We start from the raw sequence: 1,074,185 nt of genomic DNA on the forward strand, positions 1-1,074,185 counted from the left end.
AATTTCATTTCTGGCTTTATGTTCATCCGGAACTCCTCTAGGTACCCCAATAGAATCTATGTATACTCTATCATCAAATGATATTCCTAAGCCTCTTTTACTTCTTCTGGGTATTTGTGATGTTTCTCTTTCAAATGCCAGGGTGAAGGGTATAGCTAATTGAACAAGTGCACAAGTGCCTCCCCAGTTATATGGTAGGGTGGACCGTAAGATCTTCCCTCCTCCGTACCACCAGAGATCTGCCCTGGGGATCTCTAGTCTTGAGCAGTTTCCCATCAAGTCCTTGGTAGCACAAGGCAAATTCTCCCAGATGCCAGGTAGCACTCACACCCTGCCATGAGAGGCAAGCTGTATGGTTACCTATAGCTGTAGAGAATGCAGGGGGACCGCGATATTGCTATCATGCAAGGAACAGCAAAGAGAAACTTACAGGCCTCATTTCCCCAGGCAGTCTTTTCTTGGTACAATGCAATCATACATCGCATCCCTTGGGAGTCTTTGGTCCACCCCCATGGGAAGGGCCCTATCTGGGCAATCGGTCATCCCGAGGCACAAGCATAGCAGTAGCTACGGTTGAGACTCTGGGCGGTATATTTGACCCATTCTATCCAGGCATTCGCATCCCCATACCCTGTTGAGGGATTTCTTGAAACAGCAAAAATCCCATGGCTTGCTATAGCTAAGCAAACCAAGCTACCAGGACGACTATGAGAAGTTCCCATGACAGTGTTCCCACATCGCCCAATTGAGGAATTCAGAAAAATATTGTTACCAGTAGCGGGCTTCAAGGACAAGGTCTATGTGACTGCTAATCACAAGGGGGTTGTTTTCTTGCAGGTGGGGTTGTTTTCTTGTAGTTGTTTGTCTGAGTACTTTTGACCAATAATCTTGTGTGAAACACTGTCTGCCCCTGTTAAGTTCGCTATAAAAGTTAGGCTATTCGGGCAATAAAATGGAGCATGATCTGACTCTACTGGTGTCTGTCGTGCTTTCGGCCGTGCTTCCTGCAACACATACCCTGTGTTGAATCTCAAATGTTTGAACTGCCACATTTCAGAGGGCCTCCTGTTTTCTCTCCTGTTTTCTCCTTGAGTTTCTCCCTTTCTCTGATGGCAATAGAGGATTGTTTCCATACAGCTATTCTCAATCTGGCTGTTGGGTCTCTCCCAGTTATTTGTTCTCTCTGCTCAGTTGTCGTTGGGCATTTAAATCTCCACAAGCTAACACCTCACAAACATCAAACGTGACGGATTGTGATACATAACCCTCTGTCACAGTCACCCTGTCAAAATATGGGTATCCCGTCTTTGCTATTATCTGGTCATGCCTTTTCCAAGTTGCCAATTGACCAAGGCCTTCTCCGAGGCCTACAATCACTAGAAACAAAATTAATAGTTGATTTTTCCCTGTCATTATTTTTAAACCTCAGGTTTCCAAATAATTATCAATACAAATAATATGTACACTACTACTATAACAACCCCCCCCCCCTCCTTGGGAGCACTGCAATTTGCTATAGGTCTGTCCTTTCTCTCAATCACAAGTCACACTCGTTAGTAACCTGTGAAAATAAAAGGTTAGTTTACAATTGTAAGCTCTTATCCTGCTCAGAGTCCACTATGAGATTTTTCTCCTTGATTTCAACTTCCAACAAGTCTTCTGTAGGAACAGCTTCCCAGGTACTAGGGTCGGTAGATGCTTTCACTCGAGTATAGTGAGTCCAACCTTTTTCCGCAGTTCTTACAGCTGTTTCAGTGGTTAGTAGTTGTCCTTCCCATTTAGACCGAGGTTTTGATTCTTTTCAGGTCTGAATCAGGACCCGGTTTCCTGGGTGATGGTGGTGAATGGGGAATTCCAAAGGTGGGGTTTGAGCCGACAACCCACAGGTCCTGAGAGATGACAAAGAAGAGGACAACCCCAGAATACAGTTCTTAAGAAAACTCTCTTGTTCTGAATTGTGGTATCTCATCCCTTCTGCCCAGATAGGGCAATCTGAACAGCACCTCATATGGTGAAATTCCTATATCCTTTCTTGGTGCTGTTTGAACCTGTAGGAGTAAGCATTTTACCCAAGGAAGTTGGGTTTCTAACACTAATTTAGTTAATTGCTTCTTTAATGTCTGGTTCATTCGCTCCACCTTCCCAGAAGAGGAGGGGTGCCAGGGGCTGTGAAAATCCCACTCAATCTCTAAGGCCTGCTTTAACCCTTGCAGTAAAGCTTTACACCCATCCAGTCACGTGGTCAATTAGGACAAACAAGTAACTCAGTAAAGTCTACCTGTATAATTTGAAAAGGTCAAAGCCCTGGCTCCCGTCCCCCTCTAGATGGGTTACAGAAGACCTTTTTATTTACCTTTTGACATATGGTACATCCTCTGCATATGTGCTTCCCTAAAGTGTATATTCCTACACAGACATACTTTCTTAGCACAACATCACACATTGCTTGCACCTCCCAATGACTCTTCTGATGTAAAACAGTTAATATTTGCCTCATTATCACTTTATTCAGCAATTCTCTCCCATCAGGGAGTATCCGTTTTCCTTCAGACTTCATGGCTCCTGATTCCTTAAAAAAATCATTCTTTTAAAACTTTTTAGTTCTTTCTTAATTTTCAACAATTCCCTGAATCCTCTCTGGATTTATTCTTCATTTTCCCTCAGACATTAGATGCCTTAAATACCTGACTTCTCTTTCTTCTCATATTGTAATTTATTTTTCAATACTCCCAAGCCCTGCTTTCCCAGAAAGCTGAATAGCTTGTTAGTAGCTGTGAGGAATGTTTTAACAATTCGTGTCCATAAAGAACAATTCTGTTTGAATCCTGTCTGCCTCTGGGCCCTGCACTGGCAATTTAATTCTTGAACCACAGATGCAGTGTGTCCCAGTCTCCCCCTCATTCTAGTCAATTTATCACTTCTTAAATTTATGAACTGTTTGCTTTTGTTATTCCGGACTTCTATTTCTAACACTCCTATAGATGTGTCTGTGAATGGCTGGGGAAGAATGTTTTAATTACTCGTGTGTCTGGGAGTTTCAGAACAACTGATAACAACTAGTGACTGTTATGGGATACTATGTGGATCTTTGGTATCTGGTTAGGGGGGGCCAAGAGATAAAGAGGAAGGAGAAAGAAGCTGAAGGGCGGCTGGGAGACAAGACTTGAAGAAGATGTTCCGTAAACTTGGTATGGTGCCCAGTAAGTACAAAGGTGGAGAGGAAGACTACGAGCCTTCAGCATGAAAGACCTCTAGAGACCCCCAGAAGAGACCCCAGAGGAGACTGCGCATGCTCCAGTAGGAGGGACTGCACCCCGGAAGCTAATTTTAATAATCTATTTTTTTTTAGAAGTAGTAATGAATATGTATTAGTCTAGGAGCATAAAAATCAGCTGCTTGATGTAACTGGTGTGCGTCCTGGTGGAGCGGAGACTCCCGGTGCACCCAGCGCTGTTTGCTTACCTCTATTCCTTTATATTCTTTCAATAAATCCTATTTTTTTATTTAATCCTAATTTGAATCCTGAGCCATTTATAACAATTTGGGGGCTCGTCCGGGATGGCTATAGTTCCTGAATTCTGATTTAATCTAGGAGAGGCGCCCCACCATTTGGTGGCTCCTGTTTGAGTCAGATCAGGACTAATGCCATCCTGAACCTGAATAAAGGTAAGCAAAGAATTTGATTTTTTTTGAGCTCCCTTGCCGGCTGTGTTTTTTTGCCCGTAATTCTGTGCGCGAAGATCCGGACGAAGACGACAGGGTCGTTTGGATACCGTCTGGTTGGGTTCCGGTGTCCGGAATCGAACCGGATGAAGACGACAGTCGTTTGGATACCGTCTGGTTCGATCCCAGACGAAGACGCTTGTGGATACCGTCCGGTTGGACTCTGGACGAAGACGACTGATTCGTAAGATACCGTCCGGTTGGGTAAAGGTACGGTTGCCCGTGTTTGTGTGTGAGAGTGTAACTGAGGCTTCTAAAGTCTGCGTAGAAGTCTTTTTGTTTTCTCACTGGTTCTAATCTCCTGTCGGGGGGGCTGGGCTGGTGAATGGAGTGATATGTGGGTGGGTGATAGGTCCTAAACCCCCTGCAAGACACTCTCACTGGGGGCAACCAAGGGCTGTGGGAATTGGCACTAGTAAAATTCCCGGATGGGTCAGATAAAATCGAAGACCAAGGACCAGAAAGGGAGCAAATTACCAGATATATGACCAAAAAGACCATTATGAATAATGATTAGAAATTGGATCAATAGGGGCCCCAGAAAATTAAAGAGTAAATTAAAATTGATCCAGTATTATATGATAGAATGACCAAAAGAACCCTTAAGACCCCATGTATTTTGATCCACGGAGGACGGGGTCTGTCAGGCTTTGAACATTAATAGTAGAATACCTGTGGATCCGGAAAAGAGCAAGCTGAAACATTGGAATTAGAGAGCAATTGATTAAGAATGAATATGTGCTACATTTGTGCCTGTGCTGCACTTATACCACCAGATAACAGGAGCCTCTCGGACCCCGAGAACCAGATCAAAAACAACCTCACAGTTCGGACTTTAATCAAGGGGTCTGAGATAAGGACGACTGTTCACAAAGGGACAGGTTAGGAATATGTATATGTATAGGAATGTTCATGTATATGTAACTCTTTACTAGAGCAATTTGCCACGTTAGGCGTGCACGACTCTGGTGGGACTACCCGCCCCGTGCTGCATGGAACTGAGTAAACATACCTACTTTACAATCTTACTGATTGTGGAGTCAGCTTTCTGTGAGTCATTTTGGTGAGCCAGGCAGGAGACACTCTGCTCGGCTGCAGGATCGGCTGCAGCGCGGACGCCCCTAGGTGCACCCTGAGCATTTTGCTCGGAGGGGACTCCACTCTCAGCTGCTCACCGCAGGAGCAAAGATCTCCTGAAACTGCAGACAAACGGTATGTTTTCGGCTGCTGGAGGGATACTAACTGGAGTGTTAATAATTGTATGTGTTTTTATGTATGTATTTTGTGTTGTATTTTGTGTTGAAATTTTGTATATTGTAATATTTGCATATTGTACGTATTCTGTGTTGAAAGTATTTGTGTAAGTGTAAGGGTTTGAAACAAAGTGTTACAAGTCACTTCACGAAGAACACAGTCAGAGACAATACTTATTTGGTTGGTTATCATTCTAAGTTATATTCCTGTGGTATGAATGAGATGTGCTGGAGGCCTCCGTGTGCGATTGTGCTGTGTGAGTGAGACGCAGCGTTGCTGCAAAGCGAGTGCAGAGTTCCGATCCGTGGTTCTGTACTCTCTGCAAGGGGAGTGGGCAGAGATGAACGAAGTGCTTGACAGACTGAAAAGAAGTGCTGTTTTATCCAAGTTTGAGTGGTGGTGCCTAATATATGGGCCCGGTGTATCTTGTGTATCTCGTGTATCCTATTTTTGCTCTTAAATGTTTTGACTGTGACAAGAAAAAGGCAGGAGCATGATCTGACTCTACTGGTGCTTTCGGCTGTGCTTCCTGCAACATATGAGGCCCGCACAGGCCGAGACCTGGACTCGCTGAGACCTGAACAGGCCGAGAGACCGGAGCGGCGCCGAGAGACTGGAGCGGCGCTGGGAGACCAGAGAAACTACGGAGGGACTACCGCTGGACGGAGAGAGCCCTGAGAGACGCTGCAGAGCCACGGACGGCTCTGAGAGACACAGAATAGACCTGACAGAAGCTGCAAAACGCGGGGAAATTGAAGTAATTGCGGAACATCCGAGATCGAGTTGCTACGGGAGACCAGAGGCGTCAGTGGACACCGGCAGTCGACTCTCACTGTGTGGCGAGTCGGCACAGAGCAGAGGGGCGGACATCAGGACCCTGCAGCCTGTCTGACGTAACCATGGAGGCAGCGGCAGCAGCGGCTCTGCTGCTTCTCTCTGGCATTCTTTTTATAAAAGGTTTATCTTGCAATGCAAAAAAGACTATTAGTCTCCAGATCGGTGTTATAACTATTACTAATGACGACTTAGCTCTATTGCAGGACAGGAATGCAGAGACGCAGATTACACTGCCAAATGACCACCGGCAGGCTCTTTCACAAACCTAAGGTTGCAGCTGGCACTGCCTGCAGCCGTATAGCAGACGTTACACTCTCTTTCCTAACTAGTAATCATGTGTCTCATCCAGTTGTGGTGAATGGTCAGTGGCAAAAAGAAAAGGAGGATGCCACTGACACTAACAACATGGGTAATAGGAGTAGTATAAGTGACACAGGTGACGGTGCGGGGCGCTCTGCCTGCTGCTCGCCTTCGCCTGACTGTGCACTGCTGCCGACGGTGCTAGAGTAAAATGTGAAGACTGCTCAGATGGCAGTGATGAGAGTGCTTGTGTGAAGAAGATGTGTGCTAAATCTTTGTGTGCAACACTGGTCAGTGTGTGCCAAACAGATGGCAATGTGATGGGGACCCGGATTGTGAAGATGGGTCTGACGAAAGTGCTGAGCTGTCATATGAGAACAGTGTCATGGAAATGTGATGGTGAAAAAGCCTGTGACAGTGGAGAAGATTAAGAGAATTGTGGCAATGTGACTTGTAGTGCAGCAGAGTTCACATGCAGTAGTGGACAATGTATTTCCAAAAGCTTTGTCTGCAATGGTCAAGGTGACTGCTCCGACCACTTGGATGAATCTTTGGAGCAGTGTGGCTGCCAGCCTGCACCTCCGGTGAAGTGTTCTATGAGTGAGATGCAGTGCGGCTCAGGTGAATGTATCTACAAGAAGTGGCGATTTGACAGAGATCCTTATTGCAAGGATGGAAGTGATGAAATTAACTGCCCTTCTTGGACCTGTGGACCAGACCAGTTCAGACGTGAAGATGGGAACTGTGTCCATAGGAGTAGGCAGTGCAGTGGTGTGAGAGACTGTTTGGATGGCACTGATGAAGCAAACTGTATTCAGTGCTCTGGACCTGGCAAATTCAAGTGCAGAAGTGGAGAATGCATTGATATCAATAAAGTGTGTAACCAGCAGAGAGACTGCAAGGACTGGGGTGATGAGCCCCTGAAGGAATGCAACATAAATGAATGTGACTGTCCAGCTGAGTTTGAGTTTGTAAACAAGAGAAACTGTGGAGGTATTGATGAATGCCAAAACCCTGGTATCTGTAGTCAAATCTGTATCAACCTGAAAGGTGGCTACAAATGTGAATGTAGCCGTGGCTATCAGATGAATCCTGCTACAGGAACCTGGAAAGGGCCATACGGCAAAGCAAATTAGATAACTGTTATTTAACTTGTCAGAAGATAAAAAAGAAAGTGTTTCAACAAGCAGCCATGGGAGGGAAGAATCACTGAACCCCCGATGTGAGGGACTGTACCTTGTTTTACTGACTACTGAAACAGCTGTGAGAACTGCAGAAAGGGACCCACGCATCCAGAATAAAAGGACCAGTAACTACTGAAACTTGGAGGGTTGAGTCCGCTCCTGGGAAACTGAAACTCAAGCTAAGGGAGAACTAATATTCTGGCAACGAGGCTCTGCATGAATGAAGGATGCTAAATAAAGGGGACAAGCCTAAAGGGAGAAAACGGAGAAGGCAAGACCGGGGCAGGACCCTCCACTGCGGTGTGTATGGTCTACCGAGGGAGGCAACCCCTATGGGTATTGACTGCCGAGTGAGAGGGCCTCGACCGGACTTCTCCCACACTAAGATCAGGTTGTCCAGGTTGTCCTGAGAAAATAACATAAGATCCTTTTTAAACCTATATAAAATTGTGATTCGTTTTCCAGGAGCTGGATCACCCTGACAGGCCGAACGGTAACACAAGCCTGAAGTGACCCTGAAAGCGGGCCTAACTCCTTGACTGAAGGCGTTTGCCTAATATGATCCAGATACGTGGGACACGTATCTGACAGACAGATCCTGGGACTATAGGACCCCAGTATATATACTTAATAGAATAATTAGGTTATTAGCTGTAATAGAAATAGTTATAAATGATGAGAACTGATTTAAATGAGTTATAAAGATGAGAACTGCTTTGTATCAAAATTGCCTAGCTTTGGATTATTTACTAGCACAAGAAGGAGAAGTCTGTGGAAAATTTAGCTTTAGTAATTGCTGTTTAAAGATTGATAAAAAGGGTGTTTCTTCCTAGTAACTGATAGAATGTTATGTTCTGGTTTAGGATGAGAAGAATGTTAATAATATGCTGATGTTTTAATTGTTTTTAATTGTTACAGAGCAGTGCTTACACCAAGCCAAGGACCAAGCCAAATTCAGCTTCTCACTGTCCTGCCAGCAGGCAGGCTGGGAGGAGGGCCGGACTGCTCGGGGTTAGGTTGGGCATCGGACAGCAGGTGGTGAGCAATTGCATTGTGCATCACTTGTTTCGTACACATTATTACTAGTAGTACTATTATCATCATTATTGTTATTATTATTATTGTTATTATTTTCTTGTTTTTATCTCAACTCACAGGCTTCACTTTCCCATTTCTCTCTCCCATCCCAGAGAAGGAAGGGGGGGAGGTGAGCGAGCAAACACAAACCTGGAAGGATATGGAATGGGATTTATTTTCATGGCTGCCTGGTGGACCATGGGTTAAAAGAGTGTTATTTTTATTGTCATGTGGTGTAATTATGTTATTGTATATACCTTGTATGATACCTTGCCCTACGTTATTAATACACCGGGTGATAAATAGTACATTTGTAATAACTTCATTAAAAAGGGAAGGGGATATGTCAATTATGATGTTTAAGAATTGGACCCTCCAAGAACGGACTGATGAAATCCAGTTATTAACAACAGAAGTGACACGAATTGTTGATATTGAAAAGAAGATAAGGGATTGTGAGGAATGTTTTAACAATTCGTGTCCATAAAGAACAATTCTGTTTGAATCCTGTCTGCCTCTGGGCCCTGCACTGGCAATTTAATTCTTGAACCACAGATGCAGTGTGTCCCAGTCTCCCCCTCATTCTAGTCAATTTATCACTTCTTAAATTTATGAACTGTTTGCTTTTGTTATTCTGGACTTCTATTTCTAACACTCCTATAGATGTGTCTGTGAATGGCTGGGGAAGAATGTTTTAATTACTCGTGTGTCTGGGAGTTTCAGAACAACTGATAACAACTAGTGACTGTTATGGGATACTATGTGGATCTTTGGTATCTGGTTAGGGGGGGCCAAGAGATAAAGAGGAAGGAGAAAGAAGCTGAAGGGCGGCTGGGAGACAAGACTTGAAGAAGATGTTCCGTAAACTTGGTATGGTGCCCAGTAAGTACAAAGGTGGAGAGGAAGACTACGAGCCTTCAGCATGAAAGACCCCTAGAGACCCCCAGAAGAGACCCCAGAGGAGACTGCGCATGCTCCAGTAGGAGGGACTGCACCCCGGAAGCTAATTTTAATAATCTATTTTTTTTAGAAGTAGTAATGAATATGTATTAGTCTAGGAGCATAAAAATCAGCTGCTTGATGTAACTGGTGTGCGTCCTGGTGGAGCGGAGACTCCCGGTGCACCCAGCGCTGTTTGCTTACCTCTATTCCTTTATATTCTTTCAATAAATCCTATTTTTTTATTTAATCCTAATTTGAATCCTGAGCCATTTATAACAGTAGCTTTCTTCACAACTCTTTTCTCCTGTCCTGACAATAGAAAATGATCCACATATTTGCAACATTAATACCTCCTTGAGAGGTTGTAATTGCTCCAAAATCTTTTTTAGAACTTACCCAAATAGATAGGTGGCCCTGTAAACCCCTGAGGTAAAATTGTCCACCTATATTGTTGCTTCCGCCCCCATTTCAGGGTCTTTCCAGTCAGAGGTGAATATACATGTATGTTTGCTCTCAGGGCCTGAGAGCACTCCATTAATAACACTGTTATTCCAGTCTAACAATTTACTAGTTGAATGCCCAATTTCATCATCAAATCCCTTCCCAACAAGTTAGTCCCTGCCTTGGGTACATACAATAATTGCCCAGTGATCATTTTATCCCTTAGTCTCAGCTTGGTATCCCCCAAAAGTGGCACTGTTATCCCAGCCCCTTCTACCCCCATCACTTTCTAGGGTTTCATTAGTTAATTTAATCCCTGATACTTTACAAGCCAGTAATGACCTAGCTGCCCCAGTGTATTGGGTTCGATGGCAAGGTTCGGGGGGTGTGAGGGGTGGGAAACTGCAGTGGCAGCCCCCGTGAGAAGAATCCAGAAGCCTCCCCGTGGCAGATAAGGGACAATTTCATCTGGCCCCAAAGGGGCCCACTGCTGCCCAAAGCTAAGCCATAAGCAACACAGTCCGTGCTTCTGTGAGAGCACATCCACGAAAACAAACAAACAAAGAAACAAACAAAATCCTGCTGCTCAACAGCAGCTGGGAGAGCGAGGAGTGAGAAACCTCCTCGAGAAACCTCCCCACAGACATCAAAGTCAGCGCAGAAGGAGAGGGAGGAAGCGCTCGAGGCGTTGGAGCTGAAGCCCCCCTGCGGCCTGTGGCTCCTGTTGGAGCAGGCTGTCCCCCCCGTCCTCCTCCCCAATGCTTGGGAAACTGACCAAACACCACAGCAAATATACCAAAACTTCTAGACTGTTACTTAGATAATTCCTACATCCCCTTTCCCTGCTCATTGAACTTCAAACAGCTCTGTTAAATACTACATGCCACACCTTTAACACCTTCAGCAACCCTTTTAACACTTCCTTTATCTTTCTCCAGCCTGTACTTTTCTAATACTAGCACCAAAGGCTCAGTCAGGGTCCAACTTAATTCCATACCTTTTCCCTCCAAGATACTGAAACAACATATCAATATAGCATATTTCATCCCATTTTCCTTCTTTCCTCCTTCTTCCACTCCATATATTGCTATTCGAAGTGGCCAGCCTGGCCACACTTAAAACATCTTATCAAAACCTGTCCCTGCTAGGACTCAGGCCACAACACAGACAGCCTTCTTTGCCTGCCATTCCTTCATCTCTCTTCCTCTCCTTTCCATCCTGGCCCTGACTCCCCCTGAAGATTTTCTTCCTCTTTCTCCAACCCTCTGCCTCACTACCCGCTGCACTGTCAATACCATTAGTTTCGCTCTCTGCTTTTCCTTCTCATCTCCCCTCCGGACACACACCTCCAGGGCCTCCCGCAGGAGGGTGCCCCAGTGACTGTTCACTACATTCCCCCACCTTCTGAAGCATTTTCTGCGTATCTTGCCAGGCTTTAATCACACAATGAACTTTCAAGAGCCCTTGGGATACCGGGTCCTCAGGACTCATCCCCGAGTACTTTCTCATTCTGACCCCAAGTCTCTCATATGATTTCTGTGTTGCACACTATTATTATTCCAGCCAGGACTGGCAAGAGGGTATTTCTGCTCTGCCGGTATTACCCCTGGTCGTAGAGGATGAGCTCTTTCCCATTCTTGTATAGCAGCTCTCCTCCTGATCATTCCCATCTCTTTCCCTGTAAACAACATACTTATAGACATAATTCCCTTCCCCCAAGAGTATAAGTCAGGTCGTAGGAACTGGTCTAATTAATTGTTCAGCTAGGCTGTTGGGGTCCTCGAATAAAGACTTCCTCTCCTTCTTCTTAAAAGTCCTAACCTGTCTGCTAGTAAGGAGGGGGGGTAGTTCACCTAAGAGGATACACAGTTAGTGTTAGTACTGTTAGTATCAGGGAAGGCAAAATTCTCAATATATCTTCTACCTTGTTCTAATTCTTGCCAGAGCCTAGAGTACGATCCTTCTTTAGGGACAGTGTTAATTACAGTCCCTGTCTCCCTTCCTGGAGTGACTGCTGCTGCCACGGGTACAATATTAGGATTATAGGGAGCATAACTTGGCTCCTTCTCCGAAAAAGAAATCTTATTGTTTACACATAAATTTAAAGCCTGAATTTTCATCAGACCCGTATTTTGGCCAAAATACTGCTGTTTCCTTAATTGGTTCTTTTGTCCAGACTGATACACAATATTTAACCTTTTTTTTTTTTTTTTTTTTTTTTTTTACAATCTCCTCTAATATGGGGATTATGTTTCCATTATGTTTCCAATTTCTTATCATTCTTCAGGAAGAACTGTTGGTAGGCACTCTCCCAAGGATATCTCCCTGTCCCCTGGAACCCATATTTCCCATTTTTCCTAGCCCTCGTCAGTAAGTTGCTACAGAAATTTCCCTTCTGCAGTGTACCACACACTAACGTTCCAATTCTGGAAAAAGGGGCCCACTGCTGCCCAAAGCTAAGCCATAAGCAACACAGTCCGTGCTTCTGTGAGAGCACATCCACGAAAACAAACAAACAAAGAAACAAACAAAATCCTGCTGCTCAACAGCAGCTGGGAGAGCGAGGAGTGAGAAACCTCCCCACAGACACCAAAGTCAGTGCAGGAGGGGGAGGAGGCGCTCGAGGCGCTGGAGCCAAAGCCCCCTGTGGCCTGTGGCTCCTGGTGGAGCAGGCTGTTCCCCCCCCGTCCCCCTCCCCCATACTTGGGAAACTGACCAAACACCACAGCAAATATACCAAAACTTCTAGACTGTTACTTAGATAATGCCTACATCCCCTTTCCCTGCTCATTCAACATTTCTATTCCTACAGGAGAGAGCAGTGTGGTGGAGTTTAGCTACCCATCAGTGTGAAACCACCACAATCCTGAGCCTGCTACTGTGGCTCATCATCTTTTTTTTTCTTTTTCTTTTTTTCCTCCGTTTAATTTGAGGAATCGGTATTATCCCGAATGGTGTATTTTAACGAATCCCAAAATAAAAAGAATCATTTCTAATTTACATACTGCGGAAACTGCAGGCATACTGCCGCTCGCTAAAAATTAACCAGAACAGATGTATAATAACAGCGTTTTCACAGATCTTTCAACACTAATGCAAACATATTTTAATTGCGTTCCCTTTACTTGCGATAGGTTGCAGCACGAAGCTTCTCACCTTGGAGCGGCTCCAAGACGGACCATTTGCGAAGCAAAGCGGCAACGTTATACTCGCACCACAGAGAAGCCCGCGCGGAAACGCGACCAAGGCACAGGCTGGGGGCCGCGGGCACCCCACAGCACGCGGGGCGCCCCCGTCCTAACGATCCGCGACTATCACAGTATCGCTGATAGAGTGGAAAGAGTTGGGGGTGCGGCTGAGGGAACCGCTTCACGGGTCGCGCCGGTCACGCATGAGGACAGCCACCACGACTCTTATTGCCCCCCACCTGTTCTCCGAGGAGTCTCCCAGAAGCTCTGCCCCCGGCCAAGGCGATAGAGGCTGGCCAACCCTAGCCTTTCCTCACGCGAGGGCAGTCGCCTCAGCCGTTACCATATTTCCCTGCTGTTAGCGCAGTTCCCCTCACCCCGCCTCCACCCTTAGCGTTTCCAGCAGAGGTGAACGGTTTGCTTCCCCCCCATTCCATTTCCTATAAGGTGTCAGAGAGGGAGCGCCACCAGGCCCCACCCTCGTTTTTCCCACCATGCGCGCAAGACGCAGCCTGAGTTTGCGTGCCTGACATCAGCGATGTGGGTGGGAAGAAAGAAGGGCGACACAGCGGAATAGTATCCTCGCGCCGGGTGGGGGTGATGGTATTAGGTGGGGGATGGGCGGGCGCGCGTGAAGCATGATTTCTTCTCCCCACTCCTCCCCGCCAGCGCGAGCAATAAGCCTTCCTCTAGCAATTCTATTTCTGTTTGTGCCGGCGATTTGCATATAGTGCCGACCGGCGACCACCGACCTGACCCCCCACTTGGGTGAGGCAAAGTGCCCGTCCTTTACCCTTATATGGCAGAAGGGCGGGACCATCGGCCTTCCTGGTGCCGTTTATAGGGTATAGGCACTTCCGCTGCCTGTTTAGAAGCGGTGCAATCATGGCGGAGCGTGGTCAGCTCCCTTTCCCCGCAAAGCGTTTCTGCTGCAGAGCCGGTTATGGTTCGAGCTGTAGGCCAGGCCAGCGGGTGGGCTGCGCCGAACCTGGCAGTGGGGCGTTCTGTGCCGGATCCTCTTCCTCCTCCGCAACAGCAGCGGCAGCTGCTGCTACCACCACTGCCGCCGTCACCACCACAGTTGCCCTGGGGTTACTGCCGTTTGGTAAGACCCAGAGCCCCGAATCTCTGCTGGACATCGCGGCTCGCAAGGTGGCGGAGAAGTGGCCCTTCCAGCGGGTGGAGGAGCGGTTCGAGCGGATCCCAGAGCCGGTACAGCGCAGGATCGTCTACTGGTCCTTTCCCCGCAGCGAGAGGGAGATCTGCATGTACTCCTCCTTCAATACCGGCGCTGAGGACCCCGCCACCCCTGGGGGAATTGCCGTCAGCACCGCACCCGGCGGTGCTGCAGACACTGCCGCTGGCGAAAGTCGCCTGCCCTTCCGCAAGGGTATATCTCTGCTCGATGGTGGCTGCGTCGATAACGTCCTGCAAGTCGGTGAGTTACCGGCCGGGGCCGCGCTCCGGAGCTGGGTCGCTGTCTCAGCTGCCTGGATAAGGGCGCTGCCAGCCGCACCGCGGGTCCCACCAGCCTGTCACCCACCTGTTATTCCGGGAACCGCCTACTCGTTGCGGCCCTGGTGGCCGAGGGCCTTCTGCCGGTCCTGTTCCTGGCGAAGCTGCTCCCTGCCCCCAGCGCTCAGGTCGGCGCAACCCCTTCGATTCCATCCTGTAACCTAGGCTGTGCAACTTCCTCTGCCAGTCTCCTTCCCTTCGCCTCCAGAATATATAAGTCCTTCATCTCTCTCTTAGATAAAACTTTTTTCTGCCACTCTGCCCCGTCGGCGGCCTTCCACTTCAGCCCGGTGCCATCGTTCCTACCCAGCAGGTAGTGAGTTTGCGAAAGAGTAGAGAGAATCCTGTCCCTTTAACTTTCGTACTGCGCCGTGCCCGCTCCCGGTAATCCAGGCTGTGTAATCCTGTTCGGTTTTGTCCCCTCCCAGCGCCCACCCCCGGCAATCCGAATCGTCGCTATACTCCCCACTACAATAGGGAGGAGATGGCTCCGCCGCGGCCCCTCCCCCCGGGGCCGTCGGTGGAAATGAATCAGCAGAAGACGGCACACAGGGATGGGGGTGGGGAAATACGTCGTGTTCCAAAATAAAGAAATAAAAACGAATGCGGGATCCCGAGAGCGGATTTATGGGGCGGCGGCGGGGCTGAGCAGAGGAGCCGCAAACAAAGGCATTTCTAGGGCAGCGGCGAGCCGGAGGAAGGGGATGAAATCCGAGTGGAGGAGGGGAGCGCGGGTATGCTCCGGGAAGACAGTGAGGTGGGGGAGGAAGGAGGTGGACAAGAGGATAATTGCTTTGGGATGAGGTGCTTCATGACAACGGGGGGGAGCGAGGGTTGCTCTTCCTCCTGCTGGAACGGAGTAATACTCATCCTTTTTTCCCCTCCCGCCGCTGTTCGGCTGCCGCTGCTCTTCCGCCATTCTTGCCTAATGAGCACCTTCAGTTAACTCCTCCCTGCCCCTGTTTAAAGGGCCACGGAGGTGAATAACCTCTTCCGCGGGTGGAGGGGGGCGGCTTGCCTCGCCTCGGACCCACATACGGCTGTGTGTATCCCCCTCGAGAGGGAGTGATCAAACTTCCACGGGGTTCCGATTTGTTTTTGCTGATGCACTGTGGAGGAGCTGGCGACCGGACGCTTTGTTTTCATTTTTGTTTATTTCCCCTTCGAAAGGGGATGCCAGATGAAAGAGGCTGCTTAATTTTTTTCTTGTCCCCCACCCCCACAGTGGAGCGGTTGGCAAAGCAGAGGCAGGCAGGGCCGGTACCTCCGTCCCGGGTGGTCCTGAGCCTTTTGTTCGTGCTGAGCCGTGCCGGGCACTGTCCACGCGCAATCTACAAACGTGTTCCTCTGCATGGCTATTTATTTTTCTGAAGGAACAGTAATAGAGCTTCCCTAGGCTTGCTGTGCTTCCCTCCAGTCTAGGGTGAGCTCAGCTCAGAGGCAATCACTTAATAAATAAATAAATAAATAAATAAATCTAAGTTTATTATTATCTTAATATTTTTTTTCTTTCTCTCCCTTTCTAGAGGTCTGAAGCACATCTGTGGTTCCTCAGGTCCGGCAAAGCCAGAAATAGGGCTTTTTTTTTTTTTTTTTTTTTTTTTTTTTAAGTTTGGCAGCATTGAGATTTTTTTTTTCCATTTGCTTGCACTTGATTCTGTTTGCGAGTGATGAGGAATGACAGTAGTGCACATAAGGAGGGTTTCTTGGCCCACTACATTAAAGCTAGGGATTCACTGTGAAAATAAAGCCAAGGCGTGTTAAATAAAAGATCCCTTATCCTCTAGGAGACACACCCAGTGTGGGCTTTGCTTGTTTTTGGCAGTGGAGTAGGCTTCAGTGAATAGTTGTGAAAGGAGAAAGTATCTTTGTATAGCCTCTAAAGGGGAGGGGGATTGAGTAATGTTGGCAAGGGTCAATGTGAAGAAAGAAAACCTGCATAAATATAACTGAAGTGTTGACTACTGCTTCTGGAGCTGTTAAATGTGTTCTAAACATGCTGAAAATGTGGTTGGTTGTGTGCATTCCCCCCTCCGTGCATCCAGTCTTTGTTGCATTGGCTCCACTGTCAAAGACCAAGATGTCTAGGAAACTCATCATGGAAGTTCACTATCTTAAAATATTTTTTCCTGATTTAATCCTGCAAATGTGTAAAAAGACCAGAAGGGTGTAGCCTTCTAATAATAAGTGAAGAGCATTATATTGTGGTTAAATCAGAACTGATAAAAGGAGCTTAATAACTGTACAAAAGACAATTTCTGATTTGATGCAGTTCACTGTAGATTGAAGCATCTCCCAGTGTAGGCATTTTACCTATGCTTTTATAAAACTTTCTGAAAAATGAAAAACGGTGTGGAAGAGGGGCATCTTTAACCATATCTGAAGTATTGTTTTTAATGTAATTATGATGTGCACAATCACATGCTTTAAAAAGGACTTAAATCCTCTACTCCTTGTTGCAAGTGAATATGTTTGACAGTCTTGAAATATCTGGGAGTTCTTGCTTTGGAAATGCATAGGCAGTGGCTGAAAAGGTCTGATGTTAATTGGAAGGATGCAGCAAAACCTGTTGGTAAGTTTAAATTCATACTAGTAGATCTAGCAGATCAGGTAAATCAGAAGCTCAGTTACTGAATTAATGTGCTAAAACTTCAGGTGACTTACCTTTTGTCCTGCTTTATTTAATGATCTGCCTGTTTACATAGGTCACTTTTCATTGTTAATTAGTGTCAGATACCTAATGTTATGGAATTATTGGAAAAATAAGTGGAGGGGAAATGACATCATAGGAAGAAATTTCAAATAAGTAGGCCTTAATGTATTTTTATTGTTTTTTTTTTTTTTTTTTTTGTTGTTCCAAATTTACCACATTCAAATGATCTTTTTAAAGTCTGGGAAAATGTTGTATAGCTATGTGATTTCTAAGAAATGAGACACTTCTGTACGCATGCCAAGTTTAATTGCTAACTGGGTACTGCTGACAGCTAGTAGTAATGCAAATACAGTGCAGGAACCGTGCAGGAATTGTGCAGCTTACTACAGTGTTTATACTCAGTAATGAAATAACACTTGACTATCGAGGCAATTAAAACTGAATAAACTTAAAACATGAGACAAACTTAGTCTGTAATACACAAACTTGATCCTCTACTGTATATTCTAATTATTTTTGTACTTGTAAGATTCTGCTAAAAGGAAGGTTTTGGTTAAAGGATTTGACCAGCACTGGTTCTTTTAGATTTGTTTCCTTATGCTTCAAGTTTGACTTTTTCTTGTTTTATACTGATGGCTTGTCTTCTCTTTGCATACCTGTGTTCAGCTGTGATCTAGGCATAGTGTCAGCACAAACCGTATCAAGTAAGCTTCTAGTTTACCCTTGTCAAGAACAGCTGGTGGATTTTACTAGTATTTAATTCCTACATTGAGCTTTGGTATTTTGATCAGACTAAAGTTCATCAATAAATATTCAGTGATTAATGATGGGATTGATAGTATATTTATGGAAATTATTTATAAATGCATATAGTGTAGTATTAGGATTTCATATGCATGGTGGCTGTTTTTGTTGTTTACATGTAGTTTTGACTGTGAAAAAATGGCAGTTAAAATCAGTTAAGAATTAGTTAGCAAAAATATCTCTAGATAATTTTTCTTGAGTCTTCTGGAAAACATGAGCTAGTCAGTGAAGTTGCATGATGGACCTTACAGTAATGGGATTGCTTGATTACATGGCAGCAGTTGAGTCAGTGAAGCACTTAATTTCCTTCTCTTATTTGTGGAATACAATGCGTTGCTTTGGGAATGTTGTGGTTTAACCTGGCTGGCAGCTAAACACCACACAGATGTTTGCTCCCCCTCCCCCTCTGAGATGGGGGAGAGAAATGGGAAAGAGTGTTGAGGAAAGCCTGTGAGTTGAGATAAAGATAGTTTATTAAGACAGGAAGATGATAATAACAATAATGATGATGATAACAATATGCACAAAACAAGTGATGCACAATGCAGTTGCTCACCACCAGCTGACTGCTGCCCAGCGTAACCCTGAGCAGTCCGCCCCCCCCACCCTGGATCGCCACCCCTATATGTTGTTTAGCATGATGTCAGATGGTATGGAATACCCCTTTGGCTAGTTTGGGCCAGCTGTCCTGGGTCTGTCCCCTCCCAGCTCTTGCTGCACCCCCAGCCTGCCTGTTGGCAGGACAGAGTGAGAAACTGAGACGTCCTTGGCTTGGTATAAGCACTGCTCTGCAACAATTAAAACATCGGGGTGTTATCAGCACTCTTCTCATCCTAAGCCAAAACATAGCATTCTACCAGCTACTAGGAAGAAAATTAACTCTGTCCTAACTGAAACCAGGACATATCCACCCCTTATTCTACACCATTTATGTCATGCTCAGGTTACACTCTTTTCCTATACATTCTAATTAATTACCATTTTCATCTAGGGTATATAGTAATGATGGTAGTGCTGACATACAGTATTTGATAATAATTAACATAATACAATTCAACTCATGGGCTATTCTCACCCAGTATTAAATCCCCTTGAGGTACACACTGGACCTCCCCATTCTTCTGCATTTCCCACCAAGTGCATCCAGGTCCCTGAGCAAAAGCAATTCCATGAATGGGCTTGCCTTTTCCTGAGGCAGGAGTAGCCCAGACTGTTACACCCAGCATATTTCTTACATGCACTACAGGGACTTTATCCCCTTCTACAGTAGGTAACAGGTTTGATTGGGCAGGTCCAGCTTGGTTGGCAGATCCCTTAGTATTGACTAACCAGGTGGCCTTTGCCAAACGCATATCCCAATGCTTGAATGTCCCAGCACCCGTTGCTTTCAGCGTAGTCTTTAACAGTCCATTGTATCGTTCAACTTTCCCGGAGGCTGGTGCATGATAGGGGATGTGATATACCCACTCAAGACCATGTTCTTTGGCCCAAGTGTCTATAAGGTTGTTTGGGAAATGAGTCCCATTATCTGACTCTATTCTTTCTGGGGTACCATGTCGCCATAGGACTTGCTTTTCAAGGCCCAGGATGGTGTTCCGGGCGGTGGCATGAGGCACAGGATATGTTTCCGGCCATCTAGTGGTTGCTTTCACCATTGTAAGTACATGGTGCTTGCCCTTGCGAGTTTGATGGAGTGTGATGTAATCAATCTGCCAGGCCTCTCCATATTTATATTTCAGCCATCATCCTCCATACCAAAGAGGCTTTGACCGTTTGGCTTGCTTGATTGCAGCACGTGTTTCACAGTCATGAATAACCTGTGCTATAGCGTCCATGGTCAGGTCCACCCCTCGATCATGAGCCCATCTGTGTGTTGCATCTCTACCTTGATGACCTGAGGTGTCATGGGCCAATCAGGCTATAAATAATCCACCTGCTGGTTGTTTTGATGTTCTTCAGTAGCCTGATTCTTGGGCACATGAGCATCTACGTGGCGTACCTTTACAACCAGATTATCCACCCGAGCAGCAATATCTTCCCACAGTGCAGCAGCCCAGATGGGTTTGCCTCTGCGCTGCCAGTTGTTTTGCTTCCATTGCTGTAACCACCCCCACAGGGCATTTGCTGCCCTCTATGAATCGGTGTAGAGACAGAGAACTGGCCACTTTTCTCATTCAGCAATATCTAAAATGGCCTTCACTTCTGCAAACTGACTCAATTCACCTTCTCCCTCAGCAGCTTCTGCAACTCGTCGTGTAGGACTCCATACAGCAGCCTTCCATCTCCGATGCTTCCCCACAATACGACAGGACCCATCAGTGAACAGGGCATATTGCTTCTCATTTTCTGGTAGCTTGTTGTGCAGTGGGGCTTCTTCAGCACGGACCACCTCCTCCTCTGATGATATCCCAAAGTATTTGCCTTCTGGCCAGTCCATAATCACTTCCAGTATTCCTGGGCGACTGGGGTTTCCTATTCGAGCCTGCTGAGTAATCAGTGCAACCCACTTGCTCCATGTACCATCAGTTGCATGATGTGTAGACGGGACCCTTCCTTTGAACATCCAACTGCCGGTACTAGGCTGGGGTGCTAGGAGGAGCTGCACTTCAGTACTGACCACCTTCGAAGCAGATCGAACTCCTTCATATGCTGACAGTATTTCCTTTTCAGTTGGAGTGTAGTGGGCCTCAGATCCTCTGTATCCCCGACTCCAAAACCCTTGGGGTCAACCTTGAATTTCCCCAGGTTCTTTCTGCCACAGGCTCCAGGTGGGGCCATTCTCCCTGGCTGCGATGTAGAGCACATTCTTTACATCTGGTCCTGTTCGAACTGGCCCAAGGGCTAGTGCATGAACTATTTCCTGCTTGATTTGTTCAAAGGCTTGTCATTGCTCAGGGCCCCATCCAAACTCATTCTTCTTACAGCTTACAGGTTACTTGGTAGAGCAGGCCTACAATCAGACTGTAACTTGGAATGTGCACTCTCCAAAACCTCACAGCACCTAGGAAAGTTTGTGTTTCTTTTTTGCGAGTTGGTGGAGACATAGCTGTTATTTTGTTGATCACATCCATTGGGATTTGACGACGTCCATCTTGCCATTTTATTCCTAAAAACTGGATCTCTCGTGCAGGTCCTTTGACTTTATTTTGTTTTATGGCAAAACCGGCTTTCAGAAGGATTTGGACTATTTTCTTCCCTTTCTCAAAAACTTCCTCTGCTGTGTCACCCCACAGAATGATGTCATCGATGTACTACAGGCGATCAGGAGCTTCCCCCTGCTCCAGCGCAGACTGGATCAGTCCATGGCAAATGGTAGGGCTGTGTTTCCACCCCTGGGGCAACCGATTCCAGGTGTATTGGACTCCCCTCCAAGTGAAAGCAAACTGTGGCCTGCACTCTGCTGCTAGAGGGATGGAGAAAAATGCATTAGCAATACCAGTTGTGGCATACCACTTGGCTGCCTTTGATTCCAGTTCGTACTGGAGTTCTAGCATGTCTGGCACTGCAGCACTCAGTGATGGCGTGACTTCATTCAGGCCACGGTAGTCCACTGTTAGCCTCCACTCACCATTAGACTTTCGCACTGGCCATATGGGACTATTAAAAGGTGAATGAGTCTTGCTGATCACTCCTTGGCTCTCCAATTGACGAATTAGCTTATGGATGGGAATCAGGGAGTCTCTGTTGGTGCGATATTGCCACTGGTGCTGAGTTGTGGTAGTGATTGGCACTTGCTGTTCTTCGACCCTCAGCAACCCCACAACAGAGGGGTCCTCTGAGAGACCAGGTAAGGTAGATAATTGTTTAATGCCCTCTGTCTCTAAGGCAGCTATACCAAAAGCCCACCGGAACCCTTTTGGGTCCTTGAAATATCCTCTTCTAAGACAGTCTATGGCAAGGATACATGGAGCATCCGGGCCAGTCACACTACGGTGCTTTTGCCACTCATTCTGAGTCAGACTCACTTCAGCCTCCAATACAGTTAACTGCTGAAATCCCCTTGTCACTCTATAAATACAGATGAGCTGTGGCTCTAAAGAGCTCGATGGCATTAGAGTACGTTGTGCACCGGTGTCTACGAAAGCCTTATACTTCTGTGCATCTGATGTGCCAGGCTATCGTATCCCCACAGTCCTAGATTGTCCCTTTCCTCCCCCTGTCTGGAGGCAGGGCCCCCCTAATCCTGGTCAGAATCTTCTTTGGTTCTGTATTTGAAGGACTTCCTGCTGGAAGTTGGAGCAGCAAACTTTTCAGAGAATCCCTTTTTCCTGATTGTTTTCTTTTGCAACTCACGTACCCGTGCCTCTAGGGTCGCGGTAGATTTTCCATCCCATTTTCTCATGTCCTCTCCATGGTCTCGAAGGTAAAACCACAGGGTGGCACGGGGTGTGTACCCACCATATCTTCTTCCTTGCACGGATGAATGCTTACCCCTGATAGCTTAGACACTGGTTTGTTCAGGTGGGCGGGAAGATAGGTTCTCTTTAAGTTGGTGGAACTCTTCAGAAAGTTTCTCCACAGCTGAGATGCAGGCCTGTAAGGAAGAGGAGAGACTTTCTTTGTACTGCCGGAGTTGTTTAGTGTCGTGGTTTAACCCGGCTGGCAGCTAAACACCACGCAGCCGTTCGCTCACCCTCCCCCCTCCCTCTCTGGGACGGGGGAGAGAAATGGAAAGTGAAGCCCGTGAGTTGAGATAAAGACAGTTTAATAAGACAGGAAAATAATAATAATAATAATAATAATATGTACAAACAAGTGATGCACAATGCAATTGCTCACCACCCGCTGACCGATGCCCAGCTGTCCTGGTTTCAGTTAGCACAGAATTAATTTTCTTCCTAGTAGCTGGTGGAATGCTGTGTTTTGGCTTAGAATGAGAAGAGTGCTGATAACACCCCGATGCTTTAATTGTTGCAGAGCAGTGCAACAATTTTACTCATTCTTTTACTCATTCTTCTTACGAGTTACTTGGTAGAGTGGGTTTACAATCAGACTGTAATTTGGGATGTGCATTCTCCAAAACCCCACAACACCTAGGAAAGTCTGTGTTTCTTTTTTGTTAGTTGGTGGAGACATAGCTGTTATTTTGTTGATCACATCCATTGGGATTTGACGACGTCCATCTTGCCATTTTATTCCTAAAAACTGGATCTCCCGTGCAGGTCCTTTGACTTTATTTTGTTTTATGGCAAAACCGGCTTTCAGAAGGATTTGGACTATTTTCTTCCCTTTCTCGAAAACTTCCTCTGCTGTGTCACCCCACACAATAATGTCATCGATGTACTGCAGGTGTTCAGGAGCTTCCCCCTGCTCTAGTGCAGACTGGATCAGCCCATGGCAAATGGTAGGGCTGTGTTTCCACCCCTGGGGTAGCCTATTCCAAGTATATTGGACTCCCCTCCAAGTGAAGGCAAATTGTGGCCTGCACTCTGCTGCTAGAGGGATGGAGAAAAATGCATTAGCGATATCAATTGTGGCGTACCACTTGGCTGCCTTCGATTCAAGTTCATACTGAAGTTCCAGCATGTCCGGCACTGCAGCACTCAGTGGTGGCGTGACTTCGTTCAGGCCGCGATAGTCCACTGTTAGTCTCCACTCGCCATTAGACTTTCGCACTGGCCATATGGGACTATTGAAAGGTGAATGAGTCTTGCTGATCACTCCTTGGCTCTCCAATTGACGAATTAGCTTATGGATGGGAATCAGGGAGTCTCGGTTGGTGCGATATTGCCGCCGGTGCACAGTTGTGGTAGCAATTGGCACTTGCTGTTCTTCGACCCTCAGCAACCCCACAACAGAGGGGTCCTCTGAGAGACCAGGCAAGGTAGATAATTGTTTAATGCCCTCTGTCTCTAAGGCAGCTATACCAAAAGCCCACCGGAACCCTTTTGGGTCCTTGCAGTATCCTCTTCTAAGATAGTCTATGCCAAGGATACATGGAGCATCCGGACCAGTCACAATGCGGTGCTTCTCCCACTCATTCCCAGTCAGACTCACTTCAGCCTCCAATACAGTCAACTGCTGAGATCCCCCTGTCACTCCACAAATATAGATGGGCTCTGGTCCTTTATAGCTCGATGGCATTATAGTACATTGTGCACCGGTGTCTACTAAAGCCTTATACTTCTGTGCGCGTGATGTGCCAGGCCATCGAATCCACACAGTCCAATAAACTCGATTGTCCCTTTCCTCCCCCTGGCTGGAGGCAGGGCCCCCCTAATCCTGGTCAGAATCTTCCTCGTTTCTGTGTTTGAAGGACTGTCTGCTGGAAGTTGGAGCAGCAAACTTTTCGGAGAATCCCTTTTTCCTGATTGTTTTCTTTTGCAACTCACGTACCCGTGCCTCTAGGGTCGCGGTAGATTTTCCATCCCACTTTCTCATGTCCTGTCCATGGTCTCGTAAGTAAAACCACAGGGTGGCACGGGGTGAGTACCCACCATATCGTCTTCCTTGTGTGGGTGAACGCCTACCCCTGACAGCTGAGACACTGCTTTGTACAGGTGCGAAGGAGAATAATCTCTCTTCAAGTTGGTGAACCTTTTCAGAAAGTTTCTCCCAAGTGTTCTCCTTTGGTCGGTGGGCACTGGTTGGTTCAGGTGGGGAGGACAATAGATTCTCTTCAAGTTGGTGGAACTCTTCAGAAAGTTTCTCCACAGCTGAGACGCAGGCCTGTAAGGAAGAGGAGAGACTTTCTTCGTACTGCCGGAGTTGTTTAGCTGCTTCACCCACTGTGGGTTCCTCATCCTCTTTCCAGGCCATTATTGCCAATGAGCTGGCATATGATGATGGTGCACTCCGTACAAACTTCCGCCACATGGGTCGTGTACACTTGACTTCATCTGGATCTGTGGATGTTTGTTTGAGGTCTGGATCCTCATAAATCACTTCCCGTACGGCTAATTCCCTCAGGTACTGGATTCCCTTCTCCATAGTGGTCCACTTGCCTGGTAGACATAAAAGTTCTTCCTTGAAGGGATACCTTTCCCTCACAGCTGACAGGAGACGCCTCCAGAGGCTGGTGGGTCGTGCTCCATCTGCAATTGCTTTGTCAATGCCGGCGTCTCGAGCAAGGGATCCCAGCCGCTTGGCTTCCCTGCCGTCTAATTCCACACAATTGGCTCCAGAGTCCCAGCACCGGAGCAGCCAGGTGACAAGCTGCTCACCTATACAGCGACCAAAATCTTTTCGCACATCTCGTAGCTCGCGCTCGTTTAGGCTTCGGGTAGTTACTGTTGCTCTTTCGGCATCCTCATCTTCCTCCTCCTGAATCCTTGACGGCCCAGCGTCGTCATCATCTTCGTCATCTCTATACTTAGTTTTGGCAGAAGCCTTACCCGGATTGGCAGAAGACTCTCTGCGTTCTAAACGACTTGAATTTCTATACCATATTTTCACCTTCTCTACAGGGGCAGCTTGCACTGCTACTGCTCGTTTCTCTGACTTTGTTACAGGGTCTGCCACAGGGGTTGGAATGCCCTCTGCAGGGTCAACTTGCACTGCTACAGCTCGTTTCTCTGGCACGGCCACAGGAGCTGGAGCGGCTACAGGAGCTGGAGCAGTTGCAGGAACCGGAGCTGGAGCGGCTTCAGGAGCTGGAGCTGGAGCGGCTTCAGGAGCTGGGACTGGAGCGGCTGCAGGAGCTGGGACTGGAGCGGCTGCAGGAGCTGGGACTGGAGCGGCTGCAGGAGCTGGGACTGGAGCGGCTGCAGGAGCTGGGACTGGAGCGGCTGCAGGAGCTGGGACTGGAGCGGCTGCAGGAGCTGGGACTGGAGCGGCTGCAGAATCCACCGTAGGGGTCACAGTGGCCGTTGGATCTGTCACAGGGTTTGGAGTGGCCGCAGGGTCTGTCACTAAGTTGATAGCAGTATCCATGGCAGCTCGATAGGCATGAGCCAGGCCCCAGCACGTTACAATGATTTGTGTTACTTTGGAACTGCCAGAATCATTACACCTTTTTTTCAAGCATTCTGCCAGTTTTTGAGGATTTTGCCATTGTTCAGGGGTGAATTTCCAACACACTGGGGGTGCTAACTGCTCTAGATGCCTGCCCATATCCACCCATACTCCCTGCCACCCACAACTATACTGCCTCCGGGCAGATCTCCGGATGAGCTTCATAAGTAGTTGTTTAACTTTAAGCAGAACCTGAAGTGCATTCATGAGGCAGAACAACAAGACTATGGTATTCTGAGTATTCCAGAAATATTCAATATCTTGGAGAGCTATTGTAATAAACTCGGAGGATAAGAGGGTGGTGAAGGAGGAAGGGAGAGTGATCAAGGAGGGTACAGGGGTGGTGAAGGAGAAAGGGAGAGTGATCAAGTAAGAAAAATTATCTTCCCCTTTCCCCTCCACAGATTGACTCCCTAATGAAAAAAGGCAACAGATACAATTGCTAATAGTTTCCAAAATACAGTTTGCAAAGTACAGAATCGAAGATGTTACTGAGTACAAATACCAGGTTAGAGTCATGGCCAGGTATTTCATCATCTCATAAGCCACTGATACAACACACAGTACCATAATGGTCTGAAACCAGGGCCCGGAGAGGATAAACAACATGACAGAGAGCACATACGGAAAATAACGTGCTATAATACTCAATTTGGAAAACAGGCGCAGCACAGTTGAGATTAAAGCAATCAGCATTATGACAAGTGACTATTAAGCAGGTCTAATACTTATACCAATTTTATTTTAACACACTCTGGTCAGATCTGCCGTTATCTCAACCTTTCGAGCCCCACGTTGGGCGCCAAAAAGACTGTCGTGGTTTAACCCGGCTGGCAGCTAAATACCACGCAGCCGTTCGCTCACCCTCCCCCCTCCCTCTCTGGGACGGGGGAGAGAAATGGAAAGTGAAGCCCGTGAGTTGAGATAAAGACAGTTTAATAAGACAGGAAAATAATAATAATAATAATAATAATAATAATAATAATAATAATAACACAATGATGATAATAGTACTACTACTAATAATATGTACAAACAAGTGATGCACAATGCAATTGCTCACCACCCGCTGACCGATGCCCAGCTTAACCCCGAGCAGTCCGGCCCCCTCCCCCCGGCTAGCCACCTATATATTGTTTAGCATGACGTCAGATGGTATGGAATACCCCTTTGGCTAGTTTGGGTCACCTGTCCTGGGTCTGTCCCCTCCCAGCTCTTACTGCACCCCCCAGCCTGCCCGTTGGCTGAGATGTCCTTGGCTTAGTATAAGCACTGCTCTGCAACAATTAAAGCATCGGGGTGTTATCAGCACTCTTCTCATTCTAAGCCAAAACACAGCATTCCACCAGCTACTAGGAAGAAAATTAATTCTGTGCTAACTGAAACCAGGACACCAGCTTAACCCCGAGCAGTCCGGCCCCCTCCCCCCGGCTAGCCACCCTTATATATTGTTTAGCATGACGTCAGATGGTATGGAATACCCCTTTGGCTAGTTCGGGTCACCTGTCCTGGGTCTGTCCCCTCCCAGCTCTTACTGCACCCCCAGCCTGCCTGTTGGCAGGACAGAGCAAAAGTCTGAGGTGTCCTTGGCTTGGTATAAGCACTGCTCTGCAACAATTAAAACATCGGGGTGTTATCAGCACTCTTCTCATTCTAAGCCAAAACACAGCATTCCACCAGCTACTAGGAAGAAAATTAATTCTGTTCTAACTGAAACCAGGACATCTATCCACCCCTTATTCCATACCATTTATGTCATGCTCAGGTTACACTCTTTTCCATACATTCTAATTAGTCACCTATAGTAGTCATAGTAGTGATAACATACAGTATTATATAGCAATTAACATGGTACAATTCAGTTCATGGGCTATTCTCACCCAGTATTAAATCTCCTTGAGGTACACACCGGACCTCTCCGTTCTTTTGCATCACCCACCAAGTGTATCCGGGTCCCTGAGCGAAAACAATTCCACGAATGGGTTTGCCTTTTCCTGAGGCAGGAGTAGCCCAGACTGTTTTACCCAGCATATTTTTTACATGCACTACAGGAACTTTATCCCCATCTACAGTACGTAACAGGTTTGACTGGGCAGGTCCAGCTCGGTTGGCAGATCCCCTAGTATTGACTAGCCAGGTGGCCTTTGCCAAATGCGTATCCCAGTTTTTGAATGTCCCAGCGCCCATTGCTTTCAATGTAGTCTTTAACAGTCCATTGTATCGTTCAACTTTCCCGGAGGCTGGTGCATGATAGGGGATGTGATACACCCACTCAATACCATGTTCTTTGGCCCAAGTGTCTATAAGGTTGTTTCGGAAATGAGTTCCATTGTCTGACTCTATTCTTTCTGGGGTACCATGTCGCCATAGGACTTGCTTTTCAAGGCCCAGGATAGTGTTCCGGGCGGTGGCATGAGGCACAGGGTATGTTTCCAGCCATCCGGTGGTTGCCTCCACCATTGTAAGTACGTGGCGCTTGCCATTGCGAGTTTGAGGGAGTGTGATGGAATCAATCTGCCAGGCCTCTCCATATTTATATTTCAGCCATCGTCCTCCATACCAAAGAGGCTTTGACCGTTTGGCTTGCTTGATTGCAGCACATGTTTCACAGTCATGAATAACCTGTGCTATAGCGTCCATGGTCAGGTCCACCCCTCGGTCACGAGCCCATCTGTATGTTGCATCTCTACCTTAATGGCCTGAGGTGTCATGGGCCCATCGGGCTATAAATAATTCACCTTTATGCTGCCAATCCAGATCCACCTGAGCTACTTCAATCTTAGCAGCCTGATCCACCTGCTGGTTGTTCTGATGTTCTTCAGTAGCCCGATTCTTGGGCACATGAGCATCTACGTGACGTACTTTCACAGCCAGGTTCTCTACCCGAGCAGCAATATCTTGCCACAATGCAGCAGCCCAGATGGGTTTGCCCCTACGCTGCCAGTTGTTTTGCTTCCATTGCTGTAACCATCCCCACAGGGCATTTGCTACCATCCATGAATCGGTGTAGAGATAGAGAACTGGCCATTTTTCTCGTTCAGCAATGTCTAAAGCCAGCTGAATGGCCTTCACTTCTGCAAACTGACTCGATTCACCTTCTCCCTCAGCAGCTTCTGCAACTCGTCGTGTAGGACTCCATACAGCAGCCTTCCATCTTCGATGCTTCCCCACAATACGACAGGACCCATCAGTGAACAGGGCATATTTCTTTTCATTTTCTGGTAACTGGTTGTACAGTGGGGCTTCTTCAGCACGACCCACCTCCTCCTCTGATGATATCCCAAAGTATTTACCTTCTGGCCAGTCCATAATCACTTCCAATATTCCTGGGCGACTGGGGTTTCCTATTCGAGCCTGCTGAGTAATTAGTGCAATCCACTTGCTCCATGTAGCATCAGTTGCATGATGCGTAGAAGAGACCCTTCCCTTGAACATCCAGCCTAGTACCGGCAATCGGGGTGCTAGGAGGAGCTGCGCTTCAGTACCGACCACCTCTGAAGCAGATCGAACTCCTTCATATGCTGCCAGTATCTCCTTTTCAGTTGGAGTATAGCGGGCCTCAGACCCTCTGTATCCCCGGCTCCAAAACCCCAGGGGCCGACCTCGAGTTTCCCCAGGTTCTTTCTGCCAGAGGCTCCAGGTGGGGCCGTTCTCCCCGGCTGCAGTGTAGAGCACATTCTTTACATCTGGTCCTGTTCGAACTGGCCCAAGGGCTACTGCATGGACTATTTCCTGCTTAATTTGTTCAAAGGCTTGTCGTTGTTCAGGGCCCCATTCAAACTCATTCTTCTTACGGGTTACTTGGTAGAGCGGGTTTACAATCAGACTGTAATTTGGGATGTGCATTCTCCAAAACCCCACAACACCTAGGAAAGTCTGTGTTTCTTTTTTGTTAGTTGGTGGAGACATAGCTGTTATTTTGTTGATCACATCCATTGGGATTTGACGACGTCCATCTTGCCATTTTATTCCTAAAAACTGGATCTCTCGTGCAGGTCCTTTGACTTTGTTTTGTTTTATGGCAAAACCAGCTTTCAGAAGGATTTGGACTATTTTCTTCCCTTTCTCGAAAACTTCCTCTGCTGTGTCACCCCACACAATAATGTCATCGATGTACTGCAGGTGTTCAGGAGCTTCCCCCTGCTCCAGTGCAGACTGGATCAGCCCATGGCAAATGGTAGGGCTGTGTTTCCACCCCTGGGGCAGTCGATTCTAAGTATATTGGACTCCCCTCCAAGTGAAAGCAAACTGTGGCCTGCACTCTGCTGCTAGAGGGATGGAGAAAAATGCATTAGCGATATCAATTGTGGCGTACCACTTGGCTGCCTTCGATTCAAGTTCATACTGAAGTTCCAGCATGTCCGGCACTGCAGCACTCAGTGGTGGCGTCACTTCGTTCAGGCCACGATAGTCCACTGTTAGTCTCCACTCGCCATTAGACTTTCGCACTGGCCATATGGGACTATTGAAAGGTGAATGAGTCTTGCTAATCACTCCTTGGCTCTCCAATTGACGAATTAGCTTATGGATGGGAATCAGGGAGTCCCGGTTAGTGCGATATTGCCGCCGGTGCACAGTTGTGGTAGCGATTGGCACTTGCTGTTCTTCGACCCTCAGCAACCCCACAACAGAGGGGTCCTCTGAGAGACCAGGTAAGGTAGATAATTGTTTAATGCCCTCTGTCTCTAAGGCAGCTATACCAAAAGCCCACCGGAACCCTTTTGGGTCCTTGCAATATCCTCTTCTAAGATAGTCTATGCCAAGGATACATGGAGCATCCGGGCCAGTCACAATACGGTGCTTTTCCCACTCATTCCCAGTCAGACTCACTTCAGCCTCCAATACAGTCAACTGCTGAGATCCCCCTGTCACTCCACAAATACAGATGGGCTCTGGTCCTTTATAGCTCGATGGCATTAGAGTACATTGTGCACCGGTGTCTACTAAAGCCTTATACTTCTGTGCGTCTGATGTGCCAGGCCATCGAATCCACACAGTCCAATAAACTCGATTATCCCTTTCCTCCCCCTGGCTGGAGGCAGGGCCTCCCTAATCCTGGTCGGAATCTTCTTCGTTTCTGTGTTTGAAGGACTGTCTGCTGGAAGTTGGAGCAGCAAACTTTTCAGAGAATCCCTTCTTCCTGATTGTTTTCTTTTGCAACTCACGTACCCGTGCCTCTAGGGTCGCGGTAGATTTTCCATCCCATTTTCTCATGTCCTCTCCATGGTCTCGTAAGTAAAACCACAGGGTAGCACGGGGTGAGTACCCACCATATCGTCTTCCTTGTGTGGATGAACGACTACCCCTGATAGCTGAGACACTGCTCTGTACAGGTATGGAGGAGAATAATCTCTCTTCAAGTTGGTGAACCTTTTCAGAAAGTTTCTCCACAGTGTTCTCTTTTGGTCGGTGGACACTGGTTGGTTCAGGTGGGGATGAAGATAGATTCTCTTTAAGTTGGTGGAACTCTTCAGAAAGTTTCTCCACAGCTGAGACGCAGGCCTGTAAGGAAGAGGAGAGACTTTCTTCGTACTGCCGGAGTTGTTTAGCCACTTCATCCACTGTGGGTTCCTCATCCTTCTAGGCCATTATTGCCAATGAGCTGGCATGTGATGATGTTGCACTCCGTACAAACATCTGCCACATGGGTCATGTACACCTGACTTCATCTGTATCTGTGGATGTTTGTCCATGGTCTGGATCCTCATAAATCACCTCCTGTACGGCTAATTCCCTCAGGTACTGGATTCCCTTCTCCATAGTGGTCCGCTTGCCTGGTAGACATAAAAGTTCTTCCTTGAAGGGATACCTTTCCCTCACAGCTGAGAGGAGACGCCTCCAGAGGCTGTGAGATTGTGCTCCATCTGCAATTGCTTTGTCAATGCCTGCGTCTCTAGCAAGGGATCCTAGCCGCCTGTCTTCTCTGCCCTCTAATTCCACTCAATTGGCTCCCGTGTCCCAGCAATGGAGCAGGCAGGTGACAAGCTGCTCACCTATGCAGCGACCAAAATCTTTTTTGCACATCTCGTAGCTCACGCTGGTATAGGTTTCAGGTACTTACTGTTGATTTTTCGTCATCCTCATCTTCCTCCTGCTGAATCCATGATGGCCCAGCATCGTCGTCTCTATACCTAGATTTAGCAGAAGACTCTGCGTTCTAAACGACCTGGCTCTCTATACCATTTTTTCACCTTCTCTACAGGGGCAACTTGCACTGCTACAGCTCGTTTCTCTGACCCAGCTACAGGAGCTGGAGCGACTGCAGGGTCTGTTGTAGGGGTTTGAGTGGCTGTTGGGCCTGTCACAGGACTTGGAGTGGCCGCAGGGTCTGTCACTAGGTTGAAAGTAGTATCAATTGCAGCTCGATAGGCATGGGCCAGATCCCAGCACGTTACAGTGATTTGTGTTACTTTGGAACTGCCGGAGTCATGACACCCTTCAAGCATCCTATCATTATTTTAGGATTTTGCAGTTGTTCAGGGGTGAATTTCTAAAACACTGGAGGTACCCACTGCTCTAAAAACCTGCCCATATCCTCCCAGGCTCCCTGCCACTCACAACTATTCTGCCTCAGGACAGATCTCTGGATGAGATTCCTAAGTAGTTGTTTAACCTTAAAGAAAACTTGAAGTGGATTCAGGAGACATAACAACAAGACCATGCTGGTCTGAGTATCCCAAGGATATTCAACATATTGGGGAACAATCTTAACTAGCTCGGAGGATAAGAGGGTGGTGAAGGAGAAAGGGAGAGTGAACAAGTAGGAAAAAATATCTTCCCCTGTCCCCTCCCTGATGAAAAAGGGCAATAGGTGTAATTTCTGAGATATGATTTCCAAAGTATAGAGTCTATGACAGTGCATAGTTCAAATACCAGGTTAGAGTCATGACCAGAAATTTCATTGTCTTATAAGCCACTGTTACAACGCACAGTACCATAATGATCTTAAACCAGAGCCTGGAAAGGATAAACCGCATGACAGAGAGCACATATGGAAAGTAACGTGCTGTAAGACTCGATTTGGAAAACAGGTGTAGCAGACTTGAGATTAAAGCAATCAGCATTATGACTAGCAAGTATTAAGCAGGTCTAATACTTATACCAGTTTTAGTTTAACACACTCTGGTCACATATGTCATTATCTCAACCTTTTGAGCCCCACGTTGGGTGCCAAAAGGACTGTTGTGGTTTAACCAGACCGGAAGCTAAACACCACACAGCCATTTGCTCACCCTCCCCCCTCCCTTTCTGGGATGGGGGAGAGAAATGGGAAAGTGAAGCCTGTGAGTTGAGATAAAGACAGTTTATTAAGACAGGAAAATAATAATAACAATAATGATTATAATAGTACTACTAATAATAATGTGTACAAACAAGTGATGCACAATGCAATTGCTTACCATCCGCTGACCGATGCCCAGCCTAACCCCGAGCAGTCCAGCCCCCCCCCCCCCCCCCCCCCCGGCTTGTCACCCCTATATATTGTTTAGCACGATGTCAGATGGTATGGAATACCCACTTTGGCCAGTTTGGGTCAGCTGTTCTGAGTCTGTCCCCTCTCAGATCTTGCTGCACCCCCAGCCTGCCTGTTGGCAGGACAGAGTGAGAAACTGAGACGTCCTTGGCTTAGTGTAAGCACTGCTCTGCAACAATTAAAACATCACCATGTTATCAGGACTCTTCTCATCCTAAGCCAAAACATAGCATTCTACTAGCTACTAGGAAGAAAATTAACTCTGTCCTAACTGAAACCAGGACAGGGAGGTTTGTAAAAATGGTCTACGGTCTTAATAAAACACTTATTTGCATATTTACAAAGCTGGCTTTGGTGACCATATTAAGTATGCTTCTTCAAGACAGTTTTGCAAAGTCTACTACCTTGAATGTTCAAAAAGAGGGAAAAATCAGTCTAAATGAATTGTTTAATATATTAGCTACACAGAGGAAACCTGGAATGCTTTTATTCAGAAATACTGTTATGGACAATGACAACTGGGAAAATTGGCTGTACCACTGATGTTGTACATGTAGAATGAGTCTCAGTTCCCCCGCTGATTCTGGTTTTAAACTGAAGCCTTGCAAATTGACTGCAATTACTGTATTGGGGATGAAATATCAGTGCCATTTATATTGTCTGGATTTAGTGTAGCTGTATTATGTAGAAGTATGAAACTTCAATTTTGCATCCTATAAAGCGGAAGGATGACAATGTACAACTATTTTTAGTTCTTTGTTCTTGCAAGCTATTATATGTGACATAGCAGTCACACAGCTTTCCTGGTCAAATCTAAATGCATGAAGTAAAAGAGATGACTTGAGCTGAATATGCTACTAATTAATGCATGAATGGTAGATAGCGACTAGAAATAGGACTTGATGTAATATGCCTTGGCTGTCTGATGGAACAAAGAAGCTGTGAATAATTTGATTGGTGCTACTTAAAAATTTCAGAAGCAGCATTGTGCTTAGTTTTACTGAAAGTTCAGTGATCAAGCTTTATATTGTTATATATACTGACAATGATTCATAAGCTTGATTTCTAAGTAGTTATGTAGATAAATCTAAGTGGCTGGTGGCAGGTGTGAGGATGTGTTGAGGAATGAGTTTGGCTCATTGAGTAAGATCTACTTAATGTACTTACTACCTCTCTTCCAAGTAAGATGCTGGGTTGACTTTGCTAGATGTGAGGCTAGGAAGAGAAGTTGGGAAGTGATATCTGAGATACGGTAGAGGTTACAAAGAGTAGATTCCTGAAGAGGTATATTTAATGACAATATAGTGTGAATGACTGCTCCCTCTATGTGATGTATTTTCAGTGGGTATTAGTGAAGGTACCTAAAAGGATAGATTATTGTTCTACAAAATACTATTCAAAATGGAAAGCAGATTAACAAATGCTTCTGGATGCAGTGATTGGCTCTGGAACAGACGTGTTCTGCATCGGAGCAGGGGATTGTAATGTGCAGGGGGTTTCCTGCATTGAAACGCTTCAAGGCAGCTGAGGGAGCTGGCAGCCTTCATGAGGGTGGCTGACGAGGCTTGGGTAGAGCCAGGAGCGTCCCCCCCCCCCCCCCATACAAAGGCAGCCCCTAGGGAGTGTGAGTGACTGGAGTGGGAGGGAAAAAGGGCATGGTGTAGCAGATGGATCAGGGAGTGATGGCATCCACCTGGCAGAAGGCCATGACCTCTTGGAGCTCGGCACCCACCACAACTGATGCAGCCTCCCAGACATAGCTCTGGGGGAAACATGCTGCCACCCAAGTGTCAGGCTGCTGTGTATGCCCTATTCTTATGCCACTACAGGATGGCGGTAGCAAGCACAGCTGTAGGAGGTGTGCCCAGGTTGAAGAACAGCTTTGCTGCCAGGGTGGCAGAGCTTTGGGAGGAGGCGGGCAGGCTGAGGAGCATCAGAGAGCCAGAGAAGGAGATTGGTGGGACAGTAATCTGCTGTCCCTGAGACACGCTGCTCAGCCAGACATAACACAAGAAATTAAGGTTCCCCTACCCCCTTGCCACCAGGTAGAAGGAGGGACCTAAGAGATGAGTGGAAACAGATTCATGCTTGACACAGCAGGTGAACCTACCTGCTGCCTACTTCACCTTCCCAGGTGCCCGTACACAACAGGAATAGGCTCTGGAACTTGATGGGCAGGCAAATGATGTGGACAAAGGTCCATCCACATTGGGGGAGTTGCCTGGGGCAAGTCAGCGTATACCCTGCATCACAACAACCTCCACCAAAGGGGGGGGAAAGAAGGGTTATTGTCATAGGGGACTCCCTTCTGAAGGGAACAGAGGGCCTGATTTGCCGTCCAGACCCAACCCATAGGGAAGTCTGCTGTCTCCCTGGGGCCCAGGTAAGAGACATCATTCAAAGTCACTCACCTGGTATGTCCCTCTGATTACCCTTTATTGTTTTTTCATGTTGGCAGTAATGAGGTAGCAAAGAGAAGTCCAAGAGGGATCAAAAGGGACTTTATGACTTTGGGGCAATTGTTGAGGGATAAGATACACAGGTAGTGTTTTTCTCCATCCTTCCTTCCAGTAGCAGGGATCAATACTGAAAGGAACAGGAAGCACCAGCAGATTAATATGTGGCTCTGAGGCTGGTGCTACTGATATAATTTTGTGTTTCTTGATCATGGGAAGGTCTATATGACACCAGGCCTACTGGCTACTGATGAGAAGTACCTTTTTTAGAGGGGGGGGGATGGGGCTGTAGTGGGTTTACGTGGCAAGGTTTTGGTAGCAGGGGGCCATAGGGGTGGTTTCTGTGAGAAAGATCTAGAAGCTGCCCCATGTTTGGGAAGGGCCCCATTGTTTTCCAGAGCTGAGCCAATAAGCAATGTTGTTTGCACCTCTGTGAGAGCATATTTAAGACGGAAAAAAACGCTGCGCTAGATAGCAGCCGGGAGAGTGAAGGGAGTGAGGAACGGCACTAAGGTCAGTGTAGAAGGAGGGGGAGAGGTGCTCCAGGCGCCAGAGCAGAAGTCCCCTGCGGCCTGTGGTGAGGACCATGGTGAAGCAGGATGTCCCCCTGCAGCCCATGGAGTACCACGGTGGAGCAGGGTTCCACGCTGCAGCCCGTGGAGGAGACCACAGTGGAGTAGGTGGCCCTGCACCGATGGAGGCTGCCGCCTGTGGAAGACCCCTGCCGGAGCAGATTCCGGGCCGGACCTGTAGCCCATGGAGAGGAGCCCACGCAGGAGCAGGTGACCCGGCAGGAGCTGCTGCCCGTAGGGGAGCCAGGTTGGAGCAGTTTTCTCCTGAGGGATGGACCCCGTGGTACGGACCCATATCTGGAGCAGTTCTGGAAGAGCTGCTGCCTGTGGGAAGCCCACGCCAGATCAGTTCATCAAGGACTGCATCCCGTGGGTGGGACCCCACAGCACAGGGGACGAGAGTGACCGAGAAGGAGCGGCAGAGAAGAAGTGCTGTAGACTGACCATAACCCCCATTCCCCCGTTCCCCTGCGCCGCTCGGGGGGAGGAGGTGGAAGAGGGTGGATGGGGGGGAAGGTGCTTTTGGTTTGCTTTTTCCTTTGTTTCTCACTTCTCTAGCTTGTTAGTAATAGGCAATAAATCTTACTATCTTCTTATGCTGAGTCTGTTTTGCCCGTTACAATAATTATTGCGTGATTTTTCTCGTCCTTATCTCAACCCTCGAGCCCTCTTCACATATTTTCTCCCCATTCCTCTTTGAGGAGGGGGAGTGAGAGAGCGGCTGTGGTGGAGCTCGGCTGCCCACTCGAGCGGAACCACGACAGTCCTTTTTGGCGCCCAACGTGGGGCTCAAGGAATTTGAGATAAGGATGATAGTTGATAGAAGTAACGGGCAAAATATGTGCAGGATGATTGTTAGGAATGTACAAGTTGTGAAGAATTTGAGAAAGCAGTAACTGTGAGATGTTAGTGTGGTGAAGGGATGAGGGGTGGTGTGTGTGTAAAATGTCCACCTTGTCGGTGCTGTGATGATGTTATGTTTATTTTGGTGTGGTGAATTTATTTTGGTGTGGAGAGGGTGGTCAGGCACTGGAACAGGCTCCCCAGGGAACTGGTCACAGCAGTGAGCCTGTTAGAGTTCATGAAGCATTTGGACAGTGCTCTCAGACACATGGTCAGATTTTTTGGATGGTCCTTTGGGGACCCAGGAGTTGTACTCGATTCTTGTGGGTCCTTTCCAACTTTGGATATTCTGTGATTCTATGAAGTGAACTGAACTGTCTTGTTATTCTTGAAACTAAAGTATGTTTCAAGTTATGAAATGCATGGTCCCTTCTCTCTCTCCCCCCCCCCCCCCCCCCCCTTTACATCCCAATTTCAATTTTATAAAGAAGGTGGTATACTTGAAGGAAATACTGTTCTTCAGAAAGCACTGACTTCTCAGTTTAATGGAATGGTGTTTGTCAGACTACTTTATTGAAGCAAAAGCTATTTCTGTTGTTTTGCGGTGGACGCTCCATCATGATAGTGGTAAAACAAAACCATTGACTTGATTTTGTACAAGTGTTTGAAACAGGCTTATTCATAGGGTTAAATATGCACTGATAAGTTCATATATTGTAACTTTACTATAAGGTGTAGTCAAATTTTCTTAATTCTAATCAATAGGCAATAAATTGTTTAATTTTAAAACATTCCGTATTGCAGAAAGAGCAAATGTTTCCATATCCATTTTTTCCCCCATAATAGTAAATACTTGTGGTACCCAGACTTGTGAACAACTGAGATTTTTTTTCAGGGCTATATATAGTATTCACTTGGAGATAAGGACTGGAGATGTAGTGAGGAAAGGATGAGAGCCTGGTGGCAAATGATGCATGGCTTTATTAGGAACTTCTTCAGACAAAGGTAGAAAATAGGAAGGGGAAAGAGGAAAAAAACTGGCTGAGTTGGTACAGTGGTGATCAGAAGGACTGGAGTTTTTCCTGTGGATATGAGGCCATATGGAAGAGGAACTTGAAGCTGTTAGGAGCGAAAGATACATGGTAGAGGTTGGTAGAGCAAATGTGAGCATTGTAATCTTGATTTTGTATATGCCGGGGGGGGGGGGGGGGGCAATACAGGGAAGGGTACTGATGTTGTCAGAAAACTGAATACTTCCAGTGTGGACAGTAAATCTGAAAGGAGTAAGATGGCAGTAAGTTCAAAGCAGCTAATCCCTGATAACTCAGCATGGAATAATAGCTAGTAAATTGTTAGACTGGATAATTGGGAAGATGCAATTCATGGGCATGTACTTCAGTGAATCCCTGCCTGTTAGAAGGTCCATCTTCTCCTTCTTCATTGAATAACAGTAAATACTTGTTAAGTTCTTTTGATGATTTGGGTGAGGGAATTGGTGTCATCTGCAAACTTACTGAGGGTACACTCAAGTTGAGGGGAAATGTTGATCTGCCAGAGGGTAAGGAAGGACCTGCAGAGGGACCTGGACAGGTTGGATCAATGGGCAGAGGCCAATGGGATAAGGTTCAATGTGGCTAAGTGACAGGTCCTGCACTTTGGTCACAACAACCCCATGCAATGCTACAGGCTTGGGGCAGTGTCTGGAAAGCTGTGCAGAAGAAAAGGATCTGGGGGGTGTTGGTCAGTGTTTGCCTGAACATTAGCCAGCAGTGTGCCCAGGTAGCCAAGAAGGCCAATGTCATCCTGGCTTGTATCAGGAATAGTGTAACCAGCAGGACCAGGGAGGTGATCGTCCCCCTGTACTCTGCTCTGGTGAGGCTGCACCTCAAATACTGTGTTCACTTTTGGGCCCCTCAGTACATGAAGGACATAGAGGTCCTGGAGCATGTCCAGAGAAGCACTACGAAGCTGGTGAAGGGTCTGTAACACAAGTCTTATGAGGAGCGGCTGAGGGAACTGGGGTTGTTTAGTCTGGAGGAGAGGAGGCTCAGGGGAGACCTTATTGCTCTCTACAGCAACCTGAAAGGAAGTTATGGGGAGCTGGGGGTTGGCCTCTTCTCGCAGATAACCACTGATAGGACTAGAGGGAATGGCCTCAAGTTGCGCCAGGGGAGTTTTAGGTTGGAAATAAGGAGCCATTTCTTCTCAGAAAGAGTAGTCAGGCATTGGAATGGGTTGCCCAGGGAGGTGGTGGAGTCCCTGGGGGTGTTCAAGGAAAGGTTGGATGTGGTGCTTAGGGACATGGTTTATTGGATGATATTGGTCTGGTGTGGGGGGTGGTTGAACCAGAAGATCTTGTTGGTCTTTTCCAACCTTAATGATTGTACGTTTCTAAGTAGAGAATGTTCAGAAACATTTACTGAAAGGAGGAAGCAGAAGAATATGACTGTTCAATGAGACACTAAACTGTGATTTTAGGAAGTAAAAGAAAAATCACAAAAGCCAGTAAAGGTCAAAAGTTCTGGGAGAGAAGTCTACCTTTCAGCACTTCTATAAATTGAAAAGCAATTGAAATCCTGAAACACATCGTGAGTTTCCACTGGAGATCTCAGAGCTATTCCTGATGCACTGCAATTGCTCTGGAACCAGCAAATGCTCAGTGGGTAGAACTGCATTTGAGACAAGGGCCCCAATGTACTCAATTATTTGGCCATGGGATAGAGAAGGTAGTGATGTGGGGAAGATGGTGGTACAACAGAACACAAGCACCTTGGGCAGAAGTTATATGGACAAATGAGGTTCATGAATTGGCAGCATAAGAGTGCAAAAAAGTTTGTATAACAGCATAGTATACATGAAGCTTGATAGGTAGACGAGGAGGGTTATCTGTAGCTGTGTTTTGGGCCAGGAAATCTGTGAGGGGTAGCACTGTGTATGACCTTAGTAAGGAAATGTCCTGAGCCTGGGGATGGGGGGTATGGCGTGAGGAATAAAGGAAGTCAAAGCAAATGCACTTATCTTGTGGCTGCTGCTGGTCTGAAGTGCCAGAAGTATAGTGGGAAGAGTATGCTTGCAGTGTGGTCTGGAGGTGGGACTGCTGCTGAGACAGACTATGACTTATACTACTTGCATCAAGCTAATTAAATATTATAAGTCACCTGTGGCATGTTCAACACAGGTTGGAGGGACTTTTGACTGGCCTGCCCTTGCGGAGCTTGGGGCTGCCATATGCTGTTTTCAGCTCCTTTCTTCTGTGGGCAAAAGTGCTGCCAGGCTTTTGGTCAGGTTGATTTCCCACTGGAACGAATATATTTGTGGCCAAGTGAGGTTTGTTAGTAATACATGCTGTAGATATTGAATATCCACCTCCAGTGTGGTGGTGGCAGCTTGTTTAGTCCTGATATGGGCATGCTAGTACAGTGATATGGGCACTGGGAGTTGGCATTGTGATGAAAGGGCCTCCATGGTCATAATGTTTTCTTGTGAGCTCTGGAGTTGTTCTCCAGAAGCCCATTCCAACAAACTTGTTCTGTCTTGTTACTAGGTGAACTCTTCCAAGGATGGGCTGTGAAACATTGTGAAATACTCTAGTCATGATTATGGTAAATGAAATAACTGACTCATTTACTGTGCTGTGACTTGTTTACTGATTTGTGCCTCGTTGTGTAACTCCCGGAACAGAAAAAGGTGTTACTGTGCTTATAAATGTCTATTTCCAAGGCTTTTTCATGATTGTCATTTTCAAACAACCCATTACAAAGACCAGTGTTTGTCATTCACCCTGCAGCCACATGGTTGCTTTAGATTGGCTTAAATATAGGGTGCTGTCAGAGGAACACTACAGTTTTCAAGCTCGCACCTTGTACCAGGGTTTACATAGCTAGCTGCATGGTGAGACAGAGAATTGTCCTACTTATCAATTTAGATCTGCTAGGTGAATTTTGCTTCATTTATTGGCCATGTAAATGCTACCGTTGACTCAAGGGAGAGGAAGTTGGGAGAAGGGCAGGATTCTTTCTGTGTTAGTTACACTTGGATCAGTTTAAAGTTATCATGAAGGCCTGAGTACTGCCTGGAAAGGAGATAGCTGCTGCGCTTGGGAATTCTTTTGGCAAGAGGCAACCTGACTGTTCCAGGGACTGCAGCATGGATCTTTTCTGAACTGTGACGTCTGATGGGCCTACGTGAGAGAGACCTCTTCCACATCTATTAATTCACAGTGGTTTTCCTTGTTATAAAACCTCAACTAAGAGATGAGTCCAACCACCACACTCTCCCAGTGATTAAAAAAAAAAAGCTCAACAAATCTTTCCTTCCCCTTTCCTCTACTCTTAAAGTAAATGCTTAACTACTTGCTCTGATCATCCATGTTCACTTCTTTCTATATCTGTATAGCTCTTGCAAAAGTGATTTTTCTGTCTTTATAGTTCATGTTGCCTCTTGAGACAGTACTGAGCATCAGCATACCTAGTATAACAGACTTTCAAGGCAATTTTTCCCCTTATTGTGCAGTTGTTTGTCCAGACATATTCCATGTTTATTTTCATTCATAGCTGTTGACCTCATTCAATAAAGAGTTCGTAGCTCTTTGATTAGGCCTGCTGAGCCAACATAGTTAAGAATGAGCTGCCATCTCCTCTGTTTCTTAGCCTTTGATCAATTACACCTCAACAGTCACTCTGAAGGCTGCAGGGTCGTGGTGGTATAGCAGAGACTTCAGCTGACTTGCATGAACTTGATTACTGGTAGTAATGTGTGAGAAGGAAATGATGGAGCATGTTGGGGGGGAATACCTTTATTGCTTGTAAACTGAGCACTTCTGATACAGACATCACTGAGAGTTTGAAATACCTTTGTGGGGTTCCAGTATCATTACTGCTTCCCCAAGTAGAACAGCAAATGAGCAGAATGTTGCTGCTTTTGTATAATTTGGATAGTGTGCGAGTTACAACAGACAGCTGCTCCTGTAAGTGAGGCATATTTACTGAAATGGCCTGTCTTCAGGACTGGAATAAAGCAAATGTGTGATCTATTCCAGGTGGACCAAAGTAACGCAGAACTAAGCTTGCCCATAACTGATGGAGGGAAGAAGGACGTTGGAAGTTGTTGTATACTTCAGTGTGGATGAACCCATTTTCAGGGCAGAAATGGCTTTTTATCATAAAGAGAGATTTCATGGGGGCATTATGCAGGTCACTGGAATAGGCTGTTTTGGCTTTCTCAACTGTTTGCACTAGGGAGAGATGAAAGCAAGCCAGTACAAAGCTTTAAACAGTAGCCTGCTTCAGTGTAGAAGGATTGATCTGGGTTGCTCACTTCCTAGAGCTTTCCTACAGATCTGCCTAGAGAATAGTCTAGTCTGTGGCTGTCAGACTATAAAGCATGCATGAGTGAGAAAACCAGTTCTTAAGTTGTATATAATTTATGTAGAGTACTATGGTGGTTTTACCCTGCTGAACAGAAACTCCACCACAACCGTGTTTTCACTCCCCCTCCTCAAAAGAAGAGGGGCAGAAGGAAGTGTGATGGAAAGGGAAAAAAATGGATCACGGGTTGAGATAAGGGTAACTTAAAGGAAAAAGAGGGGAAAAAACAAGCAAAGGCCACACAGAAGGAAAGAGGGAAGAAAATTCTGTATTTTCCATCAGCAAGCGATGTTCATGCATGTTCTGGGAAGCAGGGCCTTAACACATGTAGCAGTTGTTTGGGAGGACAGATGTCTTCATAACGAGAGTCTCCCCTTCTCTCTTTCCCACCTTTTGTTGCTGAGTGTGATGTGTTATGGAATATCCCTTTGGTTGGTTTAGTTCAGCTTCCCTGGTGATGTCTCCTCCCTACCTCTTGCTCACTCCCAGCCTACTGGCTTTGGGGGGGGGGGGGTAGTGTTGGAGAGGGTCTTGATGCTGTGCCAGCACTGCTCAGCAATAAACAAAACATTGGTGTGATACCAATACTGTTCTAGCTACAAGTGCAGAGTACAACACTATATGAGCCACTGCAGGGAAAGCTAACTCCATCCCAGCAAGACCCAGTACAGGTACTTCACCTTTTCTCATTGTCTCCTGCTGGAAAGGAACCTGCATGACCTCCCACCCGAATTGGAGTGTCTTGATTTCTTCTTAGTCTGTGCAGGTGATGTTTGTCATTAATGTACGTGTATATTAAGGCTTTAAATATTTTTCATCATTTGAGGAAGGTGAAGTTACCTAGTCTATCTTCCCTTCTTCATTGCTGGCTTCATTGCTGCACTGCTACCAGTCTTATAAAATTAGATGACTTCTTTGTCAAATCATATTTTAGGTTGATGGTAGGCGTTTATACTTTTGTGAGATGACCATGATTTCCATAAGTCAGGTTTGTTAAAGTACCAGCTTGAACTCTGCTCCACATAGAGAATGAAGAGCAGTCAGGTGTATCAGTCCTTCATTTTTTATTTTTATTTTATTATTTTTTTTACTAATTATTTTTCACAATTGTAATCTTTTTAATCCTTCCACCTTTACCCCTATTCCTCTTTGCTATTTTGCAGACAAATACAGTCAGGGGAAACTGGTTGTTTAAAACTATAGTACTGAACTATATAATGTGCTATTGCTCATATGAAGCTAATAAGTAGGAAAAATCATATGATTAATGCAAGAGGCTCTTTAAACAGTCTCATAAAACAAAAAATGTTCAGTTTTGAAATTTGGCTAAGCTATATTCAGTGTAAATACTGTTCCAGGAAGGATGAAGGGCTTGCAGGACCTGAGTGGGGGAAGGAGAGAGAAACACTGCTTGTAGGCTTCATTTGTCTTCATGAAATTCTTAATCTGCTATGACTGGATGTGTATAATGTGTATACTTAAATATATTTATGCAAATCCAAAATTGTGCCACAGATTCAGGTTATTCTAGACAAAGTATTTCAAGTCACACTTTATTCATAACTATGTTTTGTTTTTAGTCTTGGGAAAACATTATTCCTTAGTGAAAAAGCATCATTTCATTGGAAAGGCATTTAAGAGGTTTAAAAACCTGGGATTTTGTCTGCCTCCTCAAGTGTGACAAATTTAACTCTGTGGGATTGATGTTTCTTTATGGAAAAGACAGCTCACAGTGGATGTTCTCATTGCAACTCGGGGATTGAGTTAAAAACAAACAAAAAACCACACCACATTATCACCAACAAAATCTGAAGGACTCTACCTAATTCTTTGCATACAGATTTGCTCACATGTTCAGAATTTTGCAAAACTGGTTCAGGAAACTGGACTTAACAACCTTGCCAAAGCCATCTAGAAGTATTATATGAATACCTTCATACAGGCTGAAGGTGAGAATGCTGCCTATGGGTTTGTTATATATGGAGTGGTAATTCGTGTCGAGAAAATGGTTTATATTAATAAAGAAGGGGGAGATTTGGGAGTGTGGCCATGGGGGTTGGCAAACCCCGTGGTTGATGAAAACATCAGACTCTTAACGATGAGGCCATTAGGAATGTAAAAGAGTTTAGAGGGAACAAAGAAGGGTGATTCAGGAGACTCCGTGCAGTCTCGGGTTTCTTGTAAGGAGGGGGGGTAGTTCACCTAAGAGGATACACAGTTAGTGTTAGTACTGTTAGTATCAGGGAAGGCAAAATTCTCAATATATCTTCTACCTTGTTCTAATTCTTGCCAGAGCCTAGAGTACGATCCTTCTTTAGGGAAAGTGTTAATTACAGTCCCTATCTCCCTTCCTGGAGTGACTGCTGCTGCCACGGGTACAATATTAGGATTATAGGGAGCATAACTTGGCTCCTCTGAAAAAGGAATCTTATTGTTTACACATAAATTTAAAGCCTGAATTTTCATCAGACCCGTATTTTGGCCAAAATACTGCTGTTTCCTTAATTGGTTCTTTTGTCCAGACTGATTTAAAAAAAAAAAAAAAAAAAGTTGTTTGTTTGTTTGTTTACAATCCCCTCTAATTTGGGGATTATGTTTCCAATTATCATTCTTCAGGAAGAACTCTTGGTAGGTACTCCCCCAGGGATATCTCCCTGTCCCCTGGAACCCATATTTCCCATTTTTCCTAGCCCTCGTCAGTATGTTGCTACAGAAATTTCCCTTCTGCAGTGTACCACACACTAACGTACTGATTCTGGAAAATGGGGGTGTACTGCCAAGCACTTCCCCGTGCAAGGGCTTACCATACACCAGATTTCCCAAGACTCTTCACAGAGTCTCACCCGACCCCCAAGGCAATACTTAATATTTCTTACCTTGGTCTGTGATTTAAAGATCAAAGCCGAATTTCCTTAAGTGGTATATTCTTTATTGCAGCGCTGGATGCACGGGGGATCTTTCCGCCTATCGTGCATGTTCGAAGTGACAAACTATCTCGTATTTATACAGCGAAACAATGAATATTCCATTAGCGCCTATACATATTCATTACATAACCCCGCCTACTCTCGCTTCGTATGCTAATTAGCTTATCAGTACTTGCGCTTGTGCAAAGCCTTCCAAGAATTGTGGGCTGGGGTCTTCGGGATGTGGGCAGTGGTCTTTGGGAGGAAGGCCGTAGGTCTTCCTCGTAATGCACTTTTCACCTTTGCTAATCAGTTGTTTTCCAAGCTGTAAAAATGCTGAGTTGGCTTTTGGTTTAACTGAGGGTCGACAGATACTGGAAGTCTCAGTTAACTTGAGTCAACTGTCTGTTATGTCTTGTTATCTCAAATCTCAGCCTGACTAACAGTTAACAGATACCGGGATGTTTTCAAATAACAAGATGCTTAAACATTGTACCACTTGTGCCTTGCTAACTTTTAACCACAAGTTTTATTCTATCCTAAAGTGAGGTTATACAGTATCATTCCCCCCTTTTCTAGAAAATCTAGTGAATTCTTTTACTTAATACAAAAATTTTCTTCCCAGTCTTATATGTACCCCTCAATACCTTGCCATGCACAATTGTCAAGGAGGCTAACATGGACATTCGTTGTAACAATTTTCAATTCCAAGCAAGTAATACAAAAGACAATATTAAACTTATACTAATATCAATTAAACAATAATTGGGTGACTCAATGTGTTCAAAATCCCAGTTGCAGTTGGTGACCATCCAAAGAGTGTATCCCACAAGTTATGACTTGTGTCTTGTTTTTTAACTAGTTGCTTCATTAGTGTGAGGGTAGTTAATAACTTACGATACATTGTGTTGTTAGACTTGATCAGCTGGTGGGATACCACTGGTGCCAAATATAGAAAATCACACCCGACAATTCTAACAAAGTTACAAATACAAAAATTAGAACGATTTTTGCTATGGAGAGTTATATTCTCCTTATCTATTTCTACAAAATTACAAGCAGTTCTTAAACACATGCACCCTTGACCAACATATACAAGCACAGTCTTTTGACTAGTATTTGGATGAATTTTAAAGTGACAGATACCTTGCTCTGTGTCAAAACATACATTCTGAGCCTCAATTGTATTGCTTTCACAAATAAATCCTTGTTGTTCCCCGGTAACACATGATTCTAGTTTTAGACTGCCATTTCTCATTCTCCATCCGTGCCCATATTCTATACTCCTAAGGATAGAGCACTGTCTTCTCATGGTTTAATCCTAGTGCAAGGATCGGGTGAATAACATAAACTGTGGCATTACGTATAGTAAGCACGAAGGCAGTAGCCATGTTAACAACGGGATCATAAGTACAATTTACCAGGGTCCACAAGGACTGGAACTTCTTTTCAAAAATCATTGGCATTGTCCCAAACAGCCTTTCAGACTTCAGCTGGAAAAATGCCTTCACTTCCTTCCCTAACGATCAAGGCAGCCGTTGCCTGTAACCATAACTGTGCTTGCATACAACTAAGAGCTAAGGATACGTTATCTTGTGTCCACTCTTCTCCTAATTTTCGCCATTATGATGGTTTACATAAATAGTTACCATTTGTTCGCCAGATGACCATAACTGCTAACTTTCCATTAAAGTTCTTATCCTCTGTTGTTACGGCTTTAGTTCAAGGCCACCCTCCATTCTCTGTTATCACAGAGGCACCTTCTTGAATCACAATTACAACTATAAGCCATAAAAACAAAACAATTCTATGAACAAATTTTCTGCCAACCATATTACCAAATACTCCCGACCATAATGTCCTCATTTTGTTCGACTAAGCTTTAGTTTCAGTTCATCGTCACCTAGTGTTACTTTCTAAGGAGCTCCTGGAGCCTTCTTCACTCGGGAATAGTGGATCCAAGCAGCTTGTTCTCTAATCTTGATAGCAGTGTGAGTGGTCAGCAACACTTGATGTGGTCCATTCCATTTTTCCTCGAGGGGTTGTCCTGAAAAAGTCTTTATATATATATATTCCCCAGGCTTAAAGGGGTGGATTGGTTGATCCAACCCTCTAGCCCTGGTCCCTAACACAAATTTATGTACTTTATTTAATTGTTTTTGAAGTTTAGTCATATAAACATATAAATATTCTGATCCCAACTGCATTAGATCCTCTCCACTAAATAGAAATTGATATGGCCTTCCATATAAGATTTCAAAACGGCTCAAATTCTCTTTTACTCTAGGTTTAACTTTGATTCTAAGTAATGCTAAAGGAAGGGATAGAAGCCATGACAAATTAGATTCTTGTCCGATTTCAGCTATTTGTTGTTTAATTAAATGGTTCATTTTTCTACCTGTCCACTTACCTGCGGTCTATAAGGAGTATGTAGTTGCCAATCTATCTTTAAGATCTTACTTATCTGTTGTACCACTTGTGCACAAAAATGTGAACCTCTCTCAGAAGACATTGCTACTGGAATCCCGTAGTGTGGTATTATTTCGTTTAACAAGACTTCAACCACTTCTCTTGCTTTGTTTGTTCGACAAGGAAAAGCTTCGGGCCATCCTGAAAACGTGTCAGTCAGAACCAGTAAATAACAATACCCCCCTTTTCTAGGGAGTTTTGAAAAGATCAATTTACCACTGTTGTCTCAGATAATTTCCTTTACCGATTGTCGTGGTTTAACCCGGCTGGCAGCTAAACACCACGCAGCCGTTCGCTCACCCTCCCCCTCCCTCTCTGGGATGGGGGAGAGAAATGGAAAGTGAAGCCTGTGAGTTGAGATAAAGACAGTTTAATAAGACAGGAAAATAATAATAATAATAACAACAACAATAATAATAATAATAATAATAATAATGATACAATGGTGATAATAGTACTACTACTACTAATATGTACAAACAAGTGATACACAATGCAATTGCTCACCACCCGCTGACCGATGCCCAGCCTAACCCCGAGCAGTCCGGCCCCCTCCCCCCGGCTAGCCACCCCTATATATTGTTTAGCATGACGTCAGATGGTATGGAATACCCCTTTGGCTAGTTTGGGTCACCTGTCCTGGGTCTGTCCCCTCCCAGCTCTTACTGCACCCCCAGCCTGCCTGTTGGCAGGACAGCGCAAAAGGCTGAGATGTCCTTGGCTTGGTATAAGCACTGCTCTGCAACAATTAAAACATCGGGGTGTTATCAGCACTCTTCTCATCCTAAGCCAAAACACAGCATTCCACCAGCTACTAGGAAGAAAATTAATTCTGTTCTAACTGAAACCAGGACATCTATTATTCCAAATTTTATTCTATTCTTAGTATTGGGGTTATTGCGTAAACAGATGCTACATTGTTGAGTTACTTGTTCTCCCCAATGTGTTTTATTGTGTTCTGTAGGAATTATGGGCCATGTCAAATTAGAGGGTATTATTACACAGTTATTTTTTAAATATACCCATCTATCTAGTTTCATTTTACCTTTCAAATCTTCAATTAATTTTAAGTCTTCTTTTGTATAATTTGGCTTTTGGTTCATGTACACAGTTTGGATTTTACTGTCTGGTATCAAAGACAATGCCTTCACCTCAATTATTTCAGCTGCCTGTTTAGCCTCCTGATCTGCCAATTGATTTCCAATTTCAAAATCGGCATTCCCCTTTTGGTGTCCCCGACAATGCATTATAGCTACCTTTTCTGGTTGTTTTACTGCCTCTAACAACCTTAAAATTTCTTCAGCATGTTTTATCTGTTTTCCCTGAGCAGTCAACAATCCACGTTCTTTCCAAATTGCTCCATGAGCATGTACCACGCCGAATGCATATTTAGAATCTGTCCAAATATTTATTTTCCTTCCTGCTGCTAGTTCCAGGGCTCGCATAAGAGCAATTATCTCTGCTTTCTGGACGGATGTCCCGGGGGTAATGGTTTAGACTTGATTACCTGTTGAGCAGTTGTAACAGCATATCCTGCCTTACGTTGTCCTTGTTTCACAAAGCTGCTTCCATCAGTATACCAAGATTCATCAGCATCTTCTAAAGGTTCTTCCTTAAGATTGGGTCGACTAGAATACACAGTCTCCATTGTTTCTATACAATCATGAGTTATAGGTTCATCCAGAGTTCCGCTAAGGAAAGAAGCTGGATTTACGACGTTAGTGACCACAATTTCCACATCATCTTGTTCTACTAATATTGCTTGATATTTTAAAAATCTTTGTGGTGAAAGCCAATGATTTCCTTTTTGTTCCAAAACTGTTGAGACCGTATGGGAGACTAGCACTGTCATTTTCTGTCCCATTGTAAACTTCTGAGCTTCTTGTATATTGATAACAACAGCTGCAACAGCTCGAAGGCATCCGGGCCATCCTTTACTTACTTCATCTAATTGTTTAGAGAAGTAAGCTACTGCTCATTTATAGGGACCCAATCTTTGTGCTAGTACTCCCAAAGCTATCCCTTGTCTCTCATGAGAAAACAACCAAAAGGGTTTCGAGAGATCCGGTAATCCCAAAGCCGGAGCTTGCATCAATTCTCGTTTAAGTTGTTTAAAGGCGTTTCGTGCTTCTCCAGTCCAGACTAACTTTGACTGATTACTCTTTGTCAATTCATATAGAGGCTTTACCATTAGTCCATAATTATAAATCCAAAGGCGACACCAACCTGTCATTCCTAGAAAGGTTCGTAGCTCCTTTACCGTTTGGGGTTCTGGAGTCCGGCAAATGACTTCCTTACGTTCAGTTCCTAGTTCTCGCTGACCTCCCGAAATTCCAAATCCCAAGTAGGTCACGTGTTGTTGAGCCAGCTGGACTTTCTGTTGAGAGACTCGATATCCATTTAAACCCAGAAAATTAAGGAGACTTATAGTCCATTGAATACAACTCTCTTTAGTCTTGGTAGCTATTAAGAGATCATCTACGTATTGTAACAAAGCCCCTTCAGTGTCCGGAGGTATCCAAGTTTCAAGTTCCTTTGCTAATTGGTTTCCAAAAATAGTGGGGCTATTCTTGAATCCTTGAGGTAGCACTGTCCACGTTAGCTGTGTTGTTCTGCCTGAGTCAGGGTTTTCCCATTCAAAGGCAAATAGGTTTTGGCTTTCAGTGGCTAAAGGCAGGCAGAAGAAGGCGTCTTTTAAATCCAGTACGGTAAACCAGACTTGACTATTCCTTAATTTAGTCAGCAAAGTATAAGGGTTTGCCACTACTGGATGTATAATCTCGGTGATCTTATTTATGGCCCTCAGATCCTGAACTAGCCTATTCTTTTTCCATCTGCCTTTTTAATTGGCAATATGGGTGTACTGTATTCTGATTTGCATTCAATCAATAATCCATACTGTATAAATCTATCAATTATCTCTTTAATTCCTTTCCTATCTTCTATCCTCAAAGGATATTGCTTAATCTTAACGGGTTTCTCTCCTGGCTTTAGTTTAATAATTATTGGGGTCACATTTTTAGCTCTTCCAGGGACTTCAGTGGCCCAAACTCCTGGATATACTTGATTTATGATCTCTAAGGGTATTTCACTTTTAGGGTCTGTTTATATTAGTGCCAGGCTTAACACATTTATTAGTTGTTCTTCTCCTATCCTTAATTCCATTTTCCCTTTTTCAAAGATAATTTCTGCTTCTAATTGTTCTAACAAATCTCAACCTAATAGAGATTTTGGAGATCCAGGTGGATATAAAAACCTGTGTATCCCCATTTGTTTCCTGTTATAAATGAGGTCTCAATTTTGTAATATTTATAAAACAAATATTTCTAAAAGGTGTATAAAAGGCAAGTAAACAGTGCTGGGTGTGCAGGGAGTCTACGCTCCACCAACACGCACACACAAACATCAAACGTTCTAAATACATGTATACAGAACATTGCTTTACATAATAACCCGAGTATGCCTATACATACATACAATCAGGATAGGTAACAAACAATCCTTTAAGTTCCATAACTTAACAGTCCCCATTCTGCCAGCCTGTTCCTCTTCACTTCTTTTTCCTGCTTCTTTACTGATGTAACTTCATAGTGTTGCTTTTTTTTTTTTTTTCTCTTGAGGGCAAGCTCCCCTCTTATACCCTTCTCTCCACAGCAGTTCTTTTCAAAACAACTTTTTTATTGGTCAAACAACTTTGAACTTGAAACAACAGCAAACACCCAGAAACATCCATATCTTAAGGGCTGGAGAACAAGAAACCACCTGGAGAAGAAAAAAAACCCAGACTGCATGGAGTCTCCTGAATCACCCTTCTTTGTTAATATCAGCCATTTTCTCGACGCGAATTACCACTCCATATATAACATTTCCCCAACTTGTACTTCAAAGATTCACAAAAATAAGCCTTTTCGGTTGCACCCTTTTACCCTAACATAATCATTTCGTAAAGGCATTAATGCTTGATTTAGAACTGAATACGTTGCCCCATATCAATAAGAAATTTCACTTCTGTTCCTCTCCTAACTTCATTATAACCAGTGGAGGATCCGCTAGGGTAGATTCCCCAGATCCCCGTTATTCCTGTTGAAATCAGGGGCCGATTACCCTAGGAAAATGCTAGTCAATTTGTCCTTCTGAAGCCAGGTCCAAACCGTTTTTTTTTTTTCCTTCCCCATTACATTTCAGAGTTGGTCCAGAAATTCCACAGGGGTTTCTTTTAGACCTCGTTGGAAGCATATTCTCAATTCCCAATTAATCCAGATTCTAGTATTTACTTAACCGTTCATAATTTTCAAGATGATTAGGGTCTTAGTGGGGGTCGGTCAGGAAAATGCAATTGTCCACAGTTCCCTGAGCGATCCTATCGGCAATCTGAGCTCACACATGAACTCAGGTTGTTTTAAGAGTTAACTGCTTTTCTGTTTCTGTGACAATTCTCTAGGACCCATCATGATCCCTTTGCCCCAGAGGGCTAACACCCAAGATTTTAAGGTCTCAGCTCCAGGCTGAGGCAGAACTGTTAACATTCCTACATCCTCTTTCCCTGCTCATTCAAATTCAAACACCTTTAACACTTGCAATAACCTTTTTAACACTTCCTTTATCTTTCTCCAGCCTGTACTTTTCTAATGCCAACATCAAAGGCTCAGTCAGGGACCAACTTAATTCTGTACCTTTTCCCTCCCAGATGCTGAAACAACATCAGTATACAACATTCCATCCTATTTTCCTTCTCAAAAACAACATTGACTGTAGCAAAGTATTATAGTTTAAAGCTCCATTAAAAGGCCACTTTTTTCCACATTCCAGCTTATAAAGCAGCCACCATTGATTACAATATTTTATCAGAGTTTTCTTATTTTCACTTCCACCCGGAGCCCCTCCTATATCCTTCCAATGACTCATAATACAACCCAGCATACTTTTCTTAGGAATTTCACTGCTTACTCACCCCCTCATTTTCCAGTTTACAATTTCAGAATACATATATCACTTACAAAAATGCGGGCACGCAGGTATCTTTCAGTAGCGATGTCACAAAACTACTATTATTACCAGGAGATGTTGTCAAAGTCACAATAACAATAATCAGAGTCAAATTCCACATGCGATAGGTCAGAAAGCTGAAATATGTAACACTGTAACGATATCTTTCTTATAACAATGCCACAAAACTACTATTATCACCAAGAAAATAGCCAAAATCGCAGTAACAATAACCAGAGTTAAATACCACACTCCATGAGTCAGAAAACCAAAATAGGCAACACAATTCCAGATGGACCTTAAAGCGAGCTCTTTCCTTAAGGTCCCCAAATATACTTATGGTGCTTACCACAAAGTATATACCAAATACTGCCTTGCAGAAGATCACCTTCCGACTTAACAGACAGTTCCAGATGACCGGTCTACCAGAAAACCAAACCAGAATAAAGAATATACTCACTTACAATGATGGGGTCCTTGTCTGACTCTGCAGTGATCCAGTGAGTCGAGGAGTCCCTCCGGGAAATCCCGGGGGTACCCTAGGGAGTCCTGTCCCCAGCGGGTCCTGCGGGGACCGGCAGAGAGGTTGTCCCATCTGGGGTTTCAAATTGATTTAAAGATCAAAGCCGAATTTCCTTAAGTGGTATATTCTTTATTGCAGCGCTGGATGCACGGGGGATCTTTCCGCCTATCGTGCATGTTCGAAGTGACAAACTATCTCGTATTTATACAGCGAAACAATGAATATTATATTAGCGCCTATACATATTCATTACCTAACCCCGCCTACTCTCGCTTCGTATGCTAATTAGCTTATCAGTACTTGCGCTTGCGCAAAGCCTTCCAAGAATTGTGGGCTGGGGTCTTCGGGATGTGGGCAGTGGTCTTTGGGAGGAAGGCTGTAGGTCTTCCTCGTAATGCACTTTTCACCTTTGCTAATCAGTTGTTTTCCAAGCTGTAAAAATGCTGAGTTGGCTTTCGGTTTAACTGAGGGTCGACAGATAACAGGAAGTCTCAGTTAACAAGACATAACAGACAGTTGACTCAAGTTGGAACTAGTAGATGCCCTCTCTCCTGCTTGTGTGGCGCCTGCCATTGCAATCGCGAATAAATTACTACTTCACTGAGATCTTCGCCTGAGCCTAAGTTATTGGCTACAGAGTGTTTCTCACAATTTGGGGGCTCGTCCGGGATCCAGTCACCTACTGGGGAGCCCCACCGCCGCAGCAGCAGGAAGGCATGCCCCGCTGATTTCAGCGGTCCTGTGCATCGACGGTGGCGGTTCTGCGGAAAGCTGACAGAGGGCCCAAGACTGGTTAAAGAGGCAGGATCCGTGAAGTAGTGGGGAAAGGAAGAAGGTAGGCACTCCGGGTTTTTAAGAATCGATCCGGTAACTCTGTGCACAGACCAAGGTAAGAAATATTAAGTATTGCCTTGGGGGTCAGGTGAGACTCTGTGAAGAGTCTTGGGAAATCTGGTGTATGGTAAGCCCTTGCACATGGAAGTGCTTGGCAGTACACCCCCATTTTCCAGAATTGGAACGTTAGTGTGTGGTACACTGCAGAAGGGAAATTTCTGTAGCAACATACTGACGAGGGCTAGGAAAAATGGGAAATATGGGTTCCAGGGGACAGGGAGATATCCTTGGGAGAGTGCCTACCAACAGTTCTTCCTGAAGAATGATAAGAAATTGGAAACATAATGGAAACATAATCCCCATATTAGAGGAGATTGTAAAAAAAAAAAAAAAAAAAAAAAGGTTAAATATTGTGTATCAGTCTGGACAAAAGTACCAATTAAGGAAACAGCAGTATTTTGGCCAAAATACGGGTCTGATGAAAATTCAGGCTTTAAATTTATGTGTAAACAATAAGATTTCTTTTTCGGAGAAGGAGCCAAGTTATGCTCCCTATAATCCTAATATTGTACCCGTGGCAGCAGCAGTCACTCCAGGAAGGGAGATAGGGACTGTAATTAACACTGTCCCTAAAGAAGGATCGTACTCTAGGCTCTGGCAAGAATTAGAACAAGGTAGAAGATATATTGAGAATTTTGCCTTCCCTGATACTAACAGTACTAACACTAACTGTGTATCCTTTTAGGTGAACTACCCCCCCTCCTTACTAGCAGACAGGTTAGGACTTTTAAGAAGAAGGAGAGGAAGTCTTTATTCGAGGACCCCAACAGCCTAGCTGAACAATTAATTAGACCAGTTCCTACGACCTGACTTATACTCTTGGGGGAAGGGAATTATGTCTATAAGTATGTTGTTTACAGGGAAAGAGATGGGAATGATCAGGAGGAGAGCTGCTATACAAGAATGGGAAAGAGCTCATCCTCTACGACCAGGGGTAATACCGGCAGAGCAGAAATACCCTCTTGCCAGTCCTGGCTGGAATAATAATAGTGTGCAACACAGAAATCATATGAGAGACTTGGGGTCAGAATGAGAAAGTACTCGGGGATGAGTCCTGAGGACCCGGTATCCCAAGGGCTCTTGAAAGTTCATTGTGTGATTAAAGCCTGGCAAGATACGCAGAAAATGCTCCAGAAGGTGGGGGGATGTAGTGAACAGTCACTGGGGGACCCTCCTGCGGGAGGCCCTGGAGGTGTGTGTCCGGAGGGGAGATGAGAAGGAAAAGCAGAGAGCGAAACTAATGGTATTGACAGTGCAGCGGGTAGTGAGGCAGAGGGCTGGAGAAAGAGGAAGAAAATCTTCAGGGGGAGTCAGGGCCAGGATGGAAAGGAGAGGAAGAGAGATGAAGGAATGGCAGGCAAAGAAGGCTGTCTGTGTTGTGGCCTGAGTCCTAGCAGGGACAGGTTTTGATAAGATGTTTTAAGTGTGGCCAGGCTGGCCACTTCGAATAGCAATATATGGAGTGGAAGAAGGAGGAAAGAAGGAAAATGGGATGAAATATGCTATATTGATATGTTGTTTCAGTATCTTGGAGGGAAAAGGTATGGAATTAAGTTGGACCCTGACTGAGCCTTTGGTGCTAGTATTAGAAAAGTACAGGCTGGAGAAAGATAAAGGAAGTGTTAAAAGGGTTGCTGAAGGTGTTAAAGGTGTGGCATGTAGTATTTAACAGAGCTGTTTGAAGTTCAATGAGCAGGGAAAGGGGATGTAGGAATTATCTAAGTAACAGTCTAGAAGTTTTGGTATATTTGCTGTGGTGTTTGGTCAGTTTCCCAAGCATTGGGGAGGAGGACGGGGGGGACAGCCTGCTCCAACAGGAGCCACAGGTCGCAGGGGGGCTTCAGCTCCAGCGCCTCGAGCGCTTCCTCCCTCTCCTTCTGCGCTGACTTTGATGTCTGTGGGGAGGTTTCTCGAGGAGGTTTCTCACTCCTCGCTCTCCCAGCTGCTGTTGAGCAGCAGGATTTTGTTTGTTTCTTTGTTTGTTTGTTTTCGTGGATGTGCTCTCACAGAAGCACGGACTGTGTTGCTTATGGCTTAGCTTTGGGCAGCAGTGGGCCCCTTTGGGGCCAGATGAAATTGTCCCTTATCTGCCACGGGGAGGCTTCTGGATTCTTCTCACGGGGGCTGCCACTGCAGTTTCCCACCCCTCACACCCCCCGAACCTTGCCATCGAACCCAATACACTGGGGCAGCTAGGTCATTACTGGCTTGTAAAGTATCAGGGATTAAATTAACTAATGAAACCCTAGAAAGTGATGGGGGTAGAAGGGGCTGGGATAACAGTGCCACTTTTGGGGGATACCAAGCTGAGACTAAGGGATAAAATGATCACTGGGCAATTATTGTATGTACCCAAGGCAGGGACTAACTTGTTGGGAAGGGATTTGATGATGAAATTGGGCATTCAACTAGTAAATTGTTAGACTGGAATAACAGTGTTATTAATGGAGTGCTCTCAGGCCCTGAGAGCAAACATACATGTATATTCACCTCTGACTGGAAAGACCCTGAAATGGGGGCGGAAGCAACAATATAGGTGGACAATTTTACCTCAGGGGTTTACAGGGCCACCTATCTATTTGGGTAAGTTCTAAAAAAGATTTTGGAGCAATTACAACCTCTCAAGGAGGTATTAATGTTACAAATATGTGGATCATTTTCTATTGTCAGGACAGGAGAAAAGAGTTGTGAAGAAAGCTACTAACAAGCTATTCAGCTTTCTGGGAAAGCAGGGCTTGGGAGTATTGAAAAATAAATTACAATATGAGAAGAAAGAGAAGTCAGGTATTTAAGGCATCTAATGTCTGAGGGAAAATGAAGAATAAATCCAGAGAGGATTCAGGGAATTGCTGAAAATTAAGAAAGAACTAAAAAGTTTTAAAAGAATGATTTTTTTAAGGAATCAGGAGCCATGAAGTCTGAAGGAAAATCGATACTCCCTGATGGGAGAGAAATGCTGAATAAAGTGATAATGAGGCAAATATTAACTGTTTTACATCAGAAGAGTCATTGGGAGGTGCAAGCAATGTGTGATGTTGTGCTAAGAAAGTATGTCTGTGTAGGAATATACACTTTAGGGAAGCACATATGCAGAGGATGTACCATATGTCAAAAGGTAAATAAAAAGGTGTTCTGTAACCCATCTAGAGGGGGACGGGAGCCAGGGGTTTGACCTTTTCAAATTATACAGGTAGACTTTACTGAGTTACTTGTTTGTCCTAATTGACCACGTGACTGGATGGGTGTGTGAGAAACACTCCGTAGCCAATAACTTAGGCTCAGGCGAGGATCTCAGTGAAGTAGTAATTTATTCGCGATTGCAATGGCGGGCACCCCACAAGCAGGAGAGAGCGCATCTACTAGTTCCAAAACACAGTTTATATACCTTTTGATGGCAGGACCCTCCCCTGTTTCCCCACTGAGTGGGTAATCCAGATTCACAGTCTATCTGATGCTTCACAAACAATGCATGGCCTTCAGTCGTCGGCCTGTTAAATTTCAAATTTCTTTTGACATTTTTACTGCTTGAAGTGGTAATGTTTCTTCACTTATCTGACTTGACTTGACAGCATGATTTTCACCTAATTGTCCTAAGGAGTCTGATTGTCTGCATTTTACAAGGTCGCCTGCTAAACTTTCTTATCACTGTAAGCATATCTCAGTACCACATTCCCTCCTTCTAAACAATGTAACTCTGCAAAAACAACATTTCTATTCCCACAATTCCCCCCTTTTCTTTTTTTATAAACTGTTGATTTTTGCAAAAACTCTTTTTATTTTTATTTAATTATTTATTTTAAGTGTAATTTGGTAAATATCTTCCTCTTCTTCACTTTCTTTGCTCTCCATTTCCTCTAATATCATCATTTTATCTGAGTAGGGTGGTGGATCTATGGTCATTTGTTTCAATAATGAGGTTTCAATTAACCGCTGGACAAGTCCCCTTACACAGGGGATAATGCAACAGCCAATAGCTGTCAAAACTCCTGCTACTATGATTGAGGATGTAAATATGGACATTACCATCCCTTTCCATTTACCAAACCAAGATTTCAACCATCCTGTGATGGAAGTGTCTGCTACCGAATTTTCTGCCAATTCATTGGCAAGGGTGGTAAGCCCTTGCAATGCTCTTGTTACTGTGACATCCGGGGCAGTATTACAGAATCACAGAATTACAGAATCACAGAATTTCCTAGGTTGGAAGAGACCTCAAGGTCATCGAGTCCAACCTCCAACCTAACGCTAACAGCCCTCCACTAAACCATATCCCTAAGCTCTACATCTAAACGTCTTTTGAAGACTTCCAGGGATGGTGACTCCACCACTTCCCTGGGCAGCCTGTTCCAGTGCCTAACAACCCTTTCAGTGAAGAAGTTCTTCCTAACATCTAACCTAAAACTCCCCTGGCTCAACTTAAACCCATTCCCCCTCGTCCTGTCACCAGGCACGTGGGAGAACAGGCCAACCCCCACCTCGCTACAGCCTCCCTTGAGGTACCTAAAAAGAGCGATAAGGTCACCCCTGAGCCTCCTCTTCTCCAGGCTGAACAAGCCCAGCTCCCTCAGCCGCTCCTCGTAGGACTTGTTCTCCAGGCCCCTCACCAGCTTCGTCGCCCTTCTCTGGACTCGCTCAAGCACCTCGATGTCCTTCTTGTAGCGAGGGGCCCAAAACTGAACACAGTACTCGAGGTGCGGCCTCACCAGAGCTGAGTACAGGGGGACAATCACCTCCCTAGCCCTGCTGGCCACACTGTTCCTAATACAAGCCAGGATGCCGTTGGCCTTCTTGGCCACCTGAGCACACTGCTGGCTCATATTCAGCCGACTATCAACCATCACTCCCAGGTCCTTCTCTGCCTGGCAGCTTTCCAACCATTCCTCTCCCAGTCTGTAGCTCTGCTTGGGGTTATTGCGCCCCAGGTGCAGGACCCGGCACTTGGCCTTGTTAAACTTCATGCAGTTGACCTCAGCCCATCGGTGCAGCCTATCCAGATCCTCCTGCAGAGCTTTCCTACCCTCAAGCAGATCGACACACGCACCTAACTTGGTGTCATCTGCGAACTTACTGAGGGTGCACTCGATGCCCTCGTCCAGATCATCGATGAAGATATTAAAGAGGACACGGATAAAAGTTGTTATTGTTACGGATAAAAGTACAACGGTTGCCCAGCATCACGCATACACCACCCTTCTCCACGAGCATCATATCTAACGCTATCCTGTTTTCCCAAGCCATTTTGCTGATGGCATCTAGTTGTTCAGCGATTCCTCTCATCGCATCCTTGGTATAATTGATGAATCTCTGCTGATTATAATAGAAATAATTAATCCAATCCACATTTTTATTGATTGTTACCCACCAGAACAGTAACTCAAACCCTGCAGCAATTTAATTTCTGGCTTTATGTTCATCCGGAACTCCTCTAGGTACCCCAATAGAATCTATGTATACTCTATCATCAAATGATATTCCTAAGCCTCTTTTACTTCTTCTGGGTATTTGTGATGTTTCTCTTTCAAATGCCAGGGTGAAGGGTATAGCTGATTGAACAAGTGCACAAGTGCCTTCCCAATTAGATGGTAGGGTGGACCGTAAGATCTTCCCTCCACCGTACCACCAGAGATCTGCCCTGGGGATCTCTAGTCTTGAGCAGTTTCCCATCAAGTCCTTGGTAGCACAAGGCAAATTCTCCCAGATGCCAGGTAGCACTCACACCCTGCCATGAGAGGCAAGCTGTATGGTTACCTATAGCTGTAGAGAATGCAGGGGGAACTGTGATATTGTTATCATGCAAGAAACAGCAAAGACAGACTTACAGGCCTCATTTCCCCAGGCAGTCTTTTCTTGGTACAATGCAATCATACATCGCATCCCTTGGGAGTCTTTGGTCCACCCCCATGGGAAGGGCCCTATCTGGGCAATCGGTCATCCCGAGGCACAAGCATAGCAGTAGCTACAGTTGAGACTCTGGACAGTATATTTGACCCATTCTATCCAGGCATTCACATCCCCATACCCTGTTTGAATCTCAAATGTTTGAACTGCCACATTTCAGAGGGCCTCCTGTTTACTCTCCTGTTTTCTCCTTGAGTTTCTCCCTTTCTCTGATGGCAATAGAGGATTGTTTCCATACAGCTATTCTCAATCTGGCTGTTGTGTCTCTCCCAGTTATTTGTTCTTTCTGCTCAATTGTCATTGGGCATTTAAATCTCCACAAGCTAACACCTCACAAGCATCAAAGATGACGGCTTGTGTTACATAACCCTCTGTCACAGTCACCCATATTTTGATGGGGTATCCCGTTTTTGCTATTATCTGGTCATGCCTTTTCCAAGTTGCCAATTGACCAAGGCCTTCTCTGAGGCCTAGAATCACTAAAAACAAAATTAGTAATCAATTTTTCCCTGTCATTATTTTTAAACCTTAGGTTTCCAAATAATTATCGATAATAAGGTGTACACTACTACTATAACAACCCCCCCCCTTGGGAGCACTGCAGTTCACTATAGGTCTGTCCTTTCTCTCAATCACAAGTCACACTCATTAGTTACCTGTGAAAATAAAAGGTTAGTTTACAATTGTAAGCTCTTATCCTGCTCAGAGTCCACTACGAGATTTTTCTCTTCAATTTCAACTTCCAACAAGTCTTCTGTAGGAACAGCTTCCCAGGTACTAGGGTCGGTAGATGCTTTCACTCGAGTATAGTGAGTCCAACCTTTTTCCGCAGTTCTTACGGCTGTTTCAGTGGTCAGTAATTGTCCTTCCCATTCAGGCCGGAGTTGACTCTTTCCAGGTCCGAATCAGGACCCAGTTTCCTGGGTGATGGTGGTGAATGGGGAATTCCAAAGGTGGGGTTTGAACCAACAACCCACAGGTCCTGAGAGATGACAAAGAAGAGGACAACCCCAGAATACAGTTCTTAAGAAAACTCTCTTGTTCTGAATTGTGGTATCTCATCCCTTCTGCCCAGATAGGGCAATCTGAACAGCACCTCATATGCTGAAATTCCTATATCGTTTCTTGGTGCTGTTTAAACCTGTAGGAGTAAGCATTTTACCCAAGGAAGTTGGGTTTCTAACACTAGTTTAGTTAATTGCTTCTTTAATGTCTGGTTCATTCGCTCCACCTTCCCAGCAGAGGAGGGGTGCCAGGGGCTGTGAAAATCCCACTCAATCTCTAAGGCCTGCTTTAACCCTTGCAGTAAAGCTTACACCCTTCCAGTCATGTGGTCAGTTAGGACAAACAAGTAACTCAGTAAAGTTTACCTGTATACTTTGGAAAGGTCAAACCCCTGGCTCCAGTCCCCCTCTCGATGGGTTACAGAAGACCTTTTTATTTACCTTTTGACATATGGTACATCCTCTGCATATGTGCTTCCCTAAAGTGTATATTCCTACACAGACATACTTTCTTAGCACAATATCACACATTGCTTGCACCTCCCAATGACTCTTCTGATGTAAAACAGTTAATATTTGCCTCATTATCACTTTATTCAGCATTTCTCTCCCATCAGGGAGTATCCGTTTTCCTTCAGACTTCATGGCTCCTGATTCCTTAAAAAAATCATTCTTTTAAAACTTTTTAGTTCTTTCTTAATTTTCAACAATTCCCTGAATCCTCTCTGGATTTATTCTTCATTTTCCCTCAGACATTAGATGCCTTAAATACCTGACTTCTCTTTCTCCATATTGTAACTTTTTTTTTTTTTTTTTTTTTTAATACTCTCAAGCCCTGCTTTCCCAGAAAGCTGAATAGCTTGTTAGTAGCTTTCTTCACAACTCTTTTCTCCTGTCCTGACAATAGAAAATGATCCACATATTTGTAACATTAATACCTCCTTGGGAGGTTGTAATTGCTCCAAAATCTTTTTTAAAACTTACCCATATTGATAGGTGGCCCTGTAAACCCCCCAAGGTAAAATTGTCCACCTATATTGTTGCTTCCGCCCCCATTTCAGGGTCTTTCCAGTTAGAGGTGAATATACATGTATGTTTGCTCTCAGGGCCTGAGAGCACTCCATTAATAACACTGTTATTCCAGTCTAACAATTTACTAGTTGAATGCCCAATTTCATCATCAAATCCCTTCCCAACAAGTTAGTCCCTGCCTTGGGTACATACAATAATTGCCCAGTGATCATTTTATCCCTTAGTCTCAGCTTGGTATCCCCCAAAAGTGGCACTGTTATCCCAGCCCCTTCTACCCCCATCACTTTCTAGGGTTTCATTAGTTAATTTAATCCCTGATACTTTACAAGCCAGTAATGACCTAGCTGCCCCAGTGTATTGGGTTCGATGGCAAGGTTCGGGGGGTGTGAGGGGTGGGAAACTGCAGTGGCAGCCCCCGTGAGAAGAATCCAGAAGCCTCCCCGTGGCAGATAAGGGACAATTTCATCTGGCCCCAAAGGGGCCCACTGCTGCCCAGAGCCAAGCCATGAGCAACACAGTCCGTGCTTCTGTGAGAGCACATCCACGAAAACAAACAAACAAAGAAACAAACAAAAACCTGCTGCTCAACAGCAGTTGGGAGAGGGAGAAACCCCCCCCGCAAACACCAAAGTCAGTGCAGAAGGAGGGGGAGGAGGCGCTCCAGGCGCTGGAGCCGAAGCCCCCCTGCGGCCGCTGGAGAGGCCGCTGGAGAGGCCGCTGGTGGAGCAGTCTGTTCCCCCCTCCCCGATGCTTGGGAAACTGAACAAACACCACAGCAAATATGCAAATATACCAAAACTTCTAGACTGTTTCTTAGATAATGCCTACATCCTCTTTCCCTGCTCATTCAACTTCAAACAGCTCTGTTGAATATTACATGCCACACCTTTAACACCTTCAGCAACCCTTTTAACACTTCCTTTATCTTTCTCCAGACTGTACTTTTCTAATACCAGCACCAAAGGCTCAGTCAGGGTCCAACTTAATTCCATACCTTTTCCCTCCAAGATACTGAAACAACATATCAATATAGCATATTTCATCCCATTTTCCTTCTTTCCTCCTTCTTCCACTCCAGATATTCCTATTCGAAGTGGCCAGCCTGGCCACACTTAAAACATCTTATCAAAGCCTGTCTCTGCTAGGACTCGGGCCACAACACAGGCAGCCTTCTTTGCCTGCCATTCCTTCATCTCTCTTCCTCTCCTTTCCATCCTGGCCCTGACTCCCCCTGAAGATTTTCTTCATCTTTCTCCAGCCCTCTGCCTCACTACCCGCTGCACTGTCAATACCATTATTTTCGATCTCTCTCTTTTTTTTTTTTTTTCCCTTCATATCTCCCCTCCGGACACACACCTCCAGGGCCTCCCGCAGGAGGGTCCCCCAGTGACTGTTCACTACATTCCCCCACCTTCTGGAGCATTTTCTGCGTATCTTGCCAGGCTTTAATCACACAATGAACTTTCAAGAGCCCTTGGGATACTGGGTCATCAGGTCTCATCCCCAAGTACTTTCTCATTCTGACCCCAAGTCTCTCATATGATTTCTGTGTTGCACACTATTATTATTCCAGCCAGGATTGGCAAGTGGGTATTTCTGCCCTGCCGGTATTACCCCTGGTCCTGGAGGATGAGCTCTTTCCCATTCTTGTATAGCAGCTCTCCTCCTGATCATTCCCATCTCTTTCCCTGTAAACAACATACTTATAGACATAATTCCCTCCCCCAAGAGTATAAATAAGGTCGTAGGAACTGGTCTAATTGTTCAACTAGGCTGTTGGGGTCCTCGAATAAAGAATTCCTCTCCTTCTTAAAAGTCCTAACCTCTCTGCTGGTAAGGAGGAGGGGGTAGTTCACCTAAGAGGATACACAGTTAGTGTTAGTACTGTTAGTATCAGGGAAGGCAAAATTCTCAATATATCTTCTACCTTGTTCTAATTCTTGCCAGAGCCTAGAGTACGATCCTTCTTTAGGGACAGTGTTAATTACAGTCCCTATCTCCCTTCCTGGAGTGACTGCTGCTGCCACGGGTACAATATTAGGATTATAGGGAGCATAACTTGGCTCCTTCTCTGAAAAAGGAATCTTATTGTTTACACATAAATTTAAAGCCTGAATTTTCATCAGACCCGTATTTTGGCCAAAATACTGCTGTTTCCTTAATTGGTTCTTTTGTCCAGACTGATACACAATATTTAACCTTTTTTTTTTTTTTTTTAATTATTTTTCTTTTACAATCCCTCTAATTTTGGGATTATGTTTCCAATTTCTTATCATTCTTCAGGAAGAACTATTGGTAGGCACTCCCCCAGGGATATCTCCCTGTCCCCTGTAACTCATATTTTCCCATTTTTCCTAACCCTCGCCAGTATGTGCTACAGAATTTTCCCTTCTGCAGTGTACCACACACCAACGTACTGAAAGATGGGGGTGTACCGCCAAGCACTTCCCCGTGCCAGCGTTACCGCACACCTGAGTTTACCAGATTCCCTGGTGTACTTCCAAGCACTTCCCCGTGCAAGGATTACCGTACACCAGATTCCTCTGGTGTAGTGCCAGCACTTCCCTGTGCAAGGGCTTACCATACACCAGATCACCCGACCCCCAAGGCAATACTTAATATTTCTTACCTTGGTCTGTGCACAGAGTTACCGGATCGATTCTTAAAAACCCGGAGTGCCTACCTTCTTCCTTTCCCCACTACTTCACGGATCCTGCCTCTTTAACCAGTCTTGGGCCCTCTGTCAGCTTTCCGCAGAACCACCACCGTCGATGCACAGGACCGCTGAAATCAGCAGGGCATGCCTTCCTGCTGCTGCGGCGGTGGGGCTTCCCAGTAGGTGACTGGATCCCGGACGAGCCCCCAAATTGTGAGAAACACTCCGTAGCCAATAACTTAGGCTCAGGCGAGGATCTCAGTGAAGTAGTAATTTATTCGCGATTGCAATGGCGGGCACCCCACAAGCAGGAGAGGGCGCATCTACTAGTTCCAAAACACAGTTTATATACCTTTTGATGGCAGGACCCTCCCCTGTTTCCCCACTGAGTGGGTAATCCAGATTCACAGTCTATCTGATGCTTCACAAACAATGCATGGCCTTCAGTCGTCGGCCTGTTAAATTTCAAATTTCTTTTGACATTTTTACTGCTTGAAGTGGTAATGTTTCTTTACTTATCTGACTTGACTTGACACCATGATTTTCACCTAATTGTCCTAAGGAGTCTGATTGTCTGCATTTTACAAGGTCGCCTGCTAAACTTTCTTATCACTGTAAGCATATCTCAGTACCACATTCCCTCCTTCTAAACAATGTAACTCTGCAAAAACAACATTTCTATTCCCACAGGTGTAAAGCTTTACTGCAAGGGTTAAAGCAGGCCTTAGAGATTGAGTGGGATTTTCACAGCCCCTGGCACCCCTCCTCTGCTGGGAAGGTGGAGTGAATGAACCAGACATTAAAGAAGTAATTAACTAAATTAGTGTTAGAAACCCAACTTCCTTGGGTAAAATGCTTACTCCTACAGGTTCAAACAGCACCAAGAAAGGATATAGGAATTTCAGCATATGAGGTGCTGTTCAGATTGCCCTATCTGGGCAGAAGGGATGAGATACCACAATTCAGAACAAGAGAGTTTTCTTAAGAACTGTATTCTGGGGTTGTCCTCTTCTTTGTCATCTCTCAGGACCTGTGGGTTGTCGGCTCAAACCCCACCTTTGGAATTCCCCATTCACCACCATCACCCAGGAAACTGGGTCCTGATTCAGACCTGAAAAGAATCAAAACCTCGGTCTAAATGGGAAGGACAACTACTAACCACTGAAACAGCTGTAAGAACTGCGGAAAAAGGTTGGACTCACTATACTCGAGTGAAAGCATCTACCGACCCTAGTACCTGGGAAGCTGTTCCTACAGAAGACTTGTTGGAAGTTGAAATCAAGGAGAAAAATCTCATAGTGGACTCTGAGCAGGATAAGAGCTTACAATTGTAAACTAACCTTTTATTTTCACAGGTTACTAACGAGTGTGACTTGTGATTGAGATAAAGGACAGACCTATAGCGAATTGCAGTGCTCCCAAGGGGGGGGGTTGTTATAGTAGTAGTGTACATCTTATCATTTGTATTGATAATTATTTGGAAACCTGAGGTTTAAAAATAATGACAGGGAAAAATCAACTATTAATTTTGTTTCTAGTGATTGTAGGCCTCAGAGAAGGCCTTGGTCAATTGGCAACTTGGAAAAGGCATGACCAGATAATAGCAAAGACGGGATACCCATATTTTGACAGGGTGACTGTGACAGAGGGTTATGTATCACAATCCGTCACGTTTGATGTTTGTGAGGTGTTAGCTTGTGGAGATTTAAATGCCCAACGACAACTGAGCAGAGAGAACAAATAACTGGGAGAGACCCAACAGCCAGATTGAGAATAGCTGTATGGAAACAATCCTCTATTGCCATCAGAGAAAGGGAGAAACTCAAGGAGAAAACAGGAGAGAAAACAGGAGGCCCTCTGAAATGTGGCAGTTCAAACATTTGAGATTCAACACAGGGTATGTGTTGCAGGAAGCACGGCCGAAAGCACGACAGACACCAGTAGAGTCAGATCATGCTCCATTTTATTGCCCGAATAGCCTAACTTTTATAGCGAACTTAACAGGGGCAGACAGTGTTTCACACAAGATTATTGGTCAAAAGTACTCAGACAAACAACTACAAGAAAACATCCCCACCTGCAAGAAAACAACCCCCTTGTGATTAGCAGTCACATAGACCTTGTCCTTGAAGCCCGCTACTGGTAACAATATTTTTCTGAATTCCTCAATTGGGCGATGTGGGAACACTGTCATGGGAACTTCTCATAGTCGTCCTGGTAGCTTGGTTTGCTTAGCTATAGCAAGCCATGGGATTTTTGCTGTTTCAAGAAATCCCTCAACAGGGTATGGGGATGCGAATGCCTGGATAGAATGGGTCAAATATACCGCCCAGAGTCTCAACCGTAGCTACTGCTATGCTTGTGCCTCGGGATGACCGATTGCCCAGATAGGGCCCTTCCCATGGGGGTGGACCAAAGACTCCCAAGGGATGCGATGTATGATTGCATTGTACCAAGAAAAGACTGCCTGGGGAAATGAGGCCTGTAAGTTTCTCTTTGCTGTTCCTTGCATGATAGCAATATCGCGGTCCCCCTGCATTCTCTACAGCTATAGGTAACCATACAGCTTGCCTCTCATGGCAGGGTGTGAGTGCTACCTGGCATCTGGGAGAATTTGCCTTGTGCTACCAAGGACTTGATGGGAAACTGCTCAAGACTAGAGATCCCCAGGGCAGATCTCTGGTGGTACGGTGGAGGGAAGATCTTACGGTCCACCCTACCATATAACTGGGGAGGCACTTGTGCACTTGTTCAATTAGCTATACCCTTCACCCTGGCATTTGAAAGAGAAACATCACAAATACCCAGAAGAAGTAAAAGAGGCTTAGGAATATCATTTGATGATAGAGTATACATAGATTCTATTGGGGTACCTAGAGGAGTTCCGGATGAACATAAAGCCAGAAATGAAATTGCTGCAGGGTTTGAGTCACTGTTCTGATGGGTAACAATCAATAAAAATGTGGATTGGATTAATTATATCTATTATGATCAGCAGAGATTGATCAATTATATCAGGGATGCGATGAGAGGAATCGCTGAACAACTAGATGCCACCAGCAAAGTGGCTTGGGAACACAGAACGTCATTAGATATGATGCTCACGGAGGAAGGAGGGGTGTTTGTGTGTGTGATACTGAACAACCATTGTTGCACTCTTATACCCAACAATACTGTCCCAGATGGCTCAGTAACTAGAGCATTGCAAGGGCTTACCACCCTTGCCAGTGAATTGGCAGAAAAAGTAGGCATATTTACATCCTTGATCGTAGTTATAGGAGTTTTGACAGCCATTGGTTGCTGCATTATCCCCTGTGTAAGAGGACTAGTACAGTGGTTAACTGAAACCACACTATTGAAACAAATGACATTGGAGCCACCACCTTACTCAGATAAGGTGATAATGAGGAGATGGAAAGCAAAGAAAATGAAGAAGAAGAAATCTACCAAATTACACCTTAGAGAAAGGTTTTGCAAAAATCAACAGTTTATAAAAAAAGAAAAGGGGGGAATTGTATGAATATAAATGTTTTTTTGCAGTTACATTGTTTAGAAGGAGGGAATGTGGTACTGAGATATGCTTACAGTGATAAGAAAGCTTAGCAGGCGACCTTGTAAAATGCAGACAACCAGACTCCTTAGGACAATTAGGTGAAAATCACAGTGTCAAGTCAGATAAGTGAAGAAACATTACCACTTCAAGCAGTAAAAATGTCAAAAGAAATTTGAAATTTAACAGGCCGGCAACTGAAGGCCATTCATTGTTTGTGAAGCATCAGATAGATTGTGAACCTGGATTACCCACTCAGTGGGGAAATAGGGGAGGGTCTGTGAGAAACACTCTGTAGCCAATAACTTAGGCTCAGGCGAGGATCTCAGTGAAGTAGTAATTTATTCGCGATTGCAATGGCGGGCGCCACACAAGCAGGAGAGAGTGCATCTACTAGTTCCAAAACACAGTTTATATACCTTTTGATGACAGGACCCTCCCCTGTTTCTCACAGTACTCTCTTTACTGTACTCTCACAGTAAAGAAGTTTTTCCTCATATTCAGATGGAACTTCCCATCTTTTAATTTTTTGCCTGTTGCCTCTTATCCTGTCCCTGAGCACCACTGAAAAGAGTCTGGCCCCATCCTCTTGACACCCTCCCTTCAGATATTTGTAAACATTAAGATCTCCTCTTAGCCTTCACTTCATGCTAGAAAGGCCCAGCTCTCTTAGCCTTTGTGAATACAGTGACTAACCACTCAAAATAGAAGGGATGCAAGACATGAACTCCTGATGGCTCTTGAACAGGAGACGTTTATTGCCCTTTTTCACTACTACATGTACTTTCCCCATAACCCCACGTGCTGTCCACATTCCCGAATCTGTCATACAATTGGTTAGAGACCCTCAGACACATGCCTTGAGCCAGCCAGCAATTGGCCACTGCCCAAAGCTCATCTTTAACATTGTAGCCAATTTACTTTATCTCAACCTTGCTCAAGTTTTTGTTTCTACCGCTCGTTTCCTCATTATCTCTAATTCAGGGATGTCTGAAACAGCGAGAAGCCACCTGTAAATTCCTTTCCCACAATTCCTCCTTTTTTTTTTCAGCCAACCAAACGCTTTCTGTAGATTTTTCTGTCAATCATCACAAACATTGCAATAAGCAAGGTACAATAAGCAACAGGGTGAGAATCGCATGCAGAATTACGATTGTAAAGTAGTGTGCCTACTAGAATCTACATCAGTCAACAAGCCAGTATGCACTAAGGACGTTGCTTCGTAGCGATGCTGCTTCTCACTCACACAGCACAATCATGCAAAGAGGCCTCTTGCACTTCTCATTCATACCACAAGAAAATATCACTTAAAATAACTTGTCCGCGGCTTCAGGAGGTCCTTGTCTACTCCCACGGTGAGCGGCTGAGAGTGGAGACCCCTCCGAGGAAAATGCTTGGGGTGCACCTAGGGGCGTCTGCTCCACAGTTGATCCCACAGCCGAGCAGAGCAGGTCCTGGCACAAGGAATGATGCTATTATAGTTTTGTATAATTACACCAAAGAGATGCATTGCAATTAGGAGCAAGCGTGGCGTTGACCATTTGTTTCATGATTTGTTTTTTGCCTGAGGAATTAAACCTTACACATGCTGTTGCTGTTACACATCCCAGGATATCTAATTCCTGCGTCTCTAGGGGCGCTTGCGGCAAGTAGACAGTCCAATCTTTGTTATCTGCCAGGTTCCCCACCAGACATATCGTAAACGGGTCATTAGCGCTACCCAGGGACAGGCATATCGCTTCTTGTCCTGTCATGTTGGCGAGGGTGACCCAGATGTTGTGGCATGGTTGGATGGAGACCCAGGGCTGGCAATAACCGATGACAGCGGCAATTGTGAGGAGGAGGCCAACCACGCCTTACCCCCCTTGCTGGTACCCATCTTGGTCCGTGACCTGAGGAGACACAAGCATACCCTCGACCCCAAGTTATTAAAGGCTGGGGTCACTCCCAAAGACCTGTATTTATTTTTTTTGCCATCACTAAGGCCTGCTCTGATTGTGGCACCTGTGACAGCATGGAATTCATACTTCTGTAATGTTGTACTATGGGCGGTACCTCTTCATGAGGAAAAGGTAATGATAGGTGATTCATTATGTAAAGTGCCTTTCCCAACCTGTTCTGTGGTGTTTCCTGGGTGTCTTCTCCTTTTTGTTTATTTAGCAGTGCTTTCAAGGTGCGATGTGTGTGCTCAACAATGGCTTGACCCGTGGGGGAATGAGGAATACCTGTGATGTGTCAGATACCCCAAGTTTGAAAAAAGGTTTGAAGGGAGTGACTAGTATAGGCGGGGCCACTGTCAGTTTTTATTTCCTTTGGGGTGCCTAGCACTGCGAAAGCGACACGGAAGCGAGCCTGGACATGGCGACTAGTTTCACCTGCCGCAACTGTCACCCAAATGGCATGAGAGAAAGTATCTACTGATATGTGAACATATTTCAAGCAACCAAATTGTGGAATATGCGTAATGTCGGTCTGCCATAAGTGTAAGGACTGTAGACCTCTATGGTTTACCATTAAAGATGGAGTCGAAACATGTTGTTGACAGTCAGGACATGTTTGGACAATCAATTTGGCGTTAGTGATTGATATAGTGAATTGTTTCGCCAAGACTTTGGCAGATTGATGGAAAAAGGCATGGGATAACCGTGCTTGCTCCAGCACCTCAGGCACCAGGGCAGTCAGGGTCATATTAGTTAGCTGGTCAGCGCGTGCGTTACCCTCTGCAAAAATACCGGGTATCATGGTGTGTCTTCACATGTGAATAATACAATACGGGTGCACTCGCTGCTCTACCAAAAATAACAACTCTTTAAATTTTAGAAACCAGTTTTCCTTTGGGATATGTCTCAAATGTGCCCTCTCAATGCGCTGAGCGACACCTACAGCATACTGCGAGTCCAATATAATATTCAAAGGTTTTTCTTTTTTTTCTTTTTCCTTTTTCCTTTTTTTTTTTTCCTTTTTTCCCTTTTTTCCTTGTTTTCTTTTTTTGGGGTCTTTTTTCTTCTCTTTTTTCTTTTTTCTTTTTTTCTTGTTTTCTCTTTTTTTTTCTTTATTTATTTAACACATTTTTATTGAGAGTGCAGCACAGATACTTTCCCTGAAACAATTACATCAAAACATTTATGAACATAAATTGTCAAAAATATGCTAACAAATTTACTTAAGTACATACATTTAAAAAAAATCTGAAAAACAAATATTTAACAGTGTAAGACACATTCACAATGTAATTTCTCCATCATTTATGGTTTTTATCTCTAACAGAAGAGGACACAAGTCTGAAAATTTGCATATATTAAGCTATCACAGAGCATAGAAAATATATGAAAATATCTACTAGCATTTGGCACAATGCAAATATTCTACGCCAAGAGAGAGAGAAACAGTGTAATCTTTTGAGCTACACAGATTGTTATTCACGTGAATTGTGATGTTACAACAGCAACTCTTGTTTTAGCTGGAAAAACCCAAAGGTGATGAGCAGGGGACACGGTGGTTTGTGAGAAAGAATGTTTAGGTACTTAACTGTCTAATTTAGCTGGATAAGGAACAATGTAATGTTTTCCTGTTGTTAAATATTGCCATCTGTATCGCTGGCATATAAATTATTCGTACTGGAGCAAACAATTTGTGAATAGCATATGCCAATGCAAATGTGCCTGTACCAGCAGCCCTTTTAGATTGCAGTGATTTATGGTTTAGTGGAGTACTTGTTAGTGTTAGGTCAGAGGTTGGACTAGGTGATCTTGGAGGTCCCTTCCAACCTAGATGATTCTGTGATTCACTGAAACCAAGTTTGAAGAGAACTGCAGTCATATCCACGCCACTTGACACAGCCAGGTAGGAGATTCCTAGAGATACTGATGAATCACAGAATCACAGAATCACAGAATTTCTAGGTTGGAAGAGACCTCAAGATCATCGAGTCCAACCTCTGACCTAACGCTAACAGTCCCCACTAAACCATATCCCTAAGCTCTACATCTAAACGTCTTTTGAAGACTTCCAGGGATGGTGATTCCACCACTTCCCTGGGCAGCCTGTTCCAATGCCTCACAACCCTTTCAGTAAAGAAGTTCTTCCTAACATCTAAACTAAAACTCCCCTGGCGCAACTTAAGCCCATTCCCCCTCGTCCTGTCACCAGGCACGTGGGAGAACAGGCCAACCCCCACCTCGCTACAGCCTCCCTTGAGGTACCTATAGAGAGCGATAAGGTCGCCCCTGAGCCTCCTCTTCTCCAGGCTGAACAAGCCCAGCTCCCTCAGCCGCTCCTCGTAAGACTTGTTCTCCAGGCCCCTCACCAGCTTCGTCACCCTTCTCTGCACCCGCTCAAGCACCTCGATGTCCTTCTTGTAGCGAGGGGCCCAAAAGTGAACACAGTACTCGAGGTGCGGCCTCACCAGAGCTGAGTACAGGGGGACAATCACCTCCCTAGCCCTGCTGGCCACACTGTTTCTGATACAAGCCAGGATGCCGTTGGCCTTCTTGGCCACCTGAGCACACTGCTGGCTCATATTCAGCTGACTATCCACCATCACTCCCAGGTCCTTCTCTGCCTGGCAGCTCTCCAACCATTCCTCTCCCAGCCTGTAGCTCTGCTTGGGGTTATTGCGCCCCAGGTGCAGGACCCGGCACTTGGCCTTGTTGAACTTCATACAGTTGACCTCAGCCCATCGGTGCAGCCTATCCAGATCCTCCTGCAGAGCTTTCCTACCCTCGAGCAGATCGACACGTGCGCATAGCTTGGTGTCATCTGCAAACTTACTGAGGGTGCACTCAATGCCCTCATCCAGATCATCGATGAAGATATTAAAGAGGACCGGCCCCAGCACCGAGCCCTGGGGGACGCCACTAGTGACTGGCCTCCAACTGGACTTGACTCCATTCACCACGACTCTTTGGGCCCGGCTATCCAGCCAGTTTCTAACCCAACGAAGCGTGCGCCAGTCCAAGCCAAGAGCAGCCAGTTTCTTGAGGAGAATGCTGTGGGAGGCGGTGTCAAAAGCCTTGCTGAAGTCAAGGTAGACCACATCCACAGCCTTTCCCTCATCCACCCAGCGCGTCACTTTGTCATAGAAGGAGATCAGGTTCGTCAAGCAGGATCTGCCTTTCATAAACCCATGCTGACTGGGCCTGATCGCCTGCTTGCCCTGCAAGTGCTGCGTGATGACTCTCAGGAGGATCTGCTCCATGAGCTTCCCTGGCACTGAGGTCAAACTGACAGGCCTGTAGTTTCCCGGGTCTGCCCTCCGGCCCTTCTTGTAGATGGGCATCACGTTTGCTAGCCGCCAGTCAACTGGGATCTCCCCCGATCACCAGGACTGCTGATAAATGATGGATAGTGGCTTGGTCAGCTCCTCTGCCAGTTCTCTCAGTACCCTTGGGTGGATCCCATCCGGCCCCATCGACTTGTGCACATCTAAGTGCCGTAGCAGGTCACCAACCAGTTCTTCATGGATAGTGAGGGCCACATCCTGCTCCCCATCCCCTTCCGCCAGCTCAGGGTACTGGGTATCCAGAGAACAACCGGTATTGCCGCTAAAGACTGAGGCATAGAAGGCATTGAGCACCTCTGCCTTTTCCTCATCTCTTGTAACTAAGTTTCCCCCCGCATCCAGTAAAGGATGGAGATTCTCCTTAGTTCTCCTTTTTGTGTTGATGTATTTATAGAAACGTTTTTTGTTATCTTTAACGGCAGTAGCCAGATTGAGCTCCAGATGAGCTTTGGCCTTCCTAATTTTGTCCCTGCACAGCCTCGCTACATCCTTATAGTCCTCCCTAGTGGCCTGCCCACTTTTCCAAAGATTATAAACCCTCTTTTTTCTCCTAAGATCAAGCCACAATTCTCTGTTGAGCCAGGCTGGTCTTCTTCCCCGCCAGCTCGTCTTTGGGCACGTGGGGACAGACTGTTCCTGCGCCATTAAGATTTCCCTCCTGAAGAGCGCCCAGCCTTCCTGGACTCCTCTGCCCTTCAGAACCGCCTCCCAAGGGACTCTACCAACCAGCGTCCTGAGCAGCTCAAAGTCAGCCCTCCGAAAGTCCAATACAGCGGTTTTACTGGTCCCCTTCCTGGCCTCGCCAAGAATAGTGAACTCCACCATTTCGTGGTCACTCTGCCCAAGACAGCTCCCGACAATCACATCCTCCACCCGTCATTCTCTGTTTGTGAAGAGAAGGTCTAGCGGGGCACCACCCCTGGTAGGTTCACTAACCAGCTGCGTCAGGAAGCTATCTTCCACGCTCTCCAGAAACCTCCTAGACTGCTTTCTCAGGGCTGTGTTGTGCTTCCAGGATATGTCAGGGAAGTTGAAGTCCCCCACGAGAACAAGCGCTGAAGATTTCGCAACTTCTGTCAGCTGCCTGTAGAATTCCTCATCCGTTACAACAGATTTATTTCCGTTTTATTATCTGTTACAACGGATTTATAAATTACAACGTCAAATTAAAACCCCTACAGCACCACATTCTTTGAAAACTTTTTTCAGCTGCTGGGATTTATTGAGTTTTCTGTTTTCACTGCTGAGATATGTGGCTGCCCTTTCAGGGGATCCACCCACATCCTTGGCCAAGCTGACGTCGGTGGCCTGCAGCGCCAGCAGAGGGGCCGGCGGGCAGAGGCGGGGGTGGCTGCCCGGGGAGGCGGGGGCACAGCAGCGATGGCGGCGGCGGTCGGCGGTGAGCGGGGGCCCGCGGGGGGGCAGGCCCAGGCACAACAGCAGGCGGAACATGGCAGCACCCGGTGCGTGCATGCGTGCGCTCGAACCTGAGAAACGCAGCAGCCAGCGGCGGCAGGGCGGGTGGCCGGGTGCTCAGAGGTGACAGCGGGGGTGCAAGTGGCGCTGGACCCTCCGTTCAAGTAACGGCTCAGTCCCCATCAACTGTGGGATCCTGACTCCCCGGAGGGGGTTGCCAGGCTGCCGTTCTATGTTACCCAGGGCAGCTAATTCACACCCTTCTTTCCATTTTTGCTCCCAGAGTAATTTTTGTGTTGGCGTTAAAATCAGTGTGACTATCTGACAGCAGTCGTACGGCACCAACAATTGACCAGTCATAACATTTTCTAACAATGACTGAGTAAATGGTGCGTGTAATCCATATGTGACTCGCGGAAAACTGACTCCACAATCAGTAAGATTGTAAAGCAGGTATGTTTATTCAGCGCTGGGCAGCACGGAGGTTAATCCCACCAAAGTTGTGCGCACCTAACACGGCAACTTGCTTTGGTTATATGCAGTAAATAGTTACATATGCATGAAGTTTCCCAATACATATGCATAACCTGTCCCCGTTTAGTATTCAAATTAGCTACAAGAAGTCATTTCCATAAATTCCTCTTGTCTGTGCTTGCGTGGTGTCTTGTGCTGGTGTGTGCTGAGGATCATGGGGATGAAGTAAGATGTCTTCATCAGGGTTGAACTTTTCACCTCATCTCTTTGCACATGCTCTCTGAGGCCTTGGTCACAATCTGGGCCATGAGGTTGTTTTGATCTGGTTCTTGGGGTCCTAGGTGCTCCTGTTATCTGGAGGCCTAAGTGCAGCAAAGGCACAGTATATTGCAAATATAGCACATATTCGTTCCTAATCAATCGCCCTCTAATTTCTGATCCCATGTTTCAATATGTAGTCACAGTCTTTCTTAATTCTTTAATTAGGTCCCATTGGAAGTCATTATATTCATTTGGACCATTGGGTCACACCTGCACCAGGAAAGCCATTCCTATCAGGTCCCTGTCCTTCAGCGCTTCCCGGCACACTTGCTCCCATCGTTCTCGTGGGTTGAAAGCTCGGGCCCCTAGGGAGGCATTATCGGAGGGAGGCATTATCGGTGGTAGGCAAGGCGGGAGCCAAGGGGGTCAGCAGGGAGGGGCTCTGCAGCAGTGGTCCACAGCCCTCTTCCTTGTCATCCCCCAGGTCTATCAACTTGCACCGCTCTGGTGACCTTGCAGGCTCTGATCTCGGTTCAGCTGCTGTTATTGCCTGGGCAGTGGTGTTCTGTACTTCCTTTTCTGCCTGCCATGATCTTATGGGGGATTTCAACTTGCCAGATGTCAACTGGGATCACCACACGGCCGACACGAGCGGAACCACGACAGTTTCTCACTTCTCTAGCTTGTTAGTAATGAGCAATAAATCTTACTATCTCCTTATGCTGAGTCTGTTTTGCCCGTTACAATAATTATTGCGTGATTTTCTCGTCCTTATCTCAACCCTTGAGCCCTTTTCACATATTTTCTCCCCATTCCTCTTTGAGGAGGGGGAGTGAGAGAGCGGCTGTGGTGGAGCTCGGCTGCCCACTCGAGCAGAACCACGACAAGCAGCTAATCACATGCACGAAGTTTTACCATTTGAAGTAAGAGGATAGATGGAATAAGGGTAAGGAAGAGGCCTATTAGAAAAATTAACTCTTCATGAAACCAGAAATTATTTGAAACATGGCAATTAACAGTTGCTTAAAATATGCATAGCTAGGTTTGAAATTATTATCCTGATTTAGAGCAGGAGCACATCTGTTTATATGTAAGTAAATACAGTCTGACAGCAATTTGGATCAGAAAGAATCAATTGCAAGTTTAATAAGCATTATTTATATTCTACATAATAGTGTATTTGTTCTTTCAAGTCACTGCAGTGATAACATGTTTAAAGTCTTCCACTGTGTACTAAGGCTAAGGTACCTAGGCAAAGCACAGTATATTCCAGTTGGATGCTTCACAAACCATATAGCTCAGCTTTTTAAATATTACTGCCATCTGGCTACTAGGCTTTGTTTACTAAAACAGTATGTGTGCACACACTGCTATAGCAGCTGTAGTCAAAAAATGTAATACCATTTCGCTGTTATAATTCACATTAAAAGCACATATCAGAAAACTCAAACTATTTTATGAAAACAGTAACCATTGTACCTAGAAAAAAATAAATATACGTAGTTTTATGTTTTGATTTTTTTTTCCCCATTTCAGTACTCTAATGTTCTTCAACTAACAGGAAAGAAGTAACAGTGACTGAAGAATTTATCAAGATCTAAATAGGCAGTCTCACATTATCTGCAATTCCCTTCTAGATAAGTACTGGTGCTATAAAAGTAGGATGCTGAAATGCTGTTTTACTGGTACCTCCACTTGTTCTTGGGGTACATCTCAAATCACAGGACCCTCTCAATGAGACCCTAATACTATGCTGTTCAGAGGCCAAAAGTTTGGATAAATTCCAACAACTCTTCCCAATGTCTAGGCTACACTGAACAAAGTAAATATTTAAATTATGACTAATCTGAAACAATGCACAATGAAAGCTGGGGAAATCTTGGAAGCAGTGGGAATATTTAAATGGAAAAGAGCTGGAGGGGGGAGGTTTCCTATTCCTATTTACAGTACATTGTATTAATCAGGCCTGGAAACCACAAACACTCTTTGTGACCAAGTTTTCATGGCAGCACAAAACAAACTCAAGGGCAAACAGTTGGAGATGCATTTTCAGAGGCTTCCTACATGGATATCATATAAGTATACAGCAGCACATAGAGGAATACTGATCTCTAAAAAATAAAAAAAAAGCTGTGGCTTCAGAAAACAAATATCCTTAACTGCATAAAAGCCAATGATCATGTAATTAAAGTAGAGTTTCCTTTTTAAGTTCTGCTGTGCTTAAAACTTTGTCTAAAGCTCCATCCAGATACCTATTCATTACAATACTCAAGCAACCAAATAGAATCTAACGGTTGCTTAAAATATGTACAACTAGATTTGAAATAGTTGTACCAATTTAAAGCAAAAGCACATGTTTGTGTATAAGAAAATACCATTTGACAGCAATTCAGATCAACTACCAGAATCAATTGCAAACTTAATAAGCTATGGGATAATTAACAAGCGCAGTCTGTACTTACATGAGTATGTTGAGCTATTGCTGTTGGCCCATGTTTTCCACCAGCAACTTGGTATAAGTTTGGTGTGTGCATATGCATATTCCTTGCAGCAGCCACAGCTACTTCCTACATCTGAATGAAGACTGCAGACTGATAACATGCTTTACAGTCTAGAACAGATTTGTAGATCAATTTTGCAGACACTATAGTAGAAAAGAAGGGATCTCTCTTTTTGACCAGAAAGCAGAATTGTGTGCCCTACAGTTTGTTCACATATTGAAGTTTTAGAAAGAATTGACTGGTGCAACCGACAGAACTTTGGGTTTTTCAATCATGGGAAGGTCTATGCAACTCCAGGCCTTCTGGCACCAGATGGGATGCGCCTCTCTTAGAGGGGGAAAAGGATTTTTACTCAGGAGTTGGCAGGGCTGATAGATAGGGCTTTAAACTAGAGTTGAAGGGGGAAGGGGATAAAATCAGGCACGCCGGTGATAAGCTAAGGGATGGTGCGCTAGAATCAGAGGGACTGTAGTCCCTGCTAGTGAGGTATTTGGTCTGCTTCACAAGGTGCCGTGTGTAGGGAGGCGCATTTGAAGTGCTTCTACACAAATGCACGCGGTATGAGGAATAAAATGGATGAGCTAGAAGTCTTGGCCCAGTCCCACAGCTACAACATCATCAGCATAAGCGAAACCTGGTGGGATGAGTCCTGTGGCTGGTGTGCTGCAATAGATGGTTACAGGCTCTTCAGGAGGGACAGGCAGGGTAGGCGAGGTGGTTGGGTGGCGATGTATGTGAAGCATGGGCTGGACTGCGTGGAACTTCAAGTTGGGGATGGCAAAGTTGAGAGCCTCTGGGTAAGGATTAAGGGAAGAACAAATAAAGGGGAAGTCGTTGTAGGAGTCTATTAAAGACCACCTGGACAGGACGACAATGCCGATGAATTATTCTTTGCAGAACTACGAGATGCCTCGAGGTCAACTCTCCTCGTCCTTATGGGGGATTTCAACTTGCCAGATGTCAACTGGGATCACCACACGGCCGACACGAGCGAGTCCAGGAGGTTCCTAGGGCACCTAGATGATAACTTCTTGGTGCAGGTGCTAAGGGAGCCAGTTAGGAAAGGTGCCCTCCTAGATCTGTTACTGGAGAAGAGAGAGGGTCTTGTGGGAGACGTGGCAATTGGCGGCCGTCTCAGACCATGAAGTGGTTGAGTTTAGAATTTATGGTGACAGAAGGAAAACTGCCACCAAAACTTCAGCCCTGGATATGGGGAAAGCAGACTTCAGGCTGCTCAGGGAACTAGTTAGCAAGGTCCCCTGGGAAACTGCTTTTGAAGGCATTGGCGTCCATAGTGCTGATCAGTCCTTAAGCACTGCCTCCTAAAAGCACAAGATCAGGCAATTCTAAATATCGGAAGTCAGGCAGGCGGGGCAGAAGGCCGGCCTGGCTGACCAGGGATCTTCTACTGGAGCTTAGACGGAAAAAGAAAGTGTACAGCTGCTGGAAGGAGGGTCAGGCGACGTGGAAGGAATACAGGGATGCTGTTCGTGTTTGTAGGGAGAAAATTTGTGTGGCCAAAGCCCAACTAGAGTTGAAGCTGGCCATATCTGTGGGAGGCAATAAAAAGGATTTTTTTAGATATGTGAACAGAAAAAGGAGAACCAAAGAAAACATAGGTCCGCTACTTGATGGAGAAGGTCTCCTCACAGACAAGGACATAGGCAAAGCAGAGACATTTAATGTCTTCTTTGCCTCTGTCTTCAGTACTGATGATGGGCTTTGGGACCCTGGGTGCCCTGAGCTGGAGGACCATGACGGTGGGAATGATAAAGTCCCAACCGACCCTGAATGTGTGCAGGATTTGCTGCTCCACCTGGATCCATACAAGTCCATGAGTCCGGATGGGATCCATCGCAGGGTGCTTAAAGAGCCGGCTGATGTCATGGCGGGACCTCTCTCAATTATTTTTGAAAGATCTTGGGAATCTGGAGAGGTCCCAGTAGACCGGAAGCTGGCAAATATTTTTTGCCAATTTTCAAGAAGGGCAAGAAAGAAGACCCCAGCAATTACAGGCCTGTCAGTCTCACATCAGTACCTTGTAAAATTATGGAGAAGATGATTCTTGAAGTCATTGAGGCGCACCTGGGGGACAATGCAGTCATTGGTCCCAGCCAACATGGGTTCACGAGGGGTAGGTCCTGCCTAACACATTTGATTTCCTTTTAGGAAAAGATCACCTATCTCGTCGATCAAGGGAAACCAGCTGATGTGATCTTTTTGGACTTCAACAAAGCTTTTGACACGGTTTCCCATAGGATCCTACTGGACAAAATGTCCAGCATACAACTAAAGCAAAACATCATCCGATGGGTGAGCAATTGGCTGACGGGCAGGGCTCAAAGGGTTGTGCTAAATGGGGCCACATCTGGCTGGCAGATGGTCACTAGTTGGGTCTCACAAGGCTCCATTTTAGGGCCAGTCCTCTTCAATGTTTTTATAAATGATTTAGATGTAGGACTAGGTGTTTTGAGCAAAGTTGCCGACAACACTAAACTTGGAGGAGTTGTGGACTCTGTTGAGGGTGGAAAGGCCTTGCAGAGAGATCTGGACAGATTGGAGAGATGGGCAATCACCAAACACATCAAGTTTAACAAGAGCAAGTGCTGGGTCCTGCACCTGGGATGGGCAACCCTGGCAATACCTACAGACTGGGCGACGAGACGCTGGAGAGGAGCTCCACAGAGAGGGATCTGGGGGTTGTGGTTGACAGCAAGTTGAATATGAGCCAGCAGTATGCCCTGGCAGCCAGGAGGGCCAACCGTATCCTGGGGTTCATCAAGCATGGCATTGCTAGTCGGTCGAGGGATGTGATTGTCCCGCGCTCTACTCTGCGCTGGTGCGGCTTCACCTCGAGTACTGCGTGCAGTTCTGGGCACCACAGTACAACGACGTTAAACTGTTGGAGAGTGTCCAGAGGAGGGCAACGGCGATGGTAAAGGGCCTAAAGGGGAAGACGTATGAGGAGTGGATGAGGGCACTTAGCCTGTTCAGCCTGGAGAAGAGGAGGCTGAGGGGAGACCTCATCACAGTCTACAACTTCCTCGCGAGGGGGAGTGGGGAGGCAGGTGACCTATTCTCTGTAAACACCAGTGATTGGACCTGCAGGAACGGTGTCGAGCTGAGGCAGGGGAAGTTTAGGTTTGACATCAGGAAGAGTTTCTTCACTGAGAGGTTTTTTGCATGCTGGAACAGGCTCCCCGATGAAGTAGTCAGTGCACCAAGACTGTGCACTTAGTAACATGGTCTAAAATTTTGGGTAGACCTGTGTGGTGCCAGGAGTTGGACTTGATGATCCTTATGGGTCCCTTCCAACTCAGGAAGGATTGATTCTACTTATGGCATACCCCTTTGACCAGTTTTGGTTATCTGTCCTGGTTCTGTCCCCCTCCCAGCTCCTGCTGTACACCCAGTCTGCCAGCTGGCAGGGCACAGCGAGAAGCTGAAAAGTCCTTGGCTTAGCATAAGCTCTACTCTGCAACAATTATACATGAGTGTGACATCAACATTATTCTCATCCTAAATCCCAAACACAGCACCCTACCAGCTACTAGGAGGAAAAAATTAACTGAATCGTAGGTGAAACCAGGGCTATATCCACCCCTTATTCCATACCATTTATGTCATGCTCATGTCACACCCTTTCCAATACATTGCAATTAGGCATTACTTTTCATATATGTATGTATAAGATGTCCACTGAGTTTGTGTAGTCCATGACTGACTTTGGGCTCCATCTGTCACAGCAGTCTTTCAGGGCAGAAGAGATGGTGTTTGCTGTTGGATTGTCACATGTTGAGGCCCGTTCTCATTACATCGCGCTGCTGTGGTTGTCCAATTCTATCATTATTATCTGCATGGATGTTACTGTGATATCATTAATAGGATATTGACATATAGCAATCATGGTTGTGATGACATACAGTATTATATAATAATTAACATAATACAATTCAACGCATGCGCTATTCTCACCCAGTATTAAATCCCCTTGAGGTACACACCGGACCTCCCCATTCTTTTGCATTACCCACCAAGTGCATCCAGGTCCCTGAGCAAAAGCAATACCACAAATGGGTTTGCCTTTTCCTGAGGCAGGAGTAGCCCAAACTATATTCCCCAGCATGGTTTTTACATGCACTACAGAGGCTTTGTCCCCTTCTACAGCACTTAACAGGTTTGATTGGGCAGGTCTAGCTCGGTTGGCAGATCCCCTAGTATTGACTAGCCAGGTGGCCTTTGCCAAATGTGTATCCCAATTTTTGAATGTCCCAGCGCCCATTGCTTTCAATGTAGTCTTTAACAGTCCATTGTATCACTCAACTTTCCCTGAGGCTGGTGCATGATAGGGGATGTGATACACCCACTCAAGACCATGTTCTTTGGCCCAAGTGTCTATAAGGTTGTTTGGGAAATGAGTCCCATTGTCTGACTCTATTCTTTCTGGGGTGCCATGTTGCCATAGGACTTGCTTTTCAAGACCCAGGATAGTGTTCTGGGCGGTGGTATGGGGCACAAGATATGTTTCCGGCCATCCAGTGGTTGCTTCTACCATTGTAAGTATGTGGCACTTGCCGTTGCGGGTTTGAGGGAGTGTGATGGAATCAATCTGCCAGGCCTCTCCATATTTATATTTCAGCCATCGTCCTCCATACCAAAGAGGCTTTAACTGCTTGGCTTGCTTGATTGCAGCACATGTTTCACAATCATGAATAACCTGTGCAAAATATCATTGGTCAGGTCCACCCCTCAACCACCAGCCCATCTAGCTATAAATAATTCACCTTTATGTTGCCAGTTCAGGTCCACCTGAGCCACTTCAGTCTTAGAAGCCTGATCTACCTGCTGGTTGTTTTGATGTTCTTCAGTGGCCCAGTTCTTGGGCACATGAGCATCCACATGGCGTACTTCTACAACCAGGTTCTCTACTTGGGTGGCAATATCTTGCCACCATGCAGCAGCCCAGATGGGTTTGCCTCTGGGCTGCCAGTTGCTCTCCTTCCACTGCTGTAAGCACCACCACAGGCATTTGTGTGTCAAAACCCTAGGTTCAACCTCGAGTTTTCCCAGTCTCTTTCTGCCAGAGGCTCCAGGTGGGTCCAGTCTCCCTGGATGAGGTGTAGAGCACATTGTTTACATCTGGTCCTGTGATACATCTGTCTAGGATACATCTATCCTAGCGATATCAGTTGTGGCGTACCACTTGGCTGCCTTTGATTCCAGTTCGTACTGAAGTTCTAGCATGTCCGGCACTGCAGCACTCAGTGGTGGCGTCACTTCGTTCAGGCCACGATAGTCCACTGTTAGTCTCCACTCACCATTAGACTTTCGCACTGGCCATATGGGACTATTAAAATGTGAATGAGTCTTGCTGATCACTCCTTGGCTCTCCAGTTGATGAATTAGCTTATGGATGGGAATCAGGGAGTCTCGGTTAGTGCGATAGTGCTGCCGGTGCAGAGTTGTGGTAGTGATTGGCACCTGCTATTTTTTGACCCTCAGCAACCCCACAACAGAAGGGTCTTCTGAGAGACCGGGCAAGGTAGACAACTGTTTAATGTCATCTCACTTCAGTCTCCAATGCAGTTAACTGCTGGGATCCCCCCATCACCCCATAAATACAGATGGGTTCTGGCCCTTTGTGGCTTGATGGCATTACAGTACATTGTGCACTGGTGTCTACTTAAAGCCTTATACTTCTGTGCATCTGACATGTCAGGCCATCAAATCCACACAGTCCAACAAACCAAGAAACTCGATTGTCCCTTTCCTTCCCCTTGCTGGAGGCAGGGCCCCTATAATCCTGGTCAGAATCTTCCTTTCTGTGTCTGAGGGACTGCGTGCTGGAAGTTGGAGCAGCAAGCTTCTCAGAGAACCCCCTTTTTCCCAATTGTTTTTCCTTACAAGTCACATACCCATGCCTCTTGGTTTGAGGTAGATTTTTCTATCCCATTTTCTCATGTCCTCTCCATGGTCACGTAGGTAAAACCCCAGGGTGGCACGGGGTGTGTACCCACTATATCATCTTCCTTGCACGGGTGGATGCTTACCCCTGATAGCTGAGACACTGGTTTGTACAGGTGGGGAGGAAAATAATCTCTCTTCAAGTTGGTGGACCTTTTCAGAAAGTTTCTCCAAAGTATTCTCTTTTAGATGATGGACACTTTCAGAAAGTTTCTCTGCACGTGACGCAGGCCTGTAGGGAAGAGGAGAGACTTTCTTTGTACTGCCGGAGTTGTTTAGCCAACTCATCCACTGTGGGTTTCTCATGGTTTTTCCAGGCCATTATTGCCAATGAGGTGGCATGTGATGATGGTGCACTTTGTACAAACGTCTGCCACATGGGTTGTGTACACTTGACTTCATCTGTATCTGTGGATATTTGTTCATTGTCTAGGTCCCTCATAAATCACCTCCTGTACAGCTAATTCCCTCAGGTACCAGATTCCCTTTTCCATAGTAGTCCACTTGCCTGGTAGACATACAAGTTCTTCCTTGAAGGGATCCCTTTCCTTCACAGCTGAGAGGAGACGCCTCTAGAGGCTGTAAGGTCATGCTCCATCTCCAATTGCTTTGTCAACGCCTGCATCTCTAACAAGGGATCCCAGTCGTCTGGCTTCCCTGCCTTCTAATTCCACACAATTGGCTCTGGTTGTTCCAGCACCGGAGCAGGCAGGTGACAAGCTCACTGTTTTTTTGACATCTTCATCTTTATCCTCCTATTCCTCTGGTGGCTCGGCCTCATCACCTCCTTGTTTAGTTTTAAAAGGAATTTCTGTGTGTTCTAAACAATCTGACTTTCTATACCATTTTTTCACCTTGGTTACAGGGGCAACTTGCGCTGCTACAGTTTGTTTCTCTCACCCAGCCAGAGGGCCTGCCACAGGGGTTGGAATAAACGCTGGTCCATCCACAGGGGTTGGAACAAATGCAGGGCCCGCCAGAGGAGCTGGGACGACCGCTGGTCCCATCACAGGGATTGGAATGAACGCTGGGCCCGCCAGAGGAGGTGGGGCAACCGATGGGCCTATCACAGTAGCTGGAACAACTGCTGGGCCTGTCACAGGAGCTGGAATGACCACTGGGCCCATCACAGGTGTTGGAAAAAGCTCTGTGCCCATCACAGGAGCTGGAATGACTGCTGGGCCCATCACAGGGGTTGGAGTGGCCGCAGGAGCTGGAGTGGATGCAGGAGCCGGAGAGGCCGCAGGAGCCGGAGAGGCCGCAGGGGCTGGAGAGGCTGCAGGGTCCATCGTAGGGGTTGGAGTGGCAGCAGGGGCTGGAGTGGCCATTGGGCCTGTCACAGGACTTGGAGTGGCCACAGGGTCTGTCCCTAGGTTTATAGTGGCATCGATTGCAGCTCGATAGGAATAGGCCAGACCCCCAGCATGTTACAGCGATTTGTGTCTCTGCAATTGCCAGGGTGATGACACCCCTTTTTCAAGTATTCTACCAGTTTTTAAGGATTGTGCAGTTGGTGAAAATCTTGGAGAACTATCATAACTAGCCCGGAGGATAAGAGGGGGGTGAAGGAGAAAGGGAGAGTGAACATGCAGGAAAAATTATCTCCCCCTGTCCCCTCCATAGATTGGCTCTCTGAAGAAAAAAGGTAAAATGTGTAATTGCTAATAGTTTCTGGGGTAGGGTTTCCAAAGTATAGAGTCGACGACAGTGCTGAGTACAAATACCATGACCAGCAATTTTATCATATCATAAGCCAGTGTTACACTGTACAGTAAAATAATAACCTTAAACCAGCCCCCAGAAAGGATAAACAGCACGACAGGGAACACATACAGTAAGTAATGTGCTCTATAATTCAGTTTGGAAAACAGGTACTGCAGACTTGAGATCACAAAAATTGGCACTGTGGTTAGCAACTATTAAACTGATGTAACAGTTATACCAATTTTGGTTTAACACACTCTGGTCAGATCTGTCGTTATCTCAACCCTTCGAGCCCCACGTTGTGCGCCAAAAGTACTGTTGTGGTTTAACCTGGATGGCAGCCAAGCACCACACAGTCGTTCGCTCTCCCTCCCCCCTCCCTCTCTAGGATGGGGGAGAGAATCAGGAAAATGAAGCCTGTGTGCTGAGATAAAGACATTTTTTTAGGACAGAAAAGAAAGTAAAATAATAATAATGATAATAGTATTACTACTACTAATGTATATAAAACAAGTGATGCACAATGCAATTGCTCACCACCTGCTGACCGATTCTCAGCCTCTCCCTGAGTAGCCGTTCCCTTGACCCCAGCCAGCCTCCCCATATATATTGTTCAGCATGACGTCAGATGGTATGGAATACCCCTTTGGCCATTTTGGGTCAGCTGTCCTGGTTCTGTCCCCTCCCAGCTCCTGCTGCATTCCCAGCCTTCCCGCTGGCAGGACAGAGCGAGAAGCTGAAAAATCCTTGGCTTAGTGTAAGCATTGCTCTGCAACAATTAAAACATGAGTGTGACATCAACCTTATTCTCATCCTAAATCCCGAACATGGCACCCTACCAGCTACTAGGAGGAAAATTAACTCTATCCTAGGTGAAACCATGACAATGACTGGGTAAAAATTTAAAACATTTAGGATTGTTCCAGACACAGCAAAGTATCTGAAGTAAAGGCAGAAGACTCATCATTATGTTAGTGACAAGTTAGCAACTAGGTATTTATTCATTCATGTTCCTTTCATGCTGTGAAGATACTTAAAGTATTTGTTTCACCAAACCTGTTCCCACTAAAATTTTGTCTTGCATCTTGCCTAAAACTAGTTAAATCCAATCACCAAAAACAGTAAGAAAATGCTTGCTTGAGCCTGAGGGAGCTAGTTTAAGTTAGGTTTTTCAAAATTCACAAAATTCTAATTAAGTCTTAAAGTCCATAGTGAAGAGACATAATAATGAAAATTTAGGGACTTAAGAGCATGTTAATGGGTTTGAATTTAAATACCTAACCAAAGGAGGCAAATAGATTGTTTAATTCCACAAGGCAAAGTTATTCGGGTCTAAGCAACTTGATTTGACAGAGCTGGTAGTACAAATATGTGGGTAGTTTTTTTGTTGGGGGCTTTTTTTTCCTTGGCAGATAAATGAGCAGATAATAAAATTCATCTTGACTCCTTCTGTTCATATTCTCTGTCTGTACAGTTCGTTATTATGGTCACTGGAGAGCAGTGAGTTGAGAGGATATTGGTGTGTTTGGGATCTTCAGAACTTCTACATGCTTTATTCAGTGCTGTAGTGTGCACTGAGCCTTCATGGGCTTCTTTGTCCTTTTCCAATTTTTCTGATCTTTTCTTACCTGTCTTTATTCTCTCTGACCTTCTCTGATTTACTTGGATTTTCTGACCTTTTCTTTTGCTTTCTCTGATATCTTTCTATCCTTTTCTCCTCTGTCTTTCACATGCCTTCTTTTATCTTCTGGCCTTTTTCCACCAATATTGTCTGACATTCTTTTCTGACCTCTTTTTCTTCTTCTCTGACCTACTCCTTGTCCCCTCTTCCCTTCTCTCTCTCTCTTTTTTTTTTTTTTAAATCTCTTCATCTCTTCTGTAAGCTTCTCTTTTCTTACCTACTCTTTGAGCTTGTATTGCCTCTCTCAAACCCTTTTTGACCTTTTTTCTTGGATCTTCTCTGACCTTCTCATCTATTATCTTCTTGGACTTTGGTCTCTTCTCCTGCCTGACCTCATCTCTGTCCTTCACTGGTTTTTCTCCTTTCTGCTCTTTTCTGGCTTTCTTTTTCTCCCATGTTGTCTGATATTTTCTTATCTTTTCTTCTCTGGTCTTTTCTTCTACTCTCTGACCTTCTCTTCTTTTGTCTTCTGACCTCTTTTTCTAATCTCTTCTATCTCATCTCCAGAGTGCAGCCAAGAGATGTGTCTGTTGGCACAGCAGTCTCTGGTTCTGCTTTGGAAACTTCAGGAGCTTCTGGGGCCAAGGTCCAAGAGCATTGGGGGGGATGCCTGGCAATCCTCAGAGCAACTTGAGGGTGACTGCTGCTTTTAGGCAAGGATAAAGTAAGTGGAGACACAGTGGTGTGGGCCTGAGGAAGCTCTAGCAGCTTCTCAAGAGTGTAATTAGCTGCCCTTGACTTAGGGTGTCTGGGGCCTTTGTAGCTGCCCCCTGATTAGTGAAGGCATGCTTGAGTGCATGGAGCTCTGCCTGGGGATGGATGAGAAGCTGACTGAGAATTTATGGGTCAGGATTAAAGGGAGGGCAGGGATGGGTGACATTATAGTGGGGGTCTGCTACAGACCACCTGACCAGGAAGAATAAGCAGATGAGATCCTATACAGATAAATAGGAACAGCCTTATGTTCAGAGGCCCTGTCCCTCATGGAGAACTTGAACCACCCCGATATCTGTTAGAAGGTCCCTCATTAATCACAGAATGTTAGGGATTGGAAGGGACCTTGAAAGATCATCTAGTCCAATCCCCCTGCCAGAGCAGGAACTCCTAAATCATGTCACACAAGAATGTGTCCAGGCGGGTTTTGAAAGTCTCCAGAGAAGGAGACTCCACAACCCCCCTGGGCAGCTTGTTCCAGTGTTCCGTCGCTCTCACCATGAAAAAGTTTCTTCTCATATTTAAGCGGAACCTCCTATGTTCCAGCTTAAACTCATTGCCTCTTGTCCTATCATTGGATGCCACCGAGAAGAGCCTGGCTCTTGACACTTGCCCTTTACATATTTATAAACTTTAATAAGGTCACCCCTCAGTCTCCTCTTCTCCAAGCTAAAGAGGCCCATCTCCCTCAGCCTTTCCTCCTAAAGGAGGTGCTCCACTCCTTTAATCATCCTTGTGGCTCTGCGCTGGACTCTCTCAAGCAGTTCCCTGTCCTTCTTGAACTGAGGGGCCCAGAACTGGACGCAATATTCCAGATGAGGTCTCACCAGAGCAGAGTAGAGGAGGAGGAGAACCTCTCTCGACCTACTAACCACACCCCTTCTAATACAGCCCAGGATGCCATTGGCCTTCTTGACCACAGAAGCACAGTGCTGTCTCACGGTCATCCCGCTGTCCACCAGGACCCCCAGGTCCCTCTCCCCTTCACTGCTCTTCAGCAGGGCAGTCTCCAACTTATACTGGTGTCTGGGGTTGTTCTTGCCCAGATGCAGGACTCTACACTTGCCCTTGTTATATTTCATTAAATTTCTCCCCACCCAATTCTCCAACCTGTCGAGGTCCCGCTGGATGGCAGCACAGCCTTTCGGCATGTCAGCCACTCCTCCCAGTTTATTGTCGTCAGCAAACTTGTTGACAATGCACTCTATTCCCTCATCCAAGTCATCGATGAATATATTAAACAACACTGATCCCAGTACCGACTCTTGAGGGGCTCCACTGGATACAGGCCTCCAACTGGAGTCTGTCCCATTAACCAACCCTCTGGCTTCTTCCCTTCAGCCAGTTCACAGTCCACCTCACTACCCGATCGTCCAGACCACATTTCCTCAGTTTAGCTGCGAGGATGCTGTGGGAGACGGTGTCAAAGGCTTTACTGAAATCAAGATACACCATGTCCACTGCCTTTCCATCATCAATCCACCCAGTTATATCCTCATAAAAGGCTATCAGGTCGGTCAAGCACAACTTCCCCTTGGTGAAACCATGTTGACTGCCCCTAATGACTCTTTTATCCTTGATATGTCTAGAGACAATGTCAAGGATAAGTTGTTCCATCGCCGTACCAGGGATGGATGTGAGGCTGACCAGTCTATAGTTACCCGGTCCTCCTTCTTGCCCTTTTTGAAGACTGGAGTGACATTTGCTTTCCTCCAGTCCTCAGGCACCTCTCCCAATGCCCATGACTTACCAAAGATTAAGAAGATAATGGAGAGTGGTCTAGCAATGACTTCCGCCAGCTCCCTCAGCACCCACGGATGCATCCCATCAGGACCCATGGACTTGTGGATGTCCAGCTTGCTTAATTGGTCCTTAACACAGTCCTCATCAACTGAGGAAAACTCCTCCTTTACTCCAACTTCCTCTGGGGCCTCAGGGGTACGGGGCTCCTCAGGAGAACCTCTGGCATTATAGACAGAGACAAAGGCAGCATTCAGTAACTCTGCCTTCTCTTTATCTTCCGTCACCAGGGCACCCACCTCATTCATTAGTGGGCCTACATTGCCTCTAATGTTATTTTTATCTGCAGTGTATTTTAAGAAGCCCTTTCTATTGTCCATGACCCCTCTTGTAAGGTTTAATTCTAGGGAGGCCTTAGCTTTCCTAGTTGCCTCCCTACATCTTCTGACAACAGCCTTATATTCCTCCCAAGTGGCCAGTTCCTCCTTCCATGATCTGTAGACTCTCCTCTTCCACTTGAGTTTGCCCAGCAATTCCCCATTTAACCTTGCAGGTCTCCTGGCTCTCTTTCCTGACTTCCTACCTGTTGGGATGCTCTGATCTTGAGCTTGGAAGAAGCAGTCCTTGAACAATAACCAGCTATCTTGGGCCCCTTTTCCTTCAAGTACCTTGTCCCATGGGATTTCCCCTAGCAATTGCTTGAAAAGGCCAAAGTTGGCCATACTGACATCCAGGGTTGCAATTCTGCTTGGTACTCTGTTCCTGCCACATGAGATCCTGAACTCCACCATATCATGGTCGCTGCAACCAAGGCTGCCCTCAACCATCACTGCTTCAACCAGCCCCTCCTTGTTAGTGAGGACAAGATCCAGCAGCGCTCCTCTCCTACTTGGCACGTCCACCATTTGCATCAGGAAGTTATCATCAATGCACTGGAGGAACCGCCTGGACTGCGGATGGCTGGCTGAGTAGGCCTTCCAGCAAATGTCAGGGTAGTTGAAATCCCCCACAATAACCAGGGCCTGTGTTCACAAGGCTGCTATCAGCTGCCTGTAGAAAGCCTCATAAACTTCATCGTCCTGATCTAGTGGCCTGTAATAGACACCCACAACAGCATCCCCCATGCCAGCCTGCCCCTTAATTCTCACCCACAGACTCTTTAACTCGCTCCTTATTTGTCCCTGGACAGTACTCAATACATTGTAGTTGCTCTTTCACGTAAAGAGCAACTCCGCCACCTTGCCTTGCTGGCCTGTCTTTCCTGAGCAGGACATACCCATCCATGACCACATTCCAGTCGTGAGCTGTCCCACCATGTCTCTGTAATTGCTATTGGATCATAGTCTCCTGACCGAACACGGATTTCTAACTCCTCCTGCTTATTCCCCATGCTACATGCATTGGTGTACAGGCACTTCAGGGAGCGAGCTGAGCACGCCGATTTCACCCTAGGTGGGTGGGAGGTCTCCCGGTTTTCATCACTGCTAGGGTGCTGCCTCACTGATGCAAGCCCAGCTACAACCCCCTCCCCCTTCGGATCTAGTTTAAAGCTTTCCACCTATCAATTAATACACGGGTATCATTCCCTTAGTCTAAGGACCACCCCTTAGGTGGATATGTTCATAAAACGTCCACTGTGTTCTTTTACTCCATAACTTAGCTTCTAAATGTTACAATGGTTGCTCAGGACAGAAGGCGGTGTATTATTCTATTACTGGATGCCAAAGCCAGCTCAGGTTGGGTCACTGCTGCACTTGCACTGACTTGTAAGTTACATCCTCTATTTGTTCAAGTGGTTCCTGCTAAAGGACTTCCTATAACATGCAACTCAAATCATGGGTTAGAACAGTTTAAAGGCATATCCATTACAATCTCCACCCCTTGTCCTTATGGGCCAGGCCACAGCGTTTAACACTGCAATGAACTCCTCCCCTTCCCTCTGCTCCAGCCTAGGCTTGTCCATTGGCTACAGTCCCTTAGAGATGTACCTGCTCCAGCATGGCTTCATCCATGAGCCACAGTCCCTTTCAAGGTCTACCTACTGGTGTGTCCTTATTATTGGTCCACAGCCTCTTCAGAGGTATACCTGCTGTGGCATGGACTTGTCCACGGCCACAGTCACTTTGAGGTGTACCTGCTCTGATGCAGTCTTTTCCTTTGGCCATGGTCCCTTCAGAGGTCCCTTCAGACACTGTGTTGTAGTCTTATCCATGGCCACAGATGCTTTGAGGTATTCTGGCATGGCCTTATCCACAGACATGAACACTGCAAGGTGTACTTGCTGTGGCATGGACTTCTGTGGCTTTGAGGTGCTCCAGAGTGGACTTCTCTGGCCACAGATGCTTCAGGGTGTACATGCTCCCACATGGACTTATCCACAGGTTGCAGTCCTTCTGACTAGAGTTCACTCTGGAGTTCCAGCCTGTCCAGTACAGCAGCGATGCCATGGCAGTCTGCCAGCCCAAACGGATGGCCATAGCTGTTATCAAAATGTCCCAGGCACAGCAAAGCAAGATGATAAGGAATAGAGAAAATGCCAGAAGCAAAAGTATCCACTAACAAGCACTGGACTGTAATATACAGTAAGGCAAGCAAGCCATGTGACAAGCACAGGAGTCTGCCAATTAGCAGCTAAATAGCTATAACATCTGTAAGTTTGGTACCCTGTCCCATGGGAATTCCTCTAGCAATTGCTTTAAAAGCTATGCTCTTCTCTTTGTTCTCCTATTTCCTCTCCTGTGAACAGTATTGCACATGTAGGTGGTATCAGTATAGTTGCTCGTTCATAATAATAAAGAAGACAAGTGAGAGAACAGCCATCAGAAGGGAGATACATTTTGAAACTGTTAAAAAGGAAAACTTGTTTGTGCAAGGAAAGACTAGTTCATGAAATTCATTGTCATATAGTACTGGGGCCAAGTCTTACACAGAGCCAAAAAAGACCAGATGCACTAGTATGAAAACAAACTTTTAAAATTTGTGTTTGAGATATAACCTAGTCGGTGGTAAGAGCTTTAGGAGTCAGAAGAGGTGACTTTCTTCTGTACCTCTGAGGGGCTGTGTGAGGGGCTCTGCATGAGTCACTCTGCTTGTGCATTTCTTTTTCCACTGTCCTTTTTCTGTCTTGTCAGTAGCAGATTATTATTAAATCTCATGACTGCTACTGGACAGAGCATACCACAGCGATGCCTCAACTTCTGTCTGGGGCGTCTGGGTAGCAGTAATACAATAGCATGACTACGATGAAGCCTCTGGGTTGCTTTTATGAATCAGACTAGTTTTACACCTTGTTCCAGTAAGCACAATCTGAGATTTCCTCCTGAGCTATAAAATGCCTAAGTCAGGCTAAATGCAGAACAGACCACATAAAACAGGACTTTAGAGCTTTCAAGCGACCTAAATATTGCTGTGTATTGAAGAGAAATTTAGTATGTTGAGTTTGAGCTATAAGAGGTTCATTGAAGTTTTGCATTTTCACGAAGAATAGGCACTACATAAAGCTTAACATATTGTCTGCTTCTGAAATTCATTGTCAGAGGTTTAATTTGATGTGTGCATATTGATTACGTTTGAAGGTTGTGGATTTTACTAAAATGTCTACATAAGCATACATTTCTTTTTGTTTGGTTGTTTTTTTTTTGTTTTTTTTTTTTGATTGCTTCTGCCTTAATTCAGTTTCAAGCTTGATTGTGTAGTTGTTTTTCATTGTTATAGTAGATAGTGTTCCTCGTATTTGTTGTGTTTCACTCCTTTTTTTTTGAGCCTGGTTTTTCAATGTGCAATGCTCCTTGCTCTTGTTACCTATAAATCCCTTATCATGGTGACTCATAGTGAAACAAACCTGGAAGCAGTTCTGAGAGAGGTTCTTCCCTTGTAAACCAAATGAAAATGTACCCGGTAACATACCCACTAAGAAATCCTGTGCAGCGTAGAATTTAATATTTAAAAGAATAGACGCATGGAACAGTGCTGCAGTGCCAGTACCCAAATGGTACATTGTTTTCCCTTTGTGCCCTACCAGCTGATTGTCCTGTCTTGTAGAGGTCTGTTCTGTTTGCACTGATGCAGCATTAGCAATTCAGTAGGATGTCAATGTAAGTATGCATGAAGAAAACACAAAAAAAAACTTCTAAAAGACTAAAGCAATATAATAGCAACAGTTTTGCAAAATAGAGGTGTTGTTTCCTTCTGTTAACAGGCAGAGGGTAGTAGGCAAACAAATCAAACTTCTAATGAATGCCATGTGTGTTTTATCTACCTCGTGTGTGATCCTCCTTTCCTGACACAGTATTAAGTACCATGTTGTTTTTTTTTTTTTTCCCTTTATTGCCCCCTCCCCCCCCCCGCCCCCCTTAAGGGGTACTGGTACTAAAGTTGCATCCTCGTTTTGAATTTTAATAGCTAAAGAAGTTTGAAACACAACATGTCCTTGTCTCACTTCTTTTCTAGAGGCATTAACTAAAGGCAACTTAACATGCAGCTTGAACAAAGATTGCTTTAGCAAGGCTCATCCTGCCACCCCGCCTCTTTGAAACAACTTAGTTGGCATTAGTTTTGCCAACTGCTACTGTACAGGCTGCTGGAATTGAGCTGGTGCTGCTACTGTTTGGGACTTATTGCCTAAAATTACAATCCTTTTAGCCAGCAAGACCTGTATATGGCTGGGAACTTTATCTGCAGTTTGTATGCCTGCATCCATCTGTTGGGAGAAGGAAATTAATGCAATGCAGCCAAACAGATTTCAGGGAGCTCAAGAAAACAAATGACCAGGTATGAGCTTTTGCTGAAAGTGTACCTGCTTGTAATAATTTGAATTTGGCTTCATTTGGTTTTGAAGAGATACTTGCAAGTTCGTGAATGTTTTTGTAGGCTTGTATGATTTTAACTGAAATTCAGTTTTTAGTTTAGATGTTGCTAGTTAGGAAGGGTTGATTAAAAACCACAAGGGCTTTTAGAGATGGGGAGTGGAAGGCCTAATGGTTCCCAAATTCTTTTGGTTATCTAGTTTAAAAGTACATCGTGTTTTTTTATTTAAAAAAAAAAAAAAAAAACCACAAATTATCGTATTTGTGTTATGAATAGAGACTTGGTTTATTAAAAGCAGGACTAGCAAGAAAAGCACTACTGTGTTAAAGATTGCAACTCAGTACAAAGCATGTCTGGAAGTTGTTGCTGTTAGTGGGGATTACACATTATGAGTACTGGAGCTTGTCTATGTGGAGGGGGGAGAGAAAGCTGTAAATGTTATGCCAAAAATTATTTCTTTCGTAATTAAACAATATTTTTGTTTGACACCGTTTCAACTACCTGTTTAATTTGGGAGGTTTAATTAAGATATAGCCAGCCTGCACTGGCATGGACATATAATCAACTATTAGTTTGCCTGAGGAAAAGCCTTTTTTTTCCTTTTGGGGTCTAGCTAAGTTTTCACAGAATCACAGAATTTCTAGGTTGGAAGAGACCTCAAGATCATCGAGTCCAACCTCTACCTAATGCTAACAATCCCCACTAAACCATATCCCTAAGCTCTATGTCTAAACGTCTTTTAAAGACTTCCAGGGATGGTGACTCCACCACTTCCCTGGGCAGCCTGTTCCAGTGTCCAACAACCCTTTCGGTAAAGAAGTTCTTCCTAACATCTAACCTAAAACTCCCCTGGCGCAACTTAAGCCCATTCCCCCTCGTCCTGTCACCAGGCACGTGGGAGAACAGGCCAACCCCCACCTCGCTACAGCCTCATTTAAGGTATCTGTAGAGTGCAATAAGGTCGCCCCTGAGCCTCCTTTTCTCCAGGCTGAATAAGCCCAGCACCCTCAGCCGCTCCTCGTAGGACTTGTTCTCCAGGCCCCTCACCAGCTTCGTCACCCTTCTCTGGACCCGTTCAAGCACCTCCATGTCCTTCTTGTAGCGAGGGGCCCAAAACTGAACACAGTACTCGAGGTGCGGCCTCACCAGAGCCGAGTACAGGGGGACAATCACCTCCCTAGCCCTGCTGGTCACACTGTTTCTGATACAAGCCAGGATGCCGTTGGCCTTCTTGGCCACCTGAGCACACTGCTGGCTCATATTCAGCCGACTATCCACCATCACTCCCAGGTCCTTCTCTGCCTGGCAGCTCTCCAACCACTCATCTCCCAGCCTGTAGCTCTGCTTGGGGTTATTGCGCCCCAGGTGCAGGACCCGGCACTTGGCCTTGTTGAACTTCATACAGTTGACCTCAGCCCATCGGTGCAGCCTATCCAGATCCTCCTGCAGAGCTTTCCTACCCTCGAGCAGATCGACACGTGCGCATAGCTTGGTGTCATCTGCAAACTTACTGAGGGTGCACTCAATGCCCTCGTCCAGATCATTGATGAAGATATTAAAGAGGACCGGCCCCAGCACCGAGCCCTGGGGAACGCCACTAGTGACTGGCCTCCAACTGGACTTGACTCCATTCACCACGACTCTTTGGGCCCGGCTATCCAGCCAGTTTCTAACCCAACGAAGCGTCCGCCAGTCCAAGCCAAGAGCAGCCAGTTTCTTGAGGAGAATGCTGTGGGAGGCGGTGTCAAAAGCCTTGCTGAAGTCAAGGTAGACCACATCCACAGCCTTTCCCTCATCCACCCAGCGCGTCACTTTGTCATAGAAGGAGATCAGTTTCGTCAAGCAGGACCTGCCTTTCATAAACCCATGCTGACTGGGCCTGATCGCCTGCTTGCCCTGCAAGTGCCGCGTGATGACTCTCAAGAGGATCTGCTCCATGAGGTTCCCTGGCACTGAGGTCAAACTGACAGGCCTGTAGTTTCCTGGGTCTGCCCTCCGGCCCTTCTTGTAGATGGGCGTCACGTTTGCTAGCCGCCAGTCAACTGGGACCTCCCCCGATAGCCAGGACTGCTGATAAATGATGGATAGTGGCTTGGCCAGCTCTTCTGCCAGTTCTCTCAGTACCCTTGGGTGGATCCCATCCGGCCCCATCGACTTGTGCACATCCAAGTGCCGTAGCAGGTCACCAACCAGTTCTTCGTGGATGGTGAGGGCCACATCCTGCTCCCCATCCCCTTCCACCAGCTCAGGGTACTGGGTATCCAGAGAACAATCGGTATTGCCGCTAAGAACAACCTGTATTGCCACTTTTTCTCCCCCCTTTTTCTCCCCCTAGCATTAGCAATTCAGAGAGCAGAAACAAATAGCCATTTTTAAAATTCACATCCTTATATGTTAATTTGATGCTTTGAGGCATAAATGACCTTTCTAACCAGCCCAAACTTGTCAAACAAAGGTATGATAGAAACAAGCTGCTTTGCTCTAATACAACAGGCTGCTTTTCAGGGAGAATTTCAAAACAATTCTGCCTCCCTCTTCTCAACAACATTAAATTAAACTTTGGCCTGTGCTACATTTGAATTTAGATGTGTATGCACTATTGGAGAGATGGTGATAGAATCTATACAACCTGTGCAAATTGAACCATAGACTTCAGCTTCTGAAGCACAGGGCAAGTGAATAATGCTTTCATCCATAGCTACCCCAGCTGGTATTACTTAGCACTGTAAAAGCAGTTGCATGTGGGTCAGAAGCAGTGAGGAGAATGAAGAGGATTTATTGTTTGTCACAAAACTGAAAGGGGGCGGGGGGGAGTGATTCATGGAAGAACTCTATAACTCAAAGCAAATAAGTTATAAAGCAGGTATGCGGTTTGTTTCGGCTCCGGGCACATGTGGGATAGCTCCCAAAGGCATGTGCACCTTAACGCGGCAACTTGCTTTGGTTATATGCAGTAAAAAGTTACATATGCATGAAGTTTCCCAATATATCTACACATATTCATAATCTATCCCCGCTTTGTATTAAAATTAGCTCCAAAAATTCATTTCCATAAACTCCTCCCATCTGTGCCTGCGCAGTGCCTTCTGGTGGTGGTTGCGGGGATGAAGTCCGCTAACTCCTCTTCATCACCACTAGTTGACCCCCTGCCTTTGTACAGACTCAGCTGCTCCTTGGCTCTTGTCCAAACCACAAGGTTGGTCTCAGCTGGTTTTTGAGACAGGTTCCCCATTTTTGTCAGGAAACATCTTCTGTGAGGGGCCCCGAGACTCCTTGTTTTGGTTAATTTGCACAGTAGTAAGCAAAGACGCTCAGCAAAATCTATTTTAAAGCGATTAAGCGAGCCCCTCTTCTTCTATCCCTGGCTTCAGTCCTTCCTTTTCTAGAAGATTAGTAAATTCTTTTACTCGCAGCAACAATTCCCAACTTGGTACTGATCACTTAATGCCATACCATGGACTTGCGATAAAGAAGTCAGCATGGCTATCCGGTATAACATTCTCCAGTTCCAGATTAGTATAATTACATACAATACAAGATTTATACTAACTAAGATCAATATGATTATGATTGGGTGACACAATGTATTAAGAATACCATTTGCCGTTGGTGACCACCCGAAAAGTGTATCCCACCAGTGATGACTAGCAACTTGTTTACATTGTATTGTTAGACTTTATCAAATGGTGGGATACCACTGGTGCCAAATATAAAATTCACACCCGATAATTCTAACAAAGTTATAAATGCAAAAGTTAGAATGATTTTTGCTAGGGAGAGTTATATTCTCCTTATCTACTTCTACAAAAGCACAAGCAGTTTTTAAACATGAACAGCCTTGAATATATAAGCACAGTCTTTTGACTAGTATTTGGATGAATTTCAAAGTGGCAAACACCTTGCTCAGTGTCAAGACATATGTCCTGAGCCTCAATTATGTTGCTTTCACAGAGAAATGCTCTAGAACACGACAGTCATGTTGCAGGAAGAACAGCCGAAAACACGACAGACACCAGTATGGTCAGATCATGCTCTCCCTTTATTACCCGAATAGCCTGACTTTTATAGCAAACTTAACAGTGTCTCACACAAGATTATTGGTCAAAAGCACTCAGACAAACAACTGCAAGAAAACAACCCCACCTGCAAGAAAACAACCCCCTTGTGATTAGCAGTCAGGTAGATCCCGTCCTTGAAGCCAGCTGCTGGCAACAATATTTTTTAAATTCCTCAATTGGGCGATGTGGGAACACTGACATGGGAACTTCTCATAGTCGTCCTGGCAGATTGGTTTGCTCAGCTGCAGCAAGTCATGGCCTCCTTGCTGTTTCAAAAATCCCTCAACACAGTCAGAACAACAATGTAGATGAAAACCCATCCCAGTTGGAGAGGGTGCCTAAGGCAAGGCAATCTACCCCCTGCATTGTTACATCTTCTGTCAAGAAAGAAAGAAGGGTTATATCTCAGCAGTATCTATTTTAAAGCGATTAAGCAAGCCCCCATTCTTCTATCCCTGGCTTCAGGAGGGAGGAGAGAAACAAAATTATTGCTGTTTCTTGAAACTGCTCACAAAATCACAGAATGTTAAGGATTGGAATGGACCTTGAAAGATCATCTAGTCCAATCCCCCTGCCGGAGCAGGAACACCTAAATCATGTCACACAGGAATGTGTCCAGGCAGGTTTTGAATTTCTACAGAGAAGGAGACTCCACAACACCCCTGGACAAACTGTTCCAGTGTTCATTTAAGTATTTAGATTTGAGTATACACCTTGGAAGTCAGATTTAAAAATTATGCATTTCTGTAGCTTGTAGGAGTTTAATTAAGACAAGACCTGTGTAAGTATGTTATATGAATGGGAAAAGCACTTCATGCATCAGTGCCAACTCTCTGACATTCATTACCTTTATCTATTAAATCTTATAATAAAAGGTCAGGGTAAAAGATATAAGGCAATATCAAAAACGAATATTTTTATACAAGGTAATAAATTATTTTTTCTACCTTTTCCAAAAAAAGTTAAACTAATTTGGTACTTGAATACTGTTCTTCCCTGCTATCTATGCTTGTGGAATCTGAAATTAATCTCTTGAAAAAATGACCTGTTTCTGAAGCAAGTACCACAGTAATAAACTTCTCTAGGAGATAAGTAGGGTTGAGGAGTAATAATTTGGTGTTGCAGTACTTGTATCTTGTCTGTTTTTTCCTATTTATTTTTTTTTGTCTTGCTCAGTACTTACACTGATACCCAAAGAAGGAACATCCAACTAAATTTGTTCCAACTTTTAGAAAGACTTGCAGATTTCCTTTTGTATCGCATGATTTTCTCACAATTTTGTGAATTTCTTTTTATTGCTTATGAATCAAATATATGTTTTGTTTTTTTAAGCCTTCTATTTCGTTTTGATCACTCTTATTTGGTCAGAAGTCAAAACTGGCCCCAAAACACCAGTGCAGTGTAGAGCGCGGGACAATCACTTCCCTCGACCGACTAGCAATGCCGTGCTTGATGCACCCCAGGAGACGCTTGGCCCTCCTGGCTGCCAGGGCACACTGCTGGCTCATATTCAACTTGCTGTCAACCACAACCCCCAGATCCCTCTCTGTGGGGCTCCTCTCCAGCATCTCGTCGCCCAGTCTGTAGGTATAGCCAGGGTTGCCTCGTCCCAGGTGCAGGACCCAGCACTTGCTCTTGTTAAACTTGATGTGTTTGGTGATTGCCCATCTCTCCAATCTGTCCAGATCTCTCTGCAAGGCTCACTTCAGCCTCCAATACAGTTAACTGCTGAGATGTACCCATCACTCCATAAATACAGATGGACTCTGGCCCTTTATAGCTCGATGGCATTAGAGTACATTGTGCACCGGTGTCTACTAAAGCCTTATACTTTTGCGTATCTGACATGCCAGGCCATCGAATCCACACAGTCCAATAAACTCGACTGTCCCTTTCTCCCCCTGGCATGAGGCAGAGCCCCTCTAATCATGGTCAGAATCTTCTTTGTTTCTGTGTTTAAAGGACGTCCTGATGGAAGTTGGAGCAGCAAGCTTCTCAGAGAACCCCCTTTTTCCCGATTGTTTTTCCTTACAAGTCACGTACCCGTGCCTCTTGGTTTGAGGTAGATTTTTCCATCCCATTTTCTCATGTCCTCTCCATGGTCACGTAGGTAAAACCCCAGGGTGGCACGGGGTGAGTACCTACCATATTGTCTTCCTTGTGAGGATGAACACTTACCCTGATAGCTGAGACACTGGTTTGTACAGGTGGGGAGGAAAATAATCTCTCTTCAAGTTGGTGGAACTTCTCAGACAATTTCTCCAAAGTATTCTCTTTTAGTTGATGGACACTGGTTTGTTCAGGTGGGGAGGAAGTTAAATTCTCTTTAAGTTGGTGGAAGTCTTCAGAAAGTTTCTCCACAGCCGAGACGCAGGCCTGTAAGGAAGAGGAGAGACTTTCTTCGTACTGCCGGAGTTGTTTAACCACTTCATCCACTGTGGGTTCCTCATCCTCTTTCTAGGCCATTATTGCCAATGAGCTGGCATATCATGATGGTGCACTCCATACAAACGTCTGCCACATGGGTCATGTACACCTGACTTCATCTGTATCTGTGGATGTTTGTCCGAGGTCTGGGTCCTCATAAATCACCTCCCGTAGGGCTAATTCCCTCAGGTACTGGATTCCCTTCTCCATAGTGGTCCACTTGCCTGGTAGACATACAAGTTCTTCCTTGAAGGGATACCTTTCCCTCACAGCTGAGAGGAGACGCCTCTAGAGGCTGTGAGATTGTGCTCCATCTGCAATTGCTTTGTCAATGCCAGCGTCTCTAGCAAGGGATCCTAGCTGCCTGGCTTCCCTGCCCTCTAATTCCACACAATTGGCTCCCGTGTCCCAGCACCGGAGCAGGCAGGTGACAAGCTGCTCACCTATGCAGCGACCAAAATCTTTTTTGCACATCTCGTAGCTCACGCTGGTATAGGTTTCGGGTACTTACTGTTGATTTTTCGACATCCTCATCTTCCTCCTGCTGAATCCGTGATGGCCCAGCATCGTCGTCTCTATACCTAGGCCTAGCAGAAGACTCTGCGTTCTAAACGACCTGACTTTCTCATCCATTGTTTCATCATGGTTACAGGGGCAACGTGCACTGCTACAGTCCATTTCCCTGACCCAGCCGCTGGGCCCATCGCAGCGGTTGGAACAGCCACAGGGCCCCTCATAGGGCATTGATCGGTTGCTGGGCCAATCACACGGGTTGGGACAGCTGCAGGGACCGTCACAGGGTTTAGAACAACCACTGAGCCTGTCACCATGGTTGGAGTTGCTGCAGAGGCTGGAGTGGCCGCAGGAGCTGGAGAGGCCGCAGGGCCCCTCGTAGGGGTTGGAGTGGCTGCAGGGTTTGGAGTGACCGCAAGGTCTGTCACTAGGGTTATAGTGACATCAACTGCAGCTTGATAGGCATAGACCAGACCCCAGCACGTTGCAGTGATTTGTGTCTTTTTGGAACTGCCAGAGTGATGACACCCCTTTTTCAAGCATTCTACCAGTTTTTTAGGATTGTGCAGTTGTTCTAGGGGTGAATTTCCAAAACACTGGAGGTGCCCACTGCTCTAGAAACCTGCCCATATCCTCCCAGACTTCCTGCCACTCACAACTATCCCGCCTCAGGACAGATCTCTGGATGGCATTCCTAAGTAGTTGTTTAACCTTAAAGAAAACTTGAAGTGCATTCAGGAGACATAACAACAAGAACATGCTGGTCTGAGTATCCCAAGGATATTCAACATCTTGGAGAACTATTGTAACAAGCTCAGAGGATAAGAGGGTGGTGAAGGAGAAAGGGAGAGTGAACAAGTAGGAAAAAATATCTTCCTGACGAAAAAAGTCAATAGGTGTAATTGTTAATAGTTTCTGAGATATGGTTTCCAAAGTAGAGTCGACGACAGTGCATAGTTCAAATACCAGGTTAGAGTCATGACCAGAAATTTCATCGTATCATAAGCCACTGTTACACCACACAGTAACATAATGATCTTAAACCAGGGCCTGGAAAGGATAAACCGCACGACAGAGCACATACAGAAAGTAACGTGCTATAATACTCAATTTGGAAAACAGGCACAGCAGACTTGAGATTAAAGCAAACAGCATTATGACTAGCAACTATTAAGCAAGTCTAATGCTTATACCAATTTTAGTTTAACACACTCTGGTCAGATCTGTTGTTATCTCAACCCTTCGTGCCCCACGTTGTGCGCCAAAAGGACTGTTGCGGTTTAACCCAGTTGGCAGCTAAGCACCACACAGCTGTTCGCTCACCCTCCCCCCTCCCTTTCTGGGATGGGGGAGAGAAACGGGAAAGTGAAGCCTGTGAGTTGGTGAAAGAGACAGTTTATAAAGACAGAAAATAATAGTGAGAGAGCGACCGTGGTGGAACTTGGCTGCCTACCTGAGTAAAACCACCACATGTATCAACTGCACCACTCAGCTTGGTGTCCTCTGCAAACTTGCTGAGGGTGCGCTCAATCCCATTGTCTGCATCATTGATGAAGATATTGAAAAGCACCTGTGCCAGGATAGACACCTGAGTGACACTGCTTGTCACTGGCCTCCACCATTGAACCATTGATCACTATTGTCTGAGTGCAGCCATCAAGTCAATTCTTTATTCACCAGATGGGCTACCCTTCAAATCCATATTTTTCCAATTTAGAGATTAGGATACCATGTGGGACCATGTCAATGGCCTTACAGAAGTCCAAGTAGATGACATCAGTCAGTCTTCCCTTGTCAACTGATGCAGTCACTCCATTGTAGAAGGCCACCAGATTGGTCAGGCATGATTTATCCTTGGTGAAGCCATGCTGCCTGTCCCGGATCACCTCCTTGTCCTGCATGTGCCTTAACGTTGCCTCCAGGAGGATTTGTTCCATGATCTTTCCAGTCATAGAAGTGAGGCTCACTGGTCTGTAGCTTCCTGGGTCTTCCTTTCTACCCTTTTTAAATGGGAGTAATGTTTCCCTTTTTCCGGTCACCAGGGACTTTGCCTGACTGCCATGACTTTTCACATATGATGGAGAGAGGCTTGGCAACTATATCAGCCAATTCCCTCAGGACCTTGAGATGCATGTCATCAAGGCCCATAGACTTGTAGCTGTGAAGTTGCATCAGGAGGTTCCAAACTTGCTGTTTGCTTACAGTGATAGGGACTCTGCTCCACCAGCCTCTGCCTAGAGGTTCAGGGACAGGAGAGATGTGGGAAGCTGGACCACTAGTGAAGACTGAGGCAAAGAACTTAAGTTCCTCTGCCTTCTCTGCATCTGTCGTTACCAGTTCTCTGTCTTCATTTGTCAGAGGTGCTACACTCTCCTAGTCTTTCTTTTGTGGCCAACGTACCTGTAGAACCCCTTGTTATTCTTCGTATCCCTTACCAAGTTTAGTTCTGTTAGTGCCTTGGCTTTCCTGATCCCATCCATCCCTGACAGCATTTCTGTATTCTTTCCGGGGCACACAGACCTGTTTCCACCATCTGTGCATTTCCTTCTTTTGCCTAAGTTTGACCACCAGATCCTTATTCAATCATGCCGGTTTCCTACCTTCCCTGCTTGATTTCTTACATATGGGAATAGAGAGCTCTTGCACTCCAAGGAAAATATCCTTAAAGAGTTGCCAGCTCTGATCAGATCCTCTGTTCCTAAGGACCAAGTCCCATGGGATCTCATCCACTAATTCTTTAAACAGCTGGAAGTTCACTCTTCGGAAGTTCAGGGTCCTGATTTTGTTCTTAGCCAGGCCCATATACCTTGAAATCACAAACTCAGCAAGGGTGTGCTCAGTGCAACCCAGGCTTCCTCCAGTCTTAATGTCTTTAATGAGCTCTTCCACACTGCTGAGCGCCAGGTCCAGTAACACGTCTCCTCTGGTTGGTTTATCTAATACCTGGGCCAGGAAGTTATCCTCAATGGGCTCCAGGAGTCTCCTGGATTGCTTACTTCCCACCATGTGGCTTTCCCAGCAAATATCTGTGTGGCTGAAATCCCCCAGGAGGATGAGCACCTGTGAGCTCAATGCTTCTTGTAGCTGGAGCAAGAAGGCCTCATCAATAGGTTCCTCTTGACTGGGCAGCCTACATTAAACCCCAACCATAAGATGTCCTTCTTTACAACCATAAGATGTCCTTCTTTACAGTCAGACCACTTATCCTCAGGGTACTCAGCCTCCCAAACTGGAAGTCTGGGATGGGGAGCAGAAGAAACCCTCCATAGTTCATGTGGAAACAGAGACCTGCTGCTCTACTTGGACTGTCACAAGTCCATGGGGCCAGATGGGATCCACCTGAGGGTGATGAGGAAGTTTTCGGACATGATTGCAAATACTCTTTCCATTATCTATCAGCGGTCATGGGCATCTGAAGAGGTCCTGGATGACTGGAAAATCGATAATGTGACGCCCATCTATCAGAAGGGTTGTAAGGAGGACCCAGGGAACTACAGGCTTGTCAGCCTGACCTCTGCGCCAGGTCATGGAGCAAATCATCTTCAGTACAATCACACAGCATGTGCAAGACAACCAGGGGATCAGGCCCAGCCAGCATGGGTTCAAGATGTCAGCTGCTCATCGTACATCTTCCCCTCTATGTCCTTCACCAACTTTGTAGCCCTTCTCTGGACAGACTCCAATAGTTTCACATCCTTTTTGTACTGTGGTGCCCAGAACTGCACACAGTACTCGAGGTGAGGCTGCACCAGCGCAGAGTAGAGCAGGACAATCACTTCCCTCGACCGACTAGCAATGCCGTGCTTGATGCACCCCAGGATACGGTTGGCCCTCCTGGCTGCCAGGGCACACTGCTGGCTCATATTCATCTTCCTATCAACCACAACCCCCAGATCCCTCTCTGTGGAGCTCCTCTCCAGCGTCTCGTCGCCCAGTCTGTAGGTATTGCCAGGGTTGCCCATCCCAGGTGCAGGACCCAGCACTTGCTCTTGTTAAACTTGATGTGTTTGGTGATTGCCCATCTCTCCAATCTGTCCAGATCTCTCTGCAAGGCCTTTCCACCCTCAACAGAGTCCACAACTCCTCCAAGTTTAGTGTTGTCGGCAACTTTGCTCAAAACACCTAGTCCTACATCTAAATCATTTATAAAAACATTGAAGAGGACTGGCCCTAAAATGGAGCCTTGTGAGACCCAACTAGTGACCATCTGCCAGCCAGATGTGGCCCCATTTAGCACAACCCTTTGAGCCCTGCCCGTCAGCCAATTGCTCACCCATCGGATGATGTTTTGCTTTAGTTGTATGCTGGACATTTTGTCCAGTAGGATCCTATGGGAAACCGTGTCAAAAGCTTTGTTGAAGTCCAAAAAGATCACATCAGCTGGTTTCCCTTGATCGACGAGATAGGTGATCTTTTCCTAAAAGGAAATCAAATGTGTTAGGCAGGACCTACCCCTCGTGAACCCATGTTGGCTGGGACCAATGACTGCATTGTCCCCCAGGTGCGCCTCAATGACTTCAAGAATCATCTTCTCCATAATTTTACAAGGTACTGATGTGAGACTGACAGGCCTGTAATTGCTGGGGTCTTCTTTCTTGCCCTTCTTGAAAATTGGCAAAAAATATTTGCCAGCTTCCGGTCTACTGGGACCTCTCCAGATTCCCAAGATCTTTCAAAAATAATTGAGAGAGGTCCCGCCATGACATCAGCCGGCTCTTTAAGCACCCTGCGATGGATCCCATCCGGACTCATGGACTTGTATGGATCCAGGTGGAGCAGCAAATCCTGCACACATTCAGGGTCGGTTGGGACTTTATCATTCCCACCGTCATGGTCCTCCAGCTCAGGGCACCCAGGGTCCCAAAGCCCATCATCAGTACTGAAGACAGAGGCAAAGAAGACATTAAATGTCTCTGCTTTGCCTATGTCCTTGTCTGTGAGGAGACCTTCTCCATCAAGTAGCGGACCTATGTTTTCTTTGGTTCTCCTTTTTCTGTTCACATATCTAAAAAAATCCTTTTTATTGCCTCCCACAGATATGGCCAGCTTCAACTCTAGTTGGGCTTTGGCCACACAAATTTTCTCCCTACAAACACGAACAGCATCCCTGTATTCCTTCCACGTCGCCTGACCCTCCTTCCAGCAGCTGTACACTTTCTTTTTCCGTCTAAGCTCCAGTAGAAGATCCCTGGTCAGCCAGGCCGGCCTTCTGCCCCGCCTGCCTGACTTCCGATATTTAGAATTGCCTGATCTTGTGCTTTTAGGAGGCAGTGCTTAAGGACTGATCAGCACTATGGACGCCAATGCCTTCAAAAGCAGTTTCCCAGGGGACCTTGCTAACTAGTTCCCTGAGCAGCCTGAAGTCTGCTTTCCCCATATCCAGGGCTGAAGTTTTGGTGGCAGTTTTCCTTCTGTCACCATAAATTCTAAACTCAACCACTTCATGGTCTGAGACGGCCGCCAATTGCCACGTCTCCCACAAGACCCTCTCTCTTCTCCAGTAACAGATCTAGGAGGGCACCTTTCCTAACTGGCTCCCTTAGCACCTGCACCAAGAAGTTATCATCTAGGTGCCCTAGGAACCTCCTGGACTCGCTCGTGTCGGCCGTGTGGTGATCCCAGTTGACATCTGGCAAGTTGAAATCCCCCATAAGGACGAGGAGAGTTGACCTCGAGGCATCTCGTAGTTCTGCAAAGAATAATTCATCGGCATTGTCGTCCTGTCCAGGTGGTCTTTAATAGACTCCTACAACGACTTCCCCTTTATTTGTTCTTCCCTTAATCCTTACCCAGAGGCTCTCAACTTTGCCATCCCCAACTTGAAGTTCCACGCAGTCCAGCCCATGCTTCACATACATCGCCACCCAACCACCTCGCCTACCCTGCCTGTCCCTCCTGAAGAGCCTGTAACCATCTATTGCAGCACACCAGCCACAGGACTCATCCCACCAGGTTTCGCTTATGCCGATGATGTTGTAGCTGTGGGACTGGGCCAAGACTTCTAGCTCATCCATTTTATTCCTCATACCGCGTGCATTTGTGTAGAAGCACTTCAAATGCGCCTCCCTACACACGGCACCTTGTGAAGCAGACCAAATACCTCACTAGCAGGGACTACAGTCCCTCTGATTCTAGCGCACCATCCCTTAGCTTATCACCGGCGTGCCTGATTTTATCCCCTTCCCCCTTCAACTCTAGTTTAAAGCCCTATCTATCAGCCCTGCCAACTCCTGAGTAAAAATCCTTTTCCCCCTCTAAGAGAGGCGCATCCCATCTGGTGCCAGAAGGCCTGGAGTTGCATAGACCTTCCCATGATCAAAAAAAACAAAGTTCTGCTGGTTGCACCAGTCCCGGAGCCATGTATTAATGTAATGAGTCTCCTTGTCAACATCAATCCCCCCTATCGGAAGGACAGAGGCAAACACAACCTGTGCCCCTGAACCTTTGACTAGTTGCCCCAAAGCCCTAAAGTCCCTTTTGATCGCTTTCGGACTTCTCCTTGCTACCTTGTCATTACCAGCCTGAAAGACCAGTAGCGGGTAGTAGTCAGTGGGCCGTAGCAGGCACTTGACTTTCTTAAGGAAGTCTCTCACCTGAGCCCCAGGGAGGCAACAGACTTCCCTGTGGGTTGGGTCTGGTCGGCATATTGGGCCCTCTGTCCCTTTCAGAAGGGAGTCCCCCATGACAATAACCCTTCTTTCTTTCTTGACAGAAGATGTAGTGATGCAGGGGGTAGGTTGCCTTGCCTTAGGCACCCTCTCCAACTGGGATGGGCTTTCATCTACATCGTTATTCTGACTGTCACGTTCTAGAGCCTCATACCTGTTATATAAGGGTAGATGGGAAGGTGAGGTGGGCAGGGACAGGGCTTGCCTACCACCCCGAACAAGAACCTGCCTCCATTCCCCCCCTTGGCCTAGGTCTCCTCCTACTGCCTGGCGAGATGAGGGAACTTCTGTCTTCTGCATAGCAGGAGACACTTGTGCTGTGGCAGGCTCGTGAGTCTGTCTCAGGGAGGGTAGAGTACACTTCCACCATTCAATTTCTTTCTCCAAGTCCCTTATGCTCCGGAACCTGCTCACCTCCTCCTGAAGCTCCGCTACCTGGCTGAGCAGCTCTTCAACCTGGGCACATCTCCCACAGGCATACCCTCCACTGCTGCTGTCAGATAGCAACAGAAGACTCGGGCACACCCTGCAGCCCAAGACCTGGACGGCTGCGTGTTTCCCCGTGTTTCTGTCTGAGTAGCCACATCGGTGACTGTGGCTGGAGAGGCCGCAAGAGATACGGAGGCCATAGTTTTTTGCCTGGTGCATACCATGGCCAGGTTCTTCGCAAGCAGGTTACAAGCACTGTTTAGGTCAGCTGCCCTGGTGTTGTCTCCTCCCCATCACTTGCAAACCCCCAGCCTGCTGGCTCTTGGGGACTTGGAGAGAGTCCTGATGCGGTGCCAGTATTATGCAGCAATAGACACAACACTGGAGTGATACCAGTGCTGTTCCAGCTATGATTGCGGAGCACAGAACTATGTGGGCTGCTTCAGAGAAAGTTAACTCCATCCCAGTCAAACCCAACACAACCTTCGCCCCTTATTCCACAACATTTGTGTCACACTCATGTTATAAATGTCTCACTCTTCAAAATAGGACTATAATCAAAGTTTACAATTTATTAAAACAATAGAGGTAAGCAAACAGCGCTGGGTGCGCCGGGAGTCTCTGCTCCACCAAGACACACACCAGTTACATCAAGCATCTGATTTTTATGCTCCTAGGCTGTTATAAATGAGGTCTCAACTCAATATGAATTTTGTAATATTTATAAAACAAATATTTCTAAAAGGTATAAAAGACAAGTAAACAGCACTGGGTGTGCAGGGAGTCTATGCTCCACCAACATGCACACACAAACATCAAATATTCTAAATATACAGAACATTGTTTTACACACTAAACACATGTATGCCTATACATACATACAATCCGGAAAGGTAACAAACAATCCTTTCAGTTCCATGACTTACTGAACTTGAGTACACCTATACATATGCACATTCAGAAAAGGTAACAAACAATCCTTTCAGTTCCATGACATAACAGTCTCCATTTTCCATTCCTTTTGAACAATATATCTCGCTTTAAGTTGTCAAGCAACTTGGTCTTCAGGCCTTATGTATCCCATTCTTCCCAGATCAAAGAAAAGCATATCCATCTCCTTTTCAAGGCCAATAGGCCTGGGTCAAAAGGCACGTTCAAGTCAGCAGGGGGCGTAACAGCAAAGGCCTTCGATGGCTGTAGATCAGTAAAGGAGCCCACAGCACCCTCACTATCTGGCAAACCACACGTTTCTGACTGTGGCTCCACGTGGCTCTTTAAGGCCTCAGAGATTGCTCGCCAGGTGCCGAGCAATCCCACTGCAACCTTGTCATTTTTAGTTGCAGAGTCCCACACCTTGACCTCAGTTTGGTCCCATATTTCAGGCTCATAAACTGTCCAACTGTTAATAAGGAGAATAAGCTGTAAGGTTACCAGGACAGTCTTTGTTTCTAAGGACGTATGATTCCCCATAATGCGCAACTGCTTACCAGCGAGAGGCAGTTGTGTGCACGGGTCCGCTTCTCTCAGCTTGAGCTTCTCTCAAGCCCCAGTGTGCCTATTTCCAGCGACTTTCTGTTCAAGCTTCTCTGAGCAGTTTGTTGAGTCTGGCCGAACCTATTTTCATGAGGCAGTCAAAGTGCCTGTTCCCGTCCTGGTATCCATTCTGCTAGCCTGTTCCTCTTCATTCCTTCTTTCTGCTTCTTTATTGATGTAACTTCATCTTGTTGCCTTTTTCTTTTTTTTTTTTTTCTCCTTCTTTCTTGAGGGCAGTTTCCCCTCTGATACCCTTCTCTCCACAGCAGTTCTTTTCAAAACAACTTTTCATTGGTCAAACAACTTTGAATGTAACAACAATTTTGAGCTTAGGAGAAAAAAGAGGGTTTATAATCTTTGGAAAAGTGGGCAGGCCACTAGGGAGGACTATAAGGATGTTGCGAGGCTGTGCAGGGACAAAATTAGGAAGGCCAAAGCTCATCTGGAGCTCAACCTCGCTACTGCCGTTAAAGATAACAAATAACGTTTTTATAAATACATCAACACAAAAAGGAGGACTAAGGAGAATCTCCATCCTTTACTGGATGCAGGGGGAAACTTAGTTACAAGAGATGAGGAAAAGGCGGAGGTGCTTAATGCCTTCTTTGCCTCAGTCTTTAGCAGCAATACCGGTTGTTCTCTGGATACCCAGTACCCTCAGCTGGTGGAAGGGGATGGGGAGCAGGATGTGGCCCTCACTATCCATGAAGAACTGGTTGGTGACCTGCTATGGCACTTGGATGTGCACAAGTCGATGGGGCCGGATGGGATCCACCCAAGGGTACTGAGAGAACTGGCAGAGGAGCTGGCCAAGCCACTATCCATCATTTATCAGCAGTCCTGGCTATCGGGGGAGGTCCCAGTTGACTGGCGGCTAGCAAACGTGACGCCCATCTACAAGAAGGGCCGGAGGGCAGACCCAGGAAACTACAGGCCTGTCAGTTTGACCTCAGTGCCAGGGAAGCTCATGGAGCAGATCCTCCTGAGAGTCATCACGCAGCACTTGCAGGGCAAGCAGGCGATCAGGCCCAGTCAGCATGGGTTTATGAAAGGCAGATCCTGCTTGACGAACCTGATCTCCTTCTATGACAAAGTGACGCGCTGGGTGGATGAGGGAAAGGCTGTGGATGTGGTCTACCTTGACTTCAGCAAGGCTTTTGACACCGTCTCCCACAGCATTCTCCTCAAGAAACTGGCTGCTCTTGGCTTGGACTGGCGGACGCTTCGTTGGGTTAGAAACTGGCTGGATAGCCGGGCCCAAAGAGTCGTGGTGAATGGAGTCAAGTCCAGTTGGAGGCCAGTCACTAGTGGCGTTCCCCAGGGCTCGGTGCTGGGGCCGGTCCTCTTTAATATCTTCATTTATGATCTGGACGAGGGCTTTGAGTGCACCCTCAGTAAGTTTGCAGATGACACCAAGCTATGCGCATGTGTCGATCTGCTCGAGGGTAGGAAAGCTCTGCAGGAGGATCTGGATAGGCTGCACCGATGGGCTGAGGCCAACTGTATGAAGTTTAACAAGGCCAAGTGCCGGGTCCTGCACCTGGGGCGCAATAACCCCAAGCAGAGCTACAGGCTGGGAGATGAGTGGTTGGAGAGCTGCCAGGCAGAGAAGGACCTGGGAGTGATGGTTGATAGTCGGCTGAATATGAGCCAGCAGTGTGCTCAGGTGGCCAAGAAGGCCAACAGCATCCTGTCTTGCATAAGAAACAGTGTGACCAGCAGGGCTAGGGAGGTGATTGTCCCCCTGTACTCGGCTCTGGTGAGGCCGCACCTCGAGTACTGTGTTCAGTTTTGGGCCCCTCGCTACAAGAAGGACATGGAGGTGCTTGAACGGGTCCAGAGAAGGGTGACGAAGCTGGTGAGGGACCTGGAGAACAAGTCCTACGAGGAGAGGTTGAGGGTGCTGGGCTTGTTCAGCCTGGAGAAAAGGAGGCTCAGGGGCGACCTTATTGCTCTCTACAGGTACCTTAAAGGAGGCTGTAGCGAGGTGGGGGTTGGTCTATTCTCCCACGTGCCTGGTAACAGGATGAGGGGAAATGGGCTTAGGTTGGGCCAGGGGCGTTTTAGGTTGGATATTAGGAAGAACTTCTTTACCGAAAGGGTTGTTGGACATTGGAACAGGCTGCCCAGGGAAGTGGTGGAGTCACCATCCCTGGAAGTCTTTAAAAGACGTTTAGATGTAGAGCTTAGGGATATGGTTTAGTGGGGACTGTTAGCGTTAGGTCAGAGGTTGGACTCGATGATCTTGAGGTCTCTTCCAACCTAGAAATTCTGTGATTCTGTGATTCTGTGAATAACAGCAAACACACAGAAACATCCATGCCTTAATGGCTGGAGAACAAGAGAACCAGCTGGAGAACAAGAAACCCCAGACTGCATGGGGTTTCCTGAATCACCCTTCTTTGTTCCCTCTAAACTTTTATATTCCTGATGGCCTCGTCATTAAGAGTCTAATGTTATCTCAACCACGGGGCTTTCCAACCCCCATCGCCACATTCCCAAATCTCCCCCTTCTTTATTAATATCAACCATTTTCTCGACACGAACTACCACTCCATATATAACATAGGGTAATACATATTCATTACTACTTCTAAAAAAACCATGATTATTATAATTTGTTTCCGGAATCCAAACCCTCCTACTGGAGCATGTGTATCAGTCTCCGGTGGTGTCTCTGGAGGTCTCTGGGGGTCTCTCGTGCTGAAGGCTCATAGTCTTCCTCCCTCTTGTCCTTCTCCTTTGTCCAACTTGGCTGTATGTCAGAGACTTGTGCAGCGTCCCCTGCAAGCTTTGTCTTTTAGTCGTTCTTCAGCTTTCCCCGTCTCCTTAATCTCCTGGCCAGACATCAGAGACTTGCATAGTGTCCCATGCAATAGTCATAATATTTAGCAGTGTTATAAATGAAGTCTCAACTCACTCTGAATTTAGTAACATAAAAGAATATTTATAAAAGGGAAGTAAAGAGCTCTGGGTGCGCAGGGAGTCTATGCTCTACCAACACGCACACCCAACCATCGAACTTTCCAAATAAATATAGGACATTGCTGTTACATATTTACAAGAAACCCGAGTACATATGGATATCCTATCCCTGCTTCATACTATAATTCTCTTTGTGGTGGTCGTTGTGGTTGAAAGGCTCAAGGTTTCCCCATCACCATTAGCAACCTTTTGTTCCAGACTGCAGGAGCAGCTTCGACTGTCTCCCTCTTCTTCTGCACGTGCTCTGCGCACCACAAGGTTCCCGAAAGCAACAAAACATGATTGCTTTTCCCACGTTTCGTTAACCCTTGAAACCACACTAATAATATTATTATCATATAACATTATACTGTTAACATAATAAATGTTAACAGTTCTAACCAGCAACCTCCCCAGCAACTTCCATGCCTTAACAGAGGGGAAAACAAGCAACCCTAGATGGCAGGGCATCGCCTCAATCACCCTTCTTTGTTTCCTCTAAACTCTTTTACATTCCTGATGACCTCATCGTTAAGAGTCTGATGTTATCACCAACCATGAGGCTTTCCAACCCCCATCGCCACACTCCCACATCTCCCCCTTCTTTATTAATATCAACCATTTTTCTCAACATGAATTACCACTCCATATATAACAGCAGTTATTCTGAACCCCCCCAGATATAAGAGACTCCAAGGAAAAGCCTACAAATACATTTCCCTTCAAGCTCTCTATTGACATGAATTGCTAAAACATTCCTTTGCAAGATACAAGAAGTATATACATTAAACACTCTGTTTTTTTTAGACTTGTGCTCATACAAGGGTATGTATGACAGAACGTCACATTCATCATACCATGCGGCCCTAACATTGTTCCATATTGACACGAATCAGATGAACACATTTCACACTCAGGTCCCACATACTTTAGTATATAGATATTCTCATCACCACGGTTCCCTGTCCATTAAAATATTTATAGGTCTGTACTTCTTTTCATTCCATAGGCCTCTCCCCAAAATGTTCATAAGAACTGTTGATGGATTCAGCTTCATCTGTCAAAGTGGACACTCAGTGCAGGCAGAGTTGGTTTTCTTGACGCCAGCACCAGCTTAGCTCAAGTCACTGCTGCACTTGCCTGGTTCCTTGCAAAGTTGACCTGTCATTGGTTCTGTAGTGTCCTCCTACAATGCATACCTTAGATTACAGATTATTTTTCTCCCAAGGTTAAATCTCCTTGAGGCACGTACCTGATATCCCCATCCTTTTGCATTACCCACCAGGTGTACCCTGGTCCTTGGGCGAGGACAATCCCACAAGTGGGTTTGCATTTTGCCATGGCAGAAGCAACCCACACCTCCTTCCCCAGCCACTTCCCTACATGCACTACAGGGACTTTAGCTTCTCCCACAGTGTGTAGAGGTTTTGTTTCATCAGGACCAGGATGGCTGTCAGAACCACTGTATGGACTGCTTCAGGGAAAGTTAATTCAATCCCATCCAGACCCAGCACGCACCCTCAGTAAGTTTGCAAATGAGACCAAGTTGGTAGGAAGTGTCGATCTGCCAGAGGGTAGGAAAGCCCTGCAGAGGGACCTGGACAGGTTGGATCAATGGGCAGAGGCCACTGGGATGAGGTTCAACGTGGCTAAGTGCCAGGTCCTGCACTTTGGTCACAACAACTCCATGCAACACTACAGGCTTGGGGAAGAGTGTTTGGAAAGCTGTGCAGAAGATAAGGATCTGGGGGTGTTGGTCAATGCTCGCCTGAACATAAGCCAGCAGTGTGCCCAGGTGGCCAAGAAGGCCAATGGCATCCTGGCTTGTATCAGGAAGAGCGTTGGCAACAGGATCAGGGAGGTGATTGTCCCCTTGTACTCTGCTCTGGTGTCGTGGTTTAACCCGGCCAGCAGCTAAACACCACACAGCCGCTCGCTCACCCTCCCCCCTCCCTCTCTGGGATGGGGGAAAGAAATAGGAAAGTGAAGCCTGTGAGTTGAGATAAAGAGAGTTTATTAAGACAGGAAAATAACAATAATAATAATAACAATAATAATAACAATAATGATGATAATAGTACTGCTACTAATAATGCATACAAAACAAGTGATGCACAGTGCAATTGCTCACCACCCACTGACTGATGCCCAGCCTGATCCCGAGCAGTCCGGCCCCCTTCCCCCGGCTAGCCACCCCTATATATTGTTTAGCATTGTTATAAGTTAGACCACACAATTTACTGGTCTATTGAAATTATTTTATTAATCAAGTAAGCAGACACAAGCAAAACAGTGCTGGGCGGCTGGGGAGTCTCCGCTCCACCACGGCACGCAATTTCCCCTTTCCAGTGTCGCTGTTTTATAGCATTGAAGTTCCGGCTTGTTGAGACTTGTCGAGACCTGTTGAGACCTGTCAACTTGTCGAGACTTGTCCTGAGACTGCGCAGTCTGTTGTTGGGGGTTGTTATTCTTCCTCTGGTGATCATGCGTTGTGCTTGTGTTCAGGTGGGGGCAAAACAGGATGTCTTGCGGTGGGTGGGTGGTATCTTACAAAATCTTTGTTTTAACAAGGATGTTCACGCAACCCCCCTTCCCCATTTGTCTCCATGTTACAATGCCGTGAGTTGTGAAACCTTATCTCCTCAGTAGATTCTTTAAATTCTCAAGGACAATGAACAAACCCCTACTAATTTATCACAAGCATGACGTCAGATGGTATGGAATACCCCTTTGGTCACTTTGGGTCAGCTGTTCTGAGTCTGTCCCCTCCCAGCTCTTGCTGCATCCCCAGCCTGCCCGTTGGCAGGACAGAGTGAGAAGTTGAAATGTCCTTGGTTTAGTGTAAACACTGCTCTGCATCAGCATGTTATCAACACTCTTCTCATCCTAAGCCAAAACATAGCATTCTACCAGCTACTAGGAAGAAAATTAACTCTGTCCTAACTGAAACCAGGACATCTGGTGAAGCCCCACTTCGAGTACTGTGTTCACTTTTGGGGCCCTCAGTACATGAAGGACATGGAGTCCCTGGAGCGTGTCCAGAGAAGGGCTATGAAGCTGGTGAAGGGTCTGGAATACAAGTCTTATGCAGAGCGGCTGAGGGAACTGGGGTTGTTTGGAGAAAAGGAGGCTCAGGGGAGACCTTATTGCTCTCTACAACTACCTGAAAGGAAGTTGTGGGGAGCTGGATTTTGGCCTCTTCTCACAGATAACTAGTGATAAAAAGAGGGAATTGCCTCAAGTTAAGTGTTCCTTAATATTGATTCATTACCCCTATATTCAATTAGAATCATAGAATCATTAAGGTTGGAAAAGACCTTCAAGATCATCTGGTCCAACCATCACCCTACTACCAATGTCACCCACTAAACCATGTCCCGAAGCACCAGTTCCAACCTTTCTTTAAACACGCCCAGGGATGGTGACTCCACCACTTCCCTGGGTAACCTATTTGAATGCCTGACTACTCTTTCTGAGAAGAAATTTTTCCTTATTTTCAACCTAAACCTCCCCTGGCACAACTTTGATAGGACACTGTCAAACAGATTTTGGCAGAATTTACTTTGTACAATTCAGTGATTTCTTAATGTTTTCCTTCTGATTGCACTTTGGCACAGTCCCCTTCCAAGAATATGGCAGCTGAAAACACATTTTTTTTGGTCTGTTAAATCATTTTTGTGGTGAGTGTTCAACAGAAGCAAAATTCCTTTGCAAAAGAACTTCATTTGATAAGTTGTCTTAATGCTCTCACTGGTTTTCTGAATGTATTTTTTACAGAAAGCAAAGCCTCTGCATACTGAAAATGTCAGCAGAGTTTGAATTACTAGTCATGTGCTGTTTTGAAAACATTGAAACCTTTTTGAATTGCATCATCTGAAGGGAAAAGGTGAAACATGCATACTCTATAAATAGTCTCTGTAGCGAACAAGCACTCTTCTGCTTGCAACTCTTATTGTCTTTAGATAATAATGAACAAACTATTTTCAAGGTGAAATACTAGAGTTCACAGTAGCCCTTGGTGGGTTTTTTTTGTTTGTTTGGTTGGTTGGTTTTTGAATGGGTAAATATTTTCAGCAAAGGTTTGTAATTTCAATTAAAAGAGGAATTTTCTTTTTGAAGGGGAATGCCTATTTGGAGTGAGGGCTTACAGTCTTTAGCAGAAGACATTTTCTGCTGCTTTGGATCCATTAATGAATTGTCAGTACCTCCCAATCCCAGTGCAGGTCCAGTCTCTTTCCCTTCATCAAGGAGTACCTAACATCTCTCTTCTTGGCAGCCTCTAAATTACCACTGACAAAAGCTTTTTAGCAAAGCACAGTGAGTCAATTTTCTACCTGCTACAAACTTTTGATACTTTGGAGATGATTAGATGGTTATGTTAAAAAAGATGAAGGGGAGGGGAATAGCCCTTCGTGTTCAATCACAGCAGTCCTACCAGGGCTTCTGAGTTGAAATTTCCTGAACTGTCTTCTGTGGCATGTTGAAACCTTTTTAAAGGTTATATTTGCTAACAACAATTTATTTCTTTAAATACACAAACAGAAAAAGAAGAGGAAAATCATACTTCATAATTCCCAGGCATTGCAACACAGTTAATGCAGAGCTGCTACATTTTGGGCTGTGAGGGCAGTTGATCTTTGTTTAAATCCTCTGTAATATAAGAAGGGTAGGTTAGTCTGTGTTAGTGCTGTCATTGTTTAGACCAGGATCTGTGTATATAAATGTGTCCTGGTTTAACCCTGTCGGCAGCTAAACACCACAGAGCCCTTCGCTCACCCTCCCCCCTCCCTCTCTGGGATGGGAGAGAGAAGCGGGAAAGTGAAGCCTGTGAGTTGAGATAAAGACAGTTTATTAAGGCAGGAGAATAATAATAATGGTAATGATAATAATGATAATAGTACTACTAATCATAATGTGTACAAAACAAGTGATGCACAATGCAATTGCTCAACACCCATTGACTGATGCCCAGCCTATCCCCGAGCAGCCGGTCCCCCACCCCGGCCACCCCCTATATATATTGTTTAGCATGACGTCAGAAGGTATGGAATACCCCTTTGGCCACTTTGGGTCAGCTGTCCTGGGTCAGCATGTTATCAGCACTCTTCTCATCCTAATCCAAAACATAGCACCCTACCAGCTACTAGGAGGAAAATTAATTCTATCCTAATTGAAACCAGGACAAAATGTTGCTGCTAATAACATGAATTCTCAAAAAATCTCCTTGTAGGGAGAGCAGGGAGACGAGTTTTCATCTGAATATGAGTAGGGACTTAGAGATAGTTCTTCTGCCAACTCTGTCTGGAGGCATTCATCATTCCAGGAGGATTTTAACCTTTTCAATACTTGAATAACATGCTGAAAAATTACAAGTGATAATATTGTTTGAGTAGCTGGTTGGGCTTTTTTTTTTTTTTAATTGCTTTCATAGAAAAGACCCATAGAAAAGAGATTTTCTATTGGAATTAATAGTTCAGTTACTTATTAAAAGTAGGAAGAAACGGGATCAAGCCCTTTCAGTGTTCAAGTGTTAGGCTTTTCCTCAGCTCACAGATGAGAAATAGTTTTATGTATGCTTTGTAGGAAACTGATATTAAAAAGAAAAATATCCTATACAATTTCTTTGAGACCACTAATCCAACTTTCATATACTGGGAATTAACCTGAAATAAAGAAATAAACCGAACTGACTAAGTTTAACTTCAACTTTTTTTTTTTTCTTCCTTGAGAGGAGGCACTTATAGGAGCATGTCATGACTACTTAAAAACAAAAGTGAAAGCCAGAGGGAGGAGCTCATGTTACCAGGGGCAACTCTGCTCCCCTTCTCTGTGCAAGTGTTGAGTGGAGCCAAGAGCAACAACACCAAATGCTTGATCTTGTTCAACCTCCCTCCCCTTCCTCTTTGTGGACTTTACAGCTTACTGGCTCTTCAGTTTAAACTTTAACCACTTTAACTCTCATGCAAAAGTCTAGGTTAGTGTGTGCAGATTGACCTTCTTCAGGATAGAGTATCAGAGTACAGCAACTGAACGTAATCCAAATAGTGCTGCTCACTGCACAACCTGCTCTGAAACGTACAGCGCAAACCAATGGAAAAAATGAAAGATTTTCTTTTTTGTTTCCTGTAAATTGAAGAGCTTTTTAAAAACTGTTGGAGATTTAGACTACAGCAATATATATTTTTTTCACCTAATTTTCATGTAATACTGCTTCCTGCAACACACTTGCTTTTGTTTCACAACACTAAATCAGTTTTGGAGTTGAGGTGGTGTGGTTTTATATGCTTTCCATTATAAATAGTTAATGTATAACACCTTGCTTGTAGTGTTTATTCCAGATTTTATATGCACTGTCTGTTCAAGTTTAATAGTGATCTGACATATGAAATGTCATTGTTTTTCTCTGTATCTATGCCTCTGACTTAATGCTTGAGCCAAGATGAATGTCATGCTTAGGTAAAATAAAATAAAAAAAAGAAAACCCAAATTCTGCTATTCATCAAGTATTGAAAGCAAGACCTGGGTCTTCATGTTTGGGAAAACAGAGGTGGGTTTGGGTCTAATCTTCAGAGGACAGTGTTCAAGACCTTTGTTCAGCAGGGTTCTTTGTCAAGCAGTGGTGTCCTTGCTGAAGTGAACATCTTTCTTGTCACGTACCATACCTTCTTACATTATATGAAGACACCGCTCTTTTGCCTTGTGCTTTATCATGCTGAATGGAAAACTTACTCATAATGCAGATTTCTGAAATGGTGCTTGCACATCTCATTCAGTACTATAACTCTGACTTCCTGTGTGTTGGTAACTGCAGCAGTTTCCATCTCCAAAAAGCTATGCAACCATAGCTGTCTTACTGTATCACTTGTGTGAAAGTGAGCTTTAGCATCACTGTAGTGGTGGGAGAGGTGAAAGCGAAGAGGTTAAGTGATGTGTGTAAATGAATCAGTGTCAGAGTGGAGATTAGGACTGGGGTTCATGCCATTAGGGTAGCCTCTTGCTTATTGACAGAATAGTTAAATTTGCTGGTAGGTGCAGTCTCCTTAGTGTAGGGTTTGGAAAACTGCTGCCAACTTGCTGAGCTACTGGGAGTTTCACATTGGTCTTAACTGGATGCAACTCTGCTTCTGCAGCTAGGAGTTACCAAATTAAATGTTTCTCTTACTATCAATCTTTTATGAATGTTGTAATGGAATGGCAAAGAGGGGTTGTAAACTGGCTTTTTACCTGCCTTAGATTTTGTCAGAGATGAAAAGGGTATGTACATATGAAAGGGTTTGTCATATTTGTAATTAAAGCCAAGGTCTTCAAGATGCATCATTTCTCATAAATGATTTTCTTTTTTCTTTTGTAACAAAAGGTAAATGATAATGAGATTATAGTATTTTTCCTAATAACGTAAGCTTTCTTTCTTTTCCCACACAGGTTTCCACTTGAGTGGCACAGTGACAGAGCCTGCAATGCAATCGGAGCCAGAAACTGTTTGCAATGTAGCTATCAGCTTTGATCGTTGCAAGATTACCTCAGTGACCTGTAGCTGTGGAAACAAGGACATATTTTACTGTGCCCATGTTGTGGCACTCTCTTTATACCGGATCCGCAAGCCAGATCAAGTCAAACTGCATCTTCCCATTTCAGAGACACTCTTTCAAATGAACAGAGACCAACTACAAAAATTTGTACAGTATTTGATCACAGTGCACCACACAGAAGTTTTGCCAACTGCTCAAAAATTAGCAGATGAAATTCTTTCTCAGAATTCAGAAATCAATCAAGTCCATGGTAAGTTTGATGCTTGTTCTTCCTTTTGCCTCATTCCCTCCTTGTTTTTGAGTTGTTTCTTTTTTTTTTTTTTTTGTGGCATTCAGGAGCATAACCTCCTGAGGTCCCTTCCAACGTGAGTTATTCTGTGATTCTATGATGTTTACGAAAGAGAATTCTGTTATTAAAACTTCACTGTAAGATGTTTAGAAAATAAAATTTCTTGGGAAAGAGCTCATAAGCAATGAGCTTGATGTCTCTAATGCTGTTAATACATGTCCTGATCTACTTCACACACATAGTGTATTTAATTGAAGTGACTTTTTTTTTTTTTAGTGGGAAATGGTGGGGTAGGGCTGAACAACAGAATACAGTGTTCTTTAAAAGTGAAAAGGGGACTGTTTAACATTTAATAAGATAGATTTTCTCTTTTTAAAATGTAATTTTTCATACTGCCCTGCTTAAACTAGCAAAATTTAATTGAGAACCTGGCTGAAAGAGACGAATGGAGGTAAAAAGCAGGCAGTTTTCCTTTAAAGAAGGATAAAAGTGCTCCAGTGCTTAGTATTAGAATTATTTGGTGATCTGGATTTGTGAAGGAAGTAACGACAAGGCGACTCAAAGAAATCTCACAAACCCAAGCAGATGTAAATAAGCAGTACAATGAAATGAAGCATTGATAGCAGCTAAACAACATGAAAAAATAGTTTGAAAACCATATTTTAGGAAAGGCTTTTGTACTTACATTAAATATTAAAATAGAACTTGTTATATAGAAAATAAATCATGAGTTTTTGTTTTGAAACATGGAACATAAAAATAAGGGGACACAGTGAAAACACTGCGTGCAAGTCTAGACTGATAAGGAAATTTTTATCTGCCATGTGAAAGTAGACTTTGAAACTTATTGCTATATAATGTTTGTGAGACCAGGATTTTAGCAGGAGAGATTAGATATTGTCAGCAAATAAGTTAATGCATTTTGCTGTGCAGATGGAAGGGAAAGAATTTTTAGAAGTTAAATTTATTTAGGGGTTTATTAACTTTCTTCACCATCTTACCATAGAATGTCCTAGTTTTACCTTTTTGTTATTTAGTACTGGCTGTTTCACAGCAGTTGGTGTTTTTCTTTGATACTGTATACTGCTTAACAGGTATTATATTCCACCCAAGAGTTCTGAAATTAAGGACCAGATGAAGTGACTTACGTTTGTACTTTGAATCATTTGGGGAAATCAAAGACATAATAATATTTTTGAATCATTAATTTTATGATCTTTGGGTTTATATAATTATTGTTTAGAATAGTTCTGAGTATGCTAAGCTTATAAAATCAATTACTGTTATGTTGTGAATCAGTATACAGCAAGTTTGGTTTCTAGCTGGGACCATTCAATCTTTGCACAGTACTCAGTAAGATATGTGTTTTATTTGTAATTGCTTTTTTCCATATCTTCTTCTCCCTAATGCTGCCATGGAATAACATTTATTAAATTTTTATTGATATGATCTACAGTTCATTTGTATACTTCAATTCAAAAGACTTTTATAAAGTGAAGTTCATAAAATTCAGTATGGCTATGAGTTGGTAATTTGGCATGGTTTCAGCTAAAGATTAAAAAACAGCTCACGCCTTAAAGACTACATTCTGTTATTTTAATCAAATTTCACTGCTGACCTGTTCCTGAGTAGTTTATAATATTGTATATTCTTAGCCTATTTTCATCACTTTTGTGGTATAGATGAGTGGACAGTAAGGGGGATTGAGAACTGTCTGACTGGTCGAGCTCAGAGGGTGGTGATCGGCTAGAGACAAGTGACAAGTGGTGTTCCCCAGGGGCTGCTGCTGGGTCCAGTGTTGTTCAACATCTTCATCAACAACCTTGATAAGGGAATAGTGTCCACCCTCAGCAAGTACAACAATGATACAAAGCTGGGAGGAGTGGCCGACATGCCAGAAGGTGGTGCTGCCATTCAGCGAGACCTGGACAGGCTGGAGAGCTGGGCAGGAAGAAACCAAATGAGGTTTAACAAGAGCAAGTGTAGAGTCCTGCACCTGGGAAGGAACACTCGCATCTATCAGTACAGGCTGGGGGACGACCTGCTGGAGAGGAGCTCTGACGAGAAGGACCTGGGGGTCCTGGTCGACAACAGGTTGTCGTGGTTTAACCCGGCCAGCAGCTAAACACCACGCAGCCGTTCGCTCACCCTCCCCCTCCCTCTCTGGGACGGGGGAGAGAAATGGAAAGTGAAGTCTGTGAGTTGAGATAAAGACAGTTTAACTGTTCTAACTGAAACCAGGACACAGGTTGACCATGAGCCATCAGTGTGCCCTGGTGGCCAAGAAGACCAATGGAATCGTGGCATGCATAAAAAGGAGTGTGGCCATGTCATGGTTTAACCCGGTAGGCAGCTAAACACCACACAGCTGTTGTTTAAACACCCTCTCTGGGATGGGGGAGAGAAGCAGGAAAGTGAAGCCTGTGAGTTGAGATAAAGACAGTTTATTAAGACATGAAAATAGTAATAATAATAATAATAATAATAATAAATACATAAATACAAAATAAGTGATGCATAATGGAATTGATCAACATCCGCTGACCAATGCCCAGCCTAACCCCGAGCAGTCTGCGCCCCCCCCGGCTAGCAACCTCTATATATTGTTTAGCATGACGTCAGATGGGATGAAATGCCCCTTTGGCCAGTTTTGGTCAGCTGTCCTGGGTCTGTCCCCTCCCAGATCCTGCTGCACCCCTAGCCTACCCGCTGTCAGGATAGAGCGAGAAGATGAAAAGTCCTTGGCTTAGTGTAAGCACTGCTCTGCAAAAATTAATACATCAGTGTATTATCAGCACTCTTCTCATCCTAATCCAAAACACAACACCCTACCAGCTACTAGGAGGAAAATTAATTCTATCCTAACTGAAACCAGGACAGGCCAGTGGTCAAGGGAGGTGATCTTCCCCCTCTACTCTGCCCTGGTCAGGCCTCACCTGGAGTACTGTGTCCAGTTCTGGCCTCCCCAATACAAAAAAGACAGGGATCTCCTGGAAAGAGTCTAGCTGCGGACAACAAAGATCATACGGGGCCTGGAGCATCTTTCCTATGAGGAAAGACTGAGAGACCTGGGTCTGTTCAGCCTTGAGAAAAGAAGACTGAGAGGGGATCTCATCCATGTGTATAAATACCTGAGGTGTGGGAGACAGAGGGATTTGGCCAACCTCTTTTCAGTGGTTTGTGGGGACAGGACAAGGGCCAATGACCACAAAATGGATCACAGGAAGTTCCACACCAACATGCGAAAGAACTTCTTCACGGTGAGGATGACGGAGCACTGGAACAGGCTGCCCAGGGAGGCTGTGGAGTCTCCTTCTCTGGAGATATTCAAGGCCCATCTAGATGCCTACCTGGTCAACCTGCTCTAGGGAACCTACGTTGGCAGGGGGGTTGGACCCGATGATCTCTTGCAGTCCCTTCCAACCCCTACAGTTCTGTGATTCTGTGATTCTGTGACCAATGCCCCTTGCTTTGCTTCTGATTGCTTTTCTTTTTCTTGTGGTTTAAACATGGCAGGCAGCTAAATACTACACAGCGGTTTGTATGCCCTCCCCCCCAACCTCACCAGTGGGATGGGAGAGAGAAACAGAAGACAAGAAAAAAAAAGTAAAAGCTCATGGGTTGAGATAAAGACAGTTTAAGAGGACATAAAATAAAGGAAAATAATAATAATAATAAAAGAATATACAAAGCAAGTGATGCACAATGGAATTGCTCACCACCCGCTGATCGATGCCCTGCCAATCCCTGAATAGCAGCACACGCACCCCCGTCCAACCCACAAAAGTTTTATTCTTCCTCATGACATCATACGGTATGGAATATCCCTTTGGCAGTTTGGGTCAGCTGTCCTGGCTCTGTCCCCTCCCAGATTCTTGTACGCCCCCAGCCTCCTCATGGGCAGGGCAGTATGAGAAGCTGAAAAGACCTTGTCTTAGTGTAAGCACTGCTCTGCAGCAACTAAAACATCAGTGTATTATCAACATTATTCTCATCCTGAATACAAAACACATATACATATGTGTAATAAATGGCTCAGTCTTCAAAATAGGATTATAATCAAAGTTTACAATTTATTAAAGGAATAGAGGTAAGCAAACAGCGCTGGGTGTGCCGGGAGTCTCTGCTCCACCAGGACGCACACCAGTTACATCAAGCAGCTGATTTTTATGCTCCTAGGCTGATACATATTCATTACTACTTCTAAAAAAAACAGGGTTATTATAATTAGTTTCCGGAATCCAAACCCTCCTACTGGAGCATGCGTATCAGTCTCCGGTGGTCCCTCTGGGGGTCTCTCGTGCTGAAGGCTCATAGTCTTCCTCCCTCTTGTTCTTCTCCTTTGTCCTACTTGGCTCTATGTCAGACTTGTGCAACATCCCCTGCAAGCTTTGTCTTTTAGTTGTTTTTCAGCTCTCCCCGTCTCCTTAATCTCCTGGCCAGACATCAGAGACTTGCATAGTGTCCCATGCAATAGTCATAATAGTTAGCAGTTATTCTGGAACCCCCCAGATATCAGAGACTTCAAGGAAAAGCCTACAAATACATTTCCCTTCAAGCTCTCTATTGACACGAATTGCTAAAACATTCCTTTGCAAGATACAGGAACTATATACATTAACCACTCTGTTTTTCTTAGACTTGTGCTTATACAAGGGTATGTAAGACAGAAGGTCACATTCATCATACCATGCGGCCCTAGCACTGTTCCATACTGACACGAATCAGATGAACATATCTCACATATGTGTTCCATACACAACACCAGTTCTTTAATACAGTTGCTCATTTTGAAAGCAGTTGCACTTAATATTTATACAATTCAAATCATGAGCTATTCTCATCCAACATTCAGTCCCCTTGAGGTAATCAGTGGACTTCCCCATCTATCCGCATTACCCACCAAGTACACCCAGGTCCTTTGCGAAAAGCAATCCCACGAATGGGTTTGCGTTTTCCTAAGGCAGGAATAGCCCAGACTGTCTTCCCCAGCATGGTTTTTACATGCACTACAGGGACTTTGTCCCCTTCTACAGTAGGTAACAGTTTTGATTAGGCAGGTCTGTTTGGTAGATCCCCTAGTGTTGACTATCCAAGTAGCCTTTGCCAAATATGTATCCCAATGTTTGAAGGTCCCGGCAACCATTGCCTTCAGTGTAGTCCTTAACAACCCATTGTATTGCTCCACTTTCCCGGAGGCTGGTGCATGATAGGGGATGTGATACACCCACTCAAGACCATGCTCTTTGGCTATAAGGTTGTTTGGGAAATGAGTCCCATTGTCTGACTCAATTCTTTCTGGGGTGCCATGTCACCATAGGACTTGCTTTTCAAGGCCCAGGATAGCATTCTGGGTGGTGGCACGGGGCACAGGATATGTTTCCAGCCATCTGGTGGTTTCTTCCACCATTGTAAGTACGTTGCACTTGCCGTTGCGGGTTTGAGGGAGTGTGATGTAATCAATCTGCTAGGCCTCTCCATATTTATATTTCAGCCATCATCCTCCATACCAGACAGATTTTAGCTATTCAGCTTCTTGATTGCAGTGGATGTTTCACATTCATGGATAACCTGTGCAATAGTGTCCATGCTCAGGTCCACCCCTCGATCACAAGCCCATCTATCTGTCACATCTTTTCCTTGATTGCCTGAGGTGTCAAGGGCCTATCAAGCTATAAATAATTCACCCTTATGTTGCCAGTCCAGGGCCACCTGAGCCACTTCACTCTTAGCAGCCTGATCCACCTGCTGGTTGTTTCGATGTTCTTCAGTAGCCCGATTCTTGGGTACATAAGCATCTACATGGCGTACTTTTATAACCTACTACCCAAGCAGAAAAATCTTTCCACAGTGTGGCAGCCCAGATGGGTTTCCCTCTGCGCTGCCAGTTGCTCTACTTCCACTGCTGTAACCACCCCCCCATAGGGCATTTGCCACCATCCATGACTCAGTACAGAGACAGCGAACTGGCCACTTTCCCATTCAGCAATATCTAAAGCCAGCTGGATGGCCTTCACTTCTGCAAACTGACTCAATTCACCTTCTCATTCAGCAGTTTCTGCAACGTGTCTTGTAGGACTGCATACAGCAGCTTTCCACCTCCAGTGCTTTCCCACAATACAACAGGACCCATCAGTGAACAGGGCATATTGCTTCTCATTTGATGGTACCTTCTTTATTTCTGCGGGGCTTCTTTAGCATGTATCGCCTCCTCCTCTGGTGATATTCTGAAATTTTTGCCTTCTGGCCATTCCACGATCACTTCCAAGATTCCTGGGCAACTGGGGTTTACCATTCGAGCTTGCTGTGTAATCAGTGAGACCGACTTCCTCCACGTAGCATCAGTTGCATGACACACATGGGGAACCCTCCCTTTGAACATCCAGCCCAGCACCAGGAGTCAGGGTGCTAGGAGGAGCTGTGCTTCAGTACCAATCTCTTCCAAAGCAGATTGAACTCCTTCATATGCTGCCAATATCTCTTTTTTGGTTGGAGTGTAACAGGCCTCGGATTCCCCTATATCCCTGACTCCAAAACCACGGGGTTCGACCTTGAATTTCCCTGAGCTCTTTCTGCCAGAGGCTCTAGGTGGGGCCATTTTCCCCGACTTCAGTGTTTACATCTTGTCCTGCTCAAACCAGCCCAAGGGCTACGGGCCCATCTTCTGTTTAATTTGTTCAAAGGCTTGTCATTGCTCAGAGCCTCATTTGACTTCTTTGATAGAGAGGGCTTACAATCAGACTGTAATTTGGAATGTGCATTCTTCAGAAAACCCACAATGCCTAAGAAAGTTTGTGTTTCCTTTTTGCTAGTTGGTGGAGACATAGCTGTTATTTTGTTGATCACATCCATTGGAATCCAATCTTGTCCATCTTGTCATTTTATCCTGAAAAAAAATATATCTGTGCACAGTCCTTGACTTTACTCTGTTTAATAGCAAAACCAGCTTTTTTTGCCATTAAACCAAAACCAGAATTTGGACTGTTTTCTTGCCTTTCTCAAAAACTTCTTCTGTGTTGCCCCACATAGATGTCATCACAATACGTTGCAGATGCTCAGAAGCTTCACCCTGTTCCAGTGCAGTCTTGTCAGTCCATGACAAATGGTAGGGCTGTGTTTCCGCCCCTGGGGGCAGTTGATTCCAGGTGTATTGGACACTCCTCCAAGTGAAAGCAAACTGTGGCCTGCATTCAGAGTGATGGAGAAAAAGACATTAGCAATATTAATTGTGGCATTCCACTTGGTTGCCATTGACTCTAGTTCATATTGAAGTTCTAGCATGTCAAAATGGCAGTGCTCAGCAGTGGCATGGCCTCATTTAGCCCACAATAGCCCACTCTCCACTCTGTGATAATCTCCACTTGCCAGTAGACATTCGTACTGGCCATATGGGAGTAGTAAAGGGTGAGTGGGTCTTGCTCAACAAATCAGGATACAGGGAATCTTGGTTGGTGCAGTATTGCCGCTGGTTCACCAATGTGGTAGCGATTGGCACTTGCTGTTCTTTGACCCTCAGCAACCCCACAAATGTCCTCCGGGAGACCAGCCAAGGCAGACAGCTGCTTAATCTTAACTGTATTCAAGGCAGCTATGCCAAAAGCTGACCGGAACACTTTTGGGTCCTTGAAATAACCTTTCCTGAGGCAGTCTATACTAAGAATAAAAAGAGCCTACAGGCCAGTCACAATGGGGTGCTTTTGCTACTTATTCCCAGTCAGGCTCACTTCAGCCTCCAATACAGTTAGCTGTTGGGATCCTCCCTCACTCCAGAAATATAAATGAGTTCTGCCCCTTTATAGCATGATGGCATTTGGGAATACATTGCACCAGTGTTCACTAGAGCCTTGTACTCCTGCAGGTCTGATCCACTATGCCATGAAATCCATACAGTCCAATAAACCCATCTGTCCCTTTCCTCCACCTGGCTAGAGGCATGGCCCCTCTATTCCTAGATATAGTTTTCATTAATATGTCTGGGGGACTACCTGCTGGAAACTGGAGCAGCAGTTTCCATGGGTTCCATGAAAAACTACAGGGTGGCATGTGTTGTGTACCCACTATATCTTCTCTCTTGAGACAAGGAATGCTTGCTTTTAATAGGTGAGATACTGGTCTATACAGGTGGAGAAAAAGATGCCTCTTCAGGCCTCTGAAGCAGTGTCTCCATAGCTCAGGTGCAAGTCTGTAAGGAAAAAGAGAGGCTTTCATAGAATCATAGAATACTCCGAGTTGGAAGGGACCCACAAGGATCATTGAGTCCAACTCCTGGCTCCACACAGGTCTACCCAAAAATTCAGACCATATGACAGAGAGTATAGTCCAATGGCTTCTTAAACTCCAACAGGCTTGATGAGGTGACTATGTCCCTGGGGAGCCTGTTCCTGTGCGTGACTACCCTCTCGGTGAAGAACCTTTTCCTGATATCCAACCTGAACCTCCCCTGTCACAGCTTGACTCCATTCCCTCGAGTCCTATCACTGGTCACCAAAGAGAATAGATCAGAACCTGCCTGTTCACTACCCCTCATGAGGAAGCTGTAGACTGCGATGAGGTCTCCCCTCAGCCTCCTCTTCTCCAGGCTGAACAGGCCAAGTGACCTCAGCTGCTCCTCGTACGTCTTCCCCTCTATGTCCTTCACCAACTTTGTAGCCCTTCTCTGGACACTCTCCAATAGTTTCACATCCTTTTTGTACTGTGGTGCCCAGAACTGCACACAGTACTTGAGGTGAGGCCTCACCTGCGCAGATTAGAGTGGGACAATCATTTCCTTCGACCAACTAGCAATGCCATGCTTGATGCACCCCAGGATACAGTTGGCCCTCCTGGCTTCCAGGGCACACTGCTGGCTCATATTCAGCTTCCTATCAACCACACCTCTCCAGCATCTCATTGCCCAGTCTGTACATATAGCCAGGGTTGCCCCTTCCCAGGTGAAGGACCTGGCACTTGCTCTTGTTAAACTTCTTGTTAGATTTTCTTCGTATTGCATGAATTGGGCAGCCAATTTGTCCACTGCGTGTTCCTCTCCATCTTTCCAGGTCATTACTGACAATGAGCTGTCATATGATGATGGCGCACTACGTACAAACTCCTGACACATGGGTTGCATGTACACTTGACTTCATCTGGATCTTTGCATAACTGTTTGTTGTCTAGGTCACTATAAATCACCTCCAGCTCAGCTACTTCCCTCAGGTACTGGATTCCCCTCTCCCTAGTGGTCCAATTGTCTGGTTGACATACAAGATCCTTGTTGAGGGATTTTTGAAACAGCAAGGAGGCCATGACTTGCTGCAGCTGAGCAAATCAAACTGCCAGGACGACTATGAGAAGTTCCCATGACAGTGTTCCCACATCGCCCAATTGAGGAATTTAAAAAATATTGTTGCCAGCAACTGGCTTCAAGGACGGGATCAACATGACTGCTAATCACAAGGGGGTTGTTTTCTTGCAGGTGGGGTTGTTTTCTTGCAGTTGTTTGTCTGAGTGCTTTTGACCAATAATCTTGTGTGAGACACTATCCGCCCCTGTTAAGTTTGCTATAAAAGTCAGGCTATTCGGGTAATAAAGAGAGAGCATGATCTAACCATACTAGTGTCTGTCCTCTTTTTGGCTGTTCTTCCTGCAACAGATCTTCCTTGAAGGGATACCTTTCCTTCATGCCTGACAGGAGACGCCTCTAGAGGGTGAAGGCTTGTGCTCCTTTTCCAATGGTTTTGTCAATGCCCCCTTCCCTAGCGAGGGATCCCAGCTACCTGGCTTCCCTGCCCTCTAATTCCAGACTATTGGCCCTGTTTTCCCAGCACTGGAGCAGCCAGGTGAGAATGTGCTCACCTGAACAAAAACTGAAATCTTTTCACGTCTCATAGCTCAACCTGGGATAGGGATTGGGTGGTTATTGATGCTTTTATGACATCTTCCTCTTCGTCCTCCTGTTCCTATAGCGGCCCTGCTTCAGACTAGCTTGCCCCATTGTCTTCTTCCTCCTTCCGTGTCTGAATAGGAGTTCCTTTCCTTCCTAAATGTGCTGACTTTAGCATCCATTGTTTCGCCTTCTGTGTAGGGGCAACTGATACTGGCACAGGTTAGTTCACTGGCCCAGCCATGGGGCTCATCACAGAGATTTGAGTGGCAGCAGGATCTTTTGCAGGGGTTGGAGTGGCCGCAGAGCCCATTGCAGGGGTTGGAGTGGCCACATGGCTTGTCACAGGGGTTGGAGTGGCCACAGAGTCTGTCATGGTGGTTGGAGTAGCTGCAGGATGCATCACAGGGGTTGGAGTTGCTGCAGGGACTTTTACAAGAGTTGGAATGGTTGCAGAGCCTGTCAGAGGGGTTGGAGTGGCTGCAGAGTCTGGTGTGGGGGTTGTAGTGGCCACAGGGCCCGTCACAGAGGTTGAAATGGATGCAGAGTCTATTGCAGGTGTCGAAGTGCCTGCAGGGCCCATCACATGGGTTGGTGTTACCACAGGGCACATTGCAGGGATTGGAGTTGTGTTGACTGTGGCTCGTTAAATATAGGTCAAGGCCCAGCACACCACAGATATTTGTGTCTCTTTGGAATTCCTAGGGTGATGCCATACCTTTTTCAAGCATTTTGCCATTTTTTTAAGGATTTTGCACTTGTTCAGGGGTGAAGTTCCAAAGCATTGGAGGTGCTAACAGTTCTAGGCGCCTGCCCATATTCTCGCAGGCTCCCTGCCACTCCTAACTATCCTGCCTCAGGGCAGATCTCTGGATGGCATTCTTAAATAGTTGTTTAACATTAAACAGAACCAGATACATTCAGGAGACATAACAACAAAAGCATGCTCGTTTGAACATCCCATGGATATTCAAAGTTTTAAAGATCTATTGTAACTGGCCTGGAGGAGAAGGAGAAAGGGGGGAGGGGTGAAAAAGTGGTGGAAAGTATCCCCCCTTGTCCCTCCATAGATTGGCTCCCTGAGGAGAAAAGGTAAAGAGTGTAATTATTAATAGTTTCCAAGAGAGGGTTCCTGAAGTATGGAGGTGACGGCAATGCTGAGTACAAATAACAGATTAGTTTTATGACCAGTAATTTTATCATATTATATGCCAGTGTTACATAGTACAACAAAATGATAACCTTAAATTATCCCCTAGAGATGATAAACAGCATGACAGGAAATACGTACAGTAAGTAATGTGCTATACAACACAATGCTGAGACCAAGCACAACAACCTTGAGATCAAAAAAATCAACATTGTGATCAGCAGTTATTAAACTGATCTAATGCTTATAACAATTTCCTTTTACCATGCTCTGGTCAAATCTGTTGTTATCTCAACCCTTCATGCCAAAAGGACTGTAGTGGTTTAACCTGGCAGACAGCTAAGCACCACACAGCCATTCAGTCACCTCCCCCCCCCCCAACCAGTGGAATGGGGAGAGAACTGGGGAAAAAAACAATGAAAAAACTTGTGGGTTGAGATAGACAGTTTAATATGACAGAAAAGGAAGAGAAAAAATAATAATGATGATAATAATAATGATGATGATAATAATAATAATAATAAAGAATATAAAAGCAAGTGATGCACAATGCAGTTGCTCACCAGCCACTAACTGATTGAAGCCCAGCCAGACCCCAAGCAGTGGTGTCCCCCATCGCCTCCCCCAGCCAGCCACCCCATACTAATTGTTCAGCATGACACCATGTGGTATGGAATATCCCTTTGCACAGTTTGGGTCAGCTGTCATGGCTCTGTCCCCTCCCAGCTTCTTGTGCACCCCCAGCCTCCTCGGAGGCAGGGTAGCATGAGAAGCTGAAAAGTCCTCGTCTTAGTGTAAGCACTGCTCTGCAGCAACTAAAACATCAGCGTATTATCAACATTATTCTCACCCTGAATGCAAAACACAGCACCCTACAAGGTACTAGGAGGAAAATTAACTCTATCCCAGCCAAAACCAGGACAAATTTTGAGTTTTTTTTTCCATATACAACACCAGTTCTTGAATGCGGTTGCTCATTTTGAAAGCAGTTGCACTTAATATTGATATGTAAATCATCAGTGTTAAATTTAAAAGCTTTTGATTCTTAGAACTTGGAAGTTGATTATATTTAACATGTAGCCTTTTATAGCCATAAATATAAAAGTTTGTTACCCCTGTTTTCAAATTTTATTTGGGTGTTCAGTGTTACAAACAATTGCTCATGGTATTCCTGCTTTGATTGCTAAGGTTGTATGGTTGTTTTAATTTTAGTAAAGGAGCATGAGTAAATATGTCTGGCTGTATCTATACACTGAGTACAAATTATTTATTTTATTTAACTGTCTTTAAATACATCACATAAAACCTATTTCAAAGACCAGTCATGGCAGACGTTTATAAAGCCAGAGGTTGGAGGGAGATTAATATGTCTAGAAACTGACACAGTTTAATTACAGGTTTTAATATTTAGCATAATTATACAGTGCTTCTCACTTTTGTTATAAATGGCTCAGGATTCAAATTAGGATTAAATAAAAATTAGGATTTATTGAAAGAATATAAAGGAATAGAGGTAAGCAAACAGCGCTGGGTGCACCGGGAGTCTCCGCTCCACCAGGACGCACACCAGTTACATCAAGCAGCTGATTTTTATGCTCCTAGACTAATACATATTCATTACTACTTCTAAAAAAATATATATATATTATAATTAGCTTCCGGGGTCCAGTCCCTCCTACTGGAGCATGCGCAGTCTCCTCTGGGGGTCTCTTCTGGGGGTCTGTCGTGGTTTAACCCGGCCGGCAGCTAAACACCACGCAGCCGTTCGCTCACCCTCCCCCCTCCCTCTCTGGGACAGGGGAGAGAAATGGAAAGTGAAGCCCGTGAGTTGAGATAAAGACAGTTTAATTAGACAGGAAAATAATAATAACAAAATAATAATAACAATAATAATAATAATGATACAATGGTGATAATAGGAAAGTAATAATAATATGTACAAACAAGTGATGCACAATGCAATTGCTCACCACCCGCTGACCGATGCCCAGCCTAACCCCGAGCAGTCCGGCCCCCTCCCCCGGCTAGCCACCCCTATATATTGTTTAGCATGACGTCAGATGGTATGGAATACCCCTTTGGCCAGTTTGGGTCACCTGTCCTGGGTCTGTCCCCTCCCAGCTCTTACTGCACCCCCAGCCTGCCTGTTGGCAGGACAGAGCAAAAGGCTGAGATGTCCTTGGCTTGGTATAAGCACTGCTCTGCAACAATTAAAACATCGGGGTGTTATCAGCACTCTTCTCATCCTAAGCCAAAACACAGCATTCCACCAGCTACTAGGAAGAAAATTAATTCTGTTCTAACTGAAACCAGGACAGGGTCTCTAGGGGTCTTTCATGCTGAAGGCTCGTAGTCTTCCTCTCCCCTTTGTACTTACTTGGCACCATGCCAAGTTTATAGAACATTCTCTGCAGGTCTTGTCTCCCAGCCGTCCTTCAGCTTCTTTTTCCTTCCTCTTAATCTCTCGGCCCCCCTAACCAGATACCAAAGATCCGCATAGTCACTAGTTGTCCATAACAGTCACTAGTTGTTATCAGTTGTTCTGAAACTCCCGGACATCAAACACAAACAGCTTTCTTATTTGACGCTTCACGAGTAATTAAAACATTCTTCCCCAGCCATTCACAGACACATCTATAGCAGTGTTAAGTTAATCTCGAAGAAGACAGGAAAAAAAAAGGCTGTAATTGTTAGAAATAGAAGTCCGGAATAACAAAAGCAAACAGGTTCATAAATTTAAGGAGTATTTTCTGAAGACTTGATAAATTGACTAGAATGAGGGGGAGACTGGGACACACTGCATCTGTGGTTCAAGAATTAAATTGCCAGTGCAGGGCCCAGAGGCAGACAGGATTCAAACAAAATTGTTCTTTATGGACACGAATTGTTAAAACATTCCTCACACTTTCATAGTTCAAATGTGAGCTAGTTTATCTTCATGACACCCTTCTTAAGCACATAAGTAATATTTATCCCCAGTTTGTAAGTGAGGAAAGAGATTTACTCTTGGTACCAAATTGTGTTGCAGAGATGATATTCAGGACTGCCAGCCTCCAAGCCATCCTTCATTGAAAGTCTTGTGGTATCCATCCAGGGCCATGCTGGACCTGGAGCAAAGCCACTGTCTTTGGACCGAACCTTCAGAGCTTGACCCTTCCTGCCAGTTACTGTTAGGATTTATTTTCTCAGACCTTAAGTCAGTGCCCTCCGGTAATCCTGTTGCAGTTTCTCCCCTAATATCCTGGTCTTATATTTTCAGAAGAAAAGTTGCAGTTTAGAAATCCTGTCCATCGCTCAAGAGTGAAGCTTGTGTGAGTGGGAGAAGAGATAGGCTCAGTCAAGGAGCATTCACCTTATTGTAAATGAATGCAACAATCTGGAAAAAGTGCCTGGTTGAGAGACGTGGAGACAATGGTGTGTGTGGGCCCCAAAATGAGTGACATGGGCAGTGGGAGCTGAGGCTTCCCCAGTGGCACTGGAGGAACACCCAGCTGCTGCTGAGGCTGGGACAGGCTGTTGGACTTACGCCCATTCAGACTCTAAACCTTATTATTCTGTGGCTACTGCTGAAGGCTGCCAAGGGTGTTGAGGATCAGTGAATTACAACCCTAGCTGGTGCTAGGTGTTCCAATGCATCACAACCCTTTCAGTGAAGAAATTCTTCCTAATATCCAACCTAAACCTCTCCTGGTGCAGCTTAGGGTCATTTCCTCTTGTTTTATCACTTGGTGTTTGGGAGAAGATACCCATCCCCACCTTGCTATAGCCTCCTTTAAAGTAATTATAGAGGGCGATAAGGTCTCTCCCAAGCCTCCTTTTCTCCAGGCTAAATCACCCCAGCTCCCTCAGCCACTCCTCATAAGACTTGTTCTCCAGAAGGAATGTTTTGTTTTGTTTTGTTTTTTTTTGTTTGTTTGTTTTTCCCTAAATAGGGAAGCTTAGCTGAGGAATCTTGGGCTTTTTAACATTATTTAAAGATAAATCTCCACTGAAGTGAGGGATAAATATAAGTGTATTTTGTATATCAGTGCTTTTATATAATTCATATTCAGAGGTCTTTTCTCTGTGTTTTAGAGCAATGAAATATTTAAGCTATTTTCAAGGTGATACTACAAACCTGGGTCTGCGCAACAGCTGCATTGCTCTTTCTTATGTGGCTTGATTTCCCTTTTAATCTCATTCTTTGCAACTGAAGACTTATCAGCATGTATTCCATGTACCTGATTGAGTTGAAAGTCCCTTAAAACTAGCACAGTAAAGATGGAAGCACTCATAGAAGAGGATTTTTCTCATTCCGTGTTTTATTTTATTTTATTTAATTTTTTTTGTTTTGTTTTTGTTTTTGACTTGATTCCTGTCTTCTGAGACACTCTTATGGTTCTTGTGGAAGGCAGGAGAGGTCTTTCACATCTTCAAAGATACAATTTCTTATTAATCTAAGTGTAATAAATGGCTCAGTCTTCAAAATAGGACTATAATCATATAATCAAAGTTTACAATTTATTAAAGGAATAGAGGTAAGCAAACAGCGCTGGGTGCGCTGGGAGTCTCTGCTCCACCAGGACGCACACCAGTTACATCAAGCATCTGATTTTTATGCTCCTAGGCTGATACATATTCATTACTACTTCTAAAAAAAACAGGGTTATTATAATTAGTTTCCGGAATCCAAACCCTCCTACTGGAGCATGCGTATCAGTCTCCGGTGGTCCCTCTGGGGGTCTCTGGTGGTCCCTCATGCTGAAGGCTCATAGTCTTCCTCCCTCTTGTCCTTCTGCTTTGTCCTACTTGGCTGTATGTCAGAGACTTGTGCAACATCCCCTGCAAGCTTTGTCTTTTAGTTGTTCTTCAGCTCTCCCCATCTCTTAATCTCCTGGCCAGATATCAGAGACTTGCATAGTGTCCCATGCAATAGTCATAATAGTTAGCAGTTATTCTGAACCCCCCCAGATATCAGAGACTTCAAGGAAAAATCTACAAATACATTTCCCTTCAAGCTCTCTATTGACATGAATTGCTAAAACATTCCTTTGCAAGATACAGGAACTATATACATTAACCACTCTGTTTTTCTTAGACTTGTGCTTATACAAGGGTATGTAAGACAGAAGGTCACATTCATCATACCATGCGGCCCTAGCATTGTTCCATACTGACACGAATCAGATGAACATATCTCACATAAGTATATATGTGTGAGGACAGCAGTGCAGCATTCCCAGTTGTAGTTTCTGAAGTTGGAAAAAGTGTAGGAAGTTGCTGAGCTGGAAGATTTTTTGGACTCTCGCCAACTAGTAGACAAGACATCTCTCTGAACTTTTAAATCTTCCAGTTGTGTTTTCATTGAATTTTCATACCACCATTCCCTACAACTGCTGAAAATGTTCACCTACATGTCAGAGCTGCAATTGTGAAATGAAAGCTTAAATCAGTAGAATCAATGTTTAATTTCTATACATCTGAAGAGCTGTAGCTGTCTTTACTTTTCAAGTTCTCAGGACTTCTTTGAAAGCAAGCATTTTCAAATCTGTTCATATAATTTTCCTTTCCTCCAGTATCCTTTTACTATTGGCTACAGAGGTAACATAGGCTGGGATTTAAAGGTGATAAGTTGTGTAATGTGATTCAATTTCTAACATCTTGAAAATTATCTTTATGTAGAACATAATGATTTCTTTTCTTGCTGTTTTCAGGTGCTCCTGACCCAACAGCAGGTGCTAGCACAGATGATGAAAACTGCTGGCATTTGGATGAGGAACAGGTCCAAGAACAAGTTAAACTCTTCCTCTCCCAGGGCGGATACCATGGATCAGGGAAGCAGCTCAACTTGCTTTTTGCAAAGGTGTGTTGAGTATTCTAAACCTTCCTTTTTTTGTCTCCCCCATTCCTCCAGCCAGTCTGTACTTGTTAGTGTCTTACTCCAAGTTCTGTTGTTCTAAAACAATACAAAGCCTTGTGAATGTGATGACAAGTTAATAACGAGCTGTTGTACAACAGTGGCCCACAATCTGGTGCATCTTGAGATCAGTTTAAGGATATGAAATAACATTTCAAACATCTGCAGATTTGCACACCCCAAAATGTCGGCGAAACCTATAGAAATAATAGTCTTGCAGTAGCTTGCATAATGCACCTGTGGATCACTTGTGGACGTGTGTTTGAAGAATTGCAGTGTGATACTGAAATCAAAAATCATTGTTAAAATTGAGAAGGCAGACTTTTTCTACTTAAAAATTTCACTTCAGATATATTAATCATATTTCTTATTTAACAGAGAGGTTGAATGTTTATCACTGCAGCATGTTGTTTGTACTGTGGAGTGTTTTTTTTTTTTTCCCAAGCTTGTATTAAAAGGCTCGTTTCCTAGGTTCGAGAGATGCTAAAGATGAGAGATTCAAATGGAGCTCGCATGTTGACATTGATAACAGAACAGTTCATGGCTGACCCTCGTCTATCACTTTGGAGACAACAAGGAACTGCAATGACTGACAAGTATAGGCAGCTCTGGGATGAACTTGGTAAATGAACAAACTTCAAAATCATCTAGGTCTTCATGTGTATAATGAAGAAACAATTGCATATTTGGGGGTGGAGAGAAACTTTCATGGTACTAGGTAAAACAGGTTAGAGTCTTCTGCAGTTTTGTTTGTTCAGTTAAGGTTGGATGAAACTGAATTTCTGATCTACTCCATGAGACAATTGCAGTCCTCTCAGAAGCATGGTGTGAAACAAGTGCAATTGCAGCAGGTTGTAAGTAACCTGAGGATCTAAAAAGAATAAAACAAAAAGTGGAAATGTACAAAACTGAGGGTAAGTATATAAACCACAGTGCTAAACTGGAAAGGTTAAGGTAAAAATAATTTTGAAAGTAGAGGGAAATAGAAGGCAAAAAGAGGAGATTCATTAAGAGTATGAGAAGATTTCAACAAGAGAAAGCAAAGGTCCATTACATAGCAGGGAAGGAGATCAAATAACAGAGGGCTAAAACAATTAACACTGCTCTACAAGAAAGGTCAGTTGTGATCAGTTAAATGACTTGTACAACATAGAGAGGAATGCAGGCTGAAATGGGCAAGGAATATTTAAACTGGTGAAGTCTGAAGGCACTTGCTTTAAAGTGTTCCAAAACTCAATGGCACAGTTTTGAACTGTTTTTAACTGCTTCAGAAGTTCTCAAAATGTATACAAATTTGTGATAGGAAGGAGAAACAAAAATAACCTGAAGGTAAACGTCACCAACATTTTAAAGGACGGTAAGTAAATGAGAACAATTATATTAATAATAAAATAACCACCAGCATTGCTTTCATAGAGTGTAAGGTACCAGACCAAACTACTATCCAGTTAATGTATAATCATGTAGAAGACAGTGATAAAAGACAACCTGAAATATTTAAAATGCATGGTAAATCTAATTTGTTTCTCTAAAAGATAATAAACTGACTGTGTGCATTGAAGGGATTAATGTGGCATATCTTAGCTGTAGTAAAGTTTTGGATTCTGTCTTAGAGGCATTCTCAGAGCAAGCTGAAGACACACAGTCTAGATGAAATTGCCTTGTGGTTCATAGAACTTCTATTAGTTACCTGCACTTTCATTCAATCTGGAAAGACACTTCAAGTCTACGCTTAGAGGAGCTTGCCCTGAGATGTGTTCTGGCCAACATATCTATTCCTGATATATGTGGCATGGAAGATGCATATATATATGTATTTATATATATATATGTAAATACATATTAAAAACTTGCAGATGATGCCCCATGGGATCATAAACATTGTGGAGAACAGAGCCAAAACTCATAATGGTCTTGGTACATTTTAAAGGTGCAAAATTAAGATAAATGGAATTAAATCAATGCAAAAATAATCCCTTCCTTTAGAAAGGAAAAGTCAAAAGCAAAACTTTTGAACTTTGCACTTGTAAAGTGCACATGACCATGACTGATAGTACAATGTCTAGTGGGGCTAAGACTAGATATAATGTTAGCATAAATTATGTTCATGGTAAATGAAGCATTAAGCTAAAGTCTGTCTAGTTGAGATTATAGACCTCTGTTGTGGTTTACCCTGGCCGGCAGCTAAGCACCACACAGACTTTTGATAACCCTCCCTACTTGCTCACTGGGAAGGGGGGAAAGAATTAGATAGAAATGAAAGCCTGTGAGTAAAGACAGTTTATTAGGACAGAAAAGAAGGGAAAATAATAATAATAATGACAATAGTACTACTAGTAATAATGTTGTCGTGGTTTAACCCATCCGGCAGCTAAACACCACACAGCCGTTCACTCACCCTCCCCCCTCCCTCTCTGGAACGGGGGAGAGAAATGGAAAGTGAAGCCCGTGAGTTGAGATAAAGACAGTTTAATAAGACAGGAAAATAATAATAATAACAAAAGTAATAATAACAATAATAATAATAATAATACAATGGTGATAATAGGAAAATAATAATAATATGTACAAACAAGTGATGCACAATGCAATTGCTCACCACCCGCTGACCGATGCCCAGCCTAACCCCGAGCAGTCCGGCCCCCTCCCCCCGGCTAGCCACCCCTTTATATTGTTTAGCATGACGTCAGATGGTATGGAATACCCCTTTGGCCAGTTTGGGTCACCTGTCCTGGGTCTGTCCCCTCCCAGCTCTTACTGCACCCCCAGCCTGCCTGTTGGCAGGACAGAGCAAAAGGCTGAGATGTCCTTGGCTTGGTATAAGCACTGCTCTGCAACAATTAAAACATCGGGGTGTTATCAGCACTCTTCTCATCCTAAGCCAAAACACAGCATTCCACCAGCTACTAGGAAGAAAATTAATTCTGTTCTAACTGAAACCAGGACATCTATCCACCCCTTATTCCATACCATTTATGTCATGCTCAGGTTACACTCTTTTCCATACATTCTAATTAGTCACCTATAGTAGTCATGGTAGTGATAACATACAGTATTATATAGTAATTAACATGGTACAATTCAGTTCATGGGCTATTCTCAACCAGTATTAAATCTCCTTGAGGTACACACCGAACCTCTCCGTTCTTTTGCATCACCCACCAAGTGTATCCAGGTCCCTGAGCGAAAACAATTCCATGAATAGGTTTGCCTTTTCCTGAGGCAGGAGTAGCCCAGGCTGCTTTACCCAGCATATTTCTTACATGCACTACAGGAACTTTATCCCCATCTACAGTACGTAACAGGTTTGATTGGGCAGGTCCAGCTCGGTTGGCAGATCCCCTAGTATTGACTAACCAGGTGGCCTTTGCCAAATGCGTATCCCAATTTTTGAATATCCCAGCGCCCATTGCTTTCAATGTAGTCTTTAACAGTCCATTGTATCGTTCAACTTTCCCGGAGGCTGGTGCATGATAGGGGATGTGATACACCCACTCAATACCATGTTCTTTGGCCCAAGTGTCTATAAGGTTGTTTGGGAAATGAGTTCCATTGTCTGACTCTATTCTTTCTGGGGTACCATGTCGCCATAGGACTTGCTTTTCAAGGCCCAGGATAGTGTTCCGGGCGGTGGCATGAGGCACAGGATATGTTTCCAGCCATCCGGTGGTTGCTTCCACCATTGTAAGTACGTGGCGCTTGCCGTTGCGGATTTGAGGGAGTGTGATGGAATCAATCTGTCAGGCCTCTCCATATTTATATTTCAGCCATCGTCCTCCATACCAAAGAGGCTTTGACCGTTTGGCTTGCTTGATTGCAGCACATGTTTTACAGTCATGAATAACCTGTGCTATAGCGTCCATGGTCAGGTCTACCCCTCGATCACGAGCCCATCTGTATGTTGCATCTCTACCTTGATGGCCTGAGGTGTCATGGGCCCATCGGGCTATAAATAATTCACCTTTATGCTGCCAATCCAGGTCCACCTGAGCTACTTCAATCTTAGCAGCCTGATCCACCTGCTGGTTGTTTTGATGTTCTTCAGTAGCCCGATTCTTGGGCACATGAGCATCTACGTGGCGTACTTTCACAGCCAGGTTCTCTACCCGAGCAGCAATATCTTGCCACAATGCAGCAGCCCAGATGGGTTTGCCCCTACGCTGCCAGTTGTTTTGCTTCCATTGCTGTAACCATCCCCACAGGGCATTTGCTACCATCCATGAATCGGTGTAGAGATAGAGAACTGGCCATTTTTCTCATTCAGCAATGTCTAAAGCCAGCTGAATGGCTTTCACTTCTGCAAACTGACTCGATTCACCTTCTCCCTCAGCAGCTTCTGCAACTCGTCGTGTAGGACTCCATACAGCAGCCTTCCATCTCCGATGCTTCCCCACAATACAACAGGACCCATCAGTGAACAGGGCATATTTCTTTTCATTCTCTGGTAACTGGTTGTACAGTGGGGCTTCTTCAGCACGGACCACCTCCTCCTCGGATGATATCCCAAAGTATTTGCCTTCTGGCCAGTCCATAATCACTTCCAATATTCCTGGGCGACTGGGGTTCCTATTCGAGCCCGCTGAGTAATCAGTGCAACCCACTTGCTCCATGTAGCATCAGTTGCATGATGCGTAGAAGAGACCCTTCCCTTGAACATCCAGCCTAGTACCGGCCATCGGGGTGCTAGGAGGAGCTGCGCTTCAGTACCGACCACCTCCGAAGCAGATCGAACTCCTTCATATGCTGCCAATATCTCCTTTTCAGTTGGAGTATAGCGGGCCTCAGATCCTCTGTATCCCCGACTCCAAAACTCCAGGGGCCGACCTCGAGTTTCCCCAGGTTCTTTCTGCCAGAGGCTCCAGGTGGGGCCGTTCTCCCCGGCTGCAGTGTAGAGCACATTCTTTACATCTGGTCCTGTTCGAACTGGCCCAAGGGCTACTGCATGGACTATTTCCTGCTTGATTTGTTCAAAGGCTTGTCATTGTTCAGGGCCCCATTCAAACTCATTCTTCTTACGGGTTACTTGGTAGAGCGGGTCTACAATCAGACTGTAATTTGGGATGTGCATTTTCCAAAACCCCACAACACCTAGGAAAGTCTGTGCTTCTTTTTTGTTAGTTGGTGGAGACATAGCTGTTATTTTGTTGATCACATCCATTGGGATTTGACGATGCCCATCTTGCCATTTTATTCCTAAAAACTGGATCTCTCGTGCAGGTCCTTTGACTTTATTTTGTTTTATGGCAAAACCGGCCTTCAGAAGGATTTGGACTATTTTCTTCCCTTTCTCGAAAACTTCCTCTGCTGTGTCACCCCACACAATAATGTCATCGATGTACTGCAGGTGTTCAGGAGCTTCCCCATGCTCTAGCGCAGACTGGATCAGCCCATGGCAAATGGTAGGGCTGTGTCTCCACCCCGGGGCAGCCGATTCCAAGTATATTGGACTCCCCTCCAAGTGAAGGCAAATTGTGGCCTGCACTCTGCTGCTAGAGGGATGGAGAAGAATGCATTAGCGATATCAATTGTGGCGTACCACTTGGCTGCCTTCGATTCAAGTTCGTACTGAAGTTCCAGCATGTCCGGCACTGCAGCACTCAGTGGTGGCGTCACTTCGTTCAGGCCACGATAGTCCACTGTTAGTCTCCACTCGCCATTACACTTTTGCACTGGCCATATGGGACTATTGAAAGGTGAATGAGTCTTGCTGATCATTCCTTGGCTTTCCAATTGATGAATTAGCTTATGGATGGGAATCAGGGAGTCTCGGTTAGTGCGATATTGCTGCCGGTGCACAGTTGTGGTAGCGATTGGCACTTGCTGTTCTTCAACCCTCAGCAACCCCAGAACAGAGGGATCCTCTGAGAGACCAGGCAAGGTAGATAATTGTTTAATGCCCTCTGTCTCTAAGGCAGCTATACCAAAAGCCCACCGGAACCCTTTTGGGTCCTTGCAATATCCTCTTCTAAGATAGTCTATGCCAAGGATACATGGAGCATCCGGGCCAGTCACAATGCGGTGCTTTTCCCACTCATTCCCAGTCAGACTCACTTCAGCCTCCAATACAGTCAACTGCTGAGATCCCCATCTCACTCCACAAATACAGATGGGCTCTGGTCCTTTATAGCTCGATGGCATTATAGTACATTGTGCACCGGTGTCTACTAAAGCCTTATACTTCTGTGCGTCTGACGTTCCAGACCATCGAATCCACACAGTCCAATAAACTCGATTGTCCCTTTCCTCCCCCTGGCTGGAGGCAGGGCCCCCCTAATCCTGGTCAGAATCTTCTTCGTTTCTGTGTTTGAAGGACTGTCTGCTGGAAGTTGGAGCAGCAAACTTTTCAGAGAATCCCTTTTTCTTGATTGTTTTCTTTTGCAACTCACGTACCCGTGCCTCTAGGGTCGCGGTAGATTTTCCATCCCATTTTCTCATGTCCTCTCCATGGTCTCGTATGTAAAACCACAGGGTGGCACGGGGTGAGTACCCACCATATCGTCTTCCTTGTGTGGATGAACGCCTACCCCTGATAGCTGAGACACTGCTCTGTACAGGTGCGGAGGAGAATTATCTCTCTTCAAGTTGGTGAAACTTTTCAGAAAGCTTCTCCCAAGTGTTCTCTTTCGGTTGTTGGACACTGGTTGGTTCAGGTGGGGAAGAAGATAGATTCTCTTAAGTTGGTGGAAGTCTTCAGAAAGTTTCTCCACAGCTGAGACGCAGGCCTGTAAGGAAGAGGAGAGACTTTCTTCGTACTGCCAGAGTTGTTTAGCCACTTCATCCACTGTGGGTTCCTCATCCTCTTTCCAGGCCATTATTGCCAATGAGCTGGCATATGATGATGGTGCACTCCGTACAAACTTCTGCCACATGGGTCGTGTACACCTGACTTCATCTGGATCTTTGGATGTTTGTCTGAGGTCTGGATCCTCATAAATCACCTCCCGTACGGCTAATTCCCTCAGGTACTGGATTCCCTTCTCCATAGTGGTCCACTTGCCTGGTAGACATAAAAGTTCTTCCTTGAAGGGATACCTTTCCCTCACAGCTGAGAGGAGACGCCTCCAGAGGCTGTGAGATTGTGCTCCATCTGCAATTGCTTTGTCAATGCCTGCGTCTCTAGCAAGGGATCCCAGTCGCTTGGCTTCCCTGCCGTCTAATTCCACTCAATTGGCTCCAGTGTCCCAGCATCGGAGCAGCCAGGTGACAAGCTGCTCACCTATACAGCGACCAAAATCTTTTTGCACATCTCGTAACTCACGCTCGTTTAGGCTTTGGGTAGTTACTGTTGATTTTTCGGCATCCTCATCTTCCTCCTCCTGAATCCTTGATGGCCCAGCGTCGTCGTCGTCTCCGTCGTCTCTATACCTAGATTTGGCAGAAGACTCTCTGTGTTCTAAACGACCTGAATCTCTATACCAGTTTTTCACCTTCTCTACAGGGGCAGCTTGCACTGCTACTGCTCGTTTCTCTGACCTTGTTACAGGGTCTGCCACAGAGGTTGGAATACCCTCTGCAGGGTCGACTTGCACTGCTACAGCTCTTTTCTCTGACCCAGCCACAGGAGCTGGAGTGGCTGCAGGAGCTGGAGCAGCTGCAGGAACCGGAGCTGGAGTGGCTGCAGGAACTGGAGTTGGAGCAGTTGCAGGAGCTGGGACTGGAGTAGCAGCAGGAGCTGGAACTGGAGCGGCTGCAGGAACCGGAGCTGGAGCAGTTGTAGGAGCTGGAACTGGAGCGGCTGCAGGAACTGGAACTGGAGCGGCTGCAGGAGCTGGGGCAGCTGCAGGAAGCGGAGCTGGAGCGGCTGCAGGAACCGGAGCTGGAGCGGCTGCAGGAACTGGAGTTGGAGCAGTTGCAGGAGCTGGGACTGGAGTAGCGGCAGAAGCTGGAACTGGAGCAGCTGCAGGAACCGGAGCTGGAGCAGCTGCAGGAGCTGGAGCTGGAGCGGCTGCAGGAGCTGGAACTGGAGTGGCTGCAGGAGCTGGAGCTGGAGCAGCTGCAGGAGCTGGAACTGGAGCGGCTGCAGGAGCTGGGACTGGAGCGGCTGAAGGAGCTGGGACTGGAGCAGCTGCAGAGTCCACCGTAGGGGTCACAGTGGCCGTTGGATCTGTCACAGGGCTTGGAGTTGCCGCAGGGTCTGTCACTAAGTTGATAGCAGTATCAATGGCAGCTCGATAGGCATGAGCCAGGCCCCAGCATGTTACAATGATTTGTGTTACTTTGGAACTGCCAGAATCGTGACACCTTTTTCTCAAGCATTCTGCCAGTTTTTGAGAATTTTGCAGTTGTTCAGGGGTGAATTTCCAAAACACTGGGGGTGCCAACTGCTCTAGATGCCTGCCCATATCCTCCCATACTCCCTGCCACCCACAACTATACTGCCTCCAGGCAGATCTCCGGATGAGCTTCCTAAGTAGTTGTTTAACTTTAAGCAGAACCTGAAGTGCATTCAGGAGGCAGAACAACAAGACTATGCTGGTCTGAGTATCCCAAGGATATTCAATATCTTGGAGAGCTATTGTAGCAAGCTCGGAGGGTAAGAGGGTGGTGAAGGAGGAAGGCAGAGTGATCCAGGAGGATACAGGGGTGGTGAAGGAGAAAGGGAGAGTAATCAAGTAAGAAAAAATATCTTCCCCTTTCCCCTCCACAGATTGACTCCCTAATGGAAAAAAGCAATAGGTATAATTGCTAATAGTTTCCAAGATACAGTTTCCAAAATACAGAGTCGACGATGTTACTGAGTACAAATACCAAGTTAGAGTCATGACCAGATATCTCATCGTCTCATAAGCCATTGCTACAACACTCAGTACCATAATGATCTGAAACCAGGGCCCGGAGAGGATAAACAACATGACAGAGAGCAAATACGGAAAATAATGTACTATAATACTCAATTTGGAAAACAGGCGCAGCAGAGTTGAGATTAAAGCAATCAGCATTGTGACAAGTGACTATTAAGCAGGTCTAATACTTACACCAATTTTAGTTTAACACACTCTGGTCAGATCTGCCGTTATCTCAACCTTTCGAGCCCCACGTTGGGCGCCAAAAAGACTGTCATGGTTTAACCCGGCCGGCAGCTAAACACCACACAGCCGTTCACTCACCCTCCCCCCTCCCTCTCTGGAACGGGGGAGAGAAATGGAAAGTGAAGCCCGTGAGTTGAGATAAAGACAGTTTAATAAGACAGGAAAATAATAATAACAAAAGTAATAATAACAATAATAATAATAATAATAATACAATGGTGATAATAGGAAAATAATAATAATATGTACAAACAAGTGATGCACAATGCAATTGCTCACCACCCGCTGACCGATGCCCAGCCTAACCCCGAGCAGTCCAGCCTTTCTCCCCCCGGCTAGCCACCCCTATATATTGTTTAGCATGACGTCAGATGGTATGGAATACCCCTTTGGCCAGTTTGGGTCACCTGTCCTGGGTCTGTCCCCTCCCAGCTCTTACTGCACCCCCAGCCTGCCTGTTGGCAGGACAGAGCAAAAGGCTGAGATGTCCTTGGCTTGGTATAAGCACTGCTCTGCAACAATTAAAACATCGGGGTGTTATCAGCACTCTTCTCATCCTAAGCCAAAACACAGCATTCCACCAGCTACTGGGAAGAAAATTAATTCTGTTCTAACTGAAACCAGGACAAATGTGTACAAACAAGTGATACACAGTGCAATTGCTCACCACCCACTGACCGATGCCCAGCCTAACCCTGAGCAGCCCGTCCCCCCACCCCGGCCAACGCCCATATTAATTGTTCAGCAATTGTTCACTGAAGCATTAGACTTTCACACTGGCCATATGGGACTATTAAAAGGTGAATGAGTCTTGCTGATCACTCCTTGGCGGTCTAGCTGATGAACCAGCTTATGGATGGGAATCAGGTAGTCTCGGTTGGTGTGATATTGCCGCTGGTGCACAGTTGTGGTAGTGATTGACACCTGCTGTTCTTCGACCCTCAGCAACCCCACAACAGAAGGGTCCTCTGAGAGACCGGGCAAGGTAGACAAGTGTTTAATGCCCTCTGTCTCTAAGGCAGCTATGCCAAAAGCCTACCAGAACCCTTTTGGGTCCTGGAAATATCCTCTTCTAAGACATTCTATGGCAAGGATACATGGAGCATCCGGGCCAGTCACACTACGGTGCTTTTTCCACTCATTCCCAGTTAGACTCACTTCAGCCTCCAATACAGTCAACTGCTGGGATCCCCCTGTCCCTCCAGAAATACGGATGGGTTCTGGCCCTTTATAAGCTTGATGGTATTACAGTACACTGTGCACCTGCATCTACTAAAGCCTTGGGTCTGACATGCCAGGCCATCGAATCCACACAGTCCAATAAATTAAATTTTCCCTTTCTTCTGCTGGCTTGAGGCAGGGCCCCTCTGATCCTGGTCATAATATTCATTACTGTGTCTGGGGGACTGCCTGCTAGAAACAGCAAGTTTCTCAGAGAAACCCCCCTTTTGTCACTGTTTTTTTTTGCATCTCAAGTATCCATGCCTCTAGGGTTGGGGTAGATTTTCCATCCCATTTTCTCATGTCCTCTCCATGATCACGTAGGTAAAACCACAGGGTGGCACAGGTAGTACCTGTGTACCCACAAAATCTTCTTCCTTGAACAGAAGGATGCTTGACCCTGATAGCTGAGACACTGGATTGTACAGGTGGGGAAGACGATAAATTCTCTCTGAGTTGGTTGGAAACTTCAGAAAGTTTCTCCAAAGTATTCTCTTTTAGTTGGTGGAACTCTCGAGAAAGTTTTTCCACAGCTGAGATGCAGGCCTGTAAGGAAGAGGAGAGACTTTCTTGGTACCACCGGAGTTGTTTAGCCACTTCATCCACTGTGGGTTCCTCATGGTCTTTCCAGGTCATTACTGCCAGTGAGCTGGCATATGATGATGGTGCACTCAGTACAAAATTCTGCCACATGGGTGCTGTACACTTGACTTCATCTGGATCTTTGGATAGCTGTTTGTTGTCTAGAGCCTCATAAATCACCTCCCCTACAGCTAATTCCCTCAGGTACTGGATTCCCTTCTCCACAGTGGTCCATTTTCCTGGTTGACATACAAGATCTTCCTTGCAGGGATACCTTTCCTTCAGCCCTGACAGGAGATGCCACCAGAGGGTGAAGATTTGTGCTCCTTTTCCAATGGCTTTGTCAGTGCCTGCATTCCTAGCAAGCGATCCCAGCCACCTGGTTTCCCTGCCCCCTAATTACAGACTATTGGCTCCAGTGTCCCAGCACTGGAGCAGCCAGGTGACAAGGTGCTCATCTGGACAACGACTAAAATCCTTTCAAATATCTCGTAGCTCATGCTGGGATAGGCCTTGGGTAGTTACTGATGCTTTTATGATATGTTCCTCTTCATCTCCTTTGTGTGATGGCCCAGACACTGCGGAGTAGCCTATCTCGTCGTTGTCTTCCTCCCCAGTCTGAGTAGGAGTTCCTCTGCGTTCTAAATGACCTGACTTTCTCATCCATTGTTTCATCATGGTTACAGGGGCAACGTGCACTGCTACAGTCCATTTCCCTGACCCAGCCGCTGGGCCCATCGCAGCGGTTGGAACAGCCACAGGGCCCCTCATAGGGCTTTGAACGGCTGCTGGGCCAATCACACGGGTTGGGACAGCTGCAGGGACCGTCACAAGGTTTAGAACAACCACTGAGCCTGTCACCATGGTTGGAGTTGCTGCAGAGGCTGGAGTGGCCGCAGGAGCTGGAGAGGCCGCAGGGCCCCTCGTAGGGGTTGGAGTGGCTGCAGGGTTTGGAGTGACCGCAAGGTCTGTCACTAGGGTTATAGTGACATCAACTGCAGCTTGATAGGCATAGACCAGACCCTAGCACGTTGCAGTGATTTGTGTCTTTTTGTAACTGCCAGAGTGATGACACCCCTTTTTCAAGCATTCTACCAGTTTTTTAGGATTGTGCAGTTGTTCTAGGGGTGAATTTCCAAAACACTGGAGGTGCCCACTGCTCTAGAAACCTGCCCATATCCTCCCAGACTTCCTGCCACTCACAACTATCCCGCCTCAGGACAGATCTCTGGATGGCATTCCTAAGTAGTTGTTTAACCTTAAAGAAAACTTGAAGTGCATTCAGGAGACATAACAACAAGAACATGCTGGTCTGAGTATCCCAAGGATATTCAAAATCTTGGAGAACTATTGTAACAAGCTCAGAGGATAAGAGGGTGGTGAAGGAGAAAGGGAGAGTGAACAAGTGGGAAAAAATATCTCCCCCAGTCCCTTCCATAGATTGTCTCCCTGACGAAAAAAGGCAATAGGTGTAATTGTTAATAGATTATGAGATATGGTTTCCAAAGTATGGAGTTGACAGCAGTACTGAGTACAAATACCAGGTTCATCTCATGACCAGCAATTTTATCATATCATAAGCCATTGTTACACCGCACAGTAACATAATGATCTTAAACCAGGCCCTGGAAAGGATAAACAGCATGACAGGGAACACATACAGTAAGTAATATGCTATATAACTCAATTTGGAAAACAAGCACAGCAGACATGAGATCAAAGGAATCGACATTGTGACTAGCAACTATTAAGCAGGTCTAACACTTGTACCAATTTTAGTTTAACACACTCTGGTCAGATCTGTCGTTATCTCAACCCTTCGAGCCCCACGTTGGGCGCCAAAAGGACTGTTGTGGTTTAACCTGGACGGCAGCTAAGCACCACACATCCGTTCGCTCACCCTCTCCCCTCACTCTCATAGATGGGGGGAGAGAATTAGAAGGAAATGAAAGCCTGTGAGTTGAGATACAGACAGTTTATTAGGGCAGAAAAGAAAGGAAAATAATAATAATGATAATAGTACTATAATAATAATGTGTACAAAACAAGTGATGCACAATGCAATTGCTCACCACCCGCTGACTTATGCCCAGCCAGTCCCCCAACCCTGGTCAGCCCCCCCATATTAATAGTTCAGCATGACATCTGATGGTATGGAATCTCTTCTGCACCCCCAGCCTGCTCGCTGACAGGACAGAGCAAGAAGCTAAAAAGTCCTTGGCTTAGTGTAAGCACTGCTCTGCAACAATTAAAACATCAGTGTGATATCAACATTATTCTCATCCTAAATCCTAAACACAGCACCCTACCAGCTACTAGGAGGAAAATTAACTCTGTCCAAGCTGAAACCAGGACAACTTCTGTGGTGGAAAGCCTTAATATCAGAGCAAGAAAAGCTCTGTTAGAAAGAGTATAGATATAACTACTTTGCCTTACGTGTAACAACTTTTTAGTATGTCATTTTTATGACACTTCAGCTTGAGGAATAGTACCTTTTGCCAAACAGAGCATGTGCTTAGCTGGACATACATGCAGTGAAATTATATCCTACCGTACTGAAAATTGTAGGGTCTCATGCTTCGTTGCTTATGTGGGTTGAGCTGGTAGGTGGTGGGAGAGACAGAAGTATGTTCTCTATCTGTTACCTGTAGCAGTCTTACCACATGCTGCCAATAAACATTAAATGGTTATATTAAATCTTCTTGTTTCATCTGTTTCATATTAGCTGCTGCCAAGAAGATGATGTTATCTGAAGGTGAAAGAAGTGGAATCTATCTGCTTCCAGCATCAAATAAGCAATATTTTAGATTAATTGAATTGATTAGTTTACCTCTGTTTAATCAGAATTATTCTTGCCACTTCCAGAAAGCTACAGTGCAATCTCCAGCTTCACCACTATTTCAACTGCTATATTTTAATCTGAGGCAGACCCTGCTGTTTCAGTCCTGCACTGTTCTATCTCCTCTAATAATATCAAAATATTTTGATCCTGTAACAGTTTCAATTGCAAATACATTGCAATCACATTGGGTATGTAGTAGGCTAAAGGCAGAACACAACTTGGTTCTTCCACCTCCAGCTTGTGTTCATGGTGCTAAAGTGTTCATTTCTTCCCCACACTGGTAGGTTTCCTTCCACTCGTGCTTAGCAAGTTCCATGAAAAATGCTCTTAATTGGATGAATCTCTCCAGCTTGACTCCTATCTTGTGCGAAAAGTACGAGCTGCTGCAGTATTTTTGCTAGGATCTCACATGAGTTTCACTCAAGTTAAACATCCCTTTTTCCAAGTGAAACATGTATCTGTAAAGAAATGTGAATGTTCAAAAGTCAAAGGAGGTTTTAATGGAGGCCAGAGTTGAAATAGCAAACTACAGAAGAATGAGCAGGATATCCCTGGAAACCCACAATCTGTGCAAGTAGTGGCAGAAAGAACTCAGACATGGGGTTAAATGATGATGATGGTATCATCATGTTCTAAAATAATGTTGGTTTCCTGTCTTGTCATAATCTTCTAGGCTGTCAGGGAACTAAAATATCAATAAAGGGAGTGGAACAGGCCTTTGCATACTTCTTGTATTATCTGTTCAGAGTAATCTGAGAGTAGCATATATGTATGTGTTTTTAAAAAAAAATCACTTTATCTACAATCTCACATTTCATGGGTAGGTAGCAATTTAACATTGTAGTTATGGAAGATTTTAAGACATATAAAGTATGTAAATATAGACTGCTTAATAAAGGCTTGTTTCCTTGCTCTGGTATGCTGTCTGCCAACTGCCAGGCATATGGCCACTTTGTCAGTTCCACCCTGGCATAGGTTTTTAAACATATTTAAATAACATCAGCTTTGCTCCTCGACTGGGTCACTTGAGCCTTTCATTAAACTTTAATTGTGTTGTGGTTTAACCCAGCTGGCAGCTAAGCACCACACAGCCATTCACTCACCCTCCCCCCTCCCTCTCTGGGACGGGGGAGAGAATGAAGAAAATGAAGCCTGTGGGTTGAGATAAAGACAGTTTATTAAGACAGGAAAAAAATAAAAATAAAAATAATGATAATAGTACTACTAATAATAATGTGTATAAAACAAGTGATGTACAATGCAATTGGTCACCACCCGTTGACTGATGCCCAGCCTATCCCCGAGCAGCCTGTCCCCCTGCCCCGGCCAGCCCCCCCCATATTAATTGTTCAGCATGACGTCAGATGGTATGGAATACCCCTTTGGCCAGTTTGGGTCACCTGTCCTGGGTCTGTCCCCTCCCAGCTCCTTCTGCACTCCTAGCCTGCCCGCTGGCAGGACAGAGCAAGAAGCTGAAATGTCCTTGGCTTAGTGTAAGCACTGCTGTGCAACAATTAAAACATTAGTGTGTTATCAACATTCTTCTCATCCTAAATCCAAAATATAGCACCCTACCAGCTACTAATAGGAGGAAAATTAACTCTATCCTACCTGAAACCAGGACAAATTGCAAGGCAATTTGGCAAGGGTACTGGAAGGACACACTGGTCTCTGATCTGTTTCTACTGAAGTAAATTGTGTTGACTTCAGTAGAAGTCAGATTGGGTTTGAGTGTTCAAAGATGCTGATTTAAAAAATAATAAAATAAGTTAAAATACTTCACATCTAAGTGTAAGCCTGGCAATTTTCTAATATAAAGTCCTAATTCGGTAAGCAATTTACAGTTCCAATGGTCTCAAGTTAACTATGTGTTGTGGTTTAACCCGGCTGGCAGCTAAACACCACACAGCTGTTTGCTCACCCTCCCCCCTCCCTCTCTGGGATGGGGGAGAGAAATGGGAAAGTGAAGCCTGTGAGTTGAGATAAAGACAGTTTATTAAGACAGAAAAATAATAATAACAATAATAATAATAACAATAATGATGATAATAGTACCACTACTAATAATGTGTACAAACAAGTGATGCACAATGCAATTGCTCACCACCCGCTGACTGATGCCCAGCCTAACCCCGAGCAGTCCAGCCCTTCTCCCCCCGGCTAGCCACCCCTATATATTGTTTAGCGTGACGTCAGATGGTATGGAATACCCCTTTGGCCAGTTTGGGTCACCTGTCCTGGGTCTGTCCCCTCCCAGCTCTTGCTGAACCCCCAGCCTGCCCGTTGGCAGGACAGAGCAAGAAGCTGAGATGTCCTTGGCTTGGTGTAAGCACTGCTCTGCAACAATTAAAACATCAGCATGTTATCAGCACTCTTCTCATCCTAAGCCAAAACATAGCATTCTACCAGCTACTAGGAAGAAAATTAACTCTGTCCTAACTGAAACCAGGACACTATGGCTTTTTTTTTTTTTTTTTGAAGTCTTTAGATCAAGATCAAGAGGAAGAATATAATAATTCTGCTCATATTTTTCCCCTAGTGTATGTCAAAGAATTGGTTGAGCTAAATGTTACTTACAGAACTCTGAAGGTGCAGTATTGGAAGTATCATGATTACAAGCTGAAGCTGTAAGCCTTGTTCATACACTTGTCATGGTAGAAGAATGTATATGTGACTTAAGTGATGCACTGGTGAACACTTCCAATTTGTGACAGTAATATGTGAATGCACTTTTCAGAGTTTAGAGCTGAGCTGGAATTCTGCACTTTGTTGTTGTATAAATGATGTCTTGGTAGTTAAATTCCACATGCTGATCTTTAGATGTTTAACTCTCAGCAACCATGGTTGAAGACTTCAGTCTACTGGAATGATTAATTATCCGAAGCCCCTTGGTTTGCCTTTTAATTAATTTGCATTGACAAAATGGAGGAATATGGAAATGCACAATAAATATCTGCTGATGCCTGTTGAACTGAGATCTCTTATTTCAAGGAAAGGTCAGTTAACCTTTGTAGTTTAGAGGGAACAACATGCTCCGTGCAATCTTACTACAGCAGTAATTCTTTAATATTCATACATCAAAATTAAGTAAAAGTCGCTTGTGGCCTACAAAAGTAAAAATATTTCTTTAATCAAAAGGTAAAATTTGACTTTGTGCCCCAGCACAGGGATCATGATGACTGCAAAGCTCTGCTTTGAAATTAAATGTTGAGCACTGCCAGATGCCAGATATTGAGAAAAAGCTGGGTTTTGTTGGTAAATGGGATCTCCAAGTTAATTGGTGTTTTCTGCAGGCTTCTGGATGTGAAATGAAATTGAAAGGCATTTAGCCACATGGATAATACAGGATCTGAATACAAATGTCACATATCACCATCAGGGCCCACTGTGAAACAAGCATTCTCACTCAGACACTGCACTATCACAAATCATTTAAATATGGTGATTACATTTAAACTAAAAGCCCCATTTGCCTTTTACTGCAGTTTAAATGTTCTCTTAGTAAAAGCTAAGTGACAAATTAAATGAAAAAAGTGACCACATTTTTAAAGCTGTAAAACTTTAATGCAACATTTTATTGCTTCTCATTTGCCACAAATGAATCATTATACTTGTCAACCCTAAACCTAGCCATAATTGGAGTACCTACTGTTATCAAAGTGAGGCCGCTCTTGAGACAGATTAATAAAGTTGAAACTGTTAAATTAAATCCCAGGAGTCTGATCTGTTGAAAGCAGTCGAGTAGAAGAATATAAGACACAAGTATCTACTGCTTGGAACAGAGATGGAGCCCAAAAGTCTGTGAACATGTAGATTACAGGATCAGGTTATTATCATTATTTATTTATTTTTGTGAACTACAATTTTCAGTATTATAGAATCATAGAACCATAGAATCACAGAATCATTAAGGTTGGAAAAGACCTCCAAAATCATCTGGTCAAACCATCCCCATACCACCAATATCACCCACTAAACCATGTCCCTAAGGTCCAACTTTTCTTTAAACACCCCCAGGGATGGTGACTCCACCACCTCCCTGGGCAACCCATTCCAGTGCCTGACTACTCTTTCTGAGAAGAAATGGCTCCTTATTTCCAACCTAAAACTCCCCTGGCGCAACTTGAGGCCATTCCCTCTAGTCCTATCAGTGGTTATCTGCGAGAAGAGGCCGACCCCCAGCTCCCTATAACTTCCTTTCAGGTAGCTGTAGAGAGCAATAAGGTCTCCCCTGAGCCTCCTCTCCTCCAGACTAAACAACCCCAGTTCCCTCACCTGCTCTGCATAAGACTTGTGTTACAGACCCTTCACCAGCTTCATAGCCCTTCTCTGGACATGCTCCAGGTCCTCGATGTCTTTCTTGAAGTGAGGGGCTCAAAACACTATTTCTGATACAAGCCAGGATGCCATTGGCCTTCTTGGCCACCTGGGCACACTGCTGGCTCATGTTCAGGCAAACATTGACCAACACCCCCAGATCCTTTTCCTCTCCACAGCTTTCCAGCCACTGTGCCCCAAGCCTGCGGTGTTGCATGGGGTTGTTGTGACCAAAGTGCAGGACCTGGAACTTAGCCATGTTGAACCTCATCCCATTGGCCTCTGCCCATCGATCCAACCTGTCCAGGTCCCTCTGCAAGGCCTTCCTACCCTCTGACATTCTTTCCCCGAACTTGGTGTCATCTGCAGTCTTACTGAGAGTGCACTCAATTCCCTAATCCAAATCATCAATAAAGATATTAAGGAGGATGGGCCCCAACACCAACCCCTGGGGAACTCCACTTGTGACCAGTCGCCAGCTGGATTTCACTCCATTCACCACTCTGGGCCCGGCCATCCAGCAAAGAGTGTACCTGTCCAAGCCACGGGCTGCCAGCTTCTCCAGGAGAATACTGTGGGAGACCATGTCAAAGGCCTTGCTGAAGTCTAGGTAGACTATGTCAACAGCCTTTCCCTCATCCCCCAGGCGGGTCACCTGGTCATAGAAGGAGATGAGGTTGGTCAGGCAGGACTTGCCTTTTATGAACCCATGCTGGCTGGGCCTGAGCCCCTGGTTGTCTTGCACATGCTGTGTGATTACACTGAAGATGACCTGTTCCATCACCTTTCCTAGCACCAAGGTCAAGCTGACAGGCCTGTAGTTCCCCAGGTCCTCCTTACGACCCTTCTGATAGATGGGAGTCACATTATCAAGTCTCCAGTCACCCGGGACCTCTTTGGATGACCATGATCTGTGATAGATGATGGAAAGAGGCTCAACAATCATATCCACCAACTCCCTCAACACCCTTGGGTGAATCCTTTCTGGCCCCATGGACTTGTGACAGTCCAGGTGGAGTAGCAGGTCTCTAACTGTTTCTACCTGAATCACGGGGGATTTCTTCTGCTCCCCATCCCAGACTTTCAGTTTGGGAGGCTGAGTACCCCGAGGATAAGTGGTCTGGCTAGTAAAAACAGATGTAAAGAAGGCATTAAGAACCTCATCCTTTTCCTTATCCTCAGTAGTCATGTTCCCCCCTGCATCCAGGAAAGGATCGGGATTCTCCTTGACCATCCTCTTACCGTTAATATATTTATAAAAACATTTTTGTTATCTTTAACTATAGTGGCCAGGTTGAGCTCGTGCTGGGCCTTAGCCTTCCTGATTTTTTCTCTGCCTATGCTAGCAACTTCCTTGTACTCTCCCTGAGTTGCCTGTCCCTTCTTCCACCGGACTTAAATTCTCCTTTTCTTCCAGAGACTCAGCAGAAGTTCCCTGTTATAAGTATCTTTATATCTTCCTGCCTGTCTTTGCTGTGAAGAAACTTCATGTAATATGCATGTTTCATTTTAAATTGTTAAATTTTAAATAATGCTTCTTTGATTCAAAAACCACTGACTTTTTTCTGATACAAGTTTATATTTATCTCTAGAAAATACCAAGTTTTATTCTTTTAACCTTAACTAAATGAAGCTGTTCTCCATCTATTTTTCTATCTCAGGCATTCCTCCCCTTTGCGATTAGAGAGACAAACTTGTATGAATGGGACATGCCAGCTGTTCTTAACAGATTCTCTCTGCTTAGTACTTAAGGGAGGGGAGAAAAGGACAGAAGCAGCTAGGGTTATTGCCAATATGCTCCTAGAGAAATTCTTCCTGATGCCAGATTTGGTGACTACTTCAGGGCTGCCATGAAAAACAATCACTAAAGTTAAGCATTCATTACAGTTTTTGTGCTCTAACACCATTTCTCTGAAGCTGCATATTTTGTGCAATCCCTTTTTAGGATCAGCTTTACAGCAGAAATATGCTCTTTTCCCCATATTTTGTGCTATTTCTGAAATGGTATAGCAAAGCTGTAATTTTCAGATTTGAGTGCTAGGCACATAGCCATATTTACATGATTACTTTGTGTATCTGAAATTCTAATTGAATCATGTTCTGTCTTAATGTTGAAGAGAGTATTAATGCCCCACACCTTCAGAAAATAAAGTTACCTTAAAGTTTCTTAGTTCATATGAATCAATTGCACATATTACATTTTGGGCTTGAAGTGAAAGCTGTAGGAACATCCATGTTGCTCCATCATGAGCTTTCTAGGTGGAGTGATAGTTTAGATATTTGTCTCTACAACTGTATCATATTCAATAGGCTGTCCTTGCTTAAATGGTAATCCTTTTCTTACTGTTGATTTGTTTAGTCTTAGCTGCCGTGGTGTGGTTGCCATACAGTTACAAAATGTATACCTGCAGTTCATGCACTTAAAGTTGCATCTGCTCTTTCACAGAATAAGCTGTTAATATATATCAGTGCATTTGCTACTGGAGGCACTAAATTAACAATACTTCCGAGTTAGCATCACAAGATCGTTTTGCTGCTCTAAGGCCTGAGTTATGGATGATAACTTAAAGAAACTGCTGTCACGACCCTAGAGTGTCTCAATTGTTGTTGTCACCTTCATTTCCCCAGTGAATGAAACCAGGCTGCCATTCTGTAGAGATGAATTCTGTCTGTCTTTTCTGAGGGTGATTTCCTTCCTCCTTCATTACCAACAGTAGATTACTGGCATCTGCAGTAATGCACTTAGATGTACGCAAGTTGATGGGGCTGGTTGGGTTCCACCTGAGGGTACTGAGAGAACAGGAGGAAGAGATGGCCAAGCTGTTTTCCATCATTTATCAACAGTCCTGGCTTTCGGGGAGGTCCCAGTCGACTGGCGGATAGCAAACGTGATGCCCATCTACAAGAAGGGCCAGAGGGTAGACCTGGGAAACTATAGGCCTGTTAGTTTGACTTCAGTGCCAGGGAAGCTCATGGAACAGATTATCTTGAGTGTCATCACGTGGCACTTGCAGGGCAAGCAGGCGATCAGGCCCAGTCAGCATGAGTTTATGAAAGGCAGGTCCTGCTTGATGAACCTGATCTCCTTCTATGACAAAGTGACGCACTTAGTGGATGAGGGAAAGGCTGTGGATGTGGTTTACCTTGAATTCAGTAAGGCTTTTGACACTGTTTCCCACAGTATTCTCCTACAGAAACTGTCTGCTCATGGCTTGGACTGGCGTACGCTTCGTTGGGTTAAAAACTGGCTGGATAGCCGGGCCCAAAGAGTCGTGGTGAATGGGGTTAAATACAGTTGGAGGCCAGTCACTAGTGGAGTCCCCCAGGGCTCGGTACTAGGACCAGTTCTCTTCAATATCTTTATCGATGATCTGGATGAGGGGATTGAGTGCACCCTCAGTAAGTTCGCAGATGACACCAAGTTAGGTGTGTGTGTCGATCTGCTCGAAGGTAGGAAGGCTCTGCAGGAGGATCTGGATAGGCTGGACCAATGGGCTGAGGCCAACTGTATGAAGTTTAACAAGGCCAAGTGCCGTGTCCTGCACCTGGGGCGCAACAACCCCAAGCAGAGCTACAGGCTGGAAGATGAGTGGTTGGAAAGCTGCCAGGCGGAGAAGGACCTGGGAGTATTGTTTGATAGTCGGCTGAATATGAGCCAGCAGTGTGCTCAGGTGGCCAAGAAGGCCAACGGCATCCTGTCTTGCATAAGAAACAGTGTGGCCAGCAGGACTAGGGAAGTGATTGTCCCCCTGTACTCGGCTCTGGTGAGGCTGCACCTCGAGTACTGTGTTCAGTTTTGTGCCCCTCGCTATAAGAAGGACATGGAGGTGCTTGAGCGAGTCCAGAGAAGGGCGACGAAGCTGGTGAGGGGTCTGGAGAACAAGTCTTACGAGGAGCGGCTGAGGGAGCTGGGGTTGTTTAGCCCGGAGGAGAGGAGGCTCAGGGGTGACCTTATTGCTCTCTGCAGGTACCTTAAGGAGGCTGTAGCGAGGTGGGGATTGGTTTATTCTCCCTTGTGCCTGGTGACAGGACGAGGGGGAATGGGCTAAAGTTGCGCCAGGGACGTTTTAGGTTGGATATTAGGAAGAACTTCTTTACCGAAAGGGTTGTTAGGCATTGGAATGGGGTGCCCAGGGAAGTGCACCATCCCTGGAGGTCTTTAAAAGACGTTTAGATGTAGAGCTTAGTGATATGGTTTAGTGGAGGACTTGTTAGTGTTAGGTCAGAGGTTGGCCTAGGAGATCTTGGAGGTCTCTTCCAACCTAGATGATTCTTTTATTCTGTGACATATTTTTTTCTGACTATTCCCACTATGCAATGGAGTATTTGCAGCTGCTCCACTTTTTTGAAGAATGAGAGATATTTCCCTCCATTTTTTTAATGAATATCTTGTTTTGTTCTTCTCAAACTTTACAATTTTACATCTTCCTTGGAAAATTAAATGTGAGAGGAATTCATTCATCAATTTAAGTAGAGGTAGGGTAGTGCATTTATAGTTAGTAGACACACCAACTTTTGTTCTGACAATTGTCAAAGTTTCTGAAAGTAGATTGTGACTGCTGAGAGTGAATTACCAGTTAAAATAATTGATAAGATAGCTAATCTCTTCTGTGGGCAAGAGTATACTTTGTGTTCACCACCTAGCTGTAAATATTGATAACTGCTTAAAAAAAAAAATGCAAAGAAACATGATAAGATGCTCAGAAAAGAGCATTTTTGTATTATTTGTGCTAGTATTAGCAACACTTTTATCTTTAATGGATTGTTTGTGAGCAAATGGATTCATTGTTTTGTGAATGTTAGGGAAATTAATCAATGAGGTTAATTTGCAGGTGCTTTTTACTTTCCCCTGCATTTGTGGATTAATAGCTCATACCTTGCAATAGTGATCAGATATGGATATAGGGTACTAGAAGTGCATAGAAGGGCATTTAATGGACATGTGACAGATATTTAAGTGCTGTCTTAGGAAGACTGCAGTGTCAAGCAAATTTCAGTTCTTTTTGAAACCCTTTGGTAAAATGGCAGGGTGTCTGTTATGGAAATTTATAAAGCAAACTATAAAAAGCAAAGACCAGAACAAAAGGCTCATTCAAAATGACAGACGTGCTTGGTTAGTTCCTATTTCCATTATGCTAGAAGTTGAAACATAGGAAGCCCAGAGCAGTTTTCATTACTTGACACAAACAGATAAGAGTATGTAGTTGATGACAGCTTAAAATAAAATCTCAGAATGTAAATACCTGTTTCAGTTGAATACATGCGTGACTTTAACCCTTGGAGCAGAGCTATGCAGTGAGAGAAAGGAAGACTTAAGGAACTAGATGGGGTTTTTTTTGGTCCTAGTGTTACACCTATACTACTTATAATGCACATTTGGAGTTCAGTGTGCAGAAGGGCAATGATTCCCTTTTGCCATCAGTGCTGTAGGTAATCTATTACATTAATGAACCAGCTAGGGTGAAATGCATGGGGAGTGATTATACTATGATACACAATGCAGTCAGCATGAAGCACTTTTGAGACCAATACATCAAAGTTTAATTCAGTAATATAATGAATTAGAACAAAATGAAAGATTCTGTACTCCAAGAAACACAGCACCCATAGCAAGCCCTTTTTTTATTTTTTTATTATTTTTTTCTTTTTTTCTGAAGGCTGTATAGAGAAACCAGAGTGCATTAAGGAATTTTTTTTATGAATAAAATTGCTACTTGGATCCAACTGAATACTGTGAATACTTTTCCTTGGGGTTCTTATCGAGGAGAGAGCAGTATTGAAGTGCTTTGCCTTTCTTCACTATTCCATAAAAGCAACTATTTAATTGGAGCATTCTCCATTGTGACTCCTGATTATGCTTTGTTCTAACCGAGATCTCTCTATGCCTGGAAGAGGAAGATGGCTTTGCCAGTCATTCTGAAGGCACTTTTCCTTCTTGTTAAGAATCAATACATAATATACACTGCCTTCTTTGAGGTTTCCAAGTGGCTGTCCCAGTGAAAGTGCGTATCTGTTTAAAATCAATATGTAAACCACTTTAAAATCCTTTGGTGAGCCTTCTATTTTAAAAGGGTCATAGGTTCTTTCTCCTATTATTGTTTCTATTCTGTCACTCCCAGTGCTGGAAAATGATGCTTTTGTAACTGAATTGATGAGGCTCAAATGGGACACAGTGGCAAGTGTGCTGCAAGTGCTGAAGCTGAGTTGTCTGTTGCACAAAGGGAATGATCTTGATTACCTGGTTCCATTTTCTTTGAAACAATAAAATGCAACTAAACTGGTAGCTTGGGGGGTTACTTTTAAAGAAACAGATATGCATTAATGGAAAGAGCAAAGAAATTTCAAAGTAGATGTGAATCTGTTCCTTGCAGATTTTACTTTTGCAAATGAACATATTGATCTTAAGTATATTAAATGTAAAATTCCAAGGCAAAGTCCAAGTTTCAGCTACTGGTTGCATGGTACTAAAAATGAGGAAACACTGACCCAAGTTTAGTTACACAGCATCCCTGACAAGGAAGCATGATATTTTATTGAAAAGCAGATTGGGAGGAATGAAATCAGTCACCCAGAGGAGTAAAATATAATGGGATTTCTGAAAACAGAGCAATGCTTAATCTCTAAGGAGAGTATGCATACATTCCTCTCACTTCATTTAGCTTCATGCATACATTCATACACAGGATGTGTAATTATTACAACACCTTATATAGTGACTGGATGCCTCTTAGTGTTTTTCAGTTTGCATTTTTAAAGGTCAGTGTAAAGGAATGCTGTCCCTTTCTCCCCGATGAATTCAGAAGTATGGATGTCTACTGGGAAATTCAAATGTATTGATGTACGCCTGTATGTAAAGAAAGGCATGCATTGTATAAAGCAGTAATGTAACCTGTTTTGTTTTGCTTTGTTTTGTTTTATTTTTGGTGATATGGAACATACTAAAGATGAATGACAACTGCACATTTCCAAAAAGAGGGCTGATTGAACCAAAGGTTCAAAGCTGTCTTTTTCCAAGAGGATTGTTACGAAACCAAAATAGGCAATTTCTCCCTATAATATGACAGTTCTAAAATTCCATTGTGAAATTATTATCAAATTGCAGTTGCAGCATGACTTATCTTCCATTTATCTGCTGTGTGTATTGGGTTTATGTGGCAAGACTGTGGTAGCAGGAGGCTGCAGGGGTGGTCTCTGTGAGAAGAGTCCGGAAGCTGTCCCATGTCAGATAAGGGCCAGTTCCAGCCATCTTGAAAAGGGACCCACTGCTGTCCAGAACAGAGCCAATAAGTGATGCTGTTTGCACCTCTGTGAGAGCATATTTAAGAAAGGGAAATAAATGCTGCAGAACAGCAGCTGGGAGAGAGAGAGGAGTGAGGAGTGAGAAACAGCCCTGCTGTCAGATCAGAAGGAGGGGGAGAAGGTGCTCCAGGTGCTGGAGCAGAAGTTCCCCTGTGGCCTGTGGAGAGGACCATGGTGGAGCATGTTGTCCCCCTGCAGTCCATGGTGTACCACAGCGGAGCAGATTTCTAAGCTGCAGCCCATGGAGGAGCTCATGGTAGAGCAGGTGGATCTGGCCTAAAGGAAGCTGCGGCCTGAGGAGAATCCCCGCAAGAGCAGACTCTGGGCCAGAGCTGTAGCCTGTGGAGAGGAGCTCATGCAGGAGCAGGGGATCTGGCAGGAGCTGCTGCCTGTGGGGGGACCCATGTTGGAGCAGTTTACTCCTGACGGATGGAACCTGTGGTACGGACCCATATTCGGAGCAGTTCTTGAAGAACTGCTGCCTGTGGGAAGCCCACATAGGATCAGTTTGGGAATGATTGCATTCCATGGGAAGGACCCCACATTGGAGCAGAAGAAGAGAGTGACCATGAAGGAGTGACGGAGACGAAGTGCTATACGCTGACTGCAACCCCCATTCCCCATTCCCCATTCCCCTGCGCCACTCAGGGGGAGGATGTAGAAGAGGGTGGATGGGGGGAAGGTGTTTTTAGTTTGCTTTTAGTTTCTCACTGATCTAGCCTGTTGGGTAATAAATTATATTAATCTCCCTCTGCTGAGTCTGTTTTGCTCGTGACAATAATTGGTGAGTGATCTCCCTGTCCTTTGTGCATGTTGCAGGTAGCATTGGTTGCATCTACACAAGCAGGTATGCATTTTGAGGAGAATGGCTGTTTCCCAGCATAGGAGCTATTAGGCAGAAAAGAGAGTATCTTGTTTGAGGCCTGTGTAAGCCTTCAGGTTGGTGGTGCCATTTAAGGGCCAGCTCAGTGGGGCTTCCACTGAGCAGCATCAGTGGATTCTTCCCATTTAGGGAAGAATATTCTCCAGGGTCCTTCCAGTTGGCATGTGGAAAGTCAAAAAAATAAAAATAAAATTGGGAGGAAGTGAATGTTTTCCTCAGACTTTTCAGTGCTAGAAGCCAGACAGGAACCACTGAATGGAAGGAGCCAGAATGGAGCTGATGTTAGGGGAGAAGTGAAGGCACTTGGGGAGGAGGAGAAAGAAATATGAATACAGGAAAGTGCACACTCACTAGGGGGAAGAAAGAAAGAAAAACAAAACAAAACAAAACAAAACAAAACAAACAAACAAACAAAAAAAAACAACCAAGAAAAACCAGAAACCCAAATAGGCTGAAGAGTGTGGGGTTATTGGCATTATGCTACCTTCTCCCAGATGGTGGCCTTTGTAATGCTACAGGAGTTGAGCGCAATGCTCTTTCTGTTCCCTTCTCTTCTCAGGGGAGTAGATTTGTCTTGCACCCCTCATCCTGCAGGCAATAGGGCAGCCTTGAAAGCTGCACAAGGGCCTCAGCGAGCTCAAATGCATACACGGCTTCCTCTGAAGTCGCTGGGAGCAGGGTGCAGTTGGGTTCTATTGAAATGTGAAGTGGTTTGTGTGGGGTTCATAAATACACTTGTCCTTGTGCTTCATTTGCATAAAAATTGCCTAGGTTTCAGAGATGAACTGCTAACAATGTAGTTATGATTGTGTCGTGGTTTAACCCGGCTTGCAGCTAAACACCACGCAGCCATTCGCTCACCCTCCCCCTCCCTCTCTGGGACGGGGGAGAGAAATGGAAAGTGAAGCCCGTGAGTTGAGATAAAGACAGTTTAATAAGACAGGAAAATAATAATAACAATAATAATAATAACAATAATAATAATAATAATAATACAAAGGTGATAATAGTACTACTACTACTACTATGTACAAACAAGTGATGCACAATGCAATTGCTCACCACCCGCTGACCGATGCCCAGCCTAACCCCGAGCAGTCCGGCCCCCTCCCCCGGCTAGCCACCCCTATATATTGTTTAGCATGACGTCAGATGGTATGGAATACCCCTTTGGCTAGTTTGGGTCACCTGTCCTGGGTCTGTCCCCTCCCAGCTCTTACTGCACCCCCAGCCTGCCTGTTGGCAGGACAGAGCAAGAAGCTGAGATGTCCTTGGCTTGGTATAAGCACTGCTCTGCAACAATTAAAACATCGGGGTGTTATCAGCACTCTTCTCATCCCGAGCCAAAACACAGCATTCCACCAGCTACTAGGAAGAAAATTCTGTTCTAACTGAAACCAGTACAGATTGACATAGTTTCCCTCTTTAAATGAAATAAGTTTTTAAAGGTTTTTGGTACTTTTGGCTATCTCTTCCCTTTCCTGTCCACTAGATGCACTGTATGCATAGTGGAGCTTCTGAAGAAGGCGAGTTAATTCCTTTTTCTCTAGTGGTGTTTGAAACACAGAAAAATAAAAGGCTACTTGTTTTGCAGGGGCATTGCTTAATCAGTAGTGTGTGTTCTGCCTATGACTGAAATTATTCCAAAATGTAGTTAAGATAGTCTATTTTTTGTTTGCTTCAGCCTGAAAGCACTGGGAATCTGGCTACAAAGTATTAAATTGGCTTTTTTTTTTTAAGATGCTAAAAGGTGTGATGTCTCTTCAATGCCTTCAAGTAATACTTGATTTTGAAAATAAATAAGTAAATAAATCCAAGTTAACTGTTCTCTAAGGCTTTCCAATATCCTCCATCTTTTGTTTTGCAGATTGCAAGAAATATATTCCTTCTCTCTTGAGCAGTGCTGAATACACTGACGCTTAATAATAAGAAACATTTGTAATTTGACTGTTTGGGGAGTGAAGCTTGTTGAAGAGGTTTTCTAATAGAAAGTCATATGATTTGATTTTAAAATGTTTTTAAAAACAGTATTGGCTTTACTCACTCCCATGAAAAGCTTCAGATGCTTTAAAAAGAAAAAATAATAATAAAAAAGTTTTGCTGTACTGTAAATGTGCACCAATAATCTGCATTAGTGCAGCATCTCCCTCTGGTGTTCTGCACTGTACCGTATCTTATTTTCTTGAGGTGTTCAGATTTCTTTGCTATTACTTCCCCATTCCATAGTGTTCAGAATATCTGGGGATTTGCAACCTTAAGGATCAGGCTCTGTTTCCATTGGGTCCTGTGTTTTGGCGTATCAACATGCCAAACTACTCTAGGAATGAATGTAATGTGATGGCCTGTACTCTGGGTACCTATTTTGCATTTTTAGTAAGCAAAAGAGTACTTGAATGTGAAAAATTTTATTATCCTGGAAGAACCAGCTGTATTTTTATTCTTTTTTTTTCCAGCCTGTAGTTTAAGCATATTCTCTAAATCTCTTGTAGTGTATAAGGCATGGTCTTAATGAGAAAATGAACTGTTGCTAAATAGCGCTTTCAGATGTCTTCTTGCTTCTGTCAAAGTTCATGCTGATGAAGAGACAGCTGATTTAGAGAAAAATCTTTCAATTTGAAAATAGTTGCTGGAAACCCTGATGTATTTATACCTGCCATGTTATATAGTGTCATGGAACAGGTTCTAAAGTAATGGTATGTGTGCATAGCAAACATAAAAAATGTAGCAAAAAAAAAAAAAGAAAAAAAAAAAAAAAGGTATGTGTCAGAGGAAACTAGCTTTCTGTAAATTAGAGCTCCATAAAAAGAACATGTATAATTTTTTTTTAAGTGTAACCAAATTACTGAAGCAATTGCAGTAAAAAATATCCCTATTAGACTGCATAAAACCAGTGTTTACTTTGTCCCTGAGATCCAGATGTGTTTGTAAAAAGAATTACATGATCAGCAGTACTTTTGCTGGGTTTTGAGTGTAGAAGTATGTGTTTACAAAATACATGTTTTACTCATACTTGTTTGGTTCCTCTAATGTGAAGCTGGAAGATACATAGTTCTTGTTTGTAGAAAACATTCACTCTTGATACAAAAATTAGAAGAAAAACTTGGGTAATTTTATTCTGAAACTTTATGTGAATTCTTGTTTGGTTTTGACTGATACTCCTGTCTGATGAACCATGTTTTGTGAGCTCTGGATTTTCTGGTACAAAAGACTAACTTAATGCCTTTTAATTTAGAAGGTTGGATTGGTACATTCTTTCAGCTGCTTCAGATGGGCCACATTCTGAGTCAGGAATTCAGCCTGCCTGGTGCTAGGTGTAGCTGGGAAGTAAGCAGTGTAGGGGAGAAAAAAATATATTACAGTATAGAAGTTTGCAATTAGTCATTGACTGCTGCATTTTTAATAGAAAACATATTTTAGCGATTTTTTTTTAAATCAGGTGCTCTATGGATGTGTATAGTTTTAAATCCCCACTGCAAGTTGGAGCAGAAGGCCAGTTGGCTAAAACAGCTGAAAAAATGGAACAGTGTGGATGTTTGCCCCTGGGAAGATGGAAACCATGGAAACGAGGTGCCCAATTTAACCAATGCTTTGCCTCGGGGTGAAAATGCTAACCAAGGTAAGCCTAAATATATGCACTGACTGCAACATATAACATCTATCTTATATACTCTAGCCTTGCAGAATTCAGCACTCTTTCCTGGGACTGGGACAAGTAACTTTCTTATTAAGGACAGACCAGCCAAATTTATTTTCACTAATACTTCCTTGCAGGAAGGATAAATTGTTTTTTTCATGCCGGGGCTGCGATGTTTTCAAAGCAAGTATTTGTGTTTAGTTAGGTCCTCTAGCTTTTCACTTGGTCCTTCTGAATACTTATTGCATGTAAATGGAATGTCCTTGAAGTATGTCAAAGTAAAAGCTTGTTTCTTTGCTTGACTACAATCTTGTGTCCCTTCTGGTATTGGGATTTTTATTTTGTTTGCAGTTACAAAGCCTTTGATACCTATTTAAAGAGAGATCAGTTGCAACTGCATTAAACTGAGTGGGTGAAAAAGTAAAGCAGCCATTTATAGGATCTGTTCTGTGTTGTGCAGTCTGCATTGCCAGGTTGGGGAGGGGGGGGGTGTAGAGGCAGCACTGCCTTCTTGGAGGTCTCTGTATATTCAGTATCATGCTTTCTAATAAAAAATGTGATTATTAAATCTGGCAGAAGCCTTGTCCAGTCCTCTCTAAACAAAGATTGCTACTGGGGAAAACACAAGACATTTCCCTTGAACAAAAACCCTCACAATCCTCAAAACCCTCAGTATTTTGATACATATTTCATACAATTATGATAAAGTTAAAATTAAATGTTGGGGAGGGAGGGGCAGATGTGAATTTAGATGGGTTTTACATTGGTCCTTTTTTTTGTAAGATTACCTCCGAAGGAAATAGTTAGAGAGTTCCTTTATAAATCTCACAGCTAGCTGGGGCTAGAAGTTCATTCACCAAATAACTCCCTAAAGAGGTGGTTTTTGCTTTCTGGATTTCTTGAAGTTCAGCCCAACCTGGACAGGCTAGTGGCAACTTGGACATGACATTGACAGAGGGGTTTTGCCATGGATAGATGCCCAGTAAGGGTTATGCCACTCCCATGACCTCAGTGCACCTTGTTTTATCTACAGTATTTGTAGATGTTTATGACAAAAAATTAAACAAGTGCTCAAAGTTAACATCACTTTTCAAAGAGAAAGACTGAAAGTCACACAGAATCACAGAATGGCCGAGGTTGGAAGGGACCTCTGCAGATCATCTAGTCCAACCTCCCTGCCAATTAAGATCATGTAGAGCACATTGCGCAGGATGGCATGCAGTCAAGTTTTGAATATCTCCAGAGAAGGAGACTCCACAGCCTCTCTGGGCAACCTGTTCCAGTACTCTGTCACCCTCACAGTAAAGAAGTGCCCCCTCATATTCGGAACCTCCTGTGCTTCAGTTTGTGCCCGTTGCCTCTCGTCCTGTCTCTGGGCACAGCTGAAAAGAGACCGGCTCCATCCTCTTGACACCCTCCCCTCAAATATTTATATACATTAATGAGGTCTCCCCACAGTCTTCTCTTCCAGGCTAAACAGGCACAGTTCTCTCAGCCTGTCCTTGTATGACAGGAGTTCTAGTCCTCTAATCATCTTTGTAGCCATCCTCTGAACTCGCTCCAGTAGTTCTATGTCCCTCTTGCACTGGGGAGCCCAGAACTAGACACAATACTCCGGGTGTGGCCTCACCAGGGCTGAGTAGAGGGGGAGGATCACCTCCCTCGACCTGCTGGCAACACTCTTCCAAATACGGCTCAGGATACCGTTAGACAACTTGGCCACAAGGGCATATTGCTGACTCATGGTCAGCCTGCTATCCACCAGGACTCCGAGGTCCCTCTCTGCAGAGCTGCTCTCCAGCAGCTCACCCCTCAACCTGTACTGGTGCTTGGAGTTATTCCTCCCCAGGTGCAGGACCTTGCACTTACCCTTGTTGAACTTCACAAGGTTTCTATCGGCCAACCCTCCAGCCTGTTAAGATCCCTCTGAATGGCAGCACAGCCTTCTGGGGTATCAGCCACTCCTCCAAGCTTTGTGTCATCAGCAAACTTGCTGAAGGTGCACTCTCTTCCATTGTCCAGGTCATTGATGAATAAGTTAAACAACACTGGACCCAGTACTGACCCCTGGGGGACACCACTAGCTACAGGCCTCCAACTAGATTCTGCATCACTAAGCACAACTCTCTGAGTTCTGCCATTCAGCCAATTATCAATCCCCCTCACCGTCCACTCATCTAGCCTGCACTTCCTGAGCTTGCCCATGAGGATGTTACGGGAGACAGTGTCAAAAGCCTTGCTGAAGTCAAGGTAGACAACATCCACCGCTCTCCCCTCATCTACCCATCTAGTCATCTCATGATAGAAGGACAGCAGATTGGTTAAGCATGATCTCCCCTTGGTGAATCCAGGCTGACAATTCCTGATCACCTTCTTATCCTCCACATGCTTGGAGATGACCTCCAGGATGAGCTGTTCCATCACCTTTCCAGGGATGGAGGTGAGGCTGACTGGCCAGTAGTTGCCTGGGTGCTCCTTCTTGCCCATTTTGAAGACTGGCATGACATTGGCTCTCTTCCTGTCCTCAGGCACCTCTCCTGTTCTCCACAACCTTTCAAAGATGATGGAGAGGGGCCTAGCAATAACATTGGCCAGCTCCCTCAGCACCTGTGGGTACATGCCATTGGGGCTCATGGATTTGTGGATGTCAGGTGTGCTTAGATGATCTCTGACCTGAGCCTCTTTGAAGAAGGGAAAGTCCTCCTTTCTCCGGACTTCCTCTCTTGTCTCCAGGGTCTGAGATTTCTGAGGGCTGGTCATAGCAGTAAAGACTGAAGCAAAAAAGGCATTCAGCAACTCTGCCTTCTCCATATAGTTTGTCACCAGAGTACCAGCCCCATTCAGCAGTGGGATGACATTTTCCCCAGTCTTCCTTTTTCTACTGATGTATTTGAAGAAGCCCTTCTTGTTGTCCTTGACATCCATTGCCAGATCTAATTCCAAATGGGCCTTGGCCTTCCTTGTCGCATCCCTGCATACTCTGACAGCATCCCTATATTCCGTCCAAGTCGCCTGCCCCCTTTTCCACATGCTGTAAACTTCCTTCTTCTTTTTGAGCTTTGCCAGGAGCTTCCTGATCATCCACGCAGATCTCCTGTACCCTTTGCTTGCCTTCTTGCTCATAGGGACGCACCAATCTTGAGCTTGGAGGAAGTGATACTTGAATACTGACCATCTGTCTTGGACCCCCCCTCCTTCCATGGACCTAACTCATGGAATTCTTTCAAGTAGATCCCTGAAGAAGACAAAGTTTGCTCTCCTGAAGTTCAGGGTCGCAATCCTACTTTTTGCCCTGCTTCCTCCTCGCAAGATCCTGAACTCCACCATATCATGGTCATTGCGGCCAAGGCTGCTCACTGACCCTCACATCTCCAACTAATCCTTCCTCATTTGTTAATACAAGGTCTAGTAACACACCTTTCCTTGTTGGTCTTTGACCACCTGCGTCAAAAATTTGTCATCAGTGCACTGCAGGAACCTCCTGGACTATTTGTGCCCAGCTGTGTGGTCTTCCCAGCAGATATCAGGGAGGTTGAAATCTCCCATGAGAACCAGGGCTTGTGACTGAGAGGCTACTTGGAGCTGTCTGAAGAAGGCTTCATCCACCTCCTCTTCCTGATCAGGTGACCTGTAGCAAACACCCACAACAGCGTCAGCTGTGGTAGCCTGCCCTTTAATCCTTACCCATAAGCTCTCAACTCGCTCTTCATCCACCCCCAGGCAGAGCTCCACACATTCCAGTTGCTCTCTCACATAAAGAGCAACTCCACCACCTCGCTTTCCTGTCTGGTCTTTTCTAAAAAGCACGTAGCCTTCCATGACAGCATTCCAGTCATGTGAGCTATCCCACCATGTCTCCATGATTGCAATGAGATCATAGCCTTGCGACTGCACGCAGATCTCCAGTTCTTCCTGTTTGTTTCCCATACTACGCGCATTAGTATACAAGCATTTCAGGGAGCTGAAATGCTTATTTCTCATGCTGCGTGTGTATGTATAGAAACATTTGAGATGTTTTTCATTCAACTCAGCCCTTTGTGGGGCAGACTGAAGGGCCTCCCCAGCATGCAGTTCCTCAAAAATTGGTGTCCAGTCTCTCTGGTGGGCCTGGTTTTGTCCCTTTCCCCCTTTGAATCTAGTTTTAAAGCCCTGTTGATCAGCCCTGATAATTCCTGGACAAAAATCCTTTTCTCCCTCAGATAAAGGTGATCTCCATCAGGAGTCAGTAGGCTTGGTGTCATGTAGACCTTCCCATGATCAAGAAACTTGAAACTGTGTTGGTGGCATCAGCCTCGGAGCCATGTATTGATCAGATAGGTTCACCTGTTCCTTTCAGTATTGATCCCTGCTACTGGAAGGATGGAGGAAAGCACTACCTGTGTACCTGATCCTTCAACCAGTTGCCCCAAAGCCCTAAATTCCCTTTTGATTGCTCTTTGGCTTCTCTTTGCCATCTCATCACTGCCAACTTGAAAAAACAATAAAGGGTAATAATCAGAGGGATTATTACCAGACGAGTGACTGTCTGAATGATGTCTCATACCCCTGCCCCAGGGACAGCAGTCTTCCTTATGGGTCAAGTCTGAACAACAAATCGGGCCCTCTGTTCCCTTCAGAAGGGAACTATATGACCTATGACTATAACTGTTCTTTTTTTCTTGGTGGAGGTTGTTGTTATGTGGGACATAGGTTGACTTGCCCTGGGCAACTCCCTCAATATAGATGGACCTTTATCCACATTGTCATTTGATTTCCTATACAGTTCCAGAACCTCATTCCTGTTGTATAGGGGCACCTGGGAAGGTGAGGTAGGCAGCTGCTGAGGTCACCTGCTACGCCAAACAGGATCCTGCTTCTACTCCCCCCTGTCTCTTAGATCCCTTCTGTCTGCGTTCTGGCAAGGGGGTAGGGGAACTTTTGTTTCTTGAGCAGTGGCTATGTCTGGCTGAGGACCCTGCTGCAGGGATGGCAGAGCTCTACCTCACCAGTCAATCTCCTTCTCTGACTCCCTGATGCTCCTCAGCCTGCCCACCTCCTCCCAAAGCTCTGCCACCAGACAAAGCAGTTCTTCAACCTGGGCACACCTCCCAGAGCTGTGCTCTCTACTGTCATCCTGTAGTGGCATAAGAGTAGGGCACACCCAGCAGCCTGACACCTCGGTGGCAGCATGTTCCCCCTGGAGTTCTGTCTGGGAGGCTGCATCAGCTGTGGTGGGTGTGTGCTGAGCTCTGTGAGGCCGCTGTCTTCTGCTGGGTGGATACTATCGCTCCATAGTCAACCTGGCCAAGCTTCAGCACCCTCCCTGCATGCCCTGCCTGAACACACTGCCACACCACTCCCTGACTGACAAGCCCTGTTTGCCTGCTCTGTTAGCCACACTCCTGGTTGCTCGCGCTCCTTAGGGGCTGCCTTTGTATGACAGAGGAGGGACACTCCTGTCTCCACCCAAGCCTCATCAGCCACCCTCGTGAGGGCTGCCGGGTCCTGGCGGCTCCCTCATCTGCCTTGAAGGGGCCTCGATGTAGGGAAACCCCTGCAGAACACGTCTGACCCAGAGTTCTTCATACGCTGTTCATCCATCCCTTGTCCTTGCAGCTCTGGGTCTCAGAAATAGAGAAGTTGGGAATGTTTGAGTAGCTGTGCCATATACTTTCTAGTTTGTTCTCAGGAGAGCTGTCAGATATCCTTCATCTTTAGCTGTTCCCTTTGCAAAGCCCTGTTTAGCATTAGTCTTGCTGTTCCATAGATCTCTTTTTGAATGCAGAGTGAATGGTGCACACTTTGTCTAGCCTGTTCAGTAATAGGATGTGAAATGTCATCTGCAGCCTGCTTCTTGCAGAAGGGGGATAAGACAGGCTGCCATCAGTTGGGGGTCATGAGTAGGAAGAAGACAAGAACGCTGTGAATGACTTATTCACATATGAATGAGTAAAAGCTGATGAAGCTTTCTGAACTTCTGAAAATGACAGATTCATCGAACAGGCCCCATCGGACGGTGTTCACTCGAGCCATTGAGGCATGCGATCTTCACTGGCAGGACAGCCACTTACAGCACATTATCAGCAGTAACCTATACACCAACTACTGTTACCATGACGACACTGAAAACTCACTCTTTGACTCTCATGGGTGGCCCCTCTGGCATGGTAAGTGGCTAAACTTTAAAGAGGTTTCTGTGACTTGCCACTTTGTTTAGTTTCTATGGCATTATTTTAGGGGGCATGGTGGGGAGATGAATGAGAAGCCTGGCAAAAAGAACAGAGGGTCCCTTGAAATGCTGGTTTCAGAAGTAGTCCTTTAATTCTCTTTTGCACAGTTTTAACCTTTGGAGTTAACCTAGCAAAACAGGCCATTGCAGACATGGAAGCGTTGCTATTCAATTATTTTCTCCATTTTAGAACATGTTCCCACAGCCTGTGCGAGGGTGGATGCATTACGATCTCATGGATATCCAAGAGAAGCACTGAGGCTGGCAATAGCTATTGTTAATACACTAAGAAGGCAGCAGCAGAAACAGCTGGAAATGTTCCAGGCTCAGAAGAAAGGTAAATGTGGGGAAGAGAGGAGGGCAAAGGACATGACAAGATGACGATAACATTTGGAACTTTGCATAAGAAAACTGTTTTTGAAACTATAAAGTCAATGAGGCGTCTTTAACTCTCCATTGCAAATGATCATAGTGGTAATGTAACGTATAAGTGAATCAGTAAGAAGTCAGTGTGAATAATCCTTTTTGTTAATATTACTTGTTTCTGCATGTCATGTATAGCACATGATATTTGTTAGTAAGACAAAGATCTACTTTTTTTTTTTTTTAATTACATATCAGTTGATTCCTAAACAGCAACAACATCAAAAAACAAAACAAAACAAAACAAAAACACCCAGCCCTATCCTCCTGAGCAATCAGTTCAACAGTGTGGCTGTTTCATTTTGTAGCCCCACACATTTAGGTAAGAAGCAGGCTTTCTAGCATTTTAAAGCTTTGCAATAATGCATGTGGTTACTAAGGAAGGTGATACCCCATAAATGAGAGTGAGTAGAGGCATCTTCAAGTAAGTGCGTAGTAGGTAGAGAAGCAGAGCATCCATAATAGCTTGTATACAATTTTTACATGATCAGCCATAATGAGACTGATCTCCCATAGTTCAGTAGCATATACATGTTTAGGAGAAAAAAGTTGGGGGTTGGAGTCAAAGGAGAGCTAGTGCCATAAGCCTGTTAGTAAAAAATGGGATCAGGGGAATCTATAACCTTTACCAAATACATACTTTCTTCAATTCATTGTGCTAAAGGATTTTTTTCATGTTCCAACTGATCTATGGGTGAGGGCTACAAAGCAAAGTATCCAACAAAGTATGTTTGTCGACTGAAATTTTAGAATGCCAAAATTAAGGTGATTCAATTAAAAGACAATTTTTTTTTTTGCGTACTACATTTAATGTTTTTGTTCTTTTTATTTTTTTAAAGGAGTTGTCATCCTGAGTTTATCATTTCATTAATATTTAGATGCAAAATAAGCTCATGTTTTATTTGGGATAATGGAACATATTTTAGAGTATTTTCATTTATTTCAGTGCCATCAGATTCACTTAAAACGTACAAAATGGCACTACATCTTTTGAGCCAGGAAACAGATGTGGATACATTACAAAAAAAAAAAAAAAAAAGTCAAAAAGTCAAAAAGTCTTTGCTGTCATTTTTCAGCAGATGTTCTCAGAAGATTTCCTGGTAGCGAGTAAGAGATTTCCAAAAAAAAAAAAATCACTACATTTGAAACTGTTGACCCATAATGTGCTTTGCAAGTGTTTGAATGGCGTTTTGCCTTCATTCTTTTTTTTTTTTTTTCTTCCTCTTTTAAGTAATAAAGTGGCTAACTAAAGAGTGGCTAATATGCACTCTTTCCCTCCCTCCTCCCTCCATCTTTTCTAACATAGAACTTCTCCACAAAGGAGTAACCTCAATAACGAATCTTGAAGGTTTGGTGGGACACCCTTTGGATCCAATTGGCACCCTCTTCAGTAGCCTGATGGAAGCCTGCAAAGTGGATGAAGAGAGCTTCCATGGATTCTCAGACTTCACAGGTAAGGCTGTGCAAAGGAAGATATCTTTTACATGTCTTCAGTAACCAGAGGCATTTTTCTACCTTTCCATTCTAAATTAACTTCAAAGCCAGTGTTCTCATAGTATAAGAACTCACATTTGCCTTCCCTAAGAAAACATGAGGGAGAAAAAATGTTTAAAGGAAAATTTTTAAAGCACTTCCAAAATTACCAGTTATTTATTCTTGAAGAAAATTCTGTATTTTGAGCCTGAAATAAAAGCAAATAAGTCTTTATAGTAGCAACCCTCTCCACAGATATTACTCTGTCCTTTTTCTGAGACATTTCAGAAGATCACAAAAATCACAGAATTAGATCCTGCTTAGAGCAGGATCTGCTGCAGCAGATCGCCCAGGACTGTGTCTATTTGGGTTTTGAATAACTCCAAGAATGAAGACTTTACAACCTCTCTTGGCAACCTCTTCCAGTGTTCTACATTCACAGTAAAAAATTCTTTTCTTATGTTCAAATGGAAATGTGTGTTTCAGTTTGTGCCCATTGCCTCTTTTCCTGTCACAGGTTACCACTGAGAAGAGTCTGGCTCAGCCTTCTTTACACTCTCCTATCATATATTTATACATATTGGTAAGATATTCCTGAGCCTTCTCTTTTCCAGGCCAAACAGTCCCGGTTGTCCCAATCTCTGATCATATAGAGATGCTCTAGTCCCTTACTCATCTTTGTGACCCCTCACTGGATTGGCTCCAGTATGTCCATATACCGGGGAGCCCAGAACTGAATACAGCACTCCATATGTGTCTCACCAGTGCTGAACAGAGGGGAAGGATCAACTCCCTCGACCTGCTGGCAACACTCCTCCTAATGCATCCCAGGGTGTTCATAGAATCATAGAAGCATAGAAGCATAGAATGGTCTGGGTTGGAAGGGACCTCAAGGATCACCTAGTTCCAACCCCCCTGCCATAGGCAGGGATGCCACCCACTAGATCAGGTTCCTAAGGGCCTCATCTAACCTAGTCTTAAACACCGCCAGGGATGGGGCATCCACAGCCTGTCTGGGCAACCTGTTCCAGTGCCTCGCCACCCTCTGAGTGAAAAATTTCTTTCCAAGCTCTAATGTAAATCTTCCCTCTTTTAGTTTAAAACCATTCCCCCTTGTCCTATCATTATCTACCTGAGTAAAGAGTCCTTCTGCATCCCTTTTATAAGACCCCTTTAAGTACTGAAAGGTTGTGATGAGATCATCCTGGAGCCTTCTCTTCTGTAGGCTGAACAGCCCCAGCTCTCAGCCTTTCTTCATAGGAGAGGTGCTCCAGCCCCTTGATCATCTTTGTGGCCCTCCTCTGGACCCGCTCTAACACGTCTACATCTTTCTTGTACTGGGGGCTCCACACCTAGATGCAGTACTCCAAGTGGGGCCTCACAAGGGCTGAGTAGAGGGGGACAATAACGTCCCTTGACTTGCTGGCCACTCCTCTGTTGATGCAGCCCAGGATGCAGTTAGCCTTCTGGGCTGCAAACACGCACTCATGTCGAACTTTTCATCCATCAAGTCCTTCTCCACAGGGCTGCTCTCAATGAGTTCTTCTCCTAGTCTGTACTCACGTCTGGGATTGCCCCAACCCAGGTGCATCACCCTGCATTTAGACTTGTTGAACCTCATTAGGTTCACGTGGCCCCACTTCTCAAGCCTGTCCAGGTCCCTTTGGGTGGTGTCCCTTCCTTCTGTCATATCAACCCCACCACTCAGCTTGGTGTCATCTTCAAATTTGTTGAGGGTGCACTCGATCCTACTGTTTATGTCATTGATAATGATATTAAACAGTACCAGTCCCAGGACAGACTCCTGCGGTACACCACTTGTCACTGGCCTCCACCTGGACATAGATCCACTGACCACTACTCTCTGGGTGCGACCTTCAAGCCAATTCCTTACCCACCGAATAGTCAGACAGAGCGAAATACACCTAAACTTCTCTGGATTTTCTCTGATTTGTATACTTAAGCACCAGGCTCCTGGAAAAGGAGAGAGAACTTACATTTCTAATCTCTCTTGCAATAATTTCAGGTCTTACTAGTTGCAACAGGAGTTTAAAAGTGCCACACAAAATTTGAGTTGCTGGTGCCTCTGTCAGTTTTCCATAGTTGGAGCTTCAGCTATTGTTGCTGTACGCGCACTTCAGTGCATAGCTCCACTACTCTTAGAGCATCTGTTGCCGTGAAGTATTTCACATTTTTTTGTTCATTGGACACCACAGGTGAAGGCAAAGAATGGCAAATCATGCAATCATAGAATGGTTTGGGTTGGAAGGGACCTTAAAGATCATCTAGTTCCAGCCCAAACCAACTGGTCCTAAGACAGACCAATGAAGGACACTACTCGTTACCAGCCTCCACCTGGACATAGAGCCATTGACTACAACTCTTGAAGGGTGCGGCCTTCAAGCCAACTCCTTATCCACTGAATGGTCCACCCATCAAGTCCATATCTCCCCATTTTGGAGTTCAGGATGTCATGTGGGACTGTGTCAAAGGCCTTGCAGAAGTCCAGGTAGAAGACACTGGTCAATCTTCCCTTGTCAACTGCTGCAGTCACTCCGTCATAGAAGGCCACCAGATTGGTCAGGCATGATTTACCCTTGCTGAAACCACGCTGGCTATCTCGGATAGACCTGTTTGTCTTGCATGTGCCTCGACACTGCTTCCAGGAGGATCTTTTCCACGATCTTCCCAGGCACAGAGGTGAGGCTCACCAGTCTGTAGTTCCCCAGGTTGTTTTTTCTACCCTTTTTAAAAATGGGAGTGATGTTTCTTTTTTTCCTGTCACCAGGGACTTCACCTGACAGCCAGGACTTTTCAAATATGATTGAGAGAGATTTGGCAACTACTTCAGCAAATTCTTTTAGGACCCTGGGTGTTATTGTACATCTTAGCTGCACATGCACATAATACTTCAAATAGATGATAAAACACATGATAACATACGTGGCCTACAGAGAATATGAATTGGAAAACAGTGTTTCAGAATTGATGCATGATTTAGGTCAGGATGTTTATGCCCATTTTAATTTCAGTATTTGCTTTCCAGGAGCTTAAGTGATTCATTCCTTATTCTCAGTCTGTTTCCACCTCTGCAGTAGTTTCTCTAGAAACTAGACTCTCTCTAACCCTCCTAGGGGGTGGGCAAAAAAGTGAGAAAAGAAACATCACCAGGGCAGCTGACCTAAACCAACCAAAGGGATATTCCATACCATATGATGTCACACTCAGCAATACAAGGTGGAAACAGGAAGAAGAGGGGAGGGGTGGGCTCTCGTCGTGAAAATGCCGGTCCTCCACCGGAACACCGGCTATGTGCGTTGAGGCCCTGCTTCAAGGACGTGGTCAAGCATCGCTCATTTGTGGGAAGCAGAGAGTAATTTCTTTCGTCCGCACTTCCACATAACCTTTATTTGTTTTGTTTTTTCCCTTTCCCCCTCCCTTTTCCCCTTTCCCCTTTTTTTCCCCCCTTTAGTTAAACTGTTTAGTTAATAATAATCTTTCCTTAATAATTATTATTTTTTTCCCTTTAATTAAATTATCCTTACCTCAACCCATGAGTTGTTCTTTCCTTTACTTCTTCCCCTCCTCATCTAAGGAGGGGGAGTGAGAGAGCAGTTGTGGTGTTTACCTGCCTGGTGCAGCAGAGACTCCCGGCGCACCCAGCGCTGTTTGCTTACCTCTATTCCTTTAATAAATTGCAAACGTTGATTATAGTCCTATTTTGAAGACTGAGCCATTTATAACAATGGGCATCACATTTGCTAGCTGCCAGTCGACTGGGACCTCCCCCATAGCCAGGCCTGTTGATAAATGATGGAAAGCGGCTTGGCCAGCTCCTCTGCCAGTTCAATCAGTATCTTTGGGTGGATCCCATCTGGCCCCATCTACTTGCGAACATCCAAGTGCCGTAGCAGGTCGCCAGCCATTTCCTCATGGATAGTGAGGGCCACATTCTGCTCCCATCCCCTTCCACCAGTTCAGGGTACTGGTGTAGTGGGTTTACGTGGCAAGGTTTTGGTAGCAGGGGGCCATAGGGGTGGTTTCTGTGAGAAAGATCTAGAAGCTGCCCCATGTTTGGGAAGGGCCCCATTGTTTTCCAGAGCTGAGCCAATAAGCGATGTTGTTTTGCGCCTCTGTGAGAGCATATTTAAGAAAGGGAAAAAAAATGCTGTGCCACACAGCAGCCGGGAGAGTGAAGGTGTTTACCTGCCTAGCACAGTAAAACCACCAGAAGCATTTTGTCATATGGTGTATCTGTGAAGTACCAAATGAATCAATGGTACTTTTTAAAGCAATTTATGGCTTGGTCTGTATGGAATTTATAAGTAATTTTTACTGGAAGTAAGAATTCTTGTTTCAGTAAAATTCAGAAGCATTATACTTGTTTATCATAAATGCAACTGTAACAATTAAATAAAAAATCCTGAAAAGAGCCCTAGCAAACAGAGGACGCTTAAATGTTGTGGAGTTATCAGGCCTACTGTACTTGCACAATCTTGATAACTTCATCTGAAATCTATGCAGAGGTATAAACACCTTCCCTTTCCACTTATACAACATCAAGGCTTTAAGGAGATACATAAATGGTTCAGAAAAGAAACACCCAAAAATTGAAATGCATCTTCCAATTTTTGCCTTATTAACATAAAACTGGAGAAAAACTGCCTGTCTCTAAATCATAGTTTAAAGATGAAAACTTTTATTTTTACTTGAGTGTATTTTTATTTTTATTTTTATTTTTATTTTTATTTTTATTTTTATTTTTATTTTTATTTTATTATTTTTATTTTATTATTTTTATTTTATTATTTTTATTTTATTATTTTTATAATTACTTTGTGTATTTCTCCCTTGTGGAATTAGATAGTTTACATTGGATCTTTGGATTTTGAAATTAAGCTAGTAATTTAAATAAATTTAAACAAATGATAAATAAATAAATAAATAAAATAAATAAATAAATAAAATAAATAAATTTAAACAAATTAGTGATATGGTTTAGTGGAGGACTTGTTAGTGTTAGGTCAGAGGTTGGACTCGATGATCTTGAGGTCTCTTCCAACCTAGAAATTCTGTGATTCTGTGAATACTGACAGAGGTAGCATTTGTAAATATGGCATTATAAGTAGATTATGGATTAGAATGACTTGCTGATGTGTTGTTCTTTGTGTCACCCTTTACAGAGAACATGGGGCAATGCAAATCTCTGGAGTACCATCACCTGCCTGCACACAAATTCTTAGAAGAAGGAGAATCTTATTTAACGCTGGCTGTGGAAGTAGCATTGATAGGGCTGGGACAACAACGAATAATGCCAGATGGCTTGTACGCACAAGAGAAGGTTTGTCGAAATGAGGAGCAGCTCATTTCTAAGCTACAGGAAATTGAATTGGATGATATTCTGGTGAAGATTTTTCGAAAACAAGCAGTCTTCTTATTAGAAGGTAGCTCACTATAGATGCTAACTGTTTCTTTAAACTGTCTTCACTTATAGAAGCCCACAGAACTAGTATTTTTTGTTCTTTCACTTTGTTCTTTAAATTTTTTGTTTGATATAATCTCCGTATCCTAACTGTACAGCCCAGGCTCACAATTAAATATTATAGACATCAGTTATCAGCAGTTCTCAAGTAGCAGAATTCTAAATGTCACTTGTATCCTGAAAAAGGACTGGCAGCTTTGTAAATGTATGAAGATTTTTACCTCTTTTCTCAATTAATGAGCTCAGAAAATTCACTTAGAATTACTGGGACAGAACTACAACATTTTATTTGTAGCAATTAGGAAAATGACTTGCCTCTGAAGTTTGAATCGTACATGACAATTGAAATACATGATCAAATATTGAGGCTTAAGGCCTGATCTTATGACTAAATTGTGACTAAGTTATCTGTTTGGGAATCATTGTAGTGGATTGCAATAAAATCTGTGGGGAAATAAAGAGCATGCCTTTGCCTTAGCTTTTAAAAAGGCTTAACATGTAGCACTTAAGCCTCATGTTCAGAAAGTAGCCTCATGGCCTCATGGGTTCTGAGGTTATCTTTCTAGCTTTTTTTTTTTGTTGTTGTTGTTGTTGTTTGTTGTTTTTTTTTAATGGAAGAAAAAATTTTAAAGGAACTAATTCGCCAAAGGCATGGTTTTGTTTTGAGTGCCTGCTCAAGGGATGGTGTGGAGTACAGTACTGCTCTAGGTGAGTTGTGAAGACTGTTACACAGCAGTCATGCTTTGTTTTCTTTCTGTAAGACATTTGTCTTTTAAAACTTCTTTAATGGAAGAGATGCAGTATGTTGTTTAGGGTTCTCAGCTGTGAGTCACTGTTGTTGCCCAGATCCTTAAAGACTGGCACCTACTGATGGCACCATTTGAAACTGCAGAGAAGCTGCACCATAGGGAGAGTTTCCATTATGGTATGACTGCTGCTTTATGGCCTTTGGACAAGAACACCAGCTAACTGGATCCAGCTATTAACCACCACCAGACAGGAATCCTATGGATTATAATTTGCTGCATTTCTTGACTGAGGAAAAGGCAGGATTTCTCTCAAGTGTTCGCTGATACTTATAGTTTACTATAAGGTAATCTTAGTAGGAAGTCTGCTAAAATAACTACCTATGAAATTACCGTAGTGAGCAGTGTGCAGTGTCTTGCATTACTGTTTGCTGAGAAATCTAGCTTTCCTGCAATAGCTTCAGTTTATGCCAGGTTAGGCAGAAATTGCCAGCTCACATGGAAGAAAAACTGTGCAGTGACTGAAGATCCTAATCATATCAATTGTGTTTTTATAGTTATAGTCCTGTAGGTATAAAAACAAAAAACAAAACAAAAGACAATATTAAGCTGATTTTTATGCTGTTAATGCAGATTAATGCATGTTGTATGTAGCTACCACTTGATTGAGTGGGAAAGCAGAATGGTAAGACTGTTGCAAGAACTGTTTTAATTTTTTGCTTGACTGCTAAGTTAATGTCAGAATATGTTTTTATATAAATGCTTTGTCCTGTACTCCTCATGTCCTAACTGAGTTTCTGACTGAATCACCAATTGACAAACATACATGAAATGGCTTCTTTCATTGAAACAATGCTAGATAGTTTTCAATGGCTTTCAAATTCATTTCAAATGATTAGACATTTTGTCACCTACTAAATCTTCACTGACATTTCCTTTGTAATTGGTCTTCAGAAATGCACACCTATGGAACTCATTTTTTTTTTCATGCACTATGATTTTTATCTTTTCATCTTGTGCTAAGGCACCCTTCAGAAAAACATTGCTGAAACAACTGTGCTGGTCTAAGTTAAAGTTGTTACCATCTACATCTCATGTAGTTCCTGAGGAGGGGCAGTGGAGAGGGAAGTGTCAGTCTTTCCTTCCTGGCAACAGATGACAGGATGCATGGGAGCAGCACATAGCTGCGCAAGGGGAGGTTCAGACTGGACACCAGGAAAAATTTCTTTACTGTGAGGGTGGTCAAACAGTGGAACAGTCTTCCTAGAGAGGTGGTCGATGCACCCCATGCCTGTCAGTGTTCAGTAGGCATTTGGACAATGCCCTTAATAATATGCGTTAATCTTTGATTAGCCCTGAAGTAGTTAAGCAGTTGGACTAGATGATCTTTGAAGGTCCCTTCTAACTATTCTATTCTATTCTATTCTATTCTATTCTATTCTATTCTATTCTATTCTATTCTATTCTATTCTATTCTATTCTATTCTTTGTAGCAGAAGTGGCTACATAAATTGTGCAAGTACTCCTCATCCACTCCAGCGTAGGGTCAGACACAGTTTGTACTGCTGCTTCTGGAAGCTGTTTAAATGATATATGCTATTCTGCATTGAAGTAGTGTGCTCACACAGTAATTTGTCCATACAAGCATGGTGGGTTGAAATCTCTAGTAGAGGAGAAATCAAAATTCTCTTCTCTTGCAGTAACTTCTGGGGGTGCTGGCTGCTATATGTGCAGTCATTTTCCAATAATACTTAATGTACAATTCTTATTCTGTCTTGCAACATTTTATGCTTGAACTTCTGGCTGCTGAAGTCAAAAACTGCTTGACACAGTTTTCCTGTTAACAGGAATAACAGCCTCAAGGTTGCAGGAGAAATGTAAAATGGGGTTTGTAGTTACCGAACATTCAGAACTCAGCAAGGAAATAATTGCATTTAAATTTTTTTTAATCATCATTTCTGCTGTCAGTCCTGACACTGCAGTGCTGAAATTGAAATACTGCACTGCGTGCAAAGTTTGCTGTCCCAACAGTGGGGATAGTTTCCCTACAACAAATATCATTTTTAAGATCATGTGGCAGTAATGGACTAGTAAAACAATTTTTGATGCAAGATCTGACCTAGTCTTCTCTGGAGACAAAATCCAGACCAAAGGGTTATTTAAATGCCTAATGTCAGGTGAGATGTTAATAGCGATCAAGCGCTGCTGTAGTGATTGTTCATGTAACTTCAGTTGAAGATACACACTTTTCTGCTGTAACCACACTTTTTTTTCCCCTGGTAGATTTGTGAGAAAGCAATCGCACACCAACAGAGGGTACATAGGGATTCATATGTACAATATAACTACATGGAGGAAAAGCTGGGATTAACACCTTCTCCTTTTGCATACCATAAATTTGTTGAATGAGCCCCATGGGTCACTGGGACCATTCTGTCATTTGTATGTGCACTGGTAGTGTGCTTATTACTATGCAATTTACGGTCTGTCTCATTGTCTCAAAGAATATATGGTATGTAATATATTTGTAATATATTGTATCTATGTGATATGTGTATAGTATAATTCACAAAAATATCGATGCAATTTTACCTTTTGTACAGAAAACTCTGTCTCTGAATACCAATTCTAACTCAAGATATAGTGACTGTTTTTAAAGGTGCAGAAGTTAGGTTTTAGCAGTCTGTAAAGATTGACATTCTCTTTCTTTTTCCCACAGCTGGACCATATAGTGGTTTAGGTGAAGTCATCCATCGAGAGAGTGTTCCAATGCACACATTTGCCAAGTATCTCTTCACCTCTCTCCTACCTCATGATGCTGAATTAGCATACAAAACTGCACTGAGAGTCATGCGGTATGTATTCACAAGTCATCTAGAAAGAGCACAAGTAGAGATCAGGAAAAGGGGGAAAAGCTTGGTAATCAAGACCTAGCCTTTTTTGTCTAAAAGAAGCATCGTTCTCTTTAAGGAAAAATTACGTTGGTTCTGTAATCTGTAAAAGAAAGTGATGTTTGTAGTAACTACAGTATAATCATTTATAAATGTAAAATTAGTGTTTACCTACAACTGTAAAACAGTGCTCTCTGTTATAATCTTTCCTTCTAGAATCCCCCTCCTGGGGAATGTGGCTTTGTGTTCAATTATGACAGCTTTAACATGTGTGTTTGTGTATATGTGATGGTAGTGGTGAAGAAATGAGGAAAGATGCATCTTACCAGCAGTCTCAGTATCATTTGTTGCTTAGTCTGTTCTGTAGGACTATTTGTTCCACCGGTCTTCTTTATAAATTATCTCTCGATGGTAGGTTTGAAACCATATGGTGTGGTCTGACACAATACTCTTTTCTTGTGCTTCATAACTAAGCAGTCTTATACACTTCTGAATATTAGGATTTAAATGGAATACATCATATGACAACAAAATGTGTGACTTGGATACCATTTGTCTTCAGTAATCGGGAGAAAGGTGATTCTCAGGGAGTGTTCAGTATGTGTTGGCTTTATCTCAGGGCAGGCCAGATTGTTAACACAAAACTTGAGAAAAACTGCCTTTCTCTAAATCATAGTTTAAAGGTGAAAACTTTTATTTTTACTTGAGTGTATTTTTATTTTTATTTTTATTTTTATTTTTATTTTTATTTTTATTTTTATTTTTATTTTTATTTTTATTTTTATTTTTATTTTTATTTTTATTTTTATTGCTTTGTATATTTATCGCTTGTGGAATTGGATAGTTTACATTGGATGCTTGGATTTTGAAATTGAGCTAGTAACCTCCTTGTCTTGCATGTGCCTTGACATTGCTTCCAGGCAGAGGTGAGGTTCACTGGTCTGTAGTAGCCTGGGTCTCCCTCTCTACCTTTTTTTAAAATGGGAGTCATGTTTCCTTCTTCCTGTCACCTGGCCTGACTGCCAGGACTTTTCAAAGATGATGAAGAGTTGCTTGGCAACTACATCAACCAGTTCCCTCAGGACCGTGGGATGCACATCAGGGGGCCCCATAGCCTTATACCAGTTCAGTTTCATCAGGTGGTCTCGAACCTGCTCTTCACTTAGAGTGGGAGTGACTTTGCCCCCCCAGCCCTCATCTACAGGTTCAGGGAAACAAGAGATGTGGTAAGCCTGACTATCAGTGAAGACTGAAGGAAACAACTTGTTGAGTACCTCAGCCTTCTCCATGTCTGCTGTTACAAGTTCTTACTTGTACAATGTACCTTACTTGTTTACAGTGTACCTATGGAATCTCTTCCCGTTATTTTTTGTGTCCCTTGCCAAGTTCATTTTCACCTGTGCCTTAGCTTTCCTGATCCCATCGCTGCACATCCAGACAGCATCCCTCTACTCTTGCCAGGCCACATGTCCCTGCTTCCACTGCCTGGGCATTTCCTTCTTGCGCCTCAGTTTGACCAGCAGGTCCTTGTTCAGCCATGCTGTTTTCCTGCCCTCCCTGCTCTCTTTCTGACACAGGAGGATGGAGAGTTCTTGTGCTCTAAGGAAAACATCCTTAAAGAGTAGCCAGCTCTGTTCAGCTCCTTTGTCCCTAAGGACAGTGTTCCAAGGGATCTTGTCTACTAGGTCTTTAAACAGCTTGAAGTTCACTCTTTGGAAGTTTAGGGTCCTGACTTTGACCCTTTTTAGGCCCATATTCCTCGAGATCACAAACTCAACCAGGGCGTGGTCACTGCAGCCCAGATGCCCTCCAATCTTGAGCTCTTTAATAAGAACTTCTGTGTTGATGAGCACCAGGTCCAGTAACGCTTCTCCTCTGGTTGGTTTGTCTAATACCTGGACCAGGAATTCTCCTCAATGCACTCCAGGTGTCTCCCGGATTGCTTACAGCTTGCTGTGTAGCTTTTCCAGTAGACATCCGGGTGGTTGAAGTCCCCCATCAGGATGAGAGCATGCGAGCGTGACGCTTCTTGTAGCTGAAGCATGAATCACAGAATCACAGAATTTCTAGGTTGGAAGAGACCTCAAGATCATCGAGTCCAACCTCTGACCTAACACTAGCCATTCCTCCACTAAACCATATCACTAAGCTCTAAATCTAAACATCTTTTAAAGACTCCAGGGATGGTGACTCCACCACTATCCTGGGCAGCCAATTCCAATGCCTCACAACCCTCTCAGTAAAGAAGTTCTTCCTAATATCCAACCTAAAACACCCCTGGTGCAACTTCAGCCCATTCCCCCTCATCCTGTCACCAGGCACGTGGGAGAATAGACCAACCCCCACCTCTCTACAGCCTCCTTTAATGTACTTATAAAAAGTGATAAGGTCACCCCTGAGCCTTCTTTTCTCCAGGATGAACAAACCCAGCTCCCTCAGCCGCTCCTCGTAAGACTTGTTCTCCAGACCCCTCACCAGCTTCGTTGCCCTTCTCTGAACTCGCTTGAGCACCTCCATGTCCTTCTTATAGTGAGGGGCCCAAAACTGAACACAGTACTCGAGGTGCGGCCTCACCAGAGCCGAGTACAGGGGGACAATCACTTCCCTAGACCTGCTGGCCACACTGCTTCTTATGCAAGCCAGGATGCCTTAAATACCTGACTTCTTTCTTCATATTGTAATTTAGTTTTCAATACTCCCAAGCCCTGCTTTCCCAGAAAGTTGGACAGCTTGTTAGTAGCTTCCTTCACAACTGTTTTCTCCTGTCCTGACAATAAAAGATCATCCACATATTTGTAACAGTAACACCTCCTCGGGAGGTTGGAATTGCTCCAAAATCTGTTCTAGAACTTGCCCAAATACATAGGTGGCCCTGTAAACCCCTGAGGTAAAACCGTCCATCTGTATTGTTGCTTCCGCCCCCATTTCAGGGTCTTTCCAGTCAGAGGTGAGTATATCTTTGCTCTCAGGGCCTGAGAGCACTCCATTAATAATTACTCCATTAACTGTTATTCCAGTCTAACAATTTACTAGTTGAATGCCCAATTTAATCATCAAATCCCTTCCCAACAAGTTAGTCCCTGCCTTGGGTACATGCAATAATTGCCCAGTGATCATTTTATCCCCTAGTCTCAGCTTGGTATCCCCCAAAAGTGGCACTGTTATCCCAGCCCCTTCTACCCCCATCACTTTTTAGGGTTTCATTAGTTAATGTAATCCCTGATACTTTACAAGCCAGTAATGACCTAGCTACCCCAGTGTATTGGGTTCAATGGCAAGGTTCATGGGGGGGGGCGGGGGGGAAGAGAAGATTCTTCTTCATGAGAAGAATCCAGAAGCCTCCCCGTGGCAGATAAGGGACAATTTCATGTGGCCCCAAAGGGGCCCACTGCTGCCCAGAGCCAAGCCATGAGCAACACAGTATGTGCTTCTGTGAGAGCACATCCACGAAGACAAACAAACAAAGAAACAAACAAAAACCTGCTGCTCAACAGCAGCTGGGAGAGCAAGGAGCAAGAAACCTCCCTGCAGACATCAAAGTCAGTGCAGAAGGAGAGGGAGGAGGCACTCCAGGAGCTGGAGCCGAAGCCCCCCTGCGGCCTGTGGCTCCTGGTGGAGCAGGCTGTCCCCCCCGTCCCCCTCCCTGATACTTGGGAAACTGACCAAACACCACAGCAAATATACCAAAACTTCTAGACTGTTACTTAGATAATGCCTACATCCCCTTTCCCTGCTCATTCAACTTCAAACAGCTCTGTCAAACGCTACATACCACACCATTAACACCTTCAGTAACTTTTTTTTTTTTTTAAACACTTCTTTCTATCTTTCTTTCTACAGCCTGTACTTTCACCAAAGTTTCAGTCAAGGGCCAACTTAATTCCATACCTTTCTCCCTCCAGGATGCTGAAACAACATATCAGTATACCATATTTCATACCATTTTCCTTCTTTCCTCCTTCTTCCACTCCATATATTGCTATTCGAAGTGGCCAGCCTGGCCACACTTAAAACATCTTATCAAAACCTGTCCCTGCTAGGATTCAGGCCACAACACAGGCAGCTTTCTTTGCCTGCCATTCCTTCATCTCTCTTCCTCTCCTTTCCATCCTGGCCCTGACTCCCCCTGAAGATTTTCTTCCTCTTTCTCCAACCCTCTGCCTCACTACCCGCTGCACTGTCAATACCATTAGTTTCGCTCTCTGCTTTTCCTTCTCATCTCCCCTCCGGACACACACCTCCAGGGCCTCCCGCAGGAGCGTCCCCCAGTGACTGTTCACTACATCCCCCCACCTTCTGGAGCATTTTCTGTGTTCTTGCCAGGCTTTAATCACACAATGAACTTTCAAGAGCCCTTGGGATACCGGGTCCTCGGGACTCATCCCCGAGTACTTTCTCATTCTGACCCCAAGTCTCTCATATGATTTCTGTGTTGCACACTATTATTATTCCAGCCAGGATTAGCAAGTGGGCATTTCTGCTCAGCCGGTATTACCCCTGGTCCTGGAGGATGAGCTCTTTCTCATTCTTGTATAGCAGCTCTCCTCCTGATCATTCCCATTTCTTTCCCTGTAAACAACATACTTATAGACATAATTCCCTTCCCCCAAGAGTATAAGTCAGGTCGTAGGAACTGGTCTAATTAATTGTTCAGCTAGGCTGTTGGGGTCCTCGAATAAAGACTTCTTCTCCTTCTTAAAAGTCCTAACCTCTCTGCTGGTAAGGAGGGGGGGTAGTTCACCTAAGAGGACACGCAGTTAGTGTTAGTACTGTTAGTATCACGGAAGGCAAAATTCTCAACATATCTTCTACCTTGTTCTAATTCTTGCCAGAGCCTAGAGTACGATCCTTCTTTAGGGACAGTGTTAATTACAGTCCCTGTCTCTCTTCCTGGAGTGACTGCTGCTGCCACGGGTACAATATTAGGATTATAGGGAGCATAACTTGGCTCTTTCTCCGAAAAAGGAATCTTATTGTTTACACATAAATTTAAAGCCTGAATTTTCATCAGACCCGTATTTTGGCCAAAATACTGCTGTTTCCTTAATTGGTACTTTTGTCCAGACTGATACACAATATTTAACCTTTTTTTTTTTTTTTTTTTTTTTTTTTTTTTTTTTTTTACAATCTCCTCTAATTTGGGGATTATGTTTCCAATTTCTTATCATTCTTCAGGAAGAACTGTTGGTAGGCACTCCCCCAAGGATATCTCCCTGTCCCCTGGAACCCATATTTCCCATTTTTCCTAGCCCTCGTCAGTATGTTGCTACAGAAATTTCCCTTCTGCAGTGTACCACACACTAACGTACTGATTCTGGAAAATGGGGGTGTACTGCCAAGCACTTCCCAGTGCAAGGGTTACCACACACCTATGAGTTTACCAGATTCCCTGGTGTACTACCCAGCACTTTCCCATGCAAGGGTTACCGTACACCAAATTTCCCTGGTGTAGTGCCAGCACTTCCCTGTGCGAGGGCTTACCATACACCAAATTTCCCAAGTCTCTTCCTTTCTGTATGGAGTATTTTGCCTCTCTGTATTCAAAATCATCTGTTTGTTTCATTTTCTGAATCCTCTTTTAGTGTGTGGAACACACAATATAAAATTAGTGGAAGCTGAGAGGTGCATTTCATGCACCTCAGGTCTGCAAGGACAGGGTTTGCTATCCTTCATGGTCACTTCTGTGTCTGTCTACAGTTCTCTTCTTGCAGCACCAAAACACATACAGTGGAGCCCAGGAGAATGTAGATCTGCAGTAGACTGCTCACTTGTAATCTGAACTTTTTGTTGCTCCCTTGTTTAGCCTGAATTTCACCCAGGCTTTGAGAGCCAGGCTTTAATGGTGATGTTTAATGACAGGTTAGCTTTGCTAAGACCTAACTAAGTAATTGAAGTTGGGAAGAAAAAAAAAAAAAAGTGAAGAATGCTAAACCTGTTGTAGCTTGTGCTTGTTCTGATGTCCCCTAACCTTGCCAAAAATTGCATGAAAGTCATACATTAACAGCAGCATTTCCTTTTCACAGCAAAGGAATGTAGAGACTGGCAATGAAATTCAAAGTGAGAAAAGATTTCCCCCAAACAGCCTCTTCCTTTCATGCTCTTTTTCTATTTACTGTTACTCATAACCTAGTAATCCACTTTGCATTTTGTAGTTGGGATTTTCCCTGCCATTTAATAATACATCTTTTTTTCCCCCCTCCTTCTGTGCTTGGAAAAATTCAGCTAAAAATTATACATATTTTATTTTTACATATATAAAGCTATGTAAAAAGGTGTCTCAATGGGACTAAGAAAGAGTCTTGACTCTTGATAGAAATCAAAGGGGCAGTTGGTTAATCTGTATTTTTTCATATTAGCATGTGCATGTGTCTGAAAATATTAGTAATAACGTGATGATGGTTATTTACTTGGTGTGTTGTATTTATATGTGCTTGCTAAATACCCTAACATATATTCACCAATAATGTAGGTATGTTCTGAGATGCTACTCGAGGGCTCCTGCCTTTTCATGAGTTAATCTTAGATGTCTTGATCTTGCTTATCAGTACCCAAGCCCCGCAAATGTCTCCCACTTCCTGTTGATCTATAAAAATCTTTCATATAGAAGATGTTAATTGTAGTAATGTGCTTGAGCACATGATAGAATAGGTACAAGTCAAGTGAGACAACAGTTGAGTAATGCGGCGTGACTTCCTTCCCCTGCAAGGTAGAGGGGTGCATAACCTTATGGGAAATATCACAGATTTCCCCTTCTCCCCTACACGTTGTGTCTAGGTTTGAGGTTGCAGCAGAGAAAAGACTTGTGGTTATGGACTGTTGCATTGTGTTACAACTTTGCTTGCTCTGAAAAGCCAGGTTTGGGTTGCAGGTGTGACAGCTATCTGGTCAGCTGTGGGGAAGAGGAAACAGAAAACCGGTGAATGAAATACTAAGAACGCCTCCCACCATGTAGGAGGCAGGATCTCGTAGAGAGGTTCTTATCTTTTTTTAAGCCCCTAGATAAATCTAAGCTTAGAGTGTAATACAGCTTTCTTATGTGCCTATGACATTATGCAGGCCTCTCTGTGCTGAAAAGCAAGCCAAATAGTAATATACCACACAAGGTAATTATTTAACCACACAAGGTAAAAAACAAACAAAAAAGAAACACAAAGAACAAAGATGGAAGCAGTACCAGCCTCATATTTAGAGGACAACAGTGGGAGAATAATGCACTCATCAGGACATTCTGTTCATTTCTGTGCTTTGCCATAGATTTCCTGTGTGTCTTGATGAAGTATTCCTTAGCTTCTGTACTCCAGTTTGCCATCTGCAAGTTGAAGATACAGAATCTAAAAGTGAAGATGAGGGTATTAAAAGCTGTATAGCTATAAAAAAAGTAATAAGAAAAAAAATCAGTACCTGTGATAGAGGGGACAATATAAATATTATGATAAGGGAGCAGTTTTAATTGTCACTGGAGGTATTTCTGGAAAGCATGCTTCCCTACTGTATTTACTCCTTTTTCATACATTTGAGTCGGATTGTGTCTCATAGATGCTTCCTGAGTTTTGGAACTTCATAAGATTACTGCTGCTTATTCTATGGATTAGTTTCTTTGCTTTATGCTTAACTGGCAAATTAATGTTGTCAGTAGCTTGGGAAAATACAGCTTGCCTTTTTATGCCCTCAGCCAGAAAGCAATTTGTGTCTGCAAATTTTCATGCAATGCTTTTGGTTTATTGCTATTATATCTTTGCTAAGATAATTATTACTGAGAATATCTTACAGATATTAGTGCCTGGGTATTATTTTGTGCAGTTGCGTATTGGCAAATAAAATGCTGTTTTTAATACTGCTTTAAATTAGTTTAACATATTCTAATAGAAGTATCTCATAAAGAGCCTATAACGTCATGCAAAGTACTTTTGAGACTTAATCAAGTTGGTAAAGCAGGGAATCTGTTTATTTAAATGAAGCTCTGGTATTCTCTGGCTATGCTGAATTTTTGCATAAGTGAAGGGGTGTGCAGGAAGCATCAGAGTCCTACAGAGAAAACTAGGACCTCTGGGTGTGGTTTAGGTGGGCTCACAGACGTGTGTTAACTGACTCTAGCAATACTAAGGCACTCTAGTTGACTATAAGGTTAAATTTTTGGAACCTATCAGTCACTGTTTCACCCCTTCCTCTCCCCACCAAACACAAACACACACACACACCAGGAATAAAGTGATACTAAGGAAAATATTTATTTCAGATAATAGCCAGTAGGGTATGTTGCTCAGAGTATTTCCTTACTAAGGAGCTTGATGTTCAGGTGCATATGAATTTGATAAAAGATGTATCTGAAAACCTTAGGGGAGGGGGTAGGTAGGATTTATTTTTTTTAAGGCATGCCATGATGTTCTATTAAGTGAGCTATTTAGCATACTTTCATGTTCTTTTGTGCATGCACTGTTCCTTGAGATGCTGTCGCGTTAAGGGGTGTGGCCAATTAACCGCTATGGGTCCAGTTGGGTTCAGGGTATTGAACTGTCATGGTCACAGATTCACCAATAATGTAGCACGCTCTCACTCTAGTCACGTTCAATAACTATCACGGCTAGGAACAATGCAATTAAGTGCAGTTTATTACAGCAACTGCTACGCAGGTTCTTTGGATTGCTGGCAATAAATTCACTGTCTGCAAAAGCAAGCTAGCATGCATGAAACACGCAGGTACACACCTGATATAACCAAGCATTCGAAACTTACCCCACGGAATCCCAATGGGGGGAGGAGGCGGAGGGGGAGAGGCTCAGATCATTGAATGATCCCAGAAGTCAGAAGGTATCCTTCGTGATGGTATCTTCCCTAACATCCCCTCTCTCTTTAGCCAATTTATATTATTTTCTACCTTGAGCTTGAGTGACTCTAGTCATGCATATCTTGGTTATAATTGGTAAAATGTTTTCTCGCTTTTGTTTAAAGGTATAGGCTCTGAGAAATTCACAGCACGTGCTCAGTGAGGGCTGGTCGCACCTTGGAGGCAGGTAGCTTTTGGGATGGAGGTGTGTTTTGGTATTATGATGATATTATAATGAGCAAAAGTTCACTAGAATAGAGCATTTTGTCAAAAACATGACAGGTCATTGGCTCAGGGTAGCAAATGTGCAGCTTATTGCTCTCGGTGTGCACAAGAACAATCGAGTCCCCACCTGGTCACAGAGCCTAGCCGTGATGTCTCCACTCTGCTCTATGCTCCATACTGTTCCTTAGAGTCAGCACACCAGGTTCCCCTAGTGCAATAGCATCTAAGGTTGGAAGCCTAGGGGACACTTAGGTAATGCAGCTACACTCCACCCTGAAAGCCTCTTCAATTCTGTATGTTTTCTTTAAAATGTGAATATTAGTTTAATTTTCCTAGTCACTTTAGGCAATTACTCTGCATAACCCACCCCATGACTATAGTCACTCAAGCTTCATGACATCTGGAATGTGTCAGGTATATCACATACATTCTTGGGACGAGGATTATCGAGTGCATGCATATCGTGTAGGGATAGTAAACGTTTCATTATAGTCCAGAGTTTAACATACAAACTAATTGTTAGCATAAAGCATAATACAGTGAGTATTAACAAAACAACAACAGGGTGAAGCATCTTGTTGAAGATTCCCATGGCAGTTGACAACCATCCAAACAATGTGTCCCACCAACAGTGTTTATCATGTTTCTTTATTCTTTGCGTCACTCGATGTATTTTTCTATATCATGATGGACAGTAATCAAAGTCTTTCATCCATTTTCTCAAACTTGTTTCATAAACTGTTTCAGATCTTCATGTAACAGTAAATTCTTCACCAGGATAAGGTTCATTCCAATAGGCGTAGGCAGCAGATCATGTAGTATACTTTCAGTGGGTAAAGTTCCTCCTTCTCCCTGTTGTGGTTTAACCTGGCCGGCAGCTAAACACCACACATCTGATCGTTCACCCTCCCCTCTCCCTCTCTGGGACGGGGGAGAGAAACCGGAAAGTGAAGCCTGTGGGTTGAGATAAAGACAGTTTATTAAGACAGGATAATAATAATAATAATAATAATAATAATAATAATAATAATAATAATAATGACAATGACAATAACAACAACAACAACAATAATAATAATAATAATAATGTGTACAAACAAGTGATGCACAATGCAATTGCTCACCATCCGCTGACCGATGCCCATCCTATCCCCGAGCAGCTGGCCCCCCCACCCCAGCTAGCCACCCCTATATATTGTTTAGCATGACGTCAGACGGTATGGAATACCCCTTTGGCTAGTTTGGGTCAGCTGTCATGGGTCTGTCCCCTCCCAGCTCCTGCTGCACCCCTAGCCTACCTGCTGACAGGACAGAGCAAGAAACTGAAAAGTCCTTGACTTGGTGTAAGCACTGCTCTGCAACAATTAAAACATCAGCATGTTATCAGCACTCTTCTCATCCTAATCCAAAACATAGCACCCTACCAGCTACTAGGAGGAAAATTAACTCTATCCTAATTGAAACCAGGACATATATCCACCCCTTATTCCATACCATTTATGTCATGCTCAGGTTCCACCCTTTCCAAGACATTCTATTTAATCACCATTTTTCATCTATGGTATATAGCAATCATGGTAGTGATGACATACAGAATTATATAGTAATTCAAATAATACAATTCACCTCATGAGCTGTTCTCACCCAGTATTAAATCCCCCTGAGGTACACACCGGACCTCCCCTTTCTTTTGCATTACCCACCAAGTACGTCCAGGTCCCTGAGCAAAAGCAATCCCAGGAATGGGTTTGCCTTTTCCTGAGGCAGGGGTAGCCCAGACTGTTTTACCCAGCATGTTTCTTACATGCACTACAGGAACTTTATCCTCTTCTACAGTACGTAACAGGTTTGATTGGGCAGGTCCAGCTCGGTTAGCAGATCCCCTAGTATTGACTAACCAGGTGGCCTTTGCCAAGTGCGTATCCCAATGCTTGAATGTCCCAGCACCCATTGCTTTCAGCGTAGTCTTTAACAGTCCATTGTATCGCTCAACTTTCCCGGAGGCTGGTGCTTGATAGGGGATGTGATACACTCACTCAATACCATGTTCTTTGGCCCAAGTGTCTATAAGGTTGTTTCGGAAATGAGTCCCATTGCCTGACTCTATTCTTTCTGGGGTGCCATGTCGCCATAGGACTTGCTTTTCAAGGCCCAGAATAGTGTTCCGGGCAGTGGATATGTTTCCAGCCATCCAGTGGTTGCTTCCACCATTGTAAGTACGTGGCGCTTGCCGTTGCGGATTTGAGGGAGTGTGATGGAATCAATCTGCCAGGCCTCTCCATATTTATATTTCAGCCGTCGTCCTCCATACCAAAGAGGCTTTGACCGTTTGGCTTGCTTGATTGCACCACATGTTTCACAATCATGAATAACGTGTGCAATAGTGTCCATGCTCAGGTCCACCCCTTGATCACAAGCACATCTGCATGTTACATCCCTGCCTTGATGGCCTGAGGTGTCATGGGCCCATCGGGCTATAAATAATTCACCTTTATGTTGCCAGTCCAGGTCCACCTGAGCCACTTCAATCTTAGCAGCTTGATCCACCTGCTGGTTGTTTTGATGTTCTTCAGCAGCCTGATTCTTGGGCACATGAGCATCTACGTGGCGTACCTTTACAACCAGGTTCTCTACCCGAGCAGCAATATCTTGCCACAATGCAGCGGCCCAGATGGGTTTGCCCCTGTACTGCCAGTTGCTCTGCTTCCATTGCTGTAATCACCCCCACAGGGCATTTGTTACCATCCATGAATCAGTGTAGAGATAGAGAACTGGTCACTTTTTTCGTTCAGCAATATCTAAATCCAGCTGAATGGCTTTCACTCCTGCAAATTGACTCAATTCACCTTCTCCCTCAGCAGCTTCTGCAACTCGTTGTGTAGGACTCCATACAGCAGCCTTCCATCTCCGATGCTTTCCCACAATACGACAGGACCCATCAATGAACAGGGCATATTGCTTCTCATTTTCTGGTTGTTGAAGATGGAAGGAGTTAGACCAATGGGAGTGTCCGAGTTGGTACATTTTCAAATATCTGTGGGAGCAGAAGCTTCTTGTCCTTTACAATCGACGTGGATGTCACTGTACCAATTATAAATTTGAATAGCAATTCAGTGCCTCTGTAACCCCAAAGACAGTACACAATTATAGGTTTGGTGTCGTGGTTTAAACCCGGCCGGCAGCTAAACACCACGCAGCCGTTCGCTCACCCTCCCCCCTCCCTCTCTGGGACAGGGGAGAGAAATGGAAAGTGAAGCCCATGAGTTGAGATAAAGACAGTTTAATAAGACAGGAAAATAATAATAACAATAATAATAATAACAATAATAATAATAATAATACAATGATGATAATAGTACTACTACTAATATGTACAAACAAGTGATGCACAATGCAATTGCTCACCACCCGCTGACCGATGCCCAGCCTAACCCCGAGCAGTCCGGCCCCCTCCCCCCGGCTAGCCACCCCTATATATTGTTTAGCATGACGTCAGATGGTATGGAATACCCCTTTGGCTAGTTTGGGTCACCTGTCCTGGGTCTGTCCCCTCCCAGCTCTTACTGCACCCCCAGCCTGCCTGTTGGCAGGACAGAGCAAGAAGCTGAGATGTCCTTGGCTTAGTATAAGTACTGCTCTGCAACAATTAAAACATCGGGGTGTTATCAGCACTCTTCTCATCCTAAGCAAAAAACATAGCATTCTACCAGCTACTAGGAAGAAAATTAACTCTGTTCTAACTGAAACCAGGACATTTGGTGAAAGTAAAATTGTGCCAGCAAATAGAATTTGGTTCAGTTATTTTGCTACAACCGGTACTATAATTTTGTGGTCTGGAAGAATCAGCATAAATTGTCTTAATTTCAGTCAGCCTATTGTAAGTAGACCCATTAGTTATTTGGCAACTGATTTGTCTGGCCTGAAGTGGCTTGAAGTTCAGTCATTCAAAGTGAATCATTCTAACTCCATTCATCTTTTGAAAATATCTTTTTTTTTTTTTTTTCCATTATAAACTAAAGTAGAGAGATTTAGGTAATTTATATTTTGCAGTGTTCCAACACTTGCACCACTTGCACTATACTGTGACAATGCATGGTTCCAAGGGTCATTATGAGATGTCACAATGAAACACCTCAGCTCCATGTACAACCACAGTAGCTAAGTTTAAGTTTTCCCTGATAGCACGTGTTCCCATAATCCAGCGTATTTAACTTGGACTTGGGACCACGGCCATTTTGGGTCTTTTTGGCTATGAACCAAAAGGGATTGCATTAAGGTCAGGGTAAAGCATAGAATTATCAATCCAAACTGCTGATTTGTGATTCTCCAGCTGTCCAAAAGCAGTTCAGTCACGATTCCTGTGAACACAAAAGGAAAGAATATATGCTCAGTTGTATTCAACCATCAGGGTTAGAAAAAGGGTGAGATAAAAATCTTTGACTTCCCAAGTCTAGGGATTTTTGGGGGTAGTTAACAACATTGCTGCTGTTCCAATCTGAGGCATTTTCACCAGCACAGGTTGTCCAGTATAAAATCCTGTAGGATGTTCTTCTCGTATATAATAAACATTTGGGGTGATTGTATTGGTTGACGCACAGAAGGCTTTCAGTATCTCTGCCATTCTGCCATGTTTGGAACTGCGGCAGTCAAAGGTGCAGTGTTAGCATTCAACTGTCTGTAATCCACTGTAAAACGCTGTTGCCCGGTTGGTTTCTTTATGGGCCACACTGGTGAATTGTAAGGTAGAATCATAGAATCATAGAATATCCTGAGTTGGAAGGGACCCTTAAGGATCATCAAGTCCAACTCTTGACACCGCACAGGTCTACCCAAAAGTTCAGACCATGTGACTAAGTGCACAGTCCAATCTCTTCTTAAATTCAGACAGGCTCGGTGCAGTGACCACTTCCCTGGGGAGCCTGTTCCAGTGTGCAACCACCCTCTCTGTGAAGAACCCCCTCCTGACATCAAGCCTAAATTTCCCCTGCCTCAGCTTAACCCTGTTCCCGCGGGTCCTGTCACTAGTGTTAATGGAGAAAAGGTCTCCTGCCTCTCGACACCCCCTTACGAGGAAGTTGTAGACTGTGATGAGGTCTCCCCTCAGCCTCCTCTTCTCCAGGCTGAACAGGCCCAGTGACCTCAGCCGTTCTTCGTACGTCTTCCCCTCAAGGCCTTTCACCATCTTCGAAGCCCTCCTCTGGACACTCTCCAACAGTTTCATGTCCTTTTTATACTGTGGTGCCCAGAACTGCACACAGTACTCGAGGTGAGGCCGCACCAGCGCAGAGTAGAGCGGGACAATCACCTCCCTTGACCTACTAGCGATGCCGTGCTTGATGCACCCCAGGATACGATTGGCCCTCCTGGCTGCCAGGGCACACTGCTGGCTCATATTCAACTTGCTGTCTACCACGACCCCCAGATCCCTCTCTTCTAGGCTGCTCTCCAGCGTCTCATCGCCCAGTCTGTACGTGCAGCCAGGGTTTCCCCGTCCCAGGTGCAGGACCCGGCACTTGCTCTTATTGAACTTCATGCGGTTGGTGATCGCCCAGCTCTCCAACCTGTCCAGATCCCTCTGCAAGGCCTTTACACCCTCATTTGAGTCCACAACTCCTCCAAGTTTGGTGTCATCAGCAAACTTGCTCAAAATACCTTCTATTCCTACATCCAGGTCGTTTATAAAAATATTGAAAAGTACCGGCCCTAAAATGGAGCCTTGAGGGACCCCACTGGTGACCGCCCACCAGCCTGACGCAGCTCCATTTACCATAACCCTTTGGGCCCTGCCCGTTAGCCAATTGCTCACCCATCGTATGATGTTTTTATTTAGCTGTATGGTGGACATTTTGTCCAGTAGGATCCTATGGGAAACCGTGTCAAAAGCCTTGCTGAAGTCCAAAAAAATCACATCAGCTGGTTTCCCTTGGTCCACCATACGGGTGATCTTATCATAAAAGGAAATCAGATTAGTTAGGCAGGACCTACCCTTCACAAACCCATGCTGGCTGGGACCAATGACTGCTTTGTCCCCCAGGTGCGCCTCAATAAGTTCGAGAACCAACTTCTCCATGATTTTACCAGGCACTGACGTGAGACTGACAGGCCTGTAATTGCTAGGGTCTTCTTTCTGACCCTTCTTGAAAATCGGCACAACATTTGCCAGCTTCCAGTCTACCGGGACCTCTCCAAATTCCCAGGATCGTTGAAAAATAATTGAAAGAGGTTCCGCGATGACGTCCGCCAGCTCTTTCAGCACCCGGGGATGAATCCCATCCGGACCCATGGACTTGTAGGGATCCAGGTGGAGCAGCAAATCCCACACACGTTCAGGGTCAGTTGGGAGTTTGTCATCCCCACCGTCCCGGTCCTCCAGCTCAGGGCACCCTGGGTCCCGAAGCCCATCATCGGCATTGAAGACAGAGGCAAAGAAGGCATTAAGCGTCTCTGCTTTGCCTATGTCATTGTCTGTGAGGAGACCTTCCCTATCAAGGAGAGGCCCTATGTATTCTTTAGTTCTCCTTTTTCCATTCACATATCTAAAAAAACCCTTTTTATTTTCTCTCACAGACACAGCCAGCTTCAACTCTAGCTGTGCTTTGGCCACTCGAACTTTTTCCCTACAAACACGAACAGCATCCCTGTATTCTTTCCATGACACCTGGCCCTCCTTCCAGTAGCGAAACACTCTCTGTTTCCGCCTAATCTCCATTAGAACGTTCCTGGTCAGCCACGCCGGCCTCCTGCCCCGCCTGCCTGACTTGCGATATTTAGGAATTGCCTGATCTTGTGCTTCTAGGAGGCATCGCTTAAAGAGTGACCAGCACTGGTGGACATCGAGGCCTTCAAGAGCAGTTTCCCAGGGGACCTTACTGACTAGTTCCCTGAGCAGCCTGAAGTCCGCTTTCCCCATATCTAGGGATGAGGTTTTGGTGGCACTTTTCCTTCTGTCACCATAAATTTTGAACTCAACCACTTCATGGTCGCTATGACCGAGGCAGCCACCAATCACCACATCTCCCACCAGACCCTCTCTGTTTTCTAGCAACAGGTCTAGGAGGGCACCTTCCCTAGTTGGCTCCGTTAGCACCTGCACCAAGAAGTTATCATCTAGGTGCTTCATGAACCTCCTGGACTTGCTCGTGTCAGCCGTGTGGCACTCCCAGTTAACGTCCGGCAAGTTGAAGTCCCCCATAAGGACAAGGGGAGTTAATCTCGAGGCCTCTCTTAGTTCTGCAAAGAATAATTTATTGGCGCTATCGTCCTGGCCAGGCGGTCTGTAATAGACTCCCACAACGACATCCCCTTTATTCGTTCGTCCCTTGATCCTTACCCAGAGGCTCTCAACTTTGCCATCGCCAACCTGAAGTTCCACACAGTCCAGCCCCTGCTTCACATACATCGCCACCCCACCACCTCGCCTACCCTGCCTGTCCCTCCTGAAGAGCCTGTAACCATCTATCGCAACACCCCAGTCACAGGACTCATCCCACCAGGTTTCGCTTATGCCGATGATGTCGTAGTTGCGGGACTGGGCCAGGACTTCTAGCTCATCCATTTTATTCCTCATACTGCGTGCATTCGTGTAAAAGCACTTCAAGTGCGTCTCCATACACTCAGCACCTTGTGGATCTGACCGAAGGACCTCACTGGCACACAGCCCCTCTGATTCTAGCGTACCATCCCTTAGGTCTTCGCCGGCGCGCCTGGTTTTAGCCCCTTCCCCCTTCGACTCTAGTTTAAAGCCCTATCTATCAGCCCTGCCAACTCCTGACCAAAGATCCTTACCCCTCTCCGAGAGAGGCGCATCCCATCCGGTGCCATCAGGCCCGGTGTAGCATAGACCTTCCCATGATCAAAGAAACCGAAATTCTGCCGGTCACACCAGTCTCGAAGCCACGAGTTTATGTGAACAGCACGCCTTTCAGCTTCGATCCCCCCTATCGGAAGGACAGAGGCAAACACCACCTGCGCCCCTGATCCTCTAAGTAGTCGCCCCAAATCCCTAAAGTCTCTTTTGATCGCCTTCGGACTTCTCGTTGCTACTTCATCGCTACCAGCCTGAAAGACCAGTAGCGGGTAGTAGTCAGTGGGCCGTACCAGGCGCTTGACTTTCTTGGCAAAGTCTCTCACCCGAGCCCCAGGGAGGCAACAGACTTCTCTGCGGGTTGGGTCCGGTCGGCATATCGGTCCCTCTGTCCCTTTTAGGAGGGAGCCCCCCATAACAATAGCCCTTAATGAGTGAATGAGTCCTTTTAATAATGCCTCTTTCTTCCAATTCTGTTACCACACCGTCAATCCCCATAAGTGCTGCTGCTGGCGACGGATGTTGCCAAACATTAGTGATTTTAGCAGGGGGGAAGGATATGGATGTTTGTAACAGACTCAGTCTCACTGTGCCTGAATCCACTTGATATGTCATGAAACTCCACACAGTCCCATCTGGGATTTTCCACATTTGCCCATGCAGTATGTCAAATCCTAAAATATTAGTATATGCAGCAACAACTAATACTTCTACCCTGGTTAATTTCTGTTCCTCTGGCAGCCAGAGTGAAATTTTTGTGGTGGGGCATTGTTTTTCCACACTGTTGATTCCCGTGAATTTAACCCTGCGTCGACCAGGTCTTATGCCCAGGGTTTGTGCTGTCTCGTGTAATTAACAACATTTGGGCCCTGGTGTCAATGAGAAAGTTTACCAATATTTTTCAGGGTCCAACAGGAATGGGGCCAGAGTGTTCATTAGAGAGCCATTGAATTGCTAATACCTGCCGAGCAGGGTGGCTCACTGCCTTCCCAGGGATAGTTTTTTTTTGCTGAGCTTCCTCCTCGTCAATTAGGCTCGGTGCAGAAGGTGCACTTTCCTTATGGGTCGGGGGTTTTCTGGTTAGGCAATTCTTCCCAGCTGGAATATTTTTCTTACCCAGAGATCAGACTAATGTAGAGGTCCTCCGTAGAGGCACAACACAAGAATGGTCAGGGTGCACCCAAAGCTAGGGCCTTACACCACAACTCACCCCGTTCCTTATTAAGTTTCAATCTCTCTTTGAATTTGGGTATCTGGGGTTTTCAGTATGGATTTGGCAAACTCACCGGGAGTGATCTGGGGGCTTAGTACTGAATGAACTAATATCTATATCTTGTAGGCCACAGATAAGAGGGGTTAATTGAGCTGGGTTGATAGGAGGTAACAGCGGGGATTTCCTGAATTCATATCTTTCACATATCGCCTGAATGCAGGCTGCTTTCTGTACTGCTACAGCCAGGTCAGAATAGTTTGTGGCTCTAATTTCCAGTGGTTCCCCTCTCTCCTGGGGATCTATATCCCCTGCCCAGTATACAGCTCGTTCAGTTATAGAGTAATTATGGTCTCCTGGTGTGGTAGTTAAAAATACTCCTGGTCCCCCAAAACCTCTTGCTTCTTCCTCATTCGACGTAATTTGGTCTCCTCCTTCAAGAGAAACTCGCCACACATACTCGACTTCCGAGTCTCCTGACTGCCTTGAGAACTTCTCCTGTATTCTTATCAACTCTGCTGGTGACCATGGGATTGTTCGCACAGTAGTGAGGATTTCATCTTCATCATCAACAGTGGTCTCAGTTTTAACTAAAGGTCTCAAAGAAATCAATTGATGTTCAGAATCATCAGTCTTACTGGTATAACCAAGTGTTCAAATCTTACCCAAAAATGTCCCAGTGAGGGAGGAAGACACCACCGTGACTTCTGGTTATATCAAGTGCCTCCCCAGGAAACTTAGAAATCTCTAGTCTTTGTGCCTTTTTAATGCGTCAATAGCCAGACTGTGTACCTGTGCATTTTATGCATGCTAGCTTGCTTTTGCAGACAGTGAATTTATTGCCGGCAATCCAAAGAACCTGTGTACCTGTTGGTGTAATAGATTGCACTTAATTGCATTGTTCCTCGCCATGATAGTTCTCATCGAACACAACTAGAGTGAGAGTGTGCTACATTATTAGTGAATCCGTAAATGTGATAGTTCAGTACCCTGAACCTGACTGAACCCATAACGGTTAATTGACTACACTCCGTAATGCAACAGAGTCCTAAACTATGTACTGATCCATAAAATGATGTGACTGAACAATTTGATCAAGTGTCAGTTTGGAGTAAGTTGTGTACATGTACTAAGAGAATGTCAGATATTATATTTGAGAAATAATTATATAGAGTATGTATAGATGAAAAAGAATAGCTTACAAATGTATCTGTTCTGAAGATATAACTTAAACTACAGTACCTGTAGAAGTAAACTAGCCAAGCTGCTGGTCATTTTATAGTTGGTCCAGCTGAGAGAGTCAAAATAGCATTCAGAAAACTCTGAGAAGTCACACACATCTATGATTCACTTGCACTAGTGTTTGAGGTAGTTAATTTAGACCTTGCCTGGCTGTGTCCATATGAACTGTTGTATATCCTTAAGTAGGATCTCTGAACTGTTGCTTTTCTGCATCTTACTCCATAAGGGTGTTTTCTTTTTGTCTCTAAAATACTTCACAATAGAGATGGGTGTTCCAGAATGGAGGTATCAGCTAGTCATTATGAAGTAGTTCAGAACTTCAAGAAATTGTCTGTGGATGACGCTTTACTGAGGTTCAAATCATGTGCAAGCACACATAAATACGTTCATGGTTTCTTTATCAGATATCAAGAAAGAGGACACAGACAAGGGGTAGTTGGCATGTGCAGTGGGTTTACGTGGCAAGGTTTTGGTAGCAGGGAGCCATAGGGGTGGTTTCTGTGAGAAAGATCTAGAAGCTGCCCCATGTTTGGGAAGGGCCCCATTGTTTTCCAGATCTGAGCCAATAAGCAATGTTGTTTTGCACCTCTGTGAGAGCATATTTAAGACAGGGAAAAAAAAACGCTGCGCCAGACAGCAGCCGGGAGTGAGTGAACAGCCTTGCAGGTGCCAAGGTCAGTGTAGAGGGAGGGGGAGAGGTGCTCCAGGCCCCGGAGCAGAAGTCCCCTGCGGCCTGTGGTGAGGACCATGGTGAAGCAGGATGTCCCCCTGCAGCCCATGGAGTACCACGGTGGAGCAGGGTTCCATGCTGCAGCCCGTGGAGGAGACCACGGAGGCTGCCGCCTGTGGAAGACCCCTGCCGGAGCAGATTCCGGGCCGGACCTGTAGCCCGTGGAGAGGAGCCCACACAGGAGCAGGTGACCTGGCAGGAGCTGCTGCCCGTAGGGGAGCCAGGTTGGAGCAGTTTTCTCCTGAGGGATGGACCCCGTGGTACGGACCCATATCTGGAGCAGTTCTGGATGAGCTGCTGCCTGTGGGAAGCCCACGCCGGATCAGTTCATCAAGGACTGCATCCCGTGGGTGGGACCCCACAGCACAGGGAACGAGAGTGACCGAGAAGGAGCGGCAGAGAAGAAGTGCTGTAGACTGACCATAACCCCCATTCCCCCGTTCCCCTGCGCCGCTCGGGGGGAGGAGGTGGAAGAGGGTGGATGGGGGGGAAGGTGCTTTTGGTTTGCTTTTTCCTTTGTTTCTCACTTCTCTCGCTTGTTAGTAATAGGCAATAAATCTTACTATCTTCTTATGCTGAGTCTGTTTTGCCCGTTACAATAATTATTGCGTGATTTTCTCATCCTTATCTCAACCCTTGACCCCCTTTTCACATATTTTCTCCCCATTCCTCTTTGAGGAGGGGGAGTGAGAGAGCGGCTGTGGTGGAGCTCGGCTGCCCACTCGAGCGGAACCACGACAGCATGTTACAGGAGTGAATCATTAGGAAGCCTTCAATATAGGAGCATACAAGCAGATAAGTCTTCACTTTTTTGAACTGTAACTTGCTAGAGGGTTGTGAGTGCCTATTTTTGTTCAGCCACTCTTACTTTTCCTGTTGGCATTTATCTTGTATCTATTGTATTGGTTTTGGGTAGAAGAAGGTCAATCAGTTGAGTCTCTGTTACTGGCCATCACTTCTATTCTTAGTAGTCAACAACAAACACAATAATTTGGGTTTTCTAAGTGTGAATACTCCTTGGTGGATAAGACTGTTGTAGATTGACACACTCAAATTTTTGCTTCAGGATTAGAGAATGGAGTCTGAAAAGTAACTTTTAAGGCAACTTCCTCTGTCACTGCTGTTTGGGACACTAACACTAAATTAAGGTACATTATACAATGTTGGTAGGCTAGATTTTAAGGACTTTAAAAAGTAGTTCATGGATGAACAGTAAAATGCCCTTTTCGATTTGTATGAATTTATTGTAAGATCAAAATTCAAATGACTTCTTGAAAATGCATCTCCCATACTTTGCTAATAATTTTCAAGTGAAGGAAGTTGAAGTTGAGCATGCAGTAATATGGGGAAATATTTACATGGTCTCAATATGATGGAGAACTACTCCATTTTCCTTCCTGAGCTCTGTGGTTCAAAGAATGAAAAAAGGCAGGGAAAAAAGTTTCAGATCTATGGATGATGCAGAAAGTCTCAGCTGCCTTGGATAATGGATGGCTTAATTGTCCTGTGAATTCCTGCAGATGCCTGCTGATTTAAACGAGTTTGGGAATTGGTCTTTTCAGATTCCCCAAGAAAAGAAGTGATTTTCCAATATCTTTCTATATTCAAAAAGGCACATTTCATAAACAAGGTCAAGTGTTCTTGCGGCTTCGGTTTTGCTCATGAGTAACCTAATGCAATAATGATTTAATGAAAAAGGATTTCCTCCTTATTTCAGGTTGCTAGTAATGGAATCTATGGCTCCTTCAGGAGACATGTCTCGCCCGCATCACATTGCATCAGTTGTTCCAAACCGGTATCCCCGCTGGTTCACCCTAAGTCACATCGAATCCCAGCAGTGTGAGCTGGCATCAACCATGCTAACAGCAGCCAAAGGTACAGTGCAGTCAGTTTCGTATTCACATAAATTTATGCTTTTAATATTACAAGGAGTAGACAGATTTTAAAACTTGTGTTTAGGAATCCAAATTATAATCTGACAGGAGCTTGAAATGGGAACACACTGAACTGACAAACCTGTCACTTAATCTTCTATCAAAGTAGTTAAGCTAGCTAGATGGTAGCCAGATAGGCTTGATTTGAGTATGATGAGACAACTTTTTGTTCTTCTGACACACTATGTAGACTGCAAGACTCAGGAGTGGACAAATCACTTCTAAAATTCACAAAACAGGATGACTTTTTGGCATGTACTGCACTAACACCATCAGACACTAGAGGAGTTTGTGCTGCCTTATATCTTTTGTTCATGTGATTTAGTTATGGAAAGCTTATAAAAACAAAATGTGTAGGACTGAAACATCATATTATTGCTGCATCAATGGCCTGCTCAATTATAATGTATCTCTGGATATTTTGGGAGCTTGTTCTGTTTTGTTGATTCTGTTTACATTTTGTAGGTGATGTTAGGAGGCTGGAAACAGTGTTACAATCCATCCAGAAAAATATCCACTCCTCATCACACATCTTCAAACTTGCCCAGGATGCATTTAAAATAGCAACACTCATGGAAAGCTTGCCAGACATCACTCTTCTGAAAGTTTCTCTGGAGTTGGGCCTTCAGGTATTTCCCTTGTTCATTATTACTACAGCAGAAGACAGGAATTTGACCCTGTGTTGATGGGTACAGTTCTTTAAGTCACTGAGGGACATACCATCTTGGGCTCAGTTTTTAGATTCTGTTTGCTGATGTAAAGCTCAGTTGACTGGTAAACACAGAGCAAGGGTCTTCTCAGCCCTTTTGTGCTATTTGGGTGGAAAGAGCTGGAAGTGGGTGGCTGCAGGGCATTCTTGTGTTCAGGAGTGACAGAAGACCAATTCAATAGCTCCAGGAGTATATGTAGGGGTGGCCAGAGAGCAAATTATCCTTCTGGCCAGAAATGTGCTAGATTTTTTGCATGGCCTTGAGGGGCTTCTTACTATTCCTCCCATCTTTCCTTTTCCTTTTTACCCAAAGGAGATTTGGTGCTTGCTGAATTACTAGAGAAACACAAAGTTAACCATAATATCTTGTTTCTAAGGCAGACTATGCTAACAGCAGCATGCACTTCATCAAATCCTGCACTCCACATGCTTTGAGATGGTCATCTGCATCAGATGGTCTGAGGTGTATAAGAGCTTCAGATCACTTTTAAGGCTCTTAGGAGAGACTTTACAAGCTAAAAGGAGACAGCTAAGTTTTAGGTATCTGAAGTAATATTGCCTTACACTGAGGAATCTTAGAGTTTATACACTTAATTTCAACAAAAATAAACCTCTTCATCCCTCTTCAGGGAATTTTTTCAGAAAAAAACATGCAAAGATCAGGAAACCATTTACTACTAGACTTTTAGAAGCTAAATTCTTTAATCAGAAAGCTGAGATCTGTATGTTTTGTTAGCCTTTCTTATCCTTAAGGTTGCTGTGGAAATCTGCTTCTTTTTTTTCACGTCTTGGCATGTTTCTGCCTTAAATGCTTAATTGAGAGAGAAAGAACTTTGACCTGTGAGTTACCTCAAGCATTCATCAAGCATCATTCAGTGCTAGCAGTACGCTTTGGAAGTCACTGTATTCATGGATACCCCTGTGGTGTTGATGATGTCATCAGAATGTCTTCAGTGAGATCTAGTGAAAGAAATATCATGAACTTGTATCTCCTAAATCCAGGGTTTGGAGTAAACTGATGTAGAAATTGTCTACTCTTCTGTCTCAAGACAATTTCAACAACAAAAATTCTCAACAATTTCACAACTGGGATTTCTATGGCAGAAAAGCCTCTTATATTGTTCTAGATTTGGGAGTAATATATGGACTCCTGGGTTCTTTCTCCCTATTTCTGATACCAGTGAATGTTTTGTGACTCAGCAGAGGGAAGGCATTTAAATTAGCTGTGGAAAGAGGTCATCAACATGGCCAAATGGGCATGGAACATCTCAGGTGTATTCTGTTCTTCAGAACCTTACTGGCACAGATGCTATAAGATCTGCAGGTGCAGGAGGGCCTTCTTATTCGTCCATTTGTCTATTATATGTTATGCCAATGCAAGTATCACTGCATGAATGCAAACAGGTACTGCTGGCAGAACTTCTGAGCAAAACAGTGCAGGTGAACACAATGCATATTTGGTGTCCTTTCCATGAAAACCTGTAAATAGATAAATAAACCTTCTTCCAACATGTATGCCAAAGAGGTTTTGCATTGCTGTGGGATCTAATGGTTGGCCATTTCTTGTATCTCTTATGGGTAGAGAGAGCTTCTATTCTTCTAGATTAAGAAACTCTTATAAAAATCCATCAGGACAAAGTCAGGTTTATTCCCAGTGGAGAGACCTTGGCTTTCAGATAAGCTACATCATTCACAGGGGTCTCGACATTTTCAGACTTATTGACCTGTTGAGAAGCTCTCTTCAACTGATAGCACAGATCTTGGATAGGTCTTGGACAGATCTGAAACTCTTTTTAAGAAGTATCTCCAAAATGTATTGAGCAGAAGTGAAATACTTCTATGGCTACATGGGTTATGGTATAAATTAACTTCAGTTCCTCCTTAATCAAGACATGGATACGTTTTATTTGAAATCCTTGTGTTGTTTTGTTTGTTTGTTTGTTTGTTTAATCATCAGTAAAGGGCTCCTCTCTTAGTGTTCTCAGTCTGTCAGTTTAATCAAATAGAAAGGACCAGATTCTTCAAGTCAAGAAACTTTTCCAGGTCAAGGAACTAGATATGGTATTCTGTTTTGCTCTCAAGTTAGGACTGTCTACATTGGAGTTATTGTTATGTCCACTATGCTTGCTGAAGGCTGTTGTGACTTGGTCCTTTTACAGATCACCACAGGGAGAAAAGTCATCAGCAACGGTCTTCAGAGAAGTCATCATTCATACCTTTTTTTTTTTTTTTAAGCTTCCCTCCCCCATCAGTAGCAGAACTTAGTCCATAAACCTGTACTTTCTCTTAGGTTCACTCTAGTTGGGGGAATCTGAAAATTCATCTTGGATATTGGAAGAATGTTAGCCTTCAATTTTGTGTACATCAGTAAAGGAAGTCACCTAGACTCCTTCACTTTGATGGAGAGAACAGGATAGATAATTGCATTCTGAAGAATTTTGACTTAGGGATGCCTGTTTTTCATAGAATCATAGAATGGCTGGGGTGGAAAGGGACCTCAAAGATCATCTAGTTCTAACCCCCCTGCCATGGGCAGGGACGCCACCCACTAGATCAGGTTGCCCAGGGCCTTATCCAACCTGGTCTTGAACACCGCCAGGAATGGGGCATCCCATTTTTCTTCCAGAAAGACTTCAAGCAAAGGCTTTTCCTATGCTCTGCGCTAGCCATGTTTTCATATTTAAAAATATGTTGAGTTGCTCCTTACAGATCAATTTGCTTTCTTTCAAAACACTATTCTCTGGTCTAGCAGTTAAATTATTGTTTAGTCAACCTGATACCACAACATTTGAGGCCAACAAAGGCAGCAAATTTCTTATCCTGTAATAACTAGTCACCAAGCTCCCAAGGTGGGAATACTTGGAGGCCAGTGTGAAATCACTAGTGGTTATTTATAACTACACTTCTTAAAGGTTGTCTGTTTATTCATGCTCAGTAGTTTTTCCATCTTCTTAATTATCCTATATACAACTTAGAACTAAAGGAGGTGGCAGGAGTAGCTGGTATGACAGAGAGCTACATGCCACTTTGAAGTCTTCTTAGAATTGGGAGGGCATATGAGTTGAAAACCCTCTTACAAGTGCTGCTGTCTACAATCTGTTTTGTGAGTGCATTTTACGTCTTTAATAAGTATAGTTCATCACTGAGAGCTTTATGTTTGACCTATTATGCTTTTTATTTCACTGCTACAAGTAGTAATGCCATGGTAGGATCACCAATATTGTAAAGGGAAGACTACTTGCTTTCTTTACCTAGATATCTGTGGAGTCTGTCCAAATACTGAAGCAAGCTTTCCAGCTTTCCATGCAATTTCTGTGCAGGTTTTTTTTTTTTTTTTTTTTTTTTTTTTCTGAATAAACATATTTGCCCAGATTTGGTTAAACAACATAGGCAATAACTGCAAGTGATATAAAATATGGGCACTAAAATCAAAGCTTTAAAAAATCCTTTTTCTGGGTTTCTGATGTTTTTATGATGGAGCTTCTTTGCAGGGTCTCTGTTTAGATAGAGAAGTCGTCACTATAGGCATTTAAATAATATCTGGATATATCTGGAATTGTATATATATCACTGTAGAATAAACAGACAGTCTGTATTGTAGAAGTCAATGAAAAGAGATGCAGATGTAGGGAAAAAATTGGATGGGTTAGTTTGCCTAACAAGAGTAGACATGTTTTCACTTTAAAAGCTCCCATCATAGAGGGAGGAGGCACAATATAATTTAATTTGAATCATTGGTAAGGTTTTGCTTTGTTGTTTTTTGTTTTGTTTTGCTTTGTGTTTTTTTTTTTGTTTTTGTGTTTTTTTTTTTCCCAATGAAACAAAGTCTTTGTAAGAAGGACCTACAGCTGGAATATGATAGCTAAACATAGCTGAGCAGTATTTTTCAAATCTTTTTTATGTATCAGCTGACAAGAGGTAGCAGAGAATGGAGAGGGCAAGAGGCTGCCATTTTGAACCCCAGTGTATCTGAGTAACTTAAATCCCTAATTCTTGGTATATTGCCATGGTTTTGCATTAGGATTAATTTGTATTTTGTTTGTGTCATTTTAAAAGGTGATGCGGATGACACTGTCAACACTGAATTGGCGACGGCGGGAAATGGTGAGGTGGTTGGTAACATGTGCAACAGAAGTAGGTATGTTCTGAGATGCTACTCGAGGGTTCCTGCCTTTTCATGAGTTAATCTTAGATGTCTTGATCTTGCTTATCAGTACCCAAGCTCCGCAAATGTCTCCCACTTCCTGTTGATCTATAAAAATCTTTCATATAGAAGATGTTAATTGTAGTAATGTGCTTGAGCACATGATAGAATAGGTACAAGTCAAGTGAGACAACAGTTGAGTAATGCGGCGTGACTTCCTTCCCCTGCAAGGTAGAGGGGCGCATAACCTTATGGGAAATATCACAGATTTCCCCTTCTCCCCTGCACGTTGTGTCTAGGTTTGAGGTTGCAGCAGAGAAAAGACTTGTGGTTATGGACTGTTGCATTGTGTTACAACTTTGCTTGCTCTGAAAAGCCAGATTTGGGTTGCAGGTGTGACAGCTATCTGGTCAGCTGTGGGGAAGAGGAAACAGAAAACCGGTGAATGAAATACTAAGAACGCCTCCCACCATGTAGGAGGCAGGATCTCGTAGAGAGGTTCTTATCTTTTTTTAAGCCCCTAGAGAAATCTAAGCTTAGAGTGTAATACAGCTTTCTTATGTGCCTATGACATTATGCAGGCCTCTCTGTGCTGAAAAGCAAACCAAATAGTAATATACCCATCATTTAACCACACAAGGTGAAAAAAACAAAACAAAACAAAACAAAAAAGCAAAGTGAAGAGATGAAGGACACAGACTCCTGATGGCTCTTGAACAGAAGGCCTTTATTGCCCTTTTTTTCTCCACTACATATACTTTCCCCATAACCCCATGTGCTGTCCACGCGCCCAAATCTGTCATACAATTAGTTAGAGACCCTCAAACATGCGCCTCAAGCCAGCCAGCAATTGGCCACTACGCAAAGCTCATCTTTAACATTGTAGCCAAGTTAATTTATCTCAGCCTTGCTCAAGTTTTTGTTTCTACCGCTTATTTCCTCATTATCTGTAATTCAGGGACGTGTGAAACAGCACAAAGCCACCTGCAAATTCGTTTCCCACAATTCCCCCTTTTATTTTCAACCAACCAAATGCTTTCTGTAGATTTTTCTGTCAAGCACCACTGACATTGCAATAAGCAAGGTACAATAAGCAACAGGGTAAAAATCACAAGCAGAATTACAATTGTAAAGTAGCGTGCCTGCTAGACTCTACATCAGTCAACAGGCCACTAAGCGCTAGGGATGTTGCTTCGCAGTGATGCTGCGTCTCACTCACACAGCACAATCACAATTACGCAAAGTGGCCTCTTGCACTTCTCATTCATACCACAAGAAAATATCACTTAAAATAACTTGTCCGCGGCTTCAGGAGGTCCTTGTCTACTCCTGTGGTGAGCGGCTGAGAGAGGAGACCCCTCCGAGGAAAATGCTTGGGGTGCACCTAGGGGCATCTGCTCCACAGTCGATCCCACAGCCGAGCAGAGCAGGTCCTGGCGCAAGGAATGATGCTATTATAGTTTTGTATAATTACACCAAAGAGATGCATTGTGAGCAACTGAGGCATTGACAATTTGTTTCATGGTTTGGTTTTTGCCCGAGGAATTAAACCTTACACATGCTGTTGCTGTTACACATCCCAGGATATCTAATTCCTGCGTCTCTAGGGGCGCTTGCAGCAAGTAGACAGTCCAATCTTTGTTATCTGCTGGGATCCCCACCAAACATGTTGTAAACGGGTCATTAGCATTAGCCTGGGACAGGCACATCGCTTCTTGTCCTGTCATGTTGGCGAGAGTGACCCAGATGTTGTGGCATGGTTGGATGGAGACCCAGGGCTGGCAATAACCGATGACAGCAGCAATTGTGAGGAGACCAGCCATGGCCTTACTACCTTTGCTGGTACCCATCTTGGTCCGTGACCTGAAGAGACACAAGCATACCCTCGACCCCAAGTTATTAGAGGCTGGGGTCACTCCTAAAGGCCTGTATTTCAAATTATTACCAATACTAAGGCCTGCTCTGATTGTGGCACCTGTGACAGCGCAGAATTCATACTTCTGTAATGTTTTACTATGGGCAGTACCTCTTCATGAGGAAAAGGTAATGATAGGTGATTCATTATGTAAAGTGCCTTTCCCAACCTGTTCTGTGGTGTTTCCTGGGTGTCTCCCCCTTTTTGTTTATTTAGCAGTGCTTTCAAGGTGCAATGTGTGTGCTCAACAATGGTTTGACCCGTGGGGGAATGAGGAATGCCTGTGATGTGTCGGATACCCCAAGTTTGAAAAAAGGTTTGAAGGGAGTGACTAGTATAGGCGGGGCCATTGTCAGTTTTTATTTCCTTTTGGATGGCCAGCATTGCGAAAGCAACACAGAAGTGAGCCTGGACATGGCGATTAGTTCCACCTGCTGCAGCCGTCGCCCAAATAGCATGAGAGAAAGTATCTACTGATACGTGAGCATATTTCAAGCGACCAAATTGTGGAATATGCATTACGTCGGTTTGCCATAACTGTAAAGACCATAGACCTCTATGGTTTAGCATTAAAGACGGGGTCGAAACATGTTGTTGACAGTCAGGACATGTTTGGACAATCAATTTGGTGTTAGTGATTGATATAGCAAATTGTTTCGCCAAGACTTTGGTGGATTGATGGAAAAAGGCATGGGATAACCGTGCTTGCTCCAGCACCTCAGGCACAGGGGCAGTCAGGGTCATATTAGTTAGCTGGTCAGCACGTGCATTACCCTCTGCAGAAATACATGGTGTGGCTCTGCATGTGAATAATACAATATGGGTGTGCTCGCTGCTCTACCAAAAATAACAGCTCTTTAAATTTTAGAAACCAGTTTTCCTTTGGGATGTGTCTCAAATGTGTCCTCTCAGTGCACTGAGCGACACCTACAGCATATTGCAAGTCCGATACAATATTCAAAGGTACTGTTGGCCAGTGCTTAAAAGCTATTGTAATAGCATGTAATTCAACTATCTGTGGGGAACCTTGGATCCGCTCAATCTGGTGTTGCCACTTTCCACCTTCTTCCCAAGTTACTACAGCTTTGCCTGTTTTTCTGGACTCATCTGTAAAGACCATCATCCGCCCATCCACTGGTTGCCGTTGGCACAATGGCCACTCTTCAGTTTTTATATTATTATAAAAGGAGAACATTTTATGAGGTGGGTATCAACCTGTCCGTCGAATCCCGTCAATGCTATTTGGAGCTCTAAACTATCCTGCAAGCACCAGGTGAAATAGTCTTTTACTACGGGAATTCTAATCATATCGGGCTCTTCTCCCGCTAATTCAACTATTCTCTCATGTCCTTTCTTTATTAGGACAGCGAACATTTCCACTTGTGTTGCAATAGTTTTTGAGGGTTGATGGGGTAAAAAGACACATTCCAGGACCACTAAGGGGTCCTTATGGGAGGGGTCCCATTGCCCAATAATAGCCACTGGTTGTTGTTCCTGATTACAAATATATAATTGAAGGGGGAGGTTCTCACTATGGCGATGGCATTGCTGTGCTGAGATTCTTTCATTAACCATTTGCAATGCTTTATGAGCCTCCTCAGTCCATCGCTTTGGGGCATTAATATCAGTGTCTCCCTTTAATAACTCAAAGAGAGGCGCCAATATCGAATTGGCTATCCCACTTTGTAGTCTAATCCAGTTTATATTGCCTAGTAATTTCTGTACATCGTTCAGTGTCTTAACATCTTCATTAATGGATATCTGCTGTGGTTCAATGTTCTGCTGTAAAATATTCCACCCCAGATACTTCCAAGGTGCTTGGGTCTGCACCTTTTCAGGTGCAATTTGGAGTCCTGCTGTCTGTAACGCTTTAAGGCAGGCAGTGCCTCTTGGACTTTATCACTAGATGGTCCAGCTAGTAGAATATCGTCCATGTAGTGGTATATGTAAATCTCTGGAAAGAATTGGCATACTGGTTGGATAGCTTTTGCGACATAGGTTTGGCACATGGTTGGGGAGTTTTTCATGCCTTGTGGTAGCACAGTCCAATGATAGCAGTCCATAAGCTCCTTCCTAATGATCTTTGGTACCAAGAAGGCAAAATGAGGAGTGTCGTCAGGATGCAAAGGAATTGTGAAAAAAACAGTCTTTCAAGTCCATAACAACGATGTCCCAAATACGGGGTATCATTGTAGGTGAGGGTAATCCTAGCTGCAAGGAGCCCATGTCCTCGATCACTGTGTTGATTTGTCACAAATCATGCAGTAATCTCCATTTCCTGCTCTTCTTCTTGATGACAAACACTGGTGAATTCCATGGGCTGTTTGTTGGAACAATATGTCCTTGTTGGAGTTGTTCTTGAACCAACTCCTGCAGACTACTGCTTGGAAAAGAATCAATTGAGCAATTCTAGTTCCCTTTGGTATTGACAATGGTGGAGACAGTGTTCAAGTCATGGTTTGGATTTGTCCATTATAGTTGGCATCAATTATCCCCAGCAAAACAAACAATCCGGTCAAAGTTGTATTTGATCGTCCTAGCAGCAATACACTACAGTCATTCCCAATTGGTCCTTTGATGTTCAATGGAATTTTATGAACGTGAGTACCCCACAATGTGGCGTCTGTTACTGTGGAGACATCCACTCCGGCACTCCCTCTGGTTCTTGCTGAGAGGGTGTCCACGGTGGTAACCGTGGCAGCAGGGCTGCAGCGCAGAACCCTGCTCCACCGTGGTACTCCATGGGCTGCATGGGGACAGCCCGCTTCACAATGGTCCTCACCACAGGCCGCAGGGGACTTCTGCTCCAGCGCCTGGAGCACCTTCTGCCCTCCTTCACTGACCTTGGCGCCTGCAAGGCTGTTCCTCACTCCTCTCACTCTCCCAGCCGCTGTGAAATGCAGCATGATTTTTTCTTGTTTGTTTTTGTTGTTGTTTTGTTTTGTTTTGTTTTCCTGTCTTAAATATGCTCTCACAGAGGCGCAAACAATATCGCTTATTGGCTCGGCTCTGGTCAGCAGTGGGGCCCTTACCTAACATGGGGCAGCTTCTAGATTCTTCTCACAGAAGCCACCCCTATGGCCCGCTGCTACCAAAAGCTTGCCAAATGAACCCACTACATTCCACCCCTCGCCTCTGTGAAAAGCATATTTAAGAATAATCACAATATACTCATACTTTACAATTATCACATTATCACAATCTTCACAAACTTCACTTACATCAAAAAGAAAAAGAATTCCACACACCAAAATAAACATAACATCATCACAACACCAACGAGGTGGACAATTTACACACACCTCACCCCTTGTCCCTTCACCACACTAATATGAAACATATTCTTCACAATTGCTGCTTTCTTAAATTCTTCACAACTATTACATTCATAAAAAAAAAACAACAACCAGTCCATGTTTTGCCCGTTATTTCTCTCAACTATCATCCTTATCTTAAATTCCTTGAGCCCCACGTTGGGCGAGGAAAAAAAAAAACATAGTAAGTTATCATGGATTTGGGGTAGGAGGTTTGAAGAAAGCAATCTTCCGGCAGTATCGGACAATAAATGGCACAGAAACTATAGTAATGCTCATTCATATTGGAGCAAACAATTTGTGAATATCATATGCCAACAGAAATGTGCCTGTACCAGCAGCCCCTTTAAACTGCAGCGATGATTCACTGAAACCAAGTTTGAAGAGAACTGCAGTCATATCCACACCACTTGACACGGCCAGGTAGGAGATTCCTAGAGATACTGATGAAATTCTAACACGGAATGAAACCCCTACAGCACCATATTATTTGAAAACTTTTTTCAGCTGCTAGGATTTACTGAGTTTCTTGTTTTCACTGCTGAGATCTGTGGCTGCCTTTTCAGGGGATCCACCCTTGGCCGAGCTGCCGGCGGCGGCCCGCAGCGCCAGCAGAGGGACCGGCGGGCTGAGGGGAGGCCGGCCCAGGGAGGGGGGTGGCGGGGGAGCAGCAGCGGCGGCGGGCTGCGGCGAGCGGGGGCCCGCGGGGCGGTGGGCCCGGGCGCAGCAGCAGGCGGAACATGGCAGCGCCCGGTGCGGGCGGGCGGGCACTCGAAAATGAGAAGCGCAGCAGCCGGCGGCGGAGCGGGCGGGTGCCCGGAGGTGACAGCGGGGGTGCAAGTGGCGCTGGACCCTGCGTTATCATTACGTTTGGAGCCCTCCCTTGTGGGAGGTTCCTCCTTTGACCGGGGGGCGGGGGTGCTTGTGTCGTCGCGCGGCCCCGCCCCGCTTTCCACTTTCCGTTTCCCCGCCGCGGCGGCAAAGGCTGCCCTTCCGCGTTGTATTTAGTGCGGCGTTGGTTCGCCCAGTGGCGTCCTTTCCCACATCTGGGACACAAAATGGGCGGGACTGGGAGCGAGCCGCCCCTCGTCCCCGCCAGGGACATGCGGAGACTAGGTGGCTCGGGTCTCCACACCGATAGCATTTTTTCTGACCCTTGGGGTCCTGACTGATGGTTAGTGCTGCTGCAGAAGTGGACACCAGCGATTCGGTATGATGTTCGATAGAACCCACTCGGTTACAAGCCTCTATCATCTGAACTAGTGTTGCAGTCACAGGCAGAGCCTGCAGTTGTTATAAGTTGCCCCTTAATTAATGTTTAGAGGGCATTGTATTAATCATATAAAATAATTTATTGAGTAAGCAAACAGCAAGCAAAACAGCGCTGGGTGGCCGGGGAGTCTGCTCCGCCAACGGCACGCACCTCACCCCCGCCAGGGTCCCTTTTTATATCTTGGTAATTCCGGGATTACGTAGCACATTCAGGTATGTTCTGCAGCTGCGCGCACTGTTGCTAGGGGGTCACCCCAGTCTCTCTGGTGGTCGTGAAGATGAAGGCTGTAGTCTTCCTCTGCGGTGTGGCTCGACTCCCTTTCCTCACTAGGTCATGTTGACCCAGCATGAAGCAGGAAGGCAGAACATTATCATGCTGGTTCAGCAGCTTATCAGGAATGGTTACAGGAGCTTTGCAACAGTGACTTTAAACAAAAGATGGAACTAGGATGCAAGGGGGGAGAAGGGGAGGAAACTCCCTCCCCCTTACCGGTTTAAGGGCCCTATCTTGTTACATTAAGTAAAGGAATTTCAGGCATTTTACAGTTTCTTATCTCAGCAGGAGACCTTTACTACCTCCATTTCTTCAAGCAAGACTCCTTGTCCTTAAAATACAAAAAACAATGAACAAACATTTATTGTATATTACACAGTGACTTGTGGAAAATGGACTCCACAATCCGCAAGATTGTAAAGTAGGTATGCTTATTCAGCGCTGGGCAGCACGGGGCGGGGGTAGTCCCACCAAAGTCGTGCACACCTGATGCAGCAACTTGCCTTGGATATATGCAGTAAAGAGTTACATATGCATGAAGTTTCACAATATGCCTATACATATTCATAGCCTGTCCCCGCTTCCTATTAAAATTAGTTCCAAGGAGTCATTTCCATAAACTCCTCCCATCTGCGCTTGCACAGTGTATTCTGGTGGTGGTTGTTAGGGGTCGTGGGGATGAGGACTGATGACTCTTCCTCATCACCGCTAGCTGACCTCTTGTCTTTGCGCAGACTCAGTTGCTCCTTGGCTCTTGTACATCTGCAGGACCGGTTTCTACCAGTTTCTTAAGATAGGCTCACACTCTTATTAGGAGACTGACCTTGGTAACAGGCCCAAGGCTTCCTGCTTTAGTTAATTTGCACAATGCACCATAGTTAGCAAAGACACTAAGTAGCATCCCAATTTAATGCCATCAGCGCTCTATCTCTACTTGATAAGATTCTCCTAACTCCCTCTCTCAGCCCCCCCTTTTCTAAAAAGTTAGTAAATTCTTTTACTATTTCTAGGTTCAATGTAGTGTTTCTCTATATATCACTTTCAAAATATGTTAGACTCCAGTTTCCATCTGAGTTGGTTCTTCTCCACTCGCTGAAGGAGTTTCCTGTACTCTTAAAACACCATAAGGTACATCAGATCACTACGCAAAGAACCATGGACAAAACCACGACCACAATTATTGTGATAAACAACTGTTTCAGCTTGGTTAGGTTTGGCAACCAGGAAGTTAATTTTTCTACCAAGTCTGTAAATCCCCAGGATGTATCATCCTGAGCTACTGCATGCAAAATTTTACTCTTTCCCCAAATCTTCTCCAGGTCAATCTCAATCTGTTTTTGTTTGTTGACATATACACAGCAAGTTTGGTTTATGACTGTACACAATCCTCCCTCCTTGGCTAAAAGCATTTCTAACCTGATCCGATTCTGAAGCACTACTTTGTATAGGGAGGAAATTTCTTCCTGTAATGTTGAAAGAGCATCAGCTGTGGCATTTTCAATAATTTCTAATGTGGCTGAGATATTTATGACAGGTTTTTCCAATTCACTTATTCCCAGGGATGGAATCAACCACCTTACAAAACTATGGAATCCCATGGGTCTCATCACGAGGGGGTTATTCGAAACAGTACGTGTTTGTCTCCATAAAGGTCTGGACTATTCCCGGAGGTGGTTCAGTGAATATACCCCCTCAAGGGATAAAATAGCCCCCAATACAACAACCCTTCCAATTTAAGGGTAAGCTTTTTCTAGCACGCCCATCTCCACATAGCCAATAGAATCCTTTTTGTACCTTGCAAATTTGTACGGGAGAATTGAGGCCATGAGATCCTGAGTTCATATCCTTTTTATCAGCACATATTGTGACAGCTACACCATGATCTCGAATTTTAGTAAGATTAAAAGTTCCTACATATTCTGCCATACTACAATTGTCAGGTTCCAGGGCTAAATAACTAAGTGGACCTGTACCTATGCATGCGGTTTTATCATTTAAGCATCTGATATATATGTTAACATGGTCTCGTGGGAGTAGTTCAAATCTCTCCCCTAGATGTTCACGATCATCCTTGCCAAATGGACATGTTCCATTTCTTGGGTGCGCAAAGGTCAATGTCCAATTCATACCGGGTATGCCCCATATGGGGAATTCTAGGTTGCTTCTAGGCAGTACTGTGCACACCCAACATTCAGAAAGGTTGAAACTATCACTCACTGCCTGGGTGAGTTTCACATAGGTATTGTGCACCCACTGTTCAGTTTCCTTGACCAATGATACCATTAAGACCCTGAGAAATGTAACCTTCCAGGTCACACCTGAGTAACCTTCCATGGGGTCTTGGGTGCCTTTTTCACTCTGGTGTGATGGATCCAGGCATTGTGCTCCTTGATTCTGATCACTGTGAAAGAGGTAAGGAGTACCTGGAACGGTCCTTCCCACTGTGGTTTCAAGGTCTTCTCTGCAAGAGACTTTACATGCACATAATCGCCAGGTTGTATATTGTGCACTGGTCCATCTAACCCTCTACCTGGAGTCCCACTCACATGCTTTCCAATTTCATTAAGCTGTTTACCTAAGACCACCGTATAGGAGGTCATGATTTCATCCCCAGCTTGCATGGATATTCCTCTTTGTATTATATAGGGTCATCCATATAAGATTTCAAAGGAGCTTAGCCCTTCCTTTGCCCTTGGTATATACAAAAGGGCTAAAGGAAGAGACTGAGGCCAGACCAAACTTGCTTCTTGTCCCAGTTTCACAATTTGCTGTTTGATTAAGTGGTTCATTTTTCTACTTGGCCACTTGACTGAGGGCGATATGTGGTATGAAGTTGCCAGTCTATACCCAAATGGCAGCTAATTTGTTGTACCACTTTTGCCCCTGTCAGAGGATATAGTTGCTGGAACTCCAAAACGAGGTATTATTTCTTGTAGTAATATCTTAGTTACCTCCTGAGCCTTGGCTGTTCTAGTCGGGAATGCTTCTGGCCATCCTGAAAAGGTGTCAGTTAATACTGATAAATACCGGTAACCCCCTTTTCTTGGGAGTTCGGTGAAATCAATCTGCCATTGTTGTCCAGGCCCATTACCTTTTCCAATTTGGCCCATTTTTGGCTTGGGAGTGTTCTTGAGATTAGTCTGGAGACAAAGATCACATTGCTGAGTTACCTGTCTTACTGTGGTATCCAAAGTAGGCCCTATCCATTTTCTATTTAAAAACTCTTATGCTACTTCAGCTCCCCAGCATGCTTTATTATGTTCTGCAGTTACCATTCAATTTAATATGGTATCACAATTCTCCCATCATTTATTTACGTTAAACCTGTAGGTAAGATTTTCTGTTTACATCTTAGAATATTCCACTTAATTTCCTAAAGCTTTTGTTAATGCCTGTTTTTCTGTTCCTGGTACTAGTGCCAAAATTTGACTCTCAGATGCCTGTTCTGCCACCCCTTTGGCTCCTGCATCAGCCAATCTATTTCCCCTTTCGATACCAGTATTCCCTGCTCAATGTCCTTTAATGTCAACTTTAGTAGGCAGGTATACCGCTCAGAGTAATTTCAGTATACCTTCTACATGTTTAAAAGTCCTCTCTCCTTCCAAATTGCGCCATGTGCATGCACGACACCAAAGGCATATTTCAAATCTGTCAAAATGTTTGCCAGCTCTTCTCAAGGTGATGATTTCCATCTTTTGGGATGATGTTTGTTACTGCATATACTGTGAGGCAAAGTCCTTGGTGAACAAAGCTGCTGCTGTTTATATACCAATCCTCCGCATCTTTTAAGGGTGTATCCTTTAAGTCTGGTCAGCTGGAGTATACCGTGTCCGTGGTCTTGATGCAATCATCAATGGGTAATCTGGAAACTCTGTTACTAAGAGGCTGGGTTCACAGTACTGGTGCTGAAAAAAATTTAGTAAACTAATAGTCTGTTATAAATGAGGTCTCAATTCAATCTGAATTTTGTAGTATTTATAAAACAAATATTCCTAAAAGGTATAAAAGACACGTAAACAGCGCTGGGTGTGCGGGGAGTCTACACTCCACCAACATGCACACACAAACATCAAATATTCTAAACATATAGAACATGGCTTTTACATACTAAACCCAAGTATGCCCATACATACGTACAATCAGGAAAGGTAACAAACAATCCTTTAAGTTCCATAACTTAACAGTCTCCATTTTCCATTCCTTTTGAACAATATGTCTCGCTTTAAGTTGTCAAGCAACTCGGTCTTCAGGCCTTATGTACCCCGTTCTTCCCGGATTGAAGAAAAGCATATCCATCTCCTTTTCAAGGCCAATGAGGCCTGGGTCAAAAGGCACGTTCAGGTCAGCAGGGGGCGAAACAGCAAAAGCCTTCGATGGCTGTAGCAGCAGAGGGGCCCATGGCGTAGCAGTTGGATCAGTAAAGGAGCCCACAGCTCCCTCACTATCTGGCAAGCCACACGTTTGTGATTGTGGCTCCACATGGCTCTTTAAGGCCTCAGAGATTGCTCGCCAGGTGCCGAGCAATCCCACTGCAACCTTGTCATTTTTAGTTGCAGAGTCCCACACCTTGACCTCAGTTTGGTCCCATGTTTCAGGCTCATAAACTGTCCAATTGTTAATAAGGAGAATAAGCTGTAAGGCTACCAGGACAGTCTTTGTTCCTAAGGACGTATGATTCCCCATAATGTGCAACTGCTTACCAGCGTGAGGCAGTTGTGTGCACAGGTCCGCTTCTCTCAGCTCGAGCTTCTCTCCAGCTCCAGTGTGCCTATTTCCAGCGACTTTCAGTACGAGCTTCTCTGAGCAGTTTGCTGAGTCTGGCCGAACCTATCTTCATGAGGCAATCAAAGTGCCTGTTCCCGTTGTGGTCTCCATTCTGCCAGCCTGTTCCTCTTCACTTCTTTTTCCTGCTTCTTTATTGATGACATAACTGCATTATATCATGCTGCCTTTTTCTTTCTTTATCCTGAGGGCAGGCTCCCCTCTTATACCCTTCTCCCCACAGCAGTTCTTTTCAAAACAACTTTTCATTGGTCAAACAACTTTGAATGTAACAACAACAGCAAACACACAGAAACATCCATGTCTTAATGGCTGGAAAAAAAGAGAACCAGCTGGAGAAAAAGAAACCGGAGACTGCATGGAGTCTCCTGAATCACCCTTCTTTGTTCCCTCTAAATTCTTTTATATTCCTGATGGCCTCGTCTATAAGAGTCTAATGTTATCTCAACCATGGGGCTTTCCAACCCCCATGGCCACAGTCCCAAATCTCCCCCTTCTTTATTAATATCAACCATTTTCTCAACACGAATTACTACTCCATATATAACAAGTCCATTACACACATTCCTTTTCTTCTTCAGTAGCTATCATTTGCGTATTCCAATAGTGTCCCCTTTTCCCGAAGGGGACTTTCAAGCTTCAAGATCACAGGCTAGTTGTTTCGTGAATATGGTGAGGCTATTCTTGAACCCCTGTTGTAACACTGTCCACGTAAGCTGAGTTTTCCGTCCTCTATTAGGATTTTCCCACTCAAAGGCAAAGAGTTTCTGGCTTTCAGTTGCCACGGGCAGGCAGAAAAAGGCATCCTGTAAATCTAGTACCGTGAACCAAACTTGACTGCTTTTCTCATTTTGTAATTCCAATCCTTTTTCCCAATTTAAATTTCAAGTATTGCAAAAAACACCTTTTCCTGTTGGCCAGTTGCTCCTATTACATTTACAGACTAATTAATACAGAGAAAGAAGTTCCCGTATCCAAAAAAAATTTCAAGCCTGTTATAAATGAGGTCTCAACTCAATCTGTATTTTGTAATATTTATAAAACAAATATTTCTAAAAGGTATAAAAGCTATAAAAGGTATAAAAGGCTGAGTCTGGCCGAACCTATCTTCATGAGGCAATCAAAGTGCCTGTTCTGTCATGGTCTCCGTTCTGCCAGCCTGTTCCTCTTTACTTCTTTTTCCTGCTTCTTTATTGATGACATAACTGCATTATATCGTGTTGCCTTTTTTTTTTCATCTCGAGGACAGGCTCCCCTCTTATACCCTTCTCCCCACAGCAGTTCTTTTCAAAACAACTTTTCATTGGTCAAACAACTTTGAATGTAACAACAACAGCAAACACACAGAAACATCCATGTCTTAATGGCTGGAAAAAAAGAGAACCAGCTGGAGAAAAAGAAACCGGAGACTGCATGGAGTCTCCTGAATCACCCTTCTTTGTTCCCTCTAAACTCTTTTACATTCCTGATGGCTTCATCGTTAAGAGTCTAATGTTATCATCAACCATGGGGCTTGCCGACCCCCATGGCCACACTCCCAAATCTCCCCCTTCTTTATTAATATCAACCATCTTCTTGACTCGAATTATTATTCCATATATCACAAACTTTTCTTTCGACATACAAATTTTACTATTTCAGATTATTAATGAGCCCCGTTCCAATCATAAATCCATAGGACTTTAGGAAAACACCTGAAGCACTCAGCCTTCCATCTTCTAGAGAAACAATACCACCTTTTCCACAAAAAGTAAGCCCAAACTAAAAAGGAATCACTCCTGTGTGTTATAAATGAAGTCTCAACTCAATCTGAATTTAGTAATATTTATAAAAGAACTATTTATAAAAGGTATAAAAGGCAAGTAAACAGCGCTGGGTGTGTGGGGAGTCTACACTCCACCAACACGCACACACGAACATCAAACATTCTAAATATACAGAACATGGCTTTTACATACTAAACCCGAGTATACGTATACAATCAGAAAATGTAACAAACAATCCTTTAAGTTCCATGACTTAACAGTCTCCATTTTCCATTCCTTTTCTTGATTACAAACAAGTCTCCATTTTCCATTCCTTTTGAACAATATGTCTTGCTTTAAGTTGTCAAGCAACTCGGTCTTCGGGCCTTATGTGTCCTAATCTTCCCAGATCGAAGGGAAACATATTCTTCTCCTTTTCAAGGCTGTGAGAAACACTCCGTAGCCAATAACTTAGGCTCAGGCGAGGATCTCAGTGAAGTAGTAATTTATTCGCGATTGCAATGGCGGGCGCCCCACAAGCAGGAGAGAGCGCATCTACTAGTTCCAAAACACAGTTTATATACCTTTTGATGGCAGGACCCTCCCCTGTTTCCCCACTGAGTGGGTAATCCAGATTCACAATCTATCTGATGCTTCACAAACAATGCATGGCCTTCAGTTGCCGGCCTGTTAAATTTCAAATTTCTTTTGACATTTTTACTGCTTGAAGTGGTAATGTTTCTTCACTTATCTGACTTGACTTGACACCGCGATTTTCACCTAATTGTCCTAAGGAGTCTGGTTGTCTGCATTTTACAAGGTCGCCTGCTAAGCTTTCTTATCACTGTAAGCATATCTCAGTACCACATTCCTTCCCTCTAAACAATGTAATTCTGCAAAAACATTTCTATTCCCACAATTCCCCCCTTTTCTTCTTTATAAACTGTTGATTTTTGCAAAACCTTTCTCTAAGGTGTAATTTGGTAGATTTCTTCTTCTTCTTTGCTTTCTTTGCTTTCCATCTCCTCATTATCACCTTATCTGAGTAAGGTGGTGGCTCCATGGTCATTTGTTTCAATAGTGCAGTTTCAGTTAACCACTGTACTAGTCCTCTTACACAGGGGATAATGCAGCATCCAATGGCTGTCAAAACTCCTATAACTACGATCAAGGATGTAAATATGACTACTTTTTCTGCCAATTCACTGGCAAGGGTGGTAAGCCCTTGCAATGCTCTAGTTACTGAGCCATCTGGGACAGTATTGTTGGGTATAAGAGTGCAACAATGGTTGCTCAGTATCACACACACAAACACCCCTCCTTCCTCCGTGAGCATCATATCTAATGATGTTCTGTTTTCCTAAGCCACTTTGCTGGTGGCATCTAGTTGTTCAGCAATTCCTCTCATCGCATCCCTTGTATAATTTATGACTCTCTGCTGATTAGAGTAAATATAATTAATCCAATCCACATTCTTATTGATTGTTACCCATCAGAACAATGACTCAAACCCTGCAGCAATTTGATTCCTGGCTTTCTGTTCATCGGAAACTCCTCTAGACACTCCAATAGAATCTGTATATACTCTGTCATCGAATGATACTCCTAAGCTTCTTTAACTTCTTCTGGGTATTTGTGATGTTTCTCTTTCAAATGCCAGGGTGAAGGGTATAGCTAATTGAACAAGTTCACAAGTGTCTCCCCAGTTATATGGTAGGGTGGACCGTAAGATCTTCCCTCCACTGTACCACCAGAGATCTGCCCTGAGGATCTCAAGTCTTGAGCAGTTTCCCATGAAGTCCTTGGTAGCACAAGGCAAATTCTCCCAGATGCCAGGTAGCACTCACACCCTGCCGTGAGAGGCAGGCTGTATGGTTACCTATAGCTGTGAAGAATACAGGGGGAGCTCTGATATTGCTATCATGCAAGGAAAGGAATAGCAAAGTTCCCCAGGCAGTCTTTTCTTGGTACAATGCAATCATACATTGCATCCTCTGGGAATCCTTGGTCCACCCCCATGGGAAGGGCCCTATCTGGGCAATCGGTCATCCCAAGGCACAAGCATAGCAGTAGCTACGGTTGAGACTCTGGACAGTATATTTGACCCATTCTATCCAGGCATTCACATCCCCATACCCTGTTTGAATCTCAAATGTTTGAACTGCCACATTTCAGAGGGCCTCCTGTTTTCTCTCCTGTTTTCTCCTTGAGTTTCTCCCTTTCTCTGATGGCAATAGAGGATCGTTTCCATACAGCTATTCTCAATCTGGCTGTTGGGTCTCTCCCAGTTATTTGTTCTCTCTGCTCAATTGTCATTGGGCATTTAAATCTCCACAAGCTAACACCTCACAAGCATCAAACGTGACGGCTTGTGGTACATAACCCTCTGTCACAGTCACCCATATTTTGATGGGGTATCCCGTTTTTGCTATTATCTGGTCATGCCTTTTCCAAGTTGTCAATTGACTGAGGCCTTCTCTGAGGCCTAGAATCACTAAAAACAAAATTAGTAATTGATTTTTCCCTGTCATTATTTTTAAACTTCAGGTTTCCAAATAATTATCAATACAAAGAATAAGATGTACACTACTACTATAACAACCCCCCCCCCCCTTGGGAGCACTGCAATTCGCTATAGGTCTGTCCTTTCTCTCAATCACAAGTCACACTCGTTAGTTATCTTATCCTGCTCAGAGTCCACTATGAGATTTTTCTTTTCGATTTCAACTTCCAAGTCTTCTGTAGGAACAGCTTATACTCGAGTATAGTGAGTCCAACCTTTGTCCGCAGTTCTTACGGCTGTTTCAGTGGTCAGTAATTGTCCTTCCCATTCAGGCCAGAGTTGACTCTTTCCAGGTCCGAATCAGGACCCGGTTTCCTGGGTGATGCTGGTGAATGGGGAATTCCAAAGGTGGGGTTTGAGCCGACAACCCACAGGTCCTGAGAGATGACAAAGAAGAGGACAACCCCAGAATACAGTTCTTAAGAAAACTCTCTTGTTCTGAATTGTGGTATCTCATCCCTTCTGCCCAAATAGAGCAACCTGAACAGCATCTCATATGGTGAAATTCCTATATCCTTTCTTGGTGCTGTTTGAACCTGTAGGAGTAAGCATTTTACCCAAGGAAGTTGGGTTTCTAACACTAATTTAGTTAATTGCTTCTTTAATGTCTGGTTCATTCGCTCCACCTTCCCAGAAGAGGAGGGGTGCCAGGGGCTGTGAAAATCCCACTCAATCTCTAAGGCCTGCTTTAACCCTTGCAGTAAAGCTTACACCCATCCAGTCACGTGGTCAGTTAGGACAAACAAGTAACTCAGTAAAGTCTACCTGTATAATTTGGAAAGGTCAAACCCCTGGCTCCCGTCCCCCTCTAGATGGGTTACAGAAGACCTTTTTATTTACCTTTTGACATATGGTACATCCTCTGAATATGTGCTTCCCTAAAGTGTATATTCCTACACAGACATACTTTCTTAGCACAACATCACACATTGCTTGCACCTCCCAATGACTCTTTTGATGTAAAACAGTTAATATTTGCCTCATTATCACTTTATTCAGCATTTCTCTCCCATCAGGGAGTATCGATTTTCCTTCAGACTTCATGGCTCCTGATTCCTTAAAAAAAATCTTTCTTTTAAAACTTTTTAGTTCTTTCTTAATTTTAAACAATTCCCTGAATCCTCTCTGCATTTATTCTTTATTTTCCTTCAGACATTAGATGCCTTAAATACCTGACTTCTTTCTCCATATTGTAATTTAGTTTTCAATACTCCCAAGCCCTGCTTTCCCAGAAAGTTGGACAGCTTGTTAGTAGCTTCCTTCACCACTCTTTTCTCCTGTCCTGACAATAAAAGATCATCCACATATTTGTAACAGTAACACCTCCTCGGGAGGTTGGAATTGCTCCAAAATCTGTTCTAGAACTTGCCCAAATACATAGGTGGCCCTGTAAACCCCTGAGGTAAAATTGTCCACCTATACTGTTGCTTCCGCCCCCATTTCAGGGTCTTTCCAGTCAGAGGTGAGTATATCTTTGCTCTCAGGGCCTGAGAGCACTCCATTAATAATTACTCCATTAACTGTTATTCCAGTCTAACAATTTACTAGTTGAATGCCCAATTTAATCATCAAATCCCTTCCCAACAAGTTAGTCCCTGCCTTGGGTACATGCAATAATTGCCCAGTGATCATTTTATCCCCTAGTCTCAGCTTGGTATCCCCCAAAAGTGGCACTGTTATCCCAGCCCCTTCTACCCCCATCACTTTTTAGGGTTTCATTAGTTAATGTAATCCCTGATACTTTACAAGCCAGTAATGACCTAGCTACCCCAGTGTATTGGGTTCAATGGCAAGGTTCATGGGGGGGGGCGGGGGGGAAGAGAAGATTCTTCTTCATGAGAAGAATCCAGAAGCCTCCCCGTGGCAGATAAGGGACAATTTCATGTGGCCCCAAAGGGGCCCACTGCTGCCCAGAGCCAAGCCATGAGCAACACAGTATGTGCTTCTGTGAGAGCACATCCACGAAGACAAACAAACAAAGAAACAAACAAAAACCTGCTGCTCAACAGCAGCTGGGAGAGCAAGGAGCAAGAAACCTCCCTGCAGACATCAAAGTCAGTGCAGAAGGAGAGGGAGGAGGCACTCCAGGAGCTGGAGCCGAAGCCCCCCTGCGGCCTGTGGCTCCTGGTGGAGCAGGCTGTCCCCCCCGTCCCCCTCCCTGATACTTGGGAAACTGACCAAACACCACAGCAAATATACCAAAACTTCTAGACTGTTACTTAGATAATGCCTACATCCCCTTTCCCTGCTCATTCAACTTCAAACAGCTCTGTCAAACGCTACATACCACACCATTAACACCTTCAGTAACTTTTTTTTTTTTTTTAAACACTTCTTTCTATCTTTCTTTCTACAGCCTGTACTTTCACCAAAGTTTCAGTCAAGGGCCAACTTAATTCCATACCTTTCTCCCTCCAGGATGCTGAAACAACATATCAGTATACCATATTTCATACCATTTTCCTTCTTTCCTCCTTCTTCCACTCCATATATTGCTATTCGAAGTGGCCAGCCTGGCCACACTTAAAACATCTTATCAAAGTGTTATAAATGGCTCAGGATTCAAATTAGGATTAAATAAAAAAATAGGATTTATTGAAAGAATATAAAGGAATAGAGGTAAGCAAACAGCGCTGGGTGCACCGGGAGTCTCCGCTCCACCAGGACGCACACCAGTTACATCAAGCAGCAGATTTTTATGCTCCTAGACTAATACATATTCATTACTACTTCTAAAAAAATAGATTATTATAATTAGCTTCCGGGGTCCAGTCCCTCCTACTGGAACATGCGCAGTCTCCTCTGGGGGGTCTCCTCTGGGGGTCTCTAGGGGTCTTTCATGCTGAAGGCTCGTAGTCTTCCTCTCCCCCTTTGTACTTACTTGGCACCATGCCAAGTTTATAGAACATTCTCTTCAAGTCTTGTCTCCCAGCCGTCCTTCAGCTTCTTTTTCCTTCCTCTTAATCTCTCGGCCCCCCTAACCAGATACCAAAGATCCGCATAGTATCCCATAACAGTCACTAGTTGTTATCAGTTGTTCTGAAACTCCCAGACATCAAACACAAACAGCTTTCTTATTTGACGCTTCACGAGTAATTAAAACATTCTTCCCCAGCCATTCACAGACACATCTATAGCAGTGTTAAGTTAATCTCGAAGAAGACAGGAAAAAAAAAGGCTGTAATTGTTAGAAATAGAAGTCCGGAATAACAAAAGCAAACAGGTTCATAAATTTAAGGAGTATTTTCTGAAGACTTGATAAATTGACTAGAATGAGGGGGAGACTGGGACACACTGCATCTGTGGTTCAAGAATTAAATTGCCAGTGCAGGGCCCAGAGGCAGACAGGATTCAAACAGAATTGTTCTTCATGGACACGAATTGTTAAAACATTCCTCAAAATCCCTTATCTTCTTTTTAATATCAACAATTCGTGTCACTTCTGTTGTTAATAACTGGATTTCATCAGTCCGTTCTTGGAGGGTCCAATTCTTAAACATCATAATTGACATATCCCCTTCCTTTTTTAATGAAGTTATTACAAATGTACTATTTATCACCCGGTGTATTAATAATGTAAGACAAGGTATCATACAAGGTATAAACAATAACATCATTACACCACATAACAACAAAAATAACACTCTTTTAACCCATGGTCCACCAGGCAGCCATGAAAATAAATCCCATTCCATATCCTTCCAGGTTTGTGTTTGCTTGCTCACCTCCCCCCCCCCTGCTTCTCTGGGATGGGAGAGAGAAATGGGAAAGTGAAGCCTGTGAGTTGAGATAAAAACAAGAAAATAATAATAATAATAACAATAATGATGATAATAGTACTACTAGTAATAATGTGTACGAAACAAGTGATGCACAATGCAATTGCTCACCACCTGCTGTCCGATGCCCAACCTAACCCCGAGCAGTCCGGCCCTCCTCCCAGCCTGCCTGCTGGCAGGACAGTGAGAAGCTGAATTTGGCTTGGTCCTTGGCTTGGTGTAAGCACTGCTCTGTAACAATTAAAAACAATTAAAACATCAGCATATTATTAACATTCTTCTCATCCTAAACCAGAACGTAACATTCTATCAGCTACTAGGAAGAAACACCCTTTTTATCAATCTTTAAACAGCAATTACTAAAGCTAAATTTTCCACAGACTTCTCCTTCTTGTGCTAGTAAATAATCCAAAGCTAGGCAATTTTGATACAAAGCAGTTCTCATCATTTATAACTATTTCTATTACAGCTAATAACCTAATTATTCTATTAAGTATATATACTGGGGTCCTATAGTCCCAGGATCTGTCTTCTGCCCACGTAGCTGGATTATAATAGGCAAACACCTTCAGTCAAGGAGTTAGGCCTGCTTTCAGGGTCACTTCAGGCTTGTGTTACCGTTCGGCCTGTCAGGGTGATCCAGCTCCTGTAAAACGAATCACAATTTTATATAGGTTTAAAAAAGAGGGTTTTTTATGTTATTTTCTCAGGACAACCTGATCTTAGTGTGGGAGAAGTCCGGTCGAGGCCCTCTCACTCGGCAGTCAATACCCATAGGGGTTGCCTCCCTCGGTAGACCATACACACCGCAGTGGAGGGTCCTGCCCCGGTCTTGCCTTCTCCCTTTTCTCCCTTTAGGCTTGTCCCCTTTATTTGGCATCCTTAATTCATGCAGAGCCTCGTTGCCAGAATATTAGTTCTCCCTTAGCTTGAGTTTCAGTTTCCCAGGAGCGGACTCAACCCTCCAAGTTTCAGTAGTTACTGGTCCTTTTATTCTGGATGCGTGGGTCCCTTTCTGCGGTTCTCACAGCTGTTTCAGTAGTCAGTAAAACAAGGTACAGTCCCTCACATCGGGGGTTCAGTGATTCTTCCCTCCCATGGCTGCTTGTTGAAACACTTTCTTTTTTATCTTCTGACAAGTTAAGCAACGGTTATGTAATTTGCTTTGCCGTAGCAGGATTCATCTGATAGCCATGTCTACATTCACATTTGTAGCCACCTTTCAGGTTGGCTACTTTTCAGGCATTCATCACTATCTCCACGGTTTCCCAGCTGGACAGTCACATTCATTTATGTTGCATTCCTTCAGGGGCTTATCACCCCAGTCCTTGCAGTCTCTCTGCTGGTTACACACTTTATTGATATCTATGCATTCTCCACTTCTGCACTTGAATTTGCCAGGTCCAGAGCACTGAATAACATTGTTACAGTTTGCTTCATCAGTGCCATCCAGACAGTCTCTCACACCACTGCACTGCCTACTCCTATGGACACAGTTCCCATCTTCACGTCTGAACTGGTCTGGCCTGCAGGTCCAGGAAGGGCAGTTAATTTCATCACTTCCATCCTTACAATAAGGATCTCTGTCACATTGCCACAATTCTCTTCATCTTCTCCACTGTCACAGTCTTTTTCACCATCACATTTCCATGACACTGTTCTCATATGACACAGCTCAGCACTTTCGTCAGACCCATCTTCACAATCCAGATCCCCATCACACTGCCATCTGTTTGGCACACACTGACCACTGTTGCACACAAAGTCAGATTCAGCACACAACTTCTTCACACAAGCACTCTCATCACTGCCATCTGAGCAGTCTTCACATTTTACTCTAGCACCGTCGGCAGCAGTGCACAGTCAGGCGAAGGCGAGCAGCAGGCAGAGCGCCCCGCACCGTCATCTGTGTCACTTATACTACTCCTATTACCCATGCTGTTAGTGTCAGTGGCATCCTCCTTTTCTTTTTGCCACTGACCATTCACCACAAATGGATGAGACACATGATTACTAGTTAGGAAAGAGAGTGTTACCGTCTGCTATACAGCTGCAGGCAGTGCCAGCTGCAACCTTAGGTTTGTGAAAGAGCCTGCCGGTGGTCATTTGGCAGTGTAATCTGCGTCTCTGCACTCCTGCTCTGCAATAGAGCTAAGTCGTCATTAGTAATGGTTATAACACCGATCTGGGGACTAATAGTCTTTTTTGCATTGCAAGATAAACCTTTTATAAAAAGAATGTTAGAGAGAAGCAGCAGAGCCGCTGCTGCCGCTGCCTCCATGGTTACGTCAGACAGGCTGCAGGGTCCTGATGTCCGCCCCTCTGCTCTGTGCCGACTCGCCACACAGTGAGAGTCGACTGCTGGTGTCCACTGACGCCTCTGGTCTCCCGTAGCAACTCGATCTCGGATGTCCCGCAATTACTTCAATTTCCCCGCGTTTTGCAGCTTCTGTCAGGTCTATTCTGTGTCTCTCAGAGCCGTCCGTGGCTCTGCAGCGTCTCTCAGGGCTCTCTCCGTCCAGCGGTAGTCCCTCCGTAGTTTCTCTGGTCTCCCAGCGCCGCTCCAGTCTCTCGGCGCCGCTCCGGTCTCTCGGCCTGTTCAGGTCTCAGCGAGTCCAGGTCTCGGCCTGTGCGGGCCTCATATGTTGCAGGAAGCACAGCCGAAAGCACCAGTAGAGTCAGATCATGCTCCTGCCTTTTTCTTGTCACAGTCAAAACATTTAAGAGCAAAAATAGGATACACAGGATACACAAGATATGCCAGGCCCATATATTAGGCACCACCACTCAAAACTTGGATAAAATAACACTTCTTTTCAGTCTGTCAAGCACTTCGTTCGTCTCTGCCCACTCCCCTTGCGGAGAGTACGGAACAATGGATCGGAACTCTGCACTCGCTTTGCAGCAACGCTGCGTCTCACTCACACAGCACAATCGCACAAGGAGGCCTCCAGCACATCTCATTCATACCACAGGAATATAATTTAGAACGATAACCAACCAAACAAGTATTGTCTCTGACTGTGTTCTTCGTGAAGTGACTTGTAACACTTTGTTTCAAACCCTTACATTTACACAAATACTTTCAACACAAAATACATACAATATGCAAATATTACAATATACAAAATGTCAACACAAAATACATACATAAAAACACATACAATTATTAACACTCCAGTTAGTATCCCTCCAGCAGCCGAAAACATACCGTTTGTCTGCAGTTTCAGGAGATCTTTGCTCCTGCGGTGAGCAGCCGAGTGTGGCGTCTCCTCCGAGCAAAAACGCTCAGGGTGCACCTAGGGGCGTCCACGCTGCAGCCGATCCTGCAGCCAAGCAGAGTGTCTCCTGCCTGGCTCACCAAAATGACTCACAGAAAGCTGACTCCACAATCAGTAAGATTGTAAAGTAGGTATGTTTACTCAATTCTATGCAGCACAGGGCGGGTAGTCCCACCAAAGTCGTACACGCCTAACGTGGCAAATTGCTTTAGTAAAGAGTTACATATACATGAACATTCCTATACATATGCATAACCTGTCCCTTTGTGAACAGTCCTCCTTATCTCAGACCCCTTGATTAAAGTCCGAACCATGAGGTTGTTTTTGATCTGGTTCTCGGGGTCCGAGAGGCTCCTGTTATCTGGTGGTATAAGTGCAGCACAGGCACAAATGTAGCACATATTCATTCTTAATCAATTGCTCTCTAATTTCTAATTCCAATGTTTCAGCTTGCTCTTTTCCGGATCCACAGGTATTCTACTATTAATGTTCAAAGCCTGACAGACCCCGTCCTCCGTGGATCAAAATACATGGGGTCTTAAGGGTTCTTTTGGTCATTCTATCATAAAATACTGGATCATTTTTAATTTACTCTTTAATTTTCTGGGGCCCCTATTGTTCCAATTTCTAATCATTATTCATAATGGACTTTTTGGTCATATATCTGGTAATTTGCTCCCTTTCTGGTCCTTGGTCTTCGATTTTATCTGACCCATCCGGGAATTTTACTAGTGGCAATTCCCACAGCCCTTGGTTGCCCCCAGTGAGAGTGTCTTGCAGGGGGTTTAGGACCTATCACCCACCCACGTATCACTCCATTCACCGGCCCAGCCCCCCCAACAGGAGATTAGAACCAGTGAGAAAACAAAAAGACCTCCACGCTGACTTTAGAAGTCTCAGTTACACTCTCACACACAAAAACTGGCAACCGCACCTTTACCCAACCGGACGGTATCTTACGAATCAGTCGTCTTCATCCAGAATCCAACTGGACGGTATCCACAAGCATCTCTGCTGTCTTCGTCTGGGATCGAACCAGACGGTATCCACAAACGACTGTCGTCTTCATCCGGTTCGATTCCGGACACCGGAACCCAACCGAACGGTATCCAAACGACCCTGTCGTCTTCGTCTGGATCTTCGCGCGCAGAATTACGGGCAAAAAACAGCCGGCAAGGGAGCTCAAAAAAAAAATCAAATTCTTTGCTTACCTTTATTCAGGTTCAGGATGGCATTAGTCCCGATCTGACTCAAACAGGAGCCACCAAATGGTGGGGCGCCTCTCCTAGATTAAATCAGAATTCAGGAACTATAGCCATCCCAGACGAGCCCCCAAATTGTTATAAATGGCTCAGGATTCAAATTAGGATTAAATAAAAAAATAGGATTTATTGAAAGAATATAAAGGAATAGAGGTAAGCAAACAGCGCTGGGTGCACCGGGAGTCTCCGCTCCACCAGGACGCACACCAGTTACATCAAGCAGCAGATTTTTATGCTCCTAGACTAATACATATTCATTACTACTTCTAAAAAAATAGATTATTATAATTAGCTTCCGGGGTCCAGTCCCTCCTACTGGAACATGCGCAGTCTCCTCTGGGGGGTCTCCTCTGGGGGTCTCTAGGGGTCTTTCATGCTGAAGGCTCGTAGTCTTCCTCTCCCCCTTTGTACTTACTTGGCACCATGCCAAGTTTATAGAACATTCTCTTCAAGTCTTGTCTCCCAGCCGTCCTTCAGCTTCTTTTTCCTTCCTCTTAATCTCTCGGCCCCCCTAACCAGATACCAAAGATCCGCATAGTATCCCATAACAGTCACTAGTTGTTATCAGTTGTTCTGAAACTCCCAGACATCAAACACAAACAGCTTTCTTATTTGACGCTTCACGAGTAATTAAAACATTCTTCCCCAGCCATTCACAGACACATCTATAGCAGTGTTAAGTTAATCTCGAAGAAGACAGGAAAAAAAAAGGCTGTAATTGTTAGAAATAGAAGTCCGGAATAACAAAAGCAAACAGGTTCATAAATTTAAGGAGTATTTTCTGAAGACTTGATAAATTGACTAGAATGAGGGGGAGACTGGGACACACTGCATCTGTGGTTCAAGAATTAAATTGCCAGTGCAGGGCCCAGAGGCAGACAGGATTCAAACAGAATTGTTCTTCATGGACACGAATTGTTAAAACATTCCTCACAAAAGCCTGTCCCTGCTAGGATTCAGGCCACAACACAGGCAGCTTTCTTTGCCTGCCATTCCTTCATCTCTCTTCCTCTCCTTTCCATCCTGGCCCTGACTCCCCCTGAAGATTTTCTTCCTCTTTCTCCAACCCTCTGCCTCACTACCCGCTGCACTGTCAATACCATTAGTTTCGCTCTCTGCTTTTCCTTCTCATCTCCCCTCCGGACACACACCTCCAGGGCCTCCCGCAGGAGCGTCCCCCAGTGACTGTTCACTACATCCCCCCACCTTCTGGAGCATTTTCTGCGTATCTTGCCAGGCTTTAATCACACAATGAACTTTCAAGAGCCCTTGGGATACCGGGTCCTCGGGACTCATCCCCGAGTACTTTCTCATTCTGACCCCAAGTCTCTCATATGATTTCTGTGTTGCACACTATTATTATTCCAGCCAGGATTAGCAAGTGGGCATTTCTGCTCAGCCGGTATTACCCCTGGTCCTGGAGGATGAGCTCTTTCTCATTCTTGTATAGCAGCTCTCCTCCTGATCATTCCCATTTCTTTCCCTGTAAACAACATACTTATAGACATAATTCCCTTCCCCCAAGAGTATAAGTCAGGTCGTAGGAACTGGTCTAATTAATTGTTCAGCTAGGCTGTTGGGGTCCTCGAATAAAGACTTCTTCTCCTTCTTAAAAGTCCTAACCTCTCTGCTGGTAAGGAGGGGGGGTAGTTCACCTAAGAGGATACGCAGTTAGTGTTACAGAATCACAGAATTTCCTAGGTTGGAAGAGACCTCAAGGTCATCGAGTCCAACCTCCAACCTAACGCTAACAGCCCTACACTAAACCATATCCCTAAGCTCTACATCTAAACGTCTTTTGAAGACTTCCAGGGATGGTGACTCCACCACTTCCCTGGGCAGCCTGTTCCAGTGCCTCACAACCCTTTCAGTGAAGAAGTTCTTCCTAACATCTAACCTAAAACTCCCCTGGCTCAACTTAAACCCATTCCCCCTCGTCCTGTCACCAGGCACGTGGGAGAACAGGCCAACCCCCACCTCGCTACAGCCTCCCTTGAGGTACCTAAAAAGAGCGATAAGGTCACCCCTGAGCCTCCTCTTCTCCAGGCTGAACAAGCCCAGCTCCCTCAGCCGCTCCTCGTAGGACTTGTTCTCCAGGCCCCTCACCAGCTTCGTCGCCCTTCTCTGCACCCGCTCAAGCACCTCGATGTCCTTCTTGTAGCGAGGGGCCCAAAACTGAACACAGTACTCGAGGAGCGGCCTCACCAGAGCTGAGTACAGGGGGACGATCACCTCCCTAGCCCTGCTGGTCACGCTGTTCCTAATACAAGCCAGGATGCCGTTGGCCTTCTTGGCCACCTGAGCACACTGCTGGCTCATATTCAGCCGACTATCAACCATCACTCCCAGGTCCTTCTCTGCCTGGCAGCTTTCCAACCATTCCTCTCCCAGTCTGTAGCTCTGCTTGGGGTGCTACAGTACAGTTAGTACTGTTAGTATCACGGAAGGCAAAATTCTCAACATATCTTCTACCTTGTTCTAATTCTTGCCAGAGCCTAGAGTACGATCCTTCTTTAGGGACAGTGTTAATTACAGTCCCTGTCTCTCTTCCTGGAGTGACTACTGCTGCTACGGGTACAATATTAGGATTATAGGGAGCATAACTTGGCTCTTTCTCCGAAAAAGGAATCTTATTGTTTACACATAAATTTAAAGCCTGAATTTTCATCAGACCCGTATTTTGGCCAAAATACTGCTGTTTCCTTAATTGGTTCTTTTGTCCAGACTGATACACAATATTTAACCTTTTTTTTTTTTTTTTTTTTTTTTTTTTTTTTTACAATCTCCTCTAATTTGGGGATTATGTTTCCAATTTCTTATCATTCTTCAGGAAGAACTGTTGGTAGGCACTCCCCCAAGGATATCTCCCTGTCCCCTGGAACCCATATTTCCCATTTTTCCTAGCCCTCGTCAGTATGTTGCTACAGAAATTTCCCTTCTGCAGTGTACCACACACTAACGTACTGATTCTGGAAAATGGGGGTGTACTGCCAAGCACTTCCCAGTGCAAGGGTTACCACACACCTATGAGTTTACCAGATTCCCTGGTGTACTACCCAGCACTTTCCCATGCAAGGGTTACCGTACACCAAATTTCCCTGGTGTAGTGCCAGCACTTCCCTGTGCGAGGGCTTACCATACACCAAATTTCCCAAGTCTCTTCCTTTCTGTATGGAGTATTTTGCCTCTCTGTATTCAAAATCATCTGTTTGTTTCATTTTCTGAATCCTCTTTTAGTGTGTGGAACACACAATATAAAATTAGTGGAAGCTGAGAGGTGCATTTCATGCACCTCAGGTCTGCAAGGACAGGGTTTGCTATCCTTCATGGTCACTTCTGTGTCTGTCTACAGTTCTCTTCTTGCAGCACCAAAACACATACAGTGGAGCCCAGGAGAATGTAGATCTGCAGTAGACTGCTCACTTGTAATCTGAACTTTTTGTTGCTCCCTTGTTTAGCCTGAATTTCACCCAGGCTTTGAGAGCCAGGCTTTAATGGTGATGTTTAATGACAGGTTAGCTTTGCTAAGACCTAACTAAGTAATTGAAGTTGGGAAGAAAAAAAAAAAAAAGTGAAGAATGCTAAACCTGTTGTAGCTTGTGCTTGTTCTGATGTCCCCTAACCTTGCCAAAAATTGCATGAAAGTCATACATTAACAGCAGCATTTCCTTTTCACAGCAAAGGAATGTAGAGACTGGCAATGAAATTCAAAGTGAGAAAAGATTTCCCCCAAACAGCCTCTTCCTTTCATGCTCTTTTTCTATTTACTGTTACTCATAACCTAGTAATCCACTTTGCATTTTGTAGTTGGGATTTTCCCTGCCATTTAATAATACATCTTTTTTTCCCCCCTCCTTCTGTGCTTGGAAAAATTCAGCTAAAAATTATACATATTTTATTTTTACATATATAAAGCTATGTAAAAAGGTGTCTCAATGGGACTAAGAAAGAGTCTTGACTCTTGATAGAAATCAAAGGGGCAGTTGGTTAATCTGTATTTTTTCATATTAGCATGTGCATGTGTCTGAAAATATTAGTAATAACGTGATGATGGTTATTTACTTGGTGTGTTGTATTTATATGTGCTTGCTAAATACCCTAACATATATTCACCAATAATGTAGGTATGTTCTGAGATGCTACTCGAGGGCTCCTGCCTTTTCATGAGTTAATCTTAGATGTCTTGATCTTGCTTATCAGTACCCAAGCCCCGCAAATGTCTCCCACTTCCTGTTGATCTATAAAAATCTTTCATATAGAAGATGTTAATTGTAGTAATGTGCTTGAGCACATGATAGAATAGGTACAAGTCAAGTGAGACAACAGTTGAGTAATGCGGCGTGACTTCCTTCCCCTGCAAGGTAGAGGGGTGCATAACCTTATGGGAAATATCACAGATTTCCCCTTCTCCCCTACACGTTGTGTCTAGGTTTGAGGTTGCAGCAGAGAAAAGACTTGTGGTTATGGACTGTTGCATTGTGTTACAACTTTGCTTGCTCTGAAAAGCCAGGTTTGGGTTGCAGGTGTGACAGCTATCTGGTCAGCTGTGGGGAAGAGGAAACAGAAAACCGGTGAATGAAATACTAAGAACGCCTCCCACCATGTAGGAGGCAGGATCTCGTAGAGAGGTTCTTATCTTTTTTTAAGCCCCTAGATAAATCTAAGCTTAGAGTGTAATACAGCTTTCTTATGTGCCTATGACATTATGCAGGCCTCTCTGTGCTGAAAAGCAAGCCAAATAGTAATATACCACACAAGGTAATTATTTAACCACACAAGGTAAAAAACAAACAAAAAAGAAACACAAAGAACAAAGATGGAAGCAGTACCAGCCTCATATTTAGAGGACAACAGTGGGAGAATAATGCACTCATCAGGACATTCTGTTCATTTCTGTGCTTTGCCATAGATTTCCTGTGTGTCTTGATGAAGTATTCCTTAGCTTCTGTACTCCAGTTTGCCATCTGCAAGTTGAAGATACAGAATCTAAAAGTGAAGATGAGGGTATTAAAAGCTGTATAGCTATAAAAAAAGTAATAAGAAAAAAAATCAGTACCTGTGATAGAGGGGACAATATAAATATTATGATAAGGGAGCAGTTTTAATTGTCACTGGAGGTATTTCTGGAAAGCATGCTTCCCTACTGTATTTACTCCTTTTTCATACATTTGAGTCGGATTGTGTCTCATAGATGCTTCCTGAGTTTTGGAACTTCATAAGATTACTGCTGCTTATTCTATGGATTAGTTTCTTTGCTTTATGCTTAACTGGCAAATTAATGTTGTCAGTAGCTTGGGAAAATACAGCTTGCCTTTTTATGCCCTCAGCCAGAAAGCAATTTGTGTCTGCAAATTTTCATGCAATGCTTTTGGTTTATTGCTATTATATCTTTGCTAAGATAATTATTACTGAGAATATCTTACAGATATTAGTGCCTGGGTATTATTTTGTGCAGTTGCGTATTGGCAAATAAAATGCTGTTTTTAATACTGCTTTAAATTAGTTTAACATATTCTAATAGAAGTATCTCATAAAGAGCCTATAACGTCATGCAAAGTACTTTTGAGACTTAATCAAGTTGGTAAAGCAGGGAATCTGTTTATTTAAATGAAGCTCTGGTATTCTCTGGCTATGCTGAATTTTTGCATAAGTGAAGGGGTGTGCAGGAAGCATCAGAGTCCTACAGAGAAAACTAGGACCTCTGGGTGTGGTTTAGGTGGGCTCACAGACGTGTGTTAACTGACTCTAGCAATACTAAGGCACTCTAGTTGACTATAAGGTTAAATTTTTGGAACCTATCAGTCACTGTTTCACCCCTTCCTCTCCCCACCAAACACAAACACACACACACCAGGAATAAAGTGATACTAAGGAAAATATTTATTTCAGATAATAGCCAGTAGGGTATGTTGCTCAGAGTATTTCCTTACTAAGGAGCTTGATGTTCAGGTGCATATGAATTTGATAAAAGATGTATCTGAAAACCTTAGGGGAGGGGGTAGGTAGGATTTATTTTTTTTAAGGCAAGCCATGATGTTCTATTAAGTGAGCTATTTAGCATACTTTCATGTTCTTTTGTGCATGCACTGTTCCTTGAGATGCTGTCGCGTTAAGGGGTGTGGCCAATTAACCGCTATGGGTCCAGTTGGGTTCAGGGTATTGAACTGTCATGGTCACAGATTCACCAATAATGTAGCACGCTCTCACTCTAGTCACGTTCAATAACTATCACGGCTAGGAACAATGCAATTAAGTGCAGTTTATTACAGCAACTGCTACGCAGGTTCTTTGGATTGCTGGCAATAAATTCACTGTCTGCAAAAGCAAGCTAGCATGCATGAAACACGCAGGTACACACCTGATATAACCAAGCATTCGAAACTTACCCCACGGAATCCCAATGGGGGGAGGAGGCGGAGGGGGAGAGGCTCAGATCATTGAATGATCCCAGAAGTCAGAAGGTATCCTTCGTGATGGTATCTTCCCTAACATCCCCTCTCTCTTTAGCCAATTTATATTATTTTCTACCTTGAGCTTGAGTGACTCTAGTCATGCATATCTTGGTTATAATTGGTAAAATGTTTTCTCGCTTTTGTTTAAAGGTATAGGCTCTGAGAAATTCACAGCACGTGCTCAGTGAGGGCTGGTCGCACCTTGGAGGCAGGTAGCTTTTGGGATGGAGGTGTGTTTTGGTATTATGATGATATTATAATGAGCAAAAGTTCACTAGAATAGAGCATTTTGTCAAAAACATGACAGGTCATTGGCTCAGGGTAGCAAATGTGCAGCTTATTGCTCTCGGTGTGCACAAGAACAATCGAGTCCCCATCTGGTCACAGAGCCTAGCCGTGATGTCTCCACTCTGCTCTATGCTCCATACTGTTCCTTAGAGTCAGCACACCAGGTTCCCCTAGTGCAATAGCATCTAAGGTTGGAAGCCTAGGGGACACTTAGGTAATGCAGCTACACTCCACCCTGAAAGCCTCTTCAATTCTGTATGTTTTCTTTAAAATGTGAATATTAGTTTAATTTTCCTAGTCACTTTAGGCAATTACTCTGCATAACCCACCCCGTGACTATAGTCACTCAAGCTTCATGACATCTGGAATGTGTCAGGTATATCACATACATTCTTGGGACGAGGATTATCGAGTGCATGCATATCGTGTAGGGATAGTAAACGTTTCATTATAGTCCAGAGTTTAACATACAAACTAATTGTTAGCATAAAGCATAATACAGTGAGTATTAACAAAACAACAACAGGGTGAAGCATCTTGTTGAAGATTCCCATGGCAGTTGACAACCATCCAAACAATGTGTCCCACCAACAGTGTTTATCATGTTTCTTTATTCTTTGCGTCACTCGATGTATTTTTCTATATCATGATGGACAGTAATCAAAGTCTTTCATCCATTTTCTCAAACTTGTTTCATAAACTGTTTCAGATCTTCATGTAACAGTAAATTCTTCACCAGGATAAGGTTCATTCCAATAGGCGTAGGCAGCAGATCATGTAGTATACTTTCAGTGGGTAAAGTTCCTCCTTCTCCCTGTTGTGGTTTAACCTGGCCGGCAGCTAAACACCACACATCTGATCGTTCACCCTCCCCTCTCCCTCTCTGGGACGGGGGAGAGAAACCGGAAAGTGAAGCCTGTGGGTTGAGATAAAGACAGTTTATTAAGACAGGATAATAATAATAATAATAATAATAATAATAATAATAATAATAATAATAATGACAATGACAATAACAACAACAACAACAATAATAATAATAATAATAATGTGTACAAACAAGTGATGCACAATGCAATTGCTCACCATCCGCTGACCGATGCCCATCCTATCCCCGAGCAGCTGGCCCCCCCACCCCAGCTAGCCACCCCTATATATTGTTTAGCATGACGTCAGACGGTATGGAATACCCCTTTGGCTAGTTTGGGTCAGCTGTCATGGGTCTGTCCCCTCCCAGCTCCTGCTGCACCCCTAGCCTACCTGCTGACAGGACAGAGCAAGAAACTGAAAAGTCCTTGACTTGGTGTAAGCACTGCTCTGCAACAATTAAAACATCAGCATGTTATCAGCACTCTTCTCATCCTAATCCAAAACATAGCACCCTACCAGCTACTAGGAGGAAAATTAACTCTATCCTAATTGAAACCAGGACATATATCCACCCCTTATTCCATACCATTTATGTCATGCTCAGGTTCCACCCTTTCCAAGACATTCTATTTAATCACCATTTTTCATCTATGGTATATAGCAATCATGGTAGTGATGACATACAGAATTATATAGTAATTCAAATAATACAATTCACCTCATGAGCTGTTCTCACCCAGTATTAAATCCCCCTGAGGTACACACCGGACCTCCCCTTTCTTTTGCATTACCCACCAAGTACGTCCAGGTCCCTGAGCAAAAGCAATCCCAGGAATGGGTTTGCCTTTTCCTGAGGCAGGGGTAGCCCAGACTGTTTTACCCAGCATGTTTCTTACATGCACTACAGGAACTTTATCCTCTTCTACAGTACGTAACAGGTTTGATTGGGCAGGTCCAGCTCGGTTAGCAGATCCCCTAGTATTGACTAACCAGGTGGCCTTTGCCAAGTGCGTATCCCAATGCTTGAATGTCCCAGCACCCATTGCTTTCAGCGTAGTCTTTAACAGTCCATTGTATCGCTCAACTTTCCCGGAGGCTGGTGCATGATAGGGGATGTGATACACTCACTCAATACCATGTTCTTTGGCCCAAGTGTCTATAAGGTTGTTTCGGAAATGAGTCCCATTGCCTGACTCTATTCTTTCTGGGGTGCCATGTCGCCATAGGACTTGCTTTTCAAGGCCCAGAATAGTGTTCCGGGCAGTGGATATGTTTCCAGCCATCCAGTGGTTGCTTCCACCATTGTAAGTACGTGGCGCTTGCCGTTGCGGATTTGAGGGAGTGTGATGGAATCAATCTGCCAGGCCTCTCCATATTTATATTTCAGCCGTCGTCCTCCATACCAAAGAGGCTTTGACCGTTTGGCTTGCTTGATTGCACCACATGTTTCACAATCATGAATAACGTGTGCAATAGTGTCCATGCTCAGGTCCACCCCTTGATCACAAGCACATCTGCATGTTACATCCCTGCCTTGATGGCCTGAGGTGTCATGGGCCCATCGGGCTATAAATAATTCACCTTTATGTTGCCAGTCCAGGTCCACCTGAGCCACTTCAATCTTAGCAGCTTGATCCACCTGCTGGTTGTTTTGATGTTCTTCAGCAGCCTGATTCTTGGGCACATGAGCATCTACGTGGCGTACCTTTACAACCAGGTTCTCTACCCGAGCAGCAATATCTTGCCACAATGCAGCGGCCCAGATGGGTTTGCCCCTGTACTGCCAGTTGCTCTGCTTCCATTGCTGTAATCACCCCCACAGGGCATTTGTTACCATCCATGAATCAGTGTAGAGATAGAGAACTGGTCACTTTTTTCGTTCAGCAATATCTAAATCCAGCTGAATGGCTTTCACTCCTGCAAATTGACTCAATTCACCTTCTCCCTCAGCAGCTTCTGCAACTCGTTGTGTAGGACTCCATACAGCAGCCTTCCATCTCCGATGCTTTCCCACAATACGACAGGACCCATCAATGAACAGGGCATATTGCTTCTCATTTTCTGGTTGTTGAAGATGGAAGGAGTTAGACCAATGGGAGTGTCCGAGTTGGTACATTTTCAAATATCTGTGGGAGCAGAAGCTTCTTGTCCTTTACAATCGACGTGGATGTCACTGTACCAATTATAAATTTGAATAGCAATTCAGTGCCTCTGTAACCCCAAAGACAGTACACAATTATAGGTTTGGTGTCGTGGTTTAAACCCGGCCGGCAGCTAAACACCACGCAGCCGTTCGCTCACCCTCCCCCCTCCCTCTCTGGGACAGGGGAGAGAAATGGAAAGTGAAGCCCATGAGTTGAGATAAAGACAGTTTAATAAGACAGGAAAATAATAATAACAATAATAATAATAATAATAATAATACAATGATGATAATAGTACTACTACTAATATGTACAAACAAGTGATGCACAATGCAATTGCTCACCACCCGCTGACCGATGCCCAGCCTAACCCCGAGCAGTCCGGCCCCCTCCCCCCGGCTAGCCACCCCTATATATTGTTTAGCATGACGTCAGATGGTATGGAATACCCCTTTGGCTAGTTTGGGTCACCTGTCCTGGGTCTGTCCCCTCCCAGCTCTTACTGCACCCCCAGCCTGCCTGTTGGCAGGACAGAGCAAGAAGCTGAGATGTCCTTGGCTTAGTATAAGTACTGCTCTGCAACAATTAAAACATCGGGGTGTTATCAGCACTCTTCTCATCCTAAGCAAAAAACATAGCATTCTACCAGCTACTAGGAAGAAAATTAACTCTGTCCTAACTGAAACCAGGACATTTGGTGAAAGTAAAATTGTGCCAGGAAATAGAATTTGGTTCAGTTATTTTGCTACAACCGGTACTATAATTTTGTGGTCTGGAAGAATCAGCATAAATTGTCTTAATTTCAGTCAGCCTATTGTAAGTAGACCCATTAGTTATTTGGCAACTGATTTGTCTGGCCTGAAGTGGCTTGAAGTTCAATCATTCAAAGTGAATCATTCCAACTCCATTCATCTTTTGAAAATATCTTTTTTTTTTTTTTTTTTTTTTTTTTTTCCATTATAAACTAAAGTAGAGAGATTTAGGTAATTTATATTTTGCAGTGTTCCAACACTTGCACCACTTGCACTATACTGTGACAATGCATGGTTCCAAGGGTCATTATGAGATGTCACAATGAAACACCTCAGCTCCATGTACAACCACAGTAGCTAAGTTTAAGTTTTCCCTGATAGCACGTGTTCCCATAATCCAGCGTATTTAACTTGGACTTGGGACCACGGCCATTTTGGGTCTTTTTGGCTATGAACCATTAAGGTCAGGGTAAAGCATAGAATTATCAATCCAAACTGCTGATTTGTGATTCTCCAGCTGTCCAAAAGCAGTTCAGTCACAATTCCTGTGAACACAAAAGGAAAGAATATATGCTCAGTTGTATTCAACCATCAGGGTTAGAAAAAGGGTGAGATAAAAATCTTTGACTTCCCAAGTCTAGGGATTTTTGGGGGTAGTTAACACCATTGCTGCTGTTCCAATCTGAGGCATTTTCACCAGCACAGGTTGTCCAGTATAAAATCCTGTAGGATGTTCTTCTCATATATAATAAACATTTGGGGTGATTGTATTGGTTGACGCACAGAAGGCTTTCAGTATCTCTGCCATTCTGCCATGTTTGGAACTGCGGCAGTCAAAGGTGCAGTGTTAGCATTCAACTGTCTGTAATCCACTGTAAAACGCTGTTGCCCGGTTGGTTTCTTTATGGGCCACACCGGTGAATTGTAAGGTGAATGAGTCCTTTTAATAATGCCTCTTTCTTCCAATTCTGTTACCACACCGTCAATCCCCATAAGTGCTGCTGCTGGCGACGGATGTTGCCAAACATTAGTGATTTTAGCAGGGGGGAAGGATATGGATGTTTGTAACAGACTCAGTCTCACTGTGCCTGAATCCACTTGATATGTCATGAAACTCCACACAGTCCCATCTGGGATTTTCCACATTTGCCCATGCAGTATGTCAAATCCTAAAATATTAGTATATGCAGCAACAACTAATACTTCTACCCTGGTTAATTTCTGTTCCTCTGGCAGCCAGAGTGAAATTTTTGTGGTGGGGCATTGTTTTTCCACACTGTTGATTCCCGTGAATTTAACCCTGCGTCGACCAGGTCTTATGCCCAGGGTTTGTGCTGTCTCGTGTAATTAACAACATTTGGGCCCTGGTGTCAATGAGAAAGTTTACCAATATTTTTCAGGGTCCAACAGGAATGGGGCCAGAGTGTTCATTAGAGAGCCATTGAATTGCTAATACCTGCCGAGCAGGGTGGCTCACTGCCTTCCCAGGGATAGTTTTTTTTTTGCTGAGCTTCCTCCTCGTCAATTAGGCTCGGTGCAGAAGGTGCACTTTCCTTATGGGTCGGGGGTTTTCTGGTTAGGCAATTCTTCCCAGCTGGAATATTTTTCTTACCCAGAGATCAGACTAATGTAGAGGTCCTCCGTAGAGGCACAACACAAGAATGGTCAGGGTGCACCCAAAGCTAGGGCCTTACACCACAACTCACCCCGTTCCTTATTAAGTTTCAATCTCTCTTTGAATTTGGGTATCTGGGGTTTTCAGTATGGATTTGGCAAACTCACCGGGAGTGATCTGGGGGCTTAGTACTGAATGAACTAATATCTATATCTTGTAGGCCACAGATAAGAGGGGTTAATTGAGCTGGGTTGATAGGAGGTAACAGCGGGGATTTCCTGAATTCATATCTTTCACATATCGCCTGAATGCAGGCTGCTTTCTGTACTGCTACAGCCAGGTCAGAATAGTTTGTGGCTCTAATTTCCAGTGGTTCCCCTCTCTCCTGGGGATCTATATCCCCTGCCCAGTATACAGCTCGTTCAGTTATAGAGTAATTATGGTCTCCTGGTGTGGTAGTTAAAAATACTCCTGGTCCCCCAAAACCTCTTGCTTCTTCCTCATTCAACGTAATTTGGTCTCCTCCTTCAAGAGAAACTCGCCACACATACTCGACTTCCGAGTCTCCTGACTGCCTTGAGAACTTCTCCTGTATTCTTATCAACTCTGCTGGTGACCATGGGATTGTTCGCACAGTAGTGAGGATTTCATCTTCATCATCAACAGTGGTCTCAGTTTTAACTAAAGGTCTCAAAGAAATCAATTGATGTTCAGAATCATCAGTCTTACTGGTATAACCAAGTGTTCAAATCTTACCCAAAAATGTCCCAGTGAGGGAGGAAGACACCACCGTGACTTCTGGTTATACCGACCACTTCTGAAGCAGATCGAACTCCCTCATATGCTGCCAATACCTCCTTTTCGGTTGGAGTGTAGCGGGCCTCATACCCTCTGTATCCCCAACTCCAAAACCCTAGGGGTCGACCTCGAGTTTCCCCTGTTTATTTCTGCCAGAGGCTCCAGGTGGGGCGGTTCTCCTCGGCTGCGGTGTAGAGCACATTCTTTACATCTGGTCCTGTTCGGACTGGCCCAAGGGCTAGTGCATGAACTATTTCCTGCTTGATTTGTTCAAAGGCTTGTTGTTGCTCAGGGCCCCATTCAAACTCATTCTTCTTACGGGCTACTTGGTAGAGCGGGTTTACAATCAGAATGTAATTTGGGATGTGCATTCTCCAAAACCCCACAACACCTAGGAAAGTCTGTGTTTCTTTTTTGCTAGTTGGTGGAGACATTGCTGTTATTTTGCTGATCACATCCATTGGGATTTGACGACGTCCATCTTGACATTTTATTCCTAAAAACTGGATCTCTCGTGCAGGTCCTTTGACTTTATTTTGTTTTATGGTAAAACCGGCCTTCAGAAGGATTTGGACTATTTTCTTCCCTTTCCCGAAAACTTCCTCTGCTGTGTCACCCTACACGATGATGTCATCAGTGTACTGAAGGTGCTCAGGAGCTCCCCCTTGCTCCAGCGCAGACTGGATCAGCCCATGGCAAATGGTAGGGCTGTGTTTCCACCCCTGGGGCAGCCGATTCCAAGTATATTGGACTCCCCTCCAAGTGAAAGCAAACTGTGGCCTGCACTCTGCTGCTAGAGGGATGGAGAAAAATGCATTAGCGATATCAATTGTGGCATACCACTTGGCTGCCTTCGATTCAAGTTCGTACTGGAGTTCCAGCATGTCTGGCACAGCAGCACTCAGTGGTGGCGTGACTTCGTTCAGGCCAGGATAGTCCACTGTTAGTCTCCACTCACCATTAGACTTTCGCACTGGCCATATGGGACTATTAAAAGGTGAGTGAATCTTCCTGATCACTCCTTGGCTCTCCAGTTGACGAATTAGCTTATGGATTGGAATCGGGGCGTCTCGGTTGGTGCGATATTCCAACGGTGCACAGTTGTGGTAGCGATTGGCACTTGCTGTTCTTCGACCCTCAACAGCCCCACAACAGAAGGGTCCTCCGAGAGACGGGACAAGGTAGACAATTGTTTAATGCCCTCTGTCTCTAAGGCAGCTATGCCAAAAGCCCACCGGAACCCTTTTGGGTCTTTGAAATATCCTCTTCTATGTCTATGCCAAGGATGCACGGAGCAACCAGGCCAGTCACACTACGGTGTCCTCCCCCTGGCTGGAGGCAGAGCCCCTCTAATCCTGGTCAGAATCTTCCTTTCTGTGTTTAAAGGACTGCCTGATGGAAACTGGAGCAGCAAGTTTTTTCAGAGAACCCCTTTTTCCTGATTGTTTTATTTTGCAACTCACGTACCTGTGCCTTTAGGGTCGAGGTAGATTTTCCATCCCATTTTCTCATGTCCTCTCCATGGTCACATTGGTAAAACCCCAGGGTGGCACGGGGTGTGTACCCACTATATCGTCTTCCTTGTGCGGATGGATGCTTACCCCTGATAGCTGAGACACTGGTGGGGAGGAAAATAATCTCTCTTCAAGTTGGTGGAACTTTTCAGAAAGTTTCTCCAAAGTATTCTCTTTTAGTTGGTGGAAACTGGTTTGTTCAGGTGGGGAGGAAGATAAATTCTCTTTAAGTTGGTGGACCTCTTCAGAAAGTTTCTCCACAGTCGAGACGCAGGCCTGTAGGGAAGAGGAGAGACTTTCTTCGTACTGCCAGAGTTGTTTAGCCACTTCATCCACTGTGGGTTCCTCATCCTCTTTCCAGGCCATTATTGCCAATGAGCTGGCATATGATGATGGTGCACTCTGTACAAACATCTGCCACATGGGTCGTGTACACCTGACTTCATCTGTGGATATTTGTCTGTTGTGTAGGTCCTCATAAATCACCTTCCGTGCAGCTAATTCCCTCAGGTACTGGATTCCCTTCTCCATAGTGGTCCACTTGCCTGGTAGACATAAAAGTTCTTCCTTGAAGGGATACCTTTCCTTCATAGCTGACAGAAGACACCTCCAGAGGCTTTAAGGCCATGCTCCATCTCCAATTGCTTTGTCAATGCCTGCGTCTCTAGCAAGGGATCCTAGCTGCCTGGCTTCCCTGCCCTCTAATTCCACACAATTGGCTCCGCTGTCCCAGCACTGTAGCAGCCAGTTGATAATCTGCTCACCTATACAGTGACCAAAATCTTTTTGCACATCTCGTAGCTCACGCTGGTATAGGTTTCGGGTAATTACTGTTGATTTTTCGACATCCTCATCTTCATCCTCCTGCACCTCTGATGGCCCAGCATCGTCTTCTCTATACCTAGACCTAGCAGAAGACTCTCTGCGTTCTGAATGACTACATCTAAATGACCACAGCTGCACATTGAGAAAATAAGTTAAAATTACTTTTCAATGTGAGGGCTGCTTTTAAGTGATGTAATGAGACCAAATGAGCCAGAACTTGTTATCCAAATTGTTTTAAATATCAAGTAAAACAGCTCATTTTTTACACCAAGAGATTAAAGCTTATCTTTTATGTTTTGTTTTGTTTTGTTTTGTTTTGTTTTGTTTTGTTTTGTTTTTTTGTTGTTGTTGTTCTCTGCATTTCAGTGATTGTTACAGAGTTTGCACAGTAGCTTTTGTTTTAATGTCCCCTTCCAGCCTGTTATCTGGGTTGGCCTTTCTTGATGAAGCACATCCCCTTGTATGTACTGGTAACTTCCTAGACTTTGCTAAAAACGTTATCTCTTGCTGAACATCTGTATCTGCTAGGCTTTATCAGTTATTGCTAATCCTTTCTTTCTTTCCAAGGTGTTTATGCACTGGATAGCATCATGCAAAGCTGGTTTACACTTTTCACTCCAACAGAAGCCACTAGTATTGTTGCTACAACAGTGATGTCCAACAGCACCATTGTCCGTCTGCATCTGGACTGCCATCAGCAGGAGAAGCTGGCTGGCAGTGCTAGGACGCTTGCTCTACAGTGTGCCATGAAGGATCCTCAAAACTGTGCCCTCTCTGCACTGACCTTATGTGAAAAGGATCACATAGCTTTTGAGACTGCTTACCAAATTGTTCTAGATGCTGCTACAACTGGCATGAGCTACTCACAACTTTTTACTATAGCACGATACATGGAACACCGTGGTTACCCCATGCGGGCCTACAAGCTGGCCACTTTGGCCATGACGCATCTCAACCTGAGTTACAATCAGGATACACACCCTGCTATTAATGATGTTCTGTGGGCATGTGCACTCAGCCATTCTCTTGGGAAAAATGAGCTAGCAGCTATAATACCTCTGGTGGTCAAAAGTGTCAAATGTGCAACAGTACTGTCAGACATTTTGCGTAGGTGTACTTTGACTACTCCTGGCATAGTGGGACTTCATGGAAGGAGGAACTCTGGTAAGCTCATGTCACTGGACAAAGCCCCTTTAAGGCAACTCTTGGATGCCACAATCGGAGCCTACATTAATACGACTCATTCACGTCTCACTCACATCAGCCCTCGACACTATAGTGAGTTTATAGAGTTCCTTAGCAAGGCCCGAGAGACCTTCTTAATGGCTCATGATGGACATATCCAGTTTACACAGTTTATTGACAACCTAAAACAAATCTACAAAGGCAAAAAGAAACTGATGATGTTGGTTCGTGAACGTTTTGGTTGATGAAAATGTGTGAATTTGGATGGGGGGTTGGGGGGAGGGAAAGGGTGGTTTGTTTCTACTTGAGCCTGCCTTTGTATCCTTTTTAACTTAAAGAAACAGAGCCACACCGGTATTATATGTGTATAGTTATACTGAGTTTGCAAACTAAACTGTCATGTTGTGAAAGTTTGTGTGTTTATTGTTTATTTTTTTTCTCCTTTTTTTCTGTTATGTATGAGAGAGAGAGGTTAAAAAAGGTTTGGTTTACACTGAGTATATGTTGTCAAGTGGCAAAAGCCCACATCGCTCTCCTGTTCTTTCTGTATATGTTCACAGCCTCAAAAAACAAGCATATATTGCAATGGCTTTAACAAACAAACAAAACACCTCCATCCTGTGATAAGTACCTCGAATGGATCCAGCTTTACTCCTTTGTAACTCATCCTTACATTTCAGCATATTTAAACAAAGCAACAAATGAAATACTAATAGTTATAAGGCTGACCACATGGCTTTCCAGTGCTGTTCATCCAGAAGCATGGCACACAATGCTTGTGCATGTGGAAACTTAGCAACTGTCAACATACATTCTCAGGGATTTATCAAAAAATAATAATAAAAAAGAATGAAAGCATTTATTGTACTGTATATATATTATAGTATATGTCTGAATACTGAAAAATATAACATTAATTTATAAAAAAAAATCTATCTAATGCAAAATACTTGAAGCTGCAGTAGCTTGGTTTTAAACAAAAAAGAAAACCTATGAGAAGGATTAAAGTGCGCCTTGCTTCAGGGTTGGCTTAGGTGGTGAACTATATGCTGGGCATCTATGCAGAGCCACCTTTTGGATAGCATGGTTGGACTGATACCTATTGGGGGAAGGTGTTTTATATATATATATGTATATATATATACACACATGCTTGTAACAGGCACTATAGTAAAGAGGGACAACAAAAAATACGCAGCGAGAGCAGCAAGCCTTAGCATTAAGAATATAGTGTGCCAGAATTGGGGTTTGTGCCTCCTAGCCTAGAAAGCTTAAAGAAATATCCTTTTGACACAAAACACATAATGTTTTCCAAAATGATTGACATGACATGTTATGCCTTTGCAGTGAGCTAACCTTTGTGCACAAATAACATATATATATTATATATATATACCTTCTGCATAGGTATTTTGACTTTGTGCAGGACAGAAAGTTGTGTAGGTATGACTGTTTTACTTTTCAGTTTATTTTTTAAATATATTTTATTTTCTCTAGAATTACTCAAACAAAAGCAGCCTTCTATCTTGCCTTGTCTTAATGCTTTAAAATAACCAAACTGAAGATCTAATTACCAAACTCTTCATTATATTATTAAATACCAACTTTGGTTACAGTACAATGTCTTCACTTTAGCTGATGGTTCTGTATCCTTGTGCTTTTTAAAGCAGTTTTTATGTTTTGGTGCAAAAGTTGTCCAGTGTCTCTTGTTCCCTTCATTAGAGAACATGATAGAGGTATGTTTGGTAGGTATTTTTGTTTAGAAAAACTATTTAATGCTCTCCATTTTATTTATTATAATAGGTAAAAAGGTTGTACTTCATCATCCATGTAAACATACTCATGAAGTTGAAATTAATTAAGATTTGATACACTGATATCAATTTATTTATGTAACTAAATCACTGTTTTATAAACTTGTTAATGATCAACAGTTTTTTTTGGTTTGATTAAAATTAGTTTTTTGAAAGTTGATTCTGCCTCCTTTATGTTGTTTGTTACTGGAGTTGAATTGTGAATGAATGGTTCGTAGATCCTAAATGCCCAGCTTAAAACTTTGGTCCATTATAGTGGTAAGCAATATGATCACCAAGAACAAGAAATAAATGTTTTGTTCCTCAAAAATCTGCTGATTAGTGGCAGTGCTCACAAGTGCACCAGCTTCTGTCCAAAAGATGGAAGTAGACTTGGTGCATCATAGGAGGCACAAAATGCTGCCTGCAATTGAAAGATGTGTGGTCTATAGACTTGGCATATTGCCCTGGTGAGATGGTAGAGTGCCATGTTCACACTTCATGGATTATTTAGGTGGGTATGAGAGTTGAGATGTACTGCAAATAAAAACAAGGACAGTTCTTGCTGTTCTTTGATCGACTTTTCATGTTGTGTATATGTTGTGTATTCTGAACTGTGCAGCTTACTCCACACAGCATAGAGACTTTGCTCACAGCTGAGAGGTAATATACCTGCTTTTTGGGAGCCCTTGCTCTGTAGGATTTGTGTAGGTTTTCTAGCCCTCAGTGAATAATAGGATATGGCATGGTTGAAAATTGAAGAGGGGAGTTTTTTACTTTGCCAAGATCTTTATTATCTTAGGCATGTTATATGATGTCATATTTGACTATATGATCTGAAGACTTTCATTTTCTTTTTTAGTATCTTCAGCTGAAATGAGAATTAGCATGCAGCAAGCAATTATCAAAGATGCCAGTGTACTCATGAATTCTGACAGTGAGACTCGTGTCACCGGAAGATTAAGGAGGAAAAGGTCTGAATCTTTGTACAAATTCTCATGTAAATATGAGTATTTACCAAGTCTTCCTAACAGCTGAGTTGTCCTGACCTGTAGTACTAATGTTATCTAGCTTCTGCAACTTCTATCCCTTCCAAGTATTGGATTCTCATTATGTTTTGAAGTTTCTCATGAATTTTCTGTTACAGACAATAAGAAACAACGGGATACCTCATTCTGTAGTAGGGTTGGCATAGTTTTCTTTTGCCTCTTAAAAATAATTCAATATTATGGATATTGTGGACTATGGAGATTGCAAAACAGAAGCCTGTTTGAAGAGAAGGCTTTAGAATTAAATGCAGTTCCGATGATTGGAACCTGCTTTTGATGAGATGAATGGCTTATTCTTCCTTCAAAATGGATGGAAGTTTACTTCATGTCCTTTCATGACTGACTAATATCTCTTGTGTATTCTTAGTCGTACTGCACAGTACAGTTCACACTATGTTAAAAACCTTCGTGGACCAACAGAGACTTGGCCAATATCTCTAGTTTAGATATGTACTACTCTTGTTTTGTGGAGGTAGGGAGAGTCCAGGGAAAAGATTCCAGGAAAAAAAATAAAATCTCAAGGCTCTTTTGGTGAAAACTGTGATCAAATATTTCTAATGCAATTTCTAAAATTACATATTTGAATTAATTTTGCATTATAAAGAAACCTAATCAAAATACGTCTCAAATTGCTTATCTTCTCTTCAGAGCTATATCTTTGAGGTATGCAACTGAACACCACTGTTATCATTGTTTCAAAATGCTTTGTTTTTCAATACTCCAAAATGTTTTTCAATACTCCCTTAAATGAGAACTTTTTTTTTTTTTAATCCAGAGTCTCTGTTTAGTACTGAAGGAAACTGAACATAATTCTCCCATATCACAGACTAACATTGAATCTTCATTCTTTTGGTGAGTTGAGTGAACTCCTGAAAGATGTGATATTCATTCTGTATTATGAGATTATGTCTTGTGGCCCAAGAAACTGACTTTTGCCCCAAGTTCATTTTCAAAATTTCCTTTACAGTCTACTGATTCTGCCAGAACATAATTCAGCAGAGATTTTTATTATCTAAATTACATTACTTTCATTTACCTTTTTAGTGTTTCAACACTTCATTTCCACATCATTTTCCCTTTAGAGAGAAACTGCGCAGCTTTTCAGAGTGAAAGAGAAAAGGCACCTATGGGAGACTCAGACTTCAGATACTAAGGTGCAACTGAAATCCAAGACAGCTTAGCTTCCCTCTCAGTACTTCACGTCTTATTCTCAAAATCTTTTGGTTTTAATGCCATGACAGTAAAGCTAAATCTGGGTTTGCATGTACATGACAAGGAGTTTATTAGATTTTTTTAAAGTGAAACTGTAGGTAATATTCTGAAGCTAGAGCTGTGCCTACAAGACAGGTTCTGTAGAACACCACGGCTGTCTAGTAGAACTGATGCAGCTCTTTAAAAATTATGAATTTGCTAATATATGCAATCAATACTTTGGATGACCAATCAACAGTTTTTGCTGTACAGATGAAATCCTGGAGGCCTCTTTTAAAATTTTTTCTCTCTTTTTTTTGGAATATCAAAAAGCAAAATTGGCTTCATAGTATTTTTAAGTATAGAAGATACTCTGAGTGCTTTGTATTAGTAAATTTCTATTCGACAAAAAAAACCAACGTATTCCATCAATTTCTTTGTATATCCATACAAAGTTTCACGTTGTAAGCTTTCAAAAAATTCTGTGAAAGTCACTTTTCAATAATGCTTTAGTGTTCTGTCAGTTTAGTTTGAGCTGCAATTTTCTTTCAGTTTTGTCTAGTAGCAATTAAATTTTTATATAAGTGGGTGTAAGTAACGTAAGTGCATCAAAACTGGGCTGCAGTTTACATGGAAGGAAATTTTATTTTTTGAATTGTGCCAATTTCAATATGTAGTTCCATAGAGTAGATTTGCACTAGAAGTAAATTTATTTCACTAAGAAACCTTCATTTTGATTTTAAATATGGATTTTCACTGAAAAATCATCCAGCCTTCCTTTTATTTTTTAATAAAAAATAAAAACCAAAAATCCTGATAATTAATCTTCTTTTAATCCAGGATATAACTTGCATAAATAGCAATATAGCTGGTACCTTTACAGGATTGGGAAATATGATACCCTCAGGTATTCTTCTTGCTTTGTGGTTCTGGCTAGGGATAAAGTAATAAAGTAATAAAGTGTTCATAGACGAACATTTTCCCATCCTTTTAAGTGCCTGTCTCCTTGAGAGTATGTTTTTGCAAGTATATTGTGCAAAAGCACAACCCCCCAAGTGTTATGTCCAACCTTTGCCTCATGACACTGCAACAGGTAGTAGAGATATTTCGGGTATTTTGCAATATTGCAGACAATACTGAATATGAGATGAAAAGCTTCATGAGATTTTTAATTAGAGAAGCAGCAAAGTTTCAAAATATTACCCTTTCTTACCTGCACAACCCCTCAGATTTGTTTATTTCCTTGATTATCTAATCCAAACATTTAATGTTTTAATGCTTTTTTTTATGCTTTCTTTTGTTGTTTGCTGTTAAACCTCATTTTTGAAGACTGGAAAGCAAAGCTTTCCCAACAATAGCAGAATCTATGCTCCTGGTGTTCTATTATAGGTGGTCTCCAGTGTGTTCCTGGAATCAAAAGGTAGCAGAAGAGATGCAGATGTCCCATCCTAATTTAACTGTCTAGGTCACAACTTCTGAACTGTGAACTGTCCTGTCAGATCAGGAGCCAGTCAGTGAGTAGAGTCACTTACTGAGTTTTGTATCAACTGCGTTTCATTGTTATAACTTCATTTTCTTTCTCTTTAGTCTTTGTATGTTTGTACATGTAATTTCAAGAGATTTGTATTTGGAAAAATGTTCATCTGGAAGATGATGTGCATGGTATTTCTTGCTTGGGGTCTGATGATGTAAAATGAGCAATGGAGCTATTACTTGGTAACTGCAGTCCGTGGACAAGCTCTGCTTGGGCTGTGTTGGAAGTATCCATAGAGCAGTGAATAAGAAAGGTGAACTACTTGTAGTTTAGGAGCTGATGAGCTGAGACCTAAGGCAGCAGACACAGCTAGCATGTAGAACCAGCACTGTCTGCCTTTCCAACTCAACACTCCTCCATTGGAATCACTTGTCCAACCACAAAAAGCCTTGATTTGGTGTCCTGGGAATCAAAGGCAAATCACTGTTCATAGAAGGATTCTGGAAAGTTTAAAAATGGATGGAGATGATTAAGGACAAATTTAAATATTCCTCTGGTGAAGTTGCTGGAATTACATAAAGGCTCATCTTGGCACACATTTCAGTGAAGCCTGTTAGTTATGAGAACAAAAGTGGTGATAGAAGTAGTGCTAAATTCTTCCCAGTCAGTGGGCAGGAAAAATAATTTGGGGTTTGTGGCCTCCAATTCCAAATGACCTGAATCTCATTAAACAGCACAATGGCTAACTGTATTGCTTTCTTTATCTCCTAGCTTTTCCTTCACACAGGAAAACATGTCAGGCAGACTGCAACTCATCTCTTAGACACGTTACCAAAGGAAGAACTGAAGTTTCTCTCTTTCTGAAGTTTCTTTCTTTCTGAAGTTTCTTTCTCTTCTGAAAACAAGGGGTCTGGGACAAACATTGTCCTTGCTCAGGCCAATTTGCCTACATGTTAAGGAACCTTTAGCAGCACAACCAAAGCAATTCAGGAGTATAAGGTTGCAAAAGGTAAATTGCATGAAAGGCTTTCCCGACAAGATCCTATTTGTATACTGCTATACAGCAGTTGTTCACATAAATGAGTAGAAACCGTTTTCTAAGGAAAAGGTTACTTTTTTTTCTGTATCTAATTAACATTTTAAACATGTTTAATATATTGTCATGATAACTAAAAATATCCAAAAATAACCACCAAAGTGGAAGATGTGATTGTCCTCTTTGCTAAAAGGAACAAATGTACCTAAAGAAAAATTTCTTCACAATCACCTGCCAAGGCAATTTTCCCTGGGGGCAGGTGCATTCTTCAGCTTGCAGGGGGATTCCTGCATCAAGGCAACCCCAGGGAGTAGAGGGAGCTGCCAGCACCTGTCAGCCCTCACAAAAGCAGATGATGAGGCTTCAGCAGGGCCAGGAGCAGCAGCCACCCTCACATACAAAAGCTGCCCCTAGGGAGCTTGAGTGACTAGGGTGTGGTGTGGTAATTTCAGTGGGAAGCTGTGCATGGAGGGCAAAAGGTGGGTTGCTTTCTATTCTGGGAGCAATGGAGGAAGGCACCTTCTACTGAAATAGAAATGGTGTCCATGCGCCAGCTGGGCTGAGGCTGAAACCCAGACAAAGGGGCCACAACATACCCAGACAGATGACTACACCCAAACAGACCTCTGGAGGACCAAAAGAGCTGCCCAAACCCTCAGTTCCAGGGAACTCCAGAATGCGGAAGTCCCCCTATGTCCTGAAGGCAGAGGTGGGTGTCATGGATGCAGGTGTGCCCAGATGGATGAACTTTTCAAACAAGTGGCTCTGTTATGAGAGGAACTCACCCGGCAATGTAGCATCCAGGAATCCAAGCGGGAGATTGATAAATGGTATTATGCACTGACACGGTCCAAGCAACAGCCCTACCTTAAGTCCTGGCAAGGGGAACATGAACTAGCTTTGAGCCCTCAAGCAACAAACTTGAATGACTCACAAGATGAGGGAGACCGGACCCTCATCTCTGCTTGGAGCAGGAGGAGTCTCCCCCTTTCCCCTGAAGTGCCCCTGCTGTCCTGGTTTCAGTTAGGACAGAGTTAATTTTCTTCCTAGTAGCTGGTAGAATGCTATGTTTTGGCTTAGGATGAGAAGAGTGCTGATAACACCCCGATGTTTTAATTGTTGCAGAGCAGTGCTTATACCAAGCCAAGGACATCTCAGCCTTTTGCTCTGTCCTGCCAACAGGCAGGCTGGGGGTGCAGCAAGAGCTGGGAGGGGACAGATCCAGGACAGGTGACCCAAACTAGCCAAAGGGGTATTCCATACCATCTGATGTCATGCTAAACAATATATAGGGGTGGCTAGCCAGGGGGAGGGGGCCGGACTGCTCGGGGTTAGGCTGGGCATCGGTCAGCGGGTGGTGAGCAATTGCATTGTGCATCACTTGTTTGTACACATTAGTAGTAGTAGAACTATTATCATCATTGTATTATTGTTATTATTGTTATTATTGTTATTATTGTTATTATTATTTTCCTGTCTTATTAAACTGTCTTAATCTCAACTCATGGGCTTCACTTTCCATTTCTCTCCCCCATCCCAGAGAGGGAGGGGGGAGGGTGAGCGAACGGCTGTGTTGTGTTTAGCTGCTGGCCGGGTTAAACCATGACACCTGCACAACAGATACAGTGCTCTAGGGTTGGAGAGAGGAGACTGTGTGAGTAATGGTGAATATGTCGGAAAGGGCAACCATACAAATTTGGCTCAGTCTGCCACCTGCATCAGAGCCAGTGCCACAGAAAAGGCATGAAGGGTGTTAGTCATGGGGGGGCTCCTCGCTGAAAGGCACTGAGATACCAATTTACTGTCCAGATAATCTCTCCAGAGAGGTTTGCTGCCTGCCTGGGGCCCATATTTGTGATGTTATGAAGAGGCTACCAAGCCTGGTGGTAGCATCTACTACACCTTCCTACTCTTTCATGTATGAGGCTGCAACAAAGAGACTCAAAAATATCAAAAGGGACTTTATGTCCCTTGAAAAGATGTTAAAGGGATCAGAAGCACAAGTAGTATTCTCCTCTGTTCTCCCAGTTGGAGACTGGGACCCAATAAAAAGGAGACTAATGGACCAAGTGAACGATAGGCTACAAGGCTGGTGCCATGATCAAGGTTTTGGGTTCTATGATCTTGGTTGTACTTTTGAAAGACATGCTGATGCCAGATGGGGTGCACGTGACCAGGTAGGGCAGGAGTGTTCCAGGCAGTAAACTGGCTAGGATTATTAGGAGGGATTATTAGGCTGGGATTATTAGGAGGGCTATTGGGATTATTAGGAGGGCTTTAAACTGGATGCGGTGAGGGAAGGGGATGTACCTCTGAGTGGTGGAAGCAAATCTGAGAACACTGTCACTTTAGGAAGCAAGAGGGAAATAGTTGTGAACTGTCCCAATGCAAACAGAAAGGGATCTGGAAATGTGATGTGACCAATTGCCCAGCTGAAATTCCTCAACACCAATGCACGCAGCATGGGAAACAAGCAGCAGGAGTTGCTTGTCATGGCACAATTACTATGGCGCAATTAGAGAAATATGACTTGATTGTTATCACAGAAATGTGGTGGGATGGATTACACAACTGGAACACTGGAATAGAGGGCTACAAGCTCTTCAGAACAGATAGGCAGGGAAGGAGGGGTGTGGGTGTTGCCCTCCATGTTCAGGGAGGGATTGATTGCAAAGAGATGCCTCTGAGAAACAGCCACGGACAGGTTGAGAGCTTGTGAGTAAAAGTTAAGGACCACACCAACGAAGGAAAACTTATGGTTGGGGTCTACTACAGGCCGCCTGATCAAGGGGAGCCTGTTGATGAGACCTTCATGCTTCAGCTACAAGAAGCATCCTTATCTGGGAATGATAAGGTTGAGTCTGGGAATGATAAGGTTGAGTCCCTATGGGTTAGGATCAGCGGGAAGGCCAACAAGGCAAGCATCCTGGTGGGGGTCTGTTATAGACCGCCAAACTAGGATGAGGAGACTGATGAGGAGTTCTACAGGCAGCCGACAGAAGTTGCGAAATCGTCAGCATTTGTTCTCGTAGGGGACTTCAACTTCCCAGACATATCCTGGAAGCACAACACAGCCCTGAGAAAGCAGTCTAGGAGGTTTCTGGAGAGCATGGAAGATAGCTTCTGATGCAGCTGGTTAGTGAGCCTACCAGGGGTGGTGCCCCGCTAGACCTTCTCTGCACAGAGAAGGACTGGTGGGAGATGTGGTGGTTGGAAACTGTCTTGGGCAGAGTAACCATGAAATGGTAGAGTTCTCCATTCTTGGAGGAGCCAGGAAGGGGATCAGTAAAACTGCTGTATTGGACTTCCGGAGGGCTGACTTTGAGCTGTCCAGGACACTGGTTGGCAGAGTCCCTTGGGAGGCGATTCTGAAGGGCAGAAGAGTCCAGGAAGGCTGGGTGCTCTTCAAGAAGGAAATCTTAATGGCGCAGGAGCGGTCTGTCCCCACGCGCCCAAAGACGAGCCGGCATGGAAGAAGACCGGCCTGGCTGAACAGAGAATTGTGGCTTGAGCTTAGGAGGAAAAAGAGGGTTTACAATCTTTGGAAAAGAGGGCAGGCCACTCGGAAGGACTATAAGGATGTTGCGAGGCTGTGCAGGGACAAAATTAGGAAGGCCAAAGCTCATCTGGAGCTCAATCTGGCTACTGCCATCAAAGATAACAAAAAATGTTTTTACAAATACATAAACACAAAAAAGGAGGACTAAGGAGAATCTCCAGCCTTTACTGTATGTGGGGGGGGAACTTAGTTACAAAAGATGAGGAAAAGGCGGAGATGCTTAATGCCTTCTTTATCTCAGTCTTTAGAGGCAAAACCAGTTGCTCTCTGGATACCCAGTTGTCGTGGTTCCGCTCAAGTGGGCAGCCGAGCTCCACCACAGCCGCTCTCTCACTCCCCCTCCTCAAAGAGGAATGGGGAGAAAATATGTGAAAAGGGCTCAAGGGTTGAGATAAGGACGAGAAAATCACGCAATAATTATTGTAACGGGCAAAACAGACTCAGCATAAGAAGATAGTAAGATTTATTGCTCATTACTAACAAGCTAGAGAAGTGAGAAACAAAGGAAAGAAACCAAAAGCACCTTCCCCCCCCATCCACCCTCTTCCACCTCCTCCCCCCGAGCGGCACAGGGGAACGGGGGAATGGGGGTTATGGTCAGTCTACAGTGCTTCTTCTCTGCCACTCCTTCTCGGTCACTCTCGTCCCCTGTGCTGTGGGGTCCCACCCACGGGATGCAGTCCTTGATGAACTGATCCAGCGTGGGCTTCCCACAGGCAGCAGCTCTTCCAGAACTGCTCCAGATATGGGTCCGTACCACGGGGTCCATCCCTCAGGAGAAAACTGCTCCAACCTGGCTCCCTTACGGGCAGCAGCTCCTGCCGGGTCACCTGCTCCTGCGTGGTCTCCTCTCCATGGGCTACAGGTCCGGCCCGGAATCTGCTCCGGCAGGGGTCTTCCACAGGTGGCAGCCTCTGTCGGTGCAGGGCCACCTGCTTCACCATGGTCTCCTCCACGGGCTGCAGCGTGAAACCCTGCTCCACCGTGGTACTCCATGGGCTGCAGGGGGACATCCTGCTTCACCATGGTCCTCACCACAGGCTGCAGGGGACTTCTGCTCCAGCGCCTGGAGCACCTCTCCCCCTCCTTCTACACTGACCTTGGCACCTGCAAGGCTGTTTCTCACTCCCTTCACTCTCCCGGCTGCTGTGTGGCACAGCGTTTTTTTCCCTTTCTTAAATATGCTCTCACAGAGGTGCAAACAACATTGCTTATTGGCTCAGCTCTGGAAAACAATGGGGCCCTTCCCAAACATGGGGCAGCTTCTAGATCTTTCTCACAGAAACCACCCCTATGGCCCCCTGCTACCAAAACCTTACCACGTAAACCCACTACACCAGTACCCTGAACTGGTGGAAGGGGATGGGAGCAGAATGTGGCCCTCACTATCCATGAGGAAATGGCTGGCGACCTGCTACGGCACTTGGATGTTCGCAAGTAGATGGGGCCAGATGGGATCCACCCAAAGATACTGATTGAACTGGCAGAGGAGCTGGCCAAGCCGCTTTCCATCATTTATCAACAGGCCTGGCTATGGGGGAGGTCCCAGTCGACTGGCAGCTAGCAAATGTGATGCCCATTGTTATAAATGGCTCAGTCTTCAAAATAGGACTATAATCAACGTTTGCAATTTATTAAAGGAATAGAGGTAAGCAAACAGCGCTGGGTGCGCCGGGAGTCTCTGCTGCACCAGGCAGGTAAACACCACAACTGCTCTCTCACTCCCCCTCCTTAGATGAGGAGGGGAAGAAGTAAAGGAAAGAACAACTCATGGGTTGAGGTAAGGATAATTTAATTAAAGGGAAAAAAATAATAATTATTAGGGAAAGATTATTATTAACTAAACAGTTTAACTAAAGGGGGGAAAAAAAGGGGAAAGGGGAAAAGGGAGGGGGAAAGGGAAAAAACAAAACAAATAAAGGTTATGTGGAAGTGCGGACGAAAGAAATTACTCTCTGCTTCCCACAAATGAGCGATGCTTGACCACGTCCTTGAAGCAGGGCCTCAACGCACGTAGCCGGTGTTCCGGTGGAGGACCGGCATTTTCACGACGAGAGCCCACCCCTCCCCTCTTCTTCCTGTTTCCACCTTGTATTGCTGAGTGTGACATCATATGGTATGGAATATCCCTTTGGTTGGTTTAGGTCAGCTGCCCTGGTGATGTTTCTTTTCTCACTTTTTTGCCCACCCCCTAGGAGGGTTAGAGAGAGTCTAGTTTCTAGAGAAACTACTGCAGAGGTGGAAACAGACTGAGAATAAGGAATGAATCACTTAAGCTCCTGGAAAGCAAATACTGAAATTAAAATGGGCATAAACATCCTGACCTAAATCATGCATCAATTCTGAAACACTGTTTTCCAATTCATATTCTCTGTAGGCCACGTATGTTATCATGTGTTTTATCATCTATTTGAAGTATTATGTGCATGTGCAGCTAAGATGTACAATAACACCCAGGGTCCTAAAAGAATTTGCTGAAGTAGTTGCCAAATCTCTCTCAATCATATTTGAAAAGTCCTGGCTGTCAGGTGAAGTCCCTGGTGACAGGAAAAAAGGAAACATCACTCCCATTTTTAAAAAGGGTAGAAAAAACAACCTGGGGAACTACAGACTGGTGAGCCTCACCTCTGTGCCTGGGAAGATCGTGGAAAAGATCCTCCTGGAAGCAGTGTCGAGGCACATGCAAGACGAGCCTGTCTGAATTTAAGAAGAGATTGGACTGTGAACTTAGGCACATGGTCTGAACTTTTGGGTAGACCTGTGCGGTGTCAAGAGTTGGACTTGATGATCCTTAAGGGTCCCTTCCAACTCAGGATATTCTATGATTCTATGATTCTATGATCCGAGATAGCCAGCGTGGTTTCAGCAAGGGTAAATCATGCCTGACCAATCTGGTGGCCTTCTATGACGGAGTGACTGCAGCAGTTGACAAGGGAAGATTGACCAGTGTCTTCTACCTGGACTTCTGCAAGGCCTTTGACACAGTCCCACATGACATCCTGAACTCCAAAATGGGGAGATATGGACTTGATGGGTGGACCATTCAGTGGATAAGGAGTTGGCTTGAAGGCCGCACCCTTCAAGAGTTGTAGTCAATGGCTCTATGTCCAGGTGGAGGCTGGTAACGAGTAGTGTCCTTCATTGGTCTGTCTTAGGACCAGTTGGTTTGGGCTGGAACTAGATGATCTTTAAGGTCCCTTCCAACCCAAACCATTCTATGATTGCATGATTTGCCATTCTTTGCCTTCACCTGTGGTGTCCAATGAACAAAAAAATGTGAAATACTTCACGGCAACAGATGCTCTAAGAGTAGTGGAGCTATGCACTGAAGTGCGCGTACAGCAACAATAGCTGAAGCTCCAACTATGGAAAACTGACAGAGGCACCAGCAACTCAAATTTTGTGTGGCACTTTTAAACTCCTGTTGCAACTAGTAAGACCTGAAATTATTGCAAGAGAGATTAGAAATGTAAGTTCTCTCTCCTTTTCCAGGAGCCTGGTGCTTAAGTATACAAATCAGAGAAAATCCAGAGAAGTTTAGGTGTATTTCGCTCTGTCTGACTATTCGGTGGGTAAGGAATTGGCTTGAAGGTCGCACCCAGAGAGTAGTGGTCAGTGGATCTATGTCCAGGTGGAGGCCAGTGACAAGTGGTGTACCGCAGGAGTCTGTCCTGGGACTGGTACTGTTTAATATCATTATCAATGACATAAACAGTAGGATCGAGTGCACCCTCAACAAATTTGAAGATGACACCAAGCTGAGTGGTGGGGTTGATATGACAGAAGGAAGGGACACCACCCAAAGGGACCTGGACAGGCTTGAGAAGTGGGGCCACGTGAACCTAATGAGGTTCAACAAGTCTAAATGCAGGGTGATGCACCTGGGTTGGGGCAATCCCAGACGTGAGTACAGACTAGGAGAAGAACTCATTGAGAGCAGCCCTGTGGAGAAGGACTTGATGGATGAAAAGTTCGACATGAGTGCGTGTTTGCAGCCCAGAAGGCTAACTGCATCCTGGGCTGCATCAACAGAGGAGTGGCCAGCAAGTCAAGGGACGTTATTGTCCCCCTCTACTCAGCCCTTGTGAGGCCCCACTTGGAGTACTGCATCTAGGTGTGGAGCCCCCAGTACAAGAAAGATGTAGACGTGTTAGAGCGGGTCCAGAGGAGGGCCACAAAGATGATCAAGGGGCTGGAGCACCTCTCCTATGAAGAAAGGCTGAGAGCTGGGGCTGTTCAGCCTACAGAAGAGAAGGCTCCAGGATGATCTCATCACAACCTTTCAGTACTTAAAGGGGTCTTATAAAAGGGATGCAGAAGGACTCTTTACTCAGGTAGATAATGATAGGACAAGGGGGAATGGTTTTAAACTAAAAGAGGGAAGATTTACATTAGAGCTTGGAAAGAAATTTTTCACTCAGAGGGTGGCGAGGCACTGGAACAGGTTGCCCAGACAGGCTGTGGATGCCCCATCCCTGGCGGTGTTTAAGACTAGGTTAGATGAGGCCCTTAGGAACCTGATCTAGTGGGTGGCATCCCTGCCTATGGCAGGGGGGTTGGAACTAGGTGATCCTTGAGGTCCCTTCCAACCCAGACCATTCTATGCTTCTATGCTTCTATGATTCTATGAACACCCTGGGATGCATTAGGAGGAGTGTTGCCAGCAGGTCGAGGGAGTTGATCCTTCCCCTCTGTTCAGCACTGGTGAGACACATATGGAGTGCTGTGTTCAGTTCTGGGCTCCCCGGTATATGGACATACTGGAGCCAATCCAGTGAGGGGTCACAAAGATGAGTAAGGGACTAGAGCATCTCTATATGATCAGAGATTGGGACAACCGGGACTGTTTGGCCTGGAAAAGAGAAGGCTCAGGAATATCTTACCAATATGTATAAATATATGATAGGAGAGTGTAAAGAAGGCTGAGCCAGACTCTTCTCAGTGGTAACCTGTGACAGGAAAAGAGGCAATGGGCACAAACTGAAACACACATTTCCATTTGAACATAAGAAAAGAATTTTTTACTGTGAATGTAGAACACTGGAAGAGGTTGCCAAGAGAGGTTGTAAAGTCTTCATTCTTGGAGTTATTCAAAACCCAAATAGACACAGTCCTGGGCGATCTGCTGCAGCAGATCCTGCTCTAAGCAGGATCTAATTCTGTGATTTTTGTGATCTTCTGAAATGTCTCAGAAAAAGGACAGAGTAATATCTGTGGAGAGGGTTGCTACTATAAAGACTTATTTGCTTTTATTTCAGGCTCAAAATACAGAATTTTCTTCAAGAATAAATAACTGGTAATTTTGGAAGTGCTTTAAAAATTTTCCTTTAAACATTTTTTCTCCCTCATGTTTTCTTAGGGAAGGCAAATGTGAGTTCTTATACTATGAGAACACTGGCTTTGAAGTTAATTTAGAATGGAAAGGTAGAAAAATGCCTCTGGTTACTGAAGACATGTAAAAGATATCTTCCTTTGCACAGCCTTACCTGTGAAGTCTGAGAATCCATGGAAGCTCTCTTCATCCACTTTGCAGGCTTCCATCAGGCTACTGAAGAGGGTGCCAATTGGATCCAAAGGGTGTCCCACCAAACCTTCAAGATTCGTTATTGAGGTTACTCCTTTGTGGAGAAGTTCTATGTTAGAAAAGATGGAGGGAGGAGGGAGGGAAAGAGTGCATATTAGCCACTCTTTAGTTAGCCACTTTATTACTTAAAAGAGGAAGAAAAAAAAAAAAAAAAAGAATGAAGGCAAAACGCCATTCAAACACTTGCAAAGCACATTATGGGTCAACAGTTTCAAATGTAGTGATTTTTTTTTTTTTGAAATCTCTTACTCGCTACCAGGAAATCTTCTGAGAACATCTGCTGAAAAATGACAGCAAAGACTTTTTGACTTTTTGACTTTTTTTTTTTTTTTTTTTTTTTGTAATGTATCCACATCTGTTTCCTGGCTCAAAAGATGTAGTGCCATTTTGTACGTTTTAAGTGAATCTGATGGCACTGAAATAAATGAAAATACTCTAAAATATGTTCCATTATCCCAAATAAAACATGAGCTTATTTTGCATCTAAATATTAATGAAATGATAAACTCAGGATGACAACTCCTTTAAAAAAATAAAAAGAACAAAAACATTAAATGTAGTACGCAAAAAAAAAAATTGTCTTTTAATTGAATCACCTTAATTTTGGCATTCTAAAATTTCAGTCGACAAACATACTTTGTTGGATACTTTGCTTTGTAGCCCTCACCCATAGATCAGTTGGAACATGAAAAAAATCCTTTAGCACAATGAATTGAAGAAAGTATGTATTTGGTAAAGGTTATAGATTCCCCTGATCCCATTTTTTACTAACAGGCTTATGGCACTAGCTCTCCTTTGACTCCAACCCCCAACTTTTTTCTCCTAAACATGTATATGCTACTGAACTATGGGAGATCAGTCTCATTATGGCTGATCATGTAAAAATTGTATACAAGCTATTATGGATGCTCTGCTTCTCTACCTACTACGCACTTACTTGAAGATGCCTCTACTCACTCTCATTTATGGGGTATCACCTTCCTTAGTAACCACATGCATTATTGCAAAGCTTTAAAATGCTAGAAAGCCTGCTTCTTACCTAAATGTGTGGGGCTACAAAATGAAACAGCCACACTGTTGAACTGATTGCTCAGGAGGATAGGGCTGGGTGTTTTTGTTTTGTTTTGTTTTGTTTTTTGATGTTGTTGCTGTTTAGGAATCAACTGATATGTAATTAAAAAAAAAAAAAAAGTAGATCTTTGTCTTACTAACAAATATCATGTGCTATACATGACATGCAGAAACAAGTAATATTAACAAAAAGGATTATTCACACTGACTTCTTACTGATTCACTTATACGTTACATTACCACTATGATCATTTGCAATGGAGAGTTAAAGACGCCTCATTGACTTTATAGTTTCAAAAACAGTTTTCTTATGCAAAGTTCCAAATGTTATCGTCATCTTGTCATGTCCTTTGCCCTCCTCTCTTCCCCACATTTACCTTTCTTCTGAGCCTGGAACATTTCCAGCTGTTTCTGCTGCTGCCTTCTTAGTGTATTAACAATAGCTATTGCCAGCCTCAGTGCTTCTCTTGGATATCCATGAGATCGTAATGCATCCACCCTCGCACAGGCTGTGGGAACATGTTCTAAAATGGAGAAAATAATTGAATAGCAACGCTTCCATGTCTGCAATGGCCTGTTTTGCTAGGTTAACTCCAAAGGTTAAAACTGTGCAAAAGAGAATTAAAGGACTACTTCTGAAACCAGCATTTCAAGGGACCCTCTGTTCTTTTTGCCAGGCTTCTCATTCATCTCCCCACCATGCCCCCTAAAATAATGCCATAGAAACTAAACAAAGTGGCAAGTCACAGAAACCTCTTTAAAGTTTAGCCACTTACCATGCCAGAGGGGCCACCCATGAGAGTCAAAGAGTGAGTTTTCAGTGTCGTCATGGTAACAGTAGTTGGTGTATAGGTTACTGCTGATAATGTGCTGTAAGTGGCTGTCCTGCCAGTGAAGATCGCATGCCTCAATGGCTCGAGTGAACACCGTCCGATGGGGCCTGTTCGATGAATCTGTCATTTTCAGAAGTTCAGAAAGCTTCATCAGCTTTTACTCATTCATATGTGAATAAGTCATTCACAGCGTTCTTGTCTTCTTCCTACTCATGACCCCCAACTGATGGCAGCCTGTCTTATCCCCCTTCTGCAAGAAGCAGGCTGCAGATGACATTTCACATCCTATTACTGAACAGGCTAGACAAAGTGTGCACCATTCACTCTGCATTCAAAAAGAGATCTATGGAACAGCAAGACTAATGCTAAACAGGGCTTTGCAAAGGGAACAGCTAAAGATGAAGGATATCTGACAGCTCTCCTGAGAACAAACTAGAAAGTATATGGCACAGCTACTCAAACATTCCCAACTTCTCTATTTCTGAGACCCAGAGCTGCAAGGACAAGGGATGGATGAACAGCGTATGAAGAACTCTGGGTCAGACGTGTTCTGCAGGGGTTTCCCTACATCGAGGCCCCTTCAAGGCAGATGAGGGAGCCGCCAGGACCCGGCAGCCCTCACGAGGGTGGCTGATGAGGCTTGGGTGGAGACAGGAGTGTCCCTCCTCTGTCATACAAAGGCAGCCCCTAAGGAGCGCGAGCAACCAGGAGTGTGGCTAACAGAGCAGGCAAACAGGGCTTGTCAGTCAGGGAGTGGTGTGGCAGTGTGTTCAGGCAGGGCATGCAGGGAGGGTGCTGAAGCTTGGCCAGGTTGACTATGGAGCGATAGTATCCACCCAGCAGAAGACAGCGGCCTCACAGAGCTCAGCACACACCCACCACAGCTGATGCAGCCTCCCAGACAGAACTCCAGGGGGAACATGCTGCCACCGAGGTGTCAGGCTGCTGGGTGTGCCCTACTCTTATGCCACTACAGGATGACAGTAGAGAGCACAGCTCTGGGAGGTGTGCCCAGGTTGAAGAACTGCTTTGTCTGGTGGCAGAGCTTTGGGAGGAGGTGGGCAGGCTGAGGAGCATCAGGGAGTCAGAGAAGGAGATTGACTGGTGAGGTAGAGCTCTGCCATCCCTGCAGCAGGGTCCTCAGCCAGACATAGCCACTGCTCAAGAAACAAAAGTTCCCCTACCCCCTTGCCAGAACGCAGACAGAAGGGATCTAAGAGACAGGGGGGAGTAGAAGCAGGATCCTGTTTGGCGTAGCAGGTGACCTCAGCAGCTGCCTACCTCACCTTCCCAGGTGCCCCTATACAACAGGAATGAGGTTCTGGAACTGTATAGGAAATCAAATGACAATGTGGATAAAGGTCCATCTATATTGAGGGAGTTGCCCAGGGCAAGTCAACCTATGTCCCACATAACAACAACCTCCACCAAGAAAAAAAGAACAGTTATAGTCATAGGTCATATAGTTCCCTTCTGAAGGGAACAGAGGGCCCGATTTGTTGTTCAGACTTGACCCATAAGGAAGACTGCTGTCCCTGGGGCAGGGGTATGAGACATCATTCAGACAGTCACTCGTCTGGTAATAATCCCTCTGATTATTACCCTTTATTGTTTTTTCAAGTTGGCAGTGATGAGATGGCAAAGAGAAGCCAAAGAGCAATCAAAAGGGAATTTAGGGCTTTGGGGCAACTGGTTGAAGGATCAGGTACACAGGTAGTGCTTTCCTCCATCCTTCCAGTAGCAGGGATCAATACTGAAAGGAACAGGTGAACCTATCTGATCAATACATGGCTCCGAGGCTGATGCCACCAACACAGTTTCAAGTTTCTTGATCATGGGAAGGTCTACATGACACCAAGCCTACTGACTCCTGATGGAGATCACCTTTATCTGAGGGAGAAAAGGATTTTTGTCCAGGAATTATCAGGGCTGATCAACAGGGCTTTAAAACTAGATTCAAAGGGGGAAAGGGACAAAACCAGGCCCACCAGAGAGACTGGACACCAATTTTTGAGGAACTGCATGCTGGGGAGGCCCTTCAGTCTGCCCCACAAAGGGCTGAGTTGAATGAAAAACATCTCAAATGTTTCTATACATACACACGCAGCATGAGAAATAAGCATTTCAGCTCCCTGAAATGCTTGTATACTAATGCGCGTAGTATGGGAAACAAACAGGAAGAACTGGAGATCTGCGTGCAGTCGCAAGGCTATGATCTCATTGCAATCATGGAGACATGGTGGGATAGCTCACATGACTGGAATGCTGTCATGGAAGGCTACGTGCTTTTTAGAAAAGACCAGACAGGAAAGCGAGGTGGTGGAGTTGCTCTTTATGTGAGAGAGCAACTGGAATGTGTGGAGCTCTGCCTAGGGGTGGATGAAGAGCGAGTTGAGAGCTTATGGGTAAGGATTAAAGGGCAGGCTACCACAGCTGACGCTGTTGTGGGTGTTTGCTACAGGTCACCTGATCAGGAAGAGGAGGTGGATGAAGCCTTCTTCAGACAGCTCCAAGTAGCCTCTCAGTCACAAGCCCTGGTTCTCATGGGAGATTTCAACCTCCCTGATATCTGCTGGGAAGACCACACAGCTGGGCACAAATAGTCCAGGAGGTTCCTGCAGTGCACTGATGACAAATTTTTGACGCAGGTGGTCAAAGACCAACAAGGAAAGGTGTGTTACTAGACCTTGTATTAACAAATGAGGAAGGATTAGTTGGAGATGTGAGGGTCAGTGAGCAGCCTTGGCCGCAATGACCATGATATGGTGGAGTTCAGGATCTTGCGAGGAGGAAGCAGGGCAAAAAGTAGGATTGCGACCCTGAACTTCAGGAGAGCAAACTTTGTCTTCTTCAGGGATCTACTTGAAAGAATTCCATGAGTTAGGTCCATGGAAGGAGGGGGGGTCCAAGACAGATGGTCAGTATTCAAGTATCACTTCCTCCAAGCTCAAGATTGGTGCGTCCCTATGAGCAAGAAGGCAAGCAAAGGGTACAGGAGATCTGCGTGGATGATCAGGAAGCTCCTGGCAAAGCTCAAAAAGAAGAAGGAAGTTTACAGCATGTGGAAAAAGGGGCAGGCGACTTGGACGGAATATAGGGATGCTGTCAGAGTATGCAGGGATGCGACAAGGAAGGCCAAGGCCCATTTGGAATTAGATCTGGCAATGGATGTCAAGGACAACAAGAAGGGCTTCTTCAAATACATCAGTAGAAAAAGGAAGACTGGGGAAAATGTCATCCCACTGCTGAATGGGGCTGGTACTCTGGTGACAAACTATATGGAGAAGGCAGAGTTGCTGAATGCCTTTTTTGCTTCAGTCTTTACTGCTATGACCAGCCCTCAGAAATCTCAGACCCTGGAGACAAGAGAGGAAGTCCGGAGAAAGGAGGACTTTCCCTTCTTCAAAGAGGCTCAGGTCAGAGATCATCTAAGCACACCTGACATCCACAAATCCATGGGCCCCAATGGCATGTACCCACAGGTGCTGAGGGAGCTGGCCAATGTTATTGCTAGGCCCCTCTCCATCATCTTTGAAAGGTTGTGGAGAACAGGAGAGGTGCCTGAGGACAGGAAGAGAGCCAATGTCATGCCAGTCTTCAAAATGGGCAAGAAAGAGCACCCAGGCAACTACTGGCCAGTCAGCCTCACCTCCATCCCTGGAAAGGTGATGGAACAGCTCATCCTGGAGCTGTTCCTGGGCATTTGCTGAGGCGATCGGCTCCGGGGCAGACATGTTCTGCAGCGGAGCAGGGGACCGAGGCGGGCAGGGCTTTTTGTCCGGCATCGAGGCCACTCGGGGGAGCCACCGGGACCCGGCTGTCCTCGCGAGGGAGGCTGACGAGGCGAGGGCGGAGCCAGCAGCGCCCCCTCCCAGGCTGTTTAAAAGTTGCCCCTAGGGAGCGCGGCGAACAGGACGGGCAAACAGGGCGTGGCACGTCGAAGGGCGTGGCAGTTTGCGCAGCAGTTCGCGCGGGCAGGGCGAGCGGGGGGCCCATCGTCGCTCTGTTGCAGCTGCCTCTCCCTTCGGTGCTTGTAACCTGCTTGCGTAGAACCTGACCACGGTATCGACCAGGCAGAAAACCGTGGCCTCCGCATCTCGTGCGGCATCTCCAGCCACGGTCGCCAGTGTGGCTACTCAGACGGAGGGCTCGGGGAAACACGCAGCCGTCCAGGTCCTGGGCTGCAGAGTGTGCCCCAGCCTTCTGTCGGTCTCCGACAGCAGTGGTGGGTATGCCTGTGGGAGGTGTGCCCAGGTTGAAGAACTGCTCAGCCAGGTAGCGGAGCTCCGGGAGGAGGTGAACAGGCTCAGGAGCATCAGGGAATCAGAGAGGGAAATTGACTGGTGGAGGTGCGCTCTACCCTCTCTGAGGCAGGCTCACGAGACTGCCACGGCACAGGCGTCTCCTGTTACGCAGAAGACGGAGGTTCCCTCCTCCGGCCAGGCAGCGGGAGGAGACCTAGATCAAGGGGGGGAATGGAGGCAGGTGCCTATTCGGGGTGGTAGGCGAGCCCTCTCTCTGCCCACCTCACCTTCTCATCTACCCTTAAATAATCGATATGAAGGACTAGAGCAAGACAATCTAAATGACAAAGTAGACAAACACCCGTCCCAGTTGGAGGGGGCGCCTAAGACAATGCGACCTACACGTCGCATTGCCACATCATCCTTCAAAAAAGAAAGAAGGGCTATTGTTATGGGGGGCTCCCTTCTGAAAGGGACAGAGGGACCGATATGCCGACCGGATCCAACCCGCAGAGAAGTCTGTTGCCTCCCTGGGGCTCGGGTGAGAGACTTTGCCAATAAAGTCAAGCGCCTGGTACGGCCCACTGAGTACTACCCGCTACTGGTCTTTCAGGCTGGTAGCGATGAAGTAGCAACGAGAAGTCCGAAGGCGATCAAAAGAGACTTTAGGGATTTGGGGCAACTACTTAGAGGATCAGGGGCGCAGGTGGTGTTTGCCTCTGTCATTCCGATAGGGGGGATCGAAGCTGAAAGACGTACTGTTCACATAAACTCGTGGCTTCGAGACTGGTGTGACCGGCAGAATTTCGGTTTCTTTGATCATGGGAAGGTCTACGCTACACCGGGCCTGATGGCACCGGATGGGATGCGCCTCTCTCGGAGAGGGGTAAGGATCTTTGGTCAGGAGTTGGCAGGGCTGATAGATAGGGCTTTAAACTAGAGTCGAAGGGGGAAGGGGCTAAAACCAGGCGCGCCGGCGAAGACCTAAGGGATGGTACGCTAGAATCAGAGGGGCTATGTGCCAGTGGGGTCCTTTGGTCAGATCCACAAGGTGCTGAGTGTATGGAGACGCACCTGAAGTGCTTTTACACAAACGCACGCAGTATGAGGAATAAAATAGATGAGCTAGAAGTCCTGGCCCAGTCCCGCAACTACGACATCATCGGCATAAGCGAAACCTGGTGGGATGAGTCCTGTGACTGGGGTGTTGCGATAGATGGTTACAGGCTCTTCAGGAGGGACAGGCAGGGTAGGCGAGGTGGTGGGGTGGCGATGTATGTGAAGCAGGGGCTGGACTGTGTGGAACTTCAGGTCGGCGATGGCAAAGTTGAGAGCCTCTGGGTAAGGATCAAGGGACGAACGAATAAAGGGGATGTCGTTGTGGGAGTCTATTACAGACCGCCTGGCCAGGACGATAGCGCCAATAAATTATTCTTTACAGAACTAAGAGAGGCCTCGAGATTAACTCCCCTTGTCCTTATGGGGGACTTCAACTTGCCGGACGTTAACTGGGAGTGCCACACGGCTGACACGAGCAAGTCCAGGAGGTTCATGAAGCACCTAGATGATAACTTCTTGGTGCAGGTGCTAACGGAGCCAACTAGGAAAGGTGCCCTCCTAGACCTGTTGCTAGAAAACAGAGAGGGTCTGGTGGGAGATGTGGTGATTGGTGGCCGCCTCGGTCATAGCGACCATGAAGTGGTTGAGTTCAAAATTTATGGTGACAGAAGGAAAAGTGCCACCAAAACCTCATCCCTAGATATGGGGAAAGCGGACTTCAGGCTGCTCAGGGAACTAGTCAGTAAGGTCCCCTGGGAAACTGCTCTTGAAGGCCTCGATGTCCACCAGTGCTGGTCACTCTTTAAGCGATGCCTCCTAGAAGCACAAGATAAGGCAATTCCAAAATATCGCAAGTCAGGCAGGCGGGGCAGGAGGCCGGCGTGGCTGACCAGGAACATTCTAATGGAGATTAGGCGGAAACAGAGAGTGTTTCGCTACTGGAAGGAGGGCCAGGCGTCATGGAAAGAATACAGGGATGCTGTTCGTGTTTGTAGGGAAAAAGTTCGAGTGGCCAAAGCACAGCTAGAGTTGAAGCTGGCTGTGTCTGTGAGAGAAAATAAAAAGGGTTTTTTTAGATATGTAAATGGAAAAAGGAGAACTAAAGAATACATAGGGCCGCTCCTTGATAGGGAAGGTCTCCTCACAGACGATGACGTAGGCAAAGCAGAGACGCTTAACGCCTTCTTTGCCTCTGTCTTCAATGCCGATGATGGGCTTCGGGACCCAGGGTGCCCTGAGCTGGAGGACCGGGACGGTGGGAATGACAAACTCCCAACTGACCCTGAACGTGTGTGGGATTTGCTACTCCACCTGGATCCCTACAAGTCCATGGGTCCGGATGGGATTCATCCCCGGGTGCTGAAAGAGCTGGCGGATGTCATCGCGGAACCTCTTTCAATTATTTTTCAACGATCCTGGGAATTTGGAGAAGTCCCGGTAGACTGGAAGCTGGCAAATGTTGTGCCAATTTTCAAGAAGGGTCAGAAAGAAGACCCTAGCAATTACAGGCCTGTCAGTCTCACGTCAGTGCCTGGTAAAATCATGGAGAAGTTGGTTCTCGGACTTATTGAGGTGCACCTGGGGGACAAAGCAGTCATTGGTCCCAGCCAGCATGGGTTTGTGAAGGGTAGGTCCTGCCTAACTAACCTGATTTCCTTTTATGATAAGATCACCCGTATGGTGGACCAAGGGAAACCAGCTGATGTGATTTTTTTGGACTTCAGCAAGGCTTTTGACACGATTTCCCATAGGATCCTACTGGACAAAATGTCCACCATACAGCTAAATAAAAACATCATACGATGGGTGAGCAATTGGCTAACGGGCAGGGCCCAAAGGGTTATGGTAAATGGAGCTGCGTCAGGCTGGCGGGCGGTCACCAGTGGGGTCCCTCAAGGCTCCATTTTAGGGCCGGTACTTTTCAATATTTTTATAAACGACCTGGATGTAGGAATAGAGGGTATTTTGAGCAAGTTTGATGATGACACCAAACTTGGAGGAGTTGTGGACTCAAATGAGGGCGTAAAGGCCTTGCAGAGGGATCTGGACAGGTTGGAGAGCTGGGCGATCACCAACCGCATGAAGTTCAATAAGAGCAAGTGCCGGGTCCTGCACCTGGGACGGGGAAACCCTGGCTGCATGTACAGACTGGGCGATGAGACGCTGGAGAGCAGCCTAGAAGAGAGGGATCTGGGGGTCGTGGTAGACAGCAAGTTGAATATGAGCCAGCAGTGTGCCCTGGCAGCCAGGAGGGCCAATCGTATCCTGGGGTGCATCAAGCACGGCATCGCTAGTAGGTCAAGGGAGGTGATTGTCCCGCTCTACTCTGCGCTGGTGCGGCCTCACCTCGAGTACTGTGTGCAGTTCTGGGCACCACAGTATAAAAAGGACATGAAACTGTTGGAAAGTGTCCAGAGGAGGGCTACGAAGATGGTGAAAGGCCTTGAGGGGAAGACGTACGAGGAACGGCTGAGGTCACTGGGCCTGTTCAGCCTGGAGAAGAGGAGGCTGAGGGGAGACCTCATCACAGTCTACAACTTCCTCGTAAGGGGGTGTCGAGAGGCAGGAGACCTTTTCTCCATTAACACTAGTGACAGGACCCGCGGGAACGGGGTTAAGCTGAGGCAGGGGAAATTTAGGCTGGGCGTCAGGAGGGGGTTCTTCACAGAGAGGGTGGTTGCACACTGGAACAGGCTCCCCAGGGAAGTGGTCACTGCACCGAGCCTGTCTGAATTTAAGAAGAGATTGGACTGTGAACTTAGGCACATGGTCTGAACTTTTGGGTAGACCTGTGCGGTGTCAAGAGTTGGACTTGATGATCCTTAAGGGTCCCTTCAAACTCAGGATATTCTATGATTCTATGATTCTATGATTCAGCAAGTTTGCTGATGACACAAAGCTTGGAGGAGTGGCTGATACCCCAGAAGGCTGTGCTGCCATTCAGAGGGATCTTAACAGGCTGGAGGGTTGGCCGATAGAAACCTTGTGAAGTTCAACAAGGGCAAGTGCAAGGTCCTGCACCTGGGGAGGAATAACTCCAAGCACCAGTACAGGTTGAGGGGTGATCTGATGGAGAGCAGCTCTGCAGAGAGGGACCTCGGAGTCCTGGTGGATAGCAGGCTGACCATGAGTCAGCAATATGCCCTTGTGGCCAAGTTGTCTAACGGTATCCTGAGCCGTATTTGGAAGAGTGTTGCCAGCAGGTCGAGGGAGGTGATCCTCCCCCTCTACTCAGCCCTGGTGAGGCCACACCTGGAGTATTGTGTCTAGTTCTGGGCTCCCCAGTGCAAGAGGGACATAGAACTACTGGAGCGAGTTCAGAGGATGGCTACAAAGATGATTAGAGGACTAGAACTCCTGTCATACAAGGACAGGCTGAGAGAACTGTGCCTGTTTAGCCTGGAAGAGAAGACTGTGGGGAGACCTCATTAATGTATATAAATATTTGAGGGGAGGGTGTCAAGAGGATGGAGCCGGTCTCTTTTCAGCTGTGCCCAGAGACAGGACGAGAGGCAACGGGCACAAACTGAAGCACAGGAGGTTCCGAATATGAGGGGGCACTTCTTTACTGTGAGGGTGACAGAGTACTGGAACAGGTTGCCCAGAGAGGCTGTGGAGTCTCCTTCTCTGGAGATATTCAAAACTTGACTGCATGCCATCCTGCGCAATGTGCTCTACATGATCTTAATTGGCAGGGAGGTTGGACTAGATGATCTGCAGAGGTCCCTTCCAACCTCGGCCATTCTGTGATTCTGTGTGACTTTCAGTCTTTCTCTTTGAAAAGTGATGTTAACTTTGAGCACTTGTTTAATTTTTTGTCATAAACATCTACAAATACTGTAGATAAAACAAGGTGCACTGAGGTCATGGGAGTGGCATAACCCTTACTGGGCATCTATCCATGGCAAAACCCCTCTGTCAATGTCATGTCCAAGTTGCCACTAGCCTGTCCAGGTTGGGCTGAACTTCAAGAAATCCAGAAAGCAAAAACCACCTCTTTAGGGAGTTATTTGGTGAATGAACTTCTAGCCCCAGCTAGCTGTGAGATTTATAAAGGAACTCTCTAACTATTTCCTTCGGAGGTAATCTTACAAAAAAAAGGACCAATGTAAAACCCATCTAAATTCACATCTGCCCCTCCCTCCCCAACATTTAATTTTAACTTTATCATAATTGTATGAAATATGTATCAAAATACTGAGGGTTTTGAGGATTATGAGGGTTTTTGTTCAAGGGAAATGTCTTGTGTTTTCCCCAGTAGCAATCTTTGTTTAGAGAGGACTGGACAAGGCTTCTGCCAGATTTAATAATCACATTTTTTATTAGAAAGCATGATACTGAATATACAGAGACCTCCAAGAAGGCAGTGCTGCCTCTACACCCCCCCCCTCCCCAACCTGGCAATGCAGACTGCACAACACAGAACAGATCCTATAAATGGCTGCTTTACTTTTTCACCCACTCAGTTTAATGCAGTTGCAACTGATCTCTCTTTAAATAGGTATCAAAGGCTTTGTAACTGCAAACAAAATAAAAATCCCAATACCAGAAGGGACACAAGATTGTAGTCAAGCAAAGAAACAAGCTTTTACTTTGACATACTTCAAGGACATTCCATTTACATGCAATAAGTATTCAGAAGGACCAAGTGAAAAGCTAGAGGACCTAACTAAACACAAATACTTGCTTTGAAAACATCGCAGCCCCGGCATGAAAAAAACAATTTATCCTTCCTGCAAGGAAGTATTAGTGAAAATAAATTTGGCTGGTCTGTCCTTAATAAGAAAGTTACTTGTCCCAGTCCCAGGAAAGAGTGCTGAATTCTGCAAGGCTAGAGTATATAAGATAGATGTTATATGTTGCAGTCAGTGCATATATTTAGGCTTACCTTGGTTAGCATTTTCACCCCGAGGCAAAGCATTGGTTAAATTGGGCACCTCGTTTCCATGGTTTCCATCTTCCCAGGGGCAAACATCCACACTGTTCCATTTTTTCAGCTGTTTTAGCCAACTGGCCTTCTGCTCCAACTTGCAGTGGGGATTTAAAACTATACACATCCATAGAGCACCTGATTTAAAAAAAAATCGCTAAAATATGTTTTCTATTAAAAATGCAGCAGTCAATGACTAATTGCAAACTTCTATACTGTAATATATTTTTTTCTCCCCTACACTGCTTACTTCCCAGCTACACCTAGCACCAGGCAGGCTGAATTCCTGACTCAGAATGTGGCCCATCTGAAGCAGCTGAAAGAATGTACCAATCCAACCTTCTAAATTAAAAGGCATTAAGTTAGTCTTTTGTACCAGAAAATCCAGAGCTCACAAAGCATGGTTCATCAGACAGGAGTATCAGTCAAAACCAAACAAGAATTCACATAAAGTTTCAGAATAAAATTACCCAAGTTTTTCTTCTAATTTTTGTATCAAGAGTGAATGTTTTCTACAAACAAGAACTATGTATCTTCCAGCTTCACATTAGAGGAACCAAACAAGTATGAGTAAAACATGTATTTTGTAAACACATACTTCTACACTCAAAACCCAGCAAAAGTACTGCTGATCATGTAATTCTTTTTACAAACACATCTGGATCTCAGGGACAAAGTAAACACTGGTTTTATGCAGTCTAATAGGGATATTTTTTACTGCAATTGCTTCAGTAATTTGGTTACACTTGAAAAAAAATTATACATGTTCTTTTTATGGAGCTCTAATTTACAGAAAGCTAGTTTCCTCTGACACATACCTTTTTTTTTTCTTTTTTTTTTTTTGCTACATTTTTTATGTTTGCTATGCACACATACCATTACTTTAGAACCTGTTCCATGACACTATATAACATGGCAGGTATAAATACATCAGGGTTTCCAGCAACTATTTTCAAATTGAAAGATTTTTCTCTAAATCAGCTGTCTCTTCATCAGCATGAACTTTGACAGAAGCAAGAATCACAGAATCACAGAATCACAGAATTTTCTAGGTTGGAAGAGACCTCAAGGTCATCGAGTCCAACCTCTGACCTAACGCTAACAGTCCCCACTAAACCATTTCCCTAAGCTCTACATCTAAACGTCTTTTAAAGACCTCCAGGGATGGTGACTCCACCACTTCCCTGGGCAGCCCGTTCCAGTGCCTCACAACCCTTTCAGTGAAGAAGTTCTTCCTAACATCTAACCTAAAACTCCCCTGGCTCAACTTAAGCCCATTCCCCCTCGTCCTGTCACCAGGCACGTGGGAGAACAGGCCAACCCCCACCTCGCTACAGCCTCCCTTGAGGTACCTATAAAGAGCGATAAGGTCGCCCCTGAGCCTCCTCTTCTCCAGGCTGAACAAGCCCAGCTCCCTCAGCCGCTCCTCGTAGGACTTGTTCTCCAGGCCCCTCACCAGCTTTGTCGCCCTTCTCTGGACCCGTTCAAGCACCTCCATGTCCTTCTTGTAGCGAGGGGCCCAAAACTGAACACAGTACTCGAGGTGCGGCCTCACCAGAGCTGAGTACAGGGGGAAAGACATCTGAAAGCGCTATTTAGCAACAGTTCATTTTCTCATTAAGACCATGCCTTATACACTACAAGAGATTTAGAGAATATGCTTAAACTACAGGCTGGAAAAAAAAAAAGAATAAAAATACAGCTGGTTCTTCCAGGATAATAAAATTTTTCACATTCAAGTACTCTTTTGCTTACTAAGAATGCAAAATAGATACCCAGAGTACAGGCCATCACATTACATTCATTCCTAGAGTAGTTTGGCATGTTGATACGCCAAAACACAGGACCCAATGGAAACAGAGCCTGATCCTTAAGGTTGCAAATCCCCAGATATTCTGAACACTATGGAATGGGGAAGTAATAGCAAAGAAATCTGAACACCTCAAGAAAATAAGATACGGTACAGTGCAGAACACCAGAGGGAGATGCTGCACTAATGCAGATTATTGGTGCACATTTACAGTACAGCAAAACTTTTTTATTATTATTTTTTCTTTTTAAAGCATCTGAAGCTTTTCATGGGAGTGAGTAAAGCCAATACTGTTTTTAAAAACATTTTAAAATCAAATCATATGACTTTCTATTAGAAAACCTCTTCAACAAGCTTCACTCCCCAAACAGTCAAATTACAAATGTTTCTTATTATTAAGCGTCAGTGTATTCAGCACTGCTCAAGAGAGAAGGAATATATTTCTTGCAATCTGCAAAACAAAAGATGGAGGATATTGGAAAGCCTTAGAGAACAGTTAACTTGGATTTATTTACTTATTTATTTTCAAAATCAAGTATTACTTGAAGGCATTGAAGAGACACCACACCTTTTAGCATCTTAAAAAAAAAAAAGCCAATTTAATACTTTGTAGCCAGATCCCCAGTGCTTTCAGACTGAAGCAAACAAAAAATAGACTATCTTAACTACATTTTGGAATAATTTCAGTCATAGGCAGAACACACACTACTGATTAAGCAATGCCCCTGCAAAACAAGTAGCCTTTTATTTTTCTGTGTTTCAAACACCACTAGAGAAAAAGGAATTAACTCGCCTTCTTCAGAAGCTCCACTATGCATACAGTGCATCTAGTGGACAGGAAAGGGAAGAGATAGCCAAAAGTACCAAAAACCTTTAAAAACTTATTTCATTTAAAGAGGGAAACTATGTCAATCTGTACTGGTTTCAGTTAGAACAGAATTTTCTTCCTAGTAGCTGGTGGAATGCTGTGTTTTGGCTCGGGATGAGAAGAGTGCTGATAACACCCCGATGTTTTAATTGTTGCAGAGCAGTGCTTATACCAAGCCAAGGACATCTCAGCTTCTTGCTCTGTTCTGCCAACAGGCAGGCTGGGGGTGCAGTAAGAGCTGGGAGGGGACAGACCCAGGACAGGTGACCCAAACTAGCCAAAGGGGTATTCCATACCATCTGACGTCATGCTAAACAATATATAGGGGTGGCTAGCCGGGGGAGGGGGCCGGACTGCTCGGGGTTAGGCTGGGCATCGGTCAGCGGGTGGTGAGCAATTGCATTGTGCATCACTTGTTTGTACATAGTAGTAGTAGTAGTACTATTATCACCTTTGTATTATTATTATTATTATTATTGTTATTATTATTATTGTTATTATTATTTTCCTGTCTTATTAAACTGTCTTTATCTCAACTCACGGGCTTCACTTTCCATTTCTCTCCCCCGTCCCAGAGAGGGAGGGGGAGGGTGAGCGAATGGCTGCGTGGTGTTTAGCTGCAAGCCGGGTTAAACCACGACACAATCATAACTACATTGTTAGCAGTTCATCTCTGAAACCTAGGCAATTTTTATGCAAATGAAGCACAAGGACAAGTGTATTTATGAACCCCACACAAACCACTTCACATTTCAATAGAACCCAACTGCACCCTGCTCCCAGCGACTTCAGAGGAAGCCGTGTATGCATTTGAGCTCGCTGAGGCCCTTGTGCAGCTTTCAAGGCTGCCCTATTGCCTGCAGGATGAGGGGTGCAAGACAAATCTACTCCCCTGAGAAGAGAAGGGAACAGAAAGAGCATTGCGCTCAACTCCTGTAGCATTACAAAGGCCACCATCTGGGAGAAGGTAGCATAATGCCAATAACCCCACACTCTTCAGCCTATTTGGGTTTCTGGTTTTTCTTGGTTGTTTTTTTTTTTTGTTTGTTTGTTTTGTTTTGTTTTGTTTTGTTTTTCTTTCTTTCTTCCCCCTAGTGAGTGTGCACTTTCCTGTATTCATATTTCTTTCTCCTCCTCCCCAAGTGCCTTCACTTCTCCCCTAACATCAGCTCCATTCTGGCTCCTTCCATTCAGTGGTTCCCGTCTGGCTTCTAGCACTGAAAAGTCTGAGGAAAACATTCACTTCCTCCCAATTTTATTTTTATTTTTTTGACTTTCCACATGCCAACTGGAAGGACCCTGGAGAATATTCTTCCCTAAATGGGAAGAATCCACTGATGCTGCTCAGTGGAAGCCCCACTGAGCTGGCCCTTAAATGGCACCACCAACCTGAAGGCTTACACAGGCCTCAAACAAGATACTCTCTTTTCTGCCTAATAGCTCCTATGCTGGGAAACAGCCATTCTCCTCAAAATGCATACCTGCTTGTGTAGATGCAACCAATGCTACCTGCAACATGCACAAAGGACAGGGAGATCACTCACCAATTATTGTCACGAGCAAAACAGACTCAGCAGAGGGAGATTAATATAATTTATTACCCAACAGGCTAGATCAGTGAGAAACTAAAAGCAAACTAAAAACACCTTCCCCCCCATCCACCCTCTTCTACATCCTCCCCCTGAGTGGCGCAGGGGAATGGGGAATGGGGAATGGGGGTTGCAGTCAGCGTATAGCACTTCGTCTCCGTCACTCCTTCATGGTCACTCTCTTCCTCTGCTCCAATGTGGGGTCCTTCCCATGGGCTCGGTACTGGGGCCAGTCCTCTTTAATATCTTTATCGATGATCTGGATGAGGGGATCGAGTGCACCCTCAGTAAGTTTGCAGATGACACCAAGTTAGATGAGTGTGTTGATCTGCTCGAGGGTAGGAAGGCTCTGCAGGAGGATCTGGATAGGCTGGACCGATGGGCTGAGGCCAACTGTATGAAGTTCAACAAGGCCAAGTGCCGGGTCCTGCACCTGGGGCGCAATAACCCCATGCAGAGCTACAGGCTGGGAGAGGAGTGGTTGGAAAGCTGCCTGGCAGAGAAGAACCTGGGAGTGATGGTTGATAGTTGGCTGAATATGAGCCAGCAGTGTGCTCAGGTGGCCAAGAAGGCCAACGGCATCCTGGCTTGCATAAGAAGCAGTGTGGCCAGCAGGACTAGGGAAGTGATTGTCCCCCTGTACTTGGCTCTGGTGAGGCCGCACCTCGAGTACTGTGTTCAGTTTTGGGCCCCTCGCTACAAGAAGGACATGGAGGTGCTTGAGCGAGTCCAGAGAAGGGCAACGAAGCTGGTGAGGGGTCTGGAGAACAAGTCTCACGAGGAGCGGCTAAGGTAGCTGGGCTTGTTCATCCTGGAGAAAAGGAGGCTCAGGGGCGACCTTATTGCTCTTTATAAGTACATTAAAGGAGGCTGTAGTGAGGTGGGGGTTGGTCTATTCTCCCACGTGCCTGGTGACAGGACAAGGGGGAATGGGCTAAAGTTGCGCCAGGGACGTTTTAGGTTGGATGTTAGGAAGAACTTCTTCACTGAAAGGGTTGTGAGGCATTGGAACGGGCTGCCCAGGGAAGTGGTTGATTCACCATCCCTGGAGGTCTTTAAAAGACGTTTAGATGTAGAGTGAAGGGCAAAAGATGCATCCTCAAATGCTCGCCATCCTGCATGAGGGCAAGTGGAAGAAACCCCTTCTGCAGGAGCTGTGAACAATAGGATGGTTACAGCTTCTGCTAGGGAAACAACAGTGACCTGATAATGCACTTCAAGCTCTTTTAATTTGAGAATACCCAGCCCAGGTCTCCCTTCTGCTGGAAGAATCCCATCCAGCCACCTCCTGGACTCCTGAGATGTTCAAATGCTTTAGCTCAAGAGCATTTGTCCTGTTGTGCTGGCAGCAAAACTTCTTGTGCCTCAGCATATAGATGTGAGCACACATCAAGCCTAGACACTCGTGCTCATTAGGAGACATCAGTGCCGAGGAGATGCTTGAGCAGCACAGTTTCCTGCCACATTTCACATCACTTAGGAAAGACCTTGAACACAGCACATGTAAAAAGAGGTGCAGATCTTTTTAAATTACCATCTCCGCTTGGTGGCACACCACAACTGCACACTAAAGTTCTCAAATTCAGGCCCCTCAAGGTTTGCTTTTGAAGACAGCTCCTTGTATGTACCTATTTTCCATCTGCAGCACAAAAAAACACTAGCTGTTGAGAAGTGCACCCAACATCAACGTACATTGAAATTAATAAAACTTGGAAAGTAAAACAGCAGGCACCACTAATAACTGGAGGTAATGTGCTGTCAAATTGGAGGCTTGGTTCAGATAAGCTTCTTTGGGTCATTTGCTCCAAGAATTAGCAGGTCTGGGAGCATTGCTGAGGCAATGATCTTTGTCTCCAGGGAAGAGCACAGCATTCACAGCTTCCCCATGGAGGAAACAGGTTATGGTGGTACGCCTTATAGATAGTGGTGTGAAAAGGCACTTTGGTGCTCTGGGAGGGCAGTGTGGGATGGGGTTAGGAAGTGGAAAAAACAGAAAAGAGAATGGGGAAGTCTGAAGAAACACAGGAAGTGTAAGAGGCACCAGCAGTGCAAATAGTGAGATTTTCCAGTAACCCTGAAGTTACAGGTGGTTCCTTCCACTATTGTAAGTACATGCTGCTTGCCATGGCACATCTGTGAGAGTGCGATATAATCAATCTGCCAGGCCTCCATGTATTGATATTTCAGCCATCGTCCTCCATACCAGACAGGCTTTAACTGCTTGGCTTCCTTGACTGCAGCGCATGTTTCACATTCATGGATAATCTGTGCAATAGTGTCTATGGTCAGGTCTACCCCTCAATCACGAGCTCATCCATCTGCCGCATCTCTTCCTCGATGGCCCGAGGTGTCATGGGCCCAGTGAGCTATAAATAATTCACCCTTATGTTGCTAGTCCAGATCCACTTGAACGACTTCAATCTTAGCAGCCTGATCCAGCTGCTGGTTGTTTTGATGTTCTTCAATGGCCTGATTCTTGAGCACATAATCATCTATGTGGCATACTTTTCCAACCAGGTTCTCTACCCAAGCAGCAATATCTTGCCACAATGCAGCAGCCCAGATGAGTTTGCCTTTGTGCTGCCAGTTGCTCTGCTTCCATTGCTTTAACCACCCCCACTGCCAGAGTTGTTTAGCCAGTTCATCCACCATGGGTTCCTCATGGTCTTTCCAGGTCATTTCTGCCAATGAACATATGATGATGGTGCACTCCGTACAAACTTTCACCACATGGGTTGTGTACACTTGACTTCATCTGGATCTGTGGATATTTGTTCATTGTCTAGGTCCTCGTAAATCACCTTCCATATGGCTAATTCCCTCAGGTACTGGATTCCTCTCTCCATGGTGGTCCGCTTGTCTAGTTGACATACAAGATCTTCCTTGAAGGGATACCTTTCCTTCACCCCTGACAGGAGATGCCTCCAGAGGGTGAAGATCTGTGCTCCTTTTCCAATTGCTTTGTCAATGCCTGCTTCCTGAGCAAGGGATCCCAGCTGCCTGGCTTCCCTTCCCTTTAATTCCACACTAGTGGCCCTGTTTTCATAGCAGCAGAGCAGCCAGGTGACAATGTGCTCACCTGGATGACCGCTGAAATCTTTTTGCATAACTCATAGCTCATCCTGGAATAGGGATTGGATAGTTACTGCTCCTTTTATGATATCTTCCTCTTCATCTTCCTGTTCCTCTAATGACTCAGCCACTTTGGAGTAGCCTGCCTCATCTTCTTCTTCCTCCCGAGTAGGCGTTCCTTTCCTTTCTAAACAACCTGAATTTCTCATCCATTGTTTCATCTTGCATATAGGTGTCGTGGTTTAACCAGGCCGGCAGCTAAACACCACGCAGCCATTCGCTCACCCTCCCCCTCCCTCTCTGGGACGGGGGAGAGAAATGGAAAGTGAAGCCCGTGAGTTGAGATAAAGACAGTTTAATAAGACAGGAAAATAATAATAATAATAATAATAATAATAATAATACAATGATGATAATAGTACTACTACTAATAATATTTACAAACAAGTGATGCACAATGCAATTGCTCACCACCCGCTGACCGATGCCCAGCCTAACCCCGAACAGTCCGGCCCCCTCCCCCGGCTAGCCACCCCTATATATTGTTCAGCATGACGTCAGATGGTATGGAATACCCCTTTGGCTAGTTTGGGTCACCTGTCCTGGGTCTGTCCCCTCCCAGCTCTTACTGCACCCCCAGCCTGCCTGTTGGCAGGACAGAGCAAGAAGCTGAGATGTCCTTGGCTTAGTATAAGCACTGCTCTGCAACAATTAAAACATCGGGGTGTTATCAGCACTCTTCTCATCCTAAGCCAAAACATAGCATTCCACCAGCTACCAGGAAGAAAATTAATTCTGTTCTAACTGAAACCAGGACAATAGGGGAAACTAATGCTGGCACAGATTGGTTTTCTGGACCAGCCTTGGGACCTGTCACAGTGGTTGGAGTGGCTGCTGGGTCTGTCACAGGGGATGGAGTGGCACTGATTATGGCTCGGTAAGCATAGGCCAAGTCCCAGCATGTCTGGGATTGCCAGAGTGATGACACACGTTGTTCAAGCATTCTGACTGTTTTAGGATTCTGTACTTTTTCAGGGGTGAAGTTCCAAAGCACTGGAGGTGCCTCGTGTTCTAGGTGTCAGCCCATATCATCCCACATTTCCTGCCACTCATAACTATTCTGCCTCAGGACAGAACTCTGGATGGCATTCTTAAGTAGTTGTTTTGCCATAAACAAAGCCCGAAATACATTCAGGAGACATAACAATGGGAGCATGCAGGTTTGAATATTCCAAGGATATTCAAAATTCTCAAGGGTTATTGTAACTAGCCTGGAGGAGAATGGGAAGGTGAAGAAGAAAGGCAAAGTGAAGAAGCACAGGGAATTATCCGCCCTTGTATCCCCCATAGATCCACTCCCTAAGAAGAAAAGGAAAAGACTGTAATTATTAATAGTCTCCAAAAGATGATTCCTGAAGTACGAAGATGACAGCGATGCTGAGTGCAAATACGAGATTAGTCTCATGGCCAGTAATTTTATCATATCTTTATACTGTACAATTATATGGGGTGACTGGTTGGGGTGTGGGGCAGACAGCTTCTCAGGTACGAGCTGGGCATTGGTCAGTGGGTGGTGAGCAATTGCATTTTACATTTATCTTGAAATATTTGGTTCTTTGCCACTTTTATTCATCTTAGAAGGTTTTCTAACCACCTCACTTTCCTAGTAAAGGCTTCTTCTTATTTCCATCTTACACTTATTCATGTTGATCTCACAAATTAGTTCTTGGCCCAGCATTGTCCTTTTGCCTGCAAAAGGTATGCCCAGATGGAGGACCTCCTGCAGCAGGTGGCCAAGCTGCAGGAAGCAGTGAGAAGGCTGCATAGCATCAGAGAGGCTGAGACAGTTGGATTCTAGGACAGTCTGCAGGGGACACACAGCCCACAGCCAAACAGACCAAAACTCCCTCACTGACACTCACAGAAGGGAGGGGGGGCAATAACACTGGAGGATGGAAGCTGGCAACAACCATGACCAACAGGGAGAAGAGTCTCCCCCCAAAGCTTGAGGTGCCCTTACAGAACCACTTCACCCCTCTGCTGGCTGAAAAGGAAAGACCTGCTGCAGGGTGCAGCTGAGTAAGACAGCCTGGTCTGCTCCCCATGTAACTAGTCCAACTAAGAAAAGGCAACAGGTGATAGTAGTAGGAGACTCTCTTCTGAGAGGTACAGAGGCACCCACCTGCCGTCTTGATCCGCTCTTGAGGGAAGTCTGCTGCTTACCAGGGGCTCGCAGGACTGGTGTCACAGACAGGGGATCAGCTACTTAGAAAATGGGACTCACTTTTGAGAAACCTGGTCTGCTGGGGACTGATGGGGTCTATCTGTCAGAGAAGGGGAAGAGCATCTTCGGTCACAGGCTTGCCAAACTGGTGGAGAAGGCTTTAAACTAGAGTTGCCAGGGGAGGGGAACCTCAATCCATCCCATGCATCCCAGTTTGATGCCAGTGTCAGCAATAGATGTCCAGAACCTAGAGAATGGGCATGGGTCAGCAGGAGAGCACCTGAAGAGCAGCACAAGGGAATTCCAGCCATTCCAGACAGTGTCAGCTTCATCAGGGGCCCAACTTAAATGTCTCTAGGTTAACACAGGCAGCATGGGGAATAAACAAGAGGAGTTAGAGATGTACACATGCCTGCAGGGCTATGACCTCATTGGTATTATGGAGATTTGGTGGGATGGCTCCGTTATAAATGAGGTCTCAACTCAATCTGAATTTTGTAATATTTATAAAACAAATATTTCTAAAAAGTATAAAAGGCAAGTAAACAGCGCTGGGTATGTGGGGAGTCTATGCTCCACCAACATGCACACACAAACATCAAACATTCTAAATATACAGAACATTGCTTTACATACTAAACCCAAGTATGCCTATACATATGTACAATCAGGAAAGGTAACAAACAGTCCTCTAAGTTCCATGACTTAACAGTATCCATTTTCCATTCCTTTTCTTCAGGCCTTATGTATCCTGTTCTTCCCAGATCGAAGAAAAAGCATATCCATCTCCTTTTCAAGGCCAATGAGGCCTGGGTCAAAAGGCACGTTCAGATCAACAGGGGGCGTAACAGCAAAAGCCTTCAATGGCTGTAGCAGCAGAGGGGCCCATGGCGTAGCAGTTGGATCAGTAAAGGAGCCCACAGCTCCCTCACTATCTGGCAAACCACACGTTTCTGACTGTGGCTCCACATGGCTCTTTAAGGCTTCAGAGATTGCTCGCCAGGTGCCGAGCAATCCCACTGCAACCTTGCCATTTTTAGTTGCAGAGTCCCACACCTCGACCTCAGTTTGGTCCCATATTTCAGGCTCATAAACTGTCCAATTGTTAATAAGGAGAATAAGCTGTAAGGCTACCAGGACAGTCTTTGTTCCTAAGGACGTATGATTCCCCATAACGCGCAACTGCTTACCAGCGAGAAGCAGTTGTGTGCACAGGTCCGCTTCTCTCAGCTCGAGCTTCTCTCCAGCTCCAGTGCGCCTATTTCCAGCGACTTTCTGTACGAGCTTCTCTGAGCGGTTTGCTGAATCTGGCCGAACCTATCTTCATGAGGCAATCAAAGTGCCTGTTCCCGTTGTGGTCTCCATTCTGCCAGCCTGTTCCTCTTCACTTCTTTTTCCTGCTTCTTTATTGATGACATAACTTCATCATGCTGCCTTTTTTTTTTTTTTCCTTCCTCTTCTTCTTTCTTGAGGGCAGGCTCCCCTCTTATACCCTTCTCTCCACAGCAGTTCTTTTCAAAACAACTTTTCATTGGTCAGACAACGTTGAATATAACAACAGCAAACACCCAGAAACATCCATGCCTTAATGGCTGGAGAACAAGAGACCAGCTGGAGAACAAGAAACCCTGAGACTGCATGGAGTCTCCTGAATCACCCTTCTTTGTTCCCTCTAAACTCTTTTACATTCCTGATGGCCTCATCGTTAAGAGTCTGATGTTTTCATCAACCACGGGGTTTGCCCACCCCCATGGCCACATTCCCAAATCTCCCCCTTCTTTATTAATATCAACCATTTTCTCGACACGAATTACCACTCCATATATAACAGCTCCCATCACTGAAGTATTAGGATGGAAGGATACAGGCTCTTTAAGAAGGACAGGCAGAGGACACAATGAGGGGTCATCATCCTCTATGTCAATGAGCAGCTGCAATTCATGGAGTTCTGCCTTGGGATGGATGTGGAGCTGACAGAGAGCTTATGGGTCAAGAGGGCAGGGACAGGGGACATTATAGAGGGAGTATGCTACAGGCCGTCAGATCAGGAAGACCAAGCAGATGAGGCCCTCTATAGACAGATAGAAGCAGCCTCACATTCACAAGCCCTGGTCCTCATGGGGGACTTCAACCACCCCAATATCTGTTGAAGGGACAGTGCAGCAGGGCATAGGCAATCCAGGAGGTTCCTGGAATGCAATGATGACAACTTCCTTCTCCAAGTGATAGAGCAGCCAAGGAGGAGAGGTGCTATGTTGGACCTCATTCTCACTAACAAGGAGGGGCTGGTGAAGAATGTGAAACTCAAGGGCAGCCTTGCTTGCAGTAACCATGAAATGGTGTGGTTTTGCATTCAGAGGTGTGGGAATAGAAATGTTGTTTTTGCAGAGTTACATTGTTTAGAAGGAGGGAATGTGGTACTGAGATATGCTTACAGTGATAAGAAAAGTTTAGCAGGCAACCTTGTAAAATGCAGACAATCAGACTCCTTAGGACAATTAGGTGAAAATCACGGTGTCAAGTCAAGTCAGATAAGTGAAGAAACATTACCACTTCAAGCAGTAAAAATGTCAAAAGAAATTTGAAATTTAACAGGCTGGCAACTGAAGGCCATGCATTGTTTGTGAAGCATCAGATAGATTGTGAATCTGGATTACCCACTCAGTGGGGAAACAGGGGAGGGTCCTGCCATCAAAAGGTATATAAACTGTGTTTTGGAACTAGTAGATGCGCTCTCTCCTGCTTGTGGGGCGCCCGCCATTGCAATCGCGAATAAATTACTACTTCACTGAGATCCTCGCCTGAGCCTAAGTTATTGGCTACGGAGTGTTTCTCACAGAGGGCAGTGAGGAGGGAGCACAGCAAGCTCACTACCCTGGACTTTGGGATAGCAGACTTTGGCCTCTTCAGGGATTGGCTTGATAGAGTATCATGGGACAAAGCCCTGGAGGGAAAAGGGGACAAAGAAAGATGGTTAATATTCAAGGAGCACCTTGTCCAAGCTCAGGAGGGATGCATCCCAACAAAGAGGAAGTCAGGCAAAAACACCAGGAGGCCTTCATGGATGAACAAGGAGCTCCTGACCAAGCTTAAAAAGAAAAAGGAGGCCTACAGAGAGTGGATGCAAGGGCAGACAGCCTGGGAGGGATATAGAGACATTGAGCAACCAGGCACTGGGTTAGAAAAGCCAAAGCCCATTTAGAATTAAATTTGGCCAGGGACATCCAGGGCAATAAGAAAAGGTTCTATAGGCACATCGCTGATAAAAGGAAAACTAGGGAAATTGTGGGCCCTCTTTGTAAGGAAAGGGAATACCTGGTCACCTGGAATATGGAGAAGGCTGAGGTACTTAATGACTATTTTGCCTCATTCTTCACTGGCAAGAGCTGCAGCCACATATATTGGTCTAGGACAAGTCTGAGATTTAATACTTTGATATAAGTTAAAGCTACTTTGATATAAATCAGTTTTATTACACAAGCTGCTCAGTTGTTTCTCAATGACCCCATCCAACAGTTCAGACAAATTCAGTCCTTTCACAGATGATAATGCCTCTCACCAATGTTCACACCCTTATTTGTGTATTTCCATATCACAGAATCACAGAACTGTAGGGGTTGGAAGGGACCTCAAAAGATCATCGGGTCCAACCTCCCTGCCTAAGTAGGTTCCTTAGAGCAAGATGCCCAGGTAGGCATCCACACGGGCCTTGAATATCTCCAGAGAAGGAGATTCAACAAACTCCCTGGGCAGCCTGTTCCAGTGCTACGTCACCCTCAACGTGAAGAAGTTCTTTCACATGTTGGTGCAGAACTTCCTGTTGTGGGAATAGAAATGTTGTTTTTGCAGAGTTACATTGTTTAGAAGGAGGGAATGTGGTACTGAGATATGCTTACAGTGATAAGAAAGTTTAGCAGGCAACCTTGTAAAATGCAGACAATCAGACTCCTTAGGACAATTAGGTGAAAATCACGGTGTCAAGTCAAGTCAGATAAGTGAAGAAACATTACCACTTCAAGCAGTAAAAATGTCAAAAGAAATTTGAAATTTAACAGGCCGGCGACTGAAGGCCATGCAGTGTTTGTGAAGCATCAGATAGATTGTGAATCTGGATTACCCACTCAGTGGGGAAACAGGGGAGGGTCCTGCCATCAAAAGGTATATAAACTGTGTTTTGGAACTAGTAGATGCGCTCTCTCCTGCTTGTGGGGCGCCCGCCATTGCAATCGCGAATAAATTACTACTTCACTGAGATCCTCGCCTGAGCCTAAGTTATTGGCTACGGAGTGTTTCTCACACTGTGCTCCATCTTGTGGCCATTACCCCTTGTCCTGTCCCCGCAAACAACTGAAAAGAGGTTGGCCAAATCCCTCTGTCTCCCACAGTTAAGATATTTGTAAGCATTAATAGGATCCCTTCTCACTCTTCTGTTCTCCAGGCTGAACAGACCCAGGTCTCTCAGCCTTTCCTCATAAGGAAGATGCTCCAGGCCCCGTATGATCTTTGTTGCCCTCTGCTGGACTCTGTCCAGAAGATCCCTGTCTTTTTTCGTACTGGGGAGCCCAGAACTGGACACAGTACTCCAGGTGAGGCTTGACCAGGGCAGAGTAGAGGGGGAGGATCACCTCCCTTGACGTGCTGGCCACGCTCCTTTTAATGCACATCAGGATCCCATTGGCTCTCTTGGCCACCAGGGCACACTGCTGGCTCATGGTCAACCTGTCATCCACCAGGACCCCCAGGTCCTTCTCCTCAGAGCTCCTCTCCAGCAGGTCATCCCCCAGCCTGTACTGATACATGCGGTTGGTCCTTCCCAGGTGCAGGACTCTATACTTGCTCTTGTTAAACCTCATTTGGTTTCTTCCTGCCCATCTCTCCAGCCAGTCCAGGTCTCGCTGAATGGCAACACAGCCTTCTGGCATGTCAGCCACTCCTCCCAGCTTTGTGTCATTGGTGTACTTGATGAGGGCAGACACTATTCCCTCATCAAGGTTGTCAATGAAGATGTTGAACAAGACCGGACCCAGCACCGACCTCTGGGGAACACCGCTAGTCACAGGTCTCCAGCCAGACTCTGCGCTGCCGATCACCACCCTCTGAGCTCGGCCAGTCAGCCAGTTCTCAACCCACCTAACTGTCCACACCTCTATCCCACACTTTCTCAGCTTTGCTATCAGGATATCATGGGAGACATTATCAAAAGCCTTGCTGAAGTCAAGGTAGATGACATGCTCTGCTCTCCCCCCATCATGGAAGGCCACAAGGTTGGTTGAGTACGACTTCCCTCAGAGGGAGGGGACCTAGGAGATGAGGAGGAATGGAAACAGGTCCCTGCTCAGCGTCACAGGCAACCCCCCTCCCTACCGGCCCCGCCTTCCCAGGTGCCCTTGCACAACAGGTTTCAGGCCCTGGAGCTTGAGAGACCGGTGGGTGAGGATGAGGTGAAAAGTCTACCCAGGAGGATACCTAGGGCGAGGAAATCGACTCCGCACCTCAAGACTGCCTCCACTAAGAAACAAAGAAGGGTGATCACTATAGGCGACTCCCTTCTCAGGGGAACAGAGGGCCCTATTTGTCAGCCTGACCTTAATCTTAATGGCTCAGGAGTGGTCTGCCCCCACGTGCCCAAAGAGGAGCCGGCATGGAAAAAGATCATCCTGGCTGAACAGAGATCTGTGGCTAGAGCTCAGGAAGAAAAAGAGGGTTTATAACCTTTGGAAAAGAGGGCGGGCCACTCGGGAGGACTATAAGAATGTTGTAAGTCTGTGCAGGGACAAAATTAGAAAGGCCAAAGCTCATCTGGAGCTCAGTATGGCCACTGCTGTTAAAGATAACAAAAAATGTTTTTATTAATACATTAACATGAAAAGGAGGACTAAGGAGAATCTCCATCCTTTACTGGATGCGGTAGGAAATTTAGTGACAAGAGATGAGGAAAAGGCTGAGGTGCTTAATGTCTTCTTTGCATCAGTCTTTAGCGTCAAAACCAGTTCTCTGGATACCCAGTCCCCTGAGGTGGCGGAAGGGGAAGGGGAGCAGAATGTGACCCTCATAATCCATGAAGAACTGGTTGGCAACCTGCTACAGCACTTAGATGTACGTAAGTCTATGGGGCCAGATGGTACTGAGGGCTGGAGGGTACTGAGAGAACTGGAGGAAGAGCTGACCAAGCCGCTTTCCATCATTTATCAACAGTCCTGGCTATTAGGGGAGGTCCCAGTCAACTGGCGGATAGCAAATGTGACGCCCATCTACAAGAAGGGCCGGAGGGTAGACCTGGGAAACTATAGACCTGTCAGTCTGACTTCGGTGTTGGGGAACCTCACGGAGCAGATTATCTTGAGTGTCATCACGTGGCACTTGCAGGGCAAGCAGGCGATCAGGCCCAGTCAGCATAAGATTATGAAAGGCAGGTCCTGCTTGATGAACCTGATCTCCTTCTATGACAAAGTGACGCACTTAGTGGATGAGGGAAAGGCTGTGGATGTGGTCTACCTTGACTTCAGTAAGGCTTTTGACACAGTGTCCTACAGCATTCTCCTCAAGAAACTGGCTGATCGTGGTTTGAATTGGTGTACGCTTCATTGGGTTAAAATCTGGCTGAATAGCTGGGCCCAAAGAGTTGTGGTGAATGGAGTTAAATACAGTTGGAGGCCGGTCCCCCAGGGCTCGGTGCTGGGGCCAGTCCTCTTTAATATCTTTATCGATGATCTGGATGAGAACATCGAGTGCACCCTCAGTAAGTTTGCAGATGACACCAAGCTATGCGCGTGTCAATCTGCTCGAGGGTAGGAAGGCTCTGCAGGAGGATCTGGATAGGCTGGACCGATGGGCTGAGGCCAACTGTATGAAGTTCAACAAGGCCAAGTGCCGGGTCCTGCACCTGGGGCGCAATAACCCCATGCAGAGCTACAGGCTGGGAGAGGAGTGGTTGGAAAGCTGCCTGGCAGAGAAGAACCTGGGAGTGATGGTTGATAGTTGGCTGAATATGAGCCAGCAGTGTGCTCAGGTGGCCAAGAAGGCCAACGGCATCCTGGCTTGCATAAGAAGCAGTGTGGCCAGCAGGACTAGGGAAGTGATTGTCCCCCTGTACTTGGCTCTGGTGAGGCCGCACCTCGAGTACTGTGTTCAGTTTTGGGCCCCTCGCTACAAGAAGGACATGGAGGTGCTCGAGAGAGTCCAGAGAAGGGCAACGAAGCTGGTGAGGGGCCTGGAGAACAAGTCTCACGAGGAGCGGCTGAGGAAGCTGGGCTTGTTCATCCTGGAGAAGAGGAGGCTCAGGGGCAACCTTATTGCTCTTTATAAGTACATTAAAGGAGGCTGTAGTGAGATGGGGGTTGGTCTATTCTCCCACGTGCCTGGTGACAGGACGAGGGGGAATGGGCTAAAGTTGCGCCAGGGATGTTTTAGGTTGGATGTTAGGAAGAACTTCTTTACTGAAAGGGTTGTGAGGCATTGGAACGGGCTGCCCAGGGAAGTGGTGGAGTCACCATCCCTGGAGGTCTTTAAAAGACGTTTAGATGTAGAGCTTAGTGATATGGTTTAGTGGAGGACTTGTTAGTGTTAGGTCAGAGGTTGGACTCGATGATCTTGAGGTCTCTTCCAACCTAGAAATTCTGTGATTCTGTGTGATTCTGTGATTGGTGCAGTTGATACAACAGAAGGCAGGGATGCCATCCAAAGGGACCTGGACAGGCTGGAGAAGTGGGCTCATGTGAACCTAATGATGTTTAACAAGTCCAAGTGCAATGTGCTGAACCTGGGCCAGGGCAATCCCAGACATGAGCGTAGACTGGGAGAAGAACTTGAAAGCAGCCCTACAGAGAAGGACTTGGGGGTTCTAGTTGTAATAAATGACTGAGTCCCAAATACGATTCCAATCAAAGTTTACAATTTATTAAACGAATCAAGTCCCCTATTGACACGAATTGCTGGACCATTCCTTTGCAAGATACAAGAACTATATACATTAACCACTGTTTTACTTAGACTTGTGGTTATACAAGGGTATGTAAGACAGAAGATCACATTTCATCATATCATGTGGCCCTAGCATTGTTCCATATTGACATGAATCAGATGAACAAATTTCACTTGTGAATGAAAAGCTAGACATGAGCCAGCAGTGCATGCTTGCCACCCAGAAGGTCAACTGCATCCTGGGCTGCATCAACAGAGGTGTGTCCAGCAGGCTGAGGGAGTTGATTGTCCCCCTCTACTCTGCCCTTGTGAAGCCTCACTTGGAGTACTGCGTCCAGGTCTGGAGCCCCCAGCACAAAAACATTGTTGATCTGTTAGAGCGGGTCCAGAGGAGGGCCATAAAGATGATCAAGGGGCTGGATCACCTTTCCTATGAAAAAAGGCTGAGAGAGCTGGGCATGTTCAGCCTAAAGAAGAGAAGGCGCCGGGGTGACCTTATTGCAGCTTTTCAGTACTTAAAGGGGGCTTATAAAAAAAGATGGAGAGCAACTTTTTCTTAGTCAGATAATGACAGGACAATGAGGAACTATTAGATTAGAGGTTAAAAGGAAATTCTTCACTCAGAGCGTGGTGAGTCACTGGAACAGGTTTCCCGGAGAAGTAGTGGTTACCCAATCCCTGGAGGTGTTGAAGACTGGGTTGGAAGGGGCCTTAGACAATCTGATCTAGTGGGTGGCATCCCTGTCCATGACAGGGGGGTTGGAACTAGATGATCTTTAAGGTCCATGTATCATGACATGAATTGCGTGGTTTTCTTCCATGTACTGTAGGGATCATTTTGAGCCCTGCCGTGGTAGAGAAAACCTCCTCTTCAAAAAGTGTTAAGATATTTTTATAGAACATTGCTGCATTTATTTCCATTTTGCAAATTTGGACGAGTTTCTTTAAAAAAAAAATAATAATATTGATGCAAGTTAATCAAAAATATTTGGAAGAGCCCAGGCTATTTTAAAGATGGAAGAGGGAACTTGAATGACACATTTTGTCTCTTCCAGTATCTCTCTTCCTTCTGCACTTCTCTCTTTTTTTTTTTTTTTTTTTATTATTTTGCCACTGGAATAAAAAAGAAAATGAAGGAAAAAACGTTCATTTCCAACCAAAGGCTGAAGAAAAAATCCAGCAAGCTATGTGGGTAGTAATCATGAATGTTAACCCAGTGGGAGAAGGAGTGGACCCCTTCATGGCCTCGCTGATTCAGTTACTGCCCTCCGAAGCCAGAACCAAGGCTGGGGCCATTCCAGTTCCTCCTGTAGCACCATAAGTTGAATGCTGGCTTGCAAGGGAGCCTGACTTGGAAACACCACAAAACCACTGAGTTGCTCTTTTAACCTCACCCCTGTTCAGCTGACCTGCAAGGAGACGGGAGCTATTTTCTAACAGGGAGAAACACCATTGCTTTGGTGCAGAGAGAAGACTGAGGAGACCTTATTGCAGCCTTCTGGAATATAAAGGGAGCTTATAAGAAAGATGGAAAATTACTTTTTTACCAGAGTTTGTAGTGACAGGACAAGGACTAGTGGTTTTAAACTGGAAGAGGGTAGATTTAGATTGGATATAAGGAAGAAATTTTTCACAGTGAGGGTGGCGAGGCACTGGAACAGGTTGCCCAGAGAAGTTGTGGATGCCCCATCCCTGGAGGTGTTTAAGGCCAGGCTGAGTGTGTATTTGGGCAACCTGACCTAATGAAAGATGTCTCTGCCCATGGAAGGGGGTTAGACTGGATGATCTTTAAGGTCCCTTCCAACCCAAACCATTCTGTGATTCTATGATGACTCTACTAAAGTGGTACAAAAGCAGTGCCTTACTAGTAGATGTTGCATACAAGTGAGATTGGTAACAGCCTGGCCCTTATGGGTTGAGGAAAGTTTAATTCCTCAGGGATACTAGAAATGAACAAATAATTTGTAATAAATAATGTAATTATGATTTTCATCTCTTTCTGATTACAAATTGTCCATGAACAAGTCACAGTTTATCAAAAAATCACTTTTCAAAGTACATGGGGTACAACCTGTTCTTGTGTTACTTTTTAAAAATATTCAGTACTCAAAATATGAGTTGTTTTGATTGAGCACAGATGTCATGTGGTACAACTCTATTACACCCATGCATGATCCCATACCTGTGAGTCAGGTGCAAGGCATGAATGCTGACAGTGGCACACTCAGGGAGCTTCCTGGAGGATTTCTTCTCCATAGAGTCCTCCAGTATAGCGGCTTTCTAGTGTGAAGCCCCCTAAAAATGCAGATGAGTTGGAAGGAATCCAGGTAGCCATGACCATGTCAGGGCAGAATTAGAGCTTTCCTCAATGTACATGTTGGGGACACATTTAGCTTTTCGCTATCAGGGTCTGTTCTGGTCTTTATGAGAACATTCATAGACTTCTCCAGTGACTTCTCCAATGCAAGATAAAAACAACCTGAATCATCCCCCTCTTGTAAATTGTGCATTGCTGTGTTTTTCATGGATGCTGAAGTAAAACAGAGTTGTCCCTCCCACCCTTTTCTCCCTGTTCAAGAGGCACATCATTCTGGGCCTTCTGGTTCCTCACTCATCACTCAGGAATTCCCAGGGATAGTGCTAATGACTCAGCCCATTCCCTGAGCACTTAAAACTGGAGTTCGTGATGCTACTTGATTTCAAGACATTTAACTTCTCCTTGTACTCTCTAAGCTTTTCCTAGGCAGAGAATTTGTTCCTTTTCTTGCTAGCATTATTTGTGCTATTTGCCAGCTCATGACAATTTATTTTTTTTTGGTGAAGACTTCCCACATCTCTGAGGCTGTGTCACAAATACTGTTCTGTCAGTCTTTCATGTTTCACTCCTATAAATAAGAAAAAGGTCATTGGTGCAGGACCTTGAACAAGGACCTGCCAAAGTACTGGAGACCACAGAAGGCAGCAGGTTACGCGGTCTTTCCTGGATCCTGATGAAAATCTTTTTTGTTGGATCATTTCTGCTGTCTTTCTTACTAGGTACTTCATTTTCCACAGCATGCCTTCTGGAGAACACCACATCTCTTTTTCTGACATTCTGCCCAAAACAGGGAAAAATTACTGCCCTCTGTATATATTACATTAAAACAGAGTGGAAAAAGGGCATTAGACAAGCTAACTGTATGTCTGTATATGTCTGTAATAGCAATGTCATAATCGCTGGTTAGTGAGGTTTTTCAGAAACCCTTGTTGTAAGTGCATTTCTCAGTTGCAGGGTGAATCAGTCTCAAGGAGATCTTTTTCTTCCTTAGATTTGAGAGAATTTTGCTACATCTCATGGGTTTTAGTACCACGTCCTCCATATGCTGCAGTGGAGAATGTGAAATGGGATGCGTTCATGAGTGCCATATGTGTGCCCATCTTGATTCATTGTGCAATGTGGGGATGAAGACATGTCCAAAACAGAGGATACAGGAACACAGGATTTTTCTGGTGAGCATAATCAGAGTGTTCAGACTGCTGAAAGAATGCAGGGATGGGAAAGACTCCCAGGGCCAGCAAGTCCAGTTGTTTCAGGTGACAGTATTGCATTGCCTGTTTCTAACCCTACAGAAGGATTACTTAGGATATTTGCTCCTACTGGAAGACAGCTCATGAACTTCTTGTTTTCAACTCAAATGTATTTGTTGTCAAAAGATACACTTAGCCACCCTTACTTTCAGATAAAACTTCTGAAGTGAAGAACTTGCCAAAAACTGTGAGGTCAGTTATGGACAGAGCTGAGAATAGTAAAGAGCTTCCCAGCTCAGTGCCTGATCCATCCAGTTTCATTTCACATTATGTAAGGAAGTTAATTGAAACTTTGGTGTCTTTTTGGTGTTTTAGCATTCTGCATCTCCAGGATGTGCTGATTTCATTGTAGGTAGCACAGAATCTACTGTTTGTTTTTTTTTTTTTTTCTTTTTGTTGTTTTTGTTTGTTTGTTTGTTGTTGTTTTTTGTTTTGTTTTGGTTTGTTTTTTTGGTTGGTTGGTTGGTTCTTTTTTACCTCAACTTAGGGATTTGTGAAAGTGAACTAGTGCTGTCTTCTGGGAAAAAAAAATATATATATATATATTTTTATTTTAGCATCTTCTTTGCTTTCATGTCTCTTCTATGCTAGCTGGTAAAAGCTGGAGAATCACCATCCTTTTGTTATGATATGAAACTACCAATGACATTCTCTGCTATGATCCAAAACTGTTGATCATAAAATCACAGAATCATAGAATCATAGAATGGCCTGGGTTGGTGTGTTGGGTCTGTCTGAACTGGAGTCACCTTTTCCCTGCAGCAGCCCACACAGTGCTGTGCTCTGCACTCGTAGCTGGAACAGCACTGATATCACTCCAGTGTTGTGTCTATTGCTGCGTAGTGCTAGCACAGCATCAGGACTCCTTCCAAGCCCCCAAAAGCCAGCAGGCTGGGGGTGGGCAAGTGATGGGGAGGGGATATTGCCGGGACAGCTGACCTAAACCAACCAAAGGGATATTCCATAACACCTGATGTCACACTCAGCAATAAAAAGGGGGACACTTTGTGGGGGAGGGGTGTGGTGGTTTTAACGTGCTGGGCAGCTAAACCCCACAACCGCTCTCTCACTCCCCCTCTTTTTAGATGAGGAGGGGGAGAAGTAAAGCAAAAAACAACTCACGGGTTGAGATAAGGATAATTTAATTAAAGGGAAATAATAATAATAATTAAATAAAGATTATTATGAACTAAACAATTTAACTAAAGGGAAATAAAAAGGGAAAGGGGAAAAGGGAGGGGAAAAGGAAAAATAAAAAGAAGGGAGGAAAACAAACAAATAAAACAAATGAAGGCTATGTGGAAGTGCGGACGAAAGAAATTGCTCTCTACTTCCCACAAATGAGCGATGATTGACCACGTCCTTGAAGCAGGGCCTCAACGCGTGTAGCCGGTGTTCGGGAGGAGGACCGACGTTTTCACAACGAGAGCCCACCCCTCCCCTCTTCTTCCTGTTTCCACCTTTTATTGCTGAGTGTGACATCACATGGTATGGAATATCCCTTTGGTTGGTTTAGGTCAGCTGCCCTAGTGATGTTTCTCTTCTCACTTTTTGCCCACCCCCTAGGAGGGTTAGAGAGAGGCCCTATGCTGTGCCACTGCTGCTCAGCAGTAGACACAACACTGGTGTGATAACACTGCTGTTCCAGCTACAAGTGCAGAGTACAGCACTGTATAGGCTGCTGCAGGGAAAGATAACATTCCAGCCAGACCCAGTACAAGGGGGCTGTTCCTCCTGAACAACCACTACGCATTTTGAGGCCCTGCTTCCCAGGACGTGGCCAAACATCGCTCGTTGGTGGGAAGTAGAGAATAATTTTTTTTCCCTCTCTCTGTGCTTCTGCGCGGACTTATTGTTTCTTTTGTTTCTTTTTTCCTCCCCATTCCCTTTCCCTTTAATTAAACCTTTCTCATCTCAAACCTCTAGTTCTCTGTGTTGTATTTTCTCCCTCTTCCTCTTTGAGGAGAGGGGGAGTGAGAGAGCGGTTGTGGTGGAGCTTGGCTGTCCACCTGAATAAAACCACCACAGTTGGAAGGGATCTCAAAGATCATCTAGTTCCAACCCCCCTGCTCTGGGCAGGGATGCCACCCACTAGATCAGGTTGCTCAGGGCCTCATCTAACCTGGTCTTGAACACCTCCAGGGTTGGGGAATCCACAACCTCTCTGGGCAACCTGTTCCTTACCACCCTCTGAGTGAAAAATTTCTTTCTAACCTCTAATCTAAATCTCCCCTCTTTTAGTTTAAAACGATTCCCCCTTGTTGATCACTACACATTTCAAGTGAGAATCAGATAGTTTAAGTTCTTTATTTTTAGGATTTTGGTTTAGTTTCCATGCAATCTGATAAAAAGAGTTGCTGTCACAATCTCACATGCTGGGTTTACACCATTATTATCACTCTCTGTAGTATACGTTCATCATGAAACTTCTGTAGATTAAAAGTTTGCAAGCACATACTAAAAGGTAGGTACTCAATTTAACAATGCTTTCCCATGTGCTATCAATCTGCTTCAAAGAAATGGTTTTTATTTCAAGGGACACTGCTGCTCACCTTCCAAGATAAACTAATTTTAATCTAATCATTAAAATCTGTGTGTAAGTAACATACTTCAATTACAGTGCCCAATATTGCTAAAGGGAAAAGATTTTGGGGTCTGAGGTTTTGGAATACTTCAATTTCCTTAGGGGAAACAGTGGGGGAAAGAGATTCTCATATAAAATGAGGAGAGTAGGAAAGGGCAGCTCCTGTCTCTTTGGTGGGGGGTGTTTCATAAGGCTGATGCCATACATGAATAATTCTCTGAAATGTTTTTTATATTGGGAAATCAAACCTGATAGATTTGCTTCACTTCAATCTATAGATGAATTGATAAAAAAAAAAGAATCACACTTGTGCCCAGGATATTGACAGCCTGCTGTTCTTGAGCATCTCTGCACATCAGCTGCATAAGGAGTAGCCAGCCCTTCATTCTTCACTGGCCATGAAGCAGGAACAGTGTAACAGTGCTGAACACAGTGGAAAAGGCTGGAATTCTTTGTTTGACTTGGCTGCAGAAATCAAATTTAAGAAAAATTGAAAGAACATTTTATTTCAGCTTCATTTTTAATTTGATTTTGATAAGACTGAAGTTGTTTCATTTTTAAGAAGTCAGAGTGTTTCCTTTGTATTGAATTTTCCATTACATTGCCTTTCAGGTGGCACATGCACTTACACCTTTGCTGAAGGGTGGAACAGTTGGTGGTAGCTGGCCATGAGGCTCTGAAAAAGAGGAAAGACATTACTGCAGATGACAGGATAAAACAAGCACTGCCTGGAAATGTTCTCAGGTGCTAGGATAAGATCATCTGCACTGTAAAGTCCTCACAATGGCCCCAGCCACTGGTGTTCTCTCCAGCCAAGGAGCAGAGCTGTCTAGGCTGCGATACTTCAGAAAGTACCTTGGCAAGAAGAGAATAAAAGTCACCCAGGTATTCTGCTGTATCATCCAGTGTATCTGCTTGCCATACTTCAGATGAATCACAAATCATTTCTGTTGATAAATCTGTTTCAGTTGCATTTGTCAGCTGGAGATACCTTTGGACCTGGCTTCAAAGGAGGACATCTTGCAATGTGGTTTCACAGGTGCCAAGACCGTGGGAAGGGGTGAAGAAGGGCCAGCCCACTCAACAGATGCACACAAGGGAGCAAGGAAGGAGGCTGCAGCCCAGCTCAACCCCTATCCATGGTAAGAGCCCTTGCTGGCATAGCATTAATGGCCATTTGGTTACTCACAATCACAGTGTTTATTCTATTTTCCCATGAAAGAGCATGGCCTTGGGCCCCATTTCAGCCTGAGATAAAGAGCCATAGACCTCAACTCAGTCCAAGGCTGCTTGTTGCCTCTGTAATAAAGCAGCAGCATCCTTTCACAACAGACAGGTTTTCTGACAACACACTGTTTTATATCTTGCAGATTACTGAGTAATATGTCTGGAAGAACATCATCTTGGGAGCACCTTCATCAGAGATGGGTTTCACTTTCCTTCAGATTCCCCTCAGCCTATCTAACCACGTCAAGTTGTGCAGATGAGCTAGACTCTGTGGAAGTGGGGAAAGCGGAACTCCTGGCAGCCCATTTTTCCCTGAATTTGTTCTGTTTTTAATGAGATGAGACTCACACCCTGTACATTTGAAACCTTCACCTGAACATCCCTGCCCAACTGCAGATCTCCTGGTTTATGGGATTTTAAGGGATTGCTTTTGCTCAATGAGAGTCTAAAAGGCATGTGACTTCCATGCTACAAATGGTTGAATAAAGTGGCTTGTTTGCAGATCAGTTCATGGATGTCTTCCTGCTAATCTTATTTCCTTGAGTTTTACTTCAGGTATGATGAACCAACCCTGTTCAGGAAATCTTATGGCTTGTGCCCTGCGCTCTGATGGCAGATGATGCTTTTTAATGGATCCAGTCTTTCTTCATAGCAGGATCAGTATTAAAAAATTCACACGTATCATGAATTACATATAAACCTTTAGTTTACACTAGTTTGTTTAGAGCGGGATGCTGGACAGAGAATTGTAAATTTGCCCGGCCTGAAGAAGGAGGGTTTGTAGCTATTAGGACAGTGTAGCCTAGAGCCTGTTTTTGCTTGCATGAGGGGAAATGACTGTCTCATTTTAAGGAAAATATATCAGGAAGAAGAGTATTTAATAGTTTTATGCCAAGTCTTAATGCAGGAGCGAGAGAGCAAGAGGTCGATAGTGATGCTTTCATTTCATAAGGAGATGGATGCTTCCTTCCTTTCCTGACCCAAAATATTGAGGCTTCATCTGGTTAAGGTTGTATATACCCTTTTAATAGGCCTGTGACTCTGAGAGCGGGTGACGGCTGTTTCTTTCTGTGTATAGAACTATAATCCTTCTCAATTATCAAAGACATAAATTACTATTATTTCTTACCAAATCAAACATCTTCCTTAAATATGTAAAAGAAAAATTGTAGGCTGTCTAGTGAATTTTCCTCTTGGAAAAACTGCCTATTCTTAATGTGAGAAAATAAGTTGTGTTTTTGCAGTGGAGAACTAATTTTCTGTATTCCAAGGCAGTTGTGTAGTCATAACAAGGAGAAATGCCAAGTAGATAAGTGGACAGTAGAAGACCTCACTGTTCCAAAATAAGGCGGAAGCTTGAGAAAAACAGGATCAGCAGTGTTGGAACAGTAAAACAAAGATCACAGGTTCTCAAAATATAAGAAGGGGAAAAAAAGGGAAAAAGGGAGAAATTAAAGGGTTGAAAAACAGAAAAATTGTACATACATGGTATAGAGGAGTGTCGAGTAGCTTGTGAACCTGTAGTACTCAGCCAATGAAGAAACAGGGGAGGTGATCAGGTGTCGGGTAATAGGGAAGAAAAGGTTATGATTTGTTTACTATAATGTGCTCCTAATTGATAGGACGCCCACCATTGCAATTGTGAATAAAATAGCTTCACAGAAGATCCTGTCTGAAGAAAACTATTTGAGATTTTTCTCACAATTTAGGGGCTCGTCCAGGATCTTGTCGCCTACCAGAGAGTTCTTGCCACCACAGACAGGAAGGTGCACCCTGCTGATTTCAGTGGTCCCGTCAGAGGTGGTGGGTCATCTCGGTATGGCCGGGAAAGGACCGAGACTGTTAATCTGAAGACAGGCTCTGCGAAGCTCTGGGGAGAAGGGAGGCCAGCAGTGACATACACAGACACAGCCCAAACATAGTCGAGCCCAGATCGGGAACAGGCACTGGGATTACTGCTGATAACCCAGACCAGGAGGCCTTAAATGGACCGAGGTAAGGCAAACTTTACCATGTATTGCCTTGGGGTGGGTTCGGGGAGACTTGTGTGGAGTGTGAATGAGACGCACTTTTAGTGCAGGGCGAGCGTGGAGTCCCGATCTGCAAGGTTCTGTAGTCCCACAAGGGGATGAACAAAGTCCCCTTGACTGGAGAGGGATGAAGCAAAAGAGAGACAAGTGAAAGAGAGTCCTGAGAGTTTGGGCCCTTAGGTGTACAGTACCCCGAGCAGGGTGAAGTGAGGTGCCCGGCAGTATGCCCCACCTCTGTCCTAATCCTAGGTGAAGGCATGTGGTACCCTGTGGGTGGTAAAGTCCACAGCAGCATGTCAGGAAGAGATGGGGATTAAGGGTTCCAAGAGTCAGCAGGGTGGGGTTGGAGACCCCGGGTTTGTGCCTAAAGATAGTCCTTTGAGGAGAATGATAAGGAATTGGGAGGATAATCCAAAAGCTAGGGGAAAAGATAAAAGAACAATGGTTAAATATTGTGTAATTGTCTGGCCTAAAAAGCCAATAAGAGGAACTTCAGTATTTTGGCCAAAATATGGGTCTGATGAAGACTGGATTTGTCAGGCTTTGAATTTGCATGTGAATAACAAGGTTGCATTTTCAGAGGAGGAATCAAGTTATGCTCCCTATAATCTTAATATTGCACCGGAGGCAGCAGCAGCTGCTCCAGGAGGGGAGACGGACTGCAATTGATGCTGTCCCTGGAGAAGTCATGTCGGGGAGTGCGGAGCAGCGGAGGATGGCGGGTCCCAGTGGGGCATCGGTATCGTGGGGGGGCACCACGCAGCCGATGCCACTCCCCCCTTACCAGCAGAGAGGTTAGGAGTTTTAAGAAGGAAATGAAGTCTTTAATTGAGGGCCTAGAAGAACAATCAAATCCGTTTCTAAGGCCTAATTTGTATTCCTGGGGAGGAAATGTCAATCTGGAGTATGTTATTCCCTGGAGAGGAATGTTTAGGGGGGGAATGATTCAGCAGGCATCTATGCAAGAATGGGAAAGAATTAACTCCCCCCCACCCCCCCCCCACCCCCAGACCGAGAGTAGTTCCGATACTCAGAAATATCCGCTTATCCAACTGAGATAATAACAACCCACAACATAAAAATCCTATGAGAGACTCAGGGTCAGAATGAGAAAGTACTCAGGGATGAATACTGAGGACCCAGTAGCCCAAGGGCCCTTTAAAGTTCATTTTGTGATTAAAGCCTAGCCAGATATACAGAAAAAGCTCCAGAAGGTGGGAGGATGGAGTGAACAGTGTAGGTAGCATGAAAGTATGTGCCAGGAGGGGAGATGAGAAGGAAAAGCAGAGAGCGAAAAAAATGGTATTCACAGTGTACTGGGTAGTGAGGCAGAGGGCTGGAGACAGAGGGACTTTGGGGAGGAGTTGGGTCCAGGATGGAAAAGAGAGGAAGAGAGATATTTGCCGAGGCGATCGGCTCCTGGGCAGACGCGTTCTGCAGCGCAGCAGGGGATCGGGCCAGGCAGGGCTAATTTTTCCGGCATCGAGCCTACTTGAGGGAGCCGCCAGGACCCAGCAGCCCTCGTGAGGGAGGCTGACGAGGCGAAGGTGGAGCCAGCAGCGTCAGCGGTGGGCTATTTAAATTGGGACCCACCGCCATTTCACTGCCATTTGCCGAGGCGATCGGCTCTGGGGCAGACGCGTTCTGCAGCGGAGCGGGGGATCGGGCCAGGCAGGGCTAATTTTTCTGGCATTGAGCCTACTTGAGGGAGCCGCCAGGACCCGGCAGCCCTCGTGAGGAAGGCTGACGAGGCGAAGGCGGAGCCAGCAGCGCCCCCTCCCCAGCTGTTCAAAAGCTGCCCCTAGGGAGCGCGAGCGACCAGGAGCGCGGCAACCAGGGCGGGCAAACAGGGCGTGACGCATCAGAAGGGAGTGGCGCGGCAGTTAGCGCAGGAAGGGCAGGGCGCTCCCCCCACCCACACGAACACCTCCTTAACGACAGCCGTTAGCTAGGTGATAATGGTCTCCACCAGGCACGGTGCGCTCTCCAGGAAGACGGTACACACTCAGACCGACTACCCGTTCAAAAATGCAGCGGTTCAGGTCACCGGATGCAAGGAGTGTCTGACCCTGTTGCTGCCATCGGCAGGAGGCAGAGAAACTGCGTGCGTGAGGTGCGAGCAGGTGGATGACCTGGTCCGCATGGTGGCGGAGCTCAAGGAGGAGGTGGAGAGGTTGAGGGATATCAGGGAGTGTGAGCGAGAGATAGACTTGTGGAGTAACTCCCTGCAGGGCCTCAAGGAGAGGTACCAAGGTGAGACACCCCAAATGGGGGTGGACCCCCTGCCCTGTAGCCGTCGGGCAGAGGGAGGGAATCTGGGAGTTGAGGAGGAATGGAAACAGGTCCCTGCTCGACATCGCAGGCGATGCCCTCCCCTTCCGGCCCCACCTTCCCATGTGCCCTTACACAAGAGGTTTAAGGCCTTGGAGCTCGACAGACAAGTAGCTGAGGAAGAGGTAGCAAGTGTTCCCAGGAGGATGCCTAGGGCGAGGAGGTCGACTCCACGCCTCAGGACTGCCTCCATCAAGAAAGACAGGAGGGTCATTGTTGTTGGAGACTCTATTCTTAGGGGAACAGAGGGCCCTATTTGTCGGCCTGACCCTACCCGTAGGGAAGTCTGCTGCCTCCCTGGGGCCAGGGTCAGGGACGTTGCCAGGAAGCTTCCCAACCTGGTACGCCCCTCTGATTATTATCCTCTTTTGATAGTCCAGGCGGGCAGTGACAACATTGAAGAGAGAAGCCTGAAGGCTATCAAAAGAGACTTTAGGGGGCTGGGTCGGTTAGTGGATGGAGCGGGAGTGCAGGTGTTGTTTTCATCCATCCCTACGGTGGCAGGGAGGGGTACAGAGAGGACACGGAAAGCCCACCTGTTAAACACGTGGCTCAGGGGCTGGTGCCAACGCAGAAATCTTGGGTTTTTCGATCATGGGGCACTTTACTCAGCACCTGGCCTGATGGCCGCAGACGGGTCCCTGTCTTTTAGGGGAAAAAGGATCCTGGGCCAGGAGCTGCAGGGCTCATTGAGAGGGCTTTAAAGGAAAGCCCTCTAGGTAGGAAGGGGGATGGGGCTGAGGCTAGGATTGTTGGGGCTGTGCCAGGGGGAACAATGGCAAGGCCGGAGGATAAGGCAATGGCCCAGCTGAAGTGCATCTACACCAATGCATGCAACATGGGTAACAAACAGGAGGAGCTGGAAGCCATCGTGCGGCAGGCAGGCTACGACTTGGTTGCCATCACGGAGACGTGGTGGGACCAGTCTCATGACTGGAGTGCTGCAATGCCTGGCTATAAGCTCTTCAGAAGGGACAGGCAGCACAGAAGGGGTGGTGGTGTGGCTCTCTATATTAGAGAGTCTTTCGATGTTGTAGAACTCGAGGTTGGGAATGACAAGGTCGAGTCCCTTTGGGTTAGGATCGGCAGGGACAACAAGGCTAGTGTCCTGGTCGGGGTATGCTATAGACCGCCGAACCAGGATGAGGAGACGGATGAGGATTTCTACAGGCAGCTGACAGAGGTTGCGAAATCGTCAGCGCTTGTACTCGTGGGGGACTTCAACTTCCCTGACATATCCTGGAAGCACAACACAGCCCTGAGAAAGCAGTCTAGGAGGCTTCTGGAGAGCATGGAGGATAGCTTCCTGACACAGCTGGTTAGTGAACCTACCAGGGGTGGTGCCCCGCTAGACCTTCTCTTCACAAACAGAGAAGGACTGGTGGAGGATGTGATTGTCGGGAGCTGTCTTGGGCAGAGTGACCACGAAATGGTGGAGTTCACTATTCTTGGTGAGGCCAGGAAGGGGACCAGTAAAACCGCTGTATTGGACTCCTGGAGGGCTGTCTTTGAGCTGCTCAGGTCACTAGTTGGTGGAGTCCCTTGGGAGGCGGTTCTGAAGGGCAGAGGGGTCCAGGAAGGCTGGGCGCTCTTCAAGAGGGAAATCTTAATGGCGCAGGAACGGTCTGTCCCCAAGTGCCCAAAAACGAGCTGGCGGGGAAGAAGACCAGCCTGGCTCAACAGAGAATTGTGGCTTGATCTTAGGAGAAAAAAGAGGGTTTATAATCTTTGGAAAAGTGGGCAGGCCACTAGGGAGGACTATAAGGATGTAGCGAGGCTGTGCAGGGACAAAATTAGGAAGGCCAAAGCCCAAAGAGTCGTGGTGAATGGAGCCAAGTCCAGTTGGAGGCCAGTCACTAGTGGCGTCCCCCAGGGCTCGGTGCTGGGGCCGGTCCTCTTTAATATCTTCATCGATGATCTGGACGAGGGCATTGAGTGCACCTTCAGTAAGTTTGCGGATGACACCAAGTTAGGTGCGTGTGTCGATCTGCTTGAGGGTAGGAAAGCTCTGCAGGAGGATCTGGATAGGCTGGACCGATGGGCTGAGGTCAACTGCATGAAGTTCAACAAGGCCAAGTGCCGGGTCCTGCACCTGGGGTGCAATAACCCCAAGCAGAGCTACAGGCTGGGAGAGGAATGGTTGGAGAGCTGCCAGGCAGAGAAGGACCTGGGAGTGATGGTGGATAGTCGGCTGAATATGAGCCAGCAGTGTGCTCAGGTGGCCAAGAAGGCCAACGGCATCCTGGCTTGCATAAGAAGCAGTGTGGCCAGCAGGGCTAGGGAGGTGATTGTCCCCCTGTACTCAGCTCTGGTGAGGCCGCACCTCGAGTACTGTGTTCACTTTTGGGCCCCTCGCTACAAGAAGGACATCGAGGTGCTTGAGCAGGTGCAGAGAAGGGCGACGAAGCTGGTGAGGGGCCTGGAGAACAAGTCCTACGAGGAGCGGCTGAGGGAGCTGGGCTTGTTCAGCCTGGAGAAGAGGAGGCTCAGGGGCGACCTTATCGCTCTCTATAGGTACCTCAAAGGAGGCTGTAGTGAGGTGGGGGTTGGCCTGTTCTCCCACATGCCTGGTGACAGGACGAGGGGGAATGGGTTTAAGTTGAGCCAGGGGAGTTTTAGGTTGGATCTTAGGAAGAACTTCTTTACTGAAAGGGTTGTGAGGCATTGGAACAGGCTGCCCAGGGAAGTGGTGGAGTCACCATCCCTGGAAGTCTTTAAAAGACGTTTAGATGTAGAGCTTAGTGATATGGTTTAGTGGGGACTGTTAGCGTTAGGTCAGAGGTTGGACTCGATGATCTTGAGGTCTCTTCTAACCTAGAAATTCTGTGATTCTGTGTGATTCTGTGATAAAGGAAGGACAGACAAGGAAAGCTACAAGTGTTGTAGCCGAAATCCTATCAGGGACAGGCTTTGAGAAGATCTTTTAAGGGTGGCCAGGCCGACCACTTCAAATAGAAGTATCCGGAGTGGAAGAAGGAGGAGAGATTGCTCTTATAAATTCAGAATAGGAGAGTCGGGGTTTCTCAGAAAGCTAGTTCCCTGATAAATGGAAAAGTGTACCTCAAGGGTACCTCAAGTGTACCTCAATGGGGATTACTCTACAATTATCATTGCGGGGAAAACAGACTTGTCATTAATAAAATTTATTACCTATTGCTGACGGGCTGGAGCAGTGAGAAACAGATAAACAAGCTGGGGGCACCTTCCCCCATCCACTCTCTTCCACCTCTTCCCTGCCCTGAGTGGCGTGGGGCTGGGAGTGGGGGCTGCCGTCAGTCCGTGCTGCTTCGTTTCCACTGCTCCTTCACAGTTGCTCTCCCCCCTGCTCTGCTTTAGGTTTCCTCCCGCGGGGTGCTGGTCCTGTGTGGGTTTCTCCACAGGCAGCAAAAAATGGGCTTTTTGGGAGGTGCTCCAAGTGTGGATCTGTGCTACGGGGTCTATTCGTCAGGAGAGAGTTGGTCCGGCTTTGGGCCCCCCTGGGCCCCCCCACCCCAATCACTTGCTCCTCTCCATGGGCTGCAGCATGGAGATCTGCTCTGCTGTGGTACACCATGGGCTGCGGGGGTCTGCCTTCCCCACCAGGGGCCTCTCTGTGGGACGCGGGGTGGCTTCGGCTCCGGCTCCTGGAGCGCCTCTGCACTGTACTCCCCCTCCTTCTGCACTGACCTTGGTGTCTGCAGGAAGGTTTCTCACTCCTCACTCTCCCAGCTGCTGTTGTGCAGCAGTTTTATTTTCCTTTTCTTGGATGTGCTCTCACAGAGATTTAAACTGCATTGCTCATGGCTTGGCTTTAGGCAGTGGTGGGCCCCTTTGGAGCTGGCTGAAACTGGCCCTTATCTAACATGGGGCAGCTGCTGGATTCTTCTCACAGGGGCTACCACTGCAGCCCCCTCAGCTACCAGAACCTTGTCATGTGAACCCAATACACTAAGGCAGCTAGGTCATTACTGGCCTGCAAAGTATCAGGGCTTAAATTAACTAATGAAACCCTAAATGTGATGGGGGTAGAAGGGACTGGGATAACAGTGCCACTTTTTGGGGACACCAAGCTGAGGCTAGGGATAGAATGATCACTGGGCAATTACTGTATGCACCTGAGGCAGGGACTAACTTGTTGGGAAAGGATTTGATAATGAAATTGGACATTCAAATAGTAATTTTTTAGGCTAGAATAGTGGAGTTATTAATGGGGTGCTCAGGCTCTGAGAGCAAAGATATATTTGCCTTTGAGTGGAAAGACCCTGAAATGAGGTGGAAGCAGCAAAACAGATGGACAATATTACCTCAGGGGTTTACAGGGCCACCAATGTATTTGGGCAAGTTCTAGAACAAATTTTGGAGCAATTCCAACCTCCAAAGGGGGTGTTACTGTTACAATATGTGGATGATCTTTTATTGTTAGGACAGGAGAAAACAGTTATGAAATATGCCACTAACAAGATATCCGACTTTCTGGGAAAACAGGGCTTGAAAGAATTGAAAATAAATTAAAATTAGTAGAAAGAGAGGTCAAATATTTAGGGAATCTATTGTCTGAGGGAGAACAAAGAATAAATCCTGAGTGGATTCAGGGAATTGTTGAGCTACCCCTACCCAAAATTAAAAGAAGTAAAAAGTTTTAAGAGAAAGAGGTTTTTAAGAAATTAGGAGTCACGAAGTCCAAAGGAAAATAGAGACTCACTGAGGGGAATAAAGGTGAGTCTTCCAAATCCATACTCAAAATCCCAGATACCCCAAATTCAAAGAGAGGTTCAAACCTAATAGGGAACGGGATGAGTTGTGGCGTAAGGCCCTAGCTTTGGGTGCACCCCAACCATTCTTGTGTGGTACCTCTATGGAGGACCTCTGTACATTAGTCCAGTTTCTGGGTAAGAAAAATATTCCAGCTGGGGAGAATTGCCTAACTGGAATACCCCCAACCCATAAGGAAAATTCAACTTCTGCACCAAGCCTAATTGAGGAGGCAGAAGCTCAGCAAAAATACTCCTATCCCCGGAGAGGACAGTGAGCCACCCTGCTTGGCAGGTATTAGCAATTCAATGTCTCTCTAATGAACACTTTGACCCTATCATTGCCATTCCTGTTGGACCCTGAAAAATATTGGTAGATTTTCTTATTGACACTAGGGCCCAAATGTCAGTAATTACACATGAGACAGCACAAACCCTGAGCATAACACCTGGTCGACACAGGGTTAAATTCACGGGAATCGATGGTGTGGAAAAACAATGCCCCATCATAAAAATTTCTGGTTGCCAGAGGAACAGAAATTAACCAGAGCAGAAGTTGTTGCTGCATATACTAATATTTTAGGATTTGACATACTGCGTGGCAGTATGTGGAAACTCCCAGATGGAACTCTGGAGTTTCGCGACACATCAAAGGGATGCAGGCACAGTGAGATTGAGTCTGTTACAAACTTCCATACCCTTACCCCCCACTAAAATCACTAATGTTCAGCAATATCCATTGTCAGCAGCAGCACTTATGGGGATTGACGGGGTGGTAACAGAACTGGAAGAAAGAGGTGTTATTAAAAGGACTCATTCACATTACAATTCACTGGTGTGGCTGGTAAAGAAACCAACCAGGCAATGGCATTTTACAATGGATTACAGACAGTTGAATGCTAACACCACACCTTTGACTGCCACAGTTCCAAACATGGCAGAGATAGTGAAAGCCTTCTATGCATCTAACAGTAGCAATGGTGCTAAGTACTCCCAAATATTTCTATGCATGGGAAGTCAAAGATTGCTATTTCACCCTCTTTCTAACCCTGCTGGTTGAATACAGCCGATCATATTTTATTTTCTTTTGTGTTCACAGGAATCCTGAGTGAACTGCATGTGGATAGCTGGAGAATCGCAAACCAACAGTTTGGATTAATAATGCTATGCTTTACCCTGACCTTGATACAATTACAGGCCTTAAAGGAAACAGCTACTGTGGTTGTGCATGGAGCTGAGGTGTTTCACCATGACATCTAACCATGTATTGTCACAGTATAGGACAAGCACTAGAACATCTCAAACAAAAAGGACCTAAATCTCTCTACTTTAGTTCTACATGGAAACAAAATATTTTCCAAAGATGACTGGAGTTGGAATGATTCTCAAAGAATGGCTGAACCTCAAGCCATGTCTGGCCAGACAATACAAATCAGTTGCCAAATAACTAATGGATCTACTTACAATAGGCCAACTGAAATTAAGCATAATTTTACTTTCACCAAACCTATAATTGTGTACTGTCTTTTGGGGTTACAGAGGCACAGAATTATTGATACAAAAACATCTTTGTCAACTGCAAAGGATAAGAAGTCTCTGCCCCCGCAGATAATAGAGAACATACCAATTAGGCCTTACATTAATCTGGCTCCTTCCATCTTCAGCACAGGTCCTTATATAATTAAAAATGTGGGATGACAAGAAGTTCTCTTTAACCCTAGCTGGTCTCTAAAAAGGGTAGATGCAACTGGGTTAGCAGCAGCTATTATTAGAAAAGGGAGAAGGAGGAACTTTACCCACTGAAGTTCGAAAATTGATTTGGGATAATGCTTCAGAATTTGAAAAGAAGTTTCAAGCATGGTGGTAATTAGTACCATAAGCAATGCCACAGTATACAATGTATATCCAATTATTGCATTAGGACTCAATCATAATGGAACTATACTTTATCCTAAGGAGCATAAACTATGGGTCCATCGAAAGGGAGGAAAGTGGCAAACAATAGATGTGAATGCATGTATTGTGCGTGAACAAAAAGGCTTCATCTGTGAGAGTAACACACTCGAAGCCCAAGACAATTGTCTTGACACTGAACAAAATATTTGCCACTTTGAGATACATCCTAATGAAACCCTTGAAACTGTACTTGTATATACTAGGAAAGGCTGTGTTTGCATGAGAACTCATTGTGATTCTATAGTCATAAATAATACAATTGTAGATCCCAGTAATCACTCTAATGTTTGAGTTTGTATTTTTACCTAAATTCTAGGATGTGATTTTAGTTGCTCAGTTCCTGTCACCTCTTATCAACTTATTGTATTCAATTATATTCTGCTCCATGACCTGCTGCCTACTTCTATTGGAATGAATCTTACCTTGGTGAAGAAATTGCTGTTACAAGAAGACATGAAGCGGCTGATGAAACAAGTCCGAGAAAATGGACAAAAGACTGATTACTGTTCATCATGATATAGAAGAAGTACATCAAGTGATGGAAGGAGTAAAGAGAGATGAAAAACACCGTTGGTGAGACACTTTGGATGGTCGCCAGCTGCCATAGGAATCTTCAACAAGAGGCTTCACCCTGTTGTTCTTTTGTTAACACTCACTGTATTATGCTTTATGCTAACAATTAGTTTGTACGTTAAACTTTGGATTATGATGAAATGTTTAGCATCCCTACACAATGTACATACACTCGATAAACCTCATCCCGAGAATGTATGTGATATCCCTGACATATTCCAACTGTCGTGAAGCTTGAGCGACTATAGTCACGGGGTGGATTATGTGGTGCAATTTTCCAAAGTAACTAGGAAAATAAAACTAACATTCACATTTTAAAGAAAATGTACAGCATTGAAGAGGCTTTCAGGGTAGGGCGTAGCTGCATTACCTGAGCGTTCCCTAGGCTTCCAACCTTAGATGATATCATGCTGGGGGAACCTGGTGTCCTGACTCTAAGGAACAGTACGGAGCATAGAGCAGAGTGGAGACACCACGGCTAGGCTCTGTGACCAGGTGGGGACTCGATTGTTCTTGTGCACACCGAGACTGATAAGCTGCTACCCTGAGCCAAGGACCTGTCATGTTTTGACAAGTACTGTACCCTTGTCTACTTTGGTCATTATAATATCGTAATACCAAAACATACCTCCATCCCAAAAGCTACCCGCCTCCAAGGTGCGACCACCCCTCACTGAGCATGCGCTCTGAATTTCTTGGAACCTATACCTTTAAATGGAGACGGGAAAACTTTTCACCAATCATAACTAAGATATGCTTGACTAGAGTCACTCAAGCTCCACCTAAAAGATAGAAAATAATATAAATTGGCCTAAGACAGAGGGGATGTCAGGGAAGATACCGTTGTCAGGGGAGATACCATTACGAGGGAATATACCATCATGAGGACCTCCTGACTTCTGGGATCAGTCGACGGGCTGAGCCTCTCTTCCCCCCTCCCTCATTGGGATGCCTTTGGGTGAGATTTGAACACTTGGTAATACTTGGTGTCTCCGCAGAAACTTAGAAATCTCTATAGAGTGAACAAGTAGGAAAAAATACCACTCAACACTGTCATCAACTCTATACTTTGGAAACCATATCTCAGAAACTATTAACAATTACACCTATTGCCTTTTTTCGTCAGGGAGACAATTTGTGGAGGGGACGGGGGGGGGATATTTTTTCCTCCTTGTTCTCTCTCCCTTTCTCCTTCACCACCCTCTTATCCTCCGAGCTAGTTAAGATAGTTCTCCAAGATATTGAATATCCTTGGGATACTCAGACCAGCATGGTCTTGTTGTTATGTCTCCTGAATGCACTTCAAGTTTTGTTTAAGGTTAAACAACTACTTAGGAATCTCATCCAGAGATCTGTCCTGAGGCAGGATAGTTGTGAGTGTCAGGGAGTCTGGGAGGATATGGGCAGGTTTCTAGAGCAGTGGGCACCTCCAGTGGTTTGGAAATTCACCCCTGAACAACTGCAAAATCCTAAAAAAAATGGTAGAATGCTTGGAAAAGGGTGTCATGACTCTGGCAGTTCCAAAGAGACACAAATCACTGCAGTGTGCTGGGGTCTGGCCCATGCCTATCAAGCTGCAATTGATGCTACTATCAGCCTAGTGACAGACCCCGCGGCCACTCCAAGTCCTGTGACAGGCCCAACAGCCACTCCAGCCCCTACAATGGACCCTGCAGCTGCTCCAGCTCCTGCTCCTGCAGCCACTCCAGCTCCTGCAGCTGCTCCTGCAGCCACTCCAGTTCCAGCTCCTGCAACCATTCCAGCTCCAGCTCCTGTGGCTGGGTCAGGGAAATGATCTGTAGCAGTGCAAGTTGCCCCTGTAGACAAGGTGAAAAAATGGTATAGGGGGGTTAAAAAGGGGTTAAAAGCTGTCCTGTCATGACATTCTCCAGCAGGGACTGCGTATATGGGGCCAATAATCCCTAATTGGTCACCGCCTTATGCAGTTCCTTAATAAGGTCCCACCAGAAGTGGTTCCAGTCATTTTGCCCGCGATCCTGAACTTGGACTGGAAAAACGAGCCCTGTGCCCTCCCCCACCCTACCTTTTACTGCTTCTCTCTGAAGTTGTTTCCAACAATCTCGAGGGTCAAAAAGATCCTCCGCGGCCAGCATTGCTGGCCTTGTTGGCGGCGGCAGCGGCAGAGCTAATGGCCGCTGAGATGTCTCTGCCTCTGTTCCCAAGTCTGTCAGGTTTACTTCCTCCAGCGATATGTAGTCACCGCTTTTTATTTCACCTGCCTGCGTAGTCTGAACGGCCACTGTCTATATCCTTTTTTCCGCTTGCCATGATCTCAGTGTCTCAGTCACTAAGCACCAGGTCATTATCACCTCAGCAGCTGTTGCATTTCCCTGCGAGGCAGCATCCCATAGAGTTGTCCCCAGGTTCTCCCAAGTTTTTAAATCACATACCACCGATGCTGGTATTGGGACCCCATTCTAGGTATCTCAGAGATACCTAGAACAGGTTGCCCAGGACCATGTCCAGATGGCTTTTGAAGATCTCACAGGAGGGAGACTGCACAACTTTTCTGGGCAACCAGTGCCAGTGCTCAGTCACCCGCACAGTAAAGAAGTACATCCCAATGTGCAGGAAGATCCTCCTGTATTATAGTTTATGCCCATTGCCTCTTATCCTGGCACTGGGCAATGCTGAAAAGAGTATGACTGTCTTCTTTGCACCCACCCTTCAAGTGTTTATATACATTGAAGAGCTCCCCCCTTAGCCTTCTCCAGGCTGTAGGAAGCAGGTGGTTGTTTTTTGTTTTGTGAGAAATGAAGGGATGAAAGACACAGACTCCTGATGGCTCTTGAACAGAAGGCCTTTATTGCCATTTTTCACCACTACATATACTTTCCCTGTAGCCCCATGTTCTGTCCACGTTCCTGAATCTGTCATACAATTGGTTAGAGATCCTCAGACATGCGCCTCAAGCCAGCCAGCAATTGGCCACTGCCCAAAGCTCATCTCTAACACTGTAGCCAAGTTAATTTATCTCAACCTTGCTCAAGTTTTTGTTTCTACCACTTATTTCCTCATTATCTCTAATTCAGGGGCATGTGAAACAGCTCTAAGCCACCTGCGAATTCCTTTCCCACAAGAAATACCTCAATAATTTTCTCAGGCAGGGTCTTCTGTTAGGCCATTTATTCATGATTGCAATGGCCAGCATCCTGCAAGCAGGAGCACCCAGCAAAAATATATCATACCCTTATATTCCCTATTACCTAACGCTTGATTCCTCCCGTTTCCTCCCTTTTCCTTTTTTTTTCCTTCTCTCATGACTAGAGGGCCCATGATTTTTTGTTTGTACTCATTTTGTACTGCTCATCCTGTTTATCTTAGCTATCCTCCTTATTTTGTGACAGTGGGACCTTCCCCTTATCTGCTTAACATACTCTCCAATGTTATGCCACTGTTATGCCTGCACAATCACTTCTGAATATGCAAGGTGTGGTGGTTTTACTCAGGTGGGCATCCAAGTTCCACTACGGTCTCTCTCTCACTCCTCCTCCTCAAAGAGGAACAGGGAGAAAATATGATGAAAAGGGCTCAAGTGTTGAGATAAGGACAGGGAGATTGCGCAGTAATTATAGTGACAGGCAAAACAGACTCAGCATAGGGTGATGGTAAGATTTATTGCCTATTACTAACAAGCTAAAGAAGTGAGAAACAAAGGAAAGAAACCAAAAACACCTTCCCCCCATCCCCCTCTTCCACCTCCTCTGTCGGATAACCCGACCGAAAACCCCGGGACAAACGGACACAACAACCAGCGTTCTGTGCTGTAAGCCAATTTATTACTGTGTGACATTATCTTATATAGTGTCAAAGCGTCCTGCCCAGGAACCCAGGACCCCACCCACTGTGCTCGCAGGCACCCCCAAACCCCTCCCTTCGTGCACACAGGCACAACCCAGAATAATCCCACATCTCCCCCCTCTTTATGCAGTAATGTACCATCTTTAACCCGTTACGCTAAGCGTGATTTAATCATAACTACTTAGGGACGAGTATCCGTCCCAGGAACAGGTGGTGACAATGGGAACTCCTCATGATTTTTGGTGAGAATGGTCAGCATGCTGCGATTCATTACACTGCTTCTAGCTATTTTTGCTTTAATACATGCATATACTAGCCCTATCACAATGAATACTATTACTAGTAGCAATATTGTTTGCAAAAGCGATTTAAGCCATCCTTCTAGATGAAGGCCTAGCCCCTCAAGAGTTGCCCCCAGCCAATTCTGTTCTGCGTCACGCTGCTCTTCTTTTATTTTATCTTCCGCACAATTGCATCCCCGGAAGAACGGCTTCTTTTCCGTCCTCCGTCGCATGCGTGGTGCCGTCCGATGACAAGTGTGTTTCATGTGTCAGATTGATACCTGCCTGCACGGTGGCATTGATATGGATGGTAGCCAGCTTTCTTCCCCGGCAAGTAACAGGCGGGAACAGCCCACGAAGTATCCCGTTGGGTACTGGCTCAGCAGACCATAGGTTGTAAGCGTATGGTGTTGGAAACAGCGGAGCGGTCCGGTAGCCCACAGCATACTCCTGCCAGTAGCCCCCGTACACTGCAGGGCACAAGGCGAGGACAAGCAGGAGTCGCTTCGTTCGAGCCCACTCTATAGCGAGGGCAAGGAGTTCATCCCATTGTGGAAACGCAACGTGGGGCACAGACACGTAGCCAAAAAGCAGTAGGCGCTGCAGCTGGCCCTGATGTAGAATAATAATAGCTCCCTGTACCAATTGTTTTCCAGCCCGAGACTGGACAGCGGACTTGTCCACCCCTGCTCGATGGGGGTTGGGACCCATGCTTGCGGCCGAGATGGTGGGTCCCTTTTCGTCCCGGCGTTGGCGTTTCCCGACTGCCCCCCCCTTTTTTCCTCTTTCACTTCCCCTTTGCATTGTGAGCACTCCCGAGAGCGGTGGCCAGACCGCCCACACACCCAACAATGAACACGGCTGTCTTCGACCACAGGTTCCCTTTTCTTGGGACATTCACGAGCTATGTGACCACGCTGTCCGCAGCGAAAACAACCACCAGGATGCATCTGGAGGGCAAACGCCTGGAGGGCAGACGTGACTCCCATCATCTGCTCACTGAGGACAGCAGCAGGAGGTTGCATTTCCTGAGCCTTGCCAAACGCACAGCCACGAGCGATCAGCTCGCCCGCACTTGCTGAAGCCAGAAGCGCTGCAAGAGCGGCCTTGAATTCAGGCAGAGCTCCCATTCTTAAGCATTCCCTCCAAACAACATCTTCCGCTGGTAAATTACTGCTTGCCACAGCTGTCTGCACCCTGTCTGCAAAGCGCCCAAAATTTTCCTCAGGTTTTTGCCGAATATGGAGATAACTGGGAGTCGGGCTGACTACAGCATTCATCCACTCTAATACTCTGCGGCCCAAATCAGCGGCGGCAATAAGCACAGCTTGCGGCAGCAATAATTGTTCCTGAGGAGTATTCCACCGCCCTCGTCCCAACAATGCTTCCCCAGGCATGCCATGTAAAGGATCCTGGGGGTTCACCCATGCACGCGCCATCAAGACTTCGTCCTCCTCTTCCAGCAAAGACTCAAACATGGGTACCTGCGCTGCCGTCAGGCAGGCTCAGGCAACCTGCCGCCAGTCAAACATCAGGGGCCCTTGCAAAGCCACCGCATCCAACAAAACCTGTGTCTGTGGGCTAGAGAATCCACCCTCCTGTACAGCCTTTTTTAACTGTAGCAGCATCTTATAGTCTACCAGCTGCCACTGATGTCCCTGAGACCCCGCGAAAACAGGATAGCACCCTATCCGCACAGGACTTGGCGTTATTTCACAACCCGAGAGAAGACATTCTCACACACTAATAGTCCATTTTTCTCTTGCCTTTTGCACCTCCTCACGGATGTGCATCGGCTGCCGCGGGGTAGCCTGTCTAGGATCCCGTGACTCCTCATCTGTTGAACTATCACTATCCACTCGTTCTCTCTCTCGGGACGCAGCACCCAACGGAACAGGAACGCGACACACGGACGATGGTAGGGGCTTCTCCGAAAAAGACTCCACCTGCGCTTGACCCCCCTCCCGCTCTCCAGGGTCAAACACCGGAGGGGCATACAGCGGCGGCCGGAGGGAGCCTGAAAACGCCGGCGCCTGCCCGGATGCCACCCCTACCCCTTCAGGACCCCCAGTAGGGAATAGGATAAGGGAGCCCTTCTTATTTACCCCCCAAAAGGACCCATCCGATGAAGTATGTACCGCGTTCCCTTCTGCCGGGGGAGCACTAGGCACTGCTATTTTTTCATGATCTAACCGAACTTGCAGGGGGGCCACAAGGGGGTTCCCACCTTCTTCTTTCTCCTGCTCCACATTATTTTCATCTCCCGATCTAGCCTCCTCCTTCGCCTGCCCTTACCCCTCCTTTAGATTGTTTTTTACCGGCAGCTCCACAGGGGCCTGCTTATCCTCACCGTCCCCATCCTACAAAAGTATATGGTGCACAGTAGCCCACAGGCATGTCTCGTTGGCTACCTTTTCTAAAACCGCTCGCATCGACCCATACGTCGGTAATAAAGTCAGCTCCTCTTTGTTCCCGATGCAGGCGCTATCAAATAAATCCCATCCCACTGTTTCTAAAACGGTCTGTCTCAAGCAATGGACAGGAGACCCTGCCAGATTCCGGCGTGTCGCCCAGAACAAGAGGGACCGTACGTCCTTCTTTCGTAGTGTTATCCCTACTTCCTTGGCCAAGGATTTAACAGTACTCACCACCTCATCGACTCCAGGCCCCATGGCCACCCGCGTACCTAGCACGTACGCACCACGCCTAACTCGCGCCGCGCCTAACTCGCGCCAACCGGTTTCACGTTGAGAATTGTATCACGTCGGGGTCACCAAATGTCGGATAACCCGACCAAAAACCCCGGGACAAATGGACACAACGACCAGCATTCTGTGCTGTAAGCCAATTTATTACTGCGTGACATTATCTTATATAGTGTCAAAGGGTCCTGCCCAGGAACCCAGGACCCCACCCACTGTGCTCGCAGGCACCCCTAAACCCCTCCCTTCGTGCACGCAGGCACAACCCAGAATAATCTCACACTCCTCCCCCCGAGTGGCTCAGGGGAACAGGGGAATGGGGATATATGCCTATGTATGCCTATATATGCCTATATATGCCTATGGGGATATATGCCTATATATGCCTATAGCATTTATTCTCCACCACTCCTTCTTGGTCACTCTCATCCCCTGTGCTGTAGGGTCCCTCCCGTGGGGTGCAGTCCTTGCTGAACTGATCTGGTGTGGGCTCTCCACAGGCAGCAGCTCTTCAAGAACTGCCCCTGATATGGGTCCATACCACAGGGTCTATCCCTCAGGAGAAAACTGCTCCAACCTGGGTCCCCCAAGGGCAGCAGCTCCTGCCAGGTCACCTGCTCCTGCATGGTCTTCTCTCCACAGGCTACAGGTCTGGCCTGGAATCTGCTCCAGTGGGGGTCCTCGACAGGCCATCGGCAGAGTGGAACCCTGCTCCACAGTGGTAATCCATGGGCTGCAGGGGGACAGCCTGCTTCACCATGGTCGTCACCACAGGCTGCAGGGGACTTCTGCTCTGGCACCTGGAGCACCTTTCCCCCTCCTTCACTGTCCTTGGCGCCTACAGGGCTGTTTCTCACTCCTCTCACTCTCCCAGCTGCTATGTAGCAGTGTTTTTTTTTTTTTTTTTTTTTTTTCCCCTGTCTTAAATATATTCTCACAGAGGCACAAACAACATCACTTATTGTCTCAGCTCTGGCCAGCAGTGGGGCCCTTACCTAACATGGGGCAGCTTCTAGATTCTTCTCACAGAAGCCACCTCTATGGCCTCCTGCTACCAAAACCTTGCCATGTAAACCCACTCCACAAGTTCAGTGGAATTTTCCACTGAAAAAAAACACATTCTACTGCAAAAACACAACTTTGTTTCTCACAGTTTCTAGGCTGAGCAGGGATTGGCTGTCAGGGCAGAAATGTGGGTGACAGAATACAGTCCAGTGAATAGGACCCATGACTGAACATGAGGATCATGGAAAAAGACTTGGTGGCATTCTCTATCTGTCATCTCATGGCAGCAGATGCTAAGGGGACACTCACATTCTCCTGTGTGTGTGCATGCACAAGCACATACATCCAGAGAGTCTGGGGGTGCCCTTGGGATGAAGGCTTATTGCACTACACCCAAGGACAAGCTATGCAGGGCAGCCCAGACACTGGAGCCCCCACAACAGCTAATGTGGCTTGGGTGCTGCTGTTTGCACTGGGAAACTAAAAAGAGGTAGGATTTCCAGAGGTACTGTGACACTGAGGTAACTTCTCCACTCATGGTGCCTGGTCTTTCTCTTCCCTAGGGTATAAGTTGGGCAAGCAGGGTAATAATGTTGGTTTATAGGCCCATTGAATAAATTTTACAAGGACAACAATGATTTGCAATCTATTGCTAGCTATGTACCACTGCCAGTTCTCCTATGAAATCTGGAGATGCACCCAAGCTGCATTTACTGCAACACTTGTGGCTGTCAAATACATCTGTGCTGTTTCTGCTTTCATCCTCCTGTGCTTTTAAATGGTACCAATGCACGCTTGCATTCACTCTAAGACCACTAAGGGAAAATACCTATCAAGAAATAATGAATATTTGAATAATGAAATAATTGAATAATGAATCATTCTATGATTCTACAAAAGATCTGTGGGTGTTGGTCAATGCTCACCTGAACATAAGCCGGCAGTGTGTCCAGGTGGCCAAGAAGGCCAAGGACATCCTGGCTTGTATTAGGAATAGTGTAGCCAGCAGGATCAGGGAGGTGATCGTCCCCATGTACTCTGCTCTGGTGAGGCTGCACCTTGAGTACTGTGTTCAGCTTTGGGCTCCTCACTTCAAGAAGGACATTGAGGCCCTAGAGCATGTCCAGAGAAGGGCTACAAAGCTGGTGAAGGGTCTGGAATACAAGTCCTATAAGGAGCGGCTGAGGGAACTGGGGTTGTTTATTCTGGAGGAGAGAAGGCTCAGGGAAGATCTTATTGCTCTCTACAGCTACCTTAAAGGAAGTTGTGGGGAACTGGGGGAACCTCTTCTCCCAAGCAACAAGTGATAGGACGAGAGCGAATGTTTTGCCGGGGGAGGTTCAGGTTGGAAATCATGAGAATTTTCTTCTCAGAAAGAGTAGTCAGGCATTGGAATGGGTTGCTCAGGGAGGTGGTGGAGTCACCGTCCCTGGGGGTGTTTAAGGTAAGGTTGGATATGGTGCTTAGGGAGATGGTTTAGTGGGTGATATTGGTGGTAGGGGGATGGTTGGATCAGATGATCTTGAAGGTGTTTTCCAACCTTTATGATTCCTTAATACATTTTAAATTAAAAATACAATGTGAAAATTTGCCATGAAATGAATGACCATTGTATGCCTGGCTGTTTATCTTATCATTTGTAATGCAATAAAAGAGGATAAGACAAACACGCATACGCTCTGCTGCAACTGGTAATGTAAAACATCCCTTGTATCATTTGTCTTTCCTTTAGGCAGAATACAGAATTTCTAGGTTGGAAGAGACCTCAAGATCATCGAGTCCAACCTCTGACCTAACACTAACAGTCCCCACTAAACCATATCCCTAAGCTCTACATCTAAACATATTTTAAAGACTTCCAGGGATGGTGACTCCACCACTTCCCTGGGCAGCCTGTTCCAATGTCTAACAAAACTTTCGGTAAAGAAGTTCTTCCTAAGATCCAACCTAAAACTCCCCTGGTGCAACTTAAGCCCATTCCCCCTCGTCCTGTCACCAGGCACGTGGGAGAACAGACCAACCCCCACCTCTCTACAGCGTCCTTTAAGGTATCTGTAGAGAGCAATAAGGTTGCCCCTGAGCCTCCTCTTCTCCAGGCTGAACAAGCCCAGCTCCCTCAGCCGCTCCTCGTAGGACTTGTTCTCCAGGCCCCTCACCAGCTTCATTGCCCTTCTCTGGACCCGAACTTCCTTTACAAAGGAACAAACATATAATATAAAATTTGTATTTTGTATGTAATTTTGTCGTGGTTTAACCCGGCTGGCAGCTAAACACCACACAGCCGTTCGCTCACCCTCCCCCCTCCCTCTCTGGGACGGGGGAGAGAAACGGAAAGTGAAGCCCGTGAGTTGAGATAAAGACAGTTTAATAAGACAGGAAAATAATAATAACAATAATACAATGATGATAATAGTACTACTAATAATAATATGTACAAACAAGTGATGCACAATGCAATTGCTCACCACCCGCTGACCGATGCCCAGCTTAACCCTGAGCAGTCCGGCCCCCTCCCCCCGTCTAGCCACCCCTATATATTGTTTAGCATGACGTCAGATGGTATGGAATACCCCTTTGGCTAGTTCGGGTCACCTGTCCTGGGTCTGTCCCCTCCCAGCTCTTACTGCACCCCCAGCCTGCCTGTTGGCAGGACAGAGCGAAAGGCTGAGATGTCCTTGGCTTGGTGTAAGCACTGCTCTGCAACAATTAAAACATCGGGGTGTTATAAGCACTCTTCTCATCCCAAGCCAAAACACAGCATTCCACCAGCTACTAGGAAGAAAATTAATTCTGTTCTAACTGAAACCAGGACATGTATCCACCCCTTATTCCATACCATTTATGTCATGCTCAGGTTACACTCTTTTCCATACATTCTAATTAGTCACCTACAGTAGTCATAGTAGTGATAATATACAGTATTATATAGTAATTAACATGGTACAATTCAGTTCATGGGCTATTCTCACCCAGTATTAAATCTCCTTGAGGTACACACCGGACCTCTCCGTTCTTTTGCATCACCCACCAAGTGTATCCAGGTCCCTGAGCGAAAACAATTCCACGAATGGGTTTGCCTTTTCCTGAGGCAGGAGTAGCCCAGACTGTTTTACCCAGCATATTTCTTACATGCACTACAGGAACTTTATCCCCATCTACAGTACGTAACAGGTTTGATTGGGCAGATCCAGCTCAGTTGGCAGATCCCCTAGTATTGACTAGCCAGGTGGCCTTTGCCAAATGCGTATCCCAGTTTTTGAATGTCCCAGCACCCATTGCTTTCAATGTAGTCTTTAACAGTCCATTGTATCGTTCAACTTTCCCGGAGGCAGGTGCATGATAGGGGATGTGATACACCCACTCAATACCATGTTCTTTGGCCCAAGTGTCTATAAGGTTGTTTCGGAAATGAGTTCCATTGTCTGACTCTATTCTTTCTGGGGTACCATGTCGCCATAGGACTTGCTTTTCAAGGCCCAGGATAGTGTTCCGGGCGGTGGCGTGAGGCACAGGGTATGTTTCCAGCCATCCGGAGGTGGCTTCCACCATTGTAAGTACGTGGCGCTTGCCATTGCGAGTTTGAGGGAGTGTGATGGAATCAATCTGCCAGGCCTCTCCATATTTATATTTCAGCCATCGTCCTCCATACCAAAGAGGCTTTGACCGTTTGGCTTGCTTGATTGCAGCACATGTTTCACAGTCATGAATAACCTGTGCTATAGCGTCCATGGTCAGGTCCACCCCTCGATCACGAGCCCATCTGTATGTTGCATCTCTACCTTGATGGCCTGAGGTGTCATGGGCCCATCGGGCTATAAATAATTCACCTTTATGCTGCCAATCCAGGTCCACCTGAGCTACTTCAATCTTAGCAGCCTGATCCACCTGCTGGTTGTTCTGATGTTCTTCAGTAGCCTGATTCTTGGGCACATGAGCATCTACGTGGCGTACTTTCACAGCCAGGTTCTCTACCCGAGCAGCAATGTCTTGCCACAATGCAGCAGCCCAGATGGGTTTGCCCCTACGCTGCCAGTTGTTTTGCTTCCATTGCTGTAACCATCCCCACAGGGCATTTGCTACCATCCATGAATCGGTGTAGAGATAGAGAACTGGCCATTTTTCTCGTTCAGCAATGTCTAAAGCCAGCTGAATGGCTTTCACTTCTGCAAACTGACTCGATTCACCTTCTCCCTCAGCAGCTTCTGCAACTCGTCGTGTAGGACTCCATACAGCAGCCTTCCATCTCCGATGCTTCCCCACAATACGACAGGACCCATCAGTGAACAGGGCATATTTCTTTTCATTTTCTGGTAACTGGTTGTACAGTGGGGCTTCTTCAGCACGACCCACCTCCTCCTCGGATGATATCCCAAAGTATTTGCCTTCTGGCCAGTCCATAATCACTTCCAATATTCCTGGGCGACTGGGGTTTCCTATTCGAGCCCGCTGAGTAATTACAGAATCACAGAATCACAGAATTTCCTAGGTTGGAAGAGACCTCAAGGTCATCGAGTCCAACCTCCAACCTAACGCTAACAGCCCTCCACTAAACCATATCCCTAAGCTCTACATCTAAACGTCTTTTGAAGACTTCCAGGGATGGTGACTCCACCACTTCCCTGGGCAGCATGTTCCAGTGCCTCACAACCCTTTCAGTAAAGAAGTTCTTCCTAACATCTAACCTAAAACTCCCCTGGCTCAACTTAAACCCATTCCCCCTCGTCCTGTCACCAGGCACGTGGGAGAACAGGCCAACCCCCACCTCGCTACAGACTCCCTTGAGGTACCTAAAAAGAGCGATAAGGTCACCCCTGAGCCTCCTCTTCTCCAGGCTGAACAAGCCCAGCTCCCTCAGCCGCTCCTCGTAGGACTTGTTCTCCAGGCCCCTCACCAGCTTCGTCGCCCTTCTCTGCACCCGCTCAAGCACCTCGATGTCCTTCTTGTAGCGAGGGGCCCAAAACTGAACACAGTACTCGAGGTGCGGCCTCACCAGAGCTGAGTACAGGGGGACGATCACCTCCCTAGCCCTGCTGGTCACACTGTTCCTAATACAAGCCAGGATGCCGTTGGCCTTCTTGGCCACCTGAGCACACTGCTGGCTCATATTCAGCCGACTATCAACCATCACTCCCAGGTCCTTCTCTGCCTGGCAGCTTTCCAACCATTCCTCTCCCAGTCTGTAGCTCTGCTTGGGGTTATTGCGCCCCAGGTGCAGGACCCGGCACTTGGCCTTGTTAAACTTCATGCAGTTGACCTCAGCCCATCGGTGCAGCCTATCCAGATCAGTGCAATCCACTTGCTCCATGTAGCATCAGTCGCATGATGCGTAGAAGAGACCCTTCCCTTGAACATCCAGCCTAGTACCGGCCATCGGGGTGCTAGGAGGAGCTGCGCTTCAGTACCGACCACCTCCGAAGCAGATCGAACTCCTTCATATGCTGCCAGTATCTCCTTTTCAGTTGGAGTATAGCGGGCCTCATACCCTCTGTATCCCCGGCTCCAGAAACCCCAGGGGCCGACCTCGAGTTTCCCCAGGTTCTTTCTGCCAGAGGCTCCAGGTGGGGCCGTTCTCCCCGGCTGCAGTGTAGAGCACATTCTTTACATCTGGTCCTGTTCGAACTGGCCCAAGGGCTACTCCATGGACTATTTCCTGCTTAATTTGTTCAAAGGCTTGTCGTTGTTCAGGGCCCCATTCAAACTCATTCTTCTTACGGGTTACTTGGTAGAGCGGGTTTACAATCAGACTGTAATTTGGGATGTGCATTCTCCAAAACCCCACAACACCTAGGAAAGTCTGTGTTTCTTTTTTGTTAGTTGGTGGAGACATAGCTGTTATTTTGTTGATCACATCCATTGGGATTTGACGACGTCCATCTTGCCATTTTATTCCTAAAAACTGGATCTCTCGTGCAGGTCCTTTGACTTTGTTTTGTTTTATGGCAAAACCGGCTTTCAGAAGGATTTGGACTATTTTCTTCCCTTTCTCAAAAACTTCCTCTGCTGTGTCACCCCACACAATAATGTCATCGATGTACTGCAGGTGTTCAGGAGCTTCCCCCTGCTCCAGCGCAGACTGGATCAGCCCATGGCAAATGGTAGGGCTGTGTTTCCACCCCTGGGGCAGTCGATTCCAAGTATATTGGACTCCCCTCCAAGTGAAAGCAAACTGTGGCCTGCACTCTGCTGCTAGAGGGATGGAGAAAAATGCATTAGCGATATCAATTGTGGCGTACCACTTGGCTGCCTTCGATTCAAGTTCGTACTGCAGTTCCAGCATGTCCGGCACTGCAGCACTCAGTGGTGGCGTCACTTCGTTCAGGCCACGATAGTCCACTGTTAGTCTGCACTCGCCATTAGACTTTCGCACTGGCCATATGGGACTATTGAAAGGTGAATGAGTCTTGCTGATCACTCCTTGGCTCTCCAATTGACGAATTAGCTTATGGATGGGAATCAGGGAGTCCCGGTTAGTGCGATATTGCTGCCGGTGCACAGTTGTGGTAGCGATTGGCACTTGCTGTTCTTCGACCCTCAGCAACCCCACAACAGAGGGGTCCTCTGAGAGACCAGGCAAGGTAGATAATTGTTTAATGCCCTCTGTCTCTAAGGCAGCTATACCAAAAGCCCACCGGAACCCTTTTGGGTCCTTGCAATATCCTCTTCTAAGATAGTCTATGCCAAGGATACATGGAGCATCCGGGCCAGTCACAATACGGTGCTTTTCCCACTCATTCCCAGTCAGACTCACTTCAGCCTCCAATACAGTCAACTGCTGAGATCCCCCTGTCACTCCACAAATATAGATGGGCTCTGGTCCTTTATATCTCGATGGCATTATAGTGCATTGTGCACCGGTGTCTACTAAAGCCTTATACTTCTGTGCGTCTGATGTGCCAGGCCATCGAATCCACACAGTCCAATAAACTCGATTGTCCCTTTCCTCCCCCTGGCTGGAGGCAGGGCCCCTCTAGTCCTGGTCGGAATCTTCTTCGTTTCTGTGTTTGAAGGACTGTCTGCTGGAAGTTGGAGCAGCAAACTTTTCAGAGAATCCCTTTTTCCTGATTGTTTTCTTTTGCAAATCACGTACCTGTGCCTCTAGGGTCGCGGTAGATTTTCCATCCCATTTTCTCATGTCCTCTCCATGGTCTCGTAAGTAAAACCACAGGGTGGCACGGGGTGAGTACCCACCATATCGTCTTCCTTGTGTGGATGAACGCCTACCCCTGATAGCTGAGACACTGCTCTGTACAGGTACGGAGGAGAATAATCTCTCTTCAAGTTGGTGAAACTTTTCAGAAAGTTTCTCCACAGTGTTCTCTTTTGGTCGGTGGACACTGGTTGGTTCAGGTGGGGATGAATATAGATTCTCTTTAAGTTGGTGGAACTCTTCAGAAAGTTTCTCCACAGCTGAGACGCAGGCCTGTAAGGAAGAGGAGAGACTTTCTTCGTACTGCCGGAGTTGTTTAGCCACTTCATCCACTGTGGGTTCCTCATCCTCTTTCCAGGCCATTATTGCCAATGAGCTGGCATATGATGATGGTGCACTCTGTACAAACTTCCGCCACATGGGTCGCGTACACCTGACTTCATCTGGATCTTTGGATGTTTGTCTGAGGTCTGGATCCTCATAAATCACTTCCCGTACGGCTAATTCCCTCAGATACTGGATTCCCTTCTCCATAGTGGTCCACTTGCCTGGTAGACATAAAAGTTCTTCCTTGAAGGGATACCTTTCCCTCACAGCTGAGAGGAGACGCCTCCAGAGGCTGTGAGATTGTGCTCCATCTGCAATTGCTTTGTCAATGCCTGCGTCTCTAGCAAGGGATCCCAGTCGCTTGGCTTCCCTGCCATCTAATTCCACACAATTGGCTCCAGTGTCCCAGCATCGCAGCAGCCAGGTGACAAGCTGCTCACCTATACAGCGACCAAAATCTTTTCGCACATCTCGTAATTCACGCTCGTTTAGGCTTCGGGTAGTTACTGTTGATTTTTCAGCATCCTCATCTTCCTCCTCCTGAACCCTTGATGGCCCAGCGTCGTCGTCGTCTCCGTCGTCTCTATACCTAGATTTGGCAGAAGATTCTCTGCGTTCTAAACGACCTGAATCTCTATACCATTTTTTCACCTTCTCTACAGGGGCAGCTTGCACTGCTACTGCTCGTTTCTCTGACCTTGTTATAGGGTCTGCCACAGAGGTTGGAATACCCTCTGCAGGGTCAACTTGCACTGCTACAGCTTGTTTCTCTGACCCAGCTACAGGAGCTGGAGCGGCTGCAGGAGCTGGAACTGGAGTGGCTGCAGGAACGGGAACTGGAGCGGCCGCAGAGTCCACCGTAGGGGTCACAATGGCCGTTGGATCTGTCACGGGACTTGGAGTCGCCGCAGGGTCTGTCACTAAGTTGATAGCAGTATCCATGGCAGCTCGATAGGCATGAGCCAGGCCCCAGCATGTTACAATGATTTGTGTTACTTTGGAACTTCCCGAATCGCGACACCTTTTTTTCAAGCATTCTGCCAGTTTTTGAGAATTTTGCAGTTGTTCAGGGGTGAATTTCCAAAACACTGGGGGTGCCAACTGCTCTAGATGCCTGCCCATATCCTCCCATACTCCCTGCCACCCACAACTATACTGCCTCCGGGCAGATCTCCGGATGAGCTTCCTAAGTAGTTGTTTAACTTTAAGCAGAACCTGAAGCGCATTCAGGAGGCAGAACAACAGGACTATGCTGGTCTGAGTATCCCAAGGATATTCAATATCTTGGAGAGCTATTGTAATAAACTCGGAGGATAAGAGGGTGGTGAAGGAGGAAGGGAGAGTGATCAAGGAGGGTACAGGGGTGGTGAAGGAGAAAGGGAGAGTGATCAAGTAAGAAAAATTATCTTCCCCTTTCCCCTCCACAGATTGACTCCCTAATGAAAAAAGGCAACAGATATAATTGCTAATAGTTTCCAAAATACAGTTTCCAAAGTATAGAATCGAAGATGTTACTGAGTACAAATACCAGGTTAGAGTCATGGCCAGATATTTCATCATCTCATAAGCCACTGATACAACACACAGTACCATAATGGTCTGAAACCAGGGCCCGGAGAGGATAAACAACGTGACAGAGAGCACATACGGAAAATAACGTGCTATAATACTCAATTTGGAAAACAGGCGCAGCACAGTTGAGATTAAAGCAATCAGCATTATGACAAGTGACTATTAAGCAGGTCTAATACTTATACCAATTTTAGTTTAACACACTCTGGTCAGATCTGCCGTTATCTCAACCTTTCGTGCCCCACGTTGGGCGCCAAAAAGACTGTCGTGGTTTAACCCGGCTGGCAGCTAAAAACCACGCAGCCGTTCGCTCACCCTCCCCCCTCCCTCTCTGGGACGGGGGAGAGAAATGGAAAGTGAAGCCCGTGAGTTGAGATAAAGACAGTTTAATAAGACAGGAAAATAATAATAATAATAATAATAATACAATGATGATAATAGTACTACTAATAATAATATGTACAAACAAGTGATGCACAATGCAATTGCTCACCACCCGCTGACCGATGCCCAGCTTAACCCCGAGCAGTCCGGCCCCCTCCCCCCGGCTAGCCACCCCTATATATTGTTTAGCATGACGTCAGATGGTATGGAATACCCCTTTGGCTAGTTCGGGTCACCTGTCCTGGGTCTGTCCCCTCCCAGCTCTTACTGCACCCCCAGCCTGCCTGTTGGCAGGACAGAGCAAAAGTCTGAGGTGTCCTTGGCTTGGTGTAAGCACTGCTCTGCAACAATTAAAACATCGGGGTGTTATCAGCACTCTTCTCATCCTAAGCCAAAACACAGCATTCCACCAGCTACTAGGAAGAAAATTAATTCTGTTCTAACTGAAACCAGGACAAATTTTTATGTTTGTATTTTGTATGTTTGTTCCTTTATAAAGGAACAAACATATAATACAAAACTTCCTTTCTCCCTTCTTCCACCAGACTCCCAGAAAAAAACTCCATTTTTCTCCCAGAGACTCAAAAAAGTTCCCTGTTCGGCCACACCGATCTTCTTTCCTGCTGGCACGTGGGGACAGCCTGCTCCTGTGCCTTTAAGACTTCCTTCTTGAGGAGTGTCCAGCCTTCCTGGACCCCTCTGCCCTTCAGGACTGACTCCCAAGGGACCCTCCCTACCAGTGTCCTGAACAGTTCAAAATCTGCCCTCCAGAAGTTCAAGGTAGAAGTTTTACTGACCCCTCTCCTGAATTCACCAAGAATAGGGAACTCTACCATTTCACGGTCACTCTGCCCAAGACAGCTCCCAACCACCATATCTCCCACCAGTCCATCTCTGTGAACAGCAGGTCTATCAGGGCACACCCCTCCCCACCCCCTCCCAGGTAGGCTCACTAACCAGCTGTGTCAGGAAGCCACACACTCCACACACTCCACACACTCTTACACACACTCCAGGAACCTCCTAGACTGCTTCCTTAGGGCTGTGTTGTATTTCCAGCATATGTGCAGGACGTTGAAGTCCCCCATGAGTTGTGCTGGTTGCACAACTTCCACCAGCTGCTTGTAGAATGCCTCATCTACGTCTTCATCCAGGTTTGGCGGTCTATAACAGCCCCCCACCAGGATGTCTGCCTTGGTGGCTTTTCCCCTGATTCTTACCCACAGGGACTTGACCTTACCATTCCCAGCCCCGAGCTCAACAACATCAAAACACTCTCTAATATAGAGAGCCATGCCACCACCCCTCCTTAGTTGCCTGTCCCTTCTGAAGAGCTGGTAGCCACCCATTGCAATACAACATTCATGGGAGTGGTACCACCACGTTTCAGTGATGACAACTGAGTCTTAGTTTGCCTGTGTACTGGCTCTGTCTGTGATGGAGTTAACTTTCCCTGTAGCAGCCCATACAGTGCTGTGCTCTGCACTCCTAGCTAGAACAGCACTGGTATCACTCCAGTGTTGTGTCTACTGCTGAACAATACTGGCACAGCATCAGGACTCCCTCTAACCTCCCCAGAGCCAGCAGGCCAGGGGCGGGCAAAAGATGAGGAAGCAACATCACCAGGGCAGCTGACCTAAACCGAACAAAGAGATATTCCATGCCATATGATGTCATATTCAGCAATAAAAGGTGGGGAAAAAGAAGGACAGGGGAGTGTGGTGGTTTTACCTTGCTAGGCAGCTAAACACCACAACCACTCTCTCACTCCTCCTCCTTAGATGAGGAGGGGGAGTAGTAAAGGAAAGAACAACTCACAGGTTGAGATAAGGGTAATTTAATTAAAGGGAAAAAAATAGTAAACATTATTAAGGAAAGATTATTATTAACTAAACAATTTAACGAAAGGGAAAAAAATGGGGAAAGGGGAAAAGGGGGGGGGGAAGGGAAAAAAGAAAAAGCAAACAAATAAAACAAATGAAGGCTATGTGGAAGTGCAGAGGAAAGAAATTACTCTCTACTTCCCACAAATGAGCGATGCTTGACCACGTCCTTGAAGCAGGGCCTCAACACACGTAGCTGGTGTTCGAGAGGAAGACCAACGTTTTCACGGGAGCTCACCCCTCCCCTCTTCTTCCTGTTTCCACCTTGTATTGCCATCATATGGTATAGAATATCCCTTTGGTTGGTTTAGGTCAGCTGCCCTGGTGATGTTCCTTTCTCACTTTTTTGCCCACCCCCTAGGAGGGTTAGAGAGAGTCCCGATGCTGTGCCAGCACTGCTCAGCAGTAGACACAACACTGGTGTGACACCACTGCTGTTCTATCTACAAGTGCAGAGCACAGCACTGTATGGGCTGCTGCAGGGAAAGTTAACATTCCAGCCAGACCCAGTACAACCTCCACCCCTTATTCCATAACATTTGTGTCACACTCAGATCCCCATACTTTAGCATATAAGTATTCTCATCACCATTATTCCTTGTCCTTTAATGGGACAAGGATTTAACAGGACAGGATTAATAGGCAGGTATATCTTTTTATTCTATAGGTTTTTCTTGGAAGATGTTCATAAGAACTGTTGACGATTTGTTCTTCATCTGCCAAAGTGGTCACTCCGGGCAGGCGGAGGTGGATGTCTGGACGCCAGCACCAGCTTAACTCAAGTCCTTGTTGCACTGCCCGGTTCCTTGCAAAGTTGACCTGTCGTTGATCCTGGTGCATCTTCATGTAGCTTAGATTACAGATTAGTTTTCTCTCAAGGTTAAATCTCCTTGAGGCACGCACTTGATATCCCCATTCTTTTGCATGACCCACCAGGTATACCCTGGTCCTTGGGTGAAGACAATCCCACGAGTGGGTTTGCCTTTTCCCGAGGCAGGAAAAACCCACACCACCTTCCCATCCACTTCCCTACATGCACTACAGGGACTTTAGCTTCTCCCACAGTGTTTAGGGGTTTTGTTTCGGCAGGACCAGCACGGCTGTCAGACCCCCTATTGTTAACTAGCCAAGTGGCTTCTGGTAGATTTATGTCCCATTGTTTCCACGTCCCAGCACCCAATGCTCATAACATAGTCTTTAACAGTCCATTGTACCTCTCAACCTTCCCAGAGGCTTGTGGGTGATAAGGGATGTGGTACACCCACTCAATACCATGCCTCTTGGCCCAGGAGGTGACAAGATTGTTTTGGAAATGACTCCCATTGTCAGACTCAATTCTCTCTGGTGTACCATGTCGCCACAGCACTTGCCTTTCTAGGCCCAAGATAGTGTTTCGGGCTGTGGCATGGTTTACAGGGTATGTTTCCAGACACCCAGTAGTTGCTTCTATCATGGTGAGTATGTACCTTGGCGGGTCTGTGGGAGTGGTCCGATATAGTCAATTTGCCAGGCCTCACCATATTGAAACCCTAGCCACCTCCCCCTGTTCCAGGAAGATTTTACCTTCATGGCTTTCTTGATTGCAGCACAGGTCTCACACTCATGGGTAACCTGTGTGATGGCCTCAATGGTCAAGTCCACCCCTCGATCACGAGCCCATCTGTATGTGGCATCCCTCCCCAGATGTCCTGATGTTTCACTAGCCCATCGAGCTACAAACAGCTCACCCTTACATTCCCAGTCCAGGTCCACCTGAGACACTTCAATTTTTGAAGCTCCATCTACTTCTGATGTTCTTTGGTGGCATGATTCTTGGGCATGTGGGCATCTACATGACGTACCTTTACATCCAGGTTTTCTACCCGGGCAGCAACATCTTTTCACAGGGTAGCAGCCCAGATAGGTTTACCTCTGCGCTGCCAGTTGCTCTGTTTCCATTGCTGCAGCCACCCCCACAGCGCATTTGCCACCATCCATGAATCAGTATAAAGATACAATGCTGGCCATTTTTCTCTTCTGGCAATCTCTAGGGCTAGTTGTATGGCTTTTACTTCTGCATACTGACTCGACTCGCCTTCCCCTTCCATGGGCTCCACAACTCATCGTGTGGGACTCCACACAGCAGCTTTCCATTTCTGATGGCTCCCTACCACACAGCAGGATCTGTCAGTAAACAATACATACTGCTTTCTGTCTTCTGGCAACTCGTATGGTGGTGCCTCTTCAGCCCAGGTTACCTATTCTGTCGGCACTCCAAACTCTCTGTCTTCCGGTCAGTCCATCATCACTTCTGGTATTCCTGGGCAGTAAGGTTTTCCCATTTGAGCCCGCTGTGTAATTAATGCTATCCACTTACTCCACGTAGCATCAGTTGCATGGTGTGTAGTGGGAATTTTCTCTTCGAACATCCAATGTAACACAGGTAGCCGTGGGGCCAAGAGGAGCTGTGCTTCTGTACCCACAACTTCTGAAGCAGCTCGAACACCCTCATATGCCATGAGTATCTCTTTTTCAGTTGGGGTGTAATTGGCTTCTGATCCTCGATAGTCCTGGCTCCAGAACCCCAGAGGTCAACCTCGAGTTTTTCCTGGGGCCTTCTGCCAAAGGCTCAAGGTAAGGCCATGCTCCCCAGCTGCTGTGTAAAGTATGTTTTGCACAGCTGGTCCGGTACGGACAGGCCCAAGGGCTACTGCATGAGCTATTTCTTGTTTGAGTTTGTCCTGGTTTCAGTTAGAACAGAGTTGATTACACACCCAGACCGACTACCCGTTAAAAAATGCCGCAGTTCAGGTCACCGGATGCAAGGAGTGTCTGAGCCTGTTGCTGCCATCGGCGGGAGGCAGAGAAACTGCGTGCGTGAGGTGCGAGCAGGTGGATGATCTGGTCCGCATGGTGGCGGAGCTCAAGGAGGAGGTGGAGAGGTTGAGGGCCATCAGGGAGTGTGAGCGGGAGATAGACTTCTGGAGTAACTCCCTGCAGGGCCTCAAGGGGAAGTGCCGAGGTGAGACTCCTCAAATGGGGGCGGACACCCTGCCCTGTCCCCGTCGGGCAGAGGGAGGGGATCTGGGAGCTGAGAAGGAATGGAAACAGGTCCCTCGACATCGCAGGCGATGCCCTCCCCTTCCGGCCCCACCTTCCCAGGTGCCCTTACGCAACAGGTTTGAGGCCCTAGAGATTGAGAGGCCGGTGTGTGAGGAAGAGGTAGCAAATGTTCCCAGAAGGATGCCTGGGGCGAGGAGGTCAACTCCGCGCCTCAGGACTGCCTCCACCAAGAAAGACAGGAGGGTTATTGTTGTTGGTGACTCGATTCTTAGGGGAACAGAGGGCCCTATTTGTCGGCCTGACCCTACCCGTAGGGAAGTCTGCTGTCTCCCTGGGGCCAGGGTCAGGGACGTTGCCAGGAAGATTCCTAACCTGGTACGCCCCTCTGACTATTACCCCCTTTTGATAGTCCAGGCGGGCAGTGATAACATTGAAGAGAGAAGCCTGAAGGCTATCAAAAGGGACTTTAGGGGACTGGGTCGGTTAGTGGATGGAGCGGGAGTGCAGGTGTTGTTTTCGTCCATCCCTACGGTGGCAGGGAGGGGTTCAGAGAGGACACGGAAAGCCCACCTGTTAAACACGTGGCTCCGGGACTGGTGCCAACGCAGAAATCTTGGGTTTTTTGACCATGGGGCACTTTACTCAGCACCTGGCCTGATGGCCGCAGACGGGTCCCTATCTTTTAGGGGAAAAAGGATCCTGGGCCAGGAGCTGGCAGGGCTCATTGAGAGGGCTTTAAACTAGGTAGGAAGGGGGATGGGGCTGAGGCTAGGATTGTTGGGGCTGTGCTAGGGGGAACAATGGCAAGGCCGGAGGATAAGGCAATGGCCCAGCTGAAGTGCATCTACACAAATGTACGCAGCATGGGTAACAAACAGGAGGAGCTGGAAGCCATCGTGCGGCAGGCAGGCTACGACTTGGTTGCCATCACGGAGACGTGGTGGGACCAGTCTCATGACTGGAGTGCTGCAATGCCTGGCTATAAGCTCTATAGAAGGGACAGGCAGCATAGAAGGGGTGGTGGTGTGGCTCTCTATATTAGAGAGTCTTTCGAGGTTGTAGAACTTGAGGTTGGGAATGACAAGGTCGAGTCCCTTTGGGTTAGGATCGGCAGGGACAACAAGGCTAGTGTCCTGGTCGGGGTCTGCTATAGACCGCCGAACCAGGATGAGGAGACGGATGAGGAATTCTACAGGCAGCTGACAGAGGTTGCAAAATCGTCAGCTCTTGTACTCGTGGGGGACTTCAACTTCCCTGACATATCCTGGAAGCACAACACAGCCCTGAGAAAGCAGTCTAGGAGGTTTCTGGAGAGCGTGGAAGATAGCTTCCTGACGCAGCTGGTTAGTGAACCTACCAGGGGTGGTGCCCCGCTAGACCTTCTCTTCACAAACAGAGAAGGACTGGTGGAGGACGTGATTGTCGGGAGCTGTCTTGGGCAGAGTGACCACGCAATGGTGGAGTTCACTATTCTTGGTGAGGCCAGGAAGGGGACCAGTAAAACCGCTGTATTGGACTTTCGGAGGGCTGACTTTGAGCTGCTCAGGACACTGGTTGGTGGAGTCCCTTGGGAGGCGGTTCTGAAAGGCAGAGGAGTCCAGGAAGGCTGGGCGCTCTTCAAGAGGGAAGTCTTAATGGCGCAGGAACGGTCTGTCCCCACGTGCCCAAAGACGAGCTGGCGGGGAAGAAGACTGGCCTGGCTCAACAGAGAATTGTGGCTTGATCTTAGGAGGAAAAAGAGGGTTTATAAGCTTTGGAAAAGTGGGCAGGCCACTAAGGAGGACTTTAAAGAAGTAGCGAGGCTGTGCAGGGACAAAATTAGGAAGGCCAAGGCTCATCTGGAGCTCAATCTGGCTACTGCCGTTAAAGATAACAAAAAACGTTTCTATAAATACATCAACACAAAAAGGAGGACTAAGGAGAATCTCCATCCTTTACTGGATGCGGGGGGTAACTTAGTTACAAGAGATGAGGAAAAGGCGGAGGTGCTCAATGCCTTCTTTGCCTCAGTCTTTAGCGGCAATACCGGATGTTCTCTGGATACTCAGTACCCTGAGCTGGTGGAAGGGGATGGGGAGCAGGATGTGGCCCTCACTATCCACGAAGAAGTGGTTGGTGACTTGCTACGGCACTTGGATGTGCACAAGTCGATGGGGCCGGATGGGATCCACCCAAGGGTACTGAGAGAACTGGCAGAGGAGCTGGCCAAGCCACTATCCATCATTTATCAGCAGTCCTGGTGATCGGGGGAGGTCCCAGTTGACTGGCGGCTGGCAAATGTGACGCCCATCTACAAGAAGGTCCGTAGGGCAGACCCGGGAAACTACAGGCCTGTCAGTTTGACCTCAGTGCCAGGGAAGCTCATGGAGCAGATCCTCCTGAGAGTCATCACGCAGCACTTGCAGGGCAAGCAGGCGATCAGGCCCAGTCAGCATGGGTTTATGAAAGGCAGATCCTGCTTGACGAACCTGATCTCCTTCTATGACAAAGTGACGCGCTGGGTGGACAAGGGAAAGGCTGTGGATGTGGTCTACCTTGACTTCAGCAAGGCTTTTGACACCGTCTCCCACAGCATTCTCCTCAAGAAACTGGCTGCTCTTGGCTTGGACTGGCGCACGCTTCGTTGGGTTAGAAACTGGCTGGATAGCCGGGCCCAAAGAGTCGTGGTGAATGGAGCCAAGTCCAGTTGGAGGCCAGTCACTAGTGGCGTCCCCCAGGGCTCGGTGCTGGGGCCGGTCCTCTTTAATATCTTCATCGATGATCTGGACGAGGGCATCGAGTGCACCCTCAGTATGTTTGCAGATGACACCAAGTTAGGTGCGTGTGTCGATCTGCTTGAGGGTAGGAAAGCTCTGCAGGAGGATCTGGATAGGCTGCACTGATGGGCTGAGGTCAACTGCATGAAGTTCAACAAGGCCAAGTGCCAGGTCCTGCACCTGGGGCGCAATAACCCCAAGGAGAGCTACAGGCTGGGAGAGGAATGGTTGGAGAGCTGCCAGGCAGAGAAGGACCTGGGAGTGATGGTGGATAGTCGGCTGAATATGAGCCAGCAGTGTGCTCAGGTGGCCAAGAAGGCCAACGGCATCCTGGCTTGCATAAGAAGCAGTGTGGCCAGCAGGGCTAGGGAGGTGATTGTCCCCCTGTACTCAGCTCTGGTGAGGCCGCACCTCGAGTAGTGTGTTCACTTTTGGGCCCCTCGCTACAAGAAGGACATCGAGGTGCTTGAGCGGGTGCAGAGAAGGGCAACGAAGCTGGTGAGGGGCCTGGAGAACAAGTCTTACGAGGAGCGGCTGAGGGAGCTGGACTTGTTCAGCCTGGAGAAGAGGAGGCTCAGGGGCGACCTTATCACTCTCTATAGGTACCTCAAGGGAGGCTGTAGCGAGGTGAGGGTTGGCCTGTTCTCCCACGTGCCTGGTGACAGGACGAGGGGGAATGGGCTTAAGTTGAGCCAGGGGAATTTTAGGTTAGATGTTAGGAAGAACTTCTTCACTGAAAGGGTTGTGAGGCACTGGAACAGGCTGCCCAGGGAAGTGGTGGAGTCACCATCCCTGGAAGTCTTCAAAAGACGTTTAGATGTAGAGCTTAGGGAAATGGTTTAGTGGGGACTGTTAGCGTTAGGTCAGAGGTTGGACTCGATGATCTTGAGGTCTCTTCCAACCTAGAAAATTCTGTGAAATTCTGTGAAATTTTCTTCCTAGTAGCTGGTGGAATGCTGTGTTTTGGCTTGGGATGAGAAGAGTGCTGATAACACCCCGATGTTTTAATTGTTGCAGAGCAGTGCTTACACCAAGCCAAGGACATCTCAGCTTCTTGCTCTGTCCTGCCAACAGGCAGGCTGGGGGTGCAGCAAGAGCTGGGAGGGGACAGACCCAGGACAGGTGACCCAAACTAGCCAAAGGGGTATTCCATACCATCTGACGTCATGCTAAGCAATATATAGGGGTGGCTAGCTGGGGGGAGCAGGGCCGGACTGCTCAGGGTTAGGATGGGCATCGGACAGCGGGTGGTGAGCAATTGCATTGTGCATAGCTTGTTTCATACACATTATTATTAGTAGTACTATTATCATCATCAATATTATTATTATTATTATTATTATTATTATTATTATTATTATTATTATTTTCCTGTCTTTATCTTAACCCACAGGCTTCATTTTCCCATTTCTCTCCCCCGTGCCAGAGAGGGAGATGGGAGGGTGAGCAAACGGCTGTGTGGTGCTTAGCTGCCAGCTGGGATAAAACCGCAACAAATCCGAACTGGGGGGATATGCAAGCCCTGTTAAACACATTGTTGACTGTAGAAGAAAAGAGAATGGTCGTAGAGAAAACTCAGGCAGAAACAAAGAACTTGTACATGAAAGAAAGATCTGAAGTGGGACCCAAATACTATCAGGGGTCAGCGATTAATAGAACAATATCGTAAGTTAATCCTATATGGGATTCAACATGGAGTTGATATTGTATAAACTCACTTTAGGATAGAATGAATTTTGTAGTTAAAATATAATGAGAACAAAAATACAACATCTTGTTATCTGTCGACCTTCTGTTATGTTGAAGCATCTTGTTAATTGAAACATCCCATTATCTGTCAACCTTCTGTTATGCTGAAACTTGAGATAGCTTGAGCCAACTCGGCATTCCTGCGGCTTGGAAAACAACTGATTCAGCCAACTTGGCATTCTTTAGCAAAAGGTGAAAAGTACATCATGAGGAAGACCTACGGTCTTCCTCCCAAAGACCACTGCCCACATCCCGAAGACCCCGGCCCACAATTCTTGGGAGTCTTTGCGCAAGCGCGAGGACTGATAAGCTAATTAGCATATGAAGAGAGAGTAGGCGGGTTTAGGTAATGAATATGTATATATGTTAATAGAATATTCATTGTTTTGCTGTATAAATATAAGATAGTTTGTTACTTCGAACATGCACGTTAGGTGGAAGGATCCCCCGTGCATCCAGCACTGACAGTAAAGGATACTTCGTTGCTTAGAAATTTTGGCTTCGATCTTTGAATCAGAGTACTATAACCAAAAGACCTCTTTAAATTATACTAGGTCCACCAGGGCCTGGATGAGAATCCATCTGCTTTTTATGAACGCCTCTGTAAAACAACCAGAAAGTGAACAGATTTAGACCCAGATGAACTGGTGAATGATTGACTGTTTGCCATGCTGTTCATAGGGCAATCGGTCCCAGACATTTGGAAAAAGCTGCAAAAGATAGAGGAGACGGATGGAAGAATGTCAGTATCACACTTGATCGACAAAGCCGATTTGATAACAACCGGGTTTATAACAACCAGAAAGCAAAGAAAGACAAGGAAAAAATGAAAGTACAGGCGTTACTGATAGCAGCGGCTATGAGCGACGGAGGTAGGAGTAGGGGTGAACAAGAGGAATTTTCAGGGAGGCAAGGGTGAGAAAAGGCAAGGGAGGCACAGCGAAAAACTCACTTGGTCCCCAACCAGTGTGCTATCTGCAAGAAGGAGGGGCACTGGAAAAAAGACTGTCTGCTGAGGAAGAAAACGAAAACAGCAGGCAGTGAGAAATGAGAACGGGCTTGATTATGCTAGAGTACTCAGACTGAAGGAGACCAGGGGATGAATTTCTGATTTCCCCAGCAGATCCCCTGGTTCCAGTGAAGCTGGAAAATGCATTTCCAATTCATATTGAGCTAAGAGCAGGAGCTGTACCTGTACAGGTGCCACAATATCCAATTAGCCTTACAGCAAGGAAGGGTCTGATAAACAATTTCTTACCTTATGGACTAATCCGTGAATGCCAATCTAGCTTCAACACCCCAATACTGCCAGTAAAAAAAAAAAAAAAAAAAAAAAATAGTAGTGAATACAAGTTTGTGCAAGATTTGCCAGTTGAGTTGACCTTAAAGATGAACCAATCACGAATGTAGATCTTGAGTATTTTACAGATGGCAACAGCTTCATGGAAAAGGGACAGCGTAAAGCAGGATATGCGGTCGTGACTCTCTGGGACACTGTAGAAGCAAAACCACTACCACATAATACCACAGCACAGAAAGCTGAATTAATTGCTTTGACTAGGGCCTTGGAAATAGCAGAAGGAAAGACGCTCAATGTCTGTACAGATTCTAAATATGCCTTTGGAGTTTTGCACACCCATGGAGCCATCTGGAAAGAGAGAGGATTACTGACAACATCTGGAGGGCCAATCAAGCACGGTCCAGAAATTTTACAACTGTTGGAGGCAGTGCAAAAGCCCGAAGCTGTAGCAGTAATGCACTGTAAGGCCCACCAAAAGGGTGATCATGGTATAATAATAGGGAACAGGAAAGCTGATTTAGAAGCCAAGGAAGCAGCTAGAAGGACACCAGGAGACCTACAAGGCATGTTAGTCCCCTGTGCAAAGACTTTACTTAATCTGCCACAATACTCTGTTAAAGAGATCCAGTTATCAGAAAAGCTAAGATGTACGAAGTGAAAGGATGGATGATAGGAGACCCCCAATGAACAGATACTAATAACAGAAACTATGACTGAACAACTAATGAAAGACTTACATGAAAGAATGAACTTTGGTGCTGATGCCATGGTAGATAGTCTGAAGCGTTTTTCATCTGGACCAAAAATGCAAACTATAGCAAATCAAATAGTGTGAAAATGTCCTGTATGCTCTGCTAACAACCCCAAGATTCAGCCAAAACCACAACCGGGGGAGACAAAAAAAGGCATGAAGCCTGGGGAGTATTGGCAAGTGGACTTTTCTGAATTGCCTAGACAAAGACTATATCAATATCTTCTAGTACTGGTGAACACATTCACTGGATGGCCAGAGGCCTTCCCCTGCTGAACTAATAAAGCTAGGGAAGTCATAAAGGCTTTATTGAAAGAAATAATCCCACGCTTCGGAACACCAGAGGGACTTTCCTCAGAAAATGGACCTCATTTTATATCACAAGTAGTTCAAGAAATATCAAGGGCATTACAGATTAACTGGGATTTGCATATCACTTCGAGACCACAATCCAGTGGACAGGTAGAAAGAATGAACCAAACACTAAAAAGACAGTTGACTAAAATTTGCCAGGAAGCTCAGCTAAAATGGCCAAAAGCCCTACCAGAATAGCCCCCAGAGCTAAAGAAAAAGTTAGCCCATTTGAATTATTATATGGCAAACCATATCCAGTAAATGAATTGGTGACAGAAGGGAGTCAAATGCATGTCAGAGGGGAGGGTTGGGTCAGACAATATTTGCTGTCTTTGTCTGCCGTGTTGTCCTCTCTCCATAGCTATGTACAGGAGCGATTATCCTGACTGGATATCCCATACTGACCTGGACATCAGGTGTTGATTTGAACCTGGAAAGACGAGCCTCTAAAGGAGAAGTGGAAAGGACGCTACATTGTCTTGCTCGACACCTACAATGCAATCAAAGTGGAAGGGATTAAATTGTGGATTCACTACACTCATGTGAAGGCAGCACCACCACCAGAAGAGGAGAAGCAAGAGCTACCGTCAAAAGAAGCACAAGAGACTTTGTGGCAAGTAGAACCGACTGAGGACTTGAAATTGCTGTTTAAAAGGACAAAATGATTTCTGTTCTAATTATAATTTCTTTAACGGGGTCAACTTACAGTTCCAATACTTGCACACAGAACTCTATAGTTCAGTTATCTTTAAATTTAACCTGCTTTGCAAGCACAAACCTCACCAAGTGATGTTAGCGAAACAAGATATAAATAATATAGATTATTTCTTCAAATTAATAGAAATGGACAAGAACTATGCAGTGAGAACTATGAATCCTAAAAGTGAGGTTCACAGTCTCAAAGGGGGGAAACTCTAGTCCCAAAGCTGGGAAAAAAAACAAGGACAACTTGAAGAAAATAGGGAGGCCTGTGACCTGGTTTAAGCTAGGATAGAGTTAATTTTCCTCCTAGTAGCTGGTAGGGTGCTGTGTTTGGGATTTAGGATTAGAATAATGTTGATATCACACTGATGTTTTAATTGTTGCAGAGATGTTTTAATTGTTTCGTCCTGTAACCAAGATGAAACAATGGATGAGAAAGTCAGGTCATTTAGAACGCAGAGGAATTCCTGCTCAGACTGGGGAGGAAGACGATGATGAGATGGGCTACTCCACAGTGGCTGGGCCATCAAACAAATGGGAAGATGAAGAGGAAGATATCATAAAAGCATCAGTAACTACCCAAGGCCTATCCCAGTGTGAGCTACGAGATATTTGAAAGGATTTTGGTCATTATCCAGGTGAGCACCTTGTCACCTGGTTGCTCCGGTGCTGGGACACTGGAGACAATAGTTTGGAATTAGGGGGGAGGGAAGCCAGGTGGCCAGGATCCCTTGCTAGGAACGCAGGCATTGACAAAGCAATTGGAAATGGACCACAAGTCTTCACCCTCTGGAGGCGTCTCCTGTCAGCTGTGAAGGAAAGGTATCCCTGCAAGGAAGATCTTGTGTGTCAACCAGGCAAATGGACCACCACAGAGAAGGGAATCCAGTACCTGAGGGAATTAGCCATATGGCAGGTGATTTATGAGGACCTAGATAATGACCAGTTATCCAAAGATCCAGATTAAGTGAAATGTACACCACCCATGTGGTGGAAGTTTGTACAGAGTGCACCATCATCATATACCAGCTCATTGGCAGTAATGACCTGGAAAGACCATGAGGAACCCACAGTGGATGAAATGGCTAAACAACTCCGGCAGTATGAAGGAAGTCTCTCCTCTTCCTTACAGGCCTGCATCTTGGCTATGGAAAAACTTTCTGAAGAGTTCCACCAACTAAAAGAGAATACTTTGGAGAAACTTTCTGAAGTTTCCAACCGACTTAGAGAGAATTCATCTTCCTCCCCACCTGTACAAGCCAGTGTCTCAGCTATCATGGGCAAGTGTCCTTCTGTTCAAGGAAGACAATATGGTGGGTACACACCCCATGCCACCCTGTGGTTTTACCTACATGACCATGGAGAGGACATGAGAAAATGGGATGGATACTTGCTCTGTCCTGCCAGTGGGCAGGCTAGGGGTCCAGTGGGAACTGAGAAGGGACAGACCCAAGACAGCTGACCTGAACTGGCAATGAGTTCTGGGTTACCACAGTCTTTCTGGCAAGAGCTTTCTGCCTAGTAGAGACCACGGCTGGATTTGCCGTCTGGCAGGCAGCCGATAGGTGAGCCAGTCTCCTGAGCAGGGAGGGATACCCTGTTTTGCTGGCGCACACTGCCACGCAAACTGCCACACCACGCCTGACTGCTGCGCCATGCCCTGCTTGCCCGCTCTGTTTGCCACACTCCCTAGGGGTTGCCTTTGTATGACAGAGGAGGGGCACTCCTGGCTCCTCCCTCACCTTGTTAGCCACCCTTGTGGGGGCTGCTGGGTCCTGGTGGTTCCCTCGGCTACCCTGAGGGAGCCCGGATATAGGGAACCCCCTACATGCTGTGATCCCCTGCTCTGCTGCAGAACGCATCTGCCCCAGATCCAATCGCCTTGGTAAGATTAGATGCAAGATAGCCAGTTATCAAAGTATCTAGTAGTTTGCAAAACCTGTGGTAAGCTCATGTAATAAAAGATTTCTTCCCAAAACCAGGGCTCAACTGCTTTAAAAATATGAGTGCCTACTCTATTTGCATGAAGAAACATCTATTTTCATAGAATCATAGAATCACTGAAACACAAGGTTGGAAAGGACCTACAAGATCATCTAGTCCAACTGTCCTATCACCAATACTATCCACTAAGCTTCTAAATCATATCTCATAGCAACTTGTCAAGGCACTTCTTGAACACTGTGAGGGATGGTGACTCCACCACCTCCCTGGGCAGGCCGTTCCAGCACCTCACCACTCTTTGAGAGAATTTTTTTTTTTTCCTGATATCTAATCTAAATCTCCCCAGGCGCAACTTGTGGCCCTTTCCTTGAGTTCTATTATTACTTATCTGAGAGAAGAAGCCGACCCCCTCCTCATCACAACCTCCCTTCAGGAAGCTGTAGAGTGCAATGAGGTCTCCCCTAAGCCTCCTCTTCTCCAGACTAAACAATCCCAGCTCCCTCAGCCGCTCCTCATCAGGATGCACCTCAGGTTACTGTTTGCCAACTTGGCCACAAGGGCACATTGCTGACTCATGGTCAGCCTGCTGTCCACCAGGACGCCCAGGTCTCTCTCGCTGCAGAGATACACTCCAGCAGGACAGCCCCCAGCCTGTACTGGTGCTTGGGGTATGGCATGACATTGGCTCTCTTCCAGTCCTCAGGCACCTCTCCTGTTCTCCACAACCATTCAAAGATGATGGAGAAGTACCGCATGAAGTTTAACAAGAGCAAGTGCCGGGTCCTGCACCTGGGAAGGGGCAACCCTGGCAATACCTACAGACTGGGCGACGAGACGCTGGAGAGCAGCCGTGCAGAGAGGGATCTGGGGGTTGTGGTTGACAGCAAGTTGAATATGAGCCAGCAGTGTGCCCTGGCAGCCAGGAGGGCCAACCATATCCTGGGGTGCATCAAGCACGGCATTGCTAGTCAGTCGAGGGAGGTGATTGTTCTGCTCTACTCTGTGCTGGTGCGGCCTCACCTCGAGTACTGTGTGCAGTTCTGGGCACCACAGTACAAAAAGGATGTGAAACTATTGGAGAGTGTCCAGAGGAGGGTGATGAAGATGGTGAAGGGCCTAGAGGGGAAGACATATGAGGAGCATCTGAGGTCACTGGGCCTGTTCAGCCTGGAAAAAGGAGGCTGGGGGGAGACCACATTGTGGTCTACAGCTTCCTCGCGAGGGGGAGTGGAGAGGCAGGTGACCTATTCTCTGTGTCAATAGAGGGCTTGAATGGTAAACCTTGAGTCTCTGATATCTGGGGATAAGAGAACAAAGGGGTTTCAGAATAACTGCTAACTATTGTGACTATTGTATGGGACACTACGCAAGTGTCTGATATCCAGAGAGTACAAGTTTCTGATTTCCAGCCAAGAGATTAAGGAGACGGGGAAAGCTGAAGGATGACTAAAAGACAAAGCTTGCATGGAACACTGTGCATGTCTCTGACATCCGGCCAAAATGGACAAAGGAGAAGGACAAGGACAAAGCCTGGGAGGAAGACTATGAGCCTTCAGCATGAAGGGGCCACTGGAGACTGATACACATGCGCCAGTGGGAGGGTTCGGATTCCAGGAAGAAATTATAATAACCCTGCCTTTTCTAGAAGTAGTAATGAATATGTATTAGCCTAGGAACATAAAAACCAGCCGCCTGATGTAACTTGTGTGCGTCTTGGTGGAGCAGAGATTCCCTGTGCACCCTGTTATAAATGAATTAAATATAAAAGAATTAAATTGCCAGTGCAGGGCCCAGAGGCAGACAGGATTCAAACAGAATTGTTCTTTATGGACACGAATTGTTAAAACATTCCTCACAATCCCTTATCTTCTTTTTAATATCAACAATTCGTGTCACTTCTGTTGTTAATAACTGGATTTCATCAGTCCGTTCTTGGAGGGTCCAATTCTTAAACATCATAATTGACATATCCCCTTCCCTTTTTAATGAAGTTATTACAAATGTACTATTTATCACCCGGTGTATTAAGGCAAGGTATCATACAAGGTATATACAATAACATAATTACACCACATGACAATAAAAATAACACTCTTTTAACCCATGGTCCACCAGGCAGCCATGAAAATAAATCCCATTCCATATCCTTCCAGGTTTGTGTTTGCTCGCTCACCTCCCCCCCTTCCTTCTCTGGGATGGGAGAGAGAAATGGGAAAGTGAAGCCTGTGAGTTGAGATAAAAACAAGAAAATAATAACAATAATAATAATAACAATAATGATGATAATAGTACTACTAGTAATAATGTGTACGAAACAAGTGATGCACAATGCAATTGCTCACCACCTGCTGTCCGATGCCCAACCTAACCCCGAGCAGTCCAGCCCTCCTCCCAGCCTGCCTGCTGGCAGGACAGTGAGAAGCTGAATTTGGCTTGGTCCTTGGCTTGGTGTAAGCACTGCTCTGTAACAATTAAAAACAATTAAAACTCCAGCATATTATTAACATTCTTCTCATCCTAAACCAGAACATAACATTCTATCAATTACTAGGAAGAAACACCCTTTTTATCAATCTTTAAACAGCAATTACTAAAGCTAAATTTTCCACAGACTTCTCCTTCTTGTGCTAGTAAATAATCCAAAGCTAGGCAATTTTGATACAAAGCAGTTCTCATCTTTATAACTCATTTAGATCAGTTCTCATCATTTATAACTATTTCTATTACAGCTAATAACCTAATTATTCTATTAAGTATATATACTGGGGTCCTATAGTCCCAGGATCTGTCTGTCAGATACGTGTCCCACGTATCTGGATCATATTAGGCAAACGCCTTCAGTCAAGGAGTTAGGCCCGCTTTCAGGGTCACTTCAGGCTTGTGTTACCGTTCGGCCTGTCAGGGTGATCCAGCTCCTGGAAAACGAATCACAATTTTATATAGGTTTAAAAAAAAGTTTTTTTTTTTTATGTTATTTTCTCGGGACAACCTGATCTTAGTGTGGGAGAAGTCCGGTCGAGGCCCTCTCACTCGGCAGTCAATACCCATAGGGGTTGCCTCCCTCGGTAGACCATACACACCGCAGTGGAGGGTCCTGCCCCGGTCTTGCCTTCTCCCTTTTCTCCCTTTAGGCTTGTCCCCTTTATTTAGCATCCTTCATTCATGCAGAATATTAGTTCTCCCTTAGCTTGAGTTTCAGTTTCCCAGGAGCGGACTCAACCCTCCAAGTTTCAGTAGTTACTGGTCCTTTTATTCTGGATGCGTGGGTCCCTTTCTGCAGTTCTCACAGCTGTTTCAGTAGTCAGTAAAACAAGGTACAGTCCCTCACATCGGGGGTTCAGTGATTCTTCCCTCCCATGGCTGCTTGTTGAAACACTTTCTTTTTTATCTTCTGACAAGTTAAATAACAGTTATCTAATTTGCTTTGCCGTATGGCCCTTTCCAGGTTCCTGTAGCAGGATTCATCTGATAGCCACGGCTACATTCACATTTGTAGCCACCTTTCAGGTTGATACAGATTTGACTACAGATACCAGGGTTTTGGCATTCATCAATATCTCCGCAGGTTCTCTTGTCTACAAGCTCAAACCCAGCTGGACAGTCACATTCATAGCCAATAATGAAATCTCTGCAGATGCGGGAGCATCCACCGTTGTTCACCAAACATTCATTTATGTTGCATTCCTTCAGAGGCTCATCACCCCAGTCCTTGGAGTCTCTCTGGTGGTTACACACTTTATTGATATCTATGCATTCTCCACTTCTGCACTTGAATTTGCCAGGTCCCAGGCACTGAATAACATTGTTACAGTTTGCTTCATCAGTGCCATCCAGACAGTCTCTCACACCACTGCACTGCCTACTCCCATGGACACAGTTCCCATCTTCACATCTGAACTGGTCTGGCCTGCAGGTCCAGGAAGGGCAGTTAATTTCATCACTTCCATCCTTACAATAAGGATCTCTGTCAAATCGCCACTTCTTGTAGATACATTCACCTGAGCCGCACTGCACCTCACTCACAGAACACTCAGAACACTTCACCAGAGGTGCAGGCTGGCAGCCACACTGCTCCAAAGATTCATCCGAGTGGTCGGAGCAGTCACCTTGACCATTGCAGACAAAGCTTTTGGAAATACATTGTCCACTACTGCATGTGAACTCTGCTGCACTACAAGTCACATTGCCACAATTCTCTTCATCTTCTCCACTGTCACAGTCTTTTTCACCATCACATTTCCATGACACTGTTCTCATATGACACAGCTCAGCACTTTCATCAGACCCATTTTCACAGTCCGGATCCCCATCACACTGCCATCTGTTTGGCACATACTGACCACTGTTGCACACAAAATCAGATTCATCACACATCTTCTTCACACAAGCACTCTCATCACTGCCATCTGAGCAGTCTTCACATTTTACTCTAGCACCGTCGGCAGCAGTGCACAGTCAGGCGAAGGCGAGCAGCAGGCAGAGCGCCCCGCACCGTCACCTGTGTCACTTATACTACTCCTATTACCCATGCTGTTAGTGTCAGTGGCATCCTCCTTTTCTTTTTGCCACAGACCATTCACCACAACTGGATGAGACACATGATTACTAGTTAGGAAAGAGAGTGTAACGTCTGCTATACAGCTGCAGGCAGTGCCAGCTGCAACCTTAGGTTTGTGAAAGAGCCTGCCGGTGGTCATTTGGCAGTGTAATCTGCGTCTCTGCACTAATAGTCTAATAGTCTTTTTTTCATTGCAAGATAAACCTTTTATAAAAAGAATGCTAGAGTGAAGCAGCAGAGCCGCTGCTGCCGCTGCCTCCATGGTTACGTCAGACAGGCTGCAGGGTCCTGATGTCCGCTCCTCTGCTCTGTGCCGACTCGCCTCACGATGAGAGTCGACTGCCGGTGTCCACTGACGCCTCTGGTCTCCCGTAGCAACTCGATCTCGGATGTTCCGCAATTACTTCAATTTCCCTGCGTTTTGCAGCTTCTGTCAGGTCTATTCTTTGTCTCTCAGAGCCGTCCGTGGCTCTGCAGCGTCTCTCAGGGCTCTCTCCGTCCAGTGGTAGTCCCTCCGTAGTGTCTCAGGTCTCCCAGCGCCGCTCCAGTCTCTCGGCGCCGCTCCGGTCTCTCGGCCTGTTCAGGTCTCAGCGAGTCCAGGTCTCGGCCTGTGCGGGCCTCATATGTTGCAGGAAGCATGTCATATCATGCTCCTGCCTTTTTCTTGTCACAGTCAAAACATTTAAGAGCAAAAATAGGATACACAAGATACACCGGGCCCATATATTAGGCACCACCACTCAAACTTGGATAAAACAGCACTTCTTTTCAGTCAAGCACTCGTTCGTCTCTGCCCACTCCCCTTGCAGAGAGTACAGAACCACGGATCGGAACTCTGCACTCGCTTTGCAGCAACGCTCACTCACACAGCACAATCGCACACGAAGGCCTCCAGCACATCTCATTCATACTACAGGAATATAACTTAGAATGATAACCAACCAAACCAACCAAACAAGTATTGTCTCTGACTGTGTTCTTCGTGAAGTGACTTGTAACACTTTGTTTCAAACCCTTACACTTACACAAATACTTTCAACACAAAATACATACATAAAAACACATACAATTATTAACACTCCAGTTAGTATCCCTCCAGCAGCTGAAAACATACCGTTTGTCTGCAGTTTCGGGAGATCTTTGCTCCTGCGGTGAGCAGGTGAGAGTGGAGTCCCCTCCGAGCAAAACGCTCAGGGTGCACCTAGGGGTGTCCACGCTGCAGCCGATCCCACAGCCGAGCAGAGTGTCTCCTGCCTGGCTCACCAAAATGACTCACAGAAAGCTGACTCCACAATCCGTAAGATTGTAAAGTAGGTATGTTTACTCAATTCTATGCAGCACAGGGCGGGTAGTCCCACCAAAGTCGTACACGCCTAACGTGGCAAATTGCTCTAGTAAAGAGTTACATATACATGAACATTCCTATACATATACATATTCCTAACCTGTCCCTTTGTGAACAGTCCTCCTTATCTCAGACCCCTTGATTAAAGTCCGAACCATGAGGTTGTTTTTGATCTGGTTCTCGGGGTCCGAGAGGCTCCTGTTATCTGGTGGTATAAGTGCAGCACAGGCACAAATGTAGCACATATTCATTCTTAATCAATTGCTCTCTAATTTCTAATTCCAATGTTTCAGCTTGCTCTTTTCCGGATCCACAGGTATTCTACTATTAATGTTCAAAGCCTGACAGACCCCGTCCTCCGTGGATCAAAATACATGGGGTCTTAAGGGTTCTTTTGGTCATTCTATCATAAAATACTGGATCATTTTTAATTTACTCTTTAATTTTCTGGGGCCCCTATTGTTCCAATTTCTAATCATTATTCATAATGGACTTTTTGGTCATATATCTGGTAATTTGCTCCCTTTCTGGTCCTTGGTCTTCGATTTTATCTGACCCATCCGGGAATTTTACTAGTGGCAATTCCCACAGCCCTTGGTTGCCCCCAGTGAGAGTGTCTTGCAGGGGGTTTAGGACCTATCACCCACCCACATATCACTCCATTCACCAGCCCAGCCCCCCCCGACAGGAGATTAGAACCGGTGAGAAAACAAAAAGACCTCCACGCTGACTTTAGAAGTCTCAGTTACACTCTCACACACAAACACGGGCAACCGTACCTTTACCCAACCGGACGGTATCTTACGAATCAGTCGTCTTCGTCCAGAGTCCAACCGGACGGTATCCACAAGCGTCTTCGTTTGGGATCGAACCAGACGGTATCCAAACGACTGTCGTCTTCATCCGGTTCGATTCCGGACACCGGAACCCAACCGAACGGTATCCAAACGACCCTGTCGTCTTCGTCCGGATCTTCGCGCGCAGAATTACGGGCAAAAAACAGCTGGCAAGGGAGCTCAAAAAAAATCAAATTCTTTGCTTACCTTTATTCAGGTTCAGGATGGCATTAGTCCTGATCTGACTCAAACAGGAGCCACCAAATGGTGAGGCGCCTCTCCTAGATTAAATCAGAATTCAGGAACTATAGCCATCCCGGACGAGCCCCCAAATTGTTATAAATGGCTCAGGATTCAAATTAGGATTAAAATAAAAATAGGATTTATTGAAAGAATATAAAGGAATAGAGGTAAGCAAACAGCGCTGGGTGCACCGGGAGTCTCCGCTCCACCAGGACGCACACCAGTTACATCAAGCAGCAGATTTTTATGCTCCTAGACTAATACATATTCATTACTACTTCTAAAAAAAATAGATTATTAAAATTAGCTTCCGGGGTGCAGTCCCTCCTACTGGAGCATGCGCAGTCTCCTCTGGGGTCTCTTCTGGGGGTCTCTAGGGGTCTTTCATGCTGAAGGCTCGTAGTCTTCCTCTCCCCCTTTGTACTTACTGGGCACCATACCAAGTTTATAGAACATCCTCTTCAAGTCTTGTCTCCCAGCCGTCCTTCAGCTTCTTTCTCCTTCCTCTTTATCTCTTGGCCCCCCCTAACCAGATACCAAAGATCCACATAGTATCCCATAACAGTCACTAGTTGTTATCAGTTGTTCTGAAACTCCCAGACACACGAGTAATTAAAACATTCTTCCCCAGCCATTCACAGACACATCTATAGCAGTGTTAGAAATAGAAGTCCGGAATAACAAAAGCAAACAGGTTCATAAATTTAAGAAGTGATAAATTGACTAGAATGAGGGGGAGACTGGGACACACTGCATCTGTGGTTCAAGAATTAAATTGCCAGTGCAGGGCCCAGAGGCAGACAGGATTCAAACAGAATTGTTCTTTATGGACACGAATTGTTAAAACATTCCTCACACTCCCACTGGCGCATGTGTATCAGTCTCCGGTGGTCCCTCTGGGGGTCTCTCGTGCTGAAGGTTCATAGGCTTCCTCCCAGGCTTTGTCCTTGTCCTTCTCCTTTGTCCATTTTGGCTGGATATCAGAGACTTGCACAGCATCCCCTGCAAGCTTTGTCCTTTAGTCATCCTTCAGCTTTCCCCTTCTCCTTAATCTCTTGGCTGGAAATCAGAAACTTGTACTCTCTTCTTATCTGGTAGTCTCTGGGCCGGATGCCAGATACTTACAGTAGTTAGCAGTTGTGTTTTTTTTGAAAACCCCTTTGTTCTCTTATTCCCTAGACCCGGGCCTCAATGTTAACCCTTCAAATCCCCTATTGACACGAATTGCTGGACCATTCCTTTGCAAGATACAAGAACTACATACATTAACCACTCTTTTTCTTAGACCTGTGGTTATACAAGGGTATGTAAGACAGAAGGTGACATTTCATCATGCGGCCCTAGCATTGTTCCATATTGACACGAATCAGATGAACACATTTCACATTGTCCGTGACACCCCTTGCCATATTTAATTCCAAATATGCCTTGGCCTTCGTTGTCGCATCCCTGCATACTCTGACAGCATCCCTATATTCCTCCCAAGTGGCCTGTCCCTTTTTCCACATGTAAACTTCCTTCTTCTTTTTGAGCTTCACCAGGAGCTCCCTGCTCATCCATGCAGGTCTCCTGCCCCCTTTGCTTGTGTTCTTGCTCATAGGGACACACCAATCTTGAGCTTGGAGGAAGTGATACTTGAATACTGACCATCTGTCTTGGACCCTCCCTCCTTCCTGGATTCTGACCCATGGGATTCCTCCAAGTAGGTCCCTGAAGAGGCCAAAGTTTGCTCTCCTGAAGTCCAGGGTTGTGATCCTACTTTTTGCCCTGCTTCCTCCTCGCAAGATCCTGAACTCCACCATATCATGGTCACTGCAGCCAAGGCTGCCACCGACCCTTACATCTCCAACTAGTCCTTCCTCATTTGTTAGTACAAGGTCCAGGAGCACACCTCTCCTTGTTGGCTTCTCTACCACCTGTGTCAAAAAGTTGTCATCAGTGCACTGCAGGAACCTCCTGGACTTTCCAGATGGCTTTTGAAGATCATAGAATCATATAGTGGTTTGTATTGGAAGGGATCTTAAAGATCATACAATTCCAGCCACCCTTCCACTAGACCAGGTTACTCAAAACCCCATCCAACCTGTCCTTAAATGCTTCCAGGGATGGGGCTCCAGCCCTTTGATCCCCAAGGATGGATACTCCAGTGCTCATTCACGCACACATTAAAGAATAGAATCATAGAATCATGGAATATCCTGAGTTGGAAGGGACCCACAAGGATCATTGAGTCCAAATCCTGGGTCCTCACAGGACCACCCAACTATCAGACAGTATGTCTGAGAGCTTGTGGTGGATTTACCCTACCGGACAGCTGAACTCCACCACATCTGCTCTCTCAATCATGATGAAAAGTGCTCAAGGGTTGAGATAGGGACAGGGAGATCATTCACCAATTAGTGTGACAGGAAAAAACAGACTCAGCACAGGGAGATTTATTGCTTATCACTAGCAGACTAGAACAGTGAGGGACTAAAAGCAAACCAAAAACACGTTCCAGCCTCATCCAACCTCTTCTACATGTTCCCCTGCAAAGCGGCAGGGGAAACGGGGAATGAGGGTTGTGGTCAGTCCATAATGCTTTGTCTCTGCTGCTCCTTCACGGTTACTCTCTTACTCTGCTCCAGTGGGGGGTCCCTCCCACAGGATGCAGTCCTTCCCAAACTGATCCTATGTGGGCTTCCCGCAGGCAGCAGCTTGTGGCATAAGGACCACATGGACACCAGGGTTCTTTTAGGATCAGTAACTGCTGCTACTTTGTCGATGACATAACTTCAACTCCTTTTCTGAGGACAGGCTCCCTTCTTATACCATTCACTCTACAGCAGTACTTTTCCACTAACTATGGTCAACAATTTTGCCCGGCAACAGCAAACACCCAGCAACTTCCATGCCTTAACTTAACGGCTGCAGAACAAGCAGTCAAGGTGTCTCCTGAATCACCTTTCTTTGTTCCCTCTAAACTCTTTACATTCCTGATGGCCTCATCGTTCAGAGTCCGATGTTATCACCAACCATGGGGCTTGTCGACCCACATGGACACACTCCCACATCTCCCCCTTCTTTATTAACATAAAAAAGCATGATTAACACAAATTAAGAAAGCACGATTAACACAAACTAAAACACAGAGAAAAACTACCAGGCATACTAATCCTATCTTTAACAAATTTTGTAACCACATCCCTGGGAGAGGCAGGCACTGAGTGCTGCCCAGCCTGGGGGAACTCTGGCTGCCCATCCAGCTCCTGGAGTCCTTGTTTGTGGGTCCTGCATATGCCAGCGGGACCCTCTTATACGTTGTTTTTTTGTTTGTGCTGGAGTCCAAACCGTGGAGGAGAGTGTTGTGATCATGTTAAGGCAGATGATGAGACGGATGACCAGACCCATCATGCTGACACCCATGTAGGACCAGCTCCTGTTGAAACACAAGCATAACCTCGGCCCCAAGTTATTAGTGAGTAGGGCCCTTCCCAATGATTGGTGCTTAAATATTTTACCATGACTTGTGCCCTTTCTTTAACTGAGTTTAAAGTATTGTGATTAAAATGTCTGTGAATTGGAAGACCTTCTTGTGTCCATCGATTAAAAAGATTAAGAACATAGCATGCTTTAGCTAACCTTTCCTGTGGGGTCATACCCATACTCCCTCTTTTTTGTTTTAGAAGCAAAGCTTTTAGGGTACCACGGACCTGTTCAATAATTGCTTGACCTGTGGGGAGAATGAGGCATACCCGTCAGATGTTGAATGTCCCATTGTTAAAAAAAAAGTGGGTTGCATGGGCCACATATCCTGGCCCATTATCTGTTTTAATCATTTTGGGGATTTCTAATGTTGCAAAAGCTGACAGAAAATGTTTACACACACCCTTTTCCTTTTCTCCTGCATGGACAAACACAAAAATACAGGCGGAAAAGGTATCAATTGAAACATAAACATAGCAAAGTTTTCCAAATTGTGGCAAATGTGTAACAAACAATCATTTAAGTCTGTTACTATTACTTTCCATAACTGGGGGAGCATAGCTGGAGATAGCAATCCTGGTTGAAGTGCTCCCATATCTTCCATGACTTCATTAATTTTTCTCAAATCATGTAACAGTCTCCACTTTTCATTCATTTTCTTGATTACAAACACCAGTTTCTTGGTTACAAATACCAGAGAATACTGGAAACTTTTCTCTTTTGGCTATTTCTAGGGCCATTTGTATGGCTTTCACTTCTGCATACTGACTCGACTCACCTTTCCCTTCCATGGTTTGCACGTTTCATCATGTGGGATAACTCCACACAGCAGCTTTCCACTTCTGATGATCCCCTACCACGTCACAGGATTCATCAGTGAAAGACACATACTGCTTTCCATCTTCTGGCAACTCATTGTATGGTGGTGCTGTATTGGGTCTGTTTCTTTGGCATGAATTACCTCTTCAGTCGATACTCAGAAATCTCTGCCTTCCAGCCTGGACAGTATCTCTTCCAGGATTCCTGGGCGATTAGGTTTTCTCATTAGAGCCCGCTGTGTAATTAATGCTATCTACTTACTCCACGTAGCATCAGTTGCATGGTGTGTAGTGGGAATTTTCCCTTTGAACATCCAATGTAATACAGGTAGCCGTGGTGCCAAGAGGAGCTGTGCTTCTGTACCCACAACTTCTGAAGCAGCTCAAACACCCTCATACGCTGTTAGTATCTCCTTTTCAGCTGGGGTGTAATGGGCTTCTGATCCTCGATAGCCCCGGCTCCAGAAACCGGGAGGTTGACATCCAGTTTCTTCTGGGGTTTTCTGCCATAGGCTGCAGGTGAGGCCATGCTCCCCAGCTGCAATGTAAAGGATGTTTTGCACAGCTGTTCTTCTATGTATCCCAAGGGCTACTGCACGAGCTATTTCCTGTTTAATCTGTTCAAAGGCCTATTGTTGCTTGGGACCCCACTCAAAATGATTCCTCTTTCGAGTCACTCGATATAGAGGACTCACAAGCTGACTATAGCTTGGAACATGCATTCTCCAGAACCCCTCAAGGCTTATGAAAGCTTGTGTTTCCTTTTTTTCTAATTGGTGGAGACATAGCAGTTATTCTGTTGATCATATCCATTGGGATGTGGTGACGTCCATCCTGATATTTTACCCCCAAGAACTGGATTTCCTGTGCAGGTGCCTTGACCTTACTCTGTTTAATGGCAAAAACAGCTTTCAGGATTGGATTATTTTCTTCCCTTTCTCAAAAAAATTCTTCTGCTGTGTCACCCCACACAATCACAGAATCACAGAATTTCTAGGTTGGAAGAGACCTCAAGATCATCGAGTCCAACCTCTGACCTAACACTAACAAGTCCTCCACTAAACCATATCACTAAGCTCTACATCTAAACGTCTTTTAAAGACCTCCAGGGATGGTGACTCAACCACTTCCCTGGGCAGCCCGTTCCAATGCCTCACAACCCTTTCGGTAAAGAAGTTCTTCCTAACATCCAACCTAAAACGTCCCTGGTGCAACTTTAGCCCATTCCCACTCATCCTGTGACCAGGCACGTGGGAGAATAGACCAACCCCCACCTCGCTACAGCCTTCTTTAAGGTACCTGTAGAGAGCAATAAGGACGCCCCTGAGCCTCCTCTTCTCCAGGCTGAATAAGCCCAGCTCCCTCAGTCGCTCCTCGTAAGACTTGTTCTCCAGACCCCTCACCAGCTTGGTCGCCCTTCTCTGGACTCTAATGATGTCATCAATGTACTGCAGGTGTTCAGGAGCTTCCCCTTGCTCCAGCGCAGACTGGATCAGTGCATGGCAAATGTTATGGCTCTGTTTCCACCCCTGGGGCAGTCGATTCCAGGTGTATGGGATGCCTCTCTAAGCGAAAGAAAACCATGGCCTGCACGCTTCTGCCAGAGGGATGGAGAAAAATGCATTAGCCATATGAATTGTGGCATACCACTTGGCTGCCTTTGACTCCAGTTCATATTAAAGTTCTATCATGTCCAGCACCACAGCACTCAGCAGTTGCATGACTTCATTCAGGCCTCGATAGTCCACTGTTCACCTCCACTCACCATTAGACTTTCTCACTGGCCATATGGGACTATTGAAAAGGTTAGTGAATCTTGCTGATCACTCCTTAGCTCTCCAGTCAATGAACCAGCTCATGGATGGGAAAAAGAGATTGTCCTGGTTTCATCTGGGATAGTGTTTATTTTCCTCTTAGTATCTGGTAGGGTGCTGTTTTGGGGATTTAGGATGAGAATACTGTTGATAACAGGCTGATGTTTTAATTGTTTCAGAGCAGTGCTTACACTAAGCCAAGGACTTTTCAGCTTCTCAGTCCTGCCAGTGAGTAGGCTGGGGGTGCACAAGAAGCTGGAAGGGGACAGACCCAGGTCAGCTGACCCAAACTGGCCAAAGGGATATCCTGTACCATATGATGTCATGCTTAACAATTTATAGGGGGAGACTGGCAGGGAATGTGAGGGACTAGCACTTGGGGATGGACTGGGTATTGGTCAGTGGTGGTGAGCAATTGCATTCTCCATCACTTGTTTTGTATACGTTATTATTATTACTATTATCTTTATTATTATTATTTTCTTTATTTTCTGCTCTAATAAACTGTCTATATCTCAACCCACAAGCTTTTACTATTTTTTTCCGATTCTCTTGGGAGGGTGATCAAATGACTTTGTGGTGCTTAGCTGCCGGCTGTGTTAAACCACAAAAGGTAGTCTGTGTTGGTGTGATATTGCTGCCTGTGCACCATTGTGGTAGTGATTGGCACCTTCTGTTCTACAACCCTCAGAAATCCCACAACAGAAGGGTTTTCTGAGATGCCATGCATGGTAGACAGCTTCTTAATTCTCTCTGTTCTTAAGGCAGGTATGCCAAAAATGTACCAGTACTTAAAGGGTCCTTGAAGTACCCTCTCCACAGCGCCTCTGGGCCAGTCACGATGGGGTGCTTTTGCCATTCATTCCTGGATAGGCTCACTTCAGTCTTCAATACAGTTAGCTTTTGGAATCCCACTGTGACTCCAGAAATACAGATGGTTTCTGCCCCTTTGTAGCCTGATGGCATTAGGGTACACTGCGCCAGTTTTCACTTGAGTGTTGTGCTCCTGCAGGTTTGATGTGCCAGGCCATCAGATCCACGCAGTCCAGTAAATCCAGTTTCTCTTTCCTCTGCCTGGCCCCTCTAGTCCTGGTTGGAGTACCTGTCACTTATTTCTTGCAAATGTGAAGCAAATGTCCCTTCATCAGGGCTAGGAGTAACATGAGCCCTTCTATGCCCTCTGCGGGACTTCCCAACAGAAACCAGAGCAGTAATTTTTCTAGGAGACTCCCTTTTTTGCTGCAGTAGTTCCTTGCAGTTCATGTACCCAAGCTGTTAGGGTGGAGGTAGGTTCACCATCCCACTTCCTCATGTCTTCCCCATGGTCACGCAGATAAAACCACAGGGTGCCACATGGTGTGCATTCCTGGCACTCTCTCCCTTGAGCAGGAAAATGCTGACTCTTAATGGCTGAAATATTGCTCCATCTGGGTGAGGAGGAAGATACATATTCTTCAAGGTGGTGGACCTATTGGGACAGTTTCTCCACAGCAGAGATGCAGGCCTGTAGTGGGGCAGAGAGATTTTCTTCATGCTGATGAAGCTGCCTGGAAACCACATCCATTGATGGTCCCATCCCATCTCTCCAATTCATTGCTGTCAGTGTTCTGGCATGTGATGATGGGTCACTGTACAAACTTCTGCCATGTGGATGGCATGCACTGGACTTCATCAGTATCTGGTCAGACATTTGGATGTCTGGTCATCGTCCAAATAACTATAAACCATCTCCAGCATGGCTAATTCCCTCAGGTGCTGGAGACATTTCTCCATGGTGGTCCAATTGCTCCAATTACCTAGTCGATAAATAATATCTTCCTTGTGGGGAAACCTTTCTTTCACACATGACAGAAGTTGCCTCCAGAGGCTGAGAACGTGTGCCTCTCTCCCAATTTCTCTGTCAAGGACCCTTTCTCCAGAGAGGGATCCCAGCAGTTTGGCTTCCTTGCCTTCTAGTTCCTGGCTACCAGCCCCAGTGTCCCAGCATCAAATTAACCAGGTGACAATGTGCTTGCCTGGGTGACAACTGAAATCATAGAATCAATGGTTCATATAATAATAGAATGGCTCAGGTTGGAAGGGACCTTAAAGATCATCTTGTTCCAACCCCTCTGCTATGTGCAGGGATGCCACCCACTAGATCAGGCTTCCCAGGGCCCCTTCCAACCTGGTCTTTAACACCTCCAGGGATGGAGCATTCATAATTTCTCTGGGCAACCTGTTCCAGTGCCTCACCACCCTCATAGTAACGATTTTCCTCCTTATATATAATCTAAATTTACCCTCTTTTACTTGAAAGCCATTACTACTTGTCCTATAATTATCTGACTGAGCAAAAAGTCACTCTCCATCTTTTTATAAGCCCCCTTTAAGTATTGAAAAACCACAATGAGGTCTCCCTGCAGCCTTCTCTTCTTTGGGCTGAACATCCCCAGCTCTCTTAGCCTTTCTTCATAGCACATGTACTCCAGCCCCTGGATTATATTTGTGGACATCCTTTGGACCCATTCTAACAGATTTTAGTGGGTTTACGTGGCAAGTTTTTGGTAACAGGGGGCCATAGGGGTGGCTTCTGTGAGAAGAATCTAGAAGCTGCCCCATGTTAGGTAAGGGCCCCACTGCTGGCCAGAGCTGAGACAATAAGTGATGTTGTTTGTGCCTCTGTGAGAATATATTTAAGACAGGGAAAAAAAAAAACAACAAACAAAAAAAAAAAAAAAAAAAAAAACACTGCTACATAGCAGCTGGGAGAGTGAGAGGAGTGAGAAACAGCCCTGTAGGCGCCAAGGTCAGTGAAGAAGGAATGGGAGAGGTGCTCCAGGCGCCAGAGCAGAAGTCCCCTGCGGCCTGTGGTGACGACTATGGTGAAGCAGGCTGTCCCCCTGCAGCCCATGGATTACCACTGTGGAGCAGGGTTCCACACTACATCCTGTGGAGGAGACCATGGTGGAGCAGGTGGACCTGAACTGAAGGAGGCTGCGGCTAGTGGAAGATCCCCGCCAGAGCAGATTCCGGGCCAGACCAGTAGCCTGTGGAGAGAAGACCATGCAGGAGCAGGTGACCTGGCAGGAGCTGCTGCCCTTGGGGGACTCGTGTTGGAGCAGTTTTCTCCTGAGGGATGGACCCCGTGGTACGGACCCATATCTGGAGCAGTTCTGGAAGAGCTGCTGCCTGTGGAGAGCCCGCACCAGATCAGTTCAGCAAGGACTGCACCCCATGGGAGGGACCCTACAGCACAGGGGACGAGAGTGACCAAGAAGGAGTGGTGGAGAAGAAGCATTATAGACTGACCATAATCCCCATTCCCCCGTTCCCCTGAGCCACTCGGGGGGAGGAGGTGAAAGAGGGTGGATGGGGGGAAGGTGCTTTTGGTTTCTTTCCTTTGTTTCTCACTTCTTTAGCTTGTTAGTAATAGGCAATAAATCTTACCATCACCCTATGCTGAGTCTGTTTTCCCTGTCACGATAATTACTGCGTGATCTCCCTGTCCTTATCTCAACACTTGAGCCCTTTTCATCATATTTTCTCCCTGTTCCTCTTTGAGGAGGAGGAGTGAGAGAGAGACCGTAGTGGAACTTGGATGCCCACCCGAGTAAAACCACCACACAGATCTACATCCTTTTTGTGCTGGGGGCCCCAGAGTAAGACGTAGTACTTCCTAATGAGGCCTCATGGGACCAGAGTAGAGGGGGACAGTCACCTCTCTCACGCTACTGGCCACTGTTCTTTTGGTGCATCTTAGGATGCAGTTGTACTTCTGCACTGCAAGTATGCACTGCTGGCCTACGTTGAGCTTTTTGTCCACCAGAGGTCAAGGTCCAGATGGGCCTTGAGTATCTCCAGAGAAGGAGATTCAACAAACTCCCTGGGCAGCCTGTTCCAGTGCTACGTCACCCTCACTGTGAAGAAGTTATTTCGCATGCAGGTGCGGAACTTCCTGTGCTCCATTTTGTGGCAATGTGTCGATATGCTCCATTTTGTGGCAATTGCCCCTTGTCCTGTCCCCACAAACCACTGAAAAGAGGTTGGCCAAATCCCTCTGTGTCCCACAGTTAAGATATTTGTAAGCATTAATAAGATCCCCTCTCAGTCTTCTCTTCTCCAGGCTGAACAGACCCAAGTCTCTCAGCCTTTCCTCATAAGGAAGATGCTCCAGGCCCCATATCATCTTTGTGGTCCTCCGCTGGACTCTTTCCAGGAGATCCCTGTCATTTTTGTACCGGGGAGCCCAGAACAGGACACAGTACTCCAGGTGAGGCCTGACCAGGGCAGAGTAGAGGGGGAGGATCACCTCCCTTGACGTGCTGGCCACGCTCCTTTTAATGCACGCCAGGATCCCATTGGCCCTCTTGGCCATGAGTTGGTAACTTCCGTGACTTAACAGAGGGGAAAAGAAGCAACACCAGATGGCAGGGCGTCACCTCAATCACCCTTCTTTATTTCCTCTAAACTCTTTACATTCCTGATTACCTCATCGTTAAGAGTTTGATGTTATCACCAACCACGAGGCTTTCCGACCCCCATTGCCACATTTCCAAATCTCCCCCTTCTTTATTAATATCAACCATTTTTCTGACATGAATTACCACTCCCCATAATGCGCAACTCCTTACCAGCGAGGGGCAGTTGTGTGCGTGTCTCCGCTTCTCTCAGCTCGAGCTTCTCTCCAGCTCCAGTGCGCCTATTTCCAGCGACTTTCTGTACGAGCTTCTCTGAGCGGTTTGCTGAGTCTGGCCGAACCTATCTTCATGAGGCAATCAAAATGCCTGTTCCCGTCCTGGTCTCCATTCTGCCAGCCTGTTCCTCTTCACTTCTTTTTCCTGCTTCTTTATTGATGACATAACTTCATCATGCTGCCTTTTTTTTTATCTTGAGGACAGGCTCCCCTCTTACACCCTTCACCCCACAGTAGTTCTTTTCAAAAATGACTTTTCATTGGTCAAACAACTTTGCATATAACAACAAGAGCAAACACCCAGAAACTTCCATGCCTTAATGGCTGGAGAACAAGCAACTGGAGACTGCATGGAGTCTCCTGAATCACCCTTCTTTGTTCCCTCTAAACTCTTTTACATTCCTGATGGCCTCATCGTTAAGAGTCTGATGTTATCATCAACCATGGGGCTTTCCGACCCCCATGGCCACACTCCCAAATCTCCCCCTTCTTTATTAATATCAACCATTTTCTGGACATGAATTACCACTCCATATATAACATCATTATCATTATTTTTTCCCTGTCTTAATAAACTGTCTTTATCTCAACTCACAGGCTTCACTTTCACGTTTCTCTCCCCCAGCTCAGAGAGGGAGGAGAGAGGGTGAATGAACAGCTGTGTGGTGCTTAGCTGCCGGTCCGGTTAAACCACAACAATTGTGAAGAGTTGCCTCTGAGAAACAGACACAAACAGGTTGAGAGCTTGTGGGTGAACAGTTGGGTGATGGGTCGGGCTCAATTGGTTATAGCAAGTGAGGTTACATCAGGCTGGTAGCAAGTCACTAGTGGGGTTCCCCAGGGCTCCATTTTAGGGCCAGTTCTCTTTGATGTTTTAATGAATGACTTGGATGCAAGAACAGGCAGTGTTTTGAATACTTTTGTGGATGATGCTGAATTGGGAGGAGCTGTTGACTCCCTTGAGAGTAGAGAGTCCTCGCAGAGAGATCTCGACAACTTAGAGAGTTGGGAAATCAACAACAATATGAAATATAACAAGAGCAAGTGCCAGATTTTGCACCTGGGATGGGGCAAACCTGGCTATACACACAGAGTAGGGGACAAGAGGCTGGAGAGCAACCCAACAGAAAGGGATCTGGGGATTTTGGTCAACAGCAAGTTGAATATGAGTCAGCAGTGTGCCCTGGCAGCCAGGAGGGCCAACCATATCCTGGGGTACATCAAGCACGGCATTGCTAGCTGGTAAAGGGACGTGATTGTCCCACTCTACTCGGCACTGGTGCGGACTCACCTAGAATAGTGTGTGCAGTTCTGGACACCACAGTACAAAAATGATGTGAAACTATTGGAGAGTGTCCAGAGAAGGGCTACAAAGATGGTGAAGGGCCTAGAGGGGAAGACATACGAGGAGCAGCTGAAATCACTTGGTTTGTTCAGCCTAGAGAAGAGGAGGCTGAGGGGAGATAGTGTGGTCTACAGCTTCCTCACAAGGGGGCGTGCAGGGACAGGCGCTGATATTGTATCTCTGGTGACCAGCAATAAAACTCACAGAAATGGTAAGGTTGGATATCAGGAAAAGGTTCGTCACTGAGAGGGTGGTTGAGCACTGGAACAGGCTTCCCAGGGAAGTAGTCACAGCACCAAGCCTGTGGGACTCCAATAAGAATTTGGACAAAGTTCTGTATTGGGTTTACATGGCAAGAGCTTGGTAGCACGGGTGGCCTCTGTGAGCAGAGTCCAGAAGCCACCCCATATTAGATAGGAGCCAGTTCCAGCCAGCTCTAACCGCTGGCCAGAGCTGAACCAATAAGCAACATTGGTTGCACCTCTCTGAGAACATATTTATGAAAGGGAAAAAACTTCTGTGTCACAGCAACTGGGAGAGTGAGGAGTAAGAATCAGCCCTGCAGACAGCAAAGTCAGTGAAGAAGGAGGGAGAGGAGGTGCTTCAGGCACCGGAACAAAAGTTCCCCTGCAGCCTGTGGAGGGGGACCATGGTGGAGCAGGTTGTCCCCCTGCAGTCCATGGTGTACTGTAGCAGAGCAGATTTCCAGACAGCAGCCTGTGGAGGAGCCCACAGATGAGCAGGTGATTTATTGGGAGCTGCTGCCCGTGGCGGACCCATGTGTTTTACCTTGTTGGGCAGTTGAACTCCACCACAACCTCTCTTTCACTCCCCCTCCTCAGAAGAAGAGGGGGAGAAGAAAGTACACTGGAAAGGAAAAAGAAAAATTCATGAGTTGAGATAAGGGTAAGTTAATTAAAGTGAAAAGGAAGAGGGAAAAATGCAAGCAAAGGTTGCATAGAAGCACAGAGGGAAGAAAAAAAAATCTCTGCTTCCCATCAACAAGTAATGTTCGGCCACATACTGGGAAGCAGGGCCTTGATATACGTAGTTATACATAGATGTTGTTTGGGAGGACAGACATCTTCATAACGAGAGCTGCCCCCCCCCTTCCTTCCCCTTTCCCTACTTTTATTGCTGACTGTGACATCATATAGTATGGCATAGCCAGGTTGGGGGAGAGAATTGGAAAGAAATGAAAGCCTGTGGGTTGAGATAAAGACAGTTTATTAGGACAGAAAAGAAAGGAAAATAATAATAATAATAATAATAATAATAATAATAATAATAGTACTACTAATAATAGTGTGTACAAAACAAGTGATGCACAATGCAATTGCTCACCACCTGCTGACTGATGCCCAGCCTATCCCCGAGGAGCCAGCCCCCCCGCCCCGGCCAGCCCCCCCCCCCATGTTAATTGTTCAGCATGACATCAGATGGTATGAAATCTCTCTCGCTGAGGCGATTGGCTCTGGGGCAGATGCGTTCTGCAGCGGAGCAGGGTATCGAGGCAGACGGGGCTTTTTTTTTGATATTGAGGCCACTCAAAGCAGCCAAGGGAGCCTCCAGGAAGGACTTCAAGGTGCTTGATCGAGTCCAGAGAAGGGCAACGAAGCTGGTGAGGGGTCTGGAGAACAAGTCTTACGAGGAGCGGCTGAGAGAGCTGGGATTGTTCAGTCTGGAGAAGAGTGTGGTGGTTTTACCGTGCTGGGCAGCTAAACCCCACAACCGCTCTCTCACTCCCCCTCCTTTAGATGAGGAGGGGGAGAAGTAAAGCAAAGAACAACTCACGGGTTGAGATAAGGATAATTTAATTAAAGGGAAATAATTATAATAATTAAATAAAGACTACCATGAACTAAACAATTTAACTAAGGGGAAATAAAAGGGAAAGGGGAAAAAGGGAGGGGAAAAAGGGAAAAAATAAAAAGAAGGGAGGAAAACAAACAAACAAAATAAATGCAAGCTATATGGAAGTGCAGAGGAAAGAAATTACTCTCTACTTCCCACAAATGAGCGATGATTGACCACGTCCTTGAAGCAAGGCCTCAACGCACGCAGCCGGTGTTCGAGAGGAGGACCGACGTCTTCTCAACGAGAGCCCACCCCTCCCCTCTTCTTCCTGTTTCCACCTTTTATTGCTGAGTGTGACACCACATGGTATGGAATATCCCTTGGATTGGTTTAGGTCAGCTGCCCTAGTGATGTTTCTCTCCTCACTTTTTGCCCACCCCTTAGGAGGGTTAGAGAAAGGCCCAATGCTGTGCCACTGCTGCTCAGCAGTAGACACAACACTGGTGTGATAACACTGCTGTTCCAGCTACAAGTACAGAGTATGGCACTGAATGGGCTGCTGCCGGGAAAGTTAACATTCCAGCCAGACCCAGTACAAAGAGGAGGCTCAGGGGCGACCTTACTGCATCTACAGATACCTTAAAGGAGGCTGTAGCGAGGTGGGGGCTGGTCTATTCTCCCACGTGCCTGGTGACAGGATGAGGGGGAATGGGCTGAAGTTGCACCAGGGGCATTTTAGGTTGGATATTAGGAAGAACTTCTTTACTGAGAGGGTTGTGAGGCATTGGAATGGGCTGCCCAGGGAAGTGCACCATCCCTGGAAGTCTTTAAAAGACGTTTAGATGTAGAGCTTAGTGATATGGTTTAGTGGAGGACTTGTTAGTGTTAGGTCAGAGGTTGGACTCGATGATCTTGAGGTCTCTTCCAACCTAGAAATTCTGTGATTCTGTGACCTGGCAGCCCTCGCGAGGGAGGCTGATGAGGCATAAGCAAAGCCAGCAGCATCAGTGGCGGTCCATTTAAATTGGGCATAGCTGCCATTTTGCAGCCACTTGCCGAGGAGATCAGCTCTGGGGCAGATGCGTTCTGCAGCAGAGTGGAGGATCAAGGTGGGCAGGGCCTTTTTTTGGCATCGAGGCCACTCGAAGCAGCTGAGGGAGCCACCAGGACCCGGCAGCCCTCTCAAGGGAGGCATAGGTGGAGCCAGCAGCACCCCCTCCCCTGACGTTCAACGACCGTCAACTCCCCTGACAAACAACTCCTCTAACGGCGGTCTACCGCTAGCTAAGCTATAATGGTCTCTACAAGGCACAGTGCTCTCTCTCTAGGAAGTCTGTGGCCACCCAGACTGAGTGCCCGCTCAAAAATGTGGCAGTTCAGGTCTCTGGATGCACAGAGTGCCTGAGCCTGTTGCTGCCATCTGAGGGCGGCAGAGACACCATGTGTGTGAGGTGTGAGCAGGTGCATGACCTGGTCGGCCTGGTGGCAGAGCTCAAGGAGGAAGTGGAGAGGTTGAGGCCCATCAGGGAGTGTGAGCGGCAGTTAGACTGGTGGAGCAACTCCATGCCAGGCCTTAAGGAAAGGCACCGGGGTGAGACACCCCAAACAGTGGTGGACCCTCTGCCCTGTCGCTGTTGGGCAGAGGGAGGGGACCTAGGAGATGAGGAGGAATGGAAACAGGTCCCTGCTCAGCGTCGCAGGCAACCCCCCTCCCTACCGGCCCCGCCTTCCCAGGTGCCCTTGCACAACAGGTTTGAGGCCCTGGAGCTTGAGAGACCAGTGGGTGAGGATGAGGTGAAAAGTCTACCCAGGAGGATGCCTAGGGCGAGGAAATCGACTCCGCACCTCAAGACTGCCTCCACTAAGAAACAAAGAAGGGTGATCACTGTAGGCGACTCCCTTCTCAGGGGAACAGAGGGCCCTATTTGTCAGCCTGACCTTACCTGTAGGGAAGTCTGCTGCCTCCCCGGGGCCAGGGTCAGGGACATTGCCAGAAAGCTTCCTGCCCTGGTTCACCCATTTGATTGCTATCCTCTTTTGATAGTCCAGGCTGGCAGTGATGATATTGAAGAGAGAAGCCTGAAGGCTATCAAACGGGACTTTAGGGGACTGGGATGATTAGTAGATGGAGTGGGAGTACAGGCCGTGTTTTCCTCCATTCCTATAGTGGCAGGGAGGGGTACAGAGAGGACCTGGAAAGCCCACCTGATAAACACATGGCTCAGAGTCTGGTGCCAACACAGAAATTTTGTTTTTTTTTGACAATGGGGAGCTTTACTCAGCACCCGGCCTGATAACTCCAGATGGGTTCCACCTGTCTCTAAGGGGAAAACGGATACTATCCCAGGAGATGGCAGGGCTCATTGACAGGGCTTTAAACTAGGTAAGAAGGGTGACGGGGATAAAATAAGGCTCGTTAGAGGTGTGCCAGAGGTAACAATGTCAGGGTTGGGAGAGAAGTCAATGGCCCAACTGAAGTGCATCTACACTAATGCACACAGCATGGGCAACAAACAGGAGGAGCAGGAAGCCATCCTGCGTCAGGCAGGCTATGACTTGGTTGCCATCATTGAAACACGGTGGGATCACTCCCATGACTGGAGTGCTGCAATGACTGGCTATAGGCTCTTCAGAAGGGACAGGCAACAAAGGAAGTGTGGCAGTGTGGCTCTCTATATTAGAGAGGTTTTTTTTAGATGTTGTGGAACTTGAGACTGGGAATGATAAGGTTGAGTTCCTATGGGTTAGGATCGGCGGGAAGGCCAACAAGGCAAGCATCCTGGTGAGGGTCTGTTATAGACCGTCAAACCAGGATGAGGAGACGGATGAGTGGTTTTATAGGCAGCTGGCAAAAGTTGTGAAATCATCAGCTCTTGTTCTCATGGGGGACTTCAACTTCCCTGACATATCCTGGAAATGTATTTCAGCTCAGAGGAAGTAGTCTAGGAGGCTTCTGGAGAGCATGGAAGATAGCTTCCTGATGCAGTCAGTTAGTGAGCCTACCAAGGGAGGTGCCTTGACCTTCTGTTCACAAACAGAGAAGGACTGGTGGGAGATGTGGTGGTCGGGAGCTGTCTTGGGCAGACTGACCATGAAATGGTAGAATTCTCTATTCTTGGCGAAGTCAGGAGGGGGACCAGTAAAACTGCTGTATTGGACTTCCGGAGGGCAGACTTTGAGCCGTTCAGGACACTGGTTGGCAGAGTCCCTTGGGAGGCAGTTTTGAAGGGCAGAGGGGTCCAGGAAGACTGAATGCTCTTCAAGGAGGAAACCTTAATGGCTCAGGAGAAGTATGTCCCCACGTGCCCAAAGAGGAGCCAGCGTGGAAGAAGACCGGCCTGGCTGAACAGAGAATTGTGGCTAGAGCTTAGGAAAAAAAAGAGGGTTTATGACCTTTGGAGAAAAGGGCGGGCCACTCAGAAGGACTATAAGGATGCTGTAAGTCTGTGCAGGGACAAAATTAGAAAGGCCAAGGCTCATCTGGAGCTCAGTATGGCTACTGCTGCTAAAGATAACAAAAAATGTTTTTATTAATACATTAACATAAAAAGGAGGACTAAGGAGAATCTCCATCCTTTACTGTTTCTGGGGGGGAAACTTAGTGACAAGAGATGAGGGAAAGGCGGAGGTGCTTAATGCCTTCTTTGCCTCAGTCTTCAGTGTCAAAACCAGTTGCTCTCTGGATACCCAGTACCCTGACCTGGTGGAAGGGGAAGGGGAGCAGAATGTGGCCCTCACAATCTGTGGTTGGGGACCTGCTACGGCACTTGGATGTACGCACGTCAATGGGGCAGGGTGGGATCCACCTGAGGATACTGAGAGAACTGGCGGAGGAGCTGGCCAAGCCACTTTCCATCATTTATCAACAGTCCTGGCTATCGGGGGTGGTCCTAGTCGGATGACAGCTAGCAAACGTGATGCCCATCTACAAGAAGGGCCGGAGAGTAGACCCGGGAAAATATAGGCCTGTCAGTTTGACCTCAGTGCCAGGAAAGCTCATGGAACAGATTATCTTGAGTGTCATGACACGGCACTCGCAGGGCAACCAGGCGATCAGGCCCAGTCAGCATGGGTTTATGAAAGGCAGGTCCTGCTTTATTAGTCACCACCTTCATGTATGTATATGAAATGTCCACTAAGTTTGTTTAGTCTGTGACTGACTTCGAGCCCCATCTGTCCCAGCAGTCTTTCAGGGCAGAAGAGATGGTATGTGATGTTGGATTGTTGCACGCTGGGTTTGCCTTTGCCTGAGGCAGGAATTGCCCAGACTGTCTTACCCATGTTTTTATGTTTTTTTTTGTGTTTTATTTTTTGGTTGGGCAGGTCCAGCTCGGCTGACAGATCCCATAGTGTTGACTAACCAGGTGGCCTTTGCCAAATGTGTATCCCAGTTTTTGAATATCCTAGCACCCATTGCTTTCAGTGTAGTCTTTAACAATCCATTCTATCCCTCAATTTTCCCAGAGGCTGGCGTATGATATTGGATGTGATACACCCACTCAATGCCATGCTCTTTGGTCCAAGTATCTATAAGATTGTTTCGGAAATGTTTATTAATTGTTATTAATAACAATTTATTGTTATTAAACGTTATTAATTGTTATAATAAATGTTATTAATTGTTCAACATGACGTCAGATGGTATGGAATACCCCTTTGGCTAGTTTGGGTCAGCTGTCCTGGGTTTGTCCCCCCCCAGTTCCTACTACACCCCCACTGTGCCCGCTGGCAAGACAGAGCGAGTCCTTGGCTTAGTGTAAGCACTGCTCTGCATCAATTAAAACATCAGTGTGATATCAAACTTATTCTCATCCTAAATCTCAAAGACAGCACCCTACCAGCTACTAGGAGGAAAATTAACTCTATCCTAGCTGAAACCAGGACACATATTTAAGTGGAACCTCCTATGTTCCAGTTTGCACCCATTGCCCCTTGTCCTATCATTAGATGCCACTGAGAAGAGCCTGGCTTCATCCTCCTGATACTCACCCTTTACATATTTATAAACATTCATAAGGTCACCCCTCAGTCTCCTCTTCTCCAAGCTAAAGAGACCCAGCTCCCTCTGCCTTTCCTCATAAGGGAGATGGTCCACTCCCTTAATCATTTTTGTGGATCTGCGTTGGACTCTCTCAAGCAGTTCCCTGTCCTTCTTGAACTGTGGGGCCCAGAACTGGACGCAATATTACAGATACGGTGTCACCAGGGCAGAGTAGAGGGTGAGGAGAACCTCTCTTGATATACTAACCACACCCCTTCTAATACACCCCAGGATGCCATTGGCCTTCTTGGCCACAAGGGTACAGTGCTGGCTCATGGTCATCTTGCTATCCACCAGAACCTCCAGGTCCCTTTCCCCTACACTGCTCTCCAACAGGTATGTCCCCAACTTATACTGGTGCCTGGAGTTGTTCTTGCCCAGATGCAGGACTCTACACTTACCCTTGTTTTATTTCATTACATTTCTCCCCGCCCAACTCTCCAGGCTGTCTAGTTCTTGCTGGATGGCAACACAGCCTTCTGGCGTGTCAGCCACTTCTCCCAGCTTTGTGTTATATTGTGATAACTGTGAGAAACAAAGCTGTGGTTTTGCAGTGGAATATTCCACTAACCTTGCATATTCAGAAGTGATTGTGCAGGCATAACAGTAGCATAAGAGTGGGGAGTATGTTAAGCAGATAAGGGGAAGGTCCCACTGTACCAAACTAAGGAAGATAGATAAGAAAAACAAGATGAGCAGTGTGAAATCAGAAGAAAAAAAAATCACGGGCCCTCTAGACATGAAAGAAAAAGAAAAAGGAAAAGGAAAAGGAAAAGGAAAAGGAAAAGGAAAAGGAAAAGGAAAAGAAAAAGAAAAAGAAAAAGAAAAAGAAAAAGAAAAAGAAAAAGAAAAAGAAAAAAGGATAAATTAACAATTCATCAAATAAAATTGTATATATATGGCATAGTAATAAGCGATGACTAGTTTCTGAACCTGTAGTACTCAGCCAATGAGGAAACAAGAGTGGAATTAAGTGTTGGGTAATAGGGAATATAAGGTTATGACACACTTCTGCTGTGTGCTCCTGCTTGTAGGACGTCTGCCATTGCAATTGCGAATAAAAATACTACTTCACTGAGATCCTCACCTGAGCTTTTGTCATTGGCTGCAGATTGTTTCTCACAATCTGGGGGCTCAGCCGTTGCCTTCTGGGGAGCCCTGTTATCACTGCAGCAGTAAGGCATACCCTGCTGATTTTAGCGGTCCTGTGCCTTAGTGACCGTGATTCTGCAGAGGCACTCCTCCCAGTTTAGTGTCATCAGCAAACTTGCTGATGGTGCATTCTATTCCCTCATCCAAGTCGTTGATGAATATATCGAATAATACTGGTCCCAGTACTGATCCTTGAGGGACTCCACTAGATACAGTCCTACAGCTCGACTCTGTCCCATTGACCACAGCTCTCTGGATGTTTTCCTTCAGCCAGTTCACAGTCCACCTCACTACCCGATCATCCAGACGACATTTCCTCAGTTTAGCTGCGAGGATGCTGTGGGAGACGGTGTCAAAGGCTTTACTGAAATCAAGATAGACCATTCCACTGCTTTGCCATCATCTATTCATCTGGTTATGTCCTCATAAATGGCTATCAGGTTGGTCAAGCACGACTTCCCCTTGGTGAAGCCATACTGACTACCCCTGATAACACCTGTATCCTTGATATTCCTAGAGACAACGCCAAGGATAAGTTGTTCCATCACCTTACCAGGGATGGAGGTGAGGCTGACCAGTCTATAATTACCCGGGTCCTCCTTCTTGCCCTTTTTGAAGACCGGAGTGACATTTGCTTTCCTCCAGTCCTCAGGCACCTCTCCCATTCCCCACGACTTACCAAAGATGATGGAGAGTGGTCTAGCAATGACTTCCGCCAGCTCCCTCGGCACCCACGGATGCATCCCATCAGGACCCATGGACTTGTGGATGTCCAGCTTGCTTAATTGGTCCTTAACCCAATCCTCATCAACTGAGGAAAACTCCTCCTTTATCCTGACTTCCTCTGGGGCCTCAGGGGTACGGGGCTCCTCAGGAGAGCCTCCAGCATTATAGACAGAGACAAAGGCGGTGTTCGGTAACTCCGCCTTCTCTTTATCTTCTGTCACCAGGGCACTCACCTCATTCATTAGTGGGCCTACATTGCCTCTAGTGTTAGTTTTATCTGCAGTGTATTTGAAGAAGCCCTTTCTATTGTCCATGACCCCTCTTGTAAGGTTTAATTCTAGGGAGGCCTTAGCTTTCCTAATTGCCTCCCTACATCTTCTGACAAGTCTTATATACCTCCCAAGTGGCCACCTCCTATTTCCATGATCTGTAGACTCTCCTCTTCCACTTGAGTTTGCCCAGCAATTCCCCATTTAACCATGCAGGCCTCCTGGCTCTCTTTCCTGACTTCCTACCTGTTGGGATGCTCTGATCTTGAGCTCGGAAGAAGCAGTCCTTGAACAATAACCAGCTATCTTGGGCCCCTTTTCCTTCAAGTACCTTGTCCCATGAGATTTCCCCTAGCAATTGCTTGAAAAGGCCTAAGTTGGCTGTACTGACATCCAGGGTTGCAATTCTGCTTGGTGCTCTGTTCCTGCCACATGAGATCCTGAATTCCACCATCTCATGGTCGCTGCAACCAAGGCTGCCGTCAACGCTTCAACCAGCCCCTCCTTGTTAGTGAGGACAAGATCCAGCAGCGCTCCTCTCCTACTTGGCACGTCCACCATTTGCATCAGGAAGTTATCATCAATGCACTGGAGGAACCGCCTGGACTGCGGATGGCTGGCTGAGTAGGCTTTCCAGCAAATGTCAGGGTAGTTGAAATCCCCCACAATAACCAAGGCCTGTGTTCACGAGGCTGCTATCAGCTGCCTGTAGAAGGCCTTGTCAACTTCCTCATCCTGATCCGGTGGCCTGTAACAGACACCCACAACAGCATCCCCCATGCCAGCCTGCCCCTTAATTCTCACCCACAGACTATTAACTCGCTCTTCATCCGCCCCTGGACAGTACTCAATACATTGTAGTTGCTCTCTCACATAAAGAGCAACTCCACCACCTTGCCTTGCTGGCCTGTCTTTCCTGAGCAGGACATACCCATCCATGACCACATTCCAGTCGTGAGCTGTCCCAGTATGTCTCTATAATTGCCACTATAATTGCCACTCTCCTGACCGAACATGGATTTCTAACTCTTCCTGCTTATTCCCCATGCTACATGCATTGGTGTGCAGGCACTTCAGGGAGCAAGCTGAGCACGCCAATTTCACCCTAGGTGAGTGGGAGGCCTCCTGGTCTTCATCACTGCTAGGGCACTGCCCCACCGGTGCAAGCCCAGCTACAACCCCCTCCCCCTTCGGATCTAGTTTAAAGCTTTCCAAATGAGCCATGCTAATTCCTGTCCCAGAACCCTTTTGCCCCTGTGAGATAAATCTTTCTCGCATACTACTGTCAGGCCTGGTGTCTCGTAAAACCAGCCATTATCAAAGAACCCAAATCCCTGTCTGTAGCACCAGTCACATAGCCAATCATTTATAGACCGGATCCTTCTATTCTGTCCTACGTCATCACCCCAGAAAGGAAGGAGGGAAGAGAAAATGACTTGTGCTCCAGACTCTTTCACCAACCATCCCAAGGCCTTGAAGTCTTTCTTCATTCCCCTCAGACTGCAGGATGCAGCTTCCTCCCCACCTATCTGGAAGATCAGTAGTGGGTAGTACTCTGTTGAGCACACCAGGTTGGGGAGTGTCCTGGTGATAGCCTTGATCCGGGCTCCAGGTAGACTGCTGACTTCCCTTTGATGAGGGTCAACTCTGCATATTGGGCCCTCTGTTCCTCTCAGAAGGGAATCTCCTACTACAATTACCCTTCTATCTCTCTCTTTCTTTCTCTCTCTTTCTTTCTCTTTCTCTTTCTCTTTCTCTTTCTCTTTCTCTTTCTCTTTCTCTTTCTCTTTCTCTTTCTCTTTCTCTTTCTCTTTCTCTTTCTCTTTCTCTTTCTCTCTCTCTCTCTCTCTCTCTCTCTCTCTCTCTCTTTCTCTCTTTCTTCCAGCGGCAGTCTTGAGGCATGGTGTCAACTGCCTCTTCCTACATGACCTCATAGGCAGGTGTCCTGGTTTCAGTTAGAACAGAATTAATTTTCTTCCTAGTAGCTGGTGGAATGCTGTGTTTTGGCTTAGGATGAGAAGAGTGCTGATAACACCCCGATGTTTTAATTGTTGCAGAGCAGTGCTTATACCAAGCCAAGGACATCTCAGCCTTTTGCTCTGTCCTGCCAACAGGCAGGCTGGGGGTGCAGTAAGAGCTGGGAGGGGACAGACCCAGGACAGGTGACCCGAACTAGCCAAAGGGGTATTCCATACCATCTGACGTCATGCTAAACAATATATAGGGGTGGCTAGCCGGGGGGAGGCGGCCGGACTGCTCGGGGTTAGGCTGGGCATCGGTCAGCGGGTGGTGAGCAATTGCATTGTGCATCACTTGTTTGTACATATTATTATTACTTTCCTATTATCACCATTGTAACATTATTGTTATTATTGTTATTATTATTTTGTTATTATTATTTTCTTGTCTTATTAAACTGTCTTTATCTCAACTCACGGGCTTCACTTTCCATTTCTCTCCCCCGTCCCAGAGAGGGAGGGGGGAGGGTGAGCGAACGGCTGCGTGGTATTTAGCTGCCAGCCGGGTTAAACCACGACAGCAGGTCTTCTACCACATCCTCGCCTACCTTTCCTTCAAGATCCAGGGCCTCAAACCTATTATAGAGGGGCACCTGGGGAAGCAAGGTAGAGAGGGGACTCGCTTCCAACCCTCCTCGTCATTTTGCTCATTCTTCCTGATACGGACAGGGCAAGGGCTCCACCACTCTCTGTGGGGCATCCCCCCAGAACCCTTCTCTCTGGCACGCTAGGGAGTTGCTCCACCAATGAATCTCCTGTGTCACACGCCCTGATGCTCCTTAGTCTCTCCACCTCCTCCTTGAGCTTAGTCACCATGGTGAGTAGACCTTCCACTTGAGAAAAGGCAGTCTCCCTGCTGCCCTCCCTCAGCAGTAGCAGGCTCAGGCACTCCCTGCAGCCAGCCGGTATTAAGCTGCCAGCCGGGTTAAACTACGACAGTCTTTTTGGCGCCCAACGTGGGGCCCGAAAGGTTGAGATAACGGCAGATCTGACCACAGTGTGTTAAACTAAAATTGGTATAAGTATTAGACCTGCTTAATAGTCACTTGTCATAATGCTGATTGCTTTAATCTCAACTCTGCTGCGCCTGTTTTCCAAATTGAGTATTATAGTACATTATTTTCCGTATTTGCTCTCTGTCATGTTGTTTATCCTCTCCGGGCCCTGGTTTCAGATCATTATGGTACTGAGTGTTGTAGCAATGGCTTATGAGACGATGAGATATCTGGTCATGACTCTAACTTGGTATTTGTACTCAGTAACATCGTCGACTCTGTATTTTGGAAACTGTATCTTGGAAACTATTAGCAATTTTACCTATTGTTTTTTTCCATTAGGGAGTCAATCTGTGGAGGGGAAAGGGGAAGATATTTTTTCTTACTTGATTACTCTCCCTTTCTCCTTCACCACCCCTGTATCCTCCTGGATCACTATGCCTCCCTCCTTCACCACCCTCTTACCCTCCGATCTTGCTACAATAGCTCTCCAAGATATTGAATATCCTTGGGATACTCAGACCAGCATAGTCTTGTTGTTCTGCCTCCTGAATGCACTTCAGGTTCTGCTTAAAGTTAAACAACTACTTAGGAAGCTCATCCGGAGATCTGCCCGGAGGCAGTTTAGTTGTGGGTGGCAGGGAGTATGGGAGGATATGGGCAGGCATCTAGAGCAGTTGGCACCCCCAGTGTTTTGGAAATTCACCCCTGAACAACTGCAAAATCCTCAAAAACTGGCAGAATGCTTGAGAAAAAGGTGTCATGATTCTGGCAGTTCCAAAATAACACAAATCATTGTAACATGCTGGGGCCTGGCTCATGCCTATCGAGCTGCCATGGATACTGCTATCAACTTAGTGACAGACCCTGCGGCCACTCCAAGCCCTGTGACAGATCCAACGGCCACTGTGACCCCTACGGTGGACTCTGCAGCCGCTCCAGTCCCAGCTTCTGCAGATGCTCCAGTCCCAGTTCCTGCAGCTGCTCCAGTTTCATCTCCTGCAGCCACTCCAGTTCCAGCTCCTGCAGCCACTCCAGTCCCAGCTCCTGCAGCCGCTCCAGTCCCAGCTCCTACAGCCGCTCCAGTCCCAGTTCCTGCAGATGCTCCAGTTCCAGCTCCTGCAGCTGCTCCAGTCCCAGCTCCTGCAGCTGCTCCAGTCCCAGCTCCTGCAGCCGCTTCAGTCCCAGCTCCTGCAGCCGCTCCAGTCCCAGCTCCTGCAGCTGCTCCAGTTCCAGCTCCTGCAGCCGCTCCAGTCCCAGCTCCTGCTGCTACTCCAGTCCCAGCTCCTGCAACTGCTCCAACTCCAGTTCCTGCAGCCACTCCAGCTCCGGTTCCTGCAGCTGCTCCAGCTCCTGCAGCCGCTCCAGCTCCTGTGGCTGGGTCAGAGAAAAGAGCTGTAGCAGTGCAAGTTGACCCTGCAGAGGGTATTCCAACCCCTGTGGCAGACCCTGTAACGGGGTCAGAGAAACGAGCTGTAGCAGTGCAAGTTGACCCTGCAGAGGGTATTCCAACCTCTGTGGCAGACCCTGTAACAAGGTCAGAGAAACGAGCAGTAGCAGTGCAAGTCGACCCTGCAGAGGGTATTCCAACCTCTGTGGCAGACCCTGTAACAAGGTCAGAGAAACGAGCAGTAGCAGTGCAAGCTGCCCCTGTAGAGAAGGTGAAAAAATGGTATAGAGATTCAGGTCGTTTAGAACGCAGAGAGTCTTCTGCCAAATCTAGGTATAGAGACGACGGAGACGACGACGACGCTGGGCCATCAAGGGTTCAGGAGGAGGAAGATGAGGATGCCGAAAAATCAACAGTAACTACCCGAAGCCTAAACGAGCGTGAGTTACGAGATGTGCGAAAAGATTTTGGTCGCTGTATAGGTGAGCAGCTTGTCACCTGGCTGCTCCGATGCTGGGACTCTGGAGCCAATTGTGTGGAATTAGACGGCAGGGAAGCCAAGCGACTGGGATCCCTTGCTAGAGACGCAGGCATTGACAAAGCAATTGCAGATAGAGCACAATCTCACAGCCTCTGGAGGCGTCTCCTCTCAGCTGTGAGGGAAAGGTATCCCTTCAAGGAAGAACTTTTATGTCTACCAGGCAAGTGGACCACTATGGAGAAGGGAATCCAGTACCTGAGGGAATTAGCCCTACGGGAAGTGATTTATGAGGATCCAGACCTCAGACAAACATCCAAAGATCCAGACGAAGTCAGGTGTACACGACCCATGTGGCGGAAGTTTGTACAGAGTGCACCATCATCATATGCCAGCTCATTGGCAATAATGGCCTGGAAAGAGGATGAGGAACCCACAGTGGATGAAGTGGCTAAACAACTCTGGCAGTACGAAGAAAGTCTCTCCTCTTCCTTACAGGCCTGCGTCTCAGCTGTGGAGAAACTTTCTGAAGAGTTCCACCAACTTAAAGAGAATCTATCTTCTTCCCCACCTGAACCAACCAGTGTCCACCGACCAAAAGAGAACACTGTGGAGAAACTTTCTGAAAAGGTTCACCAACTTGAAGAGAGATTATTCTCCTCCGTACCTGTACAGAGCAGTGTCTCAGCTATCAGGGGTAGGCGTTCATCCACACAAGGAAGACGATATGGTGGGTACTCACCCCGTGCCACCCTGTGGTTTTACTTACGAGACCATGGAGAGGACATGAGAAAATGGGATGGAAAATCTACCGCGACCCTAGAGGCACGGGTACGTGAGTTGCAAAAGAAAACAATCAAGAAAAAGGGATTCTCTGAAAAGTTTGCTGCTCCAACTTCCAGCAGACAGTCCTTCAAACACAGAAATGAAGAAGATTCTGACCAGGATTAGGGGAGCCCTGCCTCCAGCCAGGGGGAGGAAAGGGACAATCGAGTTTATTGGACTGTGTGGATTCGATGGCCTGGCACGTCAGACGCACAGAAGTATAAGGCTTTAGTAGACACCGGTGCACAATGTACTCTAATGCCATCGAGCTATGAAGGGCCAGAGCCCATCTGTATTTTTGGGGTCACGGGGGGGATTTCAGCAGTTGACTGTATTGGAGGCTGAAGTGAGTCTAATTGGGAATGAGTGGCAAAAGCACCGTAGTGTGACTGGCCCAGATGCTCCATGTATCCTTGGCATAGACTGTCTTAGAAGAGGGTATTGCAAGGACCCAAAAGGGTTCCGGTGGGCTTTTGGTATAGCTGCCTTAGAGACAGAGGGCATTAAACAATTATCTACCTTGCCTGGTCTCTCAGAGGATCCCTCTGTTGTGGGGTTGCTGAGGGTCGAAGAACAGCAAGTGCCAATCGCTACCACAACTGTGCACCGGCGGCAATATCGCACTAACCGAGACTCCCTGATTCCCATCCATAAGCTAATTCGTCAATTGGAGAGCCAAGGAGTGATCAGCAAGACTCATTCACCTTTCAATAGTCCCATATGGCCAGTGCGAAAGTCTAATGGCGAGTGGAGACTAACAGTGGACTATCGTGGCCTGAACGAAGTGACGCCACCACTGAGTGCTGCAGTGCCGGACATGCTGGAACTCCAGTACGAACTTGAATCGAAGGCAGCCAAGTGGTACGCCACAATTGATATTGCTAATGCATTTTTCTCCATCCCTCTAGCAGCAGAGTGCAGGCCACAATTTGCCTTCACTTGGAGGGGAGTCCAATATACTTGGAATCGGCTGCCCCAGGGGTGGAAACACAGCCCTACCATTTGCCATGGGCTGACCCAGTCTGCACTAGAGCAGGGGGAAGCTCCTGAACACCTGCAGTACATCGATGACATTATTGTGTGGGGTGACACAGCAGAGGAAGTTTTTGAGAAAGGGAAGAAAATAGTCCAAATCCTTCTGAAAGCCGGTTTTGCCATAAAACAAAATAAAGTCAAAGGACCTGCACGAGAGATCCAGTTTTTAGGAATAAAATGGCAAGATGGACGTCGTCAAATCCCAATGGATGTGATCAACAAAATAACAGCTATGTCTCCACCAACTAACAAAAAAGAAACACAGACTTTCCTAGGTGTTGTGGGGTTTTGGAGAATGCACATCCCAAATTACAGTCTGATTGTAAACCTGCTCTACCAAGTAACCCCTAAGAAGAATGAGTTTGAATGGGGCCCTGAACAACGACAAGCGTTTGAACAAATCAAGCAGGAAATAGTCCATGCAGTAGCCCTTGGGCCAGTTCGAACAGGACCAGATGTAAAGAATGTGCTCTACACTGCAGCCAGGGAGAACGGCCCCACCTGGAGCCTCTGGCAGAAAGAACCTGGGGAAACTCGAGGTCGGCCCCTGGGGTTTTGGAGTCGGGGATACAGAGGATCTGAGGCGCGCTATACTCCAACTGAAAAGGAGATATTGGCAGCATATGAAGGAGTTCGATCTGCTTCGGAGGTGGTCGGTACTGAAGCGCAGCTCCTCCTAGCACCCCGATGGCCGGTACTAGGCTGGATGTTCAAGGGAAGGGTCTCTTCTACGCATCATGCAACTGATGCTACGTGGAGCAAGTGGGTTGCACTGATTACTCAGCGGGCTCGAATAGGAAACCCCAGTCGCCCAGGAATATTGGAAGTGATTATGGACTGGCCAGAAGGCAAATACTTTGGGATATCATCCGAGGAGGAGGTGGGTCGTGCTGAAGAAGCCCCACTGTACAACCAGTTACCAGAAAATGAAAAGAAATATGCCCTGTTCACTGATGGGTCCTGTCGTATTGTGGGGAAGCATCGGAGATGGAAGGCTGCTGTATGGAGCCCTACACGACGAGTTGCAGAAGCTGCTGAGGGAGAAGGTGAATCGAGTCAGTTTGCAGAAGTGAAAGCCATTCAGCTGGCTTTAGACATTGCTGAACGAGAAAAATGGCCAGTTCTCTATCTCTACACCGATTCATGGATGGTAGCAAATGCCCTGTGGGGATGGTTACAGCAATGGAAGCAAAACAACTGGCAGCGTAGGGGCAAACCCATCTGGGCTGCTGCATTGTGGCAAGACATTGCTGCTCGGGTAGAGAACCTGGCTGTGAAAGTACGCCACGTAGATGCTCATGTGCCCAAGAATCGGGCTACTGAAGAACATCAAAACAACCAGCAGGTGGATCAGGCTGCTAAGATTGAAGTAGCTCAGGTGGACCTGGATTGGCAGCATAAAGGTGAATTATTTATAGCCCGATGGGCCCATGACACCTCAGGCCATCAAGGTAGAGATGCAACATACAGATGGGCTCGTGATCGAGGGGTGGACCTGACCATGGACGCTATAGCACAGGTTATTCATGACTGTGAAACATGTGCTGCAATCAAGCAAGCCAAACGGTCAACGCCTCTTTGGTATGGAGGACGATGGCTGAAATATAAATATGGAGAGGCCTGGCAGATTGATTCCATCACACTCCCTCAAACTCGTAATGGCAAGCGCCACGTACTTACAATGGTGGAAGCAACCTCCGGATGGCTGGAAACATACCCTGTGCCTCACGCCACCGCCCGGAACACTATCCTGGGCCTTGAAAAGCAAGTCCTATGGCGACATGGTACCCCAGAAAGAATAGAGTCAGACAATGGAACTCATTTCCGAAACAACCTTATAGACACTTGGGCCAAAGAACATGGTATTGAGTGGGTGTATCACATCCCCTATCATGCACCAGCCTCCGGGAAAGTTGAACGATACAATGGACTGTTAAAGACTACATTGAAAGCAATGGGCGCTGGGACATTCAAAAATTGGGATATGCATTTGGCAAAGGCCACCTGGTTAGTCAATACTAGGGGATCTGCCAACCGAGCTGGACCTGCCCAATCAAACCTGTTACGTACTGTAGATGGGGATAAAGTTCCTGTAGTGCATGTAAGAAATATGCTGGGTAAAACAGTCTGGGCTACTCCTGCCTCAGGAAAAGGCAAACCTATTCGTGGAATTGTTTTCGCTCAGGGACCTGGATACACTTGGTGGGTGATGCAAAAGAACGGAGAGGTCCGGTGTGTACCTCAAGGAGATTTAATACTGGGCGAGAATAGCCCATGAACTGAATTGTACCATGTTAATTACTATATAATACTGTATGTTATCACTACCATGACTACTATAGGTGACTAATTAGAATGTATGGAAAAGAGTGTAACCTGAGCATGACATAAATGGTGTGGAATAAGGGGTGGATAGATGTCCTGGTTTCAGTTAGAACAGAATTAATTTTCTTCCTAGTAGCTGGTGGAATGCTGTGTTTTGGCTTAGGATGAGAAGAGTGCTGATAACACCCCGATGTTTTAATTGTTGCAGAGCAGTGCTTATACCAAGCCAAGGACATCTCAGCCTTTTGCTCTGTCCTGCCAACAGGCAGGCTGGGGGTGCAGTAAGAGCTGGGAGGGGACAGACCCAGGACAGGTGACCCGAACTAGCCAAAGGAGTATTCCATACCATCTGACGTCATGCTAAACAATATATAGGGGTGGCTAGCCGGGGGGAGGCGGCCGGACTGCTCGGGGTTAGGCTGGGCATCGGTCAGCGGGTGGTGAGCAATTGCATTGTGCATCACTTGTTTGTACATATTATTATTACTTTCCTATTATCACCATTGTAACATTATTGTTATTATTGTTATTATTATTTTGTTATTATTATTTTCCTGTCTTATTAAACTGTCTTTATCTCAACTCATGGGCTTCACTTTCCATTTCTCTCCCCCGTCCCAGAGAGGGAGGGGGGAGGGTGAGCGAACGGCTGCGTGGTATTTAGCTGCCAGCCGGGTTAAACCACGACAGCAGGTCTTCTACCACATCCTCGCCTACCTTTCCTTCAAGATCCAGGGCCTCAAACCTATTATAGAGGGGCACCTGGGGAAGCAAGGTAGAGAGGGGACTCGCTTCCAACCCTCCTCGTCATTTTGCTCATTCTTCCTGATACGGACAGGGCAAGGGCTCCACCACTCTCTGTGGGGCATCCCCCCAGAACCCTTCTCTCTGGCACGCTAGGGAGTTGCTCCACCAATGAATCTCCTGTGTCACACGCCCTGATGCTCCTTAGTCTCTCCACCTCCTCCTTGAGCTTAGTCACCATGGTGAGTAGACCTTCCACTTGAGAAAAGGCAGTCTCCCTGCTGCCCTCCCTCAGCAGTAGCAGGCTCAGGCACTCCCTGCAGCCAGAGGCCCGAACAGCCATATCTCTCGGAAGGCCCTGTGTCTGGGTTGCCACAGTCTTTTTGGAGTGAATTCTCTGCCTAGTGGACAACATGTTAGGTTTGTAATCTCACAGACCGCCAAAGTCCCCTCCCCAGCTCTTGCCCACCCCCAACTTACTGTCTCTTGGGGGGGGGGGGGGGTTGAAGGGAGTCCTGATGCTGTGCCAGCATTGTTCAGCAATAGACAAAATATTGGTGTGATACCAGTGCTGTTCTAGCTACAAGTGCACAGCACAGCACTGTATGGGCCACTGCAGGGACGGTAAACTCCATCCTAGCCAGACCCAGTACAACTTCCACCCCTTATTTTGTACCATTTGTGTCACACTCAAGTTCCACACACTTTAGTATATAAGTATTCTCATCACCATTGTTCCTTGTCCTTTAAGATATATATATATAGATACTTCTTTCCATTCTATAGGCCTCTCCCAAAAAGTCCATAAGAACTGTTGATGATTTAGGCTTCATCTGTCAAAGGGGTCACTCTGGATAGGCAGAGTTGGATTTCTGGACGCCAGTACCAGCTTAGCTCGAGTCATTGCCGCACTTGCCCAGTTCCTTGCAAAATTGACCTGCAGTTCTGCAATGTCTTCCTACAACATATGACTTAGATTACTGATTATTTTTCTCCCAAGGTTAAATCTCCTTGAGGCACACACCTGATATCCCCATCCCTTTGCATTACCCACCAAGTGTACCCTGGTGCTTGAGCAAAGACAATCTCACGAGTGGGTTTGCCTTTTCCAAAGGCAGGAGCAACCCACACCACCTTCCCCATCCACTTCCCTACATGCACTACGGGGACTTTAGCTCTTCCCTCCATGTGTAGGGGTTCTGTTTCAGCAGGACTAGAATGGTTGTTGAACCCTCTGTTGTTAACTAGCCAAGTTGCTTCTGGTAAATTCATGTTAGTGTTGTGTAATGGGGAACATAAGGTTATGAAATACTTTTGCTGGGCACTCCTGCTTGCAGGATGCCCGCCATTGCAATTGCAAATAAAAATGCTACTTCACTGAGATCCTCACCTGAGCCTGTGTTATTGGCTGCAGATTGTTTCTCACAACCTGGGGGCTCATCCGGGATCCAGTTGCCTTCAGGTGGGCCCCGTTATGAACGCAGCAGGAAAGCATATGCCACTGATTTCAGCAGTCCTGTGCCTTGGTGACAGTGGTTCTGCAGAGAGCTGACAAAAGAACTGAGACTGGTTAGGAAGGCAGGATCGGTGAAGAATTAGGGATGAAAGGAAGGTAGGTACTGTGGTTTTGAGAACTGACCTGGTAACTCTGTGCACAGACCAAGGTAAAAAATATTAAGTGTTGCCTTGGGGGTCAGGTAAGATTCTTGTGTGATGTGTGATTGAGATGTACTTTTGTATGAAGTGAGTGGGGCATCCTGATCCGGGGTTCCATAGCTCTGCGAGGAGTGTGGCTGGAGACAGACAAAGCGAGAGGTATAAGAAAGAAAGGAAGAGTCTTGGGGAAATCTGGTGTGCATGTCCTGGTTTCAGCTAGGATATAGCTCATTTTCCTCCTAGTATCTGGTATGGTCCTGTGTTTTGGATTTCAGATATGAATAATGCTTATAACACAGTGGTGTTTTCATTGCTACTGACCAGTGCTTACACTAAGTCAAGATCTTTTCAGCTTCCCACACTGTCCTGCCAATGGGCAGGCTGGGGGTACAGCAGGAGCTGGGAGGGGACAGACCCAGGACAGCTGACCCAAACTGGACAAAGGGATATTCCGTACCATGTGATGTCATGCTCAACAATTAATATGGGACGGCTGGCCAGAGTGGGGAGGACTGCTGCTCAAGGATAGGCTGGGCATCGGTCAGTGGGTGGTAAGTAATTACATTCTGCATCTCTTGTTTTGTACATATTTTTATTATTACTATTATCCTTATTATTATTTCTATTAATTTTCTGTCCTATTAATCTGTCTTTATCTCAACCCACAAGATTTTACTATTTTCTTCCTGATTCTCTCCCCCATCCCACAGAGGGAGCAGGGAGGATGAGTGAATGGCTGTATGGTGCTTAGCTGCCTGCCTGGTTTAACCACAGCAGTACTTCTCACGCTGAACATGGGGCCCAAACTGCTGAGCTAACTATGGATCTAACCAGAGCGTGTTAAAACATAGTTTTAATAAGCATTAGATCAGTTTAATAGTTGCTAATCACAGTGTTGATATTTTTGATCTCAGATCTGCTGTTCTCAATTCCAATTGAGTTATTTAGCACATTACTTACTGTATGTGTTCCTTGTCATGCTGTTTATCCTTTCTGGGGCCTGGTTTAAGGTTATTATTTTGCTGTACTGTGTAGCACTGGCTTATGATATGATAAAATTACTGGTCATGAGACTAATTTAGTATTTGTACTCAGCATTGCCATCACCTCCATACTTCTGAAATGATATATCAGAAACTATTATCAATTACACCTTTTACCTTTTTCCTTCAGATAGCTAATCTATGGAGGGGACAGGGGGAGATATTTTTCCCCCTTGTTCACTCTTTCCTTTTTTCTTTCACCTCCCCCTTCTCCTTCAAGCAAGTTACAATAACTCTTCAAAACTTTGAATATCCTTAGAATGTTCAACCTAACATGTTCTTATTGTTATATCTCCTGAATGCACTTCAGGTTTTGCTTAAGGTTAAACATCTACCTAGGAATGCCCATCCAGAGATCTGTCCTGAGGCAGGATAGTTATGAGTGGCAGGGAGTGTGGGAGGATATGGGCAGGCACTTAGAACAGTGGGCACCTGTAATGCTTTGGAACTTCACTCCTGAACAAGTGCAAAATCCTAAAAAACTGGCAGAATGCTTGAAAAATCACTCTGGCAATTCCAAAGAGACAAATATCACTGCAACATGCTGGGGCTTCGCCTATGCTTAACGAGCCACAAACAGTTGGACTAAGCTCTTAGTTACACTGTCTGAATTTTTGGGTAGACATGTGTGGTGCCAGGAGTTGGACTCAATGATCCTTGTGGGTCCCTTCCAGCTCTTGATATTCTATGATAATGTCACTACAACCACAATGACAGTCTCTGCAGCTACTCTAACCTCTGTGACCAGACCTGCAGCAACTCCAATCCATGTGACAGGACCCAAGGCTGGGCCAGGGAACCAAACTTTGCCAGTATCAGTTTCTTCTATATGCAAGATGAATCAATGGATGAGAAAGTCAGATTGTTTAGAAAGCAGAGGAACTCCTACTCAGACTGAGAGAAGACAAGGCAGGCTACTCTGAAGTGGCTGGGCCATTAGAGGAACAGGAAGAAGATAGTATAACAGCATCAATAACTACCCGAGGCCTATCCCAGCATGAGCTATGAAATATGTGAAAATATTTCATTCCTCATCCAGGTGAACACCTTGTCACCTGGCTGCTCTGGTGCTGGGACAGAAGAGCAAATAGTCTGGAAATAGGGGGCTGGGAAGTTAGGCAGCTGGGATCCCTCGCTAGGGAAGGGGACACTGACAAAGCAATTGGAAAAGGAGCACAAGTCTTCACCCTCTGGAGGCGTCTCCTGTCAGGTGTGAAGGAAAGGTATCCCTTCAAGGAAGATTTTGTATGTCAACCAAGCAAGTAGACCACTATGTAGAGGGGAATCCAGTACCTGAGGGAATGAGTCATGCTGGATGTGATTTGTGATGACCTAGACAACAAACAGCTATCCAAAGATCCAGATCAAGTCAAGTGTACATGACCCATGCGACGGAAGTTTGTACACAGTGCACCATCATCATATACCAGCTCATTCGCAGTAATGACCAGGAAAAATGAATTACCAGGTGGATGAATTGACTAGGCAACTCTGGAAGTATGAATAAAGTTTCTCTTCTTCCCTACAGGCTTGCATCTCAGCTGTGGAGAAGCTTTCTCAAGATTTCCGCCAACTCAAAGAAAATGCTATGGAGATACTTTCCCAAGAGGTCCACCAACACAAAGAGAATAAAACTTCTTCCCTACCTGTATGAAACAGTGTCTCAGCTATCAGGAGTAAGCATCCTTCTGTTCAGGAAAGAAGTCATAGCAGATACGCACCCCATGCCACTCTGTGCTTTTACCTGTGTGACCATGGAGAGGACATGAGAAAATGGGATGGAAAATCTACCTCGACCTTAGAGGCAGGGGTACATGAGTTGGAAAGAAAAACAATCGGGGGGGAAAAAAAGGGGTTCTCTGAGAAGCTTGCTGCTCCAACTTCCAGCAGGCAGTCCTCCAGACACAGAAATTACGATTCTGACCAGGATTAGAGGGGCCCTGCCTCCAGCCAGGGGGAGGAAAGGAACAATCGAGTTTATTGGACTGTGTGGATTCGATGGCCTGGCACGTCAGACGCACAGAAGTATAAGGCTTTAGTAGACACCGGTGCACAATGTACTCTAATGCCATCGAGCTATGAAGGGCCAGAGCCCATCTGTATTTATGGGGTCACGGGGGGGATCTCAGCAGTTGACTGTATTGGAGGCTGAAGTGAGTCTAATTGGGAATGAGTGGCAAAAGCACCGTAGTGTGACTGGCCCAGATGCTCCGTGTATCCTTGGCATAGACTACCTCAGGAGAGGATATTTCAAGGACCCAAAAGGGCTCCGGTGGGCTTTTGGTATAGCTGCCTTAGAGACAGAGGACATTAAACACTTGTCTACCTTGTCTGGTCTCTCAGAGGACCCCTCTGTTGTGGGGTTGCTGAGGGTCGAAGAACAGCAAGTGCCAATTGCTACCACAACTGTGCACCGGCGGCAATATTGCACCAACCGAGACTCCCTGATTCCCATCCATAAGCTAATTCGTCAATTGGAGAGCCAAGGAGTGATCAGCAAGACTCATTCACCTTTCAATAGTCCCATGTGGCCAGTGCGAAAGTCTAATGGCGAGTGGAGGCTAACAGTGGACTATCGTGGCCTGAACGAAGTGACGCCACCACTGAGTGCTGCTGTGCCAGACATGCTGGAACTCCAGTATGAACTTGAATCGAAGGCAGCCAAGTGGTATGCCACAATTGATATTGCTAATGCATTTTTCTCCATCCCTCTAGCAGCAGAGTGCAGGCCACAGTTTGCTTTCACTTGGAGGGGAGTCCAATACACCTGGAATCGGCTGCCCCAGGGGTGGAAACACAGCCCTACCATTTGCCATGGACTGATCCAGTCTGCGCTGGAGCAGGGGGAAGCTCCTGAGCACCTGCAGTACATCGATGACATCACTGTGTGGGGTGACACAGCAGAGGAAGTTTTTGAGAAAGGGAAGAAAATAGTCCAAATCCTTCTGAAGGCCGGTTTTGCCATAAAACAAAATAAAGTCAAAGGACCTGCACGAGAGATCCAGTTTTTAGGAATAAAATGTCAAGATGGACGTCGTCAAATCCCAATGGATGTGATCAGCAAAATAACAGCAATGTCTCCACCAACTAGCAAAGAAGAAACACAGACTTTCCTAGGTGTCGTGGGGTTTTGGAGAATGCACAGTCCGAATTACATTCTGATTGTAAACCCTCTCTACCAAGTAACCTGTAAGAAGCACCATATTCTAGACCGTATTAGACTGGCCCAGATGCTCTGTGCATCCTTGGCATAAATTATTTTTTTTTCCTGTCCTAATAAACTGTCTCTATCTCAACCCACAGGCTTCATTTTCCTGATTCTCTCCCCCATTTCAGAGAGGGGGGAGGGTGAGTGAACGGCTGTGTGGTGCTTAGCTGCTGGCCGGGTTAAGCCACAAGATGTTACAAGGCAGTTCTTCACTCGGAGTATGGTGAGGCACTGGAACACGTTGCCCAGAAAAGTAGTGGATGCCCCATCCCGGGAGGTGTTCAAGACCAGGCTAGATGGGGCCCTAGGCAACTTGATCTAGTGGTTTGCATCCCTGCCCATGGCAAGGGGGTTGGAACTAGATGATCTTTAATTCCCTTCCAACCCAAGCCATTCTGTGTTTCTTGCTCTGCCAAACTGTGTTTATTTTCTATTGTGGACATGAATGTTTAATTTTGTTACATTCTATCCTGGCCTGTTTGCTTTTATCATTTTAATTTTTTTAAATGGTCAGTAATGGAAGTTCTTATTTCCCCTTTTTGCTCATGTGGTGATGGCACAGTTTATCGTGATCTGCAATCGTGACAATAGTTTAGCATCTCAGTTTCAGCATACAGTAACTAAGCCCAGCAGTCAAAAGCTCTAACAATGGGAGACTAAAACCTTCCTCTGACACTTGAGAAGATTATTAGTATAGAGCGCAAAATATTTCTGCTTTCTCTTTGGCCGTTTTGCAAACATCATAAGACCCCATTCAGATTTCTGCATAGTTAATCTGTCACTTTATAAATTACCACATTATGTTAAAGCTGAATGCTTTAAAACACACAAACACGCATGAAGGGCTTGAATATTTGAAGTGTTTTGGTACTATAGGGAAATAATTTTGTTGTCAAGCTGTAACAAATATAGAAGTGGTAGGAGATACGTAACCATTTCATCAAGACAGTGTCAATAATGGCCTTATGAACTTCCTGGGGGGAAGATCATCTTTTATCACTATTGTGTACCATGCAGGTCCAGATGGTGGATAAACTATGCATGAGTTGCCCGCAGCTCTGAAAATAATTATACTAATTTGCCAGAAATGTAGGAAGTGCATCCAACCAAGTTACCACCCATCATAGTGACATTCTGTTTGTGTACTGATGAATTTAAAAGCTAGAGACAATGGTGTTGGTATCAGTAGCAGATGGGGCTGGGAATCACCAGTGCTATAGGATTAATAGCACCGTCATTTTATATTATGCAGCTTTTCACTTATGCTGCATATCAAAAAACTCCTAATGCTGATGCTCACCTAGCTGTTTACAAGGTTGGTTTGGTTTATGACTCCATAGATTACAAGAGATTCTGGGGAGTAGGGAGCAAGGTCCATTATGTTCACCCCCTGTGATGGGCTTCTCAACAATTACATGTGATGTGCTACAAATGCAGATGCAGGTCTATGTGTGTGTATGTGTATAGAATACAGACTTTGTTATTTAATCCTTAGAAAGTAACAAAGAAAATGATTTTGAAATACTTCTTTCATGATTGCATTTATTATTTTAAAATTGAATTATTTTTAGTCATTATTCAGTTTTAAACAACCATCAAGTAAGATAACCAATCAATGCTATTGTAAAATGAGACCATTTCTGCAATTTCTTTAAATAATTAATTCAAATTATAGACATTATGATGTATGCATAAATAGGCATAGCTGCCATTTTGACTATTCCAGTACTATTTGCATTCTTTAAAGTATTCATGATAAAGTACTGTCTCAATATGCTCTTGCATATGTGCTTGTTATCGCATTTCTAATTAAAGTGTGCTTTCAAAAATAAAATAAACTCTGAAGTAGTTATTGTATTAATTGATTTACATAAGACCCTTTCCTATTCCAATGAAAAACCTTAGGTAAAGCTGCATATATGTTGGCAAATATTAAGAAAAGTGTTAATATAGCAAGTACAAGAGTGTAGAGAGAACATCTTGCTTATCTATAAAATGCATCTTTTGCATTTTTTCCTGGCTACTCTCTAGCATACTGCAAGCTAGAGGATACATCTAATAAAAACAGATAAAGCAGATATGTTTTATAAAAATATAGTCTAGGCTTCCTATTTTATTTTAGTTCTGGTAAAATGAGTATGCAATCTCTATAATGACACAAAGACCTGAGATGATCACTTATGTAATTCCATAGATCATTTATATAACACTAGCTTAATCAGGCCCATGTGTTTTGATAGCATCTCAACAGTTTGATACTTCGCGCTTTCAAGGCTTTAAAAATATCTTTGGAAGAAAGATGGATGATAGAGTAATGAAGGTGTTCTTGCTCAACACTGTAGCAGATTGATCTGGAGCTAAGTATGCCGCTACACAAAATTATTTCTTATCTTGTATAAACAAAAAAAAAAGCAGCAGATCTACGGAGTTTGTGGCCCTGCTTGTGGGCCCATCTCCTTTTCTTGGTGACACATTTCACTAGGTGATAACGCAATTTTTATAAAGTCCATCTGTCATCAGAGGCTGCAAGACAGCATGCACTAATGCTGTCATTAGTGTAAACTGTCTTATTACCATGCACTGTATGCTGGTTACAGGGAGACCCCCTGGCATTCAGATGGGTAATGAATCAAAGGAAATATCTTCCAGTTAGTTGACTAGGCCAGCAAAAATCAAATATGACAATTCAAATAAGGGAAAATCTAGGAACTGAGATGCACCAAGATCAGACCTGCAGAATAAACTACAGGGCCAAAAAGATTTAAAATAATATTTGATTGAAATAAGAAAAGTATAAAGCAATTAAAGCTTTATTAAGAAGAGACGTTTCTACCAGAAAAACAGAAACAAGGTCAAGGGATTATTTCACAGCTAATTTGACAACATAATCCAATATCTAAATGGAAAAAAAAAAAAAAAAAAAAAGTTTAAATCACCCCAAACATAAACCATGACTTTACACAGTGTTTCCACAGACATAACAGAGGTGCCCATATGAGTAATTAAGTGTAAGGGCAAGGCAGATGTCAGTGAAGCCAGATTTCATAATGGAACTTTCTGAAGCATAGATGGTGTGATGGTGTTTAAGTCTCCTCCCTGGAGGTTTCCTCCTTGCCTCAGGAGCCTGGCTGTCAGGGGACCTTGCCAGTTGTTGGCTTGTCCCTAAACTCCTTTTCTTGAGAAAAGCTTTTGTGTAGTTGGCAATAGGGCAAGCTCAGCTACTGTCTGTCTCACAAGGCTATTTCCCCATGGGAAGCAGTACCTCCAAGAGGCTCTGAAATGCACTGATGGGACCAGATGCTGCATCATGCGCTGAGCCAAATGAAGCCAAAGTCTATAGATGTCTTGATTCTGGCCAGTTGCTGAACAATACCTGCCACTGCCTATAAAATGAACCTAAGAAAAGCTCCTGAGTGGCAGAAGGGAGCAGTTTAGAGTCATGAAATTAATGGATGTGGCAAGGATGACTGGAGATAGCTTAAACAGGACTTTTCCCTATCTCTGCAAGCTGTAGCCACCAACAAGGGGGTAGATCATCAGAAAGCAACTTTATTTCTGGCAGCCAGTGGTTCTCAGATTCTTAGTCTTAATAGTTTTCAGTTAACTCATGCAGAGAGGGCTGACTATGAAACTATCACAGATAAATTCGAGGAATATTGCACTCTATATAAACATTTATATTTATATTGGCTTTCATATGACTCCTCAGCACATGGTTTATATGTTTTTAAATAGAAACAACAGGAAAAAAAGGTGAAAACAGAACTATTTTGAATAGTCAAACCCCTAGGAAGCATTCTTGCTATCTGGCTGTAGGGGTTAACCACATCCCAGATTAGGGATAAGGTTCTTGTGCCAGACACTCTGAGGAATAACTGAAAGACACAGAAATAACTTTTGATCAGACAGATTGAATTTGTCAAGTATATGTAGTTCACAGAATCACAGAACTGTCTGGGTTGGAAGAGACCTCAAGATCATCGAGTCCAACCTCTGACCTAACACTAACAAGTCCTCCACTAAACCATATCGCTAAGTTCACCATCTAAACATCTTTAAAAGACCTCCAGGGATGGTGACTCCACGACTTCTCTGGGAAGCCCGTTCCAATGTCTCACAACCCTTTCAGTAGAGAAGTACTTCCTAATATCCAACCTAAAATGCCCCTGGCGCAACTTTAGCCCATTCCCCCTCGTCCTGTCACCAGGTACATGGGAGAATAGACCACCCCCCACCTCACTACAGCCTCCTTTAATGTACTTATAAAGAGCAATAAGGTCGCCCCTGAGCCTCCTTTTCTCCAGGATGAACAAGCCCAGCTTCCTCAGCCACTCCTCGTAAGACTTGTTCTCCAGACCCCTCACCAGCTTCATCCCCCTTCTCTGGACTCTTTCGAGCACCTCCATGTCCTTCTTGTAGCGAGAGGCCCAAAAGTGAACACACTACTCGAGGTGTGGCCTCACCAGAGCCGAGTACAGGGGGACAATCACTTCCCTAGTCCTGCTGGCCACACTGCTTCTTATACAAGCCAGGATGCTGTTGGCCTTCTTGGCCACCTGAGCACACTGCTGGCTCATATTCAGCCGACTATCAAACAATACTCCCAGGTTCTTCTCTGCCAGGCAGCTTTCCAACCACTCATCTCCCAGTCTGTAGCTCTGCCTTGCGTTGTTGCACCCCAGGTGCAGGACCCAGCACTTGACCTTGTTGAACTTCATACAGTTGGCCTCAGCCCATCAGTACAGCCTATCCAGATCCTCCTGCAGAGCCTTCCTACCCTCAAGCAGATTGACACACGCACCTAACTTGGTGTCATGTGCAAACTTAGTGAGGGTGCACTCTATACCAACCATTTCCTCAGGGATAGTGAGGGCCACATTCTGCTCCCCATCCCCTTCCACCAGCTCAGGGTACTGGGTATCCAGAGAGCAACTGGTTTTGACACTAAAGACTGAGGCAAAGAAGGCATTAAGCACCTCAGCCTTTCCCTCATCTCTTGTCACTAAGTTTCCCCCCCAGAAACAGTAAAGGATGGAGATTCTCCTTAGTCCTCCTTTTCATGTTAATGTATTAATAAAAACATTTTTTGTTATCTTTGACGGCAGTAGCCAGATTGAGCTCCAGATGAGCCTTGGCCTTTCTAATTTTGTCCCTGCACAGCCTCGCTACATCCTTATAGTCCTCCTAAGTGGCCCGCCCTCTTTTCCAAAGATTGTAAATCCTCTTTTTGTCTCCTAAGCTCAAGCCACAATTCTCTGTTCAGCCAGGCCGGTCTTCTTCCGTGCCGGCTTGTCTTTGGGCACGTGGGGACAGACCGCTCCTGCACCATTAAGATTTCCCTCTTGAAGAGTGCCCAGCCTTCCTGGACCCCTCTGCCCTTCAGAATCGCCTCCCAAGGGACTCTGCCAACCATTGTCCTGAACGGTTCAAAGTCAGCCCTCTGAAAGTCCAATACAGCAGTTTTACTGGTCCCCTTCCTGGCTTCTCCAGGAATGGAGAACTCTACTATTTCATGGTCACTCTGCCCAAGACAGTTGCCAACCACCACATCTCCCACCAGTCCTTCTCTGTTTGTGAAGAGAATTTCTAGCAGGGCACCCCCCAGTAGACTCACTAATGTAATAAATGGCTAAGTCCCAAATAGGTTTTCAATGAAAGTTTTACAATTTATTAAACAAATAGAGGTAAGCAAACAGCGCTGGGTGCACCGGGAGTCTCTGCTCCACCAAGATGCACACAAGTTACATCAGGCAGCTGGTTTTTATGCTCCGAGGCTCCTACATGTACATTATTACTTCTAGAAAAGGCAGGGTTATTATAATTAGTTCCCGGAATCCGAACCCTCCCACTGGCACATGTGTATCAGTCTCCAGTGGTCCCTCTGGTGGTCTCTCATGCTGAAGGCTCATAGTCTTCCTCCCAGGCTTTGTCCTTGTCCTTCTCCTTTGTCCATCTTGGCCAGATGTCAGAGACTTGCACAGCGCCCCCCCCCAGCTTTGTCTTTTAGTCATCCTTCAGCTTTCCCCTTCTCTTTAATCTGTTGTCCAGATATCAGAGACTTGCATAGTGTCCCATGCGATAGTCATAATAGTTAGCAGTTATTCTGAAACTCCTTTGTTCTCTTGACCCCTAATGACACAAATTGCTGCACCATTCCTTTGCAAGACACAAGAACTACATACATTAACCACTCTGTTTTTCTTAGATTTGTGGTTATACAAGGGTATTGTCCTGGTTTCAGTTAGGACAGAGTTAATTTTCTTCCTAGTAGCTGGTAGAATGCTATGTTTTGGCTTAGGATGAGAAGAGTGCTGATAACACCCCAATGTTGTAATTGTTGCAGAGCAGCGCTTACACCAAGTCAAGGACGTCTCAGCTTCTTGCCAACGGGCAGGCTGGGGGTGCAGCAGGAGCTGGGAGTGGAAAGACCCAGGACAGCTGACCTAAACTAGCCAAAGGGCTATTCCATACCATCTGACGTCATGCTGAACAACATATAGGGGTGGTTAGCCGGGGGAGGAGGGCCGGATTGCTCGGGGTTAGGCTGGGCATCGGTCAGCGGGTGGTGAGCAATTGCATTGTGCATCACTTGTTTGTACACATTATTATTAGTGGTACTATTATCATCATTATGATAAAATGAGACGATGAAATTTCTGGTCATGACTCTAACTTGTTATTTGTACTAAGCAGCGTCGTCAACTCTATACTTTGGAAACCGTATCTCGGAAACTATTAACAATTACACCTATTGCCTTTTTTCATCAGGGAGTCAATCTGTGGAGGGGAAAGGGGAAGATATTTTTTCTTACTCGTTCACTCTCTCCTTCACCACCCCTTTATCCTCCTTGATCACTCTCCCTTTCTCCTTCACCATCTTCTTATCCTCCGAGCTTGTTACAATAGTTCTCCAAGATGTTGAATATCCTTGGGATACTCAGACCAGCATGGTCTTGTTGTTATGCCTCCTGAATGTGCTTCAGGTTTTGCTTAAAGTTAAACAACTACTTAGGAATCTCATCCAGAGATCTGTCCTGAGACGGGATAGTTTTGAGTGGCAGGGAGTGTGGGAGGATATGGGCAGGTTTCTAGAGCAGTGGGAACCTCCAGCGTTATGGAAATTCACCCCTGAACAACTGCAAAATGCTAAAAAACTGGCAGAATGCTTGAAAAAAAAAGTGTAATGACTTTGGCAGTTCCAAAGTAACACAAATCATTGTAACGTGCTGGGGCCTGGCTCATGCCTATCGAGCTGCAATTGATACTACTATCAACTTAGTGAGACACCCTGCAGCCACTCTAAGTCCTGTGACAGACCCAACAGCCACTCCGACCCCTACGGTGGACTCCGCAGCCACTCCAGCTCCAGCTCCTGCAGCCGCTCCAGCTCCTGTAGCTGGGTCAGAGAAACGAGCTATAGTAGTGCAAGTTGCCCCTGTAGAGAAGGTGAAAAAATGGTATAGAGAGTCAGGTCGTTTAGAAAGCAGAGATTCTTCTGCCAAATCTATGTATAGAGATGACGATGCTGGGCCATCAGGGATTCAGGAGGAGGAAGATGAGGATGCCGAAAAATCAACAGTAAATACCCGAAACCTATATGAGCGTGAGCTACGAGATGTGCAAAAAGATTTTGGTCATTGTATAGGTGAACAGCTTGTCACCTGGCTGCTCCGGTGCTGGGACACGGGAGCCAATTGTGTGGAATTAGACGGCAGGGAAGCCAGACGACTGGGACCTCTTGCTAGAGACGCAGGCATTGACAAAGCAATTGCAGATAGAGCACAATCTCACAGCCTCTGGAGGCGTCTCCTCTCAGCTGTGAGGGAAAGGTATCCCTTCAAGGAAGAACTTTTATGTCTACCAGGCAAGTGGACCACTATGGAGAAGGGAATCCAGTACCTGAGGGAATTAGCCATACGGGAAGTGATTTATGAGGATCCAGACCTCAGACAAACATCCACAGATCCAGATGAAGTCAGGTGTACATGACCCATGTGGCAGAAGTTTGTACGGAGTGCACCATCATCATATGCCAGCTCATTGGCAATAACGACCTGGAAAGAGGATGAGGAACCCACAGTGGATGAAGTGGCTAAACAACTCCAGCAGTACGAAGAAAGTCTCTCCTCTTCCTTACAGGCCTGCGTCTCAGCTGTGGAGAAACTTTCTGAAGACTTCCACCAACACAAAGAGAATCTATCTTCCTCCCCACATGAACAAACCAGTGTCCACCGACCAAAAGAGAACACTGTGGAGAAACTTTCTGAAAAGTTTTACCAACTTGAAGAGAGATTATTCTCCTCCGCACCTGTACAGAGCAGTGTCTCAGCTATCAGGGGTAAGTGTTCATCCACACAAGGAAGACGATATGGTGGGTACTCACCCCGTGCCACCCTGTGGTTTTACTTACAAGACCATGGAGAGGACATGAGAAAATGGGATGGAAAATCTACCGCGACCCTAGAGGCAAGGGTACGTGAGTTGCAAAAGAAAACAATCAAGAAAAAGGGATTCTCTTAAAAGTTTCCAGCTCGAACTTCCAGCAAGCAGTCCTTCAAACACAGAAACGAAGAAGATTCTGACCAGGACTAGAGGGGCCCTGCCTCCAGCCAAGGGGAGGAAAGGGACAATCGAGTTTATTGGACTGTGTGGATTCGATGGCCTGGCACGTCAGACGCACAGAAGTATAAGGCTTTAGTAGACACCGGTGCACAATGTACTCTAATGCCATCGAGCTATGAAGGGCCAGAGCCCATCTGTATTTTTGGGGTCACGGGGGGGATCTCAGCAGTTGACTGTATTGGAGGCTGAAGTGAGTCTAATTGGGAATGAGTGGCAAAAGCACCGTAGTGTGACTGGCCCAGATGCTCCGTGTATCCTTGGCATAGACTACCTCAGGAGAGGATATTTCAAGGACCCAAAAGGGCTCCGGTGGGCTTTTGGTATAGCTGCCTTAGAGACAGAGGACATTAAACAATTATCTACCTTGCCTGGTCTCTCAGAGGACCCTTCTGTTGTGGGGTTGCTGAGGGCTGAAGAACAGCAAGTGCCAATCGCTACCACAACTGTGCACCGGCGTCAATATTGCACCAACCGAGACTCCCTGATTCCCATCCATAAGCTAATTCGTCAATTGGAGAGCCAAGGAGTGATCAGCAAGACTCATTCACCTTTCAATAGTCCCATGTGGCCAGTGAAAAAGTCTAATGGCGAGTGGAGGCTAACAGTGGACTATCGTGGCCTGAATGAAGTGACGCCACCACTGAGTGCTGCTGTGCCAGACATGCTGGAACTCCAGTACGATCTGTAATCGAAGGCAGCCAAGTGGTATGCCACAATTGATATTGCTAATGCATTTTTCTCCATCCCTCTAGCAGCAGAGTGCAGGCCACAGTTTGCTTTCACTTGGAGGGGAGTCCAATACACCTGGAATCGGCTGCCCCAGGGGTGGAAACACAGCCCTACCATTTGCCATGGACTGATCCAGTCTGCGCTGGAGCAGGGGGAAGCTCCTGAGCACCTGCAGTACATTGATTACATCACTGTGTGGGGTGACACAGCAGAGGAAGTTTTTGAGAAAGGGAAGAAAATAGTCCAAATCCTTCTGAAGGCCAGTTTTGCCATAAAACAAAATAAAGTCAAAGGACCTGCACGAGAGATCCAGTTTTTAGGAATAAAATGTCAAGATGGACGTTGTCAAATCCCAATGGATGTGATCAGCAAAATAACAGCAATGTCTCCACCAACTAGCAAAAAAGAAACACAGACTTTCCTAGGTGTCGTGGGGTTTTGGAGAATGCACAGTCCGAATTACATTCTGATTGTAAACCTGCTCTACCAAGTAACCCCTAAGAAGAATGAGTTTGAATGGAGCCCTGAGCAACGACAAGCGTTTGAACAAATCAAGCAGGAAATAGTCCATGCAGTAGCCCTTGGGCCAGTCCGAACAGGACCAGATGTAAAGAATGTGCTCTACAACGCAGTCGGGGAGAACGGCAATTGCATTGTGCATCACTTGTTTGTACACATTATTAGTAGTAGTACTATTATCATCATTATCATTATTATTATTTTCCTGTCTTATTAAACTGTCTTTATCTCAACTCACGGGCTTCACTTTCCCGTTTCTCTCCCCCATCCCAGAGAGGGAGGGGGGAGGGTGAGCGAACGGCTGTGCGGTGTTTAGCTGCTGCCCAGGTTAAACCACAACAGGTATGTAAGACAGAAGGTCACATTCATCATATCATGCGGCCCTAGCATTGTTCCATATTGACACGAATCAGATGAACACATTTCACACTAATGAGCTGCATCAGTAAGCTATCTTCTACGCTCTCCAGAAACCTCCTAGACTGCTTCCTCTAGGCTGTTTTGTGCTTCCAGGATATGTCTGGGAAGTTGAAGTCCCCTACGAGAACAAGCACTGATGATTTCGCAACTTCTGTCAGCTGCCTGTAGAACTCCTCATCAGTCTCCTCATCTTGGTTTGGCGGTGTATAACATACCCCCACCAGAATGCTTGCCTTGTTGGCCTTCCCACTAATCCTAACCCATAGGGACTCAACCTTATCATTCCCAGTATTGAGTTCCATGACATCGAAACTCTCTCTAATATAGAGATCCACACCACCACCCCTTCCATGCTGCCTGTGCCTTCTGAAGAGCCTATAGCCAGACATTGCAGCACTCCAGTCATGGGAGTGGTCCCACTACGTTTCCATGATGGCAACCAAGTCATAGCCTGCCTGCCGCACGATGGCTTCCAGCTCCTACTGTTTGTTACCCATGCTGCGTGCATTAGTGTAGATGCACTTCAGTTGGGCCATTGCCTTCTCTCCCAGCCTTGCCATTGTTCCCCCTGGCACAGCTCTAACAAGCCTTGTTTCAGCCCTCTCCCCCTTCTTACCTAGTTTAAAGCCCTCTCAATGAGCCCCGCCAGCTCCTGGCCTAGGATCCTTTTTCCCCTTAGAGATAGGGACCTGTCTGCGGCCATCAGGCCGGGTGCCAAGTAAAGTGCCCCATGGTCAAAAAACCCAAATTTTTTGTGTTGGCTCCAGCCTCTGAGCTGTTTATCAGGTGGGCTTTGCGTGTCCTCTCTGTACCCCTCCCTGCCACAGTAGGGATAGACAAAAACACCACCTGTACTCCCTCTCCCTCCACTAACCGTCCCAGCCCCCTAAAGTCCCGTTTGATAGTCTTCAAGCTTCTCTCTTCAATGCCATCACTGCCAGCCTGGACTATCAAAAGAGGCTAATAGTCAGAGGGGCAAACCAGGTTGGGAAGCTTTCTGGCAATTTCCCTGACCCTGTCCCCAGGGAGGCAGCAGACTTCCCTACGGGTAGGATCAGGCCAACAAATAGGTCCCTCTGTTCCCCTGAGAAGGGAGTTGCCCACAGCAATCATCCTTCTTTCTGTCTTGGTGGAGGCAGTCCTGAGGCATGGAATTGACTTCCTCACCCTAGGCATCCTCCTGGGTAGACTTTCTACCACTTCCTCACCTACCTGTCACTCAAGCTCCACGGCCTCAAATCTGTTGTGTAAGGGCACCTGGGAAGGTGGGGCTTGTAGGGGGGGGCATTGCCTGCGATGTCGAGCAGGGACCTGTTTCCATTCCTCCTCAACTCCCAGGTCCCCTCCCTCTGCCCGACAGCAACAGGGCAGGGGGTCCACCCCCATTTGGGGTGTCTCACCCAGGCACCTCTCCAAGAGGCCCTGCGGGGAGCTGCTCCACAAGTCTATCTCCTGCTCACACTCCCTGATATCCCTCAACCTCTCCACCTCCTCCTTTAGTTCTGTCACCATGCGGACCAGGTCATCCACCACCCCAGTGTAATGGGGGAGAAAATAAGAAAAAAAATAAGTAAAAGCTTGTAGAATTAGATAAAGAGTTTAATAGGACAGAAGAGGAAGGGAAAATAATAATAATAATAATGATAATAACCATAATCATAATAATAAAGGAATATACAAAGCAAGCAATGCACAGTGCAATTGCTCACCAACCACTTACTGATGCCCAACCCATCCCCAGACAGTGCCCCCTCCACATCACCCCAGCCAGCCACCCCATATTTATTATTCAGCATGACATCACATGGTATGTAATATCCCTTTGGCCAGTTTGTGTCATCTGTCCTGGTTCTGTCCCCTCCCAGCTCCTGCTGTACCCCCAGCCTGCCCACTGGCAGGACAGTGTGGGAAGCTGAAAAGTTCTTGGCCTAATGCAAGCACTACTCTGCAACAATTAAAAGCAATTATTCTCATCCTAAATCCAAAATAGAGTACCCTACCGGCTACTAGGAGGAAAATTAATTCTATCCCAGCTGAAACCAGGACAGTTGCTCAGTGACACGTTTTGTTTGTGTCTAATGTATGAGTCCAGATTTCCTTCTGCTTTGTCCTGATATTGTCCTTCATGCTGTCTTTTGTATTAATATAGCAGCACTTCTTGTGTTAGCCCCAGGGAGCTACTGAGGAGCATCCCCAACATGACTGTTGGAGGCTGGACCATATTTGTCCCTAGTATGATTGCACAATACTTTCTTTGAAACTTCAACTACAACAGAACAGCTAGGAACTTGGCTGGTTACTTTATGAATTATGTTTTATTTGTGATATGTTTTTGTTTTTGTTTGCTTGCTTTTTTATGTTTCTAGCTATGGTAGTATTAGCCGAAACATGCTTAGAGTTTTTGTTGTTAGGTACTGCAACCCACTGTCTCTAAGTGCTACGCAAGCACATGAAAAGGCTTTCCTTGTACCCATGAAAGCAAAATGTATAACCATATACAGATGGTGGGTGAGGACTGACAGGTAGGGAAATACAAGGAACCACTACCAAGGGCAGACCCATCCCTGATATGGACTGGAGAGAGTGGGGGACTGTGTAGCATCATGGCTCCAGCTGCCTCACAAGAGACAGGCTTCCACCAAGCCAAGGGCAACATCATCGGGGGAGGATGTAGGAAAGGGTGGATAGGGGGGAAGGTGTTTTTAGTTTGCTTTTAGTTTCTCACTGCTCTAGTCTATTAGTAATAGGCAATAAATTATATTCATCTCCCTATACTGAGTCTGTTTTGCCTGTGATGATAATTGTTGAGTGATCTCACTGTCCTTATCTCAGCCCTTGAGCCCTTTTCATCGTATTTTCTCCTCCTTTCCCTTTTGTGGAGGGGGAACAAGAGAACTATTGTGGTGCAGTTCAGCTGCCCAGCTGAGTAAAACCACCACAAATGGACATTTAATCCAATAGTAATGTGCTTTATAATATAAATATATATAATATTCATAATATTATTTTTTTTTCAATAGAAACACCTTTATAAACATCATCATATCAGATGAAACGAACTGCTCAATTTAGTATGTCAGTCTCATGTTTCCAGGATTACAGGGCTTTCTTACCTTTGTTTCAAGCTCTTAACCTTATTGTTTTCCATATCTGGTCGACTTCCCATAGTCAAATGATACCTTACATGGAGAATTTTTGTCATCCTTGGCCTGTGTGAGAGCTGGTAAACTGTCATAAACCTTCAATTAATTTCAAGATGAAGACTCTTTCTGGTTTATTTTGTATTTAATTACCTCCCTTTGTTTTTGTGGAGCACCCCTCCACCTGTGAGAAATGTAGTCGTGGTTTTGCAGTGAAAAATTCCACTAACCTTGCATATTCAAAAGTGATAGTGCAGGCATAACAGTGGCATAAGAGTGGGGAATATGTTAAGCAGATAAGGGGAAGGTCTCACTGTATGAAAATAAGGAGGGCAGATAAGAAAAACAAGGCGAGTAGTGCGAAATCAGTAACAAGAAAAAATCATGGGCTCTCTAGTCATGAGAGAAGAAGAAAAAAAAAAGGAAAAGGAGAAATTAACAGTTGGTCAAATACGATTGTACATATATGGTATAGTAATAAGCGTTGACTAGTTTGTGAACCTGTAGTACTCAGCCAATAAGGAAACAGAGGAGGAATTAAGCGTCGAGTAATAGGGAATATAAGGTTATGATACACTTTTGCTGGGTGCTCCTGCTTGTAGGACATCTGCCATTGCAATCGTGAATAAAAATGCTATTTCACTGAGATCCTCATCTGAGCCTGTGTTATTGGCTGCAGTGTTTCTCACACACCAAATTAGGTTACAACACTGCAATGACTGATGCCAATGATAGCAATTTTTTCCCAGTATAAAAAACTTGAAATATGCCCTCCCAAAAATAAACAAAAAATAGGTGAAACTAAAAGTAAGCATACAATTTTAACACAAAATGGTTTAAGTAAATTGAATGTGGCTGATAAGCTGTTATAGAGCTGGACAATTGCTAATAGCAATGAAGAATTCATGTGTTTTAAATGCACAGCTTTTTTCAGAGGACCATGGATGATTGGAGATCAACAATTACAACAAATCCCTTAGATTGCCATTTTGGAATTATGTCCATAGCAATTAAACCAATTTTAAAGAACAAGAAATGTGCCAAGGTTTATATATCTATATTTTCAGATACAGTTTATGAAGTTGGATTGAATATAACAATTTTCTCTCAAGTGTATATATAGATGCACACTTCCTAAATTCAGTCATGAAGATGTCTTTGAAATGTATTAATTGAAGCTAAATATAGAGGTATTACACTTCCCTTCATTTAATGCTATAAAATTAATGACCCTTCATTTTTACCTTCAATGCAAATGATCATCTCCAACTGCACACAATACTTTTTCTCATATGCTGAATATGATTAGTTTTCCTTAAGCAGAATCAGAGCATGTGATTCTCTGAGGTTAGGCAAGAGCAATGTCTCCTGGTGTTATTTCAACGGTTTTGTTATGATGCACAGAATCATAAAATCATTAAGGTTGGAAAAGACCACCAAGATCTTCTGGTCCAACCATCCCCCTACCACCAATATCACCCCCTAAACCACCTCCCTAAGTACCATGTCCAACCTTTCCTTAAACAACCCCAGGGACGGTGATGCCACCACCTCCCTGGGCAACCCATTCCAATGCCTGACTACTCCTTCTGAGAAGAAATGTCTCCTCATTTCCAACCTAAACATCCCCTAGCGCAACTTGAGGCCACTGCCTCTAGTCCTATCGCTAGTTATCTAAGAGAAGAGGCCAACCCCCAGCTTCCCACAACTTCCTTTCAGGTAGTTGTATAGAGCAATAAGGTCTCCCCTGAGTGTCCTCTTCTCCAGACTAAACAACCCCAGTTCTCTCAGCCGCTCCTCATAGGACTTGTGTTCCAGACCCTTCACCAGCTTCATAGCCCTTCTCCGGACATGCTCCAAAGCCTCGATGTCCTTCTACTCACCAGAGCAGAATAGAGGGGAACTATCACCTCCCTGGTCCTGCTGGCTACACTATTCCTGATACAACGCAGGATGTCCTTGGCCTTCTTGGCCACCTCAGCACACTGCCGGCTCATGTTCAGGTGAGCATTAACCAACACACCCAAATCCTTTTCCTCTCCACAGCTTTCCAGCCACTCTGCCCCAACCCTGTAGCGTTGCATGGGGTTGTTGTGGCAAAAGTGCAGGACCCTGAACTTAGCCATGTTGAACCTCATCCCATTGGCCTCTGCCCATCCAATGTAGTATGCTTAACAGGATTTAAGAAATGTACACTCCAAAAATTTTAGACAAGTGAGCTCTAGAGGTTGTGGCCTTAGTAGACCAGACTACAGATGAAAACAACAATGGCAACTCATAGATCTCCAGCATCTTCATGTGAGATTAGCCAGACATAACAACAACCACTTGGAACAACAGTGTTATATAGGTATTTCTGAAAGAATATGCTATGCAGTTTGAAAATATTTCTGTAGAGCTCCATCTAGCTCCAACAGAAGGGAACGGCTTGAACAGTTTTAATAGGAGCTGAGTAAAGCCTGTAACTTTTTTTTTTTTTTTTCCAAACTGTATTCTATATTTGCCTAAAAGATAATTTCTCAGAAACCAGACAGGCATCACAAATCAGACAGATGTGCATGATCACAACATATATTAATTTTCTTCCATTTTGTTTGTCAATCAATTGCATGTGCATGAGAATGGCAGAGAAGACATCTACCATTCAAGAGTGTTATAAATGGCTCAGGATTCAAATTAGGATTAAAATAAAAATAGGATTTATTGAAAGAATATAAAGGAATAGAGGTAAGCAAACAGCGCTGGGTGCACCGGGAGTCTCCGCTCCACCAGGACGCACACCAGTTACATCAAGCAGCTGATTTTTATGCTCCTAGACTAATACATATTCATTACTACTTCTAAAAAAAATAGATTATTAAAATTAGCTTCCGGGGTGCAGTCCCTCCTACTGGAGCATGCGCAGTCTCCTCTGGGGTCTCTTCTGGGGGTCTCTAGGGGTCTTTCATGCTGAAGGCTCGTAGTCTTCCTCTCCCCCTTTGTACTTACTGGGCACCATACCAAGTTTACGAAACATCTTCAATTCTTGTCTCCCAGCCGTCCTTCAGCTTCTTTCTCCTTCCTCTTTATCTCTTGGCCCCCCCTAACCAGATACCAAAGATCCACATAGTATCCCATAACAGTCACTAGTTGTTATCAGTTGTTCTGAAACTCCCAGACACACGAGTAATTAAAACATTCTTCCCCAGCCATTCACAGACACATCTATAGCAGTGTTAGAAATAGAAGTCCGGAATAACAAAAGCAAACAGGTTCATAAATTTAAGAAGTGATAAATTGACTAGAATGAGGGGGAGACTGGGACACACTGCATCTGTGGTTCAAGAATTAAATTGCCAGTGCAGGGCCCAGAGGCAGACAGGATTCAAACAGAATTGTTCTTTATGGACACGAATTGTTAAAACATTCCTCACAAGAGTGACAGCCAGACATAATTTTTAATGTGTTTCTATCTGTCAGATCTTCTGCTTGGAAACACGACAGACAAATACTGCAGTCATAAAAATAATTTGTGATTGAATGATTTTAAGATATATTCTCTCTAAGGGTAAACTTAGAGTAACTATATACCTCCTTTAGATAGGAGGGATATTGACTGAAGGGGTATTGTCCAGAAGGATCCAAAGAAAAGAAAAGTAGATTTAAAATAATAAAAAGATATATATTTTAAACTTAAAAAATATTTTAGTTTTGTTGTTTTAGCGCTCACTATTCTGTCATGGAGCTTTTACGACACAATGGATATAATAACTTGGGAAAGGCTGTGTACAGGAAGAGCCTCACCGTGAACAAGCAGGGACCCCCCCCTTACTTGATGGTCCTGCAGTGTGCAGGGTGAAGGCCCAATGCTAGAAGGGGAGCCAGGAGGACCAGCTTGCTGGTGCAATGAAAACAGCAGCATCTGAGAGGGGAGACCTGCATTCAGGTGTTGCAGTACCGGGGTTACTGACATGGTACTTGACAACCTCTGAGCAACAGCTAGCCTGGGGGCTGTGCAGTCTGCCTAGCAATGTCTCTCCTTGAAATTTTAAGCATTTGGCCCCAGTGGAAGGGAGTGAGGAGGGCTCACCCTAGTGGTATAACCTCCTAAAGTCTCTACAAAGTCAGAGGAGTGAAGCAGACGTTCATATCTGCAGAACAAGAGGGGACTTGGGTGCTTCTCCATTGGCTCTTCAGGGGACTTCAGTGTCTCCAGAAAATAATCCAGGCTTCAGAGATTAGCTACCTACTTTATTAGCTACCTAGGCTATCTGTCCACTGAGATTCATAGGAAATGTAAAGTTTTGGGAGCCAACCTTCTTATCCCTTTTGTTAGAGCAAGGCCCTGGTGTTTTACCTTCTGCATGGCTGACCAAAGACAGCTCAGTCACCGCAGCCCCTAAGGTCTGGAGTTTAGGCCCATTTTCAGCATTCAGAGGCTGACCATGCTTTTTTTTCCTGGGTGGCATCCCATAACCACCAAGCCACCAGGAAACCTGGGTGAATGCGCTCCTTCTCCTGCAGCCTGGAGCTATGCCAGGATCACAAGTCTGAGGTGAGCAGGAGAAGACCTGGTGTTAGGGTAGTGGCTGACATGCTCAGCTGGCAGGGGACAACTGGGAAACTGGGAGAGGAATAAAACCTACATTAGGCTTGTTATATATGGAGTGGTCATTCGTGTCAAGAAAATGGTTGATATTAATAAAGAAGGGGGAGATTTGGGAATGTGGCCATGGGGGTTGGAAAGCCCCATGGTTGAGATAACATTAGACTCTTAACGACGAGGTCATCAGGAGTATAAAAGAGTTAGCAATACAGCTTATTACAGTTTATTCTCCTTATTAACAATTGGACAGTTTATGAGCCTGAAATATGGGACCAAACTGAGGTCAAGGTGTGGGACTCTGCAACTAAAAATGGCAAGGTTGCAGTGGGATTGCTCAGCACCTGGCGAGCAGTCTCTGAGGCCTTAAAGAGCCATGTGGAGCCACAGTCAGAAGCATGTGGTTTGCCAGATAGTGAGGGAGCTGCGGGCTCCTTTACTGATCCGACTGCTACGCCATCGGCCCCTCCGCTGCTACAGCCATCGAAGGCTTTTGCTGTTACGCCCCCTGTTGACCTGAACGTGCCTTTTGACCCAGGACTATTGGCCTTCACAAGGAGATGGATATGCTTTTCTTCGATCTGGGAAGAATGGGATACATAAGGCCTGAAGACCAAGTTGCTTGACAACTTAAAGCGAGACATATTGTTCAAAAGGAAGGGAAAATGGAGACTTGTTTGTAATCAAGAAAAGGAATGGAAAATGGAGACTGTTAAGTCATGGAACTTAAAGGATTGTTTGTTACCTTTCCTGATTGTACGTATGTATAGGCGTACTAGAGTTTAGTATGTAAAAACAATGTTCTATATATTTAGAATGTTTGATGTTTGTGTGTGCGTGTTGGTGGAGCATAGACTCCCCGCACACCCAGCACTGTTTACTTGCCTTTTATACCTTTTAGAAATATTTGTTTTATAAATATTCTTTTATGTTACTAAATTCAGAATTGAGACTTCATTTATAACAGGCTTTTACTGAAATTTCAACAAAAAGCTTCTGACCATTTCATTAGGAGTATGAAAGCATGAATAAAATATCCTTGAGAAATATCACAACTTTTTTGCCATCCTATAGCTAATAGATTGAATAGCTACTGGCAACAGCGATTTCATTGATTTAAAAATACAATGAAGCAAACCAGAAATTAAAAATAGCTTGTGACCAACCTGGGAGTATGTTCCAGCTACCTTAGCAAGGTTTGTATTCATCTTATATCCTCAGAAAACCACTGCATGATCCTAACATGTAGTGTCCCGTTGCTGTTGGGAGTAATTCTGAGTTGGACCAAAGGCTTTGTCTAAACAGACAAAGCACTGAAGATCATGAGGAAAAGCTCCTACCACAGCTCTGTAGATAGATATGTTTCTTGTGGAGCATAGGCATCTGACTGGAAGTGCAGAAAACAAGCTCTGTGGGTAGAAAAGAGATTTCAAATTTCAGCCCTTCATGTTACCCATTTGGCATGGTCCACAGGCAGTCAATTTCACTTTGTTTTTAACTTCAGGGAAAGATGCTTCAATTTCCACTTGCACCCAATCATTTCAGAGACTACAGTGTCCATGTCTGAGATTGCTGATGAGTGTGCAGAGAACATTTCTGATATTTCAAAATAGGTGTTGCTGTTCACTCACTCTTCCATGGAAATCTGAACTTGAGGTCTGACATCTTCCCAGGACAGCTACAATTTTGGTATTTCCAGGTGTCTTTCATTATTTTAACAAGGTACACTATATATACTATGCTCCCATGTGAACACTCTACAGACTTCTTCCTAATAGGTCAATTTCTATCTTAACCAAACACTGCAAAGTATTTGTAACTCATCCCCAGTAATGTTTTGTTTGATGGTTCGTTAAAGAATACCTGTAACAGCTGGTGACTTTTCCCAATTGTTTGAATGGTTGCTGAGATGACATCACCGATGACCCTTTCTGCTTTGGTATTCCACTCTCCATTTCTTTCAGCTATCAAAACTCAAACTAGTACAGTCACTCATTTTGCAGCTCCACAAGCAGTAGGCAACGGAGGTGGTTAGCTCTAAATCTCTACACCAAGTTCCCTGAATAATTTCTACTTATTTTTTTGATAAAATTAAAGGTGCATTGTCAAGCATCAACATCAAGTTTTGCACTCCCAGCTCTATACAAGTCTTCTTTGCCACAAATCCTTTACCTACTTTCTCAATTTCTCTTATCACATCTCTTAAGAACACTGCAGTCTCCATGCATTAGTGTGGTGGTTTTACTCAGGTGGGCGGCCAAGCTCCACCACAGCCTCTCTCTCACTCACCCTCCTCAAAGGGGAAGGGGGAGAAAAATATGACACAAAGGGCTCAAGGGTTGAGATAAGGATGGGGAGATCACACAGTAATTATCATGATGGTCAAAACAGACTAAGCATAGGGAGATAATAAGATTTATTACCTATTACTAACAAGCTAGAGAAGCGAATAACAAAGGAAATAAAACAAAAATGCCTTCCCTCCATCAATCCTCTTCTACCTCCTCCCCCCAAGCAGTGCAGGGGATCAGGGGAATGGGGGTTGTGGTCAGTATATACATGTATCACTTCGTCTCTGCCGCTCCTTCTTGGTCACTCTCATCCCTTGTGCCATGGGGTACCTTCCACGGGATGCAGTCCTTCCTGAACTGATCCTGCGTGGGCTTCCCACAGGCAGCAGCTCTTCAAGAACTGCCCCAGATATGGGTCCGTACCATGGGATCCATCCCTCAGGAGCAAACTGCTCCAACATGAGTCCCCCATGGGCAGCAGCTCCTGCCAGGTCATCTACTCCTGCATGTGCTCCTCTCCACAGGCTACAGGACCGGCCCAGAATCTGTTCCAGCAGGGGTCCTCCACAGGCCGTTGCCTCTGTCGGTGCAGGTCCACCGGCTCCACCGTGGTCTCCTCCACGGGCTGCAGCATGAAAACCTGTTCCACCATGGTACTCCATGGGCCGCAGGGGACTTCTGCTCAGGCACCTGGAGCACCTCTCCCGCTCCTTCTTCACTGACCTTGGTGTCTGCAGTGCTGTTTCTCACTCCTCTCACTCTCCCAGCTGCTGTGTACCAGCGTGTTTTTTTTTTTTTTTTTTTTTTTTCCCTTTCTATAAATATGCTCTCACAGAGGTGCAAACAACACTGCTTATTGGCTCGGCTCTGGCCAGCAGTGGGGCTCTTACCTAACATGGGGCAGCTTCTGGATTCTTCTCACAGAATCCACACCTATGGCCCCCTGCCACCAAAACCTTGCCACATAAACCCACTACAATTAGTCCCAGACTTTTTGAAACTGAGTTGTTTCATTCTATACTAGCACTTGCTTGGATAAATGACGCATTTATTCCCTTATCTTTTCCTTTCTGCTTCTTACACATGTTTTGAAATATGTATATATCTACACATATATATGGCAATCCTGCTGGCAATTATTAATGTCCAAAAGCAGAAATTTAATGCAGTAAACACATTAAGTCAGTTCTCAGTGGCTTATGTTAGGAGTAAAAAGCCTAGTAAACTAGAAGTCCATCAGAGGTGAGAGGAAATCCAAGTCTAGCTACCTATTTTGCATGAGGTTTTATTTATTATACCAAATCTTTCAATCTCAGCACGTATGTACATTTGGGAAGATCCAGATCTGTCCTTTATAAAGTCCTCCGCAATGCCACACTATTATCAAGAAATATATTTTTTTCTAAAGTACTCATGGTTTGTACTAACTATATCTGTTTTCTCGGTCTGTGCGGTGTGTACTTAGAGTGCTGAACTTCACTTTAAGTTGCAGATCTAAAAAAACAGAAAAGCTAAAAGTAAATTAAACCCAAGCTGTTGAGGTCAGCTGATTTCATATAAACCATGTGAAGCTGAAAATTTTGCCTGTTTTTTGCAGGTAATTGTAGCTTTGTCCATTTTCACTTGGAAAGGCTGCAGTCCTTCAGTGAACTAGACAACAAATCTGCAGGGTGTGAAATGTGTAACTGTTGTGGTTTAACCCCAGCAGGCAGCTAAGTACCTCACTCTCCTGACTTGCGGAAAACGGACTCCACAATCAGTAAGATTGTAAAGTAGGTATGTTTATTCAGCGCCGGGCAGCATGGGGGGTAGTCCCACCAAAAGTGTGCGCATCTGACAAGGCAATTTGCCAAGGTTATATGCAGCTAAGAGTTACATATGCATGAAGTTTCAAAATACGCCTATACGTATTCATAACCTGTCCCCTCTTCATATTAAAATCAGTTCCAAGGAGTCATTCTGCTGCCTCCCTGGGGCCAGGGTCAGGGACGTTGCCAGGAAGCTTCCCAACCTGGTACGCCCCTCTGATTATTATCCTCTTTTGATAGTCCAGGCGGGCAGTGACAACATTGAAGAGAGAAGCCTGAAGGCTATCAAACGAGACTTTAGGGGGCTGGGACGGTTAGTGGATGGAGCGGGAGTGCAGGTGGTGTTTTCATCCATCCCTACGGTGGCAGGGAGGGGTACAGAGAGGACACGGAAAGCCCACCTGTTAAACACGTGGCTCCGGGGCTGGTGCCAACGCAGAAACCTTGGGCTTTTCGACCATGGGGCACTTTACTCAGCACCTGGCCTGATGGCCGCAGACGGGTCCCTATCTTTTAGGGGAAAAAGGATCCTGGGCTAGGAGCTGGCAGGGCTCATTGAGAGGGCTTTAAACTAGGTAAGAAGGGGGATGGGGCTGAAGCAAGGATTGTTGGGGCTGTGCAAGGGGGAACAATGGCAAGGCCAGGGGATAAGGTAATGGCCCAGCTGAAGTGCATTTACACCAATGGACGCAGCATGGGTAACAAACAGGAGGAGCTGGAAGCCATCGTGCAGCAGGCAGGCTACGACTTGGTTGCCATCACAGAGACGTGGTGGGACCAGTCTCATGACTGGAGTGCTGCAATGCCTGGCTATAAGCTCTTCAGAAGGGACAGGCAGCACAGAAGGGGTGGTGGTGTGGCTCTCTATATTAGAGAGTCTTTCGATGTTGTAGAACTCGAGGCTGGGAATGACAAGGTCGAGTCCCTTTGGGTTAGGATCGGCAGGGACAAGGCTAGTGTCCTGGTCGGGGTCTGCTATAGACCGTCGAACCAGGATGAGGAGACGGATGAGGAGTTCTACAGGCAGCTGACAGAAGTTGCAAAATCTTCAGCGCTTGTACTCGTGGGGGACTTCAACTTCCCTGACATATCCTGGAAGCACAACACAGCCCTGAGAAAGCAGTCTAGGAGGTTTCTGGAGAGCGTGGAAGATAGCTTCCTGACACAGCTGGTTAGTGAGCCTACCAGGGGTGGCGCCCCGCTAGACCTCTTCACAAACAGAGAAGGACTGGTGGAGGACGTGATTGTCGGGAGCTGTCTTGGGCAGAGTGACCACGCAATGGTGGAGTTCACTATTCTTGGCGAGGCCAGGAAGGGGACCAGTAAAACCACTGTATTGGACTTTCGGAGGGCTGACTTTGAGCTGCTCAGGACACTGGTTGGTAGAGTCCCTTGGGAGGCGGTTCTGAAGGGCAGAGGAGTCCAGGAAGGCTGGGCGCTCTTCAAGAGGGAAATCTTAATGGTGCAGGAGCGGTCTGTCCCCACGTGCCCAAAGACGAGCTGGCGGGGAAGAAGACCAGCCTGGCTCAACAGAGAGTTGTGGCTTGATCTTAGGAGAAAAAAGAGGGTTTATAATCTTTGGAAAAGTGGGCAGGCCACTAGGGAGGACTATAAGGATGTAGCGAGGCTGTGCAGGGACAAAATTAGAAAGGCCAAGGCTCATCTGGAGCTCAATCTGGCTACTGCCGTTAAAGATAACAAAAAACGTTTCTATAAATACATCAACACAAAAAGGAGGACTAAGGAGAATCTCCATCCTTTACTGGATGCGGGGGGAAACGTAGTTACAAGAAATGAGGAAAAGGCGGAGCTGCTTAATGCCTTCTTTGCCTCAGTCTTTAGCAGCAATACCGGTTGTTCTCTGGATACCCAGTACCCTGAGCTGGTGGAAGGGGATGGGGAGCAGGATGTGGCCCTCACTATCCACGAAGAAGTGGTTGGTGACTTGCTACAGCACTTGGATGTGCACAAGTCGATGGGGCCGGATGGGATCCACCCAAGGGTACTGAGGGAACTGGCAGAGGAGCTGGCCAAGCCACTATCCATCATTTATCAGCAGTCCTGGTGATCGGGGGAGGTCCCAGTTGACTGGCGGCTAGCAAATGTGACGCCCATCTACAAGAAGGGCCGTAGGGCAGACCCGGGAAACTACAGGCCTGTCAGTTTGACCTCAGTGCCAGGGAAGCTCATGGAGCAGATCCTCCTGAGAGTCATCACGCAGCACTTGCAGGGCAAGCAGGCGATCAGGCCCAGTCAGCATGGGTTTATGAAAGGCAGATCCTGCTTGACGAACCTGATCTCCTTCTATGACAAAGTGACGCGCTGGGTGGACAAGGGAAAGGCTGTGGATGTGGTCTACCTTGACTTCAGCAAGGCTTTTGACACCGTCTCCCACAGCATTCTCCTCAAGAAACTGGCTGCTCTTGGCTTGGACTGGCGCACGCTTCGTTGGGTTAGAAACTGGCTGGATAGCCGGGCCCAAAGAGTCGTGGTGAATGGAGTCAAGTACGGTTGGAGGCTGGTCACTAGTGGCGTTCCCCAGGGCTCGGTACTGGGGCTGGTCCTCTTTAATATCTTCATTTATGATCTGGACGAGGGCTTTGAGTGCACCCTCAGTAAGTTTGCAGATGACACCAAGCTATGCGCGTGTCAATCTGCTCGAGGGTAGGAAGGCTCTGCAGGAGGATCTGGATAGGCTGCACCGATGGGCTGAGGTCAACTACATGAAGTTCAACAAGGCCAAGTGCCGGGTCCTGCACCTGGGGCGCAATAACCCCGAGAGCTACAGGCTGGGGGATGAGTGGTTGGAGAGCTGCCAGGCAGAGAAGGACCTGGGAGTGATGGTTGATAGTCGGCTGAATATGAGCCAGCAGTGTGCTCAGGTGGCCAAGAAGGCAAACGGCATCCTAGCTTGTATCAGAAACAGTGTGACCAGCAGGGCTAGGGAGGTGATCGTCCCCCTGTACTCGGCTCTGGTGAGGCCGCACCTCGAGTACTGTGTTCAGTTTTGGGCCCCTCGCTACAAGAAGGACATGGAGGTGCTTGAGCGGGTCCAGAGAAGGGTGACGAAGCTGGTGAGGGGCCTGGAGAACAAGTCCTACGAGGAGCGGCTGAGGGAGCTGGGCTTGTTCAGCCTGGAGAAAAGGAGGCTCAGGGGCGACCTTATTGCTCTCTACAGGTACCTTAAAGGAGGCTGTAGCGAGGTGGGGGTTGGTCTATTCTCCCACGTGCCTGGTGACAGGACGAGGGGGAATGGGCTAAAGTTGTGCCAGGGGAGTTTTAGGTTAGATGTTAGGAAGAACTTCTTTACCGAAAGGGTTGTTAGGCATTGGAACAGGCTGCCAAGGGAAGTGGTTGAGTCACCATCCCTGGAAGTCTTTAAAAGACGTTTAGATGTAGAGCTTAGGGATATGGTTTAGTGGGGACTGTTAGTGTTAGGTCAGAGGTTGGACTCGATGATCTTGAGGTCTCTTCCAACCTAGAAATTCTGTGATTCTGTGATTCTGTGATTTCCATAAACTCCTCCCATCTGCGCTTGCGCAGTGTATTCTGGTGGTGGTCGTCAGGGGTCGTGGGGATGAAGATTGATGACTCTTCCTCGTCACCGCTAGTTGACCTCTTGTCTTTGTGCAGACTCAGTTGCTCCTTGGCTCTTGTCTTTACTGACCTTGGTAAGGGGCCCAAGGCTTCTTGCTTTAATTTGCAGAATGCACCATAGTTAGCAAAGACACTAAGTAGCATCCTAGTTTAATGCTGTCAGCACTCTATCTCTACTTGATAAGATTCTCCTAACTCCCTCTCTCACTCCCAAGGTGGAACTGGGGAGACAATCAGAAAGGTAAAAGAGTGAGAACTAATGGCCTAAGATAAAGACAGTGTACTAGGAAAAAAAAAATAGAAAAAAAAAGCTGTGAATGCAAGCAAAGCAAAACAAGGAATTCATTTACTACTGTCCATTGGCAGGCAGATGTTCAGCCACTTTCAGGAAATCAGGGCTCATCACGTGTAACAGTTTCTTGGGAAAACAAATGCCATCACTCTGAATGTGTTCATTCCCTGCCCCTTTCCTCCTTCTTTATCCCAGCTTTTATTGATGAGCATGACGTCATATGATATGGAATATGTCTTTGGTCAGCCCAGGTCACCAGTTTTGGCTGTGTCCCCTCCCAGCTTCTTGTGCATCCCCAGCCTCCTCTCTGGCAGGGCAGCATGAGAAGCAGAAAAGTCCTTGACTTAGTATAAACACTGCTCTGTAACAACTTAAAAACATTGTAGTGTTATCACCACTCCTTTCATCAAAAATCCAAAACATAGCATTGTATGAGCCTCTACAAAGTAAATTAACTCTATCCCAGCCAAAACCATGACAATATCCACCCCTTATTCCATACTGGTTTTATCATGCTCAGGTCCCACACTTTTCAATGCATCCTCATTAACCACCACGCCTGGGAAATGTCCACTGAGCTTTTTTAGTCCATGACTTAGCTTCTATCCATTAAGCTGGTTGCTCAGGACAGGAGAGGTGGTATATTGCATTATAACTGGACTCCAAAGCCAGCTCGGGTCAGGTCACTTTTGTACTTGCACTGCTTCTCGTAAGGCTCATCCTTTGTTGGTTTGAGTGGTTCCTGCTATAGGACTTCCATAAAAGGCAATTCACATCAAGGGTTACAACAGTTTAAAGGCATATCCATTACAATCTCCCCCTCTTGTCCTTTTGGACTAGGCCATAGTGGTATCCATATATTCATGCTCGGTGTGCCTGACCAATAGGAACACAGAGTTGGAATCCCCACAAAGGTCTTTTAATTAAATAATTAATTGTATAATTCTGCAGAATCAGGTGCTTGGCGATCTTTCACAAAGCAAGTACACCTCTGACTTGAATCACCGTTATTTATACACAGCTAACTTGTGAAAATATCTCTCTGGCTACTTCTGATTGGTTGTTTTAGCTCACCTAACTATCTCTATTGAGCCTGCACATTACAGAGGACCAGTGTGTGTCTGTGCGGGGGGGGGGGTGACACAACACCAAATCCCACATTTCCATCCATGTGTATTTAGATGGGTGTGTTTTTTAATATGTTAACAACCCTTAATGAGTAAAAGGACATGTAGCCCGTGGAGAGGAGACCATGCAGGAGCAGGTGACCTGGCAGGAGCTGCTGCCTGTGGGGGACTCATGTTGGAGCAGTTTGCTCCTGAGGGATGGACCCTGTGGTACGGACCCATATCTGGAGCAGTTCTGGAAGAGCTGCTGCCTGTGGGAAGCCCATGCCAGATCAGTTCAGGAAGGACTGCATCCCGTGGGATGAACCCAACAGCACAGGGGACAAGAGTGATCGAGAAGGAGCAGCGGAGAAGTGTTATAGACTGACCATAACCCCTTTTCCCCCGTTCCCCTGCGCCACTCAGGAGGAGGAGGTGGAAGAGGGTGGATGGGGAGGAAGGTGCTTTTGGTTTCTTTCATTTGTTTCTCTAGCTTGTTAGTAATAGGTAATAAATCTTATTATCTCCCTATGCTGAGTCTGTTTTGCCTGTCACGATAATTACTGTGAGATCTCCTCGTCCTTATCTCAGCCCTTGAGCCCTTTTCATCATATTTTCTCCCCATTCCTCTTTGAGGAGGGGGAGTGAGAGAGTGGTTGTGGTGGAGCTTGGCCGCCCACCTGACTAAAACCACCACATAGGGAAAGGTGACTCCATTCTAGCCAGACACAGTATAACCTCCACCCCTTGAGCTTGAGTCTACCCCTATGGTAATTCCCTTCCATAACATTTGGGTCACACTCAGGTCCCACATACTTTAGTATGTATTCTCATCACCACTGTTCCCTCTCATTTAACCTATATATATATATATACATACATAGGTACTTTTTTTCATTCTATAGGCCTCTCCCAAAAAGTCCATAAGAACTGTTGACGATTTAGGCTTCATCTGTCAAAGGGGTCACTCTGGACAGGTGGAGTTGGATTTCTGGATGCCAGCACCAGCTTAGCTTGAGTCATTGCCGCACTTGCCCAGTTCCTTGCCAAGTTGACCTTTGTTCTGCAATGTCTTCCTACAACATATGACTTAGATTACTGATTATTTTTCTCCCAAGGTTAAATGTCCTTGAGGCATGCACCTGATATCCCCATCCCTTTGCATTGCCCACCAAGTGTACCCTCATGCTTGGATGAAGACAATCCCATGAGTGGGTTTCCTGAGGCAGGAGCAACCCACACTGCCTTCCCCACCCACTTCCCTACATGCACTACATGGACTTTAGTTCTTCCCACAGCGTGTAGGGGTTTTGTTTCAGCAGGACCAGGATGATTGTTGAACCCTCTGTTGTTAACTAGCCAAGTGGCTTCTGGTAGATTCACATCCCAGTGTTTCCATGTCCCAGCACCCAATGATTGTAATATGGTCTTTAAGAGTCCATTGTAGAGGAGCCTTTCCAGAGGCTTGTGGGTGATAGGGGATGTGATACACCCATTCAATGCCATACCTTTTTGCCCAGGAAGTGATAAAATTGTTTTGGACATGATTCCCATTGTCTGATTCAATTCTCTCCAGTATACCATGATGCCACAGCACTTGCCTTTCCAGGCCCAAGGTGGTGTTTCAGGCAGTGGCATGGTTTACTGTGTATATTTCCAGCCACCCACTAGTGGCTTCTACCATGGTGAGTATGTAGCGCTTGCCTTGGCGGGTTTGTGATATAGTCAATTTGCCAGGCCTAACTGTATCAAAATACTACCCAGCACCCCCAATTTCAGGGAGACTTTACCCTCATAGCTTGCTTGATCACAGCACAGGTTTCACACTCATGGGTGACCTGTGTGATGGTCTCAATGGTCAGGCCTACCCCTCGATCACAAGCCTATCTGTATGTGGCATCCCTCCCCAGATGTTCTGACATTTCATGGGCCCATCGAGCTACAAACAACTCACCCTTACGTCCCCAGTCCAGGTCCACCTGAGCCGCTTTAGTTTTCAAGGCTTGGTCCACCTCTTCATTATTCTGATTATTATTTTTTTGTGTGGAGTGATTCTTGGGCATGTGATCATCTACATGACGTGCCTTTACAGACAGGTTCTCTACCTGGGCAGCTTTCCACATCAAATGGTTCCCCAGCACTTGACAGGATCTATCAGTGAAAAATACATACTGCTTTCTGTGTTCTGGCAACACATTGTATGGTGGTGCCTCTTCAGAAAAACTTACCTCTTCAGTCAATTCTATGAAATCTCTGCCTTTCATCCAGTCCATGATCCCTTCCAGGATTCCTGGGCAATTTGTTTTCCCCATTTGAGCCTGCTGAGTAATTAACGCTACCCACTTCATGTAGTGTCGGTTGCATGGTGTGTAGTGGGGATTTTCTCTTCGAACATCCAATATAACACAGGTAGCTGTGGTACCAAGGGGAGCCGTGCTTCTGTACCAACAACTTCTGAAGCAGTTTGAATGCCCTCATATGCTGTGAATATCTCTTTTTCAGTTGGGGTGTAATGGACTTCTGATCCTTGATAGCCCTGGCGCCAGAACCCCAGAGGTCAACCTTGAGTTTCTCCTGGGGTTTTCTGCCAGAGGCTCCAGGTGAGGCCATGCTCTGTGAGAAACATGTCAAATAATTTTCCTCAGACAGGATCTTCTGTGAAGCTATTTTATTCGCAATTGCAATGGCGGGCGTCCTGTCAATCAGGAGCACATTTTAGTAAACAAATCATAATGTTTTATTCCCTATTACCCGACACCTGATCACCTCCTCTGTTTCCTCATTGGCTGAGTACTACAGGTTCACAAGCTACTCAACGCTCCTCTATACCATATATGTACAATTTTTCTTTTTTTCAACCCTTTAATTTCTCCTTTCTTATGCTTTGAGAACTTGTGATCTTTGTTTTACTGTTCTCACACTGCTCATCCTGCTTTTCTCAAGCTTCTACCTTATTTTGGAACAGTGAGGCCTTCTACTGTCCACATATCTACTTAGTATTTCTCCTTATTACGACTACACAACTACCTTGGTGTTGAGGGATTTTTGAAATAGCAAAGATCCCACGGCTTGCTGCAGCGGAGCAAACCAAGCTACCAGGGCAACTATGAGAAGTTCCCATGACAGTGTTCCCACATTGCCCAATTGAGGAATTTAGAAAAATATTGTTGCCAGCAGCTGGCTTCAAGGACAAGGTCTAGGTGACTGCTAATCACAAGGGGGTTGTTTTCTTGCAGGTGGGGTTGTTTTCTTGTAGTTGTTTGTCTGAGTGCTTTTGACCAATAATCTTGTGTGAGACACTATCCGCCCCTGTTAAGTTCATTATAAAAGCTAGGCTATTCGGGTAATAAAATGGAGCATGATATGACCATACTGGTGTCTGTCGTGCTTTCGGCTGTTCTTCCTGCAACATATGGCGCCCGAACAGGCTGAGACCCGAACAGGCTGCGACCCAGAGAGACGCCGAGAGACCCGAGGCACACGGAGGGAGTTCAGACGCACGGAGAGCCCTGAGAGACGCTTCAGAGACACGGACAGCTCTGAGAGACACGGACACCTGACAGAAGCCGGAACACCTGAGAGACGCTGAGAAACTCCAAGCACCGACCCGGACAAAGGACTCGCGGGGAGACGCGGGACAGTGACGTCATCGCGGTGAGACGCGGAAGTCGCGGGGAGACGCGGTGAGAGATCGCGGTTCGACGCGGGAAACAAAGGAATCGCGGTGGGACGTGGGAAATTGACGTCATCGCGGTGCGACACGGGACATCCGGCATCGAGTTGCTACGGGAGACCAGAGGCATCAGTGGACAACGGCAGACGACCCTCACCGTGTGGCGAGTTGGCACAGCAGCAGGGCGGAGATCACAACCCTGCAGCCTGTCTGACGTAACCATGGAGGAGGAGGCGGCTGTGCAGCTTCTCTCTAGCATTCTCACTATGAGAGGCATATCTTGCAATGCGAAAAAGATCAAATCCTTGGTAGACTGGGCCCAGAAGGAGGGTTTTCTAAAGGAAATACCTCTAACCTTGTCGTGGTTCCGCTCGAGTGGGCAGCCGAGCTCCACCACAGCCGCTCTCTCACTCCCCCTCCTCAAAGAGGAACGGGGAGAAAATATGTGAAAAGGGGCTCAAGGGTTGAGATAAGGACGAGAAAATCACGCAATAATTATTGTAACGGGCAAAACAGACTCAGCATAAGGAGATAGTAAGATTTATTGCCTATTACTAACAAGCGAGAGAAGTGAGAAAACAAAGGAAAAGAATAAAAAACAAAAGTACCTTCCCCCCCCATCCACCCTCTTCCACCTCCTCCCCCCGAGCGGCACAGGGAAACGGGGGAATGGGGGTTATGGTCAGTCTACAGCACTTCTTCTCTGCCGCTCCTTCTCGGTCACTCTCGTCCCCTGTGCTGTGGGGTCCCACCCACAGGGTGCAGTCCTTGATGAACTGATCCGGCGTGGGCTTCCCACAGGCAGCAGCTCATCCAGAACTGCTCCAGATATGGGTCCGTACCACGGGGTCCATCCCTCAGGAGAAAACTGCTCCAACCTGGCTCCCCTATGGGCAGCAGCTCCTGCCAGGTCACCTGCTCCTGCGTGGGCTCCTCTCCACGGGCTACAGGTCCGGCCCGGAATCTGCTCCGGCAGGGGTCTTCCACAGGCGGCAGCCTCCATCGGTGCAGGGCCACCTGCTCCACCGTGGTCTCCTCCACGGGCTGCAGCGTGGAACCCTGCTCCACCGTGGTACTCCATGGGCTGCAGGGGGACATCCTGCTTCACCATGGTCCTTACCACAGGCCGCAGGGGACTTCTGCTCCGGCGCCTGGAGCACCTCTCCCCCTCCCTTGATTCAAAGATCGAAGCCGAAATTCCTTTAAGTGGTATATTCTTTATTGCAGCGCTGGATGCGCGGGGGATCTCTCCACCTATCATGCATACCCAAAGCAGAAAGCAGTCTTGAATTTATACAATCAATCTATCAATATTCTACAAGCGCCTATACATATTCATTACCTATCCCCGCCTTCCCTCGCTTCTCATGCTAATTAGCCTTTTGGCACCTTGCGCCTGCGTAGAGCCTCCCAAGAATTGTGGGCAGGGGTCTTTGGGAGGAAGACCCCGAGTCTTCCTCACAGTGTACTTTTCACCTTTGGTCAGGAATCTGCTGAATTGGCATGTTTCTTAATTGCAAGAGCTGGTTGTTGCTAATTCTTCCGTTTGTTGTATCTTTATAATGAATTCCAATGTCCAGTTTTGAGATTTATAGTCCTTACATTTGTTTCTCTGTCCGTCTGCCGCTTCCTTATCATGAGTTCCAGTGTCTTGTTTCGAGATATACAGTCCATGTCTGGGGATTGTCCTTGCCTCCCCAATGCCTCCCCAATACCTCCTTAATCACCCTCTACACTGACCTTGGCACCTGCAAGGCTGTTCTCTCACTCCTTTGACTCTCCCGGCTGCTGTCTAGCGCAGTGTTTTTTTCCGTCTTAAATATGCTCTCACAGAGGCGCAAACAACATTGCTTATTGGCTCAGCTCTGGAAAACAATGGGGCCCTTCCCAAACATGGGGCAGCTTCTAGATCTTTCTCACAGAAACCACCCCTATGGCTCCCTGCTACCAAAACCTTGCCATGTAAACCCACTACAAACCTTTAGCCCAGATGAGTGGCAGCTCGTAGGAGATCGTTTATGGCAGACAACCACCACAAGTGGAAAGTTCGATAAAGATCTATGTACAACCTGGCATGCAGTGATTGATGTGCTGTGCGGTCTGAAGGCCGAACGCCAGGTGGTAATGGCGGCGACGCAAGCTTTGTCACTACTGTCTGGGGCGGACAAAACCTCAACTACAAAATCCGACAACTCAGGACCACAATTGTTTCCATCGGTTCCTGCACCCACCCTGGTTCGGGGTATGACCTCTTCAATAAAGGAATCAGCGGCAGCCATAACTAAGGGACTATCTGAGCACGGTGAAGATGCAGCCTGCAAATTGCCCTCTTCGCCTCCTGCACCAGAAAATCTTGACGCGGTGCCCCCAGCATCTGTGCCACTGCCGGGAACCAATAAATCCACCCAAGATGCTTCTCCCTCATTATCCACCACCCCAATTCCACCGGCGCTGATACCAAATAGATGGTCTGGTGTCATACGTGATGCCATTATAGAAGGAGTATGGCATGCTGCATCTTTGGCCTTCCCGGTTGTTATCGACCCTGTGCAAGGCACCTGGTCATGGCAACCGCATGATTGGAAGATTTTACAACAAGCTAGAAAAATAGTTACGGACTACAGCTTACAGTCCCAGGCGGCGCGACAGATAGTTCAATGGATTTTCCAGGCAGACTTAATGTGTCCACTTGACTGTCAAAACTTGGCACATTTATTGTTAACTCCTTCCCAACTGTTGCTTTTTGAAAGGGAATGGCTATGGTTGGCGCAGGCGGAAGTGAATCGACTGCGTCAACCGGGGGACCCTCTGTATGGCATTACTGCTGAAATGTTAACAGGGACGGGTCCATACCTCAATCCCCAAGTTCAGCTGCAGTTCCCTGCGATTTTTCACCAAACAGCTGTGCAGCTCGCACTACGGGCTCTTCTTGCCCTTCCAGGGGAAAAGAAAGCACCTCCCTTTGCATCAGTTCAACAGGCCCAAGGCGAACCTTATGCAAAATTTATTGATCGGTTGTGGGCAGCAATCATAGATCATCCGGACTTAACATCGGAGTCAAAAAAGAGCATGTTTAAAATGCTTGCTTTCAACAACGCGAACGCAAAAACCCAAAACATCCTAGCCACACTACCGAGAACCGCTCCCGCTCCTGTCAAAGAAATGTTGGAGAGAGTTGAACGAGTCGATCAGTCCAAGCAAGCAGCTATGATGGCACAGGCTTTTGCGACAGCCATTGGTGATCCCTTAGCTGCTATAGCGACACGAACCAATGGCAGCCCTCCAAGACATACCCCCCAGAATCAGTTGCGATATTATCGATGAGGGAGGCCTGGCCATACAAAAAGGCAGTGCATGGCTACCATCTGGTGTGATAATTGCCAATCTAACACACATGCTACAGTACTGTGCAGGTCCCAAGGAAACTCCAAGAGGAGCGCGATCGGCTGCGCGACGACAACAGTAGCCGCAGTGCGGACGGACGGGGCGGATTTCTCGACAACAATGCCCCAGCCACCAGAGGAAGCCTCGGAGTGGATTTGGCAACAGCAGTAAGCGTAACACTCCCCAATAAGTCTGTGGTGGCAATTCCTATGGGAATCCAAGGCCTGCTATCAAACACACCATTAGGCGGCTTGCTATTAGGTAGATCCTCTGTGGGATTTAAGGGATTAATTGTTATTCCAGGGATTATTGACATTGACCACATAGGGGAAATCAGAGTCATGGCATACACGCTCAACCCGCCCTTGTTTATCCCAAAAGGTACCAAAATAGCCCAATTTATTGCACTCCGAAATTATCAACCATGTGCAGGGGCACAGGTAAACCGAGAGGGTGGTTTTAGCTCCACGGACCACGTTGTCTGTTTTACCAGATCCTTGGCCTCCCGACCTATGATGAATGTGGTATTATCCGTAGGATCACAACAAATTACTGTCATCGGTATGATTGATTCCGGTGCAGATGTTACTATCTGTAGCTCCATGGTATGGCCGAAACATTGGCCTCTAACATCTCCAGCAACTGGAATTACCGGCGTCAGTGGCAGCTCGGCAACATATCTCAGTGCACAAGTTGCGACATTGAAATTCCAAGAAAAAACGGTCTCTACTAGGCTGTATGTGATGCCACTGCCTGCAAACCTTCAAATGCTAATCGGGAGGGATATTCTTTCTCAGCTCGGGGCAGTGATTACTACTGACAACAAGGATTTTCCCTAGTGGCCACTGCTGAGCAACTGCCCACCCTGGCCTTAACATGGCATTCTGATCGGCCTATCTGGGTGGAGCAGTGGCTGTTGACGATGGACAGGTTGCAACAAGCAGAGAACTTAGTTCAAGAACAGCTCTGGGCAGGACACATACGCCCATCCACAAGTCCTTGGTACACGCCGATTTTCGTAATTCGCAAAAAATCAGGAAAGTGGCGACTCCTGCAAGATCTAAGGAAAGTAAATGACCAAATGCAAGCTATGGGAGCCTTGCAACCTGGTTTACCATCTCCAACCATGCTGCCTGAACATTGGTCCCTATTGATCATAGATTTAAAAGACTGCTTTTTTACAGTTCCCCTAGCAGACAAGGACTGCCAAAGATTCGCTTTTACGGTGCCTGCCATTAACAAACAGGCCCCAGCAAAATGCTATGAATGGCTAGTGCTTCCACAGGGTATGAAGAATTCCCCTACATTATGTCAACTATATGTAGCCTGAGCCTTGGAGCCAATTTGAACGGTGTGGTGTTATGTCATTATTTACCATTACATGGATGACATTCTGTTTTGTAGGCCTGAATGTTTCGAGGATTCCGATCTCCAGTTTATTCAGAATACCCTGGAAGCAAAAGGGCTGAAGATAGCTCCAGAGAAAGTTCAACGGAAACAGCCCTGGCTATACTTAGGATGGAAAATATCAGACTCTACCATCCGGCCACAGAAAGTCGATATATCTACCACGTTACGTAATTTAATGGATGTCCAAACATTTCTGTGTAATATCCAGTGGGTTAGGCGTGTTGTGGGGATTACTAATGACGACTTGGCTCTATTGTTACCTTTATTGCAGGGCAGGAATGCAGAACAAGACATTACACTGACGAATGAGCAACGGCAGGCCCTTTCACACATAGCTTCTTAGGTTGCAGCTGGTGCAGCTTGCAGACGTATAGCAGAACTTCCACTCTCTTTAGTAGTCGCCAATCATGTGTCTCTTCCATTTGTGGTGATTGGTCAGTGGCAAAAAGAAAAGAGGGAAAGTAAGGGGCGACAAAGACAGAAACAGTGTCAGGAGGATGCCACAGACCCTAGAAGTAGGAATGGCATAACTGAAATAGATAATAATAAGGGTGGAATGATAGGGCAGCATTTTCAAATTTTGGAATGGATTTTTCTATTGATTCAGCCAAAAATGAGTGTTCAAACACGAGCGGAAGCTATCACAGAGCTGGTACATAAGGGTCGCTCCCAGAGTATTGAGATCAGCGGCCAGGAACCAGGAGATATTAGTCTGCCTATGACTCAGGATCATTTGGAATGGTGTTTACAGCAATCTGTTCCTCTACAAGAAGCCGTGTTAGGTTTCCCAGGATTGGTACATTCCCAAGCTCCAAAAGGGCCTCTCTGGCAAGTTATAAGATCATATAAATGGCAGGTAGTACCACAGCTTTTGCCGCGGCCAGTAGTGGGTCGCACGGTTGTGGTGTAACCATACTTGATTGCATTGTGATAGCTCTCATTAAATGCAACTAGGGTAAGGGTGGTTATCTGTGATAGTTCAGTGTTCTGAATCCAACCAGACCCCCAGACGGTCAATGCGTTGTTGGTGAATGTCTGAATGGACCCCCATACAGTTAATGCGTTGTTGGTGAATGTCTGAACAGACCCCCAGACGGTTAATGCGTTGTTGGTGAATGTCTGAACAGACCCCCAGACGGTTAACGCGTTGTTGGTGAATGTCCGACTGGTTCAGTACCCTGAATCTGACCGGGCCCGTAACGGTTAATCAGCTACACCCCTTAACGCGACAGTAAAATTGGCGTAGTCAGCAGGATTGATATGGATAAACTGCTGCAAAAATACAAATGTGCCCCTTCCCAGGCAGGGAAGGAGTGGGCCCAAAAGTTTTGGAAAGATGAGGAGAAAGTGGTAGAGCACATTGAGCAGTGTCAGGCTTCACGAAAGATTGGTCAAAGTAAGGGTAAAGGTGCGATTTGTGCTGTGTTAGGAGCCTATTTGTCTTGTGCTCAGCAAGAAGCTAAGGAAACTCCTGCTCCCAAACTGATCTCTGATGCGTAACATACAGCTTTGAAATCAGAGAATGAAGTATTGAAGTTATCATTGGCCTTTGAAAGGGAGACGGGAAAAACATTAGGAATCGGAGTGGATAAACTTTTGGATGAAAATAATAAACTTTCCATTGAGAATGACAAACTTGTGACTGAAAATGATAAACTTGTGAGTGAGAATAATCATCTTAAACAATTGCTGGAGAGGGTTAGTCATCTGTTAAATAAAGTACAGCCTTGTGCTCCGGTCAAGCAGATTCGTAGAGTGCTGCATAGTTGTCCTGGTTTCAGTTAGAACAGAATTAATTTTCTTCCTAGTAGCTGGTGGAATGCTGTGTTTTGGCTTAGGATGAGAAGAGTGCTGATAACACCCCGATGGTTTAATTGTTGCAGAGCAGTGCTTATACCAAGCCAAGGACACCTCAGACTTTTGCTCTGTCCTGCCAACAGGCAGGCTGGGGGTGCAGTAAGAGCTGGGAGGGGACAGACCCAGGACAGGTGACCCGAACTAGCCAAAGGGGTATTCCATACCATCTGACGTCATGCTAAACAATATATAGGGGTGGCTAGCCGGGGGGAGGCGGCCGGACTGCTCGGGGTTAGGCTGGGCATCGGTCAGCGGGTGGTGAGCAATTGCATTGTGCATCACTTGTTTGTACATATTATTAGTAGTAGTACTATTATCATCATTGTATTATTATTATTATTATTTTCCTGTCTTATTAAACTGTCTTTATCTCAACTCACGGGCTTCACTTTCCATTTCTCTCCCCCGTCCCAGAGAGGGAGGGGGGAGGGTGAGCGAACGGCTGCGTGGTGTTTAGCTGCCAGCCGGGTTAAACCACGACAATAGTACAGAGCCTGAAAGCTGGGACAGTGATTTCTGGTCTGACAGTGATGATGGTGTTGAAGAGATTTCTGATTCTGAACCTCAATCCATTTCCTTGAGACCTTTGGTTAAGACTGAGACTACTGTTGATGATGATGATGAAATCTGCACTACTGTGCAAACGATTCCATGGTCACCGGCATAGTTGGTTAAAATACAGAAGTTCTCAAGGCGGTCAGGGGAATCAGAAGTTGAGTATGTGTGTCGAGTTTCTCTTAAAGGAGGAGATCGAATGATGTTGTGTGAGGAAGAGGCGGGAGGCTTTTGGAGACCTGGAGTATTTTTAACCACCACACCAGGAGCTGACCTGGATGTAGCAGTACAGAAAGCAGCCTGCATTCAGGCAATATATGAAAGAGATGAATTAACGAAATCCCCGATGTTAGCTCCTATTGACCCGGTTCGATTAACCCCTCTCATCTGTGGACTCCCTGATTGTCTTCTTAAGATGTTTGTAGCAAACACCCAGGATCACATGCTAGCTGCTTGTAGGGATGATGATAGTGATTGTAGGCAAAATCTGAACTCCCCCATTCCCACCTGGAGTGAATTGGTACAAGACATAGATAAGTACGGACAGTGAATGGGCTGGATAAGTTCTTCCAGTATTAAATCCCAAGACCACTCTTGGCGAGTCCACCAAATCCACACTCAAAATCCCAGATACCCCAAATTCAAAGAGAGGTTCAAACCTAATAGGGAATGAGGTGAGTTGTGGTGTCAGCAAAAAAACTCCTATCCCCGGGGAGGGAAGTGAGCCACCCTGCTCGGTGGGTATTAGCAATTCAATGGCTCTCTAATGAACGCTCTGATCCTATCATTGCTATTCCTGTTGAACCCCAAAAAATATTGGTAAATTTTCTTATTGACACCAGGGCCCAAATGTCAGTAATTACACATGAGACAGCACAAACCCTGAGCATAACACCTGGTCAACACAGGGTTAAATTCACAGGAATTGATGGTGTGGAAAAACAATGCCCCACTGCAAAAATTTCACTCTGGTTGCTGGAGGAACAAAAATTAACCAGGGTAGAAGTATTAGTTGGTGCTGCATACACTAATATTTTAGGATTTGACATACTGCATGGGCGAATGTAGAAACTCCCTGATGGAACTGTGTGGAGTTTCGCGACACATCAAAGGGGTTCAGGCACCGTGAGACTGAGCCTGTTACAAACATCCATACCCTTATTCCCCGCTAAAATCATTAATGTTCGGCAATATCTGTTGTCAGCAGCAGCACTTATGGGGATTGACGGGGTGGTAACAGAATTGGAAGAAAGAGGCATTATTAAAAGGACCCACTCACCTTACAATTCACCAGTGTGGCCGGTAAAGAAACCAACCAGGCAATGGCATTTTACAGTGGATTACAGACAGTTGGATGCTAACACTATACCTTTGACTGCCACAGTTCCAAACATGGCAGAGATAGTGAAAGCCCTCTGTGTATCTAACGGTAATAATAGTGCTAACTATTCCCAAATATTTCTATGCATGGGAAATCAAAGATTGCTATTTCACCCTCTTTCTAACCCTGCCGGTTGAATACAACCGAGCATATTTTATTTTCTTTTGTGTTCACAGGAACCCTGAGCGAACTGTATATGCACAGCTGGAAGATGATGAATCAACAGTTTGGATTAATAATGCTATGCTTTACCCTGACCTTGATGCAATTACAGACCTTAAAGGAAAGTTAGCTACTGTGGCTGCGCATGGAGCTGAGGTGTTTCACCATGGCATCTAACTATGTATTGTCACAGTATAGCACAGTCACTGGAACATCTCAAAACAGAAAGGACCTAAATCTCTCTACTTTAGTTCTACATGGAAACAAAATATTTTCAAAAGATGAATGGAGTTGAATGATTCTCTAAGAATGGCTGAACTTCAAGCCATGTCTGGACAGACGATACAAATTGGTTGCCGAACAACTAACCGATCCACTTATAATCGGCCGACTGAAATTAAGACAGTTTCCAAAATAACTGAACCAAATTTTGATTGCTGGTACAATTTTACTTTCACCAAACCTATAATTGTGTACTGTCTTTGGGGTTACAGAGGCACAGAATTTCTATTTGAATTCATGGTTAATATAGAAACATCATCGACTGCAAAGGATAAGAAGCCTCTGCCCCTGCAGATATTTGAAAATGAACCTACTCAGCCTCCCATTGGTCTAACTCCTTCCGTCTTCAATACAGGTCCTTACATAATTCAACAATAAATTCTCTTTGACTCTAGTTGGTCCCTAAAAGAGGGCCACAGGATGCAACTAGGTTATGAGGTCCTAATGAGTAGAATAACTGCTACTACAGATGACCTAAGGAAATTGGAACAACCAATAAAATCATCCTTATTGGCTTTAGGAGAAAATCAATGGCTTCTATCAAATGTTTTGCCCCATTGGGAACAAATTGAGGAAAATGATCATCAATTAATTGTAAATGCCCTTGGAAAAACCCAAGGCAATACCTCCCTTGCCTTGAGCTGCATCCAAGCGCAGTTATGGATACCATCTGTAGCAGCAGCTATTATTAGAGAGGGAGAAGGAAAAACTTTGCCCACTGAAATTCGAAAATTGATTTGGGATTGTCCTGGTTTCAGTTAGAACAGAATTAATTTTCTTCCTAGTAGCTGGTGGAATGCTGTGTTTTGGCTTAGGATGAGAAGAGTGCTGATAACACCCCGATGTTTTAATTGTTGCAGAGCAGTGCTTATACCAAGCCAAGGACATCTCAGCCTTTTGCTCTGTCCTGCCAACAGGCAGGCTGGGGGTGCAGTAAGAGCTGGGAGGGGACAGACCCAGGACAGGTGACCCGAACTAGCCAAAGGGGTATTCCATACCATCTGACGTCATGCTAAACAATATATAGGGGTGGCTAGCCGGGGGGAGGGGGCCGGACTGCTCGGGGTTAGGCTGGGCATCGGTCAGCGGGTGGTGAGCAATTGCATTGTGCATCACTTGTTTGTACATATTATTATTACTTTCCTATTATCACCATTGTAACATTATTGTTATTATTGTTATTATTATTTTGTTATTATTATTTTCCTGTCTTATTAAACTGTCTTTATCTCAACTCACGGGCTTCACTTTCCATTTCTCTCCCCCGTCCCAGAGAGGGAGGGGGGAGGGTGAGTGAACGGCTGCGTGGTGTTTAGCTGCCAGCCGGGTTAAACCACGACAGTCTTTTTGGTGCCCAACGTGGGGCCCGAAAGGTTGAGATAACGGCAGATCTGACCACAGTGTGTTAAACTAAAATTGGTGTAAGTATTAGACCTGCTTAATAGTCACTTGTCATAATGCTGATTGCTTTAATCTCAACTCTGCTGCGCCTGTTTTCCAAATTGAGTATTATAGTACATTATTTTCCGTATTTGCTCTCTGTCATGTTGTTTATCCTCTCCGGGCCCTGGTTTCAGATCATTATGGTACTGAGTGTTGTAGCAATGGCTTATGAGACGATGAGATATCTGGTCATGACTCTAACTTGGTATTTGTACTCAGTAACATCGTCGACTCTGTATTTTGGAAACTGTATCTTGGAAACTATTAGCAATTTTACCTATTGTTTTTTTCCATTAGGGAGTCAATCTGTGGAGGGGAAAGGGGAAGACATTTTTTCTTACTTGATTACTCTCCCTTTCTCCTTCACCACCCCTGTATCCTCCTGGATCACTATGCCTTCCGCCTTCACCACCCTCTTACCCTCTGAGCTTGCTACAATAGCTCTCCAAGATATTGAATATCCTTGGGATACTCAGACCAGCATAGTCTTGTTGTTCTGCCTCCTGAATGCACTTCAGGTTCTGCTTAAAGTTAAACTACTTAGGAAGCTCATCCGGAGATCTGCCCGGAGGCAGTATAGTTGTGGGTGGCAGGGAATATGGGAGGATATGGGCAGGCATCTAGAGCAGTTGGCACCCCCAGTGTTTTGGAAATTCACCCCTGAACAACTGCAAAATCCTCAAAAACTGGCAGAATGCTTGAGAAAAAGGTGTCATGATTCTGGCAGTTCCAAAGTAACACAAATCATTGTAACATGCTGGGGCCTGGCTCATGCCTATCGAGCTGCCATGGATACTGCTATCAACTTAGTGACAGACCCTGCGGCCACTCCAAGCCCTGTGACAGATTCAACGGCCACTGTGACCCCTACGGTGGACTCTGCAGCCGCTCCAGTCCCAGTTCCTGCAGATGCTCCAGTTCCAGCTCCTGCAGCTGCTCCAGTTCCAGCTCCTGCAGATGCTCCAGTTCCAGCTCCTGCAGCCGCTCCAGTTCCAGCTCCTGCAGCCACTCCAGTTCCAGCTCCTGCAGCCACTTCAGTCCCAGCTCCTGCAGCCGCTCCAGTCCCAGTTCCGGCAGATGCTCCAGTTCCAGCTCCTGCAGCCACTCCAGTTCCAGCTCCTGCAGCCGCTCCAGTTCCAGCTCCTGCAGCCGCTCCAGTTCCAGCTCCTGCAGCCGCTCCAGTTCCAGCTCCTGCTGCTACTCCAGTCCCAGCTCCTGCAACTGCTCCAACTCCAGTTCCTGCAGCCACTCCAGCTCCGGTTCCTGCAGCTGCTCCAGCTCCTGCAGCCGCTCCAGCTCCTGTGGCTGGGTCAGAGAAAAGAGCTGTAGCAGCGCAAGTTGACCCTGCAGAGGGTATTCCAACCCCTGTGGCAGACCCTGTAACGGGGTCAGAGAAACGAGCTATAGCAGTGCAAGTTGACCCTGCAGAGGGTATTCCAACCTCTGTGGCAGACCCTGTAACAAGGTCAGAGAAACGAGCAGTAGCAGTGCAAGCTGCCCCTGTAGAGAAGGTGAAAAAATGGTATAGAGATTCAGGTCGTTTAGAACGCAGAGAGTCTTCTGCCAAATCTAGGTATAGAGACGACGGAGACGACGACGACGCTGGGCCATCAAGGGTTCAGGAGGAGGAAGATGAGGATGCCGAAAAATCAACAGTAACTACCCGGAGCCTAAACGAGCGTGAGTTACGAGATGTGCGAAAAGATTTTGGTCGCTGTATAGGTGAACAGCTTGTCACCTGGCTGCTCCGATGCTGGGACTCTGGAGCCAATTGTGTGGAATTAGACGGCAGGGAAGCCAAGCGACTGGGATCCCTTGCTAGAGACGCAGGCATTGACAAAGCAATTGCAGATGGAGCACAATCTCACAGCCTCTGGAGGCGTCTCCTCTCAGCTGTGAGGGAAAGGTATCCCTTCAAGGAAGAACTTTTATGTCTACCAGGCAAGTGGACCACTATGGAGAAGGGAATCCAGTACCTGAGGGAATTAGCCGTACGGGAAGTGATTTATGAGGATCCAGACCTCAGACAAACATCCAAAGATCCAGATGAAGTCAGGTGTACACGACCCATGTGGCGGAAGTTTGTACAGAGTGCACCATCATCATATGCCAGCTCATTGGCAATAATGGCCTGGAAAGAGGATGAGGAACCCACAGTGGATGAAGTGGCTAAACAACTCCAGCAGTACGAAGAAAGTCTCTCCTCTTCCTTACAGGCCTGCGTCTCAGCTGTGGAGAAACTTTCTGAAGAGTTCCACCAACTTAAAGAGAATCTATCTTCATCCCCACCTGAACCAACCAGTGTCCACCGACCAAAAGAGAACACTGTGGAGAACCTTTCTGAAAAGGTTCACCAACTTGAAGAGAGATTATTCTCCTCCTTACCTGTACAGAGCAGTGTCTCAGCTATCAGGGGTAGGCGTTCATCCACACAAGGAAGACGATATGGTGGGTACTCACCCCGTGCCACCCTGTGGTTTTACTTACGAGACCATGGAGAGGACATGAGAAAATGGGATGGAAAATCTACTGCGACCCTAGAGGCACGGGTACGTGAGTTGCAAAAGAAAACAATCAAGAAAAAGGGATTCTCTGAAAAGTTTGCTGCTCCAACTTCCAGCAGACAGTCCTTCAAACACAGAAATGAAGAAGATTCTGACCAGGATTAGGGGAGCCCTGCCTCCAGCCAGGGGGAGGAAAGGGACAATCGAGTTTATTGGACTGTGTGGATTCGATGGCCTGGCACGTCAGACGCACAGAAGTATAAGGCTTTAGTAGACACCGGTGCACAATGTACTATAATGCCATCGAGCTATAAAGGACCAGAGCCCATCTATATTTGTGGAGTGACAGGCGGATCTCAGCAGTTGACTGTATTGGAGGCTGAAGTGAGTCTGACTGGGAATGAGTGGGAAAAGCACCGCATTGTGACTGGCCCGGATGCTCCATGTATCCTTGGCATAGACTATCTTAGAAGAGGATATTGCAAGGACCCAAAAGGGTTCTGGTGGGCTTTTGGTATAGCTGCCTTAGAGACAGAAGGCATTAAACAATTCTCTACCTTGCCTGGTCTCTCAGAGGACCCCTCTGTTGTGGGGTTGCTGAGGGTCGAAGAACAGCAAGTGCCAATCGCTACCACAACTGTGCACCGGCGGCAATATCGCACTAATCGAGACTCCCTGATTCCCATCCATAAGCTAATTCGTCAATTGGAGAGCCAAGGAGTGATCAGCAAGACTCATTCACCTTTCAATAGTCCCATATGGCCAGTGCGAAAGTCTAATGGCGAGTGGAGACTAACAGTGGACTATCGTGGCCTGAACGAAGTGACGCCACCACTGAGTGCTGCAGTGCCGGACATGCTGGAACTCCAGTATGAACTTGAATCGAAGGCAGCCAAGTGGTACGCCACAATTGATATCGCTAATGCATTTTTCTCCATCCCTCTAGCAGTAGAATGCAGGCCACAATTTGCCTTCACTTGGAGGGGAGTCCAATATACTTGGAATCAGCTGCCCCAGGGGTGGAAACACAGCCCTACCATTTGCCATGGGCTGATCCAGTCTGCACTAGAGCAGGGGGAAGCTCCTGAACACCTGCAGTACATCGATGACATTATTGTGTGGGGTGACACAGCAGAGGAAGTTTTTGAGAAAGGGAAGAAAATAGTCCAAATCCTTCTGAAAGCCGGTTTTGCCATAAAACAAAATAAAGTCAAAGGACCTGCACGAGAGATCCAGTTTTTAGGAATAAAATGGCAAGATGGACGTCGTCAAATCCCAATGGATGTGATCAACAAAATAACAGCTATGTCTCCACCAACTAACAAAAAAGAAACACAGACTTTCCTAGGTGTTGTGGGGTTTTGGAGAATGCACATCCCAAATTACAGTCTGATTGTAAACCTGCTCTACCAAGTAACCCGTAAGAAGAATGAGTTTGAATGGGGCCCTGAACAACGACAAGCGTTTGAACAAATCAAGCAGGAAATAGTCCATGCAGTAGCCCTTGGGCCAGTTCGAACAGGACCAGATGTAAAGAATGTGCTCTACACTGCAGCCGGGGAGAATGGCCCCACCTGGAGCCTCTGGCAGAAAGAACCTGGGGAAACTCGAGGTCGGCCCCTGGGGTTTTGGAGTCGGGGATACAGAGGATCTGAGGCCTGCTATACTCCAACTGAAAAGGAGATATTGGCAGCATATGAAGGAGTTCGATCTGCTTCGGAGGTGGTCGGTACTGAAGCGCAGCTCCTCCTAGCACCCCGATTGCCAGTACTAGGCTGGATGTTCAAGGGAAGGGTCTCTTCTACGCATCATGCAACTGATGCTACGTGGAGCAAGTGGGTTGCACTGATTACTCAGCGGGCTCGAATAGGAAACCCCAGTCGCCCAGGAATATTGGAAGTGATTATGGACTGGCCAGAAGGCAAATACTTTGGGATATCATCCGAGGAGGAGGTGGGTCGTGCTGAAGAAGCCCCACTGTACAACCAGTTACCAGAGAATGAAAAGAAATATGCCCTGTTCACTGATGGGTCCTGTCGTATTGTGGGGAAGCATCGGAGATGGAAGGCTGCTGTATGGAGTCCTACACGACGAGTTGCAGAAGCTGCTGAGGGAGAAGGTGAATCGAGTCAGTTTGCAGAAGTGAAAGCCATTCAGCTGGCTTTAGACATTGCTGAACGAGAAAAATGGCCAGTTCTCTATCTCTACACCGATTCATGGATGGTAGCAAATGCCCTGTGGGGATGGTTACAGCAATGGAAGCAAAACAACTGGCAGCGTAGGGGCAAACCCATCTGGGCTGCTGCTTTGTGGCAAGACATTGCTGCTCGGGTAGAGAACCTGGCTGTGAAAGTACGTCACGTAGATGCTCATGTGCCCAAGAATCGGGCTACTGAAGAACATCAAAACAACCAGCAGGTGGATCAGGCTGCTAAGATTGAAGTAGCTCAGGTGGACCTGGATTGGCAGCATAAAGGTGAATTATTTATAGCCCGATGGGCCCATGACACCTCAGGCCATCAAGGTAGAGATGCAACATACAGATGGGCTCGTGATCGGGGGGTGGACCTGACCATGGACGCTATAGCACAGGTTATTCATGACTGTGAAACATGTGCTGCAATCAAGCAAGCCAAACGGTCAAAGCCTCTTTGGTATGGAGGACGATGGCTGAAATATAAATATGGAGAGGCCTGGCAGATTGATTCCATCACACTCCCTCAAACTCGCAATGGCAAGCGCCACGTACTTACAATGGTGGAAGCAACCACCGGATGGCTGGAAACATACCCTGTGCCTCATGCCACCGCCCGGAACACTATCCTGGGCCTTGAAAAACAAGTACTATGGCGACATGGTACCCCAGAAAGAATAGAGTCAGACAATGGAACTCATTTCCGAAACAACCTTATAAACACTTGGGCCAAAGAACATGGTATTGAGTGGGTGTATCACATCCCCTATCATGCACCAGCCTCCGGGAAAGTTGAACGATACAACGGACTGTTAAAGACTACATTGAAAGCAATGGGCGCTGGAACATTCAAAAACTGGGATACGCATTTGGCAAAGGCCACCTGGTTAGTCAATACTAGGGGATCTGCCAACCGAGCTGGACCTGCCCAATCAAACCTGTTACGTACTGTAGATGGGGATAAAGTTCCTGTAGTGCATGTAAGAAATATGCTGGGTAAAACAGTCTGGGCTACTCCTGCCTCAGGAAAAGGCAAACCTATTCGTGGAATTGTTTTCGCTCAGGGACCTGGATACACTTGGTGGGTGATGCAAAAGAACGGAGAGGTCCGGTGTGTACCTCAAGGAGATTTAATACTGGGTGAGAATAGCCCATGAACTGAATTGTACCATGTTAATTACTATATAATACTGTATATTATCACTACTATGACTACTGTAGGTGACTAATTAGAATGTATGGAAAAAAGTGTAACCTGAGCATGACATAAATGGTATGGAATAAGGGGTGGATAGATGTCCTGGTTTCAGTTAGAACAGAATTAATTTTCTTCCTAGTAGCTGGTGGAATGCTGTGTTTTGGCTTAGGATGAGAAGAGTGCTGATAACACCCCGATGTTTTAATTGTTGCAGAGCAGTGCTTATACCAAGCCAAGGACATCTCAGCCTTTTGCTCTGTCCTGCCAACAGGCAGGCTGGGGGTGCAGTAAGAGCTGGGAGGGGACAGACCCAGGACAGGTGACCCAAACTAGCCAAAGGGGTATTCCATACCATCTGACGTCATGCTAAACAATATATAGGGGTGGCTAGCCGGGGGGAGGCGGCCGGACTGCTCAGGGTTAGGCTGGGCATCGGTCAGCGGGTGGTGAGCAATTGCATTGTGCATCACTTGTTTGTACATATTATTATTACTTTCCTATTATCACCATTGTAACATTATTGTTATTATTGTTATTATTATTTTGTTATTATTATTTTCCTGTCTTATTAAACTGTCTTTATCTCAACTCACGGGCTTCACTTTCCATTTCTCTCCCCCGTCCCAGAGAGGGAGGGGGGAGGGTGAGCGAACGGCTGCGTGGTGTTTAGCTGCCAGCCGGGTTAAACCACGACAGGGATAATGCTTCAGAATTTGAAAAAGAGTTTCAAGCTTGGTGGCAATTAGGCCTTTATACTTACTATAAGTAACGCCACCGTATACAATGTATATCCAATCATTGCAGTAGGACTCAATCAGAATGGAACTATGCTCCTTAGGATAAAGCATAAATTACGGGCCCATAAAAAGGGAGGAAAGTGGCAAACAATTGATGTAAATGCATGTATTGTGCGTGAACAAAAAGGTTTCATTTGTGAAAGTAACACGCTGGAATCCCAAGACATTTGTCTTGACACTGAACAAAATATTTGCCACTTTGAGATACATCCTAATGAAACCCTTGAAACTGTACTTGTATATTTTGGGAAAGGTTGTGTTTGCATGAGAACTCGTGATTCTATAGCCATAGATAATACAATGGTAGATACCAGTAATCACTCAAATGTTTGTGTTTGCAATTTTACCAAAATTCTAGGACGTGATTTTAAATACTCAGCTCCTGTCACTTCTTATCAACTTATTGCATCTAATTATATTCTGCTTCATGAACTGCTGCCTACTCCTATTGGAATGAACCTCACCTTGGTGAAGAAATTGCTGGTACATGAGGACCTGAAGCGGCTGATGACACCAGTTCGAGAAAATGGACAAAAGACGCTGATTACTGTCCATCATGATGCACAAGAAATACATTGAGTGATGGAAAGAGTAAAGAGAGATGAGAGACACCGTTGGTGGGACACTTTGTTTGGATGGTCACCAGCTGCCACGGGAATCTTCAACAAGATGCTTCACCCTGTTATTGTTCTGTTAATACTCACTGTATTATGTTTTATACTGACAATTACTTTGTATGTTAAACTCTGGTTTATGATGAAATGTTAGCATCCCTACACAATGTACATACATAAACCTCATCCCAAGAATGTATGTGATATCCCCGACATATTCCAACTGTCGTGAAGCTTGAGCGACTATAGTCACGGGGTGGATTATGTGGTGTAATTGCCCAAAGTAACTAGGAAAATAAAACTAACATTCACATTTTTAAGGAAAAGGTACAGCATTGAAGAGGCTTTCAGGGTAAGGCATAGCTGCATTACCTGAGTGTTCCCTGGGCATCCAACCTTAGATGCTATCGCGCTGGGGAAACTTGGTGTGCTAGCCCTAAGAAACAGCACGGAGTGTAGAGTGGAGTGGAGACACCATGGCTAGGCTCTGTAACCAGGTGGGGACTCGGTTGTTCTTGTGCACGCCAAGACCGATAAGCTGCACTTTTGCCACCCTGAGCCAAGGACCTGTCATGTTTTGACAAATGCTGTACCCTAGTGTACTTTTTGCTCATTATAATATCATTATAATACCAAAACACACTTCCATCCCAAAAGCTACCCGCCTCCAAGGTGCGACCACCCCTCACTGAGCATGTGCTCTGAATTTCTTGGAGCCTATTACTTTAAACAGAGACGGGAGAACTTTTCACCAATCATAACTAAGATATGCTTGACTAGAGCCACTCAAGCTCCACCTAAAACATAGAAAATAATATAAATTGGCCCAAGAAAGAGGGAATGTCAGGGAAGATACCACCGTCAGGGGAGATACCATCCCGAGGAAATACAACATCCTTAGGACCTCCTGACTCCTGGGATCAGTCGACGGGCTGAGCCTCTCTTCCCCCCCCCATTGGGACGCCTTTGGGTGAGATCTGTATACTTGCTTATATCCTTTTAACGTGTTTATTTCTAGGCTGTGCACCTGTAACACCTGTAACACCTGAATATTTCATGCATGATAGCTTGCTTTTGCAGACAGTCACTATTGCCGGCAATCCAAAAGAACCTGATTATCTGTTGCTGTAATAAACCATACTTGATTGCATTGTGATAGCTCTCATTAAATGCAACTAGGGTAAGGGTGGTTATCCGTGATAGTTCAGTGTTCTGAATCCAACCAGACCCCCAGACGGTCAATGCGTTTTTGGTGAATGTCTGAATGGACCCCCATACAGTTAATGCGTTGTTGGTGAATGTCTGAACAGACCCCCAGACGGTTAACGCGTTGTTGGCGAATGTCCAACTGGTTCAGTACCCTGAATCCGACCGGGCCCGTAACGGTTAATCAGCTACACCCCTTAATGCGACAACGGTATATACAGATGCTGGTGCAATAAGTAGAAAGGCCGTGTGTGTGTGGTACGAGAATGGAACTTGGGAGAACTACCTAACTACGGGGATGACGGGATACATTACAAACATTGGAATTGTCTGCAGTTGTTTGGGCTTGTCAACGCTGGATGCATGAGCCAATTAATATTGTTTCAGATTCTCTGTATGTTGTCAACGTGGTGAACCGGATCGAGGATGCCTTGATACGGCAAACTAAGAGGGATAGGTTATTGTCATTATTTCTGCAATTGCGAGATGCCATTCAAGGAAGAACTGCACCCTACTGTGTTATCCATATAAGTAGGCATCAGTTCTCGATCGGGTTAGCAGAAGGTAATTCGCAAGCAGACAAATTGGTGAGTGTAATCACAGCAGAACCTGAAAGTGATTTTACACGTGCACGAGTGTCGCATGAGATGTTCCACCAGAATGCTAAAGGTCTTTCAAGAATGTTTGGACTTACTTGGGCAGAAGCGAAAGGAATAGTAAGAGCATGCCCTTCCTGCAGTCATCATGGACTGGGTGTCCTGGTTTCAGTTAGAACAGAGTTAATTTTCTTCCTAGTAGCTGGTAGAATGCTATGTTTTGGCTTAGGATGAGAAGAGTGCTGATAACACCCCGATGTTGTAATTGTTGCAGAGCAGTGCTTACACCAAGCCAAGGACATCTCAGCTTCTTGCTCTGTCCCGCCAACGGTCAGGCTGGGGGTGCAGCAAGAGCTGGGAGGGGACAGACCCAGGACAGCTGACCCAAACTGGCCAAAGGGGTATTCCATACCATCTGACGTCATGCTAAACAATATATAGGGGTGGCTAGCCAGGGGAGGGGGGCCGGACTGCTTGGGGCTTGGCTGGGCATCGGTCAACGGGTAGTGAGCAATTGCATTGTGCATCACTTGTTTGTACACATTATTATTAGTAGTACTATTATCATCATTGTTTCTATTATTGTTATTATTATTATTGTTATTATTATTTTCCTGTCTTATTAAACTGTCTTTATCTCAGCTCTCGGGCTTCACTTTCCGTTTCTCTCCCTCGTCCCAGAGAGGGAGGGGGGAGGGTGAGCGAACGGCTGTGTGGTGTTTAGCTGCCGGCCGGGTTAAACCACGACAGTCCTTTTGGCGCCCAACATGGGGCTCAAAGGGTTGAGATAACGACAGATCTGACCAGAGTGTGTTAAACTAAAATTGGTATAAGTATTAGACCTGCTTAATAGTTGCTAGTCATAATGCTGATTGCTTTAATCTCAGGTCTGCTGCGCCTGTTTTCCAAATTGAGTATTATAGCACGTTGTTTTCCGTATGTGCTCTCTATCATGTTGTTTATCTTCTCCGGGCCCTGGTTTAAGATCATTATGGTACTGTGTGTTTTAACAGTGGCTTATGAGACGATGAAATTTCTGGTCATGACTCTAACTTGGTATTTGTACTCAGTAACATCGTCGACTCTATACTTTGGAAACCGTATCTTGGAAACTATTAGCAATTATACCTGTTGCCTTTTTTCATCAGGGAGTCAATCTGTGGAGGGGAAAGGGGAAGATATTTTTTCTTACTCGTTCACTCTCCATTTCTCCTTCACCACCCTCTTATCCTCCGAGCTTGTTACAATAGCTCTCCAAGATGTTGAATATCCTTGGGATACTCAGACCAGCATGGTCTTGTTGTTATGCCTCCTGAATGTGCTTCAGGTTTTGCTTAAAGTTAAACAACTACTTAGGAAGCTCATCCAGAGATCTGTCCTGAGACGGGATAGTTTTGAGTGGCAGGGAGTGTGGGAGGATATGGGCAGGCATCTAGAGCAGTGGGCACCCCCAGGGTTTTGGAAATTCACCCTTGAACAACTGCAAAATCCTCAAAAACTGGCAGAATGCTTGAAAAAAAGGTGTCATGACTCTGGCAGTTCCAAAGTAACACAAATCATTGTAACGTGCTGGGGCCTGGCTCATGCCTATAGAGCTGCCATTGATACTACTATCAACTTAGTGACAGACCCTGTGGCAACTCCAAGTCAGGTGACAGATCCAACGGCCACTCCGACCCCTACGGTGGACTCTACAGCCACTCCAGCTCCTACAGCAGCTCCAGTTCCAGCTCCTGCAGCCACTACAGCTCCTGCAGCCGCTCCAGTTCCAGCTCCTGCAGCCGCTCCAGTTCCAGTTCCTGCAGCTGCTTCAGCTCCAGTTCCTGCAGCCGCTCCATTTCCAGCTCCTGCAGCCTCTCCAGCTCCTGTGGCTGGGTCAGAGAAACGAGCTGTAGCAGTGCAAGTTGCCCCTGTAGAGAAGGTGAAAAAATGTTATAGACATTCAGGTCATTTAGAACGCAGAGAGTCTTCTGCCAAATCTATGTATAGAGACGACGATGCTGGGCCATCAGGGATTCAGGAGGAGGAAGATGAGGATGCCGAAAAATCAACAGTAACTACCCGAAACCTATACGAGCGTGAGCTACGAGATGTGCAAAAAGATTTTGGTCATTGTATAGGTGAACAGCTTGTCACCTGGCTGCTCCGGTGCTGGGATACGGGAGCCAATTGTGTGGAATTAGACGGCAGGGAAGCCAAGCGACTGGGATCTCTTGCTAGAGACGCAGGCATTGACAAAGCAATTGCAGATAGAGCACAATCTCACAGCCTCTGGAGGCGTCTCCTCTCAGCTGTGAGGGAAAGGTATCCCTTCAAGGAAGAACTTTTATGTCTACCAGGCAAGTGGACCACTATGGAGAAGGGAATCCAGTACCTGAGGGAATTAGCCCTACGGGAAGTGATTTATGAGGATCCAGACCTCAGACAAACATCCACAGATCCAGATGAAGTCAGGTGTACACGACCCATGTGGCAGAAGTTTGTACGGAGTGCACCATCATCATATGCCAGCTCATTGGCAATAACGGCCTGGAAAGAGGACGAGGAACCCACAGTGGATGAAGTGGATAAACAACTCCGGCAGTACGAAGAAAGTCTCTCCTCTTCCTTACAGGCCTGCGTCTCAGCTGTGGAGAAACTTTCTGAAGACTTCCACCAACACAAAGAGAACCTATCTTCCTCCCCACATGAACAAACCAGTGTCCACCGACCAAAAGAGAACACTTGGGAGAAACTTTCTGAAAAGGTTCACCAACTTGAAGAGAGATTATTCTCCTCCGCACCTGTACAAAGCAGTGTCTCAGCTATCAGGGGTAAGTGTTCATCCACACAAGGAAGACAATATGGTGGGTACTCACCCCATGCCACCCTGTGGTTTTACTTACAAGACCATGGAGAGGACATGAGAAAATGGGATGGAAAATCTACCGTGACCCTAGAGGCAAGGGTACGTGAGTTGCAAAAGAAAACAATCGGGAAAAAGGGATTCTCTTAAAAGTTTGCTGCTCCAACTTCCAGCAGACAGTCCTTCAAACACAGAAACGAAGAAGATTCTGACCAGGACTAGAGGGGCCCTGCCTCCAGCCAGGGGGAGGAAAGGGACAATCGAGTTTATTGGACTGTGTGGATTCGATGGCCTAGCACGTCAGATGCACAGAAATATAAGGCTTTAGTAGACACCGGTGCACAATGTACTGTAACGCACCGCCTGGAACACTATCCTGGGCCTTGAAAAGCAAGTCCTATGGCGACATGGCACCCCAGAAAGAATAGAGTCAGACAATGGAACTCATTTCCGAAACAACCTTATAAACACTTGGGCCAAAGAACATGGTATTGAGTGGGTGTATCACATCCCCTATCATGCACCAGCCTCCGGGAAAGTTGAACGATACAACGGACTGTTAAAGACTACATTGAAAGCAATGGGCGCTGGAACATTCAAAAACTGGGATACGCATTTGGCAAAGGCCACCTGGTTAGTCAATACTAGGGGATCTGCCAACCGAGCTGGACCTGCCCAATCAAACCTGTTACGTACTGTAGAAGGGGATAAAGTTCCTGTAGTGCATGTAAGAAATATGCTGGGTAAAACAGTCTGGGCTACTCCTGCCTCAGGAAAAGGCAAACCTATTCGTGGAATTGTTTTCGCTCAGGGACCTGGATGCACTTGGTGGGTGATGCAAAAGAACGGAGAGGTCCGGTGTGTACCTCAAGGGGATTTAATACTGGGTGAGAATAGCCCATGAATTGAATTGTACCATGTTAATTACTATATAATACTGTATGTTATCACTACCATGACTACTATATACTTTATATGAAAATGGTGACTAATTAGAATGTATGGAAAAGAGTGTAACCTGAGCATGACATAAATGGTATGGAATTTTCTGGAGAGCGTGGAAGATAGCTTCCTGACACAGCTGGTTAGTGAGCCTACCAGGGGAGGTGCCCCGCTAGACCTTCTCTTCACAAACAGAGAAGGACTGGTGGAGGACGTGATCGTCGGGAGCTGTCTCGGGCAGAGTGACCACGCAATGGTGGAGTTCACTATTCTTGGCGAGGCCAGGAAGGGGACCAGTAAAACCGCTGTATTGGACTTTCGGAGGGCTGACTTTGAACTGCTCAGGACACTGGTTGGTGGAGTCCCTTGGGAGGCGGTTCTGAAGGGCAGAGGGGTCCAGGAAGGCTGGGCGATCTTCAAGAGGGAAGTCTTCATGGCGCAGGAACGGTCTGTACCCACGTGCCCAAAGACGAGCTGGCGGGGAAGAAGACCGGCCTGGCTCAACAGAGAATTGTGGCTTGATCTTAGGAGGAAAAAGAGGGTTTATAATCTTTGGAAAAGTGGGCAGGCCACTAAGGAGGACTTTAAAGAAGTAGCGAGGCTGTGCAGGGACAAAATTAGGAAGGCCAAAGCTCATCTGGAGCTCAATCTGGCTACTGCCGTTAAAGATAACAAAAAACGTTTCTATAAATACATCAACACAAAAAGGAGGACTAAGGAGAATCTCCATCCTTTACTGGATGCGGGGGGAAACTTAGTTACAAGAGATGAGGAAAAGGCGGAGGTGCTCAATGCCTTCTTTGCCTCAGTCTTTAGCGGCAATACCGGATGTTCTCTGGATACCCAGTACCCTGAGCTGGTGGAAGGGGATGGGGAACAGGATGTGGCCCTCATTATCCATGAAGAACTGGTTGGTGACCTGCTACGGCACTTAGATGTGCACAAGTCGATGGGGCTGGATGGGATCCACCCAAGGGTACTGAGAGAACTGGCAGAGGAGCTGGCCAAGCCACTGTCCATCATTTATCAACAGTCCTGGCTATCGGGGGAGGTCCCAATCGACTGGCGGCTAGCAAACGTGACGCCCATCTACAAGAAGGGCCGGAGGGCAGACCCGGGAAACTACAGGCCTGTCAGTTTGACCTCAGTGCCAGGAAAGCTCATGGAGCAGATCCTCCTGAGAGTCATCATGCAGCACTTGAAGGGGAAGCAGGCGATCAGGCCCAGTCAGCATGGCTTTATGAAAGGCAGGTCATGCCTGACGAACCTGATCTCCTTCTATGACAGAGTGACGCGCTGGGTGGATGAGGGAAAGGCTGTGGATGTGGTCTACCTTGACTTCAGCAAGGCTTTTGACACTGTTTCCCACAGCATTCTCCTCAAGAAACTGGCTGCTCTTGGCTTGGACTGGCGCACGCTTCGTTGGGTTAGAAACTGGCTGGATAGCCGGGCCCAAAGAGTCGTGGTGAATGGAGCCAAGTCCAGTTGGAGGCCAGTCACTAGTGGCGTCCCCCAGGGCTCGGTGCTGGGGCCGGTCCTCTTTAATATCTTCATTTATGATCTGGACGAGGGCATCGAGTGCACCCTCAGTAAGTTCGCAGATGACACCAAGTTAGGTGCGTGTGTCGATCTGCTTGAGGGTAGGAAAGCTCTGCAGGAGGATCTGGATAGGCTGCACCGATGGGCTGAGGTCAACTGCATGAAGTTTAACAAGGCCAAGTGCCGGGTCCTGCACCTGGGGCGCAATAACCCCAAGCAGAGCTACAGACTGGGAGAGGAATGGTTGGAAAGCTGCCAGGCAGAGAAGGACCTGGGAGTGATGGTTGATAGTCGGCTGAATATGAGCCAGCAGTGTGCTCAGGTGGCCAAGAAGGCCAACGGCATCCTGGCTTGTATTAGGAACAGCGTGACCAGCAGGGCTAGGGAGGTGATCGTCCCCCTGTACTCGGCTCTGGTGAGGCCGCACCTCGAGTACTGTGTTCAGTTTTGGGCCCCTCGCTACAAGAAGGACATCGAGGTGCTTGAGCGAGTCCAGAGAAGGGCGACGAAGCTGGTGAGGGGCCTGGAGAACAAGTCCTACGAGGAGCGGCTGAGGGAGCTGGGCTTGTTCAGCCTGGAGAAGAGGAGGCTCAGGGGTGACCTTATCGCTCTTTTTAGGTACCTCAAGGGAGGCTGTAGCGAGGTGGGGGTTGGCCTGTTCTCCCACGTGCCTGGTGACAGGACGAGGGGGAATGGGTTTAAGTTGAGCCAGGGGAGTTTTAGGTTAGATGTTAGGAAGAACTTCTTCACTGAAAGGGTTGTTAGGCACTGGAACAGGCTGCCCAGGGAAGTGGTGGAGTCACCATCCCTGGAAGTCTTCAAAAGACGTTTAGATGTAGAGCTTAGGGATATGGTTTAGTGGAGGGCTGTTAGCGTTAGGTTGGAGGTTGGACTCGATGACCTTGAGGTCTCTTCCAACCTAGGAAATTCTGTGATTCTGTGATTCTGTGATTCTGTGAATAAGGGGTGGATAGATGTCCTGGTTTCAGTTAGGACAGAGTTGATTTTCTTCCTAGTAGCTGGTAGAATGCTGTGTTTTGGTTTAGGATGAGAAGAGTGCTGATAACACCCCGATGTTTTAATTGTTGCAGAGCAGTGCTTATACTAAGCCAAGGACGTCTCAGCTTCTTGCTCTGTCCTGCCAACAGGCAGGCTGAGGGTGCAGCAAGATCTGGGAGGGGACAGACCCAGGACAGGTGACCCAAACTGGCCAAAGGGGTATTCCATACCATCTGACATCATGCTAAACAATATATAGGGGTGGCTAGCTGGGGGACGGGGGCCGGACTGCTCGGGGCTTGGCTGGGCATCGGTCAACGGGTAGTGAGCAATTGCATTGTGCATCACTTGTTTGTACACATTATTATTAGTAGTACTATTATCATCATTGTTTCTATTATTGTTATTATTATTATTGTTATTATTATTTTCCTGTCTTATTAAACTGTCTTTATCTCAGCTCTCGGGCTTCACTTTCCGTTTCTCTCCCTCGTCCCAGAGAGGGAGGGGGGAGGGTGAGCGAACGGCTGGCTGTATGGTGTTTAGCTGCCGGCCGGGTTAAATCACGACACTGGGGTTAGGCTTGGGTATTAATCCACGGGGTGTTAAGGCACTTGAGATATGGCAAATGGATGTAACGCACATGCCAGAATTCGGTACTAAAAGATATGTGCATGAGTCTTGATACCTTTTCAAGATTCATATGGGCAACGGCACAGGGGGGAGAAAAAGCACTCCATGTGTGCAGACATTTGATGGTGTGTTTTGCCATTATGGGAGTACCACAGCAGATCAAGACAGACAATGGCCCAGCGTATGTCAGCAAAAAAATAACATTTATGAAAATGTGGGGAGTAAAGCATGTCACAGGCATTCCATACTCTCCCATGGGCCAAGCAATTGTCGAACGATCACATCAGGTCTTAAAGGAACAGTTAGCAAGAGTAAAAGAAATCAAGGACGTCAATGAGCGACTGTCCAAGGCGCTGTTCGTCTTGAATCATTTATGCTTGACCGATGACCGAGACGATCCTCCTGTGAGTATCCATTTTCAAACCATGAATAGGGCAGCACCAAATGTGTTACTACAAATAAGAGTAAATTACCGAGATCCTTCTACAGGAACTTGGAAAGGACCGGTTCCAGTCTTATTCATTGGCCGGGGGTATTTTTGTGTCTCTACAGCGACAGGACCGGTGTGGGTGTCAAGCCGGTTTGTGAAGGCAGCCCGGGATGTCCCAAGGGATTGGGAAGCTAGTGATGGAGGTTCTAACATTGTCAGCAGTGCTTGCGCTCGTGACCAAGATCGAGCCGCAACAAAATCTGTGGGTTGCCTGGGCTAATCACAATGGTATACCATCATTTTGCCTGTCCCTGGCATCACCCATTCCAGAAAAGGAGTACATGAGAAAGATTCAATATGATATCAGTCCTTTCAATCAATGGCTCACTGACTTGTTTGAAACGATGCATAGATGGTTGCTGGGATTAGTCAAAGAGGGATTAAGGATTCTGTTTGTTGTGGTGTTAATCATCATTGCGTGTTGTATTGTAATAAATGTGGTTAAAGGGTTACTTGCAAACTGTTACATCGGGCTTGGTTTGCTCAAAAAGAAAAAGGGGGAATTGTTAAGGGATTTTTTGAAACAGCAAAGATCCCATGGCTTGCTGCAGCTGAGCAAACCAAGCTACCAGGGCAACTATGAGAAATTCCCATGACAGTGTTCCCACATCGCCAATTGAGGAATTTAGAAAAATATTGTTACCAGCAGCTGGCTTCGAGGAAAAGGTCTACGTTGATTAAGGAGGCATTGGGGAGGTATTGGGGTGGCAAGGACAATCCCCAGACAAGGACTGTATATCTCAAAACAAGACACTGGAACTCATGATAAGGAAGCGGCAGACGGACAGAGAAACAAATGTAAGGACTATAAATCTCAAAACTGGACATTGGAATTCATTATAAAGATACAACAAACGGGAGAATTAGCAACAATCAGCTCTTGCAATTAAGAAACATGCCAACTCAGCAGATTCCTGACCAAAGGTGAAAAGTACACTGTGAGGAAGACTCAGGGTCTTCCTCCCAAAGACCCCTGCCCACGTCCCAGAGACCCCTGCCCACAATTCTTGGGAGGCTTTACGCAGGTGCAAGGTGCCAAAAGGCTAATTAGCATGAGAAGCGAGGGAAGGCGGGGATAGGTAATGAATATGTATAGGTGCTTGTAGAATATTGATAGATTGATTGTATAAATTCAAGACTGCTTTCCGCTTTGGGTATGCACGATAGGTGGAGAGATCTCCCGTGCATCCAGCGCTGCAATAAAGAATATACCACTTAAAGGAATTTTGGCTTCGATCTTTGAATCAATCTGGCACCCCAGATGGGACAACCTCTCTGCCGGACCGCAGGACCCGCTGGGGACAGGACTCCCTAGGGTACCCCCGGGATTTCCCGGAGGGACTCCTCAACTGACCGGATCACTGCGGAGGTAGACAAGGACCCCATCATTGTAAGTGAGTATATTCTTTATTCTGGTTTGGTTTTCTGGTAGACCGGTCATCTGGAACTGTCTGTAAGTCAGAAGGTGATCTTCTGCGAGGCAGTGTTTGGTATATACTTTGTGGTTAGCACCATAAGTATATGTTTGGGGACCTTAAGGAAGGAGCTCGCTTTAAGGTCCATCTGGAATTGTGTTGCCTATTTCAGTTTTCTGACTCATGGAGTGTGGTATTTAACTCTGGTTATTGTTACTGTGATTTTGGCTATTTTCCTGGTGATAATAGTAGGTTCGTGGCGTTGTTATAAGAAAGATATCGTTACGGTGTTACACAGTTCGGTTTTCTGACTTATCGCATGTGGAATTTGACTCTGATTATTGTTATTGTGATTTTGGCAATATTCCTGGTAATAGTAATAGTTTCGTGACATCGCTATTGAAAGATACCTGCGTGCCCACATTTTTGTAAGAGATACGTGTATTCTGAAAGTGTGAACTGGAAAATGGGGGGGCAAACAAGCAGTGAAATTTTAAAGAAAAGTGCATTAGGATGTGTTTTGAGTGACTGGAAGGATATCGGAGGATCTGCCGGTGGAAGTGTGAACAGGAAAACATTGATAAAATATTGTAATCAATGGTGGCCGCTTTATAAGCTGGAATGTGGAGAAAAGTGGCCCCTAAATGGAACTTTAAACTATAATATTTTGCTACAGTTAATGTTGTTGTTTGTTTTTTTTTGAGAAGGAGAACAGGATGAAATGTTGTATACTGATGTTGTTTCAGCATCTTGGTGGGAAAAGGTACGGAATTAAGTTGGCCCCTGACTGAGCCTTTGATGTTGGCATTAGAGAAGTACAGGCTGGAGAAAGATAAAGGAAGTGTTAAAAGGGTTGTTGAAAGTGTTAAAGGTGTTTGAAGTTGAATGAGCAGGGAAAGTGGATGTAGGAATGTTAATAGTTCTGCCTCAGCCCGAGACAGAGAGAGATCTTAAAATCACGGGTGTTAGCCCTTTGGGGCAAAGGGATCATGATGGGTCCCAGAGAGTTGTCACGGAAACAGAAAAGCAGTTAACTCTTAAAACAACCTGAGTTCATGTGCGAGCTCAGAATACTGATGGGACCGCTCAGGGAACTGTGGACAATTGCATTCCCCTGACCGACCCCACTGAGACCCTAATCATCCCGAAAATTATGAACAGCTAAGTAAATACTAAAATCTGGACGAATTGGGAATTGAGAATATGCTTCCAACAAGGTCTAAAAGAAACCCCTATGGAATTTTTGGACCAACTCTGAAATGTAATGAAAATAAATAAATAAATAAATAAAACAAAACGGTTTGGACCTGGCTTCGGAGGACAAATTGACTAGCCTTTTCCTAGGGTAATCGACCCCTGATTTCAACAGGAATAACGGGGACCTGGGGAATCTACCCTAGAGGATCCTCCACTGGTTATAATGAAGCTAGGGGAGGAATGGAAGTGAAATTTCTTATTGATATGGGGCAATGTATTCAGTTCTAAATCAAGCATTAATGCCTTTACAGAATGATTATGTTAGGGTAAAAGGTGTAATAACACATCTAATAAATGTGTTAAGCTTGGCACTAATACAAACTGACCCTAAAAGTGAAATACCTTTAGAGATCACAGATCAAGTATATCCAGGAGTCTGGGCTACCAAAGTCCCTGGAAGAGCTAAAAATGTGACCCCAATAATTATTAAATTAAAGCCAGGAGAGAAACCCATTAAGGTTAAGTAATATCCTTTGAGGATAGAAGATAGGAAAGGAATTAAAGAGATAATTGATAAATTTTTACAGTATGGATTATTGATCGAATGCGAATCAGAATACAATACACCCATATTGCCAATTAAAAAGGCAGATGAAAAAGCTATAGCCTAGTTCAGGATTTGAGGGCCATAAATAAAATCACTGAGGATATACATCCAGTAGTGGCAAACCCTTATACTTTGCTGACTAAATTAAAGAATAGTCAAGTCTGGTTTACCGTACTGGATTTAAAAGGCGCCTTCTTCTGCCTAGGCTTAGCCACAGAAAGCCAAAACTTATTTGCCTTTGAATGGGAAAATCCTGATTCAGGCAGAAAGACGCAGCTTACGTGGACATTACTACCTCAAGGATTCAAGAATAGCCCCACTATTTTTGGAAACCAATTAGCAAGGGAACTTGAAACATGGATGCCTCCGGACACTGAAGGTGCTTTGTTACAATATGTAGATGATCTCTTAATAGCTACCGAGACTAAAGGGAGTTGTATTCAATGGACTATAAGTCGTCTTAATTTTCTGGGTTTAAATGGATATCAAGTCTCTTGACAGAAAGTCCAGCTGGCTCAACAAAGTGTGACCTATCTGGGATTTGAAATTTCCGGAGGACAACGAGAACTAGGAATTGAACATAAGGAAGTCATTTGCCGGACTCCAGAACCTCAAACAGTAAAGGAGCTACAAACCTTTTTAGGAATGACAGGTTGGTGTCGCCTTTGGATTTATAATTATGGACTATTGGTAAAGCCTCTATGTGATTTGATAAAGATTAACCAGTCAAAGTTAGTCTGGACTGGAGAAGCACAAAAAGTCTTTAAACAACTTAAACAAGAATTGATGATTTTAAAATATCAAGCAATATTAGTAGAACAAGATGATGTAGAAATTGTGGTCACTAACATCGTAAATCCAGCTTCTTTCCTTAGTGGAACTCTGGATGAACCCATAACCCATGATTGTATAGAAACAATGGAGACTGTGTATTCTAATCAACCCAATTTTAAGGAAGAATCTTTAGAAGATGTTGATGAATCTTGGTATACTGATGGAAGCAGCTTTGTGAAACAAGGACAACGTAAGGCAGGGTACGCCATTACAACCACTCAACAGGTAATCAAGTCCAAACCATTACCCCCTGGGACGTCCACCCAGAAAGCAGAGATAATTGCTCTTACGTGAGCACTAGAACTAGCAGCAGGAAGGAAACTAAATATTTGGATAGATTCTAAATATACATTCGGCGTGGTACATGCTCATGAAGCAATTTGGAAAGAACATGGATTGCTGACTGCTCAGTGAAAACACATAAAGTATGCTGAAGAAATTTTAAAATTGTTAGAGGCTGTAAAACAACCAGAAAAGGTAGCTATCATGCATTGTCAGGGACACCAAAAGGGGAACACTGATTTTGAAATTGGAAATCGATTGGCAGAGGCTAAGCGGGCAGATGAAATAACTGAGGTGAAGGCATTGTCTTTGATACCAGACGGTAAAATCCAAACTATATCCAAATTATACAAAAGAAGACTTAAAATTAATTGAAAATTTGAAAGGTAAAATGAAACCAGATGGATGAGTATATTTAAAAGATAACCGCATAATAATACCCTCTAATTTGACATGGCCCATAGTTCTTACAGAACATAATAAAACACATTGGGGAGCTGGCATACTGCATAAGAGCCTGAGTCAGACATTAGTGGGACAAAATTTATATACAACAATAAAACAAGTAACTCAACAATGTAGCATTTGCTTACACAATAACCCCAATACCAAGAATAGAATAAAATTTGGAATAATTGGTAAAGGAAATTATTCGGGGCAACAGTGGCAAATTGATTTTTCAGAACTCCCTAGAAAAGGGGGGTATCGTTATTTACTGGTTCTGACTGACACGTTTTCAGGAAGGCCTGAAGCCTTTCCCTGTCGAACAAACAAAGCAAGAGAAGTGGTTAAAGTCTTGTTAAATGAAATAATACCATGCTTTGGGATTCTAGTAGCAATGTCTTCTGATAGAGGTTCACATTTTTGTGTGCAAGTGGTAGAACAGATGAGTAAGATTCTAAAGATAGATTGGCAACTGCATACTCCTTATAGACCACAGGCAAGTGGACAGGTAGAAAAAATGAAACATTTAATTAAACAACAAATAGCTAAAATCAGACAAGAATCTAATTTGTCATGACCTCAATCCCTCCCTTTAGCATTACTTAGAATCAGAGTTAAACCTAGAATAAAAGGAAATTTGAGTCCCTTCAAAATCTTATATGGAAGGCCGTATAAGTTTCTATTTAGTGGAGAGGACCTAACGCAGTTAGGATTAGAATATTTATATGCATATATAACTGAACTTCAGAAATAATTAAATAAAGTACATACATTTGTTCTCGGGACCAGGGCTAGACGGTTGGATCAACCAATCCACCCCTTTAAGCTCAGGGATTATATATATATAAAGACTTTTTCAGGACAACCCCTAGAGGAAAAATGGAAGGAAAGTGGACAGGACCATACCAGGTATTACTGACAACACACACCGCCATTAAGATTAAGGAGCAAGCAGCTTGGATCCACAATTCAAGGGTGAAGAAGGCCCTGGCGAGGATATGGACCACCACTCCAATTGGACCAACAAAATTATGGTTTTCCAGATCCTAATGATTGCAGGGGTGTGGTTCTCAGATTCGGGGTGGGCAGTTTGGGATGAGAACTTACACCTGTCCCTGATACAAACAATTTCTCAAGTAATTAATAAGACGAACTGTTGGGTATGCACCCATCTGCCACAGCATGGGAATAAGGGTGTATCATTAATCGGGATTCCCTTGCCTGCTAACTTATCTTGGACTCATTTGTGGGAAAACACATCTTGGGGTTGAAAATATGAAGAAGTTTTGGAACTAGAACTTAGTAGCTTCGTGCCGTTGGAATCTTACTATGTATGTGTACAAAGGTGTAACCCGCCTAAGGGTATGGGAAAACAGGATTGTATAAATACGGGTACTACTTATGTGGGAAATCAGACATCTTGTAATCGAACAATTGATATTAGTACAACTAGCAGTTGGGCAAATTCAACCAGCTGGCCAGTACCAGAAGGAAAAGGGTGGTATTGGCTATGCAATGATACAGCCTGTAAGGTCTTGCCCAAGAACTGGAAAGGAACTTGCACTCTTGGAGCAGTAGTATGTAGTGCCTCAAGGTTACTTGAGAAATCATATCCAGAGAATCAGACGAAAAATTAACAATCCGTTGATAGAGAGACCCACCACTTTTCATAGTTTTGTTCAATGGTTTATCCCATGGTTAGGAGTGAGTGAATTGGAAAAGGCAATGTTAATATTTCTGCAATTATAGAGAAATTAGAGAACAAAACGCTGGATGCTATAAAGGCTCAACAAGAAGAGATATCTAGTTTATCACAGGTAGTATTACAAAATCGGATGGCCCTATTGGCCGCTCAAGGGGGAGTCTGTACAGTAATAAACACAAGTTGTTGTATGTATGTAGATCAGAGTGGAAGGATCTCTATCGACCTGGAAAAAATATGGAAGCAGACAAGGATCCTACATGAGATCAGTAAAGATAATCTTTCATATTTAGTTTAGTTTTAGTGAAATATGGAATAAGTTAACCTCCTGGTTGCCCAATTTCTAATGGTTGAAACGAGTTTTTATTGCTCTAATTGCATTAGTAGTGTTAGGAATATTTGTGTGCCTGTTGTTTAGATGCCTGCTTTGTTGTGTTACTGCGAATAATAGAAGCATCTGATGCAAAAGAATTTGCATGGGAAAAGAAAAGGGGGGATTGATTAAGGAGGCATTGGGGAGGTATTGGGGAGGCAAGGACAATCCCCAGACAAGGACTGTATATCTCAAAACAAGACACTGGAACTCATGATAAGGAAGCGGCAGACGGACAGAGAAACAAATGTAAGGACTATAAATCTCAAAACTGGACATTGGAATTCATTATAAAGATACAACAAACGGGAGAATTAGCAACAATCAGCTCTTGCAATTAAGAAACATGCCAACTCAGCAGATTCCTGACCAAAGATGAAAAGTACACTGTGAGGAAGACTCAGGGTCTTCCTCCCAAAGACCCCTGCCCACGTCCCAAAGACCCCTGCCCACAATTCTTGGGAGGCTCTACGCAGGTGCAAGGTGCCAAAAGGCTAATTAGCATGAGAAGCGAGGGAAGGCGGGGATAGGTAATGAATATGCATAGGTGCTTGTAGAATATTGATAGATTGATTGTATAAATTCAAGACTGCTTTCCGCTTTGGGTATGCATGATAGGTGGAGAGATCCCCCGTGCATCCAGCACTGCAATAAAGAATATACCACTTAAAGGAATTTTGGCTTCGATCTTTGAATCAACGTGACTGCTAATCACAAGGGGGTTGTTTTCTTGCAGGTGGGGTTGTTTTCTTGTAGTTGTTTGTCTGAGTGCTTTTGACCAATAATCTTGTGTGAGACACTATCTGACCCTGTTAAGTTCACTATAAAAGTTAGGCTATTCGGGCAATAAAATGGAGCATGATCTGACCATACTGGTGTCTGTCGTGCTTTCGGCCATGCTTCCTGCAACATATGGCACCCGGACAGGCTGAGACCTGGACAGGCTGACAGACGGAGCAACGCTGAGTGACCTGAGACACACGGACAGACTTCAGAGGCACGGAGAGTCATGAGAGACGCTTCAGGGACATGGACAGCTCTGAGAAACACAGAGAGCCCTGACAGAAGCTGGAACACCTGAGAGACATTGAGAAACTCCAAGCACCGACCCAGACAAAGGACTCGCGGTGAGACGCAGGGAAAAGAAACCGCGGGGAGACGCGGGGAAAGAAACCGCAGGGAGACGCGGGGGAAAGAGACCGCGGGGAGACACGGGGAAGAAACCGTGGGGACGCGGGAAAAGAGACCGCGGGGAGACGCGGGGAAAAAAACGCGGGGAGACACAGGAAAAGAGACCGCGGGGACACGCGGAGAAACAAAGGAATCGCAGAGGGACGCGGGAAATTGACGTCATCGTGGTGCAACGCAGGACATTCGGGATCGAGTTGCTACAGGAGACCAGAGGCATCAGTGGACAACGGCAGACGACCCTCACCGTGTGGCGAGTTGGCACAGCAGCAGGGCGGAGATCACAACCCTGCAGCCTGTCTGACGTAACCATGGAGGAGGAGGCGGCTGTGCAGCTTCTCTCTAGCATTCTCACTATGAGAGGAATATCTTGCAATGCGAAAAAGACTATTTGTCCCCAGATCGGTGTTATAACTATGATCTTGGATAACATTCCGTGGGGTTGCCACATTGTACGAATTACTAATGACAACTTAGCTATATTACTACCTTTATTGCAGTGCAGGAGTGCAGAGACGCAGATTACACTACCAAATGACCACCGGCATGCTCTTTCACAAATAGCTTCTAAGGTTGCAGCCCGCACTGCCTGCAGCCGTACAGCAGACGTTGCACTCTCTTTCCTAATTAGCAATCATGTGTCTCATCCATTTGTGGTGAATGGTCAGTGGCAAAAAGAAAAGGGGGAGAGTGTTATAAATCGCTCAGTCCCAAAATAGGATTATAAACAAAGTTTACAATTTATTAAAAGAATAGAGGTAAACAAACAGCGCTGGGTGCGTTGGGAGTCTCTGCTCCACTTAGACACACACCAGTTACATCAAGTAGCTGATTTTTATGCTCCTAGGCTAATACATATTCGTTACTACTTCTAAAAAAAACCCGGGTTATTATAATTAGCTTCCGGGATCCAAACCCTCCTACTGGAGCATGCGCATCAGTCTCCGGTGGTCCCCCTGGGGGTCTCTGGGGGTCTTTCATGCTGAAGGCTCGTAGTCTTCCTCTCAGGTTTTTTTCTTGTCCTTCCCCTTTGTACTCCTTGGCAGCATGTCAAAAGCTTACACAGCGTTCCCTGCAAGTTTTGTCTTCTAGCTGTCCTTCAGCTTCTTTCTTTCTTCCCCTTAATCTCCTGGCCATCTGGCCAGATATCAGGGGCTTGCATAGTGTCCCATTCAGAAGCCATAACAGTTACTAGTTGTTAGCAGTTGTTCTGAAACACCCAGACATCAGAGACTTCAAAGAAAGAACATACAAATACAAATAGCTCTCTATGGACACTTCACGTGTTGTTAAAACATTCCTCACAGGCCATTCACAGGGACACTCCAGTCACATCTATAGCAGCAACCACAAAGAAGGCAAAAAGGCTGTAACTGTTAGGAATAAGAGTTCGGAATAACAAAAGCAAATAGGCTCATGGATTTGAGGAATATTTCTGAAGATTTGATAAATTGACTATAATGAGGGGGAGACTGGGACGCTGGGAGGAAAGGGAAGAAACCACATCTGTGGAAGAATTAAATTGCCAGTGCAGGACCCAGAGACAGACAGAACTGCTCTCTATTGACACAAATTGTTAAATATTCCTTTGCAAGGTACAAGAACTATATACATTAACCATTCTGTTTTTCTTAGACTTGTGGTTATACAAGGGTATGTAAGACAGAAGGTCACATTCATCATACCATGCGGCCCTAGCACTGTTCCATACTGACACGAATCAGATGAACATATATCACAAGAGTAAGCGGCGACAAAGACAGAAACGGTACCAGGAGGATGCCACTGACACTAACAGCACGGGTAGTAGGAGTACTATAAGTAACACAGGTGATGGCAAGTGTGGAATGATAGGGCAGTATTGTTGAGTTCTGGAATGGATTTTCCTACAGATTCAGCCGAAAACGAGTGTTCCATTTTCTCCCATGGGCCAAGTGATGGTTGAACGATCACACCAGGTTTTTAAGGAACAATTAGTGAGATTAAAAGAGATCAAGAACATCGACGAACATTTGTCCGAGGCATTGGGTGTCTTGAATCACTTATGATCACTTATGATCACTATGATCACTTATGATCACTAGGGACCGAGAAGACCCTCCTGCGAGTATTCATTTTCAAACAATAAATATAGCAGCACCACAAATAAGAATGAATTACTGAGATCCTGCTACAGGAACCTGGAAAGGACCATACGGATACAGAAATACAAATAACACCTGTGATTACAATGACACTGCTAGGCAGGGTTTAGGGGTGTATGGCATGGAGACATGGGGTAACAACTATAGTGTTTGGAATAATTGTACAGCTTTGGCCTTACCTCCTGATGTTTTTCTGATTTGTGGGGATAGGGCCTGGCAAGGTGTCCCTGCAAATGCTATTCGAGCTCCATGTTACTTAGATAAACTTATTACATTTGCTCCTAGCTTGTCACAGTTGTGTGAGATCACCAGACATAAATGGGCATTGCTTGCACCGGATTGCAATGATAATGTTGAATTGCTTGGTGTTGCAGCTAGAGCGGCATTGGCAATTTTAGTGCCAGGAGTGGCATCTGCGGCCGCACTTAACAACTTAGAAAAATTGGTATGCTGGGCCGAGAAGCAAGCCCATGCCACGACAGAGATAATTGAGGAGATGTTACCAGATCAAAATAGTCTGCGACATGCGCTCTTACAGGATCAAGCTGCTATTGACTTCTTGCTTTTGGCTCAAAGGCATGGGTGTGAGGACTTTGAGGGAATGTGCTGTTTAAACCTTTCTGATCATAATGAGTCAATTCACAAATCCATTACTTTCCTGAAAGAGCACATGAGAAAGATTCAATATGGTATCAATCCTTTCAATCAATGGTTCACTGATTTGTTTGAAACGATGCATAGATGGTTACTGGGATTAGTCAAAGAGGGATTAAGGATTCTGTTTGTTGTGGTGTCAATCATCATTGCGTGTTGTATTGTAATAAATGTGGTTAAAGGGTTACTTGCAAAACTGTTACATCGCGCATGGTTTGCTCAAAAAGAAAAAGGGGGAATTGAGGGATTTTTGAAACAGCAAAGATCCCATGGCTTGCTGCAGCTGAGCAAACCAAACTACCAGGGCAACTATGAGAAGTTCCCATGACAGTGTTCCCACATTGCCCAATTGAGGAATTTAGAAAAATATTGTTGCCAGTAGTTGGCTTCAAGGACAAGGTCTAGGTGACTGCTAATCACAAGGGGGTTGTTTTCTTGCAGGTGGGGTTGTTTTCTTGTAGTTGTTTGTCTGAGTGCTTTTGACCAATAATCTTGTGTGAAACACTGTCCGCCCCTGTTAAGTTCACTATAAAAGTTAGGCTATTCGGGCAATAAAATGGAGCATGATCTGACCATACTGGTGTCTGTTGTGCTTTTGGACGTTCTTCCTGTAACACCTTGGAATACAGAAAAGTAATTCTCTACCGCAAAAACACAACTTTGTTTCTCACAATTCCCCCCTCTTCTTTTCTTACTCCTATTGTTGTTTTTGCACCTCTTCACATACCGCACTTTTGAGTTTTTCCAACATTAAGGTGCAATATTCTTCTTCAGATGTCACGGGGGATGACAGATATACAATGCCATTACTATTACAATACCAACAAATAGTTGTTTGAGCCAATTCTGTTCAGGTAATCACAAAATTATTTTCTCCCAAATGTTTCTAAATCCCCAGGAACTGTCATCTTGAGTTACTCTATGTAGGATCTTGTTGTGTTTTGTTGTTTTTTTTTTTTGCTTCCTGCAACATATACCCAAATGGCAACTAATTTGTTGTACCACTTTTGCCCCTGTCAGAGGATATAGTTGCTGAAACTCCAAAACAAGGTATTATTTCTTGTATCTTAATTACCTCCTGAGCCTTGGCTGTTCTAGTCAGGAATGCTTCTGGCCATCCTGAAAAGGTGTCAGTTAATACCGATAAATACTGATACCCCCCTTTTCTTGGGAGTTCAGAAAAATAATTTGCCACTGTTTGGAGCTTGATTACTTTTATGCCTGTCTAACAATGGTATACAGATTAGGCCCTATCCATTTCTTACGTCTGACAGGAGTCTCATCCAGAGGCTGAAAACCTGTGCCTTTTATCCCTATCTCTCTACTGAAGACCTGTTCCCAAGAGAGGGATCCCGTCTACTCTGCTTCCTTGCCTTCTAATTCCAGGCTATTGGCCTTGTTATCCCAGCATCGAAGCAGCCAGAAGAGAATTTTCAGGGCACAGCACTATATGGGCTGCTGCAGGGAAAGTTATCTCCATCCCAGCCAGACCCAGTACACACTGATATCACCAGAGACAGGTTTCTGCTTTGAAATTCTGACATCCAAAAGAGTTTAAAATTTCTTCTTTCTCTGCTGCTGTCTCAGTGATTGTGCGAGTTGTGACTGAAGTAATAATTGTCAGGTTTTAGCAAGTGCAGCTTTTAAGTACCTGTTGAGGACACCTATGCCCAGCATAACTTTATAAAACAGTAAATATGAAATAGTTAAAAGAGGAATAGAATGAGTCACACATCTTTTATATGAAGAGATACAAAATGTCCATTTTTGCGACATTTTCCATCTTATGGAGAAGGAACATGCAGATCATTGCATGTCATATTCTGCCATCAGTTATTGGGGAAATGATTCCCTCCAATCATACCCCCTTCTGGGGGTATGTGGGTATAACTGAGGGCAGTACTGAGGTCTGTATCTCCAATCTCACTGAAAAATGTGTTAATTTAGAAATAAAACAAGGCTCTGGGATTTTTTCAGGATCCTATTCAGGATCCTATTAATTAATTTCAAAAGTTCCATTAGCTTGATGAAAGAAAGGCCATAAACTATAATCATCTGCCAGCTGGTGACTTGTGATTTTGAAATAGATTTAGGGACACAGTTTCAGACTCTGGCTTGTTTGCTTTATGGAGGCAGCACAGAGCAACCAGAGAAGATAAAGTGGCCTCCAAAAGCCCTCACACATATCCAATGTTCTCTACCGGTTTCCCACTCCTGTCCTTACCTCTCAATGGAAAGTGCATACCATGTTTCCCTGGTGAGTACTGCAGCACTGGGCCAGCATGGTAAGACATCTTTTAGGAAAGTCCATCTTCTGGCGTAAGCTATATCACGCTGCTTTGGCTACAGGAAAGGTCAGTGATGGGGAAAGAGGAAAACAAGCTCTTCTTTTGTATCTGCTCAGCTTCCCAGAGCACCACCTTCATTTTGCTGGGGACCCAGTCATGCGAGGATTTCTTCCAAAACAGCACCATGAAAACAGCGTTACTGGCTCCCATGTTTGTCACATTCCAGCAGCTCCCAGATGAAATTGCTCGGTTTACAAATAAAACCATGTCTTCCCTCAGTCCTAGACTTAAAAATCCAAATAAGTTTGACAGTCAGCCTAAGCTCTTTTTTCTTCACTCTGATGATGACGTGAAAGTGGAATTTCAAAAGTTTCCACAGAAATGCTACCTTACATATTTTATTTTCCTCCTTGATTTAGAGACATAGCCAAACATGAGAGTTTACTGAGAAGCTGACTGTACACAGTAGAGAGCACTGGGAGTCACCAGCACCTGGGACCAGGACTTTGGAGGTGCAAAAACAAGGGAGGAGGGAGCAGCAACCAATGCTGCTCCAGATCCTACTCCTGCTGATGCCACTATCCAGAGTATGTCATGCCAGGTCTAATGCTGGGAGAAGGGGGGACAGTCAGGATGAGGAGTTGAGTTGAACCAACACTGGTGATAGGATATGAGACATGAAGATGAGTGGCAAAGGGGAGTAGTAGAAAAGGAACCACAAAAAGTAGTGAACAGAGTAGATCTTGAAGGTGCCCACACTTATGCTGACGCTCTGGAAAGATGAAGCCATGAAGTCAAGGGCTGCAGACGACAGGGACTGCCTATGGCTATAGAGGAGGAAGGGGAGTCCTGCAGCTGTGTGGGTGGGACCTTGAGAAACTTTGGGAATGTGTAGAGAGTGAACAACATGACAAGGAACACGGGCATGCTGTTTGTGGTGGGACTAATACAGGGACAGGGGCAAGCAGGGGCTCTGAGAGGATGGATTTTGGAGATAGGCATTCCTGTCTTCAGGACTAATAGTGGAGGACGAAAGTTGAAGTATACACAGGATATTCTATGATAAATGTAACTGTTACACAGAGACAAAAGAGTGGCTATCCAAGTCTAATGTGGGTACTTCTCCAAGACAAAACTGAATTATAAAAGATAAGTCTATGTAGTAGAAATTGTGCAGGAAGAACATTGTTCATCACTGAAGTGTAATGGAATTATAGTGAGTAGAAGATATTTTTTTTCATTCAGTTTAATATGTCTAATATTTATTTGTTTAAACCATTTGTTGTATTTGGTTTTAATTGAAAAACAGCTACATTTTTAAAAGAACATGCATATCTTTAACTCTTTTATACTTAGAAGAGGCTTTCTTAAAGGCATCTGATCTTTTTCAAAGTAGTATTTCTTTGTGTTTGTCAGTAGTGTAAATTAAATGGATAGTGACCAAACTAGAAAGCCAAAATAGTTCTGTTGGATCTTGCTTGCTGCTTTTAGTATCATAATTCCAGCATAACTGTAGTAAGGAATGCCTTCCATGATTCATACCTAAATTTCTCATGTAAAAAATTAAGCTGGGCAAGAATAAGAGAATAAGACCCAGTTTTTAAGCCTAAAAAGTAAAATTGTTAAACTTTCACTCATCTTTTATTTTTCTTTGGCAGTTCATCAAAAGGGTGGTTTACACCAGTCAGAGGCAATATAAATAACAATTAAGTTGTGCCAGACAGTTGCTGCTGTTTAACTTTTTGTCAGTTCCATTTCTGGCTCTCTTGTGCATAGATTCATATAAAAGTATATTGAAAGCCTGCAGGAATTGGGAGCCATAAATTCCTGACTGACTTGCTCCGCTTTCAGCATACTAAAAGCAGAAGCAGGGAGAAGACATGAGGAAAAGAGGGTGATGGGCTGTGGGGAGCTTGCAGCTCTCAAGAAGGGTGGCAAGGTGTCAGCTTTCATTATGTATTACCAGCTGGAGCTTGGATTGGGGAATTAGTTTTAATAGACTAGCTTTGCTGGGCAAAGATGTGTGTTTAGGAGTATTAATTGTGCTGCTGCTCAAGGTGACTAGAAAGCTGTGCAGGAAAGGCAATTTTAAACCCGTGGTGGCTTCATCGGGTTAGGAACCACCCTTGCAGGAGAAACCCAAGGGACAATGTCTAATGAAGTGCCTTGCTTGAAGTACAGGAGCCACTGTAAGGAAATGAGGAACATGAAGTGTGTTTTGTTCCTATTAAAGTGGTACAAGTGCATGGGGACAGTTATGAGGCAGGGATAGATGGATGCTGTTGTCACCATGGCCTTGAAACAGTGAACAAGATAAAGGATGTTGATTCTGTAGGCCTTAGCTAGCACAGTTGTACGTTAACGACCCCAAAGATAAGGGAGTAAAAGACTGTATGCATAGATAATGGAACCAGCAAGAACTGGCTTGACTGCTGAAGTCTGTCAAAGAAAGGAAGGATCAGGAGTTTAGCAGCGAGGAAGACTTCTGGCCTTCATCAAAAGACCACCAGAGTGCACTGGAGGACCACCCAAGTGATTAAGGAGGTATTGGGGAGGCATTGGGGAGGCAAGGACAATCCCCAGACATGGACTGTATATCTCGAAACAAGACACTGGAACTCATGATAAGGAAGCGGCAGACGGACAGAGAAACAAACGTAAGGACTATAAATCTCAAAACTGGACATTGGAATTCATTATAAAGATACAACAAATGGAAGAATTAGCAACAACCAGCTCTTGCAATTAAGAAACCTGCCAATTCAGCAGATTCCTGACCAAAGGTGAAAAGTACACTGTGAGGAAGACTCGGGGTCTTCCTCCCAAAGACCCCTGCCCACGTCCCAAAGACCCCTGCCCACAATTCTTGGAAGGCTCTACGCAGGCGCAAGGTGCCAAAAGGCTAATTAGCATGAGAAGCGAGGGAAGGCGGGGATAGGTAATGCATATGTATAGGTGCTTGTAGAATATTGATAGATTGATTGTATAAATTCAAGACTGCTTTCCGCTTTAGGTATGCACGATAGGTGGAGAGATCCCCCGTGCATCCAGCGCTGCAATAAAGAATATACCACTTAAAGGAATTTCGGCTTCGATCTTTGAATCAATCTGGCACCCCAGATGGGACAACCTCTCTGCCGGACCGCAGGACCCGCTGGGAACAGGACTCCCTAGGGTACCCCCGGGATTTCCCGGAGGGACTCCTCGACTCACCGGATCAATGCGGAGGCAGACAAGGACCCCATCATTGTAAGTGAGTATATTCTTTATTCTGGTTTGGTTATCTGGTAGACCGGTCATCTGGGACTGTCCAGTAAGTCGGAAGGTGACTTCTGCAGGACAGTATTTGGTATATACTTTGTGGTTAGTACCACAAGTATATCTGGGGACCTTGGGGTCCATCTGTATCTGGAACTGTCTGTAAGTCAGAAGGCGATCTTCTGCGAGGCAGTGTTTGGTATATACTTTGTGGTAAGCACCATAAGTATATTTGGGGACCTTAAGGAAAGAGCTCGCTTTAAGGTCCATCTGGAATTGTGTCGTCTATTTCGGTTTTCTGACTCATGGAGTATGGTATTTAACTTTGGTTATTGTTACTGTGATTTTGGCTATTTTTCTGGTGGTAATAGTAGGTTCGTGGCATTGTTATAAGAGAGATATCGTTACGGTGTTACACAGTTTGGTTTTCTGACTTATCGCATGTGGAATTTGACTCTGACTATTGTTATTGTGATTTTAGCAATATTGCTGGTAATAGTAGCTTTGTGACATCGCTACTGAAAGATAATGCGTGCCCGTATTTTTGTGAGTGATACGTTTTGTGATACGCTTTTGCAAGTAACATGTGTATTCTGAAAGTGTAAACTGGAAAATGGGGGGGCAAACAAGCAGTGAAATTTTAAAGAAAAGTGTGTTAGGATGTGTTTTAAGTCACTGGAAGGATATTGGAGGATCTGCCGGTGGAAGTGTGAACAGGAAAACATTGATAAAATATCGTAATCAGTGGTGGCCGCTTTATAAGCTGGAATGTGGAGAAAAGTGGCCCCTAAATGGAACTTTAAACTATAATATTTTGCTACAGTTAATGTTGTTTTTTGAGAAGCAGAACAGGATGAAATGTTGTATACTGATGTTTCAGCATCTTGGTGGGAAAAGGTACGGAATTAAGTTGGCCCCTGACTGAGCCTTTGATGATGGCATTAGAGAAGTACAGGCTGGAGAAAGATAAAGGAAGTGTTAAAAGGGTTGTTGAAAGTGTTAAAGGTGTTTGAAGTTGAATGAGCAGGGAAAGAGGATGTAGGAATGTTAATAGTTCTGCCTCTGCCCGAGGCAGAGATCTTAAAATCCCGGGTGTTAGCCCTTTAGGGCAAAGGGACCATGATGGGTCCGAGAGAGTTGTCACAGAAACAGAAAACCAGTTAACTCTTAAAACAACCTGAGTTCATGTGCGAGCTCAGATTGCCGATGGGACCGCTCAGGGAACTGTGGACAATTGCATTCCCCTGACCGACCCCCACTAAGACCCGAATCATCCTGAAAATTATGAACGGTTAAGTAAATACTAAAATCTGGATGAATTGGGAATTGAGAATATGCTTCCAACAAGGTCTAAAAGAAACCCCTATGGAATTTTTGGACCAACTCTGAAATGTAATGAAAATAAATAAATAAATAAATAAATAAATAAATAAAACAAAACGGTTTGGACCTGGCTTCGGAGGACAAATTGACTAGCCTTTTCCTAGGATAATAGACCCCTGATTTCAACAGGAATAACGGGGACCTGGGGAATCTACCCTAGTACCTCCGCTGGTTATAATGAAGCTAGGGGAGGAATGGAAGTGAAATTTCTTATTGATATGGGGCAACGTATTCAGTTCTAAATCAAGCATTAATGCCTTCACAGAATTATTATGTTAGGGTAAAAGATGTGTCGTGGTTTAACCCGGCCGGCAGCTAAACACCACGCAGCCGTTTGCTCACTCTCCCCCTCCCTCTCTGGTACGGGGGAGAGAGGTGGAAAGTGAGGCCCGTGAGTTGAGATAAAGACAGTTTAATAAGACAAAATAATAATAATAATAATAATACAATGATGATAATAGTACCACTACTAATAATGTGTACAAACAAGTGGTGCACAGTGCGGTTGCTCACCACCCGCTGACCGATGCCCGGCCTGGCCCCGAGTGGTCCGGCCCCCTCCCCCCGGCTGGCCACCCCTATGTATTGTTTGGCCTGATGTCAGATGGTATGGAATACCCCTTTGGCTAGTTTGGGTCACCTGTCCTGGGTCTGTCCCCTCCCAGCTCTTACTGCACCCCCAGCCTGCCTGTTGGCAGGACAGAGCAAGAAGCTGAGATGTCCTTGGCTTGGTATAAGCACTGCTCTTTAACAATTAACACATCGGGGTGTTATCAGCACTCTTCTCATCCTAAGCCAAAACACAGCATTCTACCAGCTACTAGGAAGAAAATTAACTCTGTTCTAACTGAAACCAGGACAAGGTGTAACCGAAAAGGCTTATTTTTGTGAACCTTTGAAGTACAAGTTACGGAAAAAATGGGGCATACACAGATTTTTATATATGCCTAGCTCCTCATGGGCACTCTTAGGTAGAGATTTATTAGAGCAAGTAGGAGCAGAAATTGTTTTTGAAAAAAGGGAAAATGGAATTAAGAATAGGAGAAAAACAACTAATAAATGTGTTAAGCTTGGCACTAATACAAACTGACCCTAAAAGTGAAATACCTTTAGAGATCACAGATCAAGTATGTCCAGGAGTTTAGGCTACTGAAACCCCTGAAAGAGCTAAAAATGTGACCTTAATAATTATTAAATTAAAGCCAGGAGAGAAACCCGTTAAGGTTAAGTAATATCCTTTGAGGATAGAAGATAGGAAAGGAATTAAAGAGATAATTAATAAATTTTTACAGTATGGATTATTGATTGAATGCGAATCAGAATACAATACACCCATATTGCCAATTAAAAAGGCAGATGAAAAAGCTATAGCCTAGTTCAGGATTTGAGGGCCATAAATAAAATCACTGAGGATATACATCCAGTAGTGGCAAACCCTTATACTTTGCTGACTAAATTAAAGAATAGTCAAGTCTGGTTTACCGTACTGGATTTAAAAGATGCCTTCTTCTGCCTAGGCTTAGCCACAGAAAGCCAAAACCTATTCGCCTTTGAATGGGAAAATCCCGATTCAGGCAGAAAGACGCAGCTTACGTGGACATTACTACCTCAAGGATTCAAGAATAGCCCCACTATTTTTGGAAACCAATTAGCAAGGGAACTCGAAACATGGATGCCTCCGGACACTGAAGGTGCTTTGTTACAATATGTACATGATCTCTTAATAGCTACTGAGACTAAAGGGAGTTGTATTCAATGGACTATAAGTCGTCTTAATTTTCTGGGTTTAAATGGATATCAAGTCTCTTGACAGAAAGTCCAGCTGGCTCAACAAAGTGTGACCTATCTGGGATTTGAAATTTCGGAAGGACAACGAGAACTAGGAACTGAACATAAGGAAGTCATTTGCCAGACTCCAGAACCTCAAATGGTAAAGGAGCTACAAAGCTTTTTAGGAATGACAGGTTGGTGTCGCCTTTGGATTTATAATTATGGACTATTGGTAAAGCCTCTATGTGAATTGATAAAGATTAACCAGTCAAAGTTAGTCTGGACTGGAGAAGCACAAAAAGTCTTTAAACAACTTAAACAAGAATTGATGATTTTGAAATATCAAGCAATATTGGTAGAACAGGACAATGTGGAAATTGTGATAACTAATATTGTGAATCTAGCCTCTTTTCTTAGTGATGCTCCGGCACAACCTGTGATTCACGATTGTTTAGAAACTATAGAGACTGTGTATTCCAGCCGACCAGACCTTAAGGAGGAGCCCATGGAAGATGCGGAAGAAACTTGGTTCACGGATGGGAGCAGTTTTGTTATGCAAAGACAACGTAAAGCTGGATATGCTATAACAACTACTCAGCAGGTAATCGAGTCTAAGCCTTTACCCCCTGGAACATCAGCTTAAAAGGCAGAGATAGTTGCTCTCACGAGAGCATTGGAACTGGCAGTGGGAAAAAGGGTAAATATTTGGACAGATTCTAAATATACATTCGGCGTGGTACATGCTCATGGAGCAATTTGGAAAGAACATGGATTGCTGACCGCTCAGTGAAAACACAAAGTATGCTGAAGAAATTTTAAAATTGTTAGAGGCTGTAAAACAACCAGAAAAGGTAGCTATCATGCATTGTCAGGGACACCAAAAGGGGAACACCGATTTTGAAATTGGAAATCGATTGGCAGAGGCTAAGCAGGCAGCTGAAATAACTGAGGTGAAGGTATTGTCTTTGATACCAGACGGTAAAATCCAAACTATATCCAAATTATACAAAAGAAGACTTAAAATTAATTGAAGATTTGAAAGGTAAAATGAAACCAGATGGATGAGTATATTTAAAAGATAACCACATAGTAATACCCTCTAGTTTGACATGGCCCATAGTTCTTACAGAACACAATAAAACGCATTGGGGAGCTGGCACACTGCAGAAGAGCCTGAGTCAGACATTAGTGGGACGATATGATAAAACAAGTAACTCAACAATGTAGCATTTGCTTACACAATAACCCCAATACCAAGAATAGAATAAAATTTGGAATAATCGGTAAAGGAAATTATTCGGGGCAACAGTGGCAAATTGATTTTTCAGAACTCCCTAGAAAAGGGGGGTATCATTATTTACTGGTTCTGACTGACACGTTTTCAGGAAGGCCTGAAGCCTTTCCCTGTCGAACAAACAAAGCAAGAGAAGTGGTTAAAGTCTTGTTAAATGAAATAATACCATGCTTTGGGATTCTAGTAGCAATGTCTTCTGATAGAGTTTCACATTTTTGTGCACAAGTGGTAGAACAGATAAGTAAGATTCTAAAGATAGATTGGCAACTGCATACTCCTTATAGACCACAGGCAAGTGGACAGGTAGAAAAAATGAACCATTTAATTAAACAATAAATAGCTAAAATTGGATAAGAAGCTAATTTGTCATGGCCTCAATCCCTCTCTTTAGCATTACTTGGAATTAGAGTTAAACCTAGAATAAAAGGGAATTTGAGTCCCTTCAAAATCTTATATGGAAGGCCATAGCAATTTCTATTTAGTGGAGAGGACCTAACGCAGTTAGGATCAGAATATTTATATGCTTATATAACTGAACTTCAGAAACAATTAAATAAAGTACATAAATTTGTTTTAGGGACCAGAGCTAGAGGGTTGGATCAACCAATCCACCCCTTTAAGCTCGGGAATTATATATATATAAAGACTTTTTCAGGACAACCCCTACAGGAAAAATGGAAGGAAAGTGGATGGGACCATACCAAGTATTACTGACAACACACACCGCCATTAAGATTAAGAAGCAAGCAGCTTGGATCTACAATTCAAGGGTGAAGAAGGTCCCGGCGAGGATATAGACCACCACTCCAATTGGACCAACAAAATTATGGTTTTCCAGATCCTAATGATTGCAGGGGTGCGGTTCTCGGATTCGGGGTGGGCAACTTGGGATGAGAACTTACACCTGACCTTAATACAAACAATTTCTCAAGTAACTAATAAGACGAACTGTTGGGTATGCACCCATCTGCCACAGCATGGGAATAAGGGTGTATCGTTAATCGGGATTCCCTTGCCTGCAAACTTATCTTGGACTCATTTGTGGGAAAACACATCTTGGGGTCGAAAATATTAAGAAGTTTTGGAACTAGAAGTGAGTAGCTTCATGCCGTTAGAATCCTATTATGTATGTGTACAAAGGTGTAACCCGCCTAAGGGTATAGGAAAACAGCATTGTATAAATACGGATACTACTTATGTGGGAAATCAGACATCTTGTAATTGAACAATTAATATTAGTACGACTAGCAGCTGGGTAAATTCAACCAGCTGGACGGTTCCAGAAGAAAAAGGGTGGTATTGGCTATGCAACGATACAGCTCGTAAGGTCTTGCCTGAGAATTGGAAGGGAACTTGCACTCTTGGAGCGGTAGTCCCCAATATGACAGTACATGATGTAGTGCCTCGAGGTTACTTGAGAACTCATATGCGGAGAATCAGATGAAAAATTAACAATCCATTGATAGAGAGACACACCGCTTTTCATAATTTCGTTTGATGGTTTATCCCATGGTTAGGAGTGAGTGAATTGGAAAAGGCGATAGTTAATATTTCTGCAATTATAGAGAAGTTAGAAAACAAAACTCTGGATGCTATAAAGGCTCAACAAGAAGAGATATCTAGTTTATCACAGGTAGTATTACAAAATCGGATGGCCCTGGACTTGTTACTGGCCGCTCAAGGGGGAGTCTGTACAGTAATAAACACAAGTTGTTGTGTGTATGTAGATCAGAGTGGAAGGATCTCTACCGACCTGAAAAAAATATGGAAGCAGACAAGGGTCCTACATGATATCAGTAAAGATGATCTTTCGTGGAGTTTTAGTGAAATATGGAATAAGTTAACCTCCTGGTTTCCCAATTTTCAATGGTTGAAACAAGTGTTCATTGCTCTAATCACATTAGTAGTGTTAGGAATATTTGTGTGCATGTTGTTTAGATGCCTGCTTTGTTGTGTTACTGTAAATAATGAAAGTATCTGATGCAAAAGAATTTGCATGGGAAAAGAAAAGGGGGGATTGATTAAGGAGGTATTGGGGAGGCATTGGGGAGGCAAGGACAATCCCCAGACATGGACTGTATATCTCGAAACAAGACACTGGAACTCATGATAAGGAAGCGGCAGACGGACAGAGAAACAAACGTAAGGACTATAAATCTCAAAACTGGACATTGGAATTCATTATAAAGATACAACAAATGGAAGAATTAGCAACAACCAGCTCTTGCAATTAAGAAACCTGCCAATTCAGCAGATTCCTGACCAAAGGTGAAAAGTACACTGTGAGGAAGACTCGGGGTCTTCCTCCCAAAGACCCCTGCCCACGTCCCAAAGACCCCTGCCCACAATTCTTGGAAGGCTCTACGCAGGCGCAAGGTGCCAAAAGGCTAATTAGCATGAGAAGCGAGGGAAGGCGGGGATAGGTAATGCATATGTATAGGTGCTTGTAGAATATTGATAGATTGATTGTATAAATTCAAGACTGCTTTCCGCTTTAGGTATGCACGATAGGTGGAGAGATCCCCCGTGCATCCAGCGCTGCAATAAAGAATATACCACTTAAAGGAATTTCGGCTTCGATCTTTGAATCACAAGGACTCCAGTACGCATGTGAATAGGGGCGGAAACCTGTTAATGATTCTTCAGAGACCTGATGAATATGCAAGAGACTCACGGGAAATGAAATGAATATGTATTTTTCCCACTAATATAAGCACACTGTCAGTAACCCTTAGAGTGTGTGTGTGTTAGGCAGAACTCCCCCACACACCCGGCGCCATAACAAATACCTGCTTAATAACTTTGGTTATTGAGTTTTCACTGTGTCAGCCTTACTTGGACTGAAGCTGCTGGCAGGTTGGGGAGCAAGTACAAAGCATCCTTTTAAGCTGCTCCACTTGGCACAAGGGACCTCTACAAGCAGACATGAGGTAAATTAAGCTATTACACTAAAACTTCAGAGCAGCTCAGCCACCATCTGGTGCCACACAGGCGCCTGTCTGCAAGCCGGGGACAGGTGCGAGAGGTATAGGCTAGCACAGCCGCCCTGCGGCCACGATGAGCACGCCCCGGTCCGGCCCCGGAGCACGACTCTCTCGCCGGGCGTCGGCCCCTCACGAAGAGGGAGTGCCCATCGTGTGCCACTCGCGAAGAGTGGCTGCGAGGGAGCACTGCAGCACGGAGAGTGAGGAGGAGGGCGCGGGATAGGCGGAGCTCGCCATGCGTGGCCCTGCGGCCGCGGGACAAATACACTGGGAACCTCGAGGCAAGCAGCCTCGCTTCAGGCGCCCCAGTGCCAGGGTGCGCGGCGGGAGACCCAGCTGCGCGGGCCCAGCGTCCCCTTCCTCCGAGGTAGGGGGAGGAGAAGATCGCAGACGGCTGAAGAAGGCAATGACGACGCTTCTGCCCCCACCCCAAGCCGGTCCCGCCGTGACGCCACGGCGAAGCTCGCAGGCGCAGCAGCTCCTGGCGCCTGTTGTATCAGGCTGGTGCCTTTTCTCTCTTTCCCCCTCCTCCCTCTCCCCGTCTCTTCTTCCCTCCCGTCCGCCCACCTTTCTTAGAGCCGCCGTAGCTGTGCGCGCGCCTGCTCCGCCTCTTGCGTCGGCAGCGCCTCCGCTCTCTCCGGCTGCCCCATGAAGCGATGGCAGCGGCCAACTTCGGCAAGATCCAGATAGGAATCTACGTGGAGATCAAGCGCAGCGATGGTCAGTGGGGGTTGGCCGGCGGTAGGGGCCTGTGGGAGCGGCCGCAGCCCGTGGCTGGGTACCGCCGCCCCAGTGCGCAGCGGGGATCGGGGAGGGGGCTGCTTGCGGAGCCCATTGTGTGCGTGGGGTCACGGAGGGGCCGGGTCTGGCTCGCGCTGCGATTGTCAGGAGAGCGCTCGTGCTCGGCGGTGGAGCGCGGTTGCGAGCGGCAGCCGTTGGGGACGGGGAGGCTGCGGCAGCGCTGGGAGGAGGCAGGGAGGGGCGGCGGCAGGGGTAGAGGGTTGAAATGTGGGGGGAGAAAGGTGAGGTGAACGAGAGGGGGACGCGTGAGGGAAGTGTGGATGGGCTGGGCTGGTGGGGGAGGGGAGGGGAGGGGAGGGGAGAGGTCAGGTCAGGTCAGGTCTGAGGTGGGTAACGAGACGCGTGGGGTGTGTCTGGATGGGGGCGATGAGGTGATGGGGGGGAGGAGAGCCTGGGGAATCTTTAGCATGGAGGTGGGAGGGGATTAGATGACGGAGGGAGGAAGGGGCTTTAATATAAAGAAATAACTTTGTTTTCTCTGGCATACAAGCTGTGTTCTCAAAAAATTACACTACAGTATGCACTGACAGAAATGCCTTTGAACACTTCCATCACATGACAGAAAGCTTGATGGTATTATTTCACATGTTCTTTATGATTAAAATATAAGAAGAGTGCTTGCTGTTTATGCCTGAGTTGTTATTTTTCTGTTGGGGATCCAGTGTTTGTCATCTTGCCCAGCATCTCCTGGCAGGAGCGTGTATGTTACTGTCTAGGAATACACATGAATAAAGGATGTGTGTGTGTCACATTTAGTGTGCTAACTGTATTTTGTCTGGATGGGGAGAACTGAATTGGGAAGTTCACTAACTGAAAGGCAGGTCACTTGGGACTTCCACTCTTTAATTTGAGTGGGAATATGTCATCTGTTCCTGGCCTCTGTGAGATCTATGAAACCTACTAAACCAGGGTAGGGTTCTGCTCACATTTTCTTGAAAGTCTTTTAATTTCTTCAGTGTTCAGGAGCTTGCTAAAGAATAATCAAATGATTTTAATGGAAGAAAGACACGGAGGTCAAAAGCACTGAAGTTAGCATGGTTTTGTCATGAGGCAAGAAATGAGCAGCAAGTCTTCATGCAGCTATGTCTCATAGTACAGTTCAACCCTACAATAAAAATCAAATGCTCAGTGTTAGCTGGATGCTGTATTAAACCTAACCCCTCAATTTGTGCTTAATGGCTTGTGTGTCATGTGAAGAATCTGATAGGTCTTGCAGTTATTTGCATAACTCCTGCAGATCTCTGTTTGAGGTTTCAGAAAACCTCACTGTAGCAGTTTGTAAAACTATTTTTCTGAGGCCTGTGTCAACTTCTAATACATGTTACTGACTGTTTTATATATCTTTTGGAAAATAAGGGATGAGAATGCTTTGCTGCATTTTCCACGTTGCAGGGTTCTTCTCTCTTCTAAAATCCAAAGTGAGAACAGTAACTTGAACATAATACTTATTTTCATTACTGTTAACGATTCACATATTTTGCTGTATCACTTATATATGTGATGCAGCATATTAAATATATTACACATCAGTAATATACTAGGAGGATGTTTTTACAACAGTTGTGCAAACCGTTGAGCATTTTTGTTAGCTTGGTCTTTGTGTGAGCAACTACAGTACAGTGTTGTACCAAGGTTAGTGGGTTCCGGCTATTGTGATGTTTGCTTGTTTTCCATTGAGACTGGTGGAAGATATATCTCTAGGTATGCAAAAAGGAACATTTTGAGACAAATATCGAAGTATAGCCTACACTAGATTGCATTTAGATTGCTTTGCCTTTCAGAAGGTGGGTTACCAACCTGGGCTGTGGTTGCACAGGCAATCAAGATTGATTTGTCTGTTTCTAACAAGTGGAGTGTGCCTCTGTCAGCTGTGTTGTTCCTACAAACCTTCTCTCCCATCCACTGTAGTCAATATGTTTTTTTTTTTTTTCTCCAGATTATTTAATGCATTAATTGCATTAAATTAGCAAACTTGTGGATGTGATAGGTTTCCTCAGCATTAGTGAGTTCAAATGACTCTCAGAGGGTCTGTGACCCCAAAAGTATCAGTGTGTAGGAAATGTATGGCTGGGATGAAGTGTGAAGTTTGATCTCCTTCAACAACCGTGAGCTACCTGGATCTGCTGAACTCAGACCTGTATCCCAGGTAGAATCAGGGCTGTGTATCATACCAGCTACCCTAGGTTGAAAGCACAATTAAAGCTGTTTAAGAATCTTGAGAAAGCAGTTTGTTGGTCAGTCTGGGCTTTTTTTCACATTGTCTTGTCCGTAGGAAGTATTTTTTTTTTAAACTAAATGTTGTTTTGAGAGGTAAGTATAATAGTTCATTAAAATTTCCTTACTTAAGTGTTCATTTGCTGAATAAAATAGGTTTACTTTGTTAATGGGGTCTTTTTGCACTTTTTCCCATCTGTCCATAAGTATGCTAAATGCTTTTCTGTATACAGAGCTTTATTAATTCCAGATAAGTTTTTTTTTTTTTTTTTTTTTTTTTAAATAAAAAGAAGAAATAGGAGAATAACATTTTTGGTAAAACATCACTGTTAAAATTTGTACTTGTTCACTACAACAAAATTGCAAAGAGATGTAAAACACAATAAATGTGAAAACAAGACCAGAACATTCTGGAAATAAAAGTGACTTATATATTACATTTTTGAGGACTGACACTGCAGAGTTGCTTGCTGTGTATCTGTTTTTTCTCAGTGGGTAAACATTGGTATAAACATTGTCTAGAGTTACAGATAATATTTCCAGTTATAATTACATGGGATAACTTGTTATATTCATGTAATATAAAAGCATATTTAGGTGGTCAGCTAGTTTGGCTTTTTATAATAATTTCTGATACTGAAATTTACTACTTATTTCAGCATAATTCATGTATGTTGCTTGAAATATGCCTTGATAGTCTGCCTTGGAAACAGGAACTCATTCATTTTAGGTTGTGAATTGCTAACAATGGACTACATTTCCAGTCTTGAAAAATGTGCCTTATCACACAGAAGAGCTAGAGCACTAGAGAGTAGGCCAGAACATAGCTGCAAGACCAGCTGTAAGAGTTTCATTCTGTCCAGATGTTCCTTTTTGAGGTCTAAATATGGACATTTGTCTGATGGTAAATTCCCTCTACTAAAATAATAATAGCCCACTGCTTTGCAAGTGAACTTATACCCATATCTCCACTTCTTGTGCATTATCCAATTAATAATGACAAAGACCTACATAATCATTTGGAAAAATAACATCTCACTTTTTTTTTTTTTTTTTTTTTTCATTAGTTCAGTCTTTTGCTGAAATAGGATAAATCAGTCTTACGCCCTACAGACCTTTAGTAGGCTGATTGGTATTTTTCCTTTACATTTCCAGTCCAGTCATGTTCTGTCATTTTCTTCCTCAGGCTGAAGCACTGGAACAGGTTGCCCAGAGAAGTTGTGGATGCCCCATCCCTGGAAATGTTCAAGGCCAGGTTGGATGGGGCTTTGGGCAACCTGATCTAGTGGGAGATGTCCCTGCCCATGTCCGGGGTTTGGAACTAAATGATCTTAAAGGTCTCTTCCAAACCAAACCTTTCTATGAGTCTATGATCCTATTCTCTCTGTCTTTGCAAATCTGAAATGCTACCTAGAAGAACAGAGAAATTAATTATATATTTGCTCATTTGGAAAGGGGAGGGGGGAATACAGATGGGATTAACCATCAAATGGTGTTAAAAAGAAAGATCACGAGCTTGTGTTCTTGTATTATGGGAAAGAAATTAACTTGAGAACTGTCAGTGTTATAAAGAGAAAACTTAAAAATGATAAAGGAAAATAAACTAGGAACAGTTATCACATGGAACGTGTTACCAGAGGACATGGATGCTGGAAGCCTAACAGAATTTTAAGGAGGATGTTGGTATGGATGGTAGGAATATCCAATTCTATACTTAAAGCTTAAAAAATTTACACCTGCAATTGTAAAAGGTAGTTTCTGTTCTACCTGAGTTTGTAGTTTAAATAACCTCCAACTGATGGGAGACAGGAAGAAATCTTGTCTGAGGCTGTGTTATTTTGTAATTGCCTCTTAGGAATTTTTTTCACTTGTCTCTGAAGCAGCTGGAACTGGTCATGGTCGAAGACAATCCATCTAGTCCAAAAAACTACTGGCAGCTCCTCTATTTATAGGCTTGCCAAAACATCATCATAACTCTAACCTTCAAAAATAAAGGAGACTATTTTTTTTTTTTGTAACAGTAAGGGCTGTGAGGGTTGTGTTTTGTTTTGTTTTGTTTTCTTTAAAGCTCAATGTAGGTGAAATTGATGTTTGTTGATGTTGAGAGGTCTATACCATCCTTTGTGTTTTGGGTAATCCCATATGACGATCTTGACATTTACGTGCAGCTCCCAATAGCAACAATGATTTTATAGTAAGATAGAAGGTATAATGACACTATGAAAATTCATAATGACACTATGAAAATTCTGTTCAGGATTGGGTAGTCACCCTATTTTACAAGCTCTTGAGGGTATATTTAAATGGTAATGTGCTTTTTATTCATTCCTTTGGTGACATATATCTGTTCTTTCCCTGTGATTAAGACTTTTTTGTTACCACATTTAAATCATTTGACCTCATTACCTAATCCCTATGTAAGCCATACTGGTACAATGTGTCTTTGTCTTTCCCTAATGGCCAGATCACACACAAGGCATCAAGTCCTCAAGTTTGCTATTTTTGGTAGAACTAATGGGACCAACATTTAGACTTACTTATCCAGTGTAGGTTCTCATCTTGTTCCATCCAGAATTTCTGGGCACTGTTCCTTAGAGAAGTTTTGACCAGGAGGATGTGTTAAGTTTACTGTGTCATTTTTAAAACGGCTTTATAAGCATTCAGCTCATGATATGCAATAAGTAGATTTTCACTGTAACTTGCTGTTTATGAGGTATTTATGTAGGCCTTCTGTATTTTGTATCAATAGCTCTATTGTGGTTTAACCCTGGTAGGCAGCTAAGTACCACACAGCTGCTATATTTGGTCTAGCACACCCCACACTCCAGTCAAATGTGTTGTCATCTCAAATCCTTTGTGCCTGGCCTGGTTTCAGCGGGCATAGAGTTAATTTTCTTCATATAATCTACTATGGTGCTGTGTTTTGGATTTAGGATGAGAATAATGTCGATACCACGCTGATGGTTTAGTTGTTGCAGAGCAGTACTTACACTAAGTCAAGGACTTATCACTTTCTCACACTGCTCTGCCAATGCACAAGAAGCTGGGAGGGGACAGAACCAGGACATCTGACCCAAACTGGCTAAATGGATATTCCATACCATATGACGTCATGCTGAACAATTAATATGGGGAGGCTGGCCAGAGTGGAGGGGAACTGCTGCTTAGGGAGGTGTTATATATGGAGTGGTAATTTGTGTCGAGAAAATGGTTGATATTAATAAAGAAGGGGGAGATTTGGGAATGTGGCCATGGGGGCTGGAAAATCCCGTGATTGAGATAATGTTAGACTCTTAACGACAAGGCCATCAGGAATATAAAAGAGTTTAGAGGGAACAAAGAAAGGTGATTCAGGAGACTCCATGCAGTCTCAGGGTTTCTTGTTCTCCAGCTGGTTCTCTTGTTCTCCAGCCATTAAGGCATGGATGTTTCTGTGTGTTTGCTGCTGTTGTTACATTCAAAGTTGTCTGACCAATGAAAAGTTGTTTTGAAAAGAACTGCTATGGAGAGAAGGGTATAAGAGGGGAGCCTGCCCTCAAGAAAGAAGAGGAAGAAGAAAAAAAAAGGCAACACGATGAAGTTACATCAATAAAGAAGCAGGAAAAAGAAGTGAAGAGGAACAGGCTGGCAGAATGGAGACCAGGACAGGAACAGGCACGTTGATTGCCTCATGAAGATAGGTTCGGCCAAACTCGGCAAACTGCTCAGAGAAGGTCATACAGAAAGTCGCTGGAAATAGGCGCACTGGAGCTGGAGAGAAGCTCGAGCTGAGAGAAGTGGACCTGTGCACACAACTGCTTCTCGCTGGTAAGCAGTTGCGCATTATGGGGAATCATACGTCCTTAGGAACAAAGACTGTCCTGGTAGCCTTACAGCTTATTCTCCTTATTAACAATTGGACAGTTTATGAGCCTGAAACATGGGACCAAACTGAGGTCAAGGTGTGGGACTCTGCAACTAAAAATGACAAGGTTGCAGTGGGATTGCTTGGCACCTGGCGAGCAATCTCTGAGGCCTTAAAGAGCCATGTGGGAGGACCACAGTCAGGAACATGTGGTTTGCCAGATAGTGAGGGAACTGCAGGTTCTTTTACTGATCCGACTGCTACGCCATCGCCATGGGCCCCTCTGCTGCTACAGCCATCGAAGGCTTTTGCTGTTACGCCCCCTGCTGACCTGAACATGCCTTTTGACCCAGGCCTCTTGGCCTTCACAAGGAGATGGATATGCTTTTCTTCGATCTGGGAAGAATGGGATACATAAGGCCTGAAGAATGGAAAATGGAGACCGTTAAGTCATGGAACTGAAAGGATTGTTTGTTACCTTTCCTGATTGTACATATTTATACTAAACCCGAGTATGCCTATGTAAAGCAATGTTCTGTATATTTAGAATGTTTGATGTTTGTGTGTGCATGTTGGTGGAGCATAGACTCCCCGCACACCCAGTGCTGTTTACTTGCCTTTTATACCTTTTAGAAATATTTGTTTTATAAATACTACAAAATTCAGATTGAGTTGAGACCTCATTTATAACACAGGGGATGGGCATTGGTCAGCGGGTGGTAAACAATTGCATTTTGCATCACTTACTTTGAACATTATCTTATTATTATTATCATTATTATTATTATTTACATTCATTTTCTGTCCTATTAAACTGTCTTTATCTCAACTCATGAGCTTTTACTTTTTTTCCTCCAGATTATCTCCCCCATCCCACTGGCGGGGGGATGTGAGCAAATGGCTGTGGTACTTTGCTGCTTACTGGAATAAACCACAACAGTCATTTTGGTGCGCAACTTGGGGCACAAAGGGTTGGGATAACAACAGATCTAACCAAAACGTGTTAAAACAAAATTGTTATAAGCATTAGACAAGATTAATATTTGCTAATCACAGTGCTGCTTTTTTTAAATCTCAGGTCTGCTGTCTGTTTTCCAAATTGTTTTGTATAGCATATTATTTACTGTATGTATTCCCTGTCATGCTTTTTATCATTTCTGGGGGCTGATTTAAGGTTATTATTTTGATGTATTGTGTAACATTGGCTTATGATATGATAAAATTGTTGGTTCTTTATAGCTTACAATGATGCATGCCCACATCTGGTGAAGATGTCTTCACCAGGCCATGTTCAACCTGGTGAGGCTCACTTGGGTGCAGTCCATACAACTATGCAACTTCCCAGTCAAGTATTAAAGATGACAAGCAACCTAGCAATCAACACATCATGACTGAGCAAACTCACATCAACAGCTCATGCTGCCCACCTTCTCCCACAGCTCCAAGGTCCTACCTGCTTATCATACCCAAGTGATGGTTTCAGTGACCTCATGTCAGTATCCGCCTACACAGCAGTGTTTACACTAAGACAAGGACTTTTCAGCTTCTCACGCTGTTCTGCCAGTGGGCAGGCTGAGGGTGCAGCAGGAGCTGGGAGGGGACAGACCCAGGACAGCAGACCCAAACTGGCCAAGGGGGTATTCCATACCATCTGACGTCATGCTAAACAATATATAGGGGTGGCTAGCCGGGGTGGGAGGGCCGGCTGCTTGGGAATAGGCTGGGCATCGGTCAGCGGGTGGTGAGCAATTGCATTGTGCATCACTTGTTTTGTACACATTATTATTAGTAGTACTATTATAATAATAATTATAATTTTCCTTTCTTTCCTGATCTAATAACCTGTCTTTATCTCAACCCACAGGCTTCGTTTTTTGTCTGATTCTCTCCCCCCATCCCAGAGAGGGAGGGGGGAGCGAATGGCTGTGTGGTACTTAGCTGCCGGCTGGGTTAAACCACACCAGTTGCTTTTAGCACACAGCATGGGGCTCGAAAGGTTGAGATAAAAGATCTGACCAGAGCATGTTAAAACAAAAATTTTATAAGCGTTACATCAGTTTAATAGTTGTTAATCACAATGCTGATTTTTGTGATCTCAGGTCTGCTGTGCCTGTTTTCCAAACTGAGTTATATAGCACATTACTTAGTGTATGTGTTCCCTCTTGTGCTGCTTATCCTTTCCGGGGGCTGATTTAGGGTTATTATTTTGCTGTACGGTGTAACACTGGCTTATGATATGATAAAATTGCTGGCCATGAGACTAACTTGGTATTTGTACTCAGCATTGCTGTCACCTCCATACTTTGGGAACGCTACCTCAGAAACTATTAATAATTACACGCTTTTGGTGTATTGCCCAGTGATCATTCTATTCCTAGTCTCAGCTTGGTGTCCCCAAAAAGTAGCACTGTTATCCAAGCCCCACATACCCCCATGACAATTACACTCCCATTACAATGACCTGTAGTCATTGGTCCCAGCCAACATGGGTTCACGAGGGGAAGGTCCTGCCTAACAAATTTGATTTCCTTTTATGATAAAGTCACCCGTCTAGTCTATCAGGGGAAACCATCTGACGTGATCTTTTTGGATTTCAGTAAAGCTTTTGACACAGTTTCCCATAGGATCCTACTGGACAAAATGTCCAGCATACAGCTAGACAAAAGCATCTTACGATGGGTGAGCAATTGGCTGACAGGCAGGGCTCAAAGGGTTGTGGTAAATGGGGCTGCATCAGGCTGAAGGATGGTCACTAGTGGGGTCCCCCAGGGCTCCATTTTATGGCCAGGTCTCTTCAATGTTTTTATAAACGATTTGGATGTAGGACTAGAAGGTGTTTTGAGCAAATTTGCTGATACTAAACTTGGAGGAGTTGTTGACTCTGCTGAGGATGGAAAGGCCTAGCAGAGATCTGGACAGATTGGAGAGCTGGGCAATCACCAAACACATCAAGTTTAACACGAGCAAGTGCCGGGTCCCGCACCTGGGACGGGGCAGCCCTGGCTATATGTACAGACTGGGCGACGAGACACTGGAGAGCAGCCCCGCAGAGTGGGATCTGGGGGTTGTGGTTGACAGCAAGCTGAACATGAGCCAGCAGTGTGCCCTGGCAGCCAGGAGGGCCAAGCGTATCCTGGGGTACATCAAGCATGGCGTCGCTAGTCGGTCGAGGGAAGTGATTGTCCTGCTCTACTCTGTGCTGGCACGGCCTCACCTCGAGTACTGTGTGCAGTTTTGGGCACCACAGTACAAAAAGGATGTGAAACTATTGGAGACTGTCCAGAGAAGGGCTACAAAGATGGTGAAGGGCCTAGAGGGGAAGACGTATGAGGAGTGGATGAGGGCACTTAGCCTGTTCAGCCTGGAGAAGAGGAGGCTGAGGGGAGACCTCATCGCAGCCTACAGCTTCCTTGCGAGGGGTAGTGGAGGGGCAGGCACCTATCTATTCTCTTTAATGACCAATGATAGAACCCAAGGGAATGGTGTCAAGCTGTGACAGGGGAGGTTCAGGCTGGATTTTAGGAAGAGGTTCTTAACTGAGAGTTTTGTCGCACACTGGAACAGGCTCCCCAGGAAAGTAGTCACAGCACCAAGCCTGTCAGAGTTTACAAAGTATTTGGACTGTGCTCTTAGTCATGTGGTCTGAATTTTTGGGTAGACCTGTGTGAAGCCAAGAGTTGGACTCGGTGATCCTTATGGGGCCCTTCCAACTTGGGTTATTATATGATTCTATGAAAATAACTGCTGGATTTGCAAACAGATGCCTAGGAATACTAAAAAGCCCTTGTTTCTGCTATTCTGTTACCAGCAGCAATCGTCTCTGGATTCTCTAGATCTCTAAAAGCGATGGATTTTGCCCAGCCCTGGAAGAGAATAGATTTTGAAGTTGAGCTTCCTACACGTAATCCTGGTTACAATATAACTTGTTATCAAAGGTGTCTTTTAAAAAATACTGATGGAAATTCAGAGAGCAGTAATACTGAACCTAGGTGTGGAAATGTTACCTGTGATGTAGGAAATTATTCATATTGTTCCGAATGTGGTAATTACAGGAGTGCTAATATATATAATGCACACCAAAAACCGCGCGGGAATCATTTGGTAACTGGATGACCAGTCCCGAACTACAAAGGGTGGTATTGGCTATGTGGTAATAGGGCCCGGTAGGTGTTGCCCCTAGGATGGAAGGGAGCTTGCACCCTGGGGGCAATAATTCCAAACATAACCATTGTTGAGGATATTCAAAGCCAAAGCACAGGCATCCTTGGGACCCACCTACCCAGAATCAAGAGGACTTCCTCTAGTGGAGAGAGGAATAGCGTTTCAAAGTTTTGTGAGGTGGTTTTTCCCTTGGTTAGGGGTGAATGAATTAGAAAAAGACATTGTGAATATCTCAGCTGTAGTCAAAGAATTAGAAAATAGCACTCTAGATGCGATCCAGGCACTGCAAGAGGAGGTGACAAGTCTGTTAAAGATGGTATTCCAGAATCTACTGGTACTGGATTTATTACTGGCCTTGCACTTTGCAACTTGCAACTTGCCAGTTGCTGTATGTATGTAGACCAAACGGGGCGAATTGAGACTGATCTCAGAAATATTAGGGAGAAAACCAAGATCTTACATGAGGTGGCCCAAGACGACACTTCGTGGCGATTTAGAGACATTCGGGAAAAATTGACCTCGTGGTTGCCTGGATGGGATTGGCTCAAGCAACTATTTGATAGTATTCTAGTAATAATAGTACTGTGTATTTTGATCTGCTTGCTTATTCCTTGTATTATTCCTTGTATGACATATCAAAAATGTATGTTCTTGGCAGAGACTGTCATCTCCCATGACATCCGAAGAAAAATATTGTGCCCTAATGTTGGAAAAACTCGAGTGGGGGATGTGAAGAGGTTCAAAACCAACAATAGGAGTAAGAAAAGACGAAGGGGGAACTGTAAGAATTAAAGTTATGTTTTTGCAGTGCAAAATTCCACTAACTTTGCATATTTAAAAGCGATTGCACAGGGAATGTTAGTCATATAAAACTGCACATACAGGGCATAGTAACAAGCGTCGGGTAGGTTGTGAACCTATAGTACTCAGCCAATGAGGAATCAAGCATCGGGTAATAGGGGATATAGGGCTACGATACACTTCTGCTGCACACCCCTCCTTGCAGGACACCTGCCATTGCAATTGTGAATAAATCAGCTTCACAAGAGACCCTGTCTTAGAAAATTATTGGGATATTTCTCACAACAATGAACAGATTCCCAGAGATCCAGATGAAGTCAAGTGCACACAACCCATGTGGCAGAAATTTGTACGGAGCGCACTGTTGTTGTATGCCAATTCATTGGCAGTAATGACCTGGGAAGACGTATATGGTCTGAATTTTTGGGTAGACCTATGTGGTGCCAGCAGTTGGACTCAATGATTCTTATAGGTCCCTTCCAACTCGGGATATTCTATGATTCTATGAGTACAGATGCACAAATAACATAATATACCCTCAGTCTAGTCGCGTTCCATCTACCCTTTTTAGATACCAGCTAGGGTTAAAGAGAACCTTTTATTGGCCCACATATTTAATTAGGTAAGGACCTGTGTTGAAGATGGAAGGAGTTAGATTAATGGGAGGCAGAGTTGGTACAATTTCAAACATCTGTAGGGGCAGAGACTTCTTACCCTTTGCAGTTGACATAGATGTTGCTGTAACGATCATAAATTCAAATAGTAATTTGGTGTCTCTGTAACCCCAAAGATGGTACATAATTATAGGTTTGGTGAAAGTAAAATTGTGCCAACAGTCGGAATTTGGTTCAGTTATTTTGTTACAGTCAGTACTATAATTTTTGGGTCTGGAAGAATCAGCATAAATTGTCTTAATTTCAGTCGGCCTATTGTAAGTAGACCCATTAGTTATTCGGCAACTGATTTGTATTGTCTGACCTGAAGTGGCTTGGAGATCAGCCATCCAAAGAGAATCATTACAACCCATTCATCTTTTGAAAATATTTTGTTTACATGTAAAACTGAAGTAGTGAGATTTAGGTCCTTTTTGTTTTGAGATGTTCCAACACTTGCACTATACTGTGACAATGTGACAGTTCCAAGGGTCGTTATGAGATGTCACAGTTTCACAGTGAGATGTCTCAGCTCCATGCACAACCACAGTAACTAAGTTTTCCCTGACGGCACGTGTTCCCATAATTCCAGTGTATTTAACATGGGCTTGGGACCATGGCCATTCTGGGTCTTTCTGGCTACAAACCAAATGGGTTTGCATTAAGGTCAGGGTGAAGCATAGTTTTAGCAATCCAAACTGCTGATTTGTGATTCTCCAGCTGTCCACATGCAGTTCACTCAGGATTCCTGTGAACACAAAAGGAAATAAAATATGCTTGGTTGTATTCAACCAGCAGGATTAAAAAGAGGGTGAGATCCACTGGGTGCTAATCCGGTGTACATTTCCTGAACAATCTTTGGCTTCCCATGCATAGGGGTTTAGTTGAGCAGTGTTCTCTGAGTGTTTTCCATTGTGTCTCTTACACTTTCCTGACTTTTTCCGTCTATCAGGATGTGAAACAGGAATCTCTGCTAAGATTTTTGCAAAAGCATTGTGAGCAATTGTGGGGGAATGTTTATATCCTTGAAGAAGCCTATTATAGTATAATAGTATAATCCAAGTATATTGGATTCCTTTTCACGTGAAAGCAAACTGTGCTTTATCCTGTTCAAGAAGAATCATTAAGAACATATCTTTAACATCTAAGGCACCCATCCAAGGATGGGCAGTGACTTGTATCAATGTCACTATTTCTGCCATGTTCAGAACTGTGGCAGTTAAAGGTGTGGTATTAGCATTTAACTGTAATCTACTATAAAATGCTATTGCCTGGTTGGTTTCTTTACTGGCCACACTAGTGAATTGTAGGGTGAATAGGTCCTTTTAATAATGCCTCTTTCTTCCAATTCTGTTACCACCCTGTCAATTCCCATAAGCGGGTAGACTTTGGAATGGAGTTGTGTTTTGGTATTATAAGTTAATTTCCAAGTCACCTCAGGCAATTATTCCACACAGTTAACTGCATCAGAGGCTGAAGTGAGCCTAACTAGGAATGAGTGGCAAAAGCACCCCATTGTGACTGGCCCAGAAGCTCTGTGCATCCTTGGCATAGACTACCTCAAGAGAGGGTACTTCAAGGGTCCAAAAGGGTACTGATGGGCTTTTGGCATAGCTTCCTTGAGCACAAAGATTAAGCAGCTTTCTGCCCTACCTGGTCTCTCAGAAGACCCTTCTGCTGTAGGATTGTTGAGGGTTGAAGAACAGCAAGTGCAAATTGCTACAATGGTGCACTGGCGGCAATATCGTACCAACAGAGACTCCCTGATTCCTATCCATGAGTTGGTTCATTGTCTGGAGAGCCAAGGAATGATCAGCAAGACTTGCTCGCTCTTTAATTGTCCCATATGGCCAGAGTGAAAGTCTAACTGGAGAGTGGAGACTAATGGAGACTATCATGACCTGAATGAAGTCACGCCACCGCTGAGTGCTGCAGTGCCGGACATGCTAGAACTTCAATACGAACTAGAGTCAAAGGCAGCCAAGTGGTATGCCACAACTGATATCGCTAATGCATTTTTCTCCATCATTTTAGCAATAGAGTGTAGGCCACAGTTTGCTTTCACTTGGAGGGGCGTCCAGTACACCTGGAATCGACTGCCCTGGGGCTAGAAACATGGCCCTACCATTTGACATGGACTGATCCAGACTGGAACAGGGGAAAGCTCCTGAACACCTGAAATATATTAATGACATAATTGTGTGGGGGCAACATGGCAGAAATTTTTGAGAAAGGGAAGAAAATAATCCAAGTCTCCTGAAAGCTGATTTTGCCATTAAACAGAGTAAGGTCAAAGGACCTGAACAGGAGATACAGTTTTTAGGAATAAAATGGCAAGACTGAAGTTGTCAGATTCCAATGGATGTGATAAAAAAAAAAAATAACAGCTATGTCTCTGCAAAGTTTCAAAATGGAAACACAAGCTTTCTTGTCACCCCAACTGCTGGTGCTGGGCAGGACTCTCTACACATCATGCAACTGATGCTATGTGAAGTAAGGGTGTTATATCTATCACACAACAGGCTCAAATAGGAAATCTCAGTCTCCCAGGAATCTTGGAAGTGATCATGGACTGTCCCAAGGTCAGGGACTTTGGAATATCGCTAGAGAAGGAGGTGACGTGTGCTGAAGAGGCCTCACTGTATAGTAAACTAGCAGAAGATAAGAAGCAATATGCTCTGTTCACTGATGGGTCCTGTCATATTGTGGGAAAGCATCATTGGTGGTAGGTTGCTGTCTGGAGTCCTACACAAGTTGCAGAAACTGCTGAAGGAGAAGGTGAACTGAGCCAATTTGCATAAGTGAAGGCCATCCAGTTGGCTATAGATATTGCTGAATGGGAAAAGTGGCCAGTGCTCCCTCTCTATACTGATTCATGGATGGCAGCAAATGCCCTGTAGGGGTGGTCACAGCAATGGAAGCAGAGCAACTGGCAATGCAGAGACAAACCCATCTGCGCTGCCACATTGTGGCAAGATATTGCTGCCTGGGTAGAGAACCTGTTTTGTAAAAGTATGCCACATAGATGCTCACGTACCCAAGAGTCCGGCCACTGAAGACCATCAAAATAACCAGCAGGTCGATCAGACTGCTAGTACTGAAGTGGCTCAGGTGGATCTGGACTGGCAACATAAGTGTGAGTTCTTTATTATTTTATTTAACCGTGAATGTGAAACATGCTGCAATCAAGCAAGTCAAGAGGTTAAAGCCACTTTGGTTTGGAGGACAATGGCTGAAATATGGGGAGGCATGGCAGATTTATTATATCACACTCCCACAAACCCGCAACGGCAAGCGCCATGTGCTTACAATGGTGGAGGCAACCACTGGATGGCTGGAAACATATCCTGTGCCCCATGCCATTGCCTACAACACTATCCTGGGCTTTTAAAAACAAGTCTTATGGCAACACAGCACCCCAGGAACAATTGAGTCAGACAATGGGACTCATGTCCAAAACAACCTCATAGACACTTGGACTAAAGAACATTGTACTGTGGGTGTATCGCATCCCCTATCATGCACCAGCATCCAGGAAAATCGAGTGCTATAATGGACTGTTAAAGACTATGCTGAGAGCCATGGGTGTTGAAACATTCAAACATTGGGATACACATTTGGCAAAGGCCACCTGGTTAGTCAACACTGCCAACCAACCCGGACCTGCCCAGTGAAACCTGTTACGTACTGTAAAAGGGGATAAAGTCCCTGTAGTGCATGTAAAGAACACGTTGGTGAAGGCAGTCTGTGTTTATCCTGCCTCAGGAAAGACAAACCCATCGGTGGGACTGCTTTTGCTCAGGGACCTGGGTGCATTTGATGGATAATGCAGAACGATGGGGAAGTCCAATGAGTACCTCAAGGGGATTTAATGTTGGGTGAGAATAGCCAATGATTTGAATCATATGATATTAATTGATATATGATACTGCATGTCATCACTACTATGATTGGTGTATGCCATATTAATAGTATCACAGTAAGAGTCACCCAGATAATGACAAATGAATTTTGATGGAACCAAGCAAATTGCAGTGGTGATAGAACTGGACAAGCGCAACAGTATTGGAACCAGAGCTGGCCTCTGCATGGAACAATCCAACACGATTCATCATCTCTCCTGCCCTGATGGACTGCTATGACAGATGGAACCCAAAGTCATGGACTAAACAAATTCAACGGACATTTTAGAGGGATGACCCATACACCAAAGGAATATCTGTGTGTATATATCAGAAGACAGGAAAGTTTGTGGTGATTAATTGGGATGTACTGGAAAGTTTGAGACCCAAGCCTGACATAAATCATATGCGATAAAGGGTGGGTATTATCCTGGTTTTGGTTAGGATAGAGTTGATTTTCTTTATAGTGGCTGGTATGTTGCTGTGTTTTTTTATTTAGGAGAAAATTCATGCTGAGAACACACTGATGTTTTAGTTGTTGCAGAGAAGTGCTTACACTAAGCCAAAGACTTTTCAGCTTCTCATACTGCCCTGCCAGCGAGGAGGCTGGGGGTGCACAAAAAGCTGGGAGTAGACAGAACCAGGACAGCTGACCCAAACTGGCAAAAGGGATATTCCATACCATATGACATCAAGTGGAATGATAACAACTGGAAGAATAAAACTAGGGGGATGTGGCTGGGGTTGGAGGGGGAGCTACTGTTGTTCAGGGACTTGCTGGGCATCGGTGGCCTGTGGTAAGCTATTGCATTGTGCATCACTTCTTTTATTTATATACATATATATAATTATTATTATTTAATTTACTATTTTTTCCTGTCTTATTAAATTGTCTGTCTCAACCCTTTTTTTCAATTCTCTACCCCATCACACTGGCAGGGAGTGAGCGAAGTGCTCAAACCGAATGCTGTGCAGAAACTGTCCTGGGAGTTCTAGCAACTCAAAGAGGATACGTCCTACTCCCTACCTGTCCTATTAAACTGTCTTTAAACTGCCTGGGGGGAATGAACGAATGACTTTGTGGTGTTTATCTTCCTGCTGGGTTAAACCGCAACAGTGCCCCACATTGGGCACTAGAAAGGACTGTTTCAGTTTAAACCCAGCAGGTAGCTAAGTACATCACAGCCACTCACTTGCTCTCCCCGGGTGGGATTGGGGAGAGAACTGGAAAGTTAAGTGTTGTAATTCATGGGTTGAGATAAAGACAGTTTACTAGGTAAAGCAAAAGCCGCACACGCAAGCAAAGCAATACAAGGAATTGATTTGCTACTTCCCATAACCAGGAAAATCCAGGAAAGCAGAGCTCATTGCTTGTAATGGTTTCTTAGGAAGACAAATGCCATCACTCTGATCTTCCCTCTCTTTGGAATATTCCTTTGGCCAGGTGGGTCACCTCTTCTGGCTGTCCTCTTGCAGCTTCTTGTGCAACCCCACAGCCTCCTCGCTGGCAGGACAGCATAAGAAGCTGAAAAGTCCTTGACTCTGTGTAAGCACTGCTCTGCAAGAACTAAAACATCAATGTGTTATCAGCATTATTCTCATCCTAAATCCAAAACACAGCACCATACCCGCTACTAGGAAGGTAATGAACTCTATCCCAGCCAAAACCAGGACAAGTTCTTGAAAAACAAGAGTTGAAATCCTAATCTTCAGAGAGTTTTCTCTTCTCTTTTCCATGTTTAATACATGTAGTGGTTTTATGCGGTAAGGTTTTGGTAGCAGGGGGCTACAGGGGTGGCTTTTGTGAGAAGAATCCAGAAGCTGCCCCATGTTAGATAAGGGTCAGTTTCATCTGGCCCCAAAAGGGACCCAAGTGATGGTTTCGGTGACGTCACGTCAGTATCCACCCATGAGCCAACCACCCCATGCCCAAGAACCACATACCGCTCCCAAAACATGACCTGATCGTCCTGGGACAGTTCATGTTAGCTAGGCTGCAATGGTTTCCACCAGGCACGTTGCTCTCTCCAGGAAGACAGTACACACACAGACCGACTACCCGTCCAAAAATGCAGCAGTTCAGGTCACTGGATGCGGGGAGTGTCTGAGCCTGTTGCTGCCATCGGCGGGAGGCAGAGAAACTGCATGCGGGAGGTGCGAGCAGGTGGATGACCTGGTCCGCATGGTGGCGGAGCTCAAGGAGGAGGTGGAGAGGTTGAGGGATATCAGGGAATGCGAGCGGGAGATGGACTGGTGGAGCAACTCCCTGCAGGGCCTCAAGGAGAGGTACCAAGGTGAGACACCCCAAATGGGGGTGGACCCCCTGCCCTTAGCCATCGGGCAGAGGGAGGGGACCTAGGAGTTGAGGAGGAATGGAAACAGGTCCCTGCTCGACATCGCAGGCAATGCTCTCCCCTTCCAGCCCCGCCTTCCCAGGTGCCCTTACGCAACAGGTTTGAGGCCCTAGAGCTTAAGAGACTGGTGGGTGAGGATGAGGTAGGAAGCCTACCCAGGAGGATGCCTAGGGTGAGGAAGTCAACTCCACGCCTCAGGACTGCCTCCACCAAGACAGAAAGAAGGGTGATTGCTCTGGGAGACTCTCTTCTCAGGGGAACAGAGGGCCCTATTTGTTGGCCTGACCCTACCCGTAGGGAAGTCTGCTGCCTCCCTGGGGACAGGGTCAGGGAAATTGCCAGGAAGCTTCCCAACCTGGTTTGCCCCTCTGACTATTATCCTCTTTTGATAGTCCAGGCTGGCAGTGATGGCATTGAAGAGAGAAGCCTCAAGGCTATCAAACGGGACTTTAGGGGGCTGGGACAGTTAGTGGATGGAGCAGGAGTACAGGTGGTGTTTTCGTCTATCCCTACTGTGGCAGGGAGGGGTACAGACAGGACACGGAAAGCCCACCTGATAAACACATGGCTCAGAGGCTGGTGCCAGCACAGAAATCTTGTTTTTTTTTGACCATGGGGCGCTTTACTTGGCACCCAGCCTGATGGCCGCAGACAGGTACCTATCTCTAAGGGGAAAAAGGATTCTGGGCCAGGAGCTGGCGGGGCTCATTGAGAGGGCTTTAAACTAGGTAAGAAGGGGGACGAGGCTGAAACAAGGCTTGTTAGAGCTGTGCCAGGGGGAACAATGGCAAGGCCAGGGGAGAAGGCAATGGCCCAGCTGAAGTGCATCTACACCAATGCACGCAGCATGGGTAACAAACAGGAGGAGCTGGAAGCCATCGTGCGGCAGGCAGGCTACGACTTTGTTGCCATCACGGAGATGTGGTGGGACCACTCCCATGACTGGAGTGCTGCAATGTCTGGCTATAGGCTCTTCAGAAGGGACAGGCAGCATGGAAGGGGTGGTGGTGTGGCTCTCTATATTAGAGAATCTTTTGATGTTGTGGAACTCGAGACTGGGAATGACAAGGTCGAGTCCCTTTGGGTTAGGATCGGCAGGGACAACAAGGCTAGCATCCTGGTCGGGGTCTGTTATAGACCGCCGAACCAGGATGAGGAGACGGATGAGTTCTACAGGCAGCTGACAGAAGTTGCGAAATCGTCGGCGCTTGTTCTCGTAGGAGACTTCAACTTCCCTGACATATCCTGGAAACACAACACAGCCCTGAGAAAGCAGTCTAGGAGGTTTCTGGAGAGCGTGGAAGATAGCTTCCTGACACAGCTGGTTAGTGAGCCTACCAGGGGAGGTGCCCCGCTAGACCTTCTGTTCACAGAGAAGGACTGGTGGGAGATGTGGTGGTCGGGAGCTGTCTTGGGCAGAGTGACCACGCAATGGTGGAGTTCACTATTCTTGGCGAGGCCAGGAAGGGGACCAGTAAAACCGCTGTATTGGACTCCTGGAGGGCTGACTTTGAACTGTTCAGGACAGTGGTTGGCAGAGTCCTTTGGGAGGCAGTTCTGAAGGGCAGAGGAGTCCAGTAAGGCTGGGCGCTCTACAAGAAGTAAATCTTAATGGCACAGGAGCAGTCCGTCCCCACGTGCCCAAAGAGGAGCCGGCGTGGAAGAAGACCAGCCTGGCTCAACAGAGAGTTGCAGCTTGAGTTTAGGAGAAAAAAGAGGGTTTATAATCTTTGGAAAAAAGGGCAGGCCACTCAGAAGGACTATAAGGATGCTGTGAGGCAGTGCAGGGACAAAATTAGAAAGGCCAAAGCTCATCTGGAGCTCAATCTGGCTACTGCCTTTAAAGACAAGAAAAAATGTTTTTACAAATACGTCAACGCAAAACGGAGTGTTGCAGGAAGAACGGCCAAAAACACGACAGACACTAGTATGGTCAGATCATTCACCCTCTTTATTACCCGAATAGCCTGACTTTTATAGCAAACTTAACAGGGGTGGATAGTGTCTCACACAAGATTATTGGTCAAAAGCACTCAGACAAACAACTGCAAGAAAACAACCCCCTTGTGATTAGCAGTCAGGTAGACCTTGTCCTTGAAGCCAGCTGCTGGCAACAATATTTTTCTAAATTCCTCAATTGGGCAATGTGGGAACACTGTCATAGGAACTTCTCATAGTCACCCTGGTAGCTTGGTTTGCTCAGCTGCAGCAAGTCATGGGATCTTTGCTGTTTCAAAAATCCCTCAACAACGGAGGACTAAGGAGAATCTCCATCCTTTACTGGATGCGGGGGGTAACCTAGTTACAAATGTGGTGGTTTTACCGTGCTGGGCAGCTAAACCCCACAACCGCTCTCTCACTCCCCCTCCTTTAGATAAGGAGGGGGAGAAGTAAAGCAAAGAACAACTCACGGGTTGAGATAAGGATAATTTAATTAAAGGGAATTAATTATAATAATTAAATAAAGACTACCATGAACTAAACAATTTAACTAAGGGGAAATAAAAGGGAAAGGGGAAAAAGGGAGGAAAACAAACAAACAAAATAAATGAAAGCTATATGGAAGTGCAGAGGAAAGAAATTACTCTCTACTTCCCACAAATGAGCGATGATTGACCACGTCCTTGAAGCAAGGCCTCAACGCACGCAGCCGGTGTTCGAGAGGAGGACCGACGTCTTCTCAACAAGAGCCCACCCCTCCCCTCTTCTTCCTGTTTCCACCTTTTATTGCTGAGTGTGACACCACATGGTATGGAATATCCCTTTGATTGGTTTAGGTCAGCTGCCCTAGTGATGTTTCTCTCCTCACTTTTTTGCCCACCCCCTAGGAGGGTTAGAGAAAGGCCCAATGCTGTTCCACTGCTGCTCAGCAGTAGACACAACACTGGTGTGATAACACTGCTGTTCCAGCTACAAGTACAGAGTACGGCACTGTATGGGCTGCTGCCGGGAAAGTTAACATTCCAGCCAGACCCAGTACAACAAAAGATGAGGAAAAAAAGGAGGTGCTTAATGCCTTCTTTGCCTCAGTCTTTAGCAGCAATACTGGTTGTTCTCTGCATACCCAGTACCCTGAGCTGGTGGATGGGGATGGGGAGCAGAATGTGGCCCTCACTATCCACGAGGAAATGGTTGGTGACTTGCTACGGCACTTGAATGTGCGCAAGTCAATGGGGCCGGATGGGATCCACCCGAGGGTACTGAGAGAACTGGTAGAGGAGCTGACCAAGCCGCTTACCATCATTTATCAGCAGTCCTGGCTATCGGGGGAGGTCCCAGTTGACTGGTGGCTAGCAAACGTGACGCCCATCTATAAGAAGGGCTAGAGGGCAGACCCGGGGAGCTACAGGCCTGTCAGTTTGACCTCAGTGCCAGGGAAGCTCATGGAACAGATTATCTTGAGTGTCATCACGCAGCACTTACAGGGCAAGGAGGCGATCAGGCCCAGTCAGCATGGGTTTATGAAAGGCAGGTCCTGCTTGAGGAACCTGATCTCCTTCTATGACAAAGCGACGCGCTTGGTGGATGAGGGAAAGGCTGTGGATGTGGTCTACCTTGACTTCAGCAAGGCTTTTGATACCGTTTCCCACAGCATTCTCCTCAAGAAACTGGCTGCTCGTGGCTTGGACTGGCATGCGCTTTGTTGGGTTAAAAACTGGCTGGATAGCCGGGCCCAAAGAGTTGTGGTGGAGTCAAATCCATTTGGAGGCCAGTCAGTAGTGGCATCCCCCAGTGCTCAGTGCCGGGGCCGGTCCTCTTTAATATCTTCATCGATGATCTGGACGAGGGCATTGAGTGCACCCTCAGTAAGTTTGCAGATGACACCAAGCTATGCACGTGTGTCGATCTGCTTGAGTGTAGAAAGGCTCTGCAGGAGGATATAGATAGGCTGGACCGATGAGCTGAGGCCAACTGTATGAAGTTCAACGAGGCCAAGTGCCGGGTCCTGCACCTGGGGTGCAATAACCCCAAGCAGAGCTACAGACTGGGAGATGAGTGGCTGGAAAGCTGCCTGGCGGAGAAGGACCTGGGAATATTGGTTGATAGTCAGCTGAATGTGAGCCAGCAGTGTGCTCAGGTGGCCAAGAAGGCCAATGGCATCCTGGCTTGTATAAGAAGCAGTGTGGCCAGCAGGTCTAGGGAAGTGATTGTCCCCCTGTACTCAGCTCTGGTGAGGCCGCACCTCGAGTACTGTGTTCAGTTTTGGGCCCCTCGCTACAAGAAGGACATGGAGGTGCTCGAGCGAGTCCAGAGAAGGGCGACGAAGCTGGTGAGGGGTCTGGAGAACAAGTCTTACGAGGAGCAGCTGAGGGAGCTGGGCTTGTTCAGCCTGGAGAAGAGGAGGCTCAGGGGTGACCTTATTGCTCTCTACAGATACCTTAAATAAGGCTGCAGTGAGGTGGGGATTGGTCTGTTCTCCCACGTGCCTGGTGACAGGACAAGGGGGAACGGGCTAAAGTTGCGCCAGGGTAGTTTTAGGTTGGATGTTAGGAAGAACTTCTTTACCGAAAGGGTTGTTAGGCATTGGAACAGGCTGCCCAGGGAAGTGGTGGAGTCACCATCCCTGGAGGTCTTTAAAAGACGTTTAGATATAGAGTTTAATGATGTGGTTTAGTGGAGGACTTCTTAGTGTTAGGTCAGAGGTTGAACTCGATGATCTTGAGGTCTCTCCCACACTTGAAATTCTTTGATTCTGTGATGTATACATTGCTTCCACTGGACACCTGTTTAAGTATGAAACCCATCTTGGTCTGTATCTACCTGTCATTGTCTAGGTCTCCTCCACCTTGCATCTTCTGGAGAAACTGACTGCTCATGGCTTGGACAGTTGTACAGTTCACTGGGTAAAAGAATGGCTGGACAGCCCCGCTCAAAGAGTCATAGTGAATGGAGTTCAATCCAGTTTGCAGACGGTCACCAGTGGTGTTCCCCAGGGCTCAGCACTGGGGACAGTTTGTTTAAAATTTTTATCAGTGATCTGAATGAGGTGATCAAGTGCACCCTCAGTAAATTTGGAGATTATACCAAGTTGGACAGGATTGTCAATCTGCTTGAGGGTAGGAAGGCTTTGCAAAAGGATCTGAATAGGCTAGATTGATGGGCTGAGTCCAATTGCATGACATTCAACAAGGCTAAATGCTGGGTGCTGCACTTGTGTCACAACAGCCCAATCCAGTGATATAGGCTCATGGAAGAGTGGATGGAAAGTTGCCCAGCAGAAAAGGACCTGGGGGTGCTGGTCGATAGACAGATGAACATGAGCCAGCAGTGTGACCAGGTGGCCAAGAAGGCCAATGGCCTCCTGACTAGGGAAGTGATTGTCCCTCTGTACGTGGCACTGGTGAGACTGCACCTTGAATACTGTGTTCAGTTTTGGGCCCCTCACTACAAGAAGGGTATATTGGATTTCCGTGGCAAGGGTTTGGTAGCGGGGGGCTGAAGGGGTGGCCTCTGTGAGAAGAGTCCAGAAGCTGCCCCATGTTAGATAAGAGCCAGTTCCAGCCAGCTCCAAAAGGGACCTGTCGCTGGCCAGAGCTGAGACAATGAGCAATGCTGGTTACGCCTCTGTGAGAGCATATTTAAGAAAGGGAAAAACTGCTGTGCAACAGCAGCTGGGAGAGAGAGGAGTGAGAAACAGCCCTGCAGACACCAAGGTCAGTGCAGAAGGATGGCAGGAGGTGCTCCGGGTGCTGGAGCAGAAGTTCTCCTGCGGCCCATGGAGGGGACCTGAGAGAGGTAGCTGTTCAGGCCTCTGGCTGCAGGGAGTGCAGCCAGACCGCCTGTTTTCAGGTGGAAGGTCTGCTCGTCATGGTGGCTGAGCTCAAGGAAGAGGTGGAGAGACTGAGAAGCAGCAGGGTGTGTGAGCAGAAGATGGACTGGTGGAGTAATTCCCTGGTGTGCCAGAGGGAAGGGTGCTGGGGAGATGCCCCCTAGAGGATGGTGGAACCCCTGCCCTGTCGCTATCAGGCAGAGGGAGAGGACCAAAAAGACAAGGAGGGTTGGAAGCAAGTCCCAGTTCAGCGTCGCAGGCAACCCCCCTCCCTCCCTTCCTACTTTGCTTCCCCAGGTGCCCCTCCATAATAGGTTTGAGGCCCTGGATCTTGAAGGAGAGGTAGGTGAGGATGTGGTGGAAGGCCTGCCACGAGGTCACATCAGAAGAGGCAGCTGACACCATGCCTCAAGACCACCTCCAAAAATAAAGAAAGAAGGGTAATTGTAGTAGGAGATTCCCTTCTGAGAGGAACAAAGGGCCCAATATGCAGAATTGACCCTCATCAAAGAGAAATCTGTAGTCTAACTAGAGCCCAGATCAAGGTTATCACCAGGACACTCCCCAACCTGGTGTGCTCAACAGAGTACTACCCACTACTGATCTTCCAGATAGGTGGGGAGGAAGCTGCATCCTGCAGTCTGAGGGGAATGAAGAAAGACTTCAAGGCCTTGGGACGGTTGGTGAAAGAGTCTGGAGCACAAGTCATTTTCTCTTCCCTCCTTCCATTCTGGGGTGATGACGTGGGACAGAATAGAAGGATCCGGTCCATAAATGATTGGCTATGTGACTGGTGCTACAGACAGGGATTTGGGTTCTTTGATAATGGCTGGTTTTATGAGACACCAGGCCTGACAGTAGTATGCGAGAAAGATTTATCTCACAGGGGCAAAAGGGTTCTGGGACAGGAATTAGCATGGCTCATTTGGAAAGCTTTAAACTAGATCCGAAGGGGGAGGGGGTTGTAGCTGGGCTTGCACTGGTGGGGCAGTGCCCTAGCAGTGATGAAGACCAGGAGGCCTCCCACCCCCTAAGGTGAAATTGGCGTGCTCAGCTTGCTCCCTGAAGTGCCTGCACACCAATGCATGTAGCATGGGGAATAAGCAGAAGGAGTTAGAAATCTGTGTTCGGTCAGGAGACTATGATCTAGTGGCAATTACAGAGACATGGTGAGACAGCTCACATGATTGGAATGTGGTCATGGATGGGTATGTCCTGCTCAGGAAAGACAGGCCAGCAAGGTGAGGTGGCAGAGTTGCTCTTTATGTGAGAGAGCAACTACAATGTATTGAGTACTGTCCGGGGCGGATGAAGAGCGAGTTAAGAGTCTGTGGGTGAGAATTAAGGGGCAGGCTGGCATGGGGGATGCTGTTGTGGGTGTCTATTACAGGCCACCTGTTGTGGTTTAACTCGGTCGGCAGCTACACACCACACAGCCGTTTGCTCACCCTCCCCCCTCCCTCTCTGGGATGGGGGAGAGAAATGGGAAAGTGAAGCCTGTGAGTTGAGATAAAGACAGTTTATTAAGACAGGAAAATAATAATAACAATAATAATAATAACAATAATGATGATAATAGTACTACTAATAATAATGTGTACAAAACAAGTGATGCACAATGCAATTGCTCACCACCCGCTGACCGATGCCCAGCCCAACCCTGAGCAGTCCGGCCCTCCTTCCCCCCGGCTAGCCACCCCTATATATTGTTTAGCATTGTGGGAGGAAATGTGGGGGGAGGACTGGGAGGGACCGTGGGCGGAACAAAGGGTCACGGGGATCCGGGGCAGTCGCGTGTATGGGTATAAGAAGCTATGCTCTGCAGCAATAAATTGGCACTTGAGCTAGACACGTGCGTGTCTGTCTCTGGTGTCCCTGCTTGGGGAGCAGGCGTCCAGGCAGCCAATCGATGTTGTCTCTCGGGCTGGGGTAGCACGGAGAGAGGCAACAAGCATGACATCAGATGGTATGGAATACCCCTTTGGCTAGTTTGGGTCAGCTGCTCTGGGTCTGTCCTGTAGGAGAGGAGCGCTGCTGGATCTTGTTCTCACTAACAAGGAGGGGCTGGTTGAAGCATTGACGGTTGAGGGCAGCCTTGGTTGCAGCGACCATGATATGGTGGAGTTCAGGATCTCATGTGGCAGGAACAGAGTACCAAGCAGAATTGCAACCCTGGACTTCAGTACGGCCAACTTTGGCCTTTTCAAGCAATTGCTAGGGGGAATCCCATGGGACAAGGTACTTGAAGGAAAAGGGGCCCAAGATAGCTGGTTATTGTTCGAGGACTGCTTCTTCCGAGCTCAAGAACAAAGAGCTTTCTGAAACGCCCAATCCCCAAATCAACCCAAGTTGTCTCATCCACCCATTGTTTCAAACTTCTGATTTAGCTATTTCAGTCATAATTTGGTAGTTCTCCAAAGTTCTCCAAAGTAATCCAAAGTTTTATACAAACCAAACCTTTTAGGGCCTGCTGAGGGACAGAAAGGAAGAAAAACCTTAACTGGTATCCCAAATTATCTCACATAACAACACAAGAAAGAGATGTATATTTTTAGCATTTCTTTTATTGTAAAGGCTGCCTAATCTTTCACACCAAGTTAAACCTAAGCAAAAAGAGAGGCTGCAAGGGTCAGGGAAGGTACCAGCAAATATGTGCAGTCTAATGTAGCATTCAGAGGGACAGACTGACTAAAACTCAAATGAAAGTACAGCAAACACAGGGACTCATGAAGCAGCTGGCACCCTAAGCAGCAGTGTTTTCACATCTGCAGCACTTATCTTACTGTGAACATTACATTACACAACCATTTTTATCCTCTGTGCTTGTCCTTTCCCCAAGAATAAGATTCAATTCTCTACTAAAAAAGGTCAAGTAGTATTTTACTTATTAAAAAGAAAAAAAAAAAAAAAAAGAAGAAGAAAAAAACCCAGACCTCTCCCCCTTTCTTTGGATCCTTTCCTCTAGCACTTGCAAGTTTTTATTTCTCTGAGCCGTATTTTTTCCTGAATAAATGCTGCCATTTCTGCTTCTTGAACAGCACTCTCTCAGCACGCCTCAGCCCTACCCCCAAACACAGTGAGAGCAGTCTGGATCCTCACTTCTGGACTTCTGGTACCCACCATGTCAATGTTGGTGCTTATGCTGCAAGTAAACTTGCTTAGGGCAAGTAAACGGTAGCATGAACACAACCACTATTTACACTGTGCTCATTCCATACAATACCCAACATGCACGATGAGCACAGTTCTCACCTTCCTCTGTGTGCATCAGCATAGATTTGGAAAAAAACAGATGTAGGGGCAGGAACCACAGCCATGCCCTCCCTGCTGCACACAGACCTTCCTCCTTTCCTCCGCACCCAAACAATGTTGCATAAGCACATCCTGCCCTTGGGACCATGCCCTAATTCTGCTGGTGATTGTGTTGAAGCAGACTCAGTCAGCATGGCATTCCTGCACTTCACTTCTTTGGAAATACTCTTTAGATGAGCATTTTTGTGCAAGTTTTCTTTGTGCGAAGTCCTCAGTACACCTCTCAATGTATTTTTCTGCAGCTAATAACCTCTAGTGACTTAATTTTGTGTAAGAACACTGTTGTAGAACTGTTTTAATTAGCTTTCTGGGTTGTTAGCAAAATAGCAAGAGACCACTTTTTTTTTTTTTTTTTTTTTTTCCTGTAGCAGTGCCACTTCTGCCATTGCTGCAATGCTGGGTCTGCAAGAACACAAAATTTTTTTCATCACTGTGGAAACTGGCAAACTCATCAAGCTTACACTGGTACAATCTTCTGCTACTGTTTTAAGGCTTGGCCCAGATGTCAATCTGGAATCAAAGGAAAAGTGATATATGAAAAATGTAAGTTTAGAGAAACGTATTCTTGTGCTGGGTCTGGCTGGAATGTTAACTTTCCCTGCAGCAGCCCATACAGTGCTGTGCTCTGCACTTGTAGCTGGAACAGCAGTGTTATCACACCAGTGTTGTGTCTACTGCTGAGCAGTGCTGGCACAGCATCAGGCCTCTCTCTAACCCTCCTAGGGGGTGGGCAAAAAGTGAGAAGAGAAACATCACCAGGGCAGCTGACCTAAACCAACCAAAGGGATATTCCATACCATGTGATGTCACACTCAGCAATAAAAGGTGGAAACAGGAAGAAGAGGGGAGGGATGGGCTCTCGTGAAAACGTCAGTCCTCCTCCCGAACACCGGCTACGTGTGTTGAGGCCCTGTTTCAAGGATGTGATCAAGCATCGCTCATTTGTGGGAAGCAGAGAGTAATTTCTTTCCTCTGCACTTCCACATAGCCTTCATTTGTTTTATTTGTTTGTTTTCCTCCCTTTTTTCCCTTTCCCCCTCCCTTTTCCCCTTTCCCTTTTTATTTCCCTTTAGTTAAATTGTTTAGTTCATAATAATCTTTCTTTAATTATTATTATTATTATTATTTCCCTTTAATTAAATTATCCTTATCTCAACCAGTGAGTTGTTTTTTGCTTTACTTCTTCCCCTCCTCATCTAAGGAGGGGGAGTGAGAGAGCGGTTGTGGTGTTGAGCTGTCCAGCACGGTAAAACCACCACAATTCTATAAAATATTATTATAATCATTAGCATGTCAACAGATTTGACAAATTTTGAAGAAAAACACTGTTTACAGCTGAAACGTGTCACTCTATATTAGTTACAGAGCAGTCATATATCATATTACCTGCTCCTGTCTTGTATTATTTTTCACACAGAACAAATAATAATTAAAAAAAAAAACAACACAGGTTTAATCTTTGCCATGACTAGTGAAAGGAGATCAAAGTGGGCTGATGAATGAACAGAAAATACCGAATCCTCTCGCACAGTAAGCCAGCAGCATGTGGGGTGGTTTTACCTTGCTAGGCAACTGAACTCCACCACAATCGCTCTCTCACCACTATATTTAGCATTGGTGCATCCTCACCTTGAATATTGTGTACAGTTCTGGGCCCCACAATACAAAAAGGTACTTGAAAGCATCCAGAGGAGGGCAACAAATCTGGTAAAAGGTATGGAAGGCATGCCTTATGAGGAGAGGCTGAGGACACTTAGGTTGTTTAGTCTGCAGAAAAGAAGGCTAAGAGGTGACCACATTGCTCTCTACAACTTCCTATGGAGGGGATGTAGAGAGGGAGGTGTTGGTCTCTTCTCCCTGGTAACTGATGACAGGATGCATGAGAATGGCATAAAGCTGTGCCAGAGGAGGTTCAGACTGGACATTTCTTTCTGTGAGGGTGGTCAAACACTGGAACAGGCTTCCTAGAGAGGTGGTTGATGCCCCATCAAAAAACATCATAAAACATCAGCATGTTATCAGCACTCTTCTCATCCTAAGACAAAACATAGCATTCTACCAGCTACTAGGAAGAAAATTAACTCTGTCCTAACTGAAATCAGGACAACACTAAACTGGGAGGAGTGGCTGACGTGCCGGAAGGCTGTGCTGCCATCTGGTGGGACCTCGACAGGTTGTATAATTGGGCAGGGACAAATTTAATGAAATATGATGGCAAGTGTGGAGTCCTGCATCTGGGCAAGAACAACCCCAGACATCAGTATAAGTTGGGGACTGCCCTACTGGAGAGCAGTGAAGGAGAGAGGGACCTGGGTTTCCTGGTGCACAGAGGGATGACCATGAGCCAGCACTGTGCACTTGTGGCCAAGAAGTCCAATGTCATCCTGGGCTGTATTAGAAGAGATGTGGTTAGTAGATCGAGAGAGGTTCTCCTCACCTTCTACTCTGCCCTAGTAAAACCACATCTAGAATATTGTGTCCAGCTCTGGGCCCCTCAGTTCAAGAAGAATAGGGAACTGCTTGAGAGAGTCAAGCGCAGAGCCACAAGGATGATTAAGGGAGTGGACCATCTCCCTTATGAGGAAAGGCTGAGGGAGCTGGGTCTCTTTAGCTTGGAGAAGAGAAGTCTGAGGGGTGACCTCATTAATGTTTATAAATATATGAAGTTTGAGTGTCAGGAGAATGGAGCCAGGCTCTTCTCAGTGGCATCCAATGATAGGACAAGGGGCAATGGGTGCAAGCTGGAACATAGGAGGTTCTGCTTAAATATGAGACTTTTTTTTTTTTTTTATGGTGAGGGTGACAGAACACTGGAACAGGCTGCCCAGGGGGGTTGTGGAGTCTCCTTCTCTAGAAAGTTTCAAAACCCGCCTGGAGGTGTTCCTGTGTGTCATGATTTGGACCCAATGATCTTTCGAGGTCCCTTCCAACCCCTACAGTTCTGTGATTCTGTGATTCTGTGAATATCCTGAGTTAGAAGGGACCCATAAGGATCATCAAGTCCAACTCCTGGCATCACACAGGTCTGCCCAAAAGTTTAGACCATGTGACTTAAGTGCACAGTCCAATCACTTTTTAAATTCAGACAGGCTTGGTGCAGTGACTACGTCCCTGGGGAGCCTGTTTCAGTGTGCAACCACCCTCTCGGTGAAGAACCTCTTCCTGATGTCCAGCCTAAACTTCCCCTGCCTCAGCTTAACACCATTCCCGCGGGTCCTATCACCGGTGTTTACAGAGAATAACATCTTGTTCTCTTGGATGAAATTTCTCTAATTACTTAATTAACTCTAATTACTTAATCTTTCTCAAATCTGAGAACTGCAGGTGGCTCAAATAGGCCATGAGGGTGACCAGTGGGCATTGGAAAAACTTCTGTGAATATTCAAAATGGGTGTTTTTTTGCTGGTTTGGTTTGAGCTTTTTTTACAGTTTGGAAAGGAGATTGCCATGTGAATGTAGGACAAAATGAATAAGATTACTTTATGAAAACTAAAGGGAAAATTTATTTTCATTCTGTATAGGACTTTTACTGAAATTGTAGAGTTTGGAGTGGGAGGATACAATGCAGTTTTCTCACTGTTTTTGTATAGGTCAAAGTGTATTACCATTTAAAAAAAAAAAAAAAAAAGTAAGTCTGAGGTCTCTAGGTATGCTGCTTTGACCACAGGGATGTACCTATACAAGCATTTCAGCTCAAATCAAGAATGAACTTTGGACATGTACCTTCTGATCTTTGGATGAAATTTCTGGAGTGCACCTTCCAGCTAAATGTACCTGATGCACTCCAACAAGTGATGTTTGGTCTGTGGTAATATTTCCCCCCAGTCCCCTCCAAAACCTGCAGTGTGAATCACTGAATGAATCATAGAATGGCTTGGGGTGGAAGGGATCTTAAAAATCATCTAGTTCCACCCCCTCTCTTGCCATGGGCAGGGATACCACCCACTAGATCAGGTTGTTCAGGGCCCCATCCAACATGGCCTTGAACAGTTCCAGGGATGGGGCAGCCACAACTTCTCTGGGCAGCCTGTTCCAGTGCCTCACTACCCTTACAGTGAAGAATTTCTTCCTAACATCTAATCTAGATCTCCCCTCTTTTAGTTTAAAAACATCTCCCCTTGTCCTATCACTCTCTGCCTGTGTAAAAAGTCACTTTCCATCTTTTTTATAAGCCCCCTTTAAGTACTGATAGGCTACACCCCAGAGCCTTCTCCTTTCCAGGCTTAACAACCCCAGCTCTCTCAGCCTTTCATGGTAGGAGAGGTGCTCCAGCCCTCTGATCATCTTTGTGGCCCTCCTCTGAACCCGCTCTAACAGATCCACATCCTTCTTGTGCTGGAGGCTCCAGACCTGGATTCAATACTCCAAGTGGGGCCTCACAAGGGCAGAGTAGAGGGGGACAATCACCTCCCTCGACCTGTTGGCCACTCCTCTTTTGATGCAGCCCAGGATACAGTTGGTCTTCTGTGCTGCAATCATGCACTGCTGGCTCATGTCAAGCTTTTCATCCACCAGAACTCCCAAGTCTTTCTCTGCAAGGCTGCTCTCAATGAGTTCTTCTCCCAGTCTGTATTCATGTCTGGGATTGCCTCAACCCAGGTGCAGGACCTTGCACTTGGACTTGCTGAACCCCTCATTAGGTTAACATGGGCCCACTTCTCTAGCTTGTCCAGGTCCCTTTGGATGGCATCCCTTCCTTCTGTTGTATCAACTGCACCACTCAGCTTGGTATCATCTGCAAACTTGCTGAGGGTGCACTTGATCCCACTGTCTATATCATTGATAAAGATATTAAACAGCACCGGTCCCAAGACAGACCTCTGAGGGACACCACTCATCACCAGCCTCCACACCGACATAGAGCCGTTGACTGGAACTCTGGCTATGGCCATCCAGCCAATTCCTTATCCACCAAATAGTCCACCCATCAAGTCCCTATCTCTCCAATTTGGAGACCAGGGTGTCATGTGGGACCGTGTCAAAGGCCCTACAGAAGTCCAGGTAGATGACATCAGTCGGTCTTCCTTTGTCAGCTGATGCAGTCACTCCATTGTGGAAGGCCACCAGATTGCTCAAGCACGATTTGCCCTTGGTGAAGCCGTGCTGCCTGTCTCAGATCACTTCCTCGTCTTGCATGTGCCTTGACATTGCTTCCAGGAGGATCTGTTCCTCTTCCCAGGCACAGAGGTGAGGCTCACCAGTCTGTAGTTCTCTGGGTCTTCCTTTCTACCCTTTTTAAAAATGGGAGCGATGTTTCCCTTTTTCCAGTCACCAGGGACTTCACCTGACTGCCAGGACTTTTCAAATATGATGGAGCGTGGCTTGGCAACTCCATCAGCCAGTTCCCTCAGGACCCTGGGATGCATGTCATCATTGTACCTGTTTAGTTTCATCAGGTGGTCTCAAACCTGCTCTTCGCTTACAGTGGGAGGGACTTTGCTCCCCCAGCCCCTGCCTAGAGGTTCAGGGACTTGAGAGATGTGGGAAGCCTGAGGTAAACAAGCTGTTGTGTACCTCAGCCTTCTCCATGTTTTTACCACTAATTCTCCCTTCTCATTTATTAGAGAGGGTACTCTCTCCTTGGGCTCTCTTTTCTGGCCAATGTACCTACAGAATCCCTTCTTGTTATTCTTTGCATCCTTTGCCAAGTTCAGTTCCATGTTGGATCCTCAGCACCACCTACTTTGCTCTGCAGGCCTGCTCCTGCTGTCATATGCTACTTGCTAATGTAGGCACAGCTGAGGGGCCTGGGCTGAACACTAAGTGCTGTAGGTGTGGGCAATGTGCCGTGAAAGGTACTGTCCTGGGGTATTGTGGATATGAACCAACCCGTGCCAGTTCACAGAATTACAGAATGGTTGAGGTTGGAAGGGACCTCTGGAGTTCATCTGGTCCAACTCCCCTGTTCAAGCAGTGCCATATATAGCAAGTTGCCCAGGACCATGTCCAGACAGCTTTTGAATAGCTCCAAGGAGGGAGACTCCACAACATCTCTGGGCAACCTGTTCCAGTGCTCAAGTATCCCCATGAGTTATGTCCCTGATGTGGTCATAGTGGTGTACCTAATGATTTTTACTTAATAGTGTACTTTCTGGGAACTGTGTCGTGGTTTAACCCGGCTGGCAGCTAAACACCACGCAGCCGTTCGCTCACCCTCCCCCCTCCCTCTCTGGGACGGGGGAGAGAAATGGAAAGTGAAGCCCGTGAGTTGAGATAAAGACAGTTTAATAAGACAGGAAAATAATAATAATAATAATAATAATAATAATACAATGATGATAATAGTACTACTAATAATAATATGTACAAACAAGTGATGCACAATGCAATTGCTCACCACCCGCTGACCGATGCCCAGCTTAACCCCGAGCAGTCCGGCCCCCCTCCCCCGGCTAGCCACCCCTATATATTGTTTAGCATGACGTCAGATGGTATGGAATACCCCTTTGGCTAGTTCGGGTCACCTGTCCTGGGTCTGTCCCCTCCCAGCTCTTACTGCACCCCCAGCCTGCCTGTTGGCAGGACAGAGCAAAAGGCTGAGGTGTCCTTGGCTTGGTATAAGCACTGCTCTGCAACAATTAAACCATCGGGGTGTTATCAGCACTCTTCTCATCCTAAGCCAAAACACAGCATTCCACCAGCTACTAGGAAGAAAATTAATTCTGTTCTAACTGAAACCAGGACAAACTGCTTTGGCACTGGATGGCTATTTTTTTTCCATCCATTGTAGTTATTCATTCCTGGTCATAACACAAAAAGTAACATTGTCCTTGGGAAACTTTATTACTATACTAGAGTGGGAGTACCATCTCTATGGAGATTTATATCACGCGGGAAAAATATGAAAGATGGAATAATCCAGGGTAAAACATAATGGTACAAAGTACACATGCTTTTGCTTCAAACTGGGAGATCATAAACCATAAATGACAGGAGAAAAATCCTGATATTCTAGTTAATTACCAAACAATTGTGGACCACCAGTGTGAAGAGGCAAAGGGAAAATCTCCATCCTTTATTGGATGTGGGGGGAAACATAGTGACAAGTGATGAGGAAAAGGCTGAGGTACTTCATGCCTTCTTTGCCTCAGTCTTTATCAGCAAGACCAGTTGTTCTCCAGGTACTTAGACCCCTGAGGTGGTAGATAGGGACCAGGTGCAGAATAAAGCCCTCATAATCCACAAGGAAATGGTTAGTGACCTGATAAACTTCTTGGATGTATGCAAGTCGATGGGGCCGAATGTGATCCACCCAAGGATTCTGAGGGAGATGGTGGAATCATAGAATCATTAAGGTTGGAAAAGACCTCCAAGATCATCTGGTCCAACCATCCCCCTACCACCAATGTCACCCACTAAACCATGTTCCTAAGCACCATGTACAACCTTTCCTTGAACACCCCCAGGGACGGTGACTCTACCACCTCCCTGGGCAACTGGTTCCAATGCCTCTTTCTGAGAAGAAATGGCTCCAAATTTCCTACATAAACATCCCCTGGCGCAACTTGAGGCCATTTCCTCTGGTCCTATCACCGGTTATCTGTGAAAAGAGGCTGACCCCCAGATCCCCACAACTTCCTTTCAGGTAGTAGTAGAGAGCAATAAGGTCTCCCCTGAGCCTTCTCTTCTCCAGACTAAAAAAAAAACAAAAACAAAAAAAAACCAGTTCCTTCAGCTGCTCCTCATAAGACTTGTTCTCTAGACCCTTCACCAGCTTCATAGCCCTTCTCTGGACACACTCCAGGACCTCAATGTCTTTCTTGTAGTGAGGGGCCTAAAGCTGAACACAGTACTCAAGGTGTGGCCTCACCAGAGCAGAATACAAGAGGACAATCACCTCCCTGATACTGTTGGTTACAGTATTCCTGATATAAGCCAGGATGCCCTTGGCCTTCTTGGCCACGTGGGCACACTGCTGGCTCATATTCAGGCAAGCATCGACCAACATGCCCAGATCCTTTTCCTCTGCACAGCTTTCCAGCCACTCTGCCCCAAGCCTGTAGCATTGCATGGGGTTGTTGTGACCAAAGTGCAGGACCCGGCACTTAGCCATGTTGAACCTCATCCCATTGGCCTCTGCCCATCGATCCAACCTGTCCAGGTCCCTCTGCAGGGCCTTCCTACCCTCCAGCAGATCAACATTTCTCCCCAACTTGGTGTCATCTGCAAACTTACTGAGGTTGCACTCCACTCTCTCCATCCAAATCATCAATAAAGATACTAAAGAGGATGGGCCCCAACACCAACCCCTGAGGATCACCACTAGTGACCCATCACCAGCTGGATTTCACTCCATTCACCACTACTCTCTGGGCCTGGCCTTCCAGCCAGTTTTTAATGCAGCAAAGAGTGTACCTGTCCAAGCCATGGGCTTCCAGCTTCTCCAGGAGAATACCGTGAGAGACCATATCAAAGGCCTTGCTGAAGTCCAGGTAGACTACGTCAACAGCCTCATCCACCAAGCCAGGTCACCTGGTCGTAGAAGGAGATGAGATTGGTCAGGCAGGACTTGCCTTTCATGAACCCATGCTGATTGGGCCTGATCCCCCAGATGTCCCGCATATGCTGTGTGATTGCATTCAAGATGACCTGTTCCATCACCTTTCCTGGCACCGAGGTCAGGCTGACAGGCCTGTAGTTCCCCAGGTCCTCCTTACGACCCTTCTGATAGATTGGCATCATATTAGCAAGTCTCCAGTCATCTGGGACCTCTCCGGTTGACTATGACCGCAGATAGGTGATGGAAAGCGGCTCGGCAATCACATCTGCCAACTCCCTCAGCTCCCTCGGGTGCATCCCATCTTGCCCCATGGACTTGTGACAATCCAGGTGGAATAGCAGGTCTCTAACTGCTTCCACCTGAACTGTGGGGGGCTTTCTTCTGCTCCCCATCCCAGACTTCCAGGTTTGGAGGCCGAGTACCCCAATGATAAGTGGTCTGACTAGTAAAGACAGATGTAAAGAAGGTATTAAGAACCTCAGCCTTTTCCTTATCCTCAGTAGTCATGTTCACCTCTGTCCAGTAAAGGATGGAGATTCTCCTTGGCCCTCCTCTTACCGTTAATAAAGTTATAAAAGTATTTTTTGCTATCTTTTACCATATTGGCAAAGTTGAGCTCATGCTGGGCTTTAGCCTTCCTGATTTATTTCTCTGCATATGCTGGCAACTTCCTTGTACTCTCCCCAAATTGCCTGCCCTTTCTTCCACCAGAAATAAACTCTCTTTTTCTCTCGGACACTCAGCAAAAATTTCCTGTTCAGCCACACCAGTCTTCTTCCCCGCTGGCTCATCTTACAGCACACAGGGACAGCCTGATCCTGCACCCCTGCACCTTTAAGACTTCCTTCTTGAGGAGCATCCAGCCTCCACTCCCCCTTGCACTCCCCAGCGAAAAGAAAAGAAAAGAAAAGAAAAGAAAAGAAAAGAAAAGAAAAGAAAAGAAAAGAAAAGAAAAGAAAAGAAAAGAAAAGAAAAGAAAAGAAAAGAAAAGAAAAGAAAAGAAAAGAAAAGAAAAGAAAAAAGACCATTCCAGTACCTCAATGACAAAACCAGGATAACCGTGTAAAAGAATTTTAGGTAATGTACCAATCCACCATCATATTAACATCAGTCAGTCAGTCCATAACACTTGGTCATCTGCCGCTCCTTCATGGTCACCCGCTCCCCTTCTCCAACATAGGGTCCCTCCTACAGGATGCAGTCAAGACAGAACCAGGACAGCTGGCCCAAACTGGCCAAAGGGGTATTCCATACCATCTGACATCATGCAGTACAATTAATATCGGGTGGCTGGCCAGGGTGGGGGGACTGCTGCTCGGGGACGGGTTAGGCATTGGTCAGTGGGTGGTGAACAATTGCACTGTGCATCACTTTCTTTGTACATTCTATTATTATTACTATTATTATTTCCTTCATGCTGAAGGCTCGTAGTCTTCCTCCCAGGCTTTTTCCTTGTCCTTCTCCTTTGTCCATCTTGGCCAGATGTCAGAGACTTGTGCAGTGTTGCATGCAAGCTTTGTCTTTTAGTCATCCTTCAGCTTTCCCCTTCTCCTTAATCTGTTGGCCAGATATCAGAGACTTGCATAGTGTCCCGTGCAATAGCCATAATAGTTAGCAGTTATTCTGAACCCCTCCCAGATATCAGAGACTCAAGGTTTACCCTTCAAGCTCTCTATTGACATGAATTGCTGAAACATTCCTTACATGCAGATGTCAGTATGAAATAGGAGACTTGTTCCTCAAGAAACTCAATTCATAAAGAAATATCACATCACAATGCCTAACAGCTGCATTATTTAGATATTTATCGGATAGTTATCTCAGGTGTACCATGCCAGCCATCCTATCATTTTTAAGACCAGCCAAGTTCTCCACATATAATTTAGCTGAAGAAAAAGATACTTGGAAGGAAGCATCATATCTAATACATACTTACAGTAAGTCCCATATAAAACCCTTTAATAAACTGAACACATTTCACCTTTATGTTATTAGGCTGTGCACCTCTGCTGTTCATCCGAGAGAGTTGCACTACAAAGTCACTCTCAACATACACAAACTTTTTTCCAGATCATGTGTTCACAGTCATTTAGTACTCCATGCTTTCTTCTATAGCTTGTACAAAGACACCTGTACAGAAATGGTGAACCTATCTGTATCTGTTTCAGTCAAAATATCTCCTTTTCCAACACTGGCAACCAGGATGAGGTGCAGCATTTGACATACAAGACCACACTGCAACACTCGCTGCCAAATTACAGCAATTCTGAAATTGCACTTTTCATAGAATCATAGAATCATTCAGGTTGGAAAAGACCTCTAAGATCATCTAGTCCAACTTTTAATCTAGTACTGACAAGCACACCTCTAAACCATGCTACTAAGTTTTACATCTACATGTTTCTTGAAGACCTCCAAAGATCGTGACTCAACCACTACCCTGGGTAACCTATTCCGATGCAGCACAACCCGTGCAATAAACAAATTTCTCCTAATATCCAACCTAAACGTCCCCTGGCACAACTTGAGTCTATTCCCCTCATCACTAGTCCAGCTGGCCATGCGATTTCTGATACAAGCCAGGATGCTGATGGCCTTCTTGGCCACCTGAGCACACTGCTGTCCCATATTCAGCCAGCTATTAACCAATACCCCCAGATCCCTTTCTGCCAGGCAGCTTTCCAGCCACTCTTCCCCCAGGCTGTAGCATTGCATGGGGTTATTGTGCCCCAAGTGCAGGACCCAGTACTTAGCCTTGTTGAACGTCATACAGCTGGCCTCAGCCCATCAGTCCAGCCTATCCAGTTCCCTCTGTAGACCCTTCCTACTCTCAAGCAGATCAACACTCACATCATCTGCAAGTGTCTGCAAACTTGCTGAGGGTGCACTCGATCCCCTTGTCCAGACCATCAATAACGATATTGAAGAGAACTGGCCCCAGTACTGAGCCCTGGGGGACACCACTAGTGACCGGCCTCTAACTGGGTTTAACTCCATTCACCATGTCTGTTTGGGCCTGGCCACCCAGCCAGTTTTTAATCCAATGAAGTGTACACCCATCCAATCCTTGAGCAGCCAGTTTCTCCAGGAGAATGCTGTGGGAAACAGTGTCAAAAGCCTTACTGAAGTTTAGGTAGACCACATCCACAGCCTTTCCCTTGTCTACTGAGCATGTCACCTCGTTGTAGAAGGAGACCAGGTTCATCAAGCAGGACCCACCGTTGATAAACCCATGCTGACTGGGCCTGATCACCTGGTTGTCCTGTAAGTGCTGCTTGATGACACTCAAGATAATGTGCTCCATGAGCTTCCCTGGCATCGAGGTCCGACTGACAGGCCTATAGTTTCCCATTTTCTCCTTCTGGCCCTTCTTGTAGATGGACGTCACATTTGCTAGCCGCCAGTCAACTGGGACTTCCCCTGATAGCCAGGACTGCACATAAATAATGGACAGTGGCTTGACAAGCACTTCTAAGAGGAGAGATTAAGGACTATCAGGGAGTGTGAGCAGGAGTTAGACTGGTGGAGCAACACCCTGCCATATCTGAGAGAAAGACACTGTGGTGATACACCCCAAATAGTGGGGGATTCCCTGACCTGTCGCTGTCAGGCAGAGGGAGGAGATCTGAGAGATGGAGAAGAATGGAAACAGGTCCCTGCTTGGCGTCACAGCTGAGCCCCCTCCCTACCCTCCTCACCTCCCCAGGTGCCCTTCCACAATAGGTTCGAGGCCCTGGAGCTTGAGGGATGGGTAGGTGATGGGGAAGGTCCACACAGGAGGTTGTTTAGGGATAGGAAGTCAACTCCACACCTCAAGACTTCCTCCACCAAGAAGGAAAGAAAGGTCTGTCCTGGTTTTGGCTAGGATAGAATTAATTTTCCTCCTAGTAGCTGGTATGGTGCTGTGTTTGGGATTTAGGATGAAATGTGTTTGGAGGGACTGCCAGCTCGGGGACAGGCTGGGCATCACTTCTTGGTACACATTATTAGTAGTACCACTATTATCATTATTATTATTATTTTCCTTTCTTTTCTGTCCTAATATACTGTCTTTATTTCAACCCACAAGCTTTCATTTCTTTCTGATTCTTTCCCCCATCCCAGGGAGGGAGGGGGGAGGGTGAGCAAATGACTGTGTGGTGCTTAGCTGCTGGCCAGGTTAAACCACAACATTGTCGTAGGCGACTCCCTTCTGAGGGGAACAGAGTGCCCCATATGTCAGCCAGACCCTACCCATAGGGAACTCTGCTGCCTCCCTGGGGCCCAGGCCAGGGACATTACCAGGAAACTTCCTGGTGTGGTTCGCCCCTCTGATTATTATCCCTTACAGATAATTCAGGCTAGCAGCAATGAATCACAGAATATTAGGGATTGGAAGGGACCTTGAAAGATCATCTAGTCCAATCCCCCTGCCGGAGCAGGAACACCTAAATCATGACACACAGGAACACCTCCAGGCGGGTTTTGAAACTTTCTAGAGAAGGAGACTCCACAACCCCCCTGGGCAGCCTGTTCCAGTGTTCTGTCACCCTCACCATAAAAAAAAAAAAAAGTCTCATATTTAAGCAGAACCTCCTATGTTCCAGCTTGCACCCATTGCCCCTTGTCCTATCATTGGATGCCACTGAGAAGAGCCTGGCTCCATTCTCCTGACACTCAAACTTCATATATTTATAAACATTAATGAGGTCACCCCTCAGACTTCTCTTCTCCAAGCTAAAGAGACCCAGCTCCCTCAGCCTTTCCTCATAAGGGAGATGGTCCACTCCCTTAATCATCCTTGTGGCTCTGCGCTTGACTCTCTCAAGCAGTTCCCTATTCTTCTTGAACTGAGGGGCCCAGAGCTGGACACAATATTCTAGATGTGGTTTTACTAGGGCAGAGTAGAAGGTGAGGAGAACCTCTCTCGATCTACTAACCACATCTCTTCTAATACAGCCCAGGATGACATTGGACTTCTTGGCCACAAGTGCACAGTGCTGGCTCATGGTCATCCCTCTGTGCACCAGGAAACCCAGGTCCCTCTCTCCTTCACTGCTCTCCAGTAGGGCAGTCCCCAACTTATACTGATGTCTGGGGTTGTTCTTGCCCAGATGCAGGACTCCACACTTGCCATCATATTTCATTAAATTTGTCCCTGCCCAATTATACAACCTGTCGAGGTCCCACCAGATGGCAGCACAGCCTTCCGGCACGTCAGCCACTCCTCCCAGTTTAGTGTTGTCCTGATTTCAGTTAGGACAGAGTTAATTTTCTTCCTAGTAGCTGGTAGAATGCTATGTTTTGTCTTAGGATGAGAAGAGTGCTGATAACATGCTGATGTTTTATGATGTTTTTTGATGGGGCATCAACCACCTCTCTAGGAAGCCTGTTCCAGTGTTTGACCACCCTCACAGAAAGAAATGTCCAGTCTGAACCTCCTCTGGCACAGCTTTATGCCATTCTCATGCATCCTGTCATCAGTTACCAGGGAGAAGAGACCAACACCTCCCTCTCTACATCCCCTCCATAGGAAGTTGTAGAGAGCAATGTGGTCACCTCTTAGCCTTCTTTTCTGCAGACTAAACAACCTAAGTGTCCTCAGCCTCTCCTCATAAGGCATGCCTTCCATACCTTTTACCAGATTTGTTGCCCTCCTCTGGATGCTTTCAAGTACCTTTTTGTATTGTGGGGCCCAGAACTGTACACAATATTCAAGGTGAGGATGCACCAATGCTAAATATAGTGGTGAGAGAGCGATTGTGGTGGAGTTCAGTTGCCTAGCAAGGTAAAACCACCCCACATGCTGCTGGCTTACTGTGCGAGAGGATTCGGTATTTTCTGTTCATTCATCAGCCCACTTTGATCTCCTTTCACTAGTCATGGCAAAGATTAAACCTGTGTTGTTTTTTTTTTTAATTATTATTTGTTCTGTGTGAAAAATAATACAAGACAGGAGCAGGTAATATGATATATGACTGCTCTGTAACTAATATAGAGTGACACGTTTCAGCTGTAAACAGTGTTTTTCTTCAAAATTTGTCAAATCTGTTGACATGCTAATGATTATAATAATATTTTATAGAATTGTGGTGGTTTTACCGTGCTGGACAGCTCAACACCACAACCGCTCTCTCACTCCCCCTCCTTAGATGAGGAGGGGAAGAAGTAAAGCAAAAAACAACTCACTGGTTGAGATAAGGATAATTTAATTAAAGGGAAATAATAATAATAATAATAATTAAAGAAAGATTATTATGAACTAAACAATTTAACTAAAGGGAAATAAAAAGGGAAAGGGGAAAAGGGAGGGGGAAAGGGAAAAAAGGGAGGAAAACAAACAAATAAAACAAATGAAGGCTATGTGGAAGTGCAGAGGAAAGAAATTACTCTCTGCTTCCCACAAATGAGCGATGCTTGATCACATCCTTGAAACAGGGCCTCAACACACGTAGCCGGTGTTCGGGAGGAGGACTGACGTTTTCACGAGAGCCCATCCCTCCCCTCTTCTTCCTGTTTCCACCTTTTATTGCTGAGTGTGACATCACATGGTATGGAATATCCCTTTGGTTGGTTTAGGTCAGCTGCCCTGGTGATGTTTCTCTTCTCACTTTTTGCCCACCCCCTAGGAGGGTTAGAGAGAGGCCTGATGCTGTGCCAGCACTGCTCAGCAGTAGACACAACACTGGTGTGATAACACTGCTGTTCCAGCTACAAGTGCAGAGCACAGCACTGTATGGGCTGCTGCAGGGAAAGTTAACATTCCAGCCAGACCCAGCACAAGAATACGTTTCTCTAAACTTACATTTTTCATATATCACTTTTCCTTTGATTCCAGATTGACATCTGGGCCAAGCCTTAAAACAGTAGCAGAAGATTGTACCAGTGTAAGCTTGATGAGTTTGCCAGTTTCCACAGTGATGAAAAAAATTTTGTGTTCTTGCAGACCCAGCATTGCAGCAATGGCAGAAGTGGCACTGCTACAGGAAAAAAAAAAAAAAAAAAAAAAAGTGGTCTCTTGCTATTTTGCTAACAACCCAGAAAGCTAATTAAAACAGTTCTACAACAGTGTTCTTACACAAAATTAAGTCACTAGAGGTTATTAGCTGCAGAAAAATACATTGAGAGGTGTACTGAGGACTTCGCACAAAGAAAACTTGCACAAAAATGCTCATCTAAAGAGTATTTCCAAAGAAGTGAAGTGCAGGAATGCCATGCTGACTGAGTCTGCTTCAACACAATCACCAGCAGAATTAGGGCATGGTCCCAAGGGCAGGATGTGCTTATGCAACATTGTTTGGGTGCGGAGGAAAGGAGGAAGGTCTGTGTGCAGCAGGGAGGGCATGGCTGTGGTTCCTGCCCCTACATCTGTTTTTTTCCAAATCTATGCTGATGCACACAGAGGAAGGTGAGAACTGTGCTCATCGTGCATGTTGGGTATTGTATGGAATGAGCACAGTGTAAATAGTGGTTGTGTTCATGCTACCGTTTACTTGCCCTAAGCAAGTTTACTTGCAGCATAAGCACCAACATTGACATGGTGGGTACCAGAAGTCCAGAAGTGAGGATCCAGACTGCTCTCACTGTGTTTGGGGGTAGGGCTGAGGCGTGCTGAGAGAGTGCTGTTCAAGAAGCAGAAATGGCAGCATTTATTCGGGAAAAAATACGGCTCAGAGAAATAAAAACTTGCAAGTGCTAGAGGAAAGGATCCAAAGAAAGGGGGAGAGGTCTGGGTTTTTTTCTTCTTCTTTTTTTTTTTTTTTTTCTTTTTAATAAGTAAAATACTACTTGACCTTTTTTAGTAGAGAATTGAATCTTATTCTTGGGGAAAGGACAAGCACAGAGGATAAAAATGGTTGTGTAATGTAATGTTCACAGTAAGATAAGTGCTGCAGATGTGAAAACACTGCTGCTTAGGGTGCCAGCTGCTTCATGAGTCCCTGTGTTTGCTGTACTTTCATTTGAGTTTTAGTCAGTCTGTCCCTCTGAATGCTACATTAGACTGCACATATTTGCTGGTACCTTCCCTGACCCTTGCAGCCTCTCTTTTTGCTTAGGTTTAACTTGGTGTGAAAGATTAGGCAGCCTTTACAATAAAAGAAATGCTAAAAATATACATCTCTTTCTTGTGTTGTTATGTGAGATAATTTGGGATACCAGTTAAGGTTTTTCTTCCTTTCTGTCCCTCAGCAGGCCCTAAAAGGTTTGGTTTGTATAAAACTTTGGATTACTTTGGAGAACTTTGGAGAACTACCAAATTATGACTGAAATAGCTAAATCAGAAGTTTGAAACAATGGGTGGATGAGACAACTTGGGTTGATTTGGGGATTGGGCGTTTCAGAAAGCTCTTTGTTCTTGAGCTCGGAAGAAGCAGTCCTCGAACAATAACCAGCTATCTTGGGCCCCTTTTCCTTCAAGTACCTTGTCCCATGGGATTCCCCCTAGCAATTGCTTGAAAAGGCCAAAGTTGGCCGTACTGAAGTCCAGGGTTGCAATTCTGCTTGGTACTCTGTTCCTGCCACATGAGATCCTGAACTCCACCATATCATGGTCGCTGCAACCAAGGCTGCCCTCAACCGTCAATGCTTCAACCAGCCCCTCCTTGTTAGTGAGAACAAGATCCAGCAGCGCTCCTCTCCTACAGGACAGACCCAGAGCAGCTGACCCAAACTAGCCAAAGGGGTATTCCATACCATCTGATGTCATGCTTGTTGCCTCTCTCCGTGCTACCCCAGCCCGAGAGACAACATCGATTGGCTGCCTGGACGCCTGCTCCCCAAGCAGGGACACCAGAGACAGACACGCACGTGTCTAGCTCAAGTGCCAATTTATTGCTGCAGAGCATAGCTTCTTATACCCATACACGCGACTGCCCCGGATCCCCGTGACCCTTTGTTCCGCCCACGGTCCCTCCCAGTCCTCCCCCCACATTTCCTCCCACAATGCTAAACAATATATAGGGGTGGCTAGCCGGGGGGAAGGAGGGCCGGACTGCTCAGGGTTGGGCTGGGCATCGGTCAGCGGGTGGTGAGCAATTGCATTGTGCATCACTTGTTTTGTACACATTATTATTAGTAGTACTATTATCATCATTATTGTTATTATTATTATTGTTATTATTATTTTCCTGTCTTAATAAACTGTCTTTATCTCAACTCACAGGCTTCACTTTCCCATTTCTCTCCCCCATCCCAGAGAGGGAGGGGGGAGGGTGAGCAAACGGCTGTGTGGTGTGTAGCTGCCGACCGAGTTAAACCACAACAGGTGGCCTGTAATAGACACCCACAACAGCATCCCCCATGCCAGCCTGCCCCTTAATTCTCACCCACAGACTCTTAACTCGCTCTTCATCCGCCCCGGACAGTACTCAATACATTGTAGTTGCTCTCTCACATAAAGAGCAACTCTGCCACCTCACCTTGCTGGCCTGTCTTTCCTGAGCAGGACATACCCATCCATGACCACATTCCAATCATGTGAGCTGTCTCACCATGTCTCTGTAATTGCCACTAGATCATAGTCTCCTGACCGAACACAGATTTCTAACTCCTTCTGCTTATTCCCCATGCTACATGCATTGGTGTGCAGGCACTTCAGGGAGCAAGCTGAGCACGCCAATTTCACCTTAGGGGGTGGGAGGCCTCCTGGTCTTCATCACTGCTAGGGCACTGCCCCACCAGTGCAAGCCCAGCTACAACCCCCTCCCCCTTCGGATCTAGTTTAAAGCTTTCCAAATGAGCCATGCTAATTCCTGTCCCAGAACCCTTTTGCCCCTGTGAGATAAATCTTTCTCGCATACTACTGTCAGGCCTGGTGTCTCATAAAACCAGCCATTATCAAAGAACCCAAATCCCTGTCTGTAGCACCAGTCACATAGCCAATCATTTATGGACCGGATCCTTCTATTCTGTCCCACGTCATCACCCCAGAATGGAAGGAGGGAAGAGAAAATGACTTGTGCTCCAGACTCTTTCACCAACCGTCCCAAGGCCTTGAAGTCTTTCTTCATTCCCCTCAGACTGCAGGATGCAGCTTCCTCCCCACCTATCTGGAAGATCAGTAGTGGGTAGTACTCTGTTGAGCACACCAGGTTGGGGAGTGTCCTGGTGATAACCTTGATCTGGGCTCTAGTTAGACTACAGATTTCTCTTTGATGAGGGTCAATTCTGCATATTGGGCCCTTTGTTCCTCTCAGAAGGGAATCTCCTACTACAATTACCCTTCTTTCTTTATTTTTGGAGGTGGTCTTGAGGCATGGTGTCAGCTGCCTCTTCTGATGTGACCTCGTGGCAGGCCTTCCACCACATCCTCACCTACCTCTCCTTCAAGATCCAGGGCCTCAAACCTATTATGGAGGGGCACCTGGGGAAGCAAAGTAGGAAGGGAGGGAGGGGGGTTGCCTGCGACGCTGAACTGGGACTTGCTTCCAACCCTCCTTGTCTTTTTGGTCCTCTCCCTCTGCCTGATAGCGACAGGGCAGGGGTTCCACCATCCTCTAGGGGGCATCTCCCCAGCACCCTTCCCTCTGGCACACCAGGGAATTACTCCACCAGTCCATCTTCTGCTCACACACCCTGCTGCTTCTCAGTCTCTCCACCTCTTCCTTGAGCTCAGCCACCATGACGAGCAGACCTTCCACCTGAAAACAGGCGGTCTGGCTGCACTCCCTGCAGCCAGAGGCCTGAACAGCTACCTCTCTCAGGTCCCCTCCATGGGCCGCAGGAGAACTTCTGCTCCAGCACCCGGAGCACCTCCTGCCATCCTTCTGCACTGACCTTGGTGTCTGCAGGGCTGTTTCTCACTCCTCTCTCTCCCAGCTGCTGTTGCACAGCAGTTTTTCCCTTTCTTAAATATGCTCTCACAGAGGCGTAACCAGCATTGCTCATTGTCTCAGCTCTGGCCAGCGACAGGTCCCTTTTGGAGCTGGCTGGAACTGGCTCTTATCTAACATGGGGCAGCTTCTGGACTCTTCTCACAGAGGCCACCCCTTCAGCCCCCCGCTACCAAACCCTTGCCACGGAAATCCAATATACCCTTCTTGTAGTGAGGGGCCCAAAACTGAACACAGTATTCAAGGTGCAGTCTCACCAGTGCCACGTACAGAGGGACAATCACTTCCCTAGTCAGGAGGCCATTGGCCTTCTTGGCCACCTGGTCACACTGCTGGCTCATGTTCATCTGTCTATCGACCAGCACCCCCAGGTCCTTTTCTGCTGGGCAACTTTCCATCCACTCTTCCATGAGCCTATATCACTGGATTGGGCTGTTGTGACACAAGTGCAGCACCCAGCATTTAGCCTTGTTGAATGTCATGCAATTGGACTCAGCCCATCAATCTAGCCTATTCAGATCCTTTTGCAAAGCCTTCCTACCCTCAAGCAGATTGACAATCCTGTCCAACTTGGTATAATCTCCAAATTTACTGAGGGTGCACTTGATCACCTCATTCAGATCACTGATAAAAATTTTAAACAAACTGTCCCCAGTGCTGAGCCCTGGGGAACACCACTGGTGACCGTCTGCAAACTGGATTGAACTCCATTCACTATGACTCTTTGAGCGGGGCTGTCCAGCCATTCTTTTACCCAGTGAACTGTACAACTGTCCAAGCCATGAGCAGTCAGTTTCTCCAGAAGATGCAAGGTGGAGGAGACCTAGACAATGACAGGTAGATACAGACCAAGATGGGTTTCATACTTAAACAGGTGTCCAGTGGAAGCAATGTATACATCACAGAATCAAAGAATTTCAAGTGTGGGAGAGACCTCAAGATCATCGAGTTCAACCTCTGACCTAACACTAAGAAGTCCTCCACTAAACCACATCATTAAACTCTATATCTAAACGTCTTTTAAAGACCTCCAGGGATGGTGACTCCACCACTTCCCTGGGCAGCCTGTTCCAATGCCTAACAACCCTTTCGGTAAAGAAGTTCTTCCTAACATCCAACCTAAAACTACCCTGGCGCAACTTTAGCCCGTTCCCCCTTGTCCTGTCACCAGGCACGTGGGAGAACAGACCAATCCCCACCTCACTGCAGCCTTATTTAAGGTATCTGTAGAGAGCAATAAGGTCACCCCTGAGCCTCCTCTTCTCCAGGCTGAACAAGCCCAGCTCCCTCAGCTGCTCCTCGTAAGACTTGTTCTCCAGACCCCTCACCAGCTTCGTCGCCCTTCTCTGGACTCGCTCGAGCACCTCCATGTCCTTCTTGTAGCGAGGGGCCCAAAACTGAACACAGTACTCGAGGTGCGGCCTCACCAGAGCTGAGTACAGGGGGACAATCACTTCCCTAGACCTGCTGGCCACACTGCTTCTTATACAAGCCAGGATGCCATTGGCCTTCTTGGCCACCTGAGCACACTGCTGGCTCACATTCAGCTGACTATCAACCAATATTCCCAGGTCCTTCTCCGCCAGGCAGCTTTCCAGCCACTCATCTCCCAGTCTGTAGCTCTGCTTGGGGTTATTGCACCCCAGGTGCAGGACCCGGCACTTGGCCTCGTTGAACTTCATACAGTTGGCCTCAGCTCATCGGTCCAGCCTATCTATATCCTCCTGCAGAGCCTTTCTACACTCAAGCAGATCGACACACGTGCATAGCTTGGTGTCATCTGCAAACTTACTGAGGGTGCACTCAATGCCCTCGTCCAGATCATCGATGAAGATATTAAAGAGGACCGGCCCCGGCACTGAGCACTGGGGGATGCCACTACTGACTGGCCTCCAAATGGATTTGACTCCACCACAACTCTTTGGGCCCGGCTATCCAGCCAGTTTTTAACCCAACAAAGCGCATGCCAGTCCAAGCCACGAGCAGCCAGTTTCTTGAGGAGAATGCTGTGGGAAACGGTATCAAAAGCCTTGCTGAAGTCAAGCAGCACAAGAGGGAACACATACACAAAGTAATGTGCTATATAACTCAGTTTGGAAAACAGGCACAGCAGACCTGAGATCACAAAAATCAGCATTGTGATTAACAACTATTAAACTGATGTAACGCTTATAAAATTTTTGTTTTAACATGCTCTGGTCAGATCTTTTATCTCAACCTTTCGATCCCCATGCTGGGTGCCAAAAGCAACTGGTGTGGTTTAACCCAGCCGGCAGCTAAGTACCACATAGCCATTCGCTCCTCCTCCCTCTCTAGGATGGGGGGAGAGAATCAGACAAAAAATGAATCCTGTGGGTTGAGATAAAGACAGTTTTATATATATAAGAGTTTTTTATATATATATATATATATATTTCCCTTTTTGGGAGTTGATACAAATAAAACATTATTTAAAGTTCATTTCTACCATATCATGCATGTTTCCCTCTGAAATGCAATGACGTAAGGGATTGCTTGTGCTATGGCTCCTTAAAATAGAGTATCAGAGGAGCAGTTCTATTGGACTTGTATTCTTCAGAAAGTCTAGTTTTTGGTATTAGTGCAAAGCATGGATGTGAACTCACTGTGACACTTGGATCTTGATCTTTTTGTGTCAGCACATGGCTGCTCTGCTCATCTAATCACTCCTTGCTACCATGCCTAGAAAATACGATAAAGTGTGATAGAGGATATTTTAAAAAATAAATTATACTTCATATTTAGTAAGGAAAATCTGTACTCCTACTGGAAGTTTACTGGGTTTGTTCTTCTTTATGGGGGCTTGCTGGCTTGATGTCTTTCACTGGAGAAGTCTTAGCAATGGGATTCTAAGAATTTATGCTAGTGGTGTTTGATAAAGTGATGATTTTTATTATTGTTGCAGGAAATTTAGTTTTAGCTGAATTACCAACTGAATATAATTTTAGGGAGATTTACTCCTATGTCAGGACATTTAATGTTGTATTGTCCTAGAAAGGAGACAAAAAAGCCTTTGTAGAGCACACCACAGTAAACTTTCCTGTCCATGAAAGAATAGTGGTCTTGGAAATGTTATCAAAACTTCTGACAAAAAAAAAAAAAAGAAAAAAAAAGAAAAAAAAAAGAGTTTTTAAGTGGCATGGATTTCACATGGTATTTTTCTTACATACCACTCAATTTTCTGTTTCTTGATTTTTTTCACTTGGGCACTCTTTCATTAGAGCCTCAGCTAATGGATCACATCTATGCCAGTTTACAGTATGTGGCCAGGAACCATCTTTTATTTATTCCCTTTTTTTTTTTTTTTAACCTTCTTCTTCCTGCCTCTCTGCATACAGCAATTCAAATAACTTCTGGAATTTCATCTGATTAATAAATATTCATTTGTGTTTCCTTTCTAGGCCGAATTCACCAAGCTATGGTAACATCCCTAAATGAAGATAATGAAAGTGTAACTGTTGAATGGATTGAAAATGGAGATACTAAAGGCAAAGAGGTAAACTTTTAACTATTTTAAAACCTTTCTATTTAAAAAATACAGTGTAGTCTCTATGAATGTTGCTTTGGAATTTGAACTGGAAACAAAGAGATAATATAAATCCTAATTTACTTCATTATTCTTTGTTTACAGACTATTTGGAATAGGAGCTGTTGGGCAAGCATTGTCTTCTGTCGTACTGAATTTGCCTTTCTGAGCTCTATATCATAGCTTATAAACAGTGTTTTTCATCTATTGATTGTGAACTAGATTACAAAGGCTGACCTTGTTATCCCCTTTTTACAAGTAGAAAAATCAAATTTTTGAGAGGGAGAATGACTTGGAGTTCAGACAGGAATTAGCAGGACAGCTAATTAGAAATCCTTTTGTATTTGTTTTATTGAGGAATTCAAGTGCTAGCTTATTTATTTATTTCTCTCTTATTTATTTATCGTCTCTGTGGGAGATGATAATTTATTTTTTTTTTTAAATATGTGAACAGAAAAAGGAGGACCAGAGAAAACATAGGTTCCCTACTTGATGGGGATGGTCACCTCATAAACAAGGACATAGGCAAAGCAGAGACGTTTAATGCCTTCTTTGCCTCCGTCTTCAATGCCGATGATGGACTTTGGGACCCTGGGTACCCTGAGCTGGAGGACCGTGATGGTGGGAATGATAAACTCCCAGCCAACCCTGAATGTGTGTGGGATTTGCTGCTCCACCTGGATCCATACAAGTCCATGGGTCCGGATGGGACTCATCCCAGGGTACTTAGATAGCTGGCTGACGTCATCACAGGACCTCTCTCAATTATTTTTCAATGGTCTTGGGAATCTGGAGAGGTCCCAGTAGACTGGAAGCTGGCAAATGTTGCGCCAATTTTAGAGAAGGGCAAGAAAGAGGACCCTGGCAGCTACAGGCCTGTCAGTCTCACATCAGGGCCTGGTAAAATTATGGAGAAGATGATCCTTGAAGTTAGTGAAGCGCACCTGGGGGACAATGCAGTCATTGGTCCCAGCCAACATGGGTTCACGAGGGGAAGGTCCTGCCTAACAAATTTGATTTCCTTTTATGATAAAGTCACCCGTCTAGTCTATCAGGGGAAACCATCTGACGTGATCTTTTTGGATTTCAGTAAAGCTTTTGACACAGTTTCCCATAGGATCCTACTGGACAAAATGTCCAGCATACAGCTAGACAAAAGCATCTTACGATGGGTGAGCAATTGGCTGACAGGCAGGGCTCAAAGGGTTGTGGTAAATGGGGCTGCATCAGGCTGAAGGATGGTCACTAGTGGGGTCCCCCAGGGCTCCATTTTATGGCCAGGTCTCTTCAATGTTTTTATAAACGATTTGGATGTAGGACTAGAAGGTGTTTTGAGCAAATTTGCTGATACTAAACTTGGAGGAGTTGTTGACTCTGCTGAGGATGGAAAGGCCTAGCAGAGATCTGGACAGATTGGAGAGCTGGGCAATCACCAAACACATCAAGTTTAACACGAGCAAGTGCCGGGTCCCGCACCTGGGACGGGGCAGCCCTGGCTATATGTACAGACTGGGCGACGAGACACTGGAGAGCAGCCCCGCAGAGTGGGATCTGGGGGTTGTGGTTGACAGCAAGCTGAACATGAGCCAGCAGTGTGCCCTGGCAGCCAGGAGGGCCAAGCGTATCCTGGGGTACATCAAGCATGGCGTCGCTAGTCGGTCGAGGGAAGTGATTGTCCTGCTCTACTCTGTGCTGGCACGGCCTCACCTCGAGTACTGTGTGCAGTTTTGGGCACCACAGTACAAAAAGGATGTGAAACTATTGGAGACTGTCCAGAGAAGGGCTACAAAGATGGTGAAGGGCCTAGAGGGGAAGACGTATGAGGAGTGGATGAGGGCACTTAGCCTGTTCAGCCTGGAGAAGAGGAGGCTGAGGGGAGACCTCATCGCAGCCTACAGCTTCCTTGCGAGGGGTAGTGGAGGGGCAGGCACCTATCTATTCTCTTTAATGACCAATGATAGAACCCAAGGGAATGGTGTCAAGCTGTGACAGGGGAGGTTCAGGCTGGATTTTAGGAAGAGGTTCTTAACTGAGAGTTTTGTCGCACACTGGAACAGGCTCCCCAGGAAAGTAGTCACAGCACCAAGCCTGTCAGAGTTTACAAAGTATTTGGACTGTGCTCTTAGTCATGTGGTCTGAATTTTTGGGTAGACCTGTGTGAAGCCAAGAGTTGGACTCGGTGATCCTTATGGGGCCCTTCCAACTTGGGTTATTATATGATTCTATGAAAATAACTGCTGGATTTGCAAACAGATGCCTAGGAATACTAAAAAGCCCTTGTTTCTGCTATTCTGTTACCAGCAGCAATCGTCTCTGGATTCTCTAGATCTCTAAAAGCGATGGATTTTGCCCAGCCCTGGAAGAGAATAGATTTTGAAGTTGAGCTTCCTACACGTAATCCTGGTTACAATATAACTTGTTATCAAAGGTGTCTTTTAAAAAATACTGATGGAAATTCAGAGAGCAGTAATACTGAACCTAGGTGTGGAAATGTTACCTGTGATGTAGGAAATTATTCATATTGTTCCGAATGTGGTAATTACAGGAGTGCTAATATATATAATGCACACCAAAAACCGCGCGGGAATCATTTGGTAACTGGATGACCAGTCCCGAACTACAAAGGGTGGTATTGGCTATGTGGTAATAGGGCCCGGTAGGTGTTGCCCCTAGGATGGAAGGGAGCTTGCACCCTGGGGGCAATAATTCCAAACATAACCATTGTTGAGGATATTCAAAGCCAAAGCACAGGCATCCTTGGGACCCACCTACCCAGAATCAAGAGGACTTCCTCTAGTGGAGAGAGGAATAGCGTTTCAAAGTTTTGTGAGGTGGTTTTTCCCTTGGTTAGGGGTGAATGAATTAGAAAAAGACATTGTGAATATCTCAGCTGTAGTCAAAGAATTAGAAAATAGCACTCTAGATGCGATCCAGGCACTGCAAGAGGAGGTGACAAGTCTGTTAAAGATGGTATTCCAGAATCTACTGGTACTGGATTTATTACTGGCCTTGCACTTTGCAACTTGCAACTTGCCAGTTGCTGTATGTATGTAGACCAAACGGGGCGAATTGAGACTGATCTCAGAAATATTAGGGAGAAAACCAAGATCTTACATGAGGTGGCCCAAGACGACACTTCGTGGCGATTTAGAGACATTCGGGAAAAATTGACCTCGTGGTTGCCTGGATGGGATTGGCTCAAGCAACTATTTGATAGTATTCTAGTAATAATAGTACTGTGTATTTTGATCTGCTTGCTTATTCCTTGTATTATTCCTTGTATGACATATCAAAAATGTATGTTCTTGGCAGAGACTGTCATCTCCCATGACATCCGAAGAAAAATATTGTGCCCTAATGTTGGAAAAACTCGAGTGGGGGATGTGAAGAGGTTCAAAACCAACAATAGGAGTAAGAAAAGACGAAGGGGGAACTGTAAGAATTAAAGTTATGTTTTTGCAGTGCAAAATTCCACTAACTTTGCATATTTAAAAGCGATTGCACAGGGAATGTTAGTCATATAAAACTGCACATACAGGGCATAGTAACAAGCGTCGGGTAGGTTGTGAACCTATAGTACTCAGCCAATGAGGAATCAAGCATCGGGTAATAGGGGATATAGGGCTACGATACACTTCTGCTGCACACCCCTCCTTGCAGGACACCTGCCATTGCAATTGTGAATAAATCAGCTTCACAAGAGACCCTGTCTTAGAAAATTATTGGGATATTTCTCACAACAATGAACAGATTCCCAGAGATCCAGATGAAGTCAAGTGCACACAACCCATGTGGCAGAAATTTGTACGGAGCGCACTGTTGTTGTATGCCAATTCATTGGCAGTAATGACCTGGGAAGACGTATATGGTCTGAATTTTTGGGTAGACCTATGTGGTGCCAGCAGTTGGACTCAATGATTCTTATAGGTCCCTTCCAACTCGGGATATTCTATGATTCTATGAGTACAGATGCACAAATAACATAATATACCCTCAGTCTAGTCGCGTTCCATCTACCCTTTTTAGATACCAGCTAGGGTTAAAGAGAACCTTTTATTGGCCCACATATTTAATTAGGTAAGGACCTGTGTTGAAGATGGAAGGAGTTAGATTAATGGGAGGCAGAGTTGGTACAATTTCAAACATCTGTAGGGGCAGAGACTTCTTACCCTTTGCAGTTGACATAGATGTTGCTGTAACGATCATAAATTCAAATAGTAATTTGGTGTCTCTGTAACCCCAAAGATGGTACATAATTATAGGTTTGGTGAAAGTAAAATTGTGCCAACAGTCGGAATTTGGTTCAGTTATTTTGTTACAGTCAGTACTATAATTTTTGGGTCTGGAAGAATCAGCATAAATTGTCTTAATTTCAGTCGGCCTATTGTAAGTAGACCCATTAGTTATTCGGCAACTGATTTGTATTGTCTGACCTGAAGTGGCTTGGAGATCAGCCATCCAAAGAGAATCATTACAACCCATTCATCTTTTGAAAATATTTTGTTTACATGTAAAACTGAAGTAGTGAGATTTAGGTCCTTTTTGTTTTGAGATGTTCCAACACTTGCACTATACTGTGACAATGTGACAGTTCCAAGGGTCGTTATGAGATGTCACAGTTTCACAGTGAGATGTCTCAGCTCCATGCACAACCACAGTAACTAAGTTTTCCCTGACGGCACGTGTTCCCATAATTCCAGTGTATTTAACATGGGCTTGGGACCATGGCCATTCTGGGTCTTTCTGGCTACAAACCAAATGGGTTTGCATTAAGGTCAGGGTGAAGCATAGTTTTAGCAATCCAAACTGCTGATTTGTGATTCTCCAGCTGTCCACATGCAGTTCACTCAGGATTCCTGTGAACACAAAAGGAAATAAAATATGCTTGGTTGTATTCAACCAGCAGGATTAAAAAGAGGGTGAGATCCACTGGGTGCTAATCCGGTGTACATTTCCTGAACAATCTTTGGCTTCCCATGCATAGGGGTTTAGTTGAGCAGTGTTCTCTGAGTGTTTTCCATTGTGTCTCTTACACTTTCCTGACTTTTTCCGTCTATCAGGATGTGAAACAGGAATCTCTGCTAAGATTTTTGCAAAAGCATTGTGAGCAATTGTGGGGGAATGTTTATATCCTTGAAGAAGCCTATTATAGTATAATAGTATAATCCAAGTATATTGGATTCCTTTTCACGTGAAAGCAAACTGTGCTTTATCCTGTTCAAGAAGAATCATTAAGAACATATCTTTAACATCTAAGGCACCCATCCAAGGATGGGCAGTGACTTGTATCAATGTCACTATTTCTGCCATGTTCAGAACTGTGGCAGTTAAAGGTGTGGTATTAGCATTTAACTGTAATCTACTATAAAATGCTATTGCCTGGTTGGTTTCTTTACTGGCCACACTAGTGAATTGTAGGGTGAATAGGTCCTTTTAATAATGCCTCTTTCTTCCAATTCTGTTACCACCCTGTCAATTCCCATAAGCGGGTAGACTTTGGAATGGAGTTGTGTTTTGGTATTATAAGTTAATTTCCAAGTCACCTCAGGCAATTATTCCACACAGTTAACTGCATCAGAGGCTGAAGTGAGCCTAACTAGGAATGAGTGGCAAAAGCACCCCATTGTGACTGGCCCAGAAGCTCTGTGCATCCTTGGCATAGACTACCTCAAGAGAGGGTACTTCAAGGGTCCAAAAGGGTACTGATGGGCTTTTGGCATAGCTTCCTTGAGCACAAAGATTAAGCAGCTTTCTGCCCTACCTGGTCTCTCAGAAGACCCTTCTGCTGTAGGATTGTTGAGGGTTGAAGAACAGCAAGTGCAAATTGCTACAATGGTGCACTGGCGGCAATATCGTACCAACAGAGACTCCCTGATTCCTATCCATGAGTTGGTTCATTGTCTGGAGAGCCAAGGAATGATCAGCAAGACTTGCTCGCTCTTTAATTGTCCCATATGGCCAGAGTGAAAGTCTAACTGGAGAGTGGAGACTAATGGAGACTATCATGACCTGAATGAAGTCACGCCACCGCTGAGTGCTGCAGTGCCGGACATGCTAGAACTTCAATACGAACTAGAGTCAAAGGCAGCCAAGTGGTATGCCACAACTGATATCGCTAATGCATTTTTCTCCATCATTTTAGCAATAGAGTGTAGGCCACAGTTTGCTTTCACTTGGAGGGGCGTCCAGTACACCTGGAATCGACTGCCCTGGGGCTAGAAACATGGCCCTACCATTTGACATGGACTGATCCAGACTGGAACAGGGGAAAGCTCCTGAACACCTGAAATATATTAATGACATAATTGTGTGGGGGCAACATGGCAGAAATTTTTGAGAAAGGGAAGAAAATAATCCAAGTCTCCTGAAAGCTGATTTTGCCATTAAACAGAGTAAGGTCAAAGGACCTGAACAGGAGATACAGTTTTTAGGAATAAAATGGCAAGACTGAAGTTGTCAGATTCCAATGGATGTGATAAAAAAAAAAAAATAACAGCTATGTCTCTGCAAAGTTTCAAAATGGAAACACAAGCTTTCTTGTCACCCCAACTGCTGGTGCTGGGCAGGACTCTCTACACATCATGCAACTGATGCTATGTGAAGTAAGGGTGTTATATCTATCACACAACAGGCTCAAATAGGAAATCTCAGTCTCCCAGGAATCTTGGAAGTGATCATGGACTGTCCCAAGGTCAGGGACTTTGGAATATCGCTAGAGAAGGAGGTGACGTGTGCTGAAGAGGCCTCACTGTATAGTAAACTAGCAGAAGATAAGAAGCAATATGCTCTGTTCACTGATGGGTCCTGTCATATTGTGGGAAAGCATCATTGGTGGTAGGTTGCTGTCTGGAGTCCTACACAAGTTGCAGAAACTGCTGAAGGAGAAGGTGAACTGAGCCAATTTGCATAAGTGAAGGCCATCCAGTTGGCTATAGATATTGCTGAATGGGAAAAGTGGCCAGTGCTCCCTCTCTATACTGATTCATGGATGGCAGCAAATGCCCTGTAGGGGTGGTCACAGCAATGGAAGCAGAGCAACTGGCAATGCAGAGACAAACCCATCTGCGCTGCCACATTGTGGCAAGATATTGCTGCCTGGGTAGAGAACCTGTTTTGTAAAAGTATGCCACATAGATGCTCACGTACCCAAGAGTCCGGCCACTGAAGACCATCAAAATAACCAGCAGGTCGATCAGACTGCTAGTACTGAAGTGGCTCAGGTGGATCTGGACTGGCAACATAAGTGTGAGTTCTTTATTATTTTATTTAACCGTGAATGTGAAACATGCTGCAATCAAGCAAGTCAAGAGGTTAAAGCCACTTTGGTTTGGAGGACAATGGCTGAAATATGGGGAGGCATGGCAGATTTATTATATCACACTCCCACAAACCCGCAACGGCAAGCGCCATGTGCTTACAATGGTGGAGGCAACCACTGGATGGCTGGAAACATATCCTGTGCCCCATGCCATTGCCTACAACACTATCCTGGGCTTTTAAAAACAAGTCTTATGGCAACACAGCACCCCAGGAACAATTGAGTCAGACAATGGGACTCATGTCCAAAACAACCTCATAGACACTTGGACTAAAGAACATTGTACTGTGGGTGTATCGCATCCCCTATCATGCACCAGCATCCAGGAAAATCGAGTGCTATAATGGACTGTTAAAGACTATGCTGAGAGCCATGGGTGTTGAAACATTCAAACATTGGGATACACATTTGGCAAAGGCCACCTGGTTAGTCAACACTGCCAACCAACCCGGACCTGCCCAGTGAAACCTGTTACGTACTGTAAAAGGGGATAAAGTCCCTGTAGTGCATGTAAAGAACACGTTGGTGAAGGCAGTCTGTGTTTATCCTGCCTCAGGAAAGACAAACCCATCGGTGGGACTGCTTTTGCTCAGGGACCTGGGTGCATTTGATGGATAATGCAGAACGATGGGGAAGTCCAATGAGTACCTCAAGGGGATTTAATGTTGGGTGAGAATAGCCAATGATTTGAATCATATGATATTAATTGATATATGATACTGCATGTCATCACTACTATGATTGGTGTATGCCATATTAATAGTATCACAGTAAGAGTCACCCAGATAATGACAAATGAATTTTGATGGAACCAAGCAAATTGCAGTGGTGATAGAACTGGACAAGCGCAACAGTATTGGAACCAGAGCTGGCCTCTGCATGGAACAATCCAACACGATTCATCATCTCTCCTGCCCTGATGGACTGCTATGACAGATGGAACCCAAAGTCATGGACTAAACAAATTCAACGGACATTTTAGAGGGATGACCCATACACCAAAGGAATATCTGTGTGTATATATCAGAAGACAGGAAAGTTTGTGGTGATTAATTGGGATGTACTGGAAAGTTTGAGACCCAAGCCTGACATAAATCATATGCGATAAAGGGTGGGTATTATCCTGGTTTTGGTTAGGATAGAGTTGATTTTCTTTATAGTGGCTGGTATGTTGCTGTGTTTTTTTATTTAGGAGAAAATTCATGCTGAGAACACACTGATGTTTTAGTTGTTGCAGAGAAGTGCTTACACTAAGCCAAAGACTTTTCAGCTTCTCATACTGCCCTGCCAGCGAGGAGGCTGGGGGTGCACAAAAAGCTGGGAGTAGACAGAACCAGGACAGCTGACCCAAACTGGCAAAAGGGATATTCCATACCATATGACATCAAGTGGAATGATAACAACTGGAAGAATAAAACTAGGGGGATGTGGCTGGGGTTGGAGGGGGAGCTACTGTTGTTCAGGGACTTGCTGGGCATCGGTGGCCTGTGGTAAGCTATTGCATTGTGCATCACTTCTTTTATTTATATACATATATATAATTATTATTATTTAATTTACTATTTTTTCCTGTCTTATTAAATTGTCTGTCTCAACCCTTTTTTTCAATTCTCTACCCCATCCCACTGGCAGGGAGTGAGCGAAGTGCTCTGTGGTGCTCAGTTGCCTGTTGTGTTAAACCACAACATCAGGTTATAGAAATAACCAATTGTGAGGTAAAAACACTAAATGTATTTATTGTTTATACTGAAACATAACAGCAGAAATGGAGAGGATGAATTTGTTCTTAGACTCATCTTTTTATATTCTTTTAAACAGATTGACCTGGAGAGCATATTTTCACTTAATCCAGATCTTGCACCTGATGATGATACTGAACCTAGTCCAGAGACACCACCACCACCTATTCCATTAGCCAAAGTAAATAGAATTGTGAAGGTTGGTAGTACCTATGTAATGCGTTCATATTAAACTTACAGGACTTCTGTAATTTTGTTATGTTTTAATTTTTAAATCTAATTTTTGTCTGTGGAGCTACTTGATAAATGTGTTCTCCATTCACCATAGGTAAAAAAGGATTTCTAAAAATTTTCTATGAACAGGTTTGGCAAGGAGGGAGTTGGGGACTAATATTCATATAACAAGGTATAGTTCAAGGAAAAATATACAAAAGAAGGTTGATTTGAAAAAGTACATATAGCAGTCTCCACCCAAGACTCTTCAAGGAGGGATTTGGAAATAATTACCTCTCTGTATTGCTGATGTTGTGTTAGAAACAGAGGTGGGGCTGCAGTTAAAATTTTCAATAATAAGGTGATCAAATAATGGAGATTTCTTTCTTTATAGAGTCGACGAGCTGTGGCACCTATTAAGAATGATACCTCTGCTAGAGATAACAGAGGTAAATGTTATATCTTTCCATTTCAAGGAAGCAAATATATGGGAACATTTTAACGTCCTGCTCATCTAAAATTCTTTAATAAAGCTGCATTTCTAATTCAGTATGTACGCATGTGACATAGAACATCATTCCTAGAATTGATGTAGGTACATCATTCCTAGAATTACTTCTATGTGTATTTAGGAATAGGTACTGTATGAATATTATTTATGTGCAAGTTTAAGCAATATAGCATTAGGAGATTTGTGAATTTGTGAATGAACTAAAGGTACAAAAATTTGAAGTTAATTATCCTACAATAAATGATGCATGGACTTTTTCAAATTAAAACATCCTCAGTTTGCTTTAGCTTGAGTGTTTCAATATACTATAAGTAGTGCACTTAGAATTCTTACTCTTTCAATTTTTAAGCTTAATTTTCTAACAGTCTGTGTATAAACATTAATTCAAAGAACATTTAAACCCTACACATTATTTCCCTACAGAAAAATCTATTAAAAATGTGGAATTATCACAGGCGGATAGGTGAAATGAAGTATGTGTTAGATGACTACAGATGTAATGCATCTATAATATGAGAAGAAATAGTTATTGCTTAATGTTCTCATTTTGTCTCCTGTACTGAGCATAATTATCTTGTATTGGTGATGGCAATGATTCTTTCAGACATTAATCTAGTGCCATTTGTGGTGGTTTTACTCAGGTGGGCAGCCAAGTAAAAATGATTCGTAAAAAAAAAGATTCGTAAAAAAGAGTAGGGAGATAGCAAGATGTGTTGCCTATTACTAACAAGCTAGAGAAGTGAGGAACAAATGAAAGAAACCAGAAAAACCCTCCCCCCCATCCACCCTCTTCCACCTCCTCCCCCCGAGTGGCACAAGGGAACAGGGGTTGTCTTCAGCCTATAGCACTTTGTCTCCACTGCTCCTTCTCGGTCACTCTCTTCCCCTGCTCCAACGTGGGTTCCCTCCCATGGGATGCAGTCGTTCCCAAACTGATCCTGTGTGGGCTTCCCACAGGCATCAGCTCTTCAAGAACTGCTCCAGATATGGGTCTATATACCGGGTTCAATCGGTCAGGAGCAAACTGCTCCAGTCTGGGTCCCCCACGGGCAGCAGCTCCTGCCAGGTCACCTGCTCCTGCGTGGGCTCCTCTCCACGGGCTACAGGTCTGGCCTGGAGTCTGCTCCAGCGGGGGTCCTCCACAGGTCGCAGCCTCCATCGGTGCAGGTCAACCTGTTCCACCGTGGTCTTCTCCACAGGCTGCAGCGTGGAACCCCTCTCCACTGTGGTACTTAATGGGCTTCAGGGGGACAGCCTGCTTTACCATGGTCCTCACTACAGGCTGCAGAGGACTTCTGCTCCGGTGCCTGGAGCACCTCTCCCCCTCCTTCTTCACTGACCTTGGCACCTGCAAGGCTGTTTCTTACTCCACTCTTTCTCCCAGCTACTGTTTTTAATTTTTTTTTCAAACGAATATGGTCTCAATTTGAGACATTTTATTGATGATCTGTCCTCACATCTATACAAGTTTTTAGAGGCCTAACCTCAAGTACTGTGTGCAGTTTTAGGTGCCACAGTATAAGAAAGACAAAACTATTAGAGAGTGTCCAAAAGAGGACTACAAAGATGGTGAAGGGTGTAGAGGGGAAGATGTATGAGAAACAGCTGAAGTCACTTGGTTTGTTCAGGTTAGAGAAAAGGAAACTAAGGGAAGACCTCATCGTGATCTACAGCTTCCTCACAAGGGGGAGCGGTGGGGCAGGCACGAGGAGGGCGCGACAGGACCCAGTGGAATGGCATGAAGCTGTGACAGGGGAGGTTCAGGATGGATGTTAGGAAAAGGGTCTTCACTGAGGGGGTGGTTGGGCACTGGAACAGACTCCCCAGGGCAGTGGTCATGTCACCAAGCCTGTCAGAATTCAAGAAGTGTTTGGACAACACTGTCAGGCATATGGTATGATTTTTAGGTGGTCCTGTGTGGAGCCAGGAGTTGGACTCTATAATCCTTGTGGGTCCCTTCTAACTCGGGATATTCTATCATTCTATGTCATTTGTAGTAAATGATCCGTTTTGTATGGATTAACCTTGTAACTTGCTTTTTAATAGGTACTATGCATCTTACTGTTCACAGCCTACCTAAGGATTAGTTCTTTGTTCATCTTGCAATTAAGCTTTTCTCAGCATACGGTCTTGTTTAGTGGAGTTAATTCATGCTGTAAAGTAGATCTCCTATGATGTTTGGGACTTTGTCTTGTCTATCCCATTTGATACCTGTTTCCATAGTTGTCTCCATGTTGTACATTGTACTGGCCTTTGGAATGTCATCTCTAAGCTATTAATCAAAGCTGTTACCTTCACTTTCATGCTTTTCTGTCAGACCTCATTAGTAGCACGTACAAGAAACTGGCCAGCTGAAGCAGAGGTGCTTGAAGCAACTCTTTGAAAAAACAACTTAAAATATTCAGCTCTATCAGAGAGGCTTGCATGCTCACTACTCCCGCTGCATTCACTGGGAACAGATATCACTCTGCATTTTTCGAAATTAGCATCCTTATCACATAGGGAATCCATGCATAAATTTAGGTAGACATGTCAATTGTATCCATATCCCTTTTAATATGGTGTCAAAAAGGTTTGATTTTTCACTTGTAGATTGAGCTGCACTTGGCTGCCTTTCATTTCTATCCCTCTATTCCTCCAGATATTGTAGGCCTCCAGATATTTTATTGTGTGGGACAATTTTCTAATTTCTAGAGACTGCGAAACAGCAGGGTCATTTTCTTGCTGTGTTTTTGGGCATAATCACAATATAAATAAAATTGCAGCACTTACGGACAGCATATCTCCAAGTACATACTATGTACATAATAAGTTGTACTAATTCTGTAGTAGAGTATTTAAAAATATGCTTGGGCAGCATTGGTATTTCATGTTGTGTTGGTATATAACACTAGGATAAAAAAAGGCTGCATACCAAATGTCTTTAATGACATTTGACTTTCCATCTATATGACAAATAACTTTCCATATGTATATTTCCATATATATGGTCCCCCCTGGCCCCACAAAATTGTTGTGTCTCAAAATGGTCCTTGTTTTATCTTGTCATACTAAAACACTTCAAAACTGGATAGAAATGTTATTTCTAGATCAGCTTTGTGCTTTTCGTCTGCAGTGGTTGGTTCTGCACGTGCACGGCCCACTCGGCTTCCAGAACAATCTTCCTCCTCACAACAGAATGGTAGTGTTCCAGATATATCTCCAGTTCAAGCTGCAAAAAAGGACTTTGGACCCCCTTGTATGTAAACCATGTGTCAAAGATTCTTTCATTCTTGGCATTACATGTACATTCTCTTGGATTATGTTGTTTTCCATAAATGACAAATGGTCTATATACACAATTGTCTGTAGGCTTCCTTACAAAGCTTTTTCAGAGCACTGGGGCACTAGTATTTATAATTTTTTTTTTCCTTTATATTTTTTTAAACCATGAATGTGGTTTGTTTTAAATTGCTTGGGCTTTCTTTTAAAACAAACCAAGAGTTCACATGTATGTGTTCAAGTGTTTTTAAGGGTCACTGTCCTTATATTTTTGGTTGTGTAATTATTGCCCCATTCCCATAATTTAATTCATTTATTCTATAAATTTTAGAAATTAAATTGCAGTAATTATTTTGTACTAATACTGATTTGCTTGAATATATAATTGATATAAATGCATTCTAATTATTGATAAATTAATATAATTGAAGTGTAGTGTAAATACTAAATCCATGCATGTAACACAGAAAATATTTTAAATTATATAATTTTCTTTAAGCACGTAGAAAATCTAATTGTGTAAAAGAAGTTGAAAAATTGCAAGAGAAACGTGAAAAAAGAAGATTACAACAGCAGGAACTTAGAGAAAAAAGAGCTCAGGTCAGTATTTTGTGCTTAGATGGCACTTTTTTCATTCTTAAATACTTTTTATGAACTGATAAACTTCAAAATAAATATTTTCATCCTGCATATAAGTTTGACAAATATTTTTGGTGCATAGTTGCACTCTGCATAGTTGCACTCTGATAACCATTAGATGTTTTTCCCCCTCTTTTGCTCTCTACAGAAATAATTACTTATTTTTCCATGTGTTATTTCAAAATCAAGTGCTGCTGATGGCTATTTCTCAGTGAAAACATATTGATTTAAAAATAATCAAGCCTTTGGCTTTTAGATAGGGCTTTTATTCTACAGGAGATATTTCAACGTTATAAATTGTTCTTTATGATCTTCGATGCTTTGTAGGAGATATATTTGAGGTTAAAAAAAAACACTGTTCAAACTTGAAATCTGTTATGAATTTATAGTTTAGCTTTGCATCATGCAGGCAGCTTGGCAGTGAGTTGTTGGAAACTTTTGTGAAAGAAATGAAGCTGCTAATCCTGTGAGAAAAATATCTGAAAAATATCTCTTGATATTAAATTAGTTTCTGTCACAAAAAGCTTTAGCACAACTAGTAGTATGATCTTGTTGGCAAGCTTGCCTGTATGTGTTAGTATCTTTAAAGAGATGCTACCAATGCACAACTGACTTGAGAAGTACCACCACTAAGTAATTCAGCCAATTTACTTCATGCTTTAATGATGTTTCTAAACTCACCTAAAATGACCTATGCTGAATTCATGTTCTCAAAATTAAACAAATGCAAAACATTAATATGTCTTTAAGTGTGAGGGGAAAAAATGGTTTATATATTAAAAATTCTTTGATATAGTAGTATACCTAAAGTTTTCTCTTCAGCACTTCTGTGAAGACTTCCTTTTCACCTGAGTCTTAAACTTCTGCATGAGAAGGTTCTGGTTGTCTTGATGACCTCTACCAGTGCTTTGTGTAGTCTGTTGTGAAATCCAGCAATAATTAGGCAACTGTCTTCTAGTGGACAAAACCTTTAAATAGAGAAGAACATTAGGGAAATACTTTTTCCATAATAAGCAGCTCAATTTTAGAGATAACATTTCATCAGTAATTCATTTTGTATGGACTTACTGTAAGTAGTTTTAATTTCACTGTAGTTAGGATTAAGAACTTGAAGGTGCAGTCAAATACTGATTAGCAGGGTGCAGTGTTTTTACCCTGCTGGGCAGCTGAATTCCACCACAACCACTCTCACACTCCCCCTTCTCAAAGGGAAAGGGAGAGAAAATATGATGAAAAGGGCTCAAGGGTTGAGAGAAGGACAGGGATATCACCCACCAATTATCATCATGGGCAAAACAGACTCGGCATAGGGAGATTAATGTAATTTATTGCCTATCACTAGCTGACTAGAACACTGAGAAACTAAAAGCAAACTTAAAAAAAAAACACACAACCATCCACCCTCTTCTACGTCCTCCCCCCAAGCAGCTCAGGGGAACGGGCAATGGGGATTATGGTCAGTCCATAACGCTTTATCTGAGACCCTTCTTCATGGTCACTCTCTTCCCCTGCTCCAATGTGGGGGTCCCTCCCATGGGATGCAGCCCTTCCTGAACTGATCCTACATGGGCTTCCCATGGGCAGCAGCTCTTCGAGAACTGCTCCAAATATGTGTCTGTACCACAAAGACCAACTTTTAGGAACAAACTGCTCCAACATGGGTCCCCCACAGGCAGTAGTTCCCAACAACTCACCTACTCCTTCATGGGCTCCCCTCCACAGGCTGGAGCCTGCTCCTGCAGGGGCTCTCTATGGGCTACAGCCTCCTTCAGGCCAGATCCACCTGCTCCACCATGGTTGCAATATGGAAGTCTGCTCTGCCATGGTACACCACGGGCTGCAAGGGGAACAAACTGCTCCACGGGCCACAGGGGTACCTGGAGCACCTCCTCCCCCTACTTTCTGTGCTGATCTTGGTGTCTGCAGGGCTGTTTCTCACTCCTCACTGTCCTGGTTTCAGTTAGCACAGAATTAATTTTCTTCCTAGTAGCTGGTGGAATGCTGTGTTTTGGCTTAGAATGAGAAGAGTGCTGATAACACCCCGATGCTTTAATTGTTGCAGAGCAGTGCTTATACTAAGCCAAGGACATCTCAGCCTTTGCTCTGTCCTGCCAACGGGCAGGCTGGGGCGTGCAGTAAGAGCTGGGAGGGGACAGACCCAGGACAGGTGACCCAAACTAGCCAAAGGGGTATTCCATACCATCTGACGTCATGCTAAACAATATATAGGGGTGGCTAGCCGGGGGGAGGGGGCCGGACTGCTCGGGGTTAGGCTGGGCATCGGTCAGCGGGTGGTGAGCAATTGCATTGTGCATCACTTGTTTGTACATACTATTATTACTTTCGTATTATCACCATTGTATCATCATTATTATTATTGTTATTATTATTTTTGTTATTTTTTTTTCCTGTCTTATTAAACTGTCTTTATCTCAACTCACGGGCTTCACTTTCCATTTCTCTCCCCCGTCCCAGAGAGGGAGGGGGGAGGGTGAGCGAACGGCTGCGTGGTGTTTAGCTGCCGGTCGGGTTAAACCACGACAGTCTTTTTGGCGCCCAACGTGGGGCCCGAAAGGTTGAGATAACGGCAGATCTGATCAGAGTGTGTTAAACTAAAATTGGTGGAAGGATTAGACCTGCTTAATAGTCACTTGTCATGATGCTGATTGCTTTAATCACAACTCTGCTGCGCCTGTTTTCCAAATTGAGTATTATAGTACATTATTTTCCGTATTTGCTCTCTGTAGTGTTGTTTCTCCTCTCCGGGCCCTGGTTTCAGACCATTATGGTACTAAGTGTTATAGCAATGGCTTATGAGACGATAAGATATCTGGTCATGACTCTAACTTGGTATTTATACTCAGTAACATCGTGGACTCTGTACTTTGGAAACAGCATCTTGGGAACTATTAGCAATTATACCTATTGTTTTTCTCCATTAGAGAGTCAATCTGTGGAGGGGAAAGGGGAGGATATTTTTCCTTACTTGCTTACTCTCCCTTTCTCCTTCACCACCCCTGTATCCTCCTGGGTCACTCTGCCTTCCTCCTTCACCACCCTCTTATCCCCTGAGCTTGTCACAATAGCTCTCCAAGATATTGAATATTTCTGGAATACTCAGAATACCATAGTCTTGTTGTTCTGCCTCATGAATGCACTTCAGATTCTGCTTAAAGTTAAACAACTACTTATGAAGCTCATCCGGAGATCTGCCCGGAGGCAGTATAGTTGTGGGTGGCAGGGAGTATGGGTGGATATGGGCAGGCATCTAGAGCAGTTGGCACCCCCAGTGTGTTGGAAATTCACCCCTGAACAATGGCAAAATCCTCAAAAACTGGCAGAATGCTTGAAAAAAAGGTGTAATGATTCTGGCAGTTCCAAAGTAACACAAATCATTGTAACGTGCTGGGGCCTGGCTCATGCCTATCGAGCTGCCATTGATACTGCTGTCAACTTAGTGACAGACCCTGCGGCCACTCCAAACCCTGTGACAGATCCAACGGCCACTGTGACCCCTACGGTGGATTCTGCAGCCGCTCCAGTCCCAGCTCCTGCAGCCGCTCCAGTCCCAGCTCCTGCAGCCGCTCCAGTCCCAGCTCCTGCAGCCGCTCCAGCTCCAGCTCCTGCAGCCGCTCCAGCTCCAGCTCCTGCAGCCGCTCCAGTCCCAGCTCCTGCAGCTGCTCCAGTCCCAGTTCCTGCAGTCGCTCCAGTTCCAGCTCCGGCCGCTACTCCAGTCCCAGTTCCTGCAACTGCTCCAGTCCCAGCTCCTGAAGCTGCTCCAGCTCCAGCTCCTGAAGCCGCTCCAGCTCCAGCTCCTGCAGCTGCTCCAGTCCCAGTTCCTGCAGTCGCTCCAGTTCCAGCTCCGGCCGCTACTCCAGTCCCAGTTCCTGCAACTGCTCCAGTCCCAGCTCCTGAAGCCGCTCCAGCTCCAGCTCCTGAAGCCGCTCCAGCTCCAGCTCCTACTGCTGCTCCAGTCCCAGCTCCTGCAACTGCTCCAGCTCCAGCTCCAGCTCCTGTAGCCGCTACAGCTCCGGTTCCTGCAACTGCTCCAGCTCCTGTAGCCGCTCCAGCTCCTGTGGCCGTGTCAGAGAAACGAGCTGTAGCAGTGCAAGTTGACCCTGCAGAGGGCATTCCAACCCCTGTGGCAGACCCTGTAACAAAGTCAGAGAAACGAGCAGTAGCAGTGCAAGCTGCCCCTGTAGAGAAGGTGAAAATATGGTATAGAAATTCAAGTCGTTTAGAACGCAGAGAGTCTTCTGCCAATCCAGGTAAGGCTTCTGCCAAAACTAAGTATAGAGATGACGAAGATGATGACGACGCTGGGCCGTCAAGGATTCAGGAGGAGGAAGATGAGGATGCCGAAAGAGCAACAGTAACTACCCGAAGCCTAAACGAGCGCGAGCTACGAGATGTGCGAAAAGATTTTGGTCGCTGTATAGGTGAGCAGCTTGTCACCTGGCTGCTCCGGTGCTGGGACTCTGGAGCCAATTGTGTGGAATTAGACGGCAGGGAAGCCAAGCGGCTGGGATCCCTTGCTCGAGACGCCGGCATTGACAAAGCAATTGCAGATGGAGCACGACCCACCAGCCTCTGGAGGCGTCTCCTCTCAGCTGTGAGGGAAAGGTATCCCTTCAAGGAAGATATTTTATGTCTACCAGGCAAGTGGACCACTATGGAGAAGGGAATCCAGTACCTGAGGGAATTAGCCGTACGGGAAGTGATTTATGAGGATCCAGACCTCAAACAAACATCCACAGATCCAGATGAAGTCAAGTGTACACGACCCATGTGGCGGAAGTTTGTACGGAGTGCACCATCATCATATGCCAGCTCATTGGCAATAATGGCCTGGAAAGAGGATGAGGAACCCACAGTGGGTGAAGCGGCTAAACAACTCCGGCAGTACGAAGAAAGTCTCTCCTCTTCCTTACAGGCCTGCGTCTCAGCTGTGGAGAAACTTTCTGAAAAGGTTCACCAACTTGAAGAGAATCTATTGTCCTCCCCACCTGAACCAACCAGTGCCCACCGACCAAAGGAGAACACTTGGGAGAAACTTTCTGAAAAGGTTCACCAACTTGAAGAGAGATTATTCTCCTTCGCACCTGTACAAAGCAGTGTCTCAGCTGTCAGGGGTAGGCGTTCACCCACACAAGGAAGACGATATGGTGGGTACTCACCCCGTGCCACCCTGTGGTTTTACTTACGAGACCATGGACAGGACATGAGAAAGTGGGATGGAAAATCTACCGCGACCCTAGAGGCACGGGTACGTGAGTTGCAAAAGAAAACAATCAGGAAAAAGGGATTCTCCGAAAAGTTTGCTGCTCCAACTTCCAGCAGACAGTCCTTCAAACACAGAAACGAGGAAGATTCTGACCAGGATTAGGGGGGCCCTGCCTCCAGCCAGGGGGAGGAAAGGGACAATCGAGTTTATTGGACTGTGTGGATTCGATGGCCTGGCACATCACGCGCACAGAAGTATAAGGCTTTAGTAGACACCGGTGCACAATGTACTATAATGCCATCGAGCTATAAAGGACCAGAGCCCATCTGTATTTGTGGAGTGACAGGGGGATCTCAGCAGTTGACTGTATTGGAGGCTGAAGTGAGTCTGACTGGGAATGAGTGGGAAAAGCACCGCATTGTGACTGGTCCGGATGCTCCATGTATCCTTGGCATAGACTATCTTAGAAGAGGATACTGCAAGGACCCAAAAGGGTTCCGGTGGGCTTTTGGTATTGCTGCCTTAGAGACAGAGGGCATTAAACAATTATCTACCTTGCCTGGTCTCTCAGAGGACCCCTCTGTTGTGGGGTTGCTGAGGGTCGAAGAACAGCAAGTGCCAATTGCTACCACAACTGTGCACCGGCGGCAATATCGCACCAACCGAGACTCCCTGATTCCCATCCATAAGCTAATTCGTCAATTGGAGAGCCAAGGAGTGATCAGCAAGACTCATTCACCTTTCAATAGTCCCATATGGCCAGTGCGAAAGTCTAATGGCGAGTGGAGACTAACAGTGGACTATCGCGGCCTGAACGAAGTCACGCCACCACTGAGTGCTGCAGTGCCGGACATGCTGGAACTTCAGTATGAACTTGAATCGAAGGCAGCCAAGTGGTACGCCACAATTGATATCGCTAATGCATTTTTCTCCATCCCTCTAGCAGCAGAGTGCAGGCCACAATTTGCCTTCACTTGGAGGGGAGTCCAATATACTTGGAATAGGCTGCCCCAGGGGTGGAAACACAGCCCTACCATTTGCCATGGGCTGATCCAGTCTGCACTAGAGCAGGGGGAAGCTCCTGAACACCTGCAGTACATCGATGACATTATTGTGTGGGGTGACACAGCAGAGGAAGTTTTCGAGAAAGGGAAGAAAATAGTCCAAATCCTTCTGAAAGCCGGTTTTGCCATAAAACAAAATAAAGTCAAAGGACCTGCACGGGAGATCCAGTTTTTAGGAATAAAATGGCAAGATGGACGTCGTCAAATCCCAATGGATGTGATCAACAAAATAACAGCTATGTCTCCACCAACTAACAAAAAAGAAACACAGACTTTCCTAGGTGTTGTGGGGTTTTGGAGAATGCACATCCCAAATTACAGTCTGATTGTAAACCCACTCTACCAAGTAACTCGTAAGAAGAATGAGTTTGAATGGGGCCCTGAACAACGACAAGCCTTTGAACAAATCAAGCAGGAAATAGTCCATGCAGTAGCCCTTGGGCCAGTTCGAACAGGACCAGATGTAAAGAATGTGCTCTACACTGCAGCCGGGGAGAACGGCCCCACCTGGAGCCTCTGGCAGAAAGAACCTGGGGAAACTCGAGGTCGGCCTCTGGGGTTTTGGAGTCGGGGATACAGAGGATCTGAGGCCCGCTATACTCCAACTGAAAAGGAGATATTGGCAGCATATGAAGGAGTTCGATCTGCTTCGGAGGTGGTCGGTACTGAAGCGCAGCTCCTCCTAGCACCCCGATTACCGGTACTAGGCTGGATGTTCAAGGGAAGGGTCCCCTCTACGCATCATGCAACTGATGCTACATGGAGCAAGTGGGTTGCACTGATTACTCAGCGGGCTCGAATAGGAAACCCCAGTCGCCCAGGAATATTGGAAGTGATCATGGACTGGCCAGAAGGCAAATACTTTGGGATATCATCAGAGGAGGAGGTGGGTCGTGCTGAAGAAGCCCCACTGTACAACCAGTTGCCAGAGAATGAAAAGAAATATGCCCTGTTCACTGATGGGTCCTGTCGTATTGTGGGGAAGCATCGGAGATGGAAGGCTGCTGTATGGAGTCCTACGCGACAAGTTGCAGAAGCTGCTGAGGGAGAAGGTGAATCGAGTCAGTTTGCAGAAGTGAAAGCCATTCAGCTGGCTTTAGACATTGCTGAACGAGAAAAATGGCCAGTTCTCTATCTCTACACCGATTCATGGATGGTAGCAAATGCCCTGTGGGGATGGTTACAGCAATGGAAGCAAAACAACTGGCAGCGTAGGGGCAAACCTATCTGGGCTGCTGCATTGTGGCAAGATATTGCTGCTCGGGTAGAGAACCTGGCTGTGAAAGTACGCCACGTAGATGCTCATGTGCCCAAGAATCGGGCTACTGAAGAACATCAAAACAACCAGCAGGTGGATCAGGCTGCTAAGATTGAAGTAGCTCAGGTGGACCTGGATTGGCAGCATAAAGGTGAATTATTTATAGCCCGATGGGCCCATGACACCTCAGGCCATCAAGGTAGAGATGCAACATACAGATGGGCTCGTGATCGAGGGGTGGACTTGACCATGGACGCTATAGCACAGGTTATTCATGACTGTGAAACATGTGCTGCAATCAAGCAAGCCAAACGGTCAAAGCCTCTTTGGTATGGAGGACGATGGCTGAAATATAAATATGGAGAGGCCTGGCAGATTGATTACATCACACTCCCTCAAACTCGCAATGGCAAGCGCCACGTACTTACAATGGTGGAAGCAACCACCGGATGGCTGGAAACATACCCTGTGCCTCATGCTACCGCCCGGAACACCATCCTGGGCCTTGAAAAGCAAGTCCTATGGCGACATGGCACCCCAGAAAGAATAGAATCAGACAATGGGACTCATTTCCGAAACAACCTTATAGACACTTGGGCCAAAGAACATGGTATTGAATGGGTGTATCACATCCCCTATCATGCACCAGCCTCCGGGAAAGTTGAACGATACAATGGCCTGTTAAAGACTACCTTGAAAGCAATGGGCGCTGGGACGTTCAAAAACTGGGATACGCATTTAGCAAAGGCCACCTGGTTAGTCAATACTAGGGGATCTACCAACCGAGCTGGACCTGCCCAATCAAACCTGTTACGTACTGTAGATGGGGATAAAGTTCCTGTAGTGCATGTAAAAAATATGCTGGGTAAAACAGTCTGGGCTACTCCTGCCTCAGGAAAAGGCAAACCTATTCGTGGAATTGTTTTCGCTCAGGGACCTGGATATACTTGGTGGGTGATGCAAAAGAACGGAGAGGTCCGGTGTGTACCTCAAGGAGATTTAATACTGGGTGAGAATAGCCCATGAACTGAATTGCACCATGTTAAATAGTATATTATACTGTATGTTATCACTACCATGATTACTATAGGTGACTAATTAGAATGTATGGAAAAGAGTGTAACCTGAGCATGACATAAATGGTATGGAATAAGGGGTGGATAGATGTCCTGGTTTCAGTTAGCACAGAATTAATTTTCTTCCTAGTAGCTGGTGGAATGCTGTGTTTTGGCTTAGAATGAGAAGAGTGCTGATAACACCCCGATGCTTTAATTGTTGCAGAGCAGTGCTTATACTAAGCCAAGGACATCTCAGCCTTTGCTCTGTCCTGCCAACGGGCAGGCTGGGGGGTGCAGTAAGAGCTGGGAGGGGACAGACCCAGGACAGGTGACCCAAACTAGCCAAAGGGGTATTCCATACCATCTGACGTCATGCTAAACAATATATAGGGGTGGCTAGCCGGGGGGAGGGGGCCGGACTGCTCGGGGTTAGGCTGGGCATCGGTCAGCGGGTGGTGAGCAATTGCATTGTGCATCACTTGTTTGTACATACTATTATTACTTTCGTATTATCACCATTGTATCATCATTATTATTATTGTTATTATTATTTTTGTTATTTTTTTTCCTGTCTTATTAAACTGTCTTTATCTCAACTCACGGGCTTCACTTTCCATTTCTCTCCCCCGTCCCAGAGAGGGAGGGGGGAGGGTGAGCGAACGGCTGCGTGGTGTTTAGCTGCCGGTCGGGTTAAACCACGACACTCACTCTCCCAGCTGCTGTTGCATTGCATTTTTTTTTTTCCCTTTTTAAAATATGCTCTCACAGAGGCTCTCACAAACACCGTTGTCCATTGTCTCGGGTTGTCCTGAAATGGTGTAAAAACTCTCAGGAAAGACATTTGAATTATTCTACAGTTTGCCCAGCTCTGGATTAGCAAGGCTTAGGGAGGCTCCATGCGTGAGCTCTTACATCTCTTTTCACCAAGGTACTTGTGGTTTCAGATTTACGGACGAGAGGGCTTATGAGCCTGGATGTAGCATATTTGGATTGCTTCTGCTTTTAGGGGCATCTGGGAGTACTAGAAAAGTTTCCAATGGATTCAAGTCACCATAGGAGTTAACTTAGGACCAGTAGTAGGATCAGCCTCCTTTAACCAATTCAAATCCCTTTAGAGCAGCTGGAGTACCTGCACTGTGCTCTCCAGCATTTTGTATCTGTATAATATTCTATCCATTTGTTTGTTGGACTGCCTTATGTCAGATTAAGAAGCATTGACTGTAATGTATTGTCCTGGTTTTGGCTAGGATAGAGTTAATTTTCCTCCTAGTAGCTGGTAGGGTGCTGTGTTTGGCATTTAGGATGAGAATGTTGATATCATGCTGATGTTTTAACTGTTGCAGAGCAGTGCTTACACTAAGCCAAGGACTTTTCAGCTTCTCACCCTGTCCTGCCAGAGGGCAGGCTAGGGGTGCAGCAGGAGCTGGGAGGGGACAGAACCAGGAGAGATGACCCAAAATGGCCAAGGGGGTACTCCATACCATCTTACGTCATACTGAACAATTAATATGGGATGGCTGGCTGGGGTGGGGGGAGCAGCTGCTCAGGGATAGGCTGGGCATCGGTCAGCAGGTGGTGAGCAATTGCATTGTGCATCACTTCTTTTGTACACATTATTATTATTAGTACTATTATCATTATTATTATTTTCCTTTATTTTCTGACCTAATAAACTGTCTCTCTCTCAACCCACAGGCTTTCATTTCTTTCTGATTCTCTTTCCCCATCCCAGAGAGGGAAGGGGGAGGGGGAGCGAAGGGCTGTGCGGTGCTTAGCTGCCAGCCGAGTTAAACCAAAACATGCACTGTTGTTGTGCATTTGTTTGGTAGTGTTTCTTTTGTGTGAAGATTCTGACAAAAGGTGGGAGTCATTTCTCTTCCTTACAAGTAGATGTGTAGTGAGTCCTTGTGGTGGTTTTGCTCAGGTGGACAGCCATGTTCCACCATGGCCACTCTCTCACTTTCCCTCCTCAAAGTGGAAGGGGGAGAAAATACAATGCAAAGGGCTCAAGGGTTGAGATAAGGATGGGGAGATCGCTCAACAATTCTTGTGATGGGCAAAACAGACTCAAAGTAGGGAGATAGTAAGATTTATTGCCTATTACTAACAAGCTAGAGAAGTGAGAAACAAAGGAAAGAAACCAAAAACACCTTCCCCCATTCAGCCTCATCCACTTCCTCCCCCCAAGTGGCGCAGGGGAACAGGGGAATGGGGGTTGTAGTCAGTCTATAGCACTTCGTCTCCGCTGCTCCTTCTCGGTCACTCTCTTCCCCTGCTCCAACGTGGGGTCCCTCCCACGGGACACACTCCTTCCTGAACTGATCCTGCATGGGCTTCCCAAAGGCAGCGGCTCTTCAAGAACTGCTCCAGATATGGGTCTGTACCAAGGGGTCCATCCGTCTGGAGCACACTGCTCCAGTCCAGGTCCTCCACAGGCAGCAGCTCCTGCCAGGTTACCTGCTCCTGCGTGGTCTAATCTCCATGGGCTACAGGTCTGGCTACAGGTCTGGCCTGGAATCTGCTCCGGCAGGGGTCCTCCACAGGCCGCAGCCTCCTTCAGTGCAGGCTGCACAGGCTGCAGCTTGGAACCCTGCTCCACCTTGGTACACCATAGGCTGCAGGGGGACAACCTGTTCCACCATGGTCCTCACCACAGGCTGCAAGGGAACTTCTGCTCCGGCGCCTGGAGCACCTCTCCCCCTCCTTCTTCACTGACCTTGGCACTTGCAAGGCTGTTTCTCACTCCTCTCTCTCTCCCAGCTGCTGTTCCCCAGCAGGTTTTTTTCCTTGTCTTAAATATGCTCTCACAGAGGCACGAACATCGCTTATTGGCCTGGCTCTGGCCAGCGACGGGGCCCTTATCTAACATGGGGCAGCTTCTGGATTCTTCTCACAGAAGCCAGCCCTATGGCGCCCCCGTTACCAAAACCTTGCCACGTAAACCCACTACAGTCCTGAATTTAAAATTATTTTCTATTATATGGCAACCAAAAATTTTAAAAAGAAGTTATATAATTGCTTTCATTTATGATCAGTAGATTACCTTCATCAGAACATTTGTTGATGTATATTTTATTTTTCTTTTAAGTAAATTTAGAAGGCATTGAAATTAGTCCATTTCATGTAAAAATGTAAGAAATTTTGTTGTTTACCTCCCTAGGATGTTGATGCTACAAACCCAAATTATGAAATTATGTGTATGATAAGAGATTTCAGGGGAAGTTTGGATTATAGACCACTGACAACTGCTGATCCTGTAAGTACCCCAGGCTATGTGGAAATTTTGTGTCTGTATGTTTTTCTGTGTTTTTTTGTTTTTGTTTTTTTTTTTCAGTGTATGAATATACTTCTGCCTGTAAACATAAAAAATAAGTAACTTAGTGTATATTAGTATTCTTTATAGCATGGGTTTATTTTTTCAGAATCCTTAAGTGACATTATCAGACCATTTCAATGGTGTATCCACCCTGTTACAGCTTGGTTTGCTTACTGTGTTGCAAGATGTACCATGTACTCTACAGGATCAGATCATTATCTACAGGGAGTTTGGTTATTCTTAATGTATGGTTCTCCCTTTCAGTTTCTTGGTTATTGTGCAAACATGGTGGGCTTTTGTGCATTCAGATGACTCCTGAATTGGAAATTTCTTAATTTAAATGATTAGTTAATTAATTCAAAAACAGAGGTAAAATATCCTGCAACTGGAACTGAGGTATAGTTCACTGAAAGATTCTTTCTTTTATAGATTGATGAGCACAGGATATGTGTTTGTGTACGAAAACGACCACTCAATAAAAAAGGTATGACTGCTTAAGATTTTCCAGAATTCTTTCTCTGAAAAGCTGCTTCTGATAGCAATATTATTTGTATTGAAGAGATCTAGAATTACTAATCAATAATGAAACTCTGTTATACTAGACAATATGTATGAGGGACACATATAATTCATAGATTTATCATAACCTGGATGAAGACAGGGAGAAAAGTAGTTTAACTGTCACTATTAGGATCATCATTCATTTAAACTATCTTTTAAGTAAACTCCTGATCGGTGAGCTACCCAATGAAAGCTTTTCTACACATTTTTTTATACATGTATTTTTTTATATATTTTCAAGTGGTCTTGAATCAGATGTTAAGGGAAAAGTTCAGGTGGTGCCTAAATGCTGGTGTCCTGTGAGATGTTAGGTACCCAGGGGTATTCAAGACATCCTATGGCTAGTGGATTACAGACAAACTGGAGACTTGCATCTCCTGGAACTGCAGCTCAGGACTGGGCTAAATACCCTAGAGCATATGAAATGGCACTAAACACCTCTTTTTAGGTACTGGAATCACTCCCTAGTGATGTTTTTGATATATGAGTAGTATTACAACTTACTGCCTGTTCATTAGGCTGGAGTCTGTATTCCAAAAAACCTTTAGGTTTTCAACTCCAGTTTAATCCCAATCTTTCCATGAAGTTCTTTACTTCAGTGGAAAATTGAGAACGGCAAATGTTTGGAAAAATAATTGGAACCTATCTGAATTCAGCACTAATTTAAGCTGATTTTCATCTTGAAAGTTGTTTCTTTCCTTTTATTTTTGTTATATATATTTATTTTTTTTTGTTATATTCTGTTGAGCTAAAGGACTCAAAGAGCATCACTCTGGCTCTGAAACAACATAGGATACATTTAGAATTTTTGTACTGTCAGAACTACATATTGAGAATTTTCTGGAGCAAGCATATCCAGAGGGATACGGGAGAATTGTATAGGAAAGGGAAAACATATGTTGATGTCAGTATATTGTTAGTTTTCTGTTACTTTGCTTTCCTTCCATGTTGCTGCTGTTTCTACATTATTTTTTACTTTTTTTTTTTTTTTTTTTTTAGTTTCCCGTATTTTTTCTTTTATTGATCTGAAAGGAATGCATAATCTCAAAAACTGGTTAACTGGAACTATTTTGCACAACTTGTGTAATAAGGTCATTCAACACACAAATCTGGTAGCAGTTCAATTTCTGTTTTAGCATTGGAAGTTATCTGTAATAAAATATGACTTAGAAATCTGATACATTTGGGGAAGAACATTACCTTCTACCTGCACAGAAGATGGACAAAGTGAAATTATAGTAAATGAGAGCAAGATGTCATGAAGCATAAGTTGGAATACAGAAGTGAGATATGATTCTATGCAAGTTGCATACCTTGGGTATTAGTGGTTAGGAGCTATTAAGAAAATATTTCTGAGGAGTTTGTAGGAAGATGAGCATCTGAGTAAAAATGAGGTTGGCACTAAAATTATTTTTTATTTTTAAAAATAAGATATAATAAAAAGGTATTAATGAAATAATCTGTGCTGGGGAGGAACTGTGAAGATAATCCATTACCCCCATGATACAATTTTCTGAAAACGTACTTTATTTCTGAGACTTCATAAGAAGCAGTATGCCACATTTTAAAATTGAAGAGTATGAAAGAATCAGAGATATTAGTATGTAACCCTCCGAAGGGGGGGGGGAGGGGGTTGTTTCCTTTATTATTACAATAATAACACATAAAAATATTACCTTTCCTTCTTCATGTTCTGTATTTTGAAATTCTGTAAGGTGTTCAAATCGTTTAATAGAAATCAAGTGTAAAAATCAATTTCTGTCAGTCTCATGCACATGCAAAATCATCACCAAAGACTTCAGGTGTTCTCAGCACCAATCATTTTGTGGATTGACTTTGCAGGAAGTAGGGCTTCAGACTGATATTATAAGATTTTATTTCAGTGGCATATATTTAGAATTGGGAAATGTATGGTGGGTTTCTGAAACACTACTCCAAATTTTCATCAGCAAGTAATACAGGTTGTTATAACAAATAGCTGGGAGTTATAACAAATAGCAGGTAAATGTCTTATTCCAAACAATTTTTTAAGAAATATCAGCTTTTGACTGCTTTAACTAAAAAGCTTTTTCTGTAAATAAGTTACTTTCTTTCATATATTCCTTTTCACCACTGTTCTTTATTTCTTCTCTGTGATTATTGAAGAATAATTGCATTTCATTTTATTGCAGTGCAGTTGAAATTTTGATTATATTGTGACTTGAATGCATACTGGTGTTAGTGTGTAACATCATACAATGGTAACCATTGTGCTGTTTGATCAGTATGTTGAAAAGATTTCTGATGAAAAGATTTCTGATTGAAAAAGATTTCTGATGAAAAGATTTCTGATTGTATAAAGGTACATCTAATTCTTGAACTGCATGGCTTAAGAAATTTTGCATATATATTCAAGTAGGACACATTAGTGATCTTGACCGTACACACAAAGGATCTTTATTTTTGTGCATATCATGGATCTCTGGGTTCTCTGTATTTTGCTGACTCATATCTCCTACAAGTAGCTATAAATTGTAGTGCTGTTTAGTAATTATAACCTGGGAACTCTCAACTGAAATCACTTCTAGATGGCTTTTGTTCTTTCCCAGTGATAGGGAGCATCATTAGCATTTTCAACTTTTTCTGCTTACAAGATTATTTTTAGAAAGGATTTTACTCTAGAGAAATTCTATATTAAAAACGTGAACATTAGATTCCAGAAGGAATATACAAATGGAAATCTCCATGTAGAATGAAAGCAGTATTTTCCTTTTTGGAAACTGTGAAAGCATTATTATAACTTTAGGATTTAAGGAAAATAAAAAGATAAAATTTTAAAATAAAGAAAATTATTCTAAGGATGTTAATTTCTTTGTTTTTTAAGTTGGACAGTCCAAGCGGTAGTAGACTACAGCGTCCAGTTTCTCCAGTAGAGAAGTTATTTATAATAACTCACAGGATATGGCAGTAATCTATAAAAGAGTTCATAAGCCCCAGGAAAAGAAATCCATGGAAAGTGTAATTATAGAATACATAACAAGCTAAAATAAATGATCTTTGGTTTTCTAATCAACTTTGTAACATCTTTCTTTAATTTCTAGCTGTTGGTAGAATAGGATGATTAGACTTCCCAAATGAAATCTGTTACTTAGTAGATTATTAACTAGGTATCAGAAGCCCAAGTTCATTGCACTGTTGTTACTTGGAGGAGCTGTGTTATCTGAGATGTTATAGGAGTGTAAACAATGAAAAAAAAATTAAAAAGATGTGTGTCTAGATAAATATATATTTCACTTATTTTGTAGAAACTTTAACGAAAGACCTTGATGTAATAACAATTCCTAGTAAAGATGTTGTGATGGTACATGAGCCAAAACAAAAGGTGGATTTAACAAGGTACCTAGAAAACCAAACTTTTCGTTTTGATTATGCCTTTGATGACACGGCTCCTAATGAAATGGTTTACAGGTATGTGTATATGCTTTTTTTTTTTTTTTTTTTTTGGCAAATCAAATCTTTTTTCTCATTTATCTCCCATGTCAGTAACTGTGGGCTTCCCTTGGTCGTAGACTTGACCCCTATTTTCTGTTTTCAGATATATATATTGCTACCTCCATTCTTTTGTCTGTATACTTATAGTTTAACTGTTTATCCTGAATTTTTAATCTGTAATGTCATCTCCATCTCTGTTGAACTCAGTCCTGCTCTCAGTCCTTCTCTAAGCCATGCCATGCCAGACTCATGTGTATTGCCTGCCTTCTCAGACTGAATATTTGGAAAACTATATTGCCACTCCATCTGCCACAGCATTATTTTCTTATTGATTAGTATGTATGCAGCACATGGGGCATGCTTTTGGTCTTCAGGAAACTTGAATATCCAAATAGATTGCAGTTTGGATATAAAATAATTAACTGATGGAAATAAATCAAAAAAAGGTTGGAGAAAAGTACCAACAAACAAGAGCAACATTTTTCATATTCCTAAGATTCCTGAGCTAATTTGTCTGTTGCAAGAAATCTAGCTCATGTAACATGGACCTACATGGGAGCTAATTTATCTTGCTCAAAGTGCTGTAGCTTTCTGATTTTAAAAGCAACATCAACAAAAACACACAGCCCCAAGATATTTGGATCTCCTTTTTTTTTTCCTTTATTCTTTTATTTCACAGAATAATGCACACAGCACTTTGAAAAACTTATTTAGAAGTAACTGTCTTGTACCAGTCACTGAATGGATTAGATAAAATAGCAAGCAAGGTCAGACAGCACGGTAGGTCATAATTTTGGAATGCAGTGTAAATATAGTGAAACTTTTTGCAAGGAATATTGATATTAGAAAGGAATTTGATGAAAATAACTTTCCTTATGCTTTGAAAATGCTTCCCATAACCTTAAGGAGTAGTAACAGAAATATTTTAATTCTTGTTTTTAATCCAAAAGCTAAGAAGTGAAAGTTGGCATTGTAGCCTGATTGATGCTGGATGCTAACATGCTGTTGGTAGATAAGAGAAAATACAAAGTAAAAGATTTGTTAAAAGGCCTTGAAAATGAAAATTTGTGTCTTATGCTTGATATAATTAGAATGAGAGCAAAAGGCAAATCAGTTTAGTCACAGAATCACAGAATGGGTGGGAGTGAAAGGGACCTCTGAAGATCATCTAGTCCAACCTCCCTGCTGAGCAGGATCACCTAGAGCACGTTGCGCAGGATGGCATCCAGGCAGGTTTTGAATATCTCCAGAGAAGGAGACTCCACAACCTCTCTGGGCAATCTGTTCCAGTGCTCTGTCACCCTCACGGTAAAGAAATGCCTTCTCCTATTCATCTGGAACCTCCTGTGCTTCAGTTTGTGCCCGTTGCCTCTCGTCCCATCGCTGAGCACAACTGAAAAGGCTCCATCCTCTTGACAGCCTCCCCTCAGATATTTATATACATTAATGAGGTCTCCCCTCAGTCTTTTCTTTTCCAGGCTAAACAGGCCCAGTTCTCTCAGCCTGTCCTCGAATGACAGGTGCTCCAGTCCTCTAGTCATCTTCATAGCCCTCCTCTGGACTCGCTCCAGTAGTTCTATGTCCCTCTTGTTCTGGGGCGCCCAGAACTGGACACGATACTCCAGACATGGCCTCACCAGGGCCGAGTAGAGGGGGAGGATCACCTCCCTTGACCTGCTGGCAACACTCTTCTGAATGCAGCCCAGGATACCGTTGGCCTCCTTGGCCACAAGGGCACATTGCTGACTCATGGTCAGCCTAATGTCCACCAGGACTCCCAGGACTCTCTCTGCAGAGCTGCTCTCCAGCAGTCTGTTAGTTTAAGAGACTTTCATTAGTGTAAACTGCAGTAAAGATATGCCCTTGGAGATTTCTCTCTAATGTTTGTCTGTTGGCAGCATCTTTTCTTTCTTTATACAGAAGAGCTGTGGGAGAGCCATCTACCTGGTAATGTGTGCCTCTTGCAATAGATTTCCTCCTGCCTAAGAACCAGTTCTTTAATCTCCATCCTTCCTGTTATTCCTCATTTATCTTTGTGAGCATATCATTTAATCGTGAAAGGTATTTTTGGCATACAACATTACCATATTTTTGTATTAATATTCTTCTGGATGATTTTTATTAGTTACATAATAAATTAATGGTAATACAATCAAATATTAAAAGATGATTGTATTCATACTGAAATAGTAAGTCTCTGGCCTATGTAGTAGTACAGGCTTTTTTTCCTCCCTCAGATGGTACAATATTGATTATTATTTGAAAGATAGTTTGTTTCAAGTTCTCCTTTAATAACAGAATTGAGAGCAAGAATAGGTATCATACTGGACTCTCATAGCGGGGAAAAAAATCCATTTTCTTCAGTAAGATAAAATTACTTGCTATATTTCTATACAGAAATACATTTTTCAGTTTGTCTTGGAGAAATCTGCTATTCTTTTTTTTAGTATTTTTATTTTGCCTAAGCTGCTTTTTAAGTATTTTTGAGTCCTTGAACCACAAATCTGAGTTACAAGTTTTCTTTAATATTAAAAAAAAAATCATGCTAGCTTGCATGGGTATGCATTTTGAATATTTAAAGGAGAAAAAGAGTTTAAATTTTTGGAAGATGAAGATTGCAAATAATGGTTGTAGTAGAAGGAAATTTGGACTGTTTCGGGCTTGGTACCATTTGGAGTTGAAAACTTTATGAAAAATTGTCTGGATAATATCTTTTAAAATAAGGCAAAATACAATCATAAGTCCCTTTTTTTATAAATCACAGTAAATTATTTCAAACTCAACTAAACAGAGATAATGGAGTATGCTTATTAGGTGGATAAGTTTCTTGAAATTTATATTTCAAATATAAAAAGAACAAACAGAAATATGGAAATATCATCTTGAGAACCAAAGTATATGCTTGGAGGAAATTAAAAAAAAAAAAAAGACTAAGGCTGATCAGGAGTCATCTGGTGCATTTCTGATTTAAAAAAAAAAAAAAAAAAAAAAAAAAAGATTATTCTGTTACATTTTGAATAACCCTTGGCTGCTGAACAGGTTGGTTTTTACCCATATTGTTTTTGTAAATTTTGTGTTTGTTGCAAAGTGGAATGATAGGAGCTTGTAACATCTCAGTGTTTCTATAAGCAATCATTCCTTTTTCTGTCATTAAACATATTTTATGAGTAAACACCTGGAGGAAGTTTAGAAAGAGAGACTGTTGCAGAGACTCTTACCATCATTATTTAATAGAGATAACACTCCATTAGGTTACCCTTTGATTTTTGAGATTTTCATGAAGTAACGTTGATAAGCAGCTAGAAGTAGGAGCAATAACTCTATGTGTTTTTTTAAAGTAGAAGTTAATGCTTTAAAATAGAAAAATGATACTTTGGGAAAATATTTTTGACATATCAAATAATACCTCAGGGGTCACTAGATTATTCTGATGAGCTTGGTTATATGTTTTCTTTATCCTTTTCTTAGTGTATGTATGTTCTCAAGATATTAAGAAATGCAATGTTGTTTTGGCCACCTATCTTAGAAAATTAATCTTAAAAGCTGTTTTGAAAAGGAAAAAAAGAAAAAAAAAAGTAGTATTGGCAAAACCTAAATATCTATTCTACTGTCCTTGTTCTGTATCTTCTAATGTGATGTCCTTTAGGTTCTTTAGGGAACTACAGACTCCATGTAGTAAGCTGTGTTGTGTTGCATTATTAAAACAAGTTTTTTGTTTGTTTTTGTTGTTGTTGTTAAATAAATGGGAGACACCTTGTAGCTTTTGTTTAATTGTTTAGGGTATTTTAATGCCTTAGAGCTGTGTTAGCCTCTTTGGTTCAGGAATTAATTTGGAGATGTTCTTTGACCTCTCAAAGTACAGAACCAGTTTTGTCACTTATGGCCACTACCACATGGACACTATACATTTTAAAGTATTTCAGCTTTTCCGTACTGTGTTTTTGCATTTAAGGTTTACAGCTCGACCATTAGTGGAGACCATATTTGAAAAGGGAATGGCCACCTGTTTTGCATATGGGCAAACAGGAAGTGGAAAAACCCATGTAAGTATTTCTTCTACACATCAACAATACACTTAATTAAATTTTAATAAGTTACAAATATGTAAGCTACAGATTTGTGATTTTTATTGTGTATTTTTTGTGTATTTTTTGTGTGGTTTTTTATTTTATTTTTTTTTATTTAGACTATGGGTGGTGACTTTTCAGGAAAGAACCAAGACTGTTCAAAAGGAATATATGCACTTGCAGGTGAGACTTTATTGGTCTGTTGGCTTTTTACAAATTAATTGAGGTCAATACATTTTTGACTCCCTATTATACAGACATAATAGTCTACGTATTTTGCATTACAGTGGAGCTTTAGTAACATAAAAAGTAGTTTCTAGATGTGTAGTCTTTACATGGTAAAGTAAATGTATATATAGATTAATTTAAAAATATAATAAAACTGATGATTGAGTTTATCATTTGGGGTCTTCTTCATCTTCCAACGGCAGTTTAAACTTCAGTGTTTTAGACTTCTTTGACTGACCATATCTGTTATACTTGCAAATTATGAGATGCTGTATAATGTACTATTAATATATTAACAGGTTTATGCTAACTAGATTTCTTTTTATTTTGGAAATATATTCACAGCTCGAGATGTCTTTTTAATGCTAAAGAAGCCAAACTATAAGAAGTTAGAACTTCAAGTGTATGCAACATTTTTTGAGATTTATAGTGGTAAGGTAAGTACCAGATCTTTTTCTGAGGAAGTGTTTTTTCACAAACAAGACTGTGATCTTGTTACATAGATTTTTTTCCTTTTTTGTACCAAAAGCTTTATTTCAAATAATTCTTTACACTTCTCTTCCAATCATATTTTTGCATGGGATGCTTTGCATATTTTGATATGGAATTTGAAACAAGTGTCTTTTAAAACTCCTCTTTAATTGTTCTGTTCCCCCCCCACCCCCACCCTCCAAGGTCTTTGACTTGTTGAACAGGAAGACAAAATTAAGAGTGTTAGAAGATGGTAAACAGCAAGTCCAGGTGGTGGGATTACAGGAACGGGAAGTCAAATGTGTTGAAGATGTTCTTAAGTTTATTGAAATAGGCAACAGCTGCAGGTATCTCCCATAGCTTCTACAAGCTTTTCATTGTAAATTAAAGAATGATAACATCTCTTGATTATTTTTTGTCTCTTCATATCGATGGCTTTTTATTATGCAGTGTGCTTTCTTGATGGTGTTGGCTGCAAATAATAAATCTGCTTGCCTTTTGAATTAAGAGTTTCTCTGTCTCCTAGAGAGAAATAAAAACTGATTTTTCTACAGGATATGAACTGCATGCATTTATGTAACCACTTTACTGGCTTAAATTCACATTGTTTATAATCTGGAATACTACCAGATGTTTTGTTCTAAAAAGGCCTTATACATAGTAACAGAGGTTAAGCATGAAACTTTTTTTTTATTTTTCAGCTTCATTGTTTTTAAAATTAGCCTTTTGCATGGACTGCTGCCTCATCAGACAAAAATGCAATCAGCATTTTATGTGTAAGCTCTCTGATGATCTGAAATCTTTGAAAATCTTGTTATTCTTGTTTTTAATGTTTAGATGAGGCCCTGAGCAACTTGATCTAGTGGGTGGCATCCCTTCCTATGGCAGGGGGGTTGGAACTAGATGATCTATGAGGTCCCTTCCAACCCAAGCCATTCTATGATTCTATGATTAATGGGAAGGTAAAATATTATAAATTTTCCATTTATGTTTGAAGAGATGGAAACAGGTATAACTGTACTGTGTACATCAGATTATTAGGGTTATATCTCAAGTGTCCATCAATATGTTAGACACAGTCAACATATGTAAGAAGATACAGGACACTGCTCTGAAAAAAATAGTGTTCTGAGGGTAGTGTGTTTAATATGTATGGTCCTTCAGATCTTCATATGTCTTGCCCTTCTCTCCTTTTGTCCAAAGGACATCTGGTCAGACATCTGCAAATGCACACTCATCTCGAAGCCATGCAGTGTTTCAGATTATTCTCCGAAGGAAAGGGAAATTGCATGGTAAATTTTCTCTGATTGATTTGGCTGGAAATGAAAGAGGAGCAGATACTTCCAGTGCAGACAGACAGACACGGCTGGAAGGTGCTGAAATTAACAAGAGCCTTTTAGCACTCAAGGTAACTGAAATGTTTCCACTGAGTTTGTGTAAGTGGAAACCTTCTACATATAATAACAATGACTATTAAAACGAGTGTTTCTGCAGGCTTTGCTTGTCTACATTGTCTACTGATGTGACAGGTAAAATAATGTATTGATTTTTCCTTTAAATGCCTGAAGGAACATCTGGTAATTACCAAGTAGAAACATTGTGGTATCAACTTTCATGTAGTTTAAAAATAAAAATAAATCCCAGTTCTTGAATGTGAAGACTTTTCTGATAAACACCTAAATGGGGATGAGAGTTAACTTACTTTGGTACTCAGGGTCTGAAATACTAACTGGAAATATTCTTTCTGATCTCAGTGTGTGTACATGTGTTTATTTATATATGTATATATATTTAGAAAATATATATAAAAAAACCTCTATGACATATTTATTTACTGCTGTTAATTAATTCACTGAAAACAACACAACAGCAATATATCCAGAAAAGTAACAAATAGATTAAATTAACCCTTGAAAATTGGGATCCATTTTTGATAGCTCTTCATAACAAATTGTCTGATACAGTTGCTTTATAGATTTTCATACATTAATCCAGAAAACATCAAGAGAGCTAAGAAATATCATGTAAATATTAAATGTGCTTTGTGTTTGTGTGTGTGTGCTTTATAATGTTCTGAAGAGGTTCGGTCTAAATAGTGAAAATGATTATTTGGTCTCAGTTGGGGAAACAGTAATTTTGAATGTCCTAGAACTTATCTCTATTGTTGGTTAGCTTTGCTTAGGTTTAGTACTCTCTGCACTAGTACTGTGCTTTTATATAAAGAATCTAAACCCAAAGTCTCTGTGCTTATTGTATTATCCCCAATATAAACTTGAGAGAAGACTTTTATCTGCCTGTAAGTAGATCCCACAGAACACCACAAAATTGTAATGTGCCATTACAAAATTGTATGGCATGTAGAAAAATTTGAAGCAGCAGTTCCAAAACTGTGTCCTGTTTTCATTTCACATCTAAATAAATAATGCAAGCAACATTGTGTTGACTTTTATCACTTTTTTTTCACGTGTATTTAATTTACTTGCTGATTTTGTGTTGGTTAGTATCTTCAGTGCAATACTCATACAAACATTTTTTTCATACAACTCATCTTTTTAATTATAGTGAGAAGTTCTGCTGCTGCTGTACTGGTGGTTGTGATCTAAATTATATGGAGAAGGGGAAATAAAAATAAGTGGAGGTCTTGCAGAGGTCTAAACAGCAGTACGATAAGATATAACTGTTTAACAATGATGATAATTTTCCATTTTTCATCTATCTCCAAAATCATTACACAGCTTTTTCCATTTAATTTCAACTTGAAAATAACGTCAAAGCTTTTGAATATAAACTAGTATGTTCTGAAGAGTAGCCTTTGGTGCTAATCCAAGACTTGCTACTCACATGTGGATGTCAGTCCTGTCTTAACCCACTCAGGTTTTTGGTAAAAGAAGTTATTTTTATAATGTCTCTACATGGAATTAGTGTTGTCATCTTGTTACCTGGTTTACTGAGCTGTGATGAAAAGAAAAACTAGTTGAAAACTCTATTAATTTAGAAGCTGGCAGTGTCCTCCCATAATCGTTTTACTATTAAGGAGACAATACAATTCTAATTTTTCCAGGAGTGAGCAAACTAAAAATCATTACAGTAAATTAAAATATCATAATGAAACATGTTGGTTGCCATGCCTGCAATTCAACGTATACGTTTGTTACTGTTTTTAGTTTGTAATGTCACACATTAAAAATCTGTTGTCCCTCTTCCTGTCTAATCTACTTTTTTCTTTATGTAAGTATAGTAGTAATGTACAAAAATTTCAAAAATTTCAAAGAATGCACTGCCTTGCTCACTTATGTGTATTGAGTTCTTTTAAGCATTTGTAAGTAATATTCGCATTCAACAAGTTTCAGTCTTTCTGTTTACCTGAGCTGTGTCCATTCTATAAAACTCAGCTGGTGAATTTTTAAATAATCACTTTAGTTAAAGCCAATTTGCCATTGTGTTTGTTCTGTTCTGTATCATGGCAGTTTTATTCTGAACCCTTTTTTAGTTCTGTTTTATGCTGTTTCACAGTTGCAATGTTTTCTTGGATTATCATTCCACGGTTTCTGGCCTGGCTTTTGTAAGAACCTGTTTCTAGGAAACTTCAAAAGCTTAAATTTAAACTTTCTTATGTAAGAAGCAATTTATTAGCAGATTTTTGGACTCTGAGTGGGCAGAAGTGATGTTAAGGTTATAATGATGGTGGATAGTACTCTTATACTGCTGCTACAGTCGCTTCTATAACTTCTATAGTAATTTCATAGTATTTCTGCACAGTATTTCTCACTGGAAGTCTCTAACTAGTTGTAAATATTAGTTTAGGCTCACACTCTTCTTATGAGTGAAAGAAGAGACATTAACCCTGTTTTTTTCACATGATAAATATTTTAAAACAGGAAATTGCTTATGTTTTCAAGTGTCTACTTGACAACATCAATGTAGAGCTATACTTGCTATGTTTGTGACCTGTGGAAGCTTTCAGAAAGTTTGGGCATTGCTGTTTTCATCTGAGCTGTAAAGAAAGTTAGTGGTAGAGCCAGAATCAAAGCTATTGCTTTTAAATGATAGTTAACTAACACATTACCATTCACATTTCTTCTGTTGGTGGATGATATAGATCATTCAGGCTTCTGCAGCTGATAGTCAGAAATAGTTGTTAGTCTGAAGATATAACATAAACACTGAATTTGTTGTTGGATACAATACATGTAAATATTTTGGATGAGACTGAAAAAGTTTTAGGTGCCTAAATTCCTTTACAATCCTACCTCTCTACTGAACTTAACGAGAGGTAAAAAGCTTAACACTTCTTGAATCCAAGCTTTAATGTTAAATTAAACATTAACATTGATGTTAGAGGACAGCAACATAAAGCATGTATTATCTGATTTTTGAATTTCATTTGTATTATGCGTTTTTCTCTAACATGGGGTGAATAAATATCAATCTCTTTGTTCTTTCAGGAGTGCATTAGAGCCTTAGGCCGAAATAAACCTCATACACCATTCAGAGCAAGTAAGCTTACTCAGGTGTTAAGAGATTCGTTCATAGGAGAAAACTCCCGTACCTGTATGGTAAGTTTGTTTAGTTAACTGTATGTTTTAACAATTACAAAGAAAAAAGAATCTAGGAATACAGGATATTATGTTAAGAACTGGTCACTCACTGCTGGCAATCTGTTAAGCTTAAAATAAGAAAAGAAGGAGAGAAAAATAAAAAACAATATATTTGGAGGGAGTCTTTCAGAAGAAGTGTCTCAAATAATTTTCTCCCTCCTCTACTTTTTATTGGCCTTTCTTATTGTTCTTCTTTTTTAGTTAGGCACCTAGATGGAAACACTTCTAGACTAGTGTTGTTGGGTTTTTATTGTTTGTTGGTTTTAATGTCTTAATTGTATGAGAGTATTGTTTGTTGAATCGTAATTTTGCAAAAGATGGTGTAAACTGGAAGTATACTGACGAGTCTTTAAATGACAAAGGCAAATTTAGAGTTGGTATCAAAGGCATCAGAATATGCTTTAGGCTGTTGAGGGGACCATAGCTGAGATAGGTGGGATGAATAGTTTTGTATTTTTATAAGCGTGCATTTGCATTGGTCTGAAAAGCGGAATTCTTCTGTTAGGTAGAAAAGACAGATAAAAGCATTGATTTCCAGTGTTTTTACTTGTCCAGCCATAACATTCTACCCTTATGGAAATGCAAACTCTCTATGGTGAATGCTGTTAGGCTTGTTTGTATTACTTTTCACAGACTCCTTGGAATTAGTCTACAGGCCACAGAAATCTGCAGACTCACAGCATGAAAACCATGGTGTTAGGGCAGCCTAGCTGCTAGGTATGGTTCTAGTTTGAAAATTGTGGTAAAATAGTATTTTTTTTAATTAATCTTTTATTCTTCTTCAGTTTTCTAATGAAAATACAGGATTGTTTTCTTTCCACTGAGACATGACTTCATAAATTCAGGATCAGAAAGCTAAACTGTGCATCTCTAGCTAATGTATCCACAAAACTGAAGAAAATTTGGAAAGTAAACCTTGTGGGAACTACTCTCTGTACATAGAAGAATTAATATTTGTGAATGTTTCATGAAGTTCTGAAAAATCTGAAGCTTTTTTATTTATTACTTTTCTCATAGAGTTGTAATAATGTTTCCTGTTTTTAATAATGTTTCCTGTTTAAATGCATAAGAATGCCATCAAGAATAACCCATGATCTATCCTTATTTTATATTCAATATAGTTCTGAATTAAGGAAAAGAATCGCCTCTGAAAGCGAGTGGAAATATGACTGAATTATTTTTCTTGTTTATACAACTACAGTCATATTACAATTAAGAAAATGAACCTACAGTACATCTTTACTATTCTTTGAATTGAGCTCTCACATTTGCAGCACCCATTCCTGCAATAGCTAGATAGATGCAGAAGAAAGCTGCCTGTCTACAGATCTGACAGGTTTCTGAACATTATATATTGAATTGAGGGAAGTGTAGGAGATACTTTAGCCTAGAATTACCTCCAGTTCTTTTCAGTTCCCTGGAAAGAGGAGAGATTTGCACTGCAGTGGCCAAGTGGTGGAAAGAGTAGATAATGGTCAGCACCTTCACCCATCTTCTGGGTCTTCCTTTGCCTCTTGTATCAAGACAATTTATTCAGCCTTTCACTCTGGTATTTACAGCTGTCTCTTTAGCAGGGTGTGCCTGATTTGTAAGCACATTCATATTTAGGTTTTATTTTGTACACTGGCAAAACTTTACTCTCAAAATATACAGGGAAAGAAATGGCAAATCATTATGGTTTATAATAGCTATAGTTGAACGGTCTTTTATTAAATTAAAAGAGTACTTATTCTGAGGGTTCAGTGACTGCTTTTTTGCAGCTGAGATATAATATTAGCTGTGGTGCTTAGAACTTCTAAAATGATTGCAAAATAGTTTAAAAATAAATTGTTTAATTTCAGGTTTCTACAGTTAACTGTAGGGATCACTGATATGTTCTCTAGAATAGGGTCTACTTTATATGAAGTAATATGAAAGCATAGAAGAACTTCATAGGTATAGTAGTGTTTCAATTATTACAAGGTAACACATAGATAATGGTATTATTTACTCCAAAATATTTTAGCCTGTTACAGGCAAAATAAACTAAAGAGATTGCAACAGAGAAATATTATGCCGATTTTGCTTATCAGTGAGGCATTTATTGTAAAGGAATTCCTTAACGAGACAAAGATTTGATCCAATATTCTAATGTGCAAATAGATTAAGACATTTGCAAATATGCTGGTATTTTTCAATGTGGAAAGCATATAAAAGGATGGAGTAAAAACTTGTGATTTTAACTTATTAAGAGATTCTTGAAATGTCCTGGTATAAAATATTTTGCCTTTTTCATTTGCTTTCTGACATACTTTCTGACATACTAAGTGGGATGTTCAAATAAAATTTCTTTGGTAATTTCTACACTTAATTCTTATTCAGCTTTGACTTTCATAGTTTAGACTTCCTGTTCCAGTTTTACAAGTTACATGTTCAGGGATGGAGCATTCTCCTCTGTATATAAGGTTAAAATATGATTCAGAAACCTATTTTTTGAAGATAACTTCCACATGGACAGTTATGACTGGGATCTGCTTCATTCTAAACAAATACAGAGATGTACAGTCAACATAAACTGTTTGATTTGAACATTATTAGTTCTTGCAGTTGCACTGAAGTTCTTCTCCTCTAATAGTTTCAAAGATCATTTGAAGTTGGTTTTGAAGAGTTACATATTAGCATAATGTATCGTCTCAACTTTGCAGGGTAGCTACATACAATAGTCCTTTTTAACCAGTTCTGTATCCTTAAGATGCTACATCCTTGACATGCTGCAATCATTACTGAAGTTCCAGACTGCCCAGTCCTCCAGGTTGGGAGTAGGAACTTGGAGACTTGAGTGTCCCAAATGGGATGTTGATCCCACTGTAATGGCTTATAAGCAATACTGGTAGGGAGAACGGTGATGGCTGGTCTTAAAGATATTCCTTTCTGTAGTGCAACCTTTTCCATTCTACTCAATTGGAATTACGAATGAGGAAGCGAGCTATGCAGAGGTCAGTCATAGAATCATAGAATGGTATAGGCTTCAAAAATCATAGAATTTTGTTGTGGTTTAACCCAGCAGGCAGCTAAGCACCACACAACCAATCACTCACCCCCCCTGCACCCCAGTGGGATGGCGGAGAGAATCAGTGGGAAAAAAAGTAAAAGATTGTGGGTTGAGATAAAGACAGTTTAATAGGACAGAAAAGGAACAGAAATAATAATAATGATGATGATGATGATAATAATAATAATAATATGCACAAAGCAAGTGATGTGCAATGCAATTGCTCACCACCCGCTGACTGATGCCCAGCTCAGCCCCAAGCAGCAGTCCCTACCCCCTGCAGCCAGCCACCCCATATTAATTGTCCAGCATGACATCACATGGTACAGAACATCCCTTTGGCCAGTTTGGGTCAGCTGTCCTGGTTCTGTCCCCTGCCAACACCTGGGGTGCCCCCAGTCTGCACTGGCAGGGCAGTATGAGAAACTGGAAAGTCTTCGACTTAGTATAAGCACTGCTCTGCAACAATTAAAACATCAGTGTGTTATCAACAATTCTCACCCTAAATCCAAAAAACAGCACCACACCAACTACTATGAGCAAAATTAACTCTATCCTAGCTGAAACGAGGACAATATCTACACCTTATTTCATACCATTTATATCATGCTTCGGTCCAACACTTTACAATACATTACAATTAATCACCACTTTTTGTACATATTTATATAGGTGTATATATATATATATATATAAAGTGTCCACTAAGTTTGTTTAGTCTGTGACTGACTTTGGGCTCCCATTTGACACAACAGTCTTTCAGGACAGAAGAGATGGTGTGTAATTTTGGATCAGCTGGACGTCCTTTGCAGGTCCTTTGACCTTAATTTGTTTTATGGCAAAACCAGCCTTCAGAAGGATTTGGAATATTTTCTTCCTTTCTCAAAAGCTTCTTCTCCTGTGTCACCCCACACGATCATGTCATCAATGTACTGCAGGTGTTCAGGAGCTCCTTGGCTCTCTGGATGATGAATTAGCTTATGGATGGGAATCAGGGAGTCTCGGTGCAATATTGCCACTGGTGAACAGTTGTGGTAGCGATTGGCACCTGCTGTTCTTCGACCCTCAGCAACCCCACAACAGAAGGGTCCTCTGAGAGACCAGGCAAGGTAAACAGCTGCTTAATCTCCTCCCTATTCAAGGCAGCTATGTCAAAAGCCCACCCTTTGGGGTCCTTAAAGTACCCTCTCCTGAGGTAGTCTATGCCGAGGATGCATGGAGCCTCTGGGCCAGTCACAATGGGATGCTTTTGCCACTCATTCCCAGTTAGACTTACTTCAGCTTCCAGTACAGTTAGCTGTTGGGATCCCCCTGTCACTCCAGAGATAGAGATGAGTTCTGCCCCTTGGTGACCTGATGACATTAGGGTACACTGTGCGCCTGTGTCCACTAAAGCTTTATATTTCTGCGTTTCCGGTGTGCCAGGCCATCGAATCCACACAGTCCAGTAAACCCGACTGTCCCACTTCTCCCCCTGGCTGGAGGCAGGGCCCCTCTAGTCCTGGTCAAAGTATTCATTACTCTGGAGGACTGCCAGCAATTTTCCCAGAAGACCTCCCCCTTTTGTGATTGTGTTTCCTTGCAACTCATGTACCTGTGTCTCTAGGGTCGAGGTAGATTTTCCATTAGGAGGAAAATTAACTCTGTCCTAGCTAAAACCAGGGCAAGTTTCAACCCCTCTGGTTCTAATTTAAATATACCCTCTTTCAATTTAAAGCCATCCCCCCTTGTCCTATCACTACGTGCCCTTGTAAAAAGTTCCCTCTCCAGCTTTCTTGTAGATCGCCTTTAAGTACTGGAAGGCTGCTGTAAGGTCTCCCTGGATCCTTGTCTTTTCCAGACTGAAAACCTCCAATTTTCTCAGCCTGTCTTTGTAGGAAAGGTGCTCCAGTCCTCTGATCTTCTTTGTGACTCTCCTCTAGATGCACTCAAACAGGTCCATGTCCTTATATTGGAGGCCCCAGAGCTGAATACAGTACTCCAGGTGGGGGTCTCACGAGAGCCGAGTAGAGGGGAAGAATCAACTCCCTTGACCTGCAGTCCGTGCCTCTTTTGATGCAGCCCAGGATATAGCTGGCTTTCTGGGCTGAAAGTGCATATTTCTTTCCAACCCCTACAATTCTGTGATTCTGTCTCTAGGGAACCTGCCTTGACAGGGAGTTTGGACCTGATGATCTCTCAGGGTCCCTTCCAACCCCTACAATTCTGTGATTGCCAGCTCATGTCAAGCTTCTTATCAACCAACACCCCCAGGTCCTTCTCATCAGGGCTGCTCTCTATCCACTCTCCACCCAGTCTGTATATGTGCTTGGGATTGCCCTGGCCCAGATACAGGACCTTGCACTTGGCCTTGTTGAACTTCATGAGGTTGTCTGTCAATCACCTGGAGGTGACTGGTGACATGTTGGCTGTCACCAATCACCTCCTTATTTTCCATATGCCCAAACGTGTTTTCCAGGAGGATCTTCTCCATGATCTTGCCAGGCACAGGGGTGAAACTGACTGGCCTGTGGCTCCCCACATCTTCGTTTTTTCCCTTTTTAAATATGGGGGTTATGTTTCCCCTCTTCCAGTCTGTGGGAACTTCACTAGACTGCCATGACTTCTCAAATATGATGGACAGTGGCTTATCAGCTACATCTGCCAGTTCCCTCAGGACCCACGGATGCATCTCATCAGGTCCCATGGACTTGTGTACCTTTAGATTCCTTAGCTGGTGTTGAACCTGATCTTCTCCTACAGTGGCCAGTTCATCACTCTCCCAGTCCCTGCTCTTTTGCATTCTGGGACTTGGGCTATAGAGCAAACTAGGTCTCTTGCTGGAGAAGACTGAGGCAAAAACGTCATTGAGTCCCTCAGCCTTCTCCATATCCTGGGTGTCCAGATCTCCCGTTTCCTTTGAAAGAGGGCCCACAGTTTCCCTAGCCTTCCTTTTATCACCAATGTACCTATAGAAGCCTGTACCTATAGGCTTCCTTTTTGTGTTAGTTTAGTCAGCAGTTCCTTGTTCATCCATGAACATACCTCCTGATGTTTTTCCTTGACTTTCTCTTTGTTGGGATGCATCCCTCCTGAGCTTGGAGGAGGTCACCCTTGAATAGAGACCAGCTTTCTTGGGCCCCTCTTCCCTCCAGGGCTTTCATAGAATCATTGAATCATAGAATATCCTGAATTGGAAGGGACCCATAAAGGTCATCGAGTCACCTCCTGGCACCACACAGGTCTACCCAAAAATTCAGACCATATAACTAAGAGCACAGTCCAAACACTTCTTAAACTCCAACAGGCTTGGTGCCGTGACTATGTCCCTGGAAAGCCTGTTCCAGTGCCCAACCACCCTTTTGGTGAAGAACCTTTTACTGATATCCAGCTTGAACCTCCCCTGTTGCAGCTTGACTCCAGTTCCTTGGGTTCTATCATTGGTCACTAAAGAGAACAGATCGGTGCCTGCCCCTCCACTTCCCCTCGTGAGGAAGCTGTAGACCACTTTTACAGACTGAACAGACCAAGTGACCTCAGCCGCTCCTCGTATGTCTTCCCCTCTATGCCCTTCACCATCTTTGTAGCCCTTCTCTGGACACTCTCCAATAGTTTCATGTCCTTTTTGTACTGTGGTGCCCAGAACAGCACACAGTACTCGAGATGAGGCCACACCAGCGCAGAGTAGAGCGGGACAATCACTTCCCTCGACCAACAACTAGCAATACCATGTTTGATGCACCCCAGGATAAGGTTGGCCCTCCTGGCTGCCAGGGCACACTGCTGGCTCATATTCAGCTTGCTATCAACCACAACCCCCAGATCACTCTCTGCGGGGCTGCTCTCCAGCGTCTCATCGTCCAGTCTGCACATATAGCCAGGGCTGCCCCTTCCCAGGTGCAGGACCCGGCACGTGCTTGTGTTAAACTTGATGTGTTTGGTGATTGCCCAGCTCTCCAATCTGTCCAGATCTCTCTGCTAGGCCTTTCCATCCTCAGCAGAGTCAACAACTCCTCCAAGTTTAGTATCATCAGCAAATTTGCTCAAAACACCTTCTAGTCCTACATCCAAATCGTTTATAAAAACATTGAAGAGACCTGGCCATAAAATGGAGCCCTGGGGTACCCCACTAGTGACCATCCTTCAGCCTGATGCGGCCCCATTTACCACAACCGTTTGAGCCCTGCCTGTCAGCCAATTGCTCACCCATCGTAGGATGCTTTTGTCTAGCTGTATGCTGGACATTTTGTCCAGTAGGATCCTATGGGAAACTGTGTCAAAAGCTTTACTGAAATCCAAAAAGATCACATCAGATGGTTTCCCCTGATAGACTAGACGGGTGACTTTATCATAAAAGGAAATCAAATTTGTTAGGCAGGACCTTCCCCTCGTGAACCCATGTTGGCTGGGACCAATGACTGCATTGTCCCCCAGGTGCGCTTCACTAACTTCAAGGATCATCTTCTCCATAATTTTACCAGGCCCTGATGTGAGACTGACAGGCCTGTAGCTGCCAGGGTCCTCTTTCTTGCCCTTCTCTAAAATTGGCGCAACATTTGCCAGCTTCCAGTCTACTGGGACCTCTCCAGATTCCCAAGACCATTGAAAAATAATTGAGAGAGGTCCTGTGATGACGTCAGCCAGCTATCTAAGTACCCTGGGATGAATCCCATCCGGACCCATGGACTTGTATGGATCCAGGTGGAGCAGCAAATCCCACACACATTCAGGGTTGGCTGGGAGTTTATCATTCCCACCATCACGGTCCTCCAGCTCAGGGTACCCAGGGTCCCAAAGTCCATCATCGGCATTGAAGACGGAGGCAAAGAAGGCATTAAACGTCTCTGCTTTGCCTATGTCCTTGTTTATGAGGTGACCATCCCCATCAAGTAGGGAACCTATGTTTTCTCTGGTCCTCCTTTTTCTGTTCACATATTTAAAAAGCCCTTTTTATTGTCTCCCACAGACCTGGCCAGCTTCAACTCTAGTTGGGCTTTGGCTGCACAAATTTTCTCCCTACAAAGACGAACAGCATCCCTGTAGTCCTTCCACATTGCTTGATCCTGCTTCCAGCAGCCATAGGCTTTCTTTTTGTGCCTAAGGTACTCTGACACAAAGTACAAGTACTTTGTCCCATGGTACTCTACGAAGCCGATCCCTGAATAGGCCAAATTCTGCTATCCCAAAGTCCAGGGTAGCGAGCTTGTTGTGTACTCTCTTCACTGCACTCAGGATCCTAAACTCCACCATCTTATGGTCACTGCAGCCGAAGCTGCCCTTGAGTTTCACATTCCTCTCCAACCCCTCCCTGTTAGTAAGCGTGAGGTCCAGCATAGCACCTCTCCTCCTTGGCTGCTCTATCACTTGGAGAAGGAAGTTGTCATCATTGCATTCCAGGAACCACCTGGATTACCTGTGCCCTGCTCTGCTGTCCCTTCAACAGATATTGGGGTGGTTGAAGTCTCCCATGAAGACCAGGGCTTGTGAACATGAGGCTGCTTCTATCTGTCTGTAGAGGTCCTCATCTGGTCGGGTGGCCTGTAGCAGACCTTTCACTATGTCACCTGTCCCTGCCCTCCCTTTAATCCTGACCTATAAACTGTCAGTCAGATCCTCATCCTAGGCAGAGCTCCATGCCCTCCAGGTAGTCATTGACATAGAGGGAAACACCCCTTCCTCATCTTCCCTGCCTGTCTTTCCTGAATAGCCCGTATCCTTGCATTCCAGCACTCCAGTCATGGAAATCATCCCACCACGTCTCTATGATGCCAATAAAATCATAGCCCTGTAGGTGTGCGCATGTCTCTAACTCCTCTTGTTTATTCCCCATGCTATGTGTGTTGCCTAGAGACATTTTAGTTGGGCCCCTGATGAAGCTGACTTACTGGCTGGAGTTTCTGGAATTACTTCATGCTGCTCTTCAGGTGCTCTTCTGCTGACTTGTGAAGTCCTCCTGTCCTGCCTGGACTGGGCTTGTTGGGGCATGAGAACATGTGACTTAGTGGGTGTTTCTTTTCAACAGAGTCTTGTGCCCTGAAGGTAGTATCATGGCTGTGGGCACCTACAGTGGCACTTCCCTATAGCTGTTCCTTATACACTTGAAGACGTAACAGTCTCCTGGCATTATGGCAGTTGCCACATGTTGTATACTGTGAACAGTAAACTGATGAAAGTGATGCATGCACCTTTCATATAAAGTGACTTCGGAAAGATTTTAGGAACATGTAGATTTTTGTTAATTAGTATCCACAATGCTTTATAAAGAGACATGCAATCAAATGATCTTTTCAAATCTACAATTATTTTCATTAGCAACTGATGCATACCGGTATTAGAGATTTAAGCAGTGTATGTATTAGCAAGCTCTTTAGACTTTCTAACCCCTTCCCATAGTATATTTTTCCTTTCTCCCCAGTAGGAGAAATTCCTCTCAGGATGACTACCTGTGATCTTGTATGGTAATGTCAGCAGCAGGATGAAACAAAAGACCAGGATTATCTAATCTTCATCAGTTTCAGTCTCCTGATGCTGTGCTGCCAGCAAAAATGGTAGAGTTTAGGATCATAGAGATGTTTTTCCTGGGTAGTGCCTCTATGACTCTCCTGAAAGGAGCAGAGATTAAAAAAATGGACTACTGAGAGAAGCTAGGACAAATCATGATGCCACTGTTGCATGATCACTGTTTTTATTTTTGCTGAGTGTTGAAAAGAAGGTGAGATCTTCAGGGTATTTTATTTAACTGGAAAAAGAAAGACTTACAGATCCCAGATATGTCTGATAATAATTTATCTATCAAGTGTTATTTACAGATAATTTCTAGTTCAGAAAAAGAAAACATCTTTATTTAGGAAAATACCTAAACACATGCTTATCTTTAATATCATTAAGTACAGTTTTGGACTATAGCCAACAAACAGATCTCTTAATCAGTATGCAGTCTGCTTGAATGGAGAACAGCTTTTGAAGATGCATATATAAAAATAATATCTGGTAATCATATGCAGGATGCATTAGACTTATTTTCTACTGAGTTGCATATTTCCTGTTTGAGGAGCCTTATTTTTTCAGTTAGAGTTTTGCATTTACATATTATGCTACCAAGCTGTCAGATGTCGGAAATTGACTGAAATTTCCATGAATTCTTAATGTGTCAGGTATGGTTAAAAAAAAAAAAGAAAAAAAAAAGGTTTGACTTGACAGACTTGACATCTGTTCTTGAGGTGTCATTGTATTGGGACAGCTGAACAGAGTAGATTTTTTTGTAGATCTCAAATGAAACGGGATTAAAAAAAAAAAACACAAACAAAACACAACAAAAAAAAACCTTTATTTAACTTCATCTACCCCCTTTTCTTAATGTGTGCAAATTATTAATGTGTGGCTTGTTTTCTGCAGATTGCTACAATTTCTCCAGGGATGGCATCATGTGAAAACACTCTAAATACATTGAGATATGCAAATAGGTATGGAAAATGTTATTGCTTGTAGCTATCCTGGCTGTTGATCACTGGAGTTTAGAATACTGTTGTTCCATGATGTGTAATTGTTTCAGCCATTTATTTAGTCATTTTTTACAACCATTACAGTAGAATCAGTAGAAACTGCATTTAAGCCATTATCATAGAATCATGATAGAATGATTTGGGTTGGAAGGGACCTCAAAGATCATCTTGTTCCAACCTCCCCTTGCCATAGGCAGGGACATTACCCACTAGATCAGGTTGCTCAGGGCTTCACTGAACCTGATCTTGAACACCTCCAGGGATGGGGCATCCCACAACCTCTCTGGGCAACCTGTTCCAGTGCCTCACCACCCTCTGAGTGAAAAATTCCTTTCTAACCTCTAATCTAAATCTCCCCTCTTTTAGTTTAAAACCATTCCCCTTTGCCCTGTCATTATCTGACTGAGCAAAGAGTCACTCTGCATCTTTTTTATAAGTCCCCTTTAAGTACTGAAAGGCTGTAATGAGGTCGCCTCAGAGCCTTCATTTCTGTAGGCTGAAAAACCCCAGCTCTCTCAGCCTTTCATCGTAGGAGAGGCGCTCCAGCCCTCTGATCATCTTTGTGGCCCTCCTCTGGACCCGCTCTAACAGATCCACATCCTTCTTGTGCTGGGGGCTTCAGACCTGGATGCAATACTCCAAGTGGGGCCTCACAAGGGCAGAGTAGAGGGGGACAATCAGCCCCCTTGACCTGCTGGCTACTCCTCTTTTGATGCAGCCCAGGATGCAGTTGGCCTTTTGGGCTGCAAACGTGCACTGCTGGCTCATGTCAAGCTTATCATCCATCAGAAACCTCAAGTCCTTCTCTGAAGGGCTAGTCTCAATGAGTTCTTTCTCCCAGTCTGTACTCATGTCCGGGATTGCCCTGGCCCAGGTGCAGGACCTTGCACTTGGCCTTATTGAACCTCATTAGGTTCATGTGGGCCGAATTCACAAGCTTGTCCAGGTCCCTTTGGATGGCATCTCATCCTTCTATTGTATCAACCACACCACTCAGCTTAGTGTCATCTGCAAACTTGCTGAGGATGCACTTGATCCCACTATGTCATTGATAAAGATATTAAAAAGTACCTGTCCCAGGAAAGACCCCTGAGGGACAACACTCATCACTGGCCTCCACTTGGATATAGATATCATAGAAATCATAGAAACGCAAGGTTGGAAAGGACCTACAAGTTCATCTAGTCCAACCGTCCTCCTGTCACCAATACTAAACTATTAAATCATCTCTTGTAGCACCTGGCGGTGCTTCTTGAACACCACCAGGGATAGTGACTCCGCCACCTCCCTGGACAGTCTGTTCCAGTGCCTGACCACTCTTTGAGAGAAAAGGTTTTTCATGATATCTAATCTAAACCTCCCCTGGTGCAACTTGTGGTCATTTCCTCGAGTCCTAAGTCCTAATAGAGCCATTGACCACCAGTATCTGTGTTTGACCTTCAAGCCAATTCCTTATCCACTGAACGGTCCACCCATCAAATCTATATCTCGCCAATTTGGAGACCAGGATGTCATATAGGTCCATGTCAAAGGCCTTGCAGAAGTCCAGGTAGATGACATTGGTCAGTCTTCCTTTGTCACCTGATGCAGTCACTCAATTGTAGAAAGCCACCAGACTGGTCAGGCAGGATTTGCCCTTGGTGAAGCCGTGCTGGCTGTCTCAGATCACCTCTTCTTGCATGTGCCTCGACACTACTTCCAGGAGGATCTTTTCCACAATCTTGCCAGGCACAAAGGTGAGGCTCACCAGAGGTGGTTATAGTCTGCAGTGCAAGGAGTATGGAAGACGCCACTATTAGTTTTGCCCCTGCTCTGGAGGCATCTCCAGATTCCCTAGAGTGCTGGCTGAGATACCTTCCAAAAAGCACAGAATCACAGAATGGGTGGGAGTGAAAGGGACCTCTGAAGATCATCTAGTCCAACCCCCCTGCTGAGCAGGATCACCTAGAGCACGTTGCGCAGGATGGCATCCAGGCAGGTTTTGAATATCTCCAGAGAAGGAGACTCCACAACCTCTCTGGGCAATCTGTTTTCTGTCACCCTCACGGTAAAGAAGTGCCCTCTCATATTCAGATGGAACTTCCTGTGTTTAAGTCTGTGCCTGTTGCCTCTTATCCTATCACTGGGCACTACTAAACCATCTGGCCCCATCCTCTTGACACCCTCCCCTCAGATATTTATGCACATTGATAAGATCCCCTCTTGGTCTTCTCTTCTCCAGGCTAAACAGGCCCAGTTCTCTCAGCCTGTCCTCGAATGACAGGTGCTCCAGTCCTCTAGTCATCTTCATAGCCCTCCTCTGGACTCGCTCCAGTAGTTCTATGTCCCTCTTGTTCTGGGGCGCCCAGAACTGGACACGATACTCCAGACATGGCCTCACCAGGGCCGAGTAGAGGGGGAGGATCACCTCCCTTGACCTGCTGGCAACACTCTTCTGAATGCAGCCCAGGATACCGTTGGCCTCCTTGGCCACAAGGGCACATTGCCGACTCATGGTCAGCCTGATGTCCACCAGGACTCCCAGGACTCTCTCTGCAGAGCTGCTCTCCAGCAGGTCACTCCCCAGCCTGTACCGGTGCTTGGGGTTATTCCTCCCTAGGTGCAGGACCCTGCACTTGCCCCTGTTGAACTTCATGAGGTTCCTCTCGGCCGATCCCTGCAGCCTGTTGCTATCCCTCTGAACGGCAGCACAGCCCTCTTGGGTATCCACTACTCCTCCGAACTTTGTGTCATCAGCAAACTTGCTGAAGGTGCACTCTGTTCCATCGTCCAGGTCACTGATTAATGTTGAAAAAGACTGGACCCAGTACTGACCCCTGGGGGACACTGCTAGCTACAGGCCTCCAACTAATTTCTGCATCACTAAGCACAACCCTCTGAGTTCTGCCATCCAGCCAATTATCAATCCAACTCACTGTCCACTCATCTAGGCTGCACTTCCTGAGCTTGTCTATGAGGATGTTATGGAAGACAGTGTCAAAAGCCTTGCTGAAGTCAAGGTAGACCACACCCACCACTTTCCCCTCATCTACCCAGTTAGTAATCTCATTGAAGTGTAGCAGACTGGTCAAAAATGACTTTCCCTTGCTGAATCCATGCTGACTATAATGTGCTTTTTCATCCTGTTAGCATGCTGTTGCCAGCCTATTTGATGTATATCTGCTAGCTTATTTTTATCAAAATTCTGCAGTTGCTGTGTCCCAGCTTTTGTACTTTCTAACTATAAGCAAATATCTGAGACACCTAAGTAAAATCTGGCTAATCCAGCAGTGACTTTATAATATACATACAGAAATAAGCATCTCCAGAGGCTGAGTCAGCACCTCTGAGACCTGTACTACTCTCTGAAAGCGTTAGCCTATCTTCAGCAATTGTAAAAGGAGCCTTTTCCAGATGCAGTTCTGCTTAATTTCACATAGATGGGGCAATCTTGTGTGTGCTGCAGTGAGAGTTGCTACAGTTTTCCAGCAAGACCTGGAGTTCACAAAGCTAGCACCTAGGCCATCAGTAATCCTGCTGTGTTTTTTTTGTTTGTTTGTTTTGTTTGATTGTTTGTTTGTTTGTTTGTTTGTTTTTGTTTTTGTTTTTTGTTTTTGTTTTTGTGTGTGTGCGTGTTTTGTTTTGTTTTTCTGGAAAAGGCTACCACCTATTGGTCTGGAATCGGATTTTCTTGCCCAAATGAAAGATAAGGGCAAAATTGTGTCTGCTTCTGTTTGTCTGGGCACTCCTTACTGTCACTAATGGGCAAAAAGGGCTGCTATAAAAGCTTATCACCAGTTCCTCTTGGAATCTGAATTTGCCCCTGAATCAAGGGAATTAGTAGCAAGCCTGTCTGGCTTGGACTGGTCTGTGTAATTTCCTTCCTTGTGAAAATGAGGCATCTAGTCTAGTCCCCTGTATTAATGTAAAGGAGGGAGTTTTGTGTTCATGAAGACATATTGGATCTTCCTGTCCCTTATAGCCTACGCATTGCTGAAATCACTCCAGAAAAAGACACTGCAGAAAAATTAAATACAAAAACAGTTGTGCTGAATCTGTTTCTTCATCTTGGTATCACTTTTGTATGTTGTTACAGGGTGTTGTGGTTTAGCCAGGCAAGCAGCAAAGCACTACACAGCTGTTTGCTCACGCCCCCCCCCCCCCCAGTGGGACAGGGGAGATAATTGGGAAGAAAAAAAGGTAAAAGCTGATGAGTTGAAATACAGTTTAGTATGAGATAAAAGGAAGAGAAATAATAATAGTAATAATGATGATAATAAAAATAATAATAGAACATACAAAGCATGTGATGCGCAATGCAATTGCTCACCACCTGCCAACCAATGCCCAGACAGCAGCCTCTTCCCCTGCCCAGACAGCCCCCCAGGTTTATTGTTCAGCATGGAGTCATAAAGTATATGATATCCTTTTGGCTACTGTCCTCCATCTCCAAGGCAACTATGCCAAAAGTCCACCAGTACCCTTTTGGGTACTTGAAGTTGAGGTGGTTTTACTCAGGTGGGCAGCCAAGCTCCACCTAAGCCACTGCAGCCATTACTCAGACATTATTTACTGCACTAACTAAATTTTGGAATTACTCTTCTGAAAACATTGCTATTGTATTCTCCTGCAGATTAGTAGTGCTGTTTTTTTCCAGGTCTGTTAGTGACCTTTATTTGCAGAAAGTTTAAGTAAGTTGATGCTTTTATTTGTGTTTTAATTTAAACATAATTTATTAGGTTTTTAAACTATAAAAGAAGAATACTTAAGAAAGAGTTGTCATTTTAACTGTGTTTATGAGGTCATTTTTTCTTAATTTGATGCTGTATTTTGTTACTGCAGAGTAAAGGAATTTGGAATTAGTCCTTCGGACATTCCCTTCTCACAGGGTAGTGGCAGTCGCTCTGATCTCTCTCCTTCCTATGAGTATGATGACGTTTCTCCTTCAGTCACCAGGTCTACTTTATTCTATACATCAAATCTTTATTTTGAAGTTTTTATTTTATCTATGTATTTTTACAGACCAACCTTTCACATTATTCCCCTTACCTTGAATCATGCACTTTTTTTTTTTTTTAATTTTGTTTGGCAGGTGATGGTTCTGCATGATCTTCAGTCATCTTCCCAGTACTTTGTTCATCCTCCTTAAACATCTACCCTTTGTATCCAGGCTTGCTATTTTCCTTCATACATTTAAAAAATAGAAAAGAAAAGAAAAGAAAAGAAAAGAAAAGAAAAGAAAAGAAAAGAAAAGAAAAGAAAAGAAAAGAAAAGAAAAGAAAAGAAAAGAAAAGAAAAGAAAAGAAAAGAAAAGAAAATGGTGATGTCACCTTTGTATATTTAGTGAACCAAATCTGACAAGTCTGTTTAAGATATTTTTGCCTTTGAAATTATCTTAGTTTAAGGTTATATTCATTATTATTTCTTTAAAACACAGATGGGTGCACAGAAAAAAGAAAAATGGTCAAGTTTTGGGCATTGAATGAACTTTTCTATCATATATTATTTACTGTTAAGGAGTTCATGTTGAGGAGATTTTTGCCCTCAGCATTTTAATGAGTAGTAAGATTTCATTTTAAAAATTACTTTTGTTAGAAAATGGACTTCGATCCAATTTAGTTGAAACTGAATGGTCCATGGTTTTTACAAGTTGGACTAATGTCTTCTTGGCACATTAAATTTGTGAAGGTAGCATCATCATCCATGTTAAATGAATTAAATTGTATATAAACCCATAGAGATTTATTTTTGGTGGTAGCTACTTTGCACAGGAAGTTATTAATTTGAAAATGAAATATTTTCTGATTGTAGGGTGAAGGAGCTGACAGTTGATACTAGTGCTACAGGGGATATCCGTCCCATTATACACCACACTCACAATCAGATTGATGACTTGGGCACGCAGTGGAGCATGGGGAGCTCTCCTCAGAGAGATGATCTCAAACTGCTATGTGAACAAAATGTGAGTAGTTTACAGCATTATATGTAAAGAGATGAAAATAAATACCATGGTAGAAAAAAAAAAACACAACAGAGCAATGTATATTTATAGCCTGTAATCAGTATAATTAAGTATATACAACATGCATCTTCACCATCTCACTTTATAGTTCATTCCCATACAGGATTTAAAAAGAAAAAGGTTTCTTGAAGGGTGAGAGGAGTATGTTTTATTTTTCTTTATCTTTCTCACTGATTAGGATTTTAAATGTCTAGAAAGTGTCTAGGCACTGATGTTTTTAGGTATGCATATTTTCCAGTATAGCTTCATCTTGCATTAGACAGTTAGAAGTATCCTTTGTATGTTTTATTTAAAACACTTGTGGTTTTGAGCATTATTTTCCATGCATCCAACACCCATTTCAAGTGAGTTTGCCTTTCTATGCATTTAGGAATCTGGCTGCCCATCATTCCTCTTACAGACATCCTGATTTTCATGGAGTGAAACTCCAGTGCCCTGTTTGGGGGAGAACCACACCACGTTCCCAAAATGTCTCCTTGGACTGAACGAGTAGGGAGCTGGGGCTGAAAGGCATCTTCCAAAGGACATTTTTCCCTCACTGTTAATTATCAGCAATTGTCCTGGTTCCTTAAATGTTCGATAGGGATTAAAACTCAGTTTGTGAAAAGTCGGTGAAAGATAGAAAAGAAAAATCTATACTATCCTAATGTATTTTTCTCAAGATTCTCTTCCTTCTCAAACACTTCTTCGTGGTCTTTGCTGTATTTCTCTCATTTTAGTAATGGGCTCTAGAACATGCTATGTAATTCTGAGTTTCCCACTGGACAGACAGATATTCTTTCATATAACATTTTTTCATTGTTCATGTGGAATTCAATTAAGCTTTACAATGTATATTTTAAAAGATTTCAAAGGTGTGGTATAAGGAACCATAATGTCTTGCTAAAAAATAAATTGCAAACTATCTAGTGCTTTCCCCTTTGATTGTTGATTATTGTCTACAGAAGTCCTGTTTGTTCCAGTTTGTAAATCTATGCTGTGCATTCTTCTAATGTATTAATTACTATGTATTTTTTAGATTTTTCACTTTAGGTTTATTTTTTTTTTCTAAGTATGACTTTAATTTTGATTTCCTGAAATGTATTGAATGTGTTCTCTTTTCTGAAAATTATCGTCTGTCTTTTGTGGCACGCACAACAAAGGCCCTGACAGAAAACCTAGTTTTCTGTAGGTGTTAAAACCTACTAAAAATTACCATTATTCCCTTGTTACTTTGTCTTCCCACTATTTTAACTAATTCTTCTAATGTGGAATATTCTGTTTTCCAGTATTCACAAGGATGAGTGGCTGGAAATATTTAATGAATATGAACTAAATTTAACTCTGTTAACATTTTTATTTTTATTGCCCTCTCCCCTCATTTCTGGAGGTTTTTATGTCAGAAGTATAAAATTCTATTTTTGACAAGCTCTGCTTTATGCATATTTCTTTTCATGCTCTGTGATAGGATGGAACATATTCAGTATATTTCCTGTAGCCACAGTTCTTTCCAGACTAACAAGCTTTTATTGTTTTTAGGAAGAGGAAGTTTCTCCACAATTGTTTACTTTTCATGAAGCTGTGTCACAAATGGTAGAAATGGAAGAACAAGTAGTAGAAGACCACAGGGCTGTCTTCCAGGTAAAGGATGGAGCTTTGCTTTGTTTTATCCTAATCCAGGAATTCAGATTTTCCCAAGTAAAGCACATATCCCGCATATAATGCAGGATATCATCTGGTCATTCCTCTGCAGTTAGGGTTTTCTAAATTGTTTTATTACACTAACCCCATTGTAGCAAACAAATAGGGACAGATGTTTAGATCTCATAACCACTAATCTTCATCCCCAGGATGAAAGAGAAGCATGTTTTTCTATCATCCCAGAAATCTAGTAAAAATGTCTTTTCTTTCTTTCCTTTTTTTTTCTTCTCACAAGCATTCCTAAATAGACTGTTCACTCTAAGAAAAGTTGCTATTTTCTTCTTACTACTGAGATATTTTCTGTTTTAGTCCTTTTCCAGCATTAGCGACTGTGTTTTTTCTAGTTGCAGGAAGTTCATTCAGATTGGTCTTGAACTTTTCATTTCTATGATTCATTCTATGATTCTATGATTTCATTGTCTAATCTATGCCAGTATTCCTATTTCAAAGCTGGAAATTAATAGTAATGTCTCTATCAGAACCATTTCTGTTGACAGTTTGGTCATCTCCCTCTGAGATCCAGAAGAGACATATTTTTCTAACTGCCTGTTTGCTTCCTTTTTACAGATACATAAAGGTTTTCATTCTAGTCAGGGTCTTTGGAAGGAATACTGCCAGTAGTGCAATGCTGGTCAGTGCCATGGATCCTTTTACATTCACAAAACAAATTGTAATAATAAGTATGAATTACTAGTTTTCAGAAGGAAATGTGAGTTGCTTCTGTTCATAACCTAAGAGTCTTTAGGCAGGCTGTCCGTTTGGCATGTCTACTGCAAGAGAATAGCAGAACATTAAACCTGTAGGGAATACACAGATCTCCTAATGTAGGCATCAAACTTAATGGAACATTGATGTGTATTCATGCAATATAGTAAGATACTAAATAAAACATTTTACAACAGATGTAGAGATTTAGTTCACAGAATCACAGAATTTCCTAGGTTGGAAGAGACCTCAAGGTCATCGAGTCCAACCTCCAACCTAACGCTAACAGCCCTCCACTAAACCATATCCCTAAGCTCTACATCTAAACGTCTTTTGAAGACTTCCAGGGATGGTGACTCCACCACTTCCCTGGGCAGCCTGTTCCAGTGCCTAACAACCCTTTCAGTGAAGAAGTTCTTCCTAACATCTAACCTAAAACTCCCCTGGCTCAACTTAAACCCATTCCCCCTCGTCCTGTCACCAGGCACGTGGGAGAACAGGCCAACCCCCACCTCGCTACAGCCTCCCTTGAGGTACCTAAAAAGAGCGATAAGGTCACCCCTGAGCCTCCTCTTCTCCAGGCTGAACAAGCCCAGCTCCCTCAGCCGCTCCTCGTAGGACTTGTTCTCCAGGCCCCTCACCAGCTTCGTCGCCCTTCTCTGGACTCGCTCAAGCACCTCGATGTCCTTCTTGTAGCGAGGGGCCCAAAACTGAACACAGTACTCGAGGTGCGGCCTCACCAGAGCTGAGTACAGGGGGACGATCACCTCCCTAGCCCTGCTGGTCACACTGTTCCTAATACAAGCCAGGATGCCGTTGGCCTTCTTGGCCACCTGAGCACGCTGCTGGCTCATATTCAGCCGACTATCAACCATCACTCCCAGGTCCTTCTCTGCCTGGCAGCTTTCCAACCATTCCTCTCCCAGTCTGTAGCTCTGCTTGGGGTTATTGCGCCCCAGGTGCAGGACCCGGCACTTGGCCTTGTTAAACTTCATGCAGTTGACCTCAGCCCATCGGTGCAGCCTATCCAGATCCTCCTGCAGAGCTTTCCTACCCTCAAGCAGATCGACACACGCACCTAACTTGGTGTCATCTGCGAACTTACTGAGGGTGCACTCGATGCCCTCGTCCAGATCATAAATGAAGATATTAAAGAGGACCGGCCCCAGCACCGAGCCCTGGGGGACGCCACTAGTGACTGGCCTCCAACTGGACTTGGCTCCATTCACGACTCTTTGGGCCCGGCTATCCAGCCAGTTTCTAACCCAACGAAGCGTGCGCCAGTCCAAGCCAAGAGCAGCCAGTTTCTTGAGGAGAATGCTGTGGGAAACAGTGTCAAAAGCCTTGCTGAAGTCAAGGTAGACCACATCCACAGCCTTTCCCTCATCCACCCAGCGCGTCACTCTGTCATAGAAGGAGATCAGATTCGTCAGGCATGACCTGCCTTTCATAAAGCCATGCTGACTGGGCCTGATCGCCTGCTTCCCCTTCAAGTGCTGCATGATGACTCTCAGGAGGATCTGCTCCATGAGCTTTCCTGGCACTGAGGTCAAACTGACAGGCCTGTAGTTTCCCGGGTCTGCCCTCCGGCCCTTCTTGTAGATGGGCGTCACGTTTGCTAGCCGCCAGTCGATTGGGACCTCCCCCGATAGCCAGGACTGTTGATAAATGATGGACAGTGGCTTGGCCAGCTCCTCTGCCAGTTCCCTCAGTACCCTTGGGTGGATCCCATCCGGCCCCATCGACTTGTGCACATCTAAGTGCCGTAGCAGGTCACCAACCAGTTCTTCATGGATAATGAGGGCCACATCCTGTTCCCCATCCCCTTCCACCAGCTCAGGGTACTGGGTATCCAGAGAACATCCGGTATTGCCGCTAAAGACTGAGGCAAAGAAGGCATTGAGCACCTCCGCCTTTTCCTCATCTCTTGTAACTAAGTTTCCCCCCGCATCCAGTAAAGGATGGAGATTCTCCTTAGTCCTCCTTTTTGTGTTGATGTATTTATAGAAACGTTTTTTGTTATCTTTAACGGCAGTAGCCAGATTGAGCTCCAGATGAGCTTTGGCCTTCCTAATTTTGTCCCTGCACAGCCTCGCTACTTCTTTAAAGTCCTCCTTAGTGGCCTGCCCACTTTTCCAAAGCTTATAAACCCTCTTTTTCCTCCTAAGATCAAGCCACAATTCTCTGTTGAGCCAGGCCGGTCTTCTTCCCCGCCAGCTCGTCTTTGGGCACGTGGGGACAGACCGTTCCTGCGCCATGAAGACTTCCCTCTTGAAGATCGCCCAGCCTTCCTGGACCCCTCTGCCCTTCAGAACCGCCTCCCAAGGGACTCCACCAACCAGTGTCCTGAGCAGTTCAAAGTCAGCCCTCCGAAAGTCCAATACAGCGGTTTTACTGGTCCCCTTCCTGGCCTCGCCAAGAATAGTGAACTCCACCATTGCGTGGTCACTCTGCCCGAGACAGCTCCCGACGATCACGTCCTCCACCAGTCCTTCTCTGTTTGTGAAGAGAAGGTCTAGCGGGGCACCTCCCCTGGTAGGCTCACTAACCAGCTGTGTCAGGAAGCTATCTTCCATGCTCTCCAGAAACCTCCTAGACTGCTTTCTCAGGGCTGTGTTGTGCTTCCAGGATATGTCAGGGAAGTTGAAGTCCCCCACGAGTACAAGAGCTGATGATTTTGCAACCTCTGTCAGCTGCCTGTAGAATTCCTCATCCGTCTCCTCATCCTGGTTCGGCGGTCTATAGCAGACCCCGACCAGGACACTAGCCTTGTTGTCCCTGCCGATCCTAACCCAAAGGGACTCGACCTTGTCATTCCCAACCTCGAGTTCTACAACCTCGAAAGACTCTCTAATATAGAGAGCCACACCACCACCCCTTCTATGCTGCCTGTCCCTTCTATAGAGCTTATAGCCAGGCATTGCAGCACTCCAGTCATGAGACTGGTCCCACCACGTCTCCGTGATGGCAACCAAGTCATAGCCTGCCTGCCGCACAATGGCTTCCAGCTCCTCCTGTTTGTTACCCATGCTGCGTGCATTGGTGTAGATGCACTTCAGCTGGGCCATTGCCTTATCCTCCGGCCTTGCCATTGTTCCCCCTGGCACAGCCCCAACAATCCTAGCCTCAGCCCCATCCCCCTTCCTACCTAGTTTAAAGCCCTCTCAATGAGCCCTGCCAGTTCCTGGCCCAGGATCCTTTTTCCCCTAAAAGATAGGGACCCGTCTGCGGCCATCAGGCCAGGTGCTGAGTAAAGTGCCCCATGATCAAAAAACCCAAGATTTCTGCGTTGGCACCAGCCCCGGAGCCACGTGTTTAACAGGTGGGCTTTCCGTGTCCTCTCTGAACCCCTCCCTGCCACCATAGGGATGGACGAAAACACCACCTGCACTCCCGCTCCATCCACTAACCGACCCATTCCCCTAAAGTCCCTTTTGATAGCCTTGAGGCTTCTCTCTTCGATGTTATCACTGCCCGCCTGGACTATCAAAAGGGGGTAGTAGTCAGAGGGGCGTACCAGGTTAGGAAGCTTCCTGGCAACGTCCCTGACCCTGGCCCCAGGGAGACAGCAGACTTCCCTACGGGTAGGGTCAGGCCGACAAATAGGGCCCTCTGTTCCCCTAAGAATCGAGTCACCAACAACAATAACCCTCCTGTCTTTCTTGGTGGAGGCAGTCCTGAGGCGCGGAGTCGACCTCCTCGCCCCAGGCATCCTCCTGGGAACATTTGCTACCTCTTCCTCACACACCGACCTCTCAATCTCTAGGGCCTCAAACCTGTTGTGTAAGGGCACCTGGGAAGGTGGGGCCGGAAGGGGAGAGCATCGCCTGCGATGTCGAGCAGGGACCTGTTTCCATTCCTCCTCAGCTCCCAGATCCCCTCCCTCTGCCCGATGGGGACAGGGCAGGGGGTCCGCCCCCATTTGGGGAGTCTCACCTCGGCACCTCCCCTTGAGGCCCTGCAGGGAGTTACTCCAGAAGTCTATCTCCCGCTCACACTCCCTGATGGCCTTCAACCTCTCCACCTCCTCCTTGAGCTCCGCCACCATGCGGACCAGATCATCCACCTGCTCGCACCTCACGCACGCAGTTTCTCTGCCTCCCGCCGATGGCAGCAACAGGCTCAGACACTCCATGCATCCGGTGACCTGAACTGCAGCATTTTTGAACGGGTAGTCGGTCTGCGTGTGTACCGACTTTCTGGAGAGCGCGCCGTGCCTGGTGGCGACCATTATCGCCTAGTTACGGCTGTTGTTAACGAGGTGTTGTTTGTGTGTAGGGGGAGCGCTCTGCCCTTCCTGCGCGAACTGCCACTCCCTTCTGACGCGCCACGCCCTGTTTGCCCGCCCTGGTCGCCGCGCTCCTGGTCGCTCGCGCTCCCTAAGGGCTGCTTTTGAATGGCTGGGGAGGGGGCGCTGCTGGCTCCGCCTTCGCCTCGTCAGCCTCCCTCACGAGGGCTGCCGGGTCCTGGCGGCTCCCTCAAGTAGGCTCGATGCCCTCAAGTAGGCTCGATGCCGGAAAAAATTAGCCCTGCCTGGCCCGATCCCCCGCTCCGCTGCAGAACGCGTCTGCCCCGGAGCCGATCGCCTCGGCAAATGGCAGTGAAATGGTGGTGGGTCCCGATTTAAATAGCCCGCCGCTGACGCTGCTGGCTCCGCCTTCGCCTCGTCAGCCTCCCTCACGAGAGGGAGTTATGTTATGAAACTAGTTATGAAACACTAGTCCCGAAACTAGTTATGTTATGAAACTAGTTATGAAACACTAGTCCCGAAGACACAAAAGTGTGAAAGTCTTATGCCATAGCTGTGTCCTAATGCTTGGGACTTCTAGAAAGACAAGTTGCATTAAAGATGTTATTGCCTCTGTGTGTCCATCTGACCTTCTGCTGGCGATTACTGCTGCTCACAGCAGTCACTAGAAGGAAATGTGTTTAAGCCTCAGCTCCCTTAGTTCACAGCATGGCTTGTTAGTTTATGCCATGGGTGGAGGTGGGCTGCACCAATACAAAATCTACAAGCTGTACCAGGCAGAAGTTGTTTTCTGTCAGCTTTCTTCTGGAAGCTGTTGATTCTGGGATATGAAATATCCTATCCTGACAAAAATGCCTAAAATACACCAATGGAATAAAGTGTGCTCTGGACATGTCTGTCTTCCTGTGATTCTTGAATGTATAAGTTTACATTATATGAGATGAATCCTGTCCTGATGTTAGCTCCATCTGTGCGAAAAAGCATACATGGTGTTTGGATGATGCTTTCGATATTACTTGGGCTACTGAGCACAAAGGGGAAGAGCTAATTTTAGCATTTCAGGCCCAGCATGCCTAGAACTGTCAGCTGCTTTCTCTTTTACAATCAAAGCATTTCTAATGAGATCAGTTCTCCTGATCTTAGCTTTGCATGGTTCTGTAAGCTTTAAGCTCTTGGTTGCATTCTTTGATGCAAGACTATTTTTTAAAATTCCTCTTTTTTGGTAATATTTGGAATGCAAAGGTGCCCAAGAGCTGGTTTAACCAACCTTTACAGTACTCTTGTCTATGTGGGGAGTTAGCACATGCAATAGAGAGTTTAAAATAGCTCTTCTTTTTCTCTCAAAACTGGTTTTGAGTATGGACAGAATTATCTTTGCTCCATGACTGCAATAACAACACCGGGATTGTAGTCAGTGGAAACCATCCTGAACTTAAAAATGAAGACTGACTTTAGAACCACATAATGTTATGTTTGCTGATATGGCTGTTATAATTAAGAAACTATGTAGAAAACACACAACTTTGCTGAATTGGGAATAAGGATTCATTTTAGGATTGAAATCTGTTATAATGAGGTGACTAGACAGTATAGAAATGTGGTCATCTTGAGAAAAGGAGTAATTCAGCTCTTTGTCATGAAACTAGTACCTTTGCTAATGCATTTCATAGAATCATAGAATGGTTTAGGTTTGTGGTAGTTTTACCCTACTGGGCAGCCAAACTCCACCGCAACTGCTCTCTTGCTCCTCCTCAGAAGAGGGGGGGTGGGAGAAGAAAGTATGCTGGAAAGAAAAAAAAAAGGCTCACAGGTTAAGATAACGATAATTTAATTAAAGGGAAAAGGAAGAGGAAAAAACAAAACAAAAACAAAAACAAAAACAAAAACAAAAAAACAACACACACACCAAAAAAAAAAAAAAAAAACAAAAAAAAAACAAGCAAAGGCTGCATGGAAGCACAGAGGGAAGGAAAAATGGAAAAATGTATTTTCTACTTCCATTCAATGAGTGATATTCGGCTACATCCTGCTACATCCCGGGAAGCAGGGCCTCAACATGCATAGCAGTTGTCTGGGAGCAATTGCTCTGCTCAGCAATAGAAAAAACATTAGGTGTGATACCAGTGCTGTTCTAGCTACAAGTGCAGAGCACAACACTGTATGGGTCACTACAGGAACAGTTAACTCCATCCCAGCCAGACCCAGCACAACCTCCGCCCCTTATTCCATAACATTTGTGTTACACTCAGGTTCCACATACTTTAGTATATTGGTATCACCAATATACTAAACCACTTATCACCACTGTTCCCTGTCCTTTAACAGATATATATAGGCACTTCTTTTCATTCTGTAGGCCTCTCCCAAAATGTCAATAAGAACTGTTGATGATTTAGGCTTCATCTACCAAAGTGATCACACAGGACAGTCAGAATAGGATTTCTGGATGCCAATGCCAGCTTAGCTCAAGTCGTTGCTGTACTTACCCAGTTCCTTGCGAAGCTGACCTGTTGTTGGTTCTGCAGTGTCTTCCTACAACACAGGGAAAGGAGGAGGTACCATTCCTGATATCATCCACAAACTGACTTCCAGAGGAGGAAAAAGAGAGAGTGTACTTGTTAATATTCTCCAAGAGATAGTTCTCAAAAGACACAGATGACAGTAATGCAGGGCCCAAATACCAGATTAGGCTCAAGGCCAGTGCTTTACAGAACAGCAAACTGAAAAAAAAAAACAAAACAGACACAGGCTTTAACAAACTCTCCAATCTGCTACAGAGTAAAAGGGAGAACATGGCAGATCACATAAAACAGTATGACATAGAAAAATATTAACAGCAATCCAGACAGCATTGTGACTACCAACTGTAAACTAAATTCTAATTGCAAGTTCCCTCTAAAGCACTCTGATCACATCTATTGTTATCTCAACCCTTCAAACCCAATGTTGGGCACCAGAAATGACTGTGGTGGTTTTACTCAGATGGGCAGCTGTGCTCCATCACAACTGCTCTCTCACTCCCCCTTCTCAAAGGGAAAGGGGAAGAAAATACAATGGAAAGGGCTCAAGGGTTGAGATAAGGACAGGGAGATCACTCAACAATTACTGTCATGGATAAAACAGACTCAGAGTAGGGAAATTATTATAATTTATTACCTATTACTAACAAGCTAGGGCAATGAGAAACTCCAAAAACCTAAAAACACCTTGCCCCCACCTCCACCCTCTTCCACCTCCTCCCTCCTAGTGACACAGGGGAACAGGGAATGGGGGTTGCAGTTAGTCTGTAACGCTTTGTCTCCGCTGCTCCTTCATGGTCACTCTCTTCCCCTTCTCCAAGGTGGAGCCCCTCCCACAGAATACAGTCTCTGCCAAACTGATCCTACATGGGCTTTCCATAGGCAACGGCTCTTCAAGAATTGCTCCAATAAGGGTCTATACTACAGGGTCTATCCGTCAGGAGCAATGGGTCCCCATGGGTGGCAGCTCCTGCCAGATCACCTGTTCCTGCATGGGCTCCTCTCCACAGGTCAAGTCCGAAGTCTGTTCAGGCAGGGGTTCTCCACAGGCCGCGGCCTTCTTCAAGTCAGATCCACCTGTTCCACCATGGGCTCCTCCAAAGGCTGCAGGGTGGAGATCTACTCCTCTGTGGTACACCATGGGCTGCAGGGGGACAACCTGCTCCACCATGGTCCTCTCCACAGGCCACAGGGGACTTCTGCTCCAGCACCTGGAGCACCTCTCCCCCTCCTTCTTCACGGACCTTAGTGTCTGCAGGGCTGTTTCTCACTCCTCTCCCTCCCAGCTGCTTTTGCGCAGCAGTTATTTTCCCCTTTCTTAAATATGTGCTCACAGACACAACCACCACTGCTTATGGATTTGACTCCAGCTAGTGGTAGATCCCTTTAGAGCAGGCTGAAACTGGTCCTTATCTAACATGGGGCAGCTTCTGGACTCTTCTCACAGAGGTCACCCCAGCAGCCCCTCTGCTACCAAAACCTTGCCATATAAACCCAATACACCTACCTTTTATTGTTGAGTGTGATATCATATGGTATAGAATATCCCTTTGTGTGGGAGTGTGGCCCCCACATGGTTTGTGATAACATTGGACTCTGAACTATGAGGCCATCAAGGAATGTAAAGAGTTTAGAGGGAACAAAGAAGAGTGATTGAGGAGACACCTTGCTGTCTCTGGTTGCTTGTTCTCCAGCCATTAAGGCATGGAAGTTGCTGGGTGTTTGCGGTTGCCGGGCAAAGTTGTTGACCAATGAATAGTTAGTGGAAAAGGAGTGCTGTGGGGCTAATGGTATAAGAGCAGAGCCTGTCCTCAATATGTGGATGCAACATAGGATAATGAAGTTATGTCATCAATAAAGTAGCAGCAGTTACTGATCCTGAAAGAACTCTGGTGTCCGTGTGTTCCTTACTCCACACCTTTGGTTGGTTTAGGTCAGCTGCCCACCCCCAGCCTGCTGGCTTTTGGAGGAGGAGGGGCGGGGATTGGAGGGAGTCCTGATGCTGTGCCAGTATTGCTCAGCAATAGACACAACACTGGAGTGATACCAGTGCTGTTCTAGCTAGGAGTGCAGAGCACAGCACTGCATGGGCTGCTGCAGGGAAAGTTAACTCCATCAGTCCCAGTCCCAGTACAGGGTTTGAAGGGATCTCAAAGATCTTATAATTCCAACCCCCCTGCCAAGGCCAGGGACACCATCCACTAAACCGGGTTGCCCAAAGCCCCATCCAACCCGGCCTTAAACACTTCCAGGGCTGAGGCATCCACAACTTCTCTGGGCAACCTGTTCCAGTGCCTCACCACCATCAAAGAATTTATTCTTATTTACTTGTTTTTGTTTTTTGTTTGTTTGTTTCTATTTTTTATCTAGGAATCTATTAGATGGCTGGAAGATGAAAAAGCCCTTCTTGAGATGACAGAAGAAGTGGACTATGATGTGGATTCTTATGCTACACAACTTGAAGCAATTCTAGAGCAGAAAATTGATATTCTGATCGAACTTAGAGGTAGATTGCTTTTAATTAATTTTGTGTGCATTATTAGCAGTTTGTAGAGCGTGCTTATATTTTGGGATTTTTTTTCCTCTTATGCTGTCCTTTAATGCCCTGTTGAAGTAATACTTATTCTTCTGCCAAGAGCAAGTTCACATCTGTATTCTGTTCATTCCAGTTTAAAAGACTCCAGGAAGTAGGAACTTGTTCCTGCATCTTTCTTTTTCTTTTCCTTTGTTCCAAAATGATAAAAGGAGGGAAAATAAAAGCCAAAAGAACTGTACAGGAAAAAAAATAAGGTAATGCAATGAGGAAAAATTAGTTGCAACTCCCACCTCCTGCTCTGTTGCACTCTTTGGTGTAGCAGGGAGCCTGCTGTCATTTTTTTTTTTTTTAATTTGTGCTTAAGAGTTGCATCAAGCTCTGAGTAGCTTGTTTGTTAGTGTATTTTTTTCTTCAGCAGCCTTTCTGTCTGAATTTTACCAGCCTCTCTTTGTTGAAAAAAAAAAATGCAGTTAATTAGTGCCTGTTCCACTTGTCATCTAAAATCATCTTGTCAGCTTGATACCTCATGGAGATTAATTTTTCATTTTAGATTCTGTATATCTTTGCACTCCAGCAGGCAAGTTACACTGGTGAAAATTCAAGAATTTTTGTTGGTGGTTTTTTTTTGGTGTTTTTTTTTTTTATTAATCTACATTAGAAAATTCCTTATAAGATAAAATCTTAGATTTTTCTCAGTCTGAGTATCTACTGTAGGTTATAAGAATGCATTAAGCAAATCAGATGTGGCCTGCTCAGCAAAGAATTGGTTGTATGTTCCTTTGCTTCTTACAAACTAAATGGCGGCTTCCTCTTCAGGAAGAGACAATTTGAGACACCAGCAGTGAGAAAACACAGTTTAGGTGATTCTCTGTTCTTCTAAAGGTTATTAGATACCTCTTTTGAAACAAGACACTGGAGGTAAAGGTTACCTAAGAGATCCTCATGTCTTTACAGGCAGGATGATGCTTCCATAGCTTTACAGAAGGGAAGTCAAAGATTCTCCCAGTAACTTCTGTGTTCTGCTGGTGGCACATAATGGTCACTGCATATTTCATTTTTTTTCTCCTTTCACTTTGGAACTAATTTCTTCACGCTGTCACTATGTTTTCCTTCATCTTCTTGGACCTGTCACAGGAGAGTGGGGCGAAGAGGAATAGAAATATGAAGGAATGCCATGCTTCCTTTCTCAGGTTTCTCCCTCTCTCCTGATAGTTATGTGATATATGGCATAATAATTCGTGTCAAGAAAATGGTTGATATTAATAAAGAAGGGGGAGATGTGGGAGTGTGTCCATGTGGGTTGGCAAGCCCCATGGTTGATGATAACATCAGACTCTTAACGATGAGGCCATCAGGAATGTAAAAAAGTTTACAGGGAACAAAGAAGGGTGATTCAGGAGACGCCATGCAATGTTCTGTATATTTAGAATGTTTGATGTTCGTGTGTGCGTGTTGGTAGAGCATAGACTCCCTGCGCACTCAGTGCTGTTTGCTTATCTTTTATAAATATTACTAAATACAGATTGAGTTGAGACTTCATTTATAACAGTTATGATTAATTTTTTTTAAATGATGTGTTTATCCATTTACAGTGAAAAACTTCAAAAATATAATCACAAAATGCATTCATAGGAAAATCATAGAATCATTGAATAACCTGAGTTGGAAGGGACCCACAAGGCTCATTGAGTCCCAACTCCTGGCTCCAGAAAGGACCTCCCAAAAATCAAACCGTATGTCTGACAGTGTTGTATAACACTTCTTGAACTCCAGCAGGCTTGGTGCCGTGACCGCGTCCCTGGGCACTGGTTCCAGTGCCCAACCACCCTCTTAGTGAAGAAACTTTTCCTAATATCCAACCTGAACCTCCCCTGTCACAGCTTCATGCCATCCCCTCGGATCCTATTGCTGGTCACCAGAGAGACAAGATCAGTGCCTGCCTCTCTCTTCCCCTCATGAGGAAGCTGTAGGCTGCCATGAGGTCTCCCCTCAGTCTCCTCTTCTTTTGGCTGAACAACCCAAGTGACTTCAGCCGCTCCTCATACATCTTCCCCTGTAGACCTGTTAGCTTTCGTGAAGACACATAACCAGAGTGATTATATGAAGGTGCTTTTATTAGGCGCCAGAAGTTAGGGGCATGTCTGCCCAAATCTAACTTCGTCCGATTTGTTCACTCACATTCTCTTTTATCTCCTAAAATATTACATATGCATTAAGTTTTTCAACACATCTATGCATATTCATTTCCTAGCTCCACCTAGCCCCGCTTCGTATGCTAATTATCTTATCAGTCCTTCTGCGCTTGAGTAGTACTCTCTGGTGGTCGTCTGGGTGGTCATCGGGATGAAGTAAGAGGTCTTCATCAGAGTTGAACTTTTTACCTCATCTACTTGCGCATGCTCTATGAGCCCTTGGTCTCAGTCCAAACCTTAGTTTCCAAACTATTCATTCACCTAGCAATAATGTCCCAGATACCCATAATATTTTCCTAACTATCCTTTGTTTAGATTGAATTGAGCATTTATGGTATGCATTGCTAGTAGCAGTACTGGTTTCACTGCCAAGACACCTGTTACTATGTTAACATCTACCAACATTTCCCCCCTTTGAAAGTATTTCACTCCTTCAAGGAGGGCAAATGCTTTCACTAACTAATTAAAATGTCTCACACACAGCACACACCAGTAACATAATCAAGAAAATTACAAAGATTAGGGTTGTCACAACATTCCATAAATCTGAAATCCACTACTTGTGCTTTATGTCATTTGCACTTCTCTGGTCAGGTTCATTTAATCTGGAGTGGATGCCATCTTTAACCCCTGGATTACTCAGGTTCTCTTAAATTATCATATGCCGGTAGAGAGTATTGAGGATGTGGGTCCATATGCCCAGCAATGGTCTGCATCACTTTCCGGTTCCAGGTTGTCTTCCTTAGGATCAGACTTTTCAGCATTACAAATGTTAACCAAATTAATACCCCTACAATTACCAATATAATTACCATTTCCAGTAAGGATTTAGCCCAATTACTAATATTCCATCCACTAAAAATTTTATCCAAACAGCTTGTTGTCATATCTTTCTCTTCCTGTTCTGCATCTTGTTCCACTTGAGCCAGTTGTTCTATGTCATGTTCTACATCAGCAGTCATATTTGGAATGTGGATGCAGCAATGATCAATACGATCTTTTAGAAATCCACATACTCCATGTTCCTTTAATAACAGTGTATCTAATGCCAATTTTGTAGCACCATTTTAGTTGTAGCTTGTAGTTGGATATTAAGATCTCTAAAGCCTTCTTTTGTGGCTCTCGCGAACCTACTTACTTGTCCTGTAAGTTTATAAATCATTTCCCTATTTCGATAATTAGCTATCTGTGCAAATAGAGATTCTAATGCCCAACTGAATTTTACTCCATCCGAGGGTTCATGCCATATATCTTCATCTGCCCCTTCTAAAATTCTTTTTGCTCTACTAATTTGTAGGGTTTCCAATTTTCCTTTAAAAGGAGATTTTTTTCCATATTGGACAGTGTGGGAAGTCCTAAAGTTATTTCTTTTACTTCCCCATTTATCGGCAGGTGTGTAGTCCAAGTTCCATCCCTGGCTGCCCATACAAATTGTCCTGGACTTTGTACAGTAGTATAGCTACAATCTGCTGTGATTTGACTTACCTGGCTACTTCTTTCCGAATTATACTTAATTCCTCGGCAAGCACATCCTGCCCTAATAGCTATCAATACTGGGGGTAAGTGCTTGATATCTTCATTATTACTGTCACAAGTATATTTCTTCTCACAGATCCACCAAGCTACCTCTTTTGATTCTTGTTTACCACTGCTGTCAACCCGGCTTACTGTATAAACCTGATCAGTTCCATTCTGCTTTCCCTGCCATTTAATACACCATGATGTATTCCCTCCATACTGGAATTTCTGCAGTAAACTCACTGTCCAAGCACTATCCCATCCTTCTTTACACTGAATTGTTTTATTTCCTTCTACTTGGGGCAGTGGGGAGGTTATTATACCCCACTCAAGCGGGTCCCCTGCTGCTTTTGGAATGGGCATACAAGCAGTAATTCTATCAGTTCCTTTCATTATGGCAAAATCTTTAATTAATCCTACCAATAAATTCTCTGCCTGCTGCCTGTGTGGGATCTATATCACTTGTGTCCATGGTACTTGGTCCTCCCTTTTTCTTTTAGATCCTTTTTGTCGGGCTACCAATATTCCTTTATCCAATTTTGGATATACCAATATTTCTCTTATCCCATAATCTGTGCTATTTTCATGTATTACTATGCACCGGTAGTTTCCCTCATTGACATTAGTAACATTAAACAGGGTTAGGATGGTAGTTCCTCTCAGTTGTTGGCCCAATTCTAGGGTATTACTTACGTACGCCTTCCCCTTCCATCCAGCTTTCAATCCTGTATTGTCCCTGGATGTGTTTACGTATATTTCCTGGCTTTGTCCGAAGTCATTTATTTTCTCCCAGACCACCTGTAGAGAGCTAATTGTTATTGGTTTATCGTCTTGCATTCCACATTCCAAGGTAACATTTCCTCCCTTAAATATTTCCTTTTTCTTATACTTTTCTGGTATTTCTAGAAACCCAATTACAAGATATTTGCACAAAACAATTGCTGCTATCATTACCGTTATTAAGAACCCCAACATTGTATGTTTATACGCGTCTCATCTGTAGTTTTGTATCTCCGAATGCTCACACTGACCAAAGTTCAGGAACCTTTTTCACCCGAGTATAATGAATCCAAGCATCCACCCCTTCTACCTTTACAGCTGTAAAAGTAGTCAATAATACTTGATAAGGTCTGGCCCACCGTTCTTTCAGGGGTTCTTTGTTCCAATTTTTAATGTACACTCAGTCTCTGGGATGAATATCGTGGACAGGATTTTCCAGTGACAATGGTCGGTTTCACACCAAAACACTCTGAAGTTGAACTAAAGTTTTGCTAAGAGATAATACATAATTATAAACATCCTGGTTCCCTGTTATGTGCATATTAGGATTTGGTTCTGGGGATTCATAAGGCTTTCCATACATAATCTCGTATGGGCTTACTGACATTCCACTCCTTGGCTTTATCCTTATTCTCAATAAGGCTATAGGCAAAGCTTGTGGCCATTGTATTTTGGCTTCCTGGCAGATTTTACTAATCTGTCCCTTTAGTGTTTGGTTCATCCTCTCTACCTGTCCACTAGATTGGGGTCTCCATGCAGTATGTAAATTCCAAGAAATTCCTAATAGCCGGCTTACATCTTTAACCACAGATGCAATATAGTGCGGTCCCCTATCCGAGGATATTCCTAACGGTACCCCAAACCTCGGAATAATTTCCCGCAATAACCACTTTACTGTCTCTTTAGCTTGATTGGTGTGGCAGGGAAGGGTTTCTGGCCATCCAGAAAAGGTATCAACCCCTACTAACAGATATCTATATCCCCTAGTCCTAGGTAACTCTACAAAGTCAACTTGCCAGTAATCTCCCGGTTCTATTCCTATTCTGACTCTTCCCATTTCAGCATGTTTTCTTGCTACTGGATTATTTTTCAGACAAATCTCACACTTTGACATTACTGATTTTGCCATTGTTAACATATGCATAGAGATAATGCTACATTTCAAAAATGTTACCATTGCCTCTGCGCCCCAGTGACACTCATTATGTTTTGTATGAAGTATTTCTTGCATCACCAAGGGGGGTATTACTATCTGGCCCGTAGTGGTTACATAACATCCATCAGAGTTCTTTTGGGCCTTTAGGAGATTTGCTAATTTCTCATCCTCTGGTGAATATCTTGGTTCCTTGGGAAGATTAAGACGAGTGGGGCCTACCTTGAGTGGTACCAAAGCCATCACTTTCCACACCTTCCAAACAATTTGTCGAGCTGCTCAATCTGCCAACGGATTCCCTTCTGATATCTTCGAGGTTCCTCCTTGATGGGCTTTACAGTGCATAATAGCCACTTGTTTTGGCTTATGTACCGCATTTATCAAATTTAACACCTCCTCTTGATATCTTACATTGGCCCCTTGTGAAGACAACAGCCCTCTTTCTTTCCATAATGTTCTATGAACGTGGACCACTTCAAAGGCATACTTTGAATCTGTCCAAATATTTACCATCTTTCCTTTACTCAGTTCCAGTGCTCGAATTAGGGCTATCAGTTCCGTTCGCTGTGCTGATGTTCCAGGTGGTAAAGATTTTGCTTTGATTACTGTTTTCAGGGTTGTTACTGCATACTCTGCATATCGTGTTCCATTCTCCACAAAACTACTACCATCAGTAAAAAGTTCCCAGTCATACCTTTCAAGGGGTACATCCTTCAAATCTTCGCGGCTAGCATGAGTATGTTCGATTATTTCCACACAATTGTGTTCCAATGGTCCTTCTTCGGGAACAGCTCCTAGAAATACTGCTGGATTTAACAGGTTAGTCATTTTCAAGGTTACATCATCTTGTTCAGTTAGTATTGCCTGATATTTCATCATCCGGCTGGGTGACAACCAGCGGCCCCCCCTTTTGCTCTAAAACGGTTGTTACCATATGTGGTACAAAAACTTCAATATGTTTTCCCAAGGTAAGTTTCCTTGCTTCCTGGATTAAGAGAACTGTTGCTGCTACTGCCCACAAACGTGAGGGCCATCCTGCACTTACAGCATCCAACTGTTTGGGAAAGTATCCCACAGGTCTTTTCCAGCTTCCCAGTCGCTGAGTTAGTATCCCTAATGCTAGTCATTGTCTTTCATGTACAAATAACTGGAAATCTTTTGATAAATCTGGTAGACCCAAAGCTGGTGGCTTCATTAGAGCATCTTTAAGTTTCTTAAAAGCTTCTTTTTGTATTTTTCCCCAAATAAAATTCCGTGCCTTCTGAGCTTCATAAAGGGGCTTAGCTATGAGTCCGTAATCCATTATCCATAATCTGCACCACCCAGCCATTCCTAAGAAGGCCCTTATCTCATGGAGATTTTGAGGTTCCAGGATAGCGCATATAGCTTTTATTCTCTTGATGCCCAGACTTCTTTGTCCCTGAGAAATCTCACCCTCCAAATATGTTACAGTCGAGCAAACTATTTGTGTTTTTTTTTTTCTTTTGAATCTTTATAGCCGCCCATTCCTAACTGATTTAAAATCTCAATGGTTATTTAGGTGCAGAGCGACTCATTCTCTGTGGCAATCAAAATATCATCTACGTATTGTAACAACAAATACTGACTTCTGGGTACCTGTATTTATCCTTGCGTTGTCCAGATCTCCAGTTCCTTGGCCAGCTGGATTCTGAAGAGGGTCAGGCTATTCTTGATATCCTCTCTTTCACTTTCTATAGCTGCCCTTAACACCATAACTTTTTCTGTTGAGTCCATTAATGTATCTAATATTACTTGAAGGTCATCCCAGTCCAGATTCTGGGTTTTAATGATCATTTTCATTACCCTAGCTACTTTATCCGTGTTTTCCTGCTACGTTCCTGCTGCTTGTTTCCAAATTACTAGGTCTCCTGGAGTAAACTTTAACATACATGTATACTGGCCCTTCTGTCCCTACTCCTTGTCTAAGTGGAGCAATTATGTTTTTATTTTGTCTTATTCCATCTTTCTCTCTTATCATGCATTTGGCAGCACCTTTCTGGTCTCGTCGTTGGGTTCTATATGATACCGGGGTAGCTGAAGCTACCGCTCCTTTTTCTTCTCCCTCCTCCCCCCACTGTCCTTGCTTTCTTCCCTGACAGCCTGCCCTTGTTCTAATGGGGCTGATGGTACTACTTCCAAATCTGTATTTCCATCGTCCCGTCTATAATACATACCATTCTCTAACCTTTGATGCCCTATACACCGCTTTTCTCCTGTGCATGCTTTACATTGGTCATCAACAGTTATTTTAGCCACCATTATCCTGCAAGTGCATTGCCACTCAGGCTTATCTCGCAAATAGAAAAATAGTTCTACATACGAAATCTCATCCCACTTGACTTCTCACTTACAAAATAACGTTAATTGTAAGATAGTATTGTATTGCAAGGTTCCATTTCTTGGCCAACTCTCTTGATCTTCTAGTTCATACTGTGGCCACCAAACATTACAGTAATCAACTAGTTTACCTTTTCGTAACTCCTGTCCAAAGCCTCCCTCCTTCCAGTGTGCTAGTAAACAGCCCAAAGGGGAAGATCGTGGTACAGGAGTATTGCCGCCCAGAATACCTTTAAGTTTTTCCATTTGTTATAGCTATAACCTTTTACCAAACCAGACCACTGATGCTGAACCTGCAGCACTTTCGCGACTGTCTTACGGACATAATTTTTGTCCATAATTACGGACATACGCCTAGGCTTACCCCGGGAATTCCCTAGCCCAACTGTGTGTGGCTTTCACTGTGTCTGACCAGCAGGCTCCCAGACCAGATCTGTACCAGTTACTAGAAAGCACCTTTTCTCTTACCCTTCTAGAGGTACGCTGTGAGCAGCGGGGTCAGTTGCGGCCGATGGCTCCCCGAGAAACTCCTCGGTGCCGGCTGGAGTGTGATCAGTTCGTGAGCTGCCTCAGCAGTGCCCACAAGGTCCCATCTGGATCACCAAAATGTTAGTGTTCACAAAGACACAACCACAGAGTGATTATATGAAGGTGCTTTTATTAGGCGCCAGAAGTTAGGGGCATGTCTGCCCTAATCTAACTTTGTCCAATTTGTTCACTCACGTTCTCTTTTATCTCCTAAAATATTACATATGCATTAAGTTTTTCAACACATCTATGCATATTCATTTCCTAGCTCCACCTAGCCCCGCTTCGTATGCTAATTATCTTATCAGTCCTTCTGCGCTTGAGTAGTACTCTCTGGTGGTCGTCTGGGTGGTCATCGGGATGAAGTAAGAGGTCTTCATCAGAGTTGAACTTTTTACCTCATCTACTTGCGCATGCTCTATGAGCCCTTGGTCTCAGTCCAAACCTTAGTTTCCAAACTATTCATTCACCTAGCAATAATGTCCCAGATACCCATAATATTTTCCTAACTATCCTTTGTTTAGATTAAATTGAGCATTTATGGTATGCATTGCTAGTAGCAGTACTGGTTTCACTGCCAAGACACCTGTTACTATGTTAACATCTACCAACAGACCCTTCACCATCTTCGTAGCCCTCCTTTGGACTCTAATAGTTTTATGTTTTTCTTGTATTGTGGCACTCAAAACTGAACACAGGACTCAATGTGAAGCTGCACCAGTGCAGTGCAGAGAGGGGAGCACAAAATAGGGGAGAATGTTGTTGATCATACACTAAGATACAATTTTGTCTGCTTTTAAGAATGGTTCAGAAGCTGCTGGGAAGGAAAAGAAAGTATGCTGTGTATATCTTCCTGTACTCTGTAAGTTAGAAGCAGAATTTAAGCAGAAACAAGTTACATACTGGGAGTGCAGTTGTGTAGTTTCCAAATCTATCCTGCCTAGAGACAGGGGTAGCATCTAAGAAGGGACTAAGTTGCTAAATAACTTGTTTGTATGGTGAGTACTGAATTTAAGCTTATCTTAATCCTCTTGGAGTTTCTTGTAGCTTCAGCTGTTTTTGTGGAGGAATTTTCTGTGTTGTGCATTAGGGCAGGGTTGTGGAGTTCAGGGCTTAGTTTCAAGATCTTTGTTGGGTACAAGCACATCAGTACTCATTCTCTCTTTTTCATTAAAGATAAAGTGAAATCTTTCCGAGCAGCTCTACAAGAGGAGGAACAGGCCAGTAAACAGATCAACCCGAAAAGACCACGTGCCCTTTGAAATGGGCCTTTGCTGCTAAAGGAATCCACAAACCCTTACTGCTGTAGCATACATTTGTTACAAAACCAGTGGCCGTAAGAACTCAACTACTTGAAAGTGTGAAAACATTAGAAATGTCTGTGGAAATGTCCTGTTTCTTATTCACCTGAATTACATTTTTGTTTTTGTGTGAAATGCTCCTATGACATCTACGAAATGCTTCTAGACCAGTCAGTACAACCATGCAGGGTTCAGATCCATGAAGCACTTTGTTTAAAATATTTCATTTATTCAAATTGTGAATTTTACTTTTGGAAATATTTGCCAAGTTTTTAATAATGAAGTAGAACTGTGGCCATTAGAAAGTCACTATATTTCCTTTTAACCGTGTTCAGTTTTGTTACAAAGACTAGCTGTGCAGTTCTAAATTGTGTTTGCGTGCATGCACACCTCACTCATGGTCGTATATAATTTCTCTTCTACAGACAGCTGTGCTTACCTCTTCCCATTCTGTGCCTTGATGAAGGCTACTTAACTCTAAACATCCTCTTTCTGAAGCACAGCCTTAATAAACAACATTACTTAGGCAATATTAATTACTTTTAGTCTGTGTGCATTTTTAATGTGCTTTGAGACTTTCTTTTTTGGTAGCTAGATCATTCATTTCACAGGATGTGCCACATCACTTGAACAGAAACTGCAAGAGCTGTTAGAGTGGACAAACAGCTGGACATTCCATCCTCCTTGTAAAAAATATGGAATCTAGATTTATTTGAATACCATAAAGAATGGTTATGCAATTCAAACATTTTTTTCAAGGAAAAAAAGAATCAAAAAACAAAAATATAAATTAGTTGATGTATAAAAAGGTTAATGTTTAAGTACTGAGGAGAGTTGTGACTTAGGATAATGCTGATATGTAGTATGTGGTATGGGATGATAATGCTGTCAGAAAAAAGGTACAATCTGAGCTCTGTATATGGATAGGATAACTATCAAAGTTCAAGGATCCAGCTAAAGAAATACATATTGGCTTTTCACCTACTGTTAAAATTTGGCTTTTGATCCATGACAAACTTACATGTACATTAACTGTAGTTTGCAGGCAGTTTGAGTAGCTTTGTTGCTTTTTTTTTTTAAAAAAAAAAAAAGCAGTTAATACCTATATTTCCCTTTATATACAGTGCCAACAGATGAAAAGAGGGGTGAAATTGCATCATTTGAGGATTTGCATATCTCTACCTAGTGCTAGTTGAAATCTCTCAAGTATCAAGTACCTGAATTCCCACAATGATTGCATATCAGCACTTTTTAGTTGGTGTCACTCAAGTTACTTTTCCAAATCAGTATCCAAAAGATTGACTTTCACATAAGAACTTGTCAAATGAAGAGTTATAGACCCCTCTAGGAGTTTTCCCTGTTTCCAGTCTTCCTATCGTCAGACTTTCACTTGGAACTGTTTAAACATTACTTGTTGAAAACAAACCTTGTTCATTTGAGCCAGACTGGGAGGGAAATAAAGGGAATGCAATGAAAAACAAGATAAATGAGACAGGAATTCTCATAGTGTTTAATGTTTGCATCTCCTATAAGAAGCTCTTGTCGCATCGTGGTTAAAAATCAAAAAAAAAATCCTCCTGTGTGTAAACATGAAAAGTGAAACAACAATGTAGATTTTACATAATGTATTGAATAAATTAAGCTATTAACTGAATTACAGATGAGAATTTACTTCTATGAAGAGTCTGTTCTGCTTTGGGAAGGGGTACACTTTGTAAACACATGCAAGTTGTTGCACTACTAAAAAGGCCTCTGATTTCAGAATGAGTATTTACTCCTGGAAATGGCCATTCTGTGCAAATTTGTAAGGTAGGAAGATGTTCCTCAGATCCCTATCCTGACTTTTGTTTTGCAGCAGATCTCAAAGAAACATCATGGCTGGTCAGGTACCAGATGGAAGTCAAAATTATGTCTAGAGGCTGTTAAGAGACCTTTGTGATAGAGCCTGCTGTAAATATTAGATTAACACTGAGACTGAAGCAGTGAGAATTAAGATAAGTAAACAATTGATATGGCTGGTTACACCACTTGAATTCCTGTAACCCATTGCTCTGATGGGCTGACATTATTTGTATAGTACTCTGAGAAGCATATACTGTTTTGTGCGCTGTAAAACAAAAACATTTATAAAGAGCATGATGCAAAGCTCCTACATTTGTTCCTTCTGTGTTGGTCTGTGAGTGTTGCTGTGGCTACTTAACCATCACTCAAATTGTTTTGATAGGCAGTGAAGCAGTACTAGAGTTGTTAAATGCCTCTTTCAGGATGCCTGCAAATTCAAGTACACTTGAATAAAATTAAGTTGAATTTTGGAAAAGGTTTTGGTAATGTTTCTTCTCTATTTATTGTGGTTTTATGGAAAAAGAAATGCCACCCATGAAACAGATGACTCATGTTTGTTAATACAGAGTTAGGCCTTTACCCCTGCATGATGCTATAAAGTTAATAATTACTGTTTTCATGAATCATAAGACAAATCAAAGTAGATTTTTCTTTTGATGGCCGTGATACAAAGTTAACACAAATTTCATTGGGAAAATTCTGCCTTGTCCTTAATAAAAAATATATGACTGTGCTGGCTTTAGCATCCTGGGTAACTAAACTACACCATAGCCACTCTCTCACTCCCCCTCCTCAAAGGAAAAAGGGGGAGAAGATACAATGGAAAGGGCTCAAGGGTTGAGATAAGGACATAGAAATTGCCAATTACTGTCATAGGCAAAACAGACTCTGAGGGAGATTAATATAATTAATTGCCTATCACTAGCAGACTGGGACAGTGAGAAACTAAAAGCAAACTAAAAACACCCTCACTTCACCACCCCACCCCCCCCAAGTAGTGCAGGGGAAGGGGGATTGTGGTCAGTCCCTAAAGCTTTGTCTCTGCTGTTCTGTCTCCTTCATGGTCACTCTATTCCCCTGCTCCAGCATGGGGTCCTTTCCATGGGATGCAGTCCTTCCAAACTGATTCTACATGGGCTTCCCAAAGGCAGCAGCTCTTCAAGAACTGCTCCAAATATGGGTCTGTACCACAGGCTCCATCCTTCAGGAGCAAACTGCTCCAACACAGGTCCCCCACAGGCAACAGCTCCTGCCAGATCACTGCTCCTGTGTTGACTCCTCTCCATGGGCTGCAATTCCAATGCAGAGTCTGCTATGGCGGGGCTCTCCATGGGATGCAGCCTCCTTCAGGTCAGATCCACCTGCTCCACTGTTGGCTCCTCCACAGGATGCAGCATGGAGATCTGCTCTACTATGGTCCTCTCCACAGGCTGCAGGGAAACTTCTTCTCTGGTGCCTGGAGCACTTCCTTCTTCACTGACCTTGGTGTCTGCATGGCTGTTTCTCTCACATTTTCTCACGCCTCTCTCCTAGCTGCTGTTGCACAGCTTCCCCCCCCTTCTTAAATATGCTTTCACGGAGACGCAACCACCATTGCTCATTGGTTTGGTTCTGGACTTTTCTCACAGAGGCCACCCCTGCAGCTCCTCCACTACCAAACCCTTGCCACATAAATCCAATAAAATAATCCAAACTGCATTATTGAATCCAAACTTCACTGAAAGCTTTGATCATTTTAGATCCTCAGTGATCCTCAGTGACTTGAGAGACAAAGTTATTTTCTTATGAAAATAGCTGCCTTACTGTACAGTTGACCAAAAAAAAAAAAAAAAAAAAAAAAAAAAATCATCTGCCCAGTTGCTAACTTTCTGCTGATTCCTACAAGGGGTTTGATGGCAGTAAGGGGGGGGGGGAGGGAGGAGATGATAGTGGTAATTTTAGGTACCTCAATGATGCTTTCATAACTATCCCACACCCAGCCCATAAGATAAATGTTCTTGTTTCTGAAAAACACTTATTTGGATTTCTCTAATGGAAGCAGGTTACTAACAGATCTGGAATGCTGGTAGGTACCAGAGGACAAATGGAAGAGACCTTCATTTCAACTCAAAAGAAAGTTTTAAAATATTTTTTAATTATGTTATAATTTCTTGCTAATTTATATTGCTGATTAGGTCATTTCCAAGACATACTGGCTGGCAAAGAAGTTACAAAAATACCACAAAAGCAGTCATTGTTCAAGTGCTATAAAAAATGTTACAAAGGTTATACTAGAAGCTACTATTAATTTTGCCATTTTAGAGATGTAGGTATATTTCCAGCACAGTTATTTATATTGTATCCTACCAGGTTTACCACATCTTGTTAAAGAGTAATAGCTGCATTAATTGTTATGCTGAGGAATTTTATCTTTAATTAGGAGAGGATTCCTGTTCCAACTTAAATTATTGACCAGAAGAATAGAATATAGTAATCAATTAGCATAATTTGGAAATTTTAGTATAGATCAAGGCCTAATTCTCAAGACAGATGGATAGGGAAGGGCTGCATAAGTCTCCAGAGAAATTACAATAACCAATTCTGTTATTAGAGCTATTTTTAGAAGATACATAAAAGTACCTAGTACACAAGTTACAGAAGTAGAAATCTTTAGTTTGTTCTGAATACTGTAAGCAGCAGTTGAAATATATATAAGGTTTATATGCTTTGTCATGTTTAGGACTGGGAAGCAAAAATTGTCTGATATTCAGAGGAAACCAGGGTTAGTACTTTCCCTATGTAACCCAATACCAATCTGTACAACATTGGTATAGAAGGAGGTACAACTGAAGAAGCTTAAAAGGAAGGCCTAAAGAGAAAAGATTTACCTAATGAAGTCATCTATATTAATTGAACAGGCTCGTTTTTCAGAGTAATCAGTATCTTAGGATTGTCTGTATTTTCACCACAATTTTGAAGTTTTCAGGTATTTCCTGTCAACAGAAAAAGATGCAAATTACTTTTCTATTTGTAGCATAGAATAAGGTTAATTTAAACTATCTATTCTTTCCCTGCTTTTAGAAGAGTTCTTCTTTCATGAGATAAGTTGTATTTTTTCTTCTTTTATGGATTGTTTTCTCATTGTCTGAATTTTTGTATCTCAGCTCATTCACTGTAAATTAATCACCAGCACTATTGCTAAGCAGACAAAAAAAATTCTTACTAGCTTTTTGGGAAAAAGTCAGGCCTTGAGACATGTGCAGCCAAGATATTAACAATATCCTCAGATATTTTTTTTCCACTGTAATTTAATGACCCTTTTAGATTTCTCTTTAATAACAGTTAAATTCTTCCCTTCCTGAAATTCTCTTAGAAAGGCTTTAACATATTAAGCTTTTCAATTCTGATTTTTTTTTATTCTTATGTTAGTATTTAGGTCACAGTACACAGGAATAGAATTTAATATATTAAAAAGGAACAAAGAATTTGGTAATTATGATCCAGAAACTGCTCTACAGCTCTTGACCTGAAAGGAATACAAGTCTAGAATGAAAACTGAACTTGTTTTTTATTCAACTGATTCTTAATCTTTACAATAAAAATAAAATAATATAATTAAACTACAGAGAGCTGTTCTTTTTGAACAACTGCCCAGTAGAGTTTTCTTCTAAAAAGTTTCATATGCTGAGGTCACAAACTCTTCTGATAAGTTCTCCATCGTGATTTATCCCAGACTCTGCTGGCATGTATATAACACTGCTAGACATTTGCACAAAAGAAATGGTTAGCTGGATGGACTCTGAAACTCTGATAAATTTACCTCTAATAAAAGTTATTTAAAGGCTACAGAGAGTATTTTGTTTATCCTAACAAAGGCTATCCTTACTAGACAACCACATTCCTGAAATTAAAATGTTCAATGAAAGGAACATACAACTGCTATAAACAAGAACAAACACTAATGACAATTTCACAACAATACTGAACACAAAAATCTTTCAGGAAAGTATCTTTCTTAATACAAAAACCACTCAGCCTTGGACAAAAAAAACTTCACCCACAAAAACATTTCAATTGTTGTTTTTTGTGCCTAGGCACTACTGGCTAGATCTTAATTGCTGAGAAGGCAGATACTTCAAGAAAATCTGGCTAATGCTGGGCAAGGCTGAAATGGTCTTGAAGATCGAAGTATTTTAAAAATTAACTTGAAGAATACTATCCTATAACGTCTTATCTTCAGATGACTCTGTATTGTCTATGAAGAGTCCTCATAGGCACTCTTTTGATCATAAGTAACAAACTCATCAGCTGGAAGAGTCTCTAGGAGATGGGAAGTACTATGAAAGGAGCATTATGAGTAACAACTCTCCAACTGACATGGAGATGGTACTTCAGCCTTGTCAGAAATACTATAAGAAAGTCATAGAATATTCCGAGTTGGAAGGGACCCACAAGGATCATCGAGTCCAACTCCTGGCACCACACAGGTCTACCCAAAAATTCAGACCGTATGACTAAGAGCACAGTCCAAACGCTTCTTAAATTCCAACAGGCTTGGTGCCATGACTATGCCTCTGGGGAGCCTGTTCCAGCACGCGAGCTGCACCTAAATTGATGGTGGCACATACAGGTAATGTACTAATGCATGCCTGATCAGTAGAGGAGTATTTTGGTGTTCTGTAAATGCCAATGGATACTTAGTAGTGAAATCAGCATAAAGAAAGTAAAAAGAAAAACAAATGAAATTAAATACTGTTATTAGTATGTAACATTAATATTAGAGTATCCAATGCTTTACCTGGAAGTTGATAAGTGGTGGTTTGTTCTTTGGCTCTATTCTGATAACGCTGGATTCAACTTTGGGGTGAGGTCTGAAGTTGTTCTTTCCAGCCTGTTAGAAGTTAGACAGTTGCACGAATAAGCAGAAAATCCTCACATTCTTCTCTCTCTGATAGCTTTGTAAGCTAACACAGAATAACATACCTTCATCAGATCATCCACTCAAACTAATAACTAAGTATTAATAAAAAGTCTGCAGTATAGATCCTGGTTTTACAACCAAAGTAAAAATTCCCTTTGAAACATAAGTATTTCACACCTGAGAGTAAAGGAAAGAAGAAAATAAATTCTAAGTTGTCGTGGTTTAACCCGGCTGGCACCTAAACACCACACAGCTGTTCACTCACCCTCCCCCCTCCCTCTCTGGGATGGGGGAGAGAAACAGGAAAGTGAAGCCTGTGAGTTGAGATAAAGACAGTTTATTAAGACAGGAAAATAATAATAACAATAATAATAACAACAATGATGATAATAGTACTACTACTAATAATATGTACAAACAAGTGATGCACAATGCAATTGCTCACCACCCGCTGACCGATGCCCAGCCTAACCCCGAGCAGTCCAGCCCCCTCCCCCGGCTAGCCACCCCTATATATTGTTTAGCATGACGTCAGATGGTATGGAATACCCCTTTGGCTAGTTTGGGTCACCTGTCCTGGGTCTGTCCCCTCCCAGCTCTTGCTGCACCCCCAGTCTGCCTGTTGGCAGGACAGAGCAAGAAGCTGAGACATCCTTGGCTTGGTATAAGCACTGCTCTGCAACAATTAAAACATCGGGGTGTTATCAGCACTCTTCTCATCCTAAGCCAAAACATAGCATTCTACCAGCTACTAGGAAGAAAATTAACTCTGTCCTAACTGAAACCAGGACATAAGTCTAATCAACTTTCAAGTCAAAAGCAGTTATGTTGTCCATAGGTTCATGCCCAGTGCACCCTGCCAATAAGCGCACAGAATCAGAATTCACACAAAGGTCTTTTAATTATTTAAAGACATAACTCTGCAGAGTCAGGTGCTTGGCAATCTTTTGCAAAGCAAGCACATCTCTGGCTTGAATCACCATCATTTATACCCAGCAAACTTGTGAAAACTATCTCTCTGGCTACTTTTGATTGGCTGTACCAGCTCACCTAACTTATCTCTACTGAGTTTGTGCATTACAGAGGACCAGCAGGGGTGGGGCACAAAATCCCACATTAGCATACATTATCATGTTGATAGGTGTGATTTTAATATGATAAGGACCCTTAATGAGCAAATGGTTACCATAGGTCAGTCTGGAATCTTCCTGCAGCTGTTTTCTCCTTCTTGTTTTTTACCTTTCATCCCCTATCTTCTCTGCTTCTGCTAGCTCAAGGCTACCAGTCTCTGTTTCCTCCAAGGTTTCCTTATTTTCTCAGCTAAAGACTACACAAGCTACAAGCCTCCCTTTTTTCTTCAAGGTTGCCTTGCTTTTTCCCAGCTTTGGGAAAAAGTTAGAAAACACAGGTTTTTCCCCTCAGCACTTAAAGCAATGAAAGTCTATCATACACATACACATACTCCCTTAATTAGCTCAAACTCCATTTAAAAACAAATCAAAAAGCAAAAAAACTACACTGACACCTTAGTGAAACCATCCAAATTTCCTTAAAGTTACAATAGAATTTGATTCTTTATACTGGTAAATGGATAAAGATCAAAGAGATGAAGGCTAGTCTCAGAGCTGAGTGCATGACTATATCATAGCAATAATCAAAATGATTTGTTAAGTCCTTCAAATCCAAATTCTCTAGCTCCAAAATCTGACCAGTAATGTCACTAACATTAGTGCTTCACTGAGAGAAATGAAGAAATGCTGACATGGAAAAACACATGTAAGTACATGGACAGTTACATTTTTCCAGGCAATAGGAAACATCTTGGCTTCAGTTCTACCCTTAGCACCCATACTTCCTAACACAGGAAGACATTTGAAATGTTACCATGCCCTGCTTATCCATGGAATAACAACTAGTTATAATTCTAGAGGAAACAGGTGCAACTGCTTTTTTCCATCAGTTGGACTCTCAGTTATGCCAAGACTAAATTTTCTCCTTGTGTATAATATGTTGACATTAACTAAATCACAAAATGGTTGAGGTTGGAAGGGACCTCTAGAGATCATCTGGTCCAACCCCCTGCTCAAGCAAGGTCACCTAGAGCACGTTGCGCAGGATGGCATCCAGGCAGGTTTTGAATATCTCCAGAGAAGGAGACTCCACAACCTCTCTGGGCAATCTGTTTTCTGTCACCCTCACGGTAAAGAAGTGCCCTCTCATATTCAGATGGAACTTCCTGTGTTTAAGTCTGTGCCTGTTGCCTCTTATCCTATCACTGGGCACTACTAAACCATCTGGCCCCATCCTCTTGACAGCCTCCCCTCAGATATTTATATACATTAATGAGGTCTCCCCTCAGTCTTTTCTTTTCCAGGCTAAACAGGCCCAGTTCTCTCAGCCTGTCCTCGAATGACAGGTGCTCCAGTCCTCTAGTCATCTTCATAGCCCTCCTCTGGACTCGCTCCAGTAGTTCTATGTCCCTCTTGTTCTGGGGCGCCCAGAACTGGACACGATACTCCAGACATGGCCTCACCAGGGCCGAGTAGAGGGGGAGGATCACCTCCCTTGACCTGCTGGCAACACTCTTCTGAATGCAGCCCAGGATACCGTTGGCCTCCTTGGCCACAAGGGCACATTGCCGACTCATGGTCAGCCTGATGTCCACCAGGACTCCCAGGACTCTCTCTGCAGAGCTGCTCTCCAGCAGGTCACTCCCCAGCCTGTACCGGTGCTTGGGGTTATTCCTCCCTAGGTGCAGGACCCTGCACTTGCCCCTGTTGAACTTCATGAGGTTCCTCTCTGCCCAACTCTCCAGCCTGTCCAGGTCCCTCTGAATGGCAGCACAGCCCTCTTGGGTATATGCTACTCCTCCGAGCTTTGTGTCATCAGCAAACTTGCTGAAGGTGCACTCTGTTCCATCGTCCAGGTCACTGATGAATAAGTTGAACACTGGACCCAGTACTGACCCCTGGGGGACACCGCTAGCTACAGGCCTCCAACTAATTTCTGCATCACTAAGCACAACCCTCTGAGTTCTGCCATCCAGCCAATTATCAATCCAACTCACTGTCCACTCATCTAGGCTGCACTTCCTGAGCTTGTCTATGAGGATGTTATGGAAGACAGTGTCAAAAGCCTTGCTGAAATGAACAACATCCACTGCTTTCCTCTCATCTACCCAGCTAGTCATCTCATCATATAAGGCTTTCAGATTGCTTAGGTTTGATTTCCCCTCGCTGAATCCCTGCTGACTACTCCTGATCACCTTCTTAGCCTCCATGTGCTTGGAGATGACCTCCAGGATCACCTTTCCAGGGATGGAGCTGAAGGTGACTGGCCTGTAGCTTCCTGTGTCATCCTTCTTGCCCTTTTTGAAGACTGGTGTGACATTTGCTTTCTTCCTGTCCTCAGGCACCTCTCCTGTTCTCCACAACCTTTCAAAGATGATGGAGAGTGGCCTAGCAATAACATCCACCAGCTCCCTCACCATTTGTGGATGCATCTCATTGGGGTTGATGGATTTGTAGGTGTCAAGTTTGTTTAAATGATCTCTAACCCAATCCTCCTTGACCAAAGGAAAGTCCTCTGTGTGAATCAGTACAGGAAGGCAGCAGGAACAACCACAGACTCATTGCTAAAATGTGAAGAGTAGATTTATTCTTGTTACCTCACTAACTGAGGGATCCCTGAAGCAACACCCAAGCAGAAGCACACAACTGGGGACACAGGAACCGCTAAACAGTGTCCATGCCAGGAGATCACTGGCCTGTTGGTTTCGCCTGTTTTTAATCAAGGGTTTGTGCAGGTGCAGTTTTTACCACCATGCTATGATCCTCACTGCGCTTCTTTGATCTTCTCTGTACCAAGGCCTGGAGCTCAAGCATGTCTAATAGGGTGCCTCTGAGCCCACCAAACGGCTATGTTAGTTAACCCATTCCTCCAAACACCTTCTTTCTCCAGACTTCCTCTCTTGTCTCTAGGAGCTGAGATTCCCAAGGGCTGGTCTTAGCAGTAAAGACTGAAGCAAAAAAAAAGCATTCAGTAACTCTGCCTTCTCTGTATCCTTCATTACCAGGGCACCTGCCCCATTCAGCAGTGGGCCGACATTTTCCTCAGTCTTCCTTTTGATACTGATGTATTTGAAGAAGCCCTTCTTGACATCCCCTGCCAGATTTAATTCCAAATGGGCCTTGGCCTTCCTTGTTGCAACCCTGCATACTCTGAGAATGTCCCTATATTCCTTCCAAGTGGCCTGTCCCTTTTTCCACATGCTGTAAACTTCCTTCTTCTGTCTGAGTTTTGCCAGGATCTCCTTTCACATCCATGCACTTCTCCTGCCCTCTTTACTTGCCTTCTTGCTCACAGGAATGCATCAGTCTTGAGCTTGGAGGAAGTGATACTTGAATACTGACCAGCTCTCTTGGACCCTCTTTCCTTCTAGGGCCTTGACCCATGGGTTCCTCCAAGCAGGACCCTGAAGAGGCCAAAGTTTGCTCTCCCAAAGACCAGGGTCGCAATCCTACTTTTTGCCCTGCTTCCTCCTCACAAGATCCTGAACTCCATATCATGGTCACTGTAGCCAAGGCTGCCCCCAACCTTTACATCTCCAACCAGACCTTCTTTATTTTTTAATACAATGTCCAGCAGCACACCTCTTCTTGTTGGCTCCTTGACTGCACCTGTGTCAAGAAGTTATCATCAATGCACTGCAGAAACATCCTGGACTGCTTATGCCTAGCTGTATGGTCTTCCCAGCAGATATCAGGGTGGTTGAAGTCTCCCATGAGAACCAGGGCGTGTGATTGTGAGACTTCTTCCAGCTGTCTGTAGAAGGCTACATCTACTTCCTCTTCCTGATCAGGTGGCTTGTAGCAAACACTCACAACAGTGTAGCCTGCCCTTTAATCCTTACCCAAAAGCTCTCAACTCGCTCTTCATCTACTCCTAGGCAGAATTCGATGCATTCCAGTTGCTCTATCCATTTTAATGAGGACCTCTCGTTAGGACCTCTCGTGAGGACCTCTGATCCAGCTGCAGCGAGGGTTCCTGGCAGGGAAACGGAGCCAACCCCGACCCCCCCCCTCCCGCAATAACACAGCACAGAGCCGTTTGGTTGGAGCCGCAGCCGCGCCCCCCCCCCCCCCCCCCCCCCCTACAGCAGGCAGGAGCTGTGCTTGTGCCACCCAGAGACGTTGACATACTGAGCGTCTGGTATGTCTACTGACATACCATTACCCAGGTATGAGTCCACCCTTCCTCAGCCATTCTTACTGTTGTCTCAGTAGTCAGGAGCACCTGGAACAGTCCGTCCCACTCAGGTTGCAGTTTCAATTCTCTCCATGTTTGCATAAAACCACAGTCTCCTTCTCGGAATGGATGGATCAGGGCTTCGAAGAGTAGGGTTTGAGCTAACAGTCCACGGGTCCTAAGAGATGACAAAGAGGACGACAGCCCGAGTATATAGTTCTTAAGAAAAGCATCTTTTCTCTCAAATTGAGGTCATTCATTCCCTTTCTCCATGTACAGCAATCCAAATAATATTTCATATGGCGAAACTCCCACATATTTTCTTGTTGCAGTTTGAATTCAGAGAAGTGACAAAGGTAAGCACTTCGTCTGGGGAAGCTGAGTTTCCAGAACTTAGTCAACTGTTTCTTTACTGTCTAATCCGTTCCACCCTTCCAGAAGAGGAAGGATGCCAAGGAGTGTGAAATTTCCACTTAATTCCTAGAGTCCACATTAGCCTTTGCAATATTTCTGACATAAAGTGATTTCCTTGATCGGAGTCAATATTTTCAACAATTCCATACCTGGGAGTTATTTGTTCTAGAATTACTTCAGTTACTATGTTTGCAGTAGCAGATACTGAAGGGAAAGCTTCCGCCCACCCTGACAAGTGATCTACCAAGAGTAATAAGTATTTAAATCTATCTACTCTAAGGAGTTCTGTAAAATCTACCTGTACATTTTGGAAGCATTGAATTCCTGGTTTTTGCCCCCTTTGGGCCAACAGCAGATAATTTTCCTATTTACACAGAATCACAGAATCACAGAATTGTCTAGGTTGTAAGAGACCTCAAGATCCTCGAGTCCAACCTCTGACCTGACACTAACAAGTCCTCCACTAAACCATATCCCTAAGCTCTACATCTAAACGTCTTTTAAAGACCTCCAGGGATGGTGACTCCACCACTTCCCTGGGCAGCCCATTCCAATGTGTCCTAGTTTCAGTTAGGACAGAGTTAATTTTCTTCCTAGTAGCTGGTAGGGTGCTATGGGTTAAACCACAACACAATGCCTAACAACCCTTTCAGTAAAGAAGTTCTTCCTAATATCCAAACTAAACCTCCCCGGCACAGCTTTAGCCCATTCCCCCTCATCATATTGCCAGGCATGTGGGAGAATAGACCAATCCCCACCTTGCTACAGTCTCCTTTAAGGTACCTATAGAGTGCAATAAGGTCACCTCTGAGCCTTCTCTTCTCCAGGCTAGAAAACCTCAGCTCCCTCAGCTGCTCCTCGTGAGACTTGTTCTCCAGACCCCTCACCAGCTTCATCGCCCTTCTCTGGACTCGCTCGAGCACCTCCATGTCCTTCTTGTAGCGAGGGGCCCAAAAATTGAACACAGTACTTGAGGTGCAGCCTCACCAGAGCCGAGTACAGGAGGACAATCACCTCCCCAGACCTGCTGGCCACACTGCTTCTTATACAAGCCAGGATGCCGTTGGCCTTCTTGGCCACCTGAGCACGCTGCTGGCTCATATTCAGCCAACTATCAACCAATATTCCCAGGTCCTTCTCCGCCAGGAAGCTTTCCAACCACTCATCTCCCCGCCTGTAGCTCTGCTTGGGGTTGTTGCGCCCCAGGTGCAGGACCCGGCACTTGGCCTTGTTAAACTTCATACAGTTGGCCTCAGCCCATTGGTCCAGCCTATCCAGATCCTCCTGCAGAGCCTTCCTACCCTCGAGCAGATCAACTCACGCACCTAACTTGGTGATGTCTGCAGACTTACTGAGGGTGCACTCGATCCCCTCATCCAGATCATCGATAAAGTTATTAAAGAGGACTGGCCCCAGTACCGAGCCCTGGGGGATGCCACTAGTGACCGGCCTCCATCTGGATTTGACTCCATTCACCACGACTCTTTGGGCCCGGCTATCCAGCCAGTTTTTAACCCAACAAAGTGTACGCCAGTCCAAGCCACGAGCAGCCAGTTTCTTGAGGAGAATGCTGTAGGACACTGTGTCAAAAGCCTTGCTGAAGTCAAGGTAGACCACATCCACAGCCTTTCCCTCGTCCACCCAGCGCATCACTTTGTCATAGAAGGAGATCGGGTTTGTCAAGCAGGACCTGCCTATTATAAACCCATGCTGACTGGGCCTGATCACCTGGTTGCCCTGTAAGTGCCGTGTGATGACACTCAAAAGGATCTGCTCCATGAGCTTCCCTGGCACTGAGGTCAAACTGACAGGCCTATAGTTCCCCGGGTCTACCCTCTAGCCCTTCTTATAGAGGGGCATCACGTTTGCTAGCCGCCAGTCAACTGGGACCTCCCCCAATAGCCAGGACTGTTGATAAATAATGGAAAGCGGCTTGGTCAGCTCTCCCACCAGTTCTCTCAGTATCCTCGGCTGGACCCATCTGGCCCCATCGACTTGCGTACATCTAAGTGCCGTAGCAGGTCGCCAACCATTTCCTCATAGATAGTGAGGGCCACATTCTGCTCCTCATCCCCTTCCACCCGTTCAGAGTACTGGGTATCCAGAGAGCAACTGGTTTTGCCGCTAAAGACTGAGGCAAAGAAGGCATTAAGCACCTCTACCTTTTCCTCATCTCTTATAACTAAGTTTCCCCCCGCATCCAGTAAAGGATGGAGATTCTCCTTAGTCCTCCGTTGTTGAGGGATTTCTGAAACATTGAAGATCCCATGACTTGCTGCAGCTGAGCAAACCAAGCCACCAGGACAACTATGAGAAGTTCCCATGACAGTGTTCCCACATCGCCCAATTGAAGAATTCAGAAAAATATTGTTACCAGCAGCTGGCTTCAAGGACGGGATCTAGGTGACTGCTAATCACAAGGGGGTTGTTTTCTTGCAGGTGGGGTTGTTTTCTTGTAGTTGTTTGTCTGAGTGCTTTTGACCAATAATCTTGTGTGAGACACTATCCACCCCTGTTAAGTTCACTGTAAAGGTCAGGCTATTCGTGTAATAAAGAGGGTGAATGATCTGACCATACTAGTGTCTGTCATGTTTTTGGCCGTTCTTCCTGCAACACTCCATTTTGCGTTGACGTATTTGTAAAAACATTTTTTCTTGTCTTTAACGGCAGTAGCCAGATTGAGCTCCAGATGAGCTTTGGCCTTTCTAATTTTGTCCCTGCACTGCCTCACAGCATCCTTATAGTCCTTCTGAGTGGCCCTCCCTCTTTTCCAAAAATTATAAACCCTCTTTTTTCTCCTAAGCTCAAGCCACAATTCTCTGTTCAGCCAGGCCGGTGTTCCCTGCCGGCTCGTCTTTGGGCACGTGGGGACAGACCGCTCCTGCGCTATTAAGATTTCCTTCTTGAATAGTGCCCAGCCTTCCTGGACTCCTCTGCCCTTCAGAACCGCCTCCCAAGGGACTCTGCCAACCATTGTCCTGAACAGTTCAAAGTCAGCCCTCCAGAAGTCCAATACAGCGGTTTTACTGGTCCCCTCCCTGGCTTCTCCAAGAATGGAGAACTCTACCATTTCATGGTCACTCTGCCCAAGACAGCTCCCAACCACCACATCTCCCACCAGTCCTTCTCTGTTTGTGAACAGAAGGTCTAGCGGGGCACCTCCCCTGGTAGGCTCACTAACCAGCTGCGTCAGGAAGCTATCTTCACGCTCTCCAGAAACCTCCTAGACTGCTTTCTCCTAGACTGCCGAGTAAAGCGCCCCATGGTCAAAAAAAACAAACTTTCTGTGTTAGCACCAGCCTCTGAGCCACGTGTTTATCAGATGGGCTTTCCGGGTCCTCTCTGTATCCCTCCCTGCCACCGTAGGGATAGACGAAAACACCACCTGTACTCCCACTCCATCCACTAACCGTCCCAGTCCCTGAAAGTTCCATTTTATAGTCTTCAGGCTTCTCTCTTCAATGCCATCACTGCCAGACTGGACTATCAAAAGAGGATAATAGTCAGAGGTGTGAACAAGTTTGGGAAGCTTTCTGGCAATGTCCCTGACCCTGGCCCCAGGGAGGCAGCAGACTTCCCTACAGGTAGGGTCAGGCCGACAAATAGGGCCCTCTGTTCCCCTGAGAAGAGAGTCACCCACAACCTTTTGACACACTACACAACTCCTGCGTACTTGTTCAGTCAGAGTATATATATATATTCCTACAGATTCTTATTTCCATATGTAGTGGGTTTACGTGGCAAGGTTTTGGTAGCAGGGAGCCATAGGGGTGGTTTCTGTGAGAAAGATCTAGAAGCTGCCCCATGTTTGGGAAGGGCCCCATTGTTTTCCAGATCCGAGCCAATAAGCGATGTTGTTTTGCGCCTCTGTGAGAGCAGATTTAAGACAGGGAAAAAATGCTGCGCCACACAGCAGCCGGGAGAGTCAAGGGAGTGAGAGAACAGCCTTGCACCAAGGTCAGTGTAGAAGGAGGGGGAGAGGTGCTCCAGGCGCCAGAGCAGAAGTCCCCTGCGGCCTGTGGTGAGGACCATGGTGAAGCAGGATGTCCCCCTGCAGCCCATGGAGTACCACGGTGGAGCAGGGTTCCACGCTGCAGCCCGTGGAGGAGACCACGGTGGAGCAGGTGGCCCTGCACCGACAGAGGCTGCCGCCTGTGGAAGACCCCTGCCGGAGCAGATTCCGGGCCGGACCTGTAGCCCGTGGAGAGGAGCCCACGCAGGAGCAGGTGACCCGGCAGGAGCTGCTGCCCGTAGGGGAGCCAGGTTGGAGCAGTTTTCTCCTGAGGGATGGACCCCGTGGTACGGACCCATATCTGGAGCAGTTCTGAAAGAGCTGCTGCCTGTGGGATGCCCACGCCGGATCAGTTCATCAAGGACTGCATCCCGTGGGTGGGACCCCACAGCACAGGGGACGAGAGTGATCGACAAGGAGCGGCAGAGAAGAAGTGCTGTAGACTGACCATAACCCCCATTCCCCCGTTCCCCTGCGCCGCTCGGGGGGAGGAGATGGAAGAGGGTGGATGGGGGGGGAAGGTGCTTTTGGTTTGCTTTTTCCTTTGTTTTCTCACTTCTCTCGCTTGTTAGTAATAGGCAATAAATCTTACTATCTCCTTATGCCGAGTCTGTTTTGCCCGTTACAATAATTACTGCGTGATTTTCTCGTCCTTATCTCAGTCCTTGAGCCCTTTTCACATATTTTCTCCCCATTCCTCTTTGAGGAGGGGGAGTGAGAGAGCGGCTGTGGTGGAGCTCGGCTGCCCACTCGAGCGGAACCACGACAGATAGACAATACAAATGAGTTGCCAAATAACTAATGGGTCTACTTACAATAGGCCTACTGAAATGAAGACAATTTATATTGACTCTTCCAGACCACAAAAAAATACTGAGCATGACAAAATAACTGAACCAAATTCTGATTGTTGGCACAATTTTACCTTCACCAAACCTATAACTGTATACTGTCTTTTGAGTCATGGAGGCACCAAATTGCTATTCGAATTTATGATTGATACGGCGACATCTGCATCTATTGCAAAGGATAAGAAGCCTCTGCCCCCGCAAATATTTGAAAATGCACTAACTCGGCCTCCCCTTAGTCTAATTTTTTCCATCTTCAACACAGGTCCTTACATAACTAAAAATATGGGACAACAAGAAGTTCTCTTTAACCCTAGCTGGTCTCTAACAAGGGTAGAGCTAGCACTGTGCATTAATAGCTCAGAAATCAACTCAAAGTGTACCACCATTTTGAGATCTGCCTACACCAGCTGATTATCAGGGTTACATGGACGTTCTCTGAAACAATCTCGACACATGCCACTGTGGGAAAGGAATTTGCAGGTGGCTTCACGCTGTTTCACATGTCCCTGAATTAGAGATAATGAGGAAACAAGCAGTAGAAACAAAAACTTGAGCAAGGTTGAGATAAAGTAAATTGGTTACAGTGTTAAAGACCAGCTTTGGGCAGTGGCCAATTGCTGGCTGGTTCAAGCAGAACCACGACAGTTTTTTTGGCGCCCAACGTGGGGCTCGAACCCACGACCCTGAGATTAAGAGTCTCATGCTCTACCGACTGAGCTAGCCGGGAGAGTCATCAAAAAAGGCTGTCGTGGTTCCACTCGAGTGGGCAGCCGAGCTCCACCACAGCCGCTCTCTCACTCCCCCTCCTCAAAGAGGAATGGGGAGAAAATATGTGAAAAGGGCTCAAGGATTGAGATAAGGACGAGAAAATCATGCAATAATTATTGTAACGGGCAAAACAGACTCGGCATAAGGAGATAGTAAGATTTATTGCCTACAACTAACAAGCGAGAGAAGTGAGAAAACAAAGGGAAAAAAAAAAAAACAAAAGCACCTTCCCCCCATCCACCCTCTTCCATCTCTTCCCCCCGAGTGGCGCAGGGGAACGGGGGAATGGGGGTTATGGTCAGTCTACAGCACTTCTTCTCTGCCGCTCCTTGTCGATCACTCTCGTCCCCTGTGCTGTGGGGTCCCACCCACGGGATGCAGTCCTTGATGAACTGATCCGGCGTGGGCATCCCACAGGCAGCAGCTCTTTCAGAACTGCTCCAGATATGGGTCCGTACCACGGGGTCCATCCCTCAGGAGAAAACTGCTCCAACCTGGCTCCCCTACGGGCAGCAGCTCCTGCCGGGTCACCTGCTCCTGCGTGGGCTCCTCTCCACGGGCTACAGGTCCGGCCCGGAATCTGCTCCGGCAGGGGTCTTCCACAGGCGGCAGCCTCTGTCGGTGCAGGGCCACCTGCTCCACCGTGGTCTCCTCCACGGGCTGCAGCGTGGAACCCTGCTCCACCGTGGTACTCCATGGGCTGCAGGGGGACATCCTGCTTCACCATGGTCCTCACCACAGGCCGCAGGGGACTTCTGCTCTGGCGCCTGGAGCACCTCTCCCCCTCCTTCTACACTGACCTTGGTGCAAGGCTGTTCTCTCACTCCCTTGACTCTCCCGGCTGCTGTGTGGCGCAGCATTTTTTCCCTGTCTTAAATATGCTCTCACAGAGGCGCAAAACAACATCGCTTATTGGCTCGGATCTGGAAAACAATGGGGCCCTTCCCAAACATGGGGCAGCTTCTAGATCTTTCTCACAGAAACCACCCCTATGGCTCCCTGCTACCAAAACCTTGCCACGTAAACCCACTACACCATAGCACAGCGTCACACATTGCTTGAATTCCCCAATGACCCTCTTGATGTGAAACAATATTTTAAAAAGTTAATATTTGCCTCATTAGCACTGTATTCAGCATTTCTCTCCCCTCAGGGAGTATCTATTTTTCTTTGGACTTCGTGACTTCTAATTCCTTAAAAACCTCTTCCTCTTAAAACTTTTTACTTTTTACTTTTGGTTAGGGGTAACTCAACAATTCCCTGAATCCTCCCTGGATTTACTCTTCATTCACCCTCAGACACTAGATGTCTTAAATATTTTACTTCTCTTTCTATGAATTTTAATTTATTTTCCAGTACTTTCAAGCCCTGTTTTCCCAGAAAGCTGAAAAGCCAAAAAGCTTGTTAGTGGCTTCCTTCATAGCTGTTTTCTCCTGTCCTGACAATAAAAGATCATCCACATATTGTAACAGTAACACCTCCTCTGAAGGTTGGAATTACTCGAAAATTTGTTCTAGAACTTGCCCAAATAAATTGGTGACCCTGTAAACCCCTGAGGTAAAATTGTCCATCTGTATTGCTGCTTCTGCCCCATTTCAAATATTTCCACTCAAAGGTAAATACATGTATATCTTTGCCCTCAGGGTCTGAGAGCACCCCATTAATAACACCATTATTCTAGGCTAAAAATTTACAATTTGAATGCCCAATTTCATTATCAAATCCTTTCCCAACAAGTTAGTCCCTGCCTCGGGTGCATACAGTAATACAACTTTGTTTCTCACAGCACTTAGATGTACACAAGTCGATGGGGCCAGATGGGATACACCCGAGGATACTGAGAGAACTGGTGGGAGAGCTGACCAAGCCGCTTTCCATCATTTATTAACAGTCCTGGCTATTGGGGGAGGTCACAGTTGACTGGCGGCTGGCAAACGTGATGCCCCTCTATAAGAAGGGCTAGAGGGTAGACCCGGGGAACTATAGGCCTGTCAGTTTGACCTCAGTGCCAGGGAAGCTCATGGAGCAGATCCTTTTGAGTGTCATCACACGGCACTTACAGGGCAACCAGGTGATCAGGCCCAGTCAGCATGGGTTTATAATAGGCAGGTCCTGCTTGACAAACCTGATCTCCTTCTATGACAAAGTGATGCGCTGGGTGGACGAGGGAAAGGCTGTGGATGTGGTCTACCTTGACTTCAGCAAGGCTTTTGACACAGTGTCCTACAGCATTCTCCTCAAGAAACTGGCTGCTCGTGGCGTGGACTGGCGTACACTTTGTTGGGTTAAAAACTGGCTGGATAGCCGGGCCCAAAGAGTCGTGGTGAATGGAGTCAAATCCAGATGGAGGCCGGTTACTAGTGGCATCCCCCAGGGCTCGGTACTGGGGCCAGTCCTCTTTAATAACTTTATCGATGATCTGGATGAGGGGATCGAGTGCACCCTCAGTAAGTCTGCAGACATCACCAAGTTAGGTGCGTGAGTTGATCTGCTCGAGGGTAGGAAGGCTCTGCAGGAGGATCTGGATAGGCTGGACCAATGGACTGAGGCCAACTGTATGAAGTTTAACAAGGCCAAGTGCCGGGTCCTGCACCTGGGGCGCAATAACCCCAAGCAGAGCTACAGGCTGGGAGATGAGTGGTTGGAAAGCTGCCTGGCGGAGAAGGACCTGGGAATATTGGTTGATAGTTGGCTGAATATGAGCCAGCAGCGTGCTCAGGTGGCCAAGAAGGCCAACGGCATCCTGGCTTGTATAAGAAGCAGTGTGGCCAGCAGGTCTAGGGAGGTGATCGTTCCCCTGTACTCGGCTCTGGTGAGGCTGCACCTCAAGTACTGTGTTCAATTTTTGGGCCCCTCGCTACAAGAAGGACATGGAGGTGCTCGAGCGAGTCCAGAGAAGGGCGATGAAGCTGGTGAGGGGTCTGGAGAACAAGTCTCACGAGGAGCAGCTGAGGGAGCTGAGGTTTTCTAGCCTGGAGAAGAGAAGGCTCAGAGGTGACCTTATTGCACTCTATAGGTACCTTAAAGGAGACTGTAGCAAGGTGGGGATTGGTCTATTCTCCCACATGCCTGGCAATATGATGAGGGGGAATGGGCTAAAGCTGTGCCGGGGAGGTTTAGTTTGGATATTAGGAAGAACTTCTTTACTGAAAGGGTTGTTAGGCATTGTGTTGTGGTTTAACCCATAGCACCCTACCAGCTACTAGGAAGAAAATTAACTCTGTCCTAACTGAAACTAGGACACATTGGAATGGGCTGCCCAGGGAAGTGGTGGAGTCACCATCCCTGGAGGTCTTTAAAAGACGTTTAGATGTAGAGCTTAGGGATATGGTTTAGTGGAGGACTTGTTAGTGTTAGGTCAGAGGTTGGACTTGGTGATCTTGGAGGTCTCTTCCAATCTAGATGATTTTGTGATTCTGTGATTCTGTGATTCTGTGAAATGAAATGGGAGACAGTTCATGCAGTAGCCCTTGGGCTAGTCTGAGCAGGACAAGATGGACAAGCCCGGGGAAACTCGATGTCGACCCCTAGTGTTTTTGAGTCAGGGATACAGAGGATCTGAGGCCCACTACATTCCAACCGAAAAATAGTTATTGGCTGTTAATGAAGGGTTTTTATCTTCATCAGAAGTGGTTGGTACTGAAGCACAGCTCCTCCTGGCACCGTGATTCCTGGTGCTGTGCTAGATGTTCAGAGTCCCCTCTACACATAGAAACATAGAATCATAGAATCATAGAATATCCCAAGTTGGAAGGGACTCATAAGGATCATTGAGTGCCATAACTATGTCCCTGGGAGCCTATTCTAGTGCTCAACAGCCCTCTCAGTGAAGAACCTCTTCCTGATATCCAACCTGAACCTCCCCTGTTGCAGCTTGACTCCGGTTCCTTGGGTTCTATTATTGGTCACTAAAGAGAATAGATCGGTGCCTGCCCCTCCACTCCCCCTCGTGAGGAAGCTGTAGGCTGCAATGAGGTCTCTTCTCAGCCTCCTCTTCTCCAGGCTGAACAGGCCCAGTGACCTCAGCCGCTCCTCATACATTGTCCCCTCTAGGCTCTTCACCATCTCTGTTGCCCTCCTCTGGACACTCTCCAATAGTTTCATGTCCTTTTTGTACTGTGGTGCCCACAACTGTACACAGTACTTGAGATGAAGCCACACCAGCACAGAGTAGAGCGGTACAATCACTTTCCTCGACCAACTAGCAATGCCATGCTTGATGCACCCCAGGATACCGTTCGCCCTCCTAGCTGCCAGGGCACACTGCTGGCTCATATTCAACTTGCTGTCAACCACAACCCCCGGATTCCTCTTTGCAGGGCTGCTCTCCAGCGTCTCATCGCCCCCAGTCTGTACATATAGCCAGGGTTGCCACATCCCAGGTGCAGGACCCAATACTTGCTCTTGTTAAACTTCATGCGGGTGGTGATTCTCCAGATCTCCAATCTGTCCAGATCTCTCTGCTAGGCCTTTCCACCCTCAACAGAGTCAACTACTCCTCCCAGTTTAGTATCATCAGCAAATTTGCTCAAAACACCTTCTAGTCCTACATCCAAATCGTTTATAAAAACATTGATTGAAGAGGACTGGCCCTAAAATGGTGACCCCACTGGTGACTGGATGCCAGCCTGATGTGGCCCCATTTACCATAACCCTTTGAGCCTGTTAGAAATGGCTCATTCTTCAAAATAGGATTAAATAAAAAAAATACGTTTTATTAAAAGAATAGAGGTAAGCAAACAGCGCTGGGTGCACCGGGAGTCTCCGCTCCACCAGGACGCTCACCAGTTACATCAAGTAGCTGATTTTTATGCTCCTAGACTAATACAGATTCATTACTACTTCTAAAAAAAAACAGGTTATTATAATTAGCTTCCGGGGTCCAGTCCCTCCTACTGGAGCATGCACATCAGTCTCCTCTGGGGGTCTCTAGGGGTCTTTCATGCTGAAGGCTCGTAGTCTTCCTCTCCGAGTTTTTTTCTCGTCCTTCCCCTTTGTACTCCCTTGGCACCGTATCAAGTTTATAGAACATTCCCTGCAGGTCTTGTCTCCCAGCCGTCCTTCAACTTCTTTTTTCTTCTTCTTAGTCTCTTGGCCACCTGGCCAGATATCAGAGGCCTGCATAGTATCCCATAACAGTCACTAGTTGTTATCAGTTGTTCTGAAACCCCCAGACATCAAAGACTTCATACAAACACAAATAGCTTTCTTATTGACACTTCACCAGTAATTAAAACATTCTTCACCAGCCATTCACAGGGACAGTCACACCTATAGCCGTGTTAAGTTAATCTCGAAGAAGACAGAAAAAAAGGCTGTAACTGTTAGAAATAGAAGTCCGGAATAACAAAAGCAAACAGGTTCATAAATTTGAGGAGTATTTTCTGAAGACTTGATAAATTGACTAGAATGAGGGGGAGACTGGGACACACTGCATCTGTGGTTCAAGAATTAAATTGCCAGTGCAGGGCCCAGAGGCAGACAGGACTGTTCTTTATGGACACGAATTGTTAAAACATTCCGAACAAGCCCTACCCATCAGCCAATTTCTCACCCATCGTATGATGTTTTTGTTTAGCTGGACATTTTGTCCAGTAGGATCCTATGGGAAACTGTGTCAAAAGCTTTACTGAAATCCAAAAAGATCACATCAGCTGGTTTCCCTTGATCAGTGAGATGGATGATCTTATCATAAAAGGAAATCAAGTTAGTCAAACAGGACCTACCCCTCGTGAACCCATGTTTGCTGGGACCAATGACTGCATTGTCCCCCAGGTGCGCTTCAATAACTTCATGGATCATCTTCTCCATAAGTTATCAGGCACTGACGTGAGACTGACAGGCCTGTAGCTGCTGGGGTCTTCTTTCTTGCCCTTCTTGAAAATTGGCCAAAAAACATTTGCCAGCTTCCAGTCTACTGGGACCTCTCCAGATTCCCAAGACCGTTGAAAAATAATTGAGAGAGGTCCTGTGATGATGTCAGCCAGCTCTCTAAGCATCCTGGGATGAATCTCATCCGGACCCATGGACTTGTATGGATCCAGGTGGAGCAGCAAATCCCGCACTCATGCAGGGTCGGTTGGAAGTTTGTCATTCCCACTGTCATGGTCTTCCAGCTCAGGGTACCCAGGGTCCCGAAGTCCATCATCATCGTTGAAGACGGAGGCAAAGAAGGCATTAAATGTCTCTGCTTTGCCTATATGCTTGTCTGTGAGAAGACCTTCCCCATCAAGTAGCAGACCTATGTTTTCTTTGGTTCTCCTTTTTCTGTTCACATATCTAAAAGAAACTATTTTATTGTGTCCCACAGACATGGCCAGCTTCAACTCTAGTTGGGCTTTGGCCACACGAATTTTCTCCCTACAAAGGCAAACAGCATCCCTGTATTCCTTCCTCGTCACCTGGACCTCTTTCCAGTAGCCGTACACTTTCTTTTTTCATCTTTTTTCGACATTTGATAAAGTTGCACAGCCATAGCAGTGATGGAAACAGAACTGGCTTCAGCATGCAACAATCCAACACCACACACCATCTTCTCTGACCTGAAAGACTGTTATAATAGATGGATCCCAAAGTCATGGACTAAACAAAGTGCACAATTAGACGATGGCCCATAAACTAAGGAAATGAAATTTGTATGTGTGGGTATATATATTATATATATATATATATATATATATATATATATATATATATACAGACAGGATTAGTAGTGATTAATTAGAATATATGGGAAAGTGTAGGACCCAAGCATGAAATAAATGGTATGGAATAAGGGGTGGATATTGTCCTGGTTTCAGCTATTTTTCCCTTTTTTGACTGGCCCGGAGGCTCCATGCGTTTATGGCATAGATTAGCTCAGGAGCTGGTACTTCAAAGATCTAAAAAGACTGGCATAGCTGCTAGGAGACAGAGGACATTAAACAGTTGTCTATCTTTCCTTGTCTCTCAGAGGACCCTTCTGTTGTGGTGTCTATGAGGGTCGAAGAAAAGCAGGTGCTGATCATTATCTCAAGAGTGCACTGGCAGAAAAATCTCAACAGCCGAGACTCTCTGATTACTATCCATAAGCTGATTTGTCGACTGGCAAGTCAAGGAGTGATCAGAAAGACTCACTTGCCCTTCAGTAGTGCCATATGGCCAGTGAGAAAGTCTAATGGCAAGTGGAGGCTAACAGTGGACTATCACGGCCTGAACGAAGTCACAACAATGCTGAGTGCTGCAGTGCCAGACATGCTAGAACTCCAGTACGAACTGGAATCAAAGGCAGCCAAGTGGTACGCCACAATTGATATCGCTAATGCATTTTTCTCCATCCCTTTGGCAGCAGAGTGCTGGCCACAGTTTGCTTTCACTTGGAGGGGAGTCCAATACACCTGGAACCAACTGCACCAGAGGTGGAAACAGCCCTACCATTTGCCATGAACTAATCCAGACTGCACTGGAACATGGGGAAGCTCCTGAACACCTGCAATACTTTGATATCATCATTGTGTGGGACAACAAAGAGGAAGTTTTTGAGAAGGGGAAGAAAATATTCCAAATCCTTCTGAAGCCTGGTTTTGCCATAAAACAAAATAAAGTCAAAGGACCTGCACGAGAGGTCCAGTTTTTAGGAATAAAATGGCAAGATGGATGTCGTCAAATCCCAATGGTTGTGATCAACAACATAACAGCTATGTCTCCACCAACTAGCAAAAAAGAAACCCAAACTTTCCTAGGTATCGTGGGGGTTTGGAGAATGCACATTCCAAATTACAGTCTGATTGTAAGCCTGCTCTATCAAGTGACCCATAGGAAGAACATTTTCAAATGAGGCCCCAAGCAATGACAAGCCTTTGAACAAATGAAACAGGATATAGCTCATGCAGCAGCCATTGTGCCAGTCCGAGCAGGACAATATGTAAAGGGCTGTTCTCCTTTCCCCTTCACCAAGACAGGGATGCCTTCTTTGTAAACTCTTTGCCTTTGAGAGGAAAGCTCTTTGCCTATTTCCTGTGAGGAATACTGGCATAGCATTTTGCTAGCACTTTTATCATATATTAGCACTGTTGCACTAACTGTGTTTATCAACGGCTATTCCATATCTATTATATCTGTCGCCTTATTAAGTATGTTCCACTTTCTGAAACTTTCTCAGTGAAAGTCCTTAGAAGGGTTCTGAAACATGCAAACATTGTACTCTAAGTCCCCTTTAATGTGACAATGCCATATGAGCATAAGAAATTTAATATATTGCCAGGTTCCTGCTTTGCTCTTGTAAGATGACTAAAACTTTCCATGCAATCTGAAGACTATACTAACAGCACCCAGTAACTTTGGCTTAAAGAAAAAATATTTTTTTAATCTCTTTGGGAGCCACACAAGACACATTGGCCTTTCTCTAATTCCTCTATGCCTACACTCTTTTTCACAGCTGAAAAACAGAACCCAACATATCCCCAAATCCAAGAGACCCTTTGTCCTGGTTTTAGCTAGGACAGAGTTAATTTTCCTCCTAGTAGCTGGTAGGGTGCTATGTTTTGGATTTAGGTTGAGAATAATGTTGATAATACACTGATGTTTTAATTGTTGAAGAGCAGTGCTTACACCAAGCCAAGGATTTTTCAGCTTCTCTCTCTGTCCTGCCAACAGGCAGGCTGGGGGTGCAGCAGGAGCTGGGAGGGGACAGATCCAGAACAGCTGACGCAAAGTGGCCAAAGAAGTATTCCATACCATCTGACGTCATGCTAAACAATATATAGGGGTGGCTAGCCAGGGGGAGGAGGGCCGGACTGCTCGGGGTTAGTCTGGGCATCGGTCAGCAGGTGGTGAGCAATTGCGTTGTGCATCGCTTGATTTGTACACATTATTAGTAGTAGTACTATTATCATTATCATTGTTATTAGTATTATTGTTATTATTATTTTCCTGTCTTAATAAACTTTCTTTATCTCAAATCACAGGCTTCACTTTCCCATTTCTCTCCCCCATCCCAGAGAGGGAGGGGGAGGGGGAGCGAACAGCTGTGTGGTGTTTAGCTGCCGGCCGGGTTAAACCACAACACCCTAACAAGACTATTACTACTAAGAAATGAAAGAAAGGTAAGAGCCCTCAAAAGTTTCTATCTTTCCAAATCACTTGGGAACTGCTAAGACTGACTGTATCCCCTGACTGTAATCACTGATATTTCACTATGGATGGCAGGATGTTAACAAAAAAACAGAGGAACAAAGGATCAACTTCTGCTTGAAAATTATATGAATAATGTTAACTAACATAAGGAGTCTAATGTAGTTTGGCTGGACCACATAAAAGAGTTTAATTCAGTCTCACATTCAGAGAGAACACAGGCACCACTGAATAATGTCATATTTAATGTAAGATTTACAGAATTAAGGTACGATTTTATCTCATCGACGACCTTGATGAAGGAATAGTGTCTGCCCTCAGCAAGTACACTAATGACACAAAGCTGGGAGGAGTGGCTGACACGCCAGAAGGCTGTGCTGCCATTCAGCAAGACCTAGACAGGCTAGAGAGGTGGGTAGGAAGAAACCAAATGAGGTTTACCAAGAGGAAGTGTAGAGTCCTGCACCTGGGAAGGAACAACCGGATGTATCAGTACAGGCTGGAGGACGACCTGCTGGAGAGGAGCTCTGAGGAGAAGGACCTGGGGGTTCTGGTGGACGACAGGTTGACCATGAGCCAGCAGTGTGCCCTCGTGGCCAAGAGGGCCAATGGGATCCTGGCGTGCATTAAAAGGAGTGTGGCCAGCAGGTCAAGGGAGGTGATCCTCCCCCTCTACTCTGCCCTGGTCAGGCCCCACCTGGAGTACTGTGTCCAGTTCTGGGCTCCCCAGTACAAAAAAGACAGGGATCTTCTGGAGAGAGTCCAGCAGAGGGCCACAAAGATGATACGGGGCCTGGAGCATCTTCCTTATGAGGAAAGGCTGAGAGACCTGGGTCTGTTCAGCCTGGAGAAGAGAAGACTGAGAGGGAATCTCATCCATGTGTATAAATACCTGAGGTGTGGGAGACATAGGGATTTGGCCAACCTCTTTTCAGTGGTTTGCTGTGGACATCCTTTCCAATTTAAATGAAATCAGTGTGAAAGCAGAATCACGGTAAATTATTCAGTGTGGACATGTCTTTATCAGAGGAGTGCTTTGTAGTGTTGTGGTGCTAAAAATGAGAAATAATCTGTATATGGGATGTGCTAAGTAGCACAGTGCTCTGCAGTATGGAGAACTAGAGAAACACCTAGCAGTGCAAGGTGCCAGCTTGAGTCTAGTAATGTGTACCATGAAATAGCTGGGCATTAAACACTGCAAGAGATGGTGCAGTAAATTGTGTAAGAGTGATAGAGAGCCCTGTGGAACAGAGACTGGGGAATATGACAGATACATTATTAGTGTGTGGTTCACCAAATACATCCGGAAATTCTAATGAGTGCTTAAAATGAGAAAAGTTCTTCATCCTTGCCATAAAACTCTGGAGATCCCATTCTTATCTGTGTTTGTATTCTAATGGTGATCCACTGGACAATGATAATCTTTTTCAATTATTCCTTACTAAAAGATACTGACATATGCGATGATCAGAATACATATTCTGTTAGATGTTACATAGGTTGGTTGGGAAGGGGAAAATCTCTTTCTGTCTTTACATGCTTAATATAAAATTGGATAAACTGTAATCTCTTTGAAGAGGCAACTCCTTCACTGCTCTCCTACACAAACAGTACGTTCTTCTCCCTTTAATTAAATTATCCTTAACTTAACCCATTGAGACTTTTTTTCTTACCAGCATACTTTCTTCTCCACCTATTCTACTGAGAAGGGGGAGTGAAAGTGGTTGAGGTGGAATTTTGCTGCCCAGCAGGGTAAAAACACCAGAACTATCTCCTATTTAAGTTCTTCAAAGACTTGTCATTGCTCAGGGCTCCATTTGAAATCATTCTTCTTCTGGATCACTTGATAAAGAGGGCTTACAGTCAGACTGTAATTTGGAATATGCATTCTCCAAAAATCTACACTGCCTAAGATAGTTTATGTTTCCTTTTTTTGCTAGTTGGTGGAGACATAGCTGATTACATCCACTGGGATGTGGCAATGTTAATCTTGCCATTTTATTCACAGAATCACAGAATCACAGAATTTCTAGGTTGGAAGAGACCTCAAGATCCTCGAGTTCAACCTCTGACCTAACACTAACAGTCCCCAATAAACCATATCCCTAAGCTCTACATCTAAACGTCTTTTAAAGACCTCCAGGGATGGTGACTCCACCACTTCCCTGGGCAGCCTGTTCCAATGTCTAACAACCCTCTTGGTAAAGAAGTTCTTCCTAACATCCAACCTAAAACTCCCCTGGTGCAACTTAAGCCCATTCCCCCTCGTCCTGTCACCAGGCACGTGAGAGAACAGACCAACCCCCACCTCTCTACAGCCTCCTTTAAGGTATCTGCAGAGAGCAATAAGGTCGCCCTTGAGCCTCCTTTTCTCCAGGCTGAACAAGCCCAGCTCCCTCAGCTGCTCCTCGTGAGACTTGTTCTCCAGGCCCCTCACCAGCTTCGTTGCCCTTCTCTGGACTCGCTCGAGCACCTCCATGTCCTTCTTGTAGCGAGGGGCAAAAAAATTGAACACAGTACTCGAGGTGCAGCCTCACCAGAGCCGAGTACAGGGGGACGATCACCTCCCTAGACCTGCTGGCCACACTGCTTCTTATGCAAGCCAGGATGCCGTTGGCCTTCTTGGCCACCTGAGCACGCTGCTGGCTCATATTCAGCCGACTATCAACCATCACTCCCAGGTCCTTCTCTGCCTGGCAGCTCTCCAACCACTCATCTCCCAGCCTGTAGCTCTGCTTGGGGTTATTGCGCCCCAGGTGCAGGACCCGGCACTTGGCCTTGTTAAACTTCATACAGTTGGCCTCAGCCCATTGGTCCAGCCTATCCAGATCCTCCTGCAGAGCCTTCCTACCCTCGAGCAGATCAACTCACGCACCTAACTTGGTGATGTCTGCAGACTTACTGAGGGTGCACTCGATCCCCTCATCCAGATCATCGATAAAGTTATTAAAGAGGACTGGCCCCAGTACCGAGCCCTGGGGGATGCCACTAGTGACCGGCCTCCATCTGGATTTGACTCCATTCACCACAACTCTTTGGGCCCGGCTATCCAGCCAGTTTTTAACCCAACAAAGTGTACGCCAGTCCAAGCCACGAGCAGCCAGTTTCTTGAGGAGAATGCTGTAGGACACTGTGTCAAAAGCCTTGCTGAAGTCAAGGTAGACCACATCCACAGCCTTTCCCTCATCCACCCAGCGCATCACTTTGTCATAGAAGGAGATCAGGTTTGTCAAGCAGGACCTGCCTATTATAAACCCATGCTGACTGGGCCTGATCACCTGGTTGCCCTGTAAGTGCCGTGTGATGACACTCAAAAGGATCTGCTCCATGAGCTTCCCTGGCACTGAGGTCAAAAAAAATTCCTAAGAACTGGATCGCCTGTGCAGGTCCCTTGACTTTCCTCAGTTTTATGGTGTCGTGGTTCTGCTCAAGTGGGCAGCCGAACTCCACCACAGCCACTCTCTCACTCTCCCTCCTCAAAGAGGAATGGGGAGAAAATATGTGAAAAGGACTCAAAGGTTGAGATAAGGACGAGAAGATCACGCAGTAATTATTGTAACGGGCAAAACAGACTCAGCATAGGGAGATAGTAAGATTTATTGCTTATTACTAACAAGCTAGAGAAGTGAGAAACAAAGGAAAGAAACCAAAAGCACCTTCCCCCCCCATCCACCTTCTTCCACCTCCTTCCCCCGAGCGGCGCAGGGGAATGGGGAAATGGGAGTTATGGTCAGTCTACAGCGCTTCTTCTCTGCCGCTCCTTCTCTGTCACTCTCGTCCCCTGTGCTGTGGGGTCCCACCTACGGGATACAGTCTTTGATGAACTGATCCAGCGTGGGCTTCCCACAGGCAGCAGCTCTTCAAGAACTGCTCCAGATATGGATCCGTACCACGGGGTCCATCCCTCAGGAGAAAACTGCTCCAACCTGGATCCCCCATGGGCAGCATCTCTGGGTAGTGATGGATCCCTTTGGAGCAGGATGAAACTGGCTCTTATCTAACATGTGGAAGCTTCCAGACTCTTCTCACAGAGGCCACCCCATCAGCCCCCTCCCCAACCCCCCCCCCCCCCCCCAAGTAAAAAAAATACAACCTTGCCACTATAAATCACCTCCAGCATGGCTAATTCCCTCAGGTACTGGATTCCCCTCTCCACAGTGGTCTACTTGCCTGGTTGACATACAAGATCTTCTTTGAAGGGATATCTTTCCTTCACGCCTGACAGGAGTCGCCTCCAGAGGGTGAAGACTTGTGCTCCTTTTCCAATTGCTTTGTCAGAGCCCCCATCTCTAGCGAGGGATCCCAGCCTTCTAATTCCAGGTATTGGCCCCACCATCAGAGCAGCCAGGTGACAATGTGCTCACCTGGATGAAAGCTGAAATATTTTTGCTTATTTCACAGCTCACCCAGGGATAGGGATCGTGTGGTTACTGCCTCGTTTAGGAGTTTTGCCTCTTCCTCCTCCTGTTCTTGTGATGGCCCTGCTTCAGATTAACATGCCTCACCCAATTCTTCCTCCTTTCCCCTCCTAGTATATGTTCCTTTTCTTCACAAATGAATTTCCTTCCCCTTCCATTGTTTCTTCTTGAATATAGGGGTGACTGATACTAACACAGGTTGGTTCTCTAGTTCAACCACATTGTCTCTCGGGGGGTCGGATTAACTGCAGTGAGTGCTGTGGGAGTTGCATTAGCTGTAGTGTGTTTTTCAGGACTTGGATTAGCCATAGTGCTTTTGTGGAGATGGATCATATCAAGAGGCATTCTCTTCCCCTTGAGGGTGCTGAATAGTGTTTACTTTTGTTTGATAAGTGCAAGCTAGACCCCAGCACAGTATGACGAGCTGTAAAACTCTGTCATTGCAGGGTTGGGGCATACCTTTCTTAAACATTCCATCATTTTTTTAGGATTCCACACTTCTTCAGGGGTGAATTCCAAAACCATTGGAAGTGACAATTGTTATAGATACCTTCATTCATTGTGATGGGTAACTTCATTCATTGGCTCAGCTCTGGCCATCAGCAGGTCCCTTTGGAGACTGCTGAAACTGGCTTTTATGGGGCAGCTTCTGGACTCTTCTCACAGAGGCTGCCCCTGCATCCCTGCCCCCCAAACCCTTGCCATGTAAACACAATACAGTGGTTTAGTGATAGTGTTAGGTGATGAATGGGCTTGATGATCTTATGAGTCTTTTCTAACCTAAATAATTCTGTTTCTAGAATCATTTCTCTTCTTTGGAGTGACAGGATGATGAAATAGAAAAATGGAGCTTTACATCTTCTATTTCACATTTCTTTGCCTGGATTTAAGAAGTAGGATGCAACTATTAATGTTGATGCAACATAGTCACTAACAGAAGGATTTAAGAATTACTATCCTAAAGTGTATAACTATCTATAAATAGGATTAATAGCGAAGTGAAAAAACTGCTAGAAACCTCAAAGTAACTGATAACAGTATGAGAGAGAGCCTTAAAGCCCTCAAAATTTACCCTGACCATCATTTCTCAAACACCATTTCATTTGCAATAACTTCTTTAAAACATAAACCTTACAAAAAGTCTAGCCAGTCCACAAGTAGAAGCTTTTCAAATTTTAAGATTCAGACTAGATGACAAGAAGGTCTTTCAACAAGCCCCCTGCCAGATGTCCCCTTCTCTTGTAGAGAAATCTTTTCACCTGTTAACAGTTGGTTAGACATGATATTCAGCACTTCTTATCAGGCATAAAGATGTCATGTGCAGTTTTATTTATGATACACATGCTACTCTGCTAATTATCAAGTCTCAAGTGTCTGTTTAAACAACACATTGCTATAAGACTTTTTATTTGATTAAAAAAACTCAGAAGAACAGCAGTGCTAGAAGACTCTTTTCTACTTGCATTGCTAATGAAATTTTATTAGTAAAGAAAGCAAGCATTTGAATATAGTTGCATAGAAATTATTTTTTAAGTAAAAATTTCTCTTGTCTTTGTGTAAAGGAAACATGTCCCTGTAGATGACACAGAAGCGACAAAAGAAGTTTTACAAAGAACAAGATGGATGAGGAAACACCCAAACCTGTCTTTGGCTCAACTTTTCAGGGATGTACAGGAGGTAGAACGAGATTTCTGTGTGCTTAGGACATCTTGAACACTAAGCTGTGATGCATTGCTTTTAATATCATAGTTTCACTCTTGACAAGATCCATGCTACAAGCTCATTGTTGAGAGGAATGGGTTAAAAGCAGAAGATTAGCGAGGAGGATGGGATGAGAATGGAAGACTGTCAAATTCGTTCAAGTGACCTTGCAGTATGTAAACAGCAAGAGGAAGACTAGGGATAATGTGGGTCCCTTGCTGAATGAGGGGGGTGTCCTGGTCATGGGAGATGCTGAGAAGGCATAGATACTGAATGCTTTCTTTGCTTCAGTCTTTGCTTCAAGGACACTCCCCTGGGACTCCTCGCCCCTGGCAATAGGACAAAGGATCTGGGAAATGGAGGGCTCCCCCCTGGTGGACGTGGGAGTGGTTCGGGAGCGTCTGAGTGGGCTCAACGCACACAAATCCATGGGTCCCGATGGGATGAATTCACGTGTGCTAAGGGAGCTGGCAGACGTGATTGCCAAACCGCTCTCTATTATCTTTGAAAGGTCCTGGAGAACGGGTGAGGTTCCTGAAGAGTGGAGGATAGACAATGTCACTCCGGTCTTCAAGAAGGGCAGGAAGGAGGATCCAGGAAACTACAGGCCAGTCAGTCTCACCTCTGTCCCTGGAAAGGTATTGGAGCAGCTTGTTCTGGATGCCATCTCCAAGCAATTGGAAGAGAAGAAGGTTATGAGGAGTAGTCAGCATGGATTCACCAAGGGGAAGTCATGCTCGACCAACCTCGTTGCCTTCTATGATGGCATCACCAGCTGGGTATCACAGAATCACAGAATCACAGAATTTCTAGGTTGGAAGAGACCTCAAGATCATCGAGTCCAACCTCTGACCTAACACTAACAGTCCCCAATAAACCATATCCCTAAGCTCTACATCTAAACGTCTTTTAAAGACCTCCAGGGATGGTGACTCCACCACTTCCCTGGGCAGCCTGTTCCAATGTCTAACAACCCTCTTGGTAAAGAAGTTCTTCCTAACATCCAACCTAAAACTCCCCTGGCGCAACTTAAGCCCATTTCCCCTTGTCCTGTCACCAGGCACGTGGGAGAACAGACCAACCCCCACCTCTCTACAGCCTCCTTTAATGTACTTATAAAGAGCAATAAGGTTGCCCCTGAGCCTCATTGGGTAGATGGGGGGAGAGCAGTGGATGTCATCTACCTTGACTTTAGCAAGGCTTTCGATACTGTCTCCCATGACATCCTACTAGCAAAGCTGAGAAAGTGTGGGGTAGATGAGTGGATGGCAAAGTGGGTTGAGAACTGTCTGACTGGCCGAGCTCAGAGGGTGGTGATCAGAGGAGCAGAGTCTGGCTGGAGGCCTGTGACTAGCGGTGTTCCCCAGGAGTCGGTGCTGGGTCCGGTCTGGTTCAACATCTTCATCGACGACCTTGAAGAGGGAATAGTGTCTGCCCTCAGCAAGTACGCCGATGACACAAAGCTGGGAGGAATGACTGACACGCCAGAAGGCTGTGCCCTCGTGGCCAAAAGGGCCAATGGGATCCTGGTGTGCATTAAAAGGAGTGTGGCCAGCAGGTCAAGGGAGGTGATCCTCCCCCTCTACTCTGCCCTGGTCAGGCCCCACCTGGAGTACTGTGTCCAGTTCTGGGCTCCCCAGTACAAGAAAGACAGGGATCTCCTGGAAAGAGTCCAGGGGAGGGCCACAAAGATGATACGGGGCCTGGAGCATCTTCCTTATGAGGAAAGGCTGAGAGACCTGGGTCTGTTCAGCCTGGAGAAGAGAAGACTGAGAGGGGATCTCCTCAGTGTTTATAAATATCTGAGGTATGGGAGACAGAAGGATGTAGCCAACCTCTTCTCAGTGGTTTGTGGGGAAAGGACAAGGGGCAATGGCTGCAAGTTAGAACACAAGAAGTTCCGCACTGACATGCATAAGAACTTCTTCACGGTGAGGGTAACGGAGCATTGGAACAGGCTGCCTAGGGAGGTTGTGGAGTCTCCTTCTCTGGAGATATTCAAGGCCTGTCTGGACGCCTACCTGGGCAGCCTTCTCTGAGGAACCTGCTTTGGCAGGGGGTTTGGACCCGATGATCTTTCGAGGTCCCTTCCAACCCCTGCAGTTCTGTGATTCTGTGATTCTGCAGCTGGGAATGCATAAAGTCTGGGGAGCGGTAATGTAGAAAAACTCATAGATTGTACCTATTTCTGTTTATGCTCTGTGTGTTTGGCAAGTGGTGCATCTGTGTATAGATAATATAGGTGTCTGGTAGACTTGGAGGCACCCTAGCAAATGCACTTGAGCTCCCTCGGTACAGAGATCAAAGATGCACATTGAGCATCATAGCATGGTGGTAAAAACTACGCCTGTGCAAACCGTTGATAAGCAGGTGTAAACAGCAGGCCGGTGTTCTTTTAGCATAGACCAAGCTTAGTGGTGCCTGCGTACCCACTTGTGTGCCTCTGCCTGGGTGTTGCTTCGGGGATCCCCTGGTTAGCAAGGTAACAAAAATAAATCTACTTTTTTATCTTAGCTGTGGTTCTGTGTTTGTTCCTGCTGCCTGCCTGTGTTGACACTGACGTTGACCAGATATTTTTTTCTTTGACTTACAGGATATGGGAGAAGGAATTTTGCCCAAGACATGCTCCCAGGTCTCTCTCTTCAGAGGGGATGTGAGATGGAAAGAAAAGACAGGGGAAGGGCCACCATGGACCGCTGCTATTGCAGTGCTCAGCAAAACAAGATTACTTTTTTGCTGGTCTTTCACTAACAAAATTAATTCACATTCTAATCAGCTATGTAGAACAGCATTAACAAATGTTTCCTTATTTTGAGAAAATGAGAATAGTGATAAGTTACAATTATGCAACCATGGGTGTTCTTTCATTCAGATGTATTCTGTGTCTTTCCTGCAACATTTACATTCATACTGAAAACTAACATGGAATTTCTTTATTTCATTATTACATTCATCTTTGCATTATCAGCAAAATATAAAAATGTAATATATTTTGTTAATGAAGGGAACTGTATGGAAATGCTGTGTTACCATTTTCATCAACAAATGACTTTTTTGATAAAATAATGCCTTTGTAAGAAGAAAATGTGCTTGTACGTTGACTGCACTGTAACAGAAACTGTATTACAGTATTTTAATCACATCATCTCCAGAAACTGAAGCTATTCTTACACATTCTCTTATAATAGTTAGAAATCAATTTTCTTGGTAATTTTATGTGATGAATACATTTTGTTTATGTTTCTTTCCAAATGAAAACAAGTTTCTTTCCAGTACAGAGCACCCTAATTTGGATTTACATATGGAAACTGTAATTAAGGACCCCGAAGAAGCAATGCATGTTACCTCACTGTTCTGCAGAAGCTAACAAACCTTTCATCTCGCTAGGGATAATTAGTGTGGGCATAAGGCACTATTAAATCATAGAATGGCTTTGTGTCCTGGTTTCAGTTAGAATAGAATTAATTTTCTTCCTAGTAGCTGGTGGAATGCTGTGTTTTGGCTTAGGATGAGAAGAGTGCTGATAACACCCCGATGTTTTAATTGTTGCAGAGCAGTGCTTATACCAAGCCAAGGACACCTCAGCCTTTCGCTCTGTCCTGCCAACAGGCAGGCTGGGGGTGCAGTAAGAGCTGGGAGGGGACAGACCCAGGACAGGTGACCCAAACTAGCCAAAGGGGTATTCCATACCATCTGACGTCATGCTAAACAATATATAGGGGTGGCTAGCCGGGGGGGAGGGGGCCGAACTGCTCAGGGTTAAGCTGGGCATCGGTCAGCGGGTGGTGAGCAATTGCATTGTGCATCACTTGTTTGTACATATTATTAGTAGTAGTACTATTATCATCATTGTATTATTATTATTATTATTATTATTATTATTATTATTATTATTATTATTATTATTATTATTTTCCTTTCTTATTAAACTGTCTTTATCTCAACTCACGGGCTTCACTTTCCATTTGTCTCCCCCGTCCCAGAGAGGGAGGGGGGAGGGTGAGGGAACGGCTGCGTGGTGTTTAGCTGCCAGCTGGGTTAAACCACGACAGTCTTTTTGGCGCCCAACGTGGGGCTCGAAAGGTTGAGATAACGGCAGATCTGACCACAGTGTGTTAAACTAAAATTGGTATAAGTATTAGACCTGCTTAATAGTCACTTGTCATAATGCTGATTGCTTTAATCTCAACACTGCTGCGCCTGTTTTCCAAATTGAGTATTATAGCACGTTATTTTCCGTATGTGCTCTCTGTCATGTTGTTTATCCTCTCCGGGCCCTGGTTTCAGACCATTATGGTACTGTGTGTTGTATTAGTGGCTTACGAGATGATGAAATATCTGGCCATGACTCTAACCTGGTATTTGTACTCAGTAACATCTTCGATTCTATACTTTGGAAACTGTATTTTGGAAACTATTAGCAATTATATCTGTTGCCTTTTTTCATTAGGGAGTCAATCTGTGGAGGGGAAAGGGGAAGATAATTTTTCTTACTTGATTACTCTCCCTTTCTCCTTCACCACCCCTGTATCCTCCTTGATCACTCTCCCTTCCTCCTTCACCACCCTCTTATCCTCCGAGTTTATTACAATAGCTCTCCAAGATATTGAATATCCTTGGGATACTCAGACCAGCATAGTCTTGTTGTTCTGCCTCCTGAATGCACTTCAGGTTCTGCTTAAAGTTAAACAACTACTTAGGAAGCTCATCCGGAGATCTGCCCGGAGGCAGTATAGTTGTGGGTGGCAGGGAGTATGGGAGGATATGGGCAGGCATCTAGAGCAGTTGGCACCCCCAGTGTTTTGGAAATTCACCCCTGAACAACTGCAAAATCCTCAAAAACTGGCAGAATGCTTGAAAAAAAGGTGTCGCGATTTGGGAAGTTCCAAAGTAACACAAATCATTGTAACATGCTGGGGCATGGCTCATGCCTATCGAGCTGCCATGGATACTGCTATCAACTTAGTGACAGCTCCTGCAGCCGCTCCAGTCCCAGCTCCTGCAGCCGCTCCAGTCCCAGCTCCTGCAGCTGCTCCAGTCCCAGTTCCTGCAGCCGCTCCAGTCCCAGCTCCTGCAGCTGCAACCGGTCCCAGCTCCTGCAGCTGCTCCACCTCAGGTTCCTGCAGCTGCTCCAGTTCAAGCTCCTGCAGCCGCACCAGTTCCAGCTCCTGCAGCCGCTCCAGCTCCTGTGGCTGGGTCAGAGAAACGAGCTGTAGCAGTGCAAGTTGACCCTGCGGAGAGTATTCCAACCTCTGTGGCAGACCCTGTAACAAGGTCAGAGAAACGAGCAGTAGCAGTGCAAGCTGCCCCTGTAGAGAAGGTGAAAAAATGGTATAAAGATTCAGGTCGTTTAGAACGCAGAGAATCTTCTGCCAAATCTAGGTATAGAGACGACGGAGACGACGACGACGCTGGGCCATCAAGGGTTCAGGAGGAGGAAGATGAGGATGCCGAAAAATCAACAGTAACTACCCGAAGCCTAAATGAGCGTGAGTTACGAGATGTGTGAAAAGATTTTGGTCGCTGTATAGGTGAGCAGCTTGTCACCTGGCTGCTCTGATGCTGGGACACTGGAGCCAATTGTGTGGAATTAGACGGCAGGGAAGCCAAGCGACTGGGATCCCTTGCTAGAGATGCAGGCATTGACAAAGCAATTGCAGATGGAGCACAATCTCACAGCCTCTGGAGGCGTCTCCTCTCAGCTGTGAGGGAAAGGTATCCCTTCAAGGAAGAACTTTTATGTCTACCAGGCAAGTGGACCACTACGGAGAAGGGAATCCAGTACCTGAGGGAATTAGCCGTACGGGAAGTGATTTATGAGGATCCAGACCTCAGACAAACATCCAAAGATCCAGATGAAGTCAGGTGTACCCGACCCATGTGGCGGAAGTTTGTACGGAGTGCACCATCATCATATGCCAGCTCATTGGCAATAATGGCCTGGAAAGAGGATGAGGAACCCACAGTGGATGAAGTGGCTAAACAACTCCGGCAGTACGAAGAAAGTCTCTCCTCTTCCTTACAGGACTGCGTCTCAGCTGTAGAGAAACTTTCTGAAGAGTTCCACCAACTTAAAGAGAATCTATCTTCATCCCCACCTGAACCAACCAGTGTCCACCGACCAAAAGAGAACACTTGGGAGAAACTTTCTGAAAAGTTTCACCAACTTGAAGAGAGATTATTCTCCTCCATACCTGTACAGAGCAGTGTCTCAGCTATCAGGGGTAGTCGTTCATCCACACAAGGAAGACGATATGGTGGGTACTCACCCCGTGCCACCCTGTGGTTTTACTTACGAGACCATGGAGAGGACATGAGAAAATGGGATGGAAAATCTACCGCGACCCTAGAGGCACAGGTACGTGAGTTGCAAAAGAAAACAATCAGGAAAAAGGGATTCTCTGAAAAGTTTGCTGCTCCAACTTCCAGCAGACAGTCCTTCAAACACAGAAACGAAGAAGATTCTGACCAGGATTAGGGGAGCCCTGCCTCCAGCCAGGGGGAGGAAAGGGACAATCGAGTTTATTGGACTGTGTGGATTCGATGGCCTGGCACGTCAGACGCACAGAAGTATAAGGCTTTAGTAGACACCGGTGCACAATGTACTATAATGCCATCGAGCTATAAAGGACCAGAGCCCATCTATATTTGTGGAGTGACAGGCGGATCTCAGCAGTTGACTGTATTGGAGGCTGAAGTGAGTCTGACTGGGAATGAGTGGGAAAAGCACCGTATTGTGACTGGCCCGGATGCTCCATGTATCCTTGGCATAGACTATCTTAGAAGAGGATATTGCAAGGACCCAAAAGGGTTCCGGTGGGCTTTTGGTATAGCTGCCTTAGAGACAGAGGGCATTAAACAATTCTCTACCTTGCCTGGTCTCTCAGAGGACCCCTCTGTTGTGGGGTTGCTGAGGGTCGAAGAACAGCAAGTGCCAATCGCTACCACAACTGTGCACCGGTGGCAATATCGCACTAACCGAGACTCCCTGATTCCCATCCATAAGCTAATTCGTCAATTGGAGAGCCAAGGAGTGATCAGCAAGACTCATTCACCTTTCAATAGTCCCATATGGCCAGTGCAAAAGTCTAATGGCGAGTGGAGGCTAACAGTGGACTATCGTGGCCTGAACGAAGTGACGCCACCACTGAGTGCTGCAGTGCCGGACATGCTGGAACTTCAGTACGAACTTGAATCGAAGGCAGCCAAGTGGTACGCCACAATTGATATCGCTAATGCATTCTTCTCCATCCCTCTAGCAGCAGAGTGCAGGCCACAATTTGCCTTCACTTGGAGGGGAGTCCAATATACTTGGAATCGACTGCCCCAGGGGTGGAAACACAGCCCTACCATTTGCCATGGGCTGATCCAGTCTGCACTAGAGCAGGGGGAAGCTCCTGAACACCTGCAGTACATCGGTGACATTATTGTGTGGGGTGATACAGCAGAGGAAGTTTTCGAGAAAGGGAAGAAAATAGTCCAAATCCTTCTGAAAGCCGGTTTTGCCATAAAACAAAATAAAGTCAAAGGACCTGCACGAGAGATCCAGTTTTTAGGAATAAAATGGCAAGATGGACGTCGTCAAATCCCAATGGATGTGATCAACAAAATAACAGCTATGTCTCCACCAACTAACAAAAAAGAAACACAGACTTTCCTAGGTGTTGTGGGGTTTTGGAGAATGCACATCCCAAATTACAGTCTGATTGTAAACCCGCTCTACCAAGTAACCCGTAAGAAGAATGAGTTTGAATGGGGCCCTGAACAACCACAAGCCTTTGAACAAATCAAGCAGGAAATAGTCCATGCAGTAGCCCTTGGGCCAGTTCGAACAGGACCAGATGTAAAGAATGTGCTCTACACTGCAGCCGGGGAGAATGGCCCCACCTGGAGCCTCTGGCAGAAAGAACCTGGGGAAACTCGAGGTCAGCCCCTGGGGTTTTGGAGTCGGGGATACAGAGGATCTGAGGCCCGTTATACTCCAACTGAAAAGGAGATATTGGCAGCATATGAAGGAGTTCGATCTGCTTCGGAGGTGGTCGGTACTGGAGCGCAGCTCCTCCTGGCACCCCGATTGCCGGTACTAGGCTGGATGTTCAAGGGAAGGGTCTCTTCTACGCATCATGCAACTGATGCTACGTGGAGCAAGTGGGTTGCACTGATTACTCAGCGGGCTCGAATAGGAAACCCCAGTCACCCAGGAATATTGGAAGTGATTATGGACTGGCCAGAAGGCAAATACTTTGGGATATCATCAGAGGAGGAGGTGGGTCGTGCTGAAGAAGCCCCACTGTACAACCAGTTACCAGAAAATGAAAAGAAATATGCCCTGTTCACTGATGGGTCCTGTCGTATTGTGGGGAAGCATCGGAGATGGAAGGCTGCTGTATGGAGTCCTACATGACGAGTTGCAGAAGCTGCTGAGGGAGAAGGTGAATCGAGTCTGTTTGCAGAAGTGAAGGCCATTCAGCTGGCTTTAGACATTGCTGAATGAGAAAAATGGCCAGTTCTCTATCTCTACACCGATTCATGGATGGTAGCAAATGCCCTGTGGGGATGGTTACAGCAATGGAAGCAAAACAACTGGCAGCGTAGGGGCAAACCCATCTGGGCTGCTGCATTGTGGCAAGATATTGCTGCTCGGGTAGAGAACCTGGCTGTGAAAGTACGTCACGTAGATGCTCATGTGCCCAAGAATCGGGCTACTGAAGAACATCAGAACAACCAGCAGGTGGATCAGGCTGCTAAGATTGAAGTAGCTCAGGTGGACCTGGATTGGCAGCATGAAGGTTAATTATTTATAGCCCGATGGGCCCATGACACCTCAGGCCATCAAGGTAGAGATGCAACATACAGATGGGCTCGTGATCGAGGGGTGGACCTGACCATGGACGCTATAGCACAGGTTATTCATGACTGTGAAACATGCGCTGCAATCAAGCAAGCCAAACGGTCAAAGCCTCTTTGGTATGGAGGACGATGGCTGAAATATAAATATGGAGAGGCCTGGCAGATTGATTACATCACACTCCCTCAAACTCTCAATGGCAAGCGCCACGTACTTACAATGGTGGAAGCAACCACCGGATGGCTGGAAACATATCCTGTGCCTCATGCCACCGCCCGGAACACTATCCTGGGCCTTGAAAAGCAAGTCCTATGGCGACATGGTACCCCAGAAAGAATAGAGTCAGACAATGGAACTCATTTCCGAAACAACCTTATAGACACTTGGGCCAAAGAACATGGTATTGAGTGGGTGTATCACATCCCCTATCATGCACCAGCCTCCGGGAAAGTTGAACGATACAACGGACTGTTAAAGACTACATTGAAAGCAATGGGCTCTGGGACATTCAAAAATTGGGATATGCATTTGGCAAAGGCCACCTGGTTAGTCAATACTAGGGGATCTGCCAACCGAGCTGGACCTGCCCAATCAAACCTGTTACGTACTGTAGATGGGGATAAAGTTCCTGTAGTGCATGTAAGAAATATGCTGGGTAAAACAGTCTGGGCTACTCCTGCCTCAGGAAAAGGCAAACCTATTCGTGGAATTGTTTTCGCTCAGGGACCTGGATACACTTGGTGGGTGATGCAAAAGAACGGAGAGGTCCGTTGTGTACCTCAAGGAGATTTAATACTGGGTGAGAATAGCCCATGAACTGAATTGTACCATGTTAATTACTATATAATACTGTATGTTATCACTACTATGACTACTATAGGTGACTAATTAGAATGTATGGAAAAGAGTGTAACCTGAGCATGACATAAATGGTATGGAATAAGGGGTGGATAGATGTCCTGGTTTCAGTTAGAACAGAATTAATTTTCTTCCTAGTAGCTGGTGGAATGCTGTGTTTTGGCTTAGGATGAGAAGAGTGCTGATAACACCCCGATGTTTTAATTGTTGCAGAGCAGTGCTTATACCAAGCCAAGGACACCTCAGCCTTTTGCTCTGTCCTGCCAACAGGCAGGCTGGGGGTGCAGTAAGAGCTGGGAGGGGACAGACCCAGGACAGGTGACCCGAACTAGCCAAAGGGGTATTCCATACCATCTGACATCATGCTAAACAATATATAGGGGTGGCTAGCCAGGGGGGAGGAGGCCGAACTGCTCAGGGTTAAGCTGGGCATCGGTCAGCGGGTGGTGAGCAATTGCATTGTGCATCACTTGTTTGTACATATTATTATTAGTAGTACTATTATCATCATTGTATTATTATTATTATTATTATTATTATTATTATTATTATTATTATTATTATTATTATTATTATTATTATTATTATTATTATTATTTTCCTGTCTTATTAAACTGTCTTTATCTCAACCCACGGGCTTCTCTTTCCATTTGTCTCCCCCGTCCCAGAGAGGGAGGGGGGAGGGTGAGCGAACGGCTGCGTGGTGTTTAGCTGCCAGCCGTGTTAAACCACGACACTTTGTTTGGAAGGGACCTCAAAGATTACATAGTTCCAACCCCTCCAGTGTAGGCAGAGACACCACCCACTAGATCAGGTCATCCAGGGCCTCATCTAACCTGGTCTCGAACACCTCCAGGAATGGGGCATCCATAACCTCTCAGGGCAACCTGTTCCAGTCCCTCACCACCCTCTGAGTGAAGAATTTCCTCCTAACCTCTCATCTAAATCTCCCCTATTTTAGTTTATATCCATTCCCCTTGTCTTGTCATTATCTGATTGAGTAAAGAGTTGCTCTCCATCTTTTTTATGTCTGTGGCCACTAGTATGTGGCCACTAGTATGCCCATTGGTATGGCTAGAATAATTGCTGTTCCATAAATAACTTGGGTATATTTACACTGTACTATACAGACATAGTCAATGCCATTTTTTTATGGTAGCTCCATTAACTTTTTTCAAGAACTTCATAACACAGAAAAATCTTTTAAAATTATTTTAATTTGTGTTCATCTTTCTTTCTTACGTAGGCAAACAGGAATTTAGCATAGAAGACTGTATTCAGGCTAAATCACCATAGAAAGCAAACCACTACAGAAGGCTTCCTTCATATTATTTTTCTCATATTTTTTTCTCAGCAGTAGAAAGTTTGAGTAATACATCAGGCATAATCCTCCTATTATTGCTAATATCAGTACATCTTTAATGGACCTAGCAATTTCATGAAATTCAGTATAATTGGACAGTCAAGCACAGACAGACAAGTCAAGCACAATGCTGATTTTAACTGCCCTGATCAAAAGCTCTGACACCACCTTAAAAAATCATTGCTGCCAGTCCCTATCATACCCTGGCTTCTTGGGATGTCAGCATAACTGGTATGTTACGATGGATGGTTATAGGCTCTTTAGAAGGGATAGGCAGGGCATGTGAGGTAGGTGGGTGGCTTTACTGGGTCTGGCTGCAATGGAGTTAACTTTCCCTGCAGCAGCCCATACAGTACTGTGCTCTGCACTTGTAGCTAGAACAGTACTTGTATCACAACAGTGTTGTGTCTACTGCTGAGCAATATTGGCATAGCATCAGGACTTCCTTTAAGCCCCCCAGAGCCAGCAGGCTGAAATTGGGCAAGAGGTGAGGAAGGAATATTACAAGGGCAGCTGCCCTAAATGGGATATTCCATATCATATGCTATCACAATCAACAATAAAAGGTGGAAAAAGGAAGAAGAGGGGAGGGGTGGGCTCTCATTATGAAAAAGTCTATCCTCCCGAACACCGGCTACGTGCATTGAGGCCCTGCTTCAAGGACGTGGTCAAGCATCGCTCGTTGGTAGGAAGTAGAGAGTAATTTATTTCCTCTGCATTTCCACATGGCCTTTGCTTGTGTTTTTTGTTTGTTTGTTTTTTCCTTTCCCCATTTCCCTTTTTCCTTTAGTTAAATTATTTAATTATTAATAATTTTCCCTTAATAATTATTTTCCATTTAATTAAATTATCCTCATCTCAACCTGTGAATTGTTTCTTTTTTTTTCCTTCCCTCTTCTTTTAAGGAGGGGGGGTGAGAGAGCCGCTGTGGTGGAGTTCAGCTGCCTAGCAAGGTAAAATCATCAGAGTGGCACTGTATGTAATGGAGGGGCTGGACTACATGGAGCTCACAGTTGGCAGTGACATCGTTGAGAGCATCTGTGTAAGTATTAAGGAACAAGCAAATAAAGGGGATGTCGTTATGGGAGTCTACTATAGAACACCCAGCCAGGATGACAACACTGATAAATTATTCTTTAAGTAACTAAGAGATACCTCTGGATCAGAAACCCTTGACCTTATGGGGGACTTCAGCTTGCCAGACATAAACTGGTAATACCACACAGCTCATACAAATAGGTCCAGGAGATTCCTAAAACACCTTGATGATAACTTTTTGGCACAGGTACTAAGGGAGCCGACTAGGAAAGGTGCCCTCCTAGATTTTTTCTTTGTAAATAGAGAGGGTCTTGTGGGTAAAGTGGTGATTGGTGGTCATCAGTCATAGTGACCATGAAGTAGTTGAGTTTAAAATCTTTGGTGATAGGAGGAAAACTGCCACCAAAACTTCAACCCTGGATATGGGGAGAGCATGCTTCAGGCTGCTCAGGGAACTAGTTAATAAGGCCCTCTGGGTAATTGCTTTTGAAGACATTGAGGTCCATCGGTGCTGGTCATTTTATAAATACCATCTCTTAAGAGCACAGGAAAAGGCAATTTCAAAATATTGGAAGTCAAGCATAATTGCATGCAGCTGTATAGTATTTTTATAATCAGTAAATACTGCAGGAGGATTTCTGAAAGACTAGATGCCTCTAAGAGACATTGCTGACAGTCTTTAAGTGTTGCATAACAGGAGTGACTGACAGCCTTAGGCAGACAGAAATTACAAATTCTGTGTGTCATATATGGTTTTATCTCCTCCACTGATATGAAACTTTATTTTTTTGCCCAGAAGACCTTCTTAGTTATATTGTGGGTGATGTTCTGTATACATTTCCCTAAGTGACAAAGCTGACTTAAGTGACTCCTTTCCCTGACTACTCATGCCATAAGGCATCACTCCTCAGCTATTTTTGTACAGCATAGTGGGATCCCATTGCAAACTGAATCACTGAAATCATCCAAGTTCAAAAAAGAATAAATGATCAACAAAATTTTGGGGGAAACTTCTTCCAGTGGCCCAGGCTGCTGCACAGCTCAATGATTCTGGCAGTGACAAAAGTGAGGTGACGATAATTTGCAATGTAGAAATAAGAACATATAAGAAGCAAAGCATAGGGATTTTTTTTTTTTTTTATATCAGCTGGAATATACTTGGGAAATTAACTGCAACTATGCCCTCCCTTCAGATATTTATACACATTGATAAGATCCCCTCTGTCTTCTCTTCTCCAACCTGAACAGGCCCAGCTCTCCTAGCCTCTCCTCGTATGATAGATGCTTCAGTCCCCTAATCATCTTAATAGTCCTCTGCTAGACTCTCTCCAGGAGTTCCATGTCTCTCTTGTACAGGGTAGCCCAGACCTGGACACAGTACTCCAGATGTGGCCTCACTAGGGCAGAGTGGGTGCATCAAGAATGTCATTGTTAGTCGATTGAGGGGAGTGAGTGTCCTGCTCTACTCTACACTGGTGCGGCCTCAAATTAAGTACTGTGTGCAATTGGGCACTGCAATATAAGGACTTAAAACTATAGGAGAGTGTCCAGAGAAGGGCTACAAAGATGGTGAAGGGTCTAGAGGGGAAGATGTATCAGGAATGGCTCAAGTCACTTGGTTTGTTCAGCCTAGAGAAAAGGAGACTGAGGAGAGACCTCATCATGGCCTACAGCTTCCTCACAAGGGGGAGTGGAGGTGCAGGCGCTGATCTCTTCTCTCTGGTGTGAGAATTGAAGTTGTTTTATTTTCAGTGGAAAATTCCACTAACCTTGCATCTTCAGAAGTGATTGTGCAGGCATAAAAGTGGCATAACAGTGGGGAGCATGTAAAGCAGATAAGGGGACAGTGGAAGGTTCCACTGTCCCAAAATAAGGACGATAGCTAAGAAAAACAAGATGAGCAGTGCAAAATCAGTACAAACAAAAAATCACAGGCCCTCTAGTCATGAGAGAAGAAGGGAAAAAAAAAAGGAGAAATTAATGGTTGGTCAAATAAAATTGTACATATATGGTATAGTAATAAGCATCAAGTAGTTTGTGAACCTGTAGTACTCAGGGGAGGAAATAAGCATTGGGTAATAGGGAATATAAGGTTATGATATACTTTTGCTATACACTCCTGCTTGCAGGATGCCTGCCATTGCAATCATGAATAAAAATGATACTTCACTGAGATACTCGCCTGAGCCTGTGTTACTGGCTTCAGATTGCTTCTTACACTGGTGACCCGTGATAGGACCCAAGGGAATGGCAAGAAGCTGCAACAGGGGAGGTTCAGGTATTATGAAAAGGTTCTTCACTGAGAGGGTGGTTGGACACTGGAACAGGCTCCCCAAGGAAATAGTCATCGCACCGAGCCTGATGGAGTTCAAGAAGTGTTTGGACAATGATCTCAGACATATTGTCAGTTTTTTAGGTGGTCCTGGGTGGAGCCAGGAGTTGGACTTGATGATTCTTGTAGGTCCCTTCCAACTCGGGATATTCTATGATTCTACTGGACTTAATTTGAAATAGTGAATTTGCTGTAAAGGGTAGGAATGACAAAAACTGACTGAAGGAGTGCAGTGGGCCTAAAAGGGTTATTTCAAAAGCTTTAGCATAGAACTAAGATGATTTGATTCTATCGTCTGTAAAGATGCAGGATACAATAAACAATGGGAATGTGCCCAGGCTTTCTATATTGCTGAAATGATCATATGAAAATGCTGAAAAAGGGTATCTGTGAAAGCACAGAAGTATGTTTGCACCAAAGTAACAATCAGAAAAAGATACTCTAAGGTGTTTAAAAAATAATTTAAAATTACTCCAGTTCTTTCACATGAATTTAACCTGCATCACTGCAGAAAACAGGCAATAATGAAATGCTACCTGAGAAAAGGATATGATTCATTCTGCTGCTTATTTTGCACTGTTTGTTTGTTACTGAATTTACTAGGAATATACTGCTTTAGTCAAACAACACTTTTTTTAGGGACATTAAAAAAAATCATAGACAAACTCTCTGTCCTGGTTTCAGCTAGGATAGAGTTAATTTTCCTCCTAGTAGCTGGTATGGTACTGTGTTTTGGATTTAGGATGAGAATAAGGTTGATACCACACTGATGTTTTAATTGTTGCAGAGCAGTACTTACACTAAGCCAAGGACTTTTCAGCTTCTCATACCAACCACCCTGCCAATGAGGAGGATAGGGTTGCAAAAGGAGCTGGGAGTGTTAAACCACAATTAGCTGGGTTAAACCACAACACTCTCATAGGAAGAATCCACTTCAGAGCCTTGTTACATATGAACATTTTCATAGTTAAGAAGCGGAGAGAGTATCTATTGGAATTCCTCTCTAATTCTCTGTCTTTCAAGGCCCAAGAGGATATGAAGGAAATAAGTTATTAGGACAGAAATAATTTCTTTTATTGTAAAATTGAAATGCAGTTTAGGATGAGACTATAGGAGACAAAATGATTTAATTCCAAAAAACAGCAAGTTTTATACAAAAAAGTATAAAATACACAATAACTTCTGTAATTATAACAAAGTATTTTAAAACCATGATACTTTTGGCACTTTGGTAAACAATAGGGTGAAACCAATGTCCCATTAAAGTCACATGGACAGGTCTAGGATTTTGTTCTGCTGTATTAGATAAGAAGACTATGTTACTAAGAGTTTATTACAGCAGTATAGTGTGCATGCATTTAGAGCTACTACAGTAAAACTGCGTATTTATAAATGTCCAGGTTGTGGCTACAAATTTTATGATATAAACAGAGGCATACAGTAAGTCTTAACAATTAGTTATCTTCAAAAAAAACCAAAATGTTACCATAAAAAAATATTTATGATTAGATGCAGGCAAGAATCTTGTTTAAGTGTTAAAAGCTTTCAAAAATGAGTCTGGGAAAAAAAAAATCTTCTTTCATCTAAAATGGCTCACAAGCTTTTGAATTTATCTTAGCACCAGTACACCTTATCTAAAATGCTTAACTTTTCATGCAGCAAAATCCCCCATATATATTCATTCAAAGTCCCAAGATATTTGGATTTACTTTATACATATTTGACCCAACTTAGATATATGCCAAAACAAATAGCCAGATCTGACTATGGTAGACAACATACAAAACAATTAATCATCAGTAAACAGGGCATCTCAAAAACTTCACTGCTGCCAGCCTAGAAGTCCTTGCCAGGCTGACAGTAAGAAGGTAAAAAAAGAGTCTGGAAATTTTTAGAAATATAAACAAGGAAAACAGAATGTACAGCTTACAATATTTTCACATGAAGAACATTTCAAAATATGCTCAAGGAAAAAAATGAACATAAGAAAGGGTTATTTATGAATCATTGCTCTGAATAATGCAAAATGAACTGTAATTTTTTTTTGACAAAACACTGTATTCTACTTTGAGATCACAATATAAATAATCCTTTCTGAAAAATACAATAGATTTCAAATTTGAATGTGATAATCTAATACTTCCCACTAGTATTAACATGTTAGTTAAAGATGGTTTTATTTTTAATTATCTCTACTGAAAGTAAGAACTGATACTATTTCCTACTTTGCATTTTCTAAAACAGTGGGAAAAAAAGGAGAAAAACAAAATAATCTTACTAAACTTCAGTAGAGGACAGATCTCATATAAGAGTATCCCACATTATTCAGGACTCTCAAGTGAGGTCTTGCAAACTTCCCAATGTTAACTAAAAAGAGCACTGAACAGTGTCCTGGGATATATCACAGCCTGTACTGGTGCTTGGGGTTATTCCTCCCTAGGTGCAGGACCCTGCACTTACCCTGGTTGAACTTCATGAGGTTCCTCTTGGCCCAACCCTCCAACTTGTCCAGGTCCCTCTGAAAGGCAGCACAGCCCTCTGGGGTATCAGCCACTCCTTCCAGCTTTGTGTCATCAGCAAACTTGCTGATGGTGCGCTCTGTTCCATTGTCCAGATCATTCATGAATAAATGTGGAAGATAGCTTCCTGACGCAGCTGGTTAGTGAGCCTAGCAGGGAAGGTGCCCTGCTTGACCTTCTGTTCACAAACAGAGAAGGACTGGTGGGAGATGTGGTGGTCGGGAGCTGTCTTGGGCAGACTGACCACAAAATGGTAGAGTTCTCTATTCTTGGCGAAGTCAGGAGGGGGATCAGTAAAACTGCTATCTCGGACTTCCGGAGGGCTGACTTTGAGCTGTTCAGGACACTGGTTGGCAGAGTCCCTTGGGAGGCAGTTCTGAAGGGCAGAGGGGTCCAGGAAGGCTGGGCACTCCTAAAGAAGGAAATCTTAATAGTGCAGGAGTGGTCTGTCCCCACATGCCCAAAGAAAAGCTGGTGTGGAAGAAGACTGTCCTGGCTGAACAGAGATCTGTGGCTAGAGCTTAGGAAGAAAAAGAGGGTTTATGACCTTTGGACAACAGGGAGGGCCACTCATGAGGACTATAAGGATATTGTGACGCTGTGCAGGGACAAAATTAGAAAGGCCAAAGCTCATCTGGAGCTCAGATTGGCTGCTGCCATTAAAGATAACAGAAAATGTTTTTATTAATACATAAACACAAAAAGAAGGACTAAGGAGAATCTCCATCCTTTACTGGATGCGGGGGGAAACTTAGTGACAAGAGATGAGGAAAAGGCTGAGGTGCTTAATGCCTTCTTTGCCTCAGTCTTTAGCGGCAAAACCAGTTGCTCTCTGGATACCCAGTACTCTGAACGGGTGGAAGGGGATGGGGAACAGAATGTGGCCCTCACTATCTATGAGGAAATGGTTGGTGACCTGGTACGGCACTTGAATGTACGCAAGTCGATGGGGCCAGATGGGATCCACCTGAGGATACTGAGAGAACTGGTGGAAGAGCTGGCTGAGCCGCGTTCCATCATTTATCAACAGTCCTGGCTATTGGGGGAGGTCCCAGTTGACTGGTGGCTAGCAAACGTGACGCCCATCTACAAGAAGGGCTGGAGGGCAGACCCGGGGAACTATAGGCCTGTCAGTTTGACCTCAGTGCCAGGGAAGCTCATGGAGCAGATTATCTTGAGTGTCATCACATGGCTCTTCAGAAGGGACAGGCAGCATGGAAGGGGTGGTGGTGTAGCTCTCTACATTAGAGACAGTTTTGATGTTGTGGAACTTGAGGCTGGGAATGATAAGGTTGAGTCCCTATGGGTTAGGATCAGCGGGAAGTCCAACAAGGGAAGCATCCTGGTGAGGGTCTGTTATAGACCGCCGAACCAGGATGAGAAGACTGATGAAGAATTCTACAGGCTGCTGACAGAAGTTGCAAAATCTTCAGCGCTTGTTCTCATGGGGGACTTCAACTTCCCAGACATATCCTGGAAGCACAACACAGCCCTGAGAAAGCAGTCTAGGAGGTTTCTGGAGAGCGTGGAAGATAGCTTCCTGACGCAGCTGGTTAGTGAACCTACCAGGGGTGGCGCCCCGCTAGACCTTCTGTTCACAAACAGAGAAGGACTGGTGGGAGATGTGGTGGTCGGGAGCTGTCTTGGGCAGAGTGACCATGAAATGGTAGAGTTCTCCATTCTTGGAGAAGCCAGGGAGGGGACCAGTAAAACCGCTGTATTGGACTTCTGGAGGGCCGACTTTGAACTGTTCAGGACAATGGTTGGCAGAGTCCCTTGGGAGGCGGTTCTGAAGGGCAGAGGAGTCCAGGAAGGCTGGGCACTATTCAAGAAGGAAATCTTAATAGCGCAGGAGTGGTCTGTCCCCACGTGCCCAAAGACGAGCTGGCAGGGAAGACCAGCCCTGCTGAACAGAGAATTGTGGCTTGATCTTAGGAGAAAAAAGAGGGTTTATAATTTTTGGAAAAGAGAGAGGGCCACTCAGAAGGACTATAAGGATGCTCTGAGGCAGTGCAGGGACAAAATTAGAAAGGCCAAAGCTCATCTGGAGCTCAATCTGGCTACTGCCATTAAAGACAAGAAAAAATGTTTTTACAAATACATCAACGCAAAATGGAGTGTTGCAGGAAGAACAGCGGAAAACACGTTTAGATGTTGAATTTAGTGATATGGTTTAGTGGAGGACTTGTTAGTGTTAGGTCAGAGGTTGGACTCGATGATCTTGAGTTCCCTTCCAACCTAGATAATTCTATGATTCTGTGATTCTGTGATGCTCTGCAGGGAAGTAGTCAAGGCACCAAGCACGTCGGAGTTTAAGAAATGTTTGGACTATGCTCTTAGTCATATGGTCTGCATTTCTGGGTAGACCTCTGTGGAGCCTGGATTTGGACTCGATGATCGTTGTGGGTCCTGTTCAACTCAGGATGTTCAGTGATTCTTTGTAAGTAAAAAAAAAAAAAAAAAGGCCATGTGGAAGTGCAGAAGAAAGAAATTACTCTCTACTTGCTACCAACGAGCGATGCTTCACCAGGTTCTTGAAGCAGGGCCTCAGTGCACATAGCCATTGTTCAGGAGGACAGACATTTTCACGAGAGGACACCCCTCCCCTCTGCTTCCTTTTACTACTTTTTATTGATGAGTTTGACATTATATGATATGGAATATACATTTTAGTTGTTTTAGGTCAGTGTTGTGGTTTAACCCGGCCGGCAGCTAAGCACCCCACAGTCGTTTGCTAACCCTCCCCCATCCCAGAGAGGGAGAGAATAAGGAAAATGAAGCCTGTGTGTTGAGATAAAGACAGTTTTTTAGGACAGAAAAGAAAGGATAATAATAATAATAATATGTATAAAACAAGTGATGCACAATGCAATTGCTCACCACCCGATGACCGAAGCCCAGCCTATCCCCGAGCAAGTGGTCCCCCCACCCCAACCAGTCCCCCATATTAATTGTTCAGCATGACGTCAAAGGGTATGGCCCTTTGGCCACTTTGGGTCAGCTGTCCTGGGTTTGTCCCCTCCCAGTTCCTGCTGCACCCCCAGCCTGCCCACTGGAAGGACAGAGCGAGAAGCAAGCTGAAAAGTCCTTGGCTTAGTGTAAGCACTGCTCTGTAACAACTAAAACACAAGCGTGGTATCAACATTATTCTCATCCTAAATCCCAAACAGAGCCATACCAGCTACTAGGAGGAAAATTAACTCTATCCTAGCTGAAACCAGGACAATACCCACTCCTTATTCCATACCATTTATGTCACACTTGAGTTACACCCTTTCCAATGCATTTCAATTAATCACCACTTTTCATACATGTATATAAAGTGTCCACTGAGTTTGTGAAGTCCATGATTGACTTCAGGCTCCATCTGTCACAGCAGTCTTTTACAGTAGAAGAGATGGTGTGTGATGTTGGATCGGCACATGTTGAGGCCCATTATGGTTGCATCACACCACCATGCTTGTCCAAGTCTATCAAAATTCATTCATTATTATCTTCGTGGCTGTTACTGTGATACCATTAATACGACATTGACAAATAGCAATCATGGTAGTGATGACATGCAGTAATATATAATAATTAGCATAATACAATTCAGACCAAATTATATAATAATTAGCATAATACAATACAACCAAATGCTTTCTATAGATTTTTCTATCAAGCACCGTAGACATTGCAATAAGCACGTTACAATAAGCAACAGGGTGAAAATCACATGCAGAATTACGATTGTAAAGTAGCATGCCTACTAGAATCTACATCAGTCAACAAGCCACTAAGCACTAGTGTTGCAGGAAGCACGGCCGAAAGCACGACAGACACCAGTAGAGTCAGATCATGCTCCATTTTATTGCCCGAATAGCCTAACTTTTATAGAGAACTTAACAGGGGTGGACAGTGTTTCACACAAGATTATTGGTCAAAAGCACTCAGACAAACAGCTACAAGAAAACAACCCCACCTGCAAGAAAACAACCCCCTTGTGATTAGCAGTCACATAGACCTTGTCCTTGAGGCCAGCTACTGGTAACAATATTTTCCTGAATTTCTCAATTGGGCGATGTGGGAACACTGTCATGGGAACTTCTCATAGTTGCCCTGGTAGCTTGGTTTGCTCAGCTACAGCAAGCCATGGGATTTTTGCTGTTTCAAGAAATCCCTCAACACACTAGGGACATTGCTTTGTAGCGATGCTCCTTCTTACTCGCACAGCACAATCACACAGTCACACAAAGAGGCCTCTTGTACTTCTCATTCATTCCACAATAAAATATCACTTAAAATCATTTGTCCGTGGCTTCAGGAGGTCCTTGTCTACTCCCGTGGTGAGCAGCTGAGAATGGAGACCCCTCCGAGGAAAATGCTCGGGGTGCACCTAGGGGCGTCCGTTCCACAGTCTATCCCACAGCCGTGCAGAGCGGCTCCTGGCGCAAGGAATGATGCTATTATAGTTTTGTGTAATTACACCAAAGAGATGCATTGCAATAAGGAGCAAGTGTAGCATTGACGATTTGTTTCATGATTTGTTTTTTGCACGAGCAAAAGAACCTTACACATGCTGTTGCTGTTACACTTCCCAGGATATCTAATTCCTGTGGCTTTAGGGGCGCTTGCGGTAAGTAGACAGTCCACCCATCCCAGCTGTTTACTGCAGCGCTCCCAGTCTTTAATGGCAATTGGTATCCACTGTCCATCTGTCTGATTATTTCAGTCCAATCTTTGTTATCTGCCGGGATCCCCACCAGACATGTCATAAACGGGTTGTTAGCACTAGCCAGAGACAGGCACATAGCTTCTTGTCCTGTCATGTTGGCAAGGGTGACCCAGATGTTGCGGTGTGGTTGGATGGAGACCCAGGGCTGGCAATAACCGATGACAGTGGCAATTGTGAGGAGGAGGCCAACCATGGCCTTATCCCCCTTGCTGGTACCCATCTTGGTCCGTGACCTGTGGAGACACAAGCATACCCTCAACCCCAAGTTATTAGAGGTTGAGGTCCCTCCCAAAGATCTGTATTTATTTTTTTTTTGCCATCACTAAGGCCTGCTCTGATTGTGGCACCCGTGACAGCGCGGAATTCATACTTTTGTAATGTTTTACTATGGGCAGTACCTCTTCATGAGGAAAGGGTAATAATAGGTGATTCATTACGTAAAGTGACTTTCCCAACCTGTTCTGTGGTGTTTCCTGGGTGTCTCCCTCTTTTTGTTTATTTAGCAGTGCTTTCAAGGTGTGATGTGTGCACTCAACAATGGCTTGACCTGTGGGGGAATGAGGAATGCCTGTGATGTGTCAGATACCCCAAGTCTGAAAAAAGGTTTGAAGGGAGTGACTACCATAGGCGGGGCCATTGTCGTTTTTTATTTCCTTTGGGATGCCTAGCGCTGCAAAAGCGACACGGCAGTGAGCCTGGACATGGCAACTAGTTTCACCCACCGCACCTGTTGCCCAAAGAGCATGAGAGACAAAGTATCTACCGATACGTGAACATATTTCAAGCAACCAAATTCTGGAATATGCATTACGTCAGTCTGCCATAACTGTAAGGACCGTAGACCTCTATGGTTTACCATTAAAGATGGAGTCGAAACATGTTGTTGACAGTCAGGACGTTTGGACAATCAATTTGGCATCAGTGATTGATATAGTGAATTGTTTCACCAAGACTTTGGTGGATTGATGGAAAAAGGCATGGGATAACCGTGCTTGCTCCAGCACCTTAGGCACCAGGGCAGTCAGGGTCATATTAGTTAGTTGGTCAGCGCGTGCGTTACTTTCTGCAAAAATACTGGGTAACGTGGTGTGTCTTCGCATGTGAATAATACAATACAGGTGTGCTCACTGCTCTACCAAAAATAATAGCTCTTTACATTTTGGAAACCAGTTTTCTTTTGGGATATGTCTCAAATGTGCCCTCTCAATGCACTGCGCGACACCTACAGCATATTGCGAGTCTAATACAATATTCAAAGGTACTAGGTTTTTTTTGTTTGTTTGTTTTGGTTTTTTCCTTTTTTCCTTTTTTTCTTTTTTTCTCTTTTTTTCCCCTTTTTCCCTCTTTTTTTTTTTTGTTTTAATTTAACACATTTTTATTGAGAGTGCAGCACAGATACTTTCCCTAAAACAATTACTTCAAAACCATTATGAACATAAATTGTCAAAAATATGCTAACAAATTTACTTAAATACATGCATTTAAAAAAAAAAAATCTGAAAAAGAAATATTTAACATCCTAAGACACATTCACGGTGTAATTTCTCCATCATTTATGGTTTTTATCTCTAACACAAGAGGACACAAGTCTGAAAATCTGCATATATTAAGCTATCACAGAGCATAGAAAATATATGAAAATATCTACTAGCATTTGGCACAATGCAAATATTCTATGCCAAGAGAGAGAAACTGTAATCTTTTGAGCTACACAGATTGTTATTCACGTGAATTGTGATGGTACAACAGCAACTCTTGTTTTAGTTGGAAAAACCCAAAGGTGATGAGCAGGGGACACGGTGGTTTGTGAGAAAGCATGTTTAGGTATTTAGCCATCTAATTTAGCTGGATAAAGAACAATGTAATGTTTTCCTGTTGTTAAACATTGTCATCTGTATCGCTGGCACACAAATTATTCGTACTGGAGCAAACCATTTGGAATAGCATATGCCAACACAAATGTGCCTTTACCAGCAGCCCTTTTAGATTGCAGCGATGATTCACTGAAATCAAGTTTGAAGAGAACTGCAGTCATATCCACACCACTTGACACAGACAGGTAGAAGATTCCTAGAGATACTAATGAAATTCCAACGTGGAATGAAACCCCTACAGCACCACATTCTTTGAAAACTTTTTTCAGCTGCTGGGATTTATTGAGTTTTTTGTTTTCACTGCTGAGATCTGTGGCTGCCTTATCAGGGGATCCACCCACATCCTTGGCCGAGCTGCCGGCAGCGGCATGCAGCGCCAGCAGAGGGGCCGACGGGCAGAGGGGGGGGGGGCTGCCCGGAGGGGAGGGGGGGGCGGGGAGGGGGGCAGCAGCGGCGGCGGTCGGCGGCGAGCGGGGGCCCGCGGGGGGGCGGGCACGGGCGTAACAGCAGGCGGAACATAGCAGCGCCCGGTGCGTGTGAGCGCTCAAAACTGAGAAACGCAGAAGCCGACAGCTGGGCGGGTGGGCGAGTGCTCGGAGGTGACAGCGGGGGTGCAGGTGGCGCTGGACCCTCCGTTCAAGTAACGGCTTAGTCCCCATCAACCGTGGGATCCCGGCTCCCCGGAGAGGGTCGCCAGGCTGTCGTTCTATGTTACCCAGGGCGGCTAATTCGCACCCTTCTTTCCATTTTTGCTCCCAGAGTAATTTTTGTGTTGGCATTAAAATCAGCGCAGCTATCTGACGGCAATCGTACAGCACCAACAATTGGCCAGTCATAACATTTTCTAACAATGACTGAGTAAATGGTGCATGTAATCCATATGTAGTCACAGTCTTACTTAATTCTTTAATTAGGTCCCATTGGAAGGCATGATATTCATTTGGACCGTTGGGTCGCACCTGCACCAGGAAAGCCATTCCTACCCGGTCCCTGTCCTTTAGCGCTTCCCGGTACACCTGCTCCCATTGTTCCTGCAGGTCAAAAGCTCGGGCCCCCAGGGAGGCATTATGGGGGGTAGGCAAGGTGGGAGCTGAGGGGGTCAGCGGGGAGGTTGCTCTGCGGCGGCAGCGGGGAGGGGCTCTGCGGCAGTGGTCTGTGGCCCTCTTCCTTGTCATCCCCCAGATCTATCAAATTGCACCGCTCTGGTGACCTTGCAGGCTCTGATCTCAGTTCAGTACTTCCTCTTCTGCCTGCCATGATCTTAAAGTCTCAGTCACCAGCTGCCACTTAGTCATCACATCAGCAACATTAGTATCCCCACTGGATGCTGCTTCCCATATTTTTTCCCCCACTTGGTCCCAAGTTTTTACATCAAATACTGTGGCATCCATTGAGGGGAACTCTTGTTTTCGCAAAATTTTCAATAATAGCTTTATCTTAAATGGATTGTTTTTTACTCCCCTTTCTATCAGAATTTGGGTTAGTAGTTTCAATATAGCCTCTTCCTCTGCTAAAAGGCTAGGTCCCATGATTAATGCCCAGCTGCTCACCTGTGCTTCAGGTGATGTCCTGGGGTTGAAGCTGCAGTCCAGCTGCGAGCTTGACTCATTTGGTTGGGTTCCCTTCAGATGCTCGTGCAGCGTGGCTCCTCCCCTATCACGTTGGGGTCACCATTGAAGGGATACAAGACACAGACTCCTGATGGCTCCTGAACAGGAGACATTCATTGCCCTTTTTCACTACTACATATACTTTCCCCATAGCCCCACGTGCTGTCCACGCGCCCAAATTCGTCATACCGTTGGTTAGAGACCCTCAGACACATGCCTTGAGCCAGCCAGCAATTGGCCACTGCCCAAAGCTCGTCTTTAACACTGTAACCAATTTAATTTATCTCAACCTTGCTCAAGTTTTTGTTTCTACTGCTTGTTTCCTCATTATCTCTAATTCAGGGTGTCCTGGTTTCAGTTAGAACAGAATTAATTTTCTTCCTAGTAGCTGGTGGAATGCTGTGTTTTGGCTTAGGATGAGAAGAGTGCTGATAACACCCCGATGTTTTAATTGTTGCAGAGCAGTGCTTATACCAAGCCAAGGACATCTCAGCCTTTCGCTCTGTCCTGCCAACAGGCAGGCTGGGGGTGCAGTAAGAGCTGGGAGGGGACAGACCCAGGACAGGTGACCCAAACTAGCCAAAGGGGTATTCCATACCATCTGACATCATGCTAAACAATATATAGGGGTGGCTAGCCGGGGGGAGGGGGCCGGACTGCTCGGGGTTAGGCTGGGCATCGGTCAGCGGGTGGTGAGCAATTGCATTGTGCATCACTTGTTTGTACATATTATTATTATTTTCCTATTATCACCATTGTAACATTATTGTTATTATTGTTATTATTATTTTCCTGTCTTATTAAACTGTCTTTATCTCAACTCACGGGCTTCACTTTCCATTTCTCTCCCCCGTCCCAGAGAGGGAGGGGGGAGGGTGAGCGAACGGCTGCGTGGTATTTAGCTGCCAGCCGGGTTAAACCACGACACAGGGACATGTGAAACAGCGTGAAGCCACCTGCAAATTCCTTTCCCACAGTGGCATGTGTCGAGATTGTTTCAGAGAACGTCCATGTAACCCTGATAATCAGCTGGTGTAGGCAGATCTCAAAATGGTGGTACACTTTGAGTTGATTTCTGAGCTATTAATGCACAGTGCTAGCTCTACCCTTGTTAGAGACCAGCTAGGGTTAAAGAGAACTTCTTGTTGTCCCATATTTTTAGTTATGTAAGGACCTGTGTTGAAGATGGAAAAAATTAGACTAAGGGGAGGCCGAGTTGGTGCATTTTCAAATATTTGCGGGGGCAGAGGCTTCTTATCCTTTGCAATAGATGCAGATGTCGCCGTATCAATCATAAATTCGAATAGCAATTTGGTGCCTCCATGACTCAAAAGACAGTATACAGTTATAGGTTTGGTGAAGGTAAAATTGTGCCAACAATCAGAATTTGGTTCAGTTATTTTGTCATGCTCAGTATTTTTTTGTGGTCTGGAAGAGTCAATATAAATTGTCTTCATTTCAGTAGGCCTATTGTAAGTAGACCCATTAGTTATTTGGCAACTCATTTGTATTGTCTATCTGTCGTGGTTCCGCTCGAGTGGGCAGCCGAGCTCCACCACAGCCGCTCTCTCACTCCCCCTCCTCAAAGAGGAATGGGGAGAAAATATGTGAAAAGGGCTCAAGGACTGAGATAAGGACGAGAAAATCACGCAGTAATTATTGTAACGGGCAAAACAGACTCGGCATAAGGAGATAGTAAGATTTATTGCCTATTACTAACAAGCGAGAGAAGTGAGAAAACAAAGGAAAAAGCAAACCAAAAGCACCTTCCCCCCCCATCCACCCTCTCCCAACCTCCTCCCCCCAAGCGGCGCAGGGGAACGGGGGAATGGGGGTTATGGTCAGTCTACAGCACTTCTTCTCTGCCGCTCCTTCTCGGTCACTCTCGTCCCCTGTGCTGTGGGGTCCCACCCACGGGGTGCAGTCCTTGATGAACTGATCCGGCGTGGGCTTCCCACAGGCAGCAGCTCTTTCAGAACTGCTCCAGATATGGGTCCGTACCACAGGGTCCATCCCTCAGGAGAAAACTGCTCCAACCTGGCTCCCCTACGGGCAGCAGCTCCTGCCGGGTCACCTGCTGCTGCGTGGGCTCCTCTCCACGGGCTACAGGTCCGGCCCGGAATCTGCTCCGGTAGGGGTCTTCCACAGGCGGCAGCCTCCGTCGGTGCAGGGCCACCTGCTCCACCGTGGTCTCCTCCACGGGCTGCAGCGTGGAACCCTGCTCCACCGTGGTACTCCATGGGCTGCAGGGGGACATCCTGCTTCACCATGGTCCTCACCACAGGCCGCAGGGGACTTCTGCTCCGGCGCCTGGAGCACCTCTCCCCCTCCCTCTACACTGACCTTGGCACGTGCAGGCTGTTCTCTCACTCCCTTGACTCTCCCGGCTGCTGTGTGGCGCAGCGTTTTTTCCCTGTCTTAAATATGCTCTCACAGAGGCGCAAAACAACATCGCTTATTGGCTCAGATCTGGAAAACAATGGGGCCCTTCCCAAACATGGGGCAGCTTCTAGATCTTTCTCACAGAAACCACCCCTATGGCTCCCTGCTACCAAAACCTTGCCACGTAAACCCACTACACTATCCTGAAATAGCTTGAAGTTCAGCCATCCAAAGAGAATCATTCCAACTCCATTTATCTTTTGAAAATGCTTCATCTCCTTGTATGACTAGAATGGAGAGATTTATGTTCTTTTTGCAGTGTTCCAACACTTGCACTATGTTGTAACAAGTATATCTTGGCTCATCCCAAGTATAGCCATGGCTGTTTCTGTTGAACCTTCTCTGGGGCTATCTTCAACCCTTTTGCTTCCAAAGTATCCCAAATAAACTTTAAATCTGAATCCTGGAAGCATTCTGGCCTACCAAACCCAATGTTATCCATAGAATGGTAAATAATTACGTCACACCATGCTGTCCGAATTGGTTGTAGTGCCCAGGCCACATATAATTGACATAATGTAGGGGAATTCCTCATTCCCTGTAGAAGCACTAGCCATTCATAGTGCTTTGCCGGGGTTGTTTGTTAATGGAAGGTACCGTAAAAGCAAATCTTTGACAGTCCTGTGCCACCACATCTGGTTGCCTGGACTGACTGATAAATTTAGCATATGGTTCCCCAGGGGCGTGTTCTACAGATGTGAATGGAGGTGCTTTCTTTTCCCCTGGGAGACTAAGAAGAGCCCTCAGTGCGAGCTGCACAGCTGTTTGGTGAATAATCGCAGGGAACTGCAACTGAATCTGGGTATTGAGATAAGGACCCATCCCTGTTAACAGCTCTGCAGTAATCCCATACAGAGGGTCCCCCGGTTGACGCAGTTGACCTGCTTCCCCCTGTGGTAACTGCAACCATTCCCTTTCAGACAATAACAGTGGGGAAGGAGTTAACAATAAGCACGCCAAGTTTCGACAGTCAAGTGGACACATTGGTTTTGCCTGAAAAATACATTGAATTATCTGTTGAGCTGCCTGGGATTGTAATCCATAGTCCAAAACAATTTTTCGAGCTTGTTGTAGAAGCTTGCAGTCATGTGGCTGCCACAACCCAGTGCCTTGCACAGGGTTGATAATAATAGGGCAGGCCAAGGATGTAGCATGCCTATGCCCCTCTATGAAAGCATCACGTATGACATTGGAGCACCTGTCCCTCCTTGGACAGATGGAATCTGCTGTAACAGCCGACCTTGACATGGCCAGGGGTGGCCCAGCAGTCTGGAGGGTGCCCTCAAGCATGCTCATTATTCCTCCTGAGGAAGTGGAATCCAGGTGGTGGGAACGGAACCTGGCACTCAGATCATCAGAGGAGCCGGCTCTGTCCAAAGACACTTGTTGCAAGGTGCTCACAGTGCAATGGTTCCCCTCTAGTGAAGACTGGAAAGTCAAAACCTCAAGGATTTTTGTGAGCTCAGCTGGAGGGTCCAGAGACACAGGATCAGAACACCCTAACCTGTGTTCAGAGCTTATGGTTGAAAATATGTCTTTTTCTGCAGAGAGATTCCAGCTTGATGGGTCAGACATGAGCTTCAGTGTGTTCTGAGAAAGCAGAGATTTGTCCTCTCCATCCTCAGTGAAGGTGTCATTGGCAAGGACGATGCTTGTTGTAGAGAAGACACGTTTGGTAGGTCTTGTTTGACATAGCTGCCTGAAACCAGGTGCAAGAAGCATAGATTTCACAGAATCAGAGAATCACAGAATTTCTAGGTTGGAAGAGACCTCAAGATCATCGAGTCCAACCTCTGACCTAACTAACAGTCCCCACTAAACCATATCCCTAAGCTCTACATCTAAACGTCTTTTAAAGACTTCCAGGGATGGTGACCTTCCACCACTTCCCTGGGCAGCCTGTTCCAATGTCTAACAACCCTTTCGGTAAAGAAGTTCTTCCTAACATCCAACCTAAAACTCCCCTAGCGCAACTTAAGCCCATTCCCCCTCGTCCTGTCACCAGGCACGTGGGAGAACAGGCCAACCCCCACCTCACTACAGCCTCCTTTAAGGTATCTGTAGAGAGCAATAAGGTCGCCCCTGAGCCTCCTCTTCTCCAGGCTGAACAAGCCCAGCTCCCTCAGCCGCTCCTCGTAGGACTTGTTCTCCAGGCCCCTCACCAGCTTCGTCGCCCTTCTCTGCACCCGTTCAAGCACCTCCATGTCCTTCTTGTAGCGAGGGACACAAAACTGAACACAGTACTCGAGGTGCGGCCTCACCAGAGCCGAGTACAGGGGGACGATCACCTCCCTAGCCCTGCTGGTCACACTGTTTCTGATACAAGCCAGGATGCCGTTGGCCTTCTTGGCCACCTGAGCACACGGCTGGCTCATATTCAGCCGACTATCCACCATCACTCCCAGGTCCTTCTCTGCCTGGCAGCTCTCCAACCGCTCATCCCCCAGCCTGTAGCTCTGCTTGGGGTTATTGCGCCCCAGGTGCAGGACCCGGCACTTGGCCTTGTTAAACTTCATGCAGTTGACCTCAGCCCATTGGTGCAGCCTATCCAGATCCTCCTGCAGAGCCTTCCTACCCTCAAGCAGATCGACACATGCGCATAGCTTGGTGTCATCTGCAAACTTACTGAGGGTGCACTCAATGCCCTCATCCAGATCATCGATGAAGATATTAAAGAGGACCGGCCCCAGCACCGAGCCCTGGGGAATGCCACTAGTGACTGGCCTCCAACTGGACTTGACTCCATTTACCACGACTCTTTGGGCCCGGCTATCCAGCCAGTTTCTAACCCAACGAAGCGTGCGCCAGTCCAAGCCAAGAGCAGCCAGTTTCTTGAGGAGAATGCTGTGGGAGACGGTGTCAAAAGCCTTGCTGAAGTCAAGGTAGACCACATCCACAGCCTTTCCCTCGTCCACCCAGCGCGTCACTTTGTCATAGAAGGAGATCAGGTTTGTCAAGCAGGACCTGCCTTTCATAAACCCATGCTGACTGGGCCTGATCGCCTGCTTGCCCTGCAAGTGCTGCGTGATGACTCTCAAGAGGATCTGCTCCATGAGGTTCCCTGGCACTGAGGTCAAACTGACAGGCCTGTAGTTTCCCAGGTCTGCCCTCCGGCCCTTCCTGTAGATGGGCGAATCTTTCTGGTCTGTCTTCTCAGGTAAAGAAGCCTGTGTTGCTCTGGACTTCAGAGAATTACAGCTCCAAAGAGATTTAAAGGGAGAAATGCTGGTCATACCTTGCAATGTATCCTGAAGGGCTTTAATTTGCTCCATTAGCCTCTGATTACAGTTTTTCAGGTGGTAGTTTTCTAGCTCAAGCTCTCTCAGCTTAAATGTTACCCACTCTTTGATCTTGGCAGCTTTCTCTTGAACAATTTTGACTTCCTCAGTCCTCAGCTGTTTCTGTTTTGCTAGCTGAGTCTCCAGTCTGTTAATCAGGTCTTCTTTTCCTTGCACTGTACCCATTAGCTCCTTCAGTGAAGGTCGATTTTCGCAAGCTGCTGCTGCACCTCTCATTGGCGAAGCATCCCGAGTGGATTTATTGCTGCCTGGCAGAGGCACAGATGCTGGCAGCACAGCTTTATCAAGATTTTCCAGTGCAGGGGGTGGGGAGGGCAACCCCCAATCTCCATCAGCACTCTTCTCCGATAGTCCCTTAGTTTTTCTGCCACTTTATTCCTTTATTTAAGAGGTCATACCCTGAACCGGGGTGGGTGCAGGAACCGACGATAAAAATCATGTCAGCTGCATTCCTGAGGTCTCAGGTTTCATACTCAGCGGTCTGTCAGTCCTAGACGGTACTGAGAAAGCTTGCGCTGCCACCATAGGCAGCTGCCGTTCAGTTTTTATACCGCACAGCACGTTAAGCACTGCAAGCCAGGTCGTACATAGATCTTTATCGAACTTTCTGCTTGTGATGGTTGTATCCCGTAAATGATCTCCTACGAGCCGCCACTCATCTGGGCTAAAAATTAGAAGGATTTTATTTAGAAAACCCTCCTTCTGGGCCCAGTGTACCAAGGATTTGATCTGTTTTACATTGCAAGATACGCCTCTCTTAGAGAGAATGCTAGAGAGAAGCTGCACAGCTGCTTCCTCCTCCATGGTTACGTCAGACAGGCTGCAGGGTCGTGATCTCCAACCCTCTGCTATGTGCCAACTCGCCACACAGTGGCGGTCGTCTGCTGTTTCCATGGACGCCTCCGATCTCCCGTAGCAACTCGATCCTGGATGTCCCACGTCTCACCGCGATGACGTCACTTTCCCGCGTCTCACCGCGATTCCTTTGTTCCTGCTTCTCACCGATATCTCTGTATCAATCAATCAATCTCCGCGTCTCACCGCGATCTCTATCAATCAATCTCCGCGTCTCACTGCGAGCTTTATCAATCAATCAATCTCCGCGTCTCACTGCGATATCTGTATATTCGGGTCTGTGCTTGGAGTCTCAGCATCTCTCAGGTCTGTCAGGTCTCTCAGTGTCTCCGTGTCTCAGCCTGTTCGGGCACCATATTGTTATTGTATAAACTCACTTTAGGATAGAATAAAACTTGTGATTAAAAGTTAGTGAGAACAAAGTAAACGACATCTTGTTATCTGTTAACCCTCAGTCAGGCTGAGACTTGAGATAACTTGAGTCAACTGTCTGTTATGTCTTGTTAACTGAAACATCCTGTTATCTGCCGACCCTCAGTTAAACCAAAAGCCAACTCAGCATTTTTACAGCTTGGAAAACAACTAATTAAGCAAAAGGTGAAAAATGCAACACGAGGAAGACCTACGGCCTTCCTCCCAAAGGCCACTGCCCACATTTTGAAGACCCTGGCCCACAATTCTTGGAAGGCTTTGCGCAAGCGCAAGGACTGATAAGCTAATTAGCATACGAAGCGAGAGTAGGTGGGGTTAGGTAATGAATATGTATAGGTGCTAATAGAATATTCATTGTTTCGCTGTATAAATACGAGATAGTTTGTCACTTCGAACATGCACGATAGGCAGAAAGATCCCCCGTGCATCCAGCGCTGCAATAAAGAATATACCACTTAAGGAAATTTTGGCTTTGATCTTTAAATCAATATGTTGCAGGAAGAACGGCTGAAAACATGACAGACACTGGTATGGTCAGATCATGCTCCATTTATTACCCGAATAGCCTGACCTTTACAGTGAACTTAACAGGGGTGGATAGTGTCTCACACAAGATTATTGGTCAAAAGCACTCAGACAAACAACCACAAGAAAACAACCCCACCTGCAAGAAAACAACCCCCTTGTGATTAGCAGTCACATAGATCTTGTCCTTGAGGCCAGCTGCTGGTAACAATATTTTTCTAAATTCCTCAATTGGGTGATGTGGGAATACTGTCATGGGAACTTCTCATAGTTGTCCTGGTAGCTTGGTTTGCTCAGCTGCAGCAAATCATGGGATTTTTGCTGTTTCAAAAATCCCTCAACAAACCTGGACTTGAGGCCATGGCCATTCTGGGTCTTTCTGGCTACAAACCAAATGGGTTTGCATTAAGGTCAGGGTGAAGCATAGTTTTATCAATTCAAACTGCTGATTTGTGATTCTCCAGCTGTCCACATGCCATTCACTCAGGATTCCTGTGAACACAAAAGGAAATAAAATACACTTGGTTGTTTTTTTTTTAACTGGCAGGGTTAGAAAGAGGGTGAGATCCACCAGGTGCTAATCCAGTGTACTTTTCCTGAACAATCCTTGGCTTCCATGCATAGGCGATTTTGGGGGTAGTTAGTGCCATTGCTACTGTTCCAATCTGAGGCATTTTCACCAGCACAGTTTGTCCAGTGTAAAATCCTGTAGGATATTCTCCTGGTTTAGTATTGTTATAAATGGCTCAGGATTCAAATTAGGATTAAATAAAAAATAGGATTTATTAAAAGAATATAAAAAAATAGAGGTAAGCAAACAGCGCTGGGTGCACCGGGAGTCTCCGCTCCACCAGGATGCACACCAGCCACATCAAGTAGCTGATTTTTATGCTCCTAGACTAATACATATTCATTACTATTTCTAAAAAAACCAGGTTATTATAATTAGCTTCTGGGGTCCAGTCCCTCCTACTGGAGCATGCGCATCAGTCTCCTCTGGGGGTCTCTAGGGGTCTTTCATGCTGAAGGCTCATAGTCTTCCTCTCCAAGTCCTTCCCCTTTGTACTCCTTTGGTACCGTATCAAGTTTATAGAACATTCCCTGCAGGTCTTGTCTCCCAGCCGTCCTTCGGCTTCTTTTTTCTTCTTCTTAATCTCTTGGCCACCTGGCCAGATATCAGAGGCCTGCATAGTATCCCATAACAGTCACTAGTTGTTATCAGTTGTTCTGAAACCCCAGACATCAAAGACTTCATACAAACACAAATGGCTTTCTTATTGACACTTCACCAGTAATTAAAACATTCTTCACCAGCCATTCACAGGGACAGTCACACCTACACAGTCTGGTGCTGTAGGGGTTTCATTCCATGTTGGAATTCCATTAGTATTTCTAGGAATCTTCTACATGACTGTATCAAGTGGTGTGGGAATGGCTGTAGTGTATTGCTGTTAGGACAATCAAGTACAACTTTGACCAGATTGTTTGTTTTGCCGAGGGTAATTGATGCCAATTATAATGGAAAAAAAAAAAAGTGGGGCACGAAGAGATGTGGAATGCGGAGAGACGTGGGACGCAATATTGTATCAAACTCGCAATATTCTGAGAAGGACCAGTTTGGGTGCCAAGCCGATTTGTGAAGACTGCCCAAGATGTCTCAAGGGACGGGGAAGTTGCTGATGGTGATTCTAATACTTCCAGCAGGGCTTGCACTCGTGACCAAGATCGAGCCATGACAAAATCTGTGGGTGACATGGGCTAAATCAGACTGGTATATCAGAATTTTGTCTGTCCATGGCATCGTCCACAGATCTGTTCAGGACTTGCCTCATAGGTATACCTGTGTATGACCCTTCTGAGTTTGGCCAGTATGCTACCAACAATTGCCACAATGCCTCATCTGTAGTTGCATGTTTAGCGAAATTGATAAATTCGCTTAATGTCTCGTTGCCCTGGGATCCACAAGAGTTAGTTACTTGGGTCTCAGAGGATGGGAAACACATCACAGAATTGGACTCAAACATGTTTCATGTTCAGAAATTTACAGCAAAGATTAAATGCTTTCAAAAAACACAATCTATCTGTGGACAAATGTGACTTCAGAAGGGCCATACAGGTACAGAAATACAGATAACACCTGTGGTTGCAATGACACTGCTAGGCAGGGTTTGGGGGCCTATGGCGTGAAGACAAGGGGTAATAACAATAGCATTTGGAACAATCGTACAGCTATGGCACTACCTCCTGATGTTTTTCTGATTTGGGGGGATAGGGCCTGGCAAGGAATCCCTGCAAATGCTATCGGAGGTCCATGTTACTTAGGTAAACTTACTATGTTCGCTCCTAGCTTGTCACTGTTGCATAAGATCACTAGACATAAACGGACATTGCTCACACCAGATTGCAATGATAATGTTGAGTTGCTTGGTGTTGCGGCTAGAACAGCATTAGCACTTTCCGTGCCTTTTGAGCAGCAGCTGCGGACGCGCTTAATGATTTAGAAAAATTGGCATGCTGGGCTGAGAAGCAAGCCAATGCCACAACAGAAATACTTGAGGAGATGTTACTAGATCAAAATAGTCTGTGACATGCACTCTTACAGGATTGAGCTACTATTGACTTTTTGCTCTTGGCTCAAGGGCATGGGTGTGCGTTTGAGGGAGTGTGCTGTATGAACCTTTCTGATCACAGTGAGTCAATTCACAAATCCATTACTTTCCTGAAAGAGCACATGGGAAAGATTCAATATGATATCAATCCTTTCTATCAATGGCTCACTGATTTGTTTGGGATGATGCCTAGATGGTTACAGGGATTAATCAAAGAGGGATTAAGACTTCTGTTTATTGTGGTGTTAATCATCATTACGTGTTGTATTGTAATAAATGTGGTTAAAAGGTTACTTGCAAAACTGTTACATCAGGCTTGGATTGCTCAAAAAGAAAAAGGGGGAATTGTTGAGGAATTTTTGAAGCAGCAAGGAGGCCATGACTTGCTGCAGCTGAGCAAACCAAGCTACCAGGTTCTTCTGTTAACCCTTTCTCTTCTTATGTCCATTCAAGTATATTAGGCACCTCCTCCAATAATTTAAGCTACAACCCTTTTGACCTTTGAGCATATGCTTCTATCCATAATTGACAACATCCCATTAGCCCCCAAAACTTTCCTAGTTCTTTCTTAGTTTTGGGTAGGGGTAGCTCAACAATTCCCTGAATTCTCTCTGGATTTATTTTTCATTTTCCCTCAGACACTAGATGCCCTAAATACTTGAGCACTCTTTCCACATACTGTAATTTATTTTTCAATACTCTCAAGCCCTGTTTTCCCAGAAAGTTTAACAGCTTGTTAGTGGCTTCCTTCACAACTGTTTTCTCCTGTCCTGACAATAAAAGATCATCCACATATTGCAACAGTAACACCCCCTCCGGAGGTTGGAATTGCTCTAAAATCTGCTCTAGAACTTGCCCAAATAAATTTGGTGACTCTGTAAACCCCTGAGGTAAAACTGTCCATATATATTGTTGCTTCAGCCCTGTTACAGGGTCCTTCCACTTGAAGGCAAATATGCTTCTGCTCGCAGGGTCTAATGGACAGGCCCAAAAGGCATCTTTTAAATCCATCATGCTAAGCCACTTATGCTCATGTGGGATCTTGCTCATCGGAGTGTGTGGATTTGGGACCACAGGGTGCCGCTTCTGCACCTCATTGATCTTTCTTAGATCCTGTATCACTCAGTAAGAACTGTCAGCTTTCCTTACCGGCGGGATAGGAGTGCTAAAGGGAGAGATGCATGGCTCCAATAACCTATCTTTAATCAGCCCTTTTATTACTGGTTTAAGACCAATTCGTCCTTCAGCTGAGATAGGGTATTGCTTCTGCTTTATTGCCTCATATCCTTCCCACATACCTGTCTTCAGGGGAGTGATATTAAACCTATTTCCTTCCGTGACCCACACCACAGGGTTTCTCTCTTTTTCATCAACCTCTGTCAGTAACTTCATCGACACCATTATTCCAGTCCGGCAACTTACTTTTCGAATGCCCAATTTCATCATCAAATCCCTTCCCAACAAATTAGTCCCTGCCTCAGGTACATACAGTAATTGCCCAGTGATCATTTTATCCCCTAGTCTCAGTTTAGTGTCTCCAAAAAGTGGCACTGTTATCCTAGTCCCTTCTAACCCCATGTCGTGGTTTAACCCGGCTGGCAGCTAAACACCACGCAGCCGTTCGCTCACCCTCCCCCCTCCCTCTCTGGGACGGGGGAGAGAAATGGAAAGTGAAGCCCGTGAGTTGAGATAAAGACAGTTTAATAAGACAGGAAAATAATAATAACAAAATAATAATAACAATAATAACAATAATGTTACAATGGTGATAATAGGAAAGTAATAATAATATGTACAAACAAGTGATGCACAATGCAATTGCTCACCACCCGCTGACCGATGCCCAGCTTAACCCCGAGCAGTCCGGCCCCCTCCCCCCGGCTAGCCACCCCTATATATTGTTTAGCCTGACGTCAGATGGTATGGAATACCCCTTTGGCTAGTTTGGGTCACCTGTCCTGGGTCTGTCCCCTCCCAGCTCTTACTGCACCCCCAGCCTGCCTGTTGGCAGGACAGAGCAAAAGGCTGAGATGTCCTTGGCTTGGTATAAGCACTGCTCTGCAACAATTAAAACATCGGGGTGTTATCAGCACTCTTCTCATCCTAAGCCAAAACACAGCATTCCACCAGCTACTAGGAAGAAAATTAATTCTGTTCTAACTAAAACCAGGACATCTATCCACCCCTTATTCCATACCATTTATGTCATGCTCAGGTTACACTCTTTTCCATACATTCTAATTAGTCACCTACAGTAGTCATAGTAGTGATAACATACAGTATTATATAGTAATTAACATGGTACAATTCAGTTCATGGGCTATTCTCACCCAGTATTAAATCTCCTTGAGGTACACACCGGACCTCTCCGTTCTTTTGCATCACCCACCAAGTGTATCCAGGTCCCTGAGCGAAAACAATTCCACGAATGGGTTTGCCTTTTCCTGAGGCAGGAGTAGCCCAGACTGTTTTACCCAGCATATTTTTTACATGCACTACAGGAACTTTATCCCCATCTACAGTACGTAACAGGTTTGATTGGGCAGGTCCAGCTCGGTTGGCAGATCCCCTAGTATTGACTAACCAGGTGGCCTTTGCCAAATGCGTATCCCAATTTTTGAATGTCCCAGCGCCCATTGCTTTCAATGTAGTCTTTAACAGTCCGTTGTATCGTTCAACTTTCCCGGAGGCTGGTGCATGATAGGGGATGTGATACACCCACTCAATACCATGTTCTTTGGCCCAAGTGTCTATAAGGTTGTTTCGGAAATGAGTTCCATTGTCTGACTCTATTCTTTCTGGGGTACCATGTCGCCATAGGACTTGCTTTTCAAGGCCCAGGATAGTGTTCCGGGCGGTGGCATGAGGCACAGGATATGTTTCCAGCCATCCGGTGGTTGCTTCCACCATTGTAAGTACGTGGCACTTGCCATTGAGAGTTTGAGGGAGTGTGATGTAATCAATCTGCCAGGCCTCTCCATATTTATATTTCAGCCATCGTCCTCCATACCAAAGAGGCTTTGACCGTTTGGCTTGCTTGATTGCAGCGCATGTTTCACAGTCATGAATAACCTGTGCTATAGCGTCCATGGTCAGGTCCACCCCTCGATCACGAGCCCATCTGTATGTTGCATCTCTACCTTGATGGCCTGAGGTGTCATGGGCCCATCGGGCTATAAATAATTCACCTTTATGCTGCCAATCCAGGTCCACCTGAGCTACTTCAATCTTAGCAGCCTGATCCACCTGCTGGTTGTTCTGATGTTCTTCAGTAGCCCGATTCTTGGGCACATGAGCATCTACGTGACGTACTTTCACAGCCAGGTTCTCTACCCGAGCAGCAATATCTTGCCACAATGCAGCAGCCCAGATGGGTTTGCCCCTATGCTGCCAGTTGTTTTGCTTCCATTGCTGTAACCATCCCCACAGGGCATTTGCTACCATCCATGAATCGGTGTAGAGGTAGAGAACTGGCCATTTTTCTCGTTCAGCAATGTCTAAAGCCAGCTGAATGGCTTTCACTTCTGCAAACTGACTCGATTCACCTTCTCCCTCAGCAGCTTCTGCAACTCGTCGTGTAGGGCTCCATACAGCAGCCTTCCATCTCCGTTGCTTCCCCACAATACGACAGGACCCATCAGTGAACAGGGCATATTTCTTTTCATTCTCTGGTAACTGGTTGTACAGTGGGGCTTCTTCAGCACGACCCACCTCCTCCTCGGATGATATCCCAAAGTATTTGCCTTCTGGCCAGTCCATAATCACTTCCAATATTCCTGGGCGACTGGGGTTTCCTATTCGAGCCCGCTGAGTAATCAGTGCAACCCACTTGCTCCATGTAGCATCAGTTGCATGATGCGTAGAAGGGACCCTTCCCTTGAACATCCAGCCTAGTACTGGCAATCGGGGTGCTAGGAGGAGCTGCGCTTCATTACTGACCACCTCTGAAGCAGATCGAACTCCTTCATATGCTGCCAATATCTCCTTTTCAGTTGGAGTATAGCGGGCCTCAGATCCTCTGTATCCCCGACTCCAAAACCCCAGGGGCCGACCTCGAGTTTCCCCAGGTTCTTTCTGCCAGAGGCTCCAGGTGGGGCCGTTCTCCCCGGCTGCAGTGTAGAGCACATTCTTTACATCTGGTCCTGTTCGAACTGGCCCAAGGGCTACTGCATGGACTATTTCCTGCTTGATTTGTTCAAACGCTTGTGGTTGTTCAGGGCCCCATTCAAACTCATTCTTCTTACGGGTTACTTGGTAGAGCGGGTTTACAATCAGACTGTAATTTGGGATGTGCATTCTCCAAAACCCCACAACACCTAGGAAAGTCTGTGTTTCTTTTTTGTTAGTTGGTGGAGACATAGCTGTTATTTTGTTGATCACATCCATTGGGATTTGAGGACGTCCATCTTGTCATTTTATTCCTAAAAACTGGATCTCTCGTGCAGGTCCTTTGACTTTATTTTGTTTTATGGCAAAACCGGCTTTCAGAAGGATTTGGACTATTTTCTTCCCTTTCTCAAAAACTTCCTCTGCTGTGTCACCCCACACAATAATGTCATCGATGTACTGCAGGTGTTCAGGAGCTTCCCCCTGCTCTAGTGCAGACTGGATCAGCCCATGGCAAATGGTAGGGCTGTGTTTCCACCCCTGGGGCAGCCGATTCCAAGTATATTGAACTCCCCTCCAAGTGAAGGCAAATTGTGGCCTGCACTCTGCTGCTAGAGGGATGGAGAAGAATGCATTAGCGATATCAATTGTGGCGTACCACTTGGCTGCCTTCGATTCAAGTTCGTACTGAAGTTCCAGCATGTCCGGCACTGCAGCACTCAGTGGTGGCGTCACTTCGTTCAGGCCACGATAGTCCACTGTTAGTCTCCACTCGCCACTAGACTTTCGCACTGGCCATATGGGACTATTGAAAGGTGAATGAGTCTTGCTGATCACTCCTTGGCTCTCCAATTGACGAATTAGCTTATGTATGGGAATCAGGGAGTCTCGGTTAGTGCGATATTGCCGCCGGTGCACAGTTGTGGTAGCGATTGGCACTTGCTGTTCTTCGACCCTCAGCAACCCCACAACAGAGGGGTCCTCTGAGAGACCAGGCAAGGTAGAGAATTGTTTAATGCCTTCTGTCTCTAAGGCAGCTATACCAAAAGCCCACCGGAACCCTTTTGGGTCCTTGCAATATCCTCTTCTAAGATAGTCTATGCCAAGGATACACGGAGCATCCGGGCCAGTCACAATGCGGTGCTTTTCCCACTCATTCCCAGTCAGACTCACTTCAGCCTCCCATACAGTCAACTGCTGAGATCCGCCTGTCACTCCACAAATACAGATGGGCTCTGGTCCTTTATATCTCGATGGCATTATAGTACATTGTGCACCGGTGTCTACTAAAGCCTTATACTTCTGTGCGTCTGACGTGCCTGGCCATCGAATCCACACAGTCCAATAAACTCGATTGTCCCTTTCCTCCCCCTGGCTGGAGGCAGGGCTCCCCTAATCCTGGTCAGAATCTTCTTCATTTCTGTGTTTGAAGGACTGTCTGCTGGAAGTTGGAGCAGCAAACTTTTCAGAGAATCCCTTTTTCTTGATTGTTTTCTTTTGCAACTCACGTACCCGTGCCTCTAGGGTCGCAGTAGATTTTCCATCCCATTTTCTCATGTCCTCTCCATGGTCTCGTAAGTAAAACCACAGGGTGGCACGGGGTGAGTACCCACCATATCGTCTTCCTTGTGTGGATGAACGCCTACCCCTGATAGCTGAGACACTGCTCTGTACAGGTGCGGAGGAGAATAATCTCTCTTCAAGTTGGTGAACCTTTTCAGAAAGTTTCTCCACAGCTGAGACGCAGGCCTGTAAGGAAGAGGAGAGACTTTCTTCGTACTGCCGGAGTTGTTTAGCCACTTCATCCACTGTGGGTTCCTCATCCTCTTTCCAGGCCATTATTGCCAATGAGCTGGCATATGATGATGGTGCACTCCGTACAAACTTCCGCCACATGGGTCGTGTACACCTGACTTCATCTGGATCTTTGGATGTTTGTCTGAGGTCTGGATCCTCATAAATCACTTCCCGTACGGCTAATTCCCTCAGGTACTGGATTCCCTTCTCCATAGTGGTCCACTTGCCTGGTAGACATAAAAGTTCTTCCTTGAAGGGATACCTTTCCCTCACAGCTGAGAGGAGACGCCTCCAGAGGCTGTGAGATTGTGCTCCATCTGCAATTGCTTTGTCAATGCCTGCGTCTCTAGCAAGGGATCCCAGTCGCTTGGCTTCCCTGCCCTCTAATTCCACACAATTGGCTCCAGAGTCCCAGCATCGGAGCAGCCAGGTGACAAGCTGCTCACCTATACAGCGACCAAAATCTTTTCGCACATCTCGTAACTCACGCTCGTTTAGGCTTCGGGTAGTTACTGTTGATTTTTCGGCATCCTCATCTTCTTCCTCCTGAACCCTTGATGGCCCAGCGTCGTCGTCGTCTCCGTCGTCTCTATACCTAGATTTGGCAGAAGACTCTCTGCGTTCTAAACGACCTGAATCTCTATACCATTTTTTCACCTTCTCTACAGGGGCAGCTTGCACTGCTACTGCTCGTTTCTCTGACCTTGTTACAGGGTCTGCCACAGAGGTTGGAATACCCTCTGCAGGGTCGACTTGCACTGCTACAGCTCGTTTCTCTGACCTTGTTACAGGGTCTGCCACAGAGGTTGGAATACCCTCTGCAGGGTCGACTTGCACTGCTACAGCTCGTTTCTCTGACCTTGTTACAGGGTCTGCCACAGAGGTTGGAATACCCTCTGCAGGGTCAACTTGCACTGCTACAGCTCGTTTCTCTGACCCCGTTACAGGGTCTGCCACAGGGGTTGGAATACCCTCTGCAGGGTCAACTTGCACTGCTACAGCTCTTTTCTCTGACCCAGCCACAGGAGCTGGAGCGGCTGCGGGAGCTGGAGCAGCTGCAGGAACCAGAGCTGGAGTGGCTGCAGGAACTGGAGTTGGAGCAGTTGCAGGAGCTGGGACTGGAGTAGCAGCAGGAGCTGGGACTGGAGCGGCTGCAGGAGCTGGGACTGGAGCGGCTGCAGGAGCTGGGACTGGAGCGGCTGCAGGAGCTGGGACTGGAGCATCTGCAGAAGCTGGGACTGGAGCGGCTGCAGGAACTGGGACTGGAGCGGCTGCAGAGTCCACCGTAGGGGTCACAGTGGCCGTTGGATCTGTCACAGGGCTTGGAGTGGCCGCAGGGTCTGTCACTAAGTTGATAGCAGTATCAATGGCAGCTCGATAGGCATGAGCCAGGCCCCAGCATGTTACAATGATTTGTGTTAGTTTGGAACTGCCAGAATCATGACACCTTTTTCTCAAGCATTCTGCCAGTTTTTGAGGATTTTGCAGTTGTTCAGGGGTGAATTTCCAAAACACTGGGGGTGCCAACTGCTCTAGATGCCTGCCCATATCCTCCCATACTCCCTGCCACCCACAACTATACTGCCTCCGGGCAGATCTCCGGATGAGCTTCCTAAGTAGTTGTTTAACTTTAAGCAGAACCTGAAGCGCATTCAGGAGGCAGAACAACAGGACTATGCTGGTCTGAGTATCCCAAGGATATTCAATATCTTGGAGAGCTATTGTAGCAAGCTCGGAGGGTAAGAGGGTGGTGAAGGAGGAAGGGAGAGTGATCCAGGAGGATACAGGGGTGGTGAAGGAGAAAGGGAGAGTAATCAAGTAAGAGAAAATATCTTCCCCTTTCCCCTCCACAGATTGACTCCCTAATGGAAAAAAACAATAGGTATAATTGCTAATAGTTTCCAAGATACAGTTTCCAAAATACAGAGTCGACGATGTTACTGAGTACAAATACCAAGTTAGAGTCATGACCAGATATCTCATCGTCTCATAAGCCATTGCTACAACACTCAGTACCATAATGATCTGAAACCAGGGCCCGGAGAGGATAAACAACATGACAGAGAGCAAATACGGAAAATAATGTACTATAATACTCAATTTGGAAAACAGGCGCAGCAGAGTTGAGATTAAAGCAATCAGCATTATGACAAGTGACTATTAAGCAGGTCTAATACTTACACCAATTTTAGTTTAACACACTGTGGTCAGATCTGCCGTTATCTCAACCTTTCGAGCCCCACGTTGGGCGCCAAAAAGACTGTCGTGGTTTAACCCGGCTGGCAGCTAAACACCACGCAGCCGTTCCCTCACCCTCCCCCCTCCCTCTCTGGGACGGGGGAGAGAAATGGAAAGTGAAGCCCGTGAGTTGAGATAAAGACAGTTTAATAAGACAGGAAAATAATAATAACAAAATAATAATAACAATAATAACAATAATGTTACAATGGTGACAATAGGAAAGTAATAATAATATGTACAAACAAGTGATGCACAATGCAATTGCTCACCACCCGCTGACCGATGCCCAGCTTAACCCCGAGCAGTCCGGCCCCCTCCCCCCGGCTAGCCACCCCTATATATTGTTTAGCCTGACGTCAGATGGTATGGAATACCCCTTTGGCTAGTTTGGGTCACCTGTCCTGGGTCTGTCCCCTCCCAGCTCTTACTGCACCCCCAGCCTGCCTGTTGGCAGGACAGAGCAAAAGGCTGAGATGTCCTTGGCTTGGTATAAGCACTGCTCTGCAACAATTAAAACATCGGGGTGTTATCAGCACTCTTCTCATCCTAAGCCAAAACACAGCATTCCACCAGCTACTAGGAAGAAAATTAATTCTGTTCTAACTAAAACCAGGACACCCCATCACCTTTAGGGTTGCATTAGTTAATTTAAGACTTGATACTTTATGGGCCAGCGATGACCCAGCTGCCCCGGAAGAGAGTGGATGGGGAAAGGTGCCCCCAGCTTGTTTCTGTTTCTCACCACTCCTGACCATCAGCAATAGGTAATGAATTTTATTAATCTTCCTATGCCAAGTCTGTTTTGCCCATAACGATAATTGTAGAGTGATCCCCATTGAGGTACACTTGAGGAGCCCTTGAGGTACACTTTTTCATTTATCAGGGAACTAGCTTTCTGAGAAGCTCTGACTCTCCTATTCTGAATTTATAACAGCAATCTCTCATCCTTCTTCCAATCTGGATATTCCTATTTGAAGTGGCCAGCCTGGCCACACTTAAAACATATTCTCAAAGCCTGTCCCTGCTAGGATTTAGGCTGCAACACAGGTAGCTTTCCTTGTCTGCCATTCCTTCATCTCTCTTCCTCTCCTTTTGCATCCTGGGCCCGACTCCTCCCCAAAGTCCCTCTATCTCCAACCCTCTGCCTCACTACCCAGTATGCTGTGAATACTATTTGTTTCGCTCTCTGCTTTTCCTTCTCATCTCCCCTCCTGGCATGCACCTTCATACTACCTACACTGTTCACTCCATCCTCCCACCTTCTGGAGCTTTTTCTGTGTATCTGGCCAGGCTTTAATCACAAAATGAACTTTAAAGAGCTCTTGGGCTACCGGGTCCTCAGGATTCATCGCCGAGTACTTTCTAATTCTGACCCTGAGTCTCTCATGTGATTTCTATGCCGTGGGTTGTTATTATCACAGTTAGATGAGCAGATACTTCTGCTCTATCGGAATTACTCTTGGTCGGGAGGGGGGGGTGTTAGTTCTTTCCCATTCTTGCATAGCTGCCTGCTGAATCATTCCCCTCCTAAACATTCTTCTCCAGGGAATAACATACTCAAGACTGACAATCCCCCCCCCCCCCCGGAATACAAATTAGGCCTTGGAAATTGATTTGACTGTTCTGCTAGGCCCTCAATTAAAGACTTCATTTCCTTCTTAAAACTCCTAACCTCTCTGCTGGTAAGGGGGGAGTGGCACCAGCCCCACATCAGCCCTGCACAGCCCTGCTGGGACCCTCCCACCTCCACTCCTGCCAGCCCGACTTCTCCAGGGACAGTGTCAATTGCAGTCCCTGCCTCCCCTCCTGGAGCTGCTGCTGCTGCTGCCTCCGGTGCAATATTAGGATTATAGGGAGCATAACTTGATTCCTCCTCTGAAAACGGAACCTTATTGATCACATGTAAATTTCACACCTGAATTGTCATCAGACCCGTATTTTGGCCAAAATACTGAAGTTCCTCTTATTGGCTTTTTAGGACAGTCAATTACACAATATTTAACCATTTTTCTTTTATCTTTTTCCCTAGTTTTTGGATTATCCTCCCAATTCCTTGTCATTCTCCCCAAAGGACTATCTTTAGGCAGAATCCTGAGGTCTCCACCCCCACCCTGCTGACTCTTTGAACCCTTAATCCCCATCTCTTCCTGACATGCTGCTGTGGACTTTACCACCCACAGGGTACCACACGCCTTCACCTAGGATTAGGACAGAGGTGGGGCATACTGCTGAACACCTCACTTCACCGTGCTCAGGGTACTGTACACCTAAGGGCCCAAACCCTCTAGACTCTCTTTTACTTGTCTCTCTTTCGCTTCGTCCCTCTCCAGCCAAGGGGACTTCCTTCCTCCCCTCGTAGGTCTACAGAACCTTGTGAATCGTGACTCCACACTCGCTTCGCACTAAAATTGTATCCCATTCACACTCCACACAAGAGTCTCCCCGAACCCAACCTGAGGCAAAATATGGTAAAGTTTGCCTTACCTCAGTCTGTGCATGGCTTCCCGGTCCGGGTTATCAGCAGTAATCCCTGTGCCTGTACCCGATCCAGGCTGGACTATATCTGGACTGTGTCTGTGTATGTGCTGGCCTCCCTTCTCCCCAGAGCTTCGCAGAGCCTGTCTTCAGATTAACAGTCTCGGCCATACCGAGACGATCCACCACCCCCGACGGGACTGCTGAAATCAGCAGGGTGCACTTTCCTGTCTGTGGTGGCAACAAATTTTTGGCAGGCAACAAGATCCCGGACAAGCCCCCAAACTGTGAGAAAAATCTCAAATAATTTTCTTCAGACAGGATCTTCTGTGAAGCTATTTTATTTGTGATTGCAGTGGCGGGCGTCCTGCCAATTAGGAGCGCATTATAGTAAACAAATCATAACCTTTTCTTCCCTATTACCTGCCGCCTCATCACCTCCCCTGTTTCCTCATTGGCTGAGTACTACAGGTTCACAAGCTACTCGACGCTCCTGTATACCATACATGTTTTTTTTTTTTTTTTTTTTTTTTCAACCCATTAATTTCTCCTTTCTTATGTTTTGAGACCTTGTGATCATTGTTTTACTGTTCTCACACTGTTCATCCCGTTTTTCTCAGGCTTCCACCTTATTTTGGAAGAGTGAGGCCTTCTACTGTCCACATATCTACTTAGCATTTCTCTTTGTTATGACTACACAGATACCTTTGAATACAGAAAATTAGTTCTCTACTGCAAAAACACAGCTTAGTTTCTCACACAGCACAAGAAGGATGTGGAGCTCTTGGAATGGGTCCAGAGGAGGGCCACTAAGATGATCAGAGGGCTGGAGCACCTCTCCTATGAAGAAAGGTTGAGGGAACTGGGCTTGTTTCGCTTGGAGACGAGAGGGCTCCGGGGAGACCTCATTGCGGCCTTCCAGTACTTGAAGGGAGCGTATAAACAGGAGAGGGAATGCCTGTTATATGTGTTGATAGTGATAGGACAGGGGGGGAATGGTTTTAAACTAAGACATGGGAGATTTAGGTGAGATATTAGGAGAAAGTTTTTCACTCAGAAGGTGGTGAGGCACTGGAACAGGTTGCCCACAGAGGTTGTGGATGCCTCATCCCTGGAGGCATTCAAGGCCAGGTTGGAAGCAAGCTCTAGTGGGTGGCAACCCTGCCCAGAGCAGGGGGGTTGAAACTAGATGATCTTTAAAGTCCTTTTCAACCCAGGCCATTCTATGATTCTATGATTCTATGAAATACAACTTCTTCATTAGGTCCCACCAGTGTATTTATCAAGGGCTTTGGGTGGTACCATCTTTCTGAGAACCCCCAACTCCCGTATTCTGAATTTATAACAGCATACAATCTCTTCTCCTTCTTCCACTCCAGATACTCCTAATTGAAGTGACCATCCTGGCCACACTTAAAACATCTTCTCAAAGCCTGTCCTTGATAGGATCTAGGCTGCAACACAGGTAACTTTCCTTGCCTGCCATTCCTTCGTCTCTCTTCCTCTCCCTTCCATCCTGGTCCAGACTTCCCCTGAAAGTTTATTATTCCATCTACAACCCTCTACTTTACTACCTGATCAACTGTGGAGACCACTAGTTTCACTCTCTGCTTTTCCTTCTCATCTCCCCTCCTGACGTACACCTTCTGGGCCTCCCGCTGGAGGGTCTCCAGTGACTGTTCACTCCATCCTTCCACCTTCTGGAGCTTCTTCTGTATATCCACCAGGCTTTAGTCACAAAATGAACTTTCAAGAGCCCTTGGGCTACTGGGCCCTCAGGATTCATCGCTGAGTACATCCTCATTCTGTCCCTAAGTCTTTCCAGAAAGTCATTAGGGGATTCCTCCTTTTGTTGTTGGACTTTAAATGCCTTGACGAAATTCTGGAACTTTGGTACTGCTTCCCTAATTTCCACTGTTATTATATCCCTTAAATCTCTCCTATGATTTCTGTGTTGTGGGTTGCTATTATCCCAAGCAGGGTTGGCAAGTGAATATTTCCGCTCTACTGGATTACTCCCTGTCCTGGGGTGTTGTTTCTTTCCTTTTCTTGCATAGTTGTCTGCCTAATCATTCCCCCCTCTTCTCCAGTGAAGAACATACTCAAGATTGACATTTCCCTCCCCCACCCCCGGAATATAAATAAGGCCTTAGAAACTGATCTAACTATTCTGATAGTCCTATAGGGTCCTCAATTAAAGGCTTAATTTCCTTCTTAAAACTCCTAACTTCCCTGCTGGTAGGGAGGGGAGTTCACATAATTTATTTGCCCAGATCCAATTGGGACCTCCCTAAGAGGATACATAGAAGTGTTAGCACTGTTAGTATCAGGGAAGAGGAAATTCTCAGTATCTCTTCTACATTGTTCTAATTCTTGCCAAAGCATAGAATGCACTCCTTCTCTAGGGACGGTGTTAATTGCAGTCCTGGAGTGGCTGCTGCTGCCGCCAGTGCAATATTAGGATTATAGGGAGGAGGTAATTTATCCAAGGGTTTCCATTAACCCATCCTTCCCTCTGACTCCTCTTTCTCCTGGTCCTGACCCTTTTTCAATAAAAACTGACTTACGCCCTGCACCCAGCAAGCAACATAACTTGACTCCTCCAAAAAAGGAGTCTTATTGTTTATGTATAAATTCAAAGCCTCACAAACCCAATCTTCATCAGACCTGTATTTTGGCCAATTAAAACATCAGCATGTTATCAGCACTCTTCTCATCCTAATCTAAAACATAGCACCCTACCAGCTACTAGGAGGAAAATTAACTCTGTCCTAACTGAAACCAGGCCAGGCCTCTTGGGCCATACAATTACACAATACCTAACCATTTTCAGCAGAAGTGTAGCATAGCTCTATATACCCTATTACCCGATGTTTGATTCTTCCCCTGTTTCCTCATTGGCTGAGTACTACAGGTTCACAACCTACCTGATGCTTGTTACTCTGCCCTGTATGTACAGTGGGACCTTCCACTGTCCCCTTATCTGCTTAACATACCCCTGACTTTTATATCTGCGCAGTCATATTTGAATATGCAAGGTTAGTGGAATTTTCCACTGCAAAAACACAACTTTAATGCTTACAGCTGTGAGGGTGGTGAGGCACTGGAACAGGTTGCCCAGAGAAGCTGTGGATGCCCCATCCCTGGAAGTGTTCAAGGCTAGGTAGGATGGGACTTTGAGCAACCTGGTCTAGTGGTAGGTGTCCCTGCCCATGGCAGGAGGGTTGGGATTAGATGATCTTTAAGGTCCTTTCCAACCCTGATCATTCTATGTTTCTACATATCTGTCGTATCTAGATCAATATGATATATATAACTATGTAGATATCTATATAGGTATATACAATATAGATATGTCATATGTTATTAAAATATATAGATATATTGAGGTATAGATATATATATTGAGATATCGATAGATTTAGAGTTATATAGATATATATATACATTGAGTTTGGTAATCATATTTTAAAAACATCAAGTAAATTTAAATCTACAGTCCTTTCATGTTGTTAGTGTTCTTTGAATATACTCAAATTTTATTTCTCTCTGGCTAAAGCTTTATTAAATTTCTTGTTGAAATTCTCTTAACCTTAAATTACAAGTTGACTTTAATAGTTTGGGTATGTATTTAGAAATTTATAGTTGGTAGGTTTAATATGGACTACCACCAATGTGGATATATAGGAAAAATGAAAAGAAAGTCTCATTGTTTTATGACCATGATCGTTCTTCCTTATCATCCTAAATGATACAATGCAGTAGCATAGCGTTGATAAACACAATAATAATGAAGAAACTGTTCTGGGGTCACATGCAATATGAAGTCATTGGTCGTTTGGGTAATTAGTTTTGCCTGTGTTTAAAGAGAAATGGCTGTGCTTTGATAATAAGGAGCCAGAACCTGTAAGGACATGACAAGGCAGATTTTAATTTACATAGGAAATGTATTTTCCCTTGAGCAGTGTCACTTACTTTCCTTTTTTCTCGAAGGAATTGCTTGTGATTTATTCCTCTACTGTTCTTCAACATTCAACTAGAACACATTCTTGGAATACATTGTTCTGGATGGTGCAGAAGTTAAGACTTCCTACTTCTCACAAATGTTTATTTCAAATGATGCAGATCATTTAGTAGTAGAAGTATAATAATTCTGGTTGTTGTTTGACACAGGGCTTTGAAAGCACAACTAGCATTTGATTTGAAAAACTGGATTAAAAACAAAACACCTGGGACGTTCCCATCCACCTGCATTGGAAGCTTCTTCTTCTCTGTAAGAACATCAGCACACACACAATTCATGTGATATTTAGAACAACTGCAGTAGCAGATACCTTTGGTGAAACGAAGGTGGGAACAAATTTGAGGTGAAAAGAGAAAGATCAGGAACCACCTAAAGGGAATCTGCAATTGGTTTAAGAAAGTTTCCAGTCTCCTGTCCTCCTCTTCCTGCAAGAGGTTTATACCCTCTTACATATTCTAAATGCAGAATCAGCATAATAGTAATAGTAATAATTCAGAATATTAATGTTTTGCAACTTTAAAGGCCATTAATGTGAGAAAAAAGATAAACTAGCATGGTCCATGCTAAATATCAATTTGTGATGTTTGTACAGGGTCTAGATATTTTCCTTTGTCGGTCCCCTGTCATTGCTACCTTTATTATTATGCATAGCTCATAATTGCTAAAGGCAGTTTTAGCTAGAAAGTGCTTTAGTTTATGATAACTTTATGTAATCTACATTTACCAGATACTGATGAATTTTATTGTAATTACAAATATATTAAGTAAAATGCGAATGGATGGATAGTGATTCATAACCTTGCATTGCACATAGTATTTAGACCTAAGGTGTTTTTTATATTCCCTTAATGTATATGTTTTTATGAACTCCAGTATCATTGTTCCAAAAGGGAGTTAACCTTTTTCAGTTGTTTATTTGAAGCTGTGGGAAGGAAAAATATATTTTCCAATAAAATTCATATTTCAACTTGACTTGTCCATGCTAGCATGTTTTAGATGATGATTATGTGTAAATATAGAAAGTCTGGGAGTGTTTTTATTTTACCCTGGTATGGAAAGAAACTGGTCAAATCATGACTTTATATCCTAAGGAAAATAAATAGATGAGTGACATTGTATTAAGCCAAATGGTCAAGTTTTATGTGATAAAACTTAGAATACTTTTTTGTGTTGCTTGAGGTATAATTTATGTCTATACACTTAATCTGGAAATAAGACACAGATCTAATCCAAGGCCCATTGAAATCTGTGAAAAACCTTTAGTATTGTCTGGCTCCATTTTATAATCTTAGATCATTGTTAAAAGTAAAGGTTATGTCCCCACCTTAAATCATTTTTCCAGTCTTTCCCAGAGCATCAGTCGCATCAGTCATGGAGCAGATCCTCCTGAGAGTCATCACGCAGCACTTGCAGGGCAAGCAGGCGATCAGGCCCAGTCAGCATGGGTTTATGAAAGGCAGATCCTGCTTGACGAACCTGATCTCCTTCTATGACAAAGTGATGCGCTGGGTGGACGAGGGAAAGGCTGTGGATGTGGTCTACCTTGACTTCAGCAAGGCTTTTGACACCGTCTCCCACAGCATTCTCCTCAAGAAACTGGCTGCTCTTGGCTTGGACTGGCGCACACTTTGTTGGGTTAGAAACTGGCTGGATAGCCAGGCCCAAAGAGTCATGGTAAATGGAGTCAAGTCCAGTTGGAGGCCAGTCACTAGTGGCATTCCCCAGGGCTCGGTGCTGGGGCCGGTCCTCTTTAATATCTTCATCGATGATCTGGATGAGGGCATTGAGTGCACCCTCAGTAAGTTTGCAGATGACACCAAGTTAGGTGCGTGTGTCGATCTGCTTGAGGGTAGGAAAGCTCTGCAGGAGGATCTGGATAGGCTGCACCAATGGGCTGAGGTCAACTGCATGAAGTTTAACAAGGCCAAGTGCCGGGTCCTGCACCTGGGGCGCAATAACCCCAAGCAGAGCTACAGGCTGGGAGAGGAATGGTTGGAGAGCTGCCAGGCAGAGAAGGACCTGGGAGTGATGGTGGATAGTCAGCTGAATATGAACCAGCAGCGTGCTCAGGTGGCCAAGAAGGCCAACGGCATCCTGGCTTGTATCAGAAACAGTGTGACCAGCAGGGCTAGGGAGGTGATCGTCCCCCTGTACTCGGCTCTGGTGAGGCCGCACTTCGAGTACTGTGTTCAGTTTTGTGCCCCTCGCTACAAGAAGGACATGGAGGTGCTTGAGCGGGTGCAGAGAAGGGCGACGAAGCTGGTGAGGGGCCTGGAGAATAAGTCCTACGAGGAGCGGCTGAGGGAGCTGGGCTTGTTCAGCCTGGAGAAGAGGAGGCTCAGGGGCAACCTTATCGCTCTCTATAGGTACCTCAAGGGAGGCTGTAGTGAGGTGGGGGTTGGCCTGTTCTCCCACGTGCCTGGTGACAGGACAAGGGTGAATGGACTTAAGTTGCACCAGGGGAGTTTTAGGTTAGATGTTAGGAAGAACTTCTTTACTGAAAGGGTTGTGAGGCATTGGAACGGGCTGCCCAGGGAAGTGGTGGAGTCACCATCCCTGGAAGTCTTTAAAAGACGTTTAGATGTAGAGCTTAGGGATATGGTTTAGTGGGGACTGCTAGCATTAGGTCAGAGGTTGGACTCGATGATCTTGAGGTCTCTTCCAACCTAGAAATTCTGTGATTCAATATACTAACCATTATGGTAAATATATATAACTTCATGTCCACCATTCTTGCTTCTTCTTTAGTATCAAAAAACCGTCTCTGACCACACAGCTAGTATCGCAACATACATACTTAAATACAAAAAGACCATTTGTCCCTGACCCAGTGTTTACAGACGAAGTAGCCAGTGTTAATTTGATATGGTTTTTCTGTGCTGGACAGATGTTGGATACTCAGTGCTTACCAAGCTGTAGACTTAATTTTCAAGAGGATGATTGTTCCTCGAAAAATCTGGTAGAAAAGGCTGAAAACATCTGAAGTGTCATCTCTTAAATGATATACTATTTTAATTGTCATAATGAAAATAATTCACAGAATAATTACTGGCTTTCACTGTTAATGGTGAAGGACATTTTAAAAAATATATACACACTGAGTTGTACCCTACTACCTTTTTGAAAGTCTGCTGTGTTCAGGGGAGACTTCCACTGAGGCAAATTTTTCTGTGGTGTTAAAAGACGAAAGATCAGAGCCTGAATGCTTACTGTTCTTCCAAACTGATAATTTTGCTTGGTTATTCATCTGAGACTGCAGCTGATCATCTAATACTATCTACAAACTAATTATACTAAGCTGTTTCATTTCTGTTAGTTCCGAATACAAGTTCCAAAAATGTAAAGTGAAAGAAAAGCAAATTTAATTTACTTGAAATAGTTTTAATGTGATAATGACCAGCAGGAGGAAGAGTCTTCCCCTAAAGCCTGAGGAGCCCTTACAGAACTTATTCAACCCTCTGGAAAGACCACTTGGGGGTTGGAGGGGGGGAGTTGAGTAAGACAGCCTGATCTGCTTCCCACATCCTGCATAACAACTAGTCCAACTAAGAAAAGTAAGAAAAGTCGATGGGTGATAGTAGTAGGAGACTCTCTTCTGAGAGGTATGGAGACACCCATCTACTGACCCTATCTGCTCTTAAGAAAAGTCTGCTGCTTACCTGGGGCTCATGTCAGGGATGTCAACAAGAGACTGCTGTGGAGTAATTGCCTAAAGTGACTAGGAAAATTAAACTAGTATTCACATTTTAAAGAAAATATACAGCACTGAAGAGGCTTTCAGGGTAGGGCATAGCTGCATTACCCTAGCGTTCCCTAGGCTTCCAACCTTAGATGTTGTGGTGGTTTTACTCAGGTGGGCAGCCGAGCTCCACCACAACCGCTCTCTCACTCCCCCTCTCCTCAAAGAGGAAGGGGGAGAAAATACAACACAGAGAACTCGAGGTTTGAGATGAGAAAGGTTTAATTAAAGGGAAAGGGAATGGGGAGGAAAAACAGAAACAAAAGAAACAATCAGTCCGCGCGGAAGCACAGAGAGAGAAAAAATTATTCTCTACTTCCCATCAGCGAGCGGTGTTCGGCCACGTCCTGGGAAGCAGGGCCTCAAACGCGTAGTGGTTGTTCAGGAGGAACAGCCCCCTCCCCCACGAGAGCCCCCCCTTTTATTGCTGAGTGTTGTTGAGGGATTTCTTGAAACAGCAAAAATCCCATGGCTTGCTGTAGCTGAGCAAACCAAGCTACCAGGGCAACTATGAGAAGTTCCCATGACAGTGTTCCCACATCGCCCAATTGAGGAATTCAGGAAAATATTGTTACCAGTAGCTGGCCTCAAGGACAAGGTCTATGTGACTGCTAATCACAAGGGGGTTGTTTTCTTGTAGCTGTTTGTCTGAGTGCTTTTGACCAATAATCTGGTGTGAAACACTGTCCACCCCTGTTAAGTTCTCTATAAAAGTTAGGCTATTCGGGCAATAAAATGGAGCATGATCTGACTCTACTGGTGTCTGTCGTGCTTTCGGCCGTGCTTCCTGCAACATATGGCGCCCGAACAGGCTGAGACCCGAACAGGCTGAGGCCAGGACATCAGAGCGGCGCCGGGACATCGGAGCGGCGCCAGGACAGAGATCCGAGGCACACGGCAAGCCGACCACCGCACAGAGAGAAGCATTGAAACACCCTACTAACCAACCTGGGCAACGGCCTCGGGGTGAGAAAAGGAATCGCGGAGAGACACGGAAAAAGGAATCGCGGTGAGACGCGGAATCGCGGAGAGATGCGGAAAAGGGAATCGCGGAGAGACGCGGAATCGCGGTGAGACGCGGAATCGCGGAGAGACGCGGAAAAGGGAATCGCGGAGAGACGCGGAATCGCGGTGAGACGCGGAATCGCGGAGAGACGCGGAAAAGGGAATCGCGGAGAGACACGGAATCGCGGAGAGACGCGGAAAAAGGAATCGCGGTGAGACGCGGAATCGCGGAGAGACGCGGAATCGCGGGGGGACGCGGGAAATTTGAAGTAATCGCATGAAATTGAAGTAATCGCGGTGCGATATGGGCCATCCGTGATCGAGTTGCTACGGGAGACCAGAGGCGTCAGTGGACAATGGCGGCCGACCCTCACCGTGTGGCGAGTCGGCACAGAGCAGAGGGGCGGAGATCAGGACCCTGCAGCCTGTCTGACGTAACCATGGAGACAGCGGCAGCAGCGGCTGTGCTGCTTCTCTCTGGCATTCTTTTTATAAGAAGTTATCTTGCAATGCAAAAAAAGACTATTCGTCCCCAGATCGGTGTTATAACTATGTTTCTGGATAACATTCCGTGGGGTTGCCACATTCTACAGACTATTAATGACGATTTAGCTCTATTGCAGGGCAGGAGAGCAGAGACGCAGATTACACCGCCAAATGACCACCGTCAGTCAGGCTCGTTCACAAACAGCTTCTAGGGTTGCAGCTGGCACGGCCTGCAGCCGTATAGCAGACGTTACACTCTCTTTCCTAACTAGTAATCATGTGTCTCACCCATTTGTGGTGAATGGTCAGTGGTAAAAAAGAAAAGGGGGAGAGTAAGGGGCGACAAAGACAGAAACGGTACCAGGAGGATGCCACTGACACTAACGGCATGGGTAATAGGAGCAGTATAAGTGACACAGGTGCAGGACGGCGGTGGGTGCTGCCGCGCTGCGGGGCACTCTGCCTGCTGCTCGCCCTCGCCGGCCTGTGCACTGCTGCCGACGGTGCTAGAGCAAAATGTGAAGACTGCTTAGATGGCAGTGATGAGAGTGCTTGTGTGAAGAAGACGTGTGCTGAATCTGACTTTGTGTGCAACAGTGGTCAGTGTGTGCCAAATAGATGGCAGTGTGATGGGGATCCGGACTGTGAAAATGGGTCTGATGAGAGTGCTGAGCTGTGTCATACGAGAACATGCCGGGTAAATGAAATCAGCTGTGGTCCTCAGTCAACCCAGTGTATCCCAGTGTCCTGGAAATGTGATGGTGAAAAGGACTGCGACAGTGGAGAAGATGAAGAGAATTGTGGCATTGTGACTTGTAGTGCAGCAGAATTCACATGCAGTAGTGGGCAATGTATTTCCAAAAGCTTTGTCTGCAATGTTCAAGATGACTGCAGTGATGGTAGCGATGAGCTGGAGTGTGCACCTCCTACCTGTGGTGTTCATGAGTTTCAGTGCAAGAGTTCTACCTGCATCCCTATCAGCTGGGTGTGTGTTGATGATGCTGACTGCTCCGACCACTCGGATGAATCTTTGGAGCAGTGTGGCCGCCAGCCTGCACCTCCAGTGAAGCGTTCTACGAGTGAGGTGCAGTGCGGCTCAGGTGAATGTATCCACAAGAAGTGGCGATGTGATGGAGATCCTGATTGCAAGGATGGAAGTGATGAAATTAACTGCCCTTCTCGGACTTGCAGGCCAGACCAGTTCAGATGTGAAGATGGGAACTGTGTCCATGGGAGTAGGCAGTGCAGTGGTGTGAGAGACTGTCTGTATGGCACTGATGAAGCAAACTGTAACAATGTTATTCAGTGCTCTGGACCTGGCAAATTCAAGTGCAGAAGTGGAGAATGCATAGATATCAATAAAGTGTGTAACCACCAGAGAGACTGCAAGGACTGGGGTGATGAGCCCCTGGAGGAATGCATCATAAATGAATGTGACTGTCCAGCTGGGTTTGAGTTTATAGACAAGAGAAACTGTGGAGACATTGATGAATGTCAAAACCTTGGTATCTGTAGTCAAATGTGTATGAACCTGAAAGGTGGCTACAAAAGTGAACATAGCCGTGGATATCAGATGATTCCTGCTACAGGAACCTGGAAAAGGCCATACTGGTACAAAGACACAAATAACACCTGTGATTGCAATGACGCTGCTAAGCAGGGTTTAGGGGTTTATAGCATGGAGACAAGGGGTAACAACTACAGTGTTTGGAACAATTGTACAGCTTTGGCCTTACCTCCTGATGTGCTTCTGATTTGTGGGAATGGGGCCTGGCAAGGTATCTCTGCAAATGCTATCAGATGTCCATGTTACATAGATAAACTCATTGTATTTGCTCCTAGCTTGTTACAGTTGCGTGAGATCACCAGACATAAATGGACATTGCTTGCATTGGATTGCAATGATAATGTTGAATAGTGTGGGGTTGCAGCTAGAGCGGCATTAGCAATTTCAGTGCCTGGAGTGGCATCTGCGGCCGCACGTAACAACTTAGAAAAATTGGTATGCAGGGCCGAGATGCAAGCCTATGCCACAACAGAGATACTTGAGGAGATGTTACCAGATCAAAATAGTCTGCGACATCTGCTTTTACAGGATCAAGCTGCTATTGACATCTTGCTTTTGTCTCAAAGGAATGGGTGTGAGGACTTTAAGGGAATGTACTGTTTAAACCTTTCTGATCATAATGAGTCAATTCACAAATCCATTACTTTCCTGAAAGAGCACATGAGAAAGATTCAATATGGTATCAATCCTTTCAATCAATGGTTCACTGACTTGTTTGAAACAAAGTGTAGATGGTTGCTGGGTTTAATCACAAGGGGATTAAGGATTTGGTTTATGGTGGTGGTAATCATCGTGTGTTGTAAGTATAGCTAAAGAGTTACTTGTAAAACTGCTGTGTCAGGCTTGGTTTGCTCAAAAGAAGAAGGGGGAATTGTTGAGGGATTTCTTGAAACAGCAAAAATCCCATGGCTTGCTGTAGCTGAGCAAACCAAGCTACCAGGGCAACTATGAGAAGTTCCCATGACAGTGTTCCCACATTGCCCAATTGAGGAATTCAGGAAAATATTGTTACCAGTAGCTGGCCTCAAGGACAAGGTCTATGTGACTGCTAATCACAAGGGGGTTGTTTTCTTGCAGGTGGGGTTGTTTTCTTGTAGCTGTTTGTCTGAGTGCTTTTGACCAATAATCTGGTGTGAAACACTGTCCACCCCTGTTAAGTTCTCTATAAAAGTTAGGCTATTCGGGCAATAAAATGGAGCATGATCTGACTCTACTGGTGTCTGTCGTGCTTTCGGCCGTGCTTCCTGCAACAGAGTGTGACATCAGGTGTTATGGAATATCCCTTTGGTTGGTTTAGGTCAGCTGCCCTGGCAATGTCCCTTCCCCATCACCTGCCCACCCCCAGCCTGCTTGCTCTTGGGGGCTTGGAAGGAGTCCTGATGCTGTGCCAGCACTATGCAGCAATAGACACAGCACTGGAGTGATATCAGTGCTGTTCCAGCTATGAGTGCAGAGCACAGCACTGTGTGGGCTGCTGCAGGGAAAAGGTGACTCCAGTTCAGACAGACCCAACACACCAACCCAGGCCATTCTATGATTCTCTGATTCTGTGATTTTATGATCAACAGTTTTGGATCATAGCAGAGAATGTCATTGGTAGTTTCATATCATAACAAAAGGATGGTGATTCTCCAGCTTTTACCAGCTAGCATAGAAGAGACATGAAAGCAAAGAAGATGCTAAAATAAAAATATATATATATATATATTTTTTTTTTTCCAGAAGACAGCACTAGTTCACTTTCACAAATCCCTAAGTTGAGGTTAAAAAGAACCAACAACCAACCAAAAAACCAAACCAAAACAAAAAAACAACAACAAACAAACAAACAAACAAAAAAACACACAGTAGATTCTGTGCAGAGTACAGCACTGTGCGGGCTGCTGCAGGGAAAAGGTGACTCCAGCTCAGACAGACCCAACACATACCGCACTGGGAGAACCTGGTGTGCTGACTCTAAGGAACATTACGGAGCGTAAAGCAGAGTGGAGACACCGCGGCTAGGCTCTGTGACCAGGTGGGGACTCAACTATTCTTGTGCACACCGAGACCGATAAATTGCACATTTGCTACCCTGAGCCAACGACCTGTCATGTTTTTGACAAATGATATACTCTAGTGTACTTTTGCTCATTATAATATCATTATAATAGCAAAACACACCTCCATCCCAAAAGCTACCCGCCTCCAAGGTGCAAGCACCCCTCACTGAGCACGTGCTCTGAATTTCTTGGAGCCTATACCTTTAAACAAAAGCGAGAAAACTTCACCAATCATAACTAAGATATGCTTGACTAGAGTCACTCAAGCTCCACCTAAAAGATAGACAATATACATTGGCCTAAGAGAGAGGGGATGTTAGGGAAGATACCATCGTTAGGGAAGATACCACCATCAGGGGAGATACCATCCCAAGGGAATATACCATCTCGAGGACCTCCTGACTCCTGGGATCAGTCGACGGGCTGAGTCTCTCTTCCCCCCCCCCGCATTGGGACACCTTTGGATGAGACGATTATACTGTGTGTCTCCACAGAAACTTAGAAATCTCTATAGAGTCTTTGTGCCTTTTAACGCGTTAATAGCCAGGCTGTGTACCTGTGTATTTCATGCATGCTAGCTTGCTTTTGCAGGCAGTAAATTATCACCGGCAACACAAAGAACCTGTGTACCTGTTGCTGTAATAAATTACACTTAATTGCATTGTTTCTAGCCATGATAGTTCTCATTGAACGCAACTATAGTAAGGGTGTGTTGTGTTGTTGGTGAATCTGTGACCGTGATAGTTCAGTACCCTGAATCCAACTGGACCCGTAACAATTAATTGGCTACACCCCTTAACGCGACAACTGCCAAGCCTCATACAACCTGAAGACTATTATCCACCGCTCCATTTGACATGGGCATCAGGGATGCAGCCAGGAGCAGTCTGAGGAGTATCAACTGGGATTATAGAGCCTTGGCAACAGCAGTAAAAGACTCAGGAGCACAGGTAGTTTTTTCCATCAGTCCTCCCGGTCAAAGGAAAGGGATGGTCAAATCTGGCAAATTAACAAATGCTTATAGGACTGGTGCCACAGACCAGGGTTCAACTACTTAGACCACGGGACTTGCTTTGAGAAACCTGGTCTGATGGGGGTTTATGGGGTCCACCTGTCAGAGAAGGGGAAGAGCATTTTTGGTCATAGGCTTGCCAAGCTGGTGGAGACAGCTTTAAACTACTAAAGTTGCTGGGGGAGGGTAACCTTAATCCATGCTGCTCCTTCCAGTTTGATGTCAGTGTCAGTGATAGATGTCCAGAGCCTGGAGAAGGGCCGTGCGTCAGCAGGAAAGCACCTGAAGAGCAGCACAAAGGAACTCCAGCCAGTAAGTCAGCTTCATCAGGGGCCCAACTTAAATGTCTGTATGCTAATACACATAGCATGGGCAATAAACAAGAGGTCAGAGATGTATGTGCACCTGAAGGGCTATGACCTCATTGGAATTCCGGAGATGAGGTAGGATAGCCCCCATGACTGGAGTGTTTGAATGGAAGGCTATAGGATCTTTAGGAAGGACAGGTAGAGGAGATGAGGAAAGGATGTTGCCCGCTATGTCAATGAACACCTGGAGTGAATAGAGCTCTGTCTGGGGATGTATGAGGAGCTGGCAGATAGCTTATGGGTCAGGATTAAAGAGAGGGCAGGGACAGGTGACATTATAGTGGGGAAGTATTGGTTTTACAATGCAAGGTTTTGGTAGCGGGGGGGCTGCAGGGGTGGCCTCTGTGGGAAGAGTCCAGAAGCTGCCCCATGTTAGATAGGGACCAGTTCCAGCTGGCTTCATCCAAAAGGGACCTGCCATTGGCCAGAGCCAAGCCAATAAACGATGTTGTTTGCGCCTCTGTGAGAACATATTTAAGAAAGGGAAAAACTACTGCACAACAGCAGCTGGGAGAGAGAGAGGAAGGAGAAACAATCCTGCAGACACCAAGGTCAGTGAAAAAAGAGGGGGAGGAAGTGCTCCAGGCACCGGAGCAGAAGTTCCCCTGTAGCCTGTGGAGAGGAGCCCATGCAGGAGCAGGTGACCTGGCTGGAGCTGCTGCCTGAGGAGGACCCCAGCTGGAGCAGTTTGCTCCTCACAGATGGACCCCATTGTACAGACTCATATTGGAGTAGTTCTTCAGGAGATGCTGTGTGGGAAGCCCACATAGGATCAGTTTGGAAAGGACTGTATCCCATGGGAGGGGTCCCATGTTGGAGCAGGGGAACTGAGTGACCATGAAGGGGTGGTGGAGATGAAGCATGATGGACTGACCACAAGCCCTGTTCCCCTATGCCATTCAGGGGGAGGACATAGAAGGGGGGGGGGAGGTGTTTTAAATTTGCTTTTAGCTTCTCACTGTTCCAGTCTGCTGGTCTGCTGTGGCCGGCAGCTAAGCACCACACAGCCGTTCGCTCACCCTCCCCCCTCCCTCTCTGGGATGGGGGAGAGAAATGGGAAAATTAAGCCTGTGGGTTGAGACACAGACAGTTTATTAGGACAGAAAAGAAAGGAAAATAATAATAATAATGATAATAGTACTACTACTAATAATATGTACGAAACAAGTGATGCACAGTGCAATTGCTCACCATCCGCTGACCGATGCCCAGCCTATCCCCAAGCAGTTGGTCTCCCCCACACCGGCTAGCCACCCCTATATATTGTTTAGCATGACGTAAGATGGTATGGAATACCCCCTTTGGCCAGTTTGGGTCAGCTGTCCCGGGTCTGTCCCCTCCCAGCTCCTGCTGCACCCCTAGCCTGCCTGCAGGCAGGACAGCGTGAGAAGCTGAAAAGTCCTTGGCTTAGTGTAAGCACTGCTCTGCAACAATTAAAACAGCAGGGTGTTATCAACACTATTCTCATCCTAATCCAAAACATAGCACCCTACCAGCTACTAGGAGGAAAATTAACTCTGTCCTAGCTGAAACCAGGACATGGTCATAGGCAACAAATTACATTAATCTCCCTACGCTGAGTCTATTTTGCCTGTGACGATAATTGTTGAGTGATCTCCCTGTCCTTATCTCAACCCTTAAGACCTTTTCATCATATTTTCTCCCGCTTTCCCTTTGAGGAAGGGAAGTGAGAGAGTGGTTGTGGTGGAATTAGGCTGCTTAGCAGGGTAAAACCACCACAGGGGGGTCTGCTACAGGCCACCTGATCAAGAAGACCAAGCAGATGAGTCCCGCTATATACAGATAGCAGCAGCCCCACATTCACAAGCCCTGGTCCTCATAGTGGACTTCAACCACTCCAATATCTGTTGGAGGTATGGCACAGCAGGTCATAGGAGGGACACTGGGGCCAACAGCCAGGAGTAAGAAGGCAAGGAAGCCAAGCAGTTGAGGTCCCTCTCTAGGGAAAGGGTCATTGACAGAGAAACTAGGAGAGAGGCACAGGTTCTCAGCCTCTGGAGGCGACTCCTGTCAGGCATGAAAGAAAGGTATCCCTTCCATGAAGATATTGTATATCAATAGCTAAGTGGACCACCATGGAGAAAGGTCTCCAGCACCTGAGAGAATTAGCTGTGCTGGAGGTGGTTTAAAGTGATTTGGACAATCACCAGACACCTAAAGATCCCGATGAAGTCCAGTGCACACCATCCACTTAGAGAAGTTTGTACGGGGTACACCATTATCACATGCCATTGCAGAATTGGAATGATGGGATGGGACCAACAGTGGATGCTCTGTCCAGGCAGCTTCAGCAATATGAAGAAAATCTCTCTGCCCTACTATAGGCCTGCATCTCAGCTATGGAGAAGCTGTCCCAACAGGTCCACCACCTTGAAGAACATATATCTCCTTCCTAACTCAGATGGAGCAATATTTCAATGCTCCATTGCCATTGCTGGAACTGTGCATAGCCTTGCGACTGCACACAGATCTCCAATTCTTTCTGTTTGTTTCCCATACTATGTACATTAGTATACAAGCATATCAGGGAACTGAAATGCTTCTCTCTCATGCTGCATGTGTATTTATAGAAACACTTGAGATGTCTTTCATTCAACTCAGCCTCTTGAGGGGAAGACTGAAGGACCTCCCCAGCATGCAGTTCCTCAAAAATTGGTGTGCAGTCAAATCCAGTTTAAAGCCCCGTCAATCAGCCCTGCTAACTCCTGGGCAAAAATCCTTTTCCCCCCTCAAAAAAAGGTGCTCCCCATCAGGAGTCAGTAGTCTCGACATCATGTAGACCTTCCCATGATCAAGAAACTTGAAACTGTGTTGGTGGCATCAGCCTCGGAGCCACGTATTGATCAGCTGGGTCTGCCTGTTCCTTTCAGTATTGATCCCCGCTACTGGAAGGATGGAGGAAAACACTACCTGTGCATCCTTCAACCAGTTGCCCCAAAGCCCCTTTTGATTGCTCTTGGGCTTCTCTTTGCCACCTCATCCCTGACAACTTGTAAAACATTCAATAAAGGGTAATAATCAGAGGGGTGTACCAGGCAAGTGACTTTCTGAGCGACATCTCTTACCTGTGCCCCAGGGAGACAGCAGACTTCCCTATGGGTCATGTCTGGACGACAAATTGATCTTAATCAGGAGTCGACTCCTTGAGTGAATTCTGGATGCCTGGGGAGACTCAATTCTGCTAGGGGAAACAAGAAGATCCCCTAACAAACATGTCTCAAGGATGGCACTTCCTGAACTTGGAAGACAGTAGCATTACTTGCTTTTTTTTGGAAATATACAAAGGAGGGAAATGTTTATTAGATGACTTTCACATTATTTAAATCATGAAATATTTGCATTTTGTATCATATATTTACATATATGATCTGTATTTTCTCTATATATATATTTTATCAAGCCCATCTGATATATAATGCCTTTAACAAAGGCTCCACTGTATCTCCGTACTGCTTAAACTATGCTTGCCTGAGCAACTTTGAAACTTTGGTATGGACGAAAAGGATAAGAAAACCTTAAGCTTTGTTAATAGTATGCACAAATAGATCAGAAGCCTTGGGCCTTGCTGAGTACTGTGATTAAAACCCGCTAGGACCAGTTTAGGACCAGATAACTGGGAAAAAGAGATGAACCATCTGGGGTGTCCCACACTATGCATGCATTAAGGTAAGAGTTCAACTAGAGGACACCAAGAAAACAACCACTAGAGGGTCTCAAAGACCCCTAAAGACCACAGACCCATTTAACAGCACATGCCCAAAGGGGCAGACACTACGTAAATGATTTCAGGGTAAAGTATTAAATACGTATATGTCTTATGGGAAAACTTTTGCATATGTATATGCCTGCAGTGCATATAAGCTGAAGAGTTTTTGAGCCAGATATGCACGCTAGGAGGAACTATCACCCGTGCATCCAGCGCTGCAATAAAAAGAAAGCCTGCTTTCTAAAACTCCAAAATTGGGTCTGAGAGAGTTTCTTCGACTGGCTTTTATGGTAACATATAGAGGACATGGGACAATTACTTCATAGTTTGCATTGGCTGCTTGTGCATGCTTATAAGCATTTCCACTGTCTGCAGCAAAAACTATTCTAATATTTGCTGTCTACAAATTCCTGATACGCAAAAAATGCTCACAAATACCACAAGGAGGAGTGAATATGTCTGGAATTAATTTTGTAAGCATTTAAACAAAAGTATTCATGGAAACTCAGTTTCATTTTTCCAGCTACAGTCAGATTCTGTGCACAAATAATTTTTAAAACCCAAGGGAGTTACAAGCATAAAGAGGGAGTTGAGTTTTTTGTTTTAAACTCTACCTTTCAGATTCCAGCATTGATTTTTCTTTTCTGAAATTTAAAATCCTAACTGTCAAAAATGTTGTTCCCTCAAAAGTGTAACAATGACACCACCACAACCCGCCCCCCCTCCCCCCGTCCCACAAATGCACACATCAATAGATCAGAGTAAAACTGCAATGGAATCGCACGTCAACATGTTTGTCTGTCTTTCTAAATCATTAATTAAGTTTTCATAGTTGACAGGTTCATGTTAAGATCCAGAAATTTTTATGCATTACTTCATATATATTATCGTGCATGTACAATACAACAAAATAACCAAGGAGTCTTGGTTTTTTATCTTTTTTTTTTTTTTTTTTTTTTTTTTTAATTTTCTGGAAGGCTTGCATTCTCTGAGGTGCTCCTAAAAAGAATTCAAGCAACCAGTAAGTCGACTGTCATGCAACTGTAATCCCCAGTCTACTTTTTAGCTACTGTGACCAAGGGCCCAGATCACCACAGCACAGCTGGGTAATACTGTTTTAGCTTTATTGAAAAAACAGTTCTTGAGCTGTGAGAGACTATAATAAAGCTAAAGCCAGGCAAGACAGGAAATGTAAAATCAAAGACAGAAGTTAGGTTAAAAATAAGAAACTCGAAGACCAAAGAGAAAAATACCAACATGAAAAGTATGAAGAATTGAATGAGGAAAAAAAAAACCAAAAAACACCCAAGAATATGCATATTAAGCAAGGCTGAGGATCAGCCTGTTTCTGGGTTGAGAAAGACTGACATATCCCCACCTGACTGACAGCTGTCCAGACAGCAAAGACCCAATGGGGGCTTGATCTGTTGGAAAGATATGATAAGCTATTGAACTAGCATGTGTGTGAATGAAAAGCCCAGCATCCCCAAGGTTTTTTCATTATGATTAATTCATGGAAATTCTGCATAGTAGAATGTAAAATTGTACACAGCATGTAATATCTTCTGTGAATTTCTTTACTTTTTTCATGTTATCTATTTTTCCTTTTTTTTTTTTTCTTTTTTTTTTTTTTTTTTTAATTTTAGGCTGGACATCAGGAAGAGGTTCTTCACTGAGAGGGTGGTCGCACACTGGAACAGGCTCCCCAGAGAAGAAGTCACTGCACCAGGCCTGCTGGAGTTCAAGAAGCGTTTGGACTGTGCACTTAGTCACATGGTCTAAAATTTTGGGTAGACCTGTGTGGTGGCAGGAGTTGGACTCTGTCGTGGTTTAACCACACAGCTGTTTGCTCCCCCTCCCCCCTCCCTCTTTGGGATGGGAGAGAGAAATGGGAAGGTGAAGTCCGTGAGCTGAGATAAAGACAGGAAAATAATAATAACAATAATAATAATAAAAATAATGATGATAATAGTACCACTAATAATAATGTGTACGAAACAAGTGATGTACAATGCAATTGCTCACCACCCGCTGTCCGATGCCCAGCCTAACCCTGAGCAGTCTGGCCCCCCAAACCCTCGCTAGCCACCCCTATATATTGTTTAGCATGACGTCAGATGGTATGGAATACCCCTTTGGCCAGTTTGGGTCAGCTGTTCTGGGTCTGTCCCCTCCTAGCTCTTGCTGCACCCCCAGCCTGCCTGCGGGCAGGACAGAACAAGAAGCTGAAACGTCCTTGGCTTGGTGTAAGCACTGCTCTGCAACAATTAAACCATTGGGGTGTTATCAGCACTCTTCTCGTCCTAAGCCAAAAAATAGAATTCGACCAGCTACTAGGAAGAAAATCAGCTCTGTCCTAATTGAAACCAGGACATCTATCCACCCCTTATTCCATACCATTTATGTCCTGCTCAGGTTACACTCTTTCCCATACATTCTAATTAATCACCATTTTCATCTAGGATATATATAGTAATCATGGTAATGATGACATACAGTATTATATAATAATTGACACGATACAATTCAACTCATGGGCTATTCTCACCCAGTATTAAATCCCCTTGAGGTACACACTGGACCTCTCCATTCTTTTGCATTACCCACCAAGTAATACAGAATACAGGTGGTGGCCAGATACACAGAAAAAGCTCCACAAGATGGGGGGATGTAGTGAACAGTCACTGGGGATCCTCCTGTTATAAATGAGATCTCAACTCAATCTGAATTTTGTAATATTTATAAAAGAAATATTTCTAAAAGGTATAAAAGCTATAAAAGGTATGAAAGGCATCAAACATTCTAAATATACAGAACATTGCTTTACATACTAAACCCGAGTATGCCTATACATACGTACAATCAGGAAAGGTAACAAACAATCCTTTCAGTTCTATGACTTAACAGTCTCCATTTTCCATGACTTTTCTTGATTACTTAACAGTCTCCACTTTCCATTCCTTTTGAACAATATGTCTTGCTTTAAGTTGTCAAGCAACTCGGCCTTCAGGCCTTATGTATCCCGTTCTTCCCAGATTGAAGAAAAGCATATCCATCTCCTTTTCAAGGCCAATAGGCCTGGGTCAAAAGGCACATTCAGGTCATCAGGGGGCGAAACAGCAAAAGCCTTCGATGGCTGTAGCAGCAGAGGGGCCGATGGCATAGCAGTCGGATCAGTAAAGGAGCCCGCAGCTCCCTCACTGTCTGGCAAGCCACACGTTTGTGATTGTGGCTCCATGTGGCTCTTTAAGGCCTCAGAGATTGCTCGCCAGGTGCTGAGCAATACCGCTGCAACCTTGTCATTTTTAGTTGCAGAGTCCCACACCTTGACCTCAGTTTGGTCCCATATTTCAGGCTCATAAACAGTCCGATTGTTAATAAGGAGAATAAGCTGTAAGGTTACCAGGACAGTCTTTGTTCCTAAGGACGTATGATTCCCCATCAGCGGCAGTTGTGTGCACAGGTCCGCTTCTCTCAGCTCGAGCTTCTCTCCAGCTCCGGTGCGCCTATTTCCAGCGACTTTCAGTACAAGCTTCTCTGAGTGGTTTGCTGAGTCTGGCCGAACCTATCTTCATGAGGCAATCAATGTGCCTGTTCCCGTCCTGGTCTCCGTTCTGCTAGCCTGTTCCTCCACCAGGGGCCTCTCCATAGGCCGCAGGGGGGCTTCGGCTCCAGCGCCTGGAGTGCCTCTTCCCCTCTGCTTCTGCTCTGACTTTGGTGTCTGCGGGGAGGTTTCTTGCTCCCCGCTCTCCCAGCTGCTGTTGAGCAGCAGGTTTTTGTTTGTTTGTTTGTTTTCGTTTTCTTGGATGTGCTCTCACAAAGGCACGGACTGTGTTGCTCATGGCTTGGCTCTGGGCAGCGGAGGGCCTCTTTGGGGCCGGATGAAATTGTCCCTTATCTGTCACGGGGAGGCTTCTGGGTTTTTCTTGCAGGGGCTGCCACAGCAGCCCACCTCCACGAACCTTGCCACCAAACCCAATACATTGGGGCAGCTAGGTCATTGCTGGCTTGTAAAGTATCAGGGAGTAAATTAGCTAATGAAACCCTAAACAGTGGTGGGGGTAGAAGGGGCTGGGATAACAGTACCACTTTTGGTGGATACCAAGCTAAGACTAGGGGATAAAATGATCACTGAGCAATTATTGAGCAATTATTATAAACAAATTTTGTAGGCGACTCCCTTCTAAAGCAGGAAAAGGATGAGGTTGAGGGTCTGGACAGTAGTCCAAACCCGGGAAGCAACCCTGCAAAGCGTGTCAAGACTGGGGGAAGTACTGAGCATAGGGATTGGGGCTGGGCGGAGCACTGCATCACAACCAACGCTACATAAAAAGAGCGGAGAGTCCTGGTGATTGGGGACTCCTTGCTGAGGGGCACTGAGGCTCCCATTTGTCACCCAGATAACCTATCCAGAGAGGTGTGCTGTCTTCCTGGGGCAAGTGTCAGAGACGTTAGGAAGGCTCTGCCACAACTTATTAAACCGGAGGACTACTATCCTCTTGGTGTCATTCAGGTTGGATCCCGGGAAGCTGCAACTAGAAAAATGAGGAATATTAAAAAGGACTTTGCATCCCTGGGAAGGTTGTTGAAGGGATTGGGGATGCAGGTAGTGTTCTCCTCTGTCCTCCCTCTGGGTGACCGGGACCCAGAAAGAAGGAGGAGAACGGGACAGGTGAATGACTGGCTGAGGGGGTGGTGTCTGGACCAAGGCTTTGGGCATTTTGATCTTGGGCAGCCCTTTGAGAAGCCGGGTATATGGGCTGCTGACCGACATCAACTCAGCAAGTGAGGCACAAGGGTGTTGGGGAGAAAGCTCTCTGGACTGATTACCAGGGCTTTAAACTAGGTTTGACAGGGGAAAGGAGGGAAGTTAGAAGTGACAGAGAAGGGCTGGGGGAAGTTGTCATTGCTGTCACTGTTGAAGACAGTAGGGAAAAAACTCTGAGTTGTCCTATAGGATCGTCCAAGGGCTCCTCAGAGAAGGTAATGATCCCGATCCCCCGTCCAGTATCTTCTTCTTGCATCCCTCTAGGGGTAACTGTGCCTGCTGCTTCCCTAATGTGCCTATATACCAATGCGCAAAGCATGGAAAATAAACAGAATGAGCTCGAGATCTGTGTTTGGTCGCAGGGCCATGATCTCGTTGCAATCACAGAGACGTGGTGGGACAGCTCACATGACTGGAACACTGTCATGGAGGGCACTCAGACGCCCTCCATGGCATCTTTAGGAAAGACAGGCTGGGGAAGTGAGGGGGGTGGGGTTGCCCTTTATGTGAGGGAGCCCAGTGTACCCAGATCCACCTGGGGGAGGGTGAAGGACAAGTGGAGAGCTTGTGGGTGAGAATTAAGGGGTGGGCTGGTATGGGGGATACTGTTGTGGGGGTGTACTACAGGTCACCAGATCAGGAGGAGGAGGTAGATGAGGCCTTCTACAAGCAGCTGGTATAGCCTCATGATCACGGGCACTGGTTCTCACGGGGGACTTCAATGTTCCAGACATCTGCTCGGTAAGCAACTCAGCCAGGCACGTGCAGTCCAAATGGTTCCTACAATACACAGAATCACAGAATCACAGAATTTCTAGGTTGGAAGAAATACGTTGAAGACAATTTTCTGACGCAGGTGGTGGAGGAGCTGACAAGGCAGGGGGTGCTTCTGTACCTTGTCCTTACCAACAGGGATGAGCTTGTTAGAGATGTGAAGGTTGGCGGCAGCTTGGGATGCAGCGACCATGAGATGGTGGAGTTCAAGATGGAACTTAGTGGAAGAAGTAAGGCTAAAAGCAGGATTGCAACCCTGGACTTTCAGAGAGCCAACTTTGACCTCTTCCAGGACCTGCTTGGGAGTATCTCATGGGCTAGGTTCCTAGAAGGCAAGGGTGCTTGTGCGAGCTGGGCTACATTTAAACAGGACTTCTTCCAAGCTCAGGATCGGTGCATCCCTAAGAGTAGGAAATCGGGGAAGGGGGTAGGAAACCTGTGTGGATGAGCAAGGAGCTCATCAGCAAAATCAAAAGGAGGAAGAAGAAGTTCTATGAAATGTGGAAAAAGGACCTGTCCTCTTGGGAGGAGTATAGATGTGTTGTCAGGGCCTGCAGGGACGCGATGAGGAAGGCTAAAGCCCACCTAGAGATGAGGCTTGCGAAAGAGAGAAAAGGTAATAAGAAGGTTTTTTTAAAGTATGTAAACGCTAAAAGGAAGACTAGGATAATGTGGGTCCCTTGCTGAATGAGGGGGGTGTCCTGGTCACGGGAGACGCTGAGAAGGCATAGATACCAAACACTTTCTTTGCTTCAGTCTTTGCTTCAAGGCCTCTCCCCCAGGACTCCTGGACGCTGGAGGGAGGAAAGAGAGTCTGGAAGTGGAGCTCTCCCCCCTTGTTGACAAGGGAGTGGTTCGGGAGCGTCTGAGTGGGCTCAACGCACACAAATCTATGGGCCCTGATGGGATGCATTCACGTGTGCTAAGGGAGTTGGCAGAGGTGATTGCCGAACCGCTCTCTATCATCTTTAATAGATCATCTTTGAAGATCCTGCAGAACAGGAGAGGTGCCTGAAGATTGGAGGATAGCCAATGTCACTCCGGTCTTCAAAAAGGGCAAGAAGGAGGATCCGGGAAACTACAGGCCAGTCAGTCTCACCTCTGTCCCTGGAAAGGTATTGGAGCAGCTTGTTCTGGATGCCATCTCCAAGTAATTGGAAGAGAAGAAGGTTATGAGGAGTAGTCAGCATGGATTCACCAAAGGGAAGTCATGCTCGACCAACCTCATAGCCTTCTATGATGGCATCACCAGCTGAGTAGATGGGGGGAGAGCAGAGCATGTCATCCACCTTGACTTTAGCAAGGCTTTTGATACTGTCTCCCATGACATCCTACTAGCAAAGCTGAGAAAGTGTGGGATAGATGAGTGGACGGCAAGGTGGGTTGAGAACTGGCTGAGTGGCCGAGCTCAGAGGGTGGTGATCGGCGGAGCAGAGTCTGGCTGGAGGCCTGTGACTAGCAGTGTTCCCCAGGGGTCAGTGCTGGGTCAGGTCTCGTTCAACATCTTCATTGACGACCATGAAGAGGGAATAGTGTCTGCACTCAGCAAGTACAATAAAGACACAAAGCTGGGAGGAGTAGCCGACATGCCAGAAGGCTTTGTTGCCATTCAGCAAGAGCTGGGCAGGAAGAAACCAAATGAGGTTTAACAAGATCAACTGTAGAGTCCTGCACCTGGGAAGGAACAACCGCACATATCAGTCCAGGCTGGGGGATGACCTGCTGGAGAGGAGCTCTGAGGAGAAGGACCTGGGGGTTGACAACAGGTTGACCATGAGCCAGCAGTGTGCCCTCATGGCCAAGAGGGCCAATGGGATCCTGGCGTGCATTAAAAGGAGCGTTGCCAGCAGGTCAAGGGAGGTGATCCTCCCCCTCTACTCTGCCTTGGTCAGGCCCCACCTGGAGTACTGTGTCTAGTTCTGGGCTGCCTGGTACAAGAAAGACAGGGATCTCCTGGACAGAGTCCAGTGGAGGGCCACAAAGATGATACAGAGCCTGGAGCATCTTCCTTATGAGGAAGGCTGAGACCTGGGTCTGTTCAGCCTGGATAAGAGAAGACTGAGAGGGGATCTTATTGTTTACGAACCTTAATTGTGGGAGACAGAGGGATTTGGCCAACCTCTTTTCAGCAGTTTGTGGGGATAGGACAAAGGACAACTGCCACAAAATGGAGCACAGGAAGTTGCACACCAACATGTGAACGAACTTCTTCACGGTGAGAGTGACGGAGCACTGGAACAGGCTGCCCAGGGAGGTTGTGGAGTCTCCTCTGGAGATATTCAAGGCCTGTCTGGACGCTAACCTGGGCAACCTGCTCTAGGGAGTTGGACCCGATGATCTCTTGAGGTCCCTTCCAACCCCTACAATTCTTTCAATTATTATTCTTCAATGATTTAACCTTTCTTTTCTATCCTAAGAAACTGTCTTTATCTCACCCCACAAGCTTTCACTTTTTTTTCCCCAGTTCTCTTCCCCCATCCCACTGGGCCGGGGAGGGGGGGAGCAAACAGCTGCTGGCCAGGTTAAACCACAACGACATAGAGCATCAGCTTAAAAATTCATGAAATTATGCATGTGGGAACAAAAAATGTTATTTTTGCACCAGAATTGGTAACATAAGCATAGGAAGTACCAGACTCGCTGCTTCTTGGGAATGCCCAATGTACTGGGGGGGGGGGAAGGCGGAGAAAGGCAAGTACTAAATTGATGTTCAACAGAAAAGCATTTACTGGGTCAATAAATAATGAGGGAAATTTTATCTGTTCTACACCAAGGAAGCCACTGGGGAGTCCAGGCAATGTGTGACGCTGTATTAAGAAAATATATATGTGTAGGCATGTATATCATAGCTAAGCGGGTGTGTAATATTTGCATAACCTGCCAATGAGTGAATACGAAGGCTCTGTGGAAACAACCTCTGGGTGGACGGGACCCAGGACTTTGACCTTTTCAGAGCATACAAGTATATCTTACTGAATTACCTCAAGTAGGTAGATTTAAGTAGTTGTTAGTATTATCTGACTGTTGTAGTTTAACCCAGCCGGCAGCTAAACACCACACAGCCATTTGCTCACCCTCCCCCCTCCCTCTCTGGGATGGGGGAGAGAAATGGGAAAGTGAAGCCTGTGATTTGAGATAAAGAGAGTTTATTAAGACAGGAAAATAATAATAACAATAATAATAATAACAATAATGATGATAATAGTACTACTGTTATAAATGAAGTCTCAACTCTGAATTTAGTAACATAAAAGAATATTTATAAAAGGCAAGTAAACAGCGCTGGGCACGCGGGGAGTCTATGCTCTACCAACACGCACACCCAACCGTCGAACTTTCCAAATATATATAGGACATTGCTGTTACATATTTACAAGAAACCCGAGTACGCCTATACATATGGATATCCTATCCCCGCTTCATATTATAATTCTCTTTGTGGTGGTCGTTGTGGGTGAAAGGCTCACGGTTTCCCCATCACCATTAGCAACCTTTTGTTCCAGACTGCAGGAGCGGCTTCGACTGTCTCCCTCTTCTTCTGCACGTGCTCTGCCCACCACAAGGTTCCCAAAAGCAACAAAACATGATTGCTTTGCCCCTTTCGTTAACACTTGAAACCACACTAAACAATAAATGTTAACAGTTTTAACCAGCAACCCCCCCAGCAACTTCCATGCCTTAACAGAGGGGAAAACAAGCAATCCCAGATGGCAGGGCGTTGCCTCAATCACCCTTCTTTATTTCCTCTAAACTCTTTACATTCCTGATGACCTCATCGTTAAAGAGTTTGATGTTATTACCAACCACGAGGCTTTCCGACCCCCATTGCCACATTCCCAAATCTCCCCCTTCTTTATTAATATCAACCATTTTTCTGACACGAATTACCACTCCATATATAACACTACTAATAATAAAGTGTACAAATCAAGCGATGCACAATGCAATTGCTCACCACCCGCTGACCGATGCCCAGCCTAACCCCGAGCAGTCCGGCCCCCTCCCCCGGCTAGCCACCCCTATATATTGTTCAGCATGATGTCAGATGGTATGGAATACCCCTTTGGCCAGTTTGGGTCACCTGTCCTGGGTCTGTCCCCTCCCATCTCTTGCTGCACCCCCAGCCTGCCCATTGGCAGGACAGAGCAAGAAGCTGAAACATCCTTGGCTTGGTGTAAGCACTGCTCTGCAACAATTAAAATATCGGGGTGTTATCAGCACTTTTCTCATCCTAAGCCAAAACATAGCATTCTACCAGCTACTAGGAAGAAAATTAACTCTGTCCTAACTGAAACCAGGACAGACTCGATGATTGTTATGGGTCCCTTCCAACTTGGCAGATTCTATGATTCTATGATTCTATGATTCTGATTATATGCATCATATACAGGGATTTCAGGAAAGGATCATTGCTGTCAGGCCCAGCAGCAGCAGTAGAATAGGAATGTGAAGTTGTTCTCTGTCATCTGTGTAAAATAACAGTGGTATTAAAATAACAAATAGATTTGGATTATATTTGCCCTTTTCCTTGCATAAGAGAACTTAGTGTGCCATTTGGACAAAGGGATGAGAACAGGAACTTGAGTTGCTACCAGTGGAGAACATTTTTGCAACGTTAGCTGAAAATGCCTGGATTTTTTAATTACTTTTTTTTGCAATCTAAAGCCTAATCTCCTTACTGAGAAGGTTTTGTTTGTTTGTTTTTCTCTGCTCTCATGAAGTCTTGAGCTGAAGAAAACAAGGAAACCTTGAAGAAAACAGGGAGATTGGTAGCCTTGAACTAGCAGAAGCAAGGGAGATAAGGGATGAAAGACTACCCTAGACTTCGGGAGAGCAGACTTTGGCCTCTTCAGGGATCTGCTTGGTAGAGTACGATGGGACAAAGCCCTAGAGGGCAGAGGAGCCCAAGAAATCTGGTTAATATTCAAGGATCACCTCCTCCAAGACCAGGAAGGATGCATCCCAACAAAGAAGAAGTTGGGCAAAAACACCAGGAGGCCTGCATGGATGAACAAGGAGCTCCTGGCCAAACTCAAGCAGAAAAAGGAGGCCTACGGAGGGTGGAAGCAAGGACAGATAGTCTGGGAGGAATACAGAGAAATCGTCCAAGCAGCCAGGGATCAGGTTAGGAAAGCTAAAGCCCTGTTAGAATTAAATTTGGCCAGGGACATCAAGGGCAACAAGAAAAGCTTCTACAGGTACATCAGTGATAATAGGAAGACTAGGGAAATTGTGGGCCCTCTCTGGAAGGAAACTAGAGACCTGGCTATCTGGGATACAGAGAAGGCTGAGGTACTCAATGACTTTTTTTGCCTCAGTTTTTGCCGGCAAGAGTTCTAGCCACAAAGCCCAAGTCCCAGAAAGCAAAGGCAGGGACTGGGAGAATGATGAACTGCTCACTGTAGGAGAAGATCAGGTTTGAGACTGTTATAAATTAGACCACACAATTTACTGGTCTATTGAAATTATTTTATTAATCAAGTAAGCAGACACAAGCAAAACAGCGCTGGGCGGCTGGGGAGTCTCCGCTCCGCAACAGCACGCAACTTCCCTTTCCAGGGTTGCTGTTTTATAGCAGTCGAATTCCGGCTTATCAGGACTTGTTGAACTGGCTGAGGCTGCGCAGTCTATTGTTGAGAGGGGGGTCATTGTTCCTCTGCTTCGTGTTCAGGTGGGGGAAGTGAAGCGGCAAAAAGGATGTCTTGTGGTAAGGAATTTCACAGAGTCTGGTTTCACTCAAGGATGTTTACCCAACACCCCCTCCTGCTATCTACTTGCTTAATCCTCCCCCTTATCAAGGCCATTAAATTGTACAACCTTATCTCCTCAGCAGATTCTCCAAATTCCTCAAAGACAATGAACAAACCCCCACAGAGACCAGATAAGGAATCTGAAGGTGCACAAGTGCTCTGCAGCAACTAAAAACTTCAGTATGTCATCACCACTGTTTTCATCAAAAACCCAAAACACATCATTGTATGAGCCTCTACAAAAAAAAAATAAATTAACTCTGTCCCAGCCAAAACCATGACAGTCCATAATAAGAAAGACAAAGAGCTTGCACTTCTCTTTTGTGATAATTGTGATGTTTTGGGGTGTTTTACTCTTTCTTTGCTTTTATTTTTGTAATAAACCACTAATAGGCAAACAGAAGTATTTGCAGTATAAGAAGTTTTATCTTTATGTGGTTGTTTCACTTGGCACTCCCCCCAAGTAAATCTTAAAGTTTAATGACCAACTATATATTAAAATTCAAATATATATATTTTTTTTGGTATCTTGACAAAATAGAAAACTACAAGAAAACATGAAGAGAATCCATTCTATCACAAACTATGCAACATTATGGCATGTAAGAATTATGTATGAATGTGCAATATGATATTTTTCTTTAAATAAACTTTTTGTTAGAAAATTAATCCATTAATGTTAGAAAAATGATGCAGCTCATTTGGTGAGAGTAACCTATGATTAGTACTCCAATTAAAACTGAAAGCTGTCTTAGGCAGTAGACATCTATGCTATTACTTATGTGTTGATGTTCAACCCCATTTGTCAGACCAGGTAGTTTTTTAAGGAATACTTTCTATAGTGCATTACCACTTGGTAAGTAAATCCCATAGCTTCTAGTCAGAGAACAATTAAATGCTGTATTTACTAGTTCTGATTCAACCCAACAAGACAATTTGATCAAAAAATGTACATTACTGAAATTGAATGAGATCAGATATATCCTTTGTCTATAGCAAAAATCCACTATAGTTTTCACTTTGGGTTTGTACATAGCGGCTGCTAAGATAATGTTTTAATAATGTATCAGACGTGCTATAAATTGTGTGAAATAAGAATGAGAAGGAATAAAGAAAGTGTAGTTGTGCAAGGTTAATATACCCCCATTTATTTGTAAATAGCAATATAGCAAGGTATACAAGCTTGGAAGTCTTCTATTTCAGTGGGCTTTGAGACATAGCATTATATCTTGTTTCCTGACCTTTCAGCATAAATAGTAGTGTTGTTTGGTATTGACACTAAGACAAGCAGAAGATCATGCATCTGCAGTAACTTCCTATTTATTTATACATCCTACTTTGTGATGCTCTAGGTGTCCTCTCCTCCTCTTCATCTAGCTTGGTGGACTGAGAGACAAACATTGTATAACTATCCATGTCGCTAGCCTTCCCACAGCTCTCTTCTTATTTTAAAATTATGAATAGGTCCTCTGTCAATGAGACCAGCTAAGGAAGCTAAAGGTGCAGAAATCAATGAGACCAAATGATATGCATCCACAGGTTCTGAGGGAACTGGCAGATGTAGTTGCTAAGCCACTATCCATCATATTTGAGAAGTTATGGCAGTCTAGTGAAGTTCCCACTGACTACTCTGTCAATGTAGCCCTTCCATTTACCGGTTTTGCTTTTATTTTCAAGCAGTTAATGTGGAAAATAGACACATATTCTCTCCCCACCTAAAAGAAAATTGCATAATTTGGCTGTACAGATTGTTATATAGGTACTGCTACTGAAGAAGTATGTCTATTCCTTATGCATAGGAACAGTTTGTTTCAGCTATGGAGTTATGCTGATCATAAACTGATTTTTATTTCCATCTGTTGTTTTTCTGTATAAGGAAATCTAAACCATTTCAACTTTTTCAGTTTTGTTTTCTTACTAATAAAATATAACTGATCATAATTCATGAAATATCTAAAGTGCTTATCATGGTAATATCTGATGTGTTCCTTAGGAATTATGGGAAACTCAGTCAGAAGTAATTAACAAAACAGCTTTGAAATAGTTTTATAGAAGGGTGACATCTTACAACAGACTGGGTTCATGATTTGAGGCTGTTGTTTCAAATATTTTTAAACTAACATTTGCTATTGATGATAATTAATTTGATCTTTGTTTTACCGTTTTTCCTCTTGTTTCTCAAATAAGTACAAAGAAAAGGAGATTTCTTCCCTGGGATCAGGTTATAAAAAAGATGAATATTCGCAGAGTATTTTTTAAGTGCATTACTACATATATTTTTTCTTATTTTCCACATCTTGCACTGAAGGACCCTGTACACACTGTGCCATTGCAGCAGTTTGTCTATGAGAAGTTAAAGGCACAGCAGGAATTACTGGGAGAACAAGGTTTCCATGCACTTAGGGAAACCATGGATACAGAAGTAGTTGCACAGCTACAAGAACTTTTACAAGGCTTCTAAATTAGCAGAAACAAGATTTTATATATCCAATTTCCCTTTCAAAGATATGAAAAAAATCTAGCTTTCCCTCTTGTATGGAAGAGCCTACTGAAAGCTGAAAATAACGTGTTAAAAAAGAAAATAAAAAGCATAATGTTGTTGTTTGCTTTCTTTTTCGATTTTTTTTTCTCCCTGTATGGTTGAAAGAATAAATTTAAACTGTCTCCTGGCTGGAATTTACAAACTGTTTTCATGACTGTGTGCAATTTTTTTTTTTTATTTTTCCGTAAAGAATGATAAATCGTATAAGGAAATACGTATATTTTTTTCCAATTTTTATTTCACAAAACTTGGCATTGTGGTTAGCAGCTATTAAACTGATGTAACACTTACAAGAATTTTGTTTTAACATGCTCTGATCAGATCTGTCGTTATCTCAGCCCTTTGTTCGCCAAGTTGTGTGCCAAAAAGACTGCTGTGGTTTAACCCGGTGTCCTGGTTTCAGTTAGAACAGAATTAATTTTCTTCCTGGTAGCTGGTGGAATGCTGTGTTTTGGCTTAGGATGAGAAGAGTGCTGATAACACCCCGATGGTTTAATTGTTGCAGAGCAGTGCTTATACCAAGCCAAGGACATCTCAGCCTTTCGCTCTGTCCTGCCAACGGGCAGGCTGGGGGTGCAGTAAGAGCTGGGAGGGGACAGAACCAGGACAGGTGACCCAAACTAGCCAAAGGGGTATTCCATACCATCTGACGTCATGCTAAACAATATATAGGGGTGGCTAGCCGGGGGGAGGGGGCCGGACTTCTCGGGGTTAGGCTGGGCATCGGTCAGGGGGTTGGTGAGCAATTGCATTGTGCATCACTTGTTTGTACATATTATTATTAGTAGTACTATTATCATCATTGTATTATTATTATTATTATTATTATTATTATTATTATTATTATTATTATTATTATTATTATTATTATTATTATTATTTTCCTGTCTTATTAAACTGTCTTTATCTCAACTCACAGGCTTCACTTTCCATTTCTCTCCCCCGTCCCAGAGAGGGAGGGGGGAGGGTGAGCGAACGGCTGCGTGGTGTTTAGCTGCCGGCCGGGTTAAACCACGACACCCGGCAGCTAAGCACCACACAGCCTACGCTCACCCTCCCCCTTCCCTTTCTGGGATGGGGGAAGAGAATCAGGGAAACGAAGCCTGTGTGTTGAGATACAGACAGTTTATTAGGACAGAAAAGAAAGGGAAATAATAATAATAATAATAATAATAATAATAATAATAATAATAATAATAATAATAAGTACAAAACAAGTGATGCATAATGCAATTGCTCACCACCCGCTGACCGATGCCCAGCCTATCCCCGAGCAGCCGGTCCCCCCCAACCCTGGCTATCCACCCCTATGTATTTTTAACATGATTAAGATGGGATGGAATACCCCTGTTATAAATGAAGTCTCAACTCAATCTGAATTTTGTAGTATTTATAAAACAAATATTTCTAAAAGGCAAGTAAACAGCGCTGGGTGTGCGGGGAGTCTATGCTCTACCAACACACACACACGAACATCAAATATTCTAAATATACAGAACATTGCTTTTACATACTAAACTCAAGTACGCCTATATATACGTACAATCAGAAAAGGTAACAAACAATCCTTTAAGTTCCATGACTTAACAGTCTCCATTTTTCCATTCCTTTTCATGATTACAAACAAGTCTACATTTTCCATTCCTTTTGAACAATATGTCTTGCTTTAAGTTGTCAAGCAACTCGGCCTTCAGGCCTTATGTATCCCATTCTTCCCAGATTGAAGAAAAGCATATCCATCTCCTTTTCAAGGCCAATAGGCCTGGGTCAAAAGGCACATCCAGGTCAGCAGGGGGCAAAACAGCAAAAGCCTTCGATGGCTGTAGCAGCGGAGGGGCCGATGGCATAGCAGTCGGATCAGTAAAGGAGCCCGCAGCTCCCTCACCGTCTGGCAAGCCACACGTTTCTGACTGTGGTCCCACATGCCTCTTTAAGGCCTCAGAGATTGCTCGCCAGGTGCCGAGCAATACCACTGCAACATTGTCGTTTTTAGTTGCAGAGTCCCACACCTTGACCTCAGTTTGGTCCCATATTTCAGGCTCATAAACTGTCCAATTGTTAATACGGAGAATAAGCTGTAAGGTTACCAGGACAGTCTTTGTTTCTAAGGACGTATGATTCCCCATAAAGCGCAGCTGCTTACCAGCAAGAGGCAGTTGTGTGCACAGGTCCGCTTCTTTTAGCTTGAGCTTCTCTCCGGCTCCAGTGCGCCTATTTCCAGTGACTTTCAGTACAAGCTTCTCTGAGTGGTTTGCTGAGTCTGGCCGAACCTATCTTCATGAGGCAATCAATGTGCCTGTTCCCGTCCTGGTCTCCATTCTGCTAGCCTGTTCCTTTTCATTCCTTCTTTCTACTCCTTTTTATAAATAGCTCAGTCCCAAAATAGGATTATAATCAAAGTTTACAATTTATTAAAAGAATAGAGGTAAGCAAACAGTGCTGGATGTGCTGGGATTCTCCGCTCCACCTAGTCGCACCCAGCGCTGTTTGCTTACCTCTATTCTTTTAATAAATTGTAAACTTTGATTATAATCCTATTTTGGGACTGAGCTATTTATAACAACTTGGGGCCTCGTCTGAGATGGTTTTGGTTCCTGGATTTTAATCTAGGAGAGGCGCCACACCATTTGGTGGTTTCTGTCTGGAACCAATGCCATCTTGAACCTGAATAAAGGTAAGCAAAGATTTTGATTTTTATGAGCTCCCTTGCCAGATGCAGAATTGTTTTTGCCTGTAATTCTGCGCGCGAAGATCCAGACAAAGATGACAGAGTCGTAAGTGTTTAAGGCGTATACCGTTCGGTTGGGTGGGATTCGGTTGCCTGTGTGTGTGTAAGAGTATGACTGAGATGGAATGTAGTTCCGAAGCGAGTGTGGAGGTCTTCTAACCGCGGTTCCAATCTCCCGCAAGGGACTTGGCCGGTGAAGGAACGAAGCGATTCCTATAGGATCCGTGGGTGGGTGATAGGTCCTAAACCCCCTGCAAGACACTCTTACTAAGGTAACCAAGGGCTGTGGGAATTGCCGTAGTAAAATTCCTAGATGTGTCAGATTAAGTCAAAGACCAAGGACCAGAAGGAAGGGAGCGAAATACCAGATATACCACCAGAAAGTCCGTTAGGAATAATGATTGGAAATTGGAACAATAGGGGCCCCAGAAAAGGAAAAAGTAAACTAAAAATGGTTCAGTATTGTATGATAGAATGGCCAAAGGAGCCTTTAAGACCACATGTTTTCTGGCCTGCTTTTGGATCTTTTGAAGACTGGATCTGCCAAACTTTAAATATCTATGTTAATTCAAAAAAACCTTTTTGCCGGGAAGAAAGTGATTATGCAAAATTATGAATTAGGACTTCAAGTCCAGTCTCAATATTTAAACTAAAAACAAATGAGAATTCTGAAGAAGAAGAAAAACAGGAGAAAGCAAAAAATGATGAATGGGAGCCATTGGATAATTTGCCACCTCTATATCCTAATAATACACTCCCTGTGACTCCCCCTCCAGTGGCCATAATATCTCCAGCAGTACCACCGTTGTCCCTGCCTCCACCACTAACAGCACTGGAATTAGACCTGCCTCTGGCTGCATGTACAAGAAGTAGGACTGTCGTATCTGAGAAAGCTTCTCTATATCCATTAAGAGAAGTACCCCTCGGAGGCAATCAGGGAGGCATCGGGTTCGTGGCAGTCCCATTAATTACCACAGATGTAAGGAATTTTAAGAAAGAAATGGGGATCCTATTAAATGACTGTGGTGTAATTGCCTGAAGTAACTAGGAAAATAAAACTAACATTCACATTTTTAAGGAAAATGTACAGCATTGAAGAGGCTTTCAGGGTAGGGCATAGCTGCATTACCTGAGCGTTCCCTGGGCTTCCAACCTTAGATGCTATCGTGCTGGGGAAACTTGGTGTGCTAGCCCTAAGGAACAGCACGGAGCGTAGAGTGGAGTGGAGACACCACGGCTAGGCTCTGTAACCAGGTGGGGACTCGGTTGTTCTTGTGCACAAAGCTGCACTTTTTGCCACCCTGAGCCAAAGACCTGTCATGTTTTGACAAATGCTGTACCTTAGTGTACTTTTTGCTCATTATAATATCATTATAATACCAAAACACACCTCCATCCCAAAAGCTACCCGCCTCCAAGGTGCGACCACCCCTCACTGAGCATGCACCCTGAATTTCTCGGAGCCTATTACTTTAAACGGAGACGGGAAAACTTTACACCAATCATAACTAAGATATGCTTGACTAGAGCCACTCAAGCTCCACCTAAAAGATAGAAAATAATATAAATTGGCCCAAGAGAGAGGGGATGTCAGGGAAAATACCACCGTCAGGGGAGATACCATCCCGAGGAAATACAACATCCTTAGGACCTCCTGACTCCTGGGATCAGTCGACGGGCTGAGCCTCTCTTCCCCCCCCCCCATTGGGACGCCTTTGGGTGAGATCTGAATACTTGCTTATAAATCTCTATAGAGTCTTTGATCCTTTTAACGCGTTTATTTCTAGGCTGCGCACCTGTAACACCTGTAACACCTGTATTTCATGCATGCTAGCTTGCTTTTGCAGACAGTCACTATCACTGGCAATCCAAAAGAACCTGATTATCTGTTGCTGTAATAAACCATACTTGATTGCATTGTGGTAGCTCTCATTAAGTGCAACTATAGGGTAAGGGTGGTTATCCGTGATAGTTCAGTGTTCTGAATCCAACCAGACCCCCAGACGGTTAACGCGTTGTTGGTGAATGTCCGACTGAACCCCCAGACGGTTAACGCGTTGTTGGTGAATGTCCGACTGGTTCAGTACCCTGAATCTGACCGGGCCCGTAACGGTTAATCAGCTACACCCCTTAACGCGACAGTAAAATTGGCGTAGTCGGCAGGATTGCTATGGATATACTGCTGCAAAAATACAAATGTGGCCCCTTCCTAGGCAGGGAAGGAGTTTTCCCAAAAGTTTTGGAAAGATGAAGAGAAAGTGGTAGAATGCATTGAGCAGTGTCAGGCTTCATGAAAGATTGGTCAAGGTAAGGGTAAAGGTGCGATTTGTGCTGTGTTAGGAGCCTGTTTGTCTTGTGCTCAGCAAGAAGCTAAGGAAACTCCTGCTCCCAAACTGATCTCTGATGCGGAACATACCGCTTTGAAATCAGAGAATGAAGTATTGAAGTCATCATTGGCCTTTGAAAGGGAGACGGGAAAAACATTAGGAATCATAGTGGATAAACTTTTGGATGAAAATGACAAACTTGTGACTGAAAATGATAAACTTGTGAGTGAGAATAATCATCTTAAACAATTGCTGGAGAGGGTTAGTCATATGTTAAATAAAGTACAGCCTTCTGCTCCGGTCAAGCAGATTCGTAGAGTGCTGCACAGTGCAGAACCTGAAAGCTGGGATAGTGATTTCTGGTCTGACAGTGATGATGGTGTTGAAGAGATTTCTGATTCTGAACCTCAATCGATTTCCTTGAGACCTTTGGTTAAGACTGAGACTGCTGTTGATGATAATGATGAAATCTGCACTACTGTGCGAACGATTCTGTTGTCACCGGCAGAGTTGGTTAAAATACAGAAGTTCTCAAGGCGGTCAGGGGAATCGGAAGTTGAGTATGTGTGTCGAGTTTCTCTTAAAGGAGGAGATCGAATGATGTTGTGTGAGGAAGAGGCAGGAGGCTTTTGGAGACCTGGAGTATTTTTAACCACCACACCAGGAGCTGACCTGGTTGTAGCAGTACAGAAAGCAGCCTGCATTCAGGCGATATATGAAAGAGATGAATTAAGGGAATCCCCGATGTTAGCTCCTACTGATCCGGTTCAATTAACCCCTCTCATCCGTGGACTCCCTGATTGTCTTAAGATGTTTGTAGCAAATAGCCAGGATCACATGCTAGCTGCTTGTAGGGGTGATGATAGTGGTTGTAGGCGAAATCCTAACTCCCCCATTCCCACCTGAAGTGAATTGGTACAAGACATAGATAAGTACGGACGCCGAAAGGGCTGGATTAATTCATCCAGTATTAAGTCCCAAGACCATTCGGTGGGTCCGCCAAATCCACACTCAAAATCCCAGATACCCCAAATTCAAAGAGAGGTTCAAACCTAATAGGGAACGAGGTGAGTTGTGGTGTCGGCAAAAAAACTCTTGTCCCCGGGGAGGGCAATGAGCCACCCTGCTTGGCGGGTATTAGCAATTCAATGGCTCTCTAATGAACACTCTGATCCTATCATTGCCATTCCTGTTGAACCCCAAAATATATTGGTAAATTTTCTTATTGATACCAGGACCCAAATGTCAGTAATTACACATGAGACAGCACAAACCCTGAGCATAACACCTGGTCGACACAGGGTTAAATTCACGGGAATCAATGGTGTGGAAAAACAATGCCCCACTGCAAAAATTTCACTCTGGTTGCCGGAGGAACAAAAATTAACCAGGGTAGAAGTATTAGTTGGTGCTGCATACACTAATATTTTAGGATTTGACATACTGCATGGTTGTATGTGGAAACTCCCTGATGGAACTGTGTGGAGTTTCGCGACACATCAAAGGGGTTCAGGCACCATGAGACTGAGCCTGTTACAAACATCCATACCCTTAACCCCTGCTAAAATCATTAATGTTCGGCAATATCTGTTGTCAGCAGCAGCACTTATGGGGATTGACGGGGTGGTAACAGAATTGGAAGAAAGAGGCATTATTAAAAGGACCCACTCACCTTACAATTCACCAGTGTGGCCGGTAAAGAAACCAACCAGGCAATGGCATTTTACAGTGGATTACAGACAGTTGGATGCTAACACTACACCTTTGACTGCCACAGTTCCAAACATGGCAGAGATAGTGAAAGCCCTCTGTGTATCTAACAATAGTAATAGTGCTAACTACTCCCAAATATTTCTATGCATGGGAAATCAAAGATTGCTATTTCACCCTCTTTCTAACCCTGCCGGTTGAATACAACCGAGCATATCTTATTTTCTTTTGTGTTCACAGGAACCCTGAGCGAACTCTATATGGACAGCTGGAAGATGATGAATCAACAGTTTGGATTAATAATGCTATGCTTTACCCTGACCTTGATGCAATTACAGGCCTTAAAGGAAAGTTAGCTACTGTGGCTGTGCATGGAACTGAGGTGTTTCACCATGGCATCTAACCATGTATTGTCACAGTATAGCACAATCACTGGAACATATCAAAACAGAAAGGACCTAAATCTCTCTACTTTAGTTCTACATGGAAACAAAATATTTTCAAAAGATGAATGGAGATGGAACGATTCTCTAAGAATGGCTGAACTTCAAGCCATGTCTGGACAGGCAATACAAATTGGTTGCCGAACAACTAACAGATCCACTTATAATCGGCCGACTGAAATTAAGACAGTTTCCAAAATAACTGAACCAAATTTTGATTGCTGGTACAATTTTACTTTCACCAAACCTATAATTGTGTACTGTCTTTGGGGATACAGAGTGTCGTGGTTTAACCCGGCCGGCAGCTAAATACCACGCAGCCGTTCGCTCACCCTCCCCCCTCCCTCTCTGGGACAGGGGAGAGAAATGGAAAGTGAAGCCCGTGAGTTGAGATAAAGACAGTTTAATAAGACAGGAAAATAATAATAACAAAATAATAATAACAATAACAATAATAATAATAATAATACAATGGTGATAATAGGAAAGTAATAATAATATGTACAAACAAGTGATGCACAATGCAATTGCTCACCACCCGCTGACCGATGCCCAGCCTAACCCCGAGCAGTCCGGCCCCCTCCCCCCGGCTAGCCACCCCTATATATTGTTTAGCATGACGTCAGATGGTATGGAATACCCCTTTGGCTAGTTTGGGTCACCTGTCCTGGGTCTGTCCCCTCCCAGCTCTTACTGCACCCCCAGCCTGCCTGTTGGCAGGACAGAGCAAAAGGCTGAGATGTCCTTGGCTTGGTATAAGCACTGCTCTGCAGCAATTAAAACATCAGGGTGTTATCAGCACTCTTCTCATCCTAAGCCAAAACACAGCATTCCACCAGCTACCAGGAAGAAAATTAATTCTGTTCTAACTGAAACCAGGACATCTATCCACCCCTTATTCCATACCATTTATGTCATGCTCAGGTTACACTCTTTTCCATACATTCTAATTAGTCACCTACAGTAGTCATAGTAGTGATAACATACGGTATTATATAGTGATTAACGTGGTACAATTCAGTTCATGGGCTATTCTCACCCAGTATTAAATCTCCTTGAGGTACACACCGGACCTCTCCGTTCTTTTGCATCACCCACCAAGTGTATCCAGGTCCCTGAGCGAAAACAATTCCACGAATAGGTTTGCCTTTTCCTGAGGCAGGAGTAGCCCAGACTGTTTTACCCAGCATATTTCTTACATGCACTACAGGAACTTTATCCCCATCTACAGTATGTAACAGGTTTGATTGGGCAGGTCCAGCTCGGTTGGCAGATCCCCTAGTATTGACTAACCAGGTGGCCTTTGCCAAATGCGTATCCCAATTTTTGAATGTTCCAGCGCCCGTTGCTTTCAATGTAGTCTTTAACAGTCCGTTGTATCGTTCAACTTTCCCGGAGGCTGGTGCATGATAGGGGATGTGATACACCCACTCAATACCATGTTCTTTGGCCCAAGTGTCTATAAGGTTGTTTCGGAAATGAGTTCCATTGTCTGACTCTATTCTTTCTGGGGTACCATGTCGCCATAGGACTTGCTTTTCAAGGCCCAGGATAGTGTTCCGGGCGGTGGCATGAGGCACAGGATATGTTTCCAGCCATCCGGTGGTTGCTTCCACCATTGTAAGTACGTGGCGCTTGCCATTGCGAGTGTGATGTAATCAGTCTGCCAGGCCTCTCCATATTTATATTTCAGCCATCGTCCTCCATACCAAAGAGGCTTTGACCGTTTGGCTTGCTTGATTGCAGCACATGTTTCACAGTCATGAATAACCTGTGCTATAGCGTCCATGGTCAGGTCCACCCCTCGATCACGAGCCCATCTGTATGTTGCATCTCTACCTTGATGGCCTGAGGTGTCATGGGCCCATCGGGCTATAAATAATTCACCTTTATGCTGCCAATCCAGGTCCACCTGAGCCACTTCAATCTTAGCAGCCTGATCCACCAACCTGATCCTGGTTGTTTTGATGTTCTTCAGTAGCCCGATTCTTGGGCACATGAGCATCTACGTGACGTACTTTCACAGCCAGGTTCTCTACCCGAGCAGCAATATCTTACCACAATGCAGCAGCCCAGATGGGTTTGCCTCTACGCTGCCAGTTGTTTTGCTTCCATTGCTGTAACCATCCCCACAGGGCATTTGCTACCATCCATGAATCGGTGTAGAGATAGAGAACTGGCCATTTTTCTCGTTCAGCAATGTCTAAAGCCAGCTGAATGGCTTTCACTTCTGCAAACTGACTCGATTCACCTTCTCCCTCAGCAGCTTCTGCAACTCGTCGCGTAGGGCTCCATACAGCAGCCTTCCATCTCCGATGCTTCCCCACAATACGACAGGACCCATCAGTGAACAGGGCATATTTCTTTTCATTCTCTGGTAACTGGTTGTACAGTGGGGCTTCTTCAGCACGACCCACCTCCTCCTCGGATGATATCCCAAAGTATTTGCCTTCTGGCCAGTCCATAATCACTTCCAATATTCCTGGGCGACTGGGGTTTCCTATTCGAGCCCGCTGAGTAATCAGTGCAACCCACTTGCTCCACGTAGCATCAGTTGCATGATGCGCAGAAGAGACCCTTCCCTTGAACATCCAGCCCAGTACTGGCAATCGGGGTGCTAGGAGGAGCTGCGCTCCAGTACCGACCACCTCCGAAGCAGATCGAACTCCTTCATATGCTGCCAATATCTCCTTTTCAGTTGGAGTATAGCGGGCCTCAGATCCTCTGTATCCCCGACTCCAAAACCCCAGGGGCTGACCTCGAGTTTCCCCAGGTTCTTTCTGCCAGAGGCTCCAGGTGGGGCCGTTCTCCCCGGCTGCAGTGTAAAGCACATTCTTTACATCTGGTCCTGTTCGAACTGGCCCAAGGGCTACTGCATGGACTATTTCCTGCTTGATTTGTTCAAAGGCTTGTCGTTGTTCAGGGCACCATTCAAACTCATTCTTCTTACGGGTTACTTGGTAGAGCGGGTTTACAATCAGACTGTAATTTGGGATGTGCATTCTCCAAAACCCCACAACACCTAGGAAAGTCTGTGTTTCTTTTTTGATAGTTAGTGGAGACATAGCTGTTATTTTGTTGATCACATCCATTGGGATTTGACGACGTCCATCTTGCCATTTTATTCCTAAAAACTGGATCTCTCGTGCAGGTCCTTTGACTTTATTTTGTTTTATGGCAAAACCGGCTTTCAGAAGGATTTGGACTATTTTCTTCACTTTCTCGAAAACTTCCTCTGCTGTGTCACCCCACACAATAATGTCATCGATGTACTGCAGGTGTTCAGGAGCTTCCCCCTGCTCTAGTGCAGACTGGATCAGCCCATGGCAAATGGTAGGGCTGTGTTTCCACCCCTGGGGCAGCCGATTCCAAGTATATTGGACTCCCCTCCAAGTGAAGGCAAATTGTGGCCTGCACTCTGCTGCTAGAGGGATGGAGAAAAATGCATTAGCGATATCAATTGTGGCGTACCACTTGGCTGCCTTCGATTCAAGTTCATACTGAAGTTCCAGCATGTCCGGCACTGCAGCACTCAGTGGTGGCGTCACTTCGTTCAGGCCACGATAGTCCACTGTTAGTCTCCACTCGCCATTAGACTTTCGCACTGGCCATATGGGACTATTGAAAGGTGAATGAGTCTTGCTGATCACTCCTTGGCTCTCCAATTGACGAATTAGCTTATGGATGGGAATCAGGGAGTCTCGGTTAGTGCGATATTGCTGCCGGTGCACAGTTGTGGTAGCGATTGGCACTTGCTGTTCTTTGACCCTCAGCAACCCCACAACAGAGGGGTCCTCTGAGAGACCAGGCAAGGTAGAGAATTGTTTAATGCCCTCTGTCTCTAAGGCAGCTATACCAAAAGCCCACCGGAACCCTTTTGGGTCCTTGCAATACCCTCTTCTAAGATAGTCTATGCCAAGGATACATGGAGCATCCGGGCCAGTCACAATGCGGTGCTTTTCCCACTCATTCCCAGTCAGACTCACTTCAGCCTCCAATACAGTCAACTGCTGAGATCCGCCTGTCACTCCACAAATACAGATGGGCTCTGGTCCTTTATAGCTTGATGGCATTATAGTACATTGTGCACCGGTGTCTACTAAAGCCTTATACTTCTGTGCGTCTGACGTGCCAGGCCATCGAATCCACACAGTCCAATAAACTCGATTGTCCCTTTCCTCCCCCTGGCTGGAGGCAGGGCCCCCCTAATCCTGGTCAGAATCTTCTTCGTTTCTGTGTTTGAAGGACTGTCTGCTGGAAGTTGGAGCAGCAAACTTTTCAGAGAATCCCTTTTTCCTGATTGTTTTCTTTTGCAACTCACGTACCCGTGCCTCCAGGGTCGCGGTAGATTTTCCATCCCATTTTCTCATGTCCTCTCCATGGTCTCGTAAGTAAAACCACAGGGTGGCACGGGGTGAGTACCCACCATATCGTCTTCCTTGTGTGGATGAACGCCTACCCCTGATAGCTGAGACACTGCTCTGTACAGGTGCGGAGGAGAATAATCTCTCTTCAAGTTGGTGAACCTTTTCAGAAAGTTTCAGAAAGTTTCTCCACAGTGTTCTCTTTTGGTCGGTTGGTTCAGGTGGGGATGAAGATAGATTCTCTTTAAGTTGGTGGAACTCTTCAGAAAGTTTCTCCACAGCTGAGACGCAGGCCTGTAAGGAAGAGGAGAGACTTTCTTCGTACTGCCGGAGTTGTTTAGCCACTTCATCCACTGTGGGTTCCTCATCCTCTTTCCAGGCCATTATTGCCAATGAGCTGGCATATGATGATGGTGCACTCCGTACAAACTTCCGCCACATGGGTCGTGTACACCTGACTTCATCTGGATCTTTGGATGTTTGTCTGAGGTCTGGATCCTCATAAATCACTTCCCGTACGGCTAATTCCCTCAGGTACTGGATTCCCTTCTCCATAGTGGTCCACTTGCCTGGTAGACATAAAAGTTCTTCCTTGAAGGGATACCTTTCCCTCACAGCTGACAGGAGACGCCTCCAGAGGCTGTGAGATTGTGCTCCATCTGCAATTGCTTTGTCAATGCCTGCGTCTCTAGCAAGGGATCCCAGTCGCTTGGCTTCCCTGCCATCTAATTCCACACAATTGGCTCCAGAGTCCCAGCATCGGAGCAGCCAGGTGACAAGCTGCTCACCTATACAGGGACCAAAATCTTTTCGCACATCTCGTAACTCACGCTCGTTTAGGCTTCGGGTAGTTACTGTTGATTTTTCGGCATCCTCATCTTCTTCCTCCTGAACCCTTGATGGCCCAGCGTCGTCGTCGTCTCCGTCGTCTCTATACCTAGATTTGGCAGAAGACTCTCTGCGTTCTAAACGACCTGAATCTCTATACTATTTTTTCACCTTCTCTACAGGGGCAGCTTGCACTGCTACTGCTCGTTTCTCTGACCTTGTTACAGGGTCTGCCACAGAGGTTGGAATACTCTCCGCAGGGTCAACTTGCACTGCTACAGCTCGTTTCTCTGACCTTGTTACAGGGTCTGCCACAGAGGTTGGAATACCCTCTGCAGGGTCGACTTGCACTGCTACAGCTCGTTTCTCTGACCTTGTTACAGTGTCTGCCACAGGGGTTGGAATACCCTCTGCAGGGTCAACTTGCACTGCTACAGCTCTTTTCTTTGACCCAGCCAGAGGAGCTGGAGCGGCTGCAGGAGCTGGAGCAGCTGCAGGAACCGGAGCTGGAGTGGCTGCAGGAGCTGGAACTGGAGTGGCTGCAGGAGCTGGAACTGGAGCAGCTGCAGGAGCTGGGACTGGAGTGGCTGCAGGAGCTGGAACTGGAGCATATGCAGGAACTGGGACTGGAGCAGCTGCAGAAGCTGGGACTGGAGCATCTGCAGAAGCTGGGACTGGAGCGGCTGCAGAGTCCACCGTAGGGGTCACAGTGGCCGTTGGATCTGTCACAGGGCTTGGAGTGGCCGCAGGGTCTGTCACTAAGGTGATAGCAGTATCCATGGCAGCTCGATAGGCATCAGCACTCTTCTCATCCTAAGCCAAAACACAGCATTCCACCAGCTACTAGGAAGAAAATTAATTCTGTTCTAACTGAAACCAGGACAGGGGGTAATAGTCAGAGGGGCGTACCAGGTTGGGAAGCTTCCTGGCAACGTCCCTGACCCTGGCCCCAGGGAGGCAGCAGACTTCCGTACGGGTAGGGTCAGGCCGACAAATAGGGCCCTCTGTTCCCCTGAGAATAGAGTCTCCAACAACAATAACCCTCCTGTCTTTCTTGATGGAGGCAGTCCTGAGGCGTGGAGTCGACCTCCTCGCCCTAGGCATCCTCCTGGGAGCACTTGCTACCTCTTCATCAGCTACTGGTCTGTCGAGCTCCAGGGCCTCAAACCTGTTGTGTAAGGGCACCTGGGAATGTGGGGCCGGAAGGGGAGGGATGAGTTTGAATGGTGCCCTGAACAACGACAAGCCTTTGAACAAATCAAGCAGGAAATAGTCCATGCAGTAGCCCTTGGGCCAGTTCGAACAGGACCAGATGTAAAGAATGTGCTCTACACTGCAGCCGGGGAGAATGGCCCCACCTGGAGCCTCTGGCAGAAAGAACCTGGGGAAACTCGAGGTCAGCCCCTGGGGTTTTGGAGTCGGGGATACAGAGGATCTGAGGCCCGCTATACTCCAACTGAAAAGGAGATATTGGCAGCATATGAAGGAGTTCGATCTGCTTCGGAGGTGGTCGGTACTGGAGCGCAGCTCCTCCTAGCACCCCGATTGCCAGTACTAGGCTGGATGTTCAAGGGAAGGGTCTCTTCTGTGCATCATGCAACTGATGCTACGTGGAGCAAGTGGGTTGCACTGATTACTCAGCGGGCTCGAATAGGAAACCCCAGTCGCCCAGGAATATTGGAAGTGATTATGGACTGGCCAGAAGGCAAATACTTTGGGATATCATCCGAGGAGGAGGTGGGTCGTGCTGAAGAAGCCCCACTGTACAACCAGTTACCAGAGAATGAAAAGAAATATGCCCTGTTCACTGATGGGTCCTGTCGTATTGTGGGGAAGCATCGGAGATGGAAGGCTGCTGTATGGAGCCCTACGCGACGAGTTGCAGAAGCTGCTGAGGGAGAAGGTGAATCGAGTCAGTTTGCAGAAGTGAAAGCCATTCAGCTGGCTTTAGACATTGCTGAACGAGAAAAATGGCCAGTTCTCTATCTCTACACCAATTCATGGATGGTAGCAAATGCCCTGTGGGGATGGTTACAGCAATGGAAGCAAAACAACTGGCAGCATAGGGGCAAACCCATCTGGGCTGCTGCTTTGTGGCAAGACATTGCTGCTCGGGTAGAGAACCTGGCTGTGAAAGTACGTCACGTAGATGCTCATGTGCCCAAGAATCGGGCTACTGAAGAATATCAAAACAACCAGCAGGTGGATCAGGCTGCTAAGATTGAAGTGGCTCAGGTGGACCTGGATTGGCAGCATAAAGGTGAATTATTTATAGCCCGATGGGCCCATGACACCTCAGGCCATCAAGGTAGAGATGCAACATACAGATGGGCTCGTGATCGAGGGGTGGACCTGACCATGGACGCTATAGCACAGGTTATTCATGACTGTGAAACATGTGCTGCAATCAAGCAAGCCAAACGGTCAAAGCCTCTTTGGTATGGAGGACGATGGCTGAAATATAAATATGGAGAGGCCTGGCAGATTGATTACATCACACTCCCTCAAACTCGCAATGGCAAGCGCCACGTACTTACAATGGTGGAAGCAACCACCGGATGGCTGGAAACATATAATGTGCCTCACGCCACCGCCCGGAACACTATCCTGGGCCTTGAAAAGCAAGTCCTATGGCGACATGGTACCCCAGAAAGAATAGAGTCAGACAATGGAACTCATTTCCGAAACAACCTTATAGACACTTGGGCCAAAGAACATGGTATTGAGTGGGTGTATCACATCCCCTATCATGCACCAGCCTCCAGGAAAGTTGAACGATACAACGGACTGTTAAAGACTACATTGAAAGCAACGGGCGCTGGAACATTCAAAAATTGGGATACGCATTTGGCAAAGGCCACCTGGTTAGTCAATACTAGGGGATCTGCCAACCGAGCTGGACCTGCCCAATCAAACCTGTTACATACTGTAGATGGGGATAAAGTTCCTGTAGTGCATGTAAGAAATATGCTGGGTAAAACAGTCTGGGCTACTCCTGCCTCAGGAAAAGGCAAACCTATTCGTGGAATTGTTTTCGCTCAGGGACCTGGATACACTTGGTGGGTGATGCAAAAGAACGGAGAGGTCCGGTGTGTACCTCAAGGAGATTTAATACTGGGTGAGAATAGCCCATGAACTGAATTGTACCACGTTAATCACTATATAATACCGTATGTTATCACTACTATGACTACTGTAGGTGACTAATTAGAATGTATGGAAAAGAGTGTAACCTGAGCATGACATAAATGGTATGGAATAAGGGGTGGATAGATGTCCTGGTTTCAGTTAGAACAGAATTAATTTTCTTCCTAGTAGCTGGTGGAATGCTGTGTTTTGGCTTAGGATGAGAAGAGTGCTGATAACACCCCGATGGTTTAATTGTTGCAGAGCAGTGCTTATACCAAGCCAAGGACATCTCAGCCTTTTGCTCTGTCCTGCCAACAGGCAGGCTGGGGGTGCAGTAAGAGCTGGGAGGGGACAGACCCAGGACAGGTGACCCAAACTAGCCAAAGGGGTATTCCATACCATCTGACGTCATGCTAAACAATATATAGGGGTGGCTAGCCGGGGGGAGGGGGCCGGACTGCTCGGGGTTAGGCTGGGCATCGGTCAGCGGGTGGTGAGCAATTGCATTGTGCATCACTTGTTTGTACATATTATTATTATTTTCCTATTATCACCATTGTATTATTATTATTATTATTGTTATTGTTATTATTATTTTGTTATTATTATTTTCCTGTCTTATTAAACTGTCTTTATCTCAACTCACGGGCTTCACTTTCCATTTCTCTCCCCCGTCCCAGAGAGGGAGGGGGGAGGGTGAGCGAACGGCTGCGTGGTATTTAGCTGCCAGCCGGGTTAAACCACGACACCCTCTTTTGATAGTCCAGGCGGGCAGTGAAAACATTGAAGAGAGAAGCCTGAAGACTATCAAAAGAGACTTTAGGGGGCTGGGTCGGTTAGTGGATGGAGCGGGAGTGCAGGTGGTATTTTCATCCATCCCTACGGTGGCAGGGAGGGGTTCAGAGAGGACACAGAAAGCCCACCTGTTAAACATGTGGCTCCGGGGCTGGTGCCAACGCAGAAATCTTGGGTTTTTCGATCATGGGGCACTTTACTCAGCACCTGGCCTGATGGCCGCAGATGGGTCCCTATCTTTTAGGGGAAAAAGGATCCTGGGCCAGGAGCTGGCAGGGCTCATTGAGAGGGCTTTAAACTAGGTAGGAAGGGGGATGGGGCTGAAGCAAGGATTGTTGGGGCTGTTCAAGGGGGGAACAATGGCAAGGGTGGAAGATAAGGCGATGGCCCAGCTGAAGTGCATCTACACCAATGCATGCAGCATGGGTAACAAACAGGAGGAGCTGGAAGCCATCGTGCAGCAGGCAGGCTACGACTTGGTTGCCATCACAGAGACGTGGTGGGACCAGTCTCATGACTGGAGTGCTGCAATGCCTGGCTATAAGCTCTTTAGAAGGGACAGGCAGCACAGAAGGGGTGGTGGTGTGGCTCTCTATATTAGAGAGTCTTTCGAGGTTGTAGAACTCGAGGCTGGGAATGACAAGGTCGAGTCCCTTTGGGTTAGGATCGGCAGGGACAACAAGGCTAGTGTCCTGGTCGGGGTCTGCTATAGACCGCCGAACCAGGATGAGGAGACTGATGAGGAGTTCTACAGGCAGCTGACAGAAGTTGCAAAATCTGCAGCGCTTGTTCTCCTGGGGGACTTCAACTTCCCTGACATATCCTGGAAGCACAACACAGCCCAGAGAAAGCAGTCTAGGAGGTTTCTGGAGAGCGTGGAAGATAGCTTCCTGACGCAGCTGGTTAGTGAACCTACCAGGGGTGGCGCCCCGCTAGACCTTCTCTTCACAAACAGAGAAGGACGGGTGGAGGATGTGATTGTCGGAAGCTGTCTTGGGCAGAGTGACCACGAAATGGTGGAGCTCACTATTCTTGGCGAGGCCAGGAAGGGGACCAGTAAAACCGCTGTATTGCACTTTCAGAGGGCTGACTTTGAGCTGCTCAGGACACTAGTTGGTGGAGTCCCTTGGGAGGCGGTTCTGAAGGGCAGAGGGGTCCAGGAAGGCTGGGCGCTCTTCAAGAGGGAAATCTTAATGGCACAGGAAATGTCTGTCCCCACGTGCCCAAAGACGAGCTGGCGGGGAAGAAGACCAGCCTGGCTCAACAGAGAATTGTGGCTTGATCTTAGGAGAAAAAAGAGGGTTTATAATCTTTGGAAAAGTGGGCAGGCCACTAGGGAGGACTTTAAGGATGTTGCGAGGCTGTGCAGGGACAAAATTAGGAAGGCCAAAGCTCATCTGGAGCTCAATCTGGCTACTGCCGTTAAAGAAAACAAAAAACGTTTCTATAAATACATCCACACAAAAAGGAGGACTAAGGAGAATCTCCATCTTTACTGGATGTGGGGGGAAACTTAGTTACAAGAGATGAGGAAAAGGCGGAGGTGCTCAACGCCTTCTTTGCCTCAGTCTTTAGCGGCAATACCAGTTGTTCTCTGGATACTCAGTACCCTGAGCTGGTGGAAGGGGATGGGGAGCAGGATGCGGCCCTCACTATCCACGAAGAAGTGGTTGGTGACCTGCTACGGCACTTGGATGTGCACAAGTCGATGGGGCTGGATGGGATCCACCCAAGGGTACTGAGAGAACTGGCAGAGGAGCTGGCCAAGCCACTGTCCATCATTTATCAGCAGTCCTGGCTATCGGGGGAGGTCCCAGTTGACTGGCGGCTAGCAAAGGTGATGCCCATCTACAAGAAGGGCCGGAGGGCAGACCCGGGAAAAAACAGGCCTGTCAGTTTGACCTCAGTGCCAGGGAAGCTCATGGAGCAGATCCTCCTGAGAGTCATCACGCAGCACTTGCAGGGCAAGCAGGCGATCAGGCCCAGTCAGCATGGGTTTATGAAAGGCAGATCCTGCTTGACGAACCTGATCTCCTTCTATGACAGAGTGACGCACTGGGTGGACGAGGGAAAGGCTGTGGATGTGGTCTACCTTGACTTCAGCAAGGCTTTTGACACCGTCTCCCACAGCATTCTCCTCAAGAAACTGGCTGCTCTTGGCTTGGACTGGCGCACGCTTCGTTGGGTTAGAAACTGTCTGGATAGCCGGGCCCAAAGAGTCGTGGTAAATGGAGTCAAGTTCAGTTGGAGGCCAGTCACTAGTGGCGTCCCCCAGGGCTCGGTGCTGGGGCCGGTCCTCTTTAATATCTTCATTTATGATCTGGACGAGGGCATCGAGTGCACCCTCAGTAAGTTTGCAGATGACACCAAGCTATGCGCATGTGTCGATTTGCTTGAGGGTAGGAAAGCTCTGCAGGAGGATCTGGATAGGCTGCACTGATGGGCTGAGGTCAACTGCATGAAGTTCAACAAGGCCAAGTGCCGGGTCCTGCACCTGGGGCGCAATAACCCCAAGCAGAGCTACAGGCTGGGAGAGGAATGGTTGGAGAGCTGCCAGGCAGAGAAGGACCTGGGAGTGATGGTGGATAGTCAGCTGAATATGAGCCAGCAGTGTGTTCAGGTGGCCAAGAAGGCCAACAGCATCCTGGCTTGCATAAGAAACAGTGTGGCCAGCAGGGCTAGGGAGGTGATCGTCCCCCTGTACTCGGCTCTGGTGAGGTCGCACCTCGAGTACTGTGTTCAGTTTTGGGCCCCTCGCTACAAGAAGGACATCGAGGTGCTTGCGTGAGTCCAGAGAAGGGCGACGAAGCTGGTGAGGGGCCTGGAGAACAAGTCCTACGAGGAGCGGCTGAGGGAGCTGGGCTTGTTCAGCCTGGAGAAGAGGAGGCTCAGGGGCGACCTTATCACTTTCTATAGGTACCTCAAAGGAGGCTGTAGCGAGGTGGGGGTTGGTCTGTTCTCCCACGTGCCTGGTGACAGGACGAGGGGGAAAGGGCTTAAGTTGAGCCAGGGGAGTTTTAGGTTAGATGTTAGGAAGCACTTCTTTACCGAAAGGGTTGTGAGGCATTGGAACGGGCTGCCCAGGGAAGTGGTGGAGTCACCATCCCTGGAAGTCTTCAAAAGACGTTTAGATGTAGAGCTTAGGGATATGGTTTAGTGGGGACTGCTAGCGTTAGGTCAGAGTTTGGACTCGATGATCTTGAGGTCTCTTCCAACCAAGAAATTTTGTGATTCTGTGATTCTCATTCTTCTTACGGGTTACTTGGTAGAGCGGGTTTACAATCAGACTGTAATTTGGGATGTGCATTCTCCAAAACCCCACAAGACCTAGGAAAGTCTGTGTTTCTTTTTTGATAGTTGGTGGAGACATAGCTGTTATTTTGTTGATCACATCCATTGGGATTTGACGACGTCCATCTTGCCATTTTATTCCTAAAAACTGGATCTCTCGTGCAGGTCCTTTGACTTTATTTTGTTTTATGGCAAAACCGGCTTTCAGAAGGATTTGGACTATTTTCTTCACTTTCTCGAAAACTTCCTCTGCTGTGTCACCCCACACAATAATGTCATCGATGTACTGCAGGTGTTCAGGAGCTTCCCCCTGCTCCAGAGCAGACTGGATCAGCCCATGGCAAATGGTAGGGCTGTGTTTCCACCCCTGGGGCAGCCGATTCCAAGTATATTGGACTCCCCTCCAAGTGAAGGCAAATTGTGGCCTGCACTCTGCTGCTAGAGGGATGGAGAAAAATGCATTAGCGATATCAATTGTGGCGTACCACTTGGCTGCCTTCGATTCAAGTTCGTACTGAAGTTCCAGCATGTCCGGCACTGCAGCACTCAGTGGTGGCGTCACTTCGTTCAGGCCACGATAGTCCACTGTTAGTCTCCACTCGCCATTAGACTTTCGCACTGGCCATATGGGACTATTGAAAGGTGAATGAGTCTTGCTGATCACTCCTTGGCTCTCCAATTGACGAATTAGCTTATGGATGGGAATCAGGGAGTCTCGGTTAGTGCGATATTGCTGCCGGTGCACAGTTGTGGTAGCGATTGGCACTTGCTGTTCTTTGACCCTCAGCAACCCCACAACAGAGGGGTCCTCTGAGAGACCAGGCAAGGTAGAGAATTGTTTAATGCCCTCTGTCTCTAAGGCAGCTATACCAAAAGCCCACCGGAACCCTTTTGGGTCCTTGCAATATCCTCTTCTAAGATAGTCTATGCCAAGGATACACGGAGCATCCGGGCCAGTCACAATGCGGTGCTTTTCCCACTCATTCCCAGTCAGACTCACTTCAGCCTCCAATACAGTCAACTGCTGAGATGCCCCTGTCACTCCACAAATACAGATGGGCTCTGGCCCTTTATAGCTCGATGGCATTACAGTGCATTGTGCACCGGTGTCTACTAAAGCCTTATACTTCTGTGCGTCTGACGTGCCAGGCCATCGAATCCACACAGTCCAATAAACTCGATTGTCCCTTTCCTCCCCCTGGCTGGAGGCAGGGCCCCCCTAATCCTGGTCAGAATCTTCTTCGTTTCTGTGTTTGAAGGACTGTCTGCTGGAAGTTGGAGCAGCAAACTTTTCAGAGAATCCCTTTTTCTTGAATGTTTTCTTTTGCAACTCACGTACCCGTGCCTCTAGGGTCGCGGTAGATTTTCCATCCCATTTTCTCATGTCCTCTCCATGGTCTCGTAAGTAAAACCACAGGGTGGCATGGGATGAGTACCCACCATATCGTCTTCCTTGTGTGGATGAACGCCTACCCCTGATAGCTGAGACACTGCTTTGTACAGGTGCGGAGGAGAATAAACTCTCTTCATGTTGGTGAACCTTTTCAGAAAGTTTCTCCACAGCTGAGACGCAGGCCTGTAAGGAAGAGGAGAGACTTTCTTCGTACTGCCGGAGTTGTTTAGCCACTTCATCCACTGTGGGTTCCTCATCCTCTTTCCAGGCCATTATTGCCAATGAGCTGGCATATGATGATGGTGCACTCCGTACAAACTTCCGCCACATGGGTCGTGTACACCTGACTTCATCTGGATCTTTGGATGTTTGTCTGAGGTCTGGATCCTCATAAATCACTTCCCGTACGGCTAATTCCCTCAGGTACTGGATTCCCTTCTCCATAGTGGTCCACTTGCCTGGTAGACATAAAAGTTCTTCCTTGAAGGGATACCTTTCCCTCACAGCTGACAGGAGACGCCTCCAGAGGCTGTGAGATTGTGCTCCATCTGCAATTGCTTTGTCAATGCCTGCGTCTCTAGCAAGGGATCCCAGTCGCTTGGCTTCCCTGCCCTCTAATTCCACACAATTGGCTCCAGTGTCCCAGCATCGGAGCAGCCATGTGACAAGCTGCTCACCTATACAGGGACCAAAATCTTTCCGCACATCTCATAATTCACGCTCGTTTAGGCTTTGGGTAGTTACTGTTGATTTTTCAGCATCCTCATCTTCCTCCTCTGGAATCCTTGATGGCCCAGCGTCGTCATCGTCTCCATCGTCTCTATACCTAGATTTGGCAGAAGACTCTCTGCATTCTAAATGACCTGAATCTCTATACCATTTTTTCACCTTCTCTACAGGGGCAGCTTGCACTGCTACTGCTCATTTCTCTGACCTTGTTACAGGGTCTGCCACAGAGGTTGGAATACCCTCTGCAGAGTCAACTTACACTGCTACAGCTCTTTTCTCTGACCTTGTTACAGGGTCTGCCACAGAGGTTGGAATACCCTCTGCAGGGTCAGCTTGCACTGCTATAGCTCTTTTCTCTGACCCAGCCACAGGAGCTGGAGCAGCTACAGGAGCTGGAGCAGCTGCAGGAACCGGAGCTGGAGTGGCTGCAAGAACTGGAGTTGGAGCAGTTGCAGGAGCTGGGACTGGAGCGGCTGCAGGAGCTGGGACTGGAGCGGCTGCAGGAGCTGGAACTGGTGCAGTTGCAGGAGCTGAAACTGGTGCAGTTGTAGGAGCTGGGACTGGAACAGTTGTAGGAGCTGGAACTGGTGCAGTTGTAGGAGCTGGAACTGGAGCAGTTGCAGGAGCTGGGACTGGAGTGGCTGCAGGAGCTGCGACTAGAGCGGCTGCAGGAGCTGGAACTGGTGTAGTTGTAGGAGCTGGAACTGGAGCAGTTGCAGGAGCTGGGACTGGAGCAGCTGCAGGAGCTGGGACTGGTGCAGTTGTAGGAGCTGGGACTGGAGCAGTTGTAGGAGCTGGAACTGGAGCGGCTGCAGGAGCTGGGACTGGAGCGGCTGCAGGAGCTGAGACTGGAGCGGCTGCATAGTCCACCGTAGGGGTCAAAGTGGCCGTTGGATCTGTCACAGGGCTTGGAGTGGCCGCAGGGTCTGTCACTAAGTTGATAGCAGTATCCATGGCAGCTCGATAGGCATGAGCCAGGCCCCAGCATGTTACAATGATTTGTGTTACTTTGGAACTGCCAGAATCATGACACCTTTTCTCAAGCATTCTGCCAGTTTTTGAGGATTTTGCAGTTGTTCAGGGGTGAATTTCCAAAACACTGGGGGTGCCAACTGCTCTAGATGCCTGCCCATATCCTCCCATACTCCCTGCCACCCACAACTATACTGCCTCCGGGCAGATCTCCGGATGAGCTTCCTAAGTAGTTGTTTAACTTTAAGCAGAATCTGAAGTGCATTCAGGATTCAGAACAACAAGACTATGGTGGTCTGAGTATCCCAAGAATATTCAATATCTTGGAGAGCTATTGTAACAAGCTCGGAGGGTAAGAGGGTGGTGAAGGAGGAAGGCAGAGTGATCCAGGAGGATATAGGGGTGGTGAAGGAGAAAGGGAGAGTAATCAAGTAAGAAAAAATATCTTCCTCTTTCCCCTCCACAGATTGACTCCCTAATGGAAAAAAACAATAGGTATAATTGCTAATAGTTTCCAAGATACAGTTTCCAAAATACAGAGTCGACGATGTTACTGAGTACAAATACCAAGTTAGAGTCATGACCAGATATCTCATCGTCTCATAAGCCATTGCTACAACACTCAGTACCATAATGATCTGAAACCAGGGCCCGGAGAGGATAAACAACATGACAGAGAGCAAATACGGAAAATAATGTACTATAATACTCAATTTGGAAAACAGGCGCAGCAGAGTTGAGATTAAAGCAATCAGCATTATGACAAGTGACTATTAAGCAGGTCTAATACTTACACCAATTTTAGTTTAACACACTCTGGTCAGATCTGCCATTATCTCAACCTTTCGGGCCCCACGTTGGGCGCCAAAAAGACTGTCGTGGTTTAACCCGGCCGGCAGCTAAACACCACGCAGCCGTTCGCTCCCCCTCCCCCTCCCTCTCTGGGACAGGGGAGAGAAATGGAAAGTGAAGCCCGTGAGTTGAGATAAAGACAGTTTAATAAGACAGGAAAATAATAATAACAAAATAATAATAACAATAATAACAATAATAAAAATAATAATAATACTATGGTCATAATAGGAAAATAATAATAATATGTACAAACAAGTGATGCACAATGCAATTGCTCACCACCCGCTGACCGATGCCCAGCCTAACCGAGCAGTCCGGCCCCCTCCCCCCGGCTAGCCACCCCTATATATTGTTTAGCCTGACGTCAGATGGTATGGAATACCCCTTTGGCTAGTTTGGGTCACCTGTCCTGGGTCTGTCCCCTCCCAGCTCTTACTGCACCCCCAGCCTGCCTGTTGGCAGGACAGAGCAAAAGGCTGAGATGTCCTTGGCTTGGTATAAGCACTGCTCTGCAACAATTAAACCATCGGGGTGTTATCAGCACTCTTCTCATCCTAAGCCAAAACACAGCATTCCACCAGCTACTAGGAAGAAAATTAATTCTGTTCTAACTGAAACCAGGACACCCTTCTTCACTGATCTTGGTGTCTGCAAGGCTGTTTCTCCTTCCTCTCTCTCTCCCAGCTGCTGTTGAGCAGCAGTTTTTGTTTTTGTTTTTGTTTTTGTTTTTGTTTTTGTTTTTGTTTGTTTGTTTGGTTGGTTTGGTTTTGGTTTTGTTTGTTTTTTTCCCTTTCTTAGATATGCTCTCACAAAGGCGCAAACAACATTGCTTGTTGGCCCGGCTCTGGCCCTTATCTAACATGGGGCAGCTTCCGGATTCTTCTCGCAGAAGCCACCCCTATGGCCCCCCCCATACCAAAATCTCGTCACGTAAACCCACTACAGGGGGTCTGGGGGGTGGAGAAGGCTCTTTTGTATTTTGAGATTTTCCTTTTAAACTCCGATCTTTCACCTTGAAAGTTGAAGTGGACTTCCATAGAATCATAAAATGGCTCAGGCTGGAAGGGACCTTAAAGATCATCTAAATCCAACTCCCCTGCCATGGGCAGGGCTGCCACCCACTAGGTCAGGCTGGCCAAGGCCCCCTCCAGACTGGCCTTGAACACCTCCAGGGATGGGGCATCCACAGCTTCTCTCGGCAACCTGTTCCAGTGCCTCATTACCCCTACAATGAAGAATTTCTTCCTAATGTCTAGTCTAAATCTATCTTCTTTTAGTTTAAGAACATTCCCCCTTGTCCTATCATTATCTACCTGAGTAGAGTCCTTCTCCGTCTTTTTTATAAGACTCCTTTAAGTATTGAAAGGTTGCAATGAGGTCTCCCCAGAGTCTTCTCTTCTCCAGGCTGAAAAGCCTCAGCTCTATCAGCCTTTCTTCATAGGAGAGGTGCTCCAGTCTTCTGATCATCTTTGTAGCCCTCCTCTGGACTCGCTCTAACAGGTCCACATCTTTCTTGTGCTAGGGGGCCCAAACCTGGATGCAGTACTCCAAGCGGGGCCTCACAAGGGCAGAGTAGAGGGGGGCAAACTCCTCCCTCGACCTGCTGGTCACAACTCTTTTGATGCAACCCAGGATACAGTTGGCCTTCTGGGCTGCAAGTACACACTGCTGGCTCATGTTGACTCTTTCGTCCACCAGAACCCCCCAAGTCCTTCTCTGCAAGGCTGCTCTCAATGAGTTTTTCTCCCAGTCTGTACTCCTGTCTGGGATTGCCCCGACCCAGATGCAGCACTTTGCACTTGGACTTGTTGAACCTCACGCGGTTCACATGGGACCACTTCTCCAGCCTGTCCAGGTCCCTTTGAATGGCATCTCTTCCTTATTTCATATCAAACGCACCACTCAGCTTGGTGTCATTTGCAAACTTGTTGAGGGTGCACTCAATCCCATCATCTACGTTGATTAAGATATTGAAAAGAACCGGTCCCAAGACCAACCCCTGAGGTACACCACTTGTCACTGGTCTCCAATTGGACAAAGAGCCATCGACCACCACTTCTGGGTGAAGCCATCGAGCCAGTTCCTTATTCCCTGAATGGTCCGCCCATCAAATCCATAACTTTCCAACTCAGAGATTAGGATGTCGTGTGGGACATGTCAAAGGCCTTTCAGAAGTCCAAGTAGATGACATCGGTCGGTCTTCCCTTGTCAACTGATGCAGTCACTCCATCATAGAAGGCTGCTGTATTGGTCAGGCATGATTTGACCTTGGTGAAGCTGTGCTGGCTGTCTCGGATCACCTCCTTGTCCTGCATGTTCCTTAACATTGCCTCCAGGAGGATTTATTCCATGATCTTCCCAGGCACAGAGGTGAGGCTCACCAGTCTGTAGTTCCCCAGATCCTCCTTTCTACCCTTTTAAAAAATGGGACTGATGTTTTCCAGTCTCCGGGGACTGCCATGATTTTTCAAATATGATGGAGAGTGGCTTGACAACTACATCAGCCAGTTCCCTCAGGAGCCTGGGATGCACGTCATCGGGGCCCATAGACTTGTAGTTGTTAAGTTGCATCAGGAGGTCTCAAACTTGCTCTTCGCTTATAGTGGGAGGGACCTTGCCCCCCCCAGCCCTCATCTATGGGTTCAGGGAAATGAGAGACATGGGAAGCCTGACCTTTAGTGAAGAATGATGCAAAGAACTCGTTAAGTACCTCTGCCTTCTCCACATCTGTCGTTACCAGTTCTCCGTCTTCATTTGTCAGAGGCACTACACCTTCCCTAGTCTTTCTTTTGCAGCCAATGTACCTGTAGAACCCCTTCTTGTTATTCTTTGCACCCCTCGCCAAGTTTAGTTCTGTCAGTGCCTTGGCTTTCCTATGCTATGCTGATATGCCACCAGAAAAAAGGTTATAAAACTCTGCTGGTAATAGTAGATCAATTGTTTGGATGGGTGGAAGCTTTCCCCACAAGAAAGGCCAGCTTAAATGGGGTAGTTAAGGCTCTGTTAAAGGATATTCAATCATTTGTGGGTTAAAGAAATATATTCCTTTAAATATAATATGAAGGCTGAAGGCTCACCAGTAGCAAATGAATACTGTAAAATGATGATTTCGGTAAATTTCATGAGGACACCGAGTCCAAAGACACAGAGCTGTTTGTTCCAGATTCACCATATTGCACAAGAATTTCTTTTGCAAGTTGGAAATTATGGACAGGGAGAAGACCATGTATATACATCAGGATATAAGTAACCATCAGATCATGGGGTCAAAAGTAAGTGTAGAATGTTTCTGATAAGATATTTCCACTAGAGACAGAAGAGGGTTAATGCTCTGCGGATGCTCATCGCTGATGCTGTATATACTTCTGGTCACCCTGTCTTTAAGGAAGATAAACTCAGGCTAAACCAGGTGTTAATACAGCCCCAGGATGTACAAGAAAAGACTAAGAAAACTTTTCTTGTTTAACTAGGGAAATGAAACTGAGTGTTTAGGGAGACAGTGGCAGGGGGAGAAGGGAAGAGAGAAGCTGAAGGGTCATTTTAGTAAAAGAGCAAATTGGATGTGAATTAGGCATACATTCTGGCTAGAAAATGTTATTTGCTATTGGAGCAGGAAGGTCTAAATGAACTTCTGAGACATAGTGCACTACAGAGAAACCTGACTATTCTTCTTCGGGGGTTGTATGTCCTGATCAAGTGTTGAGGACAGATCTTGTCACCTCTCTTCATTCCTCAAACACATGAAACTGAAATATTTGGTGTTCTAGTGAATTATCATAGAATCACAGAATCACAGAATCAATATGATTCCACAATATGGAGTCCCACAAACGATTGAATCAGACAGGGGGACTCATTTTACAGTTGGCCTCATAAAACAACTTTATAAAGTATTAGGGATCGAACGGGACCCACAAACTCCCTATCACCCACAAGCCTTGGAACAGGTGGAGTGAATGAATCAAACGTTAAAAGAGAAAATAGAGAAAAAATGTATACATAGATTAAAGTGTCCGGAGTCCCTGAACTTAGGCCTATGGGATGTCTGGAATGCTCCAAGGCAACCCCTTAGGCTAACAGCAGCCAAAATTCTCTTTGGTAGACATTTAGCTACACTAGGAACTTTTATCCCAGCTAAGACCAGCCTGTTGGATGGAGATGAATGAGTAATCCAATACGTAATGTACTTGCAAAAAACAATTTGAGAGCAATCATAAATATGCACCATGGTATCAGCTGGTACCACCCAGATTACAGGTGCATGATATACAACCGGGGAATGAGGTAGGAATTAAAATGTTTTCACAGAAAACCAAGCTAGACCCAAAATGGAAAGGACCGTATATGGTCGATGATTTGCACAAATTATTAGAGCATATATGAGACAACAAACAGAAAATCTTAATCACTGTCCATCATAATACAAAGGAAATACACCGTGTTCTGGAGAGGGTTAAGAAAGATGGTGGATACCACCGGTGGGAAGTACTGTTGGGATGGTTTCCCACCATTACCGGGGTTCTAAATCTTATGTTACATCCAACCATTGCATTGATAATAATGTTAGTCTTAGTGTGCTTGCTTGCTATAATCCTCTATGTACGTGTGTGGAGATTATACCTAAACATCCAGAGGCAAACTGAATGTTTGAAATATATGTATTGTAGAAGGCAGGGATACTCATAAAAATGAAGGGGGGACAATGAAAGGGAAACAAGATGCTGGTATGTAAGGAATTCAGCTAACTATCGTTTCATGTTAGTAGAGTAAATTTAGTGAAGCCTTAGGCCACAGTATGAGCTCTGCATCACCTGAACCTCGTATGCAGTGGTGATTGAGCAACAGCGAACTATACAAGGCACTGTATAGGGGCCTGGGTAGTGCCATTGGGGAAGGGGGGATGTGTTGACCAAGGATGGTGCCAGATCAGAGCCTGTCCTGATAACAGAAGCCACCTTGCCTTGCCCAGGGAGATAACTAAAGCCATCCTGCCATGCCACAAAGAACCGCCAATCTGAAGGAACATGACGTATATGTGTTGAGAGCTGATTGGACTATAGTGGACAAAACAAGTTCTAACTGAAACCAGGACATGGGTCTTTGAAACTGTGGTGGTTTAACTGTGCTAGGCAGCTGAACTCCACCACAACTGCTCTCTCACTACCCCTCCTTAGAAGAGGAGGGGAAGAAGTAAAGGAAAGAACAACTCATGGGTTGAGATAAGGATAATTTAATTAAAGGGAAAAATAATTAATAAGGAAATATTATTATTAATTAAACAATTTAACTAAAGGGAAAAAAAGGAAAGGGGAAAAGGGAGGGGACAAGGGAAAAAAAAAAAAACAAAAAACCACAAAAAACACACAACAGAACAAAACAAATAAAGGCTGCGTGGAACTGCAGAGGAAAGAAATTTCTACTTCCCACAAATGAGCGATGCTTGACCACGTCCTTGAAGCAGGGCCTCAACGCACGTAGCTGGTGTTCGGGAGGAGGACCGACGTTTTCACAACGAGAACCCACCCCTCCCCTCTTCTTCTTGTTTCCACCTTTTATTGCTGAGTGTGACATCATACGGTATGGCATATCCCTTTGGTTGGTTTAGGTCAGCTGCCCTGGTGATGTTCCTTTCTTACTTTTTACCCACCCCCCCTAGGAGGGTTAGAGAGAGTCCTGATGCTGTGCCAGCACTGCTCAGCAGCAGACACAACGCTGGTGTGATACCACTGCTGTTCTAACTACAAGTGCAGAGCACAGCACTGTATGGGCTGCTGCAGGGAAAGTTAACATTCCAGCCAGACCCAGTATAACCTCCACCCCTTATTCCATAACAGTTGTGTCACTCTCAGGTCCCCCATACTTTAGCATATAAGTATTCTCATCACCATTGTTCCTTGTCCTTTAACAGATTGATAGGTAGGTATATCTTTTCATTCTATAGGTCTTTCTCAAAAAATGTTCATAAGAAGTGGTGATGATTTAATCTTTATCTGCCAAAGTGGTCACTCAAGGCAGGGGGAGTTGTATGTCAGGATGCCAGCCCCAGCTTAACTCAAGTCGTTGCTGCACTTGCCCAGTTCCTAGCAAAGTTGACCTGTCGTTGATCCTGCAGTGTCTTCCTACAACACATAACTTGGATTAAAGATTAGTTTTCTCCCAAGGTTAAATCTCCTTGAGGCACGCACTTGATATCCCCATTCTTTTGCATGACCCACCAGGTATACCCCCGTCCTTGGGTGAAGACAATCCCACGAGTGGGTTTGCCTTTTCCCGAGGCAGGAGCAACCCACACCGCCTTCCCATCCACTTCCCCACATGCACTACAGGGACTTTAGCTTCTCCCACAGTGTGCAGGGGTTTTGTTTCGGCAGGACCAGCACGGCTGTCAGACCCCCTATTGTTAACTAGCCAAGTGGCTTCTGGTAAATTTATGTCCCATTGTTTCCACGTCCCGGCACCCAATGCTCGTAACATAGCCTTTAACAGTCCATTGTACCTCTCAACCTTCCCAGAGGCTTGTGGGTGATAAGGGATGTGATACACCCACTCAATACCATGCCTCTTGGCCCAGGAGGTGACAAGATTGTTTCAGAAGTGACTCCCATTGTCGGACTCAATTCTCTCTGGTGTACCATGACGCCACAGCACTTGTCTTTCCAGGCCCAAGATAGTGTTTCGGGCTGTGGCATGCTTTACGGGGTATGTTTCCAGCCACCCAGTAGTTGCTTCTACCATGGTGAGTATGTACCGTTTGCCTTGGCAGGTTTGTGGGAGTGGTCCAATATAGTCAATCTGCCAGGCCTCACCATATTGAAACCCTAGCCAACTCCTCCTATTCCAGGGAGATTTTACCTTCATGGCTCTCTTGATTGCAGCACAGGTCTCACACTCATGGGTAACCTGTGTGATGGCCTCAATGGTCAGGTCCACCCCTTGATCACGAGCCCATCTGTATGTGGCATCCCTCCCCAGATGTCCTGATGTTTCATGGGCCCATAGAGCTACAAACAGCTCACCCTTATGTCCCCAGTCCAGGTCCACCTGAGCTACTTCAGTTTTTGAAGCTCGATCCACCTCTTCGTTGTTCTGATGTTCTTCAGTAGCGCGACTCTTGGGCATGTGGGCATCTACATGACGTATTTTTACATCCAGGTTTTCTACCCGGACAGCAATATCTTGCCACAGGGTAGCAGCCCAGATAGGTTTACCTCTGCGCTGCCAGTTGCTCTGTTTCCATTGCTGAAGCCACCCCCACAGAGCATTTGCCACCCTCCATGACTCAATGTAGAGATACAGTACTGGTCATTTTTCTCTTTCGACAATCTCTAGGGCCAGTTGTATGTCTTTTACTTCTGCATATTGTGAGAAACTAAGCTGTGTTTTTGCAGTAAAGAACTAATTTTCTGTATTCCAAGGTAGTTGTATAGTCATAATAAGGAGAAATGCTAAGTAGATAAGTAGACAGTAGAAGGCCTCACTGTTCCAAAATAAGGTGGAAGCTTGAGAAAAACAGGATGAGCAGTGTGAGAACAGTAAAACAAAGATCACAAGTTCTCAAAACAAAAGAAAGGGGAAAAAAAGGAAAAAGGATAAATTAAAGGGTTGAAAAAGAGTAATTGTACATGTATGGTATAGAGGAGCGTCAAGTAGCTTGTGAAGCTGTAGTACTCAGCCAATGAGGAAACAGGGGAGGTGATGAGGCGGCGGGTAATAGGGAAGAAAAGGTTATGATTTGTTTACTATAATGCGCTCCTAATTGGCAGGATGCCTGCCATTGCAATCGCTTCACAGAATAAATAGCTTCACAGAAGATCCTGTCTGAAGGAAATTATTTGAGATTTTTCTCACAGTTTGGGGGCTCGTCCGGGATCTTGTTGCCTGCCAAAGATTTCTCGCCACCACAGACAGGAAGGTTCACCCCGCTGATTTCAGCGGTCCTGTCAGGGGTGGTGGGTCGTCTCGGTATGACCAGCGAAGGACCGAGACTGTTAATCTGAAGACAGGCTCTGCAAAGCTCTGGGGAGAAGGGAGGCCAGCACAGACATACACAGACACAGTCCAGATATAGTCCAACCCGGATCGGGCACAGGCACAGGGATTACTGCTGATAACCCGGACCAGGAAACCCTTGCCTCGGGTTGGGTTCGGGGAGACTCTTGAATGAGACACACTTCTAGTGCAAAGCAAGTGTGGAGTCCTGATCTGCAAGGTTCTGTAGACCTGCAAGGGGAGGAAGGAAGTCCCCTTGGCTGGAGAGGGACGAAGCGAAAGAGAGACGAGCAAAAGAGAGTCTCGAGAGTTTGGGCCCTTAGGTGTATGGTACCCCGAGCACAGTGAAGTGAGGTGCTCGGCAGTACACCCCACCTCTGCCCCAATCCTAGGTGAAGGCGTGTGGTACCCTGTGGGTGGTAAAGTCCACAGCAGCATGTCAGGAAGAGATGGGGATTAAGGGTTCCAAGAGTCAGCAGGGTGGGGGTGGAGACCCCGGGACTGCGCCCTTTGGAGAGAATGACAAGGATTTGGAAAAACAACCCAAAATCTATGGAAAAATATTAAAATACATATAATTTAAACATTGTTTGACTGTGTAATTGTCTGTCCTAAAAAGCCAATAAGAGGAACTTCAGTATTTTGGCCAAAATACGGGTCTGATGACAATTCAGGCATGAAATTTACACGTGAACAATAAGGTTCCATTTTCAGAGGAGGAATCAAGTTATGCTCCCTATAATCCTAATATTGCACCGGAGGCAGCAGCAGCAGCAGCTCCAGGAGGGGAGGCAGGGACTGCAATTGACACTGTCCCTGGAGAAGTCGCACCAGGGAGTGTGAAGCGGCAGGAGCGGAGGCGGGGGGGTGGGGTGGGGGTCCCAGTGGGGCCGTGCAGGGCTGATGCGGGGCTGGTGCCACTCCCCCCTTACCAGCAGAGAGGTTAGGAGTTTTAAGAAGGAAATGAAGTCTTTAATTGAGGGCCTAGCAGAACAGTCAAATCCTTTTCTGAGGCCTAATTTGTATTCCGGGGGGGGGGGGGAATGTCAGTCTTGAGTATGTTATTCCCTGGAGAAGAATGTTTAGGAGGGGAATGATTCGGCAGACAGCTATGCAAGAATGGGAAAGAAGTAACACCCTCCCCCCCCGACCAAGAGTAATTCCGATAGAGCAGAAGTATCTGCTCATCTAACTGTGATAATAACAACCCACGGCATAGAAATCACATGAGAGACTCGGGGTCAGAATTAGAAAGTACTCGGCGATGAATCCTGAGGACCCGGTAGCCCAAGAGCTCTTTAAAGTTCATTTTGTGATTAAAGCCTGGCCAGATACACAGAAAAAGCTCCAGAAGGTGGGAGGATGGAGTGAACAGTGTAGGTAGTATGAAGGTGCATGCCAGGAGGGGAGATGAGAAGGAAAAGCAGAGAGTGAAACAAATAGTATTCACAGCATACTGGGTGGTGAGGCAGAGGGTTGGAGATAGAGGGACTTTGGGGAGGAGTCGGGCCCAAGATGCAAAAGGAGAGGAAGAGAGATGAAGGAATGGCAGACAAGGAAAGCTACCTATGTTTCAGCCTAAATCCTAGCAAGGACAGGCTTTGAGAAGATGTCAGTCCGTGGTGCTTCGTTTCCACTGATCCTTCATGGTCACTCTCCCCCCTGCTCTGGTGTGGGGTCCCTCTCGTGGGGTGCCAACCTTCCTGGGCTGGTCCTGTGTGGGTTTCTCCACAGGCAGCGAAAAATGGGCTCTTTGGGAGCTGCTCCAGGTGTGGGTGTGTGCCATGGGGTCTGTTCATCAGGAGCGGGTTGGTCTGGCTCAGCACCCCCTGGGGTCCACTCCATCCCCCCGATCACCTGCTCCTGAATGGGCTCCTCTCCACGAGCTGCAGCGTGGAGATCTGCTCTGCTGTGGTACACCATGGGCTGCGGGGGTCTGCCTTCCCCACCAGGGGCCTCTCTGTGGACCGCGGGGGGGCTTCAGCTCCAGCACCTGGAGTGCCTCTGCACTGCACTCCCCCTCCTCTGTACTGACCTTGGCGTCTGCAGGGAGGTTTCTCACTCCTCACTCTCCCAGCTGCTGTTGTGCAGCTTTTTTTTTCCCCTTTTCTTGGATGTGCTCTCACAGAGATTTAAACTGCATTGCTCATGGCTTGGCTCTGAGCCACGGTGGGCCCCTTTGGAGCCAGCTGAAACTGGCCCTTGTCTGCCATGGGGCAGCTGCTGGATTCTTCTCACAGGGGCTACCACACTTCAGCCCCCTCCGCTACCAGAACCTTGCCAAGTGAACCCAATGCACTGAAGCAGCTAGGTCATTACTGGCCTGTAAAGTATTAAGGCTTAAATTAACTAATGAAACCCGAAATGTGATGGGGGTAGAAGGGACTGGGATAACAGTGCCACTTTTGGGGTACACCAAGCTGAGACTAGGGATAGAATGATCACTGTATGCACCCGAGGCAGGGACTAACTTGCTGGGGAAGGATTTGATAATGAAATTGGGCATTCAAATAATAAATTGTTAGGCTGGAATAGCGGCGTTATTAATGGGGTGCTCTCAGACCCTGAGAGCAAAGATATATTTGCCTTTGAGTAGAAAGACCCTGAAATGGGGCGGAAGCAACAATACAGATGGACAATTTTGCCAAAGGGGTTTACAGGGCCACTGATTTATTTGTGCAAGTTCTAGAACAAATTTTGAGTCAATTCCAACCTCCAGAGGAGGTGTTACTGTTACAATATGTGGATGATCTTTTACTGTCAGTGTTATAAATGAAGATACAACTCCGAATACTGAATTTAGTAATATTTATAAAAGGCAAGTAAACAGCGCTGGGTGCGTGGGGAGTCTGAGCTCTACCAACACGCACACACGAACATCGAATTTTCTAAATATACAGAACATTGCTTTTACATACTAAACCCAAGTATGCCTATACATATGTACAATCAGAAAAGGTATCAACTGAAACATAAACATGGCAAAGTTTTAAAAGGCAAGTGTTTAACAAACAATCTTTTAAGTCTATTACTATTAATGTCCATGACTGGGGAGCATAGTTGGAGTTGGTAATCCTCGTTGAAGTGATCCCATATCTTCCATGACTTCATTAATTTTTCTCAGATCATGTAACAGTCTACATTTTCCATTCCTTTTCTTGATTACAAACACCGGAGAATTCCAGGGCTAGTCGTGGGAACAATATGTCTCGCTTTAAGTTGTTAAGCAACTCGGCCTTCGGGCCTTATGTATCCTATTCTTCCCGGATCAAAGGGAAACATATCTGTCTCCTTTTCAAGGCCAAGAGGGCCTGGATCAGAAGGAACGTTCAGGTCACCAGGGGGCATAACAGCAAAGGCCAGCGATGGCGGGGGGTCTGATGGTGTAGCAGAAGGATTGGTGGAAGAGCCCGCAGCTCCCTCACTGTCTGGTAAACCACACATTTCTGATTGTGGTCGCACATGGCTCTATAAGGCCTCAGAGACTGCTTGCCAGGTGCCGAGCAATCCCACCGCAACCTTGTCGTTTTTAGTAGCAGAGTCCCACACCTTGACCTCAATTTGGTCCCATATTTCAGGATCATAATCATAGAATCATAGAATATCCCAAGTTGGAAGGGACCCATAAGGATCATCAAGTCCAACTCCTGGCACCGCACAGGTCTGCCCAAAAGTTTAGACCATGTGACTTAGTGCACAGTCCAATCGCTTCTTAAATTCAGACAGGCTTGGTGCAGTCACTACGTCCCTGGGGAGCCTGTTCCAGTGTGCAACCATTCTCTCGGTGAAGAACCTCTTCCTGATGTCTAGCCTAAACCTCCCCTGCCTCAGCTTAACACCATTCCCGTGGGTCCTATCACTGGTGTTTACAAAGAATAGGTCACCTGCCTCTCCACTCCCCCTTGCGAGGAAGTTGTAGACCGCAATGAGGTCCCCCCTCCGCCTCCTCTTCTCCAGGCGGAACAGGCCCAGTGCCCTCAGCCGCTCCTCACACGTCTTCCCCTCTAGGCCCTTCACCATCTTTGTCACCCTCCCCTGGACACTCTCCAACAGTTTAATGTCCTTCTTGTACTGTGGTGCCCAGAACTGCACACAGTACTCGAGGTGAGGCTGGACCACTGCAGAGTAGAGCGGGACAATCACCTCCCTCGACCGACTAGCGATGCTGTGCTTGATGCATCCCAGGATATGGTTGGCCTTCCTGGCTGCCAGGGCACACTGCTGGCTCATATTCATAAACTGTCTGATTGTTAATAAAGAGAATAAGCTGTAAGGTTACCAGGACAGTCTTTTTTTCTAAGGACGTATGATTCCCCATAATGCGCAACTGCTTACTAGCGAGGGGCAACTTTTCATTGGTCAAACAACTTTGCATATAACAGCAACAGCAAACACCCAGAAACTTCCATGCCTTAACGGCTGGAGAACAAGAAGCCAGCTGGAGAACAAGAAACCCCAGACTGCATGGAGTCTCCTGAATCACCCTTCTTTGTTCCCTCTAAACTCTTTTACATTCCTGATGGCCTCATCGTTAGGAGTCTGATGTTATCACCAACAACGGGGCTTGTCAACCCCCATGGCCACACTCCCACATCTCCCCCTTCTTTATTAACATCAACCATCTTCTTGACACGAATTATTACTCCATATATCACAGATTTGCACCCAGATGCCTAGAAAGACTGAAAAGGCCTTGTCCCTGATTGCTATTTCCAGCAGCAACTGTGTCTGGATTCTCTAGATTTCTAAAAATGACAGATCATACTCAGTCCCGGGAAGGAATAGATTTTGAAGTTGAGCTCCCTACTGTGGGAATAGAAATGTTGTTTTTGCAGAGTTACATTGTTTGGAGGGAAGGAATGTGGTATTGAGATATACTTAAAGTGATAAGAAAGCTTAGCAGGGGACCTTGTAAAATGCAGACAACCAGACTCCTTAGGACAATTAGGTGAAAATCACGGTATTAAGTCAAGTCAGAAACGGTGTTAAGTCAAGTGAAGAAACATTACCACTTCTAGCAGTAAAAACGTCAAAAGAAAAAGAAATTTGAAATTTAACAGGCCGGCAACTGAAGGCCATGCATTGTTTGTGAAGCATCGGATAGATTGTGAACCTGGATTACCCACTCAGTGGGGAAACAGGGGAGGGTCCTGTCATCAAAAAGTATATAAACTGTGTTTTGGAACTAGTAGGTGCGCTCTCCTGCTTGTGGGGTGCCCGCCATTGCAATCGCGAATAAATTACTACTTCACTGAGATCCTCGCCTGAGCCTAAGTTATTGGCTACGGAGTGTTTCTCACACTACACGTAGGCCTGGCTACAGTATACTGTGTTATCAAAGGTGCCTTTTAAACAACATTGATAGAAACTCAAGGGGCGATATTACTGACCCTGGGTGTGGAAATATTATCCATGAAGTAGGGAATAATCCATACTGTACCAAATATGGTAGCCACGGGAATGCTAATATACATAATGCACAGCAGATACAACATGAGAATCCTGTAACCAGATGGCCTGTACCGAATGGCAAGGGGTGGTACTGGCTATATGGCAATAAAGCCAGGAAGGTGTTGCCCCTAGGATGGAAGGGAGCTTGCACCCTGGAGGCAATAATTCCAAATGTAACTATTATTGAAGACCCACAAAGCCAAAGCCCCCTTGAGACCACATGCAGAATTAAGCAGACTTCAGATAATCCTCTAGTAAAATTCTCTGGCATTTCACAGCTTTGCAAGGTAGTTTTTACCTTGGTTAGGGGTGAGTGAATTAGAAAACGCTATTGTAAATAGCTATAATTGAAGAACTAGAAAATAAGTTGGATAAGTTTGCAAAAATAGTACTCTAGAATCAAATAATATTAGATTTATTAAGAACCTCATTAGGAGGAGCATGCACTGTAATTAATACTAGTTGCTGTATGTTCGGTTGTGTGACTGTGTGTAGGGGTGTGACTGAGATGGAATTTAGTTCCAAAGCTAAGAATTCGTGGGTGGGTTAACCACTTGCAAGACACCTCTAGACACAGGCACAGCCACGGATTCGGAACCTCTTTGAGGGTTCCAGGGATTCGGAACTTATTTGAAGCTTCCAGGATGGGTCAGGTGAAAAAGGGACCCATAACAGGAACTTGAAGTATATCAGGGCATAGCTACCCTTTGGATGCTAATTGTAGCAATCGAAATAATAGGTGGGAAATATACCTAGAGGATTGGTTATCTACTTTGATCAATCGAATCTGATGTGTGTGATGCTGCTAGTGACGATTATGATACACCCTGTGGAACAATGAGTTGGGTGAAATATTCTGGATATGGGATTCCAACCATTGCTAAAAGCTTGTTTATAAATCTTGCAGAGAATATTGCGAAGGCATTCTCTTGTGGTTCAATTGGCCTTGGCCAAATTTGAAGCCAAGAAAAGAATTAATGATATTCAAAAGAAGAGGAGGGATTGTTATATATGGAGTGGTCATTCGTGTCGAGAAAATGGTTGATATTAATAAAGAAGGGGGAGATGTGGGAGTGCGGCCATGGGGTCAGCAAGCCCCGTGGTTGAGATAATATTAGACTCTTAAGGATGAGGCCATCAGGAATGTAAAAGAGTTTAGAGGGAACAAAGAAGGGTGATTCAGGAGACTCCATGCAGTCTGGGGTTTCTTGTTCTCCAGCTGGTTTCTTGTTCTCCAGCCGTTAAGGCATGGAAGTTTCTGGGTGTTTGCTGTTGCTGTTATATGCAAAGTTGTTTGACCAATGAAAAATTGTTTTTGAAAAGGACTGCTGTGGAGAGAAGGGTATAAGAGGGGAGCCTGCCCTCAAGATTACAAAAAGGCAACACGTTGTGATTGATTTAAAGATCAAAGCCGAAATTTCTTTAAGTGGTATATTCTTTATTGCAGCACTGGATGCACGGGGGATCCTTCCGCCTATCGTGCATGTTCAAAGTGACAAACTATCTCGTATTTATACAGCGAAACAATGAATATTCAATTAGCACCTATACATATTCATTACCTAACCCCGCCTACCCTCGCTTTGTATGCTAATTAGCTTATCAGTCCTTGCGCTTGCGCAAAGCCTTCCAAGAATTGTGGGCCAGGGTCTCCAGGATGTGGGCAGTGGTCTTTGGGAGGAAGGCCGTAGGTCTTCCTCATAATGCACTTTCTTAATCAGTTGTTTTCCAGGCTGTAAAAATGCTGAGTTGTCTTTCGGTTTAACTGGGGGTCGGCGGATAACAGGATGTCTCAGTTAACAGGACATAACAGACAGTTGACTCAAGTTATCTCAAGTCTCAGCCTGACTGAGTGTTAACGGATAATGGGGTGTTTTCAAATAACAAAATGCTTAAACGTAACAGAAGGTCTACGGATAACAAGATGTTGTTTACTTTGTCCTTGCTAACTTTTAATCACAAGTTTTATTCTATCCTAAAGTAAGTTTATACAATATCAAACCACAAGCTTTATTCTATCCTAAAATGAGTTTATACTATATCATTCCCCCCTTTTCTGGAAAATCTAGTAAATTCTTTTACTTAATACGAAAATTTTCTTCCCAGTCTTTATGATATGTACCCCTCAATACCTTACCATGCACATTTGTCAAGGAGGTTAACATGGACATTCGTTGTAACAATTTCCAATTCCAAACAAGTAATACAAAAGACAATATTAAACTTATACCAACTAATATCAATAAAGCAATAATTGGGTGACTCAATGTGTTCAAAATTCCAGTTACAGTTGGCGACCATCCAAAAAGTGTATCCCACCAGTTGTGACTTGTGTCTCGTTTTACTCTTTGCAAAACTCTGCTTATTTCCTTTGTATCATGATGGACAGTAATTAGAGTCTTCTCTCCATTTTCCTGAATGCCTTTTAAAATTTTAATCAGGTCTTGGTGTTTAACTAGTTGCTTCACTAGTGTGAGGTTCATCCCAATAGGTGTAGGTAGTAACTTATGATACATTGTGTTGTTAGACTTGATCAGCTGGTGGGATACCACTGGTGCCAAATATAGAAAATCACACCCGATGATTCTAACAAAGTTACAAATACAAAAATTAGAATGATTTTTGCTATGGAGAGTTATATTCTCCTTATCTACTTCTACAAAATCACAAGCAGTTCTTAAACACGCACACCCTTGACTAACATATACAAGCGCAGTCTTTTGACTAGTATTTGGATGAATTTCAAAGTGACAGATATCTTGCTTGGTGTCAAACCATACATCCTGAGCATCAATTGTATTACTTTCACAAATAAATCCTTGTTGTTCCCGTGTAACACATGATTCTAGATTTACAGACTGCCATTTCCCATTCTCCATTCGTGCCCATGTTCTATGCTCCGAAGGATAAAGCACTGTCTTCTCATGGTTTAATCCTAGTGCAAGGACCGGGTGAATAACATGAACTGTAGCATTACGTATAGTAAGCACGAAGGCAGTAGCCATGTTAACAACGGGATCATAAGTAAAATTCACCAGGGTCCACCAAGACTGGAACTTCTTTTCAAAATCATTGGTATTGTCCCAGACTGCCTTTCGGACTTCAGCTGGAAAAATGCCTTCACTTCCTTCCCTAATGATCAAGGCAGCCATTGCCTGTAACCATAACTGTGCTTGCATACAACTAAGAGCTAAGGATACATTATCTTGTGCTCCTAATTTTTGCCATTCTGATGGTTTACATAAATAGTTACCATTTGTTCGCCAGATGACCATAACTGCTAACTTTCCATTAAAGTTCTTATCCTCTGTTGTTACGGCTTTAGTTCAAGGCCACCCTCCATTCTCTATTATCACAGAGGCACCTTCTTGAATCACAATTACAACTATAAGCCATAAAAACAAAACAATTCTATGAACAAATTTTCTGCCAACCATATTACCAAATACTCCCGACCATAATGTCCTCATTTTGTTCGACTAAGCTTTAGTTTCAGTTCATCGTCACCTGGTGTTACTTTCCAAGGAGCTCCTGGAGCCTTCTTCACTCGGGAATAGTGGATCCAAGTGGCTTGTTCTTTAATCTTGATAGCAGTGAGGGAGCTGCGGGCTCCTCTACTGATCCGACTGCTACGCCATGGGCCCCTCTGCTGCTACAGCCATCGAAGGCTTTTGCTGTTACGCCCCCTGTTGACCTGAACGTGCCTTTTGACCCAGGCCCTATTGGCCTTGAAAAGGAGATGGATATGCTTTTCTTCGATATGGGAAGAATGGGATACATAAGGCCTGAAGGCCGAGTTGCTTGACAACTTGGAGCGAGACTTATTGTTCAAAAGGAATGGAAAACGGAGACTTGTTTGTAATCAAGAAAAGGAATGGAAAAATGGAGACTGTTAAGTCATGGAACTTAAAGGATTGCTTGTTACCTTTCCCTGCTTTTCTTCGATATGGGAAGAACGGGATACATAAGGCCTGAAGGCCGAGTTGCTTGACAACTTGGAGCGAGACTTATTGTTCAAAAGAAATGGAAAATGGAGACTTGTTTGTAGTCAAGAAAAGGAATGGAAAATGGAAACTTTTAAGTCATGGAACTTAAATCATTGCTTGTTACCTTTCCTGATTGTACGTATGTATAGGCATACTCGGGTTTATTATGTAAAGCAATGTTCTATATATTTAGAATGTTTGATGTTCGTGTGTGCGTGTTGGTGGAGCGTAGATGCCCCACACACCCAGCGCTTTTTACTTGCCTTTTATACCTTTTATAGCTGTTATACTTTTTACGAATATTTCTTTTATAAATATTACTAAATTCAGATTGAGTTGAGACTTCATTTATAACCAAGGGACTGGGATAACAGTGCTACTTTGGGGGGACACGAAGCTGAGACTAGGGGATATGGTATGGAATACCACTTTGGCCAGTTTGGGTCAGCTGTCCTGGTTCTGTACCCTCCCAGCTCCTTGTGCGTGCAAAATATGAAGACAATCTCTCTGTTCCGCTACAGGCCTGTGTCTCAGCTGTGGAGAAACTGTCCCAAAGGCTTCACGACCTCGTAGAATGGGCATATCCCTCCTCATCCAGACAGAGTGTTATTTCAGCCACTAAGAATCAGCATTTCCTTGCTCGAGGGAGGGAGTACCCAAGATGCACACCACGTGGCACCTTGTGGTTTTATCTGCGTGGCAATGGGGAAGATAGGAGGAAGTGGGATGGTGAACCTACTTCAACTCTAGCTGCTCGGGTACCTAAACTCCAAGGAAATACACCAGCAAGAAGAGGGTCTCCTAAGAAAAATGGTGCTCCAGTTTCTGTTGGGCAGTTCCCCAGAGGCAGTAGAGGGGCTGATGTTATTCTTGACCCTGATGAAGGGACCTCTACTTCTCATTTGCAAGAATTAAGTGGCAGACGCTCCAACCAGGACTAGAGGGGCCCTGCCTCTGGCCAGGTAGAGGAGAGGGATAACCGGATTTATTGGACTGTGTGGATCCGATGGCCTGGAACATCAGAACCACAAGAATACAAAGCTCTAGTGGACACTGGCACACAATGTACCTTAATACCATCAGGTTACCAAGGGGCAGAACTCATCTGTGTCTCTGGAGTGACAGGGAGATCCCAGCAGCTAACTGTATTGGAAGCTGAAGTGAGTCTAACTGGGAATGAGTGGCAAAAGCATCCCATTGTGACTGGCCCAGAGGCTCCATGCATCCTTGGCATAGACTACCTCAAGAGAGGGTACTTCAAGGATTCAAAAGGGTACCAGTGGGCTTTTGGCATAGCTGCTTTGAGCACAGAGAAGATTAGGCAGCTGTCTACCCTGCCTGGCCTTTCAGAAGATCCTTCTGTTGTAGGATTGCTGAAGGTTGAAGAACAGCAGGTACCAATTGTTTCTCTCAAGCTTCCACCTTATTTTGGAACAGTGAGGCCTTCTACTGTCCACTTATCTACTTAGCATTTCTCCTTATTATGAGTACACAACTACCTTGGAATACAGAAAATTATTTCTCTACTGCAAAAACACAACTTAGTTTCTCACAATCCCCCCCTTCTTCTTTTCTTATTCCTATTGTTGTTTTTGCACCTCGTCACATACCGCACTCTTGAGTTTTTCCAACATTCAGGTGCAATATTCTTCTTTGGATGTCACGGGGGATGACAGATATACAATGCCATTATTATTACAATACCGACAAAGAGTTGTTTGAGCCAATTCTATTCAGGTAGTTAGCGTTCGCGAAGACTTCTACTTGAGGCAGTGGGGAGGTTATTATACCCCACTCAAGTGGGTCCCCTGCTGCTTTTGGAATGGGCATACAAGCAGTAATTCTATCAGTTCCTTTCATTATGGCAAAATCTTTAATTAATCCTACCAATAAATTCTCTGATGGTTGCCTGTGTGGGATCTGTACCACTTGTGTCCATGGTACTTGGTCCTCCCTTTTTCTTCTAGATCCTTTTTGTCGGGCTACCAATATTCCTTTATCCAATTTTGGATATACCAATATTTCTCTTATCCCATAATCTGTGCTATTTTCATGTATTACTATGCACTGGTAGTTTCCCTCATTGACATTAGTAACATTAAACAGGGTTAGGATGGTAGTTCCTCTCAGTTGTTGGCCCAATTCTAGGGTATTACTTACGTACGCCTTCCCCTTCCATCCAGCTTTCAATCCTGTATTGTCCCTGGATGTGTTTACGTATATTTCCTGGCTCTGTCCGAAGTCATTTATTTTCTCCCAGACCACCTGTAGAGAGCTAATTGTTATTGGTTTATCGTCTTGCATTCCACATTCCAAGGTAACATTTCCTCCCTTAAATATTTCCTTTTTCTTATACTTTTCTGGTATTTCTAGAAACCCAATTACAAGATATTTGCACAAAACAATTGCTGCTATCATTACCGTTATTAAGAACCCCAACATTGTATGTTTATACGCGTCTCATCTGTAGTTTTGTATCTCCGAATGCTCACACCGACCAAAGTTCAGGAACCTTTTTCACCCGAGTATAATTAATCCAAGCATCCACCCCTTCTACCTTTACAGCTGTAAAAGTAGTCAATAATATTTGATAAGGTCTGGCCCACCGTTCTTTCAGGGGTTCTTTGTTCCAATTTTTAATGTACACTCAGTCTCCGGGATGAATATCATGGACAGGTTTCTCCAGTGACAATGGTCGGTTCCACACCAAAACACTTTGAAGTTGAACTAAAGTTTTGCTAAGAGATAACACATAATTATAAACATCCTGGTTCCCTGTTATGTGCATATTAGGATTTGGTTCTGGGCATTCATAAGCTTTCATGGGAATTCATCGTCTCGCTGTGCCAATGTTCCAGGTTGTCCTGGTTTCAGTTAGAACAGAATTAATTTTCTTCCTAGTAGCTGGTGGAATGCTGTGTTTTGGCTTAGGATGAGAAGAGTGCTGATAACACCCCGATGGTTTAATTGTTGCAGAGCAGTGCTTATACCAAGCCAAGGACATCTCAGCCTTTTGCTCTGTCCTGCCAACAGGCAGGCTGGGGGTGCAGTAAGAGCTGGGAGGGGACAGACCCAGGACAGGTGACCCAAACTAGCCAAAGGGGTATTCCATACCATCTGACGTCATGCTGAACAATATATAGGGGTGGCTAGCCGGGGGGAGGGGGCCGGACTGCTCGGGGTTAGGCTGGGCATCGGTCAGCGGGTGGTGAGCAATTGCATTGTGCATCACTTGTTTGTACATATTATTATTACTTTCCTATTATCACCATTGTATTATTATTATTATTATTATTATTATTATTGTTATTATTGTTATTATTGTTATTATTACTTTTGTTATTATTACTTTTGTTATTATTATTTTCCTGTCTTATTAAACTGTCTTTATCTCAACTCACGGGCTTCACTTTCCATTTCTCTCCCCCGTCCCAGAGAGGGAGTGGGGAAGGGTGAGCAAACGGCTGCGTGGTGTTTAGCTGCCGGCCGGGTTAAACCACGACACAGGTGATAAAGGTTTTGCTTCAATTACTGTTTTCAGGGTTGTTACTGCATACCCTGCATATCGTGTTCCATTCGCCACAAAACTACTACCATCAGTAAAAAGTTCCCAGTCATACCTTTCAAGGGGTACATCCTTCAAATCTTCGCGGCTAGCATGAGTATGTTTGATTATTTCCACACAATTGTGTTCCAATGGTCCTTCTTCAGTAACTGTTCCTAGAAATACTGCTGGATTTAACAGGTTAGTCATTTTCATGGTTACATCATCTTGTTCAGTTAGTATTGCCTGATATTTCATCATCCGGCTGGGTGATAACCAGCGGCCCCCCCTTTTGCTCTAAAACGGTTGTTACCATATGTGGTACAAAAACTTCAATATGTTTTCCCAAGGTAAGTTTCCTTGCTTCCTGAATGAAGAGAACTGTTGCTGCTACAGCCCCCAAACGTGAGGGCCATCCTGCACTTACAGCATCCAACTCTTTGGGAAAGTATCCCACAGGTCTTTTCCAGCTTCCCAGTCGCTGAGTTAGTATCCCTAATGCTAGTCATTGTCTTTCATGTACAAATAACTAAAAATCTTTTGATAAATCTGGTAGACCCAAAGCTGGTGGCTTCATTAGAGTGTCTTTAATCACAGAATCACAGAATTTCTAGGTTGGAAGAGACCTCAAGATCATCGAGTCCAACCTCTGACCTAACACTAACAGTCCCCAATAAACCATATCCCTAAGATCTACATCTAAATGTCTTTTAAAGACTTCAAGGGATGGTGACTGCACCACTTCCCTGGGCAGTCTGTTCCAATGCCTCACAACCCTTTCGGTAAAGAAGTGCTTCCTAACATCTAACCTAAAACTCCCCTGGCTCAACTTAAGCCCTTTCCCCCTCGTCCTGTCACCAGGCACGTGGGAGAATAGACCAACCCCCACCTCACTACAGCCTCCTTTAAGGTACCTGTAAAGAGCAATAAGGTCAGCCCTGAGCCTCCTCTTCTCCAGGCTGAACAAGCCCAGCTCCCTCAGCCGCTCCTCGTAGGACTTGTTCTCCAGGCCCCTCACCAGCTTCGTCGCCCTTCTCTGGACCCGCTCAAGCACCTCCATGTCCTTCTTGTAGCGAGGGGCCCAAAACTGAACACAGTACTCGAGGTGCGGCCTCACCAGAGCCGAGTACAGGGGGACAATCACCTCCCGAGCCCTGCTGGCCACACTGTTCCTGATACAAGCCAGGATGCCGTTGGCCTTCTTGGCCACCTGAGCACACTGCTGGCTCATATTCAGCCGACTATCAACCATCACTCCCAGGTCCTTCTCTGCCTGGCAGCTCTCCAACCACTCATCTCCCAACCTGTAGCTCTGCTTGGGGTTATAGCACCCCAGGTGCAGGACCCGGCACTTGGCCTTGTTGAACTTCATGCAGTTGACCTCAGCCCATCGGTGCAGCCTATCCAGATCCTCCTGCAGAGCTTTCCTACCCTCAAGCAGATCGACACACGCGCATAGCTTGGTGTCATCTGCGAACTTACTGAGGGTGCACTCAGTGCCCTCATCCAGATCATCAATGAAGATATTAAAGAGGACCGGCCCCAGCACCGAGCCCTGGGGGACGCCACTAGTGACCGGCCTCCAACTGGACTTGACTCCATTCACCATGACTCTTTGGGCCCGGCTATCCAGACAGTTTCTAACCCAACGAAGCGTGCGCCAGTCCAAGCCAAGAGCAGCCAGTTTCTTGAGGAGAATGCTGTGGGAGACGGTGTCAAAAGCCTTGCTGAAGTCAAGGTAGACCACATCCACAGCCTTTCCCTCGTCCACCCAGCGCATCACTTTGTCATAGAAGGAGATCAGGTTCGTCAAGCAGGATCTGCCTTTCATAAACCCATGCTGACTGGGCCTGATCGCCTGCTTGCCCTGCAAGTGCCGTGTGATGACTCTCAAGAGGATCTGCTCCATGGGCTTCCCTGGCACTGAGGTCAAACTGACAGGCCTGTAGTTTCCCGGGTCTGCCCTCCGGCCCTTCTTGTAGATGGGCGTCACATTTGCTAGCCGCCAGTCAACTGGGACCTCCCCCGATAGCCAGGACTGCTGATAAATGATGGATAGTGGCTTGGCCAGCTCCTCTGCCAGTTCTCTCAGTACCCTTGGGTGGATCCCATCCGGCCCCATTGACTTGTGCACATCCAAGTGCTGTAGCAGGTCACCAACCACTTCTTCGTGGATAGTGAGGGCCACATCCTGCTCCCCATCCCCTTCCACCAGCTCAGGGTACTGGGTATCCAGAGAACAACCGGTATTGCCGCTAAAGACTGAGGCGAAGAAGGCATTAAGCACCTCCGCCTTTTCCTCATCTTTTGTAACTAAGTTTCCCCCCGCATCCAGTAAAGGATGGAGATTCTCCTTAGTCCTCCTTTTTGCGTTGATGTATTTATAAAAACGTTTTTTGTTATCTTTAACGGCAGTAGCCAGATTGAGCTCCAGATGAGCTTTGGCCTTCCTAATTTTGTCCCTGCACAGCCTCGCAACATCCTGAAAGTCCTCCCTAGTGGCCTGCCCACTTTTCCAAAGATTATAAACCCTCTTTTTTCTCCTAAGATCAAGCCACAACTCTCTGTTGAGCCAGGCTGGTCTTCTTCCCCGCCAGCTCGTCTTTGGGCACGTGGGGACAGACCGTTCCTGCGCCATTAAGATTTCCCTCTTGAAGAGCGCCCAGCCTTCCTGGACCCCTCTGCCCTTCAGAACTGCCTCCCAAGGGACTCTACCAACTAGTGTCCTGAGCAGCTCAAAGTCAGCCCTCCGGAAGTCCAATACAGCGGTTTTACTGGTCCCCTTCCTGGCCTCGCCAAGAATAGTGAACTCCACCATTTTGTGGTCACTCTGCCCAAGACAGCTTCCGACAATCACATCCTCCACCCGTCCTTCTCTGTTTGTGAAGAGAAGGTCTAGCGGGGCGCCACCCCTGGTAGGTTCACTAACCAGCTGCGTCAGGAAGCTATCTTCCATGCTCTCCAGAAACCTCCTAGACTGCTTTCTCTGGGCTGTGTTGTGTTTCCAGGATATGTCAAGGAAGTTGAAGTCCCACACGAGAACAAGTGCTGAAGATTTCGCAACTTCTGTCAGTTGCCTGTAGAACTCCTCATCCGTCTCCTCATCCTGGTTCGGCGGTCTATAGCAGACCCCAACCAGGACACTAGCCTTGTTGTCCCTGCCGATCCTAACCCAAAGGGACTCGACCTTGTCATTCCCAGCCTCGAGTTCTACAACCTCGAAAGACTCTCTAATATAGAGAGCCACACCACCACCCCTTCTGTGCTGCCTGTCCCTTCTGAAGAGCTTATAGCCAGGCATTGCAGCACTCCAGTCATGAGAGTGGTCCCACCACGTCTCCGTGATGGCAACCAAGTCGTAGCCTGCCTGCAGCACGATGGCTTCCAGCTCCTCCTGTTTGTTACCCATGCTGCGTGCATCGGTGTAGATGCACTTCAGCTGGGCCATCGCCTTATCCCCCGGCCTTGCTATTGTTCCCCCTGGCCCAGCTCCAACAATCCTTGCTTCAGCCCCATCCCCCTTCTTACCTAGTTTAAAGCCCTCTCAATGAGCCCTGCCAGCTCCTGGCCCAGGATCCTTTTTCCCCTAAAAGATAGGGACCCGTCTGAGGCCATCAGGCCAGGTGCTGAGTAAAGTGCCCCATGGTCGAAAAGCCCAAGGTTTCTGCGTTGGCACCAGCCCCTGAGCCACGTGTTTAACAGGTGGGCTTTCTGTGTCCTCTCTGTACCCCTCCCTGCCACCGTAGGGATGGATGAAAATACCACCTGCACTCCCGCTCCATCCACTAACCGTCCCAGCCCCCTAAAGTCTCTTTTGATAGCCTTCAGGCTTCTCTCTTCAGTGTCGTCACTACCTGCGTGGACTATCAAAAGAGGATAATAATCAGAGTGGCGTACCAGGTTGGGAAGCTTCCTGGCAACGTCCCTGACCCTGGCCCCAGGGTTTCTTAAAAGCTTCTTTCTGTATTTTTCCCCAAATAAAATTCCATGCCTTCTGAGCTTCATAAAGGGGCTTAGCTATGAGTCCGTAATCCATTATCCATAATCTGCACCACCCAGCCATTCCTAAGAAGGCCCTTATCTCATGGAGATTTTGAGGTTCCGAGATAGCGCATATAGCTTTTATTCTCTTGATGCCCAGACTTCTTTGTCCCTGAGAAATCTCACCCCCCAAATATGTTACAGTCGAGCAAACTATTTGTGTTTTTTTTTTCTTTTGAATCTTTATAGCCGCCCATTCCTAACTGATTTAAAATCTCGATGGTTATTTGGGTGCAGAGCGACTCATTCTCTGTGGCAATCAAAATATCATCTACGTATTGTAACAACATATACTGACTTCTGGGTACCTGTATTTATCCTTGCGTTGTCCAGATCTCCAGTTCCTTGTCCAGCTGGATTCTGAAGAGGGTCGGGCTATTCTTGAAGCCTTGCGGAAGTCTTGTCCAAGTTAATTGTCTTTCGTCCATTCTGCGGGTTTTCCCATTCAAAGGCAAATAATTTTCTACTATCTTTATCAAGAGGTATGCAAAAGAAGGCATCCTTTAAATCTATCATGGTAAACCATTTATATTTCTCTCTCACAGATGTTAACAGTGTGTGAAGATTAGCTACTACCAGGTGAATGTCCTTTGTTATTTCATTTATTGCTCTAAGATCTTGTACCAATCTATATTTGCCATTCGGCTTCTTTACTGGAAAAATTGGAGTATTATATTCCGATTTATATTCTTCCAAAATCTGATATTTAAGAAGTTTGTCAATAATTCTATCCCCTATCCAACTATCCCCTGCCTAGCTTCTATCTTATGTGGATATTGTTTGATTCGAACAGGTTTGGCTCCTTCCTTTAATTCCACCTTTACCGGTTGTGCCAGCTTTGACTTCCCTGGTACATCTGTTTCCCATACTATTGGTATAACTGCATTTTCTACTTCTCTTGGGATAGTGACAAAGGGTTTATCTTTGATCATCAGGATTTGGACTCAGGTACCTTCATTATTAATTCTCCATCCTTAAAGGTTATTGTTGCATCTAATTTAGCTAATAGATCCTGTCCCAAGAGTGGAATCGGGCATTCTGGTACATACAAAAATTCATGGGTTAGTTCCTTACCTCCAAAACACAAATCAAGGGGTTGTAAGAATGGCCATTCCTCCTCCTTCCCTGTGGCTCCAATTATTGTAGTTGTCTTAGTTCCTAATTGTCCTTTCAAACTATTTAACACTGAATATGTTGCTCCTGTTATAAATGAAGTCTCAACTCAATCTGAATTTAGTAATATTCATAAAAGGAATATTCATAAAAGGTATAAAAGGCAAGTAAACAGCACTGGGTGTGCGGGGAGTCTACGCTCCACCAACAGGCACACACAAACATCAAACATTCTAAATATATAAAACATTGCTTTTACATACTAAACCTATACAATCAGAAAAGGTAACAAACAATCCTTTAAGTTCCATGACTTAACAGTCTCCATTTTTCCATTCCTTTTCTTGATTACAAACAAGTCTCCGTTTTCCATTCCTTTTGAACAATAAGTCTCGCTCCAAGTTGTCAAGCAACTCGGCCTTCAGGCCTTATGTATCCCATTCTTCCCATATCGAAGAAAAGCATATCCATCTCCTTTTCAAGGCCAATAGACCTGGGTCAAAAGGCACATCCAGGTCAGCAGGGGGCGTAACAGCAAAGGCCTTTGATGGCAGTAGCGGCGGGGGGGGCGATGGCATAGCAGTCGGATCAGTAAAGGAGCCCACAGCTCCCTCACTGTCTGGTAAACCACACGTTTGTGATTGTGGCCCCACATGCCTCTTTAAGGCCTCAGAGATTGCTCGCCAGTTGCCGAGCAATTCCACTGCAACCTCGTCGTTTTTAGTTGCAGAGTCCCACACCTTGACCTCAGTTTGGTCCCATATTTCAGGCTCATAAACTGTCCAATTGTTAATACAGAGAATAAGCTGTAAGGCTACCAGGACAGTCTTTGTTTCTAAGGACGTATGATTCCCCATAATGCGCAGCTGCTTACCAGCGAGAGGCAGTTGTGTGTGCAGGTCCGCTTCTTTCAGCTTGAGCTTCTCTCCAGCTCCGGTGCGCCTGTTTCCAGCGACTTTCAGTACGAGCTTCTCTGAGCAGTTTGCTGAGTCTGGCCAAACCTATCTTCATGAGGCAATCAATGTGCCTGTTCCCATCCTGGTCTCCATTCTGCTAGCCTGTTCCTCTTCTCATTCCTTCTTTCTGCTTCTGTATTGATCATAACTTCATCATGATATAGTATAAACTCATTTTAGGATAGAATAAAGCTTGTGGTTTGATATTGTATAAACTTACTTTAGGATAGAATAAAACTTGTGATTAAAAGTTAGCAAGGACAAAGTAAACAACATCTTGTTATCCGTAGACCTTCTGTTACGTTTAAGCATTTTGTTATTTGAAAACACCCCATTATCCGTTAACACTCAGTCAGGCTGAGACTTGAGATAACTTGAGTCAACTGTCTGTTATGTCCTGTTAACTGAGACATCCTGTTATCCGCCGACCCCCAGTTAAACCGAAAGACAACTCAGCATTTTTACAGCCTGGAAAACAACTGATTAAGAAAGTGCATTATGAGGAAGACCTACGGCCTTCCTCCCAAAGACCACTGCCCACATCCTGGAGACCCTGGCCCACAATTCTTGGAAGGCTTTGCGCAAGCGCAAGGACTGATAAGCTAATTAGCATACAAAGCGAGGGTAGGCGGGGTTAGGTAATGAATATGTATAGGTGCTAATTGAATATTCATTGTTTCGCTGTATAAATACGAGATAGTTTGTCACTTTGAACATGCACGATAGGCGGAAGGATCCCCCGTGCATCCAGTGCTGCAATAAAGAATATACCACTTAAAGAAATTTCGGCTTTGATCTTTAAATCAATCACAACGTGTTGCCTTTTTGTAATCTTGAGGGCAGGCTCCCCTCTTATACCCTTCTCTCCACAGCAGTCCTTTTCAAAAACAATTTTTCATTGGTCAAACAACTTTGCATATAACAGCAACAGCAAACACCCAGAAACTTCCATGCCTTAACGGCTGGAGAACAAGAAACCAGCTGGAGAACAAGAAACCCCAGACTGCATGGAGTCTCCTGAATCACCCTTCTTTGTTCCCTCTAAACTCTTTTACATTCCTGATGGCCTCATCCTTAAGAGTCTAATATTATCTCAACCACGGGGCTTGCTGACCCCATGGCCGCACTCCCACATCTCCCCCTTCTTTATTAATATCAACCATTTTCTCGACACGAATGACCACTCCATATATAACAATCCCTCCTCTTCTTTTGAATATCATTAATTCTTTTCTTGGCTTCAAATTTGGCCAAGGCCAATTGAACCACAAGAGAATGCCTTCGCAATATTCTCTGCAAGATTTATAAACAAGCTTTTAGCAATGGTTGGAATCCCATATCCAGAATATTTCACCCAACTCATTGTTCCACAGGGTGTATCATAATCGTCACTAGCAGCATCACACACATCAGATTCGATTGATCAAAGTAGATAACCAATCCTCTAGGTATATTTCCCACCTATTATTTCGATTGCTACAATTAGCATCCAAAGGGTAGCTATGCCCTGATATACTTCAAGTTCCTGTTATGGGTCCCTTTTTCACCTGACCCATCCTGGAAGCTTCAAATAAGTTCCGAATCCCTGGAACCCTCAAAGAGGTTCCGAATCCGTGGCTGTGCCTGTGTCTAGAGGTGTCTTGCAAGTGGTTAACCCACCCACGAATTCTTAGCTTTGGAACTAAATTCCATCTCAGTCACACCCCTACACACAGTCACACAACCGAACATACAGCAACTAGTATTAATTACAGTGCATGCTCCTCCTAATGAGGTTCTTAATAAATCTAATATTATTTGATTCTAGAGTACTATTTTTGCAAACTTATCCAACTTATTTTCTAGTTCTTCAATTATAGCTATTTACAATAGCGTTTTCTAATTCACTCACCCCTAACCAAGGTAAAAACTACCTTGCAAAGCTGTGAAATGCCAGAGAATTTTACTAGAGGATTATCTGAAGTCTGCTTAATTCTGCATGTGGTCTCAAGGGGGCTTTGGCTTTGTGGGTCTTCAATAATAGTTACATTTGGAATTATTGCCTCCAGGGTGCAAGCTCCCTTCCATCCTAGGGGCAACACCTTCCTGGCTTTATTGCCATATAGCCAGTACCACCCCTTGCCATTCGGTACAGGCCATCTGGTTACAGGATTCTCATGTTGTATCTGCTGTGCATTATGTATATTAGCATTCCCGTGGCTACCATATTTGGTACAGTATGGATTATTCCCTACTTCATGGATAATATTTCCACACCCAGGGTCAGTAATATCGCCCCTTGAGTTTCTATCAATGTTGTTTAAAAGGCACCTTTGATAACACAGTATACTGTAGCCAGGCCTACGTGTAGTGTGAGAAACACTCCGTAGCCAATAACTTAGGCTCAGGCGAGGATCTCAGTGAAGTAGTAATTTATTCGCGATTGCAATGGCGGGCACCCCACAAGCAGGAGAGCGCACCTACTAGTTCCAAAACACAGTTTATATACTTTTTGATGACAGGACCCTCCCCTGTTTCCCCACTGAGTGGGTAATCCAGGTTCACAATCTATCCGATGCTTCACAAACAATGCATGGCCTTCAGTTGCCGGCCTGTTAAATTTCAAATTTCTTTTTCTTTTGACGTTTTTACTGCTAGAAGTGGTAATGTTTCTTCACTTGACTTAACACCGTTTCTGACTTGACTTAATACCGTGATTTTCACCTAATTGTCCTAAGGAGTCTGGTTGTCTGCATTTTACAAGGTCCCCTGCTAAGCTTTCTTATCACTTTAAGTATATCTCAATACCACATTCCTTCCCTCCAAACAATGTAACTCTGCAAAAACAACATTTCTATTCCCACAGTAGGGAGCTCAACTTCAAAATCTATTCCTTCCCGGGACTGAGTATGATCTGTCATTTTTAGAAATCTAGAGAATCCAGACACAGTTGCTGCTGGAAATAGCAATCAGGGACAAGGCCTTTTCAGTCTTTCTAGGCATCTGGGTGCAAATCTGTGATATATGGAGTAATAATTCGTGTCAAGAAGATGGTTGATGTTAATAAAGAAGGGGGAGATGTGGGAGTGTGGCCATGGGGGTTGACAAGCCCCGTTGTTGGTGATAACATCAGACTCCTAACGATGAGGCCATCAGGAATGTAAAAGAGTTTAGAGGGAACAAAGAAGGGTGATTCAGGAGACTCCATGCAGTCTGGGGTTTCTTGTTCTCCAGCTGGCTTCTTGTTCTCCAGCCGTTAAGGCATGGAAGTTTCTGGGTGTTTGCTGTTGCTGTTATATGCAAAGTTGTTTGACCAATGAAAAGTTGCCCCTCGCTAGTAAGCAGTTGCGCATTATGGGGAATCATACGTCCTTAGAAAAAAAGACTGTCCTGGTAACCTTACAGCTTATTCTCTTTATTAACAATCAGACAGTTTATGAATATGAGCCAGCAGTGTGCCCTGGCAGCCAGGAAGGCCAACCATATCCTGGGATGCATCAAGCACAGCATCGCTAGTCGGTCGAGGGAGGTGATTGTCCCGCTCTACTCTGCAGTGGTCCAGCCTCACCTCGAGTACTGTGTGCAGTTCTGGGCACCACAGTACAAGAAGGACATTAAACTGTTGGAGAGTGTCCAGGGGAGGGTGACAAAGATGGTGAAGGGCCTAGAGGGGAAGACGTGTGAGGAGCGGCTGAGGGCACTGGGCCTGTTCCGCCTGGAGAAGAGGAGGCGGAGGGGGGACCTCATTGCGGTCTACAACTTCCTCGCAAGGGGGAGTGGAGAGGCAGGTGACCTATTCTTTGTAAACACCAGTGATAGGACCCACGGGAATGGTGCTAAGCTGAGGCAGGGGAGGTTTAGGCTAGACATCAGGAAGAGGTTCTTCACCGAGAGAATGGTTGCACACTGGAACAGGCTCCCCAGGGACGTAGTGACTGCACCAAGCCTGTCTGAATTTAAGAAGCGATTGGACTGTGCACTAAGTCACATGGTCTAAACTTTTGGGCAGACCTGTGCGGTGCCAGGAGTTGGACTTGATGATCCTTATGGGTCCCTTCCAACTTGGGATATTCTATGATTCTATGATTATGATCCTGAAATATGGGACCAAATTGAGGTCAAGGTGTGGGACTCTGCTACTAAAAACGACAAGGTTGCGGTGGGATTGCTCGGCACCTGGCAAGCAGTCTCTGAGGCCTTATAGAGCCATGTGCGACCACAATCAGAAATGTGTGGTTTACCAGACAGTGAGGGAGCTGCGGGCTCTTCCACCAATCCTTCTGCTACACCATCAGACCCCCCGCCATCGCTGGCCTTTGCTGTTATGCCCCCTGGTGACCTGAACGTTCCTTCTGATCCAGGCCCTCTTGGCCTTGAAAAGGAGACAGATATGTTTCCCTTTGATCCGGGAAGAATAGGATACATAAGGCCCGAAGGCCGAGTTGCTTAACAACTTAAAGCGAGACATATTGTTCCCACGACTAGCCCTGGAATTCTCCGGTGTTTGTAATCAAGAAAAGGAATGGAAAATGTAGACTGTTACATGATCTGAGAAAAATTAATGAAGTCATGGAAGATATGGGATCACTTCAACGAGGATTACCAACTCCAACTATGCTCCCCAGTCATGGACATTAATAGTAATAGACTTAAAAGATTGTTTGTTAAACACTTGCCTTTTAAAACTTTGCCATGTTTATGTTTCAGTTGATACCTTTTCTGATTGTACATATGTATAGGCATACTTGGGTTTAGTATGTAAAAGCAATGTTCTGTATATTTAGAAAATTCGATGTTCGTGTGTGCGTGTTGGTAGAGCTCAGACTCCCCACGCACCCAGCGCTGTTTACTTGCCTTTTATAAATATTACTAAATTCAGTATTCGGAGTTGTATCTTCATTTATAACACTGACAGTAAAAGATCATCCACATATTGTAACAGTAACACCTCCTCTGGAGGTTGGAATTGACTCAAAATTTGTTCTAGAACTTGCACAAATAAATCAGTGGCCCTGTAAACCCCTTTGGCAAAATTGTCCATCTGTATTGTTGCTTCCGCCCCATTTCAGGGTCTTTCTACTCAAAGGCAAATATATCTTTGCTCTCAGGGTCTGAGAGCACCCCATTAATAACGCCGCTATTCCAGCCTAACAATTTATTATTTGAATGCCCAATTTCATTATCAAATCCTTCCCCAGCAAGTTAGTCCCTGCCTCGGGTGCATACAGTGATCATTCTATCCCTAGTCTCAGCTTGGTGTACCCCAAAAGTGGCACTGTTATCCCAGTCCCTTCTACCCCCATCACATTTCGGGTTTCATTAGTTAATTTAAGCCTTAATACTTTACAGGCCAGTAATGACCTAGCTGCTTCAGTGCATTGGGTTCACTTGGCAAGGTTCTGGTAGCGGAGGGGGCTGAAGTGTGGTAGCCCCTGTGAGAAGAATCCAGCAGCTGCCCCATGGCAGACAAGGGCCAGTTTCAGCTGGCTCCAAAGGGGCCCACCGTGGCTCAGAGCCAAGCCATGAGCAATGCAGTTTAAATCTCTGTGAGAGCACATCCAAGAAAAGGGGAAAAAAAAAGCTGCACAACAGCAGCTGGGAGAGTGAGGAGTGAGAAACCTCCCTGCAGACGCCAAGGTCAGTACAGAGGAGGGGGAGTGCAGTGCAGAGGCACTCCAGGTGCTGGAGCTGAAGCCCCCCCGCGGTCCACAGAGAGGCCCCTGGTGGGGAAGGCAGACCCCCGCAGCCCATGGTGTACCACAGCAGAGCAGATCTCCACGCTGCAGCTCGTGGAGAGGAGCCCATTCAGGAGCAGGTGATCGGGGGGATGGAGTGGACCCCAGGGGGTGCTGAGCCAGACCAACCCGCTCCTGATGAACAGACCCCATGGCACACACCCACACCTGGAGCAGCTCCCAAAGAGCCCATTTTTCGCTGCCTGTGGAGAAACCCACACAGGACCAGCCCAGGAAGGTTGGCACCCCACGAGAGGGACCCCACACCAGAGCAGGGGGGAGAGTGACCATGAAGGATCAGTGGAAACGAAGCACCACGGACTGACATCTTCTCAAAGCCTGTCCTTGCTAGGATTTAGGCTGAAACATAGGTAGCTTTCCTTGTCTGCCATTCCTTCATCTCTCTTCCTCTCCTTTTGCATCTTGGGCCCAACTCCTCCCCAAAGTCCCTCTATCTCCAACCCTCTGCCTCACCACCCAGTATGCTGTGAATACTATTTGTTTCACTCTCTGCTTTTCCTTCTCATCTCCCCTCCTGGCATGCACCTTCATACTACCTACACTGTTCACTCCATCCTCCCACCTTCTGGAGCTTTTTCTGTGTATCTGGCCAGGCTTTAATCACAAAATGAACTTTAAAGAGCTCTTGGGCTACCGGGTCCTCAGGATTCATCGCCGAGTACTTTCTAATTCTGACCCCGAGTCTCTCATGTGATTTCTATGCCGTGGGTTGTTATTATCACAGTTAGATGAGCAGATACTTCTGCTCTATCGGAATTACTCTTGGTCGGGGGGGGAGGGTGTTACTTCTTTCCCATTCTTGCATAGCTGTCTGCCAAATCATTCCCCTCCTAAACATTCTTCTCCAGGGAATAACATACTCAAGACTGACATTCCCCCCCCCCCGGAATACAAATTAGGCCTCAGAAAAGGATTTGACTGTTCTGCTAGGCCCTCAATTAAAGACTTCATTTCCTTCTTAAAACTCCTAACCTCTCTGCTGGTAAGGGGGGAGTGGCACCAGCCCCGCATCAGCCCTGCACGGCCCCACTGGGACCCCCACCCCACCCCCCCGCCTCCGCTCCTGCCGCTTCACACTCCCTGGTGCGACTTCTCCAGGGACAGTGTCAATTGCAGTCCCTGCCTCCCCTCCTGGAGCTGCTGCTGCTGCTGCCTCCGGTGCAATATTAGGATTATAGGGAGCATAACTTGATTCCTCCTCTGAAAATGGAACCTTATTGTTCACGTGTAAATTTCATGCCTGAATTGTCATCAGACCCGTATTTTGGCCAAAATACTGAAGTTCCTCTTATTGGCTTTTTAGGACAGACAATTACACAGTCAAACAATGTTTAAATTATATGTATTTTAATATTTTTCCATAGATTTTGGGTTGTTTTTCCAAATCCTTGTCATTCTCTCCAAAGGGCGCAGTCCCGGGGTCTCCACCCCCACCCTGCTGACTCTTGGAACCCTTAATCCCCATCTCTTCCTGACATGCTGCTGTGGACTTTACCACCCACAGGGTACCACACGCCTTCACCTAGGATTGGGGCAGAGGTGGGGTGTACTGCCGAGCACCTCACTTCACTGTGCTCGGGGTACCATACACCTAAGGGCCCAAACTCTCGAGACTCTCTTTTGCTCGTCTCTCTTTCGCTTCGTCCCTCTCCAGCCAAGGGGACTTCCTTCCTCCCCTTGCAGGTCTACAGAACCTTGCAGATCAGGACTCCACACTTGCTTTGCACTAGAAGTGTGTCTCATTCAAGAGTCTCCCCGAACCCAACCCGAGGCAAGGGTTTCCTGGTCCGGGTTATCAGCAGTAATCCCTGTGCCTGTGCCCGATCCGGGTTGGACTATATCTGGACTGTGTCTGTGTATGTCTGTGCTGGCCTCCCTTCTCCCCAGAGCTTTGCAGAGCCTGTCTTCAGATTAACAGTCTCGGTCCTTCGCTGGCCATACCGAGACGACCCACCACCCCTGACAGGACCGCTGAAATCAGCGGGGTGAACCTTCCTGTCTGTGGTGGCGAGAAATCTTTGGCAGGCGACAAGATCCCGGACGAGCCCCCAAACTGTGAGAAAAATCTCAAATAATTTCCTTCAGACAGGATCTTCTGTGAAGCTATTTATTCTGTGAAGCGATTGCAATGGCAGGCATCCTGCCAATTAGGAGCGCATTATAGTAAACAAATCATAACCTTTTCTTCCCTATTACCCGCCGCCTCATCACCTCCCCTGTTTCCTCATTGGCTGAGTACTACAGCTTCACAAGCTACTTGACGCTCCTCTATACCATACATGTACAATTACTCTTTTTCAACCCTTTAATTTATCCTTTTTCCTTTTTTTCCCCTTTCTTTTGTTTTGAGAACTTGTGATCTTTGTTTTACTGTTCTCACACTGCTCATCCTGTTTTTCTCAAGCTTCCACCTTATTTTGGAACAGTGAGGCCTTCTACTGTCTACTTATCTACTTAGCATTTCTCCTTATTATGACTATACAACTACCTTGGAATACAGAAAATTAGTTCTCTACTGCAAAAACACAGCTTAGTTTCTCACAATATGCAGAAGTAAAAGACATACAACTGGCCCTAGAGATTGTCGAAAGAGAAAAATGACCAGTACTGTATCTCTACATTGAGTCATGGAGGGTGGCAAATGCTCTGTGGGGGTGGCTTCAGCAATGGAAACAGAGCAACTGGCAGCGCAGAGGTAAACCTATCTGGGCTGCTACCCTGTGGCAAGATATTGCTGTCCGGGTAGAAAACCTGGATGTAAAAATACGTCATGTAGATGCCCACATGCCCAAGAGTCGCGCTACTGAAGAACATCAGAACAACGAAGAGGTGGATCGAGCTTCAAAAACTGAAGTAGCTCAGGTGGACCTGGACTGGGGACATAAGGGTGAGCTGTTTGTAGCTCTATGGGCCCATGAAACATCAGGACATCTGGGGAGGGATGCCACATACAGATGGGCTCGTGATCAAGGGGTGGACCTGACCATTGAGGCCATCACACAGGTTACCCATGAGTGTGAGACCTGTGCTGCAATCAAGAGAGCCATGAAGGTAAAATCTCCCTGGAATAGGAGGAGTTGGCTAGGGTTTCAATATGGTGAGGCCTGGCAGATTGACTATATTGGACCACTCCCACAAACCTGCCAAGGCAAACGGTACATACTCACCATGGTAGAAGCAACTACTGGGTGGCTGGAAACATACCCCGTAAAGCATGCCACAGCCCGAAACACTATCTTGGGCCTGGAAAGACAAGTGCTGTGGCGTCATGGTACACCAGAGAGAATTGAGTCCGACAATGGGAGTCACTTCTGAAACAATCTTGTCACCTCCTGGGCCAAGAGGCATGGTATTGAGTGGGTGTATCACATCCCTTATCACCCACAAGCCTCTGGGAAGGTTGAGAGGTACAATGGACTGTTAAAGGCTATGTTACGAGCATTGGGTGCCGGGACGTGGAAACAATGGGACATAAATTTACCAGAAGCCACTTGGCTAGTTAACAATAGGGGGTCTGACAGCCGTGCTGGTCCTGCCGAAACAAAACCCCTGCACACTGTGGGAGAAGCTAAAGTCCCTGTAGTGCATGTGGGGAAGTGGATGGGAAGGCGGTGTGGGTTGCTCCTGCCTCGGGAAAAGGCAAACCCACTCGTGGGATTGTCTTCACCCAAGGACGGGGGTATACCTGGTGGGTCATGCAAAAGAATGGGGATATCAAGTGCGTGCCTCAAGGAGATTTAACCTTGGGAGAAAACTAATCTTTAATCCAAGTTATGTGTTGTAGGAAGACACTGCAGGATCAACGACAGGTCAACTTTGCTAGGAACTGGGCAAGTGCAGCAACGACTTGAGTTAAGCTGGGGCTGGCATCCTGACATACAACTCCCCCTGCCTTGAGTGACCACTTTGGCAGATAAAGATTAAATCATCACCACTTCTTATGAACATTTTTTGAGAAAGACCTATAGAATGAAAAGATATACCTACCTATCAATCTGTTAAAGGACAAGGAACAATGGTGATGAGAATACTTATATGCTAAAGTATGGGGGACCTGAGAGTGACACAACTGTTATGGAATAAGGGGTGGAGGTTATACTGGGTCTGGCTGGAATGTTAACTTTCCCTGCAGCAGCCCATACAGTGCTGTGCTCTGCACTTGTAGTTAGAACAGCAGTGGTATCACACCAGCGTTGTGTCTGCTGCTGAGCAGTGCTGGCACAGCATCAGGACTCTCTCTAACCCTCCTAGGGGGGGTGGGTAAAAAGTAAGAAAGGAACATCACCAGGGCAGCTGACCTAAACCAACCAAAGGGATATGCCATACCGTATGATGTCACACTCAGCAATAAAAGGTGGAAACAAGAAGAAGAGGGGAGGGGTGGGTTCTCGTTGTGAAAACGTCGGTCCTCCTCCCGAACACCAGCTACGTGCGTTGAGGCCCTGCTTCAAGGACGTGGTCAAGCATCGCTCATTTGTGGGAAGTAGAAATTTCTTTCCTCTGCAGTTCCACGCAGCCTTTATTTGTTTTGTTCTGTTGTGTGTTTTTTGTGGTTTTTTGTTTTTTTTTTTTTTCCCTTGTCCCCTCCCTTTTCCCCTTTCCTTTTTTTCCCTTTAGTTAAATTGTTTAATTAATAATAATATTTCCTTATTAATTATTTTTCCCTTTAATTAAATTATCCTTATCTCAACCCATGAGTTGTTCTTTCCTTTACTTCTTCCCCTCCTCTTCTAAGGAAGGGTAGTGAGAGAGCAGTTGTGGTGGAGTTCAGCTGCCTAGAACAGTTAAACCACCACAGTTTCAAAGACCCATGTCCTGGTTTCAGTTAGAACTTGTTTTGTCCACTATAGTCCAATCAGCTCTCAACACATATACGTCATGTTCCTTCAGATTGGCGGTTCTTTGTGGCATGGCAGGATGGCTTTAGTTATCTCCCTGGGCAAGGCAAGGTGGCTTCTGTTATCAGGACAGGCTCTGATCTGGCACCATCCTTGGTCAACACATCCCCCCTTCCCCAATGGCACTACCCAGGCCCCTATACAGTGCCTTGTATAGTTCGCTGTTGCTCAATCACCACTGCATACGAGGTTCAGGTGATGCAGAGCTCATACTGTGGCCTAAGGCTTCACTAAATTTACTCTACTAACATGAAACGATAGTTAGCTGAATTCCTTACATACCAGCATCTTGTTTCCCTTTCATTGTCCCCCCTTCATTTTTATGAGTATCCCTGCCTTCTACAATACATATATTTCAAACATTCAGTTTGCCTCTGGATGTTTAGGTATAATCTCCACACACGTACATAGAGGATTATAGCAAGCAAGCACACTAAGACTAACATTATTATCAATGCAATGGTTGGATGTAACATAAGATTTAGAACCCCGGTAATGGTGGGAAACCATCCCAACAGTACTTCCCACCGGTGGTATCCACCATCTTTCTTAACCCTCTCCAGAACACGGTGTATTTCCTTTGTATTATGATGGACAGTGATTAAGATTTTCTGTTTGTTGTCTCATATATGCTCTAATAATTTGTGCAAATCATCGACCATATACGGTCCTTTCCATTTTGGGTCTAGCTTGGTTTTCTGTGAAAACATTTTAATTCCTACCTCATTCCCCGGTTGTATATCATGCACCTGTAATCTGGGTGGTACCAGCTGATACCATGGTGCATATTTATGATTGCTCTCAAATTGTTTTTTGCAAGTACATTACGTATTGGATTACTCATTCATCTCCATCCAACAGGCTGGTCTTAGCTGGGATAAAAGTTCCTAGTGTAGCTAAATGTCTACCAAAGAGAATTTTGGCTGCTGTTAGCCTAAGGGGTTGCCTTGGAGCATTCCAGACATCCCATAGGCCTAAGTTCAGGGACTCCGGACACTTTAATCTATGTATACATTTTTTCTCTATTTTCTCTTTTAACGTTTGATTCATTCACTCCACCTGTTCCAAGGCTTGTGGGTGATAGGGAGTTTGTGGGTCCCGTTCGATCCCTAATACTTTATAAAGTTGTTTTATGAGGCCAACTGTAAAATGAGTCCCCCTGTCTGATTCAATCGTTTGTGGGACTCCATATTGTGGAATCATATTGATTCTGTGATTCTGTGATTCTATGATAATTCACTAGAACACCAAATATTTCAGTTTCATGTGTTTGAGGAATGAAGAGAGGTGACAAGATCTGTCCTCAACACTTGATCAGGACATACAACCCCCGAAGAAGAATAGTCAGGTTTCTCTGTAGTGCACTATGTCTCAGAAGTTCATTTAGACCTTCCTGCTCCAATAGCAAATAACATTTTCTAGCCAGAATGTATGCCTAATTCACATCCAATTTGCTCTTTTACTAAAATGACCCTTCAGCTTCTCTCTTCCCTTCTCCCCCTGCCACTGTCTCCCTAAACACTCAGTTTCATTTCCCTAGTTAAACAAGAAAAGTTTTCTTAGTCTTTTCTTGTACATCCTGGGGCTGTATTAACACCTGGTTTAGCCTGAGTTTATCTTCCTTAAAGACAGGGTGACCAGAAGTATATACAGCATCAGCGATGAGCATCCGCAGAGCATTAACCCTCTTCTGTCTCTAGTGGAAATATCTTATCAGAAACATTCTACACTTACTTTTGACCCCATGATCTGATGGTTACTTATATCCTGATGTATATACATGGTCTTCTCCCTGTCCATAATTTCCAACTTGCAAAAGAAATTCTTGTGCAATATGGTGAATCTGGAACAAACAGCTCTGTGTCTTTGGACTCGGTGTCCTCATGAAATTTACCGAAATCATCATTTTACAGTATTCATTTGCTACTGGTGAGCCTTCAGCCTTCATATTATATTTAAAGGAATATATTTCTTTAACCCACAAATGATTGAATATCCTTTAACAGAGCCTTAACTACCCCATTTAAGCTGGCCTTTCTTGTGGGGAAAGCTTCCACCCATCCAAACAATTGATCTACTATTACCAGCAGAGTTTTATAACCTTTTTTCTGGTGGCATATCAGCATAGCATAGGAAAGCCAAGGCACTGACAGAACTAAACTTGGCGAGGGGTGCAAAGAATAACAAGAAGGGGTTCTACAGGTACATTGGCTGCAAAAGAAAGACTAGGGAAGGTGTAGTGCCTCTGACAAATGAAGACGGAGAACTGGTAACGACAGATGTGGAGAAGGCAGAGGTACTTAACGAGTTCTTTGCATCATTCTTCACTAAAGGTCAGGCTTCCCATGTCTCTCATTTCCCTGAACCCATAGATGAGGGCTGGGGGGGGCAAGGTCCCTCCCACTATAAGCGAAGAGCAAGTTTGAGACCTCCTGATGCAACTTAACAACTACAAGTCTATGGGCCCCGATGACGTGCATCCCAGGCTCCTGAGGGAACTGGCTGATGTAGTTGTCAAGCCACTCTCCATCATATTTGAAAAATCATGGCAGTCCCCGGAGACTGGAAAACATCAGTCCCATTTTTTAAAAGGGTAGAAAGGAGGATCTGGGGAACTACAGACTGGTGAGCCTCACCTCTGTGCCTGGGAAGATCATGGAATAAATCCTCCTGGAGGCAATGTTAAGGAACATGCAGGACAAGGAGGTGATCCGAGACAGCCAGCACAGCTTCACCAAGGTCAAATCATGCCTGACCAATACAGCAGCCTTCTATGATGGAGTGACTGCATCAGTTGACAAGGGAAGACCGACCGATGTCATCTACTTGGACTTCTGAAAGGCCTTTGACATGTCCCACACGACATCCTAATCTCTGAGTTGGAAAGTTATGGATTTGATGGGCGGACCATTCAGGGAATAAGGAACTGGCTCGATGGCTTCACCCAGAAGTGGTGGTCGATGGCTCTTTGTCCAATTGGAGACCAGTGACAAGTGGTGTACCTCAGGGGTTGGTCTTGGGACCGGTTCTTTTCAATATCTTAATCAACGTAGATGATGGGATTGAGTGCACCCTCAACAAGTTTGCAAATGACACCAAGCTGAGTGGTGCGTTTGATATGAAATAAGGAAGAGATGCCATTCAAAGGGACCTGGACAGGCTGGAGAAGTGGTCCCATGTGAACCGCGTGAGGTTCAACAAGTCCAAGTGCAAAGTGCTGCATCTGGGTCGGGGCAATCCCAGACAGGAGTACAGACTGGGAGAAAAACTCATTGAGAGCAGCCTTGCAGAGAAGGACTTGGGGGGTTCTGGTGGACGAAAGAGTCAACATGAGCCAGCAGTGTGTACTTGCAGCCCAGAAGGCCAACTGTATCCTGGGTTGCATCAAAAGAGTTGTGACCAGCAGGTCGAGGGAGGAGTTTGCCCCCCTCTACTCTGCCCTTGTGAGGCCCCGCTTGGAGTACTGCATCCAGGTTTGGGCCCCCTAGCACAAGAAAGATGTGGACCTGTTAGAGCGAGTCCAGAGGAGGGCTACAAAGATGATCAGAAGACTGGAGCACCTCTCCTATGAAGAAAGGCTGATAGAGCTGAGGCTTTTCAGCCTGGAGAAGAGAAGACTCTGGGGAGACCTCATTGCAACCTTTCAATACTTAAAGGAGTCTTATAAAAAAGACGGAGAAGGACTCTACTCAGGTAGATAATGATAGGACAAGGGGGAATGTTCTTAAACTAAAAGAAGATAGATTTAGACTAGACATTAGGAAGAAATTCTTCATTGTAGGGGTAATGAGGCACTGGAACAGGTTGCCGAGAGAAGCTGTGGATGCCCCATCCCTGGAGGTGTTCAAGGCCAGTCTGGAGGGGGCCTTGGCCAGCCTGACCTAGTGGGTGGCAGCCCTGCCCATGGCAGGGGAGTTGGATTTAGATGATCTTTAAGGTCCCTTCCAGCCTGAGCCATTTTATGATTCTATGGAAGTCCACTTCAACTTTCAAGGTGAAAGATCGGAGTTTAAAAGGAAAATCTCAAAATACAAAAGAGCCTTCTCCACCCCCCAGACCCCCTGTAGTGGGTTTACGTGACGAGATTTTGGTATGGGGGGGGCCATAGGGGTGGCTTCTGCGAGAAGAATCCGGAAGCTGCCCCATGTTAGATAAGGGCCAGAGCCGGGCCAACAAGCAATGTTGTTTGCGCCTTTGTGAGAGCATATCTAAGAAAGGGAAAAAAACAAACAAAACCAAAACCAAACCAACCAACCAAACAAACAAAAACAAAAACAAAAACAAAAACAAACAAAAAAAAACAACAAAAACAAAAACAAACAAAAAAAAAAACCTGCTGCTCAATAGCAGCTGGGAGAGAGAGAGGAAGGAGAAACAGCCTTGCAGACACCAAGATCAGTGAAGAAGGGTGTCCTGGTTTCAGTTAGAACAGAATTAATTTTCTTCCTAGTAGCTGGTGGAATGCTGTGTTTTGGCTTAGGATGAGAAGAGTGCTGATAACACCCCGATGGTTTAATTGTTGCAGAGCAGTGCTTATACCAAGCCAAGGACATCTCAGCCTTTCGCTCTGTCCTGCCAACAGGCAGGCTGGGGGTGCAGTAAGAGCTGGGAGGGGACAGACCCAGGACAGGTGACCCAAACTAGCCAAAGGGGTATTCCATACCATCTGACGTCATGCTGAACAATATATAGGGGTGGCTAGCCGGGGGGAGGGGGCCGGACTGCTCGGTTAGGCTGGGCATCGGTCAGCGGGTGGTGAGCAATTGCATTGTGCATCACTTGTTTGTACATATTATTATTATTTTCCTATTACCACCATTGTATTATTTTTATTGTTATTATTGATATTATTATTTTGTTATTATTATTTTCCTGTCTTATTAAACTCCCTTTATCTCAACTCACGGGCTTCACTTTCCATTTCTCTCCCCCGTCCCAGAGAGGGAGAGGGAGGGGGAGCGAACGGCTGCGTGGTGTTTAGCTGCCGGCCGGGTTAAACCACGACAGTCTTTTTGGCGCCCAACGTGGGGCACGAAAGGTTGACATAATGGCAGATCTGACCAGAGTGTGTTAAACTAAAATTGGTGTAAGTATTAGACCTGCTTAATAGTCACTTGTCATAATGCTGATTGCTTTAATCTCAACTCTGCTGCGCCTGTTTTCCAAATTGAGTATTATAGTACATTATTTTCCGTATTTGCTCTCTGTCATGTTGTTTATCCTCTCTGGGCCCTGGTTTCAGATCTTTATGGTACTGAGTGTTGTAGCAATGGCTTATGAGACGATGAGATATCTGGTCATGACTCTAACTTGGTATTTGTACTCAGTAACATCGTCAACTCTGTATTTTGGAAACTGTATCTTGGAAACTATTAGCAATTATACCTGTTGTTTTTTTCCATTAGGGTGTCAATCTGTGGAGGGGAAAGAGGAAGATATTTTTTCTTACTTGATTACTCTCCCTTTCTCCTTCACCACCCCTATATCCTCCTGGATCACTCTGCCTTCCTCCTTCACCACCTTCTTACCCTCCGAGCTTGTTACAATAGCTCTCCAAGATATTGAATATTCTTGGGATACTCAGACCACCATAGTCTTGTTGTTCTGCCTCCTGAATGCACTTCAGATTCTGCTTAAAGTTAAACAACTACTTAGGAAGCTCATCCGGAGATCTGCCCGGAGGCAGTATAGTTGTGGGTGGCAGGGAGTATGGGAGGATATGGGCAGGCATCTAGAGCAGTTGGCACCCCCAGTGTTTTGGAAATTCACCCCTGAACAACTGCAAAATCCTCAAAAACTGGCAGAATGCTTGAGAAAAAGGTGTCATGATTCTGGCAGTTCCAAAGTAACACAAATCATTGTAACATGCTGGGGCCTGGCTCATGCCTATCGAGCTGCCATTGATACTGCTATCAACTTAGTGACAGACCCTGCGGCCACTCCAAGCCCTGTGACAGATCCAACGGCCACTGTGACCCCTACGGTGGACTATGCAGCCGCTCCAGTCTCAGCTCCTGCAGCCGCTCCAGTTCCAGCTCCTTCAGCCACTTCAGTCCCAGCTCCTGCAGCTGCTCCAGTCCCAGCTCCTGCAGCCGCTCCAGTCCCAGCTCCTGCAGCCCCTCCAGTCCCAGCTCCTGCAGCCGCTCCAGTCCCAGCTCCTGCAGCCGCTCCAGTCCCAGCTCCTGCAGCCCCTCCAGTCCCAGCTCCTGCAGCCGCTCCAGTCCCAGCTCCTGCAGCCGCTCCAGTCCCAGTTCCTGCAGCCGCTCCAGTCCCAGCTCCTACAACTGCTCCAGTCCCAGTTCCTGCAGCCGCTCCAGTCCCAGCTCCTACAACTGCTCCAATTCCAGTTCCTGCAGCCGCTCCAGTCCCAGCTCCTGCAGCCGCTCCAGTCCCAGCTCCTGCAACTGCACCAGTTCCAGCTCCTGCAGCTGCTCCAGTCCCAGCTCCTGTAGCTGTTCCAGTTCCAGCTCCTGCAGCCACTCCAGTCCCAGCTCCTGCAACTGCACCAGTTCCAGCTCCTGCAGCTGCTCCAGTTCCCGCTCCTACAGCCACTTCAGTCCCAGCTCCTGCAGCCGCTCCAGTTCCAGCTCCTGCAACTGCTCCAGTTCCAGCTCCTACAACTGCAACAGTTCCAGTTCCTACAGCCGCTCCAGTCCCAGCTCCTGCAGCCACTCCAGTCCCAGCTCCTGCAGCCGCTCCAGTTCCAGCTCCTACAACTGCTCCAATTCCAGTTCCTGCAGACGCTCCAGTCCCAGCTCCTGCAGCCGCTTCAGTCCCAGCTTCTGCAGCCGCTCCAGTCCCAGCTCCTACAACTGCACCAGTTCCAGCTCCTGCAGCCGCTCCAGTCCCAGTTCCTGCAGCCGCTCCAGTCCCAGCTCCTGCAGCCGCTCCAGTCCCAGCTCCTGCAACTGCTCCAGTTCCAGCTCCTACAACTGCACCAGTCCCAGCTCCTGCAGCTGATCCAGTTCCAGCTCCTGCAGGTGCTCCAGTTCCAGCTCCTGCAGGTGCTCCAGTTCCAGCTCCTGCATCCGCTCCAGTCCCAGCTCCTGCAACTGCTCCAGTTCCAGCTCCTACAACTGCAGCCGCTCCAGCTCCTGCAGCCGCTCCAGTCCCAGCTCCTGCAGCTGCTCCAGTCCCAGCTCCTGCAACTGCTCCAACTCCAGTTCCTGCAGCCGCTCCAGCTCCGGTTCCTGCAGCTGCTCCAGCTCCTGCAGCTGCTCCAGCTCCTGTGGCTGGGTCAGAGAAAAGAGCTATAGCAGTGCAAGCTGACCCTGCAGAGGGTATTCCAACCTCTGTGGCAGACCCTGTAACAAGGTCAGAGAAAAGAGCTGTAGCAGTGTAAGTTGACCCTGCAGAGGGTATTCCAACCTCTGTGGCAGACCCTGTAACAAGGTCAGAGAAACGAGCTGTAGCAGTGCAAGTTGACCCTGCAGAGGGTATTCCAACCTCTGTGGCAGACCCTGTAACAAGGTCAGAGAAACGAGCAGTAGCAGTGCAAGCTGCCCCTGTAGAGAAGGTGAAAAAATGGTATAGAGATTCAGGTCGTTTAGAACGCAGAGAGTCTTCTGCCAAATCTAGGTATAGAGACGACGGAGACGAGGACGACGCTGGGCCATCAAGGATTCCAGAGGAGGAAGATGAGGATGCTGAAAAATCAACAGTAACTACCCGAAGCCTAAACGAGCGTGAGTTACGAGATGTGCGAAAAGATTTTGGTCGCTGTATAGGTGAGCAGCTTGTCACCTGGCTGCTCTGATGCTGGGACACTGGAGCCAATTGTGTGGAATTAGAGGGCAGGGAAGCCAGGCGGCTGGGATCCCTTGCTCGAGACGCTGGCATTGACAAAGCAATTTCAGATAGAGCACAATCTCACAGCCTCTGGAGGCGTCTTCTCTCAGCTGTGAGGGAAAGGTATCCCTTCAAGGAAGAACTTTTATGTCTACCAGGCAAGTGGACCACTATGGAGAAGGGAATCCAGTACCTGAGGTAATTAGCCCTACGGGAAGTGATTTATGAGGATCCAGACCTCAGACAAACATCCAAAGATCCAGATGAAGTCAGGTGAACATGACCCATGTGGCGGAAGTTTGTACGGAGTGCACCATCATCATATGCCAGCTCATTGGCAATAATGGCCTGGAAAGAGGATGAGGAACCCACAGTGGATGAAGTGGCTAAACAACTCCGGCAGTACGAAGAAAGTCTCTCCTCTTCCTTACAGGCCTGCGTCTCAGCTGTGGAGAAACTTTCTGAAGAGTTCCACCAACTGGAAGAGAATCTATCTTCTTCCCCACCTGAACCAACCAGTGTCCACCGACCAAAAGAGAACACTGTGGAGAAACTTTCTGAAAAGGTTCACCAACTTGAAGAGAGATTATTCTCCTCCGCACCTGTACAGAGCAGTGTCTCAGCTATCAGGGGTAGGCGTTCATCCACACAAGGAAGACGATACGGTGGGTACTCACCCCATGCCACCCTGTGGTTTTACTTACGAGACCATGGAGAGGACATGAGAAAATGGGATGGAAAATCTACCGCGACCCTAGAGGCACGGGTACGTGAGTTGCAAAAGAAAACAATCAAGAAAAAGGGATTCTCTGAAAAGTTTGCTGCTCCAACTTCCAGCAGACAGTCCTTCAAACACAGAAACGAAGAAGATTCTGACCAGGATTAGGGGGGCCCTGCCTCCAGCCAGGGGGAGGAAAGGGACAATCGAGTTTATTGGACTGTGTGGATTCGATGGCCTGGCACGTCAGACGCACAGAAGTATAAGGCTTTAGTAGACACCGGTGCACAATGTACTATAATGACATCGAGCTATAAAGGACCAGAGCCCATCTGTATTTGTGGAGTGACAGGCGGATCTCAGCAGTTGACTGTATGGGAGGCTGAAGTGAGTCTGACTGGGAATGAGTGGGAAAAGCACCGCATTGTGACTGGCCCGGATGCTCCGTGTATCCTTGGCATAGACTATCTTAGAAGAGGATATTGCAAGGACCCAAAAGGGTTCCAGTGGGCTTTTGGTATAGCTGCCTTAGAGACAGAGGGCATTAAACAATTCTCTACCTTGCCTGGTCTCTCAGAGGACCCCCCGGTTGTGGGGTTGCTGAGGGTCAAAGAACAGCAAGTGCCAATCGCTACCACAACTGTGCACCGGCAGCAATATCGCACTAACCGAGACTCCCTGATTCCCATCCATAAGCTAATTCGTCAATTGGAGAGCCAAGGAGTGATCAGCAAGACTCATTCACCTTTCAGTAGTCCCATATGGCCAGTGCGAAAGTCTAATGGTAAGTGGAGACTAACAGTGGACTATCGTGGCCTGAACGAAGTGACGCCACCACTGAGTGCTGCAGTGCCGGACATGCTGGAACTTCAGTACGAACTTGAATCGAAGGCAGCCAAGTGGTACGCCACAATTGATATCGCTAATGCATTTTTCTCCATCCCTCTAGCAGCAGAGTGCAGGCCACAATTTGCCTTCACTTGGAGGGGAGTCCAATATACTTGGAATCGGCTGCCCCAGGGGTGGAAACACAGCCCTACCATTTGCCATGGGCTGATCCAGTCTGCGCTAGAGCAGGGGGAAGCTCCTGAACACCTGCAGTACATCGATGACATTATTGTGTGGGGTGACACAGCAGAGGAAGTTTTCGAGAAAGTGAAGAAAATAGTCCAAATCCTTCTGAAAGCCGGTTTTGCCATAAAACAAAATAAAGTCAAAGGACCTGCACGAGAGATCCAGTTTTTAGGAATAAAATGGCAAGATGGACGTCGTCAAATCCCAATGGATGTGATCAGCAAAATAACAGCTATGTCTCCACCAACTAACAAAAAAGAAACACAGACTTTCCTAGGTGTTGTGGGGTTTTGGAGAATGCACATCCCAAATTACAGTCTGATTGTAAACCCGCTCTACCAAGTAACCCATAAGAAGAATGAGTTTGAATGGGGCCCTGAACAACGACAAGCCTTTGAACAAATCAAGCTGGAAATAGTTCATGCAGTAGCCCTTGGGCCAGTTCGAACAGGACCAGATGTAAAGAATGCGCTCTACGCTGCAGCCGGGGAGAACGGCCCCACCTGGAGCCTCTGGCAGAAAGAACCTGGGGAATCTCTAGGTCAGCACCTGGGCCTTTGGAGTCGGGGATACAAAGGATCTGAGGCCCGCTGCACTCCAACCGAAAAGGAGATATTGGCAGCATATGAAGGAGTTCGATCTGCTTCGGAGGTGGCTGGTACTGAAGCGCAGCTCCTCCTGGCACCCTGACTGCTGGTACTAGGCCGGATGTTCAAAGGAAGGGTCCCCTCTACGCATCATGCAACTGATGGTACATGGAGCAAGTGGGTTGCACTGGTTACTCAGCGGGTTTGTCGTGGTTTAACCCGGCCGGCAGCTAAACACCACGCAGCCGTTCGCTCCCCCTCCCCCTCCCTCTCTGGGACGGGGGAGAGAAATGGAAAGTGAAGCCCGTGAGTTGAGATAAAGACAGTTTAATAAGACAGGAAAATAATAATAACAAAATAATAATAACAATAATAATAATAATGATACAATGGCGATAATAGGAAAGTAATATTAATATGTACAAACAAGTGATGCACAATGCAATTGCTCACCACCCGCTGACCGATGCCCAGTGGTCTTTGGGAGGAAGACCGTAGGTCTTCCTTGTGATGCACTTTTCACCTTTTGCTTAAAGAATGCCAGGTTGGCTGAATCAGTTGTTTTCCAAGCTGCAGAAATGCCAAGTTGGCTCAAGTTTCAGCCTAACTGAGGGTCGACAGATAACGGGATGTTTCAATTAACGAGATGCTTCAACATAACAGAAGGTCGACAGATAACAAGATGTCATCTATTTTGTTCTCATTAAGTTTTAACCACGAGATTTATTCTATCCTAAAGTGAATTTATACAATATCAGAAGAAAAAAAAAATCTACTCAGAAGCAGGGCCTTAATATGCAAAGCATTTGTTTAATATGCAAAACAGTTGTTTGGGAGGACAGACATCTTAATAATGAGAGTTCCTCCCAGACCTTCCTGACCGTAATTGAAACCTTCAGTTTTATCTCTTATATTCCTCTGGATTCTTTAATACCACTGAAAAAAAATTAGAAAAGACCTTAGCAGTACAAGGATAATAAACCATTTGTAAATATTTAGTTTAGTTAGTTTTTGTTTTTAAAGACTGAATTCAAGGAAAGAAAAAGTAATACAAAGTAAGGATGAAATTTATATTCGCTATAAAGTAAAAATAAAAGGACAATTTATGTTTAGCAAACACAAGTGCATCTGAAGCTGGCTAATTTGGGGCCTGTACTGGGTCTGTCTGGGATGGAGTTAACGTTCCCTACAGCAGCCCATACAGTGCTGTGCTTACACTAAGCCCATACAGAGCAGTGCTTACACTAAGCCAAGGAATTTTCAGCTTCTCGCTCTGTCCTGCCAGCGGGCAAGCTGGGGGTGCAGCAGGAGCTGGGAGGGGGCAGATCCAAACTGGCCAGAGGGGTGTTATATATGGAGTGGTAATTCGTGTCGAGAAGATGGTTGACATTAATAAAGAAGGGGGAGATGTGGGAGTGTGGCCATGGGGGTCAGCAAGCCCCGTAGTTGATGGTAACGTCAGACTCTAAACGATGAGGCCATCAGGAATGTAAAAGAGTTTAGAGGGAGCAAAGAAGGGTGATTCAGGAGACTCCATGCAGTCTCGGGGTTGCTTGTTCTCCAGCCATTAAGGCATGGAAGTTGCTGGGTGTTTGCTGTTTGCTGTTATATGCAAAGTTGTTTGACCAATGAAAAATTGTTTTTGAAAAGGACTGCTGTGGGGAGAAGGGTATAAGAGCTGAGTCTGTCCTCAAGTTAAAAAAACAAGGCAACAAGATGAAGTTACGTCATCAATAAAGGATGTTATAAATAGCTCAGTCCCAAAATAGGATTATAATCAAAGTTTACAATTTATTAAAATAATAGAGGTAAGCAAACAGCGGAGTGCGTCGGGAGTCTCCGCTCCACCTAGTTGCACACCCGTTACATCAAGATGCTGATTTTTTTATGCTCCTAGACTAATACATATTCATTACTATTTCTAAAAAAAACGGAGTTATTATAATTAGTTCTGAACCCTCCTACTGGAGCATGCATATCAGTCTCTGGTGGTCCCTCTGGGGGTCTCTAGGGTTCTTTCATGCTGAAGGCTCATAGTCTTCCTCTCAGGCTTTTTTTTCTTGTCCTTCTTCTTTGTACTCCTTGGCTGTATGTCAAAAGCTTGCACAGCGTCCTCTGCAAGCTTTGTCTTTTAGCCGTCCTTCAGCTTTTCCCTTCTCCTTAATCTCCTGGCCAGATATCAGGGGCTTGCATAGTGTCCCATTCAGAAGTCATAATAGTTAGCAGTTGTTAGCAGTTGTTCTGAAACCCCCAGATATCAGAGACTTCAAGGAAAGAACATACGAATACATTTTCCTTCAAGCTCTCTATTCACACGAATTGTTAAAACATTCCTCACAATCCCTTATCTTCTTTTTAATATCCTCAATTCATGTCTCTTTTTCAACTTTTGTCATTAATAACTGGATTTCATCAGTCCGTTCTTGGAGGGTCCAATTCTTAAGCATCATAATTGACATATCCCCTTCCTTTTTTAATGAAGTCATTACAAATGTACTATTTATCATCCGGCGTATCAATAATATAAAGCAAGGTATCATACAAGGTATGAATAATAACATCATTACACCACATAAAAATAAAAATAACATCCTTTTAACCCATGGTCCACCAGGCAGCCATGAAAATAAATCCCAATCCATATCCTTCCGAGTTTGTGCTGGGACATGGGCCAATTTTCTAATTTCTGTTATCTGTTTAACCACTTTCCCATTATCGTCAATTTGTAAGCAACAATTAGAATCATTTAGTTTCCCCCACACACCCCCCTCTTCTGCTAGTAAATAGTCTAAAACCATTCTATGTTGAAAAATAGCATTCCTCATCTGGGTGGACTGGTCAGCTAAAAGATCCAAAGCTGTCGCTGTTTGATTGGTTATTATTTCGAGGACAGCTTGCAACCTGATTATTCGATTCTAATTATAAATAGGTTCTCGGGCTCCAGATATTACCTCATTCCGGTTCCAGGTAGCTGGTCCATAATACTGTATGATTCTTTCAGGGGACCATTCATTTTCTCTCCATTTTTGAGCACTACCTCTGGCTAAGAAAGCATCAATAGATCGTTTTTCTCTATTCAGATCATCATATAATTTTATTCCTAAGTGATTTCCTTGTATTTGTGACAATAAAAAGAACAAGGGTCTTATGTACCCCACACAGCATATTCCTGACCAGTCCTTTGGTAGCCTTTTATAGGCCTGTTTGCCACACACCCAATAATGTCCCTTTAGAGCCCACGTCCCATTTGGAAAAGGACCGTCCCATTCTCTTTTATTCCTTGGGGCGTGAAAATACAAAGTGTTTTCATTACCAAGTGGTCCTGTTACAATGTTTGTCCCATTAGTACTTGTATATATACAACTCCAAGCTCCCGCACTAGATTCCCACTCAAAATTACAACTAAGTTCTCCTTCACGACTTGTCATATTACGAGCTGACCAGAAATGTTTAAAGAACACTTGTGTCCCATTCTCATTTTGCCACCTCCAGCGGTAGACTCTTACCACATGCTGCTCCCTAGTGGTGTTATCACGCTGACAACTCAGGATTTGAACGTCAAATTGTCCCTTTGATTGTGCTCTTGCCATGGCTTCACATCCAGGTCCAAAAAATTTCTTATATGAGCATTTCAGCCAAGTCCCGTTTTTCAGCTGGACATGTGTAGCATTCCATTTTCTTTTACTTGCTGTACAGTTTATAGGTCCACATTCAGGATCAGTACAATCATATCCAGGAGATAGAGTCCATTTACAAATGCTTTTTCCCACTTTTACTGTTCCTGTTCTGTTTAAACAGTATATACCTTTTTCTGATGAGTGCAATTGCCACAGGCCTTCTTCCTCTTTCCAGAATTGTGTACCATTATGAACTTCACTCAAATTACTAACCCACCACTTAGGTTCAACCGGGCCAGCTACCCAGGGCCAACTTTCAGCTCCCCCTGGTCCCCCACAAACCCAGCAATTGCTAAGGTTAAAAGCCTTGGCCACTTCCTCCCCCAGAATGAAAAAGTTATTCCCATGGCTTAATTGCCCTTGTAAAAATAGTACCAGGAAGTATAACATCCTTCTGCGTCGTCCAGGGAGTATCGTGGGGGTGTGAGAAATGCCTTCAATCAAGGGGTTGGGCCCACTTCCAGGATCAATTTGAGCTTGGGTTACTGTTCAGCCTTTGAGGGTGATCCAGCTCCTGGAAAACTAATTACAATAGGTTAAAAAAATCTTATTTATTATATACATATATCTTTGTTTGCTTGTTTGTTTCTTTTTCCTGGGACAACCTGGCTTTAGTGCGGGAGAAGTCCGGTCGAGGCCCTCTCACTCGGCAGTCAATACCCATAGGGGTTGCCTCCCTCGGTAGACTATACACACCGCAGTGGAGAGTCCTGCCCCGGTCTTGCCTTCTCCCTTTCCTCCCTTCAGGCTTGTCCCCTTCTTCTGGCATCCATAATTTATGCAGAGCCTTATTGCCAGAACATTAGTTCTTTTTTAGCTTTAATTTCAGTTCCCCAGGAGCAGACTCAACCCTCCAAGTTTTGGTATTTATTGGTCCTTTTACTCTGGATGCATGGGTCCAACCCCTTTCTGCTGTTTTTACAGCTGTTTCAGTGGTAAGTAAAACAAGGTACAGTCCCTCCCACCAGGGGTGTAATGATTATTCTCTCCAAGTTTTTATTAAGACCTTGTCCCCTGGTTGTATTTGATGAATAGCAAATCCTAAAGGTGGTGTCTGAGCCATTATTCCAATTTCTGTTAGCTCTTGCAATCTTTTCCCAATACTACGATCCTCAACTACATTGTTTCCCAGAGGCATTCCCTGTGAATAAGGCATACCATATAACATTTCATATGGTGATAATCCAGTCTCACTGTGTGTTTAGTTCTTACATTTAGAAGTGCCAATGGTAAGCATTTTGTCCAGGGCATTTGTGTCTCAATCATTAATTTAGCCAATTGATGTTTTATTGTTTGATTCAGTCTTTGTACTTTCCCTGAGCTTTGTGGGTGCCACGGAGTATGATATTCCCACCGAATACCTAATGATTGACATAATAATCTTATTATTTTAGAAGTAAAGTGTGTGCCCTGATCAGAATCAATGTACTGGATTATCTCATATCTAGGTATCAGGTGTTCTAATAAAATTTTTACCACCATTTGTGCTGTAGCTTGTGCTACGGGATAAGCTTCTACCCATTGTGTTAAATGATCTACTATTACCAATAAATACTTTATCCTCCCCACTTTGGGCAATTCAGTGAAATCAACTTGTACTGTCTCGAAAGGCCTATAAGCTGTTTTTCTTCCTCCCGCAGCTGCTTGTCGAAACATTTTCTTACTTATCTTCTGACAAGTTAAACAACCTTGTGTGATTTGCTTTGCTATTTCAAAAACCTCTATGCAACCAAATTGTTTAAGTAAGTGATTACTTAATGCTTTTGTACCCCAATGTGTTTGTGTATGCAAACGTTCCAATATTTGCCTTGCATAAGCTTTTGGTAATATCTCTCGCCCGTCTGGCAATGTCCATTTTCCTTGTTCTAATTTAGCACCTATTTTCTCCAGTTTTGTCTGTTCTTCAGGAGTAAACTTTTTTTCTTCTCCTTCTCGTCTTTCTTCCTCCTGTACTATGTTAATTTTAGCATCCTGAGTTCTCAAGGCTGCTTCCTGAGCTTCTTTATCTGCTAGATTATTTCCTCTGGTGTGGTAATCTAATCCTTTTTGGTGTCCTTTTACATGTACCACTGCTATTTCTTTTGGTTCTCTTAATGCCCTTAAAATTTTTATTATTAATTCTTGATGTATAAGATTCCTCCCTTGAGTATTAATTAAACCTCTTTCTTCCCAAATTTTCCCAAAGGTATGAACCACCCCATATGCATATTTAGAATCTGTATATATAGTTCCACTTTTCCCCTTTAATAGTTCCAGGGCCCTATATAGGACATACAGCTCACAAGCCTGAGCTGACCATGATGGACTCAAGGGTCCTGATTCCACAGGTTCCAGGTGTTTATTAATTATTGCATATCCTGATTTTCTTTTTCCCTCTACTACTCGGGAAGAGCCATCTATGAATAGTGCTTCTCCCTTCTCTAATTCAGTATATCTTAAATCGGGTCTTACTTTAGTCTGGGTCTTAATTACCTCTAAACAGTTATGTTGTAATTCCTCTGATGGTTTCTCCGAACAAAAATTGTGCTGGACTCTGAGCAAAAGTTACCCTTAGTTCTAAGTCAGGGGAGTCAATTAGTATAGCTTCATACTTTAGGATCTGGCTGTCTGTTAACCATTTCTCCGCTTTCTGTTGTAAGACACTTCTGATATTGTGTGGAGTATACACTTTTAAGGGAGCATTAAAAGTGATCTTTCTAACTTCCTCTATTAATAATGCCTTAGAGACCAAAGCTTGGAGACAAGCAGGCCACCCCCTACTTACTGGATCAAGTAATTTAGAACAATACCCCACAGGTTTCTTAATTCCTGCCCAGTCCTGAGTAAGAACTCCATATGCCATCTGGTTTGATGTGTTCACAAAGAGATAAAAAAGTTTTTCCAGATCCGGAAGGCTCAATACAGGTGCTTGTATTAATGCCTTTTTCATTTCTTCAAATTTTTGATCATCTTCTGTAGACCACTTAAGTTGATTATTAATTAATTTCTCATATAAGAATTTAACTTTTTCACTGTAGCTTTCAAGCCATGGTCTACAATATCCTAATAATCCCAATATTTGCCGGATTTCCTTTTTAGTTTGTGGGGGTCTTAAAGATAGGATCCCAGATACCCTGTCAGGATCTAACTTCTTTTTTCCCTTACTTAACCAATGTCCTACGTATTTTACTTCCTGTTCCACAAATTATAATTTTGATCGAGACACCTTTAATCCCTTTTCTCCCAGGAAATTTAACAATTTAATAGTAGCTTCTCGGGTTCCCTCTTCAGTTTCTCCTGCTACTAATAGATCATCCACATATTGCAATAATTTTACCTACCCGGGTAATGCAAAATCTTGTAAAACTTTTTCTAAAGTTTGTCCAAATAGATTTGGTGACTCTGTAAACCCCTGTGGTAGCACAGTCCACCTTAATTGTTGTTTCCATCCCATTTCAGGGTCCTCCCACTCGAAAGCAAAATAATCTCTGGATTTTTCATCCAGAGGGCAGGCCCAAAAGGCATCTTTCAGATCTATTATGCTATACCAAGTATGTTTGGGAGAGACATGATTTAGTAAAGTGTAAGGATTTGCTACCACAGGGAATTTAGTGATTGTTTGCTGATTTACAGCTCTCAGGTCCTGTACCATTCTGTATGACCCATCTGATTTCTTTACAGGGAGGATGGATGTATTATGAGGTGACATGCATGGTTCTAGAGTTCCTTTTTCCAGAAGTCTATCAACTATGGGTTTTAATCCTTTTCGACCCTCCATTGGTATAGGGTATTGTTTAATTCTAATTGGACGGTGTGGATCCATTATTTGAACATTTATGGGGTTCATTTCTATTTTTCCAATTTCCCCTTCCTTATACCACACTGAAGGGTTAATGAATTCTTCATCTTTTTGTGTTAAAGTGTATAATTTAATCTGCAATTTATCCCCTTGGCTTTGAATGCTTAAGTTTAATTTTAAAATCAAATCCCTTCCTAGTAAATTGTACTCTGCTTCAGGGAGCAAAAATAAACCATTAAGACAGATTTTTTTATCTGTTTCTATTTCGACATCTTTTAAAACGGGAACCTTAAAGGGCTCTCCTTTTGCCCCTATTACAGACATGTAACTCTTCCCTTCTTCTATTCCTTTTGGAAGGTTTTGAATAGTGGATTTTTCAGCCCCTGTGTCTACTAAAAATAAGACTTCCTCTTTATGGGGACCAATTAATAATTTTATCAAGGGCTCTGTTGATGTTGAAGTCCCCAGAAGATATAGCCCCTGACACCCCTATTCTTCTTTGAACATTTTCTCATCTTGTTCCCGCTTACGACAGTTCCTCTGAACATGTCCCTTCTTGTTGCAATAGTAACAGATGGGAATTGTCGATTTCCCTCGACAAGGCTGACCCCTAGGGGTTTTTTCTATTTTTTTTCTTCTCTCCCCGGACAAGGTCTTTTTCTGACTTTCTCTTACTGCTGCTACAAAGAGCTTGGCTTTTGCTTTTTGTTTTTCCTCATCTCTTCTAACATATACTTTCTGTGCTTCCCTAAGTAATTCTTCTAACCCTCTCTCTTGCCAATCTTCTAGCTTTCCTAATTTTCTTCTTATGTCCCCTCAGGATTTAGCTGCGAATTGTGTTCTAAGGAGTGCGGTTCCAACTGCTGTATTCGGATCAATTCCCGAATACATTTGTAGGCTTTTCTTTAATCTCTCCAACCATTCTGTTGGAGATTCATCTTTTCCTTGTTGTTCATTAAATGCTTTATTAATGTTTTGTCCTCGTGGAACCGCTTCCCTTATTCCCTGTATGATTATTGTTTTCAAATCTCTCATATTTTGTCTTCCCAGGGATTTGTGATGATCCCAGTGGGGATCCACATTTGGCCATTTTTGGTCTCCTGGGGGTCCTGCTTGATTTTGTCTTTCCCAAATCCTCATTCCGGCTTGCCTGATCATTCCCCTTTCCTCAGCAGTAAATAAGATTCTTAAAATGGACTGTATTTCTTCCCAGGTATAAGTATTAGGACCTAGGAATTGGTCCAGTTTTTCAGCTACTCCGAGAGGGTCATTGTCGCGTTAAGGTGTAGCTGATTAACCGTTACGGGCCCGGTCGGATTCAGGGTACTTAACCAGTCTGACATTCACCAACAACGCGTTAACCGTCTGGGGGTCTGGTTGGATTCAGAACACTGAACTATCACGGATAACCACCCTTACCCTATAGTTGCACTTAATGAGAGCTACCACAATGCAATCAAGTATGGTTTATTACAGCAACAGATAATCAGGTTCTTTTGGATTGCCAGTGATAGTGACTGTCTGCAAAAGCAAGCTAGCATGCATGAAATACAGGTGTTACAGGTGTTACAGGTGCGCAGCCTAGAAATAAACGCGTTAAAAGGATCAAAGACTCTATAGAGATTTATAAGCAAGTATTCAGATCTCACCCAAAGGCGTCCCAATGGGGGGGGGGGAAGAGAGGCTCAGCCCGTCGACTGATCCCAGGAGTCAGGAGGTCCTAAGGATGTTGTATTTCCTCGGGATGGTATCTCCCCTGACGGTGGTATTTTCCCTGACATCCCCTCTCTCTTGGGCCAATTTATATTATTTTCTATCTTTTAGGTGGAGCTTGAGTGGCTCTAGTCAAGCATATCTTAGTTATGATTGGTGTAAAGTTTTCCCGTCTCCGTTTAAAGTAATAGGCTCCGAGAAATTCAGGGTGCATGCTCAGTGAGGGGTGGTCGCACCTTGGAGGCGGGTAGCTTTTGGGATGGAGGTGTGTTTTGGTATTATAATGATATTATAATGAGCAAAAAGTACACTAAGGTACAGCATTTGTCAAAACATGACAGGTCTTTGGCTCAGGGTGGCAAAAAGTGCAGCTTTGTGCACAAGAACAACCGAGTCCCCACCTGGTTACAGAGCCTAGTCGTGGTGTCTCCACTCCACTCTACGCTCCGTGCTGTTCCTTAGGGCGAGCACACCAAGTTTCCCCAGCACGATAGCATCTAAGGTTGGAAGCCCAGGGAACGCTCAGGTAATGCAGCTATGCCCTACCCTGAAAGCCTCTTCAATGCTGTACATTTTCCTTAAAAATGTGAATGTTAGTTTTATTTTCCTAGTTACTTCAGGCAATTACACCACAGTCATTTAATAGGATCCCCATTTCTTTCTTAAAATTCCTTACATCTGTGGTAATTAATGGGACTGCCACGAACCCGATGCCTCCCTGATTGCCTCCGAGGGGTACTTCTCTTAATGGATATAGAGAAGCTTTCTCAGATACGACAGTCCTACTTCTTGTACATGCAGCCAGAGGCAGGTCTAATTCCAGTGCTGTTAGTGGTGGAGGCAGGGACAACGGTGGTACTGCTGGAGATATTACGGCCACTGGAGGGGGAGTCACAGGGAGTGTATTATTAGGATATAGAGGTGGCAAATTATCCAATGGCTCCCATTCATCATTTTTTGCTTTCTCCTGTTTTTCTTCTTCTTCAGAATTCTCATTTGTTTTTAGTTTAAATATTGAGACTGGACGTGAAGTCCTAATTCATAATTTTGCATAATCACTCTTCCCGGCAAAAAGGTTTTTTTGAATTAACATAGATATTTAAAGTTTGGCAGATCCAGTCTTCAAAAGATCCAAAAGCAGGCCAGAAAACATGTGGTCTTAAAGGCTCCTTTGGCCATTCTATCATACAATACTGAACCATTTTTAGTTTACTTTTTCCTTTTCTGGGGCCCCTATTGTTCCAATTTCCAATCATTATTCCTAACGGACTTTCTGGTGGTATATCTGGTATTTCGCTCCCTTCCTTCTGGTCCTTGGTCTTTGACTTAATCTGACACATCTAGGAATTTTACTACGGCAATTCCCACAGCCCTTGGTTACCTTAGTAAGAGTGTCTTGCAGGGGGTTTAGGACCTATCACCCACCCACGGATCCTATAGGAATCGCTTCGTTCCTTCACCGGCCAAGTCCCTTGCGGGAGATTGGAACCGCGGTTAGAAGACCTCCACACTCGCTTCAGAACTACATTCCATCTCAGTCATACTCTTACACACACACAGGCAACCGAATCCCACCCAACCGAACGGTATACGCCTTAAACACTTACGACTCTGTCATCTTTGTCTGGATCTTCGCGCGCAGAATTACAGGCAAAAACAATTCTGCATCTGGCAAGGGAGCTCATAAAAATCAAAATCTTTGCTTACCTTTATTCAGGTTCAAGATGGCATTGGTTCCGGACAGAAACCACCAAATGGTGTGGCGCCTCTCCTAGATTAAAATCCAGGAACCAAAACCATCTCAGACGAGGCCCCAAGTTGTTATAAATAGCTCAGTCCCAAAATAGGATTATAATCAAAGTTTACAATTTATTAAAAGAATAGAGGTAAGCAAACAGCGCTGGGTGCGACTAGGTGGAGCGGAGAATCCCGGCGCATCCAGCGCTGTTTGCTTACCTCTATTCTTTTAATAAATTGTAAACTTTGATTATAATCCTATTTTGGGACTGAGCTATTTATAAAAAGGAGTAGAAAGAAGGAATGAAAAGGAACAGGCTAGCAGAATGGAGACCAGGACGGGAACAGGCACATTGATTGCCTCATGAAGATAGGTTCGGCCAGACTCAGCAAACCACTCAGAGAAGCTTGTACTGAAAGTCACTGGAAATAGGCGTATTGGAGCCGGAGAGAAGCTCAAGCTAAGAGAAGCGGACCTGTGCACACAACTGCCTCTTGCTGGTAAGCAGCTGCGCTTTATGGGGAATCATACGTCCTTAGAAACAAAGACTGTCCTGGTAACCTTACAGCTTATTCTCCGTATTAACAATTGGACAGTTTATGAGCCTGAAATATGGGACCAAACTGAGGTCAAGGTGTGGGACTCTGCAACTAAAAACGACAATGTTGCAGTGGTATTGCTCGGCACCTGGCGAGCAATCTCTGAGGCCTTAAAGAGGCATGTGGGACCACAGTCAGAAACGTGTGGCTTGCCAGACGGTGAGGGAGCTGCGGGCTCCTTTACTGATCCGACTGCTATGCCATCGGCCCCTCCGCTGCTACAGCCATCGAAGGCTTTTGCTGTTTCGCCCCCTGATGACCTGGATGTGCCTTTTGACCCAGGCCTATTGGCCTTGAAAAGGAGATGGATATGCTTTTCTTCAATCTGGGAAGAATGGGATACATAAGGCCTGAAGGCCGAGTTGCTTGACAACTTAAAGCAAGACATATTGTTCAAAAGGAATGGAAAATGTAGACTTGTTTGTAATCATGAAAAGGAATGGAAAAATGGAGACTGTTAAGTCATGGAACTTAAAGGATTGTTTGTTACCTTTTCTGATTGTACGTATATATAGGCGTACTTGAGTTTAGTATGTAAAAGCAATGTTCTGTATATTTAGAATGTTTGATGTTCGTGTGTGTGTGTTGGTAGAGCATAGATTCCCCGCACACCCAGCGCTGTTTACTTGCCTTTTAGAAATATTTGTTTTATAAATACTACAAAATTCAGATTGAGTTGAGACTTCATTTATAACAGGGGTATTCCATCCCATCTTAATCATGTTAAAAACACATAGGGGTGGATAACCAGGGTTGGGGGGGACCGGCTGCTCGGGGATAGGCTGGGCATCGGTCAGCGGGTGGTGAGCAATTGCATTATGCATCACTTGTTTTGTACTTATTATTATTATTATTATTATTATTATTATTATTATTATTATTTCCCTTTCTTTTCTGACCTAATAAACTGTCTGTATCTCAACACACAGGCTTCGTTTCCCTGATTCTCTTCCCCCATCCCAGAAAGGGAAGGGGGAGGGTGAGCGTAGGCTGTGTGGTGCTTAGCTGCCAGGTGTCGTGGTTTAACCCAGCCGGCAGCTAAACACCACGCAGCCGTTCGCTCACCCTCCCCCCTCCCTCTCTGGGACGGGGGAGAGAAATGGAAAGTGAAGCCCGTGAGTTGCCTTTGTAGCATCAGTTGCATGATGCGTAGAAGAGACCCTTCCCTTGAACATCCAACCTAGTACTGGCAATCGGGGTGCCAGGAGGAGCTGCGCTTCAGTACCGACCACCTCCGAAGCAGATCGAACTCCTTCATATGCTGCCAATATCTCCTTTTCAGTTGGAGTATAGCGGGCCTCAGATCCTCTGTATCCCCGACTCCAAAACCCCAGGGGCCGACCTCGAGTTTCCCCAGGTTCTTTCTGCCAGAGGCTCCAGGTGGGGCCGTTCTCCCCGGCTGCAGTGTAGAGCACATTCTTTACATCTGGTCCTGTTCGAACTGGCCCAAGGGCTACTGCATGGACTATTTCCTGCTTGATTTTTTCAAATGCTTGTCGTTGTTCAGGGCCCCATTCAAACTCATTCTTCTTACGGGTTACTTGGTAGAGCGGGTTTACAATCAGACTGTAATTTGCGATGTGCATTCTAAAAAACCCCACAACACCTAGGAAAGTCTGTGTTTCTTTTTTGTTAGTTGGTAGAGACATAGCTGTTATTTTGCTGATCACATCCATTGGGATTTGACGACGTCCATCTTGCCATTTTATTCCTAAAAACTGGATCTCTCGTGCAGGTCCTTTGACTTTATTTTGTTTTATGGCAAAACCGGCTTTCAGAAGGATTTGGACTATTTTCTTCCCTTTCTCGAAAACTTCCTCTGCTGTGTCACCCCACACAATAATGTCATCGATGTACTGCAGGTGTTCAGGAGCTTCCCCCTGCTCTAGCGCAGACTGGATCAGCCCATGGCAAATGGTAGGGCTGTGTTTCCACCCCTGGGGCAGCCGATTCCAAGTATATTGGACTCCCCTCCAAGTGAAGGCAAATTGTGGCCTGCACTCTGCTGCTAGAGGGATGGAGAAGAATGCATTAGCGATATCAATTGTGGCGTACCACTTGGCTGCCTTCGATTCAAGTTCGTACTGAAGTTCCAGCATGTCCGGCACTGCAGCACTCAGTGGTGGCGTCACTTCGTTCAGGCCACGATAGTCCACTGTTAGCCTCCACTCGCCATTAGACTTTCGCACTGGCCATATGGGACTATTGAAAGGTGAATGAGTCTTGCTGATCACTCCTTGGCTCTCCAATTGACGAATTAGCTTATGGATGGGAATCAGGGAGTCTCGGTTAGTGCGATATTGCCGCCGGTGCACAGTTGTGGTAGCGATTGGCACTTGCTGTTCTTCGACCCTCAGCAACCCCACAACAGAGGGGTCCTCTGAGAGACCAGGCAAGGTAGAGAATTGTTTAATGCCCTCTGTCTCTAAGGCAGCTATACCAAAAGCCCACCGGAACCCTTTTGGGTCCTTGCAATATCCTCTTCTAAGATAGTCTATGCCAAGGATACACGGAGCATCCGGGCCAGTCACAATGCGGTGCTTTTCCCACTCATTCCCAGTCAGACTCACTTCAGCCTCCCATACAGTCAACTGCTGAGATCCCCCTGTCACTCCACAAATACAGATGGGCTCTGTCCCTTTATAGCTTGATGGCATTATAGTACATTGTGCACCGGTGTCTACTAAAGCCTTATACTTCTGTGCGTCTGACGTGCCAGGCCATCGAATCCACACAGTCCAATAAACTCGATTGTCCCTTTCCTCCCCCTGGCTGGAGGCAGGGCCCCCCTAATCCTGGTCAGAATCTTCTTCGTTTCTGTGTTTGAAGGACTGTCTGCAGGAAGTTGGAGCAGCAAACTTTTCAGAGAATCCCTTTTTCTTGATTGTTTTCTTTTGCAACTCACGTACCCGTGCCTCTAGGGTCGCGGTAGATTTTCCATCCCATTTTCTCATGTCCTCTCCATGGTCTCGTAAGTAAAACCACAGGATGGCACGGGGTGAGTACTCACCGTATCGTCTTCCTTGTGTGGATGAACGCCTACCCCTGGTAGCTGAGACACTGCTTTGTACAGGTGCGGAGGAGAATAATCTCTCTTCAAGTTGGTGAACCTTTTCAGAAAGTTTCTCCCAAGTGTTCTCTTTTGGTCGGTGGACACTGGTTCCTTCAGGTGGGGAGGACGATAGATTCTCTTCCAGTTGGAGAACCTTTTCAGAAAGTTTCTCCACAGCTGAGACGCAGGCCTGTAAGGAAGAGGAGAGACTTTCTTCGTACTGCCGGAGTTGTTTAGCCGCTTCATCCACTGTGGGTTCCTCATCCTCTTTCCAGGCCATTATTGCCAATGAGCTGGCATATGATGATGGTGCACTCCGTACAAACTTCTGCCACATGGGTCGTGTACACCTGATTTCATCTGGATCTTTGGATGTTTGTCTGAGGTCTGGATCCTCATAAATCACTTCCCGTAGGGCTAATTCCCTCAGGTACTGGATTCCCTTCTCCATAGTGGTCCACTCGCCTGGTAGACATACGAGTTCTTCCTTGAAGGGATACCTTTCCCTCACAGCTGAGAGGAGACGCCTCCAGAGGCTGTGAGATTGTGCTCTATCTGCAATTGCTTTGTCAATGCCTGCGTCTCTAGCAAGGGATCCCAGTCGCTTGGCTTCCCTGCCGTCTAATTCCACACAATTGGCTCCAGTGTCCCAGCATCAGAGCAGCCAGGTGACAAGCTGCTCACCTATACAGCGACCAAAATCTTTCCGCACATCTCGTAACTCACGCTCATTTAGGCTTCGGGTAGTTACTGTTGATTTTTCGGCATCCTCATCTTCCTCCTTCGGAATCCTTGATGGCCCAGCGTCGTCCTCGTCTCCGTCGTCTCTATACCTAGATTTGGCAGAAGACTCTCTGCGTTCTAAACGACCTGAATCTCTATACCATTTTTTCACCTTCTCTACAGGGGCAGCTTGCACTGCTACAGCTCGTTTCTCTGACCCAGCCACAGGATCTGGAGCGGCTGCAGGAGCTGGAACTGGAGCGGCTGCAGGAGCTGGAACTGGAGCATCTACAGGAACCGGAGCTGGAGCAGCTGCAGGAACTGGAGTTGGAGCGGCTGCAGGAGCTGGAGTTGGAGCGGCTGCAGGAGCTGGAACTGGAGCGGCTGCAGGAACCGGAGCTGGAGTGGCTGCAGGAGCTGGGACCGGAGCGGCTGCAGGAGCTGGGACTGGAGCGGCTGCAGAAGCTGGGATTGGAGCATCTGCAGAAGCTGGGACTGGAGCGGCTGCAGGAACTGGGACTGGAGCAGCTGCAGAAGCTGGGACTGGAGCGGCTGCAGGAACTGGGACTGGAGCGGCTGCAGAGTCCACCGTAGGGGTCACAGTGGCCGTTGGATCTGTCACAGGGCTTGGAGTGGCCGCAGGGTCTGTCACTAAGTTGATAGCAGTATCCATGGCAGCTCGATAGGCATGAGCCAGGCCCCAGCATGTTACAATGATTTGTGTTACTTTGGAACTGCCAGAATCGTGACACCTTTTTCTCAAGCATTCTGCCAGTTTTTGAGGATTTTGCAGTTGTTCAGGGGTGAATTTCCAAAACACTGGGGGTGCCAACTGCTCTAGATGCCTGCCCATATCCTCCCATACTCCCTGCCACCCACAACTATACTGCCTCCGGGCAGATCTCCGGATGAGCTTCCTAAGTAGTTGTTTAACTTTAAGCAGAATCTGAAGTGCATTCAGGAGGCAGAACAACAAGACTATGCTGGTCTGAGTATCCCAAGAATATTCAATATCTTGGAGAGCTATTGTAATAAACTCGGAGGATAAGAGGGTGGTGAAGGAGGAAGGGAGAGTGATCCAGGAGGATATAGGGGTGGTGAAGGAGAAAGGGAGAGTGATCAAGTAAGAGAAAATATCTTCCCCTTTCCCCTCCACAGATTGACTCCCTAATGGAAAAAAACAATAGGTATAATTGCTAATAGTTTCCAAAATACAGTTTCCAAAGTATAGAGTCAAAGATGTTACTGAGTACAAATACCAGGTTAGAGTCATGGCCAGATATTTCATCATCTCACAAGCTACTGTTACAACACACAGTACCATAGTGGTCTGAAACCAGGACCCAGAGAGGATAAACAACATGACAGAGAGCACATACGGAAAATAACGTGCTATAATACTCAATTTGGAAAACAGGCGCAGCAGAGTTGAGATTAAAGCAATCAGCATTATGACAAGTGACTATTAAGCAGGTCTAATACTTATACCAATTTTAGTTTAACACACTCTGGTCAGATCTGCCATTATGTCAACCTTTCGTGCCCCACGTTGGGCGCCAAAAAGACTGTCGTGGTTTAACCCGGCCGGCAGCTAAACACCACGCAGCCGTTCGCTCACCCTCCCCCCTCCCTCTCTGGGACGGGGGAGAGAAATGGAAAGTGAAGCCCGTGAGTTGAGATAAAGGGAGTTTAATAAGACAGGAAAATAATAATAATAATAATAATAATAATAATAATAATAATAATAATAATAATAATAATAATAATAATAATACAATGATGATAATAGTACTACTAATAATAATATGTACAAACAAGTGATGCACAATGCAATTGCTCACCACCCGCTGACCGATGCCCAGCCTAACCCCGAGAAGTCCGGCCCCCTCCCCCCGGCTAGCCACCCCTATATATTGTTTAGCATGACGTCAGATGGTATGGAATACCCCTTTGGCTAGTTTGGGTCACCTGTCCTGGGTCTGTCCCCTCCCAGCTCTTACTGCACCCCCAGCCTGCCTGTTGGCAGGACAGAGCGAAAGGCTGAGATGTCCTTGGCTTGGTATAAGCACTGCTCTGCAACAATTAAACCATCGGGGTGTTATCAGCACTCTTCTCATCCTAAGCCAAAACACAGCATTCCACCAGCTACCAGGAAGAAAATTAATTCTGTTCTAACTGAAACCAGGACACCGGGTTAAACCACAGCAGTCTTTTTGGCACACAACTTGGCGAACAAAGGGCTGAGATAACGACAGATCTGATCAGAGCATGTTAAAACAAAATTCTTGTAAGTGTTACATCAGTTTAATAGCTGCTAACCACAATGCCAAGTTTTGTGAAATAAAAATTGGAAAAAAATATACGTATTTCCTTATACGATTTATCATTCTTTACGGAAAAATAAAAAAAAAAATTGCACACAGTCATGAAAACAGTTTGTAAATTCCAGCCAGGAGACAGTTTAAATTTATTCTTTCAACCATACAGGGAGAAAAAAAAATCGAAAAAGAAAGCAAACAACAACATTATGCTTTTTATTTTCTTTTTTAACACGTTATTTTCAGCTTTCAGTAGGCTCTTCCATATAAGAGGGAAAGCTAGATTTTTTTCATATCTTTGAAAGGGAAATTGGATATATAAAATCTTGTTTCTGCTAATTTAGAAGCCTTGTAAAAGTTCTTGTAGCTGTGCAACTACTTCTGTATCCATGGTTTCCCTAAGTGCATGGAAACCTTGTTCTCCCAGTAATTCCTGCTGTGCCTTTAACTTCTCATAGACAAACTGCTGCAATGGCACAGTGTGTACAGGGTCCTTCAGTGCAAGATGTGGAAAATAAGAAAAAATATATGTAGTAATGCACTTAAAAAATACTCTGCGAATATTCATCTTTTTTATAACCTGATCCCAGGGAAGAAATCTCCTTTTCTTTGTACTTATTTGAGAAACAAGAGGAAAAACGGTAAAACAAAGATCAAATTAATTATCATCAATAGCAAATGTTAGTTTAAAAATATTTGAAACAACAGCCTCAAATCATGAACCCAGTCTGTTGTAAGATGTCACCCTTCTATAAAACTATTTCAAAGCTGTTTTGTTAATTACTTCTGACTGAGTTTCCCATAATTCCTAAGGAACACATCAGATATTACCATGATAAGCACTTTAGATATTTCATGAATTATGATCAGTTATATTTTATTAGTAAGAAAACAAAACTGAAAAAGTTGAAATGGTTTAGATTTCCTTATACAGAAAAACAACAGATGGAAATAAAAATCAGTTTATGATCAGCATAACTCCATAGCTGAAACAAACTGTTCCTATGCATAAGGAATAGACATACTTCTTCAGTAGCAGTACCTATATAACAATCTGTACAGCCAAATTATGCAATTTTCTTTTAGGTGGGGAGAGAATATGTGTCTATTTTCCACATTAACTGCTTGAAAATAAAAGCAAAACCGGTAAATGGAAGGGCTACATTGACAGAGTAGTCAGTGGGAACTTCACTAGACTGCCATAACTTCTCAAATATGATGGATAGTGGCTTAGCAACTACATCTGCCAGTTCCCTCAGAACCTGTGGATGCATATCATTTGGTCTCATTGATTTCTGCACCTTTAGCTTCCTTAGCTGGTCTCATTGACAGAGGACCTATTCATAATTTTAAAATAAGAAGAGAGCTGTGGGAAGGCTAGCGACATGGATAGTTATACAATGTTTGTCTCTCAGTCCACCAAGCTAGATGAAGAGGAGGAGAGGACACCTAGAGCATCACAAAGTAGGATGTATAAATAAATAGGAAGTTACTGCAGATGCATGATCTTCTGCTTGTCTTAGTGTCAATACCAAACAACACTACTATTTATGCTGAAAGGTCAGGAAACAAGATATAATGCTATGTCTCAAAGCCCACTGAAATAGAAGACTTCCAAGCTTGTATACCTTGCTATATTGCTATTTACAAATAAATGGGGGTATATTAACCTTGCACAACTACACTTTCTTTATTCCTTCTCATTCTTATTTCACACAATTTATAGCACGTCTGATACATTATTAAAACATTATCTTAGCAGCCGCTATGTACAAACCCAAAGTGAAAACTATAGTGGATTTTTGCTATAGACAAAGGATATATCTGATCTCATTCAATTTCAGTAATGTACATTTTTTGATCAAATTGTCTTGTTGGGTTGAATCAGAACTAGTAAATACAGCATTTAATTGTTCTCTGACTAGAAGCTATGGGATTTACTTACCAAGTGGTAATGCACTATAGAAAGTATTCCTTAAAAAACTACCTGGTCTGACAAATGGGGTTGAACATCAACACATAAGTAATAGCATAGATGTCTACTGCCTAAGACAGCTTTCAGTTTTAATTGGAGTACTAATCATAGGTTACTCTCACCAAATGAGCTGCATCATTTTTCTAACATTAATGGATTAATTTTCTAACAAAAAGTTTATTTAAAGAAAAATATCATATTGCACATTCATACATAATTCTTACATGCCATAATGTTGCATAGTTTGTGATAGAATGGATTCTCTTCATGTTTTCTTGTAGTTTTCTATTTTGTCAAGATACCAAAAAAAATATATATATTTGAATTTTAATATATAGTTGGTCATTAAACTTTAAGATTTACTTGGGGGGAGTGCCAAGTGAAACAACCACATAAAGATAAAACTTCTTATACTGCAAATACTTCTGTTTGCCTATTAGTGGTTTATTACAAAAATAAAAGCAAAGAAAGAGTAAAACACCCCAAAACATCACAATTATCACAAAAGAGAAGTGCAAGCTCTTTGTCTTTCTTATTATGGACTGTCATGGTTTTGGCTGGGACAGAGTTAATTTATTTTTTTTTTGTAGAGGCTCATACAATGATGTGTTTTGGGTTTTTGATGAAAACAGTGGTGATGACATACTGAAGTTTTTAGTTGCTGCAGAGCACTTGTGCACCTTCAGATTCCTTATCTGGTCTCTGTGGGGGTTTGTTCATTGTCTTTGAGGAATTTGGAGAATCTGCTGAGGAGATAAGGTTGTACAATTTAATGGCCTTGATAAGGGGGAGGATTAAGCAAGTAGATAGCAGGAGGGGGTGTTGGGTAAACATCCTTGAGTGAAACCAGACTCTGTGAAATTCCTTACCACAAGACATCCTTTTTGCCGCTTCACTTCCCCCACCTGAACACGAAGCAGAGGAACAATGACCCCCCTCTCAACAATAGACTGCGCAGCCTCAGCCAGTTCAACAAGTCCTGATAAGCCGGAATTCGACTGCTATAAAACAGCAACCCTGGAAAGGGAAGTTGCGTGCTGTTGCGGAGCGGAGACTCCCCAGCCGCCCAGCGCTGTTTTGCTTGTGTCTGCTTACTTGATTAATAAAATAATTTCAATAGACCAGTAAATTGTGTGGTCTAATTTATAACAGTCTCAAACCTGATCTTCTCCTACAGTGAGCAGTTCATCATTCTCCCAGTCCCTGCCTTTGCTTTCTGGGACTTGGGCTTTGTGGCTAGAACTCTTGCCGGCAAAAACTGAGGCAAAAAAAGTCATTGAGTACCTCAGCCTTCTCTGTATCCCAGATAGCCAGGTCTCTAGTTTCCTTCCAGAGAGGGCCCACAATTTCCCTAGTCTTCCTATTATCACTGATGTACCTGTAGAAGCTTTTCTTGTTGCCCTTGATGTCCCTGGCCAAATTTAATTCTAACAGGGCTTTAGCTTTCCTAACCTGATCCCTGGCTGCTTGGACGATTTCTCTGTATTCCTCCCAGACTATCTGTCCTTGCTTCCACCCTCCGTAGGCCTCCTTTTTCTGCTTGAGTTTGGCCAGGAGCTCCTTGTTCATCCATGCAGGCCTCCTGGTGTTTTTGCCCAACTTCTTCTTTGTTGGGATGCATCCTTCCTGGTCTTGGAGGAGGTGATCCTTGAATATTAACCAGATTTCTTGGGCTCCTCTGCCCTCTAGGGCTTTGTCCCATCGTACTCTACCAAGCAGATCCCTGAAGAGGCCAAAGTCTGCTCTCCCGAAGTCTAGGGTAGTCTTTCATCCCTTATCTCCCTTGCTTCTGCTAGTTCAAGGCTACCAATCTCCCTGTTTTCTTCAAGGTTTCCTTGTTTTCTTCAGCTCAAGACTTCATGAGAGCAGAGAAAAACAAACAAACAAAACCTTCTCAGTAAGGAGATTAGGCTTTAGATTGCAAAAAAAAGTAATTAAAAAATCCAGGCATTTTCAGCTAACGTTGCAAAAATGTTCTCCACTGGTAGCAACTCAAGTTCCTGTTCTCATCCCTTTGTCCAAATGGCACACTAAGTTCTCTTATGCAAGGAAAAGGGCAAATATAATCCAAATCTATTTGTTATTTTAATACCACTGTTATTTTACACAGAGGACAGAGATCAACTTCACATTCCTATTCTACTGCTGCTGCTGGGCCTGACAGCAATGATCCTTTCCTGAAATCCCTGTATATGATGCATATAATCAGAATCATAGAATCATAGAATCATAGAATCTGCCAAGTTGGAAGGGACCCATAACAATCATCGAGTCTGTCCTGGTTTCAGTTAGGACAGAGTTAATTTTCTTCCTAGTAGCTGGTAGAATGCTATGTTTTGGCTTAGGATGAGAAAAGTGCTGATAACACCCCGATATTTTAATTGTTGCAGAGCAGTGCTTACACCAAGCCAAGGATGTTTCAGCTTCTTGCTCTGTCCTGCCAATGGGCAGGCTGGGGGTGCAGCAAGAGATGGGAGGGGACAGACCCAGGACAGGTGACCCAAACTGGCCAAAGGGGTATTCCATACCATCTGACATCATGCTGAACAATATATAGGGGTGGCTAGCCGGGGGAGGGGGCCGGACTGCTCGGGGTTAGGCTGGGCATCGGTCAGCGGGTGGTGAGCAATTGCATTGTGCATCGCTTGATTTGTACACTTTATTATTAGTAGTGTTATATATGGAGTGGTAATTCGTGTCAGAAAAATGGTTGATATTAATAAAGAAGGGGGAGATTTGGGAATGTGGCAATGGGGGTCGGAAAGCCTCGTGGTTGGTAATAACATCAAACTCTTTAACGATGAGGTCATCAGGAATGTAAAGAGTTTAGAGGAAATAAAGAAGGGTGATTGAGGCAACGCCCTGCCATCTGGGATTGCTTGTTTTCCCCTCTGTTAAGGCATGGAAGTTGCTGGGGGGGTTGCTGGTTAAAACTGTTAACATTTATTGTTTAGTGTGGTTTCAAGTGTTAACGAAAGGGGCAAAGCAATCATGTTTTGTTGCTTTTGGGAACCTTGTGGTGGGCAGAGCACGTGCAGAAGAAGAGGGAGACAGTCGAAGCCGCTCCTGCAGTCTGGAACAAAAGGTTGCTAATGGTGATGGGGAAACCGTGAGCCTTTCACCCACAACGACCACCACAAAGAGAATTATAATATGAAGCGGGGATAGGATATCCATATGTATAGGCGTACTCGGGTTTCTTGTAAATATGTAACAGCAATGTCCTATATATATTTGGAAAGTTCGACGGTTGGGTGTGCGTGTTGGTAGTGCATAGACTCCCCGTGTACCCAGTGCTGTTTACTTGCCTTTTATAAATATTCTTTTATGTTACTAAATTCAGAGTTGAGACTTCATTTATAACAGTAGTACTATTATCATCATTATTGTTATTATTATTATTGTTATTATTATTTTCCTGTCTTAATAAACTCTCTTTATCTCAAATCACAGGCTTCACTTTCCCATTTCTCTCCCCCATCCCAGAGAGGGAGGGGGGAGGGTGAGCAAATGGCTGTGTGGTATTTAGCTGCCGGCTGGGTTAAACTACAACAGTCAGATAATACTAACAACTACTTAAATCTACCTACTTGAGGTAATTCAGTAAGATATACTTGTATGCTCTGAAAAGGTCAAAGTCCTGGGTCCCGTCCACCCAGAGGTTGTTTCCACAGAGCCTTCGTATTCACTCATTGGCAGGTTATGCAAATATTACACACCCGCTTAGCTATGATATACATGCCTACACATATATATTTTCTTAATACAGCGTCACACATTGCCTGGACTCCCCAGTGGCTTCCTTGGTGTAGAACAGATAAAATTTCCCTCATTATTTATTGACCCAGTAAATGCTTTTCTGTTGAACATCAATTTAGTACTTGCCTTTCTCCGCCTTCCCCCCCCCCCCCCCCCAGTACATTGGGCATTCCCAAGAAGCAGCGAGTCTGGTACTTCCTATGCTTATGTTACCAATTCTGGTGCAAAAATAACATTTTTTGTTCCCACATGCATAATTTCATGAATTTTTAAGCTGATGCTCTATGTCGTTGTGGTTTAACCTGGCCAGCAGCTGTTTGCTCCCCCCCTACCCGGCCCAGTGGGATGGGGGAAGAGAACTGGGGAAAAAAAAGTGAAAGCTTGTGGGGTGAGATAAAGACAGTTTCTTAGGATAGAAAAGAAAGGTAAATAATTGAAGAATAATAATTGAAAGAATTGTAGGGGTTGGAAGGGACCTCAAGAGATCATCGGGTCCAACTCCCTAGAGCAGGTTGCCCAGGTTAGCGTCCAGACAGGCCTTGAATATCTCCAGAGGAGACTCCACAACCTCCCTGGGCAGCCTGTTCCAGTGCTCCGTCACTCTCACCGTGAAGAAGTTCGTTCACATGTTGGTGTGCAACTTCCTGTGCTCCATTTTGTGGCAGTTGCCCTTTGTCCTATCCCCACAAACCGCTGAAAAGAGGTTGGCAAATCACAGAACCACAGAATTTCTAGGTTGGAAGAGACCTCAAGATCATCGAGTCCAACCTCTGACCTAACACTAACAGTCCCCACTAAACCATATCCCTAAGCTCTACATCTAAACGTCTTTTGAAGACTTCCAGGAATGGTGACTCCACCACTTCCCTGGGCAGCCTGTTCCAATGCCTCACAACCCTTTCAGTAAAGAAGTTCTTCCTAACATCTAACCTAAAACTCCCCTGGCGCAACTTAAGACCATTCCCCCTCGTCCTGTCACCAGGCATGTGGGAGAACAGACCAACCCCCACCTCACTACAGCCTCCCTTGAGGTACCTATAGAAAGTGATAAGGTCGCCCCTGAGCCTCCTCTTCTCCAGGCTGAACAAGCCCAGCTCCCTCAGCCACTCCCTGTAGGACTTGTTCTCCAGGCCCCTCACCAGCTTCGTCGCCCTTCTCTGGACTTGCGCAAGCACCTCGATGTCCTTCTTGTAGCGAGGGGCCCAAAACTGAACACAGTACTCGAGGTGCGGCCTCACCAGAGCCGAGTACAGGGGGACGATCACCTCCCTAGCCCTGCTGGCCACACTGTTTCTGATACAAGCCAGGATGCCGTTGGCCTTCTTGGCCACCTGAGCACACTGCTGGCTCATATTCAGCCGACTATCCACCATCACTCCCAGGTCCTTCTCTGCCTGGCAGCTCTCCAACCATTCCTCTCCCAGCCTGTAGCTCTGCTTGGGGTTATTGCGCCCCAGGTGCAGGACCCGGCACTTGGCCTTGTTAAACTTCATGCAGTTGACCTCAGCCCATCGGTGCAGCCTATCCAGATCCTCCTGCAGAGCTTTCCTACCCTCAAGCAGATCGACACATGCGCATAGCTTGGTGTCATCTGCAAACTTACTGAGGGTGCACTCGATGCCCTCGTCCAGATCATAAATGAAGATATTAAAGAGGACCGGCCCCAGCACCGAGCCCTGGGGGACACCACTAGTGACTGGCCTCCGACTGGACTTGGCTCCATTCACCACAACTCTTTGGGCCCGGCTATCCAGACAGTTTCTAACCCAACGAAGCGTGCGCCAGTCCAAGCCAAGAGCAGCCAGTTTCTTGAGGAGAATGCTGTGGGAGATGGTGTCAAAAGACTTGCTGAAGTCAAGGTAGACCACATCCACAGCCTTTCCCTCGTCCACCCAGCGCGTCACTTTGTCATAGAAGGAGATCAGGTTCGTCAAGCAGGATCTGCCTTTCATAAACCCATGCTGACTGGGCCTGATCGCCTGCTTGCCCTGCAAGTGCTGCGTGATGACTCTCAAGAGGATCTGCTCCATGAGCTTCCCTGGCACTGAGGTCAAACTGACAGGCCTGTAGTTTCCCGGGTCTGCCCTCCGGCCCTTCTTGTAGATGGGCGTCACATTTGCTAGCCGCCAGTCAACTGGGACCTCCCCCGATAGCCAGGAGTGCTGATAAACGATGGACAGTGGTTTGGCCAGCTCCTCTGCCAGTTCTCTCAGTACCCTTGGGTGGATCCCATCCGGCCCCATTGACTTGTGCACATCCAAGTGCCGTAGCAGGTCACCAACCAGTTCTTCTTGGATAGTGAGGGCCACATCCTGCTCCCCATCCCCTTCCACCAGCTCAGGGTACTGAGTATCCAGAGAACAACCGGTATTGCCGCTAAAGACTGAGGCAAAGAAGGCATTGAGCACCTCCGCCTTTTCCTCATCTCTTGTAACTAAGTTTCCCCCCACATCCAGGAAAGGATGGAGATTCTCCTTAGTCCTCCTTTTTGTGTTGATGTATTTATAGAAACGTTTTTTGTTATCTTTAAAAGCAGTAGCCATATTGAGCTCCAGATGAGCTTTGGCCTTCCTAATTTTGTCCCTGCACAGCCTCGCTACATCCTTAAAGTCCTCCTTAGTGGCCTGCCCACTTTTCCAAAGATTATAAACCCTCTTTTTTCTCCTAAGATCAAGCCACAATTCTCTGTTGAGCGCGGCTGGTCTTCTTCCCCACCAGCTCGTCTTTGGGCACATGGGAACAGACCGTTCCTGCGCCATTAAGATTTCCCTCTTGAAGAGCGCCCAGCCTTCCTGGACTTCAGAACCGCCTTCAGAACCTGCCCTTCAGAACCGCCTCCCAAGGGACTCTACCAACTAATGTCCTGAGCAGCTCAAAGTCAGCCCTCTGAAAGTGCAATACAGCGGTTTTACTGGTCCCCTTCCTGGCCTCGCCAAGAATAGTGAACTCCACCATTGCGTGGTCACTCTGCCCAAGACAGCTCCCGACAATCACATCCTCCACCAGTCCTTCTCTGTTTGTGAAGAGAAGGTCTAGTGGGGCACCACCCCTGGTAGGTTCACTAACCAGCTGCGTCAGGAAGCTATCTTCCACGCTCTCCAGAAACCTCCTAGACTGCTTTCTCTGGGCTGTGTTGTGCTTCCAGGATATGTCAGGGAAGTTGAAGTCCCCCACGAGTACAAGTGCTGAACATTTCGCAACTTCTGTCAGCTGCCTGTAGAACTCCTCATCCGTCTCCTCATCCTGGTTCGGCGGTCTATAGCAGACCCCGACCAGGACACTAGCCTTGTTGTCCCTGCCGATCCTAACCCAAAGGGACTCGACCTTGTCATTCCCAGCCTCGAGTTCTACAACCTCGAAAGACTCTCTAATATAGAGAGCCACACCACCACCCCTTCTGTGCTGCCTGTCCCTTCTGAAGAGCTTATAGCCAGGCATTGCAGCACTCCAGTCATGAGAGTGGTCCCATCACGTCTCCGTGATGGCAACCAAGTCGTAGCCTGCCTGCTGCATGATGGCTTCCAGCTCCTCCTGTTTGTTACCCATGCTGCGTGCATTGGTGTAGATGCACTTCAGCTGGGCCATTGCCTTATCCCCCGGCCTTGCCATTGTTCCCCCTGGCACAGCCCCAACAATCCTAGCTTCAGCCCCATCTTCTTCCTACCTAGTTTAAAGCCCTCTCAATGAGCCCTGCCAGCTCCTGGCCCAGGATCCTTTTTCCCCTAAAAGATAGGGACCCGTTTGCAGCCATCAGTCCAGGTGCTGAGTAAAGTGCCCCATGATCGAAAAAAACAAGATTTCTGCGTTGGCACCAGCCCCGAAGCCATGTGTTTAACAGGTGGGCTTTCCGTGTCCTCTCTGTACCCCTCCCTGCCACCGTAGGGATGGATGAAAATACCACCTGCACTCCCGCTCCATCCACTAACCGACCCAGCCCCCTCAAGTCTCGTTTGATAGCCTTCAGGCTTCTCTCTTCAATGTTGTCACTACCTGCCTGGAGTATCAAAAGAGGATAATAATCAGAGTGGCATACCAGGTTGGGAAGCTTCCTGGCAACGTCCCTGACCCTGGCCCCAGGGAGGCAGCAGACTTCCCTACGGGTAGGGTCAGGCCGACAAGTAGGGCCCTCTGTTCCCCTAAGAACAGAGTCTCCAACAACAATAACCCTCCTGTCTTTCTTGATGGAGGCAGTCCTGAGGCGTGGAGTCGACCTCCTCGCCCTAGGCATCCTCCTGGGAACACTTGCTACCTCTTCCTCAGCTACTGGTCTGTCGAGCTCCAGGGCCTCAAACCTGTTTTGCAAGGGCACCTGGGAAGGAGGGACCGGTGGGGGGGGAATCGCCCACGATGTTGAGCAGGGACCTCTCTCCATTCCTCCTCAACTCCCAGGTCCCCTCCCTCTGCCCGACAGCAACAGGGCAGGGGGTCCACCCCCATTTGAGGAGTCTCACCTCGGTACCTCCCCTTGACGCCCTACAGGGAGTTACTCCACAAGTCTATCTCTCGCTCACGCTCCCTGATGGCCCTCAACCCCTCCACCTCCTCCTTGAGCTCCGCCACCATGCGGACAAGGTCATCCACCTGCTCGCACCTCACGCATGCAGTTTCTCTGCCTCCCGCCGATGGCAGCAACAGGCTCAGACACTCCTTGCATCCGGTGACCTGAACTGCGGCATTTTTTAACGGGTAGTCGGTCTGGGTGTGTACCGACTTCCTGGAGAGCGCACCATGCCTGGTGGAGACCATTATCGCCTAGCTAACGGCTGTCGTTAAGGAGGTGTTCGTGTGGGCAGGGGGAGTGCTCTGCCCTTCCTGCGCGCCCTGCCTGCGCTAACTGCCGCGCTAACTGCCGTGCCACTCCCTTCTGACGCGCCACGCCCTATGTGCCCGCCCTGGTCGCCACGCTCCCTTGGGGCAGCTTTTAAACGGCTGGGGAGGGGGCGCTGCTGGCTCCGCCTTCGCCTCGTCAGCCTCCCTCACGAGGGCTGCTGGGTCCTGGCGGCTCCCTCAAGTAGGCTCAATGCCGGAAAAATTAGCCCTGCCTGGCCCGATCCCCCGCTCCGCTGCAGAACGCGTCTGCCCCAGAGCTGATCGCCTCGGCAAATGGCCAAATCCCTCTGTCTCCCACAATTAAGGTTTGTAAACAATAAGATCCCCTCTCAGTCTTCTCTTCTCCAGGCTGAACAGACCCAGGTCTCAGCCTTCCTCATAAGGAAGATGCTCCAGGCTCTGTATCATCTTTGTGGCCCTCCACTGGACTCTGTCCAGGAGATCCCTGTCTTTCTTGTACCAGGCAGCCCAGAACTGGACACAGTACTCCAGGTGGGGCCTGACCAAGGCAGAGTAGAGGGGGAGGATCACCTCCCTTGACCTGCTGGCCACATTCCTTTTAATGCACGCCAGGATCCCATTGGCCCTCTTGGCCATGAGGGCACACTGCTGGCTCATGGTCAACCTGTTGTCAACCCCCAGGTCCTTCTCCTCAGAGCTCCTCTCCAGCAGGTCTTCCCCCAGCCTGTACTGATATGTGCGGTTGTTCCTTCCCAGGTGCAGGACTCTACAGTTGATCTTGTTAAACCTCATTTGGTTTCTTCCTGCCCAGCTCTCGCTGAATGGCAACAAAGCCTTCTGGCATGTCGGCTACTCCTCCCAGCTTTGTGTCTTTATTGTACTTGCTGAGTGCAGACACTATTCCCTCTTCATGGTCGTCAATGAAGATGTTGAACGAGACCTGACCCAGCACTGACCCCTGGGGAACACTGCTAGTCACAGGCCTCCAGCCAGACTCTGCTCTGCCGATCACCACCCTCTGAGCTCGGCCACTCAGCCAGTTCTCAACCCACCTTGCCGTCCACTCATCTATCCCACACTTTCTCAGCTTTGCTAGTAGGATGTCATGGGAGACAATATCAAAAGCCTTGCTAAGGTCAAGGTGGATGACATGCTCTGCTCTCCCCCCATCTACCCAGCTGGTGATGCCATCATAGAAGGCTATGAGGTTGGTCGAGCATGACTTCCCCTTGGTGAATCCATGCTGACTACTCCTCATAACCTTCTCTTCCAATTACTTGGAGATGGCATCCAGAACAAGCTGTTCCAACACCTTTCCAGGGACAGAGGTGAGACTGTCTGGCCTGTAGTTTCCCGGATCCTCCTTCTTGCCCTTCTTGAAGACCAGAATGACACTGGCTATCCTCCAATCTTCAGGCACCTCTCCTGTTCTGCAGGATCTTCAAAGATGATCTATTAAAGATGATAGAGAGCGGTTCGGCAATCACCTCTGCCAACTCCCTTAGCACACGTGAATGCATCCCATCAGGGCCCATAGATTTGTGTGCGTTGAGCCCACTCAGACGCTCCCGAACCACTCCCTTGTCAACAAGGGGGGAGAGCTCCATTTCCCAGACTCTCTTTCCTCCCTCCAGCATCCAGGAGTCCTGGGGGAGAGGCCTTGAAGCAAAGACTGAAGCAAAGAAAGCATTCGGTATCTATGCCTTCTCAGCGTCTCCTGTGACCAGGACACCCCCCTCATTCAGCAAGGGACCCACATTATCCTAGTCTTCCTTTTAGTGTTTACATACTTTAAAAAAACCTTCTTATTACCTTTTCTCTCTTTTGCAAGCCTCATCTCTAGGTGGGCTTTAGCCTTCCTCGTCGCGTTCCTGCAGGCCCTGACAACACATCTATACTCCTCCCAAGAGGACAGGCCCTTTTTCCACATTTCATAGAACTTCTTCCTCCTTTTGATTTTGCTGATGAGCTCCTTGCTCATCCACACAGGTTTCCTACCCCCTTCCCCGATTTCCTACTCTTAGGGATGCACCGATCCTGAGCTTGGAAGAAGTCCTGTTTAAATGTAGCCCAGCTCGCACAAGCACCCTTGCCTTCTAGGAACCTAGCCCATGAGATACTCCCAAGCAGGTCCTGGAAGAGGTCAAAGTTGGCTCTCTGAAAGTCCAGGGTTGCAATCCTGCTTTTAGCCTTACTTCTTCCACTAAGTTCCATCTTGAACTCCACCATCTCATGGTCGCTGCATCCCAAGCTGCCGCCAACCTTCACATCCCTAACAAGCTCATCCCTGTTGGTAAGGACAAGGTACAGAAGCACCCCCTGCCTTGTCAGCTCCTCCACCACCTGCGTCAGAAAATTGTCTTCAACGTATTTCTTCCAACCTAGAAATTCTGTGATTCTGTGTATTGTAGGAACCATTTGGACTGCACGTGCCTGGCTGAGTTGCTTACCGAGCAGATGTCTGGAAAATTTAAGTCCCCCGTGAGAACCAGTGCCCGTGATCATGAGGCTATACCAGCTGCTTGTAGAAGGCCTCATCGACCTCCTCCTCCTGATCTGGTGACCTGTAGTACACCCCCACAACAGTATCCCCCATACCAGCCCACCCCTTAATTCTCACCCACAAGCTCTCCACTTGTCCTTCACCCTCCCCCAGGTGGATCTGGGTACACTGGGCTCCCTCATATAAAGGGCAACCCCACCCCCCTCACTTCCCCAGCCTGTCTTTCCTAAAGACGCCATGGAGGGCGTCTGAGTGCCCTCCATGACAGTGTTCCAGTCATGTGAGCTGTCCCACCACGTCTCTGTGATTGCAACGAGATCATGGCCCTGCGACCAAACACAGATCTCGAGCTCATTCTGTTTATTTTCCATGCTTCGCGCATTGGTATATAGGCACATTAGGGAAGCAGCAGGCACAGTTACCCCTAGAGGGATGCAAGAAGAAGATACTGGATGGGGGATCGGGATCATTACCTTCTCTGAGGAGCCCTTGGACGTTCCTATAGGACAACTCAGAGTTTTTTCCCTACTGTCTTCAACAGTGACAGCAATGACAACTTCCCCCAGCCCTTCTCTGTCACTTCCCTCCTTTCCCCTGTCAAACCTAGTTTAAAGCCCTGGTAATCAGTCCAGAGAGCTTTCTCCCCAACACCCTTGTGCCTCACTTGCTGAGTTGATGTCGGTCAGCAGCCCATATACCCGGCTTCTCAAAGGGCTGCCCAAGATCAAAATGCCCAAAGCCTTGGTCCAGACACCACCCACTCAGCCAGTCATTCACCTGTCCCGTTCTCCTCCTTCTTTCTGGGTCCCGGTCACCCAGAGGGAGGACAGAGGAGAACACTACCTGCATCCCCAATCCCTTCAACAACCTTCCCAGGGATGCAAAGTCCTTTTTAATATTCCTCATTTTTCTAGTTGCAGCTTCCCGGGATCCAACCTGAATGACACCAAGAGGATAGTAGTCCTCCGGTTTAATGAGTCGTGGCAGAGCCTTCCTAACGTCTCTGACACGTGCCCCAGGAAGACAGCACACCTCTCTGGATAGGTTATCTGGGTGACAAATGGGAGCCTCAGTGCCCCTCAGCAAGGAGTCCCCAATCACCAGGACTCTCTGCTCTTTTTATGTAGCATTGGTTGTGATGCAGTGCTCCGCCCAGCCCCAATCCCTATGCTCAGTACTTCCCCCAGTCTTGACACGCTTTGCAGGGTTGCTTCCCGGGTTTGGACTACTGTCCAGACCCTCAACCTCATCCTTTTCCCGCTTTAGAAGGGAGTCACCTACAAAATTTGTTTATAATAATTGCTCAATAATTGCTCAGTGATCATTTTATCCCCTAGTCTCAGCTTGGTATCCACCAAAAGTGGTACTGTTATCCCAGCCCCTTCTACCCCCACCACTTTTTAGGGTTTCATTAGCTAATTTACTCCCTGATACTTTACAAGCCAGCAATGACCTAGCTGCCCCAATGTATTGGGTTTGGTGGCAAGGTTCGTGGAGGTGGGCTGCTGTGGCAGCCCCTGCAAGAAAAACCCAGAAGCCTCCCCGTGACAGATAAGGGACAATTTCATCCGGCCCCAAAGAGGCCCTCCGCTGCCCAGAGCCAAGCCATGAGCAACACAGTCCGTGCCTTTGTGAGAGCACATCCAAGAAAACGAAAACAAACAAACAAACAAAAACCTGCTGCTCAACAGCAGCTGGGAGAGCGGGGAGCAAGAAACCTCCCCGCAGACACCAAAGTCAGAGCAGAAGCAGAGGGGAGGAGGCACTCCAGGCGCTGGAGCCGAAGCCCCCCTGCGGCCTATGGAGAGGCCCCTGGTGGAGGAACAGGCTAGCAGAACGGAGACCAGGACGGGAACAGGCACATTGATTGCCTCATGAAGATAGGTTCGGCCAGACCACTCAGAGAAGCTCGTACTGAAAGTCGCTGGAAATAGGCGCACCGGAGCTGGAGAGAAGCTCGAGCTGAGAGAAGCGGACCTGTGCACACAACTGCCTCTGATGGGGAATCATACGTCCTTAGAAACAAAGACTGTCCTGGTAACCTTACAGCTTATTCTCCTTATTAACAATCGGACTGTTTATGAGCCTGAAATATGGGACCAAATTGAGGTCAAGGTGTGGGGCTCTGCAACTAAAATTGACAAGGTTGCAGTGGAATTGCTCGGCACCTGGCGAGCAATCTCTGAGGCCTTAAAGAGCCACATGGAGCCACAATCACAAACGTGTGGCTTGCCAGACAGTGAGAGAGCTGCGGGCTCCTTTACTGATCCGACTGCTATGCCATGGGCCCCTGTGCTGCTACAGCCATCAAAGGCTTTTGCTGTTTCGCCCCCTGCTGACCTGAACGTGCCTTTTGACCCAGGCCTATTGGCCTTGAAAAGGAGATGGATATGCTTTTCTTCAATCTGGGAAGAATGGGATACATAAGGCCTGAAGACCGAGTTGCTTGACAACTTAAAGCGAGACTTATTGTTCAAAAGGAATGGAAAGTGGAGACTGTTAAGTAATCAAGAAAAGGAATGGAAAATGGAGACTGTTAAGTCATAGAACTGAAAGGATTGTTTGTTACCTTTCCTGATTGTACGTATGTATAGGCATACTTGGGTTTAGTATGTAAAGCAATGTTCTGTATATTTATAATGTTTGGTGCCTTTCATACCTTTTATAGCTTTTATACCTTTTAGAAATATTTCTTTTATAAATATTACAAAATTCAGATTGAGTTGAGACCTCATTTATAACAGGAGGGTCCCCAGTGACTGTTCACTACATCCCCCCACCTTGTGGAGCTTTTTCTGTGTATCTGGCCAGGGTTTAATCACAAAATGAACTTTCAAGAGACCTTGGGATACCGGGTCCTAGGGATTCATCCCTGAGTACTTTCTCATTCTGACCCCAAGTCTCTCTTATGATTTCTGTGTTGCACACTATTAGTATTCCAGCCAGGATTGGCAAGTTGGTATTTCTGCCCTGCTGGTATTACCCCTGGTCCTGGAGGATAAGTTCTTTCCAACTTTTGCATAGCAGCTCTCCTCCTGATCATTCCCCTTTCTTCCCCTGTAAACAACATACATATAGAAATAATTCCCCCCCCCCCCCCCCCCCAAGAGTATAAGTTAGGTCCTAGGAACTGGTCTAATAGTTCAGCTAGCCTGTTGGGGTCCTCAGTTAAAGACTTCATCTCCTTCTTAAAAGTCCTAACCTCTCTGCTGGTAAGGAGGGGGGATATTTCACCTAAGAGGATACACTGTTAGTGTTAGTACTGTTAGTATCAGGGAAGGCAAAATTCTCAATATATCTTCTACCTTGTTCTAATTCTTGTCAGAGCCTAGAGTACGCTTCTTCTCTAGGGACAGTGTTAATTATATTCCCTGTCTCCCTTCCTGGAGCAACTGCTGCTGCCACCAGTGCAATATTAGGATTATAGGGAGCATAACTTGGCTCCTTCTCTGAAAAAGGAATCTTATTGTTTACACATAAATTTAAAGCCTGAATTGTCATCAGACCCGTATTTTGGCCAAAATACTGCTGTTTACTTAATTGTTTTTTTTGTCCAGACTAATACACAGTAATTAACCTTTTTTTTTTCTTTTTATTTTTCTTTTATCATCTTCTCTAATTTTGGGATTATTTTTCCAATTTTCTTATCATTCTTCTGGAAGGACTGTCGGCACTCCCCCAGGGATATCTCCCTGTCCCCTGGAACTCATATTTCCCATTTTCCTAGCCCTTGTCAGTGTGCTGCTACAGAAATTTCCCTCCTGCAGGGTACCACACACTAACGTTCCGATTCTGGAAAATGGGGGTGTACTGCCAAGCACTTTACTGTTATAAATGGCTCAGGATTCAAATTAGAATTAAATGAAAAATAGGATTTATTAAAGGATATAAAGGAATAGAGGTAAGCAAACAGCGCTGGGTGCACCGGGAGTCTCCGCTCCACCAGGATGCACCCCAATTACATCAAGCAACTGATTTTTATGCTCCTAGACTAATACATATTCATTACTACTTCTAAAAAAATAGATTATTAAAATTAGCTTCCGGGGTGCAGTCCCTCCTACTGGAGCATGCGCAGTCTCCTCTGGGGTCTCTTCTGGGGGTCTCTAGGGGTCTTCCATGCTGAAGGCTCGCAGTCTTCCTCTTCCCCTTTGTACTTACTGGGCACCATCCCAAGTTTACGGAACACCTTCTTCAAAACACCTTCTTCAAATCTTGTCTCCCAGCCGCCCTTCAGCTTCTTTCTCCTTCCTCTTTATCTCTCGCCCCCCCCCCTAACCAGATACCAAAGATCCACATAGTATCCCATAACAGTCACTAGTTGTTATCAGTTGTTCTGAAACTCCCAGACACACGAGTAATTAAAACATTCTTCCCCAGCCATTCACAGACACATCTATAGCAGTGTTAGAAATAGAAGTCCGGAATAACAAAAGCAAACAGGTTCATAAATTTAAGAAGTGATAAATTGACTAGAATGAGGAATGAGGGGGAGACTGGGACACACTGCAGCTGTGGTTCAAGCATTGAATTGCCAGTGCAGGGCCCAGAGGCAGACAGGATTCAAACAATTCAAACAGAATTGTTCTTTATGGACACGAATTGTTAAAACATTCCTCACAATCCCTTATCTTCTTTTTAATATCCCCAATTCGTGTCTGTTCTGTTATTAATAATTGGATTTCATCAGTTTGTTCTTGGAGGGTCCAATTCTTAAGCATCATAATTGACATATTCCCTTCTTTTTTTAATGAAGTTATTACCAATGTACTATTTATCACCCGGCGTATTAATAGTGTAAGACAAGGTATCATACAAGGTACAAATAATAACGTCATTATACCACATAATAATAAAAATAACACCCTTTTAACCCATGGTCCACCAGGCAGCCATGAAAATAAATCCCATTCCATATCCTTCCAGGTTTGTGTTGGGACGTGGGCTAATTTTCTAATTTCCTTGGTTATCTTTTTAACTACTTTCCCATTATCGTCAATTTGTAAGCAACAATTAGAATAATTTAGTTTACCACACACACCCCCTTCTTCTGCTAGTAAATAGTCCAAGACCATTCTATGTTGGAAAATAGCATTCCTCATCTGGGTAGATTGGTCAGCTAGGAGATCCAGAGCTGTTGCTGTTTGATTAGTTATTATTTTGAGAACTGCTTGTAACCTAATTATGCGATTCAAATTATAAATAGGTTCTCGAGCTCCAGATATTACTTCATTCGGATTCCATGTAGCTGGTCCATAATACTGTATGATTCTTTCAGGGGGCCATTCATTTTCTCTCCATTTTTGAGCACTACCTCCAGCTAAAGAGGTATCAATATGTCGTTTCTCCCTATTGAGATCATCATATAATTTTACTCCTAAGTGATTCCCTTGTATTTGAGATAATAAAAAGAATAAAGGTCTTATGTATCCCACGTAGCATATTCCTGACCAATCTTTTGGTAACCTTTTATAGGCCCGTTTGCCACATATCCAATAATGTCCTTTTAAAGCCCACGTCCCATTTGGAAAAGGACCATCCCAGTTTTTTCTATTCCTTGGGGCATGAAAATACAAGGTGTTCTCGTTACCAAGTGGCCCCGTTACAATGTTTGCTTCCTTAATACTCGTATATATACACTTCCAAGCCCCTACACTAGATTCCCACTCACAGCTAATTTCTCCTTCACGACTTGTCATATTATTGGCTGACCAGAAATGTTTAAAAAACACTTGTGTCCCGTTCTCATTTTGCCACCTCCAGCGGTAGATTTTTACCACATGCTGTTCCCTAGTGGTGTTATCACGCTGACAACTCAAGATTTGAACATCGAATTGTCCTTTTGATTGTGCTCTTGCCATGGCTTTACACCCAGGTCCAAAGAATTCCTTAGATGAGCATTTCAGCCAAGTCCCATTTTTCAGCTGGACATGTGTAGCATTCCATTTTCCTTTACTTGCTGTACAGTTTATAGGTCTACATTCAGGATCAGTACATTCATATCCAGGGGACAGAGTCCATTTACAAATGCTTTCTCCCACCTTTACTGTTCCTGTTCTGTTTAAACAATATATACCTTTTTCTGATGAATGCAATTGCCACGGGCCTTCTTCCTCTTTCCAGAATTGTGTTCCATTATGAACTTCACTTAAATTACTAACCCACCATTTAGGTTCGACTGGGCCAGCTACCCAAGGCCAACTTTCAGCTCCTCTTGGTCCCCCACAAACCCAGCAATTGCTAAGATTAAAAGTCTTAGCCACTTCCTCCCCCAGAATAAAAAAATTATTCCCATGGCTCAATTGCCCTTGTAAGAATAGTACCAGGAAGTATAGCATCCTTCTCATCCTTCTACGTCGTCCGGGGGGGTATGTAGGGGTGTGAGAAATGTCCTCAATCAAGGGGTTGGATCCACTTCCAGAATCTACTTAAACTGGTGTCACTGTTCAGCCTTCGAGGGTGGTTCAGCTCCTGGAAAACTAATTACAATAGGTTAAAAAAACTCTTACTACATACATACATTTTTCGTCTGCTTGCTTGTTTCTTTTTCTGGGACAGCTTGATTTCAGTGCAGGAGAAGTCCGGTCGAGGCCCTCACACTCGGCAGTCAATACCCGTAGGGGTTGCCTCCCTCGGTAGACTATACACACTGTACACACCGCAGTGGAGAGTCCTACCCCGGTCTTGCCTTCTCCCCTTTCTTCATTGCAGGCTTGTCCCCTTCTTCTGGTATTTCATGCAGAGCAGGCCCTATTTCCGGAACATTAGTTCTTTTTATTTTTAACTTCAGTTCCCCAGGAGCGGACTCAACCTTCCAGGTTTTGGGTATTTATTGGTCCTTTCACTCTGGATGCATGGGTCCAACCCCTTTCTGCTGTTCTCACAGCTGTTTCAGTGGTAAGTAAAACAAGATACGGTCCCTCCCACCGGGGTTGTAAGGATTCTTCTTTCCAAGTTTTTATTAAGACCTTATCCCCTGGTTGTATTTGATGGATGGTAAACCCTAAAGGTGGTGTCTGAACCAGTATTCCAATTTCTCTTAGTTCTTGCAACCTCTTCCCAATAGTAATTATATATTTCTGGATACTTCGATCCTCAACTACATTATCCCCCAGGGGCATTCCCTGTGAGTAAGGCATACCGTATAACATTTCATATGGTGATAATCCAGTCTCACTGTGTGATTTAGTTCTTATGTTTAAAAGTGCCAATGGTAAACATCGAGTCCAGGGCAATTGTGTCTCAATCATTAATTTAGCCAATTGATGTTTTATTGTTTGATTCATTCTCTCTACTTTCCCTGAGCTTTGTGGGTGCCATGGAGTATGATATTCCCACTGAATACCTAATGACTGACATAATAATTTTATTATTTTAGAAGTAAAGTGTGTGCCTTGGTCAGAATCAATGTACTGGATTATCCCATATCTAGGTATCAGATGTTCCAATAAAATTTTTGTCACCATTTGTGCTGTAGCTCGTGCCACAGGATAAGCTTCTACCCATTGTGTTAAATGATCAACAATTACCAATAAATACTTGATTCTCCCTACTTTAGGCAATTCAGTAAAATCAACTTGTACTCTCTCAAAAGGCCGATATGCTGTTTTTCTTCCTCCCGCTGCCACCTGTCGAAATATTTTCTTATTTATTTTCTGACAAGTTAAACAACCTTGTGTGATTTGCTTTGCTATTTCAAAAACCCCTATACAACCAAATTGTTTAAGTAAGTGATTACTTAATGCTCTTGTACCCCAGTGTGTTTGGGTATGCAAACGTTCCAATATTTGTCTTGCATAAGCTTTTGGTAACATTTCTCGCCCATCTGGCAATGTCCATTTTCCTTGTTCTAATTTAGCACCTATTTTCTCCAGTTTTGTTTGTTCTTCAGGAATAAACTTCTTTTATTCTTCTTGTCTTTCTTCTTCTTGTCTTACTGTGGTGGTTTTACCGTGCTGGGCAGCTAAACCCCACAACCGCTCTCTCACTCCCCCTCCTTTAGATAAGGAGGGGGAGAAGTAAAGCAAAGAACAACTCACGGGTTGAGATAAGGATAATTTAATTAAAGGGAAATAATTATAATAATTAAATAAAGACTACCATGAACTAAACAATTTAACTAAGGGGAAATAAAAGGGAAAGGGGAAAAAAGAGAGGAAAACAAACAAACAAAATAAATGAAAGCTATATGGAAGTGCAGAGGAAAGAAATTACTCTCTACTTCCCACAAATGAGCGATGATTGACCACGTCCTTGAAGCAAGGCCTCAACGCACGCAGCCGGTGTTCGGGAGGAGGACCGACGTCTTCTCAACGAGAGCCCACCCCTCCCCTCTTCTTCCTGTTTCCACCTTTTATTGCTGAGTGTGACACCACATGGTATGGAATATCCCTTTGATTGGTTTAGGTCAGCTGCCCTAGTGATGTTTCTCTCCTCACTTTTTTGCCCACCCCCTAGGAGGGTTAGAGAAAGGCCCAATGCTGTGCCACTGCTGCTCAGCAGTAGACACAACACTGGTGTGATAACACTGCTGTTCCAGCTACAAGTACAGAGTACGGCACTGTATGGGCTGCTGCCGGGAAAGTTAACATTCCAGCCAGACCCAGTACACTTACTTCTTCCTGTACTATATTAATTTTAGCAGCCTGAATTCTTAAAGCTGCTTCCTGAGCTTCTTTATCTGCTAGATTATTTCCCCTAGTGTGGTATTCCAATCCTTTCTGATGCCCTCTTACATGTACTACTGCTATTTCTTTAGGTTCCCTTAAAGCTTTTAAAATTTTCCTTATTAATTCTTGATGTATAAGATTCTTCCCTTGAGTATTAATTAAACCTCTTTCCTCCCAAATTTTTCCAAAGGTGTGAACCACTCCATATGCATATTTAGAATCTGTATATATAGTTCCACTTTTTCCCTTTAATAGTTCCAGGGCCCTGTATAGGGCATACAGCTCACAAGCCTGAGCTGACCATGATGGACTCAGGGGGCCTGATTCCACAGATTCCAGGTGTTTATTAATTATGGCATATCCTGATTTTCTTTTTCCCTCTACTACTCGAGAGGAACCATCTATGAATAGTATCTCTCCCTTTTCTAATTCAGTATCTCTCAAATCGGGTCTCACTTTAGTCTGGGTCTCGATTACCTCCAAACAATTATGTTGTAGTTCCTCTGAGGGTTTTCCAAATAAAAATTGTGCTGGGCTCTGAGCAGAGGTTACCTTCAGTTCTAAATCAGGGGAGTCAATTAGTATAGCTTCATACTTTAGGATCCGGCTGTCTGTTAACCATTTCTCCGCTCTCTGTTGTAAGACACTTCTGACATTGTGTGGAGTATACACTTTTAAGGGAGCACTAAAAGTAATCTTTCTCACTTCTTCTATCAATAATGCTGTAGCAACCAAGGCTTGAAGACAAGCAGGCCACCCCCTACTTACTGGATCAAGTAATTTGGAACAATACCCCACGGGTTTTTTAATTCCTGCCCAATCTTGAGTAAGGACTCCATATGCTGTCTGGTTTGATGTGTTCACAAAGAGATAAAAGGGTTTCTCTAGATCTGGGAGACTTAATACAGGTGCTTGTATTAATGCTTTTTTTATTTCTTCAAATTTTTGATCATCTTCTGTGGACCACTTGAATCGATTATCAATTAGTTTTTCATATAAAAATTTAACTTTTTCACTCTAACTTTCAAGCCACGGTCTACAATATCCTAATAATCCCAATGCTTGCCGAATTTCCTTTTTAGTTTGTGGGGGTCTTAAGGAGAGGATCCCAGATACCCTGTCAGGATCCAATTTCTTTTCTCCCCTGCTTAACCAGTGTCCTAAGTATTTTACCTCCTGTTCCACAAATTGTAACTTTGATCAGGACACTTTTAATCCCTTTTCCCCCAGAAAATTTAACAAATTAATAGTGGCTTTTCGGGTTCCTTCTTCAGTCTCTCCAGCTATTAACAAATCATCCACATATTGCAATAACTTTACCTCCCCAGGTAATGTAAAATCTTGTAGAACTTTTTCCAAAGTTTGTCCAAATAGATTCGGTGACTCAGTAAACCCTTGTGGTAGCACAGTCCACCTTAATTGTTGTTTTCGTCTTGTCTCCAGGTCTTCCCACTCAAAAGCAAAGTAATCCCTGGAATTTTCATCTAAAGGACAGGTCCAAAAAGCATCTTTCAGATCTATTACACTATACCAAGTATATTTGGGAGAGACATGACTCAGCAGGGTGTAAGGATTTGCTACCACAGGGAATTTAGTGATTGTTCGCTGATTTACAGCTCTCAGGTCCTGTACCAGTCTGTATGACCCATCCGATTTCTTCACAGGGAGGATGGGTGTATTGTGAGGTGACATACACGGTTCTAAAGTCCCTTCCTCCAAAAGTCTATCAACTATAGGTTTTAATCCCCTTCGACCCTCCATTGGTATAGGGTATTGTTTAATTCGAATAGGACGATGTGGATCCATTATCTGAACATTTATGGGGTCCATTTCCATTTTTCCAATTTCTCCCTCCTTATACCACACTAAAGGGTTAATAACTTCTTCATCTTTTTGGGTTAAAGTGTATAATTTGATTTGCAACTTATCCCCTTGACTCTGAATGCTTAAGTTCAATTTTAAAATCAAATCCCTTCCTAGTAAATTGTACCCCGCTTCAGGAAGCAAAATTAAATCATTAAGACAAATCTTTTGATCAGTTTCTATTTCAACATCTTTTAAAACGGGAACCTGAAAGGGCTCCCCTCTTGCCCCTATTACAGACGTATAACTCTTCCCTTCTTTTATTCCCTCTGGGAGCTCTTGAATAGTGGATCTTTCAGCTCCTGTATCTACTAAAAATAGTACTTCTTCTTTATGGGGACCAATTAATAGTTTTATCAAGGGCTCTGTTGATGTTGAAGTCCCCAGAAGATATAGCCCCTGACACCCCTATTCTTCTTTAAACATTTTCTCGTCTTGTTCCCGCTTACGACAATTCTTCTGTAAATGTCCTCTTTTTTGACAATAGTAACAAGCAGGGATCGCTGAATTCCCTTGAGAAGGCTGACCTCTAGGGGTTTCTTCTATACTTCTTCTCTTCTCCCTCTCTCCTGACAAGGGCTTTTTCTGACTTTCTTTTACTGCTGCTACAAAGATCTTGGCTTTTGTTTTTTGTTTCTCCTCATCTCTCCTGACATATACTTTTTGCGCTTCTCTAAGTAACTCTTCTAATCCTCTCTCTTGCCAATTTTCTAACTTTTCTAATTTCTTTCTTATGTCCACCCAGGATTTGGCTACGAATTGTGTTCTAAGGAGTGCGGTTCCAATTGCTGTATTCGGATCGATCCCCGAATACATTTGTAAACTTTTCTTTAATCTCTCCAACCATTCTGTTGGAGATTCCTCTTTTCCTTGTTGTTCATTGAATGTTTTATTAATGTTTTTTCCTCGTGGAACCGCTTCTCTGATCCCTTGTATAATCATTGTTCTCAAATCTCTCATGTTTTGTCTTCCCTGGGGTTGCTGGTGATCCCAGTGGGGATCCACATTTGGCCATTTTTGATCTCCTGGGGGTCCAGCTTGATTTTGTCTTTCCCAAATCCTCATTCCAGCTTGCCTAATCATTCCCCTTTCCTCAACAGTAAATAAGATTGCTAAAATGGATTGTATTTCTTCCCAGGTATAAGTGTTAGGACCCAGGAATTGATCTAGTCTTTCGGCTACTCCGAGGGGGTCATTTAACAGAGTCCCCATTTCTTTCCTAAAAGATCTCACCTCTGTGGTGTTTAAAGGGACTGCCACGAACCCAAATCCTCCCTGATTGCCTCCAAGGGGTACTTCTCTTAATGGATATAGAGAGGTTTCTTCAGGTACGGTAGTCTTACTTCTTGTGCATGCAGCCGGAGGCAGGTCTAATTCTGGTGCTGTTTGTGGTGGAGGCAGGGACCATGGCTGCACTGCCGGAGAGATTACCGGAGGGGGAGCCGGGAGAGCCGGGAGTGTGTTATTAGGACCCAGAGGTGGTGGTGGTAAATTATCCAGCGGCTCCCATTCATCATTCTTTTCTTTTTCCTGCTTTTCCTCCCCTCCAGAATCCTCATTTGTTTTTAGTGCTAATATTGAGGCTGGACGTGGAGTCCCAATCCACAATTCTGCATACTCACTTTCTTCCTGACAGAAAGGCTCTTTTGAATTAACGTATATATTCAAAGCCTGACAAATCCAATCATCAAAAGATCCAAAAACAGGCCAGAAAACACACGGTCTTAAAGGTTTTTTTGGCCATTCTATCATACAGTAATGAACCAATTTTAATTTATTTTTTCCTTTTCTGGGGCCCCTATTGATCCAATTTCTAATCATTATTCATAATGGACTTTCTGGTGGTATATCTGGTATTTCGCTCCCTTTCTGGTCCTTGGTCTTTGATTTTATCTGACCCATCTGGGAATTTTACTAGTGGCAATTCCCACAGCCCTTGGTTGCCCCGAGTGAGAGTGTCTTGCAGGGGGCTTAGGACCTGTCACCCACCCACGTATCACTCCATTCACCAGCCCAGCCCCCCCGACAGGAGATTAGAACCAGTGAGAAAACAAAAAGACTTCTATGCCTCAGACTTTAGAAGCCTCAGTTACACTCTCACACACAAACACGGGCAACCGTACCTTTACCCAACCGGACGGTATCTTACGAATCAGTCGTCTTCGTCCAGAGTCCAACCGGACGGTATCCACAAGCGTCTTCGTTTGGGATCGAACCAGACGGTATCCAAGCGACTGTCGTCTTCGTCCGGTTCAATCCCGAACACCGGAACCCAACCGAATGGTATCCAAATGACCCTGTCGTCTTCGTCCGGATCTTCGCGCGCAGAATTACGGGCACAAAAACACAGCCGGCAAGGGAGCTCAAAAAAATCAAAATTCTTTGCTTACCTTTATTCAGGTTCAGGATGGCATTAGTCCCGATCTGACTCAAACAGGAGCCACCAAATGGTGGGGCGCCCCTCCTAGATTAAATCAGAATTCAGGAACTATAGCCATCCCGGACGAGCCCCCAAATTGTTATAAATGGCTCAGGATTCAAATTAGGATTAAATAAAAAAATAGGATTTATTGAAAGAATATAAAGGAATAGAGGTAAGCAAACAGCGCTGGGTGCACCGGGAGTCTCCGCTCCACCAGGACGCACACCAGTTACATCAAGCAGCTGATTTTTATGCTCCTAGACTAATACATATTCATTACTACTTCTAAAAAAATAGATTATTAAAATTAGCTTCCGGGGTGCAGTCCCTCCTACTGGAGCATGCGCAGTCTCCTCTGGGGTCTCTTCTGGGGATCTCTAGGGGTCTTCCATGCTGAAGGCTCGCAGTCTTCCTCTTCCCCTTTGTACTTACTGGGCACCATCCCAAGTTTACGGAACACCTTCTTCAAAACACCTTCTTCAAATCTTGTCTCCCAGCCGCCCTTCAGCTTCTTTCTCCTTCCTCTTTATCTCTCGCCCCCCCCCTAACCAGATACCAAAGATCCACATAGTATCCCATAACAGTCACTAGTTGTTATCAGTTGTTCTGAAACTCCCAGACACACAAGTAATTAAAACATTCTTCCCCAGCCATTCACAGACACATCTATAGCAGTGTTAGAAATAGAAGTCCGGAATAACAAAAGCAAACAGGTTCATAAATTTAAGAAGTGATAAATTGACTAGAATGAGGAATGAGGGGGAGACTGGGACACACTGCAGCTGTGGTTCAAGCATTGAATTGCCAGTGCAGGGCCCAGAGGCAGACAGGATTCAAACAATTCAAACAGAATTGTTCTTTATGGACACGAATTGTTAAAACATTCCTCACATAGTGAAAGGCGCTAGAAATAGGCGCACCGGAGGTAGAAAGACGCTTGTAGTGAAAGTCGCAGGAAATAGGCGCACCAGAGATGGAAAAAAACTGGTAGTGAAAGCCGTTGGAAATAGGCACACCAGAGCTTGAAAGAAGCTTGTACTGAAAGTCAATGGAAACAGGCTCACCGATGCTGGAAAGAGGTTCGTAGTGAAAGTCGCTGGAAATAGGCGCATGGATCCTAGAAATGAGCTGAGATTCTTAATCGCTGAAAATAGGTGCACCAGAGATGGAAAGAAGTTCATAGTGAAAGTTACTGGAAATAGGCGCACCAGAGCTGGAAAGATGCTTGTACTGAAAGTTGCTGGAAAAGAAGTGCACTAGAAGTGGAATGAAGATCATACTGAAAGTCTCTGGAAATATGCTCATCGGAGCTGGAAAGAAACTTGTACTGAAAGTCACTGGAAATAGGCACACCGGAGCTGGAAAGCAGCTCATACTGAAACTATCTTGAAATACACACACAGAAGCCAGAAAGAAGATCATAGTGAAAGTCCCTGGAAATAGGCGAACAGAAGCTGTTAAGAAGCTTGTACAGAAATTCTCTGGAAATAGGTGCTCTGGAGCTGAAAAAAACTTGTACTAAAAGTCTCTGGAAATATGCGCAGTCGCTGGAAAAAGCTCGTACTGAAAGTCACCAGAAATAGGCACACTGGAGCTAGTAAGTAGATCGTACTGAAAGTCACCGGAAATAGGCACACTGGAGCTAGTAAGTAGCTCGTACTGAAAGTCACCAGAAATAGGCAAAACGAAGGTGGAAAGAAGCTCGTACTGAAAGTCGCTGGAAATAGGCACACCGGAGCTGCAGAGAAGCTCCTGGTGAAAGTCACTGGAAATATACGCACGAGATGTAGAAAGAAGCTCATCATGAAAGTTGCTGGAAAGAGGTGCACAGGAGGTGGAAAGAAACTCGTCCTGAGAGTCGCTGGAAATAGGTGCACCGGAGCAGTATAAAGATCGGATTGAAACTCTTTGGAAATAGAAGCACAGGATCTGGAAAGAAGCTTGTCCTGAAAGTAGCTGGAAATACGCTTGTTGGAGCTGGAAAGAAGCTCGTACTGAAAGTGGCTGAAATAGAATCATAGAATCATAGAATCATAGAATATCCTGAGTTGGAAGGGACCCTTAAGGATCATCAAGTCCAACTCTCGACACCGCACGGGTCTACCCAAAAGTTCAGACCATGTGACTAAGTGCACAGTCCAATCTCTTCTTAAATTCAGACAGGCTCGGTGCAGTGACCACTTCCCTGGGGAGCCTGTTCCAGTGTGCAACCACCCTCTCTGTGAAGAACCCCCTCCTGACGTCCAGCCTAAATTTCCCCTGCCTCAGCTTAACCCCGTTCCCGCGGGTCCTGTCACTAGTGTTAATGGAGAAAAGGTCTCCTGCCTCTTGACAACCCCTTACGAGGAAGTTGTAGACTGCGATGAGGTCTCCCCTCAGCCTCCTCTTCTCCAGGCTGAACAGGCCCAGTGACCTCAGCCGTTCCTCGTACGTCTTCCCGTCCAGGCCTTTCACCATCTTCGTAGCCCTCCTCTGGACACTTTCCAACAGTTTCATGTCCTTTTTATACTGTGGTGCCCAGAACTGCACACAGTACTCGAGGTGAGGCCGCACCAGCGCAGAGTAGAGCGGGACAATCACCTCCCTTGACCTACTAGCGATGCCGTTCTTGATGCACCCCAGGATACGATTGGCCCTCCTGGCTGCCAGGGCACACTGCTGGCTCATATTCAACTTGCTGTCTATCACGACCCCCAGATCCCTCTCTTCTAGGCTGCTCTCCAGCGTCTCATCGCCCAGTCTGTACATGCAGCCAGGGTTTCCCCGTCCCAGGTGCAGGACCCGGCACTTGCTCTTATTGAACTTCATGCGGTTGGTGATCGCCCAGCTCTCCAACCTGTCCAGATCCCTCTGCAAGGCCTTTACGCCCTCATTTGAGTCCACAACTCCTCCAAGTTTGGTGTCATCAGCAAACTTGCTCAAAATACCCTCTATTCCTACATCCAGATCATTTATAAAAATATTGAAAAGTACCGGTCCTAAAATGGAGCCTTGAGGGACCCCACTGGTGACCGCCCGCCAGCCTGACACAGCTCCATTTACCATAACCCTTTGGGCCCTGCCCGTTAGCCAATTGCTCACCCATCGTATGATGTTTTTATTTAGCTGTATGGTGGACATTTTGTCCAGTAGGATCCTATGGGAAACCGTGTCAAAAGCCTTGCTGAAGTCCAAAAAAATCACATCAGCTGGTTTCCCTTGGTCCACCATACGGGTGATCTTATCATAAAAGGAAATCAGGTTAGTTAGGCAGGACCTACCCTTCACAAACCCATGCTGGCTGGGACCAATGACTGCTTTGTCCCCCAGGTGCGCCTCAATGAGTCCGAGAACCAACTTCTCCATGATTTTACCAGGCACTGACGTGAGACTGACAGGCCTGTAATTGCTAGGGTCTTCTTTCTGACCCTTCTTGAAAATTGGCACAACATTTGCCAGCTTCCAGTCTACCGGGACCTCTCCAAATTCCCAGGATCGTTGAAAAATAATTGATAGAGGTTCCGCGATGACATCCGCCAGCTCTTTCAGCACCCGGGGATGAATCCCATCCGGACCCATGGACTTGTAGGGATCCAGGTGGAGTAGCAAATCCCGCACACGTTCAGGGTCAGTTGGGAGTTTGTCATCCCCACCGTCCCGGTCCTCCAGCTCAGGGCACCCTGGGTCCCGAAGCCCATCATCGGCATTGAAGACAGAGGCAAAGAAGGCGTTAAGCGTCTCTGCTTTGCCTACGTCATCGTCTGTGAGGAGACCTTCCCTATCAAGGAGCGGCCCTATGTTTTCTTTAGTTCTCCTTTTTCCATTTACATATCTAAAAAAACCCTTTTTATTTTCTCTCACAGACACAGCCAGCTTCAACTCTAGCTGTGCTTTGGCCACTCGAACTTTCTCCCTACAAACACGAACAGGATGTTCGTGGAAAATAGGCACACTGAAGCTAGTAAGAAGCTTGTACTGAATGTTTCAGGAAATATGCTCACTGGAGCTGGAAAGAAGCTCATTCTGAAAGTCGCTGGATATAGGTGTACCGGAACTGGAAAGAAGGATGTAGTGAAAGTCACTGGAAATAAAAGCACCCGAGCTAGTTAGAAGCTTGTACTGAAAGCCGCTGTAAATAGGCGCACCGGAGCTGGAAAGAAGCTCGTAATGAAAGTCACAGGAAATAGGTGCCTGGAATCTGGAAAGAAGCATGTACAAAAAGTCTCTGGAAAGAGGCGCACCGGAGATGGAAAATCTCGTACTGAAAGTGGCTGAAATAGATGTTGCAAAGAAGGTCGTAGTGAAAGTCACTGGAAATATTCTCACCGGAGCTAGAAAGAAGCTCATACTGAAAGCTTCTGTAAATATTCACACCAGAGCTGGAAAGAATCTCGTACCGAAAGTCGCTTGCAATAGGCACACCGGAGGTGGAAAGTAGCTCGTAGTGGAAGTCGCTGGAAATAGGCGCACCGGATCTGTAAAGAAGCTCGTAGTGAAAGTCGCTGGCAATAGGCACACTGCAGCTTTAAAGAAGCTCATACTGAAAGTTGCTGCAAATTGACTTTCTGGAGCTGAAAAGAAGCTCTTACTGAAAGTCACTGGAAATACGCGCGTTGGAGCTGGAAAGAAGCTCACACTCAAAGGTGCTGGCAATAGGAGCACGGGAACTGGAAAGAAGCTCATACTTAAAGTCACATGAAACAGGGGCCAGGAAGCTGGAAAGAAGCTCGTAGAGAAAGTTGCTGGAAATATGCACATCAGAGGTGGAAAAAGCTAATACTGAAAGTCACTGGAAATATGCGCACCGGAGCTGGAAATAAGCTCCTACTGAAAGTCGCTAGAAATAGCCTCACCGGAGCTCGAAAGAAGCTCTTAGTGAAAGTAGCTGGAAATAGATGCATCGGATCAGAAAAGATGGTCAGAGTGTTATAAATGAAGTCTCAACTCAATCTGAGTTTAGTAATATTTATACTTGTAAAAGGTGTAAAAGGTATAAAAGCTATAAAAGGTCTAAAAGATATAAAAGGTATAAAAGGCAAGTAAACAGTGCTGGGTATGCGGGGAGTCTACACTCCACCAACATGTACACATGAACATCAAACATTCTAAATATATAGAACATTGCTTTACATACATGGCGTAGAAGTTGGATCAGTAAAGGAGCCCGCAGTTCCCTCACTCTCTGGCAAACCACACGTTTCTGACTGTGGTCCCACATGCCTCTTTAAGGCCTCAGAGACTGCTCGCCAGGTGCCGAGCAATCCCACTGCAACCTTGTCATTTTTAGTTGCAGAGTCCCACACCTTGACCTCAGTTTGGTCCCATATTTCAGGCTCATAAACTGTCCAATTGTTAATAAGGAGAATAAGCTGTAAGGCTACCAGGACAGTCTTTGTTCCAAAGGACGTATGATTCCCCATAATGCGCAACTGCTTACCAGCGAAAGGCAGTTGTGTGCGCAGGTCCGCTTCTCTCAGCTAGAGCTTCTCTCCAGCTCCAGTGCAACCATTTCCAGCGACTTTCTGTACAAGCTTCTCTGAGCAGTTTGCTGAGTCTGGCCAAACCTATCTTCAAGAGGCAATCAATGTGTCTGTTCCTGTCCTGGTCTCCGTTTTGCTAGCTTGTTCCTTTTCATTCCTTTTTCCTGCTTCTTTATTGATGACGTAACTTCATCACACCGTGTTGCCCTTTTTTTTTTTTTTTTTTTTATCTTGAGGGCAGGCTCCCCTCTTATACCCTTGTCTCCAGAGCAGTTCTTTTCAAAACAACTTTTAATTGGTCAAACAACTTTGAATATAACAACAACAGCAAACACCCAGAAACTTCCATGCCTTAATGGCTGGATAACAACCAACCCAAGACTGCATGGAGTCTCCTGAATCACCCTTCTTTGTGCCCTCTAAACTCTTTTATATTCCTGATGGCCTCATCGTTAAGAGTCTAATGTTATCTCAACCAAGGGGCTTTCCAACCCCATGGCCAAATCTCCCCCTTCTTTATTGATATCAACAATTTTCTCGACACGAATTAACACTCCATACATAACAAGAGTGAAAGTCCCTGGAAAAAGGCGCACCGGAGCTGGAAAGAAGCTCGTAGTTAAATTCGCTGGAAATAGTTGAACCAGATCTGTAAAGAAGCTAGTAGTGGAAGTCGCTGGAAATATTCACACTGGAGCTGGAAAGAAGCTCGTAATCTACGTCTCTGGAAAAAGGCGGACCGGAGCTGACAAGAAGCTCGTGCTGCAAGTCTCTGGAAACAGGCGCGCCGGCGCTGGAAATAAGCTCTTAGTGAAAATTGCTGGAAATATTCACACCGGAGCTGGAAAGAAGGTAGTTGCAAAAGTCGCTGGAAATAGTGGAACCAAAGCTGTAAAGAAGCTAGTAGTGAAAATCGCTGGAAATAGGCTCACCGGAGCTGGAAGAAGCTCGTAATGAACGTTTCTGGAAATGGGCGCACCGAGTTCAAAAGAAGGTCGTACTGAAAGTCTCTAGAAATAGATGCATCGGAGCTGGAGAGAAGCTTGTACTGACAGTCACTGGAAAAAGGTGCGTTGGAGCTGACAAGAACCTTATATTGCAAGTCGCTGTAAATAGGAGCACCAGAGCTGGAAAGAAGCTTGCGCTGAAAGTCGCTGGAGAAAGCACACCAGAACTGGAAAGAAGCTCGTGGTAAAAGTCACTGTAAATAAGCGCACTGGAGCTGGAAATAAACTCGTACTGAAAGTTTCTGTAAGTATTCACATCAGAGCTGGAAAGAAGCTCATCCTGAGAGTCACTGGAAATAGGCACACTGGAGCTGGAAAGAAGTTCGCACTCAAATCTCATCCTCATCCAGATCATCATTAGAGATATTAAAGAGGACTGGCCCCAGCACCGAGCCCTGGGGGACGCCACTAGTGACCGGCCTCCAACTGGATTTGACTCCATTCACCACGACTCTTTGGCCCGGCTATCCAGCCAGTTTCTAACCCAACGAAGCGTGCGCCAGTCCAAGCCACGAGCAGCCAGTTTCTTGAGGAGAATCTTGAGAAGCATCGGAGCTGAAAAGATGGTAGTAGTGAATGTCCCTGGAAAAATGCATACCGGAGCTGGATAGAAGATTGAACTGAAAGTCTCTGGAAAAAGGCACAACAGAGGTGGAAAAAGCTCATACTGAAAGTCTTTGGAAATAGGCATACTGGAGCTGGAAATAAGCTCTTATAGAAAGTCGATGGAAATAGGCTCACCGGAGCTGTAAAAAAGCTCATACTGAAAGTCATTGGAAATAAGCGCACAAGAGTTGGAAATACATCATACTGAATGTGTTTGGAAATAGGCACATAACAGATGGAAAGAAGCTTGCACTGAAATTCGCTGGAAATAGGCGCACTGGAGCTGGAAAGAATCTTGTCCTGGAAGTCACTGGAAATAGGCAGACAGGAGCTGGAAAGAAGCTCGTACTGAAAGTCGCTGGTAATAGGCACAGAGGAGCTGGAATAAGGGCATTCTGAAAGTCGCTGGAAATATGAGCACTGAAGCTGAAAAGAAGCTTGTACTGAAAGTCGCTGGAAATAAGCGCACAGGACCTGAAAAAAGCTCGCACAGAATCTTGATGGAAATAGGCGAACCACATCTGGAAAGAAGCTCGTACTGGAAGTCGCTGGAAAAAGGCACACCAGAGCAAGAAATACTCTCTTACTGAAAGTCACTGGAAATAGGCACAGAGGGGCTGGAAAGAACCATGTACTGAAAGTCGCTGGAAATGGACGCAGCGGAGATGGAAAGCAGCTTGTACTGAAAGTCACTGGAAATAAGATCAGTGGAGGTGGAAAGAAGCTCCTATTGAAAGTCACTGGAAATAGGCACACCGTAGCCGAAAAGAAGCTCGTACTGAAATTCGCTGGAAGTAAGCGCAGCGGAGCTGGAAAGAAGCTCGTACTGAAAGTTTCTGGAAATAGTCACACCGCCCCTGGAAAGAAGCTCCTACTGAAAGTTGCTGGAAATAGAAGCACTGGAGCAGGAAAGAAACTTGTGCTAAATGTTGCTCTAAAGAGGCGCACCAGAGCTGGAAAGAAGGTTGCACAGAATCTTTCTGTAAATTGGCACACTGGAGCTGGAAAGAAGCTCGTACTGGGAGTCTAATGTCGCTGGAAGTAGGCGCAACAGAAGTGTAAATAGCTCATACTGAAAAACATTGTATGTGCACCGGAGCTGGAAAGAAGCTCGTAGTGAAAGTCACTGCAAATAAGCACACCGGAGCTGGAAAGAAGCTCATACTGAAAGTCGCTGGAAATAGAAACACAGGAGATGGAAAGAAGCTCGTATGGAAAGTCGCTGGAAATAAGCACAGTGGAGCTGGAAAAAAACTCATACTGAAAGTCGCTGCAAATAAGCGCACGGAAAGCGGAAAGAAACTCGCACAGAATCTTGATCGAAATTGGCGAACCACATCTGGAAAGAAGCAAGTAGTGAAAGTCACTGTAAATAGAAACACAGAGACTCTAAAGAAGGTCGCACTGAAAGTCGCTGGAAATAGGCGCACCGCAGCTGGAAAGAGGCTCGTACTGAAAGTATCTGGAAATAAGTGCACAGGAGCTGGAAAAAAGCTTGTACTGAAAGTCGCTGCAAATAGGAACACCGGAACTATAAAGAAGCTTGTACTGAAAGGCACTGGAAATAAGTGCACCGGAGCTGGAAACAAGCTTGTACTGAAAGGTGCTGGAAATAGGTGTGCAGGGGCTGGAAAGAAACTCGTACTAAAAGTCGCTGGAAATAGGCACAGAGTAGCGGGAAAGAAGCTCGTAGTAAAAGTCACTCAAATAGGCGCACCAGAGCTGGAAAGATCTGGAAAATTCTTCCAGAAAGAAAGAGCTGGAAATTCTTCCGTTCTTGGAGGGTCCAATTCTTAAACATCATAATTGACATATCCCCTTCCTTTTTTAATGAAGTTATTACAAATGTACTATTTATCACCCGGTGTATTAATAATGTAAGACAAGGTATCATACAAGGTATAAACAATAACATCATTACACCACATAACAACAAAAATAACACCCTTTTAACCCATGGTCCACCAGGCAGCCATGAAAATAAATCCCATTCCATATCCTTCCAGGTTTGTGCTCGCTCGCTCACCTCCCCCCCCCCCGCTTCTCTGGGATGGGAGAGAGAAATGGGAAAGTGAAGCCTGTGAGCTGAGATAAAAACAAGAAAATAATAATAATAATAATAATAATAACAATAATGATGATAATAGTACTACTAGTAATAGTGTGTACGAAACAAGTGATGCACAATGCAATTGCTCACCACCTGCTGTCCGATGCCCAGCCTAACCCCGAGCAGTCCGGCCCTCCTCCCAGCCTGCCTGCTGGCAGGACAGTGAGAAGCTGAAACATCCTTAGCTTGGTGTAAGCACTGCTCTGTAACAATTAAAAACAATTAAAACATCAGCATATTATTAACATTCTTCTCTTCCTAAACCAGAACATAACATTCTATCAGTTACTAGGAAGAAACACCCTTTTCATCGATCTTTAAACAGCAATTACTAAAGCTAAATTTTCCACAGACTTCTCCTTCTTGTGCTAGTAAATAATCCAAAGCTAGGCAATTTTGATACAAAGCAGTTCTCATCTTTATAACTCATTTAAATCAGTTCTCATCATTTATAACTATTTCTATTACAGCTAATAACCTAATTATTCTATTAAGTATATATACTGGGGTCCTATAGCCCCAGGATCTGTCTTCTGCCCACATAGCTGGATTATAATAGGCAAACACCTTCAGTCAAGGAGTTAGGCCTGCTTTCAGGGTCACTTCAGGCTTGTGTTACCGTTCGGCCTGTCAGGGTGATCCAGCTCCTGTAAAACGAATCACAATTTTATATAGGTTTAAAAAAGAGTTTTTTTTATGTTATTTTCTCAGGACAACTTGATCTTAGTGTGGGAGAAGTCCGGTCGAGGCCCTCTCACTCGGCAGTCAATACCCATAGGGGTTGCCTCCCTCGGTAGACCATACACACTGCAGTGGAGGGTCCTGCCCCGGTCTTGCCTTCTCCCTTTTCTCCCTTTAGGCTTGTCCCCTTTATTTGGCATCCTTAATTCATGCAGAGCCTCGTTGCCAGAATATTAGTTCTCCCTTAGCTTGAGTTTCAGTTTCCCAGGAGCGGACTCAACCCTCCAAGTTTCAGTAGTTACTGGTCCTTTTATTCTGGATGCGTGGGTCCCTTTCTGCAGTTCTCACAGCTGTTTCAGTAGTCAGTAAAACAAGGTACAGTCCCTCACATCGGGGGTTCAGTGATTCTTTCCTCTCGTGGCTGCTTGTTGAAACACTTTCTTTTTTATCTTCTGACAAGTTAAATAACAGTTATCTAATTTGCTTTGCCGCATGGCCCTTTCCAGGTTCCTGTAACAGGATTCATCTGATAGCCTTTCAGGTTGATACAGATTTGACTACAGATACCAGGGTTTTGGCATTCATCACTATCTCCACAGTTTCCCAGCTGGACAGTCACATTCATTTATGTTGCATTCCTTCAGGGGCTCATCACCCCAGTCCTTGCAGTCTCTCTGCTGGTTACACACTTTATTGATATCTATGCATTCTCCACTTCTGCACTTGAATTTGCCAGGTCCAGAGCACTGAATAACATTGTTACAGTTTGCTTCATCAGTGCCATCCAGACAGTCTCTCACACCACTGCACTGCCTACTCCCATGGACACAGTTCCCATCTTCACATCTGAACTGGTCCAGGAAGGGCAGTTAATTTCATCACTTCCATCCTTGCAATCAGGATCTCTGTCACATCGCCACAATTCTCTTCATCTTCTCCACTGTCACAGTCTTTTTTCATCATCACATTTCCATGACACTGTTCTCATATGACACAGCTCAGCACTTTCATCAGACCCATCTTCACAATCCGGATCCCCATCACACTGCCATCTGTTTAGCACACACTGACCACTGTTGCACACAAAGTCAGATTCAGCACACATCTTCTTCACACAAGCACTCTCATCACTGCCATCTGAGCAGTCTTCACATTTTACTCTAGCACCGTCGGCAGCAGTGCACAGTCAGGCGAAGGCGAGCAGCAGGCAGAGCGCCCCGCACCATCACCTGTGTCACTTATACTACTCCTATTACCCATGCTGTTAGTGTTAGTGGCATCCTCCTTTTCTTTTTGCCACTGACCATTCACCACAAATGGATGAGACACATGATTACTAGTTAGGAAAGAGAGTGTAACGTCTGCTATACGGCTGCAGGCAGTGCCAGCTGCAACCTTAGGTTTGTGAAAGAGCCTGCCGGTGGTCATTTGGCAGTGTAATCTGCGTCTCTGCACTCCTGCCCTGCAATAGAGCTAAGTTGTCATTAGTAATAGTTATAACACCGATCTGGGGACTAACAGTCTTTTTTGCATTGCAAGATAAACCTTTTATAAAAAGAATGCTAGAGTGAAGCAGCACAGCTCAGCACAGCCGCCGCTGCCTCCATGGTTACGTCAGACAGGCTGCAGGGTCCTGATGTCCGCCCCTCTGCTCTGTGCCAACTCGCCTCACGGTGAGGGTCAGCTACCGGTGTCCACTGACGCCTCTGGTCTCCCGTAGCAACTCGATCTCGGATGTTCCGCAATTACTTCAATTTCCCCACGTTTTGCAGCTTCTGTCAGGTCTATTCTGTGTCTCTCAGAGCCGTCCGTGGCTCTGCAGCGTCTCTCAGGGCTCTCTCCGTCCAGCGGTAGTCCCTCTGTAGTGTCTCGGGTCTCCCAGCGCCGCTCGGGTCTCTCGGCCTGTTCAGGTCTCAGCGAGTCCAGGTCTCGGCCTGTGCGGGCCTCATATGTTGCAGGAAGCATGTCATGTCATGCTCCTGCCTTTTTCTTGTCACAGTCAAAACATTTAAGAGCAAAAATAGGATACACAAGATACACAAGATACACCGGGCCCATGTATTAGGCACCACCACTCAAAACTTGGATAAAACAGCACTTCTTTTCAGTCTGTCAAGCACTTCGTCTCTGCCCACTCCCCTTGCGGAGAGTACGGAGCAACGGATTGGAACTCTGCACTCGCTTTGCAGCAACGCTGCGTCTCACTCACACAGCACAATCGCACACAGAGGCCTCCAGCACATCTCATTCATACCACAGGAATATAATTTAGAATGATAACCAACCAAATAAGTATTGTCTCTGACTGTGTTCTTCGTGAAGTGACTTGTAACACTTTGTTTCAAACCCTTACACTTACACAAATACTTTCAACACAAAATACATACAATATGCAAATATTACAATATACAAAATTTCAACACAAAATACAACACAAAATACATACATAAAAACACATACAATTATTAACACTCCAGTTAGTATCCCTCCAGCAGCCAAAAACATACCGTTTGTCTGCAGTTTCAGGAGATCTTTGCTCCTGCGGTGAGCAGCTGAGAGTGGAGTCCCCTCCGAGCAAAACACTCAGGGTGCACCTAGGGGTGTCCACGCTGCAGCCGATCCCACAGCCGAGCAGAGTGTCTCCTGCCTGGCTCACCAAAATGACTCACAGAAAGCTGACTCCACAATCAGTAAGATTGTAAAGTAGGTATGTTTACTCAGTTCTATGCAGCACGGGGCGGGTAGTCCCACCAAAGTCGTACACGCCTAACGTGGCAAATTGCTTTAGTAAAGAGTTACATATACATGAACATTCCTATACATATGCATAACCTGTCCCTTTTGTGAACAGTCCTCCTTATCTCAGACCCCTTGATTAAAGTCAGAACCATGAGGTTGTTTTTGATCTGGTTCTTGGGGTCCGAGAGGCTCCTGTTATCTGGAGGTATAAGTGCAGCACAGCACAGTAGCACATATTCATTCTTAATCAATTGCTCTCTAATTTCTAATTCCAATGTTTCAGCTTGCTCTTTTCTGGATCCACAGGTATTCTATTATTAATGTTCAAAGCCTGACAGACCCCGTCCTCCGTGGATCAAAATACATGGGGTCTTAAGGGTTCTTTTGGTCATTCTATCATAAAATACTGGATCATTTTTAATTTACTCTTTAATTTTCTGGGGCCCCTATTGTTCCAATTTCTAATCATTATTCATAATGGACTTTTTGGTCATATATCTGGTAATTTGCTCCCTTTCTGGTCCTTGGTCTTCGATTTTATCTGACCCATCCGGGAATTTTACTTGTGGCAATTCCCACAGCCCTTGGTTGCCCCCAGTGAGAGTGTCTTGCAGGGGGTTTAGGACCTATCACCCACCCACGTATCACTCCATTCACCGGCCCAGCCCCCCCAACAGGAGATTAGAACCAGTGAGAAAACAAAAAGACCTCCACGCTGACTTTAGAAGTCTCAGTTACACTCTCACACACAAACACTGGCAACCGCACCTTTACCCAACCGGACGGTATCTTACGAATCAGTCGTCTTCGTCCAGAGTCCAACCAGACAGTATCCACAAGCATCTCTGCTGTCTTCGTCTGGGATCGAACCAGATGGTATCCACAAACGACTGTCGTCTTCATCCGGTTCGATTCCGGACACCGGAATCCAACCGAATGGTATCCAAACGACCCTGTCGTCTTCGTCCGGATCTTCGCGCGCAGAATTACGGGCAAAAAACAGCCAGCAGGGGAGCTCAAAAAAAAATCAAATTCTTTGCTTACCTTTATTCAGGTTCAGGATGGCATTAGTCCAGATTTGACTCAAACAGGAGCCACCAAATGGTGGGGCGCCTCTCCTAGATTAAATCAGAATTCAGGAACTATAGCCATCCCGGACGAGCCCCCAAATTGTTATAAATGGCTCAGGATTCAAATTAGGATTAAATAAAAAAATAGGATTTATTGAAAGAATATAAAGAAATAGAGGTAAGCAAACAGTGCTGGGTGCACCGGGAGTCTCCGCTCCACCAGGACGCACACCAGTTACATCAAGCAGCTGATTTTTATGCTCCTAGACTAATACAGATTCATTACTACTTCTAAAAAAATAGATTATTATAATTAGCTTCCGGGGTCCAGTCCCTCCTACTGGAGCATGCGCAGTCTCCTCTGGGGTCTCTTCTGGGGGTCTCTAGGGGTCTTTCATGCTGAAGGCTCGTAGTCTTCCTCTCCCCCTTTGTACTTACTTGGCACCATACCAAGTTTATAGAACATTCTCTTCAAGTCTTGTCTCCCAGCTTCTTTCTCCTTCCTCTTTATCTCTCGGCCCCCCCTAACCAGATACCAAAGATCCGCATAGTATCCCATAACAGTCACTAGTTGTTATCAGTTGTTCTGAAACTCCCAGACATCAAACACAAACAGCTTTCTTATTTGACGCTTCACGAGTAATTAAAACATTCTTCCGCAGCCATTCACAGACACATCTACAGCAGTGTTAAGTTAATCTCGAAGAAGACAGGAAAAAAGGCTGTAACTGTTAGAAATAGAAGTCCGGAATAACAAAAGCAAACAGGTTCATAAATTTAAGGAGTGTTTTCTGAAGACGTGATAAATTGACTAGAATGAGGGGGAGACTGGGACACACTGCATCTGTGGTTCAAGAATTAAATTGCCAGTGCAGGGCCCAGAGGCAGACAGGATTCAAACAAAATTGTTCTTTATGGACACGAATTGTTAAAACATTCCTCACATACTGAACGTCGCTGGAAATAAGCGCACAGGAGCTGGAAAGAAGCTCTTACTGAAAGTTGCTGGAAATAAGCACACAGGAGGTGGACAGAAGCTTGCACAGAATCTTGCTGGAAATAGGTACAATGTAGCTGGAAAGAAGCTTGCACTAAATGTTGCTGGATAGAGGCAGAGAGGAGCTGGAAATAAGCTTGTACGGAATGTCACTCGTAATAAGTGCACCGTAGCTGGAAAGACACTCGTATTGAAAGTCGCTGGAAAAAGGCACACCAGAGCTAGCAATACACACTTACAGAAAGTTGCTGGAAATAGGCGCAGTGGGAATGGAAGGAAACTCGTACTGAAAGTGGCTGGAAAAAGACGCAGCGGAGCTGGACAGAAGCTCATATTGAACGTCGCTGGAAATAAGCGCACGGAAGGTGGAAAGAAACTCGTAGAGAATCTTGCTGGAAATTGGCGAACCGCAGCTGGAAAGAAATTCGTACTGAAAGTCATGGAAAAAGGCACAGCAGAGCTAGAAATATGCTTCTATTGAAATTTGCTGGAAATAGGCGCAGAGGGGATGGAAAGAACCTTGTACTGAATGCAGCTGGAAATAGACACACAGGAGCTGGAAAGAAGCTCTTACTGAAAGTCTCTGGAAATAAGATCACTGTAGCTGGAAAGCAGCTTTTACTGAAAGTCCCTGGAAATTGGTACGCAGAAGCTGGAAAGAAGCTCATACTGAAAGTCGCTGGAAATAAGCACACGGAAGGTGGAAAGAGGCTCACACAGAATCTTCCAGGAAATAGGCGAACCACAGCTGGAAAGAAGCTTGCCCTGAAAGTCGCTGCAAATAACAGCACAAGAGTTGGAAAGACACTTGTGTTGAATGGCACTGGAAATAAGCGCACGGAAGGTGTAAAGAAGCTCGCACAGATTCTTGCAGTAAATAGGCGCAGCAGATCTGGAATGAAGCTCAAACTGAACGTTGCTGGAAAAAGGCACACCAGAGCTGGAAATACACTCTTACTGAAAGTTGCTGGAAATAGGCGCAGCAGGTCTGGTAAGAACCTTGTATTGAAAGTAGCTGGAAATAGACACACCACAGCTGGAAATACTCTCTTTCTGAAAGTCGCTGGAAATAAGTGCACTGGAACAGGAAAGAAGCTCGTACTGAAAGTCACTGGAAATAGGCGAACCTTAGCTGAAAAGAAGCTCGAACTGAACGTCGCTGGAAAAAGGTGCACCAGATCTGGAAGGAAGCTCCTTGTGAAAGTCACTGGAAATAAGCACACTGGAACTGGAAAGAAGCTCATAATGAAAGTTGCTGGAAATATGTGCACCGGAGCTGGAAAGAACCTTGTACTGAAAATCTCTGGAAATGGACGCAGCAGAGATGGAAAGAAGCTCGTATTGAAACTCGCTAGAAGTAAGCGCACTGGAACTGGAAAAAAGCTTGTACTTAAAGTCACTGGAAGTAGGCTCACCGGAGCTGGAAAGCAACTTTTACTGAAAGGCACGGGAAATAGGTGCGCAGGACCTAGAAAGAAGCTCATACTGAAAGAAGCTGGAAATAGGCGAACTGCAACTGGAAAGAAGCTCGTAATGGAAGTCTCAGGAAATAGACACACAGGAGCTGGAAAGAAGCTTGTACTGAAAGTTGCTGGAAATTACCGCACTGGAGGTAGAAAGAAGGTTGTACTGAAAGTCACTGGAAGTAAGCGCAACGGAGCTGGAAAGAAACTCGTATTGAAAGTCGCTGGAAATAGTCGTACAGGAGCTGGAAAGAAGTTTGTACTTCTTTCACTGGAAATAGGTGCACCGGATCTGGAAAGAAGCTCCTTCTGAAAGTCACTGGAAATACGCGCACCGGAGAAGGAAGGAAGCTTGCACTGATAGTCACTGGAAATAAGCACAGCGGAGCTGGAAAGAAGCTCGTACTGAAAGGCGCTGGAAATAAGCGTACCATAGGTGGAAAGAAGCTTGTATGGAAATTTGCTGGAATTAAGCACACAAGAGCTGGAAAAAAGCTCGCACAGAATCTTGCTCGGAATAGGCGAACTGCAACTGGAAACAAACTCTTACTGAATGTCGTTGGAAAAAGGCACACCAGAGCTAGAAATACGCTTCTACTGAAATTTGCTGGAAATAGACGCATCAGAGCTGGATAGAAGGTTGTATTGAAACATGCTAGAAATAAGCTCATGGGAACTGGAAAGAAACTCCTAGTGAAAGTCGCTGGAAATAGGCACACCGAAGCTGGAAAGAATCTCGTACTGGAAGTCACTGGAAATTGGCACACCGTAGCTGGAAAGAATCTCGTACTGGAAGTCACTTGAAATAGGCGCACCAGAGCTGGAAAGAATCTCGTACTGGAAGTCACTGGAAATAGGCGCACCGGAGCTGGAAAGAAGCTCATAATGGAAGTCTCTGGAAATATGCGCATAGGAGCTGGAAAGAAGCTCGTAGTGATAATCGCTGGAAATAAGTGCACGGAAGCTAGAAAGAAGCGCATACTGAAAGTTGCTGGAAATAGGTGCATTGGGTCTGGAAAGAAGCGTGTACTGAAAGTCAATGGAAATAGGCGCAGCAGAGGTCGAAAGAAGCTCATACTGAAAGTCACTGGAAATAGGCGCACCACAGCAGGAAAGAATCTCGTAGTGAAAGTCGCTGGAAAAAGGCACACCAGAGCTGGAAAGAAGATTGTATTGAATGTTGCTGGAATGAGGCGCACTAGAGCTGGAAATAAGTTCATACTCAAACTCACTGGAAATAGGCACACTGTAGCTTGAAAGATGCTCGTACTGAAAGTCGCTGGAAGTAGGTGAACAGTAGCTGGAAAGAAGCTCGTACTGAAAGTCACAGGAAATAGGTGCACAGGAGGTGGAAAGAAGCTCGTACTGAAAGTCAATGGAAATAGGCGCAGCGAAGCTGGAAAGAAGTTCATACTGAAAGTCACTGGAAATAGGCGCACCGGAGATGGAAAGAAGCTCGTGCTGAATGTTGCTAGAAAAGTGCACACTGGAGCTGGTAAAAAGCTTGTATTGAAAGTCTCTGGAAATAGACACACCAGAGCTGGAAATATGCTCTTACTGAAAGACGCTGGAAATAGGCGGAGCGGAGCTGGAAAGAAGGTCCTGCTGAAAATCACTGGAAATAGTCATACAGGAGTTGGAAGAAGCTCGTAGTGAAAGTCTCTGGAAATAGTCGCACCGGAGCTGGAAAGAAGCAGGTACTGAAAGTCGCTGGAAGGAGGCACATGGAAGCTGGAAAGAATCTTGTACTGAAAGTCGCTGGAAATAGGCACCCAGGAGCTGTAAAAAAGCTTGTACTGAGAGTCGATGCAAGGAGGCACACAGAAGCTGGAAAGACGCTCGTACTGAAAGACCATGGAAATAGGCGCATCGGAGCTGAAAAGAAGCTTATACTGATAGTTGCTGGAAATAGGTGCACAGGATCTGGAAAGAAGATTTTCACAGAATCACAGAATCACAGAATTTCTAGGTTGGAAGAGACCTCAAGATCATTGAGTCCAACCTCTGACCTAACACTAACAGTCCCCGCTAAACCATATCCCTAAGCTCTACATCTAAACGTCTTTTAAAGACTTCCAGGGATGGTGACTCCACCACTTCCCTGGGCAGCCTGTTCCAATGCCTCACAACCCTTTCAGTGAAGAAGTTCTTCCTAACATCCAACCTAAAACTCCCCTGGTGCAACTTAAGCCCATTCCCCTTCGTCCTGTCACCAGGCACGTGGGAGAACAGACCAACCCCCACCTCTCTACTGCCTCCTTTAAGGTATCTGTAGAGAGCAATAAGGTCGCCCCTGAGCCTCCTTTTCTCCAGGAATTTCAAATTTTACTGAAAATCACTGCAAATAAGCGCACTGGAGCTGGAAAGAAGCTCGTACTGAAAGTTGCTGGAAGGAGGCGCACGGAAGCTTGAAAGAAGCTTTTACTGACAGTTGCGGGAAATAAGCACACGGAGGCTAGAAATAAGCTCACACAGAATCTTGATGGAAATAGGCACACCACAGCTGGAAAGAAGCTTGTAGTGAAAGTCACTGGAAAAGGCTCTCCAGAGCTGGAAATACCCTCAAACTGAAAGTCAATGGAAATAGGCGCAGGGGAGCTAGAAAGAAGATTATACTGAAAGTCTCTGGAAATAGACACACAGGAGCTGGAAAGAACTTTGTACTGAACGTTGCTGGAAATAAGCGCACTGGAGCTGGAAAGATGCTCGTACTGAAAGTCGCTGGAAATAGGCGCAGCGTAGCTGGAAAAAAGCTCGTACTGAAAGTTGCTGGAAAGAGGTGCACCAGATCTGGAAAGAAGCTCATGCTTAAAGTGACTGGAAATAGTCGCAGCGGACCTTGAAAGAATCTCATAGTGAATGTCTCTGGAAATAGGCGCACTGGAGCTCGAAAGAAGCTCTTACTGAAAGTTGCTGGAAATAGGCGCACAGGAGATGGAAAGAAGCTGGTTCTGAAAACCTTTCAAATAGGCGCACTGGAGCTGGAAAGAAGTTCGTACTGAAAGTCACTGCAAAAAGACACACAAGAGCTGGAAATATGCTCTTACTGGAAGAAGCTGGAAATAGGCGGAGCGGAGCTGGAAAGAAGGTCCTGCTGCAAATCACTGGAAATAGTCATACAGGATCTGGAAGAAGCTTGTAGTGAAAGTCTCTGGAAATAGTCGCACTAGAGCTGGAAAGAAGCTCGTTCTGAAATTCGCTGGAAATAGGCGCACCGGAGATGGAAAGAAGCTCGTATTGTGTACCCGGGGGATAAGGTAATGGCCCAGCTGAAGTGCATCTACACCAATGCACGCAGCATGGGTAACAAACAGGAGGAGCTGGAAGCCATCGTGCAGCAGGCAGGCTACGACTTGGTTGCCATCACGGAGACGTGGTGGGACCAGTCTCATGACTGAAGTGCTGCAATGCCTGGCTATAAGCTCTTCAGAAGGGACAGGCAGCACAGAAGGGGTGGTGGTGTGGCTCTCTATATTAGAGAGTCTTTCGATGTTGTAGAACTCGAGGCTGGGAATGACAAGGTCGAGTCCCTTTGGGTTAGGATCGGCAGGGACAACAAGGCTAGTGTCCTGGTCGGGGTCTGTTATAGACCGCCGAACCAGGATGAGGAGACGGATGAGGATTTCTACAGGAAGCTGACAGAAGTTGTGAAATCTTCAGCGCTTGTACTCGTGGGGGACTTCAACTTCCCTGACATATCCTGGAAGCACAACACAGCCCTGAGAAAGCAGTCTAGGAGGTTTCTGGAGAGCATGGAAGATAGCTTCCTGACGCAGCTGGTTAGTGAGCCTACCAGGGGTGGCGCCCTGGTAGGTTCCCTTCTCTTCACAAACAGAGAAAGACTGGTGGAGGATGTGATTGTCGGGAGCTGCCTTGGGCAGAGTGACCACGAAATGGTGGAGCTCACTATTCTTGGCGAGGCCAGGAAGGGGACCAGTAAAACCGCTGTATTGGACTTCCGGAGGGCTGACTTTGAGCTGCTCAGGACACTAGTTGGTGGAGTCCCTTGGGAGGTGGTTCTGAAGGGCAGAGGGGTCCAGGAAGGCTGGGCGCTCTTTAAGAGGGAAATCTTAATGGCGCAGGAGAGGTCTGTCCCCACGTGCCCAAAGACGAGCTGGCGGGGAAGAAGACCAGCCTGGCTCAACAGAGAATTGTGGCTTGATCTTAGGAGAAAAAAGAGGGTTTATAATCTTTGGAAAAGTGGGCAGGCCACTAGGGAGGACTATAAGGATGTTGTGAGGCTGTGCAGGGACAAAATTAGGAAGGCCAAAGCTCATCTGGAGCTCAATCTGGCTACTGCCGTTAAAGATAACAAAAAACGTTTTTATAAATACATCAACGCAAAAAGGAGGACTAAGGAGAATCTCCATCCTTTACTGGATGCGGGGGGAAACTTAGTTACAAGAGATGAGGAAAAGGCGGAGGTGTTCAATGCCTTCTTTGCCTCAGTCTTTAGCGGCAATAGCGGTTGTTCTCTGGATACCCAGTACCCTGAGCTGGTGAAAGGGGATGGGGAGCAGGATGTGTCCCTCATCAACCACGAAGAACTGGTTGGTGACCTGCTACGGCACTTGGATGTGCATAAGTCGATGGGGCCAGATGGGATCCACCCAAGGGTACTGAGAGAACTGGCAGAGGAGCTGGCCAAGCCACTATCCATCATCTATCAGCAGTCCTGGCTATCGGGGGAGGTCCCAGTCGACTGGCGGCTAGCAAACGTGACACCCATCTACAAGAAGGGCCGGAGGGCAGACCCGGGAAACTACAGGCCTGTCAGTTTGACCTCAGTACCAGGGAAGATCATGGAGCAGATCCTCTTGAGAGTCATCACGCAGCACTTGCAGGGCAAGCAGGCAATCAGGCCCAGTCAGCATGGGTTTATGAAAGGCAGGTCCTGCTTGACGAACCTCATCTCCTTCTATGACAAAGTGACACGCTGGGTGGATGAGGGAAAGACTGTGGATGTGGTCTACCTTGACTTCAGCAAGGCTTTTGACACCATCTCCCACAGCATTCTCCTCAAGAAACTGGCTGCTCTTGACTTGGACTGGCGCACGCTTCGTTGGGTTAGAAACTGGCTGGATAGCCGGGCCCAAAGAGTTGTGGTGAATGGAGTCAAATCCAGTTGGAGGCCGGTCACTAGTGGAGTCCCCCAGGGCTCAGTACTGGGGCCAGTCCTCTTTAATATCTTTATCGATGATCTGGATGAGGGCATCGAGTGCATCCTCAGTAAGTTTGCAGATGACACCAAGTTAGGTGCATGTGTCGATCTGCTTGAGGGTAGGAAGGCTCTGCAGGAGGATCTGGATAGGCTGCACCGATGGGCTGAGGTCAGCTGTATGAAGTTCAACAAGGCCAAGTGCCGGGTCCTGCACCTGGGGCGCAATAACCCCAAGCAGAGCTACAGGCTGGGAGATGAGTGGTTAGAAAGCTGCCTGGCAGAGAAGGACCTGGGAGTGATGGTTGAGAGTCGGCTGAATATGAGCCAGCAGTGTGCTCAGGTGGCCAAGAAGGCCAACAGCATCCTGGCTTGTATAAGAGGCAGTGTGACCAGCAGGGCTAGGGAGGTGATCGTCCCCCTGTACTTGGCTCTGGTGAGGCCACACCTCGAGTACTGTGTTCAGTTTTGGGCCCCTCGCTACAAGAAGGACATCGAGGTGCTTGATTGGGTCGAGAGAAGGGCGACGAAGCTGGTGAGGGGTCTGGAGAACAAGTCCTACGAGGAGCAGCTGAGGGAGCTGGGCTCATCCTGGAGAAAAGGAGGCTCAGACGTTTAGATTTAGAGCTTAGGGGTATGGTTTAGTGGGGACTGTTAGCGTTAGGTCAGAGGTTTGACTCGATGATCCTGAGGTCTCTTCCAACCTAGAAATTCTGTGATTCTGTTATTCTGTGATTCTGTGTTGTGGTTTAACCATGTCGGCAGCTAAACACCACACAGCCGTTCACTCACCCTCCCCCCTCCCTTTCTGGGATGGGGGAGAGAAATGGGAAATTGAAGCCTGTGAGTTGAGATAGACAGTTTATTAAGACAGGAAAATAATAATAACAGTAATAATAATAACAATAATGAAGATAATAGTACTACTACTAATAATGTGTACAAAAGAAGTGATGCACAATGCTATTGCTCACCAACCGCTGACCGATGCCCAGCCTAACCCCAAGCAGTCCGTCCCTCTTCCCCCCGGCTAGCCACCCCTATGTACTGTTTAGCATGACGTCAGATGGTATGGAATACCCCTTTGGCCAGTTTGGGTCAGCTGTTCTGGGTCTGTCCCCTCCCAGCTCTTGCTGCACCCCCAGCCTGCCCATTGGCAGGACAGAGTGAGAAGCTGAAACGTCCTTGGCTTAGTGTAAGCACTGCTCTGCAACAATTAAAACATATGGGTGTTATCAGCACTCTTCTCATCCTAAGCCAAAAGATAGCATTCTACCAGCTATTAGGAAGAAAATTAACTCTGTCCTAACTGAAACCAGGACAATGGGTCAAGCCATTGTAGAGCGCACACATCGCACCTTGAAAGCACTGCTAAGCACTCTTGGCCACCTGAGCACACTGCTGGCTCATATTCAGCCGACTCTCAACCAATACTCCCAGGTCCTTCTCTGCCAGGCAGCTTTCCAACCACTCATCTCCCAGCCTGTAGCTCTGCTTGGGGTTGTTGCGCCCCAGGTGCAGGACCCGGCACTTGGCCTTGTTGAACTTCATACAGCTGACCTCAGCCCATTGGTCCAGCCTATCCAGATCCTCCTGCAGAGCCTTCCTACCCTCAAGCAGATCGACACATGCACCTAACTTGGTGTCATCTGCAAACTTACTGAGGATGCACTCGATGCCCTCATCCAGATCATCGATAAAGATATTAAAGAGGACTGGCCCCAGTACTGAGCCCTGGGGGACTCCACTAGTGACCGGCCTCCAACTGGATTTGACTCCATTCACCACAACTCTTTGGGCCCGGCTATCCAGCCAGTTTCTAACCCAACGAAGCGTGCGCCAGTCCAAGTCAAGAGCAGCCAGTTTCTTGAGGAGAATGCTGTGGGAGATGGTGTCAAAAGCCTTACTGAAGTCAAGGTAGACCACATCCACAGTCTTTCCCTCATCCACCCAGCGCGTCACTTTGTCATAGAAGGAGATGAGGTTCGTCAAGCAGGACCTGCCTTTCATAAACCCATGCTGACTGGGCCTGATCTCCTGCTTGCCCTGCAAGTGCCGCGTGACGACACTCAATCTGCTCCATGATCTTCCATGGCACTGAGGTCAAACTGACAGGCCTATAGTTCGCCGGTGTACCCTCCAGCCCTTGTAGATGGGTGTCACGTTTGCTAGCCGCCAGTCAACTGGGACCTCCCCCGATTGCCAGGACTGTTGATAAATGATGGAAAGTGGCTTGGCCAGCTCCTCTGCCAGTTCTCTCAGTACCCTTGGGTGGATCCCATCTGGCCCCATCAACTTGTGTACATCCAAGTGCCGTAGCAGGTCGCCAACCATTTCCTCATGGATAGTGATGGCCACATTCTGCTCCCCATCACCTATCATTACCCTTTCCTCACGAAGATTTACCGCACATAGTAAAACATTAGAAAAGCATGAATTCCGCGCTGTCATGGGTGCCACAATCAGAGCAGGCCTTAGTAATGGTAAAAAAATTAAATATGCGTCTGTGGGAGGGACCGCAACCTCTAATAACTTGGGGTCGAGGGTATGCTTGTGTCTCCACAGGTCACGGACCAAGATGGGTACCAGCAAGGGGGGTAAGGCCACGGTTGGCCTCCTCCTCACAATCGCCGCTGTCATCAGTTATTGCCAGCCCTGGGTCTCCATCCAACCACGCTGCAATATCTGGGTCACCCTTGCCAACATGACAGGACAAGAAGCGATGCGCCTGTCCCTGGCTAGTGTTAATGACCCGTTTACGACATGTCTGGTGGGGAACCTGGCAGATAACAAAGACTGGACTGTCTACTTGCCGTAAGCGCCCCTAGAGCCACAGGAATTAGATATCCTGGGATGTGTAACAGCAACAGCATGTGTAAGATTTAAGTGCTCAGGCAAAAACCAAATCATGAAACAAATGGTCAACGTCACACTTGCTCCTTATTGCAATGCATCTCTTTGGTGTAATTACACAAAACGATAATAGCATAATTCCTTGCGCCAGGAGCCACTCTGCTCGGCTGTGGGATCAACTGTGGAACGGACGCCACTAGGTGCACCCCGAGCATTTTCCTCGGAGGGGTCTCCACTCTCAGCTGCTCACCACAGGAGTAGACAAGGACCTCCTGAAGCCGCGGACAAATGATTTTAAGTTATATTTTATTGTGGAATGAATCAGAAGTGCAAGAGGCCTCTTTGTGTGACTGTGTGATTGTGCTGTGCGAGTGAGAAGCAGCATCGCTGCGAAGCAACATCCCTAGCGCTTAGTGGCTTGTCGACTGATGTAGATTCTAGTAGGCACGCTACTTTACAATCGTAATTCTGCATGTGATTTGCACCCTGCTGCTTATTGTACCTTGCAATGTCTGCGGTGCTTGATAGAAAAATCTATAGAAAGCGTTTGTTTGATTTAAAATAAAAAAGGGGGAATTGTGGGAAAGGAATTTGCAGGTGGCTTCACGCTGTTTCACACGTCCCTGAATTAAAGATAATGAGGAAACAAGTGGTAGAAACAAAAACTTGAGCAAGGTTAAGATAAAGTAAATTGGCTACAGTGTTAAAGATGAGCTTTGGGCAGTGGCCAATTGCTGGCTGGCTCGAGGCACGTGTCTGAGGGTCTCTAACCAATTGTATGACAGATTTGGGTGCGTGGACAGCGTGTGGGGCTACGGGGAAAGTATATGTAGTAGTGAAAAAGGGCAATAAACGTCTCCTGTTCAAGAGCCATCAGGAGTCCGTGTCTTTCATCTCTTCACAGTAGGATGTTTCTTTCATTAGTACTTTCATCCTGGTGAACAAGAAAGTAAAATGCCTAGTGGATCACTGTGTGGTTTGGTAGCACCTGAATGAGGTGTGACATCATGTTCTGCCACCTTAAGAGTCAATACCTGTCCTTGCAGGCATTTATTTGCTTTCTGAAGAGGTTTAGAGTCTGTATTACAACACCAACACAACTGTATTTAAAACATCAAATTAAATTATTAATTTGTTATGCATGTGTAAGTAATCACTCATTCCACAATCTGTCCAAAAAGGCAGCACTTCATGCATCTGAGATGTTTCAAATAAAGATAGGTGATATGTGGAAATTCTTATACTTGTAGTTTCAAAAGTCTGTTTTTAAAGAGTCATAGTTGTATGGAAGATTCAGAGAAAAGTTTTAGAATTTTCAGATTTTAAATACCTGGAAAGTTTGTCTTAAACTTACAGACATCTCCATTATGAATTCTTAAGCTGAAAGGAAAATTTCATCTTCCTATAGCATGCATGGATAGAACCATATTTCTCAATGAATATTTCTTGTGCTTCTTTCATTTTATCCAGAAGGGTGTGGATGAGGGGAGCAAAACAACGTTCCAAAATTAAAGGCTCAGAAGACCTTAAACTGACCTCTTAAGTTGAGATAATAACAAAGGAACATTGAAGGCCTGCCCTCACAAACTCAGGAAATGCAATGCCAAACAATTCTGTACAGTATAGTGAAGCCAAAATCTTGGACCTTATTTTAGCTCTGTTCTAACAGATACACTTGGTTCTCAGGAGATGCATGTGCTCATGAGCAACATTCAGCCCAAGACTGTAATCAAAACAAGACAAAAAAACGCACACAAAAAACCCTCCTGCATGCCCACAAGTGGAGCTCTCCTTGCTGCAGAGCTGCTGGATGCTGGGGACATGGGGAAGCAAAGGCTATTGTACAGCTGGAGCAGGAGGTACGCAGTGCATGGCACTCCGGGGTTTCTCTTTTCTCACTTGGGAAAAAATGGCAGGAATAGATTACGATGGAGTAGAAGTGGCGGTCCTAGGAATATATGTGCTTTGCCAGTGTCTACAGCAACTCCAGCAAGCCTGAGTGGAGTCCCATCACTAAAAGTAACTGGGTTTACATCAGGTGTGAATGTTGATACTAGATTATACACAGTGAAGTAGAAAATAGGAGCCCATGTTAGATCTAAGTTCAAATAGCTGTGAGGATTAAACCCTAGTTCCCTTAAAATGGAGATCCTTCTTAACCCAGTCCTAGGACTGGGCATTATGGGACAGGAGGTCTAAGGCTACACTCAGCACAACTATGACAACTAGAAGGTCCTCTCTGGGAGCAAGAGACACTGGTGGGTGGCTGTGGCTGTTCTCTGAACTGCAGGGCACATCCTGAGGAAAAGTTCAGAACACTAAATTCCATTCTTATCGCTCTCAGACGCAGAGATGTCTGAAATACTCCTGGACTGGGTTTATCTGCAGAGGACTCCGTTTATATGCCATCTCTTCACTGTTTTCCTTTGAGGTTCATAGACTTGTGATGAGTCCTCGTAGGAAAGTGTTAACTGCAAAAGCATGTTTGTACTGACATAAATGTGTCTGTTTAAGGTTGTAATGAGGGAAATATTCTTACTCAAACCTGTTATTTTCTTAGGAAGCTTGTATTCTGACAAAGTGCTGCCAGTACAAGGAAAAAAGTACAATGGAAATGTTTGGCTACTCTTCTGTAATTTATGCAGCATGCAAAATGCTTTTATTGTAAGAAATTACTTTTCTTCCTATAATATAATGGCAAAAAAAAAAAAAAAAAAAAAAAAAAAAGTTAAGTCAACAGAAAAAATAGGAGTGCTGCAAATGAACTGTTTAGTCTTTTGCCTTGTCAGTCCAAGTGGAATATTATGCTCTACACTTTGTAATTAGGTTGCTGTTTATTTACTTGCAGTTTTTTTCAAGTTTTGAGTGAAGAACAATGTTTTGATAGTGGTTTGAAAGGGAGAAAAGAATATAAGTAATATGAACCTTCTAAGTAATCAAATGTGAATTCTTAAGCAAAAAAATGCACACATGTAGAAAGCAGATGTCAGAAATTAGTTTTATATTTCATATTGCAATTAAAAGGTGTCAAAATGACAAATATAGTATGGAGGGCTCCAGGATATCTTCAACATGATTCAACTGAAATGTTGCAATTACTTCATTGTACTTCATCACTGGAAATTTATCATGAAGCTTGTGAGATGGAGCAAGAGAAAGGTCTGCATTCATAGAATCATAGAATCATAGGATCATAGGATCATAGAATGGCTCGGGTTGGAAGGGACCTTAACAATCATCTAACTCCAACCCCCCACCATAGGCAGGGATGCCACCCACTAGATCAGGTTGGCCAAGGCCCCATCCAGCCTAGTCTTAAACACCTCCAGGAATGGGGCATCCACAACTTCTCTGGGCAACCAGTTCCAGTGCCTCACTACCCTTACAGTGAAGAATTTCCTCCTAATGTCTAGTCTAAATCTATTTTCTTTTTGTTTAAGATTATCCTCCCTTGCCCTATCATAATCTCCCCGAGTAAAGAGTCCTTCTCCATCTTTTTTATAAGACCCCTTTAAATACTGAAAGGTTGCAATGAGGTCTCCCCGGAGCCTTCTCTTCTCCAGGCTGAATATCCCCAGCTCTCTTCTTCATAGGAGAGGTGCTCCAGCCTTCTGATCATCTTTGTAGCCCTCCTCTGGAATCACTCTAACAGGTCCACATCTTTCTTGTTCTGGGGACCCCAAACCTGGATGCAGTACTCCAGGTGGGGCCTCATGAGGACAGAGTAGAGGGGGACAATCACCTCCCTCGACCTGTGGCTCACACCTCTTTTGATGCAGTCCAGTACACAGTTGGCCTTCTGGGCTGCAAGCACACACTGCTGGTTCATGTCGAGCTTTTCATCCTTCAGAAACCCCAAGTCCTTCCCTGGAGGGCTGCTCCCAATGAGTTCTTCTCCCAGTCTGTACTCATGTCTGGGATTGCCCCGATCCAGGTGCAGCACCTTGCACTTGGACTTGTTGAACCTCATGCGGTTCACATGGGCCCACTTATCCAGCCTGTCCAGGTCCCTTTGGATGGCCAATAGTAGCTTGTAGCCCTCTATTCCAATGTTCCAGCTGTATGATTTGTCCCACCACATTTCTGTGAGAGCAGTCACGTCATATTTTTCTAATTGTACCATGGCTTCCAACTCCTCCTGCTTGTTTCCCATGCTGCATGCATTGATGTAGAGGTACTTCAGTTGTGCTATGGGCCATGTCACCTTTTTAGAGGAGTCCTTCCTAATTCCTATGGGACGATTCACAGGTGTTTCCTGTCTGTTTTTTAAATTACTGACATTCAGTGGTTGTTTTGAGTCACGTACAGGTACATCCCCTTCCCCCGCTAAATCTAGTTTAAAGCCCTGCTAATGAGTCTGGCCAGCTTGCTGCCCAAAATGGTCTTGCCCCACTTGGTCATATGTGTTCACGAGGACTAAGAAATACTTTAGCCACCCCTTTCCTTGGCAATTCAGTAAAGTCTATTTGCCGGTACTTTCCAGGTGCTTGCCCCTCAATAATGTTTTTTATTATTATTATTACTAATTGATTTTTTTAATTATATTTTATTATTATTTATATAACATATTTCACACCTTTCTGTGAATGTCCTAATAGTCCCTACCATATTATAACAGTCCCTACTCCACTGCCTCAGTAGTCGAGGTCGGCCGCCTCTGAGCTGGCACAGCCACAGCCACAGTGCCCGATCACGAGTTACAGGGGAATCTCAGGCCCTTTCTTTGCCAGGGGTGGCCCAGGACAGCAGCATGACCAGGCAGCATCTGCCAGCTCTCCGGAGAGAGGCTGACAGGGAATGGGCGTTGCCAGGGCAATGGCGACTGCGCCCATGCCCTCTGCCTAGAAAAAGCCTCCAGGAGGACAGGGACACATCACTGCCCACCACAAGCTGGGAGGGGCAAGCAGGGAGGGGCCAGCAGCTCGTGCAGTGCACATGGGTGTGCAGCTGGTGTGGCAGGGCACGGGAGCTCTGCACCAACTCTTGACAGATTGTGAGATTACACACCTACCATGGTGTCCATTAGGCAGAGAGCTCACTCCAAAAAAGCTGTGGTGACCCAGACAGAGGAAATGACCAGAGACGTGGCTGTTCAGGCCTCTGCCTGCAGGGAGTGCCTGAGCCTGCCGCTGCTGGGAGGGCAGTGGGGAGATGACCTGTTCTCAGGTGGAAGGGCTGCTCACCATGGTGGCTGAGCTCAAGGAAGAGGTGGAGAGTCTAAGGAGCATCAGGGCGTGTGAGCAGGAGATTGACTGGTTGAGTAACTCCCTGGTGTGACAGAGGGAAGGGCGCCGGGGGAATGCCCCCCAGAGGGTGGTGGAGCCCCTGCCCTGTCACTATCGGGCACAGGGAGGGGACCAAAAAGACAAGGAGAGTTGGAAGTGAGTCCCACTTTGGTGTCGCAGGCAACCCCTCTCCCTACCTACCTAGCTTCCCCAGGTACCCCTCCGTAAGAGGTTTGAGACCCTGGATCTTGAAGGAGAGTTAGGTGAGGATGTGGTGGAAGGCTCACCTATGAGGTCACATCAGAAGAGGCAGCTGACACCATGCCTCAAGACTGACTCTGAAAAGAAAGAATGGTAATTGTAGTAGGAGATTCCCTTCTGAGAGGAACAGAGGGCCCGATATGCAGTTGACCCTCATCAAGAGGAAGTCTGTAGTCTACCTGTAGCCCAGATCAGGGATATCACCAGGACACTCCCCGACCTGGTGTGCTCCACAGACTACTACCCACTGCTGATCTTCCAGATAGGTGGGGAGGAAGCTGCATCCCGTAGTCTGAGGGGAATGAAGAAAGACTTCAAGGCCTTGGGACGGTTGGTGAAAGAGTCTGGAGCACAAGTCATTTTCTCTTCCCTCCTTCCATTCTGGGGTGATGACATGGGACAGAATAGAAGGATCCGATCCATAAATGATTGGCTACGTGACTGTTGCTACAGGCAGGGCTTTGGATTCTTTGATAATGGCTGACACCAGTCCTGACAGTAATACATGGGAAATGTTTATCTTACAGGGGCAAAAGGGTTCTGGGACAGGAATTAGCAGGGCTCATTTGGAAAGCTTTAAACTAGATCCGAAGGGAGATGGGGTTGTAGCTGGGCTTGCACCGGTGGGGCAGCACCCTAGCAGTGATGAAGACCAGGAGACCTCCCACTCCCCTAGGGTGAAATCAGCGTGCTCAGCTCGCTCCCCGAAGTGCCTGTACACCAATGCACGCAGCTTAGGGACTAAGCAGGAGGAGGGACTAAGCAGGAGGACCAATCCGTGTTTGGTCAGGAGACTATGATCTAGTGGCAATTACTGAGACATGGTGGGACAGCTCACACGACTGGAATGTGGTCATGGATGGGTATGTGTGGTGGTTTTACCGTGCTAGGCAGCTAAACACCACAACCGCTCTTTCACTCCCCCTCCTTAGATGAGGAGGTGTCTGAGCATTGTCCAAATCACTATAAATCATCTCCAGCACAGCTAATTCCCGCAGATGCTAGAGACCTTTATCCATAGTGGTCCACTTGCCTACTTGATATACAATATCTTCCTTATGGGGATACCTTTCTTTCACAGCTGCCAGGAGTCGCCTCCAGAGGCTGAGAACCTGTGTCCCTCTCCCAATTCCTTTGTCAATTACCCTTTCTCTAGAGAGGGATCCCAGCTGCTTGGCTTCATTGCCTTCTAGTTGTTGGCTATTGGCCCCAGCATCCCAGCATTGAAGCAGCCAGGTGAGGATGTGTTCACCTGGGCGTCGACCATAATCCTTTTGTATTTCTCACAACTCACTCAGGGATAGGGATCGAGTGGTTTCTGATTCCTTTACGATTTCCATCTCTTCTTCCTGCTGTTTTTGTGATGGCTCTGCTTTAGAGGTGCCTGCCTTTTCCCCTTCTCCCTCCTTCTTAGGAGAGGCTTCTTCCCTTACTAAACGAGCTGACCTCCGTTTCCATTGTTTTGACTTGACTATGGGGGCGACTGATACCATGTTCGGTTGGTCCTCTGGGTCAGCCACAGCATGTGTTACCTGGTCATCAGACTCAGAGGCTTCTTCCCTCTTCTTCAAAGTGCTGGATGATGTTAAACAGTGTTTGATAGGCGTAAGCCAGGACCCAGCACAATGCTGCAAGCTGTCGTTCTCCGGCATTATCAGGGTCAGGACATACAACTCTCAAACATCCTATCAGGTTTTTAGGATTTTGCACTTGTTCAGGGGTGAAGTTCAAAACTGTTGGAGGAGACACCCGTGACAGGTACTTGCCTATATCCTCCAACACACCTTGCCACTCGCCACAAGACTGTTTCGAGACAGATTCCCAAGTAAGTTTTCTAAACAGTAGACTAATCTTAGAGAGAAGAGGAAACCCGTTATTCAGAATTAGAAATAGCAATACATGGGTTACACATGGATATTCAAAATACTCAAAAACTGTTGTAATCAGCCCACTGTGAAAGAAGGAGGAGGTACCATTCCTGATATTATTCATAAACTGACATCCAGATGAGGAAAGGAAGGCAGTGTAGTTCTGAATCTAAAAGATAGTTTCCATGAGACCCAAATGATAACAGTGCAGAGCCTGAATGCCAGATTAAACTCAAGGCCACTGCTTGGCAGCACAGCGAATTCAAAGAAACGAACACAGATTGTAGCACACTCTTGGATCGGATATAGAGGAGAAAGGCGAACATGACACGGATTGCATGACATACGATCAAACAAGCCAATATTAACATGACACTGAACATGGTGACTAGCAAGTAAGTGTGTTAGTTGTACGCGTTTTAATCAATTCTATTGTTATCTCAATTCTTTGAGCCCCACGTTGGACGCCAAAAAGGACTGTGGTGGTTTTACCGTGCTAGGCAGCTAAACCCCACAACCGCTCTCTCACTCCCCCTCCTTAGATGAGGAGGGGAAGAAGTAAAGTAAAGAAGAACTCATGGGTTGAGATAAGGATAATTTAATTAAAGGAAAAAAATAATAACGATAATTAAGGAAAGATTATTATTAACTAAACAATCTAACTAAAAGGAAAAAAAAGGGAAAGGGGAAAAGGGAGGGGGAAAGGGAAAAAAAGAAAACAAAACCAAAAACAAAAACAAATAAAGGCTATGTGGAAGTGCAGAGGAAAGAAATTACTCTCTACTTCCCACAAATGAGCAATGCTTGACCACGTCCCTGAAGCAGGGCCTCAACGCACGTAGCCGGTGTTCGGGAGGAGGACCAACGTTTTCACAATGAGAGCCCACCCCTCCCCTCTTCTTCCTGTTTCCACCTTTTATTGCTGAGTGTGACACCACATGGTATGGAATATCCCTTTGGTTGGTTTAGGTCAGCTGCCCTGGTGATGTTTCTTTTCTCACATTTTGCCCACCCCCTAGGAGGGTTAGAGAGAGTCCTGATGCTGTGCCAGCACTGCTCAGCAGTAGACACAACATTGGTGTGATAACACCAGCTGTTCTAGCTACAAGTGCAGAGCACGGCACTGTATGGGCTGCTGCAGGGAAAGTTAACATCCCAGCCAGACACAGTACATTATGTCCTGCTCAGGAAAGACAGGCCAGCAAGGTGAGGTGGTGGAGTTGGTCTTTATGTGAAAGAGCAACCAGATTGTATTGAGTACTGTCCAGGGGTGGATGAGGAGCAAGTTGAGAGTCTGTGGGTGAGAATTAAGGGGCAGGCTGGCATGGGGGATACTGTTGTGGGTGTCTATTACAGGCCACCAGATCAAGATGAGGAAGTTGATGAGGCCTTCTACAGGCAGCTGATAGCAGCCTCGTGAACACAGGCCCTGGTTATTGTGGGGGATTTCAACTACCCTGACATTTGCTGGAAGGCCTACTCAGCCAGCCATCTGCAGTCCAGGAAGTTCCTTCAGTTTACTGATGATAACTTCCTGATGCAAATGGTGGATGTGACAACTAGGAGAGGAGCGCTGCTGGATCTTGTCCTCACTAACAAGGAGGGGCTGGTTGAAGCGGTGAAGGTTGAGGGTAGCCTTGGTTGCAGCGAACATGAGATGGTGGAGTTTGGGATCTCATGTGGCAGGAACAGAGTACCAAGCAGAATTGCAACCCTGGACTTCAGGAGGGTCAACTTTGGCCTTTTCAAGCATTTGCTAGGGGAAATCTCATGGGACAAAGTACCTGAAGGAAAAGGGGCCCAAGATACTTGGTTAGCATTGTAGTCCTGTATCTAGTGGAGTCCCTCACGGGTCGGTACCGGGACCAGTGTTGTTCAATATATTCATCAATGACTTGGAAGAGGGAATGGAGTGCACTGTCAGCAAGTCTGCTGATGATACTAAACTGGGAGGAGTGGCTGACACGCCGGAAGTCTGTGCTGCCATCCAGCGGGACCTCGACAGGTTGTAGAGTTGGGCGGGGAGAAACTTAATGAAATATAACAAGAGCAAGTGTAGAGTCCTGCATCTGGGCAAGAACAACCCCAGACATCAGTATAAGTTGGGGACTGCCCTGCTGGAGAGCAGAGAAGGGAAGAGGGACCTGGGGGTCCTGGTGGACAGCCGGGTGACCATGAGCCAGCACTGTGCCCTTGTGGCCAAGAAGGCCAATGGCATCCTGGGGTGTATCAGGAGGGGTGAGGTTAGTAGGTCGAGAGAGAGGTTCTCCTCCCCCTCTACTCTGCCCTAGTGAGACCACATCTAGAATATTGCATCCAGTTCTGGGCCCCTTAGTTCAAGAAGAACAGGGAACTGCTTGAGAGAGTTCAGCGCAGAGCCACAAGGATGATTAAGGGAGTGGAGCATCTCTCTTACGAGGAAAGGCTGAGGGAGCTGGGTCTCTTTAGCTTGGAGAAGAGGAGACTGAGGGGTGACCTTATTAACATTTATAAATATGTAAAGGGCGAGTGTCAGGAGGATGGAGCCAGGCTTTTCTCGGTGACATCTAATGATAGGACAAAGGGCAATGGGTGCAAGGTGAAACATAGGAGGTTCCACTTAAATATGAGACAAAACTTTTTTATAGTGAGGGTGACAGAACACTGGAACAGGCTGCCCAGGGGGGTTGTGTAGTGTCCTTCTCTGGAGATTTTCAAAACCCGCCTGGAGGTGTTCCTGTGTGACATGATTTAGGTGTTCCTGCTCCGGCAGGGTGATTGGACTACATGATCTTTCAAGGTCCCTTCCAATCCCTAACATTCTGTGATTCTGTGATATTCCTGCTAATAAATGACTTCTGTAAATACTTCAGCAAATTTTCTGTTCCCCAGTGCACAGCATTATGTTCTTCTTTCACTAGAGCAATAGGGTACCACTACTAGTCCTGAGGGTGTAACTGCCCATCCATTCTCCCATTTTTGCACTTTTAAAGTTTCGATTAATCTTAAATCTTGCTTATCATAAATAGGGTTTTTCTGCAGAGAAACTCTTCTCTCTGGCACTATAGCTTGTACTTTTTTTTTTCCATGCCTTTTTCTGCAGCCTGTTCTGTGGCTAAATCAGACAGCTTATTTCCTCTTTCTTGGGTGGTTTGCCCTGATCGGTGACCTTTACAATGCACATTAGCTACAGCAACAGGGATTTATATACTTTAAGGTAAACTCAAATTTTCTTCCTTATGCTTTATCTCTGTCCATTGTGCAGACAGTATTCCTCTCTCTTTCCAAATGGCTCCATGTGCATTGACTACTCCGGAGGCATGTTTTGAATCAGTCCAAATGTTTGCCTTTGCTTAACTGGAAGGCTCAAGTGAGGGCAATTAATTTGTCCTTCTGGGCTGATGTGCTGGCAGGTAATGCTTGAGCTTCCACTACCGTCTCAACAATAGTGACTGCATATCCAGATACTCTTTTTCCTTCATAAAACTGCTACCATCCTTAGTTGCGTAATCCCAACTTGTGTCTTGCAAAGGGCTGTCCTTGAGGTCGGGTCTAGATCTTACATGAGGTGGCCCAAGTCTAAACTTCCTGGGGATTTAGAGATATTTAGGAGAAACTGACCTTGTTGTTGCCTGGATGGGATTGACTCAAGCAACTATTTGCTAGTATTACAGTAATAATGGCATTGTGTTTCTGTCATCCCCCATGACATCGTAAGAAAAGTATTGTGCCCTAATGTTGGAAAAACTCAAGAGTGGGGGATGTGAAGAGGTACAGAAAAAACAATCGGAGTAACAAAAGAAGAGGGGGGAATTTTGAGAAATAAAGTTCTGTTTTTGCAGTGGAAAATTCCACTAACCTTGCATATTCAAAAGTGATTGTGCAGGCATAACAGTGGCATAGCAGTGGGGAGTATTTTAAGCAGATAAGGGGACAATGGAAGGTCCCACTGTCCAAAATAAGGAGGATGGCTAGAAAACCAGAGGACAAGCAGTGCAAAATCAGTAAAAATAAAAAATCACTACACTGCACCCTCAAGGGTAGGAGGGAGTCTCTGAATGTGATGACCAGATAACACATACTGTGGCTAACCCAAAGGACCAACCGTCTATAGTATCAGTCACCCCCATGGTCAAGGCAAAACAATGGAAGCAGAAGTCAGCTCATTTAGTAAGGGAAGAAGCTCCTCCTAATAATTTCTTGTAGGGAGAAGTGGAAGAGGCAGGCAACTTTAAAGCAGAGCCACCACAAAGAAAGCAGGAAGAAGAGACAGAAATCATAATGAATTAGAAACCACTCGATCCCTATTCCTGAGTGAGTTGTGAGTTATACGAAGGGATTTCTGTTGCCACCCAGATGAGCACATCCTCACCTGGCTGCTTCGATGCTGGGACACTAGGGCTGGTAGTCAGGAACTAGAAGGCAAGGAAGCCAAGCAGTTGGGAACCCGCTCTAGAGAAAGGGTCGGTCATTGACAGAGAAATTGGGAGAGAGGCATAGGTTCTCAGCCTCTGGAGGCAACTCCTCTCAGGTGTTCTAAGAATTAAAGTTGTGTTTTTGCAGTAGAAAATTCCACTAACTTTGCATATTCAAAAGTGATTGCACAGGCATAACAGTGGGGGGTATGTTAAGCAGATAAGGGGACAGTGGAAAGTCCCACTGTTCTAAAATAAGAAGGATGGCTAAGAAAAACAAGAAAAGCAGTGCAAAACCAGTAAAAATTAAAAATCACGGGCCCTCTAGACACGAGAGAAGAAGAAGAATTAAAAAATATATATAATTAATAAAATAATATTATGTTCATTTATGTTATTAATTATTAATTTTATTAATTATCAACTAATGAAATGATAAATGGCAATATGGTCAAATAAATTTGTAAATGTGTGGTATAGTGTAGTGGGTTTACATGGCAAGGTTTTGGTAGTGGGGGGCCCATAGGAGTAGCTTCTGCGAGAAGAATCCAGAAGCTGCCCCATGTTAGAAAAGGGCCCTGCTGCTGACCAGAGCCAGGCCAATAAGCAAAGATGTTTGCGCCTCTGTGAAAGGATATTTAAGAAAGGGAAAAAAATCTGCTGCGCAACAGCAGCTGGGAGAGCAAGGAGTAAGAAACTGCCTTGCAGACATCAAGGTCATTGAAGAAGGAGGGGGAGAGGTGCCCCAGGCACCGGAGCAGAAGTTCCCCTGTGGCCTGTGATGAGGACCATGGTGAAGCAGGTTTTCCCCCTGCAGCCCATGATGTACCACAGTGGAGCATGTCTCCATGCTGCAGCCCGTGGAGGACACCATGGTGGAGTAGGTGGATTTGACCTGAAGGAGGTTACGGCCTGTGGAGGACCCCTGCCAGAGCAGATTCCGGTCTGGACCCATAGCCCATGGAGAGGAGACCACGCAGGAGCAAGTGACCTGGCAGGAGCTGCTGCCCGTTGAGGGACCCATGTTGGAGTAGTGTGCTCCTGATGGATGGATCCCATGGTACGGACCCATATCTGGAGCAGTTCTTGAAGAGCTGCTGCCTGTGGGAAGCCCACGCAGGATCAGTTCTGGAAGGAAGTCAGTCCCGTGGGAGGGACCCCACGTTGGAGCAGGGGAAGAGAATGACCGAGAAGGAGCGGCAGAGACAAAGTGCTATAGACTGACCACAACCCCCATTCCCCCGTGTAACTCAATGAGAGGAGGTGGAAGAGGGTGGATGGGGGCGAAGGTGTTTTTGTGGCGTAATGACCACACGGACACCAGTGTTCTTTTAGGATCAGTAACTGCTACTACTTTATTGATTACATAACTTCATCTCTCATATTGAGGGCATAACTTCATTATCCTTGTTGCCTCCCATCTTGAGGACAGGCTCCCTTCTTATACTATTTGCCCCACAGCAGTCCTTTTCCACTCACTATTCATTGGTCAACAACTTTGCCCAGCAAAAGCAAACACCCAGCAACTTCCATGCCTTAACAGCTGGAGAACAAGCAACCCGAGGCAGCAAGGCGTCTCCTGAATCACCCTTCTTTGTTCCCTCTAAACTCTTTACATTCCTGATGGCCTCGTCGTTAAGAGTCCAATGTTATCACCAACCATGGGGCTTGTCAACCCCCATGGCCACACTCCCACATAGGATTCTGTGATGGTCTGAGATGGCAACTGAAGTGCTGAACCTTATGCCACACCCCATCATGATTTTAATATTTTTTGTTGTATTATGCTAGTTGTTAATAATTGCTTTATTCATCAGTGTTTGAAGGATGTCTAGACAATTTCCGACGCTGAAAGAACCCTTTGTTTGTACAACATTGTTTAAATTCTCAGTTTAAATAATTGGGTACATGAAAACAAAGAAATAACCATTGTCTGTTTATAGGCACAGTGGCAAGTGGCACTACCACTCTGTGGAGATAAAGATTGATTTTATGTAGATAGGCAGGATCTAGGTATGGAAAAAATGAAGATAGCAATACATTCCCACTCCTTTTCCTAATAAAAGTCATACTGTAATATCTTAGCTGTCATCTGACTTGTAGACATGTAGACATGTGACTTGTAGATAACATTACCTCTATTGGAATAGGTAATATGGGGAATTTGTAACAGAGTAAGCTGGGTAACAGACATACAGCTGGACAATAACAAGGCTGAAAACAGCAGGCAAATCTGTTATAAGTTAGACCACACAATTTACTGGTCTATTGAAATTATTTTATTAATCAAGTAAGCAGACACAAGCAAAACACAGCCCTGAGAAAGCAGTCTAGGAGGTTTCTGGAGAGCGTGGAAGATAGCTTCCTGACGCAGCTGGTTAGTGAACCTACCAGGGGTGGTGCCCCGCTAGACCTTCTCTTCACAAACAGAGAAGGAGTGGTGGAGGATGTGATTGTCGGGAGCTGTCTTGGGCAGAGTGACCACCAAATGGTGGAGTTCTCTATTCTTGGCGAGGCCAGGAAGGGGACCAGTAAAACCGCTGTATTGGACTTCCGGAGGGCTGACTTTGAGCTGCTCAGGACACTAGTTGGTGGAGTCCCTTGGGAGGTGGTTCTGAAGGGCAGAGGGGTCCAGGAAGGCTGGGCACTCTTCAAGAGGGAAATCTTAATGGCGCAGGAACGGTCTGTCCCCACGTGCCCAAAGACGAGCTGGCGGGGAAGAAGACCGGCCTGGCTCAACAGAGAATTGTGGCTTGATCTTAGGAGAAAAAAGAGGGTTTATAAGCTTTGGAAAAGTGGGCAGGCCACTAGGGAGGACTTTAAGGGTGTAGTGAGGCTGTGCAGGGACAAAATTAGGAAGGCTAAAGCTCATCTGGAGCTCAATCTGGCTACTGCCGTTAAAGATAACAAAAAACGTTTTTATAAATACATCCACACAAAAAGGAGGACTAAGGAGAATCTCCATCCTTTACTGGATGCAGGGGGAAACTTAGTTACAAGAGATGAGGAAAAGGCGGAGGTGCTCAATGCCTTCTTTGCCTCAGTCTTTAGCGGCAATACCGGTTGTTCTCTGGATACTCAGTACCCTGAGCTGGTGGAAGGGGATGAGGAGCAGGATGTGGCCCTCACTATCCATGAAGAACTGGTTGGTGACCTGCTACGGCACTTAGATGTGCACAAGTCGATGGGGCCGGATGGGATCCACCCAAGGGTACTGAGAGAACTGGCAAAGGAGCTGGCCAAGCCACTGTCCATCATTTATCAGCAATCCTGGCTATCGGGGGAGGTCCCAGTCGACTGGCGGCTAGCAAATGTGACGCCCATCTACAAGAAGGGCCGGAGGGCAGACCGGGGAAACTACAGGCCTGTCAGTTTGACCTCAGTGCCAGGGAAGCTCATGGAGCAGATCCTCTTGAGAGTCATCACGCAGCACTTGCAGGGCAAGCAGGCAATCAGGCCCAGTCAGCATGGGTTTATGAAAGGCAGGTCCTGCTTGACGAACCTGATCTCCTTCTATGACAAAGTGACGCGCTGGGTGGACGAGGGAAAGGCTGTGGATGTGGTCTACCTTGACTTCAGCAAGGCTTTTGACACCGTCTCCCACAGCATTCTCCTCAAGAAACTGGCTGCTTGTGGCTTGGACTGGCGCACGCTTCGTTGGGTTAGAAACTGTCTGGATAGCCGGGCCCAAAGAGTCGTGGTGAATGGAGCCAAGTCCAGTTGGAGGCCAGTCACTAGTGGCGTCCCCCAGGGCTCGGTGCTGGGGCCGGTCCTCTTTAATATCTTCATCGATGATCTGGACGAGGGCATTGAGTGCACCCTCAGTAAGTTTGCAGATGACACCAAGCTATGCGCATGTGTCGATCTGCTTGAGGGTAGGAAAGCTCTGCAGGAGGATCTGGATAGGCTGCACCGATGGGCTGAGGTCAGCTGCATGAAGTTTAACAAGGCCAAGTGCCGGGTCCTGCACCTGGGGCGCAATAACCCCAAGCAGAGCTATAGGCTGGGAGAGGAATGGTTGGAGAGCTGCCAGGCAGAGAAGGACCTGGGAGTGATGGTGGATAGTCGGCTGAATATGAGCCAGCAGTGTGCTCAGGTGGCCAAGAAGGCCAACGGCATCCTGGCTTGTATCAGGAACAGTGTGACCAGCAGGGCTAGGGAGGTGATCGTCCCCCTGTACTCGGCTCTGGTGAGGCCGCACCTCGAGTACTGTGTTCAGATTTGGGCCCCTCGCTACAAGAAGGACATCGAGGTGCTTGAGCGAGTCCAGAGAAGGGCGACGAAGCTGGTGAGGGGCCTGGAGAACAAGTCCCACGAGGAGCGGCTGAGGGAGCTGGGCTTGTTCAGCCTGGAGAAAAGGAGGCTCAGGGGCGACCTTATCACTTTCTTAGTTAGGTACCTCAAGGGAGGCTGTAGTGAGGTGGGGGTTGGTTTGTTCTCCCACGTGCCTGGTGACAGGACGAGGGGGAATGGGCTTAAGTTGAGCCAGGGGAGTTTTAGGTTAGATGTTAGGAAGAACTTCTTTACTGAAAGGGTTGTGAGGCATTGGAACAGGCTGCCCAGGGAAGTGGTGGAGTCACCATCCCTGGAAGTCTTCAAAAGACGTTTAGATGTAGAGCTTAGGGATATGGTTTAGTGGGGACTGCTAGCGTTAGGTCAGAGGTTGGACTCGATGATCTTGAGGTCTCTTCCAACCTAGAAATTCTGTGATTCTGTGAAAACAGCACTGGGTGTTCAGGTGGGGGTAGTGAAGCAGCAAAACGGATGTCTTGTGTTAAGGAATTTCACAGAGTCTGGTTTAACTCAAGGATGTTCACCCAACACCCCCTCCTGCTTCCTCCCTTATCAAGGCCATTAAATTTTACAACCTTTTCTCCCCAGCAGATTCTCCAAATTCCTCAAAGACAATGAACAAACCCCCACTAATTTATCACAATCCCCCCTTTTTCTTTTTCTAACATATTTTGTTCATTGAATTTTTGAAATATTTGCTTGCTGAGCATCAAAATTTTTGAAATATTTGCTTGCTGAGCATCAAAGTTTCTGTGTCGTTCTCCTCCTGCTCAAGAGATTCATACTTAGCATGCACAAGCGTAAGATGAGCTGCCTCTATTCGGCTTTTCACAATTGTGATTACTCGATTGAATATACATGGTCCAAAAGTCAGTGTTAATATAAGTAACAACAAGAACCCCGCTATGGTTGATAGCAGGGTTGTAAGCCAAGGTGAGTAATTAAACCAGGATTCATACCAATTCTGACTAGCCTCATTTTCCCTTTTGCATTTTTCTAATCCTTCCCGCTATTTAGTCACTGTATCTCTTACCACCCCAGTATGATCTGCATATACACAACATTCTTCACATAGGGCTGCACACAGTCCTCCTTGTTGTAAGAAAATCAAATCCAACTCTCTACGGTTTTGGAGTACCACTTCGGATAATGACCTAACCGATTTTTCCAGAGCTGTTATTGACTACTCTATACGGGCCAGATCCTCATTTACGGCAATGCGTAGAGAAGTAAATTCCTGGCTTTGTTTTATCAGGGAAGCAAGTCCAGTTCCTGCACCTGCAGCCCTGAGAGCCATTAGTGTGGCTAAGGTGACAGCCGTAATAGGTTCCCTTCTTTGTAAATGATATTCTGCTACAGTATGTTGGGTGTACATATACTCTTCAGTGTGGTATAGAATCCTTGGTATAATGACCACCTGTACACAAAAATCATGAGATGTGCTGTTGCAGGAAGCACGGTCGAAAGCACGACAGACACACCGTAGAGTCAGATCATGCTCCATTTTATTGCCCGAATAGCCTAACTTTTATAGAGAACTTAACAGGGGTGGACAGTGTTTCACACAAGATTATTGGTCAAAAGCACTCAGACAAACAGCTACAAGAAAACAACCCCACCTGCAAGAAAACAACCCCCTTGTGATTAGCAGTCACATAGACCTTGTCCTTGAGGCCAGCTACTGGTAACAATATTTTCCTGAATTCCTCAATTGGGCGATGTGGGAACACTGTCATGGGAACTTCTCATAGTTGCCCTGGTAGCTTGGTTTGCTCAGCTACAGCAAGCCATGGGATTTTTGCTGTTTCAAGAAATCCCTCAACAATTCCCCCTTCTTCTTTTGAGCAAACCAAGCCTGACACAGCAGTTTTACAAGTAACTCTTTAGCTATACTTACAACACACAACGATGATTACCACCACCATAAACCAAATCCTTAATCCCCTTGTGATTAAACCCAGCAACCATCTACACTTTGTTTCAAACAAGTCAGTGAACCATTGATTGAAAGGATTGATACCATATTGAATCTTTCTCATGTGCTCTTTCAGGAAAGTAATGGATTTGTGAATTGACACATTATGATCAAAAAGGTTTAAACAGTACATTCCCTTAAAGTCCTCACACCCATTCCTTTGAGCCAAAAGCAAGATGTCAATAGCAGCTTGATCCTGTAAAAGCAGATGTTGCAGACTATTTTGATCTGGTAACATCTCCTCAAGTATCTCTGTCGTGGCATAGGCTTGCCTCTCGGCCCAGCATACCAATTTTTCTAAGTTGTTACATGCGGCCGCAGATGCCACTCCAGGCACTGAAATTGCTAATGCCGCTCTAGCTGCAACCCCACACAATTCAACATTATCATCGCAATCCAATGCAAGCAATGTCCATTTATGTCTGGTGATCTCACGCAACTGTAACAAGCTAGGAGCAAATACAATGAGTTTATCTATGTAACATGGACATCTGATAGCATTTGCAGGGATACCTTGCCAGGCCCCATCCCCACAAATCAGAAGCACATCAGGAGGTAAGGCCAAAGCTGTACAATTGTTCCAAACACTGTAGTTGTTACCCCTTGTCTCCATGCTACAAACCCCTAAACCCTGCTTAGCAGCGTCATTGCAATCACAGGTGTTATTTGTGTCTTTGTACCAGTATGACCTTTTCCAGGTTCCTGTAGCAGGAATCATCTGATATCCACGGCTACGTTCACTTTTGTAGCCACCTTTCAGGTTGATACACATTTGACTACAGATACCAAGGTTTTGACATTCATCAATGTCTCCACAGTTTCTCTTGTCTATAAACTCAAACCCAGCTGGACAGTCACATTCATTTATGATGCATTCCTCCAGGGGCTCATCACCCCAGTCCTTGCAGTCTCTCTGCTGGTTACACACTTTATTGATATCTATGCATTCTCCACTTCTGCACTTGAATTTGCCAGGTCCAGAACACTGAATAACATTGTTACAGTTTGCTTCATCAGTGCCATACAGACAGTCTCTCACACCACTGCACTGCCTACTCCCATGGACACAGTTCCCATCTTCACATCTGAACTGGTCTGGCCTGCAGGTCCGAGAAGGGCAGTTAATTTCATCACTTCCATCCTTGCAATCAGGATCTCCATCACATCGCCACTTCTTGTGGATACATTCACCTGAGCCGCACTGCACCTCACTCGTAGCACACTTCACTGGAGGTGCAGGCTGGCGGCCACACTGCTCCAAAGATTCATCCGAGTGGTTGGAGCAGTCAGCATCATCATCACACACCCAGCTGATAGGGATGCAGGTAGAACTCTTGCACTGAAACTCATGAACACCACAGGTAGGAGGTGCACACTCCAACTCATCGCTACCATCACTGCAGTCATCTTGAACATTGCAGACAAAGCTTTTGGAAATACATTGCCCACTACTGCATGTGAATTCTGCTGCACTACAAGTCACAATGCCACAACTCTCTTCATCTTCTCCACTGTCGCAGTCCTTTTCACCATCACATTTCCAGGACACTGGGATACACTGGGTTGACTGAGGACCACACCTGATTTCATTTACCCGGCATGTTCTCGTATGACACAGCTCAGCACTCTCATCAGACCCATTTTCACAGTCCGGATCCCCATCACACTGCCATCTATTTGGCACACACTGACCACTGTTGCACACAAAGTCAGATTCAGCACACGTCTTCTTCACACAAGCACTCTCATCACTGCCATCTGAGCAGTCTTCACATTTTGCTCTAGCACCGTCGGCAGCAGTGCACAGGCCGGCGAGGGCGAGCAGCAGGCAGAGTGCCCCGCAGCGCGGCAGCGCCCGCCACCGCCCCACACCTGTGTCACTTATACTACTCCTATTACCCGTGCTGTTAGTGTCAGTGGCATCCTCCTGGTTCCGTTTCTGTCTTTGTCGCCCCTTACTCTCCCCCTTTTCTTTTTGCCACTGACCATTCACCACAAATGGATGAGACACATGATTACTAGTTAGGAAAGAGAGTGTAACGTCTGCTATACGGCTGCAGGCAGTGCCGGCTGCAACCTTAGAAGCTGTTTGTGAAACAGCCTGCCGGTGGTCATTTGGCAGTGTAATCTGCGTCTCTGCACTCCTGCCCTGCAATAGAGCTAAATCGTCATTAATAGTCTGTAGAATGTGGCAACCCCACGGAATGTTATCCAGAAACATAGTTATAACACCGATCTGGGGACGAATAGTCTTTTTTGCATTGCAAGATAACCCTCTTATACAAAGAATGCCAGAGAGAAGCAGCACAGCCGCCGCTGCCTCCATGGTTACGTCAGACAGGCTGCAGGGTCCTGATGTCCGCCCCTCTGCTCTGTGCCGACTCGCCACACGGTGAGGGTCGGCTGCCATTGTCCACTGACGCCTCTGGTCTCCCGTAGCAACTCGATCTCGGATGGCCCGTATCGCACCGCGATTCCGCGTCTCTCCGCGATTCCGCGTCTCACCGCAATTCCCTTTTCCGCGTCTCTCCGCGATTCCGCGTCTCACCGCGATTCCGCGTCTCTCCGCGATTCCTTTTTCCGCGTCTCTCCGCGATTCCACGTCCCGCCGCAACTCCGTTTCCCGCGGCCCTCCGCAAATTCCACGTCCCGCCGCAACTCTAATTCCCGCGGCCCTCCGCAAATTCCACGTCCCGCCGCAACTCCGTTTCCCGCGGCCCTCCGCAAATTCCACGTCCCGCCGCAACTCTAATTCCCGCGGCCCTCCGCAAATTCCACGTCCCGCCGCAACTCTAATTCCCGCGGCCCTCCGCAAATTCCACGTCCCGCCGCAACTCCGTTTCCCGCGGCCCTCCGCAAATTCCACGTCCCGCCGCAACTCTAATTCCCGCGGCCCTCCGCAATTCCACGTCCCGCCGCAAAACCCCGTTCCCCGCGGTTTTCCGCGTGTCTCAGCGGGAATACCACGCCTCACCGTGAGTCCTGTGTACCGTGTTTCTGGGCCGGTGTCCGGTCCGCTCAAGCGCCGGTCGGATGGGCGCTCCGAAGTCCCGACGGCGCGGCGAGGTCGCGGCGCCGCTGGTCCCGGCGCCGCTGGTCTCCTGGTCTACCTGCGTTCGGATGTGCCGGCGCCGCTGGTGTCCCGCTGCGCTGCGATGTTTGTCCCGGCGAAGCTGCGATGTTCCGTTCGGGTCCTGTTCAGGTCTCAGCCTGTTCGGGCGCCATATGTTGCAGGAAGCACGGTCGAAAGCACGACAGACACACCGTAGAGTCAGATCATGCTCCATTTTATTGCCCGAATAGCCTAACTTTTATAGAGAACTTAACAGGGGTGGACAGTGTTTCACACAAGATTATTGGTCAAAAGCACTCAGACAAACAGCTACAAGAAAACAACCCCACCTGCAAGAAAACAACCCCCTTGTGATTAGCAGTCACATAGACCTTGTCCTTGAGGCCAGCTACTGGTAACAATATTTTCCTGAATTCCTCAATTGGGCGATGTGGGAACACTGTCATGGGAACTTCTCATAGTTGCCCTGGTAGCTTGGTTTGCTCAGCTACAGCAAGCCATGGGATTTTTGCTGTTTCAAGAAATCCCTCAACAATGTGCTAAACAATTTTAAAGATAGGCAAGGAGTGATTCCCAGCGATGAACATACCCACCTAGTGTTATTTGCAGGAATTAACCATTTGTGTGTTTGGTCCATTTTTTCAGTGGCATGGCACAGATCATTTTTATCTCTTGGAACTGTGCCGATACATCTACCTTTTCCCGTAACTTGAGTCAAAGTTATCCCGATTTCCTGACCCCAACTGCACTTGGAAGGATTTGACTCATTTGAATATTCAGACCTCCCCATATCTCCTATAGCTTCATAATATGGGGGCTTAACACTTACACATAGCCAGCACCCTTCAGTTATTTCAGGATTAGTTTGATTTAGTACCTGGAAACTAGCATTTATAACTTTCCACATACTACTCTCGGGTACAACCCCTTTCTTTTTTCACAATGCTTAGAAGCAGTGTGGGAAAGGATAACTCTGTCGACTTATTAGAAAACACTGTAGTAGGTTAGGCAGTCCCAGGTATCTTTACAGTCTGGACAACCAAACCTTCCCCTAGTAACTCTTTATTAGGCCCGACTAGCTTGGAAGTCTCGGGTTTTTCCTTCTTTATTAGTATGAGTCCTCCCCTATCTGTTCCGTATTCGTAAAATCTGACATTTTTCCTAGTACCCAGCTAGTATCGTCCGAGTTTGTTATATTTATATATAGAACCTTGCAAATTTCTTTATTTCATTTTTTAATTTATTTTTAATTTATGTTTATTATTTTATTATTTTTTATTTTTTTTTATTTATTTATTTATTATTTTTATTTATTTTTTATTTATTTATACAGGAAGGTTCCTGTATACCCTATACCATGCCCTCGCCACCTGTAACGGGGATCCAATTGTCGGTTACAACCTTGCAGCCCATATCCCACTTGTAAGAATTTATCCCGACCAGCCCCGAGTGTCCAGTCTGTAGCAATGGTTTCACACACCCGGTATGCACAATAATACACGTTCAGGCATTTACAGTACCCCCTTCCCAGGTTAGAACTTGGGCAGAAATAAAATCCCATATATTCCCAGCATCGGGGCCTCGAGATCAGCTGACATAGTGTAGAAGTAAAGCTTGGCCCCCCCTGATGTTATCTGGGTTGCAATAACCTGTTGATCTTCGAATCGATTTAAAGTCCATTTAAAAGGTTGGTGGGGGTGGTGTTGAGTCGCTATGCAGGATGAAATTACTGCGAGAACCCCCAAATACCGATAGGAATGGCTGAGGCCCATTTCTTTCCCCACTTATTCACACCTCTGCCTCACTCGTCAGTTGGGTTGCAGCCAACTACGAGGTTTTAGTTCTTCTTGGCAGCAGTAGTGTTCTTCAGGGGAGAGCCTCTACCTTAACCCACGGTACCTATCGAGTTCGTCACAATGTAAGCTTCAGGTCTTTGTTTCCTGGAGCGATCTCCCACTTCTCGTCACAGATGTGTCCTTTAACACGGCTGGCATGTGTCCATCCTTTCTCCGCAGTCCGGATGGCTGTTTCTGTAGTAAGCAAAACAACATAGGGGCCTTCCCCATCATGGTGTTAAAAAAAAAGTCTCTTTTCAAGTCTTTATTAGAATTGAGGGTAATCAAGTGGCAATTCCAAGTCATATGGCATACCATATAGCAATTCGAAAGGAGAAATTCCTACATCAGTTCTGGGCTGCGTCCATATGTTTAACAGTGCAAGGGGTAAGCATTTTACCCAAGAAGCCTTAATTTCCAGCTTAAGTTTTGTTAGTTGTTTCTTAATTTCACCATTCATTCGCTCTACCTTTCCAGAAGAGGAGGGGTGCCAGGGGCTGTGAAAATCCCACTCAATCTCTAAGGCCTGCTTTAATCCTTGCAGTAAAGCTTTACACCCATTCAGTCACGTGGTCAATTAGGACAAACAAGTAACTCAGTAAAGTCTACCTGTATACTTTGGAAAGGTCAAAGCCCTGGCTCCCGTCCCCCTCTAGATAGGTTACAGAAGACCTTTTTATTTACCCTTTGACATATAGTACATCCTCTGCATGTGTGCTTCCCTAAAGTATATATTCCTACACAGACATGCTTTCTTAGAACAACATCACACATTGCTTGCACCTCCCAATGTTTCTTCTGATGTAAAACAGTTGATATTTGCCTCATTATCACTTTATTCAGCATTTCTCTCCCATCAGGGAGTATCCATTTTCCTTAAAATGATCCACATATTTGTAACTTTAATACCTCCTTGGGAGGTTGTAATTGCTCCAAAATCTTTTTTAGAATTTACCCAAATAGATAGGTGGCCCTATAAACCCCTGAGGTAAAATTGTCCACCTATATTGTTGCTTCCGCCCCCATTTCAGGGTCTTTCCAGTCAGAGGTGAATATACGTTTGCTCTCAGGGCCTGAGAGCACTCCATTAATAACACTGTTATCCCAGTCTAACAATTTACTATTTGAATGCCCAATATAATCATCAACTCCCTTCCCAACAAGTTAGTTTCCGCCTTGGATACATACAATAATTGCCCAGTGATCATTTTATCCCCTGGTCTCAGCTTAGTATTCCCCAAAAGTGGCACTGTTATCCCAGTACCTTCTACCCCCATCACATTTAGGGTTTCATTAGTTAATTTAATCCCTGAAGCTTTACAAGTCAGTAATGACTTAGCTGCCCCAGTGTATTGGGTTTGCTGGCAAGGTTCGGGGGGGTGTGAGGGGTGTGGGAGTGGGAAATTGCAGTGGCAGCCCCCGTGAGAAAAAAACAGAAGCCTCCCCGTGGAAGATAAGGGACAATTTCATCTGGCCCCAAAGGGGCCCACTGCTGCCCAGAGCCAAGCCATGAGCAATACAGTCCGTGCCTCTGTGAGAGCACATCCACGAAAACAAACAAACAAAGAAACAAACAAAAATCTGATGCTCAACAGCACTTGGGAGAGCGAGAAACCCCCCCCCCCCCGCAGACACCAAAGTCAGTGCAGAAGGAGTGGGAGGAGGCGCTCCAGGTGCTGGAGCCGAAGCCCCCCTGCGGCCGCTGGAGAGGCCCCTGGTGGAGCAGGCTGTTCCCCCCTCCCTGATCCTTGGGAAACTGAACAAACACCACAGCAAATATGCAAATATACCAAAACTTCTAGACTGTTACTTAGATAACGCCTACATCACCTTTCCCTGCTCATTCAATTTCAAACAGCTCTGTTAAATACTACATGCCGCAACTTTAACACCTTCAGCAACCCTGTTAACGCTTCCTTTATCTTTCTCCAGCCCGTACTTTTCTAATACCAGCACCAAAGGCTCAGTCAGAGTCCAACTTAATTCCATACCTTTTCCCTCCAAGATACTGAAACAACATATCAATCAATATACCATATTTCATCCCATTTTCCTTCTTTCCACAAAAACAACATTGAATGTAATACGGTGTTACAATTAATAGTTCCATTTAGGGGCCACTCCGCTCCATCCTCTAGTTTATAAAGTGGCCACCATTGATTACAATATTTGATAAGAGTTCTTTACTTTCTGTACCCTCTCACCTCACTATGTCCCTCCAATGTGTTAGTATACATCCTAGAGGGCTTTTCCTCGGGATTTCTTTGCTTTGAACTTTTCCTATTGTAATCTACAGTGGTTAATATTCCACTGTTTTCCTAGAAGCTCTTTACTAGTCAATCCCAATCCCTCCAAAATCCACAATATATAGATACACAAGTAAAATCAGACCACTGTAAATTAACTGCCTGTTGACAATTACACTGAGGACATTTAAACCTGATGAGCCGATAATATGCCTGGGCAAATTTTGTTCCCTTAGACATACACCTCAATGGCAGTTCTCATATTTACATATTAACATATAAATAAAAGAATAATTTAACAAAAATGCCCGGGCTTTTATATATACAATATACAATGTACAGTTATTATTCCAGTTAGAATTATTCCTCAGCAGCTGCAAACACTATGCCAGTTGCCATTAAAGCTCATTTACCCTCCTCCTGTCCTTTTCTTAAAATCTCGGACATCCCCAGAGTTAATGGGGATGACCACATATTCCATTCCTGGCTGGGGTCCCCCCATCGCTATTTCTCATAGGGGATATAATCCCTCCCTTAAAGCAGATTTCTGATTTCTTGCCCTGCTTGTGGTTACCGGCCCCTGTGTTTCATGATCTGATTCCGATTCTCCTGGATTAGCTAATTCGGGGAGTCCATTAAGGACGGGAGCCGTTGGTGCGGGCGGTGGAATATAGGGCGGGGGTGATGTCAGGACTTCTAAGTCCTTTCTCTTTTTATCCCGCCCTCCTTTTTCTTTTAGAGGATATAGATGCGTCCTCGTATCTGAATTTATCCAGAGGTGCGCATACTCACTTTCTTCCAGACTAAAGGGTTCCTTTGAGTTTACATAAATATTTAGGCCTGACAAACCCAATCTTCAAAAGACCCAAATACAGGCCAGTAAAGGTGGTCTCCTCGAATCTGTTTACCACCCCAAACCTCAACACAATAATGTATCATTTTTACTTTATTCCTTCCCCGCCTAAAAGGGGAATCCTGCCAATTTTTAATCATTAATCCCGGGGTAACCTAACATCAGACATTACCCCACCCATGGGACCAGAAGGCTTACTCTTCTTCTGTCCCATCTTCCGGAACACCTTCACACACACACGCATGGATCACTTCCCCCTTTTCGTGGCCCAGTCCCTCGCGGGATGTGGGAACCACACTACCGAGGGGTCCACACTCTCTTCGTCCGCAATTTGACGTCTTGTTTGTTGTGTTCCGGGATACCCAACCCCAACCGAACAGATCACCGGCCTACACTTACCCACCCCGTGGGTCTTCGTTCGGGCTTCGTGCACAAAGGTTGCCTGGGGTTTACCGATTTGCCTGTGTCTAATTTTGGGTTCGTCGGTGAAGGATTTGAATGAAAGTAGTCCTAGCGAAGGCCGCTGAAATCAGCAGGGCGCCCCCTCCGAAGGTCTTTCAATCAGATTGCCTTCATCCGAGTCACGGCACCAAATTGTTATAAGTTAGACCACACAATTTACTGGTCTATTGAAATTATTTTATTAATCAAGTAAGCAGACACAAACAAAACAGCGCTGGGCGGCTGGGGAGTCTCCGCTCCGCAACAGCACGCAACTTCCCTTTCCACTGTTGCTGTTTTATAGCAGTTGAATTCCGGCTTATCAGGACTTGTTGAACTGGCTGAGGCTGCGCAGTCTATTGTTGAGAGGGGGGTCGTTATTCCTCTGCTTCGTGTTCAGGTGGGGGTAGTGAAGCAGCAAAACGGATGTCTTGTGTTAAGGAATTTCACAGAGTCTGGTTTAACTCAAGGATGTTCACCCAACACCCCCTCCTGCTTCCTCCCTTATCAAGGCCATTAAATTTTACAACCTTTTCTCCCCAGCAGATTCTCCAAATTCCTCAAAGACAATGAACAAACCCCCACTAATTTATCACAAAATCTATTTAATCCCAGGTAATTCTGATAGTTTCTAATGAAAACTACAAAATTACCTGGAGACCACTGGGATACCACAGGAAATTTAGGAATGTGGAAGAAATATATACATGAAGGTTATAGATGTGAAAGGTGTGTGACTGCAATTCAAGAGGATGGCATGAATGCCAGTTTGTGGCAGGAGTTTAAATGGAAAAATGCTGCATGGGAGGATTAGTGTGAGGAAGACAGTGTGGTGTCATTTTGTAGCAGCAAAGGAGCTGATCTAACAGCTGATGGTTAGACTTGATGATCTTAAAGGTCTTTTCCAACCTAAATGATTCTAGAATTCTAAATGATTCTAAGAATTACATTAGATAGATAAAAAAAAAAAAATCTCTTTTACAGAAGTATTCAAAGTTTGCAGGCAACAGTTAATCTCAAAAAAAACAATACATTTGCACCCAATATTTTCTCACAGTAAGTTTTGAAAATATGAGGATGGATGACCACATATGGTGCTCAGCAGCAACTAAAGGCAGAAAAAAGCAGCACAGAGTCCTCACCAGTCCATATGCCTTATTAGAGCAAGGTAGACCTATGAATATTTCAGGCTGTGACACCAACCAAGGGGCTATTTTAAATAACTCCCATTTAAATAGCCCCCATTTTGAGGACAATTAGTTTGGAATGGAAGACAGTGTTTTTCAGGCCCTGGAATAAATTTAGAATAATTTGATTTGCCAAAAATAATATCCATTTAATTTTTTTTTTTTTTTCCCAAAAATGCTATTCCAGAATAGGAAGACATATTACAGAAAAAAAAAAAAAAAAAAGAAAAAAAAAAAAAAAAGTCTGATCTTCTCCAACTTTCTATCATCTGACATGATTGCAGTTATCGACCTGGAGCAATAAGTCACTCTTCACAGCTTTTACATGTTCATTGTGTTATATATGGTGTGGTAATTCGTGTCCAGAAAATGGTTGATATTAATATAGAAGGGGGAGATGTGGGAGTGTGGCCATGGGGATTGGAAAGCCCTGTGGTTGAGATAACATTAGACTCTTAACGATGAGGCCATCAGGAATGTAAAAGAGTTTAGAGGGAACAAAGAAGGGTGATTCAGGAGACTCCATGCAGTCTCAGGGTTTCTTGTTCTCCAGCTGGTTCTCTTGTTCTCCAGCCATTAAGGCATGGATGTTTCTGGGTGTTTGCTGTTGTTGTTACATTCAAAGTTGTTTGACCAATTAAAAGTTGTTTTGAAAAGAACTGCTGTGGAGAGAAGGGTATAAGAGGGGAGCCTGCCCTCAAAAGAAAGAAAAAAAAAGGCAACATGATAAAGTTCATGCTTAAAGCTCCTTCAATAAAGAAGCAGGAAAAAGAAGTAAAGAGGAACAGGCTGGCAGAATGGAGACCACGATGGGAACAGGCACTTTGATTGCCTCATGTTTGGACAGACTCAGCAAACTGCTCAGAGAAGCTTGTACAAAAGGCGCTGGAAATGGGCGCACCGGATCTGGGAAGAAGCTCAAGCTGAGAGAAGCGGACCCGCACAAACAACTGCCCCTCGCTGGTAAGCAGTTGCGCATTATGGGGAATCCTTAGGAACAAAGACTGTCCTGGTAATCTTACAGCTTATTCTCCTTATTAACAATTGGACAGTTTATGAGCCTGAAATATGGGACCAAACTGAGGTCAAGGTGTGGGACTCTGCAACTAAAAACGACAAGGTTGCAGTGGAATTGCTTGGCACCTGGCGAGCAGTCTCTGAGGCCTTAAAGAGGCATGTGGGACCACAGTCAGAAACGTGTGGCTTGCCAGATAGTGAGGGAGCTGCAGGCTCCTTTACTGATCCGACCTCTACTCCATGAGCCCCTCTGCTGCTACAGCCATCAAAGGCCTTTGCTGTTACGCCCCCTGTTGACCTGAATGTGCCTTTTGACCCAGGCCTCATTGGCCTTGAAAAGGAGATGGATATGCTTTTCTTCGATCTGATACATAAGGCCTGAAGATCGAGTTGCTTGACAACTTAAAGCGAGACATATTGTTCAAAAGGAATGGAAAATGGAGACTTGTATGTAATCAAGAAAAGGAATGGAAAATGGAGGCTGTTAAAGGATTGTTTGTTACCTTTTCTGATTGTACATATGTATAGGCATACTTGGGTTTAGTATGTAAAGCAAAGTTCTGTATATTTAGAATGTTTGATGTTCGTGTGTGCGTGTTGGTGGAGCGTAGACTCCTTGCACACTCAGCGCTGTTTACTTGCCTTTTATACCTTTTAGAAATATTTGTTTTATAAATATTACAAAATTCAGATTGAGTTGAGACCTCATTTATAACAATTGTAAACTTGAAAAAATGAAATCTCTTATTTCCCTAGGCCATAGTGTATTAGAGTTCTACAGAAGATAAAATTCATCATAGTGTTGTTTTTTTTTAATTGAGGAGCATGTGGTATACATGGAAGACAAATCATATCCAAGCAACTAAGTGACATACCCTTTTGTGGTGGTTTCACTCTGATGGTCAATTAAACTACACCACACAGCTCTCTCACTCCTCCTTCAAATTTGGTACAGTATCATGCTTTCTAAAACCAGAGCAGTGGGATTTGCCCCTTCCTCAGACTCCAGTCTTTCTGGTGCTTAAAATTTACCATTGTTTTTGTAGAAGATCCTACATATCTAAATGACATCTTCTGCACACATAATTATCAGTCTTAACACTGTGCAACTCATATTTATCCCTCACAGCACATCCTAGAGAGAACATCCACTGGCAGCTGATGTCACCCCATCCCATCTTCCCCACCTCACATGCTCTCTTAGTCATTGTTGTGGTTTAACCTGGCTTGCAGCTAAGCACCACACAGCCGTTCGCTCACCCTCCCCCCTCCCTCTCTGGGATGGGGGAGAGAATCAGAAAAAAATGAAGTCTGTGGGTTGAGATAGAAACAGTTTAAAATGAGAGAAAAGAAAGGAAAATAATAACAATAATGATAATAGTAGTACTACTCATAATGTGTACAAAACAAGTGATGCACAATGCAATTGCTCACTGCCCACTGACTGATGCCCAGCCTATCCCCGAGCAGCCAGTCCCCCCACCCAACCCATATTAATTGTTCATCATGACGTCAGATAGTATGGAATACCCCTTTGGCCACTTTGGGTCAGCTGTCCTGCTTCTGTCCCCTCCCAGCTCCTTCTGCACCCCCAGTCTGCCCACTGGTAGGACAGAGTGAGAAGCTGAAATGTTCTTGGCTTAGTGTAAGCACTGCTCCACAACAACTAAAACATCAGTGTGTTATCAGCATTATTCTCATCCTAAATACCAAACACAGCACCCTACCAGCTACTAGAAGAAAAATTAACTATCCTAGCCGAAACCAGGACATGGGCAGCTTCTGGATTCTTCTCACAGAAGACATGACTGCAGCCCCCCACTACCAAAACCTGGCCACGTAAACCCAGTGCACCATGTTGGAGCCATACTCCATCTTCCTGAAGGATGTACCCCGTGGTATGGATACATATTGGAGCATTTTTCGAAGAGCTGTTGGCTGTGGGAAGCCCACATAGGATCAGATTGGGAAGGACTGCATCCCATGGGAGGGACCCCACTTTGGAGCAGGGGAAGAGAGATACTTGAAGGAGCAGCAGAGATGAAGCATTTCAGACTTACTGCAACATCCCATTCCCCATTGACCTGCGCTGCTCGGAGGGAGGACATAGAAGAGAGTGGATGGGGGCGGGGGGTAAGGCGTTTTAAATTTGCTTTTAGTTTCTCCCTGTTCTAGTCTTTTATCGATAGGCAATAAATCACATTAATCTCCCTATGCTGGTTCTGTTTTGGCTGTGACAATAATTTTGAGTGATCTCAAAATTATTAGAATGATAACCAACCAAACAAGTATTGTCTCTGACTGTGTTCTTCATGGTGTGACTCCACTTTGTTTCAAACCCTTACCCTTACACAAATACTTTCAACACAAAATACCTGGACATTTAAAAATAACACATACAATTATTAACACTCCAGTTAGAATCCCTGCAGCAGCTGAAAACATACCGTTTGTCTGCAGCTTCAGGAGATCTTTGTCTGCTCCTGCGGTGAGCAGCTGAGAGTGGAGTCCCCTCCGAGCAAAACATTCAGGGTGCACCTAGGGGCGTTCGCTCCGCAGCCAATCCTGCAGCTGAGCAGAGTGTCTCCTGCCTGGCTCACCAAAATGACTCACAGAAAGCTGACTCCACAATCAGTAAGATTGTAAACTAGGTATGTTTACTCAGTTCTGGGCGGCACGGGGGGGAGGGGGGGGGGTAGTCCCACCAAAGTTGTGGCAACTTGCTTTGGTTATATCTAGTAAAGAGTTACATATACATGAAGTTTCCCAACACTCCTATACATATGCATAACCTGTCCCTTTGTGAACAGTCCTCCTTATCTCAGACCCCTTGGTTAAAGTCCGAATCATGAGGTTGTTTTGATCTGGTTCTAGGGGTCTGAGAGGCTCCTGTTATCTGGAGGTCTAAGCACAGCACAGGCACAGTACATCACAAATGTAGCACATATTCATTCTTAATCAATTGCTCTCTAATTTCTAATTCCAATGTTTCAGCTGCAGCATACTTGCTCTCTTCCGGATCCACGTGTATTCTACTATTAACATTAATGTTCAAAGCCTGACAGACCCAGTCCTCCGTGGACCCAAATATCGACCAAAATACATGGGGTCTTAAGGGTTCTTTTGGTCATTCTATCATATAATACTGGACCATTTTTAATTTATTCTTTCATTTTCTGGGGCCCCTATTGTTCCAATTTCTAATCATTATTCCTAATGGACTTTCTGGTAATTTGCTCCCTTTCTTCTGGTCCTTGGTCTTCAATTCTGTCTTACCCATCTAGGAATTTTACTATGACAATTCCCACAGCCCTTGTTTACCTTAGTAAGAGTGTCTTGCAGGGGGTTTACGACCTATCACCCACCCACGAATCCTATAGGAATCCCTTCGGTCCTTCACCGGCCAAGTCCCTCACAGGAGACTGGAACCACGGTTAGAAGACCTCCACACTCACTTAGGAAGTCTCAGTCACACTCACACACACAGGCAACCGGATCCCACCCAACCAAACGGTATACTCCTTAAACACTTAGGACTCCGTCGTCTTCATTCAGATCTTCGCACGCAGAATTACAGGCAAAATACAGTGCTGCAGCCGGCAAGGGAGCGCATAAAAAAAATCAAAATCTTTGCTTACCTTTATTCAGGTTCAAGATGGCATCAGTCCTGACCCGACTCAAATGGGAGCCACCACGTGGGGCGCCTCTCCTAGATCAAATCAGAATTCAGGAACCAAAGCCATCCCTGACGAGCCCCCATTTGTAATAAATGGCTCAGTCTTCAAAATAGGACTATCATCAAAGTTTACAATTTATTAAAGGAATAGAGGTAAGCAAACAGTGCTGGGTGCGCCGGGAGTCTCTGCTCCACCAAGACGCACACCAGTTACATCAAGCAGCTGATTTTTATGCTCCTAGGCTGATACATATTCATTACTACTTCTAAAAAAAACAGGGTTATTATAATTAGTTTCCGGAATCCAAACCCTCCTACTGGAGCATGCGTATCAGTCTCCGGTGGTCCCTCTGGGGGTCTCTCGTGCTGAAGGCTCATAGTCTTCCTCCCTCTTGTCCTTCTCCATTGTCCAACTTGGCTGTATGTCAGAGACTTGTGCAACATCCCCTGCAAGCTTTGTCTTTTAGTTGTTCTTCAGCTCTCCCCGTCTCCTTAATCTCCTGGCCAGATATCAGAGACTTGCATAGTGTCCCATGCAATAGTCATAATAGTTAGCAGTTATTCTGAAATCCCCCCAGATATCAGAGACTTCAAGGAAAAGCCTACAAATACATTTCCCTTCAAGCTTTCTATTGACACGAATTGCTAAAACATTCCTTTGCAAGATACAAGAACTATATACATTAACCACTCTGTTTTTCTTAGACTTGTGCTTATACAAAGGTATGTAAGACAGAAGGTCACATTCATCATACCATGCGGCCCTAGCACTGTTCCATACTGACACGTATCAGATGAACATATCTCACATCCCTGTCTTATTTCATATTTTCTTCCCCTTTGTGAGAAACACTCTGTGGCCAATAACATAGGCTCAGGCAAAGATCTCAGTGAAGTAGCATTATTTTATTCATGATTGCAGTCGTGGGTGTCCCACAAGCAGGAGCGCACCTACTAGTTACATAGCACAATTTATATTCTTTATTTCTCGACAACCGGAACCCTCCCCGCTTTCCCCATTGACTGGGTAGTCCAGATTCACAACCTCTCCAGCACTTTACAGATAATACATGGCTTTCAGTTGCCAGTCTGTTATCTTTCAAGTTTCTAGTGACTTTTTACTCTTTGAAGTGATAATGTTTCTTCCCTTATCTGACTTGACTTGACACCGTGATTTTCGCTTAATTGCACTACAGAGTCTGGTAGTTGTCTGCATTTTACGAGGTTGTCTGTTAAGCTTTCTTATCCTTGCAAGCATATCTCAATGTTACATTCTTTCCCTCTAAATAATGTAACTCTAAACAGTGTAACATCTCTACAAACAAACAAACAAACAAACAAACAAAACCCTCTTTCTTACATGGTCACATACACCCCGTAAATACTTTTTCGTTGAATATCAGTTTAGTACTTGTCTTTTCTTCCCCACACACACACATTTGAGCATTTCCAAAAAGCAGCATGCCTTGTTCTTCCTGTACTTCCTGTTACCAGTTCTGGTGAAAAAAGAACATTTTTGTTCCCACAACTTTTCCTTTCAGGACATGGAGTAAGACAGTGGTTGTGGTGGAGTTTAGTTGCCCAGGAGTGTAAAAGCACCACACAATAATGCCCCACAAACTAACAAGAAAGAAACACAAGCTAGGATTCTGGAGAATGACTGTTCCAGACTATAATCACTTTGTGAGCCCTCTGTATCAAGGATTTACATATGGTGAGGCCTGGCAAATTTACTTTATTGCACTCCTCCCACAAACCCACCAGGCTGAGGTTTTTAATGCCTTCTTTACATCTGTATTTAATAGTCAGACCAGTTATCTTCGGGGAACTTGGCCTCCCAACCTGCAAGTCTGGGATACAGAGCAGAGGAATCCCCCCAGAGTTCAGGTGGAAGCAGTTAGAGAACTGCTGCTCCACCTGGACTGTCACTAGTCCATGGTACCAGATGGGATCCACCCAAGGGTGCTGGGGGAGCTGGCAGACATGATTGCTGAACCACTTTCCATCATCTATCAGCAGTCATGGTCAACTGGAGAGGTCCCAGATGACTGGAGACTTGCTAATGTGATGAGAAGGGTCGTAAGGAGGACCCGGGGAACTACATGCCTGTCAGCCTGACCTCAGTGCCAAGAAAGGTTATGGAACAAGTCATCTTGAGTGCAATCACACAGCATATGCAAAACATCCAGGGCATCAGTCCCAGTCAGCATGGGTTCATGAAAGGCAAGTCCTACCTGACCAGCCCCATCTCCTTCTATGACCAGGTAACCCACCTGGTGGATGAGGGAAAGGCTGTTGACATAGTCTACCTAGAATTCAGCAAGGCCTTTGACACGGTCTCCCACAGTCTTCTCCTGGAGAAGCTGGCAGCCCATGGCTTGGACAGGTACATTCTTTGCTGGGTTAAATACTGGCTGGATGGCCGGGCCCAGAGAGTGGTGGTGAATGGAGTGAAATCCAGCTGGTGATAGGTCACCATTGGTGTTCCCCAGGGGTCAGTGTTGGGGCTCATCCTCTGGAATATCTTTATTGATGATTTGGAATGAGGAATTGGGTGCACCCTCAGTAAGACTGCAGATGACACCAAGTTGGGGGGAAGTATCAGTCTGCTGGAGGGTAGGTAGGCCCTGCAGAGAGACCTGGACAGGTTGGATCGATGGTCAGAGGCCAATGGGATGATTTTCAACATGGCTAAGTGCTGAGTCCTGCACTTTGGTCACAACTACTCCATGCAATGCTACAGGCTTGGGGCAGAGTGGCTGGAAAGCAGTGCAGAAGAAAAGGATCTGGGGGTGCTTGTTAATGCTCACCTGAACATGAGCCAGAAGTGGCCAAGAAGGCCAATGGCATCCTGGCTTGTATCAGGAATAGTGAAGCCAGCAGGACTGGGGAGGTGATTGTCCCCCTGTACTCAGCTCTAGTGAGGCCGCACCTCAAGTACTGTGTTCAGAATTGAGTCCCTCAGTATAAGAAAGACATCAAGGCCCTGGAGCATGTCCAGAGAAGGGCTAAGAACCTGGGCAGAAGAAGGGCTAAGAAAAAAGAAGAAATGGCTAAGAAAAAGGGCATCAGTTGGCAAGTTGCCAGTTGTTTCCCAGCTAACATGGCCTGGCAAGCAATTATAGTGGTTTTCCATGAAAAAGTTTTCATAGTGGAGGGCCATAGGAGTGGCTTTTTCAAGAAGAATCCGGAAGCTACCCCATGTTAGATAAGGGGCTCGCAGCTGGCCAAAGCCAGGCCAATAAGCAATGTTGTTTGCACCTCTTTAAGAGCATATTTAAGAAAGGGGAAAAAGAAACTGATGCACAGCAGCAGCTGAGAGAGAGAGGAGTGAGGAACAGCCTTGCAGGCACCAAGATCAGTGAAGAAGGAGGGGGAGATGAGGTGCTCCAGGCACCGGAGCTGAAGTTCCCCTGCGGCCTGTGGAGAGGACCATGGTATAGAAGGCTGTCTCCCTGCAGCCCATGCTATACACCTGTGGAGCAGGTTTTCATGCTGCAGCCCATGGAGGAGACCTCGGTGGAGCAGGTGGATCTGACCTGAAGGAGGCTGTGGCCTGTAGAGGACCCCTGCCAGAACAGATTCTGGGACGGACCATGGAGAGGAGACCATGCAGGAGCAGGTGACCTGGCAGGAGCTGCTGCCCGTGGGGGACCCAGGTTGGAACAGTTTGCTCCTGAGGGACGGACCCCGTGGTATGGACCCATATCTGTAGCAGTTCCTGAAGAGCTGCTGCCTGTGGGAAGCACGCACCGGATCAGTTTAGCAAGGACTGCATCCCTTTGGGAGAGACCCCACAGCACAGGGGATGAGAGTGACTGAGAAAGAGCGGCAGAGAAGAAGTGCTATAGACTGACCATAACCCCCGTTCCCCCATTCCCCTGCGCCGCTCAGGGGGAGGAGGTGGAAGAAGGTGGATGGGGGGAAGGCGTTTTGGGGTTCTTTCCTTTGTTTCTCATTTCTCTAGCTTGTTAGTAATAGGCAATATATTTTACTATCTCCCTACTCTGAGTCTGTTTTGCCCATGACCATAATTCTTGAGCGATCTCCCTGTCCTTATCTCAACCCTTGAGCCCTTTGCATCTTATTTTCTCCCCCTTTCCCTTTGAGGAGGGGGAATTAGAGTGGTTATGCTGGAGCTTGGCTAACCACCCATGTAAAACTACCACAATAGTGAACTCTGGGATGTTCAAAGTCAAATTTTGGTTTCATTGGTTTGTATTTCTACCTCCTAGTTTTTGGTGTGCAGAACAGAAAGTACAATCTGCAACAGTGTATATCACACTGTAGCAGTCTTAAACAGATCGGTTTTGCTTTGGAGCTCTCATTTAAAAATTTCCATTATGGTTTTGAGTTAGTGTGGGTTTGCATCACAAAACTACAGCTTTTAAGATATAAGTTTGGGTCTTGAATACATTCAAATTCTTTAAGCATAGCTTGTTTATAACTGTGAAGTTTCACTTTATACATAAACTATGTAGAACTAGGAGTTTTGCATGATTATTATTCAGCAAGGTACACACTTTGATAGGTTAAAAACGGGCTGGATTCCTCCTACTTTGGGAAAAGGCAGTCCAGTTTGTCGTATTGTCTTCACCCAAGGACTGGAGTACACCTGGTGGGTGATGCAAAAGGATGCAGATATCAGTTGCGTTCCTCAGGGAGATATAACCTTGAGAGAAAACTAGTCTGTAATCTAAGTTATGTGTTGTAGGAAGACACTGCAGAACCAACGAAAGGTCAGCTTTGCAAGGAACCAGGCAAGTGCAGCAGTGACTCAAACTAAGCTGGTTCTGGTGTCCAGAAATCCGACATGCTGCTTCTCCTGTCCTGAGTGATGATCTTGGCAGATGAGACCTAAGTCATTGCCAGTTCTTATGGACATTTTGTGAGAAGGCTATAGAATGTGAAGATAGTATCTATATATCTGTTAAAGGACAGGGAACTGTGTTGATGAGAATGTATACATCTGTATGTTGGATGTAATGATGGTCAGAGACTGCAAATATACAAAATTATGTGTAACCTGAATGTGATGCAAATGGTATGGAATAAGGGGTGGAGATTGTACTGGATCTTGCTGGGATTGAGTTAACTTTCCCCACAGCAGCCCATATAGTGTTGTCATCTGCACTTGTAGCTATGTTTTTTGACCTTTTTTTAGCATTTTTTTGACAGTTTTCCCCCATGAGTTCAGATATTTCTGCATAACATTTGCCACTCTCATGTGCACTTACCTTATCAAAGTCCCTTGAAAAATTCCTGTAAGCTTTGCAGGGTTTTGAACCAATCCCTCTGTTGTGTTTTTTTTTAAATCTGTTTAAAGTTGTGGAGTTTATAACCATGATTGGTTAAATAGGTCTTAATTCAGAAAGATCACCTGTTTGTTTTTTTATTATTTTATTTTGCATAAAGACAAAATAATGTAATGATGTCAACATCATCTCAGGTCCACAGCATCCAGGTGGCAGATGGGTCAGCCCCTCATTCAGACTCACACAGTATTAACATACAAATTTTGTCCAACATATTATCTACATCTTATATGTTTTTGAGCTTCCCCTGTTATAATTGCTTTTATTGCTGACTGGCAGTCTGTTCTATCTATTTTCTGTAATCAACAAAGAAATTCCTCTTGCATTCCTTGCAGGCTTGACTCACTCTTCACTTTAAACCATGCCCCTGAGTTCTCTCACACTTGGCACAAACTAATGTAAGATTTACCAGCGGACCATATTTCCTTCCAAATTTTGTATACTTCAGTAAAATCAACTCATACTTACTTTTCTCTAAATAAAACAGGCTTTTTTTCCTGTCGTTTTTCTCTATAAACAAGATAACAGATTGTCCTGGTTTCAGTTAGGACAAAGTTAATTATCTTCCTAATAGCTGGTAGAATGCTATCTTTTGGCTTAGGATGAGAAGAGTGCTGATAACACCCATATGTTTTAATTGTTGCAGAGCAGTACTTACACCAAGCCAAGGACATCTCAGCTTCTTGCTCTGTCCTGCCAAAGGGCAGGCTGGGGGTGCAGCAAGAGCTGGGAGGGGACAGACCCAGGACAGGTGACCCAAACTAGCCAAAGGGGTATTCCATACCATCTGACGTCATGCTAAACAATATATAGGGGTGGCTAGCCGGGGGGAGGGGGGCCGGCTGCTTGGGGTTAGGCTGGGCATCGGTCAGCGGGTGGTGAGCAATTGCATTGTGCATCACTTGTTTGTACACATTATTATTAGTAGTACTATTATCATCATTGTACCGTTATTATTATTATTGTTATTATTATTTTCCTGTCTTATTAAACTGTCTTTATCTCAACTTACGGGCTTCACTTTCCATTTCTCTCCCCCGTCCCAGAGAGGGAGATGGGAGGGTGAGCGAATGGCTGTGTGGTGTTTAGCTGCCGGCTGGGTTAAACCACGACACAGATATTTCCACACCCAGGGTCAATAATATTGTCCCCTGAGTTTCTATCGTTGTTTAAAAGGCACCTTTGATAACACAGTATATTGTAGCCAGGACTATGTGTAGGGAGCTCAACTTCAAAATCTATTCCTTCCCGGGACTGAGTATGATCTGTCATTTTTAGAAATCTAGAGAATCCAGACACAGTTGCTGCTGGAAATAGCAATCAGGGACAAGGCCTTTTCAGTCTTTCTAGGTATCTGGGTGCAAATCCAACAATTATTTCGAGATAGAACTCGATGTTCTGGATTAATTGGAAATGCCGATTTTTCCCTCCATCCTATTACTAATCCATTGAGAATAGGTATTACGAAAATAAAATACATCATTTCTATGTATATATACACCCCTATAATAATTAAGAAATAATAATTAAGAAAAACAATAAAAATCACAAACTAATAAGGATTTTTCTGGTGGGGATTAAATACTCCCCTTTCTCCTACTTCCAGAGAGTGTTCCCTGGAAACACTCCAATTCTGTGTAATTCAATCCCTTTTACTCATTAATTCAATAAGAATTCTTCCAAGGAGAAGTTAAAGGTTTACAATAGATGTATAGTTTTAACAGTTTTAACCTTAAAAGTCTTTGTTAATGCAGTCTCTCAGGTATCAAGGTTAACTGATGCTTTTACCCAGGTATGAGTCCACCCTTTCTCAGTTGTTCTTACTGTCATCTCAGTAGTCAGGAACACTTGGAACAGTCCATCCCACTCAGGTTGCAGCTTCGATTCTCTCCACATTCACATCAAAACGCAGTCTCCTACTCGGATGGATCAGGACTTCCAAGGGTGGGGTTTGAGCTAATGATCCACAGGTCCTGAGAGATGACAAAGAGGAAGACAGCCAGAGTATACAGTTCTTAAGAAAAGCATCTTCTGTCTCAATTTGACATAATTCATTTCCTTTGTCTGTGTACAGCAATCCAAATAATATTTCATATGGCGAAACTCTCACATCTTTTCTTGGTGCAGTTTGAATTTGGAGAAGTGCCAAAGGTAAGCACTTCGTTTGGGGAAGCCAAGTTTCCAGAACTTAGTCAATTGCTTCCTTACAGTCTGATCCTCTCCACCCTTCCAGAAGAGGAAGGATGCCAAGGAAATTTCCACTTAATTCCTAGAGTCCACAGTAACCCTTGCAATATTTCTGACATAAAGTGATTTCCTTGATCAGAGTCAGTATTTTCAACAATTCCATACCTGGGAGTTATTTGTTCTAGAATTAATTCAGTTACTATGTTCGCAGTAACAAATACTGAAGGGAAAGCTTCCACCCACCCTGACAAATGATCGACCAAGACTAATAAGTATTTAAATCTACCTACTCTAGGGAGTTCTGTAAAATATACCTGTACATTTTGGAAGCATTGAATTCCTGGTTCTCGTCTCCCTTTGGGCTGACTGCAGATATTTATTCTATTTACCTTTTGACATACTACACAACTCCTGCATACTTGTTCAGCCAAAGTGTATATATATATATTCCTACACATACTTATTTCCATAGCACAGCATCACACATTGCTTGAATTCCCCAATGACCCGCTTGATGTAAAACAGTTAATATTTGCCTCATTAGCACTTTATTCAGCATTTCTCTCCCATTAGGGAGTATCTATTTTCCTTTGGACGTTGTGACTCCTAATTCTTTAAAAACCTCTCTCTCTTAAAACCTTTTTACTTCTTTTTAGTTTTGGGTAGGGGTAACTCAACAATTCCCTGAATCCTCTCTGGATTTATTCTTCATTCCCCCTCAGATACTAGATGCCCTAAATATTTGACTTCTCTTTCTACACATTTTAATTTATTTTCCAATGTTTTCAAGCCCTATTTTCCCAGAAAGTCGAATAGCTTGTTAGTGGCTTCCTTCACAGTAAAAGATCATCCACATATTGCAACAGTAACACCTCCTTGGGAGGTTGTAATTGCTCCAAAATCTCTTCTAGAACTTGCCCCAAAAAACTGGTGGCCCTGTAAACCCCTGAGGTAAAATTGTCCATCTGTATTGCTGCTTCCACCCCCATTTCAGAGTCTTTCCACTCAAAGGCAAATATATCTTTGCTCTCAGGGTCTGAGAGCACCCCATTAATACCGTTATTCCAGCCTAACAATTTGCTATTTGAATGCCCAATTTCATTATCAAATCGTTTCCCAACAAGTTAATCCCTGCCTTGGGTACATACAATAATTGCCCAGTGATCATTCTATCCCTAGTCCCAGCTTGGTATCCCCAAAAAGTAGCACTGTTATCCCAGTCCCTTCTACCCCCATCACATTTAGGGTTTCATCAGTTAATTTAAGCCTTAATACTTTACAGGCCAGTAATGACCTAGCTGCCTTAGTGTATTGGGTTCACATGGCAAGGTTCTGGTAGCGGAGGGGGCTGCAGTGGTAGCCCCTGTGAGAAGAATCCAGCAGCTGCCCCATGTTAGATAAGGGCCAGTTTCAGCCGGCTCCAAAGGGGCCCACCGCTGCCCAGAGCCAAGCCATGAGCAATGCAGTTTAAATCTCTGTGAGAGCACATCCAAGAAAAGGAAAAAAAATGCTGCACAAAAGCAGCTGGGAGAGTGAGGAGTGAGAAACCTCCCTGCAGACACCAAGGTCAGTGCAGAGGAGGGGGAGTGCAGTGCAGAGGTGCTCCAGGTGCTGGAGCCGAAGCCCCCCCGCAGCCCACAGAGCGGCCCCTGGTGGGGAAGGCTGACCCCCCAGCAGCCCATGGTATACTGCAGCGAAGCAGATCTCCATGCTACAGCCCATTTAGGACCAGCCCAGGAAGGTCGGCACCCCACAATAGAGCAGGGGAGAGAGTGATCATGAAGGAACAGTAGAATCAAAGCAGCCCTGGAACCAAAGCAGGACTGACTGCAGCCCCCACTTCTGGCCCCCCATCCCTGTGCTACTCAGAGCAGGGAAGAGGAGTAATTGAGTGGATGGGGGAAGGTGCCCCCAGCTTGTTTCTTTGTTTCTCACCGCTCCAGCCCATCAGCAATAGGTAATAAATTTTATTAATCTTCCTATGCTGTCTGTTTTGCCTGTAACGATAATTGTAGAGTGATCCCCATTGTGGTACACTTGAGGAACCCTTGAGGTACACTTTTTCATTTATTAGGGAACTAGCTTTCGGAGAAGCCCTGACTCCCCTGCTGAGGGATTTTTGAAACAGCAAAGATCCCACGGCTTGCTGCAGCTGAGCAAACCAAGCTACCAGGACGACTATGAGAAGTTCCCATGACAGTGTTCCCACATCGCCCAATTGAGGAATTTAGAAAAATATTGTTACCAGCAGCTGGCTTCAAGGACAAGGTCTACGTGACTGCTAATCACAAGGGGGTTGTTTTCTTGCAGGTGGGGTTGTTTTCTTGTGGTTGTTTGTCTGAGTGCTTTTGACCAATAATATTGTGTGAGACACTATCCGCCCCTGTTAAGTTCACTATAAAAGTTAGGCTATTCGGGCAATAAAATGGAGCATGATCTGACCATACTAGTGTCTGTTGTGTTTTCATCCGTTCTTCCTGCAACACTCCCCTATTTTGAATTTATAACAGCAATCTCTCCTCCTTCTTCCACTCCAGATACTCCTATTTGAAGTGGCCGGCCTGGCCATGCTTATAAGATCTTCTCAAAGCCTGTCCCTGGGCCTGACTCCTCCCAAAAGTCCCTCTATCTCCAACCCTCTGCCTCACTACCCAGTAAGCTGTGAATACCATTTGTTTTGCTCTCTGCTTTTTCTTCTCATCTCACCTCCTGGCATACACCTTCATACTACCCACACTGTTCACTCCATCCTCCCACCTTCTGGAGTTTTTTCTGTATATCTGGCCAGGCTTTAATCACAAAATGAACTTTAAAGAGCCCTTGGGCTACTGGGTCCTCAGGATTCATCCCTGAGTACTTTTTAATTCTGACCCTGAGTATCTCATATGATTTCTATGTTGTGGGTTGTTATTATTGCAGTTAGATAAGCAGATATTTCTGCTCTATCAGAATTACTCTCGGTTGTGTGTGTGTGGGGGGGTGTTAGTTCTTTCCCATTCTTGCATAGTTGCCTGGCAAATCATTCCCCTCCTAAACATTCTTCTCCAGGGAATAACATACTCAAGTTGACATTTCCTCCCCCCAGGAATACAAATTAGGCCTTAGAAACGGATTCAGCTGTTTTGCTAGGCCCTAAATTAAAGACTTCCATTTCCTTCTTAAAACTCCTAACTTCTCTATAGTACATAACAGGTTTGATTGGGCAGGTCCAGCTCGGTTGGCAGATCCCCTAGTATTGACTAACCAGGTGGCATTTGCCAAATGCGTATCCCAATTTTTGAATGTCCCAGCACCCATTGCTTTCAATATAGTCTTTAACAATCCATTGCATTGATCGACTTTCCCGGGGGCTGGTGCATGATAGGGGATGTGATACACCCATTCAATACCATGTTCTTTGGCCCAAGTGTCTATAAGGTTGTTTCGGAAAGGAGTCCCATTGTCTGACTCTATTCTTTCTGGGGTGCCATGTCACCATAGGACTTGCTTTTCAAGGCCCAGGATAGTGTTCCAGGCGGTGGCATGAGGCACAGGATATGTTTCCAGCCATCCGGTGGTTGCTTCCACCATTGTAAGTACGTGGCGCTTGCCATTGCGAGTTTGAGGGAGTGTGATGTAATCAATCTGCCAGGCCTCTCCATATTTGTATTTCAGCCATCGTCCTCCATACCAAAGAGGCTTTGACCATTTGACTTGCTTGATTGCAGCACATGTTTCACAGTCATGAATAACCTGTGCTATAGCGTCCATGGTCAGGTCCACCCCTCGATCACTAGCCCATCTGTATGTTGCATCTCTACCTTGATGGCCTGAGGTGTCATGGGCCCATCGAGCTATAAATAATTCACCCTTATGTTGCCAGTCCAGGTCCACCTGAGCCACTTCAATCTTAGCAGCCTGATCCACCTGCTGGTTGTTTTGATGTTCTTCAGTATCCCCATTCTTGGGTGCCTGAGCATCTATGTGGCATGCTTTTACAACCAGGTTCTCTACCCGAGCAGCAATATCTTTCCACAATGCAGCAGCCCACATGGGTTTGCCCCTATGCTGCCAGTTGTTTTGCTTCCATTGCTGTAACCATCCCCCCAGGGCATTTGCTACCATCCATGAATCGGTGTAGAGATAGAGAACTGGCCATTTTTCTCGTTCAGCAATGTCTAAAGCCAGCTGAATGGCTTTCACTTCTGCAAACTGACTCGATTCACCTTCTCCCTCAGCAGCTTCTGCAACTCGTCGTGTAGGGCTCCATACAGCAGCCTTCCATCTCCGATGCTTCCCCACAATACGACAGGACCCATCAGTAAATAGGGCATACTTCTTCTCATTCTCTGGTACTGGTTGTACAGTGGGGCTTCTTCAGCACGACCCACCTCCTCCTCTGATGATATCCCAAAGTATTTGCCTTCTGGCCAGTCCATAATCACTTCCAAGATTCCTGGGTGACTGGGGTTTCCTATTCGAGCCTGCTGAGTAACCAGTGCAACCCACTTGCTCCATGTACCATCAGTTGCATGATGTGTAGAGGGGACCCTTCCTTTGAACATCCAGCCTAGTACCGGCAGTCGGGGTGCTAGGAGGAGCTGCGCTTCAGTACTGACCACTTTCGAAGCAGATCGAACTCCTTCATATGCTGCCAATATCTCCTTTTCAGGTGGAGTGTAGCGGGCCTCAGATCCTCCGTATCCCCAACTCCAAAACCCCAGGGGCCGACCTCGAGTTTCCCCAGGTTCTTTCTGCCAGAGGCTCCAGGTGGGGCCGTTCTCCCCAGCTGCAGTGTAGAGCACATTCTTTACATCTGGTCCTGTTCAGACTGGCTCAAGGGCTACTGCATGAACTATTTCCTGCTTGATTTGTTCAAAGGCTTGTCGTTGTTCAGGGCCCCATTCAAACTCATTCTTCTTACGGGTTACTTGGTAGAGCGAGTTTACAATCAGACTGTAATTTGGAATGTGCACTCTCCAAAACCCCACAACACCTAGGAAAGTTTGGGTTTCTTTTTTGCTAGCTGGTGGAGACATAGCTGTTATTTTGTTGATCACATCCATTGGGATTTGAGGACGTCCATCTTGCCATTTTATTCCTAAAAACTGGATCTCTCATGCAGGTCCTTTGACTTTATTTTGTTTTATGGCAAAACACGCCTTCATTTGTACTATTTTCTTCCCTTTCTTGAAAACTTCCTCTGCTGTGTCACCCCACACGATGATGTCATCAATATACTGCAGGTGTTCAGGAACTTCCCCCTGCTCCAGCGAAAACTGGATCAGTCCATGGCAAATAGTAGGGCTGTGTTTCCACCCACCCCTGGGGCAGCCAATTCCACATGTATTCGACACACCTCCAAGTAAAAGCAAACTGTGGCCTGCACTGTGCTGCTAGAGCGATGGAGAAAAATGCATTAGCGATATCAGCTGTGGCATACCACTTGGCTGCCTTCGATTCAAGTTCGTACTGAAGTTCCAGCATGTCCGGCACTGCAGCACTCGGTGGTGGCATCACTTCGTTCAGGCCACGATAGTCCACTGTTAGCCTCCACTCGCCATTAGACTTTCGCACTGGCCATATCACAGAATCACAGAATCACAGAATTTTCTAGGTTGGAAGAGACCTCAAGATCATCGAGTCCAACCTCTGACCTAACGCTAACAGTCCCCACTAAACCATTTCCCTAAGCTCTATATCTAAACGTCTTTTGAAGACTTCCAGGGATGGTGACTCCACCACTTCCCTGGGCAGCCTGTTCCAGTGCCTCACAACCCTTTCAGTGAAGAAGTTCTTCCTAACATCTAACCTAAAACTCCCCTGGCTCAACTTAAGCCCATTCCCCCTCGTCCTGTCACCAGGCACGTGGGAGAATAGGCCAACCCCCACCTCGCTACAGCCTCCCTTGAGGCATCCATAGAGAGCGATAAGGTCGCCCCTGAGCCTGGGACTATTGAAAGGTGAATGAGTCTTGCTGATCACTCCTTGGCTCTCCAATTGATGAATTAGCTTATGGATGGGAATCAGGGAGTCTCGGTTAGTGTGATATTGCCGCCGGTGCACAGTTGTGGTAGCGATTAGCACTTGCTGTTCTTTGACCCTCAGCAACCCCACAACAGAGGGGTCCTCTGAGAGACCAGGCAAGGTAGATAATTGTTTAATGCCCTCTGTCTCTAAGGCAGCTATACCGAAAGCCCACCGGAACCCTTTTGGGTCCTTGAAATATCCTCTTCTAAGATAGTCTATGCCAAGGATACATGGAGCATCCGGGCCAGTCACAATGCGGTGCTTTTGCCACTCATTCCCAGTCAGACTCACTTCAGCCTCCAATACAGTTAACTGCTGGGATCCCCCCATCACTCCATAAATACAGATGGGCTCTGGCCCTTTATAGCTCGATGGCATTACAATACATTTTGCACTGGTGTCTACTAAAGCCTTATACTTCTGTGCGTCTGACGTGCCAGGCCACTGAATCCACACAGTCCAATAAACTCGATTGTCCCTTACCTTCCGCTGGCTGGAGGCAGGGCCCCCCTAATCCTGGTCAGAATCTTCTTCGTTTCTGTGTTTGAAGGACTGTCTGCTGGAAGTTGGAGCAGCAAACTTTTCAGAGAATCCCTTTTTCCCGATTGTTTTCTTTTGCAACTCACGTACCCGTGCCTCTAGGGTCGCGGTAGATTTTCCATCCCATTTTCTCATGTCCTCTACATGGTCTCGTAAATAAAACCACAGGGTGGCACGGGGTGAGTACCCACCACATCATCTTCCTTGTGCGGATGAACACTTACCCCTGATAGCTGAGACACTGCTTTGTACAGGTGGGAAGGAAAATAATCTCTCTTCAAGTTGGTGAAACTTTTCAGAAAGTTTCTCCCAAGTGTTCTCTTTTAGTTGGTGGACAGTGGTTTGTTCAGGTGGGGAGGAAGATAGATTCTCTTTAAGTTGGTGGAACTCTTCAGCAAGTTTCTCCACAGCTGAGACGCAGGCCTGTAAGGAAGAGGAGAGACTTTCTTCGTACTGCCGGAGTTGTTTAGCCACTTCATCCACTGTGGGTTCCTCATCCTCTTTCCAGGCCATTATTGCCAAGGAGCTGGCATATGATGATGGTGCACTCCGTACAAACTTCTGCCACATGGGTCGTGTACACCTGACTTCATCTGGATCTCTGGATGTTTGTCTGAGGTCTGGGTCCTCATAAATCACCTCCCGTATGGCTAATTACCTCAGGTGCTGGATTCCCTTCTCCATAGTGGTCCACTTGCCTGGTAGACATACAAGTTCTTCCTTGAAGGGATACCTTTCCCTCACAGCTGAGAGGAGATGCCTCCAGAGGCTGTGAGGATGTGCTCCATCTGCAATTGCTTTGTCAATGCCTGTGTCTCTAGCAAGGGATCCCAGCCGCCTGGCTTCCCTGCCCTCTAATTCCACACAATTGGCTCCAATGTCCCAGCACTGGAGCAGCCAGGTGACAAGCTGCTCACCTATACAGCGACCAAAAACTTTTCGCACATCTCGTAGCTCACGCTGATATAGGTTTCAGGTAGTTACTGTTGATTTTTCGGCATCCTCATCTTCCTCCTCCTGAATCCCTGATGGCCCAGCATCGTCGTCTCTATACCTAGACTTAGCAGAAGACTCTCTGCGTTCTAAACGACCTGAATCTCTATACCATTTTTTCACCTTCTCTACAGGGGCAACTTGCACTGCTACAGCTCGTTTCTCTGACCCAGCCACAGGAGCTGGAGGGGCTGCAGGAGCTGGAGCTGGAGCGGCTGCAGAGTCCATCGTAGGGGTCGGAGTGGCCATTGGATTTGTCACGGGACTTGGAGTGGCCACAGGGTCTGTCACTAAGTTGATAGCAGTATCAATTGCAGCTCCACAGGCATGAGCCAGGCCCCAGCACGTTACAGTGATTTGTGTATCTCTGGTACTGTCAGGGTGATGACACCTTTTTTTCAAACATTCTGCCAGTTTTTTAGGATTTTGCAGTTGTTCAGGGGTGAATTTCCAAAACACTGGGGGTGCCCACTGCTCTAGATGCCTGCCCATATCCTCCACTACTCCCTGCCATTCACAACTGTCCTGCCTCCGGGCAGATCTCTGGATGAGATACCTAAGTAGTTGTTTAAATTTAAGCAAAACTTGAAACACATTCAGGAGGCATAACAACAAGACCATGCTGGTCTGAACATCCCAAGGATATTCAATATCTTGGAGAAATATTGTAACAAGCTCAGCGGATAAGAGGGTGGTGAAGGAGAAAGGGAGAGTTAACAAGACAAAATATCTTCCCCTTTCCCATCCACAGATTGACTCCCTGATGAAAAAAGGCAAAAGGTATAATTGCTAATAGTTTCTGAGATACTGTTTCCAAAGTATAGAGTCGACGACGTTGCTGAGTACAAATACCAAGTTAGAGTCATGACCAGATATTTCATCGTCTCATAAGCCACTGTTACAACGCACAGTACCATAATGATCTTAAACCAGGGCCCGGAGAGGATAAACAACATGACAGAGAGCACATACGGAAAATAATGTGCTATAATGTGACGCCCATCTACAAGAAGGTCCGGAGGGCAGACCCGGGAAACTACAGGCCTGTCAGTTTGACCTCAGTGCCAGGGAAGCTCATGGAGCAGATCCTCTTGAGAGTCATCACGCAGCACTTGCAGGGCAAGCAGGCAATCAGGCCCAGTCAGCATGGGTTTATGAAAGTCAGGTCCTGCTTGACGAACCTGATCTCCTTCTATGACAAAATGACGCGCTGGGTGGATGAGGGAAAGGCTGTGGATGTGGTCTACCTTGACTTCAGCAAGGCTTTTGACACCGTCTCCCACAGCATTCTCCTCAAGAAACTGGCTGCTCTTGGCTTGGACTGGTGCAAACTTCGTTGGGTTAGAAACTGTCTGGATAGCCGGGCCCAAAGAGTCGTGGTGAATGGAGCCAAGTCCAGTTGGAGGCCAATCACTAGTGGCGTCCCCCAGGGCTCGGTGCTGGGGCCGGTCCTCTTTAATATCTTCATCGATGATCTGGACGAGGGCATTAAGTGCACCCTCAGTAAGTTTGCAGATGACACCAAGTTAGGTGCATGTGTCGATCTGCTTGAGGGTAGGAAAGCTCTGCAGGAGGATCTGGATAGGCTGCACCGATGGGCTGAGGTCAACTGCATGAAGTTCAACAAGGCCAAGTGCCGGGTCCTGCACCTGGGGCGCAATAACCCCAAGCAGAGCTACAGGCTGGGAGAAGAATGGTTGGAGAGCTGCCAGGCAGAGAAGGACCTGGGAGTGATGGTGGATAGTCGGCTGAATATGAGCCAGCAGTGTGCTCAGGTGGCCAAGAAGGCCAACGGCATCCTGGCTTGTATCAGGAACAGTGTGACCAGCAGGGCTAGGGAGGTGATTGTCCCCCTGTACTCAGCTCTGGTGAGGCCGCACCTCGAGTACTGTGTTCAGTTTTGGGCCCCTCGCTACAAGAAGGACATCGAGGTGCTTGAGCGGGTGCAGAGAAGGGCGACGAAGCTGGTGAGGGGCCTGGAGAACAAGTCCTACGAGGAGCGGCTGAGGGAGCTGGGCTTGTTCAGCCTGGAGAAGAGGAGGCTCAGGGGCGACCTTATCGCTCTCTATAGGTACCTCAAGGGAGTCTGTAGCGAGGTGGGGGTTGGTTTGTTCTCCCACGTGCCTGGCGACAGGACGAGGGGGAATGGGCTTAAGTTGAGCCAGGGGAGTTTTAGGTTAGATGTTAGGAAGAACTTCTTCACTGAAAGGGTTGTGAGGCATTGGAACAGGCAGCCCAGGGAAGTGGTGGAGTCACCATCCCTGGAAGTCTTCAAAAGACGTTTAGATATAGAGCTTAGGGATATGGTTTAGTGGGGACTGCTAGCGTTAGGTCAGAGGTTGGACTCGATGATCTTGAGGTCTCTTCCAACCTAGGAATTCTGTGATTCTGTGATAATACTCAATTTGGAAAACAGGCGCAGCAGACTTGAGATTAAAGCAATCAGCATTATGACAAGTAACTATTAAGCAGGTCTAATACTTATACCAATTTTAGTTTAACACACTCTGGTCAGATCTGTCATTATCTCAACCCTTCGAGCCCCACGTTGGGCGCCAAAAGGACTGTCGTGGTTTAACCCGGCCGGCAGCTAAACACCACACAGCCGTTTGCTCACCCTCCCCCCTCCCTCTCTGGGTGTTATCAGCACTCTTCTCATCCTAAGCCAATACATAGCATTCTACCAGCTACTAGGAAGAAAATTAACTCTGTCCTAACTGAAACCAGGACAAGAGGCCTGGCAGATTGATTACATCACACTCCCTCAAACCCACAACAGCAAGTGCCACATACTTACAATGGTGGAAGCAACCACCGGATGGCTGGAAACATATCCTGTGCCCCATGCCACTGCCCGGAACACTATCCTGGGCCTTGAAAAGCTAGTCCTTTGGCGACATGCCAGCCTGGAAAGAATTGAGTCCAACAATGGGACTCATCTGGACACATGGACTTTACGGATCCAGGTGGAGCAGCAAATCCCACGCACGTTCAGGGCTGGCTGGGAGTTTATCATTCCCTCCATCACGGTCCTCCAGCTCAGGGCACCCAGGGTCCCGAAGCCCATCATCAGTGTTGAAGACAGAGGCAAAGAAGGCATTAAACATCTCTGCTTTGCCTATGTCTTTGTTTGTGAGGTGACCATCCCCATCAAGTAGAAGACCTATGTTTTCTCTGGTCCTCCTTTTTCTATTCACATATTTTAAAAAGCCCTTTTTATTGTCTCCCACAGACCTGGCCAGCCTCAACTCCAATTGGGCTTTGGCTGCTCGAATTTTCTCCCTACAAATGTGAACAGCGTCCCTGTAGTCCTTCCACATTGCCTGACTCTGCTTCCAGCAGCCATACACTTTCTTCTTATGACTAAGCTCCAGAAGATCCCTGGTCAGCCAAGCCGGCCTTCTGCCCCACATGCTTGACTTCCAGTATTTTGGGATTGCCTGATCCTGTGAAGAACAGCCATCAAAATGCTAACGTACGCAAATGTGGGATTTGGTGTCACGCACACACACCACTGACACTACCCCCTGTGCTCTGTAATGCGCAAACTCAGGAGACATAGGTTAGGCAAGCTGAAACAGTCAATTAAAATTATCCAGAGAGAGCTTCACAAGTTTTCTGTGTATAAACAATGGTGATTCAAGCCAGAGGTGTGCTTGCTTTGTTAAAGATCAACAAACACCTGACTCTACAGAGTTTTATGATTAATTATTTAATTTAATTATTTAATTAATTAAGAGTCTTTTGTGTGGATTCCAACTCTGTGTGCTTATTGGCGGGGCACACTGGGCACAAAGCTATGGACAACAGACTTAGACAAAGAAATTGTGTGAATCATGATGAATGCACTAGTGGAATAATTTTGAAAGTGTAAACTCTTGAACTGAGCCTAGAAATTCTTTTAACTGTGCTTTATATAAATGTTTCTCATCCTGCTCCATAGAAAACTTGTGCCCCCACTAGGCTAAGATAAGATTAAGTTATAGTGCATGTACGTAGGCAGAAATTGTTTAACATATAACCTTATAGCATGTTTTTACTTCTTTTTAGCAGAACATTTACATTTTATCTGAAGAAAAAGTAATATCCTGTTGTAACAACATTAAAGGTTTGTTGGAAACTTAAAAAATATGTATATAATACTGGCAAAGGTTAATATTAACATATTGGGTCCAGGAGAGTAGGCTAATATTCAACCACCATCTCCTCCAAGCTCAGTATCGGCGCATTCCTATGAGAAAGAAGTCAAGCAAGGGGGACCGGTGACCTGCGTGAATGGGCAAGGAGCTCTTGGGAAAATAAAACAGAAGAAGAAAGTGTACATGATGTGGAAGAAGGGACAGACCACTTGGGGGGAATATATGAACATTGTCAGAGAATGCAAGGATGCAATGAGGAAGGCCAAGGCACAGTTAGAATTAAATTTAGCAAGAGACATCAAGGATAACTGTTGGGAATTGGCATAATTGTTCGATCTAAGCTTGCTTTAAGCAACCAGGGGTAGGCCTTAGAAATCTCAGGGCCTGCTGTAGCTGAGCAAACCAAGCTGCCAGAGTAACTGTGAGAAGCTCCCACTGCAATGACTCCCACATCACCCAATTAAGGAACTCAGATAATATTGTTATCAGCAGCTGGCCTCAAGGACTAGGTCTACGTGGCCGTTAAGCACAAAGGGGGTTGTTTTCCTAACTTCTAATCAAAAGGGGGGGTCTTTTCTTGCAGGTGGTGTTATTTTCTTAACGGTTTGTCTGAGTGCTTTTGACCAATAATCTTGTGTGAAACACTGTCCACCCCTGTAAAATTCACTATAAAAGTTGGGCTATTCAGGCAATAAAATGGTGAAGCATGATCTGACTCTGCTGGTGTCTGTCGTGCTTTCGTCCGTGCTTCGCAACAGATAACAAGAAGGGCTTCTTCAAATACATCAGCGGCAAAAGAAAAACTAAGGAAAATGTGGGTGCGCTGCTAAATGAGATGGGTGCCTTGGTGACAGATACAGAGAAGGCAGAGTTACTGAATTCCTTCATTGCTTCAGTCTTCATTGCTAAGGCTAGCTCCCACGCACTGCCCAGCCAAGAAACAAGAGAGAAAACCAGGACAGAGGAAGACTTTCCCCTGGTTGAAGAGGATTGGGTTAGAGGTTATTTAGGCAAGCTAGACACCCACAAATCTATGGGCCCCGATGGGGTGGGATGCACCCGAGGGTGCTGGGGGAGCTGGCAGACATGATTGCTGAACCACTTTCCATCATCTATCAGCAGTCATGGTCAACTGGAGAGGTCCCAGATGACTGGAGACTTGCTAATGTGATGCCCATCTATAAGAAGGGTCGTAAGGAGGACCCGGGGAACTACATGCCTGTCAGCCTGACCTCAGTGCCAAGAAAGGTTATGGAACAAGTCATCTTGAGTGCAATCACACAGCATATGCAAAACATCCAGGGCATCAGTCCCAGTCAGCATGGGTTCATGAAAGGCAAGTCCTACCTGACCAGCCCCATCTCCTTCTATGACCAGGTAACCCACCTGGTGGATGAGGGAAAGGCTGTTGACATAGTCTACCTAGAATTCAGCAAGGCCTTTGACACGGTCTCCCACAGTCTTCTCCTGGAGAAGCTGGCAGCCCATGGCTTGGACAGGTACATTCTTTGCTGGGTTAAATACTGGCTGGATGGCCGGGCCCAGAGAGTGGTGGTGAATGGAGTGAAATCCAGCTGGTGATAGGTCACCATTGGTGTTCCCCAGGGGTCAGTGTTGGGGCTCATCCTCTGGAATATCTTTATTGATGATTTGGAATGAGGAATTGGGTGCACCCTCAGTAAGACTGCAGATGACACCAAGTTGGGGGGAAGTATCAGTCTGCTGGAGGGTAGGTAGGTCCTGCAGAGAGACCTGGACAGGTTGGATCGATGGGCAGAGGCCAGCGGGATGAAGATCAACATGGCTAAGTTCCGGGTCCTGTACTTTGGCCACAACAATTCCATGCAATGCTACAGGCTTGGGGCAGAGTGGCTGGAAAGCAGTGCAGAAGAAAAGGATCTATGGGTTCTGGTTGATGGTCGCCTGAATATGAGCCGGCAGTGTGCCCAGGTGTCCAAGAAGGCCAACGGCATCCTGGCTTGTATCAGGAATAGTGTAGCCAGCAGGACCAGAGAGGTGATTGTCCCCCTGTACTCTGCCCTGCTGAGGCCACACCTCAAGCACTGTGTTCACTTTTGGGCCCCTCACTACAAGAAGGATATCGAGGCCCCAGAGCGTGTCCAGAGAAGGTCTACAAAGTTGGTGAAGGGTCTGGAACACAAGTTCTTTGAGGAGTAGCTGAGGGAGCTGGGGTTTCTTAGTCTGGAGAACAGAAGGCTCAGGGGAGACGTTATTGCTCTCTACAACTACCTGAAAGTAAATTGTGTGGAGCTGGGGGTCGGCCTCTTCTCGCAGATAAGCAGCGATAGGACTAGAGGGAATGGCTTCAAGTTGTGTCAGGGGAGGTTCAGGTTGGAAATTAGGAGACATTTCTTCTCAGAAAGAGTAGTCAGGCATTGGAAAGGTTTGCCCAGAGAGGTGGTGGAGTCACTGTCTCTGGGGTGTTTAAGGAAAGTTTGGACGTTGTGTTTAGGGACATGGTCTAGTGGGTGATATCGATGGTAGGGGGATGGTTGGACCAGATGATCTTGGAGGTCTTTTCCAACCTTAATGATTTTATAAGTCTATGATATGGCATTTAATTGGCTGAGCCTTATGATAGAAGCAGCAAAGCTATTGTTATATTCTCAACCACCATTTATATGTGCTATTATATTAATCACTGCCCTCCAGCTTGCTGCCCTTCCACTGAAAAAAGAAAATCATCTGCTTAAAGATGAAGAGGGGAGACAGGAGGCAGGCTGGGAGGAACAGAATTTATTGTGTTTTTTTTGGTTAGGACCCAAGACTGAAAAGCAGATGATCTGATTTTGAAGAATTTCAGGAATAGATTTCAGATTCAGACATCTTAAATTCATCCAATAACTTCTCGCTATTATTTCCTGTTGACTGGCTCTATGCTGCAGGAGGTACCCTGCCAACAGAAAACACCAGACATAGAAAATTGGGTGGAATTTAGGATGTGTGAATCTGAGCCAGTGCCTATATAGTCATAGAAATCCAGTCTTGTTGCCTTTTTTAAAACCCTTTGAAAACAACACACACTCATAGGAACCTAATTTAAAGTACATTTGCTTCCTTCCCCCCTGCCCCATTCTTATGGTTTGCTGCAATGAGAACTGTACCACATGCAATTATTCTCAAAATTAAGAACTTTTGAAAAATAGTACAATAACCAAAAATCTAGCACACTCATTTCCTCTGGAGTGACTGCAAAGGAAAGGTTGCTCTTAACAGACAAATAATGCTTGTCAGTTTAAATGTCTCACTAATTTTTGTCCTATGGAGGTATGTGTTTGTTGTGGTTTAACCCGGCCAGCAGCTAAGCACCACACAACTGTTTGCTCACACTACACCCTCCCTCTCTGGGATGGGGGAGAGAATCAGAAAAAAATGAAGCCTATGGGTTGAGATAAAGACAGCTTATTAGGACGAAAAAGAAAGGAAATAATAATAATAATGATAACAGTATTACTAATAATAATGTGTACGAAACAAGTGATGCACAATGCAATTGCTCACCATCCGCTGACCAATGCCCAGCCTATCCCCAAGAAGCTGGTCCCCCCCCCGGCCCACCCCCCACCCATATTGTTTAGCAGGATGTCAGATGGTATGGAATACCCCTTTGGCCGGTTTGGGTCACCTGTCCTGGGTCTGTCCCCTCCCAGCTCCTGCTGCACCCCCAGCCTGCCCGTTGGCAGGACACAGCGAGAAGCTGAAAAATCCTTGGCTTAGTGTAAGCACTGCTCTGCAAGAATTAAAACATCAGCATGTTATCAACATTATTCTCATCCTAAATCCCAAACACAGCACCCTACCAGCTACTAGAAGAAAATTTAACTCTATCCTAGCTGAAACTAGCTCAGTGTTATACTGTTAAAGCTAAATGGTTTGGCTCTCACCAAGCAAAGTGGTTGTCTGTGGAGGTTTGAATTTCATAAATTAGGGAAATTGCTCTTCCTGGAAAATGCAAATATATGTGGGAGATAAAGGGAACCTTTATCTGCAACTTTATCCTCTGCACCCCTAAGCATGGTTTGCTTGCTGGTTTATCTGCCTCTCACCTAATCAATCCTATGTCTTGGACCATATCTCAAGCACTGGTGGAACTTGGACAATGTCTGCTTTCTCTCTCTGCCATGAAACAATTTAGTCTCCTGGATACTGAAGGGCTTCAATATAGTCAAAGTTTTTAGGTGTAATATAGTAGCAAGGGGCTGAACTGGGATGTCTGACAATATTTAGTCTTAAATTATATGAAGTCAAGAAAACAATGGAATTAACTGAGACTACATTAATTAGACTTCTGGTGGGGAACTGCAAAAGGCTGAGCAATAGCCACAGGAAAGAAAAACAAAGTGAAGACTCCATAGGTTTGAGTCTCTTTCCTCTAAAATCAACAACAGCAGAATGAATTCTAGGGACAGATCCCTGAAATAGTATTGTTGCAAATATAAGAAAGCAGTGTCAACCCTTTAAAGAATTTTTTGTACTCATCACATATTGTAATGTAGGATAATAGGTCCCAATCCTATCAGTGAATGGGTGAAAAAGGGTGATCTGCTGACTCCTAGAGAGAGGAGTTGCATATTTCTGTTCTTCTTTCTGAGTTCACTTCAGGCTGAGTTCACTGTTTAACAGCAAAGGAAATAATGTTTAGAAGAATGATTAGAAGTTCATTACATCATCTAGAGATCTGTTTTTCTTTCATTATTATTGGATCAGCTCCACTGATATAATGATACATTACTACATTCAGATTCAGGAAGTAGTTCTCATAATCTCCATTCATCCATACTTCCATACAAATGGAAGTACTTTGGTACATCCGCACAAACCATGTAGTGCATTGTTTGCATACATAGAACTTCTTCAAATACAGAGCAACATAAGCAGACCATGAGGTATTTTCAATAAAACATTGCTCAAGCTTTGTGTGGAGCATAGGTGTAAACATGCGCGTTTGTATGAATATACCTATGTGCACAAGTATATGTTTTGTATACATACAGATTTAACTAAACAATTTGGTGTTTAGAGCTAATCCATCAAACATTGCTCTTCTCATTTGGGGTGTGTTGTGTTAAAGGTTAAAGTAATTGGGAGTGATGCCCAATTAGACATTATAAGTCTGGTCACGTTCAGGGTACTGAACTATTACAATTACGGATTCACCCTCAATCTAGTCATGTTCCATGAACTACTGTAGTGGTTTTACTTGGGTGAGCAGCCAAGTTCCACAACAGCCTCTCTCTCACTCCCCCTCCTTAAAGGGGAAGGGGGGGAAATATCACACAAAGGGCTCAAGGTTTGAGATAAGGATGATTTAATTGCTTATGATTTCTAGTGTTGCAGAAATGTTTACTATTGCCCTTTTAAGTTCTATTATTACCGATGAAAGGATTAATGCCCTCCACAAAGTACGAAACCAGGTATTTCTGTTGAAAGGGGATTATAAATTCCTCGTTTCTCCCGAGGTGTCATAAAGATGGCCTGTGATCTTAGCCAACCTCTTACATGTATGTCTGCATGTTTATCGAGTTTAATGTCTGGAACTACAGCCCCTAGGGCACAAGTCCTGTACCATCCAGGAGAAAGTGCTTTACGTGCTTGTGGATCACATAGCCAATATACTCCTCCCAGGGATATCCACCAATGGAGGCCAATAGGTTCATTTCTATTTCCATAATTTTTAATGATAGTGTAATTGGTAGTTTCAACTGTAATAATAGTTTTACATTATCCTGGTAGATTCCTGGAACCTACATACAATCCCTGGGCCACATTCTCCTTACTTCTATTAACTGAGTGTGCACATGATATATTTTCTAGATTTTCTCTCTCAGTAGGGTACACAGAGGTAGAGAAAGACTGTGATGGAGGAGAAATACTAGCATAGCTTGAGTTTGCTAATTGCCACACGTCTGTCTTGTTTACAGTGAGTGGTACGGCATAGATAGGAGTTCCTTCATGTGCCGAGACAGGTACATGGGTACACACCCAACAAGATAATATGTTTGCAAAGCGGGTTATGTGTAAAGCTAACTGAACTATGGAGTTCTGTGTCCAAGCATTGGAACTGTAAATTGACCCTGTTAAGGAAATTATAAATATATTTCAAGTCCTCAGTTGGTTATATTTGCCACAAAGTCTCTTGTGTTTCCTCTGATGGTAGGCCTCGTTTCTCCTCTTCTGGTGGTGCTGCCTTCACACAAGTGGAGTGAATCCATGATTTGATCCCTTCCACCTTGACTGCAGTGTAGATGTGGAGCAAGACAGTATAGGGTCCTTTCCACTTTTCCTTTAGAAGCTCGGCTTTCCACGTTTGAATTAACACCTGCTGTCCAGGTTGGAATCGGAGTATTGGAACATCCAATAGAATTGGTAGTCACTCCTGTACATATCTATGGAGAGAGGACAATACGGCAAAGACAGCAAACATTATCTTACCCAACCTTCCCCTTTTACATGCATTTGACTCTCTTCTGTCACTATTTCATTTACTGGGTATGGTTTGCCATATAAAAATTCAAAGGGGGTAACTTTTTCCCTAGCTCTGGGGGTTATCTTAATTCTCATCAAAGCCATTGGTAGGGCTTCTGGCCACTTTAGATGAGCTTCCTGGCAAATTTTAGTTAACTGACTTTTTAGTATTTGATTCATTCTTTCTGCTTATCTACTCAATTGTAGTCTCCAAGTAGTATGTAAATCCTACTTAATCTGTAACGCTCTTATTATTTCTTAAACTACTTGTGACATAAAATGAGGTCTGTTGTCTGAGGAGAGTCCCTATGGTATTCCAAAGTGTGGGATTATTTCTTTCAATAAACCCTTTACGACTTCCCTAGCATTATTAGTTTGGCATGGGAAGGCCTCTGGTCATCCATTGAACATAGAATCACAGAATCTTAGAATATCCAGAGTTGGAAGGGACCCATAAGGATCATCCAGTCCAGCTCTTGGCTCCACACAGGTCTACACAAAAATTCAGACTATATGACTAAGTGCACAGTCCAAACACTTCTTAAACTCCAACAGGCTTGGTGCCGTGAGTATGTCCTTGAGTAGCCTGTTCCAGTGCGCAACCACTCAGTTCTCAGTGAAGAACCTCTTCCAGCCTGAACCTCCCCTGTCGCAGCTTGACACCATTCCCTCAGGTCCTATCACTTGCCACTAAAGAGAATAGACAGTGGCCTGCCCCTCCACTCCCCCTCGTGAGGAAGCTGTAGACCGCAATGAGGTCTCCCCTCAGATTCCTCTTTTCCAGGCTGAACAGGCCAAGTGGCCTCAGCTGCTCCTCATACATCTTCCCCTCTAGGCCCTTCACCATCTTTGTAGCCCTTCTCTGGACACTCTCCAATAGTTTCACGTGCTTTTTGTACCATGGTGCCCAGAACTGCACACAGTACTTGAGGTGAGGCCGCACCAGCGCAGAGTAGAGTGGGACAATCACTTCCCTCGACCGATGTGTCCACCAGTAATAGAAGATATCAATATGATCCTTGTCTGAGCAATTCAGAAAAGTCCACTTGCCGATACTCCCCAGGTTTCATCCCTTTCATTTTCTCCCCTGATGGTGGTTTTGGCTGGATCTTGGGGTTGTGGGCACAGCATACAGGACACTTTTGCACTACTTGGTTTGCAATAGTTTGCATTTTTGGTCCAATTGAAAAGCACTTTGATCTCTCTACCATGGCATCAGCAGCAAAGTATGTTCCTTAATGAAAGTCTTTCATTAGCTGTTCAGTCATAGTTTCTGTTAACAGGATCTGTTCATTGGGGTGTCCCACCATCCATCTTTATGCTTCGTACATTTTATTTTTTCTGCTAGTTGGATCTCTTTAGTGGAATATTGTGGTGAATTAAGTGAAGTCATTTGCACAGGGGACTAACATACCTTGTAGGTCTCCCAGTGCCCTTCTAGCTGCTTCTGTGGCTGCTAAGTCAGCTTTATTGTTCCCTATTATTATATCATGATCACCCTTTTGGTGGGCCTTACAGCGCGTTACTGCTACAGCTTCGGGCCTTTGCACTGCCTCCAACGACTGTAAAACTCTGGACCATGCTTGATTGGTCCTCCAGATGTTTACAATAGTCCTTGCTCTTTCCAGATGCTCCATGAGCATGCAAAAATCCAAAGGCATATTTAGAATCTGAATAGACACAGAGTGCCTTTCCTTCTGCTAATTCCAAGGCCCTCACTTATTTAAGGCAAATAATTCAGCTTTTTGTGTTGAGGTGTTATGGGGTAGTGACTTTGCTTCTACAGTGTCCCAAAGGGTCACGAACACATATCCTGCTTTACGCTGTCCCTTTTCCATGAAGCTCCTACCATCTTTAAAATACTCAAGATCTACATTAGTGATAGGTTTATCCTTAAGGTAAGCTCGACTGGCATATGTGTGCTCAGTAATACCCACACAGTCATGATGGATTTCTCCTGCCTCCTCAGCTAGAAAAGCATAGCAGGGTTCAAGGTGCTGACCACAGACAGCTTTATGTCTCCTTGGTCTACTAACACAGCTTGATATTTAGCCATTTGTCTTGGGGATAGCCAGCAGTTTCCTTTGGCTTCCATCACAGATGGGACTGCATGTGGCACAAATACTGTCAAAGGATGTCCCAGAACCAATTTACTTGCTTCTTGAACTAGGAGTGCAGTCACTGCTACTACCCTCAGAAAAGACAGCCATCTTTTGCTCGTTTCATCTAGCTGTTTAGAAAAGTAGGCCACAAAAAAAAAGTAGGCTCCCCAGCATTTGGGTCATTACCCCAGATTCCACCCCCCTGTCCATTCATGAACAAACAATTTGAAAGGTTTTTCTGTTTGGCAGCCTGTGGTATAATTGCCTGAAGTAACTAGGAAAATAAAACTAACATTCACATTTTTAAGGAAAAGGTACAGCATTGAAGAGGCTTTCAGGGTAGGGCATAACTGCATTACCTGAGCGTTTCCTAGGCTCCCAAACTTAGATGCTATCGCGCTGGGGAAACTTGGTGTGCTAGGCTTAAGGAACAGCACCTGAGCCACCTGAGCACACTGCTGGCTCATATTCAGCCAACTATCAACCAATACTCCCAGGTCCTTCTCTGCCAGGCAGCTTTCCAACCACTCATCTCCCAGCTGCTTGGGGTTGTTGTGCCCCAAGTGCAGGACCCGGCACTTGGCCTTGTTGAACTTCATACGGATGGCCTCAGCCCATCGGTCCAGCCTATCCAGATACTCCTGCAGAGCCTTCCTAACCTCGATCTTACTGAGGGTGCACTACATCCCCTCATTCAGATCATCAATAAAGATGTTAAAGAGAACTGGCCCTAACACTGAGCCCTGAGGACTCCACTAGTGACCGGCCTCCAACTGGATTTGACTCCATTCACCACAATTCTTTGGGCCTGGCTACCCAGCCAGTTTTTAACCCAGTGAAGCGTACACCAGTCCAAGCCATGAGCAGCCAGTTTCTTGAGGAGAATGCTGAATACTGAAAGGACTGTTGTGGTTTAGCCCGGTCGGCAGCTAAACACCACACAGCCGTTCACTCACCCTCCCTCTCTCGGATGGGGGAGAGAAACAGGAAAGTGAAGCCTGTGAGTTGAGATAGACAGTTTATTAGGACAGGAAAATAATAATAACAATAATAATAACAATAGCAATAATAATAATAATAGTACTAATAATAATAATGTGTACGAAACAAGCGATGTACAGTGCAATTGCTCACCACCCTCTGACCGATGCCCAGCCTATCCCCGAGCAGCCGGCCCCCCTCCCCCAGCTAGCCACCCCTATATATTTTTTAGTATGACGTCAGATGGTATGCAATACCCCTTTGGCCAGTTTGGGTCACCTGTTCTGGGTCATTTCCTGGTGGATTACGAGGGCAATGTTCTGCTCCCCATCCCCTTCCACCAACTCAGCATACTGGGCATCCTGAGAAGAACTAGTCTTGCCGCTAAAGACTGAAGCAAAGAAGGCATTAAGCACCTCAGCCTTTTCCTCATCTCTCGTCACTAAGTTTCCCCCCCGCATCCAGTAAAGGGTGGAGATTCTCCTTAGTCCTCCTTTTCATGTTTATGTATTAATAAAAACATTTTCTGTTATCTTTAATGGCAGCAGCCAATCTGAGCTCCAGATGAGCTTTGGCCTTTCTAATTTTGTCCCTGCACAGCCTCACAACATCCTTATAGTCCTCCTGAGTGACTCCAAAGATTATAAACCTCTTTATAAGAGGTTTAGTTTATAAGAGATTTATAGTCCTTCTGAGTGACTCCAAAGATTATAAACCTCTCAAAGATTATAAACCTCCTCTTTTCCAAAGATTATAAACTCTTTTTTCTCCTAAGCTCAAGCCACAACTCTGTTCAGCCAGGCCTGTCTTCTTCCACGCCAGCTTGTCTTTGGGCACGTGGGGACAGACCTCTCCTGAGCCATTAATATTTCCTTCTTGAAGAGTGCCCAGCCTTCCTGGACTCCTCTACCCTTCAGAACCATCTCCCAAGGCACTCTGCTAACCAGTGTCCTGAACCGCTCAAAGTCTGCCCTCCGGAAGTCCAAGACTGCGGTTTTACTGATCCCCCTCCTGACTTCGCCAAGAATGGAGAACTCTACCATTTCGTGGTCACTCTGCCCAAGACAGCTCCCGACCACCACATCTCCCACCAGTCCTTCTCTGTCAGTGAACAGCAGGTCTAGCGGGGCGCCTCCCCTGGTAGGCTCACTAACCAGCTGCGTCAGGAAACTATCTTCCACGCTCTCCAGAAACCTCCTAGACTGCTTCCTCTGAGCTGTATTGCCTTTCCAGGATATGTCTAGGAAGTTGAAATCCACCATGAGAGCAAGTGCTGGCAATTGTGGAACTTCTGCCAGCTGCCTGTAGAACTCCTCATCCATCTCCTCATCCTAGGTCTCTTCCAACCCAGATGATTCTGTGATTATGTGATTCTGAGACTCGAGGAAATGGCCACAAGTTGCACCAGGGGAGATTTAGATTAGATATACAGAAAAAAAAATTTCTCTCAAAGAGTGGTCAGGCACTGGAATGGCCTGCCCAGGGAGGTGGTGGAGTCACCTTCCCTGGTGGTGTTCAAGAAGCGCCTGGATGAGCTGCTACAAGATATGATTTAATAGCTTAGTGTGTAGTATTGTTCATAGGAGGACGGTTGGACTAGATGCTCTTGTAGGTCCTTTCCAACCTTGTTTTTCTATGATTCAATGAAAAAAGGGAGACTGGTAGCCTTGAGCTAACAGAAGAAAGTAAGAGAAGGGATGAAAGGTAAAAAACAAGAAGGAGAAAAACAGCTTTAGTAAGATTCCAGACCAACCGATGGTAACCTTTTGCTCATTAAGGGTCATTAACATATTAAAAATCACACCCATCAAAATGCTAATGCATGCCCATGTGGGATTTGTCCCCTGTGTCGTTGTCGTTCCCCCCCACCGGTCCTCTGTAACGTGCAAACTCAGTCTATCAACTCGATGTAGCCAATATTATACCCATCTACAAAAAGGGATTGAGAGAAGACCCAGGAAACTACAGACCTGTTAGTCTAACCTCAGTCCTTGGAAAAGTTATGGAGAAACTGTCAAACACATTCTGGAGACCTATCAATAGGAGTGTGTTGGTTACCAACAGATGTCTGAAATACTTATAAGCTACTGTATATTAGCCCATAGGGAAAGAAGAAGTAGGTACCATTCCTGATATCATTTAAAATCTGACTTGCAGAGGAGGAAAAAAAAAAAAAGTGTAGTTCTTAATATCCTTGGATAGTTCCCAAAGGACAGAAATGATAGCAATGTAGGGTCTGAATACCAGATTAGGCTCAAGGATAGTGCTTTACAGTATAGTGTGCTGAAAAACAAACACAGCCTTTAACAAACTCTCTGACCTGATATACAGTAGAAGACAGAATATGGCACAGATCACATAAAACAGGATCACATAGAAAGAATATTAACAGCAAACCAGACAACATGGTAACTAGCAGCTAAGTATGATAAATTTAAGTTCCCCCTAAAGTGCTCTGATTAAATCTATTGATCTATTGTCATCTTACCCCTGTGAGCCCCAGGTTGGGCAGCAAAAAGGACTGTAGTATTTTTACCTTTCTGGGCAGCTAAACTCCACCACAGATGTCTCACATTGTTGAGATAACAATAATTTAATTAAAGGGAAAAGGAAGAGGAGAAAAACCAAACAAAGGCCACGTGGAAACAGAGAGAGAAAAAAAATACTACTTCCCATCAACGAATGATGTTTGGCCATGTCCCGGGAAGCAGGGCCTCAATATATATAGTGGCTGTTTAGGAGGACAGATGTCTTCATAACGAGAGCCCCCCACTTCTCCTTCCCATTTCCCAGCTTTTATTGCTCAGTGTGACATCATATGGTATGGAATATCCCTTTGGTCGGTTTAGGTCAGCTGCCCTGGTAATGTCCCCTCCCCACTTCTTGCCCACCCCCTGCCTACTGGCTCGTGACGGGGTTGGAGGGAGTCTTGAGGCTGTACTAGTGTTGCTTAGCAGTAGACACAACACTGATGTGATACCAATGCTGTTCTAATGTCCTGGTTTTGGCTAGGATAGAGTTAATTTTGCTCCTAGTAGTTGGTATGGTTCTGTGTTTGGGATTTAGGATGAGAATAATTCTGATAACACACTGATGTTTTAATTGTTGCAGAGCAGTACTTATACCAAGCCAAGGACTTTTCAGCTTCTCGCTCTGTCCTGCCAGCGGGCAGGCTGGGGGTGCAGCAGGAGCTGGGAGGGGACAGAACCAGGACAGCTGACCCAAACTGGCCAGAGGGGTATTCCATACCATCTGACATCCTGCTGAACAATTAATATGGAGGGGCTGACCGGGATGGGGGGACAGACTGCTCGGGAATAGGCTTGGCATCGGTCAGCGGGTGGTGAGCAAATGCATTGTGCATCACTTACTTGTTTCGTACACATTATTAGTAGTAGTACTATTACCATCATTATTGTTATTATTTTCCTTTATTTTCTTTCCTAATAAACTGTCTTTATCTCAACCCACAGGCTTTCTTTTCTTTCTAACTCTCTTCCCCATCCCAGAGAGGGATGGGGGAGGGTGAGCGAACAGCTGTGTGGTGCTTAGATGCTGGCTGGGTTAAACCACAACAGTCCTTTTTGGCGCCCAATGTGGGCCATGAAGTGTTGAGATAACGACAGATCTGACCAGAGTGTGTTAAACCAAAATTGGTGTAAGTATTAGATCTGCCTAATAGTTGCTAGTCACAATGTTGATTGCTTTGATCTCAAGTCTGCTGTGCCTGTTTTCTAAATCGAGTTATATAGCACATTACTTACTGTATGTGCTCCCTGTCATGCTGTTTATCCTTTCCGGGGGCTAGTTTAAGATCATTATTTTACAGTAAGGTATAACACTGGCTTATGATATGATAAAATTACTGGTAATGAGACTAATCTGGTATTTGTACTCAGCACTGCTGTCAACTCTATACTTTGGAAACCATATCTCAGAAACTATTAACAATTATACCTTTTAACTTTTTTCTTCGGGGAGACAATTTGTGGAGGGGAAAGGGGGAGATATTTTTTCCTACTTGTTCACTCCCCTTTTCTCCTTCATCCCCCTCTTCTCCTCTTGGCTAGTTACAATAGCTCTTCAAGATTTTGAATACCCTTGGGATGGTCAGACCAGCATGTTCTTATTGTTACGTCTCTTGAATGTGCTTCATATTTTAAGGTTAAACAACTACTTAGGAATGCCATCCAGAGATCTGCCTTGAGGCAGGATAGTTATGAGTGGCAGGGAGTGTGGGAGGATATGGGCAGGCATCTAGAGCAGAGGGCACCTCCAGTGCTTTGGAAATTCACCCCTGAACAACTGCAAAATCCTAAAAAAAAAATGGTAGAATGCTTGAAAAAGGGGTGTCATCACCCTGACAGTACCAGAGATACACAAATCACTGTAGCATGCTGGGGCCTGGCCTATGCCTATTGAGCTGCAATTGATGCCACTATAACCCTAGTGACAGACCCTGCGGCCACTCCATCCCCTACGGCCACTCCAGCCTCTGCGGCCACTCCAAGCCTTATAACAACCCCTGCCGCCACTCCAGCCTCTGAAGCCACTCCAGCCCCTGCGGCCACTCCAGCCTCTGCAGCCGATTCAGCCTCTGCGGCCACTCCAAGCCCTGTAACAGGCCCAGCAGCCACTCCAAACCCAGCGGCCATTCCAACCCCTGTGATGGGCCTAGCGGTTGTTCCAACCCCTGTGATGGGCCCTGTGGCTGGGTCAGAGAAACAGACTATAGCAGTGCAAGTTGCCCCTGTAACCAAGATGAAACAATGGATGAGAAAGTCAAGTCATTTAGAATGCAGAGGAACTCCTAGTCAGACTGGGGAGGAAGATGACGACGAGATGAGCTACTCTGCAGTGGCTGAGCCATCACATGAACGGAAAGATGAAGAGGAAGATATCATAAAAGCATCAATAACTAACCGAGGCCTATACCAGCGTGAGCTACGAGATGTGCGAAAAGATTTCTATTATTGTCCAGGTGAGCACCTTGTCGCCTGGCTGCTCTGGTGCTGGGACAGCAGAGCCAATAGTCTGGAATTAGAGGGCAGGGAAGACAGGCAACTGGTATCCTTCACTGGACACAGGCAATGCCTGGACGCAGGCATTGACAAAGCAATTGGAGATGGAGCACAAGGCTTCAGCCTCTGGAGGGGTCTCCTGTCAGGTGTGAAGAAAGGGTATCACTTCTAGGAAGATCTTGTATGTCAGCCAGGGAAGTGGACCACCGCGGAGAGGGGAATCCAGTATCTGCAGGAATTTGCTGTACGGGAGGTGATTTATAGGACCTAGAAAACAAACAGATATGCAAATATCCAGATGAAGTCAAGTGTACACGACCCATGTGGCGAAACATTGAATGGAGTGAACCATCACCGTATGCCAACTCATTGACAGTAATGACCTGGAAAGACCATGAGGAACCCACAGTGGATGAATTGGCTAAACAACTCCAGCGGTACGAAGAAAGTCTCTCCTCTTTCCTACAGGCCTACGTCTCGGCTGTGAAAAAACTTTCTCAGGAGTTCCACCAATTCAAAGATAACAAAGAGAATACACTGGAGAAACTTTCTGAAGAGGTCCACCAACTTGAAGAGAATTTATCTTCCTCCCCACCTGTACAAACCAGTGTCTCAGCTATCAGGGGTAAGCGCCCTTCTATGCAAGGAAGACAATATATTGGGTACACACCCCATACAACCCTGTGGTTTTACCTACGTGACCATGGAGAGGACATGAGAAAATGGGATGGAAAATCTACCTCGACCCTAGAGCCACAGGTACGTGGCCCTTCTTATTATCTTTTATCTCTTTTGCAAGCCTCATCTCTAGGTGGGCTTTAGCCTTCCTTGTCGCATCCCTGCAGGCCCTGACAACACTTCTATACTCCTCCCAAGAGGACAGGCCCTTTTTCCACATTTCATAGACCTTCCTCTTCCTTTTGATCTTATCGATGAGCTCCTTGCTCATCCACGCAGGTTTCCTGCCCCCCTTCCCCGATTTCCTACTCTTAGGGATGCACCGATCCTGAGCTTAGAAGAAGTTCTGTTTAAATGTAGCCCAGCTCTCACATGCATCCTTGCCTTCTAGCAACCTAGCCCATGAGATACTCCCAAGCAGGTCCAGGAAGAGGTCAAAGTTGGCTTTCTAAAAATGCAGGGTTGCAATCCTGCTTTTAGCCTTACTTCTTCCACTAAGTTCCATCTGGAACTCCACCATCTCATGGTCACTGCATCCCAAGCTGCCCCTGACCTTCACATCCCTAACAAGCCCATCCCTGTTGGTAAGGACAAGGTCCAGGAGCACTCCCCGCCTCGTCGGCTCCTCCACCACCTGCGTCAGAAAATTGTCTTTCCTGTCTTTGACAGACTTCGGCAATCCAGCCAGTTCTTGCTGGTTCCGTTATCTATGCATACAGTCTTTTATTCCCTTATCTTTGGGTCGTTAACATACAATTGTGCTAGCTAAGACCTAGGAATCAACATCCTTTATCTTGTTCCCTGTCTCACAGGTGCTCACATTACTAAATGCATCCTTCATTTCTGATCTGATAATTTGCTTTTCATAGCCCAAAACAAGCAAAGTGTACTCCTCCATGTAGTCTTATGAAGCTGATGTTGGCCATTAATGTTGATAAATGTTCAAACTATTTGTGTTGTTCAAAGTGGCAGAGGTTACTAGATGCCAGCCAAGTTTGTCATTTCTACCATTTTAACAAGGACCTCGCACGGATCAGCTGCAGCGAGGGCTCCTGGCATGGAGACGGACGGAACCAACCCCTAACCCCCTCCCCCCCAGCTGACTTGTGGAAAACAGACTCCACAACCTGTAAGGTTGTAAAGTAGATAAGTTTATTCAGAACTGGGCAGCACAGGGGGTCACCCCACCACAATTGTGTGCACCCACCATGGTAGTTCATCTTGTATTTATGCAGAAGGGGTTACACAATTAAGGAAATGCCTATACATATTCATAACCTCTCCCAAAAAGGGTGGTCTTTATTACAATGAGTTCCAAGAAGTCATTTCCATTGTCTCCGCCTTTAACTCCTCCCAACTGCGCATGCACAGTGCAACCTGGTAGTTGTGGGCCGAGGTCCTCAGGATGAAGGCTGTAGGTCTTCCTCGCTATGGACTTTTCACCTCAGCTTAATTGCTTTTCATGACTATTCCTCTAATTAACTACATTCTCTATCTAAAGTCATCATGACCTCCTTGCTAACTAGTATTTACAATATACATCTCGGTTATGGATATCCCTTACCTTCCGAGGCTATCCTGTCTCAGTACTGCTATGGTTCTACAGTTAACCCTTTAGCATCTATTTTTTACTTCAATCCCCTTTTCTATCTACTTTAGGAAATTCTTTTCCTCCATCCCTACTAACATTTTTATCCCCTGGTCCCTGAGAGAAATACTCTCCATTTTCTACTTTCTGCCTCAACCTGTGTTTTTTCCATTTTTCATAGTCCTGTGTGGCATCCTGGCACATAAAAAGAAAACACCTAAGTATGCATGGCCCCAGGCAGAATATTATTACCAATAGTGCGAGTATTTGAAATCCTAATCTGAATAAACTTCTTAGCTGCTCAATTATTCCCAATCCATTAAATCAGCCAATCCCAAGTCTCTACCTGCAATTTGTTCACCCCTTCCTTCAAATGCCAGATGCTGGCATGAATTGATACTGAGTTGTCTGATAAATTCATACAACACATCTCAAAGTCCTCACAGCCATGCCCCTGTGCCAATAACAGGAAGTCTATAGAAGCTCTGTTTTGCAGTCGCATGTCATACAGCAGCCTAATTTATTCAGGGTGGCCAATGCCTTAGCTGCAGAAACTCCTGGTGTAAAAATAGAAGCCAAAATTACCTCCTCGCTACTCCAGAATTCTACATCATCCCTACACTTTGGTAAACATGGAGAAACCCTCACAGTCTCCCAAGCCTATGGTACTCTGTAAAATTGTGGATCTGGGAAGTATTTGGCATTAATAGTGTGAGTCTTTGTGGAGGAATTTTTGAAACAGCAAGGAGGCCATGACTTGCTGCAGCTGAGCAAACCAAGCTACCAGGACAACTATGAGAAGTTCCCATGACAATGTTCCCACATCGCAATTTAAAAAATATTGTTGCCAGCAGCTGGCTTCAAGGACAAGATCTATGTGACTGCTAATCACAAGGGGGTTGTTTTCTTGCAGTTGTTTTGTCTGAGTGCTTTTGACCAATAATCTTGTGTGAGACACTATCTGCCCCTGCTAAATTTGCTATAAAAGTCAGGCTATTCAGGTAATAAAGAGAGACCATGATCTAACCATATTGGTGTGTGTCGTGACTCCGGCCGTTCTTCCTACAAGTCTTCCCAAACTGCAAGGCTCTCCCTTGATGTGGGAAAGTATACCTCCCCATGCCCTGTCTCCACAGATGAAGAACATTCCTGAAGGAAGCGCTAAAGGCATGTTGCTGGAGCAGGAAAATTTTTTACTAGTATAACTGTACCAGGTTGTACCATTTTATATACTGATAAAGAGGAATTAACGTTTTCGGACGTCGATCGGTTTCTACCTGTATAGTTAAAATATAAGCAACTGTCCATTTTAAGGGATCCTAAAAGTTCAAGTTCCTGTGGCTCTGCAGGGAGACGGGGTAGGTAAGCACTCCACCCATCCCAATTGTCCACACAGTCATTTGAACTGTCACATAATCTAGAGGGGATGTCAGCAGTGGGCCAAACTGCTACCAGAATCCTAACTAGGCAAGTAGAGAAAGGGTTCCCTGGTGTAGATAAAGAGAGGCACATAGAGTCCTGACCTGTCTTATTCACCAGGGTCACCCATATATTGGTCTTGGGCTGAGGTAGGACCCCAATTGCACTCGCCTGAATGCATGTCAGTCCTATGAACGTCACAATTGTAGCTGCAATCCCCCAGCTGGTTTTGACATCCATCCTGATGCAAGGGCTTTCTTAACTCGAGAATGGTGAATCCAGGCAGGTTGCTCTTTAATTCTGATCACAGTAAAAGTTGTCAGGAGTACCTGGAATGGTCCTTCCCATTGTGGCTCTAGGGTCTTTTCTGTAAGAGACTTTATATACACATAATCCCCAGGTTGTATATCATGTTGTCCTGGTTTCAGTTAGCACAGAATTAATTTTCTTCCTAGTAGCTGGTGGAATGCTGTGTTTTGGCTTAGAATGAGAAGAGTGCTGATAACACCCCGATGCTTTAATTGTTGCAGAGCAGTGCTTATACTAAGCCAAGGACATCTCAGCCTTTGCTCTGTCCTGCCAACGGGCAGGCTGGGGGGTGCAGTAAGAGCTGGGAGGGGACAGACCCAGGACAGGTGACCCAAACTAGCCAAAGGGGTATTCCATACCATCTGACGTCATGCTAAACAATATATAGGGGTGGCTAGCTGGGGGGAGGGGGCCGGACTGCTCGGGGTTAGGCTGGGCATCGGTCAGCGGGTGGTGAGCAATTGCATTGTGCATCACTTGTTTGTACATACTATTATTACTTTCGTATTATCACCATTGTATCATCATTATTATTATTGTTATTATTATTTTTGTTATTTTTTTTCCTGTCTTATTAAACTGTCTTTATCTCAACTCACGGGCTTCACTTTCCATTTCTCTCCCCCGTCCCAGAGAGGGAGGGGGGAGGGTGAGCGAACGGCTGCGTGGTGTTTAGCTGCCGGTCGGGTTAAACCACGACAGTCTTTTTGGCGCCCAACGTGGGGCCCGAAAGGTTGAGATAACGGCAGATCTGATCAGAGTGTGTTAAACTAAAATTGGTGGAAGGATTAGACCTGCTTAATAGTCACTTGTCATGATGCTGATTGCTTTAATCACAACTCTGCTGCGCCTGTTTTCCAAATTGAGTATTATAGTACATTATTTTCCGTATTTGCTCTCTGTAGTGTTGTTTCTCCTCTCCGGGCCCTGGTTTCAGACCATTATGGTACTAAGTGTTATAGCAATGGCTTATGAGACGATAAGATATCTGGTCATGACTCTAACTTGGTATTTATACTCAGTAACATCGTGGACTCTGTACTTTGGAAACAGCATCTTGGGAACTATTAGCAATTATACCTATTGTTTTTCTCCATTAGAGAGTCAATCTGTGGAGGGGAAAGGGGAGGATATTTTTCCTTACTTGCTTACTCTCCCTTTCTCCTTCACCACCCCTGTATCCTCCTGGGTCACTCTGCCTTCCTCCTTCACCACCCTCTTATCCCCTGAGCTTGTCACAATAGCTCTCCAAGATATTGAATATTTCTGGAATACTCAGAATACCATAGTCTTGTTGTTCTGCCTCATGAATGCACTTCAGATTCTGCTTAAAGTTAAACAACTACTTATGAAGCTCATCCGGAGATCTGCCCGGAGGCAGTATAGTTGTGGGTGGCAGGGAGTATGGGTGGATATGGGCAGGCATCTAGAGCAGTTGGCACCCCCAGTGTGTTGGAAATTCACCCCTGAACAATGGCAAAATCCTCAAAAACTGGCAGAATGCTTGAAAAAAAGGTGTAATGATTCTGGCAGTTCCAAAGTAACACAAATCATTGTAACGTGCTGGGGCCTGGCTCATGCCTATCGAGCTGCCATTGATACTGCTGTCAACTTAGTGACAGACCCTGCGGCCACTCCAAACCCTGTGACAGATCCAACGGCCACTGTGACCCCTACGGTGGATTCTGCAGCCGCTCCAGTCCCAGCTCCTGCAGCCGCTCCAGTCCCAGCTCCTGCAGCCGCTCCAGTCCCAGCTCCTGCAGCCGCTCCAGCTCCAGCTCCTGCAGCCGCTCCAGTCCCAGCTCCTGCAGCCGCTCCAGTCCCAGCTCCTGCAGCTGCTCCAGTCCCAGTTCCTGCAGTCGCTCCAGTTCCAGCTCCGGCCGCTACTCCAGTCCCAGTTCCTGCAACTGCTCCAGTCCCAGCTCCTGAAGCTGCTCCAGCTCCAGCTCCTGAAGCCGCTCCAGCTCCAGCTCCTGCAGCTGCTCCAGTCCCAGTTCCTGCAGTTGCTCCAGTTCCAGCTCCGGCCGCTACTCCAGTCCCAGTTCCTGCAACTGCTCCAGTCCCAGCTCCTGAAGCCGCTCCAGCTCCAGCTCCTACTGCTGCTCCAGTCCCAGCTCCTGCAACTGCTCCAGCTCCAGCTCCAGCTCCTGTAGCCGCTACAGCTCCGGTTCCTGCAACTGCTCCAGCTCCTGTAGCCGCTCCAGCTCCTGTGGCCGTGTCAGAGAAACGAGCTGTAGCAGTGCAAGTTGACCCTGCAGAGGGCATTCCAACCCCTGTGGCAGACCCTGTAACAAAGTCAGAGAAACGAGCAGTAGCAGTGCAAGCTGCCCCTGTAGAGAAGGTGAAAATATGGTATAGAAATTCAAGTCGTTTAGAACGCAGAGAGTCTTCTGCCAATCCAGGTAAGGCTTCTGCCAAAACTAAGTATAGAGATGACGAAGATGATGACGACGCTGGGCCGTCAAGGATTCAGGAGGAGGAAGATGAGGATGCCGAAAGAGCAACAGTAACTACCCGAAGCCTAAACGAGCGCGAGCTACGAGATGTGCGAAAAGATTTTGGTCGCTGTATAGGTGAGCAGCTTGTCACCTGGCTGCTCCGGTGCTGGGACTCTGGAGCCAATTGTGTGGAATTAGACGGCAGGGAAGCCAAGCGGCTGGGATCCCTTGCTCGAGACACCGGCATTGACAAAGCAATTGCAGATGGAGCACGACCCACCAGCCTCTGGAGGCGTCTCCTCTCAGCTGTGAGGGAAAGGTATCCCTTCAAGGAAGATATTTTATGTCTACCAGGCAAGTGGACCACTATGGAGAAGGGAATCCAGTACCTGAGGGAATTAGCCGTACGGGAAGTGATTTATGAGGATCCAGACCTCAAACAAACATCCACAGATCCAGATGAAGTCAAGTGTACACGACCCATGTGGCGGAAGTTTGTACGGAGTGCACCATCATCATATGCCAGCTCATTGGCAATAATGGCCTGGAAAGAGGATGAGGAACCCACAGTGGGTGAAGCGGCTAAACAACTCCGGCAGTACGAAGAAAGTCTCTCCTCTTCCTTACAGGCCTGCGTCTCAGCTGTGGAGAAACTTTCTGAAAAGGTTCACCAACTTGAAGAGAATCTATTGTCCTCCCCACCTGAACCAACCAGTGCCCACCGACCAAAGGAGAACACTTGGGAGAAACTTTCTGAAAAGGTTCACCAACTTGAAGAGAGATTATTCTCCTTCGCACCTGTACAAAGCAGTGTCTCAGCTGTCAGGGGTAGGCGTTCACCCACACAAGGAAGACGATATGGTGGGTACTCACCCCGTGCCACCCTGTGGTTTTACTTACGAGACCATGGAGAGGACATGAGAAAGTGGGATGGAAAATCTACCGCGACCCTAGAGGCACGGGTACGTGAGTTGCAAAAGAAAACAATCAGGAAAAAGGGATTCTCCGAAAAGTTTGCTGCTCCAACTTCCAGCAGACAGTCCTTCAAACACAGAAACGAGGAAGATTCTGACCAGGATTAGGGGGGCCCTGCCTCCAGCCAGGGGGAGGAAAGGGACAATCGAGTTTATTGGACTGTGTGGATTCGATGGCCTGGCACATCACGCGCACAGAAGTATAAGGCTTTAGTAGACACCGGTGCACAATGTACTATAATGCCATCGAGCTATAAAGGACCAGAGCCCATCTATATTTGTGGAGTGACAGGGGGATCTCAGCAGTTGACTGTATTGGAGGCTGAAGTGAGTCTGACTGGGAATGAGTGGGAAAAGCACCGCATTGTGACTGGTCCGGATGCTCCATGTATCCTTGGCATAGACTATCTTAGAAGAGGATACTGCAAGGACCCAAAAGGGTTCCGGTGGGCTTTTGGTATTGCTGCCTTAGAGACAGAGGGCATTAAACAATTATCTACCTTGCCTGGTCTCTCAGAGGACCCCTCTGTTGTGGGGTTGCTGAGGGTCGAAGAACAGCAAGTGCCAATTGCTACCACAACTGTGCACCGGCGGCAATATCGCACCAACCGAGACTCCCTGATTCCCATCCATAAGCTAATTCGTCAATTGGAGAGCCAAGGAGTGATCAGCAAGACTCATTCACCTTTCAATAGTCCCATATGGCCAGTGCGAAAGTCTAATGGCGAGTGGAGACTAACAGTGGACTATCGCGGCCTGAACGAAGTGACGCCACCACTGAGTGCTGCAGTGCCGGACATGCTGGAACTTCAGTATGAACTTGAATCGAAGGCAGCCAAGTGGTACGCCACAATTGATATCGCTAATGCATTTTTCTCCATCCCTCTAGCAGCAGAGTGCAGGCCACAATTTGCCTTCACTTGGAGGGGAGTCCAATATACTTGGAATAGGCTACCCCAGGGGTGGAAACACAGCCCTACCATTTGCCATGGGCTGATCCAGTCTGCACTAGAGCAGGGGGAAGCTCCTGAACACCTGCAGTACATCGATGACATTATTGTGTGGGGTGACACAGCAGAGGAAGTTTTCGAGAAAGGGAAGAAAATAGTCCAAATCCTTCTGAAAGCCGGTTTTGCCATAAAACAAAATAAAGTCAAAGGACCTGCACGGGAGATCCAGTTTTTAGGAATAAAATGGCAAGATGGACGTCGTCAAATCCCAATGGATGTGATCAACAAAATAACAGCTATGTCTCCACCAACTAACAAAAAAGAAACACAGACTTTCCTAGGTGTTGTGGGGTTTTGGAGAATGCACATCCCAAATTACAGTCTGATTGTAAACCCACTCTACCAAGTAACTCGTAAGAAGAATGAGTTTGAATGGGGCCCTGAACAACGACAAGCCTTTGAACAAATCAAGCAGGAAATAGTCCATGCAGTAGCCCTTGGGCCAGTTCGAACAGGACCAGATGTAAAGAATGTGCTCTACACTGCAGCCGGGGAGAACGGCCCCACCTGGAGCCTCTGGCAGAAAGAACCTGGGGAAACTCGAGGTCGGCCTCTGGGGTTTTGGAGTCGGGGATACAGAGGATCTGAGGCCCGCTATACTCCAACTGAAAAGGAGATATTGGCAGCATATGAAGGAGTTCGATCTGCTTCGGAGGTGGTCGGTACTGAAGCGCAGCTCCTCCTAGCACCCCGATTACCGGTACTAGGCTGGATGTTCAAGGGAAGGGTCCCCTCTACGCATCATGCAACTGATGCTACATGGAGCAAGTGGGTTGCACTGATTACTCAGCGGGCTCGAATAGGAAACCCCAGTCGCCCAGGAATATTGGAAGTGATTATGGACTGGCCAGAAGGTAAATACTTTGGGATATCATCAGAGGAGGAGGTGGGTCGTGCTGAAGAAGCCCCACTGTACAACCAGTTGCCAGAGAATGAAAAGAAATATGCCCTGTTCACTGATGGGTCTTGTCGTATTGTGGGGAAGCATCGGAGATGGAAGGCTGCTGTATGGAGTCCTACGCGACGAGTTGCAGAAGCTGCTGAGGGAGAAGGTGAATCGAGTCAGTTTGCAGAAGTGAAAGCCATTCAGCTGGCTTTAGACATTGCTGAACGAGAAAAATGGCCAGTTCTCTATCTCTACACCGATTCATGGATGGTAGCAAATGCCCTGTGGGGATGGTTACAGCAATGGAAGCAAAACAACTGGCAGCGTAGGGGCAAACCCATCTGGGCTGCTGCATTGTGGCAAGATATTGCTGCTCGGGTAGAGAACCTGGCTGTGAAAGTACGCCACGTAGATGCTCATGTGCCCAAGAATCGGGCTACTGAAGAACATCAAAACAACCAGCAGGTGGATCAGGCTGCTAAGATTGAAGTAGCTCAGGTGGACCTGGATTGGCAGCATAAAGGTGAATTATTTATAGCCCGATGGGCCCATGACACCTCAGGCCATCAAGGTAGAGATGCAACATACAGATGGGCTCGTGATCGAGGGGTGGACTTGACCATGGACGCTATAGCACAGGTTATTCATGACTGTGAAACATGTGCTGCAATCAAGCAAGCCAAACGGTCAAAGCCTCTTTGGTATGGAGGACGATGGCTGAAATATAAATATGGAGAGGCCTGGCAGATTGATTACATCACACTCCCTCAAACTCGCAATGGCAAGCGCCACGTACTTACAATGGTGGAAGCAACCACCGGATGGCTGGAAACATATCCTGTGCCTCATGCTACCGCCCGGAACACCATCCTGGGCCTTGAAAAGCAAGTCCTATGGCGACATGGCACCCCAGAAAGAATAGAATCAGACAATGGGACTCACTTCCGAAACAACCTTATAGACACTTGGGCCAAAGAACATGGTATTGAATGGGTGTATCACATCCCCTATCATGCACCAGCCTCCGGGAAAGTTGAACGATACAACGGACTGTTAAAGACTACATTGAAAGCAATGGGCGCTGGGACATTCAAAAACTGGGATACGCATTTGGCAAAGGCCACCTGGTTAGTCAATACTAGGGGATCTACCAACCGAGCTGGATCTGCCCAATCAAACCTGTTACGTACTGTAGATGGGGATAAAGTTCCTGTAGTGCATGTAAAAAATATGCTGGGTAAAACAGTCTGGGCTACTCCTGCCTCAGGAAAAGGCAAACCTATTCGTGGAATTGTTTTCGCTCAGGGACCTGGATATACTTGGTGGGTGATGCAAAAGAACGGAGAGGTCTGGTGTGTACCTCAAGGAGATTTAATACTGGGTGAGAATAGCCCATGAACTGAATTGCACCATGTTAAATAGTATATTATACTGTATGTTATCACTACCATGATTACTATAGGTGACTAATTAGAATGTATGGAAAAGAGTGTAACCTGAGCATGACATAAATGGTATGGAATAAGGGGTGGATAGATGTCCTGGTTTCAGTTAGCACAGAATTAATTTTCTTCCTAGTAGCTGGTGGAATGCTGTGTTTTGGCTTAGAATGAGAAGAGTGCTGATAACACCCCGATGCTTTAATTGTTGCAGAGCAGTGCTTATACTAAGCCAAGGACATCTCAGCCTTTGCTCTGTCCTGCCAACGGGCAGGCTGGGGGGTGCAGTAAGAGCTGGGAGGGGACAGACCCAGGACAGGTGACCCAAACTAGCCAAAGGGGTATTCCATACCATCTGACGTCATGCTAAACAATATATAGGGGTGGCTAGCTGGGGGGAGGGGGCCGGACTGCTCGGGGTTAGGCTGGGCATCGGTCAGCGGGTGGTGAGCAATTGCATTGTGCATCACTTGTTTGTACATACTATTATTACTTTCGTATTATCACCATTGTATCATCATTATTATTATTGTTATTATTATTTTTGTTATTTTTTTTCCTGTCTTATTAAACTGTCTTTATCTCAACTCACGGGCTTCACTTTCCATTTCTCTCCCCCGTCCCAGAGAGGGAGGGGGGAGGGTGAGCGAACGGCTGCGTGGTGTTTAGCTGCCGGTCGGGTTAAACCACGACACATGTACTGGACTATCCAAACCCCTACTTCAAGTCCCAGCCATGTGTTTCTGTTTTACTGAGTTGTTTGCCTAATGCCACCATGTAAGATGTCATGATTTCATCCCCAACCTGTGTGGACATTCAATTCTGTATTCCATAAAGTCATCCATACAAGATCCCAAAAGGGCTTAGTCCTTCCTTTGCTCTTGACTTAGTTCATATGCGCAAGAGAGCCAAGGGAGGGGACTGAGGTCAGGTCAAGTTAGTTTCTTGCCCCAATTTCACAATCCGCTGTTTAATTAAGTGGTTCATCTTTTCTACTCAGCCACTCTACTGAGGGCGATATGGGGTATGAAGTTGCCAGTCTATGCCCAAATGGTGGCTAATTTCTTGTACTACTTTTGAGATAAAATGCGGTCCTCTATCAGAAGACATGGTTGCTGGAACCCCAAAACGTGGTATTATCTCTTCTAATAATATCCTAACTACCTCCCAAGACTTGGCTGTCCTGGTGGGGAATGCCTCTGGTCAACCTGAAAAGGTATCAGTTAATACTAATAAATATTAATACCCCCCCTTTTCTTGGGAGTTCTGTAAAATCAATCTACCATTGTTGCCCAGGCCCATTGCCTTTCCCAATTTGGCCCATTTCCGGTCTGGGGCTACTCTTGGGATTAGTCTGAAGACAAAGATCACACTGTCGAGTCACTTGTTTCACAATTTCTAGCTACAATATCTCTAATCAGGTGTTTATATAGGGCCTCTGCCCCCCAATGCCTCTTCCTATGTTCTTCCCTTATCAGGAGCCATGTTAAATAGGAGGGAATAATCAGTTTCCCTTGTGGGGTATGAGCCCACCCTTCTTTATTATATGATCCTTCCAAATCTGTGATAAGCTTTTGATCTTCCTTAGTGTATTCTGGTTTATCTTCTAGAGAGATTAGCCCATCAGGGACCAAAGCCTCTTCTGTTCTTACCTTTACCTTGGCTACCTGTTTTGCCTCTCTGTCCGCCAGCTCATTTCCTCGTTCCTACTCTGAGTTCACTCTCTGGTGTGCCTTAATGTGCATAATCTCCACTTTCTCAGGGAGCTGGACTGCCTCCAATAGTTTCAGGATCTCCTCTGCATGCCTGATGTTCTTTCCTTGTGAGTTCAATAAATCTCTCTTTTCAGATTGCTCTATGTGCATGTACAACCCCCAAAGTATATCTCAAATTGGTATAGATATTCACAACTTTGCCTCGGGCCAATTCCAAAGCGCAGGTCAGAGCAATTATCTCTGCCTTTTGTGTTGAGGTGTTTATGGGCAAATGTCCTGAGTCTATCACTTCCTGACTAGTGCTGACGGCATATCCAGCATGCCTTTTACCGCTTAGGACATAGCTGCTTCCAACAGTGAACCGGTTTTCCATATTCTCCATAGGACTGTCCTTCAGGTCCGAGCGGCTCAAATATGTTGCCTCGATGGTTTCCAGACAGTCATGATGCACTGATTCTCCTAGGTTTCTGCTGAGGAAAGAGGCTGGATTGACAATGTTAGTGACTACTATCACCACATCATCCTGTTCTACCATTTTAACCTGCTATCTCACAAACCTTTGTGGGGAAAGTCAGCATCCACCTTTTGCTTCTAATACTGCAGATACTGTATGGGACACCAACACATTCATTTTCTGTCCCAGGGTGAATTTTCAAGCTTCCTGGATGTTTAGCACTACGTCCGTGACTTCTCACAAATATCCAAGCCAACCTTTTGTAGTTGCATCCAGTTGTTTGGAAAAGCAGGCAACTGCTCATCCATACGGGCTGAGATCTTGTGCCAGTATTCCTAGAGCAATCCCCTTCTTCTCATGGGAAAAAAAGGAAAAACTGCTTACTCACATTTGGGAGTTCTAGGGCTGGGGCCGACATCAAGGCCTTTTTTAGTATCTTGAAGGCTTATGTGGTTTCCTTATCCCATTTGAGGTGTTTCTGTTCAGTGTTTGTCAGTGCATATAGGGGTCTAACAAGCAACCCATAGTTATAGATCCTTAGTCAGCACCACCCAGTCATTCCCAGGAATGTTCGTAACTCCTTTACTGTTTGCGGTCTTGGAGTTTGGCATATTGCTTCTTTCCAGGCCTGTCCTAAAGTCCTTTGTCCTGCACTGATTTCATAGCCCAGATAAATCACTTTGCACTGCATCACTTGGGCCTTCCTTTTGGACACCCGGTATCCCTGGAACCCCCAAAAATTCAACAGACTCACCGTCCAAGTCATACAAGCGTCCTTTGCCTTGGTAGCAATCAGGATATCGTCCACATATTGTAACAGCTTCCCTTCCCCAAGTGGGGCTTCCCAGGACTCAAGATCCTTTGCGAGTTGATTACCAAATATGGTAGGGCTGGTTTTGAACCCCTGTGGTAAGCTGGGTTTTACGCCCACTTTTAGGATTTTCCCATTCAAATGCAAATATTTTCTGACTGGCTTTATGGAGAGGGAGGCAAAAGAAGTGATCCTTCATATCTAAAACAGTAAACCAGGTTAGATCAGGTGTCAATACAGTCAGCAAGATGCATGGATTTGCCACTGCCAGGTAAATGTCTTCAGTCATTTTATTTATAGCCTGGAGGTCCTGGACCACCTGGTATGACCCATCAGGTTTACAGACACGTAATGTGGGAGTGTTAAAATTGCACTCACATTCCCTTTGTAACCCCAGTTGTAAAAATTTTTCTATTAACTGTTGAATTCCTTCCCTATCTTCCTTCCTCAGGGAATACTGTTTGATTCTTATTGGCTGTCGTCCTTCCTTAAGTTTGACCTCGACTGATGGAGCACTTTTTGCTTTCCCTGGTACATCAGTGGCCCATACCCCGGGATATACCTGGTTCGTAATTTCTTCGCTGATTCTTCCTTCTGTAGGAACACTAGTGTTAGGAATGTTTTAATAATTCATGTCCATAAAGAACAGTCCTGTCTGCCTCTGGGCCCTGCACTGGCAATTTAATTCTTGAACCACAGATGCAGTGTGTCCCAGTCTCCCCCTCATTCTAGTCAATTTATCAAGTCTTCAGAAAATACTCCTCAAATTTATGAACCTGTTTGCTTTTGTTATTCCGGACTTCTATTTCTAACAGTTACAGCCTTTTTTCTGTCTTCTTCGAGATTAACTTAGCACTGCTATAGGTGTGACTGTCCCTGTGAATGGCTGGTGAAGAATGTTTTAATTACTGGTGAAGTGTCAATAAGAAAGCTATTTGTGTTTGTACGAAGTCTTTGATGTCTGGGGGTTTCAGAACAACTGATAACAACTAGTGACTGTTATGGGATACTATGCAGGCCTCTGATATCTGGCCAGGTGGCCAAGAGATTAAGAAGAAGAAAAAAAAAAAGAAGCTGAAGGACGGCTGGGAGACAAGACCTGCAGGAAATGTTCTATAAACTTGATACGGTGCCAAGGGAGTACAAAGGGGAAGGACGAGAAAAAAACTCGGAGAGGAAGACTATGAGCCTTCAGCATGAAAGACCCCTAGAGACCCCCAGAGGAGACTGATGCGCATGCTCCAGTAGGAGGGACTGGACCCCGGAAGCTAATTATAATAACCTGGTTTTTTTTAGAAGTAGTAATGAATATGTATTAGTCTAGGAGCATAAAAATCAGCTACTTGATGTAACTGGGGTGCGTCCTGGTGGAGCGGAGACTTCCGGTGCACCCAGCGCTGTTTGCTTACCTCTATTCTTTTAATAAATCCTATTTTTTTATTTAATCCTATTTTGAAGAATGAGCCATTTCTAACACTAGCTAAGGATAAACTCATTATTTGGATATACTGCTGATCGTTTACCTCCAGAGTAATCTCTCCTTTTTCAAATTTAATTGTTGCACCCTACTGTTCCAATAAATCTCTCCCCAATAGTTCTTTTGGGGAGTTGGGCATGTACAGAAATCTGTGGAAGCCCCATTGTTTTCCCAATTTATATCTCAGAGGTTCACAAAAATATGCCTTCTCACTTTGGCCAGTTTCCCCTTTTACCATGATATAATAATTTCCCAGGGGCATCAAGGCTTGGTTTAAGACTGAATACGTTGCCCCTGTGTCAACCAAAAATTCTACCTCCTCTTGCTCCTTCCCTAGCTTCATTATAACCAGTGGATCCGCTAGGGTGGATTCCCCAGGTCCCCGTCAGTCTTCCTTCACATAGGCCACTGTTCTTCCTTTCTGGTTGTTTCTTCCCTTCTCCTTGCCTTTCCATTTTTCTGGGCCTTCATTTTTCCTGTGGCCAAATCTTCTGCATATTGTGCACTGGTCCCTGCCTAATTGAAACAGTCCTTGTCTAGATTTCCTCTCTTCATCCTCTCTAACAGCCGCCACCACCCTCCTCTGCCCTTGTCTATAATCCTCTTCTCTATTACTGAACACTCTCCATGCCTCCTCTAGCAATACTTCCAGGTTTCTGCTTTCTGTGGGATGCAGCCTCTGAAGCTTGTGCCTAATATCACTTGTAGACTGTCCCCAAAACAAAGAGACTAACTGTTGTATTCCTACCTCTGACCCAGGATCCAGCGGTGTGTTGCAGCACATCACATCCCTTGGTCAATCTAAGAATTCTAATGGTGACTCGGAGGGACCTTGTTTGATTGTGTATAGTGCTGACCAATTTATGGTTTTGGGAATGGCCCTCTCCATTCCTTTTGAAATCTACCCCGATATGCCTGTAACCTCTCCATATCTGTGGATCAATTTGCATTCCATTTTGGATCCTGAAGGGGAAAGTATTCCTTAACATCCCCTCCAGTAGTTGCATAATGATTCTCAGCCAAATCTCCTGCAGTTTTTAAAATTAATGGTTTCTCTGTCTCAGTCATGTATTCTAATAATAACTGCAAATCACTGCAATTGGGATTGTGCTGTTTTATAATAAACTGAAAATGTTTGGCTACACTTACCTTGGCAACTTTTCTCCATGCTTCTAAATCGGTGGTGGAAAATGGTACTTTAATTAGCATCGTCCCGCCATCTGACCCTACCGCCTCCTGGAAAGGTGCTTGTAAGACTGTTAGAGCTGACTTTTTCCTGGTACGGGAGGATACAGGGCTATCCGGGGGAGTGGAGGTTCCCTCCAAGTCTGCATCCTGTTCCTGCGATCGAGGGGGAGGCTTAAGCAAATCAGTTAGATCTTGTTCTGGCACCTGGCAGGCTTTATTCATTTTAGTACATCTTTGTCCAATGCTAAATGCTGAGCAGCACCACTTCAAATTACCTTTAAGTTCTCTATTATTTTCTTGCTCAAGGGTGAGTAACATAGGATCCTGTGATGTCACCATTCCACAGTCCCTTTGCCACTCCAGATGATTTCGGAGGGTAGAAAACATATCTGCATATGACACTTCATCCCATTTTCCTTCTCTCCTCAAAAACATTAATTGCAGTATAGTATTATAGTCTACTGATCCAAAGAGTGGCCATTTAGCTCCATCCTCAAGCTTATATAGTGGCCATATATGAGAAGTGTAAGGGGCCTCTCTGTGTGATTGCGTGATTGTGCTGTGTGAGTGAGACGCAGCATCGCTGCGAAGCAAGTGCGGAGTTCCGATCCGCGGTTCTGTATTCTCCAAGAGGGGAACGGCCAGAGACAAACAAAGCGCATGACAGATAGAAAGGAAGTGCTATTTTATCCAAGTGTTGACTGGTGGTGCCCAATATATGGGCCCGGTGGTGTATCTTGCAAACCTATTTTTGTACTTAAATGTTTTGAGTGTGACAAGGAGGAAGGCAGGAGCATTATCTAAGTAACAGTTTAGAAGTTTTGGTATATTCACTGTGATGTTTGGTCAGTTTCCCAAGTATTGGGGGAGGGGAGGCCTGACTGATCATCAAAGTGGTAGAACAGAGAGAGTCAGTTCTTTGGTGGTTCAGGCTTGAGTCCTGGGAATTTGGTAAGAAGGGGGGAGAGAGAATTTATCTAGGAGGAATATATTTAACACCTGGTGGACACAAAATGGCCTTAGATTGGGAACAACCTATCCCCAATACCTTTTTTAACCCCCATATTGATGGATATGTAGGAATAATTTTTTTTTATGTGTGGGCTTACTAACAAAGGACATGAGAAAAATTGACACTCGGCTTGGGTCTTGCTGAAATGTAAATCTTTTGAAAAAAGGTGGTATTGTTTGTCTAGAAGATGGAAGGCTGAGTGTCCCGAGTGTTTTCCCAAAGTCCCGTGGATTTATGATTTGGACATGGCCCATCAAGAATCTGAAATAGTAAAGTTTGTATGTGGAGAGAAAAGTTTAATCCCAGAGAACTGGGACATTTGGGAAGAAGATTGGAAAAAGATGGTAAAAACCTGCAATAAAAGCTTTGCGTGGAAATTGAAACAAGGGGCAGTAACTAATAAGGAATAATAATAATATTTTTTTTTTTTAAAGGGGAATAGGGAATCAAGGAAATGATTAATACCCATTGGGTGCATATTGGAAGGATATTGTCAGAACTGGGGGCACAGAAAGTAAGAGGACTCTAATTAAGTATTGCAGTCAATGGTGGCCACTATATAAGCTTGAGGATGGAGTTAAACGGCCACTTTATGGATCAATCGACTATAACACTATCTTGCAATTAATGTTGTTTTTGAGGAGAGAAGGAAAATGGGATGAAATGTTGTGTACTGATAAGTTGTTTCAGCATCCTGGAGGGAAAAAGGTGTAGAATTAAGTTGGCCTCTGACTGAGCATTTGGTTAAAGTACAGGCTGGAGAAAGATAAAAAGAAGTCTTGAGTGGCTATAAGTAGAGGCTCCTCCAAGGAAAATATCCGGGGCGCGCCTAGGGGTGTCTGCTCCACAGTCCATCCTGCAGCTGAGCAGACTGTCTCAGAGTGCTATCAACTCTCTCAGAGTGCTACCTTCACAATGGCCTGGGCTATAGAAATCCCTTATCTTCCAGAGCTATCCTGTCTCAGTCCTTGCTATAATTCTATAGTTAACCCTTTAGCATACATTTCTTACCTCACCACATTCATGGACGTTAATAGTAATAGGCTTAAAGACTGTTTTTTATGTTACACATTTGCCAGAATTCAGAAAACTTTCCTATGTTCATGTTTCAATTTATAACTTTTTTGCCTGTATTTTTTGCATCTGTCCATGCAAGAGAAAAGGCAAAGGATGTGTGTAAACAACTTCTGTCAGCTTTTGTGACATTAAGAATCCCAAAAATGAGAAAACAGATAATGGGCCAGGATATGTGGCCCACACAACCCACTTTTTTCAACAATGGGGCATTCAACGTATGATGGGTAAACCTTATTCTTCCATGGGTCAAGTAATTATTGAACAGGCCCATGGTATCCTAAAAGCTATGCTTCTAAAACAAAAAAGGGGGAGTATAAGTATGACCCCCCAGGAAAGAATAGCTAAAGCATGCTATGTTCATAATTTTTTAAATGGATGGACAGAGGAAGGTCCTCCAATTCACAAACATTTTAATCATAATACCTTAAACTCAGTTACAAGTCATGGTAAAAAAATTAAGCACCAATCATTGGAAAGGGCCCTACTCTCCAATAACTTGGGGCTGATGTTATGCTTGTGTTTCAACAGGAGCCAGTCCAAGATGGGTGTCAGCATGGTGGGTTCAACCGTCCATCTCATCATCTACCTTAACATGATCACAGCACTCTCCTCAGTGATTTGGATTCCAGCTCAACCAAAAAGCAATATATGGGAGGGTCCTGATGGCAGGACCCACAAACAGGAGCTCCAGAAGCTGGAGGGGCAGCCAGAGCCCCCCGTTGGACAGTACTCAGTGCCTGCCTCTCCCAGGGATGTGATTACAAAGTCTGTTAAAGATAGGATTAATATGCCTGATAGTTTTTCTCTGTGTTTTAATTTGTGTTAATTGTTCTTTCTTTATTTGTGTTAATCATGCTTTCTTTTGGGGGCCATGGGGGTCGACAAGCCCCATGGTTGGTGATAACATCAGACTCCTGATGATGAAGCCATGTAAAGAAGTTAATAAGAAGTTAGAAGGAACAAAGAAAGGTGATTCAGGAGAAGCCTTGCTGTCTCAAACTGCTTGTTCTCCAACCCTTAAGACATGGAAGTTGCTAAGTGTTTGCTGTTGCCGGGCAAAGTTGTTAACCAATGAATAGTTAGTGGAAAAGCACCACTGGTAGAGCTAATGGTATAAGAAGGGAGCCTGTCCTCAATAAAGTAGTTGAAGTTATTGATCCTTAAAGAAACCCTAGTCTCCATGTGGTCTTTATGCCACAGAGGAGGGTTCTGCCCAACCCTCATCATCTGTTCTTGTGAGGGCTGCCAGGTCATGGTGGCTCCTCCATACCAAAGAGGCTCTAATCGCTTGGCTTGCTATATTGCAGCACATTTCACAATCATGAAGAACCTATGCAATAGTGTCCAAGGTCAAGTCCATCCTTCAATCACGAGTCCATTTATATATTATATCTCTTCCTTGGTGGTCTGAGGGGTCACGGGCCCTCCGAGCTTTAAATAATTCACCCTTATGTTGCCAGTCCAGATCCACCTGAGCCACTTCAATCTCAGCAGCCTGATCTACCTGCTGGTTGTTCTGATATTCTTCTGTACTTGGTCTTGCTGGGATGGAGTTAATAAACACTAGAAATCAGACCTTTATTGTTTCCTCATGGAAAAATAAACACCTATTTAGGATAAAAAACACAGTATACAATTAATTTATATCCTCAGAATTCCCATGTAGAGTTCTTAGTTGTGTTCAAAATTTCAGATTCATAGTACATTCCTGACCACGCCATTTGTCTCAGTAGACTAAATTTTGCTAATTTTTGTTGTTGTTGTTTTTTACAAATCATGGAGGATGGCTTAGTGTGTGATCAGACTCCAGAGCAGTGCACAAAGCCCCCTTCCACTCAGTGTCACCTCTTCGGCTTTGAGGGAAGTTGCAGGGCTGGGGAAGATTGCTTTTCAGCTCTGCCTGGCCATCACTAAGATTTTGGTAGCTAAACTTGGATGCTGTGGGAAACTGCTCCACTTAAATGTTTTTGTAGGTGAGGATAGAAGAGTGGAAAGATCAAAAAGACCCAGATATCTTTTCCTGCATGCTGATAGGAATGGTGGTGGGGATGTGAAGAACTGGAGTTGCCCACCTCAAGTAAAAAGGGAAAGACTCCTGTGAAGCATCTCATTAGATGCACTGCTGCAGGGAGAAAGAAGTGGCTGGAGGAGAGAGGAGACATTAACTGTAGTTAAAGAATGAAATGTTAACCACTCTGGTTCTCTGCAAACGAATGAAGCTTTGAGTGGAAACTATCAGTGTTCCTGTCCTGTTCAATATTAGCAATGAGATGTTTGTTGCTTAATATTAGCAACGGGATGTCACATTTCTCCTAGCTGATGGTTTGAATCTCTCCTTGTACACACTTAAAATGTTTCCCTCCTTTTCTTTTTGAATTTCTGGGTAGAGCTGTTGTGTCATTGACATTACTGTTTGAACTGCATTATGTTTTTGTTTGTTTGTTTGTTTGTTTTCCAGTGGGAAGATTGAAAGAATTATTTGAAAGATAATTAGTATCCTCTTTTGATGACTCATAATCAGAAACTATTTTTTCATTATCAGTTGTGGATCCATTAATATAGTCATCTTTAGGTATGTACTGGATCTGGTTGGGATGGAGTATCTGTGACTTTGGTGAATCCCTATCCACGTAGTGTCTGACTGTGGGTTCTTTGGGTCAGTTTTTTTGGGTACTAGAGTGACATAACCTATATGACTACTTGGGTATCATGCTGTTGTCCATGAATTTGTTGTGAATGGTGGCATTTTGCTCCTACCATTATTTTTGCCTTCTTCTTTCTACCAGTGCCTCCCAGTGTTCATCTCATTTTTGTGACTTACAATTCTGGAACAATAAGAAAAAAAAATGACGGGAATTAGAATTTTTTCAGGTTCTGCCTTTAATTCTGTAGTTCTCTCAGTGCAAAACTGGAGTAAAGGTCATATCCACTTTAATTTGCCTGGCTTACTGTATGATTTTCTCAGCTAGTCTGCTGGACTAAAAGCAATAAGGGGTTTAGTTATGGGTATGAAGCAGCAATCCTTTACAAACCTACAAAATCCCTCTGAGGCCAGTTGTAATCTATTAACTCAAATTAGTTCTTTCCAACTAAGAGACTGTGTGAGAAGAACCCCTGAAGCTGCAGCAGTTCCAACAGCTATTTTGGGGGTTTTAATGATGAATATCATACATAACTCTGTAATTCGCTGTCCAGCCCTCTGCAAACTCTGGTCTATGCAGTCCTAATTTCTGTGTCCTGACATCTGTATCATAGTACCTATAACCTCCTACTTCCATGAAATGAATTTACATTATTCCCAGTGCTGTCAGTGAGATTTCACAGAGTCAAAAATAAGATTTGTTCCAGTAAAAGTATTATGAATATATGTTTGTTGAATCGTTTTGTTTATTCGTTTGCTTGTTTTTGTTTTACCTATTAATATAAACTAAGACCTGTTCTGAGCCATTGTAATTGTTACCACTCTACTGGGTCCGGCTGGGATGGAGTTGTTATAAATGGCTCAGGATTCAAATTAGGATTAAATAAAAAAAAAATAGGATTTATTGAAAGAATATAAAGGAATAGAGGTAAGCAAACAGCGCTGGGTGCACCGGGAGTCTCCGCTCCACCAGGACGCACACCAGTTACATCAAGCAGCTGATTTTTATGCTCCTAGACTAATACATATTCATTACTACTTCTAAAAAAAAATAGATTATTAAAATTAGCTTCCGGGGTGCAGTCCCTCCTACTGGAGCATGTGCAGTCTCCTCTGGGGTCTCTTCTGGGGGTCTCTAGGGGTCTTTCATGCTGAAGGCTCGTAGTCTTCCTCTCCACCTTTGTACTTACTGGGCACCATACCAAGTTTACGGAACATCTTCTTCAAGTCTTGTCTCCCAGCCGCCCTTCAGCTTCTTTCTCCTTCCTCTTTATCTCTTGGCCCCCCCTAACCAGATACCAAAGATCCACATAGTATCCCATAACAGTCACTAGTTGTTATCAGTTGTTCTGAAACTCCCAGACACATGAGTAATTAAAACATTCTTCCCCAGCCATTCACAGACACATCTATAGCAGTGTTAGAAATAGAAGTCCGGAATAACAAAAGCAAACAGGTTCATAAATTTAAGAAGTGATAAATTGACTAGAATGAGGGGGAGACTGGGACACACTGCATCTGTGGTTCAAGAATTAAATTGCCAGTGCAGGGCCCAGAGGCAGACAGGATTCAAACAGAATTGTTCTTTATGGACACGAATTGTTAAAACATTCCTCACAGAAAAGTTAACACTTTCCCTGCAGCAGCCCATACAGTGCTGTGCTCTGCACTTGTAGCTAGAGCAGCACTGATATCACACCAATGTTTTGTCTGTTGCTGAGCAGTGCTGGCACAGCATCAAGACTCCTTCCAACCCTGCCAAGAGCCAGTAGGGGACATCACCAGGGCAGCTAACCTAAACCGACCAAAGGGATATTCTGTACCACATGATGTCACACTCAGCAATAAAAGGTGAGAAATGGAAAGGAGGGGGGGGGCTTTTGTTATGAAGATGTCTGTCCTCCCAAACAGTCACTATGCGTATTGAGACCCTGCTTCCCAGGATATGGCCGATCATCACTCATTCGTGGGAAGTAGAGAATACTATTTTTTATCTTCTCTCTGTGCTTCCGTGTGGCCTTTGCTTGTTTTTTCTCTCTTTCTCTTCCCTTTAATTAAATTATCCAAATCTCAACATGGGACTTTTTTTGTTTGTTTGCATTTTTTTTCCTCTCTAGCATATTTTCTTCTCCCACACTTCTTCTTCTGAGGAGGAGTGAGAGAGCAGTTGTGGTGGAGTTTTGCTGCCCAGCAGGGTAAAGCCACCAGTTCTTTCTGGCACCCAACTTGGGGCTTGAAGGGTTGAGATAACAATAGATTTGATCAGAGCACTTTAGAGGAAACTTGCAATTGTCATAATTAGTTAGCAGTTACTAGTCACAGTGTTGTCTGGTTTGCTCTTAATATTTTTCTATGTGATTCTGTTTCATGTGATTCATAACACATTCTGACTTTTGCTATGTATCAAATCTGAGAGCTTGCTAAAGACTGTGTTTGTTTTGTTTTGTTTTTCAGTTTGCTGTGCTGTAAAGCACTGGCCTTGATCCTAATCTGGTATTTGGGCCCTGCATTGCTATCATCTCTATCCTTTGGGAACTATCTCTTGAAGACTATTAATAACTACATTCTGTTTTCTCCTCTGGAAGTCAGTTTGTGGATGATATCAGGAATGGTACCACCGCCTTCTTTCCCTATGGGCTAATTGCAGTAGCTTTTGAGTATTTAGAACGTCCATGGGTAACCAACATACTCCTATTGCTAGGTCTCCAGAATTTATTTATTTATTTATTTGTTTGCTTGTTTGTTTGTTTGTCCTAAGGTTAAACAGTTAGTTAAGAATACCACTCAGGTATCTGCCCAGAGACACTGTGGTGGTGGGTGGCAAGGTGTGTGGGAGGATATGGGCAGGTACCTGTCACGGTTGTCTCCTCCGATGGTTTTGAACTTCACCCCTGAACAAGTGCAGAACACTGAAAAACAGCTTGCTGCGCTGCGCTGGGGCCTGGTCTGCGCCTATCAAACGGTAGTTAACACTATTTAGCACCTTCAAGGGGAGGAGGAGGTCTCTGAATCTGATGACCAGATAGCACACACAGTAGCTAAACCAGAGGGCCAACAATCGGTGGTATTGATTTTCCCTATAGTCAAGATGAAAAAAAATTGAAGCACAAGTCAACTCATTTAGTAAGGGAAAAAGCTCCTCCTAAGAGATTTTGGGAGGGAGAAGTGGAAGGGGCAGGAAGCTCTAAAGCAGAGCCATCAAAAAACACGAGGAAGAAGAGACAGAAATCATAAAAGAGTCAGAAACCACCCAATCCCTATCCTTGAGTGAGTTGTGAGATATATGAAGGGTTTTCAGCCATCACCCAGGTGAGCACACTCTCACCTGGTTGTTCAGATGCTAGGACACTGGGGCCAATAGACAGGAACTAGAAGGCAAGGAAGTCAAGCATCTGGACTATCTCTCTAGGGAAAGGGTCATTGACAGAGAAATTGTTAGAGAGTCACAGGTTCTCAGCCTTTTGAGGCAACTCCTGTCAGATGTGAAGGAAAAGTATCCCTGCATGGAAGATATTATATATCACCTAGGCAAGTGGATTACCATGGAGAAAGTTCTCCAGCACCTGAGGGAAGTAGCTGTGCTGGAGATGGTTTACAATGATTTGGACAATGACCAGACACCCAAAGATCCCGATGAAGTCCAGTGCACATGGTCCATGAGGCAGAAGTTTGTAAAGGGTGCACCATCATCACATGCCATCAAGCTGGCAGCAATGAGTTGGAAAGATGGGATGGGACTGTGGGATGAATGTTATGTCCAGCCACCTTCAGCGATATGAAGAAAATCTCTCTGCCTCACTACAGGCCTGCATCTTGGCTATGGGGAAACTGTCCCAATAAGTCCACCACCCTGAAGACCATATATCTTCCCCCTCACCCAGATGGACCAGTATATTGGCCATTAAGAGTCAGCATTTTCCTGCTTGAGAGAGAGAGTACCTAAGACGCACAGCACATGGCACCCTGTGGTTTTATCTGCATGACCACAGGGAAGATACGAGGAAGTGGGATGGCAAACTTACCTCAACCCTAGTAGCTTGGGTAGGTGAACTGTAAGGAAAAGAAGGGGTCTGAGAAGGCAAAAGGGGGTGTCCTAGGAAAACAACTGCTCCAGTTTCTGTTGGGCAGTCCCACAAAGGGAGTAGAAGGGATGACGTTACTCTTGACACTGATGAACTCTGCTTCACATTTGCAAGAATTAAGTGACAGATACTCCAAGCAGGACTAGAGGGACCCTGCCTCTGGCCAGGCAGAGGAAAGGGGCAACCGGATTTACTGGACTGTGTGGATCTGATGGCCTGGCACACCGGAATCACAGGAGTACAATGCTCTAGTGGACACCAGAACACAGTGTACCCTAATACCATCAGGCTACCAAGGGGCAGAACCCATCTGTATTTCTGGAGTAACAAGGGGATCCCAATAGATAACTGTATTGGAGGCTGAAGTAAGCCTAACTGGGAATGAGTGGAAAAAACATCCCATTGTGAATGGTCCAGGTGCTCTGTGCATGCTTGGCATAGACTACCTCAGGAGAGGGTACTTCAATGACCCAAAAGGGCAGCGGTAGGCTTTTCGCATAGCTGCCTTAGAGACGGAGGAAATTAAACATATGTCTACCTTGCCTGGTCTTTCAGAGGACCCTTCTGTTGTGGTGTTGCTGAGGGTCAAAGAACAGAAGGAGATGATCACTACTACACAGGTGTACTAGCAGCAATATCGCGCTAACCAAGACTCTCTGATTCCCATCCATGAGTTGGTTCACCAACTGGAGAGACAAGGAGTGATCAGCAAGACTCTCTCACCCTTTAATAGTCCTATATGGACAGTGTGAAAGTCTAATGGTGAGTGGAGGCTAACGGTGGACTATTGTGGCCTGAATGAAGTCACACCACTGCTGAGTGCTGCAGTGCCAGACATGCTAGAACTCCAGTACGAACTAGAGTCAAAGGCAGCCAAGAGGTATGTCACAATTGATATCATTAATGCATTTTTCACCATCCCTCTGGCAGCAGCATGCAAGCCACAGTTTCTTTTCATGTGGAGGGGCTGCCAATACACCTGGAATTGACTGCCCCATGGAAACACAGCCCTACTATTTGCCATGGACTGATCCAGACCGCACAGGAACAGGGGGAAGCTCCTGGACACCTGCAGTACATTGCATGATATCATTGTGTGGCAGAAGAATTTTTGAGAAAGGGAAGAAAATAATCCAAATTCTCCTGAAAGCTTGTTTTCATAGAATCATAGAATATCCCAAGTTGGGATAGACCCATAAGGATCATCGAGTCCAACTCCTGGCTCCACACAGGTCTACACAAAAATTCAGACCATATGACTAAGAGCACAGTCCAAACGCTTCTTAAACTCCGACAGCCTTGGTGCCGTGACTACGTCCCTGGGGAGCCTGTTCCAGTGTGCGACAACCCTCTCAGTGAAGAACCTCTTCCTGATATCCAGCCTGAACCTCCCCTGTTGCAGCTTGACACCATTCCCTCGGGTCCTATCGCTGGTGGCTAAAGAGAATAGATCGGTTTTGCCATTAAACAGAGTAAGGTCAAAGGACCCGCACAAGAAATCCAGTTCTTGGGGGTAAAATGGCAGGATGGTTGCCGTATTTGGATGGATGTGATCAACAAAATAACGGCTATGTCTCCACCAACTAGCAAAAAAGAAACGCAAGCTCTCCTAGGCCTTGTGGGATTCTGGAGAACACATGTTCCAGGTTATAGTCAGCTTGTGAGTCCTCTATATCGAGTGACTCGAAAGAGGAACAATTTTGAGTGGGGCCCTGAGCAACAACAGGCCTTTGAACAAATCAAACAAGAAATAGCTCATGAGGTAGCCCTCTCTGCAGAGGACCAACTGTGCAAAATGTACTTTACACTGCAGCTCTTTGTTAAGTCTGGGTCACCTGTTCCTGGCTGTGTCCCCTCCCAACTTCTTGTGCACCCCAAGCACTCCTCTTCAGAAGGGCAGCATAAGAAGCAGAAAAGTCCTTGGCTCTGTGTAAGCATTGCTCTGCAACAACTAAAAACAATGGTATGTTAACACTAATATTTTCATAAAAAATACAAAAGACAGCATTGTGTGAGCATTTGCAAAGAAAATTAACTCTGTTCCAGCTAAAACCATGACATAGCTACAGTGAAAAAAGATGCAATTGAAAGTAAGTTAGTGCCGAAAACAGGAAAATACACGTTTTAAATATAATACATTGCCCTGTATTTGGCTGAGTCAATTTTCCTCCTAATAGCTGGTATGGTGTTGTGGTTTTGGATTTAGGATGAGAATAATGCTATTCTTATATTGATCAAAAAATCCCTAAAATTCTTATGTGTACCATGAAAACTGTTTTATTATCCAGACATATTTCTCATCTTGTTCATAAACACTTTAAGAATATCACAGTATAGGAAAGATATAAAACTGTTAGAGAGTTTCCAAAGGAGGGCTACGAAGATGGTGAAGGGTCTAGAGGGGAAAACATATGAGGAGTGGCTGAAGTCACTTGGATTGTTCACCCTGAAGAAGAGGAGACTGAGGGGAGACCTCATTTCAATCTACAGCTTCCTCATGAGGGGGAGTGGAGAGGCAGGTGCTGATCTCTTCTCTCTGGTGACCAGCAATAGGACCTGAGGGAATGGCTTGAAGCTGTGACAGGGGAGGTTCAGGCTGGATATCAGGAAAAAGTTTTTCACCAAGAGAGTGGTTGGACTCTGGAACAGGATTCCCAGGGAAGTGGTCACGGCACTGAGCCTGACAGAGTTCAAGAAGTGTTTGGACTGTGCTCTCAGACACATGATCTGATGATTTATTTATTTATTTATTTATTTATTTTGGGGGGTGGTCCTTTGGGGACCCAGAATTTGGACTCAATGATCCTTGTGGGTCCCTTCCAACTTGGATATTCTATGATTCTATGGAATTCACAATTATATGAATAGGAATGACTGCTTACATTTCTTCCAAGTATCCAAGGGTGGTGAATCACAAATTGAACATGAATCAGTATTATTACTGTGAAAAAAAGGAAGCCTGCATAATCATATAAAAATGCATATATCCTTTGCAGGAAATGTGAAATGTTTCTTCATGTATCAACACCGTTAAGACTTCAATAAAAGCATTACAGCCATGGCATGGGGACAAGGAACAGGAGTGTTGAAAGGTCTAGAAAATCTGAAAGCTTTACGAAAAGCATTGAAAAACTGGACTTTAGAAAGTATAAACTAGTACATAGATAGGTAGATGTGATAACACTTCTTGAATATGTAAAAGGTTTCTGCAAAGAAAAATAATGTCAGCATGTCAGTGCCCTTGAAGAAGCCAGTTTCATTAGATGATGAAAACACTACAGTTTTAAGCTTCATACTATATGTCTCAATTGCTTTTCTTTATACATTCCTTCTGAATTTAATAATGAATCAAGAATAAGCAAATACATATTTTAACCCTTACATCAAAGGTGTTTGATTTAAATCAAGTCTATTGCAAAGTTCTGAAAAGCCCTCACTTCTGCTTGTAGATCTGTGTCAGATGAGTTAATGTTCTCATGCTAACATTTGGAATTCATGTCTATATAACTGACACCTATAAAAAGATTTCCATTGCCCTGAGTAGTTTTCTATCAAACTCATGAAAGAATGTTCTCCAGAGCAAATCTGTAAATGATGCTGAACTTCTCTGGGCTACCTATTCCAGTGCCTTGCTACCCTCTAAGTAAAGAATTTCTTCCTTATATCTAATCTAAATCTACCTTCTTTTAGTTTAAAGCCATTACCCCTTGTCCTATCACTACACCCCTGACAGAGTCCCTCCCCAGCTTTCCTGTAGGCTCCCTTTAGATACTGGAATACTGTTATAAGGGCTCCCTGGAGCCTTCTCCTCTCCAGACTGGACAACAACAACTCCTTCAGTGCGTCTTCATAGGAGAGGTGCTCCAGCCCTTTGATACATACCAAACTAGATCCCTGTTACCCAAGAAGCAACAGATAGAGAATATTACATTTATTTGAAAGAAAAATATCCATTAAAATTTCTCCTTCTCCCCCCCAAAATATTGCAAAGTTTAAATATACAAAATTACAACTGAAAATTATGTAACATTTTTCATCTTCCAAACACACAAAACACACCCAGTGAGATCAAACTGATAATAGTTCTGAAGAATTCAGCTGCATTTGGCTGCCATTAAATACCATAACTGCGTAAAATCAAGCTAGTTACAGTGGCATATAACGTTAATGTAATAATATTTCTTCTCATGACTTCCTTTCAGCTGCCTGACTGGGGATGCCTGACGCATTAGACCGTGACCAAACTTTATCAGAAAAAAATACTATATTTTCATTACTTATATGAATACTTCTGTTGCTTTAACTCGGGTATTGTAGTGAAGAGCAGTGTATCATTGTTATTCACATGCAAAACAGTTAAAATCGGTTAATTCAGTGTAAGTTTCATATTTAAATGCTGTTCTCCTTCAGGTGCACTCAGAAATTTTGTAAGCGTAATAGTCTATTGAATTAGTTTAATATGGTGTTATTGTTAGAAGGATAATATGACAAACTATAACTCAATTTAATCCATGTTAACATAAAATAATTAATAATGCTGCATGTTGTGCCAGTATCAGATTTTCTTTTTGTTGTTATTGGTGTTGTTAGAGATGGACCCAGCCTAGTTTTACTGTTGACACAATTCAGGTTACAGCTATTAATTTCTGCAGAAAGAACTGACTAAATTCTTCTCGTCACTTCTTGGCATTGGAAAGATCTAAAAACATGTCACTCGCACAAAAAGGAGGAGTTGTAGCAGCATTCACAACACATTCTTACTCTCTAATAGCTTGTCATCCAAATAACTTAAGGCATTCCACTTAACTGTGCTTGATTTTGAGCACAAATACTTTAGGGATGACCCATGGGAGAGTGTTAGAGCGCGTTGCAGAAAGCACGACAGACACCAGCAGAGTCAGATCATGCTCCATTTTATTGCCCGAATAGCCTAACTTTTATAGAGAACTTAACAGGGGCGGACAGTGGGCCGGATTTTATACTGGACAACCTGTGCTGGTGAAAATGCCTCAGACTGGAACAGTAGCAATGTATTAACTACTCCCAAATATCCCTACACATGGGAAGTCAAAGATTGTTATTTCACCCTCTTTCTAACCCCGCCAGTTGAATACAACTGAGCATATTTTCTTTCCTTTTGTGTTCACAGGAATCCTGAGAGAACTGCATGTGGACAGCTGGAGAATCACAAATCAGCAGTTTGGATTGATAATGCTACGTTTTACCCTAACCTTAATGCAATCCCCTTTTGGTTCATAGCCCAAAAGGCCCAAAATTGCCATGGTCCCATGCCCATGTTAAATACACTGGATTATGAGAACACGTGCCATCAGGGAAAACTTAGCTACTATGGTTGTGCATGGAGCTGAGGTGTTTCACCATGACATCTAACCAAGCACTGTTACAGTATAGTGTAAGCTCTAGAATATCTAAAAAAATAAAAAAATAAAAGAAAAAAAGAACCTAAATCAAAATATTTTCAAAAGCTGAATGGAGTTGGAATGCCCACTAGTCTAACTCCTTCCATCTTCAACACAGGTCCTTACCTAATTAAAATGTGGGATAACAACAAGGTCTTTTTAACCCTAGCAGGTCACTAAAAAGGGTATAGATAGCGCTGCAAAATGTGCCACCTTTTTGAGAACTGCCTACACTGGCTGGTTAGCATGGTTACATGGACGTTCTCTGATACAATCTCAGCGCATGCCATGGGATGCAACTGGGTTATTGGGAACAGGATTTGGTATATTAAATAGCATTGATGCTGAGGTCTTAATGAGTAGAACAACTGCTACTACAGATGACCTAAGGAAACTGGAACGACCAATAAAATCATCCTTATCGGCCTTAGGAGCAAGTCAATGGCTTCTATTACACATTTTACCCCACTGAAAACAAATTGAAGAAAATGATAATCAATTAATTGTAAATGCCCTTGGAAAATCTCAAGGTGATACTTCCCTTGCCTTGAGCTGCATCCAAGCGCAGTTATGGATAAATTCTGTAGCAGCAGCTATTATTAGAGAGTGAGAAGGAAGAACTTTGCCCACTGAAAATCGAAAATTGATTTGGGATAATGTTTCAGAATTTGAAAAGGAGTTTGAAGCATGGTGGCAATTAGTCAACTTTACCTACTATGCAGAAAATGATAAAGTCATTGCCTTTATACTTACCATAAGCAATGCCAATGTATATCCAATCATTGCATTAGGACTTAATCATAATGGAACTATACTTTATCCTAAGGAGCATAAAGTATGGGCCCATCAAAAGGGAGGAAAATGGAAAACAATTGATGTAAATGCATGTATTGTGCGTGAACAAAAAGGCTTCATCTATGAAAGTAACACACTCAAAGCCCAAGACATTTGTCTTGACACTGAACAAAATATTTGTCACTTTGAGATACAACCCGATGAAACCCTTGAAACTGTACTTGTATATATTGGGAAAGACTATGTTTGCAGGAGAACCCACTGTGATTCTGTAGTCATAGATAATACTAATGTAGATACCAGTAATCACTCTAATGTTTGTGTTTGTAATTTTACCAAAATTCTGGGATGTGATTTTAGCTCTAGCTCCTGTCACCTCTTACCAACTTATTGCATCCAATTATATTCTGCTTCATAATCTGCTGCCTACTCTTATTGGAATGAACCTTACCCTTGTGAAGAAATTACAGTTACAAGAAGATTTTAAGCACTTGATGAAACAAGTTTGAAAAAATGGACAAAAGACTAAAAACACTGTTGGTGGGACACTTTGTTTGGATGGTCGCCAACTGCCACAGGAATCTTCAACAAGATGTTTCACTCTGTTGTTGTTTTGTTAATACTCACTGTATTATGCTTTATACTGACAATTAGTTTGTATGTTAAACGTTGGATTATGATGAAATGTTTAGTATCCCTACACAATATACATACACTTGATAATCCTCATCCCAATAATGTATGTGATATACCTAACACATTCCAAATGTCGTGAAGCTTGCGTGACTATAGTCATGGGGTGGGCTATGTGGAGTAATTGCCTAAAGTAACTAGGAAAATTAAACTACCATTCACATTTTAAAGAAAATGTACAACACTGAAGAAGCTTTCAGGGTGGAACGTAGCTGTATTACCTAAGCATTCCCTAGGCGTCCAACCATATATATGCCTATACCCTTTAAACAAAAGAGAGAAAACTTTTTACCAATCATAACTAGGATATACTTGACTAGAGTCACTCAAGCTCTACCTAAAAGATAGAAAATAATATACATTGGCTTAAGAGAAAGGGGATGTGTGTTGGGTCTGTCTGAGCTGGAGTCACCTTTTCCCTGCAGCAGCCCGCACAGTGCTGTACTCTGCACTCGTAGCTGGAACAGCACTGATATCACTCCAGTGCTGTGTCTATTGCTGCATAGTGCTGGCACAGCATCAGGACTCCTTCCAAGCCCCCAAGAGCCAGCAGGCTGGGGGTGGGCAAGTGATGGGGAAGGGACATTGCTGGGGTAGCTGACCTAAACCAACCAAAGGGATATTCCATAACACCTGATGTCACACTCAGCAATAAAAGGGGGGGCTCTCGTGGGGGAGGGGGCTGTTCCTCCTGAACAACCACTACGCGTTTGAGGCCCTGCTTCCCAGGACGTGGCCGAACACTGCTCGCTGATGGGAAGTAGAGAATAATTTTTTCTCTCTCTGTGCTTCCGCGCGGACTGATTGCTTCTTTTGTCTCTGTTTTTTCCTCCCATTCCCTTTCCCTTTAATTAAATCTTTCTTATCTCAAACCTCGAGTTCTCTGTGTTGTATTTTCTCCCCCTTCCTCTTTGAGGAGAGGGGGAGTGAGAGAGCGGTTGTGGTGTAGCTCGGCTGCCCACCTGAGTAAAACCACCACAGGATGTTATGGAAGATACCATCATGAAGGATACCTTTTGACTTCTGGGATCAGTCAATGGGCTGAGCCTCTCTTCTCCCCATTGGGAGACAATGACATTGGGAGACAGTTTGAACAACTGGTTATACCAGGTGTCTTCGCGGAAACTTAGAAATCTCTAGAGTCTTTGTGCCTTTAAAGCATCAATAGCCAGGCTGTGTACCTGTGTATTTCATGCATGCATGCTAGCTTGCTTTTGCAGACAGTGAATTTATCACCAGCAATTCAAAGAACCTGTGTACCTGTTGCTATAATAAATTGCACTTAATCGCATTGTTCCTAGGCGCGATAGTTCTCATTGAATGCGACTGGAGTGAGGGCGTGCTACGTTATCAGTGAATCCGTGACTGTGATAGTTCACTTCCCTGAATCCAATCGGACCCATATCGGTTAATATATTATTGGTGAATCTGTGACCGTGATAGTTCAGTACCCTGAATCCGACCAGACCCATAGCAGTTAATCAGCTACATCCCTTAACGCGATAGAGAAATTGGTGAGGTCAGCAGGACTGCTACGGATAAACTCCTGCAAAAATGCAAATGTGTCCCTTTACAGGTGGGGTAGGAGTGGGTACAAAAATTTTGGAAAAATGAGGAGAAAGTGGTAGAAAGCATTAAGCAGTGACAGGCTGCACAAAGGATTGGAGTTAGAAAAGGTAAAGGTATAATCTGTGCAGTATTAGATGCCTGTTTGTCTTGTGCTCAGCAAGAAGCTAAGGAAACTCCTGCTCCCAAACTAATTTCTGATGTGGTAATATACAGCTTTAAAACTGGAAAATGAGGTGTTAAAATCATCATCAGCCTTTGAAAGGGAGATGGGAAAAAATATTAGGAATCAGAGTGGATAAACTTATTAATGAAAATGATAACCTTTTGAATGAGAGTAACAAACTTGTGAATGAGAAAAACAAACTTTTGAATGAGAATGATAAGATGTTAAAGGAGAATAATCATCTTAATTACTGGAGAGGTTTAATCACCTGTTAAATAAAATACAGCCTTCTGCTCCAGTTAAGCAGGTTCGTAGATTGAAGCATAGTGCATACCCTGAAAGCTGGGATGGTGATATTTGGCTTGACAGTGATGATTAGGTCAAAGAACTGCTGATTCTGAACCTCAGTCTTTTTCCTTTAGACCTTTGGTTGACTGAGACCACTGTTGATGATGAAGATGAAATCTGCACTACTGTGCGAACAATCCCATGGTCACTAGCAGAGCTGATTTAAATACAGGAGATGTTCTCAAGGTGGTCAGGAGAATAGGAAGTTGAGTATCTGTGGTGAGTTTCTCTTGAAGGAGGAGTTTGAATTACACTGAGTGAGGAAGAAGCAAGAGGCTTCTGGGGACCTGGAGTATTTTTAACCACCACACCAGAAGACCATAATTACTCTATAACTGCACAGGCTGCATACTGGGCCGGTGGTATAGATCCCCAAGAGAGAGGGGAACCACTGGAAATTAGAGCAAAAGATATTCTGACCTGGCTGTAGCAGTAGAGATAGCAACCTGCATTCAGGCGTTATATGAAATAGATGAATTTGGGAAATTCCCGATGTTAGCTCCTATTGACCCAGCTCGATTAACCCCTCTCATCCATGGACTCCCTGATTGTCTTCAGATGCTTGTACCAAATACCCAGGATCGCATACAAGCTGCTTGTAGGGATGGTGATTGCAGTCATAGATGAAATCTGTGCTCCCCCATTCCCACATGGAGTGAATTTGTTAAAGACATAAATAAGTATGAATGCCAGAAAATGAGAAGAAATATGCCCTGTTCACTGATGGGTCCTGTCGTATTGTGGGGAAGCATCGGAGATGGAAGGCTGCTGTATGGAGTCCTACACGACGAGTTGCAGAAGCTGCTGAGGAAGAAGGTGAATTAAGTCAGTTTGCACAAGTGAAAGCCATCCAGCTGGCTTTAGATATTGCTGAACGAAAAAAGTGGCCAGTTCTCTGTCTCTACACTGATTCATGGATGGTAGCAAATGCCCTGTGGGGGTGGTTACAGCAATGGAAGCAGAGCAACTGGCAGCGCAGAGGCAAACCCATCTGGGCTGCTGCATTGTGGCAAGATATTGCTGCTCGGGTAGAGAACCTGGCTGTAAAAGCATGCCACATAGATGCTCAGGCACCCAAGAATGGGGATACTGAAGAACATCAAAACAACCAGCAGGTGGATCAGGCTGCTAAGATTGAAGTAGCTCAGGTGGACCTGGACTGGCAACATAAGGGTGAATTATTTATAGCTCGATGGGCCCATGACACCTCAGGCCATCAAGGCAGAGATGCAACATACAGATGGGCTCGTGATCGAGGGGTGGATCTGACCATAGACACTATTGCACAGGTTATTCATGACTGTGAAACGTGTGCTGCAATCAAGCAAGCCAAACAGTCAAAGCCTCTTTGGCATGGAGGACGATGGCTGAAATATAAATATGGAGAGGCCTGGCAGATTGATTCCATCACACTCCCTCAAACTTGCAACAGCAAGCACCATGTACTTACAATGGTGGAAGCAACCACCGGATGGCTGGAAACATATCCTGTGCCCCATGCCACTGCCCGGAACACTATCCTGGGCCTTGAAAAGCAAGTCCTATGGCGACATGGCACCCCAGAAAGAATAGAGTCAGACAATGGGACTCACTTTCGAAACAACCTTATAGACACTTGGGCCAAAGAGCATGGTATTGAGTGGGTGTATCACATCCCCTATTATGCACCAGCCTCCAGGAAAGTCGAGCAATGCAATGGATTGTTAAAGTCTACACTGAAGGCAATGGGTGCTGGGACATTCAAAAATTGGGATTGGCAAAGGCCACCTGGTTAGTCAATACTAGGGGATCTGCCAACCGAGCTGGACCTGCCCAATCAAACCTGTTACGTACAGTCGAAGGAGATAAAGTTCCTGTAGTGAATGTGAGAAGCATACTGGGGAAGACAGTCTGGTCTATTCCTGCCTCAGGAAAAGGTAAGCCCATTCGTGGGATTGCTTTTGCTCAGGGACCTGGATGCACTTGGTGGGTAACGCAGAAGGATGTTATTGTGGTTTTACTTGGGTGGGCAGCCGAGTTCTACCATGGCAGCTTTCTCACTTCCCCTCCTCAAAGAGGAAGGGGGAGAAAATACAATACAAAGAGTTCAAAGTCTGAGATACGGATGATTTAATTAAATGGAAAAGGGAAAAAAAAAAAAAAAAAAAGGCCATCCAGAAGCACAGAGAGAGAAAAGCAGTTATTCTCTACTTCCCATCAATAAGCAATGTTCGGCCACATCCTCGGAAGCAGGGCCTCAATATGTATAGTGGTTATCTGGGAGGACAGATGCTTCCATAAAAGGACACCCCAACCCCCTTCCCCTTTCACACCTTTTATTGCTGAGTGTGACATCATATGGCATGGAATATCCCTTTGGTCAGTTTAGGTCAGCTGCCCTGGTGAAGTCCCCTCTCCATCACTTGCACACCCCCAGCCTGCTTGCTCTTGGGGGTTTGGAGGGAGTCCTGATGCCATGCCAATATTGTGCAACAATAGACAAAGCACTGGTGTGATACCACTGCTGTTCTAGCTACAAGTGCAGAGCACAGCACTGTATGGGCTGCTGCAGGGAAAGTTAACTCCATCCCAGCCAGACCCAGCACAGATGGGGAGGTCCAATGTGTACCTCAAGGGGATTTAATGTTGGGTGAGAATAACCCATGAGTTGAATTGTATCATGTTAATTACTATAGAATAATGTGTGTCATCACTGCTATGGTTTATATATGTCGTGTTAATGGTATCACAGTAACCCAGATAATGATGAATGAATTTTAATACAACTGGACAAGCACAGTGGTGTAATGGAATAAGAACTGGCTTCAGCGTGTGACAGTCCAACACCACACATCATCTCTTCTGCCCTGACACACTGCTGTGACAGATGGAGCCCAAATTTATGGACCAAACAAACTCAGTGGACATTTTATTTTGAAGATGACACCAAGTTGGGGGGAAGTATCGATCTGCCGGAGGGTAGGTAGGTCCTGCAGAGGGACCTGGACAGGTTGGACCAATGGGCAGAGGCCAATGGGATGAGGTTCAACATGGCTAAGTGCAGGGTCCTGCACTTTGGCCACAACTACTCCATGCAATGCTACAGGCTTGGGGCAGAGTGGCTGGAAAGCAGTGCAGAGGAAAAGGATCTGGGAGTGTTGGTCGATGCTCACCTGAACATGAGCCAGAAGTGTGCCCAGGTGGCCAAGAAGGCCAACGGCATCCTGGCTTGTATCAAGAATAGTGTAGCCAGCAGGACCAGAGAGGTGATTGTCCCCCTGTACTCAGCTCTGGTGAGGCCACACCTCGAGTACTGTGTTCAGTTTTGGGCCCCTCACTACAAGAAGGACATCAAGGCCCTGGATCATGTCCAGAGAAGAGCTTCAAAAATGGTGAAGGGCCTGGTCCTATGAGGAGCTGCTGAGGGAACTGGGGTTGTTTAGTCTGGAGAAGAGAAGGCTCAGGGGAGACCTTATTGCTCTCTACAACTACCTGAAAGGCAATTGTGAGGAGCTGGGGGTCGGTCTCTTCTCACTGACAACCACCGACAGGACTAGAGGGAATGGCCTCAAGGTGCTCCAAGGGAGGTTCAGTTTGGAAATGAGGAGACGTTTCTTCTCAGAAAGAGTAGTCAGGCATTGGAAGGGGTTGGCCAGAGAGGTGGTGGAGTCACCGTCCCTGGGGGTGTTTAAGGAAAGGTTGGATGTGGTACTTAAGGACATGGTTTAGTGGTTGATGTTGGTGGTAGGAGGATGGTTGGACCAGATGATTTTGGAGGTTTTTTCCAACCTTATTGATTCGGTGATTCTATGATTCTATCTCAGAAAAACAGAAACAAAGGTACTGGGAAATGGCAATTAGAACAAGAGAGTAGAAGAAACAGGAGAGTGGAAGGTGAAACGTAAATTTCAGAGTGGTTATGATGATCATCATTGTAAAGTAATGTATAAGTGATTTTAATTTGTGAAATGGCAGTATTTATTAAAATGCTGTCCATTGCACTTTAAAGCCAGAAATTACATATGTCTATATTTTCTGCTTTTATTCAGTGTCTACATTTAACTGCTTTAGATGGACAACATACACAAGGACTCAGAATCTATATCTGCACAGACTTTACTGCTGTTTTTTTCTTGCACTGCTGGTATCATATTTGTGGACTATTATGTTTTCAAGGGGAAAAGCTTTTTGCTATTAACAGAGACAACTAACAGAGAGAAATCACATAAATCAAGCTGTATCTGCATTTTGCTCTGCTGATTACTATAGACTGGTTCTTGTACTGGGTCTGGCTGGGATGTTAACTTTCCCTGCAGCAGCCCATACAGTGCTGTGCTCTTCACTTGTAGCTAGAACAGCACTGATATCACACCAATGTCTTGTCTGTTGTTGAGCAGTGCTGGCACTGCATCAAGACTCTCTCGAAATCCACCAAAGCCAGTACATTGGGGTAGGATAGAAGTGGGGAGTGGATATCACCAGGACAGTAGACCTAAACGAACCAAAGGGATATTCCATACCATATGATGTCACAATCAGCAGTAAAAGGTGGGAAAAGTGAAGGAAAAGGGGCAGGGGGGGCTCTCATTATGAAGATGTCTGTCCTCCCAAACAACTGCAAGTGATATTGAGGCCCTGCTTCCCAGGACATTGCCAAACATTGCTCATTGATGGAAAGTTGATTGGTGTTTTCGTCCATCCCTATGGTGGCAGGGAGGGGTATAGAGAGGACACGGAAAGCCCACCAGATAAACATGTGGCTCAGAGGCTGGTGCCAACACAGAAATTTTGTTTTTTTTGACCATGGGGTGCTTTACTCGGCACCCACCTATCTCTAAGGGGAAAATGGATCCTAGCCCAGGAGCTGGCAGGGCTCATTGAGAGGGCTTTAAACTAGGTAAGAAGGGGGACAGGGCTGAAACAAGGCTTGTTGGAGCTGTGCCCAGGGGAACAATGGCTAGGCCAGAGGAGAAGGCAATGGCCCAACTGAAGTGCATCTACACCAATGCACGCAGCATGGGTAACAAACAAGAGCAGCTGGAAGCCATCGTGCAGCAGGCAGGCTATGACTTGGTTGCCATCACAGGAACGTGGTGGGACCACTCCCATGACTGGAGTGCTGCAATGTCTGGCTATAGGCTCTTCATAAGGGACAGGCAGCACAGAAGGGGTGGTGGTGTGGCTCTCTATATTAGAGAGAGTTTTGATGTCGTGGAACTTGAGGCTGGGAATGATAAGGTTGAGTCCCTATGGGTTAGGATCAGCGGGAAGGCCAACAAAGGAAGCATCTTGGTGAGGGTCTGTTATAGACCGCCGAACCAGGATGAGAAGACTGATGAAGAATTCTACAGGCTGCTGGCAGAAGTTGCAAAATCGTCAGTGCTTGTTCTCATGGGGGACTTCAACTTCCCAGACATATCCTGGAAGCACAACACAGAGAAACAGAGAAATCAGTCTAGGAGGTTTCTGGAGAGCGTGGAAGATAACTTCCTGACACAGCTGGTTAGTGAGCCTGCCAGGGGAGGCGCCCCGCTTGACCTACTGTTCACTAACAGAGAAGGACTGGTGGGAGATGTGGTGGTCGGGAGCTGTCTTGGGCAGAGTGACCACAAAATGGTAGAGTTCTCCATTCTTGGCAAAGTCAGGAGGGGGATCAGTAAAACAGCAGTCTTGGACTTCCGGAGGGCAGACTTTGAGCTGTTCAGGACACTGGCTAGCAAAGTGCCTTGGGAGGTGGTTCTGAAGGGCAGAGGAGTCCAGGAAGGCTGGGTGTTGCAGGAAGCATGGCCGAAAGCACGACAGACACCAGTAGAGTCAGATCAAGCTCCATTTTATTGCCCGAATAGCCTAACTTTTATAGTGAACTTAACAGGGGCGGACAGTGTTTCACACAAGATTATTGGTCATAAGCACTCAGACAAACAACTACAAGAAAACAACCCCACCTGCAAGAAAACAACCCCCTTGTGATTAGCAGTCACATAGACCTTGTCCTTGAAGCCAGCTGCTGGTAACAATATTTTTCTGAATTCCTCAATTGGGCGACGTGGGAACACTGTTGTGGGAACTTCTCATAGTTGCCCTGGTAGCTTGGTTTGCTCAGCTACAGCAGGCCATGGGATTTGCTAAGGCCTACTCCTGGTTGCTTAAAGCAAGCTCAGATCGAACAATTGTTCCACGGACTCATGTCCACGCCCTTTGTGCCAATTCCCAACAATTCCCCCTTTTTCTTTTAGTACGAGCAGTACTTGGCCGAAGGTGTTTTCTATCAGACGTCGAATACATGACATAACACAACTTAAACCTAATAACACTACAATTACTATAATCACTTAATGGTACCCCGACACGGTATGTAACAGAAGGTGTGCTAGGGCTGGCTAGACTTGCACAGAAGGTGGTGGTATTCAGTTCCCTAGCCAGAGATACCCAGACATTCTCCTTAGGATCGAAGGCTGTCCTTGGCAGTCCTTGAGGTGTCGTAGCCCATGTCATTCTCAGAATGATTATCAGGAACCTCTTCGTGGTCGTCTTTGGCGTGTGCAGATTCTATGGCTGCTTTAGTCCACTTTGCTAACACTACAATTACTATAATCAGGAGCATGAAAACACTTTGCAATAGACCCTTTAACCACATTTATCACAATATCACATGCAATGATGATTGACACCACAGCAAACAGAATCCTTAATCCCTCTTTGACTAATCCCAGTAACCATCTATGCATTGTTTCAAACAAATCAGTGAACCATTGATTGAAAGGATTGATACCATATTGAATCTTTCTCGTGCTCTTTCAGGAAAGTAATGGATTTGTGAATTGACTCATTATGATCAAAAAGGTTTAAACAATACATTCCCTTAAATTTCTCCAAGCGGCTACTTCAAACAATGACTCCGTACTTGTGAAACATGATTTTGCTTGACCGATTGCAACTAGTCCCACTAGTTGTTTGCAGTCTACTCCCCGTTTTTCTAAAAAGCGCTGTAATAAATCTAAGGCTACTTCGTCCTCCATTTTCCTATGATTCCTGCCGGCACTAATTTCCTATGATTTCAGCCTGCACTATGGCAATATCCTGCACTATGGCAATATCCCGGGAACCTTCCTTCCTGCACTATGGCAATATCCTGCACTATGGCAACCTTCCTTCCTGCACTATGGCAATATCATGCACTATGGCAATAACCTGCACTATGGCAACCTTCCTTCCTGCACTATGGCAATATCATGCACTATGGCAATAACCTGCACTATGGCAACCTTCCTTCCTGCACTATGGCAATATCATGCACTATGGCAATAACCTGCACTATGGCAACCTTCCTTCCTGCACTATGGCAATATCCTGCACTATGGCAACCTTCCTTCCTGCACTATGGCAATAACCTGCACTATGGCAACCTTCCTTCCTGCACTATGGCAATAACCTGAACTATGGCAACCTTACTTCCTGCACTATGGCAAAAGCGCGCTCTCACTCACACAGTACACAGCACAGTCGCACACACACAGCACAATCGCACACCCAGAGGCCTCTGGCACATCTCAATCTCAATCATACCACAGTCTCAATCATACCACAAGAATATAATTTAGAATGATAAGCAAACAAACAAGTATTGTCTCTCATTGTGTTCCTCGTGAAGTGACTTGCAACACTTTGTTTTAAAACCTTACCCTTACACAAATACTTTCAACACAAAATACCTGGACATTTAAGAATAACACATACAATTATTAACACTCCAGTTAGAATCCCTCCAGCAGCCGAAAACATACTGTTTGTCTGCAGCTTCAGGAGATCTTTGTCTGCTCCTGTGGTGAGCAGCTGAGAGTGGAGTCCCCTCCGAGCAAGACGCTCAGGGTGCACCTAGGGGCGTCCACACCGCAGCCGATCCCCGCAGCCGAGCAGAGTGTCTCCTCAAGTATCTCTGTCGTGGCATAGGCTTGCTTCTCGGCCCAGAATACCAATTTTTCTAAGTTGTTACGTGCGGCCGGAGGTACCACTCCAGGCACTAAAATTGCCACTGCCGCTCTAGCTGCAACCCCATACAATTCAACATTATCATTGCAATCCAATGCAAGCAATGCCCATTTATGTCTGGTGATCTCACACAACTGTAACAAGCTAGGAGCAAATACAATGAGTTTATCTATGTAACATGGACATCTGATAGCATTTGCAAGGATACCTTGCCAGGCCCTATCCCCACAAATCAGAAAAACATCAGGAGGTAAGGCCAAAGCTGTACAATTGTTCCAAACACTGTAGTTGTTACCCCTTGTCTCCATGCTATAAACCCCTAAACCCTGCTTAGCAGCGTCATTGTAATCACAGGTGTTATTTGTATTTTTGTACCCGTATGGCCCTTTCCAGGTTCCTGTAGCAGGATTCATCTGATAGCCATGGCTACATTCACATTTGTAGCCACCTTTCAGGTTGATACAGATTTGACTACAGATACCAGGGTTTTGGCATTCATCAATATCTCTACAGTTTCTCTTGCCTACAAACTCAAACCCAGCTGGACAGTCACATTCATTTATGATGCATTCCTCCAAGGGCTCATCACCCCAGTCCTTGCAGTCTCTCTGCTGGTTACACACTTTATTGATATCTATGCATTCTCCACTTCTGCACTTGAATTTGCCAGGTCCAGAGCACTGAATAACATTGTTACAGTTTGCTTCATCAGTGCCATCCAGACAGTCTCTCACACCACTGCACTGCCTACTCCCATGGACACAGTTCCCATCTTCACATCTGAACTGGTCTGGCCTGCAGGTCTGAGAAGGGCAGTTAATTTCATCACTTCCATCCTTGCAATCAGGATCTCTGTCACAGTCTTTTTCACCATCACATTTCCAGGACACTGGGATACACTGAGTTGACTGAGGACCACAGCTGATTTCATTTACCCAGCATGCTCTCATATGACACAGCTCAGCAGTGCACAGGCAGGCGGGGGCGAACAGCAGGCAGAGTGTGTCACTTATACCACTCCTATTACCCATGCTGTTAGTGTCAGTGGCATCCTCCTGGTACCGTTTCTGTCTTTGTCGCCCCTTACTCTCCCCCTTTTCTTTTTGCCACTGACCATTCACCACAAATGGATGAGACACATGATTACTAGTTAGGAAAGAGAGTGTAACGTCTGCTATACGGCTGCAGGCAGTGCCGGCTGCAACCCTAGAAGCTGTTTGTGAAAGAGCCTGCCGGTGGTCATTTGGCAGTGTAATCTGCGTCTCTGCACTCCTGCCCCGCAATAAAGCTAAGTCGTCATTAATAATCTGTAGAGTGTGGCAACCCCATGGAATGTTATCCAGAAACATAGTTATAACACCGATCTGGGGACGAACCGATCTGGGGACGAATAGTCTTTTTTGCAGTGCAAGATAAACCTCTTATAATAAAAGAATTGCTAGAGTGACGCAGCACAGCAAGATTATAAAAAGAATGCTAGCAAGGTTATAAAAAGAATGCTAGAGTGAAGGAGCACAGTCAGCGCTGCCTCCCTGGCTGCGTCAGACAGACTGCAGGGTCCTGATTCCCGTACCTCCGGCATGCAACTCGGCGTGCTCGGTCTGCCGTTTCCCGAGCGGTTGCATACCACGATATTGTGATTCCTCGACTTACAGTTTTCACACCACACCTGTCGTTCTCGACAGTCACGGCGATGGTGTCCCTCCTTTCCACACCGGAAGAATTGATTTTCTCGCCGAGATGGAGCTCGAGGTTGCCTTTGTACTACTTCTACTAATATGGCTTGGGGCCCTACTGGAACCCTGCTCATTCTTTCTAACATTTGTTCCATAGTGGCATTCCCCGGCAGTGTCAATATAATAACCTTTGTTTCCCCGCGTACCCCCGCGGTTTCCCTTCCCCTTGTCTCACCGCGGGTCCTTTGTCCGGGTCGGTGCTCGGAGTTTCTCAAGGTCCCGGCGCCGCTCCGATGTCTCGGCGCTGCTGCTCTGGTGTCCCGGCGCCGTTCCGATGTCCCGGCGCCACTGCTGTGATGTGCCGGCGCAGCTCCGATGTCCCGGCGCCGCTGGTCCCGGCGCCGCTGGTCTCCCTGCGCTCCGATGTGCCGGCGCCGCTGGTGTCCCGCTGCGCTGCGATGTCCCGGCGCCGCTGCGATGTCTGTCTGGTGTCCCGCTGCACTGCGATGTCCCGGCGCCGCTGGTCTCCCTGCGCTCCGATGTCCCGGCGCCGCTGGTGTCAGTCTGTTCGGGTCTCTCCTGTTCAGGTCGCAGCCTGTTCGGGCGCCATTTGTTAGAGGACGCACAGCCGAAAGCACGACAGACACCAGTAGAGTCAAATCAAGCTCCATTTTATTGCCCGAATAGCCTAACTTTTATAGTGAACTTGACAGGGGCGGACAGTGTTCCCACATCACCCAATTGAGGAATTCAGAAAAATATTGTTACCAGTAACTGGCTTCAAGGACAAGGTCTATGTGACTGCTAATCACAAGGGGGTTGTTTTCTTGCAGGTGGGGTTGTTTTCTTGTAGTTGTTTGTCTGAGTGCTTATGACCAATAATCTTGTGTGAAACACTGTCCGCCCCTGTTAAGTTCACTATAAAAGTTAGGCTATTCGGGCAATAAAATGGAGCTTGGTCTGACTCTACTGGTGTCTGTTGTGCTTTCGGCCGTGCGTCCTCTAACAGCCGTTAAAGATAACAAAAAACGTTTCTATAAATACATCCACACAAAAAGGAGGACTAAGGAGAATCTCCATCCTTTACTGGATGCGGGGGGGAAACTTAGTGACGAGAGATGAGGAAAAGGCTGAGGTGCTTAATGCCTTCTTTGCCTCAGTCTTTAGTGGCAAAACCAGTTGCTCTCTGGATACGCAGCACCCTGAGCTGGTGCAAGGGGATGGGGAGCAGAAAGTGGCCCACATAATCCACCAGGAAATGTTTGGCAACCTGCTACAGCATTTGGATGTACGCAAGTCAATGGGTCTGGATGGGATCCACCCGCTTTCCATCATTTATCAGCAGTCCCGGCTATCAGGGGAGGTCCCAGTTGATTGGCAGTTAGCACATGTGACGCCCATCTACAAGAAGGGCTGGAGGGTAGACCCGGGAAACTATAGGCCTGTTAGTTTGACCTCAGTGCTAGGGAAGCTCATGGAGCAGATCCTCTTGACAGTCATCACGCAGCACTTACAGGGCAACCAAGCAATCAGGCCCAGTCAGCATGAGATTATGAAAGGCAGGTCCTGCTTAATGAACCTGATCTCCTTCTATGACAAAGTGACACGCTTAATGGATGAGGGAAAGGATGTGGATGTGGTCTACCTTGACTTCAATAAGGCCTTTGACACTGTTTCCCACAATATTCTCCTCAAGAAACTGGCTGCTCGTGGCTTGGACTGGCGTACGCTTCGTTGGGTTAGAAACTGGCTGGATAGCCGGGCCCAAAGAGTTGTGGTGAATGGAGTCAAATCCAGTTGGAGGCCGGTCACTAGTGGCGTCCCCCAGGGCTCAGTACTGGGGCCAGTTCTCTTTAATATCTTTATCAATGATCTGGATGAGGGCATTGAGTGCACCCTCAGTAAGTTTGCAGATGACACCAAGTTAGGTGCGTGTGTCGATCTGCTCAAGGGTAGGAAGGCTCTGCAGGAGGATCTGGATAGGCTGGACCAATGGGCTGAGGCCATCCGTATGAAGTTCAACAAGGCCGAGTGCCAGGTCCTGCACTTGGGGCACAACAACCCCAAGCAGCGCTACAGGCTGGGAGATGAGTGGTTGGAAAGCTGCCTGCGGAGAAGGACCTGGGAGTATTGGTGGATAGTTGGCTGAATATGAGCCAGCAGTGTGCTCAGGTGGCCAAGAGCACCTTGGCTTGTATCAGAAACAGTGTGGCCAGCAGGGCTAGGGAAGTGATTGTCCCCTTGTACTCAGCTCTGGTGAAGCCGTACCTCAAGTACTGTGTTCAGTTTTGGGCCCCTCGCTACAGAAAGGACATCGAGGTGCTTGATTGAGTCCAGAGAAGGGCAATGAAGCTGGTGAGGGGTTTGGAGAACAAGTCTTAAGACTACCTTAAAGGAGGCTGTAGCGAGGTGGGGATTGGTCTATTCTTCCATGTGCCTGGTGATAGGACAAGGGGGAATGGGCTTAAGTTGCGCCAGGGAACGTTTAGGTTGGATATTGGGAAAAACTTATTTACTGAAAGGGTTGTTAGGCATTGGAATGGGCTGCCCAGGGAAGTGGTTGAGTCACCATCCCTGGAAGTCTTTAAAAGACGTTTAGATGTAGAGCTTAGGGATATGGTTTAGTGGAGGATTTGTTATTGTTAGGTCAGAGGTTTGACTAGGTGATCTTGGTGGTCTCTCCCAACCTAGATGATTCTGTGATTCTGTGAAGTTTGCATGGAGAGCACTATCATCACAGGCCAGCATGCTGGCATTGCTGAAATGGAGTAATGGGAAGATACCAAGAGTGGATCTCATGTCCAGCCAACTGCAGTAATAGAAAGAAACTCTCTGTGCCCCAGTATGGGCCTGTATCTCAGCTGTGGAGAGATTGTCCCAACAGGCCCACCACCTTGAATAATATATATCTTCCTCCTCACCCCTATGCAGCAGTATCTCAGCCATTAAGAGTCAGCATTTTCCTGCTCAAGGGAGAGAGTACCATGGACACATAGCACATTGCATCCTGTGGTTTTATCCATGGTGAAGACATGAGGAAGTGGGATGACAAACCTACCTCAATCCTAGCATTTTGTGTATGTGAATTGCAAGAATATATCAGCAGCCAAAAGGGGGTCTCTTAGAAAAACTACTGTTCCAGTTTCTGTTGGGCAGTCCCCCAGAGGGAGAACAAGGACTGTGGTGGTTTTACACAGCAGGGAAGCTGAACTACACCACAACGGTTCTTACTTTCCTTCCTCAAAGGGAAAGGGGGAGAAAATATGATGAAAAGGACTCAAAGATTGAGATAAGGACAGGGAGATCACTCAGCAACTATCATGACCGGCAAAAGAGACTCATCACAGGGAGACTAGTAAAATTTATTGCCTATTGCTTACAAGCTAGAGCAGTGAGAAACAAAGGAAAGAAAACAAAAACACCTTCCCCCATCCACCATCTTTCACTTCCCCCTCAGTGGCGGAGGGGAACGGGGGAATGGGGGTTTTGGTCAGTCTATAGCGCTTCATCTCCACCGCTCCTTCTCGGTCACTCTTCCCCTACTCCAAAGTGTGGTGCCAGTCCTTGGTGAACTGATCCAGCTTGGGCTTCCCACAGGCAGCAGCTCTTTAAGAACTGTAGTGGGTTTACGTGGCAAGGTTTTGGTAGCAGGGAGCCATAGGGGTGGTTTCTGTGAGAAAGATCTAGAAGCTGCCCCATGTTTGGGAAGGGCCCCATTGTTTTCCAGATCTGAGCCAAGAAGCGATGTTGTTTTGCGCCTCTGTGAGAGCATATTTAAGACAGGGAAAAAAACGTTGCGCCACACAGCAGCCAGGAGAGTGAAGGGAGTGAGGAACAGCCTTGCAGGTGCCAAGGTCAGTGTAGAGGGAGGGGGAGAGGTGCTCCAGGCGCCGGAGCAGAAGTCCCCTGCGGCCTGTGGTGAGGACCATGGTGAAGCAGGATGTCCCCCTGCAGCCCATGGAGTACCACGGTGGAGCAGGGTTCCACGCTGCAGCCCGTGGAGGAGACCACGGTGGAGCAGGTGGCCCTGCACCAACGGAGGCTGCCGCCTGTGGAAGACCCCTGCCGGAGCAGATTCCGGGCCGGACCTGTAGCCCGTGGAGAGGAGCCCACGCAGGAGCAGGTGACCTGGCAGGAGCTGCTGCCCGTAGGGGAGCCAGGTTGGAGCAGTTTTCTCCTGAGGGATGGACCCCGTGGTACGGACCCATATCTGGAGCAGTTCTGGAAGAGCTGCTGCCTGTGGGAAGCCCACGCCGGATCAGTTCATCAAGGACTGCATCCCGTGGGTGGGACCCCACAGCACAGGGGACGAGAGTGACCGAGAAGGAGCGGCAGAGAAGAAGTGCTGTAGACTGACCATAACCCCCATTCCCCCGTTCCCCTGCGCCGCTCAGGGGGAGGAGGTGGAAGAGGGTGGATGGGGGGGAAGGTGCTTTTGGTTTCTTTTCTTTGTTTCTCACTTCTCTAGCTTATTAGTAATGAGCAATAAATCTTACTATCTTCTTATGCTGAGTCTGTTTTGCCCATTACAATAATTATTGCATGATTTTCTCATCCTTATCTCAACCCTTGAGCCCTTTTCACATATTTTCTTCCCATTCCTCTTTGAGGAGGGGGAGTGAGAGAGTGGCTGTGGTGGAGCTCGGCTGCCCACTCGAGCAGAACCATGACAAATATGGGTCTGTACCACGGGGTCCAAACTTCAGGAGCAAACTGCTCCAACCTGGGTCCCCCACGGGCAGCAGCTCATGCCAGGTCACTGCATGGTCCCCTCTCCACGGGCTATGGGTCTGGCCTGGAATCTGCTCCAACAGGGATTCTCCGCAGGCCACAGCCTCCTTCAGGTCAGATCCACCTGCTCCACTGAGGTTTCCTCCATGGGCTGCAGTGTGGAAATCTACTCCAATGTGGTACACCATGGGCTGCAGGGGAAAGCCTACACAACCATGGTCCTCTCCACAGGCCGCAGGGAACTTTGTCTCCTGCACATGGAGCACTGTGGCAGTTTTACCATGCTAGGCAGCTGAACACCACAACCACTCTCTCACTCCCAATCCTCAGAAGAGGAGGGGAAGAAGTAAAGGAAAGAACAACTCACGGGTTGAGATAAGGATAATTAATTAAAGGAAAAAAATATTAAGGAAAGTCTATTATTAATCAAACAATTTAACTAAAGTGAAAAAAAGGAAAGGGGAAAAGGGAGGGGGAAAGGGAAAAACAAAAACAAAAACAAAAACAAAAACAAAAACAAAAACAAAAACAAAAACAAAAACAAAAACAAATAAAAGATATGTGGAAGTGCAGAGGAAAGAAATTACTCTCTACTTCCCACAAATGAGCGATGATTGACCACGTCCTTGAAGCAGGGCCTCAATGCACGTAGCCGTTGTTCAAGAGGACAGACGTCTTTGCAACGAGAGCCCAACCCTCCCCTCTTCCTTTTCCTACCTTTTATTGCTGATTGTGACATCATATGGTATGGAATATCCCTTTGGTTGGTTTAGGTCAGCTGCCCTGGTGATGTTTCTTGTCTCACTTTTTTGCCCACCCCCTAGGAGGGTTAGAGAGATTCCTGATGCTGTGCCAGCACTGCTCAGCAGCAGACAAAACACTGGTGTGACACCACTGCTCTTCTATCTACAAGTGCAGAGCACAGCACTGTATGGGCTGCTGCAGGGAAAGTTAACATCCCAGCCAGACCCTGTACAAGCACCTCCTCCCCCTCCTTCTGCACTGACCTTGGTGTCTGCAAGGCTGTTTCTCACTCCTCACTCTCCCAGCTGCTGTTGTGCTGTAGTTTTTGTTGTTTGTCTGTTTGTTTGTTTTGTTTTGTTTTATTCTCTTTCTTAAATATGCTCTCAAAGAGGCTCAAACAACATTGCTTATTGGCCAATCTCTGGGCAACAGAGGGTCCCTTTTGGAATAGCTGCTTTGAGCACAGAAAAGATTAGGCAGCTGTCTACCCTGCCTGGCCTTTCAGAAGACCCTTCTGTTGTAGGATTGTTGAATGTTGAAGAACAGCAGGTACCAATCGCTACCACAATGGTGCACCGACGGCAATATCGCACCAACCAAGAATCCCTGATTCCCATCCATGAGTTGGTTCACCGACTGGAGAGTCAGGGAGTAATCAGCAAGACTCGCTCACCCTTTAATAGTCCCATATGGACAGTGCAAAAGTCTAATGGCTAGTAGAGGCTAACAGTGGACTATCACGGACTGAACGAAGTCATGCCACCATTGAGTGCTACATTGCCGGACTTGCTAGAACTCCAATACAAACTAGAGTCAAAGGCAGCCAAGTGGTACGCCACAATTGATATTGCTAATGCATTTTTCTCCATCCCTTTGGCAGCAGCATGCAGGCCACAGTTTGCTTTCACTTGGAGGGGAATCCAATATACCTGGAATCGGCTGCCCCAGGGGTGGAAACACAGCCCTACCATTTGCCACGGACTGATCCAGTCTGCACTGGAACAAGGGGGAAGCTTCTGGACACCTGCAGCATGACAACCTTGTGTGGGGCAACACAGCAGAAGAAGTTTTTGAGAAAGGGAAGAAAGTAATCCAAATTATCCTGAAAGCTGGTTTTGCCATTAAACAGAGTAAGGTCAAAAGACCAGCACAGGAAATCCAGTTCTTGGGGGTAAAATGGCAGGATGGACGTTGCCGTATTTGGATGGATGTGATCAACAAAATAACGGCTATGTCTTTGCCAACTAGCAAAAAAGAAACGCAAGCTCTCCTAGGCCTTGTGGGATTCTGGAGAACACATGTTCCAGGCTATAGTCAGCTTGTGAGCCCTCTATATTGAGTGACTTGAAAGAGAAACTATTTCGAGTGGGGTCCCAAGCAACAACAGGCCTTTGAACAAATCAAACAAGAAATATCTCATGCGGTAGCCCTTGGGCTTCTCTGCAGAGGACCAACTGTGCAAAATGTACTTTATACTGCAGCTGGGGAGCATGGGCTCACCTGGAGCCTCTGGCAGAAAACCCCAGGAAAAACTCGAGGTTGACCTGTGGGGTTCTGGATCTGGGTGTATTGAGAATCAGAAGCCCATTACACCCTGCCTAAAAAGGAGATAGTAACATCATATGAGAGGATTTGAGATGCTTCAGAAGTTGTGGGTACAGAAGCATAGCTCCTCTTGTCCCCAGAGCTACCTGTGTTATGCTGGATGATCAAAAGGAAAATCCCCACTACACACCATGCAACTGACGCTATGTGGAGTAAGTGGGTAGTGTTAAATATGCAGCAGGCTCAAATGGGGAAATCCAATTGCACAGGAAGTGATCAATGACTGTCTAGACGGCAGAGATTTTGGAGTAACTACCGAAGAGGTAATTCATGTTGAAGCAGCTCAGACATAGAATTAATTGCCAGAACTCATTGAAGAAGTTAAGATTGGAGGCAGTCTGCGCTGTATTGACCACGCCCTGGTTGACTTTGTGATCTTGAGGAATATGGGCCTGGCTAAGAGCAAAGTCAGGAACCTGAACTGACCTGCTGGTCAGACTGAGGCGCAAGAAGGAAATGCACAGGCAGTAGAAGCAGGGACATGTGGCTTGAGAAGAGTACAGGGATGCTGTTCAGATGTGCAGGGACGGGATGAGGAAAGCCAAGGCGCAGATGGAACTGGGCTTGGCAAGGGATGCAAAAAATAACAAGAGATTCTATAGGTACATTGCTCAGAAAAGAAAGGCCAAGGACAGTGTACCCCTCTGATGGATGAGATGGGAGAACTGTTAACGACAGACATGGAGAAGGCTGAGGTACTCAACAGCTTCTTGGCCTCAGTCTTCACTGCCAGTCAGGCTTCCCATGTCTCGTTTCCCTGAACCTGAAGATGAGGGCTGGCAAGCCACACAAGTCCCTCCCAGAGTAAGAGAAGAGCAGGTTCGAGACCACCTGATGAAACCGAACAATTACAAGCCTATGGGGCACGATGACATGCATCCCAGGGTGCTGAGGGAACAGTCTGATGGAGTTGCCAAGCCTCTTTCCATCATAGCTGAAAAGTCCTGACAGGCGAAGTCCTGTGTGACCTGGAAAAAGAGAAAAATCACTCCCATTTTTAAAAAGGGTAGAAAGGAGGACCTGTGGAACTACAGACTGGTAAGCCTCACCTCTGTGACTGGAACAATCATGGAACAGATCCTCCTGGAAGCAGTGTCAAGGTACATGCAAGACAAGGAGGTGATCTGAAGCAGCCAGCATGACTTTACCGAGGGTAAATTGTGCCTGACCAATCTAGTGGCCTTCTTCGAGGGAGTGACTGTATCAGTCAACAAGGGAAGACCAACCAATGTCATCTACCTGGACTTCTGTAAGGCCTTCGACACCGTCCCACATGACATCCTGGTCTCCAAATTGGAAGGATATGGATTTGAAGGGGGTACCATTCAGTGGATAAGGAGTTGGCTTGAAGGTAACATCTAGAAAGTGGTGGTCAATGGTTCTATGTCCAAGTGGAGGCTGGTGACAAGTGATGTCCCTCAGGGGTCTGTCTTGGGACCAGTACTGTTTAATATCTTTATCAGTGTCAAAGACAGTGGGACTGAGTGCACCCTCAGCAAGTTTGCATGTCACCAAGACGACTGGTGAGGTTGATACCAAAGAAGGAAGAGATGCCATCCAATGGGACCTGGAAAAGGCTTAAGAAGTGGGTCCACATCAAACTTACGAGGCTCTACAAGTCCGGGCTACCCCCGACATGAGTACAGACTGGGAGAAGAACTCATTGAGAGCCGCCCTGCAGAGAAGGACTTGGGGGTTCTGGTGGACGAAAGGCTCGACATGAGTCAGCATTGGGCGACTGCAGTCCAGAAGGCCAACTGCATCCTGGGCTGCATCGACAGAAGTGTGGCCAGCAGGTCAAGAGATGTGATTGTCCCCCTCTATTCTGCCCTTGTGAGGCCCCACTTGAAGTACTGAATACAGGTCTGGGACCCCCAGCACAAGAAGGATGTGGATCTGTTAGAACGGGGTCCAGAGGAGGGCTACGAAGATGATCAGAGGGCTGGAACAGCTCTCCTATGAAGAAAGGCTGAGAGAACTGGGTCTGTTCAGCCTGAAGAAGTATAGTCTCCAGGGAGACCTCATTGCTACTCTTCATTTCTTATTGGTGGCTTAAAAAAGGGATGGAGAGCAACTTTTAACTTGGGCATACATTGATATGACAATGAGAATAGTTTTAAAATAAAAAGGGAGATTTAGATTAGAGGTTTGGAGGAAATTCTTCACTCAGAGGGTGGTGAGGCACTGTAACATGTTTCCAGAGAGGCTGTGGTTGCCCTATCCCTGGAGGTGTTCAAGACCAGATTGGATGAGGCCCTGGGCAACCTGATCTAGTGGGTGGCATCCCTTCCCATCGCAGAGGCGTTTGAAGTAGATGCTCTTGTGTGGCGTAATGACCACATGGAGGCCAGGGTTCTTTAAGGAATCAGTAACTTCTATGTCCTAGTTTCAGTTAGGACAGAGTTAATTTTCCTCCTAGTAGCTGGTAGGGTGCTATGTTTTGATGTTTTGGATTAGGATGAGAAGAGTGCTGATAACATGATGATGTTTTAATTGTTGCAGAGCAGTGCTTACACTAAGCCAAGGACTTTTCAGTTTCTTGCTCTGTCCTGCCAGCGGGCAGGCTGGGAGTGCAGCAAGACCTGGGAGGGGACAGACCCAGCACAGCAACCCAAACTGGCCAAAGGGGTATTCTATACCATCTGACGTCATGTTAAACAATATATAGGGGTGGTACCAAATTCCGTACATGCGTTACATCCATTTGCCATACCTCAAGTGCCTTAACTGTGGATTAATACCCAAACCTAACCCTGGTCCATGATGACTACAGGAAGGGCACGGTCTTACTATTCCTTTCACCTCTGTCCAAGTAAATCCTAGCATTCTCTGAATCACAGAATCACAGAATTTCTAGGTTGGAAGAGACCTCTAGATGATCGAGTCCAACCTCTACCTAACGCTAACAATCCCCACTAAACCATATCCCTAAGCTCTACATCTAAACGTCTTTTAAAGACTTCCAGGGATGGTGACTCCACCACTTCCCTGGGCAGCCTGTTCCAGTGCCTCACAACCCTTTCAGTAAAGAAGTTCTTCCTAACATCCAACCTAAAACTCCCCTGGCGCAACTTTAGCCCATTCCCCCTCGTCCTGTCACCAGGCACGTGGGAGAACAGGCCAACCCCCACCTCACTACAGCCTCCTTTAAGGTATCTGTAGAGAGCGATAAAGTCGCCCCTGAGCCTCCTTTTCTCCAGGCTGAACAAGCCCAGCTCCCTCAGCCGCTCCTTGTAGGACTTGTTCTCCAGGCCCCTCACCAGCTTCGTCGCCCTTCTCTGCACCCACTCAAGCACCTCGATGTCCTTCTTGTAGCGAGGGGCCCAAAACTGAACACAGTACTCGAGGTGCGGCCTCACCAGAGCCGAGTACAGGGGGACGATCACCTCCCTAGCCCTGCTGGCCACACTGTTCCTGATACAAGCCAGGATGCCGTTGGCCTTCTTGGCCACCTGAGCACACTGCTGGCTCATATTCAGCCGACTATCCACCATCACTCCCAGGTCCTTCTCTGCCTGGCAGCTCTCCAACCACTCATCTCCCAGCCTGTAGCTCTGCTTGGGGTTATTGCGCCCCAGGTGCAGGACCCAGCACTTGGCCTTGTTAAACTTCATGCAGTTGACCTCAGCCCATCGGTGCAGCCTATCCAGAATCTCCTGCAGAGCTTTCCTACCCTCGAGCAGATCGACACATGCGCATAGCTTGGTGTCATCTGCAAACTTACTGAGGGTGCACTCAATGCCCTCGTCCAGATCATCGATGAAGATATTAAAGAGGACCGGCCCCAGCACCGAGCCCTGGGGAATGCCACTAGTGACTGGCCTCCAACTGGACTTGGCTCCATTCACCACGACTCTTTGGGCCCGGCTATCCAGACAGTTTCTAACCCAACGAAGCGTGCGCCAGTCCAAGTCAAGAGCAACCAGTTTCTTGAGGAGAATGCTGTGGGAGACGGTGTCAAAAGCCTTGCTGAAGTCAAGGTAAACCACATCCACAGCCTTTCCCTCGTCCACCCAGCGCGTCACTTTGTCATAGAAGGAGATCAGGTTCGTCAAGCAGGACCTGCCTTTCATAAACCCATGCTGACTGGGCCTGATCACCTGGTTGCCCTGCAAGTGCTGCGTGATGACTCTCAAGAGGATCTGCTCCATGAGCTTCCCTGGCACTGAGGTCAAACTGACAGGCCTGTAGTTTCCCGGGTCTGCCCTCCGGCCCTTCTTGTAGATGGGCGTCACGTTTGCTAGCTGCCAGTCAACTGGGACCTCCCCCGATAGCCAGGACTGCTGACAGATGATGGATAGTGGCTTGGCCAGCTCCTCTGCCAGTTCTCTAAGTACCCTTGGGTGGATCCCATCTGGCCCCATCGACTTGTGCACATCCAAGTGCCGTAGCAGGTCACCAACCAGTTCTTCGTGGTTGATGAGGGCCACATCCTGCTCCCCATCCCCTTCCACCAGCTCAGGGTACTGAGTATCCAGAGAACAACCAGTATTGCCGCTAAAGACTGAGGCAAAGAAGGCATTGAGCACCTCCGCCTTTTCCTCATCTCTTGTAACTAAGTTTCCCCCCGCATCTAGTAAAGGGTGAAGGTTCTCCTTAGTCCTCCTTTTTGTGTGGATGTATTTATAGAAACGTTTTTTGTTATCTTTAACGGCAGTAGCCAGATTGAGCTCCAGATGAGCTTTGGCCTTCCTAATTTTGTCCCTGCACAGCTTCGCTACATCCTTATAGTCCTCCCTAGTGGCCTGCCCACTTTTCCAAAGATTATAAACCCTCTTTTTTCTCCTAAGATCAAGCCACAATTCTCTGTTGAGCCAGGCTGGTCTTCTTCCCCGCCAGCTCGTCTTTGGGCACGTGGGGACAGACCGTTCCTGCGCCATTAAGATTTCCCTCTTGAAGAGCACCCAGCCTTCCTGGACCCCTCTGCCCTTCAGAACCACCTCCCAAGGGACTCCACCAACTAGTGTCCTGAGCAGCTCAAAGTCAGCCCTCTGAAAGTCCAATACAGCGGTTTTACTGGTCCCCTTCCTGGCCTCTCCAAGAATAGTGAACTCCACCATTTGGTGGTCACTCTGCCCAAGACAGCTCCCGACAATCACATCCTCCACCAGTCCTTCTCTGTTTGTGAAGAGAAGGTCTAGCGGGGCACCACCCCTGGCAGGTTCACTAACCAGCTGCGTCAGGAAGCTATCTTCCATGCTCTCCAGGAACCTCCTAGACTGCTTTCTCTGGGCTGTGTTGTGCTTCCAGGATATGTCAGGGAAGTTGAAGTACCCCACGAGTACAAGCGCTGACGATTTCGCAACTTCTGTCAGCTGCCTGTAGAACTCCTCATCAGTCTCCTCATCCTGGTTCGGTGGTCTATAGCAGACCCCCGCCAGGACACTAGCCTTGTTGTCCCTGCCGATCCTAACCCAAAGGGACTCGACCTTGTCATTCCCAGCCTCGAGTTCTACAACATCGAAAGACTCTCTAATACAGAGAGCCACACCTCCACCCCTTCTGTGCTGCCTGTCCCTTCTGAAGAGCTTATAGCCAGGCATTGCAGCACTCCAGTCATGAGACTGGTCCCACCACGTCTCCGTGATGGCAACCAAGTCGTAGCCTGCCTGCTGCACGATGGCTTCCAGCTCCTCCTGTTTGTTACCCATGCTGCATGCATTGGTGTAGATGCACTTCAGCTGGGCCATTGCCTTATCCCTCGGCCTTGCCATTGCTCCCCCTGGCACAGCCCCAACAATCCTAGCTTCAGCCCCACCCCCCTTCATACCTAGTTTAAAGCCCTGCCAGCTCCTGGCCCAGGATCCTTTTTCCCCTAAAAGATAGGGACCCGTCTGAGGCCATCAGGCCAGGTGCTGAGTAAAGTGCCCCATGATCGAAAAACCCAAGATTTCTGCGTTGGCACCAGCCCCGGAGCCACGTGTTTAACAGGTGGGCTTTCCGTGTCCTCTCTGTACCCCTCCCTGCCACCGTAGGGATGGATGAAAACACCACCTGCACTCCCGCTCCATCCACTAACCGACCCAGCCCCCTAAAGTCTCGTTTGATAGCCTTCAGGCTTCTCTCTTCAATGTTATCACTGCCCGCCTGGACTATCAAAAGAGGATAATAATCAGAGGGGCGTACCAGGTTGGGAAGCTTCCTGGCAACGTCCCTGACCCTGGCCCCAGGGAGGCAGCAGATTTCCCTACGGGTAGGGTCAGGCCGACAAATAGGGCCCTCTGTTCCCCTAAGAACAGAGTCTCCAACAACAATCACCCTTCTGTCTTTCTTGATGGAGGCAGTCCTGAGGCGTGGAGTCGACCTCCTCACCCTAGGCATCCTCCTGGGAACACTTGCTACCTCTTCCTCAGCTACAGGTCTCTCGAGCTCCAGGGCCTCAAACCTGTTGTGTAAGGGCACCTGGGAAGGTGGGGCCGGAAGGGGAGGGCATCGCCTGCGATGTCGAGCAGGGACCTGTTTCCATTCCTCCTCAACTCCCAGATCCCCTCCCTCTGCCCGACGGCTACAGGGCAGGGGGTCCACCCCCATTTGAGGAGTCTCACCTCGGTACCTCTCCTTGAGGCCCTGCAGGGAGTTACTCCAGAAGTCTATCTCTCGCTCACACTCCCTGATGGCCCTCAACCTCTCCACCTCCTCCTTGAGCTCCGCCACCATGCGGACCAGGTCATCCACCTGCTCGCACCTCACGCATGCAGTTTCTCTGCCTCCCGCCGATGGCAGCAACAGGCTCAGACACTCCTTGCATCCGGTGACCTGAACCGCTGCATTTTTTAACGGGCAGTCGGTCTGGGTGTGTACCGACTTCCTGGAGAGCTCACCGTGCCTGGTGGAGACCATTATCGCCTAGCTAACGGCTGTCGTTAAGGAGGTGTTCGTGTGGGCAGGGGGAACGCTCTGCCCTTCCTGCACACCCTGCCTGCGCTAACTGCCGCGCCACTCCCTTCTGACGCGCCACGCCCTGTTTGCCTGCCCTGGTCGCCGCGCTCTTGGTCGCTCGCGCTCCCTTGGGGCAGCTTTTAAACGGCTGGGGAGGGGGCGCTGCTTGCTCCGCCTTCACCTCGTCAGCCTCCCTCACGAGGGCTGCCGGGTCCTGGCGGCTCCCTCAAGTAGGCTCGATGCCGGAAAAATTAGCCCTGCCTGGCCCGATCCCCCGCTCCGCTGCAGAACGCGTCTGCCCCGGAGCCGATCGTCTCTGTCCAAGTAAATCCAAGCATTCTCTGAAGACCCTTTGCATTCTGATGGAACATTTTGTGCGACACTCGCGCATGTGCAAAATCACTCTCAGGTCCCGCGGTGGCTATACTCACCAACTTGTCTGCTTGTGAATTACATTCTGCTAACCCAATCGAGAACTGATGACTACGTATATGGATAACACAGTAAGGTGCAGTTCTCCCCTGAATAGCACCTCGCAGCTGCAGAAATAATGACAACAATCTGTCCCTCTTAGTGTGCCCTATCAAGGCATCCTCTATCCAGTTAACCACATTGACAACATACAGAGTCTGAGACAATATTAATCAGCTCACGCATCCAGCATTGACAAGCCCAAACAACTACAGACAATTCCAATGTTTGTAATGAATCCCCTGTCTCCCCCGGAATTATGTATTTCTCCCAGCTTCCATTCTCATACCACACACACACAGCCTTCTTACTTACTGCACCTGCATCAGTGTATACAGTGCAACCCACCACTGGTCCCCTTATGCAACAGGTATGAAGCTCTAGAACTTGACAGTCAAGCAAACGACGATGTAGACGAAAGCACGTGCCAGTTAGAAGGGGTGCCTAAGGCAACGCAACCTACCCACTGCATCACTACATTTTCTATCAAGAAAGAAAGAAGGGTTATCATCATAGGGGACTCACTTCTGAAAGGGAGAGAGGGTATGATTTGCTGTCCGAACCCAACCCACAGGGTAGTCTGCTGCTTCCCTGCGTCTCGGTGTAGTGGGTTTACGTGGCAAGGTTTTGGTAGCAGGGAGCCATAGGGGTGGTTTCTGTGAGAAAGATCTAGAAGCTGCCCCATGTTTGGGAAGGGCCCCATTGTTTTCCAGATCCGAGCCAATAAGCGATGTTGTTTTGCGCCTCTGTGAGAGCATATTTAAGACAGGGAAAAAACGCTGCGCCACACAGCAGCCGGGAGAGTCAAGGGAGTGAGAGAACAGCCTTGCACATGTCAAGGTCAGTGTAGAGGGAGGGGGAGAGGTGCTCCAGGTGCCGGAGCAGAAGTCCCCTGCGGCCTGTGGTGAGGACCATGGTGAAGCAGGATGTCCCCCTGCAGCCCATGGAGTACCACGGTGGAGCAGGGTTCCACGCTGCAGCCCGTGGAAGAGACCACGGTGGAGCAGGTGGCCCTGCACCAACGGAGGCTGCCGCCTGTGGAAGACCCCTGCCGGAGCAGATTCCGGGCCGGACCTGTAGCCCGTGGAGAGGAGCCCACGCAGGAGCAGGTGACCCGGCAGGAGCTGCTGCCCGTAGGGGAGCCAGGTTGGAGCAGTTTTCACCTGAGGGATGGACCCCGTGGTACGGACCCATATCTGGAGCAGTTCTGGAAGAGCTGCTGCCTGTGGGAAGCCCACGCCGGATCAGTTCATCAAGGACTGCATCCCGTGGGTGGGACCCCACAGCACAGGGGACGAGAGTGACCGAGAAGGAGCGGCAGAGAAGAAGTGCTGTAGACTGACCATAACCCCCATTCCCCCGTTCCCCTGTGCCGCTCGGGTGGAGGAGGTGGAAGAGGGTGGATGGGGGGAAGGTGCTTTTGTTTTTTTTTTCCTTTGTTTTCTCACTTCTCTCGCTTGTTAGTTGTAGGCAATAAATCTTACTATCTCCTTATGCCGAGTCTGTTTTGCCCGTTACAATAATTATTGCATGATTTTCTCGTCCTTATCTCAACCCTTGAGCCCTTTTCACATATTTTCTCCCCATTCCTCTTTGAGGAGGGGGAGTGAGAGAGCGGCTGTGGTGGAGCTCGGCTGCCCACTCGAGCGGAACCACGACACTCGGGTAGGAGACATAGCTAGGAAAGTCACTCACCTGCTACGGCCCTCTGACTACTACCTGTTACTGATTTTTCAAGCTGGTAGTGATGAGTTAGCAAGAAGAAGTCCAAGGGTAATCAAAAGGGACTTTAGGGCTTTGGGGCAACTGGTTAAAGGATCAGGGACAGAGGTTGTGTTTGCCTCTAAGAAGAAAGAAAGTGTATGGCTGCTGGAAGCAGGGTCAGACAACATGGAAGGACTACAGGGACACTGTTCACATTTGTAGGGAGAAAATTCTTGTGGCCAAAGCCCAATTAGAATTGAAGATGGCCAGGACTGTGGAAGACAATAAAAAGGGCTTTTTTAAATATGTGAATAGAAAAAGGAGGACCAGAGAAAACATAGGTCCACTACTTGATGGGGATGGTCACCTCACAAACAAAGACATAGGCAAAGCAGAGCCGTTTAATGCCTTCTTTGCCTCTGTCTTCAACACTGATGATGGGCTTCGAGACCCTGGGTGCCCTGAGCTGGAGGACTGTGAGGGTGGGAATGATAAAGTCCCAATAGACTCTGAACGTGTGTAGGATTTGCTGCTCCACCTGGATCCATACAGTCCATGGGACCTGATGCAATTCATCCCAGGGTGCTCAGAGAGCTGGATGATGTAATCCAACTTAAACCTCCCCTGGCACAACTTAAGGCCATTTCCTCTTGTCTTTCCTCACTTGGTGCTTGGGAGAAGAGACCAATCCCCACCTCACTACAGCCTCCTTTAAAGTAATTGTAGAGTGCGATAAAGTGTATGTACACGAAATATATTTATTTTGTGCAATAAAGACATCATACAAATTAGGGAGACAAAGCATATTATGTTCTGAGAAGCTTCATTAAATATTGAAAAATTCACCGTTTTCTCTGAAGAAAGCACAGTTTGAAAAAAGGAATTCGGTAGCATTCAGTCACCAACTGAACTGAAGTATGAACTTGGGAGAGTTCATCTACCTCTGCATACCCAGATTTCCTAACACAGATGATGTACTCCTGCTTTTCCACCAGTCTCCCCCTTTCTTTATCATATCCTGATGCATTAATAAATGCCCTACAACTTGTAATTCTTCACCCACATACTTGTAAAATAACATAAGCAAGTCATAAATGTAAGTTATTCAATTCACCTTTGACCTATACAATATTTTGTGTGCCTACAGCTTGCATAAATGCACATACAGAACATATATTAGTTTATAGTATAATACACATACCTATGGTACCACTGAGTGCACCGAGTGCCACATAAAAATGTGGATTGGATTAATTATTTCTATTATAATCAGCAAAGATTCATAAACTATACAAGGGATGCAATAAGAGGAATTGCTGAACAACTAGATGCCACCAGCAAAATGGCTTGGGAAACCAGAATAGCATTAGATATGATGCTCATGGAGAAAGGCAGCGTGTGTGATGCTGGGCAACCGTTGTTGTACTTTTATCCCTAACAATCCTGCCCCAGATGGCACAGTAACTAGAGCATTGCAAGGGCTTACCACCCTTGCCAATGAATTGGCAGAAAACTCAGGAGCAGACTTCCATCACAGGATGGTTGGAATCTTGGTTTGGTAAATGGAAAGGGATGGTAATGTCCATATTTACACCCTTGATCGTAGTAGCAGGCGTTTTGACAGCCATTGGTAGTTGCATTATCCCCTGTGTAAGGGGACTAGTCCAGGGGTTAATTGAAACTGCACTATTGAAACAAATGACCATGGAGCCACCACCTTACTCAGATAAGATGATGATATTAGAGGAGCTGGAAAGCAAAGAAAGTGAAGAAGAGGAAGATATCTACCAAATTAGACCTTAGAGAAAAGTTTTGAAAAAATCAACAATTTATAAAGAAGAAAAGGGGGGAATTGTGTGAACAAAGATATTTTTGCACCAGAATTAGTAACATAAGCACAGGAAATACCAGACATGCTGCTTCTTGGGAATGCCCAATGGGGGGGGGGGGGGGCAGGAAGGGGGAGAAAGACAAGTACTAAATTGCTAAATTGATATTAAACAGAAAAGCATTTACTGGGTGTATGTGACTGTCGTGGTTTAACCCGGCCAGCAGCTAAACACCACACAGCCGTTCGCTCACCCTCCCCCCTCCCTCTCTGGGATGGGGGAGAGAGATGGGAAAGTGAAGCCTGTGAGTTGAGATAAAGACAGTTTAATAAGACAGGAAAAGAATAATAACAATAATAATAATAACAATAATAATAATAATAACAATGATGATACTACTACTAATAATAATAATGTGATTGTGACCAAGGCCTCAGAGAGCATGCGCAAAGAGATGAGGTGAAAAGTTCAGCCCTGATGAAGACATTTTACCATTTTACATTTGCCACGTTAGGTGCGCATGACTTCGGTGGGACTACCCCCTGTGCTGCCCAGCGCTGAATAAACATACCTACTTTACAATCTTACTGATTGTGGAGTCAGCTTTCCGTGAGTCAGGAACAACACTGATATCACTCCAGTGTCTATTGCTGCATAGTGCTGGCACAGCATCAGGACTCCTTCCAAGCCCCCAAGAGCCAGCAGGCTGGGGGTGGGCAAGTGATAGGGAGGGGACATCGCCAGGGCAGCTGACCTAAACCAATCAAAGGGATATTCCATAACACCTGATGTCACACTCGGCAATCAAAAGGGGGGCTCTTGTGGGGGAGGGGGCTGTTCCTCCTGAACAACCACTACGCGTTTTGAGGCCCTGCTTCCCAGGACATGGCCAAACATCGCTCGTTGATGGGAAGTAGAGAATAATTTTTTTCCCTTCTCTCTGTGCTTCTGCACGGACTTATTGTTTCTTTTGTTTCTTTTCTCCCCATTCCCTTTCTTTTTAATTAAACCTTTCTCATCTCAAAACTTGAGTTCTCTGTGTTATATTTTCTCCCCCTTCCTCTTTGAGAAGAGGGGGAGTGAGAGAGTGGTTGTGGTGGAGCTCGGCTGCCCACCTGAGTAAAATACCACAAAAGGCCAGAAGATTAGCAGCAAGGAAGACTTCTGTCCTTCAAGAAAAGACCACCAAAGTATGCCAGACAACCACCGAAGGACTCCAGTACGGATACGAATAGAGATGGGAACCTATGTTAATGATTCTTCAGAGACCTGATGAATATACAAAAGGCTTATGGGAAATGAAATGAATATGTACTTGTCCCACTAATATAAGCACACTGATAGTAACTGTTGGTGTGCAAGTTAGGTGGAGCTATCCCCCTTGTGCCTGGCATGTGCGCACAGCGCCAAATAAACATACCTGCTTTATAACTATTCTAAGGTTACAGAGTCTGATTTCCACAAATCAATCCCATCTATCAACAGGTTCTCTATGAAGATCTTATGGGGGACAGTATCAAAGGCCTTCCTGAGGTCCAGGAAGACAATATCCATTACATTCCCTTCATCCATCAGGTTGGTGTTCTCGTTTCGACTGGGATAGAGTTAATTTTCTTCATAGCAGGTAGTATGGTGCTGTGTTTTGGCTTTAGGATGATAATAAAGCTGATAACACACCAATGCTTTAGTTGTTTCTGAGCAGTGCTTACATAAGTCAAGGACTTTTCAACCTCTCATACCGCTGTTATAAATGAAGAGATACAACTCAATCTGAATTTAGTAATATTTATAAAAGGCAAGTAAACAGTGCTGGGTGTGTGGGGAGCCTATGCTCTACCAACATGCATACTACCATCAAACTTCCTAAATATATAGAACATTGCTTTTACATATTCATAAGAAACCCGAGTACGCCTATACGTATGTACAATCAGAAAAGGTATCAATTGAAACGTAAACATGGCAAAGTTTTCCAAATTCTGGCAAGTGTTTAACAAACAATCTTTAAGTCTATTACTATTAATGTCTGTGACTGGGGGAGCATAGTTGGAGTTGGTAATCCCGGTTGAAGTGCTCCCATATCTTCCATGGCTTCATTAGTTTTTCTCAGATCATATAACAGTCTCCATTTCCCATTCCTTTTCTTGATTACAAACACCGGAGAATTCCAGGGCTAGTCATGGTAACAATACGTCTCGCTTTAAGTTGTTAAGCAACTCGGCCTTCAGCCCTATGTATCCTATTCCTCCCGGATCAAAGGGAAACATATCCATCTCGTTTTCAAGGCCAATAAGGCCTGGATCAAAAGGCACGTCCAGGTTACCAGGGGGCGTAACAGCAAAGGCCTGCGATGGCAGTAGCGGCGGGGGGGGGCCAATGGTGTAGCAGAAGGATCAGTGGATGAGCCTGCAGCTCCCTCACTATCTGGCAAAACCACACGTTTCTGATTGTGGTCCCACATGGCTCTTTAAGGCCTCAGTCTGCTCACCAGGTGCCGAGCAATCCCACTGCAACCTTGTCGTTTTTAGTAGCAGAGTCCCACACCTGGACCTCAATTTGGTCAGGATCATAAACTGATTGTTAATAAAGGGAATAAGCTGTAAAGTTACCAGGACAGTCTTTGTTTGTAAGGACGTATGATTCCCCATAATGCGCAACTGCTTACCTTCGGCCAGCGAGGGGCAGTTGTGTGCGTGGGTCTGCTTCTCTCAGCTTGAGCTTCTTTCCAGCTCCGGTTGAGAGAGGGAGTTAGGAGAATACAATAACTCACTAACCTTTTAGAAAAGAATTTACTAACTTTTAGAAAAGGGGGAACTGAGAGAGGGAGTTAAGGGAATCTTATCAAGTAGAGATAGAGTGCTGACAGCATGAAACTAGGATGGTGCAAATTAATTAAAGCAAGAAGCCTTGGGCCCCTTTACCAAGGTCAGTCTCTTGATAAGAGTGTGAGCCTATCTCAAACTGGCAGAAACTGGTCCTGCAGATGGACAAGGGCCAAGGAGCAACTGAGTCTGTGCAGAGACAAGAGGTCAACTAGCGGTGACGAGGAAGAGTCATCAATCTTCATCCCCACGACCCCTGACGACCACCACCAGGAGACACTGCGCAAGCACAGAGGGGAGGAGTTTATGGAAATGACTCCTTGGAACTAATTTTAATATGAAGCGGGGACAGGTTATGAATATGTATAGGTATAGTGTGAAACTTCATGCATATGTAACTCTTTGCTGCATATAACCAAAGCAAGTTGCCACATCAGGTGCGCACGACTTTGGAGGGACTACCCCCCCGTGGTGCTTCCCAGTGATAAATAAACATACCTACTTTACAATCTTACTGATTGTGGAGTCCATTTTCCACAAGTCACGGCACCTATTTCCAGCGACTTTCTATACGAGCTTCTTTGAGCGGTTTGCTGAGTTTGGCCGAACCTATCTTCATGAGGCAATCAATGTCCCTGTTCCTGTCCTGGTCCCTGTTCTGCTGACTATCAAGATTGGGGGTTGGAACTATATGGTCTTTAAGGTCCTTTTCAACCCAAGCCATTCTATGATTCTGATGCAAACGTAGTAGTATGCAACTGGTGAAAGCTTCAAGAAACCAAATCTAAAAATGCAGCAGCTCACGCAAAGCCATTTTACTGCAGCTGAATCTGAATCTAACCAATGTCAATAGTCATTATTTCTTTTCCCTTTATAGCACATCTGTATATTTTTATTTTCATTGTGTGTATATACATGAGTTTTAGTTGCAAAATGCAGAAGCTAGCACATGCAACTACCATGTAAAAAGATCTTTTCTACTTTTTAGCTCTGAAAAATGCCATGTCCTGCCTCAGAGCATGCTCAGTAGTAAATAGTTCATCTTGTACTGCAACAAAATTCAAATTTTTTTGCCCTGTGTATACTGTCAGTAAATGTGATATGGCCATGAAAGTGCACAATTTGTGCAGCACCGAATGTAGTACTAAATCCTGAGATTTTATATTGAAATAGTTGTTAAAGGGAGAACAGAGAACAAATAGGAGATGCCTGACTTAAAATGGAATAGCAAATCCCTATTAGTTACCTGCGCAGTCATCAGAGAACACAGAAGTAGAAAAGAAAGAAACAGAGAAGAGAATAAGGAAGAAACCTAGCAAGCAGCTAAGCACCACACAGCCGCTTGCTCACTCACTTCTCCCCGCCTTAGTGGGATAGGGGAAAGAATTAAAAAAGATAAAAGTGTGAGAACTTGTGGGGTGAGATAAAGACAGTTTAACAAGAAAGAAAGTGAGGGAAGAAAAAACAAACAAACAAAAAAACACTAAATGATGCACAATGCAATTGCTCACCACCAGCCAATTGAAACCCAGCCAGACCCCTATCAGTGGCAGCCACCCCAGCCAACTTCTCTCAGTTTTATGGTTGAGCATGATGTCATATGGTATGAAACATCCCTTTGGCCAGCTTGAGTCAGCTGTCCTGGTTCTGTCCCTTCCCAGCTCCTTGTACACCCCCAGCCTCCTCACCGGCAGGGCAGTATGAGAAGCAAAAGGCAGTTTATGATCTGTCTTTATATAGGTTCTGAAGCTGTATATAGTTTTTCTCCCTCTTTTTTTTTTTTTTTTTAAATGAAAGCCATACAGGACACGACATGACTTTGTTATTTCATACAAAATCATTGTGCATTATAGTATATGCAAGCAATAATATAATTATATGTATGACATCAACACATTAATAATATTTTTAATATATCTACTTAGAATTTCAATGTACTGAAATAATTTATCTATATCAGAAAATAAATTTAATCTTCCAAGCAAACTTAAGGAACTACTTAGAAATGTCTTTTTAAGATTTAATAAATCTTCAAACTACCACCTTTGGCGCGCAAGCGCGCGGAGGGTAAGTCTACGCCTGGGGAGACAACTCCCCTTTCTAGTAACTTCCCTGATTTGGAACGTCATCACTGCGCGCCACGACTGAGCTGAGTTGTTTCTGGTCGCCGCTTTGGGAGTGAGGCTGTGGCGCGTAGGACTCGTTTGGAAGTTCGTGGTTGAGCGAGTTAGGCCCCACCCGTCATGTCGGAGAGCGCGGAGAGCCCTGTGGGGGCCCATACTCCTCCTGAGTCCTCTGCTCAGGGTTCCACTGCTGCTGAGCCGCGGATCATCAAAGTGACAGTGAAGACCCCCAAGGAGAAGAAGGAGTTTGCTGTGCCCGAGACCAGCAACGTCCAGCAGGTGAGAGGCTTAGGGGCGGCGGAAGAGAGGGGCGGGCAGGGGCGGCGGAAGAGAGGGGCGGCGGGGTGCAGTCCTGCCCTGCCCTGCCCGGGGTAAGAGCCTTCGCCTGCGGTTTCCACTTCTCGCATTGTAGGGTGGAGAGGGCCTTTCGCAATGATAAAGCAGCTCCAGCTTATCCGAACTGTTTTTATCGGCTCTATTGGGTGAGTACCGGGGCTGGCCCGGCCTTGTGGAGTGTGCTGCTAACTGAAGCTAGTGGGAGTGGTGAAGAAACCTGCTGCTTTGTTTCCACCGCGACTCCTCTTCTTTCTGTTGCAATGCTGAGAGCTGGCCTTGGGAAGTGGATGTAGCTTCGTCTCTAAATTCTGAGTTGCCCTGCTGAGCTGACTCAGTTTGACAGTAGGAGGTTTGTTAGCTAACTAGTGCAACTGTAGAAAACATACTACTGTCATGTATATGATTGCATATAGTGACAACACATTTTTTTAAATCTAAAACTGACTAGAAACAGCGAGTAGGCTATGGCAAACATCTCAGTTTTAGAAAAGCCATGTATTCAGGCCGTATATAACTTCGACTACAAATAGCACAGCTTCTTCTCTGTTTGGTTTTTAGGGTCTGATAACTGAATTGTTAGGGTTTTTGTTCTGCGTTTTTATGGAAGTTAGTGTCCAGTTATGCCTTTGGCTCAAGAGAAACAGTGGCACCTACTGAATCATTGATGCTATTTCCTGCAACAGTTATGTTTTCTTTGGAGAGGCTTTCCATGTGAATATTGACCAAGACTTAATTTGTTTAGGGGGCTACAAAACAGAAAAAGTGCAGTAAATGCTGGTATTTCTTTCAAGTTTTTATTCTTGGGGCAGTTCAAGATTCAAATATTTTTATACCAATATTTGGCTTATAAGTGTTCCAGGCATAAGTTTCATTGGTCTGCTCTCCACCTGCCAGATAGGTGAGATTACGACCAGTGAAGACGAGTTTAGCAGCTGCAGTATTGCATGGTATCTGCTACTCTGTAAGCTTAATTTCTAGGCTTTTCCACCAAAGATGAAATTGTTGTCTGCTTTTGATTTTGTCTAGTGTTTTCCCAGCAATCTCAATCTGAAATGGGCCCTTTTTCACTTCTCTGTTCTTCATAGACTTGTGAATAGCATCAATGTAGCTGTTATAAAATTCTTTGTAGTTACTTAAAAACAAACAAACAAAGAAGAACCCCATATGCTGGATATAACTTAAGGATCACATTTGTCCTGAAAAGTGGTTTGATCGCAATAAGACTGAGTACTGCAGGAGTTATAAACAAATTCACTTACGATGTAAATTTTGTAATGCATCTAACCTTAATAAGACTATTTCAAATGTGAATCCCAATGGTAATTTCAGGTTTGTCTAGTAGACAGTTATCTTAAAACTGAAATAGTTAAGCTAACAAAACTGTAATTCTTTATTGAAACCAGTCATAAAAATTAATGATTAATATAATGTATTGCTTTAAAACAATTATGGATGATGAAGATATCTTAAACTTTAAACACTTTATTGGTATCCATTTGAGGTAATATTAACAGGTTAGACTTGCAGTTGAATTTCCATTACTGAGAAGTAAGACTGCTCTTGTCCCTGTGGGCCCCCCATTTGCATTTCCCAGACCAAGTTACAGATAGTACAAAAGATTGCAGGACTTACAGTCTCTGTAGTGTGACTAGTATTGGCTATTTTTCTTAAAATGTCAAAATAATGTGTTAATAATAAGCATCAACAATAGATGCGATATTTCTAGAGCTAGCCCAGAAAATATGTTAGCCTCAAATAAGAAACAAATTGAGTATTTGTTCAAATGCATCTGGGATCAGCAAGTGAATTGTTTTGTTGGTATAGGCAAGCCAGCAATGTCTGCCCTATTTGCAGGTGAGTTCAGGACTTTTTTTTCCACACAACTGAATGACTTTTATTTTGCTGTATATTCCCATAGCTAATATTATGGCTTAGTGACTTAGCTTGTTTTTGTTTACAGTCATTTCAGGATACTGCCAGAACAAAACCGTAAGATTTTAAAGTAAATATTTTAGGTTATTGAGGCTAAATTTAGGGCTACAAAAAATGTATTTTATGTTGCTTCACTGATTGTAAGTCAGGTTTGCAACTGCTCAAAGTTGATGAATTTTTTCATCTGTTTGAAGACTTCAGCAACATAATTTGTTATTGCTGTGCCTCTAGAACAGGCATAGGTTAGAATGGAAATGAACACACAAGTCAAGTACAAAGCCACTGCAGGAGGTGAGTTGATTGTGTCACCCATCTGTCTTTATTTTCTGTGGTACGGCTTGGTTCAGTATTAGGATAAGGACCAAATATTTGCTTACTTGATTTGGTAAGATACTGAACTTAGAGGCCCATACACTGTTCTGTATAAAGACTTGTATTCATGATAGGTAAGGATGAATACCTATAAGCCTGCTGATTTGAAATACATAGGAGACTTTAGCTCAGTTAGCTCTATTTATCTTTCTTTATGTATTCATGACAATACAGTCTGTGCGATTCCTTGTGTAGTAGGTTTGACTTAAGTGTCTTTTTAGAATCATAGAGTCATTAAGGTCGGAAAAGACCTCCGAGATCATCTGGTCCAACCATCCATCTACCACCAATATCACCCACTAAACCATGTCCCTAAGTACAATGTCCAACCTTTCCTTAAACACCCCCAAGGATGGTGACTCCACCACCTCCCTAGGCAATCTGTTCCAATGCCTGACTACGCTTTCTGAGGGAAAAGAATGTCTCCTAATTTCCAACTTAAACCTCCCCTGGAGCAACTTGAGGCCATTCCCTCTACCCCTATCGCTGGTTATCTGCGAGAAGAGGCTGACTCCCCTCTCCCCACAACTTCCTTTCAGGTAGTTGTAGAAAGCAATAAGGTCTCCCCTGAGCCTCCTCTTCCCCAAACTAAACAACCCCAGTTCCCTCAGCCGCTCCTCATAGGACTTGTGTTCCAGACCTTTTACCAGCTTTGTAGCCCTTCTCTGGACATGCTTCAGGGCCTCAGTGTCCTTGTAGTGAGGGACACAGTTCCTAAAGCTGAACACAGTACTCGAGGTGCAGCCTCACCAGAGCAGAGTACTGGGGACGATCACCTCCCTGGTCCTGCTGGCTATGCTATTGTTGATGCAAGCCAAGGTGCCGTTGGCCTTCTTGGCCGCCTGGGCATGCTGCTGGCTCATGTTCAGGCGAACATTGACCAATATCCCCAGATCCTTTTCCTCTGCTTTCTAGCCACTCTGCCCCAAGCCTGTAGCATTGCATGGAGTAGTTGTGGCCAAAGTGCAGGACCCTGCACTTAGCCATGTTGAACCTCATCCCATTGGCTTCTGCCCATTGATCCAACCTGTCCAGGTCCCTCTGGAGGAGGGCCTTCCTACCCTCTGGTGGATCGATACTTCCCCCCAACTTGGTGTTGTCTGCAATTTTACTGAGGCTGCACTCAATTCCCTTGTCCAAAACGTCAGTAAAGATGTTAAAGAGGATGGGCCACAACACTGACCACTGGTGACCAGTTGCCAGCTAGATTTCACTCCATTCACCACCACTCTCTGGACCCAACCATTCATCCAGTTCTTAACTCGGCAAAGAGCATACCTGTTTAGTAAAACTCAGACACAGAGAAAGCAGTCATGTTACAGGCTACTCATACATTTCTATGTATGAATCTTTTCTTAGTGAGTGACTTGAATTGAGTGCTGAGGTGTTGGAATAGGTTATGTTAAAAGCAATTTTACTTTTCTTTTATTCTTTTTACCCTGTATCTTTTAATATGAACGTATCAGCAGTTGCAGAGTTGAAGATTTTGTTGTAATTGATTCAGAGTTACCATCCACCAACATGTATGCAGGCTGCAATATATCAAATTATGCATTTTATGAATGCTGCAACTCCAAAACTGAATAACATAGCTTGTTTTATATTCCTTAATTATTAAGCCAACAGTTTGGTTATAGCAACTATGCAATATTAATTTTAGAAACTTGCCAGTTCTTGCAGAGAATTCTATGTTTATCTGAAAATTTCAGGGTAATGTCCATTTGGAAAACTTAGTAAAATCAAGTTGCGTTCATATAAGCATAGGAAGTGTTTTTCAGTTTTTTCTCTGTTTTTATTGAACTTCAACCGTTTAATGGAATCTTTCTTCAGTGAGAAATATAGTTTTCAGTAGTAGTAGATATTGTCAGTTTGTAGTATATTCTTTAATTATATACCTGAAAATTCTACTTTCTGTACTACACTGAATTATAAATAAACTTACTTACTAAATTGTGTATAAATGTATATGGAGTGTGTTGGGATTCTGTTCATTTACAAGTGGAGATCTGGTTAGAGTTGTATTCTCTGCGTAAAATTTGAACGAAGACTATCATTTAAATCCATAAATCAGTGAACTGCTATTCCTATTAAAATATATAGTTGAAAGTTTAAGTCATCAAGGGTATGATTCTATGATTTTATGACTTAAAACAACAGTTCTGAACGAGATTTTATTTTTTCAAATGACATTGTAATAGAACGGCGATTTGAGAAACTGTGGGAACTGTGAAGTTCTGACCTCTAGATATAAACCTTTGCTTTAATGTTTCCAGCACTGTGCTCAAAAGAGAGTTTGGTTTGGGAAGAGTCAGCAACTTCACTGTTTTTTTTTTATTGTCATCTAGATAAAGGTTATAACTCTGTTTTCAAAGCAGTCACAGTTTTAGAGGCCTGCTTTACGTTGTTTTCAGTGGAAGTTGGATGTTTAATTCTATGGGGACTCTTGGCCTAATGTAATCTGATTTTGAAGTGTATCATATTAAACCAAGGTTGAGAGAAATTGAGAAAAAATCTCATAATTCATTTTCTTTAACAGCATTTTGTCATGTGAATGGGCACTAATGCCATCAAAAACAGGAGCTATCATAGCATACTGTGGGTCAGCAGAAAGCTTTTGAATCATATAGCAGTAACATCAAAAGATGACAGTTTGGGTTTTAAGCCTTTTTTTTTTTTTTTTTTTTTTTTTTTTTTTTTTTTATTAGGATAATTTGGCCTAGGAAGGTCCTGTAAAAAAGATAGGACCTTTATATCCATAAAAAAAATATCAGATATTTAAGTTAATGTTTGAAGAATGGATCTGTTCTGCAAAATAGCTGTACGAAATAGTCTCCTTTTTAGTCAGCTGTTATACTTAATGTGTATGAAAAGACGTTGGCTTTATTCAGTGACAAAATGTTTGCTAAAACTAGCTGAACTATGAGAGTGCAAGTTGAATTCTCTCTACTTTTTTTTTTCTCAGAACTGAGCATCAATAGAGTGCATCACCTAAGCTTGTCAAAACCTTCACAGATGATCAAGTTGAGCAGGTGTAATAAGTTCTAACTTAATTTGTGGAGCTTGCTCTCTTCTGTTGCTGTTGAACAAAAGAGCAGAGTTTTGTTAGAGTATTGGGTTTTGTGGATTTGAAGATATTTGGCATGGAAGTCATTGAGAGTGTAAACAAAACTGTTTGAGTGCTACTAAAAACATTCTCAAGGTGAAAAATTATTCTGTCCTGTAAAAATAAAATTTGTTTCTGTTAACTCTAAATGTTTTAAATTAAAAAAAAAAAAAAAAGTAAAATGGTAATCCAGGCAAGGCACTTCAACTTTCAACCAAAAAACAAACAAACAAACAAAAACAAACACGGGAAAACCAACTTGTATTGAAAATGTTTTTCAGGATTTTATTTGTACAGATACACAGATCATAGAATATCCTGAGTTGGAAGGGACCAGTAAGGATCATCAAGTCCAACTCCTGCCAATTCCTGCACTCTTCCTTCAGCAAAAAGCTTGCTATAGATGTGTTGATCTGTTATTGATTGTATCTTTGCTAACAATAATCAGGAGATTCATTTGCAAAATATTTTAGATGGTAACCTAGATTTTTATATGGTCTTCTGTTGTGGATGAAACATAAAACGGGTGGTTTTTGTTCATATCTTCCCTTTCAGAAGCCGAGAGGTTGTGCTGAATGCAAGTGGTACTGATGAAGAGACCTGACGCTGTTTTGCAGTTCTGTTGGGCTTTTAATGTAGATATGATTCAATTATACAAAACTGTAGCTCAGCATTCACAATAGTCATTATACTGGCTGGAAAGAGATCCCTTGCACATATGGATCATTTGCATATATAGTTATAGGAGTGTTTTGGTTTGTTTTTGTGGTCAAGGTACACAGACGCATTCATTTCTTACTGTAGTACTGTTTCTACAGGTGGCTGCACGTTACTAGAGAAAGGGAAGTGTTAATATGCTTTGATACCTGTATATTGGTAACATTTAGTGTGGATAGGCTCTATGATAAGTGTCTTGTTTCCTTGACCTCATGGATAAATATCTATTTTTAAAAATGTGCAACAATGTTTAGGAGTTGAAATAGTGTGGACGTTGATTATACTACAGCATTGGCAATCTGATGGCAATTAAGTTGTTGATAGTAAACAAGTTTGGATAAACTATGTTACTTTTTGATCTGGCACAGTATGGTAGTTCTTTATTCTTGTGTTATCTCTGTATCAGATTATTAGGATTTATGCTGTTTTTAATGTCACAGTGGAATGTGTATTCTTAAGAATAGTTAACCAAAAAAATGCAGAATGGGAAGCAACTGCCTACACAATTTCTCTGCAGAAAAAGACCTAGAGATTATAGTTAGCTGTTAAATGAATCAACACTGTGTTTTCCCCATATGGATTTTTTTCACTTTTTACTTACAAATTATAATAATAGCTTTCAAGGTGTAGATTCCTTTGGTTTGAAGTAGGGATAAGAATTCATATGGATTATTGTTGCCAGTTTTGATTCCTACATTACAGGAAAATATGGTTGGATTTAAAAATCTAGAGTGATGGGAGTGATTTGATAAGAAAACAACCCTCAAGGAAATATTAGCCTTACTGCAACCTTTTATTCTGAGGAGAAAAACAATTGTCCGTGGTGGACAGGACAATGAAGAAATAGGATAGTGAAGCACTGAAACAGATTTCTTAGAAGAAAACTATGGAGTCTCTGTCACTGGGGACCTCTTAGAACAGATTAGATAAACATGTCAGAATAATTTAGGTGAGTAACCCACTTCAGGCAGGAATAGATTAAATGACTTCCTAGAATAGGCTTGCAAGCCTAAATATTACTGTTATAAATGAGGTCTCAACTCAATCTGAATTTTGTAATATTTATAAAACAAATATTTCTAAAAGGTATAAAAGGCAAGTAAACAGCGCTGGGTGTGCAAGGAGTCTACACTCCACCAACACGCACACACGAACATCAAACATTCTAAATATACAGAACGTTGCTTTACATACTAAACCCAAGTATGCCTATACATATGTACAATCAGGAAAGGTAACAAACAATCCTTTCAGTTCCATGACTTAACAGTCTCCATTTTTCCATTCCTTTTGAACAATATGTCTCGCTTTAAGTTGTCAAGCAACTCAGTCTTCAGGCCTTATGTATCCCATTCTTCCCAGATTGAAGAAAAGCATATCCATTTACTTTTCAAGGCCAATAGGCCTGGGTCAAAAAGCACGTTCAGGTCAGCAGGGGGCGTAACAGCAAAAGCGTTCGATAGCTGTAGCAGCAGAGGCCGATGGCGATGGCGTAGCAGTTGGATCAGTAAAGGAGCCCGCAGTTCCCTCACTCTCTGGCAAACCACACGTTCCTGACTGTGGTCCTCCCACATGGTTCTTTAAGGCCTCAGAGATTGCTCACCAGGTGTCGAGCAATCCCACTGCAACATTGTCGTTTTTAGTTGCAGAGTCCCACACCTTGACCTCAATTTGGTCCCATATTTCAGGCTCATAAACTGTCCAATTGTTAAGAAGGAGAATAAGCTGTAAGGCTACCAGGACAGTCTTTGTTCCTAAGGACGTATGATTCCCCATAATGCGCAACTGCTTACCAGTGAGAGGCAGTTCTGTGCACGGGTCCGCTTCTCTCCAGCTCCACTGCGCCTGTTTCCAGCGACTTTCTGTGCGAGCTTCTCTGAGCAGTTTGCTGAGTCTGTCCAAACCCATCTTCATGAGGCAATCAAAGTGCCTGTTCCCGTCGTGGTCTCCATTCTCCTAGCCTGTTCCTCTTCACTTTCTTTTTCCTGCTTCTTTATCGATGTAACTTCGATAAAGTTTTTTTTTTGTTTTGTTTTGTTTTTTTTTTTTTTAAATCTTGAGGGCAGTTTCCCCTCTTATACCCTTCTCTCCACAGCAGTTCTTTTCAAAACAACTTTTCATTGGTCAGACAACGTTGAATGTAACAACAACAGCAAACACCCAGAAACATCCATGCCTTAACGGCTGGAGAACAAGAAACCAGAGACTGCATGGAGTCTCCTGAATCACCCTTCTTTGTTCCCTCTAAACTCTTTTATATTCCTGATGGCCTCATTGTTAAGAGTCTAATGTTATCTCAGTCATGGGGTTTTCCAACCCCCATGGCCACATTCCCAAATCTCCACCTTCTTTATTAATATCAGCCATTTTCTTGACAGGAATTACCACTCCATATATAACAATTACCAATGTAAAGGTTAACTTAGATGTTTCTCTAAGAACTGGAATTGTGTGATCAGACTTCTGACTGAGTGCTACCTGCTACCCAGGCACAGACTTCTTACCTCTTGTGTCTTAGACGCGTTATTTTGGTATCTCTCATCTCCTCCTACACTATAAATCCTTTCAATTAGGGACTTGCCTTCAGAGTATAATACAGTGGGGTTTTCCTTTGTTAGTCCTTCCTGTTATAAGATAATGATTTAATAATAAATCATTGCAAGGTTAATATTTGGGGTTCCTGTATGGGAGCTGTACTGGGTTTGTGTGGCAACGTTTTGGTAGCAGGGGGCTGCAGGGGTGGCCTCTGTGAGTACAATCCAGAAGTTGCCCCATGTTAGAGAAAGGGCCAAATTCAGCCAGCTCCAAAGGGACCCGTCACTGGCCAGAGTCGAGCTACACCTCTGTGAGAGCAGATTTAAGGGGGGGGGGGGGGGGGAGGGAACTGCTGCGCAGCAGCAGCTGGGAGAGTGAGGAGTGAGGAACAGCCCTGCAGACATCAAGGTCAGTGAAAAAGGATGGGGAGGAGGTGTTCCAGGTGCCGGAGCTGAAGTTCCCCTGCAGCCTGCGGAGAGGACCATGGTGGAGCAGGCTGTCCCCCTGCAGCCCGTGGTGTACCCAATGGTACAGACCCATATTTGGAGCAGTTCTTGAAGAGCTGCTGCCAGTGGGAAGTCCATGCAGGATCAGTTCATGAAGGACGGCATCCCATGGGAGGGATCCCATGTTGGAGCAGGGGAAGAGAGTGACCGTGAAGGAGTGGCGGAGGTGAAGTACTATAGACTGACTGCAGCCCCCGTTCCCCTGTGCCACTTGAGGGGAGGAGGTTGAAGAGGGTGGATGGGGGGAAGGTGGTTTTAGTTTTTCTTTGTTTCTTGCTTCTCTAGCTTGTTAGTAATAGACAATAAATTCCTCTAATCTTCCTTTGCTGAGTCTGTTTTGCTTGTGACAGTAATTGTTGAGCGATCTCCGTCCTTGTCTCAACCCTTGAGCCCTTTTCATAATATTTTCTCCCCCTTTCCCTTTGAGGAGGGGGAGAGAGAGAGCGGTTGTGGTGTAGCTCAGCTGCCCAGCTGAGTAAACCACCACAGGAGCTCACTAGGGTGTTTGAAATGAGATTCTTTTAAAATAACGTTTACCTTACTAATTTTAAAATGTTAAATATGTTGAACTTCAGGAGGGTTTCCTAACTGCCTAACATGGGAATAGAAATGTTGTTTTTGCAGAGTTACATTGTTTAGAGGAAAGGAATGTGGTATTGAGATATGCTTACAGTGATAAGAAAGCTTAGCAGACAACTTTGTAAAATGCAGACCACCAGACTCCTTAGAGCAATTAGGTGAAAATCACAAAATCACGGTGTCAAGTCAGATAAGTGAAGAAACATTACCACTTCAAACAGTGAAAAAGTCAAAAGGAATTTGAAATTTAACAGGCCGGCAACTGAAGGCCATGCATTGTCTGTGAAGCATCGGATAGGATAGATTGTGAACCTGGATTACCCACTCAGTGGGGAAACAGGGGAGGGTCCTGTCATCAAAAAGTATATGAACTGTGTTTTGGAACTAGTAGGCGCGCTCCCCTGCTTGTGGGGTGCCCACTATTGCAATTGCGAGTAAATTACTACTTCACTGAGATCCTCGCCTGAGTCAAGTTATTGGCTATGGAGTGTTTCTAACATCCTTTCAGAAACAGTCTACTGACTAGTCACATTGAATAAAGTGATGTTTTTCTTATCAAGTTATTTCTTAATGTTTTTCTTGAATATTTGCCTTTTCATGTTTTGTGAAATAATTACTTTTTCTATGAGAGTACTTCTCTGCAGAATAGTGAATCTCAGTCAAAATTCAGTTGAAGCATAACCTGGTTATATTCCTGGTTAAGAATGCAGGAAGGGATACAATAGCTTACCAGGTTCCATTGTTTTAATGAGGGTATGATTTTAGCTGTCAGCTTAAATATGTGACTATTCACCGTGCCCTGGGCTGGAAGCACATTTCATGTAGCTGTCATGAGTTGGTGGCTCCACTCTCTCACCCAAAGAAGTAACCTTTGACTGTACAGAAAGGAATACTAGTTCTGATTCATGGGAGGCAGCAATATTACGTTCAAGAAGAAAGGGTACTGTTACTTTTGGTGCTAGCACAAATGTGACAAATTGTATCCTCACTATGCCAGCAACAGATAATATATATTATTCAATATGCCAATAAAACTGTGTTATGGGTATGTGCTTGACTGCTCCACTTAAAGACTTCACTGTGGCTTCAAATTTTTGTTATTGCCATCTATATAGTTAGTACTATAGATATGAAACACTTGGCTTCCTTTGTACAGAAAAAGAATGACTTGATTTCTCTTTTGGACAAAAAAAAAAGCTGAAAACTTACTGAATTATTTCTAGGTTGTGTAAAGCAGAACATATAGCACAAGTGGATTAGTATAATAAATGTGAGCAACAGTTCTGTGAATTATTAAAAATGTGATAGTTCAGTATTCAATATAATTTATTTTTTTTTAGTTCAAGGAAGAAATTTCTAAGCGTTTCAAGTCCCACACTGATCAACTTGTTCTGATATTTGCTGGAAAAATTTTAAAAGATCAAGATACTTTGATTCAGCATGGAATTCATGATGGACTCACTGTTCACCTGGTCATCAAAACACAAAACAGGTAACCTGAATTACGAGCGGTCTATTTACCTCTAAGAAATTAAAAATGTTCTTAATTATTGGTGTAATTGCTTTCTTTTGGACAAACCTAGATTTGACTACAGTACATTCAAAAGCAGTACAAATACTCTTGTTATGGAACAAGAGAGGCAACTCAAATTCTGTAAGGTTGTGGGGATGAGGCTAAGGATTCCTAAAACAAGATAAGGATTGAGGAAACAATTCATTGGCAGGCATTCTAGGCACGGGATGAAAAAGTGGTAATACCTGTGGTGATGCCCATCAATTTAATTTTTTGAAAGTCCTGTTCTGAAAAAGTGATGACAGGACAGATGTCTGAGAATCATAGAATGGTTGAGGTTGGAAGGGGCCCTCTGGAGGTCATCTGGTCTAACTCCCATGCTCAAGCAGGGACACCTAGAGCAGGTTGCCCAGAACCATGTCCATGTGGCTTTTGAAGATCTCTAAGCAGGGAGACTAAACCTCTCTGGGCAGCCTGTTTCAGTGCTCAGTCACCTGCGCAGTAAAGAAGTGCTTCTTGATATTGAGACAAAACCTCGTGTATTTCACTTTGTACCTGTTGTCTCTTATCCTGTTGCTGGGCACCACTGAAAAGAGCCTGGCTCTGTCTTCTTCATTTTACCCTCCCTTCATGTATTTATAGATATTGTTCCCCATGAGCTGCTTCTACTCCAGGTTAAACAGTCCCAGCTCTCTCTGCCCTTCCAGTCCCTTGATCAGCTTGGTAGCCTGGACTTTTTCCTGTAACTCTGTCTCTTGTGTGTTGGGGGACCCTGAATTCCATGCACTATTCCAGGTGTGGCCTCACTGGCCTTGAGTAGAGGGGAAGGATCACCTCCCTTGACCTGCTGGCAATGCATCACTTAATATGTCCCAGGATACCATTAGCCTTCTTAGCAGCAAGGGCACATTGCAGACTCGTGTTCAACTTGTCCATCAGAACCCCCAGATCCTTTTCTGGCAGGCTGCTTTCCAGCTGGGTGGTCCCCAAGCATGTGCTGGTGCCTGGGGTTGTTCCTCCACAGGTGCAGGACTTTCAACTTCCCATTGTTAAAACTCCTGAGGTTTGTGTCAGCCTAATTCTCCAGAATGTTTGGTCCCTCTAGATGGCAGCATGACCCTTAGCATATCAGCTGCTCTCTTTGGTTTCGTATCATCCATGAGTTTACTGAGTGCATAGTCTACCCCATGGTCCAGATCATTAATGATGATGTTGAACAGTAACAGTACTGGACCCAGTATTTACCTCTGGGATACACCACTATTTACTGACCTCCAACTAGACAAGGTTCCATTTATAACAACCCGCCGGACCTGGTGATTTGGCCAGTTTTTAACTGACTTTGCTGCCTGTCCATCAACAGCTTCTTTACGAGGATCTTATGGGAGATATTGTCAAAGACCTTCCTGAAGTCCGAGAAGGCAATATCCATTGCTCTTTCCTCATCCTACGGGCTGGTTATTTCATTACAGAAGCTTATCAAGTTGGTCAAGCAGGACTTGACTTCAGTGAATTCATGCTAATTATTCCTGATGATTTTTTTTTCTCTTTCATGTGCCTGGAAATGGTTTCCAGGACGAGCTATTCTATCACCTTCCCAGGTATTGAGATGAAGCTGACTGGCCTGTAGTCCATTGGGTCCTCCTTCTTGCCTTTCTTGAAGATAGGAGCAACATTTGCGTTCATCTCTTTCATCTAGTCCTTGGGCACTTCTCCCAATCACCACAAATGATCAAAGATGATTGACAGTAGCCTTGCAATGCCATCTACCAGCTCCCTCAGCACTTATGGATGCATCCCCATGGACTTATGTCCAGTTTGCTCAAGTATTCCCTGACCTGACATTTTTCCACCAACAGTACATCTTCCTTGTTCCTGACCTTTACCCCTGGTTTCTGGGACCTGGGATTCCTGAAGGCCAGTTTTGCTGATATAGACTGATGAGAAAGTATTCAATGCTTCATCCTTTTCCTTGTCTTGTCATTACATTGTTTCTCTATTAAATGGCGTTGTTTATTTTGTGTACTGGGTCTGGCTGGGATGGAGTTAACTTTCTTCATAGCAGTAGTGCTGCTTTGGATTTTTGACCAAAATAGTGTTGATAATGCACCAATTTTACTTATTTTTACTCTTGCTGAACAGTGCTTACATAGTACACGGTATCACTGTCTTCTGTTTCTCACTCTGTCCCGTGTGCCCCCCCTCCCCCCATAGGCTAGGAGTGGACAAGAGGTAGGAATACTTACTTGTCCAACTTGTAATTTTTTAACTTCTCTCTCCCTCAGATCACAAGATCACCCAGCTCAACAAACGCATGCTACTGGAAGTACTGCTACTGCATCAATATCAAGCAGTAATACCTCAACATCAACTTCAACAAATAGTAACTCTTTTGGCTTGGGTAAGAATGTTAGGTAACATGGTGGGTATTTTGAGTACCTTGATTTCAGGTAATAATCCTGTTTACGTTTGAATGTAGCTCCAGGGCTTAAATAAATAAATAAATATTACCAGTTACAAAAATTTTTGGTATTGGCTGTAAAAGGTTTCTTACCAATAAGTTATAAGGGGAGTTGTTTCCTTATTTTTTATATACAGAACTTCAGGCTTGTGATGTTTCATCTTCAGGTGCCACTGATGATGTATTCTGATAGTAAAAGTAATTAACTCCTTCTAGTCTCTAGAATAAACAGTTTTCCAGATTTACTATTACCTCCTAAAAATGTGGAACAACTTTGTGTGCTGAGCTCTGCAAAGGAGAACTTCATTAGTTCTTGGTACATCAGCAAAAAGAACTCTGCTTTTTGTTTAGGATAGGAAGTATGCATCATATTATGAGATCCCTGTTGGTGGTCTGTCCCTTCTTGGTGGTCAGGCTATAAATGATTTATTAAAAATGTATTGGAAAGTGTTGGGAAATAACCCAAGGCCCTGAAACTCAAGTATCCCTTGTATCTTAGCTATAGTAAAGTAGAATAAAAGCTGTTAGACTTGTAACAACTTATATTTCAGGTGAGGTTTGGGTTTTTAGATGTCTTGTTATGTAATGAAGTAACCTCTTTGTGGATGACTCCTTAACATCATTGCAAAGATGGAATTTCCATTGGTTTTCATTATTTTAAAGTGTGGGATATGTTTACATATTTAGAAAGAACCTGGATGTGTTTAGAAGTATACTAGAAACTGAAAGCTATGATTATATTTTTTCCTTCCTCTTAAAGGTGGTCTTGGAAGTTTGGCAAGTCTGAGTAGCCTGGGCTTAAATGCATCAAACTTTTCAGAGCTACAAAGTCAGATGCAACAACAACTGATGTCCAACCCAGAAGTGATGGTTCAGATAATGGAAAATCCATTTGTTCAGAGTATGCTTTCAAGTCCTGACCTGATGAGACAGTTAATTATGGCTAACCCTCAAATGCAGCAACTGATACAGAGAAATCCAGAAATCAGTCATATGCTAAATAATCCAGATATAATGAGACAGGTATGTAGAAAGAACTATTAAGTTCATGACTTTGATTATACTGTAACTGTGAACAAAAGAGCAAAATTGGCTATGCTTAGATGAGTGCTGAAATATCGTTGAAGAATTTAGGCTTGTTAGTGATCTTTTACAAACTTCCTATAGGAAATGTTTTTATTTTTAGTTGCTTGTGTCTGTAATGGGCTGATAACTCAGAAGAATTACAGCATAGTTTTGAAAGATGCTAAAAAACATATAATCATATCTTTTGAGTTTAGAATTGGATGACACTTGAAATCTTCTGTTATTCATCCAACAGTGAGTTTACCAAAAGTAATAATTCTCAAAAAAAAAAAATAAAAGCTTATTTCCAGTTTATTTAGAAGCAGTTGGGACTACACAGTTAAAAATCACGTAATGTAAGCTATGTCTTATGTGGCAGAGGGCATCGGGAAACAAAATGGAGGATTTTGAAAATAAAGGAATTGATTTTATCAGGTTCATGTTGTGAGAAAAATCTCAATTTTCTTCAGGCAGGATCTTCTGTGAAGCTATTTTATTCGCGATTGCAATGGCAGGCGTCCTGTCAATCAGGAGCGAATTTTATTAAACAAATCATAACCTTATATTCCCTATTACCCAATGCCTGATCACCTCCCCTCTTTCCTCATTGGTTGAGTACTACAGATTCACAAGCTACTCAATGCTCCTCTATACCATATATGTACAATTTTTCTATTTTTTCAACCCTTTAATTTCTCCTTTCTTATATTTTGACAACTTGTGTTCATTGTTTTACTGTTCTCACGCTGCTCATCCTGTTTTTCTCAACCTTCTACCTTATTTTAGAACAGTGAGGCCTTCTACCATCTGCTTATCTACTTAGCATTTCTCCTTATTCTGACTACACAACTACCTTGGAATACAGAAAAATAATTCTCTACTGCAAAAACACAACTTATTTTCTCACAATGTTATAAGATGAATGCTGTACCGAAGTTAGAAATGGTAAGAGTATATTGTGCTCAAACAGAGAAGAGAGAAGAACAGGATGGTACATTCAAGTTTTTTTCCCTGCTTTTTTTCAATGCTCTCTGACTCAACTAGCATACTGGTAGCTGTAACAGAAGTTTGACTAAATATCAAATACCACTGACTCCCGCTAAGATGACATCTGGTTTTGGCTTCAATCCTAATTTGAAACAGTTAGAAATTAGTAACTGACATACTGTTAAATGCTGATGTCTCCACTTTAGAATGTGTGCTGGATTTGGCTGGGATAGAGTTAATTTTCTTCATAGTAGCTTGCATGGTGTTATGTTTTGGATTTGTAATGAATTTTTTTAAAGGAAATTAAAGGTGCACAAGTCCATGGGACTTGATGAGATGCATCCATGGGTCCTGAGGGAATTGGCGGATGTAGTTGCTAAGACACTATCCGTCATATGTGAGAAGTTGTGGCAGTCCAATAAATTGGAAGAGGGGAAACCCCCATTTTTAAAAAGGGGGAAAAAAAGGAAGACCCGGGGAACTACAGGCCAGTCAGTCTCACCTCTGTGCCTTGCAAAATCGTGGAGCAGATCCGTATGGAAACTATGCTAAGGCATGTGGAAAGCAGGGAGATGATTGGTAACAGCCAACATGGCTTCACTAAGGGAAGATGGTGCCAGACAAATCTGGTGGCTTCCTACAGTGGAGTTACAGCATTGGTAGATAGGGGAAGAGCAACTGACATTGTCTACCTGGACTTGTGCAAAGCATTTGACACTGTCCCCCATGATATCCTTGTCTCTGAATTGGAGAGACATGGATTTGATGGATGGACCACTTGAAGTGTAAGGAATTGGCTGGATGGTCGCACTCAAACAGTTGTGGTCAGTGGTTCAGTGTCCCGGTGGAGATCAGTAATGAATGGTGTCCCTCAGGGGTCAGTGTTGGGTCTGGCACTGTTTAACATCTTTGGTGACAATGGACAGTGGAATTGAGTGTACCCTTAGCAACTTTGCCGATGACACCAAGCTGTGTGGTGCAGTTGACATTCTGGAGGGAAGGGATGCCATCCAGAGGGACCTTGGCGGGCTTGAGAGGCGGACCTGTGCAAACATCATGGAGTTCAACAAGGCCAAGTGTGAGGTCCTGCATCTGGGCTGGGTCAATACCAAGCACAAATAGAGGTTGGGCAATGTCCTGGTTTCAGTTAGAACAGAATTAATTTTCTTCCTAGTAGCTGGTGGAATGCTGTGTTTTGGCTTAGGATGAGAAGAGTGCTGATAACACCCCGATGTTTTAATTGTTGCAGAGCAGTGCTTATACCAAGCCAAGGACACCTCAGCCTTTCGCTCTGTCCTGCCAACAGGCAGGCTGGGGGTGCAGTAAGAGCTGGGAGGGGACAGACCCAGGACAGGTGACCCAAACTAGCCAAAGGGGTATTCCATACCATCTGACGTCATGCTGAACAATATATAGGGGTGGCTAGCCGGGGGGAGGGGGCCGGACTGCTCGGGGTTAGGCTGGGCATCGGTCAGCGGGTGGTGAGCAATTGCATTGTGCATCACTTGTTTGTACATATTATTATTATTTTCCTATTATCACCATTGTAACATTATTGTTATTATTGTTATTATTATTTTGTTATTATTATTTTCCTGTCTTATTAAACTGTCTTTATCTCAACTCACGGGCTTCACTTTCCATTTCTCTCCCCCGTCCCAGAGAGGGAGGGGGGAGGGTGAGCGAACGGCTGCGTGGTATTTAGCTGCCAGCCGGGTTAAACCACGACAGTCTTTTTGGCGCCCAACGTGGGGCCCGAAAGGTTGAGATAACGGCAGATCTGACCAGAGTGTGTTAAACTAAAATTGGTGTAAGTATTAGACCTGCTTAATAGTCACTTGTCATAATGCTGATTGCTTTAATCTCAACTCTGCTGCGCCTGTTTTCCAAATTGAGTATTATAGTACATTATTTTCCGTATTTGCTCTCTGTCATGTTGTTTATCCTCTCCGGGCCCTGGTTTCAGATCATTATGGTACTGAGTGTTGTAGCAATGGCTTATGAGACGATGAGATATCTGGTCATGACTCTAACTTGGTATTTGTACTCAGTAACATCGTCGACTCTGTATTTTGGAAACTGTATCTTGGAAACTATTAGCAATTACACCTATTGTTTTTTTCCGTTAGGGAGTCAATCTGTGGAGGGGAAAGGGGAAGATATTTTTTCTTACTTGATTACTCTCCCTTTCTCCTTCACCACCCCTGTATCCTCCTGGATCACTATGCCTTCCTCCTTCACCACCCTCTTACCCTCCGAGCTTGCTACAATAGCTCTCCAAGATATTGAATATCCTTGGGATACTCAGACCAGCATAGTCTTGTTGTTCTGCCTCCTGAATGCACTTCAGGTTCTGCTTAAAGTTAAACAACTACTTAGGAAGCTCATCCGGAGATCTGCCCGGAGGCAGTATAGTTGTGGGTGGCAGGGAGTATGGGAGGATATGGGCAGGCATCTAGAGCAGTTGGCACCCCCAGTGTTTTGGAAATTCACCCCTGAACAACTGCAAAATCCTCAAAAACTGGCAGAATGCTTGAGAAAAAGGTGTCATGATTCTGGCAGTTCCAAAGTAACACAAATCATTGTAACATGCTGGGGCCTGGCTCATGCCTATCGAGCTGCCATTGATACTGCTATCAACTTAGTGACAGACCCTGTGGCCACGCCAAGCCCTGTGACAGATCCAACGGCCACTGTGACCCCTACGGTGGACTCTGCAGCCGCTCCAGTCCCGGTTCCTGCAGCCGCTCCAGTCCCGGTTCCTGCAGCCGCTCCAGCTCCTGTGGCTGGGTCAGAGAAAAGAGCTGTAGCAGTGCAAGTTGACCCTGCAGAGGGTATTCCAACCTCTGTGGCAGACCCTGTAACAAGGTCAGAGAAACGAGCAGTAGCAGTGCAAGTTGACCCTGCGGAGGGTATTCCAACCTCTGTGGCAGACCCTGTAACAAGGTCAGAGAAACGAGCAGTAGCAATGCAAGCTGCCCCTGTAGAGAAGGTGAAAAAATGGTATAGAGATTCAGGTCGTTTAGAACGCAGAGAGTCTTCTGCCAAATCTAGGTATAGAGACGACGGAGACGACGACGACGCTGGGCCATCAAGGGTTCAGGAGGAGGAAGATGAGGATGCCGAAAAATCAACAGTAACTACCCGAAGCCTAAATGAGCGTGAGTTACGAGATGTGCGAAAAGATTTTGGTCGCTGTATAGGTGAGCAGCTTGTCACCTGGCTGCTCCGATGCTGGGACGCTGGAGCCAATTGTGTGGAATTAGAGGGCAGGGAAGCCAAGCGACTGGGATCCCTTGCTAGAGACGCAGGCATTGACAAAGCAATTGCAGATGGAGCACAATCTCACAGCCTCTGGAGGCGTCTCCTCTCAGCTGTGAGGGAAAGGTATCCCTTCAAGGAAGAACTTTTATGTCTACCAGGCAAGTGGACCACTATGGAGAAGGGAATCCAGTACCTGAGGGAATTAGCCGTACGGGAAGTGATTTATGAGGATCCAGACCTCAGACAAACATCCAAAGATCCAGATGAAGTCAGGTGTACACGACCCATGTGGCGGAAGTTTGTACGGAGTGCACCATCATCATATGCCAGCTCATTGGCAATAATGGCCTGGAAAGAGGATGAGGAACCCACAGTGGATGAAGTGGCTAAACAACTCCGGCAGTACGAAGAAAGTCTCTCCTCTTCCTTACAGGCCTGCGTCTCAGCTGTGGAGAAACTTTCTGAAAAGGTTCACCAACTGGAAGAGAATCTATCATCCTCCCCACCTGAACCAACCAGTGTCCACCGACCAAAAGAACACTGTGGAGAAACTTTCTGAAAAGGTTCACCAACTTGAAGAGAGATTATTCTCCTCCATACCTGTACAGAGCAGTGTCTCAGCTATCAGGGGTAGGCGTTCATCCACACAAGGAAGACGATATGGTGGGTACTCACCCCGTGCCACCCTGTGGTTTTACTTACGAGACCACGACAGGCAATGAGTGGATTGAGAACAACCCTGCGAAAAAGGACCTGGGGGTGCTGGTGGATGAGAAGCTCAACATGAACTGGCAATGTGTGCTTGTGGGCCCAGAAAGCCAGCCGTATCCTGGGCTTCATCAAAATAAGCGTGGCCATCAAGTTGAGGGAGGTGATTCTCCTCTACTCTGCTCTCGTGAGACCCCACCTGGAGTACTGTGCTCAGCTCTGGGACCTCCAGCACAAGAAGGACACGGAAGTATTAGAATGACTCCAGAGGAGGATCATAAAGATGATCAAGGGGCGAGAACACCTCTCCTACGAAGATGGGCTGAAGGAGCTGGGGTTGTTCAGCCTGGAGAACAGAAGGCTCCAGGGAGACCTTACAAAAACCTTCCAATACCTAAAGGGGGTCTATAGGAAAGCTGGGGAGGGCTTCTTTGTCAGGGAGTGTAGTGATAGGACAAGAAGTAATGGCTTTAAACTAAAAAAGGGTAGATTTAAATTAGATGTTAGGAAGAAGCTCTTTGCTGTGAGGGTGGATGAGGTATTGGAACAGGTTGCCTAGAGAAGTTGTGGATGCCCCATCACTGGAAGTGTTCACGGCCAGTTTGGATGGGGCTTTGAGATGCCTGGTCTAGTGGGAGGTGTCCCTGCCCACGGCAGGTGGGTTGGAACTAGATCTTAAAGGTCCCTTCCAACCCAAACCATTCTGTGATTATATGAAAACAGAGCTGATAACACACCAGTGTTTTAGCTGTTGCTGAGCAGCAATTTCACAGAGTCAAGCTCAGTTCTGTTTCTCAAACTACATGCTAGTGAGTAGGCCAGGGGTGCACAAGAAGCTGTGAGGGAAATGCAACCAGGACAGGTGACCCAAACTGGCCAAAGAGATATTCCATACCATATGACATCATGCTCAACTGGGGGGAGTTGGCCGGAGGGGGCTTCTGTTGCTTGGGGTGTGGCATCAGTTGGCTGGTGGTGAGCAATTGCATTGCACGTTACTTCTTTGTTTGTTTTTTCCCTTTGGCTCTGTTTGTTTGTTTTGTTTTTAACTTATTAAATTGTCTTTATCTCAACCCACAAGTTTTTTGTTTGTTTGTTTGTTTTGTTTTGTTTTTTTTAACTTTTGCACTTCAGATTCTGTTCCCCTCTATCCTGCTGCAGGGGGGAAGTGAGTGAGCAGCTATGTGGTGCTTAGCTGCCTTCCAGGGTTAAAACACAAAAGAATGAATTTTCTTGTATTGATACAAGTTAAATGTTCTACTTCCTTAGACACTAGAACTTGCTAGAAACCCTGCAATGATGCAGGAAATGATGCGAAATCAAGACCGAGCCTTGAGTAACCTCGAAAGTATACCAGGTGGCTACAATGCCTTGCGACGTATGTACACGGATATTCAAGAGCCAATGTTGAATGCAGCACAGGAACAGGTGAGAAATGATTGCAAGGACCATTGAAGGATTTTTATTTTTTTTTTAATGAAAGATGGTAAATAATGTAACTTCTCAAATGTGTACTTGACAAAACTTAATTTCTTGAAGCCACTGCATAGCCTGTTCCTATGCTCTTTAAGCTTGAAAGAACAAAGATTGTTTTTTGTGTTTGAGAAGCTATTTTACCGTTAATACATTTTTGTTAAATATTCTAAATTTATTTTTTATTTTTAATTCTTGGAATTATAAAATTCTGAGGTCTATGAAGGGTGTGTTTAGTAACTTGCAACTTAAGATAGGAAGAAAAAGGCTTAGAAACAAATTTCCAAGTTGGAAACCACTATGCAAGATATAATCTTGCTGTGATCTAAGTACTAACATAGTAACAATGCTGCTTTTAAAATGAAGTGTGATTTAACTTTTTTGCTGGAGTTGATATCTCTTTCTATGTTGGCATTTTTTCAGAATATTTACACTGGCTTATTTTAGGATGGTGAGTATAGTTGATCAAGAGCCATCAACATTTGTTTTCATATGTAATTTTGGAAAGGTAACTTGCTGTTTCTAGCAGTATTACAAGTAGGTGACTTTAATAGATTATATGTTTGTTTCTCCTTTCTCTGTAGTTTGGAGGTAACCCATTTGCTTCCTTAGTAAGCAATGTATCATCTGGAGGGGACATTCAGCCATCTCGTACAGAAAATAGAGATCCTTTACCAAATCCCTGGGCTCCTCAGTCCAGCTCTCAGAGTTCCACAACTGCCAGCACCAGTGGTGAGAGCAGTGGCGGTAGTAACATTGGAAATAGCACCTCTGCAAGTATGAGACAGAGCTCAGCCATACCAAATTTGGGACCTGGACTAGGAGGTGTGTCTGTTAATGCAATTCTATGTATTTGTACATATTAAGGAGTTTGCTGAAATTATTGCTTTATTAGAGATGTTTTGATTTAAAGTTTGTATTGATATTTATTTTCACAAAACATTTGATTAATGTCAAAGTCTTCTGTAGAAAAGCAAACATGAGAAATAAATGAAGAGTATTAACAATACTCGTGTACTTTTAAGTAGGGAATCTGTAGATGAATGCTATTATTTTTCCTGGATGGAGACAAACAGGAAAACAACTAATAATGTAGATACTTAGTGGAACTGCTTGTTGGATACAGCCTCTGGCTTCAATTTGTTTCTAGGGCAAATGCATCTGCATAAGGAAAACCACACTGAGATGTATTTAATGGGCTAAAGCTCATAAAAAAATAACAGTTGTATCTCGGTTTTAGGCAGTCTAATTCATTTGATTATAGTCAGGATGTTTACTAAATTGACCTTCTGCTTTTTTTTTTTTTTTAAAGTTGGTATGTTCAACACACCAGGAATACAGAGTTTGTTACAGCAGATAACAGAAAATCCACAGCTTATGCAAAATATGTTGTCTGCACCCTATATGAGAAGCATGATGCAGTCATTAAGCCAGAATCCTGATCTTGCAGCACAGGTAAATGCTTCTGGTGTAGCAGTGTGTTGTGTGTGTTGAAGCAAAAAAAAAAAAAAAAAAAAAAAAAGTAATTGACTATTTGATACAGTTTTATTTTCACAAGAGTGATAGTGTAAACTTCCCAATGATTACTTGTCTGTTGTGAATGGCCCAGTCAATGCCAAACTAATTGAAATTATTACCTGGTTACCTTTAACAATCTGTTGTACTAAACTTCTTCCATTTGTAGTTGGACATCATGCCAAACACTCTTCTGAAACAGCTTGTAAATTTGTGTATGTTTCATACAGCCCTAAACTTCTGTGGCCTAGCATGAAACCTAGTTATACAAAACAAATGCTTTGATCATAAATTAAGGTTAATAAATAAATACCCACCCTAGCTTGGGAGGACAGAAATGGAGGGAAAGGAGTTGTTGCCATATCTAGTTGTTATTCTGATTTTCGTTTCTCATCTGTGACCCTTGCTCACTATAAAAGTGGTGATACTTACTGCTGTTTTATGAATGGTACTGTATAAATGCTTTCAAATTTTCCTTAGAGCAGTAAAAGTCAAATCTTGAACTAAGATTAAAAAAAAAAAAAATCTCTTTTGTATATTACACACTAGGAAAAATCCCTTGCTTTTTGCAGATGATGTTTACAGGGAAAACATTGTCTGTACTGGGGCCTGACCAGAGAAGCCTTTCCTTGTAGTTTAAATGAGGTTGCTTTGGCAAGGATCTAGCATTCACTTTAAAAATTAAAAAAAAAAAAAAAAAAAAAAAAAAAAAAAATCTGATGATTTCAGTTGGTCTTCAGGCTTGTGGTTCATTGTTTCATAACAAGTTTTGACCAAAGAAGTAGTAGGAGATAATGAGATTATTTTCATAGACTATTATCTTGTTCTCTGATTCATGTGTAGTAAATACTTGTCTTAAAATCCACTCTAGTACTTACTCTTTGATCTACTGTTTGAAAAGTTAAGTATTTTTGTACTGTAGATGATGTTGAATAATCCTTTATTTGCTGGAAATCCTCAACTTCAGGAACAAATGAGACAACAACTTCATACTTACCTACAACAAGTAAGATGAAATACTACCTGTTGTTAGTAAATGTCTGCAATTCACAAGCAATTTTTGCAGTAAACTGGTGCCTTTCCTTGATTTCACTCAAAGCTAGATTGTTGCATATGGTTCTCCTTAGCTTTAGACACTAAGTTGCATTGTCCCCTGATAATTAAATGCTTGATTTATTTCTTCATCCCTTTCAAGTTAAGCCTGACTTTTTTAGTGGATGATTTTCTGTGATTAGCACAACTACTTTGATCTGCTCTTGTGCCTTTGCTTAAAAAGACGACTTGTTCTTACTGCACACCAGCTAGAGAACACTTCTGTTTGCTACATAATTTGTTTTGCTACTAAGGTAAGTCTTACCTGTGCTTTTCTCATGCCTTCTCCATCCTGACCTAAAAATTTTGGGGTAAAAAAGACCTTATGGCATGCCTTGAAAGAGACAAATTGTGAGTTAATTTTAAAAGAAGCAGAGTGGGTTCTGAAGATATTTGCCTGTAAAGATTGTCCTACCACCAGCTTCCCCTCTTACATCATTGTGGTTTCAGCCCCAGTATCTGCTTGACGTCAGTTGTCACAGTGTATGTGAGGGCTGTGTCCTCTAAATAAGAGTTAACAACATTTTTAGGAATTGAAAATGTAACTCTGCATGAGTTCCATTATTAGGCAGTCCTTGCAAATCAAAGTAAATGTGTGTTGACAGGATCTTATTGCAGGTAGGCAGTGTTATGAGTAAAATAAATAATAACATAAATTACATTAGCAAGTTCAGTGTTAAGAAGAAACTGTTTATGTTGCTTTAATGACATGAATGGCTGTAGCATTGCATAGTGCTACTGCTTCGTGATCACTCAGTAGTGCCTGAAGAGCTAATATCACATTTATATTTTGAAATATGTGAATAAATGCTGATTAATATATCATGAAGAGGCAGCAGGAATCCTTTGTTTCTTTTTGGTAAATCTTTACATCAATATCGCCTTGGGATTTATCTGCACAGCTAGTATTCTTTGGTGTCTTCTCCGTGTTATATCAGATGATCGACAACATTAATAGAGGAAGTAAACTAGAGAATGTACTGGGTCTGGCTGGAATGTTAACTTTCCCGGCAGCAGCCCATTCAGTGCCGTACTCTGTGTGTTCTCAGAATGTTGACAGCATTGCAGCCCATACTTCCCTCACTCATCTGTTTGTATTATATTATGGGATTGGGTGACGGAAGCCATGAAATGTTCCTCTGTATAATTGAAAGCACTTATTGCAATAAAGGTTGCTCAGCACAACTAGGAAAATGCATGTGAGCTACTCAGTCTACTCCTTTTACATGATTTTTAGATAGATTAATAACATTAATAGAGATCCAAGTCACTTAAGTGCTCAAAGAATCATTGGGTCATGATTTTCTTTAAAGCAACTCCACATATCAGACAGTAAGTCATGGCTTAACGGTTATTTTCGTGAATAAGGTAACCACAGCAGCTTGCTTCAGTAAACCTAAAGTGTATTCTTCCTTTAAAGGTTTGGATTAACTTTACTAGCTATACATTTATTTATTATCCTCTGACTTTTAGCTATCAGGAAGAGACAGGAAGAATCTGAAAGACAAGTTGTTTAAAAACTCGCTGTGCTCTGGTCTCATTACATACCCATATTTCAGGATGGAATCAGTGTTTGATCTTTGTACCCTATTCTGCTATTCTGTTTTGAGAAAAATGAACATTAATCTGTGCAGTTCATTGTGAATCAAAAAATGTTTTTGCAGCAGAAGGAATTTGGTTTAGTTACTAAGTGAAGGCTGCTGAAATTAATCAGCCTGTCTGGTATTTGAAGCAGGTCTGGCTACTAAGACTGCCTCACTTACGACTGAAACAAATAACTTTTCACTGCAAGTGGCATCTCTAAGCAGAGGTGAGCGTAAAACAGTAGGGGTTTTTTATATCTAAAATAGTTCAATTTTGGGACATCTAATTTCAGATGTCAGAAGGATTTGTCTTTTAGATCATCTGTGGATGCGAAAGATGGTTTTTAGTTGAATTTTTAGTAGAGTGAAGGTCTTAGAACATTATATGTTTGCTAGTATGTTTTGCAGAGTGTTCACGTGTCTGTAGGCAGTAATGCTGCTACAAATATGAACAGGTGCACAAATTATCATGGTCAAACTGTTGTGGTCTAAATTTAGCTAGAAAGAGATGTTTTATAACTTTGTATTAGATACCTACTAGTCAAGTTTTGTTGTATTCATCCTTGTTGCTTATCAGTATTATGATATGAAAACCAATTTTAAAATTATGTTGGACTAATACACTCCTATAGCTTTAGAAGATGGTAAAGTCTACTAGAAGGGATAATGAGAAATACTTCTGTTTATGTACTCCTTATTTCAAAGGAGTCTGGAGAGCTCATCGATCATTTCCTGTGAAAATTTTCTCAAAAAAAGAAAAATATCTGAAGGACTTCATGTAACTAAAGTTGAGAAACAGCAAGTTCTGAAAGGATGTCAAATTCTATATAACATCTAGTGATAAAGATTAACTTTGAACGTCTATATATTTTTAAATTTGTGAGTTTCTCTCTTGTTCTTAGATGCAGAGTCCTGACACATTATCAGCTATGTCAAACTCTAGAGCAATGCAAGCTTTGCTACAGATTCAGCAGGGCTTGCAGACACTAGCAACAGAAGCACCAGGACTTATACCAGGGTAAGAATTGATCATACAAATTTATACAAGAACTTTTTTCTTGTGTGTGTTTTTTTTTTTTCATTTTTTTTTCTTTTTTATAAAATGTGTAGAGGTTTATCCAGTTTTAGAGACCATTCCTCTTGCATTTTTTTAGTTTCGTTAAACTTGTTTTAGAATCTGTCACACTTCTGTTTGCAATGCACTTTCTAGCAATGATGGCCATGGTCTTTGTCTCGGTGCTTTACTTCAGTTGTCATCCACTCTTTATTTGACAAGATTTTTACTCAGTAATTGGATACAGTGGGAAGAGACATTACAAGTAAGCTATTCTCTATATTTTTGATGTATTTCTCTGTCACTTGTGCAGATTTAATCCTGGTTTAGGTGGATTTGGAAGCACTGGAGTTCCTACAGGCTCCGCTGTACCTAGTTCTATTCCCAGTGAAAACACTAGTCTAGCATCAGGGGCCATTGAACCTGGTCACCAACAGTTTGTCCAGCAAATGTTGCAGGCACTTGCTGGTGCAAATGTTCAGGTAAGTAGATTTACTATATTCTAGTGTGTGTGTTTTTGGGGGTGTGGGGTGTTTTTTTTGTTGTTGGTTGGTTGGTTTTGCTTTTAATCCCTCCCCTGTGTGCACCACCATAATACTTCTGGTCAAAGGAGAACAGAGGAAGTTTAAAAGTGGTGTTGTAGCTGTGCAAATAAATGCTGGAAAAATATCAAATTTGAGTAAAAACGTCCTCTGAACGGTTGATTGTTGTACACTTATCTTCATACCCTTGAGTTTCTGAAATGCCTGGAAAGAAGCAAATTAAGGTGTTAAGGGAAGACTGGTTCACTGGTGAGTGAAACATGGGCTCAGACAAGAAAATAATGTAAGTGTACCAAACTCCATTATCTCTGTGCTTTATATCTGTGTTTCTGGTTGTTACTCTGTAGCTGTGACGGACTCTGTCCTACTCTTCAGAATAGCCACACTCAGGTTATTTGGGGTCTGAATTTGTAGCTTGCTTCCCAGACATCCTGCAGGTCAAGACTGCACGGTGTACATTGTGTTAATGTACCAAGTGGAGTTCAGGCTTTCCAGAGGACTCCAGAAGTTGACCAAAGGTGACAGCTTTGCAGGTAGCTGTAAGGTGGTAAGACTAGTTTTAAAGAGGGCATTCCCATAACAATGGAGTAGTATCTTAAGAGTGCTGTCTGTGTGAAACAACACCCTTAGTTACACTGCGGTACATATCCAGTGTAATGGTAGACTGCTGGTGAAAGAAACGTTCCTGCTCTTGCCTCTTCTGTTGCCTTAGGCTGAAGTTTTTCTAACTAGAATTTTGGTAAACTTAGTCAATAAATAATTGGAGCATTAAAGAGGTATTTTTTATGTCAAGAAAAATAAAATAGCATACAGCATTCACTGTTGCCAACACTGAAATCACCAAAATCCTACTGTCACTAGATTGGACTGGTTTAATTTTAAAACAAACAAAACCTGCACACGTCTTTAAGAAACCGTTCTCAGGATATAAATTTGCCAGACCTAATTTTTGTTCCTCTTTTGTCAAACAAGTAGATGTCCTTATAGTTCAAAAATGTCATGTAAGTATAGATACTCTTAAAATTTGAAGCTAGTCTGATTTGTTCAATCAATAATTCAGTTGTGAATTGAATTTGTCATGGTCTAGTTTGGGGATCTTGAGAAAGATGCATTCAGAAATTGTTATTAAAGATGAGGAGTGGTTCAGAACCAACTATGTACTTTGTCAAATGTGTATTATGCTTTTATAGCTTTAAATTTTTCTTCTTAGCAGTTACAAAATCCAGAAGTTAGATTTCAGCAACAACTGGAGCAGCTGAATGCAATGGGCTTTTTGAACCATGAAGCAAATTTACAAGCTCTAATAGCAACAGGAGGAGATATCAGTGCAGCTATTGAAAGGCTGCTTGGCTCTCAGCCTTCATAGCAGCATTTCTTTAATTTGAAAAAAAAATAATAATTTATTTTTGATAACTGCTCTTAAATCTTTAAAATAGTTGCTTTATTTCATTCTGACTATTGGGATTTTCTTGTTATAACTAAAATCAGTTATGTATTTTTAAGGTAAAATGCAGCATTTTTCTTCAAATGGGGAATTGATGTGTTTTCACTCGGTTGTTGCATGCATCACTTTGTTCTGCATTACTGTTGATTTTTCAAACTATCAGCTTTCATGGTTGGTTGAGCAGGTTTTGTTTGACTTGCATCTGTCCAATTTTTTTTTAGTACTAAACCATTAGCCTTCAGTAGTAATTTATGCAAGATACAAATTAAAAAGGAAACAATTGAAGCTATAATTTGTGGATACCAATGCTGCTTATGATTATTTCAGCATGTATTTTTTGCTAGCAAAATTCTGCAAGATTTATACCACTTGAGTACCATTTTTGCTTTTATTTGTGTAAAGTATAAATATAACATATACAATGGATACAGCTCATTTCTAGAAATTTACATGTTGCAATAGAATGGAATTATAAATAACCAAAAAAGGACAGAAGAAAAAAAACTATGACATGTTTTTCAGTGTAGAATCTTCCAGCATCTTGGTAAACATCTCAGAAAAAATGCTTGGGCAAGTTTGTTTAAAATATACTAGAGTTGCTGTTCTAGTGGTATCTTTACATCTAACTGTAAAGAAACTTGCATTGTAACATTCTCATTGAAAAATTGTTACGGATTACATTACCTTTCTGCAATTTAACAGAGAACTACCTTTTGCTCTGAAACTGCTTCTAAGGTTGTTGTGTGTTTTTTTTGTTTGTTTGTTTTTGTTTTTCCACTGAGATTCTAAAGTATTATGATTTGTAACTGGAAACATTACTTTCAGTACTGTCGTGCTGTCATGTGATATTCTAATTACTTCTAACCACCATATGAAAAATACTGTACATCTTATTTTTTATTGGTAGTTACCTCTTGCGCACAGGTAATAAATGAATTTAAAAGTATTTAAGCATATTGTTTTGATGTGTGCAATTGGTGATTATCTGGCATTCGAGGTGACTGATGAGCTTAATATAGTTGTCATTTGAGTGTTAGCTCTGGGAATATTTATAGACTGGGTTGAGATTAGCAAGCAGTACTTGGAGTATAAAGTGGAGGGCAAAGAAGAATATGATATTGAAGACTATTTTTTTAGGTAAAGTGGAGGTAGTGAAATAAAGCATTCTGTTGTGTGTTACTGAATGGGATTTGCTTTTTATTGGTCTTTGGTGTCAGTGTAATTGTGATCATTCTGATTTATTTCCTGTATTGCATTAAACACTTAATCTGAACAAACTTTTCTTTTGGTACAAATATAAATCCAGTTTGCTCTAAAAAACATTGTCTGCAAATTGTTTACTGGTCTTTGGCTCAAAATTGTTAATAAGTGAAATGAAGTATTAGTTTTAACTAATAACTGAAGTATTACAATAGTAAATTATTGTTTCTTTATATTCTAATGGAATATAAAGGAGGGTGTTAAGCATGCTTTCTTCTCCATACAGTTAAGTTATTAAAACTCTTGCCAAAGCCAAGCATGCAGATTTTTCAGGAAGCAGTTGTGCTGCATTCTTCTCTCAGAAGTTTGTCTGTCCAGTAACCTTGTTTCTTCAGCAATAATTGATCAAATGCTGCTGATGTTTTTTGGGTAAAGGGGTAAAGTTTAAAAAAAAAAAAAAAAAAAAAAAAAAAAAAAAAAAACTCAGTTCTCAGTTGTCAGGCCTCTGGATCAAAGTCTCATACATACAGCAACAAAGAATATTAAACACAACTGAATTAAAATAGAATCTCCTGGTGATTTGAGTTTTATATAGTCAAAACCTTTTAAAATACTTAGTTCGGGTGGGAAATTATTACTTTTGTTTCTTAGCCAATGATAATAAACCTGCAAGGACCTTCACAGTGCCTTCTTTTTGGGTAGGTAGCTTTCATTGTACTGGGTACAAAGGCTGTGATAGGGAAGTAATAGCAAGTATCTGTAGATAAATCGCAATTTTTTCACAGTTACTTTCATAGTTACACTTAAGATCTTTGAAGTAACTAATCTGACTTGACCTTATAGTATGCCTTATAGGAACTTTGCTTTAAAACAGTAAGATCTCCAGTCATTCAGAAGGCATATCCTTCTAAAAATATAATCTGTAACTTGCAAAAAGGCTGCTGTCAAATTGAAAGGGCAAGGCTGAGATATGGAAGGGAGTGATTTTTGCCAAGCTTTACTATGATACTAAAGCACTTAATCTGTTTTACATGAACATTCTTTTGAGACAATATCTAGTTCATCTATGCAATTAAAACAGATATGCTATTTTAAGTAAAATTGTTAGAATTTAAGAAAAAAGTGGTTTAACCTAAATTGTACGATGAACCCTTGAGCTAAGTTTACTTCTTGTACAATCAATGTTTAACTATGTCACTAATTTAACTATGTACCTATTGTCAACTAGTAATGACAATTAGTAATTGAGTAGCGGTAAAACATTGAAATATTGCTAGTGTGGGAGGAATTTTGGTTTTGTTGGAAACGACTTTCACTGTTAAAAGTGGCAGTAGGTGGAATATGGTTTGCAGTAGGAGTAAAATTTTATTATGTCTTTAATAATAAATGATGCATCACACTTGTTGTATTAATGGCATAATAGAGTAAGCAATCATCAAGATTCTATCTCCTGCCCCATCACACTAGGCTTTTAGGCTCTCACTTTTGAAAATGTCTGATTTCTTTTTGGGTATGAGGGCTTGAAATTTAATATTACTGCTTGATAATCTCTCATGCAGCTGCTGCATGAGATTAGTTTCCTGAATTATTTAGTTTTCTTGTGTCTGAAAAAAAAAAAAAAGCAAGCATAAATCTGCATTTAATAGTGGGCATTTTAGAAAAGCTCTTTGTAAAATTGTGTATTGGGAAAATTATGAAGATTTCATTAAAAGCAAAGGTACCACAAGAGGGTGCCATTTCTTTAATTTTCATAGTGACTAAACTAGCATGGCAACAATAATAAAAAAAAATATCTATATACAACTGTACATGGGGACAATTCTATTCATGTAGAATCTTTCTTACACAAATCATTTGCAGTTTTTTCATAAAGTTAGGCTGAAGAAGCATCTATTGTGTATTAGGGAATAAAGAGCTTTTTAAAGAAGATACTAACTTTAAATTCTGTGAGTTGTGTAACTGACTATATTCAGGATTCTGATCACAGAAAGCGAAATATGTATTCAAAATAGTTTGATCTTGTGTTTTAAAGCGTGAATGATGTGTTGGTCAGCTGATTTAAATATCTAAAAATAAACATTCCTAAAAAAAGAATCCAATCATACTGTCCAAGATGTTTAGGCATTTGGTAATTATTGAAACTAATAATCTAGAAAATCTTATACTGTAATCGTTATCAGTATATTCTGTGGTTATGCTGTCTGGAAGAAGCTAATGTCAGGTTCATTATTGAACTGGATCCTTGAAATTTATCTTTATACAGATAGTAGAAAAACAACCATAATTTGAAACAATTTTCCCAACTCTATTATTCGGGGCTTAGTTTACCCATAGCAATTATTATAATACCTTAGATTAGTGAAAGCATAATGCTTTTACTAGCTGCAGAATATTTTTATACTACTACATAGGTTTCTGGTTCGGAATACAATGGGGAAAATGCTTAAGGTAGTGATGCAAATCTTTTTTCCCTCTTTAACTAGAACTTATTAATGATGGCAGTTCTCTTACGTCTTCAATATATCATGCAATGCACAAAACCAGGGAATCTTGTCTTAGAAACTAAAGTTAATTCAAAATTGTTTATAAAGTTTATTTGAAACAGTTGAGAGAGGGAGTTAGGAGAATCTTAATAAGTATAGAGCGCTGACGGCATTAAACTAGGATGCTACTTAGTGTCTTTGCTAACTATGGTGCATTGTGCAAATTAATTAAAGCAAGAAGCCTTGGGCCCCTTACCAAGGTCAGTCTCTTGATAAGAGTGTGAGCCTATCTCAAACTGGCAGAAACTGGTCCTGCAGATGGACAAGGGCCAAGGAGCAACTGAGTCTGTGCAGAGACAAGAGGTCAAGGAGCGGTGATGAGGAAGAGTCATCAATCTTCATCCCCACGACCCCTGACGACCACCACCAGAAGACACTGCGCAAGCACAGAGGGGAGGAGTTTATGGAAATGACTCCTTGGAACTAATTTTAATATGAAGCGGGGACAGGTTATGAATATGTATAGGCATAGTGTGAAACTTCATGCATATGTAACTCTTTGCTGCATATAACCAAAGCAAGTTGCCACATCAGGTGCGCACAACTTTGGCGGGACTACCCCCCCCCCCGTGGTGCTGCCCAGCACTGAATAAACATACCTACTTTACAATCTTACTGATTGTGGAGTCTGTTTTACACAAGTCAGTTTGGCGAGCCAGGCAGGAGACACTCTGCTCGGCTGCAGGATCGACTGTGGAGCGGACGCCCTTAAGTGCACCCTGAGTATTTTCCTCGGAGCAGCCTCCGCTCTCGGCTGCTCACTGTGGGAGCAGACAGACCTCCTGAAGCCATGGACAAACGGTATGTTTTACACTACAGGAAGGGCCTGTAAGTCGCACGTGTGGCTGGGGCAGCTGGTAAATCGCGCAGAGACGTCTGGCATGCAGCATAGTCCCCATATGGGAGAAGAGTGCATGACAGCACATGACAGACCGAAAAGAAGTGCTGTTTTATCCAAGTGTTGATTGGTGGTGCCCAATATATGGGCCCAACGGTGCACCTTGTAATCCTATTTTGTTCCTAAATGTTTTGAGTGTGACAAGGAGGAAGGTGGGAGCATTATCTAGATAACAGTTTAGAAGTTTTGGTATATTCACGGTAGTGTTTGGTCAGTTTCCCAAGTATTGGGGGAGGGGGGCTGACTGATTATCAGAGCGGTAGAACGGAGAGTCACTTCTTTGGTGGTTTGGGCTTGAGCCCTGGAAATTTTGGTAAGAAGGGGGAGAGCGAATTTATTTAAGACCTCCATATTGACTGATATGCAGGAGTAATTCCTTGCTTTGTGTGTGCTTACTAACAAAGTGCATGAGAAAAATTGGCATTTGGCTTGAAATTCGGTCCTGTTGAAATGTAAATTTTGTGGAAAAGGTGGCATTTTTTTCTAGAAGACGAAAGCCTGAGTGCTTCAGGTGTTTTCCCAAAGTCTTGTGGATTTATGATTGGAACGGGGCTCCAATTGTGGTTTAACGGGGTCGGCAGCTAAACACAACACAGCTGTTCGTGTTCGCTCACCCTCCCCCCTCCCTCTCTGCAATGGGGGAGAGAAATGGGAAAGTGAAGCCTGTCAGTTGAGATAAAGACAGTTTATTAAGGAAGAAAAATTCTAATAACATAATAACAATAATGATGATAATAGTACTACTGCTAATAATGTGTATAAAACAAGCGATGCACAATGCAATTGCTCACCACCTGCTGACCGATGCCCAGCCTAACCCCGAGCAGTCCACCCCACCCCAGCTAGCCACCCCTATATATTGTTTAGTATGACATCAGATGGTATGGAATACCCCTTTGGCCAGTTTGGGTCACCTGTCCTGGGTCTGTCCCCTCCCAGCTCCTGCTACACCCCCAGCCTGCCCGTTGGCAGGACAGAGCAAGAAGCTGAGACGTCCTTGGCTTGGTGTAAGCACTGCTCTGCAACAATTAAAACATCAGCATGTTATCAGCACTCCTCATCCGAAGCCAAAACATAACACCCTACCAACTACTAGGAAGACAATTAACTCTGTCCTAACTGAAACCAGGCAGGACATCTATCCCCCCCTTATTCCATACCATTTATGTCAGGCTCAGGTTACACTCTTTTCCATACATTCTAATTAATCACCATTTTCATCTAGGATATATAGTAATCATGGTAGTGATGACATAGAGTATTACACATGTATAACAATTAACATGATACAATTCAACTCATGGGCTATTCTCACCCAGTATTAAATCCCCTTGAGGTACACAGTGGACTTCTCCATTCTTTTGCATTACCCACCAAGTGCATCCAGGTCCCTGAGCAAAAACAATCCCACGAATGGGGAATGGGCTTGCCTTCTCCTGAGGCAGGAGTAGCCCAGACTGTCTTACCCAGCATGTTCCTTACATGCACTACAGGAACTTTATCCCCTTCTACAGTACATAACAGGTTTGATTGGGCAGGTCAAGCTCGACTGTCAGATCCCCTAGTGTCGACTAACCAGGTGGTCTTTGTCAAATGTGTGTCCTAGCACCCATTGCCTTCAGTGTAGCCTTTAACAATCCATTACATTGCTCGACTTTCCTGGAGGCTGGTGCATAATAGGGGATGTGATACACCCACTCAATACCATGCTCTTTGGCCCAAGTGTCTATAAGGTTGTTTTGGAAGTGAGTCCCATTGTCTGACTCTATTCTTTCTGGGGTGCCATGTCGCCATAGGACTTGCTTTTCAAGGCCCAGGATAGTGTTCCGGGCAGTGGCATGGGGCACAGAATATGTTTCCAGCTATCCGGTGGTTACTTCCACCATTGTAAGTACGTGGCGCTTGCCATTGCGAGTTTGAGGGAGTGTGATGTAATCAATCTGCCAGGCCTCTCCATATTTATATTTCAGCCATCGTCCTCCATACCAAAGAGGCTTTGACCGTTTGGCTTGCTTGATTGCAGCACATGTTTCACAGTCATGAATAACCTGTGCTATAGCGTCCATGGTCAAGTCCACCCCTCGATCACGAGCCCATCTGTATGTTGCATCTCTGCCTTGATGGCCTGAGGTGTCATGGGCCCATCGGGCTATAAATAATTAACCTTTATGTTGCCAGTCCAGGTCCACCTGAGCCACTTCAATCTTAGCAGCCTGATCCACCTGCTGGTTGTTTTGATGTTCTTTAGTAGCCTGATTCTTGGGCACATGAGCATCTACGTGGCGTACCTTTACAACCAGCTTCTCCACCCGGGCATCAATTTCCTTGCCACAATGCAGCAGCCCAGATGGGTTTGCCTCTGCGCTGCCAGTTGTTTTGCTTCCATTGCTGTAACCATCCCCACAGGGCATTTGCTACCATCCATGAATCAGTGTAGAGACAGAGAACTGGCCATTTTTCTCGTTCAGCAATGTCTAAAGCCAGCTGAATGGCATTCACTTCTGCAAACTGACTCGATTCACCTTCTCCCTCAGCAGCTTCTGCAACTCATCGTGTAGGACTCCATACAGCAGCCTTCCATCTCTGATGCTTTTCCACAATACAACAGGACCCACCAGTGAATAGGGCATATTTCTTCTCATTCTCTGGTAGCTTGTTGTACGGTGGGGCTTCTTCAGCACGACCCACCTCCTCCTCTGATGATATCCCAAAGTATTTGCCTTCTGGCCAGTCCATAATCACTTCCAAGATTCCTGGGCGACTGGGGTTTCCTATTCGAGCCCGCTGAGTAATCAGTGCAACCCACTTGCTCCATGTACCATCAGTTGCATGATGTGTAGAGGGGACCCTTCCTTTGAACATCCAGCCTAGTACTGGCAGTCGGGGTGCTAGGAGGAGCTGCGCTTCAGTACTGACCACTTTCAAAGCAGATCGAACTCCTTCATATGCTGCCAATATCTCCTTTTCAGGTGGAGTGTAGCTGTCCTCAGATCCTCTGTATCCCCAACTCCAAAACCCCAGGGGTCGACTTCGAGTTTCCCCAGGTTCTTTCTGCCAGAGGCTCCAGGTGGGGCCGTTCTCCCCGGCTGCGGTGTAGAGCACATTCTTTACATCTGGTCCTGTTCGAACTGGCTCAAGGGCTACTGCATGAACTATTTCCTGCTTGATTTGTTCAAAGGCTTGTTGTTTCTCAGGGCCCCATTCAAACTCATTCTTCTTACGGGTTACTTGGTAGAGCGGGTTTACAATCAGACTGTAATTTGGAATGTGCATTCTCCAAAACCCCACAACACCTAGGAAAGTTTGTTTCTTTTTTGCTAGTTGGTGGAGACATAGCTGTTATTTTGTTGATCACATCCATTGGGATTTGAGGACGTCCATCTTGTCATTTTATTCCTAAAAACTGGATCTCTCGTGCAGGTCCTTTGACTTTATTTTGTTTTATGGCAAAACCGGTCTTCAGAAGGATTTGGTCTATTTTCTTCCCTTTCTCAAAACTTCCTCTGCTGTGTCACCCCACACAATGATGTCATCGATGTACTGCAGGTGTTCAGGAGCTTCCCCCTGCTCTAGCGCAGACTGGATCAGCCCATGGCAAATGGTAGGGCTGTGTTTCCACCCCCTGGGGCAGCCGATTCCAGGTGTATTGAACTCCCCTCCAAGTGAAAGCAAACTGTGGCCTGCACTCTGCTGCTAGAGGGATGGAGAAAAATGCATTAGCGATATCAATTGTGGTGTATCACTTGGCTGCCTTTGATTCCAGTTCGTACTGGAGTTCTAGCATGACTGGCACTGCAGCACTCAGTGGTGGCGTGACTCAGTTGTGTGCGCGGGTCTGCTTCTCTCAGCTTGAGCTTCCTACCAGCTCCGGTGCGCCTATTTGCAGCGACTTTCTATACGAGCTTCTTTGAGCGTTTTGCTGAGTTTGGCTGAACCTATCTTCATGAGGCGATTAGTGTCCCTGTACGTGTCCTGGTCTCCATTCTGCTAGCCTGTCCCTATTCATTCCTTTTTCCCACTTCTTTATTGATGACATAACTTCATTATCTCATGTTGCATTTCCATGTTGAGGACAGGCTCCCCTCTTATACCCTTGCCCCACAGCAGTCCTTTTCAAAAACAAGTTTTCATTGGTCAAACAACTTTGCCCGGCAACAGCAAACACCCAGCAACTTCCATGCCTTAAGGGCTGGAGAATAAGCAACCTGAGATGGTATGGTGTCTCCTGAGTCGCCCTTCTTTGTTCCCTCAAAGCTCCATCAAACATTCTTGATGGCCTCGTCGTTAAGAGTCTGATGTTATCACCAACCATGGGGCTTGTCGACCCCCATGGCCACACTCCCACATCTCCCCCTTCTTTATTAATATCAACCATCTTCTTGACACGAATTACCACTCCATATATCACAGAATGGTATTATATTTATTAATAACCTCACAAGGAGGAGCGTGCACTGTAATTAATGCTAGTTGCTGTATATATGTAGATCAAATGGGACGAATTTGAGTGATCTCAAAAATATTTAAGAAAAAAACAACATGGCCCTACATAGAGTTGCTCAAGATGACACTTCCTGAGGATTTAGAAACATTTGGGAGAGACTAACTTCGTGGTTACCTGAATAGAATTGACTCAAACAACTATTTGTTGATATCATAATAATGGCATTGTATATCTGTCATTCCCCGTGACATCCGAAGAAGAATATTGTACCTTAATGTTGGAAAAACTCGAGCGTGGTATGTGAAGAGGTGCAAAAGCAACAATAGAAATAAGAAAAGAAGAAGGGGAAATTGTGACAAAGTTGTGTTTTTGCAGTCGAACATGTTTTCGAAGTAGAGTGTGTTTTTGCAGTAGAAAACTAGCCTTCTGTATTCAAAGGCAGTTGTGTAGTCATAACAAAGAGAAATGCTAAGTAGATAAGTGGACAGTAGAAGGCCTCACTGTTCCAAAAAGGTGGAAGACTGAGAAAAACAGGATGAGAAGTGTGAGAACAGTAAAAAAAAAACAAAGATCACAAGTTCTCTAAACATACGAAAGAAGAAAAAAAAAGGAAAAAGGTGAAATTAAAAGGTTGATCCAAAAAAAAGTACATATATGGTATTGAGGAGCATCGAGTAGCTTGTGAACCTGTAGTACTCAGCCAATGAGGAAACAGGGGAGGTGATCAGGTGTCGGGTAATAGTGAATAAAAGGTTGTGATATGTTTACTATAACGAGCTCCTAATTGGCAGGATGCCTGCCATTGCAATCGCAAATAAAACAGCTTCAGAGAAGATCCTGTCTGAAGAAAATTATTGAGATTTTTCTCACACTGTGAAAATTAAGCGTACTATCTTCATCTTTCCCATCTTCAATACATCAGGGACAGTGTCCTGGTTTTGTCTGGGACAGAATTACTTTTCTTCATAGGGGCTGGTATGTGCCATGTTTTGGATTTAGGAGAAAAATAAGGCTGATAGCACGCTGATGTTTTAGTTGTTGCAGAGCAGTACTTGCACTAAGCCAAGGACTTTTTAGCTTCTCATACTGTCCTGCTAGCGAGGAGGCTGGGGGTGCACAAGAAGTTGGGAGGGGACAGACCCAGGACAGCTGACCCGAACTGGCCAAAGGGATAGTCCACAACATAATGACATCACACGGAACAATAAAAGCTGGGAGGGCTGACCGGGGAAGCGTCCGCTGCTTGGGACTGGGATAGGCATCTGTCAGCCGGTGGTGAGCAATTGCATTGTGCATCACTTGCTTTGTATGTATATATAGTTATTATTATTTTACCTTCCTTTTCTGTCCTATTAAACTATCTTTATTTCAACCCACGAGTTCTACTTTTTTCCTCCGATTCTCTTCCCCATCCCACCGTGAAGGGGCGGGGTGAATGAACAACTGTGTGATACTTAGCTGTTTGCCACGTTAAACCGCAACAGACAAGAAGGATAACTCCCTGATCCCGAGAGAGGCTAAGCCCATCCCCCTTCACCCTATCCTCAACCGAGCCACTCAATTGAATTATCCAGGGCAGGGGTAGAGGCTAACGAGCAGGCAGTACTAGCAAGGCAACCCCACCTCTCAAGTTACAGGTGGGCGAAAGAGGATAGAAGAGAATATAGCTGCCCTTTGTGCACAACCCCAAAAAGCCCGCGCGCCTCGACAGCCAATAGGAGGCGTGGAGCCACGCGCGCCTTTAAATAGTCGCAAGAAGCCAGCCCCACCCTCCTAGCGCTAGGGGACGACCACAAGGTGGAGTTTTCACAGACGCCATTTTTCCCCCCACAACTGAGATCGGTCTCACTCTTCTTTAGCGCTTTCTGTTGATCTCCGCCATTGTTGCTGCGTTTATTGTGGTTCCTGTCAGGCAGGTAATAATAACCTAGGCATGCCGCAGCGGTACGGGGTGAAGTGCGCCCATCTCCTCGTGATACCCAGGTCTGTGTCACTGTGGTCCACACGGAGGGTGGGGCCAAGTGGAGGCCACCCTCCACCATGACGGACAGTTGTCTTACCTAATGGGGCCGCGGAGAGTCCTCATCGATGGGGGCGGAGGGGGAGAAAGGCGACTGGGTTAGTTGTCTGCGCAGTGCTTTTGGATGTGTGTATGTTAGTGGTGAAGGCTGCTCACCTTTCAAGTACGTGGTGGGCACAGATATGCGTGACTCGTGTATGTAGCTGATGAAGGTGGGGAGGGGGTGTTCGCGCGCTAGGGGGAGGGGCGGCTGAACGGAGTGGGGCTCTGATCGCTCACCTCAACGTTGCTATGTGACGCAACGATGTGGGAGGCCTGAGTCGCCGCCGGGCCTCGGAATTTTTGTCCGTTCCTGTAAGGAGAGCGACAAGACAGTGTTGTTTGGCAGGGCAGTGGATTTGGGTAGGCCTGGGGACTGCAGCGTGAAGGAAGGAGTCGGGAGTAATGGTTCTTTAGGAAACAAGGAGTGGCTTGGACTACCTGTGAACCCACAGGGATCCACCTATCCTGAGGGAAGGGCGAGAAGGGTGATCTCTCGCTGCAGGCAGCCGCCGCGCTTCAGTGGCCTTGGCGTTAGCACAGCGGCCTAGCAGGTGCGGCTCCCGGAGCGCCTGTACGGTGGAGGCCGGCAGCACTAGCGGGTGCGCGCTAAGGCTAGCGGAGCGGCTTTGGTCTTCCTACGTCTACCTTAGGTAGCTCTGCCTGGGGCAAATTGTTGGGGATTATGGTGGACAGATGGGAAGGGGGGGAGGGCGTTCTCGGCTGCGGCCTGTACGGAAGTGACTGCAAGATCGGTTGGGGGGCGCTCTGCAGCGGGGACGGCTTCTTTCGGGTGTGATCACGGCAGTGGTGGAGCTTCTCTCGTGGCCGAACTGCTACGCTCTGTCGGCCCCGCTTGGGTTCGAGCCTCTGGGTGCCTCCTTTGTGTATCTCCCTGGGTAGAGTGGTAGAAGTCTTGTGACCACGTGGTGAGGGTTTATCGGGTTCTGGCTCCGCCTAATACTGGGTAGGCGCCATTACAGCGGCCGCCATTTCTGCTTATCCCCGCCACTGGGGAGGTGGGGTTCGGGTTGCGGGGGTTATGTGACGCTGCCTCTTCCCCCCGCCTGGGAGCAAGCTGGGTTCGTGAGTGCTCCTTGGCGGGCGGGCTGTGTGAAGGCGACCACTGGCCCGAGCAGACTGTAGAGCAGTCTGTAGAGCGCGGTTCCCTCCCGGACTACAGAAGGGAGGGGGGAGGGTCTGGCAAGGTCGTCCCTCCCGGAGGGGGTGGGATAGAGACGCACTGGCATCTTCCAGCTCTTTTCTCGTGTCTGTGGGCGATGGTGACGCCTTTCTCCTTTAGTAACCATTTTATCCTCTCGATATCTTACAAAATAAAATAAAAATAAATTTACATTAGTCAATTTCTCCAGATAGTTAACATTAAGTGTCTGGAAATACTAGCATGTGCTGGGAAGGTGGTCTTAGCCCTGGTTGGTTGTAGAAGAGCGCATGTCTGCTGTTAAACTGCACAAACAGGATAACTGTTACAAGGATGTTCTTAAGTGAAATGTATTAGTTCTTCTTTGTGGATGTGGGAGTTGAGTGTCAACTATTTGTTCAGGCCATGGAAATTTCTAGCTAAAGTCCAGAAGGGGGGAAAAAATAGCATTTTTTGTTTGGCTGCATGAATGCCTTTTTAAAGAGAATATGTTGTCAAATTGTTCTGTGTGGGCTTCTGATGTGTCTCACGAGTATTCTCACGTGGACTTAACAAAAATAAATCACAAATGAAGTACCTGTTTCACAAAATCAAGAGTTTAGCTACTTTGAGATTCTTGGTGCATGCTTGCAGGGTCTTGTGCGTAACTGCAGTATTTAAAAAAAAAAAAAAAAAAAAAAAGTAATACTGGCAATAGCAACTGAATACTTATTGATGATTGAATACTTATTGATACTGAATACTTAATGATCTGAAAATCATTATCAGTAAATGTTATTTCTTAAAACTAGCAAATGCCTGGAAACTGAGCGAGTTCAGAATTGTTCAGTCTGAGTTTACAGACTTCAGTATTGTTTCTTCTCTTAGTGATGTGTTTGACCTTGTTATGTTTTCCTCGCTCATAGAGAAAAGCTTTGCAGCAAAAAATTCAGGCCAAACCCCTGCTTTTGGCTGTAGTGGGAATCAGAGCTGTAAGTGAACTGAGCTATGGTTGGCCTATGCTGTTTTCATAGGCTTTTGAAGCAGTAGGTTGTTGGGTTTTGATCCTGTCCAGAACGCTTGCATTTTGCTCTACGAACATATATGAAACCAGTAAGTTCTAAAAGCGGATATCTTTTTTTTGTTTTGTTTTTCCTTTTAATACAATATATGGTTTGATTTTTTTTTTTACAGAATAGATGCACTATTTTTTTTTTTAATTCTACAACAGGTTTTATTTGATCATCTAAGAGTAAAAGTAATGGAGACTGAACAGCAGGAAGAGACCTTTACCAACACAGAGACAAATGGTAATTTTTTAATGGTCTGTTCACTTATTTATTTTGGAGAAAGAAAAACTTTTTAAATCTGTGTTTCCACTTACTTTGGAATGTTTTAACTGTATCAAATGTGTTTGTATCAGTAGTATTTTTGCATTTAATCTTTTAAGTATTCAATATAGCTATACATAGTTTTTGTATTATGAAAGTATAATTTTTCTTTGGGGTTTCTTTAGGCATGGTATAAGTAACTAAAAGTTATAGCTAAAGAGTTGAAAACACTTAGAGTTGGCGTGATTACTGAATATTTAGCTAAAATATTTAAAATACTGCTTTTCTATTGTTATATCAATATTTCAGTATTGGGCAAACTGTTTCTAACTTTCTTCTGTTAAAATTTTCACACTTGACAATTTTAAAATAAATACTTGGTAGTTGATGCAGTACTGCTTTAAACAAAGTGCTGTAAATTTGTCAATAAGACTGAAATTCTCATTTCAACTGTAGTTCATAGATCCAGAATGGGTCTTCAGTAATCATATGTAGGCTGATGAAGTAAAAACCTGTTTCTTTGAGTGTGTAGATGTTTGAAGTTAGAGTTGGGCTAATAGGAAAAGAATGCTTCATTAAGAATATAGTATATAAGCTTGATGTACGTACCATGGTATTGTGAGTTAGAAAGTTAAATATATATTTGTGGTGTTTCCGGACCTGTCTATAGGAAAACGTCCTGCAGAAGATATGGAAGAAGAACAGGCCTTCAAAAGATCTCGGAATACAGATGAGATGGTTGAATTACGCATCCTGCTTCAAAGCAAAGTATGTTTTTCAGTATTGCTATATATTATAGCATTGCTTAAGACAGTGGTGTCACAGTGCATTTGTGGTGTATGTTTAGTAAGAATGTGTGATTCATTTAATGTAACTTATTAGGAATATTTGTAAGTGTGCACAAATGATAGCAGAAGGTTATTGCAATGGAATTATCTTCAATACATTTTTTTCAAGGATAAGTCTTTTTTAATCTATGGGACTTCTATTTTTCAATACTTTTTTTTATTCAAAAGAGCAATAGAAATTATAAGCCATTTTTTCTTATGCTAAAGGGAATACCATTGTTTTGAGGGGAATGACTGTTCATTAGACTTCAGAAAGCAAGTAGTTTAGAGAATGTTCAGCTAATGATTGTAAATCAACCAAATGAGGCAAGGTGAGGACTTTATCAGGATTTTAGTAATTCACTCAAACAGACTTAGTAAATCTGTATATATCAATAGGAAAAAAGATGGGAGTAATGCTTCAGGGATTGCAGTTGCTTCATTGGCTAGTGTAAATTGTGACACTGAAGTTATTTATGAATCTTCTCTAGTGTTTCCAGTCATCACAGATGTTTGCGTGGTCTGAAGTAACTCAGTGTCTTGTGTTGGTGTGGGGGAATGTCACCTTAACTCTGCATGGCATTTATGATAGTGTTCCATGCAACTTGCAAAATATTTCTGTGCTGTTAGCATTGTGTATGAACTGTTTTTTTAATAAAAAAAGACAGGTTTTGCAACTACCCTTGAATATATGCCAGTTTATTCCTGTTGATGTTGATTTCTAGCAACTGGAGGTTAACAATTGTTTCTATTGGTTTTATGTTCTTCACACCATACTTGTGTGAGCTGTCCGAGTTACGTAAATAACTATGCATTTGGAGTGTGAAAGTGAAATTTGTAAACACTTCTTATTTTTTATTTAAAAAAAAAAAAAAAACTTTGAATAAAATAGGAAAACCACTAACTTGCATAAGATGCATAAAACACCATAAGGTATCTTTTTCAGTCGTACTCTTTAACTATGAGATTATTTCAATTACAAGCTTAAGGATTTAAGCAATTCTGCTTGTGTTAAAACAATATTACTTGCAAAATTTGAATATTTTTCTTTCTGAAGTTCAGTCATCAGAGCTGTTCTCGTGCATGTACACAAACTGTCAGTATGTTTCAATTTAATTTGAATTTATCAAAAGCAAAGCAAGCCCTATCCCATGGGATAATGCAGAAATAGATGCATTGTTGTTAGTCTTTGGTTCAAAAACATACTCTATGCAGTGCTGGCATAACATAATTTCTGAAAACTACTTTTCAGAATGCTGGAGCAGTGATTGGAAAAGGTGGCAAAAATATTAAGGCACTTCGTACAGACGTGAGTATGTATGAGTTTGAATTAATTTAGCACCAATTCTTTCAGAGCACTACACTGAAAACTTGATTATTTGCATTTTTAGAAATTGAGCTCTAGTCATCGATAGGTTAATTATAAACTGTTTGAGTGTTAGAGGAAATAACAAGCTTTTTGGTTTGTATTGTCATTAAAACCCAGCTTGAGTCATGTGGGAAGAGAGGTTTACATTAAACTTTGCTTTCAGTCAGGTTTCCTCTAAGTTATGCATTTCAAGTGAATTAATCTTAATTTCCAGTTAAAGATGTTAAAACCCTTAACTTTACCTTTTCCATATGTGTGAGTAAATTGTAAAACTATGGAGAACCATTGCAGGTGTCTGGCTTAACCCAATGATAGAGGAATGCTTTAACTTCCTTGGGGAGTGGGAAAACTAATGGTCCATCTGTTCTTATTTTAACAGCTTGGATGTGAAGCACAAAAACATGAATGTTAAACTTGCATGATTTAAATATGGGAATAAGATAATAAAGAAACACTTCATGCTGTTTGAAGCATTTTTAAATGGTCATGACTTATTTACCTATTCACATTTTATAGAGGGGTGATTTGTGATTAAATATGTTTAGTGTTAGTGTATTTATAAGACTTGACAATGTTTCTTGAATTCTGTTTATGCTCCTGTGTACTTAGCATAAGCTACAATTCCAACAATTTTTTTTTCAAGCAAGACTGTTCAACACAATATTTGGTAATATATCATTGCAGAATCAGTTTCAACTAAGTTCATGACTTATAGCAATGAGAATTGAGGATTAAATTGAAGTGGTCAGGCATTATACACACACTCACTAACTTTAGCAGCTGGTGTTCTTATTTCTTTGCTTTAAATAATTACATCAAATAAGTCAAGATAGCATTTCAGACCAATCTAAGTTAACTTTCCCCATTTGCCCATGGTTTTAGTAATACAGAGCTCAAGTTTTGTCTACCCTCATGAGCCAGCCTGCTACTGAAACCTTATATGTAAAAAGTAGTCAGGTAAGATAGCTCATTAAGATCCATGCTGTTAAGCTGCAGTCAGTGTAGCAATCCGTTATTGTGTTAGTCTTCAGAACAACTTAAATTTGTTTCATTAATTGAGAATAAGTATAGTTTGTATTAAATTAAAATGTATTGCTTTTCCCCCTTTTCCCTCTCCTTGTTTTTTTGGCCATATATCTCCGTTGCCCATGTACTGGATCGTCTTGCCCCTGCGTTGCCCACCATGACATTGGCCCATCCGCCCCTGAACGCCCATGTGAAAACCCTGGTTGGCTATGCCCAAAAATGTGCTCGTTGCCAAACGGGTACTATACTTGACAACTTCTGATTGAATACCCGTGCCCAATGCCAACGTCCACGAACGCCAATGACCAATGCAGTACAATGCAAGTGTTTCAGTCCCAGACAGCAGTGGCCCCGAGCGGTATGTCCCAACAGTTTATGCCTCACTGCCTGATTAGAAAGAGAGAAATGTATTTTTTTTACTTGCCTTTTATATAATTAAATAGTATCCCCTTAGAGATGGTGTATTGTTTTTAAGTTTTGTCTTATTTTCCCCATCAAGTCTTTTTGTCACTGAACTTTTACATGAGTTGCCCACCCAAGCAATATGCTAATTTTATTTTGATGGAAGGAGCATAGTTTCAGGTGTTGCATAATCACTGCATTATAAATCAAAATGCTTCAAGAGTCTCTTGCTCTGTCTTTGTGGCCCACCTTGCTCCCCCCAATGTTGTCTGTTTATAATTACTTACGATGAAATGCTAACTCCGGTTCACTTTTCTTCAATTCTTGTTTGTTACATTTTTGTTTGTTTTGGTTTTGTCTTTTATTTGTATTTCTTTTCTTGCAGAGCCCCTTAGTAAACTAACTTCTAACTGGTCTCTCAACCTCACTCCAGATATAACATTGACCACTTGCACATCCACACCTTTTTCTACAAGAAGGTGTGCCAATTTTAACAATGTAATAGTGAGGGTAACCTAAATTAGTGGTGGTGGGGAACGTGAGCATTCACTTCTACTTTTATGTTCTGTGGGGATTTCTTGCCTGCTTAATCTGAGCCCTGCCAAAAGTTTTCACTTGCTCATTCTCACTTACTCTGAGACCTACCTACTCTTAAATTTATTATGCATATATATTGGGCATAAACCAAGATGCTTGTGTTGTAAATTTAGTGAACAGGTTTACTTTAAATGGGAAATATAATTGTATGTTCTTCTGTGTAGTCAGTCTTATTAGAGTTTTTTGTAATTATGAATATGAAACTTATATCTACTACTTGTTTTTACACCCTCTCTGTATTTTCTAACACTGGCTTCTGACAGCATCTTGAGTATAAGTGCAGATACAGAAACAATTGGAGAAATCTTGAAGAAGATTATCCCTACTTTAGAAGAGGTATGTCTCTTAGATTTGTTTCTTCTTCATATGTATAAGTTTAGATTTTAAAACAATATGATTCTAGATAATTGTGCTAGTTTTTTATGAAACTAAATTTTAAAAAGCCTTGAGAGGAGACCTGTAGCTCTCAAGCTATGTTGACTTTTGTAAGAGACTGTCCTCTTAAAAATAAAAAAAATAAAAAAATAAATTGATATTTAGAACAGCCTCCTCCCCTTCAAAACACCCGTCTCCTGATTTCCGTCTCCTGATTTCCGTCTCCTGATTTGTTTAGCCCCTAGTTTCAAGTAGTTGTATTGTAATTTCCATCCTGCCTTGGCTTTGTAAGTGTGTTGTGCTGTTTGATATCTTAAAATTTTTATAGAAGTGTAATAAACAAAATGATGTCAAATAAGTTTTCCTCATCCACTTCTCTCATTCCGCTTTGCCTCAACATAGGTGTGATTCTATCATGGCAAATACATCCTCATGTATCTGTCATGGTATTTGTAGGGGGGAAAAAAAATATTTTCCCCTATGACTAATATTTTATTCTTTCCTTGTATGTGTCTTTGTTACAGTATCAACACTACAAAGGTAGCGACTTTGACTGTGAATTAAGACTTCTAATTCACCAAAGTCTGGCAGGAGGAATCATTGGTGTCAAGGGTGCTAAAATCAAAGAACTCAGAGAGGTACTGTTATCTATTCAGATTCTGTTTTTATTCTAAAAACAATGTAGTGTTTTATGCTCATAAACAGAAAGTGTCTTTTGTGCAGTAATTAATTCAAACATATTCAATATGTGATCTCTGTAATCCAAGATCAATCTGGGTAACTTCTGGAAATTTCTTGCAAATCATCAGAAATGAAGTAGCTGTTGGTGATAGAGCATAGGACTTCTTATCAAGCTTTTAGGCATGTTAGCAGAAGAGTAACCTTTATTTATAAAGAATATTTTAAAATAAAAATAGCATTCATCACTCCTTTCTGTAATGAACTGTTGGATAGATTATATTTATTGGTGGTGTTAGACATGCAAAATGGCTTATTGTAGATGCATCTCCACAAAAAAAAAAAATGTTTGAGTACTATTATAAAAGGACAGTATGAGGTGTGGTTTATTTTAAGTTCTACTTCCTTGAAGACTACTGTTTCCTTTGTGAAGGACCATACCTTGTGAAGGAATGGGATTTTGTTCTAAAAAGCTAGTGGTCCCTATGAACCTAGAGAATTGCCTTTTGTCCTTTCCTGGCATTGTGTCAAAGGCAATTCCAGGTCAGTTCAAGAGTAAGCTGCTATCTGTTTGTGTGGATTGAAGGACAGCAAGATAACTAGGCATAATCCTGGCAACAACACTGTCTGGTGTCCAAAGCATGTTTTTTTTATGATGGTGGTTATAACCTGTAAGCTTACGATAGATCACAGAATTGTCTAGGTTGGAAGAGACCTCAAGATTGAGTCCAACCTCTGACCTAACACTAACAAGTCCTCCACTAAACCATATCCCTAAGCTCTACATCTAAACGTCTTTTAAAGACTTCCAGGGATGGTGACTCCACCACTTCCCTGGGCAGCCCGTTCCAATGCCTCACAACCCTCTTGGTAAAGAAGTTCTTCCTAACATCCAATCTAAAACTCCCCTGGCACAACTTTAGCCCATTCCCCCTCGTCCTGTCACCAGGCACATGGGAGAACAGACCAACCCCCACCTTGCTACAGCCTCCTTTAAGGTACCTATAGAGAGCAATAAGGTCGCCCCTGAGCCTCCTCTTCTCCAGGCTGAACAAGCCCAGCTCCCTCAGTTGCTCCTCGTAGGACTTGTTCTCCAGACCCCTCACCAGCTTCGTCGCCCTTCTCTGGACTCTTTTGAGCACCTCCATGTCCTTCTTGTAGTGAGGGGCTTTATCCTTAGGGAGGATATATAGTCCTTTTGCTAATAGTCAATTAAATGACTGTGTGGATGAGCTATAATTGGAGGATTTAAACTGCTTTCCTCTTCACTAGAATTTCATACAAAGTGATGTCATTGTAGGTCTTAAAAAAAAAAAAAAAAAAGTCATAGAAGGGCTTGGGTTGGAAGGGGCCTTAAAGACTATGTAACTCCAACCCCCCTGCCACAGAGAGGGATGCCACTCACTAGATCAGGCTGGCTGAGGGCCCCATCCAGCCTAGTCTTAAACACCTCCAGGAATGGGGCATCCACTACTTCTCTGGGCAACCTGTTTCAGTGCCTCACTACCACTACAGTGAAGAATTTCCTCCTGTCTCTTATCTACCTGAGTAAAGAGTCCTCCATCTTTTTTATAAGATCCCTTTAAGTATTGAAAGACTGCAATGAGAGGTCTCCCTGAAGCTGCCTCTTCCAGGCTGAACCTCTCCAGCTATCAACCCAAAGATTAATATTCTAAGATTACATTTGTTTTAAGAATCATAGAATCATAGAATATCCTGAGTTGGAAGGGACCCTTAAGGATCATCAAGTCCAACTCTTGACACCGCACAGGTCTACCCAAAAGTTCAGACCATGTGACTAAGTGCACAGTCCAATCTCTTCTTAAATTCAGACAGGCTCGGTGCAGTGACCACTTCCCTGGGGAGCCTGTTCCAGTGTGCAACCACCCTCTCTGTGAAGAACCCCCTCCTGATGTCAAGCCTAAATTTCCCCTGCCTCAGCTTAACCCTGTTCCCGCGGCTCCTGTCACTAGTGTTAATGGAGAAAAGGTCTCCTGCCTCTCGACATCCCCTTACGAGGAAGTTGTAGACTGTGATGAGGTCTCCCCTCAGCCTCCTCTTCTCCAGGCTGAACAGGCCCAGTGACCTCAGCCGTTCTTCGTACGTCTTCCCCTCCAGGCCTTTCACCATCTTCGTAGCCCTTGGAACTTGGAAGCAAGCATGCACTTCATTACTGGGAGTTTAATATTCTAGTTTGAGTCTTTCTTTAAAACTGTTTTAGTGTCTTACCCATTTTTTTCAATATTTTCATAAAATTGTTCAAAGCGCTTCCATTTGAAGATTTTTTTTCTTGTCTTCAACAGAATACTCAGACCACCATTAAGCTCTTCCAAGAGTGTTGTCCTCATTCCACTGATAGAGTGGTGCTTATTGGTGGAAAACCTGATAGAGTTGTGGAATGTATCAAGATTATCTTGGATCTTATTTCTGAGGTGATGTCTTCTTTTATTCTTACACTGGTATTCATGAAAGTTAGGATAGAGAATTGTATCTTCCGAATTAATTTTGAATTCAGTAACTTTTCTTCATTAGTAAAAGTGTTGGACTATTTGCACAGTTGGAAATTATTCCTGATTTTTAGACTGGGGTGTATCTTATGGGAAAAAGAAGCAATTTTGATAACAATGGACTATTTGTCATGATTTGCATATTATTAAAAGAAATTTTAAATTGGGGAGGAAGGGAAACAAATGTATGTGCTACCTATCATTAACAGCAATTTCTCTGCCTTTCTCTTCAGCACTGTGCAATCAACAATACATTCAGAATATATAAATGTAACAGTCAGTGCTAACTGGTATGTGTGTTTGTCTTAGTCTCCAATTAAAGGACGGGCCCAGCCTTATGATCCCAATTTCTATGATGAAACATATGACTATGGTGGCTTCACAATGATGTTTGATGATAGAAGGGGGCGTCCAGTAGGCTTTCCAGTGCGTGGAAGAGGAGGCTTTGATCGAATGCCTCCTGGTCGTGGTGGACGACCTATGCCTCCATCAAGAAGAGATTATGATGATATGAGCCCTCGCAGAGGACCTCCACCACCTCCACCAGGTCGTGGTGGCAGAGGTGGCAGCAGAGCTCGTAATCTTCCTCTTCCTCCTCCACCACCTCCTCGTGGCGGGTGAGTTGTATAAATACATTCTTTAAAAAAAAAAAAAAAAAAAAAAAAAAAAATAATTCAGCAAAATGTACTCAACCTGAGTTTAATGTTTCCAGGAATTGTTTCAGACTTCCATGTTGGCAATGATTATGCAGGATTTAGTATATTGCACCAGAATTTCTTTTATTTATTAATTTATTAAGTATTTGGATTGAATTATTTTTGTAATAGAGCAGTCTATCAGGACTGTAGTTGGTATTTCTATAACTTTAGTTTGTCATTTGGAACTTGGCTAAAGCAGTGAAACTGAGTTGTGTGCAAATCATGAAAATGAAAAATTTGAAAACATATAAACTAGTTTTTAACATGAGTTACATGCTTCTGCTTTTCTCATTTTAGAGATCTTATGCCTTATGACAGAAGGGGTAGACCTGGAGACCGTTATGATGGAATGGTAGGAGTTTAAAGTTAATATTGTTTTGTGAAGTGTAAATAGTTAACGCTATCTGAAGAAACTGTTCTTGAATCCATAAATGTAAGTGTGGAGCTGTGAGAAACAATCTGTAGCCAATAACACAGGCTCAGGTGAGGATCTCGGTGAAGTAATATTTTTATTCATGATTGCAATGGTGGGTGTCCTGCAAGCACGAGCGCGCAGCAGAAGTATATTGTAACCCTATATCCCCTATTAACCAATGTTTGATTCCTCCCATTTCCTCATTGGCTGAGTACTATAGTTACGCAACCTGCCTGACACTTGTTACTATGCCCTGTATTATATACAGCTCTATTTGACCAATCTTTAGTTTTATTTAGAACTGGAGGGGCCTGTGATTTCATAGCTTCTTGTTCTGCTGAATCTGCAACTGCTTGTCTCACTTTTCTTAGCTATCTTTTTTTTTTTTTTTTTTTTTGGGGGGGGGGGGGGTACACGGACGGACGGACAGTGGGATCTTCTACTGTCCCCTTATCTGCTTAACATATTCCCCACTGTTATGTCTGTACAATCACTTTTGAATATGCAAGGTTAGTGCAATTTTCCCCTGCAAAAAACGCAACTTGAATTCTTACAGGGCATGCATACTTCTGAAATTTTGTTATTAATTAAATGTTTTGTTTATACAAATGGTTCCTCCAGAATAAGTTTTGGGGAGTAAGGGGTATCTCATGTGATCTGCTGTGTGCATTTTCCTACCTATTGTTAACAGTGGTATAGGAAGTCAGTAGAGCACAGTCCCTGCAGGTTTTATTATGCTAACCTTTTAGATTTTTTTTATTGGGATGTCAGAAATAGGAATTGTAGGCTGTAATTCAGAACAGGAAATGTCAGAAAAATGTTCTTAATGTTTGTATAAACCAGACTTTTTTTTTTTTTTAACAGATTTTAATATGTCTGTTGGGAAATATAAATAATACTTATAAAGGGTTCTAGTTGGTCTGGCAGATAATTGCTTTTTCAAATCATTTTGTCTACTTGCTAATTTCTATATCGGGGGAAAAAATCTAGTGTAATTTCAAATGCTTGGGAGCCAGGAGTACTGCTAAGTTGAATTTTAAATCAAGTTGGATATGTTTGGCACCTTCTTAAGATAAGTTTCTTATTTAGATGAAGAAAAAAATAAAAATGAATGGAAGAGAGCCTATTTCATGTCTCCTCTCCACTCCTGTCTAAAGGTGCTTTTTAAGCATTGCCTCCTTCTGGGAGGAAGAGGCAGTTACTTCCAGTTTGTATTACTGGAAGTATGTATTACAAGAATGTCAAAATTGGGGCACCAGAAGCCTATCAAAAGTATTTCTCAGCACTTAGAATAGTTCAGTTGGAAGGGACTGTCAGATCATCTAGTCCAACTGACTGACCTCTTCAGGGCTAGTGAAAAGTTAAAAGCATGTTATTGAATGCATTGTCCAAATGTTTCTTGAACACTGATAAGAATGGGGCATCAACCACTTCTAGTGTTTGACCACCCTCAAATAAGGTGGGTAAGCATATATAAAGTCATTTAATCCCTCCCCCAGTCACTTGCTAACTTTTTTTCCTAAATTATTTCCTAATTCCTGAAGTATTTTTAAATTGGAGTTAATTGAGAAGTAAATCAGAATGTTTTTCTTTAAAAGTGATCTATATGTTCAGAAATCTAATCTGGTTTTGCTCACTCAAATGATTACTACTTGATTTTTATTTTTCAAAACACTTCAGATATGTATTACATCCATATGTTTGTGTAAGCGTTTCAATAAAGGTACATATGCTTACAAAAAAACATGGAGGTATGTCATGTTTAAGAGATTTGACATTAAGGAACATACGGAAAAATTGGTGAAGAGGTTGACAGTCCTCATTTATCCATATAAATATCAGAAGAAACTAATGGCATTTCACTTTTTTTCTGGGCCAATTCTTTAAAAGTATGAGAAAGTTAAGAATTTGCCATTCATTAAAATTGTCATCTAAATGACAATACATATGCAAAAGTAAATTCTTGTTAATGCTATTTTCTGTCTTATCCAGCCAGTGTTTCATCTGGTTCCTATTTCATTTCTATTGGTTAAAAGTAATAGCTAGCACAAATGAGTCTATAGAGAAGAAAATTGTGTAACATAGCAATACATGTGTGTGCATATATACATGTATGTTGTGTATATATACAATTACACATGTTATGTGTAATTGTTATGTGTATGACATACTGCACCTAATACTTGCACAAATGTTTATATTTTAATCTGCTGTTCATTTAAACTGAATTCTATACACTTTCATAATTTTGCTGATTTCTATTTTTTCAGCTTTTGTTGAATTCTCACATATAAATGCTATATATATCACTAATTGGTGATTACATTTCTTTAGGTTAGGTAGCAGTAGATTGTTAGTTTAGTTAGTGGCTATATGAGATATCTGGAAATGAATTAAAATATTAGAAGCCATGTCCTTCCTACTTGACCTGCTATTGGCATAGTTATATCAATGACAGTTAATTGTTTTAGTCTTAAATGCTTTTTTAATGCATGAGATGAATAGAAGGTTTTGGTATTTGAGAGTAACATCTTTTAGTATATAGTACAGCTATAACACTCAAGTGTTTTTAAAGCAAACAAAAAAATGTTCAAAGTAGTCTTACTCTCCCCTTTGCTCTTTTGTAAGAGCAAAATCTGTTTACACCACAAAAACAGGGAAGAAACAAGTGTGACCAGTTACAGTTCCCTTTTAGCGAAAGAAAAACTGAGTGAGTCTTGTAACTGGTCTGTATCATGTATTTTTGAATCTTTGTAGTAAAGTGGTTAATAAAAATGTTTCTCTATCAGTATGTATGTATTTGCTTGTGAAGTTACTTGTAAGCCTCTGTGACATGGACTTAATTTGGAATAATTTATTCTTTTCCTTCTGTCTGGAAGATGATGCAGTGTCATGTGGATGCCTGTGAGGACATGCAGCCACCAGAGCTGGTGAGTGCATTTGTGCTTTTGACTGATAGTTGATTTTTTGAGAAAACCAATTAAAGTGGTTAAGTGATAACTACAGTTTCTTGTATGAATGTAGTCAGTGGCAGCTTGCTCATATTGAAAATCTCTAAAGCTGTCTTTCTAACAGGTTATTGGCAGTTCTTAACAATTTGTTCTGTACAGTCAGTGTTCCATGATAGAAGTGTGCAGCAGCACAGCTAAAAGAACTTTTCTATTGTGTTGCTGCTTTGTACCCTATTTTAGTGTTTTAAGTTCTAGCTTTCGCTGTAACTCGTGCTTTTCAACACCCTGTAGATGCATGTATTTAGGGATATGTGTTGTGTTAACTTTTTTTTTTTTTTTTTTTTCCAAACAAGGAATAGTTCTTTGTTTATAGTTGTGGATAAACTATTAGGCATTATCAAATGTAATATTTTAAAATGTATGGAGAGATTTGTGTTTATCAAACAACTTCTTGCTCTCAGGGGTTTTAGAAAGGAGAGTTCAAAAAGGGGGACAGTAAGTGTTTATGCTGTCTAGAAGATGGTGCTGTCAAATATTAAACGTTAGTTCCTAGCTTACATAAACACTGCAGATAGCAAATGAATTTGACAGATGAGCAATTCTGTTCTGTAGTCTGAAGAGGAAAGGAGAGGCAGAAAGGATTATTCAATAAAACATCTTAACCCAAAGAAAGGGGTTCCCTGTGTAAAATATCAGCAGAAATGGGGGTGGTGGGGAGAGAAATATGCAGTTCTGATCAGCCTCAGAAACGTGTCCTTCATTCTGTTCTTCATTTTTTTCTATTTTGCATTCCCCTACAAGCTCTATTATGCTTTATTATGATTTGTATTGCTAAGCAACATGATTAGACAACGTGAGTTGCTTAGAAACAGTTCTTCAGATGAACAGTTTTTTTTCTGAATACTTACACTTTTGATGTAGCTCCAAAAAAGGTAGTAAGTAAGGGAAAAAAAACAACAACACCCAAACAAAGTTAAGTTGTAATGCAAGAACTCTTTCTAAACAAATAATTCACACAAGTTTCCTACATTTCTGTAGTTCAGTGATATAAGTTGAATTCTAGAGAAGCATGCATATCTGTACTCTGCTTTTACAGAAAGATATTAAAATAGGTTTATGCATTTAGAAAGCATTTGGTCAAATAAGCATTTGATATCAAGTACCAGTCTACAAATCCTCAAAAATAAAAGCAGTCAGGAGTGCTGCATTGCAATGATTTGGATTTGGTATATAGTAGTTTTAGCAGAACAGAAGTAGTTAGTGTCATGGCTGTCCCTTCTAATAAACAAAAGATTGTAGCATAGTTTTAATGGAAGGACCAATTATAAAGCTATTTTAGAGTTGACTTGTTTTTTTTCTTCAAGATGTAGATGGAATAGGAGGGTTGACAGTTATCAGGTAAACTTGTCACAAATGGATACTTTCTCCTGAGATCCTTAGCTGACAGGATAAGCTTAAGATGTTCTCATGAGATAGTCTTCTCTCTTCACCACACCCCCCCTTTTGTTACTGGTCTGCCCTCTTCCCCAGTTTGTCTTCAGTGATATTTAGATTTAAGATGTAGGTTAGGATTTTTGCATAAAATAGGCTCGAAGTTAACAGTATAAAACTTGAGATGAAAGCATGTTATTGAAGTATGGTTATTTGCTATTTAAGGGTTTGCTTTTTTTTTTTTTTTTAACAGTTTGAGGGTGGCTCTGGATATGGTAAGTTTTTATAGAGAACTTTAACATGCACTTCATTATTTAGTCAGTAAAAGGCTTGATGCATTTGTTTAAATTAGACTACTCTTACGCAGGGGGCCGTGGTTCATATGGAGATCTTGGTGGACCCATCATCACAACACAAGTAACAATTCCTAAAGATGTGAGTGAAGTTGACTTGCTTTCCACTTGTGTCTGTTTTTTTTAAGTCACAGCCTTTTCTCAGACTGTAAGTCAGTCAAGTATTTGGGATCCTTGATGAGTACTACTTAATATAAAGTAACTTCCTAAATCACCAAAAGTCTATTCTTAAGGATGTTTTATTTTATCTTCACTTCAGAGATGCACTGAACTATTTTGTCTTCTGGATAGCCAGTAATAGAGAGTCTACATAACTTGTTTTTGCAAACAGGTATCTGGTTCTTCCAATTTTCTCACCTGTGTTTATATAATAAATCTTGCAGAGGATGTTCTCAGGCTGTTTAAAAAAAAAAAAAAGTAAGCTTCCATTGCAACTCTTAAAACTAAATTGATGGAAGCTTTTCAAATAATAGTACTGTGTTTTTGCAGAGAAATTTAGACCAATAAATGAATGCTTTTTGTCTCCTAGTTGGCAGGATCTATTATTGGAAAGGGAGGCCAGAGAATCAAACAAATACGTCATGAGTCAGGAGCTTCAATCAAAATTGATGAACCACTAGAAGGCTCAGAAGATCGAATAATAACTATTACAGGAACACAGGACCAGATACAAAATGCACAGTATTTGTTGCAAAACAGGCAAGTTGAAGCTTAATGCTGTCCTTATTGTCAATTTCATGACAACTTCCTACTACTCTAAAGCTCTTCTGTGCTATAGTTTTTGGAAGGGCAGGATTTAAATAACTATCGGATTTTTCTAGTGGTAGTTCTGCCTTTCTTTTCTGTTCTTCTAACTAAAATGATTAAAAATTCCTTAACCAAGCACTCCATTAATTTCTCTGGTGGAAATTGCTGCAAAAAAAAAAAAAGCCTACTTGTAATAAATTGTATACAACCTGTAGAAAACACAGAAGGCTTCAGTGGACATTGGTCTAGTTCTGTGTGGAAGACTAGTGATTTTGTTGTTTTTAGATAACTAAATTGACAACAAATCACAGTCTGCCATATGGCACAGACTATACCTCTACAGGACAAGTTAAAATTAATTGGTGCTGTTATGCAGCGTTTCACACCTTACTAGCATTATTTTGTCTTCTCTGATAAATATTAACAGCTTCAGGTTTAATTTGCTTAATTTTGCTTTATTAACATATTGGTTATCATAGCATTTGTTAATGTTCAACTTGAATGTTTGGCTTTAGATTATTAGTATTTAAATGTTTAATCATAGACCTATAATTATCAGTCATTAATCTTATTAAATTGTTTACTTCAAAATGCATTACAAGTTTGTAGTTTAATCTTTAAGAATATCATTGTGAATATCAATGCAAGATGTATGGTCCATCATTCTAATTCGTGCTTTTTTCTTTTTCTTTTATAGTGTGAAGCAGTATGCAGATGTTGAAGGATTCTAATGCAAGATTATTTTTTCTTTTTTATAGTGTGAAGCAGTATTCTGGAAAGTTTTTCTAAGACTATTGAAGAACTGAAGGAGTCCTGCACCTTTTTTAATTTTTTTTTAATACCTGCTTCTGTTTAAAAAGCCAACATTCCTCTGCTTCATAGGTGTTCTGCATTTGAGGTGTAATGAAATCTGCTGTTCACCAAACATGTTTTAGTTCCTTGCAAATATTTGGGGGGAGGGAAAGGGCACATGAGATTAACTTTGAAATTTTGAAACAGCAGCAGACTGGATTTTTTTGTTCATTGCTGGTGGTAAAATGTAATGTTACAGAAAAGAACTGTTGTGAATGCCCTGCTTTATGTAGACTTCTTTGTTGTTTTGGTTGTTTTTGAAGGGGGGAAGAAGACTGGTAGTCAACATGTCCCTGGCATCCTTTTGAGAGCAGTGTGCAGAATGTAATGCTCTTTTGTAAGAAATGTTTTTTAAATAAACTTAGTGAACCTATTCTTGGTGGACATTTTTATGTACATAATGTAACACCTAAAATGGATGTACTCTTCCACTCACCCCCCAGAGAATGCGTAAATAGTAGTTGCTCTTAAGCTTTTTCTTCTGCTTCTTTTATATATAGAGTTGCATGTTTTTGTTTTATTCAGATTAAAGAAACTGAAAACAGTGGTTCATCTTTATTATTTGGGAAAAAGTGCAAAAATATTCCTGCAGGCATTGTGTAAAATCTGCCTTTTGAGTGTTTAGCCCTGTGTACAGTACATATTTTAAAATATGTTGGTGACAATATAAGTTTGTGATGCCACTGAGTTAAGTGGGTTAAATACATCTGGTTCTAGACAGTTTTCTTAATGCAAATAAGTGTTAGAAATGGTGGTTGGTGTACCATTAATGAACGAATCATAGTTGTTTTCAGAACTTTCATCTGTGTGAGGTGTAGAAACTCTTACGAATTGGCAGTATCTAACTTTTTCATTGTTTACAGAACTTGTTTGGTTTCTCTGTTGTATGTTAAATTCCATAGGAAGTACTTGTGAGGAATTTAAAAAAAAAAAAAAACACAAAAAAAAACACCTGGGTATTTAATGTAATATCTTGACATTTTTATTTATAGCTTACAAGTTTTGGTTTCACTTCCTAAATAAAAACAATTTAAAAAATGCAAAAGAACTTGGTAAATACGGAAGGGGGTATGTGGTTCTAGAACTTCTTTTTGAACTATGTGGGGTAACTGCTGTGATAACAAGGAGCTACACTTAACATTTAATGGGAAAGAGCAAGGAGGTAAGAGGTGACCTTAGCAGAGCTCTAATCAATCATTTAAAAAAAAAAAAAAATACACTCCTTTTGTGTAGGGGATTGAGTGTGATAGATCTTCCAGTAAATATGCGTGTAGAATTGACATTTCCATTGAAAAGGATGAACGTAAGTTATATGGAGAAATCAACCTAAGAAAAAGGTGTCAGGTAATGTAAATGACCTGAGGTGCAGGATTTTTTTATGTACTTTAAAATTGTTTACGTGCAGGTTGTTGGTGTGTTTATTTTAAATAGATTGGAGGGAGGGAAGCTGCATGGGTGTCAACATACTGTGTTTTTTCTTTTTAATGATTGGCATCTTTTGAGAAGCTAGCTTAGTCTAATGAAGTTGAGCGCTGCTCTAGCTTCAGTAGGTATTCTTAAGGTTTCATTTGAACCGAACGTGTATGATTTGAGATGAGCTTAAGGGTTTCCTGCTGTAAAAGGACCTGTAAGTTTTGGGTTCTTTTTATAACTGGAGCTTGTTGGTGGGTCTTATTTCTCTGCTTTCCTCCCTGCCTGTTTCCCTTGCTAACCTGATTATGAAAACTAACATGATGGTAAAAAGCTGCCTTTCTCCTGAGGAGTATTGTGCTAGAGTTCTGGGAGGGAGGAGTGTGGGGGAGTACTCATAGTACTTACACTTGTACTTCAAAAATAGTTCAGCAATACAGATTTAGGAAAAAAAAAAAAACTGCAACCATTTATAGAGGCCTTCTTTAAATGCTGACTTCTGCATAGAAACTGCTGGCTTAAAAATGTAGCACTCACAGCATGGGTTCTGCAGCAGCTTTCACTGCTAGGTGTTTCTGTATATTATGTATGAAATAAAGGTATCTGGAAATCATGATTTTTCTTTTTGGTTGCTTGGTGCATGATACGGGTGTCATGTTTAAGGGGAATTAGAGTTCAGCATTTGCCTGTTTCAGAGCCCTGCTAAGGGCTTTTGCTGAGACAGTCTCACAAAGTTGAAAGTATTTAATAAGGTGACGTAACAGATTAGGAATTGCCATTAATGAATAAACTACTGCAATAACACTAATATACGATGATAGCGCTAGCAAAAATCTATCCAGAGTATTCTTCACCAAAGGTTGAGGGTGCAGAACTTACTAAGAAGGTGTCCCTGTCTTGGTGGAGGAGAACAGGCACAGCCTCTTCTAGGTGTTTTCAATCTCCCCTCCCCTGCTCTTTTTTTTTTTTGCTTGCTCTAACTTCACTAGACCTTTTTCTTCTCCTTTAAGTTTACACTAACTCCTTGCACTTGAATATCCTAACCTTACCTGTTGTTCACTCCCTGGGGTGACATTTAGCATAATAAAAAGTTGTGTACTATAGCCATATGTGTTTAGCATGTACTTCATTCAGGGGTGTGAAATAAAATATTAATTTTACACATAATGAAGCAAAAGGGTACACTTGGGCACTTTAGCATTCAAGATTATGTTCTGCCACCAAACCAGGGTTGACAAGGGAAGACCAACTGATGTCATCTACCTGGACTTCTGTAAGGTCTTGGACACAGTCCCACATGACATCCAGATCTCCACATGGAAGAGAAATGGATTTGATAGGTGGAGCACTCAGTGGATAAGAAACTGGCTTGAAGGTCACACCCCAGAGGGATGGTCAATGGTTGGTTCTATGTCCAGGTGGAGGATGGTGATGTGGTGTATCTCAGGGGTCTCTCCTGATGAGACTGGTACTGTTTAATATCTTCATCAATGACATAGGGGGATTGAGTGCAGCTTCAGTGAATTTGCAGGTGCCATGAAGCTGAGTGGTGTGGTTGATCCTCCTCCCAAACACCGGCTATGTGCATTGAGGCCCTGCTTCAAGGACGTGGTCAATCGTTGCTCATTTGTGGGAAGTAGAGAGTAATTTCTTTCCTCTGCACTTCCATATAGCCTTCATTTGTTTTATTTGTTTGTTTTCCTCCCTTTTTTTTAATTTTCCCTTTCCCCCTCCCTTTCCCCCTTTCCCTTTTTATTTCCCTTTAGTTAAATTGTTTAGTTCATAATAATCTGTATTTAATTATTATTTCCCTTTAATTAAATTATCCTTATCTCAACCCATGAGTTGTTCTTTGCTTTACTTCTCCCCCTCCTCATCTAGAGGGGGAGTGAGAGAGCGGTTGTGGGGTTTAGCTGCCCAGCACGGTAGAACCACCACAGTCCTTTTTGGCGCCTAACGTGGGGCTCAAAGGGTTGAGATAACAATAGAATTGATTAAAACGCGTACAACTAACACGCTTGCTTGCTAGTAACCATGTCCATTGTCCTGTTAATAATAGCTTTGTTCATATGTCATGCAATCAGTGTCATATTCTCCTTTCTCCTATATATCCGATCCGACGAACAATCTGTTCGTTTTTTTTAATTCGCTGTGCTGCCAAGCACTGACCTTGAGTTTAATCTGGAATTCAGGCTCTGCGCTGTTATCATTTGGGTCTCATGGAAACTATCTTTTAGAGAATATTCAGAACTACACTGCCTTCTTTTCCTCATCTTGATACCAGTTTATTAATAATATCAGGAATGGTACCTTTTCCTTCTTTCACAGTGGGCTAATTACAACAGTTTGGGAGTATTTTGAAGATCCATGTGTAACCCATGTATTGCTATTTCTAATTCTGAATAACAGGTTTCATCTTCTCTCTAAGATTAGTCGTTTGTTTAGAAAGCTTACTTGGGAATCTGTCTCAAAACAGTCTTGTGGTGAGTGGCAAGGTGTGTGGGATGATGTTGGCAGATACCTGTCACGGGTGTCTCCTCCAATAGTTTTGAACTTCACCCCTGAGCAAGTGCTAAATCCTAAAAACTTGGTAGAATGTTTGAGAGTTGTATGTCCTGACCCTGATAATTCCAGAGAACGACAGCTTGCAGCATTGTGCTGGGTCCTGGCTTACTCCTATCAAACACTGTTTAACATCATCCAGCAACTTGAAGAGAGGGAGGAAGTCTCTGAGTCTGATGACCAGGGAACACATGCTGTGGCTGACCCAGAGGACCAACTGACCATGGTATCAGTCGCCCCCATAGTCAAGTCAAAACAATGGAAACAGAAGTCAGCTTGTTTAGTAAGGGAAGAAGCCTCTCCTAAGAAGGAGGGAGAAGGGGAAAAGGCAGGCACCTCTAAAGCAGAGCCATCACAAAAACAGCAGGAAGAAGAGATGGAAATCGTAAAGGAATCAGAAACCACTCGATCCCTATCCCTGAGTGAGTTGTGAGAAATACAAAAGGATTATGGTCGACGCCCAGGTGAACACATCCTCACCTGGCTGCTTCGATGCTGGGATGCTGGGGCCAATAGCCAACAAATAGAAGGCAATGAAGCCAAGCAGCTGGGATCCCTCTCTAGAGAAAGGGTAATCAACAAAGTAATTGGGAGAGGAGCACAGGCCCTCAGCCTCTGGAGGCAACTCCTGGCAGCTGTGAAAGAAAGAACAGAAGAGGTAACCCGTGCTGAAGAGGCACCACCATACAATGAGTTGCCAGAAGACAGAAAGCTGTATGTGTTGTTTACTGATGGATCCTGCCATGTGGTAGGGAGCCATCGGAAATGGAAAGCTGCCTTGTGGAGTCCCACATGACTAGTTGTGGAGGCCATGGACGGTGAAGACAAGTCAAGTCAGTATGCAGAAGTAAAAGCCATACAACTAGCCCTAGAGATCGCCGAAAGAGAAAAATGGCCAGCATTGTATCTTTACACTGACTCATGGATGGTGGCAAATGCTCTGTGGGGGTGGCTGCAGCAATGGAAATAGAGCAACTGGCAGCGCAGAGGTAAAGCTATCTGGGCTGCTACCCTGTGGCAAGATATTGCTGCCCGGGTAGAAAACCTGGATGTTAAAGTATGTCATGTAGATGCCCACATGCCCAAGAGTTGCGCTACTGAAGAACATCAGAACAATGAAGAGGTGGATTGAGCTTCGAAAATTGAAGTGGCTCAGGTGGACCTAGACTGGGAACGTAAGGGTGAGCTGTTTGTAGCTCGATGGGCCCATGCAACATCAGGACATCTGGGGAGGGATGCCACTTACAGATGGGCTCGTGATCGAGGGGTGGACTTGACCATTGAGGCCATCACACAGGTTACCCATGAGTGTGAGACCTGTGCTGCAATCAAGAAAGCCATGAAGGTAAAAATCTCCCTGGAACAGGGGGAGATGGCTAGGGTTTCAATATGGTGAGGCCTGGCAAATTGACTATATCGGACCACTCCCAAAAACCCGTCAAGGCAAACGGTACATACTCACCATGGTAGAAGCAACTACTGGGTGGCTGGAAACATACCCTGTAAACCATGCCACGGCCCGAAACACTATCTTGGGCCTGGAAAGACAAGTATTGTGGCGTCATGGTACACCAGAGAGAATTGAGTCTGACAATGGGAGTCATTTCCGAAACAATTTGGTCACTTCCTGGGCCAAGAGACATGCTACTGAGTGGGTGTATCACATCCCTTATCACCCACAAGCCTCTGGGAAGGTTGAGAGGTACAATGGACTGTTAAAGACTATGTTACGAGCATTAGGTGCTGGGACATGGAAACAATGGGACACAAATCTACCAGAAGCCACTTGGCTAGTTAACAATAGGGGGTCTGACAGCCGTGCTGGTCCTGCCAAAATAAAACCCCTACACACTGTGAAAGGAGCTAAAGTTCCCGTAGTGCATGTAGGAAGGTGGATGGGGAAGGCAGTGTGGGTTGCTCCTACCTCGGGAAAAGGCAAACCCACTCGTGGGATTGTCTTTGCCCAAGGACCAGGGTATACCTGGTGGGTCATGCAAAAGAATGGGGATATCAAGTGTGTGCCTCAAGGAGATTTGACCTTGAGAGAAAACTAATCTGAAATCTAGCTGACCAGCAATGGCACAGCATTGGGCCTTTCTCTAACCCTCCTAGGGGGTGGGCAAAAAGTGAGAAGAGAAACATCACCAGGGTAGCTGACCTAAACCAACCAAAGGGATATTCCATACCATGTGATGTCACACTCAGCAATAAAAGGTGGAAATAGGAAGAAGATTAATTAAATTATCCTTATCTCAACCCGTGAGTTGTTCTTTGCTTTACTTCTCCCCCTCCTCATATAAAGAGGGGGAGTGAGAGAGCGGTTGTGGGGTTTAGCTGCCCATCACAGTAAAACCACCACAACACCCTATTCATTTGAATGCTTTGTTAAAAGCATTGAGTGATATTCTCTAACTTCAGACACATGGGGAGCTCGTGTGTCTTGCTAGCTTTTCCTGAGTTTCTCCTAATAATTGTTTTAGCACTGCAGTTATAAGACTATGCAGTTGCCACCTCATTAATCCTTTATCTAAGCATTTTTTTCCAAACACAACTGAACTAGTCAAACACACTGTCTGGAGGATTTTTGCCTTTAGTATTTCTTGAATGGAATCAAGGGTGAATGGTATTGTTGCTAGGTGTTATAAATGAAGTCTCAACTCAATCTGAGTTTTGTAATATTTATACTTATAAAAGGTGTAAATGTATAAAAGGCAAGTAAACAGCGCTGGGTGTGTGGGGAGTCTACGCTACGCCAACATGCACACACGAACATCAAACATTCTAAATATATAGAGCATCGCTTTTACATACTAAACCCAAGTATGCCTATACATACGTACAATCAGGAAAGGTAACAAACCTCTAAGTTCCATGACTTAACAGTCTCCATTTTCCATTCCTTTTCTTAATTACATAACAATCTCCATTTTCCATTCCCTTTGAACAATATGTCTTGCTTTAAGTTGTCAAGCAACTTGGTCTTTGGGCCTTATGTATCCTGTTCTTCCCAGATCGAAGAAAAGCATATCCATCTCCTTTTCAAGGCCCATAAGCCTGGGTCAAAAGGCATGTCCAGGTCAGCAGGGGGCGTAACAGCAAAAGCCTTCGATGGCAGTAGCAGCAGAGAGGCCCATGGTGTAGCAGTCGGATCAGTAAAGGAGCCTGCAGCTCCCTCACTATCTGGCAAGCCACACGATTGTGACTGTGGCTCCACATGGCTCTTTAAGGCCTCAGAGATTGCTCACCAGGTGCCGAGCAATCCTACTGCAACCTTGTCATTTTTAGTTGCAGAGTCCCACACCTTGACCTCAATTTGGTCCCATGTTTCAGGATCATAAACTGTCCAATTGTTAAGAAGGAGAATAACCTGTAAGGTTACCAGGACAGTCTTTGTTCCTAAGGACGTATGATTCCCCATAATGCGCAACTGCTTACCAGCGAGGGACAGCTGTGTGCGTGGGTCCGCTTCTCTCAGCTTGAGCTTCTCTCTAGCTCTCTCTATATAACACTAAGTTTAATCGTGTCTCTTGCATGGTCTCTCTCTCTACTTCTCTCCCCCTCTGCTTTCGTGTCTCCATCTGTCTTTTTCCCCAACTCCCAGCCCCCACTATGCATCATTGCCTCTTTCCCCATCTCTCTTTCCCCATCACTCCCCCTTGTTATATATGGAGTGGTAATTGGTGTCAGAAAAATGGTTGATATTAATAAAGAAGGGGGAGATTTGGGAATGTGGCGATGGGGGTCGGAAAGCCTTGTGGTTGGTGATAACATCAGATTCTTAACAATGAGGTCATCAGGAATGTAAAGAGTTTAGAGGAAACAAAGAAGGGTGATTGAGGCAACGCCCTGCCGTCTGGGGTTGCTTATTTTCCCCTCTGTTAAGGCGTGGAAGTTGCTGGGGGGGTTGCTGATTAGAACTGTTAACATTTATTGTTTAATGTTATATGATAATATTATTAGTGTGGTTTCAAGGGTTAAAGAAACACCGGAAATGCAATCATGTTTTCTTGCTTTTGGGAACCTTGTGGTGGGCAGAGCATGTGCAGAAGAAGAGGGAGACAGTCGAAGCCGCTCCTGCAGTCTGGAACAAAAGGTTGCTAATGGTGATGGGGAAACCGTGAGCCTTTCACCCACAACGACCACCACAAAGAGAATTATAATATGAAGCAGGGATAGGATATCCATATGTATAGGTGTACTCTGGTTTCTTGTAAATATGTAACAGCAATGTCCTATATGTATTTGGAAAGTTCGACGGTTGGGTGTGCGTGTTGGTAGAGCATAGACTCCCCGCGCACCCAGCGCTGTTTACTTGCCTTTTATAAATATTCTTTTATGTTACTAAATTCAGAGTGAGTTGAGACTTCATTTATAACACCCTCCCTCTTTCTCTCCTCCCCCTCCCCTCTGTCTCGCTGCACTTCATTGTCTCTCTCCATCTCCCCTCTTTAAATTTTCCCATTCCCCTCTCTTTAAATCTCCATCTCCCCATCCTCTGTCTCTCCCTTCTCATTCTGCCTCTGCCCCTCCTGCTTCTCCCTCTCTCTGTCTCTCCCTCCTGCTCTCACTTGCTCCCAATTTGTCTCTCCATCTCTTCATCTATCCCTGTCTTTCCCCGCTTGTGTTTCTCTCTTGCTTTCTCCCCCTCTACATGCTTCCTTCTCTCCATCTTTCTCCCATCTCTCCCCTTTCCATCTCTCTGCCTCTCCCCACTCCCCTTTCCCTCTCTATCTCAACCCATCTGTCTCTCTCCCCATCTCTGTCCCTTCCTCTAATTCATCCCAGCTCTCATCTCTCTCCTGCATCCTCTCCCTCCCTCCCTCTCTCTCCGTGTCTCTCTCCCTCCTTGCATCTTTCTCCCTCCTCCTTTTCTGCCTTCATCTCACTCTTCCACTTCCTCTCTCTCCCCCATCCCTCTCTCTGTCACCGTCACTGGTTTTCTGTCTTCTTCACCATCCTCCTCCCCCCCATCTCTCCCCTTTATCCATTTTTTTTCTCTCTCTTTCTCCTTTTCTCTGTTTATCCCTCCTCCCTTCCTTATCACTTTTTTTTTTTTTTTCCCATGATCATTTATTATTTAAAAAATATATATTTCAGGCCCATTTTGTAAAGTTTTGCCCATCTTTACATCAGTCTCACGTCACTTTGCCAGCACCTCCCGGGCTTGGGCTGGAGCAAGAACCGAGGCTTTATTATCAGCTGGGGGGAGGAGGATAAGGTGTGTAAAGCGACAAACACGGCGCCCTGCGTTCCGCTTCCACTGGGACCTGTGCTCTTGTTTCCCCCATTCCTTCTCTGCAGCGGTCAGTCAGGCAGTGGTTCGCTAAGCCCCAGCAGGTTGGAGCGCAGACTCTGCCACCTGTGTCGGCCTCTTTGCGCATTTTGCAGCATCATCAGGAGCCGCTGCAGGAGCAGGCAGCGTTGCTGCCCTCCCGTGGGGCCAGAGCAGGTACCAGGGCCAGGCTGCGCAGTACTGTGATGTGCTGTGCCGACGGCTCCTCTCACATCTTATTATCCTTTTCTCTGTCTCTCAACAGTGCCTGGTCCTGCTGTGCAGTGAAGCCTCCTGGCTATGTGAACCCTACCCGCAATTCTGAAGGCTGTTCTCCCTCCGGTTGTGTGCCCTAGCAGCGGTGGTAGGTGGAGGACATTGGGGCAGAGCTGGAGTGAGCGGCATGATGTCCTGGCTTCAAAGACGTTCATGGCCTGGCTTGGTGAGGCTGTGGGGCTTGTGCTGCCCAGTGCTGGGCTCCTGGTGGGGTGCACTGGGCTGCCCCACGTCCTGCCGCTGCAGCTCCTGGAGGATCTGGTGTGCAAAGCCAGTACCAGGCATAGCTTCCTTCCCTGTGCCGCAGCAGAGCATCAAAGGTGACAATGTCATTGAGATGTGAGTATGACCCGGCCCCAGCCCTGGACTTGGGGTTGTGGTGATGGAGCCACCAGAGCGATGGGGGGTGATATAGTATAAACTCACTTTAGGATAGAATAAAGCTTGTGGATTGATATTGTATAAACTTACTTTAGGATAGAATAGAACTTGTGATTAAAAGTTAGCAAGGACAAAGTAAACAACATCTTGTTATCCGTAGACCTTCTGTTACGTTTAAGCATTTTGTTATTTGAAAACACCCCATTATCCGTTAACACTCAGTCAGGCTGAGACTTGAGATAACTTGAGTCAACTGTCTGTTATGTCCTGTTAACTGAGACATCCTGTTATCCGCCGACCCCCAGTTAAACCGAAAGACAACTCAGCATTTTTACAGCCTGGAAAACAACTGATTAAGAAAGTGCATTACGAGGAAGACCTACGGCCTTCCTCCCAAAGACCACTGCCCACATCCTGGAGACCCTGGCCCACAATTCTTGGAAGGCTTTGCGCAAGCGCAAGGACTGATAAGCTAATTAGCATACGAAGCGAGGGTAGGCGGGGTTAGGTAATGAATATGTATAGGTGCTAATTGAATATTCATTGTTTCGCTGTATAAATACGAGATAGTTTGTCACTTCAAACATGCACGATAGGCGGAAGGATCCCCCGTGCATCCAGCGCTGCAATAAAGAATATACCACTTAAGGAAATTCGGCTTTGATCTTTAAATCAATTTGGCACCCCAGATGGGACAACCTCTCTGCCAGTCTGCAGGACCCGCTGGGGACAGGACTCCCTAGGGTACCCCCGGGATTTCCCGGAGGGACTCCTCGACTCACTGGATCACTGCGGAGGCAGACAAGGACCCCATCATTGTAAGTGAGTATATTCTTTATTCTGGTTTGGTTTTCTGGTAGACCGGTCGTCTGGAACTGTCCGTTAAGTCGGAAGGTGATCTTCTGCAGGACAGTATTTGGTATATACTTTGTGGTTAGTACCACAAGTATATCTGGGGACCTTGAGGTCCATCTGGATCTGGAACTGTCTGTAAGTCGGAAGGTGATCTTCTGCAAGGCAGTATTTGGTATATACTTAGTGGTAAGAACCATAAGTATATTTGGGGACCTTAAGGAAAGAGCTCGCTTTAAGGTCCATCTGGAATCATGTTGCCTATTTTGGTTTTCTGAATCATGGAATGTGGTATTTAACTCTGGTTATTGTTACTGCGATTTTGGCTATTTTCTTGGTGATAATAATAAGTTTTGTGACGTTGTTATAAGAAAGATATCATTACAGTGTTACATATTTCGGTTTTCTGACCTATCGCATGTGGAATTTGACTCTGATTATTGTTATTGTGACTTTGGCAATATCTCCTGGTAATAATAGTAGTTTTGTGACATCGCTATTGAAAGATACCTGCGTGCCCACATTTTTGTAAGTGATACATATATTCTGAAATTGTGAATTAGAAAATGGGGGGGCGAGAAAGCAGTGAAATTCCTAAGAAAAGTACGTTGGGCTGTATTTTAAGTCATTGGAAGGATATAGGAGGGGTCCCAGGTGGAGGTGAAAATAAGAAAACTCTGATAAAATATTGTTATCAATGGTGGCTGCTTTATAAGTTGTAATATGGAAAAAAGTGGCCTTTTAATGGAGCCTTAAACCATAATACGTTGCTACAGTCAATGTTGTTTTTGAGAAGGAAAATAGAATGGAATGTTGTCAGCATCTTGGAGGGAAAAGGTACGGAATTAAGTTGGTCCCTGACTGAGCCTTTGGTGCTGGCATTAGAAAAGTACAGGCTGGAGAAAGATAAAGGAAGTGTTAAAAGGGTTGTTGAAGGTGGTAAAGGTTGTGTGGCATGTAGTATTTGACAGAGCTGTTTGAAGTTGAATGAGCAGGGAAAGAGGATGTAGGAATGTTAACAGTTCTGCCTCAGCCCAGGGCTGAGATCTTAAAATCTTGGGTGTTAGCCCTCTGGGGCAAAGGGATCATGATGGGTCCCAGAGAGTTGTCACAGAAACAGAAAAGCAGTTAACTCTTAAAACAACCTGAGTTCATGTGTGAGCTCAGATTGCCGATGGGATCGCTCAGGGAACTGTGGACAATTGCATTTCCCTGACCGACCCCCACTAAAACCCTAATCATCCTGAAAATTATGAACAGTTAAGTAAATACTAAAATCTGGACGAATTGGGAATTGAGAATATGCTTCCAATAAGGTCTAAAAGAAACCCCTGTGGAATTTTTGAACCAACTCTGAAATATAATGGGGAAGGAGAAAACAAACAAACAAACAAAAACAACAACGGTTTGGACCTGGCTTCGGACGACAAATTGACTAGCCTGTTTCTAGGGTAATCATCGGCCCCTGATTTCAACAGGTCTAAGGGGGACCTGGGGTATCTACCCTAGCAGATCCTCCACTGATTATAATGAAGTTAGGAGAGGAACAGAAGTGAAATTTTTTTATTGATATGGGGCAACGTATTCAGTTCTAAATCAAGCATTAATGCCTTTATGGAATGATTATGTTAGGGCAAAAGGGTGCAACCAAAAAGGCTTATTTTCGTGAACCTTTGAAGTACAATTTGGGGAAATGCTATATATGGAGTGGTAATTCGTGTCGAGAAAATGGTTGATATTAACAAAGAAGGGTGATTCAGGAGACTCCATGCAGTCTCCGGTTTCTTGTTCTCCAGCTGGTTCTCTTGTTCTCCAGTCCATAAGGCATGGATGTTTCTGGGTGTTTGCTGTTGTTGTTACATTCAAAGTTGTTTGACCAATAAAAAAGCTGTTTTGAAAAGAACTGCTGTGGAGAGAAGGGTATAAGAGGGGAGCCTGCCCTCAAAGGAAAAAAAAAAAAAAAAAAGCAACACTATGAAGTTACATCAGTAAAGAAGCAGGAAAAAGAAGTGAAGAGGAACAGGCTGGGAGAATAGAGACTGTTAAGTTATGGAACTTAAAGGATTGTTTATTACCTATCCTGATTGTATGTATGTATAGTCATACTCGGGTTATTATGTAAAGCAATATATAATGTATAATATGTGATGTATAATATATAATTATATATATATATGTGATCGTATATTGTATATTATATGATATATATATTATATAATAACAATCTGCAATAATAATATATAATATATAACCAATATATAATATATATAATATATATAATATATTGCAATAATAATATATAATATATAATATCTGTATACTCTGTATACATGTATTTAGAACGTTTGATGTTTGTGTGTGCGTGTTGGTGGAGCGTAGACTCCCTGCACACCCAGCACTGTTTACTTGCCTTTTATATACCTTTTAGAAATATTTGTTTTATAAATATTACAAAATTCAGACCTCATTTATAACAGGAAACAAATGGGGATACATAGGTTTTTATATCCACCTGGATCTCCAAAATCTCTATTAGGTTGAGATTTGTTAGAACAATTAGAAGCAGAAATTATCTTTGAAAAAGGGAAAATGGAATTAAGGATAGGAGAAGAACAACTAATAAATGTGTTAAGCCTGGCATTAATATAAACAGACCTTAAAAGTGAAATACCCTTAGAGATCATAAATAAAGTATATCCAGGAGTTTGGGCCACTGAAGTTTTTGGAAGAGCTAAAAATGTGACCCCAATAATTGTTAAATTAAAGCCAGGAGAGAAACCCGTTAAGGTTAATCAATATCCTTTGAGGATAGAAGATAGGAAAGGAATTAAAGAGATAATTGATAGATTTATACAGTATGGATTATTGATTGAATGCGAATCAGAATATAGTACACCCATATTGCCAATTAAAAAGGCAGATGGAAAAAGATATAGGCTAGTTCAGGATCTGAGGGCCATAAGTAAGATCACTGAGGATATACATCCAGTAGTGGCAAACCCTTATACTTTGCTGACTAAATTAAGGAATAGTCAAGTCTGGTTTACCGTACTGGATTTAAAAGATGCCTTCTTCTTCCTACCTTTAGCCACTGAAAGCCAAAACCTATTTGCCTTTGAATGGGAAAACCCTGACTCAGGCAGAAAGACACAGCTAACAATGGACAGTGCTACCTCAAGGATTCAAGAATAGCCCCACTATTTTTGGAAACCAATTAGCAAAGGAACTTGAAACTTGGATACCTCCGGACACTGAAGGGGCTTTGTTACAATACGTAGATGATCTCTTAATAGCTACCGAGACTAAAGAGAGTTGTATTCAATGGACTATAAGTCTCCTTAATTTTCTGGGTTTAAATGGATATCGAGTCTCTCAACAGAAAGCTCATCTGGTTCAACAACGCGTGACCTAATTGGGATTTGAAATTTCGGGAGGACAACGAGAACTAGGAACTGAACGTAAGGAAGTCATTTGCCGGACTCCAGAACCCCAAACGGTAAAGGAGCTACGAACCTTTCTAGGAATGACAGGTTGGTGTCGCCTTTGGATTTATAATTATGGACTAATGGTAAAGCCTCTATATGAATTGATAAAGAGTAATCAGTCAAAGTTAGTCTGGACTGGAGAAGCATGAAATGCCTTTAAACAACTTAAACGAGAATTGATGCAAGTTCCGGCTTTGGGATTACCGGATCTCTCGAAACCCTTTTGGTTGTTTTCTCATGAGAGACAAGGGATAGCTTTGGGAGTACTAGCACAAAGATTGGGTCCCTATAAATGAGCAGTAGCTTACTTCTCTAAACAATTAGATGAAGTAAGTAAAGGATGGCCCGGATGCCTTCGAGCTGTTGCAGCTGTTGTTATCAATATACAAGAAGCTCGGAAGTTTACAATGGGACAGAAAATGACAGTGTTAGTGTCCCCTACGGTCTCAACAGTTTTTGGAACAAAAAGGAAATCATTGCCTTTCACCACAAAGATTTTTAAAATATCAAGCAATATTAGTAGAACAAGATGATGTGGAAATTGTGGTCACTAACATCGTAAATCCAGCTTCTTTCCTTAGCGGAACTCTGGATGAACCTATAACTCATGATTGTATAGAAACAATGGAGACTGTGTATTCTAGTCGACCCGATCTTAAGGAAGAACCTTTAGAAGATGCTGATGAATCTTGGTATACTGATGGGAGCAGCTTTGTAAAACAAGGACAACGTAGGGCAGGATATGCTGTTACAACTGCTCAATAGGTAATCGAGTCTAAACCATTACCCCCTGGGACATCCGCCCAGAAAGCAGAGATAATTGCTCTTACACGAGCACTGGAACTAGCAGCAGGAAGGAAAATAAATATTTGGACAGACTCTAAATATGCATTCAGCGTGGTACATGCTCATGGAGCAATTTGGAAAGAACGTGGATTGCTGACCGCTCAGGGAAAACAGATAAAACATGCTGAAGAAATTTTAAAATTGTTAGAGGCTGTAAAACAATCAGAAAAGGTAGCTATCATGCATTGTCAAGGACACCAAAAGGGAACGCTGACTTTGAAATTGGAAATCGATTGGCAGATCAGGAGGCTAAACAGGCAGCTGAAATAACTGAGGTGAAGGCATCGTCTTTAATACCAGACGGTAAAATCCAAACTATATACATGAACATTTGAAAGGTAAAATGAAACCAGATAGATGAGTATATTTAAAAGATAACTGTGTAATAATACCCTCTAATTTGACATGGCCCATAGTTCTTACGGAACACAATAAAACACATTGGGGAAAACAAGTAACTCAACAATGTAGCATCTGTTTATTTAATAACCCCAATACCAGGAATAGAATAAAATTTGGAATAATCAGTAAAGGAAATTTATCTGGGACCATAGTGGTAAATTGATTTTTTCGAAACTCCCTAGAAAAGGGGGGTATTGTTATTTTCTGGTTCTGACTGACACGTTTTCAGGATGGCCCGAAACTTCCTTGTCGAACAAACAAAGCAAGAGAAGTGGTTAAAGTCTTGTTAAATTAAATAATATCATGCTTTGGGATTTCAGTAGCAATGTCTTCTGAGAGAGGTTCACATTTTTGTGTGCAAGTGGTACAACAGATAAGTAAGATTCTAAAGACAGATTGGCAATTGCATACTCCTTATAGACCACAGGCAAGTGGACAGGTAGAAAAATGAACCATTTGATTAAACAACAAATAGCTGAAATTGGACAAGAAGCTAATTTGTTATGGCTTCAATCCTTTCCTTTAGCATTACTCAGAATTAGAGTTAAACCTAGAGTAAAAGAGAATTTGAGCCCCTTTGAAATTTTGTATGGAAGGCCATATCAATTTCTATTTAGTGGAAATGATCTAATGCAGCTGGGATCAGAATATTTATATACTTATATAACTGAACTTCAAAAACAATTAAATAAAGTACATAAATTTGTGTTAGGGACCAGGGTTAGAGGGCTGGATCAACCAATCCACCCCTTTAACCCTGGGGAATATATATATAAAGACTTTTTCAGGACAACCCCTCGAGGAAAAATGGAATGGACTATATCAAGTGTTGCTGACAACTTACACTGCTATCAAGATTAAAGAACAAGCCACTTGGATCCACTATTCCCGAGTGAAGAAGGCTCCAGGAGCTCCTTGGAAAGTAACACCAGGTGACGATGAACTGAAACTAAAGCTTAGTCGAACAAAATGAGGACATTATGGTCGGGAGTATTTGGTAATATGGTTGGCAGAAAATTTGTTCATAGAATTGTTTTGTTTTTATGGCTTATAGTTGTAATTGTGATTCAAGAAGGTGCCTCTGTGATAATAGAGAATGGAGGGTGGCCTTGAACTAAAGCCGTAACAACAGAGGATAAGAACTTTAATGGAAAGTTAGCAGTTATGGTCATCTGGCGAACAAATGGTAACTATTTATGTAAACCATCAGAATGGCAAAAATTAGGAGCACAAGATAATGTATCCTTAGCTCTTAGTTGTATGCAAGCACAGTTATGGTTACAGGCAATGGCTGCCTTGATCATTAGGGAAGGAAGTGAAGGCATTTTTCCAGCTGAAGTCCAAAAGGCAGTCTGGGACAATACCAATGATTTTGAAAAGAAGTTCCAGTCTTGGTGGACCCTGGTGAATTTTACTTATGATCCCGTTGTTAACATGGCTACTGCCTTCGTGCTTACTATACGTAATGCTACAGTTCATGTTATTCACCCGATCCTTGCACTAGGATTAAACCATGAGAAGACAGTGCTTTATCCTTCGGAGCATAGAACATGGGCACGAATGGAGAATGGGAAATGGCAGTCTGTAAATCTAGAATCATGTGTTACACGGGAACAACAAGGATTTATTTGTGAAAGTAATACAATTGATGCTCAGGATGTATGGTTTGACACCAAGCAAGGTATCTGTCACTTTGAAATTCATCCAAATACTAGTCAAAAGACTGCGCTTGTATATGTTAGTCAAGGGTGTGCGTGTTTAAGAACTGCTTGTGATTTTGTAGAAGTAGATAAGGAGAATATAACTCTCCATAGCAAAAATCATTCTAATTTTTGTATTTGTAACTTTGTTAGAATCGTTGGGTGTGATTTTCTATATTTGGCACCAGTGGTATCCCACCAGCTGATCAAGTCTAACAACACAATGTATCATAAGTTACTACCTACACTTATTGGGATGAACCTCACACTAGTGAAGCAACTAGTTAAACACCGAGACCTGATTAAAATTTTAAAAGGCATTCAGGAAAATGGAGAGAAGACTCTAATTACTGTCCATCATGATACAAAGGAAATAAGCAGAGTTTTGCAAAGAGTAAAACGAGACACAAGTCACAACTGGTGGGATACACTTTTTGGATGGTCGCCAACTGTAACTGGAATTTTGAACACATTGAGTCACCCAATTATTGCTTTATTGATATTAGTTGGTATAAGTTTAATATTGTCTTTTGTATTAATTGTTTGGAATTGGAAATTGTTACAACGAATGTCCATGTTAACCTCCTTGACAAATGTGCATGGTAAGGTATTGAGGGGTACATATCATAAAGACTGGGAAAAAAATTTTCGTATTAAGTAAAAGAATTTACTAGATTTTCCAAGAAAAGGGGGGAATGATATAGTATAAACTCACTTTAGGATAGAATAAAGCTTGTGGATTGATATTGTATAAACTTACTTTAGGATAGAATAAAATTTGTGAAATGATATTGTATAAACTTACTTTAGGATAGAATAGAACTTGTGATTAAAAGTTAGCAAGGACAAAGTAAACAACATCTTGTTATCCGTAGACCTTCTGTTACGTTTAAGCATTTTGTTATTTGAAAACACCCCATTATCCGTTAACACTCAGTCAGGCTGAGACTTGAGATAACTTGAGTCAACTGTCTGTTATGTCCTGTTAACTGAGACATCCTGTTATCCGCCGACCCCCAGTTAAACCGAAAGACAACTCAGCATTTTTACAGCCTGGAAAACAACTGATTAAGAAAGTGCATTACGAGGAAGACCTACGGCCTTCCTCCCAAAGACCACTGCCCACATCCTGGAGACCCTGGCCCACAATTCTTGGAAGGCTTTGCGCAAGCGCAAGGACTGATAAGCTAATTAGCATACGAAGCGAGGGTAGGTGGGGTTAGGTAATGAATATGTATAGGTGCTAATTGAATATTCATTGTTTCGCTGTATAAATACGAGATAGTTTGTCACTTCAAACATGCACGATAGGCGGAAGGATCCCCCGTGCATCCAGCGCTGCAATAAAGAATATACCACTTAAGGAAATTCGGCTTTGATCTTTAAATCAGGGGGCAGCGCTGAAATGCACTTGTTCCGCGGGTGGATGTTATGGCTAGAAGCCTGAAAGTTTGGTGTGATTTCATTTGGATTTGACTTCCCAGACATATAATTTCAAACCCATTTAGATGATAAATCCTAGCTGGTCACGATGTGATTTCCTGGGAGCAGGACTGGCAGTGAAGTGGTGCAGAGGTCATGGGACCACGGAAATACTTGGGACTGCAGAAGCACTCAGCTGAGCTGCTGCCTCCAACCCCTGCATCTGCTGGGGGTGGGGTGCACAGTACCCAAATTGCACTTCTGTGTCAGCAGCAGATTTGGAATATATATATATATATTTTAAATTTGTTTACTTTTTACTTTTGCTCCCTCCATTTATTTATGTGAATGGAGAGCTTTGGTGGGTGGCTGTCCCATCTCTCAGGTCTCTCCACCTTATATTCTTTTCTATTTAAAAAAGGGAAGGGGGTGGGAATAAAGTAAGAGATGCAGCACATTCTGATAGAAAGGAGAGCAAACTAGCTTCCCTGCTTTGACCATAGGCATGGAAACTTTCTTTGCCACTCCCTATAAGGTGGCTGGAAAGAGAAAACACTGAGTGTGTAGGAGAATGAGCATTGTACTGTCTCTCAGCAAGTGTTAAAGCATTAGGAAACTCATTAATAGAGAAGAAAGTGGAAGAAGTTGTTTTTAATTTTCTTTTTTACCCGTGTCATTTCCAACCTTGTTTGACTGCAAATGATTTCAGTAAAGGAATTCAGTAACTTTTTGTGTTCAGTCCTGCATCCTTTAACAGCTCTGTGGAATCCACATACTTTGCCTGAGAAAAGCTGAAAACACTTGCTGAGCAAAAATTTTGCATACTGGATTTGTAGATGACAGATATGGGAAAAAAAAAAACTCTAAAGTTGTTTTGTCTGTTTCCATCTTCCCCAGCCCTTGCTGTTTCTGCAGTTTCCCATGACATTTTAAATATAAAAGATACCAGAATATTTTCTCCCATATAGATTTCTAACTCTCTCCCTTCTTATTTATCCTCTTTTTCATTTTCCTTTAGAATCAATGTTAAAATGCCATTAAATTTGGTGTGATTTCAGATTAATTCTAGGGATGGGCTACCTTTCTGCATTTTCTTATAGTCATTTTGCTGCATTTCCCCATCTATTTGTGAGGCAAAAGCTGGAGACATTCATTTCTAGTGCTCATAGATTTTTAGAACTTAAGAGAATGAAGCAATCTTTTAAAGATGTTACTGCAGTTATCTTTTCAGATATTTGCTTAATATTCTGTAGATTATTTCTTAAAAAACAAACAAACAAACAAACAAAAGCTTCAAGAACTGCTAAGTTTTGCTGGACTTGTCATCCAGTATGTTTAATTTAGAAGTAACTTAGCAATTTCACCCTAGAACTTAAGCTCTATTTAAAAGACCAGAGAAAAAATGCATATGTAAACATGTATGACAGACACGATAAACTTAAAAAAATATCCAGCCATTTTGCATTGATGCTTTTAGGTTTTCTTCTTTTATTTCTTTTCTTTTTTTTTTTTTCTTTTTTTTTTTTTTTTTAGCATCATTGTTTATCTTTACGTCTTTTTCATTTTTTACTGTATTATACTGTGACATTGCATGTTTTGTTTGATGATCTAAAAATAATGTTTAGTACTGGATTTCTCAGGAGATGCTCTTGCTTGTATTTAAGATGGTCTTTTTTTTTAACATAAAGCATGAAGGCCCTTTAATTAAATTGTAGAAATAAATTAAAAATTGGACTCCTGTAGCTGCCACATTATTTCATTGTGGGAACACAGCAAATAATAAATATGTAAGGAAGCATTCTAATATGGTAGATACAGAATGTGAAAACATTCTCTGTAGCTACAGCAGCACAATTCCATTGATCTCTGGTGAAATTACTCCTGGTACAAATGAGAATGAGAAGAGCATAAGGGACATAATTTTTAGTAATTTGTATTTCCTGAATGTTTTTTGAGACCAATCCTTCACTTACTGCTTATGTCCTGCTCTTGATTGGAGGGTGTCATGCAGTCCTAGGCAAAACATTCACTGACTCCTTGGGAATGTTGCCTGAGTAAAGATACTCATCTAGGAAGAAGGCCATGTGCACTGGGAATTTTGCAGGTGGGATCAAGTCAAATGTACACGACCCATGTGGCAGAAGTTTGTACGGAGTGCACCATCATCATATGCCAGCTCATTGGCAATAATGGCCTGGAAAGAGGATGAGGAACCCACAGTGGATGAAGTGGCTAAGCAACTCCGGCAGTACGAAGAAAGTCTCTCCTCTTCCTTACAGGCCTGCGTCTCAGCTGTGGAGAAACTTTCTGAAGAGTTCCACCAACTGGAAGAGAATCTATCTTCCTCCCCACCTGAAAAAACCAGTGTCCACCGACCAAAAGAGAACACTGTGGAGAAACTTTCTGAAAAGGTTCACCAACTTGAAGAGAGATAATTCTCCTCCGCACCTGTACAGAGCAGTGTCTCAGCTATCAGGGGTAGGCGTTCATCCACACAAGGAAGACGATATGGTGGGTACTCACCCCGTGCCACCCTGTGGTTTTACTTACGAGACCATGGAGAGGACATGAGAAAATGGGATGGAAAATCTACCGCGACCCTAGAGGCACGGGTACGTGAGTTGCAAAAGAAAACAATTAGGAAAAAGGGATTCTCTGAAAAGTTTGCTGCTCCAACTTCCAGCAGACAGTCCTTCAAACACAGAAACGAAGAAGATTCTGACCAGAATTAGGGGGGCCCTGCCTCCAGCCAGGGGGAGGAAAGGGACAATCGAGTTTATTGGACTGTGTGGATTCGATGGCCTGGCACGTCAGACGCACAGAAGTATAAGGCTCTAGTAGACACCGGTGCACAATGTACTGTAATGCCATCGAGCTATAAAGGGCCAGAGCCCATCTGTATTTGTGGAGTGACAGGGGGATCCCAGCAGTTGACTGTATTGGAGGCTGAAGTGAGTCTGACTGGGAATGAGTGGCAAAAGCACCGCATTGTGACTGGCCCGGATGCTCCATGTATCCTTGGCATAGACTATCTTAGAAGAGGATATTTCAAGGACCCAAAAGGGTTCTGGTGGGCTTTTGGTATTGCTGCCTTAGAGACAGAGGGCATTAAACAATTATCTACCTTGCCTGGTCTCTCAGAGGACCCCTCTGTTGTGGGGTTGCTGAGGGTCAAAGAACAGCAAGTGCCAATCGCTACCACAACTGTGCACCGGTGGCAATATCGCACTGAGACTCCCTGATTCCCATCCATAAGCTAATTCGTCAATTGGAGAGCCAAGGAGTGATCAGCAAGACTCATTCACCTTTCAATAGTCCCATATGGCCAGTGCGAAAGTCTAATGGCGAGTGGAGACTAACAGTGGACTATCGTGGCCTGAACGAAGTGGCGCCACCACTGAGTGCTGCAGTGCCGGACATGCTGGAACTTCAGTATGAACTTGAATCGAAGGCAGCCAAGTGGTACGCCACAATTGAATCACAGAATCACAGAATCACAGAATTTCTAGGTTGGAAGAGACCTCAAGATCATCAAGTCCAACCTCTACCTAACGCTAACAATCCCCATTAAACCATATCCGTAAGCTCTACGTCTAAACGTCTTTTAAAGACTTCCAGGGATGGTGACTCCACCACTTCCCTGGGCAGCCTGTTCCAATGCCTCACAACCCTTTCAGTAAAGAAGTTCTTCCTAACATCTAACCTAAAACTCCCCTGGCTCAACTTAAGCCCATTCCCCCTCGTCCTGTCACCAGGCACGTGGGAGAACAGACCAGCCCCCACCTCGCTACAGCCTCCCTTGAGGTACCTATAGAGAGCGATAAGGTCGCCCCTGAGCCTCCTTTTCTCCAGGCTGAACAAGCCCAGCTCCCTCAGCCGCTCCTCGTAGGACTTGTTCTCCAGGCCCCTCACCAGCTTCGTTGTCCTTCTCTGCACCCGCTCAAGCACCTCGATGTCCTTCTTGTAGCGAGGGGCCCAAAACTGAACAAAGTACTCGAGGTGCGGCCTCACCAGAGCCGAGTACAGGGGGACGATCACTTCCCTAGCCCTGCTGGTCACAGTGTTCCTGATACAAGCCAGGATGCCGTTGGCCTTCTTGGCCATATGAGCACACTGCTGGCTCATATTCAGCCGACTATCCACCATCACTCCCAGGTCCTTCTCTGCCTGGCAGCTCTCCAACCATTCCTCTCCCAGCCTGTAGCTCTGCTTGGGGTTATTGCGCCCCAGGTGCAGGACCCAGCACTTGGCCTTGTTGAACTTCATGCAGTTGACCTCAGCCCATCGGTGCAGCCTATCCAGATCCTCCTGCAGAGCTTTCCTACCCTCAAGCAGATCGACACACGCACCTAACTTGGTGTCATCTGCAAACTTACTGAGGGTGCACTCGATGCCCTCATCCAGATCATCGATGAAGATATTAAAGAGGACCGACCCCAGCACCGAGCCCTGGGGGACGCCACTAGTGACTGGCCTCCAACTGGACTTGGCTCCATTCACCACGACTCTTTGGGCCCGGCTATCCAGACAGTTTCTAACCCAACGAAGCGTGCGCCAGTCCAAGCCACGAGCAGCCAGTTTCTTGAGGAGAATGCTGTGGGAGACGGTGTCAAAAGCCTTGCTGAAGTCAAGGTAGACCACATCCACAGCCTTTCCCTCGTCCACCCAGCGATTCACTTTGTCATAGAAGGAGATCAGGTTCGTCAAGCAGGACCTGCCTTTCATAAACCCATGCTGACTGGGCCTGATCGCCTGCTTGCCCTGCAAGTGCTGCGTGATGACTCTCAAGAGGATCTGCTCCATGAGCTTCCCTGGCACTGAGGTCAAACTGTCAGGCCTGTAGTTTCCCGGGTCTGCCCTCCGGCCCTTCTTGTAGATGGGCGTCACATTTGCTAGCCGCCAGTCAACTGGGACCTCCCCCGATTGCCAGGAGTGCTGATAAATGATGGAAAGTGGCTTGGCCAGCTCCTCTGCCAGTTCTCTCAGTACCCTTGGGTGGATCCCATCCGGCCCCATCGACTTGTGCACATCCAAGTGCCGTAGCAGGTCACCAACCAGTTCTTCATGGATAGTGAGGGCCACATCCTGCTCCCCATCCCCTTCCACCAACTCAGGGTACTGAGTATCCAGAGAACATCCGGTATTGCCGCTAAAGACTGAGGCAAAGAAGGCATTGAGCACCTCCGCCTTTTCCTCATCTCTTGTAACTAAGTTACCCCCCGCATCCAGTAAAGGATGGAGATTCTCCTTAGTCCTCCTTTTTGTGTGGATGTATTTATAGAAACGTTTTTTGTCATCTTTAACGGCAGTAGCCAGATTGAGCTCCAGATGAGCTTTGGCCTTCCTAATTTTGTCCCTGCACAGCCTCGCTACATCCTTAAAGTCCTCCCTAGTGGCCTGCCCACTTTTCCAAAGATTATAAACCCTCTTTGTTCTCCTAAGATCAAGCCACAATTCTCTGTTGAGCCAGGCTGGTCTTCTTCCCTGCCAGCTCGTCTTTGGGCACGTGGGGACAGACCGTATGACATTATTGTGTGGGGTGACACAGCAGAGGAAGTTTTCGAGAAAGGGAAGAAAATAGTCCAAATCCTTCTGAAAGCCGGTTTTGCCATAAAACAAAATAAAGTCAAAGGACCTGCACGAGAGATCCAGTTTTTAGGAATAAAATGGCAAGATGGACATTGTCAAATCCCAATGGATGTGATCAACAAAATAACAGCTATGTCTCCACCAACTAGCAAAAAAGAAACACAAACTTTCCTAGGTGTTGTGGGGTTTTGGAGAATGCACATTCCAAATTACAGTCTGATTGTAAACCCGCTCTACCAAGTAACCCGTAAGAAGAATGAGTTTGAATGGGGCCCTGAACAACGACAAGCCTTTGAACAAATCAAGCAGGAAATAGTTCATGCAGTAGCCCTTGGGCCAGATCGAACAGGACCAGATGTAAAGAATGTGCTCTACACTGCAGCCGGGGAGAACGGCCCCACCTGGAGCCTCTGGCAGAAAGAACCTGGGGAAACTCGAGGTCAGCCCCTGGGGTTTTGGAGTCGGGGATACAGAGGATCCGAGGCCCGCTATACTCCACCTGAAAAGGAGATATTGGCAGCATATGAAGGAGTTCGATCTGCTTCGGAGGTGGTCGGTACTGAAGCGCAGCTCCTCCTAGCACCCCGACTGCTGGTACTAGTCTGGATGTTCAAGGGAAGTGTCCCTTCTACGCATCATGCAACTGATGCTACATGGAGCAAGTGGGTTGCACTGGTTACTCAGTGGGCTCGAATAGGAAACCCCAGTCACCCAGGAATATTGGAAGTGATTATGGACTGGCCAGAAGGCAAATACTTTGGGATATCATCAGAGGAGGAGGTGGTCCATGCTGAAGAAGGCCCACTGTACAACCAGTTACCAGAGAATGAGAAGAAATATGCCCTATTCACTGATGGGTCCTGTCGTATTGTGGGGAAGCATCGGAGATGGAAGGCTGCTGTATGGAGTCCTACACGACGAGTTGCAGAAGCTGCTGAGGGAGGTGAATCGAGTCAGTTTGCAGAAGTGAAGGCCATTCAGCTGGCTTTAGACATTGCTGAACGAGAAAAATGGCCAGTTCTCTATCTCTACACCGATTCATGGATGGTAGCAAATGCCCTGTGGGGATGGTTACAGCAATGGAAGCAGAACAACTGGCAGCATAGGGGCAAACCCATGTGGGCTGCTGCATTGTGGCAAGATATTGCTGCTCGGGTAGAGAACCTGGCTGTGAAAGTACGCCACGTAGATGCTCATGTGCCCAAGAATCGGGCTACTGAAAAACATCAAAACAACCAGCAGGTGGATCAGGCTGCTAAGATTGAAGTGGCTCAGGTGGACCTGGATTGGCAGCATGAAGGTTAATTATTTATAGCCCAATGGGCCCATGACACCTCAGGACATCAAGGTAGAGATGCAACATACAGATGGGCTCGTGATCGAGGGGCAGACCTGACCATGGATGCCATAGCACAGGTTATTCATGACTGTGAAACGTGTGCTGCAATCAAGCAAGCCAAACGGTCAAAGCCTCTTTGGTATGGAGGACGATGGCTGAAATATAAATATGGAGAGGCCTGGCAGATTGATTATATCACACTCCCTGAAACTCGCAATGGCAAGCGCCATGTACTTACAATGGTGGAAGCAACCACCGGATGGCTGGAAACATATCCTGTGCCCCATGCCACCGCCCGGAACACTATCCTGGGCCTTGAAAAGCAAGTCCTATGGTGACATGGTACCCCAGAAAGAATAGAGTCAGACAATGGAACTCATTTTTAAAACAACCTTATAGACACTTGGGCCAAAGAGCATGGTATTGAGTGGGTGTATCACATCCCCTATCATGCACCAGCCTCCGGGAAAGTTGAACGATACAACGGACTGTTAAAGACTACATTGAAAGCAATGGGCGCTGGGACATTCAAAAATTGGGATGCGCATTTGGCAAAGGCCACCTGGTTAGTCAATACTAGGGGATCTGCCAACCGAGCTGGACCTGCCCAATCAAACCTGTTACGTACTGTAGATGGGGATAAAGTTCCTGTAGTGCATGTAAGAAATATGCTGGGTAAAACAGTCTGGGCTACTCCTGCCTCAGGAAAAGGCAAACCTATTCGTGGAATTGTTTTCACTCAGGGACCTGGATACACTTGGTGGGTGATGCAAAAGAACGGAGAGGTCCGGTGTGTACCTCAAGGAGATTGAATACTGGGTGAGAATAGCCCATGAACTGAATTGTACCATGTTAATTACTATATAATACTGTATGTTATCACTACCATGACTACTGTAGGTGACTAATTAGAATGTATGGAAAAGAGTGTAACCTGAGCATGACATAAATGGTATGGAATAAGGGGTGGATAGATGTCTTGGTTTCAGTTAGAACAGAGCTAATTTTCTTCCTAGTAGCTGGTGGAATGCTATGTTTTGGCTTAGGATGAGAAGACTGCTGATAACACCCTGATGTTTTCATTGTTGCAGAGCAGTGCTTACACCAAGCCAAGGACATCTCAGCTTCTTGCTCTGTCCTGCCAATGGGCAGGCTGGGGGTGCAGCAAGAGCTGGGAGGGGACAGACCCAGGACAGGTGACCCAAACTAGCCAAAGGGGTATTCCATACCATCTGACGTCATGGTAAACAATATATAGGGGTGGCTAGCCGGGGGAGGGGGCTGGACTGCTCGGGGTTAGGCTGGGCATCGGTCAGCGGGTGGTGAGCAATTGCATTGTGCATCACTTGTTTGTACATATTATTAGTAGTAGTACTATTATCGTCATTGTATTATTATTACTATTACTATTACTATTATTATTATTATTATTATTATTATTATTATTATTATTATTATTATTATTATTATTATTATTATTATTTTCCTGTCTTATTAAACTGTCTTTATCTCAACTCACGGGCTTCACTTTCCATTTCTCTCCCCCGTCCCAGAGAGGGAGGGGGGAGGGTGAGCGAACGGCTGCGTGGTGTTTAGCTGCCGGCCGGGTTAAACCACGACAGCAGTGTTTCCACTTGGCTCCAAGCAGTGTGAGAGAAAGCTGGGGTGGTACTGTTTAACTGAGTACTGAATAACAGAGCTGCAGTACACCATACACTGAACAGCCTCCACCACTTGGTACCTAGGTGCCTTGGCGCTATATTGGCCCATAAATAAATGGCACCTAAGTGCTTAATAATCACTCCCTTCCCACTTCAGGTATTACTTTATTCCTACTTGGATCACTGTCCAAATATACTGAAATCAGCAAAAAGATCTGCAGAGCACTTTTTCATGAGCCCTGTGAGCCCCAGCTGTTGAAACATTGTATGGGAGGACATAGGAGTACTTCTGCCTGATGATTTTCTTAGTCATCTGGAAGATTCTCTTCCAGTTGGTGGAACTCTTCAGAAAGTTTCTCCACAGCTGAGACGCAGGCCTGTAAGGAAGAGGAGAGACTTTCTTCGTACTGCCGGAGTTGTTTAGCCACTTCATCCACTGTGGGTTCCTCATCCTCTTTCCAGGCCATTATTGCCAATGAGCTGGCATATGATGATGGTGCACTCCGTACAAACTTCTGCCACATGGGTCGTGTACATTTGACTTCATCTCGATCTTTGGATGTTTGTCTGAGGTCTGGATCCTCATAAATCACTTCCCGTACAGCTAATTCTCTCAGGTGCTGGATTCCCTTCTCCATAGTGGTCCACTTGCCTGGTAGACATACAAGTTCTTCCTTGAAGGGATACCTTTCCCTCACAGCTGAGAGGAGACGCCTCCAGAGGCTGTGAGATTGTGCTCCATCTGCAATTGCTTTGTCAATGCCTGCGTCTCTAGCAAGGGATCCCAGCCGCCTGGCTTCCCTGCCCTCTAATTCCACACAATTGGCTCCAATGTCCCAGCACTGGAGCAGCCAGGTGACAAGCTGCTCACCTATACAGCGACCAAAATCTTTTCGCGCATCTCGTAACTCACGCTCATTTAGGCTTCGGGTAGTTACTGTTGATTTTTCGGCATCCTCATCTTCCTCCTCCTGAATCCCTGATGGCCCGGCATCGTCGTCTCTATACCTAGATTTGGCAGAAGACTCTCTACATTCTAAACGACCTGAATCTCTATACCATTTTTTCACCTTCTCTACAGGTGCAACTTGCACTGCTACAACTCGTTTCTCTGACCCAGCCACAGGAGCTGGAGTGGCTGTAGGAGCTGGAACGTCTGCAGGAGCTGGAACTGGAGCAGCTGCAGGAATTGGAGCAGCTGCAGGAACTGGAACTAGAGCGGCTGCAGAGTCCATCGTAGGGGTCAGAGTGGCCGCAGGGTCTGTCACTAAGTTGATAGTAGTATCAGCTACTGGAGGGGGGCCAGAGAAAGGGAGAGTGATCAAGGAGGATACAGGGGTGGTGAAGCAGAAAGGGAGAGTGAACGAGTAAGAAAAATATCTTCCCCTTTCCCCTCCACAGATTGACTCCCTGATGAAAAAAGGCAATAGGTATAATTGCTAATAGTTTCCATGATACGGTTTCCAAAGTATAGAGTCGACAACGTTGCTGAGTACAAATACCAAGTTAGAGTCATGACCAGGTATTTCATCGTCTCATAAGCCACAGTTACAACACACAATGCCATAATGATCTTAAACCAGGGCCCGGAGAGGATAAACAACATGACAGAGAGCACATACGGAAAATAATGTGCTATAATACTCAATTTGGAAAACAGGCGCAGCAGACTTGAGATTAAAGCAATCAGTATTATGACAAGTAACTATAAAGCAGGTCTAATACTTATACCAATTTAATTTAACACACTCTGGTCAGATCTGTCGTTATCTCAACCCTTCGTGCCCCACGTTGGGCACCAAAAGGACTATAGTGGTTTAACCCGGCCGGCAGCTAAACACCACGCAGCCGTTCACTCACCCTCCCCCCTCTCTCTCTGGGATGGGGGAGAGAAACGGGAAAGTAAAGCCCGTGAGTTGAGATAAAGACAGTTTATTTAGACAGGAAAATAATAATAACAATAATAATAATAACAATAATAATAATAACAATAATAATAATAACAACAATGATGATAATACTACTAATAATAATAATGTGTACAAACAAGTGATGCACAATGCAATTGCTCACCACCCACTGACCGATGCCCAGCCTAACCCCGAGCAGTCCGGCCCCCTCCCCCGGCTAGCCACCCCTATATATTGTTTACCATGACGTCAGATGGTATGGAATACCCCTTTGGCTAGTTTGGGTCACCTGTCCTGGGTCTGTCCCCTCCCAGCTCTTGCTGCACCCCCAGCCTGCCCTTTGGCAGGACAGAGCAAGAAGCTGAGACGTCCTTGGCTTGGTGTAAGCACTGCTCTGCAACAATGAAAACATCAGCGTGTTATCAGCACTCTTCTCATCCTAAGCCAAAACATAGCATTCCACCAGCTACTAGGAAGAAAATTAACTCTGTCCTAACTGAAACCAGGACAACACCTCAAAAAGAGGACACAGATCTGTTTTGTTCTCATGTATCATCTTCAGAGATATTCAGTGGACATTCAAATTTAATCATTTAGGTAGAGATTCATTTCATAGAATGATAGGATCATAGAGAAGCCCAGGTTGGAAGGGACCTTGAAAGATCATCATGTCCCAACTTCCATGGTAAAAGGGCTCCTAGATGCCCCTGTCCAGTCAACCTGGGGAGGCTGTTCCAGTAACTGATTGTTCTCACTGGAAAACATTTCTTTCTTATATCAAGAGAAAACCATTCCCCATGCAGCTTGTACTCATTGTCCATTGTTCTCTCCATGTGGCTCCTTGTGAGGAGAGCCTCCATTCTCTTTGTAGCAGCTCTTTAAGTACTGGAATACTGTGATGAGGTTCCCCCTGAACCTTCTCTTCTCCAGGGTGAAAAGACCTAACTCTTTCAGTCTTTCCTCATAGGGCAGGTTCTCCAGCCCTTTAATAATTTTCATGGCTTTCTTCTGTCCCCTATCCAGTCTGTCCACAACCTTTTTGAATTGTGAGGACCAGAACTGAACACAGTACTCCAGATGCAACCTGACAAGTGCTGAGTAGAGTGAGATCAATCACATCTCTATCTTTGCTAGTAATGCCCCTGCATATGCAGCCCAGGATCCAATTTGCCTTTGTTGCTGCAACAGTGCATTGCTGACTTGTGTTCAGATTGTTGTATGACAGGACCCCCAGGTCTCTTTCAGCAAAGCTTCTCCCCAACCACACAGATCCTAGCCTCTTTGGTTATATCATCCCAGGTGCAGGACCTTGAATTTGTCTTTGTTAACCTTCATATAATTCTTGCTTGCCCATTCTTCCAGCCTGTCCAGGTCTCTATGTATTACTGAGGCTCTCCCTTCTGATGTATCCACCTCAACACCCAGTTGTGTTATCAGAAAACTTGGTGTGGGTGCTTTCAATCCCATTATCCATATCATTAATGAAGATGTTGAACAGCATGGGGCCCAGTATTGATCCCTGGGGGACCCTACTTGTGACAGGCTGTCAGCCTGAGTAAAAACCATTGATCACCACCCTCTGAGTGCGGCTTGGTAGCCAATTTCCTACCCACCTTGCAGACCACCCATCCAATCTCTATTTGCCAGTTTGTCTAGGAGAAGGCTGTGAGGAAGTGTCAAATGTTTTGCTGAAGTCCAGGAAAACGATATCTACTGCTCTCCCTGTGTTGACAGATGTTATTTTGTTGTAGAAGGTGCTCTTGTCAGTCAGGCATGATTTGCCTTTGGTAAATCCATGTTAGCTTTTCCTAATCACCTGCTTCATTTGGTTTGTAATAGTTTCTAGGAGTTCTCAATCCATTACTTTCCCAGGGATTCAAGGAAGACTAATGGGTCTGTAGTTTCCTGGGTCCTCTTTCGGGCCCTTCTTGTAGATGGGTATGATGTTTGGCCTCTTCCAGTCATCAGCAATATCCCCTGATCTCCACAACTTTTCAAAGATTATAGACAGTGGCCTTGCAACAATGTCAGTCAGTTTTTTTTACATCCTGGGGTGGATTCCATCCAGGCCCATAGATTTGTGTAGGTTGAGCCCTTGCAAGAGGCCACAGACCAGCCCTTCCTCCACTCTTTGTGGGTAAACACATGCATTGTTGTAGCTACTAGATCCTATGATCTGGGGTCCAGCTACGCTGGTAAAGACAGAGGCAAAGAAGGTATTGAGAACCTCTACTTCTTGTCAGCATTATTAGTAACTAGTTTCCTTGCCCTGTCCAGCAATGGGAATAGGTCTTCCCTGTGCTTCTGCTTACTACTCATGTATCTGAAGAACCCTTTTTGGTTTTCATGGCTAATTTCAGTTCTAGCTGAACCTTAGCCTTCCTGACTGCATCTCTGCATACCCTAGCAAGGTTCTTTTAGTACTCGTTGG

At 45.0% G+C, this 1,074,185-nt stretch overlaps 6 protein-coding genes and 1 pseudogene across 18 annotated transcripts; 5 read left to right on the top strand and 2 right to left on the bottom strand.

Annotated features, from left to right (window-relative positions):
- Positions 1 to 13,364: 13,364 nt before the first annotated feature.
- On the top strand, positions 13,365 to 253,087 carry LOC309889543 (zinc finger SWIM domain-containing protein 6-like; the record flags this gene model as incomplete). The annotated part of the gene is made up of 14 exons (XM_082782392.1): positions 13,365 to 14,384; positions 121,057 to 121,413; positions 138,158 to 138,306; positions 138,832 to 138,982; positions 167,970 to 168,149; positions 174,137 to 174,313; positions 174,566 to 174,712; positions 176,105 to 176,251; positions 181,455 to 181,715; positions 185,219 to 185,354; positions 207,143 to 207,300; positions 207,825 to 207,988; positions 212,125 to 212,206; positions 252,225 to 253,087. Exons 1-14 carry the CDS (start codon positions 13,832 to 13,834, stop codon positions 253,085 to 253,087), a joined length of 3,525 nt encoding a protein of 1,174 aa, XP_082638518.1. The 5' UTR covers positions 13,365 to 13,831.
- Positions 217,634 to 218,183, bottom strand: LOC309889544 (protein FAM210B, mitochondrial-like; annotated as a pseudogene). Its single transcript has one exon. The product of its transcript is annotated as a protein FAM210B, mitochondrial-like (transcript).
- A 99,194-nt stretch (positions 253,088 to 352,281) lies between the features above and the next one.
- Positions 352,282 to 872,038, bottom strand: LOC309889474 (very low-density lipoprotein receptor-like; the record flags this gene model as incomplete). The annotated part of the gene is made up of 2 exons (XM_082782328.1): positions 352,282 to 352,774; positions 871,284 to 872,038. Coding segments are annotated over 2 exons (1,248 nt in total), but the record flags the coding sequence as incomplete, so codon positions are not given.
- LOC309889430 (kinesin-like protein KIF2A) lies at positions 474,952 to 601,952 on the top strand (the record flags this gene model as incomplete). 3 transcript variants are annotated; one of them, XM_082782265.1, is made up of 21 exons in its annotated part: positions 474,952 to 475,015; positions 524,838 to 524,932; positions 534,099 to 534,218; positions 534,627 to 534,681; positions 537,859 to 537,981; positions 538,504 to 538,604; positions 550,408 to 550,503; positions 550,993 to 551,047; positions 554,409 to 554,571; positions 558,548 to 558,638; positions 558,782 to 558,845; positions 559,236 to 559,327; positions 559,566 to 559,708; positions 560,565 to 560,769; positions 563,807 to 563,917; positions 574,365 to 574,432; positions 579,293 to 579,406; positions 580,262 to 580,412; positions 581,991 to 582,092; positions 591,996 to 592,131; positions 601,867 to 601,952. In XM_082782265.1, the coding sequence occupies 21 exons, from the start codon at positions 474,952 to 474,954 to the stop codon at positions 601,950 to 601,952; spliced, it is 2,235 nt and encodes a 744-aa protein (XP_082638391.1). The 3 variants fall into 3 exon arrangements, with proteins under 3 accessions (XP_082638391.1, XP_082638392.1, XP_082638393.1); XM_082782266.1 differs by lacking the exon at positions 579,293 to 579,406; XM_082782267.1 differs by lacking the exon at positions 579,293 to 579,406 and having other exon boundaries at positions 537,859 to 537,924.
- On the top strand, positions 690,839 to 697,365 carry LOC309889455 (very low-density lipoprotein receptor-like; the record flags this gene model as incomplete). The annotated part of the gene is made up of 3 exons (XM_082782313.1): positions 690,839 to 692,061; positions 695,287 to 695,514; positions 697,197 to 697,365. 3 exons carry the CDS (start codon positions 690,839 to 690,841, stop codon positions 697,363 to 697,365), a joined length of 1,620 nt encoding a protein of 539 aa, XP_082638439.1.
- Positions 872,039 to 985,109: 113,071 nt separating the features above from the next.
- LOC309889431 (ubiquilin-1-like) lies at positions 985,110 to 1,015,114 on the top strand. 2 transcript variants are annotated; one of them, XM_082782268.1, is made up of 11 exons: positions 985,110 to 985,301; positions 996,443 to 996,594; positions 998,901 to 999,016; positions 999,837 to 1,000,099; positions 1,006,370 to 1,006,528; positions 1,007,158 to 1,007,398; positions 1,007,886 to 1,008,028; positions 1,009,011 to 1,009,094; positions 1,011,666 to 1,011,781; positions 1,012,131 to 1,012,299; positions 1,013,570 to 1,015,114. In XM_082782268.1, exons 1-11 carry the CDS (start codon positions 985,143 to 985,145, stop codon positions 1,013,723 to 1,013,725), a joined length of 1,758 nt encoding a protein of 585 aa, XP_082638394.1. In that variant the 5' UTR covers positions 985,110 to 985,142; the 3' UTR covers positions 1,013,726 to 1,015,114. The 2 variants fall into 2 exon arrangements, with proteins under 2 accessions (XP_082638394.1, XP_082638395.1); XM_082782269.1 differs by lacking the exon at positions 1,009,011 to 1,009,094.
- Positions 1,015,115 to 1,024,967: 9,853 nt separating this feature from the next.
- LOC309889433 (heterogeneous nuclear ribonucleoprotein K-like) lies at positions 1,024,968 to 1,043,634 on the top strand. Of its 9 annotated transcripts, none has more exons than XM_082782275.1 (16): positions 1,025,013 to 1,025,071; positions 1,027,123 to 1,027,201; positions 1,027,320 to 1,027,398; positions 1,028,090 to 1,028,187; positions 1,029,499 to 1,029,555; positions 1,030,956 to 1,030,999; positions 1,031,904 to 1,031,976; positions 1,032,540 to 1,032,653; positions 1,034,997 to 1,035,125; positions 1,035,510 to 1,035,817; positions 1,036,196 to 1,036,250; positions 1,039,193 to 1,039,243; positions 1,040,949 to 1,040,970; positions 1,041,048 to 1,041,130; positions 1,041,578 to 1,041,747; positions 1,042,493 to 1,043,634. In XM_082782275.1, exons 2-16 carry the CDS (start codon positions 1,027,193 to 1,027,195, stop codon positions 1,042,524 to 1,042,526), a joined length of 1,326 nt encoding a protein of 441 aa, XP_082638401.1. In that variant the 5' UTR covers positions 1,025,013 to 1,025,071; positions 1,027,123 to 1,027,192; the 3' UTR covers positions 1,042,527 to 1,043,634. The 9 variants fall into 9 exon arrangements, with proteins under 9 accessions (XP_082638397.1, XP_082638398.1, XP_082638404.1 ...); XM_082782273.1 differs by having other exon boundaries at positions 1,025,043 to 1,025,071; positions 1,027,015 to 1,027,201; XM_082782277.1 differs by lacking the exon at positions 1,025,013 to 1,025,071 and adding an exon at positions 1,025,223 to 1,025,262.
- The last annotated feature ends 30,551 nt before the right edge of the window (positions 1,043,635 to 1,074,185 follow it).

This window comes from Aythya marila (assembly GCF_965140915.1).
Source record: "Aythya marila genome assembly, chromosome: W".
NCBI lineage: Eukaryota > Metazoa > Chordata > Aves > Anseriformes > Anatidae > Aythya > Aythya marila.

What these genes read in the sequence shown, in the direction of transcription:
- LOC309889431 (XM_082782268.1), top strand. Translation starts at nt 985,143, where the DNA reads ATGTCGGAGAGCGCGGAGAGCCCTGTGGGGGCCCATACTCCTCCTGAG. An exon ending in TAGTAACTCTTTTGGCTTGG is followed by an intron (nt 999,017 to 999,836) that starts GTAAGAATGTTA and finishes TTCCTCTTAAAG; the next exon opens with GTGGTCTTGGAAGTTTGGCA. An exon ending in ATCCTGATCTTGCAGCACAG is followed by an intron (nt 1,008,029 to 1,009,010) that starts GTAAATGCTTCT and finishes TTTGTACTGTAG; the next exon opens with ATGATGTTGAATAATCCTTT.
- LOC309889433 (XM_082782271.1), top strand. Translation starts at nt 1,024,977, where the DNA reads ATGGGGGCGGAGGGGGAGAAAGGCGACTGG. An exon ending in AGGGGGAGAAAGGCGACTGG is followed by an intron (nt 1,025,007 to 1,027,319) that starts GTTAGTTGTCTG and finishes ATTCTACAACAG; the next exon opens with GTTTTATTTGATCATCTAAG. An exon ending in GCATCCTGCTTCAAAGCAAA is followed by an intron (nt 1,028,188 to 1,029,498) that starts GTATGTTTTTCA and finishes ACTACTTTTCAG; the next exon opens with AATGCTGGAGCAGTGATTGG.